At 39.2% G+C, this 1,153,433-nt stretch overlaps 3 protein-coding genes, 1 long non-coding RNA gene, 1 other non-coding gene and 2 pseudogenes across 11 annotated transcripts; 3 read left to right on the top strand and 4 right to left on the bottom strand.

The window, feature by feature from the left end:
• Window positions 15,448–15,519, bottom strand: TRNAW-CCA. The gene has a single exon. It is a non-coding gene; the product is annotated as a tRNA-Trp (tRNA).
• On the bottom strand, window positions 23,183–32,746 carry LOC102178976 (annotated as a pseudogene).
• On the top strand, window positions 35,486–166,197 carry CDK13 (cyclin dependent kinase 13). 4 transcript variants are annotated; one of them, XM_018046992.1, is made up of 15 exons: window positions 35,486–37,319; window positions 76,304–76,963; window positions 82,256–82,426; window positions 83,815–83,954; window positions 85,758–85,928; window positions 126,261–126,450; window positions 127,723–127,779; window positions 141,433–141,534; window positions 141,627–141,704; window positions 150,256–150,372; window positions 150,944–151,075; window positions 155,268–155,315; window positions 156,822–157,027; window positions 160,087–160,539; window positions 161,119–166,197. In XM_018046992.1, the coding sequence occupies exons 1-15, from the start codon at window positions 36,106–36,108 to the stop codon at window positions 161,967–161,969; spliced, it is 4,590 nt and encodes a 1,529-aa protein (XP_017902481.1). In that variant the 5' UTR covers window positions 35,486–36,105; the 3' UTR covers window positions 161,970–166,197. The 4 variants fall into 4 exon arrangements, with proteins under 4 accessions (XP_017902481.1, XP_017902483.1, XP_017902482.1 ...); XM_018046994.1 differs by having other exon boundaries at window positions 160,267–160,539; XM_018046993.1 differs by lacking the exon at window positions 155,268–155,315.
• LOC102189649 lies at window positions 42,733–44,251 on the bottom strand (annotated as a pseudogene).
• On the bottom strand, window positions 183,313–188,243 carry MPLKIP (M-phase specific PLK1 interacting protein). The gene is made up of 2 exons (XM_018046998.1): window positions 187,676–188,243; window positions 183,313–186,725 (listed from the first exon to the last, which is right to left on the bottom strand). Exons 1-2 carry the CDS (start codon window positions 188,012–188,014, stop codon window positions 186,525–186,527), a joined length of 540 nt encoding a protein of 179 aa, XP_017902487.1. The 5' UTR covers window positions 188,015–188,243; the 3' UTR covers window positions 183,313–186,524.
• On the top strand, window positions 188,341–966,157 carry SUGCT (succinyl-CoA:glutarate-CoA transferase). Of its 3 annotated transcripts, XM_005679346.3 has the most exons (14): window positions 188,341–188,593; window positions 199,794–199,845; window positions 200,492–200,565; window positions 205,792–205,877; window positions 206,431–206,481; window positions 214,903–215,023; window positions 259,382–259,473; window positions 293,900–294,043; window positions 340,104–340,199; window positions 473,276–473,347; window positions 483,359–483,456; window positions 528,561–528,663; window positions 851,353–851,416; window positions 965,423–966,157. In XM_005679346.3, exons 1-14 carry the CDS (start codon window positions 188,494–188,496, stop codon window positions 965,584–965,586), a joined length of 1,317 nt encoding a protein of 438 aa, XP_005679403.1. In that variant the 5' UTR covers window positions 188,341–188,493; the 3' UTR covers window positions 965,587–966,157. The 3 variants fall into 3 exon arrangements, with proteins under 3 accessions (XP_005679403.1, XP_013818858.1, XP_017902485.1); XM_013963404.2 differs by lacking the exon at window positions 293,900–294,043 and having other exon boundaries at window positions 965,423–965,874; XM_018046996.1 differs by lacking the exons at window positions 851,353–851,416; window positions 965,423–966,157 and adding an exon at window positions 504,178–504,261 and having other exon boundaries at window positions 528,561–528,624.
• Window positions 1,120,013–1,127,721, top strand: LOC102188920. 2 transcript variants are annotated; one of them, XR_001295599.1, is made up of 3 exons: window positions 1,120,013–1,120,137; window positions 1,125,919–1,126,045; window positions 1,127,638–1,127,721. It is a non-coding gene; the product is annotated as an uncharacterized LOC102188920 (long non-coding RNA). The 2 variants fall into 2 exon arrangements; XR_001295598.1 differs by having other exon boundaries at window positions 1,127,635–1,127,708.

The following is a 1,153,433-nucleotide window of genomic DNA, read 5'->3' on the forward strand; positions in this document are numbered from 1 at the left end:
GGAAGATCCCCTGGAGACGGAACAGCTACCCACTCCAATATTCTGGCCATGGACTGTATAGTTCATGGGGTTGCAAAGAGTCAGACAGGACTGAACGAATTTCACTTTCACTAGCGTATTTCACATCAGGTGGCTGGGACAGGGAAAGGATATAGAAAAATAGTTAATGACTACATAAAAACATCTCTATGACCATCCCTGCTTCTGTGACTGGTCAGGAGGTCTAAGAAGGCGGTAATCATAGCTGTGCTCTTCAGGCTGGCTTCCCGTTTTTCTTAACCTCTGATAGCACATCAGCCAGATGCGATTCTTCACCCAGTGCGATGACTCTGACCTTTCCTCCTATGGCATTTGAGTCCTTAGTGGTCTTGCTTTATTGTTCCACAACAGTTTCCCACTGACTAAGATACTCGGCCAGTTGAGTACTCTGAGGCTCCCAGTGAACGCTCTGGATGCCAGACACAGTTCTCTGTCTTCCTTTTGTGGCAGCAACTCAATTTCCCCCTGGAAATCAGGATCAATGACCCAGCCAGCACCGTAGCCTCATTCTTTAAACTCCTCCCTTGGGCACTAGGATCACTAAGAGAAGCTAAGGTCACAGAGACAGAAAGCAAAAATTCTTCAAGCCCATGGTGTAATAGGGAGAGGGATCACTCTCATTTCCAACCCTTGGAGCCCATGCAATCTGGCTAGGAAAAAGAAGGCACCATAAATGGATCACTGGTTAAACATATACTTCTATTTATAAATCGCTTATGGCAACCCACTCCAGTGTTCTTGCCTACAGAATCCCAGGGATGGGGGAGCCTGGTGGGCTGCCGTCTGTGGGGTAACACAGAGTCGGACAAGACTGAAGCAACTTAGCAGCAGCAGCAGCAGCCCAACTTCACAGGGTGGTGTCTCCCAGCTGGTGTTGGGACTAAGCCTTCAGCAAGCCATTCCACTCTTCTAGCTAACCAACTACCCCTGTGACATGGAGCACATGGTGATATCAGTGAAGTTCACAGATGCTGAGAGAAGTGCTCCAGTTCCCCTACTCTAAAATTCATCCTCTGGTCTTAGGCAAGGTTGTGTGGGATACAACGGTGGTGAATAAGGCATTCTGGAAGTACGAAGCTGGTGGAGTTGGCAGAAGCACAGAGATCTGCCACTGATTTTCCAAAAATTATCTTTCCAAACTCACGACCACCTGAACCACTGTCCATGTGTCACTATAGTTTTATCCCTCAGGCTACCTCTTTTCTTTTTAATTGAAGTATGGTTGATTTGCAATATCATTTTAGTTTTAGGTGTACATCACAGTGACTCGTTACATATATATACATAACTCTATGTGTTACATATGTGTGTATGTTATATATATATATAACTTCACATGTTCCATATGTATTATATATAACTTCACATATTATATATGTATGTTATATATATCTTCACATATATATGTGTGTGTTATATATGTGTATAACTTCACATATTATATATGTGTGTATAACTTCGCATGTTATATATGTGTGTATCTTATATATATATTCCATTTCAGATTCTTTTGTCTTATAGTTTGTTAAAAAGTATTGAGTACAGTTCCCCATGCTATACAATAGGTCCTTGTAGATTATCTACTTTATATATAGTAGTCAGGCTACCTCTTCTTCCACATGAAGTGGACAACCAGACGTAGCATCCAGAATTCTGCCCATGGGGACTTCACCTCTGTCTCTCCGGGCCACGCTTTGGTAGAGCACTAGTGTAGCAGCCCCCTACTTCCAGCTGGTGATATCATTCATAGGAAGATCTGTCAATAAATCTAGCCTTTGTTTTTTTTCTTTTCTTTTCTATTAACTGGTCATGTGGAACTCTTCACAAGGCACTGGTGTGGATTGAGAAAGAAGTGACAAAGCAGTAGCTTGGTGGGGGCGGGGGGGTGCCACACATTTGTGTAGTTTTCTTGTGTCTTCCCTGGAGAAGGAAGTGGCAACCCACTCCAGTGTTCTTGCCTAGAGAATTCCAGGGATGGGGGAGCCTGGTGGGCTGCCGTCTCTGGGGTCGCACAGAGTCGGACACGACTGAAGCGACTTAGCAGCAGCAGCAGCAGCAGCTTGTGTCTTCCCAAGCTCCATATAAGACTGTGTATACCATTTCCATTTGATAAGAAATCTCTGCTGTAAAATGGCCACATTTTAAATTTTTTTATGGAACACATACCACTGAGTTCATGATGGGCAACTTGGGTCAGACATCTGTCAGGGTCTGGTTATCCAGGTTTTTTTTTTTTCCAACAGAGAATAGTTGAAGGCCTTTTAGGACCTGAGTCCTTCCAACAAGGGATGTAGCTAGACTTCTTAGAGAGGGAGCTGGGGGTATAAATATCCAAATCTCCCTCTTCTTCTTCTCTCTAATCCCCTTGGTTTGTCATGGACTGAAGCCAAATGGATTCCAGAGAACAGGAGGTTCATTGGTGATTGTAGACCATATATGTCATCTTCCTAGGGCACAAAGCAGGATGGAGGGTGGATCTAGAGAGGCAAAAAGAAGATATCCTGCACATGGGGTGAATATAGTAAAGGAAGACGCAAATAAATTAAGAATGATGTGAATCAGACTTAGAGAATGAATTTATGGTTACCAGAGGGAAGGAAAGGAGAATGGGATATTTAGGGCGTTTGGGATTGACATGTGCACATTGCTATATTTAAAATGGATAACCAACAAGCTCCTACTATACAGCACAGAGAACTCTGCTCAGTGTTATGTGGCAGTCTGTATGGGAGAGGACTTTGGGGGAGAATGGATGTATATATATGAACAGCTGAGTCTCTTTGCTGTGCACCTGAAATGATCACAACATTTTTAATCAGCTGTACTCCAATGTAAAATATAAGTTTAGAAAAAATGAGGTGGGACTTCCCTGGCAGCCCAGTGGTTAGAACTCTATGCTTCCACTGCAGGGGACATAGGTTTGATCCCTGGTCAGGGAACTAAGATCCCACATGCAGCAACTAAGACCTGGGACAGCCAAATAAATAAACTCTAAAAAAAAAAAAAAAAGAATGAAGTGAAAGATCATAACACTTAAGCTGGGGAGGGGGAGTGATGAGGACTCAGGAAGGGGATGACAGCAAGGAGAAAGATGTAGGACCTTATAACTACAGGTCAAATGGAGGTTACAGAGAATTCAAGTGGGGATACAAAGGCAAGTTGGAAAGATAGAAGGTGTCGTTCATAATAGGGGACTGCTTAAAGTGAAAACTCTGTGTGAAATATTGGTTATCATCCGGGTTATGAAAACAAGACCAGGAGCTGACTGTGGATCATATCATGAGTTCCTCCTTATAAAATTCAGACTTAAATTGAAGTAGGGAAAACCACTAGACCATTCAGTGTGACCTAAATCAAATCCCTTACAAATAGATTCAAGGGGTTAGATCTGCTAGATAGAGTGCCTGAAGAACTATGGATGGAGGTTCCTGACATTGTGCAGGAGGTGGTGATCAAAATCATCCCCAAGAAAAAGAAATGCAGAAACACAAAATGGTTGTCTGAGGAGGCCTTACAAATAGCTGAGGAAAGAAGAGAAGCTAAAGGCAAAGGAGAAAAGGAAAGATATACCCATCTGAATGCAGAGTTCCAAAGACAAGCAAGGAGAGATAAGAAAGCCTTCCTCAGTGATCAATGCAAAGAAATAGAGGAAAACAACAGAATGGGAAAGACTAGATACTCTTCAAGAAAATTAGAGATACCAAGGGAACATTTCATGCAAAGATGGGCTCAATACAGGACAGAAATGGTATGGACCTAACAGAAGCAGAAGATATTAACAAGAGGTGGCAAGAATACACAGAAGAACTGTACAAAAAGATCTTCATGACCCAGATAACCACAGTGGTGTGATCACTCACCTAGAGCCAGATATCCTGGAGTGTGAGGTCAAGTGGGCCTTAGGAAGCATCACTACGAAAAAAGCTAGTGGAAGTGATGGAATTCCAGCTGAGTTATTGAAAATCCTAAAAGATGATGCTGTGAAAGTGCTGCACTCAATATGCCAGCAAATTTGGAAAACTCAGCAGTGGGCACAGGACTGGAAAAGGTCAGTTTTCATTCCAATCCCAAAGAAAGGCAAAGACAAAGAACGTTCACACAATTGCACTCATCTCACATTCTAGCAAAGTAATGCTCAAAATTTTCCAAGTGAGGCTTCAACAGTCCACAAACCAAAAATTCCAGAAGTAAAAGCTGGATTTAGAAAAGGCAGAGGAACCAGAGATCAAATGGCCAACATCCATTGGATCATCAAAAAAGCAAGAGAGTTCCAGAAAAACAGCTACTTCTGCTTTATTGACTACGCCAAAGCTTTTGACTGTGTGGATCACAACAAACTATTGAAAATTCTTAAAGAGACGGGAATACCAGACCACCTGACCTGCCTCCTGAGAAATCTGTATGCAGGTCAAGAAGCAACAGGTAAAACTGGACATGGAACAATGGACTAGTTCAAAATTGGGGAAGGAGTACATCAAGGCTATTTATTGTCACCCTGCTTATTTAACTTATATTAACTTACATGCAAAATGCCGGGCTGGAGGAAGCACAAGCTGGAACCAAGGTTGCTGGGAGAAATATCAATAACCTCAGATATGCAGATGACACCACCCTTATGGCAGAAAGTGAAGAGGAACTGAAGAGCCTCTTGATGTAAGTGCAAGGGGAGAGTGAAAAAACTGGCTTAAAACTCAACATTCCGAAAACTAAGATCATGGCATCTGGTCCCATCACTTCATGGCAAATAGATAGGGAAACAATGGAAACAGTGACAGACTTTATTTTCTTGGGCCCAAAATCACTGTAGATGGTGACTGCAGCCATAAAATTAAAAGACACTTGCTCCTTGGAAGAAAAGCTATGAAAAACTTATACAGTATATTAAAAAGCAGAAACATTACTTTGCCAACAAAGGTCTGTCTAGTCAAAGCTATGGTTTTTCCAGTAGTCATTTTTGGATGTGAGAGTTGGACCATAAAGAAAGCTGAGCACCGAAGAACTGATGCTTTTGAACTGTGGTGTTGGAAAAGACTCTTGAGAGTCCCTTGGACTGCAAGGAGATCCAACCAGTCCATCCCAAAGGAAATAAGTCCTGAATATACATTGGAGGGACTGACACTGAAGCTGAAGTTCCAATACTTTGGCCACTTGATGTGAAGAACTGACTCACTGGAAAAGACCCCGAGGCTGGGAAAGACTGAAGGCAGGAGGGAAAGGGGTCGACAGAGGAAAGATGGTTGGATGGCATCACTGACTCGATGGACATGAATTTGAGCAGGCTCCAGGAGTTGGTGATGGACAGGCAAGCCTGGCATGCTGCAGTCCATGGGGTCGCAGAGTCAGACATGACTGAACAACTGAACTGAACTGAATTGAAGCACTCTCCAGTGGAACTTCCTGTGATGAAGGACATGTTCCAGATCTGTGCTGTCTAGTTCTATAAAGACTCATCACATATGGCTACTGAGCTCTTAAAATATGGCTTCTGTGACTGAGACAATGAACTTTAAATTGTATTTCATTGTAATTAATTAATTTTAATTTTGATAGCCAAATGGGTCTAATGGCTACTGTACAGTTGGATAGGACAGGTCTGGAGTATGACCATATCAGCTGCTTTATTGGGAGGGCAGCAAAGAATGATGGAAAAAGGAAAGAAGCAGAAACAAACACAGTGTGGTGAGTTTCCGAGCTGGTCACAGCTTCATGGGAAAACACACTAGTTACACGGGACACCCCTGGATGTGCCACATGGCAGTGTTGTGGGAACAGCCCATCAAGGGGAGGAAGGAAGATGCCCTGGTCTGTTGGCTTCTTCCCATCATCTCCAAGTGTGCTCAGAGTGTGATAATTACTCCACCCTTCTGGGCTGTGCTGGGAAAGCAGGGCTTCACCTCTTCTGGAAACTGGGGGAGGGCTAGTCGGTGAGTCGCTTTGGACCTGAGTGCTGAAGCTGCTGCTGCATGAGTGGGCATGAGGGAGGTCAGGCCAATGCCAGGCCCTCAATGGGGGAAGACTGAGTCCCATGGGGAATTAGGAGATGAGATTAGCTCCACTGAGCAAGAGACCAAAGTCAGGAGGAGCCAAGTTAGTCTGAGGTAGTGTATGAGCTCAGTCTGGTATATTATATATAAGTGAACTCTAGCAAGTCAGCTAAGCACTTCAGGTCTTAGATCCTTTTTCTGTACAGTGGGTAACAGGACCTACCTTGTATGCTGGCTCATATTATTCATACACATTACTCAGTATTATTACTGTAACTTTATAACAATAGGTGAGGCATCTAGCATTCTTGCCATTTCACAGATGGGGAAACTGAGGCTGCTGCTGCTGCTGCTGCTAAGTCGCTTTAGTTGTGTCCGACTCTGCGTGACCCCACAAACGGCAGCCCACCAGGCTCCTCCGTCCATGGGATTTTCCAGGCAAGAGTACTGGAGTGGGGTGCCATTAAAACTGAGGCTACGAGAGAGTAAATGAAAATACAAATGGTAGAGCCTGAGTTCCTCTGATTCAACATCTTACTGTTTCCACCCTATACCACATCCCTTGAGATTTCATCTGAGGACTGAACTTTAAAATGCTAAGAGAGAAGACTCCAGCATGAAAGTGAGTTAAAATTATACACGGGGACAGATATTATAAAGGGTAAAGTGTTTGTTTAACAACATTGACTTTATAAAGTAAAAGGTACTGGCAAAGCAGTTGACAAGTACAGTTTTAGAAGCACTCCAAAAAAGTGTTTGTTTTGAAGGAAGTTATTCCTGTTGAATTGCGATCTGTTGAAGCAGAAAATATAAGACCCATTCTTCCAAACAATTTTCAGGGGATGCTTCTCATGCGCTAGTCCAGCGCAGCAGGAGAGCTGCTATCACTGAGACCACACATGCTCTGACTTGTCAAAACCTACCTTTGTGCTTCCCTCTGCCAAAGAACAGGCTCAGGTATCACGATCTCTAATCCCTTGGATGCAGCTGCCTATCAGACTTTTAGAGCCCAAGCCAGGCAGCTCCCACTGGCAGCAAACCTCTTTCAGATCTGAGTTCCGAGGAAAAGAACGCAAGATGGGGAGATTAACTCAGCAAAGACCCTCCAGGCAGTATGAGTAGAATTTAATCATGAAAATGAGATGTGAACTGTTAATTTTTTGTACTTCATGTAAATACAGAGTGAAATCAAGACTCTCTTAAAAACAGGGTTATTATCTTGCAAGCCTTCAAACTCTCTGAGTAAAGCAATATGGAAGTCACTTTAAGGGACACAGGCAGAGCTCTTACAGAAGTCTAACAGGGGGTTCTCTGGTGGTCCAGTGGCTAAGACTCTGGGCTTCCAGTGCAGGGGGCACAGGTTTGGTTCTTGGTCAGGGAACTAAGATCCCACATGGGTTGGCACAGTCAAAAATAAATAAATTAATTAAATTTTAAAAAGAAGCAGCCGCCTGGTATTTCTCAGGAGCATGTACCAGAGATGAACCATTTCATAACTGAAGACTTTGCCTGTGAATGATATGGACACCATAAGGGCTATGGAAACAGAAACTGGCACTTATTCACTGATGTTATTACCCCAAGAAGTGAGTGCTGGAAGGGATGAGAAGATCATCCAAATGCTGGACTGAGGGTAGTGTCTTGGACACCCAGGGCCTTCTCATCAAGAGAGAGGCAAAGAGGCATTCTGCAGCTCCACACTTATTCCCCTCATCTTAAACCAGAAGATGGTGGCAGTGCCAAAAGATCCAGTGATGATCAACACGGGCTCTCTTCCTCGGGAGCTGACTGGTGGGCCACTATTGATGTAAGCAGTTCCGTGAGCTTTCTCCAAGGTCACCTTTAGTGATAAGGAAAAAGAGTCTCAAATATATTATGCTCTGGAATGGTGGAATTTCAAATAAAGTTTCCATCAAAAGAGAAAGAACTATGCTGTTGGACTTTGCTGGTAGCTCAGTGGTAAAGAATCTGCCTGCCAACGCAGGGGACACAGGTTCGATCTCTGGTCTGGGAAGATCCCACATACTGCAGAGCGACTAAGCTTGTTTGCCACAACTACTGAGCTCACGTGCTACTGAAGCCTGTGTGCCTGGAGTCTGTTCTGCAACAAAAGAAGCCGCAGCAATGAGAAGTCCAAGCACCACAAGGAACAGTAGCCCCCACTCACTGCAACTGGAGAAAGCCTGCACACAACGAAGACCTAGCACAGCCGCAAAAAATTTAAATAATAAATTGTGCCGTCAGAGAAGAAACATGTCTGCTTTACATCTTTGCATCTAGGATGGTGCCTTCCCTGGATGTGGTAGGACTCAACAGTCTCTGTCATCAACGCTGATAGTAAAAAGCTTAAAAAAAAAAAAAGTTTCTGGGCTTTCTGGAGTAATTATTTGTTTACCTTTCAGTTTCAGTGACCACGGAATGAAAAGTCATAAGCTTTGACTTCACATTATTCTGTGAGGCATTAACCAGCTGTCCTTTCATGAACAGCTGTGGAAAAAAAATGTTTCAAAATTATTATGTGTTCTTTAGACAAATTCTTATTTTACCCCTTCTCCAAAAGGAGATATACTACTTAAGGCTCTGCTCCAAGAGGCTAGTTACATGATGTTGAGAAAATTATCTAATTTCTTTGATCTCTTTCTACATTTGCTTAATGTGGATGACAGTAATGCCTGCCTCACCAGGGTGTTCTGAAAATAGTTAAATGAGTTATTATCTGTAAATACTGTCAGCAGGATGCTCAGTGGACTATAGATATGAATGGGATTTTTGGATAAAAAAACATGCAGAAATGACAGCTTAAGTTTTACTTAGCTGATATTTAAAATTTCTCTTTTGAATCCAATGTGAATATCAGAAGAAAAAGAGAAAGTGGCAAATAGTCCTTACTTTGGAAAATATTTCAGAAGAAAGTCAATGTCATATGGCCTAAACATTTCTTTCAGATGCAGGCCAATTCTACCTTTCCTGGAATATGGGCAGTTTGAATTTTCCTTAGATTTTGAAGAATTTTGTTTAATCGAAGACCTTTAAATATCTAGAGTTTTCAGAGAAAATAGGAAATAGTATTAAGAAAAAAAATTCTGCAGCATTTCTGCTTTCATCTGGATTGAAATTTATAGATTCTTATCAATTGCTTTATGATTTTTCATAAAATGGGACAAACTACTTAAGTTTCATGAATCCTGTCATTCTAAATTAAAATTTTGTGCAACATAATCTCATGCAATAACTTTCCGCTAATAACTCCAGAGATGAACAGAAATCAAGCTTTTTAAAAAATTATCAGCAATAAGTACTTAGTGATATTTATAATAGCCTACTATTTTATGCAATATGCTAAGCAAAGGGAATATAATTAAAACTTTCAGGAAACTAACATTCAAGTCATTCAAAACAAAGTCTGAATAATTGGTTATGAGTGCATTAGTCTATGGAAAGACAATCCTCTTTCTTTGGTAGAAGTTTCATTTATTTTTTTCTGCTTGATTTTGTTTGATTTGGTGTTTCCCTGAGACACCCCTTGTCGGGGATGGGGACAGGGCAGTTGAATGTAAAGGGATTTGAGAGTAAGTTTAGGCAGAACAGTCAGGGGCTTGATTATTCATCTGGCTTGGAATTTGTCTGTTTTATAAATGAACTGAGAACTAAAGTCATTATTTACAAACAAAAGGAGAAGCTTTCTCATTAAAACCAACTTTCTGGTCATAAGATTTTAAGTCCACTAGGGGAATTAGGGGCTTCCCTGATGGCTCAGTGGGTGAAGAATCCACCTGCAATGCAGGAAACTCTGGTTTGATCCCTAGGCGGGGAAGATCCCCTGGAGAAGGGCATGGCAACTCACTCTAGTATTCTTGCCTGGAAAATCCCATGGACAGAGGAGCCAGGGGGCCACAGTCCATACTGTGGCAAAGCGTCAGACACAACTGAGCATGCATGCATGCATTTTACCTGTGTGTTAAAGGTCTAGTAAACCTTCAAAGGAAAAAAAAAAAAAACCATCTAGGGGAATTAGGGTCAGAAGAGAATGAGTGAAGACACCAAGTTAGGATGAATTATCCAATGACATGCAATGGAAATACCCAAGATAATATACATCCCAGTCTTGGAGGGATGAAGAAGGTCCTCTTTGGAGGAGAGGAGACTTAAGCTGAATTTTCATGGGTACATGGGATGTACACAAGAGTAAGCCATGGGAAAGAGGATTGAAAAAGGAAGGAACCACACCCAGGAACTCTGGTTCAAAGACCAGCAAGCACCACATTAGGACAGATTGGGATGCTGAGATGTGAGGCTCGAAAAGTGACCAGAGATTAGAAGAAGAAAAACCTTCAATCTGTCATGAAGGCAACTAGATCCATTAAAGGATTTAGGTTAGGGGAAGGCCTTAAGCAGATCTGCCTTTGAGTGAGATCCCTCAGAACTAGTGTGGAGAAGAGATTGAGGGAGATAGTCTAGCTATTGGCCAATATCAGTGTCCTAGAGGAAAGAAAGTGACATACAATAAACCTGTTTTTCAAGTTTAATCCAATTTTTATGTCCTTATGTTGCTCTTAGAAGCAACCTAAACATCTAGAGAACTACCTAAATAAATAAATTCAATTTGTGCCCTTCATATAAGTATTGATACATGCTGCTAATGTGTCAGCAGGCTTTTATAAAAACAAGAATTTCAAGATAAGCTGGGTGTAGTTTTAGAGATGATTTTCCCCTTGTGCAAGCTCTATGGTTTGGTTTCTTTGGTTTATCATTTAAAGTCATTAGTCATGTCAGATGTTATGCCTAATTGTATAATTAAGTATATACATTCCCACTTAGAAGGGCACAGGTACCTTCGTGAAATATGAAACACCTTCAGGGGTTTTTATAGGTGATTTTAAAATGAAGTCGCCAGCATATATTCTTAAGTTTTTAGTTTCTTGATACTGTAAAATATGACACCATGAAACTCAATGGTTTCATTTCTATGGTTTAAGGCAGATTCAGGATTAAGGATGATCATGATCTTCATAAATTCTAGGAAACGTGAAGTGTGGAAACTCATACTTTCTGAGTCTTTTTTGAAAGGTACTAAGACCTATTTTTCTCCAGGGACAGGCATACCTTTTGCTACTCCTTCAAACTTTTCTCAGCTCTTGGCCCCTTCTAATTATTTTTGGCAGAAAAATGTAGTTTCTCACCTTTGAGAGTAACTTCCTGGCAAAACTAAGAGTAATGCCCCACCTAGCTACCTTTCAGAACCAAAGAATATAAAAGAAGTTATAACACAAGGCAATACTCACCTGCCCCCGCCCTGTACCATTTTCCAGAGACAACTACTTTGAACCATTTTCTCATTATTTCATCAATCCATTTTAGATGTTTTCTTTTTACTTCCTGCTCTGACAGGAGAGTATTTAGCACATTGATACTTCATCTCAGTTCACTTACCTCACTTCTCCTTTCTGTTAGTCATCTTCTTACACTGTATTTAGTTTCTCTATTGCAGAGCTTGCAAGAGGATGGCTGGAGGTAGATCTGACCATAGATGTATTTGGTTTGAATAGCAATGAGTTCAAAAACAAACAAAAATAACCAATATGAAAAAAATTGTAAGATGTGACATTTAAAAATTCCAAATGTTTAGCCTCCTGAAAAAGTCAGAGGGGGGCACATTTTAATTTCCTAGGGCTGCCTTAAGAAATCACCACGAACCAGGAAGCAGGAAGCACAAAACTTAAATGGACACTCACTGTCCTAGAGGCTCCAAGTCTGGAAGCAGGGTGTTAGCAAGGACATGCTCCTTCTGCAAGCTCTAAGGAAGAATCCATTCTTGCCTCTTCTGAGCATCCGGTGGTTCCCAGCAATTCCTGACATTCCTTGGCTGGTAGCTGTATCACTCACATTTCTTTTTGTGTCTTCATGTGGACTTCTTCCCTCCATGTGTCCTGTCTCTTAGTTCAAACCTCCCCTTCTTGTAAGAACATCAGCCATCTGATTTAGGGCTTACCATAATCCAGTACAACTTTACGAATTACATTTGCAAAGACACTTTTTCCAAATAAGATCTCTCTCTGAGATTCTAGGTGGACATGAAGTTTAGGGGGATACTAACCCCATACATGGCAAATATGGCCCCTTTCCCATGAATTGACCAAATCTAATTGATTGGCTTTATTCTTCAGATGGAGCAAGCACTGACTAGCCAGCCAAAGTACTCTGCACATCTTCCAGGTAAACACAAGCACCAAAACCCTAACCCTGTTTCTCATTGAAGTTGCTTGCTTTGCTTCTTGCTTAGTTTGCTAATCATGGTATTGGTTATCTTTATAACTTTTAAATAATATACCAAAACTCCTATTTCATGTTTTATAAACTTTTGTCAACATCTCACGGCTACCTTCCTGTTCTGTGATACCAGGATATTAGTTTTTTCCGTGTTTTCTTCCCTCTCTTCTGTTCCCTTTCTACCTCACATATTTTTGGCAGCAGCATCTTAATTATTGCTATGGGTTGAATCGTGTCCCCCCACCCCACTAAAATTCTTATGCTGAAGTCCAAATCCCTAGTACCTCAGAATGTGGCCTTATATGGAAATAGGGTGATTGCAGATATAATTAGTTAAGATGAGATCATACCAAAGTAGGGTGGGTCCTTAATCCAACATGAATGATGTTCTTAAAAGGGGGGAAATTTGGAGACAGATGTACATACAAGGAGAATGCCGCATCAAGAGAAAGGCAGGGATTGGGGTGATGCAGCAAAATCAGGGAATGTCAGATTGCTGGTAAACCTCCAGAAGCTAAGGGAGAGACATGGAAAAGACTGTCCCTCACAGCCCTTAGAATGAACCAACCCTGCTGGCACCTAGATCTTGGATTTCTAGCCTTCAGAACTGTGTGACAAAAAAATTCCTGCTGAGGACTTCCCTGGGAGATCAGGGGTTAAGTCTCCGTGCTCTGAATGCAGGGGGCATGGGTTCAATCCCTGGTCGGGGAACTAAGATTCCGTATGCTGCACAGTACGGCCAAAAAATAAATAAATAAAATAAAATTTCTGTTGTTTTAAGTCATTAGTTTGTGGTACTTCATTACAGCAACCCTAACAAAGTAACTTCACTGTGGCTTAGATGGTAAAGAATCTGCCTGCCATGCAGGAGACCTGGGTTCCAGAAGATCCCCTGGAGAAGGAAATGACAACCCACTCCAGTTTTCTTGCCTGAAAAATCCCATGGGCAGAGGAGCCTGGTGGTCTACAGTCCATGGGGTTGCAAAAGAGTTGGACACGACTAACACTTTCACCTTATACATGTATAGTCAATGTTATAGCATTCATATTACACTCTAAAATTTGAAGTATACCTTATGTTCTATTGCCCTCAGATGTCTGCTGATTCATTCACATTTATTTATTTTTTTGGCCACATGGCATGTAGGATCTTAGTTGCCCTATCAGGGGCTGAACCTGCATCCCCTGCGCTGAAAGTGTGGAGTCTTAACAATTGGACCATTAGGGATGTCTCTATTCTTATTTAAAATGAGGTAATAGACTTCTGCTTCCACTCATGATGGGGTTACTGGTATGGGGCTTGCCATCTGCTGTGAATAACTAGAAAACTGGACAAAACATTTGAAATAAATATTCAAAGCCATTTATTTTCAGCCTTTCTTTCAGAAAGGAAACCAATAAGGTACACCTTTTGATTGTGGCAGCATTCTCTTTGGGGGCAACTTCTGGACAATAGTATCAGGAGAAGAAATTGATACATCACTGGGAGATCTCACTGTGTTGATAAGCCAGGAATCCAGAAATAAGGACTTGGAAGACTGAGGTGGCTGCAATATGTGGGGTGAAACACCAAAGAGAAGGGAGATATGTAAAGCAGGAGATCAGAAACTCTGCCTAGGGATTTCCTTGATTATTTGGCAGAATGATCATCTAAACGTATGTAAAATGAAACTATACAAGGCTGGGTAAAGAACAAAAACTAGGAGCTATGAGCTAAACAAATCTTAGAGCTTACACAGGACTAAGAGACAATTGATCTCCTACTAACTAGAGTGAAGAAAACATATTAAAAAAGAAAAAACCTGGGGCATTCAATAGAGAACCAAAAGCACTATGCCTTATTAGTTGGGTTTAAATAAGCATTACAATAAAAGTTACTTTAAATCTACCTTAACAAAGCTTACAAGTAGGTCTTGACATGATCAAGCTGATCCCCAAGTAACTAAATTGCCTGACAAGCAAATTTAATACTCCTTAAATGAGACAAAAATGTCCAGATATTCAAGGGACTTCCCTGGTGGTCTTGCGGCTAAGACACTGCACTCCCAATGCAAAGAGCCCCGGCTTGATACCTGGTCAGGGAACTAGATCCCCCATGCTGCAACTAAGATCTAGTACAGCCACATAAATAAATAAGTGTTTTTAAAAAAATCAAAATATTCAAAACCATGACATTCAAAATACTTAACTTCTAGTCAAAATTACTAGACAAGAGAAGGTGAAAATACAGCCTCATTAGCCAGGAGAAAAACTCAGTATGACAAAAAAGAGTGGGGGTTAAACTCATCAGGAAGATATAATTTCTCAATGTGTATGCAATTAAAAACAGCATTTCAAAATATATGAAGCAAAAGTTGGTAGAATTAGAAAAGAAATGAAAAATCCATAATTGCAGTAGATTTCACTCAGCTCAGTAACTAATAGATTAAGTAGCAGATATGTAAGAATGTAGATCTATAGGAAAATTTAACTGACCTGTTGTCACTTATAGAACACTTTTTTCTTATTAAAGAACACTACCCTCAACAACAGAAGAATACATATTTTTTAAGCTTAGGCTGTGGTTTTTCCAGTAGTCATGTATGGATGTGAGAGTTGGATTGTGAAGAAAGCTGAGCACCAAAGAATTGATGCTTTTGAACTGTGGTGTTGGAGAAGACTCTTGAGAGTCCCTTGGACTGTAAGGAGATCCAACCAGTCCATTCTAAAGGAGATCAGTCCTGGGTGTTCTTTGGAAGGAATGATGCTAAAGCTGAAACTCCAATACTTTGGCCACCTCATGTGAAGAGTTGACTCATTGGAAAAGACCCTGATGCTGGGAGGGATTGGGGGCAGTAGGAGAAGGGGATGACAGAGGATGAGATGGCTTGATGGCATCACGGACTCGATGGACATGAGTTTGAGTGAACTCCGGGAGTTGGTGATGGACAGGGAGGCCTGGCGTGCTGCAATTCATGGGGTCGCAAAGAATCGGACACGACTGAGTGACTGAAATGAACTGAACTGAAGCTGACTAGAGTAATCAGTGAGGTGAAGTTGCTCAGTCGTGTCCGACTCTTTGCGACCCTGTGGACTGTAACCTACTAGGCTTCTCCGTCCATGGGATTCTCCAGGCAAGAATACTGGAGTGGATTGCCATTTCCTTCTCCAGGGGATCTTCCCGACCCAGGGATCGAACCTGGGTCTCCCGCATTGGAGGCAGACGCTTTAACCTCTGAGCCACCAGGGAAGCAGTAAAATAGGCCATATATTGAACCACAAGATAAGATTGGATAAATTTATGTATATGGAAATCATAGTGAGCATGTTATTTGACCACCATGGAATTAAATTAGAAACTAGTAATCAAAAGATACATATTGTTGTTTAGTTGCTAAGTCATGTCTGACTTTTTGCAACTCCATGGACTGTAGACCTGCCAGGCTCCTCTGTCCATGGGATTTTCCAGGCAAGAATACTAGAGTGGGTTGCTGTTTCCTTCTCCAGGGGATCTTCCCAACCCAGGTATCGAACCCAGGTCTCCTGCTTCTCAAGTGGATTCTTTACCCCTGCACCAGCTGGGAAGCCCAAAAGATATGATCAGAGCTTAATTACCTGCATAATCTGTACATTAAAAAAAAAAGATATTGAATAACTGAAACACTTTGTTGTACACCTGAAACTAACACAACATTGTATACCAACTATGCTTCAATTTTAAAAATTCTGTGAAGAAAAAAATACGATCTAAAATCAATCATCTTGCTTTGTCTTTAAGAAGCTGCTGCTGCTGCTGCTAAGTTGCTTCAGTCGTGTCCGACTCACTCTGTGTGACCCCATGGACTGCGGCCCACCAGGCTCCTCCTTCCACGGGATTTTCCAGGCAAGAGTGCTGGAGTGGGATGCCATTGCCTTCTCCATTAAGAAGCTAGTAAAGAGTAAATTAAACCCAAAGTAAGCTGGAGGAAAGAACTAGTAAAGATAAAAGTAGAAGTCAATGAAATAGAAAGTGGAGAAACAAAAATGAAAAGCTAAAAGTTAACTCTGTAAAAGATGAACAAAAATGACAAGCTACTAGTTAAAAAGATTAAAAAATGAAAAGAGATAGCATAACTTTAAAATAACAGGGTTAAAAGAGGAGAGATCACAGCACACATTAAAAGATGTAAAGTAAAATTTTGGAGAACTTTATGCCAATAAATTCCACAAGTCAAATGAAATGAACAAATTCTCTGAAGGACACAAAATTATCATTAAGGCATAATAACTATTTTTAAATACTAGCAATGAACTGAAAGAAAATGGAATATTTAAAAAAAGCACTTTTGCACACCTTTCATGAAAATTAACAAAAAATGGGTCATGGACCTAGCTTTAAAATACAAAGCTACAAAATTTCTAGTGACAACAAATGAGAAAATATAGATGACCTTAGGTTTGGTGATAAATGTTTATATACAACAAAAGCATGATCCTTAAAAGAAAAACTTCATAAGTTGTCCTTTATAAAAATTGAATACGTCTGTTCTGTGAAAGAGAATCAAAAGACCAGACTCGGACAAAAAAAAATATTTACAAAATATTGTTTTTGTAAATATTTAAGTGAAATATTAAATATTTAAGCGACTAAACAAGACCAAAAGACCAGACTCAGACAGGCAAAAAATATTTACAAAATTCATAATTGATAAAGGATTTGTATCACCAATTCACTAAGAATCTTACAGCTCAACAATAAGAAAACAATCCAATTTTCAAAAATGGGGAACAGATATAAAAAGAACACATCAAAGAAGATACACACATATCAGATAAGCATATGAAAAATGCTCCGTAGCATTTGTCATTAGGGAACTTCAAATTAAAACCTCAATGAGGGCTTCCTTAGTGGCTCAGTAGTAAAAGACTCTGTCAGTGCAGGAGACATGGGTTTGATCCGTGATCCGGGAAGATCCCACATGCCACAGAACAGCTAGGCCCGCGCGCCGCAACGATTGAGCTTGTACTCTAGAGCCCGGGAGCCATAACTCCTGAGCCCCTGTGCTGCTGAGTACCTAGAACCCGTGCTGTGCAAGGCATCCCACTGCAATGTGAAGCCTGGGCACCGCAGCTAGAGAGTAAGCCCCCGCTTGTCACTACAAGAGAAAAGCACGCACAGCAATGAAGACCCAGCATAGCCAAAGATAAACAGATACACAAACAAAACAACGAGATACCGCTACATATCTATTGTCGGATGTGTTGCTGGAGAGGATGTAGAGAAGAGGAACTCTCATTTATTACTAATGGGAATGGAAAATGGTACGGTGTGGCAGGTTCTTACCAAGTTAAAAATAGTCTAAACATAATCTTACCATGTGATTCAGCAGTTGTACTCCCAAGTATTTACCCAACTGAACTGAATTTTATGTCTACATAGAAACTTGCACACAAATGACTGTATCATCAGCTTTGTTCATAATCAACCCAAACTGGGAACAACCAAGATATCCTTCAATGGGTGAAAGGACAATCAAACTGTGATACATCTGTGCAGTGGAATATTTTTCAGTGATAAAAAGAAAAGAGCTATTGAGCCATGAAAAGACACAGATCAATTTTAAATGCACATTGCTAAGTGAAAGATGCCTGTCTGAAAAGACTAAATACTGTATAACTTCAATTATAATCTGGAAAAGTAAAACTGCAGCAATTGCCAGAGGTTTAAGGGGAGCAAGAAATGGTTGAATAGGGTGAAGCACAGGGGATCTTTTGAGGACAGCAGCACTATTTTGTATGATACTTTAGTGGTGGCTACATGAACCTTGTATGTGTGTGTGTTAGTTGCTCAGTCGTGTCTGACTCTTTGGGACTCCATGGACTGAAGCCTGCCAGGCTCCTTCGTCCATGGAATTCTCCAGGCAACAGTACTGGAGTGGGTTGCTGCTTCCTTCTCCAGGGGATCTTCCCATCCAGGGATTGAACCCAGATCTCCCACACTGCAGGCAGACTCTTTACAGTTTGAGCCACCAGGGAAGACTTGTTCATGAGCCTTATAGCAGTCTTATTCACAGTAGTCCCAAACTGCAAACAACTGGAATGTCCAACCACAGGTGACATGTGGTATATCCATACAGTGGATACTGCTCAGCAAGGGAGTACTGCTCAGTACTGCTCAGCAAGAAAATGAAATGAATACAAGCTGATACATTGATACTGATACAAGCTACAACTTGATGAATCTCAAAAACATTATGCTAAGCAAGAGAAAACCACATACCCTATGTATGATTCAATTCATCAGAAATTCTACAACATGAAAATTAATTTATAGCTAGTTGCCTGGGACAGGTGAAGGTAGAGTCTGATTTCAAAGAGGTAGGAGGAAACTTATGCTTTTGCAAATAACTGTTTTTGTTTTATTTTGTATGGTGCTTAATATGCATTATACATTTGTCACTATATATATGTAATATACTATTTTTATAATATACTATTATATACTTATATACTATATGTAGTATAATATAGAATATACAATATATGTTATATATATATTACACACCACCACCCACCCAGGAGTAACCACCTAGCTGCCAACATTTATGTGTTTTGTGTTTCAGGGAGTGGGCAGCAGTGGTTGGTTCCCTATAGACCTTGAAATCATTACAGAATGATTCGTCCCTTCTGTAAACTTCCTATGCCTAAGTCAAAACCTCTTCAAAGTCCTGTAAATCCAAAGTTGTTCATTTATCCTCAAGACTTTTATTCTTGATGTGCATCCATTGATTGAATCCTCATTGAAAGTCAGTGTATCCATTGTCTGCTGCTGCTGCTGCTAAGTCGCTTCAGTCATGTCCAACTCTGTGTGACCCCATAGATGGCAGCCCACCAGGCTCCCCCATCCCTGGGATTCTCCAGGCAAGAACACTGGAGTGGGTTGCCATTTCCTTCTCCAATGCCTGAAAGTGAAAAGTGAAAGTGAAGTTGCTCAGTCGTGTCTATTACTGCATAAAAAATACCACAAAATTTAGGGGCTTAAAACAACAATAAAAGGTCATGAAGATCATCGGGGATCATCTTGGAGGCTGGCTAATGTATAGTCAGTGAAGAGTTACTTGTGTATTTACGTCCATCTACTTCATTTTATTCCTTAGTGAGTATTTCACCTACCACTTATGAAGAAAATACGTGTTTATTAATTTGGTAGATATTATGATAAATGCAGCTAAGAAGTTTATAGTATTTTAAAATTATAATTGTGCATGCATCAGTCTTGAAAAAATTAATATACTTTAAAAAAAATAAAAAGGAGTTGTAGGAAACTTGAGCTGAAAGTTCTCATATATACCCCATGCCCAGTTTAATATTAACATCTTATATTAGTGCAGTACATTTGTTACAATTAATGAGCCAATATTGATACATTTTTATTAACTAAAATCCAACTAAAGTTTATATTAGGGTTTACTCTTCTTGTTATACATTCTATGGATTTTGACCAATGTATAATGATAGGTGTCAACCTTTATAAGATCATATAAAACCAATTTCACTTCCTTAAAAATATTTTTTTGCTCCACCTATGAATCTCTCCCTTGCTTTGAACCCCTAATCTTTTTACTATTTCTGGTTTTGCCTTTTCCAGAATGTCATATAGTTGAAATAAGTATTGTGAGCCTTTTCAAATTGATTTATTTCACTTTGCAATACATACCTAAGTTTCCTACATGTTTGTGTGTGTGTGTGTGTGTGTGTGTGACTTGGTAGTTCAATTCTTTTTTATTGCTGAGTAATATTCCATTGTCCGTATGTACCACAGTTAATCCACTTACTTATTGAAGAGCATCTTGGTTGCTTCCAAATTTTGAGAATTATGAATAAAACTGCATAAACATTGATGTGCAGGGTTTAGTGTGGATGCATATTTCTTTTTCACTCCTGCTTTTTCAGGTTTTACATTGGACATTTTTTTTCTTAGATGCTTTATTTCTTCCATATCTGAGAAAAACCCTTCCTCTTGTCTCTATGACCCTGAATTCCTGTTGCATTCTTGACAAACATTAATTACCACAAGGTTTCCCCAAGACTCCTACAGACATTTAAAAATTTATTGAGTGATTTTCAAAGCCTTTTGGATTTCTAGGTCAATTGCTATTTTCACAGGAAGGTAGAATTCTGTGCTGTAATTGAGATGGGAGTCCCGTATAACTTTTGCCTGCTGCAACTAAAAGTACTTTTAGTGCTTTTCAGTTGATGTTTTAAATGTTTATTTTGTAATTTCTTTTTCTATCCTTAACTGAGCACTTCATTAAGTAAAACTTCTCGCATAACCATATCTGAATTACTGAATATTCCACTTGACTACAGGATAAAGATTATGTTTCTCTAAAAACATCACACTCAATTCATGTGTTTTTATTACTTTCTAAGCGACTCTAGAGGCCCTAAATACACACATGGCACCAAAACAAACTATTCTGTGTGGAAACACATATTTTGCTTTAGTTCTAGACAGCTGTAGCAGACAGCTGTACTTTCTTAGCTTCACTGTATCCAACCCTTCTTCCTGTGTGAGGGAATTCCCCACTGTCCTAGGGAGAGGCATGCCCTCATTCCCTCTCTGGACGTGTGACAGGCCCTGACCTGATATTCCTCATCTTCAGCAGCCTGGGCATGGCACATGATCATTAGCCAGTGATCGCTTTTCCAGAAATGTAAGTCTTGATCAAGTGACACAGAGATGAAGGGGCAATTCCCAGCAGTGGGGAAATTATCTCCAAGAGAATTTGAGGTGGAATCCTAAAGAGGCAGCAACAGGGTTGTATTAAAAAAGGTGACTGTGTCCTTCTCAGTCTACTGGGCTATTCGTTGCTAACATTTTCCAGCTTCTTGGCTGCTGGAGTTACCCAGCTCTTTACCCATTTTTCAAGACTGGTATTACAATTTCTTGTCAATTCATGAGCCCTTTTTACCCTTCCAATAAATTCCTTTATGATTGTTGTAGTAGCTGTTACTTTCAACAGAAGTATTTTAATTGATGAATCAGCAAAATCAACCCATTCTTTAGGGATTTCCCTGGTGGTCCAGGGGTTAAGACTTCATCTTCCAATGACAGGAGGTGTGGGTGTGATCCCTGATCAGGGAGCTAAGATCCTACATGCCTCAGGGGCCAAAAAACGAAACAAAACAAAACATAAAAGAGAAGCAATGTTGCAACTAATTCAGTAAAGAGTTAATCTTTTCATTAATTTTCCCACTATCCATTAAGAAACTTGCAGGTACCAAATATTGTGGGAGGCTTGATATGACGATGAATAGACATCGTTTCTATTGTGCTGCAATCTACAGTCTATTGAAGGATACAGGCCAGGAAAGAGAAGACTGTAGTACATGCTTGATGAAGAAGGACATTATTCATTGGGAATATAAAAAAGGAAAATTTATTCCAACCTCAGTGATGGTAATGGTGGGGGGTGTCAGAGAAAAGTTCAAATGATATTTGAATATGTAAATTTATGTTTGAAAATGTTAAAATTAGACCTATCTGTATGCAGGTCAGGAAGCAACAGTTAGAACTGGACATGGAACAACAGACTGGTTCCAAATAGGAAAAGGAGCGCATCAAGGCTGTATATTGTCACCCTGCTTATTTAACTTCTATGAACAGTACATCATGAGACACACTGGACTGGAAGAAATACAAGCTGGAATCAAGATTGCCGGGAGAAATATCAATCACCTCAGATATGCAGATGACACCACCCTTACGGCAGAAAGTGAAGAGGAGCTAAAAAGCCTCTTGATGAAAGTGAAAGAGGAGAGTGAAAAAGTTGGCTTAAAGCTCAGCATTCAGAAAACAAAGATCATGGCATCTGGTCCCATCATTTCACGGAAAATAGATGGGGAAACAGTGGAAACAGTGTCAGACTTTATTATTTTGGGCTCCAAAATCACTGCAGATGGTGAGTGCAGCCATGAAATTAAAAGACACTTACTCCTTGGAAGAAAAGTTATGACCAACCTAGATAGCATATTCAAAAGCAGAGACATTACTTTGCCGACTAAGGTCCGTCTAGTCAAGGCTATGGTTTTTCCAGTGGTCATGTATGGATGTGAGAGTTGAACTGTGAAGAAGGCTGAGCGCCGAAGAACTGATGCTTTTGAACTGTGGTGTTGGAGAAGACTCTTCAGAGGCCGTTGGACTGCAAGGAGATCCAACCAGTCCATTCTGAAGGAGATCAGCCCTGGGGTTTCTTTGGAAGGAATGATGCTAAAGCTGAAACTCCAGTATTTGGCCACTTCATGTGAAGAGTTGACTCATTGGAAAAGACTCTGATGCTGGGAGGGATTTGGGGCAGGAGGAGAAGGGGACGACAGAGGATGAGATGGCTGGATGGCATCACTGACTCGATGGACGTGAGTCTGAATGAACTCCGGGAGTTGGTGATGGACAGGGAGGCCTGGCGTGCTGCGATTCATGGGGTCGCAAAGAGTTGGACACGACTGAGCGACTGAACTGAACTGAACTGAGGGGTAGGAAGTGGGGGGGCGGGGGTAAGGGTTTCACATGACCAGCCCATGTGAAGGCCAAGCATTGAGAGATGAAAGGACTTTCAAAGAACTGAAGAGAAGCTCCAGATGACTAAAGTGCAGAGTTTGAGCAGATAAGTCTGGAACTATAAGTGGGACTCGAATCATTCAGAGTAATGTGAACCTCTGATGGTGTTAGCACTTTTTCCTAGATGCAGTTGGGATGCAGTTGCGAGCAACTGAAGAGTTTTAAGCAGAAGTCTCAGTATATTGCAGTTTGGTGCTGTTTTCCAAAACTTGTCTATTAATTATAGCCACCCTGTTTAGCTTTTCTCGTAGTATATTTTCCATTTTATTGTCTTTTCAGACAGTATTTCTTCAGTCTTTAAGGACTTGCCTCTTTACAAGGGCTGTGGTAGAGGACGTGGGGCAGCACGCGCAAGTCTAAATTGATGTGGGGAGTCCTTTCTGGCTTCCCCAGGATTCCTAACTGCCTTGCTGTGAATGGCACAACTCACACAGTAAGGTAGCTTCACATATAGCTTGGAACGCACATAGGTATTGAAAACACTCACTTCAGAAGTGTCCCTGACAGTTGTGGCCTCTAAGATGTTCTGAATGACTAACTTCTTACTGGCCTATCCTCAGGCACGCATCAGGCACAGTTAGTGCAGTGAACAGGCTGCATGTAGTCTCGGCCCTTTCTGGCACGACCATTATTCCTTCTTTTCTTGGAAGCAGGGAGGAAAGAGTGCCCATCCTGGTGTTTTAAAGTGGTATCTCATTGTGTTTTTTTATATAAATTTTCTAATTTTTTTTTGTTGTTGTTGTTTGTTTAGTTGCTAAGTTGTGTCCAACTCTGCGACCCCACGAACTGTAGCCCGCCAGTCTTCTCTGTCCACAGGATTTCCCAGGCAAGAATACTGGATTGGGTTGCCATTTCCTTCTCCAGGGGATCTTCCTGACCCAGGGATAGAACCCTCATCACCTTCCTGGCAGGCAGATTCTTTACCACTGAGCCACCTGGAAAGCCCAAATTTCCTTAACGGCTAAATGTTATTGAGCATTATTTCAACTTTCTTTTGTAGCAATTTGTATGTCTTCTTTTGAGAAATAGCTATTCAGATCCTTTAACCATTTTAAAATTGGGCTATTTATCTTTCCATTATTGAGTTGCAGAAGTTCTTTATATATCCTACATACAAATCCCTTACTGTATAAAAATTTTGTAAAGATATACGTGCTGTCTTTTTTTTTTCTTGATGGTGCCATTTGAAGCAACACAAGCTTTTTTAATTTTGATAAGTCCAATTCATCTATTTTTCCTTTTGTCGTTTGTGCTTTTGAGTTCTCATCTGAGGTTTTGTGTAACCCAAGGTTGCAAATATTTATTCCTATGTTTACTTCCCTGGTGGCTCAGACGGAAAACCGTCTGCCTACAGTGCAAGACCCAGGTCCAATCACTAGGTCGGAAAGATCTCCTGGAGGAGGGAATGGCAACCCACTCCAGTATTCTTGCCACCCCCTCCAAAATAAGGGGCTCAAAGAAATATAGGGGCTTCCCTTGTAGCTTACTCGGTAAAGAATCTGCCTGCAATGCAGGTGACCCGGGTTAGATTCCTGGGTTGGGAAGATCCCCTGGAGAAGGAAATGGCAACCCATTCCAGTATCCTCGCCTGGAAAATCTCACGGACAGAGGAGCCTGGTGGGCTGCAGTCCATGGGGTCGCAAAGAGTCTGGCATGACTGAGTGACTAACACTATGACTAACACTATGTTCACTTCTCAGAGTTTTTTTATTTTAGCTCTTATATTAGGCTTCTGATCCATTTTGAGCTAATTTCTGTATATTGCATGAGGTTGGGGTCAGCTTCATTCTTTTGCATGTGGCTATCAAGTTGTTCAAGCAACACTTTTGGGAAATGGAGGGAAAAGGGAAATGGAGAGGGGCTGAACAGTTGTTTTCATCAATCAACAATAATCATCTTCATCATAACCATTTGTTGAATGGACTATTCTTCCCCATCAAATTGTCTTGGCACCCTTGTTGAAAATCATCTGATCATAAATATAAAGATGAATCAATTGATCCTAATAATTTTATTAGATTCTAATAATTTTATTGCAGTACTATGAACACAAAATAAGATTCATATGGTCAGTTAAAAAGTTCTAGTAGAAGTTATTTCCTTTGATCTATATCACCAATAGTGTAGTTTTAGGCTATAATGACCTTATTAATGAGAACTTTGAACACTACATAAATGGCTTACTTGTTTATGCTTTCTCTGTCAAGTCTTAGTAGGTGTAATTAGAAATTTAAAGTATTGTTCTGTAGTCATACTTCCAAATATTCCTGAATATCTATCTCCTAAAGAAAGGCAATGTCAAAGAATGCTCAAACTACTGCACAATTGTACTCATCTCACACGCTGGTAAAGTAATGCTCAAAATTCTCCAAGCCAGGCTTCAGCAATACGTGAACTGTGAACTTCCTGGTTTTAGAAAAGGCAGAGGAACCAGAGATCAAATTGCCAACATCTGCTGGATTGTGGAGAAAGCAAGAGAGTTCCAGAAAAACATCTATTTCTGCTTTATTGACTATGCCAAAACCTTTGACTGTGTGAATCACAATAAACTGTGGAAAATTCTGAAAGAGATGGGAATACCAGACCACCTGATCTGCCTCTTGAGAACCCTATATGCAGATCAGGAAGCAACAGCTAGAACTGAACATGGAACAACAGACTGGTATTGTCACCCTGCTTATTTAACTTCTATGCAGAGTACATGATGAGAAATGCTGGGCTGGAAGAAGCACAAGCTGGAATCAAGATTGCCGGGAGAAATATCAATAACCTCAGATATGCAGATGACACCACCCTTATGGCAGAAAGTGAAGAGGAACTAAAGAGCCTCTTGATGAAAGTGAAAGAGGAGAGTGAAAAAGTTGGCTTCAAGCTCAACATTCAGAAAACGAAGATCATGGCATCCGGTCCCATCACTTCATGGGAAATAGATGGGGAAACAGTGGAAACAGTGTCAGACTTTATTTTTTGGGCTCCAAAATCACTGCAGATGGTGACTGCAGTCATGAAATTAAAAGACGCTTACTCCTTGGAAGGAAAGTTATGACCAACCTAGATAGCATATTCAGAAGCAGAGACATTACGTTGCCAACAAAGGTCCGTCTAGTCAAGGCTATGGTTTTTCCTGTGGTCACGTATGGATGTGAAAGTTGGATTGTGAAGAAAGCTGAGTGCCAAAGAATTGATGCTTTTGAACTGTGGTGTTGGAGAAGACTCTTGAGAGTCCCTTGGACTGCAAGGAGATCCAACCAGTCCATTCTAAAGGAGATCAGTCCTTGGTGTTCTTCGGAAGGACTAATGCTAAAGCTGAAACTCCAATACTTTGGCCACCTCATGAGAAGAGCTGACTCATTGGAAAAGACTCTGATGCTGGGAGGGATTGGGCGCAGTAGGAGAAGGGGATGACAGAGGATGAGATGGTTGGATGGACGTGAGTTTGAGTGAACTCCGGAGTTGGTGATGGACAGGGAGGCCTGGCGTGCTGCAATCCACGGGGTCTCAAAGAGTCGGACACGACTGAGCAACTGAACTGAACTGAACTGAACTGAAAAGTACATAAGTATTCTTGTGAAATTAAACATTAACAAAATATTGATTCCAGTAAATTACATATCCTCTAAATCTTGACATAATTCAATGTATTCATCTGTCTCTATAACTAAGGCATAACTAATACACCATAACTCACATGTGTAGTTTTGTGTCAGGGTGTTAATCCTGAATTTTTTGACCAAGCAATGCTCCAAATAGGAAAAATTGCTTCAGAATAAGCATAAAAAATAATTTCATTACTGGTATCATTTCTGATTCAGAGGTCATAGGCTTCTGAAACTGTGTGAAAGATGAGCTTGGGAGTGACACATTGCTCCAGAGTTTCACTGGTGAAATTGACCTTAAGTTTTATTGCAAATTTCGTGTTGTATTTTCTTTTCTTTCTTTTGTAAAAATTTTTTTTTGGCTTTGCCACACAGCATGCAGCAGGATCTTAGTTCCCGACCATGGATAAAACCTGTGCCCCCTGCAGTAGAAGCAGGAGGTCTTAACACTGGACCACAAGGGAAGTCCTGTGTTATATTTTCTTTTATTCTGGTATATATTGCTTTGTGTATGTCTATGTCCCATGCTTTATTTAAGAACAAAGTGATGAATGATGTGGGGATTATAAGCAGGAGCATCACTGAACTTCACCTTCCCTCCAGACAGTTCCCCAAAACTCCCTGTGCCCACATCCTCTGTGTTACCAGTTCCTTTCAAAGTGAATGAGAACTTAATCCCAAAAACCCTGGTAGAGACTCCAAAGTGTCCCCCTAACTCTTTCCTTTCCTTCGACTTCCATTCCTGGGAAGGCACCTCAATTTGAAGGTATGGGAAAGCCCAGAATGGTGATAGACATGAAGGAAAGGCTTTACCCTCACAGAAAGAGACTGAAGGGTACAGCATAGCCAAGTGAGGGTCCCCATAGTCTGGGGTGCCAAAAATCTGGCCCTAAGGGCAGAGAAAAAGATGCTGGTCTCTCAAAGAAAGGAGACACAGTAGCCTCAAAATCCTCTCATTGGGAATAAGCACTGCATGATCATTTGCTTTTCTGGTGAAGCACACTTGGCCCATGTGCTTCTCAAGCCTGAGCTGCTGGGTGATGTGGGTTTTAGACACTTATGTTGAGATGGATTCTGAGGCTATGTTTAGGATGAGCAGGAAAGAATGCTGTCGTTAATGATACCCATCATCGAAGTGGAATGGGAGCATGGGGTTCACATTGTAATATTTATGTGTGTGTGCTGTCATGTCTGACTCTGTGCGACCCCATGGACTGTAGCCCACCAGGCTCCTCTGTCCATGGAATTCTCCAGGCAAGAATACTGGAGTGGCTTGCCATTACCTTCTCAAGGGCATCGTTGTGACCCAGGGATCAAACTGGGGTCTCCTGCACTGCAGCCAGATTCCTTACGATCTGAGCCACCAGGGAAGCCCTTGTAATATTTAGGAATTTAGTTTATCTGTAATGAAATTGGAAAAAATAGTGGCATAATCATATTACCAGTTTTATGTCTTCATCGGTCCAGGGTTGATTTGGCAAATCCATTAGTAGGAAGTCAAGAGATACCAGGAGAACAGGCAACTTTGGCCTTGCAGTACAAAATGAAGCAGGTGAAAGGCTAATAGAGTTTTGCCAAGAGAATGCACTGGTCATAGCAAACACTCTCTTTCAAAAACACAGGAGAACAGTCTACACATGGACATCACCAGATGGTCAATACCAAAATCAGATTGATTATATTCTTTGCAGCCAAAGATGGATAAACTCCACACAGTCAGCAAAAACAAGCCCAGGAGCTGATGGTGACTCAGATCATGAACTCCTTATTGCCAAATTCAGACTTAAATTGAAGAAAGTAGGGAAAACCACTAGACCATTCAGTATGACCTAAATCAAATCTCTTATGATTATATAGTGGAAGTGACAGATTTAAGGGATTAGATCTGACAGATAGAGTGCCTGAAGAACTATGGATGAAGGTTCGTAACATTGTACTGTAGGCAGTGATCAAGACCATCCCCAAGAAAAAGAAATGCAAAAAGGCGAAATGGTTGTCTAAGGAGGCCTTACAAATAGCTGAGAAAAGAAGAGAAGCTAAAGGCAAAGGAGAAAAAGATATACTCATTTGAATGTAGAGTTCCAAAGACTAGCAAGGAGAGATAAGAAAGCCTTCCTCAGTGACCAATGCAAAGAAATAAGGAAAACAATAGAATGAGAAAGCCCAGAGATCTCTTCAAGAAAATTAGAGACACCAAGGAACATTTCATGCAAAGATGGGCTCAATACAGGACAGAAATGGTATGGACCTAACAGAAGCAGAAGATGCTAAGAAGAGGTGGCAAAAATACACAGAATGATACAAAAAAGATCTTCATGATCCAGATAACCATGATGGTGTGATCATTCACCTACAGCCAGACATCCTGGAATGTGAACTCAAGTGGGCCTTAGGAAGCATCACTACGAACAACGTTAGTGGAGGTGATGGAATTCTACTGGAGCTATTTCATATCCTAAAAGATGATGCTGTGAAAGTGCTGCACTCAATATGCCAGCAAATTTGGAAACCTCAGCAGTGGTCACAGGACTGGAAAAGGTCAGTTTTCATTCCAATCCCAAAGAAAGGCAAAGACAAAGAATGCTCAAACTACTGCACAATTGCACTCATATCACACACTACTAAAGTAATGCTCAAAATTCTTTAAGCCAGGCTTCAACAGTACGTGAACTGTGAACTTCCAGATGTTTAAGCTGGATTTAGAAAAGGCAGAGGAACCAGAGATCAAATTGCCAACATCTGTTGGATCATTGAAAAAGCAAGAGAATTCCAGAAAAACATCTACTTCTGCTTTATTGACTATGACAAAGCCTTTGTGTGGATCACAACAAACTACAGTAAATTTTTCAAGAGATGGGAATACCAGACCACCTTACCTGCCTCCTGAGAAATCTGTATGCAGGTCAAGAAACAACAGGTAAAACTTGACATGGAACAACAGACTGGTTCCAAATCGGGAAAGGAGTACATCAAGGCTATATATTGTCACCCTGCTTATTTAACCTATATGCAGAGTACATCATGTGAAATGCCAGGCTGGATGAAGCACAAGCGGGAATCAAGATTGCCAGGACAAATATCAATAACCTCAGATATGCAGATGACACCACCCTTATGGCAGAAAGCAAGGAGGAATGAGAGCCTCTAGACGAACGTGAAAGAGGACAGTGAAAAAGCTGGCTTAAAACTCAACATTCCGAAAACTAAGATCATGGCTCTGGTCCCATCACTTCATGGCAAATAGATGGGGAAACAATGGAAACAGTGACAGACTTTATTTTCTTGGGCTCCAAAATCACTGCAGATGGTGATTGCAGACATAAAATTAAAAGACACTTGCTCCTTGGAAGAAAAGCTATGACAAACCTAGATAGCATACTAAAAAGCAGAGATATTACCTTGCCAACAAAGGTCCATTTAGTCAAAGCTATGGTTTTCCCAGTAGTCATGTAGGGGTGTAAGAATTGGACCATAAAGAAAACTGAGCACCAAAGAAGTGATGCTTTTGAACTGTGGTGTTGGAGAAGACTCTTGAGAGTCCCTTGGACTACAAGAAAATCAAACCAGTCAATCATAAGGAAATCAATTCTGAATATTCATTGAAAGGACTCATGCTGAAGCTGCAGTATTGTGGCCACCTCATGCAAAGAACTAACTCATTGAAAAAGACCCTGATGCTGGCAAAAATTGAGGGCAGGAGGAGAAGGGGACGACAGGATGAGATGGTTGGATGGCATCACTGACTCAATGGACATGAGTTTGAGTAAACTCTGAGGGTTGGTGATGGACAGGGAAACCTGGTGTGCTGTAGTCCATAGGGTTGCAATGAGTTGGACACAATTGAGCAACTGAACTGAATTGAAAATGTTCTCAGAGAGCCAGGCCTTTCTCTTTCCTAACCCAGCCATCCTTAACATGTGCTTGTTCCTTTGTAGTTACAAGATGGTTGCTCAAGCTCCACTATTGCATTTGAGATCCAATTGTAAAGGAAAATAAAAGGCAAGATCAGCTAAACTGGCCTTCCATTTTAAGAAAGTATTCTCAGAAATCTCATCCAACAACTTCCACTTAGATTTCATTGGCCAAGACTGCATAGTATGCTCACATCCTTCATCTGCAAGAAGTGCTGGGAGGTGTGGTTTTAAGCCAGGCACACTTATACAGTCATCAAAAATAGTGTTCTTTCCTTATGATCAGGGAGAATCCCCATCAGGAAAGCCTCTTAGTTTCACCCACCATTCCTGTTTTATAAATAGGTATCCTTCAGCTTTATTGAACTAGCAAGCACTGCTCCCCTACCACGTCCAACACACACGTGTGCACACACACACTAAAGCAGCATTGCTTTTCTGCAAATTGTGGGCCTCTGAACTGTGTAAAAGATGAGGGTGGGAAGAACACAAGTATCACATTAGTGTTTGACTACTGAAACTGAACTTAAAATTTTATCATAAGATTTTGTGTGTTATTTTTATTCTGGAATATGTTACCATAGTCAGGTTCAACATAAATCTCAGGAGCACTATCATGGAACAGCTCGTTATTCTTTAGGATTCCAGATCCATATTAACTAGCAGTATACTTTGGGCAAGACACTCAATCTCTCTATGCCTTGGTTTCCTAATTTGTAGACTGTTGATAGTACTTTTTATGGGAAAGGTGATCAGATAATTTATGTCCCAACTTGAAAAATTTATATTCTGGAGTGAGTGAAGTTGCTCAGTTGTGTCCGACTCTGAGATATCATGGACTGTAGCCTACCAGGCTCCTCCATCCAAGGAATTTTCCAGACAAGAGTACTGGAGTGGGTTGCCATTTCCTTCTCCAGGGGATCTTCCTAACCCAGGGATTGAACCCTGTACTCCCACATTGTAGGCAGATGCTTTACTGTCTGAGCCTCCAGGGAAGCCCCATATTGGAAGGGGGGTAGTATTAGTAATTATGCTTGTACAAGTGGCACAAACAAGGACCACTCCAGGCAGGCTGACTATGGTCATCCTATTTTTAAATGCAGGTGCGAGTGTGCACGCTCAGCTGCTTAGCTGTGTCGGACTCTTTGAGACCCCATGGACTGTAGCCTGCCATGCTTCTCTATCCATGGAATTTTCCAGGCAAGAGTACTGGAGCTGATTGCCATTTCCTACTGCATCGGATCTTCCCTGCCAAGGGACTGAACCCGTCTCTTGCATTGGCAGGTGGATTCTTTACCACTGTGCTCCTTAGATGCAGTTGAGAGAATTAAATGAGAAAATAAACATAAAGCACTTAGCACAAAGCCTGACACACAGTAAATATTCAGGAGATACTAGCCAATATTTGATTTTACTATTGAATTGAAAAGTTTTATTGTTTTGGCTTTGCTTTTCTCTAACAATACTAAGCTTGATATTCTTTATGATAAAGGATGAAATAAAGAGAGGTTAAGTTTTTCAAGACTGAGAAAAACCCAACTGAAAATTAAACATCCAACCTCTCTAAAGGAGGAGCAATGTTGAAAGACCCTGCAGAAATTTTTAGTTACAAGAAAGATTCTGGAATTACAGTGCATGACCTGTCTGTGAACTGTTTGTACCATCAGAAGCATGAATGGAAGAACTGGAATTTTAATGATTTTATGTAACATTTCTCAAAGGTTTTGATCTGAAGATCCCTTTACACTTAAAAATTTTTTTGAGCACCACAAAAAAGCTTTATTTTATGAGTTATAGCTATTGCTATTAGAAATAAAAATGGAGGCAATTTAAAAATATTCATTTAGGGAATTCCCTGGCAGTACAGTGCTTAGGACTCCACACTTTCACTGTCAAGCGCCTTGACTGGACCCTTGGTCAAAGAACTAGGATCCCTCAAGCCACTCCATGTGGCCAAAAAAATTATTTTTTTCATTTAAGATGACTTCATCATATATTAAAACAACATATTTAAATGAAAGAAACTATTTTTATAAAAGAAAAACTGTTAGAGGGTTCATGTTTTACCTTTCTACAGATCTCTTTTTTGACTGGTTTAATAGGGTTGAATTTGTTGCAATATGTTATGGTAGAAAAGTATGAATAAGATACACTGTTGGAAAAGTGAGGGAGTATTTTAATAGCTTTTCTAGATAATTATGGTTATTCTTTGATACTACACCAAAACTCCACAGTAGTTTCTTAAAGGTTTATTATAAATTGAGATCTGAAATCATATCAATCAACTTTTTGTTCTGTTACATTAAAGCTCATCAGTCTGTTCTGCACTTTGAATGAAGCTTTAACTCGTGATTTTGTAACATCATCCATTATTCAGTTGGAAAATAGTTTCACTGAGTTGGGCAGATATTTCAAATGTTCACACATTTCAGAAACCTAATACTTAAGAACATTCGAAAACATATGACACACATTCTATTAGCCATCAGAATGATGGTATCATCACATGTCACGTTGCCTCTGGAAAACTCCATGGTGGATTTGTGAAAAAATGAGTATAATAAAGACAAATCATGTCTTATTATGAAAATAGTTTTGATTGCATGATTCATTGAAAAAGTTTTAGTTTCAGGCCACACTTTAATAACAGTTGAAATGGTATGATATGAGCTATTAGATAAGGAAAACAAACAAAAAAAACTTACCACTTCCTTTTCTCTTTTAAAAACCAATAGACAATATGACATAACACACAAACAGTAAAAGGCTAAAATATAGCCTTAGGTGGCAATTGCAAGTCTCTTCACAATGAAGGTAAGTAGACAAGCTTGCAGAAACATATGACTTGTAATATAAAGGTCTTTCTCATTTTTGGGGAGTTTGAACCCTGCTAATCATTAGCATTTCAAAGCATGAGAGTAGCTCTCTCTGGGGACCTCAAAGTGCTTCACTTCTTGGTCTTCTCCCCATTTCCCCTCACCCCTACCCCTACCTAAGATGGATCTTCACAGAAACAAACAGGGTGGCAGAATAATACTAAAAATATTTTAGTACATGTTTTCTGTTTGCAACCTAGATTGGAAGCTACTCATTTTCTATGGAACAAGTTTTCTTTGCAAGTATAGAATGGAAGATGATATTCTTAAATGAAATTTGTTGCATGTGAGGAACTGCTAGATAAACCTGTTTTGCTCTCCTTGTTCTATTATTCCAGGGCTTTCAAAGTAGGATGATAGTGCAGGCTGATCCTAGTTTTTGGGAAAAGCTGCTTGCTAACTAGTTTAGGCTTCAGGAATACTGAATTCATTCAGCAGTAATGCCAAGGAGAAACGTTTTTTAGGCACCTTACTCCTTACTATTCAGTTGCCCAATGCGCTTAACCACATCCTTCTGGCTACATGGCAGGACCTACTGTGTGGTCTCCTAGGAAATGAACCGATTTCAAGATTACCTACCCTTCAGCAAACACCTTTTGTACTTTCTTTTAGGTAAGTCTGATTTTATCTTAGATCAGTCCAGACTCAGATACAGTGTTAGTGTCAAATCAATTAAAATTATTTACACTAAAGCATGAATGAAAGGCAGATATCAAGTGCTCAAGAACCAAGAACAAACTGATGGACTGAACAAATAAAACTTGGAAAGGGGTGACTACTTGTGGCCACGACGCAGTACTCAGCTTTTCTTTGCAACCATAATAAAAGCCAGTTAAGATATAGCACAGGGAACTCTACTCAATACTCTGTAAACACCTGTGAGGAAAAAGAATTCTTAAAAAGAATGTATGTATGTATACCGGATTCACTTTGCTATACACCAGAAACTATCACAACAGTGTGAATCAACTGTATACTCCAATTAAAAAATCCCCCCAAACAGTAAGTCATTTAAGTTTTAATCTCATTGTCTTAAGTGCCCAGGCCATAACTGAAAGACAAGGCTGGTAATGCAGTGAGACCTGAGATCACTAAATGGTTATGTTTTGCAGACCCACAGATTTAGATAGTTAAGGTGAAACAGGGTGAAGCGACAAGATGACAACTCTCATTTGAGCAGGGTGTTTTGACTTCAAGGCCGTTGGTAATAATTCTGAGACTCTCTTGACATTTCATTATTCCTCGTATTTGTTTTTTTAACTTCAGCACTATGAAAATTCCACACTGATTTACAACTGTTTTTAGGTTAAGACGGGGCCTGGAACTTGGATGTACATGACATAGTTTAAGCTAATGCCACCTCCACCCTCTTTTGCAGGGCGCCCTCTCTTCCCTTCTCGCAGCGTTTCAACTCCCGGGCTTGGCTGAGGGTAGACGACGGGGTGACTACCCTGCCCCAAAAGCCATTAAGGGCGTATTCCTGAATCTTCAGATTCTCGCTCTCGCCATGACCTTTCAACAAGCAAGCGGTACGGCGCCTGCGGTGATCCGGAGCCGGCAGTGCGCGCTGGATGCAAGCAACAGGCACGACAGACGTGCCATTACTGTGATTCTCCAGCGACAGCCGTAGGCGACACAGGAATCTTTCTTTAACCCTTCTTCACACACAGTCCCACCCTCACCGGAAGTGAAGCTGTCTCTCTTCGTTACGTCACTTCCGGCCCGGAGCCAGCCGCTTGGCGGAAACGAGCACGTCCGTGCGCGGTAACTTTGTTCCCGCCTCCTTTGCCCCTGACACCACTCACCTTCGGCTTTCTCGGAGCGCGACGTACGTGCGCGCTCCCGGCCTTGCGTCGGGGCCGAGGGGAAAGGCCGAAAGAGCGAGGCTGGAAGGAGGGGTTGCGGAGGTTAGGGCCCAACCAGCAAGTCCCGTCGTCCTTCCTCCTCCTGACGAAGAGCGGAGAGGGAAGGGGAGGAGCGAGCCAGGCCGGCCGCGCACTCCTGGAGCCTCCTCGTGGAGGGGGGCAGCGGAGGAAAAGGGCAGCACCGCCACCTCTGCTCGCGGCGGCGGAGGAAGAAGAAAGTCAGGGCCCCTACCCACCGCCACAGACTCAGAAACGCCCCCCCGCCCCCATCTCCCCGGAAACAGCCCCCCGCCCAGCCCCGCACACTCGCTGCCCCAACCGTGAGCCGCAGCCGGGTCGCCCCCGCCTCGCCCCGCCCCGCCGCCCGTCCCTGCGGGCAGCAGAGTGCGCGAGGCCTTAGGCCGGGAGTTGTTGTCAGGCCCAGGCCACTTCCGAGGCGCCCGCCGTGTGTCGCCGCCACTACAGGAGGACGACGTCGACGCTGAGGAGGAGGAGGAGGCGGCGGAGGCGTGTTGTTGTCTCGCCCACTCCCCTCCCCTGAACTCGCACCCAACGTCAGGGCGCGATGAAGTGAAGCGGCGACGAAGGTGGTACTTCCGCGTTGCGCTGCCGGAGCCGAGAGCGCAGCCGAGGCCGCTCCCCCACCCCTGGGGGGCACTTGGAGGACTCCGGACTCCCCCGCAGGTCAGCGCCCGGCGCATCTGGTGTTTTTGCGGCTGAAGCTAGGACGACGAGAGCGATCGGGGGCTCCACCGCCGGGATTCCTGCTGCCCTCGGGCCCGGAGGCCGCTACGTACCCCACTGTGACCTGGAACCCAGGGACCCAAGTCCCGATCCGGATTATCGTGGCGCTTCTGCCGGACGGCCCTGGTGCTCGGTGTCCCTCCGCCGCTGCTGCCGCCGTTCCCGTTTCCGGCGGGGGAGATGGCCAGGATCTGACCCGGGAGGAGGCCGCACCCGCGCCGCGCTCTGCGGCGGGCTCTAGGCGATGCCGAGCAGCTCGGACACGGCGCTGGGGGGAGGCGGGGGCTTGAGCTGGGCGGAGAAGAAGTTGGAGGAACGCCGCAAACGGAGGCGATTCCTGTCCCCTCAGCAGCCGCCGCTGCTGTTGCCGCTCCTGCAGCCGCAGCTCCTGCAACCGCCGCCGCCCCCGCCGCCTCTGCTCTTCCTGGCTGCTCCCGGCACGGCCGCCGCCGCAGCCGCCGCCGCCGCGGCCTCCTCCTCTTGCTTCAGCCCGGGCCCCCCTCTGGAGGTCAAGCGGCTGGCGAGAGGCAAGAGGCGCGCAGGAGGGCGGCAGAAGCGGCGCCGCGGGCCCCGCGCCGGGCAGGAGGCGGAGAAGCGTCGGGTCTTCTCGCTGCCCCAGCCGCAGCAGGACGGCGGTGGCGGTGCTAGTAGCGGCGGGGGTGTGACCCCGCTGGTGGAGTACGAAGATGTAAGCTCCCAGTCCGAGCAGGGGCTGCTGCTGGGGGGGGCCAGCGCGGCAACGGCGGCGACGGCTGCCGGGGGAACGGGGGGCAGCGGCGGGAGTCCGGCCTCCTCCTCCGGCACCCAGCGTCGCGGGGAGGGGTCGGAGCGCAGGCCCCGCCGGGACCGCCGCAGCAGCAGCGGCCGCAGCAAGGATCGCCACCGCGAGCACCGGCGGCGGGACGGGCAGCGCGGCGGCGGCGAGGCCTCCAAGTCCCGCAGCCGCCACGGCCACGGCGGCGAGGAGCGGGCCGAGGCCGGCAAGAGCGGTAGCAGCAGCAGCAGCGGCGGCCGGCGGAAAAGCGCCTCGGCCACGTCCAGCAGCAGCAGCAGCCGCAAGGACCGAGACCCGAAAGCCCATCGGAGCCGGACTAAATCGTCCAAAGAACCGCCTTCTGCCTATAAGGAGCCGCCCAAGGCCTACCGGGAGGACAAGACCGAGCCCAAGGCCTACAGGCGGCGGCAGCGGTCCCTGAGCCCGCTGGGAGGCCGGGACGACAGCCCGGTGTCTCACCGGGCCTCGCAGGGCCTGCGGAACCGCAAGTCTCCCAGTCCGGCGGGAGGTGGCAGCAGCCCCTACTCGCGGCGGCTGGCCCGCTCCCCGAGCCCCTACAGCCGCCGCCGCTCCCCCAGCTACAGCCGTCACAGCTCCTACGAGCGCGGCGGCGACGTGTCCCCCAGCCCCTACAGCAGCAGCAGCTGGCGCCGCTCCCGGAGCCCCTACAGCCCGGTGATCAGGTGAGTTCGGCGTCTTGAGCGTCCGTCATGGGCTGGGCAGGCCAGAGCCCGGAGACTGGGCTGGAGGTGATGAGACTCCGCAAAATTCGGGTCCGCGGGCGGGGCGAAAAACCCCATCTCGATCGGGGCTTCCGGTGGGGAGGGGCGCTTTCGCGCGCCCGGGACCCCTGGTGGGGGGTTTGGAGGGGACAAAGCGACAGGTCCAGCAGACTTTCTCCTCGCTCTGGAAAGGAAGGGTTCTGGGGAGGAGTTCAAAGTTTTAAACTTGTTGCATTAATATATTAACAAATTTCTCTAAACTGCTCTTAGCTTTTACAGCCCAGTTGCTTTGGGTAAACCGAGAGGTGGTTGGATTTGTCACAGTTTGAAAGCTCTCAGAAGATGTTTCATTGCTGGAGACGTAGGACTGGGTTGCGGCTTAGGGAGTAAATATTGTAAAGGAGAGTCGGCACCAGGTGCTGATGTCAAAGTTAGGTGTGGGTTGCATATGTTGCATATGAGGAGTACAGCGATGGGAGAAGCAGCCTTTCTGTAAAGTTCGTTGTTTCAGTATGTGAAACAGCTGAAGTGAAAGCTCATGGTTATAAATTCTGAAGATACTAATGTTACGTTCTTGTGTGGGATAGTTTTTTCACCTGACCTTCCGTCCTGGTGTTAGAAAGAAAAAAATGGCGAGATTGTGGTTTCATTGTTTTGTGTGACACTCAGGTGCTGATAACGTCATTTAAATACAGTCTAGATGCTGTGATCCAGTATAGTGACCGAGTGAATGACTTAGTACTGATCGTTTCTTACACTATTACACTATCTGTTATTTAAATTATTTACATTAAAGTTAACTGGACCTTTAAGTGTCAGGATTTTTGTTCAAGTATCTTTGGAAAGTATAATTTGATCTAGTGAAATTGGAGTAATTCTTTTATGCAGCTGTTATGCCTTACCTGTTATATAATACTATTCTCCAAAAACAGCGTGTGCCTTGATATAAATTTATATCTTAAGCAAAATAAATTGAAAGTAACTTTTGAGGATATTTCATGTTCTTAAATTCCCTTAGGTGTGTAGGAATTCTAGGCTTTATAGTTTAGGGTATTGGAAAATGTTTGTCGTTCTCGTTTTTTTTTTTTTAATCTGTTGGTCTTTTCAGTAATGCCAAGCAGCTGCTGAGCGTGGTTATGTTGAATACAATGTGTGTACCTGTAAAAGTAGATCTTCTTGAAGCGTCAGCCTAGTGTTTGTAAAGATGTGATTCCAGTAGAGATGCGTTTGCCTTTAAACCAAAACAGCTGTATAAATCTCTTCCTTCTTGTAGGGTTGCAGCGCTCTTATAGTGCTAGTTGATGTGTTAAGCAGAGAATATCAAGATTGAACACTCAATTTCACCATATCTAGCTTCTGTATCTTGTAAGAGTTTATATTTTACTTTAAATGAAATATGGTAGGTTTGCCAAATGTTTATATTTTTTGCAGGTAAATATTTTTTTGACTGATCAGGTCTAAGTTTCAGTGCTTTAGATAGATATTAAGTGTATGGTGCAGGTTTAAGAGTGAATTTTGTGTTTATCAGACTTTTTAGTTGCTAGGTACTTCAGTGAGGTCCTTTATTATCTAATAGTGCTGTGTATTTTCTATTTATTACAGAGCAGCTTTATGTGTTGTTAGGGGTGTTATTTTATATTTAGCAAGTATTTATTGAGCATGTATTATATGCCAGATAACTGTTTTAGGGACTGAAATATAGCAATGAAGAAAGCCAAGTTTCTTCCCCTTATGAGCCTGGCATTCTAGAGGATCATTCATACAGAATCTTTTCATAGTGTCTGTACTGATCACCCATGTTTGTAAACGGCTGGATTTGAAAGAAGCTTTAGAATACATTGGCAACATTCCTGACAGCTAGCCTTTTGACTGTGTGCATGTATACATCTAGAGGTGGGAAGATGATATATTACTTTTGCGATAGCCTATTCTGTTAGATTCGGAGCTTCTACTCCTGGTTTGCCCAGTTTCTTAGCAAGTCCCTGGGAGATTGCATTTCCTAAACTTTAACAGGGAAATACTTGTTTTTTTTGGATTATTTCAAGGATTAAATGAAAAATTTATGTTTTGTGTGTATTTAAAATTGGTAAATTTTGCTGTATTTAAATTACATCTGAATAAAACATTTTCAAGGGGAAAAAGATTGTTTATAAAGTATAGAAATATTATAGACTATTGCAGAAACATAACATTGTAGAATATTTATAGAATAGCTTGAATTGTTGGAATTTTTCATATTGAAACCAGAAATCTGCCTCCACAAAACTTCTGCTCACTGCTTTGAGTTTAGCTTTTTGGAATGGTTCAGAGCAAGCATGTATGCTGTCTCTTCAAAATATAGACAGTTGTGTCTTCTGAGTTTTTTTTCCTGGGTCAAAAACCTAATTTTTCATACAGTTTTTAGATTTCACATTGTATTATGCCTAGTTTGTCAAATGTCCTACTTGAAAATAGGATTCAGAATATATAGTTAAAACAGTTGATTGAAAAGCTTGATTTTTAAATATAGCAAATGTGTTATTACTGTTTTGGAACAACTAATTGATCTCTTGTCCATGTTAATGCAGAAAGTTTTAAGTAATTATGGTAGATGGCCCACATTGTTTAATGAATAGACTGTTGGATTGTGAGCTCCATGAAGGCAATTAGCCTGTCTTGCCTACCATTGTATTCCTAGTGCTCAGCGTAATATCTGGCACCAGTAGACTTATTACTTGTTGAATGGGGACAGGAAGGGATGATGGAGTTTACTGAGCATATGAAATACTGTGGGCCTGAATACTTAAAAGAGTTTAATAGCAACTGTGTATTTTGCTATAGGAAATAGCAGAGTGATATTTTGTAGCACTCTTGGAGCTTATATATTAATGAATTGTCAGTGTAGATATTTCAAGGAAATACATGCACCTTTAAAATGGTATTGAAACCATGGAATGAAAGTTTTTCTCTGTATTCCTAGAATAAATCCTCTATTCCATTGACTTCTACTTCCATTGACAACCTGCTCTTTGCCTCCATATGAATCTTTAGCCCCCTGCTGCTCATGCTTTTCATAAAGTCCTTTCTTTCTCTCCTTTATAACCAGGTTATGTATTTTCTTTGCTAGTTGACACTTGGGGTGTGAGAAGTCACATAATTCTGCTGATTGGCCTTACAATAAATGTGCAAGTGAACAGAAGAGAGGGGCTGTGTAGAATGAGAGAGTGGTACTGACATTTAGGTTTTACTGAGTGTGGGGCATTGACCGATACTTAACATACATTCACCTCCAAAACCCATGTTGTGGTTGGAACATTCTTGTTGATAGACTGGGAAATGGAACCTCTAAATAAAGTTAAGTGATTTGTTCCAAGGTCAGCTTGGATTCAAATGCTGAGCTGATCCTGAAGTATAAACTCTTGATAGATATTGTGCTATAGGGGTTCAGGGGAGCTGACCACCTCACTTGGTGATCTGTTTTGCTAAAATTTACCCTGTTTGGTTACTTGTGTGTTAATTTCTGTTTTCTGACCATCTCCGCAGCATTTTGAGGATTTAAAAAAAAGTTTCAAAAAAACCCAGATTCTTCTAAAGGTCCTTTCAGGTAATTTTGTCTTTTGAATTGTAGGTTTTATGACTAGGAGGCTAAAAACATTTCTTGGAGGCACTAGTAATACTTAGTTATTGACGGTTGTTTTGCAATGGCATGTCTTGGTCTGAAGTCACTCAAGTCAGACCAGTTGCAATCAGTACAATAAATTGCTATATGTAATTGATTCCTTTTCCAAACCTGTGGAAGTTCCCTTCCACCAAGAAGCAGCAGAAGCCTCGATTATGGAATAATGAGACCCTGAGGATCTAAAGATAGGCATAAATTTAAATGACTTTACTAGCATTCACTTGCATATGTTGTAGGGTACCTCTGTGGTGAAATTATTTAGTGTTTTGTCCTAAAAACTAGTGCTCAAAAATAAATGAAGACATTCCAGAATTTTTAAAACAGTATTACTCATAAAATACTGATTTGATATGTACTTACTAGAAATGTCGTGAGTATCCATAGATGAATTGAGTTCTTAGAATGCTTTTCAAAAGTGTTAAAAAGATAGGCTAGTTGAATGCAGAAACACTCAGAAGGGATGGAATTTTAGGTGAACTGTCTTAAATCTCTAAACCTGTAATCACTCCTTTCGTTCCCAAGATGGCCTTGTGTTTTGCAACTTCTCTGACCAGACCTTACCTGACGTTTATGTCGACTCATTCTGTATCACATTTTCAACACTGATATTATTGCCTTAGTTCAGGCCCTTGTTTGTGATCAGACTTCCTTCCTGTTATTCTTTTCTTCCCTGTTCATCCGTTCTTTTCTTCCCAGTTCATTCTTTATCCAGGAGAGTTTTCTGAAAATTTTGGTGAGGTTGTGTCACTTCCATTAATTTAAGTCCACAGTTTCTAGTGCATTGTCAGTTAAGGCCTTTTACTGTTTGGCCCTGTTCTCCCAGAGTTCTGCTTTTAGAGGCACTTCTATTTCTCTACATTTTTACTTTTGCCGTTCCTTTAGCTTGAAATCCCTTTCTTTCTCTTTTCTGCCTCCACCTTTGCAGCTCAAAATCCAGCTCAAATTCCACCATCCTGAGACCTTCCTCCATTCATCCAGAAAAAGTTAATTTCTTTTTTTTAATATCCTTATAGTACTTTGCTGTAGCTTTAATGTAGAGAAAGCTCTTAAAAATTTGTTTGTCTGACTACATTTCCCTACTAGATTGCAATCTCTTAGAAGACCAATTCCAAAATGTATTTATTAGTGGTTGAATTAATTTAAATATTTTTCTCCACAGATTAATGCAAATCAACTTTTGCACAGATGCCATTTGTATCTCTAAACTTAACCTACTGTTTTGGTTCACATATACTCCAGGATGGGGGAAGTAATTGTTTTGATTTTTAAGTGAAGAATTTAAGAACCTCCCTCTTTTAACTTCTACTTCATTGGAATGAGTCAAGGATACTAGGAGTCACTTTTAATGTGAATAGAATGAATTCAGAGACTTCCCTGGCAGTTCAGTGTATAGGACTCTGTGCTTGGGGCTAGTGTTCAGATCCCTGGTTGGAGAACTAAGATTTCACATGCCAGGATGTGTGTGGGCCCTCCCCTACCCCCCCCACAAAAGAATAAGTTCAGACTTAGTGTTTATATTTGCACTCTGTTGTGTGATCAAGATAATGATCTGTTTTTCTTGGTGAAAATTTTCTGAATAGACTTTATGTCAAACTTTCATTTCCTAAGTCTGAAAAATTAATAGCTATTTCTGAAAAACCTGTTGAAAATTAATGTTGGTTAATGTTTAAGGTCATTTACTTTTTTTTTTTTAACATATTCAGTATTTTTATTTAATTTTTTTTTAGCAGACAATTTACATACCTCCTCACCCCTTCCTTTAAGTTAGTGTTGACAGCGTTCCATAATAAACTACTTAAAGAGAAGCTTTGGTCAAGAATGGAATGAAATTGCAAAACAAAACAAAACAACCCCCCAAACAAAACCCAAATCACTGTTGCTTTAAAAAAAACCCAACACTTTCACCAATTATATTCAAACAAAACACACAACGAGGTGTGCGCCATGTGCATCTTCAGTGTTTCGTGGCGGTCTCCCCTCCCGGTGCGAATGGGAGCGCTGCCCGGGCGCAGCCGGTCCGCCCTCATGCTGGGTCTGGAGGCTCGCTCAGCTTCACATTATCCAAAGACCCTGGATGGAAGACTCTAAGGTCTTGAAATCCCAAATAGTCATGGCTCTGTCGATGCCGGTAGTGCAAAACTTGCGCCAATGTTGCTTGTCCACCTCGTAAATACACTTCAGTAATGCTGTTCTGGTGCAGCGTCTCCGGGGCCGTGTTGCGGTCCTCGGTCGTGGCCGGCTTGTCCATGTTGCCGAAGTGCTCCATGACCGACAGGTTGCGCTGGATGCTCTGTTTGGGGATGTCCAGCTTGGAGACGAAGGTCAAGCAGCCGCGGTCGTCGTAGTTAAAGAGCATGGGGCAGCAATCATGGCCAGCAGCCACGACGCTGTTCTCTGAGACAAACGACACACTCAGAAGGGGCAGGAACTCTGTCTTCAGAGTTGAGACCTGCACGCTTTTTGAGGCGTCGGCAACGGACACGGTGCTGTCGTGGCTGACCCAGGCCAGGCGGCTGCCGCTGGCTGAGAAGCTGACCCCGTGCACCCAGCCGCCGGTGCCGCTGCCCCCAAACTCGGACATCAGCAAACCTAAAGGCTTCTTGCTGCCTCAGGGCGTGCTGGCTGGCTTCTCATCCACTTCTTTAATGTAGGTAGAACACACTGCATTTGAAGTCACAGGATCCCGCGGCCAGCAAGACGTTGTTGGGATGCCAATCCAAGCTGAGGACCGTGGAGCGGATGGGCTTTTTAATGTGCTTGCTCACCCACCAGTCATTTTCAGATTCGAAGTAACAGACGGAGATGAGTCGTGCTCCGCTGCCCACGGCAAACTTGTTCTCTAGCGGGGACCACTTGACGAAAGTGGCCGCCCGGTTAATTCTCAGGATCACCAGGGTTGGCTTCCAGACACCATCCTTCTGACTCCAGACGTAGGCGTTGCGGTCAGCCCCGCAAGTGACGATGCGGTCACTCTTGGGAGCCCAGTCCATACCTGTGATGTGTCCATTGTGTTCCTTGAGTTTATGGGCTTTCACCCACTGGCCCCCGTTCTTCTTAAAGATGTGGACCTCGTGATTATTGGGGCTAAGGGCTATCTGGGTACGATTCCTGTTCCAGGCATGACAGGTGATTGGCTCCAGTAAAAACTGATGCAGGGACATTATTTAGTGTTTTCAAAGGATAGAAAGCTGGGATCTGGGCCATCCGGACCGGGCTCGGAGCGTTGAATTCACGGACTCTGGTCAATCCCCGCGAACAGGCTCCGGTGGGCTGGTCATTTACATTTTTTATTTTGTATGCTTTCTGAATATCACTTAAGTTTTTGCTGTTATTTTTGTTTTTGGTTGACTTTGTTTCATATGTAGATATTTGTAAACTTTTAACTGGATGTTGGAAGCAAAAGTATTTGCTAGAAAAATCAGTTCTTGTTTAGTTGCTCAGTCATGTCCGTCTCTTTGCTACCTTTGCTGGACTGCAGCACACCATGCTTACCTGTCCTTTACCAACTTCTGGAGCTTGCTCAAACTCATGTCCATTGAGTCTGTGGTGTCATCTAATCATCTCATCCTCAGTCCCCTTCTCCTGCCTTCAATCTTTCCTAGCAACAGGGTCTTTTCCACTGCATTGACTCTTCACATCAGGTGGTCAAAGTATTGGAGCTTTAGCATCAGTCCTTCCAATGAATATTCAGGATTGATTTCCTTTAGGATTGACTGGTTTGATCTCCTTGCAGTCTGAAGGACTCTCAAGAGTCTTCTCTAGCCTCACAGTTCAAAGGCATCATTTCTTTGGCATTCAGTCTTTTTTATTGTCCATCTCTCACATCTGTACATGACTACTGGAAAAACCATCGCTTTGACTAGATGGACCTTTGTTGGCAAAGTAATGTCTCTGCTTTTTAATATGCTGTCTAGGTGTGTCACTGTTTTTCTTTCAAGGACCAAGTGCCTTAATTTCATGGCTGCAGTCACTGTCCACAGTGATTTTGGAGCCCAAGAAAATAAAGTCTGTCACTGTTTCCATTGTTTCCCCATCTATTTGCCACGAAGTGATGGGACCAGATGCCATGATCTTCATTGTTTGAATGTTGAGTTTTAAGCAGCTTCCTCTTTCACCTTCATCAAGAAGCTCTTTAACTCCTCTTCTGGAAAAGGTCACTTTTCATTCCAGTCTGAAAGAAGGCAGTGCCAAAGAATGTTCAAACTCCTGCACAGTTGCACTCATGTCACACGCTAGCAAAATATTGCTCAAAATCCTTCAAGGTAGGCTGCAATAGTATAGGAATCCGAGAACTTCCAGATGTAGAAGCTGGATTTAGAAAAGGCAGAGGAACCAGAAATCAGATTGCCAACATCTGTTGGATCATAGAAAAAGCTAGAAAAATCAGAGGTATTGTTCACAGTGATTTTTGTTCCATGAATTTCTACACATGCAAATTATGGAATCTAGTGTTCTTAATGTATTTGGAAAATAAATGTAGGTTAGAGGATCAAAGTCTAGGCTAAAAATTGGAATTTACATAAATGGAAATGAAAAAGGTAGTGAGAGGAACTGAAAACTGAAAGTAGTTAATGGGCTGCATGCCTCCCCTTTTCTGTTTCTGCATTTTCATTGCATAGGGAAACTTTCACTGAGGCATTTTATTGACACTTCAAACTTTGTCCACCGTTTAATTAATTATTTCACTTTTCTTGGAGTCATTTCTTTTTCTGATATTGCTCTTTATTATTTTTTATATATCCGCAAAGAATAATAGAGGCTTATGTAGACATTTTGGTAGTACAGAGAAGTATAAGTGTTTAAAAGTCCCTTTGAATCCACCTACCTGAGATCACTCTATGACATTTTGATGAACATTTTGCTAGACTTCTGTGCATATATTTGTAAGGACATAAAATTTTACATAACATACTATAAATCTATTTTGTATCCTGTACTCCATATGTATTTTTATATTGACTTCTAGTATTCTGTTATATGGATATATCGTAACTTGTTTGTCCAAGTCCATTTTGCTAGATTCTTAGTTTTTTGTTTTTTTCCCTATGATCGTGGATGCATCACAGAATTTTTGTGTACATTTGTTCATAATTTCTCCTAGATTGGATTTCCTAGGGATAAAATTACTGGGGTCAATTTATAGGCTTATAAGCTTGATACACTATCATATTGACCTTTAGAAGACTTTTATCAATTTATATTTCCCAATGATGTGAGAGTGCCTGTTTCTTTTGTATACCATCACTTGGAATTGTCAGATGTCCCACTATTTTTTTTTTTTTCATTTGTGTTTCTTTAATGTCTAGTAAAGATGCCTTTATTTTCATTCATGTATTGAATGTTCTAATTTCTTGATTCATTTTCCTGATTTTTCTAATTTATAAGAGCTCTCTGTATTAGATTCTAAGTGTTTTTTGTGGTACTAATATTTTTGTGAGTCTTTTAACCTTCTTTATATAGCTTTTAGTTTTAAAGTTTCTGATTTGTGTGTGCATACATGTTTTAAGTGGCATTAGTTTCTCTCAAACATCCTGGGGGAAGACCTTAGTAGTACTTAACTCCTCTCTCTACCGAGCTCTGATGAATCACTGGTTCTCATTGGCTCTTCTGTGATGGTCTGTGTGTGGTGTGCTCAGTCACCTCAGGTGTGTCTGCCTCTTTGACCCTATGGGCTGTCACCTGCCAGTCTCCTCTGTCCATGGGATTCTCTAGGCAACAACACTGGAGTGGGTTGCTGTGTCCTTCTCCAGGAGATCTTACCGACTTGGGGATTGAACCTGCACCTGCCTGGTCTCCTGCATTGCAGATGAATTCTTTACCCGCTGAGCTACCTGGGAAGCCACCTGAGAAGTAATGATCTTTAGTATGCTCTTACTTAGTTTGAAACTCTTTAGCTCATGTCCCTATTGTTGATTCTGCTTGCTTTTGGGCTTTACATTTTTGAGTCCCTCCTGTTTTCTGCATTCAAATTAATGTTAAAATACCACTTTGAATCTGTCATTTATCTATAAAACATGTTTACAGAGTCAAATTCTTTTTTTTTCCTTTTTAAAAAAATTTTTATTTTATTTTTATTTTTTTTATTTTTATTTTTTTATTTTAAAATCTTTAATTCTTACATGCGTTCCCAAACATGAACCCCTCTCCCACCTCCCTCCCCATAATATCTCTCTGGGTCATGAATTGGGTATAATTGGGTATTTAAGATTCTCCATTGTAGACAGATCCAAAATAGCCTTATTTTTCACTGTATATACTGATGAAAATACAAATTGCACTCCTTACTATTTTAAAAATATGAAGTTGTAAGCTCCTATACCTTGCTTTATGTTGTACCTTTCCTTGGCCAGTCCTGCTTGTCCATTCTTTCAACCATAGTTTGGGTGTCATCTTCTCTATGAAGCCTTCATTAATCTCATCCCAAAATGCTTTGTCTTAATGCTTTTTTCTCTGAGATCACTTTTATGTATACTTACTACAACCAGGCTTACATTAAATAAAATTCTCCCACCTAACCCCAGGTATATTGGACATGTTTTATTTATTCATTTTTTAAAATTCAGTTTTATTGAAGTATAACTTTACATATAGTATAATTCACCAGTTTTAAGTGTATAGTTAAATGGGTTTTGGCATATATATATATATACACACACACACACACACACACACACACACCTGTGTAATAGTCATCACAATCATGATAGCTGGAACATTCCTGTTGCATCAGAAAGTTCCCTATGCCTCTTTGCGATCCATCCTCTGCTTCTGCCTGTGGTCCTTGGCAACCACTAATTTACTTTCTGTCACATTAGTTTTACCTTTCTTGATGTCATATGAATGGAATTATATGGTATGTAATTTTTGATGTCTGTCTTTTACTTAGCACGCTTTTGAGATTCACTGATGATGTTGTATGTTCTAGTGGTCTGTTCCTTTTTGTTGCTGAGTAATATTCCACATACGAATATACCATAGTTTGCTTATCCTGCTACCCAGTTGATAAACTATTGAATTGTTTCCAGTTTGGGGCTGTTGTGAACAAAGCTGCTGTGAACATTTGAATATACTTTTTTTTTTTTTTTGGTGAGCAAATTAAGGATGGGATTGTTGTGTTGTATGGTTAAGTGAATGTTTGACTTGATAAGAAAATGCCAGCCTGTTTTCCAAAATGGGTGTACTATTTTGCATTCTAGTTGGCCATGTTTGAGCATTCCAGGTACTTTGCATTCTTACCGAGACTTCAGCTTTTGTCTTTGATTTTAGCTGTTCTAGTTGATACATAGTGGTATATCATTGTGGTTTTATTTACAGCTTCCATAATGACTAGTAATGTTGAGCTTCTTTCTAGTTGCTCTTCGTGTCTTCCGTGAAGTGTCTTAAAATGTTTTGTCCATATTCTTTGTGAATTGAATTGCTTGTCTTACTGAGTTGTGTGAGTTCTGTACATATCCTGGGTACAAACTCTTTATCAGATAACGTTTCTTATAAAGATGAGCCAGTCTGTGGCTCACCTTTTCTTAACAGTAATTTCAAAGAGCAGAAATTTTTAATTTTTATGGAATCCCACTTGGCAGTTTTTTTCTTTTATGATTTCTGTTCTTTGTCTTCCCATCTTGTCCTCAAACTGCCTAACTCATGTTCACAGGTTTTCTCCTCGAGTTTTTTTTAATTGAAATATAGTTGATTGATGGTGTTGTGTTAGTTTCTGGTGTATAGCAGAGTGATTCGGTTATTTATATATATATTCTTGCTCAGTCATATCCGACTCTTTGCGACCCCATGGACTGCAGCCTACCAGGCTCCTCTGTCCATGGGATTTTCCATGCAAGAGTACTGGAGTGGGGTGCCGTTTCCTTCTCCATGTATATATATCCTTTTTCATTATAGATTATTATGAGATACTGAATATATGTATCCTTGGCTTTGTAATATATTTTTAATTTGTCACAGTCTACTTTCATGTATAATATAACATTATAGGAGCATATCTCCATTTTCTTGTCTTTTGTGCTGTTCTTGTCATGTTTTATTTCTACACGTGTATAACTTAACATATGTTATAAGTAGACAGGAAATGTAAAATGAGAAAAGTTACTTACCTACTTTATATATACCTTTTCTTTTTAAAAAATTTCTCACTGATTTTATTTCTGGCTGTGCTATGTCTCCATTGCTGTGTAGGTCTCTCTCTAGTTGAGATGAGCAGGGGCTTCTCTCTAGTTGTGGTGTGCCGGCTTCTCATTGCAGTGGCCTCTCTTATTGAGGCTCCCAGGCTCCAGAGCATAGGCTCAGTAGTTGTAGCACATGGGCTTATTAGCTGCTCTGGGGCATGTGGGATCCTCCCACATTAGAAAGTGGACCTGTGTTCAGTGCATTCTCATGCCTTGGCAGGCAGATTCTTTACCACTGAGCCACCAGAGAAACCCTTATATGTATACCTTTTCAAACATTTCTCTTTCCTTTGTATAGACCCAGATTTTAATATGATATTTTTCTGTAGCCAGAGGGATGGTTTTGAACATTTCTTTTAATGTAGGTCTGCTGTTTTATCTGTTTGAAAAAGTCTCCATTGCAAAAGATGTTTTTGCTAGGTATAGAATTATGTAAATACTCCACCCGCCCCCCCACCCCCCCGTACCTATTTCATTTCTAGCTCACATAGTTTGATGAGAATTTTCATAATTGTTTTTACTTCAGCCACTGGATTTTAAGTTCCATGAAGTTCTTTTTTAATCTTACTGTCTCTTAAGCATTTGTCACCTGTGTGTATCTATAGGTGATAAATACTTGACAAATAATTTTAGATTGATTTGAATTACAAAATATCCAGCATTTCAGAATTGAATAAAATTTCCTAGGATTGCATTGAATCCAGAGATTAATTTGGGAGTATTCCTGTCTTTATCCATTGCTTGTATTGTTGGTGTTCAGTTGCTCAGTTGTGTCTGACTTTGAGACCCCCATGGGCTGCAACATGCCAGACTTTGCTGTCCGTCACCTTCTCACGGAGTTTGCTGAAACTCGTCACCAAATTGGAGTTGATGATGCCATCCAACCATCTCATCCTCATTGAGACCTGATGCTGGGGAAGACTGAGGGCAGGAGGAGAAGGGGTTGATAAGAGGATGAAATTGCTTGTATATAAAACTGTTAATACATTTTGCTATTAACAGGGTCTAATATTGACCTTGAAATAAATGCATGATGACTAGAGCTAGACTAATCAAAATTATGTGCCTTTGTGCAAGTCAAGTATCAAGCCTGTCGTATGCTGTTCTCCTGTCTTTCTTTTTTCTTTCTTCAAAAATACATTTGAATACATCATTCAGTGAAACATGAAGACAGGGTTATGCTCAGTGGATTAGAACTTGTTTGCCTGAGCAAATCAGCAAAAGTCAGCCATGTGTTTTCTACCTTTTTTTTTTTTTAACTTTTAGTGTTGTGTTAGGAACATAGGGAAAGAAGATATACTTTTAAAATATGAAGCATTTCAGTGTTACTTATTTTTTCTAGTTTTTCTAGTTTTAAAGTAATTGCACAATTTACGCTGGTTTTAAATGTTGCAGTCAGTGGTCTTTAGTATATTCACAAAATGAATAATTCCTGCATCATAAAAACTGGAACAACCTGAGTACTCTGAATAGGGGAGCAGTTAAATAATTTATGGCACAGATATGTGACTTGCAAATATTTTCTCCCTATGTATCACTTTGCTGATGTCTATTTGTATCACTTTGCTGATGTCTGTTAAACACAAAAAGTTTTAAATTTTGATGAAGTCTAGTTAATTTTTCCTTTTGTTGCTTGTGCTTTGGTGTCATCTAAGAAGGCATTTCCTAATTGAAAGTCACAAAATTTTCTCCTATATTTTCTTCAAAGGGTTTTTATACTTTCAGTTCTTATATGTTGGTCTTTGATCTAGTTTAAGTTACTTTTCTGGAATCTCAGTTCCATTCCATTGATTTACATGTCCATCCTTGTGCCAGTACAACACACTCTGGATTATCCTGCTACTGCTACTAAGTCGCTTCAGTCGTGTCTGACTCTGTGCGACCCCATGGACTGCACCCTACCGGGCTCCTCCATCCATGGTATTTTCCAGGCAAGAGTACTGGAGTGGGTTGCCATTGCCTTCTCTGGATTATCCTAACTTTGCAGTAATTTTTGAAATCAGAAAGTATGATTGTGTTTTTTGGGGAGTAGGGGAGGGTGGTGGAGAGATCCTTTGCATTTCCACATGGGTTTTAGGATCGATCAGCTTGTCAATTTGAATAAAAAAGAAAGTTAAGGGTTTTTATAGGAATTGCATTGAATTTGAAGATTAGTTTGGGAATATTACCAATATTCTTAATAATGTTGAGTCAGCTAATAATGTTAAGTCATCTAATACCTGAACATGGAATGTCCTTCCATTTATTTAGATTTTCCTTAATTTCAATGGTGTTTTAAGTTTTTAGGTACAATCCTTGCACCTTTTTTTGCCAAATTTATTCCTAGATTTTTCTTTTAAGGCTATTGTAATGGGAATTGATTTTGTAAGTTAATTTTTTCTGTAAATTTAAAAAACTTTTATTGAAGTATAGTTGATTTGCAATGCCATGTTAATTTTTGCTGTACAGCAGAGTGACTTGGATTTATATGTATACATGCTTTTTCATATTTTCATTATGATTTATCATAGAGTGTTGAGTATAGTTCCCTTTGCTATACATTAGGACCTTATTTTTAAAGTAGATTTTGCTTGTCCATTGCTGCTGAGTAAAACTAACGTAGATTTTTTTTCCAGGGGGGCTACTCTCCATGGATTGAGGGATCTTGGTTCCTCAACCAGGGATTGAATTTTGGGCCTTGGCAGTGAAAGTGCTGACTCCTAACCACTGGACTGCCAGGGAATTCCTTAACAGTAGATCTTTCTGTATTGATAATGTATCGTACATCTTGCTGACTTGTTTGTTTGTTCTAATAATTTTTTAGTGATTTCCTTAGGGTATTTTATGGAGAAGGATATGGCAACCCACTCCAGTGTTCTTGCCTTGAGAATCCCAGGGACAGGGGAGGCTGGTGGGCTTCTGTCTGTGGGGTCGCACAGAGTCGGACACGACTGAAGTGACTTAGCAGTAGCCGTAGGGTATTTTATATACAAAGTGTGTTATCCTATCTGAAGATACTCCAGTACTCTTGCCTGGAAAATCCCATGGACGGAGGAGTGTGATAGGCTATAGTCTATGGGGTCACAAAGAATTGGACACAGCTGAGCTTCTTCACTTTCACTTTACTTCTTTTTTACCCCTACTCTAGTTCTTTTTCTTGCTTAATTGTAGTGGTTAGAATTTCAAGTGCAGTGTTTATTAGAAGAGGTGAAATTGGACTTCCTTACTTTGTTCCTGATCATTTAGGGAAAGTATGCAGTCTTTCTCCACAGAATGATTTTAGCACTAAATTTTTCATTAATGTCTGTTTTATCTTTTGATTAAAGTTGTTTCTCTCAGAGTCTCATTTTTGGTGTGAAAAAATTCCAAAGGCTTTGGGTGTCCCATATACCAAGCCTGTATAATTATCACTATTGTCCTATGGGCTAGAAGAAGAGGAAAATCTCCTACTTTGTCTGTAATGATTGGTCATATCAGTTTCTTCATATATAGTGCCCCAAAATCATTTGAAAAATGTTTGTTATGGACGATATATGCCTTGATTATTATCAACATTTCCTTTAGTTACTGTTACTTGAAACTGGAAGTGGAAGTTGCTGTCATTCCCAACTCTTTGCGACTCTGTGGACTGTACAGTTCATGGAATTCTCCAGGCAGGATACTAGAGTGGGTAGCCATTCCCTTCTCCAGGGGATCTTCCCAACCCAGAGATTGGACCCAGGTTTCCACCATTGCAGGTGGATGCTTTACCAGCTGAGCCACCACGGAAGCCCTAGTGTTACTTCAGTTCAGTTCAGTCTCTCAGTCGTGTCCAACTCTTTGTGACCCCATGAATCGCAGCACGCCAGGCCTCCCTGTCCATCACCAACTCCCGGAGTTTACCCAGACTCATGTCCATTGAGTCGGTGATGCCATCCAGCCATCTCATCCTCTGTCGTCCCCTTCTCCTCCTGCCCCCAATCCCTCCCAGCATCAGGGTCTTTTCCAATGAGTCAACTCTTCGCATGAGGTGGCCAAAGTACTAGAGTTTCAGCTTCAGCATCAGTCCTTCCAGTGAACACCCAGGACTGATCTCCTTTAAGATGGACTGGTTGGATCTCCTTGCAGTCCAAGGGACTCTCAAGAGTCTTCTCCAACACCACAGTTCAAAAGCATCAATTCTTCAGCACTCAGCTTTCTTCACAGTCCAACTCTCCTACCTATACATGAGCACTGAAAAAATCATAGCCTTGACTGGACCTTTGTTGACAAAGTAATGTCTCTGCTTTTGAATATGCTATCTAGATTGGTCATAACTTTCCTTCCAAGGAGTAAGTGTATTTTAATTTCATGGCTGCAGTCACCATCTGCAGTGATTTTGGAGGCCCCCAAAATAAAGTCTAACACTGTTTCCACTGTTTCCCATATATTTGCCATGAAGTGATGGGACCAGATGCCGTGATCTTCATTTTCTGAATGTTGAGCTTTAAGCCAACTTTTTCATTCTCCTCTTTCACTTTCATCAAGAGGCTTTTGAGTTCCTCTTCACTTTCTGCCATAAGGGTGGTGTCATCTGCATATCTGAGGTTATTGATATTCCTCCCGGCAATCTTGATTCCAGCTTGTGCTTCCTCCAGCCCAGCTTTTCTCATGATGTACTCTGCATATAAGTTAAATAGCAGGATAACAATATACAGCCTTGACATACCCCTTTTCCTATTTGGAGCCAGTCTGTTGTTCCATGTCCAGTTCTAACTGTTGCTTAAGCACACATAATTTTCTGAATTTCAGTCTGTAAAGTTAAGTAGTTGGTGTACTGGAGTAAATAGTACAACTTCTTTTGTTTTTATTGAGGAAAGTGACAATGTAAAAAACAATGTAAAATACCACATATTTTGGTTTGTAGTAATTTCTGGTAGTGTTCATCTTTAAACTTTTCTGTTGGTGTTTATCCTTAAATCTTTCTGTAATTTTCAGTTTTCTACAGTGAAGTGGTGTGACTTTTTTTAACCTACACTTTTTTCGGTATTTGCATATGTAATACTTGAAAACAGCATGGAGGCATAGCAAGATGTGAAAGCTACCCTTTATGTCCTTTTCATTTCCATTTCCTTCCAAATATATAACAATGTAAATAGATTGGTGTACATCCTTTTTTTGCATACAGGCTTACATATAAACATATGTATTCATAAACATTAAAGATTTTTTTATGCCATAAATGTTCTTTACTGTTTTTTAAACAGTATTATGTGAAGATGTTTGCAAAACTACATAGAATTCCATAAGGAAATTTATCAGCTTTATATAACCATCACCTGTTGGGCACTAAGCCATTTTTTTCATTATTTTTGATTTACAAATAGTCCTTCAAAGTATATGCTAGGGATAACTTTTGACACATTTGGAAATGTTTTTGTAGCATATGTTCTTAAAGTGGAGTTACAGTTCCAAAGCATTTGATAGATACTACCAAATTGCTTTTTTTAAAAAGTCTTAGTAAGCAGTTTTGTATTTTCTCTGATAATTTATGAGTGACTGTTTCTTTGTATTCTGGTGACTACTTGATATTTTCAGGATTTCTGTTTTTGCCATCCTGATGGATGTAAATTTATTATCAATGTTTTATTTTGCCTTTTTCTGGTTACCAGAGAGGAGAGAGCATTTAAAAATTTTAAGTGACCATTTGTATTTTTTCTGTGACTGAATTAATTAAGAAGACCCTCTAGTTATTAAAAAGAGGAGCAAACACAGTTTTTACATTAAAAAAAGTAGTTTTGTTCACTAAATCCTCATGAGGTAATTAATGCAAAATGTTTGGTTGTTAATAAAGAATAAATTAATCTCAGCGTTTACCTGAATAAGCTAATTAACTAAATGTGATTCTGTCTCCTAAATCTTCTTAAAGTAGAATTTTATCAGTAGACCTATGCCCATTAGTTGACTAGCTGGATATCTGTTACCCAAAGCATTCTTTAGTATTAATATTTGCAGACAGAGAAGTAGATGACTTGTTCTTAACTTTATTTATCAATTCAGTAAATGTCTTTTGATCTCTTACTATATGCCAGACATAGATTTAGGCATTGGGGCTGTAGTGGTAAACGAGACATTGGTTGAGGAGAGGGCTGTATATGTACAAACTTATCTTTCTGATGAGGGAAAGCCTCACTATGAAGTTGACAGTTAAATGGAGACCTAGGCAATGGCATCCCACTCCAGTACTCTTGCCTGGAACATCCCGTGGATGGAGGAGCCTGGTAGGCTGCAGTCCATGGGTTGCGAACAGTCAGACATGACTGAGCAACTTCACCTTTCACTTTCCTGCACTGGAGAAGGAAATGGCAACCCACTCCAGTGTTCTTGCCAGGAGAATCCCAGGGATGGAGGAGCCTGGTAGGCTGCCGTTTATGGGGTCGCACAGAGTCGGACACGACTGAAGTGACTTAGCAGCAGCAGCAGTTGACAAGAGTCAGTTATGTGATGATCTAAGCATCCAAGAAGATAAAAAATTATATTTTAAGGTATCAAGTCAAGAAGCATGGCCTTTTTTTCTTCATATTAAAAAAAATTAAGTACAGTTTATTTACCATTTTATTTTCACTTCCATTTCCTTCCAAATATATAACAATGTAAATAGATTAATTAATTTCAGGTGTGCAGTAAAATCAGTCATACATCTATATTACATATAACTATTTTTCAGATTCTTTTCCATTATAGCTTATTATAAGATATTGAAGATAGTTCCCTGTGATATGCACTAGGTCCTTACTGTTTATCTGTTTTAAATATAGTAGTGTGTATCTGTTAATCCTGAACTCCCAATTTATCCCCTCCTCTCCTTTTTTCCTTTGGTAATCATAAGTTTGTTTTTAGTGTCTGTGGGTCTGTGTTGTAAATAAGTTAATTTGTATCATTTCTTTTAGATTCCACATATAAGTGATATCACATGGTATTTGTCTTTCTCTTTCTGACTTACTAGTATGATCATCTCTAGGTCCATCCATGTTACTGCAGATGGCATTATTTCATTCTTTTTTATGGCTGAGTAATCTGTTGTAGATATCTTATCTTCTTTATCAGTTCATCTGTTGATGGACATTAGGTTGCAAAGTGTGACCTTTTGAAGACTTGGGAAAGAGGCTTGTGTGGCTGGACCCTTAAAGACATATAAGAAATAAATGGAGGAGAAAGATGTAGTATGGTGTGGTAGCAATAAATAATGCCTGCCTTTGAACTGGAAGACTTGCTCTTGAGTATTAACTCTACTCAGTTCTTCCATCTGCTTTCTCTATGCCTTGGTTAATATAAAGAGCAAGTCAAACGAAAAATGCCTATAGAGGTATTTTGTAAACTGTTTGGTTCAGTGTGGTGTGCTTGTTTATTTAATGAAAGGCCACTGTCTGTGTGTTTTGCTAAGGGCTATGGAGTGACACTGAAATGAATTACATTTGGTGTTTGCTCCTTAAAAGAGGATGTAGTCTAGTAGTAATATAATAATATCTGAAATACAATGTTGAGAATGATGGAGATTTTAAGGATGCAGATAAGGTGGTGTAGGGACTCAAAGAAGGGAGAGCTTTCTTTTTTCTTGGACTTGGCTTTATGAAGAACAAAGGACTCTTGAACTAGCCCTGGAAAGATGGGTATGGTTTCAATAGAAGATGGAGGGGAAGAGGATAATCTCAGTAGGTCAGCCTGTGGGAGTAAAGGCATGGAGCCTTAGGCAAATTCAGAAGGAAAGGTTAGGACCAGACAGATTATGTAACGTTTTAATACTAGGTTAAGGAAAGTGAATTCCATTCAACAGGAACGCTACCAGTAAATATTTATTGAGCATCTGCCTTTGCCAGGTCTGTGCTGGTTAGGGCTATGAAAATTCAGTGATCTCAGGTTAGTTGGAGAAGACAGATTAATTATTATAATTTTAATTAAATGTGAATAAAGTGTTGCAGGATCATAGTTCAAGGAGCTATGCCAGCTGCTTGGCATAATAAGGGAAGGCTTCATAGAGGTAGATATTAGTGCTAGGACATAAAGTATCCCTTTTCGTAGCAGATAAAATTGATAAAGAGAGGTATATGAAGAAACATTCTGGCACTTTATGTGTTCTGGGATGGCTGGATGAGGTTTTGTGTGCAGTGCAAGGCTGTGAAGAGTTTTGTCAGAGAGAAACTGAAAGATTCAGGTGGCAGCGTGAATAGTAAATTAGAAAAGGTAAAGATTTGAGGTGGGGAACTTCTATTACATTGGACCAAGTAAAAGATGATGTAGGACCTCTTCATGTGAAATAGTAGCTGAGGGAATAGAGAGCCTGGAAAACTGGAGACCTGCTTAAGATGTAGAATTGGCAGGACTTGAAAATCAGTTGGTTATAGGAGAAGGGAGGAAAGGATCAGGTGGAATATGGAATGACTTCCAGATTTCTGCTACTTCAGTGGATACCATTGCATGAGGATAGAGTATATTTAAGGGGAAAGTGGGTGGATTTGGAGAGGTCGGCTAATAGTTTCAGCTGTATTGTGTCAGAGGTGCATGTAAGATAATTGGGAGGGGCAAAGGATGACTTGGGGGTTGATCAACATTTAGATGATGATTTAAGCCTTACATAGTGAATAAGGAAAATCACGCTGTCTTGTCCGACTCTTTGCAACCCCATGGACTGTATAGTCCGTGGAATTCTCCAGGCCAGAATACTGGAGTGGGTAGCTATTCCCTTCTCCCGGGGATCTTCCCAATCCAGGGATCAAACCCAGGTCTCCCACATTGCAGGTGGATTCTTTACCAGCTGAGCCACAAAGGAAGCCATATATAAATATAAATTAAATAATCATGGGAGAATAGGTAAGTGAAGAGGAACCTTAAGGAGCATTGAGAGACAGCCATAGAAGTGAAAAAAACAATCAGGAAAAAAAAGGTATTAAAAGTGGTTAGAAGTTTTTTTTAAAGGGTGTAGTCAGCGTTGTCATCATAGATGTTGACATTTCTTTCTTTCTCCCTTTATTTTTCCTCCAGAAGTAGGTCATTGGTCACCTCAATAGTTTCAATGAGGATATATAAGTCAGATTATAGTGACTTGAGTATATGGGGGCAGATTAGAATTTGCCTATAATTTGAAGGAGAGATAAAGATACAATATCAAGGTACTATTGTTCGCTTATTTTTTCTTGTCTGTTTTTAAAGATCAAAGAGTCTTGAGTTTTTTATTTCCTGAGAGGAGATAGTAAATAGACAGCAAAGGGTTGAAGTCACAAGTAATAGCGTAGCCTTTGAGGAGCCTAGCATAGTACATCTCAAAATGTAATGGGAATTCTGTTGAAATGCAGATTCTGAATCGGAAGGTCTGGGTTGGAGTCTGAGACACAGCATTTCTGATAAGCTCCCTGGATCAGGATGCTGCTGCTTTTGTTTATGGGCCATACTCTTTGAAGTAAAAGTATCTACCCAAACTTGTAAGCAAGAATATCCATTAGTTTATTGCATATGAGTAAAATCAATTTCCCAGTCCTCTCCAGGATGCTACCCACTTTGTTGTAATCCAGAAGGGGAGAGATTTTGCTTACAAAACCTGTTCAGCAGTCACCAGGGCATAACCTGCTTTACGCTTTCCATCCTGAACAAAAGAACTGCTATCTGTAAATATTTCCAGGTCAGGGTTGTCTAATGGGGTATCCATTAGATCTTCCCGAGCTGCATAGTTTAAAGTTAGGAATTGAGAACAATCGTGATCAGGTGTTTCATTTTCCTTCTCAGGAAGGAACGTGGCAGGATTTAAATTTCCACAAACTTTAAGCTTAGTTACTGGTCCTTCTAACAACAATGACTGATATTTAAGAAGCCTACTGTCTGTCATCCAAATATTAACCTTAGAATTTAAGATTCCACTCACATCATTAGAAGTCAGTACAGTAAGGTTTCATCCTTTAATTATTTTTAAAGCTTCAGGTGCTAATAAAGCCGCTGCCCCAGTTACTCTTAGGCAGTGGGGCCACCCACGTGAAATTACATCTAATTCTCTGCTTAGATAAGCAATAGGTTGCTGGTGAGGCCCTTGGGATTGTGTCAAAAATCCCAAGGCCATACCTTTCCTTTCAGTGACAAACGAATTAAATTCTGACCCTGTGGGCAAGCTCAGAGCTGGAGCTTGCAGGAGAGCAGGGTGAAGAACCTTAAAAGCCTTTTGAGTTTCTGGAGACCAAATCAGTTTGTCAGTTTGGGCCTGTTGAGTTTCAGCTGTAAGTTTATATAAAGGCCGGGCAAGTTCCCCATAACCCGGAATCCAAATTTTTGATTCCCCAAAATCCTTGTTTTAAAGTCATAGGTAGGGGATGATTTAGTATAGGTTTAATTCTCTCAGGGCCTATGGCCCTAGTCCCTTCCGTATGACTAGGCCCAGATATCTAACAGATTGTTGACAAAGCTGAGCCTTTTCTCTTGATGCCTTGTAACCACAGCCTGCCAGAAAGCTTAAGAAATCTTCTGAGGCTCGTGAACAAGCTTTCTCTGTTTCAGCACAGAGCAAAATATCATCTACATATTGTAACACCACCACTTCAGAGCTATTAAAGTTTTGTAGATCCCGTGACAAACTTTGTCCAAATAAGTGAGGACTGTCACGAAATCCCTGGGGCAAAACTGTCCAGGTTAACTGAAAAGCTGGCTGTGTAGGGTCTTCAAAGGCAAATATAAATTGACTTTCCTCCACCAAAGGCACTGAATAGAAGGCATCTTTTAAATCGATTACTGAGAAATATTTGGCTCATTCAGGAATTTCAGACAATAGAGTATAAGGATTAGGCACCACGGGGTGTAAAGGAACTACAGCCTCATTTATTATACGTAAATCTTGAACTAGTCTCCATTTACCATTTGATTTCTTTATACCCAAAATAGGAGTGTTGCAAGGACTGTTACAGGGAATTAATAGTCCCTGTTCCTTTAAATTTTCAATGATGAGTTTTAACCCTTCCTTAACCTCAGGTTTCAGAGGATACTGCTTATGTGGAAATAAGTGTGGGTCTTTGAGCTTGACAACTACAGGAATAGCATTTTGTGCTCGACCCACAGATTTTCCATCAGCCCATACTCTAGGATTTACATTTCGTTCGACTAGAGGAAGAGAAAGGGAGGGCTCCATATTCATAAAAACAGAGGCATGGACCTTGCTCAGTATATCCCTCCCCAAAAGGGGTGAGGGAGATTCTGGCACAATCAGAAACTCGTGTGAAAATAGCACAGAATCCCAGTTGCAAGATAAAGAATAACTGAAATAATACCTTTTGGCTCGTCCAGACAGTCCCGTTACGGAAGCTGATTGGGAAGAAAGTGGGCCAGGGGCTTCAGTAAGCACAGAGTAAGTTGCCCCAGTATCTAAAAGGAAATCGACGGATTGGCCCCCCACAATTATTAATACCCGGGGTTCCTCAGGTGTAATTAGGATGGGAGCTTGTGTGGGGACCTGCGGGCACCTTCAGTCCTGATTGTCTTGAGAGTCTGACCCTGGAGACCTATGCCTCTGAGGGCAGTCTCTCTTCCAGTGTGGTCCTTTGCAGACAGGACACGGAGCTGGGGGCGGCTTAGATGCCTGAGGGCAATCCTGCTTGAGGTGCCCCTCCTTTCCACTGTAATAGCAAGCCCATCCCTTTTCACCTGGGTCCCTCTGGGCATTTTTCTCCGGCTGCATAAGAGCGTTTTTCATAGCCATTGCGAAGGCTTCCTCCTTTTCCTTTGTCTTTCTTTGCCTTTCTTTCTTTTCCTCATATTCCCTACTGTAATAGACCATCTGAGCCAGTTGTAACAGAGTATCTAAAGACTGATTTGGTCCATATGCCTGTTTTTGTAGCTTATGGCGGATATCTGGAGCCGACTGAGTGATAAAACTATCTTTTAAGATCACTTTTCCTTCTTCTTCTTCACTTTTGGGATCAATCTCAGTCAATCTGTGAAGAGCTTCTCTTAGTCTACCTAGGAATTTACCAGGAGCTTCCTTCTCCTCCTGTTCTATGTCTGCCAATTTGCTATAGTTTAAAGGCTTAGAACACGCCCGCCTGAGTCCTTCAAGAATACATCTTACAAAATGACTCTGATCCCATCTTCCTTTAGCTGAGTTGTAGTCCCAGTCTGGTTCTATAGTTGGGACCACCTGATTCCCAGTGGGGAGGGCCGCTATCTTGTCCTCCCTCTTCCCTACTGATTGATTACCAAGCCATTCATCTCCATAAGCAACCGCTTTTCCCAAAACTTGAGTCTTTGAGTCAGGAGTCAGCATTTGTCCCAAGATACACATCACATCCTTCCAAGTAAGGTCATAAAGCAGAGTAACACCTTTAAAAGCTCTAATATATTTTTCTGGGTCCTCTAAATAGTCTCCCAGATCCTCCTTGATTCTTTGTATTTCTTGATAAGAAAAAGGCTTATTAACTCTCATAGACTGATTATTTCTCCTGGTGGGTGTTTCATGAAGAGGCAACAGCTTGTGTGGCTGTTCCTCAGTCTCTCTGGCTGCTCTGCACATATGATCCCAGGGATAGACTGGAGAAACATGGTTTTTTTTTTTCTCTTTGTCTCCTGTCCTCCATCTCATCTCTTACTTCGATGGTCTGAGTTTCTACTGAAACCAGAGTAGTCTGAGGTTGTGCTGAGACGGGGGTTGTTTGGACCTCCACATGGGCACTTTGAATCTCAGTTTGGGTTTCCATTGAGACCAAAGCGGTTTGAATCTCAGTTTGGATTTCCACTGAGACCAAAGCAGTTTGAATCTCAGTTTGGGTTTCCACTGAGACCAAAGCAGCTGTCTTGAGGGGTGTATTCTGGCTTTCAGTTAGCTCAGCTTGGAGCCCCGGGTACAGGGGCAAAGTAGGAGGACAGGAGGAAGTTGAAGGTTTCACGCCCAAATCTATACCCTTAGGACTTAAGTCTGGCATATTTCTCAGAGAGAAAAAGGGCAACACATATGCTACTTCTACCCATTTCCCTTGTTCCTTACAGAACCGGTCTAACTGTAAAACAGTATTATACTTAAGAGACCCTCCAACCGGCCACCGTTCGCCATCCTCCAATGGATAACCGTGGCCATGCAGTATCACATAGGAAGACCAGGTGTGTCTTCTTTAAGCCCTGAGGATCAAATCTATCCCAGTTTTTCAGGATACAGTTCAAAGGAGTGAGGCTGGAGTTGTTAGCTCCCATCTGTAAGAGAGAAAAATAGCGACTAGGGCCATTTTCCTACCGGAGGCGTCCCTCCCTGCTCTAGATGGGGGTGTAGACAGACTTTACACCAAAAGCTTTTCCTTCCTGGTCGGACTTAGTCTGTCCCTTACCAATGCAGGCGCCGTCTTGACCCTCCCGGTTCTACCACCAAGATGGGGTGGGGATGTACCAGGGGTAGACCTGATAGCATCTCTATCTGATGTCCAGCTCTTCACCTTTAACCTTGCTTGCCTCTGATGCCACCTGGGGTGCAATCAGAGTAACCTTCCGGAATGCCTCCCAAGCTAAGACCGCTGGGGGAAACATTCGTCACCTGAGTGCCTGTGCATGACCCTGAGTATATTCCTGACCACAATAAGACCAATACGAACATAAAGCTGGGATGTTCTTTTCAAGCATCACCACACCAGTATGAGAGCCTCCTCTGGTCCACTAAGAGCCAGCGTTACCAAAGGAAAAACCCATTGCAGTCCCAATCTGAGTAACCTTTAACCTCCGAGATGTTCTTGGGGCTAAAGCTCCACCTAGCTTCCAAACTTTGGATTCCTAGCGAGGCTAGGTTCTTTCTTGACTACCAATCCAAGTTTGCCACAGTACACAGTAACAGTATAGATCACAAGTCCCTTGAAAGTCTATGATCCGATAAATTAGGTTAGTACTTCTAATTCCCAAGGAGTTATGAAATGGTCAAAGAGACCGAAAGGTTTGACCGAGAAAGGAGAGTTCGGTCCACACGCTTTGCCTGTTTCTGGTCGGTTCCCAAAAGAGACATTGGGTGCCTCTTGGCCTTGGCAGGTTGGTAGAAACCCCCAACAGGTTTCTGCCATAAGCCGTATGAGATCACCGTGGAACCGCAGAGCCAGGCTCCTTATTTGCTTCACACTGGGCATGTCATTCATTCACACAAGCACACCGTAGAGTTAGTAAAGCACAGCAGAAAATGTGTTCGCTAAGAGAACAAAGAACTAGAGCTCCAAGCATCCTTACCTTGTCCTGAAGGATCCCGGACGAGCCCCCAAGATGAAAGGTTGTTGTTGAATCACGATGCCGGGATTCTTGGCCCCCGGAGAATTCAACCCGGGGCCACAGACAAGGCTTGATCGCTCAGAGCTTTTGTGTAATAAAGTTTTATTAAAGTATAAAGGAGATAGAGAAAGCTTCTGACATAGGCATCAGAAGGGGGCAGAAAGAGTGCCCGCTTGTTAGTGTTAGCAACGAAGTTATATACTCTCCAGTAAATCAAAAGAATGTCTGGAGGTTGTAAAGACCTCACCAGACCTACTCCCATAATTTGCATTTTAAGATAACAGAATTAGCCAGAAGGTTTAATCCAGAGACTGTCCTCAGGTAGAATACATTGTTGTTATATAATCCTTGTAAAGAGCAGGTCTACTCCCATAATTTACAGAATTAGCCAGAAGGTTTAATCCGGACTGTCCTCAGGCATAATACATTGTTGTTATATAATCCTAAGGAATGTAGAGAAGGAAAAAAGTTTGTCCTTTCTTCCTCCTTGAGAATTCCAGACCCCTCTCTCCTTGGGGACCCCTAGACTTCTTATCAACCTGCCTAGGAAATGACTCTCTCAGAACAAAACCCTGGTGCCATGTTGATTTTAGCCCAGTGAGACATTTTGGACTTCCGGAAACTGTAAGATAAATCATTTGTGTTGTTTAAGCCACTAGATTTGTGGATTAATTTGTTACAGCAGCAGTAGGCAATATGCAGGGAATTATGGATGTGTGGGAATGTTGAGTTAGAATCATAAAATCAGGCAACTAATGGCATGTGAAATGGGCAACAGAAAACTGGGAAGGTTTTTAAGCTGGGTAAGTGGGTGGAGGAGTGTGGTGAAATCAAAAATAGAGAATGACAGAGCAGATTTTATAGAAAGGTGTTCATTTTGCATGTAAGTATGGGTTAGTTATGGGTTAGTTTTGAAACGAGATAAATTTAAGCAGCTGCTATTTTATAGTACTATTTAATGGTACTATTAAAGTTAATAGCACTGTTATAATAAAATGCATGGTAAATTTTATAGGAATATTTAGAGTTTAGAGTTTTGACTGAGTGGCCAAAGGGGTGAGTGAGAGAGACTGATTTTTTAAAAATTAGTGCCACATTATGTTTATATAGTGCTTTTCTTCATTTTGGGAAGTGTTCTCCCCCTGGTTTATTGAGGTATAATTGACAAGTAAACATAAAATTATATTCAAGGTATCAACAGTGATGGTTTTGATATATGTACACATAGTGAGAGTCTTTCCACACATTCATGACTTCGCACATTTACCTTTTCTTTTTGATTTTTTTGCTGTTGTTTAGTCGCTAAGTCGTGTCCGACTGCGATAAGTGATATCATGCAGTATTTGTCCTTCTCTGACTTCACGTAGCATAACACCCTCAAGATTCATCAGTGTTGTCACAAACGGCAGAATTTCTGTCTTTTTTTTTTAAGGCTACATCATATTAAACACATGCCCCCATTTTCTTTATCTGTTCATTTGCTCATGAACACTTAGGTATCTTGGCTGCTATGAATAGTACTGCAGTGAACCTGGGCATATAGCAGTATTTTGTTTTATTGTGCTTTGTAGGCTCTTTGTGTTTTTTTTTTTTTTTTTGTACACAAACTGAAATGAAAGTTTGTGGCACCCCTGTATTGAGTAAGTCTATTGGTGCTGTTTTCCCAGCAGCATATTCTTTTTGAAAATCTTATTTATTTTAATTGGAGGCTAATTGCTCTCTCTTCCCTCTTGACCCTTCACCTCTGCCCCCATCCCAGCCCTCTAGGTCATCACGGAGCACTGGACTGAGCTCCCTGTGTTACACAGCAGCTTCCTACTAGCTGTGTGTTTCACGCATGGCTGTGCATGCATGTCAGTGCTTCATTGCTTTTCTCTCAGTTCATCTCACTCTCTCCTTCTCCTGCTGTGTCCACAAGTCTGTTTTCTGTGTCTGTGTCTCTATTCCTACCCTTCAGATAGGTTCATCAGTACCATTTTTCCAGATTCCATATGTATCAGTTAAGACTAACTTCACCCTGTACAACAGGCTTTAGGTTCATCCACCTCAGTTCAACTGTCTCGGAATTGTTCCTTTTCATGGCCCAGTAATATTCCATTGTAGATATGTACCACAACTTCTTTGTCCATTCATCAGTCATTGGACATCTAGGTTGCTTCCATGTCCTGACTCTTGTAAGTAGTGCTGCAGTAAACATTGGGGGTACATGTGTCTTTTTGAATTGTGTTTTTTTTCAGGGTACGTGCCCAGTAGTGGGATTGCTGGGTCACATAGTAGTTTCATTCTTAGTTTCTTAAGAAATCTCCATGCTCTTCTCCATAGTGGCTGTATCATTTTACTTTTCCACCAGCAGTTCAGGAGGGTTCCCTTTTCTCCACATCCTCTCCAGCATATATTGTTTGTAGATTTTTTGATGATGGCCATTCAGACCCATGTAAGGTGACTCCTCATTGTGGTTTTGATTTACATTTCTCTAATAATTAGCAGTGTTGAGGATGTTTTCATGTGTTTATTGGCCACCTCCATGTTGTCTTTGGAGAAATGTCCGTTGAGGTCTTCTCCCTGTTTCCTCATTGGGTTGTTTGTTTTTCTGATATTGAGTTGCATGAGTCACATGCATAATTTGGAGATTAATCCTTTGTTAATTGTTTCATTTGCAGTTTTTTCTCCCATTCTGAGAGTTGTCTTTTCATCGTGTTTAGTTTCCTTTTCTGTGCAAAAAGCTCTTAAGTTTAGTTAGGCCTTATTTGTTTGTTTCTGTTTCTGTTTCCATTACTATAGAAGGTGGGTCAGAGGATCTTTCTGTGATTTATGTCAAAGAGTGTTCTGCATATGTTTTGCTCTACGAGTTTTATAGTTTCTGGCCTTACATTTAGGTCTTTAATCCATTTTGAATTTATTTTTGTGTATGATGTTAGGAAGTGTTGTGATTTCATGTTTTTACACATAGCTGTCCAGTTTTCCCAGCACCACTTACTGAAGAGCTCCATTGTTTTTTTCTCCATTGTATATTCTTACCTGCTTTGTCAAGGATAAGGTGCCCATAGATGTGTTGGTTTATCTCTGGGCTTTCTTTCTTGTTACATTGATCTGTATTTCTGTTTCTGTGCCAGTATCATACTGTCTTGATGACTGTAGCTTTGTAGTATAGTATGAAGTCAGGATGGTTGGTTCTTCCAGCTCTGTTTTTCTTTGTCAAAATTGCTTTGGCTATTCAGGTTTGTGTTTCCATACAAATTGTAAAGTTTTTTTTGTTCTAGTTCTGTCGAAATGCCATTGGAAATTTTATAGGGATTGCATTGAATTTGTAGATTGCTTTGGGTAGTATAGTCATTTTCACAATGTTGATTCTTCCAATTCAAGAACATGGTATATCCCTCCATTTGTTTTTGTCATCTTTGATTTCTTTTATCATCAGTGTCTTACAGTTTTTTGCTTACAGGTCTTTTGTCTGCTTACATAGGTTTATTCCTAGGTATTTTATCCTTTTTGTTTGCAGTAGTGAATGGGATTGTTTCCCTAATTTCTCTTTTTGCTTTTTCGTTGTTAGCATATAGCAATGCAAGGGATTTGTGTGTATTAGTTTTGTGTCCTGTACCTTTACTAAATTCATTGATTAGCTCTTAGTAATTTTCTGGTGGTATCTTTAGGGCTTTCTATGTATAGTATCATGTTATCTGCAGACAGAGTTTTACTTCTTTTCCAATCTGGATGCCTTTTATTTCTTTTTATTCTCTAATTGCTTGGGTAGGACTTCCAAAACTGTTGAATAATAGTGGAGAGAGTGGCCACCCTTGTGTTATTCCTCATCTTAGAGGGAATGCTTTTAGTTTTTCACCATTGAGAAGAATGTTTGCTTGGGTTTGTTGTATATGGCCTTTATTATGTTGAGGTACCAACAACAGTAATTTTTAAAATTGAGGTATGTATTTATTTTAGAAATAATGCTACTGAATACTTAATAGACAACAGTATAGTATAACATAGCTTTTATATGTGCTGGGAAACCAAAACATTTGTGTGACTTGCTTTATTGTAAATTTGCTTTTTGTGGTGCTATGGGTATGTCTGTACAGATACCTCTTTTGAGGTAGTGATTTCATTTCCTTTGAATATATACAGAAGTGGATTGCTGGTAGTTGTAGTTTTGACTTCTAGATGTGCTTCATATGATTTTTGTGGTGGTTGTATCAGTTTGCATTCCTACCATCAGTATACTGAGGTTCCATTTTCTCTACATTCTCACCAGCATTCAGTGTTTCTCACCTTTCCTATTATAGACATTCAAGCAGATATGTGATGCTTTCTCATTGTGGTTTTGAATTGTGTTTTCCTGATGATTAGTGATATTAAGCAGCTCCTTTTCAGATACCTGTTCGCCATTTGGATGTGTTTCAAAATCTCTTCAAGTCCTTTGCCCACATTCTTTTAAATAAATGCTTTAAAAAATTTAATTATTTGGCTGCGCAGAGTGGCATGTGGGATCTTAGTTCCCTGACCAGGGATCAAGTCTGCACTCCCTGCTATGGAACCATGGAGACTTAGCCAGTGGACTGCCAGGAAGTCCGTTTTGCCCACTTTTTAATTGGGTTATTTGATTTTTTTGCTCTGAGTTGTATGAGTTCCTTATGTATTTTGCATATAAGCCCCTTATCAAGAACACTTTTTCCCATGCTATATAGGTTGACTTTTTGTTTTGTTGGTGGTTTCCTTTGCTATGTATAACTTTTGTTATGCATAGCAAGTTTGTTATACATAAGTTATGCTATGCATAATTTTGATGTAGTCCCACGTGTTTGTTTTTGCTTTTGATAAACCATTGCCAAGACCAATATCAAGGAGTTTACCCCCTATTTTTCTTCTAGGAATTTTATGGTTTCAAATCTTATCTTCAAGTCTCTATCCATTTTGAGTTGATTTTTGTATGTGGTATAAAATAAAGGTCCAGTTTTATTTTTTTGTGTATGGTCATCTAGTTTTCCCACACCATTTATTGAAGAGATCATTCTTTCTTCTTTCTGTATTCTTGACTCCTTTGTAGAAAATTAATTGGCCATATGTATGCAAGGGTTTATTTCTAGACCCTCCATTTTGTGCTGTTAGTCTGAATCTCTGTTTTTATGTCAATACAATTACCAATACAGTAATCAGCTATTTTGATTACTGTAACTTTGTAATATAGTTTGAAATCAGAAAGTTGATGCCTCCAACTCTGTTCTTCTTTTTCAAGAGTGTTTGTGCCATTCAGGGTTTTTTGTGGTTCCATATGAATTTTAATATTTTTTCCCAATTTTTGTATAAAATGCCATTGGAATTTTAATGGGGGTTGCATTGAATTTGTAGACTACTTTGAGGAGTATGGATGATTTAATAATTCTTCCACTCCATGAGCACAGATGTTTCCATTTATTTCTTTTGCAATTTCTTTCATCTCCTTGGTTAAATTTGTTCCTGATTGGTTCATTCTTTTTGATGTTATTTAAAAGGGATTGTTTTCTTACTTAGTCTTTCTAATAGTTCATTGTTAGCGTATAGAAGGACAACTGATTTTTTTTTTATACTGACTTTGTATCCTGCAACTTTGTTGTTGTTCAGTCACTAAGTCGTGTCCAACTCTTTGTGACCCCATGGACTGCAGCACGTTAGGGCTCCCTATTCCTCACTATTTCCTGGAGTTTGCCTAAGTTCATCTCCATTGAATTGGTGATGGTATGTTGATGTTTATTCTTGCCATTTCTTGCTTAACCACGTCCAATTTATCTTGATTCATGGACCTAACCTTCAAGGTTCCTATGCAGTATTGTTGTTTACAGCATCGGATTTTACTTTCACCACCAGACACATTTACAGCTGAGGATCATTTCTGCTTTCACCCAGCCGCTTCATTCTTTCTGGAGCAATTGGTAATTGTCCTCCACTCTTCCCCAGTAGCCTATTGGACATCTTCCACGCTGGGTGGGGGGCATGGTTCATCTTTTGGGGTCGTATCTTTCTGCCTTTTTATACTGTTCATGGAGTTCTCATGGCAAGAATACTGGAGTGGTTTGCCATTCCCTTCTACAGTGGATCAAGTTTTGTTAGATCTCTCACTGTGACCCAGCTTCCCTGCATGGCATGGCTCATAGCTTCATTCAAGCCCCTTCGCCACAACAAGGCAGTGAGCCATGATAGGATCCTGCAACTTTCCTGAACTTAATATTCTGACAGGTTTTTGGTGGGGTCTTTAAAGCTTTTTCTGTCTATTTAAGATCACGTCGTCTGCAAACAAGACAGTTTTACTTTTTCCTTTCTTATTTTGATGCCTTTTATTTCTTTTTCTTGCCCAGTTGCTTGGACTAGGACTTCGAATACTATGTTGGTTGAAAGTGGTAAGAATGGGTATCTTTATTTTGTTCCTGATCTTGAGGAAAAGTTTTCCAGCTTTTCACTGTTGAGTATAATGTTATCTGTGGGTCTGTCATATATGGCCTTTATTGTGTTGAGGTATGTCCCTCTGTGTCCAGTCTGTTTAGTTTTTATTTTATTTTTAAAAGTTTTTATTGGAGTATAGTTGATTTACACTGCTGTGTTACTCTCTGCTGTACAACAAAATCAGTTAGTTATACATATATGTATGTCTACTCTTTTTTGATTCTTTGCCCGTGTAGGTCATTGTAGAAGATTAAGTAGAGTTTTCTGTGCTATACAGTCCTTATTTGTTATGTCTTTTATATATAATAGCATGTATGTGTGAATCCCAGCCTTCCAGTTTATCTGTCCCTCCTCCCTTTCACCCAGTAACCATAATGTTTAATTTTTATAATAAAGGGATGTTGAAGTCTATCAAACACATGATTTTTATCCTTTATTTTATTAATGTGATGTATCACATTTATTAATTCACATATATGTTGAACCATTCTTGCATGGGAAGCATTTCATACCTTTTTAGGGGGCTTAGCAACATGTTTTTGAATGGACATAGCTACTAGCATGTAAAATAAGCTACTAGCATATAAAATTAGGCCAAAATAATATTGTGAATGGGTTCTTCCCTGGTAGCTCAGCTGGTAAAGAATCCGCCTGTAATTCAGGAGATGCCGGTTCAATTCCTGGGTCAGGAAGAGCCGCTGGAGAAGGGGTGGGCTACCCACTCCAGTATTGTTGGGCTTCCCTGGTGGCTCAGCCAGGTGGTAAAGAATCCCCCTGCAATGTGGGAGACCTGGGTTTGATACCTGCGTTGGGAAGATCCCCTGGAGAAGGGAACAGCTACCCACTCCAGTATTCTGGCTTGGAGAATTCCATGGACTATTCCATGGGGTCACAAAGAATCGGACACAACTGAGTGACTTGCACTTTCAATATTGTGAATAGTTACTGCTCTAATAGATATCAAATGTATAGACCATTTCCACCATCCCAGAAATTTCTTTTGGATACAACTGTTCTGTATGATTTTATGTAATGAGGGACTGAATATCATTACAGTAAAAGTTTTAAGAATCACTCCTTGCTAATTACGTAGAATTTCAGAAGACCTAGCGTCTTGGAAAGATTGGGTGACATAGTGAAGTGAACAGTACACCATGCTGTTTAAGAAACACTAATTTAATTAACAGTGAGCACTAACCAGTTGGTTTTCTTTTTTTTTTTGATCCTAGCTCTGCTTTGTGTTGTATAAATTTGGAAAACCTAAAGAGATTCTGTAAGCTCTTATAAAACATTAAAAGCAAACAAGAAACAGCTATGTGTGTTCACTGTAAATTTTACAGTGCAAAAAAATTAGAAAAACCATTTTTAAAAAGAAAAATCATATTTGTAAAACATGGACTTGCTGTCTGTCATCCATTTAAGTTCTTTTTGTAACATGATATAAGTCATTATATCGTCTTCTCTAGTTCGATCCACTTTATATCGAGCCACTTCTCTCTTAGCCTCATGACTTTGTTTGACTGGAATATTAGATCATCAGTAAAAAAGAGACCTAAACTTGACTTTTGTGTTTTTATTTAGTTTTAGATTCCCCAAATGTGTTGTTATAAACAGTAAGGATTTCCCTCGGTGGTTCAGCGATAAAGAATCTGCCTGCAGTGCAGGAGATGAAGGTTCCACCCCTGGGTCGGGAAAATCCCCCGAGGAGGGCATGGCAACCCAACCAGTATTCTTGTCTGGAGAATCCCATGGACAGAAGTGCCTGGTGGGCTACAGTCCATGGGATTGCAAAAGGTCAGACACAACTGAAGAGACTTAGCATGCATGCACATAAACAGTAAATACGTAATTGAAATTTATTACCAAATATGAAACATCTTAGAGGATATAAGTTTACTAGGATAGAAAATTTGAGAAATTAAGAAAACTTTGAAGTGAAATAGAATTGGATAAGAAGGGAGAGCGTGTCTAGAAGAATTTCATTTGGTACAGAGAACCAATACCGTAAAAACGTCTTTTCTGAAATACGATTTTTAGAAATCAAACATTTTCTGTCTTTCCGATAATTTCGTTATACAGATTCTTTGCAGAAGAGAATAATCAATATGCTAGAGGAGTTACTTGTGTTGGAATTTTATCTTTGTTTTCTTAAATAAAGTTTCAGTTCAGTTCAGTCACTCAGTCGTGTCCGACTCTTTGCGACCCCATGAATTGCAGCATGCCAGGCCTCCCTGTCCATCACCAACTCCCAGAGTTCACTCAGACTCACGTCCATCGAGTCGGTGATGCCATCCAGCCATCTCATCCTCTGTCGTCACCTTCTCCTCCTGCCCCCAATCCCTCCCAGCATCAGAGTCTTTTCCAATGAGTCAACTCTTCCCATGAGGTGGCCAAAGTATTGGAGTTTCAGCTTCAGCATCAGTCCTTCCAATGAACACCCAGGACTGATCTCTTTTAGGATGGACTGGTTGGATCTCCTTGCAGTCCAAGGCACTCTCAAGAGTCTTCTCCAACACCACAGTTCAAAAACATCAATTCTTCGGCGCTCAGGTTTCTTTACAGTCCAACTCTCACATCCATACATGACCACTGGAAAAACCATAGCCTAGACTAGACAGACCTTTGTTGGCAAAGTAATGTCTCTGCTTTTTTTTTTGTCTCTGCTTTTGAATATGCTATCTAGATTGGTCATAACTTTTCTTCCAAGGAGTAAGCGTCTTTTAATTTCATGGCTGCAATCACCATCTGCAGTGACTTGGGAACCCAAAAATATAAAGTCTGACACTGTTTCCAGTGTTCACCCGTCTATTTGCCATGAAGTGATGGAACCAGATGCCATGATCTTAGTTTTTTGAATGTTGAGCTTTAAGCCAACTTTTTCACTCGCCTCTTTCACTTTCATCAAGAGGCTTTTGAGTTCCTCTTCACTTTCTGCCATAAGGGTGGTGTCATCTGCATATCTGAGGTTATTGGTATTTCTCCTGGCAATCTTGATTCCAGCTTGTGTTTCTTCCAGGCCAGCATTTCTCATGATGTGCTCTGCATAGAAGTTAAATAAGCAGGGTGACAATATACAGCCTTGACGAACTCCTTTTCCTATTTGGAGCCAGTCTGTTGTCCCATTTCTAGTTCTAACTGTTGCTTCCTGACCTGTTTCTCAAGAGGCAGGTCCGGTGGTCTGGTATTCCCATCTCTTTCAGGATTTTCCACAATTTATTGTGATGTACACAGTCAAAGGCTTTGGCATAGTCAATAAAGCAGAAATAGATGTTTTTCTGGAACTCTCTTGTTTTTTCGATGATCCAGTAGATGTTGGCAATTTGATCTCTTGATTCCTCTGCCTTTTCTAAAACCGGCTTGAACATCTGGAAGTTCACCGTTCATGTATTGCTGAAGCCTGGCTTGGAGAATTTCGAGCATTACTTTACTAGTGTGTGAGATGAGTGCAATTGTGTGGTAGTTTGAGCATTCTATGGCATTGCCTTTCTTTGGGATTGGAATGAAATACTGCTGCTTAGTATCTGATCAGGGCATAGAAATATGGCATAGCAGACTTTCTTTGAGGTCCAAGATTCTGAAGGCATAGGAAATTAAAAGTGTGGCTGCATGTTTCATAATATGACACTTTTGGCTCCTACATTAAAGTTATCCAAGATAGTTTATAATCAGCTTATTACTTTATATTTAACCAAACATTTCCCTCATTTCCATAAATAGTTATAAGCTCATTGATGATTTTAATGATCGCTGTATATGAGTATATAACCATAACCAAGTGTTAAAGTGTTTTCTAAACCAATATTCCCTTTTACCTGAAATAATGTTACATAAATACTTTATGTAAAGTATAGAATTTGAAACACTAGCTCAGCACTGAACACTAATTGGCCCTCTGTACGTTTTGAAATGTTTCTGAAAGAATGAGGGAGAAGTTAAATTTTTATTTGAGTTTATCCTAAATCTAACCATTATTTGTCTTCATACTAGAATTGTAAAATGTATTGTGTAATATATATTATGTAATACATGAAGGCCAGTTATAAACAAAAATTTTCAGTTCTTCCTTTTCTCTTCCCATTTTAATTATAGATGCTTAGGAGTTTCTTTGCTTTTTTTTTTTTTTTAAACTGAATCCCAATATTTAGTTTTCAGTAAGAACTGTCTCCCATCAGTTCAGTTCAGTCGCTCATTTGTGTCCCGATTCTTTGCGACCCAATGAACCACAGCACGCCAGGCCTCCCTGTCCATCACCAACTCCCAGAGTCCACCCAAACCCCCGTCCATTGAGTTGGTGATGCCATCCAACCATCTCATCTGTCGTCTGCTTCTCCTCCTGCCCTCAATCTTTCCCAGCATCAGGGTCTTTTCAAATGAGTCAGTTCTTTGCATCAGTTGGCTATAGTATTGGAGTTTCAGCTTCAACATCAGCCTTTGCAATAAACACCCAGGACTGATCTCCTTTAGGATGGACTGGTTGGATCTCCTTGCAGTCCAAGGCACTTTCAAGAGTATTCTCCAACACCACAGTTCAAAAGCATCAATTCTCTGATGCTCAGCTTTCTTCACAGTCCAACTCTCACATCCATACATGACCACTGGAAAAACCATAGCCTTGAACTAGATGGACCTTTGTTGGCAAAGTAATGTCTCTGCTTTTGAATATTTTGTCTAGGTTGGTCATAACTTTCCTTTTGAGGAGTAACTGTCTTTTAATTTCATGGCTTCAGTCACCATCTGCAGTGATTTTAGAGCCCGCCCCCCCCCCCCCCCCCAAATAAAGTCAGCCACTGTTTCCCCATCTATTTCCCATGAAGTGATGGGACCGGATGCCATGATCTTAGTTTTCTGAATGTTGAGCTTCAATAGTAGTGTGTTAATGTGTTGAATGTGACTTTACCTACTTCAGAATCAAAAGGTCTGGTTTTAAGACCTGGCATGCAGTTAGGTTCTAAAAGAGGACAGAATCCAGCTCAGATGGTTCAGGAGGAGTACAGGGATAGGGATGGAGTAAGAAAACTGACAAAGGATGTGTTTTCAGTGGTTACAGAGGGAAGCTTGAAAGGGCAAGGAAAGCATAGTGTCATTAGAGCCTAGTGAGAACTGTGGAGGAGTACCTGACAGGAGCCATGGGTGTAAAAGGGACACAGTGTCTGTCACAAAATATGACCAGTAGGAAGGAGGGAGTTGGAAAGAATGAATCCAGCCTTTCTCTGCCAGTGATGGACAGTCGTGGAATTGAGCAGATGCTGTTCAGGTCTGCTTCCTTTTGGCACAGAGTGGGGCAGAAGGATATTGGAGGGATGGGGTAGTGGCAGTAAGATAATGACCAGGACAACTACTAATCAGAGAGGGGCTGACTTAAGGTAATCTTTTAGATTCAGTTTCTTATCTCTAAACTGCAGATACTTTACTGGGGTTGATGTGGTCATTAAGTAGCCATATCAAAATACTCCAATAGTGCGTTGGTCTTGTATTTTTTAGAAGTTTTGATAAGGTGTGAATTTGAAAAGCTCAGCTTTGTTTCTCTTGGTGCTGTGCTGCATTTGTTTCATAAGAACTTTGATTGCCACCATACTTTTCAATATATGTTAGTATTTGTGTTTCCCAGTGATTTTGGGGGCTTCCCTGTTAGCTCAGTTGTAAAGAATCCACCGGCAATGCAGGAGACCCTCTGTTTGATTCCTGGGTTGGGAAGATCTGCTGGAGAAGGGATATGCTACTCACTCCAATTTCTTGGGCTTCCCTGTGGTTCAGTTGGTAAAGAATCCGCCTGCAATGTGGAAGACCTGGGTTTGATCCCTGGGTTGGGAAGAACCCCTGGAGAAGGGAAAGGCTACCCACTCCAGTATTTTGGCCTGGAGAATTCCATGGAGTGTATAGTCCATGGTGTCGCAGAGTCAGACACGACTGAGCGACTTTCTCTGTACTTCAGTGATTTTTGAGAAGTGAACAGTCATTGTTCAGTAGTTCCCAGGATTTAGACTTCTTTTACTTGCTGCCAAATGAGAGGTTTCACTCTTTTCATTCTTGGTGTAGACAGAGCAGTGCTTGCTTCTGAACTTACAGATGAAGTGCTTTTGAGATGCAGAAATTATCTCCCTGGTAAAAAACTGGTCAGACTTCACTCTCCCACATCTACCAGTGATGTATCTTTAGTGACTGCTTCTATTTTCTTGAGACAGCAGTGATTGTATTTTCGAATTTTTTTCTTCTAATTCTTACTGTATTTCTTCTCACAGAGATGTGCTTTCATCCAGCTTTACCTTTGAGCGTTAGTAGGCCAGACCAGAATCAAGCATTCACTGTTTTCAGGAAATGTATAGCCACTAGATGATACTTCACTTAAAAGCGCTGTTTGTTTTTTTAAAAATTCTCTCACAAAAACTATATTGTGATTTTGAAATTAAATACTTTCTATTTAATTTACAGGCTCAAGTTAGCAGTTTTGTACATTGCAAATTGAACTTTTCTGAATTACTGACTAAATCTTAATTATTTTCCACCAGACGGTCTGCCAAATCGCGAAGCAGAAGCCCGTATTCATCTAGGCATTCAAGATCTCGTAGCAGGCATAGATTGTCTAGATCCAGAAGTCGTCATTCTAGCATTTCTCCTAGCACACTAACTCTGAAGAGTAGCCTGGCAGCTGAATTGAACAAGAATAAAAAAGCACGAGCTGCAGAGGCAGCACGAGCTGCAGAGGCAGCTAAGGCTGCAGAAGCAGCTAAGGCTGCTGAGGCTGCTGCCAAAGCTGCCAAAGCTGCCAACACTTCTACACCTACCAAGGGGAACACAGAAACTGGTGCCAGTGCATCACAAACCAACCATGTGAAGGACGTGAAGAAGCTTAAAACTGAGCACGCACCTTCTCCCTCAGGCGGTGGGATGTTAAAAACTGACAAGGCAAAAGCAAAGCCACCTCTTCAGGTAACAAAAGTGGATAATAATTTGATTGTAGATAAAGCCACCAAGAAAGCAGTTGTAGTTGGAAAGGAGAGTAAATCTGCTGCTACAAAGGAGGAACCAGTATCTCTTAAAGAGAAAACGAAACCACTTACACCAAGCATAGGAGCCAAGGAGAAGGAGCAACATGTGGCTTTAGTGACCTCTACCTTACCACCCTTGCCTCTGCCTCCCATGCTGCCTGAAGATAAAGATGCCGATAGGTAAGTGCAAAAAAGTTTGTTGTGACTGGGTAAAGAAAAGGAAATCTCAGTTTAAAATGACAGATTATTTGACCCCTCCCCCAAAAAACTTTTATGAAACACTGTTTAGTAAGTGAATTAATTTTCTTTATGGTATACAACTTAAAATGAAGCACATTGCGTGTAGGATGAAAAAATTATAGCTTATGCTGAGAATTCCTGGTAAAAATTGCCATTGTCATGGCATATAATGTATGTTTCAGTTTGAGTTTGGAAATGAGAAATGTCAGTATTTTCTTTGGCTGAGTATTTGATGTTATCAGAGATAGAGCATTTTATAATAGAATCTGTCCTGGGTGATAATATCATATTATCTTGCTTATTTCTAATGTTTTCACTGACCTTATAAATTTATCACTTTAGGTCCCTTTATGAATACATCGTTTTTTAGTTTTTTATTGACTCAATTTTTTGCAACTAGAGATTAATTACATGTTTCAGAAATGTCATAATGTGTTAACGCTTTCCTTTAAATTATTTATAAATTTCTGCTGTTGGGGTATAGCTAGTACTTTATTTTGAAACATTTTAAAGAGGATGAAGCTAAGAATGACTAAATGTAAGCACAGTTCTAAGAATGTTTCTCAAATTGTGCTCGGATGGAAATTTTATGCTGTGTGTGATTTGCCTATTGACTTGACCGTTTTTATTTTTATGAAGAAATTATAACTCTTACTCCCCTTTTTGTTAAAAAACAACTATATGGGCAGTTTTTCTAGCTGGCATCTTTAGGGAATTTGAAAACAAGTTGATAAAAATGCCATGTGGGCAGGTCTTTCAAGCACTCACTTTGGCTAGCTTTATGAAAATTTTGTAATTTAAACAAAAATAAATTATAATTTCATGCCCTCTGAAGCATCTTTTTCCTTTGTATTTTTAGTACAATCAGAAATGTTGCTGAAGGGACCCCATCCAATTTAATCAGGTGTTACCTAGTTATACTATTCTAATTGTGATATTTGCAGGTTTGACTGTTTTTGTTAGGAACACTGAAGGGACAATAGCAGTAATGATTTATAGTTTTGAAGAGTCCTGGAATAGGTTGTCAGCACAGAGAGGCATGAGTCCAGAACTGAGTCTCTTCATCACTAAGAGAAGAAGCCTGTTGCCTGTTGCCAAGAATCTAGTGATTCTGGACTAGTGAGACTAGTTATTCTCTACTTTACTCTTCATATGTGCTGTAGGGGTAAATTTTACTGGTAAGAATTCAGGATATGTGCCCAGGTGGTGACTGCTTATTAAGGGTTTTCTTTGTGCATCTGTTTTTAATAAGATGGTGGCACATTCCATACTTGGTCATTAAAAATTTTTTTGACTCACCTTTGCTGTCTTCTTTTTTTATTGTGTCTCTTCTCTGTTTTGCTTTGAATGTTTTTGTATGTTTCAAGGATATAGAACTTTTTTAAGACTCTTGAGTACTACTACTGACATATGTGGCCAAAGATTGATTTAACACCAGTTACAGCCACTCTTCTTTTTGATGTTCCAAATTTGATTGTCTGTAATTTGGCCAGTGGGAGCTCCTTTAAGCCAACTCCTTTGTCCTTTTGATATGACCTCTTTTATTTTGGAGTGAATTCTTGCTTCCCATCCAAATAATCTTTTAGGCTCACTTTGAACTTTGCTTCTCTCCCAGCCTTGGAATCTATTTCTCTCTGAAAATCATAAGATAGACTGTTAACTATACGTTTATATCTAATCATCTTTTTTTAAAAAATGAGGATCATACCATTTATAATATTCTTCCTCTCTTGTTTTGAAATTTAATGTATTAGAGATCTTTCCATGTTGGTAGAGATAGATTCAGTATTCCTTCACATGGAAGTGGATGCATCCACTTATTAATTATTCTCCTGTTGATTAATGGATATTTAGATTAAAAATTTTTTGCTATTAGACACTCCTTATACATTAATATTTTATGTACACATGAGCAATTTATGTAGGATAGTTATGTGGTCAAAGCTCCACATTTAAAAATTTGATAGAAACTGCCAAATTGTGTCTTAGTAGGATTGTGTGTCAATTTATGTAGCCAAATATATAAAATTGCTTCAGTGTTACTAAATATTGCCAATATTGAAATATTGAAAATCTTTAAAATATGTGATTAATTTTGCCTTTTTCTGATTATTGAGATATAGCATCTTTCTGAACATTTGGCTATTTTTTCCAGTGAATTGCTTGTTCAGGTCTTATGCTGACTTTTCCTTAAGATTATTATTATTTTTTAATTGATTTATAGGTACCCCTTATGTTAGGATCTTGATCTCTGCCTTTCAGAGTGTGTTGCTTGTCTTTGAGACTTAACTTGTTTTGGCTGTGTGAATGTTCTCCATTTTGAATGTATTTGGATCTGTCATTTTTCCTTTAAAACTTACAGGTTTAAAAAGTTTTCAAAGGCTGATTCACATCTTATAGAAATTTGTTTGTGTTTATTATATGTGGGAGAAAGACATGGTCTGATTGTACACTCTCGTCTACCACCTTGTGGACTAATAGATCAGTTGTTGCTAACATCATTTATTGAATCCTCTATCTCACTGACTTCTGGTGCCATATATAAAAATTAGACGCAGGCAGGTAATGTAAAAGTGAAGGGATGGAGTAAATGACTGCTTAGTGAACAACCCAACCCTTCAGCCTCAACTTCAGTGCTGCTGTGAATGAATTTGGGTCCACTGTTGGCATTTTTTCCTTTTTTCTTAGATAAATTTTAAATCATTTGATTTCTCTTGCTTGATTTTTTGTTTGGGACTTGATTAAATGCAGTGATTAATTTGGAGACTGACAGCTGTACAGAATTGGAACTTCCCATATGAAAACATCTTTTCTTTTCTTTCATTCTTATCTAGTTTTATGTTTATCAATCATGTTTTAATTTTCTTCTCTTGATCTTACACATTTCTTGTTAAGGCATTTTATTGTTCTTTGTTACTGTAGTATATGGAAACAAAAAAAAATCATTCATATCCTATTTGGTTATTGCAAGTATTCAGTGCGAATATATTTTAAATTATATAGTGTTATTCTTGGGAAGTAATATTTCATTTCTCTTAAGTCTTAGAGCCTTGCTGAATTTAATAGTTCATATAATGATGTATTTGAGTATAGGCAGTCTTTTACATGCTAAATTGTAAGTAGAGTAAGACTTCTACGCTGCGCCCCCATGTTGAATTGTTTTTGTACAAGCAAATTTTTGACTAAAGTCTAATTACGAGTTAGAGACTACAGTTCTCTAAATAAATTATTTTAAATAGATTTATTTTCAGACAGTTCAAGTGGTACCTTTTCTAGAAAAAAGCTTTTACTGTCTTTCAGTCTTGAGTTGGCTACCCTTTAGTACCATAGTACTCTGGAAATCAGTGTGTTTAGTACTGTATCCTGGTGTTTACTGACGTCTTCCAAAAAAGACTGAAAGCTTTTTTCTGAGAAGAACTGAATCTTAATGTTTTTGTGAATTTTTTTCTCTTGTTAAACTATAGTGTTTTATGTAACATCTAGCACATGGACATATACAGTGAATATTTGTTAAATGGTGGGACATTAAAATTGAGAAGTAGGTTGCATGATACCATTACTATAGAAATAAAACTGCAATGCATGTCCCTTTTGAGCTTGTTTTCCCTATTAGAGGTTACTTTGTAGTAAGTAACCCGGGGTTGTCAAGAAAAGTCATAATTTTATTGATAGTTTTTATCAGATGGTATTAAAAGATCCATATATTTATTGTATAATAATATTAATTTTCAATGTAAGTAGAAGTGATAATTAAGTAAAATGACATTGTTAACATCAGTAGTAATTTCTGACTACAGCAGTGTAGTTTCACTAAATTTGTTAAATTCTGGGACTCATAACTGTTATGAAAGTATATGAAGTAAGGCTTTTCTACTGGCTCAGTGGTAAAGAATCCACCTGCCAGCGCAGGAGACAGTGTTCAGTCGCTGATAGGGAAAATCCTGCATGCTACAGAGCAGCTAAGCCTGCGCCGCAACCAGGGAGCCTTGCTCTAGAGCCTGGCGGCTGCAGCTACTGAGCCTGGGCAACGTAGAGTCTGCTCTGCAGTAGAAGCCACTGTAATGAGGAGCCTGTGGACTGCTTGCCGCAAGTAGAGAAAACTGCATGTAGCAGCAAAGACCCAGCACAGCCAAAAACAAAGAAATAAAATTATATATTAAAAAATGAAAGTATGTGAAGTCCAAATTTTATTACCATTGTAAGATTCTCTTTCAGTGTGTTACCTTTGTAATGTCTGGGAGGTTTAAAATAATTACCAGGTTAACATATACTTAAAAAAATCAGAGCCCTGAATATATTCATAAAAAGTATAAAACTGAGCTTAATTTTCAACTGTAATTCTGATAAACTAGAATCTTTAAAAAACTAAAAAAAAAAAAAAAAAAAAGAATCATTGTCCAATTCAAGAAAAATTTATTCGGAAAAGGGATGAAGCTAAATCAGTTCTTTGTGTACGTGCTCAGGCCTGTCTGACCCTTGCTACCCTATGGACTGTAGCCCTCCAGGTTCCTTTGTGTATGGAATTTTCCAGGCAGGAATACTGGAGTGGGTTGCCATTTACTATTCCAGGGGATCTTCCTGACCCATGGATCGAACCTAGGTCTCTTGCATCTTCTACATTGGCAGGTGGATTCTTTTCTACTGACCTACCTGGGAAGCCCTAAATTAGTTCCCTGTGGTTATTTAAATAGGCAAGATACATAATAGCATGTGGTTTATTTCTTACAACAAAATGGCTTTTTGTCTCTCTACCAGAATCAAACCAAATGCTTTAAAACTAATGAATTTTCCTGTAAAGCATGACTACTTGACTTTAAGTTTTAATTTATAGTTTATATAGTAATTCTGTATCATTTGAAAATAAACATTTTTTAAGAACAGTTTTAGTATTTACAAAAATTTACAGTGATATTACAGAGGGTTACCGTATACCTTGAATTGGGTCTCATTATTAACGTCTAACAGTATTAGTATGGTACATTTGTTACAATTAACAAATGTTAATATTGAACCAATACTTACATATTATTAGTAACTGAATTTCATATTTTTCTTAGCTTTCCATTGTTTTTTTTTTAAATCTAATTCTATATCATTTTTACTCTCAAATTTTGTATTTTGCAGTTGAATATGGCTGGAAAGTAAACTAGTCTTTTGCCATTGCATATTGCATAAATGTATTTTTATTTCTCAGTGAAATAAGTTATGTGTTTATTTGTGATTCCTTTTTAGCTTGCGAGGAAATATTTCAGTGAAAGCGGTTAAAAAAGAAGTAGAAAAGAAACTGCGATGTCTGCTTGCTGATTTACCACTGCCCCCTGAGCTACCAGGAGGAGATGATCTCTCAAAGAGTCCAGAGGAAAAGAAAACAGCAACACAGTTACATAATAAAAGGAGGCCTAAGTATGTGCTTGCTTTCTACCTGCTCTTAAATTGGCCAGAGATGATTCTGTATCATCAGAAAAAAAATCATAAAATATAAAATTAAGATTTTAAAAAAGTGTATTTATTTTTTTCAGCTTAAGTATATGAATAAATTTCATTGGAGCTTTGGAAATTTTTTCATAATTGCCTGAGTACTTACTCAAAGTGACTAATAAAACCACAATTTTTTCTCAGTTTGTAATGTATTGATTTCTTGGGATATTATATGTGTTGAAGAAAACTTCTATAATTAACATATTTAAATGACAGAAATATTGAAATTGGGCAAGGTGGAAGTCAGCATTCTCGTGAGCCCAAACAAAATTAGAAATGGGCAAGCTGCTATGTTTATCTTTCCTTTTAGCTCCATTTGCTCTCATAACTAATGCATTCTTCATTTTGCAAGAGGTGGAATGGAAGAAGGTTTGAAATCTGTATCCTAAATTAGCTTCAAGTAAGTGCCTAGAGATAACTCTTTCCCTTGAAACCTGTTCATCAGTTAAGGAGAAGAGAACGATTCCTTTTTTTTTTAACTTAAGCAAAGAAAAGTGTGAGTAAGCTTTTGAGTTAGATCTGATTTTAGAATTGCTGTTTCAGGTAGTGTCTAGTATAAGAATATGAAGTGATTTTCTAGTGTAGAGTAGAAAGCTAGAAAACTTTTAAAATAGTCTCTCTTTGAGTATTGTAGCTTAATTACTTAAATTCTATTACCTGCCAGCATATTAAAATACTACAGAGTTACATATCTTCTTGATGAGTGTCAACTTTTTGTTGTATATATAATGCACACTTTTTAAAAAGTGTGGATTCCTAAGGGATGATTATATTAATATTTCTATATTCTCTTGACTGAAAGTCTTTCTTGTGCTTCTGTTTTTAAGATAGTTTTATTGAGCCATAAGTCTCAATATGCTTTATATGTTAATATGCTTTATAGTTAGATCTTTGGTAATTTTCGTATTTTTAAACTTTTGACTTTTGAAAGCAAATACGTATAGATTTGATGTCGATAATGAAAAAGAAAACACTCTGGTGGCTGCGTAGAGAGCTTTGACTCTTTGGACTGGTGTTGCTTTGGTCCACTCACTGAAAAATTGCATTGTATTTCTGAAAGTCTTTCATAAACGCTTTACTTCTCCTATTCTGTTAGTCTACAGAAGGAAAGTCAGTATGCAGAAATAATAACTTGACTTTCATGATGATTTATAGTTCCAACTCACAGTGTTCCTTGTCTTAGATGATCACAAATATACAAGAGTGAGGGGAAATAAAAGATTTAAGATTGGGTGGAGGGTGGATACTGAGTATTAAATAGTTTATTCAGTTTACTTGATTGTATATAAAAACTTCAGAACTATATTTGATAGAATATGTGGGCCTCGCTATGGTGAAATCAAAGAGAAAGATATTGACTGGGGAAAACGCTGCGTGGATAAATTTGATATCATCGGAATTATTGGAGAAGGTACCTATGGACAAGTTTACAAGGCCAGGGATAAAGACACTGGTAAGAATGCCAAGTATTTTGGATCTTTGGGTCTATGGAATGTACTTAATTGATGTTTCTCTTCTAATGTATAACTTGAAGTTTCAGGAAAAAGTTAAACTTGAATTTATCATGCTCTTGTTTCATCTTGTTTTTGGTTTCATTTTATATATAGACTATCATTAAGATATGAGTTCAGGTAACAAGGCATATACATATATATGTTAAAATTTTTTTTTTTTTTTAGTATTTATGTTGTGTAATATGGGGGGGATTTAGATTTTTTTATGTTGTTAGTAATCAGGTGGAAAGTACCTTGACCTTAATTTTGTTCTATTAAGACTTATGTGATACCTATATTTTGTGCCCCCCTTCCCAAGTTTTTTTTCTGTAGAAATTATCCTTTGTTTGGAGGCCAGATTTAGCAGTGTACTCTTTCAAATTATGAGTCACCTGAGAGAAAGTTTTAAAAAGCCTTGGAGCAGAGGAAAAAGTAATTATGTTAGAGATCATATATTTAGTGCTTAGAGCCAATATTTAATTTTTATTTATAGTTCTTTGTTGATATAAACCAATACATAAAATAGTATAGATGTTCGAGGCCACTTAATATAAGGGAGACTACCTTATGCATAGAAACTTTGAAGTCAGTTATAGCATGCAGCAATAAAGTAATGTTTATAAAGATGATTCTGCATTATCAAAAGAAGTTGAATTATAAAGCAGGGACTCATACTTTATTTTAGAGTTCTGTTAAAAAGAATCAACTAAGTTTTAATGATTAAAAGTAAAAATGTCCTTCCTTTGGAAAAATTATAAGTACTGAATTCTTTTTTCTTACAAAAGAAGTGAAATGAACAAACTTATTATAGTGAATTTTCTCTTAAAATAGGATTTCTATGTGTGTGTTTCAGTACACATACCTTGCTGCTTTGGTAGCTCAGATAGTAAAGAATCCACTTGCAAGCGGGAGACCTGGGATTCAGTCCCTATTGGGAAGATCCCCTGGCAAAAGAAATGGCTGCCCACTCTGACATTCTTGTCTGGAGAATCCCATGGACAGAGGAGCCTGGCGGGCTACAGTCTATGTGGTTGCAAAGAGTTGGACATGACTGAGTGACTAACACTTCAATACTTTATCTGTTACAAAACTCAGTTGTATTTAAATTATGAAATCATTTAGTGTTGAGGGAAGAGCACATAGTTTGGAGACAGCTAAACCAGATTTTGAATTCCAGTTTCACTACTAGATAACTGTGCATCTTTGGACAAGTTAATATATATGAGCATATCTTCCAGAGTTTTTGCATCTGTTTAGAGAGATTTTATACATGTATAAGCACATTAGGTGTGTATTTAATGTTTCCTCTTCATTAAAAAAATTGACAGTGTAATGTATCAACCCTCATTATCTTGCTTTTTTCATTTATGCATCTTATCATAAAATAATAATACATTTGGACCTACTGTATCCTTTTTAACAGTTATATAGTATTCCGTAGTTTGATAAATACCCCATAATTTATTTAACCAGAGACTTTTTGAACCATAAATTTATAATTTGGTATATTGGAAACCAGAATATATTTTGTGGGTTGTAATTTCAAGAGGTAGGAACTGAAATTATGAATTAAAAATTGGGGGGATTCCCTGGTGGTCCAGTGGTTAAGACTCCAAGCTTCCTCTGCAAGGGCATAGCTGTGATCCTTGGTTGGGGAACTAAGATTCCCATGCACTGCCTGGTGCAGCCAAAAAGAAAAAATAAAAGTTTAAAATGTTTGGTTTTGTTAGTTGGTAACCTGATTTTATTTACTTTTCTAATAGGAGAAATGGTAGCCTTAAAAAAAGTGCGCCTGGATAATGAAAAGGAAGGGTTTCCTATTACAGCAATTCGAGAAATTAAAATTCTCCGGCAGCTTACCCACCAGAGTATTATCAATATGAAGGAAATAGTGACTGATAAAGAAGATGCTTTGGACTTTAAGAAGGATAAAGGTATGTGTGCATATTTATATAATCAGCTCTGTATATTCATGATGTTGCTAACATATATTTTGGTATTGATTATATAAGTATTTATTAGGTACAGTAAAGCTATTGCCTTAAATCAAACATATTAAATTTTTTTCTAAAAATGTATTGTATTGAATTATAGTTGATTTACAATGTTGTAATAACTTGTGCTGTATAGCAAAGTGATTCAGTTTTACATTTATATACATTCTTTTCTATATTCTGATGTGAATTTCATGTGATGATAAACAGAATATTGACTATAGTTCCTTGTGATATATAGTAGGACCTTGTTATTTATCCATTGTATTTATAATAGTTTGCATCTGATAGTCCCAAATTCCCAGTCTTTCTGTCCCCTATCTCCCCTCCTTCTTGGCAACCACAAGTCTATTTTCTATGTCTGTGAGTCTGTTTTGTTTTATAGGTAAGTTCACTGTCACGTTTTAGATTCCACATGTAAATGATACCATGTGATATTTGTCTTTGTATGACTTCACTTAGTATGATCATCTCTAGGTCCATCCATGTTGCTATAAGCGGCATTCTTTCATTCTTTTCTATGTCTGAGTGGTATGTACCACATCTTCTTTTCTGTTCATCTGTCAGTGGACATTTGTGTTTCCATGTCATGGCTGTTGTAAATAGTGCTGCTGTAAACATTGGGGTGCATGTATCTTTCTGAATTATAGTTTTTTCTGGATATATACCCAGGAATCAGATTGCTGGATCATAGGGTAACTATTTTACTTTTCTGAGGAACCTCCATACAATTTTTTGTAGTGGCTGCACCAACTTCTATTCCCACCAACAGTGCAGGAGGGTTCCCTTTTCTCCACACCCTCTCTAGCAAGTTATTTGTAGACTTTTTAATGCTGGTCATTTTGAACTGGTATGAGGTAGGTACCTCACGGTAGTTTTGATTTGCTCTTCTCTAGTAATTAGTGATGTTGAGCATCTTTTCATGTGACTGTTGGCTACCTATATGTCATCTTTGGAGAAATGTCTGTTTAGGTCTGCCATTTTTCAGTTTGGTTGTCAAACTCTATTTTAAAAATAGCTGTGTTGAATTATTTTACATGTATTACCTTACTGGTTTTCAAGTCACGTAAGTAAACGTCGAAGCATATTTACCAGTATTACACGTAAAGCATTCACTAGTAATATTTGTTTTGGGGGGCTCAATATATAATTTTTAGTTAGTTCAGTCACTCAGTCATGTCCAACTCTTTGTGCTCCATGAATCGCAGCACGCCAGGCCTTCCTGTCCATCACCAGCTCCCGGAGTTCACCAAAACTCATGTGCGTCGAGTCAGTGATGCCATCCAGCTCTCATCCTCTGTTGTCCTTTTCTCCTCCTGCCCCAAATCCCTCCTGGCATCAGGGTCTTTTCCAGTGAGTCAACTCTTCACATGAGGTGGCCAGAGTATTGGAGTTTCAGCCTCAGTATCAGTCCTTCCAATAAACACCTAGGACTGATAGACTGGTTGGGTCTCCTTGCAGTCCAGGGAACTCTGAAGAGTCTTCTCCAACACCACAGTTCAAAAGCATCAGTTCTTTGGCGCTCAGCTTTCTTTACAGTACAACTCTTACATCCATACATGACCACTGGAAAAACCATAGCCTTGACTAGATGGACCTTTGTTGGCAAAGTAATATCTCTGCTTTTTAATATGCTATCTAACATATCTATATCTATGCTATATAATTTTTAGTCTTTATTTTTTAGTGATTGAGTAGCAGTTTATAGTAGTAGTGGTAGAATATGTTTACCTTACGTTTTTAACGTTAAAATGCCTCAACTTACAAGTAAAGTCTATGGCAGGCATATATATTATTTCTAAAAGTGCGGAGACAAAAATTTTAACCTGAAATTGCTTTTTGATAAACTATAGTAGTATATGGTTGACTTTTATCAAAAAGAGCTGAAAAGACATTAGCCTGCTTTTTGAAGTAGTTAAAAAGTAGTTATTACAGGATATATGATGGGTAAAAGAAATGCTCTACCTCCAATAGGTTTTAGATCTTCAGAGTAAGATTTTGGAACCAAGATTGACGCCCTGATTGGTTTTCAAAGAGCAGAATTCGTTTTCAAACAAAATCTGGTATAAAATAGGTTAAAGTAGGTATGTTTTGATTGAGCATGATTGTTAGCCTCCTCCCATCCACAGCTATACACATCCACCATCTTATTCTTCTAGGGACCAAAGTATAAAAATGATTAATGTTGTATATAGTAACCATTTCTTATGAAGGAACCTATGTTTGAAAGTATTCTGTATTTCTTACGGAGATCATCAGAATCATCTTTTTAATTGACAATTTCCCCGTAATAAAGCCAATTTCTTAGCCTGACTTTCAACCCAGTTTGCCTTTTTCATGTTAGATCATTATTTTTTTACAGTGTAGTAGAAAGGAGACCTGTTTGACTTCAGTTGGAATGTCTGAGATAGAGACTTAGCTTTTTAATAAGGTCTCTAGCCCTTCTGAGCCTGTATTTCTTCACCCTTTAAAGGGAAATATTTCTCTTACTGTGTAGTGAGAATTAAGATTTTATGAATGAGGGTGGTGACAAATTTTGGTTTTTATTAATCTTGTACTGTAGCCAAGTTTATATAGTACTTTGCCTGTAACATATCCTGGACTTCTATTTTTTCTGATCTGTGGATCACATCCTTGTTTATTTTCCCAGACCCAGCCCAAATCAGTTTTTCTGATTGCTCACCAAACTCAAGTCACATTGCTTGTTTGGTCAGATAGGCAAGTGCACTTCTTTGCCCTGCAGCCTTTCTTTACACTGGCATATACCTCTCCAACCCCAACACACACACATTTGCGCGCGCACACACACACACACACACATGGTTTGAAGGCTAGTTTCTCATTTCTCTAGGTCTCTACCTGAGTGTTGTTTAGTGAGCCTTACCTGGCCTTGTGAGAGAAAGCAAAGAGTAGCTAAAGAGCCTCTTGATGAATATGAAAGGGGAGTGTGAAAAAGCTGGCTTAAAGCTCAACATTCAAAAAAATGAAGATCCTGACATCTAGTCCCATCACTTCATGGCAGATACTTGGGGAAACAATGGAAACAGTGACAGACTATTTTCTTGGGCTCCCAAATCACTGCAGATGGTGACTGCAGCCATGAAATTAAAAGATGCTGGTTCCTTGGAAGAAAAGCTATGACCAACCTAGATGGCATATTTAAAAGCAGAGACATTACTTTGCAGACAAAGGTCCATCTAGTCAAAAAGCTACAGTTTTTCCAGTGGTCATGTATGGATGTTGAGAGGTGGACCATAAAGAAAGCTGAGTGCTGAAGAATTGATGCTTTTAAACTGTGATGTTGAAGACTCTTGAGAGTCCTTTGGACTGCAAGGAGATCAAACCAGTCCATCCTAAAGGAAATCAGTCCTGGTATTCTTTGGAAGGACTAATGTTGAAACTGAAGCTCCAGTGCTTTGGCCACCTGATGCAAAGAGCTGACTCATTAGAAAAGACCCTGATGCTGGAAAAGATTGAACGTGAGAGGAGAAGGGGATGACAGAGGATAAGACGGTTGGATGGCATCACCGACTCAATGGACATGAGTTTGAGAAGGTTCCAGGAGTTGGTGATGGACAGGGAAGCCTGGTGTGCTACAGTTCATTGGGTTGCAAAATGTTGGACACAGCTGAGCGACTGAACTGCCTGGCCGGTCTTCCCACTTGCCACCACAGTGTCCTTAAGAAAACAACATTAAGTGGTTTCACTGTGGGTATAGTTTTGTGCAGGATCACATAGAGGCTGAAGGAGCCTTTTCTGAATTAACTGAGGGAATGCAGGAGAGACTAACTAATCCTGAATTTTTTTCCTAATTCTTTTTTCATCTTTAAGCAATTCCATTTCTTTTTAATTATCTTTGAGGGAATCTTTGAACTTTTTGTCTTTTATAGTCTTTTTATTTTTAATGTGAGGTATAAGAAAACATTTCCTGTACCTCTAGATCTTTAGTTTCTGTGGTGGGATGCGATTACTTGTTTCAGTTTTAGTACTCTTGTGTGCATACAAAGTCAACTAAGCTATGAATTATTTTGCAGCAGAAGCTTTGCTTTGTTATTTTCTTCTTTCAACTGAGGATTATGAATTCACAGAATACTTTCTGAATGAATTTAATAATGTTCAATTAAAATTTTTAATGCAGTTTATAATTCTCTGAGTAGAGGAGACTTTTTGTTTTACAGTTATATGAAGGATAAAGTAAAAACTGCAGTTATTGATCTCCATGTGCTGTGCTTGGTCATTCAGTTGTGTCTGACTCTCTGCAACCCCATGGACTGTAGCCCAACAGGCTACTCTGTCCATGGAGATTGTCCAGGCAAGAATACTGGATTGGGTTGCCATGCCTTCCTCCTGGGGATCTTCCCAACCCAGGGATCGAACCGAGGTCTCCCACATTGCAGGCAGATTCTTTACCGTCTGAGCCACCAGAGGGAAGCCCAAGATTTGTTCTCCATATCAAAATGTAAATATTTAGTATGCAGGTTAAAAACAAAGACTGAAATAATGGTATGAGTATAGCAAAATACTATTTTTGTATTTAAAATTAACATAATATCCTGGATAACCAAACTAGTATTAAAATTACTTTGTGTAAACTGTTAGCTATATTACATTTAACACTAGTATTTGTTTAATGAGAGAATTGAGTAATTTTTTAATTTGGAATTTTCCTAAGGATCAAGAAAACAGTTTAGTAATGCTTATGGCAAAATGTCACCTGGAGTGTGAAGTCAAGTGGGCCTTAGGAAGCATTACTATGAACAAAGCTAGTGGAGGTGATGGAATTCCAGCTGAACTATTTCAAATCCTAAAAGATGATACTGTCAAAGTGCTGCACTCAATATGCCAGCAAATTTGGAAAATTCAGCCATGGCCACAGGACTGGAAAAATCCTTGTCATTCCAGTACCAAAGAAGGGTAATGCCAAAGAACATTCAAACTACCGACTGTGCAGTTGCACTCATTTCACGTGTCAGTAAGGTAATGCTCGAAATTCTTCAAGCTAGGCTTTAATAGTACGTGAATGGAGAACTTACATATTTTCAAGCTGGATTTAGAAGAGGCAGAGGAACCAGAGATCAAATTGCCAATATCCTTTGGCTCATAGGAAAAGCAAGAGAATTCCAGAAAAACAGTTTCTACTTCATTGACTACACTAAAACCTTTGACTGTGTGGATCATAATCTCTATGGACAGAGGAGCCTGGGTTATAGTCCATAGGGTCACAGAGAGTCGGACATGACTGAAATGACTGAGCATGCACACATGCTGATATTTCATATGTTTTGTGATGAGAGAATTATTGATTATTGATTGATTTGGTCATTTTTTCATTCCACACACTGTGCCAGTTCAAGACTTGGGCTGACCAATACAGGATCCATTAGGCAATGTGGTTATTTGAATTTAAACTAATTAAAGTTAAATACAATTAAAAGTTGAGTTCCTTGGTTACATTAGTGACATTTCAAGTGCTCTATAGTTGTACGTGACTACTGGCTGCAGTTTGGATGCTGAAGCTATAGATTGAAAGAAAGTGAAAGTCGCTCAGTTGTGTCCAACTTTTTGTGACCCCATGGACTTACAATCCATGGAATTCTCCAGGCCAGAATATTTGAGTGGGTAGCCTTTCCCTTCTCCAGGGGATCTTCCCAACCCAGGGATCGAACTGAGGTCTCCCACATTGCAGGCGGATTATATACCAGCTGAGCCACAAGGGAAGCCCAAGAATACTGGAGTGGATAGCCTATCCCTTCTCCAGAGGATCTTCCTGACTACAGAATATTTCTATCAAATCAGCAAGTTCTAATGAACAGTGCTTGAGATATACAAAGGAAAGGAAAACATCTGGTCTGTGAGTCAGCTGAGCTTCTGGGAACCAGACGGGTCAGTGCTTGCTAGAACTAGAACAAACTAATACATGAATGACAAGCTTATTTCTGCCCAGAAATTTTCCTCTGTTAATTTGTAATTGCTAAAATTTCAGTTGTAGGTGGTGAGTTTTCAAGAGAAGTGAAAAAATTTAAATACAGGCTGTGGAATCTTATCTAATAAGCAGGAGAAACTTGGTTAAGGAGTCTGCACCTACTAACTCTATACTCTGTCTTCTTTTTTCCCAACTTAAAAAAGTAATGAACTGGTTGTTGTATTAAAAGTACAATTTTCCTGTAATGGTGCAGTCTGCAGCAGGTTATTGATGCAGGGTTGAAAGTCATTTGTAAGTTTAAATTTTTTATATACTGCTGTGTATGTGCTCAGTAGTGTCTGACTCTTTGTGACCCTATAGACTTTAGTGCACCAGGCCACTCTGTTCATGGGATTTTCCAGGCAGATATCCTGGAGTGCGTTGCTATTTCCTACTCCAGGCAATCTTTGCAACCCAGAGATTGAACCTGCATCTCTTTTGTCTCCTACATTGGAGGACTGCCTGTAGTATGGTATTAATTTTGTCATATAAATGAGAAAACTTGTCTCAGATGTTAAATTTATTTGTATCTGATATTTTATGTGAAATTTCCAATTAAGGTGTCTAGACCAGGGATGAATAGTTTTAAGATCTTATACCCTCTTTTTGTGTAGCACTACTACTATTTAGAATTAGTAACTTTTTTTGAGTGAGGCAGAGTATATCATGAGAACTGCTGAGCTGGATAACTCAAGCTGGAATCAAGATTGTCAGAAGAAATAACAATCTCAGATATGCAGATGATGCCGCTCTAGTGACAGAAAGTGAAGAGGAACTAAAGAGCTTCTTGATGAAGGTGAAAGAGGAGAGTGAACAAGCTGGCTTAAAACTCAGCATTCAAAAAACTAAGATGATGGCATCTAGCCCCACCACTTCATGGCAAATAGATGAGGGAAAATGGAAACTGTGACAGACTTTATTTTTTTGGGCTCCAAAATCACGGTAACTGCAGCCATGAAATTAAAAGATTCTTGCTACTTAGAAGAAAAGCTATGACAAACCTAAATAGCATATTAAAAAGCAGAGATAACAATTTGCTGACAAAGGTCTGTATAGTCAAAGCTATGGTTTTTCCAGTAGTTGTGTACAGATGTGAGTTGGACCATAAAGAAGGCTGGGTGCTGAAGAATTGATGCTTTTGAACTGTGGTGCTGGAGAAGACTTTTGAGAGTCCCTTGGACTGCAAGGAGATCCAACCAGTCAGTCCTAAAGGAAATCAACCTTGAATACTCATTGGAAGCCCTGATGCCGCAGCTCCAATACTTTGGCCACCTCATGCAAAGGATTGACCCATTGGAGAAGACCCTGATGCTGGGAGAGATTGAAGGCACGAGGAAAAGGGGATGACAGAGGATGAGATGGTTGGATGGCATCACCAACTTAATGGGCATGAGTTTGAGCAAACCCCAGGAGTAGTGAAGGACAGGGAAGCATGGTGTGCTGCATGCAGTCCATGTTGTTGCAAAGTTGGACACAACTTAAGGACTGACCAACAATAGCAACTTTTTAAAGTGAGGCAGAGGAGGAGAAAGGAAAATATTAAACTTTCTTTACTTGATTAAAATAGTTATGCTTACTGGTTTAAATTTGGGAGATAACATAAAGAATAAAATGACCCAGATATTATCACTACTGAAATTTTCTGTAGTTTTCCTAATATCTCTTTTCTCTATACATATGATTATTTATTCCCAAACTGAAGTTCTGCTTCTGTCATTGATAACTTGCTTTTTTATTGGCATAGTGTCACTTGGATAGACCATATTTCGTTCTTCCATTGTCGCACATTTTATTTCTTTCAGGCATTTCAACTACTGTTTCCTATACTGAAGAGTTTATTGGAAAATTCTAGTAGTTACTGTAGCTTTTCATATACCTTTAACCAGACATAGGAATTTATCTGCTAGAAAAAGTCATAACAAGTTCTGAATTATAGGTTTGATGAGAAATGAAGTAGTGAGTGATAAAAGATTCTGTATAATAAGCATGTATAATTCTAACAGTCAGTGAGTCCATATGTCTTTTTGTATAAAACTTATTTGCATCTGATTATTCCCTTAACCTCATTATAGAAATGGGATTACTAGGTCAAAGGATTTGAACTTTTGAAATTTCTGACACATAATCGTGTTGTTTTCCAGGCAGTTTTGTGTCCATTTACACTCTGAAAAGTAGGGCAGCAATAGAACAGAATAGGAAAAAAGGGGACTGCCTCCACGTTAAAGGGCGTCTGTGAAAAATAAGGATGTCTGCTCTTGCCACTTCTATTCAACATTACCAGGGCAATTAGGTAAAAAAAAATGAAATAAAAAGTAACCAGTTGGAAAGGAGGAAGTAAAACCAACTCTAATCAGTTTGTATGTGTGTATGTTTGCATGTATACACAGTACAGAATATTCTGTGTAATCCACAAAAAATCTGTTAGATCTAATAAATGCAGTCAGGAAGGTGGCAGAAGACCAATATACAGAAATCTGTTTTTCTTTACACAAGTAGTGAACTGTCTAGAGTGAAATTAAGAAAACTTTAATTTACATTAGCATTAAAAAGAATAAAATATCTAGGAGTAAATTGACCAAAAAATTTTAAGTCTTTGTACCCTGAAAACTGGGAAATATCATTGAAAAAATATTAAGACCTAAATAAATGGCAAGACATTAGATCTGATTCATAATACTCCCCAATGTGATGTATGTATTCTGTTCAGTTTCTTTCAGAATCCCAGCTGGCTTCCTTACAGAAACTGACATGTTAATCATAAGATTCATATGAAAATTCAAAAGGTGAACTAGTAAAACAAAAAAAAAAATTAGAAAAACAAAATCGGAGGGTTGATACAAAGAGATCTCAAATATTACTATAAAACTAGAATGATCAGGACTATGTGGTACTGGCTTTAAGATAAATATAGAGATCAGTGAAATACAATTGAGAGTCTAGAAACAGACTCTCTAGTTACGGTCAGTTGATTTTTTTATGAAGATACCAGGACAAGTCTATGGAAAAGAAATAAGTTTTTTAGCAATTAGTGCTGGGTCAAGTGAGTATCTATCCACATGTAAAAGAATGAAATTGGACCCCTTTCTCACATTATACACAGTAATTAACTGAAAATGGATCAGGAACCTAAATATAAGAGCTAAAACCATATAAAACTGTTAGAAGAAAATCTAGGAGTAAACTTCATGGCCTTGGATTGGCCAGAGCCACCTTAGTTATGACACTAAAAGGAGAAACCAAAGGAAAAAATAATTTACTGGACATGATGAAAATTTAAAACTTTTTTCCTTTGGTGGACCCATTGTAAAAGTGAAAAGAGAACTCACAATGGGAGAAATTTATAAAACATATATCTGATAAGAGACTTGTATCTAGACTATATAAAGAACTCTTAGAACTAAATGCAAAGGATTTTGGTGGACATTTCTCTGAAGAAGATACGCAAATGGCCTATAAGCACATGAAGAGATGTTCAACATCATAGTCATTAGGGCAATACTGATCAAAATTCATACTATCAGTTGACCATAATTAAAAGGATAAGTAATAACAAGTGTAAAGGGAGATGTGGAGAAATTGGAAGACTCGTACATTATTGGTGGACTGTAAAATGGTACAGTGGACTACTTTGAGAAGCATCTTGGTATTTCCTCAAATTATTTGTGACCCATAACAGCTTCTGCTCCAGTAGAAATAAAGATGTAAGTCTACACAAAAACTTGTATACCGATGTTCATAGCAGGATAATTCACAGTAGCTCCAAAGTGTAAAGAACCCAAATGTGAATCAGTTTTTGTAAAGAACCTGAATGTGAATCAGTTGATGAATAGATAAGCGAAGTCTGTTATATTTATACAGTTGAGTATTACTCTGCCATTGAAAGGTTGAAGTACTTACACCAACAAATTGGGTAACTTAGATGAAATGCACTCATTCATAAAAGCACAGAACCTACCAAGAATCATGAGGAAATAGAAAATCTAAATACACATGTAACTGTTAAAGAGATGAATCTGTACTAAAAAAAAAAAATCTCTAGACTTCTGGTTCAGTCACAACTAGGTGTTGAACAGCCATCAACAGGAGGACACTGGAACCCACCAAGAAAAGATACCCTATGTCCAAAGACCAAGAAGCTACAGTAAGACGGTAGGAGGGGCACAATAATAATAAAATCAAATCCCATACCTGCTGGATGAGCAAGCTACAAACTGGAGAACAGTAATACCAAAGAACTTCTCTCATTGTTGTGAAGGTTCAGAGCCCCATGTCAAGCTTCCCAGCCTGGGGATCCAGCAAAGGGACTGGGAATCCCCAGGGAATCTGAGCTTGAAGACAAGTGGGATTTGATTACAGATTAGTCTTCCATAGCATGGGGGAAACAGAAACTCCACTCTTGGAAGGCACAGACAAAATGTTGTGTACACCAAGATCCAGGGGAAAGGAGCAGTGACCCTTCAGGAGACTGAACCAGACCTACTTGCTAGTGTTGGAGGGTCTCCTGTAGAGGTGTGGTTCAGCAGTGGCTTGCTGTGGGGATGGGGGCACTGGAAGCAGCAGTCCTGAAAGGTGCCCTGTGAAGTAATTCCTCTTGGAGCTTGCCATTAACCCTACCATAGAGCCCAGGGCAGGGTCACCTCAGGCCAAACAGCTAACAGAGAAGGAGGGAAACCCTACCCATATGCAGATAATTGGATTAAAGCTTTATTGACAAAGCAATAGACAAGGCTCTGCCCACCAGAGCAAGACCCAGTTTTTCCCATCCAGTCCCTCCTCTCAGGAAGCTTACACAAACCTGTTAGCCTCATCTTCTGTTAAACAAAAGCAAGAAGAACCACATTCCCGTAACTGCTAGTACGAAAACCACATTACTGAAAGTTAACTAGAATGAAAAAGCAGAGAGTTATGTCCCAGATGAGGGAACAAGGTAAAACTCCAGAAAAAAAACTAAATGAAGTGGAGATAGGCAGCATTCTAGAAAAAGAATTCAGAATAATGATAGTGAAGATGATCCAGAATGGAGAACATGCAAGAAATGTTTACCAAAGACCTAGAAGAACTAAAGAACAAGCAAACAGAGATGAACGTTACACTGGAAGGAGTCAATAGCTGAATAACTGAGGCAGAAGAACAAATAAGTAACCTGGAAGAAGAATGATGGAAATCACTACCACAGAACAGAATTTAGAAAAAATGAAAATAGCTTAAGAGACCTTTGGGACAAAATTTGCATTATTGAGGTGCCAGGAGGAGAAGAGAGAGAGAGAGAGAGAGGACCCAAGAAAATATTTTAAGAGATAATGGCTGGAAACTACCCTATCATGAGAAAGGAAATAGATAATCAAGTCCAGGAAGTGCTGAGAGTCCCAGGCAGGATAAGTCCAAGTAGGAGCACACCGAGACAGATAGTAATCAAACTGACAAAAATTAGAGAGAAAGATAAAATATTAAAACTAACAAGGGAAAAACGAAAAGTAACATACAAGGAACCTTCCATACTGTTATCAACTGATTTCTCACCAGAAACTCTACAATCCAGAAGGGAATGGCATGATTTGTTTAAAGCGATGAAAGAAGGGAAGAACGTACAACAAGAATACTCTACCTAGCAAGGCTCTAGTTCAGATTTGATGGAGAAATCAAAAGCTTTCCAGACAAGCAAAAGTTAGGAGAATGTAACACTACCGAACCAGCTATATACAACAAATGCTAAAGGAACTCCTATAGCCAAGAAACACAAGAGAAGAAGACCTACAGAAAATAACCCCAAAACAATTTAGAAAATGGTAATAGGATGATAAATACTGATCATTATCTTAAAGGTAAATAGATTCAGTATACCAATCAAAAGACATAGATTGGCTGTGCAGATGAAAATGTGCGTGTATGCACTTCCACTTACCACATCACTCTGCTTAACCCCTTAAATTGTATGTAATTATTTTCTCGTTAGGTTAGTCATGTTTCCATTATGGCTTGCAATTATAATTATCTTTTGATTTTTGCCTGGCTATTGATTGTGAAAATTGATAAAATCTTTTCTTACTTTGATTAGGTAACTGTTTGCTTAGTACCATTGTGTTATGATTGGTCAACAGAAAATCATTGAATTCTTTATCACTAAAACTAGCATTTAATAGAAAAACCTGTAATCACTTTTAAAAATCCAGATGCAGATCAGGATTATCTTGGAAAATTTTGAAAAATACAGATGCCCAAGTATTGCTTCTTTCTCCAAGGTTCCAGATGTATTTCTAATGAGCAGCCATGTTTAAAAAGAATTGGACTGTGTGACTTTACTTTTATTTCACTTTTACTATTTTATATTCAGTGTTGCCATTTCATTTAGCTTTTGTTTTCCAGGTTCTCCGTCTCTCTTTTTTTTGATGTTCTTTCTCAACCCTTTATCAAGAAAGTAGAAAAGATTTTGCATAAATATTTATGTATATAAATAGTATGTATAATATATGTTTCAGAAAACTGAGGAATTTTTGCCTAGCCAAAATATTTATGACATTTTGATACCACTTGTTTGAGTTAGTATGAATAGTTTGCTAGATTTCTAATTTATATTCACTCAAACTTTGATATAATTCCATATATTTAGGCATTTAGTATTACTGCTAAAAATCTACGAAGTTTATTATGTTAGTTATCTTTAAATAAAAAAGTTGAATGAAGCTTGAAACTTCTAACCCAATTCTGAGAATATAAAGAGATACCATGTTGCTGGTAAAAAAAAAAAAAAACAAACCCATGAAATTAACATGGGATATGGTATTATTAACTAAGTATAGATTTTGTTCATATTTCACAACACAGAAAAAAATTTTTAACAAAAAATGCCCAGGTCCAGATGGTCTTGCTGATGATTTCTGTCAAAAAATTTAATGACGAATTAACACCAGTCCTGTCCAGACTTTTCCAAAAAATTTAACAGGAGAAATACTTCAGATTCATTCTCTAAGCCTCGCATTGCTCTCTTACCAAATTTCGGCAAAGACTACAAGAAAACTATAGACTAATACTTTTGATGAATATTCAACAGACTAAATTCATCAATGTTTTGGAAGGATTATACACTATGATCAAGTGAGATTTGTTCTTGGATTGCAAAGATGATTCAGTGTATTAAAATCAATGTAATATATTACATTATTACAGTGAAGGGGAAGAAAAATCACATGATAATCTCAATCAAGACTAAACATTTGTCTTAGTCTCTTAGTCTTTATTTCTCAAAAAGAGAAAAAGCATTTGGCCGTTTAATGCACTTTTATATAATAAAAACAGTCAACAAACTAGGAATAGAAGGAAACTGTGTCAACATATTAAAGAGCATATATGAAAATTCCACAGCTAACATCATGCTTAGTGATGAAAGAGTGAAAACTTTAGTAAAATCACATAGAAGACAAGACTATAGTTTCCCCATGCTATGTGAAAACTGAGAGGTCTTGTGAAGCCTTCTGTAAACCGAATGGTGTAAAGGGAAGAAACCATTACTTTAGGACACATCTTGCTAATAAAATAAAAAAATAAATTGAGATAAAGCATAGTTACGGCAGCCTGATGCTAGGACTGTGAGTATAGTTGTGAGGGAAGGAGCTTGGTAGTGCCACTCTTGATTGCTCAGAGTGCATTCTGCCTCTGTAATGGATCAGTGTAAAATCAATACTGAATGCTATTTTTGCTTTTTACCTTTTTTGGTAACAGCAAAAATCCTCTTTCAGTTAGCAAAAACAGATACTAATGTAGGTCTTCTATAAAAAGCAAAGTGGTGTAAAATGAACTTTCTAAAAAGGGATATACCTGTACCTGCTTTTGATGCTTCTGTTCAACATGGTGATAGAAGTCCCAGTCAGAGCAAGAAAAAGAATAGATGCCCAAATAGGAAAAGAAATAAAATTATGTCTGTTCATAAATAGCATGATTTTATATGTCGAAAACTCTAAATGTTTCACACACACATGCGCACAGAATCAATGAATGAATGCAGCAGAGTAGCAGGGAATAAAACCAACATCCAACAATCAGTTGCATTTCTGTACTCTTTAACAGTGAAAAATATGAATTAAAAAATGTATAAAACAATTCTATTTACAATAGCATCATATAGAATACCAGGAATAAATTAGTCAAGGAAATGAAAATGTTTTACACTCAAAATTACAAGACAAGAAGTTAAGGACACCAATAAATTACAGATATTTGTGTTTATGGATTAGAAAACTTAATAGTTTTAAGGTAGTAATACTACCCAAGGTAGTCCGCAAATTCAGGGCAACTCTTACGAAAATTCCAACATTGATTTCTGCAGAAAAAGGTTTGTTTGTTTTATTTAAAAAGTATAATGTAAAATATCAGACCTATGTATAAGTTTAAAAATAGTAGAATGAAATAATAACTCCATGTACCCATGGCCCACTTTTACCAATTATCAACTCATGGCCAATCTTGTTTGTATATATCCATATCACAGTGATCTAAACTGCAATCTCAGGAATCTAGAAAAAGAACAAATTAAACTCCAAGTAAATAAAAACAAGAAAAGAATGAAATCAGTGAAATAGAAAACAAATATGGTAATAGATTAAAAAACAATAAAACCAAAATGTGATTCTTCGAAAGTGGGAATATCACTTTGAAAGTGGGACTATCACTTCCAACCCTACAGATGTTAAAATGATACAGGAATTATGACAAGCTTATATTCATAATGTTAACAACTTAAGAGAAAATGAACACATTCCTCAAAGGGGAGAAAAAGGCAGAGCAATGATAAATTTGAGTAACCTTTGTGAAAGGGTTGTTGGACCCAGTTCGTGTGTGTGTGTCTGTGTATGTGTGTGTCTGTGTGTGTATGTGTGTGTGTGTGTGTCGGGTTCCCCACCTCAAGAGTCAATTCTTAAAGCCCCCTGCTGGTGTCTCAGTTCTGACACTGTCTACTGGAAGGTAGAAGCAGATTCCAAAGGTGTAGGGTTCAGTCCTGCAAAACTGCACTCTACTTCAGATGCTGGTCACAATCCCAGGTTGTTACCAGTACTTCTGACCAACCAGCTATAAATCAGAAGTTTCCACAATCCCCTCCTTGGGTTCATTTAACTTGCTATAATAGAATATAAAGAACTCAGGAAACTTCATTTATTCACTGGATTACAGATATATTACAACTTGATATTAAGCGACATGAATCAACAATCAGATAAACAGATACATATGGTGAGGGTCCAAAAGGGGGAGTTTCTGTCTTTGTGAAGCTTAGGGTCTGACATGGTACACAGGGAAGCATACTGCTTCCCTAAAGGGGAAAACTCTTGAAAAACCCTTGGCCCCTGTTTTTTTGGTTGTTGCTGTTGTTTTATTTTTGTGCAGGCTTCATTTCATAGCCAAAATTGATTATTAACTTATTGGTCATTGATGATTGATAGTACCTCTGGCCCCTTCCTCCATAGTGGTTGCATCAGTTTCATTCCCAACAATAGTGGAGAAGGGTTTGCTTTCCTCCACACCCTCTCCAGCATTTGTTATTTGTAAACTTTTTAATGATGGCCATCTTGACTGTTCATCTTTTTAGTGATTTATATGAAAAGTATCCTGCAATCTGGTTTTCTTGCTCACGGTGTGTTTCTTATGTTATTGCTTAGGGTTTGTTGAGTTGAATTGAGGCGAAAAATATTTATGAAACACATACTATATTGTTTTCTGTTCCAGAATAACTAAATGAACCTTTCATGATTGTGAATTTTGTGTGATTGGGAAAAGTTATAGGAAGATGCTTTTAGTTATTACATCAGTAAAACACAAATAGTGCTTTTAAAGGAAAAAAAATTGAAATCTTAACTAGTAATGACTTCCTTCTTTGAGTTACAGGAAATAAAGGGAGCCTCATGTGTTGAAATATAGAGGTAACGTACATAGATCAGAATGTGTAGGTGCCCATTAGGAGGTGATGTATGGCAAGAGGATTGTCAGTAGTTTAAAAGGAATCCGTAGGAAAGTAGGTAAGGGGTAGATAGATGTGGAAGGGGTGTGGGGATTCCGTTTCCCTGCTATTATTTCCTGAATAGCTGAACAAGAAATAGGTTATTTTGAGGTAGATGTTATAAGGTAATAGTAATGGGAACTAGTGTAATGGTTGAGAGCATAGTTGGAATCTGTGCTTCTTGCTCTATTATGTCTTCTCTGTTTTCCTCACCTGGAAAATGATATATTACCTAACTCATAGGTTTGTTGTATCAAATGAGACAAACTGTGTGAAGTGCTAAACCTAGACATTTCCACATAGTAAGTACACAATAAAGTTTGCTGTTACCATAGCTTGGTGGTTGATTGTGAGAGCAGAAATAGATCAATAATACAATAATTGTTTATAATCAAACGCAGAGGGTAGATGTTTGGGAGAAATGAATATTTTAGTTTTAGTCTTTAGTGAAACTTGACTATGTGGAGATCAGATATCAGGAGTGGTGCTGACCCAGAAATTGAAGTAAAGAAACTTTCCTGAAAGCTTAAAAATAGTCTCTAATTATTAACAGCAAAAGTTGTTAAGAAGAGTAAAAAACTTGTCACATCTGATCAGCTGTGATTGACTGGTTAACTCACCAGAAGTTAAAAAGTGAATTTTTTGTGTGAAGTCACTTCAGTTGTGTCTGACTTTTTGTGACCCCATGGACTGTAGCTCACCAGGGTCCTCTGCCCATGAGATTCTCCAGGCAAGATAACTGGAGTGGGTTACCATTTCCTTTTCCAGGGAATCTTCCTGACCCAGGGATCGAACTCATGTCTCTTAAGTCTCCTGCATTGGCAGATGGGTTCTTTACCACTAGCACCACATGGGAAGCAAGCCCCAGAGTTCTTTGGTTGGATCAAACCCAAGCAGCCAAAAGGAAGTCTAAAGGGTAAAACTCAATAGGACAGATGCCAGTTGCAGAAGCCATATTTGGCTATGGCTGTCAGTAAGCTGAAAGAAGTCTGCAGTTAAATTCTGTGGTAGGGAAAGGGAGTGAACTAAAAGACAGCTGTTAGATTGCTCTGTGGCTTTTGAGCCCTCTCTGAGAAAGCAAATAACCCATTTTGCTTCATGATGAAAAGGAGATGGGATACTCAGGCTGAGGGATTGTTTTACTCTTGCCATTTAGTAGGTGTGTGATAAAGGGCAAATTACTTAAGTGTTTCTTGAGCCTTTGTGTTACACGGAGATAATACTTGTTGAGTAATTGTGAAGCTTAAATGGGATAATATGTGAAGTATTTTCACCTCTGTAGTAGTTTGCCATTTTTATGCTTACTGTAGTGTCAGCCTCCATACTAGTTAACATATAGGCAGTTTTCCTTTATAGCTCGGAAAAGGTTTAGTAGAAGAAGACATAAACCAGGAACAAAATCCCCAATAATTTCTAGTAAATATTTGGCAAAAATATTTAGCTGCCGATGCAGGAAATGTGGGTTTGATCCCTGGGTTGGGAAGATCCCCTGGAATAGGAAATGGCAACTCTCTCCGGTATTCTTGCCTGTAAAAGCCCATGGACAGAGGGTCTTGGCAGACTACACTCCATGGGGTCGACGAGTCAGATATGACTGATCCACTGAGCACACACATACATAAAGGAAACGTAATTTAAGTACAACATATTTTCTACCTGTCAAAAACTGGTGAACTTCTCTCACCTGATTCTTCATAGAATTATAAAAAAATTAATGTATCTGGTGAATTAAAACCCTGGAAATGTAGAAATAAAGATCATAAATGAGTAGAATAGAGACATAGACATAGATGCTCTGACATTTGGCCAACAGCAGCCATGAAATTAAAAGACGCTTACTCCTTGGAAGGAAAGTTATGACCAACCTAGATGGCATATTCAAAAGCAGAGACATTACTTTGCCAACAAAGGTCCGTCTAGTCAAGGCTATGGTTTTTCCAGTGGTCATGTATAGATGTGAGAGTTGGACTGTGAAGAAAGCTGAGCGCTGAAGAATTGATGCTTTTGAACTGTGGTGTTGGAGAAGACTCTTGAGAGTCCCCTGGACTGCAAGGAGATCCAACCAGTCCATTCTGAAGGAGATCAGCCCTGTGATTTCTTTGGAGGGAATGATGCTAAAGCTGAAACTCCAGTACTTTGGCCACCTCATGCGAAGAGTTGACTCATTGGAAAAGACTCTGATGCTGGGAGGGATTGGGGGCAGGAGGAGAAGGGGACGACAGAGGATGAGATGGCTGGATGGCATCACTGACTCGATGGACATGAGTCTGAGTGAACTCCGGGAGTTGGTGATGGACAGGGAGGCCTGGCGTGCTGCGATTCATGGGTCGCAAAGAGTCGGACACAACTGAGCGACGGAACTGAGCTGAAAGGCTTTCATGGTGGCTCAGACGGTAAAGAATCCACCTGCAATGTGTGGGAAACCTGGGTTTGATCCCCTAGTTGGGAAGATACCCTGGAGGAGGGCATGGCAACCCACTACAGTGTTCTTGCTTGGAGAATCCCATGGACAGAGGAGCCCGGTGGGCTATAGTCAGTGGAGTTTCAGAGTCGGACGTGATTGAGTGGCTAGCACAGCACAGCACAGCAAAGAGACGCCAAATGGCTCCCTCATTTTAGTTTCTTGGCAGGCATTTGTGTGTGTGTGTGTGAAAAAGTATGCACCTTATTTAATCATTAAGTTGACATAATCAATATTCTGTGAAATAGACATTTTTTCTATATCATACAGCCATTTTTGTTCTGTAGTTTTGTAATTTGGATATATTTTATTAGAGTTTCCTCTGTAAATAGGCATTGAGGCTGTTGGTTTTTAGTTTCTTTTAGTAATGCTTTGTCGAACACCATTGAATGTATATCTGTGTATGTTTCTTGAGTCTATAGATACATTCTTAAAAGTGGAATTGTTAGGTTGAATGATACAGCTTTTTAATGCTACTAATTACAGCCAATTTTACATATAAAAAAGCTTATACCAGTTTACATATTCATTATAATTTTGTGTGAATGCCTTGTTTAATGAGTCACGGTTCATTATTGATTTTACATTTTTTGTCCAACACACAAGAGAAAATAATGCTTTTTTGTTACTCATGAGGCTAAATATTTTTTTCATGTTTTTTGCCATTTCTTCTGTGAATTGCTTGTTCCTTTGACATATTCTTACCATCTGGGGAGATTTATTAAAATATAGATGTTAATGGTTCATGTGTTTCATATATCCTAGTTAATTTTTCCCATTCTGTTGCTTGCCTTTAACTTGTTCTATATTCTTTGTTATTTTTATTTTTTATATGGTCATTCTGTCAGTTTTGGGCTTTTTGAGGGAAAGTGATTTGTCTTATGCGTAGTAGCCTTCTAGAAAATTATGAGAATGTTTTTGTGAAGTTTTTTTCAACTTCTATTTTAGTTTCAAATTTTTAGATATTTAAATCATTTTTATTTTATTCTGTTCTGCTGTCTTTAATCAAGTTCCCTTATGTTCTGTACTCCTTATTTATTGACCCTTTTGCATGTTTTGTTACCATACCACAGTTTCAATTATTGCAACCTTATATTACCTTTTAATTTCTATAAATAAAGATTTCTTCTCCTTTCCCCCTTACAAGAAGGTCTTATGTATTTTTATGCATTTAGGTGGAGATGAGATGTGAAAACTTAATAGTATGGAGATTTGACTGGGATTACATTGGGCTTCATTTGGGGGAGGGCAGGGATTTTTAAAAACTTATTGATAGGATCATAGATGGGTATGTTTATATAATGCTTGAGAGTGAAAATTGGTATAACTTTCAGAGCGTAGTTAAGGGTACAGTGTGTGACACATACTAAATGATGTGTAAATATTTGCTATTGATATTCTGATTATTTCTTAAAAGATGATGTGTCCTATAAATCAGCTATTCTGTTTTTAGAACCATATGAGGGGACTTGCCTGGTGGCACAGTGGGTAGGAATCTGCCTGCCAGTGCAGGGGTCCCAGGTTCAGCCCCTGGTCTGTGAGGATTGCACATGCCTCGCAACAGCTGGGCTCCTGTGCCACAGCTGCTCAGCCAGCCCACTAGTGCCTGTGAGCCACAACTACTTTAGTCCATGTGCCGCACCTGCTGAAGTCCGTGTGCCTAGAGCCTGTGCTCCGCAACAAGGGAAGCCACCACAGTGAGAAGCCCATGCAACGCACGAAGAGTAGACCCCACTCAGTGCAGCTAGAGAAAGCCCGTGCACAGCAAGGAAAACCCCGTGGAACCAATAAATAAATAACTATATTTTCAAAAGAAGCATAGAAGGAACTAATCATGACTTTATATGGATAAAGCTGTGAAACTGTTCTTCGTGGCATTGCTTATAGTAGCAAAATGTTAGAAACAGTTATCTAACAATGAAGGATTCTTAAACAGAACTAGGGCATATTATTACTGTGGAATACCGTATAGCTCTTAAAATTATGTAAAAATTAAATGATAATGAGGAAAATTGTTTACCCTCTATATTATGAACTGGAGAAAGTTCCCAAGTGAAGATACTAAGTTTAATCCAAGTTTTGTTTTAAAAATGTATTGTGGGAGTACTGGGAAACCTGTGGGGGTGATAGATATATTCATTATCTTAATTGTAGCCATAGTCAGTCTCACAAGTGTATAATACCTATGTGAAAACTACTTAAATTTTACCTTCTGAATATATGCAGTTTATTATTATTAACTAATAATATCAAATCTATTTAAAAAAACAACTTTGTTCTCTAAATGTAATAAATGTAAGGAAAACTGTTGAGCTTATTGCTTCAAGAAATAAAACCTTTAGTACATATATATATATATATATATAGAGAGAGAGAGAGAGAGAGAGAGAGAGAAAGATTGATTTTAAGGAATTGGGTCACATGATTGTAGAGCCCAACAGGTCTGTCATTTATAAGGCCTTCTGGCAAGCTGGAAATCCTGGCAGGAGTTGTTGCAGTCTTGAGTTCAAAGGCAGTCTGGAACAGAATCTTTCTTCTTTAAGGGACCACAGTCCGTTCTCTGAAGATTTCATCTGAAGACTCTCCTCAAAATCTACTGATATAAAAGTTAATTAAATCTAAAATACCTGTCACAACAACATCTAGACTGGTTTTGAGCAAGCATCTGGGTACTGTAGAGTAGCTGAGTTTACATGTAGAATTAGCCATCTCACTTGTGTTAGAGTGATTTCAGCAGAGTAACAGAAAATCCAATTGGAATGGTTTAAACTGTGTGGACATCTCTTAACTTTCATAAGAAGAGGTCCAGAGGTTGAGCAGGGTTTAGGGTAAGTTGATTCAGTGGCTTCAGGATGTCATCAGAGACCCTAGTTACACTATCCATACTGTCTGTTCCATTCTCACTGAGTGTGGCTTGGAGAGGCAGTTGTTCGTAGCTGGAGAGGCTTCCTGGTTTCCCATGGCTCTTTGGAGATGTACTTGTGCCTGCATATGGGTAAACCAGTAACCAGCAGGAGGTTTGCCAAGAACCTACTTAACATAAAATGTGCTCGAACTTAGAATATCATAAAAAGGAAAGAAACTAAGAAAAGTACCACTTTCAGAACTCAGGAGCTTACTTGGAGAGGAGATAGCTAAGTTATACACAGTCAGTTCATTGGCTTTAGGTCAGATCCGAAGATATACACTAGAGTGTAACATAAGAAGATTGAGAAATAACCTGTTCTGGTAAGCAATGTAAAGGTTATGCACTGGTTTTGTCCTTTTTTTCCCATTTAAATTAGTAGTCTGTATCTCTAGGATAGGTGGGAACTGGCAGCCAAACATACTGAGTCATAAAATAATGGAGTTTTTGACCATTTTTAATATAGAATGTGGCAAGTTACACTGATATCCTTTTTTAAAAAAATTTGTTTTGATTTGCGCTGAGTCTTTGCTGCGTGCAGGCTTTTTCTAGTTGTAGTGAGAGGGCTCTGTTGCGGAGTGCGGGCTTCTCATCACAGTGTCTTCTCTTATTGCATAGCACAGGCTCTAGGCGCGTGGGCTTCAGTGGTTGTGGTGTACAGGCTTAGTTGCCCTGTGCCTTGTGAACTCTTCTCAGACCCGGGATTGAACCCATGTCCCCTGTATTGGTAGGCGGAGTCTTATCCACCGGGCAGGAACTTACCACTAGGAAATTCCAGTATCCTCTTTTTTTAATGCTGTGACTTTAATGTTTTATTTTAGTGAATGTAATAATTGTTTACTGACTCATCTTCCATCACTGGGCTTGTTCATAAGGTTTAAGTTCATTTCATTCTGGGGTTTTTCCGATTTGGGGATTTTAGGTCATTTTAGTGTATAATGGGATTTTCTGACAACTGTTATATACTCGTAAGATTTGTCTATTTTTACAGATACTTGGGGTAACAGGAATTGAATGAATTTTGTACTTCACAAAGTTTTTTTGTTATTTGTCTCTGGCTTTACATGAGTTTCTTGAAAAGTGAATTGGATTTGTACATTGTTTTCTAGATTTAATATAGCTTGATAAGCTCTCAACTTTCATGAATATAGCTTGATATTGGCCCTTCTTTGGAGGAGGTAGTTACTGTATTGGACGTATTTTGGCATCTCCTACCAATTTACCCTACTTACTTTACTTCCTATAATAGCCTTGAGCTTTTTTGTTTGTTTTTGAGGTTCCAGCTTTTTATCTCTTCTTTGTCCATGAAACTGTGGAGCTGACTTCACTTCTGGCTCCCTAGATATATGTCACTTAGGTTTGGCTAGTTAGAGCCTTACAGTCTTTCTGTCCACGGATTTGAGACTTTTCCTAAGGTTCCATGTTGTAAAGAATCCGCCTGCAGTGCAGGAGACCCTGGTTCAATTCCTGGGTTGGGAAGATCCACTGGAGAAGGGATAGGCTACTCACTGCAGTATTCTTCAGTTTCTCTTGTGGCTCAGCTGGTAAAGAATCTGCCTGCAATGTGGAAGACCTGGGTTTAATCCCTGGTTTGGGAAGATCTCCTGGAGAAAGGAAAGGCTACCGCCTCCAGGCTCCTGGCCTAGAGAATGCCATGGACTGTATAATCCATGGGGTTGCGAAGAGTTGGTCATCACTGAGCAACTTTCACTGCAACAACTGCATGTATAGTCAGTGAGGTCTCTTACCTGTAACCTGTGCACCTGAGAGCAAGAAGGGGCTATTGCTGTAGGAATCACCTTGAGACAGTATGGGGTCTGAGGATAGAGCCAGCACAGAGAGGTGGAGAGAGGGAACCTTGCCATAGGATTTTGAAAGCTGTTTTTGCTCCGTACCCAAAACAAAATAGAATGTTTAGGAAATTGGTAAATTACCTTTTTTGATCAAATCATTGTACTTTGAATTGTAGAAGTAGTCCAAGTTTAACTGAAACTTGGATGAAAGGTTTTGATTAAGGAGGTCCCTCTTAAATATCTTGTGGTCCTAGAATGCTGCAGTAGCACAGGGCTGTTCTGAGGTTGATGGGAGGGCTTCTACTGTTTTTCCAGTTGTGATTCCCAGGCCTCAAATGCTTGAGTTGTCTTCTGTCAAGTGTTGTTCTGGACCTTTTGGAGAAGTAGACATTTAAGGGATTCAACCTAATTACAGTGAAAAATGATGACTCTTCTTTTTACTCAGTGAAGGTGATCAGAACTGCAAGTAACACTATAATTTATTCCCCCTAGGGTGCTTTCATTGCATTTTATTGCTTTAACTATGATTGTAGAATGTCATCAACTTTTACTAAATTTAGAAATTTTGTATTTTAAGGACTGTTAACTGTAAATTCTTCAATATTTTTCTTTTGAAAATGAAGTTGTTCTATAAGAAGAAGAAAAATAAAATGAGTTTTTTTTAATAATCATTGAAATAATACATATAAAGAAAAAACTAATTTCCCTTCTCTTGCTACTTTGCCCAGCTCAGGGTTAATAGCCTGTTATATATCTTCAAGACCTTTGTCTATGCACAGAAATGGAAATAGTTTAAATAATAAAAAACTACATTTAAGTATATAAACTGAGAGAGAGCCAGGCAGTCAGTCAAGCAGAGACACAGTATCCAACAAAAACAGTTTGATAGAGCCACTGAAAGGGACAGTGAGAAAGAGGTAAAGACAAAGGCCCACAGAGAGCCCCACAGAGAATCTAACAGGCATGCACATGCACGCACGCGTGCACACACACGCACACACACACACACACACAATACTGTCACTGCGTTAAAAATCCCAGCGTCCACCTTTCATTGCCCACCTCCACCCCTATCCCTAGCAAACACTTGGTTTTTATGTTTTTATTTTTTTTTTACTGTCTGCATAGTTTTACCTCTTCCAGATCATCAAAGTTGGAAATACATAGTATGTAGCCTTTACAGATTGGCTTCTTTCCCTTAGTAATAGAGATTTAAATTCGCTGCATGAATTTTCATAGCTTTATACCTCATTTGTTTTTAATGCTGATCAGTGTTCTATTGTCTGGATGTATTTACCCATTCACCTACTAAGAGATATCTTGGTTGCTTCCAAGTTTTTGCAATTAAGAATAAAGCAGCTATAAACATTCATGTGAGAGTTTCTATGTAAATAAAAGTTTTAAACCTCTTTGGGTAGATATCAAGGAGTGACGTTACTGGATTGTATGTAAGAGTATGTTTGCTTTTGTAAGAAATTTCCAAATTGTCTTCAAAAGTGGATATGTTTGCATTTCCACAAGCAGTGAGTGAGTTTGTTGCTCCATGTCCTCACCAGCATTTGGCATTGTCAGTGTTACAGATTTTTGTCATTCTAAGTATGTACGACATTGTTGTTTTAATTTGCCTTTCTCGTTGAAATATGATGATATTCGTGTACTTATTTGCCATCTGTGTCTTTTCTTTAGTGAAGTATCTTCAGATCTTTCACTCATTTTTAAATTAGGCTTTTTGTTTTCTTGTTGTTCAGTCCCTAAGTTGTGTCCGACTCTGTGACGCCATGAACTTTAGCACCCCAGACTTCCGTGTCTTTCACTGTCTCCTGGAGTTTGCTAAAATTCATGTCCATTGAATTTGTGATGCTATCTAATCATCTCATCCTCGGTCATCCGCTTCTCCTGCCCTCAGTCTTTCCCAGCATCAGGGTCTTTTCCAGTGAGTCAGCTCTTCACATCAGGTGGCCAAATTATTGGAGCTTCAGCATCAGTCCTTCCAGTGAATATTCAGGATTGATTTCCTTTTGGATCGACTGGTTTGATCTTGCTGTCCTTGCTGGTGTGACTCTCAAGGGTCTTCTCTAGTACCACAGTTCTAAAGCATCAGTTCTTTGGCGCTCAGCCTTCTTTATGATCCAGATCTCACATCCATATGTGACTACTGGAAAAACCATAGCTTTCACTATCAGACCTTTGTCAGCAAACTGATGTCTTTTTTTAATATACTGTTTAAGTTTGTTATAGCTTTTCTTGCAAAGAGCAAGCGTCTTTTAATTTCCTGGCTGTAGTCCCCATCCGCAGTGATTTTGAAGCCCAAGAAAATCTAGTCTGTGACTCTTCCCACTTTTCTCCATCTATTTACCGTGAAGTGATGGGATTGGATACCATGATCTTTGTTTTTTGAATGTGGAGTTTTAAGCCAGTTTTTTCATTCTCCTCTTTGATCCTCATCAAGAGACTCTTTAGTTCCTCTTTGCTTTCTGCCATTAGCTTCTAACTCTTGCTTCTTGTCTTGCATACAGCTTTCTCAGGAGATGGGTAAGATGGTCTGGTATTTCCCTCTCTTTAAAAATTTTCCATAGTTTATTGTGATCCACACAGTCAAAGGCTTTTCCATAGTTATTGAGGCATAAATAGATGTTTTTCTGGAGTTTCTTTGCTTTCTCTGTGATCCAACTGATTTTGGCAATTTGATCTTTGGTTCCTCTGCCTTTTCTAAATCCGGCTTGTACATTTAGAAGTTCTTGATTCAGGTACTTCTGAAGCCTAACTTGTTGAAGCCTAACTTGAAGGATTTTGAGCATCACCTTGCTAGCATGTGAAATGAGTACAACTGTATAGTAGTTTGTACATTCTTTGGCATTGCCATTCTTTGGGAGTGAAATGAAAACTGACCTTTTCCAAACCTGTGGCTGTGCTGAGTTTTCCAAATTTGCTGACACATTGAGTGCATCCCTTTAACAGCCTCATCTTTTAGGCTTTGAAATACTTCAGCTGGAATTCCATCACCTCCGCTAGCTTTGTTTTGCTTCCTAAGGCCCGCTTGACTTCACACTTCAAGATGTCTGGGTCTAGGTGAGTAGCCACACCTTTGTGGTTAACTCCGGGTCATTAGGACCTTTTTTGTATAGTTCTTTTATGTACTCTTGCCACCTCTTTTTAGCATCTTCTGCTTCTGTTAGGTCCTTGCCATTTCTGTGCTTCATGGTTGTCATCTTTGCATGAAATTTTCCCTTGATATCTCTGATTTTCTTGAAGAGGTCTCTTTCCCATTCTATTGTTTTCCTCTATTTCTTTGCATTGTTCACTTAAGAAAGGCTTCTTGTCTCTCATTGCTACTGTTGTTTTCTTATTACTGAGTTGTTACGTTTCTTTGTATATGTTGTATGTGCTGTGCTGTGCTTAGTCACTTGGTTGTGTCAGACTCTTTGCAACCCCATGGACTGTACAGCCCACCAGGCTCCTCTGTCCATGAGGATTCTCTTGCCATACCCTCCTTTAGGGGATTTTTCCCAACCCAGGGGTCGAATCCAGGTGTCCCACACTGTAGGCAGATTCTTTACCGTTTGAGCCACCAGGAAACCACATGTGTTGTATACCAGACTTTATCAGGTACATTTAAAAAAGACTTTCCCCAGTCTGGCTTGTCTTTTTATTCTCTTAATTGTGTTTTTGCAGAGCTGAAGTTTTTAATTTTAATCAAGTCCTGCTTCCTTCACAAGAACCCCATTTCTTTTTCCCTGGTTGCAATTTTGGTGTCATTGTCAGGGGTTTTCTGTTTTGTTATCTTCTAGGAGTTTTTTGGGAGAAGGAAATGGCAACCCACTCCAGTATTCTTGCCTAGAGAATCCTGTGGACAGAGGAGCCTGGTCTTTGGGGTTGCAGAGTCAGACACGACTGAAGTGATTCAGCAGCAGTAGAAGTTTTTTAGTTTTGCATTTTACCCTTAGGTCTATGATCTGTCTTGAGTTAATTTTTGTGAAGTGTTTAAGGTCTGTATCTAGATTCTTTATTTCTTTTTTGTTCTTGGAATGTCTATGTCCACTTGTTAAACAGCCTTTGTTGAAGACTCCATTTTTCCACCAAAACGGCTTTGCTCTGTTGTTGAAGATGGTGTCTAGTTCTGGTATTAGAGTAATGCTGGCCTTTTGGAATGAGTTAGGAAGTAGTAGTTTTTAGCTCTTTGTGTATTTTCTGGAAGAGGTTTTAGAGAACTGATATAATGTCTTCCTTAAATGTTTGGTGAAATTCGCCAGTCAAGCTGTTTGGGTCTATGCTTTCTGTTTTGAAAGGCTATTAATTATTGATTAATTTTCTGTAATAGATTTGAGCCTATTAAGATGATCTGTTTGTCACTGTTTGAGTTTTGGTAGGTTGTGTCTTTCTAGTTGTTGGTTCATGTCATCTAGAATATACAGTTTGTGGTCATAGAGTTGTTCATATATTCCTTTGCTATGCTTTTAATGTTTGAGGGAGCAATAGTGATGTGTCCCTTCTTTCATTTCTGATATTAGTAATTAGTACTTTTCCTCTTTTTTCCCTCAGTTAACCTGGTTAGAGCCTTACCAATTATATTGTTCTTTCAGAGGATCAGTTTTCAGTTTCACTGATTTTTGTTTTTGTATTGATTTCCCATTTTCAATATCACTGATTTCTGTTTCAATTTTTATTATTTCTCTTCTGCTTACTTAGCTCTTTTTCTAATTCCTTGGGTGGATGCAGAGGTAATTGATTTTATAAAAGAACATCTAAATCAATAAAAAATATACATATATTCCATGCTATAATTTTGCCCTAAGCGATAGCTTTGCTGTATCCCAAGTGTTTTGGTAAAGTGTGTTTTATTTACTTCAAAGTATTTAAAAATTAATTTTTAGATTTCTCCTTTAACTCACATTATTTAGAAAAAAAATCTTTTTAATGTATTTTGCAGTTTTTCAGCTACCTTTCTGTTACTGATTTCTAGTTTAATTCCATTGTGGTCTGATAGCATACTTTGTATGGTTTCTATTCTTTTAAATTTGCTTAAGTGTATTTTATGTGTGTAACTGGGTCTGTCTTGGTGAATGTTTCATGGGGAATTGAGAAGATGCATTTATTCTGCTGTTGTTGAAGAATCATAGACATAAATTAGATCCAGCTGACTGATAGTGGTGTTCACATATGTTCTTACTAATTTCTTTGTATTGAATTTGCCAGTTAATCTTAGAGGGGTCTTGAAGTGTCCAACTGCAGTGGAGAGTTTTGACACTGTTGCTAGGATTATACACATTATGCACATGTTTTGGAGAATTGATTCCTTTCTGTGATGAGCATTCGTTATGTAATTCTCCACTTTATTCCTGTTGACTTCTTTTGCTCTTAACTCAGCTCTATCTGGAGTTTGACATAGTTTCTCCTGCTTTCTTTTCCTGAGTATTACTCTGTTGGTCTTTATGTTTAAAGTGGATTTTTTTTGTAGACAACATACAATTGGGTTGGGCCTTTTTAAAAACTTAGTACAACATTCTGCTCTGAATAATTGGTATATTTTAGACCATTGGCATTTAAAGTACTTGTTGATGTATCGGAGTTATTATCGACTGTAATTTGTTTTGTTTTCTATTAGTTACCCTTGCTTGTTTTTCTTCTATTCTTTTTCTGCCTTCTCTTGTCTTTGTCTTTTTTATATAACTCTGTTTCTTCTCTTTTCTGAGGATATAAATCCGTAAAAACATTTTTTTTAGTTGAGCTTGTGTTTGCAATATACATTTACAGTTGGTCCAAGTTCTCTTTAAAATAACATTATACTACTTTAGGTTGTATGCATGAGTTCATGGTTCAGTTGTGTCCGACAGTCTTTGTGACCCTATGGACCATAGTCCACTAGGTTCCTCTATCCATGAGATGTTCCAGGCATGAATACAGGATTGGGTTACCATGCTCTCCTCCAGAGGATCTTTAGGTACCTCATAACAGAGGATTCCCATTTCCTCCCTCCTATCCCTTATAACATTATTGTTACTCATTTTACTTATCCACAAGCTGTAATCACTCAACTCATTAAACAGACTCTTAACTGTTTGGTCAGTGAATAATAAGGAAAATATTTTATTCTACCTTCATTTAAGTTTGTCAGTTTTTTTTTGTTCAACACTTTATAGTTCATTTCACTCTCTTCTTGCTTGTATAGCTTCTGAGGAGAAATCTAACATGCATTTTATCTTTCCTACTCTATAGGTAAGTTTTTTTTTTACCTGGCTTCTATCAAGATTTTCTTTCTGTCGTTGATTCTCCGCAGGTTGCATGTGATAGACCTAGGTGTAGATGTTTTGTTATCTATCCTCCTTTATATTTAAGCTTCCTGGATTTGTGGTTGGATATTTATCATTTGGGGAAATTTCAATCATTATTAGTTTTAGGGTTTTTTTCTGTCCTCCCATCCCCTTCCTCTTTCCTTCCTTCCTCATTCCCTTATTTGTTTCTGGTATTCCTATTTATATCTATGTTGTTATTGTTCCACATTTTTTTGGACTTTGTTTTTCACTTTCTTTTTTTCCTTGGCATTTCAGACTTTGAAGTTCCTTTTGACATATCTTCAAGATCACTGATTCTTTGCTTGTTTAAATCTGGTGTACTGATGAACCCAAAAAGGCATTCTTTGTTTCTCTTACAGTATTTTTTATTTCCAACATTTCCTTTTGGTGGTTTCTTAGAAATTTCCATTTTTCTGCTTATAGTACCTGTCTGTTCTTGCATGTTGTGTATTTTTTCCATAAGAGCCCTTAGAATATTAATCACTGTTACTTAAAAATTCTTGGTGTGATAATTCCATTATGCTTGGTTTTCCATATTCAGACCGTGTTTTAGCATGCCTTGTAATTTTCTGTTGAAAGGCATATATAATGTATTTAGTAAAAGAAAATGAGGTAAATCGACTTTCAGTGTAAAGTTTTATATTTATCTGGCCAGTAGTTAGGTTGTGTTTGGTGTTTGCTGTTTGCTGAAGCTGTATCAGAGGCTAAAATTTCCTTCCCTGTTGTCTTTTGGTTTCCCTGGAGACTTCTTCTTAAATAAGGTCTGAGATGCATAGTTATTTTGTAGTACCCTGTTCTTATATATGATGGTAAGGTGTAGGGGGAAGGGAAGTCTTCTGTAGTCCTATGATTTGGCCTCAGTTTTTTAGAGAGTCTCTATCCTCAAGACATGTTTACCTGTTTTCTTGTTTCTGTTCCCTCTTAAGTGAGACAGGAATGCTAAAAGGCACTGGAGTTTAGTGTTTCTTTACCCTAAGTCAAAGACTAGAGTGTTCTGGAATTGGATATTTCCTTTTTGCTAGGCTGATGAGGCTCTTACTGATGCCCAGTTGGTTAGGCTCTGGTAAAATAGTTTCTCTTGAGGACAGACCTTGTTAAAGAACAGAATGCTTTAGGGATATTTCATCATGATTTTTTCCCCCCACATTTTCCTGGAAGAACAACTTGGTTTTCAGTGTGATAGATAACCTGGTAGGTTCCTGGTGATGAAATTCACAAAAGTGGTGGTGGTGGGGCTTCCCTAAGACTGGAACCCCTGGAGTTTTAACTTAAATTTGTTTATGCTGAGTCTTCAGCAATTTTTCAATCATAATTTAGGCTTGCCTATGCTGGTAATGGTGGTTGTGGCGTTTTCTGCTTCTGAGCTTTGCTGAATTGATGATTCTCTGTATCTGCCTGTCTCTCTCGCCAATTTTGGGGGCATTGGTTTGTTCTGTGACTCCAGTTCTCTGATAATCTAAGAACTTTTGATTTTCAGTTTCTTTTGCTATTTGCTATGAGGATGGGTGTGGGAACTTCCAAACTCCTGACTGCTGGATCAGAAACCATAAGCCCCTGGTAATAATTACTTTTATTTATTCTATATTTTACTTTTCTTACTAAAGAATATAACATATCTCAAGGTGATAAAGCTTTCTTTTTCTAGCTGCATAATATGACATGGTATGTATAAACTGGGCTGATTTAACCATTCTTCTTGATGGGCACTCAGTTTTCCCCATCTTTTCCCATTACTAACAGTACTGCTAGAAATGTGTTTATACGTGTATCCTTGCATGCTGCTTATGTCATTTCCTTAGTTTACTTCCAAAAGTATGATATCCAGGTCAAATGATATTTTCTTTTGTTAGCCTTTGTCAAAAAATTGTAGCAGTGTATGCATTTCCTTTCATTTCGACATCACTGAATATTGTCAGCCTGATAGGTAAAAATGGTTTCTCGTTGTTTTTTTGATGAGTACTTTCCCAGTTAGAGTGAGATCTGAAGCATCTTTGTATACCATTTCAGCTTCCTGAGTGCATCTTTATTTGTGATATTGCCATTTCTTTCATTTGGGTTATTTGCTTATTCCTTATAAATTTGTATTCTAGGCCCAGTTGTTAATATATTTAAAACTTATTATTTGTGTTCCTTATAGAAAAGTCAGAAAATGGCAGCATAAGAAGAAAGTAAAAATCACCCATCTGCTCACAGAGATAAACTGCTCTTAGAATTTTGATATTGGACATTTTTCTAAGCATATGTATGTATATAAATTCCTACCAAAATGAAATTTTACTTGGCATGCTATACAAAATATTATTACATGCGATTTTATGTTTAAATACAAAATAAGAAAAAATATCACGCAAGAGAAAAAAGCTTTTTGAAATGTAGGTCATGACCTACTAAATTGATTTCATGACACACAGTTTGAAAACATTGCCTAAAATTATGTAAATATGCAACCTTGATAAAAGAAAAATAAAAATATGGGAACAGTAAATATATCCCTTAATTCAAGATAACTTGAATGTATTCTGTTTTTCATTCATTTAGTTTTTTTCAGACATTTAAAAAATTCAGTATTACTGAAATGCTCAAACATAGTTAAAAGTAGACAAAGTAGTATGATGAATCCCACTGTCCCCATGCCTTACACTTAGCAGTTAACACATTTTGCTAACCTTGTTTTACTGAACAATCCATATTTAAATTTACCTAGTTGTCTCAAAAAATATTTTTCATAATTGGCTTTCTTTGAATCTGGATGCAAGCAAGAGATCTGCACACTGTATGGTTAATATTATCTTTAGTCTCTTGTGATCTATAGTATCTACTCTTGCCTTTTAAAATTTTTGCTCTACTTATGGCTTCCCTGGTGACTCAGACGGTAAAGAATCTGCCCACAATGCAGGAGATTGGAGTTCGATCCCTGGGTTGGGAAAATCCCCTGGAGGAGGAAATAACCCACACAAGTATTCTTGCCTGGAGAATTCTATGGACAGAGGAACCTGTGGGCTATAGTCCATGGGGTCACAAAGAGTTGGGCATGACTGAGCACCGAACATTAATTGAAGAATAGACCATGTTTAGGGTTTGACATATGCTGTCTTTCATGGTAGTAAAGGACAGAAATGGTACGGACCTAACAGAAGCAGAAGATATTAAGAAGAGGTGGCAAGAATACACAGAAGAACTGTACAAAAAAGATCTTCATGACCCAGATAATCACAATGGTGTGATCGCTCACCTAGAGCCAGACATCCTGGAATGTGAAGTCAAGTGGGCCTTAGAAAGCATCACTACGAACAAAGCTAGTGGAGGAATGGAATTCCAGTTGAGCTATTTCAAATCCTGAAAGATGATGCTGTAAAAGTGCCAGCAAATTTGGAAAACTCAGCCGTGGCCACAGGACTGGAAAAGGTCCGTTTTCATTTCAGTCCCAAAGAAGGGCAGTGCCAAAGAATGTTCAAACTACCACACAATTGCACTCATCTCACATGCCAGCAAAGTAATGCTCAAAATTCTCCAAGCCAGGCTTCAACAATAAGTGAACTGAGAACTTTCAGATGTTCAAGCTGGATTTAGAAAAGGCAGAGAAACCAGAGATCAAATTGCCAACATCTGCTGGATCATCGAAAAAGCAAGAATTCCAGAATAAAAATCTACTTTACTGACTACACCAAGGGCTTTGACTGTGTGGATCACAACAAACTGGAAAATTCTTAAAGAGGTGGGAATCCCAGGCCACCTTACCTACCTCCTGAGAAATCTGTATGCAGGTCAAGTAGCACCAGTTAGAACCAGACATGCAACAAAAGACTGGTTGCAAATTGGGAAAGGAGTAGGCCAATGTTGTATATTTTCACAAGTTTATTTAACCTATACATAGAGTACATCATGCAAAATGTCTGGCTGGATGAAGCAAAAAGGTAGAATCAAGATTGCCATGAGAATCATCAATAACCTCAGATATGCAGATGACACCACCCTTATGGCAGAAAGCGAAGAGGAACTATAGAGCCTCTCGATGAAAGTAAAAGAGGAGAAAGAAAAAGCTAGCTTAAAACCCCACATTCAGAAAACTAAGATCATGGTATCCGGTCCCATCACTTCATGGCAAATAGATGGAGAAACAATGGAAACAGTGAGAGACTTTATTTTCTTGGGCTGCAAAATCACTGCAGATGGGGACTGTAGCCATGAAATTAAAAGGTGCTTGCTCCTTGGAAGAAAAGTTATGACCAACCTAGACAGCATATTAAAAAGCAGAGACATTACCTTGCCAACAAAGGTCTGTCTAGTCAAGGCTGTGTTTTTTCCAGTAGTCATGTACGGATGTGAGTTGGACCATAAAGTCAGTGGAGCACTGAAGAATTGATGCTTTTGAACTGTGGTGTTGGAGAAGACTCTTGAGAGTCCCTTGGACTGCAAGGAGATCTAACCAGTTAATCATAAGGAAATCAGTTCTGAATACTTTTTTTTTGCAGTTTCTGTGGGCAGGAGTTTGGGAACCTTAGCTAGGCAGTTTTGACTTGAATTCTTTCATAAAATTGCAATGAAATGTTGACTGGGGCATCATCACTAGAAGGTATAACCAAGATGGGAGAATCTGTTCCAGGTTGGCTCTCTCACGTGGCTGGCAACTTGTAATTCACTGTTGAGGGAAGGTCTCAGTTGTTAGTGTGGACCTTTCAAAAGTGTTAGTTGGTTATTTTGACAGCCTGGAGGCTGGCTTCTCAGGGCAAATGATCCATGAAAGTTTTTAATAATTTTTTTTATATTGAATGTGTATATCTTTTCAGAGAACAAAAGTTTATGTCATCTACATGTGGGGATAGTTTTAGCGCTCATGTTTCAGTTCTTACTCTAATTCAGTACAGGGTTCCCTGGTGTCTGAGATGGTAAAGAATTTGCCTGCAGTGCAGGAGACCTGGGTTCAGTCCCTGAGTTGGGAAGATCCGCTGGAGGAGGACATGGCAACCCACTCTAGTGTCCTTGCCTGCACAATCCCCAGGGACAGAGGAGCCTGGCGGGCAACAGTCCAGGGGGTCACAAAGAGTCAGACAAATATAAACAGAATGCAAGCCATTATGTTTCACTTAATGCAATCTGTTAAGTCTTATTTTTTGAAACTTTTAATATTTTAATTTAACCCAGTATATCAATAAATCATTTGGAAACAATTTACAAATTATCAAGATATTAATTTTTTTACTTGTAGTGAGTTTTTGAAATCAGTGTATGTTTTACACTTCAGGAACATTTAGACCATCCACATTTCAAGTAAGCAGTAGCCACATGTAGCTAGTAGTCACTGTATTGGGTTGTTCAGCTGTGGATACTCTTTGTATAATTAACTGTGTTACTTAATACCATCAAAGATAGTGAGATAGAGGTATCAACTGTGTAATCTTTGATAATCTACTTTAACTCAGTATCATCACTATATTTCCATATCAGCAACATACTTCTGCAATGGTTTTCAGAGTGCATGGTATGGTATCGATGTACCATAACAACTGTCTGTTCTTTTTATTTGTTTAATGTTTTTAGATATTATTATATTACTTTTAGTGAACATGCTTATAGAAAAATCTTTTATGTCTTTATTTTCTTGTGCTAAATATCTATAAAAGCCCTTGCTATGTTAAAGGGCACAGGATTTCTAAAGCTTTGGGTGCCTTTGCCAAATTACATTTTGTAAATATGCCAGTTTACTACTGGCAGCATATAACGGTGTATGTTTACATCATACCTTTTTTAATACTGTCTAGATTTCCTTTGGAAATATTTTCCTCTTAGTTAAAAGTGATATATGATTTGTGTATTTTTATTAATAGTGAGATTAAATACATAGGCATCTGCATATTGACAGCTGATTAATTTTTCATTTGTATTGTTGTCCTGGTCTTTTCTTGGTTCAGTTCAGTTCAGTCGCTCATTCATGTCCGACTCTTTGCGACCCGCCAGGTCTCCCTATCCATCACCAATGCCTGGAGTTTACTCAAACTCATTTCCATTAAGTCGGTGATGCCATCCAACCATCTCATCCTATGTTGTCCCATTCTCCTCCCGCCTTCAATCTTGCCCGGCATCAGGGTCTTTTCAGATGAGTCAGCTCTTCCCATCAAGTGGCCAAAGTATTGTAGTTTCAGCTTCAACCTCAGTCCTTCCAATGAATATTCAGGACTGATTTCCTTTAAGATGGACTGGTTTGATCTCCTTGCAGTCCAAGGGACTCTCAAGAGTCTTCTCCAACACCACAGTTCAAAAGCATCAGTTCTTCTGAGCTCAGCTTTCTTTGTAGTCCAACTCTCACATCCATACATGACTACTGGAAAAATGATAGGTTTGACTAGATGGACCTTTGTTGGCAAAGTAATGTCTCTGCTTTCTAATATGCTGTCTCGGTTGGTCGTAACTTTTCTTCCAAGGAGCAAGTGTCTTTTAATTCCACGGCTGCAGTCCCCATCTGCAGAAGCCCCCCCGAAATAAAGCCTGTCACTGTTTCTCCATCTGTTTGTCATGGAGTGATGGGACCAGATGCCATGATCTTAGTTTTCTGAATATTGAGTTTTAAATCAACTTTTTCATTCTTCTCTTTTACTTTCATCAAGAGGCCCTTTAATTTTTCTTTGCTTTCTGCCTTAAGGGTGGTATCATGTGCATATCTGAGTTTATTGATGTTTCTCCCAGCAATCTTGATTCCAGCTTGTCTTTGAGACCCCATGGACTATAGCCCACCAGGCTCTTCCATCCATGGGATTCTCCAGGCAAGGATACTGGAGTGAGTTGCCATTTCCTTCTCCAGGGGAACTTCCCGACCCAGGGATCAAACCCAGGTCTCCCGCATTGCAGGCAGGCGCTTTACCCTCTGAGCCACCAGGGAAGCCCCAATAGTACAATAGGACACATTAATTTCTGGTAGGGCAGGTGTTTATTTTCAGAAATGTTTTGGCTGATACTCTGGTTTTTTTTTCTTCAAGGTGAATTTAGAATTAGTTTGTCAAGTTAAGTGTTCTTACGGCAAAAGAAATAAAAAGAAATAATTGGTTCTTTTATTGAAATTGCATTAAAATACAGAATTTTACAATTTGATGAATTGTTAATAAATTTTTAAAATTGTCATTAAGGTTTCAGTTCAGTCTCTCAGTCGTGTCCGACTCCTTGTGACCCTATGAACCACAGCACTCCAGGCCTCCCTGTCCAACACCAACTCCTGGAGTCTACCCAAACCCATGTCCATTGTGTCGGTGATGTCATCCAACCCTCTCATCCTCTGTCATCCCTTTCTTCTCCTGCCCTCAATCTTCCAGCATCAGGGTCTTTTCAAATGAGTCAGCTCTTCACATCAGCTGGCCACAGTATTGGACCTTCAGCTTCAACATCAGTCCTTCCAATGAACACCTAAGACTGATCTCCTTTAGGATGGACTGGTTGGATCTCCTTGCAGTCCAAGGGACTCTCAAGAGTCTTGTCCAACACCACAGTTCAAAAGCATCAGTTCTTCAGTGCTCAGCTTTCTTTATAGTCCAATTCTCACATCTATACATGGCCACTGGAAAAACCGTAGCCTTGACTAGACAGACCTTTGTTGGCAAAGTAATGTCTCTGCTTTTAATGTGCTGTCTAGGTTGGTCATGACTTTCCTTCCAAGGAGTAAGCATCTTTTAATTTAATGACTGCAGTCACCATCTGCAGTGACTTTGGAGCCCCCCAAAATAAAGTCTGACACTGTTTCCACTGTTCCCCATCTATTTGCCATGAAGTCATGGGACTGGATGCCATGATCTTAGTTTTCTGAATGTTGAGTTTTAAGTAAACTTTTTCACTTTGCTTTTTCACTTTCATCAAGAGGCTCTTTAGTTCCTCTTCACTTTCCTCCATAAGGGTGGTGTCATCTGCATATCTGAAGTTATTGGTATTTCTCCTGGCAATCTTGATTCCAGCTTGTGCTTCATCCAGCCCAGCGTTTCTCATGATGTACTCTGCATATAAGTTAAATAAGCAGAGTGACAATATACAGCCTTGATGTACTCCTTTTCCTATTTGGAACCAGTCTGTTGTTCCATGTCCAATTCTGTTGCTTCCTGACCTGTGTACAGGTTTCTCAAGAGGCAGGTCACATGGTCTGGTATTCCCATCTCCTTCAGAATTTTTCAGTTTATTGTGATCCACACAGTCAAAGGCTTTGGCATCGTCATAAAGCAGAAATAGATGTTTTTCTGGAACTCTCTTGCTTTTTCCATGATCCAGCAGATGTTGGCAATTTGATCTCTGGTTCCTCTGCCTTTTCTAAAACCAGCTTGAACATCTGGAAGTTCATGGTTCACATACTGTTAAAGCCTGGCTTGGAGAATTTTGAGTATTACTTTACTAGCATGTGAGATAAGTGCAATTGTGTGTTAGTTTGAGCATTCTTTGGCATTGCCCTTCTTTGGGATTGAAATGAAAACCGACCTTTTCCAGTCCTGTGGCCACTGCTGAGTTTTCCAAATTTGCTGACATAGTGAGTGAAGAACTTTTGCAGCATCATCTTTTAGGATTTGAAATAGCTCCACTGGAATTCCATCACCTCCAGTAGCTTTGTTCGTAGTAATGCTTCGGAAGGCCCACTTGACTTCACATTCCAGGATGTCTGACTCTAGGTGGGTGATCACACCATCGTGATTATCTTGGTCATGAAGATCTTTTTTGTGCAGTTCTTCTGTGTATTCTTGCCATCTCTTCTTAATCTCTTCTGTTAGGTACATACAATTTCTGCCCTTCATTGTGCCCATCTTTGTAAGAAATGTTCCCTTGGTATCTCTAATTTTCTTGAAGAGATCTCTAGTCTTTCCCATTCTATGTTTTTCTTCTGTTTCTTTGCACTGATCGCTGAGGATGGTTTTCTCATCTCTCTTTGCTGTTCTTTGGAACTCTGCATTGAGAAGGGTATATCTTTCCTTTTCTCCTTTGCTTTTCACTTCTCTTCTTTTCACAGCTATTTGTAAGGCCTCAGACAGTCATTTTACTTTTTTGCATTTCTTTTTCTTGGGGATGGTCTTTATTCCTGTCTCCTTTACAGTGTCACGATCCTCCATCCATAGTTCATCACGCACTGAGTCTATCAGATCTAGTCCCTTAAATCTGTTTCTCATTTCCACTGTATGGTCATAAGGGATTTGATTTATGTCATACCTCAATGATCTAGTGGTTTTCCCCACTTCCATCACTTTTAGTTTGAATTTGGCAATAAGGAGTTCATGATCTGAGCCACAGCCAGCTCCTGGTCTTGTTTTTGCTGACTGTATAGAGCTTTTCCATCTTTGGCTGCAAAGAATATAATCAATCTTATTTTGGTGTTGACCATCTGGTGATGTCCATGTGTCATTTTTAGTATTTGTTCTTCTGTTGTGGAGTCCTTATAATTTATTTTCTAGTTGTTTCTAATTTGAAGTTCTAATTGTTGCTGGCATGTAAGAAGACTTTTCTTGCATGAAAGTTGTTCAGTCCTGTCCGACTCTTTGCAACCCCGTAGACTATACAGTCCATGAAATTCTCCAGGACAGAATACTGGAGTGGGTAGCCTTTCCCTTCTCCATGGGATCTTCCCAACCCAGGGATCGAACCGAGGTCTTCTGCATTGCAGGCATATTCTGTAGCAGCTGAGCCACAAGGGAAGCCCCTGGACTAATGTTTTTTGTATATAGTTTTTCTAATGTATCTTTTTCTTTTTTAAAATTTCTTTTAGATCTGCAGAGATTGTCATGTTTTCTACCAGTAATCTTGTTTTTGTCACTTACAATATTTGTTTTTAATTTTACTTACTAAGTTCTAGAACAATTAGTAGTAATGAACATTCTTGTCTTGTGTGCAACATCTGGCATTTTACTGTTAAATATGACAGTAATTGTTTCAGGGAAATGCTGTTATAAACTTTTAAGAAAACATCCCAACGTAAGGTTGCTATGAAATCTTTGCTCTAGTTGTTCAATTTTTATTTTTATTTTTTTGCCTTGTCGCATGACTTTCAGGATCCCCAGAGCCCAGATTAAACCTAGGCCCTGCTGTGAAATTGCCTGTTCTAACCACTGGACTGCCAGGGAATTCCCTTTGCTCTGTTTTTCATTAGGAACTGATTGGGAACTTTCTTCCGATGTCTTTTTGGTATATTGATAGCTTTTTTACTTTGAAAGATGTATGAAATTTTATTAGCTTTTTCAGTCTTTGATTGGTAAATTAAACTGCTTGAGTGAGATATGTATAGATAATAGCTTTGGATTTAGTTTGTGCAAGTTTCGTTTAAGAATTTTGAATTTATCATTTGTATCATGTAAGTATGTGCTATGTGCTGTTGTATGTTTTAGCAGTCAGATTAATAAGTTTTTATAAAATTAAGCTGTAGTTTATATAGTTTCACATACTCTGGAGCTGTAAAAAGAATTAAATTTTACATTTATTGAAGACTTACTAGAAGTCATATAAAGCCCAACTGGACCCGGACTAGTTTTGTAATTAAAAGTAACCCTTGTAACATCCTTAAATATTCTTTGATGAACTGTACTGATTTTTTTCAGCTTTTGCCAAGAAACAGTTTGTTCAGTAAGTAAAACAGCTAAGAATTTATTTTGTATTAATCATACCCAGAAATTATGCAGTGTGGAAATTAGCCGTGTTGATTTCATATCATAGTAATTTTCTTTAAGGGAAGAAAGTTGGTTAGATATATCTTTTGGATGTTATTGATACTAGATTCAGAGAGAAGAGAGTAAACATTATTAAATGGCAAAAGTATCAGTTCTTTTAAAGGATTAGTTTTCTCCCCAGCACTTTGTTTTTTAAAAATTTTGAAGCTGTAATAAAATTATAAGAATAAAGTCTTCAATGTATTAATTATTCTTGTTCTTAGGTGCATTTTATCTGGTGTTTGAATATATGGACCATGATCTGATGGGACTGTTGGAATCAGGCTTGGTTCATTTTAATGAAAATCACATAAAGTCATTTATGAGACAGCTCATGGAAGGTCTGGATTATTGTCATAAGAAGAACTTTTTGCATCGAGATATTAAATGTTCAAATATTCTTCTAAACAATAGGTATGATAAAAGTTTGACATATATTTAAAATGAATCTTATATATTATCTACCTTGATGAAATTTAAAAATTAGTTTTTTATTGTTTAAAATATTTTTAACATCAGTATTACAGTTTGGACTACATCTCAAGTTGTGTTAAATATACTTCAATTAATTAACTTCCCATAATAGTTTGTAATATATGTGGGATAAACTTTGTTGACTTGTTGAAATTCCTTCTCAGTCTAAGCAATTTAATAGAATTAAGTGGATCAAACCTCTAAAGAACTTTAGAGTCTCTTTAACCTTATAGGGATTGAGGAGTCACAGGCCTGAGTTTGAATCCACAGAGTAGTTTGAATCAATATTCTAGTATCCTTAAACTATATACTAGTTTAAGTGAACTTGGGAAAACTATTTAATCCCTCCTTTTGTTGTTGTTGCTGAATAACAACTGTCATACCTCAGTGGAGAAGAGAAAGGGAAGGGAAGACTACTGAGCATTATAAGCACCTCCCGGCTCCCAGTACTTAGTTGACCTTGTGTGATAGTCTTCCAAATGATATGAATGGTTCTAACAATATAATTTTAGTTTTAGATTAAAAATGGATTTTAGAATCTTTCTTAATTTGGATCTTTTTTTAAAAAAAGTCACAGTTTTTAAGTGAACTATTTTTGAAGTGTTTATGTACATGTACATACATACCTACATATATATTCAATGTTTATGTTAAATATTTTACTGGTAGCATAACCTGAACTCTGATAATTCTATTGTAATTGCCACTGTTTGTTAAAGTAAGGCATGCCTGATCCTGATTTTGGTCAATAGGAAGTATTCTGTAGAGCATGTAGTCACTTTTAAGAATTGGAAAATTAAATAAATTTAAAATGATATGATTTGGTTTTGTGCATTTTTGGCTGGAATTGAACAGGTAATCTGTATTATTACTAAAGTAATTCAAGTTACTTCACTTTGTTAATTTTTATTGAAGCGTACTTTTCTAAATAGGAACTGGATAATACTGAGAAACTTGTTATATTAGTACTTTTATGTATAATAATATATATAATAATAGTACTGGTGTAATAGTAGCTGAAATTATCCAAAGAAAAGTACTGATTTTTTTGCCTTATATTGTTGTAAGCTTATCTATTTGCCTTTTCCTATAGAGCCTTGGGTACTGCAGTGCAATCAGAGTTACTAGTTAGTTCTAGAAATAGAAGAGAATGTGTACCATCAATTCAGAATAAACTAATACTTTTTGTTTATTTTATCTTACTTCCATCAGAGGACAGATTAAGCTTGCAGATTTTGGACTTGCCCGATTGTATAGCTCAGAAGAAAGGTAAGAATATTTTCAAATGAATATTGTAGACATTAGTGACCAGTTTTAGAAGCTATATTAAGAATACCTTATTGATATTTTATTTTTTTAACAAATGGGAAATTTTCTTTTCATGGTTAAATACATGAAATAATGTTTTATATCATGTTGGATTGACTATTTTATTTATAAGAATTTGTACATTAAATCAATGTAAAAATAAAAGATACTTTTAATATCTCGAGTTAAATATAATTTTCTTTTAAAAGTTTCTTAAATGAGCTTAGGAATATTTTAAAAAGAATTCATGCTTAAATTTCTAATGCATATTTAGACATTAAGATGTTTACAATTTTGTGTTTAGTGAAAAACCTTAGTAAATGCTGTTTATGTTACATGTTAAAGCTTATTTTTCTGTTTTAGTTATTATTTTAAACTTCCTTAAACATTTTTTTAATAGTAGTTATATCTGTAGTTGTGTCTGTTTCTTTTAAGTTCATTAGAACCTTTTACTTAAACAACCTACTTCTTTGTGTGGAGTCTCTCTGGCTAAGGTTGGGATTTGTATCCCATTTAGCTCCAAGGGATGATGGTATTGAAATATGACTTGTTTTACTAGGATTAGTCTCGGAAGAATAATACGGAATTTCAAAATAAAATATTTTCTGAAATAGTGCAGCTTATGTAGATAAACTTTGAATTTAAATGGGTTTAATATCTCCAGTTTAGCCCATTCCTTTCTTGTCAGTGTTGTTTCTTTAAATTGATATATGTTATATATATGTAAATTCTTTATGACAATTCTATAATTACTTAGTGTAATCATAATTGGATATAGTAAAGTGTCAGTTAATTTGGAATTCTTAACAATAGGTATTTATGTTCACTGAATGTTTGCCAGTTTCTGGTTACTTGAAAAAAAATTCTTTTTAAAAATATTTTTTTAGAATTAAAAATTAGTTTATATTTTAATCTTGTAGTGCCTGTGACATAATTCTGAAAATTATTTTTAGAATTTAGTGATTTTTAGATGGTATGTTTGGGATACATTAGAGTTCATTTTAACCTCAGACCATGGTATGGACAGTGTTCCAGTCCCCTATATGTACTTTAGCCCTAGCTTTTCTGCCTTTATTTGTTTTACCTAATTAATATTTAAAGGAAAGGTTGTATGCTTTTGCTTGTTTGCTTAAGTTGTTCTAGAGCTTAACAGCTTCATTTCCATTTGAGAAAACAGACCCAGAAAGGGTTGAGTGACTTGAAATATTCAAAAGTATTGGTTAATATCATCTAGAGTATGTAGCTTGAAGTTTCCAACTTCCACTTATTTATTCTTTCCATGCTATATAATAATGCCTCTTGATAGAATTTGAAGGAAAGAAATATATAGGTTCATGCTGCTGCTGCTGTTGTTTCAGTCGTGTCCGACTCTGTACGACCCCATAGACGGCAGCCCATTAGGCTCCCCCATCCCTGGGATTCTCCAGGCAAGCACTGGAGTGGGTTGCTATTTCCTTCTCCAGTGCATGAAAGTGAAAAGTGAAAGTGAAGTCACTCAGTCGTGTCTGACTCTTAGCATAGGTTCATAAGTGTATTTAATCCAAAACTTCGCTTGCATAGCTGGTTCACTGAGATTTCATTGTAGTTTGGTTATCCTTTCTTAATACAAGTATATGTCTCTCGTACTTTGACTATAAATCCTATTCCTCTTGTTTTCATGTTAGGTTTCAGTGGAGATGGAGAACAGCTAAATTACCATTTTCCATCTGATGATTCTTTTTATGCAGATATTTGTCCACATGGAATAAGTATGTTCCAGAAAACCTAGAGAGCCAAATTTTATGTCTGAATCCTCTCTCCCATTGAATTTTTTTTTTAATGGAATGTTGGGTTTCAGTGGAGTGTCAGGGGTTTGGCATGTTAACTGAGACTTGGTCCTCATTGTCTTGCTGAATGGAAAATTTAAAATCCCTTAACTTTGCATCTTCAGGTAATGTATACTGAAATTTTCTCCTTATTCAAATTTGCAAGTTAAAAACTTGGTGTATCATTTTGTTTTACAAGCAAATATCCTATCCTTCAAGGTTATGCAGTTTTAAAAAACTACTTTTTTCAGATTCAAATAATTCTGATTTCTTTAAAATCAGTAAATAAGTAGGCTTAACTTAATGGAATGACTTTAAACATATTATTCTAGTAAATTTTAATAATACTGAAATTCACTGCCTTTAGCAGATTCGCTGTAGTATCCCAAATTCTCTAGATATTCCTTGAAATATACAGCAAATGATTTTCATCCATATTTCTTTGTTATTAGAACCAGAAAGAAACCATAATACCCCGATCTAAATATTAAGATAACTTTGAAAAGCTTTCTGAGTATAATTAGCTATTACAGATAGGATGAAGTATTCAAGAAATTATCCTAGGGTTTTTTGTTTTAAAATAGAGCAAATTTCAGCTTATCACTGTTATTTGATTTGGTATGTCTTTTTTTGAGTGAGAAAACCTAGACAGAGCTACAGCTAGTCCGTGTAGGAATTGAACATGAAGTAGAGGGTGACCAGTATGAATCTATTCTGTCCTGTGTGCTACAATAGAAAGAAGGTGAACCACTGGGCTAAAACTAGGGGGAAAATAATTCCCTTAAAGCTGTAGAATCATTTTCTCACTTTGAACATCAGTATTAATGCTTTGCCTTATTTGGCTTTGGGGAAAAAAAAGAACTTGAGAATTGGAGTTTTTGCCCCATTTTTTCATATCTGTTCAGTTTTTTAGTAGCTTGTTTAGGTCCAACTTTTCCCAAGACTTTGAGCCACAATGATAAACCCTCTTTCTGAGTGTTTATTTTACTAGGTCTTGGCCCCAGTGCTTTTCCAAGTAATGGGGTATCTTTTTCTCTTTATGTGATTGACTCATATGAAGAAAAATATCTAGTTTGTATATAAGTTGAAATTAATTTCACTTTTAGATAAGAAACTATAGCTTAGAACATTTACTTCTTCAATGCTAAGAACTCAAAATCCTTAGGCCTAAATCAGGAAACTTTGGCTCTAGGCCTGGCATTGCTATTTTACCAGTTATGGAATATTGAACAAGTCAGTTAATCTCTCTGTATTTCATTATTCTCAACTTTTAAGATAAAGAATTTCAAATACCTAAGATATTTATAGTTTATTGAAAAACATGTATTATTTCTTGGTTCTGAAAGTTAACATGAATAAAAGATTTGTAAACATTTGAAGACAATATCGCCATCTAGAGGCTTTTCATAAGATTGCCATTAAAGCCCAAACTAAATTTTCCCAAACCTATGTAGGGTATGAATGGGAGAGCCACCTGTTGCTGCTTGTCCAGGTTCTAGATGAAATTATATTCAGAATTAATTGCCTCCTTAGGGCTGGCTTTTTCTGTTCTTGTCTTTTCACTAGAGCTAGAATTATAATTATTTAAAAACAGGTATCATTATTTTAAACTTTTGTGTTTTATATGCTTTAAAACATAAAACACTTTCATGGTAACTGCTTGATTAATTCTGATCCTTGAATATGTTGTATTAATTATATTAAGATTAGTTGTTGGCCCTTCAAATGTTATATTTTATTTTTGCCAAATAAATATACTCATTTAGTCTTCCAGCAAGTTGTGTGATACTTCCATTTCTGAATCTCCCTTAAAGCACCTTATCTATCTAATAATATTTTGATAGCATCAGATATTTAAAATTACCTGTGATTTACCATGAAAATTATTTATAAGTCTGATGGCTTTACAATTTATTACCTTATTAGCCACATTAAAGTAGAAGCTTTGAAAAATAACTGGTGGTGGTGTCACTTCCCTAGTGGACTAAAGAAATAGTTTCTGCTTTTTTTTTTTTCCCCAAAAAAAACTGTTAATGAGACTTATTTGCAGAAGATACTCAGTAGAAGTTGAAAATCAGAATATTCAATGTTGAGACCATTATTTCTGGATTTTTACAAAGTTAGTTTCTAGCCATCTAAGAGTAACAGCTTGTTAGAGTTACTGTTTTTTGTTTTCTAATTTAATGTCTGAGGGATTTTATGTGTGTCTGTCTGCTGGGTTATGGAATTTATTGCTTGGAATTTAATTGTGGGAATAAATTGGAATAAAAATTCTTTTTTTATTTTTAGGGGTGTTTTAAAGTATTAATTTATTCTGTAACACTAAGAACCTCAGTGTATATTTTTCAGTGATATTTCTTTTTTAGTAGGGGTGAATTTGTTTTTTTTCTGTGTGTGTGTGAGAAGACTGGGTAGACATGTCAGTACCACAATTTTTTTAGTCCATGAAGCAAAAAAAAAAAAAAAAAAAAGTCAGATGTATGATGTCACTTCAGTTTGTGTTTTCTCTTTGTGATCTAAGCAAAACCATCTTTAAGATGTTGACTGTGAGTAGCCAAACCAGTAGACCAAGTTCTAAATGTTTAGTTTTGAGGACTCTGGATTTTCATTTATTTGTGTAACTTTGGATGATCTATTTTCATTATTACATCAGTACTTTAGCTTTCTTGGAATTTAAATGTCCTAGTTTCAAAACAGTTTCAGTGTCTTATACTTTTGTTTTTACATTTGTAAACACAATATCCTAATCATACCATGAAATATTCCCTTGATAACACTATAAATGATTACTAAATTGGGTAATTCAAGATTGGCCTTATTCTCTGCTAATTCCACCTACCTTTGAGTTTTCTTTTTTTTAGAGTCCTGTCTGCATACTTTCTCTATGTTTGCTTTTTCCTCATTAAGCACTAAGATAAAACTGAGGCATGACACAATTTTGTGAAAGTTTTGCGTAAATTATCATGAGTTTTTCTCTGACTTTAATAAAACAATAGTTTTTGTTGTCTCTGGTCAGTATTAACTTTAAAAATAGATTTAAAAAACTTACTTGCAATGTTTATTACAACATTTGAAATATAATTAAAACACCCCTGTCTTTTTTAAAGTTCTTTTGCAGTCCTGTTCTTTCCTTGGCTCTATCTTCTAGCTCTAGAAATGAGCATTTGCTCAGCCTTCTTAGGGAAATGATAGTCGAGTGTAGTCAGAGCAAGAACCAAGTAATTTTACAGGTCTCGTGTGGATATTCTCCTGGAGACAGCAGTGTGTATTGCATTAAACATCGGCATTTTATTTTATATTATCACTTTGGCTGCACTTTGGAAAGTAAATTGACCTTGTAAGCCTGCATGCAAGGGCAATCAGTTATAAAGCTATTGAATAAACCTCAGTAGGATAATCATAGCTAAACTAGGCAATGGGCATAGCTGTTGTAAAGATGGAGATTAATTTCATCATAAGATACAGAATTGTTAGAATTTGATGGTTGACATGTTGGTAGACATATTCCTGCCTTTACCCCTATGGTAAGATTTCTGCTTAAGGAACTGAATAAATGACTTACTAATTAGGATAAACTAAATTTATAACAAAGAGAACCTCAAAATTCAGTGGCTTAAAGAATAAGAAGTTTGTGTTTCTCACTCAGTAATCTGGAATAGTTGTTACTTTACCTTGATGCAAAATTGAGAGTATTTTACCATACTATTAGATGAAGTGTTGACTCTGCTTCACGCAGTCATTTAAGGATCCAGATTGGAAGATTTGCTGTCTGTCTTCACATGCCTTCCAAGTCTGTCACCATGTCTGTCAGCTTGAATCTAGAAAAGAGAAAGGAGTGGTGTTGTGAGCCAAGCTAGAAATGGTACCTGTGTTCACTTTCCTTTGGCAAGAACTTGGGCACAAGGCCATACTTAACTGGAGTGAGGATGGGAGATGTAGTGTAGGTGGGCAGCTCCTATCAAGAAAGGAAGAACAGATTTTAGGAAACAGCTTTGTAGTCTCTGCCATAAACTGTGATGCTGTTTGCTGAGACAGGAAATGGGAAGCAGGTTTGCAAGATAATAAATTTCCTTATAAGTTAAGACATAGGTATTTATAGGACTTCTAAATTTACATGTGTAATAATGTACAAGTGATCCTAAGATGACAGCAATTGGAAAAAAAATTACTTACATTTTTCTGTAGCAATCTTATGATACAGAAATTTATTTTTCTAAGAAAATATCAAAAGGAGGAAAGTGGGATAAAATTAGAAGGGAATGGGAAAAAGGCATGAAGAAAAGATTGTGTTTATTGTTATATATTGATAGTTATGGCATAAATCAGTTGATTAAGAATATTAATAAGTACTTACTATATTCCAAACACTACCCAGGTAATACCTGTTGGCTACGTATTAAGAGATATAAAAGATTGACCAAGTCCCTGGTCTCATTTACACGGTCATGAAAGAAGGTAGACCATGAACCTATTGGGTAGAAGAAAGAATTTAAAGTACTAAATACTAAAAAGCAAATAAAATAGTTTCTGAAGGGTCATTGTGAGCATGGCGGGGGCAGGGGGGTGCTAGGGTAATTTTAGCTAAAACAGTAGGATAGAACTCTTTGTGAAGTAAAAATGACTAAGACCTGAGTGATGAGAAGAGAATAACTTAATGAAGATCTAGGCAGATAACATTCCAAATAGAAGGAACTCAGCAACTGCAAGGCCTGGAAACAGACTTGCAAAGTTAAGGGGCCAAGATGTTTCCCAGTGTAACAGGTGCTGCAGATTACAGTCTTAACACCAGAGGTAAAGTTTAAATTTTATTTAATTACTGTGGGAAATCACTGGACAGTTTAAGCAGCTGACTGATACGACCCGGTTTTATGCTTAAAAACCATAAAAATGGGGGAAGAAGGCTAGAAATGGAGGCAGGGAAACTAGTTAAGAGACTTGTAGGAGTACCAGAGAAAAGATAACAGTGACTTGTACTCAAAGTGAGCAGTGACTCAGATTTCCTTGTAATTGTGGAAAATGGTTGTAGGATCTCTTCGGTTATAGAGTTGACAGAGTTGTTGATAGATTAGATATGAGATTTGAAGGAAAAGAGAATCAAAGATGACTCCTGGGTTTTTGACTTCAGAACTAGGGTTGGTATTAAATATGTCCCAGATTTCTTTTGTAATTTTGGTAGGTGTCTATGTAGTAGATTCTGAAGGATACATGACATTTGGTCATACAGTGAATTTACTTAGCTGAACTCTTCCCATGTTTTCCTCATATAAGTTCTGCTCTAAAAGAATTAAGTGTAGACTTCATGTATTGTTGGAAAAGTGAAGTATTTTTGAGCTTATTTAGTTATTTCCCTTTATGTGATTCTTTTTTCATTTCTTAAGAGGATCTTTAACAAAGTTATCAACTATGGTTTGTGAATTTTACTTTGGATTATCCAGAATTTCTAAATACATCATGGGCCTAAAATCTTGCTCTGATCATCTGCCTTGCCTTTTACCTGTTTAGACCAGACAGAAAACCGAGCTGCCTGCCTGCCTGGGGATGCACCATTAAGGCAGTGCTTGCTTTGTTCGAAGTACAGTGCTGCTTGTGGGGCAGTAGGGTAGGGAAGACCATAACCACATCACAAGGTCCCTAAGGCCCCCAGTCTTAAAGGCAGTGTTGGAATCTACTACTGATAATCTTTGATCTCTGTTCTGTTGATACTTAATTGAATGTAAAGAGAAATGCCTGAATGGTACTTTGTTTTATAAAGTGTATACATCAGTTTGAATATTTACTTCATAAAGAAAGTATTTTCACAATATAGATTATACTAGTGTTTTAAAATAGAACTTTCTGTGTCAGATTTACAGTTAAATGTTTCCAGTATTTACATAGTTTTAATTTTTCTTCTGATAGAAACTAAGCATTTGGATATATTTGGAAAAGCTGCTAATTGGTATACATTAAATTCTTTTGCTGTGTACCTGGAAGTATATTCCACTAGTCTCTGTTAATCATTTTTGAAAATGTACTAAATATTTTCACTTCTGAATTTGATGAGTTAATAAAAAAGTGAACTAGTCTAATTTTAACTGCTAAAGATGACTGTTTCTGAATGTTGCATAGAACTTGTTATATAGTATTGTTAAAAAGCAAAATTCAACTGAGTAAATTTGAAGATCTAGTTGGCTTATTAAGCACTTCATGAATCAGGCAGCATCCCATCTAGCAAGTAGAAAGGAGCTCCAAAAATCTGTACAAAATGGAAGATTTTTAAAGGCAGAGGGGGCAGGGACAAGGAAGTTACACTAGCAGAAAGCAGATTGGTTGTAGCAAGGTTGTTTTCCTTTAAGGGATGGTGGGGGTGTCTGTGTGACAGATTACCTCACTAGTGCTGACCAGGAAATTCCAGACTGATTGATTAAGATGAAGTTTCTGGGATGGCTTGAATCTGCAATTAGGTTAGATATTAAGTCTTGGTTTGCTGTTGTGGGGCTTACACAAGTAGCAGATCCATTTTGGATCTGTTGTTTCTTTTTAAACTATGTAAAATAATCTTTCATTTAAATATGAACTTTACTAATCTTAATTTGTATAATCTTTCCACATATTTCACCCTTTAAAAAAAATATATATTTAAAAACATTTCTAAACATAAAAAGATTAAAAGTTAACTATTTACTTGACCATTTTAATTAATTTAAACTTTTTTCTTGAGACTGGTTGTACCTTAGTAATAAGACCACAGGTTTCATATGCTCACAGACCCTTGAAATGTTTTAGAAAACTACTTACCATATTTTTCTAATACTTTGCCTCCCCTCTGCCACCAGCTAATTCTTATATATCATCTAAAGTTGGGGCCATATACATTAAAAGTTCTTCCCTATGTCTTAGCACTGTTCTGGGCTTAGTTTGTGGGGTTCATAATAAAGAATGGTCTCTGAGGCCTTTTGACTTTCTTGGAACATAGAGAAAACAAAATAGTTCAATACAATGGTAAGTATTGTGTAAGTTTAAGAATATGAAAATAAATCTCTCTTTAAAAATAAATCTGTTGTTAAAAAGAGATTAGACCTCATGGAGACGGATCTTTCACTGTGTTTTAAAGGAGGTATAGGTTTGAGTGAGAGTAAAATGGGAAGGCACTTCAAATTTAAAGAGGTAGGACATCAAGAGGTGAACATATTTTTAAATGGTTAAATCCAGCTTAATTAGAATAGCTAGAGTATAAGAAACTTCCTCATTATGTGAAGTGATGCTAGTAAAAACAAGCAAAAATCACTAAGGAAAGTAATTTAGTAATGTTAGAAAAATCTAATGCTTGTTGGCTGTTGAAAACCAACTATCTTCTCTGTTTTCACAAGGTCAAGTATTCTTTTTTCCTGGATTTGGTACACTATTACTATAGTCCTAACTGTGGTAATGCTGTGATGTCTAGATCAATGCCTTATAGTATAAGTGTTTAAATTATTTGGAGAAATTTGGCTGTGTGGAAGCAGGCTGCTTGGAACTTCAGGCCTACAGTTGGCAAGAGGGAATTGCTTTGTAAATTATATGCTCCTTTTTATCCTTTCCCAAACTGGTCCAAGTTTAAGCCAACCTCAGGTGGCCTGGCTTGGAATACAGCCGTTCTGGGGAATTTCCTGATATAGCTTTATGTCCTTGTGATTTGGAGAATATCTGGAAAGAAAGAAAGAGTTTAGAATTGATCTAAAGACGTATGTGATATATGTCTATGTGTATGACGACACATATATATGTCTTTATTGTTAGAAGATGATAAAGTCTCTCACCTATTGCCAGTGGTTCTTCACAGAATAAACCTGAATTGGAGAGAGAACACAGCCCTGCCTATCAACATAAAATTGTATTAAGTATTTACTGAGTATTGTCCCGGGTATTAGAACAAGACCCAGTTTCCCCTGCAGTCAGTCTCTCCCATCAGGAAGCTTCCATAAGCCTCTTATTCTTATCCATCAGAGGGCAGACAATAAAAATCAAAATCACAGAAAACTAACTAAACTGATCTTATGGACCACAGCCTTGTCTAACTCAATGAAACTATGTACAGTGCTGTGTAGGGCCACCCAAGACGGATGGGTCATAGCAGAGACTTCTCACAAAATGTGGTTCACTGGAGAAGGGAATGGCAAACCAGTTCAGTATTCTTGCCTTGAGAACCCCATGAACAGTATGAAAAGGCAAAAAGATATGACACTGAAAGATGAAGAGCCCCAGGTCAGTAGGTGCCCAGTAAGCTACTGGAGAAAAGTGGAGAAATGACTCAGAAAGAATGAAGAAGTAGAGCCAAAGCAAAAACAGCACCCAATTGTGGATGTGACTGGTGATGGAAGTAAAGTCCAATGCTGTAAAGAACAGTATTGCATAGGAACCTGGAACGTTAGGTCCATGAATCAAGGTAAATTGGGAAGTGGTCAAACAGCAGATGGCAAGACTGAACATCTACATTTTAGGAATCAGTGAACTAAAATGGACTGGAGTGGGCAAATTTAATTCAGATAACCATTATATCTACTACTGTAGGCAAGAATCTCTTGGAATAAATGGAGGAGCCCTCATAGTCAACAAGAGTCTGAAATGCAGTACTTGGGTGCAGTCTCAAAAATGACAGAATGATCTCTGTTTCCAAGCAAGCCATTCAGTGTCACAGTAATCCAAGTATATGCCCCAACCACTAATGCCAAAGAAGCTGAAGCTGAACGGTTTATGAAGACCTATAAGACCTTCTAGAACTAACACCCAAAAAAGATGTTTTTTTCATCGTAGGGGACTGGAATGCAAAAGTAGGAAGTCAAGAGATACCTGGAGTAACAGGCAGGTTTAGCCTTGGAGTGCAAAATGAAACAGGGCAAAGGCTAACAGAGTTTTGCCAAGAGAATGCACTGGTCATAGGAAAACACCCCTTACCGACAATACAAGAGAGAACTCTACACATGCACATCAGCAGATTGTCAGTACAGAAATCAGATTGATTATATTCTTTGCAGCCGAAGATGGAGAAGCTCTGTACAGTCAGCAAAAACAAGAGCAGGAGCTGACTGTGGCTGAGATCATGAACTCCTTATTGCCAAATTCATAACATGAATTGAAGAAAGTAGGGAAAACCATTAGACCATTCAGGTATAACCTAAATCAAATCCCTTACCATTATACAGTGGAAGTAACAGATAGATTCAAGGGATTAGATTTGATAGACAGAGTGCCTGAAGAACTAAGGATGGAGGTTCATGACATTGTACAGGAGGCAGTGATCAAGACCATCCCCAAGAAAAAGAAATGCAAAATGGCAAAATGGTTGTCTGAGGAGGCCTTGCAAATAGCTGTGAAAAGAAGAGATGCTAAAGGCAACGGAGAAAAGGAAAGACATACCCATCTGAATGCAGAGTTCCAAAGAATAGCAAGGAGAGATAAGAAAGCCTTCCTCAGTGATCAGTGCAATGAAATAGAGGAAAACAATAGAATGGGAAAGATTAGATATCTCTTCAAGAAAATTAGAGATCTCAAGGGAACGTTTCTTGCAAAGATGAGCACAGTAGAGGACAGAAATTGTATGGACCTAACAGAAGCAGAAGAGATTAAGAAGAGGTGGCAGGAATACACAGAAATGACCCAGATAACCACGATGGTGTGATCACTCACCTAGAACAGGATATCCTGGAGTGTGAAGTCAAGGGGGCCTTAGGAAGCATCACTACAAACAAAGCTAGTGGAGGTGATAGAATTCCAGTTGAGCTATTTCAATAACTAAAGAATGATGCTATGAAAGGGCTGCACTCAATATGCCAGCAAATTTGGAAAACTCAGCAGTGGCTGCAGGACTGAAAAAGGCAGTGCCAAAGAATGTTCAAACTACTGCACGATGACACACATTTCACGCACTAGTGAAGTAATGCTTAAAATTCTCCAAGCCAGGCTTCAGCAGTACATGAACCATAACTTCCAGATGTTCAAACGATTTAGAAAAGGCAGAGGAACCAGAGATCTAATTGCGAATATCCATTGGATCACAGAAAAAGCAAGAGAGTTCCAGAAAAACATCTACTTCTGCTTTACTTGACTATGCCAAAGCCTTTGACTGTGTGGATCACAACAAACTATGGAAAATTCTTACAGAGTTGGGAATACCAGAACACCTAACCTACCTCCTGAGAAATCTGTATACAGGTCAAGAAGCACCAGTTAAAACCGGACAGGGAATAACAGACTGGTTGCGAATGGGGAAAGAATTACGTCAAGGCTGTGTATTGTCCCGTGTTTATTTAAATTATACATAGAGTACATCATGTGAAATGCTGGGCTAGATGAAGCAACAAGCTGGAATCAAGATTGCTGGGAGAAATATCAATAACCTCAGATAACGTAGATGACACCACCCTTAATGGCAGAAAGCAAAGAGGATCTAAAAAGCCTCTTGATGAAAGTGAAAGAGGAGAGTGAAAAAGTTGGGTTAAAAATCCGCATTAAAAAAGCTAAGATCACGGCATCTGGTGCTATCACTTCATGGCAAATAGATGGGGAAACAATGGATGCAGTGAGAGACTTCATTTTTGGGGCTCCAAAAATCACTGCAGATGGTGACTACAGCCATGAAATTTTAAAAGACGCTTGTTTCTTGGTAGAAAATCTATGAGAAATACCCTAGACAGCATATTATAAAGCAGAGCCATTGCTTTGTTAGCAATGGTCCATCCAGTCAAAGCTATAGTTTTTCTAGTAGTCATGTATGGATGTATGAGTTGGATCATAAACAAAGCTGAGTGCCGAAGAATTGATGCTTTTGAATTGTGGTGTTGGAGAAGGCTCTTGACTGCAAGGAGATCCAACCAGTCCATCGTAAAGGAAATCAGTCCTGAACATTCATTGGAAGGACTGATGCTGAAGCTGAAACTCCAGTACTTTGGCCACTTGATGTGAAGTACTGACTCATTTGAAAAGACCCTGATGCTGGGAAAGATTGAAGGCAGGAGGAGAAGGGGATGACAGAGGATGAGACGGTTGGATGGCATCACCGACTCAATGGACGTGAGTTTGAGCAAACTCCAGGAGTTAGTGAAGGACAGGGAAGCTTAGCGTAGTCGATGGGGTCACAGAGAGTCGGACACGACTGACCAACTGATCTGAACTCAACTATAGTTTACCTTTCTGTACTTTCTATGCACATACCAAAATGGGTTAAAATAAATAAAATATTGTCAATGGAAAGTATGCCCAGTTGAAAACTTTTGTTAGGTGGTTAACAGTTTAAACTGTATCTTGCCACACATTAATAATTTGCCAGATTTGATGAAGATCAATCTGCCGAAAGTTATGTTAACCTATAGATCTTTCTTTGGCCATATTACAGTTAAAACATGATTTTTTTTAATACTTAACTGAAATTTTCAGTTAATTACATTGCTTTCGGATCTATTTTATGATCCTGTGTTAGATGGCATGGCATGTATGCAGGCAGATGAAAGTGGTTTTAGTTAGGATTGTAGGATGGTTTTGATTGGCCAGATAATATTTCTTAAGAGAATTTCAGGGACTTCCCTGGTAGTTCAGTGGTAAAGAATCCACCTCTTAATGTAGGAGTGGCAGGCTTGATCCCTGGGAAATGACTGAGAAGATTCCCTGGAGAAGGAAATGGCAACTCCAGTGTTCTTGCCTGGAGAATTCCACGGACAGAGGAGCCTGGCCGTCTCCAGTCCATGGGGTTGCAAGAGCTGGACACAAGTTAATGAGTAAACAGCAGCACCAACAAAGAGAATTTCTCTTATTCTAACACATATTAACTCTAAAGATTGCTTTCTCTGTTTTTTAGTCGGCCATATACAAACAAAGTCATCACTTTATGGTACCGTCCACCTGAACTGCTGCTGGGAGAAGAAAGGTATACACCAGCTATCGATGTGTGGAGCTGTGGGTAAGATGGGTTTCCTGAATAATTAATTTGAAACTTTTGATAATTAAGTGAAATCGTACCTTTTGGTAATCATGGTTGTTTTTTCCTGTTAGATGTATCCTTGGTGAACTCTTCACTAAAAAACCTATATTTCAAGCAAATCAGGAGCTTGCACAACTAGAATTAATAAGGTAAGCTTGTGATTGTAATATCCGTAGGAAATTAAAAAATTTTCAGGCTGGTGTTTCTAGGCGAACATCACGTTTCTGTTTAAAGATAAATGAGTGCTGAAAGGAGGAGAAACTATGTTACAGGCGCTCTGATGATTGTTCTAGTAAAATTAAGGATCTTAAAGTCCATAAATGTTTTGTGATTAAATTAACATGTTCGAGGCCCTAAAAATAAGACTGGGAAGGAGGAGTAAATATGAAGGAGGAGAGAATGAATGGTAGATTCTGTTTTTCAGAGTGTGGCGTATGGAAGAATTAACGTTTGGGGATATTAGAAATACTCTTTTATATACGTATATGCATACATGTTTATATGTATCTGTATATGTATGCACACACTGAAATACATCCATGTACTCACTAGCATATGTCTTCATTATTTGAAGCCTATTGTAGGACCTTGGTCATAGGGTAATCATCTTTCTCTTCATCTAATATTTTAAATAAATTTTTTTTAAAAAAAACAGCTTTGGTTTTCTTATTTATAGTAATATTAATTCACAGCTTGTAAGATTTGCATGAGTGCTTGAAAATAATGGCTGAGAATTTTTAGGACAGATTAGTATAAGACACAAAAATACCCGTATTCTGTCAGCTTTCCCTTTAGCAGACTTATTGGACTAATTGGTGCTCTCCATTCCATCTGTAAATACCACTAGCTTGATAACATAGCACACTGAATATTTGCAGTTGGTAGATTATCACTCTCTTCTTAAGACTATGTATTTATTCTAGCAGTTGAAGAGTATGATAACCAAGAGGGAGCTGTTCCAATTTTGTATACAAATATTCTATTATTGTACATATGTTGCTCAATTATGAACAGATGTGCTTTGCAAAGACTTAACAACATTGCTATTAAATTATTTAGGTGTGTGCAGGGTACTATAAGAAAGAAAAGTCATACAAATTTAGAATAATTTAATAATCAAATTGCTTGGAATCCTTGATGATATGTTATGGCTATGGTTTGTGCAAGAAAGCTAATGTAGAACCCCATTCAGTGAATCCTGTCTTGAAAGAGAAGGCCATGGCTCTGTGTCAGAACATTGGGAAATATACATTTACATGTTTTTAGTTAAAATAAAATGTTTAAATCATGTATCTGTGTACCTTTCTTTTTCTTTTGGCAATGATTTCTTCTAACCCAGTTTTTTCTATTAGCCAAATATTGTTCCTAATTGGATTGCATACTAGGCTTCTGTCAATGATGTTGCTATTTATTTAGTTTATACATGATACAAATATTGTTGTAAGAATTCACCTGAATTACTTCAGTTGTGTCTTGTCTTTATAATTGAGAAAACTGAACTTTATAGAGGTGAAGAATTTGTTCAAAGTTGTAAAACTAAACTAGCAAGTGGCAAAATTGAGATTTGAATCTAAGTAGTTTTATCTTATAAACTATTCATTCTCTATTCTATGTGGGAAATAAAACTTCCTGGAGCTTTTAGTTACTATGACACAAACACTAAAACTTAATGAAGAAGGTCTGAGTAATTTCTACAGGACATTAATATGAAAATTCTAAAAGAACTGATTAGCCTGTGGTATCTAATGTTTTATTAAAAATTACGGAGTCAAGTAGGGTCATCCTAAAAATACAAGAATGTTTTATCTTTAGGTATTCCTTTATTATAATTCATCATTTTAACGACAAAAAACAATATGTTCATCTTGATAGCTGTTGAATAGGCATTTGCTGAAATTATAAACTCCTAATTAAGTAAGTATAGAGGCATATTTCTTTACTGTGATAAAAATATGTATCACAAATTGAATAAATCATGTTTAGTGGTAAAATACTAGAAGCAAAGATAAGAATGAGAAAAAGTTAACTTGTGGTATCATTATTTTAAGAGTGTTTTAGAGGCACGGATAAGTTAACTGGTAGTATTAGAAAAGTGAAATCAATAGAGGTATATATACTAATACATATATTCTGAAAGAAATAGCTTAAAAGAAATTTCAGAGGACGTTTTTTGAACACTGATTGATTTTATCTGGAGGGATGAACCTGAAAGTAACCAGGAAAATTTTTTTAAAGAGGGACAATTTGACATATCATATGTTAAAACCAAATTTTAGTAACTAAAACTATTTTGTGCTGACACAAGATACCATAGATGAATCAGTGGAATTATATGGTAAATTCAGAAGTAAAGAAAGTTCATATGGACCTTAAAATAAAATACAGAGTACATTTCAAATCAAGGAGTTAATTGAACAGTATTTATTGAGTGCTGATTATGTACCAGTTAGTAGGTACTGAGGATACAGCAGAGGTTGGAGATTGTATCTCCAGTGCCTAGTTACTGGCACACATCCTTTTCCGCTTTTTTGTTGGGGGGAGACAGAAAAAAAAACAAAGAATATAATGTATCAGGTGGTGATAAGTATAAGGGGGTAGAAAGCGATAGAAGGTAGTGTATATGGTACCAGAGAAAATTTCATGAGGTATCATTTGAGTAGAGATTTGAGTAGACAGAAAAGTCATGATTCTCAGGCATGAGTGTGTTTGGATTATCTTGTGAACGTGTTAAGTCAGTTAATGGGAAACAGAAAGTTCATTCCGTTTACAGTTATTAAAAAGGAGGTAGTAGATCTGGAGATCTTGACATGGAAAAGCAACATTGTCACATGAGAAGATCAGTTTTACCGAAACTGTGATTGGTTTGATCCCATATACAGTAGACAAACATATCAGAAGGGTCTGGATCTGTTAATGGGCTTGTGAGGGGGGTAGGGAGGGGACTATTTTTCTACTTTATGTATTTCAGAATGTCTTTAGGTTTTGGTAAGATATCAAATATTTATATTATGAAAAAGAATGCTTCAAATTTGATTTTATAGCATTAATTATTTTTAAAACATGAAGAAAAGGGGGGCATTTCTGGTAAAAGAGACATGTCTCCTTGATTTGAAGAATATATTGAAAGGGGTGGGCTTTGGAATCATGCAGTCCTTGGCGCTAATGCCATCTCAGCTACTTCCTGCTCTTGTGACTTAGGGTAAGTTCCCTAATGCTGTAAGTTTCTGTCTTCACAAGTAAAACAGGACAAATAATATGTTTAGGATTATACAAATTAAATAAATGTAAGTTTGCTAAGACATAGTCGTCCCCTTACCTTATTTGCATTAATGTTGGACTGTTTCCCCAATCTGAAGCCTCAGGAATGATGAGTTCTAGGGTCTGCATTGAACAAATGCATATAAATGTATTAAGGATGGTAATACTAATCAGAATCTGTCTTAAAAAACTTTACACTGTAGTGGTCAAGTTATTTAAACTTTACCTGATTCCAGAAAATGCTTTAGGCAGATTACAAAAATCTACGATAAGTGGCTTGAATTGAAAAGTAATGGCAAAGAGAGTGAAAAACATAGGTGGGGACAAAAAAGGGATAAATGAGGGCAAAAATGTTTCTACATGAGAGTCACACTTTTAACTCTTAAGTGTTCTGGCAGCCAGTGAAAGAACCTTATATCACACAATGTATATTGCTTAAGGAATAAAAAACTAATCATGGAAGAAAATAGATTTGGAATGAGAAGAATCTACTCTCTCTCCTGCCCTACACATACACAAAGCCTCAGGTCACACAGGTAAAATTTTTAAAACTTTAAAGGCATAGGCTTTGGTTGTTCCAGAATATTGGAAATGAAGGAACGTTTGCATATTTTAAAAAGTGAAGCATGTATACTTTTGTAAATCAGTAGCATAAAAAATTCTGTAGACTTGTACTTCTTAATCTTTTTGGTCTCAGAACTTCTTTACACTGTTAGACATTGTGAAAAATCCCAGGAGCTTGTTTATGTTGATTGTATGTATTGAAATTTAAAACTGAGAATTAAAAATATTTATTAATTCATTTTAAAACAATATGTTAGCATAACATTTTAATTGTAAAAAGTTTATATTTTTCCAAACTAAATGGTGAAATGAGTAAGATTGTTTTTACATTTTTATAAATTTTGCATGTTTGGCTTAATAAACAAGCATAAACGTCTGTGATATGATGTTTTCAGTAGTCTTTTCAGATAATTGTGCATATTCTTCCTTGAAACTGCAGTGAGTGGCAGTTATTATTTTTTTTTAAAGCAAGTTATTTGCAATATTCAGTCTGTAACAGATTTTGTACTCTAATATATTGAAACCCATTTCTGTATCTTACACTCTGAATAGGTCTTTTACCCATGATGATTTTGTAACATTATGTGTGGGTCACTTATTGAGCAGATCTTCTAAACGTAACATTTCATTTTATAGTTCTTGTTATGACACTAATTTCATCAGAAAAGGCTTTAAGTATTTATTTTGAAGCTTTTAAGTTTACAGTGCAGATCTAAGTCTTTTAGTATTCTTGACTTTCTCCTGAAAGCTTGAATTTTATAGTTGACAGCACTGCAGTTGTCTTCCTTGAAGTAACAAGCTGACTTCATTCCTATATTAAGAAAATGTCTGGCAGATACCCAAGTCAATGACCATAGTTTGATAGTTCTTTTTGTAGGTAAAAATGGTGGCTCATGAAAAAAGCAGCAGCTTGCAACTCAGTTATTGTGCAAGTGCTTCTCAAGATAATAGTCACTTTTTTGTGCAGCAGAAGTGCTTTATGAGTATCTTCTCTTTCATTACTAAGAATATTAAAAAGATGCATACTCAAGTTTAAGGATTTAATAATAATTTTTACTGCTTCAACAAGTGCATTCTTGAGTGAAAACCCTCCCCACCCCATCAAGTGGTATTGAAGAGTATGTACTTCTAATAGTCTGGCATCTCTGCCTGAAGTCATACTAAAGTGCCAGTGTTTTATACCTTTGGCTTAATACTGTCAGTGCAAAGTCGACACATTGAAAAGTGTAAATGATGTTTTAAAATTATCTTTGATCTACCAGACACCTGAAGGGTCTAGGGAACCCCATTTTTGCAAACTGCTGGTGTAGACCAATTAAAAAGTAGAATACAGCATTACGCTAAAAACTTGTACTTTGATTAGGCCCAAGAAATATTCCTCTTCTGAGTGTATGGATGACTAAGTATAAGAAAATCTCTTAATATAACTCATGGTATTAGTAACCCAAGTGAAAAAATGCAGATGATGGCTGCAATAGAGTTTCTAAAAATCAAACTGATAGAACTAAAGAGGCATTCTTTTGAAATTTGAAAGTCACAACAATTAAACCCAAAGTAAAAAGGAATAAATTAATGCTTTCTTAGCAGGAGGTATGTGTGAATTTGTATCTGTCTGTAACTATCTTTACCATGTGTTGTGTTTGTCAGACCAGAAGTTCTCATTCTTCCCACCGGTAAACAATGAAAGTACTCCCGTTAAAATCAGAAACCAAAAAATTACCAAATATTGTGTAGCATCGTTAGCATTTTAACATTTTTTGGAAATTACCACATAATGTAGCATACCATAATGATGAAGAATACATGTTTGAAAAAATAACAGATGTATTCTGATTATAGGTGATGATAATAGACCTGGAAGGCTTCAAACAACTATTTTAAAAAACTGTTAGGAACCGTAGGATCTCAGATGGCATTCTAAAAAAATTTTTGCCACATTTTGACCATTTTCTTTAACAAAACTCTTCTAATTATTGCTTAGGAAATATAATAGGGATAGGAACACACTGAAAAAATGACACTAAACCCCATTAAAAGAAACACAAGATCTAATTGAAAAACTTTATAGAGTTACATTTGCACTATACTGTAGTCTATTAGATTGCAATAGTATTATGTGTATATGCCCTAATTTTAAAATACTATATTGCTAAAAGTGCCTACCATCGTTTGAGCCTTGAGCAAGTTGTAAACTTCTTGTGAAGGAGGATTTGAGATACTGTGAGAATTCCAGAATGTGACGCAGAGACATGAAGTGAGTAAATGCTGTTGGAAAGATGGTGTCAGTAGACTTGCTGACGCAAGCTTACCACAAACTTGAAATTAGTTTAAATGAAAAAATGCGAAGTGTAATAAAATGATATGCTTGTATAAAACCAAAGGAAATATAAAAATTGAAACATTAAGCTTTGTAAAGATCACAGTTCTTTAATCCAGAGCAGCTGTGTTGAATCCCAACAGGATTCTCTTACTTTTGGAGTGTGACAGTATTGATTCTACAATTCATCTGTAAGGAAATCCTGAAAAGGGTAATTAGAGGAATTAGTACATAGTGGGGTTTGTCTTAAGAAAAATGTAAAGCTTTCATATGATATTGACATCAGAATAGATAAATCAAATCTAGATAGATTCCCATAACAGATCTCAGATATTTAGGGATTTAGCATATGATGCACTTCAGAATGTCTTCAGAAATGATTTAAGGATAGCTAATTATCAGACACTGATTTTGCTAAAATGCAGTTATCAATTGCTGTCATGTCTACTTCCCTAATTTCTAAAATTTTTCCCTATCTTAGAATGTGTATTCCATCCTGTATGCTGCTCCCAGTTAGATGACTTTCCCAGTCAACTATCTTCCCAGAATACATAAAAAAGAAGTCTTTAGCTATGAGATAATGAAGCTGATTTCTATTATAAGGCTATTAATGAGCCAGATGCTGGATCATTTACTTTCATAGCTCTGAAATAAAATGAATCTCCATTTTACAAAAGAGCAACAGATTCTAAGCAGCACGGTTTCACCAATATCACACAGATAGGGTTTAGGTCTAAAGTTTGTTTTCAAAGTCTGTCTTCATTTTAGGCAGGCTGCCTCATAAGACTGTTGTGTGACCCCTGTCTATGTTTCCAGATAAACCTCTGTAGCCCCAAATTCCACCTGTACCACTTTCCTTGATCTGCCTCCCTAATGTTATTTTCATGACTTTGCCTGTGCATTAATCTTTGCCAGTAACGTATTTCTGTTAATCCCTTTCCCACCTGTTTATTGTTTACTTATCCTTTGAGTTGTAGGCAAAATTCTGTATCTCTTCTCTAACTCAAGTACATTTTCTTATATTTCTGTGGTTTAAAGTATCCTCCATTTTCCTTATCCCAGTGTATTTTATACTTCTATTATGGTGCACATCAATCTGCAAGGATTGATTGTTTATATTCATGTAGTATATGAAAGTGCAAGAGTGATTCTCTTACCGTAATTTAGTAAGATAAAGTCATATAAATAAAATGTAAAGCAGGATGAAATAGTGTCAAAAGAAATCAGGAGCATGTAGAAAGTGACTATTCTGGACAGCGAGGATACAGAAAACATCGTAAATAGATTACTTCTGATGTGCATCTTCAGGAATGAAAAGGATTCAGCCAGGTAGAATCTAGGAAGAAGGAGTATGAACAAAGACATGGAGGAGTGGTTGGCCTGTGGAGAGATGAGTTGGAAGATGAGAATGAGGAAGACAATTTGGGACCCGATCATAGAGAACCATGCTCCCGAGTTTGGCCTTCTCTCCTTTTGAGGAGGTTGTGAGAATGAGATTGAAGGGAAGAAGAGATAGGCATATTGAAGCGTAAGATCTTAAAAGCTTGGATTTACAGAAATCATAAAACTATTGAAACAAAGTATAGTTTCAGTGAAACAGCTTTAAAAATGCTCTCATCATCTGGTATAAATGTTTCTAATGTAGTAGTGATCTTAAGGTCTGCTGAAGAATGGCAACTTTAGTTGTCACTTTCTTCTGTACCTTAGTACATGTATTTATGTATGTGTAGAATATTTTTACTTTGAAGTCAGTGATGCATGGACCTTTTCTTTTTGTATATGAAGGTCAGCTGGTAATTTTATATAAGATACATATTTATTCTTGAGATTCAGTATACTTGAGTTAAGTATATTTAACCAGTTTTTCATCTACATACTACCAAAGCATTTTAAAATGTTTACCAGCTAGAGTTATCTGCTACAGCATTTCTTTAGTTTATGCAGGACTTACTATAAGAATAGTGAGGGATTTCAAGATACAGAGAGTAAAGCAGTTAAAAGTTCTAAATACCTTGAAATCAAAGGCACTAGTGAAATTGAAGAACTGTGTTTCAGGAATGTGACTTTTAGGATTCTCTAGTTGATCAAATTTAGCAGCAGTCTATACAGTTTAGTGTCTTTAGTGTAGGGAATCTTTTCTGCTGTTATTCTATATAAACTTCATTCTATTCATGAGAAGTGGTAATGATAGGTACCTGCAAAGCCAGAGAACACGTATACTAAACTCTAGTTCTTCAGTTGGTATAACAGTTTAAAATTTTGGTTCAAAATATGCTCAACATATTTTGAATATTACCTGTGTCTTTAAGATTTGATTTTGAAAATATGAAGGTTTGCTTTCTAGAAATTGGGATGTTTATAGTGGGTTAAAAGCATTCAGTGAAAAGAAATTCTTAAAACAGTTTATTTGGGATGACTAAAATATTTAATGAAACTTTTACACATTATATCAGAACTTCAGCTTTTGTATAGTTAAAAAGGAGTTGTTTTGTATAGCAGTTGTATGTATTATTTTTTCCAAGTAGTTTATATTGATGTACTTCTTTTTATGTGTTGTTTAGCCGTATATGTGGGAGTCCATGTCCTGCAGTGTGGCCTGATGTAATCAAACTACCATATTTCAACACCATGAAACCAAAGAAGCAGTATCGTCGAAAGTTAAGAGAAGAATTTGTTTTGTAAGAAGGGGATGCTTAAACATCCATATTGCATTGATTTTTTACAAAGTTACTTCTTTAGAATTCTAAATGTAACTCTAGCCTCTGTTGACCTAAGGTAGACCTATCACAATTCTATTATATCATTTAATTTTGAATGTCCCTTTGCTACATGCAAGTAAGCATTTCACCATCATTATGATATCAGTTATTTGGGGTTGTGTGTTTGATTTAGTGTTTACCTGAGAGAAGTTTAACAATGATAAATTTTAATGAAACTGTTTTCAAGATACTTGAATTCAGTTTTTTATTTTGTTGTAGGAAACTATTCTGTTCAGTTTTTAGTTAATGTTAAAACAGCAAATTGCCCATAAAGTAATAAATATACTATTGTTTGCCAGTTTTCAAATTATTTAGAATAATACTTACAAAATTATGTAAAAAATAACCATTTCTTCAAAGGAAGATTTGTAACTTATTGGAATAAACTGTTGCAAATGTGTTACAAAATGCTAATGTTTAAGCTCCTACAGAAACATTATTAAATTTGAGTCAAAGAACTCGCATGACTTTTGTAATCCTCTCATGCCAGTATTCCTGCAGCCGCACTAGACTTATTTGATTACATGCTCGCCTTGGATCCTAGTAAGCGCTGCACTGCAGAGCAGGCTCTTCAGTGTGAGTTCCTACGGGATGTGGAACCCTCAAAAATGCCTCCACCAGAGTAAGTAACTGTTTACCATATGCAAAATGTGGACAATTTTAATAATATCTGTATGTAACTATCAAGCTATTCTGTGGTTAGTCAAGTCAAAAGAAAAAGAATAAATCAAATAGAATAGCAGTAGTACACATAATTTGCACATCAAATGTTCAGCTAAACATCAGACCAGCAAAATCAGCTTTCCTGTAGCTAATTTTATTAATATAGTTCAACTCTTATAAAAAAAGTCACTGCTGCTGCTATTGTAGTACTGCTTCTATCAATATTACTTACTGTAGCTAAAATCTTGAGTGCTGTGCTAAGCATTCCTCATGTAGTACATTAATCTTTATAATCTTAGGAAGTGGGTATTATTATCACCATTTTACAGAGATGCAAACAGGTTCAGAGAGGTTAAGAAACTTGCCCAAGAATACAAATCTAGTAAAGGATGAAGCCAACTATCAAATTTGAGTTAGTTCTATAACAAAAAGAGGTTCTGAAATACTCCTTAGCAGACTATACAATAGAAAATTCTTATCACTGAGTGAAAGAATATTAGTATCAAAAGCCTGTATGGAATGAGTTTACTGTCTGTTGTGGGGGTTGGGAGGCAGGAAATGCATAGAGTTTGGGAGTCAGAATGGCTGAGTTCTTGACTCTTTCACTCCTTTGTGGTTCCTGTAATTTCTCTAGAATTGATTTGGCGAAGGGGATAAACCAGTTCATTTCATTCTCCTTGATAGAACCTGGGAAGTTTGTAGAAATTTTGTTAGTAATTTTGAAAATGATGATGAGTGTCATAAAAGCAAACCTGTTCCTATAATAACAAAGTGGGTCCATGTAATAACAGTTAGCATATTGTGAATGAACAAACATGGGCTTTGGAGTTCAAATCCTGACTCTTCCACTTAATTAATGAAACTAGTCTTACTACAGTTCTGTGAGATCCATCATTCTTGGCTTTAGTTTTTTATTGAACTGTATATGAATAGCCTTTGTGAGATGTTTTTAAAGGCAGAAAGGATCTATCATCTGACACGCTGAGGAACCTGAATCACTCACTGCTGAATTGTTTCATTGTGGTTTTTTTTTGTTTTTTTTGCTTATAGTATATGTCAGCTGTCTTGAAATTTTGGCTTTAGTACCCCTATTAACTTTTGATTTTGAAATTTTCAACTCTATACAGAAAAATAGAATAATACAATGAGCCTTCATATATCCTTCATCTAGATTCAACACTTAACTGATATTTGGACATATTTATCACTCTTTATCTTTTTTCCTAAATTATTTGATTATTGTGGAAATAACATTTCACATTTACCATGTTATGTGTAAGAACTAGGACTTTATTCTGTATATCTACGAAATCATTATGAAACACAGGAAATTTAACATTTAAATATCTAATAGTTTATATTCAAATTTCTCTAGTTGCCCCAATAATTGCCTTTATACTCTGTTTTTTGTTTGTTTTGCTTTGGTGTGGTTGTTTCGGTGAAGAATTTATTCCAGGCTCACACATTTCATTTAGTTGTCATGTCTCTTCAGTCTCCAGGGAAGACTTTTATGACATTGACATTTTTGATGAGCTAGCTATTTTGTAAAGCATTCTACAGTCTGGCTTTAATTACTTCCTCATGATCAGAACTAGTGTAACCAGTAATTGGAGTATATTTTTGTTTGTTTGTTTGTTTTTTTAGCAAGAATACTCCTTAGGGTGATGATATGTATTTCCTGCTGTATCACATCAAGAGGAATATAATGTAATTTTTCTCCCATTATTGGTAGTACTAAATTGATATCTTGGTTTAAGTGGTCCACACAAAAAAATTCTGGTAAAACTGGATTGAGCACATTTTAAACTGCCATCTAAACTTTTAAAATCATGGGTTTAAATAGTTGCAAAAGATACAACCTTCAGTGTGTAATTGTAGACACTGTTAAATACAGCAGTTACCTTGTAAATGTATCTAGTGGAGTCAAAATACCTTAGCATTTGATATTAATCAATATTCACTTAGAAATGTATGAACAGGCTTTTTAACAATTGTTCATCATTGGGTTTTTGTGTGTGTATGAACTTACGTTGCTTCTGCAGGTTTTTAATGTATTTATGCTTGAAAATATTTTATTGATGACCCTGTTGTACTTCTTTAAAACAGGTATATGTATATATGAGTGGGAATTTAATTTAAACATTTCCTCTGACTACAAAGCATTTTCTTCTTAATCAGTAGTGCATATTTTAGTTAAAAAAAGAGAAACTAATAGTAGATTTTATCAGAGATGCAACCTTAATGAAATAGACTTGAGATTTTTTTTCAAGTGATTTGCATATATATTAATGTTACATATTCTAGAATGAGATGTAGTTCCACATTAGTGGTAACTTAAAAAATTTTGTAAGTACTCTTTAAAAATAAGCATTTGCGACTGGATGGAGTTTTGTTATATTTAAATCACTGAGTTTTTTGAACTTTTTACATATTATGTCCCCAAGATCACAGTGCTCTGTCATCAAAAATTATTTTAATGACCTTTCAGATGTCAACTTAAGATTCTTTCTGTAATTTTCTTGACAGCAGAGAATTAGAAACCACATGACTTTCAAAAGATTGCTTAACCAGTCACTAATCATTTACTTTTTTTTCAAATTTTGAGAGAATAAACCAAAGAACTTTACCAATATTTATTACATGACTTCTTATGCTTTTTACTTTTTATTTGCACGTAGGAAGTCAACATGTGATTTCAGTGCTACTTAACCAATTAATACTTTTGTTAAATTGTATTTCTTATTACATATTAAAAATATATGCTTTTGTCAGAATCTTGAAACTGTAGGTACATCCCATTTGATTTATGGAAAATATTTGCCACATAACCTAATAGGAAACTCTGTTCATACTGTCAAACACATAACCTAAATTGATTTAATTTCTATCAGAACACACTGGACTATATTTTTCCATTAAAAATAAACATGTGAGTACACATTTTGGTGAACATTCTATTCAACCAGTAATAAATTATGGGATTTATCGTTGTTAGGTACATCACTAAAGCAGTCAGGTTGAAATTATGATGATATTGATCTAATATTTAAATAAAAGGCTATATAAATAGTATAACACATCTCTATTATTTTCTTATGGTAATGGTAGTTAAAATTGTAAAATGTGAAGGTGAGAACTATAAAGAAAGGCATTGGTATTCCTTTGGGAAATAGCGTATGTATTAAACTCTTGTTAACAGCTTTTTAGGAATAATCAAATGAGTACGGTATTAAAAATAAATTTCATTAATTTTACTAGATATCCTGTCAAAACTTTTTAAATGTATTTAATGAAATAGTGCACTTTGCTAAAAAGTGGATTAGGCTAGCAGCTAGTCTTAAATTTTATTTTTCCTTAAAAACAAAAGTAAAAGACTTTAAACAATTCATAAGATAAATATGATCACCTCTAAATGGAATAAATATTTTGTGATATAATTAAATACAAAATACTTTGAAACTACCTTTCTGAATGATGAAACATGAATATAATGCTTGCTGTGTGAAAGGCACTGTCCAGGTGCTTACATATGTTAAGATACATTTACTTCTACTCCACAAGGTAGATGGTTTTCTTAACTCCGTTTTTAAAGATAAGGAAAGTGAGGCACAGAGGTCAAGTTACTTGCCTATGAGACACAGTAAGTAAGTGCCTGAGCCTGTATTTGAACGTTTAGAAAAGAGCACATTAAAAATTTGGTTGTCCTGGAAACATTCCCAGTACATCTAATAGCATCACTAACCTATTACTGTTTGTTGGGCAATGTTTATCTTTCCTGATTTGTTGAGATCATCCATAACAAATCTCTTACCTTTAAATTGTGAAAGGGAACAAAATTCCTTTATAGTGGGTTTCTTTGCTTTATTCTTATGGGACTCTTCCACAAGAGCAATGCATTCTCTGAACATCAGCATGGAAAAAAATAAAATCACTCTAGCCTCCTTAGTACAATACAGTAGTGTGTCTGAATTCAGAATAACCCCAACAGTGGCTAAGGTTACATACCTTATAACACACGTACGTACAGACACACACACACACACACACACACACAATTACAAATACAGAAAGGAAAGTCTTTGGCAGGTTTATGATGCCTTAAAGCTTCCCAATATCAATATTTCAAATTGTCCCTTTGTTTGTTACTCCAGGAGGTTTTTACACGCTGAGGCAATGCATCATAGTAAGATGACTGAGAGGTATGCCTTTGTTTTGTTTTTGGACCTCAGGTGCATAGAGTTGGTTTAATCATAATTCTTGTGTCACTCATCATTGGTCCATGCATGGCTCTCTTTTATTCTTTTAGTCACTTAGTTATTTTAAATGATGTTAATAAGCAGCCATGAACTTACTGAATAAAAGCTCGAACCTTGACAATAACTTACTTTACTCATATCGTATCCTCTCCGCCCATGACCTATCCCCCTTGCCTTCCTCCACTGGAGGCAACCATCATCCCTGTTTTCTTTTGTATATACCTTTTTGTTGCCATCTAAATGTACTCATAAAAAGTTATATTCTACAATTTTAGTTGCTTTTAATTTTATGAAAGTGTCATGCTGTTTGTAATCTTTTGGGAATGACTTTTTTTTAAATATTATATTGCTTATTGACAATATTGTTGCATATGCCTTTATTTTATAACATGAGATAAAACTGTGAAAGAGGACGTGTGAAAGAACTTTCTGAACATGCAGGCCCTTCTCAAAGATGAGTTTTAGGAAAGCGGACACATGAGTATGGAACTTTTAGAACAATTTCAGGTGTACTTCATCAGAAACTATTCTTGTATCCCTAGAGGTAAACATATCCAGGTTGAAGACTAGGTTGGGGCTGCTTAAGGGAATTTATAGATATTCTGGGCAAGTTTATTAACCTTTCCAAGCCTCAATTTTCTTATCTTTAAAATAGATATCATAGTAACTTCCCATTGGATTTTTTATTAGGGTAAGAAGAAAATATTTATAAATCAAATATTTGTGTCTTTTTTAAGCAAAAGTTATTCTTCAGTGTTGTGAATTCTGTGAAATTACACAAAAAATTGTTTCAGAATTGTGGATAACTTTGATAGTTGCTAGTTATTCAAAACTCTCAATGATAAGTATAAGTGATAAGCCTGGATTATAGTCTGTTTTTGAAACTCCTCTTTAGCATCAGTTTAATTCTAGAGCATTTGATTATAGAAGCAAATAAGAAAATATCAAAAAGTAAAAAGCTTGTACTAGAAAGTTTTTCACAGACATTATGTCCTAGCCTCTGCTACTTTTTAATTCTGTCTATTTTCTGCAAGTGGCATATTTTTCACCTTTTTTTCATGTCCTATTCAGTGTATGATGTACAGTGTGAGAATTGGCTTTAAAAGATTGCACCAAAGATAATAGTAACCTGCTTTCATGAACATTTACTCTTTATTCATAGTTTTAATAAGTTATTATTCATTGATTATACAGAAGCCACAGAAAAACAGTTTGTCTGTATAGGTTTTACCTATACAGACACGTGAATGATTTGTGTTGAAGGAGTTTATAAGACCTGTTGTGAAATCTTCCAAGAAAACTTGCAGGGAAGTGGGGGTGGCAGCTTTGGTGCTGTATATTAGCATTTCGCTATATATTTGCTGTATATTAGCAAACGCTAAGTATTAGCATGTTGTTGTTGTTGTTAAGAGATGCCATTGATGAACAATTTAATACTTTTTCCCCCAGCCTTCCATTATGGCAAGACTGTCATGAGTTATGGAGTAAAAAGCGAAGACGACAGAAGCAGATGGGCATGACTGATGATGTTTCCACAATTAAAGCCCCCAGAAAGGACTTGTCTCTGGGCCTGGATGACAGCAGAACTAGCACTCCTCAGAGTGTGCTGCCGTCTTCACAGCTGAAATCTCAGGGCAACTCGAATGCAGCACCTGGTCAGTAGTACTTCATGGGTTGGTTTGCTTCACATTGTTTTGTGGTTGCCATTAACTATTATTGCTGTAGTGTTAAAGCTCTTGTGGCTAAAAGTTGAGCACTGAATTTGACATTTCCTTATTATTTGATTGTGCTAGTACAGATGTTTCACTGCTATAGCAACATAATATTAAGCAAGATAACATTAATAATAATCTCAAGGTAGGATTAATTATAAGCTGTATCAAATTACATATGATTAGTGATTGGTCAGATTTCTCTACTTTTTCCCTTGGTGCAAGAGTCAGTAGATCTTTTACTAACACTGTTTTCTGAGTCTCTGTGTTCAGTATCTGTGGATGCTTCTAAGGAGGAAGAAGAAAGATACAAGAAAACAGCCAGAAATCATACTGAAAGCTCTTTCATACTGTTTATAATGTTCTCAGGTCACTTTTAAAATATTTCCCACTCTATTACAGAATCTCAAATACTGGAATCTGACATTGTGTCCAAAATGATTTGAAGTATGATAAAGAAGGGTATCTTGAGGAAATTTTTTCCTCTGATTCAATCTGTTACAAGAGTAAGCTTTTTTATGAGAAACCAGTCTCTTCAGTGTTGTTATAAGTGTTTTTTCTCTTTTAGTTAATAATTAAAAAAAAAATAGAATCCACTCCCTCATTTTGCCTCAAGAATGCAGAAAAATTTCACTTTAATTTTTTTATGAAGACAGATATGATAAGAAATAAATACATTGTGTGTGGTGTTTTATTAAACATGAAAAATAGCCCTAAACTTATTAAAAGATGAGTAAATATTGGCCGATGAGTTAGTTGATTAAAACAGATCTGTGGATCAGATTGAACTTCTGGTGGTTAAGTATGAATGTAGAGTAGACTAGCTGAGAAAGCTTGAGGAAGATTATCTTAATACTTTCTCATGTAATCTACAAGCTTAGACTTGACCTTGGTCAGACTACATAAAGTATTAATGTTACTTTAAAAATGAAAATGAATTACTTGTTTTTCAGAATATTCTTCAGAGTTTCTTGAAATAGTAAATTCCCCTTGTACATGAAAATACTTAATATTCGTAGCTTAGGAGAAAACACCTTTGTTGTACAAAGTGAGGGCTATCTATATCAAGTTCAATATCATTTCTCTTCATGTTTAAAATAGTAAAACTTGGAGAAAGACAAAAGAGAAGCAACAGAAGTTTTCTTGGTTTGTGTTTGTGTCACTTGTTTTATATACCACCTACTTCTAAAAAAAGCTTTGAGATGATTATAAGTAATTTGGATGGTGGTCACTTGTCCCAGGTAACAGTTGTCATATTCCTTAAGAAAAATACTAGGTCTTTATTTCTACTTCTCTTCATAGAACTGATGTCCTTATTCCACTGGCAAGCCTAGTGGAATAGAAGATGGTTATTGCACTCTATTTTAGCTGACTAAAAATGAAATCTGGGCTCATTTTGTATTATTTTTTAGCTCTACATGTTTACAGCTCTGTTAATGGTAGAGTTTTTTTTTTTTTCTTCTCTGTTCAAACTGTTGCTATTATTCTAGTTTTTTTGAAATAGGAATGAATCTTCTTAGCTCTATTTTTTTTATATCATCAGTAAGTGTCATGAACTAAAAATGTCCCTTCTGTAGATGAGATACCATAGTTAAAGGGTACTCTGAGCTCACATGGAGACTACATCTGCTAATAGAGAAATGAAAGGGAAAATGAGGAAAACTGGCTCTTATGGGGTAGCAAATAAGCACACTTCCTTACTAATACCTGCAGATCATAAGAACTTGCAAGAATTTGTTTTCAATTAATCTAAAAAAATACTAAGAAATAATATCTAGAATATGTAAAGAGAATATATTAAAAATAGAATTAATCATCATTTTTTCATCTTAGAATTCTATTAGTCTGTCATCTGTGGTTATAGAAATTACTTATCAGTATCTGTATTATCAATGTAGATAATATTACATACAGGGCCTTTGTGTTATGTATGACTCAGGTAAGTTTGCATAGGAACCTATATAAACCATCACAGGTCTAAATAGAATAATTAGAAAAAGAAAGACAACGTATTTTATAGGTGATGAGTTAATGCCAGGTTATATGTAAATGGGCTTCCCTGATGTCTCAGTGGGTAAAGAATCTGCCTGCAATGCAGGAGATGCAGGAGATATGGGTTTGATCCCTGGGTAGGGAAGATCCCCTGGAGTCAGAAGTGACAACTCACTCCAGTATTCTTGCCTGAAAAATCCTATGGACAGAGGAACCTAGTGGGCAGCAGTCCAAAGGGTTGCAAAAAGTTGGACACGACCGAGTGACTAAGCACACACACATATATGTACATGAGCCTCTAATTTACTCAGAAGGCTTAACTTTAAATAAAAGCATTTGAATAAAAGACATTATATCAGACAGTCTATAAAATCCAGTTTGAATTTACTACAAAGATAAGGTTAGGTTCTTAAAAAAGAAACATTTTAGATGAGCAGTATAGAAAATGGCTAAAAGTTCAGACTCTGGAATCAGAATATCTGGGTTCAAATCTCATTTCTGCCACTTACAGAGTTTGTGACCTTAAGCAAGTTATTTAGTCTCTCTGGATGCCAGTTTCTTCTTCAGTTTTGTTTTTTGTTTTTTTTTTAAAAGTGGGGCCAGTAATTAAGCATGCCTTATACGGTTGTTGTGAGGAATAAAGGATATGCTCAGAGAGTAACCTGAAATTGTAGCTGTCATCATCACAGTGCCCATTCACAGGTGCGGTTTCCTGGTCATGTCTATAGTATGGGCTTCTAATGCTGGTCTTGATTTTCCGTTTGAAGTATTTACCCTTAAAGATAATTTATTCAAAATGGGCTGCAGTTCTTTTTCTTTTTTGTTTTAACTTATGTGCACTTAACATCTTAAATATACATGAAATTGAACTAGAATAAGATTCCCTTTTCACAATATTTCTTAAACACTGTCCCACGCATATACATTTTAATATGGTAATACAGAGGCATTTTTTGGGGAGGGGGAGCTGTGAATTATGGCAATTCTAACCAATACAAATTTTGTTTTAGTAAAAACAGGCCCTGGACAGCAGTTAAACCACAGTGAATTGGCAATTCTGCTAAACCTACTACAGTCTAAAACAAGTGTTAATATGGCTGATTTTGTCCAAGTGTTGAACATTAAGGTAAACTCTGAGACTCAGCAGCAGCTAAATAAAATAAACCTTCCTGCTGGAATTTTGGCAACAGGTGAAAAACAGACAGATCCATCACCACCACAACAAGAGTCTTCGAAACCACTGGGAGGAATTCAGCCTTCTTCTCAGAACATGCAGCCTAAAGTGGAGCCTGATGCGGCCCAGGCGGCTGTGCAGAGCGCATTTGCGGTTCTGTTGACTCAGTTAATAAAGGCTCAGCAGTCAAAGCAGAAAGACGTGCTGCTGGAAGAGAGGGAAAATGGATCGGGACACGAAGCACCATTGCAGCTCCGGCCACCTCCAGAACCTAGCACGCCGGCGTCGGGTGAGTGTGCAGACAGCAGACCACGGACCTGGCTGCTCTCACGCTCTTTTCTTGCTGTTGATGATTATCTGCAATATGTATTGTTTAGCTTTGCTAGCTGATGTCCTGCAAATGCTCGGGTTACTGCTTATAGGTTGGTTTCTTAGTCTGTATACTCCTAGGAATTGATTCTTTAATTGTGAGTAGCAGAACTCATATGAATGCTGTAGATGTTTCTCATGTAATCTGTGCTAAAAAAGTTATCTTTTTATAACTGGATGATTGACCAGAGCAGCGACTTTACATATATAGTAGCTTTTGTTCAAGCCATAGATAGGTACATTTGAGGTGACTTTTAAAAATCAAATACAATAAAATTTTTCTGTCACCATAAACTGAAATGAATGTTAGCACTTAAATATACCTTTTAATTTTTCATTTGACTTTTGGGTGGTTTTTGTTTGTTTGAGTTTTTGGTTGGTTGGTTTGTATTTTTGCCAGAGATGGAACTTCTTATGCCGTTTAGGAAACATTGAGTATTTTGAAAATTTTGTTCTCCATGGTAACTTTCAACTCTCTTTTTTGCCTTATTTCACTTAGGGCAAGATGACCTGATCCAGCACCAAGATATGAGGCTATTGGAGCTCACACCAGAACCGGACCGGCCTCGTATTCTGCCTCCCGATCAGCGACCTCCTGAACCTCCAGAACCACCACCAGTCACTGAAGAAGATCTAGATTACCGGACAGAAAACCAGCATGTACCCACCACTAGTTCTTCGTTAACTGACCCTCATGCCGGAGTAAAAGCAGCCCTGTTACAGCTCCTTGCTCAGCATCAGCCCCAGGATGACCCCAAAAGAGAAAGTGGTATTGATTACCAAGCAGGAGATACTTATGTACCTTCTTCAGACTACAAGGACAATTTTGGATCCTCTTCTTTCTCTTCTGCTCCTTATGTTAGCAATGACGGTCTTGGAAGCGCCTCTGCTCCACCCTTGGAACGACGTAGCTTCATGGGAAACTCAGATATTCAGTCCTTGGATAACTACAGTACTACTTCATCTCATTCTGGTGGTCCACCTCAGCCTTCTGCCTTTTCCGAGTCATTTCCCAGTTCGGTAGCTGGATACGGAGACATGTACCTCAATACAGGTCCCATGTTGTTTAGTGGAGACAAGGACCATAGATTTGAATATAGCCATGGCCCCATCGCAGTGCTGGCAAACAGCAGTGACCCTTCCACAGGGCCAGAGAGTACTCATCCTTTGCCAGCAAAGATGCACAACTATAACTATGGTGGTAACTTACAGGAAAACCCAGGCGGCCATGGCCTCATGCACGGACAGACCTGGACTTCTCCTGCCCAAGGACCTGGGTATTCACAAGGATACAGGGGACACATTAGCACATCAGCTGGCAGAGGTCGAGGCAGAGGGTTACCATACTGAGTATCTGTTTTTCCTCAGGCACATCATTTTTATCTGGAAAGACTTTTCTAGCTGCAATTTAAAGCAGCAATCCAAGAGACTTGAATAATATTAATTCAACAACAGCTTTATTTTTATGTGGAAAAGGGTCTTGCATACAATAGTTTAAAAAAAAAGACAAAAAAAAAACCTTTGCTTAAATTCATGCTGTTCTAAAACCTAGATCTATTGATTGTACATCTTCACAAATTCTAGTTAACGATTTTATTTTGTATTCTTGCAGTTTTAAGTGGATGCTAATCTTAGGGACATAAAAGTCTTTTATGGCCCTCTTGCAGATCTTCTGAACTATGCACATTTGTGCTTTTTTGTAAGTTTGGACCAACTTTTATGTAACAACCACCCAGCCCCTCCCCCCTCCAGTTTTACAACAATCAGAAAGGGCACTGATTTATTTGGTATTTTTCTTTTTACAAAGCTACCTTTAGTCAAAGGTCACTGTCAGTCTTTGCACCTGCTTTCAGTGTTATTGTGAAAGGTGTACTTTGTGCTCATTTCAGAAAATAAAACACAACCTTTCTCTTGATGCAACAGTTTTATATAAAAAAACATGGTCAATGTTATTTTTGTTTTATTTTTCAGATTATCATAGCCTAGCAAAATGCATTCAAATGAAATTGTGGGTTTTATATGAAAAATATGGGTGGGGTGGGGAGGGTAAGTAAGTGCCTTAACAGGTAAGCTTAAGGTCTGAAAAAGTAGTTAACCTTTACACCCATTTGTCTTCTAAAGGGAATCAATGTATTGAAGAGGCAGAGGGCTCTCAAGTGTCCAGGGGCTGCCTGTTCAGTTCCTGTTAGGTCCATTCCCTGTACCTGTCACACTTTCTCCTTTGGGCTGTGTTACTTTCCAATATCACCTTCTGTTGACAGGGGAGTGAGAGCAGAGAATAAAAGTCCAGCTCCCATCAGCACCTTCTGTTACTTCTGAGAAAAAGTTCTAAAAAGTTTTGTCATTTAAATGGTGGAAAGTAATAGCTAAATGAACATTTAGCTAAATGAGCATTTTAGAGTATCATTTTCTTTCACGCTGCCACATTGTCCCTATTTCCTTTTGTCATGGGTAACTGGAGGGCAATAGCAAAGAAACAAGGCTTAATAACAATTTGCATAATTCAGTTAATGTTCATGGGGGGAGGGGTGGCAAACACCACTTTTTAAATTATATAATTGCCATTCAACACAAAGTTAACTCTGTTCACTTTACTGGTTAACTAGAAACATTGCCTAGATTGAATTTATTAAAGTAAAAAGAAAAAGTAGTGCAAAAAACCCCTCTTATTCTCTCTCTCACTTTCTGTAAGGTTTACTACAACATCTGCCACACCTAGAGTAACTTTATTTTAGTTCATTTTAGAATGATGGACTAACCCTTACTTAAACTGTAATGGTGTCAAGTCTTTTTGTGCACACTCAAACCCATGTACCATTATAGTAATCCTAGAAAGGAACCAAAGGTAAATAACCAGTGTTTCTATTAGCACTAAATGCCAATTAACCATTTTGTTTTTTAGTTGTTCTCCTGGTAACTTATTTTTTGATTGGAATCTTAAATTGGAACAACTGTTATTGAATGAATATTGCTCCAGTTCTAAAGTCAGTCTTTTAATCTTGTGCCCTCTATCTGACTTGTGAACGTTCATTTCAAAACAGTATATGGAAAGCATTATAGTTTGGTGACAATAGGATTATTTTAAAGTGAATAATTTACCATTTTACTGCTGTAAAATGAGTTGATGTCAGTTGACCATTTTATCTTTTGATGGAATTTTTTTGTTATTGAGAAAGAAATGAATGAAAGAAAATTATTATTCTTTTATTTGAATATTGAATACTAACAACTTATACTAAAACTACATTGCAGGAAGTGAAGAAATATTTTGAAATTTAGCAAAATAGCTACAGTATTCAAGTATCTGAAATTTTAATATGGTGAGTCTTAGAGCTTTAGACTTTCCTATAAGTGACAGTATCTAAGTTATTAATAGTCACACTTGATAATTCTGCTGACCATAGCAGCTAACCTAAAATCGAAGATATTTATGTGACATGAATAGCCTGTGTTTTAAAAATTAAATATTTTATATAAAATTGAATTGTGTTTGGATAGTTTTTCCTAACATTTCAGTTATATATTTATATTGGGAAAGTGGCTGGGAGGACAAGGAAATTGTTGCTTGAAGTCGAAAATTTGAACTACAGCTCCTGATACTACCCTAAAACAGCATTGATTGTGTGATACACTAGTTAGGAAAAATGTTGCCAATTAAACACAACTCAAGGCTAAGATACTTCCCAAGTTCAGAGATGTTGTTACATGGAAGAAAGCTTCTTAAAATTGATGAAATACAGTAGTAAAAATCTTAATGCCTTCTTTGATATCATCTAATACTTCAGTAAATTTGGATTAATGAAAAGAGCAGGGCTATGAAATCAGTAAGTCTGTGTGTTATAACTGCAGTAATCAGTATTCTTGAGTGAAACTGAAGGAGCATAAAATATTTTGGGAAAGAAACAGGTAAGTCAGATTGCAAATGAGATGAAAATATAAAAAATTGACTTACTAAGAGAAGAAAATATTATTTCCCATGTGAAATTCCCTTATGTATTTCTTGATACAGCAGCTTTTTCTGCATGTAAGTCAGTATGTTTCCCAAGTCTTCAATCCATTATTTTTTGGAGAGCCCCAGTCATCCATGAAATTTTAAAAGACTCATGTTAAGGATTTATTGATTAATAGTTTGTGGAATGTGAATTAGGATAGGGCTTTAGCTATGATTCAGAGCTTAACTCTATGTAAATATACAGTGCCTACCAAGTGCCAGGTACTATTCTACTTGGGGTACATCAATCAACATGAAAGGCTTTAAATAATACTTCCGGTGGACTGATAGTGAGCAGGAATATTAAAAAGCGAAGTAGTAGTTGCAGCTCTTCAGCTGTATCTAAATTACACATAAGTGAAAGTAAAGAAAATGTGTCTATGTCAAATTTTGAAGTCAAATTTGAATAGAGACAAAGTTCTGGAAAAATAAAATTGAGTGATGAAAGCAAAATTTAAATTGGATCTGACTAGTTTGCAGCTCAATTGGTAAGAAGTATCAAGATTTCTTAAGAAAAATAGAAGATAAACTGCCTAAATGCTTCCAAACTAATCTTTCTGGTATTTCTGAGTTAAGGTTTTTTTGTATTTGGTATGAACTTAATCCAATTTAAGATGATTTTTCTCCCCAGGCTCCCTTACCTGGCCCCTGCCTTTCTTTTTAGGTAAAGCTGAAATATGAGATTTGAATAAAGATTCAGTGATTCCCTGGGTTAATGATTTTGATATTTTAAAAGTCTGAATAGGATATCCCCAAAGTCTAAAATCTGGTCCATTTCTTTACAGCTAAGAAAAATAAGATTTAGATGGATTACCAGGGTTGTTCTTAGCTATATCTAAATTCTGTAGTAAATGCTTCTTAATGAGAAAATTAACTGTTAAAAAATACTTTTGTTAAAATAATTAAATTTAAAATACTGAACAACTGGTTTAACAGATGACTTTAAAAAGTCAACTTAAAAAAAGGCCTCAGAAAAAATAGGCAAATAAAATTTTAGAAAACTTAGGAGCCTATAGAGACAGTTTGTTTCATACATGGATAGTCTTTAGAAGGAAGGTTCCTCATTTTCTTTTTTAAGACAATAGTTACCTAACAATTAGATAGTAAGATTAAATATTTAAACTTATTTTCTGTTTGTAGGAAGAAGATTGGTATCAGCAGACCTACAAACATAGCTTTTAAATTCTTTCAAGTTTGTAATTAAACTGTTTCTAGTGTAATTAAAAATAAGAGCCATTAAGAAAAAAGCTGTCAGGGGATCCAGTTGAAGGTGGGGAAAACAAAATTATTGGAAAGAACTTGCTCTTTGAATTATGTAGAACATTTTGTGGGTTTTATTCCTTTCACCATATTAAATGTCCCATTAAAAAAGAATTTTCTAATTGAAATACCACATTGAAAATGAGGCTCTGTAGTGAATTACTTTATGTTTTTTTCACAATTAAGTTAATTTGTTGTCAAGGTGTGGTTTTTTTGCAAGAATTTTTAGTAAAGTCTCGTAACTCCTAAATCCAGTGTGTTTAAGCCATTTGTTTAACAAAAAAGACTGTATTTGATAGTCTGTAAATAAACTGCCCTAAAAATCCAGGCTATTTTTATCCTTGTTTTCTTCTTGCCTCATATACAGAATAGACTCAGAAATAAGCTGATCTGATGTGAAGAATATACCATTTGTTATAACCATTGTGTCATGTTTTACAGACAATACTTTAAACTGGGAACCCTTATTTTTTTCTTTCTTATATATTTACATATTCAAAAATGTAGGAACACATACAGAGATGACCACTACTAATGTTTTGCCTTTGATGGATGACTTTTAAAACAGTGGGATTATGCTTCCCATAGCTTTGTGATTATTCTCATTTAATACTTTGTGAAGATCCATCTTTGTCAGTAATTCAAGTCTACTCTCTTTTAGTGATTATAAATTACTCCTTTATAGAATAACCATAACTTAACAATTCCTCATTGCTAGACACAAAATATTTCTAACTTTTCTGTAACAAATAACAATGTGAGGGAAAATCTACCAGAGCAGAAGCGCAAATACAGTTTCCTTGGAGTTGCTGGTGTGCGTTGCACACATCTAAACTTGGGCCATGTCCACATTGCCCTCAGGAAAGGTTTGCAAGTCTTACATTCCTGTTAACTTTCCTTTTCCACTTAGCTATGCTGGGTATTTAACAATTTTGAGTCATTGCCAGTTTGACAGGTGAGAAGTCATTTTCATTTGTATTTCTTTGATTACTAGTGAAATTCAAATTCATGCTAGCCAGGTGTCTTTTATTAACTATTCATATGTTTACTTATTAGGCATTTTTCCCTGTAGCTTGGAAGAGCTTTTTATATAGAGGGTAGCCTTTGTAAACTGCAACGTTAAAAATACTGTGTGGTGTATTTTGATAAAGAAAAATTTAATTATATATAGTCAAGTCTATTCATCATTTCCTTTTGGTTTCTTCTTAGAAAAGTTTATCCTAGTCCAAGGTTATTTTACTTTTTACACAATTTTATTTTACTGTCTGGCTTTCTGCTTTTACACTTAATTCTAAACTGTTCTTGTTAAATTGTTAAATCTTGTGAGGTAAAGGTCCAACTTTATCTGAATGGCTGTACTAATTATGCCAACAGCATTTGTTAAGCAGTGTCATCCTATCCCTAGTTTTAAAATATCATGTGTCTTATTTGGGTCTGTTTCTGAGCTTTCAGTTATGTTCCACCCCTGATCTTTCTTTTCTGGTAGAAGCACCTTTGTATTTTTTCTTCGTAAACTGTGTATAGTACCTATAGCAGGAAGTAGTATTTGTTTTGAGACAGATCATTTAATTGTCCGTTTTCCCAAAGCTTTCTTGTCTATTTCTGCCGATTTTTTTCTTGTTACTTTCAGAATCACTTGACTCCCTTTCATCAGGCATCCTTTTAGGGTTTTAACTAAAAACATATCAGTTGTTTAAACTAGGGTATTTTTTTTGTTTGCTTTTCGCACGTTCCTCAAATTTCTGAAAGTTTACTATGGTTCTGACATGTTGGTTTTTTGTTTCCAAAATTTGTTATTGCTTCTAGAAATGGGCTCTTCATATTGTTATGAATAATGTATTTTAAGCTAATCTGCTTGTATGTGCTGTGCTTGGTCATGTCTGACTCTTTGCAGCCTCATGGACTGTTAGCCTGCAAGGCTCCTCCATCCATGAAATTTTCCAGGCAGGGATACTGAAGGAAATTGCCATTTCCTGCTCTAGGAGATCTTCCCAACCCAGGAATCAAACTTGAATCTCTTGCATTGGCAGGCAGATTCTTTACCACTAGCACTACCTGGGAAGCCACCTGCTTATATAGGAAAGCTGTCATTAAAAAAATGTCCACATTAATTTTTTCTAGTTGATTGAATATGTTAATGGGCATTCTTATTTCTGATTTTATGAATGTATAATTTTTAGTATTTTACTCATATAATTTAAACTATAGATTAGAAATAAAATGCTAATATTTATGAAACACATTTATCAGGATCAGATGTTCATTTTTTTTCCAGTGCTTTTTCATTGTATTTTCTCCTTTGATCTGTTGATGACAGGCACCACTTAGTAGAATCTAATACTGAGCCATTCATTAGAAATACTGCTGTTTTCTGTTGACTGCTGCTGCTACTGCAGCTAAGTCGCTTCAGTCATGTCCGACTCTGTGTGACCCCATAGACGGCAACCCACAAGGCTCCCCCGTCCCTGGGATTCTCCAGGCAAGAACACTGGAGTGGGTTGCCATTTCCTTCTCCAATGCATGAAAGTGAAAAGTCAAAGTGAAGACGCTCAGTTGTATTTGACTCTTAGCGACCCCATGGACTGCAGCCCACCAGGCTCCTCCACCCATGGGATTTTCCAGGCAACAGTACTGGAGTGGGTTGCCATTGCCTTCTCCTATTGACTAACCCTGTACTTTATATGAGAGGCAGGTCTGGTTTTAATTAACAGGTTTTGATAGTGTTACAGAATAAACTAGAAACTCATGTTTTATTTGATTTAGAATGGTTTATGTATCCTGAAAATGATTTTTTTAAGTTGATGCTATTTTATTTATATCCAGAAACACCTGACTTTTTTCTTGAAGGTAATTCTTTCACTATATCTATTTCCTCATGTGTCCTTCATCTTTTCGGGGTTCTATTTCTTGGGTAAACGTTGGTAATTTTCTTTTTTCTGGAATTCATCACATAGTCCATCTTATATTTAAAATTCTTTTAGCATATAGTTGCACTTAGTAATCTCAGTGTTTTAAAAACATTGTCTATTATTCCATTTCCTTTGTTTTTTCTCTTTTCCTTGTTAGACTAGTTAGGATTTGTCCCATTCCACTTCTGTCCTCTCAGCACCAGGGAATAAAAATCTAATCATTTACCTTCTCATTTATTTTAGCATTGTGACTTTGATTCCTTTCTAATTCCCTTATTTATTACTACTGTCTTCCTTCCAATTCCAAAAAAAACCAAACCATTTTAATTGTACAAATCCCCTGATTATTTCTTTACTTGCACCCCATAGGTTAAGAATGTTGTGTTTTCATTGTTTTCTTAATATTTGATGGCTGCAAATGTGATTGCTTTTTTGATCCAAGGATTATTCTGAATAGTGCATTTCAATTTCCAGGTCATTGGATATATATTTTTTTTGTTAATAACATATTTCTAATATTACATATAGTCAGTATATGTAGTCTGCATTGGGGACTTTATTAAGGATATCTTTTTAGCCTGCTAAGTCAACAAATATTGTAAATATTTCTTTAGAAAGTATGTCATTTGGTACAATTTGTCACATAAGAATATCATTAAACACTGGTGAGATTCTCAATGTCTTATTTCTCAAAGAGTGAGAAATGTAAAATAAATTCTACTGCTATAATGTATTTTCCTTATATGTCTAATGCTTTTTGCTTTATTATGTTCAGTGCTATATTCAGCACTGTATATTCAACACATACATGTTCATAACCAGTTAAACTTTATTCCATTTATTCAAGGTTCTAAAACATTTTGAATGCTACTAGGTCCAGTTAATTGGTCTGCCTGTCCTTTTTTTTTTTTTAATGCTACCTTGCTGTCATTGTTTGTTTTTAATCTTTTGCTAAAACTGTTTTTTTTTCCTTTGTTAGAAATTTGTATTTTGAATCTTCTGTTGATTTGTAGTGTATACAGACTTTTCTTCTCAGCTTTAACTATTTAAAAGACATAAACCTATTCCTTGAATGAAGAACTTCAGGAGTTATATAAGAGTTGTTATAGACTGTCTCTTATCAAAAGATTGCTCAAAAGATGAATTACCATGACTGCCTTAGACCAGGATTGAAGCAGTGTTGGAGAGTCACCTGTATTTAATTGTTTTTTAAAAGGGCTGACAAAAACAAGAATCAGTGTTCTTGGATGTTAAAAACATGATCGTAAACAAAATGTATGGGCTGTAAAATAGAGTATCCACAGCTGAAGATCAAATTAGTGAGCTGGAATATCAACTGAGTGAGTTGAAAATGACCTTTTTTAAAATTCACTACTAAAGTTTAAAAGGAAAATTGAGAAATGGAGACTAAATCTAGATATCCCACTATTCATCTGGTAGCAGTTCCAAAAGTAGAGAATAGGGAAAATGGAGAGAAATAGAAAAAAATGTTCCAGAGCTGAAAAAGACATGAATCTTCTGTTAAAAGTCCACGGAATGCAAAGCACAGTATATGATGAGTCATACTTGAAATACATCATAGTAATATCTCAGAATTTTAAATTTTATTAGAACTTCACATTTATTTATATTGAGAAAATAACAGATTGTTTGCAAAAGAAGCAGAATCAGACTGGGCCTTCACCACCAACACTGGATGCTGAAAGGCAAACACCTTTGAGCTTGGAATTCCATCCTCAGTGTAGTGGTGTTCCCTCAGCCTTCTTGATTGAAATCCAGCTCTTCCCTGGGGGGACTGATTGCCCTGTAGCCTTCTCAAGTGATGGCTGTTTTTTCTCCCTTGGACTACTGGGCTTCTTAATTAAGTGTCCTTTTTGATGCTCATTTTCACTTTCAGAATTTTCTTGTCCCTACAACTATGGAGCTTTGACGCTAGTGTCGTCAGACTGCTCCACTCTTGCCTCCTAGCTGCAGTTCCTTACTGACCTCTGAGTTCTTCCCCTTCCACCCTCCCCACCATACGCTACCACTGATACCTCACCCGTTCTTTGAAGATTCAAATTTCTGTTTCATTGTCACTCATATTTCTTTCTTGATTTCGATATCCATGTGGATGATCCTTCAAACCTTAGCTTTCTCTGCCATTCCTCTGTCGATCTGATCTTCCCCCTCATCTCAGCTACTCCTGTCCTGATCATTCTCTGGACTCTATGGCTACCAGTAACGTTACCCCTACAAGTCTCAATTTGAGCACTCTGTTTATACTACTCTTCGAACCCCTCCCACAAGTTTGCAGCCCACTTCCTCTACTACTCTTGACTCCAACTGCCTTTCTTATTAAAATCACTCACTCACTAATACACATCTTCAACTGCCTTGTCACCCTCTTGCTTTCCTGTATTCACATGAAAAAGCAAAAACTGTTCAGTCTCCACAAACTATATTTAAATCCATTCTATGTTGGCACCTATGCAGCTGGACATTGTTAGAAAAAAACTCAAGCATGACCAGTAGTTTCACTTTACTTCGTGAAACTAACCTCATGTCGGCCCTTAAGGCTACCCGACAATTACACTGCAATTAAATGGTTCACCAGTTCTAAAAACATAACATTTTCATAATATCTGTGAAATGAGGATGTCTTATATATGCCACTAGGGATAGTATGTCATACTTTAATTGGTAGGTTTTCCCTTTTTTAGTGTTACTGAAAATAATGGGGTATCTTAAAATCAAGGGTATCTTTGATAAAGTACAGCATAATTCTCTGGTTCTTTTCATTCTCTTGTTTTTCCACAGGATCATGTAATACTTTTTCTCTGCTCTACTCAAATTTTTAGTATTTCATTCCTTTATTTGCTAGAGCTGCCAAGACAGCATTCTTGCTTTGTTCTCACATAGTCTTCCCTCTCCGTGCCAAGGCCTGAGAAGAAATCTGTCACTGCTTTAAATTCAAGATTTGTGATACAACCATATCCTTCTACAGGACTCTCATCCCTTATTCTATAGGCTCATGTCATGGTGTCAATTAATAAAATTCACAATCACTCATTCCCAATAAACTTGAATTTCAAAATGGCCCTAATATGTAGTATGTTAACCAACAATGAGAATTCCTTTATATCTACATATTATGGGAATATTTATGACAATTAATTGATTATAATCCCAATTTAAAAAATAACTCTTCCCTCCCCGCGCCCCGCCCCACCCCCCGCCCGCTGAGATCCCTGGTCTAACAAGTATATAAAAAGCACTAACTGAAAATGTGTATATTTTCCTGTTAATCACTCAGAACAAAGGTTTGAATGAACTGGTGATCCAGGGTTGAAATTCAGCTTATAGGTAGTTTTGTTTGACTCAGTGCTTAAACATTAAAAAAAGTGGTTTAAAACTGAGAGGGTTTGTGTAAAATAGTCCAGATTTCAGCCAGTTGCAAGTTGTTTAAAAAATGGGAAAACCTGGCAACACTGCACTTCTGTACTGGGCATTAAGTTAGTACACCCTTAAAAAGTGACTGATTTCTCAGCTGCTTTCACATGTAACAAGAGCTAGGGAAAAGATGGCAAGAGCAGTGTTTCCTCCTCTTGCCCCTTCTCTCTGGTAGCCGAATCTTGAGGGATTAGGGATTATGACTTCCAAAGGATTAATAACAATTTTAAAGACTAAAGGGGAAGGTAATATGCAATATTTATTTCAGTGCTGCTTTTGCATTATCAAACTACAGATATGCGTAAGAGTCACCTGTTAAAACCAAAAGCGTGTTGATACTTTATGATGAAGTTAACCCTTATTATAAAGTAAAAGGAAATGCAATTTGAGGGCTGGAGTCATAAAACCCAACAAAATGCATTTATCCCAGACAATGTGCTCACCTAAAAAAAAGAAAAAAATAGAACTCTTGACAGTTTCCTTGAAGTCTCCTAAAGCTTCTATCAAAGCTAGAGGCTTTGATTTAGTTACTTTCTTATTTATTTATATTACTTTATTTCTTAAGTGTCACAAAGTTAGTGACCTAGCGGCATTTGGTTAGTGTATGTGTGGCCCAAGCATTCACTGATGTACACTGATGTAATGAAGTGTGTGAAAGTCACTGAGTCGTGTCTGACTCTTTGTGACCCCAAGGACTACACAGTCCATGGAATTCTCCAGGCCAAAATACTAGAGTGGGTAGCCTATCCCTTCTCCAGGGGATCTTCCTGACCCAGGATTTGAACTGGGGTCCCTGCATTGCAGGTGGATTCTTTACCAACTGAGCTATCAAAGTCAAAGTTAAAGTCGCTGAGTCGTGTCCGACTCTTTGCGACCCCATCGACCATACAGTTCATGAAATTCTCCAGGCCAGAATACTGGAGTGGATAGCCTTTCCCTTTTCCAGGGGATCTTCCCAACCCAGGGATCAAACCCAGGTCTCCCACATAGCAAGTAGATTCTTTACCAGCTGAGCCACAAGGGAAGCCCTAACAACCTAACAACCTCACCCTCATAGGACATCCCTCTGTTTTTTTCTTCCCATTTCTCATTTCAAAAACAGAGGCATTTCCAGATAACAGCTAAATTTTACTTTTAAAATCTCTATGGATTATATATTTAACCAATCAGGATTAAAGGTATAAAACAAAATTCACTGTAATTATTAAGTGGGAGGGTTTAATACAAACATTCAAGTTTTTATAAAACCATCAGGGGACTTCCCTACTGGTTCAGAAGACTGTACTTCCACTGCAGGGGGCGCAGGCTTAAGCCCTGGGAAGCTCTGCATGCCCTGCAATGTGGCCAAAACAAAAATAAAACCCAGAAAAAAAACCAAAAACACTGGACAACCTGAAGGAGCAGGATCTAAGTTGGGCCTCCTGGAACGCTCTCTGAAAACACAGTAAGTAGTCCACTAGGAAGGATACTGCATCTAAGGGCCAGGCTAGAACTCATAAGACACCACCATCAGCAACAGCAACTAGACAACAGGAAGACAAGGGAAGCTGCACCTAGGAACCAGGGAGATTAGGACAAGGAGCTGCAGGTCCTTAGGGACCTGGCAAATGAAAACTGGAATCTCAGGAAAACTGCAGCCTTCCTTAACCACTGGTGACAACCAGCGCCAACTGAAGATGGCCTCTGATTCACGTTTGTATCCTAAATCTTAAGCAAGTGCCTCTATCTCGCAACCGTTAATTTATATTCAGAACTCTGTGGGTGCAAGGGAGTCAGGGCATGGAAAAATTTTTTTTCTAACCTTTCCAAATGGAAGGTGATATGTAAAGTTGAGGATTATTTACTATTTTAAAATGACTAGTATTGAAGAATTTTTATAAATGTATACTTAAAAGTAAACAGAAAGGATTATAGTGACAGTTCAATTTGTGGCATTGGCATACATTGATACAAATATTTAACACAGATTATACACATAAGGAACTAGAGAAAAAGAATTACATTTCCCTTTACACAGAGACAAATATCTGCCTTCTGCCTGTGATGCAGGAGACCAGGGCTTGATTCCTGGGTTGGGAAGTTCCTCTGGAGAAGGGAATGGCAATTCACTCCAGTATTCTTGCCTGGAGAATTCCATGGACAGAGAAGCCTGGCAGGCTACAGTCCATGGGGTCACAAAGAGCTGGACATGACTGAGCGACTAACACACGTTACACAGCAACAAACGGTGAGATTAATGATCTCAGCTTCTTACGCCCGGAACCGTGCATTTCCATCCAGCTCTGCTATCAGGGCCATCTCTAGCCCCGACTATTTCAGGACTTTACTAAATGGTTGTTGGGAATCATTTCAGTCTGTCAGTCTTCTAGTCTGTTTTCCACACAGAAGCCGGAGTAAAACATCTTTAAAAATCAACAGATTTTATTGAGTTTGTGTTTACAGAAAAATGAGCAGGAAATACAGAGTTCCCCCATACCCTCTCATCCCCCTCCCACTTCCAGTTTCCTCTATTATTGAAATCTTGCATTAGTGGTACATTTATTACAGTTGATGAACCATTACTGACACATTATTAACTAAAATCAGAGTAGATTCTTTGTGTTATCCATTCTATGGGTCTGGGCATATGTATAACAACATGTATCCACTATTACAGTAACAGGATAGTTTCAAGGGCCTAAAAATCCTATGCTCTACGTGTTCATTCCTCCTTCCACTTAATCCTCCTCTCCCAACTCCTGGCAATCTGATCTTTTACTGTCTCCCTAGTTTTGCCTTTTCCAGACTGTCACAAAGGCAATGGCACCCCACTCCAGTACGCTTGCCTGGAAAATCCCATGGATGGAGGAGCCTGGTGGGCTGCAGTCCATGGCGTCGCTAAGAGTCGGACATGACTGAGCAACTTGACTTTCACTTTTCACTTTGATGCATTGGAGAAGGAAATGGCAACCAGTACTGTTGCCTGGAGAATCCCAGGGACGGGGGAGCCTGGTGGGCTGCCGTCTATGGGGTCACACAGAGTCGGACACGACTGAGCGACTTGACTTTCACTTTTCACTTTCATGCCTTGGAGAAGGACATGGCAACCCACTCCAGTGTTCTTGCCTGGAGAATCCCAGGGACGGGGGAGCCTGGTGGGCTGCCGTCTATGGGGTCACACAGAGTCGGACACGACTGAGCGACTTGACTTTCACTTTTCACTTTCATGCCTTGGAGAAGGACATGGCAACCCACTCCAGTGTTCTTGCCTGGAGAATCCCAGGGACGGGGGAGCCTGGTGGGCTGCCGTCTATGGGGTCGCACAGAATCGGACACGACTGAAGTGACTTAGCAGCAGCAGCAGCGGCAGCCTTTCCAGATTGGCTTCTTTCACCTAAGTGTTACACTTTCAAGGGCCTTCCATGACTTTTTGTGACTTGATAAGTTTCATTTTATTGCCAAATAACAACCCATTGTGTGGATGTACCAGTCTGTTTATCCATTTACCTATTGAAGGACTTTCTGAATAAAGCTGTTGTAAACATTGGTGTGCTAGTTTTTGTGTGGACGTTTTCGACTCATTGAATTGCTGGACTGTTTGCTACGGGTATGTTTAGTTTTCTAAGAAATTGCCAACTGTCTTCCAAATTGGCTCTACCATGCTGCATTCCTACCAGCAGTAACAGTTCACGTTGCTCCACATCCAGCCAGCATTTGGTGCCGTCAGTGTTTTGGATTTTTCCATTGGATTTAATCATTTTAACAATGGTATTTCATTGTGTGCAAATATTTTCTCTCTACTTGTGGCTTATCTTTTCATTCAACATCTTTTGGATAGCAGAAATTTTCAGTTTTAATGAAGTCCAACTTATTTTTTCTTTTATGGATCATGCGTTTAGCTATGTATCTAAAAAAGTCATGGCTAAACTGAAGATCACCTAAATTTTCTATGCATCTTCTTTATAGGTTTGTGTTTTACATTTAGTTTATTATTCATGTTGAGTTTAGTTTGTGAAAGGTTTTAGTAAGGTCTATGTCCAGATTCACTTTTTAAAAATGTGGATTCCGTTGTTCCATTCCAACACCATTTGTTGAAGACTATCCTTTCTCCATTGAATTGCCTTGATCCTTTGTCAAAGATCAATTGACTGTATTTATGGGGTCTATTTCTGGTCTCTGTTTTCTGTTCCACTGACTAGCTGCTTATTCTTTCACCATTACCACGTGATCTTGGTTACTGAAGCTTTATCGTAAGTCGAGGGCTGGCTGTGTCAGTCATGCCACTATGTTCTTCTCAATGCTACATCAGCTATTTTGGGTCTTCTGCCTTTACAATTAAACTTTAGAATAAATTTGTCAATATCCATAAAATAACTTTCTGCAGTTTTAATTGTAATTGTGTTGAATCTACAAAGCAAGTAGGGACGAAATGATATGTTGACAATATTGAGTCTTCTATCCTTGTACATGGAATATTTCCATTTATTTTTTATTTTTTTTTATTTTTTTAATTTTTTAATTTTTTTTTTAAATTTTAAAATCTTTAATTCTTACATGCGTTCCCAAACATGAACCCCCCTCCCACCTCCCTCCCCACAACATCTCTCTGGGTCATCCCCATGCACCTGCCCCAAGCAAGCTGCACCCTACGTCAGACATGGACTGGCGACCATTTATTTTTTAAAAAAACTGCTTTCACCAGTTTATTAGTTGTCCTTGTATAGATGTTGTGGATGTTTTAAGATTTATACCGAAGGTTTTTTTTTTCTTATTGTTTGCTGTTGTTTGGTATTGGGTTTTAAGTTTCAAATTTAAATTGTTCATCACTGGCATATAAGAAAGCAATTGACTTTGTATATTAACTTTGTATACTGAAACTGCTATAACTGTAACTGCTTAATCCTGCTTCCAGGTTTCTTGTTTTGTTTTCGGTGCTTTTCTATGTAGATACTCATGTCATCTGAAAATATTTCTTCCTTCTCAGTCTATAATCATTATCCCTCCCCCGCTTTATATATGTGAAAGAAGCCCTAAGATGCGGAAAGCAGTGCGAAGAGGGGACATCCTTGCCCTGTTCCTGATCTTGGTGGAAATGCATTTAGTTTCTCACCATTTAGTATGATATTAGCTGTAGGTTTTTGTAGATGTTCTTTATCAAGTTAAAGAAGGTCTGTTCCTAGTTTGCTGAGAGTTTTAATCATCAGTGGGTGCTGGATTTTGTCCAATTCTTTTCCTACATCTATTGATAATATAATTTTTTTTCTTTTTTAGTCTGTTGCTATGATGGACTACCTTAATTGATTTTTGAATATTGACCTAGCCTTGCACACCTGAAGTCCCCCTTGTTCATGGTGTATAATTCTTTTAATACATTGTTGGATTTAAGTATAAAAACGAGGTCATGGCCAACAGGTTATTATACAAAGTTCATGTGCAAATCCAATCTACTATCACAATGCTAAGTAAATAAACATAAGTTTTATGCACAAATTAGTTTTCTTTTCTATACTCTAATGTTGATAGTTAACAATACTTGGAGAACAATATTAAATACAAATCTAAGAATGTTATAGGAATAGTCTTTGTCCTTCTGAGTACACTTAAAGTATATTTAACCTAGATTTTTTGGTAACTGCTATGTATTCTCTGACCTTAAAAAAAAACAACTCTATAAACATATCTGCACTTCTCAAGTACTTCTGACAGTCTTACAAAGAGCTTTCTCATTACATTATCTTCTGACTAAGACAAGTTTCAGTTGCATTAATTGGGTTTCATAATCACAAAAAATTGACCTATTACTACTTATTATCTGTCCTTTTCCCCACTGATTTGTAGTGCTATCTTAACCAAGTATCAAGTTTTTATATGTGTGTGAATTTGTTTCTGAGTTCTCTATTTTTGTTTCTTTAGTCTCTTTACTCTCAGAGTACACCAATCAGTCATTAGTTTTATGTTTCTTTATCTGGTAGAGCAAGCCTGCTTACATTTTTCTTCTTCAACATTTTTATGACTAACCTCGACACTTTCCTCTTCCATTTCAACACTGGAATCATTTTGCAGGGTCCACCAGAATTATTTTGAGATTCGACTGGAGGTGAATTTATAGATTAATTTAGGGAGAATGACACATGTACAATACTATATCTTTCCATGCATGAGTATCTACCTCTCCATTTAGTCATGCTTTTAAAGGAATTCTTCCAAAATGTTTTGTAATCTTTGTGGTCTCCTCAAACTCTCTTCCTACCTAGATTTACAGCAGCTTGCTGTATGGAATGTGGGGCATATTATTGCATTTTCTGACTGATTTGTAGGAATGCTGTAATTGTATATTGTTCTTGGGTCCAGAAAAATAGTTCCAAAAAATTTGCCTCCCTTAGAGTATGGCAACCCAGTCCAGTATTCTTGCCTGAAGAATCCCATGGACAGAACAGTCCATGGGGTCCCAACAGTTGGACAAGACTTACTGACTAAACCATGGAGCTGTACACAGACAGTAACATTATCTAAAAATAAGATCAGTTTCATCTCTTTTGTTCTTTCATACTTGATAAAAAATTTGTTTGGGGGGGCTGTGCTGGATCTTCATTGCTGCGCTCAGGCTTTCTCTAGTTGTGGTGGGTCATTTCAATGACTTCTCTTGTTGCAGAGCAGGGCTTTAGTAGTTGCAGTTCATGGACTCTAAAGTGTGGTCTCAGTAGTTGTGGGTATACCGGCTTAGTTGCCCCAAGGCATGTGGAAACTTCCCGGACCAAGGATTGAACCTGTGTCCCCTGCACTGTCAGGCAAATTCTTAACCACTTGGCTACCAGGGAAGGCCTAAACAATGCCTTTTCTTCATCCACTGAGTTACTAGTATAGATTTTTTTCCTTTAAGCAATTAATAAGGTATATTATAGAAATAAATTTTTAGATGTTGAGCCATCACTGCAATCCTGAGATACACCCTATTAGTTGTTTTTTAGTTTGTTTGTGAGCAACTGTTGAATTGTCTTGTTTAGGATTTTTAGCAACAATGTCCATTAAGTGAAATGATCTATAATTTCCATTTATATTGTCCTTGGCCTGGTTTGAGACCAGTTAATACCATATGTGTGTTGGATACTTTTTTTTAACTAAAGTTTTTATAGTATAGGAGTTAAGTATTCCATGAAGGGTCAGTAAGTCCAGTATCATTTGTGGGGAGAACACTCATGATTATCAGCTCAGTATCTCTAATGGTTATTGGTTTATTCTGAGTTTCTATTCCTTTTTGAGTCAATATTAATGATGTATTTTTGTAAAATATACATATCACCTATGCCTTCAAATACTTTGGTATAAAGTTAGTCATCTTTGTTTGGGTGACTTTTAATGCCTTTATTGGTTCTAGTATGATTTCTTCAGTTAATCATCAGTATACCAGAAAAAATTAGTCATCATTTGTTATCTGGGTCCAATGATCCTTTTCATTTTTAAGTTATTTGGCAAAAATGTAGAGAATAAGGAGTTAGTAACAATGTTATTGGACATCTTAATAAGAATGTAAACATAGGAAACCCAAAATTTTATTATTTTTGTGGTTTTGAAAGTATTTAATTTTCAAGATGGGTAGCATCACATGAACATAAATACGTGTTCATCCACTGTCATGAACCTTGACTCCAGAGTTTAAATACATCCCTAATGTATTCCACACTAGTGTTTATTAATACTTCTTGTTCTTTTCACATTTGCATCTTCATAATGCAATACATTTAAGAACTTTGACGTCATATTTTTGTAAAGAAAAGAATCGTCTTTTTTTTGCCTCATAATTGCAAAACACTTGCACTTTCAGATTTTTAAACAGCAATTAGAATTGTAACTCCAACTGATTTTTCACTTTTACATCATTTATTGCCTTTCAATAAATTATGAATATACATCTGCCTTCAGTATTTGTCTCCCTACAATTTTGAGTAATAAACATAAAAAATGTTCTTGTCACAAAGTACAGTGATGACGACATCTTTCCTTCTGGATAACTGAGTAAATGAGAGTATCTTATTTCTTTTGTCCTTAGAAATATTGTTCATTCATTGATTCTTGAGCTTGAGAAAAATTTTCTAGGATATTGTCATATGAAAATGTATAGTCTGAGTTTGCTTGTAAGAGTCCGGAGTGCTGATTAATTTAATAATCATGATAACCCTATTTTTTTCCTTGCCATTATGGATGAAAAATGAAAAATGCTAAGTTCCTGCTGCTGTGGCTAAGTCGCTTCAGTTGTGTCTGACTCTTTATGACCCCATGGACTGTCCGTGGGATTTTCCAGGCAAGATTACTGGAGTGGGTTGCCATTCCCTTCTCCAGAGGATCTTCCCGACCCAGGGATCCAATCTGCATCTCTTGCGTCTCCTGCACTGGCAGGCAGGTTCGTTACCATTAACACTACCTGGGAAGCCCTTAATTTTCTCTTCCTTACCATTATGGGTGAAAAATGAAAAACACCAAGTTCCTAATTGCGCCCAAGTAAAAGCTTAACAAATGTTTACAGAGATTGTGTCTCTGGACCTCTTTTACCCTCTTGACAGGTGATGCAGGACTTAGTAAGGCAATGGGAAGAAATCAGAAGCATGGTGCAGCTGATGATTCATTTCACTATTCTAGGTGATTCCATCACTATTGTTTTCCTACTGCAGTCCTTTTTCAAGCATAATTCCTGATGTTACAGCAAAGCTTAATATTTTTCCTTTTTTTCATCAATACTATTTTTTTTGTGTGTGTGTGCACAATGCAGCCTAAAGGTTCTCAGTTCCCCAACTAGGAATTGAGCCCAGGCCATGGCAGTGAAAACCTAGAATTCTAACCAACAGGCCACCAGGGAAATTCCTTTTCATCAATTTCTATCAACTTCAGTTAATCCAATGAATAGGTTTGCTTTTGTTGACATTCTCCATAATTTTGTCTTCTGTTTTACTAATTTTTTGAGGGAGGATATTTTTGTTTTTAAATTTACTTAATACTTTTGGTCAGGAAATATGACCTATCAAATCCTTGAAATGTGCAAAGACTCTGTGATTTAGAACATTTATAAAAAATTTGTTAAATACTTGAAAAAATATGTATATGTTACATATAATTTCTATCTTATATACCAGTTCTTTTTCTCCCTGCAAATTCTATATCTGCTTGTTATATCCATGTCTGGTGCGTGCTTAGTCGCTTCAGTTGTGTCTGACTCTCTGCAACCCTGTGGACCATGTAGAGGTGTGCTAAAATCTCCCCCTGTGATTTGAATCTTTTTATAGCTTTTTTAGATGTATCTTTCCTTAACCAACAAATAGATTCCATTATCTCTAATCTTATCTGAAAATATGCCTTTGAAAAGATTTTACTTTTTTAAGATTCAGTGTTATTATTGGAATATCTCGATTTACTTTTGTCATTTACTTCTTTTCCTCCTTTCCTGACATCTCTTGTATTTATGGTTTACCATATTCCTCTTTCTCCCTCTTCTGACGGTTTGAGAGCTTTAAATTTTTTAGTCATATATTTTCTAAAGTAATTTTGAGAAGTGATGTACCCTTTTATACTTTAACATAAAAACAACCTTTTTAAGTTTCAAAAACTGCAAAGAAAGTCATTTAAGTCACATTGACCTTTTAAGCTAATTGTCATAGTAATTTGCTACCTAAAAACACTCCTTAATATAATAGGAAATTTTACACTACCTTATTCCCAATTCATGTTTCTATTTTATTTCCCCACATAACTTTTATCTCATTGTAATGAAAGTGTAATGTTTAGAAGTCCTTTACTGATATCCTGTCATACATCTCTTTCTCAAAAATGTGTGAAAAATATATTGAAATTTAAAAAATCTATTTCAAATGGCTATAAACCTTCAAGTTTGAAGACTGTTATCTAGATTATTATTACTATTCAAACAGTAAATAAAGACACCATAAATATTACTAATTGTTAGAATCAGACAATTATATTACTATTTTTAAACTATAGATAAAAATGCTGAAAGTGAAAAGGGACAGAATTTTGTTAATGTCACTTAAGTTATATGCCAGAAATAATAAATTGATCATCAAATTATTTTTAATGATCTTTAATTGATAATCTGATTAAGCTTTTTTCAATTTTGTTTAAAACAAAGAATTGAAGAACCACCCTCACTGCAGTCTTTTGCTGGTCAGGCCATTTTCTTTCTCAATTCCCTGGAAACTTAACTAAAAGTTAAGACATCAAGATGTCTTATTCACTGAGCATCATCTTGCTTATGGAGCTTAAAATTAAGACAATCCTGAGTATAAATATCCCCATAAAACTGGAAATTGCACATATTTATTGAGGATAAATCTACATAGGTTAGAAGCACGATTTTACATTTGAAAAGTATGCCTTTTACAGAATTAGAACAGAATATAAATATCTGAGAAGAATTAATCCTAATTAAGTAAAGCTGGATTCCTAAAGTTACATGAACTTTCCTAGACTGTTCTGTAAAACATTTACACCTATACCTACACATGAATAGATGTTCTGCTTTTTAAAGTATTGTTTAAGGTGCTTTATCAAACTAAGATGTACATTTTAACATCTCTGAAATTGAGATGCAACCTATAATTAACAGCATATTATAGCTTAGTTGGCAGTATTTTTACTAAGTGGTACATAAAGGATTATATATAATCATGTAATAACAGTTTCTTAGATGAATATCAGAATAAAAATTAAGAGCAAATCAGCAAAGATGTTGGGTCACTAATAAGTTCAGGGCTTATACAACACATATTTATGACTACAATGTTTTATTTATAGTAAAATCCACAATATGTTTCAGTTAATTTAAATGTAAACACAAAGTAGAAATGAAAAAAAAAAAGAAAGAAATGTCTCAAAGACAGTAAGTTGGTGAATTGGGCCAGGTAAGAAATATGGATTTACAGAATCTAATGAACTGGCAAAGGATAATTTTTTCTAAAGAATCTGAAAAATGCTCTAGAAAATATAAAAACCACAAACTTACCTCTGAAACAAGATGTTTTAACTTGAAGATCTAAGGTTAATATATCAGAAATAAACATGGAAATTTTAACTTCTCCTTGAAATCATGCAAATTATATTATTAAGACAGGTTTGAGACATATTCATCAGGCTCTTTATCATTATTGAAAGTGGGGAAAAGACAGTTTGCCTGACGGCAGATTCACCAAAACCCATCATGCTTTTATACCAATATTGAATAGATGAGATAGATAGATAAGGCAAGCAACTTTATCATTTGTTTCCTAAAAATACGGTGCCTTTCTCTTCATGTTATGTTCATGCTCTCTGTTTTACTTTCACATGATTCACACACAGGAAAAATCATTTTTTGAATAGTCAGTAGACAAAAAAGGAAAGGCAAGGTCATTAAACAAAAACTGTCATCACTCTATTTTTGCATCCCCACATAGGCCAATATAACTGATTTCTAAGACCACACTTCACCCATAATGAAAATAAATTAACTTTCACTACACTTCCTTAGGGAGTCAGAACCGTCTGCTCAAGTTGAAAGGCCAGGGACACATCTTTACATCTTGATGAGGTACAGGAAAGGTTCTGGGAGTCTGAGGGACCTGAAATATTGCTGGTATCAGTTTTGAAAAACAAAACCTGCCATAGGTATCTTTTGTCAAGTGAGAGAAGCGTAATTATGAAAAGGCAGAAGAGAAAATAGAGAACTAGCATCATCTACCGATGACAGAAATGTTCTTTAAGCACACCATTTTAACAAAGAGTACATTTGGGATTTGAGGATCTGGATCTGAATCCCTTAAAGCTTTCTTTGTCTTTAATACCCAGCTATAGATTATACTTCTGTTCTTCAATTATATGAATATTTAAGAAGCATACTTAACTATAAATTTCCCAAAAGAGGTTATTTAACATTTCTATGGAGGTAAAAAATCTGCATTTTGGAACAATTAAAAGTAATTTTTCATTTAAAAGAATGATCAATTTCTTCACTCAGCTAAACAAAATAGGATAGTAACATAAATCAATATCGATGTTTAAAGACCTTTGAAAACCATGTACACTAATAACCAGAGCAAAAAAGCAATGTACATTTACTGAGGACAAAAATGTTTCTTTTAAAATCAGAAAGGTCAGATATCTGGAAGCAGATGTTGGTAACTTGGCAAAAAAGAAATCCTACATTTAGTTGTTTAAGATTACACTTATAAGCTAGTAAAGATGTACATAAGCCATTAGAAAATTATAATTTGAATGTCTTACAAATATGCTAATATATATTAGCATAAAACATGACTTTATTTTTGTCAATAATCCAGTGATCTCTAAGCAATGGCCTAATAATTATTTCTAAATGCCATTTCTTAGAGATTTTCTTACCTACAAAGTTCAATGAAAGTATTCTACTTGCTCTAATTTTCATCACACATCATGACCTCAAATCATCTAGAAAGACGTTAAGAAAAGTAGGACATTCCCTTTAGAATATTGGGGGGAAAATTACTATCTTCTTTGTATACAGCAGATAACGGCAGAGCAATATAGTAGTTATAATCAGAATGTCAGCATCCATTTGCCAAATATTTATTAAGCACCTACTATTTTCCAGGCATCATTCTCAGAGCTGAGGATATAGGGGTGAATGAGAAAGTAACAGCAGCCATTTAGAGTGCTTACTATGTGCCAGGCTTTGGCCTAAGTTTTCACACATATAAACCCATTTAATCCTCAAACACAACACCTCTATGACATGGGTACTGTTAATCTTTTCATTTTACACATAAGAAAATTGAGGCACAGAGAAGTTAAATAACTCACCTAACTAGTCTGCCTCTGAATTTCTCTATTCCACATCTTTCAGTATAGTATTAGAATATAGTAACAGTAGTAGTCCTGAGTCTCATGAAGCTTTTATTAATCTAAATCCTTCCCTTATTTTCTGTTTTGCCTCTGTGAAAGACCTAACATACAAATAGAAATGGTTACGACTCAAATAACTGGTGTGACCATTTCACTTTTAGAAGTTTCTTTCTGGGAATGTTTAAACAAAATTTTAATGAGCTATACTTTCATCTTATATTGACCCCCAAATACCTAAAAAGCTTGAAAGTTCTAAGAGTTTTGTTTAAACAGTTGGGGAAAATGAAAATCCCTTTATATTTCATTACCATAGGCATAGTGAAAGTGAAAGTGAAGTCGCTCAGTCCTGTCCAACTCTCTGCAACCCCATGGACTGCAGCCTACCAGGCTCCTCCCTCCATGGGATTCTCCAGGCAAGAGTACTGGAGTGGGTTGCCATTTCCTTCTCCAACCATAGGCATAGAGCATTCTGTCCTTTGGAAAACCTTTCTTTAGTCCCGGAAGGCCTAGTGGGTCTAAAATCATGGGACTCTGCCTCATTCTAGGGATGGGTCCATGTTCAAATTTATTATGCTACACCACCTTGATCATAGTTATTGGATCAAGACTACAAAAAAAGACCAAGCATGACCAATCTGTCTTCACTGGGATTGACAAGAGTTGGGAAATATTCTCTTCACAATGGAAGTGATTTGAGACTGCTGATAGCCATCTTCCTAGACTCAAGAGAAAATGATTCCACAATACCGGGAGATATGGAGTAGAGAAATTCAGACACAGAATTCTTTAATCTAGCTATGCAAGAAATAGGTCCACCCTTGCTTTTTTAAGTTAAAGGAGTATAAAGGCTAGAAATAGTTTAAAATTTAAGCTTAAGTGGGTTTCTCTAACTTTTTCTACCAAGTTTCAATGCATTTTTACAAAAGCATTACATAAAATATGGACACAGAACAATGGTTATAATATGAATAGAAATTTTTTTTATTCTTTTCCTTTACTCCCTTTCCCTATGAACAAATATATAGACCCGTCTACAGCACAAAGTATGGTCTATCTATTTTCAAAAGCAGTATCCAAAATATATACTTATGAATTCTAACTATGTGATTACAAATCATTATTTTAATAATTCTTTTTTAGCATATGACAAAAGCACAATATAGCTAGAAAGACAAACTGCTTTATTTTAAAACATTGGAAAAAAACATTAAAAGGCAAATGTCCATTATATAACCAAGAATGTTAAGCATTTGGAAAATGTCAATCTTCTAAATTGTGGTAGGCACTTCCAGAGAGCTAAATATTGCAAATATCCTACCATGTCTTCTGTAATACCAAAAATACTTGATATGATGAAACACACAACTAATTACCCAATCAAAGTCACCATGTTAGGTTTCAATTTAATTACAAGTAAAAGTTTTGTCCAAGATGTTCCTGACACATGAAGCGTCCAGATGAATTTCAGAAATGTTAACAAAAGTATCTTCCTTTTTTGCCTGTGAATGTTTGCGTATTGCTGTATTGTTGGCTTATATCCACTACAGATACTGGTTCTAGGCCAGCCCAAGGGTCTTCAAGCATTGAAGGCTTGAAATAACTCTCCAACTCATTAGACATTCTCTTTTCTCTACCACGCCCTGATCCAAATGGTGTAGATGTCCTTGGAGAACCCTTTAGGAAAAAAATCATTTGTTAAAGACATTTAGCAGAGGTAAGAGTGGAACTTTTTCTTTAGCGGCTAGGGGGGGTCACACTGCTAGTTAAAAGTTATGTCTTGAACCCAGTTATGTTCAGTTTCAAAGTCCATGCTTCTTTTAATCTAGTGTTTTTAAAAAGTAAACCAATTTGATATACTTATTAATAATTTTATGCCCACTGTCAGTTCAAATCCTTTTGGATTTCTAATGTGATAACTTTGCCAAATGAAAAATTGATGATGAAATAACTGTAGTTTTCTCTCAGTTGTTTCCCTAGTTTTTCTGGAGGCAAATTAAAACTTTTTTTACCCTACAGCTTCAAAATTTCTAACCTTTCCCATCTCATTAGCTCCACACTCAAAGAGGTGTTTTGGTTTAGCATAAAGTTGGAAAACTACTAAGCACATTTAAGTTGTAAACCACAGAATCCTAGAAACACTACAAAGACTTGGAGTAGAAGCCAGTGTATTCGGAAAACCAAGGTCAAAAAAAAAAAAAAAGTGGAAGAAGAAAAGAAAAAGGTGCTAACAGTAGGGAGATGGCACTAGCCTGTAGCTCTAGAGAGACGAGCTCTACGCTAGGGATTCATTCGCTATTTTTCCCCCTCGGAGAGCGAGGACTCGGCATAGTCTACTGCAACCAACGGGCCATGCCCCTGACAAAGGAGGGGGAATTAGGGAAACCTGCTGTGCACAAGCGGCACTGTACTGGTGAAAAGGCAGGAGGGCTCCAGAAACAAGTCGGGCTCTGCCACTTTGTAGAGCATTCCAAAGAAAGCTACACTTCTCTGAGCCTCAGTTTATTCATCGGCAACACAGGGCTAACGACAGTATCCCACCTCATAGAGGAGTCAAAATAATCCACGTAAAGGGAGTACCACGCCTGCCATACAGTAAGAGCTCGGCAAACGCTGGCTATTATTACCTGGGGGTGGGTCTGCTGCTGCCCTGGGGAGTAGCCGAATTGCTGCTGGGACCCCGCGGGGGACTTGGAGTAGTTGCCAGGGTAGCCGCCAGGGGACGGAGACCCGAACCGGCCCCCAGGGAAGCTGCCGCCGTGTCGCGGAGAGAGGCCGCTCCCGTAGGGCCTAGATCGGGGCCCGTACGGCGGCGTGTGGTGTGGACTCCCGTACCCGTCCCGCGGGGATGGCGGCCGCGGTCCGCCTCCGCTCGGGGTACCCCGGAAGCTGCTCCCGTTACCCCAACCTCCTACACCCGGGCCGGGGTAAGGAGGAGTCGGGGGTCGAAAATTCTGTCGCTGCATCTCAGCGGACGACGACAAGGATCTCACTGGCGCGTTCTCCTGCCGGAACTGTCGCGAGCAACCTTTCACTTATACTTGGCGGTCCATCACCAAAACACTCCTCCGTCCTCCAGCATAATATAGCACATTGGTTCCGGCCTCACAAAGGTTCCGCTAGGGCGGTGGGCTAAGTAGGTTATCGAATTGGGTACAGATTGAGTTGAGTGAAGGAAGGAGGGGGGAAAATGGATAAAGGAAAGGCCAAACACCTGGGAAGCCCCAGCAATGGCCTTTGAAGTCTCGCGGGCTTTGGTTGGGACTGACCCACCGACTAGACGCCTGCCCAGAGCTGGGTGGGTGGTTCGGAGGGCTCGGCCGCGCTGAGCCCGGCCCCTCCCACCTGGTGCCGGGAGAGGGCTGAGTTGTCCGCGGGCGCCCCTAGTGGCCGCGAGGGCGCGGAGTTCTCCACTCCGGGAGCCAGGATTTGTGAGCGGCGCGCAATGCTGGCATCGCTGGCGAGGGTCGCGGCTCTGCGGAGAACCTGCCTTTTCTCCCGCCGGGGCGGCGGGACGGGGCTATGGACCGGCCGCCCGCAGTCAGGTACCCTCCGCAACTCGGTCCAGGCGGCGAAAGAGACCCCAGTCCCAGCCTTCCCACTCAGGCGGCAATCTGAGCAGAGAGCGCTGCGCTTTCCTGTAGTATCCGCTGACCCCGTCGCCTGCCCTTTGACCTTTCGCGTCTCCCCAGCGCCCTGGCTCCACGATCGCCGGGTGGTCACCCTGCCCGACGTCCGGGTCCCGCTCCGGCCCTCGCGCGGTCCTACGGGCGGACTCGCCTTTCTCCCTTACTCATCCCTTCTCGTCTCCCATGTTTAAATAACTTGGAAAACGTACCCCCCACCACACCCCCGCAACCAGCTGCTTTTCAGAAAGGATTTCAGACTGCGTCTTTAGATAACTCGGGGGTGAGGCTGTGTTCGCAGATGCCGGACTTTATTCCCTTCCTTGTTCTTGTTAAATGCAGTCGAGTAAGGGAGGTGGTTAGGAAGCAGAGATGCTGATTTTCAGAACGAACATTTGTCCAGAGCTCTTAAAATAATGGCCATTACACAGACCTTTGGTTATAAAGAAAAATGTGATCATTCAAGAAATGACCCCTAAGGTATAAACACACCTTTGAACCGAAGACCTGGCTCAGAATTTCATTTAGAAGATGAAATTTGGATTTATTTCAGTTTTCTGAAACTGTCTTGACTCCCCTTCGAATTTGGGGATGAAAGCCTACGGTGAGCCTTGAAATCAGCTTGTAGGAAAAAGAATCTTAGAGAATTTTAGGACTCATTTAATCATAGCCTAATGGATAGCGTGGACCTGTGCCTTTCAGCCTATGAACGTTCTTGCAGCTTCCACTCCTTACCGTCCGTTTGACGTATTCTGTGGCATGTGGCAAGCTGAAGAATGTGTTGTTTTCTTAGCTTCTATCCTTGATGATTGGAGAAACACACAGTTTTTTTTGCCATTGTTTGAGAGAATTTGGTTCTTCAGATTTCTCGTTTAGACACAAGTTGTAGAATCGATCAAGGCAGGGTAATCGCGTTGAGGCTTTGTGATGCAATTAAGGTCTGAGGATCCTGCCAGATTACCTTCTTTAAACATACTTCTAGTGACTTCCCTGGTGGCTCAGACGGTAAATCATCCGCCTACAATGCGGGAGACCCATCCCCGGGTCATCTGGAGAAGGCAGTGCCATCCCACTCCAGTACTGTTGCCTGGAAAATCCCATGGACAGAGGAGCCTGGTAGGCTACAGTACATGGGGTTGGGAAGAGTCGGACACGACTGAGCGACTTTGCTTTCTTTCTTTCGCTGTCCTGTCCAGAAATTCACCTTCCTGGACATTGTCTTTGGCGCTTAGTTTAATGTCTGGTAATTGGGGTCTCAGATATTTATTGAATGAATGAGTGGGTCACATCATAACCCACATGAGTGGGTTAGTGAGTCTCACTTGTAACACCGCCTTTAATGTCATCAACCAGTCTACCTCTTGGTGGGAGGGCGCAGAGAAATGAGGGTGGCAGGGACCAAAATTACCTTTGTTAATATTTAAATAATTAGCAAATGATTTGTTGAATTGAGTGACGTACTGTAAGTTGTCTTTTTACTTGGCTTGTACTTCTGGAATGTTCTTCCCTGTAGCGATATCTTGCTATCTTCCACACATATGAACTTGTATTAGAAACAAGAAATAAAGCGTGAAATTTTTGACCAGTAGATTATGTATGACATTGTGCTCTTCATTATGTTTTCAGGTATTAATATATAGGAGGAGTGAGGGAGAGCACATTCTTAATTGTATGAAAACTGCAGATTCCACTTGAATCACTTCTGAGTATAGGCAATTTGCCTTTTTACAGATGAGAAAGATTGTCCAAGAGAAATTAAGTGACTGAAACGGGAATCTAACTTCTTGTTCATGGAGTCGAAGAATGGAATCCACGGACATGCAGACACTCATGGTAGCAAGCAAATAGGATTTATCAGAAAGGAGGAAAGTACAAAGCTCTCAGCATAGACACTGGGGGTGGGGGGTATTAAAGAGTCCCTAAAAAGGTGGGGATTACGTAGTCTTATATCTTTACCAGTATTAATCTGTACATTTTTGGTTGGCTCCTGTCCTTAAAGTACATCATTTTTGATCAATCAATTTAAAGGTCAAAGTGTTTAACTTAACATCTTTATGGCTTCATAATATGTATTTCATAGCATAGTTTTTTAGATATTTAGAGATTAGCAGATATAACTTTGGTTGTGAACATTTGTAAATGTAGCTAGAGTCTTCACAGGTGTTAACTTGGGGTTTGCAATCTGACTGCCTGAGCTGATGGGTCTGAGGTCCCAGGACACATATTTCAATTTGTTTATATGGTGGTGATTTCTGGGGAAGAGAAGTGTAGGAAGTTTTAAGTTGCATTACCTGGAAATAGAAAAGTGAAGTGGGATGATGTATGTGAGAGTATGGTGGCTGAATGAATGAAGTTGGAATCCTGTGAGGAGAAAAGGGCACTTTAACATTTGTGTGAGTAACACAAGTGTTGTTCTGGCAAAAAGAGAATTGTAGAACTGTTTAGGGAGGACCACCTTTAGAAAACAGGATCCCAAATTGGATAGTGCATTCATTGAAGACACTGTTAATGGCTAGGTGATGTCTTCAAGTGACATTGCACTCAGAGGACATCAACAAGCAAAGTGTTAAGGAACTTTCTCAGTACCTATGAAGTATATGGGTTAACCATATAATTGGTTAACCAAATAATTGGTTAACTTTCTGATGATGCATGTTTTACAAGTTTTACATTAATGCAAGTAAGAGTACCACAAATTTAAGTGTAAGTGAAAATGGGAACTTGTCCATTTCTATAAGACAGAGAATCTATATTGAGGTTACCAAAGTTTTTTTAAGTGTTTCTTTTTTTCCGTAGATTAAAAACAATTTTTTTTTTTGGTAGAGCCTTTTTGAGAGCATATGGCTTCGTGTTTGAAGGAGGAATTGGGATTCCCAGAGCTGCTCGCCCTGTCCCCTCTATCTGCCTCCTTGAAAAGACACCTCTGGGTACCTCTGAGGAATTTCTAGGGCTCTCCAGAAAGGATCTGAAACCCAATATGTTTGGTAGGCGTCAGGTATTAACAAGTGCTGAAAACGTAAACACGTTGGTTAGTTTTTACTCCTTATTACCAAGGAGTGAATATTTTCATGTTTCTGCATGGTCAGGGCTTTCTTTGCCAAGAAAACTAGAACTTGGGTTAAAGGGCAAGCCTTGGAAGTTAAAAGATGACTGAAATGATTGTTAGAGAGCTTCCAGGAAATTTATGTTTGTATTTCAAAGCGGTATAAAACTCAGGGCCTTGGATACTTTCCCAAGATTGAGATTGTTAACCCAGTGAAGTTTATCTTCCCCCTGGAGACATTTATTTACATTCTAGAGAGTCAGAGCCCAGGGACCATCCCCCTTTCTTCCTGAGGAGAATTTGCTTACTTTAGGGCGATTAGCTGTCTCTGCTTTTTGGGGGGAAGGTGCAGTGCGAGCAGCTGTTCCATACAAACTGGTTGGTTTATAATTTGGGGGACCTTTCCTGGGGTTCAGTCCTTGTATGTGCCAGTGAAGTCTACCAGCTCTCATTATGACTCCTGTAACTTATTAGTTGGGGAGAAAATGGTGCATTTCTTGATGTAAGAAATAATAACTCTGATCTCTGCTTCAGAAACCACGGTTTTGAATAAGTATGGAGATAAAAGACCATGTATTTTTAATGAAAGCACTTCTTAGGACAGGAGAGTGTATTTAATAGTTTCTATGTTAGAAATGTTTGTTCCAATTTTAGTATATGTGCTCCTGAAGTTAGTCCTGGAAATGTTTGTTCAGGTATCTCTCTCAGGAACTGCAGAGGATTGATTCCAGGATTCCCGCCCCCTTGGATACCAAAATCCAAGGATGCTCAAGTTCCTTACTATATAAAATGGTTTGGTATTTGCATATAACCACCTGTTCTGTGTGTACCTTATAATACCGAATGCAATGTAAATAATATGTAAATAGTTGTCAATAAAATGTAACTGCTCTGTAAATAGTTGTGGGAGCCATATTCAAGCTTTGCTCTCTGGAATTTTTTTCTTCCCAATATTTTCAATCCACCATTGGTTGACTCTGTAGTTGAGGAACCCATGGATGGGGGGTGGGGGTGGAGCTACTGCGATATACTTAGAGCATAAGCTACCATAGTATTCGCTGATGCCTTTCAGATTATCTCTGTTTTCCTCTTCTCTTGTTAGCTGTTTAGCTGTTCCATGTTAAAGACTGTCAATAGTAGAAAAGTAAATGCATCTCTAGGATATGATTAGCTCATTTATGAATAGGATGAGGTATGCATTGAACACAGTGGATTTCTTAACTATCACTTATGTAATGTTCTCATTGATTAAGCAGGTGTTGGAAGCAACTTGTTCTTGTCTCTGAGAGCCAAACTACTGTTAATGATCTTCTTTTCAATTCTAAGCATGTTTCCATTGTTCTAGTCAAGCATAGGTGAAATGTTATATACATATGTATTTCTTTTTGATTAATATTCTTCACCCATGTGTAATATGTGTTAATGCATCAAGTCACTTATAAAAATTTTTATTCAATATAATAAAATCGCTGACAGAATACTTTGACATGAAAAAAAATGTTAAAGAATGTAATTATTCTTTTCCAGATACAATTTTTTGTTTTAAAATGAGTGAATAAAATTTTAATGTCACTAGAATTTGTATCTTTGTGTTTTATACTCATAAAAGGTTAATATTCTTACTACATGAAGAATCCATACGGATCAATAAGGAAAAGATAAATGTGCCTGTAGACATATGGGCCAACAAGAAGAATACATTATTTACAAGAGAAGATATATAAAAAGAGGAAGTATGAAAAGCAGTGTAATTTCTTGTCATTAAGTAAATGAAAATTAAAATGGTAGTAACATGCAAATTTTTAACTGTTGAATTTACAGCAAACAAGTAAACAAAATGCTCCCAAAACTAAGCCGTTGTGGGTTATGGGAGATAGTGGAGAACATTGTTTTCTACAGCTGATGCTGGTACATATTAGTACTGCTTTTCTGGTGGGCAGTTTGATAGTAGGTATGAAAAGTTTGAATGAATTTACAACATGAACATGGCTAGGCCACCTTAAGACCTGCCTCTGTCCTTGGAAACATGCTCCTCATTGTGCCTTCTTAACCACCCCTCACCCCCCAACCTCTAAAAGGCTTAGAAAATAATTTTTATCTTTACTACTTAGAGAGACATCCCTGGGAGGGTTCCATAGCACTTCACAGAAAGTATCCTAAGTTCTTCTAGACATCTCCTGCTCTTCAGAATGACTTACTGGAAGCTGTTGAAAACAAATCAAATCATAAGACAATTTTTTTCTGACATGTATCTGTCTGTTCACTTCTCCCAGGCTGTCCCTTCCCTTTCCATCTCTATTCCTCCTGTTTTATTTGCAGTTGGTCTGTGAAATAGGGTTCTGTTCCCTTTTTGGGTTCAAAATAGGCTCATCACATTCACCATCTAACACTGGCCCCCGTTCCCAGCCTCCCACACCTCGCACACACACATTTTCTTCTTTTCTGTGATAATTCTAATGCCCCTCCAGTACCTGTGATGGTGTTTTGCTGGTTGTCCCCTGGAATGGATGCCTTTCCCTGATTCGCACAGAGGTCTTCCCTTTGGTCAGTCTTCTTCCGGAAGAAAGCCACGTCATCTACACGGTGAAGTTTCAGAGGTCTCATGGGTTTGTGGGCATTCACATTCTGTAGTTTATAACTGTCATTTGCTCCATGAGTTCCTGGTTCAGCCACTTGTAGACCCATTAAAGAGGCCTCGACCCTGAAGCTTTTTTCTCTGGCTTCCTGACTTTTGGTTGTGAATCCTATAACTTGATTATTTATAAGGTCTCTAAGTTAGTACCATTTTCTACACTTCTATGTTCCAGTCTATACTAGTGTTCTTTCTCCTAAATGACTTTTGATTAGCAACGCATTGCATATGTTAAGTTCATATTAAAAATTTTTTATCACAAATAAATTTTATAGTAAGAACTAAGGTGAGGATAACACCTGTAATGTGTGAGTAATATGCTTTCCTTTTACCCAGTGTGAGAAGACTTGTCATGAAAGAAGGCTTATTTGTGGGTCTTATTTGATCAGTTTTGGGGAAAAATATGTATGGAAGCTTAAGATCTGGAAATTGATTTCTTTAAAATGATTCATTGATTTCTTACAAAAGTCTTAATGTATCTCAGTTTGATGACTACTGGTAGCAGTGAAGCAACCTACCCCTGAAACAGACTTCTAACTTCTTGGCTTGGATGCTCTGCATTCGCTTAGAGTATACTACCGTTTTTCTTCCGCCCATGCCTAGTTTCTTCATTGGTCAGGAAAGGCTAGATGGGGCTGTGGTGCAGATTAGCCCACAGTCACTGCAGTAGGACTGTAGAAGCCTGGAGGACCGAATGGGATGTTTTTAAGGATTAGGGCTGGAATTAAGCTTATATTGCTTCTGTTTATGTGTTATTGGCCAGACCCCAGGCATTTGGCCCCAATCTAATTGCAAGAGAAGCTGGGAAGTGAGAAGAGCAGAGGGATTAGGGATTAGCACCCGCTCACTGGTACTTTGGTTGTGTAATGCTTTACCTATCATTTGGTAGCCCTTTATTTCTAGTCTTTTTGCATTTTTCTTCAAGTTTTCATTAAAATAGTAGCATCCAGCAGTTTTAAAACCTCTTTGCTGTGGTGGATTCATGTCAATGTATGGCAAAACCAATACAGTATTGTAAAGTAAAGTAAAAATAAAAATTAAAAAAAAAATAAAACCTCTTTGATTGCAAATCCCACAGTAATAACAGAGTCATTGCAAGGGAAGGGCAGTTCTGAAGAAACTGAGCGTCAGTGAAGCATGACTTGTAAACTGTTACACGTTATTATCCATCTTTCTACTGTTTGCTGTGTGCTCAATCACTTAGTTGTGTCCGACTCTTTGTGACCCCATGGACTGTAGCCTGCCAGGCTCCTCTGTCCATGGGATTTTCCAAGCAAAAATACTGGAGTGGGTTGCCATTTCCTCCTCCAGGGGGTCTTCCCAACCCAGGGATCGAACCCATGTTTCCTGTGGTTTCTGCACTGCAGGTGGAGTCTTTACTGCTGAACCGAATTGTTTCTTAATTGCCTCATAACTTGAGTGTCACTTACACACTATCTTTTTACAACTCAAAAATTTTAGTTTCCCTGGAATGTTTTCCAGTGGATTCTGATTTTCCAAGTACTCTAAACCCCTAAAATTTCCTGCCAAATTATACTATTAGGAACAGAGAATTCCTTCAAGACTCAACCTGTGCTAGAAAGAAAATATCCTCCTAACTTTTCTAAATAAAGCTTGGAAGAGATATCCATCTACTGGCTCACTCCTAGGTTCTGGTAATTAACTTTTCTGTAAAAATATCAAATCAAGAAAGCCTTCTGATGTATATCACATGTTGTATTTGATAGTGATATTCGATCAGTTTGTTTTAGGACTTGACTTTTTTGTTAAATGTCTCAGTAGTTGGCTAGTACAGTGGGAGAGGGATGTCATGGTTGCTGCCACACAAATGAGCCACTTGTGTGGGCATCTGTCAATTATATCCGCTCTGGTGTTCAAATTTATTTGTGTCATGGAAACCTAGGGCCAAATACCAGAGGAGTCCTAGAAGCAACTCTGGCAAGCATAAATTTGATGGCAGCTTCATTATAATTATATTTCTTTGCATGGTTACTCAGCTGTATCAACATAATAGCTTTCCATCCTAGAGGCCAAATAAGATAGAGTGATACACAAGCTGCTCACTATAGCTCAGCAAATTACGTTATAATAGATGCTCTTTTCAACTGTTTTTCACCCTGTAATCAGACTATTCTGGTCTTCTATAAGGAGGCAAAATATGGCTGTAGATATCTTTTTAAAGTATAGAGAATTGAGAATAATATTATTTTCTGTTCCTTAAAATAATCATGAGTCATGTGATTGCTTTCAAATCTGGATTATCTACTTTAATAGGTATTGGGACTGTATATTACATTGGTGATGATGATGATAACAATTGTTGGTATTTAGTGAGCATTTACTATATGCCAGGAAGTGTACTTTGTGTGTGCCTGTGTGGTAAGTTGGTTCAGTCCTATCTGACTCTTTGCAGCCCCATGGACTATAGCCCGCCAGGTCCTTCTGTCCATGAGATTCTCCAGGCAAGAATACTGGAAGGTTGCCATGCCCTCCTCCAGGAGATCTTCCCGACCCATATATCAAACCCAAGTCTCTATGTCTCCTGCATTGGCAGGCGGGTTCTTCACCACTGATACCACTGGGAAGCCCACATATAACATTTCACTTAATCTTTGCAAACTCTATGATGTAGGTGTTTCAAATGAGGAAATTGAAACAGAGAAATGTTTACCTTGGTCAAGGTCACTAGGATAGTAAGTAGTGAAGCAGAGAATTAAATTCAGTCTCTAAGGTTTACGCTCTTAACTGTTTAAAACTCATTAATTGATTGTGACTTAAATATGCTTTAGGGGATTTTGGTGGCTCAGACGGTAAAGTGTCTGCCCGCAATGCAGGAGACCCAGGTTCGATCCCCGGGTCAGGAAGATCCCCTGGAGCAGGAAATGGCAACCCATTCCAGTACTCTTGCCTAGAAAATTCCATGGATGGAGGAGCCTGGTGGGCTACAGTCCATGGGGTCGCAAAGAGTTGGACATGACTGAGCGACTTCACTTTCACTTTAAATATGCTTTAGAAGTCCTTTTTGGTTATCTTCACAGATCATAAAAGTAAAATGCTATTGGCTAATGTTAAATGAATTCATTTAAAAGTTTTTGCATCATTACATAAAATTTTACTAATCTATTATGGTTGTGAGTTGACATTGGTAGTGAAATATAAACTTCTCTTTATAGATTTATGATGAGATGAGATTTATGAATGAAGAGATCTCTAAATATATTTCCTGCTTCATTTGAAAAAAAAGCAGGGGCCCCCAAAGAGATGAGTACAGAAGACTCATATTTTTGGAGTGTAATGGACAATAATTGCTTGTCAGTTCATTCCTAATGATATCAAAATATCTTATCATATTTAAGATCTTTTTCTATGTTTTAATTTCTCTAAAATATCTTGTTTCTCTCTCAGTTTGTTCTTTATGTTTTCACTTTTTCTTTTTTTCCCCTGATTTAAGAATTAAGCAAAATTATAGAAATAAGTAACTTAGCTAGTGAAAGTGTTCCATAAATTCTTATCCCAAGATTTAGCCAAGAGTAGAACTTTATGAATGCTCCAGGTACCAGCGTTATTATTATTATGATGTATGTTTACAAACATAGGCTCATATTATACATTCTAGTCTACAACTTGAATTTTTAAAATTATTTATTTATTTGGCTGTGGCACTGGGAGTCTCTAGCTGTGGCACAGTTGCTTTGCAGCATGTGAGATCTTAGTTCCCTGATGAGGAATTGAACCTGGTTCTGCTGCATTACAAGGTGAATTCTTAACCACTGGACCACCGGGGAAGTCCCTGATTTATTTTTTAACTTAGGAATATATCTTGGTCAACTATATATGTCAGGGTATGTAGATCTGTCTCATTTTTTCTTAACATCGGCATGGTATTTTGTTATATGGATGTGCCAGTGCTTATTTAATATTTCACATGTTGGTGGATTTCTGCATTGTTTTGAATATTTTGCTTCAGTATTAAAAAAACAGTGAGACAATTCACAATAGAAGATACATGAATGGCCTATTGTTACATGAAAAGATTTTGAATAGCGTTAATCATCAAAGGAATGCAAATTAAAGCCTCAGAGAAACATCAGATACCCATTAGAATGGCTAACATTAAAAAGATTAACAAGGGACTTTTCAGGTAGTCCAGTGGTTAAGACTCAGGTCCCAGTGCAAGGGACCAGTTTGCTTCCTGGTCAGGGAACTAGATCCTGCATGCTGCAAGGAAGATTGAAGAACCCATGTGCTACAGCTGAGACTCAGTGCAGCCAAATAAATAAATTTAACAAGATTAACAATACTTAGGGTTTTGAAGATGTGGAGCTTCTAGAACTCACATGTATTATTATTGTACAGTCACTTTGGAAAGCTGTTTGGCAGTTTCTTAGAAAGTTAAGCATAACCTTACCATATTACCCAGCCATTCCCCTAGGTATTTACTCAAGAGAAATGAAAACGTGTCCAACAAAGACTTGTACATGAATGTTCATAGCAGCTTGATCCACTGGAACGTAAAACTGGAGCCTATTCAGTAGGTTAGAAAGGATAAAGAAAAATGTATATCCATAGAACAGGATATTACTTATAAAAATTCAACAACATGGATGAGTCTCAATATCATTATGCTGAATGGAAGAAGCCAGGCAAAAAAGGGTATATGCTGTATTATTTTAGTTAGATAATATTTTAGAAAATGCAGATTAAACTGTAGTGACAGAAAGCAGATCAGTGGTTGCCTGAGGTTGGGAATGGAAGGAAAGGTAGTTTGCAAAGGGCAGGTGGAAACTTTCAGGTGATGGAAAGTTCTATTTGTGAGTTTGGAAAATGTGTAATGACATGTATCCATCATTATGGTATCATACACAGTATTTTCAGTGTCCTAAAGATCCTCTGTGCTCAGCCCTGCAACCCTCTCTCCTCCAACTTTTTATTTTTTATTAGACAAACTATTTTACGTGTAGCTTTGGACTTTATTAAATGGGGAATAATCTGGTGTTAGAGGCTTTAAAATTTTTACAGATTGATAAATTGTATTGGTCAAGCATTCTATGTTATACACAGTTCCCTTTAGTAATCTGAAGGAAAATTTATTTATTTATTTCGTAGTAATAGAGAGTGCTTTCAGAATATGAAGAACTCTGCATTCAGTTCAGTTCAGTTGCTCAGTTTTGTCTGACTCTTTGCAACCCTATGAACTGCAGCATGCCAGGCCTCCCTGTCCAACACCAACTCCTGCAGCCCACCAAAACTCATGTCCAGTGAATGGGTGATGCCATCCAACCATCTCATCCTCTGTCATCCCCTTCTCCTCCTGCCTTCAATCTTTCCCAGCATCAGGGTCTTTTCAAATGAGTCAGCTCTTTGCATCAGGTGGCCAAATTATGCATTATTCCTTCCTAAAATTAGTAATCAATTATCTTCAAATATTTTCTCTGTTTTGCCAGATACTGACAATGTGAAGCCATTGGAGGGTGTAAGGATTCTGGATCTAACGAGGTGTGTATTGGTTTATCTATGTTTTGGTGATTGAGTTTTCCCCTTCTCTAAAAGAGCATTTGTTTCTTGGATTATAAGAGGGTGCTTGTAAGCTTATCATTGAAATTTTGGAAAGAGAAATCAAGGAAATTTCCTATAATTTCATTATTCTAAAGATAATTCATATAATATTTATGCATTTCTTTCTAATCTGCATATCTATTTATACTTTAAAAAATGAAACTATATTGAAATTATAGGTTTATTCACATTTTAAGCATTATGTTATATTTTGGCTATTTTTCCCATGTCATTCAAAATTCAACAAAAATATACGATAATATTTTATTATGTAGTTGTCACCTAATTACTTAGTCATCCCCTGGATGTTTTTCTAGTATAAAGTAGACTCTCTTGTACATAAATCTTGGCCTTAGAAAATCTTTCAATTTCTTCTTTAGGGTAGAATTATGGAAGTGGAATTACTGCATCAAAGGGAATATACTTTTTAAAGCTCTTGATACATATGGCCAAATCACTTTTATAACAGTTTTAATTCTTACTAACATTATATGAGCTTGTCTGTGTTGATGGACCATTAAGAAACAAATAAATATAAAAATCTTAAAGATGGTAATGAATTTATTTATCACTGTTAACATTGTAGAGTACTGGCGGGACCTTTCGCTACTATGAATTTAGGAGATCTTGGAGCAGAAGTTATAAAAGTGGAAAGACCAGGTAAAACTACTATTCTCTTTAAAACATAGAAACAAGCTAATAAATATTTTTAGTAGTTCTTTAAATATCCATGTACCTGTATGTGGGATGAGGAAAGAATTGAAATGAAATGATTATTTTTCTTCTCCATTCTTTATTTTCCTCTGAACCTATACCAAACTTAGATCTCTTTCTACTCTTTACATGCCAAGGGTTGAGCCCTAAGCCAGTTTCTGTAAGCTTCTGTTAGAAACACTAGGGCTTCCCTGCTGGCTCAGATGGTTAAGAATCCGTTTGCAATGGGGGAGACCTGGGTTCGATCCCTGGGTTGCAAAGATCCCCAGGAGGAGGGCATGGCAACCTACTCCCATATTGTTGCCTGGAGAATCCCCATGGACCGAGGAGCCTGGTGGGTTACAGTACATGGGGTCACAAAGAGTTGGACATGACTGAGCGACTAAGCATATTGGTAGAAACTGACATGCAATGTGATAACAGTGATGTTAATGACATTTAGTGCTGGGCACAGTTCTAAGCACTTTGCCTATATTAATTTATTCAATCTTTACAACAACCTGTCACCTGTTATTATTCCTAGATTATAAATAAGAACACAGAGACCCTGAGAGATGAAGGGATTTATGCACGGTCACACAGCTAGTAAGGAATGTTGAGCTGTTCATCTCTGATCCTGGTCCTCCTGAGTCCCACACAAGAATTGCTGCTGAGACTGAGGTTAGAGTGAGCCTGGCCACTTTCCCTCACTGTGAGATGAAGGGGAGCCAGGGACCAGGGGAAGGGAAGAGGGGAAAAATAGGTTGTAGAAGAAGGAGGAAGGAAAGGAATCAAAGTCCTTCCAAAAGGAACCCAAATACCCCAACCTAAGTCATTATTTTCTATTTCTAATAAAAGAAACATTTTCCCATTTCAAACTTTTAAATATTTTGAGGGAAAAACACTGAAGCTAAGATGAATTCTTTGCTTTTATGTTTTTCATCTGACAACTTTCCTTTCTTCTCTTCCCTTTGTCCACCAAACAAACCTATACTGGGTGCATAATTCTCACTCTTAGTTGGTGCCTTCTCAACTCTTTGGTGTTTAATTCATGTTGCTGTTGATGAAGCTATTTAGAAAAGTGTCATATTACGTTCCCGTTCTCTCTAATAAGCACGTAAACCAAGAGTCCACGTTCTCTGCATTATCTCACAAACAGCTTGTTTTGGAAGATTTCAAAAATCATTGTTATTATTTATCTTTCAAGATCTGATGCTGGGACTTCCCTGGTGGTCTGGTAGTCAGGATTCTGTGCTTCTATTGCAGGGGGCACTGGTTTGATCCCTGGTCCAGGAACTAAGATTCCATATCCCACATGCCATGTACCATGGCAAAAAAAAATTTTGATGCTTATGGATTTGGAACAGAATTCCCAAATCAATGAAAATGGTCCAGCCTTCTTGAATAGTGTGCATGTTTCTATCAGACCCATAAGAGACTAGATTGTAATTACGTCAACATATGACTTCGCTGTAAGTGATTAAACGCTATAAAGGTGAATACCTGATCTGGAAGATTCAACTTTCTGCTAAATCTTCTTAGAAGGCCCTAAGATTCTCTGATCAGCATGAGAAATATTATATATTTTATATTACATTTTTCTGACCCTGTCTTTGTCAGACTCCAGGTGATAGAAGAGCCTGGTAAATCCTGCTTTCCAGAGATTGTGCTTCATTTATCCAGTCCGTGATATTTATTGCTTTTGGTCATTGCTGGATACATGCTGAATAATGTTCACTTTCTAGCTGAACGTGTTTTTTTCTTTCTTTGTTTAACAGTTACCACAAAACTTCTAATTACCACATTGCAGTCCAGTTTCAATGCCGCATGCTTTCTGATTTCAGCCACGGGGTCTTCCACTTACAGGCAGAATAGTCGATCTAATTTCTCTTGCTGTTTCCCTTGGTCTCTAGGTTAAATATTTGTACAGTTGGCCCTTTGTGTCTGGTTAGCTGAGTCTGTGGACTCGTGAACTTCAACGATTTGTGGTTGGTAGAACTGGGGGTGCTGTACCTGTGGGCATAGAGGGCCAGTTGTAGGACTTGAGCATCTGCCGTTTTGGAGTCCTCGTTGGTGCTGGAACCCTCGAGGATAATGAAGGAATGACTGTATTTTTATTAATTTTAGAAATCACTCTTCCCTATTTGTGTAGACCTGTTTCTCCGTTGTTATTTTTTCCCTTTCCACCCTGGGGGACCCTTTCCTTATTTAGAACTTTATTAAGTCCCATAGCTACACACTAGGCATCAAACTCTTTTCCTAGCAGGTGTTCATTGCTCTTTTCCTAACTAATTTCTCTCTTTCCTTTAACCCTTCTGCTCAGTACATTTTAATGTTCATATATTTTGTTTTTCTGAGATAATTATTCAACAGATATGAGGGTAAAGTGATTTGGCAGTATTTTCAAATTTTAGTGGAGAGTTAGTCTTTTTTAGTGTCCTCTTCTCCAGTTCTTAAATCAGATTTGGTTGGTGGCTTAGACAGGAAAGAATCTGCCTGCATTGCAGGAGATCTGAGTTTGATCCCTGGGTTGGGAAGATCCCCTGGATGAGGGAATGGCTACCCACTCCAGTGTTCTTGCATGGAGAATTCCGTGGACAGAGGAACCAGGCAGGCTACAGTCCATGGGGTCACCAAGAGTCGGACATGACGGAGCAACTAGCACTTTCACATTTCCACTTTCTCTAGTCCTTGAATTAAATTTGATTGTAGTTTTCTGATTTGGGACTTAGATTATTCTTACTTGAGTAATTAAAGAACATATCAAGCTTAAGTATATTTTTTTCGAGTTTGTTAGTGAATGTAAACTGTATGCCGATAGGGTAACCTAAACGAATGAAGTAGGCTGGGCATCAAATGATGCTGCTGTTATTTCAAAGTTGTCTTTACTTACTGCTGTGTCTGCTCTGCAGAGAGTGGTGCTTGTGACCTAGTAGGCACCCAATAAATCTTTGCTGAATGAATGAATATTTTGAAATATCATTTTAAAAAAGAAGTCTGAATTTTTATCTACTGCTTCTGGATTTTGAAATCATGGCAGATAGTTAAAAACTTTAGTGTGTGGGTCAAATAAAACATGTTTCTCAAATTGCTAGTTTTACAAGCTTGTGACCTTTAACCTTTCATGTGCCATCAGTACTCCCTTTCTGCTTCCCTTAAACCCTGGTTTATATACTAAGGGATTATATACTAGGGATGGGCTTTCCTGGTGTCTCAGTGGTAAAGAGTCTGCCTGTAATGCAGGAGATGTGGGTTTGATCCCTGGGTGGGGAAGATCCCCTGGAGAAGGAAATAGTAACCCACTTCAGTATTCTTGCCTGGGAAATCCCATGGACAGAGGAGCCTGATTGGCTGCAGTCCATGGGCTTGCAAGAGAGTTGGATAAGACTTAGCAACTCAACAACAACAACAACAACATACACTAGGGACAGGTCCGGTAGGGAAGCCATGTGTGTGTGCATGCTTGACTGCTTCAGTTGTGTTTAACTCTGTGCAACCCCAAGAACTATAGACCGCCAGACTCCTCTGTCCATGAGATTGTCCAGACAAAAATACTAGAGTGGGTTGCAGTGCCCTCCTACAGGGTATCTTCCTGACCTAGGGATCAAACCTACATCTCCTCCATTGCAGGCAGATTTTTTTAACCAATGAGCCACTGGGGAAGCTCTCCAGGAAAGCCATGTGGGCCTCCAATTTAGATTTCTGACATTATCTCCACCCGAGAGATGAATGTGATCAGAGATGAATGTGATCATTTAAAATGAGCTAATTTTAACCTTATCTTGATGTTGCTTCCTTAAAAAATTTTTTTTCTTAATGTATTGAGACCTTCAGATAAATAGAAGTGGCTGGACTGTCTCCTGACTCTGGGAGGTCCTGGCTGGTCTTGGAGATTCATATTCACACATACCTTTTCCATGAAGACTCTAATAGACTCTAATAGTAGTAGACTCTGGTCTCTTACTGGGAGGTTGTTTTTGTGGACTCTTGCACTTTGTTTTTTCCCCTGATGTTTTGAACATGTGTTCAGTTTGATACTTAGCATTTATTGCTTTGTGTTGTTTCCAGTTCATCCCCAGTTAGAACTAATGCTTCTTTTCTCCTCTTGTTCTCTCCCCTTCTCTTGTGAGGTTTTTTCCTTTTTGTTTTTCTTTTTAAATCAAGGAGTATATCATTTAGCTTCTGTTTTGTTTTCTAAAAGGCTGTGTCTGTTTTTCTTTATCAGTTTCAGTGGGTAAAGTTTAATGGCCTAATAAATTAACTATATCATTTAAATGAGATTAGAATTTAAACTTTAGCCCATACTCACAAATTATCTCTTATTGGAGGGGCTAGTAATACTTAGGTAGTGATTAGTTTCTAATATCTATATTTAATTGAACTTATAAATTTTTAAATTTAAGTTAAGTGATACTAATTTGTGCCTATTACTTGTTAATTCACCTTCTCTTTTCCATCTACATTGTTTGCTTTTTGTGCAAAGAAAATTTTTTCCTGTAACTCTATAGTGTTGTTTTTGAATCAAACACAAGTACTTTTCAGGTCATTTGAAGTAGATGTCTCAAAGAAAATACCCTATTTTTGATGGTTTTAACCATTTTACTTTGAAGCAAGACCTTGATAACTAAAATTTTATTCTAAGCTAGTATTTTAAATTATTTACATTTGCTACTCAGTTGCTTATTTTGCTTTTTCTGATTTATTACTGCAGGATTTAAAAAATAGATTTATTTATTTATCATTATTTTATACCTAGCCTCAAATACCACTTTATAGAGACTTGCTTATCATTTTTCTGATTCAAATTATGTATAACAAAAAATCCTTTACAGACCTAACACTTTGTTTGCACATTTAATGCCAAAAACACTGAAAGAGCTGACTTGTTTGTTGAATTAGGAGAGTAATTTTTTCCTTTCAAACTTGCTGTTTATGCATTTGGGTATTCTCTTCTGGATTTTTACTTTCAGGGTTGGGTTTTAGAAAGAAGTTATGGGAGGATTTAGTGATTTACATGAACAGGGAAGGAATTTGGGCAGTTCTAACAAGCTCCCATGGCTCCTTTAGGTTGCTAATTCCACTGCACTAAGCTGATCTTTGTAGTCGTCTGTGAACGTAGGAATGAGTAAATTTGTTGGTTTGAAATGTCTCATGATGTTCCAAGGTTAAAATAGCTGATACTGTTGTTTTCAGGAGCTGGTGATGATACACGAACTTGGGGTCCACCTTTTGTGGGGACAGAAAGTACTTATTTTCTCAGTGTTAACCGAAATAAAAAAGTAAGAATATTACCCCCTTTTTGCTTTCTTTCCATAATCCTCTTGTAGTAACAAAACTTTTGATAGCATTGTGGCTCATTTATTTCTACTCTTTTTTTGTAGATCTAGGTAATATTTTCAAGAAGTGACATTTTATTCTATTCATTTGCCAGTTACCAAACAGAAACAGTAGACCTTTTTATTTTCCTTTTCTACTAACTTAAAGCATATTGTGAGAATTTATAATGATTTTGAATAGAAATAATTTTATTAAGGAGAGAAATCACTTGATTGTTTTATGTTTGTTATTCTTTTCGAGATTGCGTATTGTCTATATTTGGGATCATTATTTGAAATTATTTTATTGTTGTCCTTGCTATCATTTTAACATATCCAAATTGCAAATAAAATCAGTAAAAATGATTTAAATGTTTCTTTCTGAGGAAAATACATTTACTTTAAGAAGAGAATTGATGATATGAATGGCTCTCTTACTGAACTGTCAGTAATTTTTCTTTATCATAAAGAAAAATCTTTGTGATATTATTTTAATATGCTTATTTTTAATTTTTAGAGTATAGCTGTTAATATCAAGGATCCAAAAGGGGTGAAAATCGTCAAAGAGGTACAGTATGCTCTGTAGAAGGCATCTTGCCCCCTGGGTTGTAATTAGGGATTTGAATATCAGAGTGAAAGTGTTTGAAACATGATTTTGTTGGCAGTCTGAAATTTTGCTATAGATGTCTTTGAAGAGTTCATTGCTGTTCAGTCACTCAGTCTTGTTGGACTCCTTGTGAACCCATGGACAGCAGCACACCAGGCTTCCCTGTCCTTCATATCCCAGAGTTTGCTCAGATCTCATCCTCTGTCGTCCCCTTCTCCTCCTGCCTTCTTAGCCAACTTTCTAGCTAGTTGGCTTTTCACATCAGGTAGCCAAAGTATTGAAGTTTCAGCTTCAGCGTCAGTCCTTCCAATGAATATTCAGGACTGATTTCCTTTAGGATTGATTGGTTTGATCTCCTTGCAGTCCAAGAGTTTAACTGCTTTTACAGTAAATATAACTTGCTTTATAATTTCTGGTATATTGTGTATGACATTTCTCCATGGTGTCAGAGTGTTTAGTTATGGTACTATTATCTATTGATTTAGTGCCTGCTTTGCATCAGATCTTAGGCCTGGGCACTTTGCTAATATTCTTTTCTTAAATCTTCATAATTTGCTTTGTAAATGACATATTATAGCCTCATTTTCACAAGAGGCAAAATGGGTCTCAAGGGGCTTGAATGATCGTCTGAAGATCACAGAACTAATAAAGGGAAGAGCTGAAAGTTGAACCCTGGATCTACATCACTGTAGAGCCCAATTTTTTTCTAACATTTATTCAGATGGTTAATGCGTCCAGACCTGATCTTGGCATCTTTCCTTGAGGGGACAGGGAAGCCCAGTATTTAGGGGCATACCTTAGTATTCTCTTCTAGGATTTAAATCCTGCCTTCTTAATTGCTAGCCATGTGACTTCAACAGGTTACTTAACTTCTTTATATATCAGTTCCCTTATTTGTAAAATGAGGGCAATAATAACTACTTTTTAAAAAGTTTTTATTTTATATTTATATGGCTGAGTGGCAGGTGGGATCTTAGTTCCCTGAACACAGATCAAACCTGTGACCCATGCAGTGGAAGCGCAGAGTCTTAATCACTGGTCTGCCAGAGAAGTCCAATAATACCCACTTCTTAGGGTTGTTAGAATTGAATGAATATGTATAAAGTGTATAGAAGGGTGTCTGCCATAGTTAGCACTCATTAGGCATTAGCTTTTCATTCCAATCACAAAAAAAGACAACGCCAAAGAGTGCTCTAACTACCGCACAGTTTTACTCATCTCACACGCTAGTAAAGTAATGCTCAAAATTCTCCAAGTCAGGCTTTAACAGTACTTGAACTGTGAACTTCCGGGTGTTCAAGCTGGATTTAGAAAAGGCAGAGGAACCAGAGATCAGATTGCCAACATCCATTGGATCATCAAAAAAGCAAGAGAGTTCCAGAAAAACATCTACTTCTGCTTTATTAACTATGCCAAAGCCTTTGACTGTGTGGATTCCAACACACTGTGGAAAATTCTTAAAGATATGGAAATATCAGATCACCTTACCTGCCTCCTGAGATCTATATGCAGGTCAAGAAGCAACAGTTAGAACTGGACATGGAACAACAGATTGGTTGCAAATTGGGAAAGGAGTCCGTTAAGGCTGTATATCATCACCCTGCTTATTTAACATATATGCAGAGTACATCCTGCGAAATTGCAGGCTGAATGATGCACAAGCTGGAATCAAGTTTGTCGGGAGAAATATCAATAACCTCAGATGCACAGATGACACCACCCTATGGCAGAGAGTAAAGAACTAAAGAGCCTCTTGATGAAAGTGAAAGAGGAGAGTGAAAATGTTGGGTTAAAACTCAACATTCAGAAAACGAAGATCATGGCATGTGTCCCATCACATCTTGGCAGATAGATGGGGAAACAATGGAAACAGTGAAAAACTTTATTTTGGGAGCTCCAAAATCACTGCAGATGGTGACTGTAGCCATGAAATTAAAAGATGCTCCTTGGAAGAAAAGCTATGACCAACCTAGACAGCATATTACGAAGTAGAGACATTACTTTGCCAACAAAGTTCCGTCTAGTCAAAGCTATGGTGTTTTGAGTAGTCATGTATGGATGTGAGAGTTGGACTATAAAGAAAGTGCGGAAGAATTGATGGTTTTGAACTGAGGTGTTGGAGAAGTCTCTTGAGAGTCCGTTGGACTGCAGGGAGATCAAACCTGTCAATCCTAAAGGAAATCAGTCCTGAATATTCATTGGAAGGACTGATGCTGAAGCTGAAACTCCAAAACTTTGGGCACCTAATGCAAAGAGCAGACTCATTGGGAAAGATCCTGATGCTGGGAAAGATTGAAGGCAGGAGGGGAAGGGGATGACAGAGGATGAGATGGTTGGATGGCATCACTGACTCAATGGGCATGAGTTTGAGCAAGCTCTAGGAGTTTCTGATGGACATGGAAGCCTGGTGTGCTGCAGTCCATCAGGTTGCAAAGAGTTGGACACGACTGAGTGACTGAAGTGACTTACTGAAAGAATATTCTGATATTTTATCCTGAATAGTGAAGATTTCAGACTTGATTTAAAAAGTACTTTACAAGTTCATGAAGGTTATTCATCTACAGTGTTAGATGTGCTTTTTCCATCTAAAGTGTTAGATGGAATTCATAGCTCTTGCTCTCAAGACATCAGTGTACATTAGAGTATTTTAGACCTACATGTATGATTCTAAGCAAAAGAAATGAATTTGCTGAGATGTCTTTCTCACTCTCTTTGGATACTGCCTATGTCTTTCAGCATACTGTGATAGGTTTAAATTGTAACTTTATGGGCAGGGTTTCTCTTCAGATCTGATTGATAACAATGAAGTACATTTCAAGTAATTAAACTTAAATAGATTTTTTTGGGGTCTTAAATCTATTGCTTTCAGCTAGTTATTCTGTTCATAAGTTTTATGTCCGTGTTGTGAGTATGAATCATGGCCAGTAGAGCAGTGTCATGGGTCTTATTTTCCCCCAAAATCTTATCAGGAAAAGTTCAAACATACAGAAAAATTGCAGGAATAGCACAATGAATTCTTAAAATTTGTTTTCAATTGGTGAATGACAGCTTTTATTTTTTTTCTCTCCCCTTTAATCCAAATTCCTTTTAAAAATTATTTGTTTTTAATTGGAGGATAATTGATGAAGAGATGGTTGATAGCATCACCAGCTCAATGGACATGAACTAGTGCAAACTCCGGGAGACAGTGAGGGACAGGGAGGCCTGGTGTGGTATAGTCCGTGGGGTTGCAAAGAGTCAGATATGTCTATAGACTGAACAAACACAACAAACGACTGCTTTATAATGTTGTGTTGGTTTCTGCCATACAGCAACTTGAATCAGCTGTAAGTATACATATGTCCCCTCCCTCTCGAACCTCCCTCCCGCCTCCATCCCATCTCTCTAAGTTGTCATAGAGCACCGAGTTGAGTTTCCTGTTTTATACAGCAGCTTCCGACTAGCTCTCATATGTGAGACATTACCATATGTTTTGCACATGGTAATATATGTTTCAGCGCTACTCTTTCAAGTCATCCCATCCCCTCCTTCTCCTTGTGGACTCTGTGTCCACAAGTCTACTCTCCATCTCTGTCTCTATTCCTGCCCTGCAAACAGGTTCATCAGTACCATTTTTCTAGATTCCATATATATTTATTATGGAATTTTTATTCAGTATTTGTTTTTCTCTTTCTGACTTATTTCGCTCTGTATAGCAGGCGTTAGGTTCATCTACCTCACTAGAACTGACTCAAATTCATTCCTTTTTATGGCTGAGTAATATACCATTGTATATATGTACCAAACTTCTTTATTCATTCGTCTGTTGATGGACATCTAGGTTGCTCCCAAGTCTTGTCTATGGAAATAATGCTGCAGTGAACACTGGGGTACATGTGTCTTTCTCAATTATGACTTTCTCAGGGTATATGCCCAGTAGTGGGATTGCTGGGTCATATGGCAATGGCACCCCACTCCAGTACTCTTGCCTGGAAAATCCCATGGACAGAGGAGCCTGGTAGGCTGCAGTCCATGAGGTTGCTGAGCGGACACAACTGAGCGACTTCACTTTCACTTTTCACTTTCATGCATTGAAGAAGGAAATGGCAATCCACTCCAGTGTTCTTGCCTGGAGAATCCCAGGGATGAGGGAGCCTGGTGGGCTGCCGTCTATGGGGTCACACAGAGTCGGACATGACTGAAGTGACTTAGCAGCAGCAGCATGGTAGTTTTATTCCTAGTTTTTTAAAGGAATCTCCATACTATATCATATTATTTTCACTAACAGTGCGAGAGGGTTCCCTTTTCTCCACATCCTTTCCAGCATTTATTGTTTGTAGCTTTTTTTGGTGATGGCCATTCTGACTGGTGTGAGGTGATACCTCAGTGTAGTTTTGATTGGCATTTCAAAGTAAGTAGAGGACATCATGAAACTTTGCCTTTAAATCCTTCAGAAGATATCTCCTGGGGGTAGAGCTCAGGGATAGAGCATTTGATTGCAGAATACATCTCGTATGAGTAAGAACATCCTTGGATGTACATTTAAAATTTATTTTATGATTTTTTTAAACAGATAAATGTAGTTAAATTATTATCATTATTCCTTGTCTTGCTCCTCCAATGTATTCCTAAATTATATCTAATGAAAACAACTCAGAATTAAGTATCTGGTATTTCAATTGATTTTAATTTTTTTTTTTACTGTGAGTGGAAAGAAGATTTCTTTTTTCCCCCCCGAAGAAATGAAAAAGATGATGGCTTCTCCAACATGCAAAATTGTGCTTTTTTTTTAAATTGTGGGCAAAATTCTAGAATAGATTATTAGTTGATTAGTGAACACCTCAGAGAGGAAGAGGTGATCACCGGTGAAACTAGGACTAAGTTGTTTATCCCTCTCACTTTATTTCATAGTAAATTCTTATATCAGGGAAATGTGATAAATGTTTGGTCTTCACTGAAGCAGTTGACTTGTATAAACCTTGTAGATAGTGTGGAGATCCATAAAACTCAGGGTGATTTCTGATGTGTCTGATTTCAGCACTGCGCTGTTTAGAATTTTAACAAATGCCTTAGCTAATACTTTAGGGAACATACCTGTCTTGAAATGAGTTCTCCCAAAACAGAGCGAGAAGGAGAATATGTCATATTGGTAGACTCACCAAGAATCAGTATCTAGAAAATTGCTAGTATATATTTATTTAAAAGAAATGTTTATAAAATGGAGAAAAGAAAAACTTACATGCTGTGTACTTTTCCAGGGATATTTTATCATTAAATATCATAATGCAAACATATTGAAATCTTGGGTAATAATAAAAGCTACTGGGGGACTTCCCTGGTGGTCCAGTGGCTAAGATTCTGCATTCCCAGTTTAGGGGCCTGACTTAGGGAACAAGATCCCACATGCCGCAACTAAGAGTTTGGATGCCACAACTAAAAAAGCCCACAGGTTGCAACAAAGAAAGAAGTTCCCATGTGCCGTAACTAATATCTGACTCAACCAAATAAATGAATAAATAAGTATTTTTTAAAAAGTTACTGGGCCTATTTATCCGTAGAACTCTTTAGCTCCTAAACTCAACTTTTCTGTATTTTTCTTATAACTTTATAGAGTCAGACTACTGACTCTTTTTAGAGCACAGCTCTTTTTAGCTTAATTTTTTTTTTCTATTGTTACACAAGTAATATCTGTTTGTGGGCAAAAAGATGACTATTTTAGCATATAATATAAAATCTCTTTATGTCCTTGTATGCTCATTTCTCCCGATAAACATAATAATATGTATATTGGTTTTTTAAAATGTTTTTTGTTTACTTTATCCATTCTGAATACTTTTCTATTAGCATAGCTTATTCATTACATTTATTTTCTTGTCTTACTGAAAATTGATCAAATCAAGTTGAAAGTTGATGAATCATCTGAATTCACCAAATTCAGATGAATTTGTGATTCAACTGACTATTTTATGTGATTTGAAATATAATTCATGATCCTATAGAAATCTAAAAATACAAATACCCTACAAAACTTTAAATCTAAAAATATAAATACCCTGCAAAAATAATTTTTATTGTGGTATAACGTATATAACATAAAAATGTTGTTTAACCATTTGTACCACAAAATTCAGTAGCACTAATTACATTCATAATGTCGTGTAACCATCACTGCTATGTATTTCCCATATGTTTCATTACCCCAGACAAACTCTGTATCCATTAGGCAATAATTCTTCACTTCCCTCTCCCTCAGCTTCTGAGAACCTCGAATTTACTTTCTGTCTTTATGAACTTGCCTATTTTAGATATTTCATGTAAGTGAAATCATACAATATGTGTGCTTTTGTGTCTGGTTAATTTTACTTAGCATTATGTTTTCAAGTTTCATCCATGTTGTAACATGTATTAGAACTTTGTTCCTCTGTATGACTGAAAAATATTCAACTTCATGGATGGGAACATTTGTCTATTGATGACTACTTAGGTTGTTTCCACGTTTTGGCTATTGTGAATAATGCTGCTATGAACATTTGGATATAAGTACCTGTTCAAGTCCCTGCTTTCAAATATTTGTGGTATTTACCTAGGAATGGCATCTTTGGGTCATCTGGCAATTCAGTGTTTAACTTTTTGAGGAACACACAGAGTTTTTAAAATTAAAAATAATTTATCAAATGTCATTTGCATAAGGTACTGTACTATACTGTTACTATGTGCCATTCAAGTTATGCAGCCAGGAGATGACTGGTATAGAAGCCTAGGTATATTTGATGTCATTTGTTTTCTTTAGTGCCCACAGGAGTGCTTTGTAAGTAATAGACAGAAACTCAGAACAGTATGTCAAAAAAATTGAAGTGTAACTGTAGCCTTGTGTTTTATTTATACTAACACCTACTCTCCCTCCACATTTCCCAAGCAATACTTGGTAGAACTGTTAGAATCATTAACAGTAAATAAACACATCTCAACATGGGCTCTCCCTGGAACATACTGCCCATGTGAGAAGCATCTCAAAAGTTAATTGGCATCTGAAATTTGGAAAGGATGTCTGTTTGGCTTGAGATTTGGAGTGCATACCTGAAATCTCTTCTTCTCTGTCCTGTATCTTAATGTATTTATCATTCCTTTTCTGACAGGTGGTCACCTGGATCTCCAGTACCTCTGTTTCAGGAGCTCTGGGGGATGACAGCTTATTTCCCTGAGATGCCACCTAAGATCCCCTCTCCCTAAGTTTTGTTAAGTCAAATAGTTCTGTGTATCCACTCCAAATTTGTTGACAACATAACAAACAGGCACTCCATTTATTTATGTTTCCATCTAAAGTTTATGTAAATTCAATTACTTTCCATCTAAAGCAGAGATTGGCAGACTGTGGACCAAGTCCGATTTGTTTTTGCATAGCCCATGGACTAAGCCTGAATTTTACATTGTTAAAGATCATTAAAGAAAATAAATATGTGACAGGGAATGTATGTGGCCTGGAAAGGCTAAAGTATTTGTTGTTTGACATTTTATGGAAAAAAATTTGTCTACCCCTGGCCCAGACTTATTCTATTTCATTAGTTTGTGTGTATGAGAATATATCTATGTTAACATGGCAATTAAAAAAATATTGAATAGTTATTAGGCACTTGGATATGGTTAAGAATTATGTCATGAATTTTTCTGTATGACCTCGTACAATTTTTGTGATAGTTTCAGAAGATACGTAGTCACAATTGAGATTTTGAAAAAAAGTTTAAGATTAAGATTTCAATGGTTTGTTCTCCTCTATTTCATATAGTAGTAATCTGGGAATCAAAATTGGGGTCTTGTTTCTGACAGTTATTGATTTACTGAGTTATAGTTTAGCATTTTTTTTTTTTTAGTCATTCATTAAATACATTTAAAACTCTTTGGAAAGGAAGCATCTGGAAAGTGTGAAAGCAATTGACAAGAGTTTACAAGTATTAGGTGCCAATATGTACATGTTGTACTTACATGGAGGAGTATTACATGATAAGGATAGGGTTGTAAAGATGTGTTTAGTTTTAAAGGAGTTAAAAGATATTTTTCATGTACTTTATGTCCTTATAGTCTAATTTTTAAAATTTCTGAGAATATACTTGGACAGACCACACAGCCTAGATATTTCTTACATTTAATGTAAGCAGAATCCACTTAACACTATGGTATTAACTGAACATTTTAATAGCCATTGTTTAATTGACAGTCATACCTCAAGTAGTTGATTAGAGCCTTCACATCTATCTAATTACACCCTGTAATTCTGCTTTTCCTGTGATTTTTCTGAGGTTTTAGAGAGTGAGGATAATTGTGTTTACTGAAATCAAAATTCATGTGGGGATTTGTTGAAAGTTAGGGAGTCCCTTCAGTCTGACTTGTCTGCATTTCTTCCTTCAGCTTGCAGCTGTTTGTGATGTGTTTGTGGAGAACTACGTCCCTGGCAAGCTGTCTGCGATGGGGCTGGGCTATGAAGATATAGACGCGATTGCACCTCACATTGTCTACTGCTCCATCACAGGTATTTCGACCCCACACCCTTGCCAGTGAGTAGGCTTTCCAAGTTCTGTGTCTCTTTCTGTACCTAAGAAACCTCTCACTAGCACTGGTTTTCTCAAAGTGGTTCTGCTCTCCTTCCCTGCCAAGCCATTTTAGGTTGTTGAAAATTAATCATTAAAGAACATTAATGTAAATGAACATTTTTTGTATATTTATTGGCTGTTTGTATTTCCTCTGTGAATTTGTCTGCCTGTGAAAGTAAAACTGTTAGTTGCTCAGTTGTGTCCGACTCTTCGCAACCCCATGGACAACCCACCAGGCTCCTCTGTCCATGGGGTTTTCTAAGCAAGAATACTGGAGTGGGTTGCCATTCCCTTCTCCAGGGAATCTGCTAGACCCAGGGATCGAACCCTGGTCTCCTGCATTGCAGGCAGATTCTTTACCAGAAATTTTTCTATAGAAATTTGGCAAATACCAGCAGAGTACTATTATTAACTCATATGTAGAATTACAGGTGAAATAGTCATTGGCTCTAAGGTAACATAGGAACTCAACATATCACTTCAATATATTGAAAGGTACTAAGCCAAGTAAGGGAAAAAAGTGCTATAAAGTATTCTAGGTTGTTCAGCCCTTGGTGGTGAACTGTGTGTGTTTATGTCTTTAGGCTAAAGGGAAAAAAATTGTATTAGTTATCTTTACATAGTTTATAAGCACTTCACTATTAATTAGGGATATAGTATTAAAAGTTATTCTTAAAATAAAAAGTTACAGTAATAGCATTTATGAGAATAATTGATAATATTTTCAGCTTTTGTTAATTCATCCACCAAATATTATATTTAGTGCAGGTCTGTGATCTGCCAGGCAGTATTCTAAGCTTCTGAGATACAGCAATGAGTAACACATATTCATGCTCTTCAGCAGATTTATGTTCTAGGTTAGGGAGATATTAAATAAGTAAACAGATTCTCTTTTGTGTTTTGTTTTTTTTTGTAGTTGAGTCTAGAGACAAATAGGATAAGGGAGATGAGGGGAGGATAGTCTGTTTTGTACTGGGAGGTGAGACAAGGCTTCATTGATAAGGGGAACATTTAAGCAGAGACTTGAATGAAATAAAGGAGTGAATCATATAGATGTTGGCAGTGAGGGTTTCAGGCAAAGGGACCAGCAAGTGCAAAGGACCTGAGGTGAGACTGCATTGGGCATATTTGAGGGCCTGCAAGGCGGGCTGAAACAGAGTAAATGAAGGGAAATGTAATAGGAAGAAAATCAGAGAGATGGTGGCTAGTAAAGACCTGTGGACTGCTCTTAAAGAATTAGGCTTTTACTTTGAGTAAGTTTGTAAGATAATAGAGAGTTTTAAGCAGAGAAATGGTACAATCTGATGTATTTTTAAAAGGATCACCCTAGCTACTACATTGAGAATAGACTGTTGAGTGCAGGGTAGAAGTGGAAGAACAGTTATGAAACTATTGAAATAGTCCAGACTAAAGATGATGGGGACTTGAATTAGGAATTAGGGTGATAGCAAGCTAGTTGAAAAGTGATAGAATTCTGAAGGTTTTTGAGAAAAGTAGATAAGGTTCTCAGATGGATGGGATGTATCAGAGAAAGATTGGAGTTAAGGATGACTCTAAGGTTGTGGTCTGAGCAATCAGAAAAATTGCTGTTTTCAGAGTTGAGTGAGACTGTGGAAAGATGTTTTGGTGCGGAGAATGTCAAGAGTTTGGATTTGGAATGTCAAGAGTCTAGCTTGAGATCACTATAGATATTTAAGAGGAGATGTAGAGTAATTGCTTGGATCTGATTGTCAGGAGATGTAAAATTTTATAGTTATGAACAAATACATGGTATTTGAAACCTGTGTTTGATCATTTATAGAGTGAGTGTAGACAGAAAAAGGAGAGTGTGAGTGTTTGAGCCTGATGCATTCCAAGTAGTAGATGTCTAGGAAATAATGATGAAACAGTGAAGGGGGTTGTGAAGGAATTTTCAGTGAGGTAGGAGGAGAACCTCCAGAGGTGAAGGGAGGAAAGCATTTATTTTCATAGCTGGTTTAGGCAGAAAAGCGTAAAGCATAAAGAATATATGAACCTGAACTACTTGCATCTTCTAAATTCACCATGCTCGCCCTCACGGCAAAGCCTTTACACACGATGTTCCCATTGCTTGAAACCCTGATCCTCTGCCACACCCAGTGGCTCTCTCTTTGCCCTTTAGAGCTCATGTTGGTTGTCATTGCTTCTGTGCAGACATTTTTTCTTGATCCCTGAAGGCTGGGTTGACTGTTATCAATCATATTTTGTATTTGCCACTTTACTTGTCTTTCTCATCCACTATCCTATGGGCTTTTGTTCTTTTCTTTTATTAAAAAAATTATTTATTTATTTGACTACACCAGGTCTTAGTTGTGGCTTGGATCTTCAATCTCTGTTGCGGCATGCAGGATCATAGCTGAGATATGTGGGATCTAGTTCCATGACCAGAGGTCCAGCCTGGGCCCCCTACACTGGGAGTGCAGAGTCTTAGCCATTGGACCATCAGGGAAGTCCCTGTCGGCTCATGTTCTATTCTTGGTTCCAAACACAGTGCAGAGCACATGGTAGGGAGTTTCTTAAATCAATGAATGAATAATCGGAACTTGACTGAAGAGTTTTTAATAGTTGAAATTTTTTTAGAGTACCACTTTTCAGAGATAAGGGTAAGTGGAAAATGTTATGTTTACATTTTCCAAAGATGCTTTCAGAGGATAGCCCGGGCTTGGGGCATTGTTGGCCTAGTCTGTCATTTCTTATAGAATTTGTCGATAGCACTATATAATGATCATTAATTTAAAATACTTAAAGAGTCTAACTCTGGAGGAGGAAATGGCAACCTGCTCCGGTATTCTTGCCTGGACAATCCCATGGACAGAGGAGCCTGGTGGGCTATAGACCGTAGTGTTGCAAAGAGTCAGGCAAGACTGAGCGATTGAGCACAGACATACAGAGTCTACACCATGAAGTAAATATTCGGTTGTTGTTAGGTCACTATGCCTTAGATTTTTCCCTAAGACAGAAAAGTGAAAGTGAAAGTCGCTCCGTTGTGGCCGACTCTTAATGACACTGTGGACTATACAGTCCATGGAATTTTCCAGGCCAGAATACTGGAGTGTGTAGCCTTTCCTTTCTCCAGGGGATCTTCCCAACCCAGGGCTTGAACCCAGGTCTCCTGCATTGCAGGCAGATGCTTTACTAGCTAAGCCACAAGAGAAACCCTAAAATGCTGAAGTGGGTAGCCTCTCCCTTCTCCAGTGGATCTTCCCAACCCAGGAATCGAACTGGGGCCTCCTGCATTGCAGGCAGATTTTTTACCAACTGAGCTTTCAAAGGAAACTAGTATATTAAAAACATATTTAAAAAAGGAAACAGCAAACACTTTACTTCTTATATTTCAGTAAATTTATCTTAAAATTAATACCTATCTGAAAATCTTGTTTCACTGTAAAAGCTGCAAAAATATTATTTTAAAAATATTTATTACTTGTAAAATTATAATAACTGAAATACCCCTATTTCTCTTCATTCAGATTAATTGAGATATTGTAATACTTTGACTAGGACATATTACTTCAGTATGAAGTGTGCTTTTCATGGTAAATTATCTTATGTGGTGGTATTTTTATATAAAATAAACATAATTGCAACATTTGGCTGACTGTTATTTTAGATAGGATGAAGAGCCCAGTGCCACTAACTTCTTTTCTGACTCAGCACTAGGGATAGGTTCTGTTCATAGCAGATCTTTGCCACTACCTCTGACTCTTTTTCAGATGTACTATTATATAGATGTGTAATCACACTTTTGTTTTTTGTATATCAATACTTATATGAGTGACAGGGTGAGATTTTTCCTTAGACTCTCACAATACAATGGACAGGTTGAGGTCTAAAATATTAAATAGGTGAACTATTATCCGAATTACCCTACTGCTGTAAAAATTCTGCATAACTACCAAATGCAGAATCTCACATGACAGTAATCTCCTTCTTGTGAATGTGGGTTGGCTGGAATTCAGTTCATCTAAACTTGCTAGGTTGGGTTCCAAGTTGCAGGTCTGCTCCGCACATGTCTTAGACTCCTTACACCAGTGGCTACCAAGTGCAAGTTCTCCTTATGGGTAAAGAGCAGAAGAGAACAAAATCTCACAAGCACATTTAAAGCCTCTCTCTGTTCACGTCACTCCTGCTAATATTCCTTTGATCAAGGCAAGTCATCTGTCCAAACCTAACACCAACAGGTGGTTCAGTGTACTATTCCAGTGACAGGAACTACGAAGTCACGTTGAAAAGGGCCTGGAATCTGGGAAGGGTGAAGATTGAGAATAATAAAATATTTCATCACATCACTGAGCTAAATAAAATGCTAATCCCTTTGGAAAGCCTCACACCTCCCCAAAGTTTCACAGCTGTATCTAACTATGGTTAGAATCAAAAGTTCTTCTGGGCTTGGTTTTGTGACTGGGGAATTTCTCAATTTTCTTCCAGTTCTCAGATCCTGTATTAACATTTTAGTGTGGCAAAGGGCCTTGGAGATAGATGAGATAATCCAGTGCATGCTAAGTCACTTCAGTCATGTCTGACTCTTTGCAACCCCATGTGCTATAGCCCACCAAGTTCCTCTGTCCATGGGATTTTCCAGGCAAGAATACTGGAGTGGGTTGCCATTTCCTCCTTCAGGGGTCTTCCCAAGCCAGGGATTGAACCATGTCTCCTGCGGCTCCTGCTCTGCAGACGGGTTCTTTATTGTTGAGCCACCGGGGAAGCCTGATACTGTCTAGCGGTTTTCAGCTAAGGGGAGAATGGGAGTATCATGCTTTTTGCAAACAGGGATGGGCCGTGAAGGGGTGGTGTGGAGAGGCAGGTGTGGTCTGAAAAAGCAGCTCTCCTGATTCTATAATCCTCTCCCCACCTCCTGACAGTCATTAGAAAAGCATTCACATAGCTCATTCTCTTTTATTTCCTGATAAGGAAACAGATCCAGAACACCTAAGGGACCTAAGGTCAAACAGCTATTTAACGGAAAATGGGTTTAAAACTCAGGCTCCTTGATTTAGCATTAAGTGCTTCTATGCTTTTTCTATTCAGACATACATCACTGTTAAGTGATGACATGGACTTTGTGACTACAAGACACTGAGCAGCTCTACTTGAGATTATATATTTTTGTTATTCCCTTTTATGTGTTGATCATATTTGCAGTGGTGGAAGTGATGAACAAATCTGCTCATCAGGGAGTCGAAATTTCAACAGATTCTTTTGGAAGCAACCTTCCTTTGTGAGTCATGAGTTTGTGTATATATGAAGCAAGGGCCATTTCTCTCTCTCTTTTTTTAGAAGTTTGATATTCTTGGTAATAAATGTTTGTTTTTTATTTCTTAATAAGACTGATTAGGTCAGTCTAATGTTGCACATGTTATTATTGGGATCCTAGACTTGCCCGATGTCTCCCAGCAGTATTGATGTCAGTGCTTTCCAAGCACAAATAATCTGTTCTCACTCACATGCTGGCCTTCTTACTGATGAGAGTAATCTTAGACTGGTCGGGAGATTTACTGTAATGCATTCTGACAGTTGTGTGGTTGAGACTGCCTCAGTCTGTGAAATCTGGTCTGCAGGACAAAAATGCTGGACTGATCACAGGGGAGGAAGGACCTGATTATTTTTATTAGCATGGTCCTCTTAACATTTCAGAAGAAGCTGCATGTGAACATTAGGGGGCAGTGTTTAAAAAGGTATAATTCACTAGAAATCCCCTTTTGAGAAATCTGTAGTGTTGCCTGTGTACAACTGGGTAGAGAATCACTGAAAGGACATATCTGTATATTTTCAGAACTTTTTTTTTCCAAGGTGACCGTTCTCCACCTCTCTATACGTTTATAAGTATAATAATATTTTCCTTAGCAATTTATTATTTTTTAGTATTGTAAAAATATATTTTTCTTTTAAATTTTTAAATTTTCAATTTTTAAATTGTAATGTAGTTGACATACAGTTTATATTACTTTCAAGTGTGCAACATAGTGATTTTGTATTTTTATATTATGCGGTTGATCACCCCAATAAGTCTAGTAACCATCTGACATCATATAAAGTTATTGTAAGATTACCACAATATTCTGATTTTATTCAATAGAACCTTCTATTCTTCTTAGTGAGTCATCTAACAGTTTGCAAATTTTGCTTATCTTTTCAAAGAACCAGCTTTTAGTTTCACTGATCTTTTTTTATTGTCTTTTTTGTCTTTATTTCATTTATCCTCTCGGATCTTCCTTCTATGAACTTTGGGATTCATTTTTTCTTTTTCTAATTTCTTTTAAGTGTGAGTTTAAATTGTTTGAGATTTTTCTGTTTCTTTTTTTTGAAGTATATTTATTTTTTTAATATAAATTTATTTATTTTAATTGGAGGCTAATTACTTTACAATATTGTATTGGTTTTGCCATACATCAACATGAATCCACCACGGGTGTACACGTGTTCCCCATCCTGAACCCCCCTCCCACCTTCCTCCTCCTACCATCCTTCTGGGTCATCCCAGTGCACCAGCCCCGAGCACCCTGTATCATGCATCGAACCTGGACTGGTGATTTGTTTCACATACGATATTATACATGTTTCAATGCCCTTCTCTCAAATCATCCCACCCTCGCCCTCTCCCACAGAGTCCAAAAGACTGTTGTATACATCTGTGTCTCTTTTGCTGTCTCGCATACAGGGTTATTGTTATCATCTTTCTAAATTCCCTATATATGTGTTAGTAGACTGTATTGGTGTTTTTCTTTCTGGCTTACTTCACTCTGTATAATAGGCTTTAGTTTCATCCACCTCATTAGAACTGATTCAAATGTATTCTTTTTAATGGCTGAGTAATACTCCATTGTGTATATGTACCATAGCTTTCTTATCCATTTGTCTGCTAATGGACATCTAGGTTGCTTCCATGTCCTGGCTATTTTAAACAGTGCTGCGATGAACATTGGGGTACACGTGTCTCTTTCAATTCTGGTTTCCTCAGTGTGTATGCCAAGCAGTGAGATTGCTGGGTCATAAGGCAGTTCTATTTTCAGTTTTTTAAGGAATCTCCACACTGTTCTCCATAGTGGCTGTGCTAGTTTGCATTCCCACCAACAATGTAAGAGGGTTCCCTTTTCTCCACATCCTCTCCAGCATTTATTGCTTGTAGACTTTTGGATTGCAGCCATTCTGACTGGCGTGAAATGGTACCTCATTGTGGTTTTGATTTGCATTTCTCTGAGTGGTGTTGAGCATCTTTTCATGTGTTTGTTAGCCATCTGTATGTCTTCTTTGGAGAAATGTCTATTTAGTTCTTTGGCCCATTTTTTGATTGGGTCATTTATTTTTCTGGAATTGAGCTGCAGGAGTTGCTTGTATATTTTTGAGATTAATTCTTTGTCAGTTGCTTCATTTGCTATTATTTTCTCCCATTCTGAAGGCTGAGCAATTTAATCTTGAGTTTACCTTCTTTCCTTTGTGTCTTCTGAGCATGTTATTAGTTACACAAATTTAGCAATAAGAATGCTCTCTACCACATTTTAAAGTATTTATTTTTTCTTCATGTTAATTTCACTGCTGTTTCTTTCTAAAAGGATAAACATTACATTATGTTATTGACTAGACTGATTTTGTAGTAGGAACATTGTGTATACCCTTTAAATAAAATTTTCAATTTTCTTTTAAGAAAAGTAGTTTGCAAGGTACCTTTTTGATTTTTGAAAACAAGTTGCAACACATGATATACAGAATAATGTTATTCATATAGAGTTAAAATCATATAAACTATATCTTTCTTGGTATTTTACTCATATGTGATTAGAAATATAAAGATATGCATAGTAATGAAAAATTGTTTAAGAGAATGATTACCCCTGGGGGAGAGATGGGGCACAGGGAAGGGATGCACATGGGACTTCAACTATATTTGTCAAATAAACCAACTGGCAGAATATAAGTACTTGTTATGTTATTTTATACCTTTTTATGTTTGAAATAGCAACAGCCAATGATTCAGAAATGCCCAGATAATTCCCTCCCTCCCTTCCTTTCTCATTCATTTCCTTTGTCTCCTCCCCACCCCCACCACTTCATACATATTTCTTGAGTTTCCATAGATTTCTGTAGAGTGTCCAGGGCAAACAATGCAGGCGCAGTTCATGCCTTTAAGGCGCTTACAGCCTAGTGTCAGAGACACTTCATAAACAAGTGAAAAAGGCAATATATGTACCAACCAATTATGCTATTATGAAAGATTCAAACAGGGTACTGTGGTGGAAATTAACAGAGCAGGGGTTGCATAAGTAAATGAGATGGTCAAGGAAGGCCTCTTTGGGGAGGTAACATTTAATAGATATAAAGTATGAGAAGGAGCCAGCCATGCAAAGAGCCAGGGGATGAACGATTCAGGCAGAGAGAACACCATGTGCAGAGATAGAAAAGATCTAGCTATCTTTAAAGGCCTGAGAGAAGGCCAGTGTGCCTAGAGTACAAACAGTGGGGAACAGCATGCTTGACAAGGTGCTGCATAGAGGTGTGCGAGTGCCAAGCAGACTGGAAGGGGTTTCCACAGTAGAGGGATATGATTCAAATTCCATCAAAAATTATCTTCAAAAGAGGTAGGAATCAAATACTGATGGACTCATGGAAGAACTTGACTGTAAACATTGGTCTTGAAATAATGTTCATGTTTGAGAGAGTAACGATTAAGATAAAATTTTCTTTAGATTACTAAAGCCTCCCATGATCTTTCAGAATCAATAACAGAGAATGATGAGCCCAAATGGATATGGCAAATCATCTAGCAACTGCATCCAACATTCATATCATGGCAACGATAATGCAAAACAAAACACTGCTGCTCATGGATCCTTATGGAGCGAATTAGTCTGTGTGTCTATGTATATTCTCTTTTTCTACATATTCACCACATAGCCATGTCTTTTAAAAAAAGAATACTTAGAAGTCTGCCTTCACTCTAAACCCATAAAAATTTTGAAGGGGAGAAAAACAAGAAGGAAAGGGAGGGAAGCAGGGACGGAGGACAAAAATAGAGAAGGAGAAAAGATGGGAAGAAAGGAGAAAAGAAAGGAGGTAGGCAGGAAGGAATGAATGAAGGAAAGAAGAGACAGAATCAGAACTAAGTTTGATGGAGTAACAATGGGCAAGTTTTTTTAACCTCTAAAAATAATAGTCCAGTTGAGTTCATTAAGCATCTTTCTAGACTGAATAAACAATACAGAGATGACATTAAAAGGAGTCCTCACAGTCAAAGTAATTGGAAACTACTGGTCTAAATTATGAGTGTCTCTGCTGTTCCCCTTCTAACAGGACATATTTTTTCCCCCAGAATTTTAGAGTGTTGTGATCCTCTGTCCAACTTTATAGTCAGTGATCCCTAGCAAAAGTGTGGTTTAACATATTTACCATTTCATACCAAACTCATTGTTTAAACAAACAATGACACCATCTCTGCAGGGGAAGAGAAACTTAGCACATAAATACAAGATTTCAAAACACAGCCTATAAAGTTAGGGACTGAGATTATATTTTGTCTGCAGACATGGACAGACTCCAGAAAGTGACTTTATGCCTTCGCTGTATTCTCTAAGGGCGTAACCTTTTTATCTTTAAATGCTTCTTTCTAGCCTTACACACATAACAGATGTGTCCTACAAGTTGGACTCAGTGGCATGTAAGCAGAAACTTTATTCTTTCCTGCCCTACCTCTGTAAACCTGCACTTCTAACTCATTTTCCTTGCTCACGGCTGAAATCCAGGAAAGTCCTACAGATTTTTTTCTGGTTATTTTACTTCAAGTATTAAAAGGTCCAGTCCAGTGTAAAATAAAAACTTCAGACTTATGACTTTTCCCTTTCCCCAAGTTGGGCCTGACTTCCTGGAAACCTGAAGTGTGTGTGTGTGTGTGGGTGTGTGTGTGCACACGTGCGTGTGTGTGCATGCATGCGTGTGTGTGCACGCAGGTTTATTGGAAGAGCATAATCAGTTTCTTCATTCATCCATAATTCTTCTTTTCCCTGTTTGTAGCTGCTGTTGGTGATTCTTTCATTGTCGGGCCTCCTTAGGGAAGAGTAGGTTAATGGGTGCAAAAGATGTGGTGCTTGGTGGGGGTAGTTGAACCCTGCATTGGGCCTACTGTGTGCCTGAAGCTCAGCTGATGGCTCTTTCTTCTGTGGGGAGCTTTGTAGGCTTCTCTTCAGTCCTTGACTTCTTGTGGTCTTCTGTGTATGGAGTCTACCTGTTCAGGTCACTTTTTCCTATAGGCAGCCCTCATGGGTAGAATTCCTTTTTTAATTTTTAAAGTGAAGTATAATTGATTTATGATATTGTTAGTTTTAGGTGTACAGCAGAGTGATTTGATTAAATATATATGATTGGTATACATATTCAGATTCTTCTCCATTATAGGTTAGTACAAGATTCTGAGTATAGTTCCCAGTGTTGTATGGTAGGACTTTGTTGTTTATCCATTCTATATTTGAGTTTGCGTCAGCTAATCCCAAACTCCCAATCCTTTTCTCCCTTACCTCTCTCTCCCTTAGCAACCACAAATCTGTTCTCACGTGAGCCTCTCTGTTTTTTAGATAGGTGCGTTGGGTCATATTTTAGATTCCACATATAAGTGATATCATATAGTATTTGTCTCTCTCTTTCTGGCTTACTTCATTGAGTATGATAATCTCTAGGTCCACCTACTATTGCCGCTAAGTCACTTCAGTCGTGTCGGACTCCGTGTGACCCCATAGATGGCAGCCCACCAGGCTCTCCTGTCCCTGGGATTCTCCAGGCAAGAACACTGGAGTGGGTTGCCATTTCCTTCTCCAATGCATGAAAGTGAAAAGTGAGAGTGAAGTTGCTCCATTGTGTCCAACTCTTAGCGACCCCATGGACTGCAGCCTACCAGGCTCCTCACATGGCAATTCTATTTTTAGTTTTTTGAAGAATCTCCATACTGTTCTCCTGATTGACTGTACCAATTTACATTTCATCAACAGCATAGAAGGGTTCCCTTTTCTCCATGCCCTTTCTAGCATTTGTTATTTGGAGATTTTTAAATGATGGCCATTCTGACTGGTGAGGTGATACCTCATTGTAGTTTTGATTTGCATTTTTAAAATAATTAATGATGTTGAGCATCTTTTCATGTGCCTATATGACTGACAACTCTAAGGAAATTCTTGCTAAAGATGTTATTTACCTTTTCACCTTTTCCTCACATATCCTGAAGTGGATGATAAGCTAAGAATGGTAAAACTGGTTTCATAGTCTTTCAGCTTGACCTGTGTTGGTGTTCTGGAATTTATGGCATTCTTTTTGAATTTGAAGTCTTAACTAAACTGCAGCAAGAGAGTTCTGTTTGAACATTCTTTAACTCAAAGTGTGTTGAAAAAGTATGTTTTTCAAGTAGTAAAAATAACAGTAAGTAGAAAAAACCCTGAGATATCTGTCTTCAAAATTTTTAAGTATGAAAAGATAATATTCAGTAAGCTAAGAGTGTTTGGACTAATTTTATATATATTTTAAATTATTTAGACCCAAATGAAAAAGTCAATCATTTCCATATTCATAATGTCTAAATAAATATCTTTTCCCAATAGCAAATCCCAACTTAAAGCTGATACTGAATTGTTACTGGGTATAGGGAACATTATGATAATTTTCCTTGAGAATTCTTTGTGAAACCTTGGGATTAAGAAAATCTGCTGAACTGGAACATAGATAAAATGATTCCCCATTATGCTAAAGAGACAAAATCACTCTTCTTAAAAGATTTCTGCTGAGTGTAATTAGGGATGTGCAGTGAGCACCATCTCATGACAGTTTTATATATAAATATGTGTTTGAGCTTCTCCAGTTCTCAGACACTTCCATTTTCCTTGAACGGTTGATTGATAACAGAGAAACCCATGATCTGAAAAGGAACTTGAACTGTTTTCTCAATGGTTTAAAATTCCAAAAGCAAAGAGATAGCCTGGACCTAGAAATATGGTATAAATCTAGGGTCAGTTAGTTTTACCTTTGCTCTCTGATTTCTCATGCGTGGATCTATTGGTTTCCAGTTTAAAGAACCTCTTGAGGCCAAAGACCAACAGAAAGAAGGGAAGACGATGACACTGTTAGTATCAAAGCAGCAGTTATTTAAAAAAAAACTTCATAGATCAAATGCTTCATAGATCGTGCCAGATAAACATGCCAAGACTTAGCCACAATCTCAAAATCCTGTCATCAGAACTAAATTGTTTCCCCTTATGGTAATAGGTCTGGGATATAAACCCACAAATTAAACAAGCAATGCTAGATAGGAAGAAATGTTATACTTAAAAGGATGAAAGAAATGAATGTTAGATAAAATTTAGATAGCATTTATTTCATGAATGCTAATGATTTTTTTCATTCTTTGGATGGCCTTCCAGCCAGCATTAGTGCATTACTACAACTTTCAGCCCTTATTTGAACCAGATTAACTTCACAAAGGTCAAAGTATGCTGAGTAAGTAATAGTCATGCACCCTGAAAGATAAGGGATGTTGATATTAATAGAATATCAGATTGTGGAATCAGTGAATCTTTTTTACCAATAACATAAAATTCACAAAAGTTTATCAAGTGAAAAATACCAAAGTTTAAAAATATTGGTAAATATTTGGTTATAAGAAAGACGTCTGACAGTCTGATTAAAAAATGGGTCAAGGATGTGAACAGACATTTCTACAGAGAGAATATACACATTGCCAATGAGCACATGAAAAGATACTCAGCATTGCTAATTATTAGGGAAATAAAAATCAAAACCACAATGAGATACCACCTCACACCCACTGGGATGACTACTATCACTACTAACACTGTTGGTAAGGATGTGGAGAAATTGGAACCCTTGTGCACTGTTGGTGGTAATGTGAAATGGTGTAAGCCACATTGGATGTTTCTCAAAAAATTAAACATAGAATTACTGTGTAATCTAGTGATTCCATTTTTGGTTATATATCCAGAAGAATATACTTGAACAGATATTTGCATCATGTTCTTAGCGGCATTATTCAGTAATAGTCAAAAGTGCAAACAACCTGTGTCCCTCAGTGGATGAAAGGATAAATAAAATGTGGTATATGTTCATTGGGATATTACTTAGCCTTAAAAAGCAAGGCAATTTTGACATATACTACAACATAGAAGAACCTTGAAGATGTTATGCTAAGTGAAATAAGCCAGTCACAAGAGGACAAATACTGTATGACTCCACTTACATGAGGTTCCTAGAGTAGTCAGATTCATAGAGGAAGACAGTAGATGATGATTGTTAGGGGCTTGGGGGAAGGGAAAATGGGGAGTTACTGTTTAATGGATGCAGAGCCTCAGTTTAGGAAGATGAAAAGCTTTTAGAGATGAATAGTAGTGATAGTTACACAACAATGTGAATGCCACTGTACCATATACTTAAAAATGGTTAAATTGGTAAATTTTATGTTATGTGTACTTTATCATGATTAAAAAAACTTAAATGAAATAATACATAAAAATAATGCAAAGAAATAGAGGGAAAAAATAGAATGGAAAAGACTACAGATCTTTCAAGAAAATTGGAGACACCAAGGGAACATTTCATGCAAAGATGGGCACAATAAAGGACAGAAACGGTATGGACCTAACATACTGCTGCTGCTGCTAAATCACGTTAGTCATGTCCAACTCTGTGTGACCCCATAAACAGCAGCCCACCTGGCTCCCCCATCCCTGGGATTCTCCAGGCGAGAACACTGCAGTGGATTGCCATTTCCTTCTCCAATGCATGAAAGTGAAAAGTGAAAGTGAACTTGCTCAGTCGTGTCTGACTCTTCGCGACCCCATGGACTGCAGCCTACCAGGCTCCTCCGCCCATGGGATTTTCCAGGCAAGAGTACTAGAGCAGGTTGCCATTGCCTTCTCCAGGACCTAACATAAGCAGAATAGATTAAGAAGAGGAGGCTAGAATACATCTGTTGGATCATAGAGAAAGCAAGGAAATTCCAGAAAATCATCTGCTTCTGCTTCATTGACTGTGTTAAAGCTTTTGACTGTGTGGGTCACAACTAACTGGAAGATTCTTCAAGAGATGGGAGTACCAGACCATCTTACCTGCCTCCTGAAAAACCTGTAAGCAGGTCAAGAAGCAACAGTTAGAACTGGACATGGAACAACAGACTGGTTCAAAACTGGGGAAAAGAGTATATCATGACTGTATATTATCACCCTGCTTACTTACATATGCAGAGTACAAGGTAAATGCTGGGCTGGATGAATCCCAAGCTGGAATCAAGATTGCCAGGAGATATATCAACAACCTCAGATAAGCAGATGATGTTACCCTAATGGCAGAAAGCGAAGAGGAACTAAAGAGCCTCTTGATGAGAATGAAAAAGGAGAGCTGAAAAAACTGACTTAAACTCAGCATTCAAAAAACAAAGATCATAGCATCTGGTCCCATCACTTCATAGCAAATAGATGGGGAAACAATGGAAACAGCGGCAGATTTTATTTTCTTGGGCTCCAAAATCACTGTGGATAGTGACAATCAATGAAATGAAAAGACACTTACCCCTTGGAAGAAAAGCTACGACAAACCTAGTTCAGTTCAGTTGCTCAGTCATGTCAGACTCTGTGACCCCATGAACCACAGCACGCCAGGCCTCCCTGACCATCACTAACTCCCAGAGTCCACCGAAACCCTTGTCTCTTGAGTCGGTGATGCCATCCAACCATCTCATCCTCTGTTGTCCCCTTCTCCTCCTGCCCTCAATCTCTCCCAGCATCACGGTCTTTTCCAATGAGTCAGCTCTTCGCACGAGGTGGTCAAAGTACTGGAGTTTCAGCTTCAGCATCAGTCCTTCCAGTGAACACCCATGACTGATCTCCTTTAGGATGGACTGGTTGGATCTCCTTGCAGTCCAAGGGACTTTCAAGAGTCTTCTCCAACACCACAGTTCAAAAGCATCAATTCTTCAGCGCTCAGCTTTCTTTATAGTCCAACTCTCAAATCTATACATGGCCACTGGAAAAACCATACCCTTGACTAGACAGACCCTTGTTGGCAAAGTAACGTCTCTGCTTTTGAATATGCTGTCTAGGTTGGTCATAACTTTCCTTCCAGGAGTAAGTGTCTTTTAATTTCATGGCTGCAGTCACCATCTGCAGTGATTTTGGAGCCCCCCAAAATAAAGTCTGACACTATTTCCACTGTTTCCCCATCTATTTGCCATGAAGTGATGGGACCGGATGCCATGATCTTAGTTTTTCTGAATGTTGAGCTTTAAGCCAACTTTTTCGCTCTCCTCTTTCACTTTAATCAAGAGTCTCTTTAGTACTTCTTCACTTTCTGCCATAAGGGTCGTGTCATATGCAGATCTGAGCTTATTGATATTTCTCCCAGCAATCTTGATTCCAGCTTGTGGTTCTTCCAGCCCAGAGTTTCTCATGATGTACTCTGCATACAAGTTAAATAAACAGGGTGACAGTGTACAGCCTTGACGTACTCCTTTTCCTATTTGAACCAGTCTGTTATTCCATGTCCAGTTCCAACTGTTGCTTCCTGACCTACATACAGGTTTCTCAAGAGGCAAGTCAGGTGGTCTGGTATTCCCATCACATATGGCCTCACCAGATGGTCGACACCGAAATCAGATTGATTATTTTCTTTACAGCCAAAGATGGAGAAGCTCTATATAGTCAGCAAAAACAAGATTGGGAGCTGACTGTGGTGCAGATCATGAACTCCTTATTGTCAAATTCAGACTGAAATTGAAGAAAGTGGAGAACACCACTAGACCATTCAGGTATGACCTAAATCAAATCCCTTATGACTATACAGTGAAAGTGAGAAATAGATTTAAGGGACTAGATCTGATAGAGTGCCTGATGAACTATGAATGGAGGTTCATGACATTGTACAGGAGACAGGAATCAAGACCATCCCCAAGGAAAAAAAAAAACTGCAAAAAAGCAAAATGGCTGTCTGAGAAAGCCTTACAAATAGCTGTGAAAAAAGGGAAGTGAAAAGCAAAGGAGAAAAGGAAAGATATACCCATTTGAATGCAGAGTTCCAAACAATAGCAGGGAGAGATAAGAAAGACTTCCTCGACGATCAATGCAAAGAAATAGAGGAAAACAACAGAATGGGAAAGACTAGAGATCTCTTCAAGAAAATTAGAGATACCAAGGGAACATTTCATGCAAAGATGCGCTCAATAAAGGACAGAAATGGTAGGGACTTAATAGAAGCAGAAGATATTAAGAAGAGGTGACAAGAATACACAGAAGAACTATACAAAAAAGATCTTCATGACCCAGATAGTCACAATGGTGGAGCTATTTCAAATCCTGAAACATGATGCTGTGAAAGTGCTGCACTCAATATGCCAGCAAATTTGGAAAACTCATCAGTGGCCACAGGACTGGAAAAGTCAGTTTTCATTCCAATCCCAAAGAAAGGCAATGCCAAAGAATGCTCAAACTACTGCAGAATTGCACTTATCTCACACGCTAGTAAAGTGATGCTTAAAATTCTCCAAGCCAGGCTTCAGCAATACGTGAACCATGAACTTCCTGATACTCAAGCTGGTTTCAGAAAAGGTAGAGGAAATAAAGGTCAAATTGCCAACATCCACTGGATCATCGAAAAAGGTAGTAAGTTCCAGAAAAATATCTATTTCTGCTTTATTGATTATGTCAAACCTTTGACTGTGTGGATCACAATAAACTGTCGAAAATTCTGACAAACCTAGACATCATATTAAAAAGCAGAGATATCACTTTGCCGACAAAGGTCTGTATAGGCAAAGCTATGGTTTTTCTGGTAGTCATGTACAGATGTGAGAGTTGGAATATAAAGAAGGCTGAGCTCTGAAAAATTGATGCTTTCGAATTGTGGTCCTGGAGAAGACTCATGAGAGTCTTTTGGACAGCATGGAGATTAAACTAGTCAATTCTAAAGGAAATCAACCCTGAATATTCATTGGAAGGGCTGATGCTGAAACTGAATCTCCAGTACTTTGGCCATGTGATGTGAAGAGCCGACTCGTTGGATAAGACACTGATTCTGGGAAAGATTGAGGGCAGGAGGAGACAGAGGCCACTGAGAATGGTTAGATGGCATCACCAACTCAATAGACATGAGTTTGAACAAACTCTGGGAGATCATGAAGGACAGGAAAGCCTGGCGTGCTTCAGTCCATGAGGTTGCAATGAGTGGGGCACGACTTAGCGACTGAAAAATGGAATATATGGGAAAAAAACAAACCCTTTTTTTCTTATGCATTTGAAGTTGGCCTGTATGATTCTGGTTTAGAAAAGGGACACATATGATTTGTTATTCAGGAATGTGCTTCTAAACCCTATGTATCAATGATGCTTTTAGTGGAAATTGTCCACTAAACAAGGTATATGATGTTATCTTCCCTTTAAAGGTCCCCCTTCCCGTTTTTTTCCTCCAGTTTTGATATTTATTTAATCTCGTCATAGGTATTTTGATGAAATATTGAGAGAAAGCATACTGGCATGGCTGTCTGCTCTCATGTTAACACAGAAGTTAGAAGAACCACTTTTGATATATTCCCTGCTATTTCATCTGGCTCTAATGATATCTCCAGAGTGTTCCAGATATTTATTTACATCTGGTGTGAAGTTAGTGTTAATTAAAAACATATATCTGGCTTTGGAACTTGACTATATCAGGAGGAAACTTAGTGTTGGTTCGTGAGTTTGTGATAAGTCTGTTACCAAGTACTTTCAGGCTATCAGCCCATCGGGCCAAGTGATAGTCCCTGAGTGACGATGGAAGAGCATGCTGCTTAATCTAAGTTGCATGTGGAGATGATAAAATCTGAGTCTTTAATCACTTCTGAGTCAAATCACTTTAAGCCCATTTAATGTAGGGCTGCAACAGTTACTATTTCTGCAATAGCATGTCATGTTATTTCATTCAGTCGCTCACCATCTCCTGGAGCTTGCTTAAACTCATGTCCATTGAGTCGGTGATGCCATCCAACCATCTCATCCTCTGTCACCCCTTCTCCTGCCTTCAATCTTTCCCCAAATCAGGGTATTTTCCAATGAGTCAAATCTTTACATCAGGTGGCCAAAGTATTGAAGCTTCAGCTTCAGCATCAGTCCTTCCAATGATTATTCAGGACTGATTTCCTTTAGTATTGACTGGGTGGATCTCTTTACAGTCCCAGGGACTCTCAAGAGTCTTCTCCAACACCACAGTTCAAAAGCATCAATTCTTCGGTGCTCAGCCTTCTTTATGGTCCAGCCCTCACATCCATACATGACTACTGGAAAAACCATAGCTTTGACTAGACAGACCTTTGTTGACAAAGTAATGTCTCTGCTTTTTAATATGTTGTTTGAGTTTGTCATAGTTTTTCTTTCAAGGAGTGTCTTTTAATTTCATGGCTACAGTCACCATCTGCAGTGATTTTAGAGCCCAAGAAAATAAAGTCTGTTACTGTTTCCTTTGTTTCCCCATCTATTTGCCGTGAAATGATGGGACCAGATGCCATGTTCTTCATTTTTTGAATGTTGAGCTTTAAGTCAACTTTTTCACTCTCTTCTTTCACTTTCATCAAGAGGCTCTTTAGTTCCTCTTTGCTTTCTGCCATAAGGGTAGTGCATATCTGAGGTTATTGATATTTCTCCCAGCAATCTTGATTCCAGCTTGTGCTTCATCCAGCCCAGCATTTCGCGTGATGTACTCTGCATATAAGTTAAATAAACACGGGACAATATACAGCTTTGACGTACTCCTTTCCCAATTTTGAATCAGTCTGTTGTTCCATGTCTGGTTCTAATTGTTGCTTCTTGACCTGCATACAGATTTCTCAGGAGGCAGGTAAGCTGGCCTGGTATTCCCATATCTTTCAGAATTTTCCACAGTTTGCTGTGTTCCACACAGTCAATAGCTTTGGCGTAGTCAATAAAGTAGATGTTTTTCTGGAATTCTTTTGCTTTTTCTATGATCTAACAGATGTTGGCCATTTGATCTCTGGATGCTAGCACTTTGACAACATCAAGAATCAGCCATAAATATATATATATATATATATCCCCTTCCTCTTGAACCTCCTGCCCCAACCCCCACTCCCCATTCCATCCCCAACTCTAGGTTGTCAGAGTTTTGCTTTGAGCCCCTTGTGCTAGACAGCAACTTCCAATTATCTATCCATTTTACATATGATAATATGTATGTTTCATTGCTACTCTCAATTCTTCCCACCCTCACCTTCCCCTGCTGTGTCCAAAGTCTATTTGTATATTTGCATCTCTATTCCTGACCTGCAAATAGGGTCATCAGTACCATTTTTCTAGATTCCATATATATGTGTTAATTTATGATATTTATTTTTCTCTTTTTGACTTACTTTGAATTTGTTATAATATCGCTTCTGTTTTTATGTTTTGTTTTTTGGTTGTAAGGCATGTGAAATTTTAGCTCCCTGACCAGGGATCAAACCTGCACCCCCTTGCATCAGAAGGGAGAGTCTTAACCACTGGACCACTGAGGAAGTCCTTCCATAGTCATTTTAAAATTAACAATTTTTATCAGACATTTATAGTTTCAAAAGAAATAGTTCTATAAAATTTATAATCTCAAGTCAGAGAATTTGTTCCCAAGAGCTTGGTAGATAAGTGGATTGATATGTGATTCATGCCTGAGATATTTAGAGAGCCAGTGGATGCCTGGAGCACTGTGGTTTGGAAAGTCACTGCTGTCCTGTGGATCAGGGTAAGAAAGAGGAAAACAGTGTTTGGTTGTTTAAGATCCTGTCCAAGAAGCAGAAGGAAGCTGGTGGTGCTGACGACACCTGGGGCAGAGGAAGGACTCACCAGTGATCACCTGGAAAAAAGATAGATTCAAATGTAAAGTGATCCCCACTGATGGGATAGGGGAGGTCTTTGAAGAACCCAGTAAAGTCCGCCATGTGACACGAAGACTTTCAACCTCTGCCAAGCCCACCATGATGGGACCAATAAAGCGAGACCTTCCTTGCTGACCAGACCTCCTCTTCTCCTCATGCCCCTCTAGTTCTGGCCAACCATGGAGGCATTAGAAACTGCTGAGCAAATGGAGGAGCTACAGAGATTTGGATTCTGTTCCTGTTGGACACTGATGATTTGTCCCCAAGTGCTACTGATTTTCTTGAGAGTACTGTTGCCACATAGTAGATATTTACCAAATCAATATTAGTAGAATACTGTGTTATACTTATTTAATTTTAATTACAAAAATTATTAAAAATGAAATGCCTCTCCAGGTTCCTACTTTGGATTGGAGCACAGTGGTGAGTGTTCTTTCATTCCTCAAGTTGAGATTAAGGCACTAGTTGGTGAGCAACTTTAATTAGCTTTCCTGACCTCTTTATAACCTTAGTCTTGTGTCTTAAATGATGCTGTCAGTGTGGCCAGGAACATGGTGAAGGATAATAGTGTAATCTAGTATTCAAAGATTATCAAACCTTTTCTTCAAACATCTTACCTAGTGGCCCAACAAAGATAAAGGTGAAATTGCTGAGATTCAGACAGGGCAAAGAGAGGAGGAAGGAGCCTTGCTTCCTATAGACTGGTTGAAATACTGGCTCTTCCAGTTGCAACTTAGATGACTTTGGATAAGTTACTGAACCTCCCAGGTGCAGCTGCCTCATCTGTAAATTCTAGTGTTTATTGTAAGGATTAAATGAGATAATGTACGTGAATCGATTGGCATTTACGAAATATTGAGGAAGTGTTGGCTGTTCCTTCTTTGCTGCTGTTGCTTCCTCCTCCTCCTCTTCCTCTTCTTTTCTCAAATATGGGGGCAAGTTGAATGGTTTTCAGGTTCCTGTTAGAAATTATTGCTATAGTCTAGTATTCTATGGTTGTGGATATACAGATAGTTTCGCTTCATCCTTCTTTCTGCCTCTGTATATCTATCTGTGTTTCTGTGTATCCATCTACCTACCTTCCTATCACCTTTCTATAATCTGTATCATCTGTCTAATCTACTTACAGTTTTTATGAAGCATATAAAAATAAGACAGGCATGTGATGTCTCTTTACTCCCGCATTTTTCGGTTTGTATTTTACAAACATCTAATAGTATTATGTAACCAGAGTATAATTAACCAAAATTAGGAAATTAACATTGAAGCAATATTACTATAATTTACAGACCTTATTGATAATTTGTCAGTTGTTTCAATAATGTCCTTTATAGCAAAAGAAAACCCAAATTACTCTGTATTGTATCTGATTGTCATGTCACAAAAAAAGAATATGTTGTTGGTGAGGGGTGATGGGGGGAGGGGGGGCTATACTTTGAGACTGTGTAAATATTCTCATTTGCCCAGCCTGTCATCCACTATTTTTATCACACATTGATGATTCTTGCCTGAGCTTACTATTGTTAGGATGTTGTTAAATAGTGATTTTATAATTCCATCATTTCTTTATATTTATGAATTTCATGGGGTCACAAAGAGTTGGACACGACTGGGCGACTGAACTGAACTGGACTGAACTTACCTTTATTATTTACATTTATGACTTTTTACTATGACGGTAGCTTTCCATTTCCTTTATTGATTTGTATCAATGTGGACTCTTATATTCATATTTTATTCAATCAGTTACAGTCCTTTATTATCATGATTTATTTTTGATGTTCAAATTATCCATATTTGGCTAGTGGGAACAGTCTCAAAATACCCCCTGTATATTTTTTGATATGTCCTCGTCACCCTTTGAGCACTTTCTTAATTTTTAGCACAAGATAATCAACGTTTATTTACATTATCCCCCTGCCACCAACACCCCTCCAACCCCATCCTCCCAGCACTGCTCCTGCGCTACCCCTGACCACAGGCCTGATTTTAACTATTTTTCCAAGGAGCCCGGGTTCCATTGAGTGGAGAATGATGTTTAAGAACCAAGATCTGAGCACTGGATTGTGGTCATAATTGCAAACTTTTAAAACCCATTAGTTTATTCTGCAAGTGATTATTTTAACCAGCGTCGTTACATGTTATACTATTTTTTCCTGACTTCATGATATTTATTTCTCTGCTTTTGGCCTTGGTGTTAACTATGTGTATTTGCTCACTCAGGAAGCATTGCTTACTCACAAGTCTGCATTTTTGGGAAGACTTTAATTGTTCCCAACTTTGGGGAGTTCAAAGATAACTGGGTTTTGTTTGATATCTTTTTTACTTGGATTCCTTTTATTTAATTCATTTTTTTGTTTCATTGATCTCTATTAAATAAAGATGTAGACTGTGCTTAACTGAGTACTTTTCTCTTGGCAGTGGAACAAGGCTAAAGGTGACTCTTGTTAATTTGTTACTCACTTGAGTTATCCATTTATCTGGGTTTGATTTGAGTTGATGTTTAGTCTCTGTAAAGAGGTCAGTACTGGACATTTTTGTGTTCTTTGCCTAAAATGTCCCTTCTGAGGCTGACGTAGTGCTGCTATTTGGAGTGTGGGAATCCAGCTATAGGGAATTGGTTTTATGTGAGAGCCTGGCTGCTCTTTTATTTTCTTTTCTCCTCATGTTTGATAAACTCATGTTTTATGTTTCAGTGATTTAAAGTTTGATTTTTCTCCTGAAAATGAAAAGTATATAAAAATGGTAATTCTCTTTATTCTTTAGTAATTTTATGGGGCATCTGTCAGAATGTGAGCTGCCTTCCTCTTGTACAAAACATTGAGTCTTGGGATATAGATGCAACTCCTGGTAGTTTCTTTTGAATAGATTCCATGAAAATATATTCAAATTCTTAATCTGAGGGCAGATTCTGCAATTTATTTTCATTATATCAGTGATTCTTAATAGTTTTTTCCCCCTCCCTATTTGAATAAGTCTTCTAGATTTAGGATTAGTGTGTGTGTGTGTGTGTGTGTGTGTGTGTGTGTGTGTATAACTTACATGATTGTGGGTGTAGTTAAAGTCATTTTTAACAGGATGTATTTGCATGATCATTAAAGCTTTTGCAATTGTAGACTTTATTTGGATGATGAAAATTTGAAGACTTTTACTTCTTTTCCATTAAAAACATGCTCTATATTGTAGGCAAGATAGTAACTCTTGTCTGTCCTATAAAAAACATTTGTTTTGATGGTTTATGTGAAGAATATCAGAGGCATGCATGGAATAGTATAAAATACAAAAATATGTATCAGTCAAGTGAGTGTTTATCAAGTTTCTACTGTTATATTGTATTAGTGTTATAGTAACTAGTTGGGGAAAGATGAAATCTATGTATAAGAAGCAATCATCAAAATATATTTATATATATTAGTACCATCAAATTGACTATCATAAAAGTGGTAATTCTATAGTAAAGACAGCTATCACTATCATCAGTAAAAACTTTTTTGCTTAGTATGCTTTTTTTTCCTGCATTATAGTAATGCTGCTTAATTGACAAATTTACTTGCCTTTTCTGACTGGTAACATATACTTATTAGTATTTCAGATGTTTTAGTTGCTATACAATTAATCAACCAATTTTGCTGCCTCTCAGTGGTAGACATTAAGGGATCTAAATTTCATAGGTTACTTGAAATTGAGGTTAACAAACCATATTAATTGAATTTTTGGTCTTTGAAAATGTATGAGCTATTAATACTCATGGAAATATTTTGTAAAAGTGGTTGCATAGTAATGAGTGTCAAGACTTCAATACCTATAGAATCAGAGAAAGTACTTCTGTGACCTTGGGTAAGGTATTTAATCTCTCAAAACCTCATTTTTCCAGGTAGTAATTCAAATAAGATGGTACAATTTACCTCATGTAATTCTTCAAAGACGTAAATCAGATGACATGTACAAAGCACCATTACAGTCCCTGGAACATAGCAAGTATTCTGTACATGTTAACTGTTATCATTATTGTCACCGTCCTAAATTGCCACTGTTGCTTTATGGAATCCTTGGTTAAGTATTAGTTTTGATTGGTTGGCATGTTTGCAGGGAAGTCTCTTGCTCTATTGAGATTTACAGGAATCTCAGTGGAATCCTGCTGAGGTTAGTTTTGTAATCTTGCATGTAGAAAGGTACATATCTTACAGTCAGAAATGCTGTATCATGACCTGAGGGAAAAAGAAAAGAAAAATCCACCAAAATGGTGTAACCGTAAGAATCTAAATTGTTATGCATGTGACAGAAGGACAAACCCTATTAAGTGGAAGGTATAATTATGGGGAATCTTTGAAATTAATAGGAAGATTTCTTTTTAAATGACAATAGAAAAGTCGAGTGAAACCCAGAAGAATATAAAACTTTGGCCCATTTATGAAACGTCTCATTTAATTCTCACAGTGGAGGAAAAACGTATGACAAGGAAGATGTCCGAAAAGCAAAGCACACAGATTAATAAACAAAAACAAAAACACTGAGACTGGCTCTGGAGTTTTATCTGAGTAAATCCTATGAAGTTGAATTTAGAAAGTGGCTAACTAGAGTCTTCACACATCCTATTTAGATGAAAGAAAACCAGGCGGGGCAGGTGTGGAGGTGGTGTGGCTGCTGGGGTCATAGCGAGAACATGGGAACAAACTAGATGCCCATCGACAGAAGAATGGATAAAAAGGTTATGGTACACATGCACAATGGAATATTACTCAGCCATAGAAAGGAATGCATTTGAATCAGAACTAATGAGGTGGATGAACCTAAGGCTATTATACAGAGTGAAGTAGGTCAGAAAGAAAAGAGAAATATCGTATCAGTTCAGTTCAATTGCTCAGTTGTGTCTCACTCTCTGTGACCCCATGGACTGCAGCATGCCAGGCCTCCCTGTCCATCTCCAACTCCCGGAGTTTACTTGAGTTCATGTCCATTGAGTCGGTGATGCCATCCAACCATCTCATCCTCTGTCGTCGCCTTTTCCTTATGCCTTCAATCTTTACCAGCATCACAGTCTTTTCTAATGAGTCAGATCTTTGCATCAGGTGGCTAAAGTATTGGAGTTTCAGCTTCAACAACAGTCCTTCCAATGAACACTCAGGACTGATCTCCTTTAGGATGGACTGGTTGGATATCTGTGCAGTCCAAGGGACTCTCAAGAGTCTTCTCCAACAAACAGTTCAAAAGCATCAGTTCTTTGGTGCTCAGCTTTCTTTGTAGTCAGACTCTTACATCCATACATGACTACTGGAAAAACCATAGCTGTGACTAGATGGACCTTTGTTGGCAAAGTAATGTCTGTGCTTTTTAATATGCTGTCTAGGTTGGTCATAACGTTTCTTCCAAGGAGCAAGTTGGAAGTTTCTTTTAGTTTCTTGGCGGCAGTCACCATCTGCAGTGATTTTTGAGCCCCCCAAAATAAAGCCTGTCACTGTTTCCCCATCTATTTGCCATGAAGTGATGGTACTGGATGCAATGATCTTAGTTTTCTGAATGCTGAGTGTTAAGTCAACTTTTCACTCTCCTCTTTCACTTTCATCAAGAAACTCTTCAGTTCTTCTTTGCTTTCTATAACGGTGGTGTCATCTGCATATCTGAGGTTAATGATATTTCTCCCGGCAATCTTGATACCAGTTTGTGCTTCTTCTAGCCCAGCGTTTCTCATGATGTACTATTCTGCATATAAGTTAAACAAGCTGGGTGACAATATACAGCCTTCATGTACTCCTTTCCCGATTAGGAACCAGTCTGTTGTTCCATGTCCAGTTCTAACTGTAGCTTCCTGACCTGCATACAGATTTCTCAAGAGGCAGGTCAGGTGGTCTGATATTCCCATCTCTTTAAGAATTTTCCAGAGTTTGTTGTGGTCCACACAATGAAAGTCTTTGGCGTAGCCAATAAAGCAGAAGTAGATGTTTTTCTGGAACTCTTGCTTTTTCAATGATCCAGTGGATGTTGGCAATTTGATCTCTAGTTCCTCTGCCTGTCCTAAATCCAGCTGGGACATCTGGAAGTTCACGGTTCAGGTACTGTCGAAGTCTGGCTTGGAGAATTTTGAACATTACTTTACTAGTACGTGAGATGAGTGTAATTGTGCAGTAGTTTGAGTATTTTTTGGCATTGCCTTTCTTTGGGATTGGAATGAAAACTGACCCTTTCCAGTTCTGTGGCCACTGCTGAGTTTTCCAAATTTGCTGGGATATTGAGTGCAGCACTTTCACAGCATCATCTTTTAGGATTTGATAGCTCAACTGGAATTCTATCACTTCCAATTGCTTTTTTCATACTGATGCTTCCTAAGGCCCATTTGACTTCACATTCCAAGATGTCTGGCTTTAGGTGAGTGATCACACCATTGTGATTATCTGGGTTGTAAAGATCTTTTTGTACAATTCTTCTGTGTATTCTTGCCACCTCTTCTTAATATCTTCTGCTTCTCTTAGGTCCATACCATTTCTGTCCTTTATTGTGCCCATCTTTGCAAGAAATGTTCCCTTGGTATCTCTAATTTTCCTGGAGAGATCTCTAGTCTTTCCCATTCTATTCTTTTTCTCTATTACTTTACATCGATTGGTAAGGAAGGCTTTCTTATCTCTCCTTGCTATTCTTTGGAACTCTGCACTCAAATGGGTATGTCTTTCCTTTTCTCCTTTGCCTTTCACTTCTCTTTTTTTTCACAGCTATTTGCAGGGCCTCTGCAGACAACCATTTTGCCTTTTTGCATTTCTTTTTCTTGGGTGGTCTTGATCCCTGCCTCCTGTACAATGTCAGGAACCTCTGAGCATAGTTCTTCAGACACTCTGTCTATCAGATCTTATCCCTTGAATCTATTTCTCACTTACATTGTATAATGGTAAGGGATTTGATTTAGGTCATACCTGAATGGTCTAGTGGTTTTCCCTACTTTCTTCAATTCCAGTCTGAATTTGGCAATAAGGAGTTCATGATCTGAGCCACGGTTAGCTCCCCATCTAGTTTTTGCTGACTGTATAGAGCTTCTCCTTCTGTGGTTGCAAAGAATGTAATCAATCTGATTTTGGTATTGACCATCTGGTGATGTCCATGTGTAGAGTCTTCTCTTGTGTTGTTGGAAGAGGGTGTTTGCTATGACCAGTGCGTTCTCTTGGTAAAGCTCTATTAGCCTTTGCCCTACTTCATTCCAAGGCCAAAAGTTGCCTGTTACTCCAGGTATTTCTTAACTTCCTACTCTTACATTCCTGTCCCCTATAATGAAAAGGATATCTTTTTTTGGGGTGTTAGTTCTAGAAGGTCTTGTAGGTCTTCATAGAATTGTTCAACTTCAGTTTCTTCATCATTACTGGTTGGGTCATAGACTTGGATTGCTGTGATACTGAATGGTTTGCCTTGGAAACAAACAGAGATCATTCTGTCGTTTTTGAGATTGCATCCAAGTATTGCATTTTGGACTCTTATTGACTATGATGGCTACTCTATTTCATCTAAGGGATTCTTTTCACAATAGTAGATATAATGGTCATCTGAGTTAAATTCACCCATTCCAGTCCATTTTAGTTTGCTGATTCCTAAAATGTTGATGTTCACTCTTGCCATCTCCTGTTTGACCACTTCCTCTTTGCCTTGATTCATGGAACTACATTCCAGGTTCCTATGCAGTATTGTTCTCTACAGCATCAGATTTGACTTCCATCACCCATCACATCCACAACTGGGTGTTGTTTTTGCTTTGGCTTCATCTCTTCATTCTTTCTGGAGTTCTTTCTCCACTAATCTCCAATAGCATATTAGGCACCTGCTAACCTGGAAAGTTCATCTTTCAGTGTCCTATCTTTTCACCTTTTCATACTGTTCTTGGGGTTCTCAAGGCAATAACACTGAAGTGGTTTGCCATTCCCTTTCCAGATATAAATATCACATACTAACAATATATGGAATCTGGAAAAATGGTACTGAAGAATTTATTTTCAGAGCAGCAGTGGAGAAGCAGACATAGAGAATAAACTTATATACATGGGGAGAGGGAAGTAGAGGGTGAGATGCTTGGAGAGAGTAATATGGAAACTTACATTGCCATATATAAAATGGATAGTCAATGGGAATTTGCTGTATGTCTCAGGAAACTCAAACAGGGGCCCCATCAACCTAGAAGGGTGGGATGGGGAATGAGATGGGAGGGAGGTTCAAAAGGGAGAGGATATATTTATACCTATGGCTGATTTATGTTGAGGTTTGACAGAAAGCAACAAAATTCTGTAAAGCATTTATACTTCAACTAAAAAGTTAATAAATTTAAAAAAGTTCTCATGGGGAAACTGGAAACCTGGGTGTTAATTCTTGTGTGCTGTTGGTTGGCTTTATGACTTTAGATAAGTCACTTAACCTCTCAGAGCCTCAGTTTTCTTATCTATAAAGCAGGAGTTTTTGCCCGTTTCATTCAACTCTAATATACCTTGGTGTACTTTTATGAGAAATTTGCACGTAATTCTTAAACATATCTTTTTGGCATTTTATTGTGGAAAATCTTAAAGTTATGTAAAAGTAGAGAGACTATTATAAGCTCTTGAAGTACACATCACTCAGGTTAATAGTGATTAAGTCACAGTCAATCTTATTTTGTCTACAATCCTACTTATTCTCTCTTCCCCTGATCCCTTAAAAGCAAATCTCAGACGTTACATTATTTTATTTCTAAATATTTCAAAATATGCCTAAAATAAAAGGACTGCTTTTGAAGCATAAACACCCAATGTCATCACATGTAAATTAAACCAACCCTATAATTACTTAATGGGCTCCCCTGGTGGCTCAGACAGTAAAGAATCTGCCTACAATGTGGAAGACCTGGGTTCAATCCCTGGGTTGGGAAGATCCACTAGAGAAAGGAATGGCAACCCACTCCAGTATACTCGCCTGGATAATCCCATAGACAGAGGGGCCTGGCGACTACAGTCTATGGCGTCACAAAGAGTTGGACATGACTGAGTGACTAACACTAACTAACTAACTATAATTATTTAATAACATCAAGATATTCAATTGGCTTTCAGGTTTTCCGAGTTCTGTCTCTCTGTTTTACTGTGTGTTAATTTGAATTGGGATACAAATAAAGTCTAACCATTGCTGTTCATTAATATGTCCCCTACATCTCCTTTAATTTATAGTTCTTTCTCAGTCTCTTGTTTCTTACAGTTTATTTGTTTAAAAAAAAAACCCAGTTTATTTGTTCTGTTGGTAGGTTGAATTTTGCTGATTGCACTCCTATATTGTTTAATTTTCTTGTTGTTATTATTTCCAAATTGACATATCTATAGGTTTGCTCAAATTTTGGTTTGATTGGTTTCTTTTTGGATTGCAATATGTCATAGAAGGTGGTGTGTAGTTCCACTTGGAGGCACGTATGGGTTGGCCCTGGCTCTTTTTTGTGGTATCAGCAGCCACTGATGATGATTGCCTAGGTCTAATGATCCATTGCGTGGCTGTGTATGTGTCTGACTCTTCGTGACTCCATGGACTGTAGCCCACCAGGCTTGTCTGTCCATGGGATTTCCCAGGCAAGAATACTGGAGTAGGTTGCCATATCCTACACCAGGGGATCTTCCCAACCCAAGGATGGAACCTGTGTCTCTTGAGTCTCCTGTAGGCAGATTTGTTACCATTTTGCCACATGGAAAGTCCCTTGGGAGTTACAAAATGATGATATCCTAATCTTGCTGTTCCTTCTTTGTATATTGATTGGAGTACTTCCATAAAAATAATGTTCCCCTCATCAACTATTTGATTATCCTGAGATGGACATCACTAAGTAAAGGCAGGATGGCTGTAAATTCTATTTACCAGTTATCATAATAATGAATTTATTCCTTAGTATCTTCCAAGGGTGACTGATGGTTAAAAAAATATCATTATGAACTCACAGAATTTAACATATTTGATGTGTTTCAGTCCACTGAAGCTCTTATCCTTATTGATTCTCAAAATGATCTCATCTTTGGTCAGTGGGGGCATTTTCAAGTTGCTTGTGCATACTTTTGACATGACTAATAGTCTGATAGCTTCTTTGATTTCTAGTATAAGAAGATATGAGCTTCCCTGGTGGCACAGGGGTAAAGACTCTGACTGCAAGTGCAGAAGATACAGGTTCAATCCCTGGGTTGGGAAGATCCCCTGGAGGAGGAAATGGCAGGCTACTTCAGTATTCTTGCCTTGGAAATCCCATGGATAGAGGAGCCAGGCAGGCAACAGTCCACGTGGTCTCAAAAGAGTCAGACACGAGTTAGTGACTAAACAACAACATAATAAAATATTCTAGGTGAATTTTGTACTTTTCCTGCCCTGTCTTGGAATCAACCATTTCCCCGAGAATATTTCTTTTAGTGGAAAATGGCATTTAGAGACCACAGTCTACATACTAGGGATGCCCTTTGCTACTGGGTTAGTCTTTGCTTCTAGGCCTTTTCAGTGTTCCAGTGGACAGCTAAGAAAATAAATATTTAAAAATAAAATACATCGAGTGTATAATCTTTTAATTCAAAATAATTTACACACCAGAAAATGAGCAAAGAAAAGAAGTCTTTTGTACATTGTACAAAGGAAGACATTTGTACATATTTTAAAGAATTCCCTTATTTATTGTAGAATATTTTATTGCTTCTGTTATTTCAAGTAAGCAACCAGTTTTTGGAGTTTCCATAGCTGCTGGCATGATACTGACTTTAAACACACTCCTATTTTGGATAAGGAGAAGAAGGAAACAAAAAGTTAAGGCACGATTAAGAAGAAAAATGAGTATTCAGGGCAAATATTAAAAGATAGGAAGGAAATCTTCCCTCTAGTTCCCTTCCTTTGTAATTTTACCTGTCTCAAAGTTCATTTTGCTTTATAGTCAGTGTTCATAAAAGCCACAAGATGGCGACATTGCTCCATAAATTGAATGTAAATGAGTAAGGGCTCTGGGGAGTAAAGAGCAGAGGAAAAGATGTTCCTCTGATTTTTCATAATTGCCTTAATTTTCCTTACCTCCTTTACTTGAATATAAAATATAAGTAACATGCTTAAATTTTTCATCTTTATTTTGGATTTGATCATGATCGTTTTTGGAATTGTAGAGCTAAAAATAAAATTTCAAAAAACTATCTGGATCCCATGCTTACCATTTTTTCAGCTTTGTTAAACTATTAATTAATAATTCAATCTTCACATTGCCCACAGAGTAATCTTTGAAAAATACCATTTTGATAATATCAGTTTCTTGTGGTAAAATTTTTTATTTGTTGTCGTAAGTATTTGTTGATGTTACTAGTTGTCAGTATTGCAAGGCAAGTATAAGGTGAAAGGTAGAATAAGTTTTGACTCATTACAACAAAAATATATTTTGTTATTGTCAAGTTTCTTTTCTAAAATGGCCACGTGCTAGTTTCCAAGTACATAAACTTTAAGTTTAATGGGTTCTTAAACAACATAATTGCAGTGCCTAGAATATTTATTCTCATCATTTCAGCATACTTCAAGGCAGTTCTTGTTATTCTGAATATCTTGTGGAAAGGGAAAACTAGTATATTATTAGTATATTCTCTTGCCTGGTAAATCCCATGGACGGAGGAGCTTGGTAGTCTGGGACTTCGCTTTTCGCTTTTCACTTTCATGCATTGGACAAGGGCATGGCAACCCACTCCAGTGTTCTTGCCTGGAGAATCCCAGGGACGGGGGAGCCGTCTATGGGGTCACATAGAGTCGGACACGACTGAAGCGACTTAGCAGCAGCAGCAATGCATATTTATTCACTAAATACATTTAGCTATCAATGTAAAATGTACTTTGCTTCTGATGTTTTATCAAATTGAACCCTCATAATTATATCTTTGGGGGCTTCCCAGGGGGTACTAGTGGAAAAGAACCTGCCTGCCAATGCAGGAGATGTAAGAAATGTGGGTTCGATCCCTGAGTTGGGAAGATTCCCGGGAGGAGAGCATGGCAACCCACTCTAGTATTCTTGCCTGGAGAATCCCATGGACAGAGGTGCCTGGTGGGCTACACAGTGTATGGGGTCACAGAGAGTCAGATATGACTGAAGCGACTTAGCATATACACTGGCACTATATCTATGAGATAAGTGTGAATACTGTGGAAACTGAAACTCAGGGAGAGTACATGAGTTGTTGAGGATTCAGTACTTCGCAGAGCCTTGGTTTGAATCCAGACTTTTTTCAGTCCTGGAACTCATCCTCTTATTCACTATGCCATGTTGCTTCTGTGAGAGTAACTATTTATATTTCTCTTTAATAGAAATGTCTGGAAGTTGTAATTTAAAGTAATTAGGATATTTGTGCCTCCTCCTTGTTGTAAGCTGAACAAGAGAATTTGCATCACAAGGCAAGTATTATGGTGCCTTTTACTTAGCAAACTGTTTCTCTGAGCATGTTTTCCTGCACGCCTTATTTAGAAGACTTCATTTAGAGTTGTGCTGATGATGAGAGCCTTCTTTTTGTCCCATTTGAGGCACCGGGGTTCCTGGCTGCTGATACTCCCTACCTAGAGTGGACTGAAACCAATTCCTTCTCTTGACTTCCTGTCGAGATAACAGGCGGTTCATCAGCACATCGTGTTCCTGCCTTACGTGGAGCTTCTCTCTGCTCCTGGAGGCCTGCTTTATGCTGGGGATACTGGTGGTTGAAAAACCACTGTGTCCAGGTCTGGTTTAGGATGCCCTTTACAGCTGTCAACCAGCTGCCCTGGAATATCAATTCTTTAAACGTTTGGTAGAATTCACCATTGAAACCTCTGGTATTGGACATTTGTTTGTTGGGAGGTTTCAGATTACTGATTTCATCTCCTTACCAGTAATTGGTCTATTCAGATTTTCTGTTTCTTCATGATTCAGTCCTGAAGTTTCTAGAAATCTATCCTTTTCTCCTAGGTTGTCCAATTTGTTGGTATACACCTTTCCATAGTAGTCTCTTAATGACTCTTTGTATTTCTGTGGTGTCAGCTGTAACATCTCCTCTCTCCTTTCTGATTTTATTTATTTGAATTTTTACTCTCTTTTTTTGGTGAGTCTAAAAGTTTGTCTATTTTGTTTATCTTTTCAAAGAACCAGCTCTTGGTTTCACTGATCTTTTCTATAGCCTTTTTTAGTCTCTCTTAGATTTATTTCTTCACTGTTCGTTGATATATTCTTCCCTCTTCTAACTTTGAGCTTCATTTGATCCTGTTTTTCTGGTTACTTGATGTTTGAAGTTAGGTTGTTTGTTTGAGGTCGTTCTTGTTTCTTTATGAGATCATTCTTGTTTCTTTATGTAGGAATTTACCAGATGAACTTTACCCTTAGAACTGTGTTTGCTGCATCCCATAATTTGGGTAGGTTGTATTTCCACTTTTATTTGTCTCAAAGAATTTTTTGATTTATGTTTTGATTTATTCTTTGACACATTGTTTGTGTAATAATAGGTTTAATCTATATCTCTTTGTGAATTTTCTATTTTTCTTCTTGTAATTGATTTCTAGTTTCCTGTCACTGTGGTCAGAAAATATGTTTTATATGACTTCAGTCTTCTTAAAGTTTAAGCCTTGTTTTGTGGCCCACATATGATTTATTCTGAGAATGCTCCCTGTGTGCTTGAGAAGAATGTGTATTTTACTGCTGATGGATGAATATTATGTAAATGTCTGTTAAATCCATTAAGTTTAATATGTAGTTTAAGTCAATATTTTCTGTTTAGATGATCAAGCTATTGTTGAAAGTGGGGTATTAAAGTATCCTTCTGTTACTGTGGGCCTCCCAGGTGGCACTAGTGGTAAAGAACCTGCCTGCAATGCAGGAGACCTGAGAGACACCAGTTCGCTCCCTGGGTCAGGAAGATCCCGTGGAAGAGGGTGCAGCAACCCATTCCAGTGTTCTTGGCTTGAGAATCCCATGGACGGGGAGCCTGGTGGGCTACAGTCCGTGGGGTTGCGAAGAGTCAGACACGACTGAACGACTTGGCACGCGTGCACGGACTGTTGCTGTTGTTGTTCAGTCACTCAGTCGTGTCTGACTCTGCGATCCCTTGGACCGCAGCACGTCAGGCTTCCCTGTCGTTCACCACCTCTCAGAGTTTGCTCAAACTCATGTGCACTGAGTCTGTAATGCTGTTCACCATCGCGTCCTCTGTCGTCCCCTTATCCTCCTGCTTTCAGTCTTTCCCAGCATCCGAGTCTTCCAACGAGTCACTCTTCACATCAGGTGGCCAAAGTATTGGAACTTCAGTTTCAGCATGCATCCTTCCAGTGAATATTCGGGACTGATTTCCTTTTGGATTGACTGGTTTGATCTCCTTGCCGTCCAAGGGACTCTCAAGAGTCTTCGCCAGCACCACAGTTTGAAGGCATCAGTTCTTTGGTACTTAGCCTTTTTTGTTGTCCAGCTCTCGCCTCCATGCATGAATGCACGATTGTGGTTCTAGTCAAACCACAGCTTTGACTAGATGGACTTTTGTAGGCAAAGTAATGTCTCTGCTTTTTAATATGCTATCTAGGTTTGTCATTGCTTTTTTCCAAAGCAGCAAGTGTCTTTTAATTTCATGGCTGGAGTCACTGTTCACAGTGATTTTGGAGCCCAAGAAAATCAAGTCTGTCACTGTTTCCATTTTTTCCTCATCTATTTGCCATGAAGTGATGGGACCAGATATCATGATATTCGTTTTTTGAATATTGATTTTTAAGCCAGGTTTCACTCTCCTTTTTCACCCTCATCAAGAGGCTCTTTAGTTCCTCCTCACTTACTGTCATAAGAGTAGTGTCATCTGCATATCTGACGTTGTAGATATTTCTCCCCACAATCTTGATTCCAGCTTGTACTTCATCAGCCTGGCATTTTGCATGATGTACTCTGCATATAAGTTAAATAAGAAGGGTGACAGTGTACAGCCTTGATGTACTTCTTTCCCAATTTGGAACCGGTCCGTTGTTCTGTGTCTGGTTCTAATTGTTGCTTCTTAACCTGCATACAGATTTCCCAAGAGGCAGGGAAGTTGGTGTTGTATTCTCATCCCTTGAAGAATTTTCCACAGTTTGTTGTGATCTACACAGTCAAAAGCTTTAGCATAGTCAGTGGAACAGTAGATGTTTTTTGGAATTCTCTAGCTTCGTCTATCGGAGAAGGCAATGGCACCCCACTCCAGTACTCTTGCCTGGAAAATCCCATGGGCAGAGGAGCCTGGTAGGCTGCAGTCCATGGGGTCGCGAAGAGTCAGACACAACTGAACGAATTCACTTTCACTGTTCACTTTCATGCATTGGAGGAGGAAATGGCAACCCACTTCAGTGCTCTTGCCTGGAGAATCCCAGAGACGGGGCAGCCTGGTAGGCTGCCGTCTATGGGGTCACACAGAGTCGGACACGACTGAAGTGACTTAGCAGCAGCAGCAGCAGCAGCAGCAGCTTCTTCTCTGATCCAACAGACGTTGACAATTTGATTTCTGGTTTCTCTGTGTTTTCTAAATCCAGCTTGTACATCTGGAATTTCTTGGTTCATATACTGTTGAAGCCTAGCTTGAAGGATTTTGAGCATCACCTTGCCAGCATGTGAAATGAATGCAATTGTGCAGTAGTTTGAACATTCTTTGGCATTGCCTTTCTTTGGGATTGAAATGAAAACTGACCTTTCCAGTCCTGTGGCCACTGCTGAGTTTTCCAAATTTGCTGGCATATTGAGTGCAGTACTTTCGCAGCATCATATTTTAGGATTTTCAATAGCTTGTTGGAATTCCATCACCTCCACTAGCTTTGTTTGTAGTGATGCTTCCTAAGGGCCACTTGACTTCACACTCCAGGATGTCTGGCTCTAGGTGAGTGATCATACCATCATGATTATCTGGGTCTTTAAGATCTTTTTTGTATAGTTCTGTGTATTCTTTCCACTTCTTAATATCTTCTACTTCTGTTAAGTCCATACCATTTCTGTCCTTTATGGTGCCTATCTTTGCATGAAAAGTTCCCTTGATATCTCTAATTTTCTTGAAGAGATCTCTGATCTTTCCCATTGTACTGTTTTCCTCTATTTCTTTGCATTGTTCACTTAAAAAAGCTTTCTTATCTCTCCTTGCTATTCTCTGGAACTCTGCATTCAGATGGGTATATCTTTCCTTTTCCCCTTTGCTTTTTGCTTCTTTTCTCATCTATTTTAAGGCCTCCTCAGACAACCATTTTATCTTTTTTGCATTTCTTTGCTGTCTATTTTTCCCTTCAGGTCTATTAATATTTGCTTTATATGTCTAGGTGCTTGTATGTTGGGTGCATAAACATTTACATATATTATATCCTCTTGTTGGACTGACCCTCTGTCACTATAAAATAACCTTCTTTTTCTCTTGTCTTTGTCCTAAAGCCTACCTTAGCTGATCAGTATAGATATGTTACTTTCTTCTAATTTTTACTTGCATAGAGTACCTTTTCCCATGCCTTCACTTTCAGTCTGTGTTCTTAAAGCTGTATTGTAAGCAGCATATAGTCGAGTGTTGTTCATTTTATCCATTCAACCACTCTTGTGTTTTTTGACTGGAAAATTTATCCCATGTACATTTAAAGTAATTTTTGATAGTTATAGCTTCCATTGGGAAGCCCTGGTGGCTCAGAGGTAAAGAATCTGCCTTCAGTGCAGGAAATGCAGGTTTGATCTCTGGGTTGTAAAGATTCCCTGGAGAAGAAAATGGCAATCTGCTCCAGTATTCTTGCCTGGGAAATACCAGAGACGGAGGAGCCAGGCAGGCTATAGTCCATGGGGTTGCAAAAGAGTCAGACACAGTTTAGTGACTAAACAACAACAGTGGCCTTACTATTACCATTTTGTTAATTGTTTTCTGGTTGTTTTATAATTTCTTTGTTCCTTTCTTTCACTTTCGTTTCCTTCCTTTGTGATTTGATGATTTTCTGTAGTTATATGCTTAGATTACTCTTTCGTGTATCTACAGTGGAATTTTGCATTGTGTTACCATGAAGCCTACATAAAACATCTGAAAGCTATAATACTCTATTTTAAGCTGATAGCAACTTGACTTCAAATGTGTAAAAAGGTTTTACATTTTCATTCTTCTCCAGCGTTTAATGTTTTGATGTCACGATGTTCTTATAGGTGGGCTTAATACTTTTCATTTTAATCTTTATACCAGTTATAAGTGATTTACTCACCATTATAATAATATTAGAACATATGAATTTAACCATATATTTACTTATCAGTGAGACGTCCCTGGTGGCTCAGATGGTAAAGCGTCTGTCTATAATGTGGGAGACCCAGGTTTGAGCCCTGGGTTGGGAAGATCCCCTGGAGAAGGAAAAGGCAATCCACTCCAGTACTATTGCCCATGGACAGAGGAGCCTGGTAGGCTACAGTCTGTGGGGTCGCAAAGAGTAGGACACGACTGAGCAACTACACTTTACTCATCAGTGAGTTTTATACTTTCATGTTTTAATGTTGCTACTTAGCATCCTTTTGTTTCAACTTCTGAAATCCCTTTAACATAACTTGTAAGAACAGTCTAGTGGTGATAAATTCCTTCAGCTTTTATTTGTCTGGAAATTCTTTATCTCTCTTTCATTTCTGAAGGACTTTTATTGAGTAGAGTATTTGTTTGGCAGTCTTTTTTTTTTTTTTTTCCTTTCTATACTTTGAATATCTCATCCCACTGCCTTCTGACTTGCAAGGTAGAATCCGCTGATAATCTTATGAGGGTTCCCTTGTAAGTAACAAGTTGCTTTTCTGTTGCTCTTTTTATGGTTCTTTGTCTTCAACTTTTGACAATTTAATTATACTTGGTACTCCTTGGACTACCTGGATTTGGATGTTTGGTTTTCCCCCCAAGGTTAGGGAAGTTTTCAGTCATTGTTGTTGTTCAGTTGCTAAGTTGTGTCCGACTCTGTGACCCCATGAACCGCAGCACGCCAGGCTTCCCTGTCCTTCACTATCTCCCAGAGTTTGCTCAAACTCATGTCCGTTGGGTCAATGATGCCATCCAACCATCTCAACCTCTGTCTACACCTTCTTGTCTTACCCTCAATCTTTCCTATTATTTCTTTGAATAAAGCCTTCCCCTTCTACATTTTTCTTTGAATAAAGCCCTCCTCTTCTTCTAAGGGACGACAGAGGATGAAATGGTTGGATAGTATCACCGACTTGATGGACAGGAGTTTGAGCAAGCTCTGGGAGTTGGTGATGGACAGGGAGGCCTGGTGTTGTGCAGTCTGTGGGGTCAAAAAGAGTCAGACACGACTGCATGACTGAACTGACTCCCCTTCTAGGATTCTTATAATGTGTATATTGACCCATTTTCAGTGCCTTATAAGTCTCTTAAGTTACCTTCACTTCTTTTTTAGTCTTTTTATTTCTTTTTGCTTCATTGCTTGGTTGTATTCCACTGCTCTGTCTTCTAATTCACTGATATTATCATTTGATCTGGTTTGCTGTTGGTCCTTTCTATTGAATTTTTCAGTTTAGTTATTTTATTCTTTATCTCTGTACTATCTGTTTGGTACTTTTTATTTTTATTTATTTATTTATTTTTTTTCAAATACAGGAATTTATTTATTAATAAAGTAAATCATCATCATGATTTTGGGAGAAAAGTTTTAAAATGTCAACTTTCACATTAATGTAGGTTAGGCCACCCAAAGACAAAAAAGCAAAGATACCAAAGTCATGGTCCAGGGTTACACTCATGAGAAACAAATACAAGACTTATGGGACTTGATAAGTAAAAACAAACTGTATTCCAAATTCTTCCATATAAAAACATTAATGATCACCTTAAAATAGTGTCCATCTTATGGGCATAGACTCATCTGCAATCGTACAAATATGATAAACTCAATCACTTTCTGAAGCTTTTAATACAAATACAGTTCCTTGCTGCTTTATGCAACTCAACAAAATATAAAGTGAAGTCGTTAGAAAAATATGGACCTTTCTGAATCTATATTGCATTTTAAATTTAAATTGGAAAATACAGTTCAGATCATACGAAACGATTTCAGGTTTAATATTAGCTGTATCATAGAATATTAAATATGGTCTTTATTTTGGCTGAAATGTAAAAATATGGTTAATTTCTCAACAGGTTAAAAATACTTTGCATTGATAGCAGTGCTAGTCCTAGAACAACATGTAAGAAAAACATATTTGTAAGTCATTTGTCCATGCAGATCCTAACACTAAGCCCTTATATGCATCTGCTTTAAATATGATGGAAGGGAAATCTCACATAACTGAAAATCTGTAATTTAAGCAATGGGACAAACAGTCAAAATCTGCTTCCAACAGGAGGGGGGTTCATGTTTGGGAACGCATGTAAGAATTAAAGATTTTAAAATTTAAAAAAAAAAAAAAGAAAAAGAAATAAAATTCAAGTAAACACTGCATATTTCATTTAAGCTAAGTTCAATTAACTTAGGACACACTGGGTCATAACCACTAAATATGTAAAAGGATTTTTAAAAAAATTACACATGCAAAGATGAAACTGCTTTTGTAAGTAGTGCAAGTTTAGTGACCACTAAGCTGCAGCTGCTCTTTGGTTTGGCACAGTGACAGTGGTCAGATGTCTCAGGTACTGAATATTCAAGTCAGTTCGTACCCAGGTAAAACCGTTTCCTGTTTTAATTTGTTTTTAATGGCAATGGCAAGACCTGAAATTCAATTTTACTTTCCTTAAATGTCACAACTGTTCAAGTGCTTGAAACAACAAAGATCCTACTAATAAATTTTGACAGGGCTTCACTTTGACTATTTCACCCCAAAGGTTGGCAGCACTGATCTGTAGCAGCTGAAATACCAAGGAGACAGCCTTTCCTTGGTTCCCATCCCACTGCAGGCCCTTGCTGAATAGTCATTAACAAGTATGAATAAACTTGGTCAATTATTATTTAAAATGTGGCAGACATTGGCCATAAATTAATTAAACCAAAGGTAACAAAGGCTTTAGCTGAAAATTTCTGAAAAGGTGTATACTATGTTATTAAAAAAGATGATGTTAAATGACAGAAATTGAAAGAACTGAAAAAGACAAAAACACCAAAAAGCACCGAGATAGGATAAGGGGAAAATTAAGTTTCCTCAGTTGTTAATCAGGTGCATGCAAATCTTTTGACTTGAATATAGAAATGTCCATAAGAAGTACCAGGAGGACATTTCTGAAAGCAGGCATATACATTTAAACATTTACCATTTCCTTATAATAGGGAAACTGCCAGACTAAAGTGATGTTTCTGGTTGGAAACTGATACCCCTTAACTCAAACATTTTCTAGAATCAAGATTATTAACACTACCGTGTTGAAATAAAGGTTGAAGCCGTATTATAGTATTCCAAATTGTATTTTCAAAGCTAACTCATTCCTCTAGCTCGAAGGGGAAAAATTACTTCCTTTTAAAATCTAGTAATATAGCCCATGAAGTTAAGACAAATCCTGTAAACTGTAAACCTGCAATAGATGGAAATTACAGAGCTATCCCTAGTATACTGTTTGGCGTCCAAAAATATTTGCTGGACAAATGTAAAGTAAGGTATTGTGCAGAATTAGAAACCGAAGAATATTAAAGGTTGTCCCATCCAAATCATTTATAACAGACCTTCCCCCACTCCCATTTTACAGATGAGAAAACTAACTGGGATATTTGCTAACTGGGATAGATGCTGGTTAAAATCTACCCACTTCCAGCAGCAATCAATCATTTTAGTTTTGACTGAACAGTATAAACAGGAGTAACAGTTTGGTACTTTTTAATATCGTCAATCTCTGTTGAAAAATCTTTCTTTGCTCATGCATTGCTTTCCTGACCTCTATGAGCATCCTTCTGAGCATTATTTTGAACTCTCTGTGAGATAAATGACTTTTGTCTGTTTCATTAAGATTGGTTTCTAGAGACTTTACCTGTTCTCTTGGTTGGAGCATATTCCCATGTTTCTTCATTTTCCTTGAATGCTTGTATTGGTTTTCATGCATTAGCTAAAACAGCACCTCTCTCAGTCTTGGCAGATTAGTCTTGCTTAGGAGATGAATCCTGTGTATTAACCCAGCCTGAATTCGTGGTTGCCTCACAAACCTTTGTGATTATCCAAGCCACTGTCTTTTTATTTCATGCCTTCTAGTAGTTTAGGGTATGTGAAGACCCGTCAACATTCCAAAGGGAATGACTGTTGTGAGGCCTAGATACAGGCTGATTAGAAGCCAGACCCTCAGGCAACAGCTGGGAACGTATGCTGTCAAGCAGTTTCTGGGGAGAAACTGGGAGATTGGTATATTTGTCTTCTCACTTTGCACTGAATCTGGGTAGATAGCTGTGTGTGTGTTGGGGGGAGGGTACTTCTGAGCTGATTATAAAGCTGTGTGTTTCTTTGCTATAGTCCAGTTTGAATTACTAACTGCAGGCGCTGTTGGTAGTCAGAACCAGGTGATCTGGGGGCCCATCTCCCAGGCAGTATCTGCAAAAGTTGGGGGACAAGACATGTGCCCCATCTCTCTAGAAACTCCTTTTAGAGAGATGATGGTGACCTGATTTTATTGTGGGAGTGAGCTGCATAGAGAAGGTGGGCAAGTGCCCACTGACTCCTTCAGGTTCCAGTTAGATGTCAATTAGGTAGGGTCAGTTAGATTTCAGTTAGTGTCAGGATCCTTAGGCAGCAGCTTGTAAAGTATGCAGCTAAAGCCTTTCTAGGGGAGGACTGGGAGATGGGCATTTTTGCTGCTCCTCCAGTCTTAAGGCCTGGGGGGATAGATGTGGTTAATGTTTGCGAGCCTGTGATTAGCTTCTTTGTTTGCCACAGTCCTGTAGGGCTCATGAATTCTGGCTGTCAGAGACAGGAGTTTTAGGGGACCGCTCCTCAGGGAGGAGCCTTAAGAGCTGGGACGCTGGCTGTGCTGCCTGTTCTGTTTGTTCCTTAGGGAGATGCTAGGAGTTCGGAGTTTCCGCCTAATGGTATGGGTCTGTGCCTGGAGCGAGCTTAATGGTGCAAGTGTCTCAGCCTTTATGGATATTTTCTGTGTTACCCAATGTGTAGGAGCCATTCTAGTAGATTTCTCTAGTTTCTCAATTCCCAAATTCCTTTCAGAGAGAAGTGCTCTGTGTGTAGCTCTGTAGTCACTGTGTGCACAGGAGGAGGAAAACGGCCTCCTATGTCATCATTTTAGTCCAAAACAAAGCAGAGGAAAAGCCTCTAGTTTCTGTAGTAATTAATTAGTTTCTTGCTTGAAAGATAACGTTTTTATAACCAGTATTCATTCATTTATTCATTTGGTAACCATTACTGAATTCTATTCTAGATGTTGGCAATACTGCAGTGAATTAAATAGAAAAAAAAATCTCTTGAGCATACCTTTGAGTAGGGAGGATACAGAAAATAAATAACTAAACTTTATTATGTATCTTGTGGTGATAAGAGGTATAAAGTCACATATAATCATGAAAGGGGGATTAAGAGTGAGAAGTAAGAGTGATCTCTCATAAAAGTTCTCCAGAGAAGACCTCTCTGGTAACGACACATTTCAGTTTAGAGTTGGAGTATGTGAGGTATGTACATATATAGAATGAAATAGAGGGAGGGTGTTCCAGGTTGCTGGAGGAGCAAGCAAAATATATGGAATTTGGAGACAGATTCATGTAGCTCCTCATATTATCCAATGGTAAGCCCAGGGCTGAGGAGAGCAGGATAAAATATGTTTTCTGTTCTTCTAATTTTTGCTGATGGCAAAGAAAAGGTGATAGCTTTCCCTTCTGTTTGTAATCCTAAAAAGCACTGTCAGGAGATATATTAATTCTCTTTTTGTTCAAATTTTAGGGCATGGAAACCACCTCCGGGGATCTTCCTAATCCAAGAATCGGACCCAGGTCTCCCACATTACAAGCAGTGGCTCAGACAGTAAAGAATTTGCCTGCAGCGTTAGAGACCTGGGTTCGATCCCTGTGTCGGGAAGATCCCCTGGAGAAGGGAATGGCCACTACTCCAGTAGCCTTGCCTGGAGAATTCCATGGACAGAGGAGCCTGTTGGGCTACAATCTATAGGATTGCAAAGAGTTGGACACTACTAAGCGACTAATACTTACTTACTTAAACTTTAAATTTTCATTTATATTTTCTTTGCATACTTGAGAAAACTTGTTAATAAAACCTAAGGAGATACCATTTTGTTTTATTTTGCATATTGTTTGGTATAGAACAAGAGTAGCAAGTACCTATTGGTTAATGACTGAATCAGATTAAACCATAAAGGATTAAGGAGGGGTGGAAACTGGGGCAAATTGGAGAATTTATGCCCTGTGCAAAGGGAAGAACGTGGCTTGGTGGTTATTGCCATGTGAGGATGTGAGCCTAGGTTTGAGCGTATTTTCTGTTTTTTTCCAGGTAAAGCCAGAAATTTGTAAGTTATGTGCTATTTCCTGACCTTTAAACGTTGGAAACTAAGTAAAAACTTTTCAAAACACTCTTAAGGCCAGACAAAACATTCATACAAGGAGAATCTGGCCCACAAGTTACAAGTTTGCAACCGTCTGTGATGTAACACCATAATTAAATTTTTACTGCCTCCTTCAAAGGAGCTTCCCTGGTGGCTCAGACGGTAAAGCGCCTGCCTACAATGCGGGAGACCCAGGTTCAGTCCCTGGGTCAGGGAGATCTCCTGGAGAGGGAAATGGCAATCCACTCCAGTATTCTTGCCTGGAAAATCCCATAGACGGAGGAGCCTGGTAGGCTACAGTCCATGGGGTCTCAAAGAGTCAGACACGACTGAGTGACTTCACTTTCACTTTCAAAGGATATTGTAGGTTCAATACAACAAAATGCTGCAGAATTTCTGGATACGAATACTTTTAACACTGCTGCTGCTGCTGCTGCTAAGTCGCTTCAGTCGTGTCTGACTCTGTGCGACCCTGTAGACGGTAGCCTTCCAGGTTCCTCCATTCTTGGGATTCTCCAGGCAAGAACACTGGAATATGTTGCCATTTCCTTCTCCAATGCATGAAAGTGAAAAGTGAAAGTGAAGTCGCTCAGTCGTGTCTGACTCTTTGCGACCCCGTGGACTGCAGCCTACCAGGCTCCTCTGTCCATGGGAGTTTCCAGGCAAGAGTACTGGAGTGGGGTGCCATTGCCTTCACGCTATTATACTATTGGACTTCCAGGTGGCGCTAGTGGTAAACAACTTGCCTGCCAATGCAGGAGACATAAGAGATGCGTGTTTGATCCCTGGGTTGGCAAGGTCCCCTGGAGGAGGGAATTGCAACCCATTCCAGTATTCTTGGCTGGAGAATCCCATGAACAGAGGACCCTGGTGGGCTACAGTCCATAGGATCGCACAGAGTCGGACACGACTGAAGTGACTTAGCGCAGCACACATTATAGTATTGCTGTCCCTGGGTGGTGCTGAATATATATCTGTTCTTGTTGTCTTAGGGTATGGGCAGACAGGTCCACTGTCTCACCGAGCTGGTTACGATGCTGTTGCCTCTGCTGTTTCTGGTCTAATGCATATCACAGGACCTGAGGTAAGTATCTTTCTTTAGAGTAGTCATAATTTTCCCCCTATTTATTCCAAAGGATTTTCCCTCTTCACTGACCCCATAGGCTTAAGCATGAGTTAATTTTAGAAAGAAACCATGGAAAGTGAATGCCTTTAAAAATAGAAGTGTTGAATGCACTTGATGCTAAATGTCAATATGGCCCCATGGGAAATAACAGTCTTATTAGCAAGAAGCAATAGATCTAGTGGTGAACACATTTTCCATATGCATTATATTACTCAAGCTTAGTAAAGGCACTTTTGTGTGACCTTGGAATATTCCTGTGTGAAGTAGAATGGCTGACTAGACTAGTCTGCGGATGTCGAAGGGGACAGAGGAGCCTGGTGTGCTACACTCCTTGGGGTCGCAAAGAGTTGGATATGACTGAGTGACTGAAAAACAGCAACTTTCATTTGACCTATATACATAGAGGAGGGTTTCTTTTTCCCTCTGGAATATTGTAATTGGTTGTTTATTTTCAACTTTGTTACTTAACGCCTTGGGTGTAGTTGTGTCTGATTGTTATATGCATTGATTCTGATGTGAAAGAATTATTTGACTTTATAACACTCTTCTCCATGATGATGGGTTGGGAAGTTCCCCTAAAGCATATAGATGACCAAAATGTGGATAGTTTGATCAAAGAAAATGGACTCCTGGGGGAAACGAAACATGCCATTAAATAAAGTAAAATAAAAAGTGTGAGCACACTGAATAAAAATACTAAAGACCTAGGCAGTACATGTTCCCTGGTGGCTTAGACGGTAAAGAATCCACCTGCAGGAGACCTGGGTTCTATCCCCGGGTTGGAAAGATGCCCCGGAGAAGGGAATGGCTACCCACTCCAGTATTCTGGCCTGGAGAATTCCATGGACAGAGGACCCCTGGCAGTCCATGGGGTCACAAAAAGTCGAACATGACTGAGTAACTTTCACACAATACATTTTCTAAGTAATAATTCACCTATACATTATACATTTAAACGTCAAGAATTATATCAATCAATGAAAAAGATGTATTGACCATCTGTGTGTAGTGTTGTTTTAGATACCGGAAATAATTTAATGTTACTCTGTAAGTAACAGTTTGGTTGACTAGATTAGATATATACTCATGGAAAAGTTAAAAAATGAAAGAAAATTACATAAAATTAAGCTGGGAGGATCCCCCGGAGACGGTATGTCTACCCACTCCAATATTGTTGCCTAGAGAATTCCATGGACAGAAGAGCCTGGCAGGCTACAGTCCTTGGGGTTGCAAACAGTCGGGCATGACTGTGTTACTAATACTTTCACTTTCAAGTGGAACATTTTGTAGCATTGGGACTTGTCTTTGTCACTCTGTATCTGAGTCTACAATGTAAATCTCCTTCCCCTTGTCCTCAATTCACCTGCTTCTCCTCAGAGAGAATCAATGCTATCACTTCTCTTTTGCATGCTTTCAGAGATGTTCTATTCAAAAACAAACACAATAGTCTTCTCCCATCTTTTAAAAAACACAGTTTGTAGTATACTTTCTCAGATTTTCTCCCAGGTTTTAGAGATATAATTAACATACAGAAGTGTTTAACTTTCAGGTGTACAGCATAATGATTTGACTTAAATGCATGATGAAATGATGACCACAATAGATTTAGTGAACTTTTGTCTCATACAGATACAGCATTAAAGAAATAGAAATTTTTTTCTGTGGTATGAGTACTCTTAGTATTTACTGTCTTAACAACTTTCATATATATGGTATAGCAAAGTTAATTATCTCTGTCATGTTGTATGTTACATTCCTAGTACATATGTGTCTTATAACTGAAAGTTTCTACCTTTAGACTGCTTTCAATCCAGCTCCCACCTGTCACACCCACTGGCTCTGGTGTCTACAATCTGATCTCTTTTTCTATGACTTTGTTTTTGAAGTATGATTGACTTACAACGCTATGTTAGTTTCTGGGGCCCACCATAATGATTCAGTATTTGTATACATTTCAAAATGATCCTTTTGTTAAATCTAGTTGTTATCTGTTACAAAATAGCAGTATTATATAATTATTAACTATATTCCTCACATGGTACATTTCATACCTATGACTCATTTGTTTTGTAACTTGAAGTTTGTACCTCTTACTCTCCCTCATCTATTTCTCTCCTCTACCCAGCCTCCTTCTCTCTGGCAATCACTTGTTTGTTCCCTATAACTCTTGTTTCTGTTTAACTGTGTTCATTCATTTGTTTTGTTTTTTAGTTTCCACAATTGAGTGAAGTCATACAGAATTTATCTTTCTCTATCTGACTTATTTCATTTAGTGTAATACTCTCTAGGTGTAAAAGCACTTGTTCAATTGTTTAAAATTTTACCATTTAAAAAATTGAAGTATAGTTAATTTACAATGTGTTAATTTCAGCTGTATAGTAAAGTGACGAAAGAAAGTGTTAGTCACTCAGTCGTGTCTGACTCTTTTCGACCCCATGGACTGTAGCCCACCAGGGTTCTCTGCCATAAAATTCTCCAGGCAAGACTACCAGAATGGGTTGCTATTTCCTTCTCCAGGGGATCTTCCCAACCCAGGGATTGGACCTGGGTCTCCTGCCTTGCAGGTGATTTCTTTACTGTCTGAGCTGCATATATATATATATGTATATATATATATATATATATATATAAAATTGTGTATATATGTATATATATAATTTTTTGGATTCTTTTCCATTATAGGTTATTACAAGATATTGACTATAGTTCCCTACTATAATGATAGTAACTTGGTTACCTATTTTTTATATACATATATATATATATATAAAAATGTGTGTATGTTTATTCCAATCTCCTAATTTATCTTCCCCCAGTTATCTTCTTTCATAACCATAAGTTTGTTTCTATGTCTTTGAGTCTATTTCTGTTTTGTAAATAACTTCATTTGTATCATTTTTTTTTAGATTCCATATATAGGTGATATCATATGATATTTGTCTTCCTCTGTCTTACTTAATATGATAATCTCTGGGTCCATCCATATTGCTGCAAATGGCTTTTCATTCTTTTTGTGGCCAAGTAGTAGCCCATCTTTAATGGTTTTTACATCTCATAAAAAGTGAAGTTTCAGTTCAGTTCAGTTTAGTTCAGTCGCTCAGTCGTGTCCAACTCTTCGTGACCCCGTGAATCAGAGCACGCCAGGCCTCCGTGTCCATCGCCATCTCCTGGAGTTCACTCAGACTCACATCCATCGAGTCCGTGATGCCATCCAGCCATCTCATCCTCTGTCGTCCCCTTCTCCTCCTGCCCCCAATGCCTCCCAGCATCAGAGTCTTTTCCAATGAGTCAAGTCTTCGCATGAGGTGGCCAAAGTACTGGAGCTTCAGCTTTAGCATCATTCCTTCCAAAGAAATCCCAGGGTTGATCTCCTTCCGAATGGACTGGTTGGATCTCCTTGCAGTCCAAGGGACTCTCAAGAGTCTTCTCCAACACCACAGTTCAAACGCATCAATTCTTCGGCACTCAGTCTTCTTCACAGTCCAACTCTCACGTCCATATATGACCACAGGAAAAACCATAGGCTTGACTAGATGGACCTTAGTCAGCAAAGTAATGTCTCTGCTTTTGAAGAAACATTGGTCATAACTTTTCTTCCAAGGAGTAAGTGTCTTTTAATTTCATGGCTGCAGTCACCATCTGCAGTGATTTTGGAGCCCAGAAAAATAAAGTCTGACACTGTTTCTACTGTTTCCCCATCTATTTGCCATGAAGTGATGGGACCAGATCCCATAATCTTCATTTTCTGAATGTTGAGATTTAAGCCAACTTTTTCGCTCTCCTCTTTCACTTTCATCAAGAGGCTTTTTAGCTTCTCTTCACTTTCTGCCATAAGGGTGGTGTCATCTGCATATCTGAGGTTATTCATATTTCTCCTGGCAATCTTGATTCCAGCTTGTGATTCTTCCAGTCCAGCATTTCTCATGATGTACTCTGCATAGAAGTTAAATAAGCAGGGTGACAATATACAGCCTTGACGTACTCCTTTTCCTATTTGGAACCAGTCTGTTGTTCCATGTCCAGTTCTAACTGTTGCTTCCTGACCTGCATACAGATTTCTCAAGAGGCAGGTCAGGTGGTCTGATATTCCCTTCTCTTAAAGAATTTTCCACAGTTTATTGTGATCCACACAGTCAAAGGCTTTGGCATAGTCAATAAAGCAGAAATAGATGTTTTGCTGGAACTCTCTTGCTTTTTCGATGATCCAGCGGATGTTGGCAATTTGATCTCTGGTTTCTCTGCCTTTTCTAAAACCAGCTTGAACATCAGGGAGTTCACGGTTCACATGTTGCTGAAGCCTGGCTTGGAGAATTTTGAGCATTCCTTTACTAGCATGTGAGATGAGTGCAATTGTGTGGTAGTTTGAGCATTCTTTGGCATTGCCTTTCTTTGGGATTGGAATAAAAACTGACCTTTTCTAGTCCTGTGGCCACTGCTGAGTTTTCTACATTTGCTGGCATATTGAGTGCAGCACTTTCACAGCATCATCTTTCAGCATTTGAAACAGCTCAACTGGAATTCCATCACCTCCAGTAGCTTTGTTCGTAGTGACGCTCTCTAAGGCCCACTTGACTTCACATTCCAAGATGTCTGGCTCTAGATTAGTGATCACATCATCATGATTATCTGGGTCATGAAGATCTTTTTTGTACAGTTCTTTCGTGTATTCTTGCCACCTCTTCTTAATATCTTCTGTTTCTGTTAGGTTCTTACCATTTCTGTCCTTTATTGAGCCCATCTTTGCATGAAATGTTCCCTTGGTATCTCTAATTTTCTTGAAGAGATCTCTAGTCTTTCCCATTCTGTTGTTTTCCTCTATTTCTTTGCATTGATCGCTGAAGAAGGCTTTCTTATCTCTTCTTGCTATTCTCTGGAACTCTGCATTGAGATGCTTATATCTTTCCTTTTGTCCTTTGCTTTTCACCTCTCTTCTTTTCACAGCTATTTGTAAAGCCTCCCCAGACAGCCATTTTGCTTTTTTTCATTTCTTTTCCATGGGGATGGTCTTGATCCCTGTCTCCTGTACAATGTCACGAACCTCAGTCCATAATTCATCAGTCACTCTGTCTATCAGATCTAGGCCCTTAAATCTGTTTCTCACTTCCACTGTATAATCATAAGGGATTTGATTTAGGTCATACCTGAATGGTCTAGCAGTATTCCCTACTTTCTTCAATTTGAGTCTGAATTTGGTAATAAGGCGTTCATGATCTGAGCCACAGTCAGCTCCTGGTCTTGTTTTTGTTGACCATATAGAGTTTCTCCATCTTTGGCTGCAAAGAATATAATCAATCTGATTTTGGTGTTGACCATCTGGGGATGTCCATGTGTAGAGTCTTCTCTTGTGTTGTTGGAAGAGGGTGTTTGCTATGACCAGTGCATTTTCTTGGCAAAACTCTATTAGTCTTTGCCCTGCTTCAGAAGTATACCTTATATATAACAAAATGAAAAATCTTAAAGGTATGGTTCAGTGATGTTTTACAAATATATGCACCAGGATAAATACCACCCAGTTCAAGATACAGCATATTTCTATCACTCCAGAGAGTTCCCTCAGCCCTCTTCCCAAACAATACCACCTCCTCCTAGAGGTAACCACTCTTTTGACTTCTATTGCTGTAGACTAGTTTTACCTGTTTTGGACTTGTGCAGATATGATCCTATAGTGTATGCTTTTTAGTGTCTGGATTATTTTGTCCAACACAGATTTTTTGAGGTTCGTCAGACTGTTGTGTGTATCAGTGATGGTGTAGCATTCTGTTGTATAACTATACCACAGTGTATCCATTGTTCTGAAAATGAATATTTGAGCTGTCCAGTTTTTATCTGTTTTGAATACACACTCATTTTCCTTGGGTATATATACCTCATGGTGGGACAGATGGGTTACAGGTTAGGTGTATATTTAACTTGAGTAATGCTGCCTGTTTTCCAAAAATGTACCAGTTTTCCAAAATGGAAAAGAAACTCAATTCCAGTGACTGATATTAATACTGCTGATATTTATTATTGAAGCTTATTTGAATGTTCAGCTATTATTCCCATAACTTATATCACAGTGTAATTCTACTTTGCTTTTCTCACACTTAGCCCCTAAATGGAAGGAAACACAGAGAAAGAAATTTCTCTGTAAACTTTATATAAGAATGCAAAAATCCTCAAATTTCTCTAAAATTTTTATTTTCTAAAGCAGTGTTCTAGTAAGAGATTTCACACACATGTCTTCCTGTCCCCATACTAACAATACCAATTTTTCAAGAAATAACCTATATTTATTGTGAGAGGAGAAGCCTCCCCTATTTTGTTTAAGTTTTTTTTTTCTTTCAAAGAAAGCATTCATTTTAGAAGTATTATATCTTATTCTGAATTATCTAATGTTTGCTAAAAATTTCTTTATTCTGGAAGGAGTCATGTAATCTCATATCATTTAAGATGTCAGTTTTATTCTCTATTTCTGTCTCTTTTTTTGTGATTCAAATGACCTGGAAAAATTTTTCTCTTTTTTCCAGAAAGTTCTTCAGAAATTTAACACATTTATGTTTAGTGATTGATGAGCTTTCATGTGATAAAAATCAAGTGTTACTTTAAAGTCTGAAAGAGAATAGCAATAGAGATGTTCTTCAGTTTGAATTTATCTACAAATTGAAAAGAACAATAGAGGGAGGGTTAGGTAAGAAGCAGTTTATTTTTGCTTGACTCCATGAAACAGTTAAAAAAATACCAGGCTGAATTATCTGTTTACAATCTGTAGGTTTGTGCATTTTTTCTTTTTTGCAGTCTCATTTTCCTCTGATGTTTTCTTTTGATCATGACAGTCTGAGAAGATTTTCTCATCTAGAAAATTTCTTGTTGGGATTACAGGGACTAAGGAATGAGGAGGCAGGTGTCTTCCCTTTATCAGGGTAAGGAAGCTCAGCACTTAGGTCTGGTTGGGAGTGAGGATTTTTAATGGTCAATAGTCCTTGTTATAGAAGCTATTATTCCTGTCTTTTAAAATGTCCAGTAAATGCAATCAAAATAGGAGTAAATTACTTTTGTTTAACATTTTATTTAATCAACTTGTTTCTTTCTGTCAATTCTCTTGATACTGTCAGTATCATGTTGAACTGGGTCCCTTCTTGTTTCACATGGCAGAGCAAGAAAATTATTATAGTTCATCTATATATAGCACTGGTATGCTTGGAACTATAATACTGAGTTGGTTTATAAGCACCAAAGATGCCATAGAAATGTCAACAAATTGGAAACATTCCAGAGAAATGTGAAAAAAAACTTTATTTTTAAACAACTAGAAAGAAAAAAAGTAAATATAAACAGTTTATTTAAATGTTTTAGGACAAAAAGGAAATTTATGTATACGTGAATATCAACATAGAAAGGGAGTATAAATTGGGATCATTGTTTTGAAATATTGTCCATGGATAATATTTGCTCCTTTCAAATTTTCTCAGCTGGAAGATGCTTACTCTTAGCATCTTTCTTTCTTTCTTTTTTTTTTTTTAGTTTTTTATTTTTTAAATTTTAAAATCTTTAATTCTTACATGCGTTCCCAAACATGAACCCCCCTCCCACCTCCCTCCCCATAACATCTCTCTGGGTCATCCCCATGCACCAGCCCCAAGCATGCTGTATCCTTCTTAGCATCTTTCTTGATGGTCCTATGTAATTTTCATTCTGTTGCTAATTGTATATTTGTCTGTCTGTCTGCCTGACTTTAGAATGTAAGTGCCTTAATTCAGGGAGAGTGTCTTTGAGATGCTTACTTTTGTATCCCTGGAGTATAACATAGATAATACAGAGTTGGTGCCTATTAATTTATTCTTTTGGTTTGGTTTGGTTTGGTTGGTGCTTATTCATATTTTTTTGTATTCCTAGAGTATAACACAGATCACTATAGAGTTGGTGCTTATTGATTATTTGTTATATATGAATTTGGAATCTTTAAAGATTCAACTTTAGTTTGATAGTAAGAGGTTGATATGTGTAGCAACAACCATGGCATTCTGGATCCCTTTTGAGTCCTTTAAGGGATATTGTCACCCTGCTTATTTAACTTCTATGCAGAGTACATCATGAGAAACGCTGGGCTGGATGAAGCACAAGCTGGAATCAAGATTGCCAGGAGAAATATCAATAACCTCAGATATGCAGATGACATCACCCTTATGGCAGAAAGTGAAAAAGAACTAAAGAGCCTCTTGATGAAAGTGAAAGAGGAGAGCGAAAAAGTTGGCTTAAAGCTCAACATTCAGAAAAACTAAGATCATGGCATCCGGTCCCATCACTTCATGGCAAATAAATGGGGAAACAGTGGAAACAGTGGCTGACTTTATTTTTGGGGGCTCCAAAATCACTGTAGATGGTGACTGCAGCCATGAAATTAAAAGACGCTTACTCCTTGGAAGGTAAGTTATGACCAACCTAGACAGCATATTCAAAAGCAGAGACATTACTTTGTCAACAAAGGCCCATCTAGTCAAGGCTATGGTTTTTCCAGTGGCCATGTATGGATGTGAGAGTTGGACTATAAAGAAAGCTGAGCGCTGAAGAATTTATGTTTTTGAATTGTCGTGTTGGAGAAGACTCTTGAAAGTCCCTTGGGCTGCAAGGAGATCCAACCAGTCCATCCTAAAGGAGATCAGTCCTGAGTGTTCATTGGAAGGACTGATGTTGAAGCTGAAATTCCAGTACTTTGGCCACCTGATGTGAAGAGCTGACTCATTTGAAAAGACCCTGATGTTGGGAAAGATTGAAGGCAGGAAGAGAAGGGGACGACAGAGGATGAGATGGCTGGATGGCATCACCGACTCAACGGACATGAGTTTGGGTAAACTTCAGGAGTTGGTGATGGACAGGGAGGCCTGACGTGCTGTGATTCATGGGGTCACAAAGAGTCGGACACGACTGAGCGACTGAACTGAAGTGAAGGGATATACTTAAATGAAAAAGGAGTCTTTTCTATAGAGTAGAACACTTCATACAAGCCTCATACTCAAAAAATATGAATAGAGAACTTTTGGGTTGTGACTCGAAAAATGTGGTGAAAATACTTGGAAAACCCCTCAGCTTGACATGATTAAAAAGCATTTAAACAAGTTTCTTCCTAATGTTTTTGCTTTCTGAATCTTAAGAAAGAAAAAAACCTTTTTAAAAAAAAAATCTCAGTAAGTGGTTAGTTTTGAGAGCATTGTGTTCATTTTGAGTCATCATGCTTTGAAAAAGTGTTATAATCAGAGAAATTCCTAAAAAGAATGGCCAAAATTATTCCAGGAGTATAAAATAATTCTTCAGGGAGAATGTCTGTAGAACTGGATTTGTTTGCCCTAGATAAGGCAAATAAATGATTTGAGTACTGTTTTCATCTATTGATATTTTGGAGGATGTGGAATAATAATTATTATTATTTACAGAACAAGGAACAAGAGAAAATGAGCTCATATCAGAGAAGACATTTTAGTTAGCTGAATGAAGAGCTTTATGACCATTGGGGTATCGAACATTGTCATGTGTAAGGAAACTGGTTATGCAATTTATCTTAGCATGGTGAAATGGAAAGATCTTGTCCTGGCCTGAAATCCTAGTTCCATTTAACATTTCTGAGCCTTGTTTTTTCATTTGTAAAAATGAGAGTATTAACACACATCCTGGGAAAGGTACTCAGATTAAATGAGACAATATGTAGGCAAACACCTGGGAAATAATGCTACTCCTTTTCCCTGTCTGGTACATGCCTGGCATGTGTTAAATACTCAGTAACTGCTCTGTTTCCTCCGGAGATCTTTAAGGAGAGAGGGATAAGCATCTTCCTGGATGATTTAGTAATTTACCTGCCTAAAGGCAGGAAGTTGGACCAAATGATCTTTTGAGAATTTTTCAGCTTTTGGGGTCTTTATGTACTGTTTACTTTGGAAACTAACACAGTAGAATTTTTTTCTTTTTCTAAAGTTCTTTTGTAGGAAAGATTGGTTAGTCAAGGATATAGTGTTTGATTCATACTGTAATTTTTACATAGTAAAAAGAAAGATGCAGAGTGTCTTGAATGACTATTTGTATCATAGAGAATTTTGACGGCAAGTTATTGGGAGCTTAAATTCTGAGTTAGTATCTTTCCTAGGAGATTGGACTTCATGACAAATCACAGTGCGTACTGTGCACTCAAGCATTTTTATCTAAGTAAAATTAGGGTAAAGTGACTATGAGCTGACTGTGGCTCAGATCATGAACTTCTTATTGCCAAATTCAGACTTTAAAAAAGTAGGGAAAACTGCTAGATCATTCATGTATGACCTAAATCAAATCTCTTATTATACAGTGGAAGTGAGAAATAGATTCAAGGGATTAGATCTGATAGACTGAGTGCCTGAAGAACTATGTATAGAGGTTCATGACAATGTACAGGAGGCAGGGATCAAGACCATCCCCATGAAAAGAAATGTAAAAAGGCAAAATGGTTGTCTGCAGAGGCCTTACAAATAGCTGTGAAAAGAAGGGAAGCGAAAAGCAAAGAAGAAAAGAAAGATATAAGCATCTGAATGCAGAGTTCCAAAGAATAGCAAGGAGAGATAAGAAAGCTTTCCTCAGCGATCAATGCAAAGAAATAGAGGAAAACAACAGAATGGGAAAGACTAGAGATCTCTTAGAAAATTAGAGAAAAGAAAATTAGAGATACCAAGGGAACATTTCATGCAAAGATGGGCTCGATAAAGGACAGAAATGGTATGGTCCTAACAGAAGCAGAAGCTATTGAGAAGAGGTGGCAAGAATACATGGAAGAACTGTACAAAAAAGATCTTCACAACCCAGATAATCACGATGATCTGATCACTTACTTAGAGCCAGGCATCATGGAATGCGAAGTCAATTGGGCCTTAGGAAGCATCACTACAAATAAAGCTAGTGAAGGTGATAGAATTCCAGTTGAGCTGTTTCAGATCCTAAAAGACAGTGCTGTGAAAGTGCTGCACTCAATATGCCAGCAAATGTAGAAAACTCAGCAGTGGCCACAGGACTAGAAAAGGTCAGTTTTCATTCCAATCCCAAAGAAAGGCAATGCAAAGAATGTTCAAATTGTGTACCGCACAATTGCACTCATCTCACATGCTAGTAAAGTAATGCTCAAAATTCTCCAAGCCAGGCTTCAATAGTATGTGAACTGTGAACTTCCAGATGTACAAGCTGGATTTAGAAAAGGCAGAGGAACCAGAGGTCAAATTGCCAACATCCACTGGATCATCGAAGAAGCAAGAGAGTTCCAGAAAAACATCTGCTTTATTGAGTATGCCAAAGCATTTGACTGTGTGGATCACAAGAGACTGTGGAAAATTCTTCAAGAGATAGGAATACCAGACCACCTGACCTGCCTCCTGAGAAATTTGTATACAGGTCAGGAAGCAACAGTTAGAGTTGGACGTGGAACAACAGACTGGTTCCAAATCGGAAATGGAATGTGTCAAGGCTGTGTATTGTAAACCTGGTTATTTAATTTATATGCAGAGTACATCATGAGAAATGCTGGGCTGGAGGAAGCACAAGCTGGAATCAATATTGCCAGGAGAAATATCAATAACCTCAGATATGCAGATGATACCACCCTTATGGCAGAAAGTGAAGAAGAACTAAAAAGCCTCTTGATGAAAGTGAAAGAGGAGAGTGAAAAAGTTGGCTTAAAGCTCAACATTCAAAAAACTAAGATCATTGCATCCAGTACCATCACTTCATGACAAATAGATGGGGAAACAATAGAAACAGTGAGACACTATTTTTTTGGCCTCCAGAATCACTGCAGATGGTAACTGCAGTCATGAAATTAAAAGACACTTGCTCCTTGGAAGAAAAATTATGACCAACCTAGACAGCATATTAAAAAGCAGAGACATTACATTGGCAACAAATGTCCATTTAGTCACAGCTATGATGTTTCCAGTGGCTATGTAAGGATGTGAGTGTTGGATTATAAAGAATGCTGAGTGCTGAAGAATTGATGCTTTTGAACTGAGGTGTTGAAGAAGACTCTTGAGAGTCCCTTAAACTGCAAGGAGAGCCAAACAGTCCATCCTAAAGGAATCAGTCCTGAGTGTTCGTTGGAAGGACTGATGTTGAAGGTGAAACTCCAATACTTTGGCTACCTGATGTGAAGAGCTGGCTGATTTGAGAAGACTCTGATGCTGGGAAAGATTGAGGGAGGGAGGAGAAGGGGACGACAGAGGATGAGATGGTTGGTTGGTATCACCGACTCAATGGACATGAGTTTGAGTAATTTCTTGGAGTTGGTGATGGACAGGGAGGCTGGCGTGCTGCAGTCCATGGGGTCACAAAGAGTCACAAATGACTGAGCAACTGAACTGAACTGCCTTTAAAGGAGGAACATAAAGAGATCCCTAAATGGCAACTTGCAGCTTTGAGGAAATAAAGAAAAATAAGTTTAGCTCAGTCAGTTTTTGTTCTGAAGCACCTTCTCACTCATGTTACCCCCTGGACTCGCATTCTAGAACCATAACCCTGTTTAGTTGTACATGAAGAATAGTTTCCACATTGACTTTTAAGAAAAAAAAAGTTTAATTTCTGTCTTTAACTGCATAGTCAAAGAGAAGACATCTGAACATTAAGCATGAAGAGTTCTGAAATATTATAAGGATTAATACCTAAGTCTGTGCAAAAAGAATACCTTTAAGTAGAGTCAAATGTACTTTTAGTCATCTTTAGACATTCCTTTTATATATTGAGGATTTGAAAGTGAAAAGTGTTAGTCGCTCAGTCGTGTCCAACTCTTTGGATATCCATGGACTGTAGCCCTCCAGCCCACTCTGTCCATGGAATTTTCCAGGCAAGAATGCTAAAGTGGGTAGCCTTTCCCTTCTCCAGAGTATCTTCCTGACTCAGGGATTGAATCCACGTCTCCTGCATTGCAGGCAAATTCTTTACCATCTGAGCCACCAGGGAAACCCATATATTGAGGATAAGCAAGTGCAAAAATAATAAATATTACAGTCTGTGGCCTACAGTCATAGTCACTGGAAACTTGTAATAAAGCTTATATTTATGCTAGTAAGTCATAATTCCTATCCTGAGGGGTAAGAAATGTTGAGAAACTTTTCATTACAGTTCTATGGGATGCAATTCTACAAGATTTACAGAGCCTGATTGAATTAAGGATTTTCAGATTTGGGTCTACTGATACTTGTTTTTCTGTATACTTGAAGTCTTTAGAATTGCTTAGAGAACTCTTATACATATATTCCCATGTCTTAGACCTAATGAAACAGAAACCTGGGGTGGTGTTACTTGTGTATTTGTATTCTTAAAAAGCCTTCTGGGTGGTTCTATGATCCACTTCGTTTTGGAATCATTCATTTAAGTAATGAGAGATACTGTTTCTGTTTCTTTCCTCCTGTTGAATTCTGGCCTCCATAGGCACCTCACCAATGAAACTGTACTTGGGAAGGTTACCAGTGACCTCTTTTTTTTTTTTAAGTAATTGATTTATTTTAATTGGAGGCTAATTACTTTATAATATTGTTGTGGCTTTTGCCATACATTGACATGAATCAGCTGCAGATATACATGTGTCCCCCATCCTGAACCTTCCTCCCACCTCCCTCCCCATCCCATCCCTCAGGGTTGTCCCAGTGCACCAGCTTTGAGTGCCCTGCTTCATACATCGAACTTGCACTGGTGACCATATACCATGTATATGGTAATATACATGTTTCAATGCTATTCTCTCAAATCATCCCACCCTCGCCTTCTCCCACAGAGTCCAAAAGTCTGTTCTTTATATCTGTGTCTCTTTTGCTGTCTTACATGTAGGGTCGTCATCCCCATCTTTCTAAATTCCATATATATGCAGTAATATACCGTATTGGTGTTTTTCTTTCTGACTTACTTCGCTTTGTATAATAGGCTCCAGTTTCATCCACCTCATTAGAACTGATTCAAATGTGTTCTTTTCAATAGGTGAATAATATTCCATTGTGTATATGTACCACAACTTTCTAATCCATTCTTCTGCCGATAGACATCTAGGTTGCTTCCATGTCCTAGCTATTGCAAACAGTGCTTCATTGTTTGGGGTACACGGGGTACACATGTCTCTTTCATGTCTGGTTTTTTCGGTGTGTATGCCCAGCAGTGGGATTGCTAGGTCATATGGCAGTTTGATTTTCAGTTTTTTAAGGAATCTCCACACTGTTCTCCATAGTGGCTGTCCTAGTATGCATTCCCACCAATGGTATAAGAGGGTTCTCCTTCTCCAGTGACCTCTTAATTCAAAACTACAGTGGATACTTTTCTTTTTTTGTGTATGTGTATATCTATCTATCTATCTATCTATCAAGAGAGTCTTCCCACGTGGCACTAGTGGTAAAGAACCTGCCTGCCAGTGCAGGAGACATAAGAATGTTGGTTCAATCCCTGGGTCGGGGAAATCCCCTGTAGGATGACATGGCAACCCCCTCCAGTATTCTTGCCTGGTGAATCCCCTGGACAGAGGAGCCTGGCAGACTACAGTACATAGGGTCATAAAGAGTTGGACACAACTGAAGTGACACAGCATGCATATATATCTGTGTGTATACATATATATATATATATATATATATGAATTTATAGTTAGTTTTTCTTGGTTATCTATTTTTAAAGAATATTTTAAATACTTATTCATTTATTTGGTTGTACTGGGTCTTAGTTGCCGCATGTGAAGTCTTAGTTGCAACATGTGGGATCTAGTTCCTTGCCCAGGAATCAGACCTGGGCCCCCTGCATTGGGAGTGTGGAGTCTTAGCCACTCGACCACCAAGGAAGTCCCTGTCTATTATATTTATTTTTTTTAAGATTTTTTTTTTATGTGGACCATTTAAAAAATCTGTATTGAATTTGTTGCAACATTGCCTGTGTTTTATGTTTTGTTTTTTTTGGCTATGAGGCTTGTGGGATCCCAGCTTCCCGACCAGGGATTGAATCTGCACCCCCTGAGTTCAGTTCAGTTCAGTCACTCAGTCGTGTCGGGTACACACGACTCACCAATGAAATTGTACTTGGGAAGGTACAATCCTTTGTGACCCCATGGACTGCAGCACGCCAGACCTCCCTGTCCATCACCAATACCTGGAGTTTACTCAAACTCATGTCCATTGAGTCGGTGATGTCATCCAACCATCTCATCCTCTGTCGTCCCCTTCTCCCACCTTCAGTCTTTCCCAGCATCAGGGTCTTTTCAAATGAGTCAAGTCTTTGCATCAAGTGGCCAAAGTACTGGAATTTCAGCTTCAACATCAGTCCTTCCAATGAACACCCAGGACTGATCTCCTTTAGGATGGACTGGTTGGATCTCCTTGCAGCCCAAGGGACTCTCAAGAGTCTTCTCCAACACCTCAGTTCAAAAACATAAATTCTTCTGTGCTCAGCTTTCTTTATAGTCCAACTCTCACATCCATACATGGCCACTGGAAAAACCGTAGCCTTGACTAGATAGACCTTTATTGACAAAGTAATGTCTCTGCTTTTGAATATGCTGTCTAGGTTGGTCATAACTTACCTTCCAAGGAGTAAGCGTCTTTTAATTTCATGGCTGCAGTCACCATCTACAGTAATTTTGGAGCCCAAAAGAATAAAGTCTGCCACTGTTTCCACTGTTTCCCCATCTATTTGCCATGAAGTGATGGGACCGGATGCCATGATCTTAGTTTTTTGAATGTTGAGCTTTAAGCCAAGGTTTTCACTCTCCTCTTTCACTTTCATCAAGAGGCTCTTTAGTTCTTCTTCACTTTCTGCCATAAGGGTGGTGTCATCTGCATATCTGAGGTTATTGATATTTCTCGTGGCAATCTTAATTCCAGCTTGTGCTTTATCCAGCCCAGCGTTTCTCATGATGTACTCTGCATATAAGTTAAATAAGCAGCGTTATTTATGCACCCCCTAAATTGGAAGGCAAAGTCCCAACCACTGGACCACAAGGAAAGTCCCAGTTATCTGTTTTAAATATAGTAGTGTTTTAAATATGTCAATCCCAAGCTCCCAATCTATTCTCCCTCCCCTCCCTGCTGGTAACCATAAATTCATTCTCTAAATCTGTGAGTCTTCTTTTAGATTCCACACATAAGCAATATTATATATTTGTCTTTCTGTGTCTGACTTATTTCACTTTTCTTATTTCACTTTAGTGGCAGCAGACAGTTGTTGGCTTCCTACCCCTCCTTAATGCTCTTTTTCCTCCTTGTCTCCCATGATATCAGTCTTTCCTGGTTTTCCTCCCACATGTCTGTTCTCTCTCCTCACTTTTCTTCATGGTCTCCTCTTCCTCAGCCTCCTTTTGAAATGATTGTACCCAGAATTCTGTACTTTGGCCTCATCTATTCTTTTCACTCTTTTATACTCTCTAACAGTGCAGTCATCAGCCACATGGGACTGTTAAGCACTTGAAATGTGGTGAGTTTGAATTGAGATGTGCTATTAAGTGTAAAAAGTACATTTCAAAGACATATCAACAAAACCTTGTAAAATTTCTCATTAGTAATTTAAAAAATGGATTGCATTTGGAAATGATAGTATTTCAGATATATTAAGTTAAATGAAATACATTACTAAAGTTAATTATACTGATTTCCTTTTGTTTCTTTAGTGTGGCTAATAAAATTTTGAAAACTACATATGTAATTTTTATTTCCTCACATTATGTTTCTATTAGTGTTCGATATGTTCTTCCTAGATAATGTCTCAAACCTACCATGGTTTCAACTACCATATATAATGTTTGGGTCTCAAATTTGTATCTTCCACCCAGTTCTTTTTCCCTTGGGTTTTAGGTTTGCATATTCAACTCTTGATTGAATATATTACTTATACTGAATAAGCAAATAATTCATCAAACTTCTCTTTCCCTTTATCTTATCTTAATTGAAGTACCAACCCAAACCCAGAAGCTTAAACTCCTGTCCAAACATGTACTAAGTCTGATTGGGTCTGTGTTTTAACTCTTGTGACTACTTGTTCTGTCATTTTATTCCTACTGCTGTTGACTTAGTTTGGTCCCTGATCTTTTTCATGAAGAACTGCAGTAATTTCCAGCTTTATTTCCTGCTTCAGATCTCAAACTTTATGATTATTATTCCTGTTTAATCGACACAGTGGTGCCAGTGATTATTTTAATTTGTATTCAGTACAACTGAGCTTGGCATTTTTTCCTGGAAAGCTTCAGATTACTCCCTATCCTAGTTAGGGAAACAAATAAATAAACCTAACCTTGCTACATGTGTGATATCAGGCCTCCATAATTTGTCTTTGGTTGTGGTCCAGCTTCATTTCTTATCATGCCCTCACATTCATTCTTTGCTTCAGTCATCCAAACTACTTGCAAACTCTTCTCCAAAATTATAAATAAATTTTTAATATGTTTTAAAAGGGTCATAGACTTCTCTGAGAATGTGATGAAGGTTATTGGACCTTCTAGAAAATTAACATACAGAATTTTTGCATATAGTTTCAGAGGGATCTTGGCACACCTAAAACTGGGACAAGAACTATTAACCCAAATATGGAAACTCAAACTTCTGTTTATGTCCTTTTGTTTCCCAGGCATTCTTTCTATATTGTATGCCAGTTTTCTTCTTGATTTTTTGGTAGCCTTGATCTCTGTTCTGCTAAGAATTATTGTCTAACAAATCACCTTGAAACTTAATGACTTAAAACAAGAGCAATCATTTTATTAACTTTCACAGCTTCCATGGGTCAGCAGTTTGGGGAGGGCTCAGCTGGGTGGCTCTTGGGGTTTTGCAAGCGATGGCTCTGGGGCAGCTTGGGGCTGCCAGTCGTCTCTGTGTATAATCTCAGGGCTTTTCCATGTGGTCTCTGTGCATGGGTTACTTTGGGTTTCCTAACAGTAGGTGACCTCGGAGCAGTCAGACTGTTTATATGGGGCTCAAGGCTCTACTAACACAAGTGTTCCAGTAAAAAAGGCCAAGTCACTGATATACATGTTCTATGACACAGTTGTGAAAGTCATACTATAACCCTTATGCAAAATTTTATTGGTTACAAGCATGTCACAAGACCACCCAGATTCAAGAAGAAAGGAATTAGACTCCTTCTGTTGCTGGAGTGGGCAGTTTCAAGATACTAAAAGGACACGTGGGATGGGAGAGATTACAGCCATCTCTGGAAAATGCAATCTGTCATATGCTACAAAGAGCAGGTAGGATTTAGGAACAATCCTTCCACTTTGTGGAGAAATCAGTGGACTTTTGTCTTTTCTTGACTTTGCCTATGGCAAAAATTGGTTATGGATTAAACTTTATGATCTCAGCATAAACATATTATTATTAGTGTCTGAAACTCATGATCAAAGATAGAACCAGAGTGAATGAAACAGAGCAGCTATCTCTTGATACATTAGATAGCAATTCAGAGCAAATAAAAAAGGATGATTTCACTATTTATTCCCATCTTTTTTTTAAAGATTTTTTTTGATGTGAATCATTTTGAAAATCTTTATATAATTAGTTACAATAATGCTTCTGTCTTATGTTTTTTTTTTTTTTTTTTTTTCATCCACAAGGCGTGTGGGATCTTAACTTGCAGATCAGGGATCGAACTTGCACCCCCTGCACTGGAATGTGAAGTTTTAAACACCAGGGAAGCACCCTATCCTACCTTTTAAAACATGTATTTTAATGACTTGGTAATCCATGTAGATTAAATGAATACACTACCATAGACAGCAGAATGTTAAATGTTCTCCTGCAGGCTGATGGTTTGTTATCATGTTCAAAGGCTGGTCTTAATAGGCCACTGGTTCTATCTAATTTTTGTCATAACTCAATAAGGCTAAAATAATTTTTTAAACCGGATTATCTGTTGGGTTTATTTGGCTTATTCTGGCAACTCCATGCATGTGGTTACCGCAACTGCATAAAATGTTTGTAAACAGTTTGTAGAGTTCAGGAAGAATTGTATTGGATAACCTATAGTCCTCGTGTGGACAGATTTTTCATTCACAAGTAATTGCATTCAAAGTCCATAGTGTAGTTCATTGAGACATCATTTGTTGATGAGAAATGAAAATTAAATGAAATAGGTAAACTTGTAGGATAGAGAAAGTCCTCACGAGTTCCTCTGTTTTGTTGCTTCTAGGTATGACTTACCTAAATCATTCCAGATATAGACAACTCTTGACTGAGTTCTGGAGTTAAGGAATACATAAGATTGAGTTCAGAGGGGGGCCTGTTAAGTATAGGATTGTTTATATGCTGATCTTAGCAGATGTGAAAGATGTTTCATCTCAGAAATTAGAGTCATTGATGTTTCATTTAGATTTGTTTTCTCTGATCCATTAGCACAGAAGCTATAGCGCAGAAACTATAACTAGGAAACTTTTTCTTGAAGAACAACATGAAGCAAAATAACTTTTCAAATTGTTTCTTAGGCCATTCCTTAAAATATCCCAATTCCCCAACCATCCATTCCATTTTCTCCCATTCTAACCCTGTTTAAACTCAAGAGGACAGCCAGGCCAGATGATATTTTGGGCATCTCACTGTGGGAGCCAACTCAGAATGATTTAGATGGTATTTAATCACTAGACAAGAAAATAGTGTTTTTGGTGTGTTAAGGTATCTTTGAAAATTTGTAATTTTGTCTACTTTTTAATTTAGCAGGCTCTCAGTGAATGGATTCTTCTAGTTATTCTTTGAAGAAGTTTTGGTTTACATTTTTCAGAGTGGATAAAGTACATTTCTGTGTAGATGCATTTGATTACTTGCCATTCACTTACATTTTGTAGAACAAACTCTCCTACATCAGAACTAAGTATTTCTTAATAGCAATGTAGTAGAAATGACCAACCAACTCACACATTTAAAAGTTTTGCTTTTGGACTTTCCTGGTGGTCTAGTGGTTGAGACTCTGCATTTCCAATGCAAGGGGTGCAGATTTGATCCCTGGTTAGGGAACTAAGATCCCCCATGCTGTGCAGAATGGACAAGAAATATAAACAAATAGAAAAAGTTGCTTTCTAGGGATTGTCTGAAGAGGAGTGATGATGAACATTGGAATTAGGATAATATACGGAGGCAAGATGGTAGTGAAAAGAACAGAAGCTTTGGGGTCAGAATTCCTGAGTTCTAGTTTTAGTTATATCTTTTGGTCTCTATGACTTTGACAAGTTAATTTATCCACTAAAATGGGGATACTGTTGGTACTTGTGAAAGTAAAAGTCACTCAGTCACATCCAACTCTTTGTGACCCCATGGACTATACAGCCCATGGAATTCTCCAGGTCAGAATACTGGAGTGGGTAGCCTTTCCCTTCTCCAGGAGATCTTCCCAACCCAGGGATTGAACCCAGGTCTCCTGCATTGCAGGCAGATTCTTCACTAGCTGAGCCACAAAGGAAGCCCAAGAATACTGGAGTGGGTAGCCTATCCATTCTCCAGCAGACCTTCCTGACCCAAGAATCAAACTGGTGTCTCCTGCACTGCAGGCCGATTCTTTACCAACTGAGCTATCAGGGAAGCGCTGATAGCACTGATCGGTACTTACAGAATTATCACTGAGAGTTAAATGTAACCACATATGTTCAGGCACTTTGAAACGTTGTACGTACATGACATTATGAACATGCAGGAGACCTGAAGGTAGTTTCTTACTAGTTTACTAAATACAAAATAGTTAAGAATCCAAACCTGGTCACGAAGGCTTAAGGAAGGCAGTTGAATCCAGTAATGTGCTAGAGACAGTGGATTCAGGGTCAGCTGATTTGGAGTCTCCTTCCAACCTAGCTTCTAAATGCTTATTACATCTTATACTATTTACTTAACCTAGCTGTTCCTTAGTTTCTCATCTGTAACAAGGATTGCTTCCTCCTAAGGGTTGTGCAAAAAGTTAGTTAGATACTGATTTTAAAGTGTAGTATAGGATGTTGCATTCTGTAAGTCTGATATCTCTGAGTTGTTACCTTTAAAATTTGGAAGGGCAGAAGCTTTATTATTAGGAAGAAAGTGTTAGGTAAGCAAGCATCCACATGGAATCCAGAGAATGGCACAAGTCAGTTTGTTACATTTTCCCATAAGTTGCCTGATGTGCAAATGAATCAGGAGAATGGACTCTTTTCTCCCTCATCTTAAATATTTTTTTACTTCCCTCCTCCTGGCATCCCACCTTATTATGTTTTGGGCTTCTGACTTGTACTTTGTCAGTGTTGAGAAGGAAGTGTGTGAGTGAGAGATAGATTAGAACTTTGAGCATTTTAGGATGTGATTAATAAAAATGTTCCAGGCTCTAGGTGAAACATCTAAAAACTTTCTCTTATTGCTGTAGTGCATTACAATGCTAACTCTCTTTTCTTTGACTCGCCAGGGATCTCTTTGCCAATAAGTAGCAGAGGCTGATCTTTTTTTTTAATTTATTTTTTACTTTACAATATTTTATTGGTTTTGCCATACTTCAACATGAATCCGCCACAGGTGTACTCGTGTTCCCAATCCTGAACCCCCCCCTCCCACCTCCCTCCCCATACCATCCCTCTAGGTCATCCCAGTGCACCAGCCCCAAGCATCCTGTATCCTGCATCGAACCTAGACTGGCGATTAACACCTGTATGCTTTGCTGCTTCTCTGCCTCCACTGATAAGAGGAATTAACTATAGAATCTTTTCAAATTCTAAAAAGAGGTGATTTTGGTTGGAGGACTCAGTAGAGTCACTAAGTCACACAGGTGATAGATTTTTTGTGCCCATTTATAGGTCAAAAAGTGAAGGTGCTTACAGGTAAATCTACAGCTTTGAGTTTCATGTTTCAGCCATTAAACAGAATTTTCTTCATGTAGAGGAAGTGTTACTCTGTGAAAATTTGTGATTGTCATTACAAGCTTTTTTTTTTTTAGCATCGATGAATGGTTCAAGTAGATTATTTATTTGGAACAGGAGGTTCAGACACTGTAGTTCCAGACTCTGTACTCATGAAGTGTGAAGGCAGGGACCGTTGTGACCGTGTTCTTCCTATTCATTAAAACCCTTGTGTGATCTGAATATACCGTTTTATGTTCTCTGTACTGCTCTATTTCTACTTAAAGATTCTTTTCCTAACTAGGGCTGCAAGTCATACTTACAGTTGCTTTCATAATCAAAATATTACCATCATATTAAGAAACTTAATTTCCTGTTGATTTTCCCCCAAATTGATTTAATTTTAATCCCTCCTTTACCAATCAGTAATCAAAATCTGTGAATTCAAATTTCTAAGAATCTTTTGAATACATACATTCCCTCTTTCCTCTATCTTGATTGAGGATCCCATATTATCTCTGTCCCCTGAGCCATTTCAAATCTTTCTGGAGGGTCTTTTATCACCACCCCAAGTTTTTTTAAAAAGTCACATTTATACAGTCTTTTATATTCATAAAGTGCTTTTCTATACAACTTTCCTTTAATCTTCATGCTAACTGATGAAGTATATTTTATTACCAACATTTTACAATTAAGAAGAAACTAACAAAGGCCAAGAACTTTCCAAAGCTTATGCAGTTAGTAAATGGTCGAATTCGTATTTCAGAAAATAGATCATTGAAAAAACTCATGTGCCCCAGAGTAACAACAAATTTTCTGTAGATTGCATTTGTATAATGAATGACTCATTGTGAAATAAAAAATATGACATAGAGACATGGATGTATTTAAGAATAACTTTTTATTTTGTAAATGAAACCAACTTCTTTTAAGAAGTTTTAACGTTTTTGTTGTTTCATGAAGTAATTAGGTTGAGTAATATGACTAAGGAGAAAAATGCTTGGTGACCTTTCAAATTGATGCCTGTTTATTAACTATCTGCCAGCACTGATTTAGAGTTTCTTATGTACTTTTTAACCACACAAAGTTTTAACAAGTAACTTAGAAAAACAGCATTTTTTCTTTTCCCCTCTCTCCTTTCTTTCCTTTAAAAAACCTATTTCATTTGGCAAACTCTGAAAGTAGTGAGGATAGATATGGGGAAATACAAAATGTTCAACACTCTTAAATTGTGTCTGGAAAATAATCTTTTTTATATTCTTAATTTTTTAATTAAAGAGATTGTGATGTAAAGGAAACAAATGAACACCTTTACAGGTGAATAGTTTTCTTTATTGCCTTCTTCTCTAGATTGAATAATTTTCTAAAATATCAGTAAAAACCACAAACATTTCTACCATTTTGAAACTGTCAAATTTTATTTTTTAAAGAATAATTCAGATTTTACGTTTCAAGTTTAAAATTTAAAGGCAATTTTACACTTAGAGAAAAGTTGCAAACATAGTATGGAAAGTTCCTGTACCCTTCATCTAGTTTCCTCTAATGTTAATGCTTTACAAAATCATAGTATTGGGTTGGCCAAAAAAGTTTGTTCAGGTTTTCTGTACCATTTTATGGAAAAATCTGAACAAACATTTTGGCCAACCCAATACAATGATCAGAACTAAAAATTAACAGTGGTATGATACTATTAGGGTTTCCCTGGTGGCTCAGCAGTAAAGAATCCACCTGCTAATGTTGTAGATGTTGTTCAGTCGCTCAGTTGTGTCCAGCTCTTTGCAACCCCATGAACTGCGGTATGCTAGGCTTCCCTTTCCTTCACTGTCTCCCCGAGTTTGCTCAAATTCATGTTCATTGAGTCACTGATGCCATCCAGCCAACTCATCCTCTGTTGCCCCTCATCTCCCCTGGCCCTGAATCTTTCCCAGCATCAAAGTCTTTTCCAATGAGTTGGCTATTTGCATCAGGTGGCCAAAGTACAGAAGCTTCAGCTTCAGCATCAGTCCTTCTAATGCATATTCAGGGTTGATTTCATTAAGGATCCACTGGTTTGATCTCCTTGCTGTCCAAGGGACTCTGAAGAGTCTTCTCCAGCACCACAGTTTGAAACATCAATTCTTTGGTGCTCAGCTTTCTTTATGGTCCAGCTGTCACATCTATACATGACTACTAGGGCTTTGACTGATGGAAAAACTAGAGTTTTGACTAAAAGAACCTTTATTGGCAAAGTGATATCTCTGGATTTTAATACACTGTGTAGGTTTGTCATCGCTTTTCTTCCAAGGAGCAAGCCAACTTAATTTTCTGTCTGCAGTCATCATCCGCAGTAATTTTGGAGCCCAAGAAAATGAAATCTGTCACTGTTTCTATAGTTTCCCCATCTATTTGCCATGACGTGATGGGACTGGATGCCGTGATCTTTGTTTTTTGAATATTGATTTTTAAGCCAGCATTTTCACTCTCCTCTTTCACCCTCATCAAGAGACTCTTTAGTTCCTCTTCACTTTCTGCCATTAAAGTCATATCATCTGCATATCTGAGGTTGTTGATATTTTTCCTGGCAATGTTGATTCTAGCTTTTGAGTCTTCTAGCCCAGCATTTCACATGATGTACTCTGCATATAGGGGCTTCCCAGGTGGCGCCAGTGGTAAAGAACCCGCCTGCCAAGACCGGAAACATAGAGATGCAAGTTCAATCCCTGGGGTCAGAAAGATCCCCTGGAAGAGGGCATGTCAACGCACTCCAGTATTCTTGCCTGGAGAATCCCATGGGCAGAGGAGACTGGTGGGCTACAGTCCATAGGGTCGCATAAAGTTGAACACGACTGAAGTGACTGAGCACGCATGTAAATTAAATAAGCAGGGTGACAATATACAGCCTTGACAGACTCCTTGCAGTTCAATCCCGGGTTGGGAAAATCTCTGAGAAGGAAATGGCAACCCACTCCAGTGTTCTTGCTGGGAAATCCCATGGACAGAGGAGCCTGGCAGAGTACAATCTGTGGGGTGGCAAAAGAGTTGGCCACAACTTAGCGACCAAATAACAACAATAACAATGATACTATTAACTAAACTGCACATTTCATTCAGATTTACCTGATTTTTCCACTAATGTTCAGGTTTTACTTGTAATGAGTTTTTAATCATGTGGTATGAGATGGTATAAGAAGATAACATTGAAACAGTGAGAATGGAGAAATACACAAATGAATATGTAAAGTGAGTAACTGGGAGGACTCTTAATATTTTTATATTGTACTTTGTCCTCTAACTATAACTATATGTCTTAACTCTTAAGTAGAATCTTCTTATACCTTTGTTGATGATGGGCATACTCGTTTTAGTTATTTAGGAAAATCATCACAAATTGTTCTTACAAAAAGGCTACATTAACTTAATATACTTAAAGCAGTTTCTAAGTGATCATGAAAAAAATCATTCTACTGTTGATTATTAGAGTTAAAATTTAGTGGACGTGACTAAAGCGACTAGCAGCAGCAGCAGCAGAATAAAAATATTGCTTGATTTCCAAAAGTCTACATATCAGTTTAAACCCACTTCTTCCAACAAATTATGAGATTCTAGGACATACTGCTTAACAAGGTCAGTAATGACCCATTTTTTAATGTTGTATTTCTACTTTTTATATTGAAAAGCACATAAGTTAAATAGACTTGTGTCTATTTATAGATACAAGACAAAATATATACACAAAATATTTTGATGCATATACAACCCATGTAGTAACAGTGGCTGTGCCTAAATTGCCCATTTATCCTCAAATACATTTATTAAGGATTGTGAGTGATGAATTCCTATACCCATTGACATAAAATTTGTTCAATTGCTAAATCGTGTCTGACTCTTTGTGACCCCAGGGACTGCAGCACTACAGGCTTCCTGTCCTTCATATCTCCCAGAGTTTGCTCTCATTCATAGTTCATTGAGTCAGTGATGCTGTACAAACATCTCATTCTCTGTTGCCCCCTTCTCCTCCTGTCCTCAATCTTTCCCGGCATCAGGGTGTTTTCCAGTGAGTCAGCTCTTTGCATCAGGTGGCCAAAGTACCACCCCATTTTTCTTAGATTTGAGGAGAAGGGATGCATTGGCTTGCACTGTCACAGCATTAGGGTTTCAACGGGCTCCAGATGTAGAGCTCCATTTCAGGCGTATCCACAGCCCCTTCTCTGATTCTGCCTGATTGCACCTGGGAATACTTAGTCATTCGACAGCCGCAGTGTGGTTCTCTGTGGGGTTTCCTGCCTGCTAAATGGTAATTTATTTTTACTTCCTTATTCTTCTGGCATGCTGACAATTCTTAGATGACAGGAATGTGATTATGAAGGATTTCCAGTGTATGAGCATAGTCATCTCTGAATTATACTAGAATACGAATGGGTATGGCTTCTTTAATTATAGTTACCAAACAGCCCTGGATGAATTATAACTTCTAGAGTTCCACTAAATATATGTTCTTTTGTTGTTGTTGTTCAGTCACCCAGTCATATCTGACTCTTTGTGACCCCATGGACTGTAGCACACCAGGGCTCCCTGTCCCTCACCATCTCCCGAAGTTTGCCCAAGTTCATGTCCATTGCATCGGTGATGCCATCCAGCCATCTCATCCTCTGATGCCCTCTTTTTCTTCAGTGCAAGAGACATGTTCTTCAGCAGGCCTTTAAAAAGATTTTTAAAATTAATTTTATTTTTATTTATGTTTATTTTTCTGTTTTAATTACCAGCATCATGATGGTATTAATATTTAAACAATGAAAAAGCTTTATGGAGACATTCATCCATTTAAAGTGTACAATCCAATGTTTTCTAGTATATTCACAGAGTTGTGCAATCAATTTTAGGACATTTTTATCATCCCCAGAAGAAACTCTAGGCCCATTAACAGTACTCCCTACTCCTTCTTGCTCATAGCCCTGGGTTCTACTTTTTCTCTCTATGGATTTGCCTATTATGGATGTTTCATAAAAATGATATATAATGTGTGACATTTTGTGACTGGTTTCTTTCTCTTAGCTTAATGTTTTCAAAATTCTTCCATGTTGTAGTATTATTAATTCTTCATTTCTTTTTATTGCCTAAAATATCCTATCATATAGCTATACCACACTTTATACATTTTTCAGTTGATGGACATTTGGGTTACTTCCACTCTTATGTTACTGTGAATAATGCTGCTATGAAAATTTGTGCACATGTTTCTTGGGAGAACATATGTCTTCGTGTGTGTGTGTTAGTCACTCAGTCATGTCTGACTCTGTGACCCCATGGACTGTAGCCTGCCAAGCTTCTCTGTCCTTGGGATTTTCCAGGCAAGAATACTGGAGTGGGTTGCCATTTCCTTCTCCAGGGGATCTTCCCAACTGAGGAATTGAACCCAGGTCTCCTGAATTGCAGGCAGATTCTTTACTCTCTGAGCCACTGGGGAAGCCCCATATGATTTCATTCTCTGGGTTAAATACCTAGAAGTGAAATTGCTGGGTCATGTGTTAACTTGCCAGTCTTTTTTTTTTTTTCACAGTGTCTACACCATTTTGGGTTTCCCAGGCAGTGCTAGTGGTAAAGATATAAGAGATACGGGTTTGATCCCTGGGCTGGGAAAATCCCCTTGAGGAGGGCATAGCAATCCACGCCAGTATTCTTGCCTGGAGAATCCCTATGGACAGAGGAGCCTCGTGGGCTACAGTCTGTAGGGTGGCAAAGAGTTAGACATGACTGAAGCAACTGAGCACGCATGCAGCATGCACACCATTTTACAATCCCACCTGCTAACACTTTTATTATTTCTCTTTTTCATGATACCCATTCTAGTGGGTGTGATACGGCATCTCATTGTGTTTGTTTGTTAGCTAGTTTGTTTAATGTTTATTTGGCTGCTTTGGGTCTTAGTTGCAGCATGCAGGATCTTTTTAGTTGTGGCATGCAAACTTTTAGTTGTGGCATGTGGGATTTAGTTCCCTGACTAGGGATTAAACCTTCCCCCCTGCATTGGGAGGGCAGAGTCTTAGCCAGTGGACCACCAGGGAAGTCCCACTCATTGTGGTTCTGATTTGCATTTCCCTGGTGGCTAATGATATTGAGTATCTTTCAATGTGCTTATTTGTCATTGGTATATCTTCTTTGGAGAAATGTGCATTGAAACCCTCCGCTAATTTTTCAGTTGGATTGTCTTTTTATTGTTGAGTTGTAAGCTCGTAGTGGTTTTCATTTGCATTTCCCTGATGGCTAATGATGCTGAACATCTTTTCATACATTTAATGACCATTTGTAGATCTTCTTTGGAGAAATGTCTATTCAATTCTTTCCCCATTTGAAAAATGATTGTCTTCATATTGGGGCTTCCCTGGTGACTCAGATGGTAAAGAATCTGGCTGCAATGCAGGAGACTTGGGTTGGATCCTTGGATCAAGAAGATTCCCTGGAGAAGGGAAAGGCATCCCACTGCAGTATTCTTGCCTGGACAATTCCACAGACAGAGGAGCCTGGCAGGCTACAATCCATGGGGTCACAAAGAGTTGGACACAACTGAGCTACTAACGCTTCTACTTTGTCTTCTTACTGAGTTATAAATATTCTTTATAAATTCTGTTTATAAGTTTCTTACCAGATATGCGAGTTGCAAAAAATTTCCCCCATTTTTTAATCTGTTCATTTCTTTGATTGTTTACTTTGAAACACATGTGACTCTTATTTTCATCATGTACCATTTATCTTTTTTTCTTTTGTTGCCATTGAGTGAGTGAAAGTTGCTCAGTCGTGTCCCGACTGTTTGTGAACTCTCCAGGCTAGAATACTGGAGTGGGTAGCCTTTCCCTTTTCCAGGGGATCTTCCCAACCCAGCTGAACCAAATAGGTGTCATATCTAAGAAATCAGTGCCAAATTGAAAATCATGAGGATTTACTGCTATATTCTTTTTTTAAAAAAATTGTTTTAGCTTATATGTTTAAGCCTATTGTCCATTTAGAATTAATTTTATATATAGTGGGGCTTTCCTAATAGCTCAGTTGGTAAAGAGTCCGCCTGTACTGCAGGAGACCTGGGTTCGATCCCTGGGTTAGGAAGACCCCCTGGAGAAGGGAAAGGGTACTCACTCTAGTATTCTGGCCTGGAGAATTCCAAGGACTGTCTAGTTCATGGGGTCGCAAAGAGTTGGACACGACTGAGCAACTTTCACTTTCACTTCATACGTAGTGAGAGGAGGGAGTCCAACTTCATTCTTTTACCCACTGTTTGAGGACTGTATGCTTGTCAAAATCGAAGGTGAGAATTTCCATTGTCTGTGCTTCTGCCTATGCCATCCATGCCATCTTGTTTTGTAGTAAGTTTTAAAATGGGAAGCATGTGTCCTCCAACTTTGTTCTTCTTTCTCTAGATTGTTTCGGTTATTCTTTGTCCCTGAAATTTCCATATTAATTACTTTCTAAGACACCTAGGATTTTGATAGGTGAAATTGTACTAAATCTGTAGATCAATTTGAGGAATAGTACAATATTAACAATTTTGAATCTTTTGAATCATGACAGTGAGGTGTCTTTCCATTTATTTAGATCTTCTTTAATTTCTTTCAACCATATTTTGTAGCTTTCAGAATATGTTTGTATTTTTTTTGTTAAATGTATTCATATTTTATTTTTCTTGATGCTATTATAAGTGAAATTGCTTCTTAATTCCATTTTTGGTTTATTTATTCTTTACTGTGTATAAAAAATATTAATTTCTCTATGGTGCCTTGTATCTTGCAAACTTGCTAAACTCACTTATTTGTTCTAAGAATTTTCTTAGTGGCTTCCTTTGGATTTTCTGTATAAATAAGTATGTCACCTGCAAATAAAGTTAGTTTTCTTTCTTTCTTTCCAGTCTTTTTTTTTTCTTTTTTTCTTTTTCTTCCCTAACTGCACTGGTTAAAACCTACAGCATAATGTTTAGTTGAAGCTATGAGAGCAGACATCCTTGTCTTGTTCCTAATGAGGACAAACATTCAGTCTTTCACCTTTAACTATGATTTTAACTTTTCTTCACATTTACCCTTTAAGGGCTTGAAGAATCTTCTTCTATTCCTAGTGTGTTGGTGTTGAATATTTTCTTATGAAGGGTTTTGAGTTTTATCTTATGCTTATGTTGACTGTTGTAGTTCAGTCGCTAAGTTGTGTCCACCTCTTTGCGACCCCGTTGACTGCAAACCTGCCAGGCTTCCCTGTCCTTCACCATATCCCTGAGTTTGCTCAGATTCATGTCCATTGAGTCAGTGATACTATCTAACCATCTCATCCACTGCTGCCTCATTTTCCTTTTGCCTTCAGTTTTTCCCAGTATCAGGATCTTTTCCTATGAGTTGACTCTTCATATCAGGTGGCCAGAGTATTGGGGCTGCAGCTTTAGCATCAGTCCTTCCAGTGAATATTCAGGATTGCTCCCCTTTTTTTCTATTTACTCTTTAGTTTCAGTAGTTTGTATCTTTTTAGGAGTTTGTCCATTTCATCTAGGTTATCAAAATTGTCAGTGTATAATTTTTCATTTTATTTCCATATAATACTTTTTATTTCTGCAAGTTGTTAGTGATGTCCTTCTTCCATTCCTGATGTTAGTAATTTGAATAGTCTCCTTTTTTCCTGGACGATTCAGCTAAAAGTTCATCAGTTTTACTGATCTTTTCAAAGAGCCAACTGTTCATTTTGTTGATTTTCTCTGTTAGGATTCTATTCTGCATTTCATTAGTTTTGTTCAAATGTGTATTATTTCCTTCCTTTTGCTTGCTTTAGTTCAGTTTGCTCTTCTTTTTCTGATATCTTAAATTAGAAAACTAGGTAACCGATTTGAGATCTTTCTTCCTTTTTTAAATTGGTATTTACAATTCTAAATTTCCTTCAAATACTGCTTTAGCTGCATCCAGAAATACTGTTATGTTGTGCCTTTATTTTCATTATCTTGAAGTATTTTCTAATTTCTTATATGATTTCCTCTGTTACTGGTGTTTTGGGAATACATTGTTTACTGTCCACATAGTTTTGAGTTTCTCAAATATGCATGTTATTTACTCTAAATTCATTTCATTGTGATCTGAGAACATATTTTGTATGAACTCACTCACTTAAAATTTATTTTAGCTTGTCTTATGGTCTAGGATATGGTCTGTAGAGAGACCTAGAGAATGTTCCATGTGCACTTGAGAATGTGCATTTTATATCTATTAGATATACTTGGTTTATAGTGTTGTTTAAAATTTTTATTTCTCTTTCTAATCCTCTGTCTAGTTGCATTGTTCACTATTCATATTTCAGTTTTGACATCCCTACTAGTGTTCCTGAAGGGTTGATTTCTCTCTTCTGATCTGTCACTTTTGCTTTCTGTATTCTGGTGGTTCAGTTTTGGGGTGCATGTATGCTTTTGCTATACTTCCTCATGCATTGATCCTGTTTTCATTATAAAATCTCTCTGTTTTTCTCTGGTAGCTTTCTTTTTGTTTCTTTTGAGCCTGTTTAGTCTGATATTCATACAGTCACTCCAACATTCTTATGTGTGCTGTTTGCATGATATATTCATTACCATGCTTTTATTTTCAGCCTATTCATATCTTTGAATCTAAAAAGTGTCAGCAAGTTTCTTTACTTAAAAACAAAACTCTTTAAAGAAAATTGGATTATCATTGCTTTACAATGTTGTTTTAGTTTCTGCTGTACAACAATGTGAATCAGCTGTATGTGTACATATATCCCCTCCTTCTTGCACCTCCCTCCCCTCCATCCCACCACCCTAGGTCTTCACAGAGAGCAAGCCTCTTTAAATTAGTATTTCATTTGGCACAAATTGTCATTTTTCAACAGTGGCAATTTTGTTTCTAATATATGGATGACAATGTTTATTTAATGGTCAAACATCTCACTATTATGCTGGATAATGTAATGATGTTTTTAGAATATTAGGTATAGTCTTTGCTTTTCAGGAAATTTAAAATATAATATAAAAGATTTATTTTCTTATTTGTCCCTATTTGTCTGAAAAGTATGGCAGGGAAAATGTGATTATATTAATATTATTGTGAGAAAGCAGGTGATGTCTATAAACTTAAGTTTGAACTCACCTCTCATGTTTAATATATTAAAGTCTTAAATCCAAATGATGGTATTAATTTTAAATTTATGGATTCATGCCATTATAAGTTTTGCCAGTAATAATAGAAGATTCCGAGAAATTTCCAATTTTTGTGGCACTATCTTCCTTGAAATTGTGTTGAGAAGCAGGGGAAGAAAATTGTTGTTTATTAACTAAGTTGTGTCTGACTCTTTTGCAACCCCACAGACTGTAGGCCATCAGGCTCCTCTATCCATGGGATTTCCCAAGCAAGAATACTGGAGTGGGTTGCCATTTAGTCTCACTTACTTGCTTTTGACCTATTCAGCTGTCTTGTAAGATGGTTAGCATAGTTTGTGTATAGACTTCAGAAAAGGAAAAATTAGCTTCTGAAAATGACTGAACAACAGCTGGAATTAATGAATAAGGAGGTGAATGAATGATTGTGTCAACCAGGTGAACTGTGAAATGTAGATTTTATAGGCATTATGTGCAATGAAAGAGTTAGCATAATTCAAGGTAGTAAAAAATAGAAACTGATTCAACAATGATTAATAATAATGTTGATAAAAAATTTGATAGCTAATTTTTATGGGTACTTCCTATTTGCCTTGTTGTTCAGTGACTCAGTCATGTCCAGCTCTTTGCGAACCCATGGACTGCAGTATGCTAGGCTTCCCTGTCCTTCACCATCTCCTGGGTTTGCTCAAACTCCTGTCCATTGAGTCAGTGATGCCATCCAACCATCTCATCCTCTGTCATCCCCTTCTCCTCCTGCCTTCAATTTTTCCCAGCATCAGGGTCCTTTCTAATGGGTCAGATCTTTGCATCAGGTGGTCAGAGTACTCGAGCTTCAGCATCAGTCCTTCCAATGAATAGTCAGGATTGATTTCCTTTAGGATGGACTGGTTGGATCTCCTTGCAGTCCAAGGGACTCTCAAGAGTCTTCTCCAGCACCACAGCTCAAGAGCGTCAATGTTTTGGTGTCCAGCCTTCTTTATGGTCCAGCTCTTACACCCATGGAGTCCATGGGGTCGCAAAGGGTGGGATACGACTGAGCCACTTTTCCTTTCACTTTTCTCGCACCCGTACATGACCACTGGAGAAACCATAGCTTTGACCAGATGGGCCTTTGTTGTCAAAGTACTGTCTGCTTTTTAATGTGCTCTCTGGGAAATGGCAACTCACTCCAGTATTCTTGCCTGGAGAATCCCATGGACGGAGGAGCTTGGTGGGCTACCGTCCACGGGTCGCAAAGAGTTGGACACGACTGAGCAACTTCACTTTCTAGGGCTTCCCTGGTGGCTCAGCTGGTAAAGAATCCACCTGCAATTCAGGAGACCTGGGTTTGATCCCTGTGTTGGGAAGATCCCCTGGAGAGGGGAATTGCTTCCCCCTCTAGTATTCTGGCCTGCCGAATTCCCTGGACTGTGTAAACCATGGGGTAGCAAAGAGTCGGACATGACTGAGTGACTTTCACTTTCATGATTATCATAGCTTTTCTTCCACAGAGCAAGCATCTTTTGCCTGGTACTATTCTGATATCTTTACATATGGGTCAAGGATTGGATTGTCAACTAACACTGACATAAATTGAAGACATTAATAAGTATTAAAACTTTACTTAAATATTGTGTCATTGTGAGGGCTTCTCTTAATGTCTAGAAGCTCCTTCTGCTTCTCCTGTGCCTTTTGATTGCTTGAATCCTTGAAATTATAAGTAATATATTTACAGTCTATTTATCATATTTCTCAACCCACCCTCTACCAACCAAACTAAACAAAACCAAATGTAATAAAATGTTTCAAAAGCATGTCTGAAGTTCCCTCTTAATATATTTTACAGTGGGAAGCTTTTATTTCATTTGGTTTTGTTTAGTTGGGTTGGTAGGGGGTAGGTTGAAAAATATGATAAATATATAGTAAATATAAATACATTCTTGCCACCAACAGATATCCACAACAGCAGTTTGTTGCATTTCTTTTGTGTGTATGTGCACATGGAGAAGGCAATGGCACCCCACTCCAGTGCTCTTGCCTGGAAAGTCCCATGGATGGGGGAGCCTGGTGGGCTGCAGTCCATGGGGTCGCTGAGAGTCAGACATGACTGAGCGAGCTCACTTTCACTTTTCACTTTCATGCATTGGAGAGGGAAATGGCAACCCACTCCAGTGTTCTTGCCTGGAGAATCCCAGGGACGGGGGAGCCTGGTGGGCTGCAGTCCATGGGGTCGCTGAGAGTCGGACACGACTGAGCGACCTCACTTTCACTTTTCACTTTCATGCATTGCAGAGGGAAATGGCAACCCACTCCAGTGTTCTTGCCTGGAGAATCCCAGGGATGGGGGAGCCTGGTGAGCTGCTATGGGGTCGCACAGAGTCGGGCACGACTGAAGCGACTTAGCAGCAGCAGCAGCAGCAGCACACGATATACAATTCTTTCTTTTATTTGACCTTAGAATATTTGTGAACTTATATGATGGTTTTAATTTTCAATTTGTGTTTTCCTTAACCCAACCCTCAAATCAGGATGGAGATCCAGTTCGTCCAGGAGTGGCCATGACTGATCTTGCCACTGGCCTTTATGCCTATGGAGCCATTATGACTGGATTGATACAAAGATATAAAACCGGAAAAGGACTGTTCATTGATTGTAACCTACTGTCATCCCAGGTACCAATCCAAATAACATTTCAGATAATGGAGTAAAAACATGTATCTGTGTTATACGTTTTCATATCAAATCCTATGGTCATGTGCAAAAACAAACAACAAAACAAGAGGAACTGCTCCTCCCCCCCCCAAAATAAAAAGCAAAAGCTGTTCTGTTTTTGTGTCCTTGATGTTGTAATATTAAAATAAGTGGACCACAAAAATTTTGTTATAATGTAGATATTGCTGTTGAACCAGAATTCTAAAGACTGTTTTTATTAGGTCTGTTACTGTTTTTGAGACAGAAATGCAGTTGTCATCTTTTTTGTGCCATAGACCATTTAGGTAGTCTGGTAAAGTCTATAGACCTTTTCTCAGAATTATGTTTTTGAAGGCATAGAATGAGATGTTTAGAATTACAAAGGAAGCCAATTATATTGAAATACAGTTATTTCAATGTAAAAGCCAAATTGTGTTATAATAGTACATACGATTTTTCATTAATACATTAAAATAGAATATATATTATATTATATTAAAATATAACATTCATATAATATATTATATAATATATAAATAATATTATATTCAGTTCAGTTCAGTTACTCAGTCGTGTCCAACTCTTTGCAACCCCATGAATTGCAGCACTCCAGGCCTCCCTATCCATCACCAACTCCCGGAGTTCACTCAGACTCATGTTCTTCGAGTCCGTGATGCCATCCAGGCATCTCATCCTGGGTCATCCCCTCTTCTTCTGCCCCCAATCTCTCCCAGCATCAGAGTCTTTTCCAATGAGTCAACTCTTCGCATGAGGTGGCCAAAGTACTGGAGTTTCAGCTTTAGCATCATTCCTTCCAAAGAAATCCCAGGGTTGATCTCCTTCCGAATGGACTGGTTGGATCTCCTTGCAGTCCAAGGGATCCTCAAGAGTCTTCTCCAACACCACAGTTCAAATGCATCAATTCTTCGGTGCTCAGCCTTCTTCACAGTCCAACGCTCACATCCATACATGACTACTGGAAAAACCATAGCCTTGACTAGACGGACCTTAGTCGGCAAAGTAATGTCTCTGCTTTTGAATATACTATCTAGGTTGTAATATTATATTTATATAATATAATAATAATATAATAACAATATTTATATTATATTAAAATATAATATAATATTATATTTATATAATATATTAAAATAGAGGATTCAGTAACCATTGCGGTTTTAAAGTAGTGACTGAAGTAACTATCATATGATAAGAAAATATGCTTAATATTTACTGGTAATCAAGTCATACTTAGGCACTGCTCATACTCCTGTGGTTTGTTGCCCATGTTGATAATGGAATAAAATGCTAAATTTACCAACAAAGGTTCATATATTCAAAGCTGTGGTTTTTCCAGTTGTCATGTATGGACATGAAAGTTGAACCCTAAAGAAGCCTGAGCGCCAAAGAATTGATGCTTTTGAATTGTGGTGTTGGAGAAGAACACTGAGAGTCCCTTGCACTGCAAGGAGATCAAACTAGTCAATTCTAAAGGAAATCAGTCCTGACTATTCATTGGAAGGACTGGTGCTGAAGCTGAAGCTCCAACACTTTGGCCACCTGATATGAAGACCTGACCCATTAGAAAAGACCCTGATGCTGGGAAAGAGTGAAGGCAGGAGGAGAAAGGGATGACAGAGGATAAGTTGGTTGGATGGCATCACTGACTCAATGGACATGATTTGAGCAAGCTCCGGGAGATGGTGAAGGACAGGAAAGCTTGGTGTGCTGCAGTCCATGGGGTCACAAAGAGTCGGACATGACTGAGCAATTGAACAACAACAACAACATACTCCTGTGGTTTGTTGCTTACGTTCATAATGGAATAAAATGCTAAATTTAATTTAGAGGTTATTGAAAATAAAGGTATAATTTTTTCCATTCAAGTTAATTACTTCCCCAAATTCTTTCCATAAGCTCCAGATTAAGAGCACTTGGTTTGTATTGCTGTCAGTTATGTTATGCCAAACGCTAAGCACTAAGCAGGTTGAATAAAAGGGTTATTTAACTCACTTTCAAATTGACATTTTGCCTACTTTTCACTGGATGAGACCTAGATGTTGTACCGTATGTGGAGGTTGCTTCTGAATAATTTTTCAGGGAGAGGAAAAAAAGAAAATATCTAATTTGTTTGAGGAGAATTTTAGTGAAGGAAAAAATACTTTGTAGAAACCTCTGTTGGGAATTTCAGATTTAAATGGCATACATGGGAAAATAGTAAACTTGGAACTCTCTTTTGGAGACTTTTTATTTTCTTTTAGACAAAATTAAGGTGGTATATAGAGGCAAGAAACATTAATATGGTTGAAGATAAATACTATTAATGGGTTTTCATTCCTAGCTTTGAGTTACAGTCAGAGTTTTAATGGTTATATAAAAGGGTGAAAGAACTCTCTCCAAATAAATGATCTATCTCCTTAACAGAGAGGCAGAGGTTAGGTATGGAGTGAAATTGAAAGTCTTTTCTTCCTTCCCTTAATTTTATAGCTGCAAGGAACCTGAAATAGGTTAAGTCACTGCATAAAAACTGCACACCCAGTAAATATGGAATCTATGAAGGTTTCATGAGTTTGTGACCTATGCAGTCACAGAAGGCACTGGGCTTAATTTAAATGCTCTGCTGTCACTGCCTTGAGATTCTTAATAATTTTTAAAATTGAAATATAATTGCTTCATAATGTTGTGTTAGTTTCTGCTATACAACAAAGTGAATCAGCTATATGTGTGTGTATATATATACTCACAGAACACTGAGCTGAGCTCCCTGTGCTGCACAGCAGCTTTTCACTGCTGCTGCTGCTGCTGCTGCTAAGTCGCTTCAGTCGTGTCCGACTCTGTGCGACCCCATAGACGGCAGCCCACCAGGCTCCCCTGTCCCTGGGATTCTCCAGGCAAGAACACTGGAGTGGGTTGCCATTTCCTTCTCCAATGCATAAAAGTGAAAGGTGAAAGTGAAGTCGCTCAGTTGTGTCCAACTCTTAGCGACCCTACGGACTGCAGCCTTTCAGGCTCCTCCGTCCATGGGATTTTCCAGGCAAGAGAACTGGAGTGGGGTGTCATTGCCTTCTCCGAGCTCACTAGCTATCTGTAATAGTTTCGAATGAGAGGCCCTACATTTTTCATTTTGCCTCGGTACTCACAAATTATGCAGCCAGTTCTGTATTTGAGGTTCTACCTAGGTCTCCTAATCTTTACTTGGACTGCTTTTCTTATAGTATGTCAATTCTTAACTTGGGAAAAAAATTTCTTGTAGAGTATTATAGAGTTTAATTCTCTTTTGACACCTAACACAGTGATTCACAATCTGGAGGTGTGTGCTTCCCTGGGGGTGGGAATGAAGGTGGGTGAAGTCACTGGTGGGGCTGTTTCAAAGTGAGAGTACAGTAAGTACAGACTCATGCATACTTAGAGTGTGTGTCTAAATTTGTTGTTTGCATTGCTCCCTGAGGCTGTAAGTTCCATGTGTGCAGGAGTAATGTTCGTTTTTATTTATGTTTATGGCCTCTTCAAAGCCCAAGTATTTGTCAAATAGCAGGTCTACCAATCTTTGGAGATAAGTCAGAGAACCACTGTTACCAGCGGATATGCCTCATATCCCTTAGATTTGCTAGGGAAAATTAGAAAAAAGTAGTGAACGATTGACTTAGGATAAGTACTTGATAAACAACTAATGATGAAATGATTTGCTTTTGGTGAATCCAATAGCAGTGATTTAGCCTATTGTGTTACAGGTAACCCAGTCAGAGGTTGCTAAAATCACTAGTGTATTTAAGACTCATTAGCTATCTGTTTATAATTGACATAGAACATTATATTAGTTTCAGTGTAAACATGATGATCTGGTATTTGTATATATTGTGAAAGGGTCATCATAATAAGTCTAGTTAGCTTCCATCACTATATAAAGTTACAAATATATTTTTCTTGTGATAGCTTTTAAGATATACTCTTAGCAACTTTCAAATGTGCAATATAGAGTCACCATGCTGTATTTTATGTCTCCTTAACTTTAAAATTTTATTATTGCAAGTTTATGCCTTTTGACCCCCTTCACCCATTTTGCACACCCCCTGTCCCTCACTTCAACCATCAATATATATATATGACTTTGGTAGTTTTTAAAATAAAAATTAAAAAAAAATTTAGATTCCACATATAAGTGAGATTCATTGATGGACACTTATTTTGTTTTCATAACTTGGCCAATGTCATTAACTACCCTTTAACAATAAAAATCTATTATGTCTTATTTTAGGGCTTTGCACTTGCACACATATTATTTTATTGAACCCTCATAATCATCATTTGAGGGAGAGAGGTAGATGAGGAATTTCTATTTTCATTTCACTTATAAGAAAACTGAGGCTAAGAGAAGTTGACCTGTTTGAGCAGCTGAGTCACAGCAAGACCTCTGGTTTCTGACATCCTGACTGGTTCTCTTGTCCCTGCTTAATGAAGGAAAAGCTTTGGCACTGAGAGACAGGCAAACTTCAGCTTTCCTTTGGTGAAGCTAAAGAGAAAGCAAATTGAGTAAGAGGCAGGGGAAGCAGAAGAACACTCAGTAATAAGGAAACAAATAGTGAGACTGCCCCTACTTCCCCAAAGCCTGCCAAGAGCTGCAGTAAGACAGTGCAACCAAGTAGGCCCTTCTGCATCAATATCTAATCATGTTTAGATCCTGTGAGTGACAACTGTCATGGAATTTAATGTTATGGATAAGTGCTTTTGTTGAAATATGAGAATTTTCAGAAAAATAGTAGAGTCATGGGATGATGGGATTTTTTTGTTTCAGCTCTAGTTCACTGAACAGTCACTGTGTCCCAGCCTCTGTGCTCCAAAGGTTGGAGGGGAAGGCAATGCTGCTGTTCAGGGTTTACTAGAAGAGGCAACCAAGTTGGATGGAAAAGTTGGAGGTATAGATAGTTCGCTGTGGTGCCCTGACAGGGTTACAGAATGTGGTTGGACCTTATATGTCATGCTTCAGAATTTAGATTTTAACTTTTTAAGACTTCTATTTCTCTATCTGTAAATTCTGTTAGGTCTTTTCAACCAATGGCCATGTTTCCTTGAATCCTTGCCGCTGTTGCCACTTAAGAATAACCTCTGAGCTGTGAGCAGTATCAGAGAGTTTCTGAAGGCGGTGACGTGCAGGTAATAATTTATGCTGAAGCCTTCCTGAAGTGTAGTGCAGTTGGTGATAAGAGCCTATTCATTCTCTGAACCCACTACAGCCTAAGCTCTTTTTTTGTTTGTTTTGTTTTGATGCTGTGTCTCTACCCTAATTCTTTGGCTCTGGACTCTCTCTTTTCTTCTGATAAGGGCTTCTTCTTCTGACTTAGGCATCTCTTTTCTCTGTTTTTTCTTGTCTTTCTTCACTTTCCTGCTTTCATTCTGTGCTCTCAGCCTTTTCCCTCGCTTTTTCTCCATCCTTCATTGTGTGGCACTAAAGTTGTTAGCAGTTGTCAGGACTTCCCTGGTGGTTCAGTGGTTAAGACCTTGCCTTAGAGGTGCAGGTTGGGACCCTGGTTGGGGAGCTAAGATTCCACGTGTCTCACTGCCGAAAAAGCAAAACATAAAACAGAACCACCATTGTAACAAGGTCAATAAAGGCTTTAAAAATAGTCCACATCTTAAAAAAAAATCAGTTCTGTTTCAGGTCTTACATCCTTCCACTGTGCCACTCAGCAAAGTTTCAGAATCTTTCATTAGTTCCCATGGAACAAAAAAGAAGTGCCCTTGCCTAGAAGTCCTAGAACACAAGACAGTGCCCATTCAGTGGCTGAGTTAAGTGAGTATTCCTGAACCAATGAATGAGACCTGAAAGATAAAGAATACTAATTGGCTTAAGCCATTTCTGGTACAATGGATGAGGTTAACTCCACCCAAACCATACTGCTGTGACTGGGGAGAGGTGATTTCCTTAAAGAATAGTGGGGTTATTTTTTGGCCAGAGGAAGAGAAAAAGGATGATGGGCAGTTCAGTTCAGTCGCTCAGTCGTGTCTAACTCTTTGTGACCCCATGAATCGCAGCACGCTAGGCCTCCCTGTCCATCACCAGCTCCCCGAGTTCACTCAGACTCATGTCCATTGAGTCGGTGGTGCCATCCAGCCATCTCATCCTCTGTTGTCCCCTTCTCCTCCTGCCCCCAATCCCTCTCAGCATCAGAGTCTTTTCCAGTGAGTCAACTCTTCACATGAGGTGGCCAAAGTACTGGAGTTTCAGCTTCAGCATCAGTCCTTCCAATGAACACCCAGGACTGGTCTCCTTCAAGCTGGACTGATTGGATCTCCTTGCAGTCCAAGGGACTCTCAAGAGTCTTCTCCAACACCACAATTCAAAAGCATCAATTCTTCAGTGCTCTGGTTTCTTCACAGTCCAACTCTCACATCCATACATGACCACTGGAAAAACCATAGCCTTGACTAGACAGACCTTTGTTGGCAAAGTAATGTCTCTGCTTTTGAATATGCTATCTAGATTGGTCTTAACTTTCCTTCCAAGGAGTAAGTGTCTTTTAATTTCATGGCTGCAATCATCACCTGCAGTGATTTTGGAGCCCCCAGAAATAAAGTCTGCCACTGTTTCCACTGCTTCCCCATCTATTTGTCATGAAGTGGTGGGACCAGATGCCATGATCTTAGTTTTCTAACCCCACGAACAGTATGAAAAGACAAAATGATAGGATACTGAAAGAGGAGCTCCCCAGGTCGGTAGGTGCCCAATATGCTACTGGAGATCAGTGGAGAAATAACTGCAGAAAGAATGAAGGGATGGAGCCAAAGCAAAAACAATACCCAGCTGTGGATGTGACTGGTGATAGAAGCAAGGTCCGATGCTGTAAAGAGCAATATTGCATAGGAACCTGGAATGTTAGGTCCATGAATCAAGGCAAATTGGAAGTGGTCAAACAAGAGATAGCAAGAGTGAACATTGACATTCTAGGAATCAGTGAACTAAAATGGACTGGAATGGGTGAATTTAACTCAGATGACCATTATATCTACTACTGTGGGCAGGAATCCTTTAGAAGAAATGGAGTAGCCATCACGGTCAACAGAAGAGTCCGAAATGCAGTACTTGGATGCAATCTCAAAAATGACAGAATGATCTCTGTTCTTTTCCAAGGCAAACTATTGAATGTCATGGTGATCCAAGTGTATGCCCCAACCACTAACGCTGAGGAAGCTGAAGTTGAACAGTTCTATGAAGGCCTACAAGACCTTTTAGAACTCACACCCAAAAAAGATGTCCTTTTCATTATAGGGGACTGGAATGCAAAAGGAGGATGATGGGCAGCTCATCAAAAACTATTCACCATGCTAACACACTGGATTGTTTTGAGGTTCTGGTGCAACAAAGGATATGAAAAATTCTTTGTATATTAGAAACTATTCTGCTGATGAGTAATATTAATTTTATTAGGCTATTGAAAAAGTATTTCCAGTGTTAAAAATATGCTGAGATTAAAAAAATGGCTATTGACATTTTTTTATCATAATTATTATATCTTTTCATAATGGAGAAATCTTGACTAACTTCACTTAGTCTTTCAATTTAAGATAACATTGACTTATTTTAGATCCCAAAACCAAACCACAAAATGATTAAAATCTGCTTTATGTAAATGGGAAGTGCTAGTTCTAGATACTTTTCAAAGTAGCATAATAGGAAAGCACATCAAAAAAAAAGTATTCATTTTCTCTTTTTATATAAATGTTCACTGTCATTAAGCAGATAACATTTGAACTTAATTTCAGCTGCCTGAAAAATGACTGCCATTTCATGCAGTGGTAATAAACATAGTTTTCTACTCATTTTGATTGCATTGCATAGGATGACAAATGAATGATTATAACATTCAATATCAGTTGCTAAAAATGAAATTTTGTACCCTTCTCTTAAGAGTGCTCTAATGTACAATAGACAAATTACACTTGATTTGAATAGTAGCTAATAATTAACTCAGAGATGATTGCCTCAACCACAACAAAACCATTTCACTGTTGAGACATGACAGTTGCCGGGATGTGGTTTGTAGTGGGCACCAATTTTTTTTGTAGTTTCAAGGCTATAAACTTTTAACCCATGTCATAAAATTCTTTGATTTTTTTTTTTTTTTTAGTTTTAATGTGATTTAAAGTTGTCGACTGAAGATTGTCTAATGCCAGCATCTAGACAGTATTCTTTAGATGATATTGGTAAATAACAAGGAAGTGGGTTTGGATGTGGTTCCAATTATTCTGTTGCTCTTATTCTTCTGTTGTGGCTTAGAGAAATATCTTTTGGAAGTTTTAATATCCTTCCTGTACTTAATTGCAACCAGGCTCCCCTAATTACTACTACAATGAGTTTTTTTTTTATCACCAAACTTCTGTAATTATTTTCACATATAGAATGTTTTGGCATTTTTGATTCACTTTTTCGTCCTTATTTGTATATTGTTCATATTCTGTTGTTCCTTCACTAAGTCGTGTCCGACTCTTTGCTACCCCTTAGACCACAGCGCTCCAGCCTTCCTTGTCCTTCACTATCTCCCAGAGTTTGTTCAAACTCATGTCCATTGAATCAGTGATGCCATCTAACCATCTCATTCTCTGTTGTCCCCTTCTCCTCTTGCCTCCAGTCTTTCCCAGTATCAGGGTCTTTTCCAATGAGTTAGCTCCTCGATCAGGTGGCCACAGTATTGGAGGTTCAGTTCCAGCATCAGCCCTTCCAATGAATATTCAGGGTTGATTTCCTTTAGGATTGACTAGTTTAATCCCTTTGCTGTCAAAGGGAGTCTCATACTCTTCTCCAGCACCATAATTTGAAATTATCAGTTCTTCAGTGCTCAGCTTTCTTCTTGGTCCAACTCTCACATCCATACATGGTGACTGGAAAAGCCATAGCTTTGAATATATGGACCTTTGTTGGAAAAGTGATGTCTCTGCCTTTGAATACGCTGTCTAGGCGTATCATAGCTTTTCTTCCAAGGAGCTAGAATCTTTTAATCTCGTGGCTGCCATCACCATCCACAGTGATTTTGGAGCCCAAGAAAATAAAATCTGCCACTATTCCCACTTTTTCCTGATCTATTTGCCATAAAGAGATGGGACAAGATGCCATGATCTTAGTTTTTTGAATGTTGAGTTTTAAGCCAGCTGTTTCACTCTCCTCTTTTACCCTCATCAAGAGGCTCTTTAGTTCCTCTTCATTTCTGCCATTAGAGTGCCATCATCTGCATATATGAGGTTGTTGATATTTTTCCTGGCAGTCTTGATTCTAGCTTGTGATTTATCCAGCCCGGCATTTCACTTGGTGTACTCTACATATAAGTTAAATAAGCAGGGTGACAATATACAGCCTTGACGTACTCCCTTCCCAATGTGGAACCAGTCCGTTGTTCGATGTCTGATTGTAACTGTTGCTTGTTCTGCATACAAGTTTCTCAGGAGGCAGATAAGGTGATATGGAATCCCCATCTCTGAAAGATTTCCATGGTTGTTTTGAACCATACAGGCAAAGGCTTTAGTTTAGTCAATGAAGCAGAAATAGATGTTTTTTGAAATTCCCTGGCTTTTTCTGTGATCCAACAAACGTTGGCAGTTTGATCTCTAGTTCCTCTGCCTTTTCTAAATCTAGCTTGTACATCTGGAAATTCTTGGTTCATGTTCTGCTGAAGCCTGACTTGGAGAATTTTGAGCATTTCTTTGCTAGCATGTGAAATGAGCGCAATCATGTGGTAGTTTGAATATGCTTTGGCATTGCCTTTCTTTGGTATTGTAATAAAAACTGGCCTTTTACAGTCCTGTGGTCACTGCTGAGTTTTCCAAATTTGCTGACATATTGAGTGCAGTACTTTAACAGCATCATCTTTTAAGATGTTCATATTTAAGATAGATAAAATTTTAACTCTCCTTATTGCAGCACATTTTTATGGATAAACTTTTGAATTCAAATAAGCATAATAATCTGAAATTAATCTTTTTGTACCTTTAGATACACTTGTATTTCTACTTTTCCTATTTAATCTATATCTTTAAATTTTTTATTGAGGTATATTTTACATATCATAAAATTCATCCTATATTAAGGGTGACCATTTAACAGTTTTTAGTAGATTTAGTGAGTTATGCAACTATCACCATAAATCATGTTTGAAATAAATAATCTATAGTCACCTCTGGTCTGGGTGTTACCCATCCAGCTAGAATGGACAAGTTCTGATGGAGGAGGATGTAGGGTTGCCCTGACTCAGAAGAATTCAAGGACTATTATAACTTCTGTGGGCCCAAGAAAATTTTGCCTTTATGCATCCTTTCTTCCATAAATATATTTGAATTATATAATTATAATTGCATTGATATAAAGATGAATGTAATTAGTTATTATGTCTATTTTTTCTTTTGATTTTAAAAGAATTAAAATTAAAGCATGTATGTGTACTCCTAATGCATTGTTGGCCTTAGGCACTGTCAGTTTAGTTCAGTTCAGCTGCTCAGTCGTGTCCGACTCTTTGTGACCCCATGGACTGCAGCGCGTCAGGCCTCCCTGTCTATCACCAATTCCTGGAATTTACTCAAACTCATGTCCGTTGAGTCAGTGATGGCATCCAACCATCTCATCATCTGTCATCCCCTTTTCCTCCTGCCTTCAATCTTTCCCAGTATCAGAGTCTTTCCAGATGAGTCAGTTCTTCGCATTAGGTGGCCAAAGTATTGGAGTTTCAGCTTCAACATCAGTCCTTCCAATGAACACCCAGGACTCATTTCCTTTAGGATGGACTGGTTGGATCTCCTTGCAGTCCAAGGGACTCTTAAGAGTCTTCTCCAACACCACAGTTCAAAAGCATCAGTTCTTTAGCACTCAGCTTTCTTTATAGTCCAACTCTCACATTCATACATGACTACTAAAAAAACCATAGCTTTGACTAGATCGACCTTTGTTAGCAAAATAATGTCTCTGCTTTTTAATATGGTATCTAGGTTGGTCATAGCTTTTCTTACAAGGAGCAAGTGTCTTTTAATTTCTTGGCTGCAGTCACCATCTGCAGTGATTTTGGAGGCCCCCAAAATAAAGTCTCTCTCTGTTTCCATTGTTTCCCCATCTATTTGCCATGAAGTGATGGTACCAGATGCCATGATCTTAGTTTTCTGAATGTTGACTTTTAAGCCAGCTTTTTCACTCTCCTCTTTCACTTTCATTAAGAGGCCCTTTAGTTCTTCTTAGCTTTCTGCCATGAGGGTCATGAAGTCGCTCAGTCGTGTCTGACTCTTTCTGATCCCATGGATTGTAGCCCACCAGGCTCCTCCATCCATGGAATTTTCTAGGCAAGAGTACTGGAGTGGGTTGCCATCTATGTATCTGAGGTTACTGATATTTCTCCTGGTGATCTTGATTCCATCTTGTACTTCATCCAGTCCAGCGTTTCTCATAATGTACTCTGCATATTAGTTGAACAAGCAGGGTGATAATATACAGCCTTGATGTACTCCTTTCCTGATTTGGAACCAGTCTGTTGTTCCATGTCCAGTTCTAACTGTTGTTCCTTGACCTGCATACAGATTTCTCAGGAGGCAGGTAAGGTGATCTGATTTTCCTATCTCTAAGAATTTTCCAGTTTGTTGTGATCCACACAGTCAAAGGCTTTGGCATAGTCAGTAAAGCAGAAGTAGATGTTTTTCTGGAACTCTTGCTTTTTCTATGAGCCAACAGATGTTGGCAATTTGTACCTAATTAATAAGTCAGCTCTGGAAGAATTTCCTTGAGAACAGCCTAAAATGTGCCAAATCTGTGAAGAAAGACTATCCTGCATCCAGGAAAGAAGTGGAAGCTGAAAGTTGAGATTATGCTGAAGGGTGAATAAAGGGTGGAAAAATGGAGAAACAGCAGTCTGTGACCAAAGAAGTTGAGAGACTGGGTCGGGAGAGAGAGAGAAAAAAATGTATATTATCACAAATTCAAGTATTTGGGCACTACAAGTTTGCGCTTGAATCTCCCCAAAAAGCCTAATGCATTCCAGCCTTGAAGGCTTTTGCCAGCCTGCCAGTCCTTGGTTGTTCATGTGTGCATACTCAGTCACTTCAGTCGTGTCTCTTTGTAACTCCATGGACCATAGCCTGCCAGGCTCCTCTGTCCATGGGATTCTCCAGGCAAGAATACTGGAGTGGGTTGCCATGCCCTCCTCCACGGGATCTTCCCAACCCAGGATGAAACTGCATCTCTTGTGTCTCCTTGATTCTTGCGGCCAATTTTTAATCCCCATCTTATTTTTGTTCTGTAACTTGCTAAGAGTTCCTATTTCTCTCTCAGTTTAAATTTAGGAGATAAATGAATATGAACATTTAACTAATATTAGGATGAGTAAATAAGAAGGTAAAGACACACCAAAAAATGAGAAATCAGATGATTTCCAAAGGAAATTACAAAGAATTTTATATAATTATTTTATGTTATTATTTTTTATTATTGGTTCGATTAACTGCAAGTTGACTGCATTAAAGAACATTGTTCACTTTTTTTTTTTTTTAAAGAAGGTTAGACAAGATGCAAGTGTATAATGGAGCATGTTCTGGTTTTGTACAGATGAAATCTTTCCTTATATTCATGGACATGTCATATTTTTATATGATGTGGGCCATAGTGAGGGAAACCAGGGCTTTTAACTTGTGCTGATTGGTAATTGGGAGAATGTCTCAAAGGAGAAAAGAATAAAACAGGAAGACATATTTCAATGTGATGTAATTTAATTCTCTCATTAGATACTTTAAAACAATTTGGTGCTTTCAAAATGTTCTGAAAATTAGCAAGATAGTTAGGATAAAAATATAAAAAAAATAGGAGAAAGAGTCATTGATCTTGACAAATATTCCCTGAATTTAAATTTTGTCTTTGCAGGATCTTGTAGAATAGTGAACCTAATCGATTGTTCCTAAATGTAGGCTTTCCAATCTTAGTTCTATTTTCTTACTAGAGTTAGAACAATTTGTTTTTGTTGTGAAGTTAATCAATTCCACCTTCCACTTTGTGGTTTCTAGGGTCAGAAAATTTTATGTGCTGGTAGACTAAAATATAGTGTTACATCCTTCTGTGTTGTCTGTGGCTCTTTACCTGCTCTAAGTTATGGTCCAGCTGATTCCTGGTAGAACATAGCTACTTGGTCCCAAGTCTTATGTTATCATTGCAGGTAATAGATAAAACATTTAATTTCTAGGAAAATCACTTCGGGTCTTCACAGAATATATATATGTGATATAAGGACAAATACTTTTTTCAATTTTTTTTGTAGTCTACAGTTGTTATATACCAGCAGCTGATTAGCTAAAGTGCTTAGAAATTTTGATTTTCTGGTTATATTTATTTTCTAGATAATTGAGAGCGAAAAGGAAACTGTTTTGATTTCAACCATTTTTATAGAAAAATCTTCTAAAATGCTTAGTTTATTTTCTATTATGGCAAATGCTGTATACTAAATATATTTTCACTTTAAATGTTATAATTTTGGTCTTTACTCATTTTAGGTACTAAGAAATTAAGTTGAATCTGAACTAACAAAATTCATCCATCCATTATTCATCTTTCCACTTATCCACACTTTTTTCTTATGCCAAATTATACAAGTGATAAATAAACCAGCCAGTTTCCTGCCCCCATGAAATTTACATTGCAGTTGGATATATAGACAATAAACAAATGATGTCATAAATTTGCATTAGGAAATAAACAGTTTAATAAAGATAATAGGGACAGTTCTGTTAGCCAGGGCAAGGTTATTCCAGATGGAGGGAACAATTAATGCAAAAGCCTGAAACAGGACAAAACTTGGCATGTCCTAGGAACTGACAAATGGCCCGATGAAAGACATCCCTTAGAAGTTGACATTAATACTAAATCTGGCTAAATAGTCATCTAAATAAATGGGAGGTGACATTTAATCTAAATAATAATCCAATATTCTGTGGTTAGTAGGCCCATTAGAAGTTAGAAGTCAGTAACAGACTGTTCTTTCTTGTGGGGAGAGAATTTATTGGCAGGGTACTAGATCAAGCCTGTAGAGCAAATGTTGCGTTCTGGTGCTGTTTTTGTAGAATGACAGTGAAATCAACACAGCATTGCAAACAGTGTTAATTTTTTTCTCCTATTTGGGCTTACTGGAGACTGGTATTGAGAAGGTCAAGACAGGTTCTGGAAAAGGAGTGCTGTGATTCTTAACATAATAATATAAGGTGCAACATTGTGAGAAGTGCTATACACTTGCTGACCTTGGAGTAGACGGTGTATTGTATAGACTGTTTACATTTTCCAAAGTTGAACTAATAACATAATAAAACTTATATTTACTTTATGCTAACTGTTGTTCTAAGCACATTGTATATATTAACTAATTTATTTCCCCAATAGTTCTGTTATCCCTATTTTACTGAGGAGGTAGCAGAAACATAGAATAGCATTGTAACTTGCCCTGTGTCACATAGACAAATAAATAGCAGAGTTGGGACCTGAACTCAATCTGCACAGAGACTGTGCTATGCTTCTACTCTCCTTAAGAGTATAAGGCCCACCCAGTATTCATTCATTCATTTATTTATTTACTTAAATGTTTATTGAGTTCTTGTGCCAAGCATGCTGTTATTCCTGGCAATGTTACGATGAATAAGTTGACTGGGGAATATATTTTAGCTTTTAAGAGAGGTATACAAATAAAAGAAATCTTGGCCTATCTTTTGGGAGAGTAATTTTGGTAAGTAATATGGTTAGCACTGAGCAGTAGAACTTAACATAATGATTGTACATTGATCTTGTATCTTGCAGTGTTGCTGTGTGTTAGTCACTAAGTAATATCTGACTCTTTGGAACCCCATGAACTGTAGCTTGCCAGGCTCCTTAGTCCATGAAATTCTAGAGGCAAGAATACTGGAGTGGGTTGCCATTTCCTCCTCCAGGGAATCGTCCCAACTCAGGGATCAAACCCGTATCTCCTGCACTGTAGGTGGATTCTTTACCATCTGAGCCACCAGGGAAGCCTTGCTGGGCTTGTGTTTTTAGTTCTAACAGTTATTTTATTGGACAATAGATTTTCTGTATACAAAGTCATGTCATCTATTAATACAGGTAGTTTTACTTCTTCTGATATAGATGCCTTTTGTTTCCTTTTCTTGCTTATTGCCCTGAGTAGAAAGAACACCAGAACAATGTTGAATAGAAGTGCCAAGAATAGACATTCTTTTCTTTTCATGATTTCAGAGCCAAAAATCCAGCTTTTCACCAGTATGTGTGCTATTAGTTGCGGCTTTTTTCACTGATGGTCTTTATCAGATTGAGGAAATTTCTTTTATTTTTTGTTTGCTGAATATTTTTATCATGAAAGAGTGTTGGATTTTGGCAAATGCTATATCTGTGACTGTTGAGATCATTATCTGGTTTGTATCACTTATCCTGTTAATATGTTATTTGATTATTGATTGATTAACAACTGACGTTGATTTCTGTGTATTAAATCAATTTTGCAATCCTGGGGGAAAATCTCAGCTGATCTTGTTGTGTGAATATTGGTATAGTTGGTATATTTAGTTTGCTAGTATATTGCTAAGGATTTTAAGGTCTATATTTAAAAAGGAGAATTGCCTTGCAATTTTCTTCTTACTGTGATTTTTTTTTTTTTTACCAGTTTTAGTATCAGGGTGATATTTCATAGGATGAGTTGTTTTCTCCTCTTCGAGTTTTTGGAAGAATTTGTGAAGAATTGGTACTTTTTATTTAATTGTTTGTTAGAACTCATCAGTGAAGCTAAAAAAGCCTGAGCTGATACTTTTTTGGGATAAATTTTATGACTGTTAATCTGGGTATTGTATGTCTATTCAGTTTTTCTGTTTATTATTTAGTCAGTGTCAGTAATTTGATTCATTGTAAAATTTTTTTCTATTTCATTTAGCTTATTTAATTTATTGGCAAATAATTTTTAATAGTAGTCTTATATAATACTTTTTTCCTTTAAATTCAGTACAAATATTCCCTCTTTTATTCATGATTTTAATAACTTGAGTCTTCTTTCTTTTTTCTTGGTCAGCCTAGTTTAAGGTTTGTTAATTTTGTTGATCTTTTCAGTAAACCAACTTTGGATCTCATTGATTTTCTTTAGTGGTTTCCTATATTCTATATTTCATTAATTTTACTTCTATCTTTAGTAGTTTCTTCCTTTTACTACTACTTTTCTTTTTGAGGTGTCAAGGCAGAATGTTAGGTTATTGATTTGAAGTCTTTTTCTTTTTTAATGTAGGTGTTTTCAGTTATAAATTTCCCTCTAAGAACTGCTTTAGCTTCATATCATAAGTTACAGTGTGTTGTGTTTTGTTTTTAGTCATCTCAAGTTGCTTTCTAATTTCCTTTGAGATTTCTTCTTTGATTCATTAGTTTTTAAGAATGTTTTGTTTGATTTCCACCTGTTTGTAAATTTCCCAATACCCTTCTGTTACTGATTTCTTGCTTCATTCCATTGTAGTTGGAGAACATTCATTTTGGAGTTTTAAGCCTTTTAAATTTGCTGAGGCTTGTTTTTCGGTTTATCTTGGAAGGTGTTTGGTGGCTCAGGGGTAAAGAATCCGCCTGCCAATGCAGGAGACACAAGAGACATGGGTTCAATTCCTGGGTCAGGAAGATCTCCTGGAGTAGGAAGTAGCAACCCCCTCCAGTATTCTTGCCTGGGAAATCCTAGGGACAGAGGAAACTGGCAGGCTATAGTCCATGGTTGGAAAGTCAGACACGACTGAGCCTACATGCATTCACAGAAAATGTTTCAGGTGTGCTTGAGAAGAATGTGCATTCTGCTGTTGTTATGGAGTGTTGCATAGATGTTTGTTAGGTCTAATTGGTATATATGGGAAAGTTTTGTGTAACACTTGAGGGGCTATTAAGTTTTTTTTTTCTGAAACAGCTGTACTATTTTTGTATTCTCACCAGCAATTTATGACGTTTATAGTTTTTCCACATTCCTGTCAATACTTGCCATTCTCGATAATATTTACTTTAGCTTTTGAAATGGCTATGAAGTGGTTTTGATCTGCATTTTCGCATTTCAAGTCTTCTATTTCTGTGTTGATGTTATGCCTGGCTGTTATATTAATATCTATTATTGAAAGTGGATTTTAAAGACTCTATTACTGTCTGATTGTCTTTTGCTTCCTTCAGTTTTGTCAGTTTTTGCTTCACGTTTTGGAGGCTTTCTTGTTAATAAATGTATGTTTATAATTGTTATGTCTTACTGCCTAATTGAGCATTTTATCCTTATACAATGCAGTTTCTTTTGCTTCTAGTAACAGTTTTTGTCTCAAAGTCTATTTGTCCGATGTTCTTACATACTCAGTCTGTTTTTGGTTACCCTTTTCATGATGTATTATTTTCTAGGGCTGCCATAACAAAGTTCCATAGACTGGTGTCTTCAGTTCAGTTCAGTCACTCAGTCATATCCGACTCTTTGCGACCCCATGAATTGCAGCACGCCAGGCCTCCCTGTCCATTACCAACTCCTGGAGTTCACTCAGACTCACGTCCATTGAGTCGGTGATGCCATCCAGCCATCTCATCCTCTGTTGTCCCCTTCTCCTCCTGCCCCGAATCCCTCCCAGCATCAGAGTCTTTTCCAATGAATCAACTCTTCGCATGAGGTGGCCAAAGTACTGGAGTTTCAGCTTTAGCATCATTCCTTCCAAAGAACACCCAGGGCTGATCTCCTTTAGAATGGACTGGTTGGATCTCCTTGCAGTCCAAGGGACTCTCTAGAGTCTTCTCCAACACCACAGTTTAAAAGCATCAATTCTTCAGCGCTCAGCCTTCTTCACAGTCCAACTCTCACATCCATACATGACCATGGTTTTTCCAGGAAAAACCATAGCCTTGACTAGATGGACCTTTGTTTGCAAAGTAATGTCTCTGCTTTTGAATATGCTGTCTAGGTTGGTCTAACTTTCCTTCCAAGGAGTAAGTGTCTTTTAATTTCATGGCTGCAATCACCATCTGCAGTGATTTTGGAGCCCCAAAAATAAAGTCTGACACTGTTTCCACTGTTTCCCCATCTATTTGCCATGAAGTGATGGGACCAGATGCCATGATCTTTGTTTTCTGAATGTTGAGCTTTAAGCCAACTTTTTCACTTTCCTCTTTCACTTTCGTCACGAGGCTCTTTAGTTCTTTGTTTTCTGCCATAAGGGTGGTGTCATCTGCATATCTGAGGTTATTCATATTTCTCCTGGCAATCTTGATTCCAGCTTGTGCTTCTTCCAGCCTAGCGTTTCTCATGATGTACTCTGCATAGAAGTTAAATAAGCAGGGTGAAAATATACAGCCTTGATGTACTCCTTTTCCTATTTGGAACCAGTCTGTTGTTCCATGTCCAGTTCTAACTGTTGCTTCCTGACCTGCATATAGATTTCTCAAGAGTGTCTTAAGCAACCAAATATTTGTTTTCTCACAGTTCTGGAGGATTGAACTCTATGGTCAAGGTGTTGTCAGGGTTAATTTCTTCTGAGGGCCATGAGGGAAGGATCTATTCCAGGCCTTTCTCCTTAGCTTGTCGATGGCTATCATTCCTTGTGTTTTCGCATCATTTTCCTTCTGTACATGTATGTCTGTGTCCAAATTTTCTCTTCTTATAAAGACATCAGTCATATTGGATTAAGATACATCCAATTGACCTCATTTTAACTTAGTTACATCTTAAAAGACCTTATGTCCAAATATGGCCACTTTCTGAGGTGCTAGGGTTAGGACTTCAGCCCAGAGAAGCTGACACATAAAATTAACAGTTTCAAGTGCTACCTCCCTACATATGTAATTTAAGTTTTTCTAATGGCCACATTATGTGTGTGTGTGTGTGTGTGTGTGTGTGTGTGTGTGTGCACGCGTACATGCTCAGTTGCTGTCATGTCTAACTCTTTGTGACTCTTTGTAGCCTGTCAGGCTCCTCTGTCCATGGGATTTCCCAGGCAAGAATACTGGAGTGGGTTGCCATTTCATACTCCAGGGATCTTCCTGACCCAGAAATCAAACCCAAATCTTCTGTGTCTCCTGCAGGGATTCTTTACCACTGTGCCACCTGAGAAGTCAATGACCACATTAGAGAAAGTAAAAAAAAGTAATTAGTTTTAATTACATATTTCATTTAATAGGCCAAAAATTTCTTATTTCAAAATGGAAAATTGATATAAAACTAATGAAAAGATAGTTTATATTTTTTCTGTACTATCTTTCACATTTGAAATATAGTTTATACTTATGACTCATCTTAATTTGAAATATCCTCATCAAAGGCTCAATAGCCACATGTAGTTAGTTAATGGCTATTGCAATGGCCAGAACAGTCTCAGAATGCGGAAGAGTGGGAACATGCATAGAAAGTCCAGTATTTCCTTTATTCCTTTCCCACTTGCTTGAAAGTAAAAAGTTGTATTTAACCATAACCTTTGTCCACTTTCTACTCTTTCCCTATTATTACCTGTGGTAGACCAAACAATGGCCAAGAAAGATGTCCATGTCCTTATCCCCATGACCTGTGATTATGTTATGTTACATGATTAAAGGAACGTCATAGATAGGAATAAGTTAAGACTTTTGAGGCACCTCCCTGGTGTTCCAGTGGTTAAGACTTTGCCTTCCAATGCAGGGGGTGTGGGTTTGATCCCTGGTTTGGGAACTAAGACCCCACATGCCGTGAGGCCAAAAAAACAAAACATAAAGCAGAAGCAATATTGTAACAAATTCAATCAAGACTTTAAGAATGGTCCACATTAAAAAAATATCTTTAAAAATTGACTTTTGAGATGGGGAGATTATCTTGGATTATCTCCCTAGGCTCAATGAAATTACAAGGTTTTTTTATTAAGAGGGAGGCAGGAAGATCAGAGTTAGTAGTTTAAGATCTGACAATGGCAGTAAGTGGTGGAATGTTGTGTGGGGCCATTTTTAACAGTAGCAGTAGGAAACCAGTTCACCGCTTTAGCAGGTAGATGTGGCTACAGAAAGTTTTGGTTTTACATATAAATTTTAGTTAATATTAAAAAAATCTTGAGTTCTATATGAGTGAAGGGCCATATTAATTCTGATTCAAGTTTTACATCAATGATTAATTCAGCAATTTTAGTTTTTTGGTGTATTTTCATAGGGGCAGAGGATTAAAACATTGCTGTTTTTATTGCTGAGAGACAACTGCCAGAAATTTTGGGGTTGCTCTAGAATCCATATATTTATCTCTAGAATTACAAGAATACTCTTCTTCTTGGTGGGATAGTTTATTTTCAGTTCAGTCCATTCCTCCTGAAGCTGAACCACACTTACAGGGTGGGTGATAAAACAGATACATTCTGAGGTTTTATCTCAAGGAAGCTGCAGAAACAAAGCATGGTTTGAAATCATGTAAACCATTGAATCTTCTGAAATGATGACTTCCTTTCCACTAAATTGCTCTGTAATTCTTTTATATTTTTGATTCTATTGACCTCAAGCCAGGCTGCAATAGTAAGATGAGTACATTCTCCTTTGGCCTTTTGTTCACTCTATAAGTGCAGTTTGAGTCTGAAATTTGTAATTCTTTGAGTAAATACATGCTTTTAAAATTCTGTAACTGTAGTTTCAAGTCCACTGTACTAAGGTATGTTACTCTCTTGTAAGCCACTGAGGGAAAACAAAGTATGTAGTTCAGTCTTTTAACTACAAAAGGCCTTGACTTGAGAAAGTAGCTTGTTGAATCATTTTATTTCTCTGACATTGATACCTTATTGAAAATCTCCTTCATAGCTTATAAATATACTTAAATTGTTGCAGATTGATTTGTAATAGTATGAAATAGTTGCACAATATCGTTCACTGCCTCCATCATGTGTAATAAAACTGATTTGTAATATTTAGAGCATAAGTTTTCTGTCAATGAAGCCTGGACTTAATAAGTATCCTTGTTTGACTCACATTAATTATTGAAAAACTTCCTCCTCTTTTTAATCTGTTGTCATGTTGGTAATGAGGACTTTTCTGTGTTTAACTTATACTTAACATTATTTTTTATGGCAGCGTATGAAGTCTTTTTTGTTGCCACAATAACTAACTGAGTATTAAACATTTTTGCTGTTGTTGTTCTTATTCTTGTTAAAAATTTCAACTTGAGTAGTGTTTGACACTCATAAAGACTGAATTTGAAAATCCCACAGACAGAGAAGCCTGGCAAGCTACAGTCCATGGGGTCACAAGAGTCAGACACAACTCAGTGACTAAACCACCACCACCACCAAGCTGCATGTTGAGGCTTTGGTTTATAACACACTGATGCTTCGACTTGGCTGTACTTTGGAATCATCTGGAAAGTTTCAAAAACTCTTGCCTTTGTCCACCCTAAGAGGTTCTGGTTTAATTAGTATGAGGCATGGCCTGGGCACTGGGATTTTTAAAAGCTCTCCAGATCATGCTAGTAGTGTGCAAAAGAGTCTGAGAATTGCTCTTCCATAAAATGATTTCCAAACTTAACGGTGTATGAAAGTCACCTACACCGTGCTTTTTAAATGTGCTTTTTTGAGCAGTTTTAGGTTTACAACAACATTGAGAGGAATGTACAGAGATTTGTCATATATTCCCTGCCCACACTCACCGGAGTGTATCATCATTCACCAGAATGGTACTCTTTTTAAACCAGGAGTTAACCTACACTGACACATCATAATCTCCCATAGTTTACCTTAGGGTAAAGCCCATAGTTTACCTTAGGGTAAAGCCCATAGTTTACCTTAGGGTTCACTCTTTGTGTTGTGCCTTCTATGGGTTTGCATAAAAATGTAATGACATATACCCATCATTATAGAATCATGCAGAATATTTTCAATGCCCTAAAAATTCTCTGTGCTTATCAGTTAATTTTCTGTCTCCCCTACTCTGGCAATCAGTGATCTTTTTATTGTCTCCAAAGTTTTGCCTTTTCCAGACTGTCACATAATTAGAATCATACACTATGTAGCCTTTTAAAATTGGCTTCTTTCACTCATTGATATGCGTTTAAATTTCCTCCATGTCTTTTCATGACTTGATAACGCATTGCTTTTTAGTGCTGTATAGTATTCCGTTGCCTGTATGTGCCAAGTTTTCGCAACTATGAAAAAAAAGCTACTGTAAATATTCATGTGTAGGTTTTTGAATGGCCCAGTTTTCAGCTTCTTTTGGGTAAATACCAATAGTGCAATTTCCAGATCATATGGTAAGATTATATTTAGTATTGTAAGAAACCACTGAACTGTCTTCCAAATGGCTGTACCATTTTGTATTCCAGCCAGCAGTGAATGAGAGTTCCTGTTGTTCTATATGATCACCAGCACTTGGAACTGTCTGAGTTCTGTTTTTTGGCAATTCTAATAGGTGTGTAAGTGTCCAGGGAGCTTTGGGAAAAAAACCAGATTTCTGGGTCTCACATTCAGTTGTTCAGATCCAGCGGGTCTGGGGCAGGATTCAAGAGCCTGACAGTTTGAAGCAGCATCCCAGGTGACTCTGATGTAGTGGAACCCGTGGGTCACATTTGAAAAGAAGGTGTGTTTTAGAGTAAACCTGTATCTCTGTCACATATCATCTTGATACTCTTAAAGTTAAATGGCATTAAAGTTCCCCCCCAATTTTTTTTCAAGACTCAAGTCATCTTTGAAGAACTTTCTTGGCTGGTTCCTGTGGGTTTAGTTATGGATGTCACTGTACTTGAAGTTTTAGCTTTATGAACTCTCAAGGGGCCTTTAGCTTGTCAGGAAACTAACAGAGCAAAGAATGGTTTACAAAGAACGTTATAGCCTTAAATGACTATTTGGCCCATTGAACACAGCTTTAACAATGATGATATGGATTAACTGCAAATCAGCAGCTGATTTGTCGGTGGACTTGCAATCTCTAAGACTGTGTGAACTCACCATCCTGAGCCTTTGAAGGGAAACAGCTGCAAAAGATGGATGTTTCATAGGGCCACAGACATGAACCTCAAGACTCCATTTCTCACATACTGGTGATCAGAGTTAACATATTTGTCTTTTTAATCATGCTTACTCCCATAGACATGTTGTTAATCATGGCATTTTAAAAAGGGAAGAATTTAAAAGTTGGCTTAGCTGCTAATTGGAAAACATACTTTACAAAACAATTAGATTTGTCAGTAGTTCTGTGAAGGTATTTATTAATTTAAGCAAAAGCTGTGTTTTCTTATTGTAAAAATATCAATCACACGATTGAAATATATAAATAGAGACAAACGTCTTATTGTTCATTGTTTCTTCCTGATGATTATAGTCGAGTGGAGCACAGGAATTTTCTATACTTTTAACAAAAGAAATGCATGTCTGGGGGAGAAAATGCCAAAGATACACAAATGTGTAACTTTGAACTAAAACTTTTTTTGTCATTCCACTCCTTAGCAATAACTATGATTCGGCGTTTGGTGAATATTTCAGAAAAAAATAGAAGAACTCACTTGATGTGTCAGTGTAGGTTCATCAGTTGTAACAAAGGTACTACTCTGGTAGGGGAAGTTTTTAGTTGGGGAGGCTGTGTATAATGTGGGGTAGGAGATATATGGGAAATCTCTGTACCTTCTGCACAATATTCCTGTGAACCTAAGACTGCTCCAACAAATAAAGTCTAGTAAAAACAAAAAACAACCCCCCCCCCCATACAAACAGTAGCAACGACAACAAACAACTCATGGATGAGACTTTCTTATATAAAATTATTTTGTCTTAATGGTATAATCAACATAATATGGTTTGGGATGAAAACTAGACTTAAGAAATGAGTTTTCATAATGTACACATTGTGCTTGCTTGGCTTCCCTCCTCTCACCCCCACTTTCCTTCTCCGCCTGTGCCTCATTGCTGCGTCTGTTTCTTTTTGGAGGTTCCATAGTGCAGGTACCGCTGGTAAGGGATCTGCCTGCAATTTCCTTTGCTGTTTGGAGCAGGTGTTTTCAGACCTCCTCTCTGGCTACCCACTGAACAGAATTGAGAGTCCGGAAATAAATCCTTATATTTATAGTAGACAGAAGTAGCGAGGCAATTCATTACGGGAAAAATTGTTTAACAAATGGTGTTGGGAAAGTGATGTCCACGTGCAAAAGGGTGAACTGAGGTGCTTACCTACTATCATACACAAAAATTCAGTAAAAACATATCAAACAAACTTTAAGAAGAAAACACAGAACTCCTTTGAGACTGTGGGTTAGGCCAAGATTTTGTAAATAATACCAGAAGAATGGTACATAAAATTTTTAAGTTGGTAAACTGGACCTCATTAGAATTCAAAACTTTTGTGCTTCAGAGGACAGAATTAAATGAAAAGAGATAGACTAGAAGATTGCATCACATATCTAATAAGGGACTTGTATCTAGATTTTAAAAGAACTCTAATCATTCAGTAAGACAACCCAGTTAGAACATGGGCAGAAGATGTGAACAGACATTTCACTAAAGAAGATACACAAATAGCTAATAAGTACATGAAAAGATCAACCTCATTAGTCATTAGGGATAAAAACAATTGAGATATCACTTCACACTCATCAGAAAAAGTATAATTAAGACTTCCTAATTTATTCACAAATAACAAATATTGGTGAGAATATGGAGAAATTGGAGCCCTCATACACTGATATCAATTAATGTACAAAGGTGCAGACACTTTGGAAAACTTGACAACTTTGTAAAAGTAAATTAACTATGCCCCAGCAATGCCAACCATTCATTTCTTCCCAAGAGAAAATGCATGTTCACACCAAAACATGCATGCAAATGTTCATTAATTATAGCCCCAAACTGGAAACATTCTAAATGTCTGTTAACTGCTCAGTGGATAGATAAAAATGTTATAGAGTGGCAAACCACCACTAATAAAAAAGAAGTGAACTGAAACATACAACATGGACGAACTTCAAAACATGTTAATGAAAGAAGCCAGACGTGAGACACTACACGTATTTCATTTCTGCTGCTGCTGCTAAGTTGCTTCAGTCGTGTCCGACTCTGTGTGACCCCATAGACGGCAGCCCACCGGGGTCCCCCATCCCTGGGATTCTCCAGGCAAGAACACTGGAGTGGGTTGCTATTTCCTTCTCCAATGCATGAAAGTGAAAAGTGAAAGTGAAGTCGCTCAGTCGTGTCTGACTCTTAGCGACCCCATGGACTGCAGCCTACCAGGCTCCTCCGTCCATGGGATTTTCCAGGCAAGAGTACTGGAGTGGGGTGCCATTGCCTTCTAGGAGATGCCTAAAAAAGGCAAAGTTATGAAGACAGAAGTAGATTAATGGTTGCCTGGCCAGTGGGAATGCAAATTAACTGTAAATGATCACAAAGGTACCTGTTAGAATGGAAAATATTCTAAAACTGGTTTATGGTCATAATGGCTCCTTTTGGTAAATTTACCAATAATCTTTACCCTTGAAATGGGAAAATTCCATATGTAAAATATACCTCAATGAAGCTGTTTACAGAAATAAAACTTGTGCAGTGCAACCAAACCAGGCTTTACAGGAAAATTTGTAACTAAATTCTTGTAATAGAGGAACAGCTAAAAATTAATTGAGCAGTGTTTACTATTCCATAAAAGAAGAGTAAGCACAAATATCAAAAGACTCAAAATATCAACAGAATGAAAGTCAGTATTTCAAAAGATAAATAAAATGAAGGAAAGCACTCAGGGAGCACACAAAAAAAGCATGAATTTGCAAAAAGAAGGAATTAAAAGGTTTAGACGATAGTATGAATAATACTTGCCAATAACTTGGTTGGATGGCATCACTGACTCAATGGACATGAATTTGAGGAAACCTGGAGATAGTGCTGGACAGAGAAGCCTGGTGTGTTGCAGTTCATGGGGTCACAAAGAGTCAGACACACCTAGCGACTGAACAGCAACACTGGCTACTTCTGAACTCCATACTCCACTAACTGAAAGGTTAATTAGGAAACACTGAAGTACCCTATATGGTGCCAATATTGTGTCCTCACTGGGTGAATTAAATGGTATTCACGAAATATTTTGAATGATTGCTTGGCAGAAATGAAATACTAAATTTTCAGCAAGCAAGCTTTCTTACCCTCGAGTTAATAGTTTGGGACTATCTTTTCTAAGTCATATGTTTCATTATGAAATAATGGAGAGGAAATTTAAATGTAAGGGTAATTTGGGAAAAGTTGTAGTAAAAATAAAAGATTATTACTAATCTAAGTTTGCTTTTTTATGTGAAAATTCTGTATTTGTTATGGAAAAGATTATGAAAACTTGCAGAAGAGGATATACACGTGGTTCACCTGTCTGTCACTGGATGGCACTATGGGCTCATGAGAGGCACTAAAAGCAGGACGTCTTGGGTGGTTAAATATTGTGCTCACATCTTTCTGTAGAAGGCTTTTTATATTCATCCTAATGTTTGTAATTGTATTTGTTATCTGTTGCCAAGTACACGTTAAAATTTATATTGTGTTTATTAGGTAGGACATTTTAATCTACATGCAAAATATATATTTTTCTCTATAAGATAGAACCTCAAGTTTTTAAAAACTTAATTTTAACCTTATTGTTGAATTAATTTCTTTCCATTTGGTAACCTTCCTTTTCAGGCTTCTGGAGTGGTGGTTAGGAACATAGGCTTGAGCCAGATTCCTGGGTTTAAGTCCTCAATATGCCACTAAGTAGCTAAGGTCTTTGAGCAAGTCTTGAAACAGGGTCTCGCCTTAGTTCCCTTCTTCATTAAATGGGGACAACAGCAATGTTTGCCTCCTGAATTGCTATGGAGATTAAAATGTGTTTATATACATACAGTGTTGACAGCAGTCCTCACTACATAGTCAGCACTAATAAGTGTTAGCTTTTATTATTATTATTACCATTGTCTCCGTGCATGCTAAGTCACTTCAGTCATGTCTGACTCTGGGTGACCCTATGGACTGTAGCCTTCCAGGCTTCTCTGTCCATGGGATTCTTCAGGCAAGAATACTGGAGTGGATTGCCATGCCCTCCTCTAGGGGATCTTCCCGACCCAGGGATTGAACCTGAGTCTCTTATGTCTCCTGCATTGTCAGGTGGGTTCTTTACCACAAGAGCCACCTGGGAAGTCCAATCTCTTCAGCACACTCTTACTTTATTATCAATACTACATCCCTTAACCCTTTATATACTGACAGAGAAGTGTATTGGTTGCCTTAAGAATGATATTTTTTTGCCCAAGTCTTTTGATGACCTCTTGCAGTTATTTAGCATGTAAACATTAAAAAATAAAAGTCTTACTTAGCTACTGCTTTTCCTGATGTTTTTAATTTAATTTTTATTTTATATTAGATATAGTTGATTTACAATGTGTTAGTTTCAGGTGTACAGCAAAATGATTCAGTTATACCTATGCACATATTCATTCTTTTTCAGATTCTAAGTTGAAGGAATATGCGTGTTAAAGTGTCTCAACCAAAATTAGGATAAAAGTACTGATGACATTGTGAGTGCATGTTCAGTGTCTTCAGTTGTGTTTAACTGTTTGCGATTCCATAGACTGTGTAGCCTGTCGGGCTCCTCTGTCCATGGGATTCTTCCAAGAATACTGGAGTGGGTTGCCATGCCCTCCTCTAGGGAACCTTCCTGACCCTGGGATTGAAACTGCATCTCTTGTGTCTCCTGCATTGTTGGCGGATTCTTTACCCACTGAGCCACCTAGGAAGCCCCACCGATGGCATCATATTGTGTGTTCAGTCACTCAGTTGTGTCCAACTCTTTGTGACCCTATGGATTGTGTGGGCTGCCAGTCTCCTCTGTTCATGAGATTTTCCGGGCAAGAATACTGGAGTGGGTTGCTGTGTCCTCCTTCAGGGGATTTTCCCAACCCAAGGATTGAACCTGCATCTCCCGCATCTCCTGCATTGCAGGTGGATTCTTTCACCGTTGAGCCTAAATATGGGAGCAAGGCTCTAGGATGCGGCTGGTGCTTTAGACTAGGAGAAGAACTGATATAGCTTCTTACAAGTCTGGGAAATTTACTTCTTTGCTGGTCAACTGTATTACAAACCTGAAAATTTCAATTCTCCCCAAAGAACTCACTTTTTTGTGAGGTGAATGAAGTAGAGGCTTTTAGCGGTAAATTGGTAAAAATTAATACACTGAAACAAAGCTCGACATAAATCAGTGCAGCTGGTGCTTTACTAAATGAAGGTAAAACTCTTGTTCTTTTTGCTGTTGTTTTCCTATTTTTTTTGGTACTACCACAAACTCTTCTTGACTTTATTTGGATCATTTCCTGAACTTTCCTGTGTTCACTCTTGAATGTCTTCTGTGTATGAGAGTGTATGGAGGCAAAATTTTATCAAGAGCATCAATAATAACAGTATTTGGATTCTACCCCCAAAATTTATATGAAGAGCAATCTAAAAGGACATGGGACAGTTGCTTTCCTCGTTCTCTTTTAGAAACTTCATTCCTTTCTCTGATGTTACCCCAAAACATGCTTTATGTCCTTTTAGTTTTTCTTTTCTTTCCTTTCTCCCTCTTTCCCTTCCTTCTCTCTGTTTTTTTTTTCTATTTATTTAATTTCCTTGTTTTCTTGCTGCTATAAAAATGATCTTATTATAATTTGGGGGCTAGCATAGAAGGCCAAACACTTGTTCATTTTGAGCATCTTGAAAAAAAAGGCAAGATCAGTAAGCAAGCTAAAGTAGATCTGGGTCTGAGACTGAAAACAAATTTAGTGGTAGATAGAAGAGGAAAGAGAATTTTAGAGGCAGTGTGTTGAGACAGAGACTCCTGACAAATGCTCACATTGCCCTTCTCTTGGTGGTGATTACTGTTAGGAGACCGTCCAGAAATGCAAAAGCTGTTGATGGGAACTGTTTCAGGAACTTCCATTGGTCTGCGTTCTTTCCCTAATTTTGTCTTTTATTTTTGTTTTCGGGACCTTGGAAAGTGGTTTTGAGAAAATGCTTTTCTTCGAGCGGGTAGGACTGTCATACTTATGCCCCAAGGGAAGGGAGTGATAAATGAAAGCATTATTGTCTTTGGAAGCACAGACCTACATATTAGGGCAGGCTAAGCAACAGTCATCTGTGTATGAACCCACGTAATGTGACATGAAAGGGAATTTTCGTGACCGCTATTATATCTGGTTTCATGTTCAGACATTCTTATTGACAGAGTCATTTAATCAGTGGTTTGTCTTGTGTAAGAATTTTTCTGCCCAGGTTTTCAAGATTTCTGTCAAATATCCATATAAGGTCTTCAGACAAATCAAAAAGCCTTCATACTTTTGACAATTATGATTTTTACCTCTAGAAATAAAAGTTCTCAGTTTTTCATATTTTGTTTCTTGAGAATATACAATTAAATAATATTCTTATCTTTTAAAAATATTCATTTTGCTAACTGCTCAATTTATGACTTGAAATCTGTTACAGTGTTCTTTTTTACTTAAGTAACACAATGATTAGAAAAGGGAATAAAAGAAACCTAAAGATGGTATTTCAGTTTGTTCAACAGTGTTCAATTTATGCCTGCTCTTTGTTTTTAATTATCAAGCGAGCACAGTGGCTTGGGTTTTTTTCTTTGCTATCCCAAGAGTTTTTTTTTTTTTTGTTCTTTTTGAGAAGAGTATGACTGTAAACCAAGAGTTGCAAAATCAAATGCTGAAATATGCCAGCCAGATAATTAAAATAAGTGAACTAAGCCAAACAAAAGACAATAGGCAATAGTGGTAGATATGGACCAAAGAGCCCACATCCTATCTGAGGGCATAATCACTACTCAGTCCAGCCAGTTGCTGTCATGTGAAATTGCAGTCCCAAGTATAGAGTGTGCTTGTAATGTTTAACTGGATTTCTCAGCTCTGTGATGACCTAGAGGGATGGGATTTAGTGGGAGGGGTGTGTGGCACGTGGGTGGTGGGCAGTAGGGCCTTAAGAGGGAAGATACATGTATACTTATACCTGATTCACATTGTTGTACAGCAGAAACACAACACTGTAAAGCAATTATACTCCAACTAGAAAAATAAAAAAAAGCTGTGATCTATAGAATTTGCCAATTCTCACAGTGTAAATATTCCTACATAGCTCATTTGAAGTCTCTAATGTGATCATTACTGGACATGTTTGAAAGATGGCTCTCATGAGCCAGGATTAGCCTTCTCTATCACACGGCTAGCCCAGAGTAGCAAAATTTGCATTTTTTTGAAGTAAGAAATCTGAATTTTTATATACAGTTTTCAATTTTTGAAATATTAGGTTGGCCTAAAAGTTCCCAAATGAACTTTTCGGTCAACCCAATACTGTGTAAGCCAAGCAAAATACATTAATGCAATGAATCATGCTCATTGAACTGCCAGTCTACAACCTCTGGAGGTAAACTGATGGTACTTGTCTTAGAAATCTTATTAGAAATGACGAGACGAAAACCTAGGAGCATACACTTGCGTGACATCTACATTAAAGCCCCCTCGGCGTGTCAGAAATTTTGCTACTCTAGAGTCAAATCACAGATGCTTTTTTGGTATTCTAAACCAATAGAGTTTTCACGTGTGTTTAAAATTTGTAGAAAAGTGAAAAATTTGCAGTTTAGAAATTCTTCTTCGATTAATAAAAATAATAAATATACTTGGAATTTCTAAAGCTGACTGACCTGGTTTGCCATCTGTGGGAGCAGCTTTTCCTAGACAGATTATTTATATCAGTAAACTATGAAAAACATTACTTAATCAAAATTACTAAATTGTGTCATAAAACCCCAAGTTTGCTATTTAGCCTATATTTTCATGGATAATATATTTCTTTAAATGATAATTTTCATTATTCCTACCTTTGAGTATTTTCAAAGCACTTTCACAACATTGTTCTGAAGTCACAAACAGGGCTATGAGGAGGTTAGTGATGTCTTGCAAACTTGACTGAGAGCTCTGCAGTAAGGGGCTAAGCTGAGACTGAGACTCAGGCCTGTTGACTCAAGATCCAAATTTCTTTCTACCAGACTGCTGAGAATGTCAAAAAGATCCAAAGAGTATGCCCTCTTCACAACTGTCTAGCCCTCCAATTGTGGTTAAGAGTAGGTGGAGGATGTGGCTAGTAGAATGATCATTGTCTGATGAATATGAGAATTGACACAACAAAGCAGAGTGACTCCTTAAGGGCTCTATCATATTACAGCCTTCTAGCATATAAAAACATATTTGTGGATATGTTAGAATGCAGATCACATGCAAATGTGCTGAATTAGGGACATATGAGAATATGGATACATGATACAGTGTGTCATCAAAGGCTGCTTATGTTGGTATACCTTTGAGGTCTTTTAGAGGTGATGTTGAAAAGCCCAAACTTGTCTACAATTTGCAGCTTAGATCTTAAAAGCCATCCAGCTTGGGCCATGTGGTGCATTGTTGATAAGTTCTGACTGTGATATAAACTAGTGAGGTTCTGAAATCAGTTGACTTGATTTTACTCTCTGGTGAGATGTATTAGAACAGTGGAGAAATTGGCCAAGTGTTGTGTAAATATAGTGAAATATTCTCATTGTTTCTGTTCCTGTGAAGTGACTCCCAAATTAGTAAAGATGACTGTTATATTTGCCAAAACATTTGTGTGTGTTGGTGGGAGGAGGGGGCGAGAAAGTGTGAAAAGAATGTGTTTGTCATGCAAACTCCACTTTGAGCTAAGTCCCCTAGGCCTGCTTCCAATCACATTGCCGCCCCTAAACTCCTCGCATCACTGGGAAGTGTGTTCACCTTGTGTCTTCTCACTAGACCCTGTTCCATGAAGGCAGAAAATCCATTTCTTTTCACCACTATATTCCCAGCATCTTGCACACTGCCTAAACAAAGTAATCACTCAATAAATATTTGCTGCATGAAAAAATAAAATGTAAATATAAACTTTCAAATAAACAGAATTAGTATATAAAGCCTAGAATGTGCTTTCTTTATTTGGCTATTCTTAGAGTTTTCTTTTTTCATCACTGAGTTGGTTTTTGTTAATGAACATGGCAGTCCTTGGCACTGTGTATCTGTATTCATTGCCTGCATTTTTTGCTTGAAGTGCAGTGACATAATACATATTTTACCTGCTGAATCATCTGATCACTGACATGATTTCTTGTCCTAATCCACACCTGGCTTTGCGCCTTTCCCCAGAACTCCCATGAGGTCACTTTCAGACGAGTCACCAGTAAAGAACTTAATTATGTACTGCATTCTAGAGAGTACCCCCCTCCCTTGTTATTCTGGGAACCATTCCACAGGAGCTCAGGAAAGCAATGTAATATGACATGGCCAGACAGAAATCATCATCACATTCACCTTTACAGGCTTGGATTTTAGTTACTTAGAATGATCAGATGTAGGCAGAGTGTGTAAGTTAGTTAATTTTGTTCTCATGCCAGGGCTTGGTTTATAAGCTGTTGTTATATTCAGGGTTGTTTTATGTAGTTCTGTGACTTAAAGTTTCTAGGAAAATGCCTCCGTTGATTATAAAATCTTTCTCCCATGAACTTTGGAAAATGCCTGAAATTCCACCAAGAGAGATTCATTCTTTAGTGCCAAGGCTTTTGGTCCTTCATTAATTTTCTATAAAAGTCAATATACCCCAGAAAAGGTAGCATCATAAACAGTCTTCATTTGACACCATTTTTGGTGATTTGGCTATGCATTCCAGCTATTGTTCATCTCTTTTTTTCACAGCCAAACAATATATTATTTATATTTGAGGTTTTTGCTTCCTACCTCATTTTCTTAACCCTTTGCATTTCATTGTCCTCTCCACTTCCTCTACTGATACTGCCTTTAATGGCTCATTTCCTTTTTTTTTTTTTTTTACCTTTAGAAAGATGATAAAGATAACCCTGTATGCGAGACAGCAGAAGAGACACAGATGTATAGAACAGTCTTTTGGACTCTGTGGGAGAGAGAGAGGGTGGGATGATTTGGGAGAATGGCATTGAAACATGTATAACATCATATAAGAAACGGATCGCCAGTCTAGGTTCAATGCAGGATACAGGATGCTTGGGGCTGGTGCACTGGGATGACCCAGAGAAATGATATGGGGAGGGAAGTGGGAGGGGGATTCAGGATTGGGAACACGTGTACACCCGTGGCGGATTCATGTTAATGTATGGCAAAACCAATACAGTATTGTAAAGTAAAATAAAAAAAAAGTAAAAATAAATTAAGTTCTAGGGAGTATATAAAAATATGAGAAAATTCTTGTTAAGTGTAAAAATCAGGATATAAAATTAAGTATAGTCCCAAGGATATGTAGTCCTTTCCATTTGCTGGATATGAGAAAATCTCTATTTAGAAGAAAATGCAAAAGGTTTGTCTTTTAATATTGAGATGAGGAAGGCTTTTAAAAAAATTGAGGTGTAGTTTATTTATAATATTAGCTTCAGGTGTATAGCATAGTGATTCAAAATTTTTATAGATTATATTCTATTTATAGTTATCATAAAATATTGCTGTATAATATATCCTGAAGCTTATTTATTTTATACTTAGTAGTTTGTTCTTATCTCCACACTTATCTTGCCTGTCACCCTTTCCTTCTCCTCACTCAGTTCAGTTCAGTCATTCAGTTGTGTCCGACTCTTTGCGACCCCAGGAACTGCAGAATGCCAGGCCTCCCTGTCTATCACCAACTCCTGGAGTCCACCCAAACCCACGTCCATCGAGTAGGTGATACCACTCAACCATCTCATCCTCTGTCATCCCCTTCTCCTCCTGCCCTCAATCTTTCTCAGCATCAGGGTCTTTTCAAATGAGTCAGCTCTTCACATTAGGTGGCCAAGGTATTGGAGTTTCAGCTTCAACATCAGTCCTTCCAATGAACACCCAGGACTGATCTCCATTAGGATGGACTGGTTGGATTTCCTTGCAGTCCAAGGAACTCTCAAGAGTCTTCTCCAACACCACAGTTCAAAAGCATCAATTCTTTGGCACTCAGCTTTCTTTATAGTCCAACTCTCATATCCATACATGACCACTGGAAAAACCATAGCTTTGACTAGATGAACCTTTGTTGGCAAACTAATGTGTCTGCTTTTCAATATGCTATCTAGGTTGGTCATAACTTTCCTTCCAAGGAGTAAGCGTCTTTTAATTTCATGGCTGCAATCACCATCTGCAGTGATTTTGGAGCCCAGAAAAATAAAGTCAACCACTGTTTCCACTGGTAACCACTAATTTGTTCTCTATATACCTGTATGTTTCCTTTTTGTTATATGCACTAGTTTGTTTTTTCTTAGATTCCACATATAAGTAATAACATATAGTGTTTTCCTTTCTCTGTCTGACTTATTTCACTAAGCCTAATACCCTCCAGGTTCCAAGGACAAAAGATCATCAGGACATAAAAGCCGAGGTTATCAGAACTATAGGAAAAAAGTGACAAAATAGAAAATTGGAGAAGGGGAGTGTGTGTGCTCAGTCATGTCTGAGTCTTTGAGACCCCATGGATTGTAGCCTGCCAGGCCTCTCTATCCATGGACGTTTTCTGGCAAGAATACTGGAGTGGGTTGCCATTTCTTCCTTCAGGGGATCTTCCCAACCTAGGAATTGAACCTGTTTCTCTTGCATCTCCTGCATTGGCAGGCAGATTCTTTACCACTGCGCCACCTGGGAGGCCCAACCGGAGAAGGTACTCTGAACTAACGTAACTAAATAAAGTGTATGGAGTTCTTCCCAAAATGAGCCACCACATTCTGTAGAGGAAACCTCTTGGGCTCCAGGGAGCAATGAAGGGTATCTATAGGGTCAGTAGGAGTCAACCTTTCTTCAACTTTAACCTCTGAACTGAACTGCCTAGTGTCCGTCTTAGAACTTGTTGGCTCCACCACCCCTCCGCCCCCATTACTAACTCACCCTATACCCATTCCTAGGTCAATTCAGACTTAAGGGAGAAGTTATTTTGTGTCTCTAACCATCCATGGATCTTTTGCATAATCATATACTCATTTTTAGCTCAATAAGGTCTTGACCCCTGAAGCCTCCATTGTTGTTACCAAGCCACCTTTGTTGCTTTCCTCACCCTGAACATGAGGCCTCAGGCCATGAGATTGCTGTCTAACAGCCTCTGTGTTTATCCACTTGATGAATGGTAAATAGGGTTGCAAAGAGTCAGACACAACTGAAACTACTGAGCAGGCATGCATGCATGTGTGCATGCACACGAAAGGATGTGTGCTCTGTGTGACTTTAGTATGCAGAGGCAGGATTTAGGGGAAGCAGCAAACAGCCTGTCCTCCTCATCCTACGAAGATGCCTTCTATTGTTCTGCTTCTCTGGGGAGGTTGCAATCCAACTTTCCTCTATTTCACTTAAAGATTTCTTCTTCCTTAAGATTCTCCTCCCAAATTAGAGGAAAACTTCCTTTATTTACCGATTTAACTATTAATGACTGAGTGTCTATAGTATGTCTCAGATGATGTTCCTGCTCCTAGGGAAAGAGCACTGAACACATTGGACAAGTTCTTTCCTTCCATAACCTTCCATTCTACTAATGGACAGAGATAGAGGGGAAATGACCTCTTCTGGGTGAGTTAGGGAAGACTTCACTGAGAGATGGGATTTGAAACCATAACCCCTTAATTTGTATTTTCTTTCTTGTCCTCTTACATCTTGCTTAAGACTTCACACCTCCAATTATTTTTTTCTTGCATATTTGAATGAATTTCAGGGTTTTTCCCTCATCTTCAAAAATAAAACCTCTATCTTCCTGCTCACCTGCTTGAGCTACTGTCGAGTCTCCTTCACCCTTAATGCAAGCTTCGAAAATATTCGTTCACCTTCCACATTCTTTTTGTTCATTCCTTAGCCCTTTTTAATTTGGCTTTCCCCCCACTACTTTATTGATGCTGCATTTTAATGAGCGTTTATCATTTCCTGGTAATCAAACTTCATACCTTGTTTCATTTTTTATTTCCATTAATTAATTAATTAAAAAATCCAAGTACTTTTCTATCTAGGCTGTGATTTTGCACAAAGTATTTCTTTTCTTTGGAAGGTCCTTTTCCTTGTGTTTGCATAGCTAAATTGTTGAAGGGTCAGCTCAAACATCACCTTTTATCCCTACTTGATTTTTTAAAAATAAAGTCTCTTGTAGAACAGATTATTTCTCTTGTGAATTATAGATTTTAACCGTCTTGAGAGATGAAGCTGTTTAATTGACTTTGGGATCTTCCACTGCACCTGAAAGTGCTTTGCATGTGATAAGTGCTTGTTAGATATTTGCTACAAGCCTGAAGGAAGCAAAAATCAAAAGTAATTTCATTCTTAGAACTTCTTTCAAAAACTAGTGTTTCAGAATAATGTATTATTTTATTCTAAAGACAGATATATTTTAAAGAACTAAGTCATTTAAAATGTCGACTCATGTTTGAAGATGTTTGAAACTGAAGACGTGCCATCACAGGGATAAATACGTAAATCATGTCACTAAATGTTACTTTTCTACATTTTCACTTACTCTTCACATTTTTTTAGAGGTTCATAACCACTTTTTGAGTCAAATGATTGACTGGGTCAGTGGTTCATGGTAAGAAATATGTTTGATGTATTATCCTGAACATGCTTTTGAAATTCTGCCTCTCTTTGCTGTCTGGTCTTACCTTCTGGCACTCAATATCCAGTTTCCTCATATGTCTGATTTTCATTCAGATGGATTGGCAAAATTATTCTGAGTATAATGCAAATATGTTTTTCTTTTGAGTTCAGAATATAAAGTAAACATCAATATGATTTAACTATCATTAGTGATAATTCAGAGGAATGTGAAATGTGTGTGTTCCTTTCATTAAGTTAAATAGTTGCCATGAAGAGAAGGATATGATAATATGTTTTTCTTTGCTAAGTAAATAAAAGTAGAGATTTAAAATTTATATAACAGCTCCACTGGTTTTTGGTGTTTACAGGTAAAATGTTTATAGGTTGAAGTTTATTTCTAATTACATTGGAATAGAAGCCAAGACATAGGTTCAGCAGGGCAGAAAACTTTGAATGAGTACTACTTCAAATATTCTATAATAATTAAGTTTAGACTTAGCTGTAGATGTTTACATAATTTAAAAGGATGTTTAGTTATTGTTTTTTTATTTTTATTTTTTTTAGACAGGTAAAACAGTAAGATAAAACTTTTTAGGATCAAGGCCTCTCAGAAATCTTAAGGAGCCTGATTCTGTATGTAATTTAGTATAGAATGCCAGAATCCAGAGCAGTTGAATTCAGGTCCTGGCTTATGTGTTTATTAAGTACACAACCTAGGTAAGATTATTAACCTACTCCATGCTTCAGTTTTCTCATTTGTAAAATGGGTTCATCAGAACATCTCATACATAAGAGTTCCCTGGTGGCCTAATGGTTAGGATTCCAGGCTTTCCCTGCCATGACCTGGGTTCAGTCCTTGATTGGGGAACTGAGATCCTGCAAGCCACTTGGTGTGGCCAAAAATAAATAAAAAGCCAACAAAACATCTCACTTATGTCATTGCTGTGAGGATTAAATGAGGTATTTCATATAAAATGCTTAGAACAGTGCACAATTAGTGTTCAATAAGTATAGCTTTTATCATGAATAAATACTAGAAATGTAAAATGATAAATGTAGCATGAATAAGTAGAATTCTTTTTCTTCTTTCAACATGAGATAGTCAAAATACTTTCTGTACTTCCAAATGTTTTTCCTCCTTGGTCCTTAGTGGAAAGAAAAGCGGGTTAAATTCCGTAGGAAGTTTGTCATGTAAGAGAACGGCATTAGGATGAAAAAGAGCAATGTCAGGATCTCTTTCTGATGAGGGCTTTTTTTTGAAGAAGTTTTCTTCCTAAATGATGTGTTCTCCATGAATGTTAGCTTCTTAATTTCTCTTTTAACATATTTCTCCCAGATAATCTTTTACAGTTAGTTAATGAGTAAGGCTGAGCAGAAGAACATGAAGAGAATTAATCGATTCAGTTAAGGATGTGCAACCTTAGCCAATGCAGAGGACAGCAGAGTGATTGTGGGGCTTCTAGTCTACTCCAGCGATTTGTGGGGCTTTTCAGGGAATATTGGGGAAGGAAGGCAATGGCACCCCACTCCAGTACTCTTTCCTGGAAAATCCCATGGATAAAGGAGCCTGGTAGGCTGCAGTCCATGGGGTCTTGAAGAGTCGGACACGACTGAATGACTTCACTATCACTTTTCACTTTCATGCATTGGAGAAAGAAATGGCAATCCACTCCAGTGTTCTTGCCTGGAGAATCCCAGGGACAGCAGAGCCTGGTTGGCTGCCGTCTATGGGGTCGCACAGAGTCGGACACGACTGAAGCGACTTAGCAGCATCAGCAGCAGCAGCAGCAGCAGCAGCAGGGAATATTAAATGTGAAACCAAGGATATATATGCAGGACAGAGAGGTAACACTAAGGGCTGCTAGAGTGGGAGGGACTGGGAGCAGAAAGGTTAAACAGAGAGGAGGCGGTGGTATAGGGATGGCTTAGAGACTAGGGAATTTGAGTGTGAGTTGTAGTTTTGCTCTTTACCGACTCTGAGATCTAGAAAACATACTTAAGCTCCCTAGGCTTAGTTTTCTGATCTGTAAAAATGGACATTGTAATACCTACCTCATGTGAGATCATTTGGTTTCACTGATTGTCTCTGCATACTCCATATAAGAACCAGATTATCTAATTCTGTAAATCAATGGCTTCCCATAACCCTTAGAATACTACTGCAGATCCTTACCAGGCCTGTAGGGACCCTTAAGTCTGACCCTGGCATACCTCCCTGACCTCACCTTCCACTATTGCCTCTTTTACTTACCATGTTCCAGCTCCAGAGACGTTAATACCAGGGGAGCTGGGTGTGTTGTATATCTAAACTCTTCTGCTATCTTGGTATTTTTTCTAGAAATCTGAAACTATTCTGAAATAGTTTAAACGATTTGTGAACATTTTCTTACATGGTGCTGTATTCTTCTGTTTCATCATTTTAAGTGCCTCCTTTGTGTTCCATCACGTATGGATATCATAGTTTATTAAACCTATCTCTGATTTGGCGGTGTTTCAGTTGTAGCTAGTAGTTTGTACCCACATCTTTGACCATACCTGTGATTAGAGGAAGGGTTCTTTTGATATGGAGGCTTGTCTTCTTTTGCTTTATTTTATTTATGATTCCTTCCCTAATTTTTTCTCTATATTTTATACTCTTGGGGAATGACTTTAATTTACTTTTATTAATTTTTATTGAAGTTTGTTGTTTTAGTCACTCAGTCATGTCCAACTCTATATGCCCCCATGGATTGCAGCCTATCAGGCTCCTCTCTCCATGGGATTCCGCAGGCAAGAATACTGTAATGGGTTGCCAATACAATGTTGTATTACTTTCTACTGTACAGCAAAGTGAATCAGTTAAACGTTTATATATATGGGGGGTATGACTTTAAATACTATCTATATCCTGATGATTCCAGCCCAAGTGATTGTCTCACAGGAATCTCCAGTTAAACATACTTAAAGGCAGACTCTTATTTTCTTTGTCTTCAACTTGTTCATCTGTCCAACTTCCTTATTTCTGTGAATGCCTTCAGAGCCTACCCAGATATTCAGCCAGAAATCTGGGAGTTACAGCTGGCTCCTACCTTACCATTCTATCTGCTATCCCCTTCCCATATACTTTTTCACATGTTCTGTCCCTTCAGATCCTAAAACATGTCTTAAATTCACTGTTTTTCATTTCCATTGCCACCAACCTAGTCTGAGCTATCAACAACTCATGCTAGACTCCTGCATGAACTGGTCCCCTTTCTTTCCTTTTTTCATGTCATTCTTTGGGTTTAATTACAAATGTAGTGGGAAGCGTGATGAGTTTTAAGAAGAAGGATGGCATGATATGATTTGTGATTTTAAAATGATCCTCTGAAAGATGTGGAAATAACAACTCCTTACCCTGATCTGCAAGGACTGGCATTGTCTGGCTTCTCTAAACCTCTTCAATTTCATTTCTTTTCTCTTTCTTTTCATGCTTTGGTTATAGTGGTCACCTTCAGTTTTTGTTTTCTTCCTGTATGCCAGTCTCTTTCATACCTTAGGGCTTTCACATGTTATTTTCTTTGTTTTTAGAGTTCATCTTCTCTCCCCACGGCAGTTCCTATGACTGTTTGTTTAGTTATCTTCTTCATTATTCTTAACTCCAAAGAGGGCAGGACAACGTCTTTTTCACTTCCTTATGTATAACCAGTACCTAGCATAATGACTCACACAAAGCAACACTCAGTATGTATTGAATAAATAAACAGTAATTATTGTTTTCATTCATGCTTTAAAAATATTAGTGTGCAAGTTCTATTTTAGGTGCTATGAGTACATACAAAAGGTTTATAATACATAATTCTTACCCTGAAATAGTTTCCAATTTAAAAGAAGTGATTAATAATGTTGTAGAATGGAGACGGATGCTATCATTGGAGAAAAGTTCTAACACTCACCTACGTGACCTCAGATAAATTATTTACTTTCTCTGTTCCTTTATATAACTATAATATGCAGAGGTTTGATTAGAGTTTCTTAAAGCTTTGGATCTCAGATATGTGTACAGTTAATGATATGTTGGTTGAATTTTTTCTTCCAGGCTCCATTTTGGTTCTTTAAGTCTGGCTGGAGTTGTGAAATTCCTCAGATGATTCTGATGTACCACTAGGTTTCAGTTCAGTTCAGTCGCTTAGTCGTGTCCGACTCTTTGCGACCCCATGAATCGCAGCACACCAGGCCTCCCTGTCCATCACCAACTCCCGGAGTTCACTCAAACTCACATCCATTGAGTCAGTGATGCCATCCAGCCATCTCATCCTCTGTTGTCCCCTTCTCCTCCTGCCCCCAATCCCTCTCAGCATCAGAGTCTTTTCCAGTGAGTCAGCTCTTTGCATGAGGTGGCCAAAGTACTGGAGTTTCAGCTTCAGCATCATTCCTTCCAAAGAAATCCCAGGGCTGATCTCAGGGACTACTGATTTAGGTCTGTCTAGCTTTATCATCTCATAGTTTTAATTGTAATATGTGGCAGACTATGAAAGCACATCAGGAGTCAGGCAAATTAAGGTGTTGTATTTGTTCAGAGGCTTTCTGTTTTGGCTTGGGTGATGTGGGAACTTAGGGCTTTCCAGGTAGCACTAGTGGTAAAGAACTCGCCTGCCAATGCAGGAGATGTAAGAGATCTCCTAAATTCCTGAGTCAGGAAGATCCCGTGGAAGAGGGCATGGCAACCCACTCCCGTAATCTTTTCCAGAGAATCCCATGGACTGAGGAGCCTGGTGGGCTATAGTCCATAGGATAGGGTCAAAAAGAATCAGACATGACTAAAGCCTCTTAGCATGCACGCAGCACGTGGGAACTTAATGAAATAGTGTTGTTGAAATGGACTTGGAAGAGTGAATGCAGATTTCAGTAGATGCAGAAGTGATGCATGATTGGTGTGTAGTCTAGCTTAGCCAGAGGCCAGAATGTATGGAAGCAAGCAGTGTGACAGGGAAGAGTCAATTTTGACTCCACGTTGGATCTGTTTCTTTGACTTTAACCATTGCTTTTCATTGCTTTTGTTATTATCATCCCACATAATTGCCTGCCGCAGGGGACCCTGCACCTCTGCCTGAATGTTAAACTAAAATGGCTTTGTTCAGCTCACAGGGAGGCAATCTGACTCTTTGTTGTTGTTTAGTTGCTAAGTCATGTCCCACTCTTTTCTGACCCCATGGACAGTAGATTGCCAGGCTCCTTCTGTCCATGGAATTTTCCAGAAAAATACTGAAGTGGATTGCCATTTCCTTCTCCCTGCCTACCTATGAATGGCTTCAGAAAAGAAGAAATGAACACATTCCCTCTTATTTTGCAAGATAAATGACGTTTTAACTTTATTTCCTCACCCTCTTCTATAAAAGAAACGGGCATCCCGACCCCAATAAGGTGCTTATTTTGAGAAATTAGTCTGCCATCTTTGCAATTCACTGGCTTTCCAAATAGAGTTCAAATTCCTTGTCTCAACACATCATCTGTAGACTTACTGGCCTGCCATGCAATTAACAGAGTGCGCTTGGTACCAGCAGAGGGAAAAATTATCCCTTTTGATGCAATGGGGGTACGCTTCTAATCTTGTTTTTCCTCTTTTACTTGTATGCTTGGTTGTCTTTTTGGAGATGAAAGATTATATTGTTGCATTTTATCTTCATTTTGGTAGAAGTAAAACGAAGTGATGGACATCACGGGGCTGCTTTGGAAAATGGACATATTCTTCTTCAAACCTTCTGGGCCTGTGCCCTTTGAGATCCACACTGACCACCCCATTAGTTTTCTGGTTAAATGCAAAGAATATCAGGGCCCATTATTTTATCTAAAATAATAATTTTGTTGTCAGAATGATTATTATTAAGCCAAAGTTGGCTGTTTTGTTTAGATGAAACCATATAAAGGCAACATTCTGAGTAAATTATATGGCATCCACATGATGAAATAATGAGCCTAAGTTTAGGGGATGAAAATAATGATCTAATGCAATATTTAGAATGGGTATACAGTATGTAGTTATTAACCTAAAAGTCACATCCTGTATTCTTTTGATCTGTGGAAAATTTGTCATTAATTGCCAGGAACCCTCTGATTTTTTCATACATAATCACGTCATAGCTGTTGACTCTCTCCCCTTTCTCCTGCTTTAAAATATGTCTTTGTAAATAGTAGATTACTTTCAGATCTGGAATGCCCCTTTTAAACATTGGGTTGCTAAGTTTAGTCCTGTTGCTGTCTTTTTAAAAATAGAATTCCACCGCCCCCCCACCCAGACTTCACCTCTGAGTTGTCACTAACAAATCATACTTTGTTTTTTGATGGCAGCTTGTGTAAAATCTTATTTAACCTTCCTCCCTGGTGGGAACCTGCTAGTTTTGAAAAACTTCTTGTTTTCATGAGCTACTGTTGTGTGGAGAAAATGAATATGATCTTCCACTTGGAAACAGTCTGTGAGATGAAGTCTGACCCTTCGTTCAAACTCACTCTCCTTGATGCTATTCTTATTAAACAGTTGTCAAAGACAGAAACACAGAAGTCAAAATTGAGAAGAAAGAATGAGGTAGTAAGGCAAGAAGTGAGGAAGCTAGGCTGACCTCTAGCCTGGCATCCAGCCCATGGTTATCCCTGGTAACTGTCTCAGAACAATCTAAGAGCTTCACATTAACCTGTGACCAATGGTACTGATGAACCTATTTTCTGATCAGGAATAGCGAGGCAGACGTAGAGAATGGACATGTGCACACAGCGGGGAAAGGAGAGGGTGCAATGAATTGGGAAAGTAGCGCTGACATTTATACACTGTCGTGTGTAAAGTAGCTGGCTAGTGGGAGCTGCTGTATAGCATGCGGAGCTCAGCTTGGTGCTCGGTGATGACCTAAATGAGTGGGATGGGGGTGGATGGGAGGGAGGCTCAAAAGGGAGAGGATGTGTGTATACTTATAGCTGATTCACGTTGTTGTATAGCAGAACCTAACACAACATTGTTAAGCAATTATCCTCCAATTAAAAAAAAAAAACAACAACAGCAATAACAAACACACAAACAAAAACCTTTGACCATCCAGTCAGCCCACAAGTTGATGCAGTCCTTTCTGTTGTTGGCCTATTGACTATCACTTGACTTTGAAATTAGAAAAGTGAAACTGGCAAGCCCTATGTGACTTTTTGCTTGCAGGGAATCACCTTTATTAATGTGAATTCTTGGCCTGTAGTGGCACCAGAGCTCCTTAGAGAGTGACTTTCACTAGACCTTTTGAAAGCAACAACACCTCCACTCCCCAGCATAGCTACTATCAAAGAGGCACCTATCTTACAGTAAAACTTCAAACTTGAGAAAATGTCCCCAATTTCAGGAAGAGCCTTCATGGGAAAATGACTTCTGTTGTATCCCTGGTATCTTTTCTTATGCTACATTGTCAAGAAATATAATATAGTCAGAGATATAGACCTTGGGAACAAATTTAGACCGTTCACTAATTTGTGTTCTATGTTCACATTTCCTAGGGTGGCATTGTAAGGTCGTCTGTACTTCAGCCAGTCCATGGGGGGGTATTAGTTGCTTATGTATTATTTATACATTGTTTGTTTGATACAGGAATTATGCCCTTTTTTTAGACAAAATGTTTTGAAACTAGTTTGGGTCTAATGCCCAAGATTTTATAGAGAAAGTGTCTAAAGGTCAATGAGGTTAAATTATATACTTACAGTTGACAGAAATTAGGAACCATGAGTCTGGACTTCCCATCCAGTACATTTTTTACTACAAAATGTTGATTTGATTTTCCATTTTGAAAGACACAGAAGTGATCTGTGAAATGGTGATTAGCACCAGGCAGCCCCGGGCAGCCCTGGAATGCTCCATGGTTCAAATGCCCAAGACCAGATGGAGGTCCAGAAGTGGATGACTCAAAGTTTATTAGTTTTGCCACCTGGGCAGTACAGCCAAACCAGCTGCCACAAGGCAGTTCCAATTTCAGCAGATCAGTAAATGAACATAAAAGTGAGTGTAAATCCCAAGAAAAAAGTAAAGTAAAGGAGAATGACTGCTGCTGTTGCAAGGAGATTCATCTAGGCTGCTGCTGCTGCTGAGTCGCTTCAGTCGTGTCCGACTCTGTGCGACCCCATAGACGGCAGCCCACCAGGCTCCCCCGTCCCTGGGATTCTCCAGGCGAGAACACTGGAGTGGGTTGCCATGTCCTTCTCCAATGCATGAAAGTGAAAAGCGAAAGTGAAGTCGCTCAGTTGTGTCTGACTCTTCGAGACCCCATGGACTGCAGCCTACCAGCCTCCTCCATCCATGGAATTTTCCAGGCAAGAGTACTGGAGTGGGGTGCCATTGCCTTCTCTGCATCCAGGCTGAGCCCCCCATTTATAACTCTTGTAGGAGACACAGCTCCCAAGCCAGGTAGAGGGCAAGGACAGGTTGCAGAACCAAGCCCTGAAAAAAATCATTCCTTGAGTTGCTCCACAAGCCAGTCTCAATTTGGGATGTTTCTTTTGTTGGCTTGGTAGATTCCTGATCACATCTGATGATAATAGAATAAGAAAAGCCAGCCTATGCAATATCATGATGGTGCTATGAGGCCAGAAGCTTTTTTTCCTTCAAACTATGGAAAGTTGTTATTTGGTCACCTCTTTTCCATAGTTCTGGGCCCTTGCAGGCATGGGTAATCATTGGAACATAAGCCCTTTGTGGCCGGGCACCAGGAATCAAGTCATTATCCTTATATGGAATTCAATAATTACAGGTTTTCAATTTCTGTATGTGAAATACTGTAAGAGTCAGAGGTTGACCCCACAGTTTTAGATGACCCTTTAAGAGATCTGTAGTTCTTGAAAGCCAAAACAAGTATAATAATGAGGATATGGGCCTAGGGCCATTTTGAAAGAAGTCCAGTAATTTTTATTTGAGAATGATTAATTAATTAATTTAAAAAGTTAATAATCTTGATCCTCTGTGCCAGGAAGAATGCTTTGGGGAAAAGGAACAGAAAGCTTGACTGAACCGACTTAACAAAATAGAGGTTTACTATTTTTTTTTCTTGTTATGAGAAGTTTAGAGGGTTGTGACACCTGATCAGTTCATTTGCCCAATGATGATGCAGGCTCTTTGTGTGTCATCTTGATGGAAAGTAAAAGGGAAAGTAATATATTAGTTGCTGATGTATTTTGCAATGACTTTGATGCTGAAGGCTGGACCAGGGTTCCATCCACTGGGTCAGCTTCTGCCTTCAGATGATCTTTTCAGGAGCGGGTGTTTCTGTGTTTATATTTCTCAGTTGACCATTACTCAGGACTTAGTCTCACGCAGTAATGTAATACTGCTCTGTTTTTCTTTGTGTGATGAAAGTGTGGTTGCCTGCATATTTTCTAACCAAGCAGAACAGTTTTCTCTTTCTGTTTTTTTCCTTTTACAATGACATGAAGTGAAATCAAATGAGAATGTTCCTATTATGACCTTTTATTTATAAATAGAAATAAACAAGCTTCTTCTTCTTTCTTTTCTTTTTTTTTTTTTCCCTGGTAGGTGGCGTGTTTGACCCAGGTAGCTGCTAATTATCTTATTGGCCAAAAGGAAGCAAAAAGGTGGGGCACAGCTCATGGCAGTATTGTTCCTTACCAGGTAAGAAGACAACAATATAGAATCAGACTACTAGAATCTGCAGCTTTGTATGACATGAGTTTAATAAATGATTCCCTCTTTTTTTAAAAAAAAAAACTTTCAGTGTATTCTGTCATATATCTTTGACTCTAACAAGGTTCTGTTGTTCACTTCAAATTCTGTGTTTTGCACATTTCTTCATCAGAAGATTAGTAACAGGACACTTAAATGGATCAAAAGAACTTGCTGAAAGTGAGTGACTTTTGGATTCATATGATGGTTTGCTTTTGTTTTTCACCAAAAAGAGGCACTGATTATAGCCATTTTATAAAGCCTGGTCTGTTCATCATGTCAATTAAAAACCAAATGTTACCTACCCCAGCTGACAGTAATATTCTCACAGGCATGGAGAAAGACAAAAATTTGCGGGTGCCAGATCTTCAGTTTTTGAGCAAAGCAGATGGTTTAGGAACTGCTGTTCTTTATTAAGTGTCTAAACTTGTCCTCAGAAATTCTTGACTTTGGCTAGTGTGAATGAATATGTGAAGAAACCATGATCTTTCAAAAATAAAAACAAAAACTCGTGTTCAGCCTCTGCAACAGAGGACAATGTTGGAAACCAGGGTAATTCATTTCAAATGATGGTTATTCAGGCTGCAGTTTTTGATACATATGGACAAAGTATCTTTGAGTTGCAAGGTTTTCTAGTAAAATTCCAAATCACAGCATATAAGGAGGTGTTCACCATATTCAAGTTTAAGGTGTATAGTCTATTTTTTGCTTATTTTAAAAGTTAGAATGTCTTTAAAAAATGCTTTATATACACCTCAGTATCCCTCCTGGGTGTTTATACTGAGAGCTCTGGTTCTTTGGTGTGCTTCTCAATTATTTCTCTTTGAGGTGAAAAAAAATTTAGATTCCTTGGCTTTTATTATTATAGGTAAGAAATATGGAAGACTCTGTGTGTGTGTGTGTGTGTGTGTGTGTATTTCTGTTCTTGGAAGACAGAACATGTACTTTTGCTTCTTGAATTGTCCCAGTCACATAAAATGGGATACTGTGCTTATTTGATCAGTTGATTGCAGCTTTATAATCTATAAGAAATAAGAGAAGATTGACTAGTCTTTCCTCAGAAGCCCAGAATTAATGTTTCCTCTTGGTGGAGAATGAGTTCAGCACTGTGATTAAGGAATAAATGCAAATATAGCTTGAATGAAACTAGCCTACCAAGATGGATCCTTGATATGCTTGTAGAAACTGGTCTGTTTTCAATTTTTAAAATAGATCTGGGAAATATTTTTATGGGTGAATTACAGGATAATTATGATTCAGTTTTCTGTAATAATTACAGCTTTGCATCTCATTTGTGTTGTCTGAGTTTTGAGCTGAAAGTCTATAATGGAAGATTCTGATGCTCTCAGGAATAGTTTAGGCATCCACTTCATTCCCCTCACTTTTGTGTTGAACCCTGTCTGAGGGATCAGGGACCTCAAATGCATGAAATAGAAATATTTGAAAAGTAATGCTCTTTGATTTGTGTATTATTTTGTATACATGTAGTTCTTAACGCCTTAGGTTGATTATCCACTTGAGCTCTTTCCTCCCTGTTTTTTGTCTGCCACCTTGTTGAAAATGGGGCTTCCTTGGTAGCTCAGTTGGTAAAGAATCTGTCTGCAATGTGGGAGACCTGGGTTTGATCCCTGGGTTGGGAAGATCCCCTGGAGAAGGCAAAGGGTACCCACTCCAGTATTCTGGCCTGGAGGATTCCATGGACTGTATAGTCCATGCGGTCATGAAGAGTAGGACACAACTGAGCAACTTTCACTTTTTGTTGAATATGAGTAGATTAAACAAGGCTTCCCAGGTGGCTCAGTGGTAAAGAATCCACCTGCCAATGCAGGAGATGCAGGTTCAGTCCCTGGGTGGGGAAGATCCTCTGGAGAAGGAGATGGCAACCTTCTCCAATATTGTTACCTGGAAAATTCCATGGACAGAGGAGCCTGGCAGGCTACACTCCATGTGGTCACGAAGAGTCACACAACTTAGTGACTAGACAACAACATAGTTATCAATGGGGCCACTCCTCTTTTGATATATGACTACCATCTACCATGATTGTTGTTGTTGAGTCGCTAAGTTGTGTCAGACTCTTTGTGACCCAATGGACTGCAGCACACCAGGCTTCCTTGTTCTTCACCATCTCCCGGAGCTTGCTCAGACTCATGTGCACTGAATCACTATGCCATCCAACCGTCTTATCCTCTGTCGTTCCCTTCATCTCCTGCCTTCAGTCTTTCCCAGCATCAGGGTCTTTTCTAATGAATCAGCTCTACACGTCAGGTGGCTAAAGTTTTGGAGCTTTAGCTTCAGCATCAGTCCTTCCAATGAACATCCAGGACTGATTTCCTTTAGGACTGACTGGTTTGATCTCCTTTCAGTCCAAGGGACTACCATGATAATCTCTTAATTTAATAGCACATATGAATCCCAAACTGTCTCCCAGGGCTCGTCAATATCCTGGGAGCCTCTGTTTGCATGTTCTCCTCTGTTTTCTGGGCTCATGATCCATACTCATCTCCAATAACTATAATTATCCTCTCTAGTATTATAGAAGATCCATTCACAAGTACGCTAAAAGCATAGGAGATTATACTGAATATTTTGAAGAAAAATGGAGTTCTTTTATAGATGAAAATTATACAATCTCCATTAGGACTTTCACCTCTAATAGAAGTATACTGAGCCATTTCTGTATTCCCGAGAAGACTCCCTCTCCCCCAGTCCATATTACCTGCTGCAGGACTTGAGGGAGCCCACTGAGTTACATGCGTTCTTTCAGCTATGCTGTTGCCTCCACGATCAGTATAAACTGCCCAAGAGACCAACCTGGAGAATGAGACCACAGCCACAATATCCTTCCCTTACAAGACTGCGAGAATGAATTCTGTTGTTCCGTACACATTTGCCTCCATCATTACCAGGACTCTGAGCCTTCCAGGCCATCTGTTATCACCTGGACAATGACTCCCAAATGGCTCTGTTCACCTCTTCCTTTGACCCAGTCATTTCTTCTGTTATCAGTCTTGGTGGTCTAGGATCCACAGAGCAAACCAAAGCAACAGCCTGGCTTCTCATCGCCTCCTGTCACTCTTAATGATCTTTCCCTGTTGATACGCATGGATCCCAGCCACTTATCTCTCTTAAAGGTGAACACGAATCATTTGGAAGTCCTGTTAAGATGGTGATTCTGTTTCTAGGCAATGTTGATATTGCCCATCACAATGATAAGATTGTAGATCTAGACCTTCCTATTTTTGATGACTACACCATCTCATTTATATTCTGCTGGCAAATCCCAGTGCTAATTGGATGTAATAGACCATCTATTCTGTGCCTGTGCTGAAGTGGTGAATATGGCTGGAAAAAACATAAGTACTGGGTTATGTTCTCACTCTCAATTCAAGGCTATCTCTCCATCTTACTTAGAAATCTAGCTATATTCACCTACATATTTATCGTCTCTCTTGGAGGTGACTATTTCACACCTCTCTCTTGAAATTGTCCTCTTCTCTCCTCATCCTTAGCCAAAGACTTTGTCCCATATGACACTAAAAATTGATGCAATCGGAAGAGAACTGCTTCCTTTTTGTTCTCAAGACATCATTGCCTGTTATCACAGTGGATGAACCCCCTTTTCACGTTTTTAGCTCTCTAAAGGCATTGGGAAGCATCTTCCAAAAAAGATGTCCTTTTCGCTATAGGAGACTGGAATGCAAAAGGAGGAAGTCAAGAAACACCTGGGGTAACAGGCAAATTTGGCCTTGGAATACGGAATGAAGCAGGGCAAAGGCTAATAGAGTTTTGCCAAGAGAATGCACTGGTCATAGCAAACACCCTCTTCCAACAACACAATAGAAGACTTTACACATGGACATCACCAGATGGTCAACACCAAAATCAGATTGATTATATTCTTTGCAGCCAAAAATGGAGAAGATCTATACAGTGAGCAAAAACAAGACCGGGAGCTGACTGTGGCTCAGATGATGAACTCCTTATTGCCAAATTCAGACTTAAATTGAAGAAAGTAGGGAAAACCACTAGACCGTTCACGTATGACCTAAATCAAATCGTTATGATTATACAGTGGAAGTGAGAAATAAAGATAGGCAGAGTGCCTGATGAACTGTGGACTGAGGTTCATGACATAGTACAGGAGATAGGGATCAAGACCATTCCCATGGAAAAGAAATGCAAAAAAGCAAAATGCTTGTCTGAGGAGGCCTTACAAATAGCTGTGAAAAGAAGAGCATTCAGTTCAGTTCAGTTCAGTCGCTCAGTCGTGTCTGACTCTTTATGACCCCATGAATCACAGCATGCTAGGCCTCCCTGTCCATCACCAACTCCCAGAGTTCACTCAAGCTAATATCCATCAAGTCGGTGATGCCATCCAGCCATCTCATCCTCTGTCATCCCCTTCTCTTCCTGTCCCCAATCCCTCCCAGCATCAGAGTCTTTTCCAATGAGTCAACTCTTCGCATGAGGTGGCTAAAGTGCTGGACTTAGCAAATGAAGCAACTGACAAACAACTAATCTCAAAAATACACAAGCAACTCCTGCAGCTCAATTCCAGAAAAATAAACAACCCAATCAAAAAATGGGCCAAAGAACTAAATAGACATTTCTCCAAAGAAGACATACGGATGGCTAACAAACACATGAAAAGATGCTCAACATCACTCATTATTAGAGAAATGCAAATCAAAACCACAATGAGGTAACACTTCACACCAGTCAGAATGGCTGCAATCCAAAATTCTGCAAGCAATAAATGCTGGAGAGGGTGTGGAGAAAAGGGAACCCTCCTACACTATTGGTGGGAATGCAAACTAGTACAGCCACTTTGGAGAACAGTGTGGAGATTCCTTAAAAAATTGCAAATAGAACTACCTTATGACCCAGCAATCCCACTGCTGGGCATACACACCAAGGAAACCAGAATTGAGACAGACACATGTACCCCAATGTTCATCGCAGCACTGTTTATAATAGCAAGGACATGGAAACAACCTAGATGTCCATCAACAGATGAATGGATAAGAAAGCTGTGGTACATATACACAATGGAGTATTACTCAGCTGTTAAAAAGAATACATTTGAATCAGTTCTGATGAGATGGATGAAACTGGAGCCGATTATACAGAGTGAAGTAAGTCAGAAAGAAAAACACCAGTACAGTATACTAACGCATATATATGGAATTTAGAAAGATGGCAATGATGACCCTGTATGCAAGACAGCAAAAAAAACACACAGATGTGTATAACGGACTTTTGGACTCAGAGGGAGAGGGAAAGGGTGGGATGATTTGGGAGAATGGCATTGAAACATGTATACTATCATGTAAGAATCGAATCACCAGTCTATGTCCGACGCAGGATACAGCATGCTTGGGGCTGGTGCACGGGGATGACCCAGAGAGATGTTATGGGGAGGGAGGTGGGAGGGGGGGTTCATGTTTGGGAACGCATGTACACCCGTGGTGGATTCATGTCAATGTATGGCAAAATCAATACAGTATTGTAAAATAAAGTTAAAAAATAAATAAATAAAATAAAATAAAATAAAATGGAAAAAAAAATAAAGTGCTGGACTTTCAGCCTCAGCATCATTCCTTCCAAAGAACACCCAGGACTGATCTCCTTTAGGATGCACTGGTTGGATCACCTTGCAGTTCAAGGGACTCTCAAGAGTCTTCTCCAACACCACAGTTCAAAAGCATCCATTCCTCTGCACTCAGCTTTCTTCACAGTCCAACTCTTACATCCATATGTGACCACTGGAAAAACCACAGCCTTAACTAGACAGAACTTTTTTGGCTAAGTAATGTCTCTGCTTTTGAATATGCTATCTAGGTTGGTCATAAATTTCCTTCCAAGAAGTAAGTGTCTTTCAATTTCATGGCTGCAGTCACCATCTGCAGTGATTTTGGAGCTCAAAAAATAAAGTCTGACACTGTTTCCACTGTTTCCCCATCTATTTCCCATGAAGTGGTGGGACCGGATGCCATGATCTTAGTTTTCTGAATGTTAAGCTTTAAGCCAACTTCTTCACTCTCCTCTTTCACTTTCATCAAGAGTCTTTTTAGTTCCTCTTCACTTTCTGCCATAAGGGTGGTGTCATCTGCATATCTGAGGTTATTGATATTTCTCCCGGCATCTTGATTCCAGCTTGTGCTTCTTTCAGCCCAGCGTTTCTCATGATGTACTCTGCATAGAAGTTAAATAAGCAGGGTGACAATATACAGCCTTCTCATACTCCTTTTCCTATTTGGAACCAGTCTGTTGTTCCATGTCCAGTTCTAACTGTTGCTTCCTGATCGGCATATAGGTTTCTCAAGAGGCAGGTCAGGTGGTCTGGTATTCCCATCTCTTGAAGAATTTTCCACAGTTTATTGTGATCCACACAGTCAAAGGCTTTGGCATACTCAATAAGGCAGAAATAGATGTTTTTCTGGAACTCTCGTGCTTTTTCGATGATCCAGCGGATGTTGGCAATTTGATCTCTGGTTCCTCTGCCTTTTCTAAAACCAGCTTGAACATCTGGAAGTTCATGGTTCACGTATTGCTAAAGCCTGGCGTAGAGAATTTTGAGCGTTCCTTTACTAGCATGAGAGATGAATGCAATTGTGCGGTAGTTTGAGCATTCTTTGGCATTGGAATGAAAACTGACCTTTTCTAGTCCTGTGGCCAAGGCTGAGTTTTCCAAATTTGCTGGCATGTTGAGTGCAGCACTTTAACAGCATCATCTTTCAGGATTTGAAATAGCTCAACTGGCATTCCATCACCTCCACCAGCTTTGTTTGTAGTGATGCTTTCTAAGGCTCACTTGACTTCACATTCCAGGATGTCTGGCTCTAGGTGAGTGATCACACCATCGTGATTATCTGGGTCGTGAAGATCTTTTTTATACAGTTCTCCTGTGTATTCTTGCCATCTCTTCTTAATATCTTCTGCTTCTGTTAGGTCCATACCATTTCTGTCCTTTATCGAGCCCATCTTTGCATGAAATATTCCTTTGGTATCTCTAATTTTCTTGTAGAGATCTCTAGTCTTTCCCATTCTGTTGTTTTCCTCTGTTTCTTTGCGTTGATCGCTGAGGAAGGCTTTCTTATCTCTTCTTGCTATTCTTTGGAACTCTGCATTCAGATGCTTATATCTTTTCTTTTCTCCTTTGCTCTTCACTTTTCTTCTTTTCACAGCTATTTGTAAGGCCTCCTTAGACAACCATTTTGTCTTTTTTCATTTCTTTTCCATGGGGATGGTCTTGATCCCTGTCTCCTGTACAATGTCAGGAACCTCAGTCCATAGTTCATCAGGCACTCTATCTATCAGATCTAGTCCCTTAAATCTATCTCACTTTCAGTGTATAATCATAAGGGAGTTGATTTAGGTCATACCTGAATGGTCTAGTGGTTTTCCCTAGTTTCTTCAATTTAAGTCTGAGTTTGGCAATAAGGAGTTTATGATCTGAGCTCCCGGTCTTGTTTTTGCTCACCGTATAGAGCTTCTCCATCTTTGGCTGCAAAGAATATAATCAATCTGATTTTGGTGTTGACCATCTTGTGAAGTCCATGTGTAGAGTCTTCTATTGCATTGTTGGAAGAGGGTGTTTGCTATGGGTGTGTTCTCTTGGCAAAACTCTATTAGCTTTTGCCCTGCTTCATTCCGTATTCCAAGGCCAAATTTGCCTGTTACCCCAGATGTTTCTTGACTTCCTACTTTTGCATTCCAGTCCCCTGTAATAAAAAGGACATCCTCTTTGGGTGTTAGTTCTAAAAGGTCTTGTAGGTCTTCCTAGAACCATTCAACTTCAGCTTCTTCAGCAATACTGGTTGAGGAATAGGCTTGGATTGCTGTGATATTGAATGGTTTGTCTTGGAAATGAACAGAGATCATTCTGTTGTTTTTGAGATTGCATCCAAGTACTGGGCTTCCCTGATGACTCAGAGGTTAAAGCATCTGCCTGGAATGCAGGAGACTGGGGTTCGATCCCTGGGTTGGGAATATCCCCTAGAGAAGGAAATGGCAACCCACACCAGTACTCTTGCCTGGAGCATCCCATGGAGGGAGAAGCCTGGTAGGCTACAGTCCATGGGGTCGCAAAGAGTCGGACACGACTGAGCGACTTCACTTTCACTTTCTTTCACTGCATTTTGGACTCTTTCGTTGCATTATGGCTACTCCATTTATTCTAAGGGATTCCTGCCCACAGTATATAATGGTCATCTGAGTTAAATTCACCCATTCCAGCACATTTTAGTTCGCTGATTCCTAGAATATCGACGTTCATTCTTGCCATCTCCTGTTTGACCACTTCCAGTTTGCCTTGATTCATGGACCTAACATTCCAGGTTCCTATGCAATATTGCTCTTTACAATATTGGACCTTGCTTCTATCACCAGTCACATCCACAACTGGGTATTGTTTTTGCTTTGGCTCTATCCCTTAATTCTTTCTGGAGTTATTTCTCCACTGATCTCCAGTAGTATATTGGGCACCTACTGATCTGGGGAGTTCCTCTTTCAGTATCCTATCATTTTGCCTTTTCATACTGTTCATGGGGTTCTCAAGGCATACTGAAGTGGTTTGCCATTCCCTTCTCCAGTGGACCACATTCTCTCAGGCCTCTTCACCATGACTCACCCGTCTTGGGTGGCCCCACAGGGAATGACTTAGTTTCATTGAGTTAGAGCAGGCTGTGGTCCATGTGGTTAGATTGACTAGTTTTCTGTGATTATGGTTTCAGTGTGTCTGCCATCTGATGCCCTCTCGCAACACTTACCATCTTACTTGGGTTTCTCTTACCTTGGACGTGGCATATCTCTTCACGGCCGCTCTAGCAAAGCACAGCTGCTGCTCCTTACCTTGGATGAAGGGTATCTCCTCACCGCCGCCCCTCTTGACCTTGAACGTGGAGTAGATCCTCTAAGCGAAAAGCAAAGGAGAAAAGGAAAGATATAAGCATCTGAATGCAGAGTTCCAAAGAATAGCAAGAAGAGATAAGAAAGCCTTCCTCAGCAATCAATGCAAAGAAACAGAGGAAAACAACAGAATGGGTAAGACTAGAGATCTCTTCAAGAAAATTAGAGATACCAAGGGAACATTTCATGCAAAGATGGGCTCGATAAAGGACAGAAATGGTATGGACCTAACAGAAGCAGAAGATATTAAGAAGAGATGGCAAGAATACACAGAAGAACTGTATAAAAAAAGATCTTCATGACCCAGATAATCACGATGGTGTGATCACTCACCTAGAGCCAGACATCCTGGAATGTGAAGTCAAGTGAGCCTTAGAAAGCATCACTACAAACAAAGCTGGTAGAGGTGATGGAATGCCGGTTGAGCTATTTCAAATCCTGAAAGATGATGCTGTGAAAGTGCTGCACTCAATATGCCAGCAAATTTGGAAAACTCAGCCTTGGCCACAGGACTGGAAAAGGTCAGTTTTCATTCCAATCCCAAGAAAGGCAATGCCAAAGAATGCTCAAACTACCGCGCAATTGCATTCATCTCTCATGCTAGTAAAGGAACGCTCAAAATTCTCTATGCCAGGCTTTAGCAATACGTGAACCATGAACTTCCAGATGTTCAAGCTGGTTTTAGAAAAGGCAGAGGAACCAGAGATCAAATTGCCAACATCCGCTGGATCATCGAAAAAGCAAGAGAGTTCCAGAAAAACATCTATTTCTGCCTTATTGAGTATGCCAAAGCCTTTGACTGTGTGGATCACAATAAACTGTGGAAAATTCTTCAAGAGATGGGAATACCAGACCACCTGACCTGCTTCTTGAGAAACCTATATGCAGATCAGGAAGCAACAGTTAGAACTGGACATGGAACAACAGACTGGTTCCAAATAGGAAAAGGAGTATGAGAAGGCTGTATATTGTCACCCTGCTTATTTAACTTCTATGCAGAGTACATCATGAGAAACGCTGGGCTGAAAGAAGCACAAGCTGGAATCAAGATGCCGGGAGAAATATCAATAACCTCAGATATGCAGATGACACCACCCTTATGGCAGAAAGTGAAGAGGAACTAAAAAGCCTCTTGATGAAAGTGAAAGAGAAGAGTGAAAAAGTTGGCTTAAAGCTCAACATTCAGAAAACTAAGATCATTGCATCTGGTCCCATCACTTCATGGGAAATAGATGGGGAAACAGTGGAAACAGTGTCAGACTTTATTTTTTGGGCTCCAAAATCACTGCAGATTGTGATTGCAGCCAGGAATTTAAGAGACACTTACTTCTTGGAAGGAAATTTATGACCAACCTAGATAGCATGTTAAAAAGCGGAGGCATTACTTAGCCAACAAATTTCTGTCTAGTTAAGGCTATAGTTTTTCTAGTGGTCATGTATGGATGTGAGAGTTGGACTGTGAAGAAAGCTGAGCACCAAAGAATTGATGCTTTTGAACTGCTGTGTTGGAGAAGACTCTTGAGAGTCCGTTGGACTGCAAGGAGATCCAATAAGTCCATTCTAAAGGAGATCAGTCCTGGGTATTCATTGGAAGGACTGATGCTAAAGCTGAAACTTCAATTCTTTGGCTACCGCAAGTGAAGAATTGAGTCATTGGAAAAGACCCTGATGTTGGGAGGGATTGGGGGCAGGAGGAAAAGGGGACAACAGACGATGAGATGGCTGGATGGCATCACTGACTTGATGGCAAAGAGTTTGCGTAAACTCTGGGAGTTGGTGATGGACAGGGAGGCCTGGGGTGCTGTGATTCATGGCATCACAAAGAGTCAGACACGACTGAGCGACTGAACCGTACTGAACTGAAAGGCATTGCTTGTGCTTTTGAAATCTTCCGTCCCCTATGTTATCCATCAGTTTCCATCTTTTACCTTAAAAAAAACCTAGCCTTGGACAGCGCCTTCACCTAAACCTTAATCCTGAACTCCAGGGCATGTCTTACTTCATTTACTGTCCTATTTCTTCATTCTCTTAATTATATTACACAACTCTTCCACAGTGGTGGGTGGTGTCCACTGGAAGGAAGCACTGCGCCTTGTGTTGCGTAGTGCTATTTGTGCCTCACAGGTAAAGCGATCTTACAGCACCCTGAAACCTCAGGAGTCTGGGTGCTGTGGACTAGCTAGCCAACTTTCTGGATGGTTCATTCATAAGAATAGTCTTATGCTTTATCCTGAATGTATCAAGTGTAGGGCCTTCAAATTTTCCTTTAAATGGCTTGTTAATTCACATGGTGATTTCTTTTAAATATAGCCCCCAAGACTTCCAATTCATGAGAGTGAAGAAAACAGTTATTCAGATAGTTAAATAAAATCATGTCTCCCTTTCTTCTGTATGAGCTCACTCACCCAAGGAGCAGATCAAGAAGCAGTGCTGTGTTATTTCTGGTAGGGACATTATACTGTATATTTAATTTGGCATAAGCAGAAACTTAGGCAGTAAATTCCAAGTTTGAAGAGATGCAGCACTTTACTTTCATTCCTTAGAAAGACGTCAAAATGATGTTAAATCGTAGCAGATTAGGTAACCTTGGGAATCTTTTTTTTTTAACCCATGTTTAAGAGTTTTTAAAAAGCCAAAATGTGAATGACACACATTTGTTTCTTCTTGTATGAATTGTTTTTGTACCACAGTTGCACTAAAACATTCATTCACTGAAGTTTGAAAGTACAATTGAAGCAAGCATATGATTGTAATGTATATCTTATTAAATTAATAGATTGATAATGACAGTAATAATAATCATGCTGGCTTTCACTGAACACATACCATGTAACTGGGATATATATATGTATTTTTTTCTTTCTCATTTTACATGGATGAAATGGACATTTAGAGAGATAATGCTGTAGCTGGGAAAGTCAAAGGGCCTGGGTTGGAACTATGCTTTTCAGTTTTCAAAACTTGTTTCCTTTCTCACTGTAATCAAACTGTGGTTCTTTTGATGCTCCTCACAGTGTGGCTACCTGTCTTAGGTTCTTCTGCAAATAGAATTCTTCTGAGCTGTTTCTCTTTGACAAGGTGCATGTGAGCATGCTCAGTCATGTCTGACTCTTTGTGACCCCATGGACTATAGCCCACCAGGCTCCTCTGTCCATGGAATTCTCCAGGCAAGAATACTGGAGTGGGTTGTCATTTCCTTCCCTAGGGGATCTTCCCGACTGACCCAGGGGTTGAACCCACATCTCAGGTTCAGCCTCAGTCGCAGGCGGATTCTTTACCACTTCAGCCATCTGTGAAGCCCCTCTTTGACAAACACCCTGTTTATTATAAGTTTAGAGGGTCTCACACCTAATTAGTGATCTGGCTATAGAAGGATATTTGAATTCTGGGCCATGTGCCTCTGAGCTATGTGCCAGTTGTAGGCTGGGCATCTCTGAGCTATGTGCCAGTTGTAGGCTGGGCATCTCTGAGCTATGTGCCGGTTGTAGGCTCCCATCTACTGAGTTTTCATTCATACTTTCAAATGACTCCTGATAAATAAACCATAGTTTCTTGAGCCCCCTATGGAATAGATGCTGTTTTATTAATAGTTCAGAAAGCCTTCCAAATAAGGAAGAACCAGGCACTTGATTTCAAAGAACTCAGAGGCAATATAGCAAGTGCAGCTGAGAGGATTTGAGCTTTGGAGTCAGACAGACATGGGCTCCTCACTTGCCTTTGCCGCTTAATGGCTGTGAAATCTTGGACAAGTCTTTTCTATCCCTGGTGTTAGGTGCTCCTATGCAAAAAATGGTGATGGTGATAGTTGGTTCCATTTTCATTGATGCATTTAAATGAGATATACTGCATGCTCAGAGTTTCGTGTAGTACTTGACTCTAATAAGTGTTTGATGAAAGGTGGTCTGTTACTATTTCTGTCAGTGAAATGATAATTATACCTTTTAAAAACAGTTTCTAGGAAACTGTGAAATAGTTCCCTATGAATATGACCCATGACAGCTTAGGGGCAGAGTAAATAAACATACATAGCTTATTTTCTTTCTTAATTCAATTTCCGCTTTAATTTCTTCTTCTTTTTCTTTTCTTTTGAAAATAAAAAGGAGGACGATGTTCTGTGGTACTTTTCTGTTTAAAAAAAACCTATCCTCAGACCTTTTTTAGAAATTGTGGTATTGAGCCATTGCCCAAATGTAGCATTATTGAAAGAAAGGCAGTTTGAAGAGAATCATATATCGCACCACCACTCATGTCGAAGGGAATAGGGCTTCTAGTTTACTAAAGTGTTTAGTTAATTAAGATTTACTATAAATTCATACTTAATGATGGAGAAGGCAGTGGCAAGCCATTTCCAGTACTCTTGCCTAGAAAATCCCATGGACGGAGGAGCCTCGTAGGCTGCAGTCCATGGGGTCACTAAGAGTAGGACACGACTGAGCGACTTCACTTTCACTTTTCACTTTCATGCGTTGGAGAAGGAAATGGCAACCCACTCCAGTGTTCTTGCCTGGAGAATCCCAGGGACGGGGGAGCCTGGTGAACTGTCGTCTATGGGGTCTCACAGAGTCGGACATGACTGAAGCAATTTAGCAGCAGCAGCAGCATACTTTATGAAATTAAACATGACAAAAATGATTTTCAAAAGTAATCTCTGAGGAGCCCACAAGGGAGCCTATTTCTATAAAAGATACATACCTACCTCTTTGAGAACCAAAAATTGTGGAGATTTCTCCTTCTGTTTTAAAAAGTGAGAGAATGACAGAATTTTCTGAACATTTGTTTCATGTAACCTTAAGATTACAGTGAACTTTGATAATCTCTACCCAGTAAAAAATGCCTGAAGATTTTTTATTGGGAACAAAGGTGCAAGTGATAGCAAATAGGTTATGTTTCAGAGGTTTCTGCAAACTTTTGCAACTTAGCACTGACAAGTTAGAATATTCAAACTTTTTTTTTTTAATTTAAGGCATGAATTGTCTGAATTTCCCCTATCCCTTTTGTTCTAAAGTTTTTCTCCAGGCAGCTTTTGATTATTTGCTTTAAAGTTTATTTTTGTCTTAATCCGTATGAATCTGAGATTCTTCTTAAAACAGAACAAAATCATTTATTTGAAGATCTTGGTTACTTTGAAACCACTTGGCTAGGATTCTGCCACAGTCTTAAGAGCATAAGTAACTGGGCAGTCCAACAGGCAGATAAAATTAGGGCAGACATTTCAGCTACTGGCAAGATGGCTGCCACCCTTTCAGCTTCTCCTTAGAAAATCTTCAGCTTTCTCTTAGAATAAAATACCTAAATTTAAAAGATTAATAAATTAGGTTATATGATGTTTAAGGAGAGCATGTTGTACAAATAATAAACATATATTTGACTGTTCAAAAACTATTGTCATTTTAAAAAATCAGTATTGCCTGTAACTGATAAATATGGCTCTTTAATACATTTCACTAAGAGGTAAAATATAAAGTTGGACCATAAAGAAGGCTGAGCACTGAAGAGTTAATGCTTTTGAATTGTGGTGCTGGAGAAGACTCTTGAGAGTCCCTTGGATTGCAAGAAGATCAAACCAGTCAATCCTAAAGGAAATCAACCCTGAATATTCATTGGAAGGACTGATGCTGAAGCTGAAGCTCTGATACTTTGGCTACCTGATGTGGAGAGCTGACTCATTGGAAAAGACCCTGATGTTGGGAAAGATTGAAGACAAAAGAAGAAGAGGGCAGCAGAGGATGAGATGGTGAGATAGCATTACTGACTCAATGGACATGAATTTGAGCAAACCACAGAAGACAGTGGAGTACAGAGGAACCTGGCATGCTGCAGTCCATGCGGTCACAAAGAGTAGGACACAACTTAATGACTGAACAACAACAATAAAAGTAAAAAGAGGCACAAGGAAAGGCATTGATTCACAAGGAATAAATCTGAAATTCATTTAGGATCTTACCAGTTTCTCTTGCATTCTCAATATTCTTCTCACTATATGTGCAAATTGATGGGACTATATGTTGTCTTATGCTTATCAAATTTGGCTAAAATGATTCTAAATAATCAAATGCCACTTTGAATATTCAGCTAAGTAATAATATTATTGACTAAATAATATTGTATTATAATAATCAGTGTCATTACCATCAGTAACATTTATTAAATGATTGCTGTGTCTGTTAAGTATCAGTACTTTATATATATCAATTCTATCCTCACAGCAGCACTGTGGATTAAATATAGCTACCATCCTCACTGTCAGATGAGGAAACTGAGGCTTGAGAGGTTAGGTAACTTGCCTGAGGTCACATGTAAGTGTGTAGCTGGGATTCAAACCAAGGTAGGTGGTTTAGTCACTAAGTCGTGTCTGACTTTTGTGACCCTATGGACTATAGCCTGCCAGGCCCCTCTGTCCATGGGATTCTCCAGGCAAGCACTCTGGAGTGGGTTGCCATTTCCTTCTCTAGCTGATATATAGGCAGATGATGTGATGCTACTTACTTCAACTTGAGATGGCCTTAGCTATTGTGAGGCTTATAGTTTCTGGTTTCCAAGTGGTATTTCTGTGAGTTTTGGAGGCTTTGGCAGGAATTGGGGTGGGAAGAAGTGAACATGGGGAGGAGAGAAGGAGCATGGGGTAGGGCAGAAGCCAGATAGGCAGATATGCAAGTGCTCCAACCCCATTTCAATCAGAGCAGCTCCACTTTTTGTTTATTTGGAAAACAGGGTCCATCACTTAACAATGATTATTTGTTATAGAACAAGCGACCTGTACTGAAGGTCCCACAGGACCAAAAAGTGTGTTTTTTACACATCTCTGTGTGTGTTTCCTTCTTGTTGGTGGTTTTTAGAATCAGTAAAGGGTCTAATCCAACTGAGATGGAGGTTTTGGCAGGAGTTTGTATGAGGCCTCGCAGAGCCCCTCTGTGGAGGAGCACACACGTTACCTCCCAGTTGAGAGTCTAGCCCGGTATCTCTGTGCAGAGGCCTAGGCTCTTTGCTTTCAAGTTGTGGTGCTGGAGAAGACTCTTGAGATCCCCTTAGACAGTAAGGAGATCAAACCAGTCAGTCCTAAAGGAAATCAACCCTGAATTTTCATTGGAAGGACTGATGCTGAAGCTCCAATAATTTGGCCACCTGATGTGAACAGCTAACTCATTGGAAAAGAGCCTGGTGCTGGGATAGATTGAGGGCAAGAGGAGAAGGGGATGACAGAGGATGAGATGGTTAGATAGCATCACTGACTCAATGGACATGAGTTTGAGCAAACTCCAGGAGACAGTGAAGGACAGAGAAGCCTGGTGGGCTGCAGTCCGTGGGGTCACAAGGAGTCGGACACGACTTAGTGACTGAAAAGCAAGGCTCTTTGGCTCAGGTTAATCATGTGAGACTGGATTCCAGAAACAGTTGGACCTGGGGATGTCCAGGGCAAATGCTGTTGAAATCCTGAGTAGGTGTGCTTAGCACTGATACAATATCCTGATGGCTCCCTGCTCAGGTGCAGTTTACCTGGGGGGAAAGAACTGTGTTCTGATGTGGTACAAATTACTCTTATAATACAACTCAGTATTGGGCTCAAAAGGATACAGAGAAAGAAAAGCTATATGATGTTAAGTTCTGAAGTTAACGTATGTATGTTGGAGACTCGAGCACATCGTGTCCATATATATAAATGTGGCTGTGAAGTATGGTCTCTCCCCTCCTAGTTCTGTTTCTGGCATTTAGGGGAAGGGGTTTTGCTGCAGGGAATGTGCTCAGACAGAGGAGTTGCTATGTGTGCAAGCTGAGTGGGGCTCAGTTCAGTTCAGTTCAGTTCAGTCACTTAGTTGTGTCCGACTCTTTGCGACCCCATGAATCGCAGCACGCCAGGCCTCCCTGTCCATCACCAACTCCCGGAATTTACGCAAACTCCTGTCCATCGAGTCAGTGATGCCATCCAGCCATCTCATTGTCTGTCGTCCCCTTCTCCTCCTGCCCCCAATCCCTCCCAGCATCAGAGTCTTTTCCAATGAATCAACTCTTCACATGAGGTGGCCAAAGTATTGGACTTTCAGCTTTAGCATCAGTCCTTCCAATGAACACCCAGGACTGATATCCTTCAGAATGGACTGGTTGGATCTCCTTGCAGTCCAAGGGACTCTCAAGAGTCTTCTCCAACACCACAGTTCAAAAGCATCAATTCTTCGGCACTCAGCTTTCTTCACAGTCCAACTCTCACATCCATACATGACCACTGGAAAAATCATAGCCTTGACTAGATGGACCTTTGTTGGCAAAGTAATGTCTCTGCTTTTCAATACACTATCTAGGTTGGTCATAACTTTCCTTCCAAGGAGTAAGTGTCTTTTAATTTCATGGCTGCAGTCACCATCTGCACTGATTTTGGAGTCCAAAAAATAAAGTCTGCCACTGTTTCCACTGTTTCCCCATCTATTTCCCATGAAGTGATGGGACCAGATGCCATGATCTTAGGTTTTTCAAAAATCATGTTAATAATTCATTTGACCTAATTTTATTTTATTATTATTAAAAATTTTTTTTTATCGGGGTATAGTTGATTCATGTTGTGTTAGTTTTAGGTATACAGTAAAGTAGATCAGTTATACATACACACATATCCACCCTTTTTTAGATTACTTTCCCATATCAGCCTTTACAGAGCGCTGAGTAAAATCCCCTGTGCTATATACAGCAGGTCCTTATCGGTTTTCTTTTTGATACATGCTCATGCTCAGTCACTTCAGTTGTGTCTGACTCTTTGCGACCCTGTGCACTGCAGCATGCCAGGCTCCTCTACCCATGAGATTCTCCAGGTGAGAATACTGGAGTGGGTTGCCATGCCCTCCTCCAGGGGATCTTCCCGACCCAGGGATTGAACCTGAATCTCCTATGTCTCCTGCTCCGTAGGTGGATTCTTTATCCATTGATTCATTTGGGAAGTCCACTTTATACATATCAGCGTATATATGTCAATCCTAGTCTTCATTCTCCTAATTTTAACTGGGAAATTATTTTCAGGTGTGTCTTGCCTCTTCTCTTTCTTGAGTGTGAAAGCAGGTGTGAAATGCCAGGTCTTTGTCACTTCATGGAGCAGTGGCATCAGAATTACATGGAAGCTTGTTAGAAATGTTAGATTCCTGTTTATTCTACTGAACTAGAATCTGAGCCTTAACAAGATCTCCAGGTGATGTATTTTCATGTTAGATTTTAAGAAGTCAGCTCTCAAGTGTATGAGAAATTCTTTTGGTCATTGCACTATGAGTCCACTAGATGTCATTCTTGTAACCTGGTAATAGGAAGGCCACCCCCCCTCCGCCCCCGCCCCCGGCCCCAACAACACCGGCCCCGCAAAGTGGGAACTTGGAAGAATCTGTGAATATGAACATGTTATTAGGTGATTTCCTCCCCATCCATAGAGCTACTGATACACATGTTGATTATGTAAGGTAAAACTACTCTTCTTGGTGGTTCACAGTCCTGGAGAGAGAGTCCTAGGAATGATTTTCATTTTGTGGAGTTAGTACTTGTGCCTTCCATTTTCCCCTCCTTTAAGCCTCCTGTTGCTTGGGTGAGCTCTGTCATTATATAACCTTAGCATAGCCTATGCTGCCAGTTTCTCTGACTGACTGGTTCACTTAGAGAACAGCATCTTGGCCTGCTCAAAACAGTGACACAGACTAAATGGACAGGTTTGATCTCTGTAGAAATGATTGAGAGAAGAAAGAAAGCAAGGCTGTATTCTGAAATTATCATCCCCCTCTGTGTGATTGTTGGAGGAAGGGCAGACCTTTCTGAATTCTTGGGGATATCTCAGAGGTGGTTTTACAAAGAAATCTACTTCTGCTTAGAAAGAAGTGTCCCAAGTGTAATCTTGAAGGGTGTTAGTTAGTTTCAGTCATGAAAATGAATATAAAGGCCATTTACAGGTATAGTAAGATCCAGAGGGAGATGCTGTACTTTCAGAGACATATGAGGCCCCTAGGACAGGTCCTGTTAACAGCTGGTTAGGTCTGAATATTAGGAATGAGGGGTGAAAGGGCTAAGGACTATGCTTTAGAGGATCCATTTTTCTGCTGGATGCCCAGTTTGAGAAAAGTTACTTCTTGAAATAAATCAACCCTTGCAAAATTCTTCTCCCTTTGAGTCTGATGTGTGTGTGTGTGTTTTATCTGTTTCAGTTAACAAGGGTAGCAGACAAGTAGTAGAGTAGCAGGTGTGTGTATGTGTGTGTGTGTGTGTTTGTGTGGACTTGGGTGTGTTTTGTGTTTTTGTGTGTACTTCCTCTTCTTGGTGTGTGGGGAGGCATTTGTAATCTATAATATCAGTAAATGAGTAAAAAAAAATGTTTAATTTGATTTCAGCCTAGCAAACATTGATGTGAAAACAACATGGTTTTAGCTTAAATATAACTTCCTTTTGTTCAAAATAATTAAGGTGGCCATAGTATTTACTTTGACTCTTTAGAGTCCTTTTGCAATGTCTTATTATTACGTGATTCCTGATGACCTGGTGCAGAATTAACTTTTTAAAGAATGTTACCAAGAATCAGTTTCATTTTTAAAAATGATATCTAAATTATGGAAAATAAGCCTAAAAGGCTCATTTTCCATCCCTAGCCAGCGTCTAAATTTCTACTTCTGCAGTTGATAGGATTTTACACCACCATCCCCATCACTGTTAAATTTCCTTTTTAGCTGTTGCTGCTAAAGTTGCAGATGCTACCAGAGATAGCAGCATGTTTTTGATATATTATTTAAAAGCATGGACCTTGGATTCAGACAGACCTTGGGCAAATTGCTTCATTTCACCAAGCCTCAGTTTCTTCATTTGTAATCTTAGCTGCCTCATGGGTGGTGGTAATGATTTAAGCAGACAGCATAGATAAAGTATGTAGCCTAGAATCAGACATGCTGTGTGTTCAGCAGAACATATACCGTAGGTGTATATTATCCCAGTTATTATTCCTACTCCTCTAGCTCTTGTCCTCATCTTTCAGTTATTAAAATACAGTCCACCAACCGTGGCAGGAGCCCTGTTCCTACACTTTTCCTCCACCAGAGGACAGCTCCAAGTCAAGGAGCTGTCATTTCCCTCTACCTGGCGAGTGTGTGTGTGTGTTTGTGTGTGTGTGTAGATGGGTGGCCAGTGAGCAAATCAGTTCAATGCCCAGTGGTAGGGAGACTATTGATCCTTGATCCTAGCATTGCAATAAGGAGAGAAGTTCTCTTTACAACCCACACTGAAATCCTCAGGGAAAATTCCCCTCAGTGTCATACAGTGGTGGTCAAGTTCAGCAGAATGGAGACTAGTTAGCACGGTTAGTGTGTTTGGTACAGCCATATCCAAAGGCTGGCCCAGGGTCCTATTCACCTATTCTCAAGAGAAACAAACTTGGAGATGCAAAACTGAAATCTGAAATGAATTTTTGCAATATAAGTTCTGGACCGCCTGCTCTTTACAATCTTTACTGCTTTGGAATGACCTTTTTGATTCGGAGAGGACCTCTAGGCTTTGAATAGCTGTAACTTCTATCTCAGGGGTCCCTGGAACATCACCTAGTTAGCAGCAGCATCAGAAAGCTTCTGTGAAGTTTGAAGAGATCTTTTATCCTGAAAGCACCCTTGTAGAAATCTTTGCAATTCCAATATAAGTAACTTTATGGTTTGACATGACAATATTCTGTTGATGAAGAACAATGGGGATTTTGGTGTAATAGCAATTGTATTAGTGTGCTGCCTCAAATAGAAGAGGATATAACATATTAAGCAATGAAGATTTTTTTTTTTTGCTAGACTATTGGAGTCTGCATTGGAATTATTTTTTGTTTTTACACAGTTTATATATATATATATGTATATATATATATGTATATATTTGATAATTGTTTGAAAGCCTCTCCAAAAAAAACCTTAAAAGGGGTATGGATTGTTCTTTTTTCCTTACCATGTAATTCTTGTTTCCATTGTAAGGAGTCAAATCAGTAAGGTCAGTCCCAGTTCAAAGAAGCTGGCAGAGGGGAGGGTGGTTAGGGAACAAAACTTATAATGGTGTTACTGTGTAGATTGCCAAATAATCTGAGGTTTGTTCAGCAAATATAATGGTGCATTGAGGTGTTGTGTTAATGTGGGGGGCCAGAAAATGAGCTCTGTGTGTAGTGAATCTGTTAAGCGGCAGTTTACGGTTTAACCGAAAAATTGGGAGAAAGTTGATAAGTGCCGAGGAAGCATGAGACCCAGTCTGACACAGACTGGGAGGGTGACTGTGGTGGTGAGTGGAAGGAGGAGGAAACTGAGAAGGGGATTCTGTGGAGTACTGGGTGAAGGTGTGGATGGCAAAATTCTCCATCTGTATACACAGAAAATTGACAGTCTTTATAAAAAAGCAAAGCCCCAAGTATTTAAATGCATGTAAACTCTAGGGCTTTGCAGGTGGCACTAGTGGTAAAGAACCCACCTGCCCCTGAGTTAGAAAGATCCCGCGGAGGAGGGCACGGCAACCCACTTCAGTAGTTTGTCTGTAGAATCCGATGGACAGAGGAGCCTGGCAGGTTACAGTCCATAGGGTCGTGAAGAGTTGGACATGACTGAAGCAACTTTGCATGCATGCAAGGATCCCAATTCCTTTTTCTTTTCATAGGCTTAATAGAAAGATAAAATGTAGACGCTAGTGAAAACTGGTACCACAACGTTAGGAAGCTTCCCTGGTAGCTCAGACGGTAAAGAATCTCCCTGCCACATGGGAGACCTGGATTCGATCCCTGGGTTGGGAAGATCCCCTGGAGGAGGGCATGGCAACTCACTCCAGTATTCTTGCCTGGAGAATCCCATGAACTGAGGAGCCTGGTGGGCTACAGTCTATAAGGTCGCAAAGAGTCAGACATGACTGAGCGACTGCGCACACACAGAGAAATCTTAAGGATGGATGAGCTGTTGAGATTATAACATTTTACATATAAAAATGATGAAAACAGAATGAATATAATAAAAACAGTAAATGAAAATGTATAAACAGATTCTGGACAAATAAATTCTCCGTGGATGAGAAATTCATGCTCACTAATAAGAATAAATTTAGGGACACTACGGACTAGTGGCTCTGAAGTTTTGTTTTTTTTTTTTTCTTTCTTTCTTTTGGCTCATACTTACTTTGAGAGGCTGATGAAAGCTTGGAATCCTTTCTTAGAAAAGTCCATGTACCCATATACATGCATAATTTTGCCTATAATTTTGGTAGCTTCTCAGACCTCTTGAGATTCATCCCTGTTTTCCCACTGAAGACCAGCTGAATAGGGTTAGGCTATTGAAATTCTATCGATAACACAAGAAAACTAGACCAAATAGTAATTAGGAGGGAAATCACACCCTGAGGCTGGAAGATCTGACACAAATGTCTGCTTCATAGGGTTTGAAGTTTTTAGAATTAAGGACAGAATGGACTTATGCTGAATTTGGCCTAGGGTTAGACAGGGATTGGTGCAGGAAGTTATCTGTGACTATTGTAATAATGCTCACAACTCAATTACACTCAATCTTCTAAAGGGGAGTGAAAGAAACAAAATTCCATCACATTGTTACTCAGTTTTAGAAAGTGGAACTCTGATCAGATCAAAGTGTGCATGAAGTTAAAATTGAAAGTAATATTTTAAAAAGTTTGTAATTTGTAGGAAACCTGGAAATGCTTTAAACACGTTCATGTAAGGGCAGGAAAATATGTCACATAACAGAGATTAGGAATTCCTATAAAAACTTTTGCATCCATCTCATAAAGTAAAAGAAGCAAATATAAGGGGAAAAAGTAGGCAAAAGATTATTCAAGTGAGAACAGGGAAAGCCTCAAAGTGTGACAGGTCAGGTGTAAATAAGAAGTCAGTCAGACTATAAAGGAATTCAAGAAACAGCACAAAAGGACTGCAATCCAGAAATAAAAGCTTTTTTTATACATGAAAGGCAGAATGTCACTTGGAAACTCAATGGGACTGCTTGATGATCAGGGTGCAAAAGATGTGCTCACAAGGAAGAAAGGAGATCTAGAGGCTCAATGAACTCTTTGCTTTGCTCTTTGTTGAAACATAGAAATTTCCTCTGTCATCATGTCTTTTGAAGCAAAGAGGTGAGAGATGTAGTATTAGATCAAATAGTGGTCGGGGAACATGATGTTCTACTTGATTGACATGCTGGATATAAGTAAATTGCTGAAACATGCTGGATATAAGTAAACTGCTGAAACATTCTGTCATCCATTAGAAGAGTCTAAAGAAACTCAAGGGAATAAATTGACCAAAATGCAAAACAACTCACTGCACCTACTCTTAGTGTGAATGAATTCCATTCTGGCTTCCATTCTAATAAGGGCACCCTACACTCTATCAGTGAGTCTCAGTTCATATGGGTGGACTTCAAAAGTGGTAGGATGATTACTTAGTATAGTGAATGGAGGAAAATAGCCTGTTTTCTTCTAGGACAGGGTGGATTGTCTAAGAGGTAAATAAGCACCAGGAAAAACAAACAAACAAAAAAAAAAAACAAAAGAAAGCAAATGTAATTTGTTTAGACTTTTAAGGAATCAGTGACAAAGTTTCACAAGAAAGCTATTCTGAATTGTGTTACCATGGTATTAGGAGGGACATTTTATCACACATAGATATTAATAAAGGAAACAAAAAGTAGGGTATATGAGCCTGCTGTTGATGAAGATGTGTAAACAGTGAGGCCCTTCCAGAAATTTCTGCTGGACCTTTTTATTCAACATAGATAACCTAAAAGAGTAGATACACTATGAAATTTCCTAAGGTGCAGGACTAAGCTTTTTTGGCTAGTGAAATTATGAATCAACAGGAATAAGCTTTTGAAAGATAGTTTAAGTGGACGGGAAAGTAGCAGGAAGGCTCAGTACTGCAAGAAGTGCTACCCATTTAGGGAAAAAGAAATCAGACTAAATGTGTAAAATTGTGGGCTCTGAATTATTTAGAAACCTGCTTTCATTTAGGGACCAGGAAAGGAATTTAGAGGCATTGTAGTTGCATCCTTCTGAATAGACCACTGAATTTCAAAAAGTTCAGAAACTAAAGGCCCACGTGAAGCAAAACCATTGTGCCTGTGCATTCTTTCAGGTTTTTTTGTTTGTTTGTTTTTGGTATCTCGAAGAGAGGTATGAGAAAGACCTGGTTTTAAATCCTGACTTAGTCTTCCAAGGATTGTTGTGAGGACCAAATTAAATATATGTGAAATTGCCTAGTACGGTGGTCCATGGCAATCTTTGAAAGTAGTATCAGAGGGGACATGATGAAATTAGGCTCTCCTGACTGGAACAAATTATTCAAGCTCTTACCAGGTGTAGGAAGATGCTGATCTAATTTCTTTCTAACTCAGCAACGAGTAGCTTACTTCTTATAAGGGAGACAATTTCATTTTTGCACAGCTCTGATTGTCACTAAGACTTTATTCTTAGCTGAAAGCTACCTTTCTTGTGATTTATAGGCAATAGAGTAACAGAGAAGAAAGAGGACTTGAGAGATCATGCAGACAAAACCTTTTATTTTATGGAGGAATATAAGGTGAAATCATTTCTCAGGAAAGCAAATGGGGGTGAGTTGCCGATTTGTGAACTTTCTGTTAACAGGGTACTCAGTCATAAAGTTCTGTACACACGAAAGTACACACCTCTGTTTAGTTCATAGTTACTAGATGTTTAACTTAAGGGTAGGCTCTTTGCAGAGTGTGGGGAGTACTTGGCATTCCATTTTTGAGAGTCTTTAAAAAAAATTCCGGAGGGACTTGTCACTCATATCGACACTTTCCAATCTCAGCATACTGGAAGTCAATAGAAGGTCCCAAGATTTTGATAGTCAGTCTTCCTAAACCTTGAAAGAATCTAGTCTTAAATATCTTGTTTTTGTTATATTTTTCTCACATTTATATTTTACTGACATGTAATTAACATGTAGGGACTTTCTGGGTGGCTCAGATGATAAAGAATCTGCCCACAATGCAGGAGACCTGGGTTTTATCCCTGGGTTGGAAAGATCCCCTGGAGAAAGGAATGACAACCTATTCCAGAATTCTTGCCTGGAGAATCCTCATGGACAGAGGAGCCTGGCAGGCTACAGTCCATGGGGTCACAAAGAATTGGACATGACTGAGTGACTACCACTTTCACTTTTAATTAACATATAACACTGTATTAGTTTTCAGTGTAAAACATAATTTTGATATATGTATATATTGTGAAATGATCACCACATTAAGTTTAGTTAGTATCAGTCACCTCATATAGTTACACATTTTTTTTCCTATGATGAGAACTTTTAAGATCTACTCTCTTAGCAAATTTCAAATATTGAAATATGTGTGACATATAGGAAACCTTCTATGTGAAGTAAGTACTGTTGGTAAAGATCTTTGCTTTCTTGATTATTTATAAATAAGTAAATAATATTTATTTACTTATGTATGTACTTGATAAATCTCAAGGCTAAGCTAAGAAGTAAGACCCATGGTTATACTCCAATGTATTTATCTACATCCATCTGTCACTTTCAGATTTATCTCAAAATTTGATCCTAATTCATCTGTTCACTCCTTAAGATGATTATTGTTATAGCTGTTAGAAATAAATATTGTCTCATTCACTTACTTACAGCTACTGTAATTACTTGCATGATGTACATTACTATTAATTCATGGTATTTTATTCATCTGTACTAATTACCAGCATGCCATATCATAGAATGTGCCAGCCACACTCACAGAGTGAATTAGACAGACTTGGGACTTGAATCCAGAACTTTACAAAGCCAGGGAGTCAGAAACCAACCCTTTTGAAGCTACGCCAGGTTTTCAGACATGGACTCTGTCCGAAAAAAAGGAAAAGGGAACATAGACACCTATGTAATTGACATTTTACAAACTCTATCAAAAGAGTGGAATCTGTTGGGCTGATCCTCCAACTTGAAATTTGTTTTTCCCTCCCCACTACCTCTGGCCCCTTCCTTCGCTAAACATTTATATTAATAGAAAGTCTTATCTCCTTTTCCTTCCCACCTTCCAAGCAAATCCCAGGGCCAGGTGACTGAGTAGTGGATACCCAGCATGTTTGCATTAGCCCCATGGCAGCTATGGTAGCTCCTCAGGTGAGGTACACTCTGATTCAATGATGACACTTAATTTTCTTTCTTCCTAAAACTTGAGAAATTATAAATTTAAATTGCCAGCTTGGGATGTGTTTCCATGCACATGAATTCATAAAACTTTGTCTCATTGATATTTGTTTGCATTACTTATTACTGTGTTTATTTTACGTGGATATTTAGAAGGCCCTTACTATGCAGACCTGTCTTGAGCTCTCCTTGTTTAGCATTCCTTACCAGTTTTTAATATGTATCCTCTCAGGCTGATTTATTTCATTTTCTGTATTGTAGCTGTTCGGGCAAATCACGTACTATTGGCCAAATCCCTTTGGTGCCTGATTTTTTTGTGGCACGTGAGGTGAGAATAGTTTTTACACTTTGAAAAGGGGTAAGAGAAATCAAATGAAGAATAATATTTTGTAATGCATGAAAATTATATGAAGCTTAAATTTTAGTGTTCATAAGTGAAGTTTTATTGAATCTTAGTCATGCTCATTTGGTTATGTATTATTTGCATCTGCTGTTGACAACAGAAGAGCCTGGGCAGAGACTATGGCCTACAAAGGTGAAAATATTTGCAACGAGCCCTTTACAGAAAAAGTTGGCTGACCCTTGTTGTAAAGTGTCTGCAAAGACCCAGTCAGCATCACTCCATGTTCCCCATGGATCTTTTCCTTTATTAGAGATCCAGTTTGGATTCCACTTCCTTCATGACCCAATTAAGCGCTTAATTGATTGCATAGTTCTCTCATATCAATAGTTTTATGTATATTGTTTTGTCTTTTTTCTCCTTCTTTTTTGTAAATGTAATCTTTTTGAAGACAGGAACCATATACTGTGTTTAGCAACGTAGCACTAAGCCAAGGATTAGGCATGAGGTACTTGGCTCCAATGAGGTATTTGCTGACTTTAATTGAAATTCTTTAAGTTGGGTCTTTTAGATTTCATTTAAGGAGCCACAGTGGGGAAGACAAGATTTTGATATACAAATAATTATATGATCACCGTTTTAATTGTGGTTTGTATACAGAACTGTGGAAGTCCAGAAGAGCAAGTAACCAGAGGAGTCAGAAAAGGCTCCCCATAGGAAGTGAAATTTGATGTAAATCTTGTATACAAGGCCTGGATGGAAGAGTGCAGCCAAGTGACCTTTCATTCTGTTTCATTTGCCAGGAGAGGGATGAAAACCATCCTAAATCTCATGTTATCAATTTCATGAATACTTTTATCCTTTCATTGCATTATATCCTTGTATATATCTTTTGTGATTGTGTGCTAAGTTGCTTAGTCATGTCTGTCTCTGTGCGACCCTTTTGATTGTAGCCCACCAGGGTCTTCTGTCCATGAGATTCTCCAGATAAGAATACTGGAGTGGTTGTCATGCCCTCTTCCAGGGGATCTTTCCAACCCAAGGATTGAACCCCCATCTCTTAAGTCTTCTGCACTGTCAGGCACGTTCTTTACCACTAGCACCACCTGGGAAACTCCATATATCTTTTAAAAATATTTATTTATTTGGCTGCACCAGGTCTTAGTTGCAGCCCTTGGGGTCTATCTTTGTTGTGGCATGCAGGATTTTTTTTTTCAGTTGTGGCCCGCAGGATTTTTAGTCACATCATGTAGGATCTAGTTCCCTGACCAGGGATGGATCCCCACACCCTGTATTGGGAGCATGGAGTCTCAGCCACTGGACCACCAGGGAAGTCCCCTGCACATGATCCATTCTGTTAGTGGTTTGGAATAGGGTAGAGCTGGTATAAAGCTTTGGTCTCAGAGGTCTCACCTTAATTTTGTTTAGTCAATTGTTGCGAAAATATACCAAAAAGCTGAAAACCTGAATAATAGTTTTTTTTCCAGCTAACTCCTCCTGGAATCACCTTTCTATTTTGGCGGGTATTCTTCACAGAGCAATGAAGTTTCCTAAAATGGAGTCTGGGCTATTTGGTTCTCAGTAAGGCAGAAAAGGGCAATATGAATTAAGCTGAAATGAGAAAGTGAGAAAGGGATTAGAAATCAGAAGTGAGAAAAAGATTAGACTTCTGCTTCAGAGCTATAGAGTTATCTGGAATGTTTTGCAAATGGTTGCTACATCATCAACAGCAAAAAAGATAATTACAAAATGTATACATCACAACGTGCTTTTGTAGACACTTTGCATTGTGCTCTGCTCAGTTCATTTCAGTCGCTCAGGCATGTCCGACTCTTTGCAACCCCATGGACTGCAGCATGCCAGGCTTCCTTGTCCATCACCAACTCCTGGAGCTTGCTCAACTCATGTCTATCAAGTTGGTGATAGGTGATGGGTGCTTGGTTAAGTACTTTACATAATTTATTCCATTCAATCATCATATAGTTATGAAGTTGGCCATATAAGGTAACAGATATGACTCTTGTCCACAAATATGTATGTAACTTTTTTTATGTTAACCCAGATTTGACTGTGAACCTTTACTGCATTTGGTAAATTATATTTCAGTCACTATTTTGGTGCCTGCCCTCTCCATGGAGTTGCATATAAATCCAGGAGATTAAGCATAGTGCCATGTAAATGGGGAGGACCCTAATTTCCAGGCCTCTAGATTCTGCTTACCTTCTCTTTGTTTCTTGGAATCCCTGGATTTTCAGCCATGAGTGGGATCCTGGAGTCTTTGTGGAGGCTGACAGCCCTGTTGAACTCTCTTAATGGGGTCTTTCTTTATCCTTCCTAGAGTCATAATCTGTGTCAGAATGGAAGCTATTGGTGAGAATCATAGGAGGTATATTGTCTCCTGTTCCCCTTTTAGACAAGGTTATACTTAAGAGTTCTTAATATTTATTGGAGTATAGTCGCTTTTCAATGTTGTGTTAGTTTCTGTTGTACAGCAAAGTGTATCAGGTATACATATATATATATATACACACACCCACACACAACCCCTCTCTTTTTGGATTTCCTTCCCATTTAGGTCACCATAGACCACTGAGTAGAATTCCTCGAGCTATACAATCTGTTATCATTAGTTGTCTGTTTTATACGTAGCAGTATATATACGTCAATCCCAATCTCCCAGTTCATCCCACTCCCCTTTTCTCCTTTGGTGTCCGAATGTTTGTTCTCTGTGTCTTTCTCTATTTTTGCTTTGCAAATAGGTTCATCTGTATCATTTTTATGGATTTTTCATATATATGCATTGATATGTGATATTTGTTTTTCTCTTTCTGACTTACTTCACTATATGACTGTCTCTGGGTCCATATACATCTCTGCATGGCACAGTGTCTTTCATTTTTATGGCTAAGTAATATTCCATTGTATATATATGCCACATCTACCTTATTCATTCCTCTGTTGATGGACATTTAGATTGCTTGCATGTCCTGGCTATTATAATCTGTGACAATTTTTTAATTTACATTTTTGTAACCTATTTTCCTTTGGAAAACATTAACCATTCCTACTTCTTGGAGATTGTGAGATGTCCCATTTTACCATCAACTCTTTTGAGCAAGGGTTGTTTCCCTTTTTTTGATAAGGGGAAAATTTAGGCTTTGGAGGTCAGAAGGCAAAGTCGAAGATATTACATAAGTTACTTATATGATAAGAGGAAAAACACATTTCCACAAAATTTTGATTGATTAAATTAAAATAATAATAATTGCAAACAATTTTTTGGTAATATAGATTCAGAACAACAGGCTGGTTCCAAATAGGAAAAGGAGTACGTCAAGGCTGTATATCATCACCCTGCTTATTTAACTTCTATGCAGAGTATATCATGAGAAACGCTGGACTGGAAGAAACAAGCTGGAATCAAGATTGCTGGGAGAAATATCAATAACCTCAGATATGCAGATGAAACCACCCTTATGGCAGAAAGTGAAGAAGAACTAAAAAGCCTCTTGATGAAAGTGAAAGAGGAGAGTGAAAAAGTTGGCTTAAAGCTCAGCATTCAGAAAACGAAGATCATGGCATCTGGTCCCATCACTCCATGGGAAATAGATGGGGAAACAGTGGAAACAATATCAGACTTTATTTTTGGGGGCTGCAAAATCACTGCAGATGATGAGTGCAACCATGAAATTAAAAGATGCTTACTCCTTGGAAGAAAAGTTATAAGCAACCTAGATAGTATATTCAAAAGCAGAGACATTACTTTGCTGACTTAAGGTCCGTCTAGTCAAGGCTATGGTTTTTCCAGTAGTCATGTATGGATGTGAGAGTTGGACTGTGAAGAAGGCTGAGCGCCGAAGAATTGATGCTTTCGAACTGTGGAGTTGGAGAAGACTCTTGAAAGTCCATTGGACTGCAAGGAGATCCAACCAGTCCATTCTAAAGGAGATCAACCCGGGGATTTCTTTGGAAGGAATGATGCTAAAGCTGAAACTCCAGTACTTGGGCCACCTCATGTGAAGAGTTGACTTATTGGAGAAGACTCTGATGCTGGGAGGGATTTGGGGCAGGAGGAGAAGGGGACGACAGAGGATGAGATGGTTGGATGGCATCACTGACTCGATGGACATGGCTCTGAGTGAACTCCGGGAGTTGGTTATGGACAGGGAGGCTTGGCGTGCTGTGGTTCATGGGGTTGCGAAGAGTCAGACATGACTGAGTGACTGAACTGAAATGAACTGAACTGAACTGAATGAGAAGAATGGAAGTATTTTGGGGGAGGATAAAATTTCACTTAATTGGGGTGTAAAATTATTGTTTACCATCATCAGAACTGACTGCAAATATTTATCTCTTAATGCTGATCTGTAATAAGAATTTATATATTTCATCTTTGAAAATGTCTTTTCATCTAACAGTTCAGTTCAGTCGCTCAGTCATGTCCAATTCTTTGCAAACCCATGGACTGCAGCACACCAGGCTTCCCTGTCCATCACCAACTCCTGGAGCTTGCTCAGACACATGTTCATTGAGTCGGTGATGCCATCCAACCATCTCACCCTCTGTTGTCTCCTTCTCCTGCCTTCAGTCTTTCCTGGTATGATACTGCCAAGTAGTAGTATCAGTCCACAAGTATCTGATTTTAATTGAGCATGTTCATAGCCTAGAAGGCATTTATAGAATTTATTAGATTTTTCTCCTGATTATTTTCCTTTTACATGTCATTATATTTCAGATTAATCACTGATAATAGAAAGTTAGGCGGAAGCTCCTTAATTGCACCCAGTTAAAAGGATTTTGAAATTTGGAAATTTCCTTTTCACTTGCATTGAAGTCTGAAAAACATTGCTGTAGTCTGAGTTCACAAAATATATATTCTGTCAATCTATGTGGGAATGAAATCCTACTTTTTATTTTAACCTTTGTGAGCATGGGAAGTATGTAAAATAGCCTGACATCATTTGTGATTCAGACATTAGTTGTTATTGAAATGACTTTATTGTTATAAAATTTTGGCATGTATGTGCTGTTTTGTCATGGAATTCTAGGTAGAATTCATTGAAAAACACTCAAATTCAAAAGAAAAGCTGATTTCCAAAGCTATTCAGTGTTCAGTGTTAGTGATTGGGGGTGGTTTTTTGTTTTTTTTTTTTCAGAAAAGACTTGTTTCTGACCCTGAGTTAAAAAAAAAAAAATCACAGTAAAACTTTACACTCTTAATCCATAAAACTTTTGTGTGATGGAATGAGTCAAGATATTCAGCTTATATTTTCTGAGAAAACTTCATGGGACTAACAATGGTTAAGCCACTAGAGCAAATGAAGATCACTATTGACTACTACTATTACTACTACTACTATTAACATTCACATGATAAAATTCAAATATTTTCCTCAGTGTTCCTCCTGATGAATAATAAAATGAATAATCATGTATTTTTACAAGCTGTTTATTTTTGTTCAACCAAGTCCCTTTTGCTCCACATATAATTTTTAACCACCCTAAGTTGTTACACATTTTAGCAGATTCCACTTAAGTTGTATTGGATTATTACTTTTTCCTACTCATGTGGATGTTCTTGTTTGTAGTGGTTTCACGCGGCCTCTACAGGCTAATTCTTCTGTCACTTCAAAATCAACATTGACTCTTGGTATGCAGAACAACTGAGTAGTATCCATGACATCTGTCAACTCATTAAAACCAAGGAAAACCACTCAAAATAATTAGCCTCATTTTTGAATTGACTACATTGATACTGCTCCCAATGTCTTTACTGTTCTTACCAAGACTAATACATAGTCCTACACAAGTTTATTTTCTCTGGACACATTGTTTCAGCTGCTGCAATCAAACACAACTTAATTAAGTTAGCATTGGTAAATGACTTTCCTTGCTTGGCTAACAAATGAACCACTTACAAACTCACTTTGGTTGCAGGCTCATTTTCATTTTTTTTTTTTTTTCACATCTGTGAAGAAATTCTTCTGTGATGAGATAGTCTGTTTTCATTTTGTAATATTTTCTGACCATTGAATTTTCTGTGAGTTGAGAATACTGTGATGAGTGCTTAATCTGGAATTAAATATATTCTTTTAGCCCAGATATAGTGTCATTGACCGATATACAAAGTGCTTTGTCATCTAATTCAGTAACAACATGGTCCATCTTCCAGTGTGTTCTGAAAGTTTGGCACACTTCTCTTCTTATTTTAGCATGATGGGTATCCAGTGGTAATAAAAAAGATTATGGTAATCCACATGACATTTGAAATGCTGTTGTAACTGAGCCACTGTGATTTATAGTACACCAAACAGGTGTGCAAAGCAGTGAGAGTGTGGCTCCTATCACACCAATAAACTTTTTTAAATTTTTTATATTTTTATTGACGTATAGTTGATTTACAATGTTGTGTTAGTTTCTGGGGTACAGCAAAGTGATTCAGATATATGTATATATCTGAATATCAGCAATATCAATATTGTCTTTATATATATATGTGTGTGTGTGTGTATATATAAATTCTTTTCCATTATGGCTTATTAGAAGTTATTAAATATATTTCCCTCTGCTATACAGTAGGACCATATTGTTTATTTTTAGACATAGTAGTTTGCATCTACTAATCCCAAACTCCTAATTTATCCTTCTTCACACTCTTTCCTCTTTGGTAACCATAAGTTTGTTTCCTATGATTGTGAATCTATTTCTGTCTTGTAAATAAGTAGATTTGTATCATATTTTAGATTCCACATATAAGTGATATCACATGGTATTTGTCTTTGACTGACTTCACTTAGTATGACAATTTCTAGGTCCATCCATTTGCTGCAAATGACATTGTTTCATTCTTTTTCATGGGTGAATAGTATTCCATTATATATATATATTATATATATATATATACACATACCACATCTTCTTTGTCCATTCATCTGTTGATGGACATTTAGACAACCACCAAACTTTTGTAGTGCAAAAGCAGACATAGTTGTAATCAGATGAGCTTGGCTGTGTTCTAATAAAACTTCATGTATATATACTGAAATTTGAATTTCATATAATTTTCATCTATTATGAAATATTATTTTTCTTTTGATGTTAAACACCATTTAAATATGTAAAGATAATGCTTCTTTGTGGTCATATGAAAATGGGCAGCAGTTGGATTTGGCTTTCAGGCTATTGTGTATGATCTATGGTAATTAGTATGGTTCTCAGTTGCTCAGTCATGTCTGACTCTTTGCAACCCCATGGACTGTAGCCTGCCAGGCTCCTCTGCCCATGGAATTCTCCAGGCAAGAATACAAGAGTGAGTTGCCATTTCCGTCTATGGAGGATCTTTCTGACCAAGGGATCTAACCTGCATCTCCTGTATTGGGTGGCAGATTCTTTACCACTTGGCCTCCTGGGAAGCCCCTGGTAATTAGTATTGCATTGGCCAAAAAGTTCCATAACAGCTTATGGAAAAACCCAAATGAACTTTGTGGCCAACCCAGTAGTATCTCAGAAACACTGAAAAATACAGACATTTAGGTCCTGCCTTAAGAATGGGCAAATAAAGTTCAGAAACCCTGGTTATATTGTTTACCATCAAATCCCCAGCACAAAGTTGCTCAGTAAGTTTTTTTTTTTTTTGAGTAAGTACATGATAAACAATTTCTGGCCTATAATAAGGCTATGAAGGTCTATTAGATGAGTGAAATTAATCAATGATTACTGTATATCTTATCTAAAAATAGTGAGATTAAAATGAATTGTTTAATCTTAGAGACGTTAAAGTAGAGAGAGGCCAGCCCCGAGGAGCATGAAGTGTTTAGTAGCTGGGGATCATTTTGGTTAGGTTACTAATTTATGTAATAATAACTGAAGAGCATATTATTTTGGTTAATTCAGGCGTGAGGGAGGAATTAAATTCTTTAAGAAAGTTATGCAGAAAAAATGAAAAAGTTTTTGACAAGGCAAGATTTTAAGCCAAGAAGCTAGTAGCTATTGCATTTTTCAGGAGGGTGAACTCAGTGCATTTTAGTTATTTTAATATGCTAGACTATTTAACTAAAGTTCCCCCTCCCCAATTAATATATACTTCCAAGAATCTGGTTTGTATCTGTGTGCATGCGTGCTAAGTTGCTTCAGTTGTGTCTGAGTCTTTGTGACCCTATGGACTGTAGCCCGCCAGGCTCCTCTGTCGATGGGATTTTCCAGGCAAAAATCCTGAAGAGGGTTGCCATTTCCTCCTCCAGGGGATCTTCCTGGCCCAGTGATTGAATACCCATCTCCTGTGTCTTTTACATTGCAGACTGATTCTTTACTAGTGAGCCATCTGACAAGCTCCCTGGTTTGTCTCTAGGGACAGTGGGACATATGATTGTTAAGCAGAGGTACATTTTATACTACATCTTCGAACTCATTTAGGTTACACTCAGATAAAGAACTCGGTAAGATTTTAAGCATCCTCTTTGGCATGGGCTATGTTCCATGAATATGCACCATTTTATTGACTTGAAGGCATTTCTCACTCCAACAGCCTTAACCTTGTATTCTGTCACTTATTAGGGCGAGATCGGATGTGACATGGTAATATTAAGTATAAGTTTTGCGTTCGGTTTATTTTTCTGCTGTAAAGGTGAGATACTGGCTTTTTCACATCCTAACTGTACTATTGTAGTCTATGTGCTTACCCTTCCCTAGCCTTGGTTTCTTCCTCTGAGAAGTTGTAATATGATCTGTTTGAGAGCTTGATTGTGGAGATTAAATGAGACAATGTGTGTCAACTGCTGAGCACAGTGCTTGGAGGATGGTAATAGTGGCTACTATTTATATTAAATGACAAATTTCATACTTTAATATTTCTTAATTTAAGATGACTAGGTGACTGTTGACACTGCATAATCCAAGTTCATTATGGACAGAGTGAACAGTAACTACTTACAAATGCTGGCTGAAATGAACTCCAGCCCTTTCATATCCACAGGATAGCCCATGGGTCTGCTGTGCATGTGTGTGCAAGATTTCTTTTTAACAACTATTTTTCTTGTATCCTAACTTTGCTTAAAGAGGGCAAAAGCAAGTTTTGTTAATGAGAATTGTGAGGACTACAAGGGCTATTATTCATTCATCATTCATTGTTTATTTCAACAAATACTGAACACTTACATGTGGCAAGCATGGGCAATCATGAAGAATTGTCTGCTCCTGAGGCACTCAGTTGTAGTGGGGAATAGTCAAGTTAGCGATTGATGCAGTAAGTAGAGTAAGTGCGTGGCGATATAGCCGTGAATGGAAGGGACACCTGGTTTGGGAGACTAGAGAATATTTTTCCAAAGAAAGAAATTTCTGCTAAAGTGAGATGAAGGAATGATAAGGGGATTGGACCAGCCGCAGAGGGAGCAGTGAAAGCATCTGGAGAGGCTTGTAAGGGCCTTGTAAACCAAATGCAAACACTATCCTCGGGGCAGGAAGGAGCCTCTGAAAGATTTTAAGTACACACAAAACATTTGTGTTTAGAAATATAGTTTTGGTAGTGCAGACCAAGTAAGGATTTGTGGCCAAGGAGACCAGTTAAGAGGCTGCCACAGTACTCCAGGCAAGAGAACATGGTGGCCATGGGGACGAAGAGAAAGTAAACAGATTCATTATCTTTTAAAGGGTTAGAATTGATGTTACTTAGCCAATCATGAGGATGAGGATCTGAAAGATTGAAAATTAAATCATAATTCCCCAGTTTTTTAATCTAGTCACTGGGTGGGTGTTAGGGCCATTTAGTGAGAGGAAGAGCAGATTTTGTCTGGGTGGGGATGGGGAAATGAATTTTTTAGCAGGCATTTTTGTTTTTTTTTTTAGTGCTTGTGAGACCTTTAAATTGAGCCCCCCTCCCCCCCCCCGCCACACCCAGTGTCTGTAGTTTAGAAAAGACATGCTTACATATGTTCCATTTCCCAGGAGGCAGTTTTTTGGGATATGAACAAAGCACAGGTCTTCACTCCTCAAAAAAGAGAAAGAAAATTAGAAAAATCTAGGAAGAAATTATTTAAACTTTAACATATTTAAAAATTTTGTGTCAGTTAAATAAAAGTCTATCTTGTGGTTTAGTGGTTGTTTTATCTCTAGCTCCCGAAGGTGGTGGGAACTAGAGATACAGATTTGTGAGTTATTGAAATAAGGATGATAATTAAAATGACCGAGTGAATGAGATTATTGAGGGGGTGGTGGGATGAAGAGCATAATTTTATTTCCCAACAGCACATTAGAATTTAGAGACATTTAAAAAAATCCTAATGCTTAAGAACTACCACCGGAAATTCTGACTGAATTGCTATAGGTTGAGATTGGCTTAGAGTGAGAAGAGATCCCAGTAAAGAACATGCAAGACCACAGCATTTAAGGATCAGGGCAGAGAGGAAAGTTAAGACAGTTGGGCTGCCATGGAGTTCAAGGAAACTGCTCTCCAGGTGCGTCAGATCTACCTGCATCATGTATGCTTGTTTCAAATAACAGAAGTTCAGGAACCAACCAACCAACCAATCATCATAGATCTCCAAAGTCTCCATCACTACCAACTAAAGTGCTCCTCTTGGGAGGTATAAGGATGAAAATGACTCCTATGGTTAAAGATTAAAGAAAAATTAAAGAAGATTAAAGAAAATGAAAAATGAAAAATGAAAGAAGATTAAAGAAAATGACTGCTATGGTTAATGGTTAAAGATTCTGGTACTAAATTTGCATGCCAGAGAAGGCAGCTTGGGAAAGGTATTCATATATGTATCTGCTCTCTCTCTCTCTCCATCCATAAATATAATCTTTATTATAGTATAGTAACTGTAGTAGAGTGTATAGTATATATAGCTATTAGTATTAACAGTGGCCATATTAAACATAGGAAGAATGCTGAAAGTAGAAACTTGAGCCTGGAAGCAACAATGTAGTTTAAAAAAATTTATATAAAATTCACATGCCATAAAATCCATCCTTTTAAAATGTATAATTCAGTGGTTTTTAGTGTATTCACAAGGTTATAAATTTATCAGTACTAGCTAATTCCAGAAAAAATTGTAATTTTGAGTGTGATAGGATGAGAATTTGCTTTTAGTCATTCTATTTGTAAAATATAATTTAGTCTAATAGTATATGAAAACAGTTCCAGTTTTTACAAATATGAAGCAAAAATGTAAAAAAAAACCCTAGTCTATTAAAAAAAGTCTGGCACTGAGATATTTACTAATAGTAAATAAACCCACTAAATAACATAAAAAAAACTCAGCACTCTTATTTAAAAAATGTTATTTTGTTCTCGAGCACTAAGACCTTCCTCCTAGTGCAGGGGGCTTGATCCCTGTTCGGGGAACTGAGATCCCACATGTGGTAACTAAGACCTGATGCAACCACATAAATTAATTAATTAAATATTTAAATAATTACATTTAAAAATGTTATTTTACTTCCATACAGTCAGAACCAGCATCATTTGCCATTAATAGTAGGTAAGAATCAAAATAAATATAATGGAAATTAATAATGTAAATTTAAGTAAGGCAAAGATATTTCTCCTTACATTGCTGCTGCCCTCTGGTCCATTACCTCTTAGAATACTGCGGGTTCTCATCTCCCTTCTTCCTTTCCTGTATCGCAGGCATCAAAGACCTGATCTTGAACTTGGCTTTCCTGTCTTGCATGACCTATCTTTGCTTCCTTGCCCATCCTCATCTCCCATTATTCTCTTCCTCCTTATTGCACTTCAGATAAATTTCTTTCAGCCTCTAAGCCTTTGTTCCTGCCTTTTTCTCACCTCCCTGGAACACACTCTGCTGCCTCTCTTCATCTAGTAAACTACTACTTGCCCTTCAGACTTTAATGTCACCTCCTCAGGAAGTCTTCCCTGACCTCAGTTCCATGCTTCCTGCTCTTTCCTACTGAGTCAGATCTTCCATTATACAACTTCAGTCTATATTTGTGTATTTATTTTTGAGATTATTTGTGTAATGTTTACTATCTGTGACAGTAGATTATAAATTAACAAGAACAAGAGCTGGACATGTTTTGTTTATTCTTGTATCCCCCACATATAGTACAGAGACTGGTATACAGTGGGTTCCTAGCACATATTTTCTTGAAAAAAAAATAAATGAATGAGTAAGCAAATGGACCCACTCTCCTTGATTGGTTGTATTCTGAGTTCCATATTGTTTCTGGTCCTATCTGATTGGAATGTTTATCTTATACTGCGACCAGTATGATGATTATGTGCAGTTGCCTCAAGTTCAGACCTTCTCTTCACTGGCTATGTATCAGTAGCTGAAGCTAGTATCGATTACTACTACTCAAAACTAGGCAACCACAAAACTAAAGTCTATTTTTCCAATTTGGCTGATTTTCAAAATCATCTGGAGACCTTTTCAAAATGAAAATTCCTGGGTTTTAGACTCACTGAATTAGAACTTTTGGTTGCGGCCTGAATGTCTGTATTCTTAATGAGTTCTCCAGGTAGTTCATATTCAGTAATATTAACACTGCACTGCAGTGTGGTATTTGGGAACCAGTTCTTTGGAAAACGTGGCAAAGTGCTTTTTGTAACTGTTTTCCCTCTTCGTTTTGGAGATGGGGTGGAGGATGAGGAGAGAGTGTGTAACAGAGCATGGCTGAGTGCAGACCTTGGGGGGATGCTGTTGCTGTGCCCCATTAAACCCCCTCCACACCCCTGTTACCAGGCAGTGTTTACTGTAGGACCGTTACTGGTCCTCCTCAGCCATTCGTTCGCACTTCAGTGAGCCCCTCCCCCAAGCAACCAACTGTCAATGAACCGCAGTTAATGATCCTGCTTAGCCATTGGTCAGAGCTGCAGTGGGCCCCGCCCACAAGCAGCCAACTGTCAGTGAGCAACCGTTAGTCAGGAGATTGAACCGATGGTTGGTGGAGTGGTGATTGTCAGGCGGAGAGTAAGGTAAGAGTTGGATCCCGGCCTTCTACCTGGGGTCCTCGAGCTCATCTGGCCTTGGACCAGTGGGTGAGCTGAGGGAGGGGCCCAGGGAACGGGCTTTGGGCTGTGTCCTGCAGAGCTCCAGAGCCCTCACCAAGGCTGTCCACCGACTGGGCCCAGGCCTTGAGGTAACGGTGAACCTCTACCCTATCCCTACCCCTGCGACCTAATGGAAAGGACAACCTGGCTCAGTCTGAAGGACTTGGCCCCAGCTGTTTGGGTGGCCTGAGGAGCCTGAGGGCTCGATGGTTCCCGGGCAACTGGCTCCCTCAGTGATGACAGCTGGGCAGGGTCTGGAAACCTGGCTCTGAAGGAGCCGCCAACTGAGATCTGCCTCCTCTTAGCCAGAACCTGGATCTCAGAGGGTGGAAGTGAGCTTGGGGACCTTGCCCTTTCTTGTCAGAACAGAGAGTAGCATTTGTTCTGTGGAGATTTATACGAACATCATTACCTGACTGTGACCTGACATCAAGTAAGAAGAAGTGTCCAACAACTCACCATGCCCCTCCCTCACCTTTTTTAGAAAAGGGCTTTGCCTAAAGCTTTCAAGGAGTTCGAGGTTTTTAAGGCATGAGTCACCTGTCTCCTTGCATGACCCTCAATAAACCTTTCTCTGCTCCAGACTCTGACACTTTGGTATTGTTTGGCCTCACTCTGTGTCGGGCATACGAACTTGCATTTCGGTAACAAACAGACTATTATATTTCTTTGGCTTTTGTGGAAAGAAAACAGCTTCTCAGTTGAGTTCTTCCTGAAGAAACTAACTCCCATTTACACCTGTAACAATCTCTCTATCACTTCTTCCCTATTTTACACTGTCAGTCTATTCTAGTCCTGACTTCACATGTCCATACTGCAACAGTTTAGCCTGAATTGTCTTACCATTTTATATATATTTGCATCTGGCCACTCATGGAATGCTACAATCAACCACAGAGAGAAGGAAGTTGAGATGAGGTAGGGCTGTTCCAAGAAATGATTCTGCAGCAGTTCTGGTCTCTAAGAAGGGGGATGGACAGACATCAGCCTCCATCATATTCTTTAAGAGAGATAGAAAAGTTAAATCCAATCTGAGTTTAATATCTGTCCAATTATAGTGGGCAGGAAGTGGCAGTAGATGGAGGAGGAGTATTGGATGGAGGTCAGCAGGGATTCAAGTGGCCCTAAGGATTATGACTTCAAGGATCAGTTGCAATAGACCCTTGTTAATGTTCACTTACTCAGTTGTGTCTGACTCTTTGTGACCTCATGGGCTGCAGCATGCCAGGCTTCCCTGTCCATCACTATCTCCCGGAGTGTGCTCAAACTCATGTCCATTGAGTCGATGCTATCCAACCATCTCATCCTTTTGTCACCTCCTCCTTCTCCAGCCCTCAGTCTTTCCCAGCATCAGGGCCTTTTCTAATGAGTCAGTTCTTTGCAATAGACCCCTAGGCTCCTGTGAATTGTGTGAGTATTTATGTTGGGAACTGGTGACGTTTGTTGAAAGGACAAAAGAAACTGGAGATATCTAGTAGTATTTCAGCTTGATGCCTGGTTTAAGGTGGCTCATGGCCAGGCTATATGTCCCAGTGGGGCCCTGGACTGTGATATTTTGGACAGGTGACAGAAATTCAGTTCAGGGACATGTGGTTCCTGCAACACATGACATTGTGCAAACACAGGATACTGCAGCTAAACTGGGAGCAGGGAAGGTAACACACTCTGGGCACCTTGGATCCTGAATTTAGGGCAGTCTGCAAATATCCAACTCTGCCCATTAGTGGGAATGGAGCTTCTGATCTTTTGATCAACTGATCTTCTGATCAACTTCTGGGGTTGATTCTCACAGGCACGCCAGAGCTGAATAGTAGAAAGCTGTCCCATCACACTTGCCTTCTTTCCCCTCAGCTTAATTAGAAAAGGGTACCTAAAAGAGGTAGGTAGAAAGGGAAGAAGAAAATAAGAATAGTTTTGGCAAAAGTCAGGGAAGGGTCAGTTTTAAAGGCCCAGTTTCCTTTTGGTACTTTCTCCGAATTTTTTTACTTTGTTTACTGAGTTGCCCCAACTGGAAACATTGTGGTCAGTCTTGAATTCTCTTCCTCCACTTCCCCTATCCTTACCAGGTATTGATTGTACCACTGAAATTCTGTGAAATCTCTCTCTTCTCTCCTGCCCTTAGCTGTTCTCTGCCTCCTCTGGCTCCTCAAAGTTTTCCTTCTATACCAAAAATATGAGTGTCACTATCCAGCTCAGAAAGCTTCAGCATTTCCTTCTGACAAATAAGATAAATATTTATGGAATATTTCTTAGTGTTTCTGTATGCAGCCAACCCTCATTATTCATGGACTCTGTACTGTGAATTTGCCTACTTGCTAAAATGTATTTGTAATTCCTCAATCAACACTTTCTTGCTTTCATGGTCACTTGTGCACAGAGCAGAGGAAGACCTGCCACCTGTCAGGCATGTTCCCAGCTGAGGTCAAACCCAGTGACGCTCTGCCTTCTTGTGTTAGCTCTCATACTGTAACCTAGTGTTCGTCCAGTGGTCATTTATTATTATGGTTTTCACATTTGTGTTCTTTCTTGTGACTTTGCTGTTTAAAAACAAGGACCCCAAGTATAGTGCTGAAGTGCTGTGTGGTGTTACTGTGTTCCAAAGTACAAGAAGCTTGTGACTTACAGAGAAAATACATGTGTTAGATAAGCTTCATTCATGCAGGACTGATAGTGCTGTTGACTGTGAGTTCAATACTAATGAATTGGTAATGCATTTTAAATAAGGTGTCTTTAAACAGAAATGTACATAAAACAAGGCTATGTATCAATGTAGTGATAAAAATATTGTGACCAGAAGCTCTTAGGAACCTAGCCCTGTATTTCACCCAGGAGAACAGTTATTTTGTAATTTAGTGCTTGCTGCAACTCTATAGAATATAACTACTGCAAATAAGAATTGACTGTATAGTGATGAAATTCTTTTACACATGCTATCATCCCTGTTTTACAAATATGGTAAACCAAAACTTAAGGAGGTTAAGTGATCTTCCCAAAGTCCAGTTAGTGATGTACCTGGGACTAGAAGTCAGCTCAATTTGGTGCCAGAGTTCATGCCCCTAACCAACAGGTTATGAGGTCTAAAAGCCTCAGCACGGCAGATGAGTTCTACAACCTGTCCCTGCCTCCTTTCTAGGCTCCCTTTTTCCCTGACCCCTCTGTAGCAGAGGAGCCATATAGGACAAATTTAATGTCTTGAAAAAATACCATCTTCCCTCTGGCTTCTCTGCTTTTGGGAATGCTATTTTCTTTGCATATCTTACTTTCTTCTTATTTAATGTAAATTCATACTTAATTCTTTTTGCATTTCAGTGCTAACTTTACAAAGCACATCCATATTGAAACACATAAAGCAAGTTGCAAAACTGTGTACAGAGTGATGCCCCTGGAATCTGCAGTGATAATTGTGAGAAATCCCTGAGGGCGGAATGAGTCTTCAGGGGAGATTTGTGGGACTCTGAGAGGTGCTCCTCTCTGTACACATATTCCCCAAACTTTACTCAACCTGGAGGATCAGAAGTGTTTCCCTCCCGTGAGAGATAATTGCTGGGTCTCTGTATATGAAAGTGATTGCTTTATGTATAGCAGAGGCTGCAGGAAAAGCTACAAGGGGTCATACCTGCAGAGGTTCTTTTCACTATGCTTAGGGTGGGAGTGAAGGGAACACAGAAAGAAAGAAAAATGAAGGAAGGAAGAAAAAGAAGGAGGAGGAGGAGAAAGGGGAGAAGGAGAAGAAGGAGGTGGGAGAGGAGTCGAAAAAAATGGAAACAGTGTGGTAGAGATGGAGAGAGAGCCAGAGAAGCACACAGTGTAGATGCACCTAGATGTTGACTGCAGTTATCTCAGTTTTAAGATTTAGGATAATTTTCATTTCTATTTTAGCTTCTTGAGATTTTCTAAATATTTCAACAGTTTAAGTATATTAGTTTTTAATAAGGAAAATATTTTTATACAGTACCTCAGCTATAATTTGCACTCATGTAAAAAATGTGAGCTCTACATTCTTTAAACTGACAATAACAAGCTTAGTGTTAATTTACTGCACATAGTGTGTTAAACACTTCATCTTAATGAATTTTAAGTCATACTGTGCAAGATGAATTGTTGTTACTTTACAGGGTGGGAAACTGATGTTCAGAGAAGTTCCATGACTTGCTCAGGGACTAATGGAACAAATGGCCCCAAACTAGACAGTCCCAACTCAAAAGACGATGAACTTTTATTTTATGCTAATTATTTTCACTATTATGAACATTTAGAAAAAAATTGCCAGAGAAGAAGATTCCATTTGACCGGTTCTCACCTGTGACTCATTCAATTTGCAGTCTCTCTCTGTCTTCGTGACTGTCACTTTCTTTTTATTACTTAGGTTTATTGCTGCAAATCATAACTGCTCAGTAAATGTTGATTGGTTACTTTCATTGACTACAGAAGTTAAATACATAGGAAGAGAAAGGAACTCTCTCTCTTTTTTATTAATGCTTTGCATTCAGTGCTTTGTTTGATTTGTTATTTTGATTTCTCCTACAGCTGGTGAGCACATAGTGGTAATGCCAGGTGAGGGGAGAGTTGGAAAGGTTACTGCACAAAAGAAAATCAGTAATGGATTTTAAGGAATGCAGCTATGAAGTCAGATGAAGGCAAAGCATGACTTCCTGTACACTTTAACTTCCAAAGAGTTATTTAAAATATAGAGAAGACAAATTTGTTACATTTTCTTTTCTCTACTCCAGCTAAATGAATGGCTTTGGGAACTTGCCAAAACATTACACATTGTTTAAAAATATTATAGAGAAATCTCAGCTATGCACCAGAGATTCATTAAATTTAATATTTTTAGAAGATGTTTTCAGCCATTAAAGGCTGTTGGTGTTGTTTCCTTAGCATTTTACTTGTCACTGCTTAGAGAGAGCATTCAATGTTGTACTGATATTTGAAAAGATTATTTTTAAAAGTCCATTTTATTTCCTGAGGTATAAGAAGAAGAAAATCTTCTGATCTTCTCCTTCCTAATTTAAAAATCATGTTCACAGGAAATTCTTCATAACTCTTTTAAGTAAACAGGAAACAATTATTTTCTTGAGGATGTGTATATATGTATGTTAAAATTAGTAGAGTTAAGAAGTACAATGTGCTTTTTATATTAAAAAAATCAAGATTATGCAACATATCCTTCAAATAAGACCCGAGGCTGTGTGTATGTTTTTGACGTGGTCTTACTGACTTGAGGTTTTTATTTACGGTTTTATTTTGGGGTTCTATTTTTCTGATGCTCTTCCTGTTTTCTTACAAGTCCCATAATAAAATAAGAGTTAATGTGCTGACAAATTCACATGGAGACAGTCGTTGTGACATCATCTGTCAGGTGTCTCTCCCTTATTAGTCATCTGAAATTTTGAAGACAGTCGAGGCCATTACAAAACATCCTGCACATTTTAGACACTACATCTTTAATTAATTAATGTTCAGAAAGCACTTTGGAATTGATGATTAAAACTAGCTGTTGAAACATACTGAATGATGAACTCTTTTTGTATTTTTCTATTTCCACACTAAGTGCATTAATCTGATTTTTAAAATTCTGCCATGGCTTGTCTTAAGCACATTTTTATTGTGAGCTTTTTTTTTAAAAACATTTTTATTGGAGTGTAGTTGCTTTACAACGTTGTGTTAGTTTCTGCTGTACAGTAATATGAATAAGCTATACATGTACATGTATCTTTGTACATTATTTACCATTTGTATAGGGATATTCTCCATAGTTTTGCTTCTTCTGTTTTCCTGGTACATATTTATTTCTCATTTGGAAAACACCATTTTAGTGTTATTTTAATTCTTAATAGAATTAATTTTTTAATTTGGTGGAAAAATCTGTAAAATTATTTGGACAAATAAACCATACATCTATATAAACCTTTAAAGAAATACCTAAAGATCACAGAGAATGCTAAGAGAAGGGACTATTCTATAAAAAACTCTTATTTACAAGAAAAGTTAATATTTGGCTAAAACACAGGAACAAATGTGACTATGAGAAACAGATATGTACTTGATCAAATAACCTTAACAGTTTCAATGTGAGTAATCTAGATATACTGTCGTCTAAGAATTCATAATCTCAAATCCACATCGATTTTTCATAAAAGAAGTCATAGCATAAATATGTACACACAGAGGATTATTAGTTTTCAAGAGCAAAATCTAGGAATCAAGGTTTATACTGCATGTAAACAACATATCATGTGGCTTAATTGTGTATCATAGTAATAATTAACTGCTATTAATAAATAATTTCAGATAATTCATAAATGAAAATTAGTAACAGTCAAATCCAAAGGAGTAAAACTGTGATACTATAAATTCCTAGATGATGTGATTTAAAGTTAGAAAGATTTTTTTCTTCTTTTACTTTGTGTGGAGAAATTGAAGATTCTAGAAATACAGATATTTAATTCTATAGTTTTCCACTTTGCTATAATAGAATAAGATTTATGTTAAATTTAGATCTGTGAAAAATAATCTTAAAGCTTTATAGATTTTATCCCTGAAAAGAATTATGAGATTTAAAAATTACTTTTAAGTTAATAATACCCTCACAATTAAGTCGCTCAGTCGTGTCCAACTCTTTGCGACCCCATGGACTGTAGCCTATCAGGCTTCTCCGTCCATGGGATTTTCCAGGCAAGAGTACTGGAGTGAGTTGCCATTTCCTTCTCCAGGGGATCCCGACCCAGAGATCGAACCCAGGTCTCCCGCAATGCAAGCAGACGCTTTACCCTCTGAGCCACCAGGGAAGCCCTCCATAATTTGAGGATACTCATTTTGATATATGAGAATTTTCAGTGGGAGAGTGTATTCCTAAAGAAGGGATATAATACAAGAAAGTCCTTCAATTCAAATTTGGGAGATACTGAGGACTTCCTTTTGTCTATTTGTGTGTATTTCTGATTGTCCTTGATTTTGAAAGTTGAGTGCCAGTTTATTTTTGTAAATAAAAGCAGAGATAAGCAGGTGATTAGTCTTTGACTCATTCTGTTTGCAGCACATTACTTTTGGAAAGTATTTTCAGAGGTTTTGACAAGATAACTTGGTTTTTAATAGAAATGACTCAATGACAGGAGTAATAGAAATCTGTGAGGATGTTTCACACATTCTGTAGATAAAACGTATTTACAAGTTCAATTAATTATCATAAGGAGTTCATACAAGTAGGTGCAAGATACTTATATAAATCATTTTATGTCTGCGGTGTATTGGCATATATAACTAGGACCTCTTCTGTATCTTGTCAAATACAAAGATTTTCTGACTAATTATATATATATATATATATTATTTTTTTGCTGTGAAGTAAAACTTGGAATTCTTAGTGAAGCAAGGCTTGGAATTCTTAGTGAAGCAACCAAGTAACACGGCACCATACTTAGGGATATATAAACTCATAAGGCAAAATGTTAATAAAATATGTTAGGCACTTTGCTGGGCAAGTGCTCATATAAAGGACTGAGATAAGAGGAATATTAAGTTAGCTCATGAGCAAGAGCCACTTTCTGGAATGAGGATAAGGAAAATCGACACTTACAGTCTGAATTAATATTTGTATGATTCTTTTTACTTGTATTTTCTGAGTCAACATTCAAAATGACCTTGTGAAGTAAGTGTTATCTTCATTTTATAGATGACGCTAAGGTTTAGATATATTCATTTCCTTAAATCATAGATGAACAAATGGATTTATCCCAAAGCTTCTGGTTCCACTTGATCTTTCCATCAAGTGGAGACAGAGGCAAAGTATTAATCCACATTGAGGAGATCATCACAATTTTAATGGGAGAAATGGTACCTGAAAGCCTTAAAGGAAAGACAAAATCTAGATGTGCAGACCAGGGATGTCTCAAACCAAATGAGTGGTCCATGGACTGAATTCAGCCTGCGGATGAGCATAGCATGATAAGTATGGTATTTTTAAAAAAGTCTGAATTTGAACAATTTAGTTGAAGAGTATTTTCTAAACATATGGCTTTTGTTAAATAGGTATTTTCTAATGTGCTGTTTTAATTCCTTAAAAAAAGTTATATTCTTTTGAGTTATTTTCTAGGTGGTTATCCTGGAGACTGCAGTTAATGTTTTAACTTATAAAAATCTAGTTCATATTACTATGTTTAATGCACTGTAGTGACCTGAATGGGAAGGAAATTCAAAAGGGAGGGGATATATGTATTAATACACATATGACATTCATTTTGCTGTACAGTAGAAGCTAACACAATATTGTAAAGCAACTATACTCCAATAAGAAATTAATTTAAAAATCTACTTCATGTTAATACTAACTTAATTTCAATATTGGGGCTTCCCAGGTGACACAGAGGTAAAAAATCCACCTGGCAATGCAGGAGACACAGGAGATGTGGGTTCAGTCCCTGGGTGGAGAAGATTCCCTGGAGAAGGAAATGGCAACCCACTGCAGTATTCTTGCCTGGAAAATTCATGGACAAAGGAGCCTAATGGGCAATAGTCCATGGGGTTGCAAAGAGTCAAACATGACTGAGTGACTGAGCACACAATTTCAATATTATACAAATTTTGTTTCTACAACTTCATTTTCTCCCTCTTTCTTTTTTGACTCTTTCCTTTTTGTATTTATTTTATTAGGTTTGGAAGGGTAGAGGTTTTATGACCTCACTTCTTTCTTTTTACTCTCCTCCTAAAATGGCAACCCACTCCAGTGTTCTTGCCTGGAGAATCCCAGGGACAGGGGAGCCTGGTGGGCTGCCGTCTATGGGGTCTCACAGAGTTGGACACGACTGAAGCGACTTAGCAGTAGCAGCTCCTAAAATGACATAGAATTATTTACTTTAAAAAATTGCAAATAGAACTACCTTATGACCCAGCAATCCCACTGCTGGGCATACACACCGAGGAAACCAGAATTGAAAGAGACACATGTACCCCAATGTTCATCGCAGCACTGTTTATAATAGCTAGGACATGGAAACAACCTAGATGTCCATCAGCAGATGAATGGATAAGAAAGCTGTGGTACATATACACAATGGAGTATTACTCAGCCGTTAAAAAGAATTCATTTGATTCAGTTCTGATGAGATGGATGAAACTGGAGCCGATTATACAGAGTGAAGTAAGCCAGAAAGAAAAACACCAATACAGTATACTAACACATATATATGGAATTTAGGAAGATGGCAATGACGACCCTGTATGCAAGACAGGGAAAGAGACACAGATGTGTATAATGGACTTTTGGACTCAGAGGGAGAGGGAGAGGGTGGGATGATTTGGGAGAATGACATTCTAACATGTATACTATCATGTAAGAATTGAATCGCCAGTCTATGTCTGATGCAGGATACAGCATGCTTGGAGCTGGTGCATGGGGATGACCCAGAGAGGTGTTATGGGGAGGGAGGTGGGAGGGGGGTTCATGTTTGGGAACGCATGTAAGAATTAAAGATTTTAAAATTTAAAAAAAATAAAAAATTAAAAATTAAAAAAAAAAATAAATAGTAAATGTCCATGAAATGAGAATTTTGGCTTTGGAGAAATCAGTATGTAGCCTTTCTTTTCTGGCTTGCAATTAGTAAGGCCAGTTGCTTACTGTGATCACACTTAGTTTGTGCTACTGGAACAATGCTATCTGCATGAAAGATGTATTAATATCTATTCACAATAGGTAGAGTATGGTAGAATGCATCGAGAAGAATGAGAGAGAGAATCCATTTTCTTTTCCCTCTTTCAGTTCATTGAATCCTTTGGTTCTAAAAGAGTCAATTTGATTTTTATGATAGTTTTATGCTACAGGTCTCTGTGCACCTGAATGTGGCTGGATGGAATAGTAGTAGGAATAGTACTGGTAATAGTAGTAGTAAACTTTTGATAATATGTAATTGCATTTTTAGCTCACTTATGCAAGGATAAGAGAGTTGTATTATTTAGACTTTTTTCCCCAGGTCTTATAATACTTTGATCTTTTGTTCACATTGGTAAAATATTAAAATATGATTATGAAACCTTTAAAGCTTTGTTTTTCAAAGCTCCAATTGTTTTAAAAATGTTCTATAAAACTTTGCCATTTTTGCTTTTGTAAAAAAAGAAAGAAAACCTACATTTTTTGACTGGTTGTTCAGAAAAAATACAAAATTCAGTAATTTCTAAATCAGTGTGGATGAGATTGTTTCTGTGTCTCAGGAGACATTCTAGACCCATCCTGGCTAGTATGGATGTAGTAAAATTTAATACTTTGATAAGGAATATATTGAAAAGTCCATGTCATATCATCCACCCCCATCTCTCCCACTGTACTAAAAATTCTAATCATTAAAAATCAGAAGCAAGTGGACACACAACAAGCCCATCAAACCAAATAACTACATCTGGAAAAATGTCACATTTAGTTAAGTAACCAAATAATGAGTAGTCTTTTTTCATGTCAATCATTTGTGCTCTGTATGTATTTTATATTTGTTTAATTGGACAGTTATTTTAGAAGAAGTTTATGAACTTATAACACATTATGCCAAGTGTTGCTGATTACACAGAACTGGTGTAATTATAGTTCCTACCATCAAGGTGGGAGGGATGTCTATATATAACTCTAAAAATTTCTTGAGTGTGATAATTCTTATTTAATAGTGTATCTATTCTTATGTAATACTGCTATTTTTATTTTTCAAAAAACACCTAAGATATTTGAAAAAGTAAGCACTGATCTTTAGTGTTTTTTTTTTTTTTTTCCCCTTATGTCTTTATGTATCCTGTTTCAGGATGAGGTGGCTTTTTGGATAGAATCAATATGTTTTTTTCAGAATCCTGCATGATCTAGTGGCTTTCAGAATTATGTTGTCAGAAGTTGAATTTTATTGCCGTTAGGTTTACCCTTCACATGTTTATGCATGTGATTAAAAAAGTGAAAAGCTATTTTAAGGTGGAAGTGAGCTTAGCTTATACTGTGTCATCCCATGAGAGAACATCACTTTCAAGGATTTGGCACTCTCCTTTATTGGATTGGAAGAGGTCATGGGTCACTAGTTTCAGTCAGTTTCTCCTTTTTATGGAAAGGAATACTCCCCAAGTGTACAGAAAGGAGCACATGAAAGAAGATAGAGAGTTTGGCTTTACATCTAAGATCATACCTTTAACTCATAATTATAGTGCTAACTATAATGGTTTATGTGGACTTAGTTATAAAATGTTTTAGCTTATTAAATCAAACATATTTGTATAAATTTAAGAGTATTCATAGGATAAAGAAAAAGAAACCAGTAAGTTTGAAAAGTTTACGCAAATGAAGCATTTCAGATTTTATTTCCTACTGCTTGGATTAGTTCTATCATTAAGATAAGTTTTAGACTTTTTTTATTATTCACATTGAATATTTGCAATAATAAAAGATGATGTCATTGATATTAATTCTTAAACCTTTTAAATTTCTGTTTGTTGATTAAAAAATCAAATATCAAATTATGTCTATTTACAAAGAAACATTCTTGTTTTTCCTGCTCATACTAAGATGTTCACTTCCTACATCATAGAAAGAATCTCTAAATAGGATATTTTTACCTAACTAATGATCCAAGAAAACACATGTGATGAGTTGTTTAATAGATAAATTTATTTAGAATGGAGAAAAAAACTACAGATAAAAATAAGAAAGAACCGAAATAAAAGAGATTTCATATTTAGAAATTAGTCTGACAGAGGAATTTCCCTGGTGGTTCAGTGGTTAAGACTGAACTCCCAATGCAAGGGATGTGGGTTCAGTTCCTGGTCAGGAAACTAAGAATTCCACGTGATGCTTGGCATGGCCAAAAAATAAGTCTATCAGAGACTATATTCTTTAAACATATAAACTGATTGAAATGACACCTAGGTTCTTTGAGAAATGTTTTACCTCTTTGAAGTTTGTGATCACCCAGCTTTGTCCATCATCTTTAGAAAATATTTAAATGCTGAAACATACGTGACTGCATAACTACAAAGAAAACTGCTGAAAAAAATAATTTTGCTTTGTAAAGCCATATATTCTAAGATTATACTCATTCATTCATTTTATTGAATATACATGGGATAAGTAGGAATAGACTTTAATTAAATAAAGAAACAAAAATAAGTACAGTAAATCCTGCCAAGTGGAGGTTTATGGTGCTGTAAGAACATTATGTGGAGGGATTTGATGTAGCCCTGGTCATCAGGGAAATTTCTCTGTGAAAGTGATGATGAGTTGAGCTCTGAAGAAAGACTGAAAGTTACTAGACATAGGTAAGGGGAATTGTGTTTCCTCTTTCTGGAATTACCCACATATTTTATACTATGTCATGTTTTTACATTTTTGTAATGACCTGAGAGATCAGCTGTAGTTCATCTTTTTTTTTCAGATGAGGAAACTTGAACCCATGGAGTAACTTGCCTGAATTTCATATCTAGCTTATGAGAAAAACTGAATTAGGATTTACGATGTATGGATGAGTAATGCAATTTTCATTAAGCCAGATTCAAGAATAAGAATAATCAAATAAAAAATTCTTTTTACTTTTTTATTCATTCATTTATTCACTTAACTTATAAAGCAGACACTATGTAAGCAGACACTATGTAGAAGGCCCTGTACTGTCTGATGTAGAAGATAAAGAAATAAATGATGTGTAGGCTTTGCCTTTAGGGAGCTTATCGTCTAGTTGGGAATATAAAACAATAACTGAATTTACAGAGTCAAGTTGTGTCTGTCAAAAAACTATAGATCAAATGAGGGAATTGAGGTGAGGAAAAGGTTATGTCCATTTCCAATGAATTTGTGAAGCCTTCCTGGTAGACAAGATAGTTGAACTGAACTCAAGTGTGAAAATGAAGGGTATCTGGTGCAAAATGTACTGTGTGAGCAAAGGCAAGAAAGTTGTCAGGGGATCAGCAGGTTGTTCTCTTTAGATGATACCAAAATGGGTGGAGAGAGGGAGAGTGGGAAATAAATTTGGAATAAGAGTTGCAGCTTGATTTTGGATAAATACTATGGATACAGGAAAGCCATTATAAAAAGGAGCATAAACTCACAGTGGCCATAGGTCAATGCTAAGTGCATTGGGTAGAAGATAGAGAAAGGTTGAATGTGTAGGTGCTTTACGGTGTGCTGGTGACACAAAGATAAATATGTGCATCCTAGAGATGGGAATAAGTGTGATGTTCAAAACATGAGAAAGTCAAGTGTGAGAGTTTCATGCCTTGGTTGGGGGGATAACCATTGGGAAGGAATTTGCAAAGGCTCTGTAGGGCAGTGGGACTTTACCTACTATTGCTCTCTGCTCTTGCTTGATTCCTTTTGACCATAGGTTCTCTACAAGTAATCATGATCCAGCAGTTGACAATGAAGTGTTACTTAGCCAGGTGCCACCTGTTTGCCGTTCTTCCCTTAGCTCATAAGGCTGCCATGGCCCCTTCAATTATTCCTTCAACCAAGTTTTATTGAGAGCCTACTATGTGCCAGGCATTGTGCTTAGGTGTTGAGACTAGTGGTAAATGAAGATAAACCCTTTTTCTGTCCTCAAGAGTCTTATAGTCTGGCAGGAAAGACATGTTAAAAAAGTAATACATTAAAATAAGATAAGATTAGTGTTAATATTAATGATAGGGGAAAAGTATGAGTAGCATGGAAGATAAAGCCAGGATTCTTTTCCATGATCATAACATTTCAAGTGAACTGGAAATAGTCCTATCAGTTCATACTTTGTCACTTCCAGAGTCCTTTATGGCTACCAGGAATGATCCATATTAATTCTGAAATGCATACTGTCTCTTCACTGTGTGTAAGGGGATACGGAGAAAAAGAGGACTCATGGCTGGAAGCATGGGCTTCGAGTCCAACAGCAGTCCTTGTTGGAATTCAATCAGTACTTATTTGCTGGGTGCTCTTGTATAAGCTTTTTGATGCCACTGCTCTTAGTTTCTTCAATTGTACAATGAGGAAAATTACATCTACCTCTTTGGGTTGTAGCAAGATTTAAGTAAGAAGAGTATTTAAAGCATAGTGCCTTGTACATGCTTTTCAGTGAGTGATAGCTTTTAAAATGGCGTAGTGCTTGTAAGAGACTAGGATTTAACAGGTGTCTTATTCTTCATGTAGGACTTTAACCCCATCTCCACCAATCACTACCTTAGGCAAGTGATCTGAATTTGTGCTGCTTCTCCCAAAAGGGATCATGTTGCTGCTGCTTTCTTTTTAACAAACAGGTGTAAAGATTAATTACATCCTGTAAAGGTTTTCTTCACTTTCCGAGTAGGTGCTACATAAGTGATGTTTTATTCCTTTCCTCCAACTAATTTTTCTACAAAAATTGAAAATGCTTCACATCTCTTTCTATTTTTTAAAAGATGCATGTGGCTGTTTACTTCACATTTAAGGTGATGTGTGGACATTTCTCCTGAAGTAATATTTTGTGTCACTTTATATAGCATTGCCAAAGTCCTTTCTTGCAAATCTTCTCCTGACATGTAACAATTGTGAGGTGGGATGGATGTGTATACAGATGCTTAACCATATTTTCTTGATTATAAATAAAATAGTTTAAAAATAAAAATTTAAAAATATAATTACTGCTGCCATTTTTATAAACAAGTCAGAATAAAGAAATATGGGTGTTCTCTTAGGGACAGAAGGATGGCTTGGATTTTTCTTCATGCACTAGGACACAGATGCAGTCTGGAGAGTCACCTTCAGAGCCATTACAGGACAAAACGCAGTGCATCTTCAGGAGTGCACATTCCTGCAGGAGACAGGATGAGCGGGGTCCTATTATGCTTTCAGAAAGCCCCTGACACTGTATTCTTAAAAATGAAACATACATAGGGCATATCCATCTACTGAATTAGCCCCAATGTGTAAAAAGACCATGTTACTTTTTTTTTTTTTCAATCAATCAACCTAAATCCAACTCTGAGGTTCCATCCCATCTCTTGAAGGGAGTCCCTCTCTTATTCACAAAGTTGTAGGGGCGAGATCATGGGGGTGTTACACAGAACAGTGTTTGAGGGCAATCCTTGCTCTTTTATTTTGTGTTTTAAATTAATTAATTTATATTTTGTCTTCACCTTGTGGAATGTGGGATCTTAGTTCCCTGACCAGGAACTGAACCTGCACACCTTACATTGGGAGTATAGTCTTAATCACTGAACTGCCAGGGAAGTCCCTTAAAAAAAAATAGCCACTCCTTGGTATTGTGTTCTGCTTTTAGTCCAATTAATTTCCTCTTTGATGCCCATCATTTACTGTTTTTTGTTGACAGAGTGTAGGGCATCTGAGTAGAGCAGTTTTTGTGGTGTAGGACTGTCCTCTACCTTGCAGTGTTTTTAGCATCCATGATTCTCACTCAGTGTGACACCGAAGGAAGCTTCTACTGACTTTCCAAAGCCCCTTTAGTTAGCCAAATAATGGATCTACTTTTATCTTCCAGCCAGCCCCTTGAAATCTGACAATGTTGAGCTGATCATGTTACTAGTATGTGGGGGCCTTGGTTGGCTCAGGTGCTCTGAACATTGCCTTGCTTGTAGGACCACTTGGCTGTTGTTTTCTGTGGAGACAAAATCTCCTGAAGCCTGCAAGAGGGAAGCTATGGGTCTCTTTTATGGAGGTTACACAGACATCAATGCTCCCTTAAGCTGAGGGCAATCGTTTTCTTCTGGCAGCTCTGCACACCTGTCTGCACCTTCCTCCTCTAGTCTCACACCAAACTCAGTGACTTCTCTTATGCTTCCTCCATAGCAAAAGACTTTTGGAAAACTCTGGCCAGGAAGAGAGGTTCTCTTCTGGCCACTTCTGGTTTAGTCTTGCAGCCTTCCCTGTGGCAAAGGAGGGAAGGAGCTCTGGCCATCTTCTTAGAACGTAGGGGTGGAGTGCAAGGAGAAACAGAATATACAAACCACTCAGTGTTGTTTCCCTCTTGTGTTAGCAGCAAAATAAAAAAGCTAATTAACATCTCAACCTTACCTGCCTCCTGAGAAACCTGTATGAAGTTCAAGAAGCAACAGTTAGAACCAGACATGAAACAATGGACTGGTTCCAAATTGGGAAAGGAGTATGTCAAGGCTGTATATTGTCACTCTGCTTCTTCTGATATGCAGAGTAAATCATGCAAAATGCCAGGCTAGATGAAGCACAGCTGGAATCAAGATTGCCGGGAGAAATATCAATAACCTCAGATATGCAGATGACACCACCCTTATGGCAGAAGGCATAGAGGAACTAAAGAGCCTCTTGATGAAAGTGAAAGAGGAGAGTGAAAAAGTTAGCTTAAAACTCAACATTGAGAAAACTAAGATCATGGCATCCAGTCTCATTCAGTTCAGTTCAGTTCAGTTCATTTCAGTTCAGTCGCTCAGTCGTGTCCAACTCTTTGCAACCCCATGTATCGCAGCATGCCAGGCCTCCCTGTCCATCACCAACTCCCGGATTTCACTCAAACTCACGTCCATCGAGTTGGTTATGCCACCCAGCCATCTCATCCTCTGTCATCCCCTTCTCCTCCTGCCCCCAATCCCTCCCAGCATCAGAGTCTTTTTCAATGAGTCAACTCTTCACATGAGGTGGCCAAACTACTGGAGTTTCAGCTTTAGCATCATTCCTTCCAAAGAACACCCAGGGCTGATCTCCTTCAGAATGGACTGGTTGGATCTCCTTGCAGTCCAAGGGACTCTCAAGTGTCTTCTCCAACACCACAGTTAAAAAGCATCAATTCTTCAGCGCTCAGCTTTCTTCACAGTCCAACTCTCATATCCATACATGACCACTGGAAAAACCATAGCCTTGACTAGATGGACCTTTGTTGGCAAAGTAATGTCTCTGCTTTTCAATATGCTATCTAGGTTGGTCATAACTTTTCTTCCAAGGAGTAAACGTCCTTTAATTTCATGGCTGCAGTCACTATCTGCAGTGATTTTGGAGCCCCCAAAAATAAAGTCTGACACTGTTTCCACTGTTTCCCCATCTATTTTCCATGAAATGATGGAACCAGATGCCATGATCTTCGTTTTCTGAATGTTGAGCTTGAACCAACTTTTTCACTCTCCTCTTTCACTTTCATCAAGAGGCTTTTTAGTTCCTCTTCACTTTCTGCCATAAGGGTGGTGTCATCTGCATATCTGAGCTTATTGATATTTCTCCCGGTAATCTTGATTCCAGCTTGTGGTTCTTCCAGCCCAGAGTTTCTCATGATGTGCTCTGCATATAAGTTAAATAAGCAGGGTGACAATATACAGCCTTGACATACTCCTTTTCCTATTTGGAACCAGTCTGTTGTTCCATGTCCAGTTCTAACTGTTGCCTCCTGACCTGCATATAGGTTTCTCAAGAGGCCAGTCTCATTACTTCATGGCAAATGGATGGGGAAACAATGAAAACAGTGACAGACTTAAGTTTCTTGGGCTCCAGAATCACTGCAAATGGTGACTGCAGCCATGAAATTAAAAGATGCTTGCTCCTTGGAAGAAAAGCTGTGACCAACCTAGACAACATATTAAAAAGCAGAGACATTACTTTGCTGACAAATGTCTGTCTAGTCAAAGCTATGGTTTATTCCAGTAGTCATATATGGATGTGAAAGCTGGACCTTTGTAAAGAAGGCTGAGTGCCGTAGAGTCGATGCTTTTGAACTGTGATTTGAAAGCCCCTTGGACAACAAGGAGATCCAACCAGTCAATCCTAAAGGAAATCAACCCTTAATATTCATTGGAAGGACTGATGCTGAAGCTAAACCTCAAATACTTTGGCCACCTGATGCAAAGAGCTGACTCAGTAGAAAAGACCCTGATGCTTAGAAAGATTGAAGGCAGGAGAAGGGAAAGACAGAGGACAGATGGTTGGATGACATTACCAACTCAATGGGCATGAGTTTGAGCAGGCTCCAGGAGATCGTGAAGGCCAGGGAATCCTGGCATGCTGCAGTCCATGGGGTTGCAAAGAGTCGGATACAACTGAGTGACTGAACAGTATCAACAAAATATCTTACCATGACCCTAAACAGATTTTTCATCACATTTCCTTCAAACTAAATGTTCCCACCCTCCTTCTGAGGTTCTGATTTCTTTTCCCACAGGAAATCAGAGTTCTTTAATTTGGGCAAATAGAATACATGGCTAGTGGTAACACTGAGGCAAAGGCAGGGAATAATTTGACCAGGTAAAGGGTCGTACTGCTTTTTTTTCTATCAAAGTTCCTCAACTAAGCAACAGAACACAAAAAAACTATTTGAGCTACTTTTCTCAATTCCCCTGTGGATAGTACTTTCCAATTTGATAGAAACGTGAAAATCACTCAGTCGTGTCCGACTCTTGTGACCCCATGGACTATACAGTTCATGTAACTCTCCAGGCCAGAATACTGGAGTGGGTAGCCTTTCCCTTCTCCAGGAGATCTAACCGACCCAGGGATCAAACCCAGGTCTTCCGTATTGCAAGCAGATTCTTTACCAGCTGAGCCACAAGGGAAGTTCAGTTTGATAGACGGGAAGTTAATTCATTCCATGCAGTGCATGTCATAGGGCATTAGGTTTTATTTTCCTTACTGAACCCCCTAGAGTGGTTTGTGCTAATCCCTGTTTATTTGGTCCTGTTGTCTTATGAAGTCATCAGAACTATGATTTACAGATGGCTTCTTCTCATCTCCAGGAGCATGATAATAGGACTATATCACACGGGGCTGTTAAAGGATTAGAGGAATTAATGTATGCACAGTGCCTAGAACACTGCTTGCAAAAGTGCTTTGTAAGGGAATCATGATAATGTGTCCAGGCACTATCAATACATCTTTGTGCATTCTCATTTATGCTCTCCTAAACCTTTCTGTGATAGATATTATCATCCCCATTCACAGAAGAGAAATATGAGACTTAAAGAGTGTTGTTGTTGTTGTTTTAATTGCCTAAGGAAATACAGCGTGTCAGTGGATGAATTGGAATTGGTAGCAGGTACAGAAAGAAGAGGGTTTCCCAGGTGGTGCTAGTGGTAAAGAACCTGCCTGTCAATGCAGGAGATGTAAGAGTTGCAGGTTCAACTCCTGAGTCAGGACAATCCTCTCGAGGAGGGCATGGCAATCCACTCCAGTGTTCTTGTCTGGAGAATCCCATGGACAGAAGACCTGGGCGGGCTACAGTCCATGGGGTCACAAAGAATCAGACAGACTAAAGCGACTTCACACATGCACACATAGAAAGAGATTCCTCTTCCCAAATGTAGGGCGGAGAGGAGTTTGGGCTCATCTTATTGTAAGTCTCAGTCAGTATTGTGCTGAGTTTTGTGCCCTCCATGCCTGCACACTGCTTTTGATTGAAAGTAGAAAAATGATGTAGAAATCTAATCAAAATTACAAAAAGACTGAAATAAAAATGAATCTGGTTGCTTGTTGAATACAGTGTCCACACCTGGAATACATTTGTTGGGTTCACCTTACACAAACTCCTGTAAAATATATGGTAATTGCAGGCATTATTTAATGAAGCAGGCAGGTGGGCACTTTGGTAATAGATTGCATTTTATTTTCCTTAGGGTAATGAACAAGCTTATGATATAATGAAAAAAATTTGGTTTTGCAATTGAACTCTGTTTTAATACAAATCACTGGAAAAACCAAATTCAGAACATTTTAACATTTTTAAAATTAACAGATGTTTTTCTAGAACTTTACATTTTATATTTTCATATTATCGTGTTCTGAAGTAAATTAAAAGCAGGATCTCCTATTTCGTGTGTGGATAACTCATAATAATTTAGTAAGAAGAATTATTTTTTCCCAGAAAAAAGGCATCCATAGTTCCTAATATTTGTGTTTTTACCAAGTAAGAATTTTACAATGTTTAGAATTCATTTATTGTGAGAAATACTACTCCCCTATCTTTTCACTGGCAAGTCATTGTGAGACTTTTCTTCTTTTTATTGTTTGAATATGTGTCAAGATTATTTCCTTTTATAAGGAAGAGATATTTGTAAGGAATAAGAAGACTCATTTTAACAAAATATCAAAATATTTTGCAAAGATTCTTTTGTAAAAGTAAGACTTTGGTAGAATTACTGAACAGATACATCATAGTTTCATGTTCTGACTTTAAAATCAACAAAGAACATTGATAAAACAACTAAAATTCTAGTTTGTTGGGTTCCTACTCTGTGACAATTTATATCCTAAGCATTTTATCTCACTAATTCTTAATGACAAAGCAGTAAGGTGAATATTTTACAGATGAGGAAATGAGGTATTAAAGAAGTTGTATGATTTTCTCAGGTACGAATGTTGGCAAACAATGGAGCGGTGGTTTGAATCCAGATCACCATCCCTACTCAGTTCTCGTAGCTACTGCATTATGATATGAATAACATAGAAATGCACAGGCTATTATGGTCACTTAGTCAAACCAGGAAGACTTGAGTATTTAAGTGTATGAATCAGCTAAAAGTGTTTGTGAAGTGGGTAAGGAGTGTAGGAAGGAGAAGAAATGAATTCCAGGTAGTTCAGTTCAGTTCAGTGGTTCAGTTGTGTCCAAATCTTCGTGATCCCATGAACCAGAGCACGCCAGGCCTCCCTGTTCATCACCAATTCCCGGAGTTCACCCAAACTCATATCCATTGAGTCGGTGATGCCATCCAACCATCTCATCCTCTGTCGTCCCTGACTACTCCTGCTCTCAATCTTTCCCAACATCAGGGACTTTTCCAGCATCAGGGTCAGCTCTTCACATGAGGTGGCCAAAGTACTGGAGTTTTCAGCTTCAACATCAATCTTTCCAATGAACACCCAGGACTGATCTCCTTTAGGTTGGACTGGTTGCATCTCCTTGCAGTCCAAGGGATTCTCAAGAGTCTTCTCCAACACCTCAGTTCAAAAGCATCAATTCTTTGGCACTCAGCTTTCTTTATAGTCCAACTCTCACATCCTTACATGACTACTGGGAAAACCATAGCCTTGACTAGATGGACCTTTGTTGACAAAGTAATGTCTCTGCTTTTGAATATGCTATCTAGGTTGGTCATAACTTTTCTTCCAAGGAGTAAGCATCTTTTAATTTTATGGCTGGAAACACCATCTGCAGTGATTTTGGAGCCCAAGAAAATAAAGTCAGCCACTGTTTCCACTGTTTCCCCATCTATTTGCCATGAAGTGATGAGACCAGATGCCGTGATCTTCATTTACTGAATGTTGAGCTTTAAGCCAACTTTTTTCCTCTCCTCTTTCACTTTCATCAAGAGGTTCTTTAGTTCTTCTTCACTTTCTGCCATAAAGGTGGTGTCATCTGCATATCTGACATTATTGATATTTCTCCTGGGAAATCTTGATTCCAGCTTGTGCTTCTTCCAGCCCAGCATTTCTCATGATGTACTCTGCATATAAGTTAAATAAGCAGAGTGACAATATACAGCCTTGACGTACTCCTTTTCCTATTTGGAACCAGTCTGTTGTTCCATGTCCAGTTCTAACTGTTGCTTCCTGATCTGCATATATGTTTCTCAAGAGGCAGATCAGGTGGTCTGGTATTCCCGTCTCTTTAAGAATTTTCCACAGTTTATTGTGAACCACACAGTCAAAGATTCGGCATAGTCAATGAAGCAGTTCAGTTCAGTTGTGTCTGACTCTTTGCAACCCCATGAATCGCAGCACGCCAGGCTTCCCTGTCCATCACCATCTCCCTGAGTTCACTCAGACTCACGTCCATCGAGTCCGTGATGCCATCCAGCCATCTCATCCTCGGTCGTCCCCTTCTTCTCCTGCCCCCAATCCTTCCCAGCATCAGAGTCTTTTCCAATGAGTCAACTCTTCGCATGAGGTGGCCAAACTACTGGAGTTTCAGCTTTAGCATCATTCCTTCCAAAGAAATCCCAGGGCTGATCTCCTTCAGAATGGACTGGTTGGATCTCCTTGCAGTCCAAGGGACTCTCAAGAGTCTTCTCCAACACCACAGTTCAAAAGCATCAATTCTTTGGTGCTCAGCCTTCTTCACAGTCCAACTCTCACATCCATACATGAGCATAGGAAAAACCATAGCCTTGACTAGATGGACATTTGTCGGCAAAGTAACGTCTCTGCTTTTGAATATGCTATCTAGGTTGGTCATAACTTTTCTTCCAATGAGTAAGCGTCTTTTAATTTCATGGCTGCAGTCACAATCTGCAGTGATTTAGGAGCCCCCCGAAATAAAGTCTGACACTGTTTCTACTGTTTCCCCATCTATTTCCCATGAAGTGATGGGACCGGATGCCATGATCTTAGTTTTCTGAATGTTGACCTTGAAGCCAACTTTTTCACTCTCCTCTTTCACTTTCATCAAGTGGCTTTTTAGCTCCTCTTCACTTTCTGCCATAACGGTGGTGTCATCTGCATATCTGAGGTTATTGATATTTCTTCTGGCAACGCTGGACTGGAAGAAACACAAGCTGGAATCAGTGAAGCAGAAATAGGTGTTTTTCTGGAACTCTCTGCTTTTTCAATGATCCAGCAGATGTTGGCAATTTGATCTCCGGTTCCTCTGCCTTTTCTAAAACCAGCGTGAACATCTAGAACTTTACAATTCACATATTGCTGAAACTTGGCTTGGAGAATTTTGAGCATTACTTTACTAGCATGTGAGATGAGCGCAATTGTGCGGTAGTTTGAGCATTCTTTGCCATTGCCTTTCTTTGGGATTGGAATGAAAACTGATCTTTCCAGTCCTGTGGCCACTGCTGAGTTTTCCAAATTTGCTGACATATTGAGTGCAGCACTTTGACAGCATCATCTTTCAGGATTTGAAATAGCTCAACTGGAATTCCATCATCTCTACTAGCTTTGTTTGTAGTGATGCTTCCTAAGGTCCACTTGACTTCACATTCCAGGATCTCTGGCTCTAGGTGAGTGATCACACCATCGTGATTATCTGGATCATCAAGATCTTTTTAGTATAGTTCTGTATTTTCTTTTCACCTCTTCTTAACATCTTCTACTTCTGTTAAGTCCATACCATTTCTGTACTTTATTAAGCCCATCTTTTCATGAAATATTCCCTTGGTATCTCTAATTTTCTTGAAGAGATCTCTAGTCTTGTTTTCCTCTATTTCTTTGCATTGATCACTGAGGAAGGTTTCTATCTCGCCTTGCTATTCTTTGGAATTCTGCATTCAGATGCTTATATCATTCTTTTTCTCCTTTGCTTTTCACTTCTCTTCTTTTCACAGCTATTTGTAAGGCCTCCTCAGACAGCTGTTTCACCTTTTTGTATTTCTTTTTCTTGGGGATGGTTTTGATCCCTGTCTCTTGTACAATGTCTGTCCATCATTCATCAGGTACTCTATCAGATCTAGTCCCTTAAATCTATTTCTCACTTCCACTGTATAATCATAACGGATTTGATTTAGGTCATATCTGAATGGTCTAGTGGTTTTCCACACTTTCTTCAATTTCATTCTGAATTTGGCAATAAGGAGTTCATGTTCTGAGCCACAGTCAGCTCCTGGTCTTGTTTTTGCTGACTGTATAGTGCTTCTCCATCTTTGGCTGCAAAGAATATCATCAGTCTTATTTCGGTGTTGGCCATCTGGTGATGTCCATGTGTAGAGTCTTCTCTTGTGTTGTTGGAAGAGGGTGTTGCCTATGACCAGTGTGTTCTCTTGGCAAAACTCTGTTAGCCTTTGCCCTGCTTCATTCCTTTTTCCAAGGCTAAATTTGCCTGTTACTCCAGGTGTTTCTTGACTTCCTACTTTTGCATTCCAGTCCCCTATAATGAAAAGGACATACTTTTTGGGTGTTAGTGGAGAAGGCAGTGGTGCCCCACTCTAGTACTCTTGTCTGGAAAATCTCATGGATGGAGGAGCCTGGTGGGCTGCAGTCCATGGGGTTGCTAAGAGTCGGACACAACTGAGCGACTTCATTTTCACTTTTCACTTTCATGCATTGGAGAAGGAAATGGCAACCCACTCCAGTATTCTGAATCCCAGGGACGGGGGAGCCTGATGGGCTGCCATCTATGGGGTCGCACAGAGTCAGACACGACTGAAGCGACTTAGCAGCAGTAGCAGCAGCATTGGGTGTTAGTTCTAAAAGGTCCTGTAGGTCTTCATAGAACTGTTCAACTTCAGCTTCTTCAGCGTTAATGGTCAGGGCATCGACTTTGATTACCATGATAATGAATGGTTTGCCTTGGAAATGAACAGAGATCATTGTCATTTTTGAGATTGCATCCAAGTACTGTATTTCAGAGTCTTGTTGACTATGATGGCTACTCCATTTCTTCTAAGGGATTCCCACCCACAGTAGTAGATAAATGATCCTCTGAGTTAAATTCACCCATTCCAGTCCATTTTAGTTTGCTGATTCCTAGAATGTCGACATTTACTCTTGCCATCTCCTATTTGACCACTTCCAATTTTCCTTGATTCATGGACCTAACGTTCCAGGTACATATGCAATATTGTTCTTTATAGCACTGGACCTTGCTTTTATCCCCGGTCACATCCACAACTTGGTGTTTTTGCTTTGACTCCATCCCTTCATTTTTTCTGGAGTTATTTCGCCACTGATCTCCAGTAGCATATTGGGCACCTGCCAACCTGGTGAGTTCATCTTTCAGTGTCCTATCTTTTTGCCTTTTCATATTGTTCATGAGGTTCTTGGAGAAGACAATGGCAACCCACTCCAGTTCTCTTGCCTGGAAAATCCCATGGACGGAGGAGCCTCGTAGGCTGCAGTCCACGGGGTCACGAAGAGTTGGACATGAATGAGCAACTTCACTTTCGCTTTTCACTTTCATGCATTGGAGAAGGAAATGGCAACCCACTCCATTATTCTTGCCTGGAGAATACCAGGGACAGAGCAGCCTGGTGGGCTGCCATGTATGGGGTCACCCAGAGTCAGACACAACTGATGTGACTTAGCAGCAGCATCAGCATGGGGTTCTCAAGGCAAGAATATTGAAGTGGTTTGCCATTCCCTTCTCCAGTGGACTGCATTCTGTCAGACCTCTTTGCCATGACCCATCTTTTTTGGCTGGCCCCACATGGCATGGCTTAGTTTCACTGAGTTAGACAAGGCTGTGGTCCATGTGATCGGATTGGCTAGTTGTCTTTGATTTTGGTTTCAGTCTGTCTGCCCTCTGATGCCCTCTCTACATGCCAACCATCTAACTTGGGTTTCTCTTACCTTGAACGTGGGGTATCTCTTCACGGCTGCTCCAGCAAAGCGCGACTGCTGCTCCTTATCTTGGACGTGGGATATCTCCTCACAGCCTCTGCTCCTGACCTTGGATGTGGGATAATGCCTCTCGGCCACCGCTCCTGGCCTTGGACATGGGGTAGCTCCTCCTGCTGCTCCTGTACCATGCAGCCACTGCTCCTGCGTGGCATCAAGGGTTCTGCAAATAGGGGATTCTATTGCTGTTATTTGCAGTGTACTAAGAGTACTAAGTGTGATGGGCATGATGCCATAGTGGTAAGATCCAAATTTTGGAGAATCTATGTTGAAGAGCTTAAGCATGGTTTTATATGATAGAGACACTATAGGTCTTAGCCATATAACTGACATATTTATATTCGTGCTGAAGATAAATCCCTTTTGAATAAGTAAGGAGATGGTTTTTGGAGACAAAACTGGTGGTAGGGGGCCCAGTTTCAGTCTTCCATGTGAAAGATGAAGACTTTAGGGCCATGATAGTATGGGACATCTAAGTGTAGTTAAGAAATAAATTTGCAGGATCTAATGATGCTTAGCTCTGGGTGATGAGGAGATGGAGGGGTAGGCAGTAAGTATCAGATTTTCAGCCTATATAACTAGGTAGATTGTGGAGTCAGCAACTAAGAGAAATACAGAAAGAGAGGCAGGCAGAGAATAAAATGAGTTTAATTTGGGGGCATATTGGGTTTGGTACAGTCAGTGGTGATGCTGTGCTGTGCTTAGTCGCTCAGTTATATCCAGCTCTTTGTGACCACATGGACCGTAGCCTGCCAGGTTCCTCTGTCCATGGGGATTCTCTGGGCAAGAATACTAGAGTGGGTTGCCATGCCCTCCTCCAGAGGATCTTCCCAACCCAGGATTCGAACTCAGATCTCTCAAATTGCAGGCAAATTCTTTACCAGCTAAGCCACAAGGGAAGCCCAAGAATGCTGGAGTGGGTACTATAACCTTTCTCCAGGGGATCTTCCTGACCCAGGAATTGAACTGGAGTCTTCTGCATTGCAGGTGAATTCTTTACCAGCTGAGCTACTAGGGAAGCCCCAAGTGGTGATTATTGGTAGAAACAGATGATATGAATCTCACATTCTTTCTGCAGGGATTTGAGGTGGAGTCAGGCTTAGGAATCAAAAGCCTTTTGTGGTAGGTACAACTTTCAGAGTGACTGAAATCATGGTGCAAGTGAGCATAGTGTGCTGTACATGGACCACTGGGCTCACTAGGTTGGGTGAAGAAAGGGGAGCCTACCAAGGAGATAAAACAAAAGTAATCAGAGACAGAGTGAACCAACAGTATGTAGTATCAGAGACACAGAGCATGTCGGGAAAATGATCAACGAGCTGTGGTGCTGTTGTTGTTCAGTCGCTCATATGTGTCCAACTTTTTGTGACCCCATGAGATAAGGGTCAAAAAATATCCACTAAATTAAGCCACACGGATAACCTGATTTTTGCAAGAAGAGATCTAGTAGAATGCTCTTTTCAGAAACCATGATCCATTGGGTTTGAAAGTAAATATTAGGCTGGGAATCGAGATGGCAGGTAAGGAATTCTCTTTCAAGTATTTTGGTTTATAAAGGGAAAAGATTGATTAGTAGCTAAAGGTGAGTATTTGTGTGTTTGTGTGTGTGTTGAGGGGGTGGCCTGTCAATGGACATGAGTTTCGGTAGACTCCGGCAGTTGGTGATGGACAGGGAGGCCTAACGTGCCTGTCCCTGGTTCATGGGGTCACAAAGAGTTGGACATGACTGAGTGACTGAACTGACTGAACTGAGGGGGTGGCAATAGAATTAACATTCTTCTAGGATGTGGGAAAAGAGGCCACTCAGAGGGGAGGTTGAAGATATAGAAGTTATGGCCACTGTGCAGGTCCCAGAGAGGCTTTAGGCCCTAAAGAGACATGGACACACATGAATTTATAGAGTCATTCCTTTACAGAAAGAAAGAAATCATGATACTTGTATACAGTATACTTGTAATAGATCACTTGTATTAGACAGTGTAGGTCACATGTATTAAACAGTCCAGTGATAACACTGTTGCTGGTTTCAGCCATGCAGAGGAGGAAGGAGGCAAATAAATGTGATGAGCAATGAAGAGAGTAGTCAAGGTTCTTACTAGCTTTGAAGTGCTGAAGTTAAGAGTAATTAAAAATCCCGGAAGAGTCCATCAACAGAGGGATGGATAAAGAAGGTGTGGTCCATATACACAATGGAAATTCGTCATAAAAAGGAGTGAAATTGTGCCATTTGCAGAGATGTGGATGGACTGTCATACAGAGTGCAGTCAGTCAGAAAAAGAAGAACAAATATCATATATTAATGCATACATGTGGAATCTAAAAATATGATATGCTGCTGCTGCTGCTGCTGCTAAATCGCTTCAGTTGTGTCCGACTCTATGTGACCCCATAGATGACAGCCCACCAGGCTCTGCCGTCCCTGGGATTCTCCAGGCAAGAACACTGGAGTGGGTTGCCATGTCCTCCAATGCATGAAAGTGAAAAGTGAAAGTGAAGTCGCTCAGTTGTGTCCGACTCTTCGTGACCCCATGGATTGCAGCCTACCAGGCTCCTCCATCCATGGGATTTCCCAGGCAAGAGTACTGGAGTGGGGTGCCATTGCCTTCTCTGAAAATATGATATAGATGATCTTATTTGCAAAACAGAAATAGGGACACAGACGTAGACAAGAAACCAACGGACTCCCAGGGGCAGGGAGTCTAGGGGATGGGTGGGATGAATTGGTAGATTGGGATTGACATATATACACTATTGACACTATATGTAAAATAGATAACTAATGAGAACCTACTGTATAATTCAGGGAAGTCTACTCAATGCACTATGGTGACCTAAATGGAAAGGAAATCCAACAGAGGGGATATGTATCTACGTATAGGTGACTCACTTTGCTGTACTGTAGAAACTAACAACATTGTAAGGCAACTATGCTCGAATAAAAATTAATTTAAAAAATCCCCAAAGAATTGTACTAGGAACTGTATCTTAGTTCATAGGGATTGGGCCGGAAGAAGCTGGGATTAGTTGAGGATTTAGACTTTAAACTTCGATTTTGGTGACTTTTTCTATAGGTGCGGAGAGGTAGGCAGGTAGATAGGGGATATTTCCTTTAGACTGGTGGTTTTCAAACATGACTGCTTATAGGAGACACTTGGAGAGCTTTTAAAAAATGATGCCAAGTTTACCCTGTGAGCTTTTAAATTGCTGATTTCATGTGGTAGAAGGTCATAAATATTTTTTAAAGTTCTTGGGTGATTTGATTGTACAGCCAGAGTTAAGAACCACTGCTCTAGACCAATGGTGAGATAATGTTTTCATAAAGGGTGAATAGGAAATATTTTAGGCTTTGTGGGCTATACTGTCTCTATTAGAATGACTTATCTCTGTCATAAGTGAAAAAAACAGGAGCCTAGATAATACATAATTAGAGCATGGGTATGTACCAATAAAACTGTTTGTGGACCCTGAAATGTGAACTCCATGTCATTTTTCATATGTGAGAAAGAAGATTATTTTTCTTCTTATTTTTTCCCAAACAATTAAAAAAATGTGAAGACCATTAAGCTCTTGGGTCATATAGGTGTAGGTTGCAGTTTGCAGATCCCCACGTTAGACCTTTGCTGCTCAGAGTGTAGGTCCTGAACCAACCAATTCCTCAAAGGGAGTTAGAAATGCAGAATTCTGAGCCTGGAGTGAGTTCTGCTGAGGCAGAATCTGCATTTTAATAAGATTCTAAAGTAAATGATTTGCAACTTCAAGTTTGAAAATCATTAATCTGCTCTAGCCTGTACTGTCTCATTCCCACTCAGCTCAGGAAACAGGGCAGCCTCTTCATCCCTCTAGTTGTTTCAGTGACCTTTTAATGGAGGTTAGAGAGCATTTAAGGAGAACTCTGTAGTAAGAAGCTGTCATCCAGGTGTTCTGAATTGTTTAACAATTCAGATAGAATGGTTTTAGGTCTTATAGACACAAGTGGAAAGTTGACATTCTGTTATTAAAAGGAAGGGTTTAATTTATACTCTAGCGCATATACAGAGAATCTGTCTTCATACAGAACAGCACAATTGTGGTTCTTAGAGGCAAGACCAAACTTTTCTAAGAAACACCTTGAATTTATTCAACAGCCTCTAATGAGGGCTTTTTTGAGACATTAGAGAATTACAACCAAGAATGTGTAAGAGGTCATCTTAGCTTAACTTTGTGGGAGAAAAGTCATGGAAACCATGAAAGAATAGTAAACATCTAAAAACTAGCTCATACATTCACAATGGGCCCAGTACTAAAAGAAGTGACCCCTACCATTTTTGCATTGCACAGATTAGAAAAATGAATTATGTAGCAAATACTTGCTTCTAAAACTCAGGTAAGTTGGAAAGAATATTAAAGTGGAACTCAACCCACCATATTACAGCTTGGATGTGAGGAAACCAAGTAACTTTTTTTAAACCTTGCTTTTTTAATCAAAATGAGGATCATGTTTTTGAGACCAATTTTCTTACCAGAATTATTCTAAAGATTAAATATATGGTAGTGTGCTATGAAGAGTACTAATAGTTATTGTGATGTATATTAACCCAGGCTATTGTGTGTTCATAAAGAGCTAGACTTAGACGTGTGTTTATCGGTTGACAAAATAACTGTTAGGACTGTTTACAAGAATTCTCAAGCTGAACCAAAGTATTTATTCTGTAAGAAAGAAAGAATTTCCCTTTAGCTTCAGTTATTATACTTAAACAGATTTACTTCCCATTTGACTCTGGTAAGAATAAGATTAATAATGAAACTGTAGCAACTCTGAAACATTAATTCCCTCAGGATGTGGAGAAAAACCACATGCATATAAATGTGTTTAACATTGATTTCCCATGTTATTTACTTTGGCTAATTTCCTTTTAAACTCACGTATATGTGTAGATTTAGGCACCTGTTGAGGAGAACATTAAACACTGACTTATTTTATTCATCTTTTTTTTATTACCTCATTTCACTGCTTTTGTAAAATACAAGGTATATCACTTTGTCCTTTAAGCAGTATTTGGACAAAGACGAAAAAGATCATAGTTTCTTAAACTTTAATGCTATCCTTATATGACCATAAGGGAATGATCCTCTTCTGACTTCCTACATTCCCTTTCAACAAGTTTGACCTTGTAGAAATTTTAAAATATGAACTGTAACCTGGTATTAAAATATACTATGCAGCTGATAGACCTTACCACCAGAGGTATTAATGTCATGCCACTTTTAGGAGTTAAAAGCGCTGATGATAGATTCCTGAAAGGGTTAAAAATACATGCAGAGTAGACTTTTCCAGCCATATCTCTCGGTACACTTCTGTGATGTATACATTATGTTTCAGCCAAAACCAGACTGTTTCTCAAAGGAGCATGCATTTTTCTGTGGTTGGAACTTTGCTTATAATGTTCTCTATATTTAGAAAGCCCCATAGCCACCTTTTGCTGACAAAATCCCATCCATCCTTCAGAGCTCAGCTCACAAGCCCCCTCATTCACATATCCTTCCTGATCCTGCCAACTGAATATGATATTTATCTCCGCTGAGCCCTCAAAGCACTTTGTATGTACCTCTCTTATGGCACTTAGCTCATTCTGCCTTATGTTTTAGTTATTTGTGACCTTGACTTCTTTCCTTTGCAAGGCAGCTGGAGAGCAGGGACTATGTCTTCTTTATTCTTGAAACTCTTGAAAGTTAAAGCTCCTATTTCCTCAAGAAGATTTCTTGCAAAGACTAAAGGTAAAAAAGGGATAGCTTAGACCAAGTGGTTTCTTTTAATTTTGGAGAATATTGATCAAAGGGGAATATATCCTATTTAATAAGGAAATTGTATGTGAGTTAGCAGTAGAAATATAATATGTTAAGTAGGTGAATGAAGAGGTGTGTAGAGACTGTAGAGAAGTCAACAAGATAAAAGGAGGAGGAGACAGAGAATGTTGGATTTTTGTGGTCACAAGGATGAAGTCTCTTGAAAGCCCACTTGGACTGTTAACTGATGCTGTTGACATCCCATTCTTCCATCTACTCCTGAGTTCTGTGTCATCACTGACAGCTTCCCACATCAAGCATCTGTGTGTCTGAATTTTTGCCTCAGGTGTTACTTCCATGACATAGACGTTTGCTCAACTTACACAAGGCAACTTAAGATGTTTGCTTAACTTACAAGAAATAGCAGGGAGTTTAGGAGCCAGTGGGCAGCCCTCAAAAGTGAGGGATGACAGTCAGTGGTTAAATATTCCACCTTCTTGTTTCCTCAGTAAGGTAATTCTGAGGTATACTGTACGTGATTTGTCAGAAAGTCCCTGGTGGGATTGAGTCTCAGTTGGCCACAGTAGTAACCTGTTCATTGACACATTATTTATTTGCTTTTCTCCCTTCCCAGTCTTTTATTTCTCCCTAATTTGTGCTTTCTCGGGTCATGTAACAAATAGGGACTTCCTTTGAACCAGTCCATCCTAAGACAGTCTGATCAAGTAGAGTTAAGGTCTTAGCAAAGAATAAATTACCTCAATTATGAAGTTCAGTCTTCACATTTATAGTTTTATAATGAGAGTCATTGGTCAGTCACTAAGTCTTGTCTGACTCTGCAACCCCGTAGACTATGGCACACTCCTCTGTCCTCCCCTATCTCTTGGAGTTTGCTCAAATTCATGTCCATTGAGTTGGTGATGTTATCTAACCATCTTATTCTCTGCTGTCCCCTTCTCTTTTTGCCTTCAATCATAGATAAAACAAGCATAGTGTAATCACAGTGGGAAAAATGTAGTTTAGTTAGTATCATTTTGGAGAAGGACTTTTGGAGGGGTCCAGGAAGAATTTGTGCAGTGAACATGGAATGGACTTATAAAGAGATAATCTTGAGTTGTAGATAAAAGTAATTATATTCAGCTTGCATGCTTGAAATGTAATATGTACTGTTCTGCATGCTTCTCATATTTATTGATGAACTTGACCATAATCAGTATAAATAAAACATATGTCTTATATGTCTACATTGCATAAGTTGCCATGTCCAGTTGTCATTCCACTGCTATTGCAATATGGACAGTGAATCTAGAAGCAGTATAACTGATGAATCTACATTGTCACTCTTTTACATTGGTGAAGTTTACAGAGGACTGATTTTGATTTAAATTTTTTTTACCAGTTACATTTATTTATCACACAGTGTCAAGATAATATTTATATATACTGTTTTCTTAGATTTACAGTCAACTTTCAGGAAAGAAAAAACATAGCAGCAAGAGAATTCAAAAGTCCACCCCCTGAAGGGATTTAAGGTATGAAAGAAGATACGAGAAAAATTAGGGCTCTTAGGTGATAACTCACACTGGCTTAAGCCAAAAAGAGAATTTATTATTTCACATAACAGAATAGCTCAGTGATAGAGCTTCTCTCAGACCAGCTTCTCTCAGACCAGCTTCTCTCAGACCAGCTTCTCAACATCCTTTTTAGGCCCTGCACTTAATGGGGTAGTTCTATTCTTATACTGTATCATGGGCTACAGAATTTTGAGCGTCTCTTCACCTCAGTAAAAGACAGCACAGCTGAAAGAGAGGTACACGCAAAATCAGTTGGAACTTATTGACCTGGTGTGGCTCACATGTCCATTTCCAAACATAAGTAAGCACATTAACTTATTTTACTTTCTACATTTCAGTCTGTATGTGATTAGTTTCTTTTTCTTTACTTGCTGTGCTGACAAGGTCCTCTAGGACAATGCTGAATAGAAAGAGCAGGTATCCCAGCATTTTCCTGATGGCTGAGAAAAACAGTTTAATGTCTCACCATAAAGTATGGTGTTAGCTGTAAGTTTTTCATAGATTTCATCTATCAGATTGAGGAAATCCCCTTATATTCCTGAGAATTTTTTCAAAAATCATGATTTGGTGTTGAACTTTCTTTTTTTTTTTTAATTTATTTTTTAAATTTTAAAATCTTTAATTCTTACATGCGTTCCCAAACATGAACCCCCCTCCCACCTCCCTCCCCATAACATCTCTCTGGGTCATCCCCATGCACCAGCTCCAAGCATGCTGTATCCTGCATCAGACATAGACTGGCGATTCAATTCTTACATGATAGTATACATGTTAGACTGCCATTCTCCCAAATCATCCCACCCTCTCCCTCTCCCTCTGAGTCCAAAAGTCCATTATACACATCTGTGTCTCTTTCCCTGTCTTGCATACAGGGTCGTCATTGCCATCTTGCTAAATTCCATATATATGTGTTAGTATACTGTATTGGTGTTTTTCTTTCTGGCTTACTTCACTCTGTATAATCAGCTCCAGTTTCATCCATCTCATCAGAACTGATTCAAATGAATTCTTTTTAACGGCTGAGTAATACTCCATTGTGTATATGTACCACAGCTTTCTTATCCATTCATCTGCTGATGGACATCTAGGTTGTTTCCATGTCCTAGCTATTATAAACAGTGCTGCGATGAACATTGGGGTACACGTGTCTCTTTCAATTCTGGTTTCCTCGGTGTGTATGCCCAGAAGTGGGATTGCTGGGTCATAAGGTAGTTCTATTTGCAATTTTTTAAGGAATCTCCACACTGGTCTCCATAGTGGCTGTACTAGTTTGCATTCCCCCCAACAGTGTAGGAGGGTTCCCTTTTCTCCACACCCTCTCCAGCATTTATTGCTTGCAGATTTTTGGATCGCAGCCATTCTGACTGGTGTGAAGTGGTACCTCATTGTGGTTTTGATTTGCATTTCTCTAATAATGAGTGATGTTGAGCATCTTTTCATGTGTTTGTTAGCCATCCGTATGTCTTCTTTGGAGAAATGTCTATTTAGTTCTTTGGCCCATTTTTTGATTGGGTCGTTTATTTTTCTGGAATTGAGCTGCAGAAATTGTTTGTATATTTTTGAGATTAGTTGTTTGTCAGTTGCTTCATTTGCTATTATTTTCTCCCATTCAGAAGGCTGTCTTTTCACCTTGCTTATATTTTCCTTTGTTGTGCAGAAGCTTTTAATTTTAATTAGATCCCATTTGTTTATTTTTGCTTTTATTTCCAGAATTCTGGGAGGTGGATCATAGAGGATCCTGCTGTGATTTATGTCTGAGAGTGTTTTGCCTATGTTCTCCTCTAGGAGTTTTATAGTTTCTGGTCTTACATTTAGATCTTTAATCCATTTTGAGTTTATTTTTGTGTGGGGTGTTAGAAAGTGATCTAGTTTCATTCTTTTAAAAGTGGTTGACCAGTTTTCCCAGCACCACTTGTTAAAGAGATTGTCTTTACTCCATTGTATATTCTTGCCTCCTTTGTCAAAGATAAGGTGTCCATATGTGTGTGGATTTATCTCTGGGCTTTCTATTTTGTTCCATTGATCTATATGTCTGTCTTTGTGCCAGTTCCATACTGTCTTGATGACTGTGGCTTTGTAGTAGAGCCTGAAGTCAGGCAAGTTGATTCCTCCAGTTCCATTCTTCTTTCTCAAGATTGCTTTGGCTATTCGAGGTTTTTTGTATTTCCATACAAATCTTGAAATTATTTGTTCTAGTTCTGTGAAAAATGTGGCTGGTAGCTTGATAGGGATTGCATTGAATTTGTATATTGCTTTGGGTAGTATACTCATTTTCACTATATTGATTCGTCCGATCCATGAACATGGTATATTTCTCCATCTATTAGTGTCCTCTTTGATTTCTTTCATCAGTGTTTTATAGTTTTCTATATATAGGTCTTTAGTTTCTTTAGGTAGATATATTCCTAAGTATTTTATTCTTTTCGTTGCAATGGTGAATGGAATTGTTTCCTTAATTTCTTTTTCTACTTTCTCATTATTCGTGTATAGGAATGCAAGGGATTTCTGTGTGTTGATTTTATATCCTGCAACTTTACTATATTCATTGATTAGCTCTAGTAATTTTCTGGTGGAGTCTTTAGGGTTTTCCATGTAGAGGATCATGTCATCTGCAAACAGTGAGAGTTTTACTTCTTCTTTTCCAATTTGGATTCCTTTTATTTCTTTTTCTGCTCTAATTGCTGTGGCCAAAACTTCCAGAACTATGTTGAATAGTAGCGGTGAAAGTGGACACCCTTGTCTTGTTCCTGACTTTAGCGGAAATGGTTTCAATTTTTCACCATTGAGGATAATGTTTGCTGTGGGTTTGTCATAGATAGCTTTTATTATGTTGAGGTATGTTCCTTCTATTCCTGCTTTCTGGAGAGTTTTTATCATAAATGGATGTTGAATTTTGTCAAAGGCCTTCTCTGCATCTATTGAGATAATCATATGGTTTTTATTTTTCAATTTGTTAATGTGGTGAATTACATTGATTGATTTGTGGATATTGAAGAATCCTTGCATCCCTGGGATAAAGCCCACTTGGTCATGGTGTATGATCTTTTTAATGTGTTGTTGGATTCTGATTGCTAGAATTTTGTTGAGGATTTTTGCATCTATGTTCATCAGTGATATTGGCCTGTAGTTTTCTTTTTTTGTGACATCTTTGTCAGGTTTTGGTATTAGGGTGATGGTGGCCTCATAGAATGAGTTTGGAAGTTTACCTTCCTCTGCAATTTTCTGGAAGAGTTTGAGGAGGATAGGTGTTAGCTCTTCTCGAAATTTTTGGTAGAATTCAGCTGTGAAGCCGTCTGGACCTGGGCTTTTGTTTGCTGGAAGATTTCTGATTACCATTTCAATTTCTGTGCTTGTGATGGGTCTGTTAAGATTTTCTATTTCTTCCTGGTTCAGTTTTGGAAAATTGTACTTTTCTAAGAATTTGTCCATTTCTTCCACGTTGTCCATTTTATTGGCATACAATTGCTGATAGTAGTCTCTTATGATCCTTTGTATTTCTGTGTTGTCTGTTGTGATCTCTCCATTTTCATTTCTAATTTTATTGATTTGATTTTTCTCTCTTTGCTTCTTGATGAATCTGGCTAATGGTTTGTCAATTTTATTTATCCTTTCAAAGAACCAGCTTTTGGCTTTGTTGATTTTTGCTATGGTCTCTTTTGTTTCTTTTGCATTTATTTCTGCCCTAATTTTTAAGATTTCTTTCCTTCTACTAACTCTGGGGTTCTCCAACTCTTCCTTTTCTAGTTGCTTTAGTTGTAGAGTTAGGTTATTTATTTGACTTTTTTCTTGTTTCTTGAGGTATGCCTGTATTGCTATGAACTTTCCTCTTAGCACTGCTTTTATAGTGTCCCACAGGTTTTGGGTTGTTGTGTTTTCATTTTCATTAGTTTCTATGCATATTTTGATTTCTTTTTTGATTTCTTCTGTGATTTGTTGGTTATTCAGAAGTGTGATGTTCAACCTCCATATGCTGGAATTTTTAATAGTTTTTCTCCTGTAATTGAGATCTAATCTTAATGCATTATGGTCAGAAAAGATGCTTGGAATGATTTCGATTTTTTTGAATTTATCAGGTTTAGATTTATGGCCCAGGATGTGATCTATCCTGGAGAAGGTTCCATGAGCACTTGAAAAAAAGGTGAAATTCATTGTTTTGGGGTGAAATGTCCTATAGATATCAATTAGGTCTAACTGATCTAATGTATCATTTAAAGTTTGCATTTCTTTGTTAATTTTCTGTTTAGTTGATCTGTCCATAGGTGTGAGTGGGGTATTAAAGTCTCCCACTATTATTGTGTTATTGTTGATTTCCCCTTTCATACTTGTTAGCATTTCTCTTACATATTGCGGGGCTCCTATATTGGGTACATATATATTTATAATTGTTATATCTTCTTCTTGGATTGTTCCTTTGATCATTATGTAGTGGCCTTCTTTGTCTCTTTTCACAGCCTTTGTTTTAAAGTCTATTTTGTCGGATATGAATATTGCCACTCCTGCTTTCTTTTGGTCTCTGTTTGCGTGGTATATCTTTTTCCAGCCCTTCACTTTCAGTCTGTATGTGTCCCTTGTTTTGAGGTGGGTCTCTTGTAAGCAGCATATAGAGGGGTCTTGTTTTTGTATCCATTCGGCCAGTCTTTGTCTTTTGGTTGGGGCGTTCAACCCATTTACGTTTAAGGTGATTATTGATAAGTATGATCCCGTTACCATTTACTTTATTGTTTTGGGTTCGGGTTTATACACCCTTTTCGTGTTTCCTGTCTAGAGGATATCCTTTAGAATTTGTTGGAGAGCTGGTTTGGTGGTGCTGAATTCTCTCAGCTTTTGCTTGTCTGTAAAGCTTTTGATTTCTCCTTCGTATTTGAATGAGATCCTTGCTGGATACAGTAATCTGGGCTGTAAGTTATTGTCTTTCATCACTTTAAGTATGTCTTGCCATTCCCTCCTGGCCTGAAGAGTTTCTATTGAAAGATCAGCTGTTATCCTTATGGGAATCCCCTTGTGTGTTATTTGCTGTTTTTCCCTTGCTGCTTTTAATATTTGTTCTTTGTGTTTGATCTTTGTTAATTTGATTAATATGTGTCTTGGGGTGTTTCGCCTTGGGTTTATCCTATTTGGAACTCTCTGTGTTTCTTGGACTTGGGTGATTATTTCCTTCCCCATTTTAGGGAAGTTTTCAACTATTATCTCCTCAAGGATTTTCTCATGATCTTTCTTTCTGTCTTCTTCTTCTGGGACTCCTATAATTCGAATGTTGGAGCGTTTCATATTGTCCTGGAGGTCTCTGAGATTGTCCTCGTTTCTTTTAATTCGTTTTTCTTGTTTCCTCTATGATTCATTTATTTCTACCATTCTATCTTCTATTTCACTAATCCTATCTTCTGCCTCCGTTATTCTACTATTTGTTGCCTCCAGAGTGTTTCTGATCTCATTTATTGCGTTATTCATTATATTTTGACTCTTTTTTATTTCTTCTAGGTCCTTGTTAAACCTTTCTTGCATCTTCTCAATCCTTGTCTCTAGGCTATTTATCTGTGTTTCCATTTTGATTTCAAGATTTTGGATCATTTTCACTATCAATATTCGGAATTCCTTCTCCGGTAGATTCCCTACTTCTTCCTCTTTTGTTTGGTTTGGTGGGCAACTCTCCTGTTCCTTTACCTGCTGAGGATTCCTCTGTCTCTTCATCTTGGTTATATTGCTGCGTTTGGGGTGGCCTTTTTATAGTCTGATAATTTGTGGAGTTCTCTTTATTATGGAGCTTCCTCACTTTGGGTGGGGTTCTATCAGTGGCTTGTCAAGGTTTCCTGGTTAGGGAGGCTTGTGTTGGAGTTTTGGTGGGTGGAGCTGGGTTTCTTCTCTCTGGAGTGCAGTGGAGTGACCCGTAATGGGTTATGAGACATCAAAGGTTTTGGGATAATTTTGAGCTGCCTGTATATTGAAGTTCAGGGGAGTGTTCCTGTGTTGCTGGAGAATTTGCGTGGTATGTCTTGTTTTGGAACTTGTTGGCCCTTGGGTGGAGCTTGGTTTCGGTGTAGGTATGAAGGCATTTGATGAGCTCCTATTGCTTAATGTTCCCTGAATTCAAGAGTTCTCTAATGTTTTCAGGCTTTGGATTTAAGCTTCCTGCTTCTGGTTTTCAGTTTTATTTTTACAGTAGCCTCTAGACTTCTCCATCTATACAGCACCGATGATAAAACATCTGTTTTTGAAGACAATGGTCTGCTTTTCTGGTTGCCTGATGTCCTCTGCCAGCCTACAGAAGTTGTTTTGTGGAGTTTGCTTGGCGTTGAAATGTTCTTTTGAGGAATTTGTGAGGGAGAAAGTGATCTTCCCGTTCTATTCCTCCGCCATCTTTCCCTCTCCCTGAACTTTCTTAAATGATTTTTTGTGTATCAGTGAATTACATTAGTGAACTTCACTTTCATTCCTGGCATAAACACTATAAGGTCATGATATATTGGATATGTTTTATAAGTTTCTGAATTTAATGTGTGTGATTAATTTTGATGTCCATGTTCTTGAGTGATATTGGTTGTTTACATATTTCACATAATATCTTTATCTGGTTTTGGTATCAGGGTAAAGTTGACCTCATAAAATTAGTTGGGAAATAGTCCCTCTTCCTCTATTTTTTTGAAAAGAGTTTGTGTAGGAAGATGAACTTATTTTAATTCATGATCTTGCTTTAATTCTCAAGGAATAGAATCAGTTTTACCCAAGTGCATGAATTGACATTGGGAAAAGATTGGTTCCCCTGAAAAAATTGAGGTACTGTTGCTACAAGAAAGAGGAATGGAAGCTAGAACAAGATTTCTCATCACTAAGAGTAGATAAGATTCCCTGAGCTGGTGGGAGAAATGGAGACGGGTGGAATGAGGAGATAGAGCTCTAAATGAGGGGTCAAAAACAGGAGCAGAGTTTATATCTAGAGGCTGTCCAGCACCTATTCTCATGGAAATCTGTTGGGAGCCAATTTGAGTATCTGAACAGAATTTATTAATGTGTTGGCTGTGACAAGGACTTTGCATGAATTGATCTTCTAATGGGCATTTGGTGAGGACTTCCTGCCAGCATGCTGACTTTCAGCTGGTGTCATGTGATGCATTTCTTCTTGTTGTTTTTTTTAATAGATTTTTGGCCACACTACATGGCATGAGGGATTGTAGTTCTCTGACCAGAGATGGAATCCATGCTCCTTGTATTGGAAGTTCAGAGTCTTAACCAATGGACTACTAGGGAAGTCCCCATATGATACATTTCTGTGCCTCCATATTTTGTTTACTTCCTACTCTACTTGCCTAAGTGGCAACTCACTCTTCAGTGTCCTTTGCTCTCATACCACATATCAACCCAATCCCCAGAGATGAAAGGTATGAACCTGTACCCCAGGGCAGTGGTGGGGTGAAGAGGTAGTTGGATGGATTTGAACAGAGCCAAATGGAACTCTCCAATTCAGATATGCATCAGAAAAGTAGCCTAGGGAATTCCCTGGCAGTCCTTGTGACTCAGGTAAAGAATCTGCCTGCAGTGCAGGAGACCTGGGTCCGATCCCTGGGTCAGGAAGATCCCCTGGAGAAGGGAATAGCAACCCACTCCAGTATTTTTGCCTGGAGAATTCCATGGACAGAGGAATCTGGCAGGCTAGAATCCATGGGATTGCAAAGATTAGACACAACTGAGTGACTGACACGCATACACAACACACAGTAGCTAGGATTTGGCACTTCAACCTCCAGGGCCTGGGTTCGATTCCTCATTGGGGAACTAGATCCCACAAGCTGTGTGGCATGGCAAAAAAAAAAAAAAAAAGAGAGAGAGAAAACAACAGCCTAATTCATCCATTTGAAGTTACTAAAGAAATGAAGATCACGGCATCTGGTCCAATCACTTCATGGGAAATAGATGGGGAAACAGTGGAAACAGTGGCAGACTTTATTTTTTGGGGCTCCAAAATCACTGCAGATGATGACTGCAGCCATAAAATTAAAAGACGCTTACTCCTTGGAAGAAAAGTTATGACCAACCTAGATAGCATATTCGAAAGCAGAGACATTACTTTGCCGACTAACGTCCGTCTAGTCAAGGCTATGGTTTTTCCAGTAGTCATGTATGGATGTGAGAGTTGGACTGTGAAGAAAGCTGAGCGCTGAAGAATTGATGCTTTTGAACTGTGGTGTTGGAGAAGACTCTTGAGAGTCCCTTGGACTGCAAAGAGATCCAACCAGTCCATTTTGAATATCAGCCCTGGGATTTCTTTGGAAGGAATGATGCTAAAGCTGAAACTCCAGTAGTTAGGCCACCTCATGCGAAGAGCTGACTCACTGGAAAAGACTTTGATGCTGGGAGGGATTGGAGGTAGGAGGAGAAGGGGACGACAGAGGATAAGATGTCTGGATGGTATCACGGACTCGATGGACATGAATCTGAGTGAACTCCGGAATTGGTGATGGACAGGGAGGCCTGGTGTGCTGCGATTCATGGGGTCGCAAAGAGTCGGACACGACTGAGTGACTGAACTGAAAGTATCTTGTTCTACATCCTTCATCTTAATGTTAATCTTTAACCATGATTTGCTCTTGCCAATCTTGAATTATTTTTCTCAAATTCTGAGATTAAGGGAAGATAAATGGCTGATTTTTTTCCCTTCTGGACTAGCCAGTATCCTTAGAAAGATTTTATGAAATTATAATGTCTGATCATAAAAAGGAGATGTTCTTGTTTCCTCATTACCAGCTGGTCAAAAAACCTACTTGGACTTTTATTGCTCTAAATCTAAGAAATCATTGTATATCAGTATAGGATACAGTAGTGTCTTGCTCAATTTACTTCAACATTTTTAGAGTCTGCTATGCACTACGCAGCAAGAGGGCTAGACCATGAGATGATCTCGATGAGGGCTCTCCCTTCTGGGAGCTCTACAACTCTGTAAAATGGAAGTGGTGGGCAGAGAGGACCAGACAAGGAAACATGGAAGTGTAATGGAATGTGAGAAGCTGTTAACTTAAGCAGGACATGGTTAGGGCCCGAGCAAAGAATGAATGTCAGTTAAACTTGTGAGAGTTCTGGAAAGGTAGGTTAAGGATTCTTCATTCTCTGGGGTTTGTTCTACCAGTCTTGCAGTCTAGGAGTTGGCCATTCAGTTAATCTAAGGAGTGATTAAGCCCTTGGGAAAGTGGACTGACGGTGACTCAACTCTGATTTTAGCTAGAAACTAGTTTAATATCCTAAAATAGCAAATCCTTCTTCCTAGAAGGGAAGTTTGCTTAAGACAAGAAATAACAAGAGCTATAAATCAAGACCAGAAAGCAACTTGGTGAACATATAGTATTTGGAAAGAGTAGTATCCCTAGGGACAAGCCTACCCCAACTGTTAGAGTACTCTAATTTAGTGAGGGTGCCTTGCTCCTTAACCATGAACCTGTTCTTTCTGCTGCTTTTTCAAAAATATTCCAAGTTACTCCCTTTAACATTTTTGGTTGCAACAGCTTTTTTTTTAAAAAAATCAAATATTCCAAATTGCTTCATAAATATACATTTAGTAAGCACTCATAACAATAATAGCTAATATTAATTGAGCATTTACTATGTGCTAGGTATTATTTTAAATGTTTCATGTGGATTATCCTCTTTGCTCCTTACACTCATGGTATGAAATAAATATTATTATCCCACCATTTTTTTTTTCTTCAAATAAACTGAAGCATGTGGAAGTTAATGTCTTACCCAAGGTCTCATGGTTAGGAAGTCTGGGTCTAGAGCCTGTGCTATGAAGCTTTCTGTGATTCTGCCTCAGTCTTTCTTTTGAGCTGGTTTTGCCATTAGAGATGATTTGGTATAATCTGTTTTTTGTTTTTAAGATAAGTGAATAGAGAGCTCAGTTCAGGACTGACCTAGTAAATGAAGCAGCTAGCTGTTATTGTGCTTTCTGACTCACTATGGCCTAGAAACCAACTGCTTCAATTAAGACCAGCAACTTTTGTTATAAGAAGCAGACTTTTCTTTCTTCTTTTTTTTCTTTACTGGAATATAATTGCTTTACCGTGTTGTGTTAGTCTCTGCAGTACAATGAAGTGAATCAGCTGTATGTATACATATAACCCCTCCCTCTTTGACTCCTCCTCCCATCCTACCCATCTAGGTCATCACAGAGCACTGAGCTGATCTCCCTGTGATCTTCAGCAGGTTTCCACTATTTTACACATGGCAGTGTATATATGTCAATCCCAGTCTCCCAATTCATCCCACTCCCCTCTCCCTCCACCTGTGTCTACACATCTGTTCTCTTTGTGTCTGCATCTCTGTTCCTGCCCTGAAAATAGGTCCATCTGTACCATTTTTCTAGATTCCACATATACAAGTTAACATATATTTGTTTTTCTCTTTCTGACTTACTTTTTTCTTTTTATAAACTTCCCTGGAGTAAAACTGATGATAAGGTAGAAAAATAAAGGCCAGTGAGAATATACTAATACAAAGACAGTGAAATTTTTCTTTGTTTTTTAGATATTAACATCTACTTTCTTTCTGTTTTCTCCTAAAAATCCTCTTTTGCAAATGTATCTAGCTTTTCTATATTTGGTGTAAATTCATTGTATTGAGAATCCATATACACATTTCATGAAGAGCTACTTTAAATGGTTCTGGATGTAAGATGTCTATTTTTCTCAGTCTTCTAAGCTTTTTGTTTTTTTTGCTTATTAATTTTTATTGAAATAGTTGGTTTACAATGTTGTGTTTCTGCTGTACAGGAAAGTGAGTCAATTATACATATACATATATCTGCTGTTTTTAAAATTCTGTTCCCATATAGGTCATTACAGAATATTGAGTGGAGTTCCCTATGCTGTACACTAGGTTCTTATTAGTTATCCATTTTGTATATAGAAGTGTGTATATGTCAATCTTAATCTCCCAATTTATCCCTTACCCCCTGTTTTCCCCCTGGTACATCTCTGTTGTCTAAGCTTTTAAAAAGTTTTCTTTTATTGCTTCGTCCTGATCGGGTGGGATCCACCCTCCTTAGGGTGAGAGGGAGTTCAGTCTCCAAACAGCCTAAGCTTCATCCTCTCCAGACTGAATACTGCCAACTTGCTGATTTATGTGTGGTTTTAGTGAAGCCTTTCATGGATTTAGGTGGGAACACTGAGACTTTTCACTGGAAAATGCACTTTGCATTTCACTTCAATTCCTAGACATTAGAGGTATGACTGTATGTATAGAGATATTATCTGGTCTCCATATCTGTTTGCTTTTTACATTTTAAACTGTAACCTAATTCCTCTTATCCCATGTTCATTCTTACATGTATTTTTCCACTTTCCTATTTTTTTTTCCTTTGGGAAGTAGATGACTATAAACTATATGTTAAACATAACAGTTGTCTTTTTACTGTTACTTTCCATATTTTATTAGGTTTTACACAAAAATGCAAGTGCATTTGCTGCTGACCTGGCATCAAAACAAGGAAGTAAATAAGCCAAATAACATAAAAATCCTTCTGTGAATAAATAGAGTCCCACACAAGTCTCATTCACTAATGAATAAGACAAGACTTGTCATACTGAATGAAACTGAATAGTGTTTTATCCACCATGTATTTGAGTATGGTACAATTTATCTATCTCATTGTGTTAAAAACAGTAATAACACTTTCAAAAACACTGGCTTTTGCCAGAGGTACTGCAAACCTAAAGGGACAGAGTAACAACATTTGCAAAGAAGGAACATTAACTATATTTCAAACTGTTAGTATGTTGGGCAAAAAGGGAAAAGTTACACAGTCATAAAAATGGAGGAGCCATTCTAAAATTCAGGATCAATGTGTAAACAAACCAAACAGATCATTATGTCCTGAACACAGCTCAAAGTGGCTAAAATGTTTCATCTCTATTTGAGTCTTGCTCTCGCCTCTGGTTTTGATGTGCTTAGATGATTCATAAGTTATTTCTACTCAGTTTCTTCATAGGGCAATGGAACTCATTTGATGCAGTTTGATGTGAAGCATGTTTTCATGTTTTCTTTGTCTATATGGCAAACAGGTTGAGTTTGCAGTGTGAGCATGCCCTTTTAATCTGTTTGAAGATTGATTTTGGAAACAGCATCTGCTCTTGGAGATTATTTTTGACTAGCTTTCTGACTGATGAAGGGTAATCAGTCTAGATGGGAATCATGCATACTGGTCTTGGCTACTTATTTCTCTTTTGTGAGTTGTCTTTTTCATGTTTTAGCAACACTTGAAAAGGAGATAAGGCAAGGATCAGGAGAGGAGCTGCACTGGCTTCATTCATGCACAATGCCAAGTGCATGAGTCCAGGTCACTTTGGAGCTGAGACTGACAAAGGATCACTGCTCTGTGCAGTGGGTGAGCCCCTGCCTGAGTCCCAGGAAGCTCTACCTATGACTCAATGACCTTGGTCAAGTTGCTGAACTTCACCAGAATTGAGTTTTCTCATCCAATAAATGAAGAATTAGAGTCAATGAAGTTACTTACAGAGCTATTATTCTGTGATTCTAAGTGAAAGAGGGAAAGTCACGTTGGTCTGACTCTTTAGGAGCCAAGCAAGGCTCTTGGCACCTTGTACAGGAGTGGATACCTGGGTAGTGGCCTTTGTTGTTGTTTGTCCTCCTTGGTCTGAAGAAGATATTCCTCTGGGAGAGATCTCTAGTTGCATTTGCAGCTCTATCTTTGCATGTAAAGGAGATTCTAATGTGCTGGTGTCTTGATAATATAGCTTCTTGGGGAGAAAAATACTCTCTGCACAAACAGAGGCTCTTCAGCTTATCCCATGCTCTGCCAGATCTGTCCTGCTGACAGATGAATGTTCCTGAGCAGTGTGGGGACTAAGTGGAACCTATTCCTAATTCTGGTACCTTTACAGATTGGCTGGGCTTGAGTCTAAAATGCCACAGCAAAGCTCTCTGATGTGCTGAGCTGGGCTATGTAGTTTAATTTCTAAGCCTCTTTATCTTCTAAAACCCCAAACTAAACCTCATCCCCTTCCTATAATCTGTGTAGGAAGTCAAAGAGATTAGAGCTATCCCCAGGAGATCAGCACCCCTCACTCCCCGTCCCCAGCAATAGAAGAGCTGAAATAGAAGGGTCTCCTCCTGGGCTGTTTCGACAAGGGTATGGCATCAGTCTGTGATACCTAGTCACAGAGTGGTAAGGAGTAAGAGAGTCCCAACTGTGAAGATGCAGTGACCACATCCTTAGGTACACACAGCACTTTCAGTGTCTTAAACAGTGGTTTTAAAATGATATAAGGGTGATAGGAGATGTGTTATATGAATTTGGACCTCAGTTTCTCCATTTCTATAAAGAAGATAATGTCTTTTCCTTTTTCATTGCCATTAAGATAATATGTTTCCTGCTTTAAAATTAGGATTTGGATATATAATGTTTTAAGTATTACAGAGCACTTTAACTTCTCCTCTTATAATACTGATGTGTCTGGTTCTAGGAAATATTTTATAAAATTAGCATTTTAACAATCAGGAACTATCTTTTATAATTTATGAAATCCTGTTATGCTCTCCTAGCAAATTTTAATTGTGATGGCATTAGTAAAGTGGTTTATTTAAGTTCACTAGAGCACTAATCTGATTAGGGTATGCTCAATTCTGAGTTAATTTATGCAAATATCTTTTATTCAGAATATTGTAACTTGGTCATAAGAATGTAACTCAGGGATAAATATCCCCAAAATATGTCCTAGTCTTTTGAGAACTTTTTTAAACAGTAAATAATATAGCAAAATGTACTGATTTTTAGGTACTCATTCATATTCAATGACAGAGAATTCTGAATTTTTACAATGATCATTTGGCTGGAGAGTAGAAACAAAGGATCCCTCTCTTTTTCATTTGCTATTTTTGCTGAGCTTTAAATTATACATATGGACAGAAAACTTAGAAACGTAGTGATAGTCTAGGTTCTTGGTTTAAAACAAATGTTGAAATAAAGTCTACCTCACAAAAATAAAAACTTAGATATTTTTGAAAAATGGAAAGAACAAAAGGAGCTTTAAAAGCTTCTTTTGAAAGATGACAACAAAGAAGACAGAAAATATGAATGAAAATGAGGATTCAAATGCGAAAGCTTATAGAAAAGTACTTACAATTTACCTTATTGTCATAAAATAACATTTTGTTGTCAACATCTCTTTGTTGATTCAAGTCAGATTTTTTCCTGACTTACTTGGCTCTGAATAAAAATATAATAAATGTATCTATTTCAAGAGCTGGATGAAGTGGCTTTTAAAGTTTAAAAAGTATTCCAGTTATTTTGTTTTATTGAAACAATAAAAGTCAGAAACTATTTGTCAGTATAATATCTGCAATTAAGGTAAACAATTCTTTTAATCATATGTCTTTCAAGTTGATGAAGATATAAAATTTTGTGTGTCCTGAAACCATGGCAAAAATTAAAAAACAAAATAAATGTCATTATTTATTTTCTGATATGTATTTTAAAAGTGGTTCGATTTAAGTCATAAAAGGATAGAAACAACTTCAGAACTTAAGATCATGCCAAAAAAAAAAAAAGAATTAAGAAGTTATATTGATCTCAGTCTCTAAGTATTGAAGAATGAAAAACATTGACAATATTTTGATCTTTCCTCATTCAATTTTGGCAGTACTTAGCAAAAGAATTTGGTAGGTCTGAGCTTTTAGAAGGCTTTGACGTAGGGTGCAGCTTGCTTGGGGCTGGTGCATGGGGATGACCCAGAGAGATGTTGTGGGGAGGGAGGTGGGAGGGGGGTTCATGTTTGGGAACGCATGTAAGAATTAAAGATGTTAAAATTAAAAAAATAAATAAATAAAAATACAAAAAAAATAAAGGAATATAGATAAATAGGAATACTCTTTTTTTTTTCACTCCTCCTCCTCCCCCATCCCCAGTTTATTTCTCAGTGCACACAGAATTGGTAACAGAGACTAGAAGAACATTTTCATTTATATTTCTTCCAAACTAGACTGTATTACCTTGAAAGAGGGCACTTTCTCTGAAATAAGAGCCATCTATCTGATTGATTCCCTAGTGACACTGGGATAGTTTTCTATTACCATTAACTTATTAACCTACCCGTGAGTTCAGATGTTTTCTTTAGTCCTATTTTACCTATTTTCCTTGGAAGGATACTAATGGTTTGTTGATTTCAATGCCAGGAAGCTTTTTAAAGTCATTCATGCCAAATGTACTTTTCTGTCATATTTTGGTGGTCATTATGTAAAAAAAATTTAGGAGGTAAATCAAAGGTGATGGCTTTCTTTTTTAAAACTATTTCTAGAGCAGTCCTGTGATTTGAAAGTAACTTTCCCATTACAATTTCTTTTAAATACAGTTCAGTTCTGCCACTCAGTCATGTACGACTATTTGTAATCCCATGGACTGCAGCATGCCAGGCTTCCATGTCCATCACCAGCTCCTCGAGCCTGCTCAAACTCATGTCCATTGAGTCGGTGATGCCGTCCAACCGTCTCCTTCTGTGTTGTCCCCTTCTCCTCCTGCCTTCAATCTTTCCCAGGATCAGGATTTTTTCTAATGAATCAGTTCTTCTCATCAGGTGGCCAAAGTACTGAAACTTCAGCATCAGTACTTTCAATGAATATTCAGGACTGATTTCCTTTAGGATTATCTGGTTTCATCTCTTTGCAGTCCAAAGGACTCTCAGGAGTCTTTTCCAATACCGCAGTTCAAAAGCATCAATTCTTTGGTGCTTAGCCTTCCTTATGGTCCAGTTCTCATGTCCATATATGGCTACGGGAGAAAAACATAGCTTTGACCATACGGACCTTTGTTGGCAAAGTAATGTCTCTGCTTTTTAATATGTTGTCTAGGTTGGTCATAGCTTTTCTTCCAAGGAACAAGCATCTTTTAATTTTATGGCTGCACCATCTGCAGTGATTTTGGAGCCCAAGAAAATAAAGTCTGTCACTGTTTCCATTGTTTCTCCATCTATTTGCCATGAAGTGATGGGACCAGATGCCATGATCTTAGTTTTCTGAATGTTGAGTTTTAAGCCAGCTTTTTCACTCTCCTCTTGCACTTTCATCAAGAGGCTCTTTAGTTCCTCTTCACTTTCTGCCATAAGGGTGGTATCATCTGCATATCTGAGGTTATTGATATTTCTTCCGGCAATCTTGATTCCAGCTTATGCTTCATCCAGCCTGGCATTTCACATGATGTACTCTGCATATCAGTTAAATAAGCATGGTTATAATATACAGCCTAGACATACTCCTTTCCCAATTTGGAACCAGTCCATTGTTCCATGTCCGGTTCTAACTGTTGCTTCTTGAACTTCATACAGGTTTCTCAGGAGGAAGGTAAGGTGGTCTCGTATTCCTTTCTCGTTAAGAATTTTCCACTGTTTGTTGTGATCCATACAGTCAAAGACTTTGGAGTAGTCAATGAGGCAAAAGTAGCTATTTTTTCTGGAATTCTCTTGCTTTTTCTATGATCCAACAGATGTTGGCAACTTGATCTCTGGTTCCTCTGTCTTTTCTAAGTCCAGCTTGAATATCTGGAAGTTCATGGTTCACATACTGTTGAAGCTTAATTTGGAGAATTTTGAGCATTACTTTGCTAGTGTGTGAGATGAGTGCAATTGTGTGGTAGTTAGAACATTCTTTGGCATTGCCTTTCTTTGGGACTGGAATGAAAACTGACCTTTTCCAGTCCTGTGGTTACCGCTGAGTTTTCCCAATTTGCTGGCATATTGAGTGCAGCACTTTCACAGCATCATAGGATTTTGAAATACCTCAACTGGAATTCCATCGCCTCCACTAGCTTTGTTTATAGTAATGCTTCCTAAGGCCCTCTTGACTTCATACTCCAGGATGTCTGGCCCTAGGTGAGTGATCACACCATTGTGGTTATCTGGGTCATGAAGATCTTTTTTGTATAGATCTTCTGTGTATTCTTGCCTCCTCTTCTTATTATCTTCTGCTTCTGTTTGGTAGGTCCATACCATTTGTGTCCTTTATTGAGTCCATCTTTGCATGAAATGTTCCCTTGGTATCTCTAATTTTCTTGAAGAGATCTCTAGTCTTTCCTATTCTATTGTTGTCCTCTGATTCTTTGCATTGATCACTGAGGAAGGCTTTCGTATCTCTCCTTGCTCTTCTTTCTTTTTGTCCTTTGCCTTTAGTGTCTCTTCTTTTCTCAGCTGTTTATAAGGCTTCCTCAGACAACCATTTTGCCTTTTTCAATTTCTTTTAAATACAGTTATTTTAAAATAATTTTAATACTCACTTCTTTTAAGTGACATATGCTCCTTTTTATCAATATATAATGCAGTACTTGCAAATTCTGTGTATCATAGATGTTGGAGCTATTATTGACAGTATTTTCTCTAGTGATTTTTCTAGAGATGATCATCTAAATTAGTAGTCATTCAGGAAACTAGTCATTTTTATTTGAATATTTTTGCTCTAGAAACCATACTAGAAACAGGCTTATATAAACAGAGAAGGTTGAATTTCTTTGATTAGTCCTGTCCCTCTTAGGATGCCTTCCTTTTCTACCTGTGAAAGGTAACTTTGAATAACATCTTTCTGACTGATTTCCCCACTGTATGCTTTTACCAAGTTCTCTTCTTGCAAGGCAGAACCCAAGTCTTTAATATGATTTTTTCACCCTTTTGTCTTTCACCCCTATAGTTTACCTGGGTTATAGTTTGTTACAAAAGTAATTTTCTCAGTTTCCATTTGCTGTAGAAGGAATCTCAAGTTTGTAGAATTGAAATGAGATATCATTTTTTCCTAATTACATCTTTAATTGAACCCACAACCTTAAAATGACATTTTTGAGCTTTTTCTAATTATAACAATAAAACATTCTCAGTGTTGGGCATTTGGAGATCAGGAAAATATCACAAGCCTAAGGAAAGACAAAACAAACTGAAAGAAAATAAAATAAAAATTATTTGCAGTTTTACTACACAAGTACCCTATTTTGGGTAGGTCCTTCAAATAATTGTACCAGTAAATTATAACTACTTATTAATAATCCCTCAATGACATGAACTTATTTTATAAACATATACACACAGGTCCAAATGGCTCTGGATTTTATATTCTGTCCTGTTGTCTCTTGTCTCCTCAGCTACATTCTGTTACCATTATTTTTGCTATAAAACAAGTTTGCTGCTCAGTTGCTTCAGTTGTGTCCAACTCTTGTGACACTGTGACACTGAACTGTAGCCTGCCAGGCTCCTCAGTCCCTAGGATTTTCCAGACGAGAATATTGGGGTGGGTTGCCATGGCCTCCTTTTGGGGAGGAATTGAACCCCTGACACAGGGATCAAATCCCTGTCTCCTCTGCTAAGCCACCTGTGAAGCCATTATAACAAGTTTTGACTTAGATTTTTATAAGCTCTCTAACACTCTTTCAATATTTTTTGTCTATTATCTGTGTATATGTAAGATAAATTTTTGATTCAAAAATACCAAGTTGAATATGTATGGCTGAGTTTACCTGTTCACCTGAAACTAGCACAATGTTGTTAATCAGCTATATCCCAACACAAAATAAAAAGTTAAAAAAAATTGGCTAAAAAAAAAAAAATCTCGAGTTAAAAATATCCTTTCAGATTTTGATTGGAATTGCTTTAAATATAAAAATTAATTGGCTGGCATTTACCTGTTAACCATAATTGAGTCTTCTTATCTAGGTAAATGACACCAGTCAACTCTTATATCCTTGAGCTAAGTTTTGTAGATTTCTTCATAGAGATCATAGACTTTATTTCTCATCTATTACTAGATGTTTTACATGTTTTGGGAGCTCTGGTATATAGGATCGTTTCCCATTATGTTTTCCCAATGGTAACTCCTTATGTTATATATGGCTCATAATTGGCCGTGTCACCAAAATGCTTCATTATTTCTAGTTAGTTCTGATTCATTTCTTGGGCTATATTATGATATTCTCCAATATTTTTATTTTTCTTTTTAACATTATTCTAATTCAATTTAATATTTTTTTCCTGAATTCTTTAATATTTTTTGTTTCCCTGACATTATTTTATTTGTCTGGTATATCTTTGTCCAAAAATGAAGACAACAGATAAACATGATAGATCTTCAGGTACTAAGAGAATGTATCACCCCTGTCTGGGAGGCCGCCTAGTCAGACTTACATGTTCAGACACCATATATGGGCTGGGCTTGATCATGATGGTGGCACTTAATGCAGTTTAATAGGCAAGTTGATTAACTGATTTATGCCTCAGTTTTGTAATCTATAAAATGGGGATGTTTTGAGGATTTAAATGAATAACAATATAAAATGCCTTTGATAGTGCCTAGAGCATACTAGGGGCTTCCTTGATAGCTCAGTTGGTAAAGAATACACCTGCAATGAAGGACACTTGGGTTCGATTCCGGGGTCGGGAAGATCTTCTGGAGAAGGGATAGGCTACCCACTTCAGTATTCTTGGGCTTCCCCTGTGGCTCAGCTGGTAAAGAATCTCCTGCAATGCCAGAGACCGGGGTTGGATCCCTGGGTTGGGATGATCCCCTGGAGAAGGGGAAGGCTACCCACTCCAGTATTCTGGCCTAGAGAATTCCATGGACTGTATAGTCCACGGGGTTGCAAACAGTTGGACATGACTGAGCGACTTTCACTTTCACTTCAGAGTGTACTAAACACTAAACAAGTATTTGCTGTTATTGTTATTATTCTTATTTCGAAATTTTGGGAATAATTTGATTTCAGTTAGTTCAGTTCAGTCGCTCAGTCGTGTCCAACTCTTTGTGACCCCATAGACTGCAGCATGCCAGGCCTCCTTGTCCATCACCAATTCTTGGAGTTTACTCAAACTCATGTCCATTGTGTTGATGATGCCATCCAACTATCTCATCCTCTGTCATCCCCTTTTCCTCCTGCCTTCAATCTTTCCCAGCATCAGGGTCTTTTCAAATGAGTCAGTTCTTCACATTATTATCTAAACTTTAATTTAGATATGTCTTTTAAAATGTATTTTTTTCCCTTTGAACACTTATTTGCATATTTTTGATACATTTTGTACAAATAAACATGATTTGAATTTATTAAAATCTTTTCTTCTGTTCCTTTTCCTTTTAGTATTCTGAAACCTTGTCTTTTTCTAATATGATATAAATGATTTCTTGTGCAAAAGTGGAAGACAGAGGGCATCAGAAGAGTTTCATGTCTGGTCATTCCTTTATAGTGTTCTCAGCCCACAAAATCTTGTCCATTAGACCAGAGACTTTGCTAGGTGTCCAGAGTCCTCACGGTTATCACATCAGAAACCACCCCTCTCTAACTGACATATTTTCCTAAGTTTGATTAGTAATAGAGCGCTTAATTCTTATTTGTTTTATCTTGTTAAGAAGACAAAGTTTTAAGTAGGAACTAAAATCATTTAGTGGCCTAATGTGCTGATCAAGGCAAAATTCTTGTTACTGATCAGAGTATTAGTTTGTAAAATTAGATGATGCTTGTTCTCCTTTCATCATTCTTCCAAGATAAGATTAAAAAATAAAAGTAACTCTTCTTTTAAGCGAAGCTTTTCATATAGTATTAGATAATTTTGTATCATTTGTTTAGATTTCTTCTTTAATAAAATATATTATCTGTATATTATATCTTCCATATTTGTATCATTTTGATCATTTTAATACTTTTATTCCTTTCTTCTTTGCTCTTGGCTAGGTTTATAAGTTTGTCTTTTGCATGACTTACTAGATTTTCTACAGTTTAGGGTCTGACAGTTATAAATTTTAGTGCAATTTTAAATTCTATTGTCATTCTGTATTTCCTCCTTACATTATTTTAGTGAGTCCATCAATTATCTTTTTTTTTAAGTGTACTTTTTAAAAATCTTAGTTCATCTTTACCCATTTTGTTCAGAGAGTGCAAAGTGTTTTTTTTAATTTCCCTGAGAAAATAGATTAATGTTTTCTAAAATTTACTTATGTTTCTTGCCATAGTAACATTAAAATATTCTCTTACATGCTGTATTTATTTCCCTATGTAGGATATAATATCTTTATGGGTATCATTTCATCTTTATTATTGTATATTCTTTTTTATACTTATACATTCTTAAATGAAAAAGATTTATTCTGATCTTGTATTTGGCAGTAAATAGCTTTTTTTAAAAATTCTTTTAAGATGTTAGGATCCTTTTCTAAAAGCTGTGGTTGAATGGTGGGTAGGGTAAATTTATATCAGTGACCCAGCAATTTGGAAGAAGTTGGAGGAATGGGACACCTAAAGCCAGGAAATTTCCTTTGCTTGGTTTATTCGCTGTTCATGGGGAAACTGCTATGCTGTGGACCAGCTTACTGTAACTAGTTTCTTTACCTCCTGGCTTCCCCTCAAAAGTACTGTTTGGCTCTGTCAGACCTCCTTCCTGTAGCTCCTGCCTGCTGATTCAGGCAAAACCCCTACTTCAGTGGGAGAGTCAGATTCCGAACTCATTTCATCTACCAAAATAAACTCCAGATGGATTAATGATTTACATGTAAAAAATTATAAAACTTTATTATTACTTGAAAAAATATGGTAAAATATTTATGTACACTTTGGATAACAGTGTACATTTTAAGTCCAATACAAGGGCAAATTAAATTACTGATAGATTTAACTATTTAAAAATGTATAACATCTGTATGTGAGGAGCTTGCTCCATATACACTATTTATGGCAAATAAAAATATTTATAACATGATTGATTATCAAAGCATGAATCCTTATGTATGAAGAATTTTTGCAAATTAATAAGAAAAATGTGAAAAATCTAATAGAAAACTACACAACATTAAAAGACAGTTTTGGGCTTCCCTTGTGGCTCAGCTGGTAAAGAATCTGCCTGCAATACTGGAAGCCTGGGCTTGATCCCTGAGTTGGGAAAATCCCCTGGAGAAGGGAAAGAATACCTACTCTAGTATTCTGGTCTAGAGAATTCCATGTACTGTTTAGTCCATGGGATCTCAAAGAGTCGGACACAACTGAGTGACTTTCACTTCAAAGTTCAGTTCAGTTCAGTCCCTCAGTCTTGTCTGACTCTTTGTGACCCCATGGACTGGTGCATGACAGGACTCCCTGTCCATCACCAACTGCTGGAGTTTACTCAAACTCATGTCCATTGAGTTGGTGATGCCATCCAACCATCTCATTCTCTGTCGTCCCTTTCTCCTCCTGCCCTCAATTTTTCCCAGCATCAAGGTCTTCTCAAATAAGTCAGTTCTTCGCATCAGGTGGCCAAATTATTGGAGTTTCAGCTTCAACATCAGTCCTTCCAATGAGTATTCAGGACTGATTTCCTTTAGCGTGGATTGGTCGGATCTCCTTGCAGTCCAAGGGACTCTCAAGAGTCTGCTCCAACACCACAGTTCAAAAGCATCAATTCTTCGGCGCTCAGCCTTCTTTATAGTCCAACTCTCACATCCATACATGACTAGTGGAAAAACCATAGCCTTGAGTAGATGGATCTTTGTTGACAAAGTAATGTCTCTGCTTTTTAATATCCTGTCTGTGTTGGTCATAACTTTTCTTCCAAGGAGTAAGTGTCATTTTATTTTATGGCTGCAGTCACCATCTGCAGTGATTTGGAGCCCCCCACCCCACCCCCTCGCCAAATAAAGTCTGCCACTCTTTCCCCTGTTTCTCCATCTATTTGCCATAAATTGATGGGACCAGATGCCATGATCTTAGTTTTCTGAATGTTGAGCTTTAAGCCAACATTTTCACTCTTCTCTTTCACTTTCATCAAGAGGCTCTTTAGTTCTTCCTCACTTTCTGCCATAAGGATGGTGTCATCTGCATGTCTGAGGTTATTATTTCTCCCGGCAATCTTGATTCCAGCTTGTGCTTCATGCAGCGCAGCATTTCTCATGATGTACTCTGCCTATAAGTTCAATAAGCAGGGTGACAATATACAGCCTTGATGTACTCCTTTTCCTATTTGGAAACAATCTGTTGTTCCATGTCCAGTTCTAACTGTTGCTTCCTGACCTGCATATAGATTTCTCAAGAGGCAGGTCAGGTGGTCTGGCATTCCCATCTTGTGAAGAATTTTCTAGTTTATTCTGATCCAAGCAGTCAAAGGTTTTGGCATAGTCAATAAAGCAGAAGTAGATGTTTTTCTGGAACTCTCTTGCTTTTTCCATGATCAAGCGGGTGTTGACAATTTGATATCTGGTTCCTCTGCCTTTTCTGAAACCAGCTTGAACATCTGGAAATTCACAGTTCATGAATTGTTGAAGCCTGGCTTGGAGAATTTTGAGCAGTAGTTTGCTAGTGTGTGAGATGCGTGCAATTGTGCGGTAGTTTGAGCATTCTTTGGCCTTGCCTTTCTTAGAGATTGGAATGAGAACTGACCATTTCCAGTCCTGTGGCCACTGCTGAGTTTTCCAAATTTGCTGACATATTGAGTGCAGCACTTTCACAGCATCATCTTTCAGGATTTGAAATAGCTCAACTGGAATTCCATCACCTCCACTAGCTTTGTTTGTAGCGATGCTTCCTAAGGCCCACCTGACTTCACATTCCAGGATATCTGGCTTTAGGTGAGTGATCACACCATCGTGATTATCTGGGTTGTAAAGATCTGTTTTGTACAGTTCTTCTGTATATTCTTGCCACCTCTTCTTAATATCTTCAAAAGACAGTTCATAAAAAAGAAAGTACAAATAGCTAAGAACATGAAAGAGACATTCAATGTCATTAATAATCAAATAGATGTAAATCACAGCAACAAATTGTACTTTTCTTATTATATTGATAAATGTAAATAAAATATGTGTATACTGATTTGGTACATTATGGAAATTTCTCTTTCAAATACATTCTTTTTAATTGTTGCATAATAATTCATGGGTTGGATGTAACCTGATTTATCCCCCTGTCTATGGATAGTATATTGTTTCTTTTTTTAAAAAATTTTATTTATTTATTTATTTATTTTACTTTATTTTACTTTACAATACTGTATTGGTTTCGACATACATTGACCTGAATCCACCACGAGTGTACATGCGATCCCAACATGAACCCCCCTCCCACCTCCCTCCCCACAACATCCCTCTGGGTCATCCCCATGCACCAGCCCCAAGCATGCTGTATCCTGCATCAGACATAGACTGGTGATTCGATTCTTACATGATAGTATACATGTTTCAATGCCATTCTCCCAAATCATCCCACTCTCTCCCTCTCCCTCTGAGTCCAAAAGTCCACTCTACACATCTGTGTCTTTTTTGCTGTCTTGCATACAGGGTCGTCATTGCCATCTTTCTAAATTCCATATATATGTGTTAGTATACTGTATTGGTGTTTTTCTTTCTGGCTTACTTCACTCTGTATAATCGGCTCCAGTTTCATCCATCTCAACAGAACTGATTCAAATGTATTCTTTTTAACGGCTGAGTAATATTCCGTTGTGTATATGTACCACAGCTTTCTTATCCATTCATCTGTTGATGGACATCTAGGTTGTTTCCATGTCCTGGCTATTATAAACAGTGCTGCGATGAACACTGGGGTACATGTGTCTCTTTCCATTCTGGTTTCCTCGGTGTGTATGCCCAGCAGTGGGATTGCTGGGTCATATGGCAGTTCTATTTGCAATTTTTTAAGGAATCTCCACACTGGTTTCCATAGTGGTTGCACTAGTTTGCATTCCCACCAACAGTGTAGGAGGGTTCCCTTTTCTCCACACCCTCTCCAGCATTTATTGCTTGCAGATTTTTGGATCGCAGCCATTCTGACTGGTGTGAAGTGGTACCTCATTGTGGTTTTGATTTGCATTTCTCTAATAATGAGTGATGTTGAGCATCTTTTCATGTGTTTGTTAGCCATCCATATGTCTTCTTTGGAGAAATGTCTATTTAGTTCTTTGGCCCATTTTTTGACTGGGTCGTTTATTTTTCTGGAATTGAGTTGCATAAGTTGCTTGTATATTTTTGAGATTAGTTATTTGTCAGTTGTTTCATTTGCTATTATTTTCTCCCATCCAGAAGGCTGTCTTTTCACCTTGCTTATATTTTCCTTTGTTGTGCAGGAGCTTTTAATTTTAATTAGATCCCATTTGTTTATTTTTGCTTTTATTTCCAGAATTCTGGAAAGTGGATCATAGAGGATCCTGCTGTGATTTATGTCGGAGAGTGTTTTGCCTATGTTCTTAATGAGTGAAAATATAGTGAAAATCAATATAGTGTTTCATTTTTTACAACTATAATAAATGCTGCCATAAACATTCTTTTATATGTGAATAAACTGTAGCTATTTTATCTACAGGATGTGAAAATGAAAGTCGCTGAGTCGTGTACGACTCTTTGTGACCCTGTGGACTATACGGTCCATGAAATTCTCCAGGCCGGAAAACTGGTGTGGGTAGCCTTCTCCTTCTCTGGGGGATCTTCCCTAAACCAGGGACTGAACCCAGTTCTCTGGCATTGCAGTCAGATTCTTTACCAGCTGAGACACAAGGGAAGCTCACGAATACTGGAGTGGGTAGCTTATCCCTTCTCCAGGGGATCTTCCTGACCCAGGAATTGAACTGGGGTCTCCTGGATTGCAGGTGGATTCTTTACCAACTGAGCTATGAGGGAAGCTTCAGAATTTCTATAACTAACAGTGTTGTAACTATTCCAGGTGAACAGCCATAGGATTGAGTCATAAGTATACATGTATCCATTCTCCCCCAAACTTGCCTCCAACTAGGCTGCCACATAACGTTGAGCAGTTTCTTTTGAGCAGTTTCTTTTGCTATACAGTAGGTCCTCATTGGTTATCCATTAAAAATTTTTTTTTAAACTGCAAATAATTGCTTTACAACTGTGTTGGTTTCTTCCATATATCAACATAAATCAGCTATAAGTAAGTATACCTATGTCCCCTCCCTCTTGAACATCCCAGCTACCCCATCCCATGACTGATTCCCATCCCACCTCTCTAGGTTGTCACAGAGCACTGCATTTGAGCTTCCTGTCCTATGTACAGCAAATTCCCACTGTATCCATTTTATTTGTTTTTTTTTAAAAAAATATTATTTATTTTTTATTATTTTTTAAAATTTAAATTTATTTATTTTAATTGGAGGCTAATTACTTTACAATATTGTATTGCTTCTGCCACACATTAACATGAATCCACCACGGGCGTACACGTGTTCCCCATCCTGAACCCCCCTCCCACCTCCCTCCCCGTATCATCTCATACCTCCAGCTCATCCCAGTGCACCAGCCCCAAGGATCCTGGACTGGTGATTCATTTCTTATATATTATACATGTTTCCATGCCATTCCCCCAAATCATCCCACCCTCTCCTCCCACAGAGTCCAAAAGATTGTTCTATACATCTGTGTCTCTTTTGCTGTCTCACATACAGGGTTATCATTACCATCTTTCTAAATTCCATATATATGCGTTAGTATACTGTATTGGTGTTTTTCTTTCTGGCTTACTTCACTCTGTATAATAGGCTCCAGTTTCATCCACCTCATTAGAACTGATTCAAATGTATCCATTTAAAATTTATCAGTGTGTACATGTCCTAGCAACCATAAGTTTGTTGTCTAAGTCGTTGAGTCTCTTTCTGTTTTGTAAGTAAGCTCATTTGTATCATTTCTTTTTAGATTTCACATTTAAGGGATGTCATACAATATTTCTCCTTCTCTGTCTGACTTACTTCACTCAGTATGACAATCTCTGGGTCCATCCATATTGCTGCATATGGAATTATTTCATTCTTTTTAAAGGCTGAGTAATATTCCAAGAAATGCTACTTTAATAGCTCTCTCACACTTACTGAGTTTGACTCTCTTTTTATATGTTTCTTGGATATTTTCTTTTACTATGCATATACTTTTTTATTAGCCCCTATATTTTCTTAATCAATATATGAAACTTCTTAAGTGAATAATATTTTTCCAATCCATTTTTCATTTTTAACTATGTTTTTAGTTTTTATATAGTCAAGTGTGTCTGATTTTTCTTCTAGACTTTTTGAGTTTTCTACCTTTGATTAAAAAGGCCCTGATTAAAAGGTCTCCCTAACATTTATTTTCCTAAATTTTATTCTATTTTTATTTCTACAATTCTACCTTTAGTCCATATGAAATATGTTTCTCTATATGATGGGAACTAATGTCTAACTTAATTTGATTACAAATATATTTGACAGCATTTTGAATAGGTTTTTTTTTTTAAACTAAATAAAATTCTGTGTTATCAGCTTCTTATATATATTGGAAACTACTACTGACTCTTTCATTACACTAAATTATTTGTGTATTTTTTGTTTAATTAAGATGATGTTTTAGTAAGTTTGAATAGATGGTTAGGTAAGTCCTAAGCATATAACTGTTTTCATATTTTTTCTCTTCTTATACATTTATTTTCCATATGAATATCAAAACATTCAACCTAATTTAAAATTATTATAATTAAAACAGATTGTTTTCAGAGTATATACTTTTATAGTATTTGGATTTTATAGATTTTATTATAGTATAGTACAGTCTTTCTAAGGATATCATTTGACTATCTATTTGTTCAAATCTTTTGAACTTAAAGGTAAAATTTATAACTACATAGGTTTTTTTCCTTTTTTGAGTAGTAGCTTTTTTTAATTTTAATATCTGAATGGTACTTGTTAGATATAAAATGTTGGTTCTGTATATAGCATATCTAGTCACCTTATCAAATTAACCTGAGTTGTAGTAGCTTTATTTTTAGGGTCTTTTGAATTTTCTGGGTATAAAATATATGGCTAAATATCATTTTGTATTATCTATTATTTATGACATTTACTTTATAATCTTCATTTTGTCATTTCAATAATTTTGTTTTTAAAATTTTTGTCTTTGTTTGGAATATTATTGCTTTACAATGCTGTGTTAGAAGAATTTTATGTAAATAGAATCATATAGTATGTAGCTTCCAGAACTGCCTTTTTCATTATACATAATATCTTGGTGATTGATTCAAGTTACTGTATCTATCTATACTTTTTTTTTTTTAATTTCTGAGTAGTATTCCATGGTGTGAGTACACCACAGTTCTTTTTAAACCATTCACCCATTGAAGGACATTTGTGTTGCTTCTAGTTTTGGCTATTATCAGTAAAGCTGATAAGAAGCATTTGTACAGATTTCTTTGTGAACTTGAGTGTTGTTTCTTAGGGATAAATATTCAAAAGTTCGTTTGTTAGGTTGTTTTGTAATAGTATGCCTAGTTTTGTAAGAAATGGCCAAACTATTTTCCAGAGTGACTCTATCATTTTACGTTCCTACAAACAATGGTATGAGTGACCTAGAATCCCTGCCTTCTTCCCAGTATTTGGTGTTAGCATCAATTTTAAAATTTTAGCTTTTCTGATAGATATTTAGAGATATCTCATTGTGGTTTTAATGATCACTTCTGTAGTCACTAATGATGTTGGTCATCTTTTCATATGTTTGTTTGCCATATGTAGATCTCCTGTAATGTCCTTTGCTCATTTTCTTGTTAGATTGTGTGAATTAACTTTTTTTTTTTTACTGTTGACTTTTGAGAGTTCTTTATATATACTGTATACTTAGTCTTTGCTAGATATGTAGTTTGCAAATGTTTTCTCATACTTTGTAGTTTGCCTTTTCATTCTTTAAGCAGAGTCTTTCTTAAAGCAAAAGCTTTTAATTTTGAGGTACAATTTATCAATATTTTATAGATTCTAATTTTGGTGTCAAGCCTAAGAACTCCTTGCCAAGTCCTAGATCTGAAAGGTTTGTGTTCTGCTATTTTTTATAAGCTTTATTTTTATATTTTAATCCATGATCCATTTTGAGTTAATTTTTACATAAAGTGTGAGTTTCTTTCTTTCTTTTTTTTTTTTGACCTATGGATATCTAATTGTACTTTTGTTAAATGAGCTACAATTACTCCAACATTGAATTGCTCTTGTACTTTTTCCCAAAAGTCATGAATGTTACCAGCTACTCAATATTGTTCTAGCTCCATTCTTATTTTGGAGTGCATGTGTTTTTGCCTTGCCATGTTCCTGACTCAATTTCATTGCATGTTTTTACTACTAGCTTCTTAAGTGGTCCATTGTCTTCTTTTCCCAATATCATGTGTTTGGAAGACTAATGAGATTGGAACAGTTGAAAGTTTTGGTCAGGCATAGGCCACTGGCTGGCCTCTGGATGATCTGTCCTGGTCAAGTGTCACTTTCTAACTCCCACCAACTATGGTTAAGAGGGGGACCACGTCCTAGAGGACTAGGACACTTAAGGGACAGGGGTATGAGCAAGCAGATTGTAGTAAGTGAGCTGTGATCTGGTTAGGCAGTGACAGCATTACTTAAATATTATCTGTCAATAACCAAGAGGTTCTTTAAATGAAAAGCATCATCTTTTTTCATTTTCTCATTTGTGAAACAGAGGAAGTGACATTTTTACATTTGCTCTCTGAGTGTTGGATAACTTAACCCTGAGATAGTGAAAAGAAATTACAATGCCTTATTATGCATTGGAACCCATAAAGTGTAATACTTTTCTAACCAGAATTTTAATATTCACCAGGGTCCTGAAATAATGCTTTATTCTTTGTCTTGCTCCCTGCCTACAGTAGAGTGCTAGAAACATATTTGGAAGTTATTATGACAAGAGATGTAATTTTAAAGAAGAATATCAGTGTAAAGTATGTTAACTAAGTTTTTTGGTGTAATAAGATGTAGCAGAATCATAAAGGAATGTGTTCATTTATGGAGAAGTGAGTTCCTGTTACATGGAACAGAAGGCAAAGTTCATGTTTACTATTGCAAATGGATATCGTAAATGGATAGTTCTTCATGGATTTTGTTGATTGAATTTCTTTGGCTGATGACAAAGGTACTAAAAACTAATGCAAAGAGAGATCTGATAGCAGGAATTTAATTTTTTTACTTACTTAATTATCCACTTTTGTATATTGCTAGCCAGCTCTAAGCCTATAGACAGAATCCCCAATATACTCATGAATCCCCTGATTTATTACAGAGAGAGAAAATATAATTTTGGCTTGAATTCGAAGAGAAGTGAGGAGAGTTATAATTTTTAGTTAGTAAAAATCTACTTTTCCCCTGATTTTTTTCTGACCTCAAAGATATACTAAGTTCAGTTTGTATTTTGGGTAGCTCTCACTTCACATTTTTCCTTTTCTGATATCTGTAGGAGAAAAGGAGAAATTGATTCAAGAGCTTGGATGTCTCCTTGTCAATTTACAGTCTGGAGCCACTGTTGAGGTCTTCCCAAGAGGCATATTGGGAAGTAGAGGGGTTGAGGGACTGAGATCTTAGATCTGTCTACTGATTGACTTTGGTGGTCATCTTGGACAAGTAGCCTGGTCTGCTTCATTGTTTAATCTGCAGTGTGCAAAAAGAGTTGATGAAAGAGCTGTATTATTTAATACTTCTTCCATACCAGTGGCTTCATTAGTCAATTTCCAATTATTGCTCCATATACTTCTTGCAGCATGGGCTTCCCTGGTGGCTCAAAAGGTAAAGAATCTTCTGTAATGTGGGAGACCCCAGTTTGATTCTTGGATTGGGAAGGTCCCCTAGAGGAGGGCATGGCAACCCACTCCAGTATTTTTGCCTGGAGAATCCCCATGGACAGAGGAGCCTGGAGGGCTACACTCCATAGGGTCACAATGAATTGGACATAATTCAGCGGCTCAGCACAGCACAGGTACCATGATTAAGTTGTAGAAGGCTGCTATGGGCATATATGGTCTGCAGGGAGATCAAAGAACTTTAGGGAAATCAGATGCTGAGATGAATTTTGAAACATGAGAAAGAGTTAATAAATGAAGAGGGTAGGGAAAGGGTATTTTGTTGACAAGTAATAGTGTTCTGTGAAGTTATGTGGGTAGGTAACTAGATGGGGTGAATTGCTGCTCCTAACTATGATGAAGGTTTCTTGAGACTGATGATGGAAAATGAAGAAATAAAAGTCAACAGATTATGTCAACTTCTTTTTCCAAAGAGTACGTCTTACGTACATTGCTATGTATAAAATTGATAAATAGTGAAAACTGTAGAGCACAGGGAAAGAAAAGAAGGTGCACTCTGTAGGACATCCATTACGTTAACCTTAAAAGTACAATCCAATGTATACTTTAGGTGCAGAAAAATACTGTTTGATCCCGCTTACGCAAGATAACTAGAGTAAACAAATTGATAGATTTAGAAAGTTCATTGGTGGATGCCAGGGGCCAGGTGGTGGTGGGGGAGGGAGGAATGGGACTTAGTGTTTAATGGGGACAGAGTTTCAGTTTAGGAAGGTGAAAAATTCAGGTGATAGATGATGGTGAGTGTTGTACAGCAATGTGAATGTACTTAATGCACAGTTAAATATGCTTAAAATAGTATGTTTCTATTATGTGACTTTTACCACAATAAAAACATTTTTAAAAAAGGCAATTAAGACAGACAGATACCCACAGTAACTGATTTTGAAACTAAAGTCAGTGTTTCACTTTACCAGTTGAGAACAGATAGGTCAATTGAAATGCATTCTAGGAGAGGGATAAACTAGGAGCTTGGGATTAGTATACACACACACACACTACCATATATAAAATAGATAACCAAGAAGGACCTACTGTATGGCACAGGGAGCTCTACTCAGTACCTGTAATAACATATATAGGAAAATAATCTGAAAAATAATGAATTCATGTACCTATATAACTGAATCACTATGCTGTATACCTGAAACACACAACATTGGAGATCAACTATACTCCACTTAAATTGAAAAAAAAAAAAAAAAGGATCATGTCTGTATGTTTCATCTGAAGTCTCTAAGTACAGTGGGGGAAATTCTTTTACTGGCTGTTTGTGCTGCTGTGATTTGCATCACCACTTCCATGGACACAACCTTACTTTGTTATCTTATTTTCACTTGCCTGGACCATTATACAAGCCACACTGTTGCCTCCTTCCGGTCCCCCCATTCCAGTATTTACTCTCTTGAACCTCAAAGAAGAGGTTTGATCAGGTCTCTCTCCTGCTCATGAATTTACACAAGCTCTGTAAAGTTTATTGATTAAAACCCAGCTTCCTTAACCTGGAAGCTGTTAAAGGATCAAAGCCATTTTTTTTTTTTTTTCTGACTGTAGCTTCAGTATTTCCTTTATTGATCTTGACCAGATCAGGTGCCTGGACACTTTACCAGAATTCAGGCTCATCATTCCTCTGCCTCCAGTCTGGAAGGATGATTGACCCTAATGCCTTGTGCCTGCTGATCTGCTTTGTCATCTGTCCTTCAACAAATATTTACTGATTGCCTACTGTCTGCTGGGCACTGGAGACTTAGTGCTGGGCCAAACAGTAGATATAACTCTGCTTTCTAAGGAGGTCAGGAAATGCTTCCTCGAGAATTCTCCAAGGCATGCCACCATCCCTAAGACTGTGTACTAGCTCTGAATTGTGACTAATTCACAGAATATGGCAGGTCTTTCTGAATAGTTGTTAGAGAAGGGCTTTTTCTTCTAGCCTTGGGCCTTTAGTCTTGCCCCAGGTTTTTTCCTTAGATATTAAAATATCGACCAGGTTTTGGTGATCTAGTGTCTAATATTTGAATTCTAATACCTACCACTTGTGTTATTGGTTCCTTTACCAAGTCTAGGTGATCTGAGGAAGTAGGAACTCTTTGTGTGTTTTCTTTTGATTCCTAGATGTCAGTGAATACAATTAAAATGTATTCAAAAGCATCTTACTTAGTCTTAAATTTACAGTATACACACAATATGGTAAGGGCAAGTAGGAGTGGTAGAAATATGTTGTGTGGTTTATGTAGCAGTGTTTTGTTAGTATTAAGAATGGTGTGTAATTAAAATTTTTAAAAATAAATTATTTATTTGCTGGTATTTTTTTAGTAGTTAGTATGTGGCAGGCCCCATGCTAAAAGTTACCATATGTATTACCTCATGTAACAATTTAAACCTTTGAAAAAACTGTCAACACACCTTTCATTGATCACGTATAACACTTCCTTGGGCTTTTCACAGTTTGGCCTTTGGTTCTTTATTCAGACTTACTTTCCACACTCTCTGAACCCTTGTGACAAACATATTCCTGGCCATCTTGTGTATTGTATTAGCATATTTTTTTCCTTTCTCTAGAATTCATTCTTTTCAAAATCCTACACTTGTGATTGTTATCTCTTCAAGATACTCTAGTCAGTCTATCCTGAATATGATTTTTGGCCCTATTCTTAAATAAAGTAGATGTCCAGCAAATATTAGTTAAACATCAGATGCTTTGGGTAGATTTGCTAACATCTCATTTATGCTAGGAAGACATTCTGTAAAAGTCAAATAATGAGATTTAAGATGGTTCATTGCTCTTCATCCTGCCATCTTAAAGAACTAACCAGTGTTAGTTCTGGTGAAACAAACATCCTCTCTAAATTATATAATCATTAAGAATCACAATGGCAACCTACTGCAATACTCTTGCCTGGAAAATCCCATGGACGGAGGAGCCTGGTAGGCTGGAGTCCATGGGGTCGCTAAGAGTCGGACATGACTGAGTGACTTCACTTTCACTTTTCACTTTCATGCATTGGAGAAGGAAATGGCAACCCACTCCAGTGTTCTTGCCAGGAGAATCCCAGCGATGAGGGAGCCTGGTGGACTACTGTCTCTGGGGTCACACAGAGTTGGACATGACTGAAGCGACTTAGCAGCAGCAGCAGCAGTACTTATTTTGGAGAAGGAAATGGCAACCCACTCCAGTACTCTTGCTTGGAGAATCTCATGGAGGGAGGAGCCTGGTAGGCTACAGTCCATGAGGTCGCAAAGAGTCGGACACGACTGAGCAACTTCACTATCACTATCACTATCACTACTTATTTTGAGAACTTTTCATGATTTAAGAAGATTTTAAATTATGTTTGAATAAAGCAGATTCCAAGAAGTCTAGTATATATCTGTTTGCACCACTTGGTACTCAATTTTTTGAATGAATGGATCCTATGAGATAGACACTATTATTATCATTTTAAAAATGGGGTGCCTGAGACACCAAGAAGTTAGATACCTTGCCTAGTTGGCACAAAATAGCAAGCAACAGAGCTGACACCTTAACTGCTATGTCTTTGAGGCCTGGCAATGTTTCCAACTTTGTCAATAGTTAATCCAGATAAAATTGTAAATGGAGTATCATTTCATATTTAATTTCATTATTACTCTTTTGCATGTTACCCATCTAGGAATACTGAGACTCCCAAATATTGTGATTAGTGACTGTAGAAAAATATTAATGTCACTGCTGATGCATGTCATATCTGGTAAGAAAAAGTACATGTTAAAGTGCCTAAAATCACAGGTTATTTTGTAGAAAAAATAGGACTAAATTTATTTAGAAACAAACTTTCAAAATATGTTTACAAATCTGCTAAAAGCTTTGCTTGAACTTTACAGTGCCTTCTCCTCAGAATAATTGAAAAAAATATTAAAAACTTCTAAATGGTCAGCAGTTTCTGTTTTTTTTTTTCACTTTTTAAAATGTTACTAAGAACACATATGCCAGATTTCATTTAACTGAATTTTTATAGTTCAGTCATTAACCTACTGAAAAAAAGTAGCTTAAATGGAAACACTGACATAAACCTTATTACACTGGCTCCAATGTGTTGCTATCATAAAGTATCCATCTTCTATATGTGTATGTTTTCATAGGATACTATTGAAAAGGTAATGGAAAATTAATGTTGCAATGGAGAATTTGATTCTTTGTATGTATATTTAAACACTCTAGCACAGTGCATGTTTACAACATCTAGCAGTTTATTTGGAATTAAGGTTTATCATAAATTTTATGATTTTAAGACATATTTTACAACTGGCCATATATTATTTCTGCTCCCTGTTTTTAAGTTTATCTCATTTCTTTGACAAAATATTTGTTATGTGTCTCTCCTTGGACTGGTACCATACTATTTATAATGTCTTCAATAAGAAAAATAAGTCTTAGGTGATCAATAACACTATCCCTTACAGATCATTTTTTGATTAAATTTGAAAATGTACTCTGCCATGGTGGGATAGTGTGTCAAATGGTAGAAATAACTAAGCATGAAATAATTTTAAAGATATCATCATTGAAAGGTAGCCTTCTTACTGTTGATGGAAATGTAAATTGATGCTGAAGGTGAAGCTCCAATACTTTGGCCACCTGATGCGAAGCGCTGACTCACTGGAAAAGACCCTGATGCTAGGAAAGATTGAAGGCAGGAGGAAAAGGGGATGACAGAGGATGAAATGGTTGGATGGAATCACCAACTGTATGGGCATGAATTTGAGCAAACTCTGGGATATGGTGAAGGACGGGGAAGCCTGGCATGCTACAGTCCATAGGGTCACAAAGAGTTGGACAAGACTGAGCAACTGAACAAATAACAGCAGACACAATGGAGAATAGTATGGAGGTTTCTTAAAAAGCTAAAATAGAGTTACTATATGATCCAGCAATCCTACTCCTGGGTATGTGGCTCTAATTTGAAAAGATATATGCACCCCAATGTTCATAGCACCACTGTTTATAATAGCCGAGACATGAAAGTAACCTAAATGTCCATCAATAGATGAATGAATAAAGACGTTGTGTACATATACAATGGAATATTACTCAGCCATAAAAAAGAATGAAATAATGTTATGTGAAGCAAGACAGATGGACCTAGAGGTTATTATTACTTACTAAGTGAAGTAAGTCAGATAGAGAAAAATATCATGATATCACTTATATGTATATATCACATATATATATATATGTATATGTTCTTTTTCATGTTCTTTTCCATTAAGGTTATTACAAGATATTGAATAACGTTCCCTGTGTTATATAGTAAGCCCTTGTTGTTCATATATTTTATATATAGTAGTGTGAAATGTTAATCCCAAATCCAAACATAATCCCTCACCCTTCCCCTTTGGTAACCATAAATTTGTTTGTCGGTAACCATCACCGACTCAATGGACATGAGTTCTTTATGTCTATTTCTGTTTTGTAAAAACATTCATTTGTATCATTATTTTAGAGAACAGTGAAAAAGCCAGCTTAAAACTCAACATTCAAAAAAACGAAGATCATGGCATCTGGTCCCATCATTTCATGGCAAATAGATGGAGAAACAATGGAAAAAGTGACAGACTTTATTTTCTTGGGCTCCAAAATCACTGTGGATAGTGACTGCAGCTATGAAATTAAAAGATGCTTGCTCCTTGAAAGAAAAGCTATGACAAACCTAGACAGCATATTACAAAACAGAGACAGTACTTTGCCAATGCAAGTCTGTATAGTCAATTCTATGGTTTTTCCAGTAGTCATGTACAGATATGAGAGCTGGACCATAAAGAATGCTGAGCACTGAAGAATTGATGCTTTTGAACTGTGGTGTTGGAGAAGACTCTTGAGAGTCCCTTGGACTGCAAGGAGATCAAACCTAAAGGAAATCAACCCTGAATATTCATTGGAAGGACTGATGCTGAAGCTGAAGCTCTAGTACTTTGGCCACCTGATGCAAAAACCGACTCATTGGAAAAGACCCTGATCCTGGGAAAGATTGAAGGCAAGAGGAGAAGGGAACAACAAAGGGCAAGATGGTTGGATGGCATCACCGACTCAATGGACATGAGTTCGAGCAAACTCTGGAAGATGGAGAAGAACAAAGAACCTGTGATGCTGCAGTCCATGGGGTCACAAAGAGTCAGACACGACTGAATGATTGAACAACCAAACAATATATATGTATGTGTGTATCCCTTGTGGCTCAGCTGGTAAAGGATCTATGTGCAACATGGGAGACCTGAGTTTGATTCCTGGGTTGGGAAGATCCCTTGGAGAAGGGAAAGGCTACCCACTCCAGTATTCTGGCCTAGAGAATTCCATGCACTGTATAGTCCATGGGGTCGCAAAGAGTTAGACATGACTGACTGACTTTCCCTTTCATATATATATAAATCACTTTATTGTATACCTGAAACATTGTATATCAACTATACTTCAATAGAAAGTCAAACACACATTAAAAATAACACACTTTAAAAAGAGATATACTCCTCCTCCTCCTTGTCCTTATGGCATGGTCAGAGAAACTTGCCTATGTAGTTTTCATAGAGACGGGAATCAAGGTGTAGGGAATTGAATCAGTAGAGATGGTGACAGGAGTGTGGGAACATCTGCAAGCCTGTAAGGTAATTTTTTAAATACATGCTTGATAGAGGTGTAGATGTATGCAACAGTAGTAAATATGGAAGATTTTGTGATTTGAGACTATAATAAGTGTCTTATCAATCTAATCATCTTACCTATCAATTTGTGAATCTCAAGAAGAAATGAGTACTTTTCCTCTAGACCTAGAGCTTCTACCACATTGTAGGCAGTTTTCAAGAAGGGGGTTGAGAGCATTGATGTTTTGAGGTGTGTACTTGTTGACAGATTACCTATCTATGCTTCAGCTTTCATACTGGTACAATGGAGATAATATAATAGTAGTGTCTAGCTAAAAAGGTTGCTGGGAGGCTTATAAGAGTCATTACATAATAAAAATTCAATAAATTTTACTATTATTATTTAAATAGCAAGAAGATTTAAGTTACTTTGAGAAGAGTGGCAAGGCAGAGCCAAATAATCTTGAGTTCTTGTCTTGGTTTCTTATTTGTGTTCAGCAAAGCTGTTGTACTCTCTGAGACCTGATTTTTCTTATAAGTAAAGTGGGAATAGTCATACATATTTTGCAGGCTTGTTGAAAGAATATTATGAATGTTAATTACCAAGCAAAGAGTCAGACTCAATACCGAGTGCTTGATGAATGAAGCCATTCTAATTATTTACAAAAAAAAAAAAAAAAAAAAAACACCCACATAGTTATAATCAGATTGAGTGCCTAAGGACACTGTCTTAACAAAGTAGCATTACTTTACTCAGGAACATAAAGAACAAAGGTTAGTGTTCTCCAGAATTCATGTAGTTGACATTACCTCTCAGCCTAAAGAAATATATTGCAGAGAAAGTGGTTGTAAATGCTATGTTCTATTTATACATGATGAGGGTGTTGTGAACTCTGGAGCCACATTTTAAATATCTTGTGTGTGAGGGCTTTCTTGTTTCTTACCTTATAAAATTTTCTTGTTTTAAATGTCTCGAAGTGCATGTAAACATATATAATAAGCTAGTCCCAAACACTCATAATAAAATAAGCAAAATCTTCTAGACGAGACCATTTTCTTTCTTTTTCACTGTTTTATTGTAATCCTCCTATCAGGATTTCATGTTTGATCTTAAAATCACAGAATCTGATAGCTGGAAGTGATCAGTCTAATACCCTAAATTTGTTTGTCAGGGATCTATGACCTGACAAGTTGAAGTGATTGCCTAAGGCCATATAGTAAGTTAGTAGCAGAATCCTGGTCTCTTGTATCGAAGACAACATTCCGGGGTGAGAAATGACACTGCATCAGGACAGAATTGAAGCTTTTATTATTTAGGAGTGGTGGTACTGGGGCCCTACAAAGTGTAGTCCACATATGTGTGTGACATTCAGCATATGGCTGAAAGAAAAGATTGGATAAGGCTGGTGCGGGGGACCCTTATCTGGTGGCAGAGGCTGACCCGTACATTCTAAGGAATCTTATGATCTCAGTTATGGTTAGGTAATATTATCTAAGGGCTGTCCATGTGGTACTAGTGGTAAAGAAAACATCTGCCAATGCAGGAAACATAAGATACATGGGTTTGATCCTGGGGTTGGGAAGATCCCCTGGAGGAGGGCGTGGCAACCCACTCCAGCATTCTTGCCTGGAAAATTCCATGATCAGAGAAGCTTGGTGGGCTATAGTCCATGAGGTCACAAAGAATCAGACACTACTCAAGTGACTTAGCACACGTGTAGCATGCAATATTATCTAGGATGTCAGGTTGAACCAGAAAGGCAAGCATCAGGTAAATATCTCAGCAGTAGGCTGTGAAAAGAAGAGAAGCGAAAAGCAAAGGAGAAAAGGAAAGATACACCCATTTGAATGCAGAGTTCTAAAGAATAGCAAGAAGAGATAAGAAAGCCTTCCTCAGCGATCAATGCAAAGAAATAGAGGAAAACAATAGAATGGGAAAAACTAGAGATTTCTTCAAGAAAATTAGAAATACCAAGGGAATATTTCATGCAAAGATGGGCTCAATAAAGGACAGAAATGGTCTGGACCTAACAGAAGCAGAAGATATTAAGAAGAGATGGCAAAAATACACAGAAGAACTGTACAAAAAAGATCTTCATGACCCAGATAATCACAATGGTGTGATCACTCACACTCACCTAGAGCCAGACATCCTGGAATGTGAAGTCAAGTGGGCCTTAGGAAGCATCACTACGAACAAAGTTAGTGGAGATGATGGAATTCCAGTTGAGCTATTTCAAATCCTAAAAGATGATGTTGTGAAAGTGCTACACTAAATATATCAGCAAATTTGGAAAATTCAGCGGTGGGCCACAGGACTGGAAAAGGTCAGTTTTCATTCCAATCCCAAAGAAAGGCAATGTCAAAGAATGCTCAAACTACTGCACAATTGCACTCATCTCACACGCTAGTAAAGTAATGCTCAAAATTCTCCAAGACAGGCTTCAGCAATACGTGAACTGTGAACTTCCAGATGTCCAAGCCGGTTTTAGAAAAGGCAGAGGAACCAGAGATCAAGTTGCCAACATCCGCTGGATCATCGAAAAAGCAAAAGAGTTTCAGAAAAACATCTGCTTTATTGACTATGCCAAAGCCTTTGACTATGTGGATCACAATAAACTGTGGAAAATTCTGAAGGAGATGGGAATACCAGACCACCTGACCTGCCTCTTGAAAAACCTATATACAGCTCAGGAAGCAACAGTTAGAACTGGACATGGAACAACAGACTAGTTCCAAATAGGAAAAGGAGTACGTCAAGGCTGAATATCGTCACCCTGCTTATTTAACGTCTATGCAGAGTATATCATGAGAAATGCTGGGCTGGAGGAAGCATAAGCTGGAATCAAGATTGCTGGGAGAAATGTCAATAACCTCAGATAAGCAGATGATACCACACTTATGGCAGAAAGTGAGGAAGAACTAAAGAGCCTCTTGATGAAAGTTAAAGAGGAGAGTGAAAAAGTTGGCTTAAAGCTCAACATTCATAAAACTAAGATCATGGCATCCAGTCCCATCACTTCATGACAACTAGATGGGGAAACAGTGGAAAGAGTGGCTGACTTTATTTTTCTGGGCTCCAAAATCACTGTAGATGGTGATTGCAGCCATGAAATTAAATGATGCTTACTCCTTGAAGGAAAGTTATGAGCAACCTAGACAGCATATTAAAAAGCAGAGACATTACTTTGCCAACAAAAGTCCATCTAGTCAAAGCTATGGTTTTTCCAGTGGTCATGTATGGATATGAGAGTTGGACTATAAAGAAGGCTGGGCACTGAAGAATTGATGCTTTTGAACTGTGGTGTTGGAGAAGACTCTTGAGAGTCCCTTGGACTGCAACAAGATCCAATCAGTCCATCCTAAAGGAGATCAGTCCTGGGTGTTCATTGGAAGGACTGAGGTTGAAGCTGAAGGTGTCCAATACTTTGACCACCTGATGCAAAGAGCTGACTCATTAGAAAAGACCCTGATGCTGGGAAAGTTTGGGGGCAGGAGGAGAAGGGGACAACAGAGGATGAGATGTTTGGATGGCATCACCGACTTAATGAAATGAATTTAGCATAGAGTCTGTCATGAGTAGTAAACAGTGAAGAGTCGTCATCACTATAATCCCAGGTGATCAGGCTCTTTGAAGCGTGATGTGTGTTACAGGGGGAAAATTCTATCCCTTGCGATAGTGCTTAGAAAACTTACTAGGTTAGTAGGTTCTCAGAGTCCTATCAAAGTCACTCTCAATTTAGGATAACATTCTAGTCTGAAAGATAAAAGGGATACTTAGTAGAGAAATTGAGGCAGAAACAGATTCCCCGAGCAGGACAACAAGGTGAGTATTTAGTATTTTTAAGGAATGCAGCATAAGGAATATTGTGCTTTCCTGTGTTTGCAAGTGAGCTGGGTACATCTCAGACTCAGGAGATTCAGAGCGTAAGACAAATTTCACCGACTGTCCTGACTAGATTCAAAGATCATTGGCCTTCCCTCCTGGTTAGTATCTATTGTTATTAGCTACTTTAAAACTTACTCATGGTTAGTAAACATTCTCTTTTAGATATGGCATTTTCTAAAGACTTTTTGTTGTTGTTGTTTTTGTCTTTGCTGCTCCAAAATGAATTTTTAATTGATACGATGAGTGCCTATAGCTTTACTCACAGTTTGGTTTTATAATGCTGCTCCACGTGTCAATAAGACCATTTAATAATTTGAACTCCAGAAAGACAGAAGACATTTCATTTCTGTTAGCCCTCTCATTTCTCCCTTTATCCATAAGATCATAAACTTTTATGCTGGACTTTTGAGAGTATATTGTTCATATTTGTCTCCCCATGCCTAATATATTATTCAGAAGTTATGATAGGTGAATATTAGACACCTACTGAATGAATGAATGTTGGTGGCTTGAATAAATATTCTGGGACAAACAATAACATTAACTTTTGGATGTTTTGTGGCATGTGCTGAATGCTCTTTTGATTTTCTTCATAAGAACACCTATTTGATCAAATAAAATCTATGAAATTCTTTATAAATTATAATATGCTCTGCTAAAAGAAGGCCTTGTCACTAATTTTATTATTATCTTGGGAACCTGGAAAAAGCACACCCTCTGAGTAAGGACCCAAGTCTAGGAGTAAGGACAGTACTGAAATAGACCAACCGTAACAAAGCCAATTCTTGATGAGATCAATGTGAGCTTTCAAGTAATTCAGCATGCCTGTCAAAACTCAACAGAAGCATTGCAGAATTTTATAGGAAATTAACATAATCCAGAGCTTTTGAAATGTAAGCTTTATAATGTTTAGCAGATACATTTGTAGATATGTGAAAAAGCTGGAAAAAATGACTGATAAGAAAGATAAAAAATAATCAACTGAATCAGACACAGAGATGATCCAAAAACTGGAATGAATAGACAGGGGCTTCTGTTTGCTGTCCTGTGGATCTTGTGGAATAGTATTGGGTTAACCAAAAAGTTCATTCAGGTTTTCCTGTAACATCTTGTTGAAAAACCGAACAAATTTTTGGCTAACCCAAATAGCACACCACCCAGCTCTCTCTCTCTCTCTTTTTTTCCCTCAGCGTCCCTCAGAGTATACTGTATCCTGTAAGTTCTCTGAGACAAGTGAGATGGAAACCTTGTCCCTCAGGCAGCCTCTTGAAAATCCTACACATTGGATGTACATTTTGGTCTTCTTTTTTGCTCTCTGGTAGGAAGGCAATGGCAACCCACTCCAGTACTCTTGCCTGGAAAATCCCATGGATGGAGGAGCCTGGTAGGCTGCAGTCCATGAGGTCATGAAGAGTCAGACATGACTGAGTGACTTCACTTTCACTTTTCACTTTCATGCATTAGAGAAGGAAATGGCAACCCACTCCAGTGTTCTTGCCTGGAGAATCCCAGGGATGGGGGAGCCTGGTGGGCTGCTGTCTACGGGGTCACACAGAATCGGACACTACTGAAGCGACTTAGCAGCAGTAGCAGTAGCAGCAGGAAGCCAGCAGCTGGGAGATTTTTCCCAATAATGATGCAATGGGGGGAGGGGTATAGAAAATGAGTGGCACAAATTTTCTTATTGGCTTTGATGTGGCTGGTTTCACACTCACCTGGGGACCTGAGATTCAAGAGCCTCTTAATCATTTTCTGAATTTCTTACAAAGGGAATTGTTCTATACATTGCTGTTGGGGGAAGAGGGTCTGGGGCTTCCTATTCTGCCATCTTGTTGATGTCATCCCACATCCCACCTAATAAGATCTTAGTGATTCATCCCTATTACTGCTTTATTAATTATTATTATTAATAATGGTGTTTTATAATTAATAATAGTGTTTTACACTCACTCATATATATTAATAGTGTTTTATAATAGTGTTTTAGATTCATATATATATTTTTTGTCTCACTATTCCCTTTTGTTTCTCATTCTTTCTAGGTTTTAATTTTCTTCTTTATAAAGCATATTTTTAAAGAAATTGCATTGGCGAGGATCTGGTGGTAATAAACTCTCTGACTTTATTAGTCTGAAAATGACATTATTTCAAGATTATTCTTTAAGAATATTTCAGTTAGGTATGAAATCCTATGTTGACATAGTTTCTATATCTCAGCACTATCCTCTGACTTCTATTATTGCTCTAGAGGTTTGTGCTACCAGTATAAATGACATTGTTAAAAATGGCAGATAACCTCTTAGATGATTTTAATATCCTTACTCTTTTTATATCCTTCAGTTTTATTCTGGTTTATTTAGATGTAAATTTCTTCTTATTTATCCCATTTGTGATCCATTGAGCTTACAGAATTAATTCTGGATATTTCTCAGACATTATTTTTTCATACATAGCTTTTCCCACATTTTCTTTATTCTTTGTACCTATAACTCCATTTTTAATTTTAACCTCCTTGTCTCTTGCTATCATTTTTATATTTTTGATCTCTTCTCTATATGCTGAATTCTGACTAGTTTTTAAAAACCTCTATTCCTGGCAACAATACTCCTTTCAGGTTTCAGATAAGCTCTGTAACCTGCCCATGCATACTAAGTTACCTTAGTTGTGTCCGACTCTTTGCAGCCACATGGACTATAGCCTTTGTCCCTGAGATTCTCTGGCAAGAAAACTGGAGTAGGTTGCCATCTAGGAGATCTCCAGGAGATCTTTCTGACCTAGGGATTGAACCCATGTCTCTTACTTTTCCAGCATTCGCAAGTAGATTCTTTACCACTAGCACCACCTGGGGAGCCCATAATCTGTTCATTGAGTTTTGAATTTTAATAACATTTTTATTTTTAAAAACTCTATCTTGTTCTTTAAAAGATGTACCCTTTATTGAGAGTAAGTTATACTTTTTTTCACGTTTGAATCTATCCCTCATTCAAAACTTATTTTAGCCATAGTTATTTTATATTTTTAATTTAGAAACACTACTAGTTGAATATCTTGTGATTCTGATTCTGGTCTTTATTGTTTCTGCTAACTCCTGCTCATGGAAACTTATTTTCTTGTATATTGTGTATGTTGGATTGTGGACTCAAAGATAATTGGGCTATCTCAGTGTAAATCCCTTTCAGTTTAGCTTGAGGGAGTCCTTCTAAGTTGGGTTTGTATTTACTTCTTGCATAGCATCCTAAGGGACCTAATGTAAAGCAGAGGGCATTTTTTGGCTTTTGCTATTCAGACCCTACCCATAGATTTGAACTGCTTTAGGGAAAAACCGGGAGAAGAAAATGGCAACCCACTCCAGTATTCTTGCCTGGAGAATCCCATGGACGAAGGGGCCCGGTAGGCTACGGTCCATGGGGTTGCTAAGAGTCAGACATGACTGAGCGACTTCACTTTCACTTTTCACTTTCATGCATTGGAGAAGAAAATGGCAACCCACTCTAGTGTTCTTGGCTGGAGAATCTCAGGGATAGAGGAGCCTAGCGGGCTGCTGTTATGGGTTCGCACAGAGTCGAACATGACTGAGGCGAATTAGCAGAAACAGCAGGGGAAAACCATGATTCACATTATACAGAAAAGTCTTTTTTTCTCCTATCTTTTCTCATGAAATAGATCTTTCTTATTTACACTTTTACTAATAGAGTAGCCTTTTATGTTTTCCAACTTTATGATGGTGTAACCAACTTTGAAAAATTTAGGATGAGTTTGGAAGTGGGTCAGTGTTACAGAGAGGATTCCTGTAGAAGTCATGGTTGAATATCTGGGAGTGAGTGAGGTCACAGAGTTGAAGGAGAAGAAGGAGAGGGTGACTGAGGAGAAAGGCACAGCAATCCCACAGAGTAAGAGGAATTGGGATTGGAAGGAAATAAGGCTGTATAGTTTCTTTCCAGGGTAAAACAGGAGAATGTGGTTGGGGGCGAGGCAAGGAAATAAAAAAAAAAGTGAGGACTTTGAGGGGACTTCCCTAGGGTCCACTGGTTAAGACTCTGTACTTCCACTGCAGGGGACACTGGTTCCATTCCTGGTTGGGGAACATTTTGTGGAACTAGGATCCTGCATGCTGAACAGTATGGCAAACATGTAAAAATTTTTTAAAAAGTGAAGACTTTGAGAAAAAAATGTTGTGATTAAGATGTCATTTGAGAGTAGTTTTCGTGAAGTGCTGAATGGGAATCATCCAGGCATAAAAGGGAGAAATGAATGAATGGTAGGGAATGGAAGCAGAGAGCAAAATAGTTTGTCATATACAGTTAGGTAATTAAAAACTGATTATTAATTTAACAGTGTGTGGAGAGAAGTTCCTGAAGAATTTAAATTATTTGGTCTTTGCAAATGTCATTCTTTGCTCAGAACACCTGATAAATAAGATTTTATGATCATTTAAAAAAAAAACACCCTATCTAAATGATTCAATTCAGTTCAGTCACTCAGTTGTGTCCAACTCTTTGAGACCCCATGGACTGCAGCACACCAGGCTTCCCTGTCCATCACCAACTCCTGGAGTTTACTCAAACTCATGTCCATTGAGTTGGTGATGCCATCCAACCATTTCATCCTCTCTTGTCCCCTTCTCCTCCTGCCTTCAATCTTTCCCAGCATCAGGGTCTTTTCCAATGAGTCAGTTCTTCACATCAGGTGGCCAAAGTTTTGGAGTTTCAGCTTCAGCATCAGTCCTTCCAATGAATATTCAGGACTGATTTCCTTTAAGATTGACTGGTTTGATTAGCTATCATATTTTAAAAAATAGAACTTTGTTAGATGGAAAATATAGATTAAGGTAAAATAAATCAGCATTTTTTGGTGTTTAGCCAAAGCCTTCATTTAGAGCCTTGTATAAAATTGCAAACATAGTTTATTTTTGAGGAAATAATATTAAATCAGGTTTTAAATAAAGCAGTTAATAAAGCAGTGTTAGTGATACTAACACTGAAGAAAATGAAAGATTATACTCTATAGATTCTTCTGGATGTAAGTAGGGTCCTTGCTCCTATATAGGTCAATCAGTTTGCCCTGCTTTCTTCAAACTTTTCTGTGGAACAGTCTTCTGGGAGGAATTAATTGGTGTTCTTACCAAAAAATATTTCATCATCAAACTAATTTGGGAAACCCTTTTTTTTTTAAAAATTCCAGGTCCCTTTTGGAGTTTCATAAATTTTCTAGTACTTTAAGGATTTTGAAAATTAGGATAAAAAAGCTGTTGAACTTTCATTTTCCAAACTTATTTGAGTGAAGAGAAGTTTTGTGTGTGTGGTGTGGAGAGAGAAAAAGAGAGGGAAGATTGTTATTAACATACTATGGAATAGGGCTTTTTGAAACTAATTTGGGAAATGCTGGCTTAAAATCTTCAGTTTTAAGAAAAACTTTTTTTCAAATAAATATCAGTTCAGTTCAGTCACTCAGTCGTGTCTGACTCTTAAGGTCCGCCTAATATGTCAGACCCTGTGCAAAGCAAATAGATCATAAGTCTATAAGATATAGACCCAGCCTTCTTTTTTTTTTTTTTTAAAGTCTTTATTGAATCTGTTACAATATTGCTTCTGTTTTATGTTTTGTTTTTTTGGCCTCAGGGCATGTGGAATCTTAGGTCCCTGACCAGGGATTGAACCCGAACCCCCTGCATTGGAAGGTGAACTCCCAACCACTGGACCTCCAGGGAAATCCCTTGACTGGGCCTTCTTGCTCATTGCTTCCCTCAAACTCCATTATGCAAGAAAACTCTAGTCGTATACTGACCCTGAGCTTGCATCATATAGCACAGTTTAAGAGATCTAGGATTAAATCTTTTTGGTTCTATAGAGCAGAAATGCAGTCAAACTAACTGATAAACAGGGATGGTGTTTTGATGATGGTTATTCTAACTGGTATGGGGTGATATTTCATTGTAGTTTTGAATTGCATTTCTCTAATAATGAACGACGGTGAGCATCTTTTCATGTGTTATTAGCTGCCTGTATGTCTATTTTGGAAAAATGCCTGTTAAGTTTCCTGACCATTTATCGATTGGGTTGTTTGTTTTTCTGGTATTGAGTTGTATGAGCTGTTTTTATATTTTGGAAATTAATCTTTTGCCAGTTGTTTCATTTGCTATTATCTTCTCCCATTTTGAGGGTTTTTTTTTTCACCTTGCTTATAGTTTCCTTGGCTATGTAAAAGCTTTTAAGTTTAATTAGCTTGCACTTGTTTATTTCTGTTTTTATTTCCAGTACTCTAGGGGGTGGATCATAAAGGATCCTGCTGTGATTTATGTTACAAAGTGTTCTGCCTATGTTTTCCTCTAAGAGTTTTATTTAGTGTCTGGTCTTACATATAACCCAACAATTCCACTATTGGGCATATACCCTGAGAGAACCGTGATTGAAAAACACACACGTACTCCATTGTTTATTGCAGCACTATTTACAATAGCTAGGACATGAAAGCAACCTGGATATCCATGGAGAGATAATGGATAAAGAAGCTGTGGTACATATATAAAGGGAATATCACTCAGCCATAAAAAGGAATGCATTTGAATCAGTTCTAATGATGTGGATGTCCCTAGAGCCTATTATACAGATTGAAGTGAGTCATAAAGAGAAAAACAAATATTATTTTATTAATGTATATAAATATATGTATATGAAAGCTAAAAAGATGATACTGAAGAACCTATTTGCAGGGCAGAAATGGAGATGCAGACACAGAGAACTGACTTGTGGACATGGGGGTGAGGTGAAGGAGAGGGTGGGATGAACAGAGAGAGTAGCATGGAAACATACACTTTCATACAAAAAACTGATAGCCAGTGGGAATTTGCTGTATGACTCAGGGAGCTCAAACCAGGGCTCTGTGACAACCTAGAGGGGTGGGAGATTCAAGAGGGAGGGCACATATGTATACCCACGGCTGACTCATGTTGATGTATGGCAGCAACCAACACAGTCAGTTCAGTTCAGTCGCTCAGTCGTGTCCGACTCTTTGCGACCCCATGAATCGCAGCACGCCAGGCTCCCTGTCCATCACTAACTCCTGGAGTTCACTCAGATTCACGTCCATCGAGTCAGTGATGCCATCCAGCCATCTCATCCTCTGTCATCCCCTTCTCCTCCTGCCCCCAATCACTCCCAGCATCAGAGTCTTTTCCAATGAGTCAACTCTTCGCATGAGGTGGCCAAAGTACTGGAATTTCAGCTTTAGCATCATTCCTTCCAAAGAAATCAACACAATATTGTAAAACAATTATCCTTCAATTAAAAATAAAGGAAAAAAAAAGATAAAAAAAGGATGGGGGTGGATAAGGGGAGGCTGTTTTAAGCTACAGAAATTTTGCAGAAACACAAGTGTAGTCTCATTTCATGAGAATCAAGATGCCATCAGGCACATGGCAGTTGCTTGGTCCCTGTCTGTTTCTTTTGTATCAGTTCAGTCACTCAGGTCCAACTCTTTGTGACCCCATGGACCACAGCACGCCAGGCTTCCCTGTCAATCACCAACTCCTGGAGTTTACTCAGACTCATGTCCATCGAGTCAGTGATGCCATCCAACTATCTCATCCTCTGTTGTCCTTTTCTCCTCCTGCCTTCAATCTTTTTCAGCATCAGGGTCTTTTCCAGTGAGTCAGTTCTTCGCATCAGATGGCCAAAGTTTTGGAGTTTCAGCTTCAGCATCAGTCCTTCCAGTGAATATTCAGGACTGATTTCCTTTAGGATGGACTGGTTGGATCTCCTTGCAGTCCAAGGGACTCTCAAGAGTCTTCAACACCACAGTTCAAAAGCATCAATTCTTCGGTGCTTAGCCTTCTTTATAGTCCAACTCTCACATCGATACATGACTACTGGGAAAACCATAGCTTTGACTAGACAGACCTTTGTTGGTGAATAGTTTAGTCTAAATGAATAGTTTAGTCTTTTGTCTAAGTTTTAGTCTTTCTGAGGTTTTCTTACTTAACTTAAGCCTAATAGGGTTATTCCAGCTGCACTTGCACATGGCTTTTGAATTTTTAAGCTGATGTAATTGATTCCTGCTTGGTGAGTCTATTGGCTGGCTTGTGAGTGATATCTGCATAATTCTAGTCAACTAGGGATGAGGAACAGTCAGTCACACCATGTACAGTGCCACTTCTTCAGGAGGGTTGGGGTGGAGTGGAAATTAAACATATTTAATGTCACTGGTATGAAGAATTTTAATGTTTGAGAACATAGGCAGTAATAAATTATTTCCAGCATATTCAATTATGCCTAAAAATTCTTAACTAGCTCCCACCTTTATTTGCAGAGTATGAATCCCGGAGGAACTAAAATAAATTAATTATTCAAACAGAGAAATAAACTCTAAAATAAAACAGAATCTCTTGTTACCCTTGACCTTTTAGCTAATATGACCTATTGGCAGAGGTCATCGAAATATCAAGTATCTTTTCTTAAGTGGTTATGGAGTTGAGAAAAGAATTATTGCTTTCGTCACCTGTTGACATACTGGAAGGGCTACTGAGATTTTTTTCAGATTGTTTTGGAAGAATGCTCCTAATGACTCTTGTGTTAGATTACTTTGGTAATCTTCCTCATTGGTTTAAATTTTGATGCAAAAGAACCTTGCATAATGCTCCCATGATCTCAGTTGTGGTGTATGTGCCCATGTTAGTGAATCCAACTCTTTTCAGTCACCAATGATTGAAACAATAATGTGCAGAATAATATTCGGAGTGCATATTTTTTTTTCTTCTGAGTATGTCATGCAATGGAAATAGTTGAAATATTGATACTTCAATTCTCTTGTAGTTCAGCATGACTCTCTCTGCTGAACAAGGCTAAAGGCTCATTTTCCCTGCTTCTTATATCCACATGCAGTCAGCGTCTACAGACCTTTCCATCTGAAAGATGGAAAGATTCAGGCTTCACTTCATTTCCAGATTCATGAGGACTTGAGATAAGTAATTAATCCATGCTCAGTTCTGAATTTTGCCTTCTGATTTTTAGTTTCCTAGGGAGAGAATTCACTGATCATTTATTCTTCAAGGATTCCAGCCTCTGATACAGTTATTTCTTACTGTATAGTAGCAATTCATCATTCTGGTCTCTACCTTAATCTCACAGGCATGATAGATGGCCTGAGTTAGGCTCCCAGGTCCTGATCACCCAAGAGAAGGAAGGAGTCCTTTAAAGAATGGGTTCAGACCCTGGAAGGTAACCGTCTCACTAGGATCTTACCAGCTCCTTGCAGCCTACCACCTTTTCCATCACTTGCCTTAGAGATATCTGTAAATACATAAGATGGAGCCTTCCCTAAAGCTTTTTCTGACCCTGCAGTTGACTTGTTTTAGATACTTGCTCATCCCATGAGGACGACATATCACTTGTTCCTGTGAGTCAGCTGGACCTTACCATAAGTGCTTAGTCTTTACTGAATAAATTGAGTAGCCATTAGTTCTTCCCATAATCTTTGAGCCAAGCCCAAAGATGTTTTGAGAATCTGTATTCTTTAGATTCTAGAACCCATTTTATACTTGAATGGAAAATAAATTTTACTTCCAGTTAATGTTCAACTATTCAGTTCAGTTCAGTTCAGTTGCTCAGTCGTGTCCGACTCTTTGCGACCCCATGAATGGCAGCACGCCAGGCCTCCCTGTCCATCACCAACTCCCAGAGTTCAACTGTTAGGTAGTAGCTATCTGGGGTATTTGCTGAAAAGAACAGTTAAGGCTGATCCTATATGCTTAAAGACAGAGTGCCAGAGTTACATAGCAACATCTGCCATAGGTACCTGATTAGGGTGATGATGATAACTTGATGGTTGGAGAAAGTAGAAGTGTGAGTGAATCCTGAATGGTCCTGCCCTACGGAGAGATGCTGGGAGATTTCTCTGCACCATCCTACATGACAACAACTTCCTTGCCTCCAAATACCACAATGCATTAAGAAATCCTTGGCTTTGAGCATTAAGGAGATAAAGGAAGACATCTTTCAGACAAATAAATGGACCTGACAATGGAAGGACTGTCTTATGAATGGGCTAAATTTTGACCACAGTAAAATGAGTAAGTAATTAATTAGTAGGACTAAACCTTTCATTGTTCCAACTACAGGATATATATGGAATTCTTATTGGAATTATATTCTCCATCTCTCCTTAAACTTATCTTCACCCATAAATTTAGACAGTAATCTGTGAAGAAGGAAGTTTGTTTTGGGGATCAATTCTTAGTATGTTTGCCATTCTCAGTGAGTTCTCGTCTGTTCCCCCCCCCACTTTATTTATTTATTTTTTTTGGAGGCTAATTACTTTATAATATTATATTGGTTTTGTCATACATTGACATGAATCCACCACGGGTGTACATGTGTTTCCCATCCTGAACCCCCCTCCCACCTCCCTCCCCATCCCATCCCTCTGGGTCATCCCAGTGCACCAGCCCCGAGCACCCTGTATCATGCATTGAGCCTGGACTGGTGATCCGTTTCACATATGATAATATACATGTTTCAATGCCATTCTCCCAAACCATCCCACTCTCGCCCTCTCCCACAGAGTCCAAAAGACTGTTGTATACATCTGTGTCTCTTTTGCTGTCTCGCATACAGGGTTATCGTTACCATCTTTCTAAATTCCATATATATGCGTTAGTATACTGTATTGGTGTCTTTCTTTCTGGCTTACTTCACTCTGTATAATAGGCTCCAGTTTCATCCTCCTCATTAGAACTGATTCAAATGTATTCTTTTTAATGGATGAGTAATACTCCATTGTGTATGTGTACCACAGCTTTGTTATCCATTCATCTGCTGATGGACATCTAGGTTGCTTCCATGTCCTGGCTATTATAAACAGTGCTGCGATGAACATTGGGGTACATGTGCCTCTTTCAATTCTGGTTTCCTCGGTGTGTATGCTTAGCAGTGGGATTGCTGAGTCGTATGGCAGTTCTATTTCCAGTTTTTTAAGGAATCTGCACACTGTTCTCCATAGTGGCTGTACTACTTTGTATTCCCACCAACAGTGTAAGAGGGTTCCCTTTTCTCAACACCCTTTCCAGCATTTATTGCTTGTAGACTTTTGGATTGCAGCCATTTTGACTGGTGTGAAATGGTACCTCATTGTGGTTTTGATTTGCATTTCTCTAATAATGAGTGATGTTGAGCATCTTTTCATGTGTTTGTTAGCCATCTGTATGTCTTCTTTGAAGAAATATCTGTTTAGTTCTTTGGCCCATTTTTTGATTGGGTCATTTATTTTTCTGGAATTGAGCTGTAGGAGTTGCTTGTATATTTTTGAGATTAATTCTTTGTCAATTGCTGTGTTTGCTATTATTTTCTCCCATTCTGAAGGCTGTTTTTTCACCTTGCTTATAGTTTCCTTTGTTGTGCAAAAGCTTTTAAGTTTAATTAGATCCCATTTGTTTATTTTTGCTTCTATTTCCAATATTCTGGGAGATGGGTCATAGAGGATCCTGCTGTGATTTATGTTGAAGAGTGTTTTGCCTATGTTTTCCTCTAGGAGTTTTATAGCTTCTGGCCTTATGTTTAGATCTTTAATCCATTTTGTGTTTATTTTTGTGTATGGTGTTAGAAAGTGTTCTAGTTTCATTCTTTTACAAGTGGTTGACCAGTTTTCCCAGCACCGCTTGTTAAAAAGATTGTCTTTTCTCCATTGTATATTCTTACCTCCTTTGTCAAAGATAAGGTGTCCATAGGTGTGTAGATTTATCTCTGGGCTTTCTATTTTGCTCCATTGATCTATATTTCTGTCTTTGTGCCAGTTCCATACTGTCTTGATGACTGTGGCTTTGTAGTAGAGCCTGAAGTCAGGCAGGTTGATTCCTCCAGTTCCATTCTTCTTTGTCAAGATTGCTTTGGCTATTTGAGGTTTTTTTTGTGTTTCCATACAAATCTTGAAATTATTTGTTCTAGTTCTGTGAAAAATACCTTTGGTAGCTTGATAGGGATTACATTGAATCTATAGATTACTTTGGGTAGAAAACTTTAACTGTTTGCAGAGGACATGATTCTATACATAGAAAACCCTAAAGACTCCACCAGAAAATTACTAGAGCTAATTAATAAGTATAGTAAAGTTGTTGCAGAATATAAAATCAACACACAGAAATCCCTTGCATTCCTATATACTAACAATGAGGAAACAGAAAGAGAAATTAAGGAAATAATTCCATTCACCATTGCAACAAAAAGAATAAAATACTTAGGAATATATCTACCTAAAGAAACAAAAGACCTATATATAGAAAACTGTAGACCACTGGTGAAAGAAATCAAAGAGGACACTGATAGATGGAAAAATATACCGTTTTCATGATCAGAAGAATCAATATAGTGAAAAAGAGTTCTCATCTTTGGGTCACTGACACTTTCTCATCTTTCCTACCTCATGCTTCCCAGTTCTGCCAGCAAGCCTTCTGTATAGCTTCTAGTATTTGTTGAATTGCTTACTTTGCTCTGATCCAACATAATACATCAGCCTTTTTTAGAAACTTTGTTTTTTATCAGAGTATAGTTGATACACAATGTTGTTACAGTTTCAGGTGGGCAGTAAAGTGATTCAATTATACATATACATGTATCTATTCTTTTTCAAATTCTTTTCCCATTTAAGTTGTTACATAACATTGAGCCGAGTTCCCTGTGGAATACAATAGGTCTTTGTTGGTTATCCATTTTAATTATTGCACTGGGTACATGTCAATCACAAACTCTCTTAACTATCTGCTCCCCCTAACTCCTCTCTTCCAGTAACATATTTGTTTTAAGTCCTTGAGTCTGTTTCTGTTTTGTTAGTACGTTCATTTGTATCATTTCTTTTTAGATTCCACATATAAGCGACATCATACAGTATTTCTTACATCACTCATAATGACAATCAGTGCATCAGCCTTGATTTGACAAAATGTGTTAATCTCTTGTTATGCCAGATGTTGTCCTTGGTGCGTGGGGTAACTGCAGCAGGTTCTAAGTTCTTATCTGCCAGCCAGACTCCTGTGCTCACTTAGAGGTCACTGTCTTTGCTTCATGTGTCTTTGTTCAGAGGCTTGGGCTTCTGCTTTTGCCTATATTCTCTGAGGATTTTATCTAGTTAACTACCAGGGTGCTATCCCTCTACCCTGGGACTTGCTTTCACAACTTGTCATGTGGGAATTTGGAGGCAAGTCTCTGCGCCTCATTCCCATAAATGCAGCCTCTGCCTATAAATCTCAGGAACTGACTACCTACTAAAGGACTTTCAAGAATTTAGTTCAGTTCAGTTGTTAGTAGTGTCCGACTCTTTGCAACCCCACGGACTGCAGCACGCCAGCTTCCCTGTCCATCATCAACTCCTGGAGCTTCCTCAAACTCATGTCCATCGAGTTGTGATGCCATCCAACCATCTCATCCTCTGTTTCAAGAATTTGTCCAAATTTCTTACTCCATTTCCTGACTATACCCCTATACTTCATCTGGCTGAATGTTTCCCTCAGCCATGCTTATCCAAACTTTCTATATTCTAGACTGAAATTCCACTGTTAACTAGATCTATACCCTAGTGTCTCTTGAGGTATAGTGGGCAGGTCTAATATCGGTCTTTCCAGTAATGCCAACCTTCTGTGTGCCCTGTTTTATCATTGATAAATCTTGAGATATGATGGACTTAAAGTATGTTTGGAAAACCTTATTAATAATCTACCCTGTTATCTACTTTACAATAATATTCTTATTGAGGTTTAGTTAATATTCTGCTCTAGTTTATCTTTTTGCTTGAAGGTGAAATGTCATAATGACAGCCTGAATAAAGTTGCAGTCTATGATAAGTGTCTATGATAAGACTTTTAACATGTCTTAGGTTAGTGTAGGCTCATTGATAGATATGGTATTTTCAAGGGTGGTATATAACTAGTACAAAACTTTATTTGTTGTAACATGTTTGGGGTAAAACAAAGAGTATTTGAAAAAGGCTCAACATAGTCAAGGAATGTTTTACCTTGAAGTGTTCCTGAAAAATCAATATGGATTCTTGTCCAGAATTTTTTGCCACTTTCCATTAAATAGGAGGTGCTTTTGGCAGGTTAGTCCAAACAGTCTTGCTTGAGATTGTTTATAACACAGGCAATTCAGAATCATCAGTTTCTCATGCATAGCTTCCAGGAAAAATAACACCATGTGCCATTGTACATTATGTCCAGGATACATGATGGCTGCCTTCTTGAAGAACAGCAAGCTTTCCCTATAAAGGACTTCTAAGAAAAATAATACCTACTGATAATTTGTGAAGATAAAAAACACGACCGTTTCCATTTCCTTTCTTGCCCCTGACTCCATATCTAGTATCAGAAACTGAGTGATTGAAAATCCTAAATTTATTTTATTTAAAATAGGATTTAATTGATTTGAAGGACCTCAAGGAACATTCAGATTTCCTATGGAATTGGAAAATCCTGACCTGGATCTGGGGTTGCAGGAAATCAGTATGTTGCAATCAGCAATATTGCTTTCAAAGTGGTTCTAGAATTCAAGACAATGTAGAAATGAGTGTGTTCAAAATGGTTTATTCCCCATGAAAAAAATGTGTAGACACATAGGTGAAATTAGGGGCTTCTGGCCTCCTTTATCACTTGTTGCAGAGTTCCATCCCATAGGACATTGTTCTTGAGCTGTAAGCATCCGAGGCCTCCTTGCATCTGGCTCAGCCAGCTCTAGTGCCATAAGGTGAGCTGAACTGTTAGTGGTAGGAAATAGTGCTCTAAATTTGTCACAGTGTACTAGCACAGACCCAAAGTCAGTAACTGCTTGACATTCCAGAAAACATTCTCATGGCAATGAGTTCAACTCCATGGAATGTCTTTTTCCAGTGGATGATGAGGTCATTTTGCAATGGTTACCTTTTCGGGAAGAAAATCTTGTGAAAACTTAAGTAGCTCCAGGAGGGTTTGAAGTTTGTGTTCTTGTTTTTGAAGTAGACACACCACTAACTGTATGTACCTTTTTTAGATCAGAGAAAATACTGACACATCAATACGGTAGTTTGAGGCTTCAGTTCTTTACAAGAGAAACATCCCAGCCATGAATGTTTGCAGCGCAGTCTGCTGCTCTTATTTAGTTTACCCTGTGATAGAAAATTTGCTGGAGGTGTGTGTACATAGTATGTGGTCATTTATCTTGCCTGGTATAGAGAGTGAGGCAACCAAGGAGATGAAGAGAGAGTTTGCAAAGTAGATAAGAGTCCAGAAATCAAGATCTAAAGGCTTAGAATGTACAGGATGTTCTTTTTATGTGCCAACCAGCATTATTAGTAGCTATTTAATAATAATGATATTTATTGAGTCTTTACCTTTTATCAGAAATTATTCTATGCACCTCACACTGTGACTCTAACCTCACACTGAAACTTCTTTGCTCCAGTAATCACTGACTGAGGCATTTTATATTTTGACTATCCATAGTCTCCTGTCTTCCACCTTGCATTCAACTACTCACCATATTATGGGCAGTCTTTGACTTAATCAGGATTTCTTATCCACTGACACCTCTCATATGCCCTATTCATAACTTCCTCCCATCGTCACCATTTTTAGGTATTTGTTACAGCAGTATCCCACTTCTCAGTACCAATTTCTAAGTCCATTTGGGTTACTATAACAGAATACCATAGACAGGGTGGCTGAAACAGCAGGCATTTTTTTATTACAATTCTCAAGGCTAGGAAATCCAGGATCAAGATGCTGACATATTAGATGTCTTGTGAGGGCCTACTTCCTGTTTCAGAAATGGCTGTGTTCTTATTACTAATACCATCACATTGGGGAGTTAGGATTTCAACAACTGAATTTGAGGAGGATACTGGAGTAGGTTGCCATTTCCTTCTCCAGAGAGCATTCATTTTACAGCAAGATATATTCCTCTAAAAGTTCTTATTTAAAATATATTTATTAAATACTGTAACAGTAATAACATGGGACAAATAATTATTTAAAGAATTGATAATCTTCTTGCTATTGTGGTTCAATCACTAGGTCACGTCCTACTTCTTTGCAACCCCATGGACTGCATCGTGCCAGGCTCCCCTGTCCTTTACTATCCCCCAGAGTTTGCTCAAACTCATGTCCACTGAGTTGGTGATGCCATCCAACCATCTCATCCTCTGTTGCCGTCTTCTTCTCCTACCTTCAATCTTCCCAGCATCAGGATCTTTTCCAATGAGTCAACTCTTTGCATCAGGTGACCAAAGTGTTGAAGCCTTAGCTTCAGCATCAGTCCTTCCAATGAATATTCAGGACTGATTTCCTTTAGGACTGACTGGTTTGATCTCTTTGCTGTTCAAAGGACTCTCAAGAGTCTTCACCAGCACCACAATTTGAAAGCAACAGTTCTTCAGTGCTCAGCCTTCTTTATGGTCCAACTCTCACATCTGTGCTTTTGACTGTATGGACCTTTGTAGGCAAAGTGATGTCTCTGCTTTTTATTAAGCTGTCTACTTTTGTCATAACTTTTCTTCCAAGGAACAAGCATTTTTTTTAAAATTTCATGACTGCAGTTACCATATGCAGTGGTTTTGGAGCCCAAGAAAATAAAAATTTTCACTGTTTCCACTTTACCCCATCTATTTGCCATGAAGTGATGGACTGGGTGCCGTGATCTTAGGATTTTGAATGTTGAGTTATAAGCCAGCTTTTTTACTCTCTTCTTTCATCCTCATCAAAAGGCTCTTTGGTTCCTCTTCTCTTTTCATCTTTAGAGTGGTATCATTTGCATATCTGAAGTTGTTGATGTTTCTCCTGGCAGTCTTGATTCCAGCTTGTGAATCATCCAGCCTGGGATTTCACATGATGCTCGAAGTTAAATAAGCAAGTTGGCAGTATAGCCTTGATGTACTCATTTCCCAATCTTCATCCTAATAAATCTACTTGCTGAGCCTTAGTCTAATTATATTCTGGTGGCTGAGCTGCTAGGGCTTCCCAGGTGGCGTTAGTGCTAAAGAACCCACCTGCCAATGAGGGAGACATGAGACGTGCGTTTGATCCCTGGGTTGGGAAGATCCCCTGGAGGAGGGCATGGCAACCTACTCCAGTACTCTTGGCTGGAGAACCCCATGGACAGAGGAGCCTGGCAGGCTATACAGTCCATGGTGTTGCAAAGATTTGGACACGACTGAAGAGACTTAGCAGGCAAGCACGCATGCACAGCTGAGCTGTTACTTGGTATTTACTTTCCAGTGATTATTAATTAGTTATCACTGCTTAAAATTTAAAATATATGTATTGGTAAAAATATATTTCATGTTATGGTTCAGAATTAAGGAAGAAACAGCCATTTCTTTATTAATTGAAAGAAAATGAACCCTCTCCTATAATATGTAAACTTGTACATGTCACTGATCCAAAATTTTGGAAACCTTACTTCCCATTATACTTGTTAACACACGTTGTTACTTCATATTACTTATCTACTTCCCAACTCACTTTTCCCTCATAAAAAAAGCAAGCAAACAAACAACCTGTATAACTTCATAATTATGAATGGTTACATCTCTGCTCAAAATCCTCATCCTCCACTCATAGCTCTTTTGCAGACTTCCTTTCTGTAGCTTAAGAAACACTAATGCATTAGGTATGGCACTAATTTTGCTTTTGCCTGGTGGATAAGGGAATATAAACATTTAAAATAGTTCATGTAATATCTTGGTGGCATTGATTTACAAATCTAGCAAAAATGTAAACAGGAAAAAAACCTCGATTATAGTGTTCTGAGATCCCTTTTAGCCACAACCCTATTATATGGAAGCAATCATCTGAGTGATTTATTAACATTTTATAACCATTTATTAATTGCCTCATATTCTTCAGATGCCATGAAGTAGGAAGAATAAAAGAAAAAAAAATACAGTCTACCAACTCCAGTCTACTTATACTGTGCAACAGAACTTTCTGTGATGATAGAAATGTTCTCTATCTGGACTGTCTCCTGTGGTAGCCACTAGCTACATGTGGCTATTGAATGCTTCATGTGTAGCTAGAATGTTGGTAGAAGTGAACTATTAATTTTTCTTAAAAACAGCTTTACTGACATATAATATACATACACTAAAATTCACCCACTGAAACTGTACAATTCAGTGGTTTTTAGTACATTCATAGCGTTGTACAGCCTTTACCATAATCAACTTTAGAATATTTTCATTGCTCCAATAAGAAAGCCGTTACTTGTGTAGTCACTTTCCACATTTCCCAAACTTCTTCAGCCCCAGACATCCACTAATCTTTCTAGTCTCCATGGATTTGCTGATTTTGGTCATTTCCAATAAGTGGAATCACAATTTGTATTCTTTTGTGACTGGCTGATTTAATTTTAGTTTATTTAAATTTAATACTTACATGTGGCTAGTGGCTACCATAAGAAACAAGTAATACAGATACTTAAGTAATGATGATGTTTAAGTAACGTTGAGGTTTAGAAGGTAATCCTGTAAAGGGCGGTGGGGGGGGGGCGTGTGAAAAACATCAGAGAGGTTAGAGATAAATGCAGACAGAGCCTAGAGATGAGACAGTTTCCTGAAAGAGGGAATGGTACCAACTAATACAGTGGTATAAGAAAGAATTGTTTCAGTGATAGGATAGGAATCCTGATGACAAAGGGCATTGTAATGTGGTGGGTGGTTGGTGAAGAAGTGGCATTTTTATATTATTTAGAGATGGAGGAAGGGAACAATTTCAAGAAAGCTTGAGAGGTATGTCAGTACTGGTACAAATTTTATTTTGTTTCTAATATTTTTAGTATTAGCATTATCTTCTATGTAGGCAGAAGAAAAAGATCCAGTGGAAATGAAGACATAAAAGATGATTGAGCAGGGTTCTGAAGGATGTGAATGAGTACAGGTAGTACTAAGGTCATTAGCCTAGGAATAAGCCCTGACAGGAAAGACAGATGTTATCTTTCTCAGAGGTGGGCATAAGTGAAGAAAAAATAGGTGAAGATGCAGAACAAGTTTTACATAGAAAGAGAGAAAACTAAAGAAACTCATTTACTCAGAGAAAATGGGAATAAGGCCTTCTGAGGGTAAAGTTTGGTTCCCCTGATCATCACTGATCCAGTGTGTAGAAGTGAGTTCTGATAAGTACTTAAGAGGGGCTTGAACTATGAGAAGTATCAATTATTTACATATATCTGGCTTCCCAAATGAACATGTCTCTTAAAAGGAAAACACTTTCTCAGGTGCATAAAGCCACATGGGGTCCAGTGATCTAGATTTGTCATTTTTCACTTACTAGGAAGTGAAAATTACCCAAAAGTTTGTATCTGAGATTTTCGAAGACAAACTATAGCGCCATTACTCATCTTCCTTCCACCCCATTCTCCTTTCTTTTCTCCTCCTTTCCTTCCTTTTCCCCATCTGTTCTTCTTAGACTTTGTAGAAAACAATGTGCTATATCATTCTCCTTGCCCTACATGAAAAATTGGAAATAAAACACAAAACTGGGAATATTCAACATTAATCGACAGTGGCTCAGACGGTAAAGCGTCTGCCTGCCATGCGGGAGACCTGCGTTCAGTTCCTGGGTCGGGAAGTGTTCCTCTGGAGAAGGAAATGGCAATCCACTCCAGCACTCTTGCCTGGAAAATCCCATGGATGGAGGAGCCTGATAGGCTACAGTCCATGGGGTCACAAAGAGTCAGACACAACTGAGTGACTTCACTTTCATAGTGAATATAGAATTTAATATTATGAATTATAATAAACCTCCAGTATTTTCTTTACTATTCTAAGTTACTCATTTTTCCTCCCTTCTCCAATGTTATAACAATTGATGGATGAGACAGGAATTGCTTTGAGAACCTCAAATAACAGCTATACAAATATAATAGAAAAATATACTAATTAGTTGATATTGATTTAATTAATATTAGTTTAGAACAAGGTTTATATATAAATTTTGAGTAATTAAAGCTACTTTTGTGGTATTCTCAATGTATAAAATTATATACTTATGTATGTGTTTATTAATTTTAGGCTTTTAAAACCAAGGATGGATATCTTGTAGTTGGAGCAGGAAATAACCAACAGTTTGCAGCTGTGTGCAAGGTAATCTGTAATATTTGGACTAATTTGGAATGGGTAGATAATATATACAACAATTCATTTTGCACAAAGCCAGGAAAATTCAATTTTGCCTAGAGGAGTGTTGTGAAATCTATACTAAACTCAAGACTCCCTGTGTTAGCACCTTAAAGCATGCCCTTTTTATGTTTACAATGGTATGAACAGAGTCCAACTTAACACTCTGGGTTTTTTTTGTTATTTTGTAAAATTGAGGTATATAACTATTTTTAAGTGAAGAATCATAGTAGCTTAAATTATGTTAAAACCTGACCTGTCTACCAGTCCAAACAAAAAAGGAAAAAAAGACATTTAAAAGGGTTTTTTAACACCAGGATTTTTTTTTTTTCTGAGAAGAAGAAAGGAACAGAAGAACTAGGAGATGACCAGAAAACAACAAAATGGCACTAAGTACATACCTATCAATAATTATTTTAAATGTAAATGGACTAAGTTTACCATCAAAAGACATGGACTAAATAAGTTGATTAAAAACAAAAGACCTGCAAGAGTTTCGCTTCAAGTATAAGGACACACACAGACTGAAAGTGGAGGTATGTAAAAAAAATATTTAGTGCAAATAGAAGCCAGAACAAAGCTGTGGTAGCAATACTTACATCCAACAAAAGAGACTTTAAAACAAAAACTGTGATAAGAGACAAAGAAGGGCATTGCGTACTGATTAAGGGATCAATCCAATAAGAGTGTGTACTATTTGTATACTTATGCACCCAACATGAAAAAGTGAAAGTGAAAGTTGCTCAGTTGTGTCCAACTCTTTGCGACCCCATGGACTATACAGTCCATGGAATTCTCCAGGCCACATGGGAACACCTAAATATATAAAGCAAATATTTACAGACCTAAAGGGAGAACCAGACAGCAGTACAGTAGTAATAGGGGACTTTACTACTCTGCTTACCTCAATGGACAGATCATCCAGACAGATAATCAATAAGTAAACACTGGTCTTAAATTAGACCAGATTGACCAAACAGATTTATAGAGAACAGTCTATCCAAAAGCAATAGAATGCACATTCTTTCTCAAGTGCCCATGGAACATATTCCAGAATAAATCATATGTTAGGTTATAAAACAAGTCTTAATACATTTAAAAATATTGAAATCATATTAGGTATCTTTTATGACCACAATACTATGAAACTAGAAACCAATTACAAGAAGACAACTGGAAAAGCACAGATATGTGGAGATTAAACAACATGTTACTATAAAAATGACTGGTATCAATGAAGAAATAAAAAGAGAAAACAAAACAAAACCTTGAGGGCTTCCTTGGTGGCTCTTTGGTAAAGAATCTGCCTTCCAATGCAAGAGACACAGTTCAATCCCTGATCCAGGAAGATCCCACATGCTGTGGAGCAACTAAGCCTGTGGGCCATAACTACTGAGCCTGTGCTTTAGAGCCCAGGAGCTGCAAGTACTGAGCTCATGTGCAGCAGCTACTGAAGCCTGCGTGTCCTAGAGCCCATGCTCTGCAACAAGAGAAGCCACTGCAATGAGAAGCCTGCACTCTGCAACTGGAGAGTAGCCCCCACTCTCCACAACTAGAGAAAAGCTCATGCAGCAACCGAGACCCAGCACAGCCAAAAATCAATGCACGTAAGACACTTCAGTCAGGTCCAACTCTTTGTCACCCTATGGACTGTAGCCTGCTAGGCTCCTCTGTCCATGGGATTCTCCAAGAATACTGGAGTGGGTTACCATTTCCTCCTCCAGGGGATCTTCCCGACCCAGGGATTGAATGCGTGTCTCTTGTGTCTCCTGCATTGGCAGGCAGGTTCTTTACCACTAGCACCACCTGGGAAGCCCAAAATGTACCCCAAATTATGAAAAAATACCTTGAGACAAATGAAAATGGAAATACAACATACCAAAACTTATAAAGTGTAGCGAAAGCAGTTCTAAGAGGGAAGTTAATAGTAATAAAATGGGTACCTCAAGAAATAACAAAAAACTTGAAGAAACAACCTATATTTACAACTCAAGGAACTAGAAAAAGAATAAGCAAAGCCCAAAATTTGTAGAAGGAAGGGAAGAACAAAAGCAGAGTAGAAATAGAGTGAGAAGACAATAGAAAAGATCAGTGAAACCAAGCAAAGGCAACAAAAGCAAAAATAAACAAGTGGAACTATATCAACATAAAGAGATTCTGTATAGCAAGGGAAATCATTAATGAAATGAAAATGCAACCTACTGAATGAGAGAAAATATTTGTAAATCATATATCTGATAAGAGGTTAATATCCAAAATAGGTAAGAATTTATATGTCTCAATAGGAAAAAATATCACACAATCCAATTAAAAAATGGGCAGAAGTTCTTAATAGACCATTTTCTAAAGAAGACGTATAGATGGCTAATAGGTACATGTAAAGATGCTCAGTGGGAGAGAGACAATAAATAAAACTCCAAAATGATCCATGGTTAATTAAGTGCCATGCAGAGACTCAAAATAGACTACTGTGTTAAAATAGTGACTGGATTGTCAGGGGAAAGTCTTTTTTGAAGAAATAACCTTAAGATGAGATCTGAGTGATACTCATAATGTAATAGTGATAAGATTTTTCAATATAAATATTAACATAAAATGTTTGTAATACTAATATAAACATAGTACTCAAAATTCACAAAACAGCCTGGAAGTATTCCATAGTGCTAATACAGACTATATGGCTTAGTGGTAAAGGATCCACCTGGCAGTGCAGGAGACAGGGTTTGATCCCTGGGTTGGAAAGATCCTCTGAAGTAGGAAATGGAAACCACTCTAGTATTCTTGCCTGGAAAATTCCATGGACAGAGCAGCCTGGTGTGCTACAGTCCGTGAGGCCACAAAGAGTTGGACACAACCAAGCATGCTTGCTTGCATGTATGCCAGGATAAAAGTGGGTTTTTCTTTGTTTTTTTCTACTTCTATGAAGTGGTAAAATACAAAAATATGTTTAGCTGTTGTCCCCAATTCCTTACACAGAATTCCTAAAAAATTCCTGAGTTTTGAAAGTGTCCCTTGTTTTTCATAATAAGCCCCTTTCAATCACATCTGAGTTTATCCTGCTGAGGTAACTTAGGATGGGGCCTCTAGATGGGATGGGTTGGTCACCAGAAAGACCAACTGATCAGAGGGTTGGAACTTTCAGCCCCACCTACCAACCTCCAGTAAGAGGGGAGAGGACTGGGGAGACTGAGCTCTGTGTAGACCCTTGAACTGTAAGGTTCAGAGAGCTTCTGATGAAGACATCAAGGTGGTGGGAGGGTGGTGGAGCATGGAAGCTCTGCACTCTCCTACCTCTGTGCATCTCTTCCATTTGGCCTTTGTAATAAACCAGTAGCAGTAAGTGAAAAAAAAAAAAAAAAAGATGCTCAGTGTCTTGACTCATCAGGGAAATGCCAATTAAAACCATGAGATCTTACCTCACACTTGTCCAGAATGGCTATTATATAAAAAAAAAAAAGAAAAACAAATGTTGGTAAGGATGTGGAGAAAAGGGAACCTTTGTGCACTGTGGATGGGATTGTAAATTGGTGTCGCCCCTATGGAAAATATTTAAAAATAGAACTACCATATGACCCAGCAGTTTCACTTATAGGTATATATCTGAAGAAAATGACAACACTAACTTGAAAATATGCATGCACTCCTGTGTTCATTGCAGCATTATTTATGATAGCTAGGATATGGACGGAAAAAGGACTTTTTAATACCAGGATTTTTTTCTCTTCTTTCTTTTTCTGTTTTAATCTCCACAAGATCTAATTAGCCCCGAATATAATTGATCTACTATCAATGTATTTACCACTAGAAAATTTGTTCTTCAAAGTAGCCTTTGTTTAATAAGTACCTTTCTACAAAATTCATGTTTTAACTTTTTAGCAATTGTCATGTTAAAAATGTTGCTCCTACATAAGATCTAAATAAAAATAAAGGTCTTGGAATCAGTAAAATTGAAAATATTCTCAATTTTTAGCATTGTTTAGATAATGTTTTTATCTGATGTTTTTACTATTTATCCAATCTCTGGTTTTTTGTTTTTATTTAAGGTTTTAGTTCTCAGTTCACTTTTTAGAGTTCTAATCCCAGGCAATAATCTAGTTTATATATATATATGTATGTATGTATATGTAAATTTCAATTTTTCTTACATGTAGGGAAAGGCCTTACCTGTTGAGGATTTTTTTTCTGGTTGGGAAAGTTTTTGAATTTGTACTAACCATACTACCGTGAGCTTTTAGTTTTATTAAAGATGGCTGTGAATTCCCTGGAGGAGTCTTATTTATTGCAGTTAACTTATTATGTACAAAAATTATTTATTACTGTGCCTCTTTCATATGAGAGGTTAACGAGCACAGCTAAAAACCACAGCAAAGGGGTGGGAAGTATCACAGAGAAGGTGACAAATGGAGATAGTTCCTATTGCAGGAAGGGTTGGAGGTAGGAAAGAGGAGAGCTTTTATAATGGTGACTCTGAGTAAGTGTAGAGAAAATTGATTCAAACATTTGATCTGGGATCAAAGAACCTTTGTTATGAATGGTCAATGTTAAAAATATAAAACATACGGAAGCTGTTGCCTGTGAAGTCATTTGCGTACTCTGGCTGCAGAGATGTAAAAGCCAGTTCATCACTATAAACGAGGACAGATTTTTTTTCCTGGGCCATATGTTTTGGAGTTTTCTCTCTCCAGAATCAGGATGGGGAGGGGGTAGAAATTACTGGTTGACATATTCTTCACTGTTGAAAATAACTGCACTGAATTCTTTTTATTTTTGATTCATTACTGCTGATCAGTTTGAAACTTTTGAACTTCCTCATAAATATCCATAAGAACTTTTTTTTGGAAGAAGATTTTTATTTCAAAGCAGAATATTTACCATAAGTTTTAGTACTAAAATATGACTTATTGTTATGGTGTGTTATGACACATTTTTTAAAAAAGAGAATAGCAGAGAGGGCCTTGGAGAATGGCATACTTGACCTTGTTTTTACCATATGTGAGTAGGAATGATAATCCCTGTTATGAGCCATTAAGGCAGCATCTATAAAACTCTTTGGGATCCTCAGAAGAAAAGTTTTATGTGTATAGCATTTTTATTTTATCTACATCATTTACTAGGGATCTTGAGCAAACATTGCAATCTGATTGACTTTTTCACCTTCATAATTATATCCTTACATGTAAACTTGTCCTAAAAACCTTTTCTGTTAAGGGGAAAAAAATCACTTTTCTTTATTTGATTCAAGATTCTCCCCCATCCCATTTATACTGAGTGAGTTTTTCTAAGTTTTTTTTTTTTTTAATTCAACTCTTTTTATTACTGAGGGTGTTATAATTCAGTCTGGCCTTATAGAATATGAGGATCCAATGTGATGACAATTTTGATCCCTATCAAAATTATTCTTTTGCCAAGTAAGGTTCATCATGAAAGATAGGGCAGCTCTACCTCTGGGGAGAAATGTGGCAATATTGTTTGCGATGAATGAGTAGAATTTACTTATGCCAGCTCTCTTTTGAAAAGAGAATTTGATATACTGGTTGGTTAATACTTCTTGGGGAGGGCCCTATTAGAATGCTGTTATTGTCAGGGATTAGAGGGGAGTAAGAGCCTTGGGTTCAGGGGATTGGGGTTCAGAAAATTTCCTGTATATAAACTGAACCTTGGCTTATAACAAATCCTATTTTATGTCCCTTAACGTGATACAGAAGAGCAGGGAATGTGAGCATATGTAAGCTATTTTAAGCTGATTGATGCCAACACTAATGGGTATTCCTATTTGAAATACACTGACATCCTTTTAAAAGTCACATAGACTGAAGGTTTCTTTAGTTGGAGTCAATAATCATTGGTTCTCAACTTTTGCATGCATAGGAGATCTCCTTGAGCCCCTTCCCCAAAGATTTTGACAAAGTATGTGAGGTGGGGCACAGGAAACTTGAATTTTAATAAGCACTATAGTTGATTTTATAGCAGGTGGTCTGAGGATATTATAATTCTAGGGCATTCTGTGAGTCTTGAAACCAGTCAGGTGATCTCTGGCAAGGTCATTTTTGCTAAGCATCTGTGTCCTCATGATTAAATGAAGATTATGACATGTAACTGCACTAATATATAACTTTGGGGGTTCTAGAAGAGATTAGGTAAGTAAGACAGTACAGTCCCTTGCTCAAAATATGAACTTAATAAATGACCTTTCTAGTATGACTTAATTAGTATACAGATTCTGGTTGTGGGTAAAATGGAGTTAGCACATTTCTCCCTGTCTCATTCACTTGACACAGTGATAAAACCTGTACAGAATGCATGGAACATCTATACGAGGACTTTGAAAAGTAATCAGTAGCAGGAAAATTAGTAAAGAATACCAGAATTTTGAAATAGCTCTAAACTGGCAGTAGGTTTACCAGTTTCCCCCTCTGATTATTCCTTTACATGAACACAGCCTGAAATCTGGATGTGGGAACGGGGGGACAGAGCTGACTTCCAGGAGATGCCCTTATTCCTGGTGCAACAAGCATGAAAGTGAGCTCTAATGTCAGGGAGACATTTTTTCCCTCTTCCTCATTTCCTCACAACCCAGCCTCCAAGCAGTCCTATAGTGGCAGCAGCAGATGAGCAGGAGCCAGAACTCTGAGGAAGGGGACCTTTCCTATTTATTGCTGGGCTGTGATTCCAAAAGGCAGGGGTGAATCCTTGATGCATTTTTCCTCTGTCCTCCCACTGATTGGCCTCTGCCCTGGAACTATGCTGAGGAGTGGGGTAACCAGAGGGAAGCCCTGAGGAACTGGAAAGAGGTTGCCAAGGTGGAAAAGCTTTAGAAAGTGATCTGTGAAGTTGTTTGTGAACTCCTGTGCTCACTGCTGAGTTGTATATGCATTGATCTGATCTTAATCAGGACACCAGAGATGTTGAGAACTGTGTTAACAAATAGACAGCTTCTCAGGTGGCAGGATGAGCATTTAGTGGGTCACAGGTGGGACTGATTCAAAAGCACTGCAAAGGCTTTGAAAACTGAACTAACACTAGAACCAAAGCAAGTAGAAGGTAAGTTAGGACTTGTGGTCTAGATCTAACCAGGAGAACTTCTTGCTAAAAACAATAAAACAAGTGTTTTCTTTAGGATTTAAATAAGACCCAGAGGCTTGTAACATAATATTCAAAATATCCAGGATACAACTCCAGATTACTCAGATTATGAAGAACCAGAACCTGCATGAGAAAAGACAATGGCATTTCCAAGATGACACAGATGTGGGAATGCAGTCATGAAAATTTTAAAACAGCATTTATAAAAATACTCCAATAAGCATTGCAGACACTATTGAAATAAATATTTAGAAAAGTAGAAATGTCTGGCACAGAAATAGAAGATAAGAAGAAGAACCAAGTAGACATTTTAGAACTGAAAAATAAAATCACCAAATACAAGAACAAATACCTCACTAGGTGAGCGCAGTAGCACAATGGAGGTAACAGAGGACAAAGTCAAGGGACTTAAAGAATATTGGGTTGGCCAAAAAGTTCATTCGGATTTTTCCATACCTGAAACCTGAACAAACTTCCTGGTAAACCCGATAGAAATTATTCAATCTGAACAACAGAGAGGAAAAAAGTTCCTTCCCCAAAATAAAAGAAAGAACACATTTCCAGGATCTGTGGGACAATAACAAAAAAGTCTAACATTTATGTCATTGTAGTCCCAGGAGGAGGGAAGAAAAAAACGTACTGAAAAAATAGTTGAAGAAACAATTGGTGGAAACTTCCCAAATTTAGTGAATGATAGAAACCTATAGATTTAATAATTTCAGCAAGTCCCACGAGAGAAATCCACATAAATCCATGCCCAAGCACATAAAAATATTACTGCTGAAAACTAAAGAAGAAACATTTGAAAGCACATGGAGAAACTGACCTATTACCTTTCGGGGAACGTGACTTGATTGATTGCAGATTTCTTGTCAGAAACTCTTGTCAGATTTCTTGTCTTGACAAGATTTCTTGTCAGAACCTAGAGAGAAGTTGCACAGCATGTTTAAAGAGCTGAAAGGAAAGAGCTGTCAATGCAGAATTCTATATCTGATGGGAATATCTTTGAGAAACGAAAGTTAAGTAGATAACTTCCCCTACCATCCCCCCTCTTTCTCATCCTTCTTTTCAAAAATTTTTTAAAAATTTTATTTTAAAAAATTTATTTTTGCTCATACATGTGGCATGTGGAATGTTAGTTCCCCAAACAGGGATTGAACCCACAGCCCCTGCCTTGGAAGCACAGAACTTTAACCACTGGACCACCAGAAAAGCCCTCATCCTTCTTTTTTGAACAAACACATGTTTTATTATTTCTTTGGGGAGAAACAGTACCTACTTGGAGTAGTTCACATTTATGTAATGCTTACTGTTTCAATCACTTGCATTGTTTCATTTTGTCCCAGGCAGCATTCTATTTCAAGTTCCTAAAGCACAGTTATGACTACAGCACCTGAAGCAGTCTCTCTAGAAAGTTCTGAATGCTAGCAAAGTGGGACAGAAGGATCATTACTTTACCCACTATTTAACATCAACTATCAAAGAGAAAGGAAGTCTAATAAGTCAAATTTTAAGAAGGATACATGAATGCATCCCAGTTACCACTGAGGGCAAACACTGAATAGTTTTTTATGACACTTATAGTATATTCTGAGTGAGACCACATTTATAAATTTGACATGAGGGCTAGTGAAGACACTTGCTTTTTCTTGAAATGACTTATTCACTCTTAGCAGAAGAGGGTGGGTCTTATAAGCCTTGAGGCCAATTCTGGGATCAGGTATGGTGACAGGGAGATTTTTAGAAAGGGCACTGTATGTAGTGTCACTTTTTAAAATCCAGGAGAGTAATGCTGTCTTTATTATTCCTCAAGGAAATGAATAAGTGGAACATGTGAAAGAGAAATTGTACTGTTGAGATGTTCTCTTTCCTTCAGGGAATCTTCTTCACTTCTCTATCCTTTGTAAGATGATTAATGGCTTGATTTTATTTAAACTGTGGGAAACAAATGAAACCATTAAGTGTTTATATTTAAACCAAATACATTAATAGAGGTAGTGAAACTTTCTGTAGGCCACATGGCCTGCCCCAGCCCGTAAATGCTCCTTCTGACTTTCCAACACAACTGCCAAACACTGCCTCCACACATTCTTTTTAAAACTTCTTTTCCATTCCAAATCCACTTGGTACTTTCATTATGGTCTTGTTAAAATTGCAAGATGTCCACTGGGACTTACAAGATAGATTTTCTCTTTATTGAGGAGGAGCAAAAGAGGAAGTATATAAAAGCATTTCTATTTGTTATTCCTTCAGGGAGTCATATTAAAGAAAAATAGTGACAATTCTATAGGAAGAATATCTTTTAATTTGACATTGTTTTAATGGTGAGCATTTGAGGTCAGTGTGTTTGCCTCCCCTTGATTTTAGCACCTTGTACAACATCCTCGATAGGACTACTGGGACAGATAATATTATTTTATTTACATGTGGAACAAATAAGGGGATGTACCTACAAGATGTATGTTGATCATGGGCTTGATGTAAGTGCAGACACGCACTTATGATAGTTGTTCTTGGAATTAGGTCTGTTTTACCCAATTTTGTACCCATAGCCCAGTTTCCTCTAGACAAGACTTACTGTGAGAATCTAATAACTCCGTTCCTATCTTCTCATAAATAGATACAAGATATTATGAAGGTCTGAGAACTTTTCCTGTGTTCCTATATGTAGATACCTGCTTAAATGTAGTTAAAAACTTCTTAAAGGTGACAAACCCAATCACCAGTATAACCTATCCTAGAATCCTTCCCTATATAAATATGCATGTTAAGAGGTATAAAGCCTAGCAAGGAATGGTCTTGGGGATGGAGTGGTAGGCCCTGAACTCTAGTACCCAGAGGCAGGTACACAAAAATTTTGTGGGTTTACACTTTAAAATTATTTTTCCCTTTTAGATCTTGAATTTGCCTGAACTGATCAATGATTCCAAGTATAGAACTAACCACCATCGGGTACAGAATAGAAAAGAACTTATTGAAATATTATCAACACGGTAAGCTTGGCTCTACTCTGTACATTTAAGAATTAATATGTTATTAGCATTTATCTGGTATTTTTCGGTGTTCTCTTCAGCTTACTTAGATTAACTTAAAAGTATCTTTCATTTCACAGAATTGGTTAGTGGAAATATGTTTTAAAGCTATGTTTTATTTTGTCTGAAAGAATTTTACATGTCTTATAAAGTACTGTATCATAACAATGATATAAATAAGAAAGTCACAATAACTTGAATTAAGTTGCTTCTTTATGGTATGTGTTTGGCTTTAGTTGATCATAAATAGGAACAATAATAATTCAACATCATTTTTTACATTTACTGTATGAAACTCTCTCTATATATAAGCTAATTTAACCCTTATAATAATCCTGTGAGAGAAGTTCTATCATTCTTACATTACAGATAAGGAAACTGATACAAGGGAGGTTTAGTCAAGAGTTTGTTGGCTTTTCTGAGTCTCTCCTGTGTAGTTTGTCATGATGATGTTTTAAAAATGGCAGATCGAGATAATGGATCATAAAGGATTAATGCTAATCAGTTAGAGTATTTGATTTCTAAATTATTTCATTCATGTCAGGTTATGCTTTTGTTAAAACCTATACCAGTGTTTCAAGTTTTCCCCAGAAAAAATTAATAATTCATACTTTTTCCTGTCAGTTTCACTTCTGTTTACATCTAAACTTCTCAGTCTAAAGGAATAGAATGTGTTTTTTGTGGATCTAAATACCCACATGTACTGTTCTTCAGTGTGGAATGTTTGCTTTCATCACACCAGTAAACTAAGAACTTTTGTTCAAATACCATGTCTTGTCTTTTTAAAAAGGCCCTTGTGTTTCCATGTAGCATATATCAAACCTCTTAGGCTTACAGATATATAGAACAAACTAATGATTACCAGTGAGGATGTGGGGGAGGGGCTGTATAGGAGTCAGGGACTGGGAGGTATAGCCTATTGAGTGCAAGACTACATGGATGTATTGAACAATATGGGGAATATAGCCAATACTTTGTAATAATCAACCAGGACCTACTTAAAAAAAAAGAAGGACAAACAAGGGGACTTGCCTGGCAATCCAGTGATTAAGACTTCACCTTCCAATGCAGGGAGTGCAGGTTTGATTCCTGTTCAGGGAGCTAAGATCCCAAATGCCTTGTGATCAAAAAACTAAAACATAAAATAGAAGCAATATTGTAACAAATTCAATAAAGACTTTAAAAATAGTCCACATCAAAAAATATTAAACACACAAACAAACAAAACTTCTTAAAAAAACACTTCTAATGTTACATTTATTTCTGTTCCCTTATTTGGTAATTTCTACACGAGTCAGCATTACCTACTTGGTCTTTCCTGGATTTTAAGCACTTCTCTACAATGCTTATATCTCCTTCTTCAATCAATGGGGCCTCTGTGTGTGGAACTGATATGCACAGAAGAGGGGAATGAGAATTGGGCTCCCCTTCTTTGGTCATTAGTTAAATAAAACTCAGATTCTACTGCAAAGCCAGGGAGCCCTCAGTCATTAACCTTTCACCCAATGAGAATTGGCCATTTAGCTCTGCTTTTTGCCTCTTTGCCTCTCATGCAGTTTTTAATTCATTAATATGACTTTTTCCTTTCACACAACGGTTACCAAGTTTCAATAATAGACACTTGTGAGAACCTTATCAAAAGCTCTTTGATAGTCTAAATAAATCATATCCATGCTGTGAGAAGAGTGGACCCAAGAAAAATACAAAACCTAGACAGATGCAAGTGTCCTCTTGTTTCTGAATTGTCAGCACTTTTATAACTTCAAGAACCACAAAATTATTGGTTTCCTATGTCCTAAAACTTGTATTCTTTGCTAAATTGTTATAGAATTCTGCTATAGACTTTTAACATCATCTGTAACAGTTTAATTTCTAATTTCTCTCTTTGGGGTGAATTAAATTACCTGACACCTTCTTCTTTCTACTCTTATATACCCAGAAGTGGGAATTTCAGCACTTTAGATCCCATAGGTTCTTGTGTCTTTATTCAGACTTTAGGAATCAAGCTTGTAAAGAACAGGCTAAAGGGTAGTCTTAAGAGAGGAAACTTGATCGAGGAGGTCCCATCATCATACAGCCTGCAGTTAAAACACAGACTACTACTACAACGCCCTTGGTTGCCTGGGAGCCAGAGTCCCTGCTCTCTTTAATTGCTGTATGAATCTATTTTGGTGGTGCTTTGTGGGATGCAGTTCTTCAGTCTCTTCTCAAGTCTCGTCTTCTCCATGGTGGGTCAAATAGTAATGACCAGCGAAGATTAGCATATTAGTCCCTTTCATAACTTTTTCATTTGTTTTTCTGAACAAATATCCATGGGTTCATTAGTACCATTAATTACTGGGCTTTCATAAGTATGTGTTAGTTGCTCAGTCATGTCCAACTCTTTGCAACTCCATGGACTATAGCCTGCCAGGCTCCTCTGTCCATGGAATTCTCCAGGTGAGAATACTGGAGTGGATTGCCATTTTTTCCTCCACGGGATCTTCCTGACCCAGGGCTTGAATCTACTGCGTTGCAGTCAGATTCTTTACCAGCTGGGCCACCAGGGAAGCCCTGGCTTTCAGAAGTCTCTGTGAATGTTAAAAATATCTCATTTTCATGATTTTATGTTTTTATAATATTCAAAATATTAATGGCTCTATATTAATTAGAGGATTAAATCTGGCTGTTTTGGTCTGACATTATGGCCTTCCACAATCTGACATGACCTTTCCTTTCCACCTTTTCTCAGTATAAAGAATAGTATAGAGAAGTGAGTTGAGAGAGAGAGAGAGTGGGGGCAGGGGGTGGCGGGAACATCATGCTGTAAAAGTTCCAATAGACTTTATGATAAAGGAGTTCCTTAAACTTGAGAAACAAAGGAAAGTATTTGACCATAAAATGAGTTAGCTTATCAACAACTTCTATTTTCTGTCTAAACTAATGATAGATCTTTTTTTCTGTCCAATTTTATTGATATAATTGATATATAATGTTGTATTAGTTTAAGGCATGCTGATAATGGTTTGATATGTGTATATATTCTGAAATGATGACCATAATAAGTTTTAGTCAACATGTATCATATCAGAATTACAAATCTTTTTTTTCCCTTGTGATGAGAACTTTTAAGATCTGCTCTCTTAGCAACCATCAAATACAATACAGTATTATTACCTATAGTCACCAGTGTTGTTTAGTAGCTAAGTCACGTCTGACTCTTTGTGGCCCCATGGACTGTAGCCCATCAGGCTTCTCTGTCCATGGGATTTCCCTGGCAAGAATACTGGAGTGGGTTGCCATTTCCTTCCCCAGGGGATCTTCCTGATCCAGGGATAGAACCCATGTCTCCTGCATTGCAGGCAGATTCTTTACTGCTGAGCCACCAGGGAAGCCCAAAGTCACCATGCTGTATATTATATCCTCAGGAGTTATTTATCTTGTAACTGGAAGTTTGTACCTTTTGACCACCTTCACCTATTTTCCCAGCTCTGGTAGAGTTCAAAGTTTTCGAGCAACTCAGAGTCATTCTTCATCACATGAAGAGACTTGAGGGACTCAAGAGTTTCAGTGGAACATGCTTCTCCATTGTTCATTCTCTTACTCATCTATTTAGCCCATTTATTGACTACCTACTATATGCCAGTGACTGTTTTGAGCCCTAGGAAAATGACATTAAAAAACCAACATAAAAATTCCTATATTCCTGGATTTTCATTAGACTAAACCTTGCAGACTTTCTGTAAGACTTGTAGGGCCTCTTCCATAAAACCATTTGTTTTGATATGCCTCAGAAGTTAGTTGTTCATATTTATAAGCATTTTGTAAATTTTGCTTCATAAAAGTATTACAACTACAGGCTGTTATTAATTGTTAATTATTTATTGTCCTTTTTTTGAGCATGTTATAGTACACATGCTACAAGTTTTGTGTGTGTGGTTTTCCTATCATTTCCATAGAAGAGCATGTTTTTTTTTGGTAACATTAGCTACATTGCCATGTGAATATGCCATGCTTTTTCTTGTCTGCTATTAAATATTACATCATAAAACTTCCCCTTGATGCTTGTAGACACTTTTTTCTGCCTATATTTCTGTTTTAGAAAATCTTCAAAATATATAATAACGTAGAGGGATTTGTTAGAGTGAATTTGCACTTTAGGCAACTTAAAAAAAACAACTCAACTATGATGGACTCACAGTGTTTATTAAAAAAAGAAAAAACAAAAAACTTCTTACCCCTTTCATCTAACTTGATATCTAAAAGTGGAAACAGAAGCATTTATGCATTTTTACAAAACCTGCTCTCCTAAATACACATGAAGTTTCCCTCTTGGGTTTCAAAATCTTCCGTCCAAAGCATTTTTACCAAGTTTCGATTAATTTCCTGAGTAATTTCCCAAAGTAACTTTCCTGGCTATGGCAAACATTTATTTAAATGTTTTAGAACCTGGTAATTCTCTTTGAGTTCTCTGAAATTCATAAATTCTTTAGAAAGTGCCTACCAAAAATGTCAGTCACTTACCTCACTTTTCTGTTATTCTTGCTAAATTCAGTTTGATGCTACTCTCTGAGCATGGTCCGGCCCATTCAGGAAGGCAGCTGCATGTTTTTGTCATCAGCTGGGTTTTCCACAGCCAGCACACACAATCCCCCTCAAGTGCTCTCAGGTGTTACTATTCCTCAACTGTCGCCACAAGCACATTTTTTTTTTTTTTTAAATTTAAAGGTGGAAGGCTTTCCCCTTGAGCTTGCCATTTTATCCAGGGTGTTGCAGAAAGTCTGTTTACCCAGCTGCTAAGACCAAAAATGAGATGAAGCTAAAGCATGTTAAAAGTCAGTCCCCAGCTAAAACACAAAAGAAGAGATATAATGGAGACTCATCCAGGGCCTGTTACAACAAACCCCTTCTTTGCAAAGCTAAGGAGCAACAAACTCCTCATCCTGTCCCACCCACATGCAGGACCAGCATTTTTGCAGTAGTTCAGACCTTGCAGGAGAGACTGAAAATCACGATGTGTATTGATGCTAAGAAGAGAAGGATTAAGATGATGTATTAGTAGCTGGGGAGAAACGGTAGGAAGACATGAAGATGAAGGAAAGGAGAAATAAAGGGGAAAATAGAAATACAATTCCCTTTATTCCTCCCCCTTCCTCTCTTCATTTCTAGCGGCCACTGACTATATGCCCTTGTCCTGTAGATGCAGAGATGATAGAAGTGGTGGGCCCTTGGTCTAAGTAGGAAAACAAACAAATAAAGCAATGAACTAAGTAGTGCATGTGAAGTGGCACTGTGCACATACACGCAGGGTGCTAGGAACTCAGAGAAGGGGCAGTTCCCTCAATTTGGGCAAGTCAGGGAAGGCTTCCTGTAGGCAGTGTCACCTGAAATGAGTCTTAAGGGACAAATAGAAATAGGCAGGTAAAGAAAAAAAATAGTTCAAAAGAGGAAATATCAAACTGAATATAATTTTATACAGAGAAAAAAATTAATCATAGGAGAAGAAAAGAAAGTAGCTTGGAGAAAAACTGATAACAACTTTTAAATTGCTTTTTGAAAAATGACACACATATTAAGGAAGTGTATGTCAGTACAGTCCTGGTGAAGGCACTCCTAAAATGTTGGTTGTCCTAGGTTGTCATAAATGAAATGACAGTGTCAGATAAATTACCTTTTATTTTTAAAGTACTGTGGTAATTCCTTCAGTAAAATAAATCATTATTTTGGTTTAGAATGATCTGAGTTTTAAGTCAAGTAATTGAATATCTACTTATTTTTAGACTTTTCTATATTAATATATCATGAAATTAAATGCCTTCTTTCAGAGCCTTCTAAACAGAGGTGCTAAACAAATATTTGTTGAACTGAATCCAGAACTTATAAAAGAGCTTCATCTCTTTAAATTTGATGTCAGGTCATTTTTAAATAGACTTGTTCAGAATATTGGAGAGTTGGACCTGGAACATTTTGGGGGCTGTTGATGGAAGGCTTGTGACTTCAAAGATGCCTAAATATAATGTTAACTTTTAAAACCTGACATCTTGGCTCCATTAGGCAAATTTGGTCATTTTACTACCCTGACTAGATCTTTCATGGAGTCCCCACAGCTTTGAGGATAGTTTAAACTATTTATCTTAACATATGTAATTGCCTCTCCCACTTTTGCCTAGAACCATCTTATAATTTAGCCTGGTCTTTTAATCTGCTGTGTCTTCGCATATGCTCATTGCTTTTCACTAAAACGATGAAGTTCCTTTGTCCTTTAAAATGAGCACAAATTTTGGGAGTTTTTTCTGTCATTTGTCTGTTTTAAGTGGCTCCTCCTATGTTGCTATGTGAAAGCATCTATTACACTCAACTGTCATTCATCCTCCTCCTTGACAAGACAGTAAATTTCTTAAGGCAGAGACTAGCTTTTGATTTTCAAAGATTTTTTTATAAAAGCTTTGTTGCTGCTGCTGCTGCTAAGTCACTTCAGTCGTGTCCAACTCTGTGCGACCCCATAGACGGCAGCCCACGAGGCTCCGCCATCACTGGGACTCTCCAGGCAAGAACACTGGAGTGGGTTGCCATTTCCTTCTCCAATGCATGAAAGTGAAAAGTGAAAGTGAAGTCGTTCAGTCATGTCCGACTCTTCGCAACCCCATGGACTGAAGCCTACCAGGTTCCTCCGTCCATGGGATTTTCCAGACAAGAGTACTGGAGTGGGGTGCCATTGCCTTCTCCATTAGAGCAGCTTTAGGTTATAGCAAAACTGAGAGGGAGGCATGAAGAGTTCCCATATACCCTCTGCTATCCTGTTTCCTGCCTCCCCCCAGCCTCTCCACTATCAACATTCCTCACCAGAATGGTACATCTGTTATAATTGATTCACCTACATTGACACATCATAAGAGATGATGTCATTTAAAAAAATTTTATTTCTAGTGCATATTTAGGTTCCTGACACTAGGTGTTCTTTGAGTTAGTGAACACATGAATTAATAAGGGGGAGGCAAAGCCATCCAAATTTGGCAAACCGGCTAAAGGAAAAAGACCCAATGTCAGGTAAAGTAAAAAGAGGAGAGCAGTGGTAGCTAGAAATGACAACTTTTTCTAAACACATCTAGGAGGCCTGTGTTATGATCACAGAATGTCAAAAGACCTGAAAACAAGAGTCTTCCACTAACTCTGTGGACTTGAGCAAATCCTCTGATTGCTCTGAGCCTCAGGTTCTCTTGTATACAGTGTGTCTAACAATACCTACATCATGCTGCTGCTGCTAAGTTGCTTTAGTCGTGTCCGACTCTGTGCGACCCCATAGATGGCAGCTCACCAGGCTCCCCCATCCCTGGGATTCTCCAGGCAAGAACACTGGAGTGGGTTGCCATTTCCTTCTCCAATGCATGAAAGTGAAAAGTGAAAGGGAAGTCGCTCAGTCGTGTCTGACTCTTAGCGACCCCATGGACTGCAGCCTACCAGGCTCCTCCATCCATGGGATTTTCCAGGCAAGAGTACTGGAGTGGGGTGCCATCACCTTCTCCGACCGACATCATGGTGAGAATTAAAGAACAGAACAGGCATGAAAGCTGCCAGCACAGCCCTTGGCATATGACAGTGTTCAGTGTATTGTAGGAGAATCTCAATCCTTAAGAATCATAAAATCCTAATTTTTTGCCACCAGAGTTCCTCTATATCTTTTTTTTATTCATAGATGCCATGTTTTGATATTTTTCTCATCCAAACTGTAATTATTATATGAATTACCTTTCACAATTTTTATTTAATAAAGTTTCTCTTAACTGCCAATCAGATTCTGATTAGTATAACTAGTGTTATTGTACTGATTTGATTTAATTTTAGCAGAAATAAAGCATGACATTCTACTTGGCCTGTATGACCCTGTTGCAGCTAAATAAATTATTTCTGTTCAACTTAAAAAAATTAAAAATAGCTCACAAGATTCAGGAATACATTTAATTTTGTACAATGATGTTAATGACAGTTTCTTTTTCTTTTTTTCAAACCCAAAGTGGGCCTTAATAGCTCATATACTATTCCCTTTCAAGAAGTACTGTTTTTCAGTGTAGGCAATGAATTTGGAACTTGTGAACATTCCACTTAAATTATTCCATGCATTTGTGGTTGTACCTTCATAAATAATGAAATAGTTTAGTGTGTTTCTCAGTTGCTATGCGGTGTTAATAGCCTCTATGAAGAGCTTCAGTCAGGGGCTTTGAACTCTGAAATAAAATGTATCCATGAGTTTTCCTGTGTCATTTTTATGGTTAAGTTTTTCAAAGTTTTAACGGGTATCTCTGGCCTTCCTGAAAGCTGTTGACTTTACCTTCTGTTGAATAACATCTATTGTTCTTGTGCTTTGTTGCTCAGTTGTGTCTGACTCTTTGCTACTCCATGGGCTGTAGCCCTCCAGGCTCCTCTATCCATGGGAATCCTCCAGGCAAGAATACTGGAGTGAGTTGCCATGCCCTTCTCCAGGGGATCTTCCCAACCCAGGGATCGAACCCAGGTCTACTGCATTGCAGGCAGATTCTTTACCATCTGAGCCACCAGGAAAGCTCAAGTATCCTTAATTTAAATTTATAGTAAAAAAATAAAAGCACCGCATATTTTTATCTCTTGCCCTTTCCCCTACCCTTTGTCTTAAATCCTCATTTCAGTCCACCCTTCTATCTGCCTTCCATGGCCCCACCTTCCTGTCCTTATCCTGCCTTTCACAATTTGGACTCTTTTACTATTAAATAATAGGTAGATATCATGTATCACCTTCCTAGGTGGGTTTTGCCTTTTTACAGGAAGGCTTCATTGAACAGTGGTTTGCTTAAAGAACAGGAAGGGTTTTATCAGTGTCTGCCTATATGATATAATTTAAAAGAGCTACAAAGTGAAAAGTGAAGTCACTCAGTCGTGTCTGACTCTTCGCGACCCCATGGACTGCAGCCTTCCAGGCTCCCCCGTCCCTGGGATACTCCAGGCAAGAATACTGGAGTGGGTTGCCATTTCCTTCTCCAGTGCCTGAAAGTGAAAAGTGAAAGTGAAGTCGCTCAGTTGTGTCCAACTCTTAGTGACCCCATGGACTGCAGCCTTTCAGGCTCCTCCGTCCATGGGATTTTCCAGGCAAGAGTACTGGAGTGGGGTGCCATTGCCTTCTCCGATACACACGCTACCTATCTATATATGTATAGCTATGTGTGTACCCGCACATGTGTACACACACAGAGCTGAACACTACCTGAATAACAACGACATACTGGGAGGCTCTGAACACCTGAATTCACAGATGATCAGGTGAGCTGATTGTAGAACTGATTACAGATTGCATGAAAATAAAATCCTACAGTAGCTACCAATTTCTTGAGAGCTTGGTGTTCTGGTCTCTTTTGAGGGGAGCGGGAGGCGGTCCTCTCTGCAACGTTGCATAGCCTGATATATGACTGCCTCCATAAGCGGCTTTCTGCTGCTCAGAAAGCAGTTCAGGAGGTGGCGGGGGCAATGCCGTGTCATCCATGGTGGCTGTGGGTTCCGCTCTAGGCACGAGGGAGGAGGAGAGCGAGCCGTGCCGGGTGATGGACTTGCGCTGCAGTGTCCTGTTGAGGTCAGCCAGGAAGCCAGGCTGGACAATAAGGCTGGATTTGGGCGAGGTACAAGGAACCACGGAATATAACTGTTCCTTATACATAGTTTGCTGGTTTCAGAAATTCTACAATTATAGATTTGAGGGACTTAAAATTTGGTTCACTCTGAAGCTTGGAACAGCACAGGAGGAGTTAAAGCATGAAGTCTTATTCCTTAGAGTTAATAAAATTTCCCAGGCCTTTTCGTCAGACTAGATTTTAATATGGGAAAAGTGGAGAATTCACCAAAGCCCTGGCTGTCTAAGGTGGGTGAAAAGCAGAATGAAGGCTGAGAGCAGTCAGGGACCTCAGAGATTAAGTTTCCTCACTGACACTTTTGCCAGGGCTTGGAGGCTCTGAAAGTCTCTTTTAACCCTGATTAATTCCTCCCCTTTCTAAACCTGGCAATCTTTGACTCTCCCATGTCTACATGTTTTTAATATAACATAAAGAAACTTATTGTTTTCTCCCACGGAAACTTTTATGTTGGTCTAATATTCTCTTTCGCATGTGATCCCACTTTAAAATCTCTTCTGCCAGCCTTTTCTCCACTCCCTGACTTCTATTAGTATCTTATGAGGCTGAATTTTATGTGATTTATATATATCCTCAACCTACATATTTAGTTTATTGCAACCTCCCCCTAAACCTTGCATAAAGCTTCAAATTGTATCATTGAAGGTTTATCTGGCATGTACTACAGAGGGCTGATTTGGATAAATGGATCTGACGTTTGCTGAGGGTCACATTTGTTTTCTTATGCATTCCATGGCAGCTCTGCCATTATCAGCTAATAGATGGTCCCTTGTAAAATGTCTATATTTTATGTGGTACATTTTCTGAATGTTGGTTATTTGGAAATAGATTTAAGTGGCTATGTGTTGTTACTATAAAATCAGCTTGGAGGGAGAAAGAATGAAAGAAACCCAGTCCTGGAACACATCCTTTTGGCTTACAGAATGCAAAACGACCCACTGCAACTCCGAACAAGCTCCTTGTGACCGGAGCTCTTTCCACCCTGTTAAGAGAATTCTTTGTGACTGAGAATCAAATGATGTCTTTAAGTGAGTCAGGGTGGAATGGAATGTCATCCCACTCCTACTTTCCTCCTCCTTTTTTTCCAGGAGGGCTATAAACCATTCCACACTGCCTTTTAGTAGAAAGAATTAGGTGGTAGGGGTGGGATATTTATATATATGTGCGGGGCAGGAGGTGGGGTGGATGATGGTGGAGGGAGGGTGTCCAGTAAACTCTCTTTCCCTGGATAAAACATTTAATACCCTCATCTCTCCATTGGAACTTAATGTATATTTTTAGATTTATAGAATGTTAGAGTCCTAAACACTTGGAGAGCTGGATAGAACTTGGCATATCATAGAACTTAACCCCTTCCTATGTATAAGAACTTGGAATTTAATGGCATCATGACCAGAAACCCCTTGAAATCTGGTGGGAGATTCCACAAAGCTTGAAAGGCTTTCCTTTTAGAAGGATGTAGGCACAGCTCCTCAGACTTTGTTGGCTGACCTTCTTTTGCTCTTGACTTTTGAATTGGATAGAGAATCTGGAGTTTGACTCGGTCTCCTGACACTCAGACTCCCAGACTCATTCCTGCCCTGCCCAATTTCCTGCCTGCCTTTGGCTCAGACTGAGTTCTGTTCTGCAATAACTTTGCCCCCGACTTGGGTCCTATGCTTATCTCTTCTTAGCTTGAGCTTTGCAGCATAGGCCTTCCTTGGTCCTTTGATCTTACACCAACTGATGTTTCTAGGAAGAGCTGACTCCACCTCTTTCCCAGTGCTGACAGCTGACATGCCTGCTGAGCTCTGATTTCCACCAGCTGTCCAGCATCCTGGAACATTCCCTAGTGACCAGCTGCTCCTCGCCGTCTTCACCTGGACAGTTCACAGTAGTTTTGGCAAGCTGCTCACTGCTTCCAAAGCCAGACTAGACCTACCTTAGTTCTAGTTTAATATGTTTTTCCCAATATCACACAGCTCACAGGTGAGGCTCAAATTGGAATATCTTGATTATCAATGCCTTTTCCATAGTACTCACAGGGCAATCGTTTCTCTTTTTTTATAACTAGGAATTTTGTGTTTAGAATAATCTTGGCTAGGAAAAGAAACTCAGTGAACATTCTACACCACCACCCCCCCCCCCCCCGCAGGCGTGCATACACACACACACACAAAACTTTTAATCTTTCAGTTTATATAAATTTGCGTTTTTCTTAATGATTTTTCTTCCCTCTATTGTGAATTGTTTTTCTTTTCTCATTTGCTAACTTTGGAAAAGGAAAAATCCAGACATTGGAATGTCTGAGTTTATTTAAGTCTCAGTACTCTGTTCAATTTAATGAAGGGAAACAAAAAAGGAAAATCAGAATGCTGGCCTGGATCTTTGTGGCTCTGGGATTGGCCCTTTTTGGTGGTCACTGATAATATACTGTATTTGGAAAATAAGAGTAATTGGTGGTTCCAAGCTATTTTTAAACACATTAAAATATAGAAATATGTTCTAAAATACAGACATTTAGAACTATTAAAAACAAATTGTGAGAAACATAATCATTTTGTAATAATTTAAAATACCTTTTCTAAAATAGAAAAATAAAAAGATTTATTTAGTATATTTCATGAGGTGGAAATAGTAGACATAGGTCACATTGCACAACCTGCTAACAGAGAGCATATATTCGTTTTAGTGTCTATCTATGCAGCATTTATAAACACTGATTACAGACTAGGTGACAAAGAAGACATTATTAATAGTAAACTTCAAGAAAGTTAGTTCAAAAACTAACCATAATGAAATATTCTAAAATTATTACCAAATTTCAATAAGTAAAACAGCATGTAAGCAAAAAAATTTAACATGGGATGAAAATTTTTAAATCATATTTAACTATTATGGTAGAGCAAACCATCCTAAAATTTGCTGTTTTAAAATGTATCTGAAAACCTTTTCTATGGAGTTAGATAGAAAATACTTTAGGCTCTGTGGACTTTGTAGTCTATATCAAGGTTACTTCACTATTGCAGTGAGATGGCAACCATAGAGAATACTTTAATGAATGAATGTGACTGTATTCCAAAAAAACTTTATCTATGGACATTGAAAATTGAATTTCATACATTTTTCATGCATTATGAGATATTATTCTTCTGATTTCCTTCAATCATTTTAAATGTATCCATTTTTTATTGATAACAAAGAATTTACTCTCAACAATTTTCCTCCATATCATATAGCAGCATTAGCTATAGTCAACATGTTACATATTACATTCCTAGTATTTATTTATTTTATAGCTGGAAGTTTATACCTTTTGAATACCTTCTTCCACTTTCCCTTCCTTTTACTCTTTGCTTCTGTTTACCACAAGTCTGGTCTCTTTTTCTGAGTTTTTTTTTTTTTTTAAGTACTACATCCAAGTGAGATCATACAGTATTTGTCTTTCTCTGTCCAACTTATTTCACTTAGCATAAGACTTGCTCACTTTTTATGTCTGAATAATATTCCATTGTCGGTATTTACCACAATTTCTTTATCCATTTATCTATTTGTGGACAGTTTGTTTCCATGCATTGACTATAGCAGATAATACTGCTGTGCACATTGGGATATAAATATCTTCTCAAGTTGGTGTGTTCATTTCCTTTGGATGAATCCCCAGATATTGGGATGTAATATCTTCTCAAGTTAGTGTGTGCATTTCCTTTGGATGAATCCCCAACTATGGAATTGCTGGATTATGTGATAGACCATTTAGATATGACCTAAATCAAATCCCTTATGATTATACACTGGAAGTGAGAAATAGATTTAAGGGCCTAGATCTGATAGATAGAGTGACTGATGAACTATGGAATGAGGTTCATGACATTGTATGGGAGACAGGGATCAAGACCATCCCCATGGAAATGAAATGCAAAAAAGCAAAATGGCTGTCTGGGGAGGTCTTACAAATAGCTGTGAAAAGAAGAGAAGCAAAAAGCAAAGGAGAAAAGGAAAGATATAAGCATCTGAATTCAGAGTTCCAAAGAATAGCAAGAAGAGATAAGAAAGCCTTCTTCAGTGATCAATGCAAAGAAATAGAGGAAGACAACAGAATGGGAAAGACTAGAGATCTCTTCAAGAAAATTAGAGATACCAAGGGAACATTTCATGCAAAGATGGGCTCGATAAAGGACAGAAATGGTATGGACCTAACAGAAGCAGAAGATATTAAGAAGAGGTGGCAAGAATACACAGAACAAAAAAGAATACACTGTAGAAAAAAGATCTTCATGACCCGGATAATCACGATGGTGTGATCACTCATCTAGAGCCAGACATCCTGGAATGTGAATTCAAGTGGGCCTTAGAAAGCATCACTATGAACAAAGCTAGTGGAGGTGATGGAATTCCAGTTGAGCTATTTCAAATCCTGAAAGATGATGCTGTGAAAGTGCTGCACTCAATATGCCAACAAATTTGGAAAACTCAGCAGTGGCCACAGGACTGGAAAAGGTCAATTTTCATTCCAATCCCAAAGAAAGGCAATGCCAAAGAATGCTCAAACTACCGCACAATGGCACTCATCTCACATGCTAGTAAAGGAATGCTCAAAATTCTCCAAACCAGGCTTCAGCAATACGTGAACTGTGAAATTCCTGATGTTCAAGCTGGTTTTAGAAAAGGCAGAGGAACCAGAGATCAAATTGCCAACATCCACTGGATCATCGAAAAAGCAAGAGAGTTCCAGAAAAACATCCATTTCTACTTTATTGACTATGCCAAAGCCTTTGAGTGTGTGGATCACAATAAACTGTGGAAAATTCTGAAGGAGATGGGAATACCAGACCACCTGATCTGCCTCTTGAGAAATCTGTATGCAGGTCAGGAAGCAACAGTTAGAACTGGACATGGAACAACAGACTGGTTCCAAACAGGAAAATGAATACATCAAGGCTGTATATTGTCACCCTGCTTATTTAAGTTATATGCAGAGTACATCATGAGAAACGCTGGACTGGAAGAAACACAGGCTGGAATCAAGATTGCCGGGAGAAATATCAATCACCTCAGATATGCAGATGACACCACCCTTATGGCAGAAAGTGAGGAGGAACTAAAAAGCCTCTTGATGAAAGTGAAAGAGGAGAGTGAAAAAGTTGGCTTAAAGCTCAACATTCAGAAAATGAAGATCATGGCATCTGGTCCCATCACTTCATGGCAAATAGATGGGAAAACAGTGGAAACAGTGTCAGACTCTACTTTTTTGGGCTCCAAAATCACTGCAGGTGGTGAGTGCAGCCAAGAAATTAAAAGACGCTTACTCCTTGGAAGAAAAGTTATGACCAACCTAGATAGCATATTGAAAAGCAGAGACATTACTTTGCCGACTAAGGTCCGTCTAGTCAAGGCTATGGTTTTTCCTGTGGTCATGTATGGATGTGAGAGTTGGACTTGAAGAAGGCTGAGTGCAGAAGAATTGATGCTTTTGAACTGTGGTGTTGGAGAAGACTCTTGAGAGTCCCTTGGACTGCAAGGAGATCCAACCAGTCCATTCTGAAGGAGATCAGTCCTGGAATTTCTTTGGAAGGAATCATGCTAAAGCTGAAACTCCAGTAGTTTGGCCACCTCACGCGAAGAGTTGACTCATTGGAAAAGACTCTGATGCTGGGAGGGATTGGGGGCAGGAGGAGAAGGGGACGACAGAGGATGAGATGGCTGGATGGCATCACCGACTCGATGGACGTGAGTCTGAGTGAACTCTGGGAGTGGTGATGGACAGGGAGGCCTGGCGTGCGGTGATTCATGGGGTCGCAAAGAGTCGGACATGACTGAGTGACTGAACTGAACTGAACTGAACTGAACTGTGGTATTTCTATTTTTAACCTTTTGAGGATCCTCCATAGCATTTTCCATAGAGCTTACCAATTTACAAGCCCACCAACAGTCCAAAAGTGTTCCCTTTTCTTCACAGCTATGACAGCATTTGTCATTTCTTTCTTTTTGATGATGCCATTCTAACAAGCATAACTTGATGTCTTATTGTGGCTTTAATTTGCATTTTCTTGGTGACTAGTGATGTTAAGTATCTTTTCATGCGCCTTTTGGCCATCTGTATGAATTCTTTAGAGACATATCTATTCAGGCTCTTTGCCTATTTTTTTAAATTGGGTTATTTGGATTTTGGTATTTAATGAATTATTTATATATTTTGAATATTAACCCATTTTCATGTATATAGTTTGCAAATTTTTTTTCCCATTCCATAGGTTGTCTTTTCACTTTGTTGATGGTTTCTTTCGTTGTGCAGAAGCAGTTCGATACAGTCCCACTTGTTTGTTTCAATATTGTTTCTTGTAGTTTAGGTGTCATATCAAAAAAAATCATTGCCAGCACCAATGTCAAGGAGCTTTATTTCTCTGTGTTTTCATCTTGAACTTTCATGGTTTCAGATCTTACATTTAAGTCTTTAATTCATTTAAACTAATATTTGTGAGTGGTGTAAGATACAGGCACAGTTTCATTCCTTTACATGTGAATATCCAGTTACATTTATTTAAAACTCTGTCTCTTTTTCATTGAGTATTCTTAGCTCACCTTTGAAGTATTAATTGACCATATACACTCCGGTGTATTTCTGGGCTCTCCTTTCTATTCCACTGGTCTATTTGTCTGTTTTTAATGCCAGTACCAAATTGTTTTGATGACTACAGCTTTATAGCATTGCTTGAAATCAAGAAGTGTGATACCTCCTGTTTTGATCTTTGTCAGGATTTCTTTGGCTACTCAGGGTCTTTTGTGGTTTCATATAAATTTCAGAAGTGTTTTTTTACTTCTGTAACAAAATGTCATTGGGATGTTGATAGAATTTGAGTTGAATTTATAGATGGCTTTTGACGGTATTGACATTTTAACAATATTAATTCTTCTAATCCATGAACATGAAATACTTTCTTGTTTATTTGTGTTTTTATTATCTTCTTTCATCAGTACCTTATAATTTTCATAGTGGAGATCTTTCTCCTCTTCATGCCAATTTATTCTAAATATTTTGTTGTTTTTGATTCTATTATAAGTGAGGTTAATTTCATTATTTCTATTCTCCTTCATTTATTTCTGTTCTAATCTTTAATGTTTTCTTTCTTCTTTAACTTTGGGCTCAGTTTGTCCTTCTTTTCCTAGTTCCGTAAGGTATTCATTTTTAGCTCAAGGGCTGTACAAGAAGAGGTGGACTAAATGTGCTCCGTTGGTCATAGTTTTCAAGCCCTTGTTTTGAAACATCAATGATTTATTATTATTATTATTATTATGGCAATTCTGAGGGTTGACTGGGTGGTTCTGCTGGACTTGGAGGAGCCCGTTTATGTGGATGTTTTCAGTTAGATGGTTATCTGGGCTAGAAAGACTAGGATGGCCTCACTCATTTGACTGATTGGGGTTGGCTGTTGGCTGCAAGGAGTGTCTTGGATCTCTTCCTCATCTTTTTCACCTGTCAAGCTAGAGAGGCTTTCTTTCCTACATGGTGATCTTTAAACACTAGTTAAAAAGACAAAAGCAGAAGCAACAAGGCCTCTTGAGGTGTTGGCTCTAGAACTTGTACAGTGTCTCTTCCATCACATTTAATTATTCAAAATGAGTCATGAGGCCAGTTCACATTCAAGTTGAAGACAAATAATTTATTAATGTGTATTATGACTCTCTTTGGAAAAATGTAGCAAGCAGTGATTTCCAAACTTACGTGGCCAGAAAAAGTTTTTCACCTTCTTACTCCACTAATCCCAATTCCTATTAACACATCAAGTGATCCTAGTGTACCTTGGAATACAGCTTGGGAAATCAGATAATCTAATCTAATTTAGAGAAATAGGTACTAAAATGGTATCAGATATAATTTTATGTTGAAAGAATACGCACTGCATTACACTACCCTACAATTAAGTAGAGCTTATCTTGGGTATTAAAGTTAGAAAATCTAGGACTTGAACTTGTGTAGGAGTTCTAAATTTTACTGTTGTATTACACTAGAGTGGAAATTATGTATTTCTTGGACTGGATGGCTTATTTTAATACTGGAACAAAATTTCATTACCTAAGACAGATTGGAAAAGCTGTTGGACCTTTCCAGATTTTATCCAGGGTTTGGTAAATACTAAATTTAGAGAATGAGTTGGAAATTGGGAGAGAAAATAAAGTTGGTTTCTGAATATGTACTACTAACTATAGGTAGTTTACTAAAAGGATTTATGAAGAAAGTATTAAAAATAATACTGCATATTATATTAAGTGAATAATTTTTAAATTAATTAATTTATTTTAATTGGAGGTTAATTACTTTACAATATCATGGTGATTTTTGCCATACACTGACATGAATCAGCCACAGGTGTACATATGTTCCCCATCCCAAACCCCCCTCCCACCTTCCTCCCCATCCCATCCCTCTGGGCTGTCCCAGTGAATCAGCTTTGAGTGCCCTGTTTCAGGCATCGAACTTGGATTGCTCATCTATTTCACATATGGTAATATACATGTTTCAGTGCCATCGTGTCAAATCATTCCACCCTCGCCTTCTCCCACAGAGTCCAAAAGGCTGTTCTTTATATCTGTGTCTGTTTTGCTGTCTTGCATATAGGGTTGTCACTACCATCTTTCTAAACTCCATATATATGCATTAATATACTGTATTGATATTTTTCTTTCTGACTTACTTTACTCTGTATAATAGGCTCCAGTTTCATCCTCCTCATTAGAACTTATTAAAATGCATTCTTTTTAATAGCTGAGTAATAGTCCATTGTGTATATGTACCACAGCTTTCTTATCCATTCATCTGCTGATGGACATCTAGGTTGCTTCCATGTCCTGGCTATTGTAAACAGTGCTGTGATGAACATTGGGGTACACGTGTCTCTTTCAATTCTGGTTTCCTCAGTGTGTATGCCCAGCAGTGGGATTGCTGAGTCGTATGGCAGTTCTACTTCCAGTTTTTTAAGGAATCTGCACACTGTTCTCCATAGTGGCTGTACTAGTTTGCATTCCCACCAACACTATAAGAGGGTACCGTTTTTTCCACACCCTTTCCAGCATTTATTGTTTGTAGACTTTTTGATAGCAGCCATTCTGACTGGCATGAGATGGTACCTCATTGTGGTTTTGATTTGCATTTCTCTGATAATGAGTGAAGTTGAGCATCTTTTCATATCTTTGTTAGCCATCTGTCTGTCTTCTTTGGAGAAATGCCTGTTAAGTTCTTTGGCCCATTTTTGGATTGGGTCGTTTATTTTTCTGGTATTGAGCTGCATGAGCTGCTTTTATATTTTTGAGATTAATTCTTTGTCAGTTGCTTCATTTCCTATTATTTTCTCCCATTCTGAAGACTGTCTTTTCACCTTGCTTATAGTTTCCTTTGTTGTGCAAAAGCTTTTAAGTTTAATTAGATCCCATTTGTTTATTTTTGCTTTTATTTCCATTACACTGGGAGGTGGGTCATAGAGGATCTTGCTGTGGTTTATGTCAGAGAGTGTTTCGCCTATGTTTTTCTCTAGGAGTTTTATAGTTTCTGGTCTTACATTTAGATCTTTAATCCATTTTGAGTTTATCTTTGTGAATGGTGTTAGAAAGTGTTCTAGTTCATTCTTTTACAGGTGGTTGACCAGTTTTCCCAGCACCACTGTTAAAGAGATTGTTTTTTCTCCGTTATATATTTTTGCCTCCTTTGTCAAAGATAAGGTGTCCATAGGTGTGTGGATTTATCTCTGGGCTTTCTATTTTGTTCCATTGATCTATATTTCTGTTATATTAAAGGAATAATATTTTTAAGGAAAATTACAACTAGCAGAGTTAACCATGTGATGAAAAACAAAGTCAATGTATAGAAAATAGTACTTTCCTATTTAATCCAAAGATGTAATGAAGGAGAGATTCCTTACATGGTCAATAGCAGCAACATCAAATACAAAAAACCTGGAAAAAAATAGTAATGAGATATATGAGATTTACCTGAAAAAAAAAATTTCTTGCCTTGGAAGACTAAATATTGTAAATTTGTCAAATTTCCCCATTACTAATAGTTGAACAAAATTCCAAATACCATTTCAAGAAGGTTAGTTTTGGAATTTAATACAGTCTAAAATTTATATTGAGAATAAGTTTACTAGATAGATTATTAAAAAGTTACTGGAGAGGACAATCACTAATATATATTAGAACAACTCTAAGTGTTAAAACACTATAAATAAATTGAAAAAAAAAGTAGGGAAACTGTTTCCAATAATAACTGCAGATAATGGTAGTTATTTTACAAGGAATATAGACAGATCAGTAAAAAACCTACAATAGTTTAACTTGAAGAAATAATTCATAAAAGCTGAAATCCTCATGTGAAATTAATATATAAAAAGTATTTGGCCCTACTCCAGTACTCTTGCCTGGAAAATCCCATGGATGGAGGAGCCTGGTAGGCTACAGTCCATGGGGTTGCGAAGAGTCAGACATGGCTGAACAGCTTCACTTTCATGTTTCACTTTCCTGCATTGGAGAAGGAAATGACAACCCACTCCAGTGTTCTTGCCTGGAGAATCCCAGGGACGGGGGAGCCTGGTTGGCTGCCATCTATGGGGTCGCACAGAGTCGGACACGACTGATGTAACTTAGCAGCAGCAGTAATTAAATATATACAAATAAGGATTTCTCTGATGGTCCAGTAGTTAAGGCTTCACCTTCCAATTCAGGGAGTACAGATTCAATCCCTGGTCAGGGAGCTAAGATCCCATATGTCTTGTGGTCAAAACACTAAAACATAAAACAAGCAATATTGTAACAAATTGACCTAGTTGGTAGACTTACCAGTGATTTTATTATAAGCTTTAAGTCATTAAGGACCAAGAACAGCACAGACCTGTAGAGGTCAGATTAAATGTAAGAAGTTTACGCTATTTAATGAAATTCTTCCTGTCAATTAGTTTCTGTTCTTAATTTCATTTTGTGTGATATCAAAATTAAAGGTATTTCTGATACTTTTTTAGCTTTTGTGTTATTGTGGATAAATTAATAAATTTTTATAATGTCTTATACATTTTACTTTTTTCAGTTGTAGGTTTCTCCTTTATACATTCTTTGAAAAGGTTGTATATTTTCCTTGCTTTTACATATGGAGATGGAAAGTATAAACTTGGTAAGCAGAAAAAGGAGCATGTATTTTATTTGTGTGCTATAAAACTTTTCATTTTTCATTGGGAAAGAGAATGTTTTGATAAAGCAGTCTACCAATGACTTCTGCCATAAGTAGCAGAATCTACAAACAATTTACGCATGCCTTTTGAAGTTGTTTACTGTATTGTTCAAGAAAACTTACATACTTATTTTAATTGTAACCATATAAAGCATCTTAAAGCAACATGTACATACAAGAGCTGTGCATTTGAGAAATGTCAATAATATGATAATTGGTGTGGGGAGAGAGCAAATTAGCCAAGATGGTGTGTTTAGGTTCTCTTGCCCCACATTTGGTAAATAATGACTATGTAACAGCTGAGATCATTTATAGCACTGCACATGCCTATCATGAGGTTTATGTAACAGCTGAGATCACTTATAACACTGTGCATGTGCTACACAAGGTACTTCCTTGGTCATGGGTTGTGTGCAATATGCCTGTATGAGCTTCATCTATAAAGCGGCAGGAATTACTGCCGCCTCAGGGAAGTGTCCATTGGGTCAGCCAAGAGAGGAGAGAATATAGCGTGAATATTGCTATGGCTGCTGCTTCAGCCTGGAGAGAACACTGCTATGGTTGCTGTGTCAGCCAGGAGAGAAGCTGTGTGTGGTTATGTACTATGTTATGTCTACTGCTACAGCTGCTGTGCCAGCCTGAGAGAATAAATGTGTCTGCATTTCCTATGGCTCCTCGCATCTTCTTCTGGCCTCTTAGCTCACCCCTTGCCTACCCTGCGTTCAGCGAACAGTGTGGACAGTGTGAACAGCAATACAACTGGTGCTGTGAACAGGATGAAGAGCAGTACAATTGGTTACCTCATTTTCTCATGCAGTAGTAGCAGTTGAATGTGACATTTGATGATCAAAATACTACTTTCCAGTGTAATAAGACTGCTAAAAAGATTGCATTTAGGATACCTCCTTAAGTAGCCTTTGTTTTTCCCATTTTCAGAGTGTTTCTAAGTCTAAATTGTTCAGTCTCTAAGATAGCAGCACCCTAGCATTACTGATTTATCAATGGCACTTTTTATCACCTCCTGAAAACACTCTTCATATTAGAAGACTATGAGTATGATATCCAAATTTAGTAACAAAAGCCTTACAGATAGCTGTGAATAGAAGAGAAGTGGAAAGCAAAGGAGAAAAGGAAAGATATACCCATTTGAATGCAGAGTTCCAAAGAATAGCAAGGAGAGATAAGAAAGCCTTCCTCAGTGATCAATACAAAGAAACAGAGGAAAACAACAGAATGGGAAAGACTAGAGATCTCTTCAAGAAAATTAGAGATACCAAGGGAACATTTCATACATTTCTAGCTGTCAATAACTTCCTGTGAGTATATCAAAAAAGAAAATAAATTAAAGAATTTCCCTTTCAGAAACATTCTTGAGAATGAGCCAGATTTATAATTTGGCACTGGGAAGTCTATGAGTGAGTGATGGGGTGAATAAGACCTAAATTTTACTTGAGTTATAATGGGTAAATTAAACATTCCTGTCTCCTTCATATTCCTCTTCCAATATTTTATTATTTTCCCTTTCTTTTCTTTCTCAGCTACATTTAGGTTTGGTTTGTGGCCTAGAGGAAAGTCATGCCAGCACCTTTTCTTTTCCTCCATGTCATGCTCCAGTATAGCTCATAACATAGAACAAGGAATATATTATTAATGCCAGAGATGTCTGTGGTATGCTTTAAAATATAAACTGTTTAAATTTGTAAAGCAATTAAATTAAATAAATACTTAAAGTTAGAGGATTCACTAACCTCTTATTCAATCTAAGTTGTATCTTAGGTTCAGATTCAGTTCAGTTCAGTGACTCAGTCATGTCCAACTCTTTGTGACCCCATGGACTATAGCATGCCAGGCATTCCTGTCCATCACCAATTCCTGATGCTTGCTCAAACTCATGTCCATTGAGTTGGTGATGCCATCCAACCATCTCATCTTCTGTCATCCCCTTCTCCTGCCTTCCATCTTTCCCAGGATCAGGATCTTTCCAATGAGTCAGTTCTCACCAGGTGGCCAAAGTATTGGAGACTCGGCTTCAGCATCAGTCCTTTCAGTGAATATTCAGGACTGATTTCCTTTAGGATAGACTGGTTATATCTTCTTGCAGTCCAAGGGACTCTCAAGAGTCTTTAGTACCACAGTTCAAAAGCATCAATTCTTCGGCGCTCAGCTTTCTTTATAGTCCAACTGTCACATCCATACACTACTACTGGAAAAACCATAGCTTTGACTGGATGTACCTTTGTTGGCAAAGTAATGACTCTACTTTTTAAAATAGAGTTGGTTATAGCTTTTCTTCCAAGGAGCAAGCATCTTTCAATTTCATGGCTGCCCTCACCATCTGCAGTGATTTTGGAATCTGAAAAATAAAGTCTGTCACTGTTTCCTTTGTTTCCCCATCTATTTGCCATGAAGTGATGGGACTGGATGCCATAATCTTAGTTTTCTGAATGTTGAGCTTTAAGCCAACTTTTTCAGTCTCCTCTTTCACTTTCATCAAGAGGTTCTTTAGTTCTTCTTCAGTTTTTGCCATAAGGAAGGTGTCATCTGCATATCTGATGTTATTGATATTTCTCCCAAGAATCTTTATTCCAGCTGGTGCTTCATCCAACTGACATTTCACATGGTATTCTCTGCATTGAAGTTAAATAAGCAGAGTGACAATATACAGCCTTGACGTACTCCTTTTCCTATTTGGAACCAGTCTGTTGTTCCATGTCCAATTCTAACTGTTGCTTCCTGACCTGCATACAGATTTCTCAAGAGACAGGTCAGGTGGTCTGGTATTCCCATATCTTTCAGAATTTTCCACAGTTTGTTGTGATCTACACAGTAAAGGCTTTGGCATAGTTAATAAAGCAGAAATAGTTGTTTTCTGAAATTCTCTTTCTTTTTCGATGATCCAATGAATGGTGGCAATTTGATCTCTCGTTTGTCTGTCTTTTCTAAATCTAGCTTGGACATCTGGAAGTTCACGGTTCATGTACTGTTGAAGCCTGTCTTGAAGAATATTGAGCATTAATTTACTAGAGTGTGAGATGAGTGCAATTGTGCGGTAGTTTGAACATTCTTTGGCATTGCCTTTCTTTGGGATTGGAATGAAAACTGACCTTTTCCAGTCCTGTGGCCACTGGTGAGTTTTCCAAATTTGCTGGCATATTGAATGCAACACTTTCACGGCATCATCTTTAGGATTTGTAGTAGCTCAACTGGAATTCCATCATGTCCACTAGCTTTGTTCTTGGTGGTATTTCCTAAGGCCTGTTTGATTTTGCATTCCAGGATGTCTGGCTCTAGGTGAGTGTCACACCATTGTGCCTGTGTGGATCATGAAGATCTTTTTTTGTATAGCTCTTCTGTGAGTTCTTGCCGCCTCTTCTTAATATCTTCTGCTTCTGTTAGGTCCTTACTGTTTCTGTCCTTTATTGTGTCCATCTTTGCATGAAATATTCCCTTGGTATTACTAATTTTCTTGAAGAGATCTCTAGTCTTTCCTATTCTGTTGTTTTCCTCTATTTCTTTGCATTGATCACTGAGGAAGGCTTTCTTATCTCTCCTTGCTAGTCTTTGGAACTCTGCATTGAAATGAGTATATATTTCCTTTTCTTCTTTGCTTTTCACTTCTCTTCTTTTCACAGCTATTTATAAGGCCTCCTCAGACAACCACTTTGCCTTTTTGCATTTCTTTTTCTTGGGAATGGTCTTGATGAATGCCTCCTGTACAGTGTCAGGAACCTCCATACATAGTTTTCAGGCACTCTATCTATCAGATCTAATCCTTTGAATCTATTTGTCACTTCTATTGTATAATCATATCCAGAAATTCTGCAGCATTGTGTTGTATTAAACCTACACTATCCTTTGAAAGTGAAAGTGAAGTCACTCAGTCATGTCCGACTCTTTGTGATCCCATGGACTATAGTCTACCAGGCTCCTCCATCTACGGGATTTTCCAGGCAAGAATACTGGAGTGGATTGCCATTTCCTTCTCCAGGAGATCTTCCTGACCCAGGGATTGAACCCAGGTCTCCCGCTTTGTAGGCAGACGCTTTACCGTCTGAGCCACCAGGGAAGTTCATGGAACAACAGACTGGTTCCAAATAGGAAAAGGAGTACATCAAGGCTATATATTGTCACCCTGCTTATTTAACTTACATGCAGAATATATCATGAGAAACGCTGGACTGGAAGAAGCACAAGCTGGAATGAAGATTTCCGGGAGAAGTATCCATAACCTCAGATATGCAGATAACACCACCCTTATGGCAGAAAGTGAAGAGGAACTAAAGAGCCTCTTGATGAAAGTGAAAGAGGAGAGTGAAAAAGTTGGCTTAAAGCTCAACATTCAGAAAATGAAGATCATGGCCTCTGGTCCCATCACTTCATGGCAAATAGATGGGGAAACAGTGGAAACAGTGTCAGACTTTATTTTTTTGCTCCAAAATCACTGCAGATGGTGACTGCAGCTATGAAATTAAAAGACTCTTACTCCTTGGAAGGAAAGTTATGACCAACTTAGCATATTCAAAAGCAGAGACATTACTTTGCCAACAAAGGTCCATCTAGTCAAAGCTATAGTTTTCCAGGAGTCATGTATGGATGCAAGAGTCAGACTGTGAAGAAGGCTGAGCGCCAAAGAATTGATGGTTTTGAACTGTGGTGTTGGAGAAGACTCTTGAGAGTCCCTTGGACTGCAAGGAGATCCAACCAGTCCATCCTAAAGGAGATCAGCCCTGGGTGTTCTGTGGAAGGAATGATGCTGAAGCTGAAACTCCAGTACTTCGGCCACCTCATGCGAAGAGTTGACTCATTGGAAAAGACTTTGTTATTGGGAGGGATTGGGGGCAGGAGGAGAAGGGGATGACCGAGGATGAGATGGCTGGATGGCATCACCAACTGTATGGACGTGAGTCTGAGTGAATTCCGGGAGTTGGTGATGGACAGGGAGGCCTGGCATGCTGCAATTCATGGGGTCACTAAGAGTTGGACATGACTGAGCCACTGAACTGAACTGAACTGAACTGAACTGAACTGTATAATCGTAAGGGATTTTATTTAAGTCATACCTGAATGGTCTAGTGATTTTCCCTACTTTCTTCAATTTAAGTCTGATTTTGGCAATGAGGAGTTCATGATCTGAGCCATAGTCAACTCCTGGTCTTGCTTTTGCTGGCGCTATAGAGCTTCTCCATTTCTGGCTACAAAGAATATAATCATTCTGATTTTGGTATTGACCATCTGGTGATGTCCATGTGTAGAGTCTTCTTTTGTGTTGTTGGAAGAGGGTTTTTGCGAAGACCAGTACATTCTCTTGACAAAACTCTGTTAGCCTTTGCCCTGCTTCATTTTGTACTACAAGGCCAAAGTTGGCTGTTATTCCAGGTATATCTTGACTTCCTACTTTTGCATTCCAGTCCCCTATGATTAAATGGACATCTTTTTTCAGCATTAGTTCTAGAAGATCTTGTAGATCTTCACAGAACTGTTCAACTTCAGCTCCTTTTGCATTATTGGTTGTGGCATAAGCTTGGATTACTGTGATATTGAATGGTTTGCCTTGGAAATAAATAGAGAACATTTTGGTTTTTTTTGAGGTTGCACCCAAGTACTGCAGTTTGGACTCTTGTTGACTGTAAGAGCTACTCCATTTCTTCTAAGGGATTCTAGCCCACAGTAGTACATATAATGCTCATCTGATGAGCATTAAATTCAACCATTCCAGTCCATTTTGTCTTGCTGATTCCTAAAATGTCGATTTTCACTCTTTCCCCAAAATCAGACCCTAATCCAGGGACTTGGGTACAAGTAATTTATTAGGGAAATGATCTCAAGAAACACAATCACTAAGGAGGAAAGTGAGGCAGAGGACAGTGGAGCCCAGCAAACTCACATAGTGGTAGCGGTGTTCACTTGCTCAGTTATGTCCAACTCTGTGACCTCATAAGCTGTTGCACACCAGCCTTCCCTGTGCTTCCTCATCTCCAGAGTTTGCTCAAATTTATGTCCATTGCATTGGTGATGCCATCCAACCATCTCGTCCTCTGTTGTCCCCTTCTCCTCCTGCCTTCAGTCTTTTCCAGCATCAGGGTCTTTTCCAATGAGTTGGCTCTTTGCATCATGTGGCCAAAGCATTGGAGCTTCAGCTTCAGCATCAGTCCTGGTGAGTATTCAGGGTTGATTTCTTTAAGGATTGGCTGGTTTGATCTCCTTGCTGTGTAAGGGACTCTAAAGAGCCTTTTCCAGTACCACAGTTTGAAGACATCAATTCTTCGGCACTCAGCCTTTTTTATTGTCTAGCTTCCACATCCATTGGTGACTAGTGGAAAAATCATAGCTTTGACTATATGGACCTCTGTTGGCAAAATAATGTCTCTGCTTTTTAATACACTGTTGAGGTTTTTCATAGCTTTTTTTCCAAGGAGCAAATATCTCTTAATTTCATGGCTGCAGTCACCAACCACGGTGATTTTGGAGCCCAAGAAAATAAAGGCTGTCACTCTTTCCACTGTTTCCCCATCTATTTGTCATGAAGTAATGGGACCAGATGCCATGATCCTCAGTTTTTGAATGTTGAGTTTTAGCCAGCTGTTTCACTCTCCTCTTACACCTTCATCAAGAAACTCTTAATTCCTCTTTGCTTTATTACATGGTGTTAGAAAAGCCTACATGTGAAGAACAGGTACAAGCATTTGGGGTAGGCAGCTGTCATCAGGCTGGAACTGTCCTTAGCTGCTTTAGAACTCATGTTGGTTAAGGGCATGTTGAGTGGGTGTCTACAGCCTCTGCAAATGTTGTTGTAAGGGGGTAAGAAAGACTGAATAGAATCATGGTTGAGATAAGTTGAAGCACCAATTAGACTGCTTATCTTTCAATACTTGGCGCATCCTATTAGTTGTGAGATATTAGGCAAATGTGTGGCTTTCATGTTTCTTTTTTTTTATTTGTAAATCGGGGTTAATAATAATCCTTCCTCTGTAATTGTTGAGAGACTTAAATGAGCAAATGTAGGTAGGGCCTGCAGCAGTTGCCTGGCATATGGCAAACACTTGTTAAATATTCAGTTCAGTTCAGTCACTCAGTCATGTCCAACTCTTTGTGACCCCATGGACTGCAGCACACCAAGCTTCCCTGTCTATCACCAACTCCCGGAGCCTACTCAAACTCATGTCCATCACATCAGTGATGCCATCCAACCATCTCCTCCTCTGTCATCCCCTTCTCCTCCTGCCTTCAGTCTTTCCCAGCATCAGGATCTTTTCCAGTGTGTCCATTCTTCACATTAGGAGGTGAAGAACTCCAAACGTTTTGGAGTTTCAGCTTTAGCATCAGTCCTTTCAATGAACATTCAGGACTGATTTCCTTCAGGATTAACTGGTTGGATCTCCTTGCAGTCCAAGGGACTCTCAAGAGCCTTCTCCAACACGACAGTTCAAAAGCATCAGTTCTTCAGTGCTCAGCTTTCTTTACAGTTCAACTCTCACATCCATACGTGACTATTAGAAAAACCATAGCTTTGACTAGATGGACTTTTGTTGGCAAAGTGATGTCTCTGCTTTTTAATATGCTGTCTAGGTTGGTCATAACTCTTCTTCCAAGGAGCAAGCGTCTTTTAATTTCGTGGCTGCTATCACCTGCTGCAGTGATTTTGGAGCCCAGAAAAATAAAGTCTCTCACTATTTCCATTGTTTCCCCATCTATTTGCCATGAAGTGATAGGACTGGATGCCATGATTTTAGTTTACTGAATGTTGAGTTTTACATCAACTTTTTCACTCTCCTCTTTCAATTTCATCAAGAGGATCTTTAGTTCTTCACTTTCTGCCATAAGGGTGGTGTCATCTGCATATCTGAGGTTATTGATATTTCTCCTGTCAGTCTTGATTCCAGCTTGTGCTTCATTTTAGTAATCTGGCCAGGAAGCAGTTAGTAAGATGGTAGTTAATTTGTTTTGAGTAATAGAGTTCTATTGATGAAGTTCAAGTGTTCAGTCTTATTTGGCAGCATGTCCTATTGACCCATATTAAGTAAACACAGAAGAAACTTTAAAAAAATTTTGGTTGCTATTAAACCTTGTTTCTCTTTGTGCATTTATTATTTTAGAACTTATATAATTTTTTAAGAATTTTGTTTAAAATAAAATTGGCTGCATTTAAACCAACTTGATTACTGTCATTACAAGTTTCCATAAATCTGATAATGATAGTATCCAATTATCCACAAATCTTATCAATGACATCCTCTGGGCCCTCATTTAAATTCAACAAGAGTAACTACCTTTACTCCCCATGATTGAAACTGAACTTTTTTGTCATATCTTTACTGGCTTCCAATTCACACAATTATTTCATTATATGATCTGCTATTTTCTCCATCTTATCCAGAAAGATATTTTGAATGACATTGTTAGAAGTTTTTTGAAATCCAGGAATACTTTGCCCATTTTATTTCCCTCACAACGCTGTTTAGAACCCAATCAAAAAAGAAAATGAGGATGGCTTAGGATGATTTTCCTCTAGGAAAACTATACTGGTTATCTAATACTCATGACTTCCTCCTGTAAGTATTAAAAAGAAAAAGTACTTTAAAGTCCTTCATTCAACAAATATATATGGAGCTCCCATTCTTCCAAACAACATTTTGAGTCCCAGGGTTACTTTTCCAAGATTTAACACCAAATGAACAAAATCCAGTTTCCCCATGTTCAAAAATGGGCAATAATCATGCATCCTTACAAAGTTATTACTATGATTTAGTGAGTTAAGTTATGGAAGCACCTAGCACATGCCAAAGTGAAGAAGGTACTCAATATATAAGTTTTCTTTCCCAGGTTCCAAAAGAGTCATTTAACTCTCTGTTTTAAATGGGTTGAGAATAACTCATTTATCCACTGATCTATCAATCCATCCATCCAGTCATCCAGATAGGTGTACATTCAGTCACCTTTCATTACTTACTTCCTTATTTATTAAGGTGATAGAGTGTTGGAAGAAGATGGGAAGAGCTTGGATTTTGGAGTTCATGGAATTTATGTTCTAATCCTGGCTCTAACTCTTACTAATGGTATGATCTTGGCAAGTCACTAAAACCTCTCTGTGCTTCAGGCTCCTCATCTATCAGATGGGAACAATGATGGTATTTATGGTGTAGGATTGTTGTATTAAATGTGTATTCTATGTTAAGTGCTTAAAACAGTGTCTGGCACATAGTATATGTCATATAAATGTCAACTATCAAATGTCAGACTCTGTTCTGGTAAAAAGCTACAACAGAGAGTAAGGCAGACTCACTTCCTGTCCTATAGTACTTAAAGTTAGTGGAGATCACCATATGCTCTATGAAGCCATGAAAATGCTTTAATCAAATCTGCTTGTTTCTTTTTGTTGTTGTTATTGTTGGTAAGGGTTTGAAAATCTTGAAAGAGAATATGATGAACATTTAGTTCTATTTATATCTTGCCAAATTGTTTCAGCAGTTTTGTTAATGTATATACACAATTAGATATAATTATATGCACATATAATTGTGAGTTCTGTTTTTACATTTGCTTAAGTATTTTTGTGTATATTGTATAAAGTGCTTAGTGTGTATTGGCTATATATTTACTTTAAATTGCTCATGTGCTAATCTGTTATATAAATATTCTGCAGTATATGAAGGTATTTTGCAATTCTTTAGACATTTAAGATATATAAAATGTTTTGCTGCTTTTGAAGTCTTTAATTTGGTTATTACTGTACAAATGGAATCATTCAAACTGAATGAACAGATTTATAGTTTTTATTATTTCTTAACCAGTTGTTTTCAAGAAAATTTGAATTAATTTATAATACCACAGTAGTATATAACCATTAATTTTTGCTGCTTCTTAGAGTAGCTAATGATACCTAAAATATTTTAGCTTGTATTTCTTAAATTTTAAGGGGATTGAGCATGCTTCCCTCTGTTTACTTATTTTCATCTTTCCCCTTTGAATGAAATATTTCTTTTGTTGATGTATGGACTATAGATTGCTTAAGTTATTTACATATACCATACTGAGGGATAGGTAAAGGATGTAGGTGTATATAGCTTATATAAGAAGACTTTCTGGAAAAGCATAACTGTTCTTTTAACATATTGAAGGACTGTTATCGGGAAGAACATTGCATGAGGCTCCCCAGGATTTGCGGAGGATCAATAGGTGGAAGTTTCCAGGGGCAAATTCTAGGATATATCTGAACATTTCCTTTAAAATTTATAGTACTGGTTCTTACCTGGAAAGAATCTTAGAATCAGGGAAAATAGATTAGTGTGAGTGGAACTAGTAAGAATGAGAAATAACAGAAAGATTGGAACACTGGAATTCCTATTAAGAGATTTCCAAATGTGAGGTGAGTTGCTTCTGAAAATACTGTCCTCCCTGGCTAACCGTCTTCTCTACTGTATACCTGCCAAATCACGTTAAATGACCACTTTTCTGGGTTTTAAGAGTTAGAGGAAATTGCCAGTAAAACTCATTCCACCTCTGAGATCCTTTGAAATAAAATAGCATTTTATAGCCTATAACTTTTTCTTTATGTCATTGTCATGTTAGTGTATTGTGTACAGTAAAAATAATGTTCCTTTTCCTAAGGCTATTCATGGAAGAAATCAGATGAGAAAATGGGTAGATTTTTGAAGCAATAGATTTTCATACTTCATTTGAAAATTTCCTTTGTTCAATAGTTTAAATTAAATTCAGTGTAGACATATTAAAAACAGGGTTTTGAAATAGGAAAATGAGCAGGATATGGATAAGAGAGGGGCTTCCCTGGTGGCTCAGACTTCAAAGAAACCACCTGCAATGCAGGAGATAGGTTTGATCCCTTGGTCAAGAAGACCCCTTGAAGAAAGGAATGGCAACCCACTCCAGTATTCTTGCCTGGAGAATTCCATGGACAGAGGAGCCTGGTGGGTTAGAGTCGGACATGACTGAGTGACTCACGCTAACTATGGATAAGAGAGCTAAAGACAAAGATGATAGAGGTAAAAGTGACAGAGGAGAATAGAGCAAGGTAATTTGGGAAAGCAAACTACCACATATTTCTTTCACACACACACACAAACCTAGGAGAGATTTCTATGATGTTAGAAGCTATTTGAGCTAAGTCACCTGCTAAAAGTTCAGGAAAACTTATTTTACCTTAAAAAAAAGTTGAGAAAAGTACTGAGATCAAATCCTATGCAAAGTTATTATGAGATTAAAAAATGGAAAAAAAGAAAAATATTTCTATAGGCAGTGAAAACATGCCATAGAGATATGCCTATAAAACAGAAAAAAAAATGAAAAAAAAAACATTAAAATTGGCTATTTAGGGTCTCTTGAGATTGCATATGAATTTTATGCTGGGTTTTCTATTTCTGCAAAAAACATCGCTGGGATTTTAGTAGGGATTGCATTGAACTGTAGGTGACATTTTAACAATATTAAGTCTTCCAGTCCACGAACATGGGGTGTTCCCATTTATTTGTGTCTAATTTCTTTCAGCAATGTTTTGTAATTTTTATTGTCTTGAAAAGGAAGGAAATATGCTACAATGTGAATGAATCTTGAAGACATTATAAGGCAAATACTGTATGATTCCACTTATAAGAGGTACTTAGAGCAGTCAAATGGTAGAGACCAAAAGTATAGTAATGGTTGCCAGGAGATTAGGAGAGAGGGAGGAATGGGGATTCATAATTTAATAGATATAGAGTTTCAGTTTTTCAAGATGAAAAGAATTTTGGGGACAGATGGCTGTGATGGCCCCACAAAAATGTGAATGTATTTAATGTCACTGAACTGTACACTTAATATGGTTAAGATGGTAAATTTTATGTTATATGTAGTTTAAAAAGTAAAAAGGGAAAAAAAATTGTGATCCCTTAAATTTTTTCAAAATATATTCATATAAAATGCTCAATGATATGCATAAATCAACATTCAGTTCAGTTCAGTTCAGTCGCTCAGTTGTGTCCGACTCATTGCAACCCCATGAATCACAGCACACCAGGCCACCCTGTCCATCACCAACTCCCAGAGTTTACTCAAACTCATGTCCATAGAGTCGGTGATGCCATCCAGCCATCTCATCCTCTGTTGTCCCCTTCTCCTCCTGCCCCCAATCCCTCCCAGCATCAGAGTCTTTTCCAATGAGTCAACTCTTCGCATGAGGTGGCCAAACTATTGGAGTTTCAGCTTCAGCATCAGTCCTTCCAATGAATACCCAGGACTGATCTCCTTTAGAATGGACTGGTTGGATCTCCTTGCAGTCCAAGGGACCCTCAAGAGTCTTCTCCAACACCACAGTTCAAAACCATCAATTCTTTGGCGCTCAGCCTTCTTCACAGTCCAACTCTTACATCCATACATGACCACTGGATCCTTGGCTAGATGGACCTTTGTTGGCAAAGTATGTCTCTGCTTTTGAATATGCTATCTAGGTTGGTCATAACTTTCCTTCCAAGGAGTAAGCGTCTTTTAATTTCGTGGCTGCAGTCACCATCTGCAGTGATTTTGGAGCCCAAAAAATAAAGTCTGACACTGTTTCCCCATCTATTTCCCATGAAGTGATGGGACCAGATGCCATGATCTTCATTTTCTGAATGTTGAGCTTTAAGCCAACTTTTTCACTTTCCTCTTTCACTTTCATCAAGAGGCTTTTTAGTTCTTCACTTTCTGCCATAAGGGTGGTGTCATCTGCATATCTGAGGTTATTGATATTTCTCCTGGCAATCTTGATTCCAGCTTGTGTTTCTTCCAGCCCAGTGTTTCTCATGATGTACTCTGCATATAAGTTAAATAAACAAGGTGACAATATACAGCCTTGATGTACTCCTTTTCACATTATTTCTGTATAATAAGGTTATAGTTGATTTTGCTTCTTCTTTTGTGTCTATTGACATTTAAATATTTTCTACAACAATTATATATTGCTTATTAGTAGCTTTTTACAAAGAGATCTTGATTTAAGAGGCTTATTTTTTGATATCAGCCACCCTGGTATGAGCAACTGGACACTGGCAACATGGGCAACTTTCCTATATCATGTTTGCAATGATGCTGCTGAGGCTGTAGGGACAGTCACAGCAATGCTGGTCAGTCCAAACCATTATAATATACGACTTACTCTTTACTTAAAATTTGTGCAAAGCAGAACATATTTTGGAACTGTGATCATTAGTATGGATAGGAATTATTAATGAGGTAATAATCTGACTTGTAAGACATAGAGCCTGAGCAGCTTAGTTAAGTGACCTGATGTATTTAAGAGCAAGCTCTTTGAACATTCCATCATGACCCTGCACTAGAAGGCAGTAATAGGGGTCCCTGGATGGATGCTTTCACCATCTTTTGTGTGGCTTGTGGATTGACATGCAGACAAAGAAGAGAGTTAGTGAATGCTAGCAGGACAAAAAAAAAAAAAAGATCTTAAACCATAATTTATCAGTAATATGTAGAGATAAATTCCTAAGAGGAAATAAGGTCTAAGGAAATTACAGGAAATATTAAATCTGTGATTCTGTTTACGGTAGAAACGCAACCAACAAATTCCAGCTGTTTCTCTGTGGGTTATAGAAGTGTCACAGGCCTGTTTATAGTTACTGCATTGCAGACTCCAGCCTGGTTCTTATGGAATCCCACTGGTTTGGTTTGGGTTTACTCAGATTTGTCCAAAGAGGTATTTCCTATAGGTAATACATTTATGGAATGTAGCCCTGTACCACATTTTTGTTCCTTTGATATCTATTCTACTTTCCTCTTCTTCCTGCCAACAATTTGCCTCCCCAGAAATGTTAGTATAGTTTTATTTATTTAACAATTGTGTAGCACTTGTACCATTACAGTGTTCTGAATACCTTCAAAGTATTAATTCTTCTAATTCCTCATGACAAATTTATGAGCTAAATAGTACTTCTTAAACCAACATAGAAAGCAAAAACCTTGAAGGACAAGAATTATGATTTGTCCGCGTTAAAGTTAATAGTTTCTATATTAAAAAATAAAATACTGAGAAGCCAAAAGACAAGCTACAGTTTAGGAGAAGAAATTTGCAATGTGTGTAACTAGTAAAAGATTTGTATGTAGACTTTGCAAATATTCATATAAGTCCATAAGGAAAGAAAAACAGTTCGACTGAAAAAGGACAAAGAATATGAAGAGGAAAGAACCAAAAGGAAAAAAAAAAGTCTATGAAAAAATGCTTAGCTTCTCTAGTTGGGAAAAAATACAACTTAAAGTAACCATGAGATTCCATTCTACCTCTATCTGATTGGCAAAAGTTGCATCTGACAGTAACAAAAATTGGTGAGAATATGGTAGAAGCAGAAATTGACATCAACCACACTGAAGAGCAATTTGGCAAAATCTAAGGCAGCTGACAATGTGCCTACTTTATGACTCAGCATTTCTTGTGCCTACTTTATAACTCAGCAGTTCTATCTCTGTATATATATTGTAGGTAATCCATCCCATATGAACAGAGAAATGTGTAAGGTTCTATTGAAGCAATGTGTACAATAGTAATAAATTGGATACAATGGATCATTAGTATGAGAAAAGATAAGTTGTGGAATATTCATACAGGCATGTGCCCAATGGATAAAATAAATGAGCCAAGTCTATATGCACACATATGTATAGATCTTGAAATTAAAATGTTCAATCAAGTTGCAGTATACAGGTTAAAAATACACAGCATGATAGTTTATAATGCCGGTGGTGGATTTGTTCAAACAGACACACACATATGTAATATGAGTGCAGTAACATGAGCAGAGAGATGCACAAGACCTAGGATGGTGGTTATTTCTGATGTGAATAAAAAGGGGAATAAAGTCAAGGAGAGGTACAAAAGGGGCTTTGTGTTCGTAAGATTTTGTTTCTTAAAAATATGAAGCAAATATGCTAAGATGTTATGAAAAATGTGAGTGGGTGAGGGCACATAAATATTTATGTTATTTTATTTTCTGTCCTTTTCTACTCCTGTACTTTTGGGCATATTTGAAATATTTCACAACAGTAAAATACAAAAACTAAATTTAATAATTTAAAAACTAACTCTAGTGGATAATAGTCCTAAATTTCCTTTTAAAAATTTTTGGTGATGTTGGGGGTATTCCTTGGTGGTCTAGTAGTTAGGACTCTGTGTTTCCACTGCAGGGAGCCTGGGTTTGATTCCTGGTTGGGAACTAAGATCCTGTATGCCACACGGTGTGGCACCTTCCACTCCCCCAAAAAAAGGACATTGAGGAAAATAGTACTTGGAGAAGAATACTTCAGAAACAACCATAATTTAAAAACAGCTTTGGGAAGCTTTGCTATGATATTGAGATAAACTCATTCAAAAACTTTTATGTTATATGGATGCTTGGTGCATGCGTGCTAGGTCTCTTCAGTCATGTCTGACACTCTGTGACCCTGTGGTCCTCCTGGCTCCTCTGCACATGGCACCAGGCACATGCACCAGACAAGAATACTGGAGTGGGTTGCCATGTCCTCCTCCAGGGAATCTTCCTGACCCAGGGATCCAAACCCTTGTCTCTTATGTCTATTGCATTGGCAGGTGGGTTCTTTACCACTAGTACCACCAGAGAGTTCAGTTCAGTTCAGTCACTCAGTCGTGTCTGACTCTTTGAGACCCCGTGAATCGCAGCACGCCAGGCCTCCCTGTCCATCACCAACTCCCAGAGTTCACTCAGACTCACGTCCATCGAGTCAGTGATGCCTTCCAGCCATCTCATCCTCAGTCGTCCCCTTCTCCTCCTGCCCCCAATCCCTCCCAGCAACAAAGTCTTTTCCAATGAGTCAACTCTTTGCATGAGGTGGCCCAAGTACTGGAGTTTCAGCTTTAGCATCATTCCTTCCAAAGAAATCCCAGGGCTGATCCCCTTCAGAATGGACTGGTTGGATCTCCTTGCAGTCCAAGGGACTCTCAAGAGTCTTCTCCAACACCACAGTTCAAAAGCATCAATTCTTTGGCGCTCAGCCTTCTTCACAGTCCAACTCTCACATCCATACATGACCACAGGAAAAACCATAGCCTTGACTAGACAGACCTTAGTCGGCAAAGTAATGTCTCTGCTTTAGAATATACTGTCTAGGTTGGTCATAACTTTTCTTCCAAGGAGTGAGCCACCGGGGAAGTTCTTTGTAAAGTTTTGTATTCAGTTTTCACCAGCTTACAAATAACGCATTTTGTAATTCTCCAGTGTTTTTGTTGTCTCTGCAAGATATTTATTTAGCTTTTTAGGTTTTCCCCCAAACTATTTTGAATTTAAAAGCGCAGTTTTCTGGGTCTAGTCATCTGTGTATCAAGAAGGTAGTGTACTAAGAGAGCTTTCCACTATTCTGGAGAGCCACCTTCATGGTCTAATAGGGAAATCCACCAATGTTTTTTTCTTGTGTGTGTGTGTCTGTGTGTCTGTGTGTCTGTGTGTGTGTGTGTATGGGGATGGAACTAGTATGTGAAAATTTAAAAAGATTAATGGATTTTAGGTTTCAGATGTATAAACATCTAAATTTATTTTCAGAAGTCTGTAGTTGGTAAGTCCATGATTCTACCATAGAGATAGTATAGCAACAAGACAGGTATACATTTCTACTTATGCATAAATATACAAAGCTTTTTAGTAAGTTGATTCACATTTCCAATTATATGAAGAAATCATTATGTGAATTAAAGTATGCTTTTGTAACATAAAGCCATATTCTAATATGTTCGTATCTTACATTTGAATCTTGTGGTTCTCTGGAAAACATAGAAAGTCCCTAAATTGAAACGTTATAAGCTAATGTGACTGAGGTGAAACCTAGGGTAGTTGTCAGTTTACCCTAGACAAATGGTGAATTGTGACCTGCCCTTACTGGTTAGCCTTGCTTTGATTGTTTTTTATAAAAGTTTCCATGTCCTCCAAGAGTCACATAACTGGAGCAATAGGATGTTTGCCCGAGTTGTTTTTTAGGAACTTGGAGTCAGCTGTGTCCACTTCCAGCTTGAGATCACTGAGACGGGTTAAGACCTCCGATCCCCTCTCTGGGCATGTGCAAATATTGACTCTGTGACCTTTTGATGTCAGAGGGCCAGAATCTCCACCCTCATGGCAGGCTAGTGCTGCTATTTTCTGAGCATGTCTCCGACAAAGAAGCCTGTGGCTTGGTTGCATCTACTCAGAAAAACTGCCTCCCCTTTTTCATGTCTGCCATTGCCTTTCCCCATGCTGCTCCCCATGCCTCAGTTTTTATCCCTTAAATATCCCCAGCCCCTTGGCCTTCAGGGAGACAGATCTAAGACTTTTCCCTGTTCTTCTGACTTGGCTGCTTTCGGAAGAAGCCCTTTCTCTGCTGCAAACCTCATTGTCTCAGTGTTTGGCTTGCTGTGCACCAGGCAAATAAACAAACTCTTATTATTCCAAAAGAGTCATATATTCATTCATTCAGCAAATGTTGAGTGCCGACTATATTTTAAGTGATGGGGCTATAACAGTCAAGAAGCAGTCTGGTTTTCTAGTATGGAAGGAGGTAATGATCTTGGGGAAGAAAGCAGTTGGATGGATTTGAGACATCTAAAATTTGTGATTTATGGAAAGGAGGAAATTGGAGGCAGTAAGTTTTATTGTTTAATTAATTAATTAATTGGCTGTATTGCCTCTGCCTTGAGGTACATGAGCTTTTCACTGTGGCACATGGGTTCTTCTCTCTAGTTGCAATGTCCAGGCTTCTCATTGCAGTGCTTAGGTTTCTCTAGTTGTGGTGCACAGACTCTTTAGTTGTGGTGCATAGGCTCAGTAGCCCTGCAGCATGTAGGGTCTTAGTTTCCCCTACCAAGGATTGAACCTGTGTCCCCTGCACTGGAAGGCAGATTCTTAACCACTGGACCACCAGGGAAGTCCCTGGAGGCAGTAAGTTTTTAATCAATTATTGCCATAGACCATGTGTTATGAATCAAAGGCCTGGATAGTGATAGTAATAGGAGGAATAGAGGAATAAAGCTTAACTTTTGAAAAGTTGATTCTTCAGTACAACTATATATAAATTATAAGAAATGATGAGAAGACAAAGTTCCAGATTTAGCCAAGCATTTGAGTTCAGGCAAAGTGGAATATTAGGTTTATGGGGAAAATGGAGGTTGAATCATCCATGGGCAAGTCGTGTTTATAGGGGTAATACTGCAGCTGAGTGGAAATATTCTGTGGTAACCAGAAAGCAAGATCAGGACTAGAAATATGAATTGGGATATCATCTGCATAGCAATAACAAGATTCCTTAAGTGCATAAAAGAAAATGAAGACTATTGGGACTAGAAGAAAAAAGTCAAAGAATTAATAAAAAAAAAACCCAGAAATGGCCAAAGAGGTATTAATAATCCAAAAAGGTATTGTATCATGGGAGTTAAATACAGGATAGATCCACAGCATCAAATACTGCACAGAAAGCAAGTAGGATGAGGACTGTGGAAAGAATATTGGGTCTGTCAAGTGGTCACTGTAGACCCTTGGAGACTGGGTAACAAAAGGTGTTGATGACCAAGTCAGATTTCAGAGGCTCAAGCAGTAATGATAGATTGGAAACAGATAAATAGCATAGTAAAAAAAAAGGTGTAAGAATGTCTGGAAAACTTATTTTTTCAATTGAAAACTTGCTTCTGGTTGACAATAATATGGAGGATATTGATGAGGAGGCAGATTTAAGAAGCATCAGAGGTAGACAGCATGGTGCCTCCTGTCAAGTTTCTTTTTCTCTAAACTCATCAGTCTCCTTCTGTTCTCAGTATCAATGTTGATTTTGTCAGTCCCCTAATGAAAGACCTCTTTGGGTTCCTCTTTGCCAGTGTAAATGCAGTATTCTTAGCAGAGCTCATGAGGTGCCTCATACTTTGGTTCTAACCTCCCTTTTGCATTTCATCTTTTGCTACTCGAGACACAGGAGATTTCAGATTCTTTCCAGACTGGGTCTTTGTACACCTTGATCTTTCTGCCTGAAGATTCTTATTCCCATCTTTCACATGGAAAATTCTAACTCATCCTTCAACACCTGGCTCAAGTGTCACCTCATTTTTGAACTCTTTGTGACTCCCCCAGGCCCTGTGCAGGTCTCCCTCTTTGGTGCTTCAGCTGGAAGTTATTCATTCATATTTTTGTCTCAGCATCCTGCACTGTAATTCATAAATTTTCATAACTGTGTTCTCCATTAGACAATGTGGTCTCTAGATATAATGACTTTCTTTTTTATTGTTGTAATCCCCATGATTGGCACACAACAAACCTGTGAAAAGCATAGGAATGAATGAGTATTCATGTAAAGAGATTTGCCTTGAGGTATATTGGATGAAAGTGAAGAAGCATCTTAGTGCTAAGTGAAATAAGCCAGACACAGGAATACAGATACCATGTGATCTCACTCACTTATGTGTGGAATCTAAAAAAAGTTGAACCCATAGAACCGGAGTGTAGAATGCTGGTTGCCAGGGGATATGGTGTGGGGGAAATGAGGACATACTGGTCAAAGGGAATAAACTGTCAGCTAAAAGATGAAAAATTCTGAGCTCTAATATACAATATGGTAATTATAGGTAATAATACTATATCAAATACTCAAAACAAATAAGTGTTCTAACCACATACACAGAAATGATAACTGTTAGGTGATGGATCCATTGATTGACTTGATTTGGTAATCATTTCATAATGTATACGTATTTTAAAATCATCATATTGTTCTCCTTAAAAAATCCTATTATACAAACTAAATATGTGTGATTTTTGTTTGTTATATCTCAAAAACATTGGGAGGGGGAAAGCTATATGAATTTGAGCAGGTAAATTTTCCTGAATCTGAGTTTCCTTTTGATCAAAGGAGAATAATAGTTACCTTATAATGTACTTGTGAGGATAAAATCAATAAGATATAGATCAAACAATTAATGACCAGCATTAATTAATAGTTTCCTTAATGAGTAATAATTAAATATTAATGAAATAGTTGCCATTTATTATAACAATTAATAATAATTTATTGATTATTTCCAAATCTTATCTTCATGGCATGGATCTCTTACTAGTAGATCTATGGTCTTGAATTTGGCTGCAACTTTAGTCCAGTCTCTAAAGAGAAGAATTCGGGTTTGTTTTATAGGTTAAATTTTGATGTTAAGAAATTTAAACTCAAGTCTTCCTAAATGGTGTAATCTGATTAACAGTAACCATTTGGCATCAAGTGAATTCAACAGAAATGTAGAATTAAATATATGGGTTGGTTGATTAAGTTCACAATTAAGTCTGAATTGTTTTATGAGTCTCCAGATAATTTCCCAGAGGAGGCTTCTAGCTTTGGGGCCAGATCCAAGGACACCCTTCTTGTCTTAGCTCAGGATTGTGTTGCCCTGAGTGATTTAAATCAGCTCTTTGCATATTTTTTTAGCAAAATTTTTGTGGTTCATAAAAACATGTGCTTACAGGGTTGTTGTTTTTTTTTTTTTTGCATAGATAAAGGAAAGGATTCTACATCAGATTTAGATCAAGAGATAGATTTTCAGAAGAAAATGATGGGTATGTCCTCTGGGAGTAGTGGAATGCAGTGATGTTTGGTCTCTGACTGAGTGTAAGGCACTTATGAACACGTCCACGCCCACACCCACGCAAATACACAAACAGTGGTCACACTTCAGCTCCAGACGCTGCATTTCTCTCCAGTCTCACATCCAGAGTGCATCTGATGTTTTCCATAATGTGAAATAAATCCCTCTGTTGCTCAGTGGTGAAAACCTTATATAAATACTAAAACTTCAAATATTCCCCTGCGTTTTTGTTGGCAAGACTGCAGCTACGGGTTTGTTTAGATATTGACATGCACTTTCAGGCCACTTGGGTGAGTTCAGTGGTGATAAATTCATTTGTCTTAAAAATGTACCATACTAACCATTATAACACTCTGTTTATTAACACTTAAGTAATTGACACCCTGATTGGAAAGGTTCAGGTTCAAAGTACCACTTCTATTCTTTCAACGTATATCATTTTGGTGATATCTATCTATCTATATATCTTAGGAAATCTTGGCCAGGAGATGACTTTAACAGTCATTGAGCAGAAAACATGGATGTGAAGAATCCACTAATTCAAAAGACATTTAATCTTGCATTGTGGTGTTCCCATGACAGAATATCTTTCAGTACTTAGAAGTGAGAAATTTTATTATATATTAAATAAGGATAGTTAACATTATTGGGCCATAATTAATGTGTGTAGTGAAAAGTCATTATCATAATGGAGAAGAAAAGGAAGGCAATATTTTTAGAGGCAGTAATCAATGCTTGGGCTTTCCAGGTGACTCAGTAATAAGAATCTGCCTGCAAGTGCAGGAGATTCAGGTTTGATACCTAGGTCAGAAGATCCCCTGGAGAAGAAAATGGCAGCCCACTCCGGTATTCTTGCCTTGGCAAACCCATGGACAGAGGAGCCTTGTGGGCTACAGTCCATGGGGTCACAAAAGTCCAACAAAGCGTAAGATTTAGTGACTAAAACAACAACAGCAACAATCAAAGCCTGGTGTATAGTAGACACTCCTTCAGTTCAGTTCAGTTTAGTCGCTCAGTTGTGTCTGACTCTTTGCGACCCCAAGAATCGCAGCATGCCAGGCCTCCCTGTCCATCACCAAATCCTAGAGTTCACTCAGACTCACGTCCATCGAGTCAGTGATGCCATCCAGCCATCTCATCCTCTGTCGTCCCCTTCTCCTCCTACCTCCAATCCCTCCCAGCAACAAAGTCTTTTCCAATGAGTCAACTCTTTGCATGAGGTGGCCAAAGTACTGGAGTTTCAGTTTTAGCATAATCCCTTCCAAAGAAATCCCAGGGCTGATCTTCTTCAGAATGGACTGGTTGATCTCCTTGCAGGCCAGGGGACTCTCAAGAGTCTTCTCCAACACCACAGTTCAAAAGCATCAATACTTCGGTGCTCAGCCTTCTTCACAGTCCAACTCTCACATCCATACATGACCACAGGAAAAACCATAGCCTTGACTAGACGGACCTTAGTCAGCAAAGTAATGTCTCTGCTTTTCAATATGCTATCTAGGTTGGTCATAACTTTTCTTCCAAGGAGTAAGCATCTTTTAATTTCATGGCTGCAGTCACCATCTGCAGTGATTTTGGAGCCCCCAAAAATAAAGTCTGACGCTCTATTTCCCCATCTATTTCCCATGAAGTGATGGGACCAGATGCCATGATCTTCGTTTTCTGAATGTTGAGCTTTCAACAAACTTTTTCACTCTCCTCTTTCACTTTCATCAAGAGGCTTTTTAGTTCCTCTTCACTTTCTGCCATAAGGGTGGTGTCATCTGCATATCTGAGGTGATTGATATTTCTCCCAGCAATCTTGATTCCAGCTTATGTTTCTTCCAGTCCAGCATTTCTCATGATGTACTCTGCATATAAGTTAAATAAGCAGGGTGACAATATACAGCCTTGACATACTCCTTTTCCTATTTGGAACCAGTCTGTTGTTCCATGTCCAGTTCTAACTGTTGCTTCCTGACCTGCATACAGATTCCTTAGATGGTTATAAAACAAGTGGATATATAAATAGGATTAATTACATTCCTAGTGAAATGTAATGGCACCCCACTACAGTACTCTTGCCTGGAAAATCCCATGGACAGAGGAGCCTGGTGGGCTGTAGTCCATGGGGTCGCTAAGAGTCAGACATGACTGAGCGACTTCACTTTCACTTTTCACTTTCATGCATTGGAGAAGGAAATGGCAACCCACTCCAGTGTTCTTGCCTGGAGAATCCCAGGGATGGGGGATCCTGGTGGCTGCCATCTATGGGGTCGCACAGAGTCGGACACGACTGAGGCGACTTAGCAGCAGCAGCACCAGCAGTGAAATGTAATCCTACCTTCATTAAAAAATTTTATTAGATCCTTATGTGAAAATTTATGATTGAGCACAATTGTTCATATTTTGTCTTTCAGAGACTACATTAATTCAGTCTTTTTTTCTTTTTATCTGTTAGATGGCAATGAAAGAAGTATGGTTAAAATATTGATACTGCATTTATCCTTTTTTTTAAATAGTGGAAGAAATCAATTTCTTTGACAAATTCCCATAGAATCTACTGATCTGAGATTAACTCTAGCAATGTCTAAAAGAGCTGAATAGAAGCCCATGCATATTAAATATTTCTACATTTCCAGTAGTTCTTCCATATTGATGAAGCATTAATACTTTAATACTTCAATATGTGCTGCTAATAATTCACTACAGCTAACTCTTTTAAAAAATCCCTTTTAACCTATATTATTACTTAACTAAAATAAATTTACTATTTTAACAGCTAACAGTTCTAAAATTCTTCATATATTATGAACTATGAGTGTTGAGTTGTCTTTGAGGATCCAAGTTTTTTTCCTGTGTTCACTGTCTTAACAGAAAACCAAAAGACAGTATATTTCATTAATGAAGTAGGTCCCCTTCCCTTAAGACATAATAGAGGAAAAACGACATCAGATAAGCTTTTGTGTCTGAGAAGTCCTATTCCAAGTTACAGTGGAAACAAACAGAGGTAAAGGGCTTGTATGGATTTAGATACTAGTCTTTGTATGTCTCCATTTGTTCTGATCAGTAAGCTGCAGTGCAAGTACCTAAATAGTTAAGGTTTTTTTTTTTTTTTTTAGGCGAGGGATTGTGCCTGTTAATTCTGATGTGCCTTACATATAATGCAGATAAAACATATAGCTTTCTTTTAAAATAGATTCACTAGTTTATTTTTTGTTTTGAGGAATAATTTAACATATGTGTATCTATCTTAACCTCATATACTATTCCTGAGATCTAAAAAACCACTTTGTAAATGACATTATGTGCAAAACTGCAGTAATATTATATTATCATTATTAAGTTCATCAAGTGTTCAATACCACATTTGAAGCTCGGTTAATACAAAAGCTCATTTTATACCTAATCTTTCTTCTCTGAGGGACTCTCTGTCAAAAATTTTATAGGGGAAGAAACAGGAGGAATTTCAACTCTGTGGTGGGTTTTTAAACAAGGGGACCTGAGTGACTATTCTTATTGCTTACAGGGCAACTCAAATTGTTTCATGTTGGCAACATTCTGTCAAAACTAGGCACAAGGAAAGTTAAAGAAACATATTTTTGTCATTATCAGTTGCTTTCAAAGAGGGCTGTATGAGAAAAAAGGTTGTGTTCTTTAAGTATAAAGGTGCATCTGTTTTGTTATCTGTTCCTAGGTTTAAAGAAGAAATGACCAGCAGGTGGTTACAGCTCTTTGAAGGAAGTGGAGTCCCGTATGGCCCGATTAACAACATGAAGAATGTGTTTGCAGAACCTCAGGTTTGATTTTTGAAAATTTTAGGATGTTTTGGTTAAAAACACAAGAATTTACCTCTTTTTTTCTATCCAGACTGATTCATATAAATGTACATTAGCCATTGGTCTTGAAAAGTCATATCACATGATTTTTTACTCTAGGTTAAATTATCCATCTGAAATAAAAAAATAATCAAAATTTGGAACTGGCTATCTACAATTATACCTTTATATCAATTAGATCTAACATATTTCTCCAGCGGTCACTACATGACATTTTTAAGGTCAGGGCATTTGTTTTTTTCCTGAAAAATGGAATAAAAACAATTGAGAGTTGGGATCAGGCACTCAGAGATCATTCTCTGCAGGAAGAAGCAGGAGTAAGAAATGTGTAATTTTCAGAGTTACAGTTCCCCTCTCACCATATGGCTATTTTAAAATGGATAGAGAAGTCATCATTAATTTCGCTGATTAGAGACATCTATATGCTTTGAATGATGTGCAATATTCATGAAGAAGACAAAATTGAATAGAGATTCATGCTGTACATTGTTTACAGACTCCTTGAGTTTCAGAAGTTGGGATCATCTGAAAAAATATTTCTTCTATAACACTGTTCAAATGATTATTTTGAGATAAGGTCAGAATAATAAGTTTTGATGTTATTTAAACAGCCTCACTGCAAGCAATTTACCATTGCTCAAATTCACATATTAATCCCATAATGTAGAGGAGCTCCCTTTTTCTGTGAAACTTTCACTGTGATTATTCACGTATCTTGTCAGCTTGCAACATTTCAAAATTATAGTCTATCTCTTCATTTTTTTCATTTTTATAATGGTAGATTTTTCTTTGAAATAAGTTGCTGAAAATGGAATACACTTTTTGAGGGAGAAAACTGACCTGACTAACTTTGGTACCTTTGTCTTACATGAATATTTGTTTAAAGGAAAATTGAAATGTATTCAAATCAATGATTTCAGTATTTACTGGAGGAAAATAAACAAAGGTGATTAATGCAGGAATTCTGCTCTGTGCTATTTTTTTGGCCAATATGGTGATTATGGAAAGGCTTTGTTCCTAGTGAAAGAACGGTCAATAAGAATTGGAGGAAAGGGAGTCCTCTTGATACGGACTGAGTCTTTGTTAAGGGGTCCCCACTACACTACATTGCTGGTGAATGCTGGTGATTCCTTGTGATGAGGTAACAGTGTGTATACCCTGAATGTCACAGACCAGAGGGCCAGTTATCTCACTTCATAAGTTGAATGAGGCCAAGCTTTGGCTTTAAGCTGTTGCAGAGGAATGGGTGGGTTTTGCCATTATTCCCCTGCTTACAAGTAGAACTGAGGTGTGTAGGGCTTCCTGTGTAACTCAATTTGAGGGCACATTTCTCTAGAGATAATTCCTGAGAGTTCTTCCATCAGTGTTTCTGTTGGCTTCACCTGTGTTTCATTGAGAATAAAGGCACCAAAGCAGGAATGTTTTTTTAAAAATTATTAGATATAGTCAAGGATTACTTATTTTTTAGGCTTTGATAAACAAGGATCTAAGTTCCTACACTTAAAACTATTCACTTTGTGGGCTGGCTCAAATTGAATATTGGGTAAATAGGATTTTCATTCTCAATTTTCCCTTGTAGATCAGTTTAATTACTTTCATTTTTGGATCGGAACTCCTTTGGACCTACAGGAAGTTTCTAGTATTGGTCTGTGGCTTATTTTTAGCACTGAAACAAAATTTCAAATAGAGAATATAATATATCCTAAGCCAGGATACCAATTTTTTCTTCTCAAAGTCTCTGAAAAATAGCTTCTTATTCACCAAAACCAAATTCTAATTGTTACAGTTCTAGCATGAAAAGTTCTTAATCATACAGTTATGGTCATTGACAGTCATACTCTAGTTCCAAGAATAGAGTTGGTTTCTTTTATACATGATTTCATTCTTCTTTGGAATTTAAATACCAAAATCTGTGTATAAAAGTATCTGGATTTTTAGAAAGACTAGAGAACAGTGTAGTATTAATGCATTTTAAATATGAGCAAAGATTACTATGACAATTGTATGTAGGACTGTTTGGCACAAGAAATAAGGGTATCATCTTTTCCCATGCCTGGAAGTGTTCGGCTGTTTTAGAAGGATTCTCTATCATTAGGTATTTTGATAGGACTGTAGAAGATGAAAAAAACGGAGTTAAAAATTTCTGTATATCCAGTTTTTTAAGGAATCTCCACACTATTCTCCATGGAGGCTGTACTAGTTTGCATTCCCACCAACAGTGTAAGAGGGTTCCCTTTTGTCCATACCCTCTCCAGCATTTATTGTTTATAGACTTTTGGATCGCAGCCATTCTGACTGGTGTGAGATGGTACCTCATTGTGGTTTTGATTTGCATTTCTCTGATAATGAGTGACTGATGGTGGTAATGCAAACTAGTTATAGCCACTATAGAAAACAGTGTGGCGATTTCTTAAAAAACTGGAAATAGAACTGCCATACGACCCAACAATCCCACTGCTGGGCATACAGACTGAGGAAACCAGAATGGAAAGAGGCACGTGTACCCCAATGTTCATCGCAGCACTGTTTACAATAGCCAGAACATGGAAGCAACTTAGATGTCCATCAGCAGGCAAATGGATAAGAAAACTGGTACATATACACAATGGAATATTACTCAGCTATTAAAAAGAATGCATTTGAATCAGTTCTAATGAGGTGGAGGAAACTGGAGTCTATTATACAGAGTGAAGTAAGTCAGAAAAGAAAATACCAATACAGTATATTAATGCATATATATGGAATTTAGAAAGATGGTAATGATGACCCAATATGGGAGACAGCAAAAGAGACACAGATGTAAAGAACAGACTTTTGGACTCTGAGGAAGAAGGCGAGGGTGGGATGATTTGAGAGAATAGCATTGAAACGTGTATTACCATATGTGAAATAGATCGCCAGTCCAGGTTCGATGCACGAGACAAGGTGCTCAGGGCTAGTGCAGTGGGATGATCCTGAGGGATGGAATGGGGAGGGGGGCGTTCAGGATGGGGAACACATGTACACCCATGGCTGATTCGTGTCAATGTATGGCAAAAACCACTACAATATTGTAAAGTAATTAGCCTCCAATTAAAATAAATACATTTTTAAAATTTTGATAAAATAAATTATTAAGGAAAACATACCTTAAGATAATATCTAAAAGGAAACTACTCTGAAAGTTCATTTAACAAACCTTTTATTGTATTCAACATTTACTATGTACTAGATGCTAGGGATTTAGCATGAATTTAGTAATTCTTTTACTTTCTGAAAAATAAATTATAAGTTGATTTAGGTAGCAAGTACCCAGTAAAATTTCACTGATGCATGAATCAGGGGATGAGTGAGTTGGTTAACTTTGTAAAGTATAGGTTTCCAAATAATCAAGTGGCTACTGTCCCCCCTGTGTGGGACTGACTGACTCATATGTGGAGCTGGCTGAGAAGCCTTTGAAACTCCAGGGACTAAGCATAATACAATAGCTAAGACCATGGAATCAGAAGTGTTGGGAAGTTTTATAAGATTTCTAGGCTTCAGTTTCCTCAACGCTCAAGTAATGAAATAGAACCTTTTCTCTATACTATAAAGTTAAATGGGATAACGTTTATCAAAGTCACATAGTAGGGATTGTTAAATGGTAAATGTTCAGTAAAAAGTAATAGCTCTGGTTATGGTGCCCTTCACAGTTATATTTTGCTAAAAGATATCTTTACTTATCATCATGTAGTAGATAGAGGCAAATCCAGTGTAGCTGTGAGGATGGGGATCATCAGCTTGACATCAGGCTCTAGCTAATATCCTTTTAAGGAAATGCATCTGCAAACTTTGTGCCAAGAAGTGCTTAGCCCGTCATTTTTCTGATTACTGAAAATCTTTTTGTTTTCCATTTTCTATAAAAGTATGATTTCCGTTCAAGGTGTCCTCCCTTGTTTTTCCCCTGATGAGCTGTGGAGTTTCTTGGCCCCCAGTACATGGAACTGGCCACTTCTGTTCGGATGTGGGACTGCGCCACTGGCGCCCGGGGCCCAGCTCTCCATGTGTGCCTGGCCAGCACAGCTGCTAGTACAACTGAAAATTGATTTGGGTGAAGTACAAGGCCTGGAACATGGCGCAGGAAGTGAAACTTTGATGAAGTGAAAAGGGGTATGTCTAACCAAAAAAAAAAAAAAAAATAGAAGCATCAAAGAGCAGGAGAGAATTTTCTGTGAACCTACTTATCAAGTGGACCATTTATATTTCATCTCTGGTTTGAACATGGTAGACAAGTTTACTTGATGTTTGAAATTATTCCTGACCAAAATAATGTCTTCATAGTCTCATGCTCTGAGAAAACTTGTCTTTTAACTCAATGGAAACTACAAATGATTTTTTTCTTGGATAGATGCAAGGTTGTCTACCTTTTATCTTCTGATTATATGCTGCAGTCCTTTGCACAGTTAAAATGATCCTGCAGGCATCCACTGTTAAGTCAATCAAGAATACTACAGGGGGTTTTGGTCTGCATTTACTGATAGCTCTGAGAAGTTTTGATCCAAAACCTTTTTAGTGGGAGTTTTATTGTTTTTTTCTTCCTCAGTGATACATTATCTGAGGAAAACTCTGTGCATTATAGAAGTATAATATAGATTATTGGCATATAGATTTTTAATAGTCATGTTTCCAAGTGCTTTCTTAAAATATCTTCTTTTAATCAGGCCAAGATTGTGCAGTACATTAAAAGAATTCTCCAAAAGCTTAAAAATCTTACTAGATGACCTCAGTATGGTCCTATTTAACATACCCTTGGGAACATATGCATGAAATACATTGTGGTTTGAGGTTTTCCAACCCAAATAAACTTAAAAGAAAATGTAGCTTTTAATAGAAACTATTCAAATTCCTGCAAAAATAGGTATGGGTCTCGCCACTGGGAGGATTTAAAAGCATTATTATCTACTATGAGAATCAAAAGAGAATTTGTTATCCTGCTTTTTCTATTTTGCTCAAGACCATATATTTGGTGGTTCTAGTGTATGACCATTTTTGAATGAACTTCTCAATTAAACAAATATATATATGAATAATTGAACCTCTGACTAATATTTTTATTTCTCCTTGATGCCATGACCTGTGGGTGGGAAAGAAAGGGCAAAGGGTGTCGCAAAACTGGTGTTATTTAACAGAGTCTTCATATTTGTACCACACAAGTTGAAGACATCAGGTGTAAGACATCACCCTAAAGCATCACTTCTGAGAACTATTGGGAGGGAAATAGCAGAACTGAAATATCACAGCTGGCCCTGATTTTAACTGGTGCCAAACACCTGCAGGCCCTAAAAGGATACCAAAACAAAACCCCACCCTGTGGCAGCAAGCCAGCCCTTAACAACTCTTCCTTAACTTTCCATCACCATCAAAATTAATTTAACATTTTCTTCAGAAACCTTATTCTTCCTGTCCCAGAAGGCCATTACAACTCCTTTAGCCAATCTTTCATATGGGATAAATATGTCATAGAAACAAACAGAGTGAAGTCTTGAAATATTTGATCACTTAAAAAATTATCTGTTGTTTTCATATCATTATTTGTGGAAGGCTGTGAAGTTGGAGGCTTTATTAATCTCTAGGTTAGCTCATAGTCTCTAAGTGATTTTGTTTTAGCACATTTTGGCAGAATATCTGAGCATCTGGGGGAAAAAGCCTTCAATATTCATATAGTAAGTGTCAGAAGCTCCCCAAAATACAGAGCTATTTTTCAAGCCCTTTCTACCTTATACATACAGGCACACATGTGCATACATGAACACACATACACACATGCACCGTTGATGTATTTCAAAGATTGCTTTTTGAATGACATTCCTTAGTTGCATAGCCCTGAGAGGGTTATACAAATCAAGCAAAATTATATCCTTGTTTCTAATACTGCTGGGAAATATGTACATACAGTGCTCCCTGTAACTGGAAAATGGATGATGAAGATCTGAGGTGAAACAGTTTGTCTGGATATAATTCTTAGTAGACAAGAGATTAAAAAGTAGAATTTATGTTTATCTGTCAGTGTATATGACACATTTCAGATGATGAACAAATTCAGACGTATTATGTGTGTGAATATTCAGTCCTGAATATTCATTGGAAGGACTGATAGTGAAGCTGAAACTCTAATACTTTGGCCACCTGATGCGAAGAACTGACTCATTTGAAAAGACCCTGGTGCTGGAAAAGATTGAAGGCAGGAGAAGAAGGGGAAGACAGAGGATGAGATGGTTAGAAGTTAGATGACATCACTGACTCAATGGACATGAGTTTGAGTAAACTCCGAGAGTTGGTGATGGACGGCGGGGACTGGCATGCTGCAGTTTATGGGGTCACAAAGAGTTGGACACGGCTGAGTGACTGAACTGAACTGAACCACTCTAATGGCAGAAAGTGAAGAGGAACTAAAGAGCCTCTTGATGAGTGTGAAGGAGGAGAGTGAAAGAACTGGCTTAAAACTAAATGTTAAAAATATCAAGATCATGACTGTGCTTAGTGCTTAGTCAATCAGTCGTGTCTGACTCTTTGCAACCCATGACTGTAGCCCTCCAGGCTCCTCTGTCATGGGGATTCTCCAGGCAAGAATACTGGAGTGGGTTGCCATACCTTCTTCCAGGAGATATTTGCAACCCAGGGATTGAACCTAGGTCTTCTGAATTGCAGGCAAATTCTTTACCATCTGAGCCAGGGAAGCCCCAAATCATGGCATCTGGCCCCATTACTTCATGGCAAATAGAAGGGGAAAATGTGGAAGTAGTAACAGATTTCCTCTTCTTGGGCTCTAAAATCCCTGTGGATGGTGACTGTAGCTGTGAAATCAGAAGACCTTTGCTTCTTGGCAGGAAGGCTATGACAAACCTAGACAGTGTCTTGAAAAGCAGAGACATTACTCTGCCAGCAAAGGTCCGTATAGTCAAGTCTATGGTCTTCCCAATGGTCACGTATGGTTGTGAGCACTGGACTGTATAAAGAAGTGGAGTGCTAAAGAATTGATGCCTTCAGACGGTGGTGCTGGAGAAGACTCCTGAGAGTCCCGTGGATAGCAAGGAGATCAAACCAGTCAATTTTAAGGGAAAATCACCTGTGAATACTTGTTGGACTGATGCTGAACCTGAAACTCCAGTATTTTGGTCATCTGATATGAACAGCTGACTCAGTGGAACAGTCCCTCATGCTGAGAAAAATTGAGGGCAGAAGGAGAGGAAAGGTGTAAGAGGATGAGATGGCTGGATGGCATCACCGATGCAATGGACATGAACTTGGGCTAACTTCGGGAGATGATGAGGGACAGAGAAGCATGGCATGCTGCAGTCCATGGGGTCCAAAGAGTCAGACACAACTGGGTGACTGAACAACAACAATAGTCTATATTTATAGAATTTTTAATATTAATATTAATTTTATTTATGCTATTTTGTTTTCTTCTTATGGATTTGAGTTATAGACTTGAGTTGGATTTGATGTCCTTTCCTTATTCCAACAGAGATTTTTTTTTTGCCCTTTTTCACCTCCTTTGTACTATTTTGTCAAATATATTTCTGTATGCTGTAGGTCAACAATACGCTTATTTACATGTTGTTTATTGCAATATCATTTTAAATATGTCAAGAGATGAAAGGAGGAGAAATATGCAGTTATACTGCTTTTTATAAATGGCTAAGTGATTATCTTACTGTTTTTCTCTATGTGTGTCTGTGTGTGAGTTCATAGTGCTGTATAGTATCATTTAGTTTCAGCCTAAAGAATTTTCTTTGGTTTTCATTATAATGTATTATGTACCAAGATATTCTCTTAGCCTTTGTTTATCTGGGTTTATCTTTAGTTTGCCTTCATTTGTGAAAGGTAGTTTTGCGTGATACAATATTCTTGTTTAACAGTCTTTACTTTCAGCACTTTGAATATGTTGTTTCACTGCCTTCTGATTCCCATGGTGTCTGATGAGATGCTATGTGTTAATCTTCTTGGGTTCCTTTTATGTGATGTCATTTTTCTTTTGCTCTTTTCAGAATTTTCTTTTTGTCTTTGAACTTTATGAGTATGCTGTGTCTGGGTGTGTATCGATCTCTTTACATCTATCCCAGTTAGAGTTCATTGAGCTTCTTGGATGTGTAGATTAATGTTTTCCATAAAATTTGTAAAGTTTTAGGCCATTATTTCTTTGATATTCTTCATCTTTTCTTCTCTGGTACTCCAGTTATGTGTATGTTCGTCATTAAATAGTGTTTCACATTTGTCTGAGACTTTGTTCAGTTTTATTAATTTGTTTTTCTTTCTGAAATTCAGATTGAATAATTACTATTAGTCTATCTCTAAGTTTGTTGATTCTTTATTCTGAAAATTCAAATATGTAGAGTCCCTTGAGTGAATTTTTCATTTCAGTTCTTGCACTTTTCAACTCAAGAATTTCCATTTGGTTCCTTTTAATAATTTGAATATTTCTCTTTGTTGATATTGTCTCTTTGATGAGACATCATCTTCACATCTTCCTATAATTCTTTAAGCATGCTTTCCTTTTGTACTTCAAACATATTTATAATAGCTGCTTTGAAGTCTTTTTCTGCTAAATCCACTGTCTGGGCCTCTTCAAAGGCAGTTTCTATTGCCAGCTCTTTCTTTCTGTGTATTGGATGCATTTTGCTGTTTATTTGCATGTTTTGTAATTTAGATCCCCTACCCCTGTTGTTGCTTTGTTTGTTGCTTACTAGGTCAAACAACATCGTGTAAAATGCTGGACTGGATGAAGCACAAGCTGGAATCAAGATTGCCAAGAAACATCAATAACTTCAGATATGCAGATGACACCACTCTTATGGCAGAAAGTGAAGAGGAACTAAAGAACCTCTTGATCAAAGTGAAAGAGGAGAGTGAGAAAACTGGCTTAAAACTCAGTGTTCAAAAAACAAAGATCATGGCATCCACTCCCATCACTTCATGGAAAATAGATGAGGAAACAATGGAAACAGTGACAAGACTTTATGTTCTTGGGCTCCAAAATCACTGCAGATGGTGACTGCAGCCATGAAATTACAAGACACTTGCTTCTTGGAAGAAAAGCTCTGACCAACCTAGACAGCATATTAAAAAGCAGAGAGATTGCTTTGCCATCAAGGGTCCATCTAGTCAAAGCTCTGGTGTTTCCAGTAGTCATGTATGATTGGACCATAAGGAAAGCTGAGCGCCAAAGAATTGATGCTTTTAAACTGTGATGTGGAGAAGACTCTTGAGAGTAGCTTGGACTACAAGGAGATCCAACCAGTCTATCCTAAAGGAAATTAATCCTTAGTGTTCATTGGAAAGACTGATGCTGAAGCTGAAGCTCCAATACTTTGGCCACCTGATGTGAAGAACTGACTCATTTGAAAAGATCCTGATGCTGGGAAAGACTGAAGGCAGGAGGAGAAGGGGATGACAGAGCATGAGATCATTGGCTGGCATCAGCAACTCAATGGAATGAGCTTGAGCAAGCTCTGGGAAATGGTGAAGGACAGGGAAGCCTGGCATGCTGCAGTCTGTGGGGTCACAAAGAGTTGGACATGACTGAGTGACTGAACTGAGGTCAAACAACATGATTTGACTGCATTAATATTGTGAAGTCTTTTTTGCCCAGCTCCTAACGTTCCAGCTCAGATTGGTTCTACTTGTTTTTGTCTTTTACCTAGTGCTCACTCTTTGGTAGATATAATCCAGTTAGTGGTCAAAGATTGTTCTCAGCCAGTTAGGTTTTTATCCTTTACACTTGTATGTGTGTATGGCTTAGAGGCTGTTATGAGTTCAGAGAGTTTACATTATTTTGCCTTACTTTTATTTAGCCAGGGACTAGTCACTTGGGGACTCTCTCTGGGACTGGTTTTGCTTTCTCAGAAGCAATTGCTCAGGCTTCTAGGGACGAGTGTGATTTTAGTGTTAAACATAGCTTCCTTGACATTGCCCCTGGGTCAGAGTAGCTTAATACCCAGTCAGTGTTTGGTCAGAAGTTGTTTGAACCCTCATGCCAGTGAGATTTCTGCTGGTTAATGGATCAGACTGCACTGTGGTGAATGGTTGGATTTGTTTAATTTGTTTGGGTGCTCACAGAACTCAAGAAATTTGTTTACACACTACATTACTGTTGTATTACAAAGGATATTAAAGGATATAAATCAACAATGAGATGAAAGATGCATAAAGTCCTAAATGAAGGATCTTCTGTCCTGGTGGAGTTTGAGGACTGGCATGGTGGCACATGGAAGCATTCTGGTTCCCCAACCTGGAAGCTATCTGAACCCCTTTCCTTTGGGGTTTTATGATGATTTCATTACAAGGCATGATTGATAAAATAATTGACTGTTGGTGATTGAGTCAACCTCCAGCCCTTCTCCCTTCCTCAGAAATCAGGAAGTGGAGTGAAAGTTCCAGCCTTCTATTTAATGTTTGGTTCCCCTGGCAGTTAGATCTCATCTTTAGGTGTTTCCTAAAAGTAACCTCATTAATGTAAACTCAGATGTGGTGAAAAGGGGCTTTTATGAATAACAAGATACCTATTTCAGCTTCATGACTCGGGAACTGAAGATGATAGACCAAATATGGCAAAAGATTCTCCCATTGCTTTTATTGCTCAGGAAATTCCAAAGGTTTGGGGAACTGTGAGAGAGAAATATATATGACTAAATATGTATTTCAGATGACCAAGTATATATTAATATGTCTTATTAGTCAAAATATCACACTTGGTGGTTTCAAGGTGATGGGACTCAGGCTACAAGTTCTGCTTAGCTTTCTGTGGGTTGTGGTTCTAATGTCACTTTAGTTTCCCAGACTTCTGCAGAGGTATCCAAATCTGTGCTGTGTGTGCACCCCCTAGACCTGGGTAGTGGTCTATCTGTCAGTTCAGCTCGCAAAGTGTGGCTTGTTGAATTCGACACATGCATATGTATGCCCAAGAATTCATAAGCAACCTTGTGGAGTCATATTCCCAAGTTTCTCTCATATGATCTCCTTGGTGACTTCCAGTAGGGAACCTCTTTCTGGTCTTGTGGCCAGAATGCTGTGACTGTAGTTACTGTGTTCTCCTGTGCAGTTCCGTAACTGCACTTGTCTTTGGGACCAGGTAGCAGCAGGACAGAGATAGAAAAAGAGCAGTGGATCTGACTCCACTTTTTTTGAAACTGCAGTTCCATCAAACTTAAAGGAATGTTCCCCTTTCTTCAAATTTTGGCTTTAGCTCGCTGCCATCATTGCCTCTTCTAGTCAAAGTTGCTGCCACCACTGTCACCTCAGCCTTGGCTGAGAGCTGGGGCAGAGGAATGGATAAAAGAAAGCAGCAACCGGATTTCCACACTCTCTGAGTTATGCATTCCCTTTTCCTATTATTCCTTGAACTAAAACAATAGGCTTCTCCTGGAGCTTTCTTTCTTTGCACCTGTGTTCCTTTGAGCTGCTATAACAAAAACACCACTGATGGGGTTACAAATAAACAACAGAAATTTATTTGTCCCATTTCTGTGAGCTGGGGAGTCCAAGATCAAAGCACCAGCGTAGTCAGTATCTGAGTGTGCTTAGTCGCTCAGTTGTGTCCAACTCTTTGTGACCCCATGGAATATAGCCCTCCAGGCTCCTCTGTCCATGGGGATTCTCCAGGCAAGACTACTGGAGTGGTTGAAATGCCCTCCTGCAGGGAGTCTTCCCAACCCAGGGATTGAACCCAGGTCTTCCTCATTGCAGGAGGATTCTTTACCATCTGAGACACTAGGGAAGCTCAAACTGTATCTGATTAGAACCCACTTTTTGTTTCATAGATAGTCGTTTTTTTCACTTGATCTTCTCATGGTGGAAGGGGTGACAAGGGAGCTCCCTGAAGTCTCTTTTATCCTTTATTATTATTTTTAATAAGAATCGATGATCTTTCACTATAGGTGACAATATGCACAAACACCATGAAGAAATAAAGAATTACCAGCACCCCAGCAGCCTCCCTGAGGTCTCTTTGATATGGATGTTAATCCCATTCCTGAGGGCTCCATTCTCTTGACTTAATCTCCTCCCCAGGACTCCCTCTCCAAATACTGTCCCACTCGGGGACTAGAGTTCAAAGTATGAATTTGGTAGGGAGTGCACAAACATTTATCTATAGCAGCATCTAAGCGCTCATTTTGTTTCCGGGGGATGCAACACTAAAAAAACTGATAAATTTACCACTTGTATGATGATATTTGAATTCTATTCTTCCCCTATCCATCTGCTGCTGTTGACTTTTGAATCCTTTAAAAGCTCCTCCACTCATTCTGTCCAGGTTTTATAGCTACATTCAAGAGGAGGCAGTGCAGAGTATAGTTACTGCTTCATAGTGCCTGGAACCTGAATGTTTCACTTTAAAAGCAAGTATTTCTTAATATTTTTTTAAAAAGTTTCCAGATCATTTTTCTTCAAAAGAATCTTAACATAGTTATTAATTTGTAGTACTCAAAAAGTTCATATACTTTGCAACTACTTTTTCATGCAAATTAGAATTTTCAGGAAATGTCTAATCAAACCAAAATATAGAAATGAATGAAGAGATTAATAAATAAATGGAACTACAATATACTCCAACTTCTATACTGATTGTCAGGCAAGTAAATGTTGTAGGTTCAAACATTTATATGAATGTATTTAGACTAATACAACATTGGGGATTTGTTTACTTTTTTTTTTTCCCTAATTAAAGAAAGGTTTTCCTGTTAAAAGGAAAGAAATAAAGTCTTCTGACCTATGGGAATGAGTGGTTAGGTTGTCCTTAAAAGACTTTCCTTAAATGTCAGTTTTCTATGTTGGTCATTTGACAATTACCTAGCACTTATCTAGCATTCTCTGGCAAATGCAGTGTTTGGAATATGAAGGAAAACAAAATTCTCAGAAAGAGGAAAAAGATATCAGAGCCTGCAATGGTCAGGGGGACTGACCAAAAATATATAAATAAATAAATGAAAAGAGTCTATTTTCTTGTTTCTGAGCAGTACTAAATCATTCATCTAGTTTTTCTTGCCAAATACAATATAAGCCTGGAACATCTTGTGTAGTGCCAGGAAGTGAAGAAGTGCCCACAAAATGATGGGAACATGGCAAAAGTACAAAGGTGGCAACTTTAAAGAGTTCTCAATAGCCATATTAGGACAATTTGAGTAATAAAATAAATGTAATTATAGTAATGGATTATAATCCATAGAATAAAGTAAGTATCCATGACTCCATACTAATATAAATAAATAGTTGAATCAATCAGTGAATGTAGAAGAATAGAAAGAGCTCTTTAGATTGTAGAATTTCAACTAATAAACATAAAGGAATGAAGGAAATTGAAAATTATCTTTAGGTAAACATACTAAAATTATGACAAAAAAGAGCATATCTGTATAACCACAATGTATCTCCTTACCCTCTCTGTTACAAAGGCAAAACTTTTGACTTCACAGTGGGGAACTCTTACTGACATCAGCTTAACCAAGTGATTCAAGTTAGTATCACCAGTAATAAGATCTGACAGCATCATGAATCTTTTCTTATGAGGCATAATCACTTTCTTGCTCCAAATGTATAACTTGAATCTAATCATGGGAAAATATATGACCAACTCAAATTGAGAAATTCTATAAATTGCCTGACCATTGTTTTTCAAAAATGTCAAGATTATGCAAGACAAAGACTAAGACTGGAGTTTATGACAATTATTTGCAATGTGGAATCCTAGACAATATCCTGTTCTGGAGAAAAGCACATTAGCATGACACTTGTCAAGTTTCCAAGTCTCTAGTTAAGTTAGTGACATTGTATCAATTTTAATATTTTGGTTTTGATAATCTTACTCTGGGTAGATAAGATGTTAATAGCAAAAGCTGGGTGATGACTATTTTGAAAACTGTGCTTTGCAACTGTTTTATCCTTCAAAATAAAAAGTAAGAAACCCAGAAATTTTATTTCAAATACCTCACATTACATAAATACAAAGGCAAAGAGCCTTGCATTAAGGTAATTAAAGCATGAAGTGGCAAAAGTGCTCTATGTGTGTATGCATGCTCAGTTGCTTCAGTTGTGCCATATAGAACCTGCATAATAAAATTTCATATTTTATTGCTTCTCAGGTTTCCATCATTTAAGAACAACGCTTATCAAAATATCAGAGGACTCTTACATGCCACTTCATTCGTTTTCTCATTTTTCAAATTGATTATGTCTTTCTTTGCTGTTCCAGGGACATGAGACCCTGAGTAGTATGAAGCCTGAACTATTATTGATATTTCTGCATCTTAGTTGAGATTTTATTTCTGATGCCTGAGGACTACTGAAACAGCCACACACTCAATCAAATTTTCAGATCTTTTCCACACAACTGTAGTTGATCCCTTGTCAAGAATTTAAATGAAAGCTAATTTAAATTCATTTTTCTTTAGAAAACAGATTTTTGCTAATTTATAAAATGTAATTAAAATGTTACCAGAATGCAGTTACTCTTGGAAATACTTCTCCACAGATTCTCATTTTTGCAAAATAGATATGTCTCATTTAACTTTTATGAAAAATGGTTAAATTTTCAAAATTCGTTTGAGAAGCTATCCAATTTCTCAGTAGTACACTAAGTGTCAATAGTTGTTGTAAGCCCTCTTATGTCATCAGACAGTGGTTCTCAAACAGGTTGTATATTAGAGTCACCCAGAGAACTCTTCCAAAATCTAGATCCTGGAGCTCTAGAAACATGATATCTGATAATACAGGTCAGTATGGAGTTAAGAATATCTGAATATTTAGAAAATTCATCAAGGATTCTACTATAGAATCACAAAATGGTTTGGAGAGGGGATAATTTTGTAGTTAAGAACACAGTCTTTCTAATTGGGACAAACCTGACTTTTATCTGGGCTCTGCCACTTACTCACTGGATGACTCTGAGCATTTCTTGACCTTCATATGCCTTAGTTTCCTCTTCTGTAATAGAGGTTTTAATGATTTTGACCTCATTAATTAAAAAAAAATCAATGAGATAAGATAGTGCCTATAAAGTATTTAAAATGAGGGCACTTTTTTATTGATTAGTTTCTTAAGATGATCAGGTGTTTTCTGGAAAATGCCATAGTAGAAGGGAAGGAATGTCAGGCAAAAGTAGCAACCAAGCTAAGAAAGTGATGCTTTTAAACTGTGGTGTTGGAGAAGACTCTTGAGAGTTCCTTGAACTGCAAGGACATCAAACCAGTCAATCCTAAGCAGAGGATGGACATCACTGACTCAATGGACATGATTTTGAGCAAACTCCGAGAGTTAGTGAAGGACAGGGAAGCCTGGCATGCTACAGTCCATAGGGTCACAGAGTTGAACATGACTGACTGACCAAATAACAACAACAACAATAAGCAAAGAAATGGGAGACATGAAAATGCCTGGGGAGATGTGAGAAGATCAGGTGGTGTGTTATGGCTGGACTAAAGAGTGTGGATGAGATAGAGTAGGAGGTGAAGATGGAGAACCCAAGAGTCATTTCATGGAATATGGTATGCCATGCTGATAAGCTTGATCTGTATCCAAATTGTTCGTCAGAACATGTGGTCTGATCCCAGCTACTGGAGTGCAGCAGATGTACTCATACCAACAGCAATGTATTCTGATGATCTCGGGTAGCTGTAAAGCCTAGGAGAATGCAGGATGCAAGTATGCCTGTGTACACCTGTATATGGCTTAAAGCTCAACATTCAGAAGACTAAGATCATGGCATCTGGTCCCATCACTTCATGGCAAATAGATGGGGAAACAGTGGAAACAGTGTCAGACTTTATGTTTTTGGGCTCCAAAATCACTGCAGATGGTGACTGCAGCCATGAAATTAAAAGACGCTTACTCCTTGGAAGGAAAGTTATGACCAACCTAGATAGCATATTCAAAAGCAGAGACATTACTTTGCCAACAAAGGTCCGTCTAGTCAAGGCTATGGTTTTTCCTGTGGTCATGTATGGATGTGAGAGTTGGACTGTGAAGAAGGCTGAGCGCTGAAGAATTGATGCTTTTGAACTGTGGTGTTGGAGAAGACTCTTGAGAGTCCCTTGGACTGCAAGGAGATCCAACCAGTGCATTCTGAAGGAGATCAGCCCTGGGATTTCTTTGGAAGGAATGATGCTAAAGCTGAAACTCCAATACCATGGCCACCTCATGCGAAGAGTTGACTCATTGGAAAAGACTCTGATGCTGGGAGGGATTGAGGGCAGGAGGAGAAGGGGACGACAGAGGATGAGATGGCTGGATGGCATCACCGACTCGATGAACATGAGTTTGGCTGAACTCTAGGAGTTGGTGATGGACAGGGAGGCCTGGCGTGCTGCAGTTCATGGGGTCGCAAAGAGTTAGACACGATTGACCAACTGAACTGAACTGAACTGAGTGTCTATTAGTCCCATGGTAAAGATTCAGTGTAGGAAATAAAAGTCCTAAGGTCCAAGCTGTATTTGACCCATCCTACCAAAAAACATGCATTGTCAGAGTTATTGGGAACTTAATCATCATACCAATTCATTCTTTGTTTTATACTTTGTCAGCCATAAATCTGAGAGTGAACCTCTCATAAACTCAAATTTTGGTATTAATCAAGCTATATATGGCATGTGATGACCTGCTATGTTTTTTACAGTAGTCACATATGGATGTGAAAGTTGGACTGTAAAGAAAGCCGAACACCAAAGAATCGATGCTTTGAACTGTGATTTAGAGAAGACTCTTGAGAGTATCTTGGACTGCAGGGAGATCAAACCAGTCAATCCTAAAGGAGATCAGTACTGAATAGTCATTGGAAAGACTGATGCTGAAGCTGAAACTCCGATACTTTGGCCACCTGATGCGAAGAGCTGACTCACTGGAAAAGACCCTTATGCTGGGAAAGATTGAAGGCAAGAGGAGAAGGGGACGACAGAGGATGAGATGGTTGGCTGGCATCACCAACTCGATGGACATGAGTTTCAGCAATCTCTGGAAGTTGGTGATGGACAGGGAAGCCTGGCATGCTGCAGTCCATGGGGTTGCAAAGAATCAGACATGACTGAGTGACTGAACTGAACTGATGGCACATGAATGAGCACTGTGAATAACTACAGGAAATCAGCTACTTTAATGTATAGATATGTGTCGGCATGTAGGGGAATAGTGTTTATTGAACTGCAGCTGAACTCACATGTGCCATTGTAAACCCTACTCCTAGCCATCTTGGATTGTTGAATCAGTTTTAAAGAGCTTTCTCCAGGATAAAATTCAACTCCTAATCCCGTGGATGTCCATATTACTTATCCTTAAATTGTAACTAAAGTAGGGAAAGCTAGGATCTGACTCTGTGGGGACACCCATGTGAGTGGGTAGACACAACCATGATGGTAGAACAGCATGATGCTGTTCTGAACTCTGGAGTCCTCTGACACAACACACACAATGACATCATGTCATTGAAAAAGTTGCTTTTATCCCCCAAAAGTTTATGAGTACAACCAAGTGTTTATTTAAACTAGAAGTAGTGATGATTGCATAGCATAGAGCTCAAAGAATTATCTTTATACAAACTATAGTAGAAGTACAATTAGATAAATATTTTTTCAGAGTCTGAGAAACTTGGACTTTGGACAAGAAGATGACTTAGGTAAAGATGTTGATGTGTCATTCATCGTCACTTCTTCAGTTGTAGCAGTGTGACTCTGGTGGCAGATGCTGATGATGGGGAAGAGAATGCATGTGTGAGGGCTGGGGTATATGGGAACTCTATTTTCCTCTCAATGTTACTATAAACCTAAAACTACTCTAAGAAATGAAATCTTTAAATATGAAAAAAAGATTCCCTAAACGGTATCGATACTACCTTTAGACTAGACTTTTCAGTATTGAAATGGAGCTCAGTTTGTTGTCTGAGACCTAAAGATTCAGAATTCATTCATAATCAGATATTTCATGAGTACCCACTGTGTACAAAGCAGTATGCTAAACACTGAAGAGAACGAATAGCAGTATTTGGTTGATTCCAAACAAATACAAAACTAGTAAACATGAGTACCTTGTTATTTGTTTGCAGTGAAAAACATATTTGCCTCAAAGTCTGTAATATGTTACATCTATTTGTTAGGGTATCAGTTCAGTTCAGTCGCTCAGTTGTGTCGGACTCTTTGCGACCCCATGAATTTGCGGTATTAAGAAACTCATAGGGAGCTATGTTAATAATTACGATATTGTTGATTAAGATGAGATTTGAAGATCATTGGAGTTAAATTTTTTCTCACTTTTTATTTTTAAATAGTTGGATTCACAGGGAGCTGCAAAGAAGGTACAGAGAAGTTCTATGGACCTCTAACTTCGTTTCTCCCAATGATTGCATTTTGCATAATTATAGTACAATGACAAAGTCAGAAGTCTGACTTTAATACAGTGTATGTGTATAGTTCTATGCCATTTTAATACACAAATGTGTAGAGTTATGTAACCGCAAACACATTCAAGACACTGAACTGTTCCATAACCACAAAGATCTGTGTTAAGCTACCCCTTTACAGTCACATCTACCGCTGCCTCATTCCTCATTTGTCTTCTGTCACTATGATTTTTTCATTTCAATAGTGTTATATAAATGGAAGTATGTGACTTTGAAAAAATGACAGCTTTATTGAGATATTGTTCACATACCATAAAATTACTCTTTTAAAGTATATACTCCTTCATTTTTTAGCCCATTCACAGAATTGTGCAACCATCACCACTAATTTCAGAACATTTTTGTAATCCTTAGCAGAAACAACGTTAACATTCACTCCCCGTTTTTCCTTCCCCGGCCCCTAGTAACCACTAATTTATTTTATTTTCTGTTTCTATGGATTGTTCTATTCTGTACAATGCAAATGCAAATGGGATCATTTGATGTGTCCTTTTGTGAGTGGTGTTTTTACTTAGCATGAAGTTTTCAAGGTTCCTCCATGTTGTACTGTGAGTCAGTGTTTCATTGCTTTATATGGCTGAATAGTATTCCATTGAATAGATATACTACATTTTACTTATCCATTCATCAATTGAAGGACATTTGGATTATATTCACATTTGGCTATTATGAATAGTGCTTTTATTGTAAATTCATATATAAGCTTGTTGAAGATATATATTTTTATATCTATTGGATAATGGAACTTCTGGATCATACGGTAATTCTATGTTTGGCTTTTTGAAGAATGGGTAAGCTTTTTTCCAATGACTGCCCTTCTTCATAATCCCACAAGTGGTGTATGAATATTCCAATTTCTCCACATCCTTGCCAACAATTATTATCTATCTTTCCTTATTTATTTCTACCTTCTTTTCTTCCTCCTCTCCCTGCTTCCCAAGCTTTCTTCTTTTTTCCCTTCCTCCCCTCTTCTGTTTTTTTCTTTTTATAGCCATATTACTGGATATAAAGTAGTATCCCATTGTAGTTTTGATTTGATCCCATTAAGGATTATGAGTGCAACTGGGCAGTAGTTTGAGCATTCTTTAGCATTGCCTTTCTTTGGGATTGGAATGAAAATTGACCTTTTCCAATCCTGTGGCCACTGCTGAGTTTTCCAAAAGTGCTGGCATATTGAGTGCATCACTTTCACAGCATCATCTTTCAGGATTGGAAATAGCTCAACTGAAATTCCATCATCTCCACTAGCTTTGTTTGTAGTGATGCTTTCTAAGGCCCACTTGACTTCACATTCCAGGATGTCTAGCTCTAGGAGAATGATCACACCATCATGATTATCTGGGTCATGAAGATCTTTTTTGTACAGTTCTTCCGTGTATTCTTGCCATCTCTTCTTAACATCTTCTGCTTCTGTTAGGTCCATACCATTTCTGTCCTTTATCGAGCCCATCTTTGCATGAAATGTTCCCTTGGTATCTCTAATTTTCTTGAAGAGATCTCTAGTCTTTCCCATTCTGTTCTTTTCCTCTATTTCTTTGCATTGATCACTGAGGAAGGCTTTCTTATCTCTTCTTGCTATTCTTTGAAACTCTGCATTCAGAAGCTTATGTCTTTCCTTTTCTTCTTTGCTTTTCACTTCTCTTCTTTTCATAGCTATTTGTAAGGCCTCCTCAGACAGCCATTTAGTGTTTTTGCATTTCTTTTCCATGGGAATGGTCTTAATCCCTGTCTCTTGTACAGTGTCATGAACCTCCTTCCATAGTTCATCAGGCACTCTGTCTATCAGATCTAGGCCCTTAAATCTATTTCTCATTTCCACTGTATAATCATAAGGAATTTTATTTTGGTCATACCTGAATGTTCTAGTTGTTTTCCCTACTTTCTTCAATTTAAGTCTGAATTTGGCAATAAGGAGCTCATGATCTGAGCCACAGTCAGCTCCTGGTCTTGTTTTTGCTGACTGTATAGAGCTTCTCCATCTTTGGCTGCAAAGGATATAATCAGTCCTATTTCGGTGTTAACCATCTGGTGATGTCCATGTGTAGAGTCTTCTCTTGTGTTGTTGGAAGAGGGTGTTTGCTATGACCAATGTGTTCTCTTGGCAAAACTCTATTAGTCTTTGCCCTGCTTCATTCCTCATTCCAAAGCCAAATTTGCCTGTTACTCCAGGTGTTTCTTGACTTCCTACTTTTGCATTCCAGTCCCCTGTAATGAAAAGGACATCTTTTTTGGGTGTTAGTTCTAAAAGGTCTTGTAGGTCTTCATAAAACCGTTCAACTTCAGCTTCTTCAGCATTACTGGTTGGTGTATAGACTTGGATTACTGTGATATTGAATGGTTTGCCTTGGAAACGAAGAGATCATTCTGTCGTTTTTGAGATTGCATCCAAGTACTGCATTTTGGACTCTTTTGTTGACCATGATGACAACTCCATTTCTTCTGAGGGATTTCTGCCCGCAGTAGTAGATATAACGGTCATCTGAGTTAAATTCACCCATTCCAGTCCATTTTAGTTCGCTGATTCCTAGAATGTCGATGTTCACTCTTGCCATCTTGTTTGACCACTTCCAATTTGCCTTGATTCCAGGTTCTTATGCAATATTGCTCTTTACAGCATGGGACCTTGCTTCTATCACCAGTCACATCCACAACTGGGTATTGTTTTTCTTTGGCTCCATCCCTTCATTCTTTCTGGAGTGATTTCTCCACTGATCTCCAGTAGCATATTGGGCACCTACTGACCTGGGGAGTTCCTGTTTCAGTGTCCTATCATTTTACCTTTTCATGCTGTTCATGGGGTTCTCAAGGCAAGAATACTGAAGTGGTTTACTATTCCCTTCTTCAGTGAACCACATTCTGTCAGACCTCCCCACCATGACCCGCCCGTCGTGGGTGGTCCCACAGGGCGTGGCTTAGTTTCATTGAATTAGACAAGGCTGTGGTCCTAGTGTGATTAGATTGACTAGATTGACTAGTTTTCTGTGCACGATTGCACTCATCTCACATGCTCAAAATTCTCCAAGCCAGGCTTCAGCAGTATGTGAGCCATGAACTTCCAGATGTTCAAGCTGGTTTTAGAAAAGGCAGAGGAACCAGAGATCAAATTGCCAACATCTGCTGGATCACGGATCTTGGAAAAAGCAAGAGAGTTCCAGAAAAACATCTATTTCTGCTTTATTGACTATGCCAAAGCCTTTGACTGTGTGGATCACAAGAAACTGGAAAATTCTTTAAGAGATGGGCATACCAGACCACGTGAGCTGCCTCTTGAGAAACCTATATACAGGTCAGGAAGCAATAGTTAGAACTGGACGTGGAACATCAGACTGGTTCCAAATAGGAAAAGGAGTACGTCAAGGCTGTATATTGTCACCCTTCTTATTTAACTTATATGCAGAGTACATCATGAAAAATACTGGGCTGGAAGAAGCACAAGCTGGAATCAAGATTGCCGGGAGAAATATCAATCACCTCAGATATGCAGATAACACCACTCTTCTGGCAGAAAGTGAAGAGGAACTAAAAAGCCTCTTGATGAAAGTGAAAGAGGAGAGTGAAAACGTTGGCTTAAAGCTCAACATTCAGAAAACGAAGATCATGGCATCTGGTCCCATTGCTTCATGGGAAATAGAGAAGCAGTGGAAACTGTCAGACTTTATTTTTGGGGGCTCCAAAATCACTGCAGATGGTGAGGGCAGCCATGAAATTAAAAGACGCTTTGTCCTTGGAAGGAAAGTTATGACCAACCTAGATAGCATATTCAAAAGCAGAGACAATACTTTGCCAGCTAACGTCTGTCTAGTCAAGGCTATGGTTTTTCCAGTAGTCATGTATGGATGTGAGACTGTAAAGAAGGCTGAGCGCCGAAGAATTGATGCTTTTGAACTGTGGTGTTGGAGAAGACTCTTGAGAGTCCCTTGGACTGCAAGGAGATCCAACCAGTCCATCCTAAAGGAGATCAGTCCTGGGTGTTCTTTGGAAGGAATGATGCTAAAGCTGAAACTTCAGTACTTTAGCTACCTCATGCGAAGAGTTGACTCATTGGAAAAGACTCTGATGCTGGGAGGGATTGGGGGCAGGAAGAGAAGGGGATGACAGAGGACAAGATGGCTGGATGGCATCACTGACTTGATGGATGAGTCTGAGTGAACTCGGGGAGTTGGTGATGGACAGGGAGTCCTGGCATGCTGTAATTCACAGGGTTGCAAAGAGTTGGACACGACTGAGCGACTGAACTGAACTGAACTGAAGGATTATGATACTCAAAATATTCTAAAATGATTATTGCCCATTTGAATATCTACTTTGGATAAATATCTATCCAAGTATTTTGCCCATTTTGGGAATTGGTTTATCTGTCTATTGTTATTGAGTTCTAAGAGTTCTTTAGATCTAAGTTCTTAATCATATATCTGATAAAAATATTTTCTTACATTCTGTCAATTATCCTTTTACTTTCTTAATGGTGTTCTTTAAAGCACAAATACTTTTAATTTCGGTAAAGTTTCATTTGTCCATTTTTGGTGTCATATCCAAGAAACTGTTGCCTATTCAAGGAGCTAAAAATGTATGATTATATTTTATTGTAACAGCTTTATATGTACCTTTTATATTTAATTCTCTGATCTATTTTGAGTTGGATTTTGCATATAAGGTGAGGTAGGACTCTTAACTCTTTTCCTATGCATATGGATAACCAGTGGTAAAGCACAAATTGTTGAAAGATTATTCTTTCTCACATTGAATTTTCTGGCATCTTTATTGAAAATTATTTCGCAGTAAATATGAGGGTTTTTTTCTGTTCCATTGGTCTATAGATCTATCCTTTTGCCATTACTACACTGTATTGAACTGTAGTTTTGTCATTGTTTTGAAATGAAGAAGTGTGAGTACTGCAACTATCTTTTCATTTTTCAAAATTGTTTTTGTTTTTCCAGGTCTCTTGCATTTTCATACGAATTTTAGGAATAACTTGCCAATTTCTGCTAAGTCAGTTTGGATTGAGAAAGTAATTGTGTTGAATTTGTAGATCAGTTTGGCAGTATTGCCATTTACTAATATTAAATCTTCTGATTCATGAAAATAGGTCTTTCCATTTAGTCTTCTTTATTTCAAAAATACTTTTTAGTTTTTATTGTACAAGTTTTGTATTTTTTGTTAAATTTTACCTCAGTATTTTATTCTTATTGATGATGTGGAATGGAATTGGTAAATGGAAATTAATTTGTTAATTTTTCTTTATATTATTAATTACTATCACATTGAAATAAAATGCACTTTTATATATTAATTTGTATTCTTCAGTCTTACTGAACTCATATATCAGTTTTAATAGCATTTCTATTTGGAAGGACGGGAGGGTCTTTGGGATTTTTATATACACAAGATCATGTCATCTTCCTAGCTAATCTGGGTGGCTTTCTTCTCAATTTTTGCCAGAATTCCATAGATATAATGTCCAGTACAGTGTTGGTACTGGGCAGAGGTAGCAAGAGCAGACATCCTTGTCTGCTGATCTGATCTAAGGGACAAAGCATTCACCGTTAGTATGACATTTGCTGTGGTCTCATAGACGACTTTTTATCAGGATGAGGCAGTTACTTTGAATTTGTTGTTGAATACTTTTATCATAAAGAGATATTGGTTTTCTGTGTGTGTTCAGTTGATCATTTTTTATTGATATATTTTATCACATAAATTGATTTTTCAGCTTTCAAGCCAAACTTGTACTTAGTCATGGTATATAATCCTTTTTACGTGTTGCTGTGTGCTTGGTTTGCTAGTATTTTGTTGAGAATTTGTTTTGTCTATATTCTTAAGAGATATTTGTGTGTAGTTTTCCTGTTATGTCTTGCCTAGTGTTGGTTTCACAGTAATATTGGCCTCATGTAATGAGCTAAAAATTCATGAGCTGCCTTCACATATGTATGGGTATAATTGTCTTTTTTAATTAGTTAAGAGAAGAAATAAGTGTATATTTGTTATGTCTTTTATATTTTCACATTTGTCTTTACTGGTGCTCTTTGTTTGTTTTTTTCATATAGACTTAAAGAACTTTTAATATGTATTATAAAGCAGGTGTGTTAGCAAGACATTCTCTGTTTTTGTTTATCAGGATATATCTTCAATTCATCTGCACTTCTTAAAGATAATTTTTCTGTATGCAAAATTCTTGAGTCATGGTTTTTTTCTTTTAAAAATTTTTAAAACTTTCAATATAGCATCCACTGCCTTCTAGCATATGGTTGTTTCTGGTGATAAGTCAGCTGCCAGTCTTATTGGTGTTTCCTTTGTGTTTCAGTTTGTTTTCTCCCAGTTTCAAGAATTTCTGTTTATTTTTGGCTTTCAATATTTTGATTAGGATGTGTCTGGGTTGGATCTCTGTACATTTATTCTACGTAGAACTCTTTGAGCTTCCTGGGTGTGTAGACTAATGCTTTTGTCAAATTTGAGGAATTTTAGCCATTTTTAAATTATTTTTATGCTTGTTATTTTCTCTTCTTTCTGCTGATACTCTCATTATGCCTAAGTTGGTGAACTTAATAGTATCACACTTTTTGCTTTAAAAAAAATTTTTTTAAACTTTGTTCCTCAGATTGCATAATTTCTAACAATCTATCTTCAAGTTTGCTGATTCTTTCTTCTCCCAGTTCAAATTTACTTTTTTTAGTCCCTCTAGTGAATATTTTATTTTAATTATTTTACTTTTCATCTCCAGAATTTTATTTAGTCCTTTTAAAATAATTTTTCTCTTTATTGATATTCTCTATTTTCCAAGACATTTTCATCATTTTTTCTGTAATTCATTAAGGATGGTTTCCTTTAGTTTTCTCAATATTCTTATGAGGCTATTTTGAAGTCTTCATCTATTAAGTCTGACAATTGGAACCCTCACAAGCAGATTCTGTTACCTAGTCATTTTCTTGTGTATGAATCACATTTTCATGTTTCTTTGTATGTCTCATCATTTTTGTTAAAAACTAGACATTTTCATTTGCAATGCTTCTTGTTATTTTGTTTATTTGTTTAATGCCTTTTATGGACTGATTTATTGAGATGTTTCTCAATATTGAGATCTTTCTCACCCCCAGAAGGTATAGCCTCAGGCATGTGTAGAGTCACGCTGAGATTACAGTGGTTTTAGCAGAGCTCTCTTTGTCTCTGCTTGTGTGTGTGTGTGTTAGTCACTCAGTTGTGTCCAACTCTTTGTGACCCCATGGACTGTAATTCATCAGGCTTCTCTGTCCATGGAATTCTCCAGGCAAGAATACTGGAGAGGGTTGCCATTCCTTTTTTCCAGTGGATCTTCCCAACCCAGGGATCAAACCTGGGTCTCTTGCATTGTAGGCAGATTCTTTACCATCTGAGCCACTCAGGAAGTCCTTGTTTTTCCTTTAGCTCTTCTAAATTGTCCACCTCTGTTGATATCACATCCCTATTCTGCTGTTAAGCTCCATTAATTTCCAGCTTGTTCCTGTTTTGTTTTTAGTAGTGCCCTTGAGCATAAATAGCTCCAAGGTCTGATAGAACTAAACTGATCCCCTTTTGCTGGGATAGTTTTTGAGTCCAGTCTTTGTGTGTTGTTCTGATCCTGGGGGTGGGTCTACTTAGCTTTCTTTTTTCCTGGTCCTCACTGGTAAGTAAGCTGTGAGTTTCCTTTTTTTTTTTTTCTTTTTTTTCTAGCCTTGTGTTAGCTTACCAGCAAATCTCCATTGATTTGAGAGCATCCTTAGTCATGAACTTCTCCATGCTCTTTCCAAATATAGTCAGTTCCTTTGGGAGAGCCCTTGAACTTTCTTTTATTATTGTCTTCTCTCTTTGGATGAAATCTCTGAGGCACTGCTCTGAAGTTGGAGGCAGAGACAGTGGCCACTTGTCTCAGAGTGATACCCCTGCTTTGTGAACAGGATCCTGGAGGGGAGTGGTGTCAACTAAAAAAGGATATACAGTTTGAGAGTTGTGAGTTAAGTTTTATTTGGAGCAAAATGACGATTGCTGCCTAGGATGCAACATCTCAGATAGCTCTGAGAGACTGCTCCAAAGGAGCAGTGGGGGAAGGTCAATATATAAGGTTTTGATGAAGGGGGAGTTCAATACCATAAAGCACTCATTTTACAAAAAGGTTTTTGTCAGTCTTGAGGATCTGATGTCTCCATGAAGGGATTTAGTGGAGATGCAAGGACTGAGATCATAAAATCTGTTCCTAAAAACATCCAACTATCTAAACACCTGTCCCACCAGATTCCCTGGAGCACAGAGTGCCTCACTCCACCCTGAACTCCCTCAGGGGTTGCTGAGGGTCAACAGCTATAGCAGCATGGTGTTCAATCTCTGTAGAGGCAGATGGCAAATGCCTTTGTTGTTCTGTCATTGGCAATGCCCTTAGTAAGTGCCAATTTGTAGTCGACAGTGGTAACTTCTGTTCTTTGTTTGCCTTTCCCAGTATGGAAACTCTGTCCTATGATCAAGCTGTGGAAAGAGTAAGTAGGATCTAAATATCCTTGGCTTGTGATACGTGGGATACAGTCTGTTCTATGGATCTTTGCTGAGTGAAAGAAGACAGTACTGGACCTCTATAAAGTTCTTGGCTGAAGTAGAGAACCTGTAATACTGAACGAGGGGATGGAGTAGGGGGTGAGAAATGCTGTTGGCATGCATTTTCTATCTTTTCAAAAACTGGCTATGGCCTGTGGGATGTCAGTTCTGTGACCAGGGATTGAGCTGTGCCCCCTGTATTGGGAGCATGGAATCTTAACCACTGGCCCACCAATGAAGTCTCAGCATGCATTTTCTGAAGAGACACCTTAGCCCTTGGTTGGGAGCTGAGTGTGTGGGTAAGGAACTCCATGGTCTTGGATGCACCCATGAAGATTAGAACTTCTCCTGATCTCAGGAGCCACTAAGAGATGGGAGTTGCTAGAGTTGTGATTCAAGTGCCAAAGAATTTTTCTGTTCTTACTGAGATTTCTTCAGTATTCTTGCCTTGAGAACCTCATGAACAGTATGAAAAGGCAAAATGATAGGATACTGAAAGAGGAACTCCCCAGGTCAGTAGTTGCCCAATATGCTACTGGAGATCAGTGGAGAAATCACTCCAGAAAGAATGAAGGGATGGAGCCAAAGAAAAACAATACCCAGTTGTGGATGTGACTGGTGATAGAAGCAAGGTCCCAGGCTGTAAAGAGCAATATTGCATAAGAACCTGGAATGTCAGGCCCATGAACCAAGGCAAATTGGAAGTGGTCAAACAAGATGGCAAGAGTGAACATTGACATTCTAGGAATCAGCGAACTAAAATGGACTGGAATGGGTGAATTTAACTCAGATGACCATTATATCTACTACTGCGGGCAGAAATCCCTTAGAAGAAATGGCGTAGCCCTCATGGTCAACAAGAGTCCAAAATGCAGTACTTGGATGCAATGTCAAAAACGACAGAATGATCTCTGTTTGTTTCCAAGGCAAACCATTCAATATCACAGTAATCCAAATCTATGCCCCAACCAGTAATGCTGAAGAAGCTGAAGTTGAATGGTTCTATGAAGACCTACAAGACCTTTAGAACTAACACCCAAAGAAGATGTCCTTTTCATTATAGGGGACTGGAATGCAAAAGTAGGAAGTCAAGAAACACCTAGAAAACAGGCAAATTTGGCCTTGGAATATGGAATGAAGCAGGGCAAGGGCTAGTAAAGTTTTGCCAAGAGAACACACTGGTCGTAGCAAACACCCTCTTCCAACAACACAAGAGAAGACTCTACACATGGACATCACCAGATGGTCAACACCGAAATCAGATTGATTATATTCTTTGCAGCCAAAGATGGAGAAGCTCTATACAGTCAGCAAAAACAAGACCAGGAGCTGACTGTGGCTCAGACTTAAATTGAAGAAAGTAGGGAAAACAACTAGAACATTCAGGTATGACCGAAATAAAATTCCTTATGATTATACAGTGGAAGTGAGAAATAGATTTAAGGGCGTAGATCTGATAGATAGAGTGCCTGATGAACTATGGAATGAGATTCGTGACATGTACAGGAGACAGGGATCAAAACCATTCCCATGGAAAAGGAATGCAAGAAAGCAAAATGGCTGTCTGAGGAGGCCTAACAAATAGCTGTGAAAAGTAGAGAAGCAAAAAGCAAAGGAGAAAAGGAAAGATATAAGCTTCTGAATGCAGAGTTGCAAAGAATAGCAAGAAGAGATAAGAAAGCCTTCCTCAGTGATCAATGCAAAGAAATAGAGGAAAAGAACAGAATGGGAAAGACTAGAGATCTCTTCAAGAAAATTAGAGACACCAAGGGAATATTTCATGCAAAGATGGGCTCGATAAAGGACAGAAATGGCATGGGCCTAACAGAAGCAGAAGATGTTAAGAAGAGGTGGCAAGAATACACAGAAGAACTTCACATCCTGGAATGTGAAGTCAAGTGAGCCTTAGAAAGCATCACTGCGAACACAGCTAGTGGAGGTGATGGAATTCCAGTTGAGTTATTTCCAGTCCTGAAAGATGATGCTGTGAAAGTGCTGCACTCAATATGCCAGCAAATTTGGAAAACTCAGCCTTGGCCACAGGACTGGAAAAGGTCAATTTTCATTCCAATCCCAAAGAAAGGCAATGCCAAAGAATTCTCAAATTACCACGTAATTGTAGTCATCTCACATGCTAGTAAAGTAATGCTCAAAATTCTCCAAACCAGGCTTCAGAAGTCCGTGAACCATGAGCTTCCAGATGTTCAAGCTGGTTTTAGAAGAGGCAGAGGAAGCAGAGATCAAATTGCCAACATCCGCTGGATCATGGAAAAAGCAAGAGAGTTCCAGAAAAACATCTATTTCTGCTTTATTGACTACACCAAAGCCTTTGACTGAGTGGATCACAAGAAACTCTGGAAAATTCTTCAAGAGATGGGAATGCCAGACCACCTGACCTGCCTCTTGAGAAACCTATATACAGGTCAGGAAGCAATAGTTGGAACTGGATGTGGAACAATAGACTGCTTTCAAATAGGAAAAGGAGTACATCAACGCTGTATATTGTCACCCTCTTATTTAACTTACATGCAGAGTACATCATGAGAAATGCTGGGCTGGAAGAAACACAAGCTGGAATCAAGACTGCTGGGAGAAATATCAATAACCTCAGATATGCAGATGATACCACCCTTATGGCAAAAAGTGAAGAGGAACTAAAAAGCCTCTTGATGAAAGTGAAAGAGGAGAGTGAAAATGTTGGCTTAAAGCTTAACATTCAGATAACGAAGATCATGGCATCTGGTCCCACCACTTCATGGCAAATAAATTGGGAAACCATGGAAAGAGTGTCAGACTTTATTTTGGGGGGCTCCAGAATCACTGCAGATGGTGAGTGCAGCCATGAAATTAAAAGACGCTTACTCCTTGGAAGAAAAGTTATAACCAACCTATGCAGCATATTCAAAAGCAGAGACATTACTTTGCCAACAAAGGTCCATCTAGTTCAAGGCTATGGTTTTTCCTGTGGTCATGTATGGATGTGAGAGTTGGACTGTGAAGAAAGCTGAGTGCCAAAGAATTGATGCTTTTGAACTGTGGTGTTGGAGAAGACTCTTGAGAGTCCCTTGGATTGCAAGGAGATCCAACCAGTCCATTTTAAAGGAGATCAGTCCTGGGTGTTCATTGGAAGGACTGATGCTAAAATTGAAACTCCAGTACTTTGGCCACCTCATGCGAAGAGTTGACTCATTGGAAAAGACTCTGATGCTGGGAGAGATTGGAGGCAGGAGAAGGGGATACAGAGGATGAAATGGCTGGATGGTATCCCCGACTCTATGGACGTGAGTTTGAGTGAACTCCATGAGTTTTGATGGACAGGGATCCTGGTGTGCTGCGATTCATGGGTTGCAAAGAGTTGGACATGACTGAGGGACTGAAGTGAACTGTGATTTAGCAGATTTTATAGAATAAAGATTTCTTCCTTTGCTGTATGCTATAAGATAATTTATAGAAACTTGAAATGGTTGTTTTTAAAAATGATTTTCACCAGGAAGGCTGTTTCACTGAGGAGTGGATCTGTGGAGCTTGTCATATCATCATTCTGGAAGTCACCAAACACCATCCTCCCCAACACACCTAGTAAAGTTTGTATGTTGCTATATGAAGGAAGCCAGGCATAAAAGGCTGCATATTATGTAATTCTATTTACATAACATACCAGGAAAGGCAAAAGTATAGATTTGGGAAACAGATTAGTGGCAAAGAGTAGGGGTAGAGGTTGATTACAAAGGAGCAGCACAAGGGAACTGGGAGGGGTTATTGAACTATTTTGCATGATACTGTGGTGGTCAATATAGGACTTTAGGATTCAAAATCCATGCAAATACTGTAAAGAGTATGTATGTCAGTAAAAAATCAACCAGCATGTCAAGAAAGCCCAAGGTGCAATTTACAGTATGACGAATGAATGACATGACTACACTGAAAGAGACAGGGAGGAAAGGAGCTGACCTAAGCAACTTTGGGAAACAGTGTTTTGACTTGCTACTGTAAGGATAGAGACAAAGATTACAACATGCCAACAAATGTACTCTATGTCGCTGGTAGATTTAGTTTTCAAATGGGCATGGGTTAGCAATTCTGCAACTACTTTACATGTATATTAGGGTTGAAAACATATGTGAATATATTGTAGGTAATGAAAGCCACCTTTTTTTTTCTTCTATGTTGTAAAAGAATTTATCACTAATCTTAGAATAATAGAATGAACTGTGTGGTGCTGGTGTGAAATTGCCACTATTAACCCTTGTGTTCTCAATATAAACAGAGACACAGAAGTACATATATGTGTGTGTATGTGTGTGTGTGTGTGTGTATATATATACACACATGACTTCGTTAATGTACATACACATGATGTCTGAGAAGCAGTGACTCCCTAGTAGTCATGAACATATTTTGCCTCCAGGTCTTGCTTTTTAAATATCATTTTCCTATTAAAAAGCATCAGAGCTTATTGGAGTAGTAGTTGATTCCAAGGTTGAGCAGAAAAATCCAAGATAAACTTGGACATCTGGTAGTGCCAGAAAATAAGGAAATACTAAACAATAAAAGAAAAAAAGGTATGGGGACATTGAAAAGATGTAGGAACCAACCTGAAAGAATTCCCATTGGCCAAATTTAGAACAAATTAAAAAACAAATGATTCAAACAACAATAAAAAAACCCCTCAGAATTATTTGAATTACAACTCAAATAATAAAATAAATATCTGTTTTTTCATATTGGCATAATAGTTGATAAATAAATGGAAGTTAAAGGACAACTCTTCTTTACAGATGTATTTTTGTTAATAAATGTAGAAGGAATGAAGGAAATAGAAAGAACCATTAGAACATCACCATTAGAACATCACCATAAGATTGCTGTAATAAAAATCCACCAGTGAGTGTTTAAGTTAGTGGGTAAATGTTATGGAAAAATATAATATGTGCAATACATCACCATTCTCCCCGCTAAAAATATTTGTTAATGTGTGTGTGTTCGTTTTTAACTTCCCCATGGCTCAGATGGTAAAGCATCTGCCTGCAATGTGGGAGACCTGGGTTCATTTGCTTTAGTCATGTCCTATTGTTTGTGACCACATGAACTGTGGCCCACCAGGCTCCTCTGTCCATGGGATTCTCCAGGCAAGAAATACTGGAATGGATTGCCATTTCCTTCTCCAAGGGATCTTCCCAACCCAGGGATTGAACCTATGTCTCCTGTGGCTCCTGCATTGGCAGGTGGATTCTTTGCCACTTGTGCCACCTGGGAAACAACTACAATAGAAAGAGTAATACTTTAAAGTAGAGAAAACTCAAAGACATACTTTAACTCTGTAGTCTGAGCAACATCAGATCACTAATAATAGTAAGTAGTAGTAATTATTAGTAAGTCAGTAATTTGGAATTGGATTCTAGTATAGGAAAGGACATTGGTGGAAAAGCTAGTGAAATCTGAATAAAGTTCATTTCATTTTGTTGTTTAGTCACTAAGCTGTGTCCGACTCTTTTGTGACCCCATGGATTGTAGCCTATCAGACTCCTCTGTCCATGGAATTTCCCAGGCTAGAATATTGGAGTGGGTTGTCGTTTCATTCTCTAGGGGATCTTAATATTATTTTCTTAGGTTTGATAATTGTACCATGGGTGTGTAAAGTGTTAGGATTAGAAGAGCTACATAAAGTATACATAGGAACTCTGTAACTATTTTTTCAACTTTTCTAAGTTATTTCAGAGTAGATAATTATAAATAAACAAAAAATGAATAAAATAAAATAAATAATTTAAGCAAACAAATCAAGTAAATAGAATAAACAAAGACAAAGATAAAATGACGCTGTAGGAGATGTCATAAGATGCTATATGTACAGCAGATACAAAAAAATTGTTTGAGCTGAAAGTAAGAAAATGTTGCAGAAATCCTGACAGCATATGTCTGAATTAAGTCTCTGAAATCAATTGTTAGAAAAGCAAAATTTATAATAAAAAATGTTGTAATGGGGTGATAAACATAAATGATAAGACAAGCTATTGGTAAGTTTCATTAGCTTATAATAACAAACAAAGTTTATTTCTGCTTAATAATACAAATGAATTTTCCTTCAGTAGGGGAGACTTCCATTCCCAAGACAGAGGCAGTGTGCTTTTGATGAAACTCTAGTGCAGAACTATGAGATTTGCAAAGATGTCCAACAAAGTTCAACTTTTTTTTTTATTAAAAAAAATTATTGGACTTTATTTTCTTAGAGCAGCATTAGGTTCACAGCAAAATTGAGCAGAAGGTGCAGAGATTTTCTCTCTGTGATAACTTCTGCCTTGCATCCCCACCCCGCAGCAGCTTCTGTCCCTATCGCCATCTCCCACAGAGACCTACATCTGTTGCAACTGTTGAACTATATTGACACACCATTATCACTGAAAGTTCATGGTACACATTAGGGTTCACTCTTGGTTTTGTACATTCCGTGGGCTAGCAAATGTATAACGACATCTATACAGTGCTATGTTATCACACAGAGCAGTCTCACTGTCCGAAAATCTTCTGTGCGTTGCTTATTTATTTCTATGTGTATGTCTATTTTTTTTTTAATTTCTAATTTTCAACAACCAAGGGATACAAATCTTTTTTATTTTATTTTTATTTTTATTTATTTTTTTTTTCCTTTTTCAGAGATTTTATTATTTTTTTTCTGACGTAGGGTGCAGCGTGCTTGGGGCTGGTGCATGGGGATGACCCAGAGAGATGTTGTGGGGAGGGAGGTGGGAGGGGTGTTCATGTTTGGGAACGCATATAAGAATTAAAGATTATAAAATTTAAAAAAAAAAAAAAACAAAGTTCAACTTTGTTGAAAAACTCATTCAACTGCTCATTCATTCCACGTACTAAATAAATGGCAGAGTTACTGATAGTATGTGAATATGATGCTTTAGATTAGACTAATTTTTTGAAAAGCCTTTTGATTTTAAAGTTTGGAAATAAACAATAGACATAAAGAATAATTAAAAGGAGATAATGTGGAAGTTTTTATTGCGGTAGAAGAAACAGAAAAGTCCTAATAAGGATTGTCACTCAATTCCTATTTAGAGGATACTTATAGCAAGTTTCCTAGATGTGTGGAATAAAGACAGAATTCTAAAAAGACCCACAATATTCTTACAACACTAAAATGCCTATAATTGTCAGTAAATATTGTTGAGTATAATTAGAAGGACTAGAAATGAAACAGGTTGAAGAAATTCTAGTGTCGATTAAAGTTAAACTTTTTAGGAGCTTTCATGGTTTGAAAGAAATTTGGGTGAGAAAATCTGGCTTTCTGTCCTACAATCTTGAGTAACTTTACCCCTGTAAACCTCAGCTTTGTGATATGTGTGTGAAATGGCGATAATATTGATCTCCCAAGGTTATCATGAGATCAAGTGAAATAATGGTTAGGAAAGGAATTTGATAAAATATAGACCATTATATTTTTAAGAAAAAGTTACAAAATTTAAGCAACTAGCACTCTTTCAAGTCATTTGGTCACTAGGAAGGAGAACAAAACAAATTCTTGGTCTGGACAAACCAGATTCGAGATGAGGGATTTGCCACCCTGTCTGTGCTGTCACTTCTGCGGTACTTCTTGTGTGTGACCAAAAGCAGCCCAGGTAAAACAAATTGAATCAAGGGTCTTGTTTTGTCCTTAGAAGTTGGCAATTCACTCCTGTGACACCGCAGAGTCACTGAAGGAGGTGTTACTGCTACAATTCAGATGGCAGGAGAAAGGATGGAAAAGTGTAAAAGTGAACAAGGGGGAAAAGACAGGGGTGGGATGAATTAGGAGACTGAGATTGACATATATACACTATGGATAGTACGAAACAGATAACTAACGAGAATCTACTGTGTAGCACAAGGACCTCTACTCAGGGCTCTGTGGTGACCTAAATGGGAAAGAAATCCACAACACAGGAGATATATGTATACATATTTGATTCACTTTGCTCTACAACAGAAACTAACACAATATTATAAAATAATTATATTACAATAAAAATTAATTAAAAATTTAAAAAAAATATAAAAGGGACACATTCACTTATAGTTATCCTTCAGATTCGTAGGTATAATTGCCACTATTTTGGTTTTATAGCAAGATTTCAACCCAGAGATAGTAAACAATTTTGTTGCAAGAGTAGCTGAAGGATTTTAAATATCTGAAATCATCATGCCCTGAAGAATACTAGTGAAAATTAGTACTAGATTATGAAAAATTAAAGTAAAGCTGGGAGTGGTCAAGATAGAAGCAGTGCTCTCTTTTCACTTGTCTACAATTAAATGGGAGCAGATTCATGAGAATTTATTGTTCCAGGGTCTTTAAGTTCAAGAGTATTGCATTATTACTGAGCAATTAAACAATTTAATTTCACGGATTTCCTTCCCTTGTTTTCACCCTTCTTTCCTCCCCGTCACCCTCCGTCCCTTTCTCCTTTCTCTTTCCTTACTAATCGAGCACGTGGCTTTTGGAATCCGAGCCATTTCGGTTGTCTCTGTCACTAGTTACGTCATCTTAAACAAGTCACTCTTTTCTAAACCTTGGTTTCCTCCTTTGTAAAATGGTGACTATAATATTGACAATTGAAGGGTTGTTGTGATGATTAAATGAGATAATGTAAATATTGCTGGGTCCAGTATTGATACATACTTTGGCCACCTGATGCAAAGAGCTGACTCATTTGAAAAGACCCTATTGCTGGGAAAGATTGAGGGCAGGAGGAGAAGGGGACGACAGAGGATGAGATGTTTGGATGGCATCACCGACTCAATGGACATGGGTTTGGGTGGACTCCGGGAGTTGGTGATGGACAGAGAGGCCTGGTGTGCTGCAGTTCATGGGGTCGCAAAGAGTCGGACACAACTGAGCGACTGAACTGAACTTAACTGAACCAAGGAAAAATAGGGTTAATACTACACAACAGGCTCTCCTAGTGGCTCAAAGAATCCATCTGCCAGTGCAGGAGATCTAAGAGACACTGGTTTGATCCTTGACTCCGGAAGATCCCTGGAAGAAAGAAATGTCAACCCCCTCCATTATTCTTGCCTGGGAAATCTCATGGACAGAGGAGCCTGGAGGGCTACAGTCCAGAGGGTCACAAAAGAGTTAGACATGACTTCAATTCAGTTCAGTTCAGTCGCTCAGTCATGTCCGTCTCTTTGCGATCCCATGAATCACAGCACGCCAGGCCTCCCTGTCCATCACCAACTCCCGGAATTCACTCAGACTCATGTCCATCAAGTCCGTGATGCCATCCAGCCATCTCATCCTCTGTCGTCCCCTTCTCCTCCTACCCCCAATCCCTCCCAGCATCAGAGTCTTTTCCAGTGAGTCAACTCTTCACATGATGTGGCCCAAGTACTGGAGTTTCAGCTTTAACATCATTCCTTCCAAAGAAATCCCAGGACTGATCTTCAGAATGGACTGGTTGGATCTCCTTGCAGTCCAAGGGACTCTCAAGAGTCTTCTCCAACACCACAGTTCAAAAGCATCAATTCTTCAGCACTCAGCCTTCTTCACAGTCCAACTCACATCCATACATGACCACAGGAAAAACCATAGCCTTGACTAGACATACCTTTGTTTGCAAAGTAATGTCTCTGCTTTTGAATATGCTATCTCAGTTCAGTTCAGTTCAGTCGCTCAGTCGTGTCCAACTGTTTGTGACCCCATGAATCGCAGCATGCCAAGCCTCCCTGTCCATCATCAATTCCAGGAGTTCACTCAGACTCGCGTCCATTGAGTCGGTGATGCCATCCAGCCATCTCATCCTCTGTCGTCCCCTTCTCCTCCTGCCCCTAATTCCTCCTAGCATCAAAGTCTTTTCCAATGAGTCAACTCTTCACATGAGGTGGCCAAAATACTGGAATTTAGGTCATAACTTTCCTTCCAAGGAGTAAGTGTCTTTTAATTTCATGGCTGCAGTCACCATCTGCAGTGATTTTGTAGCCCCATAAAGTCTGACACTGTTTCCATGGTTTCTCCATCTCTTTCCATGAAGTGATGGGACCAGATGCCATGATCTTCATTTTCTGAATGTTGAGCTTTAAGCCAACATTTTCACTCTCCTCTTTCACTTTCTACAAGAGGCTTTTTAGTTCCTCTTCACTTTTTGCCATAAGAGTGGTGTCATCTGCATATCTGAGGTTATTGATATTTCACCCGGCAATCTTGATTCCAGCTTGTGTTTCTTCCAGCCCAGCGTTTCTCATGATGTACTCTGCATATAATTTAAATAAGCAGGGTGACAATATACAGCTTTGATGTACTCGTTTTCCTTAGCGACTAAATAATAACAACTACGTAATGGGGGCAGGAAAACCATGTTTGAAACTTGGGGCATTCTTTTGGGAGCCTCTTAGTAGTCCCGGGTCCAATAGATAGTGACAGAAGGAAGTTAGATCCATCAGTGACAGGCTTGGCACCAGTTACATAAAGACTGTAGCAGCTATATATTTTTTCCTCTTGTTTTTCATGTTTGTATGAATATACATATATATTTGTACATCTTAACTTTCTTATATCTCCTCTTTCTTAATTTACAGCTTTTGAGAGATTATTTTCCGTTTACTGCTAGGTAACAGAAAATTCAATGGGACTGACTAAATTTGGAAAATAGTGTAGCACAGGGATGCATACCATGACTTTCGAGATTTTTATCTGTACTGTTCGGTGAGACGATGTCTTTATTTGCACTAAGAATAGTTGCAGCTTGTTAAGTGGAAACACTGAATTGTGTTGTTGTTGTTTATGGAAGGGTACACATGGATGGGAGTTGCCAAGCAGGTAGACAAGTTACTAAGTGGTTTCTCAGCTGCATATCCTCCCTTCTACATTATACTTGGCGAGGCTGGGGTTGGGATGCTAGACCATATTTCTACTTTGCCACCTGACTTCTTGTTTCATTCTGAGAGGAGACATGAGAGGGAGTCAGCAAGGTAGGAAGTGGAGGGAAAGTGTTTCTCTTTCATGTTTTTCTCTGCTTTCTTCCCATGGACTCCAGATCATTTCTGGCTCCCATGATCATCACCCCAATAGCACTCTTTCACTGTGACAATGGCAGTTCTTCTTATGTGGCAGCAGTGGAATCAAGCTTGCAGTTTTCCCAAAATTTGAAGAATTAACTGCAAAATGTCTTGTCTCTGGTAAACCAGCTGTATTTCACCAACATTTCTCAGAAATCTGAGTTTTAGCTTCAGGGCCCCTTCCTCTCGGGTTCTAAGTTTAATAATTCTGTCTCTAACTATTGCTTCCTCTGCTCCTGGGAGTGGTAACTGCTTCCTGTAGTTGCTACCTTTGAACCTTTGAGTTCCCTTTTTATCTCTTCAGTTACCCAGCTAAGAACTTCATTGGAGAATTGGATTCATGTTGATGTATGGCAAAACCAATACAGTATTGTAAAGTAAAATAAAAAATAAAGATATGAATGGATATTAGAATAATGACTATGCAGACTAAAAAAAAAAAAAAGATTGTCCCTGAAAAGAGAAATGGTATGATTTCTGTCCCCCAATTCCACCCTGATTGATACTAAAAGTTTTCTAAAAACAGTTTAACTTGGCAAAAACTTCGTATAGTAAATATTAAATGTACCATGAAGCAAAACATCTCATAAATATTTGACCTTTTCCATCAAGGGAATATCTAGACTAACTGTCCTATTCTCTCTTAGTTTTGGTTGATTACTTAGGTCAACTTACAGGCATTGTGGGTTTTCCTGGTGGCTCAACCAGTAAAGAATCTGCCTGCAATGCAGGAGACCAGGGTTCGATCCCTGGGTCAGGAAGGGCCTTTGGTGAAGGGAATGGTTACCCATGCCAGTATTCTTGCTGTAGAATTCCATGGACAGAGGAGCTTGGCGGACGACAGTCCATGGGGTCACTTAGAGTCAGACAAGACTGAGAAACTAACACTTTCACTTTTACTATAGGCATTGTAGGAATAACCTCCAAATTACAAGCTAAAGTTCTTCTTACTTGCATATTTACAAGTCTTTTTCTGTCTCTGCTGCTTAGGGGTTCACACTACTATTGTAAGGCTCTAAAAACTCATAGGCAATGCCAGCAATTCTCTTCCTTCATAGTAAATTCCCATGTTGTTTATTTATTAAATCCCAGTAAGAAACTTTAACTGACACAAACATTTAAGTTAATTTCTAAAAAATTCAGGATTCAAAATCTTTTATATAAACTATTTTATGCATAAATACTCAATAATGTGTCATAATTAATGTCTGCCAAACTGTTAAGTGAAGCGGACAATGAAATATTGAAAGTAAATGTCCCTTTTATCCTTCTTTTAATAATAAATCATTTATAACATTATCTATAAAATTCAGAAAGACATAAAGAATGTTCTAATAGCAATGACTGAGATATTGAGAACAAAGTTACAATTTTTATCTCTTTCAGTCAATAATATCAAACCTCCAAAATCAATTTTATTTAACATGCAGACATCTGGAACATCTACAGATTTCTAACATGAGACTATCAGCAGATATAATGAAATTTCACATAATTTAAAGAAAGCAGAAAGTCTTACACCTTGACATTTAATATCTATCTTAAGAATTATAATTTGTGTCTATTTCCTCCACTGGAAGAACTGTGATTTCAAAGACAAAAAGATATCTTAGATTTTTTTTTTAGCCTAATATAGTGTCTGATTGTATTAGTTTTCTGTTATTGCTAAAACAAATTTTCACATAATGGCTTAAAATAATACAAATATATTTTCTTACAATCCTGGAGGTGTGAAGTCTGAAATAGGTTTTACTGGGCTAAAATCAGTTGGGGGCTCTAGAGGAGAATTCATTTCCTTCCTTTTTCCAGTTTCTGTAACTGCCCATACTTCTCATGACTTCCTTATATCTTTAAAGCCAGAAATGGCCAGTTGGGTTTCCTCATACTACATCACTTTGATTCTTGGTTCCCTTTTTCTCTTATAAGGACCCTTGTGATCATACCCAGATTATCCAGGTTAATCTCCTTGACCTTATCTCACTTGGAAGGTCCTTTGCTGTGTGAAATAACACATTCACAGGTTCTGGGGATTAGGATGCAGACATCTTTGAGGGGTTATTATTCTGCCTGCTGTGCTGGCCTATTTGAAGTCGCTCAGTCATGCCCAACTCTTTGCGACCCCATGGATAGTAGCCTGCACCAAGCTCCTCCGTCCATGGGATTTTCAAGGCAAGAGTACTGGAGTGGGTTGCCATAGTATGGAACAAATATTATTGACTCAGTGGACACAGTACGTTGTACTTTGGACCTAAAAGTAGGGACAAAAATTTTCCATGTAAATATTTATTATGTAGTGGCTAAGGGTATTGTGCAATGGTAGGCAATGCTGTGGTCAGCAATTCTTCTTTTTAGAGAATGGCTTTTAATTGTTGTATAATCATTAATTAATTATTACTTATATATTATGATGTTTTATTAATTATTTAAATATCTTATTTTCAAAGATTACACATTGGTATATGGGAATGCAGATTTATTTAGATGATATTTGTCTGACTTGAAATATTTGACTGATAACACATAGTAAGACAATGAACATGTTCATATTTATCTTGGCTTACGTGGATATTTCTTGAATAAATTCTTTGAAGCATTATTTCTGGCTGAGTTGATATGCTTGATTTAAATTTTAGTAGAACCACCAAAATGTTTCTCAAAAGGCTGTGCTTATTTACACACCAATCAAAACTGAATTGTGAGTACTTGTTTTCCCTTACCATCACCAGTACTAGATATTATCAGCCTTTGCAGCTTTCACTAATCTGCTTGGCAAAAAGAGGTGGCATTTGCATTTTATAAACACTGGCGCTAACACTTTCATTTTCTAGAGTGAAAATAAGAAGGAGAATTATTTAATGTGTATTTGTTTTAACTGCTAAAATCTTTGCCTGTTTTTTGATTGGATTTTAATTTTTAATGCTTGTATATTATGGATTTGGGGGCTTACCTGATAGTTCAGCTGGTAAAGAATCCACCTGCAATGAGGAGACCCCGGGGGATTCCTGGGTCAGGAAGATCCCCTGGAGAAGGGATAGGCTACCCATTCCAGTATTCTTGGCCGTCTCTGGTGGTCAGCTTGTAATGAATCTGCCTACAATGCAGGAGACCTGGGTTTGATCCCTGGGTTGGGAAGATCCCCTGGAGAAGGGAACAGCTATCCTCTCCAGTTTTCTGGCCTAGAGAATTCCATGGACCATATAGTCCATGGGATAACAAGGAGTCAGACATGACTGAATGACTTACTGAACGACTTTCGTTTCACTTCACTTCATTATGGATTTTAACCCCCTTTTCTATTTGTAAACAGTAAAATTTTCCACTAGTGTTGCTTGCCTTATAACTTTATTTATACTTTTTTTTTTGTTGATTGGCAAACAGAACATTTTGGTTTTCAATGTAGTCATATAAGTCAGTTTTTTCTTGTCTTTGTTTCAGAAGACCTTTTGTCTCAAAACTATTAAAATAGTCATATTTGTTTTTTCTTTGACATTTTTATAGCTTCATCTCTAGCCCTTTATTACATTAAGAATTTTTGTCTATATTATGAGATCAAAATATAACTTAGTTTTTTGTTTTGTTTTTCATTCAAGTGAAAAACCAAATATCCAAGTGCCGTTTATAGTTGTAGTCTTCCTTTTCCTGCTGGCTTGAAATATTACCATTATTATGACAAATTTCACATAGACATGGATATTTTTCAGTATATATGTATCTGGATTAGTTTCTTGCTGGCTTTTAATTACCATACTTGCATAGTATTTAGGGCAAATTTTCTTTTAAAAAATGTTCTTTCTCATCTCAATCTATTTTATGTAGAATTTAGAATGACATGAGAGACTTTTGTTAATTTATAGGTTAATTTGGGGACAAATTTACACTTTTACAATATTAAATCTTCCCATCCAGCAGCATGGTACAGCACGGTGTTTCTCTTGGATTTAAGCCTTATTATATTCCTTAGTAAGACTGACAGTTTCTCTACATGTATGTTTTATTTATTTACTTTATCATTACTTTTAGTTATCATAAGAGTATTTGAATTCTGAATGGAATCTTTATGGGTTTCATCTTCTAATTTGTGCTAACAGATAAGATAGCTGCTGATTTTATATATTGTCTCCATCTAGATTACTAAACTCATTACTTTTAATAATTTTCTAAGTATTTCACTGGACATTAGATTGTTGGTGGAGAATGCTAATATTGTTTCTTACACTATATGCTGATTCCTTATAGCTTGTTCTTATATTTAATGTGTTTGCTAATACCTACTTTTTGTCCTTTTTACTACACTCTGGAAGGATTCTTATGATATTCCACATCAATAATTGAATCTTTATCCCTATCCATATCTATCTTACTATTTACTCATCTATCAATTTGTTTTATTTCAGTCACAATGCTTTTAATTTCCCCAAATTCTCATTATTTCTTTTCCTCCTTTTCTTCTTCTTCTTTCTATTCCTGCTTCTGAAAAGTTTTTTTTTTTAAGAATGCAATGTTTTCTTTAGTGTCATTGCTTGTAATTATAGTACTTTTAAAAGTTCTTCCTATTTCAGAAATTCTTTTTTTAGAAGAAACCAGTATCACCTTCTTCATCATTTTTTTAAATTTAAATTTATTTATTTTATTTGGAGGCTAATTACTTTACAATATTGTATTGGTTTTGCCATACATCAACATGAATCCGCCATGGGTGTACATGTGTTCCCAACCCTGAATCCCCCTCCCACCTCCCTCCCCATACCATCCTTCTGGGTCATCCCAGTGCACCAGCCCCGAGCATCCTGTATCATGCATTGAACCTGGACTGGCAATTCATTTCTTATATGATATTATACATGTTTCAATGCCATTCTCCCAAATCATCCCACCCTCTCCCTCTCCCACAGAGTCCAAAAGACTGTTCTATACATCTGTGTCTCTTTTGCTGTCTCACATACAGGGTTATCGTTACCATCTTTCTAAATTCCATATATATATGTTAGTATACTGTATTGGTGTTTTTCTTTCTGGCTTACTTCACTCTGTATAATAGGCTCTAGTTTCATCCTCCTCATTAGAACTGATTCAAATGTATTCTTTTTAATGGATGAGTAATACTCCATTGTGTATATGTACCACAGCTTTCTTATCCATTCATCTGCTGAAGGACATCTAGGTTGCTTCCATGTCCTGGTTAAGATAAACAGTGCTGCGAACATTGGGGTACATGTGTCTCTTTCAATTCTGGTTTCCTCGGTGTGTATGCCCAGTAGTGAGATTGCTGGGTCATAAGGCAGTTCTATTTGCAGTTTTTTAAGGAATCTCCACACTGTTCTCTATAGTGGCTGTACTAGTTTGCATTCCCACCAACAGTGTAGGAGGGTTCCCTTTTCTCCACACCCTCTCCAGCATTTATTACTTGTCGACTTTTGGATTGCAGCCATTCTGACCTGTGTGAAATGGTACCTCATTGTGGTTTTGATTTGTATTTCTCTGATAATGAGTGATGTTGAGCATATTTTCATGTGTTTGTTAGCCATCCGTACGTCTTCTTTGGAGAAATGTCTATTTAGTTCTTTGGCCCATTTTTTGATTGGGTCATTTATTTTTCTGGAATTGAGCTGCAGGAGTTGCTTGTATATTTTTGAGATTAGTTGTTTGTCAGTTGCTTTATTTGCTATTATTTTCTCCCATTCTGAAGCCTGTTTTTTCACCTTGCTTATAGTTTCCTTTGTTGTGCAGAAGCTTTTAAGTTTAATTAGATCCCATTTGTTTATTTTTGCTTTTATTTCTAGTATTCTGGGAGGTGGGTCATAGAGAATCCTGTGGTGATGTATGTTGGAGAGTGTTTTGCCTATGTTCTCCTCTAGGAGTTTTATAGTTTCTGGTCTTAGGTTTAGATCTTTAATCCATTTTGAGTTTATTTTTGTGTATGGTGTTAGAAAGTGATCTAGTTTCATTCTTTTACAAGTGGTTGATCAGTTTTCCCATTGCCACTTGTTAACGAGATTTATTTTTGAGAGATTAGTTCTTTTTGAAATATTTTTATCACTCTGTTGGTTTTTTTTAATGTTTGGGATTCTAGTTAGTTTTTTAGTAGTTGTATTTGAAGGACTCAGTTGAATGTTTTTGGTAGTTGGAGAATTATTTCTTAAGGACAAAAGAAATTTCTATTCCTTCAGCAGTGAATTTGGCCAAATCTTAGGATCTGTGGCTCTAGCAGTTTTATGGAGAGAGAAAGGTGAGTGCTTCTAGGAGCCTCAGGAGCTGAAGCTCTCTTCCTTTATAAAGGTGTTTATCTTTGGCATCTGGAATAGCACTTGCTTAATATTTAATCCAAATGCTATTACATAGATTAACCAAAGACCTATGTTAAAGTTTTATTTTTTTATATTAAAGTTTTAGACATGTATTTTCTCCTAGTATTTCTAAATATCATATAGCAGAATAATCAAATTGGAAACATTGATCTAAATTAAATCCTGCCTAATAAATAGACTATATTCTCTGCTTTAATGCCTGTTTTCACTTTGGCATTTTCCATCTTTTATCTTTTGTCCAAAGCTGGGGCTGGAGAAGAGTTGCTGGAATACTCATGACGTATTTAGAGACAGGAACCATACAACTGTGATTTGAGTTTAGGATTCACATAAGGAAACAGTTGGAGATAAAGCTGGAGTCAGGCTGTGAAGATGTTTATATTTATGTTTAAGGAGTTTAGACTTTATCCTGTCAGCAGTGGAGTATTTCTGATGGGTTCTGAGCAAGGAAGCATCATGATAAAAGCAGCTTTATTTGACAGTGGTCTCCATAATAAGTATAAGGGAGAAAGAGATTATGAGAACATTGAGGTAATCTAGGATGAGATGATAAGGGTTTGAGATAAAGTTGGGGAAGCTGGAATGGAAAGACAGTGCCATATAGAAGAGTCTGAACAAAATAACGTTAGGTTTTAGTGATTTCTTGGATGAGACAGTGAAGAAAGAGGAGTGCTCAAAGGCGACATGCAAAGTTTCAGGCCTGGGTTGCTGGAAGAGGTAATATAGAACTAAACAAGGAAACAAAAAAGAGGCAGCTGTTTACTCCTGACTTTAGCTGTCATTTGAACAGTTAGACACAATTGTGTTTTATATCTTGAGCTCCTTAATATATTTCGTGTCCACTGAAGCTGAGAATATCCATTGATTAGATAAGGCTGAGAGGATGAGAGCAGGGATGTAAAAGATGGTGTTTGAACTTTGTGCTGGTCAGACCTGAGGACAATCTGGTTACAATATCTTCCATCTTACTTGTGACCAAACTATTCAGTGCATCTGGCTAGCTGGACTCAGTCCAGTTCCCATTCTGGACCATAATGAAGGATATCAGACTGGAATCATTTCAAGAAGTTGATTCATTAAAAAATTAGACCTCGACCTGTTCATCTATCAAGAGAAATTGCAAAATTTTATGAAGATCGTTACCAGTAAAAGTTGCTTTAAAGGTACATAAAAATTTTCTTTTCAGGCCTCCTAGTGTTTATACTTCTGTTGCTGTTGGTGAATGTACATTCAAGAAATTTATTCTTCTCATAATAGCCCTGTCTTTTCTCAGTAACTTAGTTTCCCTGTGCCTGTCTATCTAATGAGTTGCATGGTCATAGTAGTTACAGGGTTGCATAAAGATTAAATAAGTAAATACAAGTAATTTGTCATGAAGAGTACTTTGCTCATAGTAAGAACCAATACTTATTCATTTTTCTTTTTTTACTCTTAGGAGTCACAGACCAAAGAAGGGCTTCTCTCCTTTTTACTGATCAAGTTGTGACGTTTAAGGCAGTGGTCTCAAACATCAGTGTACTTTAAGATAATTGCTACAGTTTATTAAAACACAGATTCCTGGGCCTCCTCCCCAGAGTTTTTGATTTGGTTCATCTAATGGGGCCTGAGAACTCTGACATGTTCCCAGATGACGTTGATGGTGCTGGTTGGGGACTGAATTTTTGAGACCAGTGGTTTTGGGGGCTGGAAGGGGGGAATGAGGTGTGGATTTGTAATGGAGTCAGTTTCTTTGCAGTTAGGAATTCCATACTCTTCTGGCTGTACATCCTGAACTCCAATCTGCTATGCTTTTTGTTTTCTGAGCAGCAGAAACCAGTCAACAGGTGACAAATTTCATTACTCCACTTTCTTTGAATTTTCCCAGGGATTACTAAGTATACAACTGTTAGTGCTGGCACTTTTCTGTTATTTTAAGGATTTGTTGGTTTTTCCAAGGTGGTTTTTCCCTTGATGCCAGAAGATGTGAATAAGAACATGCTGAGGATGTTCGGTCTATCTTGATATGTGATGTACTGTAGAATTTATCTTTTTCATTTAATATTAATTTTAATCTGTGCTTTTTTTCTCATTCCTTTTAATTCTCATTTAATTAGTCAGAGTTACAAATGGCATCACTTATAAACATACTTGTAAGCCCAGCAATGTGGCTTTCAGCATTTCTGTAATGAAAGTTTAAACTACTTGGAACTCTAGCTTACATTCTTTTAAGTCTTTATGATCTAAATATTCTTTTCCATGATGCCAAAAAGGTTCTGTGTGATCATCTAAAGTTTGAAATTCTTTTCAAATCAAAGGCACTGCCAAATGCAGAAGCAACTGTGTGTGAAGAAAATGTGTGGAAACACCAGTCATTACAGGTTGGTTTATAAAAAGAGTTGCAGATTGATAGGTCTTTGAAAAATGTTTGGTGACACAAAACTCTTTCAATCAGTTCCAAATCTGGCAACTCTCTTGTTTCGTTAGATTTTCTTTCCTTCACTTTTCTCCTCTAACAGAGACAGACACATCCCTTTTCCTGCGTCCCATTTTAGATGACTGATGGAAAAGTAAACACCAAATATGAGCATGTGGGGATGGTTTATTTCTTTTTACATTGACTAGAAGGCAGTGTTGAAAGGGAGACACTGCTGTCATTTCACAATGTAGGAAATTTAGAAAAGGTGTTAGAGCTGTTTTAAATAATTTCTTTTTTTGGATTATGCCATTCATGAGGGTATGTAGTCTTTCCTTTATAGCAGGAATTTGTTTAAAGTATATCTGAGATCTCTTGGTGACAAATAAACAATGTGTTCAAAAGAAAGCCCTGTAATTTTTTCATTAGATGATTCATGCTTAAAAACGTCAAATGATCAGGAATGAAAGACCCAATGATTGGGTCATTTGAAACATATGGTTCTGGGGTTATTTTGCATGGCAACTCTAAATATGAAATCTCAGTCCCTTCTTTTACCCTTGCAAGTAGAGCAGAGTCTGATGTGCCTAATTCTTTCAGTTTTACATCTTAACTTCAATACCCTCTTGACCTGTGAAGCAGCACAGAATAGTGGTTAGATGTGAAGAGTAGAGGTGAGTATTTATTCATTGAGCACAGTTGAGACAACTGTGAAGCCTTTTATGCATTGTTGCTGCTGGTGCTGCTGCTAAGTCGCTTCAGTCGTGTCCGACTCTGTGCGACCCCATAGACAGCAGCCCACCAGGCTCCCCCATCCCTGGGATTCTCCAGGCAATAATACTGGAGTGGGTTGCCATTTCCTTCTCCAATGCATGAAAGTGAAAAGTGAAAGTGAAGTCGCTCAGTCGTGTCCAACTCTTAGCGACCTCATGGACTGCAGCCTACCAGGCTCCTCCATCCATGGGATTTTCCAGGCAAGAGTACTGGAGTGGGGTGCCATTGCCTTCTCCACCTTTTATGCATCAATTTCTTAATTTGTAAAACAAGATAGTTAGTATACTTACCTTGAAAGAGATGAAATAATACACATAAGGCCCTTAGAACAGTTTCTGGAATATAATAGGCACAATCAGTCTTAGCTTTTATTACTGACCTCAAGTGGACTTCTTTAGTTTGATCAACTATTTCCCCCCAAAAGAGATTATGACAACTTCAGTGTAAATTGCTACTTAGAATATCATCTGGGAATGGTTCAGACTTAAAGTGGCTTAAATATTATAAAATCAGGCCCATGTTTATGAAAACTAAATTAGTGATATTTTGGTCATTGGTTATGGTTTCTACATATGGGAAAATGCATTCCTTTGCAGTAATTTCCCCATATTTTAACAGCAGGAAATTCTTTTAGGCCAGTAGATTTTGGATTCTTTTGCTTAGTGAGAAAGGACCTGTGATTTTTACTTTTGTACTCTTTTCTCTGATGAATGAAAACTTTGTACAAAAAAGGATGATTTTTAAATTGTATTGAAACTCAAGTTAAATATAACTTCACATAACATAATTCCTCTGAACTGGATATTTAGACTTGAAATGCACATTGAAGATATTTTGGCGATATTAAAATAATATATCTAGATTGCCTATAATACCAAATTTCTGTTTTTTCTTTGAATCTTCTGACTCATTAAGTCAATAATATCCATTACTTTTGGGGGAAGAGATCGACCCAGCTGAAAGCAAGAGAGTCACCATTTGCCTTTGGACTTTCAAATAGAATTGATCATGTCTATAGTAAGATGATAGTCCTAAAGTAAGTACTTTTTGTTTGAAAAGGCATTCTTTTTTGAGAAAGAAAAATAAAAGGATGTATGTTATGATTTTCTTATAAATAAAATTGGAGTGGATATCATGGAACAGAGCATGGGTCAGAACGCAACACAGCTCAGAACATATGGGAAGTTCCCACAACATGGTTTGAGGTGGGGGGAAGCAAATCTACCAGAACTGGAGAGAGTCGTTGAAAGGGAATGAGGTCAAGAAAGCTGACGGAATATCTTCCCTTCTGCATCCTACCCTCTTCAGGTGGGATCTTGAAAGTGAGAGGGAGACACAGAATATTAATAGATTTGTCTGAATTGAGGAACATTGAAAGTTGATGCTCCCAGTCACTTGGGAAAACCCTGGAGATTGCAGGATCTCTGTCATAGCAAAATGTGCAACACGATGTTGGAATGGTAGAGGATCAGTGGCTGATAGGAAGGGCTGAAGATATGTGGGGTGGGGTCCTGCATCTGCTTAGTGCAGCAGAGAGGAAACTGAAGGCTTCTTCATCCCAGTTCCTGCTCCATTATCCCACTTCCAGGAGGATCAGTGGACCAAAAAGCACAATGCAGAATGTGGAGACCTCACCACCAGGCACAATGGCAAACTCCATGGTCATCAACAGTGGCTGTCAAACTGACACCATAATAGTGGGCCAGAGAAATCAGTGTCAATAGCAGACGATTCCCTGTGGACTAGGCAGAAGGCAGGACATCTAAACAGAAGCCAGAAAGAACTGGTTGGTCCTCTTCATACAGACAATACCATCTTTGGAAGAAGGAAGAGGAAAAAGAAAGTTTTTCTTTTTGTCAAGTTATATAAAAAAAAAAAAAGCCTTTTGTTTGTTTTGCCATCAGTAAAAATGAGGCTAATAAAGACAAGATAATCGGGGATAGAAAGTAAAGTGAGTTGAAGAATGTAAATTTCATCCCTACTACAGAAAGTATTAATTAAAATAATCATTCTGTGTTCTAAAGTACATGAAAAGTTGGGTTTTCCAACCAGAAATGGGGCAGAATGTACACAGTTTGTTCAGCTTCAGTGTGGACCGCATGCCCCTAGAGTTCTAGTGTCTGGAGATTTTTAACCTAATTGCTCACCTGACTTCAATTTCTCTCCTTTAAATCCTATCCTGCATATTTCTGCCCACATAATCATCTGCCTGTAGTCTGCCTCTTTGGTCAACTGTTTCCTTAATTCAAGAACCTCAATGATACATTTGTTTATGCCTCGAAGTACTGTGATTCACTCTAAAGGTTTATTTGTTTCTTGCTTTCTTGCTATATTTCATTCCTTTTGAACAGTTATAATTATAGCATAGCAAGTTGGGAGTAGTTCTGTAACTTTTAGCTGCAGAAGATGACTATTTGGAACCAGTTTTCTTCCTATGCCTTTATTGGTGTTCGAAATATAGTATATATTTTTTGGCATGAAGATACAATTGTTTTAATAAAGAATCAAGCTGACCAAAGCAGAAAGTATATATAACCCTTCAAACACTACTGCTAAGCAATAGAATTCAGTGACCACACTGAAACTTGAGAAAAGCATGCTTACAATATAACTTCATGGTGTCTTGAACTCTTATATGTCAATTTGCCTGTTTCATAGGTTTGTAAGCTGAAAGTCCTTGATGCTAACTTAATACAAACAAGACAAAATATTCTTAACAGAGTGTGCTAACCATATGCAGGATTCATTTGATGATGATTTTCATTTTCTTTATAAAATATATCTTAGAATCATTAGTGATTTTTGTTCAGAAGTTTAAATCACAAAAATGAAGTGATATCATGGTGAACCATAGGATCCATCATCTCTAAGGGTTTAAATATCAAGTTCAGCTAACATAAACTGAATTCCTACTATATCACAAATAGCTCAAGTTCAGTGCTTTTGTGTTATGTCATGCATTCATTTAATCAACATCCAGTTTTTGTTTTTTTTTTTCCTACCATGGGTTACATGTGCTAGGTACACATGATGAGATGGAAGGCATAGTTTAGCAATTCAAGGAGGGTATAGTGTAGTCAGTTAGTTGGACCAATAAACAGGCAACTGTTAGGATAAAGATTTGTATAGGTTGTTCTTGGAGACTAGAGAAGGAGCTTATTTAACTTGGAGGTAGTCAGGGAAGGATTTCTTGAATGTTAGTCTGTATTATCCAAATAGGCAAAGAAGGCATTCAAAACAAAGGGGAAGGGTGAATGTGACACCATTACAGAACCTCAAAGACTTTGATGTGACCAGAACATAAGACTCATGTTGAGAAAGTGGTGAGATACAAGTATTGAAAAGTGGTGTGGCAGCCAGATTGTAAGCTATCTGATTTTAACCTCACAAGAACTCTGTTGGGTGGATGGTGTCATGCCTGTTTTATAGATGAGGAGACAGACTTGGGGAGCTTAAACACCTTGCTTATGGCCACACAGTAAGCAGCAGAGTTGTATCTCCTGACTGCAAATCTAGTGTTTTTCTCACTACTGCCGTAGAGGAGTTATTGGATTTGTTTCTTAATGGCCACTTTTGTTTTAATAATACAACTAGTCATAAAATATGATCAGTCAGAAAATGTGAGCAAGTATTGACTTGAGGCTTTCCTGGTAGTTCAGCTAGTAAAGAATCCACCTGCAACACAGGAGACCTAGTTTGATTCCTGGGTCAGGAAGATCCCTTGGAGAAGGGATAGGCTACCCACTCCAGTATTCTTGGGCTTCCCTGGTGGCTCAGACCATATGGTAAAGAATCTGCCTGCAATGTGGGAGACCTGGGTCAGGAAGATCCCCCGGAGGATGACATGGCAATCCACTCCAGTATTCTTGCCTGGAGAATCCCCATGGACAGAGGAGCCTGGTGGGCTAAGGTCATGCCAGGGGTCACCAAGAGTTGGACACGACTGAACAAATAAGCACACCCAAGTATTGAATTAGAATTACATTGTGGTTGTGAACAATGTTATTTAGGTAACTACTCAAAAGTGTTTTAATAATAGTAATAGTTCTTGCTCTTATAACAGGTGGGAAGTCCCTATCCGCCTCTACATCTTGTCGAACCTTGGTTCCCTGACTAGGGATGGAACCCGGACCATTGATTGTGAAAGTATGGACCCCTACCCATTGGACCACCAGGGAATTCCTTCCTTATATTCTTAAAGAGATCTGATAAAGCATGAAAAAAAATAAGAAATATTTTAAGTGTGGCACCACAAACTGAATGTGAGAGTGTGTGTGTATATTTACGTGTTTGTGGGTGACCTCAGATTACTTTTAATCTGTAGTGTTGAATTCTCCAAAGTTCATCTTAAGTAAGCATGCAAGAGATTTTAAAAGACATTTCATATTAACATTTGACAATTTTTTTTAATGTTAGGGTAACATACTGATTCCATCAAGTCATCCAAACAATAGTATCAGCATTAAGTTCCAGAACAATAAAGCTTTCAGAACTACAATGTTTAACATGTGAATTTTAAACACGTATTTTAATTATGATAAAATTAAATCAATACTACATCATTAGTCTATCTGCTCATGTAAATGAGAAAACTGTGGTCTTTAAGTGCAGTTTTGTTGGTTAAGGTTAACAATTTCTGCTTTTTAAAATTCGTGATAGGCTACTAAGCCTCCTGATAAACCCTTCCTTTCACTCTAAAAATGTTTTGGGGTAATTCAAAATAGAATGTGAGTTACTAAATAACTGTAGGTGCTGAAGTAATATAGTTTAATAGTTATGAAATGCAAGGAACATCATTATGAAGTTTGTATTAAATGAAGAGCCAGAGTGTAGAAAGTGGTTCAACCATAAAAAAAATTGATTAATAGTACATTGAAAAATAAAATTCAAATCTGGGAATCATGTTTGCATAATCTAAAAATTTTCTACATCCTCAATTGTTCTTTTAAGTATTTATTCTTTTTAAAGAGTGCCTCTGAAGCTTCTTTCACTTTGTACAAATTATTGGCCTCAACATGTAAATTTAATAGTATTGCATCTAATCTAAGTAATAAGTTTTTTAGAACAGTAATTAAATATCAATATTCTTCTTTGAAAACTTATCTATGAAAGCTATAGAAAAATATATAAATAAAAAATCCAGAATTTTATCCTCTCTGAGATAGTTTTATTGATTTTTATGCATTCTGAAAATATTCTTTGATATATTATATACTCTTTTTAAAAATCTGTTTTGAAATTTAGTTGAAGAATCACTTCTACTGTTTGAGGGTAAGAAAATTCTATGATCCATGTTCAATCTCTTTAGAAAGAGTTCTTATAACTTTGTTGTTGTTGTTGTTCCATCACTAAGTCATGTCTCTTTGTGACCCCATGGACTGCAGCACACCAGGCTCCATTGTCCTTCACTATCTCCCAGAGTTTGCTCAAACTCATGTCTGTTGAATTGATGATGCTTTCTAACCATCTAATCCTCTGCTACCCCTTTCTCCTTTTACCTTCAATCTTTCCCAGTATCAGGGGCTTTTCTAATGAGTCGGCTCTTCACATCATGTGGCCAGAGTACTGGAGCTTTAGCTTCAGCATCAGTCCTTCCAATGAATATTCAGGGTTGATTTCCTTTAGGATTGACTGGTTTGATCTCCTTGCAGCCCAAAGGACTCTCCAGAGTGTTCTCCAGCACCACAATTTGAAAGCATCAATTCTTTGGTGCCCAGTCTTCTTTATGATCCAACTCTCACATCAGTACGTGACTGCTGTAGAAACCATATGCTGTGCTTAGTCTCTCAGTCACGTTCAACTCTGTGACATTATGGACGATAGCCCGCCAGGCTCCCCTGTCCTTGGGGTTTTCCAGGAAAAGCCATAGCTTTGACTGTACAGACCTTTGTCACGGTGATGTCTTTGCGTTTAAATATGCTCTCTAGATTTGTCATAGCTTTCCTTCCAAGGGATTCCCTCATAGCTCAGTTGGTAAAAAACTCGCTTGCAATGCAGGAGACCCTGATTTGATTCCTGGGTCAGGAAGAATCGCTGGAGAAGAGATAGGCTACCCACTCCAGTATTCTTAGGTTTCCCTTGTGGCTCAGCTAGTAAAGAATCTGCCTGCAATGCGGGAGACATGGGTTCGATCCCTGGGTTGGGAAGATCCCGGGAAGAAGGGAAAGGCTACCCACTCCAGTATTCTGGCCTGGAGAATTCCATGAACTATACAGTTCATGGGGTTGCAAAGAGTCGGACACGACTGAGTGACTTTCACTCACACTTTCCTTCCAAGGAGCAAGCATCTTTGAATTTCACAGCTGAAGTCACTATCCACAGTGATTTTTGAGCTCAAGAAAATAAAATTTGTCACTGTTTCCACTTTTTGGAAAGTGGCTTCTATTTGCCATGAAGTGATGGGACTAGATGCCATGATCTTAGTTTTTTTTGAATGTTGAATTTCCCACCAGCTTTTTCACTCTCCTTTTCACCTGCTTTAGTTCCTCTTCAGTTTCTGCCACTGGAGTAGTGGTATAATCTGCATATCTGAGGTTGTTGATATTTCTCCCGGCAATCTTGATTCTAGCTTGTATTCATCCAGCCCAGCATTCCGCATGAGGTACTCTGCATAGAAATTAAATAAACAGAGTGACAATATACAGCCTTGTCATACTCCTTTCCCAATTTTGAACCAGTCAGTTGTTCTATGTCTGGTTCCAACTGTTGCTTCTTGACCCCCATGCAGGTTTCTCAGGAGACAGGTAAAGTGGTCTGGCACTCCCATCTCTTTAAGAATTTTCCATTGTTTGCTGTGATCCACACAGTCAGGCTTTAGCATAGTCAATGAAGCAGAAGTCGATGTTTTTCTGGAATTCCCTTGCTTTCTCCATGATGCAGTGAATGTTGGCAATTTGATCTCTGGTTCCTCTGCCTCTTCAAAACCCAGTTTGTATATCTGGAAATTCTTGGTTCATGTAGTGCTGAAGCCTAACTTGAAGGATTTTGATTATAACCTTTCTGGCATGTGAAATGAGCTCAATTGTATGGTAGTTTGAACATTCATTGGCCTTGCCTTTCTTGTATCTTAGCATATGACAAAGAAATTGTAAACCAAATGTAAATTCAGATTTGTAAAACTATTGTCAGATCCTGTGATTTACCAGCCATCTATGTATTTCATTGAAAAATCATTTTCTACAACATACTGTTTCAATAACCCTTTGAAGTGTTTCAATTACACCTAATAATGCACTGTAGTGCAAGTTTAACATAAGAAAGTAATGGCAAATGAAGCAACTGACAAACAACTAATCTCAAAAATATACAAGCAACTTATGCAGCTCAATTCCAGAAAAATAAACGACCCAATCAAAAAATGGGCCAAAGAACTAAATAGACATTTCTCCAAAGAAGACATACGGATGGCTAACAAACACATGAAAAGATGCTCAACATCACTCATTATTAGAGAAATGCAAATCAAAACCACAATGAGGTACCACTTCACACCAGTCAGAATGGCTGCGATCCAAAAATCTGCAAGCAATAAATGCTGGAGAGGGTGTGGAGAAAAGGGAACCCTCCTACACTGTTGGTGGGAATGCAAACTAGTACAGCCACTATGGAGAACAGTGCGGAGATTCCTTAAAAAATTGCAAATAGAACTACCTTATGACCCAGCAATCCCACTGCTGGGCATACACACCGAGGAAACCAGAATTGAAAGAGACACATGTACCCCAATGTTCATCGCAGCACTGTTTATAATAGCCAGGACATGGAAACAACCTAGATGTCCATCAGCAGATGAATGGATAAGAAAGCTGTAGTACATATACACAATGGAGTATTACTCAGCCGTTAAAAAGAAATCATTTGAGTCAGTTCTGATGAGATGGATGAAACTGGAGCCGATTATACAGAGTGAAGTAAGCCAGAAAGAAAAACACCAATACAGTATACTAACACATATATATGGAATTTAGGAAGATGGTAATGACGACCCTGTACGCAAGACAGCAAAAAAGAGACAGATGTGTATAACGGACTTTTGGACTCAGAGGGAGAGGAAGAGGGTGGGATGATTTGGGAGAATGGCATTCTAACATGTATACTCTCATGTAAGAATTGAATCGCCAGTCTATGTCTGACGCAGGGTGCAGCATGCTTGGGGCTGGTGCATGGGGATGACCCAGAGAGATGTGGGGAGGGAGGTGGGAGGGGGGGGTTCATGTTTGGGAACGCATGTAAGAATTAAAGATTTTAAAATTAAAAAAATAAAAAACTAAAATAAATAAATAAAATTATGTAGCTCCTTGTACATTATTAACCTCTAATTTTTAAGATTTTGAAGATAGCTAATCTTTTTTTGCAGATTCATACAAATAACTGGTAGTTTTGGGGGAAGTTAGCTGTTATTTATTTACCATTTCCTCAGAATACTTTATCACTTTTAAATCCAAAAACATGTATGACAGTTAATATACTTAAATTGGTAGCAAAATGTCTATATGTGTTAATGGCATGATATTAAGCTTGGTTTAAATTTTAGAAAAGTAATTTTGAATCAATGCAATTAAAAACACAAACCTATGTAAGACAATTTCATTCTTCTCAGTCGCTCTTTAAAATGGCTGCTGATGTTATCTACACATATCTTACTAAGCAGATTCTGTTTTTGTAGTAGACTACCTGGGCTTCCCTTGTGGCTCAGCTGGTAAAGAATCCGCCTGCAATGTGGGAGACCTGGGTTTGATCCCTGGGTTGGGAAGATCCCCTGGAGAAGGGAACAGCTACCCACTCCAGGATTCTGGCCTGGAATATTCCATGGACTGTATAGTCCATGGGGTCACAAAGAGTTGGGCACAACTAAGCAACTGTCACGTCACCTGTTGTCACAACTGATATTGACTAAACTGAAGGACATTAATCTCATTGACAGTATTAATAATGTTATACCAATGATTCCATATTGAAATTGGAAATATTTGTAAGAATCAAACTACTAATTCTTAAGTTAAAATGATTTTCTTTATCTTTCATTCTAGTAATTTCTGAAACCTTTAGTCACAGTTGAAAAATTATTTATGCTATCTTAATGATAAACACATTTTCAAAATATAAGATGTTTTCAAACCATAAGTTTTGCCTACTCTTTGTTTTTCTTAGTATATTTTTATTATCTATTGGTGACAGTTGATCACAAAAGAATTCACTCCAAAACTAAAATTGTTTTAAATATACTTACCTGTGTATTATATTTTTTGAGGGATGCTCCTCTGTAGAATGAATTTTTGATGGCATGACACATTTGTATACAGTTAAGTGTAATTTATGCTTTTGAACTGTGGTGTTGGAGAAGACTCTTGAGAATCCCTTGGACTGCAAGGAGATCCAACCAGTCCATTCTAAAGGAAATCAGTCCTGGGTGTTCTTGGAAGGACTGATGCTAAAGCTGAAACTCCAATACTTTGACCACCTCATGCGAAGAGTTGACTCATTGGAAAAGACCTTGATGCTGGGAGGGATTGAGGGCAGGAGGAGAAGGGGACGACAGAGGATGAGGTGGCTGGATGGTATCACCAACTCGATGGACATGAGTTTGGGTGAACTCTGGGAGTTGGTGATGGACAAGAAGGCCTGGCGTGCTGTGATTCATGGGGTCGCAAAGAGTCGGACACGACTGAGCGACTGAACTGAACTGAACTAACTACGAGGAAGAAGAGGTTTCTTAGTCTAGAAAAAGGAGTATAACACACTGAGTAAGAGCTTGAACATGACAGAAATGGGAAAAACCTATAAGAAAGGGTACCTCATGCTCTGAGACTACCAGGAAGAAGCGGGAGAGAAGCATGGTGGATTAAAGGTGAAGGGACAGAAAGTAGATGGAATTCCTGCTTTGTTCATTTTCTCAACAAAGTAGTAGGCAAAATTATTTTTGATCAGCTTAGAAGCAAGGCAATCATGAGAGATACGAGGATGGGAAGTTTTGGAACGGTTACTCTTAGATTTGGATGTGAGCTCACCGACTGAGGCCAGGCAAGTAAGTATTTGGTTACTGAACTGTGGGGATACAGATATGAAAGACCCGGTCCTGGTCTGCTGGGTCAGAAAGATCCCTTGGAGAAGGAAATGGCAACCCACATCAGTATTCTTGCCTGGAAAATCCCATGGACAGGGGAGGCTGGTGGGCTGTAATCCATGGGGTCGCAGAGTCTGACATGACTTAGTCACTGAGCACACAAATTACTAGTTACTATGTGGATGCTGCTCTGGGAGCTGAGAGTAGAGACATTTTTCTCAGCCTGGGGAGAAGAGAGAAGTTGATAATTTTTTTTAAAGGAGAGTTTCTTAGACCCTTTTATGTACCTGGTTACCTTTACTATCATCAACACAATGGCCATGAGTTTAGCAAACTCTGGGAGCTAGGGAAGGAGAGGAAAGCCTGGCATGCTGTAGTTCTTGGGGTCACAGAGAGTCAGACATGACTTAGCAATTGAACAAGCTTTACTTTATGCATTTAAGATGATACAGTTTTCAAGTAAATTAAAGTCAGAAGAATCTAAAAAGGTAAGTTATTCACTAAATGATATATGACAGAACAATATAAAATAAACCACAAAATCTTAAAAAAGAAAAAACATTCACACTCTTTCTGTTGTTAGTGACCAAAACCCAATTTAAAGTAAAGACAAACAAAAAAATGAAGTTATAGATTCATACCAGTCCATTTTAGTTTGCTGATTCCTAGAATGTCGACGTTCACTCTTGCCATCTCCTGTTTGACCACTTCCAATTTGCCTTGATTCATGGACCTGACATTCCAGGTTCCTATGCAATATTGCTCTTTACAGCATCAGACCTTGCTTCTGTCACCAGTCACATCCACAAATGGGTATTGTTTTTGCTTTGGCTCCATCCCTTCATTCTTTCTGTAGTTATTTCTCCACTGATCTCCAGTAGCATATTGGGTACCTACTGACCTGAGGAGTTCCTCTTTCAGTATCCTATCATTTTTCCTTTTCATACTGTTCATGGGGTTCTCAAGGCAAGAATACTGAAATGGTTTGCCGTTCCCTTCTCCAGTGGACCATGTTCTGTCAGAATTTAACTGGCGTGCTGCGATTCATGGGGTCGCAAAGAGTCGGACACGACTGAGCCACTGAACTGAACTGATAGATTCATACCATTACTAATATGTTGGAGTCACTCCTGGTTTCAAGAATGGCTGCATTAAGGGGTTCAAATAATATCATCAGGGTCTTTGTTTTACTACATTTTTGAGAAAGGAGCCTCCTTTTAAAATTTTTAATATTTTCAGCCTCACCCTGTGGCATGTGGGATGTTAGTTCTCCCACCAGGTATTGAACCCACTCCCCCTGCAGTGGAAGGTGAAGTCTTAACCACTGGACCACTGGAGAAGTCTGAGGAGGAACCTCTTTACTCCAGCAGTTTATTATCACACTACCTATAAGCCTGCATTCCCTTTGAGAATAAAAATTTTCTTTTGCCAAAGTAGTATGGCAGACTCCTGAGCCCCAGGTGCAGGAAAGCTACATTCCCTATCAAATCTAGCCACTGAATATGATGAGAAATATTTGCCTTATTATAAAATGAAACATCCTATTCGTTATATTTTTATTAAAATTTGGGATAAAACTATAAAGTCTATAATGCTTATCAGCTGAGTACTTTTAAGACTTTAATTAATATATTAATTATGAAAGCTTTATCTTTATTAAACCAAATAGTCACCGCTTATTTCATTATAATTCTGAATACACACCATGTGCAACTCTGGTGTTTAGAATGAGTAAACAATAGAAAACAAGTGTACATTAGATCTTAGATGTGGAAGTAGCCTAAATTTATGTGTTTGAGAAGTAATTTTTATGGTTATACAGCCCTGAACAGATAAAGCATTATAAATCCTTCATCATGGGTTCTCCTTAACATTCAAATGTACTGGCCTCTTAACAGAGATTTTGAAGATTTTGAATTTAGTACAATCCATAGGACCATTAAACACTTCTTATAATAATGTTTAATAGGAAACTGTTAGATAATGCAAATTTAATATTCTTAAAGAGACTTTTTAAAAAGTCAAAACAGTAGCATAGGGTAATTTTAGACTAACTCCATTATGAGCAAGGAAATTTCTATTTGAGGAAGTTTAGAAAATAATTTATATATTTTATGGGACAAATCATTATGAGTCATTTAATGTAGCCTATTGCATATATTTGAATTTCTTTGTTTCTGTTGTTAAACTAATGACTGAGAATACCTACAAAACATATTGTTTCCTTTACTTTATTTAACTTTACAACCTTAATGGCATTCATCTGTAGGCAGTCAATTTAATTTTATTATTGATGTTGCTCTTATATTAAGTCAAGTAAGAAAATACCTCCATGGTGAAGCACATCATGTTGTATTTTGGTAGTTCAAATTTATTACTATGATTAATGGCAATGATAACTATTATTATTTTTGCATCATTAAGCATTGACATTTTTGACATAGGAAACCATCACCACAGTCAAGGTAATGAACATATTCATCCATTTAGTATTAATTTTTAATGCTTGGATTTTGAAACTATGTTTGAAAACAGTTTGAAGGATGAAAGTATTAGGGTTATTACTGATTACCAGATAAATGGTCTGGTATGAAAGATATAAAACAATATAAAAAGTTTAAAGTTTGTGCATAACCTACTGTAGAAAATGAAGGCTTATGACTCGATTTCCACCATCAAAATATTCTCTTCTCACCCTCTTAAAATAACCAGATAAGGTTACAGTTATGGTCACCAAGTTTTTTTGTTTGCTTGTTTCTTTTATTTTTTTTCCCCTTTCTTTCTTTTCTTGACAGCAGGGCATTCTGCCCTTTAAGTTTCTAGTCAGAGTTTGATGCTCTGTAAAACAGAATAAGAACCATCGTTACATAAGCACCACATGTAGGCAGGGTATGATTGGGTTTAGTTAACATGTATATTATCATATAAGAAACGAATTGCCAGTCCAGGTTCAATATAGGATGCTTGGGGCTGGCTTTGGTTCAGAATTTTAAAGATTAGAATACAAAAGCTAATAAGCTGGGTAATGTTTTCAAGAAATACTTCTCAACATAAACCAAAGCAAAGATTAAGTCTGGGTGCTGATGACACAAAGGAATGATAAAAAAGTAAGCATTCAAATTTCACCAGGGACATTTTCTTGAGCAAAGACTAAATACGTAAGAGCCCTGTCTCTGTATAGTGGGTGTGCAGATGAAGAAAGATTGATTGAGATGCTTTGGTGCTGTCGAAGGACAGGAGCAAGACACACAGATAAAAGATGGCTCTCCTTTAGAAGGCTCTAAAGTGAAGTTCAGACTAACTTCTCCCTCCCTAGGCATTGTGATTATTCCGTTTATTTATTTTCAACTTCCTTGCTCAAGAAGATAAAACAGCAAGTAGGACAATCTGGGCAGAGAAGAATATGTGTGAGAATAGTAAAATACGTTTGAGAAGAGGTAAGAACGCAAAATATAAAATGCTGTGTAGTCTAGCACATTCAGAAGTGACCTCTGGTTTCATTCTGAGATTTCTAGCAGGCAGCAAAAAGAAGGAAATGAAATTGCTTACACAAGTATTAGGATTTTCATAAGATTAAAATAAATGATTGTTCTAGAGAAGCAAAATTCTTCTACTAAAGAGACACATTTCTCTTGTTAATGCTTATAGAGTTAGGGAAATGGTGGTTTCTTTCATTTTGCCTCAAATGTTATATAGAATCTTCTGATTTCCAAAATACTAAATGCAAGTTGGGCATATAAAGTGAAATAAAAATTTTTACCAACATTACTTAATCCCTAGAAAAATGCTTCTGACATTTTGAATCATGGAGTAGATTATTGTTTTGAGCACCAACTAAATGCCAGTAATAACTAAGGTGCTGTCAGACTTTGGAAACCAGTGATATTGAACATATTTTATGCATGCTATTTTGCAGGTTCCAAAGTACTCTCCCATTTATTATCATGTCACATTTTTACAGTGTGTCTGAGTATTATCCCTATTGACAGCAGTCTGCATACTGGTTTGAGGCCAAGGTACTTGCTTAAGCTCACACAGCACTGAAATGGTATAGCTGGAACTCAAAACCAAATCTTTTTTTCTTAAAATAATGTATTTTCCCCACTACAGCAAATAAAATTCAATTTTGCAAGGAAAACCTCTCACTTAATCATATATCATTTCTTTCTAAGACTTAATTCACATGTTAGTAGCATACTTCCATCTATTGTTTCACCTTGATAATGTGGAATAGGTTGGGGAAAGGACAGGCATAACAAAATCATTTCCATTTATCAAGTACTATACCATTGTTTCATTTGGTTATTAGTGGTACAATAGTCCTATAGAGCCAGTCTCATTGTTCATATTTTGCAGATGTAAAAACTGATGGCAGAAGAAATAAAAAGTAACAGAGCTCGTATGTGACAGAGTCAGAATTCTAACCATGTCAATTTGACTCCAAAGACCTTGTTCTTGATCATCACACTGTGTGACTTGGCAACTTTCATGATATTAATCAAGCAAGTGTTCATGATGTTCTCACACATAATTAAGTGTGAGACCACTGTTGCTCTGCCTTTATCAGGAAAGTTACAGAAAGTATAGCTATCTGCATAGGCTACTAGGTAAATACCCACCTACCCTCTAGAGAAAATTAATGTTGGCAAGAAGTATAATTTTCTTCACCAGTTTTTGTATCTGTATATAAGAGCAGGGCTTTGGGGTTTCCCAAGATGAAGCTGCCAGCATAATGCCCATTAGGTCCTTAAAGTGAGTAGTGAAGAAATTCACTTGTGCATCTGATCAAGGAGGACTGTTTATAGATGTCACAGTAAAATCTCTACTTTAGAATCAGCACATTAGCAACTTCATCCTAACCTTCAATGTGGAGTTTGAGGTAGTGAATGGGTGCTGTCATTTTTAGTTCAGCTGGCCAAGGGAAATTGTGGTTTTAGAAATCAGAGGATGAACCTTATCTCACTTATTTTAGATTTCAAAGCACTCATTTTTCTCTGTCACTGTCCATACATACTCTCATGCTTTTAGTATATTTTTATTTATATATTAATATGTTATGTCTTTCTTCAGGTACTGTAGTAGACTTTGTAGTGAGTGCAAAAATGAGAAAAATAAATATGCCTCTACCTTAAAGTAATTTGTAATCCTGCAGAGGGTGAAGAGAAAAGAGAAGCATTTCAGATGAAAAATTTTCGGGCTGTATAAGCCAAAGGCCAAAGAAAAACAGAACCATGCAGAGTCAATGCATTAGTAAGTAGAGAGATGCAAGTGAAAACAATGATGAGATATCAGTTTACACTGAATAAAGTAGCAAGACTTGGCTGGATAGAGCCATGTGTTGACACAGATGTGGAACATAGAGGCCAACATGCACTTCTGTTGAGATTCCTGCCAGTGAAGACCTTTTGGAGAATGATCTGCCATTATTTGGTCAATAGGCTTACCTATTCCTGTGATCCTGTGATTCTGCTCTTTGGCATATATCCCAAGAAAAATTCCCAAACAGGTCCATGAGGGGGAATGTATGAAGAGACTCATTTCTGGGGGCCAGGACTTCAGTGTTAAAAGTGTAGGTAAGGGACTTCCATGGTGGTCCCATGGTTAAGAATCCACCTTCCAATGCAGGGGATGTGGATTTAATTCCTTGTCAGGGAACTAAGATCCCTGTGCGCCTCAAGGAAGAGCCTGTGGGCCATGATAAAAGATCCAACATTCACCACTGAGACTTGATGCAGCCAAGAAAACCAAACCAAAACTTTAGGTAAAATGTGAGCAATGCACAGAAGGATCACAAAAGACTATGGAGAAATAAAAGAAGCAGACTGACATCTATCACAGTGTTCATTTAAGTAATATGTGTGCATAAAACTAATACATATTTTCCAAGAATAATTATGAATAAAAGGATATAAATGTATATTAGAAAGTTTTCCTATGGGAGAAGGAGTCTAGGAATGAGGATTGGGAATAAAAGGGAAAATAAATATAACACAAGGACTATCCACGAACCAATGATGATTGTCTATGAGAGTAAACAAGCAGAATGTTCAACTCTCTACAGTAGGAAAAACAAAAACTATGGGGATTCAAGGAAGTAAAAGTTCACAACTTGAAAAGTTCAGGAAATATTTCATGAGGAAGTGGCATTTGATCTGTGTCTCAAAGGTTGGGTAAATTTGGACAGGGAACACAAAGGATGGGATGCTGGTATAGGCAGTACATACAGAGATATATGAAGAGGGCCTTCCAAAGAAAAAGATCGGGATCTGCAAATGCTTGGTAATACAGCGGCAGGGGTAAGGGTTCAATGAGGAGAGAGGTATCCACTTTAGTTGGAATATATGGTATAGGTGCTGCAATACAATAATAGCTAACATTGAGTACTAAGTGTCAGGCTGTTGGCTGAGTCATTTATGTACCTTTCCTATTAATCCTCACAATAATTCTATCACACTTATAATCTACTCATAACCATCATTATCATCATCCTCTTTACAGACAGGAAACCGTGGCCTAAAGAGGTAAGTAACTTTCTAGCCACACATCCTCTAAGTGCTGGTCATGATGAAAAGCCAGGTATATTTGACTCCAAAGTCTGTGCTCTTAACCTCCATGCTAGATTCCCTTTCAAGGCCATGCTCTGTATTTTTCTGTCAGTGTATATGCAGAGGGGTTGGGTAGTGAAGTGGTTAAAGTAGTCAAAACTCGGCCCTGTGTTATGTATGGCTTTAATTATCCTTTACTACTGATTAGTTTGATAGCAAAAGGATATTCGAGAAGGAAGCTGCCCATATTATAAAACCCTGCCTATATTATGAAGTCCTTTCTGCTCATGTGTCTCTCATTGAAATGATGGAGGGGCGCTGCCAACATCAAACTAAATAAGGGGAAAACATTTATAAGCACCCTTTTAACCCTGTTAGAGCTATACATTCTGAAATCCCTTCAAGTAACAAATGGGTAAGACAAAAGGGGCAAAACTGTCCTTTCAACTACAAAGACTGAGGTTTAAGCTACAGAGAACCCCATTTATCATGCTGCCTTGATACTGTTAAACTCCAAACTTCAATCTGGTTTAAGATTGGAGAAATGACCACATCTATAAGATAGGGTTCTGTGCCTTAGCTTATTGAACTGGAATGTAGCACATCTCATTCTGGTCAATATGGGGATAGAATTTGGTTCCTTGGAAATGAATGGCCAGGCCCATGACTATGCCTATTCCCACATTTTGCAAAGTTATATTTGCAACATGAGAAACCATTAAGTATAGAAGCCCACCAATGGAAAACAAAAGTTGAAATGTTTAGAAAGGGCTTTTAGTGATAGGCCATATGACCTGAAGTTTCAAAAATGTCTGTTTTTTATTTATACCTTCCTCTTTCTCACATCTCTACCCATTTCTCAAATTCTTCAGTGGCTATTTACACATCAAAACATCTGGGATTGGGCTTACAGCACCTGCTATAAGAAGCAGAGATTTTTCCTGCTAACACATGCCTTTAAATGGCAAAATTTAAATGAATATTTCTTATTTAGTTCAAAAAGAGTATGGTTTAAAATCTGGTTCTAAACAAATATGCAGCTTAAGAAACTGTAACAGCAACATAATTTTAACAGAAGAAATACCCAAACATGAAGATCTTGATAAAGGAATAAAACAAATGAAGGACTCAACACACAGACTGAAAACAGACTCTTCATAGTTTAGACCTGGAAGACTCTACAGTACATCTGTTTAACATCTTGCAGTTTGAAGAATTCTGCCTTGAAAAACCTTCTGTACCAATGACACACAGAATAAAAGGTTATGTTATGACTTTCAGATGGAAACCTGCAAAAGTTTATCTGCTGGACTAAACCATTAACTCTTACTACTTCTGATTCTGTTAGAAATATTTCTCATGTGTGAATTATAATTAATGTTTTACGTTTACATCAGAAAATCAGAAAGAATTTTTAGTTGGAGAGAGAGAACATGCTGTGGAATGAATAGAATGTTTGAGTTGTGATGTCTAAATGGAACGAAAATCCCCCAATTGGGATTTTATAGAGTGAATTGTAATAATAAGCATATATGCCTATATACTGGGTTGGGACCAAAAGCACTCTATTTGAAATGTAAGGATGTTATAAAACCTCCTCTTTGAAAGTTTTGTTGAGACAACAGGATTCTATTTGCTTCCAAGTATGGGTGCAGAAAATGCCCTTACACTGATGTGGCAAAAATCATACTGGGTAAGGAAGTAGTGTCATTTGGAATAAAGTTGTAAAAAAAAAAAGTAAATCCCTTTTGTGATTGGTTTGCTACCAGAATTACATTGTGTTTGCTTGCAATTTACTTGGCTCTCAGGGGTAAAAATAGAGAGAGCAGTTCTTACGTACATTGGGTTCTCCAGTGTTTAGCTGTCATGTGGATGTGTGTTTCCTTGATCTGCAGGAAGGAGATAGTTGCTTTTTCTCTAATCACAGAGGAGGCTCACTACCAGCCTCTTGCCTCTGTGTGCTCAGCATCCAGCAGACATCTCCGAAATGCTATTTGAAGCTTATTATGCAGCGTGTGTGTGTGTGTGTGTGTGTGTGTGTGTGTGTGTGAGAGTGAGCAAAGGAGAAATATCATTTTCTTTGGAGACATACACACCCTTGAACCTAGATGAAGCAAGAATCTGCTATGCAAGGTGCTTGCTGCGAGGGATTTTTCCATGTGCATTTTATTACACTGAGGCTGACCGTGGTGACAAGTTATGCATTAAATAGCTATCTGTCTTTTGTGAAATTTCACATTCTCTTCTCTTTGTAGGGAAAGTGATGTAATACTCTATTGCTTGTATAAACAATATCATTTCATTAGAGGGTGTCGTTTCCCCTCACATACCATAAGCAGCATGCATCACTTAGATGCATCATGGACTTGGTTGCAGAATGATTACCTGTGCTCTTGGGGACAGTGAGGTGCATATACTGACACTATTAGTAGCCAGAAGTTTTCACTGGGGAAATAAGTTTAGTATACTGTTATTAATTTGGTTTAGAAAATTGCTGCAGAGTGCTCAGACAAATAAGATGTAGCAGAACACATGGTCTTCGTTATTCAATAACTATCCCTCTGCAAAGGAAACATGGTCTATTTCCCATTTGAGAAGGAGCTTACAACAAACTAGTAAATATGGAGAGAGGGCTACATATGTACTATAATTTTATGGAATTGTTCTCCTCATGCACTTATAAAGCCCTGCCCCACTTCACAGACTCACACAGCAGGTCCACATCGATGTATTCCCAGCTGGAATTAGCATAATCATTACCACATTATAAACAAGCTGGTGGAAAAATAGCCTGCGAGATTTAGATGGCTTGTTTTATAAATGAAGGCAGGTGGGGATGGAGAACCAGATAGTTTTGGAAGAAATCCTCCTTTTTTCCCTCTTTACAAATAATAGGTTAGAGCTCATAAACCTCAATTAATAGCATGGAATGCGGAGGCAGAGTTGAAAGGAGTCATGACATATTCAGTATTCCTGGAGAAAAGTCAGGGAAAGATTCACCACAGAGCCCCTCCACTGGAAGAAGTTCTCATTCGATGATGGAAATGTTGAGCCTTTCTGTTTTCTATTGGATCACAAGTGGAAAACCTTTCTTCTGGTTTAATATAGTTCCTGTTGGTCAGGGTCTCTGGCTCTTTCCTCCTTTCTCTATTGTACTTTTTCCTGGAGTTGACTAGATGAGAAATCCGGACTTAATAGCTAATTCCACATTTACTGCCAAGACCAGAAATAAAATATGATGTAAAAAATGGCCTTACCTGAAAGCTTCAGGACATTAAATGCTGTTAGATCCAGGTTGAGTTGAAAAAAAGGAACCCAAAGCAAAGGAAGGAAAAGGATTTTATGAAAGTAAGAAATGGTACATGTATCCAGGTTCTAAGAGATCAGACAACAGGATGAAAAGAGATTTAGTGTGCTATCCTTTTTTTCTTCTTTCTTTTTTTTTCTGTTGATTTTCCAGGCAGACAGAGAATAACTAAGTAATATGCTAGTCACTGGAGAATCATGGGTGTGTGCATTTAAACTTCTGACTCAGGAAATACCCAGAGAACTGTATTATTCTCAGGAAGATGGTGTTGGTGAATGTGTGTGAGACAGTGCACTCTCTGTGGATTTATTACGTCTTTTGTGGCCTTGTGATTTGTTTGTAAGATGGTTGAATTTGATCAGATGGGATTAACCATGAAGATCTATAAAAGAGATTCACATTCATATATAATAATGACCATCATATGTAATACCATGAGGATCTATAAAAGAGATCCACATTCATATATAATGTGGGTCACATGAATTTGAACATCTGAGGAAGTTAATCTTTAGATATAGTATTCAAGTGCTTCTCAGCTTTGACGGGAGATTTCTATTTGGAATAAAGGTAAGGTTTTTTTTTTTCCTAGACTAACTTAGACTCAGGTTTAGAAGACCATGAAGTCTAGTATACCTGTGGGAAGGGAATGCACATATATCAAACTGGTATTGCTGTCTGGTCTGCTGGAAGTTCACTGAACCCTTGCACAATAACTTCAAATTTCATCAAGTCCTGAAGTGACTTAATGTTTAATTATAAATAAATTATCAGATATGGAATGTTTTATTCTTATAAATTGGCTTTTTCCATGATTAAGAAAGAGGATTGGATTAAAACAGGCCTATTTCAAAGTAGTGTGCCTATTTTTCCATCATATGTTTGCAAAGTTAATAAAGTAATTGGTATTGCAAAGACTTTGCCAAAAGGCAGGGCATTTCTAGGCCTTTCAATTAAACCATGATGTCCGAAAGAGCTTACTTAATGTATTATTTATTGAGCACCAATGGAATATTCAGTATAGTATAAGAACAAAGTTAAGCCAGTGTATTCATGGTTTGAATAAAAGCATCTAAATTTGTTTCTTATCATAATAGAATCTTAGATTTATAGAACAGAAAAGGACCCTGGAGGATTTCTGGTCTAAACAAATCATTTTATACATGAAGAGTCAGAGGCTTAGAGAGGGGAAGTGATTGACTTACTCTAGGGCCCAGCTAGAATTAGAACTCAGTCCTGTTGATTCTCTAAGCACCAGAAGCTTCCCTTTTCCATTGGCTTCATCCCCAGCCATCTTTCATCCTCTCATCATTTTTGCCCACTTTCTGCAGCATCTTTTCAGCTGAATTCTTAGCCTGTGGACTTTCCCAACTCTAGTCCCTCTTGGACACAACTATAAGATTGACTTCCTTAAAGATATTTTAGGATTAAGGATTCCTTCTCAGCTTTATTCAGGATTCTCCAGAAAAACAGAAATGGTAGGAGACAGATATATATATATATATAAATAAACACATTAATAATATATGAAATTGGTTCACGTGATTATGGAGGCTGAGACATCCCAAGAGCTGCAGTTGGCCAGCTGGAGATCAAAGAAAGCCAATCATGTAGTTCCAGCTGGAGTCTGAAGGACTGAGAATCAGGAGAGACAGTGGTGTAAGTCTAGTCTGAGGGCAGGAGAAGACCAGTGTCTCAGCTCAGTCAGGCAGAAGAATTTCCCACCTACTTATCCTTTTTGTTTTATTTAGGTCTCAGCTGATTGGATGAGGCTCACCTACATTTTGGAGAGCAATCTGTTTTATTTACTCTTTGGATTCAAATGTTAGTATCATCCAAAAACCTCCTCACAGACATGCTCAGATTAATATTTGAACAAATATTTGGGCGCCACGTGGTCTGGTCACATCAATACATAAGGTAAACTAAAATACCTTCCTTAAGAAGTTAAAAAGTTATATCTTCTGTCTTTTTCTTTTTAGTAGAGCACTTTATTCATTTAAAAACTCTTTCATGGGCTTAATCTTACTAGATCTTCTCTTGGACACAGAAAGAGGAGGGAATGCTTACTTTGAATGCCAGATTGCTCCAAGGTACTAGGAAACCCCATTAGTGTTTGTTTTTCTTATTATAAAAGAAATACATGTTTACTATAAAAATGCAGATAATAAAGATAAATAAAAGGAGGAAATAAATCTTTTCCTTAGCTCAGGGTTCAGAGGGAACCTCTTTTATAGCTTTTTAGGCTTTGATGTATATAATTAGTTTTACAAAATATTATACATAATGCTCATTCTGATATATTATCATTTTCTATTCACATATACATATACCTTTCATAGGTATATGTATATGTGAATCATTTATATTAAATGTGAGTCATATATATTAAATGTGAATCATATATATTAAAATCATTTCATAATACAGTTGGCTCTTAAATAACGGGTTTGAACTACACAAGTCAACATTTGTAAAGTTTTTTTAATAAATATATACTGTCTACACAATCATAGTTGGTTGAAACTGTGGGTGTGGAACCCCAAGTATGGAGGGCCAATTGTAACGTTACTATATGTGGAGTTCCCACTATGGGTGGGTAGCAGCCCAACCCTGAGTTACTAAAGGATTTATTCTGTATGTTTTATGGATGTCTGATAATTTGTTAGGTAATTCAGTCCTGGATATCAAGATTATTTCCACTTTATGTTGAGATAAAACTTTGAACATGCAGCTTTGCACACATGGGTAGTAATTCTTTTAGAAAAAAACTCTTACAGGTGAATTTTTATTTTCTCTATCACATTAACTCCAAACTATTTTGCCTTATTTTCATCTTCTAATCCTAGTTATGATTTCTCCACCTTTCTAAAACAAATGTAATTTAGTGATCTCAGTTTTGTGTTGTATTATATTCTTTTCTTTTTCACATATGTGAATTTTAATTCTCCAAGTTAGCTGTCAGCAACTTGAGGGGAAGGATTACATTTTATATTTTTGTGTATATATGTATAAATAAATATATAGTAGTTGATTGGAGTTGTTAGTAAATTTATTGTGGGTTGTTGACTACTTTCAGTTCAATAGTCTAAAACCTAAAGAAATTATCTTGTATAGTTTCTATTAGCTTTGAAAATTTGATGATCACAAGACAATTTAAATAGTAGATCCTCAGTCTTTCTACCAGTTGACACATGTTTTTGAACACTTCCTTTGTGTAGATTATTGCAGTAGTTATGATGGAAAGTGGCATGAAACATAAGAGACACTATTTCTGTCATGTAAACATACAGCTACAATGCAGATCATATATGATAGATATAAAATTTGGGAGGCACTCTTTTGTTTGGCCTGGTATGACATTCTGTGAGGAAATTGTTGCTTTTAATTAATGATATGAATTCTGCCCTTTGTAAATATGATATTCCCTGTCTCTCTATTGTTTGGGCTTTTACTTGATACTGGCCTGTTTTAGACTTTCTGTAGATTTGATTAATGAATTGTGGAAAGAAAATATTGCATTCTAAAACTGTAACTCTTTTCTGCAACAACTAAGGATGCAGCCTAATAAGACTTGGAATGATTGCTAAATTTAAATTGAGTATGAAAGTAGAGCAAACATTAAAGAAATGTAAGCATCTAGCTGAAACTAATTTAGGAGAAAAATGTAAAGGTTATCATCAGTGTATTTCTGCCTAAAGAGTTTATAATCCAGTTGGAAATTTAGACACACACAACTTTCTAGTAAGTCAATTTCCTATGATGATATAATTAAACATTAACATAATGTGATTCAAAGATATTAGTTCACTTCAGTCACTCAGTCATGTTCAACTCTTTGCAGTCTCATGGACAGCAGGATGCCAGGCTTCCTTATCCATCACCAGCTCCTGGAGCTTGCTCAAACTCATGTCCATTGAGTAGGTGATGCCATCCAACCATCTCATCCTCTGTCGTCCCCTTCTCCTCCTGCCCTCAATCTTTCCCAGCACCAAGGTCTTTTCCAATGAGTCAGTTTTCCAAAGTATTGGCCACCTGTTTCAGCTTTAGCATCATTCCTTCCAAAGAAATCCCAGGGCTGATCTCCTTCAGAATGGACTGGTTGGATCTCCTTGCAGTCCAAGGGACTCTCAAGAGTCTTCTCCAACACCACAGTTCAAAAGCATCAATTCTTTGGCACTCAGCTTTCTTTATAGTCCAACTCTCATATCCATACATGACCATTGGAAAAACCACAGCCTTGACTAGACAAACCTTTGTTGACAAAGTAATGTCTCTGCTTTTTGATATGCTATCTTGGTTAGTCATAACTTTCCTTCCAAGGAGTAAGCGTCTTTTTAATTTCATGGCTGCAGCCACCATCTGCAGTGATTTTGGAGCCCAGGAAAATAAAGTCTGACACTGTTTCCACTGTTTCCCATCTATTTGCCAAGAAGTGATGGGATTAGAAGCCATGATTTTCATTTTCTGAATGTTGAGCTTTAAGCCAACTTTTTCACTCTCCTCTTTCACTTTCATGAAGAGGCTCTTTAGTTCTTCTTCACTTTCTGCCATAAGGGTGGTGTCATCTGCATGATATTTCTCCCAGTAATCTTGATTCCAGCTTATGCTTCATCCAGCCCAGCATTTCTCATGATGTATTCTGCAGCATTATAACTGTGGGGATAGGATGAAGGGGCAATATGAATATCTGAAAATACCTATTTATTCCTGGAATGTTGAAAAGTCTACTTTGGTGTAAAAAGAAAAGGATGAGGGAAGAAGAAAGTGGTAGAAGATAAAACTGAAAAAGTAGCTTGCAGCCTGATTCTGAGAAATGTTCTGTGCCATCCTGAGTAGCTCAGAATTCATTCTATTGGGTATTGGCAGGGAGTGAGGAGAGGGTTTTAAGTAGAGGATGGCACAATTGGTTTTATCTCTTAGGATCATTACTCTGAATTTGTCACAGAAGATAGATTGTAAGAACTAGACACTTGAGGTGAGAGAAAAATTGAGAGTCTTTACAAGGAGTCATTTAGGATGGCTACCCATAATCATAAGTTGAAAAGACAACCTACAGAATGGGAAAAATATTTGCCAACCACATATTTAGTAAGGGGAAAATCCCTTGGACAGAGGAGCCTGATGGTCTACAGTCCATAGAGTCACAAAGAGTCAGTCACAACTGAGGTGACTTAGCACATAATACCCAAAATAAAGAACTCATGCAACTCAATAGCAAAAAATAATCTTATTAAATAGTACCTGAATAGACATTTTTTTCAGAGAATACATATGAATGGTCAACAGGTACATGAAAACATGCTCATCATCACTACTTATTAGGGAAATGCAGCTTAAAACCACAATGAGATATGACTTCACACCTGTTAGAATGGTCATCCTCAAAAACACAAGTGATAACAAATGCTGGTATGAATGTGGAGAAAAAGGAACCCTCTTCCACTGTTGGTAGGATTGTAAATTGGTACAGCCACTATGAAAAACAGTATGAGGTTTCCTTAAAAAATTAAAAATAGAACTACCATATGATGCGGCAGTTCCACTTATGGGAATATATACATAGGAAGCAAAAATACAAACTTAAATGGATATATGCACCTCCATGTTCACAGAAGCATTATTTACAATAGCCAAGACATGGAGACAACTTAAGTGTCCATTGTTGGTTAAATGGATAAAGGAATTCAGATTATCTGTCTCTCTATCTATTCAATTGAATATTATTCAGCCATAGAAATAAGGAACTCCTACTATTTGTGACATGGATGGATCTTGAAGGCATTATGATAAATGAAGTAAGTCAAACAGAGATAAATACTATATGATCTCATTTATATGTGGAACCTAGAAAAAATCAGTGACACCAAACTCACTTAAAAAGAGATCAGATTTGCAGTTACCAGAGGCAGAGCAAGGAGGGAGGGAGCATTGGTTAAAGGTACAAACTTACAGTTATAAGATAAATAAGTACTACAGATGTAATGCACAACTTGAGACCGAGGTAAGAGAAACCCAAGTAAGATGATAGGTATTGCAAGAGGGCATCAGAGGGCAGACGCACTGAAACCATACTCACAGAAAACTAGTTGATCTAATCACACTAGGACCACAGCCTGGTCTAACTCAATGAAACCAAGCCATGCCTGAGGGGCAACCCAAGACGGGCGGGTCATGGTGGAGAGGTCTGACAGAACGTGGTCCACTGGAGAAGGGAATGGCAAGCCACTTCAGTATTCTTGCCTTGAGAATCCCATGAACAGTATGAAAAGGCAATGTGATAGGATACCAAAAGAGGAACTCCCCAGGTCATTAGGTGCTCAATATGCTACTGGAGATCAGAGGAGAAATAACTACAGAAAGAACGAAGGGATGGAGCGAAAGCAAAAACAATACCCAGTTGTGGATGTGACTGATGATAGAAGCAAGATCCAATGCTGTAAAGAGCAATATTGCATAGGAACCTGGAATGTTAGGTCCATGAATCAAGGCAAATTGGAAGTGGTCAAACAAGAGATGGCAAGGGTGAACATCGACATTCTAGGAATCAGCAAACTAAAATGGACTGGAATGGGTGATTTTAACTCAGATGACCATTATATCTACTACTGTGGGCAGGAATCCCTCAGAAGAAATGGAGTAGCCATCATGGTCAACAAAAGAGTCCAAAATGCAGTACTTGGATGCAATCTCAAAAATGACAGAATGATCTCTGTTCGTCTCCAAGGCAAACCATCCAATATCACAGTTATCCAAGTCTGTGCCCCAACCAGTAATGCTGAAGAAGCTGAAGTTGAACGGTTTTATGAAGACCTACAAGACCTTTTAGAACTAACACCCAAAAAAGATGTCCTTTTCATTATAGGTGACTGGAATGCAAAAGTAGAAAGTCGAGAAACACCTGGAGTAATAGGCAAATTTGGCCTGGAATGTGGAATGAAGCAGGGCAAAGACTAATACAGTTTTGCCAAGAAAATGCACTGGTCATAGCAAACACCCTCTTCCAACAACACAGGACAAGACTCTACACATGGACATCACCAGATGGTCAACACCGAAATCACATTGATTATATTCTTTGTAGCCAAAGATGGAGAAGCTCTATACAGTCAGCAAAAACAAAACCAGGAGCTGACTGTGGCTCAGATCATGAACTCCTTGTTACCAAATTCAGACTTAAATTGAAGAAAATAGGGAAAACCGCTATACCATTCAGGTATGACCTAATCAAATCCCTTATGATTATACAGTGGAAGTGAGAAATAGATTTAAGGGCCTAGATCTGATAGATAGAGTGCCTGATGAACTATGGAATGAGGTTTGTGACATTGTACAGGAGACAGGGATCAAGACCATCCCCATGGAAAAGAAATGCAAAAAAGCAAAATGGCTGTCTGGGGAGGCCTTACAAATAGCTGTGAAAAGAAGAGAGGTGAAAAGCAGAGGTGAAAAGCAGAGGTGAAAAGCAAAGGAGAAAAGGAAAGAAATAGGCACCTGAATGCAGAGTTCCAAAGAATAGCAAAAACAGATAAGAAAGCCTTCTTTAGTGATCAATACAAAGAAATAGAGCAAAACAACAGAATGGGAAAGACTAGAGATCTCTTCAAGAAAATTAGAGACACCAAGGGAACATTTCATGCAAAGATGGGCTCGATAAAGGACAGAAATGGTCTGGACCTAACAGAAGCAGAAGATATTAAGAAAAGGTGGCAAGAATACACAGAACTGTACAAAAAAGGTCTTCACGACCCAGATAGTCATGATGATGTGATCACTAATCTAGAACCAGACATCTTGGAATGTGAAGTCAAGTGGGCCTTAGAAAGCATCACTATGAGCAGAGCTAGTGGAGGTGATAGAATTCCAATTGAGCTGTTTCCAATCCTGAAAGATGATGCTGTGAAAGTACTGCACTCAATATGCCAGCAAATTTGGAAAACTCAACAGTGGCCACAGGACTGGAAAAGGTCAGTTTTCATTCCAATTCCAAAGAAAGGCAATACCAAAGAATGTTCAAACTACCGCACAATTGCACTCATCTCACATGCTAGTAAAGTAATGCTCAAAATTCTCCAAGCCAAGCTTCAGCAATACGTGAACCGTGAGCTCCCTGATGTTCAAGCTGGTTTTAGAAAAGGCAGAGGAATCAGAGATCAAATTGCCAATATCCGCTGGATCATGGAAAAAGCAAGAGAGTTCCAGAAAAACATCTATTTCTGCTTTATTGACTATGCCAAAGCCTTTGACTGTGTGGATCACAATAAACTGTGGAAAATCCTGAAAGAGATGTGAATACCAGACCACCTGAGCTGCCTCTTGAGAAATCTGTATGCAGGTCAGGAAGCAGCAGTTAGAACTGGGCATGGAACAGCAGACTGGTTCCAAATAGGAAAAGGAGTACATCAAGGCTGTATACTGTCACCCTGCTTATTTAACTTCTATGCAGAGTACATCATGAGAAATGCTGGGCTGGAAGAAACACAAGCTGGAATCAAGATTGGCGGGAGAAATATCAGTCACCTCAGATATGCAGATGTTACCACCCTTTTGGCAGAAAGTGACGAGGAGCTAAAAAGCCTCTTGATGAAATTGAAAGAGGAGAGTGAAAAAGTTAGCCTAAAGCTGAACATTCAGAAAACGAAGATCATGGCATCCGATCCCATCACTTCATGGGAAATAGATGGGGAAACAGTGGAAACAGTGTCAGACTTTATTTTTGGGGGCTCCAAAATCACTGCAGATGGTGAGTGCAGCCATGAAATTAAAAGACGCTTACTCCTTGGAAGAAAAGTTATGACCAACCTAGATAGTATATTCAAAAGCAGAGACATTACTTTGCCGACTAAGGTCCGTCTAGTCAAGGCTGTTTTTCCTGTGGTCATGTAGGATGTGAGAGTTGGACTGTGAAGAAGGCTGAGCACCGAAGAATTGATGCCTTTGAACTGTGGTGTTGGAGAAGACTCTTGAGAGTCCCTTGGACTGCAAGGAGATCCAACCAGTGCATTCTGAAGGAGATCAGCCCTGGGATTTCTTTGGAAGGACTGATGCTAAAGCTGAAACTCCAGTACTGTGGCCACCTCATGCGAAGAGCTGACTCATTGGAAAAGACCTTGATGCTGGGAGTGATTGGGGGCAGGAGGAGAAGGGGACGACAGAGGATGAGATGGCTGGATGGCATCATAGACTCGATGGATGTGAGTCTGAGTGAACTCTGGGAGTTGGTGATGAACAGGGCGGCCTGGCATGCTGCAATTCATGGGGTCGCAAAGAGTCGGACACAACTGAGCGACTGAACTGAACTGAACTGAATGATATATAAGAAAGTTGTGAAGAGAGTATATCCTAAAAGTTCTTGTCACAGGGAAGAATTTTTTCTTCTTACTGTACCTATATGAAATGGTGGATGTTTACTAAATCTATTGTGGCAATCATTTCACAATAGATGTAAATCAAACCATGTTGTATATCTTAATCATGCAGTAATATATGTCTATCATTTCTCAGTAAAACTGGAAAAAATTTTTATTTATAACAGTAGCTCTATTGTCTGATGAAGACACTTTAATTGAATTTAAACTGTCCTCTATTGTGTCTGTGACTTTGGGTCATCCAGTACTTTTATGGGATATCAGTGTCTTATATCTTCTCTCTTGATGTTGGTTGCATCTCTTTCTATAAGATGGGAGGATTTGTACTGTAGGTATAACTATGCTGTGCTTAGTCACTCAGTCATGTCTGACTCATGCAACCCTGTAGCCTGCCAATCTCTTCTGTCCATGGAGATTCTCCAGGCAAGAATGCTGGAGTCGTTTGCCATACCCTCTGCCAGGGGATCTAGTTATAGCTAGTGATACTAAGTTTTCCTGATATGTAAAAGCCTAGATTTCATCTTCTGTTAAATCACTAGTCTTTTATGAGGTTGCATTTGCTTTAGGGAACAAACTGCTCCATTCCACCCTTTCTCTTGGATAGGAAGGCAGGAGCAGAGCCAGATCCAGTCCAGAACTATTTTTTCCTGCCTGAATGGAGGATGGCTATTGTTGCCCTCACAGTGAGGCGTTTGTTATAACAATATCCTGAGACTTACAACCAATAAAGATTCATCTGAGAACCATGTAATCTTTCCCTCTGGAGAAAACATTAAATTTGCTAAAGTGACTATTTGAACATTACCAAAAAAAAAAAAATACACATATACTAACATACTTCTCTTTGATCCCAATTTCATTTCACTCAGCAAGTTCTCTCTGTTAAAGAACTGCTACCACTAGAGTTACAGTTCTTTTCCCTTTTCCTGTTACCCTCAAGGGCTCTTCTGCTATCCTGTCAGATGTCTAGACGTTTTGCCAGGTTCTCATACATTTCACCTTTTTCCCTCAGGACCTATTTACTACGTGACTAGAGTTCTCCTGATCCGCCTAGAATGTCTCACTGAAGCATTTCCCTGCCTCTTGCTGTCTCTTGTACTCATTTGGCCTGTTTCCTTTTATTGCCTCTCGAGCACTTGTTTCCTTCTGTGGCAGCCTGCTCTATTCTTTCAGGCTATAGTGTCCCTTGTCTGTGCAGTGACTGGTTGCCTGACGGCCCTCACTCTGCTGTCTCGGGCCCTCTGCCTTCAAGTGGGCATGCTCTCTGGTTGATATGCCCTCCTGGGACCCCTCCTGATTATCTGCTTGGGCCACTTTTGGTTTTATAGGTTACAAATTTCTTGCTCTCCCATTCCCCACAGTTTCAGCTGAATTTCCTAATTATTTTTTCTCTAAGTATCCATTCTCTTGGGAGGGAAAGAATTGGCTTCCAGGCTGAATGCTACCAGGAATCCTATCATCTCTATAAACATATGTAACTGATACTCACATATAGCTTTAAAACATATTTAAGCTCTCTCTCACAAGGTTTGTAAATAGAAAAAGATGGTTTAGTTAAATCACAAGGAAGGATACAATCTAAAACAGACAGAAAGAGAAACAAATGTATGTTGTGCTAGGTCATAATAAATACTGACAATTCAGACTGATGTATATTCATTCATTCATTGAACATTCATGAATGGGATACTGTATGTGCTAGGTTCTGTGGATTTGAGGCAGTAAAAGACATGCTTTCTATCCACAAGAAATGACAGTCTGGGGATTTCCTTGGCAAAATAGTGGTGAAAATTACATGCTTCCACTGCAGCAGGTGTGGGTTTGATACCTGGTCCAGGAGCTAAGATCCCATATGCCATGTGGTATGGCCAATATATATATATATATAAACAAACATAAATATCTTGAGAAATCTGTATGCAGGCCAGGAAGCAACAGTTAGAACTGGACATGGAACAACAGACTGGTTCCAAAATAGAAAAGGAGTGCTTCAAGGCTGTATATTGTCACCCTGCTTATTTAACTTCTATGCAGAGTACATCATGAGAAACGCTGGACTGGAAGAAACACAAGCTGGAATCAAGATTGCCAGGAGAAATGTCAATCACCTCAGATATGCAGGTGACACCACCCTTTTGGCAGAAAGTGAAGAGGAACTAAAAAGCCTCTTGATGAAAGTGAAAGAGGAGAGTGAAAAAGTTGGCTTAAAGCTCAACATTCAGAAAATGAAGATCATGGCATCTGGTCCCATCACTTCATGGGAAACATGGGGAAACAGTGTCAGACTTTATTTTTTCTCCAAAATTACTGCAGATGGTGAGTGCAGCCATGAAATTAAAAGACGCTTACTCCTTGGAAGAAAAGTTATGACCAACCTAGATAGCATATTCAAAAGCAGAGACATTGCCGACTAAGGTCCGTCTAGTCAAGGCTATGGTTTTTCCTGTGGTCATGTATGGATGTGAGAGTTGGACTGTGAAGAAGGCTGAGCGCCGAAGAATTGCTGCTTTTGAACTGTGGTGTTGGAGAAGACTCTTGAGAGTCCCTTGGACTGCAAGGAGATCCAACCAGTGCATTCTGAAGGAGATCAGCCCTGGGATTTCTTTGGAAGGACTGATGCTAAAGCTGAAATTCCAGTACTGTGGCCACCTCATGCGAAGAGTTGATTCATTGGAGAAGACTTTGATGATGGGAGGGATTGGGGGCAGGAGGAGAAGGGGACGACAGAGGATGAGATGGCTGGATGGCATCACTGACTCGATGGATGCAACTCTGAGTGAACTCCGGGAGATGGTGATGGACAGGGAGGCCTGGCGTGCTGCGATTCATGGGGTCGCAAAGAGTCGGACGCGACTGAGCGACTGAACTGAACTGAACTGAACAATAGAACAGGATGAGTGCCATAATATAGGCACACACAGATAATCTTGAGAACACACGTAAGAGAGAGAATAATTATGAGCCAGCCCAGGAAGATGCTGCACTGTGGTGGTGTTCAGTTAACCGGCCTGAGAATGGCAGAAAGAGTGCTGTTTAGTAGGTCAGCGTCACCTCCTGGTCTGCCAGCTGTGAGAGGCCAATTTCAGCTCAGATAAATACTTTATTGCAATCATTAAACTTAAGTTTCAGGCTCTTGGAGAGCTTTATCAAACTTTTAGAGTGCAGATTATCTAGAGGACAAAGGCATCTTTGAGGTGCTTGAGAATTGTTCTGGAGAGGTCATAGATTGGCTTTCCCCATGTCTCAGCAACACTTTCCCTTCACAGCATGAGAGCAAAGCAGTAACATCTGTTTCTGTGTGACTATCCTGTGAGTCCATTCAAGGGGATAGGCAGTGGTTTAGTGGAGCATGTGACTTGTAAGGAATTTCATATGGAGAGAATTCTACTGTGTGGTTCTGAAATGAGGGAAGAGAGGAAGTTACTTTTATTACTGTGGCATATGAGGCCCCTCTGTCCTGAATTCCTCTTTCTTTTTCTAATTTGTAATCATTTCCTGACTGACATTCAGGTTGCATGCTTTCTCGTAAGTTCCCTGATGCTTACATCGGTTCACAGCTAGGGCTGCGCTAGGATAGCCTGGAGCCTGGTCCCCACACCTGGGCTTATACTGTATTGATCGCATGGCAGGGTCTGGTGCTGGCCTGCCAGGGCAGATGGAACAGTTCAACCCTGTGTTCATCTGGTACAATTACCGGGCATTGAAGGGTTTTTCTGGCTTGCTCCACTCATTTTTTTGTCAGCATAACCGAGATCAAAGTCCAGGCAGGATTCATAAATGATAACCTAGAACTTTGCCCAAACACAGAGGCAACGTCTTCCATTATGCTTTCCCCATAGGCAGGGAAGGAAAAGGGCAAATTATGCTTAAGTACAGCCTTTATTATGCTGAACCATTCCCATCCCCCACCACCACATTGTCATATTAATCAATTAGTTCAGGGATTTGAGATTTCCTGACCTAATCACAGGACTTGGGAAAGACTGATTTCTGTTTATATGAAGCTGTGGCTGTGATTACAGACTTGGTACCTGCCTGAGCTCATGTCTGTCATTCCGTATGTATTCAGGGTTTGAGATGGTCTGGCTTTTCTGGGAGTAAGGATGAATGATCTCTGTGTTGGCAAGCAGAGATAATTTACTTCCAGAATGCATTTTGTTCAAAACAATATTGACAAACAATGTTCAGAATGGCAGCATAGTTTATGGAAGTAATTGGATGGGTAATACCTTTGGACTGCATTCCAGACTTTAAAGAATAAGTTGTGGTGTTCTGAGTTTACTTTGTCATATTATACTCTCTTCAGAAATGAGTATTAGTGCCTTAAAGAAAGAAAGGGAAATATGAATTTGTTGGTATGGCCTCGTGTTAGGGAATAACTAGGAATTCACTAAGAGCAATGATTCTCTTAGAAAATAACATTCAGATAACACAAAAGATTTCTATTTAGTTAGAAAAATTTATATGATTGTTCTCTAGATTGGTGTTTTCTTTTAGAGAAAAAGACCAGGAAAGTCAAAGTCGAATGATACAGCCCTTGGTGAATGCCATTGTATACGCTGAATGTTTTCTTTATCAAGATAATTGTTTTATGATAATAAATGATAATCCCTCAATGGATTTTCAGAAATCATAGCTTGTCCATGTGACTTCTTATTGTTTTTTGAAAATAGGTATCTATATATTTATCTATGTATGTGTAGACATATAGCTATTTATATTTACACAGACTGATATATCATTCATTGTGGTAGAGTGCTAAAGTGTAGACTCCTCCCCCACCACCATTACCTTTATTCAGTTGCCATGTTATCTGTGTGTGGCACACCCATCTTCAGGGCTCTCAGCTATGCTGTGTTTCAAATGTTCTACTTTCTTTCTCAGAAAATGTTGGTATGTTTTAGAAATACTGAATATGCCTCCAATCAGAGTAACTCCCATCCCAGGAAGGCACTTGGAGTAAATAACTCTGGCTAGACCTTCCTGGTGGACTCTTGTTGAACTTGACACTTGACTTCTTTGGGTCTCATCTTCCTTACCTATAAAATGGTGATAATAATGACTATTGTAAAGGGTCTTTTAGAAAGATTAAAGTAAAGGAGATCATGTATAAAGAGTCATAATGTTTTGAACTCTGGCTCTGGAGTCAAGCAGATGTGGGTTTGAATCATGACTCTTCTGTGTAAGAGCTATATATGTGTGTGTGTGTGTGTTTGGTCGCTCAGTTGTGTCTGACCCTTTGTAACCCCATGAACTGTAGCATGCCAGGTTCCTCTGTCCATGAGATTTCCCAGGTAAGAATACTAGAGTGGGTTGTCATTTCCTCCTCCAGGGGATCTTCCTGACCCAGGGATCAAAACTGCATCTCCTGCATCTTCTTTTATTGGCAGGAGGATTCTTTACCACTGCACCACCTGGGAAGCCCAAAAGCTGTGTAACCTTGGGCAATGCATTCAATTTTCTGTGCTTCAGCAATAAATTAGGTAAGGTGTGTAAAGAGCATAGAGCCTGGCACAGAGTAAGTACTCAGTAAATACTCACTGTTATTATTAAAGGCTAAAACTATGTAGTTGTTAACTTTTTTATGATGAACCGACAAGAAAACCATGTCTAAGTCTGCTGCTATCCTGTGCTTAGTCCTGTCTGGCTCTTTGTGACCCCATGGACTCTAGCATGCAAGGCTCTTCTGTTCATGGAGATTCTCCAGGCAAGAACACCAGAGTGGGTTGCCATGCTCTCCTCTAGGAGATCGTCTCAACACAGGGATTTAACCCAGGTCTTCTGCATTGCAGGCAGATTCTTACCATCTGAGCTACCAGGGAAATCCAAGAATTTTGGAATGGGTAGCCTATCCTTCTGCAGGGGATCTTCCTGACCCAGGAATTGAACCAGGGTCAGGAACCAGGGTCTGCCACATTGCAAGCAGATTCTTTACCAGCTGAGCTACAAAGGAAGCTCATGGCTAACTCTGAGGGTGAATGATTTCTCTAAACTTACTCTAACAACAGATCTGAAGAGTCTGGTGGCATATCAAGTAGCATTTTTATTGATTTATAACATGCCAACTTTGTGAGGGAATGAGTGTATTTGTAGGTTTGAGCTAGAAGTGTGATCACATGTATTTATCTTAAATTGTATTATTTAAATTACATGTATTTAGCTTGTCCATGTTTCAGAACTCTTCTATGATAAATATGAGAGTTAATCAGCATTTGTAGGGTTACAACTTCTCTATTACTGTGTTTTGCTGTGTGGATGATTTTAATGACCATTGTTTTAAGGGTAAAACTGAATTTTCTATTTCAGCTAAAAAAAAAATAGACTTTTGTAGATGAGATGTATCACATTTATTGATAACTGCAGTCTGCAGAAAACTGTGTCCTTTCCTTTGCCAAATGGTTTTCAGTTTCTCACATACTTTCCCACCTTCCCATAGTTCTGCTTCTGAGCCTCCTAAGGGATTTTCCTTCTTCCAGGATTCCTTTAATTCATTTTGCCTACCTTCCAGATACACTTACCTAAAAGCTTAGAGTTTATTCATTTCACTCTCAGGCCTAAAATGGTTCCTCATCTTGACCACCCCCCCCCCCCAATCATATTTTCGTGACTTCTTTCTGTATGTCCTATCCCACTAGACTGTGCTCTTCTTTCATAAAGCATATTTTTATATATTGCATAATTATGGTCACTTCAAATGAATCACTTCCTTATGTCTGTAGGAATGGCCTGGTCTCCTAAATGATATTTGATAGATGACTTCCAACTTTAGTGGTGCTGCCTATACTCCTCCTTTGGCATAAGCCATTAGCTTATCATTTTCTGAAGTAGAATGGGTATTCATGAGCCCCTGGAGCTGGCCTAGTCCTAATATCCCACATACCTCATGGCCAAAAAATAAAGCATAAAACAGAAGCAATATTGTAACAAATTCAATAAAATTTTTTTTAAAAAATGGTCCACATAAAAAGATCATTAAATAAAAAGACTGATTGACTCCATCCCTGTCTGATAAAATATTTCTGGGGTAGGACCAGAGATTTTGCATTTCTAACATTGATAATGCATTATATTTGAAAGTACATGATATCTGAGCACTATCTGATTGTTAAAAGTGCTCTGTACCTTCATATCTCTGTGTGGCTTCACATGTAGTATGATTGATCTTGTAGGATTTTCCCAAATCTTGTAATTCTTGTAATTCTCTTCTCAGAGTCCCAGGTCAAATGCAACCTCTTCAGTGATCTTTTATGATTGTGTTAGTCAGGGCATGCCCAAGGAACAGTTGTTTTACGGTCTGTTCTCTCCAATTTCTTAGCAATTTATTTGCCCTCTTATAGTACTTACCACTGCCAATTCTATATAAAGGGTGCATGTCTTGGCTTTGCTACCAACATATAAACTCTTTGAAGGCCAAAGTTTTGTTGGTACCTACCCAGATTCCCTTGGAATTCACTTTACTACTTCTGTGTATCCATCCTCCTGTACACTTTGCTCCTACCAACATGAACTTGTAACTTTCTTCAGAGGACTAAACTTGAATTACTAGGGCCATTTCACTCAGACATGTAGACAGCTGGAATTGTCTGAAGTTTACATCCTCAGCAGAGTGACCTGTAGCTAAGGGACTGATGGAACAATATGAAAGCCCAGCTCCCCTGCCTTGGATGCTCCACAGCACTCACAAGATTGGGCTGAGGCAGGGACCTCATTTGAAATCAAACCTGTGTTTGACTTCTTCCCCTTCCCTGTCCTGCTTTTCTTACTCCCTTAGTGGATTTCTCCTGAGAGCACTTTCTTAATAAATCACTTGGAAGGTGTTGTGTAAGTGCTTGTTGAATGAATGAGTGCTAGAAAAGACGTAGATTGTCATAGTTAGAAGCATGAACCCTGGAGCCAGACTGCCAGGTTTAAGTCAGAGTTCTGCCACTTACTGGCTCTGAGAGCTTGGGCAAGTTATTTGACCTCTTTGTACTTCAGTTTCTTTATCCATAAAGTGGAATTAAAATGGTACTTCATCAGGTTGTTATGAGGATTAAGTAAATGAATGTTTGTAAAGCACTTAGAGTGTTTCCTGGCTTAGAGTAAATGTTAATTAAGTGTTTGTAAAAGACAAATTAAATAAAGAATGCTTTGAAAGAAAGTAAAGAAAACATAAATACGTGGAAAGACATACTGTGTTCATTGACAGGAAGACAATATTGTTAAGATGACAATACTAACCAAAGTGATCTACAGATTCAATGTAATCCCTATCAAAATCCTATTGGCAATTTTTTTTTTCAGAAATAGAAAACCCATCCTAAAGTGACTTTGAATAGCCAAAATAATCTTAAAAAGAACAAATTTGGAGAATTCACACTTCCCAATCTCAAAATTCACTACCAAACTATAGTAATCAAAACAGTGTGGTACTGACATAAGGACAGACATAGACCAGTGGAATAGAATAGAGAGCCAAGAAATAAACCCTCACACATGTGATCAGGTGACAAGATTGCCAAGACCATTTAACAGAGAAAGAACAATCTTTTCAACAGAAGTTCTGGATATCCACATGCAAAAGCATTAAGTTGGGCCTTTACCGAATGCCTTATAAAATTAACTCAAAATGGATCAAAAAATTAATGTGTTACCACAAAATATAAAACTCTCAGAAGAAAACATAGGGGGAAACTTTCATGACTTTGAATTTGACAGCAATACCTTTGTTATGACACCTAAGGCATAGGCAACAGAAGAAAAAATAGATAAAATGGATTTCATTGAAATGAAAAATTTATACATGAAAAAATACTATCAGGTGACAGACAACCTGTAGAATTGGAGAATATACTTGAAAATCATATATCTGATAAAGGATTAATATCCTGAATGCATAAAGAACTCCTACAATTCAACCACAGAAAAACAACTCAATTTAAAAAATGGACGAAGGACTTGAATACACATTTCTCTCAAGAAGATAATACAAATGATCAAGAAACAGATGGAAAGATGCTCCACATTATTAGGCATTAGAGAAAAGTAAATCAAACCTGTATATTGTCACCCTGCTTATTTAAATTATATGCAGAGTGTGTCATGAGAAGCACTGGGCTGAATGAAGCAGAAGCTGGAATCAAGATTGCCAGGAGAAATATCAATAAACTTAGATATGCAGATAATACCACCCTTATGGCAGAAAGTGAAGAGGAACTAAAAAGCCTCTTGATGAAAGTAAAAGAGGAGAGTGAAAAAGTTGGCTTAAAGCTCAATATTCAGAAAACGAAGATCATAGCATCCGGTCCCATCAATTCATGGCAAATAGATGGGGACACAGTGGAAACAGTAGCTGACTTTATTTTGGGGGGCTCCAAAATCACTGCAGATGGTGATTGCAGCCATGAAATTAAAAGACACTTACTCCTTGGAAGGAGTTATGACCAACCTAGTAGCATATTAAAAAGCAGAGACATTGCTTTGCCAAGAAAGGTCTGTCTAGTCAAAGCTATGGTTTTTCCAGTAGTCATGTATGGATGTGATAGTCGGACTATAAAGAAAGCTGAGCACTGAAGAATTGATGCTTTTGAACTGTGATGTTGGAGAAGACTCTTGAGAGTCCCTTGGACTGCAAGGAGATCCAACCAGTCCATCCTAAAGGAAATCAGTCCTGAATACTCATTAGAAGGACTGATGTTGAAGCTGAAACTCCAATCTTTGGCCACCTGATGCAAAGAACTGACTCATTTGAAAAGACCTTGGTGCTGGGAAAGATTGAGAGCAGGAGGAGAAGGGGACAACAGAGGATGAAATGGTTGGATGGCATCACTGTCTCAATGGACATAAGTTTGAGTAAACTCTGGGAGTTGGTGATGGACAGGGAGGCCTGGTGTGCTGTGGTTCATGGGGTTACAGAGTCTGACATGACTGAGTAACTGAACTGAATCAAACTGAAATCAAACCCACTATGAAATGCCACTTCATATCCATCAGGATGGCTATTGTTAACAAACAAATAAACGAATAAAATAGAAAATAACAACTGTTGGTGAACATGTGGAGAAATTGGAACTCTCATGCTAAGTGGTGTAATGTAAAATGGTACAGCTACTGAAGAAAACATAGCAGTTTTTTCAAAAAGCCAAACATAGAATTATGATCTGCTCTAATAATCCCTCTCCTAATTATATATCCCAAGGAATTGTAAACACTCAAACAGATATTTGCACACAAATGAGGATAGCAGCATTATTCACAATAACCACAAAGTGGAAACAACCCAAGGGTCCATGAACAGATGAAGGTATGAACAAAATGTTGTATATGATAGAATATTATTCAGTCATAAAAGGGAATGGAATTGTAATACATGCTGCAGCATGAATGAACTTTGGAAACACTAAGCTCAATGAGATATCAGACACCAGAGGGCAAATGTATCATTCCACTTATGAGGTACCTCGGATAGCCAAATCCAGAGACAGAAAGTAGAGTAGAGATTAGGAGGGGAAGGAGAGGTGGGGAATAGTGTTTAATGGATATAAAGTTTCTGTTTAGAGTATTAAAAAAAACTTTTAGAAATATATAGTGGTGATGTTTATACAACATTGTGCATCTATTTAATGCAATTGTATACTTTAGAAGTGGCTAAAATGGTAAATTTCATGTTATATCTATTTTACCAGAGTGAAAAAAAATGTGTTAACTATGGCCTTGCACTTTGCTGTTCCTGTTCTGTCTCTGGGACTTTGATATCTGTCACACTAATGTGTCTTTCCTTTCTCATGAAAAAGTCCATGTAAGTTGTCTATGAGCCTTTAAACAAAGTTTCTGAAGAGCTGTAAAGTTTTAAACATTCAATTAAAAGCAGAGAAACAAAAGATCACTGTGGATAAACATGAATAAATAAGGGAATAATTAGATTATTGGAAAATTCTTTAGGTTTAGTCAGAATTTGCAATAACCCCATGAGTGCAGTGAGTCCGGTTTAATTATTGATGCCATAAAGCAGTCCGTGTCTAGAGTTTTCTTCAGCTTTACCGTTTATGATTTTATAAAAGCTATCCATATGGGTCCAGTTGGTTTGGGCTCATAGGCAAATTGGTCTCCAGCCAGATACTCCATCTTCTTATGTATCACACCTCTCCATAGAGCTGAAATGTTCCCCTGAAGAGAAACTTTAAAAAACCCCACAAACTCTAATTTAGATTTGGCAATCACTAGGCTGTGGTGTTTGAGTGTTTTAGACTTAGCAATAAATAGTGTTTTAAAACTTCCAATGTCTGTGTCTTAGTTGCTGTGCTTTCTGTATCTATAGTCAAAAGCCCTAGATGCAAGAATAATTAAATCGCACAAGAATAAATTAAATTACTCATTGGCTAAGATGGTCCTTCCTACCCCATGGCCTGGAGGAGGGCATCGCAACCCACTCCAGTATTCTTGCCTGGAGAATCGCCATAGACAGAAGAGCCTGGCGGGCTTCAGTCCTTGGGGTCGCAAAGAGTCGGACATGACTGAGTGACTAAGCACAGTGAAGTGAAATGGAAAAAGGAAGGAGAGGAGAAGGTGCATTTGTGTGTGAGATAGTGTTCCTCAAGGAAACCAGGTGATATCCGACAAATCTCCATAACATTTATTCTGACGTATTTTTGCCTATGCCTCTCATACTTTTATATCTTTACCTTAAGACTCTTTAATCTTCATTTGAGTGGTGCAGTGTTGAGGGATCTGTGGGACAGAGGATATATGACATGTTACATCAAATTTCTTTAAAAAGAATATAATGGGGGTAAAAGAGCAAATTCCATATAGCAGCTTTCCAATCTTCAGCCAGTCTCACATTTATTTCACACAAAACTCCTTTAATTCCTTTCTACAACAAGATAAGGTATGAAAGAGACAGAACAATAATCTGTCAAATTGTTTAATACAAAACATTTTAGGCCTTGGACATGTCATATTATATTTGTTACTTAGATTCACATCACCTTTTCTACTGTTGTTGGTCTACGGTTCTGAGGTGAAAGGGCAGTTTGGTATAAATTACACTGTTGAAAACATGTTGATGTTACTGGTGGATCTGTTCTTGTAGCGTGTGAATATAATATATCTGCCCATCTCTTATATATGGAGTCAACAGTGGCAAGACATGAGTGGTAGGTATAGCTAGACTGACCATGTGAACACTTATCTGAGCATTTGGAAAAGGTACACACACACACACACACACATACACACATGATGTGTATATTTATGTATACATTTCCCCCACTTTTGGGGTGAAGGACCTTACAAACAATGACATGGCCACTGGACAGAGAGACAGGAAAAAGAATGGCCTCATGGCAAAGGGCAGCCTCTAAGTATAAGTTGTAAAACTGGTTTCTTAGGTTTTCTTGATCTTTTCACAGGAGGCAGAGAATCATTCTCACAAAGAGTTAACAGTATCAGAGCATCCTCCCTTCTGGCAGGCACAGAACTCCTGGAAAATCTCTTAGGAGTGATATATCTTAAGTTAAGTGGTAATCCTATACCCCAAGGATGTTAGATTCCTGATTAGAGATTATACTGAGAGAGACAAATTAGTTATTTCCACCCAGCTCTCCAAAGTTCACTGGTTGGCTTTGTATTGACAGTTCAAAGTAAACCTTATATTTATTTATCTTCATTGAAGAGCTTGCACAGTGGAAGTTTGTTGATATGCAGTGAAATCCCTAGTGGGAAATTACTAGAACTCACAAGATGAGGAATATTTGTTTTCAAATGGAGTTTTAAATTGACCTTGATAGTTTTCAATGTTTCTTAATTAGTGTTTGCAAATCTGCTGATTTTACGAAAAATCTGTTTCTTGCTGTATTAGAGTATAGCATCACAACAAAATTAGCATTCCATATGTTGTTTTGTTAAACATACTTGGTGACTTTCTTTAAAATCCCTTGGGAAATGTTTTGAAATTTGTTGAAACAAACATGCAACACTTGAAATTAAATGGTGATTATCACCACATTGTCCTTACTTTAAAGCATTGCCGGTATTTGGACTCAGTGAGGAATGCTATCATTGAACACATTTTCTGCAGAAATTACTCTCAAATGGGTAAGACCTAAATACAAGCCTTTTTGCCTAAGTAAGTAAGTGTAGCTTGCTATAGGATTCTAGTAATGACATGACACCATGATGAAGCACATTTATTTTGCCAAAGGCTGGAGTGGCAAAAACCATCTATAAAAGCCTTTATGAGGGTATTCTCTTCTCTAAATGCAAAGAGAAAGTTCAGTTCCCTTTTCCTAAAATCTCTTTCAGAACATCTGAGTAGAAACAGAAGAATATATTTCATCTGATATTAGAGAACTGAATTGCCTCTCATTGGTAGTACTAATCATTAACAGTTATTCATTTATTGAAAGTGAGATGTGGAGAGTTGTCGTATGTCTGTCTTCACTTTAGGCTTACCATTTAGTCAACTTAGATTTAGTAGTGAACTTAGAATTTAGTAGTGAACATCTACTCTATGCCAGTAATTGTGCAAGGAGCTAAAGTTACTGACAGGAATAAGACACAATGGCATGAAAGGTTCTGCTCTGTGAACATCATAGCTTAGCTGAGGAGATAACGGTTACCACACTAGAGTTGGGGGGAGAGGTTCAGGGAAGAGTTCAAAGAGGAGTAGGTGCTTAAACTTAAAAGGTGAATCTAAGGTTATCAGGTTGGAAAAGCATGAAAGAACATTCCAGGATGAGCGACTGACCCATATAAGGCACTGAGGTTTAAAGGCTGCAGGATGTCAGTGTGATGGTAATTCATTCTGTGTGGCTAGGCAGGGTGTTTAGGATGGTCCTTGAGGAAAATGTATTTGGTAAAGTAGGTGGATGTTTTCTGCCCTGCTGAGGACCTTGAACTTCATCTTGTAGGATACAGAAAGCTAAAAATGTTTCAAGAAGGGACAGAAATTAAGCAATGTTGTATGAGCAGAATGTGAGAACACTGAAGACACCAGTATTAGTTAAGCTATTTTTAATCTTAATTTTTATTATTTTTTATTTCTTGTTTGTTGGCCACGTGGCATATGGGATCTTAGCTCCTTGACCAGGGATCAAATCTGTGCCCCCTGCATTAGAAGTGCAGAGTCATAACCACTGGACTGCCAGGGAAGTCCCAGGGAGCTATTTTAACAGTCTTGAAAAGGATCCTGAAATCTGTGTCTCTTGCATCTCCTGCATTGGCAGGCAGATTCTTTACCAACTATGATGCCTAGGAAGCAAAATCATAACAGTGGGAATTAACAGGCTGACCTTTTTAGGTCGGAGAGAGATTTAGGAAGAAGAACCAATTTAACTGTAAAGAATGAAGGCTGAGAGAGTCCTGATGAATCCCAAAGTTTGTGGTGTGCTAATTGAGTGGGTCGTAGCATCATTTGTTGTTAGGGAACATAGTAGAGATTTGAGAGAAAGTAAATGAGGTCTGGCTTGGACATGATGAATTTAACGTTAGAGTGGATTGTATTGGAAGTGTGTGTTTTTTCCTTGGTTCTGATAGATAACCCAAGCATTTCCTCCCCTTCTCTTGATGGGTTAAGGCTTTTATTGGTTTGACCAAAATGTTCTTTTGAGTTTTCTGATGTTATAGAAAAGCCCAAAAGAAATTTTTGGCCAACCCAATACTTTCTATGAGAGAAGGGTCCAGGAAAGTGGGTGGGATTTAATGCTTGCCTCCACTTGCATTATCCACGTGGCACTGAAGGAGCTCTTGTCCTTATCTATGGCTTCCATCCTGTGCTCACATAAGGATTTGTTAAAATTTTAGCTGTTTTCTTCCTAGCTGCTGTCACTCACCTCATCCTTCTGTGCTTTGCCAAAGGAAAAATAGTTTCTTTGACCCATTTCTCCTCAGAAGGGCGTTTCAATTCTTTGGAAATTGGTTCTGGTTGCCTTGATAGTTCAGCTCTAAGATGTGCTCAAGAAAAATCATTGTAAACTTTTTTGGCTTTTTATCCTTATGAGAGTAAGGACCTGTTGTGCTTTTGTATATTCTAAGTGGAATCATGAAATCAATTTTGACAATTAAAAAACTGACAATTATTTTAGAACGTGAAAAACAGAGTTGTGGACAGCTGCTGGCAGATAATTAGAGCAAATAAAAAGTAGTCTTTCTACGATGCTAAAGAGATAAAGTTGGTGGTATCACTACTCAAAAATTCACAGTAGAAATCTGGCTACACTTGATAGGCTCTTCTCAATTATTCCTCAGATCAGAACTATTTCCATTAAGCTGTAGTTACCTACTGTCTCTTGTACCTATAATACCTTGAAGACACCTTGCTGCTGCTGCCGCTAAGTCACTTCAGTTGTGTATGACTCTGTGCGACCCCATAGATGGCAGCCCACCAGGCTCCACTGTCCCTTGGATTCTCCAGGCAAGAACACTGCAGTGGGTTGCCATTTCCTTCTCCAATGCATGAAAGTGAAAAGTGAAAGTGAAGTTGCTCAGTCATGTCAGACTCTTCGTGACCCCATGGACTGCAGCTTACCAGGCTCCTCCGCCCATGGGATTTTCCAGGCAAGAGTACTGGAGTGAGGTGCCATTGCCTTCTCCAAAGACACCTTGCAACTGAGGGTAAATAAATCAAAATGCAAAACAAAACAAAACTGTGGTGTGCTCCTAAACCATTAATAGTTTGATGTGGACTCATTGGTTTGGAAACTCATATTATGACAATTCAAAACCTATTCAAGCCAAGAGAAAGGTAGAAGAAGAGGTAGTTTGACACATACACGTTTTTCTTTGCAAATTAGATTAGAGGGGGGATATGGTCAGCAACCTTTTTCTGTAAAGAGTCAGCCAGATTATAAATATTTTAGGCTTTGCAGGCAGTACGGTCTCTATTTCAGTTATTGTGTTGCAAATTAACTTTGCTGTAGTAGAACATAGCATCTATAGATAGTAATAATGAATGGATATGATGGATTCCAATAAAACTTTCTTAACAAAAGCAGGCAGTAGCTGGATTTGATGTAAGGACTGCAGTTTGTTGGCCCCTGAGCTAGAGAATTGATACAGATAATAGGGTGTACCACATTTCCACTCTGGCAATGGCAGTCAATCTACATCACAGATTTTTACAAAGAAACTCATTGAACCCAAGGCTAATCTATGTAATGAATCAGAATATTTGCCTATGAGACATAGGTCCTATTCTTTGCTATGAATGACACTTAAAAGCAATAACAAATGTCCACTGCATGGTCACTCCTTTATGAAACAAGCCAAGGGATCAATTATTACATAAGTAGGGTGACTGGTTAAGTACAGTAAGTGTATATACCATATGTATATATAAATATGCCACTTTAAAAATATATATGGTAGAAGGGATCATACTTGAAATTGTTTTATATGAGAATTCATTTCAATTTATTTCATTTACTCATCTTAAGTTATGAATTAAAATCTCAGTATCTTTTCCTGTTAGAGCTATGTCCTTTTCCTTAGACTACCAGTTGGCATCTTGAGAATGAAGATAATTGCATGATGTGAAAAAGGCTTAATACTACTAAGCCCTGGGCTCCTATAGGATGGCCTCCTATAGGAGGGACTGGGGCTAACTTTCTCTACCCAAGGATGGATTGACTCAGATATCCCTAAAGGTTAATTTTTCTTTTTGCTAGTGAACCAGACACTCCAAGAGACATATTTATTAATTCAGACCAGACTTTTCATGTACTGACAAGGAAGATAATTTTCCAGCTTCCAAAAGGCCCAATGTTATTCTGGTCTAGATAAAAAGCACTTGCTGACTATGTTCTCTTAGAAGTCAAGCCATGCCTAATTTCCTGTTCCCTAGGAAGAATGGTGACCCAGAATGACCAAGCCCTTCAACTAGAAAACACTGGATTCTGTAGAAGGAGGATGAACACTGGAAATATGTTGTAGATGTAAGCAGGGAATATTTTCAGGGCTGCTCTGGGAGCAGTAGAAGAACAGCCATCGTTCATTGTTATCATCTTCCCACATCCCCTTTTAGCAGTATTCTCCCAAATCTTTATTTTAGCCATCCACTCTTAAAATTCTAATACACAGTTCTTGTCCTTCAGATCTTTTTTTATCCAGACACTTTCAATATCTAGTCTCTGCTCATAGTCACATTGGGCAGAATCTGTTAGTGAATTAGTTCATAAAACACATTGATGACTCAAAGTGACTAAATTGTGATGTTGTTTAGGTGTATGCTACAATGTAAAAAGAGAATGTGGTTTTGATTAAAAGAGTAAAGGTCTAATGGAGGAAACGTTTTTATTGGGGCATAGGCTATCACCATCATATCTTATATTGGTTCATTTTTTCTTTCATTCAACAGATCTTTATTGAACATCTGTTATATTTGAGGCATTCTTTGAGTACTGTACTGGGTTTGCTTTAGGTGGAAGCTGAGGTGACTTGCCCTAGTCTTTGCGAGGATCATCATACCCCTGCTCTGCTCAGATCCTCCCCCACTGCAATCAGCAGAGTTTCCAAGGTTGAACATGAACTCCCCCAAGTTACTTCTCTCATCTTATTTCATGCCTCTATCCAGCATCTGCTCTAGCCCCACTGACCTGCTTGATGTTCTTCAAGCCAACTAAGCAAGCTCATGTTTAGGAATCTTGTATTTGCTGTTCTTTCTGTTGGGAATACTCTTTCTAGAGATATCCATGGGGCTTATTCCCTTATTTTATTCGGGCCTCTGCTCAAATGTCACCTCAGCAGAGAGGCTTTATTTGATATGGTGTTACTCCTTGATTCTCTTTTCCCTTTTCTTGCTTCATTTTTTTCATAGCACTCATCATCACCTGGCATTATATATATTTATACTGAGTGTGACTTTTCTCTTTGCTAGCATATAAACGTAAACTCCATAAAGTCAGGCATTTTATTTTGTTCCCTGTATTATTAGCACCTAAAAGAGCCTGGGCATAATATATATTCAATCAATTTTTAGATTGTTCAATGACTCTGCTTCCCTTGGAGCATTTACAATCCAGTCTTCTTAATCTTCTGTTTGTATCTTTTGTCCAAGTAAACAAGGAATAGTATTACTATATCAGAAGATATCTAGTCAGGGAATTTAATCATAAGAAGTCTCTGTTACTTACTGAAGACACAACTAATATTAGATCTGTGAAGTCGCTTTCCTAGAACCCTGTTTTTAGGATATTTGGCCATTGTGACTTTGGTTCAGCTCTGTTGTTATTTTTACACGGTGCTAATGTGTTCCTGACATATTTCAGAGACCAGGCTTGTCATTCACTTTGAGGGGTCCCATGAATTTCTCTCTTACACTTTTGAAATGAAATTTCAGAATCAAATCAAATTTATTGTTTCAATCAAACTGGATTTGATTTACAGATGTCTGATCCCTTAAAAACAGATCTAAAAAAAGAAAGCTTCCATCAACTTCAGTTCTTGTTTTCTTGTCTCCTCCAAACAAGAACTAAGGACTTCCTACAAGACATTTTCCATAAGACTTTATTGTGTTAAAAACATGGGTGCATATTAAACTTAGTACATTATACTTGCCTGTGTTTCAAGGTTTGTTTCATCAGGGAAGTAGTATAATCCACAAGTAAGTTGTGTATGCCTTTCAGAATGTGATTATTGCTCATAAAAATGGTTTTAATTGAAAATTTTATGTCATGGATAGCCTATAGCAATCTTAGATGCACATACCTATATTTATGTGTCTATAATTTATTTTTTAAGATTCCCTATACAACACTATTTTGAAATTACTAAAGGGGTTTTCTTTCTTTTTTTGTTATTCATCTGGGTAACTTAAAAAAATATTGCTGTTATGTTCAACTGTTGGCACTGTTGCAGGCAACTAAAAGCTTAAGAAAATTATTCCCCATCTGTCCCCCCCAAAAGCCACATCTTAAAAGGTCACAAAAGGAAACACACAATTCAAATAATCTCCATGCTGTATCTGAGATTAACTTGGACACAGATGTTTTAACTTACAGTTTGATCTGGCGTAATATATACATTTAACAAAATCCTGTTTTGTATTGCTTCTATAAACACTGAAGTCTGATAAAAGTGTATTGATTTTTCTGCTATTTAAGAGCTTTTGAACCAGTGCTTAAAGCAAGTTGTCTCCAAGGCCTAAATTAACTCTTTCAGCTTTTGACGATGGTTTCCGTGTAGGGGTATGTGTGTATACATGCAAGTATGTGTTTGTTTATGCTTGCAATGGATTAGAATGGCAAACCGTTTTGTGGTCTGCAATATTTTACTTGCTGGGGATAATCATTAGACTTTGTTCTTGATTTCTTTCTTAGAAGATGAAATGATTCAACACTGTTCATTACTGCTCATTTCCTAACCACACTGTAATCATTACAGGCCTAGATATTATCTGAACAGTTACTGAAAATATTAATGCAACATGAATAGGGTTTCCTCTCTCACTCTGAGCATTTAAATATGGACATCATACTTCCTCCTCTTAGTCCTTAGGCCTTTTGTCCGACTGATCTTAATATGAGAACCTTGAAGGAAGCAACTCAGGGAACATGAATCCAGTTTGTCTGTCTTGCTTTCAAAGTTATTCTTGCACTGTCTTCCTTCTTGGCCAACATTCTAATACAGTAAAGCCTTCCTACATATGAGTGAGTTCCATTCTGAGAGCAAGTTCGTAAGTCCAGTTTATTCCTAAGTCCAACAAAGTTAGCCTAGGTACCCAACTTTTACAGAAAACTCCAGACGCATCAAGTGACACATGATTGGACATACAACGCACGTTCACATCTTTGATAGTTCTCAACTTGAAGGTTCCTACGTAGCAGATTTACTGTACATTACAAGGTAGCTTCTCACCCTTGAGCAGTACCATGGAAGCCACCACAGCTGCAAGTAGGCTTCTCCAAATTATATGCGTCTTCAAATTAGAATTGTGATAACTCCCAGGGAAAAAGATATCCCCAAATTGAAAATATTAAAAGAAATATAAAATTCAGCAGCAACACAACCTTTTGAAGGTACAGAGACTTTTGCTAAGAGGAATCTCTTAGGATAGTTTCAAAAGATAGGTTTTGAACTAGATAAGACACTTTCTCATATGAGGGCCTATTGGACTTTGTCATTTACCAAAAGTCTTCACATAAATGATTTCATTTGAGCCTGGATATAACCTTCTGAAGTAGATGTTTTAGAGATTCCCACATCGCAAATGATGATGACACAGTCTCTGAAGAGGCTATGTGGTGAGGCAGGACCTTAAAATCTGCATTTATTCTTTTTCGCTAGGCAGAAAGCTCATATCTCTCTGGATATAATGGACAAACAAGCATTTAATTTAGTGGAAAGTTAATGAAATGACTATTTTGTGATGTTGGACCATGTTTCTTCATTTTTAAATTATCATCTGGGTACACAATAAGCATACAGGTAATAAGACTACTTGTCTATCAGTAAATATATTTATTTATCTTATCAGTCTTATACACACATATGCACATGCACAAACACCTCTAGACCAGGGACAAAAGCAAATGCAAAACCCCAAACTAGAAATCTATTTTAGTTTCTTAGAAAGTATTCTCTCTACCTTAAAAATCCCTTGAGACTTCCTGGTGGTCCAGTGGCTAAGAGTCTCTGCTCCTAGTGCAGGGGGCTCAGGTTCCATGCCTGGTCAGGGAACTAGATCCAAATTCCATAACTAAAGATCCCGCATATAGCAACTAAAGACCTGACACAGCCAAGCAAATAAATCAATATTAAAAAGAAAAGGATTACAAAAGTGTTTTATATACATATATGAAGATTTTCTTTCATTTACATTTTCTAAAATGAAAGTGTCTTCCTTTGGCAGAAAACCCTTAAATTCCTCAGTGAGGGAATTCTATCAGCAGCAGTAGAAGGGAAGATAGTAGTGTAATTCTGAAGGATGTGGGTTTAAATCCTGGCTCTGTGACTTACTAGCTGTGTGATCTTGAGTAAGTTAGCTTTTCTCTATGATCCTTAGTTCTTATCTGCACGACGTAAATAATAGCATCTATCTTGAAGGATGTTTAAAAGATTGAAGGGAATATACGTATCGGCCAAGATGACTTTTAAAAAATCGAGTGTTTAATGTATGGAAGGAATAGGACTTTGGTTCCTGAAAATCATCATGGAACATTTATACTACCAGGGACATGTAACTCCATTACCTGAAATGCCAAATAAGGGAGATGAGATGTAGAGGGCAGGAGGTTTACACTGAAAGGAGCTGCAGAATCCTAAAGTGAAAGTGAAAGTGAAGTTGCTCAATTGTGTCTGACTCTATGCAACCCCATGGACTAACCTACTAGGCTCTGTCCATGGGATTTTCCAGGCAAGAGTACTGGGGTGGGCTGCCATCTCCTTCTCCAGAGGATCTTCCCGACTCAGGGATCGAACTCAGGTCTCCTGAATTGTAGGCAGACGCTTTATCATCTGAGCCACCAGGAAGAAAATAGAATCCTAAGGGGATACCTATCCCTCATTTTCCTCCAGTGGTTGAAGAACCTTTGGCAAAGTCACCATTTGCCTGATCAGTAATGTGTGAAAAATCAGCCTTTGGCTCAATATCTCTTCCCATGTGTCTTTGACTTAAACTTGTTCATTTTACCCACTAAACTTGCTTTTATTATCTCTGGCTCCTTAGAGCCAGCACATCTCTGCAGGAATGAGCTGGATCTGATTCGGATTCTCACATCTCTGACAGAACTGTCAGCTTCATTTCCATCACAAAATCTTGGTTGCCTGTAAGGGTGTCAGAACTCGCCAGAATGTTTCCCATTCTGGGTTGAATTGGCACAGCTGGGGCAGAGAAGACTCTTCCTACACTTTTGAACTGAGCAACTTGGACTGACAGGTCACTGAGAAGATACAAATATGGGTTTGAATCTCTTGTAAGACCTCAATTATCTGAATGTGAAAGGATCATTGAAAAGTAAACCTTGAATTAATTCATTGATAGTTCAGAGTTATTCTATCAAAAAGTCAGACCATCTGATCCTTTTGAGCTGTGATCTATTTTGAACAGAAAGTGGCATTAAAACGTTTTTAATCTTAGTAAACCTTTAAATGGCAACCCACTCCAGTACTATTGCCTGGAAAATCCCATGGATGGGGAAGCCTGGTAGGCTATAGTCCATGGGGTCGCAAAGAGTTGGACACGACTGAGCGACTTCACTTTCACTTTCAAACCTTTAATCACAACCTAAATGATAAGGTTAGTATTGTTTTTCATTGAATTATTTGGAAAAATTAATAGGCAGAAATGTATGTAGTTATTCTCTAATTGAAATGTGAAGTATGATATCCGGAGTTGATGACATGTAGCTTGCCCCCATAAAAATGAAAGCTTCATCACTACACTGTTACCAAACCTGGCTTGTATAGTAAGGAAAGTGTAGGTCTTAAGAGAAATGGCTACACTGGAATACAGTAAGTCTTCTACATACAAACATCCAAGTTGCAATTGCAGACTTTCAAAGATGCGAATATACATGCCATCAGCATCATATATGAGTGAAATTACAGCTTGCTCTCCATCTCCAGTTGTTGATGGTCCTTCAGCTCTATCACTTCCCACCTCGTCTTCTTCCTCCAGTCGGTAACTCTTCTTGCCTGTTCACTCGATTCCGGCTGCTGTATGCCAGCTGTTGTACTGTACTACTGTACTTTTCAAGGTACTGTATTGTAAGGTTAATTAAAAAAATTTTTTGTTTGTGTGTTCTTTATGTATTATTTGTGTGTAAAGTATTATAAACCTGTTATAGTACAGTACTATATAGTTGATTGTGTTATTTGGATATCTAGGCTAACTTTGAGACTTATAAACAAATTGGACTTGAACCCACTCTCAGAGAAGAGCTCATTTGTATGTAGGGGGGTTACTATAGTGGCTCAGTGGTGATTATATTACATTTCATAAAATAAGAATTTTCCTAGTTAACTGGAGTTGCTACTGCTTTTATTTGTAAGACTGATTCATTGTAAACATTTTTGGTGGACATACTGTATTTAGTTCACTGTTTTTTAAATGGAACATGTGATAGTTTTTTTCCGAAAAACACGGGGTTAAGAAGATTGATACTTATTTTTTCATCTGTTTATTCAACAAATATTTTCTGTGACAGTTCTTGTATAAATTCAGGCTTTAAGAGAAAAGATGTAACCATGTGAATAATGGTGCAATAAGATTTCTAAGCAGAGAGAACAGCATGAGTGAAGCCCTTGGGAGGGAAAGACCTTGACAAGTTTGCAAAATGATTGATTGGAACTTAGTGAAGGACGGGGAGAATGAAACAAGAGACTGAAAGTGATAAAGTGATAAACTTGAAGGGCTCTGAATGTGCATGTAGCTATTGTCCTTAATTTGATGTCACGAGCCTGCTGTACGTTTTGTGACGTGTGTGATGTCTTTATTTTGTGATGTTCTGACGTGATTTCCTCGTTTTCTTTGTTGTTGTTCCTTCTTTGACTTGGCAGCAGTTACTGCTCTGATTCTGGTAAACTTGATCTTTTCTTTCTCATGTGCTTTCTGTTGGTTGAAGAATCAGATAACCAGACTAATTAGAATTATGTTGAATTTAAGGTTTAAGAAAAACAAACAAACTATGAATTTGTTGTATAAACTGTCTCCTCTGGGCAAACTCTATACATTTTTATATACGGACCCATTTCCTTCTGGACCTCAGTTTCCTCCTGTATAAAAGCTGGCTAGTGACCAAAGCATCACATCACTGCCCTTTTAGTCAGTAATTTGATTTACAGTGGTTTGCTAAATGATCTTTAAAAATTAATTACATTTGTTGTGCTTTCCATAGTTAAGCGTGCCACGTCTTAACTATCTTGAAGTGTTAACTATGTCTTTAAATAATAGTACTCGCAGTGCATGAATATTGACTAAAAGAAACTAAACAAAGTGTTGAGGATCCTTGTCTAAAAGAGGATCAATATTTAATTATAAATCATCTATTACATTTTTCTTCTGCTGAGTATAAAATACACTGTATGAAAATGTGAATTCAAGTGAAAATTATAGTTTTGAGCTCCATGCCTAATGATTTCTGCATTTTCTAAATGCATGTTCTTATTTTCCTATTCCAAAAATCTGTACTCTAAACTTGCTGCACACAGGAGTGTCCAGTTGTACATGGACGCACAGCTATTAACTGTTTGAGGGGAGAAGCTGTTTCTTCTATTCTGATATCAGCTGCTGCACGTGTCACAGTACTTTGAGCAAATTAGATGATCAGAAAGATGTTTATTGAATGAATGTGTAAGTGAATAAAATCCACTGGCTTGAATCTGGATTTGAGCCTTTGCTAACCTCCCCAGAAGTCTTCAGAAAAGCTTTTGTCAGGCCCATTTCTTAAAAATAAAGTGTGAATTTGTGGTACTCTAGAATGCTTTGGGTTTATGTAAGAATGTGTAAGATGGTCTTCAACTGTCTTAGGAGAAAAGAGTTAGTAAGCAACACTCAGGTGGAAATAAAATAGTCAGACAGTGGTCAACCTCAGCAAGGTATTTGCAAAACAGCCATCAAGTGACATTCTTTCTTGTTTGGGGATCAGAAGTTGTCCACTTACCTCCAAACCTCCCTCCTGGCTAATTGCAGGGGAGAGATGAGTGGAAGGCCAGGTGCTGGACAAGTGCTGACAGCTGTCCGGAATGTGGCATCTTATTTCCTGCAGGCCCAGGTCTGCTTAGCATTACACAGTATTTAGCTTTGGTTAGGATGTGGTCAGTGTTTGTTACAAGGTGTATGAGAAATTGGCTTTCCAGGAGGAAAGCTTCCGAAAATTTACACTGTGTGTGTAAATTTTAGTTTAGAAAATTGCTTCTAAAAATTCAGGTGTGTGTCAGGGGTACAGAAAATTTATTGGTTGGACAGCAGCAAAAATATTTCTTTTGTCAACCCAAGGGAAAAATCCATAAGGTTTATGGTCTATATTTGAAAATAAGTAAATTCATTCCTAGAAATATTTGGAGATCTCTGGCTCTCAGATGGTTTGGCGTCCATTCATCCATCAGTGGTCAGATGATTCTGAAGAGTTCTGTGGGGGTCAATGAAGGGAAGATGAGGATATGGGATGAAGGGCTTGTAAGGATCACAGATACATTTGTGTTACTACAATCCTTGAAGATCATGAGGAAGTAGTGGAAATTATTTATTGAATTAATCTGTTCCTAAACTTAATGGGGATTATCTTTAAAGAGTAGCAGTGGAAAAAAGGCATCTGGGAAAAAAAAACCTTAACACTTCTGGAAGAAATTTATGATTTTATTCTCATTATATTACTGTAGTGTTTAAACTATTAACTCTTTCTTAAGAATATTGATGATGTGTGAGGTCCCCAGTGGCTTTAGATTTCAGTGATGCTGTGATTAATGAAGAACAAAGGGTGTGTCTGAGAAAGACCTGGCATGTCCCCTTATTTCTAAATCAAAGGTGTCATTAGCAGCATACGTTGTGGCATCAAACTTCTGTGAAACAAGAGGAGACAGAATTTAAACCATGTGGGTAAGTGATTCATCTTGATGCATTGTTTGGAGAGTTGGCTGAGAAACCCCTGGACTGAGGGAGGAGATCAGACTCACAAAAATGCATCTCAATGTGTGAGCACAAATGTTCACTTTCTTTATTTTAACTTGAGCTGTGACCTCTCAAAACTGCTTTCTCAGCCTTTCTTAATACCAGAGCAACTTAAAAACATATCATATCTTTTACCAAAATTGCATAAAAGCAAGTCCTCTGGGCCCAGGGCTTTGACAGGATTCATTCTGAAATGATCCTGTGTCATGCAACCTACACAGCAAATTTGTTACTTTTATTACAGAAAAATCACAGAAGTTTTTCCACAGTCCAGCTGTGGATCTTTAGATTGTCTTCATGTTACTCGGAACAGAACAACTGTTTGAATCAAAGCCAAAGATGTCCTTGAATCATTTGGTATCAGGGCACTAATGAGCTCTGCAGACATTTCAAATTCCTTTCCTTCCCTCTCTCCCACCCCTTCCACCTTAACCAGGTGTGACTTAATCCAGTCTGTTTTTCCCCTAATAATAAGCTGTAACACACACACATAAAATTTATGTATATATAATTTTTCTGTACTATAAAGTGAGTTTTCAAAATAGTATTTTTTCTTTTTAAATAAGAGCTAAATGTTTTACTGATCTGCTTTTATTAATAGGTATGTAAAAACAGAGCTTCAATTTTCATTGTATCCTAAGGTTTATAGAGATGACAGATAACTTTCATGATCTGTTAAGCCAACCATTGGTTTTCAGAGATGAGAGCCTTGAGGCTCAGAATTTGAAGAGATTTACTCCAGATCACACAGGTAATAGCTGGTAGGGCTTGACTAGAACCAGGCAATTTGAATTCCTGGTGCTTTTTTCCCTGGAGAGTGTGATCTGAGAGGTTTATAATTCTTATTTTTCCTACTTTTCTCCACTTAAAATTGCATGTTATAAATGGGCGTGTGTTATCCACCTATGAGACTTCCTCCTTGCTTTTCATGGTGAATTTATGAAATTATATAATTCTGAAATCATGTTATGTGAACATATGATTTCTATGTGGTATGCTCACTGCTCCCCACCACCACCCCTGCCCCTGCCCTCCGCCGACTCCTTTAACCACATCTATCTGATGAACTCACACTGAAAACCAAGGCTCAAGTCCTCTGTGAGTCTCTGTGCCAAGTAAACCCTTCTCTAGGCAGGTGAACCTCCCCTCACCCCCAGCAGCTTGTCCTCTATATACACCCTAGCAATTCTTTGTATATTTGTGGCTATGAGCACTCTTTACATTGTGTTATATTTATTTATTCATTCATTAATCTTTCTTTATCCTTAGTTCTGTAATATAGAAAATAAAATTCTTTATAGGATGAACTTCTGAATAATTTAAAACCTCTTTATCTTTTATTCCTAATTATGTTTTTGAAGAAGTATGTCACCTTGAAAGAGATCCTATTAGTTCAATCTCCCCACAGATTATGGGTGAATCAGTTTTTACTTTCAATTAACTGGCACTTATTGAGCACCTAGTATTACAAATAACTCCTAGAATTGCTCGTGTTGACACCTTGCCACTGAATCCTCACAACAGTCTTGGGGAATTAGGTTGTCCTACTCTATGGATAGACATAGAAACTGAAACACACAGTCCATATCTTGCCCTAGGCTTATTAAGTGGCTGAATCTGAAATTGAAACCCAATCATTGGAATCAATATGCAAGATCCCCCAACCCCCATTATATTCATCCTTATCTCATTAAGCATTTTTTTTCCAGTATGTCTTATACTTCAGCAAGATAGGGGAGTGGTTGGTAGTTGTGGTGGGGGGGAGGAGTTGGGAGAAATTTCGTAAGTTTGAGAGTAATTCTTTGTGTGCCGCACATGTTTTGTTCAAATTCGGCCATGTACGTGAAAAATGTTTAAACTGTATATTGTTGAAAGAAGGGGACTAAATCTCCCTCAGTTTTTGTTATTGTTGCCTTTTATTTCTGTTTATAACATCTTAGTTAACTTCTTACCATCAGTATTTTTTAAATGGGGATGAGTTCCATATTCTAACCCCTGGAAGATAGCTCTTAATTATCTAAGAATCACAGAGAAGAGACGATGGACGACATTTGAGTTACTAGCTGGTTCAAAACAAGAAGTTGTCTAGTTGCTTCTTTCCACTAAATTCTTTGTCAGAATTTCTAATCAATAGCAAACATATACTTCAACTCCATTTATCCCCTTCTTTTAATCTCAGACATCCTATCGGTTCTTTAAGTGGGCCTATATAGAATAGCAAAGCAGAAGAGAAATTAAAAATCTCTCATCTGTTTTCAAACCAATAAAATTCTATAAAGCAATATATTTCAATTAACAAAATAAATTGATTTAAAAAAAAAGATTTAGCACCCAGGAAGCTACTCCTTTTTAAATAAAGTTTTTTTTAAAAACGAACAAAAAAATCTCTTTGGTTTTTTCAGATTGAATCATGTGTACCCGCATAGTTAGTTATGTCATGTGTAATGCTTGTCTTAGGCTGTGAAAATTAGACAGTATTGCTGAACAATCAGTCTTTTATAATTTGCTGTTGCTTGTATCGGGCATTTTGTCAGTTAGGACTGAACAGTAAGAGATGGGCCCTTTTATTTGCAAAAAGATAAAAAATAAGGATCATGAAGTTCATTTAGCTTTTTGAGCAATTCAGCTCTAATGGCAAAGAAGGAATGTGTTTTTAAGAAAGTGAAATTAATGAAAAGTGTTCATCTGTTGGTAGAGCAGCAGTTTGAAGATTGAATGTTAGCAGCTTTGCAGCTTTTGGTTATTAACTCTATTTTGTCTTCTGTCTTGCAGCTGTCAAATAAGAGTGGCAGGTTTTGAAAAGGCAAGAGAGAAAAAAGTTAGAAAAAGGGGTATGCCCTCACCAGAGGAAAATGCTTCTCAGATATGGTTTAAAAGCTTTTGAGATAGCTACTTCCAATCCATTGAGAGCAGAAAACATGCAAATCTGGAAAATCAGAAGGCTGTTAGAGGTCTGAGTATTATTGCAGACCTAGAATGTGAATGTTAGAATGAGGTCATCAGTTCCATTGTTGCTCAGTCTTGTCCGACTCTTTACAACCCCATGGACTGCAGCATGCCAGGCCTCCCTGTCCATCACCAACTCCTGGAGTTTTCTCAAACTCATATTCATTGAGTCAGTGATACCATCCAACCATCTCATTCTCTGTCGTCCCCTTCTCCTCCCACCTTCAATCTTTCCCAGCGTCAGGTTCTTTTCCAATGAGTCAGTTCTTTGCATCAGGTACCCAAAGTATTGGAGCTTTAGCTTCAGCATCAGTCCTTTCAATGAATATTCAGGACTGATCTCCTTTAGGATTGACTGGTTTGATCTCCTTGCAGTCCAAAAGACACTCAAAAGTCTTTTCCAACACCACAGTTCAAAAGCATCAATTCTTCGATGCTCAGCTTTCTTTATAGTCCAACTCTCATATCCATACATGACTAATGGAAAAACCATAGTTTTGACTAGATGGACCTTTGTTGGCAGAGTAATGTCTCTGCTTTTTAATATGCTGTATAGGTTGGTCATAGCTTTTCTTCCAAGGAGCAAGCTTCTTTTAATTTCATGGCTGCAGTCACCATCTGCAATGATTTTGCAGCCCCCCAAAATAAAATCTCTGTTTCCATTGTTTCCCCATCTATTTGCCATGAAGTGATGGGGCTGGATGCCATGATCTTAGTTTTTTGAATGCTGAGGTTTAAGCCAAGTTTTTCACTCTCCTCTTTCACTTTCATCAAGAGGCTCTTTAGTTCTTCTTCACTTTCTGCCATAAGGGTGGTGTCATCTGCATATCTGAGGTTATTGATGTTTCTCCCAGCAATCTTGATTCTAGCTTGTGCTTTGTAGAAGGAAGCTGTTCAAAATAGCTACTGGGGAGTGTTGTCCAGGTAGTCAGCTAGACCAGGAGGAGGGAGATGTCAGTGTTTTCATTTTAAATGCAAAAGCTTGGCTGAGTTTAGTTACAGCCATTGTTTGCAAATATATTTCTCATCCTTTTACTCTTTTGTTAGTGAAATATCAATACAGAAAACTGATTTTAAGAGTTGGTTTGGTTGATGTAGGGAAGAGAGCTAGACTCCGCCCTCCTAAGCTTCATCTTTCTTTTATAGCAGATTCTGAAACATCAGATTTCTTCCGGACCCAGTTTGGAAACCATACAATCACATTTGGAAATATGGTTGGTGAGCTCCCTGATCAGCTTATTGCCCTGGGGCCAAGGAGAGTGAAACTCAGTCTAGTGATTCTCAAAGTGTGACCCCAGTAGGATCAAGATCACTGGGAAACTTATTGGACAGGCAAATTCAATGTCAAAATGTCTTGGGTGGGGCCTAGCAGTCTACATTCTGTTTATAACTACAGTTGTCAAGACCATCAAATTTTGAGAATCATTACTAGGGCATTGGTTCAGATGTTTATATATCCCAGACCAGTTGTATTGCTGGGTCCCCAGAGAAGCAGACACCAAAATAAGATTGAATTTATGAGGTTTCTAGCAGAGGAAACACCTGTGAGAGAATAAAGCTGGGAGGGCTTTCCAAACTCATGCACATCTACTCTGAATGAAGGAGAGAGGAAAGAAGATTGAGTGGAAAAATCTCAGAATGTTAGTTCTAATATGTGGGGCATTTTCATTGCTTGTTTTTCTCTTAAAAATGTTGTATTTTCCTGAGGGGGAAAAATTTTGTGGGAGGAGGAGGTGTATATTGAGTAAATTTGGATTGTTTTCTGGTCATTGTCAACCAATCTGTTGAGACTGTCTATTTTGATATACTCCTCTGAAGAGTTCAGTTCAGTTCAGTTCAGTTTCTTAGGCGTGTCTGACTCTTTGTGACTCCATGGACTGCAGCATGCCAGCCCTCCCTGTCCATCACCAACTCCCAGAGATTACTGAAACTCATATCCATTGAGTTGGTGATGCCATCCAACCATCTCATCTTGTGTCATTTCCTTCTGCTCCTGCCTTCAATCTTTCAGCATCAGGGTCTTTTCAAATGAGTCAGTTCTTCACATCAGGTGGCCAAAATATTGGAGTTTCAGTTCAACATCAGTCCTTCCAATGAACACCGAAGACTGATTTCCTTTAGGATGGACTTGTTGGATCTCCTTGCAGTCCAAGGGACTCTGAAGAGTCTTCTACAACACCACAGTTCAAAAGCATCAATTCTTTAGCACTCAGCTTTCTTTATAGTCTGACTCTCACATCCATACATGACTACTGGAAAAACCATAGCCTTGACTAGACAGACCTTTGCTGGCAAAGTAATGTCTCTGCTTTTTAATATAGTGTCTAGGTTGGTCATAACTTTCCTTCCAAGGAGTAAGCATCTTTTAATTTCATGGATACAGTCACCATCTGCAGTGTTTTCACAGCCCCCCAAAATAAAGTCTGCCACTGTTTCCACTGTTTCTCCATTTGCCATGAAGTGAAGAGACCAGATGCCATGATCTTTGTTTTCTGAATGTTGAGCTTTAAGCCAACTTCTTCACTCTCCTCAAGAGGCTCTTTAGTTCTTCACTTTCTGCCATAAGGGTGGTGTCATCGGCATATATAAGGTTATTGATATTTTTCCTGGCAATCTTGATTCCAGTTTGTGCTTCTTCCAGCCCAGCGTTTCTCATGATGTACTCTGCATAGAAGTTAAATAAGCAAGGTGACAATATACAGCCTTGACATACTCCTTTTCCTGTTTGGAACCAGTCTGTTGTTCCATGTCCAGTTCTAACTGTTGCTTCCTGACCTGCATATAGGTTTCTCAAGACGCAGGTCAGGTGGTCTGTTATTCCCATCTCTTTAAGGATTTTCCACAGTTTATTGTGATCCACACAGTCAAAGGCTTTGGCATAGTCAATAAAGAAGAAATAGATGTTTTTCTGGTACTCTATTGCTTTTTCCATGATCCAGCGGATGTTGGTAATTTGATCTCTGCTTCCTCTGCCTTTTCTAAAACCAGCTTGAACATCTGGAAGTTCACGGTTCATATATTGTTGAAGCCTGGTTTGGAGAATTTTGAGCATTACTTTATTAGTGTGTGAAATAAGTGCTATTATGCGGTAGTCTGAACATTCTTTAGCATCGCCTTTCTTAGGGATTGGAATGAAAACTGCCATTTTCCAGTCCTGTGGCCACTGGTGGGTTTTCCAAATTTGCTGGCATATTGACTGCAGCCCTTTCACAGCATCATCTTTCAGGATTTGAAATAGCTCAACTGGAATTCCATCACTTCCACTAGCTTTGTTCATAGTGATGCTTTCTAAGGCCCACTTGACCTCACATTCCAGGATGTCTGGCTCTAGGTGAGTGATCACACCATCGTGATGATCTTGGTCATGAAGCTCTTTTTTGTACGGTTCTTCTGTGTATTCTTGCCACCTCTTCTTAGTATCTTCTGCTTCAGTCTTTTATTGAGCCTATCTTTGCATGAAATATTCCCTTGGTGTCTCTAATTTTCTTGAAGAGATCTCTAGTCTTTCCCATTCTGTTGTTTTCCTCTATTTCTTTGCATTGATCGCTGAGGAAGGCTGTCTTATTTCTCCTTGCTATTCTTTGGAACTCTGCATTCAGATGCTTATATCTTTCCTTTTCTCCTTTGCTTTTTGCTTCTTTTCTTTTCACAGCTATTTGTGAGACCTCCTCAGACAGCCATTTTGCTTTCTTGCATTTCTTTTCCATGGGGATGGTCTTGATCCCTGTCTCCTCTACAATGTCACTAACCTTCATCCATAGTTCATCAGGCACTCTACCAAATCTAGTCCCTTAAATCTATTTCTCACTTCCACTGTGTAATCATAAGGGGTTTGATTTAGATCATACCTGAATGGTATAGCAGTTTTCCCTATTTTCTTCAATTTAAGTCTGAATTTGGCAGTAAAGAGTTCATGATCTGAGCTACAGGCCACTCCTGGTCTTGATTTGCTGACTGTATAGAGCTTCTCCATCTTTGTATGCAAAGAATATAATCAATCTGGTTTTGGTGTCAACCATCTGGTGATGTCCATGTGTAGAGTCTTCTCTTGTGTTGTTGGAAGAGAGTGTTTGTTATGACCAGTGCGTTCTGTTGGCAAAACTCTATTAGCCTTTGCCCTGCCTCATTCTGTATTCCAAGGCCAAATTTGCCTGTTATTCCAGGTGTTTCTTGACTTCCTACTTTTGCATTCCAGTCCCCTATAATGAAAATGACATCTTTTTTGGGTGTTAGGTCTAAAAGGTCTTGTAGGTCTTCATAGAACCGTTCAATTTCAGTTTCTTCAGCGTTACTAGTTGGGGCATAGGCTTGGATTACCATGATATTGAATGGCTTGCCTTGGAAACGAACAGAGATCATTCTGTCATTTTTGAGATTGCATCCAAGTACTGCATTTCGGACTCTTTTGTTGACCATGATGGGTACTCCATTTCTTCTAAGGGATTCCTTCCCGCAGTAGTGGATATAATGGTCATCTGAGTTAAAATCACCCATTCCAGTCCATTTTAGTTTGCTGATTCCTAGAATGTCAATGTTCACTCTTGCCATCTCCTGTTTGACCACTTCCAATTTGCCTTGATTCATAGACCTGACATTCCAGGTTCCTATGCAATATTGCTCTTTACAGCATCAGACCTTGCTTCTATCACCAATCACATCCACAACTGGGTATTGTTTTTGCTTTGGCTCCATTGCTTCATTCTTTCTGTAGTTATTTCTCCACTGATCTCCAGTAAAATATTGGGCACCTAATGACCCGGGGAGTTCCCCTTTCAGTATCCTAACATTTTGCCTTTTCAAACTGTTCATGAGGTTCTCAAGGCAAGAATACTGAAGCGGTTTGCCATTCCTTACTCCAGTGGACCACATTCTTCAGACGTCTCCACCATGACCGTCCATCTTAGGTGGCCCCACATGGCATGGCTTAGTTTCATTGACTTAGACAAGGCTGTCGTCTATGTGATCAGATCAGGGGTTTATTAATCATTTCTCTAACCACATGTCTAACTCCTAAGGGAAAGCTTTTATATTAGCTATTTCTTTGCTGGAATATACTTCCCTCTTCAGTTATTCTCATTCAAGGCTAACCATTCAGAGTTGGCTTACTGTGTGTTAGTTGCTCAGTTGTGTCCAACTTTGTGACTCCAAGGACTATAGTCCACCAAAGTCCTCTGTTCGTAGGATTTCCCAGCCAAGAATACCTGAGTGGTTTGCCCTTTCCTCCTCCAGGGAATCTTCCTGACCCAGGGATCGAACATGGGTCTCCCACATTAAAAGCAGATTCTTTACCATCTGATCTACCAGGCAGGCATTGAGTTGGCTGGGCACATTTAAGCAATCCCAGTGCCCAGCCTCCACCACCTAAGCCCAGTGAAATCAGTCTCTGATTCCTTAACTACTCAAATGATTTTCATGGATGGAAAAGTTGAGAAGTACTACGATGTTTTCTCATGGGTGTTATTTAGGAGAAAAGATCTATCCTATCCTTTCAAACTAAATTAGCTCCTCTAACACTTTCTAATAGTGCATATTACTTTCTGATAGTTTATTCTTTATTTAATTCTGTTTGTTTTGTGCTTTCTACTACCAAACAGAATATAAGCTTAATTAAAGCAAAGTTTTGTCTTATCACTTAGCCCGAGATCTCAGAATGGATTCTAGAACTTATAAGCACTTGATCAATATTAATTTATACTTTTCATGTGCCAAGCACTGTGTTAGGACCTAGGGATTGTATAATAATGAATAACTATAGAACAGCAACAGATACCCCTCCCTCCGCCAAATGTAGTGTTCTCTGTCTTCATGAAGCTCACAATCTAGTGAGCTACTTATTTTTTTCTAACATTTTTTTCTATTCTGTTAAGACCTCAGAAAAGTAAAGCAGTTAAAAAGGAAATATTTTATGACATAAAGATGTCAGTGGCATCTCTTCATTGTAGTTATCTGGCATCTCTTCTTTTCATTGTAGTTATCAGTGACACATTTACATGCTTAAATAGACTCAGTGATTTACAGAAACTGAAATGACATTTCAACCCTGCCTTATAACAGTCTGAGCTGTGGTTTCAGAGCTCTGCAATTTCTTCAGTCTTCCCTTGCTGCGTAGTGCTACCAAGGAACCCTGAGACAGTGCAGCTTCCTCCCCAGCACAGCAGGTCCTCAGTGGGATCATCCTGGTGGTCCAAGACCAGAGCTGAATCTTCCTGCTGTGGTTGGGCTGCAGGAAGTACTCTGTAGTCCCTCAATTCAGCCAGACAGACACATGAAAGAGCCCAAGAACACACACAGAGTAGACACATAAACAAGTGTACACTCATCCATTTTTATGGAAACAGACTTAAATGGTGTGGGGGTGCCTTATCACATGGAGTGTCTAGATTCCAGAGGGTTTAGTCAAGAGACAGTGGCTAAGTCTTGACAGCAGAAATTACAATGAAGGAAAAGCTCAACTGGGAGATCCAGACTAGGGCATTGCAGGCCAAATGATGATCCATGTGCAAAGGCTAATAGGCTTTAGCTAACACAAGGCCAAGGCCAGTAGTCACTTTTTGCTGATCTTGATTCTGCCTGTACTGGAGCAAGATGGCTTGGGCATTAGGTGAAGTCAGTGTTTCTTCATGCTATCGTTCCTGCTCAGAGAATTCACCTATCTGGGTCAAGATAAGAGGGTAACTTTTATATATCTCTTAAATAGAGCAGTAACTTATTCTGTCATAGTTATTGTTTCCATAATCTCAACTTTGACTAGCTTATGTGGATTTATTTTTTTAATCATTAAGCTATTAGAAAATCTTCGTCTAGAGCTTTGGTTTTGTAATATAAACTTATAGAGAGAAATTTGTTAGTTGATTGAAACCTGAGTGTGAACAAGATATATTTTTCAATATTTAGTGTATATAGGCTGTTGGTTTGTCTGTATAAATGAGATGACAAATTCTTGGTTTGCCAGAGGTAGTGCCTTTCTACTTAAAAATATAGTCCTCTAGGGACTTCCCTGGGGTCCAGTGGTTAAGACTCTGCACTTCCACTGCAGGGGCCATGGATTAAATTCCTGGTCAGGGAGCTAAGATCACACATGCTACATGGTGCAGCCAAAAACAAACAAACAAACAAACAAACAAACAAACAAAAAAAGCATTTAAAATATTAATGCTTTAGTGAAAATACTATAACACTTGTAGTTTCTCCAGGTATAACGTCTACCTCATTATATTGTCTTTTAAATTATTGTGTAAATACCCAAGTCACTGTTAAAGGCCAGACTGGAATCCCAAAACATCCTAGGTGGTATATCCACACCTGCCTTGCACTTAGTTTAGAGCTTAAGTAAGAAATCAGCTCACTGTGACTCCACAAAGCAAAAAAGCAAAGACATTCAAATGTGATGGATCAGGAGGAAGGCACATTTCTTAATGAATTTGTAATTGTAGATTTGTGTGAAAATATACTTCCACTAGCACAGAATAGTGCAGTTAGTTTGGCTCTTTTTTCTTTAACCAGCTTCATTAAAACAAAAAGCAAAAAACACCTGTTGTTAATTTTGCTGTTTATTTAATCATGAATTTAATATATGTTTATTATGTGCCAAGTACTATGATGGGCACTGAGTATATAATGGTTAAACTTTTTTTTTTAAGTTTACAATTAGTGGAGGAGACAGGGCATTAAAAACTTCATAATTACAGGTATGGCCTTACTTGATTGATAAAGGTGGTAGGAGAGACTGATTTGGGGATATAATTTAAATGGGCGAGTGGGCAGCTAAGTGACATTTTAGCCTAGAGAGAGTTAGCCATTTGCAGGATACTTTATATTTCAGAGTCCAGAAAACCTGCAAACCTCTTATACTTCATGTTTTACTTTTGAATCTAGGAGAGGAAAATGGACAATAACTTGTTTTAGTTTTATTGGATTGTTGGAGAAAGATATAAAAATTAACTTTTCTGGGACTTCCCTGGTGGTCCAGTGGTCAAGACTCCATGCTTCCAAGGCAGGCAGTGTGGGCTCCATCCCTCATTGGGGAACTAAGGTCCCACATTTTCTCCTAAAATATGGTGATTGTGGAAGAAGCCTAAATAAAGGGGAATATTTTATTTTGTTTCAAAATTGTGATTTTATCCCACACTTGTAATACCCTGCCTCCCAAATGATGTATGTATATGTGTGTGTATAATCTTTTTCCTGATGAATATCGGGTAAATACTGTATGTGCACAGGAAATAAGAAACAAGAACTCCCACAGGCTAGAATATTTGAATAATTTCTGCAAGATGTAATAAAAATAGGACCTGATTTAGAGAGGTTCTGCTCAGTCTACCATTTACAGCAGGGAAAGGAAATATCCACCTGGAAAGTAAGCAGAGAGAAGCTGAAGTGCTCTAGATCACCTCCGTGTTTGTAAAGACCAGTCCATGAAACTAAAGAAATCATAAGGCACAGAAGTGAATGTTCCTCCTCCTGCATGTCTAATCTGGGAAATTTTCAGGAAACATGATCTTTCCTCTTTATATTTTGGTACTGAAAGTATTGAACAAGAACACACGTGCACTCTCTCATGGAACTTACTGTAAATTCCAATCCTGGACAAATATACACTGTTCTTCATAAGCATAAAAGGGAAAAGTCACTCTTTACTGACTTTATTGAGATTGCTTACAGAAACAATAAGCAAACATAAAAACATCCCTATCTTCCTTACATGGAAAATAGATCATCACAGACTATAAACCTTCACCTATATTCTGGTCTGAAAATGGAATCATCCTTGTCCAAACAGCCACAACTGGCGGGATCATGAAGTATATACTTCACTGATAGAATCTAAAAGTTATTTCTTGATTTGAGGACATATTAACAAAGTGTGTAATGGTTTTAGTCTCTCTCAACACATTGTATTTGAATTCCATTATTACAGTTCACCACTAGAACTAAAATTGAGTTACTGTCTGCCACTAAACAAGATAATCAAGTCACAGGGTCTTAAGAGTGTTTTTCATTAATAAAAGTGCTGCAAACATAATTCATAGTTTGTATAGTCCTCTTTTGGGGGGATACCAGTTTTTCATCTGTCCTAAAGATCCTCCTGAGAAATCTATATGCAGGTCAAGAAGCAACAGTTAGAACTGGACGTGGAACAGCAGACTGGTTCCAAATTGGGAAAGGAGTACATCAAGGCTGTACATTGTTACCCAGCTTATTTTACTTATATGCAGAGTACATCATGTGAAATGCTAGGCTGGGTGAAGCACAAGCTGGAATCAAGATTGCCAGGAGAAATATTAATAACCTCAGATATGCAGATGACACCACCCTTATAGCAGAAAGTGAAGAAGAACTAAAGAGCCTCTTGATGAAAGTGAAAGAGGAGAGTGAAAAAGTTGGTTTAAAATTCAACATTCAAAAAACAAAGATCATGGCATCTGGTTTCATCACTTCATGGCAAGTAGATGGGAAAACAATGGAAACAGTGACAGACTTTATTTGAGGGGGGGCTCCCAAATTACTACAGATGGTGACTGCAACCATGAAATTAAAAGACACTCCTTGAAGAAAAGCTATGACCAACCTAGACAGCATATTAAAAAGCAGAGACATTACTCTGCTAACAAAAGTCTGTCTAGTCAAAGCTATGGCTTTTCCAGTAGTCAAGTATGGATGTGAGAGTTGGACTATAAAGAAAGCTGAGTACTGAAGAATTGATGCTTTGAAACTGTGGTGTTGGAGAAGATTTTTGAGAGTCCCTTGGACTGCAAGGAGATCCAACCAGTCCATCCTAAAGGAAATCAGTCCTGAATATTTATTGGAAGGACTGATGTTGAAGCTGAAATTCCAATACTTTGGCCACCTTATGCGAAGAACTGACTCATTTGAAAAGACCCTGTTGCTGGGAAAGGTTAAAGGTGGGAAGAGAAGGGGACCACAGTGGATGAGATGGTTGGATGGCATCACCGACTTGATGGACATGAGTTGAGTAAGCTCTTGGAGTTGGTGATGGACAGGGAGGCCTGGTGTGCTACAGTCCATGGGGCTGCAAAGAATCAAACACAACTGAGCGACTGAATTGAACAGAAAGATCCACTCTGGCCAAATGTTGTGATAGAACATTTGTACTGCTACAGCAAAACCTTTTATTGAAGGCCTGTTCTTCTCCTGCCAGTTATTGCTTCAAACACAAAATTAGGTGGCTGGGTAAGACCAAATGCTCTGGAGTTAGGTTACTCCAGCTTTCTCTAACCCTTTTGCCTGAGTTTCCGCATCTCTATATTGGGAGACTGATAGTAAATAGCTCTTGCGTTGGGCACACTGTTACTCCTATGCCTGTTGCATAGCACATGCACAGTATTTATTAGCTCTCTATCCAAAAAGGTTAGGAGAACAGTGATTTAATGTTGCCAATATGTGGCATTTTCTGTAATAGTAATTATTCTGACATTATTAATCTTTCCTAGATATTGTCATTTTTTCCCCCACAAAGAACCTTAGGTTAGCTCTATCTTATTTTTTATTGAAGTGTAGTTTATTTACAATGTGTTAAATTCTGCTGTACAGCAAAGTGACTCAGTTATACACACATATAGGTACTTCTTCATATTCTTCTCCATTATGGTTTATTCTAGGATATCAAATCTAGTTCTCTGTGCTATATAGTAGTATCTTGCTATTTATCCAGTCTGTATGTAATGTGTGTGTGTGCTTAGTCATTAAATCCTGTCTGACTCTTTGTGACCCAGGGACTGTAGCCTGTCAGACTCCTCTGTCCATGGGATTCCCTGGCAAGAATACTAGAGTGGGTTGCCATGTCCTCCTCCAGAGGATCTTCCTGATCCAGGGATCGAACATGAGTCTCCTGCATTGCAGGCAGATTCTTTACAGTCTGAGCTACTATGGAAGCCCTCTATATGTAATAGTTTGCATCTGGTAACCCCAAACTCCCAATCCTTCCTTTGCCTGTGCCCTTCCCCCTTGGCAGCCACAAGTCTGTTCTCTATGTCTGTGAATCTGTTTTAGTTTTGTAGATAGATTGATTTGTATAATATTTTAGGTTCCACATACAAGTGATATCATGGAGAAGCAAATGACAACCCACTCCAGTATTTTTGCCTGGGAAATCCTATGGACACAGGAGCCTTGTGGCCATGGTCCATGGGATTGAAAGAGATGGGCACAACTAACTGAGAGACCAAACTACCACCACCATAAGTGATATTACGCGGTATTTGTCCTTCTCTTTCTGACTTATTTCACTGAGTATGATCATCTTTAGCTGCATCCATATTGGTGCAAATGGCATTATTTCATTCTTTCTTATGGTTGAGTCATATTCCATTGTGTATACATATGTACCGCATATTCATTATCCATTCATTGTCAGTGGACATTTAGGTTGTCTCCATGTCTGGACTATTGTGAATTGTGTTTCCATGAGCATAGGGGTGCATGTATCTTTTTGAATCATGGTTTTGTCCAGATATATGCTCAGGAGTGGGATTGCTTAATGATATGATAATTCTATTTTAGTTTTCTGAGGAACCTCCATACTGTTTTCCATAGTACCTGTACCAACTTACAGCTCTATTTCATATATAGATATGACTTACTAAAAAGCTAAACCAATAAAAAAAAAACACTGACTTATTGGAAAAATACAATTTTTTGAATATAAAAATTGGCAACCTGATAATTTACTTTATAACATATTATCCTCAAATAATGGTTAATTGGTTATCTGAAACTTTTAAAAACAGATTCATTAAATGAGAAGATATGTCAGTGAAGAAAGATATACTTTGAAATACTCAAAGCTAAGACAAGAAAAAAAAAAAGGTGGAAAAATAGCCTGGAAATTTCTGTCTTAAGACAATATAAAAGTTTGAACTTTTATAGTTAATTTAAAGTAAAAGAATATGTAAAATAGCCAGTGGGAATTTGCTGTATTATCAGGGAGCTCAAACTGGTGCTCTGTGACAACCTAAAGGGGTGGGCTGGGGTGGGAAGTGGGAGGGAGGTTCTAGAGGGAGGGGACATATGTGTACCTATGGCTGACTCATGTTGATGTATGGCAGAAACCAACCCAATATTGTAAAGCAATTATCCTTCAATTAAAAATAAATAAATTTTAAAAATAAATTAAAAGAATTATTTTTTCTTGACAACAGGAGATAGATTTTTCTTGGGCTCTAAAACTATTCTGTCCTACATGAATAGATCTTTCTTTAATTCTTCTAATAAATACATTTTAGTATTATATATTTATCTTAAAGTAATCATTTAAAAACCAAACTTCCTTGCCATTGATAATTCAAAATATATCATCTCTGGAATTGTCTAATGACCTTTAGTGATACTGAATCAATGATTTTACTTAAACTTTCAGACAATTAAGCTTAAAATCAGTTCTTAAATATACAAAATCAAAAAGAATGTTTCTAAATTAAACCAATGGCTCTTTTTGTATCTGCAGCATGCTTTAATTTCTACCACATATGTGTAAATTGGCAAAGTACCTAAAAGGCTATAATAATCCTGATGGCTTGGAACCAATGTTTTACCATCATTGAACAAGCCCATCTACTCCGAATCTTTGGATTAAGACAAAAACTCCATCCTGCCATGCACCTGGTCAGTTGTGCAATCCTGACCAATGAACAGCTGCTAACAATAAGGGTATTGTGCTTATGTAACACAGTTCAGGACCTGATGGTTAGTCTCTTGATAAATGGTGAAACGCTAGGGAATATTCTCTTGCCAGGATGCCTGCTTCATGGAAAATACTATGTCTATGTTGACCTGCACCCTTAAATCTTCTCTCTATATGACTTGATGGACTTGGGTTCTAGAAGATCACATTAGCCTTCCCACTTGGCTTTGAGGGAGTTAAGGATATTTCAGCCAAGAAATGGCCATACAGTGTTGCAGCAAATGTAATTTTAGGAACTGTTTTCTGTAGACTTGTTTCACCACGTTAACAAAAATCTGTATTATGTTTCTTCCCATCGATGTGGGTGTGTCCTTGTGTGTGTATTCAAGAGAGGCTTCCGTTTGTTGAGTGATCTTCATGCAAACATCTTGGAGTGCTTTACAAAAGAATTTTAAAAATTAAACCAAACAGGATATGAAACTGTGCTGCCAAACAAGTAAGTCTTTAGGCATGATTTAAATTTAGTTAATGACATAAAGAGCTAAATCTGTGAAAGGAAGCAAGTTCCTTGGATCAGAGAAAAAAGAAGCAGAAAACAGATACTCATATTTTGTAAGTCTTCATTTGAGTAGCTCCAAAAATATTCTTTTAGAAGTGTAGTTGGAAAACCCCAGGCTAAGTGAGTTCCAAGGAACAGCATTTTAGGGAAAAAGACCAGATAATGGCTCCCGTGTGCATAGCAATCTACAGATTACAAAGTGTTTTCCCAGCTTTGATGACAATCTTACTTGTCACAAAACCCCACCAAAGCTAAGGAATATGTTATTCCATTTTACAGATGAATAAGCTGATGACAGGAGAAATTAAGGGATTATACTAAGGTCATTCATCTAAGAAGTGATTGATATAGGATCTGAATATGGATTTTGATCTAAATCTGGTGTTCTACTTATAGTACCATGAGTCGAGTCTGTGACACGTCCTTTATGCTGGATACATTTCTCATGCCACTATAGATCTCTGTCTGATATAACAGCAGTGACTCTGGCTTCCTGGGATAATATAGTATTCTTCTCTCTCTTAGGAAGGACTGCTGATATTCCTAAGTGAGAAATTTGAAAACCAGGGTCTTCTAATGCCAAGTACATAGCAAATGATAATATTGTGGCTCAATCCTCTCAAAACATTTAAGCTGACTTTGATTTGCCTTTCAAATTAGCCTTTAAACAGTTGCCAGAATCCTCCCTGAATCAATGTGATTGGATTCAGGCATCAGTCTCAATGTTGCAGGTAGCTTCTCTTAGCTGTAGATTGTAGTAGGGAAATTGGGGAATTCTTAATGAGCTTCCTGTCCTCTGCTGACTTGGACCAAGTGTGGTTATTCCAGAACTTCTTAAGATTCCACAAGCATTGTGGTTTCAGACAGTGAGTCATGGCCTTGTGCCTGAGGAGTGGGTGATACAGTATGTGGATCGATTCTCAGGACATACAGTGTTCAGGGTCATTCAGAACTGACTTGCTACAGCGGCCTAGTTTTGTTGTTGTTGTTGTTTTATTGCCTTTTCCTTTAAAAACACATTTAATTTCTCATCCAAGTCTTAGACATTTAAAAGTTTACATTTTCTCTGGTACTCCTTTAACTTTAGACAAAGCCAGGAAGAACTCTGCTTTGTGACTCTGTCAATTGTTTGTCAAAACACATGTGATAGAATCCAACAACAAGCAATTGAAATCTTGTCTCTGTAATCAGCTCCTTGAGCACGTCACTCAAGCCAAATATAAGCCCAATTAAGGCCTTACAAATATCTGTGAAAAGAAGAGAAGCAAAAAGCAAAGGAGAAAAGGAAAGACACAAGCATCTTAATGCAGAGTTCCAAAGAATAGCAAGGAAAGATAAGAAAGCCTTCCTCAGTGATCAATGCAAAGAAACAGAGGAAAACAACAGAATGCGAAAGACTAGAGACCTCTTCAAGAAAAATAGAGATATCAAGGGAACATTTCATGCAAAGATGGGCTCGATAAAGGACAGAAATAGTATGGACCTAACAGAAGCAGAAGATATTAAGAAGAGGTGGCAAGAATACATGGAAGAACTGTACAAAAAAGATCTTCATGACCCAGATAATCATGATGGTGTGATCACTCATATAGAGCCAGACATCCTGGAATGTGAAGTCAAGTGGGCCTTAGAAAGCATCACTTCGAACAAAGCTAGTGGAGGTGATGGAATTCCAGTGGAGCTATTTCAAATCCTGAAAGATGATGCTGTGAAAGTGCTGCACTCAATATGCCAACAAATTTGGAAAACTCAGCAGTGGTCACAGGACTGGAAAAGGTCAGTTTTCATTCCAATCCCAAAGAAAGGCAATGCCAAAGAATGCTCAAACTACCACACAATTCTACTCATCTCACATGCTAGTAAAGTAATGCTCAAAATTCTCCAAACCAGGCTTCAGCAGTACGTGAACCGTGAACTTTCAGATGTTCAAGCTGGTTTTAGAAAAGGCAGAGGAACCAGAGATCAAATTGCCAACATCTGCTGGATCATGGAAAAAGCAATAGAGTACCAGAAAAACATCTATTTCTGCTTGATTGACTATGCCAAAGCCTTTGACTGTGTGGATCACAATAAACTATGGAAAATTCTGAAAGAGAAGGGAATACCAGACCACCTGACCTGCCTCTTGAGAATCCTATATGCAGGTCAAGAAGCAACAGTTAGAACTGGACATGGAACAACAGACTGGTTCCAAATAGGAAAAGGAGTACATCAAGGCTGTATATTGTCACCCTGCTTATTTAACTTCTATGCAGAGTACATCATGAGAAACGCTGGGCTGGAAGAAGCACAAGCTGGAATCAAGATTGCCAGGAGAAATATCAATAACCTTATATATGCACATGACACCATCCTTATGGCAGAAAGTGAAGAGGAACTAAAAAGCCTCTTGATGTAAGTGAAAGAGGAGAGTGAAAAAGTTGGCTTAAAGCTCAACATTGAGAAAACGAAGATCATGGCATCTGGTCCCATCACTTCATGGGAAATAAATGGGTAAACTGTGGAAACAGTGTCAGACTTTATTTTGGGGGCTCCAAAATCACTGCAGATGGTGAGTGCAGCCATGAAATTAAAAGACACTTACTCCTTGGAAGAAAAGTTATGACCAACCTAGATAGCAGATTCAAAAACAGAGACATTACTTTGCAAACAAAGTTCTGTCGAGTCAAAGCTATGGTTTTTCCAATGGTCATGTGAAAGTTGGATGGTGAAGAAAGCTGAGTGCCAAAGAATTGATGCGTTTGAACTGTGATGTTGGAGAAGACTCTTGAGAATCCCTTGGACTGCAAGGAGATCCAACCAGTCCATTCTGAAGGAGATCAGTCCTGAGTATTCTTTGGAAGGATTGATGCTAGAGCTGAAACTCCAGTGCTTTGGCCACCTAATGTGAGGAGTTGACTCATTGGAAAAGACTCTGATGCTGGGAGGGATTGGGGGCAGGAGGAGAAGGGGATGACAGAGGATGAGATGGCTTGATGGCGTCACCAACTCGATGGATGTGAGTTTGAGTGAACTCCGGGAGTTGGTAAAGGACAGGGAGGCCTGACATGCTGCAAAACATGGGGTCAACAAAGAGTTGGACACGGCTGAGCAAATGAACTGCACTGCACTGAACTGAACTAAAGGCAATGAAAAAATGGAGGAACACTATTAGGGCAGTCAGGGCCTTGCAGCAAGCCAATTAGCCTAAGCATGTTTACTTTTTACCTTACATTTCAGTACATTTTTTGCAGATTTTTACCTTTATGCTTAATTTTAAAACATTAACGTAAAGACTTCAGCTATTTTGCCTTCAGTCAATAAGCACAGCCTATCCAAAACATTTATATGACTTCCATATGTCATTTAAGCATTTGAGACAGGAAGACAATCCATCCCATGTGGAACCATCAGAGATAAAAGATAGTTGGAACTGCATTTCCAAATTGGCTGCATATCCCAGTCTGGCCTCTTATATGGCACCTGCTCTCTCATCCTTCCTTTTTTCTGGTGATAAGTTATCTCTGGCTGCATTGTGCTAACCTTTGGGCACAGCTTTCCTCCTTGAGCCTGAGTTTGTCTCAGTATCGCTTTTATTACCTAGTTTCTATTCATTTCTTTCAACTTGACTTGACTTTAGTTCCTTAGCCCCTGCATCTGGATTTGCTTTTTACCTACCTTTGCCAATCTGCCCTTAGTTTGATCTGCTCTGAGCCTCTATCTTTTGAATCCTTATCACATGACTGTCCATCATGTGTTACCCTCAGTAATGTGACTAACTGAATATATTCCTGCTCCTTATCATTTGGTTCTTCCACATCTCAATGTGTTAGTTGTGTTTCTCTATATCTAGCACTGTGCTTCATGCTCTTGAAAGAATATGAAATAATATAAGATAGAGTTCTGCTCACTCTTCTATCTTCCTGGACTATTCCTTTTCATCATATATGTCCTGAACTTTCAATGATCCACGTCTCTACCAGCCAGCCAGACCTTGGTAATCATTTCTTCTTTTAAATTCCTTTAGCATTTATTGTCCAGGTGGCTCAGGATCAACTGAAAGATGACTCATTGTTGCCTAACGTCAATATTATGGTAAGCTCTTGCAAGGCAGGTCTTCAGATCCTCAGTCCTTGGCTGTGTCTTGCATAGGCTAGATGCTCAATGACTGCTAACTAGTTTTCTGTGGAATATGTGCACAGAAATACTGAGAATACAACTGTATCATTTAAGCTAGTTCTAAATGGAACCATATAGTTTTAAGTGTTGAGTGCTGCTAAGTCACTTCAGTCGTGTCCGACTCTGTGTGACCCCATAGACAGCAGCCCACCAGGCTCACAAGTCCCTGGGATTCTCCAGGCAAGAGCACTGGAGTGGGTTGCCATTTCCTTCTCCAGTGCATGAAAGTGAAAAGTGGAAGTGAAGTCGCTCAGTCGTGTCCGACGCTCAGCGACCCCATGGACTGCAGTCTTCCAGGCTCCTCTGTCCATGGGATTTTCCAGGCAAGAGTACTGGAGTGGGGTGCCATTGCCTTCTCCCAAGTGTTGAGTAGTGTTGTCCAATAGAAATTATGTAAGGATTGAAATATTCCTTATCTTCATTGTCCAGTATAGCAGCCACTTACTGCATTTTTCTGTTAAGCACTTGAAATACGGCTACTGTGACTAAGGAGCTGGGTTTAAATGTAAAAAACTAGAGAAATATCATGTGACATCCCTTATATGTGGAATTTAGAAAGAAATGATACAAATGAACTTACAAAACAGAAAGAGACTCACAGACTTAGAGAATGAACATATGGTTGCTGGGAGGAAGGATGGGGGGAAGAGACAGGGAGTTTGGGAAGGACACGAACACACTGCTGTGTTTAAAATGGATAAACAGCAAGGACCTACTGTTTAGCACATGGAACTCTGCTCAATGTTATGTGGCAGTCTGGAAAGGAGGGGAGTTTGGGGGAGGATGAATACATGTATGTGTATGGCTGAATTCCTTCTCTGTTCACCTAAGATTATCTCAGCATTGTTAATCGACTATACCCCAATATAAAATAAAAAGTTTTAAAAAATTATTTGACTGTAATTAGTTTAAGATTTTCAAAAAGTTGTAGTGTGTGGAGTAGCTACTAGACTGAATAATGCATGCTACAGGATTGTGGAGAATGGAATGGTAAGTGAGAACTGTGAACTGGGAAAGTTCTCATGAAGGAAGATGCACTTGGATCATAAAGATGGGAAACAGAGAGATGGGGAGGTATATTTTAAGTGAAGTGATACAGCGGGAGCTCTGAGGTGATTCAAGATGTTATGTTTGGGATCAGTTTGAAGACCTGAAGTAAAGCAGAGTTTGAGAACCAGAGATCATAGTAGCAATAATAGCTGCCACTTACACTACAGTGGAAGTGAAAGTCGCTCAGTCGTGTCTGGCTCTTTGTGACCCCATAGACTATACACAGTCCGTGGAATTCTCCAGGCTAGAATACTTGAGTGGGTAGCCTATCCCTTCTCTAGGTGATTTTCCTAACCCAGGGAGTGAACCCAAGTCTTCCGAATTGCGGGCGGATTCTTTACCAACTGAGCTATCAGGGAAGCTCAACAAGTCACCTGTTAATTTGATCTTCACAATACGATGACTCAGAAAATATAATTTGCCCAAGGATACAAATTAATATATGGCAGACATGAGATTTGTACTAAAGTCTGTCTAACTTAAAAACTTAGGCTCTTAGCATACTGTATTGTCTCATTCTCTGACATGTTAAGAAAAACTTAAGAGTAGAAAATTGCCCAAATGTCCCTTCATCTGCGAAATGGGTAAACAATGGAATACATGCAATCAGTGGAATACTGCTAAGCAATATAACAAGTAACAGAACTAGAAATAAATGTAACAGTATGGATGAATCTCAAATGAATAATGCTAAGTGAAAGAAACCAGATGTAAAGGCTGCATATTGTATGGTTCTATTTATATGACATTCTAAAAAGATGAAATTTATAGGGACAGAAGGCAGATCAGTGGCTGTCATGAGCTGGTGGTGAAGGGCAGGGAATGACTACAGCTAAACAAGAGAATTTGGGGACATGTGATGAAAATATTCTATACTTTGATTGCAGTGTTGATTATATGATTCTGCATTTGTCAAAACTCACAGAATTGTGACCTATACATGGTAAATTTTCCTGTATGTAAATAGCACTTCAGTAAAGTTGACTGAAAAAGAAAGGCTTACAAGTAGTTCCAAGTTTATTTTCACAAAGGCAGGTGGGAATATGGTTGGTTATTCTCAGGCTATTTTGAAAAAATAAATAATTCTAAATTTTTTTATCTAAACATATCTTCATATTTATGATATGTATATATACACATATAACCACATATAACAGAAAAATGATGTAGGAATTGAAGACTCTTAAATGTGTGTGTGTGTTTGTGTTTGTCTAAAGCAGTTAAATTTGTATTTGACATGAGTTGACATAGTACATGTTTATTCAACTTGGTGTTTATTTACCATCAGCATGGGAAAGAGGGTGGAGGTGAAAGAGGAAGATATATTTTAATTAGACCTGAATGGTAAGATGTCATATAATTTATCCCATTTTCCTTTTAAGTGAAAAATAACTACCATATGAAGTCATGGGCCCTTTTGAAAACTTACTTTAAAATTTCCCAATGCATAATGTAATTCTTGTTTGTATAATACAACCATTTGTATGGGACAATAGTACAATGATATCTTTTTGCATATACTAATGTTCTTTAATATTTCCAAGAAAACTGTCACACAGTTAATCATCTAAAAGGCTTACGTGACTTTGTCTTCACTCGTTTTGTTGTGTTTCATAATATCCTAGATACATCTAATTTTTAGGCAGAGTGGACATCAAAATATTTTACATGCTGTTCTGTTGTCTATGAGCAGATAAGGGGTTATCTCTGTTTTACAACTGAAGAGGCAACATACAGAGTAGTTTTATAACTTTCCCATGGTCACATTTCTAATGCTCAAAGAGTGATTAATCTTAATAAAGAGCTATAAACAAGATTAATGAATGATTATGATTTAAGCATTTTTCTTGGTGTTCTGCCTTTAGCATTTCTCCAGGTTCAAGCTGTATTAGCATCACGTATAATCATACATAAATAATCCTATTTAATCTTAAAATAGTCTTATTAGGGAAAACATAAATTACAGGATGTATTATTTTTTTAATAGACTGCATTTACTTTTTTGGATAAATACTTTTTAAGTTTAATTTATTTTTTTAACATGATAAATAGTTTAAAAACATTTTTACTTTATATTGGAGTATAATTGATTAGCTATGCTGTGTTAGTTTCAGGTGTATAGCAAAGTGATTCCGTTTATATATACATATATCTATTCTTTTTCAACTTCTTTTCCCATTTAGGTTATTACAGAATATTAAGCCAAGTTCCCTGTGTTATACAGTAGGCCCTTGTTGGTTATTTATTTTAAATATAGTACTGTGTATAAGCCAGTCCCAAACTCCCAATTTGTCCTTTCCTCCACCTTTCTCCTTTGGTGACCATAAGTTTGTTTGTCAAGAATAGACCGCGTTTACTAATGTGGAATCTGAAGTGATAAATATGAATATGTTCAGTGCTGGCCTTAAAGCACTGAACAAATGTTACTATATTCTACTTGATTTTTATCTTTCTGTCATTTATTTGCCATTTTTTCCTAGAATCCTGAGTAGTACAATGCATATATTTGCAGAGAAAATTGATGTCTGACATTTTTGCTATTTAGGAAATAATTCTCTTGTACTACAAATAAATATATAATTTAATATCAACATCTACATATAACAGTTTCAGAGAGTGATCTAATTAAAATGATAGAAATGAAATTGCTTTTGAACTGAAACCAAATCAGTATTTGGTGTCATTGTGACTTGTCACTCTGTTCAGTAATCTTGTAGCATTATTTAAATGTGTATGTTTGTGTGTGTGTATCCTCAAGACTGTTTCTCAGCAACATTTTTTATTTATCCCCTTTAGTTTTCTGTTTGTCTAGCTCAGACTTTTCAAGTCACCAAATGGTTGCCTTGGGAGAACATGCTGGCTAGATGTCTTCTCCCAGTGATAATGACTACTCCATGCTTTAGTTTTTGAAGAAAGTTCATTGTACTGCTTTTCTCCAAATGTAGTCACAAATCCTTAGCTAAATCACCCCAGATCATCAGAGCTTACATTGTCACTTGTACGAGACATATGAAAGATTTAGAGATAACGAAGGGAGAACACAGCACAGGAAAATAACTCTCAGTAGTAACACAAATCCATATACAGCACAGACTCTTTTCAGACCAGCTGCCGACCTCTCTCAGCCTCCCCCACACAGCACAGGTAGCTTGCTCTTCACCACCAAAACCACTCAGGCCTCCAGGCTGGGAATCTGGGCCAAAACCTTGGCCCCAGATTTACTTGTCCTACTGTGAAACTTTTCTAGGCTTATTCCTACTGAGAACAACTGTCCCCTTCTGGGAAATCCCTTCTCTCTTCACAGGATTATGGTCAGATCCTCTGTGGCACCAACAGGAAAATCTTAAGTAGGCCATCGTTGGTACATTTCCGAAATCCAGTGTTTACACATGACCAGTATAAAATAGAATGAAGTACAGCTGTGTTGGTTAAAGTAGGGTCAGGAACCCAAAGTCTCATGGGCTTGGGCTTCCCCAAGTTCACCTCAGCCACTCCCCAGGTTACTCTGCTAGGTTTAGAATGAAGATCACATCTTTTAAAAAAAACCTTTATTGGAGTATAGTTGCTTTACAATGTTGTGTTAGTTTCTACTGTACAGCAAGGTATATAGATATCCGCCCCGCTTTTTTTGGACTTGCTTTCCATTTAGGTCACCACAGAGCATTGAATAGAGTTCCCTATGCCAGGCACCATTAGTTATTTATTTTGTACATGGTACATCAATAGTGTGTATATATATATGTATATCTGAGTCCCAATCTCTCAATTCATCCCACCCAAGATCACATTTTTAAAGTATCTTTTCTCCTAGGAGTAGTTTATTGACAGCCTTCTTTTTCTGTCTTATCATGGAATCATTTTTGCTTCAGAGAAACCATTGCCACTGGCACTGATAATGAAATAAAGGAATTTTTTAAAATCAGATATAAGGAAAAAAAACTGTTCTCATATGCTTACTATTCTAAGAAAGAAACTCATAATTTTAAGACTTACAATGAACTAGACAGGTGCTTTTAAACATATATTACCTGCCTCAACTCTCTGATGAAACTGTTAGTTTCCATATTATAGTTGATGCAAATGGGTACCTAAAAAAGGTGAAGTTATTTGGCTTTAGGTCATGATGTTTTGAGGTAATGAACTGTGTGATGCTAAAAGCTGCATTCTTTCCATTCCCCTTTTCCATCTGTGGAAGCTTCAGGAAATGTATTGTGCTCCTTTAATTTCTGCTGCTGCTAAGTCGCTTCAGTCATGTCCGACTCTGTGTGACCCCGTAAACGGCAGCCCACCAGGCTCTCCCGTCCCTGGGATTCTCCAGGCAAGAACACTGGAGTGGGTTGCCATTTCCTTCTCCAATGCAGGAAAGTGAAAAGTGAAAGTGAAATCGCTCAGTCCTATCTGACTTTTAGCGACCCCATGGACTGCAGCCTACCAGGCCCCTCCATCCATGGGATTTTCCAGACAAGAGTACTGGAGTGGGGTGCCATTGCCTTCTCCCTAAAATGTATTATTGTGCTGTGCATGCTAAGTCACTTCAATTGTATCTGACTCTTTGTGATCCTGTGGACCATAGCCCACTAGGTTCCTTCGTCCATGTAGTCCACAGGGTCACAAAAAAATATAGTATTATGATCTATTAATGCCTTGAGCAGAGAAGTAAGAGGAGTAGAGGCTGTGAGCCTTGAAAAGCACTTTGTAGAAAGAGGGGAATAGTTAATGAGCAAGTTGAGATTGGTAAGATCGACAATGTTTAAGAGGCAGAAGACATATACAGACTGTATTGTCCTGTGCTGTGCTATGCTAAGTTGCTTCAGCCATGTCCAGTTCTTTGTGACCCTATGGACTATAGCCCACCAGGCTCCTCTGTCCATGGGATTCTCCAGGCAAGCATACTGGAGTGGACTGCCATGCCCTCCTGCAGGGGATCTTCCTGACAGGGAAGATCCTGAGTCTCTTAAGTTTCCTGCATTGGCAGGCAGGTTCTTTACTACTAGCACCACCTGGGAAGCCCCCCATATGCACACTACTATGTGTAAAATAGATAATAAGGACCTACTGTATAGCCCAGAGAACTCTTAGTACTCTGTAATGACTACATGGGGACAGAATCTGAAAAAGAGTGGATATATGTATATGCCTAACTGATTCATTTTGCTGTACACCTGAAACTAACACAACATTGTAAACCAACTATAGTCCAATAGAAATTAAGAAAAAAAAAAAAAAAGAGGCAGAGGACAAGTCCTCACAGAACTTCTCAGACAGGGGCATGGAAAAAGAGAAACTTTGGAAACTTTCAGCAACTCAATGCTGTGTAGCTCAGTGGGCTACTAGATACACCCTCTACTTTTTCTTTTTTGCCATAAAAAGAAGAATACAATAAAATTTCAACTTAATGTTGAAAATGTTGAACTAGCTACAGCTGTATCACCACTCTCTTCTTCCAACTCACTCAGCTACCACAACTTATTAAGCATGAAATGTGGAAGCCAGGATATAGAGACAGTCTTTACTAACAAAAGTAAGTGAGTGAAGTTGCTCAGTCGTGTCCAATTCTTTGCAACCCCATGGACTGTAGCCTATCAGGCTCCTCCATCCTTGGAATTTTCCAGGCAAGAATACTAACAAAGTTTGAAACATTTTAATATTTATACCTACTGATACCTGTGACTGTTTATACTTGTGAGCTGGGTAGAATCTGACTTTGTTTCAATGGTTGATAACCTATGACCTTAAATTTAGTAGCTTAAACAATTTATATTCAACAAAAGCAGTTACTGGTACCTTTCCCCTGCCTAAAGTTGATGGGAAAATATCCTAAATAGGACACATAATTGGAAGAAAAAACAGCTTGAAATAACACTAAATCCTGGACATGTCTAAGGGCTAATAGTCACATTCGCATGTAGTGTGAAATCTTCCTTTTATTCACAACATGGCTGACATGTTTATAAGATGGAGTTCTTTTTCAGACCAGAGAATCCCACAGATGTCTCATCTGGGAGGACTTATGAACTATGTGACTTACTTGTTATTGTTAATAAAACAAACTGTTCAATTTGGAAATCATTTCTTATCCTTTTCATGGGTTTTTGCACATTTCCTTTGTAGCTTTAAAGGGATCCTTTGTATTTCTAATAGTTTACTCACTCTTTCCAATAAAAATAGCTAAAAGATAAAGCTACAGTAGGTATTGTGGGAGAAGGCAATGGCACCCCACTCCAGTACGCTTGCCTGGAAAATCCCATGGGTGGAGGAGCCTGATAGGCTGCAGTCCATGGGGTCGCAAAGAGTCGGACACGACTGAGCGACTTCACTTTCACTTTTCACTTTCATGCATTGGAGAATGAAATGGCAGCCCACTCCAGTGTTCTTGCCTGGAGAATCCCAGGGACGGGGGAGCCTGGTGGGCTGCCATCTATGGGGTTGCACAGAGTTGGACACGACTGAAGTGACTTAGCAGCAGCAGCAGCAGGTATTGTGAGTCTACCACGTCCTTGGAAGCCACGTTGATATCTTACTGATGTTAAAAGGGCCACAGAGGCACAAAGTTCTCCAGCTGCTTTCATGAATGTATAGAGAGCATTTTGGTCATGTTGCATGTTGTAGTTGCCAATGTAAGTTTTCATAGTTGTTTAGGAAATTGGATTATTTAAATATGTACAAAGTATTCTAAGTCAAGTACTTAGGAAGTCAAGGGAGAATGTTTTAAGGTCCTATCAGCTGGTTAAGAAAACATAAGGCTTCACTTCTGTGAATGGACTCTATGCTGACAGCTTCTATTTTACCCGTTTTTAAATACTTGAACATATATTTCATTGCCTGATTGAGGTCCAGTATTCAAGGATGGGTGAGATCTTCTCTCAGTCTATTATATTTAGGTATTAAAGTGTTCATTTAGTTCTCCTCTTCCTTGCTTTCTCTATCAGTTACCTTCTCCATTGCCTCCCTAATTTAGGGGCTCATATACCAGTGCATTGAACAGATTAGTGAAAGTCTTGGTAATTTTCACATGATGTTTATCCATACCTATATTACCATGTTCCATTATTTAGAATCAATTTTTATCACTAGTGATAAATAGATTATCAAATTCATGAGGTCAAGGATCATGCAGTTTTTCCTTTTAATTTCTATATTACTACTGTGGCCAAGTGCCTATATCCAATGGATGTTAAATGAATATTTGATAATTGGATGAATTAATGCCACCCATTTCTGGATAGAAAAACTGAAGCACATGACCTTTGAGACTGTTTTAGGTTAAACAGCAGGTAGGTAGAACGTGAGGAAATATCTCATATCTTTTTGTGATTTTAATCAACCTTTATTTTTCATCAGACTTGTTTCAGTAAAAAACTGTTTTTCATCAGATCTGTTTCAGTAAGATATAATTCAATTTATTATAACAAGTGTGATCTACTTTATAAGCTTGGGGTGCAAATAAGGTCATGTGATAGTCAGCAGTGCTGTTTACCAAATATTCTCAGCTTCCCACCTCCTGGTAATACGATAGAATTGTACTTCCTGGCTTCTAATAGTGGGAATGGGACCATGTGACTTGATCTGGGCAAAATGTGAACAGAGGGTATGTCATTCTTAGGACAAAGCATTTAATATCCAGTCGGAGACCCTACAGAGTACTCATTCTCTTTGGCACAGTGGACTGGTAAATGCTCGAGATGATGCTTCCCTGTCAACTTGAGTTCCTGAGTGATTAAACAGAGCAGAGTCCACTATGGGCCCAAAGTTGTCATTTGGCTTGGGAAAGAAATGAATCTTGGTTGTTTTAAGACATTTATATTTGGGTTTGTTTCTGTTCCCTGATGCTGGGAAAGATTGAAAGCAGGAGGAGAAGGGGAAAACAGAGGATAAAATGTTTGGATGGCATCACCAACTCGATGGACTTAGTTTGAGTAAGCTCCGAAAGTTGGTGATGGACAGGGAAGCTTGGCATGCTGCTGTCCATGGGGTTGCAAAGAGTCAGACTATGACTGAGTGACTGAACTGACTGTAGCATAATCTAGCTTATCCTAACTGATGAAGATACTTTCCTTATTTTTCCAATTAATCTTTGGGATAAGAATAGTCATCTCTCTTCTCCATCAATTAGTCCTCCAAAATTCTGTGCTTTATTTTATCCAAAAAACTTAGAAAAAAAGACTGAAGTCTTACCAGTCCATGACTGCCTCTTCTCTATCTCTGCCATGGTTTCTCACAGACAGGTGTTTTTTTTGTCCACTAGAGTGAAACTATCCTTGCTGGTCCAGATCTCTGCATAGGTCTAAATAGTGCTACATGTCAAGATATCAGCTATTTAAATTCATATTTATATCCTCAGCTGTTACTCAAAGTGTAGCAGTGTGACAGGGTAGTTGAACTGCAGAACTCACAGTTGACTTTAAACAACATGAGTATTAGGGGTGTCAATATCCCATGAGGTCCAAAATCTACCTGTAACTTTTGACCCCGGCCCCCAAAATTTAACTACTAATGGCCTTTTGTTGAATGGAAGCCTTACTAATAACAAACTAGCTGATTAACATTTTTTATGTTATATCTATTATATACTGTATTTTAAAATAAAGTAAGCTAGAGAAAATAAAATGGTATTAAGAAAATCATGAAGAAGAGCAAATAAATTTATACTACTTAACTATATTGATACTGTAGGTTTATGTCATCTAAGATGAGTTTTTTGAGTTTGGAGCAGAGAAATGTTTATTATTGCAGGACCATGAAAGGAGAAAAGGTGGCTCATGCCTTGAAAAGCCTCATGTTCATTGAAATTTTTCTGGAATGCATTTTTAAAGGGCAGGTGAGGGAAGATGATTTGCAGGATATGTGATGGGCTTGTGTGCAATTCTCTGGCTGATGGTGAGGCAGCAGGGTGGTGTCACAGGTTAACAGGGGTTGTGTCCCTGTAGTTAACATTATCAGTCCTTAGGCTACAGGAGGCCTGGGGCTGTGTGCTCTTGGTCATCAGGTAGTTCTTCCATTTGTTTCAGGGTTTGTGCATCTGCAAAATGATAGGGAAATTTACATTAAATACTATTATCTAGGTACTTCAGAGAGGAGCTAAAGCAGATATGAGGGATGGCCTGTCCTGGAAGGGCCTCACAAGGTCCTGCTTGGTTACAGTTCCTCTCCTTTTTTGGTACTCCTCCATCCTAAGGAGAACAAGTTTTGAACAAGAAAAGGAATAAAGGTTAAAACAGAGAAGTTAATCATTATCTTGGTGGAGGTCTCCACAGGATCCTGCTTGGTTACAATTACTCCGGCAGACACTGCTTCAAGAATAGCTTCTGAGTCTGACAAGCTACTCCACTTTTACTTCCAGGTACATTTCTCTCCTCAATGGCCAAAGCAGACGTCACCATTAGTGACTCTGATGCTTTTCAACGTGTATTTTAAGCTTGAGACACATTTCAGTTTGGACTAGCTGTATTTCAGGTACTTCACAGCTAGTATACCTTATGCACAATGTGGCTTTAGGCTTTGGTTCTTCACTTACTGAATGATAGGATCTGTAAAGAGCATTTTAGCCCTCAGTTTTAAAATTCTAATTCTGGTTAAAGCTCACCAATGATGATATACAAAGTTCTTCCTCATCTCATAAATATGCACAAACAAAAGAAATCATTATTAAATATCATCCAACAAGTAAAATGGAAGATTAACTAAAGGGAAATTTTGCTTACATTTATTAAATGATATCATAATTATGTTTATATTATGACAAAGTTAATAAAAATTTTAAAAAGTTAGAAAAAAAATGCTCAATAGAATTGTATATAGGAAAAATGATAAATCTTATGAATAAATCTCTGATCAGTGTTTTGGGGCTATCCTTATAGACATGAAAGTGTTAGGGAAATAATGAACCCAGAGTGGCCAGAGCAGGTGGGAATCTGATGAGATATTTATTTGGAAAGAAGCTTATTAGGATGTACAGAAAGTAAGAAATACATATGGGTATTATTTGGAAAAGAAGATGGTAAAAAAAAGGTGATGTAAGATGGTAACTTTGTCCAGTAGGTGACAACCACCATGCCAAACCCACCATCATTGTATATAGGGTACCAGTTTCTAAACCTTTCACATGTGATCCATGACTTCTATGGGTTGGCCAAAAAATTTGTTCGAGTTTTTCCACTCCATAAGATAGTTGCAGAAAACCTAAATTAACCTTTTGGCCAACCCAATAGAACTGAAAGTATTTCCTTTAAACTGAGTTGGAGGGAGGGAGCATATTGGACTTTCAAAATACTAGCAAAGGAGTGGTGATTTCTAAAGAGATCATCATCTCTATTATCTCTAAGACTGTATCCTTTCCCAACCACAATTCTAAACATGATGGTGGCTGTAGAGATGGAATCGTAAGAGACAGCTAACTGGCTCACCTTCCTCCTCACTTCCTTCTGGACAAAATGCTGTCTCTGTCTCCTGCTCCCCATTTCAGATGCCACAGGAAGCTGCCCTGGTTTGTGGTTAGATGCAAGAAAAGGAGGTTGAAACCAGCACTTTCAGGGAAGCCTCAGAAGCTGGTGCTTAAGATTTGCCTGCCACCCCTTGTTATCCTTGTTACAGGATGCCACAGCGTCAAGGGAATTTTCTGAGAAGTTTGTGGGTAGCTTGTGCATTCTCATTAATTAGGAAATTAGATTGTTGACTATAAATTGGAGATTTAGGAATGTCTTTATTTAAAGTTGAGGAAATGAAGCGTGGGAGGTTAGATGATAGCTATGCTGTTTACACCAAATTGCAGTGGTTTACTTGCTTTTGCTTTGGGGGTCGTATTAACTTCAGCACCAAAGCCAGTCCCCTCAGAAGGCTCAGTTCCCTGCCAGATGGGTTTGTTTTGTAAGATTTCCTGTATAAGCATGATTCTAAGTAATACATGTAATCTTATTGATTGCAAGTCTTCTTTCTCTTCCCTCAAACTCTCCATCTGATTTTTTTTCAAGATTGTCTTGTCCCTTCTAGAAATAAACTTAAAACCCAATTGTTTTTCATTTCTAAAGTCGAGCTTCCCTAGGCTTACCAGCTTATGTATAATATATAATAGATTATAATATCTCTGTTCACTAGTATAATTCCAGATTTCTAGAGCCCCACTCTTAAGCAGTCCTTTTTTTTTCTTTCTTTTCTTTTAAATTGACGGATAGTTGATTTATAATGTTGCTTTAGTTTCTGATATACAGCAAAGTGATTCTCTTCTATATATATACTCTTTTTTGTATTCTTTTCCATTATGGTTTATTCAGTTCAGTTCAGTTCAGTCGCTCAGTTGTGTCCGACTCTTTGCGACCCCCTGAATCGCAGCACGCCAGGCCTCCCTGTCCATCACCAACCCCTGGAGTTCACTCACTCATGTCTATCGAGTCAGTGATGCAATCCAGCCATCTCATCCTCTGTCGTCCCCTTCACCTCCTGCCCCAAATCCCTCCTAGCATCAGAGTCTTTTCCAATGAGTCAACTCTTTGCATGAGGGGGCCAAAATATTGGAATTTCAGCTTTGGCATCAGTCCTTCCAATGAACACCCAGAGATCAAATTGCCAACATCCGCTGGATCATGGAAAAACCAAGAGAGTTCCAGAAAAACATCTATTTCTGCTTTATTGACTACGCCAAAGCCTTTGACTGTGTGGATCACAGTAAACTGTGAAAAATTCTGAAAGAGATGGGAATACCAGACCACCTGACCTGCCTCTTGAGAAACCTGTATGCAGGTCAGGAAGCAACAGTTAAAACTGGACATGGAACAACAGACTGGTTCCAAATAGGAAAAGGAGTACGTCAAGGCTGTATATTGTCACCTTGCTTATTTAACTTCTATGCAGAGTGCATCATGAGAAACGCTGGGCTTGAAGAAACACAAGCTGGAATCAAGATTGCTGGGAGAAATATCAATAATCTCAGATATGCAGATGACACCATCCTTATGGCAGAAAGTGAAGAGGAACTAAAAAGCCTCATGATGAAAGTGAAAGAGGAGAGTGACAACCTGGCTTAAAGCTCAACATTCAGAAAACTAAGATCATGGCATCTGGTCCCATCGGTTCATGGAAAATAGATGGGGAAACAGTGGAAACAGTGTGAGATTTTATTTTTTGGGGCTCCAAAATCACTGCAGATGGTGATTGCAGCCATGAAGTTAAAAGACGCTTACTCCTTGGAAGGAAAGTTATGACCAACCTAGATAGCATATTCAAAAGCAGAGACATTACTTTGCCAATGAAGGTCCATCTAGTCAAAGCTATGGTTTTTCCAGTAGTCATGTATGGATGTGAGAGTTGGACTGTGAAGAAAGCTCAGTGCCAAAGAACTGATGCTCTTGAACTGTGGTGTTAGAGAAGACTCTTGAGAGTCCCTTGGATTGCAAGGAGATCCAACCAGTCCATTCTAAAGGAGATCAGTCCTGGGTGTTCATTGGAAGGAGTGATGCTAAAGCTGAAACTCCAATACAGGATATTAAATATAGTCCCCTGTGCTATTAGGACTTTGTTGTTTATCTGTTTTATATACCGTAGTTTGTATCTGCTAATGTCAAACTCCTAATTTATTCTTCCCTCACTTTCCCCTTCACTTTCACTTTTCACTTTCAAGCATTGGAGAAGGAAATGGCAACCCGCTCCAATGTTCTTGCCTTGAGAATCCCAGGGACAGGGGAGCTTGGTGGGCTGCTGTCTGTGTGGGTCACACAGAGTCGGAAAGGACTGAAGTGACTTAGCACCAGCAGCAGCACTCTTCCTTTTAGTAACCATAATTTTGTTTTCTATGTTTGTTAGTCTGTTTCTGTTTTGTACCTAATTTCACTTTTCTTTTCTTTGTCAAGAGACATACACATTCAGAATTTCTAAAGAATCAAGGTCGAGATGTTTTTCTCCTAAGTTTTGTGGATTAGGTTCAATTAAATAAGTGTTCATGTGTTTAAAGGTATGCCCGTTGAGTGAGGATGGAGCTCAAAATTCTCTGATTAAAGACAGTTTCAAAGGTTGAATAAAGTGCTGTTTTGACCTGAAAAAAAAAATCCATCTTTACTTTGATATGCATAGTATTTAAGTACATTTTTTAGGACTTATGTTCAATACTCTGCTCCAGTATTTCTTGGTTGAAACAGCATGTATCACTGTCATTTTAGTATAGCAACATACATGATATTCTATGAATCTGAAGCCAATTCTAGTATAGAAGAGGAGAAAGGGGCTGTGTTCTTTAGGTGACATATTTACATGAAATTCAGAACTGCTCATGATATTAGTGGAGAAGGCAATGGCACCCCACTCCAGTACTCTTACCTGGAAAATCCCATGGACAGAGGAGCCCGGTAGGCTGCAGTCCATGGGGTCGCTAAGAGTCGGACACGACTGAACAACTTCACTTTGACTTTTCACTTTCATGCACTGGAGAAGGAAATGGCAACCCACTCCAGTATTCTTGCCTAGAGAATCCCAGGGATGGAGGAGCCCGGTGGGCTGCCATCTATGGGGTCGCTAAGAGTCGGACACGCCTGAAGCGACTTAGCAGCAGCAGCAGCAGCAGCATAATATTAGAGAAACAAACAAATCCAAGCCCATATGAAGGATCCTGACCTTGGATGATATGAAAAGAAGCAAATAGTTTTCAGGGTAATAATTGCAGAAACTGGAAATATGTAGTATGTTACCTCTGGAGGTACACTCTAAAATTTCCTTGTTATTCACGTTTATCTTCTATGTTGTGCTGACTGAAGCTCCTAACTCATTTGATCAGGAACCACAGGGAGAAATTGTGGACTTGTGGACACCAGGCTGCCCTTATGGACTGTAACCACCGAGTACATATGTCTTCGCCACAAATCTATGGTATTAGTGCAGTGGATTTCTGAGTGACAAAATTATACTGCTTCGAAGCATTTTTCTGTAGGGTTTGAGTCTGTTATGGAAATAATGATGTTAACCACACAAAACCTTGGCTTACATTGTGGTTCATTAACACAAAATTCCATGATGTGGAGGATCACAGTAACCTCACTCTTTTCCCTTCCAGTATTGAATGGCAGCCCCTCTGCCGAAGAAAGCCCAAGCCTGTAAAATATCCTGCAAAATAAGATCTAAACATTCAAATGGCCACATTCAAAGTGTATTTAAAAATCCACAATTGCCCTTTGCCCAAAAGTTTTCATTTAAAACATCTAGCTTATTAAATTAGAAATACTTCCTTCAGCCTTTTATAAACAAACTATTTCAATTTTGCACTGGAACTAAAAATGTTAATTTATTTCATAGACCTCTTCATACCACAATACTGAGGATTTTAAGCATGGGTTCACCTTTAGATAATCACAGCTCAACTTTATTGAGTGAAGTAGTGTTCCTTTCTCCCCCAATCTTGTCTGTTATAATACAGGATTTAATTATAGGTCTACCCTTAAGCTATGGGTATATATTTACTCAGAAAGTGTGAAAGTATTAGTCACTCAGTTGTATCCACCTCTCAGTTGTGACCCATGGACTACAGCCTGCCAGATTCCTCTGTCCATGGAATTTCCCAGGCAAGAATACTGGAGTGGGTTGCCATTTTCTCCTTTAGGGACTCTTCCCACGCCAGGGATAGAACCCACATCACTTAGGCCTCCTGCATTGGCAGGCAGATTCTTTACCACTCTACCACCCAAATACATAATTTAAAAAGTAATTTTGTTAGTATTTTTATTTGCCCAAGATAACCCATTAGAAAAAAAGTGTTTTCCTTTTTACTTGATTTGAAGTAGTCTATGAGTTTCTAGAAGACAGAGATTGAATTTTATTCATCTCAGAATTCCTAGCAGAATCTTATGTGATGGTTTCAACAATTAGCAAAGCCAAAGATATCTGTGAGATTAAAATTAAGTTCCTGTATAAGAAATGATACTTCTATATTGAAAAGTAGGATTGCAAATCAGTTCCCTTGAGATTTCATTCTGAGTTTAGATGGTTCTAGGACTTGGAGTCTGTATAAATGATGGCCCTTAAGCCTGTGCAAGGCAGGGGAACTTGGGTCTAGGGCAAGAGAAGTAGACTAGAAATGGAAGAAACATCCCAGTCTCGTTTAGTATGTACTGTTTTTCAAAATTCAACTCATGGTCTTGCTATGCCTTAGGCTAATTAATAAGCATGGCATCTGATTTAACATTTCATATTTGATATGTATAAGCTTACTCCATTGTCTGCTGTTTCTAGAGTGATCATCCCAACATGCAAACCTAATCATGTCACTTCCTATTTAAAATTCTTCAATGGCTTCTTAAGATATCAAGATAAAATCACACTGCTTAGCATGATTTACAGTGAGTTACACCAGGCTTTTATACTGAAAAGTAGGATTGCAAGTTGGTTCACTTGAGGTTTTATTCTGAGTTTATATGGTTCTAGGACTTGCAGTCTGTATAAATGGTGGTCCTTCACCACTCCCCAGCTCTCTACTCTCTTCTCCAGGTAGCTGGAAGCACCCACAGCCTTCTATCAGTCAGTCCCCATTTTGGTTCCTAGACCTTTGCACAGGAGAGAACAGGGCCTCCTCAGTGCAGGAACAAGATTCCATGAAGATGTCTCCTCTCTGCCTGAGGTGTTTTTTGAAGGGATAAGATAATACTCCGTGTGCCTTTTCTTGGTGTTAACAAGTAGTTTTCTCTATCTGCCTCCTCTCAACAGGTTTTGGGGTTAATAGCAGACAAACAAGCTCACCATAAGGATTGTGATGTTACTCTGTTCTCCTCAAACAAAGCACAGTGGGGATGGCTGTGGGTTCCTTGAGAGTGACCTGAATCTGGTTTATTATCAATTTTCAGTTTGTCTTCCCAGATCACTGGCCCTTATTCTGAAGTTGGACAAGAGAAGCATCTGTCTTTAGAATGTGAAAGGATGGCATATTTTCCCCTCCTCTTCTACTAGTTATCCCTCATAAAATGTAAATATATATTCAAGGGAAGGAGTTTACCCCCATTCATCCTTTTAATAGCTTGATGACCTTAGTGTAACCCTTCTGAACCCTAAAATATCTATGCTAAATCATTAAGGGCAGAAAATAATTTTCCTTCCAGTTGAAGGAGGGACATTTTGAATCCCCTATCCACTTTCAAAGGAAAGGAATCAGATTGTAAGATAGAACCAGTCTGAGATGCTTTCTGTAAGCCATGATGCTCAGTAGGAGTGAGTGAGTTTCCTTTTCCAAGAAATTATCACACCCCTCAGTGAACAGCCTCCCCTTTGCCCTCTTCCCATTTGCTGCAAAACTGGTGTGCTTGATATCTGGAAGTTCACTAACACCTCATTGTGAGTGGGAAGAATAGAACAGAGTGCTGGGGAGCAGGCGAGGACAGAAGGTCAGTGCGTTGACCTGGATTTGTAGGCTATGGTTCCTTGAACAACTTCACCCCCGCCCCGAGGGCTTCCTTGACCCGCCTTACTCGGTGTTGGGGGCTATGCGCCCTCTGCTGGACAGAGCAACACCTGCAGCCACCACATTAACGCATTTCAAGCTTTTGAAATGCGTTTTCAGGGGCCGATTTTCTTCTCAGGAGCGATGCTATGATGGTGCAAGATGGTGGTCATGAATACAGAGAGTTAGGTTGTTGAGCATAATTTCAAGTCTGACCTGAGAAAACAAACAAGAACTCATTTTACGTTCCACCCGGGTCAACTGCGTACCCACCTGCTTCCTCTCTTTACCTTAGAAGATTTTTGATGTATTTGAACACTTTCCTTATCTGTAGCCTAGTATATATATATATATATATATATATATATATATATATATATATATATATATATTCCAATTTCAGGGCTTAAAACTTCTTTTGAATTTCATGTGCTTACTTATTTTTTTGTGATTCAACAAGCATTATATATACCAGGTACTGTGCAGGGTTGTGCAGGGCACTAGGCGATGGAGGATGAAAGAGACGTTTGGATAACCGAGAAGCTCAGTCCAGAGGGAGACCTTATATAAAAGGGCATTAATGGGACTTCCCTGGCAGTCCAGTGGATAGGACTGCACCCCCACTGTAGTTGGCACAGGGTTCAATCCCTGATCAGGGTAAAACCCTGCATGCCATGAAGCACAGTCAAAAATCGAGGAAAAAGAGCTTTAATATTAATAAGAAAAGGGACAAGTTGTTTGGAAAGCACTGAGGTTGAGATAACAACGCTACAAAGGTACAGAAGTTAAGGTATACTTAATAGGATAGAAAGGTGAATGCTGAGAGATGTTTGTGTGTTTGCCTGTTGGGCAAAGCGGTCAACAGCAGATAGTAGGTAGTAGAGTGAAGGAGTGGTCCTGTGTGTGACTCAAGAAAGCAGAGCCTGTTGAGAGGCTGAAGTCCATTAAGTGGAGAGTGGAGCAAGCCTAGAGTGGTAGTTTAGAGCTAGCTTATGAAGGGCCTTAACCAACATGCTAAGCAGATTGGATTTTATTCAGCTGGATATGGGAAGTCATGGGAGCAGTGTAACCAGGAGAATATAATGACTGCTCTCCATTTAAAAAAATTTATTTATTTTTGGCTGCATTGGGTCTTAGTTGCATCATACAGGATCTTTCATTGGGGAGTGTGGGTTTAGTTTCCCCAAAGCATGTGGGATCTTAGTTTCCCTGTCAGAGACTGAACCTGTGTCCCCTGCATTGGCAGGAGAATTCTTAACCACTGAACCAGGGAAGTCCTTACCCTTCAGTTTAGAAATATCTCCAGATAGTAGAAAATGGATAAGGGGTAAAAGAATGTCAAAATACCAACAGGAGGCTACTTAACAAACTGTTGCAGTAGAAGGAAAAAGGAATGAGGGTGGAGATCCAGGGAAAGGGATTAATTGGAAAACTGAGGAAATCCACTGGGTATAGAGAATGAAAAAGGTGGATGAAAGGAGGAAGGCTTGACTAGTAGATTCAACAATGATACCAGGATGAGCAGAAAATGACTCATAGTCATGAGTTTGAGATGACTGTATGTATATGTAAGGATACCCACTGTATGTAGGTATGGAAAGATGAGTCTTGAGCTCAAAGAGAGGCAATGGCTAATGGGGAAGATTTGGGACTCACCAGCATGAGCCTGAGGAACCAGTGAGAATGCCACGAAGAGTCTTCATAGAGACAGGGGGATAGAAGCAAACTTGGAACATTTCATGTTCTATTTTACTTAGTAGAGTAAGGTGACTATTTTAATACCTCCTTTTAAAATATCAAATGTTGTCAAGGATGTGGGTTTTGGCTCTTAATGAGAAACCTATTCAGAAGTAAGTTTTTATTTTATTTTATTTTTTAATGTACTTCTACATGATAGAGTCTCGAGTCTTCTTTGTGGAGTTCATTAGCTTTAGCATCTTGGATTTATGTCAATGTATGTTTTCAAAAAATCATATTAAATCAGAAATGACTTAAAAATAAACTCTGCATGAATTTGGTCTATATAGGTTAAGCCTCGATTAAGCTATAAATGTGATAAAGTGTCAAAGATTGTGTTCACATTGTGCATTTCCATTTAATAAAAGATTGGGTTCATTTTGGGTGGCATTTGGGTTGGGAAAATGGAAAAAGATCTAATTTCTTCTGATCTTGAGGGAATCAACATTTATTTTCTTAAAATCAATGGATTTATTTTTATTTAATAAAATATTTATTTATTTTTATTTATTTGTCTGCACCAGGTTTTAGTTGTGTCATGTGGGGTCTAGTTTTCCGACCAGGGATTGAACCCAGGCCCCCTGCATTAGAAATGTGGAATCTTAGCCACTGGACCACCAGGGAAGTCCCTTCATTTAAAGTCTGTATTCATAGGCATAACTGGTTCTAAAAAAATGCCTAGAATTCTAATCTCTTAATGAGGAGGGAGGAATTTAGAGATTATGCTGTAAAACCTTATGTTTTATAGATGAGGAAACTTCCCAGTAAATTTAAGAAGCACTGTAGGCTGTATCTTATGCCTCTTTAGGGGATTAATAACTCACATTGTCACGTTAAAGGGTCAGAGAAGTTCTGCAGGAAAGAAAGTACTGATTTTGTTTAACTTAGATTTCCCAGTCTTATATGATGACTAACCCAGTATTTCTGAGTTTGAATAATGGTGTTTTAAAAGTTTGATTTGTAATTACACGGAGTAGTGTAAAATTTCAATTAGCCATAAAACTAAGTTTAGTTAGTGAACATTATTGATTCCTTTATATTTATGGGCATTGTGTTAGGTACCTAAGAACATAAGGATTACTCACTGGATATAAGTAATAATCATAGTAGCAGCAGTAGCTAAAACTTGCTGACTGCTCACTCGCTGCTAAGAAATTTGCTAAGTATTTTACATATGCCATCTCTTTCAATCCTCCCAACCCTGCCAAGGAAGTGAGTAGTATTTGAGTACTGCATATGTAAGAAAAGAGAAAATTAAGGCTTAGCGGGGTGACGTTATTTTCTTAAGGTCATAGACCTTGTGAATTACAGAACTGGGATTCAGATGTATCATGAAATGGTATGGAAAAAGTAATGAATTTGAGTCCGTTCTACCGATGTGGGCCAACCAAGAGCCTGTTATAGAGAGTGAAGTAAGTCAGAAAGAGAAGAACAAATATCATATACTAAGCACATATATGTGGAAACTAGAAAGATGGTACCGATGAACCTGTTTTCAGGGTAAGAACAGAGAGGCATAGAGGACAGACTTGTGGACACAGTGGGGGAAGGAGAAGGTGGGAGGAATTGAGAGAGTAGCACTGACACATATACATTGTCATAGGTAAAATAAATGGCTAGTGAGAAGTTGTTGCATAATGCAGCGAGCTCAGCCCAGTACTCTGTGACAACGTAGAGGGGTGGGATGTGATGGGGTAGGCAGTGGGAAGGAGGTTCAAGAAGGAGGGGACATTTGTATACTTATGGCTGATTATGCTGTTGTACGGCAGAAACCAATGCAACATTGTAAGGCAATTATCCTCGAATTAAAAATAAGTTAAAGATGTTATGGAAACATACCTGAACAAAATTTTTGGCCAACTCAATAGTTTCTGTCTGATCCCATCATTCACATTTTTAACACAATAGCACTGTCCTTAGAGAATATACAGCCTAAATAATATCCACAAACATTCTAAAGATGGGCTTCAGGTAGCTTGACTTCAGAATCTCAAACTGTCATGTCTAATGTTAATCCTTGATATTACCTTGACAAGTCTTCCATATTTAGCAGACAGCATGGCCCCCTTCTCTCTAAATCTGAAGCTCTTGGTCTCAAGCTGTTCTTTGTTGGGATATAGTATCTCGTTTCTTCCATATTACATAATGCAACATATATGAAGTAGATGAGGATATAGCTAATTTACAACTTTCCTGTATGGTTTCTGAATATTCCTTTAAAAAAGTTTTTTTAAGTGGGGAAATTGGGCACTGTATTTTAAATCTTCTTTATACACTCTAGGCAATACTTAAACATTTAACTCTTAGCAATTTGTGTTTTTAATGGAATAAGGTTTTCCTTTTGGGTCATTTTCATAGAGTAACTTGGGTTGTCCAAACATACTCTGAAATACGTTGGGGATTATGGTTTCAACACATGTAAGCCTAAGGCCAAAGTATGAGTAACACATGATATTTTGTTACATTTCATGAACAAACCACTGTTTTGTGGTATAATGCAAAACATAGCTAAGTAGTTTAGATCACTATCAGGCATTACAGGGTTAGGTTTTCAATTTATGTGATTACTGAAAGCTCATTAGAAGTATATTTTCTAGCTCTAGGGAATGCAGCCTAGAAAACTGTGGTTTCCCTTGTGAAAATGATATATTTTTAGTTCATTTATTATGTTTTTAGTTTATCTCAATTATATCCCTTTGTACTTTTAGGACAATAGTTGAATTTACAAATAAAATAAACTTACAAAATCTATTTACCAATGAGCCAAAAAGGTTAAAGAAAAAAAAAGAAAGAAAGAAAAGGAAGAAAACACATTATTTTTATTAACTTAAGCTCAGTCTCTGGAATATCACAGATTTTCTATCAGTGAAAACACTATTACAAATTTTTCTCTTTAAGTAGTATCAACTGTAATGTGGTAGAAAACTCTAAATTCAAGTTCTGGCTCTAGTATACACTAGAAAAGCCTTTTGACTCTGATTTTTGGTTTCCTCACTTAGAAAATTGGCCTATAATCACGTGCTGTGCTATATGAGAGCTCTTCTGAGAATGTTAGGAATAAGATGAGCTTTACAATTACTCATACGTGGGGTCATTTTCTCTTTCTGACTCCGTGATCTTGATTAAGTTATATCTGAGCATTGGTTTCCTTATTTGTTAAAAAATGATGATAGTGTCTACATGATTGACTCATAGGCACATCTCCTTTCATTGCACTAGACTCTGTTGTGCTTCAGGATATTGTGTTCACAAATTGAAGCTTTATGGCGACTTGTGCATGCTGAGTCACTTTAGTCATGTCCAACTCTTTGAGACCCTATGGACTGTATTCTGCCAGGCTCCTCTGCCCATGGGATTCTCCAGGCAAGAATACTGAAGTGGGTTGCCATGCCCTCCTCCAGGGGATCTTCCTGACCCATGGATTAAAACTGCATCTCTTATGTCTCCTGCATTGCAAGCGAGTTTGAAGCAATTGTGTATTGAGCAATTCTATTGGCACCACTTTTCCAACAGCATTTGTTCTCTTGGTGTTGCTACATCACATTTTGGTGATTCTCACAGTATTTCAAACCTTTACAGTATTATTATATTTGTTGTGGTGGTCCTTGATCAGTGACCTTTGTTGTTACTGTTATGACTGTTCCTGCATGCCAGGAACAGGACCCGTATAGGATGGTGAACTTAACTGATAAATGTGTGTATTTTGGCTACTTCACCAAATTGGCCAGTACTCTGTCATACTCCCTCTTCTCCCGCCTCTCTGTTCCCCAGGACACAAAAATGTTGAAATTAGCTCAATTAATAACCCTACAGTGACCACTAGGGGTTCGGATGTTCAAAAGAAGTTTCATGTTTCTCATTTTAAATCAACAACTAGAAATGATTAAGCTTAGTGAGGAAGGCACATTAAAAGCTTAGATAGGCTGAAACTTGTGACCCCATGGACTGTAACCTGTCAGGCTCCTCTGTCCATGGGGGTTCTCAAGATAAGAATACTGGAGTGGGTTGCTGTGCTCTCCTCCAGGGGATCTTCCCAACCCAGGGATGGAACCCAGGTCTCCACCCATTGCAGGCAGATTCTATTACTGTCTGAGCCACCAGGGAAACTCAAGAATACTGGAGTGGGTAGCTATCCCTTCTTCAGCGGATCTTCATGACTCAGGAATCAAACCAGGGTCTCCTGCATTGCAGGTGAATTCTTTACCCTCTGAGCTACAAGGGAAGCCCAATTAAGCACAGATAGTTGATCAAAACAGCCACAGCATTCCCTTAACCCAAAGTCTAATCCAGAGCAAGGTTCAACTCCCCTCAACTCTGTGAAAGCTGAGAGAGGTGTGGAAGCTGCAGTAGAAAAGTTTGAAGCTGCAGAGGTTGGTTCATTAGGTTTAAGGAAAGCAACTGTGTCCATAACATAAAAATGCAAAGTGAAGCAGCAAGTGCAGATGTAGAAACTATAGCAAGTTATCCAGAAGATCTACATGAGATAATCAATGAAAGTGGCCACACTAAACAACGGATTTTCAATGTAGAAAAAAATGTTTTATTATTGGAAGAAGATGCCGTCTAGGACTTTCATGGCTAGATCGGAGAAGTCAATGACTGGCTTCAAAGCTTCAAAGGGCAGGCTGACTCTATTAAGGGCTAATGCAGCTAGTGACTTTAATTTGAAGCCAGTGCTCATTTACCATCTGAAAATCCTAAGGTCCTTAAGAATTATGTTAAATCTACACTCTGCTCTATAAATTGAACAGCAAACCCTGGATGACAGCTCATTTGTTTATGACATGTTTTACTGAATATTTTAAGCCCTGTGTTGAGACCTATGGCTCAGAAAAAGAAGATTCATTTCAAAATATTACTGCTTACTGACAACACGTCTGGTCACTCAAGAGCTGTGATGGAGATGGACAATGAGATTATTGTTTTCATGCCTACTTTAACACACAATAACCAACCTATGAACCATAGTGTAATTCCAACTTTCAAGTCTTATTATTATTATTTAAGGAATACATTTCATTAGGCTGTAGCTTCCATAGAGAGTGATTCCTCTGATGGATCCAGGCAAAGTCAATTGAAAACCTGCTGAAAAGGATTCACCGTTCTACCTGCCATTAAGAACATTGATGATTCATGGACAAGGTCAAAATATTAACATTAACAAGTTTGGAAGAAGTTGATTCCAACCCTCATGGACAACTTAGAGGAGTTCAGGACTTTACTGGAGGATGTAACTGCAAATGTGGTGGAAATAGCAAGCTAGAATTAGAAGTGAAGCCTGAAGATGCACATGAATTTCTGTGACCTCATGATAAAATTTCAGTGGATGAGGAGTTGCTTCTTATGGATGAGCAAAGAAAGCAGTTTTTTCAGATGGAATCTATGCCAGATGAGCATGTTGTGAAGATGGTTTAAATGATAATTGTGTGCATGCACTCAGTCGTGTATGACTCTTTGCAGCCCCACAGACTGTAGCCCTCCAGGCTCCCCTGTCCATGGAATTTTCCAGGCAGGTCACCATTTCCTACTCTAGGGGATCTTTCTGACACAGGGATTGAACCTGCATCTTTTGTGTCTCCTGCCTTGGCAGGCAGGTTCTTTACCGCTAGTGCCACGTGGGAAGATGAAATGACAATTAGGGATTTAGAATATTATATCAACTTAGTTGATAAGGTAGAGGCAGGGTTTTAGAGGATAGGCTCTAATTTTGAAAGTAGTTCTCTGTGAGTAAACTAGTATCAAACAGCATTGCATGTACAGAGAAATCTTTCATAAAATGAAGAGTCAACTGATGGGGCCAACTTCACTGTTCTGTTATTTTAAGAAACTGCCACAGGCACTCCAACCACCTCTTTCAACAACCGCCTATTCGATCTGCCATCAACATTGAAGGAAGACCTCCACCAGCAAAAAGATAATGACTCATTAAAGGCTCAGATGATGGTTAGCATTTTTTTAGCAATAAAGTATTGTAAAATTAAGCTATGCATGAGTCGGACATGACTGAGCGACTTCACTTTCACTTTTCACTTTCATGCATTGGAGAAGGAAATGGCAACCCACTCCAGTGTTCTTGCCTGGAGAATTCCAGGGACGGCGGAGCCTGGTGGGCTGCTGTCTATGGGGTCGTGCAGAGTTGGACATGACTGAAGCAACTTGGCAGCATCAGCAGCATGCACATTTTAAAAGACATAATTCTATTGCATATTGAATAGACTACATGCATGTGCGTGCATGCTTAGTTGCTAAGTTGCATCTTACTCTTTGTGACCCTAAGGACTGTTTCCTGCCAGGCTCCTCTATCCATGGGATTTCTCAGGTAAGAATTCTGGAGTGGGTTGCCATTTTCTTCTCCAGGGGTCAAACTCCCATCTCCTGCTTGGCAGAGGGATTCTTTACCACTGAGCCACCAGGAAAACAAATAGACTACAGTATAGTGAAAACATATTTTTTTGTGTGCATTGAAAAACAAAAAGATTTGTAAATCGCTTTATTGCAATATTCACCTTATTGTAGTGGTCTGGAATTGAACCCATAAAGTCTCCAAGGTATGCCTGTATTGTGGGGGTTAAATTAGATAACGTATATAAGTATCATAGACCAGAATGGGATGCAGGGTAGTTTTGCACTCCATGTTAAATTCTTTTCCTTCTTCCTTACAAAATATGTGTTATAATGATTTTGTTCTTCTATATACTTTATTTTATATAAATATGAATACTCTAAAATTGCACTTAAAACTCTTAATAAATAACATGAAAGCAACAGATGTAGCTTATATAATAATATACCTGATACCTGAAGAACTGGACCTCATTTGATTCAACACATTTGCTGAATTTTTGCTATGCAAATACATTGGACTAACTAATGAGAACTGATCTGTTTCTGAAATCTTGATAAGTCTGCATTACAGAATAGGGAGTTTTTGGTTTTGTTTGTTTTTTGTTTCATTTTTCGCGAAGTAAGAGTTCACCATTGGCAATATAGTAGCCATTACTTGGTAATAATCTATGTCCTCAGTTTAAAATAAAAACATTGACCTATTTTAAGAACTGAAATATTGTCTGCAGAAACCATCCTTCTGTGTAATCTAGAGGTCTTTCTATATCAGGGTGGCAGGATGATGCTCTGAAAAGGATGTGTGTGAAGGAAACAGTGTAGCATCCATCTGTGAGTCTTAAGTAGTTGCACATTTGCTGAAATAGTGACTTGTGATTTTGGAATAATCATTTAAATTGGGCTGTTTATCTGCAGTGACTTTAACTTAATTTTCGGAGACTTTTTCTCTCCTTGCATTGACCATCAGGAAGCTTAAAACAGAATCTATCATCCAGTTTTGGTCACCTTGTGATATTTTAGCTGGTCTCTCATTTTTCTTGGCCCTGATTTTTAAATGTGTCTTTTATTAGTGATTTCATAAAGTTTATTGAGTAAGGGGGAGTATTCATATAATAAATAAATAATTCTAGTTAAACTTTTTGTTAGAAGAGACCAAGTTCCCAAATGAGCCAGACATTTGACTATTAATGGGTAAGAAAAACCTGGGTTAATTTACATTTCATCTGCTCTCTCTTGGAAAATGCAATTTTTTAAGCAATCCCCAAACTGAGTGTTTGTAAATGGGGTATTCTTAGAAGAGACCAGCTGATCCCCACAATTTCTGAACTGCCCTTGGAATCAAAGTGCTAGTTTGAACAATAATCCTGTAACAGTATATTATGTGTGGCTCCACCTTGTGTCAAGGGGATTTATTCGTGCTTATGGCTTCAAATTCCATCATGAACCTCTGTGTTGCTCCATGTCAGTTTAAGATTAATTATGGTAATTCTCAAAGCAGCTGAGTACCTGTCAGAGTTTCCGACTGGATCGACACTCCTGCCCGATCCAAAAGTGGGAAGGGTGTGGAAAGAAGTGGATTTGGGGGGAAGGACATGCCTTTTTGACATTTCCTCTAAGCCAGATTGGTTCTCCACAAGGCTTTGATGTCCCACTGTTAACAGTGCACACAGATACCTTCATGTATACTTGCTGTACATTTTCTCTCTCTCATACTTTTATATTTAATCAAGATATATCAGATTTAGTAATGAAACTCCAGAATGACCGTATGCTTTGAGGTATAATTCCTTTCCCAACATTAAAAATGTAAAAGCTATTAGATTGTGAATTTGTAAATAGTTATTCTCTCATTCAAGTTACCATAATTTATCAGTAGATTCAACTGTCTTTAGTATGCCACTTATATCTTTTGCTGTCTCATGGTAGTTAGTAATGACTTATTAAGGATAATACTCTAGGAAGTTTTCCATTTTAGATCACTGATGGTGAGATGTGATTGAAAGAGGGCTGAAACATATTTTATGTCTTTTTCAAACTTCAGGAAATAGAGTTATTGGATCTTCATGCAGAGTGTTGATTTTATTTTAAATCAAATGCTATCCCTATGTCATATGTGCTCCATTGAGTCCCTTGGGGCAATAATCCTGTGAGGAAAACAGTCACAAGGTATACTGAGTTATGTAGTAGCACTACTACTATTATTACTGCTAGGTAACTGTATTTTCAGTATCTGCCAAACTTTTTAATAAATATGTTATATATATTATCTTATTTGAACTTCATAATCCTAGAAAAAAAATATTATTGTTATCCTCATTTTGCAACTCTTTAAGGGCAGGCATTTTTATTATCTTCACTTTACAGGTGAATAAACGGACACAGACAGGTTAAGCCACTCGTCCAAGGTAACAGCCATTGAGCAGCAAAGCTGATCTTCCAACCTGGGCAGCTTGTATGCAGAGGTGTTCTTTAACCAGTATCATAGAGCCACCTTCTTAGTCATTTTTTATTGTTATTATTTTATAAATTTCTACTGTATTAAAGCATTGTTGGAAGCTAGATTACCCCCTGATTTGGTGCAGCCTCCCAATGAGACAGTTATGATGATGGTTATGATTGTAAAAACATTTTATGAAGTTTCAGTGTATGTGGTGATATATCTGATGGCTAACATTTATTGATTATGGCATGTCAGTCATCATTCAGAGTTATTTACATGTGTTAAGCCACTCCTCCAGTGGCCTGACAACTGGACCCTCCCCTAGTCTCAAACCATATAAGGAACTGGCTTCCCCACCCCATGGAGCAAACAAGGGAATCTGTTACTTGTTTCACCCCCCTTGTGCTGTTCCACAAGCTCCAGTAAAGCCTTATCTGGAAAAAAGAAAAGGAACCTCCCCCCCTCAAAAAACCCACATATTTTACATGCATTAAAACATTTAGTTCTATTATTACTTAAGTATCATTAAGGATAATAACTTCATGGCAAATAAATGGGGAAAAAGTGGAAACAGTGACAGATTTTATTTTCTTGGGCTCCAAAATCACTGTAGAGGGTGCCTGCAGCCATAAAATTAAAAGACACTTACTCTTTGGAAGAAAAGCTGTGACAAACTTAGTGTATTAAAAAGCAAAGACATCACTTGGCCACCAAGGTCTATTTAGTCAAAGCTATGATTTTTCCAGTAGTCATATACAGATGTGAGAGTTGGACCATAAAGAAGACTGAGTGCTAAAGAATTGATGCTTTTGAATTGTGGTGCTGGAGAAGACTCTTGAGAGTTCCTTGGACTGCAAGGAGATCAAACGTTGTTGTTGTTCAGTCACTCAGTTGTGTCTGACTCTTTACCACCCCTTGGACTGCAGCACGCCAGGCTTCCCTGTCCCTCACCATATCCCAGAGCTTGCTCAAACTCTTGTGCGTTGAGTTGGTGATGCCATCCAAATATCTCGTCCTCTGTCACCCACTTCTCCTTCTGCCTTCAATCTTTCCCAGGGTCTTTTGTAATCTGTCAGGTCTTCGCATTAAGTGGCCAAAGTATTGGACTTCAGCTTCAGCATCAGTCCTCCCAATGAATATTCAGGATTGATTTCCTTTAGGATTGAAGCTGAAGCTCCAACACTTTGGCCACTGAGATGAAGAGCTGACTTACTGGAAAAGAACCTGATGCTGGGAAAAATTGAGGGCAGGAGGAGAAGAGGGTAACAGAGGATGAGATGGTTGGATGGCATCACTGACTCAATGAACATAAGTTTGAGCAGACTCCAGGAGATGGTAAAGGATAGAGAAGCTTGGCATGCTGCAGTCCATGGAGTCACAAAGAGTCAGACACAACTTAGCGACTCAACAACAACAACAATTACAACAACAACAACAAGGATAATAACAGTTACTTTGTTGTTGTTCAGTCACTCAGTTACTAATTCATAGAATTAAATATATCCATATATGGTGTTGGAGAAGACTCTTGAGAGTCCCTTGGACTGCAAGGAGATCCAACCAGTTCATCCTAAAGCAGATCAGTCCTGGGTGTTCATTGGAAGGACTTATGTTGAAGCTGAAACTCCAATACTTTGGCCACCTGATGTGAAGAGATGACTCATTTGAAAAGACCCTTATTCTGGGAAAGATTGAGGGCAGGAGGAGAAGGGGATGACAGAAGATGAGATGGTTGGATGGCATCACTGACTCAATGGACATGGGTTTCGGTAGACTCTGGCAGTTCCTGGCATGCTGCGGTTCATGGGGTCACAAAGAGTTGGACATGACTAAGTGACTGAACTGAACTGATATATGCAAAGTACATGGAATGCATAGTGTTCTGTAAATGCTAGTTATTATCCATATGTTACAGACGAGGAGACTGAGACTTTACTGAGGTCAAATGCTTGCTCACAGGCACATAGCTGTTTAGAGGCAGAGCAGGGCTTTGAACTGAGACAGTCATGTTCCAGAGCACATATTCATGTACCACGCAAGCAAGAAAAATCAGGACCTTTATGAATTATTTCTTTGCTTTTACTTGCTCCATTTCCCAATAATTGAGGTTTTTGGTTTACTCATGAGAAGAAGTTTAGTATCAGGGTTTGGAGGAAATGATTTGGAGTTAGCCTGCCTAGATTGGCACACCATTTCTGTCCCTTGATAGCTGTGCAGTCTTGGGAAATTTACCTAAATTCTCTCTGCTTTGGGTTTCTCTTCATACAATGGAGATGATTATTATATATTGCGTTGTTATGAAGATTAAAGAGGAAAAACCTATATAAAGCTATTTGTATAATGCTGGGCATATGGTAGCATTCAAATAAGATTAACTGACATTATTATGAATATTAGAAATAAAATTATGTTTATAATTCACAAGTATACTTTGAAATTTAGAGTCATAGATTAAATCCTGGGGGCCAAATGCAGTGAATACTTCTAGAAGCTATACCAGACTCTCTCTGAAAGTCTGAGTATGATTGTCTTACATTGAAAGTCAGAGTGTAGGCTATTATCACAGGGGTTTAGGGGGAACACTAGCTGGAGTAGAGACTAGGGGCATCAGTTGAAAATGACAGAATGTTTGCTGCATTTATTTGGGGCCCTTATAAATAGTGTTTAGGCAGTTTATTCCCATCAAGAGTTCACTTAGCTGCATCATGACTGTTTTCTAGACCTGGGGTAGATGGAGAAGAGAGAGAGTGACAAAGAGCACACAGAGTGTCAAAGCATACACACAGTGATGAAGAGCACACCTGGAGATCATCTTAGTGAGTGAAATGGTCGTAGTGAGTAAAGGAAGTTAGACAGAGAAAGACAAATATATGTCACTTATATGTGAAATCTAAAAAAAAAATGGTACAAATGGACTTATTCACACAAAAAAGAAATAGACTCGCAGACATAGAAAACAAACTTATAGTTAAAAGAGGATAAGGAGGGTGGAGTAAATTGGGAGATTGGGATTAACATATATACACTACTATATATAAAATAGAAAACTAATAAGGACCTACTGTATAACACAGGGAACTCAGTAGTTTGTAATGAACTATATAGAAAAAAAGAATCTCAAAAAGAGTGGATATGTATGAAACTGATTCATTTTGTTGTACAGCAAAAACTAACACAACATTGTAAATGGTTATACTCCTATGAAAATTAATTTTAAAGAAGAGCCTACACACACAATGACATCTTGGCATTATGTCTTTCTCATTTCTGGCTCTTTTTTTAAAAATTCATTTTTATTGGAGTATAGTTGCTTTATAATGCTGTGTTAGTTTTAGTGTACAGCAAAGGGAATTAGCTATATGTATACATATATCCCTTCTTTTTAAAAATTTATTTATTTTGTATTGAAGGATAATTGCTTTATAGAATTTTTCTGGTTTATGTCAAACCTCAACATGAATCAGCCATAGGTATACATTAATCCCCTCCCTTTTGAAATTCCCTCCCATCTCCCTCCCCATACCACCCCTCTAGGTTGATACAGAGGCCCTGTTTGAGTTTATTGAGCCATACAGCAAATTCCCACTGGCTATCTATTTTACATGTGGTAATGTAAACTTCCATGTTACTCTTTCCATACATCTCACCCTCTCCTCCCCTCTCCCCATGTCCATATGTCTGCTCTCTATGTCTGTTTCTCCATTGTTGCCCTGTAAATAAATTCTTCAGTACCATCTTTCTAGATTCCATATATATGCGTTAGAATATGTTATTTAACTTTCTCTTTCTGACTCACTCTGTACTAGGTTTATCCACCTCATTTGAACTGACTCACATGTGTTCCTTCTTATGGCTGAGCCATATTCCATTGTGTATATGCACCACAACTTCTTTATCCAGTCATCTGTCGATGGACATGTAGGTGCTTCCATGTTCTAGCTATTGTAAATAGTGATGCAGTGGACAGTGGGATACATGGGTCTCTTTCAATTTTGGTTTCCTCAGAGTATATGCCTAGGAGGGGGATTGCTGGGTGATATGGTGGTTTTATTCTCAGCTTTTTAAGGAATCTCCATACCGTCTTCCATAGTGGCTGTATCGATTTACATTCCCACCAACAGTGCCTGAGCATTCCCTTTTCTCCATCATTTATTGTTCGTAGACGTTTTCATGAGGGTCATTCTGACTGGTGTGAGGTGATATCTCATTGTGGTTTGATATGTATTTCTCTAATAATGAGCGATGTTGAGCATCTTTTCATGTGTTTGTTAGCCATCTGTATGTCTTTGGAGAAATGTCTGTTTAAGTCTTTTTCCCACTTTTTTATTGGGTTGTTTGTTTTTCTGGCATTGAGTTGTATGAGCTGCTTGTATATTTTGGAAATTAATCCTTTGTCAGTTGTTTCATTTGCTATCATTTTCTTCCATTCTGAAGGTTGTCTTTTTACCTTGCTTATAGTTTCCTTTGCTGTGCAAAAGCTTTTAAGTTTAATTAGGTCCCACTTGTTTACTTTGGCTTTTATTTCCATTACTCTAGGAGGTGGTTCATAGATGATCTTGCTTTGATTTATGTCATCAAGTGTTCTGCCTATGTTTTCCTCTAAGAGTTTTATAGTTTCTGGTCTCACATTTAGGTCTTTAATCCATTTTGAATTTATCTTTGTGTATGGTGTTAGGAAGTGTTCTAATTTCATTCTTTTACATGTAGCTGTCCAGTTTTCCCAGCACCATTTGTTGAAGAGGCTCTTGCCTCCTTTGTAAAAAATAAGGTACCCATAGGTACATGGGTTTATTTCTGGGCTTTCTATCTTGTTTCATTGGTCTATATTTCTGTTTTTGTGCCAGTACTGTGCTGTCTTGATGACTGTAGCTTTGTAGTATAATCTGAAGTCAGGAACATTGATTCCTCCAGCTCCATTTTTCTTTCTCAAGACTGCTCTGGCTATTTGGGGTCTTTTGTGTTTCCATGTGAACTGTGAAATGTTTTGTTCTAGTTTTGTGAAAAATTCCATTGGTAATTTGATAGGGATTGCATTAAATCTGTAGATTGCATTTGGTACTGTAGTCATTTTCACAATATTGATTCTTCCTACCAAGGGACATGGACTATCTCTCCATCTGTTTATGTCATCTTTGATTTCTTTCATTAGTGTCTTATACTTTTCTCTGTACTTTTGTCTCCTTAGGTAGATTTATTCCTAGATATTTAATTCTTTTTGTTGGAATGGTGAATGGGATTGATTCCTTAATTTTTCTTTCTAATTTTTCATTGTTAGTATATAGAAATGCAAGTGATTTCTGTGTATTGATTTTGTATCCTGAAACTTTCCTTAATTAGGAAACTGATTAGCTCTAGTAATTTTCTGATACTCTTTAGGGTTTTTCTATGTACAGTATCATGTCATCTGCAAACAGTGAGAGTCTTACTTCTTCTTTTCTGATATGGATTCCTTTGATTTCTTTTTCTTCTCTGATTGCTGTAGCTAGGACTTCCAGAACTCTGTTGAATAATAGTGATGAAAGTGGACACTGTTGTCTTGTTTCTGATCTTAGCAGCAATGCTTTCAGTTTTTCATCATTGAGAATGATGTTTGCTGTAGGCCTATCATATATGGCATTTACTATGTTGAGATAGGTTTCTTCTATGCCCATTTTTTGAAGAGTTTTAATCATAAATGGCTGCTGAATTTTGTCAAAGGCCTTTTCTGCATCTATTGAGATTATCATATGATTTTTATCTTTCAATTTGTTGATAAGGTCTATCACATTGATTGATTTACATATATTGAAAAATCCTGCATTCCTGAAATAAGCCCAAGTTGATCATGGTGTATGAGCTTTTTGATGTGTTGCTGAATTCTGTTAGCTAAAATTTTGTTGAGGATTTTTGCATCTATGTTCGTCAGTGATATCGGCCTGTAATTTTCTTTTTTGTGTTGTCTTTGTCTCGTTTTGGTATCAGGGTGATGGTGGCCTCATAGAATGTGTTTGGAAGTGTTCTTTCTTCTGCAAGTTTTTGAAAGAATTAGAAAAATAAGCATTATCTCTTCTCTAAATGTTTGATAGAATTCTCCTGTAAAGCCATCTGGTCCTGGGCTTTTGTTTTTTTGGGAGATTTTTTATCACAGCTTCAATTACAGTGCTTGTAATTGGATTGTTCATAATTTCTATTTCTTCCTGGTTCAGTTTGGAAGAATGAACTTTTCTAAGAATCTGTCCATTTCTTCCAGGTTATCTATTTTATTGCCATATAGTTCATAATAGTCTCTTGTAATCCTTTGTATTTCTGCATTGTCGGTTATAAACTCTCCTATTTCATTTCTAATTTTGTTATTTGATTCTTCTCTCTTTTTTTCTTGATGAGTCTGGCTAAAAGTTTGTCAATTTTGTTTATTTTCTCAAAGAATCAGCTTTTAGTTTTATTAATCTTTACTATTGTTTCTTTTATTTCTTCTTCATTTATTTCTGCTTGGATCTTTATAATTTCTTTCCTTCTATTTTTTTTTTTTTTGTTCTTCTTTTTCCAATTTCTATAGGTGTAAAGTTAGGTTGTCTATTTGATGTTTTTCTTGTTTCTTGAGGTAGGATTGTATTGCTATAAACTTCCCTCTTAGAACAGCTTTTGCTGCATCCCATAGGTTTTGAGTTGTCATGTTTTCATTGTCATTTGTTTCTAGAATTTTTTTGATTTCCCTTTTAATTTCTTTAATAACCTGTTTGTTATTTAGAAATGTGTTGTTTAATCTCCATGTGTTTGTGTTTTTTACACTTTTTTTCTTGTAATTGATATCTAGTCTCATAGCATTGTGGTCAGAGAAGATGTTTGACACAATTTCAATTTTCTTAAATTTACTGAGGTTTGATTTGTGACCCAAGATGTTGTCCATTCTGGAGAATGTTCCATGTGCACTTGAGAAGAAGGTGTATTCTTCTGCATTTGGATGGAATGTCCTAATGATATCAATGAGATCCATCTCATCCAATGTATTATTTAAGACTTGTATTTCCTTATTAATTTTCTGTTTTAATGCTCTGTCCATTGGTGTAAGTGAGGTATTAAAGTCTCCTACTATTATCGTGTTACTGTCAATTTCTCCTTTTATGTCTGTTAGTTTTTGTCCTATGTATTGAGGTGCTCCTGTGTTGGGTGCATAGATATTTACAATTGTTATGTTTTCCTCATGGGTTGATCCCTTGATCATTATGTAGTGTCCTTCCTTATCTCTTGTAATCTTCTTTATTTTAAGGTCTGTTTTTCTGGTATAAGGATTGCTCCTCCAGCTTTCTTTTGCTTCCAATTTGCATGGGATATATTTTTCGATCCTCTCACTTTCAGTCTATATGTTTTTTGAGGTCTAAAGTGGGTTTCTTGTAGACAGCATATATATGGGTCTTGTTTTTGTATCCATTCAGCCAGTCTGTGTCTTTTGGTTGGAGCATTTAATCCATTTATATTTAAAGTAATTATAGATATATGTGTTCTTAAGGGGACGACAGAGGATGAGATGGCTTGATGGCATCACTGACTCGATGGACGTGTATCTGAGTGAACTCTGGGAGTTGGTGATGGACAGGGAGGCCTGGCGTGCTGCGATTCAGGGGATCGCAAAGAGTCGGACACGACTGAGTGACTGAACTGAACTGAACTGATTGCAATTTTCCTAATTGTTTGGGGTTGATTTTTCTGGATATTTTTTTCTTCTGTTGTATTTCTTGACTATATAAGTCCCTTTAACATTTGTTGTAAAGCTGGTTTGGTGGTACTGAATGCTCTTAACTTTTGCTTGTCTGAAAAGCTTTTTATTTCTCCATCAATTTGAATGAGATCCTTTCTGGGTACAGTAATCTTGGTTGTCAATTTTTCCCTTTTTCAATACTTTAAATATATCCTGCCATTCCCTTTTGGCATGCAGAGTTTCTGCTGTAAGATCAGCTGTTAAGCATATGGGGTCTCCCTTGTATGGTACTTGTTGCTTTTAATAGTCTTTCTTTGTGTTTAGTCTTTCTTAGTTTGATTAGTATGTGTCTAGGTGTGTTTCTTCTTGGGTTTATCCTGTATGGGACTCATTGTGCCTCTTGGACTTCAATGTCTATTTCCTTTTCCATGTTGGGGAAATTTTCAACTGTAATATCTTCAAAAATTTTCTCGTACCCTTTCTTTTCCTATTCTTCTTCTGTGACCCTTATAATTCTAATGTTGGTGTATTTGATATGGTCCCAGAGGTCTCTGAGACTGTCCTCAGCTCTTTTCATTCTTTTTACTTTATACTGCTTTTCAGAAGTTATTTCCATCATTTTATCTTCCAGCTCACTGATTCATTCTTCTGTTTCAGATATTCTGCTATTTATTCCTTCTAGAGTATTTTTAGTTTCAGTAATTGTGTTGTTTGTCTCTGTGCGTTTATTCTTTAATTCTTCTAGATTTTTGCTAATTGATTCTTACATTTTCTCCATTTTGTTTTCAAGGTTTTTGATCATCTTTACTATCATTATTCTGAATTATTTTTTCAGGTAGTTTGCCTATTTCCTCTTCATTTATTTATACTTCTGTGTTTCTAGCTTGTTCCTTCATTTGTGCAGTATTTCTCTGCCTTGTCATTGTTATTTTTTTTAAGTTATTTTGTTTGAGGTCTCCTTTTCCAGGTTTCAAGGAAAGTTGAATTCTTTCCTTGAAGAAGATTGAGTTCGTCCTTCCTTTGGGTTTCTTCCCTCCTAAAATTGGCCCAGTGGTTTGTGTGAGCTTTGTATAGGGTGAGATTTGTGCTGAGTATTTGTTTCTTTGTTTTTCCTCTTATGGGGAAGGGTGAGTGAGGTGGTAATCCTGTCTGCTGATGATTTGGTTTGTTTTTGTTTTGTTTGTTGTTTAGGTGAGGTATGCTGCACAGGGTGCTACTGGTCGGGGGGTGATGCCGGGTCATATATTCAAGTGGTTTCCTTTGTGTGTGTTCTCACTATTTGATACTACTTAGGGTTAGTTCTCTGGTAGTCAAGGGTGTTGGAGTCAGTGCTCCTACTCCAAAGGCTCAGGGCTTGATCTCTGGTCAGGAACAAAGTTTCCACAAGTGGTTTGTTATGGCATTCAGTTCAGTTCAGTTCAGTCGCTCAGTCGTGCTCGACTCTTTGCCACCCCATGAATCGCAGCACACCAGGCCTCCCTGTCCATCACCAACTCCCGGAGTTCACTCAGACTCACGTCCATTGAGTCAGTGATGCCATCCAGCCATCTCATCCTCTGTTGTCCCCTTTTCCTCCTGCCCCCAATCCCTCCCAGCATCAGAGTCTTTTCCAATGAGTCAACTCTTCACATGAGGTGGCCAAAGTACTGGAGTTTCAGCTTTAGCATCAGTCCTTCCAAAGAAATCCCAGGGCTGATCTCCTTCAGAATGGACTGGTTGGATCTCCTTGCAGTCCAAGGGACTCTCAAGAGTCTTCTCCAACACCACAGTTCAAAAGCATCAATTCTTCGGCGCTCAGCCTTCTTCACAGTCCAACTCTCACATCCATACATGACTACTGGAAAAACCATAGCCTTGACTAGACAAACCTTAGTTGGCAAAGTAATGTCTCTGCTTTTGAATATGCTATCTAGGTTAGTCACAACTTTTCTTCCAAGGAGCAAGCATCTCTTAATTTCATGGCTGCAGTCACCATCTGCAGTGATTTTGGAGCCTGAAAAAAATAAAGTCTAACACTGTTTCCACTGTTTATTTCCCCTAAAGTGATGGGACCGGATGCCATGATCTTCGTTTTCTGAATGTTGAGCTTTAAGCCAACTTTTTCACTCTCCTCTTTCACTTTCATCAAGAGGCTTTTTAGCTCCTCTCACTTTCTGCCATAAGGGTGGCGTCATCTGCATATCTGAGGGGATTGATATTTCTCCTGGCAATCTTGATTCCAGCTTGTGTTTCTTCCAGCCCAACGTTTCTCAAGATGTACTCTGCATAGAAGTTAAATAAGCAGGGTGACAATATACAGCCTTGACGTACTCCTTTTCCTATTTGGAAGCAGTCTGTTGTTCCATGTCCAGTTCTAACTGTTGCTTCCTGGCCTGCATACAGATTTCTCAAGAGGCAGGTCAGGTGGTCTGGTATTCCCATCTCTCTCAAAATTTTCCACAGTTTGTTGTGATCCACACAGTGAGATTAAAACAATTATCCAAAAATGAGAAACCAAAGATGAACCCCAGACAAATGGCAGTCACAAAATCAGGCAAATAATAATTAAAATAATGGAATATACACACATATATGTACACCAATGAACAAAGTGAAAACAGTTCAACAAAAATAAAGTACAGTAATTTGACCCAATGAACAAAGGAAATCAAAAATTGTACTTACCAGTTAAGAACAAAACTAACTTAAGTACAAACTAGAAAACAACACTAAAGCAAGTTGCCAAGTGGGGAATAAAGCAATGAAAACAAAACTAACAAATACGTTGAGAGGAAAGGAAAGAAAGAAAAGAAAGAATAGATATGCAAAGTTAAATAGAGGTAGATGAAAAAGATTTATATACATTAAAGATTAACTGCATGGGGAAAAGAACAGTAGGAAAGGCAAACAAATGAATAAATGTAGAAAAAATAATAGTTTTTAAAAATTAAAAATATAAAAAATAGAAAAGAAAAAAATGGAAGAAGAAAGAAAAAATAAAAAAGGAAAACTCCACAGAACTGCAAAAGCCCGACGTAGAGTCAGAGGTTTATAACAACAATAGAAAGCGTGACTGAATATACACGTATACATATATACCCATAATCAAAATCAAAACAGTCCAACAAAAATAAAGTACAATAGATTGACCAGGCAAACAAAGGAAACAAAAAATTATATCTACCAGAAGAAAACTAATTAAAGCACAAACTGGAAAACAAAACTAAACCAAGGTGCCAACTGGGGAATAAAGCAATGAAAATAAAACTAACAAATATTTTGAGAGGAAAGGAGAGAAAGGGAAGAGAGAAAGAATAGATATCCAAAGTTAAACAGGTAGATAAAGAAGACTTGTATACATTACAGATTAGCTACAAGGGGAAAAGAATGGTAGGAAAGGCAAACAAAGGAATAAGTGTAGAAAAAAGAATAATAGGTTTAAAAAATTAAAAATAAAGAAAAAGAGAAAAGAAAAAAAAAAGAGAAACTCCATAGGACTGCAAAAGCCCAAGGTAGAGGCAGAGGTTTATGACAATAAAAAATGTGAATGAGAGAAAAAAAGAAAGCTCAAAGCTTAATTGGATTTCTTAGTGCCAATAAAATTGGCAACTACAACTGAGGGGGAAAAGAGGGGGAAAAAAAAGAAAAAAGTTCAAAAGAATCTGTAGAACAAGTCAAAAAATAAGAATAATATATGTTTTTCTTGAGTCACTACTGTCAGAGTCCTTTCTCTTGCTGGGAGTCACAGTTCACAGTCCACCTTACCTCCGTAGGATGCCCTCCAACACTGTGCTGACCTCTGAACCTGCTGTGGGGGCAGCTCAGATTCTAATCTGGTTCTACTCCTGTGTGTTCTTGCCTCCAATGTCTACAGCTATCAGAGCTAGTGTGTTTTCTTTTGTGGGAGCTCTCAATGGTCTTTTATATATTTCATAAACACAGATCTGTGTAGTTGATTATGTGGATTTAATCTGTAGCTTGTACAGCTGGTGGGAAGGTTTTGGGTCTTCTTCCTTAGCCACACTGCCCCTGGGTTTCAATTGTGGTTTTATTTCCATCTCTACATGTGATTCTTCTACTGCGGTTTAGCTCCTGAAGCTGCCCTGGAGGGTTTGGGTTTGCCCCTGTGAGGGCCAGGTGTGGAGGTGGTGCAGCTGCTTGCTTGGGTTGCAGGGGTTCTAGCAACACCAGGTACTCAGAGGGGTTGACGGCTAAGACAACAGGATATATAGTGCTCTAGAAGAGTATGGCAACCAGTATTGGCCAATATGCTTCAGCATTCTTGCCTGGAGAACCCTGTCTCTGACAGAGAAGCCTGGCAGGCCACAGTCTACAGGGTTGAAAAGAGTTGGACACCACCAAAGCAACCCTACATGCCTAGATGCGAGATTTTTTTGCCTGTGGCAGCTCTGCCTGAGAGTTGAGCATGAAGGTGGCACAGCTGCTTGGCTTGCAGGGACCCTGGTGGCGCCAAGTGTGCAGGGACACGGCCTGCCTCAGCTGCAGGAGTTACGGCCCTCTTAGAGTCTTTTTCCGAGCCTCTTGTAGCTGGCGATCAGAGGGACTCTGGCCAGTCTTTCTCTGTAGCTCCACGTTCAGTCACTTAGAGGATTCCCTTGTCTGGGGTCCTTTTCTGTTGCTGCATGCGTCAGACCCATAAAAGGACTCCTCTGGTTGGGGTCCTACTCTGTAGATTGGCGGTCAGGCACTTAAAGGGGCACTCTGGGTAGGGTCCTGCTCTGTAGTTCAATGCCTTAGTCATTTGATGGGCCAGCCTCTCTATTGTTCAGCTGCCGATGCTGGCGTGTTGGGAGAGAGAGGCAATGGTGATGGCCCCACTCCCTACACGTTACTCAGTAGTATCTCCTTGCTTCTGTGGCTGCCTGGCTTTCCTCCACTGGCATTTCCCACCATGATCTCTCCCTTCACATCCCCTCAGTCCATCTTTCTGCAGTCAACAGCAGCCCTTGCCTTAGGATTGCTGCACAATCCCTAAGCTCCAGCTCCCAGCCGCTGTGCCTTCCAGGAAACCAGCTTTCCTGTCTAGGGTGTGTATGGCTGTGGCAAGGACTGTTTGATTCTCATTCCATTTAGGTTGCCAGAGATCAGCTATTTCACTGTCAGCCTTAAATGTTTCTCTGACTCAGACAATTGCCCCGCTGTGGTGATCAGACCCCTGCTTCAGTTCCCCCACCTGGTGAGGGCAGGTCCAGTCCTTCTAACACTCCTGTTTCTCTCCCTAGTTCCTTTATCCTACCGAGTTTTGTGTGGTTCTATATATTCTTCTCCACTGATCAGGTACTCCTGTCCACTCTCACTGGTGTTCTGCATGCACTTCTGTGTCTGAAGGTGTATTCCTGATGTATCTGTGGAGAGAGATGTACCCCACATCCACCTACTTCTCCTCCATTCCTTCTTTTTTGATTCTTTTGTTCTTGGAAGATAAGCCAAGTGATGTAGGCTTATTGCAACAGCTGACATGCACAGTTGCTGTTCTCTCCCAGTATTATCATGTACCCAGTATTTCTAAATAGCACAATAGTGAATGCTATGGATTATAGTCTTGATTTAATTAATTTTAACTTATTTCTCTTGGGTTTTGAATATCTTATCTGTACTTATTCATATGCCTAGGATTTTTACAGTCGATGTTCTCTGAAAGCCTATAGTTTCCTTCAGGGAATAACCCTGGGAAGGAAGGAAAGAGATAAACAAAAACCATAAGTAAACACAAGGCAGTGTTTGTTTCAAAACCCATTCCATTATCCAGTTGACTTTAAGGGAAATTGCTTTATTTTTCTTGCTTTCCTTTCATTTTGTTGAGTTCAACATTCAAGAAGACAAGTTTCCACGTGACTACAGCCTACTTCCTCAGTCTGTTTTGTATGATGGCAGTTAAGAGGATATTAATTTTGCTCTGCTAAAAACCTTTACTGTTTTATATTAGTTTGGGAAACACTGACATATGCAACATAACCACAACTGCTCTTTTGCTGGACTTTGGAGAGTCATTAATAACCCAAATGAACATGTCAGTCTCCAAGAGGAGATGATCATAAGCTGTGTTTATTGGACTGGCATCCTTCTTTCTTGCAACATCTTAAGTTACTGTTTGAAGGCATGCCTTGAGACATAATTTACACAGTAGTCATTTTTATAGAGGAAAATAAGAAAAAAGTGCCACAACTTCATGGTAATTGTGCTGTTATTTTTCAAAGATTAAATAAATATCATCCCACATCTTATTAAAGAAAATCTTAAATTTAAAACTTATTAGACTGTTTTTCCTCTGTATTGAACTTAAGAAAAAGAGGAAAATGACAAAAAGAGGAAAAAAAAAGAATTAACTTAAAAAAAATGCTCTAATTCTATACTGAATTCTGCATCTATCACAAATCTAATCTAACAGTTTATATCGCTATCTTCAGTCAGGTTGTTGAAGGTGCTATAAACTTCTCAGTCCTCAACGATGTTCTCTTCCTCCCTTCCCTACCCATGCTTCCTCCTCTTCCTCCTCTTCCTTCTTCTTTTTACACATGCAAGGCAGAACAATATAGATTAATAAATTACTGATAATCTTTTTCTAATAGAGATTAAGACAAAATATTTCTGGACATCTTTATCTACCCAGAGAATAATTTTCCTAGAATCTTTCAATCCTAGCATAGTAAGCAAAATGATTTATTGTGGTGTTTGAATTTGTGTCCTTTAATTCTAAGGTAAGAATAAATTTATCTTTGCTCTCAAGATATGAGTATGCTAGAAAAATACTGGACAGGAAATCAGAAGGTCTCAGTGACCTTGTTAAGTTCAGACCTAGATGGGCACCCTGCCTGAAACAGAGCAGGTACCCAACACATATTTGTGGAATGAACTTCATCTGCTTATGGTTTGACTTCTCATCTGTTCAAAGAAGATGTTGGACAAAATATGTGACCTCTTGAGTTTCTTAGAGCATGAAAATGGGGTTCTATAGTGTTCTGTAGTTCCTTTAAAAAATTATTTAAGTTGATATATTTTCACTTTTATTCGGTTCAAGAAATTTTCTTTCTATTTGTTGTTGTTGTTGTTGTTTGTTTGTTTTATTTGCATGGCACATGGGATCTTAGTTCCCCAACCAGGGATCAAATCCATGTCCCTTGCAGTGAAAGCTGAGTCTTAACCACTAGACTGCCAGGGAAGTTCCAGTTTTCTGTAGCTCTTCAATTTAGATAACAAGTAAAGATCATTTGGGAGAAAATATAATTTTTTGATGGCTGTGTATAATAATAAGGCCTAGTACAAATTTTATTTTTAAAAGATCAAGCCTTCCACCCACTTATGCTTTGTTCTATTGATTGTATGTGACATGCTTTTACATTTAAAGAGTAAGACCCTTCTCTGTACAGACAGTGAAGCAAATAATTGTTGCTGGAGATATATAAGATTTTGCTCTGTTGAAAGTCACCCAGACCATTTAAACTGTTTAATATCATTAGAGTTTAATTAATGCCCTTAATTAACTCTTAGAAACCAGAGAAATTTCTTGTCCTGTTAATGTATTTGTATACTTTTGATTTCAGGATTACAATCTAAAATGTCAAAAATATATGATTTCAGAATGCGATTGATGTTTATTAAATGCCTACATTTATATAGTTACATATACTATCTTCTTTATTCTTTAAACGTAAAAATTAGATATGATAAATTAGTTTTGAGAAAATCAAGACTAAAATTCAAGTGACATGGGCCAGATCGAAAAGCTGATAAATAATGGAATAGGAATACAAACTTAGTCATCCTCAGAAAAGAAGAAAAATATTTCAGGAATAAAATAATCCATTTCAAACAAACATGTCACTGTGCAATTAATAGAAAGAGCTAAGGCCATGAAGGTAGTAGTGAGCTGAGGGCTCTTATGCTCCTTGAGCATAGGTTTTCATTAGAAGTAGGATGTGGCCCCCGCCTTTCCACCTTTCACCTTGAGAGGAGCTGAAAGCTTCAGGTGACATTCCATTCTGAATAGTGTGGGCTTGGGAAAAACAGATTTTTATTTAATTAATGTTGGTTATCATGGCAAAATTTTTCCATTTGTATATAAGTGAACCCAGATAGTAAAGTATGAAAAGCCTATCTTTAGGTGGACTAAAGGTCAGGAATAGTTATGACTTTTTTCATACCATGCTACAAGGCAAATGATTATTATGTCTTTTTTTTTTTTAACTCAGACTTTATTTCTCAACTTTTTAAAAACTTCTTGCTTAATATTTGAAAAAAAAAAATTCCAAAGGCATTACCTCTGCTTCTTACTATTTTGAAGGAATCATTCCTAAAGACTGGATTTCTGTCTTTAAAAGATGGATGAACACCATTTTAAGGTCTAGAACACCTTTGTCATGTAGGTAGTAATGAAAACTCTTAGATGATCAAGGTTAGATGAAAGCACTGAGAGGTCATCTAGTCCTGGGCTTTGAATAAGATCTCGTCCAAGGTTTCTGTCAAGCTTGAAGCTTTATACTTTTGTACTATCTGAAGTTTGCCCCTGAAAATGTATGCTTTTGACATATTTTTTAAAGAAGTTTTGATTCTCTTGGTAAAAGATCCCTCAGATGTCCAGTAAAATTCAGATATAAATTTAACTGCTTAGATTTCTTTTTTTTTTAAAGAAATTATTAACTGATCAGCTCTTCAAGGAAAAAAAGAAACAACTACTTAAAAAAAATTAATTGTAGACCCTTCCTAAGGATACCATGTATAAAAAACTTAGTGATATTATATTAAAGAGTTAAGCTTTAAAGTCTCAGAAGATTCAGTCACAATATCTCAGAAATTTCATAACCTTTAGATCTTTGCCTGTAAATTGATTCTACATATTGAAAATCAATTACTACATACATAATTTTCAGTGGAAAACTATGATTGTATGTGTGTTCTCATTGGTTTCACGGATATCCCCTCTGTGCCATTCAAAAATGTCAAATAAATGATTATTTCTTATATTATACCATTTTTTCAAAATCATATCTTCAGATTTTTCATATTGATTCCATCAGACTATTTCAGATCATATTTTTCTTCCTGATTTTAGTTGCCTTTTATATACTTGAAAGAGAAAAAATTTTCTATATTTTATAATGCTGCTCCTTAATTTAAATGTATATTTCTTATAACCTGTTTAATTCTTTTTTTCTAGAAGGCATTGTTCTTGGAGATTTCCACTGATTTCCTGTTTTAATTTTAACCAGTTGTTTGCTAGGGCTGTTGCAAAGCTAACATCTCAAGAATTATTTTCAAAGAACACTTGAACTGGCTTCGACATTATATACCATCTTCTCTTTCTTTCTTTTGTGGTCTTTTCACTCCTATTTTGTTAGAGTACTACTTGGCATCACTTCGTAGTTGTCTAACTTCTCAAAGTTAAAGACTAGACTTGCTCTATTCAGTCTTTCTTCCTCATCTTTGTTAAATGACAGCTCTGTGTTCCCAGTTGCTCAGGTCAGAAATCTTAAAACCATACTTTACTCTTTCTCTCACACTCCACTCTACCCAACAGAAAATGCTTTAATTGCCAAAATATATCAGGATGTAACCAAACCTCTACTGTAACCATGTGCATCACTCAAAAGGTAGGCATACTTCTGTCTTAGAATTGTACAAGACCAAATGACTGTCATCATTAACAAACTGGAACACTCAAGAGGTGACAGCTAGGCTGGTAGCATATTTTGATACATTCTGATTTGTATATGAAATTGTTTTCCATTGCATATCCTTGGTGGTATTTGGTAGTTATTTTCAAATAATTTAGGGACTTTCAACTAGATGGAAACAGTAAGAAGTAATATTGGAGTTTACATAATCTATCATTTACACAGCGACTTACAGTTGATAAAGTAGTTTTCATAACTATCTCATTTGATTGTCATCATCTTTCTAGGTAGCTATTTATGTCACTGTGAAGAAACCAAGGCTCAGCATCTAAATGGTTTGATCTAACCTTGCTGATGGTGATGACATCAGAATTTGAATCTGATTTTTCTGTTTCTGAATCTTATATTCTTTTCATTGCTTTTCTTCTGTCCTCTATGGGGCATAATTAAGACTAGCATTCTGAACTGATAGATTCTCACTAAACAGAGATGGAGACTCCCATAATTTGTGCTTGATGTTAGAATGTGTTCTAGAGATGACAGGTTTTGTATCAGGGCTGCTGTTGGGGTAGACACAAGTCTCCTCCCACTTCCCCCGAGTCCCTGCCCTCTCTCACCCTGGCCAGGGATACTGTGGAAATTCCGCATTGATGAGGTCACTCTTTGGGATGCCTTCCACCTATCCCTTCAGAGATGAAATTGTGTCATTTATAAAGGCCCCTGGGCATGTTTGCTTCTATAAGAACCCATATGTCAAAGATACTGCTGGGTCTTCTCGTATTCTCATTTCAATAGAACTACTACTTATTAAATTATTGAAACTACTAAATTTTTATTAAGTTCTTGAAATGGCTAAATTATTAGTCATAACCCCTTCTATCTTGTCTATTAATTCTTTAATATTTAATATTTGTATTGTTTTCTTTCATCCTCTAGTAGGCCAATATATTTAAAAGGAAAGCACTTTCCTGACAGTTAACAAAATAAATGCTGTTTTTCACATTTCCAACTGATATATATTAATTTTCCTTATTTTTTCTTCATTCAGAGTACTTAAATATTTTATATTAAAATCTCAACAGAAATAATTTCTGACAGTTTTATGATTTATTGTTTCTGTGTTTGCCAATCTTTATACATTCATAAGTGGTCTTTCCATCAGGTTTATGATTTTTGTCTTGAAATTTTTAACACATAAGAGAACATATTTTTATAATATGGTTTTTAGAATCTAATATAGAAGGAAATTTTTAGTTTTATAATCAAAGTAATTCTTACCTTTTATCTCATAGATTTTGTCAGCCAAGCAAAGCCTTTTAAAAATTCCCTTCTCTCAAATTCATTTGTGATGTATTGCCAGGGTAATCATTAGTTTTAAAGTACAGTGCATCCCCTGCATGCTAACCTTCAAGTTTCGAGCTTTTCAAAGATGGGAACATTCATTCCATTAACATCAGGTGTGAGTGAAATTGCAGCTTACCTTCCATCTCCTATTGCTGATGACCCTTCAGCTCTACCATTTTCTACCTCCTATTTTTCCTCCAGTCAGTAACTCTTCTTGTCTGTACACTTCATGCCAGCCCCTGTATGCCAGCTGTTGTACTGTACTACTGTATTTTTCAAGATACTCTACTGTAAGACTAAAAAATTGCTTTTTTTTTGTTTTGTATGTATTTGTGTGTTTTTTAATGTGTTTGTTTTTTGTGTATTATTTGTGTGAAAAGTATTTTAAATCTGTTACAACACAGGACTATGTAGTCGATTGTGTTGGTTGGATACTTAAGCCAACTTTGTTGAACTTAGAAACAAATTGGACCTACAAACATGCTCTTGGAATGGAACTCATGCATACGTAGGGAACTTACTGTACATGTTGGAGATTTGCCTCTTCATCTCTCTCTTTTCACTTGAATAGTCACTTTGTGATGACTCAGACTCATTTTTCAAAATGTGGATATGCTTTCTCCTTTCTCTTAATTAGTATTAATAGTTGTGAGTTAGACAGAGACTGGGCTTCCCCAGTGACTCAGCAGGTAAAGAATCTGTGTGCAATGAAGGAAGTATAGGATACTCAGGTTCGATTCCTGGGTGGGGAAGATCCCCTGGAGAAGGGCATGGCAACCCACTCCAGTATTCTTGCCTGGAGAATCCATGGACCGAGGAGCCTGGTGGGCTTCAGTCTATGGGGTCGCAAAGAGTTGGACACAACTGAGTGACTGACACTTTCACTTTCAGACAGAGGCTGTAGACACTGACTGGATTTATTTTAACTTTTGCCCTAGAAGATGAATCTTAGGATATTTTTGAAAGTAACCAGTAAAAGACATGTGAATGATTTTAGCACAATATGGTATGCAGATAAAAGAAAAAACAAAAACAAACAAAAAACCCCTGGGTGTTACAGTTGAGGACTGCATAGTATGACTTTTCTCTATTTGATTATAACATTTGATTTAGAAAAAAATACAAAGAATGATGATATTTCCCATTAGGAGACTTATCATACTTTATATGATGTTTGTTTGCTATATTGCTTCACTTGTGGCTCAGATGGTAAAGAATCCACCTGTAGTGCGGAACCCAGGGAGACCTGGGTTTGATTCCTGGGTTGGGAAGATTCCCCTGGAGAAGGGAAAGGCTATCCACTCCAGTATTCTGGCCTGGAGAATTTCATGGACTGTATAGTTCATGGGGTTGCAAAGAGTCAAACATGACTGAGCAACTTTCACTTCACTTCACTTCTTTGCTCTGCTACTTCCAATTCAGCTTTCAAAGCTGTCCACAGAGTTTTCACTTTTGATTCTGACTTTCTGCAGTAACAACAGGATAATTTGGTGGCTTTCTTCTATATTTTACCTTTTCAATGAATGAAATCTTCTACACATTGTTTAATACTGCCAGGATAGAGACATGGCCAGTGTCCAATTTCCAAAATCGTGTATGATCACAGGAGTGATGCAGTGGGTGGCTATAGCACTTTTTGAGCAAGGCTGGTCTGGATTTAAGCAATAGTGTGATGAGGTGAAGTTGTAGCTGACAAGATGGAACCTGCACGCATCTTTTCCCAACTCTGAGCTAAGTGACATCACCTTGGCAGCTTGAAATACCTTGGTGGGAATATTTATACCATGGGAATCAGCAAATTTTTCAAACCAGATTCTTCCCTTGACCTCAAAGAGCTGGTTGGTTAACATTTACCAACACAACACTGGTTTGAGTACACTTAATTTGTGTGACTTTGCTCAACATACTTAACCTATCTGGGTCTCATTTTCTGTTTCTGTAAAATGTGGGAAGCTACTACCTACTTGACAAACTTTTTGAAAAAAAATTGCAAGAGATAGCTTAGATTACAATATTTAGCATAGTATTGAGTTGGCCAAAAAGTTCATTTGGGTATTTCAGTAACATCTTATGGAAAAACTGGAATGAATATTTTGGCCAACCAATAAATGACTATAATAATGATAATGATAAAATAATCACTTCAAATCCAAATAGGTTGTTTATGTTAATTTATAGAACTCCTTTACTCATTGTTAGCTAAGTAGCAAGAGGAACAAGATTATAAAACACTGGCAGAAACTTCCATTTTAAGTGAGCATAATCGTAGTGAGCTCTTTTTCCTATTAGTCTTTAAACTTCTTTGGTTTAAGTCAGCATCTATTTTCAGTATATACCATATGGCAAACCGCCATAGTGAGTATAGTGAGAAGTATGTTTTGTATTTTGCAGCCCATTTCCTTTTGCTGTTTCTGAAACAGGGAGAAAAACAATTCTATAACTATGCCCAGTGGTAAAGAAAACACCTGCCAATGTGGGAGATGTGGGTTTGATCCCTGGGTTGGAAATATCCCCTAAAGAAGGAAACGGCAGCCCATTCCAGTATTCTTGTCTGGGAGATCCCATGGACAGAGGAACCTGATGGGCTACAGTCCATGGGGTCGCAAAAGAGTCAGACGTTATTTAGTGACTAAACAACAATAGCAACGTATGCACTGACAATTTATCTTGTGTTTTTATTTATTCTATCTTCTAAGATATTTTTATTATATTTATTTATATAAGATACTATCTAATTATAATATTTATTATTATGGCAGGTTGAGAAATAAATGGGAAGCAAGAAATTGAAGATACACAAAGAAGTCAGCAATTAGAGCCTGGTGAATACAATAGGAAGATCATTGTAAACTAGGGAGCTTTCCCATGTTTGTGATTTTCACTTTTCCTGACTTCCTCCTTGTAACAATCAGTGATTAAAATGAACTGATGTGATGCACAGAGTTAACTGTTATTTACTCTTTTGCTCCTATCTTGAGAGGACAGGGTGTCAAGGGACGATTGGGTGGAAATACCTACCTAAGGAGAAGGAACTAGCTTAAATCTCTGAGGCTTTTGCTTATACAGCAAAGGAGATCACCACGGGAGGCTGGTCTTGACCTGTGAGTCAGCCCTGAGGCTGATCAGATGGGGCTAGAGTAAGGTTTCCTGACACGTGGAGCAGTTGGAGAAATCTGGTGATAAAAGTAGAGGGTGCTTCACTAGCCTGAGAAGAAGGTAACAGGCAAGGGAAAATCAGAGATGCAGGATGTGAAATCAAATGACGGAACTTTCTGTCTTAATGTAGACCATCTGGTCATCTTATCTTTAAAGCAGTGATTTCTCAGACATTTTTATCTTATATCATGATGACCATATGTCTCAGATTTCCTAGGATGGGCCGGATTTCAAATATTTTTGCCATTGTTAGACCGTAGGTCCCAAATTAGGATTGGAAAATATGATTACTATTCTTACACCTCCCTCTTCCAACTTTTATTACCTTTATCTCATTCAGTTTCCAAGTCATTAGCAGCATCATTAAGCAGCTGTCCAAAGCGTGGTTCTCAGGTCTGACTCTGTATCAGAATCACCTGGAACGTTCGTTAGAGTACTGGTTCCTGGGCACCTGCTCCACTCCCATAAGCTCCCCCCACCACCACCTCCACCAAACCAGATTCAGGAGGCTCTGGAAGATATTCAGATATCTGTATTTTTCACAGATGACCCATGTGATCACAAGGCAGCTGGCTTACAGACAGGTTTTTGGAAACCAATGGGCCAGTCAATGCCATGCACATGTTCCTTTGAGCATTGCAAAGCTTCTTACAACAGGGTTTCTCATATGGGGGCTCTTTGACTTGTGGAATCTTGGAACTCTTTTCTTAAACTTTTTATCTTTATTGGGCTATAGCCGATTAATAATGCTGTGATAGTTTCAGGTGAACTGCAAAGGGACTCAGCCATGCATACACATGTATCCATTCTCCCTCAAACTCCCCTCCCATCCAGGCTGCCACATCAGTTCCATTCAGTTCAGCTCAGTCACTCAGTCGTGTCCAACTCTCTGTGACCCCATGGTCTGCTGCCATATAACATTGCACAGAGTTCCCTGTGCTATACAGTAGGTTCTTGTTGGCTGGTTATTAATATTAAACTTATGAGTATGGATCCAAAAATGATTCCCTGGGGGAGGACCATAGCTTTAATCAAATTCTCAGTGGAGTTAATGGCTGAGAAAGTATGCAAACCCAAGACTTTGCATCTAGAGGCCAAGGATACAAGGAAATCATCCAGATGGTGAAAGGTACTTTTCCCCAGTGGTTTTAGACTTTATTATTCTCATATTTTATTTCAATTTGTTTGTTTTCATCTTCTAAAATCAGAACTAATTATTGATTAAATAGTCTCTTTTCTGGGTTTAAGGAAAACACACACACACACACACTCCTACAGACACACCAATGACTTATTCTAAAGCAGTGATTCTTCTCTCAGATAAGTATTTTCAATTTTGTTAACCAGCGATGTGTGTGTGTTTGAAGGGTGATGGTTTGCTGATGTGGGATGATCTGATCATCTTCTTTCAGTCAGTCAGTCAGTTCAGTCGCTCAGTCATGTCCGACTCTTTGTGACCCCATGGACTGTAGCACACCAGGCCTCCCTGTCCATCACCAACTCCCGGACCTTACTCAAACTCATGTCCATTGAGTCAGAGATGCCATCCAACCATCTCATCCTCTGTCGTCCCCTTCTCCCCCCCGCTTCCCTGTTTTCTCAGCCATACTCCACCCCCCGCCCACCCCCTTGCCCGCTAGCTTCCCCCGTGTATCCACCAAAGGAGGTTATGGATCTGTGATCCAGTGAAATCCTGTCTGTTTTAAACTTTGGGGCTAATATTCTCCAGCTGTGTTGCCTCAGCTCTAGGGAGACTTTTTTTCCTTGACAAGCATTTGTGGTTGAGAGAGCCAAGCAATAGATTGGAAACTTGAGGGCTGTGAGTTCTAACTCTGGGTCTGCCCTGACACAGTGTGTGACCTTGGGCGATTCATTTGATCTCTGTCCAAACTCTCTGATGCTTGATAACAGGATTTTCTAGAAATCCCCCTGCCAATAAAGACATATGGAACCACTCCTTGGTTCCACAAGGGAAGGCTACACTTCATTATCCTTCAGGCTTTTAACTCTCTTTCTCTACTTGCCCACTTCCCCACACCAGGGACAGCACAAGTCTTTTTTTCCAAGTCTTGGTACTACTTTCTTGCTTTTCTTTCCAAAAACACAGCAGTTCTATTCTATCTTAGCCCTCCCCAGCATTCAGAACTTTGTCCCCAAACACATACTCAATAGAATCAAATTGCCCAGGCAGTGTGAATTGTTCAGACCTGGATTCTGCCCTGGACTTCAGATGTCTACTGTAAATAGAAGAGAGTTAAATTTCTCTCTCATTTTCTGCATTCTACAAAGTACAATTTATTGTTTTATGAGCAAGCACAAATCATTTTTATACTCCCTCTACTTTTTAACATCTCCTTTTATAGAAAATGATTAAGTTAATAAATTTTATTAAAAACAATACAATTCCAAGAATTTTTTTTTTGGTAGAAAATATGCACTATTTCAGCTTTTGGACTTTGTTAGATTATTTACTCAGATAATATGTGTTTTTTAAGTTTTGGGAATACACTCACATACAGACACGCACACATCCCCGTATGTAATAAAAAAATTTGGTGGTGTGGCGTAGAAGAAAATTATGTTTGGTAAGGAACTTTTAAATTCCTGATAATTGCCATTTCCTCATTTTAGAATGAGGTTGGAGCAGTAGAGCCATAAATATTTTTTCTTACTGATATTTTGTTCTGCCTTCAGTCTCAAGGTACCATGTCCCACTTAACAGTGGGTTTTTAAATTTTAATCAGTTTGTTTCTGCTAATGGTAATTAAAAGTCCTTTAACATGCTCAGAAGAGTCAGCCTAGGGTTCGTAGTAAACCAATCCAATGGACTTAAGTTGACCAGTTTGTGGAGTAACTGAGGTGGTGTGTTGTAAGTCAGACACCCTCTGGCTTGGAGTGGTGTTGGTGGTAACTCTTCTGGGATGGAGAGCCTTCCTTCCCCTGGGAACCTCCCTCACTCTCCCCTTGGTCTGAGCCTGCCCCAGAACTCTCCACTCCTGTCATGTCTCCCAAGTAGCTTCCTTTTGCTGTGGGGCATCCTCCCCTCTCTCCACCAAGATCTCTTTTGGGTAATTGCCAACCTGGAAATTGCTTAATAAACTATCTGCTTATTATTCCTATGCAAAGGAATACTATTACAGTAATAGTAATGGGTTAAGCACTTTTTAGAATACTTTATGTATAATTTTGTATTTAATTATCATCCTGGGAGGTTTTTTAAATACCCAGTCTTGAGATGAAGAACAAGAGTGGTAAGGTAATTTGTGTAGACCCACACAGGGAGTCAAGGCAATGAGTTGAGACCTGTGTGCTTACCTAATGTGCTTCTTCTTTTAAAAATAGCCAGATGTACCTTTATATTATATGTGGTTTTAAAACCATGATGGTTAGACCCCAACCACAAGAAGAACTGCTGTGTGTGTGAGAATGAAGTAGAGAGAGGAGGAAGCAAGTGGAGATGGCTCTGTCTCGCCACACTTTCTTCTCTGTCTCTTTCACACACACACACACACCACACGCATGTACACACACACACACCAAGCTGAACAGATCTTCTTTTCCTTGTTTTCACACTGGACGTCCAAATAATATTTCATCTGAAGGAAAAGTGTCTCCGTAAAATACAAACAAGCTGTGAAAATCACTGCTGTCTAGAATCCCGCTTATCATTGTGCTTTCTTATCTCTTCCTCCTCCTGATCTGGAAATGCTAATGTGACTCAGATGTTAGCTTAGGTCACTCTTGTCTCTGAGGTCACCCTGTCCTTTGAGATTTAACTAAAATGGTCTCAATCCCCTGTTTCATATCTCCTGGAAGGTTCCAATGCCATCCCCCAGATTTCTGCCCAACCTCGACCTGATTCTCATGGGTGGTTTTTCCTGGTAAACTCTTGACCTCCCTCATCTTATCTCCCCCAGCTGTCTTGTTCTCTATTCTCCATGCTGACCCTGAGGGGGAACTCATTCTTAACTAGCATCCCCAGGTCATTCCTGTTCCATTCTCACATGGCACCATTCCATAGAAACGGTGCTTCCTGTAGGAAGCAGGAGAGTGTTTATATCACAGTAAAATGCTTAAGAAGAATAGGAGGCCTCCTTGTTCTTAAACATTATTAAGCCACTTTGCCACCAGGAAGTTCCTCTTGACTGCATTCCTTTGCCACCTCAGGTCTCTCTCGCTCTCAGCTCCTTCTCCTTCTCCTCTCCCATCTCCCCTCCTCCCTTCCTTCTCATCGTCCCTCCATTCGGAATCCTTTAGCTGTTCATCTAAGGTTGTGTTTGCTGCCTGCTTCTTAACTATGTCTCCCAGGATCTCACCTTTTCTACCCAAATAACTTATTAGGGTATTCTTCTAAACAGAGACAGTTTTCTCTCCAGGAGGAACTCTGCTACAAGCTCTTGCAACGAATTCCCTCCAGTTAGTGGAGTAGGTTAGGTTATGTGTTGTAAGTCAGACGCACATGAACACAGGATAGCTCTACTGGAGGGGCAGAACCAGGCTGAATAGCAGGTCCAAACCAGAGGCTAACGTTTATCCATGTTGAAGAAGTGTCAGGGGCCTATGTAAAGCGTAGGCAAACAATTTGTCTTTTTTTATGAACATTTACTATTAAGAGTGATGAAACGCCATTTACTGAGTACGTTACTTTTTTTTTTTTAATTGAACTTATTTCCGAAACAGAAAAAGAGTTACAGGTATAAAAAACAAACTTACAGTTACCAAGGGGGAAAGGAGTGAGGGATAAATTGGGAGCTTGGGACTGACATATACGTGCTCAGTCACTTCGAGTGTGTCCAACACTTTCTCACCCTATGGACGGCAGCTCGCCAGGCTCCTCTGTCCATGGGATTCTCCAGGCAAGAATACTGGAGTGGGTTGCCATGCCCTCCTCCAGGGGATCTTCTGACCCAAGGATTGAACCTGCGTCTTTTGCTTCGCACACTACTATATATAAAATGGAGAACTGATAAGGACCTACTGTGTGCATGTGTGTGTGCTCAGTCACCTTAGTTGTGTCCCACTCTGCGATCCTATGGACCGAGAATGAGAGTGTGCCAGTCTCCTCTGTCCATGGGATTCTCCAGGCAAGAATACTGGAGTAGGTTGCCATGTCCTCCTCCAGGGGATCTTCCTGACCCAGGAATCAAACTCACATCTTCTGTGGCTCCTGCATTGCAAGCAGATTCTTTACCACTGACTCATCGGGGAAGCCCCAAGGACCTACTCTATAACACAGGGAATTCTACTCTGTATTCTTTAATGGCCTATATGGGAAAAGAATGTAAAAGGTAGTGGAGATTATGTGTATGTATAACTGATTCACTCTGCTGTGCAGCAGAAGCTAATGTGACACTGTAAACCAACTATTCTCCGATAAAAAATAATTAGAAAGTTCACATTCTGTAACGTACATGTTAATATCTTTTTTTTAAAGTAATAAAAGAAGTAAAGCAACTTGTCCAAAGGGTACAGAATTAAAAGCATGGGGGCCTACTTGGGCCCAGCTCTGACACTTTCAGACTCTTCTCTGCACCCCTGTGTTACTCAACCACCTAGTGGTCAAAAGAATGCTTCTCTTCCTAAATGTTCTGGTCTACTTTCTGGCATCCTTACTCCACTGGGGCAGTTCCTTAGGCTCTGTGTCATTTTCTTGCCTCCCAAGACACTCATAAAATTTGAGAGATGCAACTATTTTCAGCTCCCTTCTGGGAATATGTTCTTTTCCCCCAGTATTCAGTAAAGAACAGGTACTGATGAACCTATTTGCAGGGAAGAAATGGAGACACTGGAGGCAATGGAGGCAGCAATGGAGACATTTAAGACAGCAATGGAAACATTTAAGACAGCAATGGAGCTGGCTTAAAACTCAACTTTCAAAAAACTAAGATCATGGCATCTAGTTAGGTCCAGTCCCATCACTTCATGGCAAATAGATGGGGAAACAATGGAAACAGTGATAGGCTTTATTTTCTTGGGCTCCAAAATCTCTGTAGATGGTGACTGCAGCCATGAAATGAAAAGACACTTGCTCCTTGGAAGAAAAGCTACAACCAACCTAGACATATTAAAAAGCAGAGATATTACTTTGCCAACAAAGGTCCATCTAGTCAAAGCTATAGTTTTTCCAGTAGCCGTGTGAGAGTTGGACCATTAAGAAGGCTGAGCACTGAAGAATTGATGCTTTTGAACTGTGGTGTTGGAGAAGACTCTTGAGAGTCCCTTGGACTGCAAGGAGGTCAAACCAGTCAATCCTCAAGGAAATCAGTCCTGAATATTCATTGGAAGGACTGATTCTGAAGCTGAAGCTCCAATACTTTGGCCACCTGATGCGAAAAACTGACTCATTGGAAAAGACTGATGCTGGGAAAGATTGAAGGCAGGAGGAGAAGGGGACGACGGAGGATGAGATGAGATGAGATGATTGGATGACATCACTAACTTGATGGACATGAGTTTGAGCAAGTTCCAGAAGCTGGTGATGTACAAGGAAGCCTGGCATGCTGCAGTCCATGGAGTCACAGAGAATCGGACATGACTGGGTGACTAAACTGAACTGAATGCAGACACAGACATAGAGAACAGGCTTGTGGACCCAGTGGGGGAAGGAGAGTGTGAGATTAATTGAGTGGGTGGCATGGAAACATATATACTACCATATGTAAAATAGATAGCCAGTGGGAATTTGCTATATGACTCAGGGAGCTCAAGCTGGTGCTCTGTGACAACCTAGAGGGGTGGGATCGGGTGAGGGATAGGGTGAGACGGTGTGGGAGGTTGGGAGGGAGGTTTGCTGCTGCTGCTGCTGCGTTGCTTCAGTCGTGTCTGACTTTGTGCGACCCCATAGATGGCAGCCCACCAGGCTCCCCCATCCCTGGGATTCTCCAGGCAAGAACACTGGAGTGGGTTGCCATTTCCTTCTCCACTGCATGAAAGTGAAAAATGAAAGTGAAGTCGCTCAGTCTTGTCTGACTCTTAGCGACCTCATGGACTGCAGCCTACCAGGCTCCTCCATCCATGGGATTTTCCAGGCAATAGTACTGAAGTGGGTTGCCATTGCCTTCTCTGGGGAAGGAGGTTTAAGAGGGAGGAAACATATGTTTATATGATTCGTGTTGATGTATTGCAGAAACCAATACAATATTATAAAGCAATTATCCTCCAATTAAAAATAAGTAAATTAAAAAAAAAAGAACAGAGCTAATTTGCAAGTCATGTTAACTGTATATCTGTATTATTTTTTTCTTGTATTTTTAAAATTAATTTTTGTTTGAGTATAGTTGCTTAACAATGTGTTAGTTTCTACTATACAGCAAAGTTAATCAGCTATATATATATTCCCTCTTTCTTGGATTTTCTTCCCATTTAGGTCATCACAGAGAACCAAGTAGTTTCCTAATACAGTAGGAAACCTAATATAATAGGTTCTCACTAATTATTTATCTTATACATAGTAGTGTATATATGTCAATCCCAATCTCCCAATTCATCCCACCCTCCTTTGCCCCCTGGTGTCCATATGTTTATTCTCTGTGTCTGCGTCTGCAATTCTGCTTTGCAAATAAGATCATCTATACCATCTTCCCAGGTCCCACATATGTACATTAATATACAATATTTATTTTTATCTTGTGGACTTACTTCACTCTGTATGACAGTCTCTGGGTGCATAATTCAAAAAGATACTGCACCTCAATATTCATTGTAGCACTATTTACAGTAGTCAGGACATAGAAGCAACCTAAATATCCATCAACAGAGGAATGGACAAAGAAGGTTGGTATATATATTCAGTGGAATATTACTTAGCCGTAAAAAGGAATGAAATTGAGTCATTTATATATATGTGGACGGACCTGGATATCTGTATTTCTAAATGAAGTGTGCTAAGTTAACATTCTTTTCTTTTTTCTTTAAACAATAATTAGCAAGTTTGTGGGGAGAGGGTCCAGAGAGGCATGGCCCTAATCCTGATTTGACATCTTGTGTGTCCCCTGACAAGCTGTTGGTCTTCCCTTAGATTCTGTTCTGTGTGAAATGTACAATTCCCTACCATAGTGCACTACATTCAGAAAAAGCTCAAAACATATCAGTTTCTTTCCCTTTATATTACTAGTTGAAATTATCCCATCAGCCTATTTTCTTAGTATTTGTTCAAAATAGCAAATGGTTTCAACACTGGAAGTGGGAAGAAGGTAATATGATGAGTATATTCTACTTTTCCAGTTTTCCTTAGCTTTTGGCATACGTTTTTCTTATAAGAAGAAAAGATATGATCATACGGTTTTTATTCTTCAGTTGGTTAATGCAGTGTATCACAATGGTTGATACGTGTATACTGAAGACTCTTTGCATCCCTGGAGTAAGTCCCATTTGATCATGGTATATTTTGATGTGTTGTTGGATTTGGCTTGGTAGTATTTTGTTGAGGATTTTTGTGTCTATTCATCAGTGATATTGCCTTGTAATTTTCTTTTTTCTGTGATATTTTTGTGAGGTTTTGGTATCAGGATGATAGCAGCCTTGCATAGTGAACTTGAGAATGTTCCTTCCTCTGCAATTTTTTTGGAGTAGTTTAGGAAGGATAGGTGTTAGCTCTTCTCTAAGTATTTGATAGAATTTGCCTGTGAAACCATCTAATCCTGGGCTTATATTTTTTTGGAGGTTCTTAAATCACAGCTTCAGTTTCAGTACTTGTGATTGATCTGCTCATATTTTCTATTTCTTCCTGGTTCAGTCTTAGAACTTTGTGACGTTCTAAGAATTTGTCCACTTCTTCTAGCTTGTCCAGTTTTTGGTGTATTGTTGCTTGGACCTACTGGATAACACAGGGAATTCTACTCAACACTCTGTAATGACCTACAGGGGAAAATAATCTGAAAAAGAGTGAATTCAGGTATATGTATAACTGAGTCACTTTATTATACACCTGAAACTAACACAACATTATAAATCAACTATACTCTAACAATTTTTTTTTCCTAATCATACTTAGGAAGGCCCATTTTGAGTTGGAAAAAAATTGGGGAGTACTTTAATGAAATAAATATTTATTTATACATTTTAAAAAGGAGATGAAAACAGAGGTCTTTCTAAATGCCAAGAGGAGGCCTATTATCCAGCTCCTGCTTTTAATGAAAATTGAAAAGCATATAGACAAGAAAGTGGAGATGACTTCAAGCCCCAGGTGGTGAAGTCCTCTGTGGGGTTTGTTAGCAGGTCAGCTCTTGAAATGTTTGAAGGATTGAGCACAGTTCTAATATCCACAAAGGGAAAACATGTAGCTTGTATTCATTTGAATATAGCAGTTTGCTGACTTTTAGATTTTGGATTTTTATGTTATCAGTGTTGACTATATTGAGTGGTTATATATCCACATTTACTGTGCTTTGTTGTGTAAATGGGCTAATTCAAAGCCAGTGCTCAGCACAGTGAGGCTAGGTGGTTAGCACCAATTCAACGACTTGGAAAATATCTTTCCTCAATAACCATAAATGCAAAACATCACCATGGTGCTTAGAACCACTGATCAGGCAGAGAGGGTTGAATCATCAGGGGATGCTGTTTAATTTCTCCTTAAGTCAGTGATTCCTACCAGGTGAGACATCCACAGCCCTCAGGCTGTCCAGCACACACTAGGGTTCCTGTCACCTTGAATGGGGAGATGTCACCTGAGAGCAAGTCCTACTCCTCCTAACATCAGTAACTCTAAGCCAAAAGGAAATATGTGTCTGAGATAAAGTGAGCTTTCTCCTTCCAGGTTCTAAGTTATTTCTGAAAGTGAATATTGCAAAAACTTTGACACTGACTCTGTTTAAGCATGCTTGTGATATGGTATTGATTCTTAAACCTCACTCCTCGTCACTGTTGCCAGGTTCCTAGGTGTCACCTCACATAGGTTCTGATTGAGTTAATTTGGGGTAGAATCCAAAAAGCTTGGCTTTTCCAAAGTGGCTTCTTGAATATTTCCATTACAGGTAGCACCTATCTTTCAAATAGCTACATTACAGGCAACCAATACATACAACTGAGCTTCCTTGGTGGCTCAGACAGTAAAGAATATATTTGCAATGTGGGAAACCTGTGTTCAGTTCTTGGGTTGGGAAGATCCCCTGGAGGAGGAAATGGCAACCCACTCCAGCATTCTTGCCAGGAAAATCCTATGGACAGAGGACCATGGCAGGCTACAGTCCATGGGACGGCAAAGAGTCAGACATGACTGAGAAACGAACACACAGTACATACAACTACCTCTTTTTATATCTCTGGAATATCTCTGTTCTTCCACCTTCTCCTCCATTCCTTCACCCTAACCCCATATGTAGTTTTTTAATGCAAATATCCTTGATTTCTATTAGTTCTTAAGTGAAGAGAGTTCAGCAATGGGAATCAGCACAGGTAATTCTAATGCAGAGATCTCAGCAAGTCTGATTTGCATGAATAGTGCCTGAACTCCGGTCCAAAGCTGTATTTGCATTGCTCATGTCTCTTGTTCAAGGAGGGTTCCACTGAAGACAGAAACATCTAGTTTAAGTAGATGAAGAACATTTTAAAAAATTGGGCTGTAGTTGCTTTATAACGTGTCAGTTTCTGCTATACAATGAAGTGAATCAGCTATACGTATACATATATCCCCTCCCTCTTGGGCCTCTCTCCCACCTCCTTCCCCTTCCCATCTCACTCATCTGTGTCACCGCAGAGCACTGAGCTGAATGCTCTGCAGTATACAGCAGGTTCCCTCTAGCTATCTGTTTTATTTTTTTAATCAAAATTTTATTTATCATTAATTAATTAATTTTTTTTTTTTTTAAATTTTAAAATCTTTAATTCTTACATGCATTCCCAAACATGAACCCCCCTCCCACCTCCCTCCCCACAACATCTCTCTGGGTCATCCCCATTCACCAGCCCCAAGTATGCTGCACCCTGCGTCAGACATAGACTGGTGATTCAGTTCTTACATGATAGTATACATGTTAGAATGCCATTCTCCCAAATCATCCCACCCTCTCCCTCTCCCTCTCCCTCTGAGTCCAAAAGTCCGTTATACACATCTGTGTCCTTTTTCCTGTCTTGCATACAGGGTCGTCATTGCCATCTTCCTAAATTCCATATATATGTGTTAGTATACTGTATTGGTGTTTTTCTTTCTGGCTTACTTCACTCTGTATAATTGGCTCCAGTTTCATCCATTATCTGTTTTATATGTGGCACTGCACATGTGTCAATTCCCTTCTCCCAATTCGCCACCCTCCCATGTCTGCCTGTCCATTCTCTACATCTGCCTCTCTATTCCTGCCCTGCAGGTTCATCTGTACCATTTCTCTAGATTCTACATCTGTAGATACAGATTTTATTTAGGGGTTTAGGTGCTTCAAAACTGTTGGAAGAGCTTGACTAGAAGGTTGACCTAGACATAAGCTTCCAGAGCTCATCTGCTGTTCTCAATCAAAGAAGCTACCATCCCTCTGTAGGAAGCCAATAAAAAGGAAGCCATTGCTCCCAGAAGGCTGTTTCTGCTGCTGTCCTCAGCCCTCAGGAAAGCAACAATGCACACTGAGCCAGGAAGAACCAAATTCAGGAGCCACATAGAAAGTGGGATGCTCTGCATTCTGCTTCTCTCCCCATGTAACTCAGTATTCAAAATAAAATTTTCTGTTAAGTTCATCTTATTGGTGGAAACTAAGAACTAAGTCTTGCCTGGAACCCTAATTACAAGAGTGTCTTGGATTACCCCTCCCCCTCATAAGTTTCAACTCTCCAGTCTCTAGCTAAATAGGAGGGAGAGTGACTTAGCAGTAGCAGAATAGACCTTGCACCAGTATATTCTCAGCATCCACTCATTCCACTGAAGCTTCACTTCACTGTATTAAATTTTCCTATGTATCATCATTTATAAAGTTAATTTGGGTCCTAGAATTCTGTGAATATTTTTATTATAGTTAGTGTTTCTGTGAGGGGGAAAACATTTCTAGGATCAAAGAACATTCTTATCAATATATTTTTAGATTGAAGCTCTTTATAATGTGGAGACTGCCTTTTTGGAGGCACATATGTATATGCATATGTATAGGTGTTTATGTTATATGTGTTCTGTGAATGCGAATGATCTTGAATAGTACATATCCTATAATTAGAATGGAGGTCCATAATGATCCACTGGAGGCCCAGCCAGATTCTGAAGTTCCATAATGATTAGTGTGTGCATGCTCAGTCGCTTCAGTCGTGCCTGACTCTTTGCAACCCTGTGGCCTATAACCCACCAGGCTCCACTGTCCGTGGGATTCTCCAGGCAAGAATACTAGAGTAGGGTGCCATGCCCTCCTCCAGGGGGTCTTCTCAACCCAGGGATCACACCTGCATCTCCTGCATTGCAGATGGTTTCTCGCCCACTGAGCCACCTGGGAAGCCCATAGTAATTAGTGTAGATAACATTTATTGAGCCTTCTTTACTTTGCACCAGGAGTCATACTAGGTGTATGTGTTCTTATACTGAATTCTTACAATTCTATGAGTTAGGTGTCATTATTATCAGCCCATTTCACCAAAAAGGAAGGTGAAACTAAGAGAGATTAAGTGACTTGCCCAAAATCTGTAGCTGGTCACTGGCACAGCTGGGACTTGAATCTAGGACTCCAATCACCCAACAAAATTAATACTAGTATAACTTAAGTGTAGGTATTTTATTTTAATCTAATAGGTATTTTATTTTAGTCTAATACCAGATGGTGTAATTTGTTCTTTCTCTGTCTCTTTCTATCTCTTTGCTGGTGCATGTGTGTGTATGTTCAGTTTTGAATATGTTGAGTTTGATGTCCCATAAAGCCTTCTTTTATCTTCTCATCTTTGTTTAGAAGGAAACTTAGGATAAAAAAGTTTATTCATCTACAGCTCTGAAAGAAACACTAACCCACATTTGTCCAAATGGTGAGCAGGAAAGGAGAATGTCTAGGTTCACAGCTCATCAAAAACTAGAACACTCTTGTGATACTTCACCATCTGGTGGTCAGAAACTCAAGTGAGCCATCTGGGCACTAACGGCACTAACTAAGCAAAGACTCTGTTATCGAGGTACCCTCTAACTTAACTGAGAATTCTGTTATAACTTGGCCATTAGCCAGTTCCAAGGACTGGTGGCTAGCTGTCATGTAAAATTGGAATTCTCAGTTCAGGCTCTAACCCATGCAGATTTTGCATATATAAGAATCATGTGCATTCCTATATGCCCCTGTCAAAGGTTCTGGTCCTTTACTCCACTGAAAACCATTGTCACAGGCCACTTATGATCCCCCGGTTGTCATGTACAATTGCATTTTACACTCTGGACTGCTTGTCCTTTCTAAATTCTACCCTTCCATCATTTCTAGAAATGTGCTCTCTCTTCTACCTTTCCTTCTTTTTCAGGCACCTCCTTAAAAGTTCCTCTTTGTTTTGTCCCTAAAATTTAGATATTTATCAAGGTCCTTTGTTTGGCCTTTTGGGTTCAATGGGAGCTCTTGGCAAGTCTTAGTAACTTCTGACTCCTAACTTTATCCCCAAGGAAGAGGGATGATTAAGTGGGATCAAGGGCAGTGACATTTATTAGAACCAGGTGCAGGGGATTCTCTCACTCTCTATCTATCTCCTGATTATTACCCTGAGTCAATCCCTCTCTTCCTCCCATGAAACTGGGAACAATATGAGTTTGAAGCCATTATTGCTGGGGAAATACCTTAGTCCTGTGAATACCTTGGTGTCTGGATTAAGCAGTCTCTATTCTAGGCCATTGCAAAACCCCTTGCTTTATCTTCTTGTTGGCCTCAGTCTGCCCTTCCTTTGACACAGTTTTCCTTGATACCAGAGTAGTCAGATGACCAGTGTTTCAGCATAGGGCAGATGGCCTGAGCAGCCTACTAGCTTACTGTATGTGTTGTGGAGCCTTTGCATCTGCCTCTGATTTTAGAGCATGGATGGTCCAGTCTTGCTCGCTCAAGGACTTCCTACACTGGTGAAGGCACAGTGGTAGAGGGTTACAGTGAGAAAAAATACATGTTAGCCTGGTTCTTGATCCTTAAGCTTGTCTTTCCTTGAGGAATTCATAATATGAGTTTGAAGGTAAAGAGCAGAGCTTGGGAATAAGGTGGCAAGTCAAAGTTTGGGACTCTTGCTTCTGATTATCTTGTAATAGATTTCCATCATAGTCATAATGTATACTACCTACTTCTTATTCTCTATATTCTTCTTTTGCTTCTAAACAACACTCAGCAGCCACATACCTGCCAACATTTCCAGTCTTCTTGTCTTCAGTCCAGTAGTCCCTACTACATGCCAGATATGTATAGTCATGTGTCATTGGGAAATTCTTCCTTGGTTGCTCCACAAGACCTCAAACATGTCCCAAACTAAACTCATCATCTTTTCCTCTCTCATCCCCTGTATCTGCCCTTCTTTCTCTAGCTCAATAGTAAAAGCATTTAGGTCAGAAACATAGAGGTCACCCTTAACCTGGCTCACTCTTAGTCCCCGTGTTCAACCTGTCATTAAGTTATATTGAGAGGAGACTTCCCTGGTGGTCCAGTGATTAAGGTTCTGTACTTCTACTGTAAGGCACAGGTTCAATTCCTGGCCAGGGAACTAGGATCCCACATGTTGTGCATCCAGAAAAAAAGAGAGAGAGAGAGAGAACTATCGTGACCTTTTGTTGTTGTTGTTATTCTTTGGCCAGGCTGCGTGGCTTACATGATCTTAGTTACCTGACCAGGAACCAGGGATTGAACCCAGAACCACGTCAGTGAAAGCACTGAGTCCTAACTACTGGACTGCCAGGGAAATCCCCAGAGGGAACTTTTAAAACAGTTTCCTTGAATCCACCCTCTCTTCCTCACTGTCACTGCTTCATTCAGGCTTTCCTCATTTCTCACATGTTTTATAACAACAGCATCCTAAGAGGCCTCTCCACTTCTAACAACCCCCGATAATCTCCAGTTCTACATGGAATGGAGTTCAGTTTTTCAGAACAAAACTGAAAACCCTCATTTGCCCCTTTTACCACCTGTGCTATGTTCTCACGGAAAAACATCTGGTCTCAGAGCATGTGTTCTCCATCTGTGCTCCTTCCGCCCCAGGGGTCCTCACCCTGAAGAATCTGCTCCAGAGCCAGTCCCTCCTTTCCTCCTGACCTCTCTGCTTGGGGCTTGTTCCTTCCATGTCATTTCTCAGCACCCTTGGCTTTTCTCTAGCATAGTACTTGCCCCCATTTGCTCCTCTGTTTTCTCATCTTCAGCTAAGTGATGCTCTCAGTAAGATCAGGAGTTAGGTCTTCTTTATCTCTGTGTGAGTCCAGTCAAGTACCACCTAATGCTTACTGAGCATAGTTTATGTGGTTTAAATCAGTGAACAATGTATTTATCCAGAAAGGAAGAACCTGTGGGCCACACTTCAGGACATGCAAGATTGAAATAATTCACCCAATCATTTGTAATCAGAGAGTCCCTCCTATAGAGGGTAAATGATAAACCAAGGCAGAGAGAAGATTCTCTGTTCTTGCCTTCCTGAGGGTTCTTAGGGTGCTCAGAGGAAGACCTTTGAGGATAGCCTTGCAGCTAGACTCAGTTTGTCCAGAGGTATAGGGATTCTGAAACCAAAGCTATGAATATGATTTGGGGGACCTCCAGGAATTGTGTGTTGCTGGACTAGGGGATGGGAGTGTGGCAGGAGAAAGGGGTAAGTTTTGAAGGACCTTGAGAAGGTTGTCACTGACCTTGACCTTGACCTTGACTGTGTTGTCCACAGTCACATAATCTGTAGTAAACTGAGTGGGGAATCAACTTTATTTGAAAATAAACTGGAAATTGTTTAGCATTGGTGATCAGAGTTAAAGACTGCCTCATCTATCAGATTACGTACATGTCATGAGATATCAATCTTGTGAATCTGGATTATATATTTTATGCAAATGTAAATTGACATTACATGCAAAATATCAAGAGGAAAATATTTATGACCCTTTAAAAGATGTCAATCCATAAGTGGAGCTCTATTTTGTGAACTGCAGAGTTAGAATGAGAAGCCACAGAGTTTGAGAAAAACCATCTCTAAATTTTTGAGGCCCATTTCAGTGAGGGAAATAAAATCCCAGCACTTCAGAGGAGACAGATGTCAGGGGTAGCCTTCCTATACCCCCCTGACTTCTGGTTTCTGGTTCTCCATTTAAACCTACACTTAGGCACAGATCGGCCCTTACCTCCCCCTCAGTTAGTTAGTTCAGTCCTACTTCCTAGTACTACTTCTACCCCTTCTCTGTGCTGTAAGGAAAACTGCTCTGCCTGCACCCCTTCACTTCACCCATTCTTCCCCTTTGCTCCTCCAGTGGCCTTAGCCCAAACCTGGAGTTCTCTGATGCCAGCTATGTGTCAGGTCATGCTGAAGAAGGAAACCCCTTGTCTTGCTCCATGCTGGATCTCAGGAAATGGGGGAGGAGAATTTTTTCCTCGTTGTCTCTTGTTTCTTCAATTCACAAGATAGAACACTTATTCTCTGTTCACAGTGGCTCACTCAGTATCTGAGAACCAAGATGCTGTTTCTTAGGAAGGAAGGCGTAACCACAAAACAAGGACAAGTAGAAACTAGAAATAGCAGATCTCTTGTAACATCATTTGTGGTGAAAGGATCTCGCATGTGCACAATTGTAATGTTGGGGCTTAGGTGATGTCTTTTCCTTGTTCTCATTTCCAATCTTAAATGGAGGAGAGGGCTCTTTTGACATGAATACAGGGAATGTAAGAAAATCAAAGTCAAAAACAAATTTTATTTTTGACTGCCTACTCTATGCTAAAACTTTTCTGAAACCTCATGACAGAAAGATAATGAGGTATATGCCTTGTCCCCAAAGAACCCTCAGTTTAGTTGAGAAGGGAAATATGTAAAAAATATTTTAAAATTTACATAATACAGTACACACAAGATTCTGACCTAACAGAATGGGAGTTGATTAACTGTTTGGGGGGTGTGTGTGTGTGTGGATATGTGGGTGCATGTGGGTGTGTGTGTCAGAGAGGGAAAATCTCATTTGTTTCTTATGAAATACCTATGAGATAGTCATTAATATCTCTCTTTTATAGATTAGAAAACTGAGGTTCACAGTGGTTGTGTAATTTGACCTAGGTTATCTAGGAAGTGGTTAACTTGACATTCATACCCAAATCTGTCTGACTGCAGAGTCCAGAGTTGTTTTATTTCACTCCACTGCCTCTGGTCTTCATAACCCCATGGTCCAGGATGGTAGAAAAGAACCACAGTATGAAAACAGGAAACAGTATTTGCTATCATGAGCACTGTATGGGAACATAGGTATATCGTGTAGCTTTTCTCTGGTTGATTCTGTTTCTCTCAGCACCATTTCTATGTAACAAGAAACCATATAGCCTTCAAGAGGCACTCCTGATTTAAATTTAATAACACCTTTTCTTCCTAACTTTGTCTGTTTATGCACGTTATGGATTTTGAACATAATTTGCAATCTGGAAGAAAGTTCAGATTACCATGGGACATTTGTCCTCATCACCAGCTGTTGTGATTTAATTTTACAGATTGAACATTCAAGAGGTTGTTTTTACTCATCAAAGAACCAGATCAGCAGTTGGCCTACATGTTGGCAAAAGAGCCCTTTTTGTGATAGGATCCATGGCCTGAATTGGATCTGGGTAACTATGTGAAGGATGAAGTGATTCGTTTTTTTTTGTTTGTTTGTTTTTGTAATCAGGAAGGTAATACCATGGATTTCTTGGATGAGATGCTTCCTATAGCTCTTTGTCATTTCTTAAGACCTAAGTCCTGTCCCATCTCAAAACCCTGGATAGAGTGTGACTAGTGAGTTGAGATCCCCTTGCTCATGGACAGGGCTCTCTCTTTTTCTCTAGGAAAATAGAGGTCTGCCTTATTGCTACATGGATTTAAACTTTTTTTTCTTAAGTTTTTCCCAGTTTATATAGTGAAATGATTGCCACAAGTTTAGTTAACATCCATCACCTCACATAAATATAATTTTTTCTTTGTGATAAGAACAATTAAGATCTTGTGCTATGCTTAGTCACTCAGTCATGTCAGACTCTTTGTGACACCATAGACTGTAGCCCACCAGGCTTCTCTGTCCATGGGGATTCACCAGGCAGGAATACTGGAGTGGGTTGCTCTCCTCCATGGGATCTTCCCAACCCAGCTATCAAAACCAGGTCTCCCACACTGCAGGTGGATTCTTTACCATCTGAGCCACCAGGGAAGACCAAGATCTTAGCAACATTCAAATATATACTCTTTTTGATGGACATTTGTACCTTTGGCCACCTTCACCCTATTCCCCCATCCACCACCTTCCACTTATGACAACCACAACTCTGATCTCTTTTGTTTTTTAAATTCCACATGTAAGTGGGATTACACAGTGTTTGTCTTTCTCTGTCTGATTTATTTCACTTAGCATAGTGTTCTCAAGGTCCATCTATATTGTGACAAATGGTAGAACTTCTTACTTTTTGTGAATGGATAGTATTCACAGTTTCTTTATTCATTGTTTCATCGGTGGACTCAGGCTGTTTCCATGTCTTGGCTGTTGTAAATAATACTGCCATGAATGTGGAGGTGCAGATATCTTTGGGATAGTGATTTTGTGACTTTTGGATATACACCCAAAGTGGAATTGCCAGATGATATGGTAGTTATAGTTTTCATTTTCTGTGGAAACTCCATACTGTTTTCGATAGTGGCTGTACCAATTTACATTCCCACTAGCAGTGCACAAGGGTTCTCTTTTCTCCACATTTTTGCCAGCATTTGTTTTTCTCTTGTTTTAGTTTTTGTTTGCTTTTTTCTGATAGTGGCCATTCTGACTGGTGTGGGGTGATATCTCATTGTGGTTGATTTACATCTCCCCAGTGATTAGCGATGGAGAAGGCAATGGCACCCCACTCCAGTACTCTCACCTGGAAAATCCCATGGGCAGAGGAGCCTGGTGGGCTGCAGTCCGAGGGGTCGCTAAGAGTAGGACATGACTGAGTGACTTCACTTTGACTTTTCACTTTCATGCATTGGAGAAGGACATGGCAACCCACTCCAGTGTTCTTGCCTGGAGAATCCCAGGGACGGGGGAGCCTGGTGGGCTCCTGTCTATGGGGCTGAACAGAGTCAGACATGACTGAAGCGACTTAGCAGCAGCAGCAGCAGTAATTAGCGATGCTGAGTTCGTTTTCATGTACTTCTTGGCCATTTGAATGTCTTCTTTAGAAAAATGTCTGTTAGTGAAGCATTGATACACTCCTTTGCTTGCCTTTTGCTAGAGAAGAATTATGTCCTTTTTTCTTGGGGTGCAGGGAGATGGCATAAAGCTTCCAGTGAGTAGGTGCCAAACTTTCTCTGCTGAATCTTCTACATCTGAGTGCTCTGTTAAGTGTTCTGTGATTGCCACTGGTGTTGCTGTTCAATCACTTGTCCTTTGCAGTTCACTTTTCAGTTCCTAGTCTTCCTCCCTCAGCATGAAAGAAACTAGGCAGATATGAAAAAGAAATGTGGAGCCGTGACACCAATTCCTTTCTTCTGACCTTCTTACCCTTCTCTGCCTAAGCAAGAAGAAAAATATTAAGTTATATAGGTTCTTGCACACAGGTTCTGTAAAATTATATTAATTCAAAAAACATTTAGTGTTAACTATGTCACACACAAATTTTTGAAAAAACAACTTGTTTCTTTGCCTCTTTATAAAAGAGGTTTAGAATCTCTCACTTAAAAATATTTAACAACAATGATTATTTTATAAGTTCTCTTGGAATTTAAGGGAAATAGTATTTCTATATTTCACTAAAATAACTCTTAGTAACCTGTACATTTTGTAAGTATGGATACAGACTGCATTGTCATGGGAGTTTTCTTCAGTCAAGGGAATTTTTTTAAAGTATCTCTAGGAGAATAGCTTCAAAAACCATGAAAGAGAGATAGAAAGGGAATCAGAGAGAGACAGATTTATACAGATTCCTTCACATATATAAAACAGCTATATTAAAAATATTATAAAATTAGTTAGAGGAAGAATTGTGAGTGTCTTACACTTTAATTACTTGGAAAAGATACTCAGTGACTTTGTCTCTGAGTTCCTGTAAAGACATATTTTAATAAAATTGAAATCTGCATTCTTTTGAAAAGTATCTGTTTTACTTTTTCTTTCAAATATTTTTAATCTTAATATTAAGGATTAAAAGAGAACCTCTCTTTTTTGAAAATAATAAACTTTCTATACATGATACATCCTATTTGCAGAATCTGACTCTTTGCAGAAAGGCAGGCCTACACCAAAATAGACAGACTCAGCTCAATGTTTTTGAACATTTTGAAGTGTGCTCTCAATGAACTGACATGCATACAAGTGTTTATATGGAGTCTGTTGTCAGTGTATATGTTGAGGTCATCTGCAGCTCCAGCCAGGAAAATGATACCTTTATAAAATTAATTTTTATTGGGGTATAGTTGCTTTTCAATGTTGCATTAGTTTCTATTGTACAGCAAAGTGAATCAGTTATACATATACATATATACCCTCGTTTTTGGATTTCTTTCCCATTTTTATCACCACAGAGCACTGAGTAGAGTTCCCTTCGCTGTATAGTAGGTTCTCATTAGTTATCTATTTTACGTGTGTGTATGTGTACTTAGTTAGTCATGTCTGACTGTTTGCAACCCCATGGACTGTAGCCCCCCAGGCCCCTTTTTTAATGGGATTCTCCAGCCAAGAATATTGGAGAGGGTAGCCATTCCCTTCTCCAGGAATCTTCCTGACCCAGGGATCAAACCTGTGTCTCCAGCACTGCAGGGAGATTCTTTACCGTCCGAGCCTCCAGGGAAGCCCATCTATTTTATACTTAATATTGGTAATGGATATATGTCAATCCCAATATCCCAGTTCATCCCACTTCCCCTTTCCTCCTTGGTATCTATGCATTTGTTCTCTATGTCTGTGTCTCTGTTTCTTCTTTGTAAATAAGGTTGTCTGTACCAATTTCTTCCGATTCCACCTAAATATGTTAATACGCAATATTTGTTTTTCTCTTTCTGACTTGAGTCTGTACAACAGTCTCTAGGTCCATCGGGTTTCTACCAATGGCCCGTTTTGTTCCTTTTAATGGCTGAGTAGCATTCAGCTGTGTGTATGCACCACATCTTCTTTATCCATTCCTCTGTCATTGGACTTTCAGGTTGCGTCTATGTCCTCGCTATTGTACATAGTGCTGCTGTGAGCAGTTGGGTGCTTGTATCTTTTTGAATTGTGGTTTTCTCAAGGCCATTTTAAACTCATTCTATTATTTGGAAGTGAGTCACTAAGACAGACTCATATTCAAGAGAAGAGAAATGAGACTCACCTTTTGATGAGTAGGAGTATGGAATAATTACAGATGTTAAAACCCTATAGTCCTTATATGAAGTAAATAGAGTAGGCAAATTCATGGAGGCATAAAATAAAGTAGAGATTACTAGGGGCTGGGGTGGGGGAGAAAGAGGAGTTTTTGTTTAATGGCTACAGAGTTTCTTTGGGAGGTGAAAAAGTTTCTGAAAAAGTTCTGGAATTGATAATAGTGATGGTTACACAAAACTGTGACTGTACTTAATGCCACTGAATTGTACACTTAAAATGGTTAAAAGGGTCAATCTTACGTTATATATATATTTACCACCACAATAATAGAGTCTGCACTCATTCTAATTAATCAGTGCCTGACCAAAAGGTCCTAATGTATTCTAAATATCCATATTTTATGGCTACATGCATGCCTCCAAAGTATTCATGAAGGATGTGTACTTCTAACTCATCCTTGTCCTGGCAGGGGTTTCACAAAGGCAGATATTGATAATGAAAGAAGTGCTGACTTGTTAGCACTGGCCTATAAGATCCAGCAAAGTTTGAAATAAGCTATTTCCAATTTTATTTGGTGAGCAACCCAACAGGGGAGCAACTTATTACATGTAAGGATGCCTGATGAAGCACACATTTTCCATTTATGTTTGATGAATGAAATTTTGTTTCACCCCAGAGAAAAGTCACTGAAAGGGAAGTTATAATGGATATTTTTAACTTCTAAACCCAGTTTCCTCTTTCTATTCATCAAGAGCAGGAAAAGCCAAATAGCCTCCATGACTCACACAGTTGCACTGGGACTCAGTGAGAACTGTGTTAAGACTGACCACCTAGTGAGCAGCAGGCCCAGAACCTTTATAGTCTTGTCACATCTGGCACCTTCAGTGAAACATTTGAATTTAGTATCTGGTATCAAAAAGTGTGGCTGAGCCACTGGAACCAGCATCTCTGAAAGGTAATAGAAAAATAAGTGTTCAATAGTGAATGGGGGATACTCAGCTCTGGGATAATTTTATGTGGCTCTAGACTCTGGGCCATTCCCAGAAATAGAAATTCTGGTATAGTCATTGTTAATTCTTTAATGTGAGACCTTAGTTAGTAAACTACTGTAGCCTGTGGCTCACTAACCTTAGAAAAGTGGTTGTCCCCATTTCAGTGTGATGGTCCTTTACTAGGAATGCCAGAGCTTGGTTTCTTCCTGTTTTGCCACTATTTGAGGACCCCAACAAATGTTCTAACCCATTTACCTCTGTGATTTCTTAGTTTCACAACAGTAGTAACCTCCCTGCTAACTGATTCTTTTTTTTTTTTTTTTTTTGCTAACAGCATGAAAAATACTTCCTACTTGGGGCTTAGTATCATGGTGTTTCTCCTTCTGACTTTTTGGGAATGTTTAGAAGTACTTGATAGCATATTGTTACCTGTGCTGATGCTGCTTGAATTTTTCAGAAAATGATGTGGAGTAAATACTTGCACATATGCATTACATATTATTAAACCTACTCATACTTTCAGATAATGTGCCATAGCAAAAGCTCAAGTGGGTCCCTATTTCAGTAATTTACCTCTATCAAATAGTAAATTTCATTAAAAATAAGAGTCAGTTGCCTTTAGAAGGCAAGGTAAGTAGCCCTTGTCTTCAAACATCTTGCAGTAATTCTTCATAGCAGGTTTGTAAACACGATGCCTTAGATGTAAGGTGGTTTATAAGCACAGATAATTGTTAACTACTAGTTAGGTAAAGAATATAATCAACCTACTTTTGGTATTGATCATCTGGTGATGTCCATGTCAGTCATCTCTTGTATTGCTGAAAGAGGATGTTTGCTATGACCAATGTGTTCTCTTAAAACTCTGTTAGTCTTTTCCCTGGTTCATTTTGTACTCCAAGGCCAAATTTACCTGTTACTCCAAGTATCTCTTGACGTCCTTGCTTGCATTCCAACCCCCTATGATGAAGAGAATGCCTTTTTTGGTGTAATTTCTAGAAGGTCTTCTAGAATTGGTCAACTTCAGCTTCTTCAGCATCGGTGGTTGGGCCATAGACTTTACTGTGATGTTGAATGGTTTGCCTTGAAAATGGTCTGAGAACATTCTGTCGTTTTTGAGACTGCACCCAAGTACTGCATATTGGATTCTTTTGTTGATTATGAGGGCTACTCCATTTCTTCCAAGGGATTCTTGCCCACAGTAGTCGATAATATAGTCATCTAAATTAAATTCACCCATTCCCAGCCATTTTCGTTCACTGATTGCTAAGATGCCAATGTTCATTTTTGCCATCACATGGACCTGACATTCCAGATTCCTATGCAATGTTTTTCTTTACAGCATTGGACTTTACTTTCACTACCAGACATATCCACAACTGAGCATTGTTTCCACTTTGGTCCAGCTGCTTCATTCTTTCTGGAGATATTAGTAATTGCCTTCTGCTCTTCCAAGGAGAAGTTCTATACAGCAAAAACAGGACCTGGAGATGACTGTGGCCTAGCCCATCAATTCCTTATTGCAAAAATCAGACTTAAATTGAAGATAGTAGGGTAAACCACTAGGCCATTTATATATGACCTAAATCAAATCCCTTATGATTATACATTGGAGGTGACAAATAGATTCAAGGGATTAGATCTGGTAGACAGAGTGCCTGAAAAACCATGGGTGAAGGTTCATAATATTGCATAGGAGGCAATGACCAAAACAATCCCAAAGAAAAAGAAATGCAAGAAGGCAAAGTGGTTGTCTGAGGAGGCTTTGCAAATAGCTGAGGAAAGAAGAGAAGCTAAAAGCAAGAGGGAAAGGGAAAGATATACCCAAGTGAATGCAGAGTGCCAGAGAATAGCAAGGAGAGATAAGAAGGCCTTTTTTAGTGAAGCATGAAAATAAGGGGAGGAAAACAATAAAATGGGAAAGAGTAAAGATCTCTTCCAGAAAACTGAGATATCAAGGGAACATTTCATGCAGAGATCGGCACAATAAGGGACAGAAACGGTAAGGATCTAACAAAGGCAGACGGCATGAAGAAGAGGTGGCAAGAATACAGAGAAGAACTATACGTAAAAGATCTTAATGACCCAGATAACCACAATGGTGTGGTCATTCACCTAGAGCCAGACATTCTGAAGTGTGAATTCAAGTGGGCCTTAGGAAGCATTACTACAAACAAAGCTAGTGGAGGTGATGGAATTCCAGCTGAACTATTTCAAATTCTAAAAGATGCTGCTGCGAAAGTGCTGCACCCAATATGTCAACAAATTTGGAAAACTCAGCAGTGGCCACAGAACTGGAAAAAGTCGGTTTTCATTTTAATCCCAAAGAAGGGCAGTGCCAAAGAATGTTCAAACTCCCAGACAGTTGTGCTCATTTCATATGCTAGTAAAGTAATGCTCAAAATCCTTCAAGCTAGACTTCAGCAGCATGTGAACTGAGAACTTACAGATATATAAGCTGAGTTTAGAAAAAGCAGAGGAACCAGAGATCAAATCACCATCCTTCTCTGGATCATAGAGAAATCAAGGGAATTCCAGAAAAACATCTACTTCTGCTTTATTGACTACATGGAAGCCTCTGACTCTGTAGATTACAACTGTGAATTGTTTGTAAAGAGATGGTAATACCAGACCATCTTACCTGTCTCCTGAGAAACTTGTGTGGGAGTCAAGAAGCAACAGTTAAAACTGTACATGGAACAGCTAATTGGTTGAAAATAGGAAAAGAAGTATGACCCTATGTATTGTCACCCTGTTTGTTTAATTTATATGCAGTGTACATCATGTGAAATGCCATGCTAGATGAATCACAAGCTGGAATCAAGACTTCTGGGAGAAATATCAACAGCCTCAGATGATACCACTCTAATGGAAGAAAGCAAAGAGAAAATAAAGAGCCTTTCAATGAGGGTGAAAGAGGAAAGTGAAAAAGTTGACTTAAAAATTAACATTAAAAAAACATTCAAAAAACTAAGATCATGGCATCCAGTCCCATCACTTCATGGCAAATGGAACGGGAAAAAGTAGAAGCAGTGATAAGATTTTATTTTATTTTCTTAAGCTCCAAAATCACTATGGATGATGACTGGAGCCACAAAGTTAAAAGAAGCTTGCTCCTTGGAAGGAAAGCTCTGACAAACCTAGACAGCATTAAAAAAGCAGAGACATCACTTTGCCAACAAAGGTCCATCTAGTCAAAGCTATGGTTTTCCCAGTAGTCATGTAAGAATTTGAGAGTTGGACCGTAAAGAAGGTTGAGCACTGAAGAATTGATGCTTTTGAATTGTGTTGCTAGAGAACACTCTTGCAAGTCTCTTGGACACCAAGGAGACCAATCCTGAAGGAAATCACCCTGAATATTCACTGGAAGGACTGATGCTGAAGCTCCAGTGCTTTGGCCATGTGATGGAAAGAGCTGACTCATTGGAAAAGACCCCAATGCTGGGAAAGATTGATGGCAAAAGAAGAAGAGGGTGACAGAAATTGAGATGGTTAGATAGCATCACCAACTCAATGAACATAAATTTGAGCAAACTCTGGGAGATAATGAAGGACAGGAAAGGTTGGCATGCTCAGTCCATGGCATTGCAAAGAGGTGGACAGAACTTAGTGATTGAACAGCAAGTTAAATGAAATTGTAGAGTGATTTATTTAAAAAATTAAAGCAGATTCAAGGTTTTCCCTTAAGCAATATGACTCACACTTGGATTCTGAAATACCGCTTGATGGAAGAGAGTAAGAAAAGCTATGACTGAATCACTCTTATTTGATCATCCGTCATGTGTGTATCAGAAAATTCTGGTTAATTTGGCACTTTGTGTTAATTTTGGCACTTTGCTGGTGCCTGCTTTTGAAAAACCTCAAGACCAAAATACATGAGCACATACATGTCCCAATGTGATGAAAGCTTCATTTGACTGCTTCCAGAAAAGCAGTTCTTTTCTGCTTCAAGTGAGAAAAGGACCTAGTGTTAGAGAATTACGTGAATTTGACCATTCTGCCTTGAGGAGTTGTTCAATCCTACTGTGCAAAGGTCTTCTAGAGATCAGTAAGGGAGAAGGGGAAATGGGGCACACGTTAGGAAGAGGATGGAGTAGGGATGCAGTGCCTGGGGTGTAAAAGAACATTGGAGAACGGTGATGGAGATAAACATGTTAAAGTTGGGTAAAGGAAAAGGGAGTAATGACTTGCTTTCAAGATAAAGATAGGACATGTGCACCACAACTAGAGAATAGCCCTCAATTGCCACTACTAGAGAATAAGCCAAAAATAAATTTTAAAAAATATTAAAAAAAATAAATATCAAGAAATAAAGATTGAATTGAGTGAACAGTGGGCTGACTTAAAGTTTTGGGGATGAATGTGACTTACTCAGAAACTATTTTTTCTGCATCTTCTGATGCCATCTTCAGAATTGGTACCATTTGTCTGAGTATAGCTTGCATTTCCTAGCATACTTAGTTGCTCAGTAATAGCCCCAGTTTCACTTGATAGTACTTGTCAACTTAAAAAATATTTGCAACCTTAAGGTTGAGAACTATGTCTTATTTGGCAGAAATTTTTAGTGCTTCAAACACAGGACACAATGTCTCAAGTAACCCTGAGAAAACTGCTCTGAGGAGGTGAGGAGAGGGAAATTTTGCAACAAATGGCAGGTAGTCTGAACGTCAAAATATTGTTAATTAAAGAAAACCATATATCCTAAGTTAAGGAATTTAGTTCTTTTCTATATGTGGGAAGATGCAGAAGTCTGAGCTCACTGGAATCATTCATTTGATATGAACCTCCGTTATCTGGGGCCAGAATCTGTGTTTTAAAATCCTGAGTTTCCTCAGGGCCCCCCATAGCGGGTGGCTGCAGTCTGATAGCTGCTAGGTGGCAGGTATTCTTTCCTTCCTGAGTGCCCTCAGGGCTCACCAGCTCACCGTTAGTGGTGCCTGCATTTGCTGATGACTATAACTTTCTTTGTTTACTGATATGGGCAAGAAATATTCCATTTCTCATACTCTTTTTATATGTGTCTTCCTAACTAGATTGTACACTGTGAGGGCAGGACCACATCTGCTCTCCTAACTACACCATCTCCAGTGCAATACCTGGCAAAATGTCAGTGCTAACTGTTGACAAAAGAAGTTGCCCGATACAGATGCTGTAAGAATTAAAGACAGTGTTTATAAAGGACTTTATTCCATTTCTGGCTCTTAGTAGGTATTTTTATTATTTGTAATAATAATATGAAAATCCTCTTTCTCTGATTCTTGCTTGATTGGTTATAAGGGACCACTGCAGTGAAAAAGCTTTAACGATTCAATACTGTGTTTAAACAAGTATGTGAGAATGTATAAACTCTCCTTAAGATGCTTGCTAAAAAGACTTCAATTCAGGAGAATTTAAAGCAATGCTTGGACCTTCTTAATGAACCCTTCCTTCTAACTTCCGGTGGATGTCTTTTTCCATTAAACTTAGTAAGTCAGCAAATCAAACAGTGAGACCAAAAGAGCTAAAGCTAACCATGGGAAGTGAAATAAATATTTACACATGGCTTCCATAAGCATGATATATGTTTATACCTTTAGTATGTTTTGATTTGTGTATCCTACCACCTCAAGATGTAAGCTTCTAGCAGCTGGGATCCTTACCCCGGACGTATTTTGTATGTTCTTTATTGTATTTAATGACTATCAGAGTTCGCCAATAAATATACCAGACTTAGTGGCGATGCATACATGGTTAATTCAGCAAGCATTCTTATCTACAGATTTGTGTTTTTGCTTGGCTGCTGTATCAGTAGACCCGAAGACTCAGCTACAGCTGTCCTGAGAGGCTAGGTATAAAAATGCAGGTGTTCAGCATTAGCAAATAGTCCTTATTATATGGATCGACTTTTGGCAGCTAGTAACGATGTTTCCTGAGATTGAAAAATGATTTTCTACCTTAAACAGTGGTTTCACATTACTGGAATGCTGAATTAAAAAAAAAAAAACCCACACAAAATTCCTCTCATCAAGTAGTACTGAGACTGTTTTTGTTAGTTGTATACATTTCATGATTTGTATATTTTATAGTAGAATGTAAGCCTTTATTTTTAACTGTTGTGGTTAGGTTTCGGTCCTTTGCCAAATGAAGCAGACTATGAAGAAGCAGGAAGAGTAATGCGACCTGGAGTTCTGTTCCTGGTAAAGGGGACCAGGGCCTGGCCAGAAGCCAAGGAAAGACCTGGGGCTGGAGATATTTTCAAGGTTTTAAACATATTCGGGCATTTTTGTGTTTTACTGTTGTTTTGCATCATTATGTATTAGCTGATCGCCTTTCATCCTCATTTACAAGGAGTTCAAATGTTTTTTGTGATATAATTCTTAACCCTTCCTATACCTTAATCTGAAGGTCATGACTGGGCAGAATTTAAGATCTTGTTTAAAATGATTTGTGGGAAGTTAAGATATTCTCTGTTTGTAGTTCCTCTGTTTCCTATATATCTACCTATTGATTAGACCCTTAGTATGGAGAAGGCAATTGCACCCCACTCCAATACTCTTGCCTGGAAAATGCCATGGACAGAGGAGCCTGGTGGGCTACAGTCCATGGGGTCACTAAGAGTCAGACACGACTGAAGTGACTTAGCAGCAGCAGCAGCATGAGCTATATAGCTTGATACCTGTTAGCTTCTAGGTTAAAAAATACAATACTACTAAAAAGTTTTAAGTACAAGGCAAAAACGTTTTCCTTTTGGAATATTGTAGAAAAAAATTACAGAAATCATTGGCAAAGAGTTAATGAAGCTCACATCTAATATATGAGCCCTTCAACTGCTTGCTTGGGTGTTTATTGAGGCAATGGAGAAACCAGATTAGCTAAAAAAGTAAATTACAAGATGGTACTATTGCATGGGGTGGCACCTGGGGACTCTCACTGAACTGATCTTAAGAAGGGCTGATGCTGTTAAATAAGTTTCCTTACTTTGGCAACACATCACTGACTTTTTGGAATCTTTACAAGGCAGGTAAGCCTTGATATCAAGGAAAACCAAACAAACCAATGTCAATTATCCGAACTAAGCTCCACATTAGCAGACTTGATACGGCCCATGGCAGGAGAATTCAGAAAAGTTTCATGTGTAAAGGTTTCCGCTTTATCATCTTACCTTCTCCCTCCTTCAGGTCTTTGCAGCAGAGTGCATTTCAGGTTTTTGTTAGACATATGAAAGGCTCAGTTTCAAAGGCTTGGGTTTTCACATCCATGTCAGTATCACAAATTGAAATGTGACCTGGGTACCTGGCTGCATACTTTCTTTAAACCTGAGCCAATAATACTGCAAAATGTGAGGGGAGGCCCTCTTTCATCTCACACTTTAAAGTGAAAGGTTTGTTGATGTAACCCAATTTCCAGTCTGCAGAGGTCACCCTGTAATGTAGTGCAACAATGATAAGCCCATCAATTCTGTTTGATGTTTGAATTTTCCTTCCCCTGGATTTCACTCCCACTTTGTTTTGTAAAGTAAGTTCAGTAATAGTGATATTCTGGCTTGCCAACATGTGATGATATGATTTCCCTTGATGCTCACCGAGTGGCTTTTTAAACTGTGCAGGTACTTTGCAGGGATTATATCCTGGATATAATTAAGAGGGGATAATAGAAATAGACATGTTTTTACATACTTTAGATAGTGTTCTTGGGAAGGGTAAGTGATCAAATCCAGAGATATCAACTCTGGCTTTCCTGTGACCTCTGACAATAGTGAAAGTTGTTCTGTATTGTAAGCATTTAGTGGTCAGTATGAAATTAGTTGGTGGTCTCTGTATGATGTAGCTGAGTGGGTATGGACTGAGGGCTGGGGGAAGGAGGAGAATGAACAGGAACCATTGTTGGGGAGCAGGAGGGCATGAGATAATGCCTCTGACCCACACAGTTGTCCTTGGTGAAACACACGCAACTTAACATCAAAGGCCCCACTGTTGTTTCTGGTCCTGGCCCTCAGTTAAGAAGTACTGATAGAATCAGAGATGAACATGGACCAGAGGCCACTACCTGGAATACAGGAAGGTCCAAGTTGGTTGGGGATCAGTCCAGTGAAATAGAGTTTGAAATATATAAAAGAGCCAATGTTTAGCCATTTATGATTTATAAAAACATATGATTCAGTGTTTTCATTTCACTTTATTTTATGATTCAACCTAATTCTATCTTCGTTAGCCACGCAGTTTTTATCGTTCTGAATTAGAAATGGAAGTCCCAGGGTTATAGTGGGGACCAGCAGCTCCCTATTGTGACAAACATCTGTTTTCTTTGTTGAATGCTCCCTCTGGACAGGAGAGACAGACAGAAAGACACATTCAAACTATCGTGCTGGAGGTCACCTCGGAAGCTCCATTTATGCTTTTTCCTCCCGTTGAATCATCCTGTTGATAATTATTTACCCTTTGGTAAGGATCTCTGTCAGCAGCAATGGCAGCATTCATTGTGAACCCTCTGCTAAGTACAGCTTCTGCTAAGACCAGTGGGCATTACTAGATGGGGTGCCTGGTAGTAGAACAAGAAGTGAGACCAGAACTCAGAAAGATACCTTTCAAGCGAGGCAAAAGTCTCTGTGTTGTTTCCAAGCCCTTTTCGTGATGAAGGGTGCCATGGTGGATTCTAGTAGCTCCGTCTCCACCATTGACTCAACTGCACAATTTTGGGCAGTCACATAAGTTCTCTAGTTAGCATTTCCCACACCCTTTCAGAGGTTTAGAAACTATAGTGTGAAGTCCTAGGGTTCCTCTGAGTTATATTGGAGTGGCTGCTGAGGAGGGATGGAATGTCCTCATGGGTTCAGCCTGCACTTTCCACACCTCTTACTTTTCAGCCAAAGTAGCTCCATTTTTGTGTGTTTTATATTTGAAAAAAGCATTCAGCAACTGAAATTAAAAAAAAAAAAATGAAGACCCCTGGACCAAATGAACTTTAGGCCTACTGCTAACTCATTGAATTTTTCCTCTAAATATCACAATGTACAATCTGACAGTAAATGCTGTATAATACAAGGAGAATAATTTTCTTCCTTTTCCAAGCATATCTACTGAGAGCCATAAAATAGAAACATCTGTCCTGCTGGAAATACTGGGAGAGGAGGGAACTTTCAGCCTTCCTTCCAGGCCCCTCCCAGAGGAAAGGGGGGCTTATTTGGCTGCCTAATTGGGGTAGGGAGTAGAGTCACTGACTTCGTGTGGCTCAGGCCCCCTGAGTTTTCTTGCTGTCAGCCCAGCCTACTAGTAGCTAGGTTTGTTCTTTGCCACTTGGGGTAACTGAAAAGTGCAGGCTGTGCCTCTGCCTTAGGGTGAAACCTGCAGTTTGTGATGGGTGTGGAGAAGTTGAGTGCCTGGTTGTGACTTTAGGTACCAGCCACAGTTTCTGATCCAGCTTTACTGGTAATGAGGTTGATGGACTGATCCTGATGTGCCCCTGTATCCATTTCTCTGAAACTGCTGGAATAACAGAGAGGGAGCGTTTTCTTGGAGAAACTGTAACAAACTTAGTCCTTATGCATGTATGTACGTGGTCAGTTGTGTCCGACACTTCGGGACCGAGTGGACTGTAGCCCTCCAGTCTCCTCCATCCATGGACTTTTCCAGGCAAGAATACAGGAGTGGGTTATCATTTCCTTCTCCAGGGTATCTTCCTAACCCAGGGATTGAACCCGTGACTCCTGCATCTCCTGCACTGTCAGGTAGATTCTTTACCACTGCACCACCTGGGAAGCCCAACTCAATGTTTATTCCTTGGCTACCGATTCTAGATTTCCCCAGTATAGAGAACATCTTCCCCTGCCCCAGTCTCTTGACCTGTATAGCAGTGGCGTCCATGGCCAGATTAAGAACCTGCTCTGCTATATGCCTCTTCCCTTCTTACTGCCTCTCTTATTCCGGGCTGTTCCTGCAGTTGGTGCACAATGATTACACCCTGGTTTTATGAGCCGATCTCATTGCTGATTGCACTCTTCCTTCCTGGTACCTGGCTTTTCCTCATGTTGCCTCACAGTTCAGTTTAATTCCCAGCCTGCTGAACTGCCGTAGGTGGATCATGGTCTCCACCAGAAAGCAGGGAGTTTAGTCCTGGTTGACAAGTGCAATTGGCTGAACCACAGTGTTCCATGCTCAGACATGCCTGACACTTTCATCTCAGGATCCCTTTCTCTGTTCCATCATGAGCAGATGTGCCTGCCAGTTGCAAGCTGTCAGGGAACTGTGCCGTCTGGTGTGAAATTTGCAGCTCCAGGATGAAGCCTCTGCCGTTCCTTTGTCTCGTTTCATTTCTAGTATTTGAACTTGACTGTTCCTTTCCCATTCAGGACCCTAACCCAGTATCCACTCATCTCTCCCCCAACACACTTCACCTGGCCTCTTCCTTTCATCACTGAGTTTTTAAAAATTCATTGTCACTTCTTCCAAGAGGGCTTCCATCTTCCCCAATCTAACTGGGTCACCTTTTTCTGTTTTTCTCTTTCTTTGCACCCTATTATTCCTTCCTGCTGTTAAATCACAAAGCATGACTGTATTTGTTTAGCGCTTTCATTCACTAAGCTCCAGGTGGGCAGGTGCTATTGTGTTCAGTATCTGGTACAGGTCCTTGTAGTCGATGAATATTTGTTACAGGACTGAGTTATTTAACCCAGTGTGGGTCAGGGTGAGGAAGGAGGTGATGCTGACTCAGAAACTGAATATCTCTGAAAGGAAAGCTAGTACAGTAGGCAGTCGCCGGACTGACCTGCTCTTGGGGTAAGGGGAGGGGGGTGCTCTGCACACACTACTCAAGGATCAGAGGGCCAGGTGGGGCTGAGTGCACCTGAAGGTCATGGGCCTTCAGTACCTGCCATGTGACAGGGCAAGGCAGGAACAGATGGAACTGGTAATATCAGGGCTTTCAAGCACTGTTTGTGGCCTATTTCACTGGGGGCTGGACAAGAAGCTGAAAGTCTTAACATTAAATCATAAGATTAAGGTGCTGGAAGAATATTAAATAATACTGGGCAATGTATCTGACTTAATCTGAGTGTTTGGCAGGGGAGGGACATGGGGAACTATCCAGTCACTTTAGGACCTCTGTGCTTTGGGTATCAGTGAAGTCATCCTACTGCATTTTAGGGAAATACACTCAATGAGAATCCACACGTAGAATTGTAAGTCGGTACAATATGACTGCCACCACTTTTATTCCTACTAATACTATCAGATACACCTTACAAAATTGTTGACCAAATTGTAGATAGAAAGCAACTAACCTGTCATTTTTGTTGAATACACTAGTAAAACCTTTGCTAAAATGATGTTCTGATGTCCTAAATAATGTCATATTATATTTTCAGCTTACAGGTTAGAACTCTGAAATACAGAGAGGTTAGTTTATTTGACCAAGTTCATACTGCCCCAAAGTTCCATTTTCTACTGTAAATCTAGGTTATTTGGTGTGTGATCTTAATATTACATGTAAATATACAAGCACCTCACATCCCATACAATCCTGGAAGTTAATTAAATTCCTTCAAAAAATACACAAGATTATCCACAACTATCTGAAGAGGGGTATGAAAAATATATTTTACTATCCCTGTTAAAAATAAAAAGATTATGAAAGTCTGAAAAAATTACTAACTATAGGAACATATTGAAAGTATAGTAAATTATGAAGATAAAATTTCCCTGCCATCCTATCAATCAGTGTTAATCAATGTTAATATTTTTGTGTATTTCCTCTAAGATCTTTTTATGTGTATATGTGTGCATAGATGATTTGAAGTTATTATATCTACTTAACTCCCTATTTGTATTTTAGTATCCTTTATATCAGACTGGTTCCAAATAGGAAAAGGAGTACGTCACCCTGCTTATTTAAATTATATGAAGAGTACATCATGAGAAACACTGGGCTGGAAGAAGCACAAGCTGGAATCAAGATTGCCGGGAGAAATATCAATAACCTCAGATATGCAGATGACACTACCCTTATGGCACAAAGTGAAGAGGAACTAAAAAGGCTCTTGATGAAAGTGAAAGAGGAGAGTGACAAAGTTGGCTTACAGCTCAACATTCAGAAAACGAAGATCATGGCATCTGGTCCAATCACTTCATGGGAAATAGATGGAGAAACAGTGGAAACAGTGTCAGACTTTATTTTTTTCGGGCTCCAAAATCACTGCAGATGGTGATTGCAGCCATGAAATTAAAAGACGCTTACTCCTTGGAAAGAAAGTTATGACCAACCTAGATAGCATATTCAAAAGCAGAAACATTACTTTGCCAACAAAGGTCTGTCTAGTCAAGGCTATGGTTTTTCCAGTGGTCATGTATGGATGTGAAAGTTGGACTATGAAGAAAGCTGAGTGCTGAAGAATTGATGCTTTTGAACTGTGGTATTGGAAAAGACTCTTGAGAGTCCCTTGGACTGCAAGGAGATCCAACCAGTCCATTCTAAAGGAGATCAGCCCTGGGTGTTCTTTGGAAGGACTGATGCTAAAACTGAAACTCCAATACTTTGGCCACCTCATGCAAAGAGTTGATGCACTGGAAAAGACTCTGATGCTGGGAGGGATTGTGGGCAGGAGGAGAAGGGGACGACAGAGGATGAGATGGCTGGATGGCATCACTGACACGATGGACATGAGTTTGAGTGAACTCTGGGAGTTGGTGATGGACAGGGAGGCCTGGCGTGCTGCAATTCATGGGGTCACAAAGAGTTGGACGCGACTGAGCGACTGAACTAAACTGAACTGATATCACTAACATTTTCTCACATATTATTCTTCCATAATCTGATTTTTAGTAGGTTTCTAAATTTTATAATGGAGTATAGTTGATGTTTTATTTTATATTCGATTATGGTGTCTTGGTGATAAAGAATCCATCTGCCAGTGCAGATGTGGGTTGAATCCCTAGGTTGGGATGATCCCTTTGAGAAGGGAATGGCAACCCACTCCAGAATTCTTGCTTAGGAAATCCCATACACAGAGGAACCTGGTGGGCTACAGTCCATAGGGTCACAAAGAGTCAGACACGACTTAGCAACTGAACAACAGGATTGATTCAGTCAACAGCCAACATGTTGTGTTTGTTTCAGATGTACAACAAAGTGATTCAGTTATACATATAACATGTATCTATTCTTTTAAAATTCTTTTTCAATTTTGGTTTTTAGATAAAATTGAGCAGAATTCCCCGTGCTATACAGTAGGTCCTTGCTGGTTATCCATTTTAAATATAGCGGTGTGTATATGTGTATCTCAAACTCCCTATCTCTCCCCCTCTCCCATATGCCCTTGATTCCACAAGTTCATTCTCTAAGTCTCTGAGTCTGTTTCTGCTTTGCAAATAAAACAACCCACAGAATGGGAGAAAATATTTGCATGTTTAGTAGGTTTTATACACAATAGTTCAAAAGCATCAATTCTTCAGTGCTCAGCTTTCTTCACAGTCCAGCTCTCCCATCCATACATGACTACTGGAAAAACCATAGCCTTGACTAGATGGACCTTTGTTGGCAAAGTAATGTTTCTGCTTTTGAATATGCTATCTAGGTTGGTCATAACTTTCTTTCCAAGGAGTAAGCGTCTTTTAATTTCATGGCTGCAATCACCATCTGCAGTGATTTTGGAGCCCGAAAAAAATAAAGTCTGACACTGTTTCCACTGTTTCCCCATCTATTTCCCCTGAAGTGATAAGACCAGACGCCATGATCTTCGTTTTCTGAATGTTGAGCCAACTTTGTCACTCTCCTCTTTCACTTTCATCAAGAGCCTTTTTAGTTCCTCTTTACTTTCTGCCATAAGGGTGGTATTATCTGCATATCTGAGGTTATTGATATTTCTCCTGGCAATCAGTGTTGGAGAAGACTCTTGAGAGTCCCTTGGACTGCAAGGAGATCCAACCAGTCCATTCTAAAGGATATCAGCCCTGGGTATTCCTTGGAAGGCATGATGCTAAAGCTGAAACTCCAATACTTTGGCCACCTCATGCGAAGAGTTGACTCATTGGAAAAGACTCTGGTATTGGGAGGGATTGTGGGCAGGAGGAGAAGGGGACGACAGAGGATGAGATGGCTGGATGGCATCACCGACTCGATGGATGTGAGTTTGAGTGAACTCAGGAAGTTGGAGATGGACAGGGAGGCCTGGCATGCTGTGATTCATGGGGTTGCAAAGAGTTGGACACGACTGAGTGACTGAACTGAACTGAACTGAACTGATACATTTCATTATGTGAATATATTCTCATTTGACTGTCCCCTTATTGTCACATGTTTTAATTGTTTCTAATTGATTTTAGATGTGCCTTTTGTAAATAGTATATAGCTGCTTGGGGTTGCACAGTGTCCCCTAAAAGGCATCTTGAAGTCCTATCCCCAGTAACTGTGAATGTGACCTCCTTTGGCAATAAGATCTTTAGAGACAGACTAGAGTTAAGATAGGGCTTCCCAGATGGCTCAGTGGTAAAGAATCTGCCTGCCAATACGGAAGACACAGGAGATGCAGGTTCAGTCCCTAGGTTGGGAAGATATCCTGGAGGGGAAAATGGCAACCCACTCAAGTATTCTTGCCTAGAAAATCTCATAGACAGAGGAGCCTGGTGGGCTGGCAGTAAATGGGGTTGCAAAGAAGTATTCATTGGAAAGACCTGTGCTGAAATTGAAACTTCAATACTTTGGCTCCTGATGCAAAGAGCCAACTCATTGGAAAAGACCCTGATGTTGGGAAAGATTGAAGGCAAGAGGAGAAGGGGGCGACAAAGGATGAAATGGTTAGATAGCATCACCAACTCAATGGACATCGATCTGAGCAAACTCTGGGAGATAGTGCAGGACAGGGAAGCCCCTGAGTGCTGCAGTCCCTTGGGTAGCAGACACAACTTAACAACTGAACAACAACAAATGCTTGGATTAGGAGTTGAGCAAATTTACTTTTTCTCTCTTTTCTATTGTTAACCCTTAAAATATTGATAATATCTCACATTTACTGGGTAAGTCCCGTACTATAGTGCTAGTGTTTACATGTAATAGCATCTCTATTCTTTACAGGTGATGAGACTGAAGATTTGAGAGAGTATGGCATTTCCCAGGGTTACTAGGTATCCTTCCTGGAGCCGTCACTCAAATAAGAATCTTCTATTCCTGGAGCCATGTTCTCTATCACAGTACTATCAGACCTTCCAATAAATTCTGGGGTTTTAGACCTAATTAGGTTTAGACCTAGATTAGACTTAGATTGTGAAGTTCTACATTAATTATATCTTCTATTTTAAGATCTTATTGTACATTTTATTTTAGTATCAAAGATAGGTTGATTGATGTAGTCACTGATTGATTAGCTGATTTCTAAGTCTGTGTAGCCCACGGTCAGAGACCTGATGGGCTTGTATTAAGTGTTTGCTCGGATCAGAGGTGATTCCTATCTCAAGAGCAAGACTAGTTTTCAGTTACTTAAAACTAAGGAATTGCAGGGAACCAAGTGATCAGTCATACATTTACTTTCTATCTCCTTATTCTTTACTCAGTACTAACATTATATATTGGTTATCTACTGCTGCATAGCAAATTATCCCAACACTTTATGACTTAAAACTAAACACATTTCTTATTTCAGTTCTTGTGTCAGGAATCTGAGCATGGTTTGATTGGTGTCTGTAGCTCAAGGACCTCCACAAGTCTATAGGCAATGTCCTGGTCAGGGCTGCATTCTAAACTGAAGACTACTGGAAGGCAAGATTTGTGGTTAGGTTTGATTTACTTATAAATTGTTGGATTGAGAGTCTCAGTTTCTTATGGACTCTTGGCTGGTGACCTCTCTCAGTTCCTTGCCAGTGGTCCTCTCAAGCAGGAAGGCCACAAACTGAAAGCAGGAGTCCTTGGGGAAGGAGAGAACATGAGTGCCCAAGACAGAAGTCAAGTCTTTTTGTAATCTAATCTTGGAGGTATTATTCTGTTACCTCTGCCACTACTTTTCTTCTATTTCACCCCTTTTATAAGGAATGCCTTTCAGCCTCAACTTGGCTTTATAATTTTAATAATCCGTAGCTTTCCCTTTCTTCTTTCGGATTGCTTTTTTTATTGTTGTTATTCTAAGAAAACGTTAATGGCCACTGCCACATAATTTATTTGAGTTTTCTCTCATTGCTTCTGCCCTACTACCTTCAATGGAAATTTAATTTTAATAATGTGATTTTAGTGTCATTGTAATTTTTTTTTATTTTTATTGTTACCCTTTTAAGTTTGTCCTTTTGTCTTTTCACTTCAGCTAGTTGTTTCCATAAGATCATTTCTGCCCATTCATGGTTGTCTTCTTATCTTTCATTGAGGAAATCAAACATCTTCTTGAAATTTCTTCAAAGTCCTGAAATAGATGTTACAAAGCATTTTATCCTTCTTTATCTCCTGGATACTATTTTTTTCCTGCAAACTATCTTCTCCATATTGGTTTTCCTCTTGCTTATTTTCAAACAAGGGTCCTGACTCAGTATTTTTTCAGTCAACAAGACAACTAGAATTTCCTTTATATACTGTGAGACTGAATTGTTTTCTTAGTTGTGCACATAAAGGGCAAGTTTATGTATTTGTCTACCATTTCATAACAGGCTTAAAAATTATAATGTACCCTCTATTCTATGGAACAATTGGCTTGTTCCCTGCCTTCTTCCCAGCAATCTTGATTCCAGCTTCTGCTTTGTCCAGCCCGGGATTTCGCCTGATGTTCTCTGCATATAAGTTAAATAGGCAGGGTGACACTATACAGCCTTGATGTACTCCTATCCCGATTTGGAACCGGTCCATTGTTCCATGTCCAGTTCTAATTGTTGCTTCTTGACCTGCATACAGATTTCTCAGAAGGCAGGTAAGGTGATCTGGTATTCCCATCTCTTGAAGAATTTTCCACAATTTGTTGTGATCCACACAGTGAAGACTTTGGGAGAAATGTCAGTAACCTCAGATATGCAGATGACACCACCCTTATGACAGAAAGTGAAGAATTAAAGAGCCTCTTGATGAAAATGGAAGAGGAGAGTGAAAAAGTTGGCTTAAAACTCAACATTCAGAAAACGAAGATCATGGCATCTGGTCCCATTACTTCATGGGAAATAGGGAAACAGTGGAAACTGTCAGACTTTATTTTGGGGGGCTCCAAAATCACTGCAGATGGTGACTGCAGCCATGAAATTAAAAAACACTTCTTGGAAGAAAAGCTATGACCAACCTAGACAGTATATTAAAAAGCAGAGACTTTACTTTGCCAACAAAGGTCCGTGTAGTCAAAGCTATGGTTTTTCCATTAGTCATGTGTAGATGTGAGAGTTGGACTATAAAGAAATCTTGGTGCTGAAGAATTGATGCTTTGGAACTGTGGTATTAGATAAGACTTTTGAGAGTCCCTTGGACTGCAAGGAGATCAAATCAGTCCATCCTAAAGGAAATCAGACCTGAATATTCATTGAAAGGACTGATGTTGAAGCTGAAACTCCAATACTGTGGCCATCTGATGTGAAGAAATGACTCATTTGAAAAGACCTTGATGCTGGGAAAGACTGAAGGCAGGAGATGACAGATGATGAGATGGTTGGATGACATCACCGACTCGATGGACTTGAGTTTGAGCAGGCTCTGGGAATTGGTGATAGACAGGGAAGCCTAGCTTGCTGCAGTCCACAGGGGCACAAAGAGTCAGACACAACTGAGCAACTGAACTGAACTGCCTTCTTCCTCTGGTTTTAAGATTGATTAAATACAGGAAATCCTGCAGCATTTGTGATCCCAGAGTTGTGTCTATACCCGTGTTCTGAAATGTAATGTTCTACCTCTAGACCTTCTTCTACTACATTTACTACCATGCTGATTTTCAGTCTCTGGTTGTGATAAAACTGGGGGAAGATGTTAGGGATATATATGTATCTCACTCTAGCTCGACTATCATTTAATTATTGCCAGTTTTCTTAGATTTAGGTTGTCTCTTAATATTGATTTTAGTTGTATTTTTACTTTTTATGTGTTTCCATGGAAAGAAGTTAGGGAGATTGAACTAGTGGCTGTTACCAAACATTGTTTTGAAAGAAAAGTATGTATTGATATAATACTAGCCTTTTCAATCTGTTTGCTACTGTACTGCCTAAAGCTCTTTACCAAAGGCATAGATCATGTTATCTCCTTCTTAAAGTTCCTCAGTGTTCTTTCTATCCAAACTCCTTAATATGGAACATTTGATCTGCTTCAGAATCTCATGTCTGCCCAAGTCTCCAGCCTCACTCCTCATACTACTCCAACCCTGTATGCCTTGATTCGTGGTATTCCTTGTTTCCTTTGATTCAAGTTTGTCTTAAAAATGCTTGTTCAAGACTCAGCTCCAGCTGCCCAAAGAGGAGACTTGATAACTTCATCTTTGTGCATGAGTTGGTTTCAGCACCTCTATCTCCTTATTATGCTTTCACTTGACCATGGCTGGGCAGAGGAGGTTTCTAGGTACCTCTGTAATCCCAGAAATTGGTACAGTGCCCAGTACATATTAAAAGCTTTAAAAAATAATTGCTGATTCAAAAAAATCTTGGATATGTAAGTAAATTTCCTCTTGTTCTCCTTGGTGACACAGATCCACCTCCAGTGTGGGAGACCTCGGTTTGATCCCTGGGTTGGGAAGATCCCCTGGAGAAGGGAATGGCTACCGGCTCCAGTATTCTGGCCTGGAGAATTCCATGGACTGTACAGTCTATGGGGTTGCAAAGAGTCGGATGCAACTGAGTGACTTTCACTTTCCTAGTAAGATGAAAGGAGTGATACATATGGGGGCTAGTTCTCTAGTTCCTCTTATCTCTTAAGGATTTATAATCCAATTCTTGAGGTTTTGTTATTGTTGTTTAAATGGGTGGATGGTATTTACTTATTTATTTTTAATGTGTATTTATTTATTTATTTGACCACACCACATAGCACCTGGGACCTTAGTTCCCTGAGCAGGGATCAAACCCATGCCCCCTGCATTAGAAGCACAGAATTTTAACCACTGTAACACCAGGAAAGTCCCTTATTTTTGACTAAAACGGAAACTTCTTATGCTGTAAAAACAACTCATAAACTGCATTGTGACTTTATTGCCCACCCCACTCCAGTACTCTTGCCTGGAAAATCCCATGGACGGAGGAGCCTGGTGTGCTACAGTCCATGGGGTCACTGAGAGTTGGACACGACTCAGTGACTTCACTTTCACTTTTCACTTTCATGCATTGGAGAAGGAAATGGCAACCCACTCCAGTATTCTTGCCTGGAGAATCCCAGGGACGGCGGAGCCTGGTGGGCTGCCGTCTATGGGGTCGCACAGAGTTGGACACGACTGAAGCGACTTAGCAGCAGCAGCAGCACCTCCTCTCTATGACAGTTGGCTACATCCGCCTTCCTATTGGGATCAGTGGCTAAAGATGGTGACTAACTCTTGAACGGACATTCCTTGAGCATATGTAAGAGGCTGGATTCAATCACTTATCTCCTTCCCCGCTCCTTCAGTCCATATTCCACTCCCTTCCTGGATTGTTTATGGTCTCAACAACCAGAATAACCTGGGACTCACCTGATCAGTTGCATGGATTCCTAACATTTGCCCAGATAGGCTGTAAATCTTTGAGCAAACTCTTCACCTCTTTGGGTGTCTCACTTTTAATCTCTGAAAAAGAAGTTGACCTGGTTCACTTAGTTGTTTCACATGAAATCTGACTATTAAGTGGCAGGAAAGTAATGTTAGTTTCCCTTCCAGAATGCTATAATTAGCTTCTGTGGAAATGATTTTGTTGTCACCAACAGTATTACGGACTCCTGTGTGACACAGTAGCAAGTACACATCAGCTGTTGAGAAACAAAGATCTTGCTTTCCTACTGGAGACATATGGTTAAAACCACAACAACAACAATTACAAAAAGTACCAAAAGGATATTTTGCACCCACAGAAAAAAAACTTCAAGGAAATTACTTTTAAGTCATATATGCCTGACTTTTCCTTGAAGTAGCAACATCTCATAAACACCAAAGAGCCCTGATTTAATTTTTTAAAATTTGATGTTAAGCTACCAGTCACTTCAGCCACAGGGAAATGGATAGAGTTCATTAAGGAGTGAGAAGTAGTCTTTTGCTGTTGTCACTTATGAGGATGAAAAGTATATGAAGAGCTCAGGCAAAGAAAAAAATTTCATTTCTAATTGCAGTACAGCCCACAAGCTTGCACGTCCTATAACGAGAAACCTCCTTGTTAGCTGCCAAAATCTGCCATCCAATCTGTCTGGTAGTTGATTTCGTTATTACATTTTGATGTGCCCTTGACAAGCTTTCGCACACAAAAACTCAACACCTCCTCCGGAGCTCCTTCAGTACCAGAAAGATCATGGAGGGATGACAAAGGCTTGGGCTTGGCTTTTATTATTCACATAGCTGGAATGTTTATAAACAGAACAGAGTGTAACGAGAGCAAATGCTCAACCACATCAAGCGGCTCCCTTCTCTCGCATGTCATTTAAGTATCGACTCCATCTCATCCTGCACTCTGCACATCACACACACAAAGACCTTATCTAAGTGCCTGAGAACCATCCTTAGGAGTTTAAAAATGTGGACAAACAACTCTCTTTTCTTTTGATAATTCAGATGCATTCTTCCACCCCTTTGGGTCTGTAGCATTTGGTGTTTTAGAAATCATCTTGACATGATGCTCTGATCTTGGTCTCAGCAATAGCACTTGGGCTACTCTCTCTCCCCAGCTCATCCTCATGGCTCCTACACCCGGACTGCATTCAGGGAAAATAGAAGGGATTCAAATTACTGTTAGTTTCATGAAATGTATTGATTATCAACCTCAGTAAAACTTAAGAGAAAGGCAAGAAAAAAGGCCCGTGCCACAATGCCTTTGCCAATCTGGTTTTATCCTCACCCCTTCTCTTTTCCATTCACTGGTGTTAATGTGATATAAGTGTTCTGGCTGAGCTTCAGTGGAAAGGTCATAACCCACTCCTCAGGAGTTAAACATTCTACTTCAGCGTCACTCTTAGATACACTTCTTCATTGCAAAGCAGAATTCTGTCCTACACACTGAGCAAAGTATTCCTTTGCAGACTTGTCCATTGCTAACCCCAAATGTTAGAAAGAAAGAGATGAGTTACAAAGGCAGTTCCAAGATGTACTTTAACCCCAGGACCCTGTGATTGTCTTGATTTCAGTGAATCAAAATGATTACGATGAATCAAAATGATTATGATATGCCAGTTTTGACAGTTTTTGGCAGGGTTGTGGGGAGGCACTGGAGAAAGTGTAACGGTATAATTTACTACAGTCATAAAAACACATGTCAGGAGATACATTTCATGAAATGCCTTTAACTACAGTGATCAACTTTTCTGAGGTATCCTAAGGAAAATATTTTCCAATCCATGTGTACATTTCATTTCTTGTATTCTCTTGTGCTATGCTACTGACAGTTTAAGTTGTCGGGTACATGGAGCCTCCTGTCTCATTGTATTTGCCAAAACTATATTGCTTTAAAAAAAATAAGTTAATGAAGGATAGAGGGAAGAGAGAAAGGGAGAGCCAAGAAAGGTACATTTGTGGAATAACTTTTATAGGTAATCATTAGGTATTTTACATATGCTATATGATTTAATATAATAACCAGAACACAGATCTCTTCCAGATAGGAATAATTCCCATTTTCCAGATAAGGAAAAGATAAAGAAAGATTAAGTAACATTCCCAAAGTCACACAGCTAGTAAATTAAAATCTGGGTCAGTCTGATGCTGAAACCATGCTTCTTCTTACAATAGCTTTTCTTTTCTAAAAGAGAAACGATGTTGATATTTGAGCATCTAAATTTGACCCTAATACACAAAAACTCCCAGACAAAATGTGCACCTCAAAGGGACATTTGAAATTTACTGTAGTCAATCAACAACTGGTAACAGCCTCGTGGATACAGTACTAATGATTCTAGTTGAAATGAGAAACAAATATCTTCACTAGCTCGAGGGGATCTGTTTGCATGTGAGATGAGCTGGGATTCCTAGGTTATTATTCTTTCTTGATTTAAAAATATAATTGAACTCACTGTCCTAAGAAAACTCTTCCTTCTGTTCCACATATAACCTATTCCAGATGTGAGACCACTTTCCTCCGATAATTGGTGTTTTACTTTGACTGGTTTGACCTTTCTTAAAACCCTCTCCTCTCTCAAACTATTTAGATGCTCATTTCCAGACTGAAATAAAATTTGGACCCTAAAGTGAGGAATGTCTACAAACTGAAAATTCCATTTCAATTCACACACTGCCCTCGAAACATTAGAACCCGAAGGGAAAGGAGGACTGATGATCTCCCAAAGACCAAAGACCCAGTCCCACGCTGGTGTGTTCCCATGGCTTAGCCCCTCTTCCAGGCCAGACCCTCGGCTGGGGCTTTCTTGGCTTGGAGTCATTTTGCTGCAGTTAACATTTAGTTCACACATCATTAGGTGAAGCCCCGGTTACAAAGATACGCTGCTCTTGTCATTGCAGAAGTATGCCGAATGCACCTGCAGTTTGAAGTTTTTGTTGAGGGAATAGACTCAAATGAATGAAAAGATTGAAACCACTTACTTTTTTGTGACTCCACCTGCTGTGGTATATTTTTGTTGGACGGGAAAACCAGAGGTGTGTTTATGGCTTTAGGGAAAGGATACATTAGGGGTTACATGGTTTTAAGGCTATTTTTTTTTTCTTTAAAGCTATAAATCAAATTTCCATGAAGATAGTTATATACATATAACTATTATAGACTCTGTGTGTGTGTGTGTGTGAGAGAGAGAGAGAGATACTTTTTCCCCCTTTGGTGAGTCAGGAAGGGATCATTTCTTTTGTTGTTGTCAGTGGAGGAATAATTTGGTCATGGCAGTAGTATGTCAGTACCATATCTGTGCTATATTTGACAATAACAGCAAGGCCAGAATCAAAACTACCATTTATATTGGGTTCCCAGGTGGCACAGTGGTAAAGAAAAGAATCTGCCTGCTCAGGCAAGAGACGTAAGAGATGCAGGTTCAATCCCTGGGTTGGAAAGATCCCGTGGAGAGGGCATGGAAACCCAATCCAGTATTCTTGCCTGAAGAAGTCAATGAACAGAGAAGCCTGGTGAGTTACAGTCCATGGGGTCACAAAGTATCAGAGATGACTGAACACACACACACACACACACACACACACACACACACACACACACACACACACTATTTATATAAAATTCTAGCTATCAGATTCTGCTTTAAGTGTCTTTCAGGAGAGCATATTCTATATCAAGTGTTCATTGATACAATTTGATTAGTAATTAGTAATCTCATTTAATAATCTCATGAAGTAAACTTTTTAGTCCCCGTTTTACAGAGGAAGGACCTAAGATTAAATAAGATATGTGACTTGTGAAGCTCCTGTAGCTCTTAAGTGATAGAGCTGAGATCGTTGGTCTGTTGACACCAAATCTAATGACCTACTACACAAACACTATTAAAAACTTCAAAGCCCCAAATGGCAATCAAACACATTGTCCCTCTGTTAGTATGTATAAAATTTTCAGTTAACCTGTTCGTTTCTACATACTCCTTCTATATAGCATTTCTGTTATTAACCCCTGCAGAGTTACAAGTCAGAATGATTATATGATGGGATCACCTCTATACTGAAGAGTTTCAACTGATTGAGATGGAAATAGAAAACTGTTTTGATTTTTACCAACTGTTATATTGGACCGCTCTCCTGGTTTTCCATCTCTTAACATCCTGTTGGAATGACTCCAAACATTTCCAGTTTTTTTAAATGTTGGTCTAACCCCATTCTCAATTTAAAGCCTTCTCTTTCTCCCACCAAAGCCTAGACTTCCCCTTTAGAGTGGAGAGGGATGTGATTTACCTGGCTTGGACTTACCTTCTTCCCATCCTCTCCTAGACTTAGATCCTTATCTATTGGGGTCAGGAAGGAGGAAGAGCAGAGACAGATTTCTTTTCTTTATTTTCAGCTTTAATGAGGTATAAGTGACAAAAAATTTAATATATTTAAAGTGTACAATGTGATGATTTGCTATATTCATGCATTGTGGAAGGATTCCCACCACTGAATTAATTCACACATCCGTCACCTCCCATATTTATCATTTTTCTCACTTGGCTTTGGGTGAGGTGGATACCTCTTTCTCCTTCTCCCTAGATACCCCGTGCTACTCATGAAGCCAACACTCACCTCTCACCTCTTCTTAGTCCTGTCCTCCCATGAGCTCAGGAAGGGGCATAGGGTCATCACTGGTACACAGTTGGGACTCTACATCTTAGTAAGATTTTGAAGAGGTCTCTGTGTTCAGTTATGAGATCCATGACAGATATATAGTGGTAAAGTACCGTAGTGTGTTAGTTGCTCAGTCATGTCCAACTGTTTCTGACCCCATGGACTGTGGCCCGCCAGGCTCCTCTGTCCATGGGAATTTCCAGGCAAGGATACTGGCATGGGTTGCCATTTCCTTCTCCAAGGAATCTTCCTGACCCAGGGATCGAACCCTGGTCTTCTGCATTGCAGGCGGATGCTTTATCATCTGAGCTACTGCTGCTGCTGCTGCTGCTAAGTCGCTTCAGTCATGTCCGACTCTGTGCGACCCCATAGACGGCTACTAGGGAAGCCCAAGAGTATCATTAGCTGCTGTAATAAATAAACCCTGCTGCTGCTGCTGCTAAATTGCTTCAGTTGTGTCCACAATAATGTTTATATAGTTTTCACATAAAGTCTCCTGATTGGAAGAGTTGCTGTGTGTAGTCCTTCAGGCTGAGAAAGGCTCTGCCACATTTAACATGAGTCTGCAGGGTCACCGTCACCTTTCTATCCATCCAGTGGAAGGGATGAGACTGAAGGCATGGGAAAGAAGGATTTGGGGGTCAGGCCTGAAGTGACATACATCATTCCTATTACATCTTATTGGCGAGAACTTAGTCATACCTAATTGATGCTTTCATGAATTCCATAGGCTGGGTGTGAGGGGAGGGGGATGGGAAACCTAGTCCCAGGTTGGGAAGCTGTTTCTCATTTTGCAATAAGAAAGGAGAGTATGAAACTTGGCTAGACAGCTAATCATTGTTGTCACAGGACAGCATTCACAGATTGAACATGGCACAGGGTTGAAGTGGGACACACATGAGTAGACACAGCCAAGTGCTCTCGGTGTGAGCTCCTCCCTGCAGATATTTGATGATATTTCCTGGGCTTTAGTTTCTAGCAACCACAGGGCCTCCTCAGCTTGCCTATCACTGAGTGCACACACCCAGGCCTGAGCCCATCAGCCCTCAAGTCCTCAGTCTCCTTGAGAACTCCCCACTTGCCATGCACCTGCTGCTCCATCATGTCCCACTTGCCATACCCTGCTCCTTCACTCTCCAGACTCCTCATGACCTCTCATCCTTAACTTCCCTACAGCATCCATCTTTTCTTGGAAAATTTCCTTCACTTTCTTGCTCCAACTATAATCCAATGTGGCTGTCCCCTGAGCACACTGAGCTCTCCAATGAGAACTCTGATTTCTGCCTCCTCCACATATATCAGGGCTAGAAGTCCAGGTAGGTATCACTTTTCTCTCTTCTGCTTCTCACTTTTCTTTCCTTGTTCTGCCTTTGACACGCCTGTCATCAGACTTCGATACCCTCATTGTTTCCTGTTGTCATTTGTTGACCTCCTGGCCACTCTTATCTATTGAAGAAGTCAGAATTTGGGTCACTGTCTCAGTCATGGCCACTTCCCCTTTTACTTCTAGCAGTTTCTACATCCAAGCAGATAATTCAGACAACACCCAAGGTTCTGTGTCCTTTGACCTCTTTGACTTCCATGATCTCTACAGCTGCCTGTTGGCAACAGTGACATCCTAGAGGTTGTGCCATTTCAGAAAACTTGATTTCCTGAAACAACCCAGAACAACCGCCATCTCCTGTGTTTCTAACTCACTCACTCAATTCTGCCTTTATAAGAACTCTTCCATTAAGCAGACACACCTCTGCTGTGTCTCTTTCCAGCTGCTCATCGTGTTACCGTGTCCCTTGTACCTCTACTTCTTTGCCTGCTCTCTGGGGTTCCTCTGCCCAGCAGTATGACATTTCTTGTGACCTTATGTTCTTACTCCTCTCTCATTTTTTGGTAGTCAACTGGTAAAAATCCCAAATGTCTACCTATGTCCCACCTGGATCTGTGAAACTGAACATTGCTAGGAAAAAAAAATACATCACTGACTGGACTCACTTCAAATTTATGACCAAAAATCTCAAATGAGCTATAGTCTTGGTTTCTATATATAGATAACAGGGAGATCCTAGTACTTTAAGTGACAAAATTAAAATTTCATCATCATGTCCAAAAACTGGCAAATCATCAGCATACCAGTGTGTCTCCAGTACTATAGCAAAGAATCGTGGCCCTATTTCATAAAGACATGGAACTGATCAATATTATTGCTTTTGTTTATTTAATTTTTAATCAAGGATAATTCTTTTTTAAATAGCATCTTTTTACTTATTTATGTGATATATAAATATTTTAAAATTTTCTGAAAAAAGGTAATATAAAAGTATTATTTTTAAAGCCATCAACAGAAAATTATTTCTCACCTTTTGGTGTCATGAACTTATAAGTGTTTGGTTACTTAAAGGTCCTCCCTCCAACTAGTCTATCCTAGGGAAAATCCTCTGTGAGTGGGGTGGTTTCTTGTACATGTGTTCTGAAATGAATCCATACCACAACCATGACCAGTGATCCAGTTTCAGGATTCTGTCCACCAGCTGATTGCGCCTCAGGTAGGTGCAAGGCCATTCATCTTGGAATAGGAGGGCTTCAATTCTGCTCAGTCTTAAGCAGAAGAAACAGCAGAAAGATCCTTGCTATTCAAAGTGTAATCCATGGGCCAGCAGGACTGATATCACTTGGAGGTTTGCTAGAAATACAAATTATCAATCCCTACCCATTTTGGATTACCATTGTGTCTCACCAAAATTCATGCATGAAGTCCTAACCCCCAGAACTTTGGACTGTGACCTTATTTGGAATAGGGTCTTTACAGAAGTAATCAAGTCCAAATGAGGTAATTAAGGTAGATCCTAATATAACTGGTGTCCTCATAAGGGGAGTGATTTGGATCCAGAGAGACATGCATAGAGGGATGATGCCAACTACAAGTCCCAGGTAGAGCAGTCTGGAACAGATCTTTCCCTCAGAGACCTTAGAAGGAACCATCCTTGCCAACACTTTGATTTTTAACTTCTAGATGCCAGAATTTGAATAAATTTTTTTAAAGCCGCTCAACTTGCTGTCCTTTGTTATAGTGGCCCTAGCAAACTCGTACTCACTGTAGAGCCATGAATCAGAATCCACATTTTAACAAAATCATCAAGTGATTTTTTTATGCATTTAAACTTTGGAAAGATGGAGTTAGAATGTTTTTAAGAGTAAGTAAGGGAAAACCTAACTCAGTCAACAATAAAGAGGATTGATTGCAGTGGTGCTCAGCCTTGAAGGAGTGTTAGAGTCAACTGGGGAGCTTTTAAAAAATACAAACGCCAGGGGCTTAGCTCAGAACACTTAAATGGGATGGGTCCCAGGTATCAGTAAGCTTCCCAGAGGAATCTGATGGAAAGCCAAGGATGAGAACTACTGATTTATTGACTCAAGTAACTGAAAATCCTGCATAGTGTGGACCCTGGGTGTGGTGAATCAGAGCTTGGACTTTGAGTCTATGTTCTCCATATGCTTGTTTTGTCCTCTGATGACTTTCTTCAAGGTCACAGAGCTGCTGCTGGCAGCAGCTGTGACTGCACTCTTCCTTAGTTACCTTCAGAGAAGAGGGAGGGTGCTTTGCTTTAGTGACTGGGCCAACATATAACATTGCTAGTGAACCGTAGCTAAGGACTGAGAGTCACTATGCGCTGAAGAGTTTAAGCCTGGCTTATGTGCCCATCCTCAAATCATTAACGCTGATGATGGCGAACGGCAACTGAAAATGGCTTAGGGTAAAGGCGGCTAATCTCAGAAGCTAAAGGTGAGTCTATTCCCCTCCAAACTGCTGGGCTTTTACAGAATGGGAGAGGATTATGTGAAATTCATGGACTTAATTCAGTCCATTTTAATGTTCCATGTGGCACTAAACACAGTAAATAGAAAAAAAGAAAGGAAGGAATGAAAGAAGGAAGAAAGGGCAGACGGAAGGAAGGGAGAAAGAGAGAGAGGGAGAGAGGAAGGGGCTCTGCTAAAACAGAGCAAATAAAGGCAGTTAACACAGAAGGTTTAAATAAGATCCAGACTGTCATAACATAGTACTCAAATTGTACAGGTTTCAATTGCTCATCATACCAAGAAGTAGGGATATATCAAATCAGTAGATGCCCAAACTGAGATGACAGAGATGCTGGAATTATCTAACAAATATTTTAAAGCAGCCATAATTAAAATGCTTGAACTAGCTATTATTAGGAAATGCTTGAAACAAATGAAAACAATAGAAAGTCTAAGCAAAGAAATGGAAACTCTGAGCAAAGATACAGAAGATATAAAAAAGAATCCAGTGGACATTTTGGAACTAAAAATAACTTTTAAAAATTAAACTCAATAGTTGGATTCAACAACAGAGTGGAGAGGAGAGAGAAAAAAAATCAATAAATATTAAGGTAGAATGATAGAAATCACCTCACATGGACAACAAAGAAAGTAGACTGGGAGAAAAAGGAACAGCGCCTCAGGGATTTAACACTCCTGTTATTGGCATCCTGGAAGGACAGAGTAAAAAAGGGTGGGGCTGAAAAGGTACTGGAAGAAATAATAACTAAAAACTTCCTAAATTTGACAAGAGACATAAATATAAGGAAATAAGAAGTTGAGCAGATCTTAAAAAAAAAAAAAAAAAAAAAGCCAAAGAATTCCATGCCAAAACACATTATAATTCTGAAAACTCTTGGAAAACTAAAGACATAAAAAAATCTTTAAAGCAACCATTAAAAATGACACCTTACCTACAGAGGAAAAAACAATTCAAATGTCAGAATATTTCTCATCAGTTATAGAAGTCAAGAAAAAAGAATTGGCATAATAATTTTCAGCTGTCTTCCCAGAACTGCCTATAAATCCTTCTGGAATGAAGGAAAAGAAAGACAGACAGATGAAAAAAATCTAAGAGAATTTGTCACTGACAGACCTACTCTCAAATAATGGCTAAAGGAAATTCTGTAAATAAAAATGAAAGTTGGGGTAGGCGAGGGATCTTGGAACATAAGGAAGGAAGACAGAACATGGTAAGTAAAAATATGGGTAAATATACTAGACGTCTCTTGAATTTTCTAAATTATGTTTGAATGTTAAAGTAAAAATTCAGACTGTCTGATGTAGTTCTAAATTCATGTAGAGAAACTATTTAAAGCAATGATAAACAAGAATGGATAAAGAGATGCAAAGGGTAGTTAGGTTTTAAACTGGCAAAATGACAATACCTATGGACAGTTAAAAATACATATAAATAATGTCTAGTGGAACCACTGAAAAGCCTGTGTAAGGAGATGCAGTTCAGAAAAACTACAACTAAGCTATACAAAGAGATGCAATAAAAAGCACTATATATAAACTAAAATAGAATTTTAAAAAATATATACAACTAACACACAAAGGCAGGAAAAAAGACAAAAACAGGAAACACAAATAAAATGGTAGACTCAAGTCCTAAAATTAAAAAAAAAAAAAAAGAAAAAACCCAACATTACAGGTAAATGGTTGATAATGAAGTGTTGCTCAGTTGTGTCCGACTCTTTGCAACCCCATGGACTGTATCTGCCAGGCTCCTCTGTCCATGGAATTCTCCAGGCCAAAATACTGGAGTGGGTTTCTATTTCTTTCTCCAGGGGATCTTCCTGACCCAGGGATTGAACCTGGGTCTCCTGCATTGCAGTCAAATTCTTTACCAACTGAGTCACCAGAGCAGCCCAGGTAAATGGTTAAAATAAACCAATTAAAAAATAAAGATTAGCAGAGTGGATTAAAAATATGACTATGAGAAACTCACTTCAAATATAATAAAAGTGGTAGATTGAAATTTAAAAGATAGAAAAAGGTATTTTGAAAACATTAATCAAAAGATGGCAAGAGTGACTATATTAACATACAAATAAAGTCAACTTCAGAGCAAAATGAATTATCAGGGCAGATAGGGTATTATATAATGAGAAAAGGGTATATACATTAAGAAGAGATAGAAAATTTTAAGTGGGTAATTTAAAATTACCCTACAGTTGGAGATCCCAGCACTCCTTTCTTAGTAACCAGTAAAACAACTGGACAGAAAATCTGCAAGGAAATAGAAAAACTCAATAGCACCATCACCAGTAGGATGTAGCTGACCTCCAACAATAGCAGAATATGTATTTTTTCCAAGTGCTCACAGAACATATACCAAAATAAACTATTCCCTGGACCACAAGGTAAACCTTAACAAATTTAAAAGAATTGAAATCATAGAATGTACCCTCTGACCACAATGGAGTTAAACTAGAAATCAATAGCAGGAAAAAAATAAACTCTCTCAAATCTGGAAGGATAAACAACACACTTGTAAATAAGTAAATTATCCATGAATAAATGAGGAAATCTCAAGAAAGGTAAAAAACAAAAAACTGAATACAATGAAAATTAAAATGCAATATATCAAGATTTGTAGGATGAAGCTAAAGCATCACCGAGAGGGAAATTTTTAGCACCAAATGCAAACATCTGAAAGCATGAAAGTCTTTCAACAATAAGCTAAGCTCCCAACTCAAGCAGCTAAGAAAAAGCAAAATAAAAACAGATGCAAAAGGAAGGAATTAATAAAGATAAGAAAAGAAATCAATGAAATTAAAAATAGAAAAGTCAATAGAGAAAAACAATTGAAACAAACAGCTGGCTCTTTATTCTTTAAAAGGACTGCATTTTTATTATTTATTTATTTGTTTATTTGGCTGTCCTGGGTCTTCAATGCTTGTTTGGCTTTTCTCTAGTTGCAGTGGGTGGGGGCTATTCTCTAGTTATGGTGTGCAGTCTTCTCATTGCTGTGGCTTCTCTCGTTGTGGAGCACAGGCTCTAGGGTGCACAGGCTTCAGAAGTTGTGGTGCGTGGGTTCAGCTGTTGCAGTTACCAGGCTCTAGAGTACGGGCTTGATCGCTTCACAGCATACAGGATCCTCCTGGTCCAAGGATGGAGTCCATGTCTCCTGCATTGGCAGGCAGATTCTTTACCAGTGAGCCGCTGGGGAAGCCCAATAACTGGTTCTTTAAGAGATTAATAAAATTGGCAAACCTCTACAAAACAAAGATGAAAGAAGTCATAAATGAGAAATGAAAATTGGCAGGCATAAGAGCTCATGAAACATATTTCACTTTTTGTTCTATAATAAAATAACAAATATTAGAAAAATAATGGTAACCATTTATCAATCCTATACTAAGTTTTAAAGCACATTATATGTGTTATTTTATTCAATCTTCACAGCTCTTTAAATTTTAACAGTCCTTTTACCAAATAAGAAAACAGGATGCTAACAAAATAAGCCCAGCATCGTGCCGCTGCAGACTTTGCTCACATCATTGTGCCCTAATGCCTTCTAATGTTTCCGTTACAGTTAAATCTGTAGTATGAATACTTCTCACTGTTGTCTCCTTCTCTGATGTGACTGGACTCCACCTCCTCACTGGTCTCTCTGGCTCTCCTCCAATCTGACTGCAGCCACAGATGTCTTTCTCAAGTCTATACTTGTTCATATTTACACACTGTCACATCAAGAAATTAAGTAAAAATACCTTGACAGGACACGCCTGCATTCCTGAATTCACTCACCTTTTCCTTGCACCTTGGCTCCCTGTTTTGACACCTCTTTTTTTAAATCTCGTTTTACTGTGCATTCAATGTCCTATCCATATTGGATTTCTCCCACTTACCTATTCTTTGTCAGGCCCAGACTTTTGCAGCCAGTGCCCCCCTCTGCCTGGAGCACTTTTTCTGACTCTTCTGGTCTGAACTCTCACTGGCTTTTAATCTTAGACATCACTTCTGAAACACTTTGTGCTTCTATAAATTTCAGTCTTCATTGGTTTGTGTCTCTCTTGGCTTGAACGTATTATATAAATCATGTTCACCACTGTGCTTCCAGTTGTTCGGGAAAAGTTCAAGTCATTCATTCTTAAAAAAGGCTTGTGTATTCCTACATCACTATGTATAAAATAGATAACTAATGAGAACCTGGATCATGGAAAAAGCAAGAGAGTTCCAGAAAAACGTCTATTTCTGCTTTATTGACTATGCCAAAGCATTTGACTGTGTGGATCACAAGAAACTGTGGAAAATTCTGAAAGAGATGGGAATACCAGACCACCTGACCTGCCTCTTGAGAAATCTGTATGCAGGTTAGGAAGCAACAGTTAGAACTGGGCATGAAACAACAGACTGGTTTCAAACAGCAAAAGGACTACGTCAAGGCTGTATATTGTCACCTTGCTTATTTAACTTCTATGCAGAGTACATCATGAGAAATGCTGGACTGGAAGAAACACAAGCTGGAATCAAGATTGCCAGGAGAAATATCAATAACTTCAGATATGCAGATGACATCACCCTTATGGCAGAAAGTGAAGAGGAGCTAAAAAGTCTCTTGATGAAAGTGAAAGAGGAGAGTGAAAAAGTTGGCTTAAAGCTCAACATTGAGAAAATGAAGATCATGGTATCTGGTCCCATCACTTCATGGGAAATTGATGGGGAAACAGTGGAAATAGTGTCAGATTTTATTTGGGGGGCTCCAGAATCACTGCAGATGGTGATTGCAGCCATGAAATTAAAAGACGCTTACTCCTTGGAAGAAAAGTTATGACCAACCTAGATAGCATATTCAAAAGCAAAGACCTTATTTCCAACAAAGGTCCATCTAGTCAAGGCTATGGTTTTTCCTGTGGTCATGTATGGATGTGAGAGTTGGACTGTGAAGAAGGCTGAGCACCGAAGAATTGATGCTTTTGAACTGTGGTGTTGGAGAAGACTCTTGAGAGTCCCTTGGACTGCAAGGAGATCCAACCAGTCCATTCTGAAGGAGATCAGCCCTAGGATTTCTAAACTCCAGTACTTTGGCCACCTCATGCAAAGAGTTGACTCATTGGAAAAGACTCTGATGCTGGGAGGGATAGGGGGCAGGAGGAGAAGGGGACGACAGAGGATGAGATGGCTGGATGGCATCACTGACTTGATGGACGTGAGTCTGAGTGAACTCTGGGAGTTGGTGATTGACAGGGAGGCCTGGCGTGCTGTGATTCATGGGGTTGTAAAGAGTCGGACACGACTGAGTGACTGAACTGAACTGAACTGAATGAGAACCTACTGTGTAGCACATGAAACTCTACTCAGTGGTCTATGGTGACCTAAATGGGAAGGAAATTGAAAAAAGAGGGGACATATTTATACATGTAGCTAATTCACTTTGCTATACAGTAGACACTAGCACAGTGTTGTAAATCAACTATGTGCTGCACTAAGTTGCTTCAGTCATGCCCGACTCTGAGACACTATGGACTGTAGCCCATCAGACAGCTCTATCCATGAGATTCTCCAGGCAAGAATACTGGAATGGGTTGCCAAGTCCTCCTCCAGGGGATCTTCCCAAATCAAGGGGTCGAAACCATGTCTCTTGCATCTTGTGCCTTATCAGGCAGATTCTTTACCACTGTGCCGCCTGGGAAGCCCACACTGTGTGCTACCCACATGTATAATTATAGACAACATTCTACTGGTGTCATAGATACAGCAAAGAACCCAGGTGCCTGGCCTAACTAAACTTGCATGTTTAACTACTCATTCTCCATGAAAATACACCAAATTTTCAACACATGAGAATGCATGTGTATGTAGTCAATGTGTATTTTGTACATATGTTATGAAACATTGTAATGATACAAGAGAATATTCTATATATAAATATATAATTAAATATAATTATTGAACAGAATGGATTCCCTTTCAACTTTATAGTTGTGCCAGCCTAATTCATGTCCTCTATCACCTTCCTTAACTCTGAGTAGACCAGATTCAGTCAAAATTTATTTTCTTAATATCTAGCATCCCATCCCTATTCTCTACTCTGTGGATGAGAGACTATCTTTTCATTGTCTAATAAGTCATTGATATGATTTTCTATCTGTCTTACTATCACCAATACAGATTCTAATACTGTTCGGTATTTTGAAGACCATCCCTATATCAACTGACTTCCCCTCAAAAAAAATTAACCTGGATCTCCCTTAATCTGTTTTTAAACTAGTCATTAAAAAAATTTCCTTGTTCATTTTCAAATTTGATTTTTAATTTCCCATTGGAAAAAGCTATTCTCTTTCAGAAGTTGAAGCATGTGCACAGAGGCCACAATTTTGGGTCTCCATCCAACTTCTTCTGTGGTTGATGGACATTTCTGTGGCTATCCAGTGGTTCACTGTTACCTTTGATTTTCATAACTGTTTGTCTTTTCTTATATCCTCATGAGAAGGCAATGGCACCCCACTCCAGTACCCTTGCCTGGAAAATCCCATGGACGGAGGAGCCTGGTGGGCTACACAGTCCATGGGGTCGCTAAGAGTCAGACATGACTAAGTGACTTCACTTTCACTTTTCACTTTCATGCATTGGAGAAGGAAATGGCAACCCATTCCAGTGTTCTTGCCTGGAGAATCCCAGGGACGGGAGAGCCTAGTGGGCTGCCATCTATGGGGTCGCACAGAGTCAGATACGACTGAAGTGACTTAGCAGCAGCAGCAGCATGAGTATTTCATGTGAATGTGAATATGACACTATTTTGAACCAAAAGGCCCTGTCTGTCCTTCAAAGCACTTCTCCTTCTGCCTTAGTTCACACTGTGCTGTGTGGCTTAGTCACTTAGTTGAGTCCGGCTCTTTGTGAGTCCATGGACTAGAGCCTCAGGCTCCTCTGTCCCTGAGGATTCTCCAGGCAAGAATACTGGAGTGGGTTGCTACACCCTCCTCCAGGGGACCTTCCCAACCCAGGGATCAAACCCAGGTCTCCTGCATTGCAGGCAGATGCTGTACCATCTGAGCCATGAGTGAAGTCCAGGAATACTGCAGTGGATAGCCGATCCCTTCTCGAGGGGAACTTCCAGACCCAGGAATTGAACCGGGGTCTCTTGCTTTGCAGGCAGATGCTTTACCAGCTGAGCTACTCAGGAAGCCCTAAGTGGCACTAAGCAGCTGTAATTCTTGGAAGAGAAGTGACAGATTAAGCAATAGGGAGCTTGCTGGAGAAGGTAAATGAAGTTTCCACAGATTATCTCTTGTGGTCAGAGTTTCCATTTCACGCAGTCACTCCTAATAGAAAATATACTCCTAGGAAGAAATAGCATTTGGTACTTTAGTAACAAATTGGTTATTTCAAAAAGAGAAAGAACAGACTCACATTTTAGCCTTTTACATTTCTTCCCTTGATAGTATAGTTTAATTTTAAACTACACTTCCTTTCCAAATTGATTTTGGTAGAACTTTTAAATGTTTAAAATCTGTGACTGATTTTCATTGTTGTTACTGTTGTGGTTGTTTATTGTTTTAAGTGACCTTGGCAGGAAATGAGTTTGGGAAGCAGAAGAGATACCTAGAAAGATATGTACAGTATCATCTAAGGTAGCAAAAACTCCTTGCAAAATTGAAAGAGGAATTACTTATCTCCAATAGGATTAATAAAATCACAATGCATACAATTTTTGGCATTGAAACATAAAATTTGCTCCAAATCACAGGTATTTTGTTTCAAAGACTAGCTATTGTTACTAATATTGCAATGAATCTGTGTTTTTAAATATCTAATTGAAATAACTTTTCAGTTATTTTGAATATATACCCAGAAGTAGGATTGCTGGATAATATTCTATTTTTAATATTTTAAGGTACTGCTATACTCTTTTCCATAACTGTTACACCATTTTACATTCCCACCAACAGTGCATGAGGGATCTAATTTATTCAGATTCTTACTAAAACTAGCTATTTAATTTTTTTTAAAAATAATAGCCATTCTACTGGATATGAGGTAATACCTGATTGTGGGTTTGATTTGCATTTCCCAACTTATTAGTTGGCAAAGTAATGTCTCTGCTTTTGAATATGCTATCTGGGTTGGTCATAACTTTCCTTCAAAGGAGTAAGCGTCTTTTAATTTCATGGCTGCAATCACCATCTGCAGTGATTTTGGAGCCCCCCAAAATAAAGTCTGACACTGTTTCCACTGTTTCCCCATCTATTTCCCATGAAGTGATGGGACCAGATGCCATGATCTTAGTTTTCTGAATATTGAGCTTTAAGCCAACTTTTTCACTCTCCTCTTTCAACAAAGGTCCGTCTAGTCAAGGCTATGGTTTTTCCAGTAGTCATGTGTGGATGTGGGAGTTGGACTGTGAAGAAAGCTGAGCACCAAAGAATTGATGCTTTTGAACTGTGGTGTTGGAGAAGACTCTTGGGAGTCCCTTGGACTGCAAGGAGATCCAACCAGTCCATCCTAAAGGAGATCAGTCCTGGGTGTTCTTTGGAAGAACTGATGCAAGAATTGACTCATTGGAAAAGACTCTGATGCTGCGAGGGATTTGGGGCAGGAGGAGAAGGGGACGACCAAGGATGAGATGGCTGGATGGCATCACTGACTTGATGGACGTGAGTCTGAGTGAACTCCGGGAGTTGGTGATGGACAGGGAGGCCTGGCGTGCTGTGATTCATGGGGTCGCAAAGCGTCGGACACGACTGAGCGACTGGACTGAACTGAACTGATTAGTGATGTTGAGCATCTTTCGTATGAGTGTTGACATCCTTTGTCTTCTTTGGAGAAATGTCTTTTCAAGTCTCTTATCTATTATTTGGTTATTGAGTTATTCAAATTTTGGTTTTTGTGTTGTAGGAGCTAAATTTTTCCATGTTATTTGCATATCATCTTAGATGAAATATTTGTTCATGTCTTTTGCCCATATTCTAATAAGATTTCTTTTACTATGGTATGGAGGGTTTTTGTTGTTGTTGTTGTTTGCTTGTTAGGAATACTAGTCCTTTGTCAGTTATGTGGATTTCAAACATTTTCTCCCATCCTATAACCTATTTTTTACCCTTTTTTACATGGGTACTTTTCAAAGTTCCTAATTTTGATGCTTTCTAAAAGTCTTATAGTTTTATATTTTACATTTAAATCTATGAAACATTCTGAGTTAAATTGCTGTATAAGGTAGGTATATTTTGTTTGCTTCGTGTATTTGCCTATGGATGTCCAATTTCTCCAGAACCATTTGCTGAAAAGGCCCATCTCCCTTCTATGAAGTGATTTTGTACCTTCATCAAAAATTAATTGGGCATATTTGTGGGGGTCTATTTCTGGATTCTTTCCTCTGTTCCATTGATGTATGTTGTCCCTCTTCCAATTTCACACAGCCTTGATTACTGTAAGCCATATAAGTCTTGAAACTGAGTAGACTAATTCCCCTCACTGTATTATTCTTTTTCAAAACTGCTTTAGCTAGTCTGTACCTTTCAACTTAAAATTTAGGAGAAGTTTGTCTCTATCTTGCTGGGATTTTGATAAGAATTGCACTAAGCCTATTCAGTCATCCTCAATATCTGTGAGGGATTTGTTTTAGGACCCCTTGCAGACATCAAAATCCAAGAATGTTTGAATCCCTTTTATAAAATGGCACAGTACAACTGGCCCTCCATATCCATGGATGTGGAACCCACAAATACAAACAGTCGACTTTATATCAATATTGAGAGAAGTGACATCTTTTCTATGTTGAGTCTTCCAATCCGTGGACATGATGTGTCTCTCCATCTAGTTAAATCTTCTTTGAAATCCTTCATTAGCGATTTGTAGTTTTAGCATATGAGTTCTATACATGCTTTGTTAGATTTATACTCGAGTTTTGCATTTTTATCTTTGAGAAGTTGTAAATGGTACTATATTTTAAATTTTGGTATCAAAATGTTCATTGTCAGTATATAGACATACAGTTGATTTTGGTGTAGTTAACTGCCCTTATTTGGGTAACTGAAGGCAGAGAACACTTTGGCATAGGAAGTAGAAGATAACCAGCTAATATAATAACAATAGCATTGAAAAATTTATGATAAAAACCCCAAAAGTCAAGATAGAGTCCTAAGTCCAAGCTCAAACCCATCATGAATTAAAATTTAATTTTTCCCTCCTTTTTCCAAGTCTCATTTGCTGCTCTGTGATTGATTCCTTCTTACGCATGACAGTATTCTCCCATGTTGGGGATTTCATAGCAGTCTAGACAATGCCTTAACTTAAAGCCACTTAGCATTTTGTGCCATTATAGAAAGATATATTATTTCATTTTTAAGCCAGTATTGCTAATATGTGCCTCTCCATCCTAAATAAAAGGGTTAGTAAAATGAAAATGTAATGTCACATTTTGGACCTTTTGGCTTTTTAAGGAGTAAGTCCACATGAGCTCATGTCTTAATCTTCATGGAAAGTTTATTTTTACAGAGAAATGCAATCGTTTTCTTAGGACAAAATAGAGAGGAAGGATTTACTGTCAAAATAACCTAAATAAATAGAGCTAATTTTTTTAGGTTTGATAATAGATGGATTTGGTTCTTTAAAAAATTAGAGTCAGCTGTTTAACACCTGCAAAAGATTCAGGATGTATTATGTTCAAAAAGTGTTAACTTTTTAAAAGGGAGAAAGATCAGCAGACAGAAAAAAAAAAGCTTCTTAGTACAGTAAATGTTAGCATCTGAGGCTCTCTCTTTGGTTCATTCATGAGTGTTACTTAAAGGTCTGTTTGAGGCTCATTAGGCCATTTAAAAGCACAGGCCTATCCATATGTAGACCAAATGTTTAAGAAAGGATTGCATGTTCACAGAAAAAGTTAAAAAAAAAAAAAAGGCATAACAGTATTGTTTTGAAAGTTCCAGGCTACATCCTATTGTCAAAGGTAACTATATTCCCCATCTCCAACAAAGGATGTTGTTTCATGAGATTTTATAGGGAAAAAATTCCATATTTCATATAGGTAAACTCCTGATCTGGAGGGTGTTTTGATATCTGATATGCTTTCTTTGGTTATGGTGGCCATAGTTCCCAGATCCATATCTGGGATGCATGGCAGGGTAGCCAAGGTCATTTTACCTGGGAATGACAGTCTTGTACTCAAGTCGTATTCCAGTAAGCAAGGCTCTAGAGATAGTCATGACTAATGGGATGAAGTACTACACCCAGTTTACTACAATGATCCATTCAAAATGAGGTAGCATTCATATTTACATTAGGAAAGATCTTGCATCTTTTTAAAGTAAAACTTTGTGTGTGCATCTTTCCATTAACAAAGGCAACTGAAGACTTCTTCTGAGACATGAACCTCAAAACACCCTCATCCCTCTCTATAGTACACCCTACATACTGGGTACCTTGAGGAAGTTACATAGAAAACAGAGGGGGAAAAATCCCTTTACTCTCCCTGGAAGGAGGAAGGGAATTTAAGCATTTTTGTTTGTTTTTTTAATCTAGCTTGAGATATTTTTATTCCTTGTTAATTTTGTGAAATGTAGACCTAAATTATATTAATACTATTCATTCTAGTTTTTTGATGTTTCTAAAAGGAAATGATTTGGAAATTAAAAGTCAATATGCAGTGTGAAAATCAAAAGGATCAGTTCCATTTCTATTATTGCTATTATTTAAGAGTTTGTAATATGTCAGGAGTGGAAACAGGATTCTTTTTCATTTTGTAGTTTGTCAGTTTACTTTCCTTGCTTTTTATCAATAGTTTATTATTTAAAAATATATTCTAGATGACTTTTCTGCTTGATAAAAATCCTGGACTTTTTCAGTTATTGGCAATTTTAATAAAAGCTATTTCCCAGTTATTCTGTGTAAATTCCAAAAGGTTTTGATGTTCTGGTTAGGAAAGTGAAAGTGAAAGTCACTCAATTGTGTCTGACTCTTTGTGACCCCATGGACTGTATAGTCCATGGAATTCTCCAGGCAACAATACTGGAGTGGGTAGCCTTTCCCTTCTCCAAGGGATCTTCCCAACCCAGGGATCAAACCCAGGTCTCCCTCATTGCAGGCAGATTCTTTACCAGCCGAGTCACAAGGTAAGCCCAAGAATACTGGAGTGGGCAGCCTATCCCTTCTCTAGTGGATATTCCTGACCCAGCAATTGAACTGGGGTCTCCTGCATTCCAGGTGGATTCTTTACCATCTGAGCTATGAGGAAATGAAAAGATGGTGAATATCACTAATCATCAGGGAACTGTAAATCAAAACCATGATGAAATATCACACCCACCCAACCCCTTAGAATGGCTATCATCAAGAATAGAAGAGATAACTAGTGTTGGCAAGGATGTGGAGAAAAGGAAACCCTTGTACACTGTTGTTGGAATGTAAATAGGTGAAGCTACTATGGAAAACAGTATTGAAGCTCCTCAAAAAATTAAAAATAGCACTACTATATGATCCAAAAATTTTACTTCTGGGTATATATTTAGAGAAAATGAAAGAAGATATAAAAAAGATATATGCATTCCTATGTTTTTTTTCAATGCTTTATTTATTTATTTTAGTTGATGTATAGTTGATTTACAATATTATATTAGTTTCAGGTGTATAGCACAGTGATTCAGAATTTTTATAAATTATATTCCGCTTAACATTATTATAAAACAATGGCTATATTTCCCCATGTTATGCAATATAGCCCTATTTCTTATCTATTTTATACATAGTAATTTGTATCTCTTCATCCCACACCCCTATCTGCCCCTCTGCACATCCCTCTTTTATAAGTTTGTTCTCTATATCTGTGAGTCTGTTTCTGTTTTGTTAAATATATGTATTCATTTGTTCCACTTTTTAAGTTCCACAAAAATGGATAACAGTATTTTTCTCTCTCTGACTTAATTCACTAACTTCACACTCTCCATGTCCATCCACATTGTTGCCAGAGGCAGAATTTCATATTTTTTATGACTGAATAATATTCCATTGTATATGAACCAAGTCTTCTTAATCCAGTTACCTGTTGATGAACACTTAGGTTGCTTCTGTATTTTGGCTATTAAAAATAATGCTGCAGTGATATATAGAAACAGTGGAAACAGTGGCAGACTTTTTTGGGGGCTCCAAAATCACTGCAGATCGTGACTCCAGCCATGAAATTAAAAGATACTTACTCCTTGGAAGGGAAGCTATTACCAACCTAGACAGCATATTAAAAAGCAGAAACATTACTTTACCAACAAAGGTCAGTCTAGTCAAAGCTATGGTTTTTCCAGTAGTCATGTATGGATGTGAGAGTTGGACTATAAAGAAAGCTGAGCACCGAAGAATTGATGCTTTTGAACTGTGGTGTTGGAGAAGACTCTTGAGAATCCCTTGGACTGCAAGGAAATCCAACCAGTCCATCCTGAAGGAAATCAGCCCTGAATATTCATTGAAAGGACTGATGTTGAAGTTGAAGCTCTAATACTTTAGCCTTATCTGATGCAAAGAGCTGACTCATTTGAAAAGACACTGATGCTGGGAAAGATTGAAGGTGGGAGGAGAGGGGACGACAGAGGATGAGATGTTGGATGGCATCACCAACTCAATGGACATGAATTTGAGTAAACTCTGGGAGTTGGTGATGGACAGGGAGGCCTGGCTTGCTGCAGTGCATGGGGTCGCAAAGAATCGGACATGACTGAGCGACTGAACTGAACTGATTCATGCGTTCCAGCTTGAATGAGTTCATGAATATCTAAGCATAATGAATGATAAAGGATACATAAATCTTATTGAGTTAATGTTTTTATCTTCTTCAGCTATATACTCAGAAGTGGAATTGCTAGATCATATGATCGTTCTCTTTAGTTTTCTGAGGAAACTCTAAACTGTTTTCCATAGTGGCTATACCAATTTACATTCCCAGCTATAGTGTACTAGAGTCCCCTTTTCTCCACATCCTCTCCAACATTTGCTATTTGCCGACATTTGGATAATAGCCATTCTGACAAGTATGAGGTATATCTCATGGTGGTTTTGATTTGCATTTCTTTGATGATTAGCAATGTTGAGTATCTTTTCATGTGCCTGTTGGCCACTTGTATATCTTCTTTGGAAAAATGTCTATTCATGTCTTCTGCTCATTTTTAAATCAAGTTCTTTTTTCTTTGATAATGAGTTAAAGGAGCTGTTTATATATTTTGGATATTAACCCCTTATCAATTGCAAGGAGACCAGTCCATTCTTTTTTTTTTTATTTTTTTATTTTTTAATTTAATTTTAAAAAAAAATTTTTTTTTAAATTTCAAAATCTTTAATTCTTACATGCGTTCCCAAACATGAACCCCCCTCCCACCTCCCTCCCCATAACATCTCTCTGGGTCATCCCAGTGCACCAGCCCCAAGCATGCTGTATCCTGCGTCAGACATAGACTGGCGATTCAATTCTTACATGATAGTATACATGTTAGACTGCCATTCTCCCAAATCATCCCACCCTCTCCCTCTCCCTCTGAGTCCAAAAGTCCGTTATACACATCTGTGTCTTTTTTGCTGTCTTGCATACAGGGTCGTCATTGCCATCTTTCTAAATTCCATATATATGTGCTAGTATACTGTATTGGTGTTTTTCTTTCTGGCTTACTTCACTCTGTATAATCGGCTCCAGTTTCATCCATCTCATCAGAACTGATTCAAATGAATTCTTTTTAACGGCTGAGTAATACTCCATTGTGTATATGTACCACAGCTTTCTTATCCATTCATCTGCTGATGGACATCTAGGTTGTTTCCATGTCCTGGCTATTATAAACAGTGCTGCGATGAACATTGGGGTACATGTGTCTCTTTCAATTCTGGTTTCCTCGGTGTGTATGCCCAGAAGTGGGATTGCTGGGTCATAAGGTAGTTCTATTTGCAATTTTTTAAGGAATCTCCACACTGTTCTCCAAAGTGGCTGTACTAGTTTGCATTCCCACCAACAGTGTAAGAGGGTTCCCTTTTCTCCACACCCTCTCCAGCATTTATTGCTTGCAGATTTTTGGATCGCAGCCATTCTGACTGGTGTGAAGTGGTACCTCATTGTGGTTTTGATTTGCATTTCTCTAATAATGAGTGATGTTGAGCATCTTTTCATGTGTTTATTAGCCATCCGTATGTCTTCTTTGGAGAAATGTCTATTTAGTTCTTTGGCCCATTTTTTGATTGGGTCTTTTATTTTTCTGGAATTGAGCTGCATAAATTGCTTGTATATTTTTGAGATTAGTTGTTTGTCAGTTGCTTCATTTGCTATTATTTTCTCCCATTCAGAAGGCTGTCTTTTCACCTTGCTTATATTTTCCTTTGTTGTGCAGAAGCTTTTAATTTTAATTAGATCCCATTTGTTTATTTTTGCTTTTATTTCCAGAATTCTGGAAAGTGGCTCATAGAGGATCCTGCTGTGATTTATGTTCTGAGAGTGTTTTGCCTATGTTCTCCTCTAGGAGTTTTATAGTTTCTGGTCTTACATTTAGATCTTTAATCCATTTTGAGTTTATTTTTGTGTGGGGTGTTAGAAAGTGATCTAGTTTCATTCTTTTACAAGTGGTTGACCAGTTTTCCCAGCACCACTTGTTAAAGAGATTGTCTTTACTCCATTGTATATTCTTGCCTCCTTTGTCAAAGATAAGGTGTCCATATGTGTGTGGATTTATCTCTGGGCTTTCTATTTTGTTCCATTGATCTATATGTCTGTCTTTGTTCCAGTACCATACTGTTTTGATGACTGTGGCTTTGTAGTAGAGCCTGAAGTCAGGCAAATTGATTCCTCCAGTTCCATTCTTATTTCTCAAGATTGCTTTGGCTATTCGAGGTTTTTTGTATTTCCATACAAATCTTGAAATTATTTGTTCTAGTTCTGTGAAAAATACGGCTGGTAGCTTGATAGGGATTGCATTGAATTTGTAAATTGCTTTGGGTAGTGTACTCATTTTCACTATATTGATTCTTCTGATCCATGAACATGGTATATTTCTCCATCTATTAGTGACCTCTTTGATTTCTTTCATCAGTGTTTTATAGTTTTCTATATATAGGTCTTTAGTTTCTTTAGGTAGATATATTCCTAAGTATTTTATTCTTTTCGTTGCAATGGTGAATGGAATTGTTTCCTTAATTTCTTTTTCTACTTTCTCATTATTCGTGTATAGGAATGCAAGGGATTTCTGTGTGTTGATTTTATATCCTGCAACTTTATTATATTCATTGATGAGCTCTAGTAATTTTCTGGTGGAGTCTTTAGGGTTTTCCATGTAGAGGATCATGTCATCTGCAAACAGTGAGAGTTTTACTTCTTCTTTTCCAATTTGGATTCCTTTTATTTCTTTTTCTGCTCTGATTGCTGTGGCCAAAACTTCCAGAACTATGTTGAATAGTAGCGGTGAAAGTGGACACCCTTGTCTTGTTCCTGACTTTAGGGGAAATGCTTTCAATTTTTCACCATTGAGGATAATGTTTGCTGTGGGTTTGTCATATATAGCTTTTATTATGTTGAGGTATGTTCCTTCTATTCCTGCTTTCTGGAGAGTTTTTATCATAAATGGATGTTGAATTTTGTCAAAGGCCTTCTCTGCATCTATTGAGATAATCATATGGTTTTTATTTTTCAACTTGTTAATGTGGTGAATTACATTGATTGATTTGCGGATATTGAAGAATCCTTGCATCCCTGGGATAAAGCCCAAGACCAGTCCATTCTAAAGGAGATCGGTCCTGGGTGTTCTTTGGAAGGACTGATGCTAAAGCTGAAACTCCAACACTTTGGCCGCCTCATGCGAAGAGTTGACTCATTGGAAAAGACTCTGATGCTGGGAGGGATTGGGGGCAGGAGGAGAAGGGGACGACAGAGGATGAGATGGCTGGGTGGCATCACCAACTCCATGCATATGAGCTTGGGTGAACTCCGGGAGTTGGTGATGGATAGGGAAGCCTGGCGTGCTGCAGTTCATGGGGTCGCAAAGAGTCGGACATGACTGAGTGACTGAAGTGAACTGAACTGAATCGTATCATTTGCAAGTATTTTCTCCTGTTCACTAGGTTGTCTTGTTAGTGATACTTTATCATTCATTATGCTAGTTGAATATTCATGAACTAATTCAATTTAGAAGCTTTGTTATAGTATTTCTTTGAGAATTTCATCATCACGGTTCTTCTTTTCTAGATAGATTGTTTTAGCTTCCCCTCCTGCTTTCCATCTTTGTCTTTTAGCTTTACAATTCATTTTTATAACTCATCAATTGAATCTATTGATCCCATATTTTCTTCTTCATTGAATGAGAGAGCACATGTTTTTTGGGGGGTTTGTTTTGTTTTCTTTTGTTTTTTAATAGATGCAATGAGTAAATTGAGTAAATATGTTATAGTTGATTTACACTTTTTTCTTCTGCTCCCTTGTTTCCTGTTTCCATTGTTTTCTTGTTTTCTTTTCTGCTTGATTTTGTCTTTACTTTCATTTTGCGACAGTATATTATAGAGGTTTAGAAGTATGGGCCTTGGATCTGAATTGAAAATTTGTGAAACTGGCCTTACAACCTTGTAGCTTGTGACATTGGGCAAGTTAATTTAGACTTTTTTTTTAAATTAACCAAAATTTTAACTGGATCTGCTTGTCTCTGTGGTCAGAGATCTAAAGTGAAATGCTCTAAGGCCTACTGACCATTTTACTTCTGAGTTCTGATTTGTCCCAATAAGTTAAAAAACAGATAGTGTTCCCAATCACTAGAATAGTTGCTATGGTGCTTTTATTTGTCTTGAAATTATTTTTGTCTCCAAGATATCATTAATAATAAAAAAACTTAAATAGCTCCCAACTCCCCCAGAAATTGTATTAAATAATAGATAATTATCAAACTATTAAATTATACAATATTTAAGAAGAGATAGTAAGATACAAAATTGCCAGCGCATTTTGACCACAATTATAGTAAAATCAATATGCAAAAAAAAGTATGTAAGGAAATATACTTAAATGTTAACACTCTTTGTGTTTGGGAAAGAGATTATGAGTAATTTTTCCTCTTTTTAAAAAATTTATGTATTTTCCAAATCTCCTATAAAGAAAAAAACAATTTTTGTATAAATAATTAACATATATAATATATATTATATTGTATAATAATCTATAAGATAGAAATAAAATAGCATATTTGTGGATGAGATTAAGTATTTTAATTCTCTATTAATATGTTAAAGAAACTTTGGAGAGAGTAAACATTCTGAAATTTCACTATGAAATTCTGAAATGGAATAGATTTATTTAAAGGCTAGCTTGTAGGACTGTTAGGCCTGAGTGCATAGTCTGCCAAATGAATAAAGAACTTACATAATTCCATAAGGTAAAGACTCAATTTGGTATTTCTTTGAAAACTTACCATAAGCAAGACTTGTTCAGAAAGCCACAGATCAATATTTGTTCCAATTTCTACTGCTCTGCATTTTTCCATCTATGTTTACTCATTTTAAGCCTATTAAGTAATTAAAAAGAAGCCTTTGTTGGAGCAGACATCTCATTTGTTCTAGAGAAGATTGAACTATCCAGTTGATGGCAACTGATGAGTCTCCAAGTTCTGGGGAAAATGAAAATAATAGGAAGGCAGTATTTTATTTTTTACATTTGAATTTTTTTGAGATCATGTATTTCCAAGCAAAGAGAGAGCAGCATTGTTTGTTTAGAATGTAACTCTCAAAGGATAAAGAATATTATTGTGAGTGATACCTAATGAGATACTTTAACAAACTTAAGTGGAATAGCTATCTTCTCAGATTTCAGATGGAGCCTTTCTGCTATTGACCTGCTGACTTTCATAAAGACAAACATTTCCCTTGATCCATAGCTCCTTCCTTCTCACCATGTGAAGGGCATCATATAGCAAAGGCAGTGATCTTTCTTTGAATCCTGGTATGAATGAGGTGAGATCTTGGCAGACGGCTCATTTCTTACAAATAGGAGTCTGTTTGTGCGACTCAGATTCTTGTGGCAAACTTCACTTGGCATTTCTCATTTAATTGAGTAGTTGGGAAGTTGGATGGATAGATTGGAAGGTGAAGAAGTAGGTGGGGAATTGAATGGGGAAGAATGGTAAAGAATGAATGATGAGGATTAGCTGTGCATATTATTTTACTCTGGGTATTCTCCTCCTTAATTCCCATGGTTTACCCCATGGATTTTCCACATTTAGGCAATAAGTAGCCACTGTAAATTACTACTTAATAGGATCAGTTCCTCATGTCAGAAACCTCAAGTGTTCCAACAGAAAGTGAAATTAATATTTGGCTTTTTATTTTCTAAGGATTAGTGCATATGGGCACCATACTCCAAAGAGTTTCAAATTCATGTTTAGGTAAATGAATTTGTTCTCTTATGCATTTGGAATAGCAACAAAAGCTTCATATTTGAACTTTTATTGTTAAGTCCAAAAAAATGCAAAAAACATATGGAACTTGGGACTTAGGCCAACATGGTAAACATAATGGTTACAACTTGGTTGTCTGCGACTATTGCCTTAAAGCTCTTTTTAAAACTTGTATTTACAGTATCATTATGTGTATGAACAAGAACATTGTTGTGACATGAGTTGACTTCTGTTCAAAAAAGGGTTTAGAACAAGGAAATGTTTTAGACTTTCTACTCAGTCACCTTTAAATATCCTCTATAAATCAAATATTATATTTCTTAAGTGTGACTTATCCTCATGGTCATTGGGTTTTATATATTAATTGTGGAAAAGCTACATTTTCATAGGTCTTGCATAAGTCACATTAATGAACTAGTAAGAGAGATTCATTCATATAAACATTTAAGCTGGAATCTTTAGGAGGACCTAAAAATTGTGAACTAAAGTCACTGACAAGGTCTGTTTCGCCCTCAATGGCAGAGTCCATAAAGACCAAATATACTTGGGTCTTTTGAATTTGGCTCTCCGACTTTTCTTCTGGAGGGCAGAATATGATGATCTGGGAAAAAGAGAGTTTCAGGTTCTCTGTTGGAGAACTAAGGATGTCAAAGAATACAGGTGGAGTTCATAGGAACAGGGGAAATAAAACAAAGCTTAATGAAGTCCTAGAGTGATCTGTACTCTGCTTGAACATGCAAGAAGTCATTTTTGTGTTTAAAGTCAATCAGTATTGTCTCATGCTAAGATACATTGTGTGTGAGACTGTGGTAGATTCCAGAAAAGTGATTAATTTATGTGAAAGATTTTTTTTTCTTTTGGTCTCTAGGGCTTCCCTGGTGGCTCAGAGGTTAAAGCGTCTGCCTCCAATGTGGGAGACCTGGGTTCAATCCCTGGGTCGGGAAGGTCCCCTGGAGAAGGAAATGGCAACCCACTCCATATTCTCGCCTGGAGAATCCCATGGACTGAGGAGCCTGGTGGGCTGCAGTCCACAGGGTCACAAAGAGTCGGACACGACTGAGTAACTTTACTTACTTACTTACTTACTTAGGATTGACATAGGACCAGAGGTTTCCTCCTCACAGCCATATCATAATCAGAAGCCATGCTGTTTTCTGATTGTGAAATATCATAGCCACATGGGGTCTGGAAAGAGTCAAGGTCAGCATGATCCATAATTCTCCCCAGAAGGCAGGTCCAGATTTCTGGTGAATGTGGAGTCAGAAAAACCATGTTGGATGCATTAAACATTCAATGGAGTGCCAAACCAAGATATCTTGTTATGTCTGCTCCATAATGATGATGGCTTTGATTTTGTCAGTGGGGCCAGAAATCATTAAAGTCCATTGGCTTAAGAATACTACATTCATCTTCATACTAGGGCCATCCTAAGATACCAGGCTTGTGGTATGGTATCCATGTCAAATGGATCTTTCCATCTTTTAGACTCTGCTTACAGGGACCCTTCTATAATATGTATTATAATTCCCCTTTCTCCAAACTTTCAACAACCACATTCCTCTTTTCTATGAAGAAGTGATGTAGGGCAGGGAATGGGATTAGGAATATGAAAAGAAGAAAATGTGTGTAAAAGTCAAGAGAGACACAAAAACTTGTTAAGTGTGCACCATGCAGCAAAAATGCTTATATCCTTTTCTTTTTTAATTCTCAAAACAATACTCTGTTTCATAGATGAAGAAACAGAGGTTCATAGTTGTTTTGCCATTACATAGCCAGGAAATAGGAGAACCTACATCTCTCTGGGGTCAAAAATTATCTGTTTCCACTATACCACTCTACCTCAATCTACCTTAGTCACACTTTGATGGTCTTTTTCAATAAACCCTCTTGAGTGTCTATTATATCTCAAGACTACACGAGGTGCTAAACATTGGAAGGTTATGAAATGATGTGTTAAATGGCTATAGAATTAAGAGAAATTGAAGAACACAAAGAAGGTAGCAATTTTCCTTGCAGTTGACACGGATGATCATGTGGTCTAAGAAAACTACAGTGAAGGCACATTTGTTTTCCTCTTAGAGCAGGGGTAGAAGCTTGCCAGGTTAAGAAAGCAAATAGGTGGAGGAGGCAGTAGTAAAAAGATGGTATTTCAGGTCTAGGAAGTAAGAACTACAAAAGCAAAAAATTTGAAAACTTGAAGCTCCTGCTTTATGAACTTCCATGATGCAGTCTCTGAAAATGAACAAAGTCTCTTTTAATATGTGCTGAGAATGGAAGCCTTCACTGAGGGGAAACTGGATGAGAGATATGCAGCTGAACAGTTTGTTAATGGTGTGAATGTGCCACCACAATGGACATTTTCCTTAACCCAAGAAAAACTCACAGAGCTGTATTGGGGGTGGTTATACACTCTCTGATACGGGCAGAGAGTGGAGGTGGGGAAGGGAGAGTGGTATAGGAGAGAGGGTTCCAGAAGTAGGGCAGGTACAAACAGAACTCACTCACCAACACAAACCTTCATATAACAATTCTGCTAGAGGGGGGCTTTTCTGGTGGTCCCATGGCTAAGAATTAAAAAAAAAAAAATTCTGCTAGAGCCTGGTAGGTCTTGTAGCCTTCACCCAGAAGTCAGCCAAAATTGACTCAGTCAGCAGAATTCTACCAACAACAGACTTAATTGTGATGAGGGATGTTTGTTGGGGAAGAGGAGGAGAATGGTGTTCAGATATTCATGCTATATGCTAAGTGTTAAGAAATGACCTGGTTAAACTGAGGGAAAAGGAGTTTGGGGTTGGTTCATCTCTATAAGCACACCTTTTCACTCTTATTATTAGGGCTTTGGAGAGAGGAAAGCTGTAGATGCTCCTGGAGGATTATGGAGAGCTCCTTCCTGAACTAAGAACGATCCTAATCTCTACCCTCAGTTCAGTTCAGTTCAATTGCTTAGTCATGTCTGACTTTTTGTGACCCCATGGACTGCAGCATGCCAGGCTTCCCTGTCCATCACCAACTCCTGGAGCCTACTCAAACTCATGTGCATTGAGTTGGTGATGCCATCCAACCGTCTCATCCTCTGTCGTCCCCTTCTCCTCCCACCTTCAATCTTTCCCAGCATCAGGGTCTTTTCCAATGAGTCAGTTCTTTGCATCAGGTGCCCAGAGTATTGGAGTTTCCACTGCAGCATCAGTCCTTGCAATGTATATTCAGGACAGATTTCCTTTAGGATGGACAGGTTGGATCTCCTTACAGTCCAAGGGATTCTCAAGAGTCTTCTCCAGCACTGCAGTTCAAAAGCATCAATTCTTCAGTGTTCAACTTCCTTTATAGTGCAACTCTCACATCCATACATGACTACTGGAAAAAGCATACTTAGACTAGACAGACCTTTGTTGGTAAAATAATGTCTCTGCTTTTTAATATACTGTCTAGGTTGGTTATTGATTGATATTTCTCCTGGCATCATGGGGTTCTCAAGGCAAGAATACTGAAGTGGTTTGCCATTCCCTTCTCCAGTGGACCACATTCTGTCAGACCTCTATATCAATAACCTCAGACATGCAGATGACACCACCCTATGGCAGAAAGTGAAGAGGAACTAAATAGCCTCTTGATGAAAGTGAAAGAAGAGAGTGAAAAAGTTGGCTTAAAGCTCAACATTCAGAAAACAAGGATCATGGCATCCGGTCCCATCACGTCATGGGAAATAGATGAGGAAACAGTGGAAACAGTGTCAGACTTTATTTTGGGGGGCTCCAAAAACACTGCAGAAGGTGATTGCAGCCATGAAATTAAAAGACGCTTACTCCTTGGAAGGAAAGTTATGAGCAACCTAGATAGCATATTCAAAAGCAGAGACATTTTGCCAACAAAGGTCTGTCTAGTCAAGGCTATGGTTTTTCCAGTGGTCATGTATGAATGTGAGAGTTGGACTGTGAAGAAATCTGAGTGCTGAAGAATTGATGCTTTTGAACTGTGGTATTGGAGAAGACTCTTGAGAGTCCCTTGGACTGCAAGGAGATCTAACCAGTCCATTCTAAAGGAGATCAGTCCTGGGTGTTCTTTGGAAGAACTGTGCTAAAACTGAAACTCCAATACTTTAGCTACCTCATGTGAAGAGTTGACTCATTGGAAAAGACTGATGCTGGGAGGGATTGAGGTCAGGAGGAGAAGAGGATGACAGAGGATGAGATGGCTGGATGGCATCACCGACTTGATGGACATGAGTTTGAGTGAACTCTAGGGTTGGTGATGGACAGGGAGGCCTGGAATACTGCAATTCATGGGGTTGCAAAGAGCTGGACATGACTGAGCAAGTGAACTGAAGGTTGGTCATAGCTTTTCTTCCAAGAAGCAAGTGGCTTTAATTTCATGACTGTAGTCACCATCTGCAGTGATTTTGGAGCCCCCCAAAATAAAGTCTCTCACTGTTTCCATTGTTTCCCCATTTGTTTGCCATGAAGTGATGGGACCAGATGCCATGATCTTAGTTTTCTGAATGTTGAGTTTTAAGCCAACTTTTTCACTCTCTTTTGCCATTTTCATCAAGAGGCTCTTTAGTTCTTCTTCGATTTCTGCCGTAAGGGTGGTATCATCTGCATATCTGAAGTTATTGATATTTCTCTTGGCAAACTTGATTCCAGCTTGTGCTTCATCCGGGCTGGCATTTTGCATGATGTACTCTGCATAAAAGTTAAATAAGCAAGGTGACCATATACAGCCTTGATGTACTCCTTTCCCGATTTACAGCCTTGACATACTCTTTTCCCAATCTCTACTCTAGCAAATATTATTTCCTTTATTAGGGAAGACCAACCCTTTTCTTCACATTTGTTTTCCAAAATACATTATAGAGTGAGTGTTATGAGCTTAGCTTTGGGAGAAAGTTTTCAAGAACTGACACTACCACTTATGAGCTGTCTGATCTTGAGCAGCTTAATTTACCTATCAAATCCTCACCTTCCTCATCTGTGAGATGAGAGTGATGGATAGTACTCATGAGGTCTATGTGAAGATGAAATTAGATAATGAGGACTAGTATTGATGTAACTTGAAATATATCAGGTGTTGCTCTTTCAAAATGCGTGACATGCATTCTGCCATTAGATTTTTTAAAATCGTGACCATGTTAAGGAGCTATCATAATGAACACCATTTGAGAGGTGAAATGAGTTTCCCAAAGTTGCACAAGTATCAGAGCTTGGATTTGAGCATAGACTTTTGGACTTTAGTGGTCATACTCATTGGTTACCAGGGAGGGTAGAGCATTTGGGGACATTTACTAGAAGATATAATCTTGGAATAAAGTTTAGCTAGCTAGAGACTTCCTGGTGGGCTAGTGGTTGAGAGTTGGCCTTCCAAAGCAGGTGTTCTGGGTTCCATTCCTGGTCAGGGAGCCAAGAGCCCATATGCCTCATGCTCCCCTCCCCCACAAAAAAACCCAAAACATAAAGGGAGCAATATTGTAACAAATTCAGTAAAGACTCAAAATGATCCACACAAAAACAAAACAAAACAAAAAAGATTAGCCACTTAGAGAAGCCTAGGTTTTTTTTTTTTTTCAATTCAAATCCGATGTTCAGCATATTCCTCAATATTCAACTTTTGAAGCCTTCATCTTACTTTAACTTTACAGCCACTTTAACTGATTTTCAGTTCTTCACAAATCTCGTTTACATGAAGACAGTTAAAATATTTGCTCTTTTTATAACCTGGCAAGTTGAAGAGTTGTACTTCTTTCAGTTACTGTTTTAAAATGATTTCATTCCAACCTGTGGAAAAAAGAAGTCAGCATATCAAACCCTCACAAAAACATCATCCCGCCATGTTCTTACCATACTTTTGGAAAACATTCCCACAGCTCCACAAATTAGAGGTGTAAATATCCATTGTATAATCAACACAGATCTGGATTTTTCTTGGGGTGCATATTCATATAAGTTCAATTCCATTCTGGTTGTATTAGCCATTGCCCTCAGAAGGGATCCCCAGATGTTGTAAGCATTAAGATCTAGAATTTAACAGGCTGCCTTTTTTTTTTTTTCATTTTGAAAGTTTCTGTCAGAGGCCTTGAGTATGAATGAGGAAGACTGCCTTTCGTCCAAAACCTACCAACTTGTTTCCATGCTATAAAGAGCAGACATGGGGAAAGTTCAGTGAGGGTGTCAGGGCTGCTCTGACATATCTATCATGGTTTGCAAAGTGTGCGATCAGTCTCTTGGCAAAACCCTGAGGAGGGGAACTTCTCCAGCTCTGGCTCTAGCCTGCCATCCCTCTTTTGAGCTTGGCACTTAATGAATCGGTCTTTGGCTTGCTTGCATCTCAGAGTCAGGCTGGAATAAGCTTCATTCTCAATGTAGGGCTTTTCAGTTTTGTCTCTAGTATTTCCTTTGCAATAGAAATTTTATTAACATTCATAAATAAAGTTGTCCACATACTGTCATCTATCTCTTTTTCACCTAACTTATCCCAGATTTTCTGGGAATTGTCTGAAAATGATTCACATTGTAAGTGAACAATTTCCACATTGTTCTTGCTGGTCTCTAACTAGAACCTTGCCCTTGGTTAAGTCAGTGAGAAAGATGTGAATTTCTTCTCTTTGGTCTTGTTAAACAAACAAACCAAAGAATACATAAAACAATTCTTGGCATCAGTGGCAAGATTTCTTCTCTTTAGAAGATATCACTGTGGGGGAAATGGTGCTGCACTTACCAAGATAAAATTAACACCTTATCTCAAGAAATAGCAGGAAGAACCTGGACCATATGCCTAGAGAAATTTGGGGGGGTTAGATAGTCCAACACTAGTGAGTCACCTGGTCATGCTGATGACCTTTATGTTTTATGATCTAAGTCTTGGTTTCAAAAAAGATTATGATCAACATTGATCTTAAGATGAGTACTTGCAAGGTATTACTGAAGAGGGTTGAAGTTGCCATTTGTCCTCAAATGACCCCCACAGAATTGCCCCCATAGATGGTTAGATAGCATCACTGACTCAATGGACATGAATTTTAGCAATCTCTGGGAGACAGCGAAGGACAGGGAAGCCTAGCATGCTGCAGTCCATGCGGTCTCAAAGAGTCAGATATGACTTAGTGACTGAACAACAACAACAAGCACTGCATTAAGGAATTGATGAAACTAAGGCCTGGAGAGGTTGAGTAGATTTCCCAAGGTCACCTAGCTAGTAAGTGGCAGATTTAGGACTGCAGATCTTTTCTGAGTACGAAATATTTATCTACTACTCTATTCTACTGCTATTCCATAAAACAATATTCTCTTTTTTTTCTATCTAATATCATATGTCTAATGCTCTTCTACTTAGTACACTGTGTGTGCACACCTGCATGTACCACATTCAACAAATATCTGTTATATTTCAAAACGCTCCTTTTAAAAAAACTCAATTTTTTTTATTGGCGTGTAATTGCTTTACCATGTTGTGTTAGTTTCTGCTGTATAACAGCAGGGATGAGCTGTATATATACATATATCCCCTCCTTCTTAGGCCTCCCTCCCACACACACCCCATCCCGCCCTCTAGGTCATCACAGAGCACCGAACTTCCTGTGTTATACGGCAGATTCTCACTAGTTACCTATTTTCCACATGGTAGTGTGTATATATATATATCTCCAGAGAAGGCAATGGCAACCCACTCCAGTACTCTTGCCTGGAAAATCCCATGGATGGAGGAGCCTGGTAGGCTGCAGTCCGTGAGGTTGCTAAGAGTCAGACATGACTGAGCATCTTTACTTTCACTTTTCACTTTCATGCATTGGAGAAGGAAATGGCAACCCACTCCAGTATTCTTGCCTGGAGAATCCCAGGGATGGGGGAGCCTGGTGGGCTGCCATCTATGGGGTCGCACACAGTCGGACACGACTGACACGACTTAACAGCAGCAGCAGCAGCAGTGTGTATATATCAATGCTACTCTCTCAATTTGTCCCACCCTCCCCTTCCCTCACCGTGTACATGTCCATTTTCTATGCTTGTGTCTCTATTTCTGCCCTGCAAATAGGTTCATCTATACCATTTTTCTAGATTCCACATATATGTGTTAATATATAGTATTAGCTTTTTTCTTTCTGGCTTACTTTACTCTGTATAATGGACTCTAGGTTCATCCACATCACTGCAGTATTTCAAAGTACTCATAAATGCATTCTGCATTAATCGTCACATACCATCAGACGGGAATCACAGAAACAGAAACTTACACTTGTGTCACCATAGTCTCTGAGCCAGTAGGTACCTTTGAGTGAAGGTCTGAAGTCAGAGGTATGGGTCTGAGTTCAAACTAGGGGGCCCCATTGCAGGCAACCCCTCATTTCCTAGGAAGACTCAGGTTATCCCTGCTCAGAGTATATCTTATCTTTGGGGTAAGTGGACCATCCCAGTCTCTAAAGGATAAATTAATGTGGAGAGGCTTCTTACCCATGTGCTATTGTGAAGTAGAAATGACATACAGAGCCAATTAATAGCTCTTATTTTTCTTCCCACCCTGTAGTCTTTATCAGAACCTCAAAACTCCATGTTTTAACCTCTTCTCTGAAGCAGTTGAGCCTCTAAGAAGGAGTGAGAATGCTAATCAATCTGATGTCATGTTTCATTTGCTCCTGACAACATTAACTCTTCATTTTCTTCATACTTTGTAAATAGGTGAATATTTATTACTATGGGAGAAAACACTACTGTCTACAATGACTGCAGCTGAAAAAATGATAATAAACATGAGAGATTAACAGGGCTCATGAGAGGAATCAGATCAGGGATGGTGAACCAGGGTCTGTGGAATGTAAAACAACTGTCATCCCAAGAACAGCTAAAATGTTAGACATGCTGAAGCACATTCTGTTGGTGGAAAGTAATGAAAGGGAGTTTCAGATTATAGTGTGTAATTAACATTTGCATAAATATTCATACTAGGGTACTTTGTGGATAGTAGCAGATATTCAAAATATGTACACTCAGACACACACATGCACAGCTAAGAGGCACAGAAAAATGTATATTTATGAACTCATCATTTAAGATCTGCTTCAAAACTCATTTCTAGAGCTAAATCTTCCTTTATTTCCCTTACAAAGAGCACTTGCATTTCATTTCAAACTCTATAACTTCTCTGTTTATGAATCTATTATTCCTCTAGAACCTTGGCTTACCTGGCTGTTGCTTCCATAGTGCCTAGCAGGTAGGTAGTAAATGAGCAACTCTTGTGGTTCACTCACTAAGTCATGTCCAACTCGTTGCGACCCCATGGACTGCAGCATGCCAGGCTTCCCTGTCCTTCACTATCTCCCAGAGCTTGCTCAGACTCATGTACATTGATTTGGTGATGCCATCCAACCATCTCATCCTCTCACCCCCTTTTCCTCCTGCCCTCAATGTTTTCCAGCACTGGGGTCTTTTCCAGTGAGTCAGCCCTTTACATCAGGTGGCCAAAGTATTGGAGCTTCAGTTTCAGCATCAGTGCTTCCAATGAATACTCAGGGTTGATTTTCTTTAGGATTGACTGGTTTGATCTCCTTGCTGTCCAAGGGATGCCCAAGAGTCTTCCCCAGCACCACAGTTTGAAAGCATCAATTCTTCAGCGCTCAGCCTTCTTAAGGATCCAGCTCTCACATCTGTACGTGACTGCTGGAAAAACTATAGCTTTGACTAGATGGACCTTTGTCAGCATATGATCAATAATGATGGTCAAATGAATAAAGATTTGTCAAGGCAAGAATTATGTGGTTCAGTTTCATTTAACTAACAGATACTGTGCACCGGACACTGTGTTAGTCACTGAGGAACAGGAATCTCTCAAAGAACTTTCAGCCATTTCTTATCAGTGGTCCCAGGTGGTGGCTGTGACTGCACCTTGTTGCTGTCAGTTCATTTGATGAGTCAGCCAGTGAGTTTTTTCCTTGGTTCTTACAACATGTCTGACACTTTCAGTATTTCTGAGGATACAAGGTAGAGAAGTTTGAAGGAAGTACTAGTCTGTGTCATAAATGCTGTGCTTGGTGCATGTCCAGAATTTCTGGAAAACAGAGAGGAAGAGATTCCAGCTCAGCCTGGAAGACTCAGTAAAGACTTCCAGGTTGTGTGAACTGAGTTTTGAAGGAGTGGGAGTTACTTGGGTGGGTATAATAGGCAAGGTGAGCCTGAGCACATTCTGAGATGGAGAGAGAGATGTGAGAAGCCTGCCAGCAGTCAGCATGGTTGTGGCCGGGGTTCCTGTGCTCAGCAGCCTTTGGGGAGGGAAAGGTGGTCCTATCAGGTGAGAGCTGCAGGTTCAGAAGGCCAGAACTGAAACTGTTAGAGGGACCAGGGAAAAGGAGGCAAGAGGAGGTCAACAGATCAGATCTCTTTAAAGTGGAGAACAGATCAAAGAGCGGAAGAGATCAACTCAAAGTGTAAACTGAAAAGGCTGAGTCTAGAGGCTGGGCTTGCCTTGATCCAAGTCTTGGGAATCTTCTGAGATGGAATACAGATGCCTTGGCATGCCCATCTCTAACTGTCCCAAGTTCAGCACTAGGGAAGAGCTGAGGATGCTGCCTCCTTCAGGGCTAGGCCTGCTCACGTGGTCCGCATCAAAGAGGAAGAAGCAATTACACCCTGTGATTTGCGTGGAACATTCACAGATGCTTTAAGTTAAGCATTTCAGGGTATCAACTCTTAAATAGCCCTTTGTCGCTTGGACTTTTACTTTGATTTCAAAGTCAGCTTTATCTAATTGGTGGCTACGATCAGCCTTAGCATTCAGTTAGGGTTGAAATATTACATTTTACTATCCAAATAATTGGTGAGTTAAAAATGCTTCCAACAGTTTATGACTCATACTTTTCAACTAATAGATGAAAAAAACCAAGGTGGGTGACTGTAGATGCCTGATTTAGGGACAGGCTAAAGTGCCACTGTACTCTCAATGTGATTTTTGGCCTGATGCTCTCAAGTCATCCCAGGCTTTCAGCCTATGCCTGAAGTTAAGAGAGCCACGTCCATTTAGATTCAAGTTCATTGTCTACATGATGTATAGCATTTTAAGTTCTCAGTCGTACAGTATTTTTATGTGTTGGAAAGATCTGAGAGTAGGTTTTGATAGACGAGTCAAGGTTGAAAGCAAGAGGTTATTGGATAGGGAATACACAAAATTTATTTCTTTTGAAGTTTTATCAGATTGGTTAAATTTGGTTCAGTTTGTCAAATGTTTATGGAGCACATTGCTACGTACAAAATGTGGTACCATAGCCTCTGACCGTCAAAGAAGGGCCTCACAGGCCCCTTGTCCAACCTTTAACAACACAAGGTAAGTACACAGGTAACTGAGATGACAGTGCATGGTGTAGTGAGGCCAGCTTCTGTGCGGGGAGGGGGTTGAGTGAGTAGGTTTGTGTCTGCTGGTGAGAGAAATAGTAACTTGGGGAGACAGGGAGCTCAGGTCACAGAGGAAGGACACAAAACAAGAAGACTGTGTGTGAAAATAGCTCTGCCTATCTAGAAAATGGACCTTAGGTAAGTTATCCAGAGGTGGCTTGCTATCCAGAGGTAGCCCCAGAGGTGGCTTGCTCATCTCTCAGACAGGGATGACAAAGACTTCCCTTCTCACTCAGAGGTTTGTTATGAAATCCAAATATGTTGCTTAATCTTATAGAACTGAAAATATCAATATATTGAGTGCTTACTTGCTCTTCTTGATGCAAAGACCTGACTCATTTGAAAAGACCCTGATGCTGGGAAAGATTGAAGGTGGGAGGAAAAGGGGATGAAAGAGGATGAGATGGTTGGATGGCATCACCGACTCAATGGATATGAGTTTGAGTAAACATTAGGAGTTGGTGATGGACAGGGAGGCCTGGTGTGCTGCAGTCCATGGGGTCACAAAGAGTCGGACACAACTGAGCAACTGGATCGAATTTAGCTGAACTACATGTTCTTCATTGTTTAGCAGAATCAGAAATGGAACCCAGGCTATTTGATTTATCCCATGAACCACTAAATTCTGAGAGCCTTCTTGAGTGTTTTTCTTTCCTTTTTTGCTGGGATTTGCTTTATTAGAAAAATCTTTGTGATTGCTGTAGGCAGCTGCATGTGTCTCTTGATTCACAGGGAAGGGTGGAATAAGGACGAGGAAGAAGGTGACACTGTGGGTGGATGATTCTAAATTCTGTGAGTCAAATACAATTCCTGGGATTCTGAAGGTGCTTGAAGAATCTTGAAAGATTGCCTCTCGCACTGCATTTTAACTTACACAGTGTACGTATATTAGCCAAGTGGGCCTGCATTCACATATGCAGCCCCATCCGAGGGCTGGAGGCTCTTAAAGCATTCAAGAGAATTTGACTTTTTCTTAACCAGTGGGTTTTTTCCAGCCTTACTTGAATGGAATCTTGTAGGAGTTAAGTGATCTTAAAATGGGAAACTAAGCGTTGAATCTAATCAGGGTATTCATCACAGGAAACCTTCTCAACAGGCTAGTGTTTGAGTAAGTTGCAGTGTTGATGGAAATAAGCAGATCACTGAGTATTCTGGACAGTTTTCCAGTTGTTCTACTTCAAATCAATTATTCATATTTTTGTTGTGACTGAAAATGGACAGATCTCAGAGGAAATGCTCCAGGGCTTCCCCTGGTCCTGGAAATAAAATGAAAGAAATGTATTTGTTACCTATATTTATGGTTTTATGTCTAAGTTATAGCCCCTGTTTGAATCAATTCTTTTCCTCAATTCTTCCCTTTTTTGGCCATGTGACATGTGGGATCTTAGTTCCCTGACAGGGATTGGACTCATACCCTCTGCATTGAATGTGAAGAATCTTAACCACTGGACTGGCAGGGAAGTCACCTTTTCCTCAATTCAGATAGCAAGGGAGACTTGCTGAGCAGGCAGGACATTTCCTTAGAATCTCTAGGAGGTGTGTGATGCAAAAAGAAGTCATTGATTCCTGTGGAACTTCTTAAATGGATCTGTAGTGGAAGCCTAAGACCAGATATCACTCTAGTCACTTATTAAGGAAAAGAAGCATCCCACATACCAAACCAAACCTCACATTCCTTCTAAAGAGCTTCCGGTAGCAGACCCAGTCTGGAAATTATAAGTAAGGGTTGGGATTTTGAGGAAACCTCTTCCTCCTCTTTGGTTTGATTGGTAGCAGGCCTGCTAAAAGCATGGTTGTTTTTATCATTCTTTTCTTTTATAGTTTCTTCAGGAAAGCCCCAGGCTTCTGAGGCCAGATTCTACTTCCCTTGGAGATTTTTTTTTTTTTTTTTAATATGAGGAAAGGAAACATTCGTTTGGCTTCTTCACTTTTGTGACACAGTTGCCCACTCCGCTGCCCACACACCCTCATTTGATACCTCCTGAAAAGTCCTGCCAACACTAAACAACCAGCTTTTAATGTGGCTTTGGCTGAATTTGTCCTAGGAAGTAAGTGTGGCAGAGCACCCCTATCTCAATGACTCCAGCCACTTCTAACTGAGCTCACCCACTGCTCACTCCAGGGTTCAGAGGTGTGGGCGACTGTGCACAGTGCCGGGCAGCCTGAGGGCGCAAGCTGCTTCAGCAGGACAGGCAGGCTGCTCCGAAGCCTAACACTGCACTTTTCAGAGAGGAGCTGCTACCTGCTGTTTTTGATGATCATCTGGAAAAGTTACAGAATTTATTTGGGAAAATAGAGAAATACATAGCAATCAAGGAAACTGTTCAAAGTCCACAAGCCATCACAGCACTGGTAGAAGGTGAATTTCCAGATTTCTTTTCTAACACATTGAATGTCATAAACTGCATTTAGTGGCTGTTTATTTTCAACTGTTGTGAGGCTTTAGAGCAATTCTAAACATGTAACATGCTCTGACACCTCGATTTGTTAAATCTCCACTGAGAAGCTCTGTGGAGTAAGGAAGCTTACTTACTCTGAAGGAAGTAAGTGGAGGCGTCCCCCTACCTTGCAGCAGAGAAAACAGACTTGTAAAAGAGTTTATGTGTAGTCTGAAGCCAAACAGTGAGTTAGTGGGAGACGTGTTCTAGAAAGTCAGCCTCAGGCTCAGAGCCCCTTGTGTACCCCTGGGCCATGGTTCTGACCATTAACTGACACAAGCTTGCCAAGGTAAAGCAGTAGAAATGCAGAAGAAAAGCAAAAATTATCATGAGATCCACTTGGGTTACATTATCACAGGATGCCACTCTCTCTGTCGTCAGCCCTTTCTATGAACGCAGCCAAGGACTAATCTCCCCAGATAACCTCAGTTCAGCCACTCTGTCATGTCTGATGCTTTGCGATCCCATGGACTGCAGCACGCCAGGCCTTCCTGTCCATCATCAACTCCCGGAGTTTACTCAAACTCATGTTCATTGAGTCGGTGATCCCATCCAACCATCTCCTCCTCTGTCATCCCCTTCTCCTCCCTCTTTCAATCTTTCCCAGCATCAGGGCCTTTTCAAATTAGTCAGTTCTTTGCATCAGGTGGCCAAAGTATTACCACCTCCAAAAGCCTGGGGACTCTGCAGGACTCAGGCAATGTGAAGGCAAACAGGTCTTCCTCTGATGGCCTTCAGTTCAGTTCAGTTTAGTTGCTCAGTCATGTCCGACTCTTTGCAACCCCATGAATCACAGCACGCCAGGCCTAGGTGGCAATAAAGAGATACTTGTCAGTGATCACATCGGTCTCTTTTTCATCTTACTCTGTACTGGATGGGCAGGCAGACAGAAGAAGTTAGGAGAAATTTAAAATCAAATTTCTAACCTTTCATTCTGTTGAGATATTTTTTTCCTAATGTGAAAGAAACTTGGCACTGTTTCAGAGAAGGAAAATAATCCAGTGGAAAATACATTTTCCTGCAACCTTTTCTGTAAAAACATCAAAGTCAAGAAAACCAAGTGAAATCATTATTCAATACCTCTAAGAGCCTCAAATTACCTTCTCAGCTTCTTGGTCGATGGGCATTCATTTACTTTTCCTCCCCTGTGTGAGCAGCAGTGTTGTCTGGAGCATGTGGTATTGGTACAGTAGATTTATGTGTATTTTAAAGGTACTGAGTCCACCTCACTTTAACCTTCTACTTTAAGGGTCAACCTACTGTAAAGCTACTTTCAGTTTCATAGTAATTTATCAAATTGAGTCTGCTCCATGCTTTCAGGATTGAGAAAACTGTGGGGTAAGGTGTTCTTATTAATACCCTGTGAGTGCCAGTGAGGGATTTCCAGCTGGATGAAAGATCCCTGAAGTGCATTTTTCTGGGCTGCTTTCTCATCCTGTGGAGCACTCACCTATAAACCAGAGCCAAACATGGAATCCTTTTACAGTCAAAAACCATGCTATTCTTAAATCAGCCCACATGCTGTGCAAGAAGATTTTGACTAAAGATTGGTTCTGTTCTGTGCCCATAACTATTCTACCATTCCTGTCCCCACTTTTTTAATCCCAAGTATCAACAACAACCAAAAAAATTCTACACAATCTACAAGTTGAGAGTAGGTTTTATTTGGTGGTAGTGTTAGGACGTGAGCCGGGAGACAGTATCTCAGGTGACCCCGAGAGAGCTGACTCCAAAAATGGAGGGGAGGAACCAGGCTATATACAAGTCTGTAGCAAGGGTCAGGTAATCTGAATATTAAAAGATTATTGTTAATTAAGAGAAAACTAAATCTATTTCACATGAAGAGATTTAGCAATCTTCTATATGGGAAGATGCGTGTCTGAGCTTGCTGAAACCATTTCTTTCATATGCATCTAGCTATCTGGGGCCAATCCTGCTTTCTTTTATTGTTCACACTGTTGTTGCTCAGTTGAGTCCGACCCTTTGCAACCCCATGGACTGCAGCACACCAGGCTTCCCTGTCCTTCACCATCTCCCAGGGTTTGCTCAAACTGTGTCCATTGAATCAGATATGTTGACATACCAATTCCTTGTTTACTGTAAGAGATGGCTGATTTGGCAGGTGGCCACCTTTCACATCCCCCCAGCTCCTCAGAACTGGGGAGGAAGTAGCTGATGGTTTCCAAATAGCTGCCTTTGTTTCACCTGGGCTTAGAAATTTACATTTGGAAAAGGCCTGTTTACTGGTAGAATGTAGAGCAGAAAGTATTTCTGTCTCTAACTGATATCCACTTCAAGTTTTATAACAAGAGAAATATATATACTCTGTGTATGTGTGTGTGTGTGTGTGAGATAGAGAGAGAGAGAGAGAGAGAGAGAGAGAGAGTGGTGGCGGGGGGAGGGAGGGAGCAGGAGAGAGAAAGAGACAGGATATGTATATGTATACCTGTGTTGGCCTGTCTTCTCTATGATTGATGGTTGTTTCCTGGGTCCAATTGAAATGGTTTTTCAAATGATAATTTTGTCCTGGAGAGCTCAGCACAGGTGAAGTTCTCCATTGGTCCATAACATTCCCTCAGAAGGTGTTTTTTGAGCCCTCTTCTTCTCCCTTTCTACAGATACTCAAATTTCTTTGGTTATTGGAAGGAATGGCAGTACCATTTTATAGATTTCCTGAAAATTGGTAGATTCATTTTATGTTGTAGAAAAAGAGAGCCAGTAAAGTTTATTCACTTGCTCAAGGTCACACTAATGAGTGATTTTATGAAACTTGTTCTTGACTCCAAGTGCTGGCAATAAAGCAAAAACTCTTCCTCTTTCTTGATATTAAGCTAACTGATACTCGGACTTCTATAATCATAATCCGAGGTGGTCATTCATATACTCAAGAGCTTTTCAAACCGAAACATCGACCATCTTTTTCAAGCATTGTTCCAGATTTGGGGGCCAATGATCTGAAGTTATAGGTGATGGTACTAATGGTTTTGAGGGGATATCAGATAATGTCAACACGTGGTCCCTGGAGTCTCTGAACCTCCAGTCTATCTGGGGAGACAGAACTCTAAAACATCTTGCTGCTGCTGCTGCAGCTAAGTCGCTTCCGTCGTGTTCAACTCTGTGCGACCCCATAGATAGCAGCCTACCAGGCTCCCCCGTCCCTGGGATTCTCCAGGCAAGAAACTGGAGTGGGTTGCCATTTCCTTCTCCAATGCATGAGAATGAAAAGTGAAAGTGAAGTCGCTCAGTCGTGTCCAACTCTTTGCAACCCTCTGGACTGCAGCCTTCCAGGCTCCTCCGTCCATGGGATTTTCCAGGCAAGAGTACTGGAGTGGGGTGCCATTGCCTTCTTAAGAGCATAGAAAACGACATGTGTTCCCACATAGAGTGTGACCCAAGTATAGGAGCAGCTGACTTGTCCAGGCAAGACTTGTATAGCATGTACTACTTTCTGGAGCACTGACAAGAATCAAGAAGAAAAAAGTAAAACCTATCATAAGTCAACAGGTTATCTAAAAGCCCATGCTAGAAAAATGTAGGCCCTGTAGATCCTTATGAATCATCTTTGTTTGGATACAGTGGTTACAAAGTGGACTAGAGGGTTTCCCACCAGTTCTGGAAACTTTCAGGCTTTTGATGCAGAAGAACTGGTTTATGTTTGCTTGCTTGCTTGCTTGCTTGCTTGTTTTGTTTTTGGCCATGCTGCATGGCTTAGTTCTCCCACCAGGGATTAAACCGTGGCCCTTGGCAGTTAAAGTGCAGAATAGTAACCACCAGACCACCATGAAATTGCCAAGAACAACTGGTTTTGAGATTAAGTTTTACTACGTGCTGGCTGTGTGATCTTGGGCAAGTCAGTGACTTCTCTGAGTACCATGTTTTCTCTAAATGGTGATAGCAGTATCTATTGACAGGGACACTGTGAGGGTTAACAGAGGTAATGTTTGGGAATATGGAGTTGGTAACACTGGTTATTGATACAAGGGACCTCTTTCAATTATCCTCTTATGATACTTAATTACAGTGGACTAGAAGCACAGCACTGGAAGAGAAGTGGATGTATAACCACACAGGAAGACACACTGAAGTGAACAAGGTTCCAGCTCTCAGGCAACCACAGGGGACAGGTCGCTTAACAGATCATCAACTCTCATGATGAATGTCCAGGTCTGACTCAGCATGAAGATATCATTATATCAGGACAATACTTCCAGGCTTATTTAGAGTCAGTTTACCCAGCCAGATCCTAAATAGCAGAGAGCTTGAAAGAAGAATTTATCTTTTTTTTTTTTCTCTCTCTCTCTTTTGTTTTGAATTGTAACCATTATAACAACAACTAAATCAGCTAGTACTTCATGTGTTACTGTGTTCCAGATACTATCCTGAGGACTTTATATTGTATTAACTCATTTAACCCTCAGCAATATTTCATGGAGGATAGCACGAGGATCTATGTCACAAATGGTGAAGTTAAAGTTCAATGAAAGTAACTTTCCTAAAGTCACACAGCTACCAAGTGATAGAGTAATGATTTTAACCAAAGCAGTCTGGCTCCAAAGCCCACACTTTTAGCTACTGTTTAATTGATATTAAGTTGATACTTTTAAACCCTCATTTGTCAGTTATGGAGAAAACATCTGAATATTTGCCTTTCAAGTTTGAGTTTTTGGACATTCAGAAATTTCCAATTTTTACATGGTTAAATTTATGAATTAAAAATGAACTCATCCTTGCCCACATGAAGTTTAGCTGCTCAAGTTTACCTTATCCTATTCTTTTATGTTTACTTTTAATTTTTATTTTGAGATAATTAGAGTTTCACAGGAAGTTTCAAAAATAGTATAGAGCAGTCCTGTGCACCATTTATCCAGCTTCCCCTAATGGTTACATTTTACATAATTATAGCTCACTATCAGAATCAGGAAGTGGAACAGTGTGTGTGCATAATTCGATGCCATTTATCACATATGTACATTCATGTAGCAATCTCTGCAAATCAAGATACAGAACTATTCCATCATCACAAAGCTTTTTGTGCTTTCATTTTTATTCAAAACGTTTTGCTTCATCTGGAATGTATTTTGGTGTTATTGAGAAGTAGAGAATCTATTTCCTAATTTCTAATTTTCTCAGAACGATTTCTTTTAACCAAATCATCATTTGACACTAATTAGAAATTTCGCCCTTACATTCTAGTACTGTACGATGACAAACGCCAGATCTTTCAGAGGTTAGGGTGGTTGTTCTTCCAATTTACTGCCTTACCTCCTAAAATTTGGGTCATGGCAGAAGTGGGATTTGATTTTTACGCCATTGGAAATAACAGAGCTTACATCAGGGTCTTGGACCACCTAACTGCACTGTTGTGAAATTAGTGCCTTCTATTTCCTTGAATTTATCTGTAAGTCTCTTTGGGGCAGCCTGGATGGCGGGGACCACCTGCTGCACTTACTGGTACCTCCTTTTCAGGGCAGCACATCTCAGAAACTCAGAAGGGAGTGGTCATGAGTTAAGAGTCACAAAACTCAAAGTTTCATCACTTTAAAAATTTCCTTAATTTTTCTTCAGCCTCAGCTTTCTCATCTGTAAAATGAGAAAAATAGTCTCTGCTTCAGGGTTATAATTTTTATGAAGATTAATTGAGGTAATATATTTTATTTATTTACATGTAATTGATTTAATTCTCTTTTTTATTGAATATAAATGACATAAAACATTGTATTAGTTTTAGGTATACATCATAATGATGTGATAATTGTATATACTGTGAGATGATCACCATCGTAAGTCACGTTAACATCTGCCCTGGTGGCTCAGATGCTAAAGAATCTGCCTGCAGTGTGGAAGACTCAGTTTCAATCTCTGGGTCAGGAAGAGCCCCTAGGGAAGGTAATGGCAGCCCATTCCGGTATTCTTGCCTGGAGAATCCCTGGACAGAGGAGCCTGGCAGGCTATAGTCCATGGGAATTCAAAATTCAGACATGACTGAGCGACTAACATTCACTATGATGAAGGCTTTTAAGATTTACTCTCTTAGCAACTGCCAGATATGCAATACAGTTAGCTATAGTCACCATGCTGTATATTACATCCCCATGATTTATTTGCTTTATAACTTTTGACTCTCTTCACCCATTCTTCCCAGCCCACCACCACCTCTAGCAACCGCCAGTCTGTTCTCTGTACCTATGAGCTTGTTTTTGTTTGGTTTTTAAGATTCCACATGTAAGAGAGGGCTCATGGTATTTGTCTTGTCTGACTTCTTACACTTAGCATAGTGTCCTCAAAGTTCACCCATTTTGTCACAAATGGCAGAATTACCTTTTTTATAGCCAAATAATATTCTAGTTCCAGAAAAACATATATTTCTTCTTTATTGACTATGCCAAAGACTTTGACTGTGTGGATCACAAGAAATTGTGGAAAATTCTGAAAGAGATGGGAATACCAGACCACCTGACCTGCCTCTTGAGAAACCTATATGCAGGTCAGGAAGCAACAGTTAGAACTGGACATGGAACAACACACTGGTTCCAAATAGGAAAAGGAGTATGTCAAGGCTGTATATTGTCACCCTGCTTATTTAACTTATATGCAGAGTACATCATGAGAAACGCTGGCCTGGAGAAACACAAGCTGGAATCAAGATTGCCGGGAGAAATATCAATAACCTCAGATATGCAGATGACACCACCCTTATGACAGAAAGTGAAGAGGAACTAAAAAGCCTCTTGATGAAAGTGAAAGAGGAGAGTGAAGAAGTTGGCTTACAGCTCAACATTCAGAAAAAGAAGATCATGGCATCCGGTCCCATCAATTCATGGGAAATAGATGGGGAAACAGTGGAAACAGTGTCAGACTTTATTTTGGGGGGCTCCAAAATCACTGCAGATGGTGATTGCAGCCATGAAATTAAAAGACACTTACCCCTTGGAAGGAAAGTTATGACCAACCTAGATAGCATATTCAAAAGCAGAGACATTACTTTGCCAACAAAGGTCCGTCTAGTCAAGGCTATGATTTTTCCTGTGGTCATGTAAGGATGTGAGAGTTGGACTGTGAAGAAAGCTGAACACCAAAGAATTGATGATTTTAAACTGTGGTGTTGGAGAAGACTCTTGAGAGTCCCTTGGACTGCAAGGAGATCCAGTCCATTCTAAAGGAGATCAGTCCTGGGATTTCTTTGGAAGGACTGATGCTAAAACTGAAACTCCAATACTTTGGCCACCTCATGTGAAGAGTTGACTCATCGGAAAAGACTCTGATGCTGGGAGGGATTGTGGGCAGGAGGAGAAGGGGATGACAGAGGAGGAGATGGCTGGATGGCATCACAGACTCCATGCACATGAGTTTGGGTGAACTCCAAGTGTAGCTGATGGACGTGGAGGCCTGGTGTGCTGTGATTCATGGGGTTGCAAAGAGTCAGACACAACTGAGCGACTGAACTGAACTGATTATTCCACTGATGCTTCCGTAGTGGCTCAGTGCAATGCAGGAGACCCAGGTTCAATCCTTGGGTTGGGAAGATTCCCTTGAGGAGGAAATGGCAACCCACTCCAGTATTCTTGCCTGGAGAGTTCCATGGACAGAGGAGCATGGTAGGCTACCGTCCATTGGGTTGCAAAGAGTCAGACACAACTGCATGATTAGCACAGTATTCCATGTATTCCATTGTACATATATACCACAATTTCTTCATCCATTTATCTATCAGTGGACACTTAAGTTGTTTCCATGTCTTGGCTTTGTAAATAGTGCTGCAGCAAACCTGGGGGTGCACATATCTTTTCAAATTAGTTTTCGTTTTCTTTGGATAGATGCCCAGAAATGAAATTGCTGGATCATATGGTAGTTCTATTTTTAAAATTTTAAGGAACTTTCATACTGTTTTCCATAGTGGCTGCACCAATTTACATTCTCACCAACAGTGTACAAGGGTTCCCTTTTATACACATCCTTGCCAACACTTGTTATTTCTTATCTTTTTGTTAATAGCTATTTTAAGAAGTATGAAGTGATATCTTACTGTGGTTTTGATTTGCATTTCCCTGGTGATTAGTGATGTTGAGCGTCTTTTCAAATACCTGTTGGCCATCTGTATGTCTTCTTTGAAAAATTATCTCTCCAGATCTTGTGCTTATCTTTTAATTAAATTCTGTTTTGCTATTGAGTTGTATGGGCTCTTTATATACTTTTAGATGTTAATCTCTTATCAGATACACGATTTGCAAATATTTTCTCCCATTGTATAGATTGCCTTTTCATTTTGTTGATGGTTCCCTTTATGTGCAGAAGCTTTTTAGTTTGATATAGTCCTATTTGTTTATTTTTTCTTTCATTGCCTTTAAGTATATAGCCTAGGAGGGCCTTAACTTAGTCCTGTGTTTTTGTGATCATTATCATTTCTAATAATATAACATTTCCTTTATTTATGACATATATATGTATATGTATATATATATATCAGTATTGTCCTCGATCATGATGGTGTTTCCTATTCCCTCTTAAAAGTTCAATGTAATAGAATCTTAGAATTGAGGGAAATATGGTCATTGTAATGTAAGATTTGAGTTTGAAGTTGATGATCAATGTCTTAGTTCATTTAGATTTCTGTAACAAAAATATGGACTGGGTATCTTATAAATAACAGAAATTATTTCTCATAGTTCTGGAAGCTAGGAAATCTAAGATCAAGGTACCAAGAGATTCAGTGTGTGGTGAGGGTCCACTTCTTGGTTCATAGATTACCATGGTTTCACCATGTCCTCAAAAAGCAAAAGGGGAGAGGGAACTCATTAGGCCCTCTTTTATAAGGGCACTTATCCCATTCCTAAGGGCTCTGTCTTCATGAGCTAATCATCCCCCAAATGCCCCACCTTTAAACACCATTCCCTTGGGAATTAGGTTTTGACATATGAATCTGAAAGAACATAAGCATTCAGTCTATGGCAATTAAAAGCAGAAACATGTTCTTTCCTCCCTGGATGATGTTCACATGGCAGTTTCTTCTTCTGTTAGTAGCAGTATCCATTCAGCAGATTTCCAGGTGGCACAGTGGTAAAGAATCCGCCTTCTAATGCAGGAGATGCAAGAGATGCAAGAGATGTGGGTTCCATCCCTGGGTCAGGAAGATCCCCTGGAGTAGAAAAAGGCAACCCACTGCAGTGTTCTTGCCTGGGAAATTCCATTGACAGAGGAGCCTTGTGGGCTACAGACCATGGGGTCACAAAGAGTCAGACATGACTATGCAATAGAGACTACTTTGGCTTACAAAAAAATTAGCCTTGCTCTAAAGCTGCCTACCTCCAGTGGGCAGCTGTCTCTTGGGACCTTGCTAAGCTTAATTTGGAGGAAACCACAATATTGTCAAGGGTATACGAGATAGCTTTGTATGAAAGCTTTGTGTTCAGAAAGCTAGGCTGTGTAACCCTCCTGCCCCCTCGTCTCCCTTTTGTGTTTACAGCCTTACTTGGGTCAGATGAGAAGTCCTATTCCTTAAAGAGGTCCTTACAAAGATTGTGGGTTTTCACACAACTCTAACAACTAGAAAACTGCTCACCCTCATCGTCCATCTTCACCTAGAACACACCAGCATTTTTCCCAGGAGTAGCCCTAGGTATTCTATAATTGCCCAAGGTAGAGCTTCTTTAAACCTCTAATACTAACCCAGATTACATGAATCTATCTCACACTAAAGAAAAAAAATCTGCCTTAAATGACAAGTATACAGTGAAGTAAGTCAGAAAGAGAAAGGTATCATATATTAACACATTTATATAGAATCTAGAAAAAAGATACAGGTGAACCTATTTGCAGGGCAGAAATAAAGAAAGAGACCTAGAGAATGGGTATATGGGCAAGGGAAGGGAGGGAGGGCCAAACCGAGAGAGAAGCACTGACATTTATACAGTACCATGCGGAAACTAGACGGCTAGTGGAGCCTGCTGTATAGCACAGGGGGCTCAGGTTGGTGCTCTGTGATGACCTAGAGGGCTAGAGTGGAGCTGGGGGTGGGAGGGAGGCTCAAGAGGGAGCATATGTATGTATACATGTAGCTGACTCACACTGTTGTACAGCAGAAACTAGCACACTACTGTAAAGCAATTATACTCCGATTTTTAAAAGTGGCTGTAATAAAAAAGACATGCAGTTGAAAAAAATAAATGAAGATCTGAAACCCTAGCATAAGCTATTAAACTACTGCAATAGATCCTCTTTATTGAAAAAAAAAAAAAGAGAGGCAATTTGGGAAAAGAAAAGAATTTCTTTCCTTCTCTGCTTCATCCTCATTTTGTTTTGGGAGGTGTTTTGTTTATGTGCATAGGAGTGTTTTGCTTCTGAGTTGTGACTATAAAATCCAGGAATGATGCTGTGATGTTCATTCCTAAAGAGGCACTCCTACAGGAAATTGGGCTTCAAGAAAGGAAAAGTGTGTGTTTTCCTGAAGGAAGTGCTTGTAGAAAGCTAAATCTGGGAAACAAATCATGGAGAAGGTATAAATAAACTTCTGGTGCTTTGCATTTGAATGGTGAGATAGTACCTTTGGTCCCAAGGAAAGCAATTTCTTTTTGGACACGATCCTTAAGTCATGTGAGAGATTCAGGTTTAATTTTAAAACCAGCACCTTTATTCTTCTCATTTTCCCTAAACCACCTGACCACAGGCACATACTCTGCAACCACCAACACCAGGATACTTACAAATGGGAAAATTGAATTCCACTTAGAAAAGAAGTATTAGAAATCTCCACGGATGTAAGCCTTAAATATTGTTTCTAAGTAAGCTCTGGTGGGTTTTTGTTCCTTTCGAAAGAATTGACTTCCTATGTTAAAACTTGCTGGGTTATAAATTGTAAGTGAAATCTTTTTTCCATGCCCTTAAAAACTTACTGACAGCAGAATTTTAGCAAAGAGTAGATTTTATTAGAAGCAAAAACTGAAGTAGAAATTTTTAATTTTTAGCGCAGATGATATCAAATGTCTTTTTTCATGAAATTGCTTAATAATATTTATATACTTTGAGTAAAATGAGATGGAAATAAATTAAATTATTCCTTACATTGTGGGTTTAGAGAATAGGACTTGGCCTTGGTAAATCTTCCCGGATCTTCACAACATCCACACAACAAGAAGCAGGGAGTTGTTTCATGAAATATAACAGAGCTGACCTCAACATGGGGTGGGGTGGAGGTGGGGGGGTGGGTGGTTTTTCAGCCACCTCTCCTCATTCTGTCAGTCACTAATAGGTCCCTGGAAAAGGTCATGGGGATAAACCCTCAGCTTTATTACTGAAAGGAGTCAAAGGATGGGTGCACTGGCTGGTCAAGCAGCTCTGTATGGTGGACACCAACAGCTTCTACTACAGATGGTTCCTCCATAATGGCAAATTGCTGTAGGTTACAGTAGTAGTTTTCAATATCAGCATACATTGAAATCACTTGGAAGACTACTTAACGTACATATTGCTGGACTTCATTCCCAGAATTTCTTACAGATCTGAGGTGGGGCTCAAAGCTTTATTTTTAGAAGTTCCCAGGTTTTTCTGATACAAGTCAGGGATGAGGGAATAGCTTTGAGAATGTATCATATTGAAGATTTCCTTGAAATCATCTAAGATGAAAGAAACACAAATCTTACTTCAAAAAGCACTGGAAGTCATACTGAAATTTTCTGGAAGAAGGGGCAGGGGTATGGGTTATATGTCCACTATACCATGTTCAACAAACTTTCTGCAAAAGAATTTTTAGATATTTGTTCCTGTCTTCAAAAGTTTTACTTCTCACTAAAACTCCCAACTTTCCCTGGGTTATAAAACACTCTCTAAGTGTTAGTTGTATGGTGGGCCACCTATTTCTCATTCCAGAAAGTGTGGTAGAATGCCAAATGGAAATATGTTGCTACATAGATAATCTTAAATTTGCTTTCGTTTATTTACAGAGAGATAAGTTATTAGAAAATTTTTCTTCTACAGATCTTGAGAACAAATTACTTATGATCCATTTCACAGTTTATAGAAAGAGTAAGATATAGTCCCAGACTCTATTTTATATTAATAGGTGAGTAAGAGACACTGAAGGAGATAAGGCTTTAATGTTTTATTCCAGAGTCCTTATCTTTGGAGGTTTCCTTCTAATCCATTCCTCCTCCATCTTCCTTTCTATAGATCTCCATAAGAAGGATGGTTTTAGGGATGTGCCTCTGTGTGTGAGAGAGAGAAAGAGACGGAGACATGGAGAGAGAGATTAGGAGAGATTTCTAAAATCATGCTTGAAGACAAAGAGATGAGAAAAACTTTCTAGTCATATTTAGACCTAGTCCAGGGGAAAAAAAGATCTGCTAAAGCCATATCCTTTTATCTGAGTGGAGAAACTAGACAATCATCATCAACTTATTGAAAATTCAGCCCTAGTCCTTATCAAAGGTTTTATCATCATTTGATTCTCTTTTTCCCTGGGATCTTAAGAACATTTCCTTTAAGAATTTTTATTGGAAAAGATGCCACCTAAAATAAATTTAAGCTTTGCCTATAGCTTCTCTGTTTGGAGGGTGGAATGCAGCCCTCAAGGTTTTAGATGAGTTCCTACTAGTGAAAGGTAGTCCAGAAGGAAACAGGAAGTAGCTTGTGGTTGCATGGGTTGGTTGATGTTCACCCAGGTTAGGGTCACCATTTAACAAGTTCGGTGACACTTCTAACTCAGAGTACAGCAGTATCAGGCATCGAGGAGGGCCAGTCAGGCACCATTTTTCAGGGAAGGTGGAAGGGTGGAGGACACTCACGCTGGAGCCCTCTGTTGAACAAGGGTGGATGGGTGAACCTCCTCTTCTAGGGGTAACTAAAACTCAGGGTGTGTGTGTTTACAGTACAATCTCAAAATCAGGATTTTTGTTGTGAAATCTTATAATTGAGCCACCAGTTTGCAACTCTGTATTGAACATCCCCGTGCCCATTTCTCTTTGTCTATTCAACCCCCTCACCAAGCTCTGCGTCTCCATCATTTGGAAACCTGAATACTGCTGCTCATGTCTTTCACTGAATCAGAATTTCAACATTCACCCTCCAAATGTGCCTCATTCACAAGATGGAGTGTCCGACCTGAGGAGGCAGATCCCCAGTGGAGCAGTTGGCTTTTGCAGGCTTCGCATTTCCCTAGAGTTAAACTTAAGAGCAGACATCACATCTTTTTCTTTAAATCCTTGGCTTTTCCTGCCACTGGATCTTGGGAAGATCCCATCACCTTTTTCCAGTGAGATGACAACAAAAGTCTCTCATATCACTTTCAGTTACAAGATTCATCTAAAATGTAATTCTTATGTCAATTACAGTGGAATCATAAAATCTCTGAACTTATTTTAAAATGACAGCTGCTATATTTCCCAAGCCCTGGCCCACTACGATTCAGAAGTCTGCTGGTGGGACTTCCCTGGTGGTCCAGCTGAGGATGCCACACTACCAGTGCAGGGATTTAGGGAACACTGTTTTGATCCCTGGTGGGGGAACTAAGATCCCTCATTCTGTGTGGCCCCCCCCAAAAAAATCATTGAAAAAAATTCCATAAGTCTGCTGCAGAGGAGGACAGAAGAGGGGTACATGGATGGCTTCAGTTGCAATTTGTCACCTGTCTTTCATCCCTTGACCCTTCTTCCTGCCAGGAGAGGAACCCAAGGAGAGAGTAGGACAAAAAAAAAGCCTCACTTGACTGGTGCTGGGTGATCTGGTGTAGACCTTCTGGACTTGGAGACAGCTCAAAGCTACACTCTTTTTTTTAATGATTTTTTCATTCATTTATTTAAAAAATAACTAAATCTCCCATATGCTTATTGCCACTGTGCACACATTATCTCCTTTACCTCTCATAACAGTGCTATGAGAAGAGAGGAGATTATAAGGCTTGATTACACAGCTAGAGTAAGAGGCAGGAAAGCCCACGTGCCAGCCACTCTAACCCATTATACTCAAAGCTACCCTCTCCTGATGTGCTTTTATGAATTTACTCTGAGAGTCTCCCACCCAGCAAATCAGACCTCAGGTCCCTTAGCTCAGACAGTGCCTCACCTGCACCTGGCCTAATGTTAGTATTTCCTCAGTCCCAGCCTCTGAACCCAGGAGGTATAATAAACCTTTCCTCTTTTCCTAGTTGTCTTATTTAAGCTTCTTGTATTAAGCTTGAGCGAAGGAAGATTTTTACATGATCAGACAGTGTTACTATAATAAATGTGATCATTTGCCATTTCATAGGTGGATATTGAGTTAAGAGTTGCAAAGCCAGTTTTTGCTACCTCCCTGCAAGTTCTACAAAGGTGGTGTAGAACCACAGCAACCTGTTATTTTGTATCTAACCTTTGTTTGGCCTAAGCCAGGACAGAGGTAGAAGACATTTTGTTTTAATATCCTGTAGCATGTGTGACTCCTGCTCTGGAGCTAGGTATCCAGAGGTGGTCAGTTTGAGTCTTTTCTTGGAAAGTATCAATTCAGTACAGAACTGTTTGAATTATTCTTTCAAACACTTATTCTTTCAAATTCCAGTGGCTCACCTTCTCCAACCCCTGTCTCTCTCTCAGCCCTCTCATGTCAAGTTTTGTATTTTCCTTCATAGTCTCCTTCCTTTTTTGGGAGGGAGGCATTTTGACCACATAAGGGGGTATAATTTGGCATCTACCTCCCTTTTGCCAGTAGAAAACTATCCAAAGTTATTAAACTAAAAACTATTTTAAACTTTATTTCACTTCCCATAGTGATCCTATTTAGCTAATATTGAAAACAAAACAAAAAAGAAATACAGCTACTCACTCTCTTCCTACTCCAAAGAGTCAAATGATTTCCTGAGATTTGTCATAGAGCGAGTTAAGTGTCTCTAAAAACCGAGCACCATAGTTCTGCTGTAGTTTCTGTTTAATCTCCCAGTTTTGCCCAAAGCCATGAAGTCGACCTCAGAGCTGAGCCTCTCTCTACCCCTGACTCCCCAAATGAAAACCATATGCCTGTGTGGCTTTCCTTTGTTTTTCTTTTTAAAGTTCTTCTCCATTATTTAATGAAACTATTTAATAATGCATAAGTCTTAAATAATAGGGTTCACATTGGCTGTAATCAATTAAGTGATATTCACACAACACTTGTTCTCAGAATCAAATTTAAGTCCGGACCTGTTTAAAGCTGATGGTAGCACCCTGGAGGAAGCTAGGAACTCTTTGAATTTTTACAAGTCAGACTACATAGGATAATCTATAAAAATAATATATATGCGAAATACTTAATGCTTGCACAGCTCCCATCCATCCTTTCCTCCTTTCATGAAGGCAATTTATCAATCGAAACTCCCACCCTGGATAGTGTTACTTCTGACTCTGGTTTAATGGGAGAAAAGATCAAATTCACACAGGAGTTATATCATATTCCAGAAATCGGGTCACAAATCAAAGTCTCTACACCTACTGAGCTGTGAAGATGGCTCCTCCTTCCACCTGTCAGGAGCCGAGTTTGTCGCAAAAAAGAATTGCAGGGGTATGACTTGGATTATGAAAGTCACACTTTTAATACTATTGAATCAGTATTTTTTTTAAAGCTCTCTTTTGTTTTCCAAACAGACTAACCTAGTACAAATAGGTCATTCTTGAGCATTTATTCATTTCAGTTGTACAGCAGAGAATGAGTAGTTTATGGCCACCACAGCAAATACAACAGAGGTGATGATATGAGGGATGAGATGGGGAAATTTTGTATCTATGACCTAATTTGCACAGTTGCAAAGAACCCTTGACCTACTTTTGCTGCTGTCTTACAGCCCCTTCCTTCTCGTATTTTGTGACATCCCCACTCCTGCCTTTTGGGAACCCAATGTCTACTCCTCCCGTGAACTCTCCTTATTTCTCACAAAACAAAGACACAAAAAAGCTCAGTTCATGCAACTTCCTTGGCAGGCAAGTGTGAAGACTCTATGCTTTTAATGTAGGGAGTTCAGGTTCTAATCCTGGTTGGGGAGTTAAGATCCCACGTGTCACGTGATATGGCAATAAATAAATAAATAAACTCTCACTGTAGTCCTATAAAGACTTCCCTGGTGGCTCAGACGGTAAAGCGTCTGCCTACAATGCGGGAGACCTGGGTTCAGTCCCTGGGTTGGGAAGATCTCCTGGAGAAGGAAATGGTGACCCACTCCAGTCTTGCCTGGAAAATCCCATGGATGGAGGAGCCTGGTAGGCTACAGTCCATGGGGTCACAAAGAATCGGACACGACTGAGTGACCTCTGGTTTCTGGTTGGTAGTCCTATAAAATAGGTCATTTTTTGTTTTGAAAGCTCAATTCTCATTTCTTGAAGGTGTTCTCACTAGGCAAGCAGGTGAGATAAAGTAATTTACAGCTGGATGTGATTTACTCTGTCCTGAGCTCTAGATACCCAACTGTGAGCTGGACATAGATACTAGGACATATCCACTTACAGCAGCTCAAATTCAACATGTCTAAAACCGAGTTTATCTTTGCGCCTCCTCCTGTGTTTTCTATCTCAGTGGATAGGTACAAGCATGTTCTCAAATGTACAAGCTACTAAATGGATAATCTGCCCAGACTTCTCCCTGCCCCTTCCTCTCAGTATTCAATCAGTTGTCGAGTCCTCACTTTACCTCTTCACTATATCCTCTTTATGATTCTTTCTCAGTTTCCCCAGACAAGCCTAACTCTAACCCTCACTGTCATTTCAGTGCCCAAGCCCACAGGTCTGCTTGCAGTTCCCCCAGCCAAACAGCCCGTTGATACATATCTACATATGAAGCCATTCCCAACTCTCATATCCCCACCTCTATATCTTCAGATTTCTCTGAATCTTCTGATGCTTCTTCATGTGGTTTTTCCATCCTCCCCTCCTCCTGGACCACTGTTTACTCCTTTGTTCCCCTATCATTCTGCCATCATACATTAGTAAACTAAAGATTGGATTTTATAGCACTTTGCTGGCTGGTTCTCTGAGGGCAGAAACATTTTCAGACTCATTAACCTAGTGTGTCATTAGTGTGAGGCATGGAATAACTAACTGCTCATCAAGGGCAGCTGCTCATTGAGTGCAATGCTTAGATACAGGCATTATAAAAGATGAATTTGTGAATGTACCTGCTGAATGGGCTGAGGGGTGTGTTCTGACTTCAGCATGTTGCTCTGGTGGGCGCTCAAGACATTGATGTGGAGTTTTGTTGAGGACTGAAACTAGATACTTTCCAGCCTGGGACAGTAAGCCCCTCTCCCTGATTCCAATGGGCCAGAAGAATGGACACCAACAAGGAGGAACACTAGTTCTCAGTTGGCTGGGTCCCATTATATATTATGTAATATAATATTCAGTTCAGTTCAGTTCAGGCTCTCAGTCTTGTCCAACTCTTTGCAACCCCATGAACTGCAGCACGCCAGGCCTCCCTGTCCTTCAACAACTCCTGGAGTTCACCTAAACTCATATCCATCGAGTTGGTGATGCCATCCAGCCATCTCATCCTCTGCCGTCCCCTTCTCCTCCTACCCCCAATCCCTCCCAGCATCAGAGTCTTTTCCAATGAGTCAACTCTTCGCATGAGGTGGCCAAAGTACTGGAGTTTCACCTTTAGCATCAGTCCTTCTAAACACCAGGACTGATCTTCTTTAGAATGGACTGGTTGGATCTCCTTGCAGTCCAAGGGACTCTCAAGAGTCTTCTCCAACACCACAGTTCAAAAGCATCAATTCTTTGGCACTCAGCTTTCTTCACAGTCCAACTCTCACATCCATATATGACCACTGGAAAAACCATAGCCTTGACTAGATGAACCTTAGTTGGCAAAGTAATGTCTCTGCTTTTGAATATGCTGTCTAGGTTGGTCATAACTTTTCTTCCAAGGAGTAAGTGTCTTTTAATTACGTGGCTGCAATCACCATCTGCAGTGATTTTTGAGCCCCCCCAAATAAATTCTGACACTGTTTCCACTGTTTCCCCATCTATTTTCCATGAAGTGATAGGAACAGATGCCATGATCTTCGTTTTCTGAATGTTGAGATTTAAGCCATCTTCTTCACTCTCCTCTTTCACTTTCAAGAGGCTTTTTAGTTCTTCTTCACATTCTGCCATAAAGGTGGTGTCATCTGCATATATGAGGTTATTGATATTTCTCCCAGCAATCTTGATTCCAGCTTGTGCTTCTTCCAGCCCAGCGTTTCTCATGATGTACTCTGCATAGAAGTTAAATAAGAAGGGTGACAATATACAGCCTTGACACACTCCTTTTCCTATTTGGAACCAGTCTGTTGTTCCATATCCAGTTCTAACTGTTGCTTCCTGACCTGCATACAGATTTCTCAAGAGGCAGGTCAGGTGGTCTGGTATTCCCATCTCTTTCAGAATTTTCCACAATTTCTTGTGATCCACACAGTCAAAGGCTTTGGCATAGTCAATAAAGAACAAATAGATGTTTTTCTGGAGCTTTCTTTTTCCATGATCCAGCAGATGTTGGCAATTTGATCTCTGGTTCCTCTTCCTTTTCTAAAACCAGCTTGAGCATCTGGATGTTCATGGTTCCTGTATTGCTGAAGCCTGGCTTGGAGAATGTTGAGCATTACTTAATTAGCATGTGAGATGAGTGCAATTGTGTGGTAGTTTGAGCATTCTTTGGCATTGCCTTTCTTTGGGATTGGAATGAAAACTGACATTTTCCAGTCCTGTGGCCACTGCTGAGTTTTCCACATTTGCTGGCATATTGAGTGCAGCACTTTCACAGCATCATCTTTCAGAATTTGAAACAGCTCCACTGGAATTCCATCACCTCCACCAGCTTTGTTTGTAGTGATGCTTTCTAAGGCCCACTTAAATTCACATTCCAGGATGTCTGGCTCTAGGTGAGTGATCATACCATTGTGATTATCTGGGTCATGAAGATCTTTTCTGTACAGTTCTTCTGTGTATTCTTGCCACCTCTTCTTAATATCTTCTGCTTAGGTCCGTACCATTTCTGTCCTTTATCGAGCCCATCTTTGTGTGAAATGTTCCCTTAGTGTCTGTAATTTTCTTGAAGAGATCTCTAGTCTTTCCCATTCTGTTGTTTTCCTCTTTTTCTTTGCATTGATTGCTGAGGAAGGCTTTCTTGTCTCGCCTTGCTATTCTTTGGAACTCTGCATTCAGATGCTTATATCTTTCCTTTTCTCCTTTGCTTTTCACTTCTCTTCTTTTCACAGCTATTTGTAAGGCCTCCCCAGACAGCCATTTTTTCTTTTTGCATTTCTTTTCCATGGGGATGGTCTTAATCTTGTCTCCTGTACAATGTCATGAACCTCCATCCATAGTTCATCAGGCACTCCATCTATCAGATCTAGTCCCTTAAATCTATTTCTAACTTCCACTGTAGACTTGAATGGTCTAGCAGTTTTCCCTACTTTCTTCAATTTAAGTCTGAATTTGGCAATAAGGAGCTCATGATCTGAGCCACAGTCAGCTCCCGGTCTTGTTTTTGCTGACTGTATAGAGCTTCTCCATTTTTGGCTGCAAAGAATATAATCAATCTGATTTCAGTGTTGACCATCTGGTGATGTCCATATGTAGAGTCATCTCTTATGTTGTTGGAAAAGGGTGTTTGCTATGACCATTGCATTCTCCTGGCAAAACTTTATTAGCCTTTGCCCTGCTTCATTCCGTATTCCAAGGCCAAATTTGCCTGTTACCCCAGGTGTTTCTTGACTTCCTACTTTTGCATTCCAGTCCCCTATAATGAAAAGAATATCTTTTTGGAGTGTTAGTTCTTAAAGGTCTTGTAGGTCTTCATAGAACCATTCAACTTCAGCTTCTTAAGCGTTACTAGTCAGGGCATAGACTTGGGTTACTGTGATGTTGAATGGTTTGACTTGGAAACGAACAGAGATCATTCTGTCGTTTTTGAGATTGCATCCAAGTACTGCATTTCAGACTCTTTTGTTGACCATAATGGCAGAAAGTGAAGAGGAGCTAAAAAGCCTCTTGATGAAAGTGAAAGAGGAGAGTGAAAAAGTTGGCTTAAAGCTCAACATTCAGAAAACAAAGATCATGGCATCCGGTCCCATCACTTCATGGGAAATAGATGGGGAAAGAGGGGAAACAGTGTCAGACTTAATTTTTTTGGGCTCCAAAATCACTGCAGATGGTGACTGGAGCCAGGAAATTAAAAGACGCCTACTCCTTGGAAGAAAAGTTATAACCAACCTAGACAGTATATTCAAAAGCATAGACATTACTTTGCCGATTAAGGTCTGTTTAGTCAAAGCTATGGTTTTTCCTGTGGTCATGTATGGATGTGAGAGTTGGACTGTGAAAAAGGCTGAGCACCGAAGAATTGATGCTTTTGAACTGTGGTGTTGCAGAAGACTCTTGAGAGTCTCTTGGACTGCAAGGAGATCCAACCAGTCCATTCTGAAGGAGATCAGCCCTGGGATTTCTTTGGAAGGAATGATGCTAAAGCTGAAGCTCCAGTACTCTGGCCACCTCATGCGAAGTGTTGACTCATTGGAAAAGACTCTGATGCTGGGAGGGATTGGGGGTAGGAGGAGAAGGGGACGACCAAGGATGAGATGGCTGGATGGCATCACGAAGTCGATGAACGTGAGTCTGAATGAACTCTGGGAGTTGGTGATGGACAGGGAGACCTGGTGTGCTGTGATTCATGGGGTCGCAAAGAGTCGGACACGACTGAGTCACTGAACTGAACTGAACTGAACTGAATGGCTACTCCATTTTTTCTAGGGGATTCCTGCCCACAGTAGTAGATATAATGGTCATCTGAGTTAAATTCACCCATTCCAGTCCATTTTAGATTGTTGATTCCTGGAATGTCAACATTCATTCTTGCCATCTCCTGTTTGACCACTTCCAATTTGCCTTGATTCATGGACCTAACATTCCAGTTTCCCATGCAATATTGCTCTTTACAGCATTGGACCTTGCTTCTGTCACCAGTCACATCCACAACTGGGTATTGTTTTTACTTTGGCTCCATCCCTTCATTCTTTCTGGAGTTATTTCTCCACTAATCTCCAGTAGCATATTGGGCACCTACCGACCTGGGGAGTTCCTCTTTCAGTATCCTATCATTTTTCCTTTTCATACTGTTCATGGGATTCTCAAGGCAAGAATACTGAAGTGGTGTGCCATTCCCTTCTCCAGTGGTCCACATTCTGTCAGACCTCTCCATCATGACCTGCCCCTCTTGGGTGGCCCCATAGGGCATAAGGTTAGTTTCATTGAGTTAGACAAGGCTGTGGTCCCTGTGATTAGACTGACTAGTTTTCTGTGATTATGGTTTCATTGTCTGCCCTCTGATGCCCTCTCGCAACACCTACCATCTTACTTGGGTTTCTCTTACCTTGGTCTTGGGGTATCTCTTCACAGCTGCTCCAGCAAAGTGCAGCCACTGCTGCTTACCTTGGACGAGGGGTATCTCCTCATGGCCACTCCTCCTGACCTAATGTTAATGACTGCTGCTGCTGCTAAGTCACTTCAGTCGTGTCCAACTCTGTGCGACCCCATAGACGACAGCCCACCAGGCTCCCCTGTCCCTGGGATTCTGCAGGCAAGAACACTGGAGTGGGTTGCCATTTCCTTCTCCAATGCATGAAAGTGAAAAGTGAAAGTGAAGTCGCTCAGTTGTGTCCGACTCTTCGCGACGCTATGGACTGAAGCAGTGGTAAATCAGGGAGGCAAGAGGATAGATTGGTTTTTCACCACTCAAACCAGAATCCCTCCAGAAGCCCTAACCTGTGGCTTTAAAACCTTAACCTAGAGCACCTTCTACAAATTATTTCTATAAATTTCATTAATGAACCAATGACAATCTATTAAGTGGTTCTTGTGTTTGAAACACTGAAATAATAGGAATTATTAACAGTCAGAATAAGCTCAGTGATATATGAACAAAAATGATTTAGTTAATAAATATTAGCAAAATTGGCTAATTCATTTGTGAAAAAGTAATTTGCAAGTTTATTAAAGATTTAAATGCAAAATATAATAGTAGGAGGAAACACAGGTGACTACTACCTGCATTGGAGAAAGCATGAGCATGGCAGCTAAAGTAGACACTATTAGATTATATAAAAACTGTGTATCTATTAATCATAGTCACACATGTAAAGGCAAATACTAAATTTTGTGGCACTTAAAACATTGATAATATGATGCAACACTATAAGTATCACTAGAAAGGAAAAATTAAAAACAAAAATAACAAGTATGTTATGTAATCAGCTGTAAAATGTGACTTATTTTTAAGGATGTAAAAATGTGCCTCTTCGAATCAACAAAGTATGATAGAAAGCTAGATGAAAACAACATGACAGAAAAATGTCATCTACTCACCTCTAGCGGGAAGATAACTTAGTACAATCTTTCTGGCTGCAATATTGTAGTTATGTACCAAAGATTTTAAAACATGCATCCTTTTGACCCACAGATTTTACTTCTTGGAATTTATGCTGAGGAAATAATCAAGAATGTGTAGAAAGATTAAGCTACATATTTGTTGTTTGCCATAATATTTATAAAACCAAAACCTTGGAATGATTTAAATGTTCAGGAATCAGTGATTAGTTAAACAAACTATAGTGTATCTACACCAGGGCACTGTTTTAGTCATTAAAAATGATGCTGAAGATGAAGATTAATTGGCATAGAAAGATCTTCACCATTTTGATTCCATTTCTCCAAGAAAAAAACGTGTGCATATATATATGTGCATATATATACACACAGAGAAAAAAACCTAAAACTAGAGTGATATTTTAGGGGGTTACTGAGTTTGGTGCCATAATGAGAAGTCTATTTTTCTCTTTTTTATTTATATATTTTAATTAAAAATATATAATCTGTATAATAATGAAAAGTTATTTTGTATTTAAAATAAGAGTCATGTCTTTAATAGACTTTTTTAAATTATTTGAAATATTAGGGAAGAATACAAATGAAAATTATCAAAATAAAAATATAAACTATGCCCTTGACTGTGGTCATTTGTATAAAGTCGTATTGTGTGCAAAGTAGTGAGTGTTCTAGCATAAAAACTAGTTTCTCCCTGTTTTATTGCTGCTTTGATTAATAGCAAGTCAAGTTCCTATTTCTGTCTTATGGATGTTTAAGACTCTAACCCCTGCAACCAAATCCAACAAAATCTTGTGAAAAATTTGAGAAAACAAAAATTCTTGGGAAGTAACCAGGCACTTAAAAATTAACAAGTATTCAGTGTAACCTGACCTCAAGTGTCACATTTTAACATCTGTTTTTTATGTTATGATACTTATTTGTGATCTGGTATTATTAAGTAATGAGGAAAATATCTAACTGTTACCATAGGTAACAGAGCAGTAACTTGAGGCCGATGGGTCGGCATGCTTTTGTCTATATAATGTAATTCAAATAAAGTCATAACATTATGGCTATAGCCTTCATCTGTCAAGCATTTATACACTTTTTTTCTCTGATAAATGAACTGCTAGGCTTTCTGGCTGGTTAATAATATTATAGCTTTTGTTCTTCCATTTAAAATTGCTATCAGCCATTTGGAGATTTAGGTATATACATAAACATTTTTAAGTGATTCTGCAGTGGCATTTTTGGGGGGGGGGTGAAAGAACTTGGAATATTTTAAATAATACTTATTGAAATGGATTCCACATACTTGTATTTGAGCCAGTGTCCACACTATTGCCACAAACTCTGGGAACAAGTTCTTATAATATTAGAGACTACAAAAATATTTATTTATAGTCTTCTTCTCAAAGACTATATAATATAAAATTTTAAGAAACAGATTTCAAAGAGACCACTTTGCAAAGGTGATTGAATATGATTCCTTCAGCTTTTAAGGTTGATTTGGAGAATTTCTAGGCAGCATTCCTAAAATGCAAATTTCATTATGCTACTGCATGTTTAATTTAAAGCTTTCAATATCTTTCATCACCCTTAGGATAAAGTCCAATCTCCCTAATGTGACTTGCAAAGCCATCCAAGATCTGGCACTTGCCATTCTTCTAAGCTCACCTTCCCTCAGCAACCCATCCCAGTCTACCTTCTGCCACACAGAGCTTCCATTAGGGCACTGGCTATACTCTGCTCTCTGGCATGTGGGCCTTTGCTCATGCTGTTTTTCCTGAAGTTGTCTGGTGATTCTTTCCCTTCTCTGTTCTCCAATCATCTGTATCCCAGTCTATTCCATGCTCTTTGCTTTATCCGTCATCACGATCATGATTGTGAAAGTTGCTCAGTCTTGTTTGACTCTTTGTGACCCCATGGACTAAACAGTCCATGGAATTCTCTAGGCCAGAATACTAGAGTGGGTAGCCTTTCCCATCTGCAGGGGATCTTCCCAACCCGGGGATCGAAACCAGCTCTCCCTCATTGCAGGTGGATTCTTTACCAGCTGAGCCATAAGGGAAAACCAAGAATACTAGAGTATGTAGCCTATCCCTTCTCCAGTGGATCTTCCCTACCCAGGAATTGAACCGGGGCCTCCTGCATTGCAGACAGATTCATTACCAACTGGGCCACCAGGGATGATCATCATCATCATGGTCATCATGAACTCTCCTGCTGCTCTAGCTGTCTGGTTGACACCCAGTCAGTTTCTCCATTTCTAATCTCCCTTGGGAGATTTTGGTTCCCCTTATTCTTCCCTCTTTGGGCCCTTTGGTAACATACCAACTGGAGTCAGCCCTGGAGAGCCATCCATCAGGGGGTCTTGAGATGTTTGGGACCTCTACCAGCCACTGACCTGAGAACAGCAGAGTGAAACACCAGGTCAGGCAGAGTTACCAAAGCCTACAACAGAAAACTCACAAGCAGAATGAGGTTGAAAACTGGGTGAACACAGAGGGAGGACTGGGATGAATAAGAAAACCCGATGAGCAGGATAAGGCAAGAGATAGTCAACTGCTGAAATAGGAAGGCAGGGAGTTTTAGTGCAAGGACATGCAAGCTCAGGTGAAACATCTGAGGCAGCCTTTAGTTACCACACAAGGCACATGCAGTGCTGGTGTGCTGGTCATTAATCCAGATGCCAGTCTCTCTTCTGCTGTGTGTGAGCTCAGGCAAGTCACTTAACAATACTTGGAGCAGTTACGATATTTTTATCCTATATCTTTGTGACCCCCTGCCATATCCCCTTGACCCTCTGGATTTTTTGTGTGTGTGTGCCAGACTTGGGCAATTACAATCCACTCCAAGTTGCTCAGTTAGGAGAGAATACTGAAGTTTGAGCGACTTCACTTTGGTCATATGATTTGGTTAAGTCACAAATTCTTGGGGACTGAGTATTCTCTCCTAACTGAGCAACTTGGAGTGGATTGTAATTGCCCGAGTCTGGCACAAAAAAATCCAGAGGGTCAAGGAGATATGGCAGGGGTTCACAAAGATATAGGGTAAAAATATCATAACTGTTCCAAATATTGATTTTATATAGTGGGGCAATGTTAAATATTATTTTTTTAATCCACAGAGAAACGGATATACTGCAGAGTCAAATGCAAAACTTGAATACAGTTTTAGGGTACAGTGTGAGACTACAAAGAAATTTTATCCACAGTCAGGCCTCTGTAGGCTTTTCATCCAAATCTTTGAGGGGTCCCTGTTTATTCCTGTCTAGTATTTGGGGCCTTTCAGTGGACACATGTGAAAAGCAGAGACTATAGTATTTATTACTCAGGCTCCTTCCAGCTAAACAAGATGTTTTTTTAAGATAAAAATTAGGGTAATGGGTTAAATTTGAACTTTGTTAATAGTAGTATTTACTTTCTTTGAAACAAGTAAAACATAGCCTTGATGTAACCAAATACACTTACCTATGTTACATTTTTGCTTGCTGACTGCATGTATCTTATATTAAAGCTCATCTTTTACCTATCACTTTTGAAATAGAACAAATACTTGGTGTTTGACCACACAAAAGAAGCTCAATGACATGTTGCATAAAAGATCTTAAAACAGACCTATATCTTCTCTATGTCTTCTTAGGTTCTACCTGGGTTTATAACAATAGAATCCCCCTCCCCTAGTCTTTATGAATTCAAGCTACCAAAAGCACAGATAAGGTTCATTTTTCCAAATACTCCAAAATGAGTCTGGTGACAGTAACTGGGGCTTTTGATGTACCCACTTGAGTGACTGTTTCTGCAAGAGTCCTAAATAGACAGGTTCTGGAGCCAGTCTGCAGCAGCTTTCTTCACTCTAAGGATGTGTTGATGGGTTAAAGCAGGACCTAAACAGTCACTACCTGTCAGTTGCTGTGTAAATGAGAACCTCTTGATTTAAAAAAAAAAAACTGAGGGGTAAATCTCACTGTTTGGGGCTAACAAACCAGATTAGCACAGAGCTGTGCTTTCATTTATCCTATGCCTCACTCAAGTGGCACTCATTCAAGCTGCATTTTTTCCTTCCATCTCTTGAGAGGTATTATGGACTTTCTTTACTGAGTGTTACATGGAAGCCATTTGAATAGTTTGCTGTCTGCACCAGGGATGGCAGATAAAGGATGCTATCAGTGCATCTCACTGTGAGACATAATGGTGAAATGCTGCAATGCAGGGAATTTTATTTGGGACTGCAATTTAATAAATGATAGACTATCTCTAGGTCAGATCTAGTCCAGATCAGTCACTACCATCTGTCACCAAGCTACAGCCAACTGGCAGCTGGTTGGTGGCCATTATGAAATCCATTAGTAATTTCAGTTCATTCCTTAATTAATGGACATACTTACGCACAAAACATTCCATAATTGACCATTTTCTTCAGCGGCTTCATTCCATTCCTATAACCTGGACATTCTTTGCCTTGGAGGAGTGTCTTCTGGTTTTCAGTTGCTACAGTGGGGATCAAGTTTCTTCTATCACTGTTTCTGCATATATGTACAATCTGTGAAGGGGTGGAAGGTTTGGAAATTTTGCTTTGTGTAGCTTGAAGTAGAAAATATGAATCCCAGTGAGACTTCTGGAGTTGGAAGCATGTCAAAACTGCCCTTTTGTGAGAAAAGGACTGCATATATAAATCTGTTCCAGGATGTAAGCAGGCCTTGTAGAAGCCTATGACCAAGAAACATCCATTTAAATACGAAGAAAGCTGGCCTGTGTTTGGGGCCATTTTCCCAGTTAGTTTTTATTTTATCTGAACGATTCCATCCATGACAGATCGACAGAGTAGAGGACTTCCTCTTTTTGGGTTACCAACAAGCACATTTTGCCACCAGTAAATTCTCCTAAATATTAACCACAATGAATAACACCAATTGGAGGAAAAAATTAAACAAAGGCTGACAGCTGTGAAAACAAAACAAGCATGCAGTTTTTCAACTTAAGAAATTCAAGCTCACTCTCATACTATAATGTAGGAGAGTCTCTTGGCAGAATCACATTTTTGCTCTATTTTTGTATAATAAATACACATATAATCAAGTGAAAATAGACCTTGGTGCAGTGCTCAGCCATTCCCATGCTGTGATGACACAGCTCATGTAAATGCTCCTTGGGAATTTTGGCTCATTCAATGAGAAAATAGCTTTAGACCAAATATAGTCAATTCCAACAAACAGTCAAACCAGTTGCATGAAAATAAAATTTTCACTTCTCTACTGGTTGGTTTTTTTTTTTTAGTTTATTTTTATTTATTTTTATTTTACTTTATTTTATTTTACAATACTGTATTGATTTTGCCATACATCAACTATGGTTTTTCCTGTGGCCATGTATGGATGTGAGAGTTGGACTGTGAAGAAGGCTGAGTGCCAAAGAATTGATGCTTTTGAACTGTGGTGTTGGAGAAGACTCTTGAGAGTCCCTTGGACTGCAAGGAGATCCAACCAGTCCATTCTGAAGGAGATCAGCCCTGGGATTTCTTTGGAAGGAATGATGCTGAAGCTGAAACTCCAGTACTTTGGCCACCTCATGCAAAGAGTTGACTCATTGGAAAAGACTCTGATGCTGGGAAGGATTGAGGGCAGGAGGAGAAGGGGACGACAGAGGATGAGATGGCTGGATGGCATCACTGACTAGATGGACGTGAATCTGAGTGAACTCCGGGAGTTGGTGATGGACAGGGAGGCCTGGCAAGCTGCAATTCATGGGGTTGCAAAGAGTCGGACACGACTGAGCGACTGAACTGAACTGAACTGAACATGAATTCACCACGGGTTTACATGTGTTCCCCATCCTGAACCCTCCCCCCTCCTCCTTCCCCATACCATCTCTCTGGGTCATCCCAGTGCACCAGCCCCAAGCATCCTGTATCCTGCATCGAACCTAGACTGGCCATTCGTTTTTTATATGATATTATACATGTTTCAATGCCATTCTCCCAAATCATCCCACCCTCGCCCTCTCCCTCTGAGTCCAAAAGACTGTTCTATACATCTGTGTCTCTTTTGCTGACTTGCATGCAGGGTTATCATTATCATCTTTCTAAATTCCATATATATGTATTAGTATACTGTATTGGTGTTTTTCTTTCTGGCTTACTTCACTCTGTATAATCGGCTCCAGTTTCATCCACTTCATTAGAACTGATTCAAATGTATTCTTTTTAATGGCTGAGTAATACTCCATTGTGTATATGTACCACAGCTTTCTTATCCATTCATCTGCTGATGGACATCTAGGTTGCTTCCATGTCCTGGCTATTATAAACAGTGCTGCGATGAACATTGGGGTACATGTGTCTCTTTCAACTCTGGCTTCCTTGGTGTGTATGCCCAGTAGTGAGATTGCTGGGTCATAAGGCAGTTCTATTTGCAGTTTTTTAGGGAATCTCCACACTGTTCTCCATAGTGGCTGTACTAGTTTGCATTCCCACCAACAGTGTAAGAGGGTTCCCTTTTCTCCACACCCTCTCCAGCATTTATTGCTTGTCGACTTTTGGATTGCAGCCATTCTGACTGGTTTGTATTTCTCTGATAATGAGTGATGTTGAGCATCTTTTCATGGGTTTGTTAGCCATCCGTATGTCTTCTTTGGAGAAATGTCTATTTAGTTCTTTGGCCCATTTTTTGATTGGGTCATTTATTTTTCTGGAATTGAGCTGCAGGAGTTGCTTGTATATTTTTGAGATTAGTTGTTTGTCCGTTGCTTCATTTGCTATTATTTTCTCCTATTCCGAAGGCTGTCTTGTTTTGGAATCACATTGACAGAGACAGAAGATGGACTGATCATTCTGATCATCACATGTTTCTCCACTCCAGATATAGTGGCCCTGAAGGATCCTGATGAATCTGCATTTTCTTATGATGCTTGTGGTCCTCTAAACAGGACCTTCTGGAGGCAGGATCAGAGAGGGTGCTCTCTTGAATCTGATCAGTTGAAATATGGATGCTGAGGAGGTCCTGGGATGGGGTGGTGGCAAAGGACCAGAGAGTTTTCTGTTCCCCATAACCCTGTACACACCCTTGTTTATCTGATGAGTCTGGAATGCAGGCTATGTGCAACTGTCCTGCCAAGGCAAGAGTTTCTACTTAAAATTAACTACACGAGGAAAGTAAATTACATTTAGATGGACCTAACCCTTTATTTTGTACATGAACCCTGATGATGGCTTCATTTCAGCAAGTGGCATTAGAGGAAAGATACCTGGGCTCACGATATCACACTTAATATCTAACCATCTAGAACTGCTTCTTCCTGAATTGACAGTCAATGAATAATGAGCAAAACTTCATGATTTATCCATTCATTCCTTCATCCAATGAATGAGACAAATGGAAGTTAAGGAAAAATTGAATCCAAGCCTTCATGAGGTTTTCAGTCCACTAGAATTCATGGGCTGGGCATGAGGACAAGGTACCAGAATACAAGTGGGAATCAAATGTGTATGATTTCTGGCAGATGAGTGCAGACACAGACAGCTAGTGTCTGTTCCTGAGGGACTTTTGTTAACTTTACTTAAAACAGTGGTGATTAGGTTAGCCTTGTTAAAACCAGCTGTGATTAGGTTGGCACTCAACATACAAAGCAAAACAAAACAACCCCAAATCCTCTTAGCATTTTTAAACCCTCCTCAAGCCAACCTAAAACAAATCACAAATCCCTGAAAGGTACTACTTTACATCTATCACTTGGGAAACTCAGTCCAAACAGACCAAACAGGTAATTTAATCCTCTTTCCTAGAAAGTCAACATTTTGAAATTTCTTGGCTCAGAAAAGAAACTACAAAAATCATAAGAATATGCATTTTAATAGTTGTGTACACTTTATAAAACTGGTGCCCTCTGATCTACCATGCTAATGAAGACAGAGAAAAGTAGGTGTTCCTAAAAGATGCTTGGCTAAAAAGCTCACGTGTGGAAGTCTATATTTGTTTGATTGTGTTCCTTTGGACCAATAATATAGTAACTGATTTTCTTTTTATGGAAGATAATTTTGATTTTTACCAAAATTCAAGTCTGCTGAGTTCCTGGTATTTGAGTGTAGCCTGACATTAGAGAGGTTACAGGGAATAAGAGAAGAAGCACCGCTAAATTACCTTATAATGTAACTCTTGCCCAAGGGTAGTTTTGGAAGGGGGGGATAGCCAAATATTACCTTTTACAAGTTGTGTTCTTAAGGGTTTAAACATCCTAGAGGGATATGGGATATAAATAAACAAATCAGTAGGTTTAGAAACACATTACTAGGAAATATGAGTTGGTAAAGCCACATCAGGGGCACATACAAAAGAGATGGCTGATACATTGTTAAACATCATGCATGTGTAAGAGAGATTTTCTTTTGGTTTGAACATGGAAGGAATCAATACATTTCTATGAAGTTTTTAAGGACTATTGAAACTAATAGCTAACTAACATAATAAAATGCTCCTGAAGTACTGTGAGAAAAACGGGGGTCACACCACTTCATAAGCCTATCAGGTATATTTCCATGAATCTGGATGTTGAGTGCTCAGGTAGCACTTGGGTCCAACAAGATCTCCAGATTTAGCAGGAGATAGATGGGCTGGAATCTTGCAGTCTCTCCTTTGCCCAGCTGGCATGGGAGCTGCTGCTGCTTTTACTTCTGCTTCTAGCGATATTTGCAGCAGCATACAAAACACACAGATGTCTCAACTGACCATTGGGCAGATGACCATTGGCCCCGTGCAATGTCTTGTTTCCTTGAAGTCACAGTTCTCTGAAAGAGAATGAGCTTGGCTTTGATTAGACAGAGACAGTTTCTGAGACTAATTCCTCATCATAGACTCCTGCTTCTGATTTGACTTTGATTTGTGTGTGTGCTGTTTGGTTGTTTGTGTTTATTTTTGGCTTCACTGGGTCTTTGTTGCTGTGCAGAGGCTTTCTCTAGTAGCAGTGCATGGGATTTTCACTGAAGCAGTTTCTCTTGTGTGGCATGTCCTCTAGAGTGCAGGCTCAGTAGTTGAGGTTCATGGACTTAGTTGCCCCATGGCATGTGGCATCCTAGTTCCTGGACCCAGGATCAAACTTGTGTCCACTCCAGGTGGATTCTTAACTAATGAACCATTAGGGGAGTCAAATCACAAAACCACAGGAAATCTCTACCTAGCTTAGATTCTTAGAAATAACTTTTTGTTGGGGGAAAACAAAACAAAACCAACAAAACCTGACTTTCCAGGAAACAGAGTTGCTAATCTTATATACTACACTCTGTTACTTAAGGCACAGATTGAGGATACTGAGCTCTTAGCCACTACACATTGCAATTGTCTATTTGCTCTTTGCATTTTCAAGATAGGGAAATTTCACCTGCTTCATTCTCAGTACTGTCGCTTTATAGACACTTGGCAGCTGTTGGTGAATCAACAAATGCATCCATATTTATGTATTTCCTGTCTATTTCCTTAAAGGATTCAAGGCAATTTGTAACAAAACACATGGGATACAGAACAAAATTAAGATAAGAGAAAGACCAGACACCATGGGAAGAAAATGAAAGTATATTTATTCCAAGGGTAAGGGCCTGGGATGAGATCTCTTGAGTACTAGACTAAACTCTCAATTGAGGCAAAAAAAAAAAGAACACATGATTTCCTATGTTACTTTCTTAACCTGAGGAAACAAAACATACAAAGAAGATTTGTTCATGTAGGAGTGCTAGCAAGTGGGAGGGCCTAACACAGTTGACTGTTGCCATATCTGACCCTATTTGTAGCTATCCAGTGTACTTGTCCCCTGGAGAACATACTCCAGTATTCTTGCCTAGAGAATCCCATGGACAGAGGAAGCTGGTGGGCTACAGTCCGTAGGGTTGCAAAGAGTGAGACAAAGCTGAAGCAACTTAGCATACACGTCTGGTATACTTGGTCCTTTCTTTATCCTATGAAGAAGAAGAACTGATACTATGTATAAAATAGATAACTAATGAAAGCCTACTATGTGGCTCAGGGAACTCCACTCAGTCTCTGCAGTGACCTAAACAGGAAGGAAATCCAAAAGAGAGGGTATATATGTATACATATAGCTGATTCCCTTTACTGTACAGTGGAAACTAACATAACATTGTAAAGCAAATACACCCTATTAAAAATTAATTTTAAAAAGTGTAAAGAAATAAGATCTGGAGTTGGCTGAATGCAAGGGCCTGGACTCTGAAATCCAAGTACAGCAAATGGTTTATTAATCTCGCCTCTTAAGTCAGTACAGTGCAATTTGAATATGCATTATATGTGTAATATTTATGTTTATTGTGCATTTGACATGTTATACAGAGTATATATATATATATGTATGTGTGTATATATATATATAAATTTATACATATCAAACATATGTATGTTTCTCTCATATGCATGAAAGCCAAACTTCTATTGGAATCAACTCTATATCCTTTATTTACAAAAAACACAAATTGGAAACAGATAAAACATGATTAAACTAATTTTATTTAAGGTTTGAGGAAACCAAAGGAAAATCCTTTTAAACATCTATTTTGCCATCTTAAACGGGGCCTTTGATTGCATTTGCCAGTAGCCCAATTTTATAGCCCTATTAAAACTCTGCTGCTGTTGCTAAGTCGCTTCAGTCGTGTCCGACTCTGTGCGACCCCATAGATGGCAGCCCACCAGGCTCCCCCATCCCTGGGATTCTCCAGGCAAGAACACTGGAGTGGATTGCCATTTCCTTCTCCAATGCGTGAAAGTGAAAAGTGAAAGTGAAGTCGCTCAGTCGTGCCCGACTGTTAGCGACCCCATGGACTGCAGCCTACCAGGCTCCTTCGTCCATGGGATTTTCCAGGCAAGAGTACTGGAGTGGGTTGCCATTGTCTTCTCCAGCTCTAGAAGGACACAAAGTGGTTGAGAGAAATGCTTGACCAGAGCAGTGCCTTCTCAGATGGGAGCTATTCTTGGCTCCTTCCAGGTCCAGTTTCCCACTGGTCACTGCAGCTTGGTCTTGTTTCCCCTCTCAGGATATGTGTATCTGGTGGTCTTCTCATGCAGTTGCATAGAGTCTTGCTACTCAAGGTGTATTCTGGCAGCATCAGCATCACCTGGGAGCTTGTTAAGAAGGCAGTCTTGGAAATAAGAATTTTCTAACCCAGCTCTCCAGGGGATTTTATGCATGCTAGGTTTTGAAGCATTGACCAAGAGCACATGTTAGCTTAAATAAATGAAGGAGTGAATGGATGAGTGAATGAATGGGTAATCTAAAGAATAAAGAGTATTCTTTTACAGATATGTATCATCTAAAACTCTCTTCTTAGAATCCTAATATCTAAATGTTACAATGCATTTTCTGTCCTGGTAGAAAGGGACAGCTTAGAATTCTTTACCTATTATGAATTGTTTAATTATAAACAATTTTGAGTTCCTGACTGCTCACCTTTTTCTTTCCTTTTTTAAAAAATGATCTTATTTTTAAATTTTATTTTAATTTTTAATTGAAATATACTTGACATAGAACTTTTATTTAAGGTGTGCAACATGTGGTGGATTTGATGCATTTATATATTATGCTCTGATTTCCATTGTAGCTAACATCTCTAAAAATCACGTAATTACCATTTCATTTTTTGTGATGAGAATAATTAAGAGTGAATCTCTTAGATGTTTTGTTGTAAAAGTATTCTCTTCTAGATAAAACCCTACCTGTTAAGTACATGGCCCCCATGATACACTAAAAGTCGTAGAATGTGCTGGACAGTAGAGATGTGTCCTTTCCCACAGCCTTTCCAAACCTTTCCATTTGTTTCTTTCTCTCTTTTAACTCTTAGAATTTATCAGAACTTTGTCTCCTTGTAGTTGGCTCATATGATTCCTCCTAGAGATAACCTCTTGAATTCTGTAATTAATCGTTTATACCTACCTACAATCCTGTTTCTCAGCAGACTTAATCCAGGTCTCATGATGATGGAAGTTCCTGACTCCTTCCACAGAGAAATTGGATTTTCTCCCATTTCTGCTGCCTCAAACCCTTTGACAGCCTTGATTTGTGAGGATAAGTTTTTTTAGACAAGGAACTTGCCAGAGGGAGTAAGGGGAGTTTAGGACTTTATAGCGAGGCAACTCTTGGTAAAAAATGATAGGTAATAGATATAGGGTCCCTGGTGACTTAGTGGTAAAGAATCTGCCTGCCAATGTAGGAGATTCCGGTTCGATCCCTGGGTCAGGAAGATCCCCTGGTGAAGGGAATGGCAAACCACTCCAGTATTCTTGCCTAGAGAATTCCATGGACAGAGGACCCTGGTGGGCTATAGTCAGTCCACGGAGTCACAAAGAGTCAGACACTACTTAGTGACTGAGCATGCATGCACGTACAGTGATAGATAGACGCATAATGGGTAACTTTGTGGTCAGGAAGGCAATAGGTAGAAGATGATGTTGGACTGTTGGCATCTTTGGCTGCTTTGGCTCTGGCACTCTGGTCTCAATTCATATCCTAACTCCTCCATTTAAAAGGACTGGGTGGCCTTCACATATTACATAGACTCTGTATCTCAGTTTCCTTGTTTGTAAAATGGGGCTAATCAACAGTGAAAGGAAGTAATCCATGCAAAATATATGGTACACAGTAAGCAGTCATTAAATACTGGCAATTGTTACCTAGTATGTGCTAAGCTTCATGCCTCAGTTGCTAAACTTTTTCTTAGATGTCTTAAAGGTCAACATCTTATATTCCAGCATAATATGTTCATGGAGTGAGATTACCTTGAGAACAGGATAGAAGAGAAGCTGAGGCTCCATGACACTTTCCTTATGGTCGAGTGGTTAAGATTCCAGGTATCAGGTTTGATACCTGATCAGGGAACTGAGATCCCACATGCTGCATGGTATGGCCAAAAAAAAAAAAAAAAAATTAAAATTAAAAAAATAAATAGAAAAAGCTTAGGTTCTGTATTCTGGAGGATCTTGTCATTGGGTTGGTTCCCCACCTCCATGATGGTGTACACTATAATGGAATACACAGATGCTGCTTGGAATAGGCATTTCCATGTAAGAAACAAGTTTGATCATCAGGGGAGGGGTTTGTGCTTACAGCCAAAAGCCTGTGCACTAAGAAAACAAAGAATGATATATAAACAAGGTGCAACACTTGCATGGCAGATGAAAGATGAATGAGGTACTTAAGCAAGGCTCTTGAGACAGAGCACTGTGTGTGATTGAAAGGCTGCAGTGACTGTGTATATTGTGTTTGGAGAAACAGGTGAGGACCCTGTGGGCTGTCAAATACTGAATAATATATTAGTAGGATGGTATCACGTTATTGTTAGTGACTCCTTCGCTCACTGTTAGCTAAGGCAGTAACTTTCTCTCCATATAAGGACTTCATGACCTTTGAGATTTTTTATTTTGCCTTTTTCAAGTATACTTTTCCATTCTATCTACAAAGATGTGTCATGATTTCTTTAGTAGGAAATTTATTATTGTTGTCCCCTGGAAGTTATTCTTTAGCTTATCCAAGAGATATGAATTCATTTGTGAATCCAAAAGCTAGTTCCCAGAATGCAAAGTCTCAGTGGATATAAAGCTGCAACATTTTGGAAACTACTTTGCAGACAACCTTCTTCATCTTCAGGAATAGAATCCGGCCCACTGGACCATTCTCTTTCATAAGCATTTTTCATTTGGTTGAGTCCCCATGGCCTTTAGAGGTCTTTTTCATCCTACACTTATACTTTGACAAATGTAGACTGTTCCATTGAAAACATTCAGTTATGCCCTTCATGTCTGATAGCTGTGCTGGGGTTCAGCAAGAAAAACCATATTCTTCCACGTAGAGGTATGTGTGTGTTTGTGTGTATTAGTAACTCAGTTGTGTCCAACTCTTTGCTACCCCATGGACTGTAGCCTGCCAGGCTCCTCTGTCTATGAGATTCTCCAGGCAAGGATACTAGAGTGGGTTGCCATATCCTTCTCCAGGAGATCTTCCCTACCCAGGGATTGAACCCAGCTCTCTTGCATTGCAGGCAGATTCATTTTCATCTGAGCCACCAGGGAAGCACTAATGTCACTATAAATTTAATTTAATCTTTTTCTCCAGCTCTGCATGAGTCATAAGGGTGAAATATTTAATTACAATAGTCAGAGTATTTTGCATACCCTAGGAATGTTGTGGTTCTAGACACTTACATACAAAATTAGTCAGGTGTAATTCCTTTCATTGCTTATTTTCCTTTAAAATTTGGGGTTCTCTTATTCATAGAAATTTGTATCCTGCAGTTTTAACTTTCCTGTTTCATTAAATAATTTTGTTAACATAATTTTAATAGCTCCTCATATATTTGTATTATTATTTATTATTCTATATTTGAAGATTTAGGTTATTACCAATTTGATAATACTACAAATGTGTTGAGGTGAACATTTTTTGTGTGTGGATAAGGCTTTTTCCTTTTTAAAAAAAAACCCTGTTTCTTGGGCTTTCCTGGTGGCTTGGTGGTAAAAGCTCTGTCTACCAATGCAGGCGACATGAGTTTTAATCCTTGTCCAGGGAAATCCCACATGCTGTGGGGCAACTAAGCTTGTGCACCACAAAATCCCACATGCTGTGGAGCAACTAAGCTTGTGCACCACAACTATTGAGCCTCTGCTCTAGAGCTTGGGAGCTGCAGCTAGTGAAGTCTGCAGGCCTCTGAGCCCGTGCTCCACAAAAAGAGAAACCAATGCAATGAGAGGCTGAGTACCACAGCTAGAGTAGCCCCTACTTGCCACAACTAGAGAAAAGCCCGTGTAGCAGTGAAGACCCGGCCCAGCCAAAAATAAATAAATAAATAAAGTTAAACTCTTTCTTTAGAACAGAAGCACAGAATTAGGATTATTTGGTCAAATGGTACATTTATGTCTTCATAAATTATATATATAAATATTGACTAAATCCTTCCCCCCAAAATATACATTTAGATCTTTACCTTCAACGGAAAAATTGTGTGTCTTCTTTCACCCTTGAAAGGTACCTCCTTGTTTAGGACTGTAGTTAAGTGAAAATCAGTCGTGTCTGACTCTTTGCAACCCCATGGACTATGGAGTCCATGGATTTCTCCAGGCCAGAATACTGCAGTGGGTAGCCTTTCCCTTCTCTAGGGGATCTTCCCAACCCAGATATCAAACTCAGGTCTCCCACATTGCAGTCAGGTTCTTTACCAGCTGAACCACAAGGGAAACCCAAGAATACTGGAGTGGGTAGCCTATCTCTTCTCCAGTGGATCTTCCTGACCCAGGAATTGAACTGAGGTCTCCTGCATTGCAGGCAGATTCTTTACCAACTGAGCTATCAGGGAAGCTGTTTAAGAATATACATATTTACAAAGGTTGCAAATAAAATATGGTTTTTCATTGTTGCTTTGGGCACATAGTGTCTTACTGCTTGACTATGTTTAACTGCCATGGCTTTTCTCAATTAAGTATATTTGTTCAGGGCTAAATGGTGCTTAAAGAAAAGAGGAGTTTCCTAAAGTTCTCACCTATGGGAAAAAAAGGGGGCTTTACAATTTCTTTGAATATATACATACATATATATATATAACCTTATGTAAGTAAAATCTGACACCTCAGAATATAGCTGCCTCACTAGACTGCTCTTCTATAGATGCAATTCATGGGTTTGTTACACAAGAGAGACATCTTTATTAAGAAAGCTTTACTTTGTAGTTAGCCAAGCAGCTGCCTCACTGTGATCTATTGAACCCTTGACACAGGGGTTTGTGGAAAAAAAAAAAAAAAAGGAAGCCTTTGCATAACAAAATGACAACAACAATAATAATTACAGCCAAATATATTTAGTGCTTACTGTGTGCCAAAAGCTGTCTAAGACTTCATGAAAGTGAAAGTGTTAGTCCCTTCAGTTCAGTTCAGTTCAGTCGCTCAGTCATGTTCGACTCTTTGCGACCCCATGAATCGCAGCACACCAGGCCTCCCTGTCCATCACCAACTCCCAGAGTTCACTCAGACTCATGTCCATCGAGTCAGTGATGCCATCCAGCCATCTCATCCTCGGTCGTCCCCTTCTCCTCCTGCCCCCAATCCCTCCCAGCATCAGAGTCTTTTCCAATGAGTCAACTCTTTGCATGAGGTGGCCAAAGTACTGGAACACTTTAATATCATTCCTTCCAAAGAAATCCCAGGGCTGATCTCCTTCAGAATGGACTGGTTGGATCTCCTTGCAGTCCAAGAGACTCTCAAGAGTCTTCTCCAACACCACAGTTCAAAAGCATCAATTCTTCGGCGTTCAGCCTTCTTCACAGTCCAACTCTCACATCCATACATGACCACAGGAAAAACCATAGCCTTGACTAGACGGACCTTAGTCAGCAAAGTAATGTCTCTGCTTTTGAATATGCTGTCTAGGTTGGTCATAACTTTTCTTCCAAGGAGTAAGCATCTTTTAATTTCATGGCTGCAGTCACCATCTACAGTGATTTTGGAGCCCCCAAAAAATGAAGTCTGACACTGTTTCCCCTGTTTCCCCATCTATTTCCCATGAAGTGATAGGACCAGATGCCATGATCTTTGTTTTCTGAATGTTGAGCTTTAAGCCAACTTTCTCACTCTCCTCTTTCACTTTCATCAAGAGGCTTTTTAGTTCCTCTTCACTTTCTGCCATAAGGGTGGTGTCATCCGCATATCTGAGGTTATTGATATTTCTCCCGGCAATCTTGATTCCAGCTTGCGTTTCTTCCAGACCAGCGTTTCTCATGATGTACTCTGCATATAAGTTAAATAAGCAGGGTGACAATATACAGCCTTGATGTACTCCTTTTCCTATGTCCAACTTTTGCAACCCCATTAACTGTAGCCCACCAGGCTCCTCTGTCCATAGAATTCTCCAGGCACAAATACTGAAGTGGTTATCCATCTCTTCTCCAGGGTATCTTATTGACCCAGGGATCAAACCTATGTCTCCCACATTGCAGACAGATTCTTTATCATCTGAACCACCAGGGATAAATATCTTATATAATCATCTCAAATCATGCCTTCATCCATTAAGGAAAAACTTGAGAAAGTCAATACTTAGGAGTTACCAGCAAATAACTGAATCCTACAAATGAACCAAAACAGTGACGATAACATGCATCTTTGTTTATATGGTGCACATCACCCATAAAGTGTCAGCCAGTACCTGTGCGAAGTCACTTCAATTGTGTTCGACTCTGCAATCCTATGGACCATAGCACCCTGGACTCCTCTGCCCATTGGATTCTCCAGGCAAGATTACTGGAGTGGGTTGCCATTTCCTTCTCCAGGAGATCTTCCCCATCCAGGGATCAAACCTGTATCTCTCAAGTCTCCTACATTAGCAGGCAGGTTCTTTACCAGTAGCACCATCTAGGAAGCCAATTGGAGCAAGCAAATCACTAAAGTGGAAGAAAGAAAAAAATGATGTGGAAAAATTATTTGATTTTAACTTTCTACCAGGTTATTGAAAATGGCAAAGCTTGATGCTCTGTGATGACCTAGAGAGGTGGAATTGGGAGGAGGTGGGAAGGAAGCTCAAGAGGGAAGGGGTATATCCATGTACATAGCTGATTTGCATTATTGTGCAGCAGAAACTAACACAACATTGCAAAGCAATTATACTCCGGTGGTAATCAACTAAGTTAAGCAAACCAGAGGCAAGAACCACCTTTCTTGCTGCTCCATTGAGATACGACAGTGCTATGAATATCTAGGCTGAAAAATGTGCCTGTAAGGCATTTTGATAACATGTGATTGAAATTATGAGTCATTGGATGCAGAAAGTCAGCTGGGAAAACAAATGTATCTGAAAGGGGCTTAGGCCTAACTCTCAAACAAGTCCATGTCTCTTCTGTTTTAGTTTCTGTATATGACCATCCCTATTGGTCATACCCCATGCTCTAGCTAATTCAAGCCAAAATTATATATATGAATATATGACTCAGCCCTTTATGACCAATAAAATCTTAGTGTATCCAAAGGATCAGTTAACTACAAAGTTATCAGTGACCCTGCTCACACTGATCCATATCATCTCCCCAAACCTTCATCATCCAGACTCCTTCCTAAAATAGTTCTCCTTATCGCTTGCCCTAGAGCAGCACACATCTGCCTGCAAAGCAAGATATTTCCCCACCAATACAAGTTCCTGTGGAAACCAAACCAAAATGTAAAATGAAAGCACAAAATTTAATGAATTTTAAAATGGCCACCTTAGTGCTTCTTTTTTTAGAAATATCCCAGTTATCGTAATGGTTGTTTTCTGAACCTGAGTGGATTGTGTGAGTGATGAACTATGTGGAAGGAGGATGTGATACGCAGTGTCCCTGATCTCTCTGGGGCAAGGACTGTCACTTGCTTGCAGCTTGGGTGGCTCTGGTTCTCTGAAATGGCTGCCATAAAGTAAACATATGCTCTTGCTTTCTCATTCAGGCAGAGGACTGAATAATTACATTTATCAACGGGTGTTCTGCTTTGCAGCTGTTTAGATATCGTGTGTGCCCACATCATTTCCTCTGTGGTTTCCGGATGCTGAAAATCTTTCCTGGTTAAACTTCTATCATACTGTGTCAAGAGCGATAACCAGTCTTAAACATATTTGGCATGCATGACTTTATTAAAGAAGACATGGTTAGGGAAGCAGATGCTGGTGCTTTGTTATAACCTGCTGGCCTTCATATTCCTGTGGATGTATAAAGGGAAAGCTTTACAACTCCAAATAAGGAGATGTCTTACTGTTGTTTGATCCCAAATTGAGTTTGCAACACATTGCCATCAAGGAGGGAAAAATGAAGCCCTCAGTAAAATATTACTTGCATCTTACCATACCCAAGCTTCTAGGCAGCACTCAAGCCAACAGAAGAAATGACAAATTTCTGAATCATTTGGACTATTTGGTGTCCCCAGTATTCTTTCCCCTTGCATCTGTGTTAAACCCAGGTCAGGAACACTAGAATAAAGAGACAGCATACTGTGATAGGGTGTAGGCTCTGTCATCCGAGAGAAGGACCTGCCACTTTTCCCCTCTATTTGGGATCGTAGTCAAGTGATTTTAGCTCCCCAAGTCTGTTTCTTCATCTATGAGATATTTATGAGATAATAACACCTATGTCACTCGACTTTTGTATGGATAAAATGAGACAGGGCATGCAAATTGCCCCACGTGTGGTGGGCAGTGCTCTCCTCACACTCATCTCCATCCTTTCTTTATATTTGTTCTGGTTAGACTGTCTAATTTTGACACATCACTTAGAAAACTCTGCCCTCTCACAGAGCCCACGTGATTTTTTATGGTCATGCTCTATTTTCATCCAACTGACTTTTTTCTTTCTCACTGCTTTTGTTCAATTGTTCCTTGAAAGAAGAGACTGGTTGGCAGTGATTCACATTGAAGTGATGATTTCTTGAACAACAAAAGGACATGAGTAAGAAAAGTGTTTACTTCCATGACACTGAATAGTATCAAGAATTATTTCATTAAATAAAGTAGATCGCGTTATACATCTTCTATTGGACACCTGAGCTTTGCCTTAGACTCTCCAGAGCATCAGGGGAGCAGACAACTAAATCCAGTAAGAAAGATGAGACAATCACAACCTCCTGACCTGTTCTTAGACTAATCAAAACTCAGTTTCCCCAGGGGACAGTTGGATAATTCCTAAAAATGAGGGAATAATTTGGTTCTTTCTAAGTGAGGACAGCAAACACAATCATCCTACCGATCACTTCTTGGAATGGTTCCTTCCACATGACTTTGCAAGCTGCTGTGCTGGAGAGAAAAGAATACTGTCTCAGCTTTCACCAAAGTTTGTAGCGACTGATTCTGGAATAATTTCAATAATGGTCCCAATGCCAAGGATGATTGAGTTAAAGATATTAAGTCTGGACTTCTAATATTCTGACTTTAAAATTCATAAATCACCTTTATATTTCACTGGATTCTATTATATTTTCTCCTTATTGTTGCTGTTATTGTTCAGTCACTAAGTTGTGTCTATCTCTTTGCAACCCCCTAGATTGCAGCACATCAGTTTTCCCTGTCCATCACTATCTCCTGCAGTTTGCTTAAATTCATGTCCATTGAGTCGGTGATGCCATCCAAACATCTCATCTTCTGTCACCCCATCTCCTCTTTCCCTCAATCTTTTCTGGCATCAGAATCTCTTCCAATGAGTTGGCTCTTCGTATCAGGTGGCCGAAGTATTAGAGCTTAAGCCTCAGCATTGTTCCTTCCAATGAATATTCAGGATTGGCTTCCTTTAGGATTGACTGGTTTGATCTCCTTGCAGTCCAAGGGACTCTCAAGAGTCTTCTCCAGCACCACAATTCAAAAGCATCAGTTCTTCATTGCTCAGCCTTCTTTATGGCCCGACTCTCACATCCATACATGACTATTGGAAAAATCATAGTTTTGACTACATGGACCTTTGTTGGCAAAGCAATGTCTCTGCTTCTTAATATGCTGTCTAGGTTTGTCATAACCTTTTTTCAAAGGGGCAAGCATCTTTTAATTTCATGGCTGCAGTCACTGTCTGCAGTCATTTTTGAAGCCCAAGAAAATAAAATCTTGTCTTTATTAGTAGTTGCTAATTTTCTTATTCCCTGGGATAATTAATATTGGGAAAGTTTGGAGTACCAAATTAAGCCTGAAAAGCATAGTTTAGAAGAGGACATGATAACGCTGTAAGGACCTTTGTTTCTGTCACTATGGGGGACTATGTGAGCAGAGAAAGCCTACTGGTACAGAAGCTGCTAGAAAACATGGATGCACGAAACTGTACTCTGGCTAATACCTAGGGGCTTAGAACTTTAACTCCTTGGGCCATAAGAAATGCAGATGGGACAGAAATCCTGAATCACACACTAGGTGGAAGGTTCAACCTCAGAATAAAACTTGAACATCTAAAGGCTAGCATTTTCAGTGGGTGAACTAGGTAAAAAGCAAAACAAACAAAAAGTAAATTTAAAATCTGTACTGAAGACTGAAACAGTAGGGATTCTGGCCTTGACTTTGGCTTCTGAAGGAGAGAGAGAGAAAAATTCTCTCATGAGATATCTTAGCCACATACCTACCATCATGCAGATAAGGCAGAAGTTAATTCCATTATAAGACTTCTAAATCTATAAGAATGCCAAAGACTGTTCAAACCACCGCACAATTGCACTCATCACATGCTAGCAATGTAATACTCAAAATTCTCCAAGCCAGGCTTCAATAGTACGTGAACCGAGAACTTCCAGATGTTCAAGCTGGATTTAGAAAAGGCAGAGGAACCAGAGATCCAATTGCCAACATCCGCCAGATCATCAAAAAGGCAAGAGAGTTCCAGAGAAATATCTACTTCTGCTTTATTGACTATGTCTAAGCCTTTGACTGTGTGGATCACAACAAACTGTGGAAAATTCTCAAAAACATGAGAGTACCAGACCACCTGACCTGCCGCCTGAGAAATCTGTATGCAAGTCAAGAAGCAACAGTAGAACCGGATATGGAATGACAGACTAGTTCCAAATCGGGAAAGGAGTACGTCAAGGCTGCATATTGTCACGCTGCTTCTTTAACTTATCTTCAGATGGCACCCCACTCCAGTACTCTTGCCTGGAAAATCCCATGGGCAGACGAGCCTGGTAGGCTGCAGTCCGTGGGGTCTCAAAGAGTCGGGCACAACTGAGCTACTTCACTTTCACTTTTCACTTTCACGCATTGGAGAAGGAAATGGCAACCCACTCCAGTGTTCTTGCCTGGAGAATCCCAGAGAGAGGGGAACCTGGTGGGCTGCCATCGATGGGGTCACACAGAGTTGGACACGACTGAAGTGACTTAGCAGCAGCAGCAGCAGCAGCAACAGAGTACATCATGTGAAATGCTGGGTTGGACGAAGCGCAAGCTGGAATCAAGATGCTGGGAGAAATATCAGTAACCTCAGATACCCAGATGACACCACCCTTATGGCAGAAAGCAAAGAGGAACTGAAGAGCCTCCTGATGAAAGTGAAAGAGGAGAGTGAAAAAGATGTCTTAAAACTCAGCATTCAGAAAATGAAGATCATGGCATCTGGTCCCATAACTTCATGGGAAATAGATGGGGAAACAATGAAAACAGTGAGAGATTTTATTTTCTTGGGCTGCAAAATCACTGCCGAGGTGATTGCAGCCATGAAATTAAAACACACTTGCTCCTTGGAAGAAAAGCTATGACCAACCTATACAGCATATTAAGCAGAGATATGGTCCATTTAGTCAAAGTTGTGTTTTTTCCATTAGTCGTGTATGGATGTGAAAGTTGGACTATAAAGAAAGCTGAGCACTGAAGAATTGATGGTTTTTAACTGTGATGTTGGAGAAGACACTTGAAAGTTCCTTAGACTGCAAGGAGATCAAACCAGTCAATCCGCAAGGAAATCAGTCCTGAATATTCATTGGAAGGACTGATGCTGAAGCTGAAGCTACAATACTTTGACCACCCTGATGTGAAGAACTGACTCATTTCAAAAGACTCTGATGCTGGGAAAGATTGAAGGAAGTAGGAGAAGGGGATGACAGAGGATGCGATGTTTAGATGGCATCACCACCTCGATGGACATGAGTTTGAGCAAGCTCCAGGAGTTGGTGATGGACAGGGAAGCCTGGTGTGCTGCAGTCCATGGGGTAGCAAAGAGTCAGACATGACTGAGCAACTGAACCGAACTGAAATCTACAAGCAGGAAGGTTAATGTAATGTAGTCCTGTTTTGCTGGTGCATCACTTGGATGAAGCAAATGCAAATCATCGCTGGATAAAGTACAACTGTACAGCAGACAAATTTAATAGTTGATTAGACATAGAATAAGAGAGAATTCATGATCTGGTACACTACGTATGAATGAGATAATTATAACTGCAGCCCAGACAGACAAAGAGAGCAAGTGTAAGAGATGCAGAGAGGTATAGAATGATCACATCTGATATCTAGCTAATATATATCTACTTGGTCTTCCAGGGGAAGACAGAGAATGTATAGCTAGAGGCAGTATTTGATTATGGTTGAGGATTTTCCAGGGCTTTTGAACACCGAATTTCTCAGATTCATGAAGTTAATACAAAATTGGTTACATAAAAATGAGATTAAATAAAAAATCAGTTGAGACCTAGAATATGATAGAAAAGCAAAAACATGGAGAAGATTTTTCAATCAGCCAGAGAGAGGGAATAAAACCAAATTACAGACTTGTGCTCAGCTTATTATGGTTTGACTTAATATTTTTCAGTTTATGGTGATGTGAAAGTGATAGGTATTCAATGGAAAACATACTTTGAATTTTTCCTGGACCAGCAATATGCAGTAGACTCTCTCATGATGCTAGGGCAGCATCAGCAAATGCAGCTCCCAGTCAGCCACGTGGTCATGAGGATGAGCAACAGATACATTTATAACCTCTCTGTACATAGACAATCATTCTGTATTTAACTTTTGGAGTTCAATAATTTACATGACATATTCAACACTGTATTATAAAATAGGCATCACATTAGATGATTTTGCCCAACTGTAGGCTGACGTAAGTGTTCTGATCAAGTTTAAAGTAGGTTAGGTTCAGCTATGATGATTGACAGGTTGGGTGTATTAAACGCATTTTCAACTTATGATGACTTTATCAGGACGTAACCGTGTCATTAGTGGAGGAAAATCTGTACATATAAAGGAATGGCAATTAGACCAATTGACGACTTCCTAAAACAACAGTGAAAACCACATGGCTGTGAAATAATAACATCAACGTGCCAACAGAAAATAACTGTCAGCTTAGAAATGTGTAACCAGTACCATACAGCTATCTTTCAGGATGAGGGCAAAATAAGATAACTTATATGAAAATAAAAACCAAGGGATTTACTATGAATAGATAACTATGGAAATTCTAACAAATATCCTACATGAAGAGGGAATGCAACCATGGAAGGAAGTCCTATGATTTAAAAACAAAAACAAAAACAAAATTCTGACAGGCATGCTGCTGCTGCTGCTAAGTCACTTCAGTTGTGTCCGACTCTGTGTGACCCCATAGACAGCAGCCCACTAAGCTCCTCTGTCCCTGGGATTCTCCAGGCAAGAACACTGGAGCGGGTTGCCATTTCCTTCTCCAATGCATGAAAGTGAAAAGTGAAAGGGAAGTTGCTCAGTTGTGCCCGACTCTTCGCGACCCCATGGACTGCGGCCTACCAGGCTCCTCTGTCCATGGGATTTTCCAGGCAAGAGTACTGGTAGGTATGAAAGAAGCTGAAAACATTGACTTTGAAAACAATATTAATAATGTCTAATTTTTTAATGAAAAATGAGATAGAACCAAAATATTGAATGACAATAGCATATAGTTATTATTCCCAAACTGTATACTGAGACACCCATAGCATCCTAGGGAATGCACCAGGGCACCAGAAGATGTGGACATTTTCTAAGACATACAGCAGCATCTATTGGACACAGCATGGAGTGCTAGCTCAGAGCAATTCATGGTTTCAGCTTTGAATTGTACTGTTCCTTTGATTATATTTTTTTTTGAAACTTGGTTTTGAATAAATGTTTCTGTGAAAAAAAAAAAAAACAAAACTCAAGATAATCAATATGAAACAAGAAAGTGAAAATATTCAGTTTTATTCTGATATCTGAGAAGTTGTGCCATGCCTAACAAGTGCACAATACGCTATAAGAAAGTAATTGAGTTATTAGAGAAGGAAATAAAATCATTTTTCCTTTCCATTTATGTCTATTACTATTGTCAAATGGCTACTAAGTTTTTTGGATAAAATGTGTGTTAAGTTGTTTTGACATAATGACTTAAGCAAAATATTCTTAATTTTTTTTGCCTAAAAGCACTATGAAAAAAGTGAGACACATAATAGGAACTGAGAAAGTTTGAGAACATCTGACATGTAAATTGGCATGAGGATAACTGGATAGATACTGATCAAATTCCTGTTTTGTTCAATTAAATATGAATGTTAAAATTTCTAAAGGAAAAGAATAGTGAAAGTATAGACGTATATCTGCCAAACAAGTAAATGTGGGGAAAAATTGAATGTGGGGAATCAATCTCAGTCTCAAAGAAAGCAAAATGGGATTTTTGTTTGCAATATAAGAAAGCCAAACCAAGGTTTTAAGAATTAGAAAGGAAAATTACTCAGAAAATTACTAAAATTACTCAGAAATGATATGACTTGAGTTACTAATAAAAGTATTTTTCAGTTATAAAATAAAAATTTTAAAGTTAATTTCATTTTTATATGCTAGAAATAGAAAAGTTTTAATGAAAAAGAAGATTCATTCTACCATATCAAGTAAAATGGACTGTTTTTGTTAGGGATAAATCTAATGAAAATGTGCAAATCTTGTATAAAAAATGCTTACACTTTATAAATAGTTTTATAAAAATACTAAAAATGACCTAATAAAATGGAAATTATTAAAGTAAATGTTTAATGGGAAGTAAGGTAATATTGTAAGAATATAATTTCTGCCTAATAGGGTTTTCCTGAAATTCAGTAGGCTAACTTTCAAATTTATAAAGAAGACTAAAAGGCTAGGAAACTCTGAAGACAAATCACGAGGCAAGGTGGGGCAAGGACATTAACAATTGAGATGTTAATGCTTATGACAAAACTACAGTGATGCAGTCAGTGTGGTACAGGCAGTGGGATAAACAGAGAGACACTTAGGAAAGAACAAAGAGCCCAACATGCATGGAAATGATCTACAACAGGGTTAGTATTTCAGAGTCATGAAGAAAAGGACTGTTCAAACATTGTTCTAAGGGAAAAATGATATCAAATTCCCTTTCACATTATACAGGAAATTAAATTCCAGTTTTTCAAAGAAGTCAAACTAAGGAAAATCCAAATTTAAGACATCTGAAAACAAAACTTTTTATTTTGTAATAATTGTAGGTTCTTATGCAGTTGTAAAAAGTACTACAGAGAGATCTCATGAACATTTTACCCTAGTTCCAAAAGGGTAACATCTTGCAAAGCTATCTTAGAATGTCCCAACCAGGATATTGACATTGATACAGTCAAGATACAGAACAGTTCCATCGCAAGAATCCCTCTTGTTTTCACTTTAAAGCCACACCCACCTTCCTCTCCTCCACTCCCATCTTTCCTCCTCTACTAATCTGTTCTCTATTTCTAGAATTTTATCATATCAAGAATGCCATGTAACATATTGGGCTTCCAAGGAGGCTCAGTGGTAAAGAATAAATCTGCCAAGCAGGAGATGCAAGAGACATGTGTTCAATCCCTGGGTCTTAGAGATCCCCCTGGAGGAAGAAATGGCAACCCACTGCAATCTAGCTTGAGAAATTCCATGGACAAAGGAACTTGGTGGGCTTTGAGTGACTGAGCACATGTAACATATTCTATAGGTTACATATATAAACGTAACCTTTGGGGGCTTGCCTTTTTCACTGATCCTAATTCCCTGAAGATTCATACATGTTGTTGTATGAATCAATTGTCGGTTCCTTTTTATTGACTAGGAGTATTTTCTAATATGGATGTAGCACACTTGGCTTAATAATTCACTGTTTGAAGAATATCTGTGTTGTTTCCAGTTTGGGGCTACAAATAAAGCTCTATGAACATTGAGGTGCAGGCTTTTGTATGAACATAACTTTTACTTTATCAAGAATAAAGGCTCAGGTGTGCAACTACTGGGTCATATCCTGCTGCACGTTTACTTCTTGAAAAACTCCCAAGCTGTTTTCTGCAATCGCTCTACCATTTTACTTTCTCATCAGAAATGTATGCGTGGTCCAGTTTCTCTTTACCAATATTTGCATGCATGTGTTCTCAGTCACTCAGTCGTGTCCAACTATTTGTGATCCCATGGACTGTATTCTGCCAAGTTTCTCTGCCCATGGGATTTTCCAGACAAAAATACTAGAGTGAGTTAGCTGCTACTTCCTCCTCTGGGGGAATCTTCCCCACCCAGGGACTGAACCCATGTCTCATGCATCTCCTTCATTGGCAGGTGGATTCTTTACCACTGTGCCGCCTGGGAAGCACTTGCTAATATTTGATGGCACTTTATGAGTTGTAGCCATTCTGATAGATATTTAGTAATATTTCCTTGTGCTTTTAATTTGCATCTCCCTAATGGCTAATGATGTAAAAACTTTTCATGTGCTTTGCCATCAGTGTATCTTTTTCAATGAAATGTCTGTGCATGTCTTTTGCCTATCTTCTAATTAGATTTATTTTTTACTATTAAGTTGCAAGAGTTCTTTTTATATATACCAGATACTAGTTTCTTTGTCAGATATATTGCTTGCAAATATTTCTCCTAGTCTTAGCTTTTTCATCCCCTTAATGTGATCCGTTTTAGAGCAATGCCAAATATTTATTTCTAAGATTTTATAGTTTTAAATTATATATTGAAGTCCATGATCCATTTTGAGTTAATTTTGTTTGAGTTATGAGATGAGATTTAGGTTGTGATTCTTTTTTTCTTCCCTTTTCCCAATTGCTCCAATATAATTTGTTGAAGAGTCTAGCCCTCTTCCACTGCATTTACACCTTTGCCAGATATTATTTGGGAACATCTGTATGGATATATGTCTTGAGCTCTCTATTTTGTCAATTTATGTATTTATCCCTCTGCCAATACCATACTGTTTTAGCAGTGATATAGTATAGAGCAATTATATGGTATAACTTTATGTCGTATGGACTGATTCCCTTTCAGTTAATTCTTATTTAAGTCATTCTGGGGATTTTGTCTTTCCAAATAAATTTTAGAATAAGCTTCTTATAGATTCAAACAACTTTGCTAGGATTTTAGTAAGAGTTACATTGAACCTCCTCAAAGATAAATCTGAGGATTGACATCTTTACAATGTTGATTCTTCCTATCCAAGAATATAATATGCTTCCCCATTCATACAAGTCCCCTTTTATTTCTTTCATTAGCAAGTGAGTGAAAAAATAAAACCATAATATTTTCAATTTATGTTCCAATGGACTTAAAGCCAGAATATATAAATAACTCTATGAATCAATGAGAAAAAATAATTAAGCCAATAGAAAACATGCAAATCACTTGAACAAGCATTTCACTGAAGAAATATAAATACCTACTGAGCGTGGGAAGTATACGCAACCTTATTGGTAATAGGACACATCACTAGGAACACAGCTAGTGGAGGTGATGGAATTCCAGTGGAGCTGTTTCAAATCCAAAAAGATGATGCTGTGACAGTGCTGCACTCAATATGCCAGCACATTTGAAAGACTCAGCAGTGGCCACAGGACTGAAAAAGGTCAGTTTTCATTCCAATCCCAAAGAAAGGCAATGCCAAAGAATGCTCAAACTATTGCACAATTGCACTCATCTCACACCCTAGTAAAGTAATGCTCAAAATTTTCTAAGCCATACTTCAACAATATGTAAACCATGAACTTCCAGATGTTCAAGCTGGTTTTAAAAAAGGCAGAGGAACCAGAGATCAAATTGCCAACATCCGCTGGATTATCAAAAAAGCCAGAGTTCCAGAAAAACATCTATTTCTGCTTTATTGACTATGCCAAAACCTTTGACTGTGTGGATCACCACAAACCTGACAATTCTGAAAGAGATGGGAATACCAGACCACGTGACCTGCCTCTTGAGAAATCTGTATGCAGGTCAAGAAGCAAGTCCAGAAGCAAGTATGCAGGTCCAGTTAGAACTGGACATGGAACAACAGACTAGTTCCAAATCGGGAAAGGAGTACGTCAAGGCTGCATATTGTCACCCTGCTTATTTAGCTTATATTCAGAGTACATCATGTGAAATGCCGGGTTGGATGAAGCACAAGCTGGGATCAAGATTGCTGGGAGAAATATCAATAACCTCAGATACGCAGATGACACCACCCTTATGGCAGAAAGCAAAGAGGAACTGAAGAGCCTATTGATGAAAGTGAAAGAGGAGAGTGAAAAAGATGTCTTAAAACTCAGCTTTCAAAAAATGAAGATCATGGCATCTGGTCCCATCACTTCATGGGAAATAGATGGGGAAACAATGGAAACAGTGAAATATTTTATTTTCTTGGGCTGCAAAATCACTGCAGATGGTGACTGCAGCCATGAAATTAAAAGATGCTTGCTCCTTGGAAGGAAAGCTATGGTCAATCTTGGCAGCATATTAAAAAGCAGAGACATTACTTTACCAACAAAGATCCATCTAGTCCAAGCTATGATTTTTTTCAGTAATCTTGTATGGATGTGAAAGTTGGACTATAAAGAGAGCTGAGCACCGAAGAATTGATACTTTTGAACTGTGGTGTTGGAAAAGACTCTTGAGAGTTCTTGGACTGCAAGGAGATCAAACCAGTCCATCCTAAAGGAAATAAGTCCTGAATATTCATTGGAAGGACTGATCCTGAAGCTGAAACTCCAATACTTTGGCCACATGATGCAAAGAACTGATTCAATTTGAAGAGACCCTAATGCTGGGAAAGATTGAAGCTGGAAGGAGAAGGGGATACAGAGGATGAGATGGTTGGACAGCATCACCAACTCAATGGACATGAGTTTGGGTAGGTTCCGGGAGTTGGTGATGGACAGGGAGGCCTGGCGTGCTGTAGTCCATGGGGTCACAAAGAGTTGGACAGGACTGAGAGACTAAACTGAACTGAATTGATTGGTAATGCAATCAAGGAAATAAAATCTAAAGCCTCAATAAGATAACATCACACAACGATTAGATTGGGAAAACCTAAAAACTCTGAGGACATCAAGTTTTGCTAAGAATATAAAGCAACTGAAAATAATATTCACTGCTGGTGAGAATGGTTGATAAATCATTTAAAAAAATAAGCTGAAATGTATGTTGCATGAAGAGATGGGTTAAGAGCAGCATTACTTATCATGGTGAAATAACCGGAAACAACAAAAGAGTAGAATGAATTAATAAATTATGTTGCTGCTGCTGCTAAGTCGCTTCAGTCGTGTCCGACTCTTAGCGACCCCATGGACTGCAGCCCACCAGGCTCCTCCATCCATGGGACTTTCCAGACAAGAGTACTGGAGTGCGGTGCCATTGCCTTCTCCGAATAAATTATGTTAAGTTTATGTAATGGCATACCTTACATGAATGATCACAATTGGGCCATGGCCACAAGCTTCAAAATTAGAAGATTCTCACTAACAATGCTGAGAGAAAAAGCAAGTCAGGAAGGATGCAGGCTCATGAGTTCACTGATATAAATAGGTGAAAGCAAGGACTAAATTATTAAGAGATATGTGAATATGGAGTACAGATTTTTTAAAAAAGGAAATGATAAAAAAAATTCAGGGAAATGATTATTTGGGGATGGAGAAGGGAGGGATTGAGGCAAACTTAAGAGTTTAAACATTTTGTTAATGTTTTGTTTCTTAAGCTGGGTGCATGGGTGGTCGTTTGATTAGAACTCAAACTATGATATATATTATAATACCTCTTTGGATGATTAATATTAATATTTTTAATTAGAGAAAAGAGGGGAAAGTCTGTGTCATGTGCATTGTTAGCACCAGGAAAAAGTTAGGATACAGTAATTGTTTCAAAAGAAATAAGAAAACCAACAATGTCAGCATTTAAGTCTGATTTCCGTTGTGCAAGTAAAGTTAGGCAATTACATGTCAAGTTTTTATGAATTTATACATTATCTTTGTTCTTTTTGTGGTCATGGTTTTCAGGAACAGTTGAATTAAATTTGACTTGTTAATTTTAAGTTATGCCTTCAGTTATGTAACTTTTCAAATATGTTTTATTGAGCCAGAGTAAAGACTACACTGATAAAATGTACAGTACAATAAATGAGATTACTCCAGTGCTTTTTTTTTTAACTTCTTATGTGAATATTACATGTTTTGGAAATGGCTTTCTAAGTGTTCTCAAGAAAGTTATAATTGTTTTCTTCAAGTGTGGCTAGATTCACTTTACCTGTAAATGTGATGCCCATTGTTTTGCTGAATTCCTAGATTTACCCTTTTGGGTTTCTTCCACGGTTAATGGCTGTGATCCTTGTAGAGCTTGTCAGCATGGCCTCTGGAATGTGCAGTATCTAGGAAAGATTCAGGATCACCTGGAAAACTTCAGGAAACTGAGGGAATTACAACAGAACAACGGAACAATGTTCTTAAAAATGAATACATTTTGGTCAAGAGAACTTTAGGGATTTATTAAAAGCTTCAAACAAGAGTACTCCTTCCATCTCCCCTCAGTTCAGTTCAGTTCAGTTCAGTCGCTCAGTCGTGTCCGACTCTTTGCGACCCCATGAATTGCAGAATGCCAAGCCTCCTTGTCCATCACCAACTCCCGGAGTTCACTCAGACTCGCGTTCATCTAGTCAGTGATGCCATCCAGCCATCTCATCCTCAGTCGTCCCCTTCTTCTCCTGCCCCGAATCCCTCCTGGCATCAGAGTCTTTTCCAATGAGTCAACTCTTTGCATGAGGTGGCCAAAGTACTGGAATTTCAGCTTTAGCATCATTCCTTCCAAAGAAATCCCAGGATTGATCTCCTTCAGAATGGACTGGTTGGATCTCGTTGCAGTCCAAGGGACTCTCAAGAGTCTTCTCCAACACCACAGTTCAAAAGCATCAATTCTTCGGCGCTCAGCCTTCTTCACAGTCCAACTCTCACATCCATACATGACTACTGGAAAAACCATAGCCTCCAATACCACAGTTCAAAAGCATCAATTCTTCGGCGCTCAGCCTTCTTCACAGTCCAACTCTCACATCCATACATGACTACTGGAAAAACCATAGCCTTGACTAGATGGACCTTAGTCGGCAAAGTAATGTCTCTGCTTTTGAATATGTTGGTCATAACTTTTCTTCCAAGGAGTAAGCGTCTCTTAATCTCATGGCTGCACTCACCATCTGCAGTGATTTTGAAGCCCCAAAAAATAAAGTCTGACACTGTTTTCACTGTTTCTCCACCTATTTCCCATGGAGTGATGGGACCGGATGCCATGGTCTTCATTTTCTGAATGTTGAGCTTTAAGCCAACTTTCTCACTCTCCTCTTTCACTTTCATCAAGAGGCTTTTTAGTTCCTCTTCACTTTCTGCCATAAGGGTGGTGTCATCTGCATAGCTGAGGTTATTGATATTTCTCCCAGCAATCTTGATTCCAGCTTGTGTTTCTTCCAGCCCAGCCTTTCTCATGATGTACTCTGCATATAAGTTAAATAAGCAGGGTGACAATATACAGCCTTGACGCACTCTTTTTCCTATTTGTTGTTCCATGTCCAGTTCTAATGGTTGCTTCGATGCAAAGAAATAGAGGAAAACAACAGAATGGGAAAGACTAGAGATCTCTTCAAGAAAATTAGAGATACCAAGGGAACATTTCATGCAAAGATGGGCTCGATAAAGGACAGAAATGGTATGGACCTAACAGAAGCAGAAGATATTAAGAAGAGATGAGGGGAATACACAGAAGAACTGTACAAAAAGGATCTTCATGACCCAGATAATCATGATGGTGTGATCACTCACCTAGAGCCAGACATCTTGGAAAGTGAAGTCAGGTGGGCCTTAGAAAGCATCACTACAAACAAAGCTAGTGGAGGTGATGGAATTCCAGTAGAGATATTTCAAATCCTGAAAGATGATGCTGTGAAAGTGCTGCACACAATATGCCAGCAAATTTGGAAAACTCAGCAGTGGCCACAGGACTGAAAAAGGTCAGTTTTCATTCTAATCCCAAAGAAAGGAAACGCCAAAGAATGCTCCAACTACCACACAATTGCACTCTTCTCACACGCTAGTAAAGTAATGCTCAAAATTCTCCAAGCCAGGCTTCAGCAATACGTGAACTGTGAACTTCCAGATGTTCAAGCTGGTTTTAGAAAAGGCAGAGGAACCAGAGATCAAATTGCCAACATCCTCTGGATCATGGAAAAAGCAAGAGAGTTCCAGAAAAACATTTATTTCTACTTTATTAACTATGCCAAAGCCTTTGACTGTGTGGATCACAATAAACTGTGGAAAATTCTGAAAGAGATGGGAATACCAGACCATCTCCCCTACCCATACAAAAATGAAACCAAAAGGAAGCACTTACTACTTAAATAAGCAAATATTAATAACTAGTATATTTAACTCAGTAAGGTCTATAAATACTGTTGAACATCTACCAGATAGTGCCAGATAATGTTCAAAGTACTGAAAATGTAGCATAAAAATAAACAGACATTGTGTAATAATAAGAGACCAGTGCAACACAATCCAGTATTCTTGCCTGGAAAACTCCATGGACAGAGGAGCCTGGTGGGCTACGGTACATGGAGTCCCAGAGTCGGACAGGACGGAGCACATACACACATGCTTCTTGAGGGCAAGGACTTTACTTTTTTTCTGTGAACCAGTTTTCCCTTAGTGCTTAACAAATCACAGCACATTAGTAGGCATTTAATACTTATTATTACTCATTACCATTAATACATTTAACATTTGTTTGTTGCATGAACAAATGTGCCTCAGAGCCACATAGCTGGTCCTTAAAACTAGAGTTTGAACCTAGTCTATCAATAATGAAAAACAGATGCCATGTATTCTGAGCTTGGGCTTCCCTTGTGGTTTAGCTGGTAAAGAATCTGCCTGCAGTGTGAGACCTGGGTTCAGTCCCTGGGTTGGGAAAATCCCCTGGAGAAGGGAAAGGCTAGCAGTATTCTAGCCTGGAGAATTCCATGGACTAAGTCACAAAGAGTTGGACATGTCTAAGCAATTTTCACTTCACTTCACTTCACTTCATTCTGAGCTTACTCTGTCCAAGGCAGCATGCTCACTGCTTTGCATTTTTTATGTCACTTAATCCTCACAACCGTTTTGTCTTTTTGCATTTCTTTTTCTTGCAGATGGTCTTGATCACTACCTTCTGTACAATGTCTCGAACCTCCATCCATAGTTCTTCAGGCAGTCTGTCTGTCAGATCTAATCCCTTGTATCTATTTGTCACTTCCACTGTATAATCATAAGGGATTTGATTTTGGTCATACCTGAATAGTCTAGTGGTTTTCCCTACTTTCTTCAATTTAAGTCTGAATTTGGCAATAAGGAGTTCATGATCTGAGCCACAGTCAGCTACTGGTCTTGTTTTTGCTGACTGTATAGAACTTCTCCATTTTTGGCTGCAAAGAATATAATCCATCCGATTTCAGTATTGACCATCTGGTGATGTCCATATGTCGAGTCTTCTCTAATGTTTTTGGAAGAGAGTGTTTGCTATGACCAGTGCATTCTCTTGGCAAAACTCTGCTAGCCTTTGACCAGCTTTGTTTTGTACTCCAAGGCCGAATTTGCCCGTTGCTCCAGGTAGCTCTTGACTTCCTACTTTTGCATTCCTGTCCCCTATAATGAAAAGGACGTCTTTTTGGGTGTTAATTCTTAAGGGTCTTGTAGGTCTTCATAGAACCGTTCAACTTCAGCTTCTTCAGCATTACTAGTCAGGGCATAGACTTCGATTACTGTGATATTGAATGGTTTGCCTTGGAAATGAACAGAGATAATTCTGTCATTTTTGAGATTGCATCCAAGTACTGCATTTCAGAGTCTTTCGTTGACTATTATGGCTACTCTAGTTCTTCTAAGGGATTCTTGCCCGCAGTAGTAGATATATTGGTCATCTGAGTTAAATTCACCCATTCCAGTCCATTTTAGTTCACTGATTCCTAAAATGTTGATGTTCACTCTTGCCATCTCCTGTTTGATCACTTCCAATTTTCCTTGATTCATGGACCTAACATTCCAGGTTCCTATGCAATATTGCTCTTTACAGCATCAGAGTTTACTTCCATCACCCGTCACATCCACAACTGGGTGTTGTTTTTGCTTTGATTCCATCTCTTCATGCTTATGGAGTTATTTCTCCACTCTTCTCCAGTAGCATATTGAGCACCTACCAGGGGAGAGAGTTCATCTTTCAGTGTCATACCTTTGTGCCTTTTCACACTGTTTATGGGGTTCTCAAGGCAAGAATACTGAAGTGGTTTGCCATTTGCTTCTCCAGTGGACCACATTTTGTCAGAACTCTCCGCCATGATCTGTCTGTCTTGGGGGGCCCTATACGGTATGGCTCATAGTTTCATTGAGCTAGACAAGGCTGTGGTTCATGTGATCAGTTTGGTTAGTGATCCCCCTCAAAATCTCAGCCAGTCCCAGACCAGAATGCTTCCTCTTTCCACAACCTTTGTTTCTGTGGGAGCCAGAATATCCTTGGCTACCTAGAAGGGGAGCAGTTCAGTGTATTCATTAATTGGGCTGCATGGTGTCAGGCAATCCATTTGGCTGATTTCTCCCCCAATAAATTGACTAATTTATTTTACAGAATTGACCACATCAGCTAGTTATTTTAATGGTAAATCAAATGATGCTTTTCTACTTTTTATCTTAGTAAGTCTCCAACTGATTAAGAGTTTAGGGTCAGACATACCTAAATTATAATCCAAAGTCAGCTACTTATTAATTTATAAAATCTTGGGAGTATTTTATTTAACCACTTTAGGCTTTCATCATGTTATTAGTAGAAATGCTGGCAATAACAATTCTTATCTAGTTAATTAATCCTTTCACTAAGAGGATTAAATGGAGGTAACTCTTTAGTTCCTGACATAATGTCTGACCCTTGAGTTTTGTTGAGCAAAAGCTGCTGTTATTATATGTATCGTTGTAATTAACCTTATGCTTTATTTCAATATCATCTTTGTTCTGTGACTTTTACTGACCTCCTTGACCTACATCTTTTCCTTTCCTTCCAAGATATACAGTTACTTACTTTTGCTCATTGGATATTACTCCTTCATTATGGAATGGAAACTGTGTTATAAAAAATTGGCTCAGGTCTCTCTTTGCCTACCTTCTAAATATAGGCACCTTGAATGCCAGTTCATTAATCCTTTTACTCTCAGCTCTTTCATGAATGAATAGATTGTTTCTCTTTTGGGCATCTTTGTTAATGTCACTGATGGTATTACACTGATTTTTTATAAGGTCTTTTACACATATCCTTTGTGTCCATCCTTTGATGGTTTTGAACTGTGGTGTTGAAGAAGACTCTTGAGAATCCCTTGGACTGCAAGGAGATCCAACCAGTCCATCCTAAAGGAAATCAGTCCTGAATATTCATTGGAAGGAATAATGCTGAAGCTGAAACTCCAATACTTTGGCCACCTGATGTGAAGAACGGACTCATTTGAAAAGACTCTGATGCTGGGAAAGACTGAAGGCACGAAGAGAAGGGGATGACAGAGGATGAGGTGGTTGGATGGCATCACTGACTCAATGGACATAAGTTTGAGTAAACTCCGGGAGCTGGTGATGGACAGGGAGGCCTGCCATACTGCAGTCCTTGGGGTCGCAAAGAGTCAGATACGACTGAGCAACTGAACTGAACTTTGTGTTCATCACTTAATGCCAATACTCTATCTCTCTCTTTTTATTTGTATATGGCTTGCTAATTCTACTCTTGACTCAGATCCCTTGCTTTTCCTAGAAATTTTCACTGCTTATATGTGTGTGTGTCAGGGTCACTCATTCGTGTCCGACTCTTGTGATTCCATGGACTGTAGCCTTCTAGGCTTCTCTTTTCATGGCATTCTCCAGGCAAGAATACTGGAGTGAGTTGCCGTTCCCTTCTCCACACTGCTTATGTAGTGGGTATTGATTTTTGTGTTTTTGTTTTTTTCCCCCCTACATATTTTTTCCTTGCTAGTACTATATTATAGACTTTTTTCTGCCATTCCTACTATAGGACTTTATAAAAAGACTTTCTCACTTAAACTTTTATTTCCCACATGGCTTTAAGGTATACATTTTACTCTTCCCCCCCCATCATTAATACATTACCATTTGACTCTATCATTAGGCTGTCAATCTGTAAAACTCTTGAGGAAGAATGAGAGACCTTATTTTAAATAGGCCTGATACTTTGTGAGAGAGATTGGTGCACTGTCTACAATTCTATTCTTATCAAGAGGAGGCTTTTGAAACTTCAAGAAGAAATTCAATTTTGAAGAGCTACCAAACCATGAAGGATTGAAGGAAGATAAAATAAGTTAAAGGAAGGACAAAGTACACATCAGAATTCTTGAGAAGGTCCTTCACCTTAGTTTAAAATAACTCATTACGCAACAAAGAATATCCTGAGTGGCCAGACTGAGGTTCCAGGCATGAAATTTCCTTCAAGGAAAATGGCAGTTGAAGTTCCCTAAGGCTGAGGCCCCCCATTATATTGTTAGTGGTCAGAAAAGAAAACACTTTACATTTGAATTTCTTGGTTAAGGTAATAGAGATCAGGGTGTTGCCTTTGGATGAGAGAAAGAAAAGGAGATATTTAGTAAGGATTACAAAAGAAACGTTATACAAATGGTAGCAAGTGGCAGTTCTGCATTTCTGGTGAAGTTAGACTGGGACCTAGGTCTAAAGTGCAGCAAGAGAGAGTTCTGTTAAAATCCAGACAGGCTGCCTGGATCCTGAGGTTCTCGAATATGTTATTGAACAGAGCAGGACTCGCCTCACAAACAAGGCTGGAGAGTTTCCTAACATTCCGAATAATCAGGCCGGGTTTCCAGGAATAACACTGCCACAGTCTCAGTTGTTCTGAGATTATCTGACCTGATTCACAAAGAAAACCTATGGAATTTGCTGGACCTCTGATTTCACATTTTATAAGTAGGTGGCCACCAACCAGGGGAATAAGTCAATTCTTTCCGAAGATGGGGGCTTAGAGCAGCCCATTTACCTCATAATTGTACAAACACTCCAGCAAATTAGAAATGGAATTACTTTGCTTTGCAAACATAAGAAGAATTTGTATTTCTGCTTTAAGTTGAACAATTTCCAATGCAAAGGAATTGATCGAATTCGATAAGAAATTTTCATATTGGGAATGTCGCAGATAGGCATCAGTGGGGGAGGAACTAAAAGGCGTACACTCCTTAAGCTGCTTTCATGCAAAACTTCAGTCAGCTGCTAGCTTCTGCTTTGCAAAACTTTGACATCTGTCCCTTGACCTTTACCAGCTACCCTTTCACGTTTGACACTTCACATTTGCTACATGATTAAAATTCAGCGTTAATTAATTTTAACACTATCAGTTAAGTTATATTTAGCTAAGAACACTCACTTTTGTCTTTTGTGAGTAGCACTGCAGTATTATTACAAAGAGGTAGTCAGGAGGGCAACAGAGATACGAGGAGAGAAGAATGATTCAGTGTGCAGATAATTGTTTCAAGTGAAATTTAGCGTGGTATTTTTGTTCCTGTCCTCAGTAGAACTGAGATTTAGCACCTCGAGTTGGCATTTAGCCCCCACCCCCACAAAGGAGGAGGCTGTGCTGGGCGGGTGCTGAGAATGAGCCTCACCAGAATGAAATTATAGCACAATTCTAACACTGGCAAGAATTTTCTCTGGCCAGCTCTCGGCTGCAAAGCTGGTGATGCCAAAAGAAAGGCAAGGCATTCCTAGAAAGGATCTCCTTCTGGCATTGACTTCACCCTTAATGAGAAGGTTTGACATGGTCATTTAAAAAGCATCATTCCCAAAGTGGCACCCATTCCCAAAGAAAACACTGGCAGCCAGAATATTTAACCACAGAAGGGTTATAGTTCTCACCTTAAAAAGTTACCCAGAAGGTTGTCTTCTTGATAGCTTATTCCATAATGCAACCAATAAGCTCACTGAAAACAGATAAAACTAAGGAAATTTATCCTCTCTCCCTGAGTTTTCCAAGTGAGAAAACCTTTTTGTGGCTTTGTTGGGCCTTTGTTGCGTTGTAGGACTCTCTCTAGTCCCAGGGTGTGGGGGCTCCTCTCCAGCCGCAGCGTGCAGCTTCTCTAGCTGTAGTGTATAGTGCAGGGGCTTATTGCAGTGTGTGGGCCTCTCTAGTTGTGGCACTCAGGCTTAGTTGCCTCTCAGTATGTGGGATCTCAGTTCCCCAACCAGGGATTGAACCTGAGTCCCCTGCATTGGAAGGTGGATTCTTAACCACTGGATCACCAGGGAGGTCCCAGAAAACATTTTTATTAGTTTATTTATTTTATGCATTTTTGCTCTGTGGAAAGATTATAATAAAGATAGGGATTTGCAAATCTTGCTTTAACCTGAAGCTCAAAATGCTGTAGAACTATTACAAGTACTACTCTTTAGGATATTAGTGTGAAAATGTGGTCCATAAGTTCACTGGGCCACGGCAATACTTCTGCCCTTTTTGTTGTTGTTCAGTTGCCTAGTCGTGTCTGACTCTTTGCAATCCCATGGACTGCAGCACGCCAGGCTTCCCTGTACTTCACCATCTCCTGGAGCTTGCTCAAAGTCATGTCCATTGAATCGGTGATGCCATCCAACCATCTTGTCCTCTGTCATCCCTCTCTCCTCCCTGATCTCAATCTTATCCAGTATTAGGGTCTTTTCTAATGAGTTGGCTCTTTGTATCAGGTGGCCAAAGTATTGGAGCTTCAACATCAGTCCTTATAATGAATAGTCATGATTGATTTCTTTTAGGATTGACTAGTTTGATCTTGCAGTCCAAGGGACTCTCGAGAGTCTTCTCTAGCACCACAGTTCAAAGCATCTTGCCCTTTAGATCCATGTACAGAATAGCACAAGAGAAGCTCTGCTCCTGGTAGACTGTGCGGGTGAAGACAGCACTCCATATGTAATTCACCCATATGCATCTCAATAAGATGCAGTAATAGCAATAATAAACTGAATTTGGGGGTTCTCTGATGCAGTATACACAGGTTGCCTCCAACTGGTAAAGACCTAACTTACAAAAACAACTTTGTAGCATTTTCATTTGTGTGTGACACAATATGTTTCCGCCAATAATTCAACTTTTGTGTTCTAGAATCTAGTTCCATGCCCTCATCACATCTTCTACCTGCAACTGGAGGGCACTTGATCTCTGGCAGCTTTTGTTTTCCTGCCCACTCAAGGGAAAAATGACAGCCTCTCTGTGCCAAGGATTTAAGTAGCTCTGTTTCAGTAGCCAAGTGTGATTGTTTTTATTCAGTCACTAAGTTGTGTCTGACTCTTTGCAACTCCATGGACTGCAGCATGCCAGTCTCCTCTGTACTTGACTATCTCCCAGACCTCACTCAAATTCATGTCCATTGAGTTGGTTATCTTTCCATCTCATTCGCTATCTAACCATCTTATCCTCTGTTATTCCATTCTTCTCCTGACTTCAATCTTTCCTGGCATCAGGTCCTTTTCAAGTGAGTTGGCTCTTCACATCAAGTGGCCAAAGTATTGGAGATTCAGCTTCAGCATCAGTCCTTCCAATGAATATTCAGAGTTCATTTCCTTTAGGATTGACTGGTTTGATCTCCATTCTGTCCAAGGGACTCTAGAAAGTCTTCTTTAGCACCACAATTTGAAAGCATCAATTCTTCAGCACTCAGTCTTCTTTATGGTCCAACTCTCACATCTATATATGTACTGGAAAAATGATAGCTTTGACTGTATTGTCTTTTGTCATCAAAGTGATGTCTCTGAATTTTAATACACTGTATAGGTTTGTCATAGCTCTTCTGCCAAGGAGCAAGTGTCAGTTAAATTCATGCCTGCAGTCACCATCTACAGTGATTTTGGAGCCCAAGAAAATAAAATTTGTCACTGCTTCCACTTTTTTCCCCTTCTATTTGCCATGAAATAATGTGAGTGGATGCCTTGATATTAGGTTTTTCTAATTTTAAGTTTAAGGCAGTTTTTTCACTCTTCTCTTTCACACTGATTGAGATTCTCTTTAGTTCCTCTCCACTTTCTGCCATTAGAGTAGTATCATCTGCATATCTGAGGTTGTTGATATTTCCCCTGGCAATCTTGATTCCAGCTTGTGATTCATCCAACCCAGTGTTTCGCATGCTGTACTCTGCCTGTGAGTTAAGTAAGCAGGGTGGCAATATACAGACTTGTCTTCCTCCTTTCCCAATTTTGAAACAGTCTGTTGTTCCATGTAAGGTTCTAACTGTTGCTTCTTGACCTGCATACAGGTTTCTCAGGAGACAGATGAGGTAGTCTGGCATTCTATCTCTTTAAGAATTTTCCACATTTGTTGTGATCCACAGAGTCAAAGGTTTTAGTGTAGCCAATGAAGCAGAATTAGATGTTTTTCTGGAATTCCCTTGCTTTCTCCATGATCCAGTGAATGTTGGCCATTTGATTTCTGGTTCCTCTGCCTTTCTAAACTCAACTTGCACATCTGGAATTTTTGGTTCAAGTACTAATGAAGCCAAGCTTGAAGGATTTTGAGCAGAATCTTGCTAGCATGTGAGATGAATGTAATTACCGGGTAGTTTGAACATTGTTTGGCATTGCCCTTCTTTGAGATTGGAAAGCTGACCTTTTCCAGTTCTGTAGCCACTGATGTTTTCCAAAATTTGCTGACATATTGAAGGCAGTGCTTTTATAGCATCTTTTAGGATTTGAAATAGCTCAGCTGGAATTCTGTCACCTTCACTAGCTTTGTTTGTAGTAATGCTTCCTAAGACCCACTTTACTTTACCCTCCAGAATGGGTCTAGGTGAGTTGACCACACCATCATTGTTATCTGGGTCATTGAGACCTTTTGGTATATTTCTTTTGTGTTTTCTTGCCACCTCTTCTTTATCTCTTCTGCTTCTGCTGGGTCCTTTCCAGTCCTGTCCTTTATCATGCCTATCCTTGCATGAAATGTTCCCTTGATAGCTCTACTTTTCTTGACGAGATCTCTAGTCTTTCCCATTCTGTTTTTCCCACATTCTTCATTCAAGAAGGCTTTATCTCTCTTTGCTATTCCCTGGAACTCTACTTTCAGTTGAGTACATCTTTCCTTTCTCCTTTGCCTTTCACTTTTCTTCGTCCTTCAGCTATTTGTGAAGCCTCCTCAGAAAATCACTGTGTCTTCTTGCATTCCTTTTTCTTTGGGATGGTTTTGGTCACTGCCTCTTGTACAGTGTTATGAACTTCTGTCCATAGTTCTTCAGACACTGTCTAGCAGATCTAATCCCTTGAATCTATACTGTATAATCATAATAGATTTGATCTAGGTCATACCTGAATGGCTTAGTGGTTATCCCTATTTCCTTAAATTTAAACCTTTAATTTTGCAGTAAGGAGCTGATGATCTGAGTCATGGTCAGCTCCAGCTCTTGTTTTTGTTAACTGTATAGAGCTTTTCCATCTTTGGTTGTAAAGGACATAATCAGTCTGATTTTGGTTTTGACCATCTGGTGATATCCATGTGTAGAGTCGTTTCTTGGATTGTTGGGAACGGGTGTTTGCTATGCCCAGTGTGTTCCCTTGACAAAACTGTTAGCCTTTGCCCTGGTTCATTTTGTACTCCAAAGCCAAACTTGCATATTATTCAGGTATCTCTTGACTTCCTTCTTTTGCATTCCAATCCCCTATGATGAAAAAGATATCTTTTTTTTTTTTTTTTAATTTTGGTGTTAGTTCTAGAAGGTGTTGTAGGTCTTCATAGAACCAGTCACCTTCAGCTTCTTTGGCATCAGTGGTTGGGGCATAAACTTGGATTACTGTGATGCTGAATGGTTTGCCTTGGAAACAAACTGAGATCATTCTGTTGTTTTTGAGACTGTACCTGAGTACTGCATTTCAGACTCTTGTTGACTATAATGGCTACTCCATTTCTTCTAAGTAATTCTTGACCACAGTAGTAGATATAACTATCATCTGAATTAAAGTAGCCCATTCCTGTTCATTTTAGTTCACTGATTCCTAAGTTGTTGATGTTCAATCTTGCCTTCTCCTACTTGACTATGTCCAATTTACCTTGATTTGTGGACCTAACATTCCAGGTTCCTATGCAATACTATTCTTTACAGCACTGAACCTTGCTTTCACCACAGACACTTCCACAACTGAGTGCTATTTCCACTTTGGTCTAGCTGTTTCATTCTTTCTGGAACTATAAGTAATTGCCTTTTGCTATTCCCTAGTAGCATATTTGACACCTTCCAACCCAGGGGAGTCATCTTCTGGTGTCATATCTTTCTGCCTTTTCATACTGTTCATAGGGTTCTCGTGGCAAGAATACTTGCAATTTCCTCCTCCAGTGGACCAGGTTTTGTCAGAACTCTTCACTATGATCTGACTGTCTGTCTTGGATGATCCTGCAGGGCATGGCTCATAGCTTCATTGAATTATGCAAGTCCGTTCGCCACAATAAGGCTGTGATCCATGAAGGGGAGTAGCCAAATGATTCAGCATCAAGCCGCCTTTCTGCTGGTTGGGCTCTGATAGAACACCCTTGTCCTAGCAACTGCCTTGACTCTTAACCCTGAGGTCAAATCTAGTTTGTTTTCTGGATGCGTGCTGTGCTAAGTCACTTTAGTCATGTCTGACTCTGCAACCCTATGAACTGTAGTCCACCAGGCTCTGTCCTGGGGATTCTCTAGTTAAGAATACTTGAGTCGATTGCCATGCCCTCCTCCTGGGGATCTTTCCTACCCAGGGGTTGACCCTGCTTCTCTTATGTCTCCTGCATTGACAGATGGGTGCTTTACTACTAGTGCCATCTGGGAAGACCCACTTTCTTGATGAAACACCAAATACCTGTCTTGGTCCAGTGCATGAGATTGAATCAGTCCTCCAGGATGGCTTTTTTTCTCAGTTGCCCTAGTTTTCTCAGTTTGTCCTAGTTATAAAACCTGGTCTAATGAGTAAGGTCTTGTGACCACTGAGAACATCTTTGGTTTCAGTCTCCTGCTCAGGCCTCTGACTAGGGTCTCCTCTAACCTGGGCTCCCTATCAGCTGGCTCTGATCATGGCTTGTCACAGTGGCTTTAATTTGTCCACTTTATGTGGTCCCTGGGCCTCCTGGATATTCTGATTCACCTTTCAAACTGGACTGACTGCCCACACCTTCCACTGAAGAAATTGCTAGGAGCACATCTGTACTACAGTAGGCTCCTCTGTTTCAGGTCCTGGTTCATCTCATATTCTGTCCTTCTGCAGTTGACCTTGGTCCAATCCTGCTTGAGGTCATGGAGGAAGAGGCTGAGCTTTAATATTTAGAGGATCAAAAATAGATGAAAAGGGGGAATCACACCCTGTATTTAAGAGCAAGTAACATTTTTAAGACTAAGAAGACTATAAAAATGAAGTTGGCTAGCCCTTGAGTCTTCTAATTCTTTTTGGCTTCACTTGGTTTAATATAAAATGAAAACATTTTAACCTCAAATACTTTCAAATTAATATTTCAAAAATCTCTATGTTTTATAATCATTTTTTTCAATGGATTGAGTAAGTATCTTTCCACATCCCTTGAGATTGAAGATAAATTTACTTTGTAAGTTATTTTTCTCTCTTTTTTTACATTTTAGGTGTTACACAATGACCTCATTATGGAGATGAAGCATCCAACTGTGGGGAAGATATCAGTCCCAGGTTTGAAAATCTTTATTTTTCTTAACTCCTTTCTTCATAAATTTATTCCATGTGCTGATATCTGCATGTAATTTATGAGCCTCCAAACAGCTTGTAAAGACATTATCCATATTTTTTATTTTGGGTAAAAGGGGAATCCTAGAATCATACTCACAAGCATGTTTGCTAAGGCTATAGACTTGTGTCTTCACTCTGATTGTCTGGGTGACAAAAAGTGCTTGTATTACGTAACTCCATTCTGTGGAATCATGGACTCACTTAAGTGTCGTATGTCACTGCCAACAGATAGATGGCGATAGATGTGGAAAACATTATCAAATTGTACTTAGCTCATATGAGAATGAGAAAGCAAGCCAGGCACCATAGAGGCGGTGTCCAAGCAAGGCTATTGACTTCTCAGGCCAGGGCATTTTTTTTTTCTTCCCATACTATGGTTTAGGTTATGGATCTTAGCTTTGTTGAGATCAAAAAACCAAATGCTTTCAGTAAGTCCAGGATATATTGAATTTGTAGAAGTTGACTTATACCCAACAGACTCACTGAAGACATTTTGGCCTTAAGGTAAATGGACAAGATTTTCAGGTCCCGGGAGTGTTCTCTTTCCAGTAGCCGGAAGCCTCAGGCCTAAATCTCAGAGTATTCAAATTGTAGTGACAGCTTGCAATCAACCCATCAGCCCCCATAGACCATACTTCTCTAGTGATCATGAAATTGCTATTCCTCAGATCTGCTGTATCTCTTCTGGCCACTGCTGGAAAGCCCCTCCATGTACTTGTCCACCGAGTCCCTTTCTTTCCAAACTATACACAAATCATTCCCTCATTTTTTCTTTCATTCTAACAGAGAATAATAAAATTAGTTAGAATATAACTTTGGTTATTGTTTTCCTGAAACTATATCCTGTTTGCCATGCTTGAAATTTGAGTATTTCTCAAATCCCTCAGTCACCTCAGTCAAATGGCATAAGTGTTTACTTCTATAGGTATCAGATCTCATTTCTTGAATAACCGCTGTTATTAAGTTGTTTTGGGGTATAATCTAATTACAAGATTGGGGAGCAGCTGGATAAAAATGTCCCAGAACAGATTAGACATGGCCATTGGCCAAATGAAAAGAATGAGAGGAGGGAAGTATGATGAATAAAGCATATTGGAGGAAATCCTGATATTCAAGAGAATACAGAACATTGTATTGAATTAAGGGAGGTGCGTAAGATAGAGAGTAGGTATAAGCATATCACAGATTGGGATCACATATTAACAGGGAAATGCTATAGGATATGGGACTTCCCTGGTGGCTCAATGGTAAAGAATATGCCTGCAATGCAGGGGAGGTGGTTTAGATTGCTGGGTCAGGAAGATTCTCTGGAGAAGGAAATGGCAACCCACTACAGTATTTTTGCCTGGGAAATCCCATGGACAGAGGAGCCTGCAGGCTACTGTTCATGGGGTCGCAAGAGTCAGACATGACTTAGCAACTAAACCACCAACACAGCTATGGGCTATAGAAAAGTAGTGAAAAAAAAAAACAGCATGTTGATAAAAGCTAAGAAAATTATTTATTCATTTATATAATTGAGCGTATATTATGTGCTGATAAAATTCTCAGATGTACAGCAATCTCTTTTAAATCCCCTTTTGGAAAATTTTACTTTTGTTTCTTTAATTTTGATAGGACCTAGGTGTCTTTTGGCTATGTCTATCTCATTGACTAAACTTATATTCTCTCTGTAGAATTATCAACAAAAGAGGTCTCAGATTTGAGGCAGAATACATGTGTTTAGACTATTTTTGGAATTAGTATCTGAGTGTCTTTTGAGGGCAGCACATCTGGACTCTCCATGAAGGGAAGAGGCAATTCCACTCACAAACATCAGATAAAAAGTTACTATTCAGTGTCTCAGTAGGAGGCTACTCAGATAGGACAAGAGATATTAAATACAAAGAGAAGTTATCAGTAAATAATTACATTTTTTTCTGTGGGTTGTTATTTTCATTGATTTTATTTATCGATGATAGTTCTGTATTTCTTTGTAAGGGATGTCCTCATTGGAGACCTCATGAATGCCTTAGAAATAGCTCAGATTTTCCTATAATGCCTCAATGAGTTGAATTTACCAAAACAGGTAAGGTGAATAGGGTTAAAAATGATTTTATGCTCCACTGTTTTCTAGTTAGCCAGTGAAGACACATTTTTTAATTCATTAAATGTAGCTCTACAGTTTCACATATATATCTGCATCTTTATATTTACAGTGACAATCATAATTAAAACTATTTATTTATATGTCCTTTGTTATTAGTGAACCTCTTGTGAACAGTACTGAATTTTCTATACGTTGCACTTATTTGCCTGAAGGATTGTCTGTCTTAGTCATTACTAGAAACTTGTTTCTTGGAGAATAATATTTATGGCACCTTTTAAAGAGAGGTATAAATCCACAACATTCCCTCAAATTCTCATATTAGAGGTCCTCTATAGGAGATGCTAATTGATTAAAACCTTAAAACTACTAGTCCACCAATGTTGAATACACTTTTACCAGGGACGGGAAATTGTTTACCTCTTCAAAATTTCTTTTTTCTGCTTAAATATTGTCAGCACTGAATACATTGTTCCAATATTTGTAAGCATTATCCATATTAAAATAAACCAAGTAGTATAGTCCAAACTGTCTCCTTTATTAATTTATGTCTATTGTAACATGCTATCTTTTCATATCATTTCCCACTACCTCCAATCCCCAGTAAACAACTATGAAATTTAATTTGTGTATATGTATGTCTGAGTTAAAGCTTACTAACTAGTTAATGCTCATGAATTATCTGTAAATGTGAGTTGTAGTTTTACTAATACTTGTGTTCTTTTTCCATACATTGTTTGTTAAACTACTATCTCATTTGACCTTTATTGTCCATTTTTCAGTTAAAAGTAGAGAAAAAAACTGATTATTAATTGGAGTAGAATTGAGAAAATGCATCATGTCTCTCTTTGCCCAACTTGAGTCATCCAGTGTTCTGTGAGTCCCCAGTGAGTGGAGTAGTTGTTAGTTTTAGCTCACCATTAGTTTAGTGACAGACATGTCATCACGTTGGGCACAAGTTACTAATTTGCTCACAATTAACCAAGATAACCTGGCTGAGTGATAGATAAAGCCTTAAACACACTGACATTCACACACATAACTCAAGTCACTAAGCCTACCATGTTCCACACACTCTATGATATTCTGGTAGTAAGGTTGTACCCAGGACAGGCCCAGTCACTCATGGAACTTACAGTTTGCCAGGGATTCTTTTTTTTGAATAATAAATTCAGAAAAATGAGATGGGCATTTCGATGGAGAACCAGAGGCAACAGCAGAATAATCTGAAAGCTCAGATGAGAGAGACCTCGCCTAGAGTGCAGGTCAGGAACGCTGTCCCTGAGAATGAAATGTAGACAGACATATGACTAATGACCAGTTGCCAGCTGGGCCAAACTGCTGTGGGCTGAGGGAGGGGTGTGGAGGTGCTGAGCGAGGTGCTGGAGGCACTGAGAAAGGGCTAGAATAGAGGTGACCAGGTGTCCCGGCCAGGACAATAAGACCTCAAGAGGAGCTAATGATCACATTAGAGACAAATCAAAATGTAAAGGAGATCTAGGCTGAGGTCTCAGATCTCAACCACCTGAGCTGTGAGTGGAGGCGGGATACGGGGTGGGGGTGGTGGCGGTGGTGGGGTGGGAATGAGACCTGGAGGACGAGCTTGGGAAGAATCTCAAACCTATTTTTGGCAGATGCTCTCATTGACTGCTTTTAGGTGTGGTTTCTAAAATGGTTCTAACTTCATGGAAATTTTTTTTTTCTTTTTTTAAAATCTTTGACCACACTGCATGGTATCTGGGATCTTAGTTCCCTGACCAAAGATTGAACCTATGCCCCATGCAGTGGAAGCAAGGAGTCTCAACCACTAGACCACCAAAATTTTTTGTACAATTTCTAATATCCTGAATTTAAAGCTTTGAAATTGAAAAAACTTTAATTTGTTAATTAGTGAAATGTCAGTAAAAGGCCATCATATAAACATCATGTTATTTGTGACTTTAGTGGGAAGATCTTACGTTAGTTATCACATACAGAAGGCCTGCCACTTTCCACTGAGCACTTTCTCCATTTTCACCTTCTTGTGATTACCACTGGCTACTGGCCTTTTAGCCAAAAAGCCATGTACTGTGTAGGTGCCAAAGCAGCCTTGGTGCTGAGTTCCAAACTTCAAAGGAAGTCACTGAAATACAATTTGATGCATAACTCTAAAGTTTCTCACCATAACTTGTTCCCGATACCTCCTGGTGAATGTGCGTGGTCGTTATTTGATTCTAATAGCACTTCTGGGAAGTATTTGAGTGGTGAGTGTGTCAAGGTTGTGAGAAGGCAGCAGTGTTCTGTCCTACAAAATGATTTTAAATTGAATTACCTTTGTCTGCTGGTCTCCTGATCTGTTTTCAGAAAGCAGCTTCAAGTTCTTTTAAATAAAATTTTCTTAAGTTTTTTTCCCTCATAGTATTTTAATATTCATTTTGGAACCTGCAACAATTTTTAGCTAGTGGGCGTTGGGTGCAAGAAGAACAGCCATTGCTATGAATTAATGTTGTTGTTGTTTAGTCACTAAGTCGTGTCCGACTCTCTGTGACCCCATGGACTGCAGCACCCCAGGCTTCCCTGTCCTTCACCATCTCTTGGAGTTATGAATTAATGTAGCTCAAACCAAATTATTGGAATATTGACATTTGGATTTTATGGCTACTTTTTTAGAATTTGAATGTACTTCTTTATTTGATGATCTAACATACTGTATTTCTGAATGTTTTGCAAGACTTTTTTAAAATAAGTGATGATCTGAAACATCTTTCTTTTGTAAGCTCCTGACAAAGCACTGTCATTATAACTCTAATCAACACCCTTTATACCAAGGTGGTACGTAACAGATGTTTTCTGGATGATGATTAGGATAAACAACTGTTAAATGAAAAATAACTAAAATGACCTTTGACAATTTAAAGCAGTATGCATTTTTTATGAACCGATTGGCTACCTATGCAAGCTATCTGAAAGAGATTTATTTTACATCTTTAGTTTGTTTCCAGTTTGAAGTACATAATATTAATTGGAGTGACCACCTAGTATCTTGCCAGTTGCAAATCTTCCTCTTCTGTGCTATACAAGGCTTCAGCTTGCTTTTTAAAAAGTTACTTTTAGCTTTCTATCTTCCCTTTACATAGAAAACTAGATGATGTTTCAGAAATTACAAATCCTCAAAGTTTAGTTAAGTTACTATAACGGATAACAGCCGTGGGGAAAAGTTGTCACAAATTTTACTAGGGAAAAAGACAAATTAAAGAGGAACAAAAGTTTCAGCTTCTATTCCTCCATAAAGTTTAAATATGTTGGTCCTTATAAGGAATTCTAAGCAAAACCAATCTGAGAGTGAAAGGTAAGTTATATCTTTCAGGTAGGAAAATCTTTTAGATGACAACAGGAAGAGTGTATAAAGTTTTCACATTGTGTATAGTGTATAATCTATCTTCTAGAAAGAACATACTCCTTCGGGGACCAGGGCTAAGCTGTAAAAAAAAAAGAGGACAAAGAAGAGAAGAAGGTTCTACAGTGTGTTAACAGAATGAGAGAAAGCTGGCAGGGAAGTGGGATTTCAAATAGACTAGACATGGTACTTCCCAAAGCCCTCAATTAGTTTTAACTTGATTAAACTCTTAACCTATGGCAATGCCCTGAGAGCTAAATAAATCAGAGTATTCTCAGATGATTTGATGTTGAGTGCCTGCAGCCTTCTCTGGAAGTCCCGATACAGTGAGGCAGGGTCTTAGACATTATTACCATTCAGTGAGAAATGAATAAGCTAGAGTGACTTTCCTTCCTACGAGAGCAGGGAGGAAACAGGAGGAGGAAATAGCATCCCCAGGAATGTCTTTCCATCAGGAACTGGAGAAGCCCTAAGAGCCAAGTTACTGTCGCTGATATAACTTAGGGATCTCCATCAACGATGCTTATCTGTGCTGTGAGGAAGAAATATTTCGTGAGAGCTGGACTTTCATGCTCAGGGAATTTACGTTCCTGTTATTCGGAACTGGGAAAGTGGCCAAGATCTCAGTTGTTACTCTTCAACCATCCTCATCAACCCCGACACTAAGATAAGTGAATCATTCTAAAGGACCAGAAATTCATGTTACAAATCAGTCCTAACTTATCAATGAAGTTCTGGGGTGCATAGTGACTTTCACTATTAGAAATTCATATTTCCAAATATGGCTAAATAATTTTCCTGGATACCTGCTTAATTAATTGGACTTCTACATTGGGGTGTTTTCTCAAGTGTCACTGTATTGAATGATCCTTGAGGTTAGAGGTGTATTTGACATCATCTGAGTCGCCCACTGAATGTTGAAACAAATCTAGAAATCAAAGCAAAATAAAACAAAGACATAAATAAAACACCACAGGGAAAGTGGAAGTTTCACTGATAGTACAGCAAGTTTTGTTATTTTTGCCTTGAAAGTTGGATCAGACATTTTCGGGGGTCAATTCTTGAGTCCTTGCTGTAATTGCTACTTTCAACTTTCATTGGGTACTCAGAAAAGTCTTTTTCCAGATCAAATTTAAATACTGAATTTATGATAGATCTTTCAATAATAAATTAATTAAATGTAATTCGGCATGGAGTCTCAAAGAGTCAGACAGGACTGAGTGACTGAACTGAACTGAATGGACGCATGTAAATTGGGCTTCCCTGGTGACTGAGATGGTAAAGAATCCACCTGCAATGCAGGAGACCTGGCTTCCATCCATGAATCAGAAGGAAATGGTTACCCACCCCAGTATTCTTGCATGGAAATCCCATGGACAGAGGACCCTTGTGGGCTGCAGTCCATGGAGTTGCTAAGAGTGAGGCACGACTGAACGACTCAGCACAGGACATGCATGTGACGCATGTACATTGGCTGGAGGAGTGAAATCAGACACCAGGGAATAACTAAATGCACAAGGCTTGAAATTATCTTTCAGCTTGGACTTCCATGTTGTGGAGTTAACTTGGATAATTAAGAAGTGACATTAACTTTGCCTCCAAGTGGGCTTCAGGCTAGAGGAGTTGCTTGACCTCATTGCCAGGTTTATTCCCGACTGGAGAAGGTGACTTTAGTCCTCTCTGAAAGAGGAAAGACTTGGTGCATGTTCAGCATTGCCAGGTAGAAACTCTGTGGTCCATGAAAAGATGGCAGTTGGGCTGAATGCCATGAGAAAATTGTTCTCCTTAAACCCGTTTCCTTAAGATGTCAAGATTAATTCTGTTAAGAAGACTTAAACATAAAAAAAAAAAATCAGGAGAGTAAACCACCTTTTGATTTAAAAGGATTATAGTTGAATTTTGACTAGGCACACACTGTACTGTAAATACTAATAAGAAGTGTTGGTGGAGGCAAAGAAATGGTAGTGAAAGGGTTAAATAAGAACTTTCAGGGGACTTGCCTGGAGGTCCTGGTGGTTAAGACTTTTGCCTCCCAGTGGAGAGAAGGCAATGGCACCCCACTCAAGTACTCTTGCCTGTAAAATCCCATGGATAGAGGAGCCTGGTGGGCTGCAGTCCAGGGTGTCGCTGAGGGTCGGACACGACTGAGCGACTTTACTTTGACTTTTCACTTTCATGCATTGGAGGAGGAAATGGCAACCCACTCCAGTGTTCTTGCCTGAAGAGTCCCAGGGACGGGGGAGCCTGGTGGGCTGCCGTCTATGGGGTCACACAGAGTCGGACACGACTGAAGTGACTGAGAAGTAGCAGGAGGGGATGCAAATTTAATTCCTGGTCCAGAGCTAAGATTCCACATGCCTTGTGCGCCCAAAACCAAAACATAGAAGCAATATTGTAACAAATTCAATAAACACTTTAAAAATGATCCACATCAAAATAAAAAACAAAACACCTTCGATAAACCCTTCAGATAGTTAAACCTAACCAATGGGTCATTTGCGATATCCCAGTTACTCCATCACCTTCCAACTTCATGGATTTATTTGGGATTGAACTGGGTCTGTGAGATTCATTGCTTGTCTCCTTTTCAGCAGAAGTGAATGTTGTCTTCTGTGTTAACTGTGTACTGACTTTTAGGGAACCCTATCTCCCAGCAGTCATATCTTTATCTGGCATGGCATGAGCTATCACTGTGTCCCTGGGCTCATCATCCTTTGACTGAGATTAGGGCATGCCTAGAGGAGGAGGCATGAGGGACCTTGAAGTGCTTTCCAGCTTGTCCTTCATCAGAACATCATGTAAGTTACGGTGGCTGTGTAACGCTTGGAGTGGCTGACCTGTTAGACCTCCTCAGAACCCCGTGTCTGTTGAAACTGTTCCTATGAACTCTATATTCCAGTTTGTTGCTAGAAATCATGTTTTTCAACCAATGAAGCAAGAAACAAACAAACAAACAAACAAAAAAAAAATAAAAAACCCTAGTTTTAATTAACTTAAAAATTAAGAAAAAGTACAAGACATCTGGGGAGATTTCAGAAGAGTATATGGTAAAATAAAAGCACCAAGATGCTTTAGCCACAGAAAGAGAAATACAACCCTACATAGATTAAAAAAAATATCCTCAGCAGTTTACGTCCCATAAGCTTGTAACGAACGGCTTTCTCTTTGTTGCTGGGCCTTCAAGTTAATATGTGACCTTAAGTAACTGACTTCACCTTTTAGTGCTTTTTCTTGCTTTCATGGGATTGATCTTTGCATTCTTTTAGTTTAAAATAAAAATATAATTGACATTGCTGCACATAAATGCCTTTTGTGAATAGATTTTAATAACATCATTGCATGTGGAACATTCAAATTTGAAACAGAGGAATGTATGCCTTGTCTATATGTACTATATATGTGAGTTGTTTATGCATATGATTTATTTAAGCTCTAGAAAAATTCTGTAAGCCATACATTATTATGTCCATTTTATGGGATGAGAAAATTGAGATTTACTAAGTGTTACAGCACCAATTGGAATCCAGGTCTGAACATCTCTGAAATCTGTCTTCTTTTTTCCCATTTCCTACTGTCTCCTAAAGTTGAGCCAAAAAAGAAATCTGAACCAGTTATTGAATTTTTTTATCTTACAACTTTAGTCTCTAGTCTAAAGATTGATTAATATATTTTCTTTTTTTTTCTTTTTTTTAAAATTTTTATTGTAAATTTTCATTTACAATATTGTATTAGTTTCAGAGGTATAGCAAAGTGAATCAATTAATATATATATATACATATATCCACTCTTTTTTAGATTCTTATAGACAGATAACTACTAAGGACCTACGGTATAGCACAGGAAACTCTATACTCAATATTCTGTAGTGACTCATAAAGATTGATTAATATATTTTAAAAGTTTCATTTAAAGATGAGCTTGGAAATGTGTTTAAGAATGTTTAAATTTCAATAATTTAAACTTAGATTGAGCTTCCCTCCTTTAGGGATTAAGTTTGGTTTTTAGTCTATTATTATGTTTCTATGAAAAAAGGTCCACCAGCAAATATATTGTTAGGCCATTTCAGTATTCTCAAGAGCATACAAGTGTAAATGCACCAAAACATGTGGATTACATTTCCCTCAAGTTGTACTGTTTTCACACATTAACAGAAAAGCAGTTTGAAAGGGGGGGAAAAGAGAAATGTTTGGGAAATATATGCACATTTCAGTCATCAAAAGACCCACGGTGCTAAGCTGCCACCTTGGCTTACCCAGATTTCTCATCTTTGCAGTGATTTGTCCTTGCTACATGGGCAGATTTCTTCTTGCTGACTGGGGGCTGGTTTTGTTTCCAAGTTCAAGCCAATTCCCTTCGAGCAACTTTAATTAACCTGAAAACAGTGTTGTGCTAATATAAGAATGTTACTGTGATTTGTTTCCAAGTGAGTGGTTGATACTATGGCCAGAGCAAGAATTTTAAAATTAGGAACTTCCCTGGTGGTTCTGCCTGCAATGCAGGAGACTGGAGTTCGATCCCGGGGTTAGGAAGATCCACTGGAGAAGGAAATGGCAACCTACTCCAGTATGGACAGAGGAGCCTGGCAGACTAGTCCACGGGGTCTCAAGAGTCAGACACAACTTAGCGACTACCCAATCACCACCACCACCTGATCGCCCAGTGGATAAGACTCCATGCTTCCACTACATGGGGCATAGGTTCAATCCCTGGTTGGGGAACCAAGATCCCCCATGCCACATGCATGGTGAGGCAAAAAAAAAAAAAAAATAGTGACAAATTCTGTATGATTCCACTTATATGAGGGACTTAGAGCAGTTAAGTTCATAGAGACAGAAAGGAGAAAGGCAGTTGCCCAGGACTGGGTGGGGAGGAATGGAGAGTTAGGGTTTAATGGATAAAGAGTCTTGGTTGGGGGAAATGGGAAAGTTCTGGGAATGGATGGTGGTGATGGTTACGACAGTGTGAATGTACTTAATGCCACAGAATTGCACACATATGAAAAAAGGTGGGAATGATACATTTTATGTAACATATATTATTGCAGTAAAATACATGATTGCTAGAAAAAATTAGCTAACTTCTAGGCTGTTTTCCCATTTGCATGTGTTGTACATGTGTGGTATAGAGTGGAGTGTGTTTGGGCTTCATCAGGGGAATCTGAGTACAAACCCAACTCTACAAGAAATGGTTGGAGACACTAGACAGCCTTCCTAATCTGTCTCAGTGACATCTGTCTTCTTGGTAATATGAAGATCAAGCACTTCTTCACTTACGATAATTAAATGATAACACATGCCAAGGGCTCAGTGAGTAGGAGGAAGTGGAAGCACATCGTAGATAACCCATAAACTCAGAGCAGTATCTACAGTAGCCATGACTCTTGGGGGGAAGATAAAACCAGCTACATGATTAGTTATTTTTCAAACATGGAACATTGGAAGAATCAAGCATATTTCTCTAAAGAAATAGAGTAAAACAAGTCATTTTTTGGATTTGTTTTTTGATCTGTTCAACTTTTGTTGAACAAACATTTCTCTACCATCTACTCTGTGTCAAGTGCTAACTGACAAGGAACTTCTCTAATTTGACAATTGTCATTTGACAGTAACCAATCAGATGAGTCACAGCAGCAATATGGACATTTTGGGACTCTCGCAGCCAGATGTCTGTTGGACCAAACCAGCCCCTTTATCTTCCAGCTTTGGAGCTCTTGGATAAATATGTTGTCTGCAGAGTCAGTAGATACCATAGCCGTGTGAGCGCGTCCTCCAAAAACAGCATTGTGCTAGACAGATCACTCAGGTATAAACAGTGATTCACAGATCATAGACAAGAACGTAACAGCTTGTTTAGGGAAAATGAGAGGAAAACCAGAATATGATGCAGCATTTCCAAAATATACTCTGCAGAAACTACTTTCTTGAAATACTCATAGAGGACCCACCAAGAAATGACTCTGTTGTCCCCAAAAGTTTGGGAAACTGCCTTAAACAAAGATCCGTGGATTTTCTTTACTTAGACATTTCTCAGATCCATTAACTTTCTAAGATAGCTTTGAGTCTTTGAGAGGGAGATGTCGTTTCCTTAACTTATTTGACAATGGAGCCCTTTTCTTTCCAGAACTCTTATTAAGATCCCATGGAAAAGCATGTTGTGGGTCACCACACTGAGAACATGTGTACCTTGGAGCCGCGTGGAACAGAATGTAATGGTCACTCACTAGAAAAATTAGCTAGTTGACACTAACAAAGGGTGAGGCAGCCAAAATAGAAAGCTGCCCATCTTCTGAGGATAAGAATTTTTCCTGTTTCTTAGCTCAAGGGACAAGGAAGGCGTGAAGAATATCAGGAGGGGTTTCTTTTCCCTATGGAGAAGGCAATGGCACCCCACTCCAGTACTCTTGCCTGGAAAATCCCATGGATGGAGGAGCATGAGGGCTGAACACCTATGGACACTGGACAGGAGAGAATCAACCAGGAGTGTGGGTGTCTGGGTGGTCCAGTGGCTGTATTTGGGGAGGGAGTGCTTCACTCCAAGTTGGCTCAGCTCCCACTCTTGAGCACCTTTTTCCAAGGCATTAATAATGGAAATGGATTGAGGGCAACACCGAAGTGCAGATCCAGAACAGCTCCCACGGTGATGCTCTTGCACTAGAAGCAGAAACTATCCTGGGATCTAAGGAAATCGCTTAAGAAGAAAATGCTTTCTCTTCATTGAGCCTCAGGAAAGCTACATTAGTAGAATCCTGCACAATGGTTCATACTCTCACTTAGAAAATGGAGTTGATTAAGTGGAAGGAAAATTTTAAAATGTGACAAAGATGATGAGGTGATTAAGGGGTAGGTTTAAGTACAAGATGTGGAGAATTTAAGATGTATGACTGAGTAGCGATGACAGCGGGGTATATGATAGCTGCCTATAAATACCCAATTAATTGCCTAATGTGGCAAATGAGAAGAAACAGGCTTTAAGCACGAAAAGGAAAGCTGGATTTGAAGTCTATTAGGGAAACAGTATTTACCACTAAGGGTGATTTGACTGCCATCAAAGGGAAGTCAGTGGAGTTATTTGGATAAAGATTCAGGATGAAACTTTTCTTTCCTATATCCTGGTGTCAACCAAACTTTTTTTTTTCCCTTTAAAAAGGATGCACACATTTTCATGTTTCTTAGAAGCAGAAATCGAAGAATAGAGCACAGTATTTAATTTGCTCCAGGATGTTGTGAACTGGTCACAACATTTAGGATTGCTTCAAGACTCTACACATGTTTTCCCTTAAACTGAAGTATAGCAACATCCTTGCTGGTTAGAATCAGAGAAAATCTATGCATTATGTTACACTCTGTGTGGAGATATACTTTGTGATGTAAAATGTAATAAGGATTGTTGTTCCGTTGCTAAGTCATGTCCAACTCTCTTCAACCCCATGGAGTGCAGCGCGCAAGGCTTCCCTGTCCTTCACTGTCCCCTGGAGTTTGCTCAAACTCACGTCCATTGAGTCAGTGATGCCATCCAACCATTTCCTCCTCTGTCGTCCTCTTCTTCTGCCCTCAGTCTTTCCCAGCATCAGGGTCTTTTCCAGTGAGTAATAAGGATAGTTACCATCAAGAGCAGGTGATGAAACTTGATAACACTTTTGACTCTGCATTAAGTGCTTTTCATATAACAGATTCTAATCTTTCTATTACCACGCAGAGAGATGTTGGTATCCCCATTTTACAGATGAGCAAACTGAGCCTCAGAGAAATTAAATAATGTGACCAAGGTCACACAACCAGTAAGTGGCAGTGAGTTTGCATTCAACTGTGAGTGACTCAAAAATCCATGCCCTCTTATTGCGATGCTATGCTGCCTCCTGAAGGCATTTTTGATCATCACTTTTATAAACTTGAGACCAATGGCTTAGTATATAGGAAGCACCCCTGAGAATGAGACAGTTTGCTTGTGCTTGAGAGCAAGTAGTCACAAGAGCATTTTCCATGCTTAACCCAGGCAAGGCCATGGCTCAGCTTCAGCAAACAGCTTGGCCAGGGCTACACAGGGAATGGAGCAGACAGGGCTGGAAGGTAGTTGGTCCTAGCTCCCGGCACAGGCAGAGCTGGTGTATGGAGGAGCTCCGTCAGATCTCAGAAACAGCATCCAGATTTGATTATAACTTTTCTGTGTTGTCTTTGAAGCTTTTTTGTTATTTCTTCCCTTGCCTCGCAGAGTTCAGATCTATTTTCACATAAACAGAAATGATTCCTCCTTTCTGAGCACTTCGTTGTTGGTGGCATTGTGGAATGTCCCAGGAAAGGGGAAACGGGGCCAATTAGAAAGGAGAAATTTCTCTTCGGCTTGCATGTTTATAAGAAAATGCCAAAGCCACCAGCTGTTACAATAGCAGGCCTCGTGTAAGCTCTCTTCCAACTGTCCTGCAGCACACATACAGCAGGGGGAGATAAATCCAGTAGATTTATCTGCTCCCCCCACCAAAGAGGCATCCTGCACTCAGGAGTTTTACAGGAAATATGCACCTTGGTATCCTGTTTGTTTCAGTTGAGAAGTTCCCAAATTACAAGCATGGAAATGACAATTCAGATGTTATTTTTTTCTCTATTAAACACCTTACCTCAGCTTACTACAAGAGTATTTTCCTTCAATAGAGAGAATGTAGGCTGAAAAAAAAATTAATTTCACATTCCTATTTATAGGACATTTGAGACAAACAGCCATCAGTGTTACTGTTACCTCATTCTCCTTTTTTAGCCATCAGAACTGACTGCTTATGTCTTTTACATTCATGGAACGCATTTCAAACCTAAGGAATTCAGTTCCATAGCAGGACCTTAGCAGAGATGATATATATCATCTTGTTTGGCTATCTTTATAATACTTTCTTCTTTTCTTAAAAAAATATAAATGGTGTATTAGGACTGATGGAAAAACCAGGTCTGACAGGAAGGTTTTAAAAAAGTAAGTTACCTAAACAATTCTTCTGGAATCAGTCAAGAGAGTAGGGTGGAGTAGCCTTTAAAAGCAAAACAATATAATCCTGATGATTGTATTTTTAAATGAAATTTAATTGGAGACGTTTCACTGAATTGGATCTGTTGGGGCATCTACCCTGTGAGTGCTTCCCGTGGAGGCAACCCCAGGCCTGTTTCTTCCTCTGTGGCCTGGAGTCCAAGGAGAGCTGCCAGTTTCATGGACAGGAGCGTGGCTGCTGCCCGGACTCTTGCCCGCCCCTCCAGAGCAGCCCGCAGCCTGTGGCAGCATGCTCTTTCAGAGGAGAGAACTTCTCCTTGGTGGTGCTGCAGCCTCATCTTTCTCTATTGTTCCAGTTTCATTTGTTGTTTAAGTTTCTGTTGGAGTGTAGTTGATTAATGCTCTTAGTTTCAGGTGTACAGTGTGCCACGTGCTAAGTTGTGTCAGTCACGTCTGACTCTTTGTGACCCCCTGGACTGTAGCCTGCAAGACTCCTCTGTCCTTGGGATTTTCCAGGCAAGAACACTGGAGTGGGTTCATTCCCTTCTCCAGGGGATCTTTCCAACCCAGAGATCAAGTTGCATCTTTTGCGTCTCCTGCTTTGACAGGCAGGCTCTTTACCACTAGTGCCACCTGTACAGTAAAGTGAATCAATTACATGTATACATATATGCAGTCTTTTTAAGATTCTTTTCCCATGTAGATCATTACAGAACACTGAGAAGACTTCCCTGTGCTATACAGTAGGTCCTTATTAGTCATCTATTTATTTTACATACAGTAGTGTGTTTATATGTCATTCTCACAATTATCTCACAATTATTCTCATAATTTATCCCTTCCCCCTTGGTAAACATAAGTTTGTTTTCTACGTGTATGACTCCATTTCTGTTTTGTAAATATATTATTTGAATTTTAGAAATTCTTTGTTCTCAAATTATAATCAAAATGGCACCAAGGTGTTTCTCAGTCTTCTTTTGCCTCTAGATAGTAGTAGGATCTCTGAGTCTTCAGAGCGTATGACAGCTTACTCCATATTTGGCATTGGAGATCCAACGAGTTTTAATAATGAATGCCTTTTCATTTGCACTGAATGACAAACAATATTCTTCCTGGTCTATTTTCCTACATCTTGAATTGTGAAATTATCTAGTAAGGCCAAAAAAAAAAAAAGGTGTTATTTAAAACACAGTAGTCTTAAAGCTATAAGAACTGCAAACCAAAGGTAGTTATTCTAGTTGGAATAACAAGATATTTTCTATGACACTGGATTCTTTTCAGTAAAACAACAACAACAACAAAACACTGAACCAAACATTGCTTAAAGATAATTCTTGGGCTCTTTGCATTCAGTCATTCCCCAAACCCTCTGCCTGGGATCCAGATGCTTTTGAGGGCAGGATGTTTTTGTAAAAAAAAGAAATCCCAAGACTGTGTGTTTCCCTTGAAATAAAAAGTAACCAACTTACTTTTAGGCCTTTGCATCATCTATTTAAATATTTGAGACCAAAGAAAAATGAACTTTAGCACCAGAAGCTTCTGAACTGATAGAAAAAGCAAATTTGACTTCTCTTTATCATTAGCTTCCATTGTCTTTATTTAAAGGGATATGGGGATAATAACGAAGAAAACTAAAGGAAGGCAAATAAAGAGGGAACAACTGGAATTTTTAGTGAAAAAATAGGATAAATGCATATATTTGAACAGTTTCTGAAATGATTTAAATCTTCCACTTCAGTCAACTAATGCACCTTCTCTTATACACAGGGAAATGCTCTGAGAACTCACCTTCTTCCAGTGCTTTTCTTGAATATCAAGCCTCACCCTCTAAGTTTTCAGCCATGTATTTTCTTTGGACCACTCTTCTTTGCACTTATTAAATGCTTCACATATATGAAAGGAAATGTCAACATTTAAGCTTTCCTGTGATGTGGGAGAAAGAAAAAAGTTTATTTCAATGCTCTTCTATTTAAATGTGTGGAACTCTGTTATAACATCATTTTTTATTTTTGCAATGGAATATATGGTTGACATCTAAAATGTGGTTGAAACCATGACCTGTTCCCCTCCCCCCAAAAAAGTCTAAAAAGAAATCTATAGTGTCCACAGACAAATCCTGGTGCCAATTCTGGTGTTACAACAAAATTCACTTTTGTATTTTTATATTATAGGTATTATGCCTGTTGTTTCCCCTACCCAAATCTATGTACCTGCAAATTCTAAAGTCAATTTATTTTTGTTTTCTAATAAGAATGTCAATCTCAGTGTGTTAGTGAGAATTAAGCCTTTGAAATATACTTTTTTCTTCTACAACACTCTGTTAAGACTGCTGGATTATTTGAAAGTGTGTCAGCTTTTTTATATCATAAAAATTTGTTTAAATTTTTTAAATTTTATATTGGAGTGTATTTGATTTATGATGTTATATTAGTTTCAGGTGTACAGCAGAGTGAGTTAGTTATTCATATACATATGTATAACTTTTCCCATATAGGTTATTTCAGAATATTGAATAAAGTTTCCCATACTATACAATAGGTCCTTGCTGACTATATTACATATATAGCAGTGTGTATGTTAATCCCAACCTCCCAACTTTTTCTTCCTTCCACCTTTTCCGTTTGGTAGCCATAGTTAGTTTCAAAGTCTATCAGTTTGTTTCTGTTTTGTAAATAAATTCCTTTCTATCATTTTCTGAGATTCCATATATAAGTAATATCATATATTTTTCTTTCTCTGCCTGGAAGATCTGTCAGTTTTAGACTTTAGCAGATACATATATTTTGAGCAGATGCACAAAAATACATATACATATTTTTATTAACATAAGTAATCCTATCCTATACTGATGGCTTATATATCCAATTTGAAGTGTGTGAGCATTTATGTGACCCATTTTAAAATGTTGTGTCAAATATTTTAAGTATTACACAAATCATTGTTATATTTATGAGGTCTACTTTGTGCTGGGGGAAATTCAGTGATATTGGCTGGAGGCAAGAGACTGAATAAAGTAGTATAGGCTGAGAACTGGATTCCATACTTAAGGGAAAACTTATTTTAATTATCATGATTCTATAATACAATTAGCAATATCTCTACCTCTAAGTGAGAATTGTTGGAATATGTTTTACTGCCTTATTTACTTATTAAATGCTTTTGAAAATGTTTCAGTGACTTAAGACTTTAAGTCTGTATTTCACAAAGAGAAAAATTCACCTAAACTGTAAGACTAAAAACAGTTTAGTAGATTTAACCTTTTTCTTTTTAATAACATAGATGGTCTCTTCATAGAATTCACTAATAAAAAGTATAGTATTAATTCCTGTACTTGGAAAAAAAACCTCCTTATATACTTCCATACACACAAGCTATGTCTATAGAATGTAAATTGTATGATAAGAAAAAGATAACTATGCTATTCATAAACCTTCAGTTCAGTTCAGTCGCTCAGTCGTGTCTGACTCTTTGCAACCCCATGAATCGCAGCACGCCTGTCCTCCCTGTCGATCACCAACTCCCGGAGTTCACTCAGACTCAAGTCCATCAAGTCAGTGATGCCATCCAGCCATCTCATCCTCTGTCGTCCTCTTCTCCTCCTGCCCCCAATCCTTCCCAGCATCAGAGTCTTTTCCAATGAGTCAACTCTTCGCATGAGGTGGCCAAAGTACTGGAGTTTCAGCTTTAGCATCATTCTTTCCAAGGAAATCCCAGGACTGATCTCCTTCAGAATGGACAGATTGGATCTCCTTGCAGTCCAAGGGACTCTCAAGAGTCTTCTCCAACACCACAGTTCAAAAGCATCAATTCTTCAGTGCTCAGCCTTCTTCAGAGTCCAATTCTCACATCCATGCATGACCACAGGAAAGACCATAGCCTTGACTAGACGGATCTTAGTCGGCAAGTAATGTCTCTGCTTTTGAATATGCTATCTAGGTTGGTCATAACTTTTCTTCCAAGGAGTAAGCATCTTTTAATTTCATGGCTGCACTCACCATCTGCAGTGATTTTGGAGCCCCAAAAATAAAGTCTGCCACTGTTTCCACTGTTTCCCCATCTATTTGCCGTGAAGTGATGGGACCAGATGCCATGATCTTTGTTTTCTGAATGTTGAGCTTTAAGCCAACTTCTTCACTCTCCTCTTTCACTTTCATCAGGAGGCTTTTTAGTTCCTCTTCTGCCATAAGGGTGGTGTCATCTGCGTATCTGAGGTTATTGATATTTCTCCCGGCAATCTTGATTCCAGCTTGTGTTTCTCCAGGCCAGCGTTTCTCATGATGTACTCTGCATATAAGTTAAATAAGCAGGGTGACAATATACAGCCTTGACGCACTCCTCTTCCTATTTGGAACCAGTCTGTTGTTCCATGTCCAGTTCTAACTGTTGCTTCCTGACCTGCATACAGATTTCTCAAGAGGCATGTCAGGTGGTCTGCTTTCCGATCTCTTTCAGAATTTTCCACAGTTTACTGTGATCCACACAGTCAAAGGCTTTGGCATAGTCAATAAAGCAGAAATAGATGTTTTTCTGGAACTCTCTTGCTTTTTCCATGATCCAGCAGATGTTGGCAATTTGATCTCTGGTTCCTCTGCCTTTTCTAAAACCAGCTTGAACATCAGGCAGTTCACGGTTCACATATTGTTGAAGCCTGGCTTGGAGAATTTTGAGCGTTACACTACTAGGGTGTGAGATGAGTGCAATTGTGCGGTAGTTTGAGCATTCTTTGGCATTGCCTTTCTTTGGGATTGGAATGAAAACTGACCTTTTCCAGTCCTGTGGCCACTGCTGAGTTTTCCAAATGAGCTGGCATATTGAGTGCAGCACTTCCACAGCATCATTGTTCAGGATTGGAAATAGCTCCACTGGAATTCCATCACCTCCACTAGCTTTGTTTGTAGTGATGCTTTCTAAGGCCCACTTGACTTCACATTCCAGGATGTCTGGCTCTAGATGAGTGATCACACCATTGTCATTATCCGGGTCGTGAAGCTCTTTTTTGTACAGTTCTTCTGTGTATTCTTGCCACCTCTTTTAATATCTTCTGCTTCTGTTAGGTCCATACCATTTCTGTCCTTTATCGAGCCCATCTTTGCATGAGATGTTCCCTTGGTATCTCTAATTTTCTTGAAGAGATCTCTAGTCTTTCCCATTCTGTTGTTTTCCTCTATTTCTTTGCATTGATCGCTGAGGAAAGCTTTCTTATCTCTTCTTGCTATTCTTTGGAACTCTGCATTCAGATGCTTATATCTTTCCCTTTGTCCTTTGCTTTTCACTTCTCTTCTTTTCACAGCTATTTGTAAGGCCTCCCCAGACAGCCATTTTGCTTTTTTGCATTTCTTTTCCATGGGGATGGTCTTGATCCCTGTCTCCTGTACAATGTCACGAACCTCATTCCATAGTTCATCAGGCACTCTATCTATCAGATCTAGGCCCTTAAATCTATTTCTAACTTCCACTGTATAATCATAAGGGATTTGATTTAGATCATACCTAAATGGTCTAGCAGTTTTCCCTACTTTCTTCAATTTAAGTCTGAGTTTGGCTATAAGGAGTTCATGATCTGAGCCACAGTCAGCTCCCAGTCTTGTTTTTGCTGGCTGTATAGAGCTTCTCCATCTTTGGCTGCAAAGAATATAATCAATGTGATTTCGGTGTTGACCATCTGGGGATGTCCATGTGTGTAGAGTCTTCTCTTGTGTTGTTGGAAGAGGGTGTTTGCTATGACCAGTGCATTTTCTTGGCAAAACTCTTGTTAGTCTTTGCCCTGCTTCATTCCGCATTCCAAGGCCAAATTTGCCTGTTACTCCAGGTGTTTCTTGACTTCTGCATTCCAGTCCCCTATAATGAAAAGGACATCTTTTTTGGGTGTTAGTTCTACAAGGTCTTGTAGGTCTTTATAGAACCGTTCAACTTTAGCTTCTTCAGCGTTACTCGTTGGGGCATAGACTTGGATTACAGTGATATTGAATGGTTTACCTTGGAAACGAACAGAGGTCATTCTGTTGTTTTTGAGATTGCATCCAAGTACTGCATTTTAGACTTTTTTGCTGACCATGATGGCTACTCCATTTCTTCTGAGGGATTCCTGCCCACAGTAGTAGACATAATGGTCATCTGAATTAAATTCACCCATTCCAGTCCATTTTAGTTCACTGATTCTTAGAATGTCGATGTTCACTCTTGCCATCTCTTGTTTGACCACTTCCAATTTGCCTTGATTCATGGACCTGACATTCCAGGTTCCTATGCAATATTGCTCTTTACAGCATCGGACTTTGTTTCTATCACCAGTCACATCCACAGCTGGGTATTGTTTTTGCTTTGGCTCCATCCCTTCTTTCTTTCTGTAGTTATTTCTCCACTGATCTCCTGTAGCATATTGGACACCTACTGACCTGGGGAGTTCCTCATTCAGTATCCTATTATTTTGCCTTTTCATACTGTTCATGGGGTTCTCAAGGCAAGAATACTGAAGTGGCTTGCCATTCCCTTCTCCAGTGGACCACATTCTCTCAAACCTCTCCACCATGACCCGCCCTTCTTGGGTTGCCCCACAGGCATGGCTTGGTTTCATTGAGTTAGACAAGGCCTTATAAACCTTAGCATCCCCAAAACTATCTTAATGATGTATTTTGAAAAATGCGATTAGTCCCAGAGATCTTTCATTGATCCCTGCATCTTATATCAAACCACAGAGCAGGATTGATTGCTGTAGCAGGATGGGCATCCCAATGATGTAAGAACTTGGACTTGACCCATCATACATGGGTGTGGATTAGAGGAATGGCAGGGGACAGCCTGTGCATGGGCTATGGAGAGGATGCCAACCCATCAAGAGGGGCATGACGACTGGTAAATACAATGTGACTCAGCAGTTAAGAATCTGCTTGCCATTGCAGGATATGTGGGGTCAGTCCCTGGGTTGGGAAGATCCCGTGGAGGAGGAAATGGCAATCCACTTCAGTATTCTTGCCTGGGAAATCCTATGGACAGAGGAACCTGGTGGACTACGGTCTGTGTTTATGTTAGTTGATCAGTCATATCCTTCTCTTTGGGACCCCATGGACTGCAACCCACCAGGCTCCTCTGTCCATGGAATTCTCTAAGCAAGGTATTGGAGTGGGTAGCCATTCCCTTCTCCAGGGGATCTTCTTGACCCAGGAATCAAACCTCGGTCTCCTGCATTGAGGGCAGATTCTTTACCGTCTGAGCCACCAGGGAATTCTTCACCATCTGAGCCCTCAGGGAAGCCATATCTTGAGAGCCCCAAATCCTGTGGGCAGAGGCACCTGGTGGGCTATAGGGTTGCAAAAGAGTAGGATATGACTTAGTGACTAAACAACAACAGCGTTTACCTAGAGATGGCAAGGGGACCTGACAGAAAATGCAAATAGAGATGGTAGGTTCAAGAAACATCACAGAACCCTAACAAAGAGTATGCCGTGGATCCCATATACATCTTTCTGCTTGGCAAGGCCTCAATCACAGGGTTGGTATTCAGAAACAGAACTCTGATCCTGGCATAAGAAAGAAGAAGGCAAGAACAAGATGGAATCATTGATTTTTCCCATATTCTGTGAAGATAAGTTTGTCAGAATAGTTTTAAGAACAGAACAAAGCTCCCAGGGAGAAGACAGAAACTGCTCTTCATAACTTGAGCAAAAGGTGGGACTTGGCTTCAGGAAAAAGTCAGCTTTACTCTGTTGAGGCTCATTTCAGACTTCTGACCTCCAGAAATGTAGTAGAATAAATTTGGGTTGTTTTAAGTCACTAACTTTGAGATCATTTGTTAGAGTGGCAACAGGAAACTAAACCTTTCTCTAGACTTTGTTTAGAATTTTGTTTGAAGCTTAAATAAGCTAGGCAAGGCCCAAAATGAATAAGTCAATGAAAGAAATAAAGTTGTCCACTCCCTTCCCCCAATACCAGTTGTAGATTCCTGGACTGAGCCTTGTATAAAGTTGCTCCTTTCCTTTATAATGGAATTTTTCCTTTTAAATTTACATATGTTTTGGAATGGTTTTTATGTATGCATGCCTGCATGCTAAGTCCCGTCAGTCATGTCTGACTCTTTGTGACCCTTATGGACTGTAGCCCACCAGTCTCCTCTGTCCATGGGGTTCTCCAGGCAAGAATACTGGAGTGAGTAGCCATTCCCTCCTCCAGGGATCTTCTCAACCTTGGGATCAAACCTGTGTCTCCAGCATTGCTGGTGGCTTCTTTACTGCTGAGCCACCAAGGAAGTCCTTCTGCTTGTGTAATTAAATCCAAACTTATTAGCATGCTGGTCAAGCCTGCTACTTGCCCATCTACTTCCTTCCTGAACCCCTGTCATGCTGAACTTAGCAAGTTTCCTTAAAGCACCATTCTACTTTGCCACTGTTATTTTGCATGTGTTGTTTCCTCTGGAGTGAACAACTTTTATTTTCTATCTTTCCTGGATAACTTCTACTCAGCTGCATCAGGATTATGTTTAGCTGTGTCAGAGACCCCAAATAACAAAGTTCTTAAATAGAAGTTTAATTCTCTTTCCCATGACAATTCAGAAGTCGACAGTTTGGCACTGGTGTGGTATATCATCTCTGGTATGTCCACAGGAAATCAGGTTTCTTCCAGCTCATTGCTCTGCCTCCCCTGGAGTATGTCTTTGTCTTCATAGTACAAGATAGTGTTTAGAGCTCCAGCCATCACATCTGTGTTCCAGACAGAAAAATGGAAGGAAGCACAAATAAGAAAAGGAACACATCTCAGTTTATCTTCTAGGGGAAGGTTCCTGAAATGTATCAAATTATACCTCTGCTCACATATATTAACAATTACTTAGTCACTTGGAAAGAGACTGGGTTATGTAGTTTTCATCTTGCAGTGAGGGGTGGCATTGGCTTTACTAAATATCAGATGTTATTAATTCTGTGGAAGAATTAATGGACAATGAGCCATATCCATCACACTATCACTTGAAATTCAAATTATAATGTTTCTGTTCTGGGAAGACATTCCTAACCCCAACTGTGATAGCTGTCCCTGCTCTGTGCTCCCAGACATCCTGTGAATACCTTAGCTAACTCTGTCAAACGCCTTTATGACCCTGGCTCTCTCTCACTCGGGAATGTGAACCATTTGAGGCAGGAACTGTTTTTATCACTGTATTGCCTAGCAAGGTAGCTATAAAAATTTATTTATATTGAATGAATAGATAAGTTAACTCAAAAGTTTTCAGATGGCTGCATCCCAGAAATTTTGAGATTCGAGGAGATATTTTAATGTCAGCTGTACTGTATTTTGTGCTGTTAAAATAGTTTCGTTTTTAGGCAATTCCTAGGCAATTAATACAGTATACATCCAAATATATAGCCCGTGTAGTTGTGTGTGTGTGTGTGCATGCTTTATGGTTCTAAAAGCTAGAATTCTGTGTATGACAGGACATGCAGGAATCCTCCTTTATCTGTGGTTTCTTTTTGCAGTTTTAGTTACCGGCAGTCAACTGAAGTACGAAAATGCTAAATAAGAAAGTCTAGAAATAAAACAATTCATAAGTTTTAAATTGTGTGCTATTCTGAGTGGCATGATGAAATCTCGTTCCATCCTGCCTGGGATGTGACTTACCCCTTTGTCCAGCATATCCTGCCCCATATTTGGAAGCTGTCTTTGTTATCGGGTCCACTGTTCTTGCATGATAGTGCTTGTGCTCAGGTGATCCTTATTTTAACTTAATAATGGCCCCAAAACACAAAAGTACTGCTGCTGACAATTTGGATATGCTGAAGATAAGCTCTAAAGTGCTTCTTTTAAGTGAAAAGTTGAAAGTTCTGGCATTAAATAGGAAAAGTTTGCTGAGGTTGCTGAGATCTACAGCAAGAATGAATGTTTTATCCATGAAATTGTGAAGGTAGAAAAATAAATCTGTGCTAGTTTACTGTCATCTCTCAGACTGCAAAAGTTATGGCTGCAGCAGATGATGAGTGCTTAGTTAAGGTGGAAAAGTTACTAAATTGGTGCAATAAAATATTCTGAGAGAGAAAACATTCACATAACTTTTATTGCAGTATATTATAATACTTACTCTATAATTATTGTTGGTAATCTCTTATTGTGCCCACTTTATAAATTAAACTTTATCATAGGTATGTATGCGTAGAAAAAATGTAGCATACACAGGATTTGGTACTATCCAAGGTTTCAGGCATCCACTAGGTTCTTAGAACTCATCCCCCACAGATAAAGGAATGCTACTGTGCTTAGATTTCCTTCACATTCTCACTCCATTTCTCCCTGTAAAGATAGTTTAGAAAATAGTGTGACCAAGGGATGTTTATGTCAATTTAATCCATTAACATGCAGCAGATTGCATGTGGACACTAATCTGTATTAATGCAACTGAAGTATGTAAGTAATTATAACACTATACAGTTAAGAAGTAAACTAATAAATCTATTGAGTAATAAAAAATACATAATTTTGTTTCTAGCCATTTTTGTTCTGATATGCTTCTTTTATGAAATGTGTTTTAACAGTGTCATGATACTACAAATATTAGAAAAATAAGTACTATGGTGTGGAGAAATCCAGACTCCTATAGCATTCTTTTAGTTTAAGCAACTAGTTTGATCCTAGTGAGATTAATTTAAGATTGGATGGGACAATAAAAGTGTCATTATTGTTTTCAATGTGTAGGTCTTCTTTTCTTAAGGACACTTTGGTGGTCATTAACAGATATTTATCATCTACTAAAAGAATCACTTGGACTGCAAAGAGATCCAGCCAGTCCATTCTGAAGGAGATTTGCCCTGAGATTTCTTTTTTTTTTTTTCTTTCTCTATTTATTTTTTAAATAATTTATTTTTTTTAATTTTTATTTTTACTTTATTTTACTTTACAATACTGTATTGGTTTTGGCATACATTGACATGAATCTACCATGGGTGTACATGCGTTCCCAAACCGCCCTGAGATTTCTTTGGAAGGAATGATGCTAAAGCTGAAACTCCAGTACTTTGGCCACCTCATGCGAAGAGTTGACTCATTGGAAAAGACTCTGATGCTGGGAGGGATTGGGGGCAGGAGGAGAAGGGGATGACAGAGGATGAGATGGCTGGAAGGCATCACTGACTCGATGGACATGAGTCTGAGTGAACTCTGGGAGTTGGTGATGGACAGGGAGGCCTGGAGTGCTGCAATTCATGGGGTCACAAAGAGTTGGACATGACTGAGCGACTGAACTGAACTGAACTGAACTGAAAGGAATCAAGATGGGGAAACAGTGTCAGACTTTATTTTTGGGGGCTCGAAAGTCACTGCAGATGGTGACTGCAGCCATGAAATTAAAAGACGCTTACTCCTTGGAAGAAAAGTTATGACCAATCTAGATAGCATATTCAAAAGCAGAGACATTACTTTGCCGACTAAGGTCCGTCTAGTCAAGGCTATTGTTTTTCCAGTGGTCATGTATGGATGTGAGAGTTGAACTGTGAAGAAGGCTGAGTGCCAAAGAATTGATGCTTTTGAACTGTGGTGTTGGAGAAGACTCTTGAGCGTTCCTTTGACTGCAAGGAGATCCAACCAGTCCATTCTGAAGGAGATCATTCCTGGGACTTCTTTGGAAGGAATAATGCTAAAGCTGAAAACTCCAGTACTTTGGCCACCTCATGCGAAGAGTTGACTCATTGGAAAAGACTCTGATGCTGGGAGGGATTGGAGGCAGGAGGAGAAGGGGACAACAGAGGATGAGATGGCTGGATGGCATCACCGACTCAATGGACATGAGTTTGAGTGAACTTCGGGAGTTGGTGATGGACAGGGAGGCCTGGCGTGCTGCGATTCATGGGGTCACAAAGAGTCGGACACAACTGAGCGACTGAACTGAACTGAACTGAAAGGAATCAAATACACAAGACTTGAAAATTAATCTAACAGTAATAATAATAAGACCTCATGCTGCTGCTGCTGCTGCTAAGTCGCTTCAGTCGTGTCCAACTCTGTGCGACCCCATAGATGGCAGCCCACCAGGCTCCCCTGTCCCTGGGATTCTCCAGGCAAGAACACTGGAGTGGGTTGCCATTTCCTTCTCCAATGCCTGAAAGTGAAAAGTGAAAGGGAAGTCACTGAGTCGTGTCCAAATCTCAGCGACCCCATGGACTGCAGCCTACCAGGCTCCTCCATCCATGGGATTTTCCAGGCAAGAGTACTGGAGTGGGGTGCCATTGCCTTCTCCGAATAAGACTTCATACCTCCTCTTAAAAACTGATAATCAAGGAGGGCAGAATTTTTTTTTTTTATTAAAAATGGTAATATGTCACAGGAGCTGTCACCTGAGGTTAACTAAGGAAATGAATCACTGACGATAAGGATCAGGGAGACCATTTCTGGAGGATATTCTATGGGATTCTTTCCTGAATTACCTGGTGGCATCCTCTACCTCAAGAATTATTAGAGAACAATTAATTAGCAGAGTATTTTTCAACTTCCTCTTAAAAATAGTGTGACTGTATGTTCTAGTTCACCCAGAACTGTCTCAGTCTCTGCCTGTTGTCCTAGTATAATTATTAGTAGTGTTCGACTACTTCCCTGGAGTCGGCCGTATGCAGCATGCTCCTTCATCCTCAGCGGAATGCATTCACTTCTCCCTTCTTTCCCACTTAGCACACCAAATGCATGTAAGTCTACGAAAGAGGGCAACTTAGTCTTCCTGAAAGCTTGGTTTCTGGCTGTGGTTCTGATTTTCCTGTTACCACCTGCTGAATATCAGCCCATTCTCAAACCTTGCAGATTGTTTCAAATTCCTGTGGTTTATAGATAAAAGCCTTTATTCTTGGAGGAAAATTACTTCTTTCTTTTTTTTTTTTAAGATTCCCATGTTTGAGTTCACAAAAATCATTTCCTTAAATTACTGTTAGATCATCCAGCACTGGATAGATAAGCTTTCTCAAATTCAGTCATTCAATCTACTATAATTAATTTAGCTTTTGGCCTTTAAAAATCTTTTTTTGCCCCCCCCCCGAGGGAATGAGTTATTCTACATAAGTGAATATTTTGTGTATATTTTTGAGTCAATCTATAGATGATAGCTGAATCACAAGAGCTTATCATTTTTGATAATCCTTTTGAAGTGCTTGTCTTATTTGATGAAATTTTATGAATTGACTTAAATACTTTTTGGCTTTCTTAATTAATGTGGTTGGAATGAAGCAAAACCTTTTCTGTTTTTATAATCATTAAGAATGCTAATTCTCTTTTTTAAGTTAGTGATGTCTTCATGGACTTATGAGACATAGGAGATTGTGTGTCCTTTTTATGTAATCTTTGAATTAGTGTCTTTTTTATAGCATATTGTTCTTACTTTATTGCTTCAAATGCTCCCTCTTTTGCCCTTGTGCATGCATGCATATGTGCTAAGTCGCTTCAGTCATGTCCAATTCTGTGCAATGCTATGGACTGTAGCCCGCCAGGCTCTTCTGTCCATAGCATTCTCCAGGTAAGAACACTGAAATGGGTTGCCATTTCCTCCTCCAGGGAATCTCCCCAACCCAGGGATAGAACCCTCATCTTTTACATCTCCTACATTGGCAGGCAGGTTCTTTACCACTAGAGCCACCTGGGAAGCCCCCTTTGCCCTTACTCTACAAACTATTTATTTTTATCTGCTGTAGGTTCAAAAACATCAGTATAATGATCAGAATTGTTAATAAAGTTAAGGTAAACTTGGTGACTGCAGCCATGAAATTAAAAGACGCTTACTCCTTGGAAGAAAAGTTATGATCAACCTAGATAGCATATTCAAAAGCAGAGACATTACTTTGCCGACTAAGATCCATCTAGTCAAGGCTATGGTTTTTCCAGTGGTCATGTATGGATGTGAGAGTTGAACTGTGAAGAAGGCTGAGCGCCGAAGAATTGATGCCTTTGAACTGTGGTGTTGGAGAAGACTCTTGAGAGTCCCTTGGACTGCAAGGAGATCCAACCTGTCCATTCTGAAGGAGATCAGCCCTGGGATTTCTTTGGAAGGAATGATGCTAAAGCTGAAACTCCAGTACTTTGGCCACCTCATGCGAAGAGTTGACTCATTGCAAAAGATTCTGATGCTGGGAGGGATTGGGGGCAGGAGGAGAAGGGGACGACAGAGGATGAGATGGCTGGATGGCATCACTGACTCGATGGACGTGAATCTGAGTGAACTCTGGGAGTTGGTGATGGACAGGGAGGCCTGGCGTGCTGCGATTCATGGGGTCACAAAGAGTCGGACACAACTGAGCGACTGAACTGAACTGAACTGAAACTTGCTCTAAATGATTAGCAACTCTGATCGGGAAAATCTATGGGTTTTTATGACATCACTTTTGGCTGCACAGATAATTTTTTGCTTGCTTTTTGCTTGTGTTCCAAGTAGTTGGGTTTGTAGAATAGTTGACATCTAGATAAGTAAAGTGTTTTTGTAATTCCATTTGAAAATGAGTGTAGAAAATTGAGGTGTGCACCCCTATGGAGAAAGTTGAGGTCAAGTAATTCATTCCTGAAGCTGTGTGGTCATAAAGCTTCACATACCGGGCTCAGAACTAGTATTAACCAATCAAACTACTCCCCAAGGGGTGCTCACTTCCTAGGTCAACTCTTAAAACACTCCACATAGCCATTGAGGCTTTCACATACTTGCTTGGTGAATGGACAGAGAAACAGGAAATCAGAGTGAAAATGGATGCTATAAATCTGTTTTGTACAGAAATGTGTTGAACAACTTTTAGTGAGGGCAAATGCACTGCATTAGATTTTAGGATTTCACAATACTGCCTAATTCATCTGGGAAACTGAATCTTTCTTTGGTTACACTTCTCTTTTTTGTCCCCCTAATTTAAGACTCACCAAAATTGTTAATGCTTGTAATTATTTCCGAGTTTTAGAAATCAGTTTTCCTTCTGTTTTATCAAAGGTTACAAAACAATCCTTCTACAAGTCACAGGGAAGATAAGCAATTCTACAAAGTAATTTTAATAACTTATCTGCTGAAAGACCAAGCATTCTTTTTTTTTTTTTGTTAGTTGCTCAGTTGTTTCCAACTCTTTTTTTTTTTAATTTTATTTATTTTTTTATTTTTTAAATTTTAAAATCTTTAAGTTCCCAAACATGAACCCCCCTCCCACCTCCCTCCCCACAACATCCCTCTGGGTCATCCCCGTGCACCAGCTCCAAGCATGTGAAAAAGAATGCCTTCAAAATAGTAGGCAAAATAAAAACTGAAAGATTTGCTCTAATTTATTTAAAAGAGAGCTCAATAAGTTATAGCAACATATTATTATTATATATTTTATATATTAAAGTATTATATGAAGTTAGGTAAAATGATTCACAAATATTATATAGATTTTTATACTGTATACATATATATAGTATATACACACATATATGCACACATATATATAGTATAATAATATATGTACACATATATTTGTTGTTCTTTAGGAATAGATGTTAAACATTAATCCTAAAAGGTTCCCAGTTATCAATGTTTCAGGGAATTGTCATTTTCTGATCTTAGAGATCGAGAGACATCCGATCATGTGGATGTTTGCTACATTTTTGATTTTTAGATGCTCACATAGAACCTGTAGGTTAAGACACTCTGTCTTGCCCAAATGCAATTACATTTCCTGACAAAATTACTTCTGGTGCTGATGGAATTTAAATACAGATTGTAAAACCTTGAATTGACTTCTGGGTTTTCATTTTATGTTGGTTTTCCCCACAAATTTCATACTTTCAAGCTACCCCAGATACTGCAACTGTGGAATATAATGACTAAAGTACTTTGGCAGAAAAAAAAAAAAGAACACCATAGATTTATCCTGATCTTCAAAATCTAAAGTACCTTGAATTTTCATGGTTATTAAGTGTTCTCCCGCTAGTAATCTTCAGGAAAGCTGCTGCTGCTGCTGCTGCTGCTAAGTCGCTTCAGTCGTGTCCGACTCTGTGCGACCCCACAGACAGCAGCCCACCAGGCTCCCCCGTCCCTGGGATTCTCCAGGCAAGAACACTGGAGTGGGTTGCCATTTCCTTCTCCACTTCAGGAAAGAAGGGAGGAAAAAGTTAAATGAAATGGCTCACTTCTTTTTAATTGCAAATCAACAGTAAAATCCTTTAAATGGACCAAATGCTTGTTTTTGGAAAATGCATATTTCACAGTAATATTTGATACTTATTTTTGGTAACTGCTTACCATACCATGCAATTTCAACTGTGGTGTTACTGGGGTTTGTTTCTGCACAGAATAGATAGCAAAAACAAACAAATTTAAAAAAAAAACAGATTTATTTGAGAGCCATTACAGTTACCTCAGTACCTCTGAAGGTTTTGAAAACAGCCCTACTTTACCATCTGTAACCATTAATGTAACTTGTACAGAAAGGAGGTGGTCTTAAGGGCAAGCACATTCTAATGAGCTCTGCTCTTAGTGAGTGTCCTTGGTCCAGTTACATATGCTGACCCACAATAGATGTATTTTATTTCTGGACTCAGCCACTGACTATACCTGAGGTCTTTGGCAGGACATGATGTCCCCAGTTTGTCTTCCAGAAAAGCAAACATCCAGAGCATTCTCAGTTAACAATACTAAGAGGTATACATGCTAAGTCACTTCAGTCATGACCCTCGGGTCTCTTTGCAACCCTATGGACTGTAGCCTACCAGGCTCCTCTGTCCATTGGATTCGCTAGGCAAGAATACTGGAGTGGGTTGCCATGCCCTGCTCCAGGGGATCTTCCTGACCCAGGGATCACCTGTGTCTCTTACATCTCCTGCATTGCTAGGCAGGTTCTTTACCACTAGTGTACCTGGGAAGGCCACTAGGAGGTAAATCTATATGCTAATAGCTACTATGCATTGAGTTGTCTCTGTCAGACCCTGGATCAGGTGCCTAACATACACTATTTAAAAATATTCTTCCATCTCACAAGGTGGATACTCTTTCCTTCGCTTTAGGGATTTGGAAACCAGGATTCAGATTAAGGATGTCTTTAAGGTCACAAAGCAGGTGAGATGCAAGTCCCGGGCTCCAGCTGATGCGACTCTGATTCTACAATCACTGCACTGTATCCCCATTTTGCTTTCCTTCTCCAGTGGAGAGAATCTGGTCTGATTTTAGACAGTTGCACTTTATTCTTTTAGAGAGCAAGCCCAAAATATTGAACTGTCTAGCTCAAGTGTAAAGTGAGTGGATTATTTCTATACTTCATCCCTTCTCATGAAAGTATAAATAAGTCAATATAGGTACAGTTCAGTTCAGTTCAGTTCAGTCGCTCAGTCGTGTCCGACTCTTTGTGACTCCATGAATCGCAGCATGCCAGGCCTCCCTGTCCATCACCATCTCCCGGAGTTCACTCAAACTCACATCCATCGAGTCAGTGATGCCATCCAGCCATCTCATCCTCTGTCGTCCCCTTCTCCTCCTGCCCCCAATCCCTCCCAGCATCAGTCTTTTCCAATGAGTCAACTCTTTGCATGAGGTGGCCAAAGTACTGGAGTTTCAGCTTTAGCATCAGTCCTTCCAAAGAAATCCCAGGGCTGATCTCCTTCAGAATGGACTGGTTGGATCTCCTTGCAGTCCAAGGGACTCTCAAGAGTCTTCTCCAACACCACAGTTCAAAGGCATCAATTCTTTGGCGCTCAGCTTTCTTCACAGTCCAACTCTTACATCCATACAATATAGGTACAGTCTTTCCAATTCTTTTAAAGAAGTAACAACATAGAATCAAGTCATCATATAATGTCAGAGGGGGGTGCAGGATACGGATTTTTAAAAATTTTGTGTATTTTTAATTCCTTGGCCATGGGAGATGTGGGATTTTAGCTCCCCGACCAGGGACAGAACCTGCGCCTCCTGCACTGGAAGCGCGGAGTCTTAACCGCTGGGCCAGCAGGGAAGTCCTTGATGCGTGCTTTGAATGCAGATGAGACTTCCAGAAATGGTTCAGGTTTGGGACTGTTATTGTGCCTTTTTTTCCTGTTTGTACAGTTTCTATTTAAAAGACTATTCGGTTGAGATACATTGTCCTTCAGGGTCAGCTAATCTCCTGACCTCTCAGCTGCGCTCTGCCCAGCGTGAACCTTTGCCAGTCTCCTGCCAAGCCACACTGCAGTTTGCAAGGAGGTGCCCAGTGGTAGCCTTCATCCTGTGCTATGAGAGTCATCCAGGTGTCTGTGAGCTAGAACAAGCAGCTCCAAATCGAGTCACATTCTGTGCTTAGAATCTGCTACTGATTCACTGGGGCCTTTGAATCGGTTTTTCTTTTTCACTTTGCCTCAGTTTCTCAATTATCAAAATAAGGAAAAAAGACGGGGGGAGCACATATATTTTGAAGGGAGAGCTTCACCTTAGGACTTAAGCCCAAGTTTATTACATCATTACTCTTTATTTTTCTCATTTTTATGATTATTTCTTTTTAACTGGCATGTGGACCTTCCAAATCATGAGAAGAACCTTACTACCTGGATTTGAGTTTTAATATTCTTCTGGAAGTTTCCGTTGTTAACTAGTTACTGTTACTTTTTTAGAACTTAGAGGCAACAGTTTATATCAGTGTTGTTTTCTGTGTATTATTTTCATTTTGAATGTCAGCACCTTTCTCTGGAAGGGATATTTGAAGCAGAAAAGTTTTGCGCTTAGCTCCAAAACGATGTGTGCTAAATCAAACACTTGCCGATACATTAAAGGTGTAAACTTGAGCTGACCAGTCCCTAGTAGGCTGGCTCTTTTTCATCCCATGCCTGTGCCAGACATTGCTGATCGACCCTGGGTCCTTTCTTACCACGCATATGGGTCATTTGACTTTAAAGAACCCTTCTTGACACAGAGTTCAAACCGTCATTTGCAATGGGCATGCAGCATAAAATCAGTTTGTCATTCATGAAACAGCGCCCTATGTAACAAACACCAAAACAAGCATAGATTATTTATCCTCAGGGAGCACTCTGCAACCCTAATGAAAAGATACTTTGTAGTAGAGTGGATATAGAGGGACCTGTAGAGAAGATCCTAAAATTCTCAGATTCTGTGATGAGGGTCTCATCTATGGAAACTACTTTGTAAAGAAATGAAGTTTTGTGTTAAAAAAAAAAAAATCTCACTAGCAGAAGCAAGGATGAGAGAATTTGCTTTTCCACTGTAGGTGGCTTTTTGTAACACTGCGTCTGGAGAGGTTGCCTGGATTCATACTCACCAAACACTGGCAGAGCTCATATCCTTGTGCCTGGACCCAGATATTAGTCTCTTAGGATAGCTCCTACTTAGTTTTTCTCCTTAGCTTGAACACAAAGGCACATATGGAGGTAGCCTCAGATGGGACACTGTTATCTTTTTCCATGAACCTCAGGATTACTCCTCAGGAAGTGGTAAGGTAACATTTTGTTAAGGGTTAAAGTAAAAAGACATCAGATCCAAACTGAATAGCTATATCCCTATTGGTGTTCCCTGTGTTCCCTTGGCGGGGTCTTTTTATATCGGTTGGCTTGTTTTTGTCATTTTTTTTTTCTGTTTAATTTTGTTTTTGTCATCTTTTAATCTAAATATGAGTGACGTATTTTAGTGATGTGTGCTGTGCTGTGCTTAGTTGCTCAGTTGTGTTCGACTCTGCGAACCCATGGATTGTAGCCCACTAGGCTAAAATCCTTGGGGATTCTCCAGGCAAGAATACTAGAGTGGATTGCCATGCCCTCCTCCAAGGGATCTTCCCAACCCAGGGATCAAACCCAGGTCTTCCACATTGCGGGCGGATTCATTACCAGCTGACCTAACAGGGAAGCCCAGTTTTAGTGATGCTTGATGTTAACTTGAGAGGAAGAATCAAGTGGCTTGCAGTATGCTAAGTGACCAGAAGCTGCACTAGGGGGTGCCCTCCTCCAGGAGTCCTGACATTGCCAGGGGTCTGGAGAGAGTTGTGTGTGTGCATGGTGCTGGATGCACTAGTTGGACTATCCCAGAAGGTCTTTAATCATTTCCTTGGGGGCCTTTGTTCTTCTCAAGGCTCTTTGGGTTACAGGAAACAGACGTGCACTTAAGTTGCCTCACGGGAAGCAGGATTTATTGAAAGTTCGTGCATGGGAGAAGCTGAATGACCAGTTTCAGCAAGGACAGAAGCTCAGTGTCACTGCCCTGGCATCTCAGTCTCTCTGAACTATCCTGCACTGCCTCACTCTCCTCTCCCTTCCCACCTGGCTTCCTCTGTGGATCTGTAGTCACTCCCAGCTCATAAATCCAGCAGGTGTTTGACCTACTCTGGGTACGCCAGCTCTGCCTACCACTCCTTGTTAGCTGCAAGCCCCTGCTAACTAGCTCAGTGGCTTAACTCCCCCACTTCTTGAGTCCACAGAGAGGATTTAGGTGCTGCTTATCTTTCCAAGTCGATCCATTAATCATAATGTCAGACAGACCGAAACCCAGAGGTTAGGTGCCCTTGAGTCAGGGCTTTCTTGGTTTAATCAGCTATGGCCAGAGGTTGCAGAATCAGATTGTATACATCGTGGCTGCCTTGACAGTCTCTTCAGTAGACCTCTTCTCCCAGCACCCTTACAGGTATGAGGATACAATGATCAAGGCTGGAATTAGAATTGTAAGAATAAGCTGGATTTGCCTGGGGAAGAGTGTAGCAGTGCAGGATCCACTTCCAAAATTGGCTCCAGAGAGTTTCAAGTTGTGTTTAGAAACTGAGACCATGTGAAATTTGCATCCATCTTCACTATTTTTTTCCTCTGAGATAGAATCATTTCAGAAGCACTCATTTTTCCTCTAAGTGTCACCATTGGCTTATATCATAACTTAATGATCTAGGATTGCTCTCTGTCACCCAAAGGGAAGCAAAGACCACAAAGAAAGGACTCTACAGAATCAGAGTGGATCGTAGGTATGGAGGCTGTGCACGGAGGCAAGGAATATTAATTAAGATTGTACACCTGCTTGGTACCAAGATTATGCTTTTCTTACCCTGACCTTTCAAATTAATGACATATGATGTTAGTAGTAGCTAGGGATCAGACCTAAGAGCTGTGAAGTAATTTTTTGTGTAGAAATGTACTTCTGTGGTAGGTAATGTGAGGCTGAGAGTCTTGGATAAGGAGGAGATTTTCCACTCCATTGTTATTTTCTGGATGGCTTTTACCAAGTACAAGTCAAGCCATGATTAGAGACCATTTATCCAGCCCCTCTGGCCTCCTTCCAGCCTCCTAAGAAATGTTAACATGTACATTGACCAACACTCCCACCCCCACCTTGAGAAGAAGAGGTAAGTATCACTGTGAACAGCACCCTTGGAGAAACAGATCAGGCAGGATGGCTCAGGGATCTGAGATCCTGTCGGGTGTTCCTGCTTGTCTGTTTCTGTTCTGTCTTTGCCTTTGAAAAAAGTCACCCAACCTCTTTCTGCATCTCAGTTTTCTCATCTGCAAAATGGAAATCCATTCCTCTCTATGACCTCTAAGGACCTTTGTGAAGTTTGCTTATTCATGATGCTAAGAATGCTTGGAACTTGTAAATGCTTCCTGAGAAGAACTGGTATCTTTCCTCTTGCTGTAAGATGGGAGGAAGCATGCAGCATCTTTTCTGTTCATCTGTAATTTAGTCAGCTTGTGTACAGACTGCATTGAATCAAACGCTGAACTCCAATCCTAGTGTTTAAACATATTAAATACAAAATATGAGTAGTATAAATTGTGTGAAACACTTTGGTCTCCTACTTGGAGGCCTAACAAGATTTTGATGCAGGGTCACTGCAAACATTATACAGATGCTGCTGAGAGTAAGTGGAAGTCTTTTAGTTGGTGGCTGGAAAATAGTCTAACAGCAAAAGTACTGGAAGCCCATCACTGGGGGATTTATAAGTGGGCCAGGGAAAATTGAGGGGAACCAGTCTGCACTGCTCATGGGTGGGCAAGGCCTGGAGGTATTTGTTTATTTTATTTGCACATTAACTTTTATAATGCTATTTCTCTAAAGAGCACACAAAAGTTTTACAGATAACAGACTCCAAACTTTAAACTCTTCATCTTCCAGCAGCTTTGTAGGGGTTTGCTGCCACAATTAATCAAAAAGAACATCCCCCTATTTCTCTGTTTAGAAAAATAAAACTATAAGACAAGGGGGTTTTCCATCAGTGTTTAGGGATAGAGGAAGCCACTGCATGTCTCTTTTTCCTGAGCTCTCAGTTCAGGATTTTCATTAATAAAAATACAATTCGTTTCACATGATGGAGGAGTAAAGAGAAGCATATATCTGTGGGGGAATTATGGTCAAACCACGAGGATGAGTGTCATCTTCCATGTGGAATTGTAACTTTTGTGGTTCTTGTTATCCACAGGTTCTTTAAATTATGCATTTTCCTTTCTTCCTTTTTTCCAGAAGTGGTCCTTTTTGGCCCTTCTTTGCTCTGATGTTTGAGTAGTGACTTGTAATCTCTACATCACCATGATTGTATTTCTCCAAAGTTACATGGGATATGAACAGGGCACCTAGTGAACGTTTATGGCCTAAAAGAAATTTGGGGGCAGAGTGAGTACATGTATATGTATGGCTGAGTCTGTCTGCTGTCTACTTGAAACTATCACAACATTGTCGATCAACTATACTCCAATGTAAAACAAAATGTTTAAAAAAATAAAAAGAAGGAAATGTGAAACCCTGACCTTTTCCTTTTTACATCATGCTGTTTTCTGTTTCATCCTGGCCTGTATTTTTAATTTTAATATAAAAACCTAAAGTCTTTCATATTTTCCTCTGGGGCAAAGCTCAAGAAGAAAAGAAACTCTGAAGTGTGGTAGAAACTGTTGACCAGGAAAGTTTAAAAATGATCATGTTTTGTTTCAGTTTTCAGAAACCATAAGCTGACACAGAGAAACCTCGGCAATTACACATATCAGCGAACTCCTCTGTCTGAGAAGAAGGGAGAGATTTATGGAATCCACAGGGGCTGGGGCCACATAACCCAGTTTGAGCTTAGAAGGCTCTAGCTCCTTAATGCCAAGTCAATTTTGGAAATGATTCTCTTTTGCTGACAGTACCCTCATTACTGATTGTGTAGAGTAATTTATCAGGCATTTCTTAAAATAAACCCTTCATTTATACTAATAGGACTTGGCAGGAAGGAAAAATTGGCAGGACTTGGAGTTCCTAGGGTGGGTTTTTTCTTTTCTTTTTTAAATTTTTTCTGTCTTAAAAAAATTTAAAAACACCAACGTGGAAGAGTTTTAAATATTTTGAGGAAACAGTTTTAGGGGCCAGCTTGAAGTTCATTAAAGCATAAAGAATTACATTATAAATCTTCAAAATGGAAGAAGGAATATATTTCCAAGGATGAAGTTCACCAAAAGAAGAAAATAAGTACAATGTCACTGATTTTATCTTTCTGCATTCTTGGAGGATTGGGTTCCTCACGTTGAAGACTTTGTTACTTATTTTTGGTGTCACATGGGGTTTTGAAGGAGCTCATGTCAGTTTTCTTCTCTGTGTATAGTTATAGTCTCCTCCTTGAAGTTCATATCAGCTAGCTGTTTCTCTTTAGTTATGCACATAAATGTAGCAGTGTTGTTTATATATACCAAGATATTCTCAAGGCTTTCTGATTATCTGCATATTCTTAGCCTTGGGCTTCCAACAATACATTTCCATTTTACATTCCCTTGGAATTAAATGGACGTCACCAGAATTGATAACCTTGCCTCCAGAATAAAATGATAGCCATGTTATCATAATAATACTTATGTAACAACTAAATTTTCAGGCTAAGAAAAAATGCTTCTGCCCTTCTTCAGCATTAGGGATGATTAAGGACTAAGAAACAAACTCTGGCAAATGTTCTAGTACAAAGGATACACACACACACACACACACACACACACACATACACCTATACCTAGACATGTATACCTACTACATATACATAGATGTATTACATGTACATATAAGATACATACTTATACACACATTGGTACACACATATTTGTGTGTGGATATATACAGATATATATTATAATGGAGTGTAAAGTTACAGCATGGGTTGAGGCTTTGGCATACTTAAGTAGTTACTTAAGTTCAGACCAAAACAAAAAAATAAATATTTTCTGAGAATGAATGGAATTCTTTAAAATTTCAGGGGTAATGGGGGTCAAGTGGAACTTACAATAATGGGTTAACAGTTGTTTTCCTACCATTGAATTAGCAACTCTACCAGCTTTTCAGGCAAGACAGCTTCCTTAGCTGGCTTTTCAACATTGGATGGGAGTTTATCACCTTATTTTTATCTTCTTTCCTATGAAGACGTTAGAGCTTATTTGTCGAAAACTCAATTTTTAGATTGTTGTGTAATGTTCAAGCTTTTGCATAATTGATATGGGGTTTATGCATGCCTCCTCCCCAGAAATGTCTAGAAGAAAATGCATCAAAATATTAATAATAATAATGTTATGATGTTAAGGATAACAATTCTTTATGGGTAGCAAGATTATGGATAATTTTTAACTTCTCAATTTTATTTAGTATTTTTTCTAAATATTATCAATATTATATTTTTCATATTTATAAAAAATATTTCCATGAAAGCAAGATAAAAAGGTATATACCTTATCTTTTAGAAGTACAGTATAGATAAATAGAACATTGTTTTTCCTAGGAAGTTGAAAGCATTATTTTTTCTCAATAAACATCATCAGGGTTTTACATAGTTCTAGTGTATCCTTGATATCCTTATTTTCATTTTTTTATATCCATGTTTTTTAAATGTGCTTCACTGATTCATCAGTAACTTCTACTTCTTTACTTTTCTCATACTTATATTGCCAATGTAAATATTTTTACTTTGTTTCCTTTCTTCTCACTTTCAGACTGTCCAGTATGATAAGAATATGCAAAATTTCCAGGTATCATCACCAGTTTATTTGGTTATTGTCTGTGGTCGATGAAGAAGATAGGTAGTAAATACATGAGATTTTGAGGTTTCCTTCTTTTCCTAACCAAAGGCTTCAAACAAAATCTTTATCAGAACTGCTTCTAGAGCCTCCAAATTTTGATCATTGCCTTTAAATTTCAAGCTAAGAGACTAGAAAAGGTCTAGAAAAATTCGAGGAAAGCATGTATGTGGATTGGCACACAAATTCATTGTGCCTGAAAATAAGGAGAATCCAGAAAGAAATTTCACTGTTGTTAATTAAGGTTTAAAGCAGTGCTGTGGGTCTCATGCTTTGCCCCTTTCCTGATTAAATCCATCTCATGAAATTGCCATGTTCTTGTTGAGCAAAAGCAATAGGAGACTGGAAGAATACAGTTATTTCATGATGAAGATTCTCCTTATCCTAGTAGCCTGAAGTGAAGTGAAGTCGCTCAGTCGTGTCCGACTCTTTGCGACCCCATGGACTGTAGCCTATCAGGCTCCTCTGTCCATGGGATTGTCCAGGCAAGAGGACTGGAGTGGATTGCCATTTCCTTCTCCAGGGGATCTTCCCAACCCAGGGATCAAACCCGGGTCTCCCGCGTTGTAGACAGACGCTTTACCGTAGGATACCCAAAAACTTTAATGAATCTTTCTGATACCCACTTGCCTTTTCCTTCCCCATCATGCCTTTGTGGAAAAGGGAAATGGTGAACAGGAATGCGTGAGGAGACAACTTCCCACGTGTAGTTCTTCCTGTATGAGTGGCTGTGTGGTTACAGGGTTGTGGTAGGACACTGGGGTTTGGTTGATTCTGCCCTAAGGCTATTTCATCTTGATCATGGTATCACTGATTAGTTAGACTTCCAGTCAGAAACTGAAATGGAAATTGGGACTTTGATTAAAACTCTGCATAGTGACAACATGCTGAAGCTTATCTTGTGGAGGCCAGCTGATGCTAGGAAAGGGACATATTTTACTCCTTGTGGTCTCGCAGTCACCACTTTTTGGGGAATCCCACATAGAAGGAGACAGAACTTTCAGGGCCTATAGGCCAGCTGGCTTTAACAGGGTCAGAAAGTTTTTCCTAATTAGCTTGCCTGCATATATCAACTGTACTTCAGTTTAAAAAAAGAAAGAAAGCTGAAAATAAATAAAAACAAAAAAAAACGAAAAATAAAATATTTTCCAAGGAACTTGGTAAGAATAAAAGTTTTGGATGTTTAATATTCTTATTTCTCCTTTGTTTTTCTTTAATATTGAGAAAGGAAACTTTTCAGACAGGTTCAGTCAAATTCATCTGAAACTAATGAGCAAAACTAATTGGTCCATGTTAACTTCAAGGCAGGAAAGAGGCAGTAGGGGTTGCCCAGGAGGGGGAGCAAGACTCCAACTCTGTGTGGTAGAGTCTTAGTCCAGTGCTAATCTCTGAAGCCTCTAGCAGAAATGGCCCTTGCTCAGTTATTGAGAAAACATACTGATATTGAGGTAGATATGACTGAATGTTGGTATCTTTAGACTGGGATGCTAGATTTGTTTTCACCTCTGAACTTCTCGGTTTTCTCAATTATCTTACCTGGATCACTATGATTTATTCACCCAGGAGGTTTTGGGTCCTGAGAAAATCAAGTCATGCCTTTTAAAATCATATAAAACTAATTTACACCAAAAAGCCAGTTAAGAGTTTAAGCTTGTAAAGGGCAGTGTTATCCGAATTATTTTTGATGCCTCAGTGCTGAGTCATGGGAGTGTGATTCAATCTGTGCTCACTAAATGAATAGGTATTAAATTGTTGAGTGGGAAAAGCCTTTGACAATGCCTAGATATATCTATCCATGCCTTTAGAACCTTCTTCTTAGTCTAAAAACCTAGCATGACAAGGGACTTCCTTGGTTGTCCTCTGGTTATGATTCTGCACTTCCACTGGAGAGGAGGGCAAGTTCAGTCCCTGGTCAGGGAGCTAAGATCCCTCAATGCCACTGTGGCCCAAAACAATTAAATAAATAAATAAAGCCTAGTATGCAAGTTGATATTGGCAGGATGGTTAGAGCCTGATTTTCAAACAAATAGAACCAGGTGGTTTAGAGCACAGAGAAGGCAATGGCAACCCACTCCAGTACTCTTGCCTGGAAAATCCCATGAGCAGAGGAGCCTGGTAGGCTGCAGTCCATGGGGTCGCTAAGAGTCAGACACGAATGAGCGACTTCACTTGCAATTTTAACTTTCATGCATTGGAGGAGGAAATGGCAACCCACTCCAGTGTTCTTGCCTGGAGAATCCCAGGGATGGGGGAGCCTGGTGGGCTGCCATCTATGGGGTCGCACAGAGTTGGACACGACTGAAGCGACTTAGCAGCAGCAGCAGCAGTGTAGAGCAGTCATGGGAGATGAGTGATCTCAGAAGCTTGTGAAAGATTATTTCTGTTCCACTCATCGGCATATCTTTGTAGTTATCTGAGCCTTAAGCTCCTCTGCTGATCCCCTGAGACAGAGCTAAGAGCATTCTTGCCATTCTCATTTTCAGTGTTTCAAGTGGCCCATTCAGAGCTGCTTAGGTCATCCTCTCGTCACAGCTATTTTCTAACACTTTTATATCATTAAAGTCCTACAGTACTGAAGATTAAATTCAGAGGACAAAATTCACTTGCTTTGGGGAGGAACTCTCATAGACTAATCCCTTATTAATACCCTGGGAATTCCTGATGGCTTGGGCCAGAGGGTGCCCCTTCTTTGACCTCTGTCTAGTTCACCTTTTCTGTAAAAAGGACTGAGGAAAAAAAAGTTTAAAACCATTATGAATATAACGCTAACATGACTTAAAATTTCCTTGTTAATTATTTGTCATGGCATTATTAGACTTGATAAGAATATATGCAGGTCTTACTCAGACTATGGTCAGATAGAAAGGGCACTGAACTAGGAGTTAGAATCTGGCTTTCCTGCTCATGTGTTTGATTCCCTTGAGCCAGTCACTAATTGTGCTGAACCTCCATTTCCTCAAATAAGCTTCCAGTTCATCCCACCCACCCTTTCCCCTGTGGTGTCCATACATTTGTTCTCTACATCTGTGTCTCTATTTCTGTTTTGCAAATAAGATCATTTATACCATTTTTCCAGATTCCATATATATGAGTTAATATACGATATTTGCTTTTCTGTTTCTGTCTTCACTCTATATAAGTCTCTACTATAAAGCAAAAACAAAAAATTAGTAAAAATAAAATGAGACTTTACTTACTGTCAGAAATCAATAATATTAACATATGTCTATCTATACGACCTATAAAGGCAAGGCAATATTGCATATTACATCTTGGTAGCAAAGTATTCTTGCAGAGATCAATTAGAAGAGAACATTCACGTTCTAATAATGGCCAACAGCTAGATGGTTTTAGTCTGGTGACCTTGCCATCACCATGCTGATAACTGATAAATTTTTCATTTTTCTACATACATTTTATCAACTGAAAACTGCCTCTCAAAGTGAGCCAGAATGTGTACAGAATTGATATGAACTGTTTTGTCTATAAGGAAATGTAAACTGCTGCTTTGTCCATGGACAAGAGGGCTGTCCTCGGATTAACTTGGTCTGAGTACCTATTTTTCACTAATTCTTTAAAGATAGGAAGCATGACTAAGTTAGCTCAATAATATGAATTCTGACAAAGTAGTAGTCCTCCTATAGCTCGTAACCCAGTCCTCACAGTAGCTTCAGATTTGTCAGTTGCAAAGAAGTTTGGTTCTAGTTAGACAGGATAAATTTGATATTGAGATTTCTTTGCATCTAATTAGTAACCAGAAACTTGAAGTAGATGCAAGAAAAGCCTCCAAGACTTTTTACACAATAGCTGGGCACTAGTGGTACACATAGAAGCACTTTGCATCTTACTTAAAGTGCACGGCACCATTTCTAAAGTCACATATGAAGAAAAATAAACAGTTCCACTAGATTCTACTGTACAACAAAGCGAATCAGCTGTATGTTTACATATATCCCCTCTTTTTTGGATTCCCTTTCCATTTAGGTCACCCCAGAGCACTGAGTAGAGTTCCCCAGTGCTATACAGTTGGTTCTCATTAGTTATCTGTTTTATATTTAGTGTCGATAGTGTGATATGTCAATCCCAGTCCATCCCAAACCCTCCTTTTCTCCTTGGTATCCATACGTTTGTTCTCTACGTCTGTGTCTCTATTTCTGCTTTGCAAATTAGACCATCAACATTGTAAAGGAAGTACACTCCAGTAAAAATTAATTTTAAAAAAGTTAAGGCATTAAAAAATTGCATGTAATAGCCTCTAAATTGGTCAATTTCAGTGAGAAAAATAGGAGGGAGCAGAGATTTTGCCACTGCATTACAATTTAGCAAAATCACTACTTAGGCTTCTGCTTGCATTTTAGTTAAAAGAAAAACAATTTAGCATAATGAATGGCTTGATTTGCCCTATAGAAAGTTAATAAGTGGAATATTGATTAAGGCTGGTAGGAAACACAATACAAAATTCTCATACGTTCTTGTGAAACTTGAGCACATTATCTCAGAAGCATAATGACAATAATGCACCAAGAGCACAGTTCGAGAAGTAAGTAATTACAGTGAATTACAGAAAAATAAAGATAGCAGCTATTCATGAATTTGCAGTGATTATTGTCTGAAAGACGTGTTATAGAGTATTCTTATTTCCATGTGTTCAGCATAACATTTTTGATTAACAAGAAAAAAAAATATTGTCTCAGCTGTGAGGTTGGCCTTATCAGAATTTATTCGGCTTAACCTGGCAATTATGTTAGTTATTAAAATATATTCATAGACTAGAAATAAAAAGAGTTCATTTTCAGAAACAATTCTGAATATTTTGGCAATTATATTGTTGCATATTACTCAAATAAATGAAAAAGCCATGCCAAACAATTCTGTGTGGAAATAACCAAGAGGAAAATAGAATTAATCCCTATAATAAGAGAAAAAAACAGTCTGAGATATACATGGCTCATGTGGACACAGGAATGGTATTTAAGATACTTAACAACAGCTAAGCCTGGGCCCTCACCAAAAATGGTGGAATGCTGGTCCTCGACATTGGAGCAGTACTGTTGAAGGTATATCCTGACCTGGTATTAGACCTTTATATTTTGGATCATTAGAAATTTCAGTGGGATCTCAAGGAGGCATAGAGTACAGAGAGTGGCAATTATTAACTAATTAATACATTGAGATTTTAGTAACCACTACGGATGTACCAGTGCACACAAGCTGAATGTCAGCCATAAGAAATACCTACTAACCCAATAGTAAACATTTTATTAATTTCTCAGTAAACTTTCCAAATAGACTCTGACTTGATCGTGGCCTTAACCTTCAGTAATAATCTGTAAGCCCAGGACCGGTGTGAACAAAGAAAGAAAATATCAGGTACATTGCTATACATACCCTTTGGAGATATGGATTCCATTTCTGATAATGAGAAGACTAGCTTGTAGCTTCCCAGCCCTCCACTGAATAATAAAAACAATGAAAAATCTTTTGTCACCTAAAAAAAAAAATCTATCTGAAGTACCAAGGAACTACCAAGAAAACTAGGATTTCAAGGGTCAACATCCCAAGGGAAGGAGAACATATTAAATTGAGAGCTATATATACTCCTTCACTTTCCTCACCTAAGAACAATAGTATTTTTAATGCATAGAATAGGGCATTGATGCTTTTGAACTATGGTGTTGGAGAAGACTTTTGAGAGTCCCTTGGACTGCAAGGAGATCCAAATCAACCCTGAATATTCATTAGAAAGACTGATGCTGAAGCTGACACTCCAGTACTTTGGCCACCTGATTCGAACAGCCAACTTACTGGAAAAGACCCTGATGCTGGGAAGGAGTGAAGGTGAAAGGGGAAGGGAGCAACAGAGGATAAGATGATTAGATGACATCACTGACTCAATGGACATGAGTTTGAATAAACTCTGGGAGATAGTGAAGGAAAGAAAAGCCTGGCTTGCTGTAATCCATGGGGTCAGGAAGAGTCAAATACAGTTTAGCAACTGAACAACATAGAGGTCCACCAGCAAGTGATGGCTTAGAGCTTTCACCAGTTTTACTGGGTTTGAGTTTAGAGATACCTAAGGTGATCTGGATTGAGGGGCCAAAATCTCAGAGAAAAGTGAATATTAGAGATAACATAAGAAGACTCAAGGGTGGAAAGTAACTAGGGATCTAGGGACCCAAGGATGGATATAGCAGTGAGTTTCCTGGGATTTCAGTTTGCCTCATATATCCCCAACTGGGTGTTGAAGAAGACGGCAACCCAAAACTTCTGAGACTAAAACAAAAGCCCCAGGTGATACCTATTTTCTCGTACCAAAGAACTGAAAAGTTGCAGATTAGAATGACAGAAAATATTTTAGACTTCTCAATAATAATCTCCGTACTTCACCCAAACACTGCACACACACACACACACACCTTATAGTCCCATCCTCACTGGTCAGCAAAGACAGACTAGGGGCTCTAGAGTTCTGCCTTACCCAGCTGAAATGAAACCCTTTCTAACACACACACCATAATAGGGTGGTGTCAGAAAAGCCCAGGTTGGGAGTTGAGTTAGGTTTTGTGTTTAGTCATTGCGTCTTAAAGTGAGTGAAGTGAAAGTCGCTCAGTCGTGTCCAACTCTTTGCAACCCCATAGACTAGTCCATGGAGTTCTCCACGCCAGAATACTGGAATGGGTAGCCTTTCCCTTCTCCAGGGGATCTTCCCAACCCAGGGATTGAACCCAGGTCTCCCACATTGCAGATGGATTCTTTACCAGTTGAACTACCAGGGAAGCCCAGTGTCTTAAGAAGCCACCCAAAATAGAGAATTCTAAAGAGAAAAAAGTATTTTATATTATAATTCTATTGATTAAAATATATTAATAGAAACTGATTTTTTATCATGTACCTTTTCTTTCAAAGCACTGCACTAGGTTTTATACTGATCAGCTCATCTAATCATCATAAAACTCAATGTGGTAAATGTAGTTTCCAAATTTAACAAATGAGTAAAAAGCAAGGGCTTCCCTGGTGGCTCAGTGGTAAAGACTCTGCCTGCTAATGCAGGAGATGCAGGTTCAATCCCTGGGTCAAGAAGATCCTCTGAAGAAGGAAATGGCAACCCTCCCAGTATTCTTGCCTGGGAATTCCCATGGAGAGAGGAGCCTGGCTATAGTCCATGGGGTCACAAAAGAGCTGGACATGACTTGGTAACAAAACAACAACAACAACAAAGAACAAGGCTCAGAAAGGTTAGGAAAGTGTTCATGTTCCTTTGATTACTAAATGCCAGAGGTAAAATTCAAGATCGGAAATGGTTGATCCCACAGACTGCCTTTGAATAAGGTTTATCTGTATGTATATATGTGTTAGTGTACTACAAATGGTTTCTCCATCACTGAATTTTCACTACTGTTGGGTGATTTTTAGGTATATACTAGTATAAAAAACTAAATGCTTTAATAGAAAGACAACATATAAAGAGGAGAGTTTTATTAAAATATCTTTTCTCTTAAGTTCTGATTCAGATTTAAAAAACAATTCCAGTGGATAATAAAATAAAAGGACAGTCTAAATTATTTTCAGACAAAGAAAACTATTAATAAATTCAATGCAATAATGAAAGAATTGAAGAATATTATGTCATTGCATCTTTACTTATGTGCACAACTCTGATCACTTTACCTTGGAAAAATATAAAGTTGAGATGTTATTGGTGAATTTTTTTAGAACACTCTTTAACTTATAGCACACTGAATAAATATTTGAATGTGATCTATTTTAGATAGAGTATTCTGTTCTGTCCTTAGACAATGACTGATGGTCATTATGTCCATCTGTAAGCAGTGAGCTAAACTGCTTATTTGATACTGTCCTTTTATTTGCTAGTCAAAGGATATTATGAATGATTGAAAGGATTTAGAAAATGAGGTGGCTAAGATTTGTTCTTATTTGTTTCCAGCTGAAAGCCTAATATACTTAATGCTTCCAGGATATGGAGGAGCTAACAGATGTCAAAAGAGCAGAGAAAGCTATTTTGCAAAGATCATTCAAAAGCCAAACAAAAATCTTTTCTCTTGCAAAATTCATAAACTTTATTTATAAGACATTAATTATATTTGACAGAAAATGCATTTGCTGTTTATGTAGAATATATCCTTTTCCTTTTCAATTAAGAAAATAAAAGTTGTTATGATAAAGGTAAGACCACTGGATTAAAATCAGTGTAACATAAGTTTGTCTTCATCATATAACCATTACTGTAAACTATTTGTGTAACTCTTTACTGTCTATAAGTAAAGTATTTTGCTTTAAGTTGGAAACAAAATAATTAAAAATCAAAGAGTGTTTTTACACACTAGTTTGCTTAACCATATTCTAACTGATCTGAGCTTCCAAGAACTAACATTTCGTGCTAGATGTTTTATGCCATAAATATAGAGACTGTGGATTTACTTTAGTGATCAGCGGTCTGTAAGGCTTGCTAACTGGGTCAACTTGGTATGCGTGAAAGAATAACCATAATGTTGCACATTAGAATTTTAAGAACAAGATGGTGGTTTGAAGGAATAAATGTCTTAATACTGTTTCCATAGGTCCCATATAAACAAACAGTAGAATGTTGGCAATTTTTTGTAGTCAAGGCCAATGTTTAATAAAGGCAGGAAAGCATAAAAAATGGAAATATTATTCCTGGATTTACATTTTATCTTACCTCTATCCAAATTCTTACTGTTAAAACAATCTAAAAATACATTTAAGATCTCACCTAGCTGCCACCCTGCTCTTATAAACATGCTACTTTAATGAATTGGTTTGTTTCTGACAGCTACTCCCTTTGAAATTAATAAAAAATACTATGAATACAGCACCTAATTGGCCTTACATGCTTCTATATTACTTACCTCTTTTGTTGTTCTAATCTCTCATTTTTCTGGAAAAATTCCTCCCACACATTTGGAGACTGAAAAAAAACAATCTGATCCTGCCCCTCTGGCCACACTTGATTGGCTAAGAGTTGACCTAAGATGGGTAAATATGAAGTATTACCACAGAAACTTTACAAATATAATGGAAGAAAGAGTTCCTATCAGGTGGCCAAAGTGGCATTGATTTAATTTTTTAAGTCATATTAAATCTATATATCTATCTTAAGACAAATCATGACTAGAAATATGAACATCTGCTCATGTCTTAGAATAGAAAGGAGTAAATATGGATGTGAGAGTTGGACTGTGCAGAAAGGTGAGCACTAAAGAATTGATGCTTTTGAACTGTGGTGTTGGAGAAGACTCTTAAGAGTCCCTTGGACTGCAAGGAGATCCAACCAGTCCATTCTGAAGGAGATCAGTTCTGGGTGTTCATTGGAAGGACTGATGATAAAGCTGAAACTCCAATACTTTGGCCACCTCATGCGAAGATTTGACTCACTGGAAATGACCCTGATGCTGGGAGGGACTGGGGGCAGGAGGAGAAGGGGTCGAAAGAGGATGAAATGGCTGGATGGCATCACCGACTCGATGGACATGAGTTTGAGTGAACTCCGGGAGTTGGTGATGGACAGGGAGGCCTGGTGTGCTGTGATTCATGGGGTCGCAAGGAGTCAGACACGACTGAGTGACTGAACTGAACCAAACTGAATGTATATTAAAGAAGTTTTAATCTGAAACAGGGCAAGAGTGGTTAGCTAAAGAATTTTACAGAGGCAGTACCATCTGTGCCTGTTCCAGTCCTGTCCACATCTGTCAACCTCATTGTCAGGAGGCTCTGAGGCCAATGACCTTGTCCTCAACACTGGGCATTGTCACTAGACTTGTATATTATGAATTTGTATTGAAGACCATCCCTTCAGTGAGAAGAATGCTTCAAGAAAAATCTTCAACTGACCCAACTCCTCTTGTTCCAATTCCACATTCACTGGCAACCTGTCAATTCACCCAAAGAAAATATGCTGATAGAATGTACTGGATTTAAGGTAGCCATTTAGTCCGTGTGACTGTGGTTATTGATGCAAACTGATAAATCCTCTCCTTGTAATATATTTCCGTGTAGTTGGCTATGGGCTTTCTCACTGGCTGGGTGGTAAAGAAATCTGCCTGCAATGAGAGGAGCCTGGTAGGCTATATATAGTCCATAGAGTTGCAAAGAATTGGACACCATGAAGCAACTGAGCATGCACACACATAGTTTTCAGTTATGAAAACATGAATATCTGTGCTCCATGTGACAGCGGTATATGTTAAGGAGTGGCAGCCTGGTGTCTGTTTCAGTATAGGCAGTTTTATTTTGAGTGTATCTGCTTTCCTGGGACAAAGAGATAAGAACCAGGTGGATGGAACCTGGGTCTTTGAAGCACAAGGCTGGGTCTAGATGGAATTCCCTTAGACCAGTGATTTTCAAACCTGTCTGTATAAAGATCATGTAGAGAGTTTGTTGAAAGTGTGCTTCCGGTACTTGGGATTCTGATTCAGCAGCTCAGGTACAGTACAGCTAGCCACATTTTAAAAAACACTTCCTGGATGGTTTTGCTGTATAGCCATTTTGAGAACGACCTCCTTAAACTCTATCTTTATATGATATTCAAATGTGCTTCTTTTTACTGATTTTTAAAAAACAATAATTAGATTTACTGAGTTATCACAACTGTAGGTCAATAAACATTGATAAATGTTCTTGGGGCAGCAGCTGGCTTCTGAACTTACTTTTTATGATTTTCCCTGTTTGTTGGGTCCTCCTCCCTCTTGCAATCTCTCCCTAACCCCCGCCAAAGGATTCCTTTTACTTTCTTGTAAACTCAACCATGGGCTTCCCTGGTGGCTCAGGCAGTAAAGAATCTGCCTGCAATGCAGTGAGACCGAGGTTTGATCTCTGATTCAGGAAGATACCCTGGAGAAGGGAATGGCTACCCACTCCAGTAGTCTTACCTGGGAAATCTTGTGGACAGAAGACCTTGGTGGGCTACAGTCCATGAGGTTGCAAGGAGCTGGACATGAATGAGCACACACACACAAACTCAGCCACACATGTAAACTATTTTTAAAAGACAGCCAAAAATATCTTTTATCTAGATGGTTTTACATGATAGTTAATCCATCTGATTTCCATAAACAGAAGTTCCATGTTCTTCTTAAAATTTAATTAAAACCTTTTTTTTCATTCTCCAATTTTATGCTACAGACATTCAAGAAATACAAAAGTTTACAGCAATCTTAATATATGGGCATACATTGGAGATACTGCAGGTTCAGTTCCAGACCCCTCCAACAAAGCAAATCTCACAGTAAATCAAGTCATATGGATTTTTTTGTTTATTAGTGTGTGTTGAAATTATGTTTACACTGTACAGTAGCCTATTAAAAGTGCAATAGCATTATATTTTAAAAAACTATAAATAGTTTAATTAAGAAGACTCTTGAGAGTCCCTTGGACTGCAAGGAGATCCAACCAGTCCATTTGGAAGGAGATCAGCCCTGGGATTTCTTTGGCGGGAATGATGCTGAAGCTGAAACTCCAGTACTTTGGCCACCTCATGCGAAGAGTTGACTCACTGGAAAAGACTCTGATGCCTGGAGGGATTGGGGGCAGGAGGAGAATGGGACGACAGAGGATGAGATGGCTGGATGGCATCACTGACTCGATGGATGTGAGTCTGAGTGAACTCCGGAAGTTGGTGATGGACAGGGAGGCCTGGCGTGCTGCGATTCATGGGGTCACAGAGTCGGACACGACTGAGTGACTGAACTGAACTGAACTGCATAGTGGTTGTTTTTTTAAAGGGATGGTGGGGCAGAGGGAGGTCTTATTTTTTAGAGATACCTAGAGAAATATTTTTAGATAAAAAGAATATGATATCTAGGATCTACTTATGAGGAGATGGGAATGAGGGGAAACATAGGGGCACAGATGAAGTAAGATTGGTTGGGAATCAATAATCATGAATAATATGAGTTGAATGTCTGAGGCTTCTTTATACTATTCTATCTCCTTGGGTTATGTCTGTAAGTTTGCATGATAAAAAATATAAACAAGTAATGTGGGCTCTCCCCCAAGCAAAAAAAAAAAAAAAAAGTACTTTATTGCTAAAAATTGCTACCCATTATCTGACAATGCAGGGTTGCCATAAACTTCTGTTTCTGAAAAATGCATTATCTTCAAAGTGCAGCAGAGCAGAGAGCAATAAAAAGAAGTATGCCTGTATATCTTTTCCAATACTGTTATTATTATTATTATTATTATTATTTTACCGGCAGGTAAATATATACCTTGTTATTTAGTCACTAAGTTGTGCTTGACTCTTTTGTGACTCAATGGACTGTAGCCTGCCAACCTTCTCTGTCCATGGGATTTCCCAAGTGAGAATACTGAAGCGGGTTGCCATTTCCTTCTCCAGGGGATCTTCCTGACCCAGAGATTGAACCCACATCTCCTGCATTGGCAGGCATATTCTTTACCACTGAGCCAGCAGGGAAGCCCAAATATATGCCTACAATAACACTTTCCAAAGTGAGTTCTATGGAACACTAATTTGTAGTTATATGGTCAAATAAGCTTGGGAAACACTGAGTTAAGCAAAATCACAGATTTCCTTGGTGAAGAAATTGTGTGGCATGTAATATGCTTGTGAGTCTTTGAGAACAGGGTAATTCATAGGATGGATGTCCTTCCTGAGCCACTTGAGGAAAGCTGGCCTGAAGTGAAAATGACCTCCATAGGGCCCAAGAAGTAGTTGATAGCAGAATCAAGATCAGAACCCAGTTCTTCTAACTCTCCCTTCCTCTTTCTTATGACAGTGGAACATTCTGTAAGTAGCTACTTGTGAAACAATTTCCAGTAGTGCCCCATCCTCAAACTGAAATGCTTTTAGAGCCTGTCTTCTTTCACTAAGTGAAAGAAACATTGGCTTGTCTCCCAAAACCAGCTAAACAGTAATGCTCCAGAAGTTCTTTAAGGAAAATAAAATCTGAAGTAGAAAAGCAGGGTTCAAGATCTTGATCTGAAGTAGAAAATCATTATTTCCGTAGTATTTCCATTCAAATCAGTGAGAAGACATTGTCATCTTGTCTGAAATTTAAGAGAGTTTCTGCTTTCTGAAAAATCATAGTTTTTAGTTGGCAGGGAACAAACTCCCAAGAACAAGTTGTGACAGAAAACTTTTTTAAAAACTGCTTTTGGATTTCAACCAGTAGAATGTGCACAGTTTCTTTCTTGACTGTTAGTGTAGCCTTCCTGCTATTACCCAGAAAATGGACTGTGGAAATTAGGGAAGGTGAAGTGCAATGTTATTTACATTTTTGTGCCAAAACATTATGAAATGAAATGGTCAAGCATTCTGAGCGAGTGCAGCCTATGAAAATTAATAGGAACACTTTGAATATGTGATCTTTTACTTGAAGCAGTAGAAATGAAAAGAGTCTTGTCAAGGTAATTTTCGTCCTCTTTCAAATGTTTCTTCTTCTTCTTTTTTTTTAACACTCTCAGTTGTTTATAATAACCTCTTTGGATCTTAGACCTCAAAGTTCTTTCCTTTTAGAATTTCCTTTTCTCTGTTTGTCTGTGTACCAAAAATACTTTTCAGGGAAAAAAAAAACGATGACTTGAGTCCAGTAAATACTAAATGATGTCTAATGGCATTGAAATAGGACAATGAGGGTGAGTATTGGGTTTGGAATCCATTGGTTAGTGTCCTAGTTAGTCACAAACCCATGAAAACAAGGGTATATATAAAATGTATTCCAATGGAATGAGAGCATTCTAGATATTTTAAGGAGAGAACTTCTAATTGAAAGGTAAGGATGACATCAGTATTTCTGAGAAGGCATTTTGTAAGGTGGAAACTTGGTAGATTTCTGCATTAACAGGAAGCATACTCTGGCTATGCTTTCATAATAATAGTTCATAATAATGAGAAAACAGAAGAAGAAGACAGAAAGAAATATTGAACTTTTATTCTCTGTTAGGTTCCAAGTTAAGCACTGGGCATGTATCATTCATTGTATTATTGTATTTTTCCTCAAAAGCTGAGAGATTGCTTCTGTCCTATTTCATAAATGATGCTGAGAGAGCTAAGAAGCTAGAGTAACATGTTCAAAATTTTATACCATAAATGCAGATTGAAGATTTGAATGCAATCTTTTTTCTGACACCACAGCCCTGGTCTTCATCACAAAGCTGTATTGACTCCTACATCAGGTGTAACTACACGTTATATATTTTTTTATATCTTTGCCATCTGGGAGAAAGGGTTTGACTTTATACAGTGAAACAAAACCAGTGAACCAATGAAAGTCTGGAGCCAACTAGAAACCCTCTGGAGTTTGAGCATGATGTAGGTACTAAGATAAAGGATGGCAGCAATGGATGAGCCCGTGACCAGCCCCTCGGGATGAGTTCAGGCCTTCCTAGAAGCTGAACCTCCAAAGAGCAAGTCAGGGTAGATCCAGGGTAGACTGGGATAGGAGCAAAATCATAAGTGAATCAGGACATTTCTGAAAAAGCATTTTCTACTGGTCATAACTAAGTTTCCTCATTTTGTAGGGCAAACTGAGGGGGTCTCCCTTGAGTCCTGTGATAACTTTTCCTATGTCTGATAGGATAGAGAACAGAGTAGGTGATATACAATTTAATTTTATGCATTTTAGGTTAGTTTTATGAAATAACACAACATGAATGATTTTGTAAACTATAAAACTGACCTTTGCTTTATCAGTATTTAAAGTACGCAGCAGTGGGTTATCATAGGAGCCCAAGTTGAAATGTATACCTATTTTCTCACACACAAAAAAGCCCTGAATCCTGGGCAAGTTCTAATAAACCAATTTTTCATTTGGAAAATATGACCACTCTCTTCATAATACACAACTCAGTTATTTCAGTTTCCTAACTCAGGATCTCTCAGATTACACTGGTTATCTATCCTCTGAAGTCTTTTCCTCTTTTTATATTTATTCTCTGAATTACTGGCTGCATCAATCACTAAGCTGCTTCTTCACCCTCACACCCTACATCCATCTGGTCAAGAGGATCCTCAGTTCCAAGTCCTATACACCTCTCAAATTTTTCCTTTCAACTGTATCCCTTAATTTCCCATCCTATCTACCTGGTAAGCTAATAGACTTTCTCATGTCCACTATTTGGGTTAGGTGCTGATTCCCAGCCCAGTTTATTGTTTTTAAGCTTCCAGCATTGCATGATAAAAAGCATGGATCCCAGAAGTGGCCAGGGGTTGCTTTGCTTAGAAGAGGTGATGCAAGTAAATGGGAAGTACTTTCAGGATCCTCTGCCTCTCGGTATTAGACTGGTCCCCTGTATACCCTTTACCTACTGATTAGAATTCAAATCCTAAAGCCTGGAATGCAAAGATTTCATAAGAGAGACCCCACCCATCCTCCCTGCCTGTCTTGCCCCACTCTCAAACTCTTGCAACACGCATTAGCCCCTCAGACATATTTGCTATTGTTGTACAGATGTCTGATTTCATGTTATTTCATCTGCTCAGAGTCCCTACTTCAAAACACAAGCATCAGCAACTTTGGTGGCCTCCCCAGGCACACACAGACTCTCCATGCTGCCTATATCCGTTATATTTCCTTGCTCTTATCAAATTGTGTTGTAATAATAACATGCTGTTATGTCTTCCTCTCCATCCAGTGACTTTCTTGAGTCACTGGACAAGAATCTCACGTTTTACTTATCTTTTATCCCAAGTTCTTTGCATAAAGCTTGGATCAATAAATGCATACGTTGAATGAATGATTTGCTAATATTAATGAATTACAGTGAATGACTCTGGCCCCTTTGATACAAATACTGTTGTTTTTATGTTCCTTTAGTGAAATATTTTGAGATCTCTACAAATGAATAAATAAAAGAAAACAATCTATTTAGGAGTGCTAAGGTGGAATATTAAGATACTGAGAAGATAGAGGAAAAAAAATTAAGTTAACCATAATAAAAGGTAAAGGTAGAATTCACTGCTTGCTGACAAACAAAGCTTTAATCAAAATAAGAAGTGAATCTTAATCCGTGTTAGCAAATATTACCTCCTAGTACTAAAGGGTAACATTTCCAAGTGTTTTGGTGTCTTGGATTTTAGACAAAAATATATTATTTCCTCTAATGCTATAAGGTTATAATCCCATCATTTATTTTCTCTTTATCCTACATGCCTTGTGAATGCTACTTAATCTCTCTGGGCATCCTAATTCTTACCTCAAAGTGAGAGAAATGAAACCTATCTCACAGAAATATCATAATTATCATATGTAGATCCAAGGAGGTAAAATGTCTGAGTTCCTAAAATCCTGGCTGCCATAGTTAGCACTTACTAGTAAATGATGCTACTTTCTTTTGTTTAAAAAAAAAAAAAAATTGTTAAATGGAATCTACCCCCACAGTATTAGGTTTATATATGGGTAATAGCTTACCATTCCTTATTACAAAGTACCTAGCAAATCTTGCAAATCTCTGCAGATCTTTGCTGTAGGAAGATGACTGTTAACTCTGTGGATGTCAGAGTGTCCACTCTACCGGAGTGGCTTTGCTCCACTAGAGGCCAAGAATGTGGGCTGAAGAAACCCATAGCCACCTTGGACAAAGGGACTCCTATGAGCATATAGTGGATCCTAGACCCAAACAAATCTTCAATCATATCTCCAAAATCCTAAAAGATTGCCAGAACTGCCTCTCGCATGCAGGGAGTAAGGAGCCAACTCTGATCTTCTCTTTGTGCACCACAAGGCCCTCTGGATCTCCTGGAACTGGTCCTCTGACTTACCCTCACACTCAAACCAAAATGTTTTCATCTTAACCAGCATCAAGGCTATTGCCACATTTTGATAGATATGCTTAGGAATAGCACACTACTTCTGAAAACTTCTAAAGAAAGGGTATGAAAAATATCCCGTGTGCATTGTTTGAAATATTGACAGAAGCATGTTTTCTTAAAGAAAATTATCCAAACAACCAGAAGAAAAGATAGGGGAAAGGGATAGACAAGGGTGGGTTGGCTGATGGTTGACATGTGAAACCCTTTACCATTCATAAAATATTTAGGTTATTTGAGCTAAGGAGGAAATTGCAAAGGATTAGGTTTATAGCACTTGACCACATCTCAGAAGTGCTACTCTGTAAAACTTGTCAAAGACCAAAAAAAAAAAAAAAAGGAAAGCAATCCCATTAGGAAACCTGGGCTTTGTATCCTGTCGTTTATTACATTTGTCAGTTGAAGCAGTAAGGATTATGGCAGTAGATTTATTAATTTTTCAGAAAACCTGGCATGGAGAAGCTTTACCCTTGGCACTAGCCTGGGAAATGTGGTAAAGGTAGTTTGTGAAACAAGCAGAATACTGAGTACCCGCCGCGAAAAAGTCATTACCACTGCAAACCTGTCAGAGACAAAGCCAGGTGACAAATTGAGAAAGGGCTCTCTTCCTGAAAATCAGCAAGATTTTATTCAGAATCTTTTTGTCTCAAGGAACATTATTTCTTAGCACATGTGTGAAGGTGGCTGTAGTCACTGTGGCCCCAGAAAATGACACTGTGCTCCAGGAAAATATTGGTTTTCATTTCTAATATTCAAGAATCACTGTCATGAGTGTTCAAACATTCATCCTTGCCTATCCAGCCAAAAAGCAGGACTTGCTCCTTTCCTTTACATAATGGTAGGGCTGAGTTATCTGACAACTTCTTATAATGTCCCCTGTCCCGATCAGTAGGGGTGGCTTTGTCTGAGGCTGTCTGTGGTCTGGGGGTATTACACTCATGGCTTTGTAAGATCTTTGCTGTTCCTGCTGGATTCCACAGAGACCAAGGTTTCTCCTTTTTTCTGCCTCTGCTCACCATAGGTCTAATTTTCTCCATTTCTTTACTTTCTAGCCAAGAATGTGCACAAGGTATACAGAGGGTGCCATACTATGTACAGAAGTTGAGACTACAGTGGCCTAAATTTACAGACTGCAGTTATAGAATATTCTTTCCTGTATTTCAGACATTATTTTAACCCCTTCACAAATATTAATTAAGTGAATCATATAGTCTCTACACTAGCCCATGAGGTAGATGCCATTGTTACTACAACTTAAGAGATGAGGAAACCAAGACAGCTTGGCTAAGGTAACATAGCCTGTAAGTAGAAGCTGGCTTCAGGTTCAGTGAGTGGCAGCTGGCTTTGTGTTCTGGACTCCCCTGCTACCTTATCTAGAGCAGTCCCAAGGTGCTGGTCATATGCATTTCATATGAACCAGACCTACTGTCCACATGGAGGATGTTTATGTTGTGAGTATAAACAGGTGAAAAGGGGAAGACAACACATCAAAGGAAGTGCACAAATATCAAAAATTTCTAAACACTCTCCTGGATGGAGTCAAAACGATTTAAGCATTCAGTCCTCATACTTGGGCATGCATACACATCAGTCCTTGTACTTGGACATGCATAAACAAACTTATTAATTTTGCCCCCACTTGCAGAAGTTTCTTATGCAGCATGTCTTGGATCCTGGGGTCATCTACATTAATGTAAGCTCTCTTAAACAATTCAGAGCATCTTGAGGGTGTTTGAGATATATTTCATTTGAGACCTGTGCCTTGTATTCACAGGCTTGGTTTAATTCAAGGAAGACGGAAAGAAATTAAATTTCATCCTAAACATCTCCCGTGTCTTGTTGGAGTGTCCTAGATAAGAAACTCTATAGAACACAAATTCATCTTCCTAGGCAGGTTTTTCTTGGACAGTGAAGAAGGGGTTTGAAGAAGTTGACAGTAGTAAGATAGTCTAAGATCTTAACCATGAGAATGAAGGCTTTTTTTCTGCAGAGATTGCCCCTTCTTCTGGGAGGTACAGCAGAGGGCAGTGTGCTCCTCCCAGGAAGTAAGTTCAGAAATGAAAGCTTATGGACATTTCAAATTGGGCTGAACTTTAAAATCTTTTTTATTGTATATGCTCTGGACATAAGAATGTGCTAAGGCACTTCAGTCATGTCCAACACTTTGCAACCCCATGGACTTTAAGCCCACCCGGCTCCTCTGTCCATGGAATTCTCCAGGCAAGAATACTGGACTAGGTTGCCATTCCTTCTTTGGGACATAGGAATGGGGGAAAAAAATAACTCCAAGGATGTTATGTAATGTATAGTTTATCAGATTTCTTTAAGCCCCTGTGATCCAGGATAGATGTAATGAAAAATGCCCTCACAGTTGAACTCAATAAGGATTTAACCTCACACATGACCCAATACAGCTCATTTGAACAAGAAAAGAATCCACTTATAGTCTTGTATCCCGTCTAGCAAATGTAGGCATAGTCTCAGAGAAACCCAATCATTAAGGTGAAAAGAAAACAAACTATTTCCTATGACATGAATTTAAAGAATAAGCTTACTGCTGCCACCCTGCCTGACCCCTTGAATAGAAACAGTGAATTGAAGTGGAGAAAAATTAAGCTAAATAAGAGGAAACAGTGAAATTTTGTAGGCTGTGGAATAGTCTCTCTGGGAACATTTTGGAAGCCCCATCACTTAGTCATTTCAAACTAGACCAGACAAATGACTTGAAGATACGCTGTGAGAGGCAGTGTTGTAGGGAATGGATGAATGAACTTTTTTCTCTGTCCCCTGTGGAAATTTCCTCAGTGGTGTCAGCACTCACTCTCTCTGTCTCCCATAGACACAACACGCGCCATCACTCACTTTCAGATTGTCTCCTTTCTGCCTTTTCAATTTGATTATCACCAAAATAGCATTTTAAACCCCCAAAAGCCCCTTTCTATTTCTGACTGTATGTTTACTGTCTATTCGAATCCCCCTTTTCTTCATCAAGGATCAGGTTTTCTGTTCAGACTATAAAATCCTTCCAAGTTTCCAATTGTCATCTTTAAAGTGGTGTAAACACCTTCCCCCAATACGTCCTAGTGATTCCAAGGAGCAAGTAGTAGGGCTTCCTTTCTGAGACCCACTGGGGAATCAAGAGGATGACCCAAGTCCTGTCAAGTGTGGATATACGTAAGCTGTACATTTCATAGACTCATTTAAAATATCCACCAAAAGAGTCACTGAGCCTCCCTGGCATCCCTTGAGTAGCACATGCTTTCATGGCTAGGTGGTCTAGGAAGCACAGTATTGAAGAGCCAGCTTCTCGCAAATTTGGAGCTCAAAGTAGGGTATTCAGTGTAATCATTTCCCCGATTTCTTATTCAGAGTTTAGCCCATTTTGTACCAAAAATTATTTAAATGACTGGATTTTATTTATTTTTTGTTCCATTTTGTGTTTGCTACAATAAGAAATTTGAATGAACGTAAAAGATTACTAATGGCTTTCTATTTAAACACATGAACTTGCACTTCCTGATTCTGGGAAGGTAGAAATTGGTTCATGTTTCTTTAAAAAATATATTTAGTCCAGGTTGTTGATCACAATGAAATAGAATTAAAAATGTCAGTTTTACATTTTCAATGGTAATTTTTTTGGGGGGGAAGGCAAAACTTTTCTATTATACTTCATTCTTTTCCTTTTTCTTCTTCTTGCAGCTTGTGGTCAAGGTTAAGCAAGATTCTCTATTCGGTCTTCTGACATATAATAGGAAAATAAAATAATTATAATTGTAATCATGGTAGTAGTAACAAAAAGCAAGTACATATAAGGTAATTATAGACATGCCAAATATTTCTGTAAGTCCTTCATTGGTATTGTTCCATTTTATCCTCACAATGGTTCTATAATGGAAAATATTCTCATTTTACCCATGGGAAGATTGATCTTAGAGAGCTTCAACTGCTTAAAATTATATAACTAGTATAGCAGGAATCAAGCCAATTTTTTCTGACTCCAAAGCCTGTGTCTTTAACTACCTGCCATATGCCTCAGAAAGACACATTTTCATTTAAATCTTAATGAAATCATTATATTTCCTGTGGTCCCCTCTTCCTTAATGTTGTATCTTCCTATTCCATCCTCAAGCAGGAAATAAGGATATCTTCCAAAATAATATTTTTGAACTTTTAAAAATAGTAGACACTTATCATGACTTTTTGCCAGATGTTAAAATTGTCACACACATAATATAATCATGCAAATAGGGATGGATTTTAGCTGCCCTAAAGAAATCAAGCAGTGCATCTAAAGAAAATCATGTGGTATATTGAAAGCCATTTTTAGTATATTCATGCTATTGCATTTGATATTTTAAAAAGTTATTAAAGCACAGTTGATTTACAGTGTTGTATTAGTTTCAGGTGTACAGCAAAGCATTTGATATTTGTTAAATACTAGTTTTATTTGAGAGTATAAAGCCTACTATTACAGTCCATAGAGAAAAGGGTAGTACACTGATTACATTTGTTTTTGGAAGATGAAGGAAAGAGTGATTTCTATGACTTTTTATACCTAGTGATTTAGAAAGATCAACTTCACTGTGTGAAATATATTCACTTTCCATGTGAAAAGTCCATGTAGTAGAGTGATTAAATGGTATATGAGATTTTGAGACAATAATATTTTTTGTTTCAAATTTGCTGATCATAATCATTCAGAAATTGATGATTGTCTGGGAAAGAAAGGCACCTTAGACCTCATCTTGCTTCAAAAAGGTTACACATTTTGGCAGCAGTACACACCTTGTGCAGAAATATAACATTGGACTTAAAATTAGAAAAGAGGTGCTGAGCAAAAGTTTAAGCAAATGTTGAATTGAACAATCAAGTATTGTTGTATTTGGTTTTTTCTCCATGCCAAATAGGATGCAGACTCCATGAGAGCAGACACTTGATGATTTTTAATTACTTACTATCTTTCTCTGGAGAAGAAAATGGCAACCCATTCTTATTCATCTTAAGAATATCACTGTATGGGCAGCTGCCCTTCTCAGACAAAAAAAGAAAAAACAAAAACAAAAACACTTCGTGAATTCAACATTGTGGGTGATTCTAGGACTGAATATCTTAAGTGAAAGCATCTGTTAGAAAACATGATAAGGTATTCGGGAACAAAGTCCTTGTCATTTATATGTTCTGAATGATGCCCAGCTTCCCGTGGGTAAACACCAAGTCCTAAATTGCCATAATAAAAGATCAGTGCCTTTGTCATGCAAGTGCAGTGTTTCTCCTAGCTTGAGTGCAGAAAACAAATGTTGGCACCAAGGAACTGATTCTGCACCCATGTGGAATAATTTAATTCCATTAATAATGCTAGAAATGTTAAGAAAACTATTTTAGGGGAAAAAAGGCAAAATATGGGGGCATACAGAATGAACTTTTTAATCTGAACTCCAGGATCCATTTGTTTTCCATTGTTTGCTGTACTTATTCTGGATCTGTTTTCACTTTTATTTGTGGTCAGCTTCAATATGTCTACACGAAAGCGCACATCAGAAGTAAAACGATTCTGTCTTTTTATAGTATGACTTCAGACAGTTGGACAGTTTTAGGGTTCACTGGCTCCTGGATCAGTTTTCCCATGCCTGCATGAAGCGCGCTAGTTAATAGACTGCAAAGAAAAATGACATTTTCTTTAAAGGTACATGCATCCAACCCATTGAGCTAAGCTCTGGGCTCAAATCCTGTCCGTCCGTGGATCCTCATGTATAGCTTCCCAGCTGGACTCTGCCCCTCCGAAATTCTCATGTACTTTTCACTGGCCACAGTGGAACTCATCCTGGTGTGTCAATGGGTAGAATACAGCTGGCTGCATGTAATATATTGTTTGGGTAGGGGCACAAAGCCAAAAAGGCATTGATTACTATTTACATGGGCCTTCACCAATTTCTGGACGTCAAAAGACATGAACTCACTGCTTCTAAATAACTCATTCATCAAAACAGACATGAACATTTTTCTTTCTTGGGTTTATTGGGAAAAAAAAACAAAAACATTTTCTGGTTTCCTCTCTGGAAGCCAAAGTATGTTTGGGATTCTCCACTTCGGCCCAAGCTGACCACACCTTGAAGCAATGTGACTTGTTTTTACGCAGAGAGGGGTATATGCAAGTTCCTGTGGCCATGAGGGTATGACAAAGACACTGGGACTGCTTTGAGCCTTCTCGAAGATTTTCTTACAAACTTCAAGTTCTTGGAAACCATTTGGCATGCAATCACTTTGGTATCTTGCAAATGTGAATCCAGTCTAGGAAACTGTTAATGCCTCCACTGTCAGGAGTCGATAGTTCTTCTGTGCAGTTGGCTTAATGGCAGTTGTCATTTGTTTTATGGCCTTGTGAAAAGAGCACATATTCCTTTGGGGTTGTTTTTAATATAAAAATGCTAGTGCTTTGCTTTTGAACATATTAAATGGTTCCATGTGTATTATCAAGCTGTTGTAGTAGTGTAAAATGAGGGTGTTGGTCTGACTTCGTCTGAAATCACTGTGTGTGTGTGTGTGTGTGTGTCTGTGTGTCTGTGTGAAATGTCATCTAAGGAGACTCAGAGACAAATACCAGAAGTGTAGAGCAGTGAGAGAAGGCTCCTTGAGACAGTGCATGCATCATGGAAAGCACTTGGGGAACCTTCTGAGAAACAATGGGCATATATACTTCCAAATCCTCAAAAATATCAAGTATCCTAGCAAAAACCATTAGGTTTAATGAGATCTTTTATCTATAAAATAAAGCTAAAAGCTTAAAGAAACTTCAAGTTTACAAGTACCTAGGGCTAGAGATTTTGGACTCAATTTCAGCTTTTAAGAAGAAGGATGTCTAAACCCTACAGTATTGACAGGGCTTGGTTCTCAGAGGATTGCAGGTGGTCCTGAAGAGTCAGTTTCAGGGTTTCATCAGGCTTGTGGTCAAGACTTACTGATGTTCATCCCAAAGTCTACCCTGTTTTAAATCTGTTTTACTCTGTCCATGCTTCTGTGAATGTTGAAAGTAATTTCCTCTGAGAAACTCTTTGAGCACTGAGATTCTATTCATGACAGGTTTAGCCTTCTCTTTTCAACCATTATCATTGTAACCTCCCTCTTCAACCTCATTTTCCTATCTTTTCTGGCCTTTGTCAGTCTTTTCTTTCAATTTTATGGAATTACTGAGACTGTGGTGATTCTGCTTAATCTTGCTTTCTTATATCCATCCCAGAGGTATTATATACTCCTGGCTGTGTTCATCTGTCTTCTTTTGTTTGTTTTGCTAGGACTCAATTATGAATGTTGGTCTGGAGCTCATGATCTAACTCCCACACATTTGAATTCAGATTGGCTCTACCGCTTAACCAACTTGCTTAAGCTAGGACTTCACAACATTTTTAATGTCATGGAATACTTTTTAAAATGATAATATTTGTACAAATGCTGGGATAAAAACCCTGGAGTAAATGAATGGGGCTGCTTGGAGAAGACACTGGCACCCCACTCCAGTACTCTTGCCTGGAAAATCCCGTGGACGGAGGAGCCTGGTAGGCTGCAGTCCATGGGGTCTTGAAGAGTCAGATATGACTGAGCGACTTCACTTTCACTTTTCACTTTCATGCATTGGTGAAGGAAATGGCAACCCAGTCCAGTGTTCTTGCCTGGAGAATCCCAGGGACGGGGGAGCCTGGTGGACCGCCGTCTATGGGGTCACACAGAGTCAGACACGACTGAAGCGACTTAGCAGCAGCAGCAGCAGCAGTTTGAGGCAGAGGCCTGAGAATCTGGCCCAGCTGCCTTAGGAATAAGATGATGAATAGCTCAGAAAAATCCTAACCTATTCTCTATGAAGAACCACTTGAACTTTCTATATGTCAGTTTCCTGACCTATCAAATGGAAATAAGAGGGACATCTACTACCAACCTCTTAAAGTTATAAAGATTAAATGAGATGATACCTATAAAGCACTTAACAACAATGCCCGTTGCCCAAAGAATGCTAATTAGTAATGGGAGTAGTAGAAGTCATGGGAGCTTAGTTGCAGTAACTCAGTTTAGAATCTCACAAATTACAGAGAATCATTGACAACCCACAGGCCATTCTGTTTGCATTTTCTAAGAACAAAAGTACATTATTTGATGCTTAATGTTAATAGTAAATCTTAATGTGAGGCCTCACATGGTAGATTTTCAATAAATCAAGACCACTGTAAACAAGGACTCTGGAAAGAATGATGTCAAGGCAGGTAGAGTCTGGAGGAAATTATTCATGTTCTCAGCAGAAATAAGCAGACTGCCCAAGGACTAGGTCATGAAACTAAAACTCAGTCAGTGAGCTGAGATTTAGGAAAGGATGATAGCCATTGAGAAGGGGTCTATAGAAGGAAGCTGGTCAGCCAGACAGAAGCTCAGTATCATGAAGAGGCTAACTTAGGGGGCAGCTTGAGTTTTGATAGAAGGGCCATATACCTATATGGAACATGTCCCTGGGTCACCCGGTCCTTACCCTGTTTGCCAGCAAGAGGAAGCACTGGAGTACACTTAGCAGTGGATTTCAAACCCAGGAGAACCACTTAATTCCTGGGAGCATTTGAAGGACTCTTTTCTTAAAGAGGGTGAAATGGTTGGATGGCATCATTAACTCAATGGACATGAGTCTGAGCAAACTCTGGGTGATAGTGAAGGACAGGGAATCCTGGCATGCTGCAGTCCATGCAGTCACAAAAAGTTGGGCACGACTGAGTGACTGAACAATAACAACCATTTCTTAAAGACTGGAGGGCCTCATCTGCAGATGGAGGGCATCAGATAGCCAGTGACAGAAGCCTCGGCCTCTTGACAAGTGGGAGGGGCCATCTGAAAAGCTAGGAGGCCTTAGATTTGCAAGGATACAGATGTATCCACATGCTTGGGCACTGTCTCCTCCCTTACTGCCCAAACCGTCTACTTCCAGCCATGCTCCCTGGGGACATTGCCTCCATTCCCCAAGTCTTACTCTTCTGCAGTTTCACAAAGCCTAGTTGGTTTAAATTCTTTGCCCTTCCATTGTCCAAGCCTAATAAGGAAGTCAGTCAGCTGTGTTTTGGGATAAAGAGTTGGTGGTGAGGAAGAACATTCTTGTAAGGGCCTTTTGATCTTTAAGAGGCTGTAAGTGGCCCAATTTCCTGCTTTTATGTAAAAATTTCTCTTGTATGTGTCATTCAAACAGACTGTTTTCCTTCACGAGTATAATTGTTGTCTCTTGGAGATTTTATAGGAAACAGAATGCAGGCCATCACAAAGTTAGGCAGAAGAGGAAAGCATATGACTGTATTTTACTCACCTCCCAGATTTTTCTTTCTTATTCACTAATATCTGTCTTCAGGAGTTGCATATCTCAATGGCAAGGCAAGCTGCTCCTAGGTAGTTCATGCCTAATCCTGACTCTGTCCCTGACCAACTATGTGACCTTGAGCAAGCTGCTTCCCACTTTTGGACCTCAGTTTTGTTATTTGGGAACTTAACAAGTAGGACTTGATAAGGTAAATTTGATCAGCAGTGCATTATGGATGGTGAAACATGATTTGAAGATGATGAATCCACCTTATTTTACATCTCATACTTTGCTAAGTGACTCCATTACATAAAAGCCTCGATATTATTATTATTATTTAAAATAATCCTAGTAAAGTTCTTAACAATGCCTAAGTATTGCAAGTGCTAAGTAAATTTCAGCTTATATTATTTTTCCCACCTATAGTTTTCTATATATAATTTTATATAAACCTATTATTCTCTACCATATATGCTAATAGCCTATTGCATTCAGTTCAGTTCAGTTCAGTCGCTCAGTCACGTCTGACTCTTTGCAATGCCATGAATCGCAGCACACCAGGCCTCCTTGTCCATCACCAACTCCCAGAGTTCACTCAAACTCATGTCCATCAAGTCGGTGATGCCATCCAGCCATCTCATCCTCTGTCAACCCCTTCTCCTCCTGCCCCCAATCCCTCCCAGCATCAGGGTCTTTTCCAATGAGTCAACACTTCGCATGAGGTGGCCAAAGTACTGGAGTTTCAGCTTTAGCATCAGTCCTTCCAATGAACACCCATAACTGATCTCCTTTAGGATGGACTGGTTGGATCTCCTTGCAGTCCAAGGGACTCTCAAGAGTCTTCTCCAACACCACAGTTCAAAAGCATCAATTCTTCGGTGCTCAGCTTTCTTCACAGTCCAAATCTCACGTCCATACAAGACCACTGGGAAAACCATAGCCTTGACAAGACGGACCTTCATTGACAAAGTAATATCTCGGCTTTTCAATATGCTATCTAGGTTGGTCATAACTTTCCTTCCAAGGAGTTAAAGTGAAAGTGAAGTCGCTCAGTTGTGTCCAACTCTTTGCGACCCCGTGGACTGTAGCCCATCAGGCTCCTCCGTCCATGGGATTCTCCAGGCAAGAATACTAGAGTGGTTGCCATTTCCTTCTCCAGGGGATCTTCCTGACCCAGGGATTGAACCCAGGTCTCCTGCATTGCAGGCAGATGCTTTAACCTCTGAGCCACCAGGGAAGCCCGAAGGAAAGGAAAGTGAAGTTGCACAGTCATGTCCGACTCTTTGCGACCCCATGGGCTGTAGCCCACCAAGCTCCCTCGTCCATGGGATTCTCCAGGCAAGAATACTGGAGTGGGTTGCCATTTCCTTCTCCAGGGGATCTTCCTGACCCAGGGATCAAACCCATGTCTCCCACATTGCAGGCAGACACTTTAACTTCTGAGCCACCAGGGAAGCCCCTTCCAAGGAGTCTTTTAATTTCATGGATGCAATCACCATCTGCAGTGATTTTGGAGCCCCCCAAAATAAAATCTCACACTGTTTCCTCTGTTTCCCCATCTATTTCCCATGAAGTGATGGGACCAGATGCCATGATCTTCGTTTTCTGAATGTTCAGCTTTAGGCCAACTTTTTTACTCTCCACTTTCACTTTCATCAAGAGGCTTTTTAGTTCCTCTTTACTTTCTGCCATAAGGGTGGTGTCATCTGCATATGTGAGGTTATTGATATTTCTCCCGGCAATCTTGATTCCAGCTTGTGCTTCTTCCAGCCCAGAGTTTCTTATGATGTACTCTGTATATAATTTAAATAAGCAGGGTGACAATATACAGCCTTGACGTACTCCTTTTCCTATTTGGAACCAGTCTGTTGTTCCATGTCCAGTTCTAACTGTTGCTTCCTGACCTGCATACAGATTTCTCAAGAGGCAGCTCAGGTGGTCTGGTATTCCCATCTCTTTCAGAATTTTCCACAGTTTATTGTGATCCACACAGTCAAAGGCTTTGGCATAGTCAATAAAGCAGAAATAGATGTTTATTCTGGAACTCTCTTGCTTTTTCCATGATCCAGTGGATGTCGGCAATTTGATCTCTGGTTCCTCTGCCTTTTCTAAAACCAGCATGAACATCTGGAAGCTCATAGTTCACATATTGCTGAAGCCTGGCTTGGAGAATTTTAAGCATGACTTTACTAGTGTGTGAGATGAGTGCAATTGTGCAGTAGTTTGGGCATTCTTCGGTACTGGCTTTCTTTGGTATTCAAATGAAAACTGACCTTTTCCAGTCCTGTGGCCACTGTTGAGTTTTCCACATATGCTGGCATATTGAGTGCAGCACTTTCACAGCATCATCTTTCAGGATTTGAAATAGCTCAACTGCAATTCCATCACCTCCACTAGCTTTGTTCATAGTGATGGTTTCTAAGGCCCACTTGACTTCACATTCCAGAATGTCTGGCTCTAGGTGAGTAATCACACCATTGTGATTATCTGGGTTAAGAAGCTCTTTTTTGTACAGTTCTTCTGTGTATTCTTGCCACCTCTTCTTAATATCATCTGCTTCTATTAGGTCCATACCATTTCTGTCTTTTATCAAGCCCATCTTTGCATGAAATGTTCCCTTGGTATCTCTAATTTTCTTGAAGAGATCTCTAGTCTCCCTTTCTGTTGTTTCCCTCTATTTCTTTTCACCGGTTGCTTTAGTGTGGGCAAATCAAAATGGGCAATAGTGACACTATATTTCATTCTACACATACAAATACATTTGTGTGTATACATGTATTCTCTCTCTCTCTCTCCATTCTTTTAATTATTTCTTTCTTTCTTTCTTTCTTTTTCTTTTCCTCTGTCTTTTGCTGTCTCTCTCACACATACATATAGACATACACACAGATGCATACATACACACACACACACTCTGAAAAGGTAGCTGAATTCCCCACCATCAACAGAATCTAGGATTAACTCAGGTAAAGAGACATTATACCAATATTTGGTTTCATGAGCTCTTTCACAAATCCTTCCTTTTGAACCAATGGCCAATGAAAAGAACAGGTCAAATTTTAAGGCTAAGGAGGTTGTTAAGGCCATTCCTCAGCAAATCCACTGTGTGCAAAAGTAAAGGTCCTCCCTACATATGGAATAAACAGAACCTTGATGAGTGAAGGCATCACAGCTCTACTGCACTAGCTGTGGCCATTGCTCTCAGAGCCAGGCCTTGTTTGGTTGTTGTTGTTTTTGTTGTTGTTCAGTCACCAAGTCGTGTCTGACTTTCTGTGACCACATGGACCACAGCATGCCAGGCCTCTCTGTTCCTCACCATCTCCTGGAGTTTGCCCAAGTTCATATCCATTGAATCAGTGATGCCATCCAACCATCTCATTCTCTGTTGCCATCTTCTCCTTCTGCCTACAATCTTTCCCAGCATCAGGGTCTTTTCCAATGAGTTGGTAGGGGTTTCCAAACAAGTCAAAGAAGGAGTCTGAGAAAAGGTGAGACTGGAGTCAGAGAGAAATGTTTGTCTCTAGCATCTTTAGTGAAGAGAGGCTCTTTTGATAGAGATTTGGTGGTTATGAACTGCAGATGAAATGTGTTATCTACCATACAAGCTGTCAGTCACTAAGCCACCCACAGTGATGGCCCTGAGGGATACGGAATGGGAAGGGACAGAATACTGGCTCTAGATAGTTACGGTTAATGTCAAAGGAGTGATTTTAGTGATCCCAGACTTGAATCTTCCCATACATAGAAAAGCACTAAATTCCTTGAGATACCTGTTTATCTGTAACAGTAATCATGTGATGTTCTGACTACCTGGGCTTTGTTTCAAAATCTCCCATATATCCTGGCTCCTCCAGAGTAACCCCTCAGAGCAGTCCTGGAGGCTGCGTCACAGGCTCAAAGTCCTCAGGAAGCCCACCAAATAAAAAAGAATTCTCAACTTTTAGGCTGTGCTTTTTTTTTTTTTCCAGTTGACAAACCAACTACTCTGTTCAGTATTCCACTTCCCAGTTGTACTTGAGTGAGCTCTTTTTATTTTTGTTGAGTGGATTTTGATGCAATTAGAAGTTGGGTGGTTTTTTGTTTTTGTGCAGAATGCAGGCAACTCTGAGTTTTCATTTGTTTATTCATTTATTTATTATCTACTCAAAAACCATTAACATGTACCAACAAACTGTGGAAAATTCTTAAAGAGATGGGAATACCAGACCACCTGATCTGCCTCTTGAGAAATCTGTATCCAGGTCAAGAAGCAACAGTTGGAACTGGACATGGAACAACAGACTGTTTCCAAACAGGAAAAGGAGTATGTCAAGGCTGCATATTGTCACCCTGCTTATTTAACTTATATTCATAGTACATCATGTGAAATGCCAGGTTGGATGAAGCACAAGCTGGAATCAAGATTGCCAGGAGAAATATCAGTAACCTCAGATACCCAGATGACACCACCCTTATGGCAGAAAGCGAAGAAGAACTGAGGAGCCTCTTTATGAAAGTGAAAGAAGAGAGTGAAAAAGATGACTTAAAACTCAGCATTCAAAAAACAAAGATCAGCGTCTGGTCTTATCACTTTATGGCAAATAGATGGGGAAACAATGGAAACAGTGAGAGATTTTATTTTCTTGGGCTCCAAAATCACTGCAAGTGATCACTGCAGCCATAAAATTAAAAGATGCTTGCTCCTTGGAAGGAAAGCTATGGTTAATCTAGACAGCATATTAAAAAGCAGAGACATTACTTTCCCAACAAAGACCCGTCTAGTCCAAGTTATGATTTTTTTTCAATAGTCTTGTATGGATGTGAGAGTTGGACCATAAAGAAAGCTGAGTGCCGAAGAATTGATACTTTTGAACTGTGATGTTGGAGAAGACTCTTGAGAGTCCCTTGGACTGCAAGGAGATCCAACCAGTCTATCCTAAAGGAAATCAGTTCTGAATATTCATTGGAAGGACTGATGCTAAAGCTGAAACTCCAATACTTTGGCCACCTGATTCAAAGAACTGACTCATTTGAAAAAACCCTGATGCTGGGGAAGATTGAAGGTGGGAGGAGAAGGGGATGACAGAAGATGAGATGGTTGGATGGCATCTCTGACTCAATGGACATGAGTTTGAGTAAGCACCGGGAGTTGGTGATGGACAGGGAGGCCTGGTGTGCTGCAGTCCATGGGGTGGCTAAGAGTCAGGCACGACTTGAGCGACTTCACTTTCACTTTTCACTTTCATGCATTGGAGAAGGAAATGGCAACCCACTCCAGTATTCTTGCCTGGAGAATCTCAGGGACGGGGGAGCCTGGTGGGCTGCCATCTATGGGGTCTCACAGTCGAAAACAACTGAAGCGACTTAGCAGCAGCAGCAGCAACAGTGGATCTGAAAGATACTTCCTGTTTTAAGTCCTCTTCTTTAGTATTATGGACATTGGTAATGTGGAAATATTGGTCTACCATGAGCCCAATGGAATGATCTGTCATTCCATTTCAATAGAATGGTGGAGACAGAAGCCAGATTTTGGATTTTAGTAGATTGAGGAATTAATATGGACCAGTCTTTGTGGGAAGGAAGGTAGGAAGATACAGCAGCAGAGCTAAGAGACATTTGCTTCCAAGACAAGATTGTCTTTTGAGATAAAAATACTTGTTATAGGAAAAATAGAAGTAAAGGGTGCACATGTAGAGGAGGAAATGATTGATAGACTGGGTCCCTAAAGAGCTGGAAGGGAATCTGACAAAGCACCATTGTTCACTTGATCCCTGTTTACAGGCCCCAGTGGGCAGCCAAATGTTACTGGGTGTGGAGAAATTCTGAGAGCAATATGGAGAAGGACGGAAATAAAAGTGAGAGTCTTAAAGAAATGGAGAAATACCATGCCAGTGGGCAGCCAGAAAGACTAAAGGGAATAGGAAAAGAAGAAAAATAGGAAACTGAAGAATCTGTAGGCAGGAATTTGACCAAATATCCCCAAGGGACACCTTATGAATCCCTGTGGATGTTCTGATGACTCTCAGGGTTATGCTTATTTCTCCGGCTGGAAGAAGAAAAACAAAAGCAGGCCTTGGTTGTGATATCTTTCATAACATTACTATAGCAGGCAAGTCCCCAGGTAGTCCAGAGCTTCTTATTTTGCATCAATAAATATTTACTGTTGTTTTATCACCTTAGTGATGATTTTTTACCATACATCCTGTCTGAATTTCTTGGAACCATCTCTTTTTAAAAATTTTAATACCAGAAATAGTCCCTGTGGGTAAGTCAATTAGGTCTTAAAAATAGAACCTTTGTTAAAAAGCCATTACAATTTCTCTTCTGGTGTTGGGCTCTGTCATTGATAAATTGCCCCCAGGCTCCTCTCTTAATGTCTTAGGTTAAGACTGTCTGTAGTACATACATATACCAGAAGCACTAAGATTTTTTTCATTTAAAATTAGATTCAAAGGCAAACATATTTCAAGTGGATTTCCTACTACGGGGATTTCAAAAGCATAACACTGGAGAATGAAGGTGGAAACTGGACTTTTGCATTTGTACTCAGCAAACGCAGTTTCTACTGCCGTAGTTTTTCATTTCCTCCACCTAGCTCTATTGCACTGCTAACTATAAATGTGAGTTGAAAGTGGTAGATTTTGTGAGCATTTGAGACCTCCATTTTCTGCTTGGAGAAGAATATGAGCTTCTTAGAAGTTTCCTCCTTTTCTTTCATTTCCTCGTCTTCCTCCTTCTTCTCTTTGTCTTTCTCCTTATCTTCTTCCTCCTCCTTTTTCTTTTGAAAGAAGAGGAAAAGAAAGAGAAGTTATTTGAAGGTGAATTAAAAAGTGATATTGAGGGACTTCCCTGACAGTCCAGTGGTTAGGACTCCACACGTCCACTGCAGGGGGTATGGGTTTAATCCCTGGTCAGGGAACTAACATCCTGCATGACGTGCAGCCAAAAAAAAAGTGGTACTTATATTTAAATTTTCATTTCCTTTAGATTTCAGATCTGGGATTCAAATAACTCTGGAGTATGAGAAGAGCCAGACAGCTGTCCTAGTCCCATGAAATTGTCTCAGTTCCTCCTGATAGACTTAAAACTGATTTGTTTCTTCGTTTATAATCTGATCACTAAATAATGACCATCATTTATTGAGCATATAGTAGGTGGCTCAGAGAGTAAAGAATCTGCTTCCAATGTAGGAAACCTGGCTTCCTTCCCTGGGTGAGGAAGATCTGCTGGAGAAGGAAATGGCTACCCACTCCAGAATTCTTGCCTGGAGAATTCCATAGACAGAGGAGCCTGGTGGGCTATAGTCTATGCAGTTGTGAAGAGTTGGACATGACTGAGTGACTAACACTTTCGCTTTTCACATTTTCACTGAGGATAAAAGGGGAATAAACATTGGTCCCTGTCCTAAAAGACTTCACTATCCAGTAGTGACCATTGGATAATTGTGAAACTAATCAACAGTTCTGGGGAAGTGGAAACTAGAAAGAGCAAATGACAGTGAGCCGTGGATAGAACATTTCTCCCTTATTCAGGGTCGTAACAAGCAGTTAACTACATCTTTAACTTTGCTCTGACTGAAGAAAGCAAAATACATTCCTTGCTTTAAAACAATATTCCCTAAGGAAAGAACTTTGCCTGTAGCTATGAAGCAGATTAATGTTCTAAAGCCCAAGGAGTCTTTGCTGACAAACATAATTGCCAATACAAAACTGAAAACTGTGTGTGTATGTTTAGAGGTAAGGACTAAGGAAAAAGAAAGAAGAAAAACTTCAGGTAGGGAGAAGCACTTGTGTGAATGAAGTAATTTTACTATTTTTTTTTAATCTTTAAATGACGACTATGGGAGAGGATGGAATAAGCAACACAGAGAACATACATGATGGAATATGGCATGCATCAGTTGGGTAATGATGCTAGCCACTATAACAAACAACTCCTCATCTGGAATTATTTCTTGTTTGCCCCTCTTATAGTCCAGTGTAATCATGAGGGAAAAGGACATCATCACATGCAGTCTTTCAGGAATCCAGGCTCTTCCTACCTTGTAATGCCTCCATCTTCAATAGGTAGTCTCCAGGTAACTGCAAAATGAGCAGAGAGGAGAAAGGGTTGTAGCCAAGTCTGGAAATGGGCATACAAAAGCCTCAGCTGTGTCTCATTGAATAGAATTCAGACTCATGGCCCAAAGCTAAATGCAAAAGAAACTGAGGAATGTAGTCTTCTTTTATGTCCAGGAGGAAAATACATTATTTTGGTGAACATATGGCATTTTCTCTAACTTGTGAACATATTTGTGTGTATGTGCACATGCTCATGCATGTGTGTGCATGTTCAGTCGTGTCTGACTCTTTGTGACCCCATGGATTGTAGCCCACCAGGCTCTTCTGTCCATGGAATTCTCCAGGCAAGAATGCTGGAGTGGGTTGCCATTTCCTTCTTAATCAAGCTAAAATGGACAGTGATAAGAGTCATGGACTGACTGTTTTGTTTTTAGCATTGCTTAGAAGAGTTTAAATCTATATACTTATTATTTATATCTCTCTACACCTTGAGTGAAAAAAAGTTTCTTCTGAAACTTTTAATGTTTCAAATTTGAGGAAACCTAATTTGAAGTGAATAACATAAGCTGAAGATTCCTTCTTTTCTTTCTTGCCTCCCCCCATCTTTAGTTTCACTTCCCTCCTTTCCTCCCTCCATCTTTGTTTCTTTCATGTTACATATATTCACCATGCCAATTACATCCCATGAATAAAGGAAAATGGCATGTGAAAGTTAATGTTCACTTTGAAGGAGATATCTCCTCTCAGCTCTGACTATCAGAGTTGGCTTGGCTCATTGAGTAAGCTAAGATGGCACCCCAGACAGTCCTTCAGTCCTATCAGATAGTCCTTTGTAGCTATCTGATGGTCAGAACAGACACTCTTCCAGTCTGAAGGAGCTGTCTCCTTGGATTAGGACTACAGGGGTACTTATGTTGCCAGTTAGAACTTACAGCAAACTCCCATGGCAGAGAAACCAGCCTTTCAATTTTAGCATTGCTGTAGAGATAAATTGTTGAGTGTGGTAGGAAAAATAAACTACTCACAAGTTCCAATATTTTGTATATGTATTTCATTCTTTTCCATAAAAGTTCATTTATTAAGTGCTCTGAACCACATAATTAAAAAGGAGACTTGTGCTCAAAATGTAAAACCATAGTAAGTAATCCAAATGCTGTGTATTCGTAAATCCTCAGATTGCTCAACTAACTGTCTTTAAGTTTTAAATGGTAGTTGCTAAAGCATACCACCAAAGATTACTTTTAGCAACAATAGCAGCTGGCTTTGAAATTAATTTGAAAATGAATATAATTTATAACAGGTCCACGGACACAAGGTGAAGTCATTCCTGGCATCCTTCAACTGATACACTTTCTTAAAGTTTAGGGCAAAGCACTTAGTAGTCAGGAAAATTACACATAAGATTGTACTTTATGATTTTTTTTCCCTAGGAGTGTATGAACAAGCATTACAAACACGCTCTACACCTGTAAGACCTAGTATTACGGGTAGGTAACTAGGGAATATCCACTACACTAGGAAGAAATCTGCACAATGAATCAGGCAGAGAACAGCTGGTGGAGAAATCAGACAGAGAATCAGAGTAATCTATGGAAGGTATTTGAGTTTGCTATAAACATTTTGCAAGCCTTGGGTGAAGAAGTTAGACCTCTGGGCCTCACAACCAAAGTCTGGGCCTGCTGTGGGCTGGAGAAACGGTTTTTCACACAGCTCGAGAAAGAATTATCCTTTGAACAGTATGTGGGGAATGCAGTTGGTTCAACTTGGGTTGTTTTTGAATCACTCACAAGGCGTCCATCTTCAGAAGAATCATCCCCAGGTTTCTAGAGAGTTTGCCTCTTGGGTGCCCTGACTTTGCATTGCTGGCAACAAGTGTATCACCAGACAAGGGAAGGGTATTTCTTTTAAGTATTAAGTACATGCTGAGCAGGAAGAAGTCTTTGCCTATCCCTTAAGGCACATCTCAGTGGTGAGGAACTGAGAATATGGCCAAGAAAAGAAATATGTTTTAGGTTTGAGAAAGTGGGATGGAAGTTTGCTTTCCTTTACACCCCAACCCAATCCACTAGACTGTCCTATCTTAGTTTTCTTATTTTTCTTTTGGACACATCTTTGTGTCATACATAATTATAAAACACAGCAAGCGGCTTAAAGGAACTCCCACTTCATACAAACAAAGGAAGATGCTCCATGAGCTTGAGCCACAGTAAACAGGAGCATTGGGGAGAGAAGGAAAAGCATAGGAAAGAAAAACACAAAGACAGATCCTGGAGCAAAGTCAGAGTGCAAGGTCAAATGCAACCCACAAGAGCCAATGTAAGAGGACCAAAGGTGATAAGGTGCGTAGGAAGAAAGTGCTTCTCAGCTCTGAGACAGTCTGCCATGGGAAGATCCCACTGGAGACAGGCACCTGTTGTTTTAAGATTGGAGCCTCAAGAAAGCAAACCAATATTGTCAAGCAATTATCTTTCAATTAAAATAAATAAATTTTAAAAATTAAAACAGTAAGATTGGAACCTCAGGAAACAGGTAGAAGTCTTAAGTGGCTTGGGGAAGAGGGAGGGAGCAAAGAGGCTGAGACAATCGGAAGCAAGGGGCCCATGGAGCTGCCCACATTTAGAGGCCAAAGTGCTGATTCTCTGCTCACCAGCTTCAACCTGATTCTGATTGGTGGCCCCCAGCTTCTTGTCTAGTCAACTGTAATGTGAAAAACTCATTTCAATAAGTTTGGACAGAGGGAGCTTGGGCCTGATACTGACCCAAGGGTCATTCTTCCACCAGGGTGTTTCCAAGCCTGAAACTTCAGGCCTGACCCTTCCTCCTCACTGTGCCCAGTAGACTTGAACTGCAAGGCCCTTGACCACCCTCAAGGGAGTCTTTACCATCGAACTCTCTTTGGGTTCTAAGCTGAGATCACTAAAGGGAAAAAGCCACAAGAGCTTCAACTTCACAAGAACAACAGCAACAGAACTCCCTGGCACCATCAATACCATCCAGTCACAGAGGGGCCTACTGTCCGTTGGTGTGGCTTTGATCCCCCCAACATGGAGGCTGCCATTTCAACATACACTGACAACAAGGTCTTGGAAACCTGTCCTGTGCTCCAGCTTAAACTCCATGATGACAGGGGTCATATGGCCACTTGGAAATTCATGCTTGGATCCTTATGTGGAATGTGCCCTCTGTCTCATCTGCACATCTCTTTGGAGCTGAAATCCAAACATTGCCTATTTCTGTTAGAACTCTGAAATCAAAAATAAAACAGATAATTGGAATATGAGAGAACAGGAAAATAGCAGTAACCAGAAAGGATAGCATCTATTATGTTCAGGTTTACTTTGCTGGTAAAAGTGAGTGTGTTCATCAGTTCATGAATAAAATGAAGCTGCTTGAGACCTAGAAACTGCTTGGGGTGAAGACTCCTTCATCCACTGTATGTCTCGTTGTTGGGACTCAAGCATTGGAGTGGGATGAGGATTATGGACCACGTGGTCTTTAAGGTTCCTTGCTGGCTTGAGTGCCTGTGAAGCTAGCATTTAATATGTTTTCAACATTGAGTGAGATCCCCTTCCCCTGAAATAACTGCACAGTTGAGGAGAGACGAAAAGGATGAAGAGATGGACAGAGGTGCTAGGAGCTGGTGCATACATCAGGATTTCCAAAGCTCCCTCACGTTGCTCTCTGCAGTTTGTTTCTTCTTCTTGCTCTTACTCCCTGTGTCTGACTCAGTAGATTTAATGCGTATTTAATGTGTGTGACCTAGTAGACTACCACTCAGATTTAGTAGTCTTGGGACTTTCCTGTGGTCCAGTGGTTAAGATTCTGTGCTTCCATTGCAACAGGCATGGGCTTGACTCCTAGTCTGTAAAGTAAGATCTCTCATGCTGCAGCACACAAACAAAAAAGACATTTCAAGAACACAATATTGAGTGAAAAAATCCAGGGACCAAAGAATATAGTGCAAAAATCAACCACTTATGTTCATTTCAAAACCTCCACCAAACTGTACTGTACCTTGTCATGAAGATATATTTAGGTAATAAAAGCTAGAAAACACATGAGACGGATACACATCAGTATCATTATAAGGTTAACGACCAGGTCACCTTCCACCAGCATCACTGTACCTAACCTTCATTGATGAGAACTTTTCATCTGCCAGACTCATTGGCTCACTGAAGCCTCTGGAAAGGAAAGGAAGGGGTTGGGCTGGAGGGGACCCTGAATTTTGCTGTATTTGAAATGAATATAGCAATGGGCTTCCCAGATGGCACAGTGGTAAAGAATCCACCTGCCAATGCAGGAGACTCGAGAGATAAGAGTTCGATCCCTAGGTTGGGAAGATCCCCTGAGGAGGAAATGGCAGCTCACTCCAGTATTCTTGCCTGGAGAATCCCATGGACAGAGGACCCTGGGGGCCTACAGTCCATGGGATTGCAGAGTTGGACACAGCTGAGCAGACACACACACACAAATAGCAAAGTGGCGCAACAGTGACAAATTACAAACTGGGGTGTAGTGTCAGTCATTGTACTTTTGGTATTCAGTGTGTTTGAAATGCTTCATAATTTTTTTTTTTTGGTTGAAATAAGAAAACAAAAGCAATAACCAAAATAGACATGCAGACCTTTAGTTATAAAGGGTCCCTTCTGCTGATTTCCACTGATGAAGTGTGTTCTCCCCAGACCTTTAATGGTGCCCCTGGGTGGCTCAGTCCTCTTCCCTTTTCTCTATTTCCAATCCCCAGACAACCTTGTCTGATCCTGCCTGTCAGACCACCACCAGCTGAGGCCTCCACAGTCTCTATTCCAGACTCAGGCTATTCCCCACCCTCCAGGGCCTGCCTTAGCTCCCCATAGAGATCCCCAAAGGGTATGTCAAACCCAACCTGCTTAAAATAGGACATCAATCCCCCAAACTATGTCTCCCCATCACAGTAAATAGCATCACCTTTAGAGTGAAAACAGCTATTTAATTTTGTCTTCTTTCTGTCACTCTCAAAACCAACTCATTAGCAACTTACTGGCTCTAATTTTAAAATCCACATTCAACCCAGAGCACACTGGGCCTCCTGCTTCCACCCTGCTCCAGCACGGCCATCTCTGACCTTCACCTCTGACAGCCATCACCTCCCAGTTCTAGGCCGCACCATCTTGTCTTCAGATGGCTTCTTTGAAACCTTCCCAGGGTTCCCTTGTGATCAGAACGAAGTAGAGTCCTTTCTGCGTCTGCAGAGTGCACATCCCTGGGCCGCCAGGGCCTCCAATGCCCATCTTTTCCCTCTCCCTCCCCCACAGTCACCACGACCTTCTGAGGCCTTCTAGCTGTTTCTCTCTCTCTCTCCCTTTTTTTGGATTTTTTTTTAACTTTTAATTTTGTATTGGGGTATAGCCAATTAACAATTTTGTAATAGTTTCAAGTGAACAACGAAGGGACTAGGCTATACATATACATGTATCCATTCTCCCTTAAACTCTTCCCCCATCTAGGCTTACCACATAACATTGAGCAGAGTTCCATGTGTTATACAGTAAGTCCTTGTTGGTTATCCATTTTGAATATAGTAGAGTGTACATGACCATCCCAAACTCCTTAACTATCCTGTCCTCCCAGCAACCATAACTTCATTTTATGTCTGAGTTTCTGTTTTTTAAGTAAGTTCATTTGTATAATTTCTTTATAGATTCCACATAAAAAGATGTCATATGGTATTTCTCATTCTCTGTCTGTTTACTTCATTCAGTATGACAGTCTCTAGATCCATCTATGTTGCTGCAAATGGCATTATTTCATTATTTTTAATGGCTGACTAGTATTCCAGTGTATATATGTACCACATTTTATTTATCCATTCCTTGGACTTTCCAGGTGACACTATTGGTAAAGAATCCACCTGCCAAGGCAGGAGATGCAAGAGACAGATTCAATCCCTGTAGAGAAGATCCCCTAGAGGAGGGAATGGTAGTCTTCTTGCTGTTTCTCAAACAGGCCCATGCATGTCCAAGGGGCTGGGCCTGTAGCTTGCTCATCCCTCTGCCTGGATACCTCTTTTCCTGGAGTTTTAAAAAATCTAATTTTTTCCCTTTCTTTCTTTCTTGACTGTATCGCATGGCATGTGGGATCTTAGTTCCTCAACCAGGGATTGAACCCTTGTCCCCAGAATTGGAACCATGGAGTCTTAACCACTGGGCCGTCAGAGAAGTCCCTTTACCTAGATATTTTTATGACTCTCTCTCCTTCTTTTTATCTCTCTCTCACTCTCCATTCAGGTCTCTGCTCAAATCTTATCTATTCAGAGAAACTTACCAAACCACCCATCCAACATAACAGGTTGTGGCTTTCTTTCCCCTTGCCTGGAGTAATTTTTCTAGAGCACTGTCTGGCCCATAGTTCGACCCACAGTTCTTCAAATATTGAGCTAATACTGCTTCTCAAGCACCAGCTGGTGGCAGGCGTCCACACATTCATTAGCTCACTCACCAGTTACCATAGCTCTATCTAAGCAAGTCCTATCCGAGCAGAACAGAGGACCAACACTCAGAGGATGTCCACGGGCTCTCATGGTGCCGATTCCATGATAAGAATTCAAACCCTTTCCTTTTCACTCTAATCTTTCCCCATATCACACTGCCTCTCTCAAAAGAGGAAAGTGAAAAGAAGCAACATGTCTGCTGTCTGCTGCCAGGGCTTGCACTGGTCACATTTACAAAGTTATTTTGATCTTCACGAGTATTCTGAGAAACAAACATTATCTCCATTTTAGAGATGAGAAAACTGAACCTCCTGAGAGGTTAAATATTTAGTTTTAAGTGACTATTCTCCTCTGTGACAGAACATACCCAGGGCTTGCCTCATCCACAGCCTGTGCTTTCTTAATGACATCCATCCTACTTGCTGAAAAGTTCCATTTGAATTCCCATAAAAGGCCCTCCCCGCATCCTGTCGACATCTCAGGCTGGCCAGTCGATGGTTGCTGTCTTGTGAAAGCGTCCAGCTCTCTCCTCTCCCCTTTCCTCACCCCCTCCCCCTGCCACTGAGATCTCCCCCCAGAACTTTCACCTTCTACTCATTGCTTACGCCTGCTGTGGCCCCAAAGGAGCAATAGTTTCCATGGGCCACCCAGGAGTTTGACATGAGAACACAGGTTAGGTCAAGGGGAGCAAGGAGGAGAACAGCCAGTGCTGGAAGACAGACGGTGCCCAGCTTGCAAATGGGTTTATTTGCTAGAACTTCTTTGGAGGGGTGTCATGTGAAACTCGAAACACATTTCCCCATGGAAACAATGTTATCAATGATGGATAGGGTCTTGGGGTCATCCATGAACTCTGTGTAATGTAAATGTCCAATCAAGATACCACCAGATCCTCCCAGAATTATTGAAGCTCGTTAGCCTGTTAGCATCCATCACATCAGTTCTGTGGGAAAATAGGCTTTTGAGTTCCAAATGGGGACCAAGCACACTTCTCTGCACATCATTCAGCTCGTGCTCCTGTCTCTGGGTGAGATTCTCCTTACCGCTGCCCCCCAGCCCAGCTGGAATTCAACAATGGCTGCTTGTCTGTTGGCTTTGTGGGGTGGAAGGTCTGGGCATTTGAAGTGGCCAGGGGGGAAGTAAAGGGCTCTGAGAGCAAAGGAAGCTTCCCAGAGCAGGCTCCTCTGGTGTGTTGGTAGGCTGTGCTTAGCACCTGTGTAGAGTAGTGGCTCCAATTTCAGGGCCAGGGCATGTTGAGTGCTCTTCTGTGAGGTGGTACAGTGACCTGAGACAGAACGTGAACAGTGAGTAGGGAGGTGCCCACCACACGGGCAGCACGTACTGATGTGAGGCTGTTCCCTGTGCATGCCCTAACATCTCTGGAGAATTCTGATGAGATGGGTGGTGATGCAGAATCATAAAAAGTACTCAGAACAGTAATCCTAAGGTCCTGGTCATTGCTCTGCTTCCTTAATTGAGGACTCTAGGCAACACATAGCCTCTCAGACCCTTATTTTCCTTTTATGTTAAGTGGGAAAAGTAATCATCCTTTTAACTCCACAGGGTCATTGTGAGCATCTTTTGTTTTGATGTGTATGTGAAAACATACATATCCCATTCAGTTTCTATCCCATTCAATACTAAATTCTTAGTGTCACATCTGGTATGACACAACAGGTCACATGGTCTCCAATACAGTAAGTCCTCTACTTACAAACAAGTTCCATTCCAAGAGCACATTCGTAAGTCCGACTTGTTTGTAAGTCCAACCAAGTTAGCCTAGGTACCCAACTAACAAACACAACAGGCTATAGTGTGCTTAGTTGCTCACTGGTGTCTGACTCTTTGAGGCCCCATGAACTGTAGCCTGGCAGGCTCCTCTGTCCGTGGAATTTTTCTAGGCAAGAATACTGGCATGGATACCCATTTCCTCCTCCAGAGGATCCTTCTGATACAGCGATCAATCCCATGTCTCTTACATCTACTGCATTGGCAGGTAGGTTATTTACCACTAACACCACGTGGGAAGTGCCTGCTATACAGGTTTAAATAATACATTAAAAAAAACAAACACAAAAAATAAAGAAAACATTTTTAATAGTACAGTACAGTACCTTGAAGTGTAAAGTTGTGCGAGTTACATCACCATTGCTCTTACACTTGTTTCTGGACATCGTGGGCTTGAAATAAAGAGTCTGTTCTGCAGTACTGAAATGTATGCTCTGCGTGCCATGCAGCAAAGTGCACAAAGGCACAGCCACTTGTCGAGGATGCGTGCATGTGAACTAGCATGTGATTCGACATGTGAGCACACGTTTGCATCTTTGAAAGTTTGCAACTTGAAGGTTTATATGTAGGGGACTTACTGTACTCTGATATTCTTTGGTGTTCTGTCACGAAACATCTAAGGGAGGGACATTCGCAAACTTGCATCCATTCACTATCTTTTTTAGCACTCCTAGTAATAGAGAATTATCTAATGAGGAAGGTTCTGGCCGTGACACACATTTTGTTTCAGGCCATCTCCATTTCCAGCCGCTCCTGCCCCCGTCCTCCATATCTGTTTGCAGCTGCTTCAGATCATGCAACACTGTGCTCTGTTGGCTGCATGGTCTCCTTTTATCAGAATCTAGGTTTCCAGCAGTGCATTTTTCCTCTTTTTTCCTGCTAGAGGAGAATCTAACACATAGTCCTTTTTGTTTTTAATTCTCCAAATAATCATCAAATAGATCATATTTTAGTTGCAGATTCTTGGAGGAAGAACAAGTCTCTATCCAAACTCCAAAAGTAGGAATGTTAAATTGAAATAGTTTGTATTTCAAGACTCTGGACATAGCAACACGCACAACTCAAGGAAGTGTCCTATTTGGAAAGCATTTTTCTCCTACCTGTGGAATTATTTCTCTCCTAGTTTGTGACACAAAGTTCTGTGTGGAAAGTGAACATTGACCTGATTTGACTTCTTTTTAAAAATGACTATTAGTAAGGCTATGGTTTTTCCTGTGGTCATGTATGGATGTGAGAGTTGGACTGTGAAGAAGGCTGAGCACTGAAGAATTGATGCTTTTGAACTGTGGTGTTGGAGAAGACTCTTGAGAGTCCCTTGGACTGCAAGGAGATCCAACCAGTCCATTCTGAAGGAGGTCAGCCCTGGGATTTCTTTGGAAGGACTGATGCTAAAGCTGAAACTCCAGTACTTTGGCTACCTCATGCGAAGAGTTGACTCATTGGAAAAGACTCTGATGCTGGGAGGGATTGAGGGCAGGAGGAGAAAGGGACGACAGAGGATGAGATGGCTGGATGGCATCACTGACTCGATGGACGTGAATCTGAGTGAACTCCGGGAGTTGGTGATGGACAGGGAGGCCTGGCATGCTGTGATTCATGGGGTCGCAAAGAGTCGGACACGACTGAGCAACTGAACTGAACTGAACTGAACTGAACTGAATTATCTGTAGAAGTCAACCTAGTTAGAGCTTTGCCCTTTCAACACGTGTTCATAAACTTATTATTTACTTAGCCACATTCTGTTTTAGAGTCCCACACTGCATTATGATCTTTAGAAACTGAAGTTGTGGACACAAACCATTTTCACATTGGAAAGATGTTAAAAATAATGGTGTCCTGCAATGTTTCTCCAAAACCTGCCTTTCAGGAGCTTGGCACAGGCTCCATCATTACTGTACAGTCACCTACTTTGAGATCAGCTGCTACAAGTTTTCCTCTATTTGTTTCCAGACTGAATGAGTCAATAAGAGGGCTGATTCTAAAACATCCCAGCTGGACACTGGTGAAGGTAGAATTTAAAATACTGAGTTCTCTGCCAAAGCCAATTCAGATAGTTTTCTCCAAGAGGTGAGTTTGTGGAGAACTGTGGCAAATATTGAACTCCTTAGAATTCAGTTAAGGAGGACCTCACCTTTATTAATGTTTGAAAATCAGTAGAAATTGTTAGAAATTGTTCTCGAAATTTTTGGAACATAAAATGCCCACTGTGAAGTGCCAAGACTCTGAGTGCATCCTTTGTTCCCCAGGGTTGATGAGTTGTCTTTTGGGCTGTAAAACCTCCCTATTCATCTTAAATTAAGCTTCACTTGTCACTCCGCTGGTAAGGAATCTGCCTGCAACACGGGAGACTTGGGTTCTATTCCTGGGTTGGGAAGATTGCCTGGAGAATGGAAAGGCGACCAGTATTCTGGCCCAGAGAATTCCATGGACCCCATAGTCCATGGGGTCGCAAAGAGTCAGACATGACTGAGTGACTTTCACTTTCATTCATCTTAAATTAAAAAAAAGAATCATCATCTGCTTTTAGCTTTCTGGGAAAGGTAAGGGATGTTGTATGAAGTCCAATAAAAAGTCTAGATTACCAGGAATGTCTTAGTGGATTAAACAGAGAAACATGGGCTGGACACTACTACATTCCAGCTGAGTTAAGGATAGTTGGATCCAAACAGTGATGATTTGGGGAATGGAGGTGGGTGATGGTGACAGTTTTCCAAGGATGTGTCTATCATTGGTACCTGTTGTCAACATTTTTATCAGTCATGCCAGGAGAGATGTAGGAGGCCATACATTTGCATCTGTTACAAAACCAATGACATTAATTGAATTAGCCACTTAAGTATTAAAAGCATGCAGGTGGTCCGCTTCATGGGGATGTTATTAGAATTAGAATACCAAAAAGTTTCAGTTAGCTAAAGCAATGGCCATATTAACGCTATGGCAGGGTTTTCTTTGACTGAAAACTCATTGCAAATAAACTGATTGATGATGTGTGTGGGGGTGAAAGTCACTCAGTCTTGCCTGACTCTTTGCGACCCCATGGACTATACAGTCCATGGAATTCTCCAGGCCAGAATACTGGTAGCCATTCCCTTCTCCAGGGGATCTTCCCAACCCATGGATTGAACCAAGGTCTCCTGCATTGCAGGCAGATGCTTTACCAGCTGAGCCATCAGGGAAGCCCAAATTGATTGATGGGGTTTCTAAAAGGTACCATATGATTTTCATCTGTAAAAATAAAGGTATAATATCTAGAATAAGGAAAAAGACAAGTCTTTTATATTCTGAGCATCTAAAACATGTATTTAATTTTGATATAAAGTATCTGATTAGTGGTGGTGGTTTAGTTGCTAGGTCATGTCTGATTCTTGTGATCCCCATGGACTATAGCCCACCAGGCTTCTTTGTCCATGGATTTTCCCAGGCAAGAATACTGGAGAGTGTTGTCATTTCCTTCTCCAGGTGATCTTCCCAACCCAGAGCTGGAACCCAAGTCTTCTACATTGTAGTCAGATTCTTTACCGACTGAGCCACCAGGAGATGCAGCCAAATTGGAATTCAGGTGGGAATCCAGCAGTGAAGAGCCAGGATGATGAAAGATTTAAAGCCCTAGAATAATTTTAAAGGACAGGAATGTTTCTTTTAATTTAAAGAAGAAAGAATAAAATAATAATTATTTACTATAGAAATGATCTCTGTTCGTCTCCAAGGCAAACCATTCAATATCACGGTAATCCAAGTCTATGCCCCAACCAGTAATGCTGAAGAAGCTGAAGTTGAATGGTTTTATGAAGACTTACAAGACCTTTTAAAACTAACACCCAGAAGAGATGTCCTTTTCATTATAGGGGACTGGAATGCAAAAGTAGGAAGTCAAGAAACACCTGGAGTAACAAGCAAATTTGGCCTTGGAATGCGGAATGAAGCAGGGCAAAGACTAATAGAGTGTTGCCAAGAAAATGCACTGGTCATAGCCAACACCCTCTTCCAACAAGAGAAGACTCTACACATGGACATGACCAGATGGTCAACACCGAAATCAGATTGATTATATTCTTTGCAGCTAAGAATGGAGAAGCTCTATACAGTCAGCAAAAACTGCTTTTATTGACTATGCCAAAGCCTTTGACTGTGTGGATCACAATAAACTGTGGAAAATTCTGAGAGAGATGGGATTACCAGACCATCTGACCTGCCTCTTGAGAAATCTGTATGCAGGTCAGGAAGCAACAGTTAGAACTGGACATGGAACAACAGACTGGTTCCGAATAGGAAAAGGAGTGTGCCAAGGCTGTATATTGTCACCCTGCTTATTTAACTTATATGCAGAGTGCATCATGAGAAACGCTGGACTGGAAGAAACACAAGCTGGAATCAAGATTGACAGGAGAAATATCAATAACCTCAGCTATACAGATGACACCACCCTCATGGCAGAAAGTGAAGAGGAACTAAAAAGCCTCTTGATGAAAGTGAAAGTGGAGAGTGAAAAAGTTGGCTTAAAGCTCAACATTCAGAAAACGAAGATCATGGCATCTGGTTCCATCACTTCATGGGAAATAGATGGAGAAACAGTGGAAACAGTGTCAGACTTCATTTTTGGGAACTCCAAAATCACTGCAGATGGTGACTGCAGCCATGAAATTAAAAGACGCTTACTCCTTGGAAGAAAAGTTATGACCAACCTAGATAGCATATTCAAAAGCAGAGACATTACTTTGCCGACTAAGGTCCATCTAGTCAAGGCTTTGGTTTTTCCAATGGTCATGTATGGATGTGAGAGTTGGACTGTGAAGAAGGCTGAGCACTGAAGAATTGATGCTTTTGAACTGTGATGTTGGAGAAGACTCTTGAGAATCCCTTGGACTGCAAGGAGATCCAACCAGTCCATTCTGAAGGAGATCAGCCCTGGGATTTCTTTGCAAGGAATGATGCTAAAGCTGAAACTCCAGTACTTTGGCCACCTCATGCGAAGAGTTGACTCATTGGAAAAGACTCTGATGCTGGGAGGGATTGGGGGCAGGAGGAGAAGGGGACGACAGAGGATGAGATGGCTGGATGGCATCACTGACTCAATGGACGTGAATCTAAGTGAACTCTGGGAGTTGGTGATGGACAGGGAGGCCTAGTGTGCTGTGATTCATGGGGTCACAAAGAGTCGGACATGACTGAGTGACTGAACTGAACTGAACCGAACTGTAGGAAAACATATTGGAATATAAACTGAACAGCCAGAAAGATTTAAGCATATGACAGGTGTTTTGACATGGTATTGTACTAGGGTCCTTTCTAATCTTCCCTTTCTGGGAAGTCATGTATATGCTTTTGGGGGTGTAATTTTATAAAATGGTGTCTTTTTAACTTTTTTTTTTAAATTGGAACTTTCTAGTATTTTCTTTAATAATCTAAATTGCGACTACTTGATAACTTATTGAGAAAATGAAAATGTTTTGTGTACTGTCCAGTATGTTAGCTACCAGCCACATGTAACTACTGAGCCCTAGAAATTTGCCATTCCAATAGAGGAACTGGAGTTTAATTTAATTTTATTTTAAATTTAATTTAAATACCCACATGGAGCTGCTGATTATGATACTGGGAAGTATTGGTTAAAATATTGTCCTTTTCTTCCATTTATCCTTGCTAACAGCTTTAGTATTTGGTCCTTTGTCTCTTCCAGATTCACTGAGAAATTTAAAAGCAAATGTGTAATATAATTATATCTAATCTTCAGATTACTAAATGTGGAATATTGTTTTGTAGATTACTTCTGTATATTTCCTAAGTTCTTCAAGTTTCTTTTTATCTTCTGCTTCAAAACACATTCCTCCATTTCTTACATGTTGAAATATTGATTGTAGAAATTAAGTTCTTGTAGTACTTTCCTTCTGACAGCACCCACATTCTCCTGCCAGAGCTCTAGAAACAGTGTTTCCAAAAAAGGACCTGCATTAATTGCCCCCAACCGGGAGTGAACAGATTTGTATGACATGGTAGGCAGTCCCCCAAGGCTTGCCAATGACTTGGCGGAAGAACATATTTGATAGTTGTATTGTATATTCTCATTTGGTTTCAAATTTTTCAAAAAGATAAACATCTTTTTGTGTTCAAATCAAAGTTTATTCTTGGTTTGATGTAAATCTTCGTTAATCTATTATTAAACCTTCTGGTCCAGAAAAATTGCTTCTCTATGCTGCAATTTCATGATTCATCTAGTTAAGTTAGAGAAATGTTTAATATCTTTTATTGGGGGAAAAAATCATTTGTATCTTCCATTTTCTTCAGATGAGATGTTATATAGGAAATGATTTGTAGTGAAAAAAATGAAAATCACTAATCAAATGTAAGTTATTGCTTTTTTTGTTTCCCTTTTATTTTTATTTTATTTATTTATTTATTTTGGTCACGTCAAATCTTAGTTGTGGCACATGGGGTCTTTTGCTATAGTGTGCAGGCTCTTTATCAGGCTTAATTGCTCTGTGGCATGTAAGATTTTCATTTCCTAACCAGGAATCAAATCCATGCATTGCATTGCAAGGAAGACTCCCTGGACCACCAAGGAAGTCTCTTTATAGCTTTTTAAAAAGTTTTTATTTTGAGATAATATTCCATTTATATGAAATTGCAAGAAATAATTTCTTCACCCAGTTTCCTTCAATAGTAACACCTTACATAACTATAGTGCAAAATCATAGACAGGAAACTAACACTGATACAATCCACTGATCTTATTCAGATTTCACTAGTTTACATGACTCGTTAGTGTGTGCGTGTATTCAATTATATGCAGATTTATCACACATGTAGATTTGTGCTAACACAACCATGCCTCAAAGAACAGCTTCATCACCAGGATCCCTCATGCCACTCCTTACAGGTATTACTACTCTCTACCCTCTTCACTTCTATAATCCTTATCAACCACTAATAGTTCTCCATCTATATAAGTTTGTCTTTTCAAGAATGTTCTGTAAATGGAGGCATACAGTATGTAACTTTTGGATTTTGGCTTTTTTTTTTTTTTACTCAGCATAAATTCCTTGAGATCCATCCAAGTTGATTTTATTGCTGAATAGTAGTCCATGATATGAATGTAACAAAGTTTAACTCTTCACCTGTTGAAGGATATTTGGGTTGTTTCCAGCTTTTGCTATTACAAATAAAGCTGTGTTGAACATTTGCGAACAGATTCCTGGGTGAACATCAATTGTAATTTATCTGGGATAAACGTCCAGGAGTATGATAGTACAATAGCTAGATCATATGGTAAAGTGTCTATAGTTTTGAAAGAAACTGTCATACTTTTTTCCAGAGTGATAGTAACACTTTACATTTCAGCCAGCAGTGTATGAATGATTCAATTTTTTTTGTTGCATCATCACCAGGGTTTGGTGCTATCACTATTCTTTCTTTTAGTCATTTAGATGCAGTTTTAATTTACATCTCCATGATAGCTGGTTATATGGAACATCTTTGCATGTGCTTATTAGCCACCTGTGTATTTTCTTCTGTGAAATGTCTGTTTCAGTTTTGCTCATTTTCTGATTGAATTGTTTGATATTTCTTGTTTTTGACTTTGTCAATATTTGATTCGCATCTATTTTCTTCAAGTCCATTGTTTGTCTCTTCATCCTCTTAACATAGTCTTTCACAGAAAAAAAAAAATGATGAGGTCCAGTTTACTAGTTTTTCCTTTGGTGGATTTTGCTTTTGGTGTCAAGTTTAAGAACTATTCACCTAGTCCTAGCTTCAAATGATTTTTTTACCAGTGTTTATTCTGTTTTGTAGTTTTACATTTATTTCTGTGATCTGTCTTAATTTTTTTATAGAGTGTGGGACTTAGGTTGAGGTTCAGTTCAGTTCAGTCGCTCAGTCATGTCTGACTCTTTGCAACCTCATGAATCGCAGCACGCCAGGCCTCCCTGTCCATCACCAACTCCCGGAGTTCACTTAGATTCACGTCCATCGAGTCGGTGATGCCATCCAGCCATCTCATCCTCTGTCGTCCCCTTCTCCTCCTGCCCCCAATCCCTCCCAGCATCAGAGTCTTCTCCAATGAGTCAACTCTTTGCATGAGGTGGCCAAAGTACTGGAGTTTCAGCTTTAGCATCATTCCTTGCAAAGAAATCCCAGGGCTGACCTCCTTCAGAATGGACTGGTTGGATCTCCTTGCAGTCCAAGGGATTCTCAAGAGTCTTCTCCAACACCGCAGTTCAAAAGTGTCAATTCTTCAGGACTCAGCTTTCTTTATAGTCCAACTCTCACATCCATACATGACCACTGGAAAAACCATAGCCTTGACTAGACGGACCTTTGTTGGCAAAGTAATGTCTCTGCTTTTCAGTATGCTATCTAGGTTGGTCATAACTTTTCTTCCAAGGAGTAAGCGTCTTTTAATTTCATGGCTGCAGTCACCATCTGCAGTGATTTTGGTTGAGATTAGGCTGCCTAAAATGGCCAGTTACTCTAGAATCATTTGTTGCAAAGGCTTTCTTTTTCCTATTTAATTGATTTTTCACCCTTCTCAAATATCGATTGGTCATATTTATATGGATCTATTTCTGGATTCTCTGTTTCCATTGACTTGTGTTTCTCTCTGTCCACTTACACCACACCATCTTCATTATTACAGCTATTTGTAGTACTTAAGAATAGATAGGTTCCTCTCACTTCATTCTTTTTCATAATTATTTTTAGCTATTCTAGATATTTTACTTTTCCTTATGAAAGTTGACTGTGTTTATAAAAAAGATGTCTTTCTTGGATTTGGATAGCAGTTGCATGAAACATGTATCAGTTTAAGGAGAGCTAACACATCTTTATTGTTGATTTTAAAAAATGTGCAACACAAGAGTTGCAAGTTAAGCTTTATTTGGAGCGCAGTGAGGACTTGCAACCTGAGAGACAGCACCTCAGATAGTTCTGAGAAACTGCTCCAAAGAGGCAGAGGGGAAGATCAGTAAGCACGTGATTTTGGTAAAGGAGTATTTGTATGCTACATACTTTTATAAATTTTTACTTTCAACTTCTGTTATTAAGTTTGAAATGAGTTTCTAAAAGTCAATTACTTTTAATCCTTTCTGCCAATCTCTGTCTTTTAATTGGTGAGTTCAGATCATCTACATTTCAGTAATTGGGAAGTGATATAGCTTAAGAATTTTTCCTCTGTTTTTGCTGTTTGTCCTCTCTTGCCTTTCTACGAGTTATTGAAACATTTTCAGAATTCCGCTTTCATTGATTTAGAGTGTATATTTTTGTTTAGAATTTTTAAACTGGTTGCTTCGGTTATTATGTTACATATATGTGTGTGTGTGTGTGTGTGTGTGTGTGTGTACACACATGCAAAACTTATGACAGTCCACTGGTATTAACATTTTTCCAGTTCAAGTGAAATGTAGAGACCTTAACTCCACTTAGGTTTTTTTACTGATCCATGCATATAATTTTCCTAAATATTTTCCTTATATACCTTGAGCACCGCATCAGATGCTTAGGTGTTATAATTTTGCTTCAATCATCAAATGCAATTTTTAGAACTCATGACAAGAATGATAGTCTATTACAGATCTTCCTCGACTTATGACAGGGTTACTTCTCAATAAACTCATCATAAATTGAAAATATCATAACTCAAAAATATGTTTAATACACTTAACCTACCTTAACACACCCAGAACACTTCAATTAGCCTACAGTTAGGCAGAGTCATTTATCATAACACTTACTTTATACTGAAGGTTGAATATTTCATGTAATTTATGAAATACTGTACTAAAAGTGAAAAAGAGAATGGTTGTATGGGTACAGAATGATTGTATGTATCTTGACTGCCCACCTTCATGACTGTGTGCTTGACTGGGAGCTGTGACTTGCTGCCACTACCCAGCTTCACAAATGAGTGTTGTATCATGTATTTCTAGCCATGAAGAAGATCAAAATTCACAGTACAGTTTAACTGAATATGTTTCACTTTAACACCATTGTAAAGTTGAAAAATCATAAGTTATTCCATAATAAGTTGGTGACAGTCTGTGTATTTATCCCTATTTTTGCCTGTTCTGATATTCTTCCTTTTTGAAGCTTGAAATGTTCTTTCGTTATTATTTCCTTTCTGTTAAGGGAATTTCCTTTAGCCGTTTTTAAAGAATAGGTTTGTTATTAACATTTTTTTTAAGTTTTTCTTCATTTGAGAGTGTCTTGATTTCCCCTTCATTTCTAAAGGGTTTTTTTTTTTTTTTTTTTTTGCCAGATATAGAATCCACAGTTGATAGTTCTTTTCTGTCAGTAATTTTTAAAAGTGCCACTTTCTCCTGTCCTCCACGCTTTCTGATGATACATCCCTTGTCTTTCTAATTGTTTTCCCCTTGTAGGTAATGTGCCTTTTTTTTTTTTTTTTCTGATTGCTTTCAAGATTTTTTCTTTGCCTTTTGTTTTCAGAAGTTTAATTATGATTTGTCTTGGCATGATTTTCTATGAGTTTGTCCTATTTGGAGTTTGTTCAAATTCTTACAGCTATAAATTTGTATCTTTCACCAAATTTGGAAAGCTTTGTCCATTATTTGTTCAAATACTTTTTCAAAAAGTTCCACAATTTCCCTCTCTTCTGAGATTTCAGTGATAGAAATGTTAACTCTTTTATTATTGTCCTTATTGTCTCTCTCTCTCTCTTTTTTTTCTTTTTTTTTTGTCAAATACTTTCTCTCTCTGTTGTTAGATTGATAAATTCTATTGATCTGGTTTCTAGTTCACTGACTCTGTCCTCTCGGCTCCCCTCTGGGGCTGAGCCCATCGGTAAGGTTTTATTTTAATTATTGTATCTTCCAGTTCTACAATCTGCATTGGGTTCTCTTCAAAATTTCTACTTTTGCTGAGTTTTGTATTTTTCATTTGTTTCAAGAGAATCCATGATGATTTATGAAGCACTTTTATGATGTCTACTTTATGATCCTTGTCTGATAATTTCAACAGCTAGTTTATCTTGTCATTAGCAACTGGTGGTTACCTTCTTTCATTCAAGTTATGGTTTCGCTGGGGTTATCATTATAATGCAAGATTTTTGGTTGTATCCAGGACATTTTGAACATTATATCATGAGATTTTTGCATCCTATTCAATCTTCTCTTTCTTAAGCAGGCTATCCTTCTGTTGAGGTATAGCATGAAGGCCAAGTTAGTGTGCATGGTCAGTTTCCCACTGGGCTCTCTGACCCCACTCAGCTCACTTCCAGATTTCCATGACACTATCCTGGCAGAGAAATTAGATTCTCATCTGTCCCACTGGGTGGGGAATAATACGTCTGCTCACCCTTGGTCTTGGCAACATTACACAACTGGAAAATCAGAGAGCCACTGCCTGCTTCTGTGGAATTGGGGTGAAGGTGGTGGGATAGATCAGTTCTCAGCCTGCCCTCAAGCATGGTGTTACCAAAAGGCAGGGTGATAGAAGGGTCTCTGTCATTGCTCTTGGCCAGAATACCTCTGATATTGACAACAATATTTAGGTTTTATTAGGCCATCCTTTTCCTAGTCTTTTGGCTAGGAGGAATAGACTTTTTCTTGGCTTTTCTTTTGTCTGTGTTTGTTAGTGGTTTGGGACTGATGGCATCTGTAGTGTCCTATCCAGAATGCATAAGAGGCTACAAGGGAAACCAGAAGAATCTCCTTGGTGTTGTTCTTCAAGTCTCAAGGTCTTGGCAGTCATCTGCTTGGTTCCACTGATCAGAATTTTTCTGTACTTTTTGTTGCCTTATGTCCAGAGATTTTAGTTGCCAGAGGAAAAACTTGGGAAGAAAGTGATCAAAAACGGAAATCTAAGGTATTGTTTTTTATGTAATGAGTTTCTAAGATTTCACTGTCCATTTTCTTAAGGGTAAAATAAACAATCTCCCTTCAGAAAGTTTTTTTGCACTAGACTCCAGACTAGATCCTAAACATGAATTTGAATCCCTGTTGGCCATCATGAAGCAGAAGCTCAATTCTCATTGCCCTTGCACCTCAGACTCTGCAATGTTAATTACAAGACAAATGAGAAGAACTAACAATTTGCAAGGGTCTTGCAAACTAACAATTATTGCCAGGTCTTGGGTTAAGTGCTTGGCAAACATTTTCTCATTTAATTTTCCAAACTAACTTATGAACTAGATAATATTATCATTCTCAATGTTATGGATGAGGACACTGATGCTAAAAGAGGTTAAGTTTAAGTAATTTGCCCAAATCCAGGCAAGTAGCCAGGAAGTAGTAAGCCTTTTCCAATTTAGTGATTCAAGTATAATGCTTATTCAAATTTAGATAGCAAGCCCCACTTCCAAAGATTCTGATGTAGTAGGTATAAGGCCAGGCCCAGCAATACGCATTGTGACTTGTCAAGCTGGAAAACTGACATAGGATGACCTTTATTCACACTTTGACAAACATCCAAGGCATGGAGGCATCTGTCTTGTCTTTGACAAAATGGCTCTGACCAACAAAGGGTGGAGTAAATAAGCATACCTCTTCTTTCTAAAGAAAACAGGGATTTGGAGATGTTTCTTTCTCCTGGATTTTGCCCGAAAGGATGTCCAGAACTTTATCAAAACATGCTTTGTGGGGTTTACTGCACATTCACTGTCATACCACTGGGCTGGGCAATCAGACTCACTTTATTCATTTATTTTAAAAAATATTTATTTATTTATTTGGCTGCATCAGATCTTAGTTTTGATGTATGGGATCTAGTTCCCTGACCAGGAATCAAACCCAGGCCTCTTGCATTGGGAACATGGAATCTTCAGCCATTGGACCACCAGGGAAGTCTTAGGGTGGCCACTTCAATGTTTCCTGAATGTTCTGTTTCATAGAAAACAGAATTGTGGTTATCTTTAAAATATGTATTATGTATTTGCATGTTTTCAACTCTGTAACATTCTTTACATAGAGTGTCAACCACCCAATCCTTTTCTAGTGAAGAAAAGGAGTCTCTTTCCTTACATAAACAGTTTTATACCTCTTCATGTAATTTTAAAGTATAAAAATGTTCAGATAAATTTTAATCCAGGAAGGACTCATAATTATTATTCCTCAGACTTTTTCTTTCATGGGAGTCAAGGGTCATGTATAGGAACCTTTTCATTGGAGTATTTCTTACTTTTTTAAAGGATACAGAAGATAAATTATCTCTATATCATCACTCAGCAAGGACTTTCTTACTCATAATAATCTACAAATCATTATCTGGGACCGGGTCTGGTTTTATGGACCTTGTGAACTTAGAGACTTAAGAACAGTAACGTTTTAAATCTGTTTCTCATTAATTTGGGATCTATGGCCACTAAGATATTTAGATGATCATTTTGAGGTTTATCTTTGTGCTTTCTTGAAAAAAAAAAATCCATGAATGAATTGTTGGCTTAATTATGATTACACAGGAAATGTTTTCAACTGCTCCTAAAAATAAGCACACTGACACACAGAAGAAGTACTTTTTGTGGGCAAAGAATCGATTTACTAATTATAATCCTCTTGTGTGTATTATTAAGGCACTTTTACTATAGATTTACAAGACATCTCTGGCCTAGTTTATTTGTAAGAACTGATATGTTTCATATTTTTCATTTACTTAAGGTGGATTGTTCAGTTCAGTTCAGTCACTCAGTTGTGTCCGACTCTTTGCGACCCCATGAATCGCAGCACGCCAGGCCTCCCTGTCCATCACCAACTCACGGAGTTCACTCAGACTCACATCCATCAAGTCAGTGATGCCATCCAGCCATCTCATCCTCTGTCGTCCCTTTCTCCTCCTGCCCCCAATCCCTCCCAGCATCAGAGTCTTTTCCAATGAGTCAACTCTTTGCATGAGGTGGCCAAAGTACTGGAGTTTCAGCTTAGCATCATTCCTTCCAAAGACCACCCAGGGCTGATCTCCTTCAGAATGGACTGGTTGGATCTCCTTGCAGTCCAAGGGACTCTCAAGAGTCTTCTCCAACACCGCAGTTCAAAAGCCTCAATTCTTCAGTGCTCAGCCTTCTTCACAGTTCAACTCTCACATCCATACATGACCACAGGTAAAACCATAGCCTTGACTAGATGGACCTTAGTCGGCAAAGTAATGTCTCTGCTTTTGAATATGCTATCTAGATTGGTCATAACTTTTCTTCCAAGGAGTAAGCATCTTTTAATTTCATGGGTGCAATCACCATCTGCAGTGATTTTGGAGCCCCCAAAAATAAAGTCTGACACTGTTTCCACTGTTTCTCTATCTATTTCCCATGAAGTGATGGGACCAGATGCCATGATCTTTGTTTTCTGAATGTTGAGCTTTAAGACAACTTTTCACTCTCCACTTTCATTTTCATCAAGAGGCTTTTTTAGTTCCTCTTCACTTTCTGCCATAAGGATGGTGTCATCTATACATCTGAGGTTCTTGATATTTCTCCCAGCAATCTTGATTCCAGCTTGTGTTTCTTCCAGTCCAGCGTTTCTCATGATGTACTCTGCATATAAGTTAAATAAGCAGGGTGACAATATACATCCTTGATGTACTCGTTTTCCTATTTGGAACCAGTCTATTGTTCCATGTCCAGTTCTAACTGTTGCTTCCTGACCTGCATACAGATTTCTCAAGAGACAGGTCAGGTGGTCTGGTATTCCCATCTCTTTCAGAATTTTCCACAGTTTATTGTGATCCGCACAGTCAAATGCTTTGGCATAGTCAATAAAGAAGAAATAGATGTTTTTCTGGAACTCTCTTGCTTTTTCCATGATCCAGCGGATGTTGGCAATTTGATCTCTGGTTCCTCTGCCTTTTCTAAAATCAGCTTGAACATCAGGCAGTTCACGGTTCATGTGTTGTTGAAGCCTGGCTTGGAGAATTTTGAGCATTACTTTACTAGTGTGTGAGATGAGTGCAATTGTGTGGTAGTTTGAGCATTCTTTGGCATTGCCTTTCTTTGGAATTGGAATGAAAACTGACCTTTTCCAGTCCTGTGGCCACTGCTGAGTTTTCCAAATGTGCTGACATATTGAGTGCAGCACTTTCACAGCATCATCTTTCAGGATTTGAAATAGCTCAACTGGAATTCCATCACCTCCACTAGCTTTGTTTGTAGTGATGCTTTCTAAGGCCCACTTGACTTCACCTTCCAGGATGTCTGGCTCTAGATGAGTGATCACACCATTGTGATTATCTTGGTCGTGAAGATCTTTTTTGTACAGTTCTTTTGTTACTCAGGCAAAATTAATGAAGTTCCAATGTGGTAAGAACGTCTTCTCATTCAGCATCGACTGAGGATATCCTAACATATTTCACAGACATTAGCCAACCCCACCCTTAGCGGAAGAAGAGGACCAAGTTTGTGTTCTTGGAAATTGCAAAGAGTTCCATGAGGGGAAAGAATATTACTTGTGCATTTAATTAATATATAAAATAGTATGGAACTTGTCTGGTGGTCCAATAGTTGGACCACCAGGCAAGAATCCACCTTGCAATGCAGGGGACATAGATTCTATCCCTGGTCCAGGAAATAAAATCCCTCATGTCATAGAGCAACTAGAGAGCCTTCATGCCACAACTAGGAAGTCAATGCATTGCAATGAAAGATCCTGCATGCTGTAACTAAGACCTGACACAGCCAAATAAAGAAACAAAGAGTTAAAAAGGTAAAATAACTGTCTTCACATTTACAGTGACAGTATAAAAAGCCAAAACAACATTTCAGATATTCAGTAGTTATTCCTTTTTTCTATGTGTATTAAATACTTTTTAAGTAGTTCAGAAGATTCTAGGAAAGCATAACCGCAGATTTCATTTGTGAGAGTCAGCATGACATTTTGTAAGTAGAAATCTAAAGAGCTAATAAGGAGAATGTGGGAAAGGGGAAACAATCAATAGGAAAGTCTTTGTACACCACAATGGAGCTGTGCTATTATTATGTGAAATTCGCAACACCCACTAGCAAAGAGAAACATAGAAAACAAAATTAAATTAATGTACAATTGTAAAAATTATAGTCTCATATAAATAAAAACCAAGACTTGTTTTCCAAATAGAAAAGTAGTCACTAAAAATCCAAAAGAAGTCCTTCCAAAAAGGAATAAGAAACGATTTTTTTAACATGTGACCATGTTTTCTGAGCTATTTTACACTTTTCATAGAGTCCCTCATATTATTGTCATAATGAAAAATTAACTTCTAAACAAATTAAATTAAGGTAAAATTTGGCATCATTGCACCAACATCCAGGTAGTAAAACCTTCCTTTGTGTGAATAACAAAATTACTTTTTATTGCATTATTTATTTCTGAAAATAATAGAAATCCTTTCTCTTCCATCCTATATTCATATAACAAATATATTTTGAGCATCCCAATTTACTGGCTTCTAGACAGCTCAAGGGGCTTCCCTGATGGCTCAGTGGTAAAGAAACTGCCTGCTGATGAGGGAGATGTAGGTTCAATCCCTGGATTGGGAAGATCCCCTGGAGAAGGAAATGGTAACCCACTCCAGGATTCTTGCCTAGGAAATCCCATGGACAGAGGAGCCTGGTGGGCTATAGTCCAAGGGATTCATGGACCCCGATACAACTGAAGCAACTGAACAAGAAAGTGCAAACAAAACAGATATGATCCTGCCCTCATTGAGCTTAAAAATACTCCTGAACACCTGTTTTTATGTGCTCTATGAGCCTCTGTACTAAAAAATGACACACAGCTCCTGGAACTTTTCATCTTCAGAACATTGCAGGTGTTTGTCCTCATGAGTAGCATAAGTGCAAGTTAGTTTCATAGTCAATAATACTGCTTCAATTTGCTTTTGGCTCCATTTGACAAGATTTATTTTTCTAGAGTCTTGAGGTCTGAGTGTATGAACACTTTGAGTTTCGTTCTTTTAGAAACTTGAGAACTGAGTTCAAAGCCCTGTTACACTATATCACTGATTTATACACACATTCATATTCAACAAATATTTGTTGAGGAAAACAGACGCAGCTCCCTGCCTCTGTGAAGCTTACATTCTAGCAGAGGGAGTGAAAGAATGGTAGACATATTTGATAAGTACAATGGAAGAAAGAGAAAGTTGAACAGGGTAAGAGGAATTGGAAGTGGCAAGGTCAGAATGGCAGGTTAAAATGTTAAAGGTGCTTAGCGTAGACTTCATTGAGAAAGATTTGAAGGATTTGAGGAAATGATCTATGTAAATATCACAAATAAGAATGTTCCAGGCAGAAAGAAGAGCTGGAGTGAAGTCCCCTAAGTATGAGCCTGCCTGGTTAAGAAAACCAGTGCAGTGGAGCAGAGTAAGTAAGGCGAGGAGGGCAGGAGGAGAGGTCACAGGGGTAACCTCATAGTGGGAAGGTTAGTGGATTATATGGAATCTAAGAGCCCACTGTCAATACTCATCAGGGGAAGCTTTGCAGAGTGTAGAGTTTTTCTTTCTTTCTTTCTTTTGTGTGTGTGTGTGTGTGTGTGTGTGTGTGTGTTTGTACACCAAAGTTCCCTTGAAATGGTACATAAGTAGACAAGTCCTAAAGTCTGATGTGTATCCAAAAGTGCTTGCAAGGAACTAGGTGATGAAGAAATGAAAAAGTCAATTAGATTCGTTATTCCTTTTGAGATTAAAAAGCAGTATGAAAATTCTTTTGCTATTAGGGAGCTGGAGATGGCTATCCTTCAACAAAATTCTGAGCCATCAAAATTACAAAGGTATAGCTTTGAAGAATTTTGAGCAGAAGAATGGCTTGATCTGAATCATGTTTTTAAAGGGTGACTCCAGCTGCCTTGTTTGAAAATATGTTGTAGGGAAGCTATGCAGGCAGGGAGAGCTGATAGGAGCCCTCACAGAAATCCAAGCAAGATGTGGTGGTGGCCAAGGCTAAGCTGGTTATAAAAAGTGATTGGATTCTGTATGTATTTTGAGGGCAGAACCAAAAGGATTTATTGATGGGTTGGACATGGGATGTCAGTGGAAGAGTCAAGATGACTCCATTTGGATATCTATGGCACAATATATTAATTTGCATGTCTCTTTCATTCTGTATTTCATGTTTCTAGTTTAGGTCTTCTTTTTGTCTAATACTTCCTGCTGCATTGTATTTTTTTATACTTGCAACTTGGGTTGCTGTATTAGTCATTCAGTCATGTCTGACTCTTTGCAACCCCATGGACTATATAGCCCATCAGGCTCCTCAGTCCATGGAATTCTCCAGGCAAGAATACTGGAATGGGTTGCCACTCCCTTCTCCAGGGGATCTTTCTGACCCAGGGATCGAACCCAGGTCTCCTGCATTGCAGGCAAATTCTTTACCATCTAAGCCATATTAGGTTGTTGTTGGTTTTGTTTTGTTTTTTTTTTTTTAGTCTAATACTTCTAGTAGCTATTTATTGAACACTTAGTGTGGTAGGTGCAGTGAGGAGTTGAAGATGAACAAAATATTGATTCTGGTCTCAAAAAGGATCCCAAGAGCAACACTATTAGACATGGAGATAAACTATAAAGGAGAAGTAAATCAAATGTTATAGAGAGTCAGAGAAGAGAGATGTTCCTTTGCACTGTGAAAAAAAGAAGGAAAGGTCAACATCAAGTCACCCTGAACAGAATTTTCAGAATAATGTGAGTTTGAGGGTCACCAAACCAATATGCATTCTAGGTGGGCACAAGGACCCACACAGCATCCAGTCCAAGGCAGAATGAGTGCAGGGTGCCTGGAGGGAACAGCTAAGGGGAAAGATTGGACATGTGGTCCTTCTAGTTCAGAATGCTTTGGACCAAGGAGGTGGCAGAAAAGATCAAAAGTGTGAGAGGTGTGAGGGATAGTTCAGAGACAGGATCGCTGGTGTAGCAATGTCTCAAAGGTAAGACTGAGGATTGGAATGTTGTTATTGGAAGGCTGTTGTTTAGTCGCTAAGTTGTGTCCCACTCTTTGTGACCTCATGGGCTATAGCCCACCAGGCTCCTCTGTCCAGGGGACTTCTCAGGCAAGAATACATGCCCTTCTCCAGGGTATCTTCCTGACCCAGGGTATGAACCTGTGTCTCCTGCATTGGCAGGTGGGATCTTTACCACTGAGCCACCTGAGAGGCTGGTGATACCAAAATGGAAATAGGGACATAGAGGGAAAGGACCTTTGTCTAAAATCTTCCCATCTGGACTACAGAGGGAAAGTGAATGAGAAAAGCTAAGATCAAGTCTTGCAATAAATCCTGAGCAACCTGTTTTCTCAGCAGCAGATTTGAGGACATAATTTTCTTGATCTGTTATTTGCTTGGACTGTGATTGTGATTTGTGTGCTCTCAGAGACTTGGATAAGACAAGAATATTGTTGATATGACTGATTCCTTTAAAAGAAAAGGTTGAAAAGCACAAGCAATTTTTATTAAATTACAAGACTTTCCAAGGTTTACAGAAGAACTTTTCAAAGCTCATTTGAGGGAAGAGCCACAAATAACCACCTGCTTGAGCTCTGTTCAGTTCCTCCTCTCAAAATTGAACCAAAATGCAATCTGGCTGCTCTGCCTGGAAACTTCTTCCGGTATTTTCCTTAATGGAGCGCAGAAGCAGAGGAGGTGAGGAGAAGGTCACCACTTTGAAGGTCTATGAAGCTTAAAATGTTCTGGCTACAGACTTCAGCTGAACCAATTTTGTTTTCCATGGTAAAGTCGAACCAAACAAAATCTTGGGAATGTGCCCAAAGAGCTTGTATTGAATATTAGAATTTTAGAAGGCAAGAGAAGCTGGAGGATTGATTATTTTGGCAAAGAGCACATTGTCAGCAAGGTGTTTCTTCACCCTTCCTAGCATTTTCAGAAGTGTTGAAAATAATTAGAAGCAAACACAAATGTTGGCAAAATCATGCCGGGGGAGCTTCTTCAAGCCTGATGCTTTTCTGAGACCTTAGCTGAAAGTTTGGGTAGCTCACTTTGAGGGGAGATTGCGTGTTTGCTAATGAATATGAATAGCATTTCCTTATGGGCCATATATTTTTTCCAGCAGGAAATGGATAATCTACTATGACATTTCAGTGGGTTGGAACAAGATAGATAAATCAAATACAAGTTACCCTGTTTCTTTTTCAAATGAAAGATAAATGCCTTAATGGATTAGCAATCATGAAATATATAAGTATTTATAATACAGTACTGCTTTATAACACCATCTGCCAAAGAATGGTATTTATTCAGCCACTGATATGAGAACAGATTTTCTCCCACATTATGCAGAGAGGAAATATATCCTAGTGTTAACGAGCATGCACTTTGTATTTAGCCAGCCTAAATTCTAACAGAATTCTTTAGTTGACTGGCTGTGTCATTTTGATAACGTTACTTAACCCCACTTTCCTTTGTTGATAAAATGGTATAATAAGCATCCTACTTTTTAAAGTCATTCAGTCTATCAAACAAGGTAATATATGAAAAGCATTCCACCAAATGCCTAACATGTGTAAGTACTCAATAAATAATAGCTGTTCTCATCATTTCACTGGTCAAAATTGACTCCACACAAAATGAGAATTTAGAAGTATTTGGAGCATCTGAACTGAATACTTTTGAAAGGAGTGCTGAGGGACTAGATGAATGAATTTCTGCTCTGGTCCAGGCAAATAAGTCTCTGTATTAAAACTGAGACATAGAATCAGTCTCCATAGGCTATGTCATATACAATTGTCATATAGGGTAGTGACAATTCCTGAATAACGCCAGTTTAAAGTGATGCAAGTAGATTCCTTGCTAATATCCCATGTTCATCATTATTTGCAAGGGCTGTTGGGCAGTCATTATCTCACACATGGCCAAGCTGTTATACCAGAGAGACCCGGATGGTCTTACGTCAGCAACTGAGTGTTCTGACCTGGAGGTGGGGCATACATACCCCTCCTATTCACAGTTTGTTGGCCAACACATGACTTCAGTCAGCATCAAAGAGATCAGGACATCTCACATTATCGTGGTCCTAGAACAAGGAAGCTAGACATCTGAGCAATGACAATCACAGAACCACAGAGAGTTGAAAACATAATCTTACCTCATAGGTAGTGGGACTTTCATTATCTTTACAGAGTCCCAAAATAAATTCTGTTATAGCAGTAGTGATCCAGGGTGCCTCTGAACTCTGGGTAAGACGGGTGACTCATCCTAGTTGGTGGTACACACCACATGTTGCCTGGAGTTTCTGGGATGCCTGACCATATAAGCCGTGTCATCGATTGAGTCCTTCTGTTCAAGATATCCAGAGCCATTTTTATTCTCCATGGCCTTTTTCCACCATTCCATGCTAGTTGAAATGGCTTTATCTGTTTTTATCTCACATCTAATGGGTTTAATGTGTTCTAACTGTATGGTTCCATTTGGCGCCTTGGATGCTATGGCTGAGAGGCGCCATATAAAAAATATTGTTATTGTTATGATGATGAGTTCAAGCAGTGGAGGGGAAATTGTGAAATAACTTGGTACTGGAGCTATCATTATTTTCAGAAAAATGAAATTTGGCTTCTTATTGCACTAGTAAGCCTTGAAGATTAAATGATATCTACAGCATGTATCTTAGCAATGGGCCAAAGAAGTCAAAATAAAAACTTTTTGATATAGCATTTCATATATTATAAAACAGATGTTTGCTTTTAAGTATTCTTGATTTTTTTAAAAAAGTTGACACCCATATCAGACATTAAAAAGGCACAACAGATGAAAAGACCCACACATTTAGTTTTAATTGTGTTCATTCTCGCTTCCATCATGACTGGACTGGCCAGCTATGTTAGTGAATTTAACCCTTAGTGTTGCTCCTTGGCTAGTTCACTGTGAAGTTGAGCAATATGTTGTTTCATTGCTTTGGAAATACATCATGGAGATGTGAGGTGCATCGAGTTCTGGAAAAAAAAGAATGTTGAGGTCCCTTCCCTCATGATGATGTGATATTATGTTCCCATTACTTGAATATTCATTATGGTTTCCCACATGTTTTTGGCTACCTCTGTTTCCTGCAACTGTTTGCATTATTAAGTTGGTCTGGATTATAGAAATGTAGCTTGAATGCTGTGTGTAGTTAAAGTAGCTTGTGATGTTTGCATGGAATGGGTAGATTCCGTTTTTAGCCTGAGTCGTGGAAGGTTTCTAAGAGGAGATGAGATGAAATAGTCAGGGTCTTATTACTGAAGGGCCTCAAACCACAGATGGAAAACACGACACAGGGCTAGTTGGAGGAATTTTCTGGCACACCAGGAACTGGGCCTTCCCTGTGCCTTCAACCAGATAACTTTCCACAGAGAATACAGTGAAGGCTTCATTCCTTTCTGGCCGGGTAGGGAAGAAAGATTTGGAGAGCACTGCCTGGCTCAGAAACGTGAGGAATCAGAATATATTCATGGGGCTATGTTTCCAGGACCTCCTACAAGGAAATAGGCGGTCTATGACAAATTCATGTGAAAAGATGAGGTAGTAATGAGTACATATTGCATAAGAAATCTGATAGCACTGTGATCTAGAAAGACAGAGGGCATAGACTGTCAGAAGATGAAATCTGAAACTGTCCTTGGCATGTTCTACTCCAAGACCCGTGAGTTTATTTTTCAACTTAGATAATTCTCTTTTTTGCTTTTTTCTTTTTACTGGGAAACAGCATGGCCTGTTGGCAAAGGTTCAGGATTTGGAGCAAGTCTCTCTGGCTTTAAATCCTGGCTCCTTTTAGCTCTGCGACCCATTTAGCTCAGTGACTTCCCTGCTGTGTCGCTCAGTTTTCCCCATTTGTAAAATGGGGACCATGACCTTCTGACCGTATCCTAAGGGCTGAATGAATCAAATGTGCAAAGCACATATGACAGTGTTTGGCACATAGGAAGTGTTTGTTGAGTAAGTAAATAAGTCTCATGTTTCCAAAGTTCCTTTTAACATATCTAGTAAAAAGTTAGTTTCTGGTGTACATTATGATGCTGTCGGATGTAGTGAGTATGTACTTGTCTGGTGACTTGGTAATCATTCAGACTGCCTTAGCCTCCCTTTTGCTATCTGTAGGAAAACGAAAACATATTTATCTCCCTACCTATTTATTTGAAAAGGGCTTGTTATGTCCCATGTGCTTAAAAAAAATGTTTCCTTCCATATAGCACAGGGAACTCTGCTCAGTGTTCTATAATAACCTAAATGGGAAATGAATTTGAAAAAGAATAGCTACGTGTACATATGTGACGAATTCACTTTGTTGTACACCTGAAACTAACATAACGTTGTAAAAATTACAAAAAGAATTAGTATTTGAAAACAAAACTCTCCTTAATTAAAATGAAGAATAGAATTTATTTTTTTAAAAAAGAGTTCCTCCCTTTTCCTTTTCCTTTAAATAATCTTATCCTTGATTGTTACAGAGTTTTAAAAGTTAAGACTTTTGTCCCCAGCTTGCTGTCATGAATCTAAAATGAAGTTCACTTGTTCATGTTCTGGGAAGTTTGGGACTGAAATGAACTGGTGACAAGGCCCCTACCTGAGGAATCTGGGGTGCTGAGGTCAGCACTGCAGCTGAGAAGGAGAGGCAACAGCAGCAGGTGGTGTGTGCTGAGGGCTTACCGTGTGCCTGGTCCTGTTCTAAGAAGTCTTAAAATCCTCACAACTTTAGATGGTAGGGACCATTAGCATCCCCATTTCACAGAGAAACATTGAGGCACAGATGATGAAGTAAATTACCCAAGGAGACCAGCTCAGCTCATGACAGAACAAGGATGTCAACCTAGACCCTCTGGCTCCCTAGCCTCGCTTTTAACCTCCTTACTGTGTCACTCCTCGAAAACAACGATTATGAAGTCAGCACAGCTGTGTGTCTGCTGTGTGCCCTTTACACATTTCATAACCTCTCTGAGCTCCATGCGCCTCTTCTGTGATATAAGGATAAAAGGCAGTAATAAATGCAAACAACAACAACAACCAAAAAACCCTATCTAATGTTACTGTGAGGATACCATGTAGATAACAAATATAGCCCCAGGCCTGGCATACAGTAAGTTCTCACTGTATGTAGAGGCTTTGGGTGTCAGATGTCATCATGTATGACTAGAGCCTGGGGCAGATTCCTCCTCTTCTAACTCTGCATTTTGTCAGCCTCTGGCTGGTTTATCAGTTCAGCCTCCCAGGAAAGGGCAGAAGTTGAGGTCAAAGGCATTGTCACTTTCCTAGAATCAGACATACTGTTCATGAGGGGACCAAGGGCAGTTCACACACAGTCCTCATGGAGAGGTGGGTCTAACCCACAAGCTGTGCCATCCAGTCCCCTTCCTGGTAAGAGCTTTGACCTCCAATTATTAGAGTAAGTAGGCTCCTCACAAGGACAGCACTTGGGGTTCCAGGTTTGGTACCACGATGTTCTGGAGACTGCTGTGGTGTGCGTTTTTCCTGAGCATTTTTCAGTTTGATTGCCTTTATAAATGCAGAGGAAAAACATCCACACCTTCATTAATCCCTACATGGCTTTGACTCAGTCTCAGAGAGCGCTGCATTTCTTTCTCTGCCTCTTTCTGTTTGGCACAGAGTCCACATTTCTTTTAAAAGTAAAACTGCCCTAATTCCTACTCTCAGGTCAATGGAGATGTGTCTGGTTAAGGCCAAGAATTCCTCATTGCAAGAAATGCATTCATCTCCAAACTTACGAGCTATACAGGTTAATTTTTCATTCGTTTCCTTTGGACATAAAACGTTTTGATGCAATAGATTTTTGATATAGAACTTAGGAAATAGAAAAGCCTGCCTAAACAACGGATTGAAACCCTCAGCATCAGAGAGGTTGGAATGAATACAACTGCCTTGGAAATACATTGCTTTGAAATGAAGACACTTAGATGGAAATGACCTCTAAATTTACATATCCTGGCCCAAATTCTTCCCTGAATTCCAGACTTGCATAGCTAAAGGCTTCTCTCCTTGGATATCTCATTGGCATCTCAAACAGCATTTTCGGTGGGCTTCCCTGGTGGCTCAGTGAGTAAGGAATCCTCCTGTAATGCAGGAGATGCAGGCGAAGCAGGTTCTATCCCTGGTCAGGAAGATCCCCTGGAGTAGGAAATGGACTTGCATAGCTAAAGGCTTCTCTCCTTGGATATCTCATTGGCATCTCAAACAGCATTTTCAAAAACAAATTTGACTTCTGGGACTTCCCTGACTGCCAGGTCCAGTGGTCAAGATTCTGCCTTCCAATGCAGCGGGTGCAAGTTCAATCCCTGATCAGGGAGCTAAGATCCCACATGCCTCAGGGGGCAGCCAAAAAAAAAAGGGGGGGGAAGAAAAGAAAAACAGAATTTGACTTCTGCTTCTAACCAGGTTTGTCCACGAATCCATTCAGCCTTTCTCATCAGGTAAATGGCCCACCAGTTATTCATTTCAGAAACAGGAGTTTTCGTTTGATCTTTCTCCCTCCCCAGCTGCCTTGGGTCTTGCGCTCCATCAGCAAGCCCTCTCATTCTATCAGGAGAAAAGTTCTCAAATACATCCACTTTTCTCAAATTCTGTAGGCACCATCCTAGTGTAGGCCACCACCATCTCCTCCAATATCCCCAGAACAGCCTCCAAGCTCATTTTAGTGCTCTCTCTGCCCAGCTATGGGAGTACTGAAGTCTTGTCACTGTTCTGCTTAAAGCCCCAGCAGCTTCCCAGTGAACTCAGAAGAAGATTCACTTTACTACCATAGCCTGTAAATCCCTGTGACTCTCCTTCCAATTTCATCTAGAAACTACCCAATAATATTCTAGCCACACTGCAACTTTTTTCAGTTCTTGGGCATCAAGCCTGTTCTCACTGCCTGGAGTCTTCTTTCTTTTAACGTTAATAGCTGTTGTTTTAATATTAATAGCTCAGCTTTGGGACTTCCCTGGTGGTCCAGTGGTTAAAACCTTGCCTTCCAGTGCAGGGGGTGTGGGTTCAATCCCTGGTCTGGAAACTAGGGCAACATGCCACTGAACAACTAAGCCCATGTGCTGCAAGTAAGACCCAGCACAGCCAAACAGATGAATAAAATAAATATTTTTCTAAAAAAAGAAGGAGAAACATACATAGTAAACTTAATCTTTGGCAGTTTGAAAATACCTTCATATTTGATTAACCATTTGACTAGGTATACAATTCTAGGTCTGGGACTCCGTGCTCAAGGTAGAGAACCCGCCTGCCAATGCAGGAGACTAAGAGACACTGGTTTAATCCCTGGGTCGGGAAGATCCCCTGGAGGAGGGCATGGCAACCCACTCCAGTATTCTCGCCTGGAGAATCCCATGGGCAGAGGAGCGTGGTGGGCTACGGTTCGCAAAGAGCTAGACACGACTGAAGTAGCTTAGCATGCACACACACACAATTCTAGATTTAACATCATTCCCATTTAGGAATTTGAAAGCGAGCTTCACTTTCTTCTAGTTTTTAGTAGAAATTAGTGAGAGTAGAATATATTGCAACATTTGATCTTTCAGCTTTTGTCCTACCTCTGTTCTAAGATCTGTCTGTCTCTTAACCATTGATTTTTAAGAAAAGAGGCTTGGAAATTCGGTGGTTGTCAAGTGGTTAAGACTTGGCACTTTCACTGCCAAAGGTTTCGGTTTGGTCCCTGGTTGAGGAACTAAGATCCCACAAGCTGCCTATAGTGTGGTCAAAAATTTAAAAAAAATAAATAAATAAAAAATAAAAAAAATTTTAAAGAGCCTTTAAAAAGACTCTTGGGAAGGTGAAATGGACCAACTGGCATCCACTTCCTCTCAGTGTCCTTGTAGAATATCCTATGCTTCAGCTTTCTCGACCTCTTTCCCCATCGACATGATCCCATTGATGTCATTCTTAAATTTGTTGAAATAGCTCATGCACTAGTGACGTTCCCTCCCATCCTTTTCACTCATATGACATTTTATGTTTGTTTAACGTCTATACCTTTACTTCAGTGGTTTATCAGGGGAGAGTGAAGTCCCAAAATATACCACTTGAAATTATAGTCATTTACCATCATTTAGATGTACAGTAACTTATTTGACCAGCGCAAAAGGAAATGGCAACCTACTCCAGTATTCTTGCCTGGAGAATCCCATGGACAGAGGAGCCTGGTGGGCTGAAGTTCATAGAGAGCCAGACACAGAGTCAGACACTACTGAAGCGACTTAACATCCACACACGCCCAAGTTTGGAGCATATTTTCCTAATTTTATCAGTATTGCAACTATTTGACCTCTTTATCTGGAAGGAAGGCATTTGGGATAGACCTATGAGGACAGTACGTGAGAGAAAGATTGCTAAACACCTGCTCCTAATAAGGTACACTTTGGAAGCTAAGAACAGATGAAAAAGTTTCTTTCTTTTCTTTTAAATACAGAATCTCACACAAAAGGGGGTATTGAATATTTGATTTAGAAGTTTGTATAGATCCTTACCTATCACATTTGTCAACATTCTTGATTACATCCATAGAGGAAAAAATTTTTTTATTAAAGCAGGATTTCTCCATTCAAGTATGTGAATACTTAAAACCCTTGATATCAAGTTGAAAATTTTCCTTCCAGAAGGATTGTACCATTTTTCACTCCCTCTGGTCACAGACTTCTTAAACACATACTGTGATATCTGTAAGATTCACTAGTTTTGTAAACAAAGTTGTATCTCATCATCTCCATACTCTCTGATTATTACTGATGTTGAGTATTACCCACATTATATTCCCCAAATGCTCAAACCAATCCTGCATAGGTATTGCCAACCTCATTTTAGAAATCTATGGACTGAGTCTCAGGAACTTTTAAGAATTCTCAGGATCACACAGCTTTCAAGTGTTTGAAAGCATATGCGAATGTAGACGTTGCTTTGCCAAAAAGTAATTTAAGAACATGTGACTTATCTGCTCATCTTTTTTTTAAACAGAAAATCAGATTATTCATTCTTTCTGGACCTTAGATATAAATAATTATGTCAAACATGTTCTACTTCTTGCAACAAATACATTTGAAGAATATATGTTGTGCAAAGCCTAGACTGAGGAATGTCCCAGGTACATAGGATCATTGTACAGGGTTGCAAGAACAGATTTCAATTGACTCAGGGAAATTTTGCTTTTTGGGGGATCTGGATATATCACTTTATTTGTCCTGTTTCACATAGAGATGTATATTTTAAGGGGCTGTAAATTTTTGTTTTATCATAAACTACATGGCCAAGCAAAACAGTAGCACCCCTATCCCCCTTATCCATGGGTTCACTTTCCAATGTTTCAGTTACATGTGGTCAACCATGGTCTGAAAATATTAGAAAATTCTAGAAATAAATAATTCATACATTTTCAATTGTGTGCTGTTCTGAGAAGAGTGATGAAATCTCCTGTCATCCCCTTCTGTCTCTTGAATTATCTCTTTGTCCAGCGTATTCATTCGTTAGCCACTTAGTAGCCATCTAGTTTATCAGACTGATTGTCCATCAGTGTCAAAGTGACTCTTCTTTTACTTTGTAATGGCACCAAAGCACAGCAGTAGTGATGCTGGCCATTTAGGTATGCCAGAGAGAAGTCGTAAAGAACTTCTTTTGAGTGAGAAGGTGAAAGTTCTCAGCTTATTAAGGAAAGAAGAATTAACTGTGTGCTGAGGTTGCTGAAACCTATAGTAAGAGCACATCTTCTATCCGTGAAACTCTGAAGAAGGAAAAAGAAACTCTTACTAGCTTTGCTGTCACACTTCAGTCCACAAAAGTTAAGGCCACAGTGCATCATAGCTGCTTAGTTAAGTGGGAGAAGACATCAGAGATGCATAGTAAGATATTTTGAGAGAGACCACTTTCATGTCACTGTTATTACAGTATGTTGTTGTCATGTCATGTTCTGTGTTAGTAGTAGTTATACTGGTTCACTTACTGTGCTTCATTTATGAATTAAACTTTGTCATAGGGATATATGGACAAGAAAAAACCCTATACATAGGGTTAGCATCATCTGTGGTTTTAAGGATCCAAGTGGGGTGTCTTGGAAAGTATCCCCCACAGATAAGGGGGCACTACTGTGTTTAAGGAATTTTTAAGAAATTGCAATTTGAAAACTGCCAGTACAGTTCAGATAACTATACCATACTTTGATATTATTACACAGACAAATCTCAGCTTCAGAATCTTTCTAAAATCAATCGTATGTAAAATACCTGGTTTCTGAAGGGGCATATGGAAAAGTATATACAATTTCGTCAACTGCGATATGGCTTACTTAGTAACATATATTTGTTTAAAGAAGCCTAAGCTTTCCAAATATATCATATCCTCCAGGTGTCTTTATCCTAGCAAGTCTAAAAATTACCAAGTAATACCATCCCACCAACCTAAATTCTTTAAGATATTTTTGTGCAAGGTGTTCCATGCCCTTCCTCCTAAACTGGTAGCATAGTGTTCAGTGTGGATCTGGAAGCTCCCGGGAAGGGACAGGAGGGACACAAGTAATGGAGGGTGACACGAGTTGACCTGCCCTTTCCAATGGCTGGACCTGAGAAATTCCCTCATAGCATCCTTGCTGGGAGTTAAAAATCCAAGTTCTATGTGCCAATAGCGCAATACTGCAAAGTAGATGAGTCTCAAAAACATAATAAGTGAAGGATGCCAGACAGTAAAGGCCACATATTGTATGGTTTCATTGATATGGAATATCCAGAATAATCCATAGAGATGGAAAGAAGTTAGAGGTTGCCAGGGGATGTGGAAAGGGGAGAACTGAGAGAAACTGCTTAAAGGATGAGGGTTTTAGTGGGAGCGATGGAAATATTTTGGAACTAGATAGAGGTGATGGTTGCACAGCATTGCAAATGTACTACATGTCACGGAACAGTTCACTTGAAAATAGTGGCTCTTTACGTGAATTTCACCTCAATTAATTCTTTTTTTAAAACAAAAGTCCAAGTTCCTGAGACGAACATACCTGGACCTGGAAACTGATACTTCCTAGCTGTGTGATGTTTAGCAAGTTATTCTCGTATCCTAACCTGGATCCTCACTTTAACCCCTTTACCTTAAATCTCCATCAGTATCCATACAGGATTGCCATGAAGATTTACAGGAGCTGATGTGTGGCCTTTGGCACAGTGGCCAGCACAGCTCAGGTTCTTAGGAAATGGTAGTTACCACTGCTAATGCTCCTGGCACTGGGAGCAGTAGTGATAAATGGTAACCCTGTTTTATCCCAGATTCTTCAAGAGTCAAATGACTATTTCTCAGTTGATTGTTTTACTTCAGGTCATCTAGTTAGGAAAAAAGCCATGTGACTTTGACTTCAGCCTGTATTTTTTGGCAGAGTCCTTCTTTTGAAAGACAAATTTTGGATGAAAACTATGGTTAATGTCAAAATCACACACATCCCTAAAACACTGGATTATCAGCTTTCTCGGAAGCATAGGTGACACCACCTCCCAATGTGTATTGTTCTTTCTTGAAAAGGGAGCAACCCATGAAAGAAAACAGTTACGCACTGGAGCATTTGAAAGGAAGTGTGAGGAGGAAAAAAGAAAAGAATTTCCCTGAGTTTCAGAGAAGGAAAACTTTGGACATCAGTTGGAAATTGCCATTTATCTGGTGTGGATGGTATATGTGACCCAAATGTGCCACTTGACGGTTTTAAGAGGTCTGTGTCCTCTCTCCATCAACAATGGCTTCCTCGCCATTATCTTTTCAGAATGGAATTCTCTTAGATCCTAAGGCACATTTCTGCTTTATTGACTGCCATTCTGTTACCCGCATGTACTTGGGTTTTATCTGTTCTTCCTATGGGCTCCCCAAATCCAGATGAGACTGGAAAAATCTTTATGAGATGGAAACGTACTGTTCTGTAGTCTTCCTATGACTCTCTAATTTGTTTTCCCGAAGGCTCATCAAGTGAGATATAAAGGACAGCCAACATAAACATCATTTATTGAATGAGGCAGCAAAGGTAAAATCTGTTGAAACAGTATGTTGCTCAGTACAGTTCAGTTCAGTTCAGTCGCACAGTCGTGTCCGACTCTTTGCGACCCCATGAATCGCAGCACGCCAGGCCTCCCGGTCCATCACCAACTCTCAAAGTTCACTCAGATTCACGTCCATCAAGTCAGTGATGCCATCCAGCCATCTCATCCTCTGTCATCCCCTTCTCCTCCTGCCCCCAATCCCTCTCAGCATCAGTCTTTTCCAATGAGTCAACTCTTCATATGAGGTGGCCAAAGTACTGGAGTTTCAGCTTTAGCATCACTGTCCATCAAACCTGTGCATGAAAGAGTGAGAAGATGAGGCTGCTAAGGTTCCAAAAAGTATATGGCCTTCAATGTGAGATGATTCAGGTGGATGAGGATTTGCATCCTGTTACTATTAGTTATTCAGAGAAGGCAATGGCACCCCACTCCAGTACTCTTGCCTGGAAAATCCCATGGATGGAGGAGCCTGGTGGGCTGCAATCCATGGGGTCACTAACAGTCGGACACAACTGAGCGACTTCACTTTCACTTTTCACCTTCACGCATTGGAGAAGGCAATGGCACCCCACTCCAGTACTCTTGCCTGGAGAATCCCAGAGACGGGGGAGCCTGGTGGGCTGCCATCTATGGGATCGCACAGAGTCAGACACGACTGAAGTGACTTAGCAGCAACAACTGTTAGTTATTAACTCTGTGTGCGTGTGTGTGTGGTAAGCATCATACCCAGTTTAGTTGTGGAACACGAGGCTCAGAGAAGCTATATAATTTGTCCAAGATAGCTCTTCTTGAAAGTGAAAGAGCTGATACCCAAACAGAAGTCTCTCTGACAGTGAAGTTTGTACCCGTAACCTCTTCTACCACCTAAATGCTTCACCCAGAGTCTGGCTGAGGTTTAGTTGATCTGCAGTCTGTTGAACTTGGGTTACCTTCACCTGGGGTCAGATTTCCAGAGAGACACTATGTACCTGTGCCACTGTTCTCTGGGACCCAGAAAGTCAGTTCAGCTGAGTGACTTACCCCTGCGAGTCTTTGCGACGGGCCTGGCACACACCAGGCACATCCATGCAGCCCCCAGCATGGTGGATGACCACTGCACAGTTGTCTAAAGCAAAGTCAAGGAAAGCCATGTGTGCAAATACATTTCTTTCCAAGACGATGGTCCATCTGCAAGGGTGTAACGGGCAGTGATATTCTTGGCATTCATTGCAAACACCCCAGGCTGCTTGGGTAATGAATTTCCGAGGGTTAGTCATTAACAGGCTTCCTGCTTTCCTCCCGCTCTGACAGGCCCAGCTGTGAGATACAGTAAGTTCAAGATGTCAGAGGCCAGGCCGCCTCCCCTTCTCGGGCAGCACACGACGCACATCCTGAAGGAGGTCCTCCGATACGATGACAGGGCCATCAGGGAGCTGCTCAGCACTGGAGTGGTGACCCAACATGAGGTTGAGTGACAAAGGAAAAATGCTTTTCTGCAAAGCCACATCTGAATACATTTTGCTAGCGAAGACAAAACAGCCTTTCTGGACACTTCTCCCCAAATCTGGTGCCTGCCACTGAAGAGTTAGAGGAATTCCAGATTTCCTGCCTGGCGTCTCCAGAATGGCTTTGGTATCAGTGAATCTAGTGCTTTCTAAATGTACCCCACCTTTCATTCCTCACTGTTTTCCCCCAGATAATAGATTAATTGCAGATTTTTTTTTTTTTTGGTGAAGATTTTTTTTTTTTTCTGGAAAAATGCATTCCTCATTCTAATTACATTAATGGCCTAAACGTTTGCCCCTCCAGCCCACGCAGGTCTGAAAAAGAGCAGATCTCTTGATGTTCTTTACTTGCACATAAAGTCCTCATTTAAACCTTTGTTAGGAAGTCAAAGCAATAAGCAGAATGACAGTCTCAGTGATTGATTTTAAACAGAATAACTTAATTTGAGCTCATGAACCCTTTGTTAATCTGTAATTTAAACCATGGAATTTGTTAATGTCCCTTATAAAACTGAACTTCATTCTCCCCTGTGGGGGTAAATATTTGCTTTATGTTGTGTTTCTTTGACTATTTCCTGAGACATGCAGAAAATCAATCCCCACCAATGAATTTTGGGATGTGTAGGTATCTGCATGACAGGGTGAAGAGTGGTTCTTTAATTGGTACCTTATTTTGAGCCAAGTGCAAATGCAACACATTTTTAAATGAATGTCAGATGAGTATCTAGGTATTAAATAATGTCTGTGTGTGTGTGCTCAGGCATATCCTACTCTTTGCAACCCTGTGGACTGTAGGGGCCACCAGGCCCCTCTGTCCATGGGATTTTCCAGGCAAGAAAACTGGAGTGGGTTGCCATTTCCTTCTCCAGGGCATCTTCCTGACGTGGGGATTGAACTAACATCTCTTATGTATCCTGCATTGGCAAGCAGATTCTTTACCAACTGTACCACCTGGGAAGCCCCAAATATCGAAATAATGACAGATAGGAAAATGAAAGGAAAATATTTCTTTATATTCTGAGTATCCACTGAGTAGAAGAATATAGCATGTCTTAGTATTAAGTATTTGCCTTTAAGTATTTGTCAGTGAATTAGAAGTATAGCAACATCTCTGTCCAGAAAGTGGTAACTTATTTACATCTATGTTCCAAGATGAATTGTCACTCAGATTGCCAGTCACTCAAGCCCGGGTACAGACCAAGGAATTAGATGACCTGTGATCTATATCCCGATATGATGACAATTCGCTGTGTTAGGCACATATATCTTAAAGCCATGTCATTACATGCCAAGTGGCCATTGAAAGTTAAATTACAGATGTTCATTTTTCAAATTGTGATTTAGAGCTAGTTTTCTTATTGTGTTCTTTTTCATTGGAAGGATTCGAGCCATTTATCCATGCTATAAGCCTCAGTGTGTTTCTAGAATTAAGGATTCCAAATAACTAGGACATTTGTCTGCTCACAAACCCTTATAGGATTTTATAGAATAATGCCTACTAATTCTAGAAACAGTTATTGTCTTCTCTGCTTTCCTCTTTGTGGACATCTTGTTCTGAAGAACTCCTGCTGTTATCCTACTAGTTAGAATTCCATCATGCAAGGGTAATTTGATACCTTCTGCAGTACTTTTCCCCCAATGGCTAATTCGTAGATAGATATTTGGAGACATTCACTTCAAGCCAGACATCTAAATGAAATTCCTCCATGTATATACAATTAGTAATGAAAATGGTAAAAGGCTGGATGACAGAGATTTGGCAAAACCACATATCCTGAAAGATGTTTCTCCACCCTTATTCCCCCAGTGATCCAAGTTGATATTTTGAAATGAAAATTACTTGGTTCCTAAGCAGTAATCCTAAAGATCTGGGTCGTCATATGTAGCAGGACACTGATCATTCAGAGAGGGTCACAAAATGCCTCAGAAACCTTGAAATCAAACAAAACTATAGTCTTGGTCCATAGCAGAGTCACCACTGGAGACTGTCTCCAGTGTAAATGTGTATGTAGCTGTTCAGATTTCTGCCTACACAATTCAAAATGATCCAGAAGAACTTTGAACCTGTTCATCCCTCAACAGATATCATTTACTCTACTGATTTAGTGAGAGAAATAATTTAGAATATATCTCAAATTTAGGCAGAGAATTAGTCCTGGAAGAAACATTGTGTTTGCTGAAATTTGTAACATGTCCCAGATCAAGTTATGCCTATAGACAATGTGTTGTTTTAACTATCAGGATGTATTATACATTTCCATAGCTGTACATATTGTTACATTACCATATGCTCCCAGTTCACTTTGTGTCAAGGCCTGCCTTCTGACAGGTTGTCTGAAGTTGTTCTTCAAATTTCTTAGCAACTTCCGGGTTTAATCATTATGGAATTGAGAGAGTATCCACGAACAACTAAATTTCCTTTCCTTGATTTTTTTGCTTCAACTTTCTGCTGTGATGGTTTTCTGGTTAATAGAGCTTATTTTCCAGCTTGCAGTCTCACATGCTGAATGTTTCCCCAGAAGAAGAGAAATGAGCATTGTTTTGTGGGACTCCTCTGGTTACTTGGTGTTCTTTCCATCTTCAATCCATCTACTAGGAGTTAGAAGCACAATCACGATTAAAAAAACACAAAAACCGAAAACTACAGCAAAGGACGTTTCACACAGGCTATTTCATACTAGTTCCTAGCTCGTTAGGCTATAACTTAGCTAACCCCACAGAGAGGGGCTTTTGCATAAGACTTGAACACCTCTGTTGTTTTCTGCCTTTTTCAGGGAATATCACACCCACTAGTATTTATTTCACCTGAATTTGATGTCTCACCACCAACCTTTTTGTCCCATGATATTGGTGTGTGGTCTACTTTTATGGATGTGAGTGTTGTTTGTTACTCTCCCAACTGGCTCAAGGCTGCCTTCATGCACAGGAAACGCTCTCCAGGTCCCGGACCGAAAGGCACTGAGAAAGAACATCACCAGAACTGAACAGACTGGTCAGATCGTCTGCATCTGCTCTGATGGCTCATACGGCAAAGGAGACAGGTGGGAAAATAGGCATATTCCTCAACCTCCATTCCCTGACCCTGGGCTATTCGTTTTCAAACACATCCTCCAAGATTAAGAGATTCTTCTTGCATTTGCTTCTATTCATGGGAGAATTATCCACTGCCGTGAGTCCCTAAATTCTTGAGTTTCTTCAGACACAATGTGCCAGGAAAAGTGGTTATTCATTTTGAAAGTAGTATCAATGAGCCTTAGAAGATGAGACTGTCAAGCTCATTTCTTCTCCCTCTCAATTTTGGAGTACGATCATTATTTTGCTAAAGAGGATGAAAAAGTTTGGGGAAAAAAGGTACATAATTCTATTTCAAACATCTGTTGGAGAAAACAACAACAACAAAACATGTATTTATTTTTATAGCAATGACTTTTTATTGTATATTTGGGAGTGATACTGAGCTGGAAAGAATGAAGCTCGTTTTGAACTGCTTCTGAGAACCTAGCTTTTGCTAGTCTTACTACTTTTTTATTGGAATATAACTGCTTTGCAAAGTTGTGTTAGTTTCTGCTGTACAGCCACATGAAGCAGCCATATGTATATATATATCCCTTCCCTCTTGAGTGTCCCTCCCACCCCTGCTCCCTTTCCACCCCTCTAGGTCATCACAGAACATAGAGCTGAGCTCTCTGTGTTGTACAGCAGCTTCCTGCCAGCTATCTGTTTTACACATGGTAGTGGATATATGTCAATGCTCCTCTCTCAGTTCACTGCCCCCCCCCATGTGTCCATAAGTATCTATTTTAAATATAGCAGTGTGCACATGTCAATCCCAAACTCCCAATCTATCCCTCCCAGCCACTCTTCACTCCTGGTAACCATAAATTTGATCTCTAAGACTGTGTGTCTGTTTCTGTTTAGTAAATAAGTTCATTTGTATCTTTTTTTCTTTTTTTCTTTTCAAATAAGAGGCTGTGGTGGGCAGGATAATGGCTCATCAAAGAAGCCCATGTCCTAATCCCCAGAACCTGTGGATATGTTACATTCCATGGCAAAGGGAATTATGGTTGCTGATCAGCTGAGCTTAGAATAAGTTTATCCTGGATTGCCCTGGTGGGCCCAACATAATCACCAGGCCTTTAAGTGTGGAAGAGTCAGTGTCAGAGTGATGGAATGTGAGAAAGACTTTCCCGATTATTGTGGGATTTGAAAATGAAAATGAATGAGGGCTGTAGGCATTTTCTAGAAGATGAAGAATGCAGGAAAATTGGACTCTCCCTTAGAGCCCCTGGAAAGAATGTAGTCTTGCTTGACTTTAGCCCAGTGAGACCTATTTGGGATTCATTTTGGACTTCCGATCTCCAGAACTGTAAGGTAATAAATTTGTTTTGTTTTAAGCCACGGCATTTGTGATATATTTTTATAGCACCAATAGAACATGAATACAGAGGCTGTTCTTCCTTAGTTTAAAAGTCTAAAGCAACAGGAAAATCACTGGCTTGAAATGTGACTAATTGACACCTCCCTGTAGTTCCATTTTTTCCTTCTTTCTCTTTTTTGTCCCTACTTCCCTTTTGACTTTTCATTTTCTCCCCCATCCTTTCTCTGTGGCCATATTTATTTTCTCCCTCTCCTTTTATCTCCTTTCCTTTCTTCCTCTTTTTGTCCATGTTAGTAGGTGTGGACTTCAAAAGCTGCCACTGACCTCAAGAAAAATAGGACTTGCTCAGTGATCTGGAAGCTAACTAGTAGTAATTCTGGCCATGACTTCAGCTTCACATGCAATTTTGGCTTAATCTCTGGGTGGGGTGAGCCCTAAATAACTGGCTGCCTCCTTTTCTCCTTCAAAACTCAGGGAAAGAAATGAAGGGGTGTTCCAGGTGTCATCCCAGGCTGGAGCAGAGCCTTCAGACCTACCTGTCACAGGCCCTCACTGCTAAGAAAAGCATAAATAAAGTGGAATACAGAGCAGAGACTAGACTCTGTGACAGTGGGGTCTTGCTGTTGTGATGGACCTTCCATCAGAGAAGGGGGAGGGAGGGCTTGATGGTCAATAGTTTTGTTCCAGCACTTGGCCTTGCCCTTGTTTCTTGCTTTTTCTTGGAGAAGTTAAGGCTACCAGCCTTCATAGGAGACTGGTATTTTGCTCTTAGTCACTGCAGTCAAATGGCCTCCAGAAGAGTAGTACATTGGGACATCCCTCATGGTCCAGTGACTAAGATTTTGCAATCCCAACGTAGGGGGCCCAGGTTCAATCCCTGGTCAGAGAACTAGACCCCAAAGACTGTGACTAAAGATCTTGCATGCAGCGAAGTCGATGGGAAGCCAAATAAATAAGTAAAAGAGAAAAAAGAAGAGTGGTGCCTTCTCCTCTGCCTGGTTTTGCCCTCTGTGAGACAGAACACAAAGATCCTCACAAGCCCCTTTGCTTTCTCCTTTCAAGAAGACGAAAAACATTCAGACACATGGGGTCTTTTCTCTCCCCATCCCTTTCTTTGCAAATGAACCCCATGTTCAGTTCACACTGGTTTCTTTGTCTCCTGACCCCAGAGGTTGGAGGAGTACTTCCTGCTGCTCACCTACATCTGCATCCTTTCCTCTGGCCCAGAACTTGCGCATAAATGCTCTGCCCGGGAAGCAAGACACTCAGCTTCAGAACACACAGCTGAGATGCGGAGAGGAGAGAAACTAATGTTAAATGACCACAGGGAAATATCTTTCTTTCTACCCCTTTACCTCTTGGAGAACGCGAAAGAAAAATTTGGAATTCCAAAGCATCTCTTGGTAGGAGACATGGCAGCCCGCATTCGTCCCAATAGATTTGGATTTATGCTTTTAGACTTTACAAAGAACTTCCTAGCTGTTCTTGACTGAAGCTTTGAAATATACTACAAATCAACATCAATGTGTTCTTTCTTTGCAGAGGGTCAAGAAAATCATAGCATCCATTTTAGGAGGACTGTTAAAGACTTACTCTTTCAGAGTATAGAAAATAAAGTATTTCCGGCATTGTTATAGATAGCCAAACACACTTGCAACGGCATTGACACAGATGAGGAGGCAGAGCAGAAATGCAATGACCTACAGGCCGCCTCTGGAAGAAGTGTCCAGTGAACAGGACCCTGAATCTTCTCAGCCTGATTTACTGAACTGTGCAGATGGGAAAATATGACAGAGTTACAAATATCCAGTTACTAGAATTTCCTTCTCTGGGCCCGTTTCCCATCTTTTCTTTTCTTTTTTTTTTTTTAAATTTTCACTGGTGTACAGTTGCTTTACAATGTTGTGTTAGTTTCTGCTGTGCAGCTGAGTGAATCAGCTTTGTGCATACATATATGCCCTCTTTGTCGAATTTCCTTCCCATTTAGGTCACCACAGAGCATTGAGTAGAGTTCCCTGTGCTATACAGTAGGTTCTCATTCTTTATCTATTTTAGACATAGTATCAATAGTGTATATATGTCAATCCTGATCTCCCAATGCATCCCACCACTGCTTCCCCACTTTGACGTCCATACCTTTGTTCTCTATGTCTGTGCCTCTGTTTCCCATCTTCTGAATCCCAAACATGAGTTTGGTTCTCCAACTTTGCTTTGAGTGAAAACCTAAGTGAAAGGGTATGGGCCCAGCATGAGAGCAGAGGTGGTGCTCAGGCCTTGATAAGTGATTCACTTAGCTGAAGTCACCGACAAAACCCTGCAGAGATGACAGAGATCAAAACTCTTCCTTTTGTGTAGCTATACTCATATGACCCAGGTGACATAAGGTGAAATGAGTAGCTTGGTGAGCCTCTGTGTGGGTACCTTTCTGGGGGAAGGTGTTTTTAGCTTGGGAGAATGAACAGTCAGAGCTAGAATAGGCCTGGCTGGGGGAGGAAGAAGATTCTGCTGGTAGACAGCGTTAGTACCTTTCATTTCCTGAGCACAGTGGAAGTAGATTTTCTCTACTCATCCCATGAAATAAAAGCTCTTATTATATTCCCTCTCCCTTTCTCTCAGGATGCATAATAGACATAGTTCAACAATGGTGGAAGCTCTTCTCCTGAGTTTTATGACTGGGGTTAAATTTGATGCTTTATAATGATAATAACACCAGCAACAGTGTCTGTTAAAGTCTTATGTATAAAGCACTGTCCTGGGACTTCCCTGGTTGTCCAGTGGTTTAAACTCCATGCTTCCACTGTAGGGAGCACAGGTTTGATCCATGGTTAGGAAACTAAGTAAGATCCCACATACCTCACAGCACGATCGAAAGGAAAAAATAAATAAACAAAGCACTGTCCTAATCAATGTACGTGTAATAACACAATGTGCCTAGGAAAGCCTTAAGGCTACTGCCTGAAGAGAGTAGCAATGGATACACACACACTTCATGTCACAGTGGACACACTCACACTGTGTGTCACTGAGCATGTCACAATGGACACACTCAGGTCCTCTGCTCCACCAGTGTAAGTGACACCCCCACCTATATTATCATAGACACTACCTTCAGATCATGTCCCTAGAACTCATGCACCCTAGGACACTTTAGGATGTTCAGAAGGATAAAGGGCAAGACATTTCAGGAGCTGAAAGACCGTAATCCGTCCATTTCAACCTTTGCAAATGCTCTAGAAACAACAGGATTTATAAGAGAATCAGCTTAACTCAAACACTGTCAGCAAAACCCTCAGGAAAGTCTCTTCAGGCGGCCACCTCAGGGAGATAGCACAGTTTTCAACTGTTAAATGTCCTAAGAACATATACTTCTACCAAAGAGGACCTTAAAATGTTCACCCCACTCCAAAAGATTTTTCTGTGTATGAATTTATAGATAACAGCCTACCATTTGTGATTCTTTTTAAAGGTTGGGTGGAGCCATAAGATTGCTGATGAAATAGGTTAAAAGTAGCTCTCCCAAAGACCACTGCTGGGAAAAATGAGAGAGGCTGAGCACTTGGACTTAACTACTTAGGGAGGCACCGTTTAGTGTCCTAGAGAACAACCAGCACGCTGCTGAAATTGAGACGTGGAGAGAGAAAGACATCCAGTGGAAACAAATGCTGCCTTATCAGAGATACTGAACAACTTCAGGAAATGAGGGACACCCATTTCCAGTGAAATTTCAGCTACTCCTTGGAGAGAGAAAAGAAGTATAATAGGTATCTAGGATGATATATATGACTCTAGCAGGAGTTGCAATTTTTATTAGTAGGAAGATATTCATGTAAAAATCTACGCTATAAGTAAATTCAATGAAACATGAAAGCCCCTCAAATAGAAAGTACAGTAGTAAACCATACAGATAACTTTTTTCAATCTGTGGGAGCAATTTCAAAGTATTGGAGTGGAAGGGAGAAGGAAATAGTGTTTGTCTGTAAACCCATGGACAATGCATTTTCGGATCTCCACAACTGGAAGTGATCTCTACATCTCATTTGCTATCTCAGTCCTCTGTATTTATCTGGCCATAACACTTATCACACCCTGTGTTGTAATTACTGGTCACCAATTGCTGTCTCCCATTAAACTATAATATTGTGGGTATCTTAGTCACACTTGCATCTCCTGTGATTACCATGATGCCTACTCTGTAGGAGACACAGTAAATATTAGTCCAATAGACATTCTCTCACTCACCAGATTACATGTTCGATGAGAGAAGAACTGATTATGTTCATTTTTTTAACCCATAGAACCTGTGATGGCCACCATCAGTGCCTCCCTCCCATTATGCACGTCTCTCTTTCCATCAAGAAATGCACTTTGTTTTCCTCCCCCTGGAACCTGGACTGGTCTGGTATCTTGCTTTTTCTTTTTTTAAGCTTTTTATTTTAAATAATTTTATATTTACAAACATTATTAAAATAATACTTTAGAATTCCCATATACTGGTTTCCATCAATGTTGACATTTTGCATAATCAATGTACAATTACCTAAGCCAGAAAATTAACATTGATACAATATTGTCACTTAAAATACAAAAAATTCTACCAGTTGTCTCACAATGGAGGGCAGAATTCTGTAGTCCCCAAGATTTCCAGCCCTTCATGTACCGCTCACTTTCTCCTAGTTATTCAATCAAACACTAATCTAAGTGCTGCTATGGAAGGATTTTGCAGTTGTAATTAAGGTCCAAAATCAGATGACTTTAAGACAGGGAGAAATTCCCTGATGGCTCAGGTGGTAAAGAATCTGATTGCAATGCAGGAGACCTAGGTTCAATCCCTGGGTCAGGAAAATCCTCTGGGGAAGGAAATGGCAACCCACTCTAGTATTCTTGCCTGCAGAATCCCATGGACAGAGGAGCCTGGAGAGCTACAGTCCACAGGGTCTCAAAGAGTCTGACAAGACTGAGCAACTTCACTCTCACTTTTCACTTTCAATCTTAAGAAGATTAACACTTAAAATAGGAAGATTAGTATCTGGGTGGGGCTGACCTGATCACATGAGTCCTTTAAGGCTGAGTCTAGAGGTCAAAGACACTAGGCCAAAGATTTGTGTTTGATATGAGAGAGGTTTTTGAAAGTGACTCACTTGGACCAACAGAAAGGGGCAGACATGATACAGTGCCAATTCGATGCCAAGCCTTAAAGAAGCTTAGCATCTTCTTCTTTTGCTTTTGGAAATTAACCATTGTGGAAGACATCTGACCGGTATCCATTGAGGAATCCTGTGATATTTCATGCCTACTATCTTCAGAGAGAGAGAGAGGAGCCACTTGGAGAAGCACAAAAACATTAGACGTGAGTGAATCTTCCTGAATCTCTAACCCACCCCTACAACCTTGTGAGTATGACTAAGTGACACCAGCGGAGCAGAATGACCCAGCTGAGACTTACCCCTATTTCTTACCCACATAAACTAAGATTGTTTTATTCCACTGTTGTGAGGTGGTTCATTATCAGCAAAGGTCTAACTTAGAAAAGAAGCTCAATATTAAACATAGTTTGATAAAGAGCTCACAGCATCTTGGCTGACTGAAATAGTGAATGATATGTGCTGTGGCTTATTAATTATTTTTTCCTATTGAAAAATGCCAGTCAAAAATCTGCTTTTGTTGAAAATTCTTCTATAATGACCTGGCCTCCTATTGTCATCTAAGAAATGGAACAGGTTCCACTGGACAACGTAGTGCCCAGGAACATCACTGACCAGATGTGAATTCCTTCCCACAAATTATCATGTTCTCAATCTGGAAAGAGATTAAATTCAGGAAAGGTTTGAGCTATTGAGGGGTTTCCAGGGTAGGCAGCCTCTAAACTGGCACCCCAGTGAGCCTCACCCCTGCCTCACACCGTTTTAGTCTTCCTTCCCAAAATTGGTCTGTGGACACAGCAGCATAGCACAGAGTGGCTGGTGCACCACTTCCCACATTAGGTCATAAAAAAACTAAAGAGTCTCTTTTCTCTGTTTCTATCTCTCTGCCACTCACTCTGGGGAAAGCCAATTGCCATAGAATGAGACATTGCTACATAGGAGCCCATGTGACCAAGAACTAAAGCTCTGGCCAACAACCAATGAGGATGGGAATCCAAGAATCGCAGAAGTGACTTTGGAAGCAGATTCTCCAGCCTCAGGACTGCCTGGCAATGACTGTAGCCCTAGCCAACAGCTTACTGACCTCTCAGAACTGTGCAGCTTACCCAGACTCCTGACCCTCAGAAACTGTGTGAAATAATACATATTTGATATTTTAGCTTTATGTTTAATGGATTAAGTTAGCTTTATTTTGAAGCAATTTATGACACAGCAATAGATCACAAATATATTTCCCCATTAGATTATGGCAAAAAGTCATTTTCAATAGGTGACTTTCAATTTCAAACTCAACGTTATGATTTTCATCAGTCATGCCCACTGTTAAGTGTGATGCAGCCCTGAGTGGAGGCATTATGAAGAGAAAGGAATGAAGTTGCTTGCTGCGTGTTGGCCTCTGTGCAGGAGTCTAGGGTGGAAATGATGGCAGTGATGTCAGGGTTGGTGGGTGGGAGCCTGTGGAACAAAAATACTGGTAAAAAACTGCTGAAAGATCTCCTCAGAGTAATCTCTGCATTCACAGGATGTTCTAGACCCAGTGATTCTCAAAAATGGGAGCAGTCTTTCCCCCAAGGGATATTTGGCAACATCCAGAGACATATTAGCAAAGGTTAATAGAGTTTTGCTAAGAGAATCACTGGTCATAATAAACACCCTCTTCCAACAACACAAGAGAAGACCCTACACGTGGACATCACCAGATGGTCAACACTGAAATCAGATTGATTATATTTCTTGCAGCCAAAGATGGAAAAGCTCTATACAGTCAGAAAAAACAAGCCAGGGTACTGATTGTTGCTCAGATCATGAATTCCTTATTGCCAAATTCAGACTTAAATTGAAGAAAGTGCAGGAAACCACTAGACCATTCAGGTATGACCTAAATCAAATCCCTTCTGGTTATACAGTAGAAGTGAGAAATAGATTCAATGGATTAGATCTGATAAACAGACTGCCTGAACAACTATGGACAGAGGTTTCTGACATTGTACGGAAGGCAGGGATCAAGACCATCTGCAAGAAAAAGAAATGCAAAAAGGCAAAATGGTTGTCTGAGGAGGCCTTACAGATAGCTGTGAAAAGAAGAGAAATGAAAGGCAAAGGAGAAAAGGAAAGATATATCCACTTGAATGCAGAGTTCCAGAGAGTAGCAAGGAGAGATAAGAAAGCCTTCCTCAGTGATCAATGAAAAGAAATAGAGGAAAACAATAGAATGGGAAAGACTAGAGATCTCTTCAAGAAAATTAGAGATACCAAGGGAAGATTTCATGCAAAGATGGGCACAATAAAGGATAGAAATGGCACGGACCTAACAGAAGCAGAAGTTAAAAGAAGAGGTGGCAAGAATACACAGAAGAACTATACAAAAAAGATCTTCATGATCCAGATAATCACGATGGTATGATCGCTCACCTAGAGCCACACATCCTTGAATGGAAAGTCAAGTGGCCATTAGGAAGCATCACTATGAACAAGGCTAGTGGAGGTGATGGAATTCTAGTGGAGCTATTTCAGATCCTAAAAGATGATGCTATGAAAGTGCTGCACTCAATATACCAACAAATTTGGAAAACTTAGCAGTGGCCACAGGACTGGAAAATGTCAGTTTTCATTCCAGTCCCAAAGAAAGGCAATATCAAAGAATGGTCAAACTACTGCACAATTGCACTCATCTCACACGAGCAAAGTAATGCTCAAAATTTTTCAAGCCAGGCTTCAACAGTGAACCCTGAACTTTCAGATGTTCATGTTGGATTTAGAAAAGGCAGAGGAGCCAGAGATCAAATTGCCACCATCCACTGGATCATCAAAAAAGCAAAAGAGTTCCAGAAAAACATCTACTTCTGTTTTATTGACGATTCCAAAGCCTTTGACTGTGTGGGTCACAACAAACTGTGTAAAATTCTGAAAAAGACGAGAATACCAGAGCACCTGACCTGCCTCTTGAGAAATCTGTATGCAGGTCAGGAAGCAACAGTTAGATCCGGACATGGAACAACAGACTGGTTCCAAACAGGAAAACAAGTACATCAAGGCTGTATATTGTCGCCCTGCTTATTTAACTTATATGCGGAGTACATCATGAGAAATGCTGGACTGGATGAAGCACGAGCTGGAATCAAGATTGCCGGGAGAAATATCAATAACCTCAGCTATGCAGATGACACCACCCTTATGGGAGAAAGTGAAGAGGAACTAAAAAACCTCTTGATGAAAGTGAAAGAGGAGAGTGGAAAAATTGGCTTAAAATTCAGCATTCAGAAAACTAAGATCATGTCATCTGGTCCCATCACTTCATGGCAAATAGATGGGGAAACAGTGGAAACAGTGGCTGACTTTATTTTTCTGGGCTCCAAAATCACTGCAAATGGTGATTGCAGCCATGAAATTAGAAGACACTTACTCCTTGGAAGGAAATTTATGAACAACCTAGATAGCATATTAAAAAACAGAGACATTACTTTGCCAACAAAGGTCCATCTAGTCAAGGCTATGGTTTTTCCTGTGGTATTGTATGGATGAGAGAGTTGAACTACAAAGAAAGCTGAGCACCGAAGAATTGATGCTTTTGAAATGTGGTGTTGGAGAAGACTCTTGAGAGTGCCTTGGACTGCAAGGAGATCCAACCAGTCCATCCTAAAGGAGATCAATCCTGGCTGTTCATTGGAAGGACTGATGTTGAAGCTGAAACTCCAGTTCTTTGGACCCCTGATGCAAAGAGCTGACTTATTGGAAAAGACCCTGATGCTGGGAAAGAAAGATTGAGGGCTGGAGGAGAAGGGGATGACAGAGGATGAGATGGTTGGATGGCATCACTGACTCAATGGACATGGGTTTGGGTGGACTCTGGGAGTTCGTGATGGACAGGGAGGCCTGGTGTGCTGCAGTTCATGGGATCGCAAACAGTCAGACACAACTGAGCAACTGAACTGAACTGAGACAGCATATTAAAAAGCAGAGACATTACTTGCAGAACAAAGGTCCATCTAGTCAAAGCTATGGTTTTTCCAGTAGTCACGTATGGATGTGAGAGTTGGACTCTAAAGAAAGCTGAGCACCGAAGAATTTATGCTTTTGAACTGTGGTGCTGGAGAAGACTCTTGAGAGTCCCTTGGACTGCAAGGAGATCCAGCCAGTCCATCCTCAAGGAAATAAGTCCTGAATATTCATTGGAAGGACTGATACTGAAGCTGAACTCCAATAGTTTGGCCACCTGATGCAAAGAACTGACTCATTTAAAAAGACCCTGATCCTGGGAAAGATTGAGGGCAGGAGGAGAAGGGGATGACAGAGGATGAGATGATTTGATGGTATCACCAACTCAATGAACAAGAGTTTGAGTAAATTCTGGGAGTTGGTGATGGACAGGGAGGCCTGGCATGCTGCAGAACATGGGGTCGCAAAGAGCTGGACACTACTCAGTGACTGAACTGAACTGAACTGAACAGGGGCAGCAAGGGGGACCATGTGTTTCTGGTGAGGGAATGAGTAGAGGCCAGGGTGGTGATAAACATGAGCACAGGACAGCTCCCAACAAAGAACAGTTCTCCTAAAATACCAATAGCAATGCTGTTGAGAAAAGTTCTAGAGGAAGCTGATCCTTGACAGATGAGCAGGTACCTGACTCATCACCTCTGTGTCCTTTTAAAAAGGTTTTTTTTTTTTTTTTTTTTTTTTTTTTTTTTTTTTTTTACATTATGTAAGTTTTAGGGAGGAGGGAAGTGGGTTCACCGAGCTATAATATGATCTGCAGGTAAAACCTACACGTGTAGTCTTTATCTTTTTTTTTTTTTTTAATGGAAATGTGAAATCCTTATTTTGACTTCTTGCACTAAGCGTGTTTCTAAAGTAGAGGGAGCTGGAAGTTTCCTAACAGCCCAGTGGTTAAGAATCTACCTTCCAATGCAGGGTACACGGGTTTGATCAATGGTCAGGGAACAAAGATCCCACATGCCACAGGGCAACTAAGCCTGCTCACCACAACTAGAGAAAGCCTGTATGCCACAACGAAGACTCAGTGAAGCCAAAAGTGAAAATAAAGTGGAGGGATACAAAACATTTTCATTAATGGAGAGAGCTCAGTTGTTCTTCACAATAGCAGTTACATTAAGGACACAAATCAAATTGCAGGGAAAAAAAATCTTAGTTCTTAATAGTATCAGAGAACTATAATACATTCAGATAGCAATTGCCAGGCCACATTCCCCTCCTGGGCCATAGTTAACTCTGAAGAGTATGGGGCTTTGATGAAATGATTTCTGAGATCCTTATGAGATTTCGGATTCTTTCATTCAATGATTCTTTTATTTAGGGTCATACTATGGATGCTCAGAGAATGCCATATATATAGACAAAACTAATGGATAGGTTTAAACAGTAATGCTTAAAGAAGAAAAGGCACTTTAAATGAGGAATTAAGAGTAGCCCCTTTGAGTATCTGGTGATCCAGAACTGTAAAGAAGTAGAAAGTTAACAAAGTTAACACATAAAAAGTGGGATAATCCACACATCACTTGGCACATCTTCCTAACTCTTTGCTGGATGGACCCAGTAGATGGTTTACCCTGGGAAGAGTTGAGGTGTGATTGAGGCTGAAGTGTCCAGCATGGGAAGGGTCTAAGGTCAGAGCTAGGAGATTGGATCTCAATTGCAGCCTCAGCAGAACTCAGCTGACCTCTTGATCAACACACACCTCATGATATTCCCCCCAGTAGCCCTGAAAACCTACAGATATGGATGTCATAGAATCTTTGCTATAATGTGGAGTTTTTGAAGGGGATCTGAGGACATGAAAACCAGGGTAAGTGCTTGTTTAAAACATTAATCTACATTTGCAATTCTGCCCAATTTTCCTGACAAGGTAAAAATGAGGGCCAAACAACTCACCAATGAGCTTCCCACTGGAAAAAAGTTACCTCACTCAAGGAAATAATATTTCAAAGAAATAAATGGAAGAAGCACATTTAAAGGTCATAAGATAGAATTTAAGTCTAGATGATGACTTTTCCTTGGCCCTAATTTTCAACTCCATGGACCTAAACAAGTTACACCTAGAAGATATGCAAAGGGAAAGGCATTTGGCTGCCAGATTTCCATACCAGTCTGTTGATTTTATTCAACTATCAGAACATGGTCAGGTTCCAGATCCACCCATTACTTCTCATGTCTACCATCTTCATTTTAACCCACACCTTTCTTGCTGGCCCTTCTGCCATTCCTGTACTTTCCTCCAAACCCAGTTTAAAAAGTCACCTGCCTAGTAAGCCTTTTTAAATTCATTCTAGTCCATTCTGATTGTATCTGATTCCTCTTTTGCTCCATAGTCAATGACTGGCTTTATTTTTCCATCAACTGCATTGCTGAAGATCATTTTAGAGGTGTTTGTTAAGTTTTAGACAGATAGAATTGGAATAAGGTGCTCAACATCCAGGAACTGGAAATCAAGATGGGAAGACAAGGGGCTTCTCACATGGTCCAGTGGTTAAGACTTCACCTTCCAATGCAGGGGGTGCAGGTTCAATCCCCAGTCAGGGAGCTAAGAACCGACATGCCTCATGGCCAAGAAACAAAACATAAAACAGAAACAATACAGTAACAAATTCAATAAAGATGCTAAGAAAATGGTGGGGAGGCAAGACCTTTATATAAAATTTATGCAGAATGACTCACTGTGCTACGTAAGAAATGCCAGTGGTACTGGAGTTCAGGGGAGGGAATGATCTCTGTAATCTGGTATGTTTAGGAAAGTAATTATGTAGGAAACACACATTTCTCTTCAAAGAAGAATGAGATTTAAATAAGCAGAGGCAGGGAGAGTGTTACAGGCACAGGTGAGCAAGTGGGGGAGGCAGGACAGCCATGACCCATTTGGAAACAGAGCTCTTGAGTAAACAGATTTAGTGAAAGAGGGCTGCTCTATTGGAAACAGATGGGAATACTAGAGAGGGACAGATTTTAGAGGGTACTTGAAGGTAAAGAGGGCAACTTTTTGGTGGGCACTGGGTGCCACGTAAATATTCCAGCAAGGAAGTGACTGCCTTCCTGCTGTACTTTGGAAAGATGGCCTTGGTGGATGCAATAGAGCGCATGGAATTATGGGAGGAGTGGTTCCAGTGCAGCTGTGAGTCCATAAGGGGCTGGACCAGAGACGGGCGTCTTACATGTTGCTTCATACATATTGTGCCATACGTCTAAGTCCTATCAGCTTTACTGGATTATGAATTCCTTGTAAACCAGAAATGCATTTCCCTCATTTTAGAGCATGTCCCTTCTTGTCTATCTAGTGCTCAGAATTCATTGTCTGCTGATGTGTCAATGTCGGGGCTTCCCAGGTGGTGCTAGTGGTAAAGAACGCACCTGTCAATGCAGGAGACATAAGAGTCGTGGGTTTGATCCCTGGGTCAAGAAGATCCCCTGGAGGAGAGCATGGCAACCCACTCCAGTATTCTTGCCTGGAGAATCCCATGGAAAGAAGAGCCTGACAGGTTACAGTCCATAGGGCTGCACAAGAGTTAGACACGACTGAAGAGACTTAGGGTGTATGCACGAGTCAATGTTATTGTTATAATTATTCTGTATTTTTATCAGATTTACCTGCTCGAAATAGGCTATAAACACAAAGCTTTGGAATGGGCAATTGTAAGAATTTGGAATCTCCAATATATTCTCTAGGGCCAAGGGTACAGAGCAATTAAATTAGATCAATCATATTCAAGCTGTCAATCCTGAGGGCTTGTTGAGCGATGGAGCCTTGAAAAACCACAGCCACACTTTCAGAGCTCTAGAAACTTACTACCTCCTCAAGCTTCAAGATTCAGCCTTCTCTGGAAGAAGATGTATTTATATAAAGTCATGGTTGTGGTTACAGTTAGTGCATGGGAGACATGGACACAAAGTCTGAAAAACTCTGAGGCCATCTGTCTGCCTGCTCCATGGAAAGTACCAGTCCCTATTACAGACTGAGGCCGAGCCCGTATGCCAATTTGCAAAATGGCACTGCAGTTAATTATGGAACTCTCCTTGGTCAGTTTAGTCATGGCCAATTAAAATGGCTCTAGCAGTCTCCTTGGACCCTAAATTCCAGGCTGCCTTCTTTTACTGTTTAACACTTAACTGTCCATACGCTTTCTTTCCCAAGAGAGACTAGACGTTTCTTAAGGACAGAGTTTGTGTCTTGTACCTCTTTTGGATTCTGGCGCAAAATAACAAGATGAATTAGTGTTCAGTTTAAGTAGTAGTTGAATTGGTCTGTAGAGAAAGCTCACGCTGTCAGAAATCTGAAAGACCAACTATTCTGTCAAACTCACTCTTCAGTGGTAAAGATGTACTCCTGGTTTTAGTCTGAAAGGCTTGAAAACGTAGTTCTATGTGTTCTAAAGGCTAAAAAGTGGCACAGAGGAAGAGTGCAAATGGACATGCCCAGCTGTTCAGCTCTACCCTTGGCATTGATGAAGCCATAGCTTGCACCCTTGGCTGATTCCTATATCTGACTCTTTTACTTCCCTTCCCTGGCATAGGTGAAGCCCCAGAATTTTTCTTAAGCACTACTTTAGACAACCACTGGAAATAAACCTGGAGTGACACAAAAAATAAAATCCATTTGCCACTTCAAGACCACTGAAGTAACAAACAGTTGCATCTTTGGAAAAATTTCCTATGGGGCAACATAATATGGACAATAATGCTAGCAGGAGGTAAACTTTACTGGGTATTTAAATGATCTTTCCCTACATCCATTTCTCCTCCAAAGATAACTATTCCAGTCATGGTGACCCTATTCTACTTACAAGGATAATTTTAGGATGGACTTGTGACGCAGTTCTCACTAATGGAATGAGGGAAATCTACTGGAAGCTTCTGGAAGGTTAACCTCATCCTTATCCTTTCTTACTGAATATGAACAAGAAATAATGTAGTCCTGGTTGCCACAGGAAGCCAAAATGTGACCAGGAGAGGAAGCAGCTTTGGGATGAACCAATGCCAAGAATAGCATACGGCAGAGGGAAAGAACCTAGGTTTTTGACAATCCATCAAGTTGTCAATCATTCTGTGCTGGAAGCCTGCTCTTCTGGATTCCAGCCTATATGAAACACACATTTAGTTATTGTTTTAGCCAGTTTGAGTTACTATTTCCGTTGTTTGCAGCCATAATACCTCTGGGCAGGGGAATTTTTAAACTTGATGAAGTTTTTCTCAATTAATCCTCATAGTAATTCTTTAAGGTTGGTACGACCTTCATCCCCATTTCTCGGGGGAGGAAACTGAGAATTAGATCCCTGAAGCAAATTTCCAAAAGTCATGGAGCATTTTTGCATCGGAGCTGTCATTTGTACTCAGGAACCCACTCTCTTAAACATTATGCTAGAGTCAAGCTGTCTGTCAATTTATTCCACAGGGGAAAAAGAAAAAAAAAATGAAAAATGTAAAGACTGGGCATGTTTGAATTTCTAGGAAGTCTTTTTTAACACATTAAAGGGAAAGAGATCATGTGTCTGTACCAAGTTGAAGATATAACGAAGCACCCAATGCCACCTGTGACTTAGAAGTCTGCATACAGAAAGTGTTTTATTTGGCTTCTTTCCTCCCAGCAGCCTGGAGCTCTATTCAAGAAGGAAGGAAAGCTTCACCACCATAAATCAGAGGTTCCTCTGAAAACTCCACATAGCGTGTCTCAGGCCTGTGGAAGGTGGAGTTTGTTTCCTGGGATAGTCAAAGTCCTTTGGGTTGGGTTATCGAATCATTGGGAGGGATGAATTTGTGAGCATGCGTCCCTCCCAGGGCTGCCACTCTTGACAAATGCTCACTCAGCACTCAGGTCCCCACTGTAAATAGACACTGTGCCGCTCCTGGAGGGGCCTGTGCAGCCTGGAGCTGTTCCAATATTCCACATCATCAGCCTTCTAACTTCCCCGGAGTCAGCCATTCCTTTTTGGACAGTACCCTTTCCCAGAATTCATACATACAAAACCTTTCTCTTCTTCAATATATTACATGTTCTTCCCCCCTCCCTGCCCCACCCACTCCCTTTAATTAGACCCTGGATGGAGTTATAAAACATTTAAAATCAAGGGTTACTTGTGATTTTTTTTTTCAAGGAATATCTTTCTTTTATGTTATCAATCACTTTAGCCAGCTTGAAGCCTCTTCTGGCCAGAGGATGGTCTCAGATGAACAAAGTTTCTCTTGTGTTATGGCTTGTCATCAAAACTTGAAAGAGTCTTTAGATAAAATGGAATAAACAATTAAACAAAACTTCCGGAAAATATCTTTTGTGTCATATCCATGTGTGCATATGTTGACTGGAAATCATGTGCAATCTCAAGGTTCATTATTGGATGTTATCTCTCCAAACATTACCCAAAAGGTTCTAACACTTTGATAAGCATTTTTAGACAAAGCCTGTGTGGAAGCAATTTTGACATGTTCTGCGGATTTTCAATAACATACTGCAGGCATAAAGGTGTACTCCATGGTGGGGGGTGGTGGTGTGAGTAAAGTTTTCCTCAATATATAACCTTTTTCTTTTTACAAAAATTTCAAGCATAACTCTCATCCAAAAATGGCAAACTTTAAAAACTAAGATCATAGAAATTTTTCTAGGGAATTGCCTTCACTGTAAGAGAATTTTAGTTTTTTTTTTTTTTTTTTTTTGCAACTTAACCTTTCTATACCAAGTGCTGACAATTAACACAGAGGCTAGACTTTGAGATTTTGGGGTCTGGAAATAAAAGCCTGGCTGAGTTATTAGATACTCGAGGATTCACTTTTTATGATACTGACTTTTGTTTGATTTAACATTTCTACAATATGCTCATCATGTTAAATTGTTTCTACACATGTGTATGCCATATATTCTGAAAATGCATGGTGACAAACCAGATGTGATGAAAACGCTGAAGATCTAAACAAAGCTCTGGTGTCCTTTGTTCTTCCAGATAAATGGCTATTCCACCCTTCTCTGTTTGTTTAGTTTTATTCCTCTTTTTCTGTGTGCCCCTGTATTTCCTTCACCTTCCCAGTGATGGAGAGTATCCTATTTCTCTCTCTCTCCCTCCTTTTTTTTTTTTTTCCTGGTAAAGCCTGCATTGTCTTCCTTTATCTTTTCTTCTTTGCTTGGATTGGACAGAGTGAGGGTTAGAATAGAATTTTAATTTCTAACTACTTTCTTTGTCTCTGATTTTCCCTTTTTCATTGAAACCTCTTCTTGTTTTCTGGATGTCATTTTGTTTCAAATCTCTGAGACTGTTCACCAAAAGTTTTTCCTTCATTTGAAATAATTGTCTTCTGTTTCCTAATTTAGGTGCCTACTTCCTGTCACACTACCTCTGAAGCCACAATACAGTTGATAACCACTTGTACTAAGGGTAAATTTCACCAATGGCTCAGTTGGTGTCAGCCTGATCCTTCTGTTGAAAAGTTCCCCCATCAACCTTCCCTCTTATGTTTTCAGCATCCATTTCCAATTATTACCAAATCCATTGTTTCATTGGTGACTGTAAAATGGTGATTTTTTTCCCTAATTAAATCCATTGTTATTAGGTAAGAATTTTTAAAAAGTTATGATCAAGCTTTTATTTTGTATTATAGCTTCTATATTTATTTTATATTTCCAAGTGTAAGTAAAATTTCATTTGAAAAAAATTTTTTTCTACTAAAAGCAATTTAGAAATCATTGAGCCAGGATCTCTAGGGCACCTTCTAGCTCCAAAGGCTTATGATTCATCAACCTGTGCTGAACCAATGTATCATGACAAGACAAAGAAGTCCAGCTGATAGAGGTTGTGTTGTGATGGCACAAAGGTAGCTGGCTAGATTCTCCTTCTGCTCTGGAGGAGACTGGATTTTGATGAGGCCATGGACAGTCCCTTTGGGCAACAGCCACGTGTTGACTCAAAGGAGAATGACCTTCAAGCCTTCAGTTCTTAGAAGTCATGCAGAATGATTTTTATGTCAAGTTGTACAAGTATGTAAGATATAAAACGGATTAAAAACCATAACAAATATAACTTATACCTTTTTCTTTCCCTCGTCATTCACTATGGGATCTTTAGTTTCTTCTAAAGTGTCCTGCGTCACTGACTCAATGGACATGAGTGAACTCCAGGAAGTTGAGTGAACTCCGGAAGTTGGTGATGGACAGGGAGGCCTGGTGTGCTGCGATTCATGGGGTGGCAAAGAGTCAGACACGACTGAGCGACTGAACTGAACTGAACTGAACTGAAAGTGTCCTGCAACTACTCCTATGGTTTATGGGATAACAGGCTCTCTAGTGTTCTTAGAAACATGGCAGCATCCATCACTAACCTCTTCTCATGGCCTATCGCCCAACGCCTTGGCTGCTCTGAAACCATAACCTGCAAGAATCACTCCTGAAGAACACAGTTCTGCTATATTCTCTGAACTCCCTGATGGGCTGCTCTGATCTCCTTCAAAGTGGGAAGAATTCCCTTCCTCCACACTGATGCTCCATTTCATTACCTGAATAGAAAGGCTATTCTCTTGTGCACACAATGATTTACGGAGAGTTGAGTGAACAGCCCTCTCCAGCTGAAGCCACTGCCTCCTATCTGGTGACTCAGGCACCTGTTTATGGTGCTTAGGAGACTGGGTCATCTGAATGACAGCTGACTTTATTGCCTGTCAAATGCTCCTTCTCTTGCTTTAGCTTGGACATGCAGGTGGCCCTGTGTCCTAACATGAAAGAGGATATTGTTGGACCCTTTTTCAGCATGAGAGTTGCCATGACTCCAGTCATGCCAAGTAAAGCAACAGACTGGAAGATAACCTCAGACGTCTTTTCCAGACATCCTTTTCCATGTGGAAGTTGACACTGGCTTCTCCCACATAGGGTGGTCCTGGAGAGAACCGAGATGAAACCTTGTTGTTAAAAAGATTGTGTTTATTCTGAGGTCCTTGCTCTCACTTCAGGGAAAACTGACTGCAGGAGGAACAGCAGGAAAAACTGAATTGGGAGGCCTTGGGAAGTGTCATAATCTAAGACAACTTTTAAGAGCTAATATAGAAAAAAGTACATGCAAAGCCAACGAAGAAAGTGAGTTATTGGCTTGCCAAGTAAACCAACGTTGGCTCTTAATTATTGTCTAAATCCCCGAGAAAAGTTATTTTTCTCACACCTTTGCTTGATTCCAAGTTTTCTTTTAGACAACATCTTGGAGCTATGAAACATCCTTGTAGAGATTAAAGCAACTGACTAGACCTGCCACCAATAGGAAGTTCTCCTGTTACTCTCCAGGCATCAGGGGATGATCCATCAGGTTGAAATTGTGGGGAAGTAGAACTCATTAATTTATGAAGATTATGAAATTGCAAACACTAAACTTTAAGTTCTTAAAGTCTGGTTAATAGAAACAATTTTACATAAAATTCTATTTACTCCTAATACAAAGTAGTCAAAAAGACCCACTTGTTCTGTGGAGTAGGGGACCCTGTATCTTTCATCAGTGGATGGGATTGCTTTATGGTTGTGTTATAGAGAGGATCGTCTTAACTCCTAAGCCACTTCCTCCAGTTCAAATTGATCCTCTTTTTTCCTATGGAAGGCAATACCCAGTGATCAATGTAGAATGTCTATTATTTGTAGCACACATCAAGGATGTTTGTGTGTGTGTGTGTGTGAGCTCTCAAGATCTCCAGGGCCATTAACAGAAGAAGAACATAGATGTGCTCAGTATTAGAACAAGCAATAAGGCCCTTAGAGGGATGGTCGCACCAAAATCTGCTTCCTGATGAATTTGGGTTAACATTAATTTAAAGATAATAAAGATGTTACAAGGGAACATTGACCTTTTTGAATGTTGTATCCAGTTAGCTGCATAAACAGAACAATAAAATCATTGATTTCTTGGTCTAATTTTAACGAGGAGAAAAAGGAGTTATCAGAATTAGTATTTTAGCAAGTAAAACCAGTTTCATCTTATTTCATTTATCCTAGAAGCACTCACTTGCCCTCGTCTATTTCTTAGAAAGATTCCCCACCATTTAGAGCTGCGTGTCCCTGGCTGTTTTCCACTCTCCTAGGTTATGTGGATCATTTGATTTTCTCCTGCTTCACAGAGATTTTTTTACTGCCTAGCCCTTAGCTCTGACAACAGAGTGCCCGGTGAAAATTATCTCCACTGTTCACTCTCCAAGTCTCCTCCTCATGGCTCAGCTGTCCTGTCTAACTGCAAGCAAGAGATTACACCAAGGCAATCAGAACTTGGCGTCCCCAACTGGAGTTTGTGTGGTCAGTTCACTACCCTTTGTATGTTTGCTCGTTAATAGCACAGGCTTGTTAATTAGGTGTCCATCCAGCTCGTGAGATGCAAGAGGTGAAGACCTTTCCCAGTGTGCCTTGGTGGTTTGGGACTTTGGGCCCAATCACTCAGCTGCTTTTTATTCCTCGAATCAACCCTATGTGTGACTGGAGGACCTTGAGGATATGGGAGCAGCCATTCCACTGAATCAGTTTCTTTTATTTGATCCGTAGGTAACATTGTTTGTTGTTTAGTCAATTGTTCACGTCTGACTCTTTGCGACCCCATGGACTGTAGCCCACCAGGCTCCTCTGCCCATGGGATTTTCCAGGTAAGAATACTGGAGTGGGTAGCCATTTCCTTTTCCAGGGGATCTTTCCAACACAAGGACTAAACCTGTGTCCCCTGCTTTGGCAGACAGATTCTTTACCACTGAGCTACCTAGGAAGCTCGTAGGTAACATTCACATGGAAGTTAATCACATAAGCCCTGGAGTCCTGCTGCCTTAAGGGCACATCTTTGTTCTGACATATATTCTGTGTGATCTTAGAAAAGTTTCTTAACCTCTCTGTGTCAGTTTTGTCTATAAAAGAGAAATGATATGTCTGTTTACCTCATAGGATTGTCATGAGGTTTAAGTGAGATAATGGTGTAAATGCTTAGGACAGAGTAAGGTATTCTTAAAAATTAATTACAATAATTATTATAAAGAGTCTAAGATTGACCTTCTAGAAGTTAAGGATGGGGCTTCCCAGATGTACTTTACTTGTTTCAGTACTTCAAAATGCTTGAAAAGTGAAAGTGTTAGTTGCATAGTTGTATCCAACTGTGAGACCCCATGGACTATAGCCCGCCAGGCTCCCCTGTCCATTCTCCAGGCAAGAATACTGGAGTGGGTAGCCATTCCCTTCTCCAGAGGATCTTGCTGACCCAGTGATTGAACCTAGGTCTCCTGTATTGTGGGCAGATGCTTTACCATCTGAACCACCAGGAGATCGTAACACAAAGTACGGCTTAATTTCCTGTATGTTTTCCTATAAAGCAGTTGATATATCAATAGCTCATCCTCAGACCTGAAGGTATGGACAAACCTTGCTTGCCTACTCCAGGGAGGGTCCTACTGATCCAGCACCCTACTGGGGCAGCAGGACACACACGCAACCACAGACATGGTCTCCAATCTGTTCAGTTTCCAGGAGCTTCAGTCACAGAAAAGTTCTGTGTTCCAGAAAGAGGAATACTATGATTATGGCTCATCAAATCAGACTGAGTTTTCTTTCACTTCATCTCTCTTGTAACCCTAGTGGAAACAAAACAAAACAAAACAAAAAACCAGGTGACACACAGCCAACCTGTGGGGTAGTAAGTCAGAAAGGCAAGTGGAGAGACACGGTGTTTGTCCAAATCACACTAGGAAATCAAACTGAGTGTCCAGCAGCCAAAGCATTCAGTGGCATTATAGGGTAGCTGGGCTTCGCTGGTGGCTCAGTGGTAAAGAATCCTCCTGCAATGTAGGAGACTCGGGTTCAATCCCTGGGTCAGGAAGATCTCCTAGAGGAGGGCTTGGCAACCCACTCCAATATTCTTGCCTAGAAAATCCCGTAGACAGAGGAGCCTGGTGGACTATAGTCCACGGGATCACAAAGAGTCAGATGCAACTGAAGGGACTGAATGCACAGCACACAGCAACATAGGGTAGCTAGTGGTAGTGATGGTGGTACTGGTGGTGTTGGAGGTGGTGGTGGTGATGGTGATAGTGGAAGAAGAGGCAGTAATGTGAGCTCTAGATTTTTCACCACATGATTCAATGGTGCCTCAAGGGTGCCAGAGCAGATACACTGGCTTGGAGAAGAACCAAAGTTTGCTGGACTCACTCCTCTACAGTCTTCTCCAAAGTATGCTTTTCCACCACTTCTGCCTCCTTTTTTTCGTGGAACCATACCTACACATGGCAAAAAAATAAGGATCAGTATTCCCACACCTGTCTCACCTGAGCTCCTTGGAGACATGGCAGTGAAGGTTTCCTAAGAACCCTGTCTAAACACTTGTCTTTGAGTCTTCCTCTCTGGGGATTCCTATTTCCCTTCCTGGATCCCCAGCCAGACAAGGCCAGGTGGTTTTCCATGCCATCACACTGAGGTCAGATTCAACCTCAGTCCTCCAAGGGAAAGGTACCATTTCCTTTCTTCAATCCCCTGGAGCCAGCCTTCCTCCTGTGATGATTGGCCTTCTCCCAGGGTGACTCATCAGCCCAGAGCCTGGCCTGGTGCTGACCCCTGACGTCTTCCTGAGACAGGGTGAGAGCTTCTGGGAGGGAAGGCAATCATTATATCATTCCCGCGACGAAGCTACATAAACACTTCCCTTCTCTAATGAATGGGCTCCAAAGGGCAGGCTGACTAGTCTTGGTGTGGCCCACCTCAGCCAAGGGTGTGGATGAGAACTTAAACTAATGTCGGCGTTGGGAACATTTAGATATCAATTTCCCAAGTTTTTCTCATTACCACAAAATGTTAATACTGGTGTGGAAGGACCATCACCTTTTCTTTTTTTTCCTTTTAAAAGACTTTATGAAAGCACAATAAGAAACCACCCTATTAACAGTGCACTGTCCAAAAAGTGTCAGTGTTTCATATGCCTTGGAACCTAGATATGTGAAGATGAGTCTCAAAGGACACGGGAGAGACAGGCATGCTTGTAAATGAGGCAAAATAACGCAACAGCTAAGACAGTATGTGATAGCTTTGAGCAGAGGTAGGCTTGAATTGTGACCTTGAGGTAGGAAAAAGGACCACGGGAGATCAGGCATAATCAGTGGTGGGAGGAGTGGTTTAGGGGTGAAGTTCAAGGGCAAGGAAAAGGTTGGATGCTATGGAGTATCACGAGTCCTGGAGAGTAATTTGAAATGAATTCCATGCAAAATGAGGAAGTGATCAGGGGACTGAGTGACATGATCTGACTTTTGCGTTGGAAAGACCCCATGTATTTGGAAGATGACTGGGGTGGAAACAGAACCAGAAGCTAGAAACCTGCTGGGAAGGTACTGTGATGGTTGGAACTAGAGGTGGTGATCGGCTCAATTGCCATGAGGGGTGTTGGGGTGGGGTGATGGGGGCAGGATGTGGAGTCTAGATTCAAATTTATTTTAGGTATAGAACCACAGAGTTCAGTAATGGATTAGAAGAGTAGTGAAAACAGTGAGTCAAGACAATCTGTTAAGTTTCCAGCTGTAGCCATCAGGCTGTGAGGATTATAACTGACTGAAGTGGAGTATACAGGCCTGAGGATCTGCTTTGGCAGGAGAATCATGAGTTCTGTTTTTGAGACATTCCAACAGAGTTTCAAGGCGGCATTTGTTTACCTTTTGGTGTCTCATGAGCCTGTGGGCTGGAGACACAAAAGTAGGAAGGCTGAGCTTCCACAGGGAGAGAAAAGTGACAGGACTAACTCCTAGGACCTCCAATATTTTTGTGTTTCAGAGGAGGAGGCAAAGGACACTGAAAAGAAGTAGGCAGAGAGTTTTGATGAGAAGCAGCAGAGTGTGGTACCCAGAAGTGGGAGGGGCCACATGATGGGTCAGCTCCCTGGGCAAGGTGCCCTAAAGGCTCACTGTGGCAAGCATGGCACTAAGCATTTGGTGCCAAACATCTTATTTGATCCCTGACGTGGCAGAGCTGGACTTGAACCCGGGGCTTCCCCTCTCCTAAACCCACGTTAACTGGCCCACGGCAGCCATCCTCCCCTACTCTGCCCCCAGTGTGGACTGAGAAACTCCAGGAGGAGACGGACATGGCTTTCCATGAAGACTGAACTGCAAAGCAGAGAGAGGCCCAATGCGAGGGTTGCAGCAGTGTTTTTGGACGATCCAGAAAAGCTTGATTTTCATAGGAAGCAATAATGAATGATATTCTCAGCCTTGTGCTTTAAAGCAGGGACAGGTTTTTTGAAAAGCCGATCACAGAATGTTGAAGGCTAGGTCCCCTTTGAGGATGGCAGCCAGGGACATCCAAGCAGGGACCCGATGGATGGATGGATGGATGGGGTGACCTGTGCATTCTCAGACCTCGGAGGGGAGAAGGTACAGCCAGCACCACCGGGCCTGCTCGCTGCCGGGGTCGGGGAGGTTGAGGTCGGGGGAGGTACCTGGAGGAAGCTGGAGCAGAGCCTGGGTAGGCAGCCTGTGTGTGTGTCCAGCTGGGGCAGGGCGGTGGCCCTCTGCTTCTAGACCCTGAGCCTCGGTGTTGCTCTGAGGGACGCTCTGCTGCTTTCCTCCCAGAGCTGTCAGAGTCAGTTAGGCTGAGACAAACAGCCTGTGGCCTGATGCTGCATGATTGTGTTTTATTTGACTGATTTTATTTTGGCACAAAGGCTCCAGGAAAATGCAGACGCGCTGGAGCTTGACTGTGACGGACGGAGCCGGGGGTGGGGGTGGGGGGCGGGAATCGGGAGTTAAGCTGTGCCCTGAGGCAGGTCCACAGGCCTGGCTGCCAGTACAGAGCCTCGCGGGCGAGGATGTGGGCCCTGCCTGACCTATAGGTGGGTTGACTGCCAGCCATGTCTCCCAGGGGGACTTCTGGAAAGCAGGGGACAGCGACATGTGGCATCTGGCTGGGCTTGGTGGTCTGGAAGCACATGGTCTGCAGGGCTCCCTGGGAGGACGGCTAGTTTCAGACTTGAAGTCTGTGTCTTCTGTGGGGCCACTGAGGGGAGTGGGCTGGGAAACGGGCCGTGGAGTGTTCATGCCTCACGTCTCATCTCTAAACACCCTCATCCCAACAAAGGGGTCCCCCAGGGGTCCTCACACTGTCTGACTATGAGCCTTCACTGTCCGCAGAAGCAGAAACAGAGTGATGGCCAGGCCTCATGTCCCCCTCCTCACACTCCCTGGGGGTGGGGAGTGAACTCTGTGCTCATAGATTCAGACCCCTCGCTGTGGAAGCCCACATGTCACATGGTAAATCCCACCATCACCAACATCTCCTGCAACCATGAAGTAAGTGAATGGACCTCCTTTGACTCTGTGTTTGCGTGCTGGCCATCGTCTTAGTTCACTGGGCCTTTTCTCAGCAAAACTTCAGAAAAGGTCTGTCTTCTCATTCTTATTTCCCATTCATTTCTGAGCCCAACCTCCTCTCATCCAAAATCACCAGTGGGCAGAGGTAGGAAGAAAGGTGGGCTCTGCAGGACCTTCCCATGTCACCTCCTGGGAGATGGCAGGTCCTTCCCCTGGTTGCACAGACCTGGGACTGGGACTAGAAAGCCCCTCCCCCATCCTCCTCCATCACTGCAATCCACACTGCATCTTGGTGCGGGGAGGAGGGTATCTCTAAAAAATAACAATTAGGTCATACTCTCCACTTGTTTCCAAACCTCTCATCCTTGTTCAGTCACTAAGTTGTGTCTGACTTTTTGCCACCCCATGGCCTGCGGCATGCCAGGCTTCCCTGTCCTTCACTATCTCCCAGTTTGCTCAAATTAATGTTCATTAAGTCAATGATGCCATCCAACCATCTCATCCTCTGCTGCCCCCTTCCCCTCTTGCCCTTACTCTTGCCCAGCATCAGGGTCTTTTCCAATGAGTCAGCTCTCTGCATCATATGGCCAAAGTATTGGAGCTCCAGCTTCAGCATCAGTCCTTCCAATGAATATTCAGGGTTGATTTCCTTTAGGATTGACTGGGTTGATCTCCTTGCTGTCCAAGGGATTCTCAAGCATCTTCTCCAGCACCACAGTTTGAACGCAAAATCTCCCATAGTTTCCTTTTACAGTCAGACAAAATCCTAACTGTCATCCTGGCTCTGACCCTGCCTACCTCTCTGGCTTCATCTCCTGCTTCTGGGCCCCCAAAACACCACCTCCTGAGATCCTGTCCTAGCTGCTCACCTGTCAGGTCTCTGCTCCCAGGTTACCTGCCCAGAGTCCTATTCTCACAACCTGTACAAAGTGGCCCCACTTTTCTCCCTGAGCTTGCCTTCTGTGAAATACCTGCCAACCATATAATTTGTGTGGTTGCATTTCTACCCTTTCTCTCCCATGGAAGCCCAGTTCCATGAGGGCAGGCATTTTTGCATTTCTCATTAAGCATAGACGGCATGCTTGGCATGTCAGGAGAATTGCTCAGTACATATTTATCAATCACTGAGTCAATAAAGGTTGCCATATGAGGGGTGATGGGGAGGCAGGAGAGTTACCGGAGAGGTGAGCAACTCAGAGAGTGCAGGCCCTTGGGTCTGTGTTGAATCTGATTGGTCTTGACCTTCTAGGAAGTGAATGAGCCACAGAAATGCTTTACCCAGTTTAGATCAAAGTTAGGTTGTCCAATGATCACTCCAGTCACTGGTGAGAGTGCCTTGTGTCTCCTAGAAACAGAAATCCCATGTGAAATATTGCAGTGGGTCACCAAGAGCCTTCAGTAAGGGACAAAGCCTGGAGGAGTTCAAGTATGGGAAGGGCCAGAGAGCAAACTTGGCCCTAAGAGACCCCAAGATGGTTCATGTGTTATGAGAGGAGAGTTCCCATAGATTAGGGACAAGCTTTTTAGGTAAATGAAGAAGACACATGTGTTCTGCCATGCCGCCATGTGTAAGATAGATAGCTAACAGGAAGCTGCTATATAGCGCAAGGAGCTCAGCTTGGTGCTCTGTGATGACTTAGATGGGTGGGATGGGAGGGAGAAACAAGAGGGAGGAGACATATGTATACATATGGCTGATCCACACTGTTGCACAGCAGAAGCTAAAACAACATTGTAAAGCTACTATACCCCAATTTAAAAGAAAAAAAAAGAGCTTTCTTCAAACTCGTATTCAGAACTCCCACAAAGAATCAGTAAAAGTGGAGTGGCTTTGCTGGGCCCTGCCCTTCCACTTGGTCTCCCTCTGCTCTGCCCCAGCAGGGACGTCCCAGTTACTCTGACACCACCCCAGGCCCCAAGGGGCTGGGCAGGAGAACTGGAGGTTGTACCCCATTGTCCTTCCCTCTGCAGACAGACTGGTGCCCTCCCAGCCTGATGGACAGGATAGGGGTTCTGTGTGGGGCCCCTCCCTACCAGTCCTGGAGGCAGGCCCTCCAGCCCCTCCACCCCTGTTTTGGCACCTTGGCTGCTATAAATACACCGTGTGAAGGTAATGACGTGATGGAACAGAAGTGGCTCCAAAGCCTGCTGGCTCGGGGCTATTGTGTCATAGCACACCTTGGAGAAGCACATAAAAAGACAAGCGACTCGGGAGGTAACTCACGCACAGACCGAAAAGGAGAGAAAAAAATGAAGGCAAAAAATGCAACAACAAACAAAACTCTTTAAGACTCCATTCTGAGTGTTCCCGAGAGAATGAGCAGGCTCCAAAGAGGTAACCTCAGTCCCTGGAGCACAGAACATGGTTTTTATAAACTTCCGCAATTCCCTGCTCCTTTTTTTTAACATTTCACCCCCACAATACACTTTTTTCTTAAGGAAATTAAACACAAAACACCTACTGTACATTTAATTTAAAGAGGGAGGGGGAAAAAAAACCCAAAACAGAAACCCTCTCAATGTTGAAATGTCATTAAACAGGGTGACGCAAAGTGGAGAAGCCAGGAAATTGAGTCTTTAACCTGCCACCCTGTCCCTGAGCCTGGCTGTGTGCACCTTCATTAAACATTGCTCTGCCCCAAAGCAGAAATGAAGCTTGATTCTGAAGACAAAGAGCAGAGAGTCAAGGAGGAACCTCCATTATAGCAGGGCAGGGCCTGAAGCTGCCCTCCAGGGCTGGGGATACAGGTAGCCTGAGGACCACAGCCTCTGTCATGTGGGAGCTACTGCTCGGCTTCCACGAGGAGGAAAGAGCCCACGCAGGACAGTCTGTGCTTTCTAGGTCTACAAACTTGGCGTGTGCATCTCCTTAAATCTCTTGCACTTTTTCTGCTCATCTCAAATCTTTCTGTGCTACAAGGCCCGGGGCATGCACCATGGTCTCTGTGAAGCCATCTCCAAGATCCCAGCCTTTTTCTTTTTTTCAGGCCCCTCTCTGCCCATGTGCAAACCAGTAGTTTACACTTTGAATTCTGAGTTCACGGCCACGATCCACCAGGTTGGACAAATCACTAGGCTTCTTTATGTGTCCTTGTCTATGTAGACTTAAAAAATATTCACAATGAAAAAGTTGAGAGTTATGTAATTTTTAGGACTTTGAGCCCAGGAGGCAATATCTCAAGTAACACTGAGAGAACTGCTCTAAGGAGACGAGGGGAGTAGGAGGTTATTTAGAAATTTAGTAGGGGATGTAGTCTGAACTTCAAAAGATTATTGTTAATTAAAGAAAAGTATCCCAAGTAAAGTATCCCAAGTAAAAGAATTTAGCATTTTTCTGTGTATGGGAAGATAACAAGAGTCTGGGCTCACTGAAATCATTCCTTTGATATGTATTTTGGTTAGCTGCGGCTAGCATCCTGTGTTCTCACATCCTGAGTTTCCTCAGGGCTCACCATGGGGAGTGGCTGCAGTCTGATGGCTGCTAGACGGCAGGTATTTTTTCCCTCCTGAGTGCCCTCAGGGCTCACCAGCTCAGTGGCTACAATTGCTGATGATTGTGATAGCCTTGTTTACTGATATGGCAGGACATATTTTACTTCTCATCTGTTGAGGTGAGCTAGTTGTGTGATGAGTGAGATTGTACCCATGAAACACTGAGCCTGGGGTGTGGCCCATGAGAGGCTCTAAGCCAGTGTCATCTGCCTGAGTGCCCTCCTTGCCAGGCATCCGTTCAAGCACCTGAGGACAGAAACTCACACAATAGTCAGGGGCCCGGACTTCACAGGCCCCCAGCCTATGGGAAAGCTCATCACATATTTGCATTTCTTTCCTGGTACCCATCACCTCTCTTTCTTATACTGGGATTGTATCTCCTGTCTCCTGCCAAGAGGATTCCCTTTATTTTTCCCATTTGGCAGGTGAGAAAATCAAGGCTCCTGAGAGGTGAACTTGTCAAGATTCCTGCAGTAAGGACAAGGGTAGTCTGTGTTCACCCCATATCCATCAGTTGCCAAAGTTTAGCCTCTGCTACCCACTGTTAGTGATTTGCAGACGGAATTTGGATCCTGCAAACACCAGGTGTACAGGGCTATTGAGCGTGCATTTGGTTAGCATCTTATCTGAAATTAGAGCAAGTAATGCTAGTTTGTATTTTCGTCTTTCCCAGGTGTCAGTAGTGTGTTTTCACAGTAAAGGAGAGATTGGGGGTTTTATGAAGAAATCATTTAGTAAGTTGTTCTCCATGTCTGGTTATATGTGTGCCCTGCTGGGGATGAGTGTGGACAGCTGTTTTGTTCATCTAAAAACTGTGAAGAGGAAGTGAGGCACCCAAGCTGATCTGGGCATTGGTCATGGAGTTGGTTAGAGCGCCTGCCTCCTACTCAGCTCTGAGGGCATCGGGCATGGGGTGGAGATGTCATCTTCCTGGGAGGGTAGGATGGTCCAGGCTTCTCTTTATCCTTCACCAGTGTTGCTGGGAAAACCTGGCTTAGAATCAGGCAGGTGGCTTGCAAACCCTGCAGACTGCTGAACCCAGCAAGGGCCTTCTGCATCAGGCCCTGAGGGAAGCTGGGAATTTCCATACTTAATGAGTCCCTTGGTGGCCGAGGACCTTGCAAAGAACACTGTTTTCTCTGGGAGGAAGGTGGCCTTTGTGAAGCAGGCTGCCTAAACTGGTGCAGTGTCTGTCACTCATCACCACGTTCTTCAAAGATACTCACTTAGTCTCTCAATGACTATTACTACCACCATGACCATGAGCCTAGTAGATGTGAGAAAAATCTAATCTTTGCTGCTATTAATCTCCAGAGGTCAGTCTACAAAGCTAGGTGGCTAAAACAACAGCCCTTGTTTGGTATGAAAGAAATATTCCTGGCCCAGGCCTGGGCTGGATGTGTGCCAATGGACACTGAGAAAAATGGAATAAAAACATACAAAGAGTTTCACCCAGGAAAAGCTGAAGTCCTCTCAGGAAACTACCTGTGTGCTTGAAACAACGGGCAACAGAGAAGCTGTGCTTCTAGAGGGAGCTGAAAGAACTCAGAACAAGGTGAGAAACACTGAGAGGGGTGAGGGTGGGCTTCATAAAAATGGCACCTCATTGACATTCATTTCTGAAGTGATTGATCTGTGCATGATTTTTTTCTCAGAATTTTAGGCGGTTTACAAAAGCACATGCAATTCAACATATAAGGTAAATGAGAGCAAATATACATATAGTAATAAGTCCAGAGATTATATTTGGGCCATTGGGCATAAAGAAATAAATACATTTGGCAGGGTGTGTGTATGTGTTTGTGCGTGTGTGTGTTGGATTGAAGAGGGTGTCTAACTCTGACCTTCCTGTTTTAGGTGTTTCATCTTGTGATTCATACTCTGTTTGGCCTTGGGAAGATTGAAGTACATTATAGAGTAGGTATTCCAAATGACTTCCAGCTCTGACATGACTTTAAGCAAAACTAGGTTACAAAGAATTGGGAAAGTCACTGAGAGACCTTAGTGACCAATGACTGGGAAGGTCACAAGTGAGAAATGGCTAGTGAGGGAGAAGGTGATGTCTTGGCTCATTCTGAGTCTCCTGCTTCCTTGCCAAGATCCTCTGGTCCCCTCTGGCCAGCAAAGCTCCCCTTCCTGTTTGTTTCTTCTTATTGGTGGTTCTCCACAAGCCTAGCCCCTGAATCTCTGTCTCAAGTTAGTGTAACCCTTTAATTCCATGAATCTCCACAATCCACACTGTTTAGAATTAAAATTGCTTTAGAATCCTAGACAGAACAGTTGGTGTGCATCCATTTAGAAGTCATCCCTGACGTGTCCTGGAAGTTTAGGACTTGCTGAATGGGGCTTCCAATTCCTGTGCCCTATTCTTCTCTGGCCTCATCTTCCTGAGATGGTAGCAAACCAGTGGCTCCAAGAGATCTTCTCTGGCTCAAAAATCAACTATAAGAGCTAGAAAAGACCTCAGAAAAATGCATATAATCTGCTCGTATTACCAAGGCAGAGCCAAGCCTAGACAGGTAAAATTATTTTCCAAAGTTCAGAGCTCCTGACTCTAAATCAAGGTCGTTTCTCTCATCCTGGGGCCTGGGCCACTTGCTGGCAAAGCCAAGGTGAGGCAGCTTCTTTCTCTAGTCAAATCTCCTCCTTTGAAGTGCCTTGCAGCTGTATCTGGAGTGAGAAGTAAGTCTATCTAGGTCTCAGTCAGAATGAGGTCACCTGAAGAACAGCTCCCCATGCAGGGGACCTCAAGTCCACACTGTCCCCTGGATAAAGACTCACAGAAAGTGAGAGAGAGAGAGTTCTCAGGGAAGGAAGAGAGGTGGGTGGTCTTGGTGAGACTGTAGCTCTGATCAGACTTGGGTCTGTTGAGCCAGATGTTCCACATGAGAACTTTCTTGGACATCAGTTCCCCATGGCAGATACAGGCCCACTGTGACCAGGTCACTCTGGTCCTCAAGTCTCTTCCGACACAACCCATACTTTGGTTGTGTGCCTAACCCCCCACCTCAGAGTGAATATAAATAACCTCCTTTCTTGGCTAAACCTTCCTCTATCAGTCCCCAGAGAAGGGAAAAGTGCTCTTTCATCAGACACAAAGTGAAGGATGATATCTAGACTTCCAACCAGAGCTGTTTGGGGGCATGAAAAGGCCTCCATCTCTTCATTTCCAGATGTTGCTCCTCTTCCTTTTGTCAAAAAGAGAAAGATCAGCATTGTTCACAGGACCTGAGGGTCTTGAAGGGAGCCCCTGTCCATCCAACAGGGCTGGTGATGTTGACCCATCTGGCCAATGACCATCAACTATTCATCACTTGATGTATTTGGACATTGAAGATCATAGGAAAGGTGAACCTCTCTAAGGGCAATACTGGGTGTCTGTCACCCACAATTCACCCAGCTTCCAGCAGGCATACCATGCTTCTTGGCCAGCCAACCATCCAGGGCCTCTCTGATGGTGCTTGCACCAGCAATCATTATGACTTTATTATAGCTCCTTTCAGCAAGTCGTGAATTTTTACAGCCAAATTACAAGTCTGTTTACAGTTAAGTGGCAGCAAGTACTTTTAAAGCAAGTACTGTAGATATTTTTTACGACTGAGTTTGCACATCAGAAACACAAAGTATATAGGCAGAACCCAGAATGCCAGTCAGACTGCTTAGGGTTCAACTAAATAGGGTAAATAAAGGGGCTTTGTGTTTGCCTGATGAAGGCAGGTCCCCATCAGAGCAAGGCTTAGACTCTATTGTCAAACCGTGAGGTCTTTGTATATATACCAAAGATCGGTTGATCCTATAGTTTAAAGCAAAGAATTTGCTTGACTAACTGCACTAAAATTAACTGCACCTTAAAACATCGTTTGCTATTGTATGATTCCACTTGAACAAGGTACATACAATAGTCAAATTCATAGAAACAGGAAGTAGATGGTGTTTGCCAGGATAAAGGGGAAGGATGAATGGGGAGTTACTGTTTAAAGGGTACAGTGTTTCAGTCTGAAAAGATAAAAAAAGTTTGGATATGGTGGTGATGGTTGCACGACACTGTGAATACCGCTAAACTTAAAAATGGTTAAAATGATGGGATTTCCCTCGTAGTTCAGTGGTTAAGACTGTGCTTCCAACACAAGGGGCATGTGTTTAATTCCTGATTCAGTTCAGTTCAGTAACTCAATCGTGTCCAACTCTTTGTGACCCCATGGACTGCACATGCCAGGCTTCTCTGTCTATCACCAACTCCCAGAGCTTACTCAAACTCATGCCCATTAGGTCGGTGATGCCATCCAACCATCTCATCCTCTGTTATCCTCTTCTCCTGCTTTCAATCTTTCCCAGCATCAGGGTCTTTTCCAATGAGTCAGTTCTTCGCATGAGGTGGCCATAGTATTGGAGTTCAGCTTCAGCATCGGTCCTTCCAATAAATATTCAGGATTGATTTCCTTTTTTAAAATTGTAATCCACACAGTCAAAGGCTTTGGCATAGTCAATAAAGCAGAAAAAGATGTTTTTTTGGAACTCTCTTGCTTTTTCGATGATCCAGTGAATGCTGGCAGTTGATCTCTGATTCCTCTGCCTTTTCTAAAACCAGCTTGAACATCTGGAAGTTCACAGTTCACGTATTGCTGAAGCCTGGATTGGAGAGTTTTGACCATTACTTTACTAGCGTGTGAGATGAGTGCAACTGTGTGGTAGTTTGAGCATTCTTTGGCATTGCCTTTCTTTGGGATTGGAATGAAAACTGACCTTTTCCAGTCCTGTGGCCACTGCTGAGTTTTCCAAATTTGCTGGCATATTGAGTGCAGCACTTTCATAGCATCATCTTTCAGGATTTGAAATAGCTCCACTGGAATTCCATCACTTCCGCTAGCTAGCTTTGGTCATAGTGATGCTTCCTAAGGCCCACTTAAATTCACATTCCAGGATGTCTGGCTCTACGTGAGTGATCACACCATCATGATTATCTGGGTCATGAAGATTTTTTTTGTACAGTTCTGTGTATTCTTGCCACCTCTTCTTAATATCTTCTGCTTCTGTTAGGTCCATGCCATTTCTGTCCTTTATCAAGCCCATCTTTGCATGAAATGTTCCCTTGGTATCTCTAATTTTCTTGAAGAGATCTCTAGTCTTTTCCTTTCTATTGTTTTCCTCTATTTCTTTGCATTGATCACTGAGGAAGGCTTTCTCTTCTTGCTATTCTTTGGAACTCTGCATTGAAATGGATATATCTTTCCTTTTCTTCGTTGCCTTTCACTTCTCTTCTCTTCTCATCTATTTGTAAGACCTCCTCAGACAATCATTTTGCCCTCTTGGATTTCTTTTTCTTGGGGATGATCTTGATCACTGCCTCCTGTACAATGTCACAAACCTCTGTCCATAGTTCCTCAGGCATTCTGTCTATCAGATCTAATCCCTTGAATCTATTTGTTACTTCTACTGGTTAATCATAAAGGATTTGATTTAGGTCATACCTGAATGATCTAGTGGTTTTCCTTAGTTTCTCCAATTTAAGTCTGAATTTGGCAATAAGGAGTTCATGATCTGAGCCACAGTCAGCTCCCAGTCTAGTTTTTGCTGACTGTATAGAGCATCTTCATCTTTGGCTGCAAAAAATATAATCAATTTGATTTTGGTGTTGACCATCTGGTGAAGTCCATGTGCGGAGTCTTCTCTTGTGTTGTTAGAAGAGGGTGTTTGCTATGACCAGTGTGTTCCCTTGGCAATACTCTATTAGCCTTTTTCCTGCTTCATTTTATGCCCCAAGGCCAAATTTGCCTATTACTCCAGATATCTCTTGACTTCCTACTTTTGCATTCCAGTCGCCTATAATGAAAAAAAACATCTTCTTTTGGGTGTTAGTTCTAGAAGGTCTTCATAGAACCATTCATTTTCAGTTTCTTCAGCTTTCCTGGTCATGGCAGAGACTTGGATTACTGTGGCATTGAATGATTTGCCTTGGAAACGAACAGAGAACATTCTGTCATTTTTGCAATTGCATCCGAGTACTGCATTCTGGACTCCTGTTGACTATCAGGGATACTCCATTTCTTCTAAGGGATTCTTGCTCACAGTCATAGATATAATGGTCACCTGAGTTAATTTCACCCATTCTAGTCCATTTTAGTTCACTGATTCCTAAAATGTTGATGTTCACTCTTGCCATCTCCTGTTTGACCACTTCCAATTTGCCTTGATTCATGGACCTAACATTCCAGGTTCCTATGCGATATTGTTCTTTACAGTATTGGACTTTACTTCCATCACCCATCACATCCACAACTGGGTGTTGTTTTTGCTTTGGTTCTGTCTCTTATTCTTTCTGGAGTTATTGCTCTACTCTTCTCCAGTAGCATATTGGACACCTGCCAACCTGGGGAGTTCCCCTTTCAGTATCCTATCTTTTTGCCTTTTATACTGTTCATTGGGTTGTCAAGGCAGGAATACTGAAGTGGTTTGCCATTCCCTTCTCCAATGGACCATGTTTTGTCAGACCTCTCCATCATGACCTGTCCATCTTGGGTGGTACTACATGGCATAGCTCATGGTTTCATGGAGTTAGACAAGGCTGTGGTCCCTGTGATCAGCTTGATTAGTTTTCTGTGATTGTGGTTTTCATTCTGTCTGCCCTCTGATGGATAAGGATAAAAGGCTTATGGAAGATTCCTTATTGGGGAACTATTAATAAGATTCCACATGCTGTACGGCATGGCCAAGAAAAAAAAAAGTGAAAATGATCAGTTTCATGTTACATGTATTCTACCACAATAAAAAATTATTTGGAAGCTAAAGACATATATTATTGTCTTCAGGTATAGGATAGATATTTCGGATTGGAAGAAAAAAATATATATATAGTGATCCCTTTCTTAAAACAAATATTTAGCTTCCTATTCTAGTCTTGGATAACACTGATATCCAGGGTTAGTATTGTTATTCTGGCACTCAGTCATGTCCGACTCTTTGAGAACCCGTGGACTGCAGCATGCCTGTCTTCCCTATCCTTCACCATCTCCCAGAGTTTGCTCACACTCTTGTCCATTGAGTCAGGGATGCCATCCAACCATCTCATCCTCTGTCATCCCCTTTTCCTCCTGCTTTCAATCTTTCCCAGCATCAGGGTCTTTTCTAGTGAGTCTGCTCTTTGTGTCAGGTGGCCAAAGTATTGGAGCTTCAGCTTCAGCATTAGTCTTTCCAATGAGTATTCAAAGTTGATTTTAAAAATTTAGTTATTATTATTATTTTTGTTTAGTAATAAGCATTGTTAAATGCTTATTATTTAATATACTAATCTTTTGATTAATATAAGGTATTAAAATATTTTAGGTTTATCATTTCAGCCAGATTTTCCTGAGTAACAATGGAAGACGGTATTTTTATTTTATATTTCAACTTTTAATAATGCTTGAAAGTGAAAGTTGCTCGTTTGTGTCTGACTGTTTGCAACCCCATGGACCATACAGTCCATGGGATTCTTCAGACCATGGTAGCCTTTCCTTTCTCCAGGGGATCTTCCCAACCCAGGTATCGAACCCAGATCTCCCACATTGCAGGCGGTTTCTCTACCAGCTGAGCCACTGGTATTAACGGAAGCCCATAATAATGGTTCTGGAGAAGGCAATGGCACCCCACTCCAGTAATTCTGCTTGGAAAATCCCATGGACTGAGGAGCCTGGTGGGCTGCCATCTATGGGGTGGCACAGAGTCGGACATGACTGAAGCGACTTCACTTTTCATTTTCATGCATTGGAGAAAGAAATGGCAACCCACTCCAGTGTTCTTGCCTAGAGAATCCCAGGGACGGGGAGCCTGGTGGGCTGCCGTCTATGGGGTTGCACAGAGTCGGACACGACTGAAGCGACTTAGCAGCAGCAGCAGAATAATGGTTATTATTAAACAAAAAAACCCCATAACTAAATTTTAACTTTGTTTTAAAATTTATAATGAAATAAATGTAATTAAGTAGAATTGAGCAATGTTAAATGATATAGGTAGATAGATAACTGTTTAATATAAAATGGAATAAAAGTAGAATCACTAAACTTAAATGTTTTTAAGATTTTTTCCAGTGATCTGATTCAAAAAAGAAAGACGAAAACAAAATTATACATATTTAGAAATACTAAACATTTTGACTATAAATAAAAACAATTTTACATGCTGTATTCCAAAGCCAGATAAGTGCTCAGATATTTCCTCTTAGGAACTCAGCCAGATATTTAGATACTATGGTTTGTTGGCATTTTTTTTAAATTTTGGCTTCTAGCAAGAAAGGGGTAAGTTTCAGTCTAAGTTTACTCATTTGAAAGCAAAAATGAGACTTTGCTTTTTTGTTTGTTTGTTTTAAGGGAGTCCTTTCTGCCCATGGATTGCTATCTAAGAACAAAAATTTCCAAATAAAATTAATTAAACATAACTCCCTACCATGTGTTAAAAATAAAGCTCAACATAACAGAAAGGAAGAAAAAGGGTAGAAATAAGTTTTAGATCTGTATGAGTTAGCTTTATTTTGGTGTTTTCCAGCTTTATTAAGATATAATGGGCATATAAGTTTAAGTTGTAAACTTGATTTGTTGCACATATAAATTGTGAAATGATTGCCATAGTAAGTTTAGCTAGCACATCCATCAGTTCATGTAATTACAATTTTTTTTTCCTGTGGTGAGAACATTTAAGATCTACTCTTTTAGCAACTTCCAAGCATATGATACAAATATTATTAACTGTAGTCACCTTGCTAGATATCAGATCCCCAAATCTTATTTGTCTTATAACTGGAAGTTTTTGTCCTTTTACCAACCTCTCCCCATTCTCCCTATGCCTCAGCCCCTGGCAATCTACTAATTTTCTATGAGCTTTTTCTAAAAAAAATATTCCACATAGAAATGAGATCATACAGTATTTGTTTTTCTATGCCTAACTTATTTCACTGAGCATTCTGTGCTTCAAATCATAGATCAGAATCCTTTTCTGTGTGGTAATTTCATCATTTTCAACTTCAGTCCTTTAAAATGGTAAATTCAGAAGTTCAGTTATAAAAGGAACTTCTAACAGGAATACAATTATTAAATATTCTCTTTGTTGGAAGTAAGGATTTATTCATCAGGAGAAATATTTGACCTAAGTGTGAGTATGTATGTGTGTGTGTGTGTGTGTGTGTGTGTGTGTGTGTGTGAATGTAGACTTATGAGAGGGGGACTTGTTTTTCTGATGTGTGACCATGAATTTTCCTTGCTCCTGTGCTCCTTCCTGGGAACCCTGATGATTAGATTCTTTTTCAGCTCACAACTGCAATCTCTGCACCCTGAGCTGATCTCTTACTTGTGTGTTCTGTGTTGCAGAAATCAACATCACTGAGGCAAAGTTCTATAGCAGGTGGCACTTAAAATCTCTCTCTTACCTCCCTGGGCTCAGAATTTCTCATTCTAGTTGTTACAGCCTGTGAAGAACAGGTGTAATAATCCTAATGTAATATAGCCACCACTTATTAAGCTGTCATTCCGTGTCAGGAGTTATGCCTGTAAAACAGTGCCTAAATGAAGCTGTCATGTAGCTTTTATTATTTTTATGTGTGTTGCCTCATCTAATGCTTGCAAAAGACCCTGTGAAGTTGGCGTTATTACTCTTCCCATTTCACAGCTGAAACAACTGAGACTGAGATGAAGCACATTATATCGCCAGTGTCACAAATGGTTGCCCAAAGAACTTGAGTTCAGATTTGTTTAACATCACAGCCCATTCACTTCACCACAGTGTTATTTCTGGATGGGATCTTTGACTCTGAATTATGTAGAGATGAGAGGGTGTGTGGACAATACCTGAGACATTCTGCATTTTATAGCTATAATCTGAGACAAAAGTCTAGCATTATCCTTACCACAAGTGAAAGAGTAAAGCAAGGAAAGTTCACTAATTGATTTATCTTAGGAGGGAGAGTCAATTCTTACTTTTAATTCCTAACACTAGTAAATAGAAGTCTAGTTTCATTACTTTATATTTTCAAAATGCTCAAAAGTAACTTTTTTTTTTTTTTTGGTACGGTACATATATAAATCAATAAGAAAAAAAAATCACACTCAGCCTCAATCTAATAGAAAAATGGGAAAGTCATTTTAAAAATATGGACCAGAAGTTGGTTAGGTAAATGTTGGAAGATCCTTAACAATTAAATACCAAGTGACTGTTAAAACCCAGTGAATTCTTTGTAGCTGCAGAAACGACAACGAGTTACTAAGGAAGGGAGAATTTACAAGATAATACTGATTTTATTGAGGAGTACACTTTTCTGTAGATATGTTCTATTTCAGTTCAGTCGCTCAGTTGTGTCCGACTTTTTGCGTCCCCATGAACCACAGCACGCCAGGCTTCCCAGTCTGTCACCAATTCCCGGAGTCCACCCAAACCCATGTCCATTGAGTCGGTGATGCCATCCAACCATCTCATCCTCTGTCATCCCCTTCTCCTCCTGCCCTCAATCTTTCCCAGCATCAGGGTCTTTTCAAATGAGTCAGCTCTTCTCATCAGGTGGCCAAAGTATTGGAGTTTCAGCTTCAACATCAGTCCTGCCAATGAATACCCAGTACTAATTTCCTTTAAAAAAATGACCCCGGATAGTATGGTTCCACTTTTGGAGAATATACACTGGTATATCATATGCAGAAGAAAATCTTTGGAATGAGATAGCCTAAAATACCCAAAAACTATCTCCAGGTGGTCACTTATTTTTAATTTTTCTTTATTCTCGCTGCTTTTTCTAAAATGAACATATACTGCAAGCAGAGTAATAAAATTTTTATTAAGTAAAAGAGAGTGGAGACCCAATCTTTTGTTGTGGCAGAAATATAGCCTCAGCCTTTTCCAAAATCAACAGTTCCTCCTCGGGTCACCTGGGCCAGAGCTCTGCCAAGGGTGGGCTGAGGTCTGGAAAGTCATAGATCACTTGGGAGAAAGGCCACTGGACACTCGGCTTGGTTTCCAAGTGTGACTTGGACAAACAGGGTGTCCCTCCACCTGCCGTTCTGACTTACTACCCCACAGGGCAGCTGCGTATCACCCCAGGTTCACTCAGCTTCTGCTCATGGGCCATGGGCCAATGTGCACTTGCTGAGTGTTGTTTTATTTTATGACAGTCAGAGCTGGTCACTAGGTGCAATGAAACATGAAGACGGCAGAGGTGTGAGCTGCTGATCTCTCCCACCATATCCCAGGGAAGGGGGTGCAGGAGGGAGAGTTATCCTGAAGTATCCAGTCCTCTGGCACACGGTTGCCTTTGCCTGGCTTGACTTTCTGCATAACTTCATCTGGAATTCTGTTTTCTCCTTTTTACCTGCTTCCAGATATTTCATGAAAGATTTTGATGAGCCCACTTGTCTGGTTATTTTGGCACCTTCCAGACAGGCTGGCTCCAAGGTTATGAGGTAGTTTGGACTCATCTAGTACCTTTATCAGGGAGGTTTTCAGAAGAGCGACTTCATCTGTATGAAATTCCTACGGAGTGGAGTGGCGGCTTTTAGAGCCAACGTGTCTGAGTCTAAAAACAGCAGCCTGGTTAGACGGGGTCCACCCCAGAATGTCTTCTGGGGACATGCTCACATTACCAACTGCCTCTTTAAGTCAGGTTTCAAAGGCCTAACTCACTTTTCGGTTTCCCTGTTGGAAATTGATGACAAGAGGGGGAGCCTCCAGAGTTGGAAAGTTTCAACCTATTCTGTCTGCTCCTGCATTAGCCTGGATTTAAGGTGTTTTGATTTTTGTTGGTTGTTGTTTCGGGGGTTTTGTGTATAGTCAACATGGAATATGCTCTTCCAAGGCCTGTGAAGGGCCCATTGAGTAGATGAAGTGTCTGAGACAGGAAGTAATCACAGGCTTAACCAGAAATATATATCTCAAGCTGTAGACAGAAGATTAAGACCATGGATGATGGATGTTAGGTCAAAATATGAGAAAGATGGCAAAGTGCCCAGTCTGAGAAGAATGAACTTTTACGGGAGGATAGCAAGAATTGTAAACTTAGGTTGGTGTTGTCTATCTACGGAAAAAGAGTTAACTTATCATGTGTTGGGTTTAACATTGAGTTGCCTGCTTATAGATGCCTGTAAAAATAGGGACAATTTTTATAATGAGATATGAACTTGACAGTTGATTCATGTTTTTAAAGTGTTGGAATGCAAACTAAGAGGGGATATAAGGGCATTTAGAAGGGATTGGAAGTAAGAATGCCTATCTGTGTGCCTAATGTTGATCAAGAATTTTAGTGTTCTGGCTGACGAATGGCATTCTTTTGGTGACTTTGACCAATCTGATCAGCCTGTGCTGTATCTATCACCTTGTGATTTTGCTCATTTGCTCGTCCAGCTGTGGCTCAGCGCTTCATTATTTATGGTAATCCATGTTCCCCTTCACAAGAAGGATCCTTTATCTTTCTGGGTCCAGTACCCAGTAGAGCAGATGGCACACAAAATACATTCACCACTTTAGCCTTTATTTTATGATTGACTTTAACACATAGCAACTGTGGTAGACCCTGAACAAAGTCAAAATGCCTTTACAGAGTAACTTATAGGCTTTTGTTTATTAGCCTTTGGTTGTTTTCTTGTAATAGAGACCACGCTGACACAGGATTTTGATTTAGGGAAAGCAGAAAGAAAAAATTATGGTAATAGGTGTTAAAATAAGCCTGAGCTTTATTAATATATATCATTGTGCCTCCCTGCCCTTTCCAGCCCCTTCCCTGTGACCATGGCTGGCAGGCATAACTTTCCATTTTTCCTGTAGACATCCAGCAAAGTAGCCAGAGTAACGCTTTTGCCCTAGGATATTGCCTAGGGCTGGTGAGAGACCAGAAGCTTGACGAAGACAACCAACAAACAAAGGAAAACAATGCAAAGCAACCTGCTATGAACTTGAACAAAGTCCTAGGTTTTTTATTGCTCTTTTGAAAATAATCTAAGTTTTGAATACTGTTGAAAGTCAATGTCAATATTTAAAAATCTGATTTGTGAGTTGCTACAAGAACCAGTGGGTTCCTGGTGGCTCAGCGGTAAAGAATCTGCCTGCCAGTACTGGACACGGATTTGATCCCTGGGTCAGGAAGATCCCCTGGAGAAGGAAATGGCAATCCATCCTAGTATTCTCGCCTGAGAAATCCCATAGACAGAGAGGACTGGCAGGCTACAGTCCATGGGATCACAGAGTCAGACATGACTTAACAACTAAACAACAACAATAAAAACCAGTGTATAGTGATTGTCAATAACAGACCTTTTATGACTATTAACGCAATCAGTTAAATATGATAAGCCACTAATTGCAGTAATTAGTAAACAATAAATATTAGATTAACCTGTGCCTACTGATTTTCTGGAAGACAGTAAAGGAAAAGGAAGCAAGTTCACCAAGGTCAAGCCAACTTTGGCCCTAACACCATCCACTTCCTTTTTTCCCCATTCTTCCTTTCTTCTCTGTCCATTTACTCCTTTACTTAACAAATATTCATTAAACCACCTTAATGTGCCAAGCTGAGATCACTAAGATGAATAAGATAATCAAGTTTCCTGCTTTCTTTGCAGGTTTACTGTGAGAAGGCTACCGATGAGTGGCGCTTTCTGCTGAGCAATAAGATAGAAGGTCATGAATTATCCAAATAAGCTGACTGGCTGAATCTACCTGTTTTCTATAATATGGATATTTGTAAAGCAGGGTTTTTCAACTTTGCCTATACTGACATTTAGAGCCAGATAAGTCCTTGTTGTACGGGACTGCCCTTATGTGGTGGGATATTTGGTAGTGTCCCTGGTCCCTACCAACTAGACACCCATAGAACCATCCAGTTTTGCCAACCAAAAATGTGTCCAGATACAGTCAACATCAAGAGAATTCATGTTAACTAAGAACTGCTAGTGTAAAGGAACCATGAAAATGAGCTTTCTTGATGTTGTTTCTCACATTTCAGTGTTTAGAGATGGACACTAAAGGAATTATGGAGGAGGGAGGGTGTGTGTGTGTTTGTGTGATGCTGTGGGGAGGGTACACACGCATATGCACACACTCATGCACCGCAGGAGTCAGCTAATTTTATATGGAGATAGATGGACGTATCAACAATTTAAATTTAAGATCTGTTGGTGTTTTGTCCTAAACAGTCTTCTCCAAGGTCTTGCATTTCAAGAAACAATATTGGCTTTTATTTGACATATTTACAGCAGCAGAATTTACTGAGGAATAAAGAATGCATCAGTTAAACTTGCTGTGACAGATTGCTTTTGTTTCCTAGAAGACCCAGGCCATACACATTATCCTACAAAAGTCTTAATTCAATGTTTACAATAGCTATCTTTCTATTAGTTTCAGATTGGCCAAATTTATGACACATTAGGCCTGTATTTTATGTTATTTGTAAATTCCTGCCCATTTTATGGGTCTGAGGTCATAATTTTACTAATTCAAATGATTCTGAAGGTTTCTGGTTGTTGTATCTTGCTCATATGACATATTGTTGGTCATATCTATGATTTATTTGCTGATGAGTCCTTGGTCAGGAACACAACTTCCAATTATCCAACTAATTATAACATTATTCTGTGGGAAAACTTCAGCAGCTGAAACTGTTGACTTAGCTAGAATCAAAAAGAGCAGCTTAATAGCAGATAAACTAAAATGAAAATTGTGTTTTGGTTGACAATCTCCGATGTTCAAGAGACAAGGACTAAGTAGCTCTATCTACCATGGATGATACAGCGCAGTTTCCCATGCTGGATGGGGCCACGCTTGTAGATTTTACTGTCAAGATGGCCAATTGGGAAGAATTGTTCTGAAAAATTTCCAAACTGAAAATATAATTGCTTTGTTACTACATGACTCAGTAACCCGGGTTCTGAAAGACTACACACTCGGGCCGTTAAGCATATACAAAAAAAGCTGACTTCACCATGCTTCAGTGTGGCCTTTCGTTCTCAAAACAGAATGCTCCTTGGCTTTCAGGTAACGTGTACTCTATGCAAGGTCCTACTGTATTGCACAGGGAGCTTGGCCCAATATTCCATAATAACCCAAATGGGAAAAGAACTTGAAAAAGAATCAACACATGTATATGTGTAACTGAATCACCTTGCTGTCCACCTGAAACTAACACAACATTGTTAATCAACTATACTCCATTGTATAAAGTAAAGGTTAAAAGAAGTTGAGAACTGGATAGTCTGGATTTTTGTGGGGTTAGTAAAATTTATTCTCTGCCTGGATCAAAATGTAGTGCAAAGTAAATCAGAAAGGTAGAAAAGCCATATCAGAAATTGTTAGAATATGGGGCAAAGTTATTTTCATATCATTGCCAAGCTCTTCCTGTTATGTGCTTCCTACACAACAAAGAGGATGATTACTTATATTGTGTGGTTGCTATCTGGTGCCAGAGGAGCCTTCTTCCCTTGTCATTTTTTCAAATTGTTCTGGGACAGTGCAAAGATGATCACTAAAGGAGGACTTCAGGGGTGGAAAGCATACCTGTCCTATTTCCTGAGAGACAGAAATTCTCTAGCAGGGAACTTCCCTGGTGATCCACTGATTAAGACTCCATGCCTCCGATGCAGGCATCTTGGGTTTGATCTCTGATCGGAGAACTAAGGTCCCACATGCTGCATGGTATGGCCACAAAAAAAAAAAAAAAGAAAGAGAGAAAGAAATTCTTCTGCAGGATTCCCACTGAAAGGAATGACCCAATAAGATTTCTGACTGTGAATACTAGCCTACACAGTTCTATTTGTATAAAACATAAAACATTTCTAAAGGAGGGCTAGAACCATTGTTTATGAATATCTAGTTTCTAAGAAAGCCCTCAGACCTTAGAAATATCCACAAAAAAGTGGGCTAATATGGGGCCATTTTCATTAATGCCACTCCAAAATATGGCCACAGAGGACACTAGATCAGGAAGATTCTATCAAAGAGCAGAGAAGTGGCCACAAAAGCAAAGGGTCAGAATGATTCTCAGAAAGAAGAGGGGCAGCTTGACTAGCTGAGCAAGTCCTCATTCTACTGCTTGCTGTTTCTGTTCAGCTGCACATTCATTCATTTATTTAATCATTCATTCAACAAACACTGTTACTTATAGTGCCCCAATGTTACAAAATTACATGAGTGAATAAAACCAAAGTTTATATGTGCGATGATGTAGTGACTACAAATGTTTCCCACCCACTCTGGTTTTCTGTTCTTTCTCCCCTATCGGATTGTTAGGTGTGTGGCTGTGAGGCGTGCCCATTGCCTCATAACCCCAAACCTGAAGTGGACTTCAACCTCCAAATAAGATTTTAGTTTCTCTTGCTGGGAACTGAATGAGTATGTTCATGTAGAAATCAAAGAAGGAAAAAACATATACACATAGTAGAAATAAGACTCCATCTTCATGGTGGGGTCTGAGTGGCATCCATGCCCAAGCTCTATCTGTAAGGGGGAGGGGCAGGGCAGAAGAAGCCTGTCCATAGCCTAGATGGTCTGCGTGCAGGAGTGGCAGGCACTCTTCACTGGAGAGAGAGTAGCAGATGATCATTGCCCGGGGAAGTGGAAAGTGTAGCTTAACCATGAGCCTAAAGAGAAGAGAATGAAATTGGATGAAAAATAATAGCCTCTGCCACATAACCCCACTCTCCTGAAATCTTTAGTAGGAAGGAGAAAAATATAGAAACTGTATTAGCTTATTTTAGCAACAAGGCTGTGGTTATCAGAGGAGACTCAAATTAGCACAGGAATAATTTGCGTGTGTTAGAAACACTTCCCACTGATAGACCTTGCTGCCATTCTTCAGGATGAAATGGGTAGCATCCACTGAATGAGACCAGAATCCTGGAAGAAGATGGTTGGAATAAAAGGATGGGGCAAGAATGGAGAGGAGAGGGAATGTACCCCTTGCTGCCCATCTTGGCTTCAAAAATCTCTGTTTAAACCTGACATTTTATTCTTGGTGGTTCATTCCATGGTGTTAAAATACTCGACAATCTATAGTCCCTTACAGTCTAAATTTCACAAGGAGGGTTAATGCTTTTAATCTCTTGCACCATTGATGCAAAAATATTTTGCATTGTCAGAAAGATCTGGTACTTGGAGAGTTCTGAACAGATGAAAGAGTCCCACTAAAACTGGTGATGGGAGGAAAGTGGCCCTGAGCACTCTGATTCCAGAGGAATGGAGAGCCATCTACTTCACTGAGGAGGCTTTCCAGAGATTTTTCTTTCCCCTCTCCTCATTCCTGTGTGAGTCATCGAATTGCACGCCCTTATTTATCCCCCTCTTAGGTATAGATGACTCACACATTTATTTTTGTAACTGTGACCTCCCTTCAAGCCCCACACTCATATCCCTGTGCTACCAGTCATGTCCACTGGGATGCTCCCTGGGAAATTCCAACACAACCTTATTTCCCTCAAAATCAGCTTCCATCTACCTTCTCTATATTATTTCTTGGGCCATCATACACTCAGTCACACACCCAGGAGTTCCTTTTGTGTCCTCAGTCTCTTCCATTTTCCGTTTAATCACTTAAAAAGTCCTATTCATTTTACCTCATAAATAACCCCACCCCTAGGGGTTCTTAAATCACTTTTCATTCCCTCTTAGCCATAAATACTGTAATAACTGATTGACAAGTCTCCTTGTCCCAGTGTTCTTGACCACCAGCTGAACCTCCAGATTTGTTTTCCAGATCCCTGCTCTAAGGATCTATTTGACCATCTCACTTCCTCATGCAAAACCTCTCAGTGACGCCTTGTGACCAAACTCACAAAATTCTGTCCTTCCAGAATTCTCTCCACAGTCTGGCTTTCCTTGAGTCTTTGACTTCATCTCCCTCAGTTCCTCTACCAGCGCCTCTGCGCCTTCTGCTCACCTCTGATCCCCTTGAACACACCTTGCTGGCCAGTTGTTTTTGTTCCTGCTTCCTCTTCTCCCATAGCTTTTCTTACGATGTCCCCTACTTGTGCTATACAGCTCAGCCTAGGAGCCCCTTCTCTGGTGCTTGACTTTGGTTTTCAATTGCCTTCTCTTGACTCCTCTTCTGGGTTAAAGGTCCTTCTATGTGACCCTACAGTCTCCTAGGCATTCCAGGGTTCAGCAACTTATGGTTTGGCATTGAAATGATGTGTGTGTCTTGCTCAGCTGGTAGACTATTTTTTTCAGGGGAAGGAACGAAGTCTTGGTCACTCTTCATTCATAAGTGTCTGGACCCGGCACATCCCCTGCTGTGACAAACGCTTCTTCTTTGATGTGGCCTCACATGTGAGGAAAGCATGTCGTGGGCAGGACAAAGGGTGACTGTGAATGAGACAAGAAGATCATGAGAATCCTTAGAAAGTTCAACAATGGATGCCACTTGCCTTCAACCTGCTGATATTGTCCAAAGAAAAGGGCTGAGGAACTTCCCTGGTGGCCCAGTGGTTAAAACCTCACTTTCCAATGCAAGGGTTGTAGGTTTGATCCCTGGTTGGGGAAATAAGAGTCCATGTGCCTTGTGGCCAAAATATAAAAAAGAGAAGCAATATTATAACAAATTCAATAAAGACTTTAAATATGGTCTATATTAAAATTAAAAAAAAATCTTAAGAAAGAGAGAGTTAGCAACTTTTTGATAACAATGGGTAGTTTACTTTGCAGCAGAATGAACATGGGTGTGCTCAGTTTGGTCCTCAGTTTGGTCTGACTCTCTGCTACCCCATGGGCTGTAGCCCACCAGGCTCCTTTCACCATGGAGTCTTCCAGGCAAGAAATACTGGAGTGGGTTGCCATTTCCTTCTCTGGGGTTCTTCTTGACTCAGGGTTCAAACCCACATCTCTTGGGTCTCCTGCACTGCCAAGCAGATTCTTTACCACTTGCACTTAATCCAAAGAAGAAGAAAATGTTTGTTATAATTTCTAGCTTGAGAAAAAAGTCCAAAGGCTCCTCAATCTGCCCTTTTCCTAGACATGAGTACTGACCAGTCAAGATTCTTCTTTGGGACCATAAATGTCTTCTGTAAATCCACAATTTTCTCTGGTCCAACACTGTTGTCTACATCCTTGACAAGTTTTACATTTTGGTTTTCATTTATCTCAGAAGTATTTTCTGATTTCCCATGTGATGTCTTCTTTGCCCCATTGAATGTTTAAGATGCTGCTATTTTATGTCCACATATTTATATATTTTTCAAATGCATTTCTATTACTGATTTCTAATTTGATTTCATTGCATAGGATGTTATGTTTTATTTGATTTCAATCCTTTTAAATTTTCTGTGACTCCTTTTATTGCCTAACATGATCTATCCTACAGAATTTTCTATGCACTCGAGTATAATATGTGTTCTGCTCATGTTGAGTGACATCTAGAGCTGTGTGTTAGATCTAGTCACTTTCTAGTGCTTTTGAAATCTCCTATATCCTCATTATTCTTTGCAATTGTTTTAACCATTATTGAAAGTGTTGTATCAAAGTCTCCAACCATTACTGAGGAGTGGTATATTCTTCCCTTTCATTATGTTAGTTTTTGTTTTATGTATTCTAAGGCTCTGATTGTATGTGCACATGTGTTTATAACTGCTATGTCTTCTTGCTTATGTAGAGCAACATGTTCTACAGCAGATTCTTGCTGGAATAAAGAATAGCAGCAGCAATGTGAACTTTTAGCCTAACCAGTATGCAGCAGGACAGCCTCTTGTCCTCTAGCCAGTGAAGCCTCCATTGCCATTTTGAAGACCACAAAGAAATGACTAATGTTCTGCTGTTCTGTGTTTGGCAAACTGCAGACATACCCTTAGGCTGGTTTGCTTCTACAAAGCAACCCCATGGATGTCTTGGAGGTCCTGTGACATTGCACAAGTCTGAATGCCAAACAGAAAATAATTTTTATAGTTGATCTATTTGTTATAGTCATGCCATTCCTTCTTCACAGGAAATTACCCAGGTGGCTATATCTTTAAAAAAATTGCCACCCATGATCGCCTTCCAAGGTAGTTGCAAGATGGGTCATTAATGCAACATTTAGCAGATAACTTTCTCCCTCAGTCTATGATTCATGTCACTCACACTGGAATGTACCCCACAAACAGATTTGGTGTCAAATCTGGCAATCACTCTGCTCCCCCAGAGACTTTTGATGCTCCATTGCCCAATCGATAGTGATGACCACTAGGTTCTAAGCCATTAGATTCATGAGGTAGGAAAAAACAACTACCCACAAAAGGGCATAGCTCCTCATCTGCACTCCTTGCTTCAGAGGTTGCTTCTCATAGTGACCTTGGCTGTTTCTTTGGAAGCTGAGACTTGAGGTATGTAGATTTTGTGTTCATGTCAGTCTTTTGTTCCTGTATGAATTTATTCTTGCAGCAGTCATTGTATATAACGGCATCAGTATTTGGAAGGAGGATCTGATTAGTGCCATCAAAAGGATGCTCCATTTTGCTTCCAGGTCCAGACAATAATGTTTGAAACCAGAGAAAGTCTTGCACAATACACAAGCATTCGAGATACTGCAAATACGTTTCAAGTGTCCATGAATCTAAGAGATGTTGGAAATTCAGAGGACTGAATTTTAATAGCACTAAAAAAAATTTTTTAAGAGAAATATTGCAAATATATGGTGCATCAACTTGAAGAAATTTGGAGTGTCTCTTTCCACTTGTTCTTCTTCTAATCTTCCTCATGCCTCTAGATATTTTCTCTTTTTTATTTTGTTTTAATTTGGGAGGCCAATGCTTCATGGCCTGTGGGATCTTAGTTCCAAGTCTAGGGATCAAACCTGTACCCTCTGCAGTGGAAGCATAGAGTCCTAACCACTGGACCACCAAGGAATTTCCTTATTTTTTCATGAAGGAAATTTTCAGTATTACATTTCATTCTGTGTGTATATATATTCATCCTACCATACTAGCACATTGTTTCTCCTCCAGAGCTTTAATGCATCAGTTCACAAACACATATATGTATTTGAGTGAGTATTCACCAGTCATACGTATATCAACGGCAATATGACAAGTCATCTGAGCTGGCAGATCTAAAAAGTACTAACTTACTCTAAGGATTTTTGAAGTTGAATGTTTATTCTTGGAAGATTGGGATATTTCCTTAAGAAGGGAAAAATACTGTGTACTCAGATGGTACGAGGAAATAGCAATCTCATGGTTTACTGTAACTGAATATGAATTCTCCTCACACCCCCCATACTCAGGTCACGTTCAATTACCTAGTGAAAAAACATTTAGAAATACTTGAAAAATCTTGACTTGCAGAACTTCCCTGGTGGACTAGTGGTTAGGATTTCAGGCTTTTACTGCTGTGGCCTGTGTTCAATCCCTGGGGTGAACTGAGATCCAACAAGCCATGTGGAGTGCCCGACCAGCCCCACAAAAGAAAAGTTTCAAATGGCTTCAAACTAGAGTCAAGTTTACCAAGTCTGAGGTGACTTTTTTTAAAGGCTAAGCTTTTTGTCTACAAATTGACCATGAACTCCCTCACTGAGGACTCCATTATTCCTGCAGAACCTTGTCATCTGTCTCTTGCTTTTCTCCCTTGTTAGGTCATTCCCTTTCTTGGCCTTGTCTTCTGCTATGGTAACCTTCATTTCCACATTTTTATTGCTGAAGAGGCAGTGGGGGCCTCAGAAAGCCCTGGCTCTTCTATATTTGCTTCAAATGCAATCGAACCTAAGATAGAACTGAGCTGGGGGCTTGCTGTCCCCTTTCCTCCAGTGGACAGTTGGTGTCTCCAGATCTTTCAAGTTGAGTGACACCCAGTTCAATAGGTTCCTCATCAAGAATTCCCAGCCTGTACTTTGTGGACCCCTTCAAAGACATATCACACACATATGCACAGATATACACAGGCACACAGCAGATACAGATATACACAGGCACACAGCAACACTAACAAACGAACTCAAGAAAATAGCAAGTTTTGCCTGGGTGGCAGCAACTTGCATGGCTGCTGAGGAGTTCCAAGTTGAAAAGTCCATCATCAGTGTCATGAAAACAGTATGCTCTTCAATGGGAAATAGGTGGATGACTTGGCCCTTCCTGGGCAGATCACACAATGGCTCCAGGTTGACTTTTGATAAGGGACATGGCAGAGTTCAGTGTGCTTGTTAGATAGAAATGCCACAGATCAGCTCCTGGAAAGTTTTCTACCCTAATCAGCCTCAGTCTGTTTATTTTCAAATCTACGTGTCGCTCTTTTAGGCAGATTTCCAGAGGGATCATCTGGAGATAAGTGTATTTCCAGCTTCCTCCCCTCCTAATAATGGCCAAGAAGAAGCTGACCCAAGCAAAGGAGTTGTACTTTAAGCCTCCACGGCACCTTTGCTGGAATTTTCCACAAGTTCCTTATTCTAAGTTATACTATTTCAAATGGTACCTAATTCTTAATTATTTGAATGATTTCCACATGTATGATCACACTTGTTTCATTTTCAAGTATTTTGGTTTGTGCACCCAGAAGTAAGAGATGTTTTTAGCAGATATATATAAATATATTGTTGGCTGCCCAAGTGCAGGCTGTCACCAGGCTGCTCAGCCCACTGAGCACAGATGTGTCCTTTCTCAAATCAGCTTCTGATTTATGAGACAGAGATGCTCCTCATTGACTTTTACTTTTCCAAATGCAAGTAATCCATGGTCTACTCCAATATTAGGCTCTAATTAGATAACTTTTTGACATCAATTTTTTTCTCCACTTTTAGGGATATGTCTCTGGAATATGTCTCCAGAAACCTGAACAGCAGGATATACTTTCATGCCTACCTGGAGCCAATTTGTGCTGGGGAAAATTGTTTGTGTTGTTCTCCTTAAGAAGGGCTGTGTTAAATTAAATGGAACACTCCTTTCCAAATGTATTTACATACAAAATTTAATAATGTTAAATGGCACTCTACAGGATAAATATGGGGAGGTATTACTTGCATATATTGATAGCCTAGTACAGCTCCTCTGGTTCTATGTGATCCTTTGTGTATACTGGTTCTTTTCATTCTGGTAGGACATATGTATCCAGGTGATCTAGAAGGTATTCCAAATCATCAGGTTAGCAGTTTAAAGTAAGTGAGGTCAAACCTAACAGCATTTTACGGTGTTCAATATTTTGATCCTTTGAAGAGATGTCAAGTATAAATTTAGTTCACAGTTACATGAAACTGACTTACTCACCTATCTTGGGTAGCACCAGGAGAGATTTCCTGGACTTGTTGAGAGCAACCTTGAAGTGATGTCTCCCAGCCCACTGAATGACAAATTGAACAAGGAGTGTTAGGAATTCTGAGCAAGGTTTTCATATTCTATGTAGTATTTCTCATTGCGAAGATATTGAAAAGTCTTTTTAAATTTCCTATTTACTTCCTATCAGTGAACCATCGAGAAATTGAAAAAGATTTGACTCACTATGTTTGAATGAATATGGATTATTCTTGGTTGGGAAGGTCTTTGAGGGTAAAAAGAAAGTTCCATTTAGGTCAAAAGAATAGTGAATGAAGGGAAACAGAAAGAAACTTGCTAAAATTCAAACTTAATTTTAAACATTGTATTGTATCCTAAAATCAGATATATAGCCAATCTTTGTAGGGACTTCTAGGTTGAATGTGCTGACCAGTGAAAGGGCAAGCTCTGAGACACAGATTCTGGAGAGGGGTTGAGAATGTCACCCTTTATCATAGGCACTAGTCTTCCTCTGCTTGGGACCCAGCCACCCCGCATGACAAAGCTCACATTGTAAAACCTCATCAACAGTGAGCAGCACTGGGTGAGCATGCTTTGTCCCCCAGAGATATCCCAATCTCAGTCTCTGCAAGTCCACAGAGATGATCCCAACTCATAGGCCCCAAGAATATACTCTTCTGTGATTGCAGAAGGTGCATACTTAATCCTTTATATACTAGAAATAACTTCCAATGAGAAGTTGTATACATATTTACCCCTAGGGCCTAACTCCACGGTGAGTGGGAAAGTCCATGGATGAGGAGTGGAACAGCTGCCCACCCGCAGCTTGGGTGAGGTGGTTAAATTTTTGTGGTCTAGAACAGGAATCTGCTTTCAACTACTTCATCACACTGCTGGTCCTCCACTGAAAAGGCTACAGCAAACTACCTGTGATCTAGTCTCAGCAAGAGTGTCTAAAGAGTAAGCATTCCATTTGTGCTTCCACTAAAGCTGGGAAGACAGAAAGCTTCACATTTGAGTTTAAAAAATGTCCTAAATTAGATTTTGTTTTCATGCTGTGCCCTTGATTTTTAAGGGGACTCTGTGTGGCATCTTTCCCTGTAGCTCCTATCACTCAGTGTTCCGCAGAAGAGACCCTACCAGCAGGATTGCCTTGAGAAACTAATACAGGAAAAATACATTGGCTTCCCTGTAGAACTAGTACCTTTCTTCTTTGTTGTTCAGCCTCTCAGTCATGTTCGACTTTTGCAACCCCATGGACTGCATCATGCCAGGCTTCTCTGTCCTTCACCATCTTCCAGAGCTTGCTTAAACTCATGCCCATTGAGTCGCTGATGCCATCCAGCCTTCTCATCCTCTGTCATCCCCTTCTCTTCCTGCCTTCAATCTTTCCCAGCATCAGGGTCTTTTCTAATGAGTCAGTTCTTTGCATCAGGTGGCCAAAGTATTGGAGTTTCAGCTTCAACATCAGTCCTTCTAATGAATATTCAGGACTGATTTTCTTTAGGATTGACTGGTTGGATCTCCTTGCAGTCCAAGGGACTCTCAAGAGTCTTACTAACACATATATATGGAATTTAGGAAGATGGCAATGACGACCCTGTATGCAAGACAGGAAAAAAGACACAGATGTGTATAACAGACTTTTGGACTCAGAGGGAGAGGGAGAGGGTGGGATGATTTGGGAGAATGGCATTCTAACACGTATACTATCATGTAAGAATTGAATCGCCAGTCTATGTCTGACGTAGGGTGCAGCATGCTTGGGGCTGGTGCATGGGGATGACCCAGAGAGATGTTGTGGGGAGGGAGGTGGGAGGGGGGGTTCATGTTTGGGAATGCATGTAAGAATTAAAGATTTTAAAATTTAAAAAATTAAAAAAAAATAAAATAAAATAAAAAAGAACAAGGAGATTAAAAAAAAAAAAAACAGTCAAAAAAAAAAAAAAGAGTCTTCTCCAACTCCACAGTTCAAAAGCATTAAGTCTTTGGCACTCAGCCTTCTTAATGGTCCAACTCTCACATCCATGCATGACTCCTGGAAAAATCATAGCTTTGACTAGACAGACCTTTGTCGGCAAAGTACTGTCTCTGCTTTTTAATAAGCTGTCTGAGTTGGTCATACCCTTTCTTCCAAGGAGCAAGCGTCTTTTAATTTCATGGCTGCAGTCACCATCTGTAGTGATTTTGGAGCCCAAGAAAATAAAGTCTCTTACTGTTTCCTTTGTTTCCCCATATATTTACCATGAAATCGTGGGACTGGATGCCATGATCTTAGTTTCCTGAATGTTGAGTTTTAAGCCAACTTTTTCACTCTCCTCTTTCACTTTCATAAAGAGGCTCCTCAGTTCCTCTTCACTTTCTGCCATAAGGGTGGTATCATCTGCATATCTGAGGTTATTGATATTTCTCCTGGCAATCTTGATCCAGCTTGTGCTTCATCCAGCCCGGCATTTCACATGATGTACTCTGCATATAAGTTAAATAAGCAGGGTGACAATATACAGCCTTGATGTACTCCTTTCCCAATTTGGAACCAGTCTGTTGTTCCATGTCCGGTTCTAACTGCTTCTTGACCTGCACACAGATTTTTCAGGAGGCAGGTAACGTGGTCTGGTATTTCCATCTCTTTTAAGAATTTTCCACACTTTGTTGTGATCTACACAGTCAAAGGCTTTGGTGTAATCAGTAAAGCATAAGTTGATTATCTGCATATCTAAGGTTATTGATATTTATCCTGGCAATCTTGATTCCACCGTGTGATTCATCCAGCCTTTCTTCTTATGGGATGATAAAGCTGTACCTCCTGTTTTTGCTTTGGCTACCTTGGGACTTAAAGCCTAATTTTTATGTGTGTAGCTGTATGAGTACATAAAGACTGTGTATTTACATTCTTTTGTCATCTTTCCTTCTTTTCTTTCTCTTTTTCTATCACGAATTTGTTTTAGTCATACTCTCATCAATTACTCTGAGGAAGAGATGGAGGCATATCAATAATGATTAAAAAATAGAACAGTGTTCAGCAATTTTCAAAGTAAAAATTGTTTCACTTCAACATGACTATTGCCCAATTTCTAATGACAACACTGTAAATCATATTTATTGGTTATTGAATTAATTATGAATTGAATTGCATATGGTGTTTCTTTTAAAGTATCATATATATGTATATATGATACATTAAAACACAGAGAACAAATTCAAAAATACTTTTGTGATTTGATTTGTTTCAGGAATTTGTCAACTCTACTTCTTAAAGATAGATTAGACCCTTTAGAAAGAACTGATGTTGGAAAGAGATCCATGGTTTGGTGAAAGAGTTTCTTAAAGAAACAATGAAGAGAAAACATATGAAACCATTCTAGAAACTGTTTCAGTCAGTCTAGAGATGTTTATCATAGCTGCTTATCTATAATCCAGAAAGGTGAACTTGTGCATCCAGCAGATCTGGTAGCTCTTCCCTTCTGCCATCTTTTGGAAAGTGTGATGTTTACCAGCCCATGATCTTGGACACGACCAAAAACTTGCTTCTCCAAGCTCAGTGTCTACAGCACACAACTTAGGAGTGACTCAGACAATATATGTGTTGCCCAAATGGGGTAAGAAAGGACATGCCCTGGGCAATCTCTCCTGTTACTGCCAAGTCCTGTGCTCTTTTTCCCTGTAACCACTGCTTCTGCACAGGTCAGAGCACAGTCTCATTGGCAGGGAAAATGTGCTGCCAGGTCTCCCAGGGGTGGGGATGTTATCCTTGTCACAGCTGGAAAAGAGCAAGTTGAGGTTGGATCACAAAGTGTTATTGTAAGCCACCAAGTTCATGAGTAAGAAATGAGAGAACTGCAGAATCTCCACTGAATGACTAAGACAAGCACAGAACCCCTGAGTGCAGAGTGCATCTCATAAGAAAATGATAACCAGATCTGCCCACACCCACGCAATTAAAATAAAATCACCTCTTCCCCACTTCCCAATCTCATATTAATACAATCCCACCCTCAATCAAAATGAAGTCAAGATATACATGTATAAATTCTGGCTTTGCAACTTTAACTATCCTTTCTCAAATGATGAGCATTGCTGGAAATAACAATGATTTCTCAACTAGAAATACACTAAGTAACTATAAAATGTCACTCCCCAACTATTTCTTCCCTAATATAGAGGCTAAGACTTAAATCAAATGAAGAAAAATAAATATGATGCTTACTTCTAATTTGTGGGGTGCAGTTTTAATAATTTCAGTAGATTTCTATATAGCCTACCCATTTTTTTTCCCCTCTTTCATGGCCTAATGAAATTTCCAAGTGAAACACACACTATTCTGTGAACAATGGACATGATAAGAGCTGGAACAAATTCTTCTTTCTGTCCATATCTTTGAGTCTTATTTACCTATTTCTCTGAAACTAGAATGAATGAAATAGGATAAGGTAAATATCTCTGACATTTATGAAATAAATCCTTCTACAACAAACCATTTATAATACTCATAGACTAGGTCATGAGCTGATCCATCCTCTTTATCTGCTCATGACTTTGGATCAAACAATGAAACTGAGTTTGCTGAGAAGTGCTTCAAGGTCAGCCTCCTGCTGTTGTCATGGCTGAGGTCAAAGCAGGATGGCAGTTAGTCACCATCAGGTAACTATCCTACTTCCATATGTGTGATCCAGCCGGTGGTCCCGGCTCAGGGTAGCTGAGGAACTGACCCAGTGTGGAGTCAAGACTTATTAGTTTCCAACTTTGACGAGACCACCTCAGAGGTGACGGGCAGATCCTGAGGCCAAAAGAGACATCAAGTAACAGAACAAAGTCCTCCAGGGCTTGTGAAGAAGTAAAGTAGTGCTGATCATAAGACAAAAGGCTGGGCTGGCTAAATGTAGCAAGAGGATGCGTGATTCAACGCTTGATAAGTCAAGATGAAGGAATACAAAGCAAGATGAGCAAGTGTTCTCAGAAGCAAAACCTCAAGTAACAAGAAGGCTGCTGCTACTCCATCTTGGAGGGCTGTCTGCCATAGACCTGCTGCAGTGCGTGGGAAGATTCCCACTTTGAGAGCTGCCAATACCTGAAAGGCCTAAGGGAGTTTAAAGCCCTCCTCATGAGTCTCTCCAGTGGCCTGCTTGTGGTCCTCTGGGTCCTGAGTGACCCCTAGAGACCCTGTCCCTTCCAACAGCACCCTGTTATGTCTTCCTTCCTGCTCTAAACAGCTGAGAGGCCAGCTAAGGGCAATGCCGGTGTCAAGATGGCTTGTTCTGCTCCTGACTTAAGAGAAAGCCCTGTAAATGCCACTGGTGCTGGGCTGTTGCAGAGCCTTTCTTGGCAAAAATCCTTGTGCTAAAAATGGTTCATCAAGTCTTATCACAGGATCTGTCTCAATGTTTTAACATATATATACCTATGGCTGATTCATATCGATATTTAGTAGAAAATAACAAAATTCTATCAAGCAATTATTCTTCAATTTAAAAATTTAAAAAATACATAGCAACAAAAAACCTTAAAAAACACAAAACAACCTATTGGGAAGCACTGTTATGCAATGCCCTGCTTCAGATAAGGGATCATCCCAAAGCAATAAATGAAAGTGCAAAGTGTTAGTCACTCAGTCACGTCCAACTCTTTGGGACTCCATGGACAGTAGCCCACCAGGCTCCTCTGTCCATGGAATTTTCCAGGCAAGAATACAGGAGTAGGTTGCCATTAGAAGGTTCCATTCTCCAGGGGGTCTTCCCTACTTAGGAATCGAACCTGGGTCTCCTGAATTGCAGACAGGTTCTTTACTGCCTGAGCCACCAGGGAAGCCCCTTTAGAATCCAATGCCAAGTAATAAATCTTCAGTAGAATCTAGAAACCTGTTGCCCAGTTTCAGGTCCCTATCTTATTGGATCAGTCATTCTGTCTAAAGATTTTTGTATGCTTTATTTTCTTCATCTGCTTTGATTTGCCTGAGTTAACACTGATTTCTGTCTTTGATTGTTTTCATTAATAAATTACTGAAAAGGCTTAAAGCACTTTAGTATGCCCAGTTCCTAAGATAATGTTATAAAGCATAGTTATGCTGTTACAGGGTTAGTTATTCCGGATGGCTTTTGTCCCAGGGATATGGACTTAAAAGCTTTCTCCCTCCAATGGTGGCAGAAGGGTGCTGCTCTGTGTCAGACAGAAACAAGTATTTCTGGAGCACGATCCTTTGTAGGTAAGAATCACCTGATTCATTCCTTTCTGGGCAACAAAGTATTGATGGCAACACACTGAGTCTGTCAGGTGGGGTTCTTAATTTAGAAATTTTCAGAATTAAGATTTGATAGTGGGATCTTCCCTGGTGGCTCAGTGGTACAGAATCCACTTGCCAATGCAGGAGACACAGGTTCAATTCCTGATCTGGGAAGATCCCCCATGCTGCTGAGCAACTAAGCCTGTGGACGACAATGATTGGGCCTGTGCTCCAGAGCCTGGGTGTTGCAATTACTGAAGATCCTGTGCCCTAGAGCCCATGCTCTGCAACAAGAAAAGTCACCTCAATGGCAAGGCATAACACTGCGACTAGAGAAAAGCCCGCTCAGCAATGACAACCCAGCATAGCCCCAGATAATTAAATTTTAAAAATCATTTTTAAAAAAAGATTTGATAGTAGGAGTGAACTCAGGCACTGAAGTTTTAACTGTACTTTGTATCCTTTATGTATAGGTACTCTTTTTGTGCCCAGTGTAGACTAGATGTGGATAATACAAATATAAAATGTGGTTTCTGCCCTCAGAGAACTCACAAGCTACTAGGGGAGAAAGTCTCAGATAAAAGCACAGGATGGTAAGTATTTTGATGAATTTGCCTACGATGGCATTGGACTCTGAGGAAGCAGTTCTGACACACTTCCTGGAGGAGCTGAATCTTGAAATAAGCATTTGCCTGATGGGTTTAGGGTAGTGGATTCCATAAAGAAGGGCAAGGAATCAAGAGGAACAAATCAGGACGGTTGGTTGAGGGGGACAGCATCACAGAAGCTTGGTGGCCCTGCAGGAGCTGGCGATGCTCCCTTTTGTCAGTATCTGAGAGGCTCTAAAGGTTTTGCAGCAAAAGAGTGACATGCTCTGATTTGTGGGCTTTTTTTTTTTTTTTTTAAGAAAACATAATGTGGCAGCAGAGTTATATATGGGTTCAGAGATGTGGAAGGGAGACAGAGACCAGTTTAGAGATGAGTGCAATCTCCAGAAAGATGCTGAGGAGGACCAAGGTCAGGCCAAAGCAGGGAGACAAGCTGGAAGGGGGGGGGGCAATCCGAGAGATTTAAAAAGGATTCATGTAGACATGAGTCAGTGGGACTGAAGGCCAACTCTCAGACTTTGTGGATGAATTATGGTACAACTTATAGTGGTGGCAGATCATCGCTTTAAATTTCAGCTTTATTGAGGTACAATTGACATATAAAATTATAAGATATTTAATGTGTACATTGTGATTTGAATCATGTATACATTGTGCAAGGGCTCCCCTCATCTAGTAAATGCACACACCCATCACTTCCTTTTTTGTGTGAGAACATGATACAGTGATATCCACCAGATATCCTCAGACCTTATTCATCTATAACTCGTCTTAACAGCCTATCTCTGTTTCTTGCAAACTCCTAGCCCCTGCAACCACTTTTCTCCTGTCTGTTTCTATGAGTCTGACTTTTTTAAAAACCCACATACAGGTGATATCATGCAGCATTTGCTTTTCCCTGTCTGGATTATTTCACTTAGCATAATGCGCTGAGGAATTGATGCTTTCAAATTGTGGTGCTGGAGAAGACTCTTGATAGGACTGCAAGGAAATCAACCCTGAATGCTCATTAGAAGGACTGATGCTGAAGCTGAAGCTCCAATACTTTGGCCACTTGATGCAAAGAGCCAACTCATTGGAAAAGAACCTGTTGCTGGGAAAGATTGAAGGCAAGAAGAGAAGAGGGCAGCAGAAGATAAGATGGTTGCATGGCATCACTGACTCAATGGATATGAATCTGAGCAAACTCCGGGAGACAGTGAAGGACAGGGGAACCTGGCGTGCTGCAGTCCATGGGGTCGCAAAGAGATGGACACGACTTAGTGACTGAACAGCAACAACAAATGCTCTCAAGTGCTCTTTTCACTCAAAAATATACTGTTATTTACTTTCATGTCAATCAGTATGCACCCTGAAGTCATTTAAAATGCCTGCAGCATTCTTTGGGTACATATATACCATAATTAGTCTAATCATTTTCTACTTGGAGGTCATTTAGCTTCATAGCTTTTACTAAACAATGCTGTCTTAAGTGACAGGTTTGGAACTTGATTTTACTCACTTACCAGCTCAGAATTAAACCCGTTGCTGTGTTGTGGATGCTGGCAGAAGACACAAGATGCCTGGATCAGAGACAAGGGACTTTATTACCTGTATCACCAGAGACAGCAGAAGCATCAGCATGCCGCTGGTTCCACTGGCCTCCAGGAATGCTAAGAAAAGAAGTAATTCCATGGACCCAGATGGACGCTGTGAACGTGGTAGGTTGGCATTGCAGCTGAGGAAGATCAGGCTTTGGGAATCTACTTCTGCTATGTAAGCAGTAGGCAAGCCCTCTCTGTCCCAGGAGGAGACATTACCTCATCCTTCAAGGACACTTGCTTTAAGCACCATTCTGAGACATGGCCTGGGTAAAGAAATAGGATGCTGCATTCTTGGCATATCCAACAAAGTGTGTAGGAATACAAGAGAACCATGAAGGACTATCTCTGAACAACAGCCATCCTTTCCTATACATTTGAAAATATCTTTAGGAGGGAATTCTCTGGAGCAAAGTGTTTATAATGGCGCTTTCACTGCTGAAGGCCCCGGGCTCGATCCTTCGTTGGAGAACTAAGATCCCACAAGCCAGATGGCCAAAAAGAAAAAAAAAATTAAGAATGGAAAAATATCTTTAGGATAAATTCAAAGGAATGGAGTTACCCAACCAAAGAGTTTACACTGCTGTAGACATCACTGACTCGATGAATGTGAGTCTGAGTGAACTCCGGGAGTTGGTGATGGACAGGGAGGCCTGGCGTGCTTCGATTCATGGGGTCGCAGAGTCGGACACGACTGAGCGGCTGAACTGACTGACTGACTGAGACATTCTGTACCTGTTACTAGATGACCTTCTAAAAACTTCCTCTTGCAGGTTTGCTTTCTCAGTTATTTTCTAGAAAATGACTATTGTTCCTTTGCTGGCTCAGGAATGACATTTCTCATGTTAGCTCGCAGGTCCATGGTGGTGTTCTCTGCTTTTCTGGGGATATGTCTCATCTGAGCCAACAGGGTATTTTAGCGGAGCCATTTCCTGATTGGTTTCAAGCCGAAAAGAGATCGCTTGCCTCAGGTTGGTGGGAACAGGAATGCTAAGATAAGCAACAGCATGGCCTCCCCTTCCCGCCTGCCTCCCCACCCACCCTCCCAGCCTCCAGCAGGTCATGTCTCTTCCTTTTCTGGAGGCCCATGTCCTTGTTTTCTCATTTGATCTCACACTACAGACAGGTGGTACGTTGTGTCTGTGTGCTTGTAGGTGAATTTTAATGACATTTCAAGGTATCCTGAAAAAACAAAATACTTCTTTGGATTGCTTTAGTCAAATAATAAAATTATTTGACATAAGTCTCATTGAAACCAGATGTGGAAATATGCAGTTCTTACTTTTTTACTATCCTTCCCTGGGGGCTCTTGGCTTATGCCAATCTGAATTTTGATGTTGAAAGCCTCAGGGCTCTCTTTTTTTCCAGGTGTGTTGTCTTTCATATATTGGGAAACTCTGGGAGAGGACCCTTGAGCAGTAGCTAACACTGATAAAAGCAAGACTAAACCATCAGATATTTAAATCAGGAGGGGAGACTGGTTCTTGGATCAAGTCCTCTCCTGGACTAGGACTTGTGCAGGCATCTGGTAGTGGCAGGAGTCAGTGGTTCGGGGCTTGGGAAGCTCTGTTTTTTATTTTTTAATAGACTTGTTCATTCATTCATGGCTGTGCTGTCTTCATTGCTATGTGAGGGCTTTCTCAAGTTACAACAAGTAGGGCTGTTTTTGGTTGAGGCTTAGGGGCTTCTCACTGCAGTGGCTTCTCTTGTTGTGGAGCATGGGTGGTAGGGCACGTGGGCCTCATTAGCTGTGGCCCATGGACTCAGTGACTGTGGGACATGGGCTGAGTTGCCCTGTGGCATGTGGGATCCTAGTTCCCAGGCCACGGATTGAACCTGTGTCCCCTGCATTGGCAGTCCAAAACTTAACCACTGGTCCACCAGAAAAGTCCCTGAGACTCTGCTTTTATCACAGACTTTTCCTATGACTTTGGTCATAGGAAACTTCTTTTGGGTTTTCTCTTCTGTTAAACAATGCCCCGATGCCTCAGCAGTAAAGAATCCACCTGCGGTGCAAGAGACATGGGTTCAATGCCTAGATCAGGAAGATCCCCTGGAGGAGGAAATGGCAAACCCCTCCAGTATTCTTGCCTGGAAAATCCCAGGGACAGAGGAGTCTGGTGGGCTACATTCAATGGGGTCGCAAAGAGTCGGACACGGCTCACACCCTTCTGTTAAACGAGAATGCAAATCTCTGATGCTGACCTCAGTTAGAGAACCACCTAAAAAGCCCTGGCTTTTACTTACTTGTGTGAGACCCAAGTAGATCCCCAGGCACATTTTATATCCTGCGAGAGCCTCTCTCCTTTATCCACAACCCTTACCCCAACCAGTGGCTCTCCATTTTTTCCACGTGCATCCTTTGAAATACCCATTGGCCAGATGTGGGATCCGCTTGATGTGGATAAGCTGAGTGCTCTGCAGGGGGAGACCCTGAGTGCTGTGCCCTCAGGTGGTTTAATTTTGCTGCCTACCAGGGAAGCACATCCTTTTCTACTAGGATGTTTGAAGGAAAAGTCTGTAGTACCTAAAGAGCCATGTTTGAAGAAGACTGGCCCTAATTTTCTTCTGATTTTGTGATGTCCGTAAGGAGTGTCCTGCAGGCAGGAAGATTCAGTCATTGTTATGGTCTCAGTGTTCATGTCTCCCAGCCCCCCAGTACTCATACATGAAAGCCGCAACTCCCAATATGACTGGATTTGGAAATAGGGCCTGAGAGGAGGTGGCAGAGGTTTAAATGAGTTCAGACAGCAGGGCCCTAATCTGACAAGGTTGGTGCCTTCGTAAGAAGAGGAGGATATACGCGTCTTTTCTCTCTCCACCACGTGAGGCCACGGCAGAAAAGCATTTGTCACAAAGTTCTCAGCAGTGCTCTAACCTGCCGGGCCTTGATCTTGGACTTCCAGCGTTCAGAGCTGTGAGAAAAGACATTTCCGTTGTTGAAGCCACACAGGCTGTGGTATTTTGTTATGGCAACTGGGGCAGAGAGACAAAGCTGTGTAAGCACTCCAGAAGCAGCCGCCATGACTGGGCAGGAGGGAATCCAGTCACCTTCCAGGACTGGCATTTCCCCCTGACTGGTTTCAAACCAGTCTTCTCAGATAGCTTCTTGGGAGAAAACAAATGCTAGGGGAACCAAAAAAAAAAAAAAAAGCTGAGGATGTGGGCTTGGATTTTTTATTCCTAGCTGTGCTGAGGTATTTTTCCATCTTTCTATGAAACGTGTGCAGATCCCAACAATCCAAATGCTCATCACATTTTATGGGCAGCACTTGCTGAATCATCTGCCTTGAGATCTCTACATTAAAGTTTTCTGAAAGCAAATAAATCATATTTACCATGAATCCATGCACCTGGCATGACTATTTGTGGCCAGTAAAAAGATTAGTTGCAAGATGAATGAATCCACAAATGAATGAATGAGTAGTAAATGGAATGTTGCTGTTGTTCAGTTGCCCAGTCATGTCTGACTCTTTGTGACCCCATGGACTGTACCACGCCAGGCTTACCTTTCCTTCACTATTTCCCAGAGTTTGCTCAAACTCACATCTGTTGAGTCTGTGAAGTCATCCTGCCATCTCATCCTGTCACTCCTTTCTCCTCTTGCCCTCAATCTTTCCCAGCATCAGGGTCTTTTCCAATGACTCTTGACTATAACGTCTGGTCAGTTTTCCAGATCATTCCATGTTTCTTCTATGCTTGCAATAACCTTCTTCACCCAAGGTTTTCTATATGTTTATAACCTAAAGAAGCTGATCGGGATACCTGTAAAGGAATGAAAATTTAGAAGTAGCAACTCAAGGACCATCCTTCTTAAATATAAAGTATGTTCCTTCTTAAATATAAAGTATATAGATGGCTTCCTTGGGCTCCATGCCAAAGTTGAGATGTTCAGATCATTTAAGTCTGTTTCACAGGCTTAAAAGAAGTCAAGTTCCCTTTAGTTCTAAGCTCAAGAAGCTGCTTCTTCTGTCTGCAAATATCAGAATGCCCAACTCACAGGGTAGTGAACCAATAGTTGTATTTTCCTTTCTCTATATGTAACAAAGTCTAAAGTGGGATGTCCAGGGCTGATATCCTAATCCAGTGATCTTCTAGCTCCGTAGCTTTTAAAAAAAATGTTTTCCAGATGGTTTCAGCCCCTCCAGGCATAACATCTGGTTTCCAGTCAGCGAGAAATTGGAAGAGCACATCTTTGCCTCTTTATTTTGGATCCCATAATCCAGCCCAGGGAGTGGTGCTTTCACCTCCTTGGCCAGAACTCCAGTGTACAGCTCCCCTTAGACACCAGGCTGAGAGGCAGGCAAGGAAGGACTTGGTGGAGGAAGTGTGTTGACTGAGCCAGCCTCCCCTGTATTCTACACCATCTCAAGCAAGAAGAGGGAACTTTCAGAGAATCCCAGACAAGACTGAGAGATAGGGAAATAGGAGTGGCTTTTGAGAGTCATCAACCAAAGATTCTGGGCATTCGCTTCTCAGCCTTAAATAAACTCCGCGGAAGCCCAAGTCTGTGTCACCTTGTTTCAGTCTAAATAGCCAATCCAGGAAGAGGCCTCCTTCCCAATGTAGGCCAATCGGCTGAGGGTCAGGTTTGAACAGTTCATTGGTGGGGGTGAGGAGTTATGCAATGAATTGATGGCTATTTTCAGAGAAGGAAGGTCATGTTGAATCAGGAAGCCAGGAGGTCTACCTAACCTTGAGGGGCTGAATGGGAACGGCAAGCAGACTCTTCTAAGATTTCCTCCTGTCGGCCCTCAGTATCCTCCTCAGATGGTTTTAGGGACCTTGAAGAACAGAGCTCTGGTCTTAGCACCCCAAAACATGTGCACTTCCTAGCTCTGGCCAATGACTTTGGGCAAATTATTCCTTAGACCTCTGTTACCTTCCCTGTGAAGTAAGTTGTATCCTAGAAATAACCATGGATAGGAATGGCATAATCACACTCTGACAAACCTAAAGCTTTGTGGACAGAGAAGGTGTTCTGATTTCTAGAACAGTACACTCCTCACCAGCCATGTCCTCTTTTAGGAATGGTTGGGGAGAGATACGTGTGTGTACAGAGCAGGCATCTGCTGGAACCGAGAGCCAGGTCTCATTGTTTGTAACATATGTGAATAGAGAAGGTAAAACCTCATGTCTCCCGGCTCACTGGAGCTCACACAGAACCCAAAGGGTTAAAGCAACTTTCCAAGGAGCTACACACAGAAGTCTCTAAGAGGCTGTCCAGTAAGATAGTCAGTCGACCACACCACATTCAATGAGGTCATGGTCCCACGTGCATCCTCTTCTCCTTGGGAGAAGGTATATAACATATAAATAAATGATCAGGTTACAGAATGAACTCTGAATGACCAATTTTGGTTCAAGTAAAGGCCTTCTCCTGCCTCACCATTCTCCGACGATAAATCTTTCAGCAGCAGGTTGATCCCTCTCAGAAACAGACCGTCTAGCAATGTTTCCACCTCCTGCCCCTCTTAGGAGGGAGTGAGTGCGAGGTGGGGGCCTGGACACACACACAACCTGCTGCAGACTCACGCCTGGAACAGCTTTCCTCTTTCAAGGGCTGACTGGTTGATACTCTGGCTGCTGCTGGGAGTGAGAGAAGAGAGAACAGGTTACAACATCACTGGTAACAGCAATTGCAAGAAACATCTGCAGAAGGAGCCGTGGATCTGACTTCCAGGGGATGAAGCTCTGAGGCTGGAGGGACCAGGCTGAGCTCTACTATCAGAAAGACTGGCAATGTCCCTGCTAAGGCTTCCATCCTCTTAGTTTTCCTTGAGGGTAGATGATTTAAAGGTTGTTTTGAGTCTTTGCAAATTTGTAACACAAGGTGAATGTGTTCGTTTCTCCCAGGTCTATCTGTGCCCACAGGGAAAGGAATACGAGGGAAGGAGGGCATCAGTGTTTCTCAAGGGATGCTGTGGTGACAAGATGCTCAGGGTTGAAGGGGAGGGCAGAGGAGGACCCAAGTTTATAAAAGTGCTACTCTGACCAGACATAGAGGCCACTCCTCCCAATGGGGATGCTGTCTTTGATCAAAAACTAGGAAAAGGTTATTCTCCTTTGTCTTATCTCTCTGGTTCCCTTGGTGTATGATTTTCCCTCCAAGTTACATAGGGCCAGATCATGTTAAAGTGACCAGTGCATCTCGACAAAGTGCCACGGACTCCCGCCTTTGTGGGAGGCTTCAGGGTTGGCTGATGCACTTCTGTGATACAGAGGCTGCCTCTGTGGCCTAATGAGCTGGCCACTTAACCTTTAAACCTCAGCCATCCATGTCAAGTTCTTTCATGTCCTTGCCCCTGTCCCTTGGCTTGCTGGTCTGCACCCCTTTGCATTATTGACAAGGTTCTGGATGGCCCCTACTGTGTCTTTGTATGAATTACCAAAGGCTCCCAGCTCTTGGCAGACCAACTAGAAAGCATCCCTGTTCAGACTGAGGCAGTTGAGCCAGGGCACACGGCCGGCACATGGCGTGCAGGCTGGTCCTCGGCCCCAGGTGCATCCCTCCACTGCATGTGGATGCATGCTGGGACTCTGATTGGCAGCAACACCTCTCTGTTTGCCTCCAGCCAGAGGAGTGTCACAGAGGGGTTGCCCACAGGGCAAGCCAGGCCGCGCTCACTCTCCAGGCTCCTTTGACTCTGGCATCAGGGGATTGCTGGATCCTGGCATAAACAGGGATAGCTCAGCTCTTGCCACAGAGATTTTCATCCCATTTATTCACTTAACAAATTTTCAATGAACATCTTCTAAGAGCCAGACATGTGTGAGGTGCTGTGGGCATCAGGGAGACACCAGGACAAATGTGGTCCCTGTGCTCATGGACCTCAGAGTCTAGGTGGGTGACACGCAATGTGGTCTTACCATGCACCCATGCAGAGGAATTTATGGCTGCAGTGCTGAGAGAAGCAAGGAGTGAGACTTGGGTTGGGGTATTCGTAGTGAGACCAGAAGGATATGACTAAGCCAAAGTCAAGAGGAGGAGCAGTCCAGCCTGGAAAAAAGAAAATTATATATATCTATATCAAGGCTGTGAGGCAGGGTAGACACCCTCCAGGAACAAACGGGAGAGGGTGTGGAAGGAACGAAGCTAGAGAAGGAGAGAAGTCACGAGATGAGGGTATTGAAACGCACGCAAGACAGACGTGGCCGGCAGGCAGAGGCTTTCCACTCACAGTCTTCATGTAGAGGCAAGGATTGAAAGGCTTTAAGCAGGAAACTGAGGCAACTCAGTTTGGGATTCATGAAGATGGTGTGACAGGCATCTCTTGTTGCTGGAAGCCGCGCTACCTGCCTGATTTGGCCCCATGATAAACACCTGCCTCTTGACTGTTGGCGCACACCTCTCCTTCAGTGCCCCTCACCCTGCCACGCATTTTCCATAATGGTCCTTCACCCCTGTCTCCACAAAATGCTAAACTCTGCATCTGCATGGGCACCTTCTTGACTTGGTTTCCCCCTCAGCACTTCCCATGTTCAACCTGTAAACATTCTTGGGACCCTTTTTCCTTGTTGTAAGAAGTGTGGTTCCAGTCACACCATCTTGTAACCCATATGCCAACTTCTTACCAAGATTCAAATCTGGCCGCCACATACCTGAGAACCTGATCTATTGTACCTGTTAATCTAAAGACCAGGAATGCTGCTGCAGATCCTTTAACTTACTGAAAAATATGTTGTTTGTGTTTTCTCCAAGTGCTCCATACTTAGCAGACCATAGAAGGTCAGAGTACGGTGGTCTGATGAGCTGCTTTGAGTGTGCATCATCAGTGGACCCTCCTGGATTTGCAGCAGCCGTGTGGTCCCCTCGGGGGCCAGGCTGCATCTGGTGAAACCTCATTTCAGCCTAGGTGTTGGTGACATGGTCGAGTCCTGTAGTGAGAGATTCAGTTGCTCCTTCCCTTGGTGTCCTGTCTACACTGCGTCATGCGGGGAAAGGTGGGGGATTTCTGTCCAGCCACTTAGAGACAGAAGGAAGAATAAATTCTGGCACCTGGAACCTTTAATCGAGTCATACTTTTCTCTATCCCTTGGTATAAGTGAAAAGTTGGAGACAGAAATATACTTTAAGAAAGGAACAGGCTTCCTGGAGATCTTTTGGCAAAAAGGGCTATTGAACGTGTAGTATAGTTGGTCAAGGGACAAAACCTCCAATCAGACTTCTGGGTTCAGATTCCAACCTCATCATTTCCTAGGTATGTGCCTTAGTCTGCTGGGGCAGCCTTACCAAAATAGCTGATTCATTTTGCTGTACAGTAGAAACTAATACAGCATTGTAAAGCAACTATACCCCAATAAAAAATTTTTAAAGAGAAAAAATTCATAAAAAGAAAAAACATAGTAATGTATGGTAAACAGCAACAATGTATTTCTCACAGTTCTGAGATCAGGGTGTCAGTGTGGACAGGTTTGGTGAAGGTCTTCTTCCTGGCTTATAGGTGGCTGCTCTCTCTTTGTGTGCTCACAAGAAAGAAAAAGAGAGAGAACACATGCTGTGACGTCTCTTCTTACAAGGGCACTAATTCCATCATTAGGGCCTTACCCTCATGACCTCATATAACCCTAACTGCCTACCAAAGACCTTATCTCCAAACACCATCACATTAGAGTAAAGGCTTTAACATGTGAATTTTAGGGGGACACAAACATTCAGTCTGTGATATTCTGTCCCAGCCTCTCAAAATAGCCCCCTTTACTTGCAAAATACATTGTTTCCGCCTCAATAGCCCCCTTAATTTGTTCCAGTGTCAACTTCAAGTCTTATATCCAAAGTCTCATCTAAATGTCAGTTAAACCAGATACAGGGGAGATGCAAGGCACGACTCAAATTGACACAAAATTCTGCCATGTGAACCTGTGAAACCAGACAAACTCTGTGCATCCACAATACAGGGTGGGACAGGAAAAAGCTAGACATTCCCACTTCAAAAGGAAGAAATCAGAATGAACAAAGGGGTCCCAAACAAGTTCAAAACCCAGCAAGCCCAGTCCATCAGATCTTAAAGCTCAAGAATAATCCTCTTTGGTTTGGTGTTTCACTCCCCAGCCCACTGCAGAAGCAGCATCTACGTGGATTAGGAGGGTAACCCCCTTCACGTGGCAGTCTGTGAGGGCATGGGTGGGTGGCCATCCTGATCTTTGAAACTGACGCAGAGCCAGCCTTGCCCCCCGCAGGACAATATGGTGTGACACTGTACCTGTTGAAATTAAGCAGCCTCATTGGGCTCATCTGCAATGGAGCAAGTAATGCTACCTGTATTAGAAGCATATTTGCAAACAGAAATAAAGAATTGGGATTGACATACATACACTGTTGATACTACGTATAAAAGACATAACTAATGAGAACATACTGTATAGCTTAGGGAACCCAACGCAATGCTCTGTGATGACCTAAATGGAAAGGAAATCCAAAAAAGAGGGGATTTATATATATATGGACTTCCCAGGTGGCTCAGTGGTAAAGAATCCACTGGCCAGTGGAGGAGACAGGAGACACAGGTTGGATCCCTGGGTCAGAAAGATCCCCTGGAGAAGGAAATAGCAACCCACTCCAGTATTCTTGCCTGGAAAACAGAGGACAGAGGTGGACAGAGGAGCCTGGAGGGTTACAGTTCATTGGGTTGCAGAGTCTGACTTGATTGAGCCACCCATGTGTGTGCACACACACACACACATATGTATGTATAGCTGATTCATTTTGCTGTACAGTAGAAACTAACACAACATTGTAAAGCAACTATACCCCAATACAATTTTTTTTTAAAGAAAAAAATGCATATTCCAGGCCCCCGCAAAAAGCACCAGAGCAGCTCCAATTGGGCAAGAGGCCCAGGGATCTGCATTTTAAACTAGAGCTTCAGATCATTCTGATGTACCCTGGATGCTGAGAATCACTGCCACCAGGGAACTCAGCACAGGATACTGAGTCATTATTTCCCTCCCTTTGTTTCATTAAATTTATTTGTATGTGCTTTAATGTTATTACCCTTTTGAGTTTCTGTTAGCATTTTATCCCTCCTGAGTTCCTCTAGTTGTATATCTTTTTCCTTCAGGGTGGGGTTCAGGACAGTTTTCTGCTTTGGCTGATGCTTGTGGTCCAAGACTTCCTCCCCCCCTCCAGCTTGTTTACTGCTACTGACCACATCATCCCCTCGCTACCCTCAATCATAACAGACAGTCCTGCCCACTCCCTCCTGATTTATCCTGTATTGTGTTACCTTCTTACCCTCCCTCACCTCACCCCCACCCCACCCCCTGCTTTTTGGCGATTTAAGGAGCTGTTTTTATTGTTTCTGGAGCCAACACATCTGTCATATATTTCGCTCAAACTTAAAAACATTGGAAAATCACTGGTTACTTGGCACAAAGTGAAGCCTGCGCTAGATGACTGGCTGTTCCTGTGCTACACAGTAGGTCCTTATTAGTTCTCTCTTTTACATATAGTAGTGTCTATATGTCAATCCCAACCTCTCATTTTTGTAGACTAAGCTTTCTCCACAAACACAAAATTAAACTGTGATTATAATTGAGGAAATGAGGGAACACAAAGGGTGTTAAGGGCGGATGGTGAATAGATTGGAAAGAATTGGTCTGCTGTTATTGGAATTATAGTGATAATGAAAGTCTTACTATTTAGAAATAGAAATCAAGTTGATTTAACCTAAACAAATGAAGGATTTGCTGGAAAAGGTCAGAGAGCTCCCAGAAACATCAAACTCAGAGCACATGCCGGAACCAAAGGGGCCTGGGCAACCGATCCTCCTGCAGAAAGTGGGCAGGGCAGGAGCCTGGTCGGGTGCTGGGTGGTGTCCCTGTAACTGGTCACTTCCAGATTCAGAGCCTCAGGCAGAGGTTCTGATTGACTGAGTTCTATCATGTGTCCTGTGTCCACTCCTCCCTTCCCCCAGCAGGGAGGGACCCTCCCTTAGAACCTCCATACTGGAAGGTGAGCCTTCCTCCTCTCCCTCATGGTTCCTCCAAAATACTAAGAAGATTTGGATGTTTTGTAGCTTTATGACAAAAGTCCACTCCAAATATGATTCATATTCCCCTATTTCCACTGCAACAGTCCATCAGTTATTGAGGACATCTGTTTTTTTCAGGCACTGAGCTAGAGGCTTCAGTTGTAGAATCTCTAGTCCTTACCACAACCCTCTAAAGAATCTAGCAAGATTTACTTTTTCCCAGGTGGTGCAGTGGGAAAGACTGCCTGCCAATGCAGGAGACGCCAGAGAGGCGGGTTCAATCCCTAGGTTCCGGAAGATCCCTGGGAATAGGAAATGGCAACCCACTCAGTATTCTTGCCTGGAAAATTCCACTGGGCAGAGGAGCCTGGCAGGCTACAGTCCATGAGCTCACAAAGGGTTGGACATGACGGAGCATGCATGCACTTTATACAATTGAAAAAACCGAGCCTTGAAGAGGCTAAGTAACTTTCTTATGGCCAGACAGGTGATGAGGGATGAACCTAGAATGGTCTGACCTCAGAACTTGTGGCCTGTCCACTCCAACACACTGCTGCCTCTATGTATTATTTTCACCCGAAAATTTTCTTTGTATCCCAAGTTGGTTATGCAAATAGAACTTGTTCTGTAGGAGCTATTACGTCCTCATTTGACTAATAAAGGGTATTAACAGAGTTCCTTCCATCTGTGTCATTCTATGTTTTTATAACTGTATTCTGATGGCTGCCATTTTGCAATGGCACGGAGTGTTTAACTGAAGAACAGATTAGGATGATATTGGCGAAACCAGCATCAAGTATGACACCATGTTCTTTGGTCTTGTGTAGCCATCCCCGGATGATTGTACCTCCCCTCCCAAATCAGATCCCTGGAATCTGTCTGGAAATTAACTACAGGCCTGAATCCTTGTGGAAGTGGCTGCAGGGAACATACAATCTCTGCTGTAGGCTTGGAGATATGCTAATCATCTTTTATTTTATAGAGAATCAAAAGGGCTTTTTCAAAGGAGAAAGTGTATTTGTTCACATCACTTTCATGTGGACAAATTGAGGGGGGAGTCTTATTTAAGTAACCACTCCTGAAGCTATCTCAGGCATATGTGGTTTTATCTAGACACTAAAGCTCCTTAACCACTGTTCAGAGCCATATTCCTGACTTTCGTTTGGAGCTCCCATTTGAAATTACAACTAACATCAGGGCATTAAAAGGCATCCACTTTGGGTATGTTTCTCCTTCATGAGGGGTTGTTTGTGATTCATTCAATTGTGCTGTAAATGAACATTTATGAAGCACCTGCTTCGGGCTAGAAATTGTATCTGTATTGAGCTCTTACTTACAAAACAGACAAGCTCCTCAGCAAGGGGTGTGGAGGTGTGAGTGAGAGCAGGTAGACATTAAAACATAATGAAGTTGCTTGTTAAGTTGCTTCAGCCGTGTCTGATGCTTTGCAACCCTATGGACCGTAGCCCGCCAGGCTCCTCTGTCCATGGGGATTCTCCAGGCAAGAATACTGGAATGGGTTGCCATGCCCTCCTCCAGGGGATCTTCCCGACCCGGGGATTGAACCCATGTCTCTTGTGTCTCCTGCATTGGCAGGCAGGTTCTTTACCACTGGAGCCACCAGGAAAGCCCAAGCTGATATAAATGTCATGTTTTGAATGCCTAGAGAGTATAGTAGAGGAACACAGAGAAGGGAATCGCTAGATGTTTGGGGGTAAATTAAAAAAAAAAAAATCATAGAAGTTGCATTTGAGTGAGGTTGTAATTAAAACAATTTAACCCTGAACATTAAGTGAGAGGTTATTTGTAGGCTGAAGGGCAAAAGTCAGCATGTTTTAGAACATACAAAGTACAGGATGAGTGAATTATATAGGAGGGGAGTAATAACAGAATGAAAGGAGAATTTTGAAAGGAGCTAAAAGAGGCCATGATGTGAATAGTCATATATGTCCTGCAAAGGGGTTTGCATTATGTTAATAGGAAACCATTGAATATTTTCACCCAGAGAGGGATATGATTAAACCGTATTTGTGTTTTATTGGAGTGTGATTGCTTTACAATGTTGTATTAGTTTTTACTGTACAATGGAGTGAATCAGTTATATCATTGTTCAGTCACTCAGTCATGTCTGACTCTTTGTGACCCCATGGACTGCAGCATGCCAGGCTTCTCTGTCCTTCACCATCTGCCAGAGCTTGCTCAAACTTATGTCTATTGAGTTGGTGATGCCACACAACCGTCTGGTCCTCTGCCAATCCCTTCTCTTCCTGCCTTCAGTTTTTACCAGCATCAGGGTCTTTTCCAGTGAGTCTGTTCTTAGCATCAGGTGGCCAAAGTATTGGAGCTTCAGCTTCAGTATCAGTCCTTCCAATGAATATTCGGGACTGATTTTCTTTAAAATTGACTGGTTTGATCTCTTTGCTGTCCAAGGGACTCTCAAGAGTCTTCCCCAATAACACAGGTCAAAAGCATCAATTCTTTGGCACTCAGCCTTCTTTATGGTCCAACTCTCATGTCCATACATGACTACTGGAAAAACCATAGCTTTGACCATACGGACCTTTGTTGGCAAAGTAATGTCTCTGCTTTTTAATATGCTAAGTTTGTCATAGCTTTTCTTCCAAGGAGCAAGCATCTTTTAATTTCATGGCTATACATATACATATATCCACTCCCTTGGACCTCCCTCCTCCCCCACCCCACTGCTGACTATATTTTAGAAAGACCATTCTGTTGACAGAATGAAAGAGAACAAGATGGGGATTAGGAGACTTTACAAGCCAGATTACAGGTATGATTTTACCATTTGGTAAGGGTTTATGGAAGAATGAGAAGACTCATTGTCTTTCATAGTTTCTCTTAAAGTATAACAGCCAAAAGGCTCTGATAAGAAAATGTGTAGCATTTTCAGTAGGAAATAAGTGTGCTTATTTTCTTCTACAGGTCTGAAATCTTAAAAAAAAAAAAAAAAGACAGTAGGTCAGTATAGTATATCTTGACTTTTTAGAATATAAATTGCATATAACGTGTCAAATTTTATCCTCTGACCCATAAAATGGTTAGCAACAGAATCCTCCGTTATGGATAATTAATAAGATATGAAAGAATACTATTTGTTAATTGAAACTTTTACACTAGCCATTCACCTCCTGGAAGTACTTATTTCCCATTCATTGCTATACTTAAGGACCACTTTCAAACATCTATCATGTATCATTGAATGAGATGGGAAGATGTAGACTGCTTTAAGACACGTCAAAATGAATAAGTGTTTTAGTAAGCTGTTCTATTTCTAATAGAAGCCAGTGAAAAAAACAATGAGCTAGTCTCCAGTGTTAAGATGGGAAAATATGAAAACCATCCCAGCTTACTCCACTCATCACCATGGTTTCATCATCTCTTACACAGTAAAACAAACATAGCCACTGACTACAACCCTTAATGAGCATATGTGACTCTGATAATATTTATCGGGTTTATTTGTTTGAGGCTAACTGAAATGAAAAGAAAACAGCACAGCGTTGGGTCATTAGTCTCTTCTGACGTGTGCTGTAACTCTAAGGAAAACATTAGTAACCTATTTTTAGCAAGTACCTTCATCCACTGAAACGATAATGGCCCACGGAATAATCCTTGGGATGGAAAACAGAAATTCCCAGAATTAACCGTTCTTGCTCATCTGTTCTATGGTCACAGGAAATCTATCAGCACCGTCATTTCTCATCAACACTGAGAAGTGTTTTACATCAGACCATTATGCAATCTTCCCCAACTAGACTGCCTTTCACCTTCATCTATGCTAAGCCAAGGTCCTCCCAGCCAAAAGAAATGAAAAACATCACCTCCTCCAGGAAGCCTTTCTTTCCTTGGTAAACGTTATCACTTGTACTTTACATTATTTTCACTTACATAATCTGTTTATTCTATGTTTTTTCCCTAACTCAAAAATGTTACTCAAAAAACTCATACAGAAATAATAGGAATGAGACATTATTCTAGACGCCACAGGGGGGTGTGTATGTGGGAGTTGGCAGACAGATGAAAAAGTTTCTTTCCTGCAGGGGTACAGACCCAGCAGGAGGGATGAGGCAGATGAATAGGATCAAAAAGTAGTCTTCAGTGTTGTTTCAGCTCAGTGTCTAAGAAGGAGGGAGCCCCCGGCCACCAAGCCCTGGTACTCACTGGTTGACAAGATTGTGTGAACATGGTGTGGTGGCCACAGTCCAGGTTCGTGGGGTGGAAGGAGAGGAGGCCTGGGAGGGGTTTGGAAACTAGCCAGGGGCATTGGTGATTCAAAGCAGGGCCTTTGGAATAAATCAAACAGATATGAATTAAACAGAGGATGCTCTCTCTGCACGATTTTGATAAGTTACCTAATCACTTTGAAGCATAGAAGATGTTATAACTAAATGAGATACTGTGAAAAGACTCATTATATTACCCAGGCTATAAGTTCTCAATAAAGGGCATTTATTATCCTCATTGCTATAATTTTATGCTCCTCAGAGAGTGTGTTCCCCTTATTCTTCACCCAGTGAGGAATCACAGTAATAAATTATGAAATGTCTGCTAAGACAAATGCCGTATATGAAACGGGTGGGGGAGTTGGTGGGGTTCAGAAGAAAAGAAACTCTATGATTTGTGAGGAAGAGATCAGAGAAGGCTTCATGGAAGAAAGGCCATTTCAGCTGATTTGTAAGGGTCAGGTATGATTTGAGGAAGCAGTGATCCAGGAGACAGGCCATCCAACTGTGACTCCAGTGACAAATGGAGAATATTTCTGCACCTTTTCCTTGGGACTCCAATATGAATTCCAGGCATTTGTTGGATATTCCACCGGAAATGGTAAGCTTCTTAGAGCAGGAATAATGATTTTACATTTTATTTTCTTATCCCCACAGAGACGCCAATAAAAATAGAATGAAAACTTTTGTTGATCACCTGGGCTTATGTGGATGCCATTCTTATAACTGAAAGCTTAATCATACACTTAAAAAACAGAAAAGGAAGCTTGGTGAAAGCTGGGGTGGATCCAGGGAGCAGGATGCAGCCCTGTTTTTCTAGATGGTTTAATTTGTGTGAGCTCCATCTCTACTCCCTGAAGAGCCTGGTATGTGTAATAGAATCATGGTGCCTTGGGTTTGTTCATTTTTTTGTAATTTCTCATTCATTGGTAAATTATTTTATTTGTAAAATTTCCAACATGTTTTCAGCTATGCAAAGAGGCAACCTTATGAAGTTGTTTAGTTTGAACACGATCAGAAGTATTAAAAGCCCAAGAGCACCATGGATCACATGGTTGGGCTTAGAGTGAGAGCAAGTCCCAGGGAAAGGAAGGGGGACTTACTGCCTCATTACCATTTCCCTTGAGGAGACTCTCCTTTTAGGGTTATCAGGTTTAGGGGTTCATTTTGCTAAAAGAAGTTGTGCTTTCCTTGAGGGGATCTTTTATAGAAGGGAATAAGCTACTGAGAGAATAATATCACAAAAAGGTATTTCAACAAAACTAATTGTATTTGTACAGCACCCTGTTTTTCATATTCCACATGTAAGTGATGTGATATTTGCCTTTCTTCGTCTAACATACTTCACTCAGATGGACTCTCTAGGTCCATCCGCGTTGCTGCAAGTGGAGCTAGCAGCAAGAATTTTGTTCTTTTTGCGACTGTGTAATATTCCCTTATATAAGTACTGCATCTTCTTTACTCATTCCTCTGTTGAAGGGCCTTTAGGTCGCTTCCACGTCCTGGCTATGGTAAACTGTGCTGCAGTGAACATTGTGGTGCATGTATCTTTTTGAATTATGATTTTCTCTGAATGTATGTCTCAAAACAGATATAGAGTCACAGATGTAGAAAACAAACTTATGGTAACTGTGGGAGGGATAAATTGGGAGATTAGGATTGACATAAATACACTGCTATATACAAAGTAGATAACTACTGAAGACCTACTGTATAGCACAGGGAACTCCACTCTGCAATGTTCTATATCAGAAAAGAATCTAAAAAAGGGTGCATGTATGTGTATGTTTAACTGATTCACTTTACTGAACAGCTGAAACTTTGTAAGTCAACTATATTCCAATAAATAATTTTTAAAAAACTTGAAATAATAAATAAAATTATGCAACCCCCAAACTAATTTTATACTATACTATATAACTACCAGACCACCTGACCTGCCTCTTGAGAAACTTGTATGCAGGTCAGGAAGCAACAGTTAGAAATGGACATGGAACAACAGCCTGGTTCCAAATAGGAAAAGGAGTACATCAAGGCTGTATATTGTCACACTGCTTATTTAACTTATATGCAGAGGACATCATGAGAAACGCTGGGCTGGAGGAAGCATAAGCTGGAATCAAGATTGCCAGGAGAAATATCAATCACCTCAGATATGCAGATGACACCACCTTTATGGCAGAAAGTGAAGAAGAACTAAAGAGTCTCTTGATAAAAGTGAAAGAAGAGAGTGAAAAAGTTGGCTTCAAGCTCAAAGTTCAGAAAACGAAGATCATGGCATCTGGTCCCATCACTTCATGGGAAATAGATGGGGAAACAGTGGAAACAGTGTCAGACTTTATTTTTGGGGGCTCAAAAATCACTACAGATGGTGACTGCAGCCATGAAATTAAAAGACGCTTACACCTTGGAAGGAAAATTATGACCGACCTAGATAGCATATTAAAAAGCAGAGACATTACTTTGTCAACAAAGGTCCGTCTAGTTAAGGCTATGGTTTTTCCAGTGGTCATGTATGGATGTGAGAGCTGGACTGTAAAGAAAGCTGAGTGCTGAAGAATTGATGCTTTTGAACTGTGGTGTTGGATAAGATTATTGAGAGTCCCTTGGACTACAAGGAGATTCAACCAGTCCATCCTAAAGGAGATCAGTCCTGGGTGTTCATTGTTAGGATTGATGTTGAAGCTGAAACTCCAATACTTTGGCCACCTGACACAAAGAGCTGACTCATTTGAAAAGACCCTGATGCTGGGAGAGATTGAGGGCAGGAGGAGAAGGGGATGACAGAGGATGAGATGGTTGGATGGCATCACTGACTCAATGGACATGGGTTTGGGTGGACTCCAGGAGTTGGTGATAGACAGGGAGGCCTACATGCTGCAGTTCATGGGGTTACAAAGAGTCGGACACGACTGAGTGACTGAATTGAACTGAACTGATATAACTAGATAGGTCCAAAAATATAGATACTAATGTTGAGGATAATAATGATGCTAAAGAAATAAATATGTGTTTAAAAATATGCTTTAAATATATATTCCACATGCTTTTTATAGAGAAAAGTGAAAGACTGAGTTTTTCTCTACAAAAGAATTTCTCTATTTCTCAAGAATAAAATAAAAATCTCCCATAAGTTTATCATTCTTAGCATTATTTTATGTGCCCTTATTTTATAGATAGATAGTTTTAAAAAGCAGAAGAATGCTGAATATCCTGCTTTACAACCGAAATTTTTTTTCCAATTGATATGTGACCTTATCCATAAGTATGTGTTTAGCACAGTATTAAATTTTTTTAGATTTTAAGTTTCCTCCTCAGTATACATTCTCACTTCGCCTTCAGTATCTGATTGGTTTGGAGTATGGACTGAGGTTGGAGGGTTTACTTCCACTTCTTGAGTCCTGAGATTGGATGAAAAGAGCCCCTTACCCTTAGTTGGTTTAAATCTGTCTGTGTTTCTACCTTCAGCCATATGATCAGTATAATAATGGGAATGAAACAATTTGAGCCGATAAACAACAATGGATACCAAGACAAGCAGATATCAAAAGGGCCTTGCTTTCTTTGGATGGGAAGTAAAGTGGTGAAGCGTGAAGCTCCCTCAGTCATTCTGTGATCATGGAGGGAAATCCCTGACCTGCTGGAGAAAGGCTTCCTCCTATGGGCTGATGGGATGGGCAACAGCTGCTTTTCGTCTGTTCTGAAGAGGCATCCCAGGAAAGAGTGGGCCAGAGAGGCCTTGTATGGAAGAGTTCCCATTATCGTGGGAAGGGCTTTGGCTCTGGAGCCAGCAGCACAGGCATAGTCACACTTATTGGCAGTTTTACCTAGAAAAGTGCTGTCTACCTACAACAGGGGAAAGACAGTACCCACAAGTTGCAAGAATTCCCCAGTGTATTCCAAAGCAAGAGTGTTGTGAGATGTGGGTGTTGTGAGATAAACAGACAGCAAGAATAAAGAGGAGTCAGGGGGACAGAGAGAAAGTGAGGGAGACAGGGGACAGAAAGAGGAGTCAGAGTCTGGGGATATTGTTAAAATGCAGATTCGAATTCCAGGGCTCTCAGATGAGGCCTGTGTTTTGGCCTTCCTAGCTCCTACCTCCTGGTGATGTTGATCTGCTGGTTTGTGGACCACTTGGATAGCCAGATTTTAGGTCCCAAATGAAGCTGGATCTCATCACCCTTACTTTCACTGCCTAGAAGCCCTCCTTACCACCCATGACATGGCACTCCTGGATGTGTTCAGTATTCTATGTGCTCTGCTTGCTCACAGCATAGAGGACAAAGCTGAACGAACCATGATAGGCAAAGGAGATGGCCCGTCACCTCTGCTTATCCTGTGTAGCTTAATTGGAAACTCCCTTGCCACTGGAGCTGAGCTGGATCAGAAAGCACTGGTGGAATCAGGGCCAAGGGCTTCTGGCGAGGGGAGGTGGGGAATGAAAGGCTCTTGGTGTCGCCACTTCTCATCATTATTGGATGTTCACGTCTCACTGCACAGGAAACAGCTTCATCTGCAGTTTCCTTCATGAGTTCAGGGAGATCAAATCACTCCCCGGCAGAAGGCAGGTAAGAAGGTAACTTGTTTCCCATTGGCAAGAGTTTCACCTGTGGCCCGAATCCAATCGCACGATTCTGCACATTTGAGATCCAATTGAAGAGCAACAGATTTGGAGTCAGAAGAGCTAAATGTCACAAAGAGCTTCCAAATGACCTGTTCATGTCCTTGAACTAGCAACCTAGCCTTCCTGAGACCAGAGTTTTCATCTATAAAAAAGAGACTATCAAATAGCATAAGCTTTCTAACAACCTCACTGTGAAGATGAAGTGAAAAAAATATAAGCGAGAACTTAGAAAAACAAAACATTATGAAATTATAAAGGATTATAGAGACAAGGGTTCTAAGGCAGCTCAGCTACCCAATTGCCGGGCTATAGAATTATGTCCTAGACTCTAAAATCCCATTAGGCAGGATCTAAGTAAACCCAAGGAAGGACAAAGCAGAGAGAAAGATGCATAAGCTCTCAGGAAATCTGTCCTGTGCCTACCTCTTTCACATGGTGTAGTCACTCCTGCTGCCAAGGTTGGGTTGTTAGTCAGGGACAGCCAAGGCCAGACTCCAAATGGTGTGAGTATGCATTTAGCTTAAAGGTAAAGACATCTACCTGCTTTAACAAGGCACATTCGAATAAGAGAATGGAGTCCTATTTCCTCCTTATCATTGATACTAAAATGAAAACACCCCCTCCTCCCAAATCCGATGTAAGGAGGGAAAAGAACAAAGAAAGTATTCACGGCCCAATTCTCCTGAAGAGTTACACCCACTCTGGAAACCTGCCAGCTTCCTACCATTATTCTTTTCAGCTCCTTGACTTGAATTAACAAACTCTATGCCCTTGTTTAGAAGAGATTGGTGCACAAGCCCTGTATAGGCTTCTTGATGTATTAGGAAGAAGCAGAAATAGCTCAGAAACCGTGGACCATACGGAGCAGATCAGGGAGGGGCCCAGAGGAGGGCGCAGAAGGTAGGCACTGGTTGTGAGTGTTCCTGTGCTTCAGTCCACCAGGTCCCTCCATCAGAAGATGTTCCTATGAAACTGAGTATCCTGAAAGTGAAGGGCACACCCAATCAGCTGGGAAAAGCAACGATGAGAAAGTCAAAGAATTAGCTCCGTTTGCTCAAAGAAAGATTCTTCTCTTTAGCCATTGGAAGCTGCCAAAATGTTATCTTCTGGTGTTCCTTTCTTCAACACTCAATAAGCAAATTAACACCCTATACACATATTGCCTTTCTCTTACCTCCTCCTCCATCACAGCCCTCAGCATTCTATGTTTTATTTTGTTTTCTTCAGTTTTCTCTTTTTCATCATCACAGTGAAAGTTTCATGAAAGTCTGCTTTCTTTGTTTCCTATTATATTCCCTCCACTTAGCATGGCCTGAAAATAATAGATACCCAATAAATATCCCTGAATGAATGATACCCTGGTACCGATGTCCATGAACGCTGCCTTCACTTTCCCGTTTTAGATTAGTCTTGTGCTTTTTCCTCATCCTTCTTACCTTCTTCAATATTTTCTTTCGCCTGTTCAGCCATCCTCATCATCACCAGCACAGTAAGCATCACTTTCTGTTTGTGGAAAATTTGAAGACCTGTGGCTCTCCATGGCTAAGCCTCCTGGCGATTATTCATCCGGCACAGGGAGCTGAACTTACACTTTAAGTTGAACATTTCCCAGCCTCCTTCAGGCAGGCTGCTTCCTTCGCGACACCCACTTTTCAGGGTGCGTTTCTCTCCAGGGTGTTTAGAAGTGGCTAGGTTAGTTAGGTACAAGAAAAAGTCATAAAATCGCTTTCCTGGTGATGGCATAAATCAGAAGCAAATGGTATGCTGCTCTTCTAACTCCCTGAATTACATAGTGATTTCTAAGTGGCAAGAAACAAATTTCCCTAGTATAAGCAATTTCGCCACAGGCAGGAAAGTATCTTTGGAAAATGTCTGACATATAGTAAACATGCACATTTTTAGAATGAATGTGTATGAAATCCCCTGCCTGCTTCTTTTTTCCCTCCTATGTTGGTGGCTCGAACATGGGGATTTGTGGTAGAGTTAACTACATGTCCATACTTTTTTTCTCCAAAGCCCAGCTGTCCCCATATAGCCTCTGTCTTCCTGTACATAAAGCATTCCCTGTGCATCTGGAGACTCAGAGAAAGGACCCCGCCAGTCTGCACATGAAATTTGCAGTGCTACATGGCTGCACCTGTGGGCTGTGTGATCTGGAATATATTTGCGTTTCCCGGTCACACTTGGAGCAGTGAGATTTGACCTTTAGAATGCAGTGGTTTGTTGAGAGCCTATCCTTCGTTCTTTTTAAATCATATACACATTGCAAGAATCAGACACCTCTGCCTACTGAAAGCTGAAGGAATGCGCCTCGAAGCCAAGTCTAGACAGAATTCCAAGGCAGGGGAGTCAGTGGACAAGGAAATCACCACAGGGTCCATGCCAACTTTCTGTCCTGCAACTTTATTTTTGTATTTCTGGATTTGAGCCAAAAAGGAGGCCTCTGGTGCCAAGAATGACCATAACAAGTGGGTTGGGGTTTCCACTGGAGGCTAATTTAAATGTTCTACCTTCCTTCAGCTCCTCTTTTAAAGTGCGTTATATTTCCGGAGGCAACCCCAAGATTTTCCAGGCCTCTGGTTTGCTGAGGGAAGGAGCAAAGGGAGGCCAAGCAATGCTCCATCATTTCTTAGTTCATAGCCACCTGTAATCAATCATCAGATGAATGGGGATTTACAAAAACAATTGAATTAGGAAAAGACTAATCCCAACTGTCAAGGTGATGAGTAAACTGCAGAACCAAAGTGAAGGAGACAGGCGCAATCTTTCCGCCTTGCTCAGTGCAGATGCCCGATTCAGCGGAACCGCTCAAGGCTGTGCCAGCCTGAGCCGCAAGGCTGGTACCCCATTAAAATCTGGCACCCCTAACCCTCATGTGGTTCAGAACCTTTATCTTAGACTGCCCATCTCCACCCATTTCAAAATCCATGTCCTGAAGGCAATGTTCTCCCAGTGTCTGACTCTTCTTATTTACTCTCTCCCACTTTTCCCCTCAGCCCACACATCCAACCAGGCCTGCTGACTGGACTTAACTGTTCATTCACACCAACCTTCACTGCTAAAGCACTGGTCCAGTCCTGCTCTCACCATCTCTTACCTGGCCCATTGCATGCTCTGTGCTCACCTGCTTACAATCACGTTCTCAATCCCAGCCCCACTCAACCCCATTCCCCAAGTTGCACTGTGGGTCTACCGTGTGCATCTGGCCTTGCCCTTTTCAGCCTAACTTTCTAATTTTTGATCACACCAGAGAGTTTACGGTTTATTGACTCTCCTGGATCATGATCTGCCTTGATGCTTGCTTTGTCCACTTCCTGAACATCCCTAACTTGCTTCCTGTCATTTAGTTCTCAGGGATTGCACAAGGTTGCATGTTCTAGAAGTCTACTCACAGGCATCACCTTGGGCCAAATATCCTTTCTCCCTCTGCTCATAACTTCCCGTGTAATTTTGAGACTGTTTGATGACATCTCCTCCTACACTCTCGGCTCCTAGACTGTGGGACGGTACCTACAAGGTCTGGCCCAACATCTAAAACACAGCAGGTCCTGGAGAATTCTTTATTGGGCTGAAATGATTAGCCTCACTTTCTGCTCAGGCCCATTTTCTTGGGACTGATCCCATGACTTGTTTTATTTCCTGCCCTGACAAGGGTGCAGACTGTCTTCTGGTGATGCTGTTGCTGGTGTTTGGTGTGTGATCTGACTCTGAGGGGACCTCTAGTTGCCCTGAGATCCAGCCCTCACCTCACAGTTGCCTTTCTGCAGTTCTAAGAAAGCTTTTCATTGAGGAATTAATTCCCGAAAGACTTTGAAACTAGGACTAGTGAGCTGAGTATATAATCACCTTAAATTAAAAAATCATACCAGAATAAAGATGGAGAAAGGTAGGGCTACATGGAAGAGGTCACAGCTCCATAGATTCAAAGGGCTGGGACTCTAATCTGGAAATGTTGGTAGTCCTAGTACTCACTTGGTATGAAACCAGTGGGTTTTTTATTATTGCTTGTTTTTTGCCCTGTGCTATACAGTAGGTCCTCATTAGCTATCTGTTTTATATATAGCAGTGTATGTCAATGCAACCTCCAAATTTATTTTTTCCCCCTTTTCCCCCTTGGTAACCTTAGGTTTGTTTTCTATGTCTATGACTCTATTTCTGTTTGGGGGCATATACTTGAAAAAAGTCATAATTCAAAAATATATGTGCACCCCAATATTCATTGCCACACTATTTACAAAAGCCAGGACATGGAAGCAACCTAAATGCCCACTGACAGATGAAGGGACAAAGAAGATGTGGTATACATACGCACACACATACACAAGGGAATGTTAGTTAGCCACAGAAAATTAAATAATGCTATTTGCAGCAATATGGTTGGACTTAGAGATCACCATACTGAGTGAAGCAAATCAGAGGAAGAAAGACAAGTATCATGTGATATCACTTATATATGGAATACAAAAAAAAAGTACAAATGAACTTATTTACAAGATAGGAATCTGTGTTTTATTTTTCTAAATTCTGGCTGCGTATCAGCATAACCTATGGAACTTTAAAAAAAACCGATACCCAGGTACAATTCCGAAGATTCTGATTTAGTTCATCTGGGTAGAATCTTCTAGAAAGCCCCCTGGGTTTTTGAGTATCCACAGTTGAGATGGGATGGTTTACAGAGAGTTTCTTCCCATCAGGTTCTTTAGCCAGAGCGAAACTGGTCTGTTGTGGATTGCACAAAAGTTCAGGCGATCCCTCTTTAGCACAACTTCAACTGATGCTCCAACTTGAAATTTCACCGTGTGAGGAATTTATTGAGAGGAAAACACTGTGAAAGGATCATATTTATATTTTGTAACAGTTAATTTAAGCACTAATGGGCACTGGCACATGTAACTATATACCCAAAGCAAATATAACACGTTATGTGCATCCCTCCACAGAATGCAGGGTGACAGGCATTATTGCACTGTGACCGGCTGAAGTGACATCCCTTTAACTTGACTGCATATTTGGGGAAAGCCTGGAGACTGGCCTTCATCAAGTTAGGTTGGAAGGCATCTTTAAGAGTGAGGGGGCTGGCTGAAAGACACAGGACACTGTCATGGCTCACAGCTCACCCTTCCTTTGTCCCTCTGCCCCTCCTTCCTTTCTCCTTTCTTTCTTTCTCTTTCTCCTTCTTTCTCGCTTTCTCCCTTGCCTTCTTTCATTTATCTGAAGCAAGATGAACATCATGTATATCAACCCTTGGCACTATAGCTTAAACTTAAAAATTTTTCTCCTTGCTGTTTCTCAGCTACTTCAAGCCTGCTAAGTTGCAGTTACAAGTTCAGAATTCTGTGCTGCATTCCCTTGGGCCCCAGAAGAGCATCCACCCTGAGAAGGAAGTAGCCTAGCAGAGGGTAAGTGAAGGTGTTTGATACTTGGTATTCACCCAGGAGACAGCAGATTGCATGACTTAGTGATTGCAGAACAATTAGAATAGTGCTTTGAATCCAGTGAGCTTTAGATAAATGTCTGTTAAACAGAGCAAAATAAATGTAGTGGAAAGCTGCTATTTTTGCTTCCCTATGTCACTCCATTTGGGTTTCATTTGGCCTTCCTTCCCCAATCAGTGAAATTCAAGTGGGACCAGAAATCCCAAAGCCTCCTTCTCCAGTCTTTCCTGCAGAGAGCAAGGCTTCCAGGATCAGGGCTGTAGTAAAACCTTTATGGGGGCCTTTTCAGCATTTTTGTTTTCAGTGACCCCTTCCTCCACAGAAAATGATAAAAATTACAGTTTATGACTGCTTTCGTATAAGTGAAGTGAAAGTTGCTCAGTTGTGTCTGACTCTTTGTGACCACCATTGACTGTACAGTCCATGGAGTTCTCCAGGCCAGAATACTGCAGTGGGTAGCCATTCCCTTCTCCAGGGGATCTTCCCAACCCAGGGATCGAACCCAGGTCTCCCACATTGCAGGCGGATTATTTACCAGCTGAGCCATCAGGGAAGCTGTCAGGGAAGCTTTTGTATAAAGATGGATATAATATAAGTTGTATTCATTATTATTATATTATGTTTTTCTTCTGATTAAAAAAAATGTAAAACACTTTTGTGGCTCCTAAAAGTATCAAGAGCCCTAAGCACTGTGCCTTGTAGGTAAGTTGAACTTGTCCTCTGGTCTCATAGTAAAGGCCTTTACTTTGACAGTTCTTTTCCTCTCTAGGACAATATGGGAGTGTTTTGTTTTGTTTCTGAATTTTGGGAGAAGGCAGATTTCATGGAGAAATTATAAGTCAAATTCAAAGCAGCTCAAATTCTGAAGTATCATTATGTCTGTGTGTGCCTATGAATTTCTGATTATACTTCACACATACACACATGATTGGTCTCTGATGGAAGGAGTTTGCAATCTGGTTGATAGGTCCTTAACTTATCCACATCCCAAACATTTTCCTATGAAGATCCAGACAGTAAATGCCATTCTAGTCCTATGCTATTATAGTTCTGGTCCTTTGACTGTAAGCAACTACCTTAAACTCTGCTTAACTTAGGTTTAAAAAAAAGCAGTTTATTGGAAAGTTACTGGAGAATTCTCAGAATTAAGGAAAAACTTCATATCATTTTTTAAAAGATGTTATGCTACGTGGTGTTTCAAAAGCCAGGGTGAGCAAACTGGGCTAAGTTAAAAAATGTGAAAGGAAGCCATTGGATGGATTTGAGGAGGGAAGTAGTGAAAGTGCTCTGAGTTACATTTGCATGCACGCCTGCAGCTGCTGTGCGGCCAGTGGATTGTAGACGTGTGCGGTGAGATTAGGAAAGTTTAGGAGACACATTTTGGTGGCCACATGAGGAATGATGGGGTTGTGCAATCATCAGTGGGAAATGTCCATGCAGAGAGCTAAGGATGGAGGCAGAGCAGATTTTCAAGACTGAGAAAGGAAAAAAGGTATCCAAATTCCTCCTAGAGGTTCCTATGCTTTTGACATGACAAACTGGTCAACAGTTATGCTACCTACCAATAAAAAAGACCAAAAAACAGATTAAAAAAAAAACTGGACAAGAACCATATTTGAGAATGGTATCAAAATTATTGTGGTGGCAATTTGAGGTCCCAGTATATTTCCATATGGGAACGACAGGTCAAGAGGAGATATACGAATCTGGAGTTTCAGGAAAAGTCCAGGGAGGTCTCTTTTCAACTTCTGCGCAGATGATATTTAAGGTGATGGATCTGAATGAATTTTCTAAGTTATAGATAGTAGAAGTAGGCCAAGATGGAGTTCTCAGGTGAGCCCACTCACATGTAAAGTTTCCTCAAGAGAGGCAGGTAGAGGGAAAGTTGAAGCAAGATAGTGGGCATGGTGTTCCAGCAACTCAGGGAAAATGCATCAAACTTGCAGAGAAGTAAAGCCAGGAGAGAGAGAGGCTGCCTAGCCTCATTTGGGTGACCTTGACCAAGGCAGACTGAAGAGTGTGGTGGAAATAGAGGTCTTACTAGAATGAGCTGTTTCTGTCTTCATTCTACCTAGAACAATGGGGAGCAGAGAATGGGTATTAACTGGAGGGGTGTTTGTATGCTGATGGCAGTGATCCAGGAGAAAGGGAAATTGTGACGATTTAGCAAGACTGGAACCAAATCTTTGAAGAGATTAGAGGGCAGGAGATTCAAGTGTATAATCTGAACAATTACCATTTAATGGGAAAGGGAACTTCACCCTTATCAGAGACAGAGGGTGGAGAATAGGTAGGTCAGCAGATACAGGTGGGAAGGGATGAAAAAGCTCCTGGCTAATTGTTTTTTCAATAATGAGGCAAGTTCATCAACCAAGGGTGGGCGTGATCATGATGTCAATGTATGAGGATAGACGGGTAGGAAGGAGTCGTTTGGGCAAATTTAAAAATGAACATGAAAAAGAAATACATGTAGGGTGGCCTGGCTCTACTGAGTGTCCATCTGATTTATCAACATGAAATATATGAGATTAGTCATGATGCTGGAGTTTTGTCTAGCAATGTTTAGTTGCACTGAAATAGTAGCTGTGGCTGCTATTATTAATAATAGTACTAGTTGATATATATTGAATGCTTAATATGTGTCAGACACTTTTTAAAAACACTTTACAAGTGCTTCCTTTATGATGTATGTACTATTACTATAGGCACAGAGAGGTTAAGTAAATTGTTCAAAGTCACACAGCAAGTAGGGGCTGGAGTCCATCACAGATCCAAGGAATTAGACTCCAAAGACCACATAATTCACACATCATGAAGCTGTTACTAGGAAAAACGGGGCATGGTGTATAAAGCAGCTAGCACAGTCCCCTGCCCATAGGAAAACCAGCATTAGAGAATATGATCTATTCCATAGAATTTTGGTAGTTTCTAAAAAGCTGAAATATGTGAATTCTGAGCCTAAATATATAAATGCTGGTGCCCAGCTGCTCTGCTCCCTCCCACCCCGGCTAATCTGATTCTGCTGCAGCTGCTGCTGCTAAGTCACTTCAGTCGTGTCCGACTCTGTGTGACCCCACCAGGCTCCCCTGTCCCTGGGATTCTCCAGGCAAGAATACTAAATTCTGTCGTTTGATTGCTGAGACTGTGTCTCCATGGGAGGTCACCAGGTGGCGCCACCAAAGAACAAGTCTTTGACTTACCTTCAGATGCAGGTGGGCCCAGATGCAGGCGGTTACCTTGATAACCAAAAGAAGTGTTGTTGTAAGTAAAGGAATAGATAGATAGAGAGAGGGATGGAGTTGCATATATTTGGGCCAGCAAATAAAACAGAGTGTGTGTATCCACAGAAACTGTTATGGGATAGACAGGCAACAGGGCCAATGCAAATTTCTTGGGCTTGCAAGCTAAATAATGAGACAGAAATCTTGCCTATTCTTTCAAAGCCAAGCTACACTCCAAAACTGTTTAATTCACAGGTCAGACAACATTTCAAACAGTGGCATGGATGCGTCCTTATTTCCTTCACGTGCCGCCAGCACGGGTAACTGACCCGCAGAGTTGTAACTCAGGAAGTCCCGCACTCCTGCCCCCACCTTCAGTCCCGCCCAGCCTCTCATTTGATAGCCATCTCTGGAGCTGCCAATTCCTTCCAAGGTCAACAAATGAAAACATCTAGTGTTCCAAGGAGTGTTGCCTCATCAGGAGATTATTCTGGGCATCTTCCTTTGTGCAGTACCTGCATTCCAGTCATTTCTCTCTGAATGGCAACAGCCAGCCAGAGAAACAGCCCTGCATGCTTTTCTTATCTCTATTTCCCTCCAAACAGTGATGTAATGAGATTGAAATCTCTGCATGTTTACTGTATCATCACCAATAGCTCAATGACTCTATGATGTTCTGGAAAAAGGTATACATACAATTAAAATATAAGTAAAAAAAAAATTTTTTTTTAACCCAAAAAACTCCCACCCTGCCACATTATCATGGTCTGTGGGTACATTTTCCAAGTTCGCCCTCCCCCAACCCTGGCCATCTTCATGCCTTCCTATTGTTTCCTGGATCACCCCACTAGGGCCATATGTATCTGCTTGTAGCCAGTGCAACTGAACTCCCCAAACACAGATTCCCATGAAAACTGAACAAAAGAGGAGGGAGAGGCAGAGCATGTTAAATGTCTCATTAGGCCTTCTGTCTGATTCTCATTAGATTCGCTGACTGCTTCTCATTAGGCCCATTGCCTCAACTTCTTTCAGGCTCTGAATATGTAGGCCAGTGCTTATTGTCATGGTTGGTCGAGAAGATCCATTTCATTTATTCATAAATTGAATGTGGCTTCTGAAAAGTCCCAGACAATGTCTTTTGGCAAATTTAAGACAGGCTTACTGTTCTTTGCTATTTTTTTTTTTTTTTTTGAGCAATCTGAAGCAGGGTGGGCAGAAGAAATAATTTAAAAGACCCAGCGCGAAAACTTCAAACCCTGGTGCAGAACTGGGGCACAGGGAGGTAATTCTTGCAGCCAAGAGGCTGGCCTGATGTGCAGACATCAGTAACGGGTGACATCATGGGCAAAGTCACAAATACCACTGGGTTCAGAAAGTAACCATTGTGGATATAACGAGATGCCCAGCGGGCAGGCTGTGGAAGAGGGTAGCTGTCAGAGCACATCAGTGAGCTGCAAGTTAGTCTTCCCTGACCTCTGGGGATGTTTGCCCATTGTGTTGAATTAAGAGCCGGATAATAACACAGAAAGTCACCACGCAGTTGAGTATTTCACAAGTTACGTGTGTAGTGCATTGCCCTTGTGAAAAGAAATCACTTGCATCTCAATGTGCTTCTGAATATAAATCAAGTGCTTGATCTTGAAACTGAGCAGAACCCAGTAGGGGCTCCTGGACTTGAAGAACCTTTCTGCTCAGCCTCCATGACCTTCCCTGAGTTCCAAAAGGAGGATTAGAACAGTTGCTAATCCAGGAAGGGAAGACTCTGCAGAGTCCTGGGAGGAGTAGCAAAGAAACAATAGTACAGCCCTGGGGCAGGGTCCTGGTTCCACCTCAAGGATTACTCATAACAAGACCTTTAAGCCCTTTTATTGAATTAAAAATCCAACAAATGGAACTTCCCCAGTGGCACAGTGGATAAGAATCCGCCTGCCGAGGCAGGAGACATGGGTTCAGTTCCTGGTCCAGGAAGATTCCACATGCTGCAGAGGAACTAAGACCGAGAGCTGCAAATCCTGATGCCCATGCGGGTGCCTAGAGCCTGAGCACCACCACAAAGCGTAGCCCCTGCTCACCTTAACTAGAGAAAGCTCTTGAAAAAGCAATGAAGACTCAGCCGAAGAAAAAAAAAAAAAAGAATCTGTCTTCCAGTGCAGGGGACACAGGTTCAATCCCTGGTTAGGGAACTAAGGAAAAAAATCGAACAAATGGAAGCTGTCAGCATTCTCCACCAGAGAAGGACTCCTGAGGCCAGACTAGAGGAACCAGAGAAGCTCACCAGAAGATTACAGAGTCAAGCGAGTCAAGTCAAGCGAAGTCGCTCAATCATGTCCAACTCTTTGTGACCCCGTGGGCTGGAGCCCACCAGGCTCCTCTGTCCATGGGATTCTCCAGGCAAGAATACTGGAGTGGGTTGCCATTTCCTTCTCCAGGGGATCTTCCCGACCCAGGAATCGAACCTGGGTCTCCCACATTGCAGGCAGACGCGTTATCCTCTGAGCCACCAAAGATGGAAGATTACAGAGGTGAGATTAAAGGAGGGCAGGCCCTGCACATACTCTAGTCTTATCAGCAACCCCACCTTGAACCTTGCCATAAAACTCCTTCCCAGACTCCACTGGGTTGGGACAAGAGTTTTTGGGAGTGGGAGACCACTGTGTCCTTCTTTGCCTGGCAAAGCAATAATAACAGTTCTTTTATAAAGAATAATATTAACTAATAATAAAATAGAGTTAATTTTATTGGAGTTCCCTGGTGGCTCAGACGGTAAAGAATCTGCTCGCAATTCAGGAGACCTGGATTCAATCCCTGGGTCTGGAAGATTCCCTGGAGGAGGAAATGGCAACCCACTCCAATATTCTTGCCTGGAAAAATTCAGCAGAGGAGCCTGGTGTGCTACAGTCCGTGGAGTCACAGAGTCTGACACGAATGAGTGACTTTCACTTCACTTCACTAATAAAATGAATAATAATTCTTTTCTACTTCACCCAAAGCTCTGTCTCCAGGATTTGATTTGGCAACAGGGTACAGAGGCTGAGCTATCTTCCACTGGAAAGAAAGCTCCCAAGATATGGCAAGCTGGGAATACAACTTACAGATGACAAGATGTGTGTGATATCAGCGGACTTGGCCTTGATGGCCCCATAAAACTCATGTCTCCAGTGGGAGAGACAGAAATTGATGAACATTTTCTCCAAAAGTGGTAAACAAATGCGTTCTCTGTGTTCTCTCTGATCTTGTTTTCTGTCTTGATGTTTGAATTTCTCATTCGGTGAGCATGATATGGTCCCAAGATGGTTTTGAGTCATCTGGCACCTCAAATCAGAGAAATGATATTCCTAAGGAATTACTTAAAAAAATTTTTTTTTCTATTGGAGTATAGTTGATTTACAATGTTGTGTTAGTTTCTGCTGTACAACAGAGTAGATCAGTTATACGTGTACATATCCACTCTTTTAGACTCTTTTCCCATATAGGTCATTACAGAGTATTGAGTAGAGTTCCCTGTGCTATACAGTAGTTTTTTATTATTTATCTATTTTACATACTGAAGGGTGTATATGTCTGTCCCATTCTCCCAACTTATTCTTCCCACTCTATATCCCCTGGTAACTGTAAGTTTATTTTCTACATCTGTAACTCTATTGACTCTACTTCTTTTCAAAGTTCATTGGTACCTTTTTTTTTTTTTTTTCAGTCTAGGAATTACCTTTTCCCCTCTGGACAGTCAAGTTCAAAGGAGGTAACCTTTAGAAAGTAAACACTTCCCCCTTAACTGAATGTGTGATGTGAATGTTAGCTAGAGATCTCTAGAGGAAAGTCAGACTACCCAAGAGAGACATTCATGAAATTAAATTATCACCCTAAAATTGGACACCTTTTTTCTGCCCCCTGCCTCCACGTAGAGGGCAGAGCAGAGGGCAGAGACGAGGTGCCTCTGTATGAAACCTTGTCCCAGTCAGGAAGTGAAGCGGGTATTCCCTAAGGAGGGAGGCGGGCGATGACTCAGTGAGGAGGCAGCGGGTGTGGTTCCTTCCAGACAAACTCCAGCTGCTCCATAAGCCGGAAAGACATGGTCACTTCTCCTTTGTGGGTTTTGCCCGAATTTGCAATGTCCCATTTTTGAGATAAAACTGGAATCCTGTTTTTATCCTATGCCATATGAAGAATTTCCATCTCAGGACATGGCCATATCAATGAAGTTACATAGTTTTAAGGTTATTTATTGCCTTTGGATCAAAGTATGTGGCCAGTTGTAGAGGACCTACATGGAGTTTAGAGAATAGAAATTTCTGCTATGAAAGGGCATGGCCATTCCAAAGATGCTTCTTTGAAAGTTTTTTTTTTTTTTCTTTTTTCCTCCTCCTCCAACATTGACTTCTAAATGAGTATCAGCATCCTCAGTGAGCCACTCTCATCTTGCTGTAAGCACTCTTGCTTTGGAGGATTTGACTTCTGAGCATTTTAGGGAATCTGTATCCCAGACTGTGCTCATTCACAACATTCCCAAACAAAAAATTGTTTTTCCCTCAACTGGCTCAATGTATCATGAAGTCCTTCTAAGATGGCAGGTCTCTGTGCATTAATGTCTGAAAGAGAGATTCTTATTGGTGTCATGATTGTGGGGGTGACGTAAAAATTTTGGCTCCAAAGCTCTTTAGCAAAAATCCCAGTTCAGAGACCGGCTAGAACAATGGGCTGAAAATGATCTTGGCCTTTCAAAGTGCTTTATCCTATCCAAAGTTCCAGTTTGAGAACTTGATCTCCCAGAAAGTATTTCTTTTATTGCCAACCACAGAGAATCACTGACAAAACTAATTAAAGAATTTGAACCTCATTTTGTCTTTTGTTAGCTGACCCTCAACCAGGGGCTGGACTCAAAACAAAGACGCTCTGAACCAACAAGATATAGAATGTGAGGCTCTCACCAGGGTAAAGAGGGCTGCACGCTCTCATTCTCTGCTTAGAAAGAGCTACTTGAGTGCAAAATACCTCATCTTTCCACCCTGCCCACTTTTTTTACAATGGAAAACGCATTGGGTTGCCATCAGAAACAATAAAGTTTGAAGTTCCTAAAAGTCATTCACTTGTTGGACTGGACTTTCCACCATTTTCTTGAATTCCAGGAGCCAGGTCAAGACAGTGAGTTCTCATGGAAAATTAAGCACTTTTACAAAGGTGCTTAAAGAATATGCTTGTTTCAGGTTTCAGATTCTCAAGGGGATGATAGTGGGTCTTTGATTCCAGGCTTAAGTCAATGAAATAGACTTCTAGATACGAATGGACTTAGACTGATGCTGAAGCTGAAACTCCAATACTTTGGCCACCTCATGTGAAGAGTTGACTCATTGGAAAAGACCGTGATGCTGGGAGGGATTGGGGGCAGGAGGAGAAGGGGACGACAGAGGATAAGATGGCTGGATGGCATCACCGACTTGATGGACATGAGTTTGAGTAGACTCTGGGAGTTGGTGATGGACAGGGAGGCCTGGCGTGCTGTAATTCATGGGGTTGCAAAGAGTTGGACATGACTGAGCGGCTGAACTGAACTGACTGATGTAGAATCTGACCAGTCTACTGAAAACCTCCTGCTTCCAAATTTCTGGTCTTATCCTGGATATTTACCTTTCCTGCTCTTTATTTTTTTTTTCCCCTAGATATTAAGATTTCATAGTTTGGCAGTCATAGGAATGATCACATGGAATGGCATTTATTGATTATCTTGGCTGTTTGAAGAATGGCTATTTTAAGATTGTGGAATGATTTCTGAAAGTTACATAGTCATCCACTGAAGTGAAGGGATCCATTCTAAATTGCGTCTTTATGAATTTGTTAGACTGTTGCCATAAATTTAAAGAAGAGGGGCCTCAGGTAGCTTCTGGAAAAAAAATATTTTACTGATCTGGAAAAATATTAGGCTTAGAGATTCATAATTTAAGCTTGCTGCTGCTAAGTCGCTTCAGTTGTGTCCGACTCTGTGCGATCCCATAGACAGCGGCCCACCAGGCTCCCCCATCCCTGGGATTCTGCAGGCAAGAATGCTGGAGTGGGTTGCCATTTCCTTCTCCAATGCATGAAAGTGAAAAGTGAAAGTGAAATCGCTCAGTCGTTTCCGACTCCTAGTGACCCCAAGGACTGCAGCCCACCGGGCTCCTCTGTCCATGGGATTCTCCAGGCAAGAGTACTGGAGTGGGGGTGCCATTGCCCTCTCCAATTTAGGCTTAACGAGCAGAAAAACAAATATTATTTAATTTTCAAATGTATTTACTTTTCCATTTTAACTTCAGTGACAATAAAACAAAGATTTTGGTGCAAGAGCCATCACATAAAAATAAACGCGGGGAGGCTCCTGTCTCGAGTTGTGCACTAACCAGACTTACTGTTATTCTACCGACTGTAGAATAACATACTGTATTCTACCGTCTGTGCAATCTGGTTTGATCACTAGAGATTGCTCTCATTGAAAAAGGCTTTTCTAAAAGTATTTTACATCAAGTGAAGCCCTCCTTAATCCAGAATAAAGCTGAGTATATACAAGAGTGACTAAATATAAACAGAGGTCAACTCAAGCATGTGCTCAGAATGGAGGCTCTTGCGCTGCTTTAAGTCTGGCTGAAGCATCCTTCCTGCTGTGTGCACGCCTTAGGCTGTCACCCAGAGAACCAGATGCAATGCTTTGGCATGTCATCTAATCCCTTCACTCTGGAGACCTAGCCTTCAATGCCAGATAGATTCTCTTGCAAATGGCCAAATACTTGACTTTGAACTTTTAGGGAAAGATTTAATATGGGGGTGATCAATGAGTGAAACTACATTATGCAATCCCAGAAGTATGCAAAAAGTAAGGAAAAGAAAAGGGAAATTAACATTCTTGGGTTATTTGACCAAGAGAGCATGAAAATTGCTTTCAATAAAAAACTCTATGACAATGGGGTCTTGAAGGAACTACAACTGAAAAGCCAAAGAAAACTGAAATAGCTGTATGTATTTTTTTTTTTTAAATCTGTGTTCAATTGTGCTATGTAGAAGCCACTATTTTCTCCTCCCTTAACAAAATCTTGGGTGTATTCCATAACTTCCTGGTCACATTTGGTAATTAAAACTTAGTGTGGCTTAATTTAAACCCTTAATTGCATATCCAATTTACAGCTAGTGCTGTGACTCTGACTGTTTAGAAAGAGGATCGGGGCCAGGATCTGGCTTTGGATCAATGCTGTCCTGTTCCTCCTCTAGACCCCACTACTTGGAGCCTGGAGGAGAGCTTGGGGACTTAAGAAGCCTTCCTTAACTGTCTGCTTGTTTCTGGAAGGGAGGTACCACTGGACTTTGTTCTGATTTTTCCTGATTCCACCTACTACTTGGTGTTTCCCCATAGGTGTTCTATGGGGATTTTTAAGTTTCCCCCACCCTCCCCAATTCAGACTCATCTGTCATTAGTTCTCCGTGCACATCCCAGACCCTGACTTGGTGGCTCCTGAAGGAATCCCGTGGCTCCAGCATCAAGCTCCTCCACTAATATCTGACTCCCATAGGTGGAGCCAGTGAAAGGCTAGGGTCCTCTTTCCATCATTCAAGCATGGAAGAAAACTAGGTAGGCTAGAGATCGTCCTGCCCTTCCTAGATATTTCTATCATAGTCCCTCCAAGTGCTGATACTCATGCCTTCAGAAATTTCTAGACTGAATGAAGGTCACAGGTTGCATATTCCTACAAGCTTTGCCACACCTCAGGGTTCACGCATCAAGCTCTCCTAAGAACTCTGGCATTCACCGCTCTAGGGAAACGTCCTAGGGAGGGTCTGACAGCTTCGAGAGTTCAGAAGACCTCCAATTAAAGAATGAGATGCCAACTGCCTTTTAATGCAAGTATCCCAGTCATTACAAATGATTCTTCTGGAGCCCCCTCACTTTGTTTTGGAAGAGGAAACACACTCTTCTTGGCTCCTTGAGAGCAGACTGGTACCAGGGTACTGAATTTCCCACATGGCCCTGCCTAAGCTCTCTTCTCTAGCAGGGGAGGGAGGGCCTGGTAGGATAGTGCTTGATGGCAGCGGGACCATCTTGCTGCTTCTCAGACACCCTAAAGGGTAGTGTCTGGTCCTCATGTATGATGACGTCTTATGGGTCTTGTTAAAATAGAAAGATACCTCTGATTCCAATGGTATTAAATATCTTGTTATACTGGCAAAATTGGACATGACTTAAAAGTTACTTTTATGAGAGGAAATGCGGTTCCAAAAAAATGCAATTTCTGCAGTAAGTGAGGGACAATTGAATGAGAGATTATATTTCATACAGCCCGTTTTCACCAGTCTTGAAATAACTTTCATATGTAGGGCTCAAAGAATGAGCATTTTCTTCATGAAAATTAGAGGAAGGAGACCGAGTTGAGCTCAGTTTCCCAGATCACAGGCAATGAGCCACTGGACAGATCAAGATCGAGTCATGGAGTATATGTTGTATCACACACCACTTGTTTAGAATCCTTTTGTGAATTCAGCTACTAACTTAAAGCCTGAAGACCTCTGGGTCATCTGTGTATCCATTCTTCCTCCATCCTTCTGCCCATCCATTGGTCCATCTCAGTGCTGATGGTCCATCTTGCTGCTGCTGCTGCTAAGTCGCTTCAGTCGTGTCCGACTCTGTGCCACCCCATAGACGGCAGCCCACCAGGCTCCCCATCCCTGGGATTCTCCAGGCAAGACAGTGTCTTGATAGTTATCAATTAAACTGTTATAGCACAGTGTTTAATTATGTGGTCCTAAAAGGTCAATTGCAGCAGAATCATCTGGAGTATTAACAAGTACCCCAGATAAATCCAATTAAAGTTTGGGAAACTAATGAGAAATTCAAGTTTGTGAAACTCTGGGCTACACTGAAAACTATGGTATTCTCACCAATGAAATCAGTGGTGAGTCTTCTTAGTGACATTTCCCAGGCCTGAATAACCTCATGAAGAACTTTCCCTTGAGACCTAGTCCAACATGTTTTATTCACATACAAACTTTAATGTGTATATCTAACTAAAGTGAGTCTGCAAGTGTTTGCTCAGTATGTGAAAGGCTTTTTTTTTTTTAAGTTCAGAGAGTTCAAATCAAAAGTAAGCTAACTTCCTATCTGATCTCCTTATAGCACCTAATAGCAAGGACTTCTCACCATCTGAAATTATTGTTTACTTATTTGTTTTCAGTTCATTCTCCACCTTTGCATTGAAGGTAAATTCCTTGATATTGAGAATCTTGCCTGTTTGTTCACTATGATCCCAATACCTGGATTAGAACCCAGCATATAAGAAGCCTGCAGTTAGCTTTTGTCACTGACTCAAAAAGCTATGTAAATATACATGAGTAAAAGTGGAAACAGTGGCTGACTTTATTTTTCTGGGCTCCAAAATCACTGCAGATGGTGATTGCAGCCATGAAATTAAAAGACGTTTACTCCTTGGAAGGAAAGTTATGACCAACCTAGACAGCATATTCAAAAGCAGAGACATTACTTTGCCAACAAAGGCCCATCTAGTCAAGGCTATGGTTTTTCCAGTAGTGATGTATGGATGTGAAAGATGGACTATAAAGAAAGCTGAGTGCCAAAGAATTGATGCTTTTGAACTGTGGTGTTGGAGAAGACTCTTGAGAGTCCCTTGAACTGCACGGAGATCCAACCAGTCCATCCTAAAGGAGATTAGTCCTGGGTGTTCATTAGAAGGACTGATGTTGAAGCTGAAACTTCAATACTTTGGCTGACTCATTTGAAAAGACCCTGATGCTGGGAAAGATTGAGGGCAGGAGGAGAAGGGGACGACAGAAGATGAGATGGTTGGATGGCATCACCAATTCAATGGACATGAGTTTGGGTGAACTCCAGGAGTTGGTGATGGACAGGGAGGCCTGGCATGCTGCAGTTCATGGGGTTGCAAAGAGTTGGACACAATGGAGCAACTGAACTGACTGAAAACACACATTTTGCTAAAATAATCAGAATGCACTGAAGTGGACTAGGAGGTCACAGAGGACTAATGAGTGGATGGGGTTAATTTTGGAAATATTTCTAGAAGTACCAACCTTGAGCTGAAATCTGAAAACACTTCTGAAAGGTGTCAAGAATGGAAAGTAGAAACTCTCTCCTCATCTATGTTCAGACAGAGGCCTTGAGGCAGAAATTGAGAAATGGGTCCTGAAAAATCAGAAGCCCAGCTTCACTGGAGCAGAGAAACCCTGGAGAGAAAGAACACGTGAGAGGGGCACTGAGGTGGGGCAGGTGGAGGGGAGTTGGAATCAATGGTCAGAAGTTTCTATTTAGTCCAGATGGTAATAGAAGGCCACTGGAGGGCCATGTTTACACATTTTCAAAATCCAATTAGGATACCACATGTTTTTATGGTCTAATCACCCATTTTGGACCCATTAAATAAATTAGTTGAAAGAGAAAAACAAAGGGAAAAATAAAACGATGTGTCATTCAAGAGCATTAGGAAATCATGGGATAAAAGTGCGAAGTTGGAGTGTTTGACCTGGAACCAAATTAATCCAAATGTGATCTTGATGACTGAGTCTCCAAATGAACCAGGTGCATGCTGATGTTTGAAAATATGAATGGATAAGAAGAAGAGGAAAAAGAAAAAAGATGGTGGTTTGGGGGTGAAAAATAGGCATCTCTCTCTCTTTGGATGGTTTAGACATCCCCCAGCTGAGGGTGGAAGGTTGGGCTCAGCTGATTTCTCATGCCCCATTCCAAGCTCTAGAGTCTAACTGTTCTGTAAGAGCACTGGTTGAGATGCAGGGGGAGGAAGCAGCTGTTGGGGAGGAATTCCCTCTGGAGATTAAGGAAAGCCAGCCATCCAGATGGGCTCAGACAGAGAGAGGAAGATGGAGAGAAAGCAGCCTCAGGAAGAGCCTAGGACTGTGGTACCTACTGTCCATCCTTTCCTCTGCCTTCGCCACAAATTAGAACCTACAGAAAACAGTGTGTCATGACCCAACAAGAATGGGAAGACAGAGAGAAGGCTGTTTTCTTGAGACACTTACCATCCTTGTTTTCCTGTGCTAAGACAACTTTATGGTTTAGAACCCCATGACTCAAAGTGTGGTTCCCCCGTGGGGGCACCCACAACCCCCAGGGCCTTGTGAGAAATATGGAGACTTAGACCTCACCCCGGGGTTACTAAAGAAGAATCTGCACTTTCACAATCTTCCCCATGTGATTCATAAGCATGTTAAAGTTTGAAAAGCACTGTGTTAGAGGATCTGGAGCAAACTAGATAAGATAAAATGAGAGGTGAGGAAAGTGAGTGAATTGTAATCCTGTGGGACAGGAAGCAAAGTAAGTGGTCCCACCACCGCCTCCCCATCCCAATTAAACTTGGACAGGTTACAGGAACTGCTCCAGACCCACCCACATATATCCAACCACGGAGACTCGGACTCACAGATGTACGCTTGTGTACACAAACACAAGTCGCTGGGAATTGCATCGGTGGGAGAATTTCTGCTCTTTCCAACCTCAGATCAGCTAGTTTTGTTCTTTACAACGTGACTTCAGAGCTACTGTCTCTTCCCTGCATTACACCCAGCTCCTTTCATCAATTATATTTTATGTTCTTTCCCTGTTTTCCTTCATACTTCACTCTGGTCTCTTTCTTGAGTGCAGCCCCAGGTCAACCAATAACCGGCGAGGCCAAATCAAGACAGTTAGAACCGTAGTTATTTGCCATTCAGCTGGAAAAATAATGATTCCCCAGCTTCTCAAGTGTGGAAATTTCCCGGAACCAGCCTCTTTCCAGGGCCTAGGGACCCTCCCGCATTAGCTCCAGTGAACTTTCCCTCACTCGTAAGTGTTTACTTACACTCCTCTTGAGGGTCCAGACTTGCTGAGCTCACACTCCAGCGTGTTTCTTCCCATCACCTCAAAAGTTCCTTATTGCCTTTCTGTCTCTGTAAAGGGGAGGGCATTAGCCTGACTTAGGGCAGCAGTTTGACACCGTTCCATGACTCTGTGGCCCTGGTCAAGCTCGTCAGTCTTCAGGAGCTGCGAATCCCTTATCTGTGAATGGGAATAATAATATATGCAGAGCTGCTGTTATTATTTGAAATTTGTCATTATCAAAGAGGCCATGTAACCTAATGTTCTCAGCATGGTACCTGCACGTAGCAAGTACTTAAAAAATGATAAATGACATCAATCCAGGGACTTTGATGATAAATTCATTAGATAATCATGACTTGTAAGAAGCATGAGTCTATCCAAATGCCTCATTTACATTGCGATTACTTCAATTCTCTCTAGGCAGGGTTATGCTAAGATTTATGCAGGTTTTAGGTAAGAAGATTGTCTATTCAATTACACTAATCTTATACCCAGAGAAATTAAAATAAAAATGAAATAAGGCAAAAATATTCAAAATCAGGAAACATATCCTGATCAAGCTATAGGTGTACTTTTGGACTCTCAGGATCTATGACAAAAATTCTAAATAAAAGGCAAAAGAACTTGACCTTGTTTAAGTATTCCCACATTCAGAAAGCTTGAACATATCTGTATGAATTGCGTGGCTGCCAGCACACTCAGGCCATCTGCAAGCCACCATCGGTAGTCCAAGTAAAGAATGTCTGATAAAATCTTATACTGAGATTTTTTTTTTAACTAAAAAGTCACTTCTGTGATTGCAGAAAGTTTTGTCCCACGCAATCGACTGTGCTGTTTTAGAACAATGATAAACACAAATGGCATTTCACTTCAAACTGCGGAAATACTGCATGATTTCTGCTCCTTTGGCTGACCAGCCATTTATCACAGGTCATTTACATAGGGCCGGACGGCTTGGTAAACTAATCACTCAGCTCCTTCATGTGGTACTGTGTTCTTCTTAGTACATGATGTGAAATTAGTTTGATGATTTCAGTTCCTCCTCTTGGGATCCACAATCCTGTTCATAGACAAACCAAAAACAATTTGGCTGAACCTACCAGTCTGGGCTTCCATCAGGGGATGATAGTGTCTCGATGCTGGATTCACGGACAGTCAGTTACTCAACTTTGACTTCTGAGAGGATGCTTTGGCTGAGGACAGAGATAAAAATACAGTAATTTATAAAGAAAAAGGTGATGTCTATGTGTGCATAGGTGTACATATGCATATATTATTTTAGAACTTTGAGACAAGTTTTTATTTTTGTAATTTATTTTTCATTGTAGTATAATTGCTTTACAATATTGTGTTTGTTTCTGTTGTACAACAGCATGAGTCAGCTGTAAGGATACACATGTCTCCTCCCTCTTGAACCTCCCTCCCACTCCCATCTCAACCTTCTAGGTGATCAAAGTTTTTATTTTTGCTTTATATCTATCACAGTGTTTGAAACTTAAAGAAATGAATTTTTTCTTCAAATTTGGATGTGTATATAAATATCATTTGTCTGGACTGAGCACACTCACTGCCGTGGCTTCTTGGTCTCCATCTGCTCTGAAATCATCGGACTTTGTCTGTCTGTACACATGTGTAGATGTGTGACTTCACGAGTGTGTGTGTGTGTGTGTGTGTGTGTGTGGCTGTGGTGGTGTGCTAATGCAGGAGGGCAAATATTCTGACAGCATTTTAAAGAGCTAGTTAATAAAATTTTGATCATGATGTATTTTAGTAGTTTTGAAAAAAAGAGAACCATTCCTTCAGTTTTTTTCCACTGGTTTATCTTCCTAATCTCTCACTGCAGTATTTCTTGTCTCACACATTCTTCCCAAACTTTGCAACTTTTCCACAAAAGGTGGGGTTTAAATCCGCTGTCTTTGAAACTGTGCCTTTTGGTAACTACCCTGATAAATAAAATATTGTGGACTTGAGGCTACGTGTCTTCTGAGGCTGGGCCATAAAGAGGTTGTAGTGTCTCTCTCTCTCTCTCTTAGTCTCTCCCACATGTGTTGGGAGCTCTGAGCTGATAGGTAAGAAGTATACCTTTCTATGATGGAGGCAACCTGAGGAGAGAGCACATCACAGAGGGAGTTGTGCCTGAGAAGCTCAGGGGTCCAGCTCCCAGTTCTCTGAGTCTTCTTGGCTGAGGCTGTGAACTTGCGTGGGGCCAAGGGAGCTTTCAGAAGACCCCACACCCCACCCTCATGCTGCCCTCGCCTGAGCCAAGTACAGCCAGGTTTGAGACCCCACAGTTGAGATGGAGTGATCCAGATGGGCAGTGATAAATTGTCCCCTCAAACCATATCCAAATCGCTGATCTGTAAAATGTGTGGAACCAAATTTTAAATCAGTTCAAAGACAAACCAAGACATCTGACTGAATCCACTAACCTGGGCTTACACAGGAGGGCTGGTGTGACTTGATGTTGATTTGGTGAAAGTCAGTGGCTTCTGAGAAGGAGGCTTGGCCTAGAGAAGCAGATTTTTTTTTTTTAAACTGTGCATAATAACATTGTGCTAATTCAGTTTCCTGGTTTTAATACTGAAATTGAGTTACATAAAATGAAGACACTGAGGCAAACTGCATGAAGGGTACGCGGGATTGCTCTATGAATTTTTCCAACTGCATGTGAATCTAATTATTTAAAAAAAAATTTTAAGTGGTAAATATGAGTACATTTGTGTGTGTGTGTTGGGGTGGGGTGGAGGATGTGGTGAATGGATTGATTTGGAATGGTAAACATTCTGGTGGAACTTCTGGTGACTCAGTAAAAGTTTGATCATCATGAATAGTAGCTACTTGAAAACAAAAAAGAAACATCAAATTTATATATTTTTATTAATTCATTCATTGCCACCCCCTCAGTCTCATGTCAAATTTAAGAAGTGAGAAAGGACATTTTACTTTTCAATTAACTCATGTGATGTCCATACGGGAAAACCATTAAATGTGTTAGTAAAATGGATCTGAAGACTGTAAAAGAATCCCCACCTCTCAGGGTGGGTTCCAGGTTCATCCAGGCTACTGAGAGGACTTGGAGATGTGACTGCCAGGCTGGAGGTGATGATCTCTGAAGAGAAAAGCTACCAAAGTTGGCCTTCATCCCAGGAATCAGTTTGAACCGATGACTGAAGAGAAGAGTTTTTCAACAAGGGAAAAGGAAATAAGGCAGAGTTGCACAGCCACACAGCCTCCCTAAGAGAACTGTTCCTCACCTTTCTGAATTCCCTTTCTGGTTTAATTATTAGATTGATTTTACTGGTAGTTGGAGGAAGGTGGCAGACATAATGCATTAGAGGTCTGACACAGAATTTACAGGACCCATAGAGCAGGTGGGAGAAATTGGGAAAGCAAATGAAAATGTATAATATACAATTAGTCACTGTATGGAGTGTACTGGAAATCTGTTCATTTCCCAATAACATACCTAAGAATTGTGCTTTTATAAAATTAAAAAAAATTGTTTTCATTTTTGGCCTCACGGTTTACAGGATCTTTGTTGCCCGACCAGGGGTTGAACCAGGGCCAGCTGCAGTAGAAGCATGGAGTCCTAACCACTGGACTGTCAGGGAATTCCCAGAATTGTTACTTTAAAAAAAAAAGGTATCATTGCAGGCAGAGCCTTTTAATTGAAGGAGAGAGAATTACAGTCAGGAGATACTGCTATGGATCCTAAACATTGAGAAGACTTTTTCTCCGCAACAGTCTGATGGTCAGTGAAGGAGTCAGGAGTGAAAAGATGGACTATAAATTCGAGATGGAGTTTAAATAATAGGCTCTTGTCTCAGAAAGAAGACCGATTAATTGATAGTGGCATGAATGGAGGGTTTTTAGTTTGTATGGGTCGATGGCGTGTACACACTTGTGTGTGTGTGTGGATGGGTCTGTGTGTGTGCAGGTGTACATGCTGATTTTAAGCAATTGACACAGTGAAATAAATTAGTGTAGATTGCTGGAAATGGTTGTGACCAGACACTTTCAAACTTTGCTGATCATTAGAGCCTGTAGTGTTTTTAAAGTGTAGATTCCCAGGCCTGACTCCAGACCTCATGAGTCAGAATCTTTGAAAGCAGAGCCCTAAATTCTAGATTTTTAAGTTCTCCCCAGGTGATTCTTTATATCACTCAGCTTTGGAGAACTAGGTAGGAATGAATGGATGTTTCAGTTTCCCATCCTTCAGGTGACACTGGCATTTAGCCATTTCTATTCAACCACGCTGAGGTAACAAGACTGTCCATGGGCAGTTCCTGATGGAGCCTTCCAGACAATGAACTCCGGAGACAACAGCTGACCCGGTGTGAACTCTCCACCGTGTGGGAAACATAGTCACAGAGACTTCGTTACCAGATTTGTCTATTTTAACCCAAGAATCCATTCACACATATCCCCCTAAATCTCTTTCCTGCTTCCTCCCTTGGCACAAAAGGTCCCCAGGCTCTGTGTGGCAGTAGGAGTTGGAGTGTTCCAGGAGGGATGTCCTCAGGAAAGACCCCCTTCTCTGCCCGATGTCTGCATCCAGTTAGATTGGCTTCAAAGATCTGGTGTCTTAGGGAGTCCTCCAGACTAGGAGGGCTTGTTGTTAAAAGGAATGGGTGCTCGTAAAATTGGTTCTGTATGAAAACACCCTGCCTGGCCCGATTGACAAAGGGAAAAGGGCTTTACTCAAAAATGGATTCTTCTCAGTCTTGTGATCAGCAGAGAGTTTTATCTTGATTGTCTCCTTCTCATTCAGGGAGGGTTAACCTCTGTTCCTTATAAGCCCCAAACCTGAATGGCTTGACAAGGTTAACTTTTTCTTCCCACCCATCTCAATGTACTGGAGCCCACTTGGGTTTGTGTTCTGCAGGGTTACTCAAAGTCCCAGCATCCTTCCTTCTTGTTGTTTTGCCACTTTCCAGGGTCTCAGACTACTCCACTCAAGTCTTTGCATTAGGCCAGCACGTGAGGAATGAGGAAATAATATGGAAAATCCAAGGGAGGTTTGTTGTGGTTACAGAATAGGAATTTTGTGAGCTAGAACTCAGGCTAATGGCCTCACTAACTGCAAGGGAGACTATAAAATGTGGACTAGCTATATCCTTAGGTAAAAGTAGAAACAGGCTTTGGTGAACACACAGTCTTTGCCACCATCTCTTTGACAGCTTTGAAAATATGATGTGATGAGAATATATTTATCTGTGTGGTTTCCCTCCCCCACACCCATAAGCCCCAGCTACTCATGAGAAAAACATCACACCAGTCCCCACTGAGGAATAGTCTACAGAATGCCTGAGGACACTCCTCAAAGCTGCCAGAGTCAGTCATCAGACACAAAGTCTGAGGAACTGTCACGACCCAGAGGAGCCCAAAAAAACCTGTAAGTAAATATAATGTGGTGTCCTGGGAAAGGAAAAAGGGTTTTAAATAGAAAGGAAGGGAATTTGAGTACACTAGGGACTCTGATGAATAACAAGGTATCAATACTTGTTCATTAGTTGTGAAAAGTGTGTCATAGTAGTGCAAGGTGATAATAATAGTGGAATCTGGGCTTGGGGCACGTGGGGACTCTCTGTACCACTTTCACAACTTTTCTATAAAACTAAAACTGTTTCAAACTTTTTGAAAGGTTAAAATTTTTTTTAAGTGAAGTGCCCTGAAATCCTACTATAGCTGTTTTCCTGCCAGAGCCATGAAAAACCACTTTGTCTACTGAGAAATGATTACTCTGGTCTCTCCATTAAACTCATTTATTTAACTTATACCTGTTCCTTCTGCCTTTCCTTACCTCCAGGTGGTCATTTCTCAAGAACAATTCTTAATACCATGCTTCATGCTCCTCTAAGACCATGGACCAAAACAATAAATAACGTAAAAAATTAAAAGCTCTAATATTTCTGTTTTAAAGCACACAGATACATCCTTGGACACACTTGTGTACACACACACACACGATTCAGGAAACCTTTCACCTGGTTTTCACTGGGATCACTACTTTTAGACTTTTCCTATCACAAACTCTGTTATTAACAATAACTTACAAAGAGACTTATTTTCATCATATTTTGCCCCTTTTCCATGTCATCTCAAAATGTTTTGTACAGAGTTTATCAAATATATTTAAAAATTTCACCAAAAGTTAGTAGAGTAGAACTTCAGAATAATATTAATACAGAAATATTTCTCATTAAAAAAAGATTTCTTATTGAAAAGTTCTCCCAGATTAATTTGGAAAATACAGTATTCCATAATACAATCCTGCATATCTACATAGGCATGTAGAAAAGTCTGAGAACTCCCATGATAAATAGATTTATCTCATCTGGTTTAATCCAACATTTCTCAAACTGTTTTTACCTGAAAATTTGCTTTGTTTTCATTTTGCTTTTTCCCTGTGTTATCTCTTGTGCACTAACCTCTTATGGAACTAGTGACTCTTTAACTGCATTTAGATAATGTTACGTTCAAAAGTGATGTTAAATAATCTTTGACTTCTTTCACACATTCAGAAAGAAGGGAAAAGAAGCTGTCTTTTTCCAGTCATAGGCTAATACTAAACTGTGTTTGGGGAGCTTATTGGGTGGATTAAAGGACAAACTTAGCCTACATAATTATCCTTCTTCTTGGCTGGTGAAGACCAGTGCAAAATGTCTGGGTGATCTGGCAGCTTAGTGTTGATGAAACAGGCAAATTCTGATGACTTTCATTAAATCAAGAACTCCAATCTCAGACAAGAGGTAGGAAGACTGGTGCCTGGTTGTTAACAAGGGGGGCCCTAGGAAGGAAAGTCAGTTAGGAATTAGGATAAAGGGGTGGGGGCCTTGACAGCCCAGCCACAAGCCTTAATACCTGCCCTTAGAGCTGGCATCTATCAATCATTTATTGTGTGGTAAGCACTTTACCCAAGAAAGTTTATTTAATGTTCACTATAACCTCTGAGACAGGCTCCCAGTGATCCTTACTTCACATTTAAGGATGATTAAGAAACATGTTCTTGGTCAGTAAGTTGTGAGGTCATGACTCAGATTCAATCAGGCTGTAGAGCCCAAGCTTGTACCACTGTGTTATCTGGTGTCACTTCTATCCACTTTTTTTTTCTTTTTTAATTATTAGACTGAACTGGTGACAGCTCTTCACTGTTCTCCTCCTGCCCTCTCTCTCTCTTCCCTTTCTTTTTCTCTCCATCTATTAGTATGCCCTACTTGTCTGACCCACAACTCTTTTCTGGAAGGAGTCAGGGCACTGGTATGTCCCCTCCAAAATCTATATTTCTGATAGAGGTGGAGGGGATGGGCTTTCCTCACACTGGGCAAGATGTACCTCTTCTCTCCAAGTGTGGTTACTTGGTAATCACTCTCATTGACAAGTGACAGTAGCTTTGCAAACAACTCCATCCATTAGCACCTACAGCCTTGGCTACCAGCTGCAATGATCATCGGAAGACCTGCCTTCTAAGCAATCACCCTCCCCGACTGCCACTGTACCACTGAGGAAATGCTAGACATTTGAGGAAGATTCTGTGAAAATCAAAGAACAGTTAACAGGATGGAACCTGAGGATAAGCCCCATCACGATGCCTAGGGTGGTTCTTAGGGGCCAAAATATTCCCACCTTCCCAATACCCACCAAGATATGTCTTAGGAAAGGTGGTGTTTTGCTATCCAGTGGCCCCATGAGGGAACATTTTCCTTATTGAAGTCACTACAGTTTGATGTTTGTTCCTTAGCTTTCTTGGCTCTTAAGGGAAATACATTTTTGAAAATTATTGTTTTCATTTTTTATTATTTGATCAGGGTGGATGCCGGTTACCTAATCTCAGAAAGCAATGCACATATCAAACAAAATAGAAATATACTGTTTTCCATTCAAAAGTGTAATGGCCTACAGGTCATTACATTGAGGATGGACTCGCCAGTGTAGGGCCCATGGATTCCTGTCGCCTTGACTCACCTGGTTCTGATTCATATTTTTTCTTTGCTTTGCTTTGCCCTTTAAACTCCAATTTGCTTTTTTTCTAATTACAAAAACATGGTAGAAGAATCTAAAAAACATATATTAGTGGGGGAAAATGAAGAAGAAAATAATGATCTTTTATAATCCCACCATTCTGCAATAACCACGGTTAACATCTTCCAGACATTTTAATATGTATACTTGCATGCATAAGCCAGATGTCAACTGGGTCTCTCTGCTCTTTATTATCTAGATAAGATGCCTTGGTCCTTCATTTCATTGCTTTTCTTGGGATTTTTGGCAACTTCCCAGGATCTCACATTCTAATGATCACCTGTGACTCTAACTTCCTGCTTCTTCTGAATTCCATTCTCTACTCTTCAGCTTACAGCTGCTCCTTTATTTTGCTTTGGCCATAGATCCAAATGTGGAAATAAGGCTCTTTCCTTGATTGGATAGTAACAACAAATCATCCAAACAAGGAGTTTTTGATGCATAGCCGACTTCAAGTTCAGGATGTGAAGGCCATTACACTTGAATATTAGACATATTTTTCCTTAGAGATCTTGGTCTTTAAGCTATGTTAGTCAGCCATGCACTTTCTCCCCTATTTCCAATCTGTGTTTGCTTTCTCCCTCTCACAAGCAGAAGTCATATTCTTCACTCCCCACTTCCCCATCCCCCAACAAAGCATTCAGTTGTCTAAAGACTTTGCTCACAAACTTAACTTCGGGAATTCCTTGTCTATAGACAAAGTCTTCCCCAAAACTTCTATACAGACATTATTGAGAGGGCTGGAGTTATTGGATAAGGACTGTTCACATCCCCAGGTGTGGCGTGAAATTTCCACTGAGATACAGAGATGCAGTGCATGGCGAAGTCAGGGAAGGGAAACTAAGACATTCCACATGGTGGGGATTTCAAAGGAAATGCTAAAAAACTGAGTCTCATAGTTCTTAGGCCCCTCCCTCACATCATAAAAAGACAAGAATTAAGACAGAAAAACTTTAGAAAAACTTCTCTGGGACTTCCCTGGGGGTCCAGTGGTTAAGAATCCACCTTCCAATGCAGGGGACCAGGATTCGATCCCTGGTCAGGGAACTAGGAGGCCACGCACTGCAGGGCAACTAAGCCTGAGAGTGACAGCTAGAATCCTGAGTCCACATGCCTCAGCTAGAGAAGCCCGTGAGCCGCACCGAGAGATCCTGCACGCTGCAATGAAGATCACATGTGCCACTACCAAGACGGATGCAGCCAAAGAACTCAGTAAAGATTAAAAACGAAAGAAAGACTTTACTGAACAGAGCAGTTAGTGAGCTGTGAGAGTTCCCATCTCAGTATGGGGACTGGGTGCTTTCCATTCCACATCAAGTGCTTGGTTAGAAGAGCAAAGCTTCAAGGACCACTCAGAACTGATGCGCTATGTGTTCTCCTCCATCAGGGAGATACAATAGGCTGCTGTCTGACTTGTGCTTATAAAACTTCAAAGTGGAGCTGGGCTAGGTGCCCTAGGCTGAGACTGCCTGCCCTCAGAGCAGAGGAAGGCATGTATTTCTTATGGACCAGAGGTGGCTCACAGTTAGGGAGAGCTGGTCAGACCATCTTAAATGCAGCCTGAGAGGATTTCCTGGGGGCCCGGGGACTTACAGAGTCCCTGTCTGATGGGCTGCTGTGAGGAGGGTGACTGGTTGGCAGGAATACACGACAAAGTCTTGGGAGATGCATTCAAATGAGTCCAGTGGAGTAGGGGGCTTGGGAGAGGTCAGCAGAGGGCTAGCCAGAGAAATAGAGCTTCGGCCTCCAAACAAACTTCAAGATCAAGGCTCCTCTCATTACAAAACCAGCCAAAATTTTCCTGCCCCGCTGCCTTCTACCTCACCCCCAAGAAGCCTGATCAGGTCAGAAACCACAGTTCACAAGGCAGGACAATGGGGGAACAGTGAGGGAACAGAGTAGAGAGCGAGGAGGAATCAGTAACCCTTCCAGACACTGTGCCTGAGAAGGGTCTGAGTTAGAGAAGCTTTATCTTAAAACTGGGTTCTAAGATTTGAGAATTAAGTGCTAAAATGAATGTGTGCATGTGTGCTAAGTTGCTTCAGTCATGTCTGACTCTTCCCAACCCCATGGACTGTAGCCTGCCAGGCTCCTCTGTCCGTGAGATTCCCTAAGCAAGAATACTGGAGAGGGTTACCACACCCTCCTCCGGGGGATTTTCTCAACCCAGGGATTGAACCCACATCTCTTATATGCCTCCTGCGTTTGCAGGTGGGTTCTTTACCATTAGTGCCACCTGGGAAGCCTGCTAAAATGGTTAAAGCAAAGCAAAACATGGGGCTCCCTAAGTTTCCATCTGGAGAATTCACCCTGCCTGATAAAGTTGAAAGAAGTGGTAAAAAACAAAGATGCTAACTGATGAATTTCCCTGGATTGTGTGAGCTATATCATAACATGATTTTGAAATTATTAACAATTACAAATAATTGTTAGCAAGTATTAACAATTCAGTAACTGAAGAATTTTGGTTATTTTGGTGAACTTCCCTGGTTATTCAGTGGTTAAGACTCTGTGCTTCCAATGCAGAGGTTGTGGGTTCAATCCCTGGTCAAGGAACTAAGATCCTACATGCCTCACTGCATGGCCATTAAAAAAAAAAAAAAAACCTCAAAACATTGGTTACTTCTTACTTTTCTCTATAAGCAACACTGATATGATCCCTTTGTGTAAGTTAAGAATCTATTTAGAACAACTTGTAAGGTTGCTGGATCAAGGCTTAGATTATGATGAAAACAATCAATAAATTGCCAAATCATAATAATTTACATTTCATTCATGCATATACTTGTCATAGAACATTAGAACCTTACGTTTTGCCATCTTTAAAAAGTTTTTATTTATTAGTTAGTTGCAGCATGCAGGATCTGTTCGTTGTGGCACGTGGGATCTACTTCCTTGACCAGGGATTGAACTTAAGCCCTCTGCACTGGGAGCATGGAGTCTTAGCTATTGTGCCACCAGGGAAGTTCCGAGTTCTGCCATCTTAAGGTGACTTTGCTCTGCTGACTGATCCTTTGTGGGTTGATTTATCATGTGACTGTCAAAGGACTAAATTGTTACCTAGTTTTTGAGCTGGCATTTTCCTTCATTCTCGCTTCTATATTTATGAACGCATTTTAGAAATACAACCTGTTCATATATTAGAAGCTGCCTTAATGTTGTTTTTGTAGTTCTTAGGATTACAATAGAGAACCAAAAATGCACCATTATTTGTACATCTTGGATAAATCACCTATACTTAGGGTGGGGAAACAAATTCAGCAGATCAAAATTTCTAGTCTCATACTTTTCTTTCTTTAAATTTTTTAAAGATGAATTTATTTATTTTGATTGGAGGATAATTACTTTACAATATTGTGTTGGTTTTTGCCATACATCAACATGAATTGACCACAGGAATATATGTGTCCCCCTAATCCTGAACCCACCTCCCTTGTCCCAGAGCCCTGGCTTTGGATGCCCTGCTTCGTGCATCAAACTTGCACTGGTCATCTATTTTACGTATGGTAATGTACACCTTTCAGTGCTATTCTGTCATATTTTTCTTCTGAGAAAGATGTGACCTCACAGCCTCAGCTAATGCTGTAATTAGGGTTGATTCAGTAAATATAGCTTCCGGCTGAGGGGGTATAGTTGGGAAATGTTCTGGTCTTGAACTGTGCAAGGAATACAAGTGCTATGGGGTTTGGGAGGTCTTTGGCTACAGGAAAACAAACACATCTCTTAACCATCTTAAGAAATATTTGAAAATAGGATTTCAATGAGCAGCAATCCCCTCTGTCTATATTTGGCTATAAAGTACCTTCCCATGAAATATAATCCCTAGCTGGCTGTCACTTGTCGTTCTCCCTGTGTTCAATATTCACCAACATAAAGGTCCTATTTTGCCAACTCCCAGCACTTAATTTTCATTCTCATTCATGTTACGTTTCTCTTAGAGGGAAAATAACACTCAATTGTCAAGGGGATTGAATGAATTGTAAATAGCAAATGTTATCTTACTCCCTGGAACTTATCTCAGGATATGTTATGGATTTACCAGGTCCCACAAGATATCAAAGATATGAGTCTTAAAGGGGAAAAGTCTCCATACTAGTATATGAAAAAATTCCTAAATTCCAGAAGGGTGAATGAACAGATGGATACTTTTGGGACATGTGTGTGTGTCATTTTTGTTTTACATTTCTTTGGCTCTGCAAGAGAACGCGTTTTCTACAAAGTATGGTAGCTGAAGTGAAGGATAATATTAAACTAAACCTGGAAACAAGAAATGAGAAGTAAATAGTTTAGCAAAAGTGTGGTTCCATATGTTAATTTTGAAGAGTTTCATTATCGAAACACAGATTTAAAACAATGTGGCTATGGACTAAGACACACAAAAAAGTAAACAGTGATTGATGTGCTGGAGAGCACTTCTCTTACCTAGAGGGGAGGGTGCCACCTGACACACTCACATATGTATTCCAGGTTTTACCCATTACAAAAATCTAATGTTTTAATAAATTTCTATAAATGTAATGATAGGTTGATTTTTTTTTTCCTGAATGGTGATTTCTTACATAGAAAATAGAACACCAGGTGGTTCTAGTAATGTGGAGCACTTAACTAGTGCACCTTTTGCCGCAGCATAAGAATTCCAGATAATCCTGGTGGCTCAGAAGATAAAGAATCTGCCTGCAACGCAGGAGACTCAACCCAGGATCCCTGGGTCAGGAAGATCCCCTGGAGAAGGGAATGGCCACCCACTCCAGTATTCTTGCCTGGAGAATTCCATGGATAGAGGAGCCTGGTGGGCTACAGTCCATGGGGTTGCAAAGAGTCAGACACAATGGAGCGACTAACACTATTACTATTTATAACAACATAGCAGTTTCTAAAACCTACCAAAGGGAATAAATAAATAAAAGGAATCTCTAGCTGCCAAAACTGAAAAGAGAAGTCCTAGAGTTACCATAGAGGCAGCCTGATCTGAGGGTGGTAATTAGATTTAGGAAGGTTTCCTACAATTCTTGGGGAGAAGTACTGATGCTCACATGTAGAGAGGAAATGTGGACTTTGACCCCATGAGGCATGGTGCTTGAACTGAGACTAGCATTGAACCCTAGGTTACTCACTCTGTGAAAGACTTTCATAGATAAGCCACCAGGACCAACTTGAAAAGTGGCACTATGCTTGCTCTGCCCAGGGCTCAGGGAAGAGCAGAAAAAGAAACAAATAAGCCTCCAGCCTGCCACATGGGCAGTGACAGTCAAATTAACACTTCTAGTTAGTGCAGAATCTCAGCTCAGAAATTAACACGAACACAGCTCTCACACAGGTAAAATGCTTGGATATTTTGGAAAAACAAAACCATTAAGGATTCAGAGCTAAAGGGACTTACAGAGAATAAAAGAGAGACCCTTTATTCTTTCCTTTCAGATAGGTTTTTAAAACTGTGCTGTTGTTATAGTTTATCCAACATGTTCATTTGTTTGTAGTTGACAATGAGTCTGTGATAGTTTCGGTTTACAAAAATTGAACAATGAGTAACCTTCTATGTGAGAAATCACCATTTGGCCAAAAAAAAAAAGCCAACCTGAAAAATGTTAAGATGTTCTTGCAAGAAAAGCATTGCACATATGATAAATAATTATTCACCACAGGAAAGTCAACAGGCACAGTTAATAATGCACATCAGTGTCTCCACTCCCTCCAAGAACTAGAAGTGATAGAGCAATCTGAAAGATGCTAGAAAGCAAGATTATCCATGATTATTAGGTATTTTATTTAAAAGAAATATAAAACTTGATGGAAGATGTGATGCTGTGTAATAGAATAATTTAATTAAACAAAATAACTAAACTTAGTTCCTTTTTACAAATGAAAAAATTGTAATTAAAAATTCAAAGAATAAAGATCACACTGAGCAACTCATGCGAAGAGTTGACTCATTGAAAAAGACTCTGATGCTGGGAGGGATTGGGGACAGGAGGAGAAGGGGCTGACAGAGGATGAGATGGCTGGATGGCATCACTGACTCGATGGATGTGAGTTTGAGTGAACTCCGGGAACTGGTGATGGACAGGGAGGCCTGGAGTGCTGCAATTCATGGGGTCGCAAAGAGTCGGACACGACTGAGCGATTGAACTGAAGTGAACTGAAGCATGGTAGAAGGGAGAATCAATAAACAAAAATATAACATCTGGGAAATTACCTGCAGTGTAGCACCTGGAATTACCTGAAAGGTAAAAGAGAATTTAATCAAGAAGCATGATAGATTTAGAGTCTAAAATGCATCAGAGTAAAATTTCAGAAAGGAAAAGTAGAGTGAAAAGAGGCAATATTGAAAGGATAATGGCAGAGAATTTTCCAGAATTGGTAATGCATGTCAATTCTCAGAGGTAGGAATCCCACTGATCCTTCGTATATATTAGTCACTTAGTTGTGTTCAACTCTTTGAGACCCGGTGGACATGGTAAGACCCCATGGACAGGGTAGCCCGCTGGGCTCCTCTGTGCATGGGATTCTCCAGGCAAGAATAGTGGCATGGGTTGCAATTCCCTTCCCTAGGGGATCTTGCCTACCCAGGGATTGAACCCAGGTCTCCCTTATTGCAGGAAGGTTCTTTACCATCTGAGCTAACAGGGAAGCCCATAGATTAAAACAGAATCCTCACTTAGAGACATGACAGTGGAGTGCAGTTCAGCTCAGTCGCTCAGTCGTGTCCGACTCTTTGCGACCCCATGAATCGCAGCACGCCAGGCCTCCCTGTCCATCACCAACTCCCAGAGTTCACGCAGACTCATGTCCATCGAGTCAGTGATGCCATCCAGCCATCTCATCCTCTGTCATCCCCTTCTCCTCCTGCCCCCAATCCCTGCCAGCATCAGAGTCTTCTCCAATGAGTCAACTCTTCGCATGAGGTGGCCAAAGTACTGGAGTTTCAGCTTTAGCATCATTCCTTCCAAAGAAATCCCAGGGCTGATCTCCTTCAGAATGGACTGGTTGGATCTCCTTGCAGTCCAAGGGACTCTCAAGAGTCTTCTCCAACACCACAGTTCAAAAGCATCAAGGTGTTATTAATATTATCTCGGAAATAAAAAAAGATATTTTAAATAAAAGAATGATAATTCTACTGAAAATGAACTTCTTCTTACCAAAAATAAAGATCTGAAGACCATGGGGTAATATCTTCAAAGTGCTGGATCACTTTTTGTTGCAAACAGCTGTCAGGATGGGATTCTACAAGTAGCTAAACTTCTGTTCAAGAGAAAAGGCAAAGCAAAGATATTTTTATTTCTCTAATAGCTAGTGATGTTGAGCATCTTTTAATGTACCTCTTGCCTATCTGTATGTCTTCCTTGGAGAAATGACTGTTTAGGTCTTCCACCCATTTTTTCTTTTTTTGATTGAGATTTACTTTATATATATATATATATATATATATATATATATATATATATATATATATATATATATATATATATATATATATATATATAGTACTACATGAGCTATTAGCATATTTTGGAGGTTAATCCCTTGTCAGTTGCTTCATTCCCAAATATTTTCTCCCAATCTGAGCGTTGTCTTTTGTCTTGTTTATGGTTTCTGTGAAACTAAAACAGTATTGTAAAGCAAATATACCCTAATAAACAAAAATGACATTTTCAGACAAACAATGAGTGGGAGTTATTTCTTTAACATGTTTGATGAGGTAACTACCTAAGTGTGTGGTCAAATTAGAAGAAAGTTAACCTTAGAGGGAGGAGTAGATACAAAAAGCTGTGGTGAGCAATGATTGTTAATACAAGAGGAAAATTGAAGAGTATTGACTATTAAAAATATTTTTTAAACTATTTTGAGAGAGATTTGAAAGCCAGATAGAACTAAAATGCTAGAAAATAACACCATAGAGAATGGGAGATGCTCCAGACAACTACTGTATTTTGAGTTCCTTAAAATGTTTGGGACAAAAGTAAAAATATGAATTTGCTGCATTAAATATACTTACTAAAATTTTAAGATGAATTTGTGAAAATGAAATAGAATATGCAGTTTTTTTTTATTCCGATAGATGAGAGGAAAGGAAATGTACAAGAAAAAAATAAAGGCAAGGGAAATAAATAGAAAACACAAATTAGCCCATATACTAGCATTCATAGTATCAATATAAATAAACTTATCAATGCATACAGCCTCTCACATTGAATTTTATTTTAATGATTCTAATACTAGTTATGATACTTATTAATGCTGTTCGCTAAATATTTCTTTTTTATATTTATTTTTTATTGATTTACATTGAATTGGCCATAAAGTTCATTCTAATTTTTCCATACCATCTTATGGAAAAACCCAAATGAAGTTTTTGGCCAACCCAACAGAAACATATACATTATGTACATACATATGTAAATATAGAGAGATTGATTCCAGAATTCCAGATATAATATAAATCTAAAGTGGATTTCACCTGCCTGCCCCCTAAGAATGAGAGGCGGCAGTTGGTCATGACTGGTAACTCATAAGCTGGAGTAATGCGTGCCACACAGGGTTGGAAACCTTCACATTCAGGGCAAGATCTATCAACTTTCCCCCTTCTGCTGCAGAGACTGATTGCTCTAAACCACAGGGTAAGGACAAACTGGAACAGAGCTCCCCATGCTGCCTTGAGAGACTTGCAGCTTGAAAGAGAGAGAGAAATCTTCCTTGTTTTAAGCTATTGAAATGTTAGAACTATTTATTATCACAGTATGACATAGCCCATCCTCTCTGATATATATGAGAGAAATATATGAAATGTAAAGTAGAAGAGCTGAAGGTAGGGAGATTAGAAAAGAGATATAGGAAAACATTAATCAAAAGAAACCAGCATATTAATATTAATGTTAGGTAAAATATTCCTTAAGACAACAATGAATTATTAAGGGAAAAAAATTAAGAGAAAATGTAAAATATATTGTTGTATCAGACTAAAAGGAAAAATCTGCCAGGAAGATAACCATCCTGAATCTTTAAACATCTAATAGCATAGTCTCAAGATATATGGAGTCAAAAAGGGCAACAGAATTACAAGGAGAGATGGACAAGTCCACAGTAATATGCCAATTCTTGCAGTCCTATTTCCCTTTGCCAGGCAATGGTGGATGACTCCCAGCATCACCTAGAGCTGAGCAATGGCATGTGAAAAACAATCCTTATTAGGGCTCCTGGGAAAGGATAATTTTTTTTTCTAATGAAAATCAAGGGATGCCTTTTAAGCCTCCACCCCCTATCCTGTCTTTGAACAGGACTTCATGAGAAAGTCATGGCTGGAAGTAGCACTAGCCTTCAGGTGCATTAATTATATTTGTTGCTCTTGTTGTTTAGCCACTAAGTTGTTTCTGACTCTTTGTGATCCCGTGGACTCTAGTCCACTAGGCTGCTCTGTCCATGGGATTTCCCAGGCAAGAATACTGGAGTGGGTTGCCATTTCCTTCTCCAGGGGATCTTCCTGACCCAGGGATAAAACCCACATTTCCTGGTTGGCAGGTGGATTCTTTACCACTGAGCCACCTGAGAAACCTTCTCAAATGAAACTTGCTCAGTCGTGTCTGACTCTTTGTGACCCCATGGATTATACAGTCCATGGAATTCTCCAGGCCAGAATACTGGAGTGGGTAGCCATTTCCTTTTCCAGGGAATCTTCCCAACCCAGGGATTGAATCCAGGTTTCCCACATTGCAGGTGGATTCTTTATCAGCTGAGCCACAAGGGAAGCCCAAGAATACTGGTGGGTAGCCTATCCCTTCTCCAGCGGATTTTCCTGACTCAGGAATCGAACTGGGGTCTCCTGCATTGCAGGCAGATTCTATTTTTTTTTTTTTTACTTCATTTTACTTTACAATACTGTATTGGTTTTGCCATACATTGACATGAATCCACCACGGGTGTATATGCCTTCCCAAACATGAACTCCCCTCCCACCTCCCTCCCCATAACATCTCTCTGGGTCATCCCAATGCACCAGCCCCAAGCATGCTGTATCCTGCATCGGACATAGACTGGCGATTCGTTTCTCACATGATAGTATACATGTTTCAATGCCATTCTCCCAAATCATCCCACCCTCTCCCTCTCCCTCTGAGTCCAAAAGTCCGCTCTACACATCTGTGTCTCTTTTGCTGTCTCGCATACAGGGTCATCATTGTGCAGGCAGATTCTTTATTAACTGAGCTATCAGGAAAGCCCCATTATTATATGGTATTTTATAAAACTCCATTTCTTTGGCCAGTGTCAGTGCAGCCCAAAGTATCCTAACAATATAAAGATGGACTTGCCTTATTTGCTATCAATAATTATGATCAAGTTATGACGAAACAACAAGGTATTAGTGAAGAAACACAAGTTGACCAATGAAAGACCACATACAGAGGTATGCACTTGATGTATGAAGTAGCCTTACAAGTAAGTGAAGACAGAATGTGCTGTTAAATAGATAATCCTGAGATAACTCCATTTTGAAAAATAAATGTTAAAAATAGGACCTCAGAAATATTACATCTTACCAAGTAGAAATATTATCTATTTCTGCAATACAGAAAATTACATTCCAGAAGGATTTTTAAAGATACAAATATGGAGAGCAAAATTTTTTAATATTTCAAAGAATATATTGGAGAGATGTTAAATTTTCTATTGTGTGTACTTTACCACATGTTTTGAAAAAATACATGCTTATAGATAAAGACTTAATAATCCATATAAAATTATAAAGTTAAGTTTTAAAAAGGAATACATTATATTCTTTATAAATATTCTTTATCTTTATAAATTTGAATTAGAAAAGAATTCCTTAAACAAGACACATAAACCACAAATGGTAAAAACAAAGAATGATAAATTTAGTGACATTAAAATTAAAATCTTTTGTATAACACAAGGCAATTCAAAGTGAAAAAGCAAATCACAGACCAGGAAAAGATATTTGCAACCAACAAAGAATCCATATTCAGAATATATAAAGAACTTCCTCACAGTAATAAAAGAAAAAAATCAATGTACTTTTTAAAAAAATGGCAAAGGATATAAATAAGTGGTGACCAGAGGAGAAAACCCTAGTGACCAATAAACATATGGAAATACACATTGGTCCCAACAGTGACAGGGAAATGGAGATTCAGTCAGCAATGAAAGGTCTCTCCACACCCACCAGTTGGGCAAAAATAGTCTCATCATAATCAGTGCAGATGAGGATGTGGGGTTTGGGGACTCTCAGATCTACTGAGGGGTGTAAATTGGAACAGCCCCTGGTTGGATATCACCAAGCTGATCCCAACTTGCACACTCTCAGACTCTATAACCAGGTACAGATCCTTGAGAAATGTACTTGCTTCCACAGGACCCAGAGAGCAAGACCTTCACTTCACCCTGTTCACAACAACAAAAGACCAGAGAGAAACAGAAAGACTCATACATGAGGCATGAACAAATTATCCTTCTTATAGGGGCTTGTGTGCGTGCTGGCTTAGTTGCTCAGTCTTGTCTGATTCTTGTAACCCCATGGACTGTAGCTGGCCCGGCTCTTCTGTCCATGGGATTTTCCTGGCAAGAAAACTGGAGTGGGTTGCCTTTGCCTCCAGGGGATCTTCCTGACCCAGAGATCAAACCTGTATCTCCTGCGTCTCCTGCATTGCAGGCAGAACCACTGGGGAAGCCCCTAACTAAATTTAATATGAAGTGAAGTCGCTCAGTCATGTCCGACTCTTTGCGACCCCGTGGGCTGTAGCCTACCAGGCTCTTCTGTCCATGGGATTTTCCAGGCAATAGTACTGGAGTGGATTGCCATTTCCTTCTCCAGGGGATCTTCCCGACCCAGGGATCGAACCTGGGTCTCCCGCATTGTAGACAGACGCTTTACCGTCTGAGCCACCAGGGAAGAAGTAGCTTACTAAACAGCAGTTAAAGTGAATATTCCTTGATCAATGATATCAACATAGATCTATGTTGAGGGAATAAAAAGACAAGTTGCAAGTGTATTATATAATTTTGGTAAATTTAAAAGAAAAAACAAATAATACTACATATTTACTCAAGTGTCACAGCATGAAATAATGGATCAGGAAGTTATAAAAACTTCAAGACTGGTGAATTCTGCGTGAAAGAGAAAGAAGTATATGCAGCATTTCAAACATATCTGCCAGATTTCTTTCTGTAAATGAAAAAAGGATCTGAAAGGAATACGTTAAATACTGCGTGTGTGTTTGCTAAATTGCTTCAGTCATGTCTGACGCTTTTCGACGCGATGGACCGTAACCCACCAGGCTCCTCTGTCCATGAGATTCTCCAGGTAAGAATACTGGAATGGGTTGCCATGCCCTGCTCCAGGGGATCTTCTACACCCAGGAATCAAAACCGTGTCTCCTGCGGCTCCTGCATTGCAGGTAGATTCTTCACTGCTGAACCAGTGGGGAAGCCAAAGCTAAATGCTAATATTCATTAAATCTTAGGTATACTTGGATGTCTGTACAATCTACTTGAAATGTAATTAATTACTTTGCATGTTTAAAATAGAATCAGGATACAAAAAGTTAAAAATGAAAAATAAGTAATACATTATAACATAAAGAAAAAATTAAATAAAATTAGTTATAAAAGAAGGTGACAAAATTTAATAATATAGTTGGAGATGGAAGACATCCATTCTGTTTCTTGTAAAGTAATTAGCCTCCAATTAAAATAAATAAATTATATTAAAAAAAAGAATGCAAGGGTGAGAAACGAAGATGTGTTAGGTGTCTACCATGAGTCGATCTATGTGCTTGCAGCTTTTGGAAAAGCTCTGGGCCAGGTTATCAAGGACTCAGGTGCAGCTGAGCTCAGGAGCTCTGAACAGGTTTGAATCTGTAAGTCTGGAAGCAGGTGGAGATGGTGGAGGGGTGGACCCCAGGAAAGGAAGCAGAAAGTGAGGTCCTTGAACCTTGACCCCTCAGCAGGACAAGCCACCTCCCACAACATCCCTGCTGGGCCTTGCTCTCGTTTAAAGGCCTCAAGAAGTGAGCACGCTCCGGTCTCTAAGCTGCTGTTGTCAACTTGGCCTGACATCCTCTCCTGCCTGGGGCTGGTTTCATGGGCCCCTGACGCACGTGGCCATACACTGCTGCACACTCAGAAGGACGCCGTGCTTGGTTTCATGCTCCATTGGTGCTTCCTTGACAAAGGCCTTGCCTTTTCATCAGCCCCTGGGCCCTCCATATCATGTAGCCGGTCCTGCTTGTGGCACCTACAGTGGCATCAGCCCTGTTGAAAGACCTTCGTGTCTCTCCTGGCCAGCACTGCTCCAACGTGCACATGGCATCTCCCATTTATATTACTTGCCAGGCCTCTGCAGGCATCTGCCCTGGCTGCCTCGGGTTTACAGCTTTGGTCTTGTGGATCCATCTCTGCAGCACTAAAAAATGTCCAAAGTGGGGTTGCCCTTCAGCCAAGGAACTCTGGGAAACTTTAGTGTCTGATGCCAAAGGTCACATTCAACTTGATTTTGACATACAAATTCTATTTATTGTCAGTGAAACTAATGACAAGAATATAAAGGAAATGTGGAATAAGAAATGAATGTATGTTACTTCAGAAGTGATCATTTGGGGTGTATTTAGGTAAACACAGTCCGATTGTACACGGCAGAGAGTCTTACATATCCATGTCAAAGTCACCTGCCTAATGCTGGCTTTCACAGATACTAATTATCTGATTCTTAGGTTATATACTTAAAAAATGTGTTTAAAAATAAAAGATCAATAGTATTTCTAAAACCCAGACAGATAATTAACGGAGATATCTACTTTTGGAATGGCAATTCTGGAAAAAGAAGTTCAGGCCCTCCACCTAGGACCTTAAAGGCTGGGTCCTAAAATCTCCAGGCCTCATACTGAGCTGTTACCTAAGTTCCATAGACTTCTCAGGGAGTTTTAAGGCAAGAATCCCAGGGAAGGAGGAAAGGATAGCTCTGAGCTCCATGAGTGGAGGAACCAGTTCTGGAAGGAAGACCTTTCCCAAGGCAGGGCTGAGGATGGGCCCAGCGCTGTGGTTGCTCCTGTTCCTGGTGGCTCCGTCATGTTTGTGAGTAGAAAAATGTTAACCGTGCCTTGTGGTTGACTAGGTTTGAAGCTTATATTATACTGGGGGAGGGGGAATTCCCTTCTGTAGACTCATTAATTCCTGGATATGCATAACATTCTGTGGTATAAGAAGCATGCCTGGAATGGAGGGGACAAATATACAGGAAGTTTGTCCGTGCATTTTATACATACTGTGCTCTGTGGTTAGGAGGCAATAGCACACTCACTCATGACATGTCACTAGGCTCCTGGGGAATATAAACCAGTTGTCTCCAGTGGCGAAGACTCAAGCTCCCACTGGGAAAACAGTAGAAGAAAATAGACATAACAGGGACATATTTGATTTTTTTTAATGCCACGTGAAGACCACAGGGGCTTCCCTGGGAGCTCATTTGGTAAACAATCTGCCTGCAATGCGGGAGACCTGGGTTCGGTCCCTGGGTTGGGAAGATCCCCTGGAGGAGGGCATGGCAACCCAATCCAGTATTCTGGCCTGGAGTACCCCCATGGACAGAGGAGCCTGGTGGGCTCTAGTCCGTAGGGTAACAAAGAGTCGGACATGACTGAAGTGACTTAGCATGCACGCTTGAAGATGACAGAGAGTCTGTGATACGAAAGACTGGAATTCCTCCTTGGTCTGCTTATGCTGAGTAGATAGATAGCATCATATCAGGCACAGCTCAAGAGTCTGGAACAGAGCAGCTGTCGTCTCAAAGCTGCCACAACTCCTGCCCTATGCAAGGCAATTCACCTCTGTAAGCCTCAATTTGCACAGCTGCAAAATGGGGGTAATGTTGGGCTCTTCATCTTAAGGCTTTTGGGATTAGACAGGATCCTGTATGAAAAATGCTTAGTGTAGAATCCCACACTCAGGAAGCCTCTGGTGGATGGTTACAAGCACAGGCTGCAAGGTGGTCAGGTGGGGCCTCAGTGCCCGAACCCTATCTCCTGTCCTTAGATTCATTGTGGGGGTGCCCACGTTTCAGCAGTGGATCTAGAAGCCAAGAGAAAGGAGATATGCTTTAGTTCTTCTGAGGCTGAGAGTCTGGATGTGTGGCGGGAACTAGCATGGAATGAAGGAGGCAGAGGAGGTCTGAGACAGGCCTCCAGGAAAAGAAAAGCATTAGGATTTCCTATTTCCACTGAACACTAAATGACCCCTTGGAGAATTAGTCATCCCTAGCCACTCTGGGTTACTAATTTGAAAATCAGTGTATCTAGTCCACTCAGTTGAACTCCAACTCTGGAGACAAGCACCTACAGCAGGCTCTGGCTGGTGCTGGAGACTGTCCATTCACTTCTGGGAGTGCAGGTGGGCACCTCAGACCTGTCCCTTCACTTCTCTGAGCCCAGGTTGGAAACTTGGACATGTTCTTCACCTTTCTGAGCCCAGGTAGGTGTTTTAGGAATATCGCTTCACCTCCTGTAAGCCCAGATCTCCTCACCTATAAAATTGGGTTATCACTCATGCCTGTCTTGTGGACTAATTGAAGTGCTGAATGTTCAGTCCTCAGTAGGGTTAGCCTGTGTTCTGTTTAATATGTCCCCAGAGAAGAGCTATGTTTAGAGGATGCAGTGACATCACAAATCACATTTTTTGGCATGTCTCTCAGATGATGGATCAAAGAGTTCGCTTTTCTGACTGTTTGCAGCCTGGTTCCATCAGCTTTTCCTCCTCCTCTCCTCCCCCGGCGTCCCCAGAGACTTGGGAGCCCTCGTGAGGACTCCTCAGCCAGCCGGCCTACATGCTGTGTGATGACCTGAAAAGCCAGTCATCTGAAGACTCTGACGTGAGCATGAGTCACCTCACTCAAAATGTTATACTTAGGAGGATAGTGCTATGTGTTTGCACAGACAATGGGATCATGTCTCCTTGAGACTTTCCAGTCACATGTTAGTCAGAAGAGCCCCAAGTCAGAGGGGAGAGCTTACCTCCAGATTCTGCAGGACTTATTGATGCTCCTGAGAAGGAGTGTTAGTAGCATAAGTATGTCAGTCCCGATCTCCCAGTTCGTCCTGCCTTCCCTTCCCCCCGGGGTGTCCATACGTTTGTCTCTACGTCTGTGTCTGTTTCCTTTTTGCACATAGGTTCACCTGTACCATTTTGTACAGATTCCACATATAAGTGTTAATATACAATATTTGTTTTTCTCTCCCTTCATTTTTTCTCCTGCTGAGAAATTCAGAAAAGTAGGTTTCCAGATGCTCTTCTGCTTGAATTTTCATTCAGTATCTGAGGGTTTTCAATGCCACCCCAATTTCCACCCTAGATAAATTACACATTATAACTTCTGAGTATCACACCAGCGTTTCTGTTTGGGCCCTGCATTTATGATGAAAAGAGAAGCTGGGTTAATTCCAAGGTAAGTCTTCACTGGCCTGAAGTAGCTAGTTGCTTCTTGATGTGAGGGAGGGGCTTGGGAGTTGGGGGTGAGGGGACAGGAAGGAGGAGCGGGAGAGTGCTGTAGTGATGTCTTGCAGGAGAGGCTGCTTAGTGCAACAGTAGGTTCTATGCCAACAGTTTATGCTAAGTCCTGATGGCTCAGTGATGTGGCCTTAGATGTCACAGGCCAGTGGGCACACTAGCAGTGTGACCTAGTCTGTCTGATTCACAAATTTTAGAAGCTGTGTCTACATGGACCTTCCATAAAAGACTAAAAAATAAAGTAGGCTGTTCTCCACCCAGTTGCTTTACTAAATAAGAGGAAACCCATTTAGAATGGAGTTATCTGAACTGACTGATTAAAGGCAATGATAGCAGTCCTCCCCAGACTGGCTATCAGAATTGAGAGTGATTTCAGTGTGACCTTCTGTGACCATCTGTGACTTCTGCTTCAAGCCCTTCATCAGATCCCTGGGCTGCCCTGACAAGGTCATCATGATCTGATCCTTAACTACCTCTCCCCTGATTGCCTGCCCTTGTTTTTACAGGCTCTATTTCAGATGTTCTGAACTTAAAAACTTCCCAGAAGGCCAATATTCACCCCCCACATCCTTTAGAAGATGCTGGCTAGCCCTCCTAGAATAATCCAGCCTCTTGTCTCCATCGCCCTCTATACTACTCTCTGAGCAGCTCCCTCACTCCCACGGGCTGGATGCTCCGCGATGCAGTGTGTACTCACCGCATCACTTACTTCCCTTGCCATGGCGCCGCTCTCTCTGTGTTGTTCACTCCTGACCTTGTGTCTCCCTCCCTCTGTTGCAATGTAAGCTCCATGAGAACAGAAGTCAGCTTCAGTCCATCATGCCCGCAGGGTGAGGCCTTAAGCCTGACACCAAGTAGGTTTCCAACAAAAGAACAAACTCAGTGAACCTAAGATTAGACTAGAGAAGACTGAGGCACCTGTTAAAAGCTGGAAGACTATGTAAAGAGGAAAGGAGTTTAATACCCTGCCACTCAGGTCACAGCCATGAGGACAAGTAAGTACACATCCCAGGAGAATCATCTTCCCTAGATAAGCCACGTCTCTAGGCCTGAGGGGCACGCTGCTGCTTACCTACCCTTCCTTGTGAAAGCATCCCAATGTTGTTCAAGGAGACAGCATTCCAGATTTTTAAAATAAAACTAACTTTATCACATTCCCTTGCAACCGAGATAGCCATTGCAGGCAGTTCTCATCAGTAAGAAGCAGAAATTCCTAGGGATTCAGGGAAAGTGCAGTTTTCCTGATGCAAGTGTCACCTTTCCTCCGTAAGTCATCCACTTTCCTCTTTTTGCCTGGAAAACAGAGGGGAGGTGAGGGTGTGATCACCGTAAAGAAGGTGCTGCAGTCTAAAGAAGGCAGGTCGGAAAGACAAGGAGCCTTGGACTTTGAAAATGTGGCAGTGCCTACCTGCAGCTGTATCATCGAATGAAGAAAAGAATCTGGTTAAGCCACAGCAGACTGATTTGTTTCATGAAGAACCTAATTTCTAAATGACTCAGGCCTTCATCTCCAGGCTCCTGGAGTGAATGTATCTGAATGGAGGTGGGGAAAGGAGGAAGCCCTAGATTTGAGCTCCTATTTTACATGGCTTATTGCACAAGGGGCAAAGGAAAGTAGGAGGGTCCAAAGGTTTGGACATTCCAATGCTCAACCTTCAGGCTCCATTAGTCCCACCACTGTGGGGACATCTTATTAATACATGTTCAGGAATCGTAGGAAATCAGATCAACAAGGACAAACCTTCCTTCCACCCCCACCCTTCCTGTGACATCTCCCTTGCCAGTGTCCCTTCCACCTCCCACCCTTAGCACACAAGCTGCCTTTTTCTGGCCTTTGTGTGATGACGTATGGCCACTTGAACTTCTTCACTCCTCTGTTGGTCTTTTGTGGAAAACCGGACGTGAGAAGCTCATGTACACAGCAGGATCTCTATTATCCAGGTATGTTTATATTATCCAGACATGTCTCCCAGCTGAGACCAACTCTGAGAGTGTTGTCCTTGAACATCCACGTCTTCAATGGTTTACAAACTTCTATAGCCCTGGGAGGCCAAATACTATATCTTAGTGATTGTAAGTATGTGCCTGTGTGTCTGTGTGTATATGCTATAGAAATAACCTGGGGAATATTTAAAACACTTATTTCAATTTCCCCATCCTGGAAATTACTATTCAGTGGGTGGAACCCAGGATTTGAACTGTTAAGGAGCATAGCGTGTTTCAGTGGCAGATGGTCCTGGATCACACCCGAGGAAATTGTGACTTATGATGGGCGTAAGGTGGGCCTGTGTGGGTGAGCTGCTCCCCACCTGAGAACAAGATTTGAGGAAGACAAAACTGAGATTGGGTAGGGGTGAAAGTGGGGTTTGGCGATAAGGGATAAGGCAACAGAAAACTGGCAGGAGGACAGGGAATGATCCCAAATGAAAGGATGAAGTTGTCACAAGACAAGTCCATCTCCACAGAGGTCTGGACCTGTCAATGCTTTCCTTGTCCCTTCCAGCAAAAGGATGTTAGTACTGAATTGTTTGCTTGGCTTAATGACTGCCAACTTCTTATTGTAGGTGTTAAACCAATAGAACACAGGAGGCGTAGGCAATTTAGCGATACTATTCATTTTGCTTAAAGCATTTAAATTCAGCTATGTTGACTTGGTCAGACTTCTCGCTCAGAATTAGATTATTTGTACTCAGGAGACTGAGTGTGTAAACGTGTGCAAGGGAGAGGGGAGTGTGGTGTGTCTCAATTCATGTCACATCTGTGCAGTCGAGAGAATTCTTATTTTGGAGAGAAATGAGACAGATTTAGAAAGAAAAGTTCATTACCTCTGGGGCTATGGGCTCTTTTTTTTTTGGGGGGGGGTGGGTCAAACCAGCAAGAGTTTTAAAGCCAAATGTGAACTTTGTGAGAAAACAAGGTTCACAGTGGGGCGTTTGGACCCAGGACCACAACCCGAGGTGGAGCTGGCCAGCCGGAGTGCTTAGAGCCCCGCCGAATTTGAGCTAATGAGGATTAATTGGGCCTTCCTGTGCACCAGGAGGAGGGTAATTGGGCCCCTGGACTCGCTGACCTTTTCCATTCACTCCGCATGTAGCAGGGGCTCTTGGTTACCATGTTTGGAACTTCAAGAGTGCCACATTTAAAGCAGCAGCCACATTCTTCTGCCTGTCCGTCCATGCTTCTTTGCTGCTTTTCTTTCTTCCTCCTTCCTGCCATCTGTCCTTCTTCCCGCCTTTTAAGGGGGGCAGAGTGGCCCGTGAGTGGACTTGTTCTGCCAGTGGAAGACAAATATCACTTGTTGTCTGGCTCTCTCTCTGGGGGTGCTGAAGGCATCACTTAATGAGGCTCTAGGCTCAGCAGTGGAGCTGAGAGTCTGAATAGCAGGGCTCTGCTCCTGGTTGATAGTGGCAGCAGCCCCCTCCCAACCTCTCAGCTCTGGCCAGCTAAGTCCCTGCCTCCCGGCTTCTGCCTAGGGGCAGTGGCCCTGTCTCTGCACCTTGGTGACTTGCTTCTTTATTTTTTTTGCCACTAGCTGCCTGCTGGGTTGACTCAGTCTTTGCTTCAGCCAGCAGAGGGCTGAAGTCCTCATAGACACAGGCCAAGGCTGATTTTGCATTTGGCCTGGACCTTTATGGCTGCTGTTTTCCTGTAGCTAAGATGACAAGATTTCTGAAATGATACTTCTGAGTACAACCAGATGGCCTCCTGGGATCCAAATAAGACAAATAGCAGGTGGATTCACCTTTATTCTTTTACGATTTAACAAGATCATTCACATTGCATCCCAACTACACCTACAGCAGGGCACTCTGTCCTCTCATCCAGGAACCTCTGCCCTCTCCTTTCTTTTTGTTTTTAATTTTTTTTTTTTTGATGTGGACCATTTTTTAAATTCTCTACTGAATTTGTTACAATATTGCTTCTGTTTTATGTTTTGGTTTCTCGGCTGTAAGGCACGTGGGATCTTAGTTCCCCAATCAGGGATTGAACCAGCACTCCCCATTGGAAGGCAGTCTTAACCACTGAGAGGTCTGGGAAGTGCCCCTAACCCCTGCCTCTTTTTTTAGATAACACATAAAATACCACAAGTGAGGATGTAAGCCAGTGCCCGCAGGGTTACCTAGAGAAGTTCCCTAGTTCCCATTATTCTCCAAATGTTGTCTGAGCCCTGAAAGTTTAAGATACCCCAATCTGGACTCTCACTTCTATGCTCTCAAAGGGGGTTCACACTTTGTTATGCATATGACAGATGATTTGTAAGATATACCAATGGATATTTTTTATTTTCATGTCTCAGGAAAAAATAACCACTGATCAAAACAGCAATTTAGTGGATTTTTAAATTGGAAGCTAGATGATTTTTAAATAGTTGGTATAGATAAATATATCCCTCAAATAATTGCACAGGTGCATCCTGGTATATTAAAAATCAGGAAGGAGGCAACCTCTTGATACTCCAGAACTCACTCTAGCCACCTGGGCTTTTTGTAGTTCCACATGCTGCACTGTTCATGGCCTTGAGCCTTGCCTGCGGGATTGCCCCACCTGCCCTGCTCTCGGCCCCAGCCGCATGGGGAGCCCACACAATTCCCATTCACCTCCTAGATCCAGCTCCTTCCTTTTCGAATCTTTTATGACCATCAGGAAGAGCAAACCTGGGCCCTTGGCGCCCCTGGGTGTCTGCATGTTGTTCCCTTGCACTGCCTTGCACAGAGTAGTACAGGTCTTGTCAGTGCCTGTTTGTTCTGGGGCTAAAAGATCCTTTAGGGAGGAGTCAGGTCTCCTTCACACGGGGATCTTTGCTGACTTGTCTGCTGCCAGGCTCATTATAATGCTCAAAAAAATACATGTCTGTGGAATGAGTGAATGAATGAGTGAGTGGATGAATGGACAAGTGATGGAGGAAGAGCTCCTGTCCATCTCATCAGAAGGGTAATCACAGCAAGGCCCCTTTCTAGAAAGTTTTCATAAATATCAAAGCTTTGGGGACAATTTATGTCAGAAATCTCTCTACACCGGGAAAAACATATTTAAGAGGATGCTGTAATAAGACAGACAGACCTGCATTCTAAATCTGGTTCTGACAAACTAGTTTGATGATCTTAGACAAGTTTCTTAACTAATCCTCAGTTTCCTCATTTGTAAATTGGAGGTAACACCAACAACAATTCATATTGAGAAAATGATAATAGTCCATATATACATAGATGGGTTTCCCTGACGGCTCAGCAGGTAAAAATTTGCCTGCATTGCAGGAGATAGAGGAGATGAGGGTTCAGTCCTTAGGTAGGGAAGATACCCTGGAGTAGGGCATGGCAACTGACTCCAGTATTCTTGCCTGGAGAATTTCCATGGACAGAGAAGCCTGGTGGGCTGTAGTCCTTAGGGTCTCAGAGTTAGACACGACTGTGCTCACGACTGAGTACACATATGTACATGCATAACTACTAGCATGGTTTGGGGCACATAGAAAGTGTTTGAAAAAATTATCTATTTAAATGTTTTCTTTTCTTAGCATGTATAGTCCTGTCTTCATCCACAGAGGACACTAGGTATAATGTAAAATATACTTAATTACTTGATATTTTCATTGGGAGCATCCCATACTGACCGGCACATCCCATACTGAACTGACTTCTCTGTGTTGGCGTCCGCTGTCTTCCCCACTGCTATCAGGACAACAGATGTTATTCTTCCTAGGTCCCTCTACCTCTGACAGCCTCCTACCACATTTCTTCACTCCTGTAAGTCCCTTCTGCTGGTTTTCCATCTTGTTCTGTAGCTTCATGACTCATGGATCCTATAAGACTCGTTACAGACTCCCAACACCTGCTTCACAGAGGAAGTTAAGGACAAAAAGCAGGGCTGCTCCCATGCCCCCGAGTGCCCCTTTGCAGTTGCTTGCATCATCTCGTATCGAAGACTGACTTCTATGGCATTCTCTTTGGGGTTCTGTTCCTTCTCAAACCTTCTACCTCTACCTTATCCCAGAACCTTTTCTTTACTGATATCCTCCCTTCTGCATGCCAACTTTCTTACAAATCCTCTCCCTTGAAACAGACTCACAGATAAAGCAGAGCCTTCCTTTCTTGGATCCCTTAAAAGTTCAAGGACCAGTAACTCTCTCCCTGCTTTCACAGTTGGCTTTCTGGATGAGTGCTGCTTTCTTGTCCCCACTTTCCTTCTTGCCAGGCCCTCACCTGTCATCTTCCTTCCCTTGGTAATCTACTGAAAGTCCTGCCTCTAAAGTCTTCGGGATTTCCCTGGTGGTCCAGTGGCTAAGACTCCATACTCCCAATGCAGGGGATGCAGGTTCAATCCCTGGTCAGAGAACTAGATCACACAGGCCACAGCTAAGACCTGACACAGTCAAATAAATAAATAAATAATAAATAAACATTTTTTAAAACTTATTTAAAAAATTAAGTAGCTGACAAACTTGCAGCTGCCAAGTTGAAAGGCTGCTCTTCTCTGGTGTAAGCTCTCAGCAGCATTTATGGCATTTACTGGCCCTGCTCATTCCTTAAGACTCTCCTTTGTCTTGGTGTCCGTGACTTTGCTTCTCTTTTGACTGTTTCAGCCGCTCCCCCACTTTCCCTGTCCATCCTCTGACTCTTCCTGTTGCCCTAGAGTTCTATCTTCAGCTGTTTTTCTCACCACATGCCTGCCCTGCACACACCCCAACTGTCACCAATGTTCCCAGGCCCCCAGTTTTTATCCCTACCTCTCTTCTAATCCCAGACCTTATTTCCGGCTAATCTGCTCCCACATGTACCTAGAGCTTGACACATTCAGAGCATAATTCATTGCTCCCAGTTCCGTTCAATTGCTGCTGTGTCCGACTCTTTGCAACCCCATGGACTGTAGCATGCCAGGCCTCCCTATCCATCACCAACTCCCAGAGGTTGCTCACACTCATGTCCATCGAGTCAATGATGCCATCCAACTATCTCATCCTCTGTTATCCCCTTATCCTCCCACCTTCAATCTTTCCCAGCATCAGGATCTTTTCTAATGAATCAGCTCTTCACATCAGACGGCCAAAATATTGGAGTTTCAGCTTCAGCATCAGTCCTTCTAATGAATATTCAGGACTGATTTCCTTTAGGATTGACTGATTTGATCTCCTTGCAGTCCAAGGGACTCCCAAGAGTCTTCTTCGACACCACAGTTCAAAAGCATCAGTTCTTTGGCAGTCATTACTCTCAACCCTGACCAAAGCCCATTGGCCTCCAGCACACTTTGATCTAAATCACAGACTGTGATTTGGGTGCCTAACCAAGCCATGGTTTACCATTTTGTCATATTGGACAAGTAACTTTGACTCTTGTTGCCTCAGTTTCCTCACTCGTAATATAGAAAGATTAATTCTGCAAGACCTGAAGCCCACCAGTAAATATATGGATGAATTGAGGTGAAGTATATAAAACTGGGAGCACAAAGGAAGTCTTTTTACTGAGAACCTTCTTCTTCTTGCCAGCCATGGGCTTTCATCTTTATCCTCCTTCTCCAGTCAATCCTGACCCTCGGAAGCAGACTCATTTTTTCCCACATAGATAACCCCTTCCTTGAAGCATGAATTTCATACATCCACAGATCTCTATTTGAAGCTTGTTTTCCCCTCTCAATTACAAGCTCCTGAATCTGCACTGAATTTCTGAATTTTCACATCAGGCAGCCAACAAACCAGGAACACTTTGACATTCAATAAACATTAGGTGAATTGCATTAAGTCGAACAAAGCTTTTTAAAAATGACACTATACAGGGACTTCCCTGGTGGCCCAGTGGTTAAGAATCTGCCTTCCAATGCAGGGGAAGTGGGTTCAAACCCTGGTCTGGGAACTAAAATACCATATGCCTCGGGGCAACTAAGCCCACGTGTCACAACTAGAGAAACCTGTGCTGCAATGGACATCCAGCACAGGCGAAGAAAAATGTAAGTAAATAAAAATGACACAGTACACATTTTCAATAAGATTCTAGAAAGAAGAAAATGAAGTCCACAACCTTAGGTCTTTTTGTTGTTGTTGTTGCTTCAAAGTGTTGAAGTCCAGAAAATTGAGTTTACTGACAGGAGAACTGTGCAAACTCCAACCAACCTGGAAAAGTTCACTGATCAAAATGGCTATTTCTACTGCAATCCCAGGAAACTTTCTGGAGTCAGCTTCGGTGTTCTTGGCAAATCCCTAGTCAGGCCCTCCCATCCAACGCGTAATTGGTGGAAATGCCTTCGTTATCAGTTCACTGCCGTGTGTGCGCTTTTTTTTATTTTTGGAAAGGTAGGTTGGAGTCTCTCTCCAACTTTTCTTGAGAAAAGCTGAAAAGATGGAAACTTCTTAAGTAATCGATTTAGCTTCCCTGAAGCTGCTGGTTCTTGGCAGGCCAGATATTGGAAACTGCAGTAAGATTCCTTTTTCTGTTGTGTTTTCAACATTTAATTCTTAATCCACATAAAAGTGCAGTTGCTATGAAAGAGTGTTGTCGGGTCACTCAGAACACAGGAAAAGAAAAGGCCGATCTCCTAAGACACACACACTCTGCAAAGGAGGTTGGCAGTTCTCCTTATCCTTGCATTTTTCTTCCCGAGAAATCCTGAACTAGGGGCCCAGGGAAGGGCTGGAAGAAGACTTGGGGAATTATACAGCCCAGGTCACTAGGATGCCTGCCCATTGCTGGGACAGGAGGAAAGAGAGGCATCCCTCTTCCATCCCTGCCTCCTCTTCTGTTGGTCTGGAGTGCAAGCAGAAGGATGCTGCAGGACTGTGTGTGGTGTGTGTGTGTGTGTGTGTGTGTGTGTGTGTGTGTGTGTGTGTGTTGGAGAGAGACTCTTTGCAGACTTCCCTTTGATGCCTCCTGGATGTTGCTTTTCCCTTTCTCTTCCTTTCTCTCTACCATGCTTCAGGGTCTCAGCAAACCCTGAGAAGTTAGCCTTCAAAAATGACATCTTGGCCAAAAGCCTGGGTGAGGCTTTTTTCTCGGACCCCTCAGGGTACACCCTCATGCCTATTCAAACCTGGGATATGAATGACACCACTCTGAACAGACCAAGCTGGCACATTTCACTCACTCGGTGTGGACCCACCCCTTCTGTGATCAGTGAAGGTTTCAGAGAGAGGAGGGTGAGGAGTCGCCTCTCTCAACAGTGGCAGAGCACTGTGCAAAGTGACTGTGCATCATTAACCAGACTGAGCTCCCCCGAAGCTGGTTCTTTCCACAGAAGGAGAACAGATTAATCAGGGGAGGTCGGATCTCCACTGCTTAGACCCAACTTCAGAGTTTCCATAAAAGAGAGCTTATAGGAGTCTCTCCTCTCTCTTCTCTTCAGTTTCATCCTCAACAAACTGAAGATGGTAGCATTTGCCTTGCAGTGCAGATAATCAGAATTAACCTACATAGCACATGGGGCCCATGTAAGGAAGAGCCAGGGAAATACAAAGCATGCTTTCTTTTGCATATGTTTTTTTATTTTGTTTTACTTCTATTGTTTTGCTCACTTCTCTGTTGGCAACTCTTTCTCTGCCAAAGACTCCTATTCTAATTCAAAGCCTCCAGCACCTCTCAGGCTTGTCCAAGTGAAGGCATCATGAGGCCACCTCTCTACCGAGTGTTTGCCATTGACAGCCAGTCTCTCAGCATCCTCTGAGTGGGGGACAGCTGTGGGGCAGGTGCTTGTGAGACCCAGGCTCAAGGCAGGAAAAGAGGAGGGTCCTGTGTGTGTGTGGTGTGTGTTTTTATATGTTATGTTTTGCACACACTCTAGGCTTTGTTAAGGGTTGAGGTACAGGGCTTCCCAGCTGGTGCTAGTGGTAAAGAACCAGTCTGCCAACACTGGAGACATAAGAGACATGAGACTCTGGTTTGATCACTGGGTCAGGAGACTATCCCCTGGAGGAGGAAATGGCAACCCACTCCAGTGTTTTTGCCAGGAGAACCCCATGGAGGTTCATGGGGTTGCAAGAGTGAAAGAGTCGGACATGACCGAAGCAACTTAGCATATACGAATGAGATATGGGGAGCTGGGGTTGGACAGAGAAGGCTCATTTAGAAAACAAGGATATTTTGGAAGGAGAGACCACAGTGATGATGACCAGGAAATACTAGAGAAGGAGAGAGCTTCACGGGGTATATGAGCTACAGAGAGCAGTGAGGGGAGAAGGACTCTGTTCCCCCCCCCACCATTCGCCTCAGACTGCCTTCGGAAGCCTGCTGGTGCCTCACGACAGTCCTTAGGGCTAGCTTTGGGACCCTGAAAACATCTTTGTAGTCACCACCTGGGTTTCTTTTATTCTCATCACTGGTGTTCTTGTCTTTTTGCTCATGTTTCCTCAGCTCTGGCATTACGACTGGTCTCCAGACTCCCATGGACCTCTCATCACTCTCTTCCAATACGCTAACAATATTGTCTTTTCTCATATTTCTTGTTGACTGTCTTTTTCTTTTCAAGGAAGGAAAAATGGTTTCCATCTCCTCTTGACATATCCAGCCACAATGCCTTGGACAGAAAGAGCTATTTCCTACAGAATTTGGTGTTTTTGTTCTGCCAGACTTTAACTCTTTGCCACTAAACTGAAAACTTGAGAGGGAACACACTTTTTTGCATGACTTCAACCGTCTTTGGAGCTTTCATAAATCTCCTTCTGTTCACTACTGTTCTTCTTTGCTACTACTGCTCTTGGACTCTTGATTTTGAGGCTTGGAATATAGTACACTCTATCCAGAGAAGCTCAACTAACAGGAGATTCAGTCAAGACCCTTAATGGCCAGGAGGGTGGGGATAAGACAGGGCACAATACAGGGCAAATTCCACTATCAGTTGGCCTGACTTATGAAAGAGGGCTCAAACCCATGCCCCCTGCAGGGGAAGCTTGGAGTCCTAACTCTGAGGAATTCCCCCAATTTTTAATTCTTATAAAGCATGGAAAACTGTTCTGACATCTATATTCATTGTCCCTAAGCAGCCTCAAAAGTTTATATGTTTAAGAACTCTGTTTCTTTTCTGTACTTTAAATAGTCATTATTGTTATCTCTTCAAAACAGGTCTTTTGATAGACAAAGCAATCTTGACCTCAAACAAAATTGGAGGTCTCACACTTCCTGACTTCAAAACGTATTACAAAGTTACAGTGATCAAAATAGTGTGGTACTGGAATAAAGATAGACATGTTGACCAGTGGAATAGAATAGAGACCCTAGAAATAATCCCTTGCATATATGTCAAATAACTTTCTATATGAATGCCAAGATCATCCAATAGGGAAAGGACAGGCATTTCAACAACTTGTGCTGGGAAAATTGGATGGGCACATGAAAAAGAATGAAGCTGGACCCTTTACACCATATGTAAAAATTAACTGAAAAATGGATCAAAGACTTAAACATAAGACCTAAAGCTATAAAATATAGGGGAAGAGCTGTTTGACATTGGATTTGACAATGATTTCTTGGATACAACTTTAAAAGCACAATAAGAACAAAAAATTGGTTAAATGGACTACATAGGTAAAAACATCAAAATTAAACATTTCTGTGCACCAAAGACACAATCAACAGGTGAAAATAGCCTATGGAATGAGAGGAAATGTTTCCAAATCATGTATTTGATAAGGGATTGATGTCCAGAATATATTAATATAAATAACTTCTGCAATGAAACAACAAAAAAACACATAACCTGATTTATAAAATGGATAATGGATTTGAATAGACATTTACACAAAGAATGTGAAAAGACGTTTAGCATCACTACTTATTAGGGAAATGCAAATCAAAACCACAACAAGACAACACCTCATGCCATTAAAAAATAGCAAGCATTGTCAAAGACATGGGTAAATTGGAAACTTCTGCACTGTTTATGAGAATGTGAAATGTTGTAGCTTCTATGAGAAACAGTACTTTAGTTCCTTAAAAAAATTAAAGACAGAATCATCAAATGATCCAGAAATTCCACTTTTGGATATATATCCCCAAAACATTTAGATCTGGATCTGGAAGAGCTTTTTGCTTGTAAACGCTTCAACCTCTGAGGCACCAGGGAAGCCCGTGTAAATGTTTACAATAGCTTTATTCATGATAGTCAAAAGAAGGAAGAAACATGAATGCCCATTGATAGATGAATTGATAAATGCAATGTAATATGTACATACGATAGAACACCATTCAGCATTAAGAAGGAAAGAAATCCTGATACATGTTCACATGTGGATGAAATTTGTGGACATTATACTAAGTGGAATAAGCCTGTCACAAAAGACAATGATTATGTGATTTCACTTATAAAAAGTTCCTAGAGTAGTCAAAAATCACAGAGATAAAGAGTAGAATGGTGGATGTCAGGGGGTCGAGGAGGGAGAATGGGGAGTTGTTTATGGGAGGAAAGTTTTAGTTTTGCAAGATGAAATAGTTCTGGAGATTGATTGCCAACCATGTGAATGTATTTAATACCACTGGATGCTTAAACATGGTAGAGATGGTAAATTTTATGTTATGTGTATTTTAATCACAATTTTAATAAACAAATGGAAAATGAGGCTTTGGCTGAAAGCAACGATTGGATGCCATTTTTCTATAGCAGGTCCGGGACTGAATCCTATCTATGACATCATTAATGTTAAGCAGGTGGCTGGACCTTGGTTAAGCCTCTGTTTCTTCATGTATGAACATCGGACACACATTTCCTTACAAGGCTGGAGTGAGAATTAAATAAGAAGTCACTATGTGTAAGGTACCTAAGACAAAGTCTAGTACATAGAATGTGCTCAATAAATACTGGTTCCTTTACCTAATATTCATAAACACACATCAGTGAGGACCCTTTGGAAATGAGATCTATGAGCACAGGTCAGGATCCATTGGAAATGAGGACGGTGGAGGAAATGTGGAGGGTCTCTTGCTAGCAAGCAACGACATGCATGTACCTTGCAGACAGTTCCTCGCAATTGTTCTACTTGAGAGAAAGGATTGGTGCATCTTTAACTTCAGATGCTAAAACCAGCGATGTGTTGAAGCTGTGTTTCTAGTGTTTCTGTGGGGCTCTCCTAACTGCCTCGGCTCCTGACCAGTGTTCATGAGGAGACACTGCCCCACACAGATATGCATATTTTCCACTGGAGATGAAGCTTAGGTGAAGAAGTGAAGTGAAGTGAAATGAAGTTGCTCAGTCAGACTCTTTGTGATCCTATGGACCATAGTCCCCTCAGGCTCCTCTGTCCGTGGAGATTCTCCAAGCAAGGATACTGGAATGGGTTGTCATGCCCTCCTCCAGGGGATTTTCCAAATCTAGGGATTGAACGCAGGGGTCCCGCATTGCAGGTAGATTCTTTACCAACTGAGCCACCATGGAAGCCCAAGAATACTGAGTGAAGAGCCTGTCCCTTCTCCAGGAGATTTTCCCCACCCAGGAACAGAACTGGGGTCTGCTGCATTGCAGGCAGATTCTTTACCAACTAAACTACAAGACTAATGAAGGTTGGGTGGGGGCAAGAAATTGTTTACATATACGGTCAGCACACATGGGCTTCCCTGATGGCTCAGCTGGTAAAGAATCCGCCTGCAGTGTTGGAGACCTGGATTCAACCCCTGGGTTGGGAAGATCCCCTGGAGAAAGGAACCGCTACCCACTCCACTATTCTGGCCTGGAGAATTCCATGAACTGTATAGTCGATAGGATCACAAAGAGTTGGACATGACTGAGCAGCTTTCAGTTTCACTTTTCATGGTCAACATACTGTCATTTTTCTTTCCATAACTGGTATTTCCCAGTTTTACTCAGAAATTCTCACTATGCTGTGGCTTTTGCTGGAATACTAGTGGTTTCCCAGAAAGCTCTCTGCTTCTTTTTTAAACCTCCTCTAGACAATCTCATGATCCTCAAGTGGCAGACTGGGGTTAGGGTTTTCTGTTCTTGAAATCTTCAAGAGGAAGGCTCAGAGTTTGAGGAATGTGTTTGACCTACCATGAGTGACAGCTTGTCCATCCTGGGTTGAATGTCATAATATCTGATATTTTGTCTATTGCAAACATGTCAGTCGAAGCTGTTTCTGGGTGCTCAGGGAAGCACTGTCTTAGGTAATAGGGTGGGGAGGGAGAAAGGAGAACAGATGAAAAAAGAACTTGAATTCTGCACTGTTCATGGCCCATTTGGCGGCAGTGACCTTTTTGCTATGTAGGAGTCTAACTTCATCTTACTAGTCAAGAAATCCTCAGACGTCCAAAGTCACCTCGCCTATAGGAGGGGTATAATTTCAAAAGCATTATCAACCCTTTCTTCCTCCAAATCTTTTCCCCCTCATGACCTAAAGTGTCTGAAATAATTTCTAAATTCCATTGGATTTTCCTCATTTATAGTAAGGAAAGAAAGTGTGAAAGTGTCCAATTCTGGTGGTGGTTGCTTAGTCGCTAAGTCCTGCTGTTGTGACCCCAAGGTCTGGAGCCTGCTAAGCTCCTCTGTCTATGGGATTTTCCAGGCGAGAATACTGGAGTGGGTTGCCATTTCCTTCTCCAGGGGATATTCCCAACCCAGGAATCGAACTTGGGTCTCTTGCACTGCAGGCAGATTCTCTACCATCTGAGCCACCAGGGAAGCTCATATATTAAGGAACAGGTAGTAAATTAATGGCTTGTCTAAAACTTTTCCCTGGATGAGTTTATCAAGTCTATCACTCTGAGTCTGAAGTTGCTGAGAGGTCCCTGGCAGGAGGAAAAAAAGGCTCAGAGTGTGTGTGTCACGTCACATAACATAGAAAGGCAGATTGGTCCACTGAGGGTCCTTGAACCAGCAGCATCACCCAAGGATGCCAATGCCCTGGCCCTCTCCAGACCTCTTCAATCAGAAACTCTGGATGTTGGCCTGCAACCTGTTTTAAGAAGCCTCCAGGTAAACCAGATGCACCAACAAAGTTCAAAACACTCCTTTACTGTCCACTGGAGAAGGAAGTGGCAATCCACTCCTGGAGAAATCCATGGACAGAGAAGCTTGTCAGGCTACAGTTCATGGGGTCACCAAGAGTCGGACATGACAGGGTGACTAACACTTACTATCCACAATCCACAATTCCTGTGTCCTGAGTACAGGCTGGGCTCCTAGGTTTTGCACTTAATTTTATCATATATTTTGCTCTATTAATCACAGCAGTCCTTTGAGGTTGGGAGGTCTGTTCTATACTCTTCCTGTCCAGGGATGGAAGAACAGCCTTGTGATGAACCAGTGATTCAGGCTTTTTACCTAGGATCAAATAGATGTGTAATGAGGAAACTCTTTTGGGCCATGACTCTCATAACCTCTGTTTCCTAAAAATGTCATTTATTTTTCCTTAAGGTCTTAAAGTATGAAGATAGGAGCATACTGTCTGCTGAGTCTTCTACTGATTGATACCACATGTGATTAAGAGACCATTCAGTGAATAAATGCCCAGGATGCACTCAGCATAGAGCATATTCTGGACACTCTAAAATCTTCCTTGTAATACCCCTCCCTTCAAATTTTTATTTCTAGCCCCTTTTTATCTGGTTGCTTTTCCCCCTGTCATTTCTCTACCAATTCCTTCCTGTGTAAACGTATCCCATGTTTTCAAGCGCAGCTCAGTTTTGCACGCTCTGGAGCTGTCTTCCATGCTCATGTCAGAAGGCTCACACTCTTCCCTCTGCGTTCCTGTTGTCCGTCATCCTCACAACTCCACCAATCTCTCCTCACTCTCAGAGAGCCCAGCGCCTTACAGACAGTCCAAATCATTTGTTCAGCGGGAAAACAAACACACGCTGAGAAAAAGTACAGTCATTCTAGGACTCTATGTCTCTTATTCCTGTCATCATCTATAAGATGTGACTGCGTGGAGACATTCTATCTCATAGTCTTTCTCCAGGTACATTCAAAGATGCTGTATGGAGAAAATATTCTCATCTCTAATAGGTATTTTTTAAATTTATTTTATTCTTCACTCTCAAGTCTCTGATTTTTAATGGCTTTTTAATTTAGTCAATTTATGTATTCATTTTTGACAGCATCGAGTCTTTGTTGCTGTGTGCAGGCTTTCTCTTGTGGTTAAGAGAGTGGAGCATATGTGGGCTTCTCACTGGGGTGGTTTCTCTTGTTTTGAAGCACAAGCTCTACACTGCATGGGCTCAGTAGTTTTGGTTCATGGGCTTAGATGCCCCATGGCATGTGGGATCTTCCTGGACGAGGGATGGAATTCATGTCCCCTGCATTGGAAAGCAGATTCTTAACCACTGGATCACCAGGGAAGTCCCCACTGTCAAGTTTCCCGTATAAATAGTCCACAAAGATAAATGGCAAATAGGTTCAGTTTGAGTGCCCATCAAGCACTCTGCTGTGTAGAACTGAGTCTTTTGCCACCTAAACCCAACTAGGAAACTTCTGTACTCCTTGATGATGTCCATCAAAGACAAGGACTCCAAGGACAATTATTTACACACCATGTGTTCACTGAGCTTATCTTTAGTTGCCTCCACTTTCTTTGATTTACTGCATCTTCACCAGCTTCTTTCCTTTAACTACTCATTTGCATTAATTTATTCATAACTTCCTCAGTGGGCCTGTAGTAGCTGCCTACTCTGGGTCGGAAGTTTCCTTAATGCTGGGTTCAGGGATTCTAGGCAGAAAAAACCCAGGAGTAAAGGCAGAGGCACAAGGCAGCTCCAAGGGCTCCTGCTGCCTGCTTTGCCTTTGCTCACACAGGTGCCCAGAAATTCCTGCTCATCCAGTCTTGGGAACCTCCCTACGCCTGCAGGTGGCACTGACCATCTGCACTATGTCCCTGCCCTGTGTTTCAGAAGACCCAGATCATGGTGCCAACATATCTGTGCATGTTTGCTTGCCCATCTCTCTCTACCACCCATCAGCGACTGGGACTGTCTTCATGTCTGAGCCCTGGGTCTCACCGTGTCCCCCACATCCTGCACTTGGCGTATCTTCGAATGAATGGACAGATTGTTGGAGAGAGGAGTAAAGACATCTTAGTTCTGGCCAGTGAAGGCTAATATTACATCTATACAATTTCAACTTAATCTGCCCATTTACTTGAAAGCAATAGAGCTGAAGCATTATGAGTTGGGGAAAATACATGCTTTTCATTTGCTACAGATTTACTAATACTGAATCTATCTTATTTCAACAACAGACGTTCTAAGGGTTATCAGAAACATGAGTGTCTGGGGAAGCTATTTCTGTCCACTGGTCATACAGTCCAAGAATGGCCCAGAGTAGGGGCTTTCTGTGCCAGGTGGTAGGCACGGATGCAGCTAGAGGCAGGATTTGACTTCAAGTAGCAGCCGAACCTCAGCAATGGCCCCTGGCTCTCTGTGCCGGGAGGGAGTCTAAGGGCTTACAGCGAGCCATGGGCTCAGAGAGTGAGTCATTTCCTCCTTCTGGCCCTCTGCGGGGTTGGCCTGCAAGACTGATTTGGAATGGATTTGGAGTGACCCCCTGATGCATTCTTACCCCCCACCAAGTAGCCTTAAAAAATATCTTTGTGCCTAACCGGATGTGAGTGAAACTAAAACATGACTCTGCGCTTGCCAGTATCGTAGGTCATCTAGCGGAGGGGTGGGGGTGCAGCTGGTGAGAGAGATGTTTGTGTTGTCTCACCAGAAGTGTCTCCTGGGGCGGAGGGGGATGTCAGGGGCGGGGGGGACATCCTCGGAAGAGGGACAAGCTTAGCCTTTGGCCGGAGTTTCATAGAGCAGCTACTGCACAAGGCCACGTCACTTCAACTCCTGCCCTAGCAGGACCCATGGGAAACAGCGGAATCTTGCAGGAGAGTGGGACACACAGGCGCAAGCACACACACTCACACGCTCGGACACCGTGGGGTGGGTGCATTCTGTGAAGGGATTCCTTCGCTGTCAGCACCTGACAAGTGCTGAACCTGAAGATTAGCAGGTCAGCAGGGCTGGAGTTGGGGGGGTGATGGGTAGAAAGCACCTGCCCCAACACATTTCCTTGGTGACAACAGGCCTTGGTGACAAGGCACAGGCTTCCTAATCAGCTGACCGTATCAATAGACACTGAGAGCGCCCTGGGGAGAAAAAGCCAGAGGAAGTGAGGGAGTCAGCTCCAGTTTGCTAAAAGAGAGATTAAATTTCAGCCCCTGGAGGAAAACAAAAAGTGAAAATGAAAAGTGAGAAATGCTAAATGCCGGGGTTGATTTTTCGTGCATATTTTGTCTTCTTAAATGCATTCCCATCTTCTGATTGCTCGCGAATGACAGGCATCCTATTTCGACCAATGCTGTCGAGATGCTGCCTGGTGTGGCTGGCATCTCCCTGACTTCTCTTTTCTGGATGGCGTGGTGAAGGGAGAAGGAAGCCTGACCTTGCACCTTCTGTCTGATCCAGCGCAGCTGCATTTTCTCATTCCTGAGAACCGGACGAGCTCGCTGAGCCCTGGGCTGATATTCTGTACCATCTTTGGTGCAGCTGTGATTTTAACTGGGGGAGCCGACTTGAACCTCTCTAATCCTTACTCCAGACACCTCGAACCCCTGAGACTGGTGTGCATGCGTGCATGAGTTTTTAAGGGTTTTTCAGCTGTGCTGCTGAGAAAGTAGTTCCAACCAAACTTTAAAAAAAAGAAAAGGAAAAGCCGGGTTGGAGTTAGTGACACAACTGTCTGATTCTGGTCACAAACTATTTCTGTCACTTTAACATTTACAACAGCAAGAATAATATTATCCTATGCTCACCTACATACGTCTTTGAATTCTCTTTCCTTTTTGGTGCTTGAATGATGGCTACCATGTGTCTCTGTCTTCTATGAACTGTGGAACAATTAACCTAGAATTAAAAGTATAAGACACTTGCAGGGTCAGGAGTAAGGCGGGGGTGAGGTTTGGAAATCAATTGCAACCTGTCTCAGAAATACACATCCAACTTTGAATTTTTTTTTTTTTTTCTCAAGACTTGAATTTGGGGAGTGGAGGGAGTTGTTTTATGAATGGATACAGGCCTGGCACATGAAACTCGTGGGATCCATCTGAGGGCCTTCTTTGGGTCAGCTGTGACATCTGGCTCTGACAAATCTGGCATATTGTGACTCACCGATAAGCAAATAGTAATCCTTGATAGTGACCACTTGTGATGCCGACAAACAGTGTCAAATGCCAGGGAATCGCTGTGGCCGCCCCAGCTGCTGTCAGAGTCACCAGGCTCCAGGGCTTGTGTCCACTAGGACCTCAGCCGCCACGTCATTGGCTAGACAGTTCACAAACTGGCAGACTCTGAGCTCTCCTCTCAGGAGAGCCGAGTTGAGGGCATGTGACTCTGATGGCAGATGGTCTGAATTTGAACCTGGCTCAGCCACACCTCAGCTGAGAATGTGACCAGTTATTTAACTTCTCTGGGTCTCAGTTTCTTAACCCATTTAAAAAATAGATACAGTTAAGGTAAAACTTCTAGTTATTAAAGTAGTTAAGGTGTATTGAAACTTCCTATGGGGCAGTCACTGTTCTAAGCATGACACAGAAATTACTGCAGCAAATTTTAAAACACATGATGTGATGGGTACATTTGCCCATAGGAAACTAGAACGCAGCCATAGCAATTGTAAGAGTCGGATCTAGAATTCTCTGTACTTTTTCCCGAAACTCTAGAGCTGTGATTCTCCACCAGTGGTAAATTTACTCCCCAGGGGACCTTGGACAACGTCTAGAGACATTTTTGTTTGTCACGACTGGGACAGGGGAGGGTTGTTACTGGTATTTACAGGGTTGAGTAAGGGATATTGCTTAACATCCTACAATGTGCAGGATGCCCCCCCACCAACCAAGAATTACCCAGCTCTAAATGTCAACAGTGTGAAGGTTGAGAAATCCTGCCCTAGAACCTGTCTTCTTAGCCACCACACTGACTCGCTGGATAACATCTACCAGGAGGAGTTTAGGAGGATAAAGTGGAATGATGCATATAAAGCACTAAATGTAATGCCTGGTACATAGTAGGTGTCTAATAAATCAAGCAGTTTCATTCAAGAATGGGTTATGCCAGTCATTGGAGGGGTTAGGAAACTGGCTTCATAAATGAAGACAGTTTCATAAATGAAGACTCATACATGAAGGACATTGTCTTCTTGCCGTGTGTCTTACTCTTGCTCAATTCTAGAACATCTCTGAATTTTTTTCCTCTGGAAGTTGGGTGGGTCAGGAGATGGTAATTAAAAAACTCAAAGGTCAGCCAACACTGTACAGTAAAAGGTAATTTGAGGGGAAGAATGATTTGAATTTTCTCTTCTTTGTACCTTCTTTCAGTCAGGAGAGCCATTCTGAGCCCCAAGCAAACATGTGTCTTTACTGAAAGTTGTCTGAGAACCTGTGGCTAAAAGGGTGTGTTGTCCTGTCAGGGATGTCAGAGAGGCCAGCTAATGCTCAGTCCCAGCCTCCTCAGAGCTCTTCCAGGGGTCACTCCATGGGATCAGAAATGAGGAACAGAAGATGCTTAAGCCAGTAGGTAATAGCAATCATAACTCTGCAACTAGCGCATCTCGTGTCTGCCACATGCTTGACACTCTTCCAGTCTCATAACAAATATTAACTAATTTAATCTTCATAATAATTAGATGAAAGTTTCTATTTTTAGCCCCACTTTATATCTGGGGAAATCAAGGCACAGAGAGGTTATACGAATTGCCAGAAGCACTAAGGCAGAAAGTGGCAGAGCTCAGAAGCTAACCCATGCAGTGCGGTGCCAGAGGCTACATTCTTGTCCACTAGGTTGAGTGGCCTCTGCCTACAAGGGTTCAGAAGTCATCTTGCAAAGGTAGGCAAAGGTTCTGAAGCTCAACAAATCAAGGTCAAGAGACAACATTAGTAACTGAAATAAGCAATTAAGTCACCTGTAGTTTTATCAGCGTTTAAATATTTCCTGTGAGGGTCAGAAATTGGTGAGTACTGCTAGTCATTGGTGGGCTTCCCTGGTGGCTCAGATGGCAAAGAGTCTGCCTACAGTGCAGGAGACCCGGGTTTGATCCATGGGTTGGGAATATCCCCTGGAGAAGGAAATGGCACCCCACTCCAGTATTCTTGCTTGGAAAATACCACGGATGGAGGAGCCTGGCAGGCTACGGTCCATGGGGTCACAAAGAGTTGGACACGGCTTCACTTTCTTCTTTCTTCTAGTCATCGGTGGAGGAGACTTACCCAGGTATGGTTTCAGGTAGGAGGAGAACTAATCAGAAGCTCACCAGGGTATGGAGAGGGAATCTGGGGTTACAGAGAAAGCCTGAAGTATTGATCTACAGCTGTGTAGATCTATCCCTCACCCTAGCCAGGGATTCACAAATGCACACCTTCCATGAACCACTAGACACATTTTCTCAGTGTCTGCCATGTGTCCAGGGAACCGGCCAGTGCACGTGGGTATATCAACACAGAGGCACCACTGCTACAGGAAGAACTAGCCATACACTCTCTGAATATAAAGGTCAGCCTATTCGGAGAGATGCTTTTAAATACAGAGTTGCTCTATGATTCTATCATGCGTTAGAACTGTTTAGTCTACATTTTAAAAGGATTCAAGGATCCAGAGTGACTGAGTTTGGTAGAGAAACCGAGTTGAATGCCTGACAAGTCCCTTGCACACACATGAGGCTCTGGAGTTCTGCCATCTCTGAACATCACTTGTGATGCCTCTTAACTGTAAATAACAGATATCTGACCATTCAGTTACATCATCTGTCAGCTGAAAATGCTGGCATTAGTTACCTACCCACCTGCTACCCAATAGGCAGGAATGGTGGTGAGAAAGGTTTGTAAATGCATTGATGTTTGTAGGATCATTAATGCATATTGATCTTTAAAGTTCTCACTTTTTTATGTTGAAAAGAATCTGAGTTCTTTCATGTGCTTGGGGCAGCACACATATCTGGCCATGTATGTGCTGCTTGGGCTGAGACTTAGGATGAGGCCAGAGACTAGGATGATGCTCTGTACTCTGTGTGCTTCCGAGGAATTCATATGGATTTGTCCCTACACAACCTCCCAGGCATTTCTAATCCCCTTATAACTAAAGGCCATGCAGTTGCAGAACAAATACCAAGATTACTGTGACAATCTGTGTGGCTACAGTCACTGCCATTTGCTTAGCAGCCTTCTACCAACCCCCAAGCCCTCCTCTGCTGTCCCCTTCCCCAAAGGCTTGCCGCACCTGCCTGGTGAGAACCACCGTTTTGCCACATCTGGTGGCCGCGTCCCCATGCCTGTGTCCCTTTATAGGACACCCACGCTGGTCTGCGTAGTCGCCCACTCACCCTCCCTTCTTCCGCACGCTGAATTTGACGCATGATTTTAGCCACCTCTCTGACTGGTCCTTCTTTTGCTTTGCAGCAATGATTCCTTCTTTCAGTTTCAGACTCCTCTACATATACCAGGACAAGCTGGATCTGTATACTTGGAGTTCTCACAGTGATCTCAAATGTAATTTGTCCCACATTTCTTTCATTCTATTTCCATGTCATACCTGTTCCATTCCATGAGTTCTGTATCTCCATGAATATCAGTACCATCTTCCTAACAATCCTGTCAGATAAAAGAGAGTGAATAGAGACTCAAAACTGTCCTTATTCTCCCCAGTCCAGGGAACTACCAAGTCCCACCAATTTACCTTTGAATATATCTTGACTCCATTTCCTTCCCACAGTCATTTTCTTGTTTAGCTCATTGTCCTTTCACCCTCGCACAACTGCAAGCGTCCTTTGCTGCTCTTCCTGCCTCCAGTATCTCTCCCTTTGGAAACTATCTCTGCCATGGTCAGTTACATCTGGGCTACATATGGTCTTTAGGTCAAAGGCTCTTTCATTTTAGATTCCAAAAAATGTTGTTATTGTTGAAAGTAAAGCATGATTACAACATAGACTGGTATTAGCATAGATGCCACAGCAGTAGACACATGGATCAATGGGACAGAACAAGAGCCCAGAAATAAACCCATGAATATATGGCCAATGAATTTACAGCAAAGGAGCCAAGTATATAATGGGAAAAAGAAATTCTTTTCAATAAATGGTCTTTGAGAAACTGGCCAGTCACATGCAAAAAAATAAAATGGGACCACTATCTTACACCATTCTCCACAATTAACTCAAAATGTATTAAAGACTTGAATATAAGACTTAAAATCATAGAAATCCTAGGAAAAAAAGAGGCAATAAGTACCCTAACATAAGTCTTGGTAATGATTTTTTTAATATGACACCAGAAGTGAAAGCAACAAAAGCAAAAATAAATAAGTGGGCCACATCATACTAAAAAGTTTCTGCACGGCAAAAAAATGCAGCATAATGAGTGGGGAAAAAATGTTTTCAAATCATTTATATGTTAAGGGGCTAATATCTAATATACAAAGAATTCATACAACTCAGTAGCAAAACGATGAAAAAAATCCAATAAACAATAGAAGATATGGATAGATATTTTCTCCAAAGAAGACATACACAAGGCTAACAGGTATGTGAAAAGATGCTCAGCAAAAATCACAATGAGCTGCTACCTTGTACTGTCTAGAATGGGTATTATAAAAGAGACAAAAATTAACTCATGTTGGTTAGGATGTAGAGAAAAGGAAACCATTATGTACTGTTGGTGAGAATGTAAAACAGGACAATCATTATCAAAAACAGTATGAAGGTGCCTCCAAAAATTGAAAATAGGTCTACTATATGATTTAGCAATTCCACTTTTGGCTATTTATCCAAAGAAAATGAAAACACTAAGTTGAAATGGTAATATACACTCCCATGTTTATTGCAGCATTATTTACAATAGCTAAGGTATAGAAACAACCTAAGTATCCACTGATGAATGAATGGATAAACAAAATATGGTGTGTGTGTGTATGTATACACATATACATTTATCATTGTTGTTCAGTCATTAAGTTGTCTCCGACTCTCTTTGAGCCTGTGGACTGCAGCATGCCAGGCACCTCTGTCTTCCACTATCTTCCAGTAAGTGAAGTTGCTCAGCTGTGTTCGACTCTTTGCAGTCCCTTGGATTGTAGCCTACCAGGCTCCTCTGTCCATGGAATTTTCCAGGCAAATGTACTGGAGTGAGTTGCCATTTCCTTCTCCAGAAAATCTTCCCAACCCAGGGATCAGACCTGGGTCTCCTGCACTGTAGGCAGACACGCTACCATCTGAGCCACCAGGGAAGCCTGTCTTTCAGAGCTTGCCCAAATTCATGTCCATTGAGCCAGTGATGCTATCTAACCATCTCAGTTCTCTGCTGCACCCTTCTCCATGCGTGCATGCTAAGTTGCTTCAGTTGGACTTTCTGATACTTTTCAACCCCATGGACTGTAGCCTTCTACGTTCCTCCATCCATGGGGATTTTCCAGGCAAGAATACTGGAGTGGGTTGCCCTGCCCTCCTCCAGGGGATCTTCCCAACCCAGGGATAGAACCTATGTCTCTATGTCTCCTGCTTTGGCAGGTGGGTTCTTTACCAGTAGTGCCACTTGGGAAGCCCCAGCAGTCTTCTCTAGCACCACAATTTGAAAGCACCAATTCTTTATCATTCAGCCTTCTTTATGGTCCAGCTCACACATCCGTATATGACTACAGGGAAAACTATAGCTTTGGTTATATGGACTTTTTTGGCAAAGTGATATCTCTGTTTTTTGATATGCAGTCTAGGTTTGTCATAGCTTTCCTTCAAAGGAGCAAACATCTTATAATTTCCGGGCTGCAGTCACTGTTCATAGTAATATATATATATTATATATATAATATATATATATACACACACATACATATGTGATAGAATATTATTCAGCCATAAAAAAGAAAAAAATCTTGCCATTTGTGGTAATGTGGATGTACTTGGTGTACATTATGCTAAGTGAAATAAGTCAGACAGAGAAAGACAAGTACCATTCGATCTCTGTTATTTCTGGAATCTTAAAAAAAAAAAGCAAACCTTAAAAAACATAGACACAAAACATGCACACAACACAAAAGTCAAGCTCATAGGTACAGAAAACAGAGGTCAGGGGTTTGCTTGATGTGTGTTCAGAGAAATAGGAGAAGGGAGTATTAGGAAAAAAAGGATACAACCTATTCATTCACTCAGTTAACTGCAAAGTACTATTTCAAGGAAAGTGCTGCTCAGCATTTCCTAGCTAAAAATTTTGTGATTACAACATAAAATCTGAGGTTATTTTGAATGTCTTAGTATCTTTGTGTGTGTGTTTGTGTGTGCACATAGACACATGTATTCCCCACATCAACTTCACAAGAGCTAAAGTGTCAGTTTGCAAGTTTCTAGAAGCATTTGGGTTTTTTTTTTTTTTTTTTTTTTGGAGTGGGTAATCTACAGTAGAAATTGAGAAAATCAGACAGGCAGTTACATGGAAATTAAATTAAAGTTAAATTACATTAAATTAAAATGTAAGCTCCTTTAAGACAGCTGTTCATGATCCCCTGTTACGCCTCAAAACACTTAGCAAAGTACTCTGTATAATGTGATTGGGTTCAAACCCAGGAAAGAGGGAACTTGCATTAATCAAAAGCAGAGGAGGGCAGTCGAACCTCTACAGGTTAACACATGCCAGTTGTTGAGAAGAAAATGGAATGGATGTCAGAAGCAAAATATTTGTGTGTGATGAGTTGGAGTTTGAGAGTTTTTATTTCCTGATTTTTTTTTTTTTTTTTTTTTTTTTTACTGGAAGGAAAGGAAGCTCAAAGAAGCCAAGAAGATACTCATGGATGAAATGCTTTGCACATATGGGATGGAAAGTTGTGCTGTATTAAGTCAAAAAGCAGCTTCTGAAGAATGTATTATGGCTGCAGCTTCACAGGTGCCTGGCCCACTGGCCCCTCTGTATCACTGCACCATGTGTGTGACCCTGGTCCTCCACTCCAGCCGCCGTGTGGGTAGATCATATTCAGGGAGGCAGAAGCTTCTAGAACTGCTGGGGCCACTGCTCAGGCCAAGGACAGTCCCCTCCTTCTCATCCTTTTATCCACACACAGGAGCATTAAAGAACTAAACAGCTCTCATCTCAACTTCCTCCCAACCTCATTTTTTTGGCTCATCCTCCTCTGAGAAGCAGCTGTTTTTCAGCTGATGTCTAAGCTCACACACTCTGAGTGGAATAACTGGATTTCTTCATAAAGGAAAGCACTCCTTTGCTCTGGTTTGTTTTAATTTCTCCCAAATATCATTCCTACAGGGTTACCTCACTTTACACATTTTTAATTCTCCTCAGGAACATATGGTTTACTCAGAGTTAGATAAATTCAATATTTGCAAATTGAAGCAGGGTTGAAATTCACCAAGAAAGGATGCCATTTAAACAGACCATGTGGAGAATCCTTTTAATTTTTTTTTAACATGTTTTTTTTTTCTTTTCCTTTGTGGTTTCTTTTCCCCCTGAAGCAAAGGATCCTTTGATAATGCCAATGATTGATTCTCTTCACTCCTTTCCCAGAAATCTATGCTCTGTTTTTTACAGGCTTAGTAGGTTTTGATTGATGTGCACTGGGATTTCTCAGAATGGGACACCCCTTGTTCACAGGCGGGCAGTGACTCTTAGGCCTGGGGCTAGCTTCATGGGTCTCTCCTCATTTTCTCAGCTTGTTCTTAACCCTTCAACAAGTGGTGGCTGGGTAGGGATGTAATATTTAATAAAGATATTTGAGTAAGAGGGCTTCCCTGGTAGCTCAGATGGTAAAGAACCCACCTCCAAGGCAGGAGACCCATGTTAGAGCCCTGAGTCTGGAAGATCCTTTGGAGGGGGAAATGGCAACCCACTCCAGTATTCCTGCCTGGGAAATCTCATGGACAGAGGAGCCTGGCAGGCTACAGTCCATGAGGTCACAAAGAGTCAGACATGACTAAGTGACTAACACACACATATACGAACAAGTGCCACTTCCTTAAAGTCATCACATTGAGATAGCCTAGAATTTTCTGGCACAGTTCTATGGAAGTTGTTCTTAGTTCAGGTTTGGAAATGACACTAGAAGGGCAGCCTACCAAACCTATAGTCATAGCTTGCCAGTCCAGGGAGAGCTGTGGTGCTGCTGTGTTCTCAGACCTGGTCATCAGAAAAGCTGGTCTTCAGTGACAGGACCAGAGATGCAGTCCCTCCCTTGTCTCTGCCTTTCCTCTACTGTAGAAGTATCACCAGCTAAACTGACATGGTACCTATTAGATGCCAGGCACGATTTTCACCACTATACACGTACCAGCTCGTTTCATCTGAACAGTAACTCAGTTCAGAAGGTGCATGATCAGCATCCGTCTTCGTTTTGCACGAAGGGAAGCTCAGGAACAGAGGGGTACAGGTCACATACTGGGGGAGCTGTGACTCCAAGGCTACATCAGCATACAACACAGACTAGGATAGGAAGGTGCCAGGTCTGACTCCACCCCTGACTGTGAGCAGTATCAATTTGTCAGCATTATGCCACAGTGACAGTTGACTTTGCACTCAGTAGATGGGAGGCTTTGCTGTCTTGTATTATTCAATCCTTACAATACTTCTACAATCCTTCCAATTATCCTTACTGACAAGTGAGGAAGCCTGGTATATAACCCACACAAGGTCACAGAACTGTCTAACTGAGGGGCAAGTCCACCCACTGACTTTTCTCAGTGTGGTGTGTATGGTTCAGTTTTCTTTCTAGGAAGAGTCAGGTCACCATGAAAGAGATTTCAGAGTAGCAGGATGGGTGAGGGGTGTTTGCAGACAGAGTTAGAATTCTGAGACACCTTATCTTGCAAATTTGACTCTTCTTACTGGTCCACTGCCTCCCCTAACTTAAAGGCACAAATACATGCATATGTGCTGATGCTCATACGTACACACATATTCTAGCTCATGCGTGTCATGTATGGGCCCAGGCACACATGCACACATGTATACACATGTGCACATATACCATAATTATCTGCTTCATGAAATAAGACTTTCCATTATAAAATGCAGGACATTTACGGTGAGATAGAATAAGCTGAGCAAACTTCTGGCCCACAAAGTGCCTCTTGGGATCCCCTCCCTCTAGAGATCCCCTCCTTCCAGGAGGCAGGGCTTGATTGGCTCCGTGGCTGTTGTTCAGTTGCTCAGTCATGTCCGAAACTTTGTAAACCCAAGGACTGAAGCATGCCAGGCTTCCTTGTCCATCACCATCTCCAGGAGCTTGTTCAAACTCATGTCCATCGAGTTGGTGATGCCATCCAACCATCTCATCCTTGGTCATCCATTTCTCCTCCTGCCTCAATCTTTCCCAGCATCAGGGTCTTTTCCAGTGAGTCAGTTCTTCACATCAAGTGCCCAAAGTATTGGAGCTTCAGCTTCAGCATCAGTCCTTCCAATGAATAATGAGGACAGATTTCCTTTAGGATGGACTGGTTGGATCTCCTTGCAGTCCAAGGGACTCTCAAGAGTCTTCTCCAGCACCACAGTTCAAAAGCATCAATTCTTTGGTGTTCAGCTGTCTTTATAGTCCAACTCGCACATCCATACATGACTACTGCAAAAACCAAAGCTTTAACTAGATGGACCTTTGTTGGCAAAGTAATGTCTTTGCTTTTTTATATGCTGTCTAGGTTGGTCATAACTTTTCTTCTAAGGAGCAAGCATCTTTTAATTTTATGGCTGCAGTCACCATCTGCAGTGATTTTGGAGCCCAAGGAATAAAGTCTGTCACTGTTTCCATTGTTTCCCCATCTATTTGCCATGAAGTTATGGGACCAGATGCCATGGTCTTTTTTTGAATGTTGAGTTTTAAGCCAATTTTTTCACTCTCCTCTTTCACCTTCATCAAGAGGCTCTTTTGTTCCTCTTCACTTTCTGCCATAAGAGTGGTGTCGTCTGCATATCTGAGGTTATTGATATTTCTCCCAGAAATCTTGATTCCAACTTGTGCTTCATCCAACCTGACATTTGCCATGATGTACCCTGCATATAAGTTAAATAAGCAGGGTGACAATATACAGCCTTGATGTACTCCTTTCCCAATTTGGAACCAGTCCATTGTTTCATGTGTGGTTCTAACTGTTTCTTCTTGACCTGCATACCTGTTTCTCAGGAGGCAGGTCAGGTGGTCTGGTATTCCCATCATGGTATCTCAGGGCTCATCCTTGTTGCTGGTGGGGGACATGGCTTGTTCATGTACAGTTAAAGGAAAAGCCCTGCTCCCTGCTTTTTAGCTCCTCAGGAGTCCCTTAAAGGGACCCTGAACCAGGTCAGCTTCCAGGGAAGTCCCACTGCTCCTCATCATCCTGTGTCCCCTAAGCAAGCAGAGGGGTCTCTCTCCTTCCATGTGCCTGGACCCTGAGCCTCACTTCCACTTCCCCATGAACTACTCACTGACCCCTGTAGCACTCTGATAATGGCCCAATTCACTCATCTGCACTCTGTTGCCAGAACTTACTGACAGGAGTCTCCCCATGCTTTTTGCTATGTCAATCTTCCAAACTGCCTGCTCCTACAGTTTTTAAAAATATGAATGTATTTAGGTTATTTTTTTAGAAACTTACCAAGGCTTCCCATTCCTTATAGAAACACATCCTCAATCCTTGGTTTCTCAGTTCAGTTCAGTTCAATCACTCAGTTGTGTTGACTCTTTGTGATCCCATGGACTGCAGCATGCCAGGCTTCCTTGTCAATCACCAATTCCTGGAGCTTACTCAAACTCGTGTCCATTGAGTTGGTGATGCCATCCAACCAGCTCATCCTTTGTCTTCCCCTTCTCCTCCTGCCTTCAATCTTTCCCAGCATCATGGTCTTTTCCAAGGAGTCAGTTCATCAGGTAGCCAAAGTATTAGAGTTTCAGCTTCCACATCAGTCCTTCCAATGAATATTTAGGACTGATTTCCTTCAAGACTGACTGGTTTGATCTCCTTGCTGTCCAGAGGACTCTCAAGAGTCTTCTTCAACACCACAGTTCAAAAGCATCAATTCTTCAGTGCTCAGCTGTCTTTATAGTCCAACTCTCACATCCATACGTAACTACTGGAAAACCCATTGCCTTTTTTTTGTTTGCTTGTTTTAAACCATTGCTTTGACTAGAAGGATCTTGCAAAGTAATGTCTCTGCTTTTTAATATGCTGCCTAAGTTGGTCATAGCTTTTCTTCCAAGGAGCAAGTATCTTTTCATGGCTGTAGTCACCATCTGCAGTGATTTTGGAGCCCAGAACAATAAAGTCTGATACTGTTTCTATTGTTTCCCCATCTATTTGCCATGAAATGATGGGGCTGGATGCCATGATCTTAGTTTTCTTAATGTTGAATTTTAAGCCAGCTTTTTCACTCTCCTGTTTTACTTTCATCAAGAGGCTCTTTAGCTCCTCTTCACTTTCTGCCATAAGGGTGGTGTCATCTGCATGTCTAAGGTTACTGATATTTTGTCTTATTCTCTATGCCTCGGTTTATCATTTGGGGCCTTTTCTAATCTGTTTCAAAAGTAACTCCCCTGCTTACTCCCACCCCTTTCCTGCCATTGTGCACACCACCCTCTGTCCCCTGGGTGACTTTATTAACTTGGAACACATTGAGAACTCTTATTTCTTCATTACTTTTTCCTTGAGCTTTCTGTGGCCTCCAGCCTCTCTCCAACTTTTGAACTCCCGTGTCCAAGGTATAGCGTACCTATAAATCTTGGGGGCTTTCCTTCCCTGGTATTCTACCCAGACCTCATTACATGAAATGCCTTTCAGATAGAGGAGCAGAAGAATAGCAACATCAATATCTCACTTAGCATGGCCAAGGCCTGTTTTAAACACGTCACGCCCATTAGCTCCTTTAATTCTCTCATAGGTGCTATCCTCCTTTCGTAAATGAGGAAACTGAGGCACAAACAAGTCATGGACCTTGAGATCACGTGCATTGAAAGTGACAGAGCCAAGAACTGAAGCCAGGAGACCGATTCTGACTCAATCTCCTTTTTAAAGTGCTTCCCCCAGGATCAGGGAGCATGAAGCCTGAGGAGGGCAGGAAATGTTCCACATTAAATTTTGTATCTCAGAGCACCTCAGATGAGGTGCTTTGGCGCCTCCTTACAACTGAGGGAGCATGTGCTGATGCCTAATACAAATTTAGGAAAAAATGAGGAAAGTTTTCTTGATGAGTCAGATCATTCCAGCTCCTGCTGTCTCAGGATGGTAGTGAAAAACCAGAGAGGGGAACATATTCTCAATTATGGCTTTTGTCTGACATTCACTTTAAACCAAAGAATGCTGATGGAAGAAATGATGTCTCTTAGAGTCTCTGTCGAGGCAGATCTAAGAGCCATCCTGAGCTGTATGGGGCATCTTTAAGCCTCATGACCTAACTTTAATGTAGACTTCGCTCTCAAAGACCCGCAGGACCCAAATGACTTCTCAATTTTCCCTTACACACCATGTTCACCTTGGCATGTCCAGGTGGCCAGGGTCACAGCCGAAACGCTGAGGTTCCCCTGGGCCTTCCTGGGAGGTTATGCACTGGGCTGCACCGCAGAGGTGAGCACCGTGTGGGCCTGAAGTGTCGGTGGGCCCCGAGGGGATTTCACCAGTCCTCAGCTCACCGCATAGAGATAATCAGGCCAGAATTTTAATATTGTGGTAATTGCTTTCCCCTTCGTGTTTACAGGGAGAGAGAAACAGCTGGGGCGGTTGACATCTGAAACAGGAGCGGCTGATGGTTCCTTGCGCAGCAGATGGGCTTGGGTTATGAATAAGCAGCAAATGTGAAAAAGAGATTCTCAGGGTTGAGCCAGGTTTGTTTCGTAAAAGCCAGTTAACCCTTGATGCTTGCCACGGGTCCAAGGTCTGGGTTGCCAGGCTGTTTCTCACCATCAGAGATCTTATAGCACGATGGTGATGAGTCCTCACACAATACTGCCCTGGGGGAAACGCACATCTGAGGAGTTAAGTGTGCGTTCAGGACACTTTCCCTGTGAGGGACATGGGTTTTGGTCCCTGGTTGGGGTACTAAGATCCCACATGCCTCGCAGCCAAATACACACACAAATGTGTTATCTTATAGTTCTGTAAGTCATATCTGCAGACTCACTGAGTTAAAATCAAGGTGTTGGCAAGGCTGCATTTCTTTCCAGAAGTTCTAGCGGCGGGCTCATTTCCTTGTTCACCCAGTTATTGGCAGAGTTCAGTTCTATGTGACCCTCCCATGCATGGCTGGAAATGAAGCCCACAGCTTCTATTCCAGCTCCTAGCGGGTGTGTAAACCAACACCTTTCAGGTGGGGTGACGTCCTGAGGAATAGGGAGTTCATCAAATGGGGATCCTGGACATGATGTGATTTGACGGATGTCAGAATGCTCCCAATTTCTACCAATACCTCCTCCCTGGCCAAATTCTCACTGATGCCTCCAGTTTTATACTTGGGAAAATATTCCTTCATGTTATATAACTGAATGAAGCTCATTAAAATGCTGTCCTTGAGAGGGGTGACATGTTGAAACTGATCAGGGTTGAATATTAGCATATGTAAATTAGTTTGTCAGATGCTCTCCAAGCTGCATCATTCCCAGCTTTCAGAGAGCAGCTCCCTCTGGAGCTGGACACATGCTGGGGAAGAGGAGGGCCCTTGAGCACTACGAACACCTTGAGGATCTGCTTTTCCTCAGCTCTGCCTCTTACTAGCCCTGTGCCCTTGGGCCAAATCATGACCTTGGGATGACATGTAACCTTCAAAATCTTCCTTTGAAGAAAGAGTAATAACAGGTACTATGAATAGGTCATAGGAGGTCATGCAGATTAAACAGGGTAAAGATCGTGAAAGTACCTTGAAAACTGTGAAGCAGTATACAAGTGTAAGGTGTTATGATGATGGTTGGAGAGAGGTCCGTGGCCGTAGCCCTAGTCATGGGAAGTATGGAACATTTCACTAACTACATATAGTATTGGGGGGATGGGCGGGTAGAAGAGCTTGGACCTCTTTATGCCTGAAATAACTAGCACGTTCACCAAAAGGTGACATAAAGCCGCTCAACAGAAACAATTGCTGAGTGGCAGTTATAGAGGGGATTCCTGCCAGCATTACACAGAAAGGTGCATCAAGTTCCTGTTTCTGTGTAGTATCAAGGGATGATCTAAAAGCCCAAGGTGGAGAATTTAACTTCTTCCATGGCCACCAGGGCAGAGAATACAAGGCAGGAAACTCAGGGCTAATTTGGAACCACACAGAAAGTGGAAGAGCTAGAGGGGAAATGGAGTGAATGCTAATCCTTGGGCCCCAGGCAGAATAGATTGTCAATATTTCCAGATGGGATTGGCAGGAAGCAAAAAATTATTAGCCATGCCTGATGAAGACTCTTCTAACATTAACTTAGAACAACTTCCTCAGCAGGAACTGTGAGAAAAAGCCATGACGCAAAACGGGGTCTTGAGAAAAGATCTGCTTGTTCAGAGAAGCACCACTCAGGTGGAAGAAAGTCAGCAGAGCTTGACAGCAGACCATCCCCAGTCTGAGCTCCCAACAGCTCCTAAATGAAGAAAAATGGCAAATTTATAATAGTGCCATTAAAAAATTATTTGTAATACATATTAATTGCATTGGCTTGCATATTAAAATATGTTTTTCCACTTTCAATGAATCTCTTCTTTTGTTGTCATAAGACTAAAGTTAAGGACTCTTGCAGGTATATTTACAAGTAAACACATGGCCCGGTAGATAGGTTGGCTTGGTGATTATAACCAAGATGTTAATGTCTACCATTGCAAGCCAGCAGCTTGTGAAATAGAATATGATTTCAGCTGGGCTGGCAACTTGGTTTGCTTGACAAGACACAAGATTTTAATCTGAGTTCTCTGCCAATTCCAACTCTAAAACTCTCACCATTTTTAATCCCAAGCCTTCACTTGATAGCACCTTCTTATAACTTCATGTACATTGTCTGCCCACTTGGCATGATATTTATATGACCACTTGGGTCTCTTCACTATTCTAAGAGTGACAGTAATCCCTCTTGGTGGGAGGGGGGGAGGGCTTTATTTTGGATCTCTTCCTAAACTCTTAAGTAAATGAAATCTCAGAATTGTCTGCTGATTCCCATACAGTACAAAGCTGAGCTTCTGACCCTTAATTCGATTAATTTTTCTCTCTTTCTCTACTCCTTTCCTCAAGACTTTTTCTGGTCCTTTTCTTTATCATAGCACATGGTTTAGTGGTTCATCTCACACCTGACAGTTTAGGGCTGAGTCTTTTCCAAAAGGCCCCAGTCAAGTCTTAGGGTCATCACAGGGATTCCATTATGTTCTTAGTCCATTCGCATGGAATCCCTATGATGACCCTGACTTGACTGGGGCCTTTTGGAAAAGGCTGCAGCCCTAAACTGGCAGGTGTGGCAGGAACCACTAAACCATGTCCATGATTTCTCAGTCCATCTGGGCTTCCCCTGTGGCTCAGCTGGTAAAGAATCCAGCTGCAGTGCAGGAGACCTGGGTTCGATCCCTGGGTTGGGAAGATCCGCTGGAGAAGGGAAAGGCTACCCACTCCAGTATTCTGACCTGGAGAACTCCATGGACTGTGTAGTCCCTGGGGTTGCAAAGAGTTGGACACAACTGAGCGACTTTCACTTCCACAGTCCGTTCTCTTTGAGTTTCAACCATTCATTATCCTAGCCATCTCCTGCTTTGGTCCCTCGAGGGTTCCAACTTTCACTCCATCTGATCCCTCGTATGGGCCACATTCTTCTTGAGGTGCTGACATTCTTAAAGTTCTAAAGCACAGCTCTCAGGTAAATTCCCCATATGCCAAAGCTGCTAAGAGTCTCTCCCTGGAATTGGAAAAAATGTTCCTCATTTTACTTTTGAGTGAACATAAGAGAACCAAAATCAAACTTTTGGTGCCACAAATTATTTCAGAGTATTTAGGATCAACCACCTTCACTCATAACTCTTACCCTAACTTCCCACCTCAAAAGCTGCCCCTGCAGAACTGGGCAAAATATGGTATGAGTGGCCACACCCAGGCCATCTAAGGCCATGAGCCATGGCAATCCTTCATGTACAAATGAGGCATACCATGTGGTCCCGTTAGCTGGTCACACCTGTGGGCCAGGGATGGGCCCTGTGGCCAAAGGCAGCCATCAAGAGAGAGGCCAGCAAGCTGGCAGATTGAGGAGATGCTCTGGTCAACAGGGCACTCGATATTAGGTGATGACTAACCAGATCATTCCTTAGGGAGTTTGAACCCGAGCTACACAGTAACTTGAGGACTTGACTACAGAGATAATGGGGCAACAGAGCACCCCAGTGGCTGAGCCCTGGAGTAGAGAAAATCACAGGCAACAAGGTCTGTGTTTTGTCCTATATGGCATTTCAATCCTTGTAAAGAAAGGTCCCTGTCCACATCTTCTTTACTCATTTATCTGTTGATGGACATATATACAGTGGAACATTACTCAATCATGAAAAAGAATGAAATAATGCCATTTGCAACAACACTGATGGACCTAGAGATGATCATACTAAGTGAAGTAAGTCAGACAGAAAAAGACAAATATCCTATCACTTATATGTAGAGTCTTAAAAAATAGATACAAATGAACTTTTTTGCAAAGCAGAAACAGATTCACAGACATAGAAAACAAACTTATGGTTACCAAACAGGAAAGGGGTGGGGAGGGATAAATTGGGAGTTTTGGATTAGCAGATATATACTTCTATATATAAATTAGACAACCAACAAGGACCTACTGTTTAGTATAAGAAACTCTGCTCAATACTCTGTGATAACCTATAAGGGAAATAAACTGAGGTCTTCCCAGGTGGCACTAGTGGTAAAGAACCTGCCTGCCAATGCAGGAGACATACGAGATGCAGGCTCGATTCCTGGTTTGGGAAGAAACCCTTGAGGAGGGCATGGCAATCCACTCTAGTATTCTTGTCTGGAGAATCCTGTAGACAGAGGAGATTGATGGGCTACAGTCCATGGGGTCGCAAAGAGTCAGAAACAACTGAAGCAACTTAGCATGTAGGTACAAATATATAACTGAATCACTTTGCTGTACACCTGAGACTAATACAACATTGTAAGTAAACTATGATCTAATATAAATATGAAATTTTTTAAAAAAATTAAAAAAGAAAAGAATGGTCCCTTCCTTTTGCATCCTTATAAGAAGTAGCTTCCAACCAAAAGAACTGAAGTACCTCTGTCCTCATCGGAAAGATTCAAAAGGTCTGCCTCTTATTCCAGTATCAATGCTGATCAGCGTCCTCTTCCCCACCCTCCTGCTTGAGCAACATAGGATTCATGTGTCCTCAACTGGGCCACTCCTGGAAAAGAGAGGTTGCTTTCTTAATCCCTTTGATGCCAGAAATCAGTACTCATAGAGGAAAAAGAGCCTCAGACACACCTAACACAAAGCCAGTCCCTGCCAAGGTTCTGTCCCTATCCTCTATGTGGGCAAACTCCCCACCAAAGCCAGGCAACCAGGAACTTTGGGTTTAAGCAGTGACAGCAGAATTGGGCCTGAGCTGAGTCAGCCGCAGCCCTTGGCAGGGCCCCAAGAGAAAGGAACAGCAAGTTGAGGGTTACTTAAGATAGGGACTTTTTAAACAGTCTCCCTTTGGGGATGCTTTGACAAGCCAGCCAAGGTGCCTCCTTTCCCTTGCCCCGCCTCATCCCAAAAAACTGACAAAGTGCAGGCTGTTGCCTCCAGGTGAGCGCAGTCTGGGGAAACAAGGAAAGCAAACAAACACTCAGTGTGGTTGATGGGTTCCCAGGCTCTGTTTCAAAGGCAGTCCCTTATGGCTTTGTTTGCTCCTGTTTTTCCCAGCATAGGTGTTTGATATCACACAGATCTATTCTGAGGTTTCCAAGGAGAGAAGTATTCAGTTTACAGCAGGTAGCCAAGAGTTTCCTAGTTTGAAAAAGGGAATAAGTTACCCATCCAACAGGTATACTTGACAGCCCCCAACTGTGCTGGTATCAAGATGCTCATGGCACATGAGAAAGTTCAAATCAGGTATCTTGCAAAAAAAGTACCAATTGCAATGGCTTTTTAGTGGACAGCTTAGCAGCACTATCTGACCTTGGCTGAAAGGCAGCCTCCTCTCTGGGAAGTCACTCCCCTTTCCCAGCCTCCCATGTGGTGGCAGAAGATCAAGCCATGAGGTGATTGCCTAGGCAGGTAAGTTTGGAAAAGATTAAATAAATTTTAGAGAAAATAGAAAGTGAGATAACTATAATAATGGGACTTGCCAATATTTGGAACTCACCAAACTCTTCTCTAGTTTGCCTCTAACCCAGATGTGATGAAAGGGTTAGGGGAGCTTTTATTTTGTTTCCTTAACTCTAGCTTGGGCAGGTACCAAAATGTACAAGTGTCAGCTTTTATGAAGGAAATAAGAAAATGTCTTCAGCCACGAGGAAGAACATACAAACATCCCTAGGGCTTGCTGTCGGTCATGAAGAGACAGAGATGAAAAGGGTGGAGCCCCAGAGAGGGGGTGCAGGCAGAGGGGGCTACCCCTGTGCTGCAAGATGTGGCCTGTGGCAGCCACAGGGAACGAAGGGCTGTGTCTTCAGTCTTCTCCCAATGTCCCTCACCAGTGGTGGGCTATATTCCTCTTATCCAGAGACCAGCACTCCTCACCCTAGAAAGCCTGCCCTCAGAAATCATCCTTTGGAAGATGGGAAGAATAGACAAGGTATAGTATGTCTTTTGATCCCCCCTTGTGTATTTGCATTTTAACAGAGGAAATGTTTTTATTTCTGACTTATGGAAAACAGTGCCTCTTTTGGAGATCTTAAAAAGGAACCTGAAGGAAAATAAACACAATATCGGCGATGACACCTGCCTAAAAGTTAGCTTAATACTGGCACTTCATTCCTGGAGTATAAGGTGACATTGTTGGCAAAAACTTTCTTTAAAATCTAATCAGTTTTGTGGAATCTAGAAAAAATATGTAGGTGATCATATTTGAAAAGCAGAAATAGAGACATAGACGCAGAGAACAAAACTAGGGATACCAAGGGGGAAAGGAGGGAGGGATCAGTTGGGAAATTGTGATTGATATATACACTCTGTTCTGTTCTGTTTAGTCGCTAGGTCCTGTCCAACTCTTTGCAACCCTACAGACTGTAGCCCACGAGGCTACTCTGTCTATTGGGATTCCCCAGGCAAGAATACTGTAATGGGTTGCCATTTCCATCTCCAGGAGTCTTCCCAACCCAGGGATTGAACTGATGTCTCCTGCTTGGCAGGCAAATTCTTTATCCCTGAGTCACCTGGGAAGCCCCATATATAGATTATTATGTGTAAAATAGATAACTAATGAAAACCTACTGTAGAGCACCAGTAACTTTACTCAGAGCTCTGTGGTCACCTAAATGGGAAGGAAATCCAAAAAAGAGAGGATATTTGTAAATATATAGTTGATTCACTTTGCTGTATAGCATAAATTAACCCAACATGGTAAAGCAACTCTACTCCAATAAAAAGGAGTATTTTTATCACTTTAATGATAATTTAATACTAATGAAAAAGAGAAAAGAAAAGAGATCTAAGATAACGACAACAAAAGAAAAAAGAAAACAAATCTAAGCTTAGTTCAGATTTTTCTAAACTTCAGGGATATTAAGAAAGACTGACAAGGGCAAGCAGGGTGTGAATTGTCTTCACATGTACTAGCCTTGTGTCTGAGTGACAGACAATACCTGAGCATCAAGCGTGGGAATTCCTTTCCTACTCCTGCTATCAGTGAATGGTTCACAAGGCCTTCAAAAGAATACATTTCTAACCATAAGACCAACCATAAGAGCCGCTTGGACAGATGCCTCTGCCCTGGGTGTGTCCAGGTCATGTTCTCCTGAAATGAAACACAGCCTGGAGAGAAGGAGAAGATCTGGGACGGGGGCCCAGCCACAGAGTTGGCACCATGCTCCTCTATTCCTTTGACCTATAGTGCGGCATTGCTGCTGGCCAGGGATGCCAGTGAGAGTCAACAGAGCTTACATCCACAGTGCTTGCTGTGAGCAGGCACTCTCTTAGACAGTATCACATAATCCTCATCATACAGATGGTGAAACTGAGGCTTAGAAAGGTTAAAACTTTAGCATAGCATACACCCACAGATGGACCTAATGAACACCCAATAGGGTACTGCTTATTTTGAGAGAATTAAAAGTTGAGTACATTTAATTTCAAAGTTTTAAATCTTTCATTTCCCTCCCCTGTAAGATATTGTCTAAGTATGGCTATCAGGAGACATATGGAAGAAGAGTGACTCTTTCCCTCCCTCCTTCATAGTTCAAGCGACAGGAATAATCCACATAGACAATTCATGAATAACTGACCTTGGTGATCCTATCTCAAATTACGTCTCTAAAAAAGATGCTTTTAATTTGAAGTTAACATTAAGTAAAACATATAAAAGTACAACTATCTATATGTTTAATAAATCCCATTTATTAAAAGCAAAAAGGTATTCCATAAAAATTCACACATTTTATGTATATTCTAAGTATAGCTTGATTAAGGAAATAAAAAATTCTGACACTTTTAGGTTGTTATATTAATAGGAGACAATCTAAAATGACCAACTATAATTTTACATTTTATTTTCCTTCCTGACCTTCTTTTAGCAGAAAAATCGAACTAAACTATTTTTAATTGAGTTATGATCAACATACAATATTACATTAATTTCAGGTGTATGAAATAGTAATTTGATACTTTTATGCATTATAAAAATGATCGCTCTAGTAAAAACAGTTACAATTGAAACTGAGTAGGATGGCAACCCACTCCAGTACTCTTTCTTACCTGGAAAATCCCATGGTTGGAGGAGCCTGGTAGGCTGCAGTCCATGGGGTAGCGAAGAGTCAGACACGACTGAGTGACTTCACTTTCACTTTTCACTTTCATGCATTGGAGGAGGAAATGGCAACCCACTCCAATGTTCTTGCCTGGAGAATCCTAGGGACGGCAGAGCCTGGCGGGCTGCTGTCTATGGGGTCGCACAGAGTCGGACACGACTGAGGCGACTTAGCAGTAGCAGGACCCTGTGAGGTTCCTGGGCACAGAAGGCTTTAAAACAGTTTCTAATCAGGGAATGGAGGGGATTCAGAGATAATGGAGAAGCAATCAGGAAACAGTGGTGCAGCTTTGGGTTCTGTCTCGAGTAATACATAGAAGAATATCTTTGAGCCTTTTACAGAACTAAAATCCCCAACAAATGGAAGATATTAATATCCTTTATTCCAGATTAGAGGAACCAAAGTGCCTAAACAACTATGGATGGAGGTTCATGACATTGTACAGGAGACAGTGTTCAAGAGCATCTCCAAGAAAAAGAAATGAAAAAGTCAAAATGGTTGTCTGAGGCCTTACAAATAACTGAGAAAGGAAGACAAGCTAGAGGCAAAGGAGGAAAGGAAAGATATACCCATTTGAATGCAGAGTTACAAAGAATAGCAAGGAGAGATAAGAAAGCCTTCCTCAGCGATCAGTGCAAAGAAATAGAGGAAAACAATAGAATGGGAAAGACAGGAGATCTATTCAAGAAAATTAGAGATACCAAGGGAATGTTTCATGCAAAGATGGGCACAATAAAGGACAGAAATAGTATGGACCTAACAGAAGCAGAAGATATTAAGAAGAGGAGGCAAGAACACACAGAAGAACTATACAAAAAAGATCTTCATGACTCAGATAACCATGATGGTGGTGTGATCACTCACCTAGAGCCAGACATCCTGGAATGTGAAGTCAAGTGGGCCTTAGGAAGCTTTACTACAAACTAGAGGAGGTGATGGAATTCCAGTTGAGCTATTTCAAATCTAAAAGATGATGCTGTAAAAGGGCTGTACTCCATATGTCAGCAAATTTGTAAAACTCAACAGTGGCCACAAGACTGGAAAATGTCAGTTTTCATTCCAATCCCAAATAAGGGCACTGCCAAAGAATGTTGAAAGTACTGCACAATTGCACTCATCTCATACACTAGCAAAGTAATGCTCAAAATTCTCCAAGCCAGGCTTAAATACTACCTGAACTGAGAACTTCTAGCTATTCAAGCTGGATTTAGAAAAGGCAGAGGAACCAGAGATCAAATTGCCAACATCCACTGGATCATAGAAAAAGTAAGAGAATACCAGAAAAACATCTACTTCTGCTTTATTGATTATTGCAAAGCCTTTGACTGTGTGGATCATAATAAACTGGGGAAAATTCTCAAGAGATCGGAATATCAGACCACCTGACCTGCCTCCTGAGAAATCTGGAAGCAGGTCAAGAAGCAACAGTTAGAACTGAACATGGAACAACAGACAGATTCCAAATTGGGAAAGGAATACGTCAAGGCTGTATATTGTCACCCTGCTTATTCAACTTATGTGCAGAGTACATCATGCAAAATGCTGGGCTGGTTGAAGCACAACCTGAAATCAGATTGCTGGGAGAAATATCAAGAACTCAGATATGCATATGACACCACCTTTATGGCAGAAAGTGAAGAAGAACTAAAGAGCCTTTGATGAAAGTAAAAGAAGAGAGTGAAAAAGCTGGTTTAAAAATCAACATTCAGAAAACTAAGATCATGGCATCTGGTCCCATCATTTCATGACAAATAGATGGGGAAACAATTGCAACAGTGAGAAACTTCATTTGGGGGGTCTCCAAAATCACTGTAGGTGGTGACTGCAGCCATGAAATTAAAAGATACTTGCTCTTTGGAAGAAAAGCTATGAGCAACCTAGACAGCAAATTAAAAGGCAGAGAGATTTCTTTGCCGACAAAGATCCATCTAGTCCAAGCTATGGTTTTTCTGCTAGCCATGTAGGGATGTGAGAGTTGGACTATAAAGACAGCTGAGCACTGATGAATTGATGCTTTTGAACTGTGGTGTTGGAGAAGACTCTTGAGAGTCCCCTGGACTGCAAGAAGATCAAACTAGTCAACCCAGACTTCCCTGGTGGCTCAGACGGTAAAGCCCCTGTTTACAATGCAGGAGAACCTGGGTTCGATCCCTGGGTCGCGAAGTTTGCTGGAGTAGGAAAAGGCAACCCACTCCAGTACTCTTGCCTAGAAAATCCCATGGACGGAGGAGCCTGGTGTCCATGGGGTCACAAAGAGTCGGACACGACTGAGCAACTTCACTTTCACTTTCAAAGGAAATCTGTCCTGAATATTCATTAGAAGGACTAATGCTGAAGCTGAAACTCCAATACTTTGGCCATCTGCTGCGAAGAACCAACTCCTTAGAAAAGACCCTGATGCTGGGAAAGATTGAAAACAGGAGGAGAAGGGGATGACAGAGGATGAGATGATTGGATGGCATCACCGACTCGATGGATGCAAGTTTGAACAAGCTCTGGGAGTTGGTGATGGACAGGGATGCCTGGCATGCTCCAGTCCATGAGCTCACAAACAGTCGGACATGACTGAGTAACTAAACTGACTGACTGAACTGAAAGGAAGCAGAGAAACTTTGCAAGAGACCACCTGATACTAGATTAAAGGAATTTAAGCTCTTTTCACAACCTAATCCTTATCAGCACCCTCACCCTTGAAGCTTTGCTATAAAAATCCTCACCAAATCCTCCTGGGTTCCAAAATACAGTTGTTGTGTTTTTGGTTTTTTTTTGTTGTTGTTTTGTTTTTTTGAGGCAGGAGCCTGCAGTGTCCCCCTTTGCCTGGCAAAGCAATAAAGCTATTCTTTTCTGCTTCACCTAAAACTCTGTCTCCAAGTTTCCATTTGGTACTGATGCACAGAGGCCGAGTTTTTGGCAACGCTATCCATCATCATACAAAGTTTTTATCAACTATATTTCCTGTGTGTACATTACATCCCTGTGATTTATTTATTTTATAACTGGGAGTTTGCACCTCTTAATCCTCTTCACCTATTTTGTCCATCCTCCCACCACCCCTCTCCTCTAGCTAACATCTTTGTTCTTTGTATCTGTATCTCTTTCTGTCTTGTTTGTTCATTTGCACAGCAAAGAAAACCACCAACAAAATGAAAAGACATCCTATTGAATAGAAGAGGATATTTGCAAATATCTGATAAGAGATTGATATCCAAAATATACAAGGAACTCATACAACTCAATTACATTGCAAAAAAAGCTCCTAAAAACACAGTTAAAAAATGGGCAGAGAAGATGAGTAGACATTTATTTTTTCAGTGAAGACATACAAATGGCCAACTGTTACTTGAAAAGGCACCCAACATCATCAATAATCAGTGAAATGCAAATCAAAGCCACAATGAGATATCACTTCACACATGTTAGGATGGATATTATAAAAAAGAGAGGAGAGAAAAAGTGTTGGAAAGGATATTGAGAAAAGGAAACCCTGTGCTCTATTGGTTCAGATGTAGATTGGGGCATCCATTAGGGAAAACAGTATGGAGATTCCTCAAAAGATTAAAAATAGAATTACTATATAATCCAGCAATCTCACTTCTGAGTATATATCCAAAGGAAGTGAAAAAAGGATATTGAATAGATATCTACATCCCCATGTTCATTGCAGTAATATTCACAGTATAAAACAACCTAATGAATGGATAAAGAAGTGTGTGTGAGAGAGAATATACATTAAATGGAATATTATTCAGCCATGTTTCTGCTGCTGCTGCTAAGCTGCTTCAGTCGTGTCTGACTCTGTGTGACCCCATAGACGGCAGCCCACCAGGCTCCCCCGTCCCTGGGATTCTCCAGGCAAGGACACTGGAGCGGGTTGCCATTTCCTTCTCCAATGCATGAAAGTGGAAAGTGAAAAGGAAGTCACTCAGTCGTGTCTGACCCTTCGCGACCCCATGGACTGCAGCCTACCAGGCTCCTCCATCCATGGGATTCTCCAGGCAAGAGTACTGGAGTGGATTCAGCCATGAGAAGGGAGGAAATCCTGCCATTTGCCATACAGATAAAACTTGAGGGCATTATGCTAAGTTAAATAAGCCAAACAGAAAAAGACAAATACTGCACGCTATGACTTATATGTGAATTCTAAAAACAAAAAGCAAAGAACTAAAACTTAGAAATAGAGTAGAAAAATAGTTACCAGGGGTGGGAGGTTGTGGAAATACAGAGAGGTTGGTAAAAAGGCACAAATTTTCAGCTATAAAATGAATGAAGTCAGAGGATCAAGTGTTGGAGAAGATGTAGAGAAAAGGAAAGCCTCATGTACTGTTGATGGGAATGTAAATTGGTGCAGCCACTGTGGAAAACAGTATGGAGATTCTTTGAAAAATTAAAAATAGAACTAACATAATATCTAGCAATTCCACTCCTGTATTTTTATCCAAATAAAAGGAAAACACTAATTAGAAAAGAGATAGGCACCCTTATGTTTGCTGCAGCATTATTTTCAATAGCCAGGATAAGGAAACAACCTAAGAACCCACCAACAAGTGAGTGGATAAAGAAGATGCGATACGTATATATAATGGAATATTCTGTGCCGTGCTTAGTCAATCAGTCATGTGTGACTCTTTGTCACCCTATGGACTGTAGCCCACCTAGCTTCTCTATCCATGGGGGTTCTCCAGGCAAGAATACTGGAATGGTTTCTATGCCCTCCTCCAAAGGAACTTCCCAACCCAGGGATAGAACCCAGGTCTCCTGCTTTGCCGGTGGATTCTTTGCTTTCTGGGCCACCAGGGAAGTCCATGAATATTGAAGTGGGTAGCCTATCCCTTCTCCAGGGGATCTTCCTGACCCAGGAATAGAACAGGGATCTCCCACTTTGCAGGTGAATTCTTTACCAGCTGAGCTACCAGGGAAACCCACAATGGAATATTACTCAGGCATAAAAAAGAATAAAACAATGCCATTTGCAGCAATACTTATGGACCTCAAGGGCAGTATGCTAAGTAAATAAGAGAAAAACAAAAAGCATATGATCCCACTTATGTGTGGAATCTGAAGAAAACTTTCATAAGTAATAAAAATAACATATAAATATGCCATTTACATTGAATAAATAATAATCTTTATAATGTTCAAAATTATATAACTTTCAATAATTGTTAGAAAACACCCTTGTGATTTTTTTTTAAAAAACTTATATATATATATTAAAAATTGATTCAGTTGGGTCTACTTTGGCTGTTTTATATGAAGGCACCCTGAACTGTTTTGTTCTTACTGGTGTGTATAGACTTTTGATTGTACCCTCAGCATGTGTCCTAGAGCAGAATCGTTGGGTCAGAAAGGCTGAACTCTTTGTAGGTCTTAACATTCAGGACCTAACTGCTTTTCAGGAAGGTTTAAACAGTTTTCTTTCCCATTAGCAGATTGCAGGAGTCCCTGTTTCCAGTACTGATCATTTGCAATTTATCTCTTGCCCTGAGAATGATCAGCTTATCTTCTTTAGTTAAGGTGCTGTTAATAAATAAGTATTTTCTTTACTGAATTAGGGAAAAAATGTTTATATGTGAAAAATATGAAGCTTCAGATATTTGCCAATTTCTTTTCCTGAGTTTGATGTTTATGTTTTCCTAGAATATGTTAAATATATACGAGGTAACTTAATAATCACTTCCTTTGCAATACCTTTCTATACCTTCTCATCTTTTCTATTTTTCTATTTCTTTTAACTATAGAAAGCTTGTACTCATTCCAAGCTCAGTTAAATATTAAATATTTAATAAATAAAAATCAATTTCCTGCCAAATCATCAATTTCATAAACCACATTTATTGAACAATTCCATTGATTCATTGGTCAATTTTTATATGAGTAATATACCATTTGTATTGTTGTTGCACTAAAATATACTTTAATATCTTTTAGAGTAAGTCTTAGCTGTACTCATATGCTTTTTCTTCCATGAACTTTAAAACCATTTGGTCAAGTTCCAAGGACAAAAGAAGAAAAATAATTATTTCAGGAATTTGTGAAGATATCAAATCTATAAATTGTTGGTCTATCTATCTACCTCATTTTGTGGAAAATTTTAATTAGATGACTTTGCTGTTTCATCACTAAGTATGATGTTTAAAATAGATGTTCCTGATTATGATAAGGAAGTAGCCATCCATTTCTACTTGTCTTTTGTTTAAAAAAAATCACATATGGTGTTGGAGTCTGTCCAAGTCATTTTCAACATCTATTGAGATGATCATATGGTTTTCTCATTATTCTCCTATATGGACTCTCACTCTAGTTAAATTAATCTGCTTGCTCATTTTTTAATTTTATGCTTTTGTACTAGTCCCCCTCCTGCCTTTTTTAAAACCTTTACGCTATTCTGTATTAGTTAGTATCTCTGCTGCTGCTGCTGCTGCTAAGTCACTTCAGTCGTGTCCGATTCTGTGCGACCCCATAGACGGAAGCCCACCAGGCTCCCCCGCCGCTGGGATTCTCTAGACAAGAACACTGGAGTGGGTTGCCATTTCCTTCTCCGATGCATGAAAAGTGAAAAGTGAAAGTGAAGTCGGTTCCGACTCTTCGCGACCCCATGGACTTCAGCCTACTAGGCTCCTCTGCCCATGGGATTTTCCAGGCAAGAGTACCTGAGTGGGGTGCCATTGCCTTCTCCGAGTATCTCTAGGTAGAAGTAATGGAAAACCAAAGTGCATGCAGCTGTAACAGAAAAGGAACTATTTCTGATTACCTAACTGGAAAGTCCAGGAGCAGAGTCAATTCAGGAACCCTAAGGATTTCAGGAACCCTAAGGATGTCAAGAGGCTTCAGTTTTGCCTTGCCCTAGTCTCTGAAACTTCAGACTTTCAGCCTCACAAGGTAGAAGTTCAAGGGAAACAGAGCTTTTCTTTGCCAACAGCTGACACAGTCTAAAGCAGTTCTCTCTTTGATCACAAACTGCTCACACGCTCAAGCATGTACCAATCACGGTGGCCAAGTAGCATTAATTGACTGAAACTTAGGGTACCTGTCTACATTGAGACTGTGAGTAGGGTGGGCTGAGAATAGGGGATGTGTTCCACAGGGAAAATAAAGGTGCTATTACCATAAGAACAAGGATGGATTCCAGATGGATATACACATCAAGTGTCTGCTATAAACCTTTAATGGTTTGAAACCTCCCAGGACTGTCGAACTGAAATGATTTTTTTTTTTTTCTGACCATGTTGTTTCTCCATGTTCCCCATCCCACTGGGCTTTTACCTGCTTTTGGTGTGATAGCAACTGTGTGCCAGCCACACTGTGAAACTAAGGGTTCTAGAACCCCACAGCCCAGTCTGCTTTAGCCTGAGTTGCTTCTCTGGCTCAGGGCTGACTTAGCATTCCCCTTAGAAGTTGTCCAGTTTGAGGAGAACCTTGGTGTGCTATTGCTCACCAAAGGGTTGTGGGCTGGGGTATGGTCTCCCCATCCTGCCGACTTGGTGATGGGTCTTCTGCAGGACCAAGACTCAACCGATGATCCTAATACAAACACAAGGGACTGAAAGCTGAAGAAGTTGCACTGGTTCCCAGGTTTTATAAAATCTTTCCCATTGTGCTTTCTGATTGACAATGCTATTTCCTTGTTGAGAGAGGAGGGTGTAGCTTCCCTGTGTTTTCTGAGCTAAGAACTCCTCAGACCTCTTCCTTCTGCCGCTCCTTCCCTACCTCCACCATTCTCCGCAAAGGTCCCTCTTCTTTGGTAAGCCTCAAAAGAGAACTAGAGCTGACGTTAAATGTGGTGCCGCCCAGTTTAGAATGGTAATTGGCCTCAACAGGAGCTTCTCTCCAGGGACATTCAATCTCAGTGGAGCAGGAGATATTCCATCCCTCTCGTCACTACTGGGGCATTTTGGAAGATTAAAAAGGGAAACGCATGCACGGTTGAGGGGAAACCACTTCTAATCACCTTTAACATGTGAAAAATTCAATTAGAGGGAAATACTTTCAATCTCCCTACCTCACAGAAATGTTGCAAAAATTAGAAAATTAAATTTTGGAAGCTGAAACTGCACTTTGAAAGACATAGGTGTGTGATTGCCAACTGTGATAATACTGACGCACCATCAAGGGTTTACCAGGGACATGGTGATGTAGAGAAGGCTGCTTTGTGTGGCTTCAGGTAGGGCTGAGGTCAGCTGCTCAGAAGCAGTTTAGTACCTCGAGGCTGTGGGTGGAGAAGGAGGTGGATAGGGCTGGTGAAGTAACCCAGGTAAGTTTGCCAAGATTCTGAACAGGGTTTGACGGCACAGGCTAAGACTGCCTTAGTCTACTGCTCGGTACAGTTCCTTCCTTGTGAATCTGTTTGTGTAGCATTGAAACCAGGAGAGGGGTTTGGTGGCTGTCACCAGCTGGGAAACCAGTTAACATTCTTTATTTACTTGGTTTCCCTTCTCCCTTTCATCTTTTGTCTCTGCCTTAGTTTTCCTGAAAGCTTTCTGCGTGCATGCCTGCTGAGTCACTTCAGTCGTGTCCCACTCTTTGCGACCCTATGGACCATAGCCCAGCAGGCTCCTCTGTCCATGAGATTCTCCAAGCAAGAACACTGGAATGGGTTGCAATGCCCTCTTCCAGGGAATCTTCCTCACCTAGGGATTGAACCCGCGTCTCTGGTGTCTCCTTCATTGGCAGGTGGGTTCTTTACCACTAGCTTGTTATACTTCAGCAAATTCCCACACCTACCAGGATGAATTGAGGATTGTAGGCAAAGCATCAGTTCCATGAAGGCTCATCCAAGATTCACTACTAGATTCACAACTGTAAAAGTACACAGTGTGGGAAAATGAACATCATCTAATAAAAGCCCCACCTGCAGAAAATGATCCTATGTTGTTTAGAAACTTGCGAGTCTTGCTCCATCTTGAATGTAAAAAGATGTACAGAGTCCTTTCCCGTGAAAGGGGAAAAACACACTGTTGTTCTTTATAAGTCAAGAATCTTCGGACATTTGGCCTAAGATACTATGCATCTAAAAAGACAGTTATATAATATTTACATTAATATCTGACTGCCTAATATGATTATTATTCATCTGTATCATCAGATTTTCTAATCAACAGACATCATAATTGTTGGTGCACTCTCGAAATGCTAGGGAATGTGGCCTATGATAACGTTAATCTGGGCCCACTTGTCTTGGCACCGCTGGGCTTTGTCCTTCATGGCAAGACTGTCCATCCTCACTGAAAACTGAGAATTCAGCATCTGTGAATCTAGGAATCCCATCTGACATATCACCCTGCGCTATTCTTTCCCCTTTCAGTTTCTATAATATGAGAATATGAAGATAGCAACCCTGCTGAGGCTTCTCTAATACCTGAAATGTATTTGGTTATTAGATGCCCTCAGATCCTTTGAGGTATTAGGTGCTATTGGTACAAGACATTTGAATGGATTTGTAAATAGGCCATGAATTCCCTTTCTTTATTTTTAAAAACTCCAAACACAGATGTTAAAACACAGAGAATATTAAAATCACATATTGCCCTGAAATATGGTTTTTGTTTAAAAGTACATAGAAGCTGGTCATCTTGAATCTATAACATTTTAATATTTAAGAAAAATGAAAGGGGAGGGACTATAATATTATTCTCATATAATATTCTTCTCATTGAGCATCTCTCCTCTGCAATATTCCAAGCACTGAACACACGAGGATTCTTAGCCTGTAGGGCACATCATCTCAGAGAAAGGGAGATTTAGTTTGGAAAAAATCATATTCAATAATATAATATTGGGCTTCCCCAGAAGTCCACTGGTTGACTCCATGCTGCCAATGCTGGGGCCACAGTTTCAATCTGTAGTCAGGGAAGTTCTGTATGACATGTGGCATGACTCCCCCTCAAATTAATACAATTTCATTTTATATTGGGGAAAATGTTTCATAATACAAACTAAGAAAAATTGATCAAAATTATGTGACCAAATAGAATTAAACAGACGGTAAAAAGATTCTCAGCCTGTGGCCTGGTGGAGTCCCAGTGTTGTGCAATGACAGAGAAAGAGACAGAAAGGAGAAGACAGATAGAGAAGAGTCGGCAAGGACTGAAAAAGCTGCTAAAATAGGTGGAACCCTCTATTTCCTTAGAGTTGTTAACTTTTCTGGAACTGATGATCAGAAAGACAAGACCAGATGTTGTGATATTTCTCTGGGAAAGGGCATATATTTATTGTATGTATTCTTGTATGTGTCTCATACAGCCCTAAGTAGTTTCTTTTACCATGATAGTGTTAGAGGGTAAATTACTCCTCTAAGATTATTTGTAGATAGAGGTCTGAACCAGAGGGTTTCTTTCCCTTGTTTGGGTGATGGACCCTTGGATATCAAATTTCCTCCGTCTGCACTGTTGTCCCATGAAACTACTTGATTCTGGAGAACATGGAGCTTGGCAGTACTTGATGAAGCATATTTATGAGTTAAGTCCAAATGAATCCAAAACATATGGATTAAATTTCCCTTGAAATATCTAAATTAAAGGTGGAAAGCACTTCGAAGAATGCACTGGGGATCTGCTGTTCCTCAGGCCAATTTTAAAGTTGGAGTTATTTTTTCCCAATCAAGAGAGCTGTAGTTTTGCCCATGTGGCCCAGTACTTGAAGGTCTCCATTTTGGCTCTCCCATGGTACTGCTATCCCAGGGCAGAGGGACCTTGATATTCTAACAGTGACCCCACCAAGATCCAGAGGGCCATGCATTGGGCTGAACAGAGAACACTTTATTGAGTGATACAGCTTAATGTCCCTTCTGGGTTCCTGCCTGATCCAAAACCTTAAGCACAATTAATGCCAAATGTATAGGAGTAAAGAGGGAGTTAGGAAGTCATCCAAAAAGCATTTTGAGGCAGAACAAGAATCACATTGGCTCTCCGTTCCACAAGCCAAAGTTATAGTGCATATAGCTCAGTAATGTTTTAAAAGAAAAATAAAACAAAACAAAACAAGAAAAGCTATACAGTCCTCACGTTTCTTCCTTTAGAGAGAAGCCAGTCTCTCTTAATATTTGGGACAATTCTATAATGATGAACTTTATGTTGAATTCATGTCTTTTGGCATTTGACATCTTGAATTGTAATAGCAACAACTTCAAATAAAGGTGCTTCAAACAGTTCTTGAAGTTTTATTTCCTCCTTTCTGTTTTTCCTTTGAACATACTAAGGATCATCCAAGGATCTCAAACCAACATGAGTCTGAATAAGGTTACTTCTAAACTCACCACACTTCTGCATATCTGTTTGCTTAGGCTTGGAGAAAAAAAAGTTTGTTGTATATTTTCTTGTCATTAAAAAGACTGTTGCTATTTGTTTTCAGAAGATTTCCCTCTGGTCTTCAGCCTTAACAGAATGTTCTAATGAAGTTCAGGTCTGTCCAAAAATAAGTTGAAATCTGGAAATCAATATCTGGTTATTTGCTCTATCAATGATCAAAGAGATTGATTATATTTTCATTGGAAAGAGAATGATTTTCTTCAGGTTAACGCCTCCTTCACTGAGGCTAGTGAGTTGTCAGAATTCAATATTCTTAAAACCTGACCATTGTGCACACTTTATTGGAGCCTTGGGTTGTAATAGTCTTTGGAATCAAGTAGAATTAGGCATTAAGGGAACCAGAAATGTTTTTCTGATCAGTGATTGATCCATGAAATTGCAACTGGATCAAATCAAGTGGCGATTATTTTAACATACCTAAAGGAAAATAGTTCTCTCCCTCTCACATGAGGGAAATGAGAGAAAATGCCTGTATTTAATGACATTTTAAAGCCCAAATGAGTCTGAATTTTTTATTCTTTTATAGTTAGCACTCATTACAAGTAAATATCCTCATCAAAATAAGCTTGTGCTGAATAAGTTCCAGTTGTCAAGAACTATAAGGTTGTCATTGTTCTACTCTTTTTCAAAATTCGACGGTCTTATAAATCTATATAGATGAACTTGGAGGTGAATTTTTCATAACCTGACATTGTGGGAAAGACAAATTAAAAATCTTTCAATCAGAAGGCATGTTTGTAGAGAGAAATAACTGATACAGTTGTTTATATCCAACAAATGAACAAGGGAATAGCTAACTTGTTCCCTTCACTGTGTGGTCATTACCTTTCTGTCTAGATTTTATCCTGGTCAGTCTTCCACAGGGGGGAAATTATGAAAACATTGGAACAGATGACACCCTTGTAAAGCATTGGCAATGACCCTCAAGTAACAGTTCAGGCTTGGTCTAGAACAAAGTAATACCACTCCTGAGACTATGAGCTTCCCCTGAGAGCCTGAGTATTTTAATAAGAGATCATCCCAAACAGAGATGCTAATTGTATGATGACTGCTTTAGAGTGTATCTGTTTTGGGCAGATACTTCCTCCATCCTGTCATTATCCTCCAGGCTCCTTGGGCCAGACCTCCCTGTGCCTTGACCCCCTGATTCTCTCCCACAGGCTTTAAATTTGGCTCAAACTTGCTCTCTGACTAGAGGGAGCAGGGGGATTCTCCATTAAGTATTCAAGACTCCATATCTGGCTTTTCTTCCATGTTCCTCTGATCAAGTTATTGGAAGCCAACTTTGCATGGCAACCCACTCTCAAAGAGAGTACTGATATTTCTGTTTCTCCTTGTCACAGACTGAGCATTCTTCTTTTAGAGAGAGGAGGCAAGATAAAAGTCAGTTCACTTCCAACAAATTAAAGTACTTTTTACATGTAGAGGTGATCCTGAAGAACAGTGAAACTTCATTTTTACCTTGTGTCCTTTATTCCAAGCACAATGGTAGGTGCATGTATATTTGTTATGGACACAACTTTTATTTTTGCACCAGTAGACCAAAATTACCTTAATTTGACTAATATTTGAATAATTCAGTTTTTAAATCAGTAAATATTATGAATAAGATCAATTATATCTAATGGAGAGAGTTCAGTTCAGTTCAGCTGCTCTGTCATGTCCAATTCTTTGCGACCCCATGGACTGCAGCATGCCAGGCTTCCCTGTCAATCACCAACTCCTGGAGTTTGCTCAGACTCATGTCCATTGAGCTGGTGATGCCATCCAGCCATCTCATCATCTGCCTTCCTCTTCTCCTCCTGCCTTCAATCTTTCCCTGCATCAGGATCTTTTCCAATGAGTCAGTTCTTTGCATCAGGTAGCCAAAGTATGGGAGTTTCAGCTTCAGCATCAGTCCTTCCAATGGGTATTCAAGATTGATTTCCTTTAGGATTGACTGGTTTGATCTTGTAGTCCCAGGGACTCTCAAGAGTCTTTTCCAATACCACAGTTCAAAAGCATCAATTCTTTAACACTCAGCTTTCTTTATGGTCCAACTCTCACATCCATACATGACTAGTGGAAAAACCATTGCTTTGACTAGACAGACCTTTGTCGGCAAAGTAATGTCTCTGCTTTTTAATATGCTGCCTAGGTTGGTCATAGCTTTTCTTCCAAGGAGCAAGAGTCTTTTATTTCATGGCTGCAGTCACAATCTGCAGTGATTTTGGAGCCCAAGGAGTAAAGTCTGTCACTGTTTCCATTGTTTCCCCATCTATTTGCCATGAAATGATGGGACCAGATGCCAAGATCTTAGTTTTCTGAATGTTAAGTTTTAAGCCAGCTTTTTCAGTCTCTTGTTTTACTTTCGTCAAAGGCTTTTTAGTTCTTCTTCACTTTCTGCCATAAGGGTGATGTTATTTACATATCTGAGGTTATTGATATTTCTCCCAGCAATCTTGAGTCTAGCTTGTGCTTCATCCAGCCCGGCATTTTGCATGATGTACTCTGCATAGAAGTTAAATAAGCAGGATGACAATTTACAGCCTTGACGTACTCCTTTCCCAAATTGTAACCAGTCTGTTGTTCCATGTCCATTTCTAACTGTTGCTTCTTGACCTGCACACAGATTTCTCAGGATTCAGCTCAGGTGGTCTGGTATTCCCATCTCTTGAAGAATTTTCCATAGTTTGTTGTGATCTACACAGTGAAAGGTTTTGGTGTAGTCAATAAAGCTGAAATACTTGCTTTTCTGGAACTCTCTTGGTTTTTCTATGTTCTGACGATGTTGGCAATAAAATAATGCAAGAAAGGATTTAAAATTTTTGTTTCTTTTCTTTTTACACCCACTTCTTCAGACTGGCACTTGACCTAAATACTCACATAGGATTCTTCTGACAACTTCCATAACATTAAGTGCATGGGGAGAAGTAGGCATGCTTTAGGCATTGACAAATGATACAAAGTTTCTCTTTCGGTTAGTTCTGAGGCCTTTGTAAAGATTCTGTGAGTCTAGGAAAACAAGATTATGAGGTCAATTATCCTTGTCTTTTGTCATTAAAATAGACAACTGCTAACTGCTTTTTATCCTCCTGATAGCTTCCAGATAGCATCTAAAGAACATGTTCCAACTATAGTGGCCTTAGGTCTGGCTTTCTATGGCCACAAGGACAAGAACTAAGTAATTCACTCTCCTTTTTAAAAATAATCTTCACTTTTTATTTATTTATTTATTTTTGGCCATGCAGCATGCAGGATCTTAGTCTCACAACCAGGGACTGAATCCATGCCCTCTGCAGTAGAAGCACAGAGTATTAACCACTAGACCATCAGGGAAGCCCCAAGTAATTCATTCTTTTTTTTTTTTTTTCCCTCAATTTGACTGCGCCGGGTCTTTGCTGCTGCTTGGGCTTTCTTTAGTTGCCACAGACAGGGGCTGCTCTGTAGCTGCAGCGCACAGGCTTCTCGTTGCGGTGGCTTCTCTTGTGGAGCACGGGCTCTAGAGCATTCGGGCTCAGTAGTTGTGGCTCTCGGGCTCTAGAGCACGGGCTCAGTAGTTGCGATGCACAGGCTTAGTTGTCCTGTGGCATGTGAGATCTTCCCAGATCAGGGATCGAACCGGTGACTCCTGCTTTGGCAGGCAGATTCTTTTACACTGAGCCAACAAGGAAGCCCCCAAGGAATTCATTCTTGACAGTAATTGCAGTATCCAAGGATGGAATATTCTTGACTGCTTGGGGAAGCATTATGCAACAACTGAAAGTATTCAGATTTAGACCATCTGAATTTAGCCTCCATCCCTTGTTAGCCTCTGTGATCTATAGTAAGTTCCACCACTTCTCTGAGCCTCACTTCCATACTTGTCAAATGGAGATCATAAAATCTACATCTCAAAGTTTTCATGATAATGAGATCAGATAAGGTATGTAGAGATTCACTGAAAGAAGGTCACAACACGTCTTGACCACACTTCTCAGCATTGGTGGACTAATTTCAAATCTGTGTGCTTATCATTTTATTCTCTTCCAGTGTAAGAGTTCAGTACAAAATTTCTGTTGTAGAATTTGTTTGATCTGCCCAGTTTCACTAGGTACCAAGGATTATTCAGGGCAATGCTTACTGGTCTTGCCTCCCTTGATAGCAACAGGAACTAGCATCTTTAGGTTTTCTGTTCCTCAAAGAACTTGTAAATTGCTCAAGAGAAACAGAATGGAGAGAATTGTTGCAAGTGTTTACTTACATCGTGTAAATACATAATTGTACTTTTGTCATATCAATAACCTCAGATAGGCAGGTAATTTTTTTTTTTTTGCCACTCTAATGGCAAAAAGCTAAGAGGAACTAAAAGCCTCTTCATGAGGGTGAAGGAGAAGAGCGTAAAAGCTGATTTAAAGCTCAATATTCAAAAACTAAGATCATGACATCCGGTCTCATCACTTCATGGCAAATAGAAGGGGGAAAAGTGGAAAGAGTGACAGATTTTCTTTTATTGCACTCCAAAATCGCTGTGAAGTGACTGCAGTCGTGAAATTAAAAGACGCTTGCTCCTTGGAAAGAAAGCTGTGACAAACCTAGACAGCATATTAAAAAGCAGAGACATCACTTTGCTGACAAACCTGCATAGTCAAAGCTATCGTTTTTCCAGTAGTCATGTACAAATGTGAGAGTTGGGCCATTAAGAAGGCTGAGCACTGAAGAATTGATGCTTTTGCATTCTGGTACTGGGGAAGACTGAAGAGTACACTGGATAGCAAGGAGATAAAATTAGTCAGTTCTAAAGGAAATCAACCCTGAATACTTATTGAAAGGACTGATGCTGAAGCTCCAACACTTTGGCCACATGTTGTGAAGATCTGACTCATTGGGAAAGACCCTGATGGTGGGAATGATTGAAGGCAAGAGGAGAAGGGGGTGACAGGGGTGAGGTGGTTGGATAGCATCACCGACTCAATGGACATGAGTTTGAGTAAACTCTGGGAGATAGTGAAGGGCAGCCTGGTATGCTGGAGTCCATGGGGTCACAAAGAGTCAGACAGGATTCGGAATGAACAGCAATAAAAACAACTTTTGACAAAAAAATCATTTGATGTATATATGTGCATTTCAAGGGTAGTAGATACTAGACTGGTAGTTTTTCATGTTATGTGAAATAACTGAATGCAATTCCTAATATCCTATCATACATTGTTAATGAACTATTGTTTCCTCCATAGAAAGATCCCAATCCAACTTGAATTTCATAGTCCCTTGAAAGGCTTTTCTGAACTAAAGCCAGTCAGTATGCATTTAACCAGAAGCCACATTTCTTCTTTCACTCAGATCAGTCCTATTTGAGTCAATAAAGAATAGTAAGAAAAACACTCATCCACTTCTATATTATATACCCAATAGCATTTTTAATATCATATCTTATTTTTCTTTGACAAGTGTAATAAAAAATGGGGCCAGAAGGAGGAGAGTCCAGAAAATATAGAAAAAAGATCATATGATATATATTTTCTAAAATGTAATACAATGAACTCTAAGTGGGTATACAGCATCAAACAAACACAAAACCTTACAGAAAAAAAGGCACAACTTTAGATCATAACACTTGCAAAGTTATGGATGAGGAAAGAGAAAATCAGACAATCAATTGTGGAAATTGATGTAACTCTTAATCATGATGCTCAGAGTAAGTCTGGGGAAAAGAATTGGAAAAATCCAGAATAAAACTTTATGAATATCTCCCAATTGAGGGAGACTTAAACAAAAGAGATTGTATAGGATCTTGGGCAGGAGATAATGAGAAATAGGGAAAGCTCTGAAATATTAGAAAACCCTCGTTAGCAGTCCAAAACCTCACATGAGATCAAAAAGTGAAAGGCTGGGCAAGACTCCTCAGTTTGCTCAGAGTGGGAAGGGGACAGCTGCTTGAGAGTCATGGATAAAGCTGGGGAAGGGAACCCAGGGCGTAGATTACATAACTTTCTAAGGATCTATCCTGAATGGGTGTGGAAGAAGAGCTTTCTGTACTGGAAGGTAGCCAAACAGGATGAAGAGATGCCCTGGGCCAGGTGATGTGAATCCCTTAACCAAGTTGTTGGAGGCAGAACTATCAGGCCACCAGGCACAATGCCTTTTCGAGATAGAAAAGCACTGCTTTCCCTTATTCTGTCCAAGCTCTTGGAGGAAAGAAGCAAGGTTCAAGAAAACACACACTATCCCAACTCCAATCTGAAGCTCTAAAGATAAAGTCAAGAAAAGATGGCAGAATGTCCAGAAGAATTCATTTGCATGTTATCAGAACAAAGATCTAATAGATGTTATAGACTCACTCATAATAAATGAGGTGAAAAGAAATATGATGGTAACTGGCTACATGGAATTAATGTCTATCTTATAACACAGGATAATGTTTGTAAATGTTTTAACAATAGGCTTTCTGGGGGGAAAAAATATGCAATTTGTAACTTTTGCCAACTGCCATGGGGTAAATACTCCCACTACGGTCAATTCAACCTGCCAAAGTGATATCACTGAATGTGGAATTGAGAAGAGATGTAAAGATTTGACAGTCGTGAATCAGCTTCACATACCACTGATGTAAAATTCCATTGCAGTAAGTGCGGAGGAAAAGAAAAGCAAGCGTGAAACAGACACTGCTTTGTTTTCTGTAAAGAGATATCAGCCAGGAAATGGGTGGAAATTCCCTTCAGTGAGTATATTTCTTTCAAGAACTTAAACAGAAAAAATTTTTTTCAAAAGAAAGACATCAAGAACAAAACATTAGGGAATTCCCTGGTGGTCCAGCGGTTAAGGCTTTGCCTTCCAAAGAAGGGGCTGTGGGTTTGATCCCTGGTTGGGGACCTAAGATCCCACATGCCCGGCTACCAAAAAAACCAAAACATAAAACAGAAGCAATATTTTAACAAATTTAATAAATACTTTACAAATGGTCCACATCAAAAATAAATACATACATAAAAGAACAAAGCATTAAAACAATAAAATACAATTTCAAAGCTAAGGAAACAAATTCAGGATCAGAATCAAATAATTACAGAGCAACTAAATAAGTAAGAAATATCAAGACCTCAGTTGACACCACTGAAAACTAGTAAACAAGGAAAAAGTCTTTTTATATCAATGAAAGAATGCAGAAAAAAATGAAATTAAAACAACTTTAGAAACCAATACTATCTAATATAAAGATAAGTAATACGTTTGAAATCAAACACTCAGAAAATGGTAGAGAAAATATATTCTCTAGATCAATTTCATTTATAAATGTATATTTAAGAATCTTAAAACATTGGCAAAAAGAATTCAACAGCAACTTGAAAGAAAAAACTGCATAATCAAATTTTTTTTCTTAAGAATAAATCATATACTTCATTATATAAATAAGTTAAAAGATAAAAGCATATTTATTTCAAATACGTCAAAATATAATTAAATAAAATTCAACATTAATTGCTAGCAAAAAAGGAGTCTTGATGTAGAACTCAATGGATATTCATGTGACATTCTGTGTGTGTACACGTATATGGGTATTTTTATATATATATGTGTAAATACATGCAATGAAAAGCTATCACCAAGTTAAGGATGAAACATGAGAAGCATTCTCATTAACAATGAAGACAGGAATGCCCTCTATAACTACTGTATTAAACATTTTATGGAAATAGATCAATTAAGGAACATGTATAAATCAGGTATAATAATTGCAATGCAGATGCAAAAATTATCATTACTTGCGTACTATACTATTGATATCTAGAAAACAAGAGAATGAATTGAAATAAAATTAGAAAGAATGATATCATTTAATAAAGAGCTAGTTACAAAATTAAAACTTAAAAGGCCAATAGCCTTTCTACGTGCAAAAACTATCCAGTTAAAAATAGATTGGAAAAAGCATTTCCTTTACAATAGAGAAGTAGAAATTATATACTTTATGTAAATTATGGGTGTATGAAGGACTTGAAAGAAAACTCAAGTGTTAAACCATATCATGGCTTGGATAGGGATGTTGAATTTTGAAAA

Source organism: Capra hircus, chromosome 4 (assembly GCF_001704415.2).
Source record: "Capra hircus breed San Clemente chromosome 4, ASM170441v1, whole genome shotgun sequence".
NCBI classification, from domain to species: domain Eukaryota; kingdom Metazoa; phylum Chordata; class Mammalia; order Artiodactyla; family Bovidae; genus Capra; species Capra hircus.

Excerpts from the sequence above, each read along its gene's own strand:
- CDK13 (XM_018046992.1), top strand. The coding sequence starts at position 36,106 with ATGCCGAGCAGCTCGGACACGGCGCTGGGGGGAGGCGGGGGCTTGAGC. Across the intron at positions 37,320-76,303 it reads CCCTACAGCCCGGTGATCAG|ACGGTCTGCCAAATCGCGAA; the intron begins GTGAGTTCGGCG and ends ATTTTCCACCAG. Across the intron at positions 160,540-161,118 it reads ACCTAGCACGCCGGCGTCGG|GGCAAGATGACCTGATCCAG; the intron begins GTGAGTGTGCAG and ends TATTTCACTTAG.
- MPLKIP (XM_018046998.1), bottom strand. The coding sequence starts at position 188,014 with ATGCAGCGACAGAATTTTCGACCCCCGACTCCTCCTTACCCCGGCCCG. Across the intron at positions 186,726-187,675 it reads AGCAGCAGACCCACCCCCAG|GGTTCTCCAAGGACATCTAC; the intron begins GTAATAATAGCC and ends TTTTTCCTAAAG.
- SUGCT (XM_005679346.3), top strand. The coding sequence starts at position 188,494 with ATGCTGGCATCGCTGGCGAGGGTCGCGGCTCTGCGGAGAACCTGCCTT. Across the intron at positions 199,846-200,491 it reads AGGATTCTGGATCTAACGAG|AGTACTGGCGGGACCTTTCG; the intron begins GTGTGTATTGGT and ends TTAACATTGTAG. Across the intron at positions 206,482-214,902 it reads GGGTGAAAATCGTCAAAGAG|CTTGCAGCTGTTTGTGATGT; the intron begins GTACAGTATGCT and ends TTCTTCCTTCAG.